The sequence below is a fragment of the Drosophila gunungcola genome, unplaced genomic scaffold, assembly GCF_025200985.1.
Source record: "Drosophila gunungcola strain Sukarami unplaced genomic scaffold, Dgunungcola_SK_2 000029F, whole genome shotgun sequence".
Classification (NCBI taxonomy): Eukaryota; Metazoa; Arthropoda; class Insecta; order Diptera; family Drosophilidae; genus Drosophila; species Drosophila gunungcola.
Window position 1 is genome coordinate 9,442 of NW_026453207.1, and position 1,153,433 is coordinate 1,162,874.

The 1,153,433-nt window shown below is 39.3% G+C and overlaps 2 protein-coding genes, 4 long non-coding RNA genes and 1 pseudogene across 18 annotated transcripts; 4 read left to right on the top strand and 3 right to left on the bottom strand.

The window, feature by feature from the left end:
- Positions 1–71,669: 71,669 nt before the first annotated feature.
- Positions 71,670–87,387, bottom strand: LOC128263944 (uncharacterized; annotated as a pseudogene).
- A 98,582-nt stretch (positions 87,388–185,969) lies between these two features.
- On the bottom strand, positions 185,970–187,096 carry LOC128263948 (uncharacterized). The gene is made up of 5 exons (XR_008268602.1): positions 187,031–187,096; positions 186,696–186,717; positions 186,522–186,593; positions 186,207–186,315; positions 185,970–186,106 (listed from the first exon to the last, which is right to left on the bottom strand). It is a non-coding gene; the product is annotated as an uncharacterized LOC128263948 (long non-coding RNA).
- A 1,233-nt stretch (positions 187,097–188,329) lies between these two features.
- LOC128263947 (acetylcholine receptor subunit alpha-like) lies at positions 188,330–797,380 on the bottom strand. Of its 8 annotated transcripts, none has more exons than XM_052999226.1 (13): positions 797,248–797,380; positions 732,332–732,647; positions 677,899–677,943; positions 643,208–643,317; positions 625,830–626,010; positions 442,354–442,469; positions 417,870–418,038; positions 417,668–417,804; positions 417,467–417,610; positions 334,780–334,899; positions 273,363–273,609; positions 223,988–224,321; positions 188,346–188,875 (listed from the first exon to the last, which is right to left on the bottom strand). In XM_052999226.1, exons 2-12 carry the CDS (start codon positions 732,569–732,571, stop codon positions 224,124–224,126), a joined length of 1,707 nt encoding a protein of 568 aa, XP_052855186.1. In that variant the 5' UTR covers positions 732,572–732,647; positions 797,248–797,380; the 3' UTR covers positions 188,346–188,875; positions 223,988–224,123. The 8 variants fall into 8 exon arrangements, with proteins under 8 accessions (XP_052855180.1, XP_052855184.1, XP_052855188.1 ...); XM_052999227.1 differs by lacking the exon at positions 797,248–797,380 and adding an exon at positions 796,942–796,960; XM_052999225.1 differs by lacking the exon at positions 797,248–797,380 and adding an exon at positions 796,222–796,869.
- Positions 791,867–792,472, top strand: LOC128263949 (uncharacterized). Its single transcript, XR_008268603.1, has 3 exons — positions 791,867–792,159; positions 792,225–792,280; positions 792,385–792,472. It is a non-coding gene; the product is annotated as an uncharacterized LOC128263949 (long non-coding RNA).
- LOC128263950 (uncharacterized) lies at positions 796,881–798,678 on the top strand. Of its 2 annotated transcripts, none has more exons than XR_008268605.1 (3): positions 796,881–796,996; positions 797,831–797,903; positions 797,964–798,678. It is a non-coding gene; the product is annotated as an uncharacterized LOC128263950 (long non-coding RNA). The 2 variants fall into 2 exon arrangements; XR_008268604.1 differs by having other exon boundaries at positions 797,831–797,895.
- A 42,609-nt stretch (positions 798,679–841,287) lies between these two features.
- On the top strand, positions 841,288–1,037,686 carry LOC128263946 (uncharacterized). 3 transcript variants are annotated; one of them, XM_052999217.1, is made up of 8 exons: positions 841,289–841,437; positions 841,506–841,707; positions 854,054–854,588; positions 854,645–854,824; positions 871,205–871,303; positions 882,624–882,768; positions 882,833–882,998; positions 883,055–883,960. In XM_052999217.1, exons 2-8 carry the CDS (start codon positions 841,515–841,517, stop codon positions 883,942–883,944), a joined length of 2,208 nt encoding a protein of 735 aa, XP_052855177.1. In that variant the 5' UTR covers positions 841,289–841,437; positions 841,506–841,514; the 3' UTR covers positions 883,945–883,960. The 3 variants fall into 3 exon arrangements, with proteins under 3 accessions (XP_052855179.1, XP_052855177.1, XP_052855178.1); XM_052999219.1 differs by lacking the exons at positions 882,624–882,768; positions 882,833–882,998; positions 883,055–883,960 and adding an exon at positions 1,037,552–1,037,686 and having other exon boundaries at positions 841,288–841,437; XM_052999218.1 differs by lacking the exons at positions 841,289–841,437; positions 854,054–854,588; positions 854,645–854,824 and having other exon boundaries at positions 841,566–841,707.
- A 95,336-nt stretch (positions 1,037,687–1,133,022) lies between these two features.
- LOC128263943 (uncharacterized) lies at positions 1,133,023–1,135,664 on the top strand. 3 transcript variants are annotated; one of them, XR_008268600.1, is made up of 4 exons: positions 1,133,023–1,133,120; positions 1,133,708–1,133,812; positions 1,135,156–1,135,341; positions 1,135,432–1,135,664. It is a non-coding gene; the product is annotated as an uncharacterized LOC128263943 (long non-coding RNA). The 3 variants fall into 3 exon arrangements; XR_008268599.1 differs by having other exon boundaries at positions 1,135,181–1,135,341; XR_008268601.1 differs by lacking the exon at positions 1,133,023–1,133,120 and having other exon boundaries at positions 1,133,692–1,133,812; positions 1,135,181–1,135,341.
- Positions 1,135,665–1,153,433: the final 17,769 nt, after the last annotated feature.

The window sequence follows — 1,153,433 nt, forward strand, 5'->3', positions numbered from 1 at the left end:
CACCGAGGCAATTATATTGCCAAAAAAATGAAAGCTTTTCTGATTAGAGAAATAAATATATAGATAAAGCAATATGGGAAAATTTTTCATTAGCTGTCCCGGACTTTCATAAACCAGGCCGAGGTGATGAAATAATTGAAGCATATTTTTATACACATATCTTACAGAAAGGTATGACAAAAATTGATGGCCTGTTGGGTCAAAATACAGATTTTGGGTGGATAATTTCTGGTTGTACTAAGTTTAAGGGTACTCACTCATTAGGATTCCATTTAGGGACGATGCATCATTAATGAATTCAAAGCCACAAGCAATGGCGGAATGAGAATCTTTGAGATGCCTATAAGTCATTCATAAGAGAATATATTGATCTTGGACATATGGTTGAGTCGAAGAAGGAGGGAAATTATTACCTACCTCACCAAGCCGTAGTTGGGGACTCAAGTCTAACTACAAAATTAAGAGAAGTGTTTGACGCATCGTCCGGACATAGAAAAGATGTACCAACAGATATTTATTGATGACAAAGATCAAGAACATCAATATATATTATGGAGAGATTCTCCTGAGAATAAAATAAAGTCCTATAAATTAAAGTTGTAGATTATACAGGTCAAAACATTGGGACGTCAATGGGAACCCCAAAAATATAATATTAAATTTTACGTTAACTTACGGTTTTTAAAAAAGAAAATAATCGAACAGTTCTTTCCACACTATCAAAAATGTATGACCCGTTAGGAAAGTTAGCCCCATTACAGAGAATCTTGCAAAAATTTTAGATTTCTGAAAATAGCTGGGATCAGGATTATCAAATGATGATGTAAAATCTATGAAATACCATCTAAAGCGGTTTCGACATTGTTATGCCAAATGATATAGAGGACAATGAAGTTCTAACACCTGTACACTTTCTGATAGGACGACCACCGTTGGATGTGATTGAACCTATAGATGTGAATGAAAAAATTGTAAATTAAGATAGGTGGAAATTAATTCAAAAAATTAAAAGACATTTTTGGATTAAATGGAAAGAGTACTACTTACACTACAACGGAGGTATAAATATATTTAAAAAAAAGACAAGTAGTTCTAATGAAGGATGAATGAATCCATCGAAATGGCCGTTAGGAAAGATAAACGAAGTACATAAAGGTTAGGATGAGAAAGTTCGGGTAGAAATGGTATTCTGGAATATTGCTCGTGTGTTTGGTCTCCTCAAAATACAAATTATCAGGACCTTATGGAGTCGGTACAGAAACAGTTCCTTTTGTTTGCTTTGCTTGGTTAAAACCAGGATACACATCGTCAGCTACCATCGTACATTGATAGACTGCGTCTACTGAACATGCCCTCCTTCAAGGATCGTCGGACCTGCCATAGTGTCATGCTCCTTCACAAATTAATAACTAGACTTGTACATTCAAGCTACCTACTGGGTTAAATACGGTTCTTCATCCCTTTAAGTTCTTCTCGTCACTTTCGGACTATTGCCCTCGATATTTTTAATACGAATTTCGAGGTACATGATCCATTTTGCGTTTCATGTTCGCAATATAACGAACTGTATTTTTTGATATTTTCTGAATGCTCTGTTAATTTAATTGTAACAAACAACCTAACTCACCTGTCCTTGCCCCCTCCCACTTGATGTGAGTCCGGTACTATGTTTATGTTGGCAGATATTTGCTAACCTTAATGTAATAAATAAAAAAAAATAAAATTTCAAGAAACGCATATAGAATTAAAGGGATTAAATGTGCATCACATACTTCTTAATCTATATGTATGTTAATCGTTGTAATTATATATGCAGTACGTAAAAGTAGCATAAGCAGGCAATTGTAAGCCATAACCATAACCATAGGCCGTTCACAAAATGCTTAAGTATTAAAGCATAATTGTTAAATAAACGCAGTGTTTGAATATTATTAAATTTTGTATTTTATTTGTAAATTTTAAATATTACACTCCTAATCTAGCTGGCCCTTAACAGAATGTTCAAACATGAACACGTAATAATATGAGCTGAACATAGCAGCGATCATAGAATGTCTTTGACTATAAGTGATATCAGGGTGTTTCTGATCTTCTGTTACGTCGGTGTATTAGTGCCCAGTCCAAAAGACTTGGGCAGAGGGAGTTGCGTCCTGGGTAGGCTCACTGGGTGCCGGCTCAGCTCGCCGGACGGGGTGGGTTCTTTGGAAACCACTCCCTCCCCTACATAACACGAATAATTTTATCGTGCCTTTGGAAAAAGATAGAGCTCGTTCAGTTCGTTTTGTCATTTGTCGTCGCTGCGCACAAGCTTCTTAAGTAGCTATCTCAAGCGCTTGACCGAATTTCGATCGGCAGCGTGTGGCTGTTTTACCCTGCCCCTTCATACGTTCCGTATGCCGATGGATCGCTGCAGGCCACTGCAATGCGATCCCCTAATGTCAATGTCGTCAGTCGAAAGTTACGTCATTGTTCTTGACCCGAGTTTTTCCATTTGCGCCAGCCCCCCCCCTGTTATAGACGTTTACCAAGACATTATTGACTTGTGCTTCACATTATAATTTATTAAAATGATTTTCATTTAAAAAGCTGCACATTTAATAGGCAAGTGAAAGTTTAAATTTTAGGTGCCAAATTAATCAAATTGAGAAATATTCTAAGCGGTGTATTAATATTTGTATTAAGAATGAAAATAAATTTAAGAATAATATTTGGAGTTAATTATAAAAATAATAATATGGATAGTACATGACTCCAAATTAAATTATGAGGATTATATATATATATATATATATATATATATCCGTTTAAAATTGTTTAAAATTGCATATAGATCTAGGTATATACGCATATATATATATATATATATATATATATATATATATATATATATATATATATATATATATATATATATTTTATAAAAGTTCGCTTTTTATTTCCATCGACGAGAGCTCTCATTGTGGTAGTCTGGGTTTGGAAAAATAATTATAAACATATGCATAAATATATATATATTAGTGCAAATTCACTTCAACTTAATAAATAAATTGTTGAATTAATTTATATAAAAAAAACTTATGTTAATTGACATTTCTTAGAATTGAGCAATGTTGGTCATTTTTCACAAACAAAAAAAAAAAGGTATTCGCTTTATTGCGATACGAATTGCGAGGAGGAAAAGGGGGAAAACGGCACTCGCGATGATTGACGGTTCCAATTACATATAAAAACTTTGGTCTTTTGCTTGTATTTAATTGTTCATTTATTATTGATGAGTGTTGTTGATTGTTCAGACGAGTTTTATAGTGCCGAAATTGAAATAATTAGTAATAAAGTAATTGTTTTTTGTGCATGGGTTGATATGTCAGTGCTGGCTCCTTTCTGGCCAATTGGCGATTTTCTCCAGTTCGTGTTTATGGTCCCGACGAATCTGCACAGATCGCTTCTACATCCGGAGGAGACTCAGAATCAACATAAGGATCAAGAGTCCAGTAATGAGGCACAAAACATTGTAGACTTTACAATTTCAACGTTGTTTGCCACGTTGGCCGTATTGTCGGATGCCTTTGAGGTTGTAGATCCCGTGGTATATAATAAATAAGTTTCTATCGGGTTCCAAATTAGATCACTTGGATAGGCCCTCCGCGTTAACTGTTTTCGCCGGTAGTGGACCTAACGCGGTTCCGCGGTCGTTTCTGTTTCTTTTTCGACTCCCGATTCTCAATTATCTTGGACTGTCTTCTCGATCCTAAGGTGGGGGCTCTTTTATACCGGTGGTATTGCTTCCGGGTCACTTAACACTTAGGTACAGCATTTACCCGTTTTCTGGCTTAATGGCCCACTTCTAGATTCTGCTAAGTTTCGTATTAATTGCTGCTCACACCCATTGCCTGCTGTATGTGCTTGTGAATTGCTTACTCTGACCAATTCGTTGCTGGTTACTGTATTGGCCAATATCGGTGTTTCGCCACCTGCACTCCACAGTGTCTTCTGTATCTGGTTATTTTATTTGTTATTTTTTTAGTTTTTGTTTTTATTTCTTACCCCGCCTTAGCCCGCTCCCGTAACACTTCTTTATCGCACTTAAGAATCTTTTCCCAAGTTATGGATAAACAAGGCACTCCGTAGGGTATTAGAAATAAGATAATAGTCCCGATTATAAGATTTTATGAGCTCTGTGCATGTCACTTTGTCAATCGATCCAGAATCGAAATTATAACCCATGAACCGAAGACGTGCCATTTTTCGGGCGTTCTTTTTAATCGGTTTAAGTATTAGGGTGCTTTTTAATTTATAAAAGGCCTGTATAGCTTCATCATTGAGCCTAATGGTTTTCTGGGATTGGGCACTTTTTGAAATTCTGCTGTCATCCCCTCTCAGTACTGGACAAGTTAGCGAAAGCTTCTACATTTTTGGTATTTGTTTCTATTCCTTCCCAAGAACTGTACTTTATTTTTAAACAACTTATACTTGTCTAGTTGGCATTTAATATTGGCGTAATTTAAAGTTTCAAATATTTTGTCTAAATTTTTGGTATGGGATTCGGCGTCTTGGCTGTCGTCAATGTAAATATAGCAAATTTTCCCTATATGTTCTCTGATAAGTCATCTAAGCTCATTAAAATATCGATTGTGCAAAAGGGCACAGTTTAAAGATTGTAAATTTAAACTTTTCGTTTTTTACAGAAAATGCTGTTTTTCCCCATATTTTTTCTGCAGCGGAATTTGATGGAACCCATTCTTAAGATCTAACACGGAAAACATTTCTTTATTTCTAGAATTAAGTTAATACCTGGAATAGGGTATCTGGCAGCTATTGTCACACTGTTTAATTTCCTGTAGCCGATTTCCATTCTGTGTTTTTTTATGTTGGATCCATCTAGTTTTTTGGTACAATTCACACCGATGAATTGTAAGGGGATCGTGACGGTCCAATTACATTGTTTTCTAAAAGCTCTTCTTTTTTTGTCGTACTATTTCGTCTTTAAGTGCCATTCGATATTGATAAAATGTAGAACAAACTGAAGTATCAGTGTTGGTGCGAATCTCAGCCTTTACAGTTGTTGGTTCGGCAAAAAAGTTAGGACATTTTATTAGTAGTTGGTTTAGTTCAGTTTTCTGTGTATTTGTGAGATGATCTGTTCTTGGGATAATTACATTACGGCTTCGAATTTTTGTTCTTTTATATATTAACGACACAATTTTACTTTGGTGTTGATTTTTGCTCCCAATTTTTTTTCCGAAAATTTCATGAAATGATTTAAGCGTGTGAAACAAAAAAAATTATATTTTTACATTCGGGTCATTGCATAGATTAGCAGTCTTATGTTGTGTTATTTTTATATTACCTCCAACTGAAATAGCGTTAAATGGGTTTTCGTTTTTTCTTAGGTTCGCTATAAATTAAGGAAAAATTATATTTTTATTTCAGTCTGTATATACTAATATTTAAGGTTCTCCACTCCTCAATTTACATTCGAAATAAGGTAATGTGGAGTTCGTTATTCTAAAAATTAAGGTGAGCATAATCAAATTGAACTTCTTGGTTATTATGATTTCTGAGTATTCTGCTAGAGTGTCTACATAGTCTAAATGCTGTCCATCTTGTGCCCTTACAGTTGGTTCGTATTCTGTCATGGATGGGCAGAGTCTTCCTTTACTTCCGATGGTGGTTCTGTACCAGGCTGAACATTAAAATTCCTAGACTTTTTTGCAGCTTTGCTTAGGAGCATCGCGGGTTTTTTCCAGGTTTCGAGTTTAGTTGGCACCCAAAATAATACAATTTCCCAGACAGAAGAAAAGAGTAAGCATCGACTCCACAACAAACAAAAAAGCAATTCCCTCAATAATACAATTTCACAAACCCAAGAAGAGATCATTTATTACACAACAAACAGCAAAGCAATGCCCTAAATTAAGATCAAACGAACTTAGCCACGTGCGCTGAGTTTGCACCTTTTGGTCAGCGATCGTGGGAATGCAGAACAGCCAATTTCCAAAGTTGATCGAACTCAACTAAGTGCATACAATAAAAAAAATAATTAAAATGCACATTCAAATTACAATTAAAATTGGCCAACGGCGACGGCGACCAAGAGCAGCAACCAATAATATCAAAGAACGTCAGCAGAAACAGCCACAGCGGCAGAGACGGCGGCCACGATGGCGCGACGCGTAGCTATAAAAAACAATTGTTTAACTTAAATAAATTAGTTCTGAATCCAACTCAGATCGCTGCAGCGTGGGATAAAACGGAATCCGCCGAACCTGTCAGCACAAGAGCACGCCGAGATATGTTACTACTGTAAGAATAGTTTTAAACAATCTATTAAAAACAAAAGCATACAAATTATTTTATTGAAAAATATACACAGATCAAATAAGTTTTACCCAAATATAAAGTGTAGAAGATACATTTTAGTAATTAAAAAAAAACCAAAATATAGGGAAAATAAAATACCCACACAATAATTACAAAAATTCATCCCATAATTAAAAATCATACACCCTAATTCTTAGAGAACAACTTTCGAATTCTGAATAACTAAAATTTAAAATGAAATTAAACTTTTCGCTGCTCATATATCCGTTCCCAAAATGACCGAATAAAATTTGGCAGACAGACTCGCGAATCTTGCCGGACCTTCATCAGCCAGTACCACACAAATAAACCCGCGAATAATGACTGAGTGGGACATTAAGGAAAAAATAACAACAGTCTTAGAGACAAATCTCAGTAGCCTAGTAAAGGAAATATACAGATCAAACAATTAAAAGAGAATTAACACACAACCTTAGTGAACTAGATAAATTACCAGACATTGTTCGGACACCTAGATACTTTTCAAGTTACAAAAGAGGATATTCGTCATGGAGGAAAAGTGTCGGGAGGGTGTTAAAAATCTATGAAAACAGAATTGGTTCACCAAAATATTATAGATTGGACAGCTATTTCTTAACCAAGGTAACAATACTATAGACGAATATTATCAGGCAGTTAATCAACAACTATCACTAATTCTGAACCAAATTGGCAGTTTAGATGCCTCACAAGAAACTATACAATCTCTGACAGCCATGTACAGGGAAAAAGCCTTAGACACATTTGTCAGAGGCCTTAATGGTAACCTGGCACCACATGACTTAGGACACGCTCTACATTTATGAAGTCTGCTAGAGAACCAAAATGCTGGAATAATCAGACACAAAAAACTCCGTATTTAGGGTGGGCACCCATGCTACCACCCAAACCCCAACAACAATATCGGATGGTAGCCGTCAAAAAAAACTTCCATCCGCATCTCTACCATAATCCAAACCAATCTGGAAAAACACCAATTATTCAAACTAATCAATTCAAATCTTATAGTCAACCTTATCCGGAGCAGTAGCACCCTATTGCACACCAAAACCTCCGCTACGACCACAACCGAAACCGGTAACTATGGACGTCGATCAGTCAGTTCGATCGCGACATATAAATTATATGAACAAACAAGCAAATAATGATTATGCAGGGAAAAGTCCTCTCAGCACCGCTAATGTCCCAAATAGTAACAAGATTCCAAGACAGTTCCATATTCAACCAGAGACAGAAAGCACCGTGCAGCAAAATTCAGATGAAACTACATCAAGCTCAGAACAAGAGTATAATCAAGAGTATAAACGAACATCAGGATGAATATGGCAAAGCGATACCGAACAACAAGATTTGATTTATTTTTATACCCTTGCAGAGGGTATTATAATTTCAGTCAGAAGTTTGCAACGCAGTGAAGGAGACATCTCCGACCCTATAAAGTATATATATATATATAATCGGAAAAAAAATACAAAAAAAATTATAACTTTGCTGTTTTTTATTTTTCCATTATAACTTTGCTGTTTTTTAATTTATCTATTAGTTCTTGAACATATAGTAATGGTTAAATATTTCAGAATTACGTTTTAAATTTCATCAAAATCGGACGTCTATATCATTTAGCTCCCATAGGAACAATCGGAAAAAAAAAATACAAAAAAAATTATAATTTTGCTGTTTTTTAATTTTTTTTTAGTTCTTTGACATAAAGTAAAGGTTAAATATTTCAGAGTTACGGTTTAAATTTCATCAAAATCGGACGACTATATCATATAGCTCCCATAGAAATAATATAAATATATAAAATAACTATCTAATAATTGAGCTACAAATCATCATAGCTTCAATGTTTTTAAACATATACGAAAGTAAATCTTAATTTTAATGTTTTCAAAAATATTTAATTCTTGCAATAGCTGCAAGGGTATTTGAACTTCGGCTTGCCGAAGTTTGCTTCCTTTCTTGTTCTATATCAAAATCATAATCAATCTTTTAACTCATATAATTAATTTGTTTGGTTTGCACGGTCCTATCGACATCCATTGGTTCAAGTCGTGGCTGAGGCTTTGCTGCTGAAGGGCGAGGTGGTTGATATGGTACCGTGGATCCGAAAAATTCTGATTAAAGGTATTAAATTGTTGTTGACGTGATTGGACAACCATTTTTGACTTGGCTGCTGGATATTTCCGGTTGGACATGCGCACTGTGGAAAGCTTGGCATTGTTGGCTGTAGCTGTGGTGCGGATCGAAGGGGTGCAATTCCAAATGCAATTGCAGTCCTTTATTGATGGCGTGACTGGCCTGATTTTCTAATTTTAAACATAGGTGTAATGCTAAAGGTAAGTCCGTTGGTTCTTTGATACCGAGAAGACGAAATAAATCTCGACGGAGTCCGCATACAAAGGTATCTAGAGCTTTGTGTCTATATAATTTTGTTGTTAGCAGTTCTGCTTCTCTACCTAAATTCATACAACCGACCTTGTTCAATATTAGCGAAAGGTGTTGATAAAAGGATTGATGGAATTCTTTGAGTATTTCGTAATCGAGTGTTCTGAAATCTCGTTTATCACCATAATGCAAAGTAAGACATTTGGATATGGCTCTTCAATCTAATGAAACATCATAAGATTTTAGAGTAGTGTCTGCATTGTATTTGTATTTGTATTATATTATAAAATTTCATCCTAACGCTACAAGTTTGGAACTTATAAGATAATGCGCTATTATATTTTTACTTTAATTTACGTAACAGTATTTTTAAGGTGTGTGAATAATTTAATCTTGAATTGCGTGGCACTGCTAACATTTTTAAGATGGTTGGGATGCTGATTCCATGATCGAATAACATTAATTAAAAATTGTCTTTCGGATGTCAGTGATCTAGGTCTTATGCAAGTAAGATTGTTTGCTCTTCTAGAGGATGTAAACTGAAGTTTTTCGAAAAGATACGAAGGTTATTTTGGAAAATAATATTTTGCAGAAAAATTAAGATTCGAATCTTAATTTAGAGAGACATCGAATATTTTCTGTGAAAATTCGGATACGTGATTTCCATGTGGTAGGTTGAATATATACCTGGCTGTGCAATTAAATAGAACTTTAATTTTGTTTTTATTGGTAGTGTCACAGTTTGAAAAAAATTCTACTCCATAAAATAGCGCTGGAACAATGCAGGCAACTTTTAGTTACCGATAAATTCCTTATTACTCCATATGTTTTCTCTACAGACTTTGTAATATGCTCATTCCAGGTAAGAGTTCTGTTGAATGTGAAACCTTAGTTTACAGCTGTTGTTTGCGCACTCAGCGCTTGTATTTAAATCACTAGTTGTAGGGCGAGAGCGGGAGCCAATAAAGCTTTCGTCTGTTCGCTCTTGCGAATTCGCCCCGTCTCTCGCCACCGTAGCATAAGTTAGGTTCTAAGAGAAATTATTGAAAAATAATTGTTAGTGATCCATCGAACGTCATCGTAGCCACTCCTTTTCGTCGTGCTTTCGAAATAGTTACTTCACAAGTTTCGCAATTAAAATCGTCTCGAACTACTGCGTTCACAAGTTTTCGCGTTGTTAATACAAATAGTATTAAATTTTCATGGTGATCCCGACGTGATCAGCAGTAGAGTTCGCGAGTTTTAATATTTTTTTTCGGTGAAAAACTATAAACAATACCAACAAAAACCAATTTATTCGTGTCGGTTCGGCCAAAAATTTAAATTCACCAATACTTCGTCGCTGGAAATTTCGGCCGTTCCTTGTGTTGCCCAAGACGTTTCTGCAAATTTAATTGCTTAATTTGCTGCTGCCGCCAAATGGACGTAAAAAAGGAAGTTGCAATTATCAAGTCGGCCAACCAGGTATTGAGTGCTAAAAGTTAAAAGTTAATCTGTGGCGTTTTGTCAATTGTGTTTTGGCCCATCTTTCAACTTTTTCATTCGTGCAAAAATCGGTAGATAGTAAGCATTCTAACCAAGAAATAAAAATTTGCATGTACTAACAACCAAAAAATCTGCAATAAACATAATATAATTCGAATTATATGTGAATCGCTTTGGCCCATTAACAAGCAAATAAAATACTCGTCGTCAACGCAATTAGTGCGAACTTAATTCCCCCAATTTTTGTCGTAGTGAGCACCGATTTAGGGTATAAATAAAACAGCTGGAAAAAAGTGAAAATTGTGAAAAGTGTAGTTCTCAAGAATTAGCGGCGAAAACTTTCGCCGCATTTTGTTTGAACATTTTTCCGCGCTTTTCAGAATTTTCCCGCGCTTTTCCAATTCCCCAGCGCTTTTTTTTTTTGCGCGCCTTTCGGCATCAGGCTTATATATTCGTTGCCCTTAGTTATCGGTCAGTGTATCATTCTCCGTTAGCATTTGCCTAGGAAGAGCCGCTAGCCGCGTACACATACACACGCACACCGACACCGCTGCCGCTTTTTCGAGTTATCTTTATCTGCCTAAACGTTTCTGAACGCTTGAGCTTGAGCGTTAGCTCCCCTACAGTGCGTGCGTGCGGCACATTACTGTCGCAGGGTTTATATAAAAAATATAAAAACCCTATTTAGATATTTTTCGCTGTAATTCGATCGGTATATTACTCTTTGGTTTTTTTTATTAGATTATTTAACAATAAATAATTTAATAAAATAAATAATTAACACCTCTTCGATACCAACAAAATAAATACAAATAAACGTAATGGCAACTAAGGATATCGAAGAGCTTAAACCCCAACGAAAGTTTGCATGAAAAGTATTAACCGAACTTATCGCCATTTAAAAGAAGCTAAATTATCAGTAAATCCGGTCGAGCTTGGGTGTCGATTAGAGATTCTAAATACGCACATTGAAAATGCTTCACTTTTGCAAAATCAAATATAAGTGAAAGATACGAAAGATGTATATAGATGGAAGAGAGGGCCGTAATGACAAAGTCATTGCTGATTTTGATTTTAAATAAGTGCAAACAAAATAATATCGAGAAATCCGCTCCGCCAGCAAATCGCCCGTCTACCGAGTGTTGTTTTTAGCGGAAAACACTCCGAATTTAAAAATTTTATAAGCCTTTTCGAAACTTTCGTTGACAAAGATGACACTTTACACGATATTGAAAAATTCAATCATTTAATTTCGTGTTTAGCTGGAGACGCTTTAGGAACAGTTAGGGCCTTTTAGGTCACTGCGGAAAATTATCCCAAAGCCCTTGCTAGCCCGAAGCGGGTGTACGATAATGATTGTCTTATTTTTTTTTAAAACATAACGACACTTTTTAGTTTGCAAAAAATATCCCAGCCTTCAGCTTCAGCCTTGAGCACCCTCATCGACACGGTCACAGCCTTGTATGACTCCTTGCTGTTTATTGGGGATGATAGACGCATTACTAATGCTATTTTAATACATCTGGTAATGAGCGAATGTGAGGCGGCCCTCAACAGGCGATCCCAACACATGGTAGCGGAAGAGGCTTCCAAGCCCAAAACTGTTCAGCAGAACCAATCTAACCCTAAGAAGAATGGAAATGGGAGTTTTTCGTTATTCGCTGCTAGGAACGACTCTGTTCAATGCGTGTATTGCAACTCAGCTGAACATCAGATTGGAAACTGCGCTTCCTTCGCAGCCCTAACAGTTTAGCAAAGATTCGATTTCGCTAAAAGAGCACCCTTATGCATTAACTGCTTAAGAAAGGGTCACACAGTCAAAAATGCAGGTCGAACAGATGTAGAGTGTGCAATTCCTCACATCACACTTTGCTACATATATTTTCCCCAAACACAAATCTTCTTCTTCAAGCCCCAAAAAATAGATATGCTTATCGGCGCTGATACGTTCTTTGAACTTTTATCTATTGGCCAGATAAAGCATGGGCCTGAATTCCCCATCTTACCAAAGACTGTTTTCGGCTGGATAGTGTCAGGGAGATGTGCCGCTGAAAATAATGAAAACGCTGAAAAAATGGTACATCTCAGCTGCCAGGAGGAAGCGTTGGAGTCAATTGACACAACCCTGAAGAAATTTTGGTCTGTCCTTACTCCTGAGCAACAACTTTGTCAGCAACACTTTGAGAAAAAAACTTAAAGATTGTCGTCCGGTAGATTTTCGGTTCGGTTTGCTGTTTAAATCTGACACAAATACTCTTGGTTCGTCATACGAAGTTGCGAAACGTAGATTTTTGTCGCTAGAAAGGAAATTGTCAAAGGACGCTTCCCTGAAGAAGATGTATCTTGAATTCATAAAGGAATATGCCCCACATGCCCTCCACCAATGACAAAATTCCGAATACTCCGCACTATCTCATTCCGCACGAATGCGTTCTACGGCCACAAAGTACTTCAACTAAGTTGAGAGTAGTATTCGATGCATCGAGCCGTACTTCCCCGCAGGTAGCGTTGAATGACATCTTGATGGTAGGCCCAACTATCCAAGAGGAGCTGTACTCGACTCTGCTTCGGTTTAGATTGCATAAGTTTTCCCTTGCGGCCGACATTAAAAAGATGTGTCGCCAAGTGATGGTGGACGAAGCTGACCGAAACTTCCAGCTCATAGTATGGAGACGAGATCCTTCTGAGTCCCTGAAAATCTTTAAGTTAAACACCGTTACATATGGAACTTCGCCAGCACCCTTTTTGGCGATTCATGTTTAATGCGTCTAGGAGAGATGGCGCAAGCAACTCATCCAAAAGCCGCAAAGGTTATTCAGAATGATTTTTGTGTTGACGATTTGTTGACTGGCGTCGGATGCGTAGAGGACCTGCAAAGCCTTCGAGACGAAGGCCTTCGCAGGTCTTGCAAGAGGCAGGCTTTGAATTGGCAAAGTGGTTTTCAAACTGCCCAGAGTTATCCGCATCGCAGCTGCCTAAAATTAAGGTATCGCGATTCGTCAACACAGATCCACAAGTCCCGATTCAAATACATGGTTTCGCCGACGATTCCATGCGAACGTATGGAGCGTGCATCTACGTTCGGACCCAAACTGCTAAAGGTTTGAATGTGTCCTTATTGACCGCCAAACCGAAAGTAGCTCCCCTCAAGACGAAAACTTTGCCTCGCCTTGAGCTGTGTGCAGCTCACCTTTTAGCAGATCTCTATAATCGAGTCAGGCTATTGCTAAATTGTCCTATTGATTATGTTTTTCTGTAGACAGACTACGAGATCACTATACACTGGATCAAAATCCATCCCTCGTCGTTGTCGGATAATTTTCCGAACTGGGTCGCAGAAATTCAGGAGTGGTCGGAGAAAGCAATTTGGAGACACGTTCCTACGCAAGTCAACCCAGCAGACATAGTGTCCTGAAGATGTGACGTAGATGAGCTTACGTCCATTTGGTTCGGTGGGCCTTCGTTCTTGCTAGACTCAGAAAATAATTGGCCTGTAAATAAACATTTCGAACTGCCGGCTGATGTAATGTCGATGGAGCTACGCAAATCGGCAATAGTTCTCGCAGTCAGCTCAGAGCCAAATTATTTGCTACAGAAATTAGAGTCCTTTTCGTAGCACCTGAAGCTTCTGAGAGTGTTCGTGTGGGTTTTTCGTTTTATTCAAAGGTGCAGAAAGGTGTCGAAGCCCTTTAAAAAAAGTATTTCGCCAAGAGAACTGGATTTTCGCTTTTGAGAAAATTGTCGAAGTTATCCAATTTCACGAATTCAGGGGCGACATAAGTAAAATTCGGATAAATAAACCGGTAGCAACGAATATTTAAAAGTTAAACCCTTTTCTTCAGGAAAATAAATTAGATTGGTGTTCCTCGACATTGCTACGAGTTGAGGGTCGGTTATTGAATGCTCCTATCCCGTACGAAGTCAAATTCCCGTTGTTGCTGTCTAAAAGCTTACAGTTCGTCAGATCCTATGTGGCCCACGAGCTCTCGTAAGTCGTCTGTGCGAGAAAATCTGGCTATTTAATGCTCAAAAGTTCCGACGAAAAGTTCGGTCGTGCATGCACTGCTTTCGCTGTAAGCCGAAACTCCTGACGCAAATTATGGAGAACTTGTCAGCAGATAGACTTCGAGCTCTCCGCCCGTTCAATATTTGTGGCGTTGATTTTGTGGTCCCTTCAGCGCAACGTATCGTATCCGTGGTAAGCCACCGTACAAGTCGTACGTGGCCTTGTTCGTCTGTTTTGCGTCCAAAGCGGTCCACTTAGAATTAGTGTCTGACCTAACCACTGATGCGTTCTTGTTGGCATTTCGAAGGTTCGTGAGTCGTTGCGGGATTCCGGAGAATCGTCGGCGCAGATCGCCACATGAGAGAGTTCCGAGCCCGTCTGGAGGAGCAGGGGGCGGTATCGAAACATTCGCGTCAAAAAAAGGATGCGAGCTTGCGTTCATACCGCCCAGAGCACCGCACTTCGGCGGACTATGGGAGGCAGGTGTGAAGTCTGCAAAGCACCTGTTCCTTCGGACGGTAGGCCAAGACCTCTTGACCGCGGAGGAGCTCGGAACTCTGCTCACCAGCGTGGAGGCCGTGCTCAACTCCAGGCCCCTCGGAGCTCTAAGCAGCGACCAGAACGACGGCGAAGCCTTGACCCCCGGGTATCTGCTCATTGGAGGCACTCTTTTGGCCCTACCATCAGCGGCGCTCCAGGACCAGCCTGACCTGCTTGCGACGATGGCGAGATATCTCGTCTCTCAGGCACAGGTTTTGGCAGCGATGGTCCCGGGCGTACACCAGCCTTCCACCCCAGCAATGGAGGATAGGCCGAGTAGTAGCGGTGCACGCCGGCGCCGATAACAAGGTTCGCGTGGCGGACGTCAGGACGCAGGACGGGGAGTATCGTTGAACTGTCCACCGACCTGTTGCCCGTTCTGGGCTGAAGGACGTCGTCCCTTCAGAGGGGGCGGTGTTTGCGCACTTGGCGCTTTTACTTGAAATCACTAGTTGTAGGGCGAGAGCGGGAGTCAATTAAGCTTTCGTCCGTTCGCTCTTGCGAATTCGCCCCGTCTCTCGCCACCATAGCATAAGTTAGGTTCTAAGAGAAATTATTGAAATATTAAAGTTAGTGATCAATCGAACGTCATTGTAGCCACTCCTTTTCGTCGTCGTGCTTTCGAAATAGTTACTTCACAAGTTTCGCAAAATAAATCGTCTCGAACTACTGCAGTCACAAGTTTTCGCGTTGTTAATAAAAAACAGTTTTAAATTTTCAGCTGTATCAATGTACTCAAGTGGCGTGTTATTCATACTCAGTGGCGGCAAATTGTTAAAAATTATTTTTCTTTTACTTATGATAAGACATTTTGATTTTTGTGGATTGTGTGTAAAATTGCAAATTATTTGGAAGTTCCTTTAATGTATAAGATAAGATTTATAACCCTGTCGAATTTTTTTTCCATGAACTAAATTTTATTTTATTACCTTAAAATTGCCTTATACTTTTTACTATGTTTGGTACTTTGTCTTAGTTTTCGAGATTGGCCCTATGTTCTGGAGAAATTTCTTGGTTAGCAGCGAGTGTGAAATTAAATCCTGGTCTTTGGGCTTGTTGTTAAAAAATTGAAAGTAGTTCAGCGAGGATTTGTCTGATAGTAACTTGTAACTCGTTTTCTGCCATATTGTTCCTATTTTGTTGATGAAGTTCCTGACTCTGAATTTGTCTTTGCTGTTGCTGATATATTTGCTGTTGTAATAAATGAGCTTGTTTTGCTACCTCTGAGCTTTGTGAGATTAAATTTTGTTAATTAAAATTAAATATTCCTCATGGGATGTGAGGGTTAAACATAATAATTTTAGTATTTTGTTTGACATGATGTTTCGATTCCGCATTCCTTTTTCCCCAAACGAAATCGATTTTAGCTTGATCGACGATATGGTAACTCTGTTCTACCTGATTACAACCCTGCTTCGGTCAGCTTTCGGCAGTTTCCCTTCTGGCACGTTCTCTTTTTCTTGAACTTTTAACCGACCTGTCGTGTACCGCTGTGAATCATTTATATAAGAAACGCAGTCGGCCTCTAGAGAAACCATATTTCCATAATGGTCAGCGACAGCGACTTACGTCAGGTTACAGTTGGAAAGCCGCGGCTAAATAAGTGATCATAGCGTTTACTTGTGTATGTGTGTTCATAGGCATACCCGTGGCAGCTAGGTTGCGAAACAACAGTTACGAGAAAAACGTCAGACAGATCAGGAACATTCTATTCTGTTGATGAGCGAGCCAGCCTAGAGGCATAGGCCCAATAAACGCAGCGGCATAACGCCGCCTGGACAGCGCCAAAACTTTGCATACTGCAGCCTTGGCTAACAGTGAGAACGAGAACACGAATTGTACCAAGCCAGGAGACCCCAAGCTGCCTTGCGAAAGAATTTAATCCCACTCTCCTCCGAACCGTGCTTGGATATCGTACTTGGCCAATCTTGTTATATATTTTTATATATTTATTGTTTTATATTGTTTTTTTTTACAATTCGTCTAGCTAAGTCATGTCATTGGAAGTACGGCGTACTCATCTTAACCACAAATATTTCTCATTGCCTCATTCTATGATCACAATTTAGCTACAACTTTCATCATCAGTCAACAGGCCTGCGGGCTGCGAAAATAAATCATAATTAAGCATAGCCGTAGGTTTTAAGTCACCGAGACACTTATGAAGTAACAGGCCTTTTTTGTTTTTAGAAGTAACGTAAGGAATTTAATGATACTTCAGGTAATCGGCCCTAGTTTAACTTAGATTAAGACAAGAAAAAAAGAGTAAAAAAAAACGGAACCGTTTCTTCCACAAGACTTTCACCATTCACATGACGCGTTAGGATGTCACAATTAGACTCTAAAATGAAATCCTTGTGAATATATATACAAAGCTATGAATTCAGAATTTAAAATGAACCGAAATGTTTCTTTTGCGCACCGGAAGCTAGGACCAATTAAAAATACGGGTAATGGCCTCCATCCACGTGGGCTGTTACATGCTGGGTGGGTATTGTAGTATGCTCACATATCGGGTACACACGTACCGCTTATATCACTGCAACATTGTGGCATTTGCTTATGTCCAAATATTCCCAGCACTTCAAGTGCGGAGTTATTCGACCCACACAACAATGTTATGCACATCCTAAATGCTGAGCCGGCATGTCTGCATGCGCGGCCGACCATTCGGTTACCATGTGAGCATAACACTCTCTCTCTCATGCGTGGCCGCTGCTTGCGCCGCCTATATACACTTACGTATACATTAACATATATATTTAGATACATAAGCGTTGGCCGCGGCGCTACTCCTGCAGCTATATGAATTGAAAGCCAAGCCAACTTTATTCTCAAGTCAAGTGACATTCAATTAATAAAGCCCGTTATTAACAGACGGAGTTACAAAGACTAAAAATATTAAAAACTATTTATTACTTGGCGACCATGACATGTGCGCGAGTGAAGTGCAAAATATGTACGAAATAAATATCTAAAAAAAGAAAAAAGTTATTAAGAAAAAAAAAGAAAAGTTATTAAGAAAAAAATTTTTTACATGGCAGTTTTCAGTTTATGGTAGTGGCAGTGGCCTAAGTCTATGAGCACCACTGTAAAAGAAAAAAAAAAAAGTTTACAAATCAAAATATATTAATCAAAATTAATCAGCCTGTGAGGTGACCAGCACCGGAGCCACCTGAGCGCAAAAGGCCCGGACAAAATAATAATACAAAACCAACACAAAAAAAAAGAAGGAAGAAAAATAAAGAATAGTTGACCAGGACATGTGTGGAAGGAATGGCAAATCCTTCTACACCAACGATGGAAACTGAAGTGTGGCAGGCAGACCGCCGGCTACACCAACAAAGGAGGCATATGAGTGCGTAAGGCAGTCCGCCCTCTGCACCGTCATGGGAGGTCCCTGCTCCTGTTGAGCAAAGAGTCGCACCAAGCCTAGAAGAGGCTTTGCAGTTGTGTCCCAACGATGGACCACGCCCCCTCACAATAGCTGAGTACCGGGCACAACAAGAACACGACAAATTCAACCAAAAGATTTTTGCAGACGAGCAAAGTAACGCAACAAGGGCTGCATTTATGCCAATGCCTAAGTTGCTTAAATTATAAATTTCTAAGCCCCAGCCGATGCGCGAAAGCGCTGCTCGAAAAACACTAACCACTGTTAGGCTATATACTAACAAATAAATCAGTTATATGAAACTAACACAAACCATTTTATTTTTTCAATTTTCAATTTTATCGAAAAGGGGAAAAAAACAGCAAAAAAAAAAAGGAAATATATATAAACACACAACCAGACACACACATATTAAACAACAACATATATGGGAAATACAAGAAAAACATGAAAAGCGCTAAAAACTTATGAAGCATATTGATGAAAAAGGGCGACAAACCCCAGGCCAAATAAAATGCAAGCAAGATTTTTATGATCACTAAAAGAATGAGAGCGAGAAAGAACATACATAAATTTATTACAATTTGCAAAAATATATATATATATATATTTAATAAGAACTCGTAAGCGAACGCCGCCGTGATTTTATTTGCGTTCTGACTTTGTTAAATAATGTTTTTTATTAAAGCAAAAGCGGAAGTAAAAATCGCCACTCGGGGCAGTGAAAATTCATATTTTTTTATTAAACAAAATACAAAAACAAGCGAAAATCTTTGAAAAAATTGCAAAACAAAAATATTACACAATATTACATTTTCGACCATACATTTATGGCAAACATTTCATTATCAAAACAGATCACAGACCGTTAACATACTTCTTCTCAATGAGTAACCCAAGTTCCAAACTGACACGTATGAGGCTAGAATTAGAAGAATACAACTTCACAGTTAAATATTTAAAGGGAAAATACAATGCGTTATCAAGAATAACCGTTATCAAGAATAACCGGAAATAGCGATTTATATACCAATGGTGTCCTTGACTTAGGTCAGTTTCCAAAGGCTTGAGAAGCAAGCCGGTATAAATCAAATCAGCCAACTCAAAGTGGCACCGTGGGAAAATATCTTGGAATACGTTTCAATAGATAATTTTAAGAAAATGAGCAATAAAACATTAAAATCATTGAGAATAGCGCTACTCAACCCGATGACCCTAATAAATTCTGAAAAAGAAAAAGAAGCAATTATGTCTACATACCTGATGAACCAATTCAAGGAGGTCATACTGGCATTTCTTAAGCCTTGGCCAAGGTCTAAAGACATTACTTTTGGAAAGGAATGACTCGATATATTACAGAGTACATACGAAAATGCCTAAAATGCCAAAAAGCGAAGATAACCACGCATACGAAGACCTCATTAACCATTAAAGGGCAATCGTGGACACGATCGGTCCACTGCCTAAGTCTGAACAAGGAAATGAATTCGCAGTTACATTAATCTGCGATTTAACAAAATACCTTGCAGCAATATCAATTCCAAATAAAAATGCAAAAACAATAGCAAAAGCTATATTTGAAGATTTTATTCTGAAGTACGGTCCAATGAAGACGTTCATTACGGACATGGGTTCAGAATATAAAAATTCAATAATTGAAGATTTATGTAAAAATTTAAATATCAAAAACATAAATTCTACTGCACACCATCACCAGACTGTCGGAACAGTGGAGCGAAGCCACAGAACACTTAACGAGCTCATACGCTCATACATCTCAGTTGATAAAACAGATTGGGATGTATGGCTACAATACTTCGTATACTGTTTTAACACAACCCCCTCTATGGCACATGATTATTGTCCATACGAACTAGTTTTTGGGAAAACTCCAAACTTACCAAAACATTTCAATAGCATAGATAGAATATAACCATTATATAATATTGAAGATTATGCTAAGGAATCTAAATTTAGATTAGAACAGGCATATAAAAGAGCCAGAATAATGCTAGAAACTAATAAGCAAAAACAAAAAGATAGATACGACAAAAATAGCTTAGACTTTGAATTAAAAATAGGAGACCAGGTTTTATTAAAAATTAAACTGGCCATAAGCTAGACTTTAAATATACAGGACCATATATGGTAAAGAAGATAGAACCCAATTATAATATAACAATTTTAAATGCCAAAAACAAAACCCAGACAGTTCATAAGGATAGACTAATAATTTTTATAGAATAGATTTTGTAGGATAGCCATTCATAAGAAAAAAAAAAAAAAATAAAGTTACATAAAATTTTTCTCTTCAAAAAAAAAAATTTTAACTACTTTATTATTATAATAAATAATAAGAAATAGTCGCATAAATTTTCCAAGTTTCGACTTCACTAACTTTTCCAATATTTAATAATAATAATAACAAAAAAAAAAAATGTTTTTCTAATATATATATTTAACACAGTAATTAACAAAATAACTCCATAGATGACGTTATTTTTCAAAAGGAGGGAGATGTAGTATGCTCATTAATCGGGTACACACTGTACCGCTTATATTACTGCAACATTGTGGCATTTGCTTATGTCCAAATATTCCCAGCACTTCAAGTGCGGAGTTATTCGACCCACACAACAATGTTATGCACATCCTAAATGCTGAGCCGGCATGTCTGCATGCGCGGCCGACCATTCGGTTACCCTGTGAGCATAACACTCTCTCTCTCATGCGCGGCCGCTGCTTGCGCCGCCTATATACACTTACGTATACATTAACATATATATTTAGATACATAAGCGTTGGCCACGGCGCTGCTCGTGCAGCTATATGAATTGTAAGCCAAGCCAACTTTATTCTCAAGTCAAGTGGCATTCAATTAATAAAGCCCGTTCTTAACAGACGGAGTTACAAAGACTAAAAATATTAACAACTATTTATTACAGTATAGACAGGAGAACAATAACACCTAGTTCTTCAAATATTTCAACGATTTCCTACCTCGTGTGCAATGACCTGTTATCCCAAGCTCTGTCTATCTTTTTATCGGTTGTCGCTATGAATCGTAAATCCCAGCGAAGATCCCCAGCCCTGAGCTAAGTCAAAAAAGTTAATGACAGAGCAGTTCGGATCTCGTGGTATATCCTGTCGTGTCCGTTACAGTCCAATTGGCGCCCAACGTGGGGCCCTATAGATCGAATTTGTATATTACTTATAATTTCGATTCTAGAAAACGTGTACTAAAAGATATTTCTGGCCCCGGGCTTCACCTCTTTTTCCTGATTTTCCCCTATACTGTTTCATTTCATTCCTCATCCAATACCGAAAGCGGGGAGAAATTGTTGAGAGTGATAAACAAGTCGTATTCAAGGTAGATTAAAATTTATCGACGACTTACTTATCTCCACACTAGCCCGGCGTTTGACAGTAACTAAGGACTGGTAAAACTGCATTAGCCTGGTTTCACACCAAGTTTCGACGGTTTAGGTATATCCACATTTCCATATTGCCCAAATTAAATCGAGGTTGGCTTATGCTGCATTACTTCGACCGAGTCCCCTTTTAGAAAAGCAATACTTCTTTTGTTCTTAGAACCCTTTAGAGAAATCTCCAATTATTCCTGGAAGCTATTGGAATAATGAATTAAATTGGTACCCGTGCTGAAAGTTAAGACACAAGCCAGAAGAAAAAAAATTCTCATCAAAATTTCCTTGCTAGTATTGATGAATTAGAAATATTTTATTAAATAACTTGCCTCTTAACTTGACTTCAATCTAACCCGACGTGCCCCCTTTGTAGACAACCCTGTGTTTCATCTGATATATCAGAAAACTCTGTACTGGAAACCGAGTACCATTGGCTATGAGTAGCCAATGAGCTTTCAACCACACCGAAGCACTCTCTAAAAACCGGTCGTTTATGAGAGCTGATGCTTGCGAAAATCCGACAGCGGCAGCCCAAGTACAGCAGGCTACCGCCAGGCAAGGACAAGCCTCTATTTTGTTCAAACCCTCGTTACAATTACCTCATCTCCACGTCGCTTGAAAAAAGTTTCACTTCATCCGTATCTGCACAGATCACGACGACATTGAGGAACCTAAACTTAATAGCTCCACGATCATTAATCTCACCTGAAGAAAAACCATTCGAGTGGGATAATGAAGTTCCGATTATCCGAGAGCCAGAACGATGTGTGCTTCCCCGATTACTTACTAGAAATGGGTGAGTTCCCTTTGGAAATTTAGAACGTCCAGATAGAATTTCAAACGTAATGGCTAACTTGCACATAAAATTTAGTGGAGCAGCTGCTGATATCCATATCGAGGATTTTGTTTACCAAGTTAACTGTCGGACGGAACGTTGCCTCAATGGAAATTTGGAACCTTTATATGAGTTCGCACATTTGCTGTTTTCAAGGACAGAATTGAGTTTTTACTAGCGATTTCAAAGAAGCGCTGAACAGCGCAATTGGTTGATCTTTTGCCATCGTCTGCGCGAACGCTATCAAGAACAACGCTCAGATGAAAGTATTAGGGATCTCATAATATGTGGAAAAGAAAAGTTGATCGAAACTTTTGACGAGTTTCTTATGCATTGCCGACGCCCTGTGAGTACGATTCCCCGACGGCGAGTAAATATCAATAATAACTAGTAACTTAAAGCCAGATCTTAGGTATGAACTACTACATATACCGACAGTAAGCTTAGCATTCTTACGCACAAGCAAGAATAATTGTAGAATTTCTTCGCCAATAAAACACAGACTCGAGCTGGAAATGGGAACCGATTAGTTCAGGAAATTCTACATAAAGAATTTCTAAATCCTACTAGAAGATGTAGGGATCAACGCTGTTAAGATTTCCGAAAATCTAAGATGTTGGAACTGCGATCTACTGGGCCACAGATACCACGATTGCGTGGTGGTAGACGTATTCAAACCCATCTGTGCAATCTGTAGGTCGACTTCGAAAAACTTCCGTCGGGACGTACACTTCAATTCCAAGATGTATGTCCGCATTAAATTCTGTACCTAACTGCATATCTGAAAACTTTTCTAACGAGCGTACATACAGTGAAGCTTCGCCATCCGACTTGTAAACATGTAAACCTTGTGATGTGCGAATGGAAGAATTCTTAGAACGCCGTAGTGAAATAATAAAAAGCTAATACGAAAGGCCTCGTACGCAATCAACCCATCGCATAAAGTCGTTTTGGTCCCAAAAACGGAAGTTAAAGATTTATCTGCCATTATTCAAATAAATGACAAAATCCGGCCCTTTACGTACGTCTCGATCTTCGGTTAAAGTAATTTATTATTGCTAGACAGCGGGGCTAATAAAAGCGTTATTGGGGAAAATATAGCTGGCCAGGTGCTAGAAAAAAAAAGGCTGGAACGTGATTAGATCTAAAAGAAGTGTAAGGACAGCTGACGGTCAAAAATAATCAGTTGCTGGGACAATCAACGTTCCAATTCAGTATAACCACATTTCTGAAACATTTGAGATTTTAATTGCACTTTCGATAACGCAAGATCTCATTTCCGGAATAGACTTTTGGCACACGTTTAACCTATCCGTAAGCACTAGTCGATACTGGAGACAACAAGTCTATCAAACAAAGACACCACCCTATCTCCCCTGCTCGAAAAAAGCGCCTATGCGTAGAAATTGCTCAAATGTTAGCCGAGCCTAGAAGCCTTCCTAAGCAGATTACCTCCGGTACGCTGTATCTCAAAAGTAGACCTTAAAGACGCCTTCTGGCATGTAAAGTTAGACAATCAGTCACGACCCAAGACAGCCTTTACTATCCCAAATTGCACACTGTATCAGTTTACGAGAATGTCTTTGGCTTATGTAATTCATCACAGACTATGTGCCGCCTCATTGAAATGGTGATCCCGAACGACATGAAAGAGCACATCATCGTGTACCTTGACGTCTTATTGGTCATGTCATCGACTTTTGAGGATCACTTAGTTCACTTGTCGGAAGAAGTGAATCGCCTAAGAAAAGCGGGAATCACAATTAATATCAACAAAAGCCAGTTTTGTTTGCGGAAGGTAGAGTTTCTTGGTCATACAGTCGGAGAAGGCTCTTAACAAGAAAACCCTGAAAAAATTCAAGCAATATCTGTGCCCAAGACCAAGCGCCACCTTCGCCGCTTCCTCGGCATGACGGGATGGTACCAGCAATGTTTTAGTACTGTCTTCGCGCTTACCGAGCTTCTGAAAGGGAAGTCATTTGAGTAGATCGACTGCGCGCCAAGTTCATTTCATGCGACTAAAGAAAAGCTATTTTACTATCCACCCCAATTATGAGCGCCCTTTTATTGTAAAGTGCGACTCATCCACAGTAGGAGTAGGTGCGTTGTTGGCTCAAAAAAATGAACTCGGAAAAGAACCCCCAATTGCTTATATGCTAAAAAGCTCAACAAAGCAGTAACTGAGCTTGAATGCCTAGCGGAAGTGCATAAAAAGTTTAGGATGTTTAAGAAGGCCACTCTGTAAAATAGTGACGGATCATGCAATCCTTAAATGGCTTATGCAACAGACCGATCTATCCGGAGATCTATCCGGCGATGCAATCAAAATTTCGTCGCCGTTACCTTATTCAGGTCGTTTGAGGACGGCGTCGATATAGACACTCTAGAGCTCGACCCTCGCCCATATATCGATCATAAAGCCGACGCATTTTATAACAAAGAGTACGAAGAGATCAAAGTAAAGTTTCCGTAGTCAAACCTACCTGACTATCGTATCACTGACGGATTCCTGTATCATCAAGTTGGTTTTTCCCTCGCCGCTGAGAGAATCTGTCATAAAGTCAGCCCACGATCAACCGAACTCGGAGCACGGTGGTGTAGCTGAATTTTTAGAACGAATAAGGTAAAACTTCTTGTGACCGCGTATGGTTGTAGATATTTGCGAATATACTTGTATACTAAAGTGCGATCTGTGTTAGTCCCCCAAGCTCCCATGTCGGGTTCTCAAACCCCCGGTGGGTAAGCAAACCACTAGCGACAGACCATTCCAAAAGCAACGTGGGTCTGTTTGTAATACTCGATCATTTGTTACTTCGTTTTGTCATTTGGTTTCTTTGGAAACCACTTCCTCCCCTACATAACAAGAATAAATGTATCGTGCTTTAGGAAAAAGATAGAACTCGTCGAGTTCGTTTAGTCAATTGTCTTCGCTGCCCACAAACTTCTCAAGTAGCTAGCTAATGCGCTTGACCGAATTTCGATAGCCAGCGTGTGGCAATTGTTCACAGGACAAAAAAAAATGTATTCGCTTTATTGCGATACGAATTGCGGGGAAGAGAAGAGTGAAAACGGCACTCGCGATGTTTGACGGTGGCGCTTTTAGCAGTGGTTTGTCCTGGTGTTTCCAATTACATATAAAAGCTTTGTTCTTTTACTTGCATTCAATTGTTCATTTATTATTGTTGAGTGTTGTTGATTGTTCAACGAGTCTTATATTGACGAAATTGAAATAACTAATTATGAAGGATAAATAAGTTGTGCAAGGTTTGATATTTTAGTGCTGGCTCCTTTCTGGCCAATTGGAAGTGACAGCTACGATTCTCTCCAGTTCGTGTCCGTGGTCCCGACGAATCTGCACAGATCGCTTGTACATCCGCAGGAAATTCTTAAGCAATATAGGATCAAGAGTCCAGTAATGAGGCACTAAACATTGTAGACTTTAGTGATGTCCTCCTTGTGATCTGCAATGATCTGCCTTCAAGGTTGTGGATCCCATGATATATAAATAGTGAGTTTCTATCGGGTTCCAAATTTGATCACGCGGATAGGTATCCACGGTTACTGCTTTCGCCGGTAGTGGACTTATCGCGGTTCTGCGGTCGTTTCTGGACTCCCGATTCTCAATTGTCTTGGACTGTGACTGCTCGATCATAAGGTGGGGGGACCTTTTTACCGATGGTATTGCTGCCGGGTCATCCAAGTGTTCCCCCTTAGGTACAGCAATTCCCCGTTTTCTGCCTTAGTGGCCCACTTATGGATGTTGCTAAGTTTCGTCCCAAAGCTTCATGATATCCACTTCGTAGTGTACACGACTCAGTAGCTGCCCTGAGCATTTGTAGCACGGATCGGTTTACCCGTTTTGCTGCATTCGCTTGTGTCGAATAAAAGCCCGTTCGAACGTGTCGGATTCCATTTTGGGTGTTTAATAATACTATAATTTAATAATAAGGTCCCATGAAATCAATATAAAGTTATTGCCTTGGTCGTTCGGTTACTTGTTGTTTTCCCATAAGCGGTCTGTTGGATTAGTTCGTTGTTTTGCTGACTCTGCAAATTTCACATTACGGGCCAGTAATGTAACTACCTTAGTCCAGCCAAAGTTTTGTGTATACCGCCGTGACCTGTGCCTGATGAGTTAGGTCTTGTCGAAGTTCCTCAGAAGCCCACAGCTTTCAAGCACTGCCCTCGTTAATTATTTCGCTTGTTCGGAACCCTAAGCTCTTATACACATATCCTTCGGACGTCTGGGTATCAGGAGTCTTTACTGCGTGTTTTTCAACAGCTTGAACTAATTATTTGTATTCTTTTGACTGAAAAGCTGCTAATTGTAAGTTGATGTTTACCTCTGCCGCATCACTAAGTTCTGATGTTACCTCATCCATGTGTACCCTTGAATGCCAAATTTTGTGACTCTTTTCTGTGTTTGATTTCAAAATCAAAGGCTTGTAGTTTCAAACTCCACCATGCTAGCCTGCCAGATAAATCTTTGTGGCCCATGAGCCACTTTAAACTAGCATGATCTGTTATTACCCTAAATGGCATACCTTCAACATATGGATGAAACTTGCTGATGCCCAATATTGCCGAGTAACATTCAAATTCAGTGATGCTGTAGTCCCTTTGGGCTTTGTCCAGCTCCGAGGAAATGTATGCGATAGGATGCTTGCAACACCCCTCCGACTCCGGTCGTCGATGCATCGCACTGAATCGTGAAAGGTTTTGAAAAATCCGGTCTAAATGCCTTCTTCATCGAGCTCGTATTTTCTGACTTGATCCCTTTTGAGACTTTCATGAAACGGTGCTGCAGTTTGTGCGTAGTTTTGTTTAAAACGCCGGTACCACCCTGTCATTTTTAACAGTTTCCACATCTGCTAAGCGGTTGGCTGTGGGAATTCTTGAATAGCCTTCATTTTTGATAGATCGGTTTTTGTGCAACCCCGACCTACTACATATCCCAGGTAGCAGAACTTACTTTCTCATTAATTTTTAATTTTGCTCACGTCAAGCAATCACTGACCTGCCGCAACATTTCTAAACGTTCTTCATAAGTTTTTGGAGAACAGACCAGTAAATCATCAAGATACACTAAGACCAACTCTAATCCGTAATCATAATCCTGCTGGAATAACTTTGTCCATCACTCTGCACACTCGCTGGGCAGCAATACATAGGCCGAACGGCATGATGGTAAATTGGTATAAAGGTTGTCCTCGCACTCTGAAAGCTGTTTTTTCTTTACTTTTAGCCTCCAGAGGTATTTGCCAAAATGCATCTTTCAAGTCTAAAATGGATATATAGAACGTTTCTTGTAGACGACTTAGTAGGCCCTATATGTGTGATAACGGGTTACGTCCTTTACAGTCCTAACATTAAGTTTGCGTGCGTCCAAGCAAATGCGGTTTTTGGGGACCTTTTGCACTAAGGTCACAGGGGAGATCTAACTACTATTACTTTTCTCTATTACCCCTAATTTTATCTTTCGGTCGAGTTCGGCAAATACCAGTTTCTGTTTTGCTGGTGAGATGGGATAATGCCTCAGCTTAATGTGTAAATTTTCCTGTGTAACTCCTATGACATGTTCTTCTCACTCTGTTTTCCCTAAGCCCATATCTGTACAGGATGGAAAGGTGTTGTCTACCTTTTTAAGGGTATTTTCCTGTTGCTCGGTGAGTTTGTGTGGGGTGTATGCAGTTTCGTGGCGTGCGGGATTCTCCTCTTCTGGAGCTACGGTATCTAACTCCGCCATCTCTAATAGGCGTTTCCCCGGTAAAGGCAACTTAAATTCCTCCTAGAATTCTATTCCAAAATAAAAGTGTTGCTGTAGAGCGGACACTATTAAAAACTCCAATTCTCTTGATTCGCCTTCCCATTCCACTGGCAGAGTGATCATGCCTGTAACTTGAGTTTTTGAGTCTGGTTAACTTCTGCACCTTTTGCTGCCTCCGTTGTAAAAACAGCTCCGCTCCTTTCCCAATGCAGTTGGCACTTGCCATGTATCCAATAAGGCTATAATCTCTTCGCCGTCTACTTTCGTCCTGCCAGTTGGCTGATGATAGGCGCAACTAATTTCCTTTTAAGTTCCCGTGCAGTTTCCAGGATCTGGTGTAGCTGTCGAAGTTTCTTGTTCTTCCGGTTACCCCTTTCGTCTTCTTCCTCTTTTTCCGTATTAAAGATACGGGCGCGAGCCTCCTCATACTCTGCCTTACGCTGATACCATGTCTTATGAGACGATATCTGTGCGGGGCTCGCGGTCGCCTCTTTTATTGTCTCGGGGTGTAGTTTTTCTGACCGGTCGTCTCCGACTCTCCGATCAGACCTTTCCGTAAAAAAAGAAGAGTGCGTAAAGTGATAAGAGTCGTTTTTACCACAATAGTGACTCTGCGTTGCATGGAACCGGGCTTGGCACCCTGTTCCGTCTACACTTTTACGGTGGCGATAAAAGTCCGCCGGTTTATTGCACGTGTAGCAAAGGTATGTGTGAAACGGGGACGTGCATCCTTCTCCGGGTTCTGTTCCCATTGACTCCTGTCGTCGTTCCATTAACTCTTTTATGGTGACATAGTCGTTTTCAGATGTCGAAAAGACTTTGGTCATTTCTCGGGTTAAAAAGTGGCTTCCAAAATAATGGTCGTCTGCTTTGTCTTCGAGCATTTGCCAATTCCACTTGCTGGCGGATCCAGTGAGTAGACAGTGAAATTCTCGGAATACCTGTTCATCGGTATACCCATACAGTGCTTTCATGCGATCTACTCGGAAGAGAAAACTTTCTATTGATATCCCTCGGCTGGTCCCATCAAATTCCAGATTCCACTTGTCCAATCTAACGTTACGGTTCTCTACTGGTCGGTGCTCAGGGCCTGATATTTCCCATCCATTGTCGCTGTTTCGTCTGCCAGAGTCATTCTGATTATGCTGTTCCAGAGAACTAAGTCCTGGCGGCGTTGCTGACCCCGGAACTCCTGTTTCGGTGTTAAGTTGACTCTCAAAGCGGCTTGAAGGTGCCGGCCGAGTAGTGCTGTTTTGTGCAGGCGAGTCTCCGGTTGTTTGTGAATAACCTGCTTGTGATTCACATATTTCTCATATTTTATCAACGTTACCTTCTTCCTCTTCCCTGCCATTTACTGACCTATCCTCGTATTTCAAGGATTTGGCCCGTGCCGAAATAATTAAATATCAATCAACCTTGATAGTGGCACCCGTCTGCCACACTTTTCTTGTTAACTCTGAAAAATACACAATTAAAAATATTTGAGGTAAATCTTCAAATTACCAATTTGAATGACGACGATAAAGACACTTGAGCCAAGACGCTACTCAAAAAGACTGGATAACTACATGTGTGTATTCGTTCACTTTTTATGCTGCTTGATTCTTTTTGCATACAACAGCAGTTTTATCTGACAATTATATTATGAACAATATACAGAAATTTTTAAACGGGGTTTGCTGGCACTGGAAGTTATTTATTGGTCAAGAAACCGTTCGAAATTAAGCCCCCAACAAATTATAAAAACGGTCCCTAAATAAGTCAATTCTATGATAGGATTCAACTGGTCTCCACCGGAGACACCAGTTGCATTCATGTCCTTCTGACCTCTTCTCAGGACTACAGCCTCCACCAGAGTGTTGATTCCCCGTAGAAGGAACTGTCCGAAACCCCCTCCCTCCCAGTCGTCGGAAACAGGTAGGCTTCCTCACAGACAGACGAATAGAGCTTTATTCCAGACAGACTAAAGAAATTGCCTCCCTGTCTCCTCTCTCTCTGGACTCGAACCTCTCCAGCGACCTGGTTCATGCCTAGTACAAACGGATAGCGTTGGCCAGAGAGATAGATTCAGTCCTCCCGCCCTTGTATCGGTGGAATCCGTGCGGACTCGAACCTCTCGAGCGACCTGGTTCTTGCCTGGTTCAAACGGATAGCGTCGGCTTATACGGATGTGGTCTGTTCGCCCCCTCCCGCTCTTGGTCAATCGGTTTCCTCTGGACTCGAACTTCTCGAGCGACCTGGTCCTTGCCTGATTCAAACGGATAGCGTCGGCCAGAGAAAACAAAAAAAAAAAAAATAAAGTTTGTGTCCTACAAAAGATAAGTCGGTCTTGCACGTGATTTAATAATATTATATAAGGACAATAAAATTTTCAAAAAAAACGCATTCGATTTTTCTATTAATAAAAACAAAGACAAATGATTTTACAAGATATTTAAAAGAGTCATAAAGTCGCACGGCTATTCTGAGACAAAGTTCCGATTGAGCGCCGCCTCAATTCTGACTGTCGCTGAAGTTAAGGACTTTATATGTACAAAAAAAAATTAAATATGCCTGCCAAGAGGAATTTTAAGTGTCGACACAAGTTATTTTTGATCTTTGTTCAGCAAAATTGAAAATTATGTCTGGCATGTAATTTTTCAGATATGCCCTACATCCGGTATTCCGATTTTGAAATCGTAATCTTTAATACGTAAAACAAACAAAATATTTTCTTCAGATGTTAAAAGTCCTAGTTCTAAGGATGCGAAGAATCCTTCATTGGGCGCCAATTCTGTTACGTCGGTGTACTAGTGCCCAGTCCAAAGGACTTGGGCCGAGGGAGTTGCGTCCTGGGTAGGCACACTGGGTGCCGGCTCAGCTCGCCGGACGGGGTGGGTTCTTTGGAAACCACTCCCTCCCCTACATAACAAGAATAATTTTATCGTGCCTTAGGAAAAAGATAGAGCTCGTTCAGTTCGTTTTGTCATTTGTCGTCGCTGCCCACAAGCTTCTTAAGTAGCTATCTCAAGCGCTTGACCGAATTTCGATCGGCAGCTGTGTGGCTGTTTTACCCTGCCCCTTCATACGTTCCGTATGCCGATGGATCGCTGCCGGCCACTGCAATGCGATCCCCTTTTGTCTATGTCGTCAGTCAAAAGTTAAGTCATTGTTCTTGACGCGAGTTTTTGTGTTTGAGCCAGCTCCCCCTGTTATAGACGTTTACCAAGCCATTATTGACTTCTGCTTCACATTATAATTTATTCAAATGATTTTTATTTAAAAAGGTGCCCATTTATTAGACAAATGAAAGTGTAAATTTAGGTGCCAAATTAATCAAATTGTGAAATATTCTACGCGGTGTATATAATTTTTGTATTAAAAATAAAAATAAATGTAAGAATAATATTTGGATTTAATTATAAAAATATTAATATGGTATGAGGATTATATATATATATACAAATGTTTTAAAATTGCACATAGATCTAGGTATATACGCATATGTATATGTCGGAACATCGAGTTCCTCAATGAATTCTGCGGCGTTGCGGACCGTGCGCTTTCTCGGCTGTGACATTAACCGTTACCGCACCTCGATCGAGACTGTATGTTCTATCCATCAGAACTCCCTTTTATACAGCCCAAATTGGTCAACATCCTCTTGTTCACATACTTTGCCAAATACCATATGGCCGTCTCTTTTACTCGCACCATGACACACCGAGACTGCACATAACGGACCTCCGTTAGGCTCAACGCAACACTACCATACAGAAACTCATATAAAGAAAGGATTGCGAAGGAAGGAATAAAAAGCAACGAGTGGCATTCATAACAAATTCTAAGTAAAAATATAATTCCAAGTAAGTCAACATTTCATGTTAATTCTTATTTTAATAGCATAATACCACGAAAACAAAACTAAAGATCCGACACGGCCATCCTGATATTCACACGTCCTCGTGTGTTACAAATTTTAAAGAAAATGCTAAGAGTAATTAGAAAACACCGCTCAATCTGAAACGATTATAGAAATAAGAAAACGTATTAAAACGTCGCTACTCGTTACTTTTTCCAATACTTACTAGTTAATTAGATTATTCGTTTGCGAAGAGCTTTTACTAGAAATCGATCCCCAAAGATCAATAACATCTACAACAAACACACCACCAAGATTTCCACCACTAATTGCCAGGTGAATACATGACCATGTACCTTCGGAAACCTAGTGGCTAGAGTTGATCTAAGTGTATGATTGTATAGAATTTCGCATTAAAGTCCATCAATGCCACAATGCACAGATCGCTTCTACATCCGAAGGAGATTCAGAATCAACATAAGGATCAAGAGTCCAGTTCTGAGGCACAAATCATTGTAGACTTTAGTGATGTCCTCCTACCACGTTTGCCGTTTGTCGGATGCCTTTGAGGTTGTAGATCCCATGATATATAAATAGTGTGTTCCGATCGGGTTCTAAATTTGATCACTACACTAAACTGAAGGTAGAATATAAAGTGATTGGACGTCCATATATATGTCTCCCAATATCGAGCATCAATTGAATATTGATTACCTGTATAACAAATGTGTATTAATAAGAAAAAACTATCCATTCAAAGAAAAATCACTGTTTTACCCTCAGCATTAAAAGAAGCAGCGATCCGTGACGCATCCTACAATAAGTGGACGCGACATAAAACCGATTTTTTTAATACAATACGCGCGGACGCTTGATAACGTTCTAAATTTCAAAATCTATCAATTAAAAAAACGTGGCGTTAACTTAACGATCTGTACTGGAAGCTTGTGCAATTCGATGTACCCGATTTAGTTTTATGTGTGGTAGCCAATGTGATGTCCTTGAATGTTGATTTAAAGTGAAGTCAAACGCTGAAGGCCTGGATGGCATCACCACAAAATGAATTTAATTGTTTTTACCTTTACTTCTTACCCATATTACACACATTATGATACAGCAGCACGCATGGAAAATTGTACGCGAAAATTGTCCCTATGCCGAAAAGTCAAAACCAAGTTTAAACCAATATCCCTAATTGCTTTTTGTCAAAATTGTCTGAAAATACACTGGCGGCACAGATACAACCCTTATGAACAACAATTTCGTTCCAGCGAGCTGGTTTCAGAAAAAAGAGGAGTTGTACTAGTGCCATTACTAATGTAGTTGAGGACATAATATCAAGGCTATATAAAAATTGGGTTTCGTTTTTGGCTCTACTCGATTATAACAAAGCCTTCGACACTGTCAACCATAAAAAACCTTTTAAATTTTTCGGACTCTTCTGTCATGCTCTTAAGGTCGTGCACTTATCGCTTTGTTTCGGGGACTAGACGTGTTCCCAAAGGATCTGTGATAAAGCCTAGCCCCACAGAGCACCATCCACCACCTCTTTCAAAGATCTCCCGGTTATTCCTAGACGGTGGAATTTACGTTCCTAACCGCAAGTTTCTACCCGATATTTATCAATTCTAAAGTCTTGGCGCGATTAAATTTAAATTGACATGGCGGCCATCTATGTTTCTGTGAACCAGAGGCGTTGTCGAAAGAAAAGGGTCTTCGAATGTTAAAGCTCGCCCAGGCAGCATTTTTAACACAGTGTAGATATAAGCTATTACTAAAAAGTTCAGATAACCATTTAGCCACTAATCCATAGCAATAAAATAAAATAAAAGCAGGAAAAAGTGATTCGAAAAGGGTTTCATAGAGATAAAGACACCCCTCAAAAAATAGTAAGCCTTTATGTCAAGTAAATGACAGTGTGATACCCTGATTTTCAAAATGAATAACTGGGCCATTGAAAACGGACTATGTCTAAACCTCAACAAAAGCAAGTGTATAGTTATTTACAAAAAACCCTTCGACACTCGCAATTTAATAATTGGCAGAAGCCCAATCAGATATGAAGAATCTGCCGGTATCTCTTTAATAACACGTTAACATGAAGCAAACATATTTCCAAAGCTGGGAACAAATGGGCTTCCGAGACATATTTCAACTTCTCAGTCGTTCTTGCCGTTCTTGTAATAAAGTAATTGTTTTATGTGCACGGGTTGATATGTTAGTGCTGGCTCCTTTCTGGCCAATTGGCGGTGACAGCTACGATTTTCTCCAGTTCGTGTTTATGGTCCCGACGAGTCTGCACAGATCGCTTCTACATCCGGAGGAGATTCAGAATCAACATAAGGATCAAGAGTCCAGTAATGAGGCACAAAACATTGTAGACTTTAGTGATGTCCTCCTTGTGATTTACAATTTCAACGTTGTTTGCCACGTTCGCCGTATTGTCGGATGCCTTTGAGGTTGTAGATCCCATGGTATATAATAAGTATGTTTCTATCGGGTTCCAAATTAGATCACTTGGATAGGCCCTCCGCGTTAACTGTTTTCGCCAGTAGTGGACCTAACGCGGTTCCGCGGTAATTTCTGTTTCTTTTTCGACTCCCGATTCTCAATTATCTTGGACTGTCTTCTCGATCCTAAGGTGGGGGCTCTTTTATACCGGTGGTATTGCTTCCGGGTCATCTATGTGTTCCCACTTAGGTACAGCATTTACCCGTTTTCTGGCTTAATAGCCCACTTCTAGATTCTGCTAAGTTTCGTATTAATTGCTGCTCACACCCATTGCCTGCTGTATGTGCTTGTGAATTACTTACTCTGACCAATTCGTTGCTGGTTACTGTATTGTCCAATGTCGGTGTTTCGCCACCTGCACTCCACAGTGTCTTCTGTATCTGGTTATTTTATTTGTTATTTTTTTAGTTTTTGTTTTTATTTCTTACCCTTATTAAAGAATCTTTTCCCAAGTTATGGATAAACAAGGCACTCCGTAGGGTATTAGAAATAAGATAATAGTCCCGGTTATAAGATTTTATGAGCTCTGTGCATGTCACTTTGTCAATCGATCCAGAATCGAAATTATAACCCATGAACAGAAGACGTGCCATTTATCGGGCGTTCTTTTTAATCGGTTTAAGTATTAGGGTGCTTTTTAATTTATAAAAGGCCTGTTTAGCTTCATCATTGAGCCTAATGGTTTTCTGGGATTGGGCACTTTTTGAAATTCTGCTGTCATCCCCTCTCAGTACTGGACAAGTTAGCGAAAGCTTCTACATTTTTGGTATTTGTTTCTATTCCTTCCCAAGAAGTGTACTTTATTTTTAAACAACTTATACTTGTCTAGTTGGCATTTAATATTGGCGTAATTTAAAGTTTCAAATATTTTGTCTAAATTTTTGGTATGGGATTCGGCCGTCTTGGCTGTCGTCAATGTAAATATAGCAAATTTTCCCTATATGTTCTCTGATAAGTCATCTAAGCTCATTAAAATATCGATTGTGCAAAAGGGCACAGTTTAAAGATTGTAAATTTAAACTTTTCGTTTTTTTACAGAAAATGCTGTTTTTCCCCATATTTTTTCTGCAGCGGAATTTGATGGAACCCATTCTTAAGATCTAACACGGAAAACATTTCATTATTTCTAGAATTAAGTTAATACCTGGAATAGGGTATCTGGCAGCTATTGTCACACTGTTTAATTTCCTGTAGCCGATTTCCATTCTGTGTTTTTTTATGTTGGATCCATCTAGTTTTTTTGGTTCAATTCACACCGGTGAATTGTTAGGGGATCGTGACGGTCCAATTACATTGTTTTCTAAAAGCTCTTCTTTTTTTGTCGTACTATTTCGTCTTTAAGTGCCATTCGATATTGATAAAATGTAGAACAAACTGAAATATCAGTGTTGTTGGTTCGGCAAAAAAGTTAGGACATTTTATTAGTAGTTGGTTTAGTTCAGTTTTTTTGTGTATTTGTGAGATGATCTGTTCTTGGGATAATTACATTACGGCTTCGAATTTTTGTTCTTTTATATATTAACGACACAATTTTACTTTGGTGTTGATTTTTGCTCCTAATTTTTTTTTCCGAGAATTGCATCAAATGATTTAAGCGTGTGAAACAAAAAAATTATATTTTTACATTCGGGTCATTGCATGGATTAGCAGTCTTATGTTGTGTTATTTTTATATTACCTCCAACTGAAATAGCGTTAAATGGGTTTTCGTTTTTTCTTAGGTTCGCTATAATTAAGGAAAAATTATATTTTTATTTCAGTCTGTATATACTAATATTTAAGGTTCTCCACTCCTCAATTTACATTCAAAATAAGGTAATGTGGAGTTCGTTATTCTAAAAATTAAGGTGAGCATAATCATATTGAACTTCTTGGTTATTATGATTTCTGAGTATTCTGCTAGAGTGTCTACATAGTCTAAATGCTGTTCATCTTGTGCCCTTACAGTTGGTTCGTATTCTGTCATGGATGGGCAGCGTCTTCCTTTACTTCCGATGGTGGTTCTGTACCAGGCTGAACATTAAAATTCCTAGACTTTTTTGCAGCTTTGCTTAGGAGCATCGCGAGTTTTTTCCAGGTTTCGAGTTTAGTTGGCACCCAAAATAATACAATTTCCCAGACAGAAGAAAAGAGTAAGCATCGACTCCACAACAAACAAAAAAGCAATGCCCTCAATAGTACAATTTCACAAACCGAAGAAGAGATCATTTATTACACAACAAACAGCAAACCAATAATATCAAAGAACGTCAGCAGAAACAGCCACAGCGGCAGAGACGGCGGCCACGATGGCGCGACGCGTAGCTATAAAAAACAATTGTTTAACTTAAATAAATTAGTTCTGAATCCAACTCAGATCGCTGCAGCGTGGGATAAAACGGAATCCGCCGAACCTGTCAGCACGAGAGCACGCCGAGATATGTTACTACTGTAAGAATAGTTTTAAACAATCTATTAAAAACAAAAGCATACAAATTATTATATTGAAAAATATACACAGATCAAATAAGTTTTACCCAAATATAAAGTGTAGAAGATACATTTTAGTAATTAAAAAAAACCAAAATATAGGGAAAATAAAATACCCACACAATAATTACAAAAATTCATCCCATAATTAAAAATCATTCACCCTAATTCTTAGAGAACAACTTTCGAATTCTGAATAACTAAAATTTAAAATGTAATTAAACTTTTCGCTGCTCATATATCCGTTCCCAAAATGACCGAATAAAATTTGGCAGACAGACTCGCGAATCTTGCCGGACCTTCATCAGCCAGTACCACACAAATAAACCCGCGAATCATGACTGAGTGGGACATTGAGGGAAAAATAACAACAGTCTTAGAGACAAATCTCAGTAGCCTAGTAAAGGAAATATACAGATCAAACAATTAAAAGAGAATTAACACACAACCTTAGTGAACTAGATAAATTACCAGACATTGTTCGGACACCTAGATACTTTTCAAGTTACAAAAGAGAATATTCGTCATGGAGGAAAAGTGTCGGGAGAATGTTAAAAATCTTTGAAAACAGAATTGATTCACCAAAATATTATAGATTGGACAGCTATTTCTTAACCAAGGTAACAATACTATAGACGAATTGTAGCGTGTAACGTTCGACTAAAGTACAAAGTACTTTAAAAGTTTTTAAGGATCTGTATTGGCTGAGCACGCTAAATATTCCGGCTCTAGCTCGTCGGCTTGGGGGGTGGAGGTCTTGCTCGTACAGATCTTGACACTGTCTACGTATTACTATTAATAAAATCAGAATTGAGCGTGCATGCGACAATATCAAAAGCTAGATACTTAACCGGAAGAAAAGATGCATAAATTGAGAAAAGAAGAGTTTGAGAAATTAATGAAAGGGGACAGTGTAAAATAAAGAGAGAGAAATTTGTTGTTTGCGACGCCTTAGATGTAATTTGGCTCGCATATTGCCCACCCTACCTATGACCACCTGCCGCTAGAGCATAACTCTGGTTATCCCTTGTATACCCTAAGACCGCAGAGACATCAGCTGAGTTCAGTTATTTAGTTTTCTTTAAGCTTTCATTTTAATGTTTAATTCAATTGCAAGTAACATATTTAATCTTTCTTAGATAATTTACGGAAGAGAGAAACCATTTCAGCGAGAAAAGATAAAATATAATACGCGTTAAACCTCATGGGTAAATACTGGGCTTCACAGGTGTATAAAATTATTAATGTAAAGTACATATGTATAGTAAAATAGTAAAAATAAGTATAGGGTATATTAAACAAAATTATCTTAAAAATAAATAAATAGTTATATGTTCAAGGAAATTCAATAATTTGTTCTTTCATGATTATTAATACTCATTCTTAATTCATCATTCATCAGTTGTTCGCTAGTTAATTACTTTTAATTTTATTTAAAATTAATTTTTTTTTTTTAAGGAAAAAATATTCTCAGTGTAAATTTATTTTTTTTGGTTTAATTCATTTTTTTTCCATAGTTAATTTTAGAAGTAATGGCTTTCTTAAATTTTCGGCATTGATATATATATATATATATATATTTTTTTTTTTTGTTTATGAGAATTTAATTGGCACTAATATTTTAATTTTTAAATAATTTGAAATAAAGGTAAAACAACTCACACAGCTGGTTCCTCGGCGGACGATCGATCTTCCGACGTAGGTAGGCTGGAAAAGAAATCAAGGCATTTCTGCTTTGACATGGTTATTATTTTATATAATTATTTTATATAATAAAATAATATAATATAATATATATTATATTATATGTGCACTCAAAAACATTTACTAATTAATTTTTTTCCAAATCAAAACGAATTTAAGAAAACTTTTGCAGGGAGATAGGAACCGTAAATTAACCGCGCACTAGATGAATCATAACTTAATTTAAATCTTATAATTATTTAATTAAATTAAATTTTTTTCATAACATAATTATTCAATATTCAATCGCATTCTTTTAATACATTTTTTCTTGATTTACGTTCACACATGGTTAGGAATTTCTCCCAGTGTGGCCTGGTTGGCTGATATGCACGTGATCGCAAGCTGGATTTTTTTTAGGTTACAAATGAGGTTAAGATCGAGCCCAAGCGTAGTTTTTACATTTTTTTTTTCTAAATTTGAATTTGGGTTAGGGCCGATCTAATTGGACATTTTTTTTTCTAGCCTATACTCTTATTTGGCCGAGGTAACTCCTCGTTGAATTAAACGAGAGATCACTGTTTCAACTGCTGCAACTGCTAATCACTGAATAAAATTTTGGGGTGCTCCCGAAGGCACTGCGGTTTGGCAAAGGCGGGTGCTCCTCAGGGCGACTGCTGGTCGCCGTCAATGGGGTGCGGGGGTGCTCCTCCGGGCGGATCCGAATCGCTGGGCAGCGCGGGTGCTCCACAGGGCAGATTCAATTGCTGACTGATGTGGGTGCTCCTTGGAACGTCGGCGAAAGTTAACTGGGCCCCTTGCACATGCGCTTGTGCTGTGGCGGCGGTGGCGGCCGTATCGGGAAACGTAAAATTTCAGCCTTTTAAAAGAAGTCGAAAATTCAGCACTTGAAAAATACTTTGCGAACACCCCATACAACTCACTTCTTTGCTTGAATTATTTGCGGGAAAAATCACGAGAACTTCGAAATACCGCGTGTATATTTTTTTTTCACCACTTTGCCGAATGGGAACAAATAAAATTTACCACGTCTGACTGCCACGGCGGTTTAATTAAGAAGGAAGTTTAAAAAATCATGCGGCGTCGGTTTCGGCTTTTTCCAGAAATTTCTGCCAGCTGAAAAATCCGCCATTTCGTCTTAGGACAAGCTTCTCAGCAACAGCTGATTGCAGAACTATCTGGCATCACCCGCAAAAATACTAATTAGTATTTTTTTTGCTAAACACTAAAATAATCGCCAGTTTTCAAGCCAAAACAAACAAACGTTCTTCAGGCGCCGCTACAGAATTTTATCAGGCAGTTTATCAACAACTATTACTAATTCTGAACCAAATTGGCAGTTTAGATGCCTCACAAGAAACTATACAATCTCTGACAGCCATGTACAGGGAAAAAGCCTTAGACACATTTGTCAGAGGCCTTAATGGTAACCTGGCACCACATGACTTAGGACACGCTCTACATTTATGAAGTCTGCTAGAGAACCAAAATGCTGGAATAATCAGACACAAAAAACTCCGTATTTAGGGTGGGCACCCATGCTACCACCCAAACCCCAACAACAATATCGGATGGTAGCCGTCAAAAAAAACTTCCATCCGCATCTCTACCATAATCCAAACCAATCTGGAAAAACACCAATTATTCAAACTAATCAATTCAAATCTTATAGTCAACCTTATCCGGAGCAGTAGCACCCTATTGCACACCAAAACCTCCGCTACGACCACAACCGAAACCGGTAACTATGGACGTCGATCAGTCAGTTCGATCGCGACATATAAATTATATGAACAAACAAGCAAATAATGATTATGCAGGGAAAAGTCCTCTCAGCACCGCTAATGTCCCAAATAGTAACAAGATGCCAAGACAGTTCCATATTCAACCAGAGACAGAAAGCACCGTGCAGCAAAATTCAGATGAAACTACATCAAGCTCAGAACAAGAGTATAATCAAGAGTATAAACGAACATCAGGATGAATATGGCAAAGCGATACCGAACAACAAGATTTGATTTATTTTTATACCCTTGCAGAGGGTATTATAATTTCAGTCAGAAGTTTGCAACGCAGTGAAGGAGACATCTCCGACCCTATAAAGTATATATATATATATAATCGGAAAAAAAATACAAAAAAAATTATAACTTTGCTGTTTTTTTATTTTTCCATTATAACTTTGCTGTTTTTTAATTTATCTATTAGTTCTTGAACATATAGTAATGGTTAAATATTTCAGAATTACGTTTTAAATTTCATCAAAATCGGACGTCTATATCATTTAGCTCCCATAGGAACAATCGGAAAAAAAAAATACAAAAAAAATTATAACTTTGCTGTTTTTAAATTTTTCTATTAGTTCTTCGAAATAGAGTAATGGTTAAATATTTCAGAATTACGCTTTAAATTTCATCAAAATCGGACGACTATATCTTATAGCTCCCATAGAAATAATATAAATATATAAAATAACTATCTAATAATTGAGCTACAAATCATCATAGCTTCAATGTTTTTAAACATATACGAAAGTAAATCTTAATTTTAATGTTTTCAAAAATATTTAATTCTTGCAATAGCTGCAAGGGTATTTGAACTTCGGCTTGCCGAAGTTTGCTTCCTTTCTTGTTCTATATCAAAATCATAATCAATCTTTTAACTCATATAATTAATTTGTTTGGTTTGCACGGTCCTATCGACATCCATTGGTTCAAGTCGTGGCTGAGGCTTTGCTGCTGAAGGGCGAGGTGGTTGATATGGTACCGTGGATCCGAAAAATTCTGATTAAAGGTATTAAATTGTTGTTGACGTGATTGGACAACCATTTTTGACTTGGCTGCTGGATATTTCCGGTTGGACATGCGCACTGTGGAAAGCTTGGCATTGTTGGCTGTAGCTGTGGTGCGGATCGAAGGGGTGCAATTCCAAATGCAATTGCAGTCCTTTATTGATGGCGTGACTGGCCTGATTTTCTAATTTTAAACATAGGTGTAATGCTAAAGGTAAGTCCGTTGGTTCTTTGATACCGAGAAGACGAAATAAATCTCGACGGAGTCCGCATACAAAGGTATCTAGAGCTTTGTGTCTATATAATTTTGTTGTTAGCAGTTCTGCTTCTCTACCTAAATTCATACAACCGACCTTGTTCAATATTAGCGAAAGGTGTTGATAAAAGGATTGATGGAATTCTTTGAGTATTTCGTAATCGAGTGTTCTGAAATCTCGTTTATCACCATAATGCAAAGTAAGACATTTGGATATGGCTCTTCAATCTAATGAAACATCATAAGATTTTAGAGTAGTGTCTGCATTGTATTTGTATTTGTATTATATTATAAAATTTCATCCTAACGCTACAAGTTTGGAACTTATAAGATAATGCGCTATTATATTTTTACTTTAATTTACGTAACAGTATTTTAAGGTGTGTGAATAATTTAATCTTGAATTGCGTGGCACTGCTAACATTTTTAAGATGGTTGGGGAGCTGATTCCATGATCGAATAACATTAATTAAAAATTGTCTTTCGGATGTCAGTGATCTAGGTCTTATGCAAGTAAGATTGTTTGCTCTTCTAGAGGATGTAAACTGAAGTTTTTCGAAAAGATACGAAGGTTATTTTGGAAAATAATATTTTGCAGAAAAATTAAGATTCGCATCTTAATTTAGAGAGACATCGAATATTTCTGTGAAAATTCGGAAACGTGATTTCCATGTGGTAGGTTGAATATATACCTGGCTGTGCAATTAAATAGAACTTTAATTTTGTTTTTATTGGTAGTGTCACAGTTTGAAAAAAATTCTACTCCATAAAATAGCGCTGGAACAATGCAGGCAACTTTTAGTTACGGATAATGTCCTTATTACTCCATATGTTTTCTCTACAGACTTTGTAATATGCTCATTCCAGGTAAGAGTTCTGTTGAATGTGAAACCTTAGTTTACAGCTGTTGTTTGCGCACTTTGCGCTTGTATTTGAAGTCACTTGTTGTAGGGCAAGAGCGGGAGGCAATGAAGCTTTTGTCCGTTCGCTCTTGCGAATTTGCCCCCTCTCTCGCCACCGTAGCAACAGTTAGGTTCTAAGAGAAATTATTGAAATATTAAAGTTAGTAATCAATCGAACGTCATTGTAACCACTCTTTTTCGTTGTCGTGCTTTCGAAATAGTTCCTTCACAAGTTTCGCAAAATAAATCGTCTCGAACTACTGCAGTCACAAGTTTTCGCGTTGTTAATACAAAACAGAGTTGTTTTAATTTTTTTCGGTGAAAAACTATAAACATTATCAATTACCATTAACAATTCCCAAAACCAATTTATTCGTGTCGGTTCGGCCAAAAATTTAAATTCACCAATACTTCGTCGCTGGAAATTTCGGCCGTTCCTTGTGTTGGCCAAGACGTTTCTGCAAATTTAATTGCTTAATTTGCTGCTGCCGCCAAATGGACGTAAAAAAGGAAGTTGCAATTATCAAGTCGGCCATCCAGGTATAGAGTGCTAAAAGTTGAAAGTTAATCTGTGGCGTTTTGTCAATTGTGTTTTGGCCCATCTTTCAACTTCTTGCATTCGTGCAAAAATCGGTAGATAGTAAGCATTCTAACCAAGAAATAAAAATTTACATGTACTAACAACCGAAATTCTGCAATAAACATAATATATTTCGAATTATATGTGAATCGCTTTGGCCCATTAACAAGCAAATAAAATACTCGTCGTCAACGCAATTAGTGCGAACTTAATTCCCCCAATTTTTGTCGTAGTGAGCACCGATTTAGGGTATAAATAAAACAGCTGGAAAAAAGTGAAAATTGTGAAAAGTGTAGTTCTCAAGAATTAGCGGCAAAAACTTTCGCCGCATTTTGTTTGAACATTTTCCCGCGCTTTTCCAATTCCCCAGCGCTTTTTTTTTTGCGCGCCTTTCGGCATCAGGCTTATATATTCGTTGCCCTTAGTTATCGGTCAGTGTATCATTCTCCGTTAGCATTTGCCTAGGAAGAGCCGCTAGCCGCGTACACATACACACGCACACCGACACCGCTGCCGCTTTTTCGAGTTATCTTTATCTGCCTAAACGTTTCTGTACGCTTGAGCTTGAGCGTTAGCTCCCCTACAGTGCGTGCGTGCGGCACATAACTGTCGCAGGGTTTATGTAAAAAATATAAAAACCCTATTTAGATATTTTTCGGTGTAATTCGATCGGTATATTACTCTTTGGTTTTTTTTATTAGATTATTTAACAATAAATAATTTAATAAAATAAATAAGTAACACCTCTTCGATACCAACAAAATAAATACAAATAAACGTAATGGCAACTAAGGATATCGAAGAGCTTAAACCCCAACGACAGTTTGCATGAAAAGTATTAACCGAACTTATCGCCATTTAAAAGAAGCTAAATTATCAGTAAATCCGGTCGAGCTTGGGTGTCGATTAGAGATTCTAAATACGCACATTGAAAATGCTTCACTTTTGCAAAATCAAATATAAGTGAAAGATACGAAAGATGTATATAGATGGAAGAGAGGGCCGTAATGACAAAGTCATTGTTGATTTTGATTTTAAATAAGTGCAAACAAAATAATATCGAGAAATCCGATCCGCCAGCAAATCGCCCGCTTCAATGCCGTCTACCGAGCGTTGCTCTCCCAACTTTTAGCGGAAAACACTCCGAATTTTAAAATTTTATAAGCCTTTTCGAAACTTTTGTTGACAAAGATGACACTTTACACGATATTGAAAAATTCAATCATTTAATTTCGTGTTTAGCTGGAGACGCTTTAGGAACAGCTAGGGTCTTTCAGGTCTCTGCGGAAAATTATCCCAAAGCCCTTGCTAGCCTGAAGCGGGTGTACGATAATGATTGTCTTATTTTTTTTGACAACATATCGACACTTTTTAATTTGCAAAAAATTTTCAAGTCTTCAGCTACAGCCTTGAGCACCCTCATCGACACGGTCACAGCCTGGTATGACTCCTTGCTGTCTATTGGGGATGATAGACGCATTACTAATGCTATTTTAATACATCTGGTAATGAGCAAGGTCGATGCAGGAACTAAAAGAAAATGGGAAGAACAGTTAGATTATACTGCGTTTGGAGCGAATGTGAGGCGGCCCTCAACAGGCTATACCAACACATGGTAGCGGAAGAGGCTTCCAAGCCCAAAACTGTTCAGCAGAACCAATCTAACCCTAAGAAGAATGGAAATGGGAGTTTTTCGTTTGTCGCTGCCAGGAACGACTCTGTTCAATGCATGTATTGCAACTCAGCTGAACATCAGATTGGAAACTGCGCTTCCTTCGCAGCCCTGACAGTTCAGCAAAGATTCGATTTCGCTAAAAGAGCACCCTTATGCATTAACTGCTTAAGAAAGGGTCACACGGTCCAAAAATGCAAGTCGAACAGATGTAGAGTGTGCAATTCCTCACATCACACTTTGCTACATATATTTTCCCCAAACACAAATCTTCTTCTTCAAGCCCCAAAAAATAGATATGCTTATCGGCGCTGATACGTTTTTTGAACTTTTATCTATTGGCCAGATAAAGCATGGGCCTGAATTCCCCATCTTACCAAAGACTGTTTTCGGCTGGATAGTGTCAGGGAGATGTGCCTCTGAAAATAATGAAAACGCTGAAAAAATGGTACATCTCAGCTGCCAGGAGGAAGCATTGGAGTCAATTGACACAACCCTGAAGAAATTTTGGTCTGTCCTTACTCCTGAGCAACAACTTTGTCAGCAACACTTTGAGAAAAATTCTTAAAGATTGTTGTCCGGTAGATTTTCGGTTCGTTTGCCGTTTAAATCTGACACAAATACTCTTGGTTCGTCATACGAAGTTGCGAAACGTAGATTTTTGTCGCTAGAAAGGAAATTGTCAAAGGACGCTTCCCTGAAGAAGATGTATCTTGAATTCATAAAGGAATATGCCCCACATGCCCTCCACCAATGACAAAATTCCGAATACTCCGCACTATCTCATTCCGCACGAATGCGTTCTACGGCCACAAAGTACTTCAACTAAGTTGAGAGTAGTATTCGATGCATCGAGCCGTACTTCCCCGCAGGTAGCGTTGAATGACATCTTGATGGTAGGCCCAACTATCCAAGAGGAGCTGTACTCGACTCTGCTTCGGTTTAGATTGCATAAGTTTTCCCTTGCGGCCGACATTAAAAAGATGTGTCGCCAAGTGATGGTGGACGAAGCTGACCGAAACTTCCAGCTCATAGTATGGAGACGAGATCCTTCTGAGTCCCTGAAAATCTTTAAGTTAAACACCGTTACATATGGAACTTCGCCAGCACCCTTTTTGGCGATTCATGTTTAATGCGTCTAGGAGGGATGGCGCAAGCAACTCATCCAAAAGCCGCCAAGGTTATTCAGAATGACTTTTGTTGATTGGCGTCGGATGCGTAGAGGACCTGCAAAGCCTTCGAGACGAAGTTTCACAGGTCTTGCAAGAGGCAGGCTTTGAATTGGCAAAGTGGTTTTCAAACTGCCCAGAGTTATCCGCATCGCAGCTGCCTAAAATTAAGGTATCGCGATTCGTCAACACAGATCCACATACATGGTTTCGCCGACGCTTCCATGCGAGCGTATGGAGCGTGCATCTACGTTCGGACTCAGACTGCTAAAGGTTTGAATGTGTCCTTATTGACCGCCAAATCGAAAGTAGCTCCCCTCAAGACGAAAACTTTGCCTCGCCTTGAGCTGTGTGCAGCTCACCTTTTAGCAGATCTCTATAATCGTTCCCACGAAAGTCAACCCAGCAGACATAGTGTCCCGAGGATGTGACGTAGAGGAGCTTACAACGTCCATTTGGTTCGGTGGGCCTTCGTTCTTGCTAGACTCAGAAAATAATTGGCCTGTAAATAAAGATTTTTAACTGCCGGCTGATGTAATGTCGATGGAGCTACGCAAATCGGCAATAGCTCTCGTAGGCAGCCCAGAACCAAATTATTTGCTTCAGAAAATAGAGTCCTTTTCGTCGCACCTGAAGCTTCTGAGAGTGTTCGTGTGGGTTTTTCGTTTTATTCAAAGGTGCAGAAAGGTGTCGAAGCCCTTTAAAAAAATTATTTCGCCAAGAGAACTTGATTTCGCTTTTGAGAAAATTGTCGAAGCCATCCAATTTCACGAATTCAGGGACGACATAAGTAAAATTCGGAAAAATAAACCGGTAGCAACGAATATTTAAAAGTTAAACCCTTTTCTTTAGGAAAATAAATTAGATTGGTGTTCCTCGACATTGCTACGAGTTGGGGGTCGGTTATTGAATGCTCCTATCCCGTACAAAGTCAAATTCCCGTTGTTGCTGTCTAAAAGCTTACAGTTCGTCAGATCCTATGTTACGAACTGTCACGCTGCTGTAAGCCGCAACTCCTGACGCAAATTATGGGGAACTTGTTAGCAGATAGACTTCGAGCTCTCCGCCCGTTCAATATTTGTGGCGTTGATTTTTGTGGTCCCTTCAGCACAACGTATCGTATCCGTGGTAAGCCACCGTACAAGTCGTACGTGGCCTTGTTCGTCTGTTTTGCGTCCAAAGCGGTCCACTTAGAATTAGTGTCTGGTGGCATTTCAAAAGGTTCGTGAGTCGTCGCGGGATTCCGGAGAAGGTGTGGTGCGACAACGCCACCAACTTCGTCGGCGCAGATCGCCACATGAGAGAGTTCCGAGTCCGTCTGGAGGAGCAGGGGGGCGGTATCGAAACATTCGCGTCAAAAAAAAGATGCGAGCTTGCGTTCATACCGCCCAGAGCACCGCACTTCGGCGGACTATGGGAGGCAGATGTGAAGTCTGCAAAGCAACTGTTCCTTCGGACGGTAGGCCAAGACCTCTTGAGCTCGGAACTCTGCTCACCAGCGTGGAGGCCGTGCTTAACTCCAGGCCCCTCGGAGCTCTAAGCAGCGACCAGAACGACGGCGAAGCCTTGACCCCCGGGCATCTGCTCATTGGAGGCACTCTTTTGGCCCCACCATCAGCGGCGCTCCCGGACCAGCCTGACCTGCTTGCGACGATGGCGAGATATCTCGTCTCTCAGGCACAGGTTTTGGCAGCGATGGTCCCGGGAGTACACCAGCCTTCCACCCCAGCAATGGAGGATAGGCCGAGTAGTAGCGGTGCACGCCAGCGCCGATAACAAGGTTCGCGTGGCGGACTTCAGGTCGCAGGACGGGGAGTATCGTTGAGCTGTCCACCGACCTGTTGCCCGTTCTGGGCTGAAAGACGTCGTACCTTCAGAGGGGGCGGTGTTTGCGCACTTGGCGCTTTTACTTGAAATCACTAGTTGTAGGGCGAGAGCGGGAGCCAATTAAGCTTTCGTCCGTTCGCTCTTGCGAATTCGCCCCGTCTCTCGCCACCATAGCATAAGTTAGGTTCTAAGAGAAATTATTGAAATATTAAAGTTAGTGATCAATCGAACGTCATCGTAGCCACTCCTTTTCGTCGTCGTGCTTTCGAAATAGTTACTTCACAAGTTTCGCAAAATAAATCGTCTCGAACTACTGCAGTCACAAGTTTTCGCGTTGTTAATAAAAAACAGTTTTAAATTTTCAGCTGTATCAACGTACTCAAGTGGCGTGTTATTCATACTCAGTGGCGGCAAATTGTTAAAAATTATTTTTCTTTTACTTATGATAAGACATTTTGATTTTTATGGATTGTGTGTAAAATTGCAAATTATTTGGAAGTTCCTTTAATGTATAGGATAAGATTTATAACCCTGTCGACTTTTTTGTCCATGAACTAAATTTTATTTTGTTACCTTTAAATTCCCTTATACTTTTTACTATGTTTGGTACTTTGTCTTAGTTTTCGAGATTGGCCCTATGTTCTGGAGAAATTTCTTGGTTAGCAGCGAGTGTGAAATTAAATCCTGGTCTTTGGGCTTGTTGTTAAAAAATTGAAAGTAGTTCAGCGAGGATTTGTCTGATAGTAACTTGTTACCCGTTTTCTGCCATATTGTTCCTATTTTGTTGATGGAGTTCCTGACTCTGAATTTGTCTTTGCTGTTGCTGATATATTTGCTGTTGTAATAAATGAGCTTGTTTTGCTACCTCTGAGCTTTGTGAGATTAAATTTTGTTAATTAAAATTAAATATTCCTCATGGGATGTGAGGGTTAAACATAATAATTTTAGTATTTTGTTTGACATGATGTTTCGATTCCGCATTCCTTTTTCCCCAAACGAAATCGCTTTTACCTTGATCGACGATATGGTAACTCTGTTCTACCTGATTACAACCCTGCTTCGGTCAGCTTTCGGCAGTTTCCCTTCTCTTTTTCTTGAACTTTTAACCGACCTGTCGTGTATCGCTGTAAATCATTTATATAAGAAACGCAGTCGGCCTCTAGAGAAACCATATTTCCATAATGGTCATAAAGCCGCGGCTAAATAAGTGATCATAGCGTTTACATGTGTATGGTTGTTCATAGGTATACCCGTGGCAGCTAGGTTGCGAAACAACAGTTATGAGAAAAACGTCAGACAGATCAGGAACATTAAAAAAAGTCAACTTCGGTCGCGGGTAGACGTGTTTTCTTAACGCTCCGGAAAAACAATAAGCCACTAAGTCGAAAACGTTCGAAAAAATTTATAAACGCGAGGTTTTGCGATTCGCGATGCTAATTCGCATATCGTAAACTAAAGTTTTAGTTTATTGATAGTGCGTAATATTAATATTTTATATTTAAAAATTATGTAAACAGCTCACGCCACTACCAGGCGGTTGTTATAATAAGGAGTAAAATAAGAGGCCCTGCCGATGCAGTGCTGTCCTCATTTGGCACTGTATTGAATTTCGATGGGATTTTTACGCACTATCAATAAACAAATGAGTTAGAACGTGGATCAGCGCACTCAACGCCAAAAACAACAAGACGAAGCCCGTGAAAAAATTCAGAGAGAGCAGGACAAACGTCGTCTCTCTTTGGCCCGAAACAATGCCTTTTTCTCGTTCACGAGTAATACTCTAGAACCGAAAGTGCAAGAAAGTGCAAGTTTACTGACCGCCGAAAACCAGAGAGCTAGTTCTTGCTCTCCCGCCCTGCTTTTCACCGCACATGCAATGCAAAACTCCAACCGAGCTTCTGCCTCCTAGTGCAACAACAACAGCAACTACTACGTCAACTACAACGGTCTCTGTCGCCAACAATGCAATAACGACTTTACTCTTTTCTTCTGCAGCGGGTAAAGCAACAACACAACCAAGTGCAAAAATCGGGTCAAACGGCAAAAACAAAGCTACGTTAGAAAAAATTACAATTTCGCAAGTGGGTTCGGCCATGCAGACAGGCATGGATCGCTATATTAATATTTCCAAGCGCAAGCTAACACCCCAAAAAAATCTGACGGCAATATGCCCAAAATAAACCGTACCAACAAAGGCCCTGAAAATCTCGGGCCATTAAATGAAAATAGATTTTCCATTCTGGCGGAGCCTGAAACAGAGTACGAAGAATTAGCCCCAAAGAAATTTAAGCCCCCACCTATCTTTATTCGGGATAAGATCTCCAACGTCCTAGTCAATAAAATAGTTGAGCTTGTCGGGAAGAATAACTTTCATGTTATTCCGCTTATGAAAGGGAATATAAGCGAAACCAAACTTCAAACCAAAACCGAAGATGATTTCCGAGCAGTGTCGAAGTACCTAAACAATGCCAAAAAGAATTACTACACGTACCAGCTGAAAAGTTGCAAGGCTTACAAGTTGTCCTCAAGGGAATAGAACCCGATGTGACCCCCTCTGAAATTATAGAGGCTTTAAAAGAAAACGGTTTTTGCGCCAAAAATGTTATAAAAATTATGAACAAAAACAAGAACCCGCAACCACTTTTCAAAGTCGAGCTGGAGCCAGACAGCAGAACTTTGAAAAAAAACGCAGTGCACCCGATCTATAAGTTGCAGTACCTTCTGCACCGTAGGATCACAGTAGAAGAGCCGCACAAACGGAACGGGCCAGTGCAATGTACAAACTGCCAGGAATACGGACACACCAGGGCTTACTGCACCCTCAAGTCAGTTTGTGTTGCTTGTGGAAACTGCCACGGCTCCGAACCCTGCCCTGCCAATGAGGGAGACTCTCTCAATAAAAAGTGTGTAAACTGCCAAAGAAACCACACAGCAAACTACAGAGGCTGTCCAGTCTACAAGGAGACGAAAAGTCGGATGCAAAGAGCGACAACGGCACGCCAGAACATTTACATGAAATCACAAACGACACCCGAAGTTTTCTTCGCAAAAGCAGCCAGGTCATCATTTGGCCCTTCAATTACCACCAACAGCATTTCCTACGCCAGTGCTCTAAGATCAGGCACAGCTCACATAGAGCCGAAAACTGATAGCATACAGCAGGCCATGGGACAGCCACAAAGTAACATGGAAACTATGATGATAACTTTGCAACAAAATATGATGGAATTTATGTCCTTCATGAAAACCACCATGCAAACTCTAATGCAAAACCAAAATATCTTGTTACAAATGCTTGCAGCTCACCAGTCCAAATAAATTATGCCTAGCCCCCGAATAACTCTGTGGAACGCCAACGGTGTTTCACGGCATATACCTGAAATAACTAAATTTCTGAACGAAAATCACATCGACGTTATGTTGCTGGCAGAAACGCATCTCACCAGCAAATATAACTTTCAAATACGAGGATACACGTTCTACGGCACCGATCATCCAGATGGTAAAGCACATGGCGGAGCCGGCATCTTAATAAGAGACCGTATCAAACACCACTTTCACCAACGGTTTGCAAAAAATTATCTGCAAGCTACATCGATAAAATTACCGCTGTCTACTGCCCACCCCGCTTTACAGTCTCAGAAGACCAATTCATGGACTTCTACAATTCACTTGGAGAGCGATTCATAGCAGCAGGTGATTACAACGCCAAGCACACACACTGGGGATCTAAGTGCGCCGGCCGAAACAGTAATTCCCGTAAGAGACTCTTCAGGCAGCTGGGCCAGAAGCGACAAAGACAGAGCCTGTACATTTGCTTTACACCTTCGAAATGTTTTTCAGCCAAACCCTGCAAATAATTCATTCACACTACCGTCGCCGTCAATTCGAGGTGGAACTGAGACGGCGCCAATTCTGTTCCAAACAAACGAAGTTGCAAAAGTCATCAGCGTGCAATTAAAAACAAAAAAGGCCCCAGGCGGTGATCTAATAACTCCTAAGATGCTAATTGAACTCCCAAACTGTGCAGTTGAGGTAATTTGTAAACTATTTAACGGGATTACACGACTTGGCTACTTCCCAAAAAAATGGAAAAAGTCGGTAATCATAATGATCCCAAAGCCAGAAAAAGATCACACAATACCAGCCTCATATAGACCGATAAGTTTACTCTCGTGTCTGTCAAAACTGCTCGAAAAATGTCTTTTGACACGCATAATCCCATATCTGAAAGAGCACAACACTATTCCGGCGCATCAATTTGGCTTTCGAGAAAGCCATGGAACAATAGAGCAAGCTAACAGATTAACAACAGAAATACGAACTGCATTCGAGTCTCGGGAATACTGCAGTGCGGTATTCCTTGACTGGCTTGATGGCCTTATGCATAAAATCAGAACGTTACTACCGGAAAACACTCACAGGATACTTGAATCGTACCTTTACAACAGAGCCTTCGCCGTGAGATGCAACACTACAATATCCGACGATTACACGATAGAGGCTGGAGTTCCTCAAGGTAGCGCCCTTGGTCCAACTCTATTTCTCCTTTACACCGCAGATATTCCCACGAACAAGCGGCTAACTACTTCTACATTCGCAGACGATACCGCGATCTTAAGTCGGTCCAAATGCCCAATTCAGGCAACAGCACAACTAGCTGATCATCTCGTGGTAATGGAGAGGTGGTTATCAGACTGGCGTATAAAAATAAATGCGCAAAAGTGTAAACACATAACGTTTACTCTTAACAGACAAACGTGTCCCCCGCTAACTGTGAATAACACGCCACTTCCACAAGCTGACGATGTAACGTACCTTGGCGTCCACCTTGACAGAAGACTTACATGGCGGAGACATATCGAAGCTAAGAAAATTCATCTAAAACCAAAATCCAATTCTGCTCTACAATTCAACGCTTAAGCCAGTCTGGACATACGGCTCCCAATTGTGGGGAAACGCGAGCAGCAGAAGCATCGACATTATCCAGCGAGCACAATCAAAAATCCCGAGAACTATCACTGGGGCACCTTGGTATGTTCGGAACGACAACATCCCCAGAGATCTTGGCATTCTACCCGTAAAAGATGAAATTTCAAAACAAAAGGCGTCCTACCACACCAAGCTAACTTCTCATCCAAACCAGCTCGCCAGGGGCCTAGCCAGGGTTTCCAACCGGACCCGATTGCAACGAAATGACCTTCCAGCTCAGCAATAGTTATTAGAGCCCTTACATCCCGCGTCAGTCAACTTGACTGTCAGATATAGCTTTTTAATTTAAGATTTTATATACTTATTGTTAGCCTCAATTCAGAGAAGATTCAATAAATAAAATGCATATGTAGAAAAAAAAAAAAAAGGAACATTCTATTCCGTTGATGAGCGAGCCAGCCTAGAGGCATAGGCCCAATAAACGCAGCGGCATAACGCCGCCTGGACAGCGCCAAATCTTTGCATACTGCAGCCTTGGCTAACAGTGAGAACGAGAACACGAATTGCACCAAGCCAGGAGACCCCAAGCTGCCTTGCGAAAGAATTTAATCCCACTCTCCTGCGAACCGTGCTTGGATACCGTACTTGGCCAATCTTGTTATATATTTTTATATATTTTATTGTTTTATATTGTTTTTTTTTACAATTCGTCTAGCTAAGTCATGTCATTGGAAGTACGGCGTACTCATCTTAACCACAAATATTTCTCATTGCCTCATTCTATGATCACAATTTAGCTACAACTTTCATCATCAGTCAACAGGCCTGCGGGCTGCGAAAATAAATCATAATTAAGCATAGCCGTAGGTTTTAAGTCACCGAGACACTTATGAAGTAACAGGCCTTTTTTGTTTTTAGAAGTAACGTAAGGAATTTAATGATACTTCAGGTAATCGGCCCTAGTTTAACTTAGATTAAGACAAGAAAAAAAGAGTAAAAAAAAACGGAACCGTTTCTTCCACAAGACTTTTACCATTCACATGTCGCGTTAGGATGTCACAATTAGACTCTAAAATGAAATCCTTGTGAATATATATACAAAGCTATGAATTCAGAATTTAAAATGAACCGAAATGTTTCTTTTGCGCACCGGAAGCTAGGACCAATTAAAAATAAGGGTAATGGCCTCCATCCACGTGGGCTGTTACATGCTGGGTGGGTATTGTAGTATGTTCACATATCGGGTACACACTGTACCGCTTATATCACTGCAACATTGTTGCATTTGCTTATGTCCAAATATTCCCAGCACTTCAAGTGCGGAGTTATTCGACCCACACAACAATGTTATGCACTTTGTCTGGCATGTCTGCATGCGCGGCCGACCATTCGGTTACCCTGTGAGCATAACACTCTCTCTCTCATGCGCGGCCGCTGCTTGCGCCGCCTATATACACTTACGTATACATTAACATATATATTTAGATACATAAGCGTTGGCCGCGGCGCTACTCGTGCAGCTATATGAATTGTAAGCCAAGCCTACTTTAATTTCAAGTCAAGTCCCATTCAATTAATAAAGCCCGTTCTTAACAGACGGAGTTACAAAGACTAAAAATATTAAAAACTATTTATTACATGGCGACCGTGTCATGTGCGCGAGTGAAGTAAAAAACATGTACAAAATATATATCTAAAAAAAAAAAAAAGTTATTAAGAAAAAAAATGAAAAGTTATTAAGAAAACAATTTTTACATGGCAGTTTTCAGTTTATGGTAGTGGCAGTGGCCTAAGTCTATGAGCACCACTGTAAAAAAAAAAGTTTACAAATCAAAATATATTAATCAAAATTAATCAGCCTGTGAGGTGACCAGCAACGGCGCCATCTGAGCGCAAAAGGCCCGGACAAAATAATAATACAAAACCAACACAAAAAAAAAAGAAGGAAGAAAAAGAAAGAATAGTTGACCAGGACATGTGTGGAAGGAATAGCAAATCCTTCTACACCAACGATGGAAACTGAAGTGTGGTAGGCAGACCGCCGACTACACCAACGAAGGAGGCATATGAGTGCGTCGTGGCAAGTCCCTGCTCCTGTTGAGCAAAGAGTCGCACCAAGCCTAGAAGAGGCTTTGCAGTTGTGTCCGAACGATGGACCACGCCCCCTCACAATAGCTGAGCACCAGGCACAACAAGAAAACAACAAATTTAACCAAAAAGCTTTGCAGACGAGCAAAGTAACGCAACAAGGGCTGCATTTATGCCAATGCCTAAGTTGCCTTTCAATATAAAGCGCTGCTCGAAAAACACTAACCACTGATAGGCTATATACGTACAACATATAACTGATATTGGTTTACATAGAGCAAAATATTGTAAATCAGTTATATGAAAACTAACACAAACAATTTTATTTTTTCAATTTTCAATTTTATCGAAAGAGGGAAAAAAACAGCAAAAAAAAAAAGAAAATATATATAAACACACATCCAGACACACACATATTAAACAACAACATATATGGGAAATACAAGAAAAACATGAAAAGCGCTAAAAACTTATGAAGCATATTGATGAAAAAGGGCGACAAACCCCAGGCCAAATAAAATGCAAGCAAGATTTTTATGATCACTAAAAGAATGAGAACGAGAAAGAAACATACATAAATTTATTACAATTTGCAAAAATATATATATATATTTAATAAGAACTCGTAAGCGAACGCCGCCGCGATTTTATTTGCGTTCTGACTTTGTTAAATAATGTTTATACCCTTGCAGAGGGTATTATAATTTCAGTCTGAAGTTTGCAACGCAGTGAAGGAGACGTTTCCGACCCTATAAAGTATATATATTCTTGATCAGCATCACTAGTAGAGTCGATCTAGCCATGTCCGTCTGTCCGTCCGTCTGTCCGTCTGTCCGTCCGTTTATATGCAAACTAGTCTCTCAGTTTTTAAGCTATCTGCATGAAACTTTCCCAAAAGTTGTCTTTCTATTGCAGGTAAAATATAAGTCGGAGCGAGCCGGATCGGACGACTATAGCATATAGCTCCCATAGGAACAATCGGAAAAATAAATGAAAAAAAATTATAACTTTGCTGTTTTTTAATTTTTTGTTTAGTTCTTCGACATTTAGTAATGGTTAAATATTTCAGAATTACGGTTTAAATTTCATCAAAATCGGACGACTATAGCATATAGCTCCCATAGGAACAATCATAAAAATAAATGAAAAAAAAATTATAGCTTTTCTGTTTTTGAATTTTTTTTTTAGTTCTTCGAGATATAGCAATGGATAAATATTTCAGAATTACGGTTTAAATTTCATCAAAATCGGACGACTATAGCATATAGCTCCCATAGGAACAATCATAAAAGTAAATAAAAAAAAATTATAACTTGTGTTTTTAAATTTTTCTATAAGTTCTTCGACATATAGTAATGGATAAATATTAAAGAATTACGATTAAAATTTCATCAAAATAGGACGACTATATCATATAGCTCCAATAGAAATAATAAAATTATATAAAATAACTACCTAATAATGAGCTGCAAATCATCATTGCTTCAATGTTTTTAGACATATACGCAAGTAAATCATAATTTTAATGTTTTCAAAAATATTTAATTCTTGCAATAGCTGCAAGGGTATATAAACTTCGGCTTGCCGAAGTTTGCTTCCTTTCTTGTTTTTATTAAAGCAAAAGCGGAAGAAAAATCGCCGCTCGGGGCAGTGAAAATTCATATTTTTTTATTAAACAAAATACAAAACCAAGCGAAAATCTTTGAAAAAATTGCAAAACACAAATATTACACAATATTACATTTTCGACCATACATTTATGGCAAACATTTCATTATCAAAACAGATCACAGACCGAACCGTTGTTCTCAATGAGTAACCCAAGTTCCAAACTGATACGTATGAGGCTAGAATTAGAAGGATACAACTTCACAGTTGAATATTTAAAGGGAAAAGACAATGCGTTATTAAGAATAACCATCAAAGAACTACAAAATATAACCGGAAATATAAATAAAGTCACTACAAAATACCAAAGTAGACAGAAATCCTGCGCAGGAGAAAAAGAAATAGACTTGCCTAGGCAATCTATAGAAAAAGCTTCAAAGCCCAACGTATACGGAGTCATAAACAATGACGAAGTACGTAAAGTAGTGACCTTGCACGTAAAAAATATGCTATGTTTATTTAAACATGGAAAAAAAGTTACTGCAAGATATGATGTTAGCGAATTATATACCAATGGAGTCCTTGACTTAGGTCAGTTTTTCCAAAGGCTTGAGAAGCAAGCCGGTAACATCAAATCAGCCAACTCAAAGTGGCACCGTTGGGAAAATATCTTTGAATACGTTTCAATAGATACTTTCAAGGAAATGGGCAATAAAACATTAAAATCATTGAGAGTAGCGCTACTCAACCCGGTGACCCTAATAAATTCTGGAAAAGAAAAAGAAGCAATTATGTCTACATACCATGATGAACCAATTCAAGGAGGTCATACTGGCATTTCTAAAACCTTGGCCAAGGTCAAAAGACATTACTTTTGGAAAGGAATGACTCGATATATTACAGAGTACATACGAAAATGCTTAAAATGCCAAAAAGCGAAGATAACCACGCATTCGAAGACCCCATTAACTACAACGGAAACACCACAATCAGTTTTTGACAGGGTAATCGTGGACACGAGCGGTCCACTACCTAAGTCTGAACAAGGGAATGAATACGCAGTTACTTTAATTTGCGATTTAACAAAATACCTTGTAGCAATACCGATTCCAAATAAAAGTGCAAAAACAATAGCAAAAGGTATATTTGAAGATTTTATTCTGAAGTACGGTCCAATGAAGACGTTCATTACGGATATGGGTTCAGAATATAAAAATTCAATAATTGAAGATTTATGTAAAAATTTAAATATCAAAAACATAAATTCTACTGCACACCATCACCAGACTGTCGGAACAGTGGAGCGAAGCCACAGAACACTTAACGAGCTCATACGCTCATACATCTCAGTTGATAAAACAGATTGGGATGTATGGCTACACTACTTCGTATACTGTTTTAACACAACCCCCTCTATGGCACATGATTATTGTCCATACGAACTAGTTTTTGGGAAAACTCCAAACTTACCAAAACATTTTAAATGGCATAGATAGAATAGAACCATTATATAATATAGAAGATTATGCTAAGGAATCTAAATTAAGATAAGAACAGGCATATAAAAGAGCCAGAATAATGCTAGAAACTAATAAGCAAAAACAAAAAGATAGATACGACAAAAATAGCTTAGAATTTGAATTAAAAATAGGAGACCAGGTTTTATTAAAAATTAAACTGGCCATAAGCTAGACTTTAAATATACAGGACCATATATGGTAAAGAAGATAGAACCCAATTATAATATAATAATTTTAAATGCCAAAAACAAAACCCAGACAGTTCATAAGGATAGACTAAAAATTTTTATAGAATAGATTTTGTAGGATAGCCATTCATAAGAAAAAAAAAAAAAAAAATAAAGTTACATAAAATTTTTCTCTTCAAAAAAAAAAATTTTAACTACTTTATTATTATAATAAATAATAAGAAATAGTCGCATAAATTTTCCAAGTTTCGACTTCACTAACTTTTCCAATATTTAATAATAATAATAACAAAAAAAAAAAATGTTTTTCTAATATATATATTTAACACAGTAATTAACAAAATAACTCCATAGATGACGTTATTTTTCAAAAGGAGGGAGATGTAGTATGCTCATTTATCGGGTACACACTGTACCGCTTATATCACTGCAACATTGTGGCATTTGCTTATGTCCAAATATTCCCAGCACTTCAAGTGCGGAGTTATTCGACCCACACAACAATGTTATGCACATCCTAAATGCTGAGCCGGCATGTCTGCATGCGCGGCCGACCATTCGGTTACCCTGTGAGCATAACACTCTCTCTCTCATGCGCGGCCGCTGCTTGCGCCGCCTATATACACTTACGTATACATTAACATATATATTTAGATACATAAGCGTTGGCCGCGGCGCTGCTCGTGCAGCTATATGAATTGTAAGCCAAGCCAACTTTATTCTCAAGTCAAGTGGCATTCAATTAATAAAGCCCGTTCTTAACAGACGGAGTTACAAAGACTAAAATATTAACAACTATTTATTACAGTATAGACAGGAGAACAATAACACCTAGTTCTTCAAATATTTCAACGATTTCCTACCTTGTGTGCAATGACCTGTTATCCCTAGCTCTGTCTATCTTTTTATCGGTTGCCGCTATGAATCGTAAATCCCAGCGAAGATCCCCAGCCCTGAGCTAAGTCAAAAAGTTAATGACAGAGCAGTTCGGATCTCGTGGTATATCCTGTCGTGTCCGTTACAGTCCAACTGGCGCCCAACGTGGGGCCCTATAGATCGAATTTATATATTACTTATAATTTCGATTCTAGAAAACGTGTACTAAAAGATATTTCTGGCCCCGAGCTTCACCTCTTTTTCCCGATTTTCCCCTAACTGTTTCATTTCATTCCTCATCCAATACCGAAAGCGGGGAGAAATTGTTGATAGTGATAAACAAGTCGTATTCAAGGTAGATTAAAATTTATCGACGACTTACTTATCTCCACACTAGCCCGGCGTTTGACAGTAACTAAGGACTGGTAAAACTGCATTAGCCTGGTTTCACACCAAGTTTCGACGGTTTAGGTATATCCACATTTCCATATTGCCCAAATTAAATCGAGATTGGCTTATGCTGCATCACTTCGACCGAGTCCCCTTTTAGAAAAGCAATACTTCTTTTGTTCTTAGAACCCTTTAGAGAAATCTCCGATTATTCCTGGAAGCTATTGGAATAATGAATTAAATTGGTACCCGTGCTGAAAGTTAAGACACAAGCCAGAAGAAAAAAAATGTTCTCATCAAAATTTCCTTGCTAGTATTGATGAATTAGAAATATTTTCTTAAATAACTTGCCTCTTAACTTGACTTCAATCTAATCCGACGTGCCCCCTTTGTAGACAACCCTGTGTTTCATCTGATATATCAGAAAACTTTGTACCGGAAACCGAGTACCATTGGCTATGAGTAGCCAATGAGCTTTCAACCACACCGAAGCACTCTCTAAAAACCGGTCGTTTATGAGAGCTGATGCTTGCGAAAATCCGACAGCGGCAGCCCAAGTAAAGCAGGCTACCGCCAGGCAAGGACAAGCCTCTATTTTGTTCAAACCCTCGTTACAATCATTTCAGACCTCGTGCACCGCGGGCGTCAACTGGTAACCCACCTCGAGACTTCGCCAATTGGTCGGCGTAGCGTATTTACAACCTCATCTCCACGTCGCTAGGGATCTCATAATACGTGGAAAAGAAAAGTTGATCGAAACTTTTGACGAGTTTACTATGCATTGCCGACGCCCTGCGAGTACGATTATCCGACGGCGAGTAAATATCAATAATAACTAGTAACTTAAAGCCAGATCTTAGGTATGAACTACTACATATACCGATAGTAAGCTTAGCATTCTTACGCACAAGCAAGAATAATTGTATAATTTCTTCGCCAATAAAACACAGACTCGAGCTGGAAATGGGAACCGATTTGTTCAGGAAATTCTACATGAAGAATTTCTAAATCCTTAACGCTGTTAAGATTTCCGAAAATCTAAGATGTTGGAACTGCGATCTACTGGGCCACAGATACCACGATTGCTTGGTGGTAGACGTATTCAAACCCATCTGTGCAATCTGTAGGTCGACTTCGAAAAACTTCCGTCGGGACGTACACTTCAATTCCAAGATGTATGTCCGCATTAAATTCTGTACCTAACTGCATATCTGAAAACTTGAAGCTTCGCCATCCCACTTGTAAACATGTAAACCTTGTCATGTGCGAATGGAAGAATACTTAGAACGCCGTAGTGAAAAAATCAAAACCTAATACGAAAGGCCTCGTACGCAATCAACCCATCGCATAAAGTCGTTTTGGTCCCAAAAACGGAAGTTAAAGATTTATCTGCCATTATTCAAATAAATGACAAAATCCGGCCCTTTACGTACGTCTCGATCTTCGGTTAAAGTAATTTATTATTGCTAGACAGCGGGGCTAATAAAAGCGTTATTGGGGAAAATATAGCTGGCCAGGTGCTAGAAAAAAAAAGGCTGGAACGTGATTAGATCTAAAAGAAGTGTAAGGACAGCTGACGGTCAAAAATAATCAGTTGCTGGGACAATCAACGTTCCAATTCAGTATAACCACATTTCTGAAACATTTGAGATTTTAATTGCACTTTCGATAACGCAAGATCTCATTTCCGGAATAGACTTTTGGCACACGTTTAACCTATCCGTAAGCACTAGTCGATACTGGAGACAACAAGTCTATCAAACAAAGACACCACCCTATCTCCCCTGCTCGAAAAAAGCGCCTATGCGTAGAAATTGCTCAAATGTTAGCCGAGCCTAGAAGGCTTCCTAAGCAGATTACCTCCGGTACGCTGTATCTCAAAAGTAGACCTTAAAGACGCCTTCTGGCATGTAAAGCTAGACAATCAGTCACGACCCAAGAGAGCCTTTACCATCCCAAATTGCACACTGTATCAGTTTACGAGAATGTCTTTGGCTTATGTAATTCATCACAGACTATGTGCCGCCTCATGGAAATGGTGATCCCGTACGACATGAAAGAGCACATCATCGTGTACCTTGACGTCTTATTGGTCATGTCATCGACTTTTGAGGATCACTTAGTTCACTTGTCGGAAGAAGTGAATCGCCTAAGAAAAGCGGGAATTACAATTAATATCAACAAAAGCCAGTTTTGTTTGCGGAAGGTAGAGTTTCTTGGTCATACAGTCGGAGAAGGCTCTTAACAAGAAAACCCTGAAAAAATTCAAGCAATATCTGTGCCCAAGACCAAGCGCAACCTTCGCCGCTTCCTCGGCATGACGGGATGGTACCAGCAATGTTTTAGTACTGTCTTCGCGCTTACCGAGCTTCTGAAAGGGAAGTCATTTGAGTAGATCGACTGCGCGCCAAGTTCATTTCATGCGACTAAAGAAAAGCTATTTTACTATCCACCCCAATTATGAGCGCCCTTTTATTGTAAAGTGCGACTCATCCACAGTAGGAGTAGGTGCGTTGTTGGCTCAAAAAATGAACTCGGAAAAGAACCCCCAATTGCTTATATGCTAAAAAGCTCAACAAAGCAGTAACTGAGCTTGAATGCCTAGCGGAAGTGCATAAGAAGTTTAGGATGTTTAAGAAGGCCACTCTGTAAAATAGTGACGGATCATGCAATCAAAATTTCGTCGCCGTTACCTTATTCAGGTCGTTTGAGGACGGCGTCGATATAGACACTCTAGAGCTCGACCCTCGCCCATATTTCGATCATAAAGCCGACGCATTTTATAACAAAGAGTACGAAGAGATCAAAGTAAAGTTTCCGTAGTCAAACCTACCTGACTATCGTATCACTGACGGATTCCTGTATCATCAAGTTGGTTTTTCCCTCGCCGCTGAGAGAATCTGTCATAAAGTCAGCCCACGATCAACCGAACTCGGAGCACGGTGGTGTAGCTGAATTTTTAGAACGAATAAGGTAAAACTTCTTGTGACCGCGTATGGTTGTAGATATTGCGAATATACTTGTATACTAAAGTGCGATCTGTGTTAGTCCCCCAAGCTCCCATGTCGGGTTCTCAAACCCCCGGTGGGTAAGCAAACCACTAGCGACAGACCATTCCAAAAGCTTGTTGTTGATTTTATAGCACCGTTCCCCAGATCGCGAACCAGCAACGTGGGTCTGTTTGTAATACTCGATCATTTGTTACTTCGTTTTGTCATTTGGTTTCTTTGGAAACCACTTCCTCCCCTACATAACAAGAATAAATGTATCGTGCTTTAGGAAAAAGATAGAACTCGTCCAGTTCGTTTAGTCAATTGTCTTCGCTGCCCACAAACTTCTCAAGTAGCTAGCTAATGCGCTTGACCGAATTTCGATAGCCAGCGTGTGGCAATTGTTCACAGGACAAAAAAAAGTATTCGCTTTATTGCGATACGAATTGCGGGGAAGAGAAGAGTGAAAACGGCACTCGCGATGTTTGACGGTGGCGCTTTTAGCAGTGGTTTGTCCTGGTGTTTCCAATTACATATAAAAGCTTTGTTCTTTTACTTGCATTCAATTGTTCATTTATTATTGTTGAGTGTTGTTGATTGTTCAACGAGTCTTATATTGACGAAATTGAAATAACTAATTATGAAGGATAAATAAGTTGTGCAAGGTTTCTGGCCAATTGGAAGTGACAGCTACGATTCTCTCCAGTTCGTGTCCGTGGTCCCGACGAATCTGCACAGATCGCTTGTACATCCGCAGGAAATTCTTAAGCAATATAGGATCAAGAGTCCAGTAATGAGGCACTAAACATTGTAGACTTTAGTGATGTCCTCCTTGTGATCTGCAATGATCTGCCTTCAAGGTTGTGGATCCCATGATATATAAATAGTGAGTTTCTATCGGGTTCCAAATTTGATCACGCGGATAGGTATCCACGGTTACTGCTTTCGCCGGTAGTGGACTTATCGCGGTTCTGCGGTCGTTTCTGGACTCCCGATTCTCAATTGTCTTGGACTGTGACTGCTCGATCATAAGGTGGGGGGACCTTTTTACCGATGGTATTGCTGCCGGGTCATCCAAGTGTTCCCCCTTAGGTACAGCAACTCCCCGTTTTCTGCCTTAGTGGCCCACTTATGGATGTTGCTAAGTTTCGTCCCAAAGCTTCATGATATCCACTTCGTAGTGTACACGACTCAGTAGCTGCCCTGAGCATTTGTAGCACGGATCGGTTTACCCGTTTTGCTGCATTCGCTTGTGTCGAATAAAAGCCCGTTCGAACGTGTCGGATTCCATTTTGGGTGTTTAATAATACTATAATTTAATAATAAGGTCCCATGAAATCAATATAAAGTTATTGCCTTGGTCGTTCGGTTACTTGTTGTTTTCCCATAAGCGGTCTGTTGGATTAGTTCGTTGTTTTGCTGACTCTGAAATTTCACATTACGGGCCAGTAATGTAACTACTTTAGTCCAGCCAAAGTTTTGTGTATACCGCCGTGACCTGTGCCTGATGAGTTAGGTCTTGTCGAAGTTCCTCAGAAGCCCACAGCTTTCAAGCACTGCCCTCGTTAATTATTTCGCTTGTTCGGAACCCTAACCTCTTATACACATATCCTTCGGACGTCTGGGTATCAGGAGTCTTTACTGCGTGTTTTTCAACAGCTTGAACTAATTATTTGTATTCTTTTGACTGAAAAGCTGCTAATTGTAAGTTGATGTTTACCTCTGCCGCATCACTAAGTTCTGATGTTACCTCATCCATGTGTACCCTTGAATGCCAAATTTTGTGACTCTTTTCTGTGTTCGATTTCAAAATCAAAGGCTTGTAGTTTCAAACTCCACCATGCTAGCCTGCCAGATAAATCTTTGTGGCCCATGAGCCACTTTAAACTAGCATGATCTGTTATTACCCTAAATGGCATACCTTCAACATATGGATGAAACTTTCTGATGCCCAATATTGCCGAGTAACATTCAAATTCAGTGATGCTGTAGTCCCTTTGGGCTTTGTCCAGCTCCGAGGACATGTATGCGATAGGATGCTTGCAACACCCCTCCGACTCCGGTCGTCGATGCATCGCACTGAATCGTGAAAGGTTTTGTAAAATCCGGTCTAAATGCCTTCTTCATCGAGCTCGTATTTTCTGACTTCATCCCTTTTGAGACTTTCATGAAACGGTGCTGCAGTTTGTGCGTAGTTTTGTATAAACGCCGGTACCACCCTGTCATTTTTAACAATTTGCACATCTGCTAAGCGGTTGGCTGTGGGAATTCTTGAATAGCCTTCATTTTTGATAGATCGGTTTTTGTGCAACCCCGACCTACTACATATCCCAGGTAGCAGAACTTACTTTCTCCCACATTTAAATTTAATTTTGCTCACGTCAAGCAATTACTGACCTGCCGCAACATTTCTAAACGTTCTTCATAAGTTTTTGGAGAACAGACCAGTAAATCATAAAGATACACTAAGACCAACTCTCGTAATCCTGCTGGAATAACTTTGTTTATCACTCTGCACACTCGCTGGGCAGCAATACATAGGCCGAACGGCATGATGGTAAATTGGTATAAAGGTTGTCCTCGCACTGTTAAAGCTGTTTTTTCTTTACTTTTAGCCTCCAGAGGTATTTGCCAAAATGTAGACGACTTAGTAGGCCCTATATGTGTGATAACGGGTTACGTCCTTTACAGTCCTAACATTAAGTTTGCGTGCGTCCAAGCAAATGCGGTTTTTGGGGACCTCTTGCACTAAGGTCACAGGAGAAATCTAACTACTATTACTTTTCTCTATTACCCCTAATTTTATCTTTCGGTCGAGTTCGGCAAATACCAGTTTCGGTTTTGCTGGTGAGATAGGATAATTCCTCAGCTTGATGGGTAAATTTTCCTGTGTAACTCCTATGACATGTTCTCCTAACTCCGTTTTCCCTAAGCCCATATCTGTACAGGATGGAAAGGTGTTGTCTACCTTTTTAAGGGTATTTTCCTGTTGCTCGGTGAGTTTGTGTGGGGTGTATGCAGTTTCGTGGCGTGCGGGATTCTCCTCTTCTGGAGCTACGGTATCTAACTCCGCCATCTCTAACAGGCGTTTCCCCAGTAAAGGCAACTTAAATTCCTCCTAGAATTCTATTCCAAAATAAAAGTGTTGCTGTAGAGCGGGCACTATTAAAAACTCCAATTCTCTTGATTCGCCTTCCCATTCCACTGGCAGAGTGATCATGCCTGTAACTTGAGTTTTTGAGTCTGGTTAACTTCTGCACCTTTTGCTGCCTCCGTTGTAAAAACAGCTCCGCTCCTTTCCCAATGCAGTGGCACTTGCCATGTATCCAATAAGGCTATAATCTCTTCGCCGTCTACTTTCGTCTTACCAGTTGGCTGATGATAGGCGCAACTAATTTCCTTTTAAGTTCCCGTGCAGTTTTCAGGATCTGGTGTAGTGTCGAAGTTTCTTGTTCTTCCGGTTACCCCTTTCGTCTTCTTCCCCTTGTTCCGTATTAAAGATACGGGCGCGAGCCTCCTCATACTCTGCCTTACGCTGTTACCATGTCTTATGAGACGATATATGTGCGGGGCTCGCGGTCGCCTCTTTTATTGTCTCGGGGTGTAGTTTTTCTGACCGGTCGTCTTCGACTCTCCGATCAGACCTTTCCGTAAAAAAAGAAGAGTGCGTAGAGTGGTAAGAGTCGTCTTTACCACAATAGTGACTCTGCGTTGCATGAAACCGGGCTTGGCACCCTGTTCCGTCTACACTTTTACGGTGGCGATAAAAGTCCGCCGGTTTATTGCACGTGTAGCAAAGGTATGTGTGAAACGGGGACGTGCATCCTTCTCCGGGTTCTGTTCCCTTTAACTCCTGTCGTCGTTCCATTAACTCTTTTATGGTGACATAGTCGTTTTCAGATGTCGAAAAGACTTTGGTCATTTCTCGGGTTTAAAAGTGGCTTCCAAAATAATGGTCGTCTGCTTTGCCTTCGAGCATTTGCCAATTCCACTTGCTGGCGGATCCAGTGAGTAGACAGTGAAATTCTCGGAATACCTGTTCATCGGTATACCCATACAGTGCTTTCATGCGATCTACTCGGAAGAGAAAACTTTCTATTGATATCCCTCGGCTGGTCCCATCAAATTTAAGATTCCACTTGTCCAATCTAACGTTACGGTTCTCTATTGGTCGGTGCTCAGGGCCTGATATTTCCCATCCATTGTCGCTGTTTCGTCTGCCAGAGTCATTCTGATTATGCTGTTCCAGAGAACTAAGTCCTGGCGGCGATGCTGACCCCGGAATTCCTGTTTCGGTGTTAAGTTGACTCTCAAAGCGGCTTGAAGGTGCCGGCCGAGTAGTGCTGTTTTGTGCGGGCGTGTCTCCGGTTGTTTGTGAATAACCTGCTTGTGATTCACATATTTCTCCTATTTTGTCAACATTACCTTCTTCCTCTTCCCTGCCATTTACTGACCTATCCTCTTATTTCAAGGATTTGGCCCGTGCCGAAATAATTAAATATCAATCAACCTTGATAGTTGCACACGTCTGCCACACTTTTCTTGTTAACTCTGAAAAATATACAATTAAAAATATTTGAGGTAAATCTTCAAATTACCAATTTGAATGACGACGATAAAGACACTTGAGCCAAGACGCTACTCAAAAAGACTGGATAACTACATGTGTGTATTCGTTCACTTTTTATGCTGCTTGATTCTTTTTGCATACAACAGCAGTTTTATCTGACAATTATATTATGAACAATATACAGAAATTTTTAAACGGGGTTTGCTGGCACTGGAAGATATTTATGGGTCAACCGTTCGAAATTAAGCCCCCAACAAATTATAAAAACGGTCCCTAAATAAGTCAATTCTATGATAGGATTCAACTGGTCTCCACCGGAGACACCAGTTGCATTCATGTCCTTCTGACCTCTTCTCAGGACTACAGCCTCCACCAGAGTGTTGATTCCCCGTAGAAGGAACTGTCCGAAACTCCCTCCCTCCCAGTCGTCGGAAACAGGTAGGCTTCCTCACAGACAGACGAATAGAGCTTTATTCCAGACAGACTAAAGAAATTGCCTCCCTGTCTCCTCTATCTCTGGACTCGAACCTCTCCAGCGACCTGGTTCATGCCTAGTACAAACGGATAGCGTTGGCCAGAGAGATAGATTCAGTTCTCCCGCCCTTGTATCGGTGGAATCCGTGCGGACTCGAACCTCTCGAGCGACCTGGTTCTTGCCTGGTTCAAACGGATAGCGTCGGCTTATACGGATGTGGTCTGTTCGCCCCCTCCCGCTCTTGGTCAATCGGTTTCCTCTGGACTCGAACTTCTCGAGCGACCTGGTCCTTGCCTGATTCAAACGGATAGCGTCGGCCAGAGAAAACAAAAAAAAAAAAAAAAAGTTTGTGTCCTACAAAAGATAAGTCGGTCTTGCACGTGATTTAATAATATTATATAAGGACAATAAAATTTTCAAAAAAAACGCATTCGATTTTTCTATTAATAAAAACAAAGACAAATGATTTTACAAGATATTTAAAAGAGTCATAAAGTCGCACGGCTATTCTGAGACAAAGTTCCGATTGAGCGCCGCCTCAATTCTGACTGTCGCTGAAGTTAAGGACTTTATATGTACAAAAAAAAATTAAATATGCCTGCCAAGAGGAATTTTAAGTGTCGACACAAGTTATTTTTGATCTTTGTTCAGCAAAATTGAAAATTATGTCTGGCATGTAATTTTTCAGATATGCCCTACATCCGGTATTCCGATTTTGAAATCGTAATCTTTAATACGTAAAACAAACAAAATATTTTCTTCAGATGTTAAAAGTCCTAGTTCTAAGGATGCGAAGAATCCTTCATTGGGCGCCAATTCTGTTACGTCGGTGTACTAGTGCCCAGTCCAAAGGACTTGGGCCGAGGGTGTTGCGTCCTGGGTAGGCACACTGGGTGCCGGCTCAGCTCGCCGGACGGGGTGGGTTCTTTGGAAACCACTCCCTCCCCTACATAACAAGAATAATTTTATCGTGCCTTAGGAAAAAGATAGAGCTCGTTCAGTTCGTTTTGTCATTTATCGTCGCTGCCCACAAGCTTCTTAAGTAGCTATCTCAAGCGCTTGACCGAATTTCGATCGGCAGCGTGTGGCTGTTTTACCCTGCCCCTTCATACGTTCCGTATGCCGATGGATCGCTGCCGGCCACTGCAATGCGATCCCCTTTTGTCTATGTCGTCAGTCAAAAGTTAAGTCATTGTTCTTGACGCGAGTTTTTGCGTTTGAGGCAGCTCCCCCTGTTATAGACGTTTACCAAGCCATTATTGACTTCTGCTTCACATTATAATTTATTAAAATGATTTTTATTTAAAAAGGTGCCCATTTATTAGACAAATGAAAGTGTAAATTTAGGTGCCAAATTAATCAAACTGTGAAATATTCTACGCGGTGTATATAATTTTTGTATTAAGAATGAAAATAAATTTAAGAATAATATTTGGATTTAATTATAAAAATATTAATATGGTATGAGGATTATATATATATATAAATGTTTTAAAATTGCACATAGATCTAGGTATATACGCATATGTATATGTCGGAACATCGAGTTCCTCAATGAATTCTGCGGCGTTGCGGACCGTGCGCTTTCTCGGCTGTGACATTAACCGTAACCGCACCTCGATCGAGACTGTATGTTCTATCCATCAGAACTCCCTTTTATACAGCCCAAATTGGTCAACATCCTCTTGTTCACATACTTTGCCAAATACCATATGGCCGTCTCTTTTACTCGCACCATGTCACACCGAGACTGCACATAACGGACCTCCGTTAGGCTCAACGCAACACTACCATACAGAAACTCATATAAAGAAAGGAATGCGAAGAGAGGAATAAAAAGCAACGAGTGGCATTCATAAGAAATTCTAAGTAAAAATATAATTCCAAGTAAGTCAGCATTTCATGTTAATTCTTATTTTAATAGCATAATACCACGAAAACAAAACTAAAGATCCGACACGGCCATCACACGTCCTCGTATGTTACAAATTTTAAAGAAAATACTAAGAGTAATTAGCAGACACCGCTCAATCTAAAAAGATTATAGAAATAAGAAAACGTATTAAAACGTCGCTCGTCGTTACTTTTTCCAATAGTTACTAGTTAATTAGATTATTCGTTTGCGAAGAGCTTTTACTAGAAATCGATCCCCAAAGATCAATAACATCTACAACAAACACACCACCAAGATTTCCACCACTAATTAGGCGCCTCACCATTGCCAGGTGAATACATGACCATGTACCTTCGGAAACCTAGTGGCTAGAGTTGATCTAAGTGTATGATTGTATAGAATTTCGCATTGAAGTCCATCAATGCCACAATGCACAGATCGCTTCTACATCCGGAGGAGATTCAGAATCAACATAAGGATCAAGAGTCCAGTTCTGAGGCACAAATCATTGTAGACTTTAGTGATGTCGTTCTACCACGTTTGCCGTATTGTCGGATGCCTTTGAGGTTGTAGATCTCATGATATATAAATAGTGTGTTCCGATCGGGTTCTAAATTTGATCACTACACTGAACTGAAAGTAGAATATAATGTGATTGGACGTTCATATATATGTCTCCCAATATCGAGCATCAATTGAATATTGAATAACAACAATATTGATTACCTGTATAACAAATGTGTATTAATAAGAAAAAACTATCCATCCAAAGAAAAATCACTGTTTTACCCTCAGCATTAAAAGAAGCAGCGATCCGTGTCGCATCCTACAATAAGTGGACGCGACATAAAACCTATTTTTTTAATAGAATACGCGCAGACGCTTGATAACGTTCTAAATTTCAAAATCTATCAATTAAAAAAACGTGGCGTTAACTTAACGATCTGTACTGGAAGCTTGTGCAATTTGATGTACCCGATTTAGTTTTATGTGTGGTAGCCAATGTGATGTCCTTGAATGTTGATTTAAAGTGAAGTCAAACGCTGAAGGCCTGGATGGCATCACCACAAAATTAATTTAATTGTTTTTACCTTTACTTCTTACCCATATTACACACATTATGAATACAGCAGCACGCATGGAAGTACGCTAAAAAAGACCCTATGCCGAAAAGTCAAAAGCAAGTTTAAACCCATATCCCTAATTGCTTTTTGTCAAAATTGTTTGAAAATACACTGGCGGCACAGATACAACCCTTATGGACAACAATTTCGTTCCAGCGAGCTGGTTTCAGAAAAAAGAGGAGTTGTACTAGTGCCATTACTAATGTAGTTGAGGACATTCGATCAAGGCTATATAAAAATTGGGTTTCGTTTTTGGCTCTACTCGATCATAACAAAGCCTTCGACACTGGCAAAAGAAAAGGGTCTTCGAATGTTAAAGCTCGCCCAGGCAGCAATTTTAACACAGAGTTGATATAAGCTATTACTAAAAAGTTCAGATAACCATTTGGCCACTAATCCATAGCAATAAAATAAAATAAAAGCAGGAAAAAGTGATTCGAAAAGGGTTTCATAGAGATAAAGACACCCCTCAAAAAATAGTAAGCCTTTATGTCAAGTAAATGACAGTGTGATACCCTGATTTTCAAAATGAATAACTGGGCCATTGAAAACGGACTATGTCTAAACCTCAACAAAAGCAAGTGTATAGTTATTTACAAAAAACCCTTCGACACTACGCAACTCTTGAATTTAATAATTGGCAGAAGCCCAATCAGATATGAAGAATCTGCCGGTATCTCTTTAATAACACGTTAACATGGAGCAAACATATTTCCAAAGCTGGGAACAAATGGGCTTCCGAGACATCTTTCAACTTGCAAAGTCAGCTTCTAGTGGCCAAAACAATTCTAGTTCCCACCTTATTTTACGGTGTTGAGATTTTTGGGCATTGCGACATTCAAGCTACGCAAAAATGAACTGTTGCTTGTAATTCAATCGTCCGTTACGTGTTTAATCTCCGTCGTACTGACCACACTTCCCACCTAGTCAACAATATTACTGACCAAAGCTTTAGACCTTGACCTTAAGACCATAATTTATTTTTAAACAAGAAATGAAGCTAACTTCGGCAAGCCGAAGATTAAATTCCCTTAGGTTAGGTTAGGTTTGAGCAGCTTTCAAAATATTGACACGTTTAGACCTAGAAGGTCCATTATGATACCGTGTGGATCTGTGTCCCCTTTCCTATATTATTGTCTGCTGCTCTTTCCGCAGCTGACCTAGCATTGCTCCCATCTCCCATGAATGGATTCCCTAAGTGGTACACTCTAAATCTGCATAGGGTCGGGCAGGAACAGAACAGGTGTTCCACCGTTTCCTCCTCCTCCTCGACCCTGCAGAAATCGTTTTGGGGCGCGAGTTATCGTCTGTGGCCGGATCTGGCTGGTGTAGACTGTGCTGGTGGAGTTTAGGAGGCTTCGGGAAGATCCTGGTGGTCTAAGCCACAGTTGTAATCAGGATTGACGATGCCACGAGTATGTATATATGTATGTATGTATATTATGATTGTTGTTAGAATGATGAGTTTTTATTAGGCAGTTAATTTCGTTCGGGTTGATAGGCTCGTGTAAAAGAATGAGACATCTGTAAATCTTATACAAACCGGAGTCTGCGAAATATTTGGTGTAAGCTTTTTGAATTATATCGAAAATTTCGTCGAGTGAGTGAACTGCCAAGGTCTTGTTTGGTGTTAAAATTGGTTTTAAAATATCTGTGATTCCTTCTAAGGTATAAGATGGTTCCGTTATACGTGTCCGTGTTTTATTTTTAGATGGATTGCTCGTTACAAATGAGGGGGTCTGGCTGATTTCGAATATAACTTGTGTGTTGAATGTGTTAAGTGCCTTTGGGCTAATGGGATACTAGGTGAAACGGTACGGTCGCCGTCGTTGGCAAGTATGTTTGGCTCAATTCTACTCAAGCATCGGCAATGACGTTTTGTGAGCCTTTTTTGTAGACAATATCGTAATCGTACTCAGAGAGGGTAAGATTCCAACGAAGGAGCTTCGGGTTTTGGCCCTTAACCATACTACTCGCGAAACAAATTGGTCTGTCAGGGCCCTGGGAGAGAACGGCACCAATGGCGAAGTTACTTGCGTCCGTGGTGAGAGAAAATGGTTTTTGGAAGTTTGGGTGTTGCAAGATCGGGTTGTTTGTTAGAAGAGTTTTGCAAATTTCAAACGCCTCTATAAATTCTGCATCTATAATGACGGATTTACCACCATTAAGCTGGCGAAAAATGGGTTTCGTTATTCTAGCAAAGTCTTTTATAAACTTCCTATAATAATGCAATAATCCTAAAAAGGATTTTATTTGGGCAAGGGAAATTTTTCACCGCTGCTATTTTGTCTGGGTTTGGTTTGATACCATCCTGTGTTATTACGTGTCCCAAAAAATCGATTTCTTTTCTCAAGAAATTCGACTTGGTAATTTGAATTTTTAGATTTGCTTGGCGTAATATCTGAAATACAGAGTTTACGAGAGGCAGAGAATATAATGATGTCGTCAAGATAGACTAAGCAGATGTCTCCTATTAATTCGCCTAGTACATTATCCATTACCCTTTGGAAGGTAGCTGGGGCGTTTTTCAGTCCGAAGGGCATTCGTAATGTCCGTTTTCCACCAAGAAGGCTGTTTTGGCCATGTCTCTGGGGTCCATCTGGATTTGATGAAACCCGCTGGCCAAATCTAAAGTGGAAAAATATTTGGCCCTACCGATGTTGTCAAGAATGTCGTTAATATTGGGGATCGGGTACCTGTCGGAGATGGTTTTTTCGTTCAGTTTCCTGAAATCTATTACCAATCTGCACTTCTTTTGTTCGGGGGAGTCAGATTTTTTTTGGAACTTTCTACACGGGGGCGCCCCAAGGGGAGTGGCTGTTTTTTATAATATTTTGTTCAAGCATTTTGGATATTTGTTTTCGGACCTCCTCCTTATGTATATATGGATATCTGTACGTTTTGACATGTATTGGTATGTTGTCGGTGGTCGGGATAGGGTGCTTGACTGTGTTGGAAAATGTGAGAGGTGTCGCGTCGTCATAGAAAAGATCTTGAAATTTTTTGCAAATTTTAACCAACCCTTGTTTTTTCTCGTCCGTTAGATGGTCCATTAAAATTTGTTCGCTAAGATTGCCCCTTATTTGTTGGTAGCTTGGATTGAGTGTTACCCCGTTTATTTGGTCGTAATATTCTTTGTTATATGGTTGTACCTTCAATGGTTGGTCGAGGCATAGGATCTGTCCAGTCCCGGAATTGTTAGTTATTTCAAAGAAGGTATGAGGCTGTGTAAAGACCCCGGAAACAGAAAGATTGCTGTCTATCTCTAGTGAATTACAGAGAAAGTCACCTTCCATTAGATTTACTGGTAGTTTGAAAATGGTTTTACTTTGGGGCTGGATAAAAAGTTCATCTGTTCCTCTATTAACTTCTGTAATAATGTTGATTGTGGTGAATGGGGTTTCTATTTTAAGTTCCTCAATATTAATCTTTACTTTTCGGTCTGTTAGGAAATCCATTCCAAGAAGACCATCAAAGTATGGGTGGAATTTGAAAAGTAGTAACTGAATTTCTCCATGTTCTTTAAATTCTATTGGTATGGGTAGTACAGCCCTTAAGGTCAGCGAATAACTTTCCAGGACTGTTGTGATTCGGACATAATTTTCTAATTTTTGTATGGCATCTTGCGGAATAAGGTTTGGGTCTACAAAAGAATAAGTGGAAACAGTGTCGATGAGGAATTTTAGTGGTTTTGGGAAATAGGATAGAGTGACAACTATATAGGGAAGAGATAGACCATGCGTTTTCTTGTTCATCTTGTCGGTCAAGGCTTCTTGTTGAAAATTTGAGCTGTCGTCAATGTTGTTAAAATTGGGAGCAGGCCTTCGTGAGGTACTGCTACGATTTTGATCAGTATTATTTCCTCCCACTCTATTGTCGTTATTCTGCCTGTTGTTATTGAAACGATACTGGCTTTGGTTGGGGCCTTGGCGGAACGGGTTTCCCGAGGAATAGGAATTTCCACGATAATCTTGCCCGTAATTATTGGAAGAGTAGTTATTTCCACCAACAGAGTTGTTCTGGTAGGAACCCCTCTGATAGGGTCTATTGCGATATGAGTTGAATCTTTAATTTTGTAGTTTGTTTTGTTTTTGATAAATGAAGTTCTGCTCAGCTTGGCACCACTCGTAAGCCGCCTCGATCGTTGTCGGATTCCGGGCTCGGATGACCGTTCTGAGTGGGTCCCGTAGCCCGACGAGGAAGGCGTTAAGGCAAATTCCTTCATAAAGAGCTCTTTTTGATGCTGCACTTACACCGTGGTCAGGGTCTGCGGGGAGTGACAAAAGTTCGCTACGGAGTCTTATGATTTCGAAAAATAATCTACCCAGGGACTAACTAGCGGGAAGGTTCTGAATTTCGGCGATGAGTATTGGTTCTGTCTTTTTGCAGGCATACAGACGCTTCAGATTTTCCCTGATACTGTCCCATTCTAGCTTGGTGTCTAAGATATTCAGAGTCTCGTCCGCTTTTCCAATAATTTTGTTTCTCAAGTTTCTTAGTAGTAATTGTCCGTACGGGGTTTGGTCCGTTCCCCTTATTAACATAATAATTTCCTCAACGCTTACAACAAATTTCTGGAGGGTACCTGGGGTCCCTTCGAAAGTAGGCAATTGCTTGACGAAGGCTAATATATCGGTTGGGTTAAATGGTGGTATTTAGGGTTGTGGTTGACGAAGTGTTTAGAATGGTGCTAGCATTTCCTATATTGTTAGTGGCTCTATCAGTGGGGCTAGTGGTCCTAGAACCCGATGCGTTTCCCGAATCCATGATTATAATTTCTTCTTCCCTAATATTTGGTAGGCTAGTAATACTCCTGAGACCTAGTCTAGTTCTAGTTTTCTCTACTATTGTTTTTCTGACATTAGGTGGGGAAAATACGTATTTGCGTAATTAAAGATTTAGGAGATAAATATGTGAATTTTGGAATTATATGTTTTGGTAGATATTATGTGCTTTATAAGAGGAGGTGTAAAATTATAAATTGTGTGAAAAAATCGTATTATCTATATTTTCTCGTGTAGTTATCTTAATAAGAATGTGTCTTTCGCAAATTGTTATTTGATTTTACTCTTAAATTATAGTTGAAATGGCAACAATGTAAATAGTTTAGAGGTTTTTTTTTTTTTTTTTTTTTTTTAACGATTTCATCGACGAGTTTGTATTCTTTTCTGCAGCATTGTAGCTGTTTATTTATTTATTTTTTTGTTTTTTTTTTATGTGTGGGGCTCAATTGTATCCGGTTTCATGGCAAGAACAAGGGAATAGGGGAGGAAGAAAGAGCGAGTCGTCGTTGGTTCCCGGTCTTACGCTCTCATTTATATAAATATACAAAAGAACAAAAGGCCTGGAACACAGACGACGCGAGTGGTGCCCCCTCCCTTCCTCTATTTAGAGTGCTTAGCCATGAATAATATTTTTGTATGGTTGTATATTGCAAATGTGCGTATGTGGAGGTTCGAAGACAATTTAAAGTGTGTAACAATTGTCGATGTGATTCAGACAGAGATGGTCGAAATTAATGTGGGTGCGAAAATCAAATTTTCAGTGTACGTTTTATTTGGAGTATTTTAGGTTGTACATATCTATAAAAATGCGCGATGCATTTTGTGCCGATCAGCGATTGATGGTCACAATTGATATATAATAAAAATTTGTAGTGTTTAAATTTATTTTATTTATATTTTTTTTAAACATGTCGTTTTTATATATCTATAATAATGCGCGATGCATTTTGTGCCGATCAGCGATTGATGGTCACAATTGATATAGATATAAGTTAAAAGATTGATTATGATTTTTATATAAAAAATCTAACTTTTCTTTATTGAGTTGGATTAAGAACTAACTTACTTAGATTAAACAATTGTTTTTATAGCTACGCGTCGCTCCATCGCTGCCGCCGTCTCTGCCGCTGTTGATGTTTCTGCTGACGTTCTTTCATATTATTGGTTGCTGCTCTTGGTCGCCGTCGCCGTTGGCCAAACTTAATTGTAATTGGCCAGTGCATTTTAATTATAGTTTTTGTTGTATGCACTAAGTTGAGTTCGATCAACTTTGGAAATTGGCTATTCTGCATTCCCACGATCGCTGACCAAAAGGTGCAAGCTAAGTTCGTTAGAACTTTATTGAGAGCATTGCTTTGCTGTTAGTTGTGCAATTAATGCTCTCTTCTACGGTTTGGGAAATTCTATTATTGAGGGCATTGCTTTGCTGTTTGTTGTGCAATCAATGCTTACTCATTTCCTCTGTCTGAGAAATTGTATTATTTTGGGTGTTAACTCTTCCCTCCTTAAACGCGACTGTCCTCGGTCGCAACGTAGTAGAGTACAGGTCCGGAGTGCGTGGGCTTTTCTTGCGTTTCTGGCACGGAAACTGGTGTCCTTTCCGTTGACCTACGTCTTCGTAGGAGTTCCGTGATTGATCCTATTATAAGAAGTAGTAGGATGATGGCGGATCCGTAGCTAACGGAAGATTCTATGGTTGCCTTGCTTCTTAATTTTTCCAGCGCTTTTGTGTTGTTAATGTTGAGTTCCTTGACCATTTGTAGTGAGAGAACTTCCTCTAATTTAGTCTTTTCGCCCAATAGTTGGAATAACGGAGGTTCTGGTTCGACTACGTTGATTTCCTTTGACTTGAAGATGGTTTCACCAATTGTTACCGTCGAATTACGATATTGTATTATGAAAGAGCCTTGCAGTTGTAGAAGTTTTTCATCTAGTGAGACTGGTCCATTGAAGTTGTTTAGCAGGATGGTGCCTGGTAGTATTTCTTCGAAATCCGGTATATGTTGATTGTTGATCATCTTACATTCTGGTTCTCGAAGGTTTAATAGAGCGTTTACGCAAGTATCATTGCTTAAATCTAACAAATTTTCGGAATTACAACTTGTCTTATCATTATAGGATTCACAAGGTTTAATTATTGCCAATAATTGTCTCTTACATTCTAAAAAATTTTCATATTTTATATCATTGATTATTTGGGCTTTTTTTATTGCTTTAATTTTTAAAGTTCTACAATTATCTGATTCAATGGTTGGTAAGCTAATAATGTAAATAAGGTCGTTGCCATTTGTGGCTAACTTGATTCGAGCAAATTCCAATAATTCTTCTATGTTAAAAAATAAGTTATTTTCTTTTTTAAAAATTTCTTCCACTATTTTGGTTTCTGTAAGTACAAATGAATTTATTGTATTAGATTTGGCCCATGTAATTGCGTATATTATGTTAATTATTTCTTCTTTTATTAATTGAATTTTATACTTTAAAATATTTGCTTTCTGATTTATGATTTCTTCCGAGCTCTGGGTAATTTTCAACATTGCATTAGAAGCGTTAGTAAGTTGGTTTATTTTTTGATTAATTAATCTGTTAATTACTACTTGTCTATTGTTGTTTTCTAGCTGCTCATTTATCTTGTCTTCTAAGATCTGATAGTCGTGAATTGTTCTGTGAATTGGAATAGTCGAGGACTGTAGTTATTCCCAAGCATGTTGGTAAAAATAATCTGAAAAATTATGTTCTTATATTATTTTTATGTATGATTTTTCCGGTTTGTGTTTTAATGGTGGTCGTTCTATTTTCCGCTACTTTCTCGGTTTTGTATCTCGGTGTAAGTTTAGTTCCTAATCTTTTATCTATTTTTACATGTACAGTTTCGCCTGGCTTAAAAAGTTTTGGTAATATTTTTCCTTGATTATGGTATTCGAGGTCGGCTGTTTGTTTATTTTTAATTTTCTTTTTTATTTCTTCTCGTTTCTTTTCTATGTCTTCTGTTGAACTAGAGATTGTGCTTCTGAAAAATATGTCTATGGGTCTTTCTTTTGTTACAGAATGTATCGATTTATTATATTCTTGAACTGCTTTAAAGATTAAATCTTCAAATGATATGCTCCCGTTGTCTTTTTTGAGACACCGCATGATTTCAGATAGGGTTGAATGAAACCTTTCTATTTGTCCGTTATTTGTCGATGCGTACGGTGCGGTGGTGTGTAATGATATTTTGAGTTCATCTTCTAACATAAACTTTATTGCTGCTGAGCCAAATGATCGTTCGTTGTCCATTATTATCCATTTCGGCATACCGAAAGCAATTAACATTTCGCTCAACGGATTTTTAATATCTTCAGATGCTCTTGACTCTAAAATTTTTACTTGAACATATTTTGAAAACTTGTCAATTCCCGTTAAGACTCTATGTTTTTCGGTAATATAAATATCTATGTGAACTATTTCTCCTGGGTAATTAGGAATAGGGGTCGGTTGGATTTCTCCTTTTGGGGGGTGTCTATCGTATTTTGATTCTTTACAAGTTTGACAGGCTTGAACTATTGCTTGGATTTTCTTGGTAAGTTGTGGAAAGAAATAATTCTTCAAAATTTGTAATTTGTTCTCTTTTGCATCTCTATGGGCTCGTTTATGTTCGAGGATAATTATTTCGTTTTGTTGGGACTCCGAAGTTACGTCGTCTATTTCGTTTTGAGTAAACCTTACCTTGTATGATTTAAAATAGGTAGGGTAAATGTTTTGAATTTTTCCCATTACCTCTTCGGATGTAATGATTCCGTTTATAAGCTTCGGATCAAGTTTACTAGTTAAGATTGCAATAAGTTTTTCTTCCGTGTAAGATTTTTGTTTAATTATGTGTCTGTGGTATGTTGGGAATGGCATTTCGAAGCTATAGGATTCTGTATCGGCAGTCAGTAATAATAATTGGTTTTTAAATACGTTAATTGGAGCTTCTACTGAAAATATGAGGTTGTGTGACGAGCTTTCGTCGCTATTGGCTGATGCTGAGGAGCTGATTGAGTTAATTTCTGCGGGGGCCCGGACAACGCGTCCGCTACCACATTAGCTACTCCGGGCTTGTACCTGATCTCGTGGTTATACTCGCCAATGAGGTCTCTCCAGCGTTTAAGCTTAGCGTTATGGTTATTTACGCTATTCGAAAAACTCAAGGGTTGGTGATCCGTGTATATTACCACTTTTGAATACCCGTAAAGATAATGTCTTAAACTTTGGAGCGCCCAAACGATCGCGAGCATCTCTCTTTCGTTAGTTGCGTAGTTCTCTTCAGTCTTTGACAGGGTGCGTGAAATGAACGTTATTGGCCTATGATTTTGTTCCAATACTGCGCCTATTGCGTAACTTGAAGCGTCAGTAGTCAATTGAAATTCTTTTCCGAAATCTGGATAGGCAAGGGTAACCTCCCTGGAGACGAGAGTATTTTTAAGTTTCTCGAATGCTGTAATCGCATCTTTGCTCAAGTTGATAGCAGTTCTGCTTGACTTGGTCTTAGATATCCGGCCTTCTTCGCCTCTTAGAAGAATGGTTAGGGGTTTTGCTATTTTGGCGTAATCTTTTATGAACCGCCTATAATAACCTGTCATGCCCAAAAAGGAACGGAGATCTTTTAATGTTTTTGGGACTGGAAATTTTGTAATCGCTTTTATTTTATCTATGTTGGTTTTTACTCCATTTTCTGATATTGTGTACCCCAAGAAGTCTACTTCGTTTTTAAAAAAATGGCATTTCTCTATTTGAACCCTCATATTTGCGTTTTGTAGCGTTGAAAATACTCTTTCCAAGTTTTTGCCGTGCTCCACTTCGTTTTTGCTAAAGACTATAATATCATCAACGTATACATAGCAAATTTTCCCTATGTATTCTCTCAATATGTCGTCTAACGCTCTTTGAAAAATGGAAGGGGAATTTTTCAAACCGAATGGGAGTCTCGTAAATTCATATTTTCCGCCATTTACCGCGAATGCTGTTTTTTCTATGTCTGTATCTTTTAGTGGTATTTGATGAAAACCGCTCTTGAGATCTAATACCGAAAAATATTTGTTGTCCCCGAGCTGCGCAATAATTTCTCCAATTTCGGGTATGGGATACCGATCTGAGATAGTAACTTCATTAAGTTTCCTATAATCAATTACTAATCTGTACTTTTTTTCTTCGGACTGGCCGGACTTTTTCGGAACTACCCAGACTGGTGCATTATATGGTGATCTTGAAGGTCTTATAATACCATCTCTTAGCATCTCAGTTATTTGTTTTTCTACCTCTTGTTTGAGTGATATTGGGTATGGGTAATGTTTTCCGTAAACTGGAGAATCTGATGAAGTTCTGATCTCACCTACTACTTTAGTTGTGTATGCTAACTTTGAATCGGGATCTGCGAAGAGGATTTTGTGGCTTTGTACGAGGAGTTTTATTATTGATTTTTGTGACTCGGTCATATGGCTGACTTGCGGTCCAATTGTATTTACTGCTTGTGTCGCTAGTTGATGAATTTTAATTTTGCGTTTATTTCCGAGAATTAATATATCATTTTTTACATCTATTATTGCTCCTAGTCTTTTCATTGTGTCATTGCCCAAGATACCATGAAAGGTTTTCAGGGTGTCTAGTAAAAAGAATTTCATGGGTGTATCCGAAATATTAGCGAGCTTAAGTATTGCGTGTTGTGTTATTTTATTGTTACCACCGACTGAACTAACTGAAAAAGTGTTCTCATTTGGCTTTGGATTTGGTACTAATTGATTTTGAATATAATTTTGATTAGAGCCCGTGTCGATTAAGAATTTTAGAATTTTTCCGTTCCCCGTGGTTACTTTAAAGTAAGGTAGTGAGGAACGATTTATTCTAAAAAATAAAGTTCTGACATATCTATGTATTCTTGTTGTTCGTTATCGCTTTGCCATACATATTCCTCCTGAAGTTCGTTAACGTTATTTTCTTCTGCCAACTGATAATACTCTTGTTCTGAACTTGATGAAGCTTCATCTGAATTTTGCTGCGCGTTACTTCCTGTCTCTGGTTGAATATGGAACTGTCTTGGCATCTTATTATTATTTGGGGCATTAGCGGTGCTGAGAGGTCTTTTCCCTGCATAATCATTATTTGCTGGTTTGTTCATATAATTTATATGACGTGATCGAACTGACTGATCTACGTCCGTAGGTACCGGTTTCGGTTGTGGTCGTGGCGGAGGTTTTGGTATGTTATAGGACGCTACTACACCGGATTGGTTTGTATAAGGTTGACTATAAGATTTGAATTGGTTAGTTTGAGTAATTAGGGGTTTTCCGGATTGGTTTGGGTTATGGTAGAGATGCGGATGGAAATTTTGTTTGACGGCTACCATCCGATATGGTTGTTGAGGTTTAGGTGGTAGCATGGGTGCCCTCCCTAAATACGGAGTTTTTGGTGTCTGGTTATTCCTAGCATTTTGATTCTCTAGCAGACTGCATAAATGTAGAGCGTGTCCTAAGTCATGTGGTTCTTTAATGGCCAGCAATTGTGCCAGGTTTCCATTAAGTCCTCTGACAAAAGTGTCTAAGGCTTTTTCCCTATACATGGCTGTCAGAGATTGTATAGTTTCTTGTGAGGCATCTAAGCTGCCAATTTGGTTCAGAATTAGTGATAATTGTTGATAGACTGCCTGATAATATTCATCTATAGTATTGTTACCTTGGTTAAGAGCATATAGTTGATATTCTAAGGTCTTTAAGTCGCGCTTGTCGGCGAAATGCGCTGTTAGGCATTTTGAAATAGCTGTCCAATCTAAGGGTGTATTATATGATTCTAATACTGCGTCCGCTTGACCAGTAATTTTGTTACGGATTGCTAAAAGAATTCCGTAATATTTTGGTGAACCAATTCTGTTTTCATAGATTTTTAACACCCTCTCGACACTTTTCCTCCATGATGAATATTCACTTTTGTTTCCTGAAAAGTCCGAACAATGTCTGGTAATTTATCTAACTCACTAAGATTGTGCGTTAATTCTCTTTTAATTGTTTGGTCTGTATATTTGGAAAAATCTTTATTTGGATTAAGTATTTCCTTTACTAGTTTACTGAGATTTGTCTCTAAGATTGTTTTTATTTTTTCCTCAATGTCCCTCTCGGTCATGATTCGTGTGTTTATTTGTGTGGAACTGGCTGATGAGGGTCCGGTAAGATTCGCGAGTCTGTCTGCCAAATCTTGTTCGGTCATTTTGGGTATGGATATATGAGCAGCGAAAAGTTTAATTTAATTTTTTAATTTTAGTTATTCAGAATTCGGAAGTTGTCTTCTAAGAATTAGGGTGTGCGATTTTTTATTACCTTTGTAATTATTGTGTGGGAATTTTTATTTTCCCTATATTTTGGATTTTTTTTCTTTTTAACTCACTAAAATATGTCTTCTACACTTTATATTTGGGTAAAACTTTTTCTTCTTTGAATATTTTTCGATTAAATATTTTTTATGTTTTTGTTAATAAATTGCTTAAAACTATTCTTACAGTAGTAACATATCTCGGCGTGCTCTCGTGATGACAGGCTCGGCAGATTCCGTTTTATCCCACTCTGCAACGATATCTCCTGAGTGTGAGCTTACTAAGGGGCCTTCTCTGTACCTTAATTCACGTTCCCTTCGAACGGATACTATAGGGATCACGGCGATAAAATTTGGCCTGATTATTCCACCGGGTACAAGTCCTGTTTTTTTTTTTTTCAGGAGTGACAATTTGCGGCGTTTTTTAAACGGCACTTTTGCACTTCCGAATCTCGGTATTTTTGGTTTTTTACTTCTCACTGATTAGGCGGAGGTTTGAAACGAAACGTCAGAATTTTTTACTTTCTGAACTTCGCGAGACGCGGAACTTGTTATCCTTTCGCGGTTTTAATCAGGTCCCTGCTCGGGCGCCAGTTAAAAGATTGATTATGATTTTTATATAAAAAAATCTAACTTTTCTTTATTGAGTTGGATTAAGAACTAACTTACTTAGATTAAACAATTGTTTTTATAGCTACGCGTCGCTCCATCGCTGCCGCCGTCTCTGCCGCTGTTGATGTTTCTGCTGACGTTCTTTCCTATTATTGGTTGCTGCTCTTGGTCGCCGTCGCCGTTGGCCAAACTTAATTGTGATTGGCCAGTGCATTTTAATTATAGTTTTTGTTGTATGCACTAAGTTGAGTTCGATCAACTTTGGAAATTGGCTATTCTGCATTCCCACGATCGCTGACCAAAAGGTGCAAGCTAAGTTCGTTAGAACTTTATTGAGAGCATTGCTTTGCTGTTAGTTGTGCAATTAATGCTCTCTTCTACGGTTTGGGAAATTCTATTATTGAGGGCATTGCTTTGCTGTTTGTTGTGCAATCAATGTTTACTCATTTCCTCTGTCTGAGAAATTGTATTATTTTGGGTGTTAACTTATATAATAAAAATTTGTAGTGTATAAATTTTTTTATTAATATTTTTTTTTTTTAACATGTCGTTTTTTATATCTATAATAATGCGCGATGCATTTTGTGCCGATCAGCGATTGATGGTCACAATTGACATAGATATATAATGAAAATTTGTAGTGTATAAATTTTTTTATTTTTATTTTTTTTTTTTTAAACATGTCGTTTTATATATCTATAATAATGCGAGATGCATTTTGTGCCGATCAGCGATTGATGGTCACAATTAATATAGATATATAATAAAAATTTGTAGTGTATAAATTTTTTTTATTTATATTTTTTTAAACATGTCGTTTTTATATATCTATAATAATGCGCGATGCATTTTGTTCCGATCAGCGATTGATGGTCACAATTGATATAGATATATAATAAAAATTTGTAGTGTATAAATTTTTTTTATTTATATTTTTTTTAAACATGTCGTTTTTATATATCTATAATAATGCGCGATGCATTTTGTGCCGATCAGCGATTGATGGTCACAATTAATATAGATATATAATAAAAATTTGTAGTGTATAAATTTTTTTATTCATATTTTTTTTTTTAAACATGTCGTTTTTATATATCTATAATAATGCGCGATGCATTTTGTGCCGATCAGCGATTGATGGTCACAATTCGTATAGATACATAATTTGATTTAGATAACCACATTTAGATAGATTGAGATAACCACATTTATGTACAGTGCATACTGTGCTGGCCAACAATTGATAAACACCAAATGGGTATTTGTTATAAATAATTTTTTTGTTAACCGTCACTAACTTGTTGACTCTGATCGTTGATGGGATTTATTTATTTATTTATTTATTTTTTTTTTTTTTTAAGTTTTTTGTTTAAATATATATATTTTCTTTATTATCCACATTTCTTTGTGGGCACACAAAAATGCTTGCACTTTCATTTCCACTGGTTTATTTTATTTTACTTTGCCCCTTGGCTTACCCGAACTATTACATAGTAACTTCTATGATGATTTCGGTGAATTTCATCTTTGGTTCATTTTAAAAACCGGCTGCGCCAATAATTGTCTGTGGCCGGATCTGGCTGGTGTAGACTGTGCTGGTGGAGTTTAGAAGGCTTCGGGAAGATCCTGGTGGAGTTTTGAGAAGGCTTCTGAATGAAAGACTTATGCTTTCAAGTGTCACTCTAAGACTGACTTTTATTTTGGTTTCAAGTACAATCGAGAGCTTCGTTTGCGGGTGGGGTACATATGTTGAGTTTGCGAAATCTCCTAGGTCAGCGGTTTCGGCCGGATGCCCGAGACCCAGTTGTTTACACGATCCGGCATCCAGAAACCGCTGCGTTGGCGATCCTATGTCCGGGTTGAACGGCATCGCCGTTAGTGGGACAATGCCCGAGGGGGTATGGGTGGAGGTGATGTCATCGGGAAGACATCAGCGGTAACTCGCGCCCAGTCTGCTTGTATGTGTGCCGACCAACCAATGGCCTATAAGCACTCGTATTAGCATTCCGCACTCGGTACGGTTTAGCTTTAGAAGTTCAGAAGTTTTCTTCGCATTAATAATTAGCCATGTCTGGCGAGAGATGCGACAATCCATTACATGTGTCCATGCTAGGCTCGCAAGTTCTTTATATTTGTTTTTAATGTTCAGCTTGCAGGTGGCCATCGGCATACCAATGTTCTCCTTGTCCGGTAGGAGAGGAACGGCCAGCCTGGCCAGCTCATCTGCAATACAATTGCCTGCAATATTTCGGTGACCCGGGACCCATATTTGGTATATTTTAAACTGCAAAGCCATCTCATGTAGAGATTTGCGGCAGTTTGATATGGTTTGAGAGTTTGTATTGGTCGAGATAATCGACCTGATAGCCGCTTGACTATCACTGTAGATGTTTACACATTTCATTTGACAGTTTGCATCGTTTAGGAGCAACAAAGCTTAATTTATAGCATATACTTCCGCTTGGAAGATACTGCAGTGATCCGGAAGTCGGAAGGATTTCCTGATGTTAAGAACATTCGGAGTACATTCCTCCTCCGACTTGATTATTTAATTTAGAGCCGTCAGTGTAAAAGTTGACTGCCTCTTTTAGGCCCGGTTGACCTTGCTCCCAGTCTTCTCTGGTTGGGAGTAATGCTGCCAAAGGGGTGTGGCAGTATTCAATTGGTTCGAATAGATCCGTTTTAGGTGGGATCGTTGTGTCTTGCTGGAGTATCCTGGCATGACCATATGTTTGGGGTTTCCATTACCCTAAGTCCCTCATTCGAACCGCAGCTATCTTGGCCCGCTCTATGCCGGCTAAGTCCAGGCTGGGAAGGTTCAGAATAGCATTTAGCGCCTGGTTGGGGGTGGTGCGATAGACTCCGCTTTTGCATAAGCATGCCATATGTTGAACCTTGTTGAGGTTTGCTGTGATTGTCTGTTTCATTAGCGAAGGCCACTGTTCACGAACCTTGTTTGTGTTGAGGTTCCAAGGGTGGAGGTTACCATTCTGCTCATCAGCAATTTACGACTTGAAACTCAACACCCAGGTCAGTGAGGGGTTCGGTTATGGCTGCAGGGAGAACATTGTTGAAAGCGCCCTCTATGTCCAGGAATGCAACTAGTGCGTATTCCTTGTGGTTGAGTGACTTTTCGATTTGGCTGATTCGGTGGACTTGCTTTTTGAGTAAGCATGTTGTGCTGCTGATAATTGTTTTGAGTCCATGACTGACCTGATGTGCAGTCCAATCAGTCGTTCAAAACTCTTAAGTAGAAAGGATGTCAGACTTATAGGCCTGAAATCTTTCGTCGTGCGAGGCTTTGCCCGCTTTGGGTATAAAGACTACCTTTGTTTCCCTCCATGTTGATGGCAATGTTCCTATCTTACGTAAGGTGCGGAAAATTTTCTTTAGCCAGTTAATGGCAAGTTGACCAGCATTTTGGATGTGCGCAGGAGAGAGATGATCAGGTCCTGCTGATTTGAAGGGTTTGAAAGGGAAGGGAAGGGGGGGCGTTACCCCTGTTGCATAGGAATAGATTAGAGCCAAGGATCAAACTAAAAAGAATCTCACCCCTGTTATTGCTTGATGGGCTTTCCCACTGAGTGTGGTGAGCATTTGCGTCGCAGCCAATTACCAGGCCGATGTTGAGCCACTCGCTCTCTTCGACCAGTTGTCGGACTAGCTCGTCTGGGGGGTCCTCCTTTTCGAAGGCCATGTACGTTGAAGTCACCCTTATGGTAGCCACTGGAAAGTCCAGGCTTGCTACGGTGTTGTCTCCGTTGCTGTAATTATGAAGCAGAAATATGCTAAGGTGCCTTTTGGCTAAAATGCAGGTTCGAATTTTACCTCCTCTAGGGTCAAGTAGCAACCTGAATTCCTTGGTGCCTAGTCCAGAGACCTTGCCTCCAACTACCCAAGCTCTGTACCAGCACTAGGTCTGCCGCACCGTCAGCCAGGCGAGGCAGCAGAGCAGCAGACGCTGCCTTAATGTGGTGGAGGTTCACCTGCAGCAGTCTTAATGACATCTGCAACGTTTCCCTTCACTACCGTGACGTCGGCTTCCTCATCGTCACTGAATTCGTCGTCTCCAACAGTCGGCTTTATCTCCTGCATCACTCTGCTCAACGAAGCGTCGGTGGAATAGCCGTCCTCCGGCTCTTCGTCCCCGCGACTTAAAAGATAACGACATGACAATTTGCTGACATAAGCGATGAAATGTTGTGATAGTGCTTACATATGTAAAATTTGATCAGCTTATCTGGGTTTCTTTAATTCTGAATTGTCGCTAATCAAATCAAAATGAATTAAAAATTATAGATATTTGCGAGTTTACGGAGACCTATAATTCTTAGGTGGACATTCATAATGTTATCGAGGCATGTCCTTACTTGGATGACTAGGAAGGGAAGCTGATGACGTTGTTTGACGGGTTTGCTAAGAAGACCAACACAATCTTTTCCGGCCAGAGATCCAGCAGTAATAAATTGTGGACCTTCGACAGGGATTTGCTGCGCTTGTTCTTGTTTTCAGTAATTATTGCGCAAAATTGGTTTTAAATGTAAAAGAAATAAAAAATTGCGCCATCCTTTCATACAGAAACCAGCTGTTGTATCAATTAATATTGGTATTTTTTTAACGCTTGGGGCGAATGGATTGTAGTCGCATTTAATCTTCACATTTAATTTAAATGCAGCATTTAGTTTTATGGGATTTCCTGTGTAAATAAATGCGCATTACGTTTAATGCTCATCCCGTTAGACAATCAGATTGGGACAATCTCCCATACCAAGTGGAGAATACCATCAATGTCTATCCGGACGGGTTCAAGCTGAACAACCAAACGTTAGTCTTTTTATAGAATCCAAATATACATGTATAAAAACCAAATTTTCACTCTTGGAAGTTTTTACTGGAATTGAGTTTAATTTAATTTAATTTAATTTTCTTTCAGTCTCGGGACAAGTTGGATGTCATCTATATTTGCTGGAGATTACCAATACCTGCTGAAATATTTGTCGGACTATGTTAAGAAATGCTCCTGAAATTAAATAAAAGTAATCTACTAAATTTATGAAAACCACGTAATTATATTATATTTTTATGTAAAAATTGTAATTTCTCCAAATTAAAGTGCATAATTATCTATGTTTTGATTAGGAGCAGTGGGTCCTATGTTTTTATTGTTTAATTTTTTCTATGTTTTTATGTATATATTTTTAAACTATCAAATTTTTGCAATATAAAACTAGTTCTCACATCCGTCCGAATTAGTACTGTTTTATGGATTTACGATAAGTGCGATCATATATTTGTTAAAATTGAACGAACATTAACAGAAAACACAGAAAACACAGTACATAGTGCATATAAATAATAGTTAATGAGTTCAAGATCTGTCGTCCCAATATTTAGCGAGAAATAGCTTCTTTCGATAAAAAAAATGAAGCTACATTAAGAGTTAACAGCAAATTCGGGATGCACCATAATTGCAGATTGTTTAAGACCGTTCGCAGGAGTACGTGGGAATCAGGAATTGTTAATGACAAATAGAGTATTACGTCGTCGTCGTACATCATGGCGTGGGAAGAGAGAATAACTTGAGGCAAGTTATTTATTAAAATCCCAGACAAAAGGGTTCCCAGATTACTCCCTTGCTGAACACCAGAAGTCACATGGACAAGGTTTGAGATTGAATTTTTAAATGCTACTCTCTGGATCCGGATCGATAAATATGTTGAAATACACTCAGTTCGAAAATCCCAAAAACATACTTTTTTAAAAAGCTATATATGGTGCACGGAATCGAAAGCTTTACTGAAACCTGTGAAAATTACATCAGTTTGAGTGTTTTTTTTTTTAAAGCATTCGTGATGTAAGGAGTCTTAAAACTCCCCACAAATCCCAATGCAGTTGAGCTGCATAGCAACAGCGAAGGAATGAAAATGTCGGAGAAGGTCAAACTATAAGCAACGGACCCTGGACCCGGGCATAGCGGAGACACCGTGAATCAACGGTACCACACTTAACATTGGACCCTCACACGGCAAGGGCAACAAGTTCGAACGGTAAATTGGCGGACTTCGGACCTGCACAAAGAGGACGCACCGTGAACTAATGGTGCGGCAGTGGACCTTGGACCCGATCACGCTAGCTGGAGAAGAGGAATAACGTGACCATCACAGGCTATAAAAGGGCGGCGCAAGCGCAGCTCAGCCCGAAGTAACAGTGCGAGAATCAGAGCAAGTGCGTGTACGCGAGAACAGTAGCAAGTTAATCAAGTGCCGAGTACCAGGATCAAGATCGCAAAGTCGAGACGCCCAACGACTGTGAGTCTACAACACAACCTTTGCGTAATCTTTTGGTCAAAGGCAATCACTTAATATAAATTTGGTGGCACGATCTCACAACCTCTCTGAGCTAGCCGAAAGTTTACGTAGCGAGCGAGATACTTAAGAAATCGGGTCGTTACATCTGGCGCCCATGATTGTTTGTCCTAACTATGAAAACAACAGATCCAAGATAGGAAAGTCCTGGATTTATAATCTCAGGAAGGAGGATTTCGCCGAGGTGAGAAAGGTTTTTAGAATAGAACTCGAGAGCTCAGTAGAGGCGATAAAGAAGACCCTGGCAGACGCTATTGACCGTAAGGCAGAAGAGCCGGACATGGCGGAGTTGGTGTCAGGTCTGGAGACTACATTTCGGAAGTTGCCGGTCCCAAAATTCAAAAAACCCACCGCTAGTGCCGAAGGATTGATATCATGCCTGGATATTAAAAGCATGGCAAGCGACGGCAGGCAGCGAGAAGATAGCCGAGAGAGGAGAGAAAGCGTACGACCACATCCGCCGGACTACGCCAAGGTTGTCAAGCAAGTCCGAGAGTGGAACTTTCGGTATGACGGCAACAGTAAGAGTTCCTGGAGTTCCTGGAGTAGGTGGAGTGGTCAGCTGTGACCTATGGTCTGGATAAAAGCCCACGAGCAATGCCGGACCAGGTCATGGTGAGGAAGAAAGGGGAGGCTGTTCGTGGATTTCAGGCAGATTAACACAAAGTCCGTGAAGGATGCATACCCAATGCCGATGATCAACTATATAGTGGACAAACTGCGGGAAGCTAAATACATAAGCAGCCTCGACTTTAATGACGGGTACCGGCAGATACCTTTGGAGACAGTCAGCAGGCAGTAAACCGCATTTACAGTGCCAGGGAAAGGCCTGTTCCAATGGAAAGTTATGCCTTTCGCTTTGATCTCGGCATCAGCAACATTCCAGCGGGCGTTGGACAAGGTTATAGGACATGAAATGATGTCGCTCGCCTTTGCGTATCGGGATGATATCATCGTCATCGAATGGACGCTAGAAGAGCACATGCGTAACCTAAAAGAAGTATTTAGAAGACTGAGACTTTAATACTTTGGTCATCGCTTTACAGACCAGGGCATCGGGACGGATCCAGAGAAGGTATCGGCGATAGTGTTGCTAAAACCACAGGCAACTGTCAAGTAGCTGCGGGAGTTTGGTCGCCGACCCAATTTTGGCGTGCCCGGATTTTACAAAGCGGTTGATCTCCTATTCCAGCCGGACCTTGTACGGGTCGGAGAAAAATGAACGTTTAGCAATTGTGTGGGCCATAAGAAAATTTAAGCCTCACCTGGACAAATTCCACTTTAAAGTGAAAACAGATCACATAGCCCTTGAGTGGTTGAATAGCATCGATGGACACTGGAGCTCCAACAAAACGACTTCGAAGTCGCGTACAGGAAAGGCCAGCTGAATATTGTGGCGGACGCACTGTCACGGCAGTCCTTGCCTGAAACCTGCCGAAGTATTAAGACGAAGCCACCAGCTCAATGAAGTTGGGTCGACAAAAATCGAATTTTTAAAATTTGAAAAGCGGAATCGTTTGCCCACTTTTGCCCACCAATTAGTTTTTTTTTGCTCACTTCCAGTTTTGAAAATATAAAAAGTTCAAAAATTTTCGAAAACCTAAGAGTTGACTTTTAAAATTTTATTTTTTATCGCAGGAGAATCGGTTGCTCACGTTTGCCCACCTTTTAGAATTTTAAAACAAGTAAAAACTTTAGCAAAACTTAACAGTTCTATATTTTTTAAAGTTTTTACTTTTTAAAATTCTAAAAGGTGGGCAAACGTGGCCAAACAATTCTCTTGCGATTTAAAAAAAATTTGAAAAGTTAACATATAAGATTTCGAAAATTTTTGAAAATTTTCGAACTTTCCATATTTTTAAAACTGGTGGTGGGCAAAAGTGGGCAAAAATAGGCAAATGATTCTACTTTTTAAATTTCAAAAATTCGATTTTAGTCGACCCAACTTCTTTGAGCTTAAATTTTTGCATAACTGACAATTGGACTTGATGGTTTTATCTAAACGTCGAATAGATGGTATCCAAAATTTTTGTCTTATGGAACAGATCATGTTATCTACATTTTGGTGCTTACACTGTTCATGATAATGCTCGGTCGTTTCATCGTGGGCACAGCGCAACTAGCATTGTCAATACGACCTACCAGACGAAGAACATGGTCAGCAGCCAACTCAGGCGTTAGTTTGAAGAGTGGACTGGAATTGGATATCGTTTGACCGTTTTTTAATCGAATTACGTCCTGGTGGAAACAAGCGAATTAAACCGTTTTACATAATAGTTTATCAGAGCTGCAAATTTCCTCAGTCGCTAGTAGTTTAGTCCTTTTGTAGTCTTCATTTTTAAATAGCTCGATGGCACGGCGAGCCCAACAAATAACTCCTAAAAGTTAGCCATTCGAGTAACGGGTCCTGAGTAGTAACAAATATACATTTTGGACGTGTTTCATTGTTCTGGGTGTGATCTTGTATATCTTCAGGTTGTATTGGCCACTCTGAGCTGTCTAAATACAAAAAAGACGGTCCTTCAATCCAGACTTTTGGTTCCGCTTTAGAGGACATACGTGTGGCAGCATCTGCGGGATTTCTGGTTCCGGAAACCCATTTCCACTGATCGACCCTTGTGCTAACCAAAATTTCAGATATTCTATGATCTAAAAATTGCTTATAGCGTCGACTATCCGAACGTATCAAGCTTATCACGATTTTGGAATGCGACCGCCAATAAACCTTTTAGGGCCGACATCACGATTGTTTATAATGGTAGTTTTTTAGTAGTACTCCTAGGACTTCAGCTTGAAGATCAAGCCGTGGAATTGATAACATTTTAATTGGACTACAATTTGCCTTTCCTATCACAAATACAATTGAAACTATTTCCTATTTCCTGGTATTTAATTCTCCAGTACGAAACGGCTGCAAGTAAATCATAATTTAAATGTTTTCAAAAGTATTTAATTAATGCAATAGCTTCAAGGGTATATGAACTTCGGCTTGCCGAAGTTTGCTTTCTTTCTTGTTAAACCTAAGGATGAAACAGAACTGGTCTGACTTGTAATCCCAATGAAGTCCAAGTATTTTTTCCGTATTCGGCTCAAATATACTTCGTATTGTTGGTGATATTTCAATATCCGGAGAGTTGTTTATCCTTTTTAACTGAACCTTTGAATTCAACACAAATCCGCGAAGCTCGAAATTTCCATTTTCATGAATTTTAATAACTCTATTAATTACGTTGTGTGCTTCATCGACTGTGTCATTATCATCCTTAAAGGATTTGGCGTTGATATTTTCGACGTATTGCGCTGAACACGGTGAACTGGCAGAACCGAAAATCATGACTTTCATAACAAAAACATCTGGTTCAATTGAGGTATCACAGTTTCTCCACAAAAATCTCTGAGTGTTCTGATCCTCCTTCCTGATGAATACACGACGAGACATTTCTTTTATGTCGGCACAAACTCCTATTTTACGTTGACGAAACTTAAACAACGAACAGGTGGCAAAGGCATCGGCTGATATGCATCTGGTCTTTTTGTAAGACATGAGTTTAAAGACACTCCATGTTTTTGGGCTGCGGCGTCAAATACTAGTCTTAGTTTGTTTTTGTTTAAAGACTGCAAAGTGTTGCAGATACCAAGTTTGGCCTGAATCCGTTTCGATTTCCACTTTACCTAATTGGCGCGCATATCATTTTTGTTCATATTTTATTATTTTTTCTTTATACCATTTTGGAAGCGATTTATCATTGATCATTTCATGTTCAATACTTTTTAGTCGGCACAATGCCATGTCATAACTATCTGGCATGTCAGTGTCAGATTTCCATAAAAGTAAAGTTTCATAGCCATCTTTTATTTTTTTTGTTGCCTTTATTATATTTTGAGATCTTAGATCAATATCCGATTTGAGCGGTGGTTTTAATTTAACTCCAAACTGGTCAATGTTTATAAAGCTATGTATTATAATTTGTATTTCAGTTTCTGTATTTATACTTTTTTCAACATGGCATACTACTCCGTTCTGTCCGTTTTCGTTTGACCCAAACTATATCCATCCTAGTTTAGGCCATAAGCCTTACTATATTAATATGTGGCATTCATATAAGCATTTTAGGCATAGCGTTATTACAATTTTCAATCGGCAGATCATTTCATCTTGAAAAATATTTGCTGAATTGCGGCAAACAATATCCATCCTAGCTTAGTTTTATGTGCTGAAAAGTTTTCACTTAAATTTATTATTTCCATAGGCCTTACTAGATTAATATGTGGCATTCCTATAAGCATTTTAGGCATACCTTTATTCTAATTTTCAATCATTTATGCTTGGAAAATATTTGCGGAATTGCGGCAGGTTAAAGTCTTGGTATGGCAGCATTAGTTTTTTAACTGTTCTTACATTTTTTATTTGGTAAGCGCCGTATTGAATACCATGGGAAATCCCTGCAACTCCAAGTTTATTTGTTGAGACATTTCTGTAGTCGATTTATTGCCTATCCATTTTAATGTCATATCATGTCATGTCATGTCATGTCATTTTCGATCCTTTTACACCCTTTTTATCCTATTCGATAAGAGATTTAGTCGAACCCTCGTCGATTAACGCAATTATTTTGCTTTGTGAGTTTGGACCTGTTACAGTTATGGGAACAAATTTAAACAAGGTTGTTTCTGGCGGTTCTTCTTTCATAATTGTGGTTGTAACTATATTGTCTTACATTTCTGGTGGTCTATTTTCAATGATTGCGGAGTGTTTCTTAGAATCGTGAAGAAGTCGATTATGGTACCTCTGACATGAATCTGTTTTACATTTTCGGCGAAATGAGCAATTTAGTATGGAATGTCCTTGGCAAATACATCCGAAGCACAGTCGTTGTTTCTTCACGATATCCCATCTTTCAGGCCAGGTCTTCTCGTTAAAGACACCACATTGATATAGTTTGTGTCCACTATTGCAAATAAAACATTTATGGTGTCGTTTGTTGTTTATGTTGATTTCTATTTTCCTGTAGACCGTCGGATGCCGTCGATGCTTTTGTGTTGCCTAATTCTATAGATATATAGCTGGCAATGTTTTGAAGCCATTCCGAAATTGTTTTACTGACGAGTAAACAATACATTTTTCCATGATGTATTTAGCCCACTCTTCTTTTTTGTTTATCGGTTACTTAGCGACTAACTCGTCTATTAACGTGGAGTTGTGAGGATGTGGTTCGCGTTACAATTTTAGAGAAATGCTGTTAAATTGGCAGTCATGACGCTGAAATCAATAATATCAGATATTTTGTTGTATTTAATTGGCGGAAAGGCTCTGACTTTGTCAAGCTGACTACGAATAAGCACTTCAAGGCGTCCGTAATGGTTACATAATGTTTGCATTATTGTTTCGACGTTATTTGGATAAGAGTGGTGCAACTACATTTTTAGCTGGTCCCGAAAATGACTTTTGAAGGCGAGAATAGTTCCATTGCTCGGCGGTTTCATCATACGAAGGCAGATCCTGAAGCTTGCGTGGGTAAGGCTGATAATAATGTGGCGATGTTGCGAACGACTGTGCCTGCGATGTAGTTGGGGGTACTAAAAAGTTTGGGACCAAATGGGCAGACCCCAAATGCGATGTAACTGTGGAATACGCGGCTGATTGCATGGAAGGTGGTATATTCGGTCGAGTGGACTGTGAACACTTAACTGGCAAATGCTGCTGGCTTGGCAAAAACATCTCTGGAAAGGTATATGTAGGAGTGAAGTTTGGCATTAACTTACCTATACATGACATTGGTTGTGTAACCTGAATTTGTTCCTGCTCCCCGTGCTTGAGCTGGGTAGTTGAGCGGCTTAATGATGAATGAAGTTCGCTGTTTTGATTTTGCGATTCTTTGAACTTTAACTCCAATTGTCGCGACTTGACTTGAAGTTCTTCCTCCATGTTTAGGTTGATAATGGTCTTCACCCGTTGACGACATCTGGTTCTCAAATCATAGACCGGCTGGTGGTTTTCCTTTGCTGCCAAAACTGTACTCGTTCTAAGAACGGCGTCGTCTGTATCTCCTAGCATATATGGCGTTAGCTTATATATGTATACATGAATGCTTCTCTATGTATGTATTCTGTGCGGCAGGCTTGAACTTCTTTTAATTTGGCAATGTGTAACTTATTGTGCGGCAGGCTTGCACTATGATTGATAATAAAAAAAGTTGATTTCTGCTGAATTCCGTGGTCGATTGGCCTTTTGACTGCGAAGACTCTCCGTTTGAATGGGTTTTATTATTTGCTTCAAGTAGCTTAAATTAAAATACCAATTCTTTTTTCTTAAGAGAAACTAAGTACCAATTGCGTCGACCAAAAGTGCATAAGTGACCATACACTGGTCTTCTTGAGCTTCTTATCCAATAGTATCGATATCAAAGTAATATCGAGCGAAACTTAAAAGATTACATATATCGTTCAAACTTAATTATAATAAAAAACATATTTAATAGCACAGGCCCTTTCGATTGAAATGTACTTTGGAGTTTTAACCCGTACTCCCTTGCAGACGCACAGTTTTCAATTAATGCCAACTCAGACGTACTGATCGACAGTAAAATGTCCGCTAGTGCTTTCTCGTCTTTTATGCACCATATAGTCGTTTCCTTTTCATCTTTAGGGAAGACTTTCACACCATTTACGTATTGCCACAAGATACCAACACAGAAGCAACTTTTCTTTGGCTTGCCGAACGACGGTACTGCAAATAACATGGTGGGCGCCAACGTGACGTCATCAGAGCCATCAACGTCAGCGGCAGTTACAATCCGTTCATTGGATCAAGTAATTAAAGCTTTTGATGACTATAGCATACCATTTAAGAGCATCACAATGGAATCCTTCAAGTTCAACAATGTCATGCAGAGCGACGGACAGCCATTCTTGGAATTTAAGACGAAGCTACGTAAGCAACTGCTGGACGCAAAGAATAAGCTGTTGGAGGATATCATCAATGAATGTAAGGCGTTTGAAGCAACAACTAAAAAAAACGAGCTACTAAAAGGCAGAAAACAAAATCAAGTCTGTGGAAAACAACTCGTTCAACGCATTGACTCGCCGATGCTACAACTGTGGGGCGCTTTTCAACTATAACCATCCATCGGAGTGGCTAAAAGGATATTGTGCCATGTCTCCGGAAAAGCTGGACACTTTGCAAAATATTGCAAACAAAAGAAGCGCATGGACAACAACAACAAGCAAGTGGAAAATCGAGCGACCAACAGCACCGCTAAGTCATTAGTGGATCACAAGCTAGCCAAGGGAGCTACAATAAACTGGTCGGGATCAGGTACATACAAATCTATCAAAGATAATAAATAAGTAAATCGTAAAGATTTAAATTTTTGAATAAGTGGGTGTGGACTAAACCGAGTTAAATGGACAAAGACCTTAGATATTAATGGAAAAATAAATTACCTTTAAAGTGGATACAGGCGCAGATGTCAATTGTATTTCAATAAACATAGTGAAAGATCTCAAACTTGAAGTTAAACAAGAGAATCTTATAATTTTTGATTACAACAATGTTAAAGTTAATAATTACGGAATAGCAACAGCCAGATGCACTGATTTAAACTCAAAAACATGTAAGAATATTGCATTTTTAGTGGTAGCAAATAAATGCGAACCTATATTAGGTCTTGAATCTTCAGTTGAATTAAAGCTAATCAAACATTTGAATATTGACTCATTGTGTAACTTGCCTGCTACTAAAGAAACGTTTGTGGAAAGATTTAAGCAATTGTTTGAGGGACTAGGAAAGCTGCCGAACAAGCAAACGATCGTTTTGAAAGAAGATGCAAAACCTGTTTTGCACTACAAAAAGAGGTTTCCCCAAAGTCTGACCGCAGCACTAGAGCAAGAACTAAAAAATATGGTAGAAAACAAAATTATTTCGCCAGTAACACATCCCACTAGCTGGGTAAATAATTTACAAATCGTAGAGAAACTTAATGGAAAGATTAGACTTTGTTTTGAGGCCCAAACCACTTAATAACGCGATCAAACGAGAACACTATCTGATTCCTACCATAGATGACTTTATGGTACAACTTTCTCGGAAGAAAGTTTATACCATTCTTGATTTGTCCCAAGGGTTCTGGCAAATGGAGCTAGAAGAAGCAAGTTCTGAATTGACGACCTTTATAACACCTTTTGGGCGATACAATTTTTCGTGTTCCCTTTGGAATCAATAGTGCCCCTGAGATGTTTCAACAAAATATGATACAAATTTTTGGAGACATTCCCAATGGAATCGTATACTTTGATGAAATTGGAATGTTGGGAGACACTTTTGAAGAGCACAATAAAATATTGTTGAAGATATTAGATCGCGCAAAGTCCAATGGAGTACGTTTTAACGCTGACAAGTTTCTGTATGGAAAACATCTCCTATTCCAGCCGGACCTTGTACGGGTCGGAGAAAAATGAATGTTTAGCAATTGTGTGGGCCATAAGAAAATTAAAGCCTCACCTGGACGAATTCCACTTTAAAGTGATAACAGATCACATAGCCCTTGAGTGGTTGAATATCATCGATGGACACTGGAGCTCCAACAAAACGACTTCGAAGTCGCGTACAGGAAAGGCCAGCTGAATGTTGTGGCGGACGCACTGTCACGGCAGTCCTTGCCTGAAACCTGCCGAAGGATTAAGACGAAGCCACCAGCTCAATGAAGTTGGGTCGACAAAAATCGAATTTTTAAAATTTGAAAAGCGGAATCGTTTGCCCACTTTTGCCCACCAATTAGTTTTTTTTGCTCACTTCCAGTTTTGAAAATATAAAAAGTTCAAAAATTTTCGAAAACCTAAGAGTTGACTTTTAAAATTTTATTTTTTATCGCAGGAGAATCGGTTGCTCACGTTTGCCCACCTTTTAGAATTTTAAAACAAGTAAAAACTTTAGCAAAACTTAAAAGTTCTATATTTTTTAAAGTTTTTACTTTTTAAAATTCTAAAAGGTGGGCAAACGTGGACAAACGGTTCTCTTGCGATTTAAAAAAAATTTGAAAAGTTAACATATAGGATTTCGAAAATTTTTGAAAATTTTCGAACTTTCCATATTTTTAAAACTGGTGGTGGGCAAAAGTGGGCAAAAAATAGGCAAATGATTCTACTTTTTAAATTTCAAAAATTCGATTTTAGTCGGCCCAACTTCTTTGAGCTTAAATTTTTGCATAACTGACAATTGGACTTGATGTTTTTTTTTTGTCTTTTGTCTTATGAAACAGATCATGTTATCTACATTTTGGTGCTTACACTGTTCATGATAATGCTCGGTCGTTTCATCGTGGGCACAGCGCTGCTAGCATTGTCAATACGACCTGCCAGACGAAGAACATGGTCAGCAGCCAACTCAGGCGTTAGTTTGAAGAGTGGACTGGAATTGGATATCGTTTGACCGTTTTTAATCGAATTACGTCCTGGTGGAAACAAGCGAATTAAACCGTTTTACATAATAGTTTATCAGAGCTGCAAATTTCCTCAGTCGCCAGTAGTTTAGTCCTTTTGTAGTCTTAATTTTTAAATAGCTCGATGGCACGGCGAGCCCAACAAACAACTCCTAAAAGTTAGTCCATTCGAGTAACGGGTCCTGAGTAGTAACAAATATACATTTTGGACGTGTTTCATTGTTCTGGGTCGTGATCTTGTATATCTTCAGGTTGTATTGGCCACTCTGAGCTGTCTAAATACAAAAAAGACGGTCCTTCAATCCAGACTTTTGGTTCCGCTTTAGAGGACATACGTGTGGCAGCATCTGCGGGATTTCTGGTTCCGGAAACCCATTTCCACTGATCGACCCTTGTGCTAACCAAAATTTCAGATATTCTATGATCTAAAAATTGCTTATAGCGTCGACTATCCGAACGTATCAAGCTTATCACGATTTTGGAATGCGACCGCCAATAAACCTTTTAGGGCCGACATCACGATTGTTTATAATGGTAGTTTTTTAGAAGTACTCCTAGGACTTCAGCTTGAAGATCAAGCCGTGGAATTGATAACATTTTAATTGGACTACAATTTGCCTTTCCTATCACAAATACAATTGAAACTATTTCCTATTTCCTGGTATTTAATTCTCCAGTACGAAACGGCTGCAAGTAAATCATAATTTAAATGTTTTCAAAAGTATTTAATTAATGCAATAGCTTCAAGGGTATATGAACTTTGGCTTGCCGAAGTTTGCTTTCTTTCTTGTTAAACCTAAGGATGAAACAGAACTGGTCTGACTTGTAATCCCAATGAAGTCCAAGTATTTTTTCCGTATTCGGCTCAAATATACTTCGTATTGTTGGTGATATTTCAATATCCGGAGAGTTGTTTATCCTTTTTAACTGAACCTTTGAATTCAACACAAATCCGCGAAGCTCGAAATTTCCATTTTCATGAATTTTAATAACTCTATTAATTACGTTGTGTGCTTCATCGACTGTGTCATTATCATCCTTAAAGGATTTGGCGTTGATATTTTCGACGTATTGCGCTGAACACGGTGAACTGGCAGAACCGAAAATCATGACTTTCATAACAAAAACATCTGGTTCAATTGAGGTATCACAGTTTCTCCACAAAAATCTCTGAGTGTTCTGATCCTCCTTCCTGATGAATACATGACGAGACATTTCTTTTATGTCGGCACAAACTCCTATTTTACGTTGACGAAACTTAAACAACGAACAGATGGCAAAGGCATCGGCTGATATGCATCTGGTCTTTTTGTAAGACATGAGTTTAAAGACACTCCATGTTTTTGGGCTGCGGCGTCAAATACTAGTCTTAGTTTGTTTTTGTTTAAAGACTGCAAAGTGTTGCAGATACCAAGTTCGGCCTGAATCCGTTTCGATTTCCACTTTACCTAATTGGCGCGCATATCATTTTTGTTCATATTTTATTATTTTTTCTTTATACCATTTTGGAAGCGATTTATCATTGATCATTTCATGTTCAATACTTTTTAGTCGGCACAATGCCATGTCATAACTATCTGGCATGTCAGTGTCAGATTTCCATAAAAGTAAAGTTTCATAGCCATCTTTTATTTTTTTTGTTGCCTTTATTATATTTTGAGATCTTAGATCAATATCCGATTTGAGCGGTGGTTTTAATTTAACTCCAAACTGGTCAATGTTTATAAAGCTATGTATTATAATTTGTATTTCAGTTTCTGTATTTATACTTTTTTCAACATGGCATACTACTCCGTTCTGTCCGTTTTCGTTTGACCCAAACTATATCCATCCTAGTTTAGGCCATAAGCCTTACTATATTAATATGTGGCATTCATATAAGCATTTTAGGCATAGCGTTATTACAATTTTCAATCGGCAGATCATTTCATCTTGAAAAATATTTGCTGAATTGCGGCAAACAATATCCATCCTAGCTTAGTTTTATGTGCTGAAAAGTTTTCACTTAAATTTATTATTTCCATAGGCCTTACTAGATTAATATGTGGCATTCCTATAAGCATTTTAGGCATACCTTTATTCTAATTTTCAATCATTTAAGCTTGGAAAATATTTGCGGAATTGCGGCAGGTTAAAGTCTTGGTATGGCAGCATTAGTTTTTTAACTGTTCTTACATTTTTTATTTGGTAAGCGCCGTATTGGGATACCATGGGAAATCCCTGCAACTCCAAGTTTATTTGTTGAGACATTTCTGTAGACGATTTATTGCCTATCCATTTTAATGTCATATCATGTCATGTCATGTCATGTCATTTTTGATCCTTTTACACCCTTTTTATCCTCTTCGATAAGAGATTTAGTCGAACCCTCGTCGATTAACGCAATTATTTTGCTTTGTGAGTTTGGACCTGTTACAGTTATGGGAACAAATTTAAACAAGGTTGTTTCTGGCGGTTCTTCTTTCATAATTGTGGTTGTAACTATATTGTCTTACATTTCTGGTGGTCTATTTTCAATGTTTGCGGAGTGTTTCTTAGAATCGTGAAGAAGTCGATTATGGTACCTCTGACATGAATCTGTTTTACATTTTCGGCGAAATGAGCAATTTAGTATGGAATGTCCTTGGCAAATACATCCGAAGCACAGTCGTTGTTTCTTCACGATATCCCATCTTTCAGGCAAGGTCTTCTCGTTAAAGACACCACATTGATATAGTTTGTGTCCACTATTGCAAATAAAACATTTATGGTGTCGTTTGTTGTTTATGTTGATTTCTATTTTCCTGTAGACCGTCGGATGCCGTCGATGCTTTTGTGTTGCCTAATTCTATAGATATATAGCTGGCAATGTTTTGAAGCCATTCCGAAATTGTTTTACTGACGAGTAAACAATACTTTTTTCCATGATGTATTAAGCCCACTCTTCTTTTTTGTTTATCGGTTACTTAGCGACTAACTCGTCTATTAACGTGGAGTTGTGAGGATGTGGTTCGCGTTACAATTTTAGAGAAATGCTGTTAAATTGGCAGTCATGACGCTGAAATCAATAATATCAGATATTTTGTTGTATTTAATTGGCGGAAAGGCTCTGACTTTGTCAAGCTGACTACGAATAAGCACTTCAAGGCGTCCGTAATGGTTACATAATGTTTGCATTATTGTTTCGACGTTATTTGGATAAGAGTGATGCAACTACATTTTTAGCTGGTCCCGAAAATGACTTTTGAAGGCGAGAATAGTTCCATTGCTCGGCGGTTTCATCAAACGAAGGCAGATCCTGAAGAAATGGGCAGACCCCAAATGCGATGTAACTGTGGAATACGCGGCTGATTGCATGGAAGGTGGTATATTCGGTCGAGTGGCCTGTGAACACTTAACTGGCAAATGCTGCTGGCTTGGCAAAAACATCTCTGGAAAGGTATATGTAGGAGTGAAGTTTGGCATTAACTTACCTATACATGACATTGGTTGTGTAACCTGAATTTGTTCCTGCTCCCCGTGCTTGAGCTGGGTAGTTGAGCGGCTTAATGATGAATGAAGTTCGCTGTTTTGATTTTGCGATTCTTTGAACTTTAACTCCAATTGTCGCAACTTGACTTGAAGTTCTTCCTCCATGTTTAGGTTGATAATGGTCTTCACCCGTTGACGACATCTGGTTCTCAAATCATAGACCGGCTGGTGGTTTTCCTTTGCTGCCAAAACTGTACTCGTCTAACGGTCGTCTATCTCCTAGCATATATGGCGTTAGCTTATATATGTATACATGAATGCTTCTCTATGTATGTATTCTGTGCGGCAGCCTTGAACTTCTTTTAATTTGGCAATGTGTAACTTATTGTGCGGCAGGCTTGCACTATGATTGATAATAAAAAAAGTTGATTTCTGCTGAATTCCGTGGTCGATTGGCCTTTTGACTGCGAAGACTCTCCGTTTGAATGGGTTTTATTATTTGCTTCAAGTAGCTTAAATTAAAATACCAATTCTTTTTTCTTAAGAGAAACTAAGTACCAATTGCGTCGACCAAAAGTGCATAAGTGACCATACACTGGTCTTCTTGAGCTTCTTATCCAATAGTATCGATATCAAAGTAATATCGAGCGAAACTTAAAAGATTACATATATCGTTCAAACTTAATTATAATAAAAAACATATTTAATAGCACAGGCCCTTTCGATTGAAATGTACTTTGGAGTTTTAACCCGTACTCCCTTGCAGACGCACAGTTTTCAATTAATGCCAACTCAGACGTACTGATCGACAGTAAAATGTCCGCTAGTGCTTTCTCGTCTTTTATGCACCATATAGTCGTTTCCTTTTCATCTTTAGGGAAGACTTTCACACCATTTACGTATTGCCACAAGATACCAACACAGAAGCAACTTTTCTTTGGCTTGCCGAACGACGGTACTGCAAATAACATGGTGGGCGCCAACGTGACGTCATCAGAGCCATCAACGTCAGCGGCAGTTACAATCCGTTCATTGGATCAAGTAATTAAAGCTTTTGATGACTATAGCATACCATTTAAGAGCATCACAATGGAATCCTTCAAGTTCAACAATGTCATGCAGAGCGACGGACAGCCATTCTTGGAATTTGAGACGAAGCTACGTAAGCAACTGCTGGACGCAAAGAATAAGCTGTTGGAGGATATCATCAATGAATGTAAGGCGTTTGAAGCAACAACTAAAAAAAACGAGCTACTAAAGGCAGAAAACAAAATCAAGTCTGTGGAAAACAACTCGTTCAACGCATTGACTCGCCGATGCTACAACTGTGGGGCGCTTTTCAACTATAACCATCCATCGGAGTGGCTAAAGGATATTGTGCCATGTCTCCGGAAAAGCTGGACACTTTGCAAAATATTGCAAACAAAAGAAGCGCATGGACAACAACAACAAGCAAGTGGAAAATCGAGCGACCAACAGCACCGCTAAGTCATTAGTGGATCACAAGCTAGCCAAGGGAGCTACAATAAACTGGTCGGGATCAGGTACATACAAATCTATCAAAGATAATAAATAAGTAAATCGTAAAGATTTAAATTTTAGAATAAGTGGGTGTGGACTAAACCGAGTTAAATGGACAAAGACCTTAGATATTAATGGAAAAATAAATTACCTTTAAAGTGGATACAGGCGCAGATATCAATTGTATTCCAATAAACATAGAGAAAGATCTCAAACTTGAAGTTAAACAAGAGAATCTTATAATTTTTGATTACAACAATGTTAAAGTTAATAATTACGGAATAGCAACAGCCAGATGCACTAATTTAAACTCAAAAACATGTAAGAATATTGCATTTTTAGTGGTAGCAAATAAATGCGAACCTATATTAGGTCTTGAATCTTCAGTTGAATTAAAGCTAATCAAACATTTGAATATTGACTCATTGTGTAACTTGCCTGCTACTAAAGAAACGTTTGTGGAAAGATTTAAGCAATTGTTTGAGGGACAAGGAAAGCTGCCGAACAAGCAAACGATCGTTTTGAAAGAAGATGCAAAACCTGTTTTGCACTACAAAAAGAGGTTTCCCCAAAGTCTGACCGCAGCACTAGAGCAAGAACTAAAAAATATGGTAGAAAACAAAATTATTTCGCCAGTAACACATCCCACTAGCTGGGTAAATAATTTACAAATCGTAGAGAAACTTAATGGAAAGATTAGACTTTGTTTTGAGGCCCAAACCACTTAATAACGCGATCAAACGAGAACACTATCTGATTCCTACCATAGATGACTTTATGGTACAACTTTCTCGGAAGAAAGTTTATACCATTCTTGATTTGTCCCAAGGGTTCTGGCAAATGGAGCTAGAAGGAGCAAGTTCTGAATTGACGACCTTTATAACACCTTTTGGGCGATACAATTTTTCGTGTTCCCTTTGGAATCAATAGTGCCCCTGAGATGTTTCAACGAAATATGATACAAATTATTGGAGACATTCCCAATGGAATCGTATACTTTGATGAAATTGGAATATTGGGAGGCACTTTTGAAGAGCACAATAAAACATTGTTGAAGATATTAGATTGCGCAAAGTCCAATGGAGTACGTTTTAACCCTGACAAGGTTCTGTATAGAAAACATCAAGTTGAGTTTATGGGTCTTATTCTTTCGGGAGGTCAAATCAAGCCGCAACAAAAACATCTAGATGCAATTCGCTGCATAGAAACCCCTGATGACAAAAAAGGAGTTTAAATATTTAGCTAAATTTATTCCGGTTTTGTCTTCAAGAACAGCAAAGCTTAGAAAACTTACTAGAATAGATACCTCCTTTGTGTGAAAAAAGAACATCAAAACGAGCTTGATGATATCAAGTGAACCAGTTTTAGCAGTATACGACAGTTCAAAGCCAGTTGTAATTCAAACCGATTCCTCCGAAGTTGGACTTCAATGCGTTATTTTACAGAATGGGCATCCAATTAATTTTGCATTACGCACGTTTAAGAAAAGTGAGCAACAATGGGCTCAAATTGAAAATGAACTGTTCGTTTTTGACTGTGAAAGCTTTCACTACAATGAGTATGGACGAGAATTTATGGTTGTAAGTGACCATAAACCATTAGAAGTCCTGCTACAAAGAGATATTGACTGAGTTACAATGCTATTGCAACGAATGTTATTATATCTTTTAAAATAGTCAAAAATGTCTGTAAAATATACACCAGGGGATATGTTGGTAGCTGACTGCTTGTCAGGCGCTCAATTACCAGAAGGAAGTGAAATCTCAGAACTTGCAAATGTAATTCATATAGTAACTCGTGCGGCATGTCTCGGCATTAGTCGTACAGTCGAATCTCGGCATTAGTCGAAAAGGAATGGCCATCATTTCACAAGCTAGATACATTTTGCCAAGAATGTAGCAGATTCAAGGCAGAATTCCACTATGGAGAGGGACATCTCTTTCGTACATGCAGATTGATAATACCTACAAAACTGCAGTCACAAATACTCAAGCTAATTCTTGATCCTCACTTAGGTATTAAAAAAACACTTGCTCGTGCGCATAGATGGTATATGCTTGTGAAATATGCGAGAAATTCCGCAGAAATAACCAAAAAGAACCGTTAATAGAAGACGAAATGCCTGAATACCCTTTTCACAAGGACGGAATAGACATATTTGATTTCGGGGAAAAAATTGTATTTCTATTTTTGACGCATATTCTAACTTTCTGCCCGTGAAACAGCTAAAAGGGAAGTCTTTAGAGTATGTAATAGAAGAACTTAAAAAGTGTTCGATAGTTATGGTTATCAGTCAAAACTAAAGTGTCATAATAACCCCTTCAACTGATTTATGTTTAATAACTTTGCAAAAGAGTCTAATATTTAATCTGCAGTTTTTCAGCCCAAGATACCCTCAAAGCAATGGGTTAGCGAAAAAAGGAGTGGCAATTGCAAAGAATATTTTAAAACTCTGCTAGAAATTATCAGCATAGCCAGTAGCAGGTTTAAGTTGTGCCCAATATGAGTTCTTCTTTGGTAGAATGTGTAAAACTAAAATACCGAATAAAAAATCTGAACAATTGATGAGCAATCTATAACCAAGAAAATTCTAGACAAGAAATACACACAAAAATACTATTACAACATGCACTCAAAAAGTTTGTGTCCATTTAACAGAGGTGATTGAGTAGAATTTGAAAAAACCGCCAATGAGTGGGAACATGGAGTGATAGAAAATAGAGTAAATGAACGTTCATACATAATAAAAGATGATTATAATAACTTCTTTAGTAGACACAGAAAACTAATGAGTAAGATTCAAGGATTATTAAGTAACAATAAAGACTGTGATTATGAAAATTTTCCTGTAAATGATAATAATAATGGAATATATATGTCTAGACCATCATTGTATGAAAGCGAGAGTAATGTAAGCTTAACAAAAAATGTTAATGATAATCCTAGTGTTAATCAAACTGAAATTGAAAATGTAAATCCACCTAAAAATATAGATATAAGTGAATTTGAAAATAGCAATATAAATGAAACTGAATTTGAAAATAGCATTGTAAACTTATCATAATATGTCTGAAGAGTATGAAACTATAAACATATTTAAGAAAGCCAAAAACGTCTCGATCAGGTAGAGTAATTAAATCTCCAAATAAATACGGATGGGATAAAAATTAAAATTTAAATAAAAATAAAAAAGATGCGTGTAATAAGTTAACATTATATATAATTAAAATACCATTTTATTTGTATTATTTTTATTATATAATTATGAATATGCTGCCACACTTGAAAAAGCAGACGCGCCACGATAAACTAAATAATTAAATCTTTTAGTTATAAGTCAATCAGGCTTATTACAAGCTATCATAGTTGTCCAATTCTGATGAAATCGCTTTCCATTTTTTACAGCTTATAAACTAGAATTTGAACTCAACTTTGATCGATAGCGCTTGAGCACGTAACCTGCTGGGATTTGACCAACCAAACAGATGCAAACGTAGTTGCCAGATGTTCTTAATGATAGAGTTGCCAGATTCTTAATTTTAACAGAACTGATGTAAACATCAAGATTTAACAGCATTAATGAATCACTTTTTATAGAATGCCTTTAGATTCAAGGAGTCCAATCAGCTTTATTAAAAGATCTGTTGTTCCGGCCACGTAATTTGTCTTAAGCTAAAGTAAATTAACTTTTCGTAGGATTCATATGTTCATTACAATTTATATTAAAAGAATAAAACTTGAAATGCTAGTTGTTCAAGATGATTCCATGTGTGGAAAGGATATATAGGGTAGAGATTTTTTAAATACGAGTGATGCTTGCATTGTCTGGGAAGAAGATGAGTTAAGCCTAATAAACGAAACCATTATTATAAGTAAAAATATAAATAATTCAAATGATATGGACAAGTTCAAAAGTATTAACAAATCTATTAAAGCTAGAGATTTGGGACCTGGCATGCAGTTTCTAGTAGTTCCTAGTATTTCAAACTGGTGCCACGCCCAGTCTAACGTCCACAAATCGTGAAAGTATGTACTGGCACTCTGAGACATGCTAGAAAGTAGATATTGGTTTCTGTGTGTGTGTTTCGGTCATTTCTATCTGTAGACACAAAATCGAGGTATTATTTTAGATGTTATGAAGTCCTCTGCCACCGATTGGCGGCGCCTCTGCTGCCCCTCTACCGGTGTTCTGCGGGTAATCGCTGCAGTAGAGAGACAGAACAAATAAATAGGAGGAGTACTTAGTTTGAGGTATCGGGTATCTAATAGTCGGGAAACTCGACTATACTGTTCTCCCTTGTTTTTTTTTTAATGTTTTGATTGATTTCATGGGAGCTATGTGATATAGTGGAAAATGCGGCTGATTGCATGGAAGGTGGTATATTCGGTCGAGTGGCCTGTAAACACTTAACTGGCAAATGCTGCTGGCTTGGCAAAAACATCTCTGGAAAGGTATATGTAGGAGTGAAGTTTGGCATTAACTTACCTATACATGACATTGGTTGTGTAACCTGAATTTGTTCCTGCTCCCCGTGCTTGAGCTGGGTAGTTGAGCGGCTTAATGATGAATGAAGTTCGCTGTTTTGATTTTGCGATTCTTTGAACTTTAACTCCAATTGTCGCAACTTGACTTGAAGTTCTTCCTCCATGTTTAGGTTGATAATGGTCTTCACCCGTTGACGACATCTGGTTCTCAAATCATAGACCGGCTGGTGGTTTTCCTTTGCTGCCAAAACTGTACTCGTTCTAAGAACGGCGTCGTCTGTATCTCCTAGCATATATGGCGTTAGCTTATATATGTATACATGAATGCTTCTCTATGTATGTATTCTGTGCGGCAGGCTTGAACTTCTTTTAATTTGGCAATGTGTAACTTATGTGTAACTTATTGTGTAACTTATTATTATTGATAATAAAAAAAAGTTGATTTCTGCTGAATTCCGTGGTCGATTGGCCTTTTGACTGCGAAGACTCTCCGTTTGAATGGGTTTTATTATTTGCTTCAAGTAGCTTAAATTAAAATACCAATTCTTTTTTCTTAAGAGAAACTAAGTACCAATCGCGTCGACCAAAAGTGCATAAGTGACCATACACTGGTCTTCTTGAGCTTCTTATCCAATAGTATCGATATCAAAGTAATATCGAGCGAAACTTAAAAGATTACATATATCGTTCAAACTTAATTATAATAAAAAACATATTTAATAGCACAGGCCCTTTCGATTGAAATGTACTTTGGAGTTTTAACCCGTACTCCCTTGCAGACCCACAGTTTTCAATTAATGCCAACTCAGACGTACTGATCGACAGTAAAATGTCCGCTAGTGCTTTCTCGTCTTAGCACCATATAGTCGTTTCCTTTTCATCTTTAGGGAAGACTTTCACACCATTTACGTATTGCCACAAGATACAAACACAGAAGCAACTTTTCTTTGGCTTGCCGAACGACGGTACTGCAAATAACATGGTGGGCACCAACGTGACGTCATCAGAGCCATCAACGTCAGCGGCAGTTACAATCTGTTCATTGGATCAAGTAATTAAAGCTTTTGATGACTATAGCATACCATTTAAGAACATCACAATGGAATCCTTCAAGTTCAACAATGTCATGCAGAGCGACGGACAGCCATTCTTGGAATTTGAGACGAAGCTACGTAAGCAACTGCTGGACGCAAAGAATAAGCTGTTGGAGGATATCATCAATGAATGTAAGGCGTTTGAAGCAACAACTAAAAAAAACGAGCTACTAAAGGCAGAAAACAAAATCAAGTCTGTGGAAAACAACTCGTTCAACGCATTGACTCGCCGATGCTACAACTGTGGGGCGCTTTTCAACTATAACCATCCATCGGAGTGGCTAAAGGGATATTGTGCCATGTCTCCGGAAAAGCTGGACACTTTGCAAAATATTGCAAACAAAAGAAGCGCATGGACAACAACAACAAGCAAGTGGAAAATCGAGCGACCAACAGCAACGCTAAGTCATTAGTGGATCACAAGCTAGCCAAGGGAGCTACAATAAACTGGTCGGGATCAGGTACATACAAATCTATCAAAGATAATAAATAAGTAAATCGTAAAGATTTAAATTTTAGAATAAGTGGGTGTGGACTAAACCGAGTTAAATGGACAAAGACCTTAGATATTAATGGAAAAATAAATTACCTTTAAAGTGGATACAGGCGCAGATATCAATTGTATTCCAATAAACATAGAGAAAGATCTCAAACTTGAAGTTAAACAAGAGAATCTTATAATTTTTGATTACAACAATGTTAAAGTTAATAATTACGGAATAGCAACAGCCAGATGCACTAATTTAAACTCAAAAACATGTAAGAATATTGCATTTTTAGTGGTAGCAAATAAATGCGATACCTATTAGGTCTTGAATCTTCAGTTGAATTAAAGCTAATCAAACATTTGAATATTGACTCATTGTGTAACTTGCCTGCTACTAAAGAAACGTTTGTGGAAAGATTTAAGCAATTGTTTGAGGGACAAGGAAAGCTGCCGAACAAGCAAACGATCGTTTTGAAAGAAGATGCAAAACCTGTTTTGCACTACAAAAAGAGGTTTCCCCAAAGTCTGACCGCAGCACTAGAGCAAGAACTTAAAAAATATGGTAGAAAACAAAATTATTTCGCCAGTAACACATCCCACTAGCTGGGTAAATAATTTACAAATCGTAGAGAAACTTAATGGAAAGATTAGACTTTGTTTTGAGGCCCAAACCACTTAATAACGCGATCAAACGAGAACACTATCTGATTCCTACCATAGATGACTTTATGGTACAACTTTCTCGGAAGAAAGTTTATACCATTCTTGATTTGTCCCAAGGGTTCTGGCAAATGGAGCTAGAAGGAGCAAGTTCTGAATTGACGACCTTTATAACACCTTTTGGGCGATACAATTTTTCGTGTTCCCTTTGGAATCAATAGTGCCCCTGAGATGTTTCAACGAAATATGATACAAATTATTGGAGACATTCCCAATGGAATCGTATACTTTGATGAAATTGGAATATTGGGAGGCACTTTTGAAGAGCACAATAAAACATTGTTGAAGATATTAGATCGCGCAAAGTCCAATGGAGTACGTTTTAACCCTGACAAGGTTCTGTATAGAAAACATCAAGTTGAGTTTATGGGTCTTATTCTTTCGGGAGGTCAAATCAAGCCGCAACAAAAACATCTAGATGCAATTCGCTGCATAGAAACCCCTGATGACAAAAAAGGAGTTTAAATATTTAGCTAAATTTATTCCGGTTTTGTCTTCAAGAACAGCAAAGCTTAGAAAACTTACTAGAATAGATACCTCCTTTGTGTGAAAAAAGAACATCAAAACGAGCTTGATGATATCAAGTGAACCAGTTTTAGCAGTATACGACAGTTCAAAGCCAGTTGTAATTCAAACCGATTCCTCCGAAGTTGGACTTCAATGCGTTATTTTACAGAATGGGCATCCAATTAATTTTGCATTACGCACGTTTAAGAAAAGTGAGCAACAATGGGCTCAAATTGAAAATGAACTGTTCGTTTTTGACTGTGAAAGCTTTCACTACAATGAGTATGGACGAGAATTTATGGTTGTAAGTGACCATAAACCATTAGAAGTCCTGCTACAAAGAGATATTGACTGAGTTACAATGCTATTGCAACGAATGTTATTATATCTTTTAAAATAGTCAAAAATGTCTGTAAAATATACACCAGGGGATATGTTGGTAGCTGACTGCTTGTCAGGCGCTCAATTACCAGAAGGAAGTGAAATCTCAGAACTTGCAAATGTAATTCATATAGTAACTCGTGCGGCATGTCTCGGCATTAGTCGTACAGTCGAATCTCGGCATTAGTCGAAAAGGAATGGCCATCATTTCACAAGCTAGATACATTTTGCCAAGAATGTAGCAGATTCAAGGCAGAATTCCACTATGGAGAGGGACATCTCTTTCGTACATGCAGATTGATAATACCTACAAAACTGCAGTCACAAATACTCAAGCTAATTCTTGATCCTCACTTAGGTATTAAAAAAACACTTGCTCGTGCGCATAGATGGTATATGCTTGTGAAATATGCGAGAAATTCCGCAGAAATAACCAAAAAGAACCGTTAATAGAAGACGAAATGCCTGAATACCCTTTTCACAAGGACGGAATAGACATATTTGATTTCGGGGAAAAAATTGTATTTCTATTTTTGACGCATATTCTAACTTTCTGCCCGTGAAACAGCTAAAAGGGAAGTCTTTAGAGTATGTAATAGAAGAACTTAAAAAGTGTTCGATAGTTATGGTTATCAGTCAAAACTAAAGTGTCATAATAACCCCTTCAACTGATTTATGTTTAATAACTTTGCAAAAGAGTCTAATATAATTCTGCAGTTTTTCAGCCCAAGATACCCTCCAAGCAATGGGTTAGCGAAAAAAGGAGTGGCAATTGCAAAGAATATTTTAAAACTCTGCTAGAAATTATCAGCATAGCCAGTAGCAGGTTTAAGTTGTGCCCAATATGAGTTCTTCTTTGGTAGAATGTGTAAAACTAAAATACCGATTAAAAAATCTGAACAATTGATGAGCAATCTATAACCAAGAAAATTCTAGACAAGAAATACACACAAAAATACTATTACAACATGCACTCAAAAAGTTTGTGTCCATTTAACAGAGGTGATTGAGTAGAATTTGAAAAAACCGCCAATGAGTGGGAACATGGAGTGATAGAAAATAGAGTAAATGAACGTTCATACATAATAAAAGATGATTATAATAACTTCTTTAGTAGACACAGAAAACTAATGAGTAAGATTCAAGGATTATTAAGTAACAATAAAGACTGTGATTATGAAAATTTATCTGTAAATGATAATAATAATGGAATATATATGTCTAGACCATCATTGTATGAAAGCGAGAGTAATGTAAGCTTAACAAAAAATGTTAATGATAATCCTAGTGTTAATCAAACTGAAATTGAAAATGTAAATCCACCTAAAAATATAGATATAAGTGAATTTGAAAATAGCAATATAAATGAAACTGAATTTGAAAATAGCATTGTAAACTTATCATAATATGTCTGAAGAGTATGAAACTATAAACATATTTAAGAAAGCCAAAAACGTCTCAATCAGGTAGAGTAATTAAATCTCCAAATAAATACGGATGGGATAAAAATTAAAATTTAAATAAAAATAAAAAAGATGCGTGTAATAAGTTAACATTATATATAATTAAAATACCATTTTATTTGTATTATTTTATTATATAATTATAAATATGCTGCCACACTTGAAAAAGCAGACGCGCCACGATAAACTAAATAATTAAATCTTTTAGTTATAAGTCAATCAGGCTTATTACAAGCTATCATAGTTGTCCAATTCTGATGAAATCGCTTGCCATTTTTAACAGCTTATAAACTAGAATTTGAACTCAACTTTGATCGATAGCGCTTGAGCACGTAACCTGCTGGGATTGGACCAACCAAACAGATGCAAACGTAGTTGCCAGATGTTTTAATGATAGAGTTGCCAGATGTTTTAATGATAGAGTTGCCAGATTCTTAATTTTAACAGAACTGATGTGAACGTCAAGATTTAACAGCATTAATGAATCACTTTTTATAGAATGCCTTTAGATTCAAGGAGTCCAATCAGCTTTATTAAAAGATCTGTTGTTCCGGCCACGTAATTTGTCTTAAGCTAAAGTAAATTAACTTTTCGTAGGATTCATATGTTCATTACAATTTATATTAAAAGAATAAAACTTGAAATGCTAGTTGTTCAAGATGATTCCATGTGTGGAAAGGATATATAGGGTAGAGATTTTTTAAATACGAGTGATGCTTGCATTGTCTGGGAAGAAGATGAGTTAAGCCTAATAAACGAAACCATTATTATAAGTAAAAATATAAATAATTCAAATGATATGGACAAGTTCAAAAGTATTAACGAATCTATTAAAGCTAGAGATTTGGGACTTGGCATGCAGTTTCTAGTAGTTCCTAGTATTTCAAACTGGTGCCACGCCCAGTCTAACGTCCACAAATCGTGAAAGTATGTACTGGCACTCTGAGACATGCTAGAAAGTAGATATTGGTTTCTGTGTGTGTGTTTCGGTCATTTCTATCTGTAGACACAAAATCGAGGTATTATTTTAGATGTTATGAAGTCCTCTGCCACCGATTGGCGGCGCCTCTGCTGCCCCTCTACCGGTGTTCTGCGGGTAATCGCTGCAGTAGAGAGACAGAAAAAATAAATAGGAGGAGTACTTAGTTTGAGGTATCGGGTATCTAATAGTCGGGAAACTCGACTATACTGTTCTCCCTTGTTTTTTTTTTAATGTTTTGATTGATTTCATGGGAGCTATGTGATATAGTCGTCAAATCCGGCTCGTTCCGACTTATGTACTGCCTGCAATAGAAAGACAACTTTTGGTAAAGTTTCATGCAGATAGCTTTAAAGCTGAGAGACTAGTTTGCGTAGAATCGGACGGACAAACGGACGGACAGACGGATATAGCTAGATCCACTCTCCTATATACTTTATAGGGTCGGAAAAGTATTTTTCACTGCGTTGCAAACTTCTGACCGAAATTATAATACCCTCTGCAGGGTATACAATTTTTTTTTTTTTTTAATAATCAGTTTTTTCTTTACCACTTACCACTAACACAAGGCCCTTGAAAGATTATCTTAAAATTTAGCGTCCGATCGCGTGCAGGCTCCAAAACGAACTGACTGATTGAATATTAAATCTATTCCTTTGAACATCGGCCAGAAGCTTTTTTTTGGGCTTCAAGTACCTCCTTTTTGTATTTAAATTAAAAGCTTAAGGTTAAACTGTCCTTTCCTATTGTGAAATTCCATTATGCTGACCAATGCAATTTGTTCGGGAGTTGGAACGCAATAAGGGCAATAAGTTGGGAACTGATGTTTACTTTGAATTTCATTTGTTTATTTTGACTAAGAGCAGACCTCCAAACCAAAGACAAGTCAAAGCCAAAGGCAAAGGCAAAGATTGCTCTGATGGAATTTTGAAAATTGTTTATAAATTCCATAAGTGGACTGGTTTCATGGGTTGGATAACTCTCCCCCTTCTAAAATGGATCGCTCCGATTCATTATGAATTTCGTTTAAACGATCTCTTAGTTAAAAAAGAAAACAATGGTCTTGGTGTGTAACCTTATCTTTTAAAATTTTCTTTTTATTTTTTTTATATTTTTCATAACATTTAATTGTCAAATAAAACTGCTGTTGTATGCAAAGAAAATCAAGCAGCATAAAAAGTGAACGAACCCACATATATATATGTCCAGTCTTTTTGAGTCGCGTCTTGGCTCAATTGTCTTTATCGTCGTCATTCACATTGGTACTTTGAAGATTTGTCTCAATTATTTTTAATATTTATATATTTCTGGTTTAACACGAAAAGTGTGTCAGGCATGTGCCACCATTAAGGTTGATTGGTATTTAATTAATTCGGCACGGCCCAAAACCTTGAAATAGGAAGATACATAGGTCAGTAAATGAAAGGAAAGAAGAAGAAGGTAACGTTAACAATACCGCCGACCAGGACTGAAAGGGCTTCAACATTACCCGCAAGACAGGTCTGGAGAGCAAAGCAAGCCGTGACAGATAGGTACAGGGACCCGGTCGCGGCATTCGGAGCCATAAAAAAGGCTGGAGCGAATGATGTCTGCGCTGATCATGCAAGGCAACGAGTTAAGGGCTACGGTCGCAACCCAGATCACAAAATTATATACCCAAATAATTTATCTACAAACAAGACTAGCAGAAATAAGTGAATTACAATCAATGAGAGTCAACTTAATACCGAAACAGGAGTTCCGGGGTCAGCACCGACGCCGGTACTTCATTCTCTGGACCAGCATAGTCTGAATGACTATGGGAACGAGTGGACAAGTGGAATCTTAAATTTGATGGGACCAGCAGATGGAAGTCAACAGACAGTTTTCTCTTCCGAGTAGATCGCATGAAAGCACTGTATGGGTGTACCGATGAACAGGTATTTCGAGAATTTCACTGTCTTCTCACTGGATCCGCCAGCAAGTGGAATTGGCAAATGCTCGAAGACAAAGCCGACGACCATTATTTTGGAAGCCACTTTTTAACCCGAGAAATGACCAAAGCCTTTTCGGCATATCACCATAAAAGAATTAATGGAACGACGCCAAGGATATAACGAGAGTTTGGAGGATTACATTTCTGCAATGCACAATTTGCAGTTTAAACTAAGAAACAAGAACCCAGAATCCAAGATATTGAAGAAAATCTAAATTCTAAATGAGAGCCTTTTTTGTTGGCGTCGAGCATATATACACTAGCCGAGCTGAAGAGAGAAGGAATACGTGTCGAAAAATGGTTGAAGGACAAGAGGTCGCGCCCACGGCACGTTAACGCGATCATAAATGATCTACCAGCGGCCAGCGAAGGGTGTTGGAATGGTGAGGCCGGCAAGGGGAAATCTATTCCGCCAAAACGTGGACAAAAAAACCTTCCCGGAGTAAATGGCAGCAGAACGCGGAAGAGAATGCACGTCCAAGCCCGGTTTCATGAAACACAGTGCTACTATTGTGGTAAAAACGACGGAAGGTATGATAGGAGAGTCGGGGACGACCTGTGAGAAAAACGTCACCCCGAGACAATAAAAGAGGCGACCGCGAGCCCCGCACAGATAACGTTTCATAAGACATGGAATCAGCGTAAGACAAAGTACGAGGAGGCTCGCGCCCGTGTCTTTAATACGGAGCAAGAGAAAGAAGACGAAAGGGGTAACCGTTAGACCAAAAAACATTAGACCATGAAAAATGACAACCGCCTTTTTGCCAAGACGAAAGTAGACGGCGAAGAGAAAATAGCCTTATTGGATACTGGGGCAAGTGCCAACTGCAGAATATGGTGCAGAAGTTAATAAGACAGAACGTACAAACCGCCAGTGTGGGAAAAACTCAAGTTACAGGCATGATCACTCTGTCAGTGTGGGGAAGCCGAAACAAGAGAATTGGAATTTTTAGAATAGAATTTTGGAAAAGAGTTCTGGGAGTAATTTAAGTTGATTTTACCGAGGAAACGACTATTAGAGTTTGCGGAATTGGATATGGTAGCGCCAGAAGAGGAGAATCCCGCACGCCACGAAACTGCATACACCCCACACAAGCTTACCAAACGGAAGACACCCTAAAAAAAAGTAGACAACTTGAAAGATGCATTTTGGCATCTCTTACCTCTTGAAGCTAAAAGTAGAGAAAAAAACACATTCACAGTGCCAGGACGACCTTTATACCAATTTACCTATGTAATGCTGCCAAGCGAATGTGCACACTGATGGACAATGTTATTCCAGCAATACGAGAATTTGTCTTCGTATATCTTGATGATTAACTAGTCTATTCTCTAAATTTTGAAGAACATTTTGAATTGTTGCGGCAGGTCAGTGGAAATGCTACAGCCAAACTAAATACCTGGGATATGTAGTAGTTGGGGGTTGCATAAAAACCGATCCATCAAAAATAAAGGCGATTCAAGAATTTCCACGGCCAGTATCCGCTAAGCAGATGCGGAGATTTTTGGGAATGACAGGATGGTACCGGCGTTTTATACAAAATTACGCACAAACTGCAGCACCGCTTCATGAAAGTCTCAAAAAAGATCAAATCAGAAAATAAGAGCCCGATGAAGAGGGCATTAAAGCCTTTGAGGCACTGAAGACCAGCCTGATATCAGCACCTGTATTAACAACACCGGATTTTTCAAAACCTTTCACGGTTTAGTGCGATGCATCGACGACTGGAGTCGGGTGTTGTTCCAGACAGATGAAGAGGGTGGCGAGCATCCTATCGCATCCAAAGGATCTACAGCATCACTGAACTTAAATGTTACTTTGCCATATTGGGCATCAGAAAGTTCCCCACATAAGTTTAAGGTATGCCATTCAAGGTCATAACAAGGTCATGCTAGTTTAAAGGTGCTAATGGAGCAGAAAGACCTTATTCCCGGACCAAATCCGGAAACACCGTCATCTTTGTGTGCTTGGACCATTTCACCAAAATCGTCTGGCTAGAGGCAATGCGAAAAGCAACCGCAACAGCCGTGGTAAACTTTCTCGAAAGAAACACATTTTATCAATTTGGAGTGCCAGAATGCATTCACTCTGATAACGGTAAGCACTATGTGTCGTCAAAATTTGCCGAATTAATCACCCAATATGGAATCCGACACGTTAGAACGGGCTTTTATTCGACACAAGCGAATACAGCAAAACGGGTAAACCGATCCGTGCTAAAAATGCTCAGGGCAGCTACTGAAAAACACCAGTCGAATCGCGTGTACAATACAAGACTGGAACCATGTTATGAAATTTTGGGACCAACATGGTCACACACGCAAGTGAGGATCCGATCATGAGATGTCTCGGCGGCCTATCAGCAACAGATCAAGCTCTATGCTTGGCGGATAAGATGAAACTAGTACGCAGTGTGGTTAAACAAGGATTAGCTCGGACACACGAAAAAGCAGAAAGGAAGTATAATACCCGCAGTAAGGAAACAGAATTTGCAGTAGATCAGGTTGTATACCGAAAAAATACAAGCAGAGTATCCGAATTGAAGGGTATAATGCTATGCTAGGTCCCAATCGGGTACGACGTTTCATACTTGGACGCAAAGGAGGGTTGCTGTACGAATTAGGAAATTTAGTTGCTACAAGCGCCACCGTCAAACATCGCGGGTGCGTTCATCGGCAACTCGTATCGCAATAAAGCGAATACTTTTTTTTCTGTTTGTGAAAAATTACCAACATGGACCAATGCCAAGAATGTCATATAACATAGTTTTCTATATAAATTAATTGAACAATTTATCAATAGTATTAAGTGATTTTGCACTGATATATATAAAAGGAGTAAGTGCATTTCGTTCGACTTACTGCCAAGCGCCGTATTATAATATATAATTGTAAGTTCGCAACTCCGATTAAATAAAAAAAATATAATTTTATATTTATTCAACTGATTGTTACGGACTTTACTTGTTTGTGGAGAACACCGACCTATTAGATTGAGGTCTCAAACTGAACTTAACTTGCTGATCTGATTCTGTTGACGATCAAGCCTCGTTCTCGAGCTTTTGTAAATTTGAGTGAGTTTTGAGATTGTTCTGAGAAAACTTTCGGTTTCTTTTGAGTGAAACTTTAATTACTCTTGGATTCAAGTGTCTTGACTCTTGGATACAAGTGCGCTCTTAGATTTTACGACTTTGGAATGTCTTTAGATTGTCTTTGAAAGTGTGAAAGTAACAATTTGGGGGGAGTTGTTTAGTCTACAGTTTTGGGTGATAAGCTGGTTTAACATTTGGGGATTTTCCGTTGGCCTTCGATTGTGGGCTCTTGTTACAATGGTTTATAATTCTAGGGTAGTGTAGGGTATATTGTGGATACATAAAGTAATGGGTATATTCAGAGTGTTATGGGACTGTGTATGTGTTGCTTAAATATATGCAGAGTCTTATAGGAATATGGACATGTCAATATAAATATATATATACTGACATATATATATATTTGTCGGGCTATTGTTAGGATTTTCCATATTTAACTGCGCAGATTGTATACGGCGATTACAATTGAGACTACCTCAGCTTCTTAGCATACCGAAAATGCTCTCCAGAAAATACTGCAACGAACATACTTGTATCTCTGTCTCTCGCAGTGGCTCAAGCATACACGCACAACAATCGTAGTGCGCATCTCTCTCTCAAGCCTCTAGCCTCACGCAACATCTCTCTCTCTCATGTTCGCATCGAACTATCCTGATCTGGCCAAATAACGAAACAAAGTGTACTAACAAACAACCGTTAGACGTGACCATCTGGCGAATAACGGAACAAAGCGTACTAACGTGATTATAGCTTGTGTTTTCTTTAACTCATCAATTTCCAATACCATTTATTTATACTATATATTATCTTACGCTTAACATTTTTCACTTATTTCATAATCTTTCATTATTTTACATTCTACACAACATTATAAACAAATTTCAATTCTTATTCTCATTGCATAATCAAATTCATTTTAATGCTTTATTCCTTCCATTTGCTTCTCAGCAATTCAAAATTCGACTCTAGTTATCGTCACTATGATTTCCTTTTGATTAAGAGCATAATCCCGTCAAGAGCGCCACACGCCATGTTCCAAAATTCGTCTTTCACTTGTGCTTGCCCAATGACGCAGACAGCTTAAATCTCAAAACCACTCATACATTTCAATTAAATATTGTCATATATCAGCCATGCATAAACTTTGCACCCGCCAGGTTATTTCCATTCGAATGCTCAAACACATCCGCCATTCACAAACATTTTCCGATCGAAGTCTATTGCAACTTCATTGCAACCATTCCATACTCTATATGGACAGTTTGTTTTCACATAACATATCCTTTCACACGGATATACTATAGCCATTTCAACAAGTCTCAGGCGGGCACTCCAATTCATTCGGAACATAACCATCTGGCATCTTTCTTAAATCTTCATGACAATATTTATAAGTTCTCTTATTATGCAATGACTTCAAGATATGTCTATCTCCTTCATCACAAAAATAGTCCTTTAAACTATACATCCAATTTAGCTTTGATGCCGTTCTTCATTTTTCAGTAAAATAAAATCTCCAATTTTATGTCGTTCAACTGGTGCAGAGTAAGCGCATGCAAGCAGTGGCCTACCAGTTACCAGTTACGCTGCGAATTTGCTCGTAGTAACGGTAGTGCGGCGAGAGAGAATGGTGCACTGAGCACCAGACAAGGACAAGGAGAGTCCGAGAGGGACAGCAATACAAGAGAGCGGCGAAGGGCCGTGGGCAGAAGGAAGTAACGGGACGGCACCGGACTTTGGACCCTGATAATGGTACCGTGCGCAGAGGGCGAAAGGTCGAACGGTAAAATCATGGACTTTGGACCAGGAGGCAAGGAGACGCCGATAACTAGCGGTAAATGGAGGCCTATATAATCCGGCCGAGCGCAGGAAGCTGGATCAGTCGATTTCTACCAAGTTAACAAGTAACAGTCATCAAGTGAACCATTTACCAGTGAAAGTGAACCATTAACCAGTGAAACAACGTGAAGAAGCAAGTAAAGCCGTGCGGAGTCATCAAGGAAACAAGATCGCTACGTCGAGACGTTCGGGACTTAGAGCTATAGTCCCCGAATTGAGACACAGGTAGGTGAGGTCCTTGCGGCATCACACGGCTAAGTCCAGGCGCTTTGTCACAACTTCTGTCGCGATTTGAGCTTGGCATCCCACCCGGCGTGTCCGGCAGAGTTGAACAAATAGAGTCCTTCGACGAAGAACCGTGGGCTCAGAAGGAAAGTTGTCTAGAACTAGCTGCCTGCCTACAAGGACTGCATTGGCGAACTCCGGGGTATGCCTGATCGTCCTGCAGGAACTGTACAAGGTCCTGGTGCGACTAGCTCGGAGGGACGCGCGTTTGTTCAGCTGGTGTCTCGAAAGGCGTATGCGTTGAGAGCACAGCGGTCCACGGCTAGAGTCCCAGAACGGCAGCTTACCGAGTCGCCAATAAGGAGCAGAGCCGGTCGAGATACCTGGAGGCAGAACAAGGACAGCGAGGACCCCAGGACGACAAACAACGAGCGTCGTACGAGCAGCGTATACTTCGAATTCTTAAGCCTGCGGCAGAGAGGGTAGGGTAGAAGCGTTCGTCTAGAACCTGGCGTTTGACCCAGGGACTGCGTTGACGGCTTCCGGCGTATGCCTGAACCGTCAGGTAGAAACTGAGCCGACGTCCGGCCGGGACAGAGCAAGGGACAGGAGGCTGCGGTTGCGAAAGGCGTACGCCTTGAGAGCACAGTGTCTGTTCACCCTAGTCTGGGATCGGTGACGCATCCCTAATCCCTATAAACCCGCCGAGCCAAAGGCAGCAGAAGACACCACAAGCGAAACCGGCGAGGGAGACCCCACTTCGCAGCCAACACGATCCAGCGGGACGTTCAGCACCACCCAGGCCGAGGGTTAAGTCAGCGAATAAAAGATCACTGTGTACTCCCAATCTTTCTGTGCGTTTTCACTGAGCAACAGGGCGGTCACGTATATATAAATTTGGTGGGACGAACACTTACATCTTCTGAGCTAGCCGCACGATATTCGTAGCGAGCAGACAGTGAAAATACAGCATTAAACAGAAACGGGGAAAAATTGGATTTATCTCCTCCAGAAAGAGGATTTCCCAAAGGTGGCAGCCAAGCTTGGCATCATCCTGGAGGGCAGGTCGAACGACATGCGAAAAGCCCTTTCAGAGTATGTTACGAAGACACAAAAAGACCCAGGAATGGCGGAAATTTGGGCTGAGCTGGAGGAATTGTGCGACAAACCAGGCTCAAGCGGCAAGTTGCAAGTCCCGACGCCGAACAGCTCATAGCTAGCCTGGGCGTGGAGAGCATGAAGGAGGCAGGAAGATCCAGGGGCCCAAGCCAAGAAAGAAGAACAGAACCGCAAAGGCCTAGCGCACCAGACTATGCAAAAGTCGCAAAGCAAGTCAGGGAATGGTCGTTCAAGTTTGACGGCACGGAGAAACCACTGGAGTTTCTGGAACAAGTGGAATGGTCAGCAAACACATACGGTTTGAACCTGAACCTCATTCCCCGAGCCATGCCTGAATTGCTGCAAGGCAAGGCCCTAAAGTGGTTTATATCAAACAATAAACACTGGAGGACATGGGGAGAGTTCAGCGACAGTTTTCAAACGTATTTCCTGCCAAGGGGTTTCTTCTCAGAACACGTTATGGAGGCCACCTGCTATCAATCAGAGGCAGCCCAGCGCAGCACCAAGAAACCACAAGTCACAGACACATATCGTGAACCCACACGAAGCATGTAGGCGGTCTGGCGGTCACGGGCACTGGGCCAGAGGTTGCCAAAACCAGCGGCTATTGTTCTGCTAGAATTGCGTGCTGCCAGAGATCGGGAAATGGCCCGCGATCCCAGCCGCAGAAAGGCGAGCAAGGATCGCAAGGTGTTGTCTCTCCAAACTAACTGGCGAATTAATCGAAGAAGAGCAGCAGTTATCCGCAGCGGTAAAGATTGGCGGAACCTCCCACAAAGCCACAATCGACACCGGTGCAACAGCGAGCTTTATAAGCGAAGAGCTGGCGGATATACTGGCTGCCTATGGAAAGATTACAAAGACGAGAAGGCAAGTTAGGTTGGCAGATGGCAGGTGCAGCGGGATAAACACGCAGCTCGAGGTGGAAATCGAATTCGGCAATAAGCGATTGTCCATGAGCCTGCTGATCCTACCAGGAGTGGTAGACTCGCTGGTGCTAGGATGGAATTTCCTCACAGGAGTCGGCGCCGAAATAAGGTGTGCCGGACATACAGTGGTGATCCCAGAAAGAAGAAGGCACAACGGGTGGTTAGAGGAAAAATTGTCCGTGGCAGTGGTGCAAACCAACTCTGAGGAATGCAACAATGAAAAATTCCTAGAGCAGGAACTCGCGGAATTTCGAACAATGAGTGGAACATCCAACATAGCCGAGCACCGAATCACCATGAAGGACGACAAACCAATCAAACAGAGATACTACCCGAAAAATCCAAAGGTCCAAGGGGACCTGCTAGAGAAGGGATGCATAGAACACTCGAGAAGTCCGTACAGCTCACCGATTGTTATGGTGAAAAAGAAAACAGGTCAATGGAGGCTTTGTGTCGATTTTAGACAGATCAATGCCAAATCGATCAAAGATGCTTATCCAATGCCAAGGATAAATTACATCTTGGACCAGTTGAGGGAGGAAAGGTACATAAGCAGCCTAGATTTGAAAGATGGCTATTGGCAAATCCCCCTAGAGGAAAATAGCAGGCCATTCACGGCGTTCACTGTGTCAGGAAGGGGCTTTTCCAGTGGAAAGTAATGCCATTTGGCTTACACTCCGCCTCAGCGACTTTCCAGAGAGCACTGGACCAGGTTATTGGACCGGAAATGTCACCACACGCGTTTGCATACCAAGACGACATCATCGTGATCGGACGCACACTGGAAGAACACAGAAGGAACCTGAGAGAAGTTTTCCGACGCCTTAAACAGGCAAACCTCAGGATAAATCCCGAAAAATGTCACTTCTTCAAAAGCGAACTGCTTGACCTGGAACACCGGGTTACGAACCAAGGAATCGGCACTGATCCCAAAAAAGTAGCAGCCATAGCCGAGCTGGAACCACCCACAACCATCCGGGAACTGCGCCAATATTTGGGCGTAGCATCTTGGTACAGGCGATTCGTGCCCGACTTTGCGCGAATAGTGAAGCCAATAAATGACCTATTGCGGAAGGGCACGAAATGGACATGGACTGCAGAGCACCAGCAAGCATTCGAGGAGGTGAAGGCAAGGCTATTGGCCGATCCTGTGCTGGCGTGCCCAGATTTCGATAAACCATTCGTACTGCAGACGGACGCAAGCGATTATGGTATAGGGGCAGTCCTGACGCAGGAAACTGAAAGCGGCGAAAAAGTCATTTCATATTCAAGCCGGACCCTGAATGGCGCGGAAAAGAATTATTCAACCAGCGAAAAGGAATGCCTGGCAATCGTGTGGGCAATCCGGAAGCTCAAACCATACTTGGAAGGATACCACTTCAAAGTGGTGACTGACCATATGGCGCTTAAATGGTTGAACAGCATCGAAAGTCCCTTAGGAAGAATAGCGAGGTGGGCCCTGGAGCTGCAGCAGTATGATTTTGAAATATCGTACAGGAAGGCAGCCTCTGCCAGAAGCCTTGAGGCTAGCCAAGGAAACTCCGGAGGACACGCAGGGAACATGCAGCTGGATCAAGGATATGTGTGAGAAGATTAACACACAGCCACAGAAGTTTCCGGACTACCTCATAGAGGGAGGCGCGTCATACAGGCATATCCCGCTCAGAGCAGGCAGCGAAGACGTGGCAGCATGGAAGCTCTGTGTCCAGAGACAGAGTTGGTGCCACTGCGAGCGATGAATGAGATCTTCGAAATTGTGCGCCGGAACATGGAGAAAGCTGCTCAGGACCAAGCCAGGCATTACAGCCTACGAAGGAGGCAATGGAATCCAACAATAGGGCATACAGTCTGGGCGAAGGACAACACGAGCATGCAACGACAAAAAGTGCGGACTATAGCGTCGGGCATAGGCCAGAGTCTTATAGACCGCAGGATAACACGAGCATGCAACGACAAAAAGTACGGACTATATCGTCGGGCATAAGCCAGAGTCTATATAGATCGCAGGATAACACGAGCATTCAAAAAGTACAAAAAAGTACGGACTAAATCGTCGGGCACAAGTACCAGAGTCTGTATAGAACGCAGGAAACAAGGAGGTACAGTGACCCAGACAACGAGGCAAACAGATTCTGCGTCGGGCATGAAGCCAGAGTCATCCGTTAATACGCCGCGAAGAATAAGGTGATGCACAGGACAAAAAACCGAAAAGACCGCAGGCCAACAACAATCCGTAGCGTCGGCAGACTCTGTACGAATCGAGGAACACCACGACCAGATCTTTGTTTCCCGAGGAAAGAGGGGAGACGGTAGAGCTCGAGAGCTTTACCGTAGCATGCCAAGCCGGAAAAACACGAAAATAACGCGCACACACATAAACACCCACAGTTAAATTAATTAGCATGCCAAGCCGGAAAAACACGAAAATGACGCGCACACACATAAACGGACACAATTAAAAAAAAAAAAAGGAAAATACACACACACAAAATGCAATACGGATGATCCGCCAATCTGAAATGAGAGATATACTTGCCAACTAAACGCAGAACGACGCAAGAAAGTGGTGAACCTAGCAGGGTCATTGACGGAAGGAAAGAGACAATAAGTAAACAAGAAATAGATAGGAAATTGCGCTTACCATATCATTGTGCGAAGTCACTATAAACAAGGGATGGGGGCACTTCGATTCATGGCGGCCGATTGGCACTAGATGATAGTGTCGATCGGTGGGCACAAAATACTGGAAATATCGGCACAAGGAGTCACACTGTGGAACATCGATACATCGGGTGGCAACGCCACGTTGGGTCACGGAACCGATAACAATTGGAGAGCGATAGGTTGGGCGTAGAGTGACCATATAGCGGAGAGTCACACGGGAGAATATCGATAATAACGATAACGACTGGAGACCGATCGGCACGACGTAGAATGACTATCCGACGGAGAAGACAAATCACGGAGATCGAGAAAATCATCGGGGAAAACGTCTGGGGCGGGAATTCGAAAGTCTTCGGGGGAAACGTCTGGGCGGGAATTTAAAGTCTACGGGGGAAACGTCTGGGGCGGGAGATTCAAAATCTAGAAGAGGGATCGGCGTTGTGGAACTCAAGAAGGAGCTGTGAGCGTCGTGCGAACTGTCTGGAGGAGCGAGTCGACTAGAAGACTACAAGCAAACGCGGACAAGTGCGAGGAGAAGACACGTCGTGGGAAGGATGTCAGAATGTGGAGTATACCAAGGCAGAGAGAACAGCGAGTCTCTTTTTCATTCCCGAAGTAAGGGGAGAATATGAGGAGTTGAATAACTCCCCACTATTTAGAAAGCAAGCAGAGTAAGCGCATGCAAGCAGTGGCCTACCAGTTACCAGTTACGCGGCGAATTCGCCCGTAGTAACGATAGTGCAGCGAGAGAGAGTGGTGCACTGAGCACCAGACAAGGACAAGGAGAGTCCGAGAGGGACAGCAATAGAAGAGAGCGGCGAAGGGCCGTGGGCAGAAGGAAGTAACGGGATGGCACCGGACTTTGGACCCTGATATTGGTGCCGTGCGCAGAGGGCGAAAGGTCGAACGGTAAAATAATGGACTTTGGACCAGGAGGCAAGGAGACGCCGATAACTAGCGGTAAATGGAGGCCTATATAATCCGGCCGAGCGCAGGAAGTTGGATCAGTCGATTTCTACCAAGTTAACAAGTAACAGTCATCAAGTGAACCATTAACCAGTGAAAGTGAACCATTAACCAGTGAAACAACGTGAAGGAGCAAGTAAAGCCGTGCGGAGTCATCAAGGAAACAAGATCGCTACGTCGAGACGTTCGGGACTTAGAGCTATAGTCCCCGAATTGAGACACAGGTAGGTGAGGTCCTTGCGGCATCACACGGCTAAGTCCAGGCGCTTTGTCACAACTTCTGTCGCGATTTGAGCTTGGCATCCCACCCGGCGTGTCCGGCAGAGTTGAACAAATAGAGTCCTTCGACGAAGAACCGTGGGCTCAGAAGGAAAGTTGTCTAGAACTAGCTGCCTGCCTACAAGGACTGCATTGGCGAACTCCGGGGTATGCCTGATCGTCCTGCAGGAACTGTACAAGGTCCTGGTGCGACTAGCTCGGAGGGACGCGCGTTTGTTCAGCTGGTGTCTCGAAAGGCGTATGCGTTGAGAGCACAGCGGTCCACGGCTAGAGTCCCAGAACGGCAGCTTACCGAGTCGCCAATAAGGAGCAGAGCCGGTCGAGATACCTGGAGGCAGAACAAGGACAGCGAGGACCCCAGGACGACAAACAACGAGCGTCGTACGAGCAGCGTATACTTCGAATTCTTAAGCCTGCGGCAGAGAGGGTAGGGTAGAAGCGTTCTTCTAGAACCTGGCGTTTGACCCAGAAAGAGGATTTCCCAAAGGTGGCAGCCAAGCTTGGCATCATCCTGGAGGGCAGGTCGGACGACATGCGAAAAGCCCTTTCAGAGTATGTTACGAAGACACAAAACTACCCAGGAATGGCGGAAATTTTGGCTGAGCTGGAGGAATTGTACGACAAACCAGGCTCGAGCGGCAAGTTGCAAGTCCCACTGCGAGAGACAGAGATACAAGTATGTTCGTTGCAGCATTTTCTGGAGAGCATTTTCGGTATGCTAAGAAGCTGAGGTAGTCTCAAATTGGCAGTGGAGTGATCAAGTGTATTAGCGTTTACAATCTGCGCAATTAAATATGGAAAATCCTAACAATAACCCGATATCAGAAGTTGAATCAGTGCCAGCTCCTGCATTTTCTGAAGATCAGTGGCGTACTATTATGGAAATGCAGAATCTCAATTTCGTCGAAATGTGTAAGGCTATGCAAGCGCCTGTGCGTCCACAAATTCAAGTGGTTTTGCCAAAATTTAACCCAGATGTAACTGAAGCTGATGCGACTCAATGGTGTGCAACGGCAAGTATTATTATGGACGAACAGCAGATTAATGGCAGCACACTTATCATGATGTTGAGTAGTTGCATGCAGGGCAGTGCTTCAGTATGGCTTGCACAGATCTGCTATCCCGGCATTAATTGGGAGCAGTTTAAAGAACTATTTATACAGCGTTTCGAGATTAAGGAAACGCCGGCAGCTATGCTCCTAAATCTGCTGAACAGCCGTCCAGCCCACAACGAGTGCCCTGTAGTGTACGCAAGCCGTATGGTGACGTCATTGACCACAAAATGGCGTAAAGAGAACGCCGAGGAATTAGCTGTATCCACGGTACGCAGATGGCCAATTTTGATAACCGTTTGCAGCGTATGGTGTTTTCGTTAAGTGTACAAACTAGAAGTCAACTCCAGATGGAACTGAAAGCATTTGCACTTGAAAAAAAAGCGGAGTGCTGGAAATACTGATGGTAAAAGCGGCGACTACAAGCGAGCCAAAATCGTGTGTTACTTATGCAAGAAACCAGGACATAAAATGGCGGAGTGCAAACTAAAGCGGTCTGGATCGGAGAAAAAACAGCATCGCGATTTGTAGAATGTGACCCTTTACCGGTGTGGACAGCTTGGGCATCTTGCGAATCGGTTCACGAACAATGCAGCTAAATCTGGAGCAGTTACTTAGAAGAAATGTAATCAATGTTTTGTGGCTGAGCCAAAAGGAGTTTTGACACACCAGGGTGAGATCTTTCCGATTTGTTTTGACTCTGGAGCAGAATGCTCGCTTATTCGAAGTAGTGCTGCCGATAAATTTTATGGCAAACTAATTAATAATATTGTCATGATTCGAGGTATTGGCGAAGCTAGCATTTCCAGTACGCTACAAAAACTATCTTAATGCATTATTAATGGAAATATTGTAGAAATACTGTTTCACGTCATAGCAGATAAGCATCTCACAAATGATATTGTAATTGGTAGGGAAATCCTTAGTCAAGGATACGAAATCATCTTGACACCTGATAAATTTGAATTTGTTAAGTCTAAGTCTGTAAACGTCTGTAAAGTATCTGAGCCATCTGCCTTGTTACTTAATGTTGATACTGAAATGATTGGTAATGACAAGGAAAACTTAATTAAATTACTTAAAGACTATTCAGCTTCATTTATTGATGGGATCCCTTGCACAAAATGACTATTAGATTGAATAATAAAAACCAAAACTGGTTTGAGTCCAAATGAAAAATATATAGTACGTGAAAGGATAATAGAATTGTTAAACTGTAACATTATTCGACCTACTTGTTCTCCCTATGCTAGCCCTATACTCTTGGTTAAAAATAAGAACTGATCCGATCGACTTTGCGTTGACTATCGTGAACTGAGCAGCATTCTGACAGATATCCCATATCAACGACCAGATCGCTAGACTTGCGGGTGCAAAATATTTTAATTGTCTGGATATGGCTAATGGATACCATCAGACCCATTCATCCCGATTCTGTTAAATATACCTCAAACGCGGGCTGATGGGCACTATGAGTATCTGACAATGCCATTTGGCCCCGTCTGTTTTCCAGCGAGCCATTATAAACGCATTCGGAAATCTTGCATATTCTTATGTAATAGTCTATACGGATGATTGGTATGTAAAAGATTGAGGATTGTGTTGGATTTATTGACTGCAGCGGGATTCCCTTTTAAGATAGCAAAATGTTGATTTTTAATAACTACTGTACAATTCTTGGGGTATGAGTTACAAGCTGGAGAGCTAAGGCCTAATCCGCGAAAAATTCTTGCATTAAATTCCCTGCCACCACCGCAAACAGTTCGTAGCGTAAGACAGTTTATAGGATTGGCGTCTTATTTTCGAAAATTCGTGCCTCGGTTCTCACAAATTATGAAACCGATATATTCCTTAACTTCGAGTAAAAGTGTGTTTAATTGGAATAACGAGTTGGAAGATATTAGAAAAAATATTATTGCTATCTTTATAAATGGGCCTGTACTTATTATATTTGATCCACAAAATCTAATAGAGTTACACACAGATGCAAGCTCTTACGGTTATGGTGCAATGTTAATGCATCGAATCAATGGTGGTCCTCATGTAAAAGAGTATTTTAGTAAAACTACTTCCCCTGCAGAGTCTAGATAACATTCATACGAATTAGAAACCTTGGCAGTGGTAGAATCAGTTCCGTCAATATTTAGTTGGTCGTACGTTTGTAGTGTATACTGATTGTAATTCTCTTAAATCATTGCGGTCAAAGATTGATCTGACATAAAGAGTGCATCGTTGGTGGGCGTATTTGCAGTCGTTTTATTTCAAAATTGAATATAGAGAGTAAAGCGCATGGCGCATGTGGATTTTTTATGGAGAAATCACATTCAGGAAGCCACCAAAGTTGAAAAGTCTTGAGTCCTTGAAAAGCGTGTAAACTTGGCAGAAATCTTAAGTGACTGGCTCTCTGCTGAACTGCGTCAGGATTCTGAAATTACTGATATCATTACCAAACTTAACTCTAAAGAGTTGACAGATGATGTTGCACAGACTTATAAGTTGAGAAAAGGTGTCTTGTTTCGTAAAGTTCAGAGAAATGGAAGAACCCGTTGTTTGCCAGTAGTGCCCCATGCATTTCGATGGTCAGTAATAAATCAAGTGCACGAGTCCATTAGGCATTTGGGATGGAAAAAGACTCTTGACAAAACTTACCAATATTATTGGTTTGCTAAGATGAATAAATATGTAAGGAAGTTTGTCAATAGCTGCTGTTAAAGATTCATCTGGGAAGATACAAGCCGAGTTACATCCAATTCCAAAAGCGCATTCACATGGCACACGGTGCATATCGACATTACTGGAAAATTAAGTGGGAAGAATGATCTTAAGGAATACGTGATAGTACAAATTGATGCCTTAACAAAATTTGTTTATTTGTTTCATACTTTAAGATTAGATTCTGTCAGTTGTATTCAGGCAATGAAATAATCTATTTCTTTGTTCGGAATACCGCAACGTATAATAGCTGATCAGGGAAGATGTTTTACTAGTGGGAAATTTTCAGAATTTTGTACATCATATAGCTACAGGAGGAAGCCGGTCAAGTTGAACGTGTGATGAGTACCCTTAAGAATCTACTGTCAGCGGTTGAATCAGGTCACCAATCTTGGCAAGATGCGATAGGTGAGGTACAACTTGTCTTGAATTGCACAGTAGTAGTACAAGAGGCTCGTCCTTTGGGTTGATTCCACCGTATGATACAGAGATGGAGGTAGATAAAGTTAATGCTAGAGATAGGGCAATTAAAAATATGAACAATCAAGCCAGTTACGACAAAATAAGATTCGATAAAAATAAAGCAGCTGATGAGTTAAAGAAAACACAAGCTATAATCACGTTAGTTCGCCTTGTTCCGTTATTCGCCAGATGGTCAGTCTAACGGTTGTTTGTTAGTACACTTTGTTCGTTATCGCCAGATCAGGATAGTTCGATGCGAACATGACAGAGAGATGTTGCGTGAGGTTAGAGGCTGAGAGAGAGATGCGCACTACGTTGTTGTGCGTGTATGCTTGAGCCACTGCGAGAGACAGAGACACAAGTATGTTCGTTGCAGCATTTCTGGAGAGCATTTTCGGTATGCTAAAAGCTGAGGTAGTCTCAATTGTAATCGCCGTATACAACTGCGCAGTTAAATATGGAAAATCTAACAATAGCCCGACAAATATTATATATGTCAGTATATATATATTATATTGACATGTCCATATTCCTATAAGACTCTGCATATATTTAAGCAACACATACACAGTCCCATAACACTGAATGTACCCATTACTTTATGTATCCACAATAACCTACACTACCCTAGAATTATAAACCATTGTAACAAGAGCCCACAATCGAAGGCCAACGGAAAATCCCCAAATGTTAAACCAGCCTATCACCCAAAACTGTAGACTAAACAACTCCCCCCAAATTGTTACTTTCACACTTTCAAAGACAATCTAAAGACATTCCAAAGTCGTAAAATCTAAGAGCGCACTTGTATCCAAGAGTCAAGACACTTGAATCCAAGAGTAATTAAAGTTTCACTCAAAAGAAACCGAAAGTTTTCTCAGAACAATCTCAAAACTCACTCAATCCACAAAAGCTCGAGAACGAGGCTTGATCGTCAACAGAATCAGATCAGCAAGTTAAGTTCAGTTTGAGACCTCAATCTAATAGGTCGGTGTTCTCCACAAATAAGTAAAGTCCGTAACAATCAGTTGAATAAAAATAAAATTATATTTTTTTTATTTAATCGGAGTTGCGAACTTATAATTGGCGCAGTCGGTAGGATCTTAAAATAAAAGTCCTTTTTAATACTGATCAACAAAGGATACACTAAACAACTAGTAATCCTGATCAGCGAATTAAATAAAGTGCACTTAATAAAAGATAAGCAAAAGAATCTACGTGACGTTAAACCTACGAGTGGTCATAAGACATCCAAAAACTTAATTCGGTCAGAAACAAAAACATTCTGAAAATAAAAGTAAGTCTACATGAAGTGAAACCTACGAGTGGTCATAAGACATCTAAAAATCCAATTTGGTTAGAAACAAAACATTCTAAGAAACCGAAATACAAATCCAGGACAAAATGACAGTTCAACAGTTATCAGAAATCCATCCAGAACTAAAGTACTTCGATGGAACACCAGGAAAACTCTCAGGGTTCATCAATGAAGTTGAATATTTACTACAACTTTATCCAACCCAAGAACCACGACAGGCACACGTTATTTTCGGAGCAATCATAAGAGTGGTTGTTGATACAACCGTCACACAATCTGGAGCTAATAACTCGGTAACAATGAAGGCAGCTTTAGCCGTCGCGTTCAAAGATCACAGGCCGTATGAAACAATCATCAAGAAGCTGGCTGAACTAAAATTCAGAGGAAGTCTTAGTCAGCTTATAATAGAATTAGAAAAACAATACAGGAATGTTTTCGAAATTAGAATTAAAATCTAATCCATCAGACAAAATAAATTATTCAAGAATTTCATATAGAACAGTTAATTTTACCATTGATCGAAAACTTCCCGATCGCATGTATATGTCACTAGCAAGAAAACACATAACCAATATTCCTAAATTAAAACAAGCAGCTATGGAGTTAGGATTCTATGTTGCAAACCCAGAAGAAGAATACGCACAAAATATAAATAACCATAAAATATCCGGGTAACAATCAAATATATTATGATAATCAAAAAAATTTAAGTTCGTACTATAATTCTAATTCTAATCCTAAAGCAACAATTTCTCAAAATAGCCAAAACCAATATTAACAACGTCCCATTCCCCACACTTGCACGATAATTACCAAACATTTAGGAACGGGTTAAATCAAGCTAGACTACAAAACCCAAATAATCATCAAAATGCGAACGATCAGGCTAATGCAAATAGGTTTAGTGGTGCCCCACTAAAGACAAAGGGAAAGTCAAAGTGGCCAAAATAGGATGGACGTAAATTTTTATCAAACTGGCTCGGAGACCGTTCCAAAGAAGACCGAGAAAGAAAAATTTTTTGTTTGGTTGTAGAATTTAGGAATTTAAACGAAATCACTATCAATGATAAATTTCCAATTCCTAGAATGGACAAATTAGGAAAATGCCAGTATTTCACAACCATAGATTGAGCTAAAGGATTTTATCAAATCCAAATGGACAGCAGATCAATTGCAAAAACTGCATTTTCTACGAACCATGGCCATAACGAGTACACTCGATTGCCATTCGGCCTTAAGAATGCCCTCGCAACTTTTCAAAGATGCGTGAACAACCTTTTAGAAGTTTTAATTGAAAAAGATTGTTTAGTTTATTAAGACGATATAATTAAACAATTTTTCCACTTCATTGGAGGAACACATCTTATCTCTAAAGAAAGTTTTTGGAAAACTTAGGGACTGTAACGAATCACGAATAATTCCGAGTTCAGGCGAGATGGTGATATATGGAACTGAGCGCACGCGAGCGTTGGTCCGGCTGCTGCTTGTCAGCAATGAGGGGGTGGTGGTCTTGCTTCAGATTCCATAGATGCCTTTTATGATCCTAATATTTATTTTCGCGTGAAAGACAAGCTTTCTAGAACCGGAAGTAGAGAACTCATACAAAATTAGTGGAGAGGGACATTGGTTTCTCTTAGTCTAAATATAGTCTCAGTTCACCTCCGATGACTAAGGAGGTCTTCTGCCCGCCCTACCTATGGCCCTCATACCCTTTTATTTTCTTAATTGCTGATGACCCCTTATTAGGCCTAGATACCCTACTCTACAGAGGCTTCATGCTAGCTGCGGCAAAATATTGGTATTTACAACATTATAAACATATTTATTACAACTAAGATACTCTTAAAAATAATGGTGAATAATAAATAAATATTGGAATCGACATGAACGTATATAACGGTAAATATAATTAATAATTAAAAATATATTAATGCGACTAATACAATTAATGGTAAATCATAATACAATGAAATTTATCTCGGGCAAATTAGTTGCTTAAGGTATAGTACTCGAACGACGTAGTGCGTGAGGATGGGAATACTTTAAAACGGCGATTGGGTTGCGTTCGCGCAAACATATAAATGCATTAAAATTTCTTTTGGTTATTTTGCTTTTGTTTAAATTTTCAAAGGTCCTAGCGACCGGTAGCGTATTATTTATTTTCTTTTCTTTTTGTAAACGAATTGCAAAGAGTTTTTCTTCGAATAAATAACTATACGCAATGTAGGAACCTTCATATAGGGGCAATATTGGGATTTGTTGAATTAATAATGCTCTCTTGAGCTCATTGTTCACCAATTTTCTTTAAACATCCATCGATGAAAGCGCTTTCGGCGCTTTGGGAGGAACTAGAAATTTTATTTATTTAAACATTACCCGACGCCGCTAAAGGCAATTAATATGCCTTTTCCTTAGCACGACGAAACTTTCAATGCCACCGACGACTTCTGCGAAACGCTCGCTCTCCCGCCGGACACTGACTTGACCGCTGATTTCTTTTGTGTTTCTGCCGGCCGTCCGTCCGTGGTCTCCTCCTACTCTGGTGGCTTCACAGCACTGCAAAAAAAAACTGGTGCCTGCTTCTGATTTCACGGGTTGCGTCATTGGACTTGGGGCGTCACCTTTTGGCCAACACCTACGCAACAAGATGAGCCCCCTTAGGAAATCTAAAAGACCTCATTCGCCTATCACTCACCCCTGAACTTGGCCGGAATCCCGCTGGGATCTTCCTTCCGGGCTCCTTTGCCGTGATACCTGTGCGGTTGTTGGTAGCCGCCTCTGCTTATTGAGCACTTTTACTTATTAATTGATTTCAAACACCACTTTTGACTCAACCGACCACTTTGGAAGCCCAATTAGGAATGGCGGCTAGTGACGCCGCAATAAAGGCGGCAACCTATCTCTCCGGCTCACTGGAGAAATTCTTTCACTCTGGAAAGTCTGACATTTCCCCGATTTATTTAACCCTGCCAGGCCACCAATTCTTCCCACCGTGATCTAGATGGCGCCACCGATTTCTTTTTAACTTTGTATCTAGATGGCGTTGGACCATCTGCAGCTGCACCAAGCGCGACAAATACCTCCCGCTAAAGATCTGTCTTGGGGGTCACACATCCAAGACAGATAAACCAAAGCAATGGGCAGCTCTACTACTGCTTCATATCCTTTGCATGATACCGCCCAACATACTTCCCTTGCAGCTCCTTTAGATCGTAATATGATTGGCCAACTCTCTTTTTAACTCTGGCCTTTAAGTACGCTGGAGCTAACTTGGCATTGTATCCCGCCACGAAATTACTTTGTTTAAAATTACGTCTATACACTTCTTGCCCTTCCGCGTAAGACACATCCCTGGAACGCAGATTATACTGGCGCGAGTTCTTTTCATTTAGCTTCTTTATTACCTCGCAGGCCTTACTACGAATTATATCCAACGAATCAGAATTCGGGTAAACATCGCTGACCTATCTTCCAACATTTGCAAATTCCTCATTAGTTTAAAAGTCGAACCTGAAGACATATAATGCTGTCCGAAAACCATATAGTAAGGCGAAGTGCTAATAATTGAATGGACAGCCGACCGCAATGCACAACAAATGCTGCTAAGCTGCTCATCCCAATCTTTCTGATCCGGGCGAACATAAGAACGGATTGCCGCTATAACGGACCGATTCACCATTTCAGACGCATTGGCTTGCGGCGAATAAACAACGGTAAAAGTATGGCCTACCTTATTTTCCAGCAGAAACTTTTGAAATGCCTCGGATTTAAACTGGGGACCGTTGTCAGATACAATAGTTTCTGGCACTTCGAAAGTATGAAAAAAATCCTGCTGCATATCACCACATCCGCTGTGAGTTTCTTGACAGCTTTCAAAAACACAAACTTCGTGTAGTGATCCAGGACTATAAAAATCCCTATATGCCCACTCCTAGAGCGGGGATATGGTCCGAGAAAGTCTACAAACAATCTCGGAAAGAATCGCTGGGATTCCGGTGAAATATTCATCAGCGGTCGTTGTATACCATTTGGCGCTTTTGTCATCTTGCCAGCATCGCAAGCCTGAATATACCTCTTTACATCGTTTACCAATCCTGGCCAGAAATAATACCGTCGCACCCTTTCTAATGTTTTATGAATACCTCCATGGAAAGCCAGTGGATCATCATGAGCCTTTTTCAGCACCTTTGGTACCAATTTGGGCGGAATCCAAAGTTTCCAATTGAACACATCGTGTAAGGGTTCGCCTGTGGCATGCACTGTTCTGCGATATACCAAATTATCAGATACTGTAAGATCTGGAAAGTTTCTCAGCATTGGCTTTTCCAATAACTCCAAGTATTCTACACTTTTAAATTCAGGTGAATCTAATCCCACTAGTAAACCCTGACTTGCATCTAAAACAGCTAACTCCGACTCATTTACTCTGGACAACGCATCTGGAACTACATTCAACTTTCCACTACGATGCTCGATTTTAAAATCGAAACTCTGGAGCTTTAATGCCCATCGAGCTAGCCGGGAATGCAAGTCCGTCTGTGACATTAGCCACTTTAAAGAGGCATGATCTGTTATGACCGTAAATGCGTGACCTTCTACGTAAGCTCGGAATCGTTTTATACATATGATGGCAGCCAGACACTCTTGTTCGCTTACCGTGTAGCTTTTCTGAGCGGAGTTTAATTTTTAAAACAAATGCTTTCGGATATTCATCCCTTCATCGGATTTTTGCACCAAAACTCCTCCCTCACCTGTCTTGCTCGCATCGCAGTGTATAAAAAATGGTATACTAAAATCTGGACTGTGCAAAACTGGGGCCGAACACAACATTTCCTTCAGCTGCTCGAAAGCTCTTTCTCCCTCCTCTGACATAACAAACTTTTTTCTCGGCTTTAAAAGATCAGTGAGAGCGGCTGTGACGGAGGAAAAATTTTTAATGATTTTCCTATACCACCCAGCCATTCCAAGAAAACGACGCAGAGCCTTGAGCGACTGCGGCAAAGGAAAATCTTTCATGGCCGATATTTTTTCTGGGTCAGTACGTATAACGCCCTCACCAACAATATGGCCCAAGTATTTAACGCTTCGCATGCAGAACTTGTTTTTTTCGACATTTAGGGTCAAACCAGCTGTTTTGACAAAGCCTGCTACTAAACTCAGTACTCTCATATGGGCCTCAAAACTCTCAGATATGATAAGCAGATCGTCCAAGTACACGAAAACTTCGTTTCTTAGACTGGCTGGAATTACCTTGTCCATTAATCTAGTCATTGTCTGAGAAGCATTCGTGAGACCAAGGGCATGACCTTATATTGATAAAGGGGCTTCCCCGGAATAGTGAAAGCAGTTTTATCTCGCGATGCCTTATCAAGCGGGATCTGCCAATATGCATTTTTAAGGTCGAGACTGGATATAAACATCGCTTTGGGAAGCCGTCCCTAAATGCCATATATTTGCGGTAGCAGATATGCATCCTTCTTGGTAACTGCGTTGACTTTTCGGCTGGCTTCTGTACCAAAACCACCGGCGATGACCAGGCACTATCTGACTCCTCTATCACCCCCAAACTCAACATCCGATCTACCTCTTCATATAGAAGTTTTTCAACTGCTGGGGAAACGGGAAAATGCTTTTGTTTCACCGGCTTTGCGTCTCCTATATCAATCGTGTGAGAAATAAGGCTGGTTTGGCCTAAACCAGAAATAGTGAATGATGGAAACAGCGCCACTACAGACTTGAGTATTTCCTGTTGGCTAGTTGTAAGAGTATGCGACTTCGGAGCTATTTCCGCTATATTCATACTGGCCGGCAAAAGATCGAAAGCCTGCCAAAAATCTATTCCTAAGTAAAGATCCTGACTGAGGTTTGGAATTATATGCATTTCTAAATCCTTAGTGATTTTCTTATACTGCACCGGAATTTTTAAACGGCCTAATATTTCTTGTCTCTTTCCATCCGATGTACTTGCCACCGTTGCCACTCTTTTAAAAGGAATTCGACTCAAAACCACTTGCTCAGCCAATTTTCCTCCTAACGCACTCATGGCCGCTCCTGTATCAAGAAGCCCTAATACCACTCGATCTAACACCCGTACCTCAGCATATGGCGTTAATGGTTTTAGCCGCACTCCAAAACGCTCTTATTCTTTTTGAATTTCTTGATCTTTTTTTCGGACAGACAGGATTCGGACTTGGCAAACGCTGATTTGATTTAACTAATTGGGGCCAAAATGTAAGCGGACTATGATTTTTTTCGGACAAATTTGGTGGGTCTGTTGAACTTAGCTTTTCTACTGGTTCATCTCTGGATTCGTCGGTTTTTGGCGCTGAAAACAAACGGCTGACGGGGCTGTGTGTTCATCTTGGCGTTTTTTTGACATTTTACGCAGGAAGGTTTATATGTATTTGGACGACCACAACCAAAACAAAAGATTTTGCGTTTTCCCTCGCAGTCGTGATACCTATGGCCCTCTTGGCGGCAGTTCCAGCAAATTAGACCCATGGCACCTATTTCACCATCGACGTCTGAAAATTCGGTCGCATTATTCGATTGGGCTTCCTCTACCAGTTCTGCCACATTTTTGCGGAACGGAACCGTCTTTTGGTAGCTATAATTTCGCTTTACGTCCTCTAAAAACCTTTCTCTACGCCGACAAATTTCACGCAAGCTATCTACTGAGCTGACTCTGACATTTAACAGCTCATGACGAATTTCTGGTCTTAAATTCCTGCTCAAGGTATCTACAATATCGCGTTCTGGCATTGGATACTCTAAATTGTCCATAAGCTGAACGACAGCGTCGTGAAATGTATCGAAATCTTCTTTATCTTTTTGCTTCCTATCTCGGATCGCTTCTCTAATATCCACTTCGCTTCGCGTGTCCCGCAATTGCTAAAGCGCAACAGAGTCCATCCCAGTTGACCACTCTGACCGATTTATGAAACCTCCAATAAAAATCTCTGGCCTTTCCCTCAAATAAGATACTAGCATTGCCACACAAAGCCTCATAGTTCGAATCTAGTGTCTGCTCTGTGAGTGCCTGTACTCTGTATATAAAATTGTCTACTGCCACTAAACCTTAGCTTCCAACTGTTAACAATTTGGCAAACTTTATCTGGCCTGTGGGCAAGCTCGTTGACTTCGGTCCTCGGTGTTGCTAGGCCTGAACCGTGTACTATGCTTGTTGGGCCTCCAACCTGAAAGTTTACCGACTCTGATAACCGCCTTGCATTTATTGCGGGAGGGTCGTTAGATTGTGGCGGCATATGAGCCGCTAAGTTAGTTTGAATCAGCTGGGCCATCTTTTCCGATAGCTGTGAAAGCAGATCATTTTGCATGGCTTTTACTTGTTGTGCCACAATGTTCCCTATAGTTTACTGAGGTATAGCTAAGTGCTCCGCTTCTTCTAAGCTTGATGACCCTGCACCTGCATGCGTGTTTTGCCGTTTACGCTGTCTGGTATCATGAGGAGTCTCTTTGCAGATTGGACAAGCATTTCTGGTCTTGGCATACGACTCGAAACAGACTTTGTGGAATTTATGACCACATTTAATTTGCAGCGTCGGTGCCGAAGCCAAGGTCTTTTCGCATAAATCGCATTTGGGTGCAGACCCAGCGGCTTTCTCATCGTCCGACATTATTATTCTTTCTAAAAAAAAAACTGAGTACCCAAAATTTTAAATTACTCCTAGTTAGATACCCGTGACTGTCATTGCTCTTCTGCTTTCCGCACTTACAAACTTAGAGATCAATGACCTCCTCAGCTCGATCAGATGTTCGCTCGTCGCGCTTCCCTTTTATCAGCAGCCGACTACAGTAGGCGAACCGCGAAAAAAACAATGAATAGAACAAAATGTTTTGCCAGAATAATTGGTTCTGAAATCCCACCAGTTATTTAGCTGAAATAATTGTAAAACCTAAAAACGTAATAACTTAATTAACAAGAAAATTTGAATTAACAAACAAAAAATATATCATAAAATATTTTGCCAACAAGCATAGCTTATTCCCCTGCGAATAAGTACTGGCCTTGAAACGATCCAAATTTGACAATGTAAAAGAAACCAAAGAAAACAAAGACAGCAAACAAACAGCGCTGCTGCGCGGTTGGTCCGCCGTGGTCAGTTACCGCTCTTAAGAGATAAGCGACTACTGATGTCCAAGCGGCTGCTACCGCGCTCTTTTTTGTTAAGAATAAAGTATTACACTTTTGCCGTCATCTGTGGCTTGCAACTCCCTTGTGAAAGGTTGTTACAATAAATCCTTTGCAGATGCTTGATAAAAGATTATGATTTAGCTCATAAAGACTTAACCCTTTACTACAGCAAATCATGTGTGGTCAGACAAATCATTACTAAAATGATTGTTAGCCTGCTTCTCATAAGCGTACTGATATGCCGTACTTTGGGGGCTACCCTGGAAAATAGGAAAGCTAATGCTCCTCTGCTGCTTCCGTTTAACGTGGCCGACTGACCTACTACTGATAATTCGGTTAGTCGTTCCTCCAAATCGCCAGATCGGAAGTGCAGCGAAACTGAGAGAATTTTTTTACTATCAAACACTCTGGTTTAGCACACTGCCGAATTGCTGACACCCTAGATAGAGAAAAGAATGATGTATGAGTTTGTGAGTACATTTTAAATGTGGCCGAAACGATGGTCGCCAAAGAATAAATAATCATTATTAACTGAATTATTTATAGGACGCAAACTTAAAACTACAATTGGATAAATGCGAGTTCATGAAAAGAGAAACAGAATTCCTAGGTCATGTTGTAACTACTAACGGTATCAAGCCCAATCCAAATAAAACCAACGCTATTACAAATTTCCCACAACCAAAGACTCCAAAAGAAATAAAATAATTTTTGGGATTATGTGGGTTCTACCATAGTTAAACCCATGGCCATTAAATCGAAAAATGGAGCAACGATAGACACGAAAAACACTTATTACATCAGATCCGATTTTAATCTACCCTGATTTTAGTGAACCTTTTTCCCTAGCTACTAACGCTTTTAATATTGCCATCGGTACAGATTTGTCTCAAAATCATGAACCCGTTTGTTATGCCAGTAGAACTTTGAACGAAAATGAAATAAACTATGCCACTATAGAGAAAGAACTTCTAGCCATAGTTTGGGCAACAAAGAATTTCAGATCATACCTATTTGGAAGATCTTTTAAAATACTGAGTGACTATAAACCCGTTGTCTGGCTTAAGAACATAAAAAAAACCAAACATGAAACTACAAAGATGGAAAATCAAATTAAACGAATTTGATTATAAGACTAAGTATGGTTAAGAATAGTCAGACGAAGCAAACGCGGGCTTTTAAACGTGGAAGGTTCAGTTTATAAATATTTGTTTTGCACATTAGATCAAAAGAGGAACTCGAAACAAAAATTAATAATCTATCAGATAATTGCATTCAAAATCATGATTTAAATATGATTATTTATGTTGTTAATAACGGACTTGATATAATAAATAAATGTGAAGAATCTAAAAATAAGGAAGAACAACCTGCATTTCTGATTTTTAACCTCCAGCAATTCACTGAATACATAGAGGACAAAGAATTAGGTATGCAGTTAACTAGGTTAGGTATATTTAACCCAAAGTTATTAAAACATGATTATTTAAAACAAGTTAATTCTGAAAAGTTGTTAAAAATTAAAATATCAACTTGGCTTAAAACAGACAGGAACGAAATCTTGATAATTTCCCAAATTCCTAATGAAATAACGTATACTCCTGATTATGAAATAATTCCATATCCAGATGAATTTGATAACATCTTAACAGAAAACAAATTCAATAAGTATTACATTTATGAAGATAAAGTATTCAGTAAAAACACAGGTCAAATTATTTTTGACAAATGCATAATTGGATTCCTAAAACAAGAACCTACAAAATGCAAATATATAAAAACCCATAGAAATTTCAAAATAAATTACATCGAACCAAATATTTTGTTAGCATGGAATATACAAAAATCAGTTATAAATAAAAATTGTATAAGCACAGAAGCTTCGATCGTTGGTAATAATATTGTTAAAATAAAAAATTTTACTATACAGTTAGATGAGTTTATAATATCTAACAATAAAGCAGATTATTCACAATCAATTTATGTTAACAACAATATCACAAAACTCGAACCATTGTCATATATCCAAACAAAAGTAATAGTCGAATCACATCTAAAATATTACATTACATTTCAGATAATATTTTTAACCACATTTGTAATCACTACAATAAGTTTAACATTCTATTCATTTTACAAATTTAAAAACATTCCTAAGAAACTTATTGTAAAATATTCTAAACGTGAAGAACAACAAATTGCAACAAATAAGAATGTAAATAATACCGAGGAGGACAGGCCAAATTCCATCATCCTATAAAACTCTGCATATATTTAAGAAACACATACACAGTCCCAAAACACTCTGAATATACCCATTACTTTATGTATCCACAATATACCCTATACTACCCAAGAATTATACAGTGTGAAGGCCAACGGAAAATCCCCAGATGTTCGTCCCAGCTTATGACCCAAAACTGAAGACTAAACAACTCCCCCCAATAGTCACGTTCACACGTTCAAAGACAATCAAAGTTCGGCTCGCAAACTCATAAACCTCTATTTCAATCCAAAGACATTCCAAAGTCGTAAAATCTTGTATCCAAGAGTCAAGACACTGGAATCCAAGAGTAATTAAAGTTTCACTCAAAAGAAACCGAAAGTTTTCTCAGAACAATCTCACAACTCACTCAAATCCAAAAAAGCTCGAGAACGAGGCTTGAACGTCAACAGAATCAGAACAGCAAGTTAAGTTCAGTTTGAGACCTCAATCTACTAGGTCGGTGTTCTTCACAAATAAGTAAAGTCTTGTAACAATCTGTTAAATAAAAATAAAATTATATTTTTTTATTTAATCGGAGTTGCGAACTTGTAATTATATATTATAATAGGGCGCTTGACAGTAAGTCGAACGAAACGCACTTACTCCTTTTTCTTTCCATCGACGCGGCCTGCATCAACAACACAATAAATATTGGATTGCGGTTTGTAACGTACACACTTAGGTGTACGATACAATTTTTGAGTAGTAGTATGTAAGGTTATAGGTGTAAGCGACTGATCGTGAATATTAAATATTAAGTTAGTAGTATGTAAGTTATAGGTGTAAGTGACACATAATGAATAATACATTTTAAGTTGATACTGAATATTAAGCCGTAGTTAAGCTAAGTTCCGAACCCGAGTGGCAACGCCAGTCGATTTTTAGTGGGTAACGGAAAATACTAGAAATTAAGGAAGATACAAGAAATCCCGAAAACGAGAAAAAGGGAGCGTGGGGAAGGTGGTCACACACCGATCGGGCAGGCGGTCTCTCGTGCCGGAACAGTAAAACGGAGCGGACGTGTCTCCCGTAACGTGCTTGCCGGATAATCCGAGTGACGCCTCGACCGCGCGAAGGCACGCGGTCAGTGAAGAAGTGGGCTGATTAGTGTTTGAGGTTAGTGTACACAAAATTCCTATCCGTTAAGCAAAGACGGTGTAGCGGACTCGTAGGAAGATAGTGGATAAATAAAAATAACCTAGAAAAATAATAAAGAGAAGTAAATGATTTAATTCCATGATCGTGATTCTTTTTATTCATAGTATCCTAGCTTCCTTCCTCGTAGTGCATGTGTCCTGTACGTGGACATCCGTCCCGTCTGGTCTAGTATCCTAACCTCCCTCCCCGTAGTATTTGAGACCTGTACGCGGACACCCGGCCCGTCTGGTCTAGTATCTTGGTTCCCCAGATCGTAGCGTTTGAGACCCGACGTGGACACCCGGCCCGTTCGGTCTAGTAGCTTAGATTCCCCTCCTCGTAGTGCATGTGGCCCGTACGTGGACACCCGGCCCGTTCGGTCTAGTACCCTAGCTTTCCTCCTCGTAGCGCATGCGACCGGCACGTGGACACCTGGCCCGTCTGGTCTAGTACCCTAGCTTCCCTCCTCGTAGCGCATGCGACCGGCACGCGGACACCCGGCCCGTCTGGTCTAGTACCCTAGCTTTCGCTCCTCGTAGCGCATGCGACCGGCACGCGGACGCCCGGCCCGTCTGGTCTAGTACCCTAGCTTTCCCCCTCGTAGCGCATGCGACCGGCACGTGGACACCCGGCCCGTCTGGTCCAGTACAATAGCTTTTCTCTTCGTAGTACATGTGACCTGCGCGCGGACATCATTCCCGACTGGTCAATCGTACCGCCATCTTTTCTCCTCCAATCCCCCCTCGTGTCTGACAAATCCTATCCGGCTTGGCCTCGCCCGAAGGTACAGCCCGGTGGATTTTTGGCATCCGATACGTCGAGAACGACTTGCGCGCGACGCAACCCCCCGGTCCTACTCTCGCGAAATAGTATCCTGGCTTGGCCTCGTCCGAAGGTCCAGCCCGGTGAATTTTTGGCCTACGACACGCGGAAAGCGACTTACGTGTCCCAATCGCGGAAGTGATCAGCGGGACTACCCGGCGTCCCCATACTCGCGAAACCGTTCGTCTGGCTTGGCCTCGCCCCAAGGTCCAGCCCGTGGAATTTTTAACCCAGGAGCAAGGTACGGCGCGACCAACCCCGACACCAACTCTCTCTCTCCCGGCGTCTATGAGAACCTTCGGCGTGACTCCCCAAACGACTCACTCACTCGTTGAATGAAACTCTCTAGTCCTAGTCCTGGGTCTGACTGAGATCTGTACCCCGGCCAGAGAGCATCCTTACAAGTGGCGCCCGAGCAGGGACACCGAGACTAGCTAGAGAATCACCCAAGTGGCTTAAAGACCCACTGAAGAAAAGGAAGGGTAGAGTCACCCGAACCGATCTCCGGAAGGATCTAGAAGACTTGAGAAGGAAGTTCACACCAAACTGAATCGAAGAGGATAACCAACGATGAGTAACCCTAAGGAATCTGACGGTGAGTACGAAGAAGCCGATTTTGTTAAGAATCCAGGTATAGGAGTCCGCTGGATATACGCTCGCTGAAAAGACGAACTCAGCTCTCTCGCCCTGGAGTTTGGTTTTAAAAGCCGACGGAACCGTCGAGGAGACCAGGAAGGCATTCGCCAACCTCGTCAACACAGGGTCGTTCCCACAAAGTGTGTGGGACCGACTGGCTCAGTTGCAGGAGCAATATAGTAGCCGGGCCCCAAGTCCGAACCCTCCAGGCAGGAACGGTGAGACGGGACGGTTCGCAGAATCCCTCACCATTACCATGACGACCGGAGCCACATCGATCGGGACTCCAGCCCGCCATCGAGGGATCCACCCAGGATCGACGCACGGTACCTGGATGCCACAGGTAGACGCCCGCTTACTCGCCGATCTACAAGGACAAGACACACGGAGCAGCACGGCTCCAACTCAACATCTGCTCCCCGAGAAGATGCACAAATGGAATTTACGGTTCGATGGGAGTTCGGATCCGTTGACTCTCATCGCCGCGCTCGAGAAAAAGATGACGACTTACAGGATAAATCCAGAGGAGGTACCCCGCGTTATGTCAGAGATCTTGGAGGGCCCGGCGGCACGGTGGTTTCGCACGAGCCACCTACAGTCGGCCTCATGGGGAACTTTCAGAAGGGAATTCCTCGACTTCTTCCTACCACCTCGATATTTCGAGCGGTTGGAAGATGAGATATGGACCCACGTGCAGCGGAGAGGAGACTCTTTCAAGACCTACTTGATCGAGCTCAGAACCAAGATGCAGCAAGCCGGTCATCGAGAAGAGGAAGAATTGTACCGGGCATATGAAAACATGGCTCCAGAATACCGACTGTATATTAAACGCAGTGAATTCGCGACTTTGACACAGTTGACCCATATGGCCACAGAATATGAGAGTGTCAAACAACTCGAGACGACTCGACGCGAGCCAAAAGCAACCATGGACAGGAGGCAAGAAGAACCTCAACTTCGCCGATCGCCGAACCCATTCCGGAATCCGGTGAATTCAACGCAGACAGGACACGTGACCCACCAGATGATCGGTCAAGGAACCCCTCAAGTGGACATACGGCGGGCTTGTAATCGCTGTGGAGAGAACGGACATCTCCAAAGGAACTGCCTCAACCCACGTCGGGATTTCTGTTGGGACTGTGGGCGACCAGGTGTTTTAAACTATAGAATGTTGCCGTCGAAATGTGTCGGGAAACGGAGAACGCCTCCGCCGGAACCCGGGTGCGGCGGAGACGAACGGAGCAGCAACCCGACCCCAGTAAAACCCCCGTTGAGATTACACGGCGGGCTCATCACGGCAGCGATAGAAGTCGGAGGACAACGTGTGGACGCCACCATTGATACAGGGGCATCGAGGAGTTTCGTCAGTGAAAGTTTTACTCGACTGGCCGCGAGTGCCGACGAGTTACAGGATGTTGTCACTAGAATAGCGTTGGCCGATCGGTCATGTCTGGATGTGACAAAGCTCTGGCGAACCTCGGTTACGTTGGCCGGCACTACGGTGCTCTTACCCATGTTAGTAATGCCCACCATGTTAGATCGTATAATACTTGGAATGGACTTCCTCAAAGTAGCGGGAACTCAGGTGCGATGTGGTCGAGCTACCCTCGACTTGCAAAATGAAGCCTAAGCGGCTGGAGACCATTTTTTGCAGCCAGTACTTGAAAAGGCGCGGGGCAACCAGGAGAAAACGGTACACCCTGTTGCGGTTGGTGCCCATCTGGGAACTGCCAGGCCAGAAGAAGCAGAGATACCCAGTCCTATTCCTACGCGAACTATAACCCCGAACATCAATGCCCATTAGGACGGAGACGGCAGAAAACGACGAACAGCAACGGAGCACATTATTGAGTCCGGCGCAACAAAGCTTCATCGATCGGGAACTAACCTTATTCGAGGAACTGCACGGGGTGTCTCACGTCGCCGAGCATACCATCGTCATGCGCGACGACAAGCCCGTAAAACAAAGATATTATCCCCGGAACCCCGCGATGCAACACGTCATCGATGCCCAAGTAGACGAACTGCTCCGTGACGGGGCCATCGAACCCTCCAGAAGCCCACACAGCGCTCCCATCGTATTGGTCAAGAAGAAAACTGGCGATTGGCGCATGTGTATAGATTACCGTCAGTTAAACGCACACTCAGTGCCCGACGCCTACCCAGTCCCGAGAATCAATCACATTCTGGAGAAATTACGCCACGCCCGATATATCTCCACGTTGGACTTGAAGCACGGCTATTGGCAAATTCCCATGGCTAGGGATAGTCGCCAATATACAGCGTTCACGGTCCCTGGGAGAGGATTGTATCAATGGAAGGTCATGCCCTTCGGGTTGCATTCTGCCAGCGCAACGTTTCAACCCGCTCTGGATAGTGTAATCGGCGTGGAAATGGAACCGGTCGCCTTCGCTTACCTAGACGATTTTGTTATCATAAGTGCGACAGAAGAACAGCACTTTACTCATCTCTCGGAAGTTTTCCGCAGATTGCGGGCCGCGAATTTAAGGATAAACCCAAAGAAGTGTTGCTTCTTCAAGCAGAAACTCGTTTACCTCGGCCACGTCATCAGCAGTGACGGAATTCAGACTGATCCCGAGAAGGTGTCTGCGATCAACGGGTTGAAGGCCCCCTCTAACTTAAAGGAACTCCGTCAATGGATCGGGATGGCCTCGTGGTATCGGCGATTCGTCCCTAATTTCGCGACTATTGTGCAACCGATGACCGCGCTACTAAAGAAAGGACGGAAGTGGACCTGGGGACCAGAACAGCAAGCCGCCTTGGAAGAAATTAAAAGATGCCTGACTACTGCTCCCGTATTAGGCTGTCCGGATTTCGACCAGAAGTTCATTTTGCAAACAGACGCGAGTGACGTCGGCTTGGGCGTAGTTTTATCACAGGGCTCCGAAAGTCAAGAGAAGGTCATCGCATACGCTAGCCGCCGATTAACCCCCGCGGAACAAAATTACACTACCACGGAGAAAGAGTGCCTGGCCATAATCTGGGCAATCAGGAAGATGCGGTGCTACCTGGAAGGGTACCGATTCGAGGTCGTTACTGACCAACTAGCTCTCAAGTGGCTAAATTCTATTGAGAGCCCTTCTGGCCGAATAGCGCGTTGGGCGTTAGAATTGCAGCAATTCCAATTCGACGTACGCTATCGACGAGGTAAATTGAACGTCGTGGCTGACGCACTTTCTCGACAGCCTTGTGAGGTACTGCAAGGTGCTGTCGAACTCGAGGACCACTGCGACTGGATCAAAAAGATGAAAGACCAAAAGGAGGAACCCGAGAAATTCGCTGACTACATGATCGAAAACGACCAGCTCTACAGGAACATGGGCTACCGAGCTGACGATGAGGACTACTTCCCGTGGAAGCTCTGTGTGCCAACTCCCCGTAGAAGCCGCGTCTTACGTGAATGTCACGATTCCCCGACCGCAGGACACTTGGGAGTCCGAAAAACGATCACGCGTCTGACCCAGAGGTATTTCTGGCCCGGTATGTATCGCGACGCGAAACGCCATGTTCGCCATTGCGAATCCTGCCAAAAGTTTAAGACTGAACAAACCAAAGCGGCAGGTAAGATGCTAACCCGGGTCGTCAGCGAACCTTTCGACATTCTCTGCGCGGACTTTGTAGGCCCGCTACCCCGGTCAAAACAAGGAAATACTATGCTTCTGGTGTTTCACGACGTATTTTCGAAATGGATAGAACTGATACCACTCCGGAAAGCCACCGCAGCTCAAGTTCAGAAGGCGTTTCGGGAACGCATACTTGCACGAGTGGGCATTCCCCGGAAGTTCGTATGCGACAATGGAACCCAATTCACAAGCCGGGTCCTAAAAGACTATTTCACCAAGCTCGGCATAGAAGTCCAGTACACGGCTCCATATTGTCCACAAGAGAATCCCACAGAAAGGACCAACCGCACTGTGAAGACGCTGATATCCCAGTTGTCGGAAGGCGACCAGAGTTCGTGGGATAATATGCTGCCAGAAATATCCCTCGCGATCAATAGCAGTGTATCGGATTCGACGGGGTATAGCCCCGCGTTCCTAACTCAAGGACGGGAACCACGCTTGCCTGCGATGCTGTATGATGAACTCACCCCCGGATCGGCGGTCGTGCATACAGGTCCTGAAGACAAGGCGTCTCACCTCAAAGGAATCTTCGACATCGTACGAGCGAATCTTCAGCGAGCGTCTCAAGACCAGGCGAGACATTATAACCTACGAAGGCGAGAATGGAGACCCACGCTCGGCGGTCAAGTTTGGCTGCGACAGCATCCCTTATCGAAAGCAGCCGAGGGATTCGCCGCCAAACTTGCTCCCAAGTATGACGGCCCTTATACCGTTACGAAATTCACATCTCCGAACTTGGTACGCCTGCAACGTCCCGGAGATCGACGGCGACGGATCGCCAACATATCCCAGCTCAAACCGTACTACGCAGAAGTCCCTCCGGATAGGATCGACGATAGTATTGCCGGATCGAACGACCCGATACAGTAAGCGGCATACAGCCGCAGAATAGTATAACAACTAGTCTAATAACCATTGTATAACCACTGTATAACCACTGTATAACCACTGCATAACCATTGTATAACCAGTCGAGTAACCATTGTATGACCATTATAATAGATTAAGACCGAGTCCTTTGTTAGCTACACCGTCAGGTAGGGAGCTCGAAGAGGTGGTGCAATATCAATAAGTTAAGTTTACCGTTTCAGATGGATGAAGTAATTGTGTTGTCGGACGACTCCAACGACACGGAGGTCTTCCACATGGAGACGGGTCACCATGACAGAGGCGACGAAGCGATGGAAGGGGAGTTCCTCACGTCGGACGGCGAAACAGACGGTAGCTCGGTGGAGACAGACGACTGTTCCCAGGCTCCGGAAGGATCCCGGTTCGCAGGACTCCGCGGAGGCTTGTGGAGCCCCCGACCCGACGGGTCGCGACAATATCATCATCCGACGTCGCCCCAGTCCGCTCCCTACCGCCTGGAAGACGACGAAGACGACGCCAGTGACCAGGATTCGGAGATGTTCAGTAGGCCCCCACGTTCCAGGGAAAGCTCACCAGGTGGGTCCAGCGGTTACCCCAACGGACGACGACCAGGGGAGCCGTACTATACGGAGTCCCGACGGCCCACCTCGGGGGAGGAGTACCCGTGGACCCGACGCGACCCTCGGTCAGGCCATCCGGGTTACCCAAGGCCCAGTCTTCCGCGATTCCCGGACGTGGAACATTCGTACCATCATACGTCCGAAGACCAGGTCTGCCGGTATGCGGGACACGTCTCGTTCATGCGCATCGACGTCCGCTCGGTGGTAGTCAAAGTCCCGGGGTTACCAGCAGAGGGACCCTACGTCGACGAGCCGCCATCCCCGCCTCTGCCCCCGGCGTTGGAAAACAGCAGAGTGATAGATCCCGACGTTGATGTCGAGAAGGCAGTCGGCGAGAGGATAGGACAACCGAGGACCCCGCCCCGACGTACTGTAGTGCCCCCCGTGTCGGTTTCTCTAGGGGTTCAGACATCCCCAGCCGTGGAGCGGGTCAAGGAGACGAAAATGTCTAGTCGGAGCACCCAGACCTCTCCGGCTAACCAAGTTCGGGTACAGGAGGTAGAACCCGTACAGGAAACGGGACTCCCCGAACCCAGGTGCGACCCCAGGGTCATAACGTCAGACTCCCCGGATCCCGTATACCTGGCGGGATTCGAACTGATCTCCGACAGCGGGGACGACGAAGGGGAAAGGCCATTATTTCGCCGTTGCTTCCAGACATCGCCGCAGCAGGATCTGCGGGACGCGGACACCTCGGCCAGATCTCGGCCAGATTATCCCCATCGAGGTGACGCTGGACAGCGGTGGGACTTGCTGGACCAGGTCCTAATGGATATTTCGGAGATCGATTCGACCGAATCCGCCGCCAGGAATACCCCACCAAGTGCTACGACGACGGACGACGTAGAAGCCGTATCGAATTCCGCACTGGAATTGACGGAATCCACAGGAGGGGAGGACGACCTCTGCCCATTGCCGGAGGGCTGGATTGGTGGTAGCGGTTTGCGTTACCTACCTAGGCGTATCGTCCAGGAGATCGAGAGGAAAATAGCGACCCGGGCCGGCCGCGCCACGGGAAGAAAGGGGGGGTGTAACGTACACACTTAGGCTTACGATACAATTTTTGAGTAGTAGTATGTAAGGTTATAGGTGTAAGCGACTGATCGTGAATATTAAATATTAAGTTAGTAGTATGTAAGTTATAGGTGTAAGTGACACATAATGAATAATAAATTTTAAGTTGATACTGAATATTAAGCCGTAGTTAAGCTAAGTTCCGAACCCGAGTGGCAACGCCAGTCGATTTTTAGTGGGTAACGGAAAATACTAGAAATTAAGGAAGATACAAGAAATCCCGAAAACGAGAAAAAGGGAGCGTGGGGAAGGTGGTCACACACCGATCGGGCAGGCGGTCTCTCGTGCCGGAACAGTAAAACGGAGCGGACGTGTCTCCCGTAACGTGCTTGCCGGATAATCCGAGTGACGCCTCGACCGCGCGAAGGCACGCGGTCAGTGAAGAAGTATGCTGATTAGTGTTTTGAGGTTAGTGTACACAAAATTCCTATCCGTTAAGCAAAGAAGGTGTAGCGGACTCGTAGGAAGATAGTGGATAAATAAAAATAACCTAGAAAAATAATAAAGAGAAGTAAATGATTTAATTCCATGATTGTGATTCTTTTTATTCATAGTATCCTAGCTTCCTTCCTCGTAGTGCATGTGTCCTGTACGTGGACATCCGTCCCGTCTGGTCTAGTATCCTAACCTCCCTCCCCGTAGTATTTGAGACCTGTACGCGGACACCCGGCCCGTCTGGTCTAGTATCTTGGTTCCCCACATCGTAGCGTTTGAGACCCGACGTGGACACCTGGCCCGTCTGGTCTAGTACCCTAGCTTCGCTCCTCGTAGCGCATGCGACCGGCACGCGGACACCCGGCCCGTCTGGTCTAGTACCCTAGCTTTCCTCCTCGTAGCGCATGCGACCGGCACGCGGACGCCCGGCCCGTCTGGCCTAGTACCCTAGCTTTCCTCTTCGTAGTACATGTGACCTGCGCGCGGACATCATTCCCGACTGGTCAATCGTACCGCCATCTTTTCTCCTCCAATCCCCCCTCGTGTCTGACAAATCCTATCCGGCTTGGCCTCGCCCGAAGGTCCAGCCCGGTGGATTTTTGGCATCCGATACGTCGAGAACGACTTGCGCGCGACGCAACCCCCCGGTCCTACTCTCGCGAAATAGTATCCTGGCTTGGCCTCGTCCGAAGGTCCAGCCCGGTGAATTTTTGGCCTACGACACGCGGAAAGCGACTTACGTGTCCCAATCGCGGAAGTGATCAGCGGGACTACCCGGCGTCCCCATACTCGCGAAACCGTTCGTCTGGCTTGGCCTCGCCCCAAGGTCCAGCCCGTGGAATTTTTAACCCAGGAGCAAGGTACGGCGCGACCAACCCCGACACCAACTCTCTCTCTCCCGGCGTCTATGAGAACCTTCGGCGTGACTCCCCAAACGACTCATTCACTCGTTGAATGAAACTCTCTAGTCCGTTTTTTCGGTGATTTACAAATTTTTTGTAAAGGACTCCTGGGTCGGACTGAGATCTGTACCCCGGCCAGAGAGCATCCTTACAGGTTTTTGCAAGGGACATAACCTCAAACCACAAGACACGCATGCCACCAAATTCCTCTCTACATACAGTTTTACATTCATTGGGAAAACCGCAAGTATACGCACATAGTGCTTTCTTTGGCAAATACCTATACATAAAATTACATGTACTGGGTTATCGTAAAGAACAGCTAATATATTCTACGCAGTTCTTATAGTTAGCCACACATACACACCTACATAACTAGCAGTACAGTTTTTGCGCTGGTTTGGCTACATCTTTAAAATCAGCTGAGGAAATCATGAACGATGAAAGGCAGAGTTTCGACAAACTCTCAACATGGGAAGAGATCTTCCCTCGGCGCTGCCAGTTCCTTGAAAGCCAAGCAACATGACAACTGGTCCAGCCCAAGGCGCTCCATCCTGGAAAGCGCTCTTTATCCAAAACCTTCATCAGTACAAAACTCCGAATCCACACTACGTCGGCAGCTGCATGTCCTTTGATTTTGTTTGAAATTGTCAAACGATCGAATGCATGCCTTAATTGTCTGCGAAAGACACCCAGGGCTTAGGATTGCCCATCGATCACGATGCAAGGTGTCGCTCGACGCATTACACCTTATTACATTCATTCGAAGTCCCTACAGATACTTCACTACCTTTCGATCAGCCAACTTCATCCGTTTCGAGTAATTCGCATACAACATCGTTCCTAACCAGTACGGTCAAGAAAGGGATACTTCCACTTGTTCACGTATACGACAAATCGGGTCAAGTCCACGTCATACGTGCGCTTTTGGCCTCATGCTCGGAAGTTAGCTTCAGCAAAGCGGCTCATCTTTGATAAGCAACGGGTCACCCAAGAAGTATGCTGTATTTCTAGATCCAGTCAAGGTATTAAATTCAACGCCTTTGCCACATTTTGGGCACATGTCCCCCATAGAATCCGCTTTTCTACATTCCACATCACTGCATCATTAAACCCGAGAGCCTTACAACGAATCTCAGGGTCGTACTCGATGCGTCGGCTAAAACGAGCTCTGGGAAATCATTAAATTTTAATGATTGGCCCAACAACTCAGCAAGATCTAATATTAACCTTCTTATCATTCCGTCATCATAGGTACGCACTCACAGGCGAAGATGTATCGCCAGTTCCTTATCAACGAAAAGGACCAATGCTACCAACGGATACTTTGGAAATCAGAATCTTCAAAGGAATTACAAACGTCCGAGCTATTAACCGAAACCTATAGCTTGTCAGCAGCTCCTTTTTTTTTGGCAATAAAGCCCTCTTATACACATCGCTGACTTACTCGGGAACAAGCATCCGCTTGGAGCCGCTACTTTGCGAGAGGATTTATACGTGGATGATTTGATAACAGGAGCAGACCAAATCGCCAAGTTTCAACAGATCAACGAGGTTACTAAAACTTCTGAAAACGAGGTGTTCATTCAACAAAAACTCTTGGAATGGCTTAGCAGCCAAACACCAAACATTTAGATATCCTTGCAATCACCAAGAGCCATTCACTAAACAAACAATTCTTGCTGAGGTCCAGTGATCGTGCGATGCATAATTCTTATCCAAGATGTTTCACTAAAGAGACTGGAGTGGGATGCACCAGACGACGGTCAATTGAAATAAAGGTGGATGAATCTATTAGAAAATTTGAAGGACTTACCAATAATTCAAATTCCAAGATTTGTCAACACAGCCGAATCGCACCGCAGTGAAATACACGGTTTTGATGATGCGACCAAAAGAGCATACGGATTTTGTATTTATGTTTTTGCTCTCTGACAAGGTCGAAGTAAATTTGCTCATCGCGAAATCACAGCACACTAGTCAGGCGACTTGGAGGCACGTCCCAACTGCAAAGAATCCTGCGGACATCGTGTCGGGCGGCTGCCATGAATTGCACAGCACCATTTGGCTAAAAGGGCCACCGTTTTTACGTCAACCAGAGACTGAGTGGCCAAAAGTATCTGAGCCACTTCCTCCACCGTGTGAGACACATAGTTTCGTATCTGTTTCGCTGCGTGAACCGCAAAAAAACCTGACCCAATGATCAGATCGAAAGCAACAGAAAGCCTTCGCATATCCGCAGCCTAATTGTTAGGCACGTTGTAGAGAACTATATCTGTGATCCAGCAAGAGAATTACAAACACGACATAGCAGCACTGGCAAACAACAAGTCCGACCCTCCAAATCTCCAGGGATTGGCCCCGTTTCTACATAAATTTTCGATAGTTTAAATGTGCGATGAGAGTGATTGGTCGTTTAGAAAACGCCGATGTTCAACTCACAGTATCAGGTTCTATTACCCCAAAACCATAGATTTACATAGCTGTATGTAGAACACCTCCATCACAGAAACCTTCATCCTGGCCCAAAAATCGTTTTGTCTTTTCTACGAAAACGGATTTGGTAATTAATCCCAGACAATTGATAAGAAAAGTAGTCAAAAACTGCAATCGATGCTTTCATTTCAAACCTCGTCTTATGACGCAAATGGTGGGGAGTCTACCAGCAGACCGCTTGCGTGCTGAAAGACCTTTTTTGGTCACAAGAGTCTACTTCTGTGGACCCTTTCTAACGTCATACAAACTGCGTGGCAAGCAGCCGTATAAGACATACGCAGCCATTTTTGTATGTTTATGTGTCCGAATTATCGACAAACGCTTTCCTGCTTTGCATCCGCAGATTCATCGCGCGACGTGGTGTACCTCCGCGAATGGTTTGCGAAAACGGCACAAACTTTGTCGACACTGCTAAGAAACTTGACGAACTGAAAACAAAAGTGCTTAGTTCAGACATTATTGACATCGTTAAGAATTATAGTACAATTAATACACTTTTAAGTTTTCTAAATCAAGGCAACCGCAAACGGTGTTTTCTTAAAATTGTGTCCTCGTTGAAAACTAAATTTTTTAAATTTTCAGTAAGTTAAATATCATACTATCGTCCATGTTGATGTGACATGTTTTTTCTATTTGTTATCTGAGAATGTCATCCATTCTCTTTGGAAAATTTTGGGTGCGTTTGTTAATCCTAAAAGCATTCGTAAAATGTAAAATTTACCATTGCTAATGGAAAAAGATGTTGTCTCAATATCTGAGTCTTTCATTAAAATTTGATGAAATCCTGATTCCAAGTCAATTGTTGAAAAAAGTGTTGCCTTTCCTAAGTTTGCCAATACTACAGATGGTACTTGCATCGGGTATCTGTCCGGTATTGTGTTTTTGTATAACTTTTTGTAGTCTTAAACAAGTCTATGTTGTTGGCCTTTATAAATAAATGTACAGAAAACTTACATTGTTCACTAATAAAACAATAATGACATGTGGTAGAAACAAGCCAATAACTTCTGAAATTAATGATAGACATAGACTGAGTGCACTAAGAGTATTCATAACTGGTCTTAACGGCCCAATATCCATCCAAGTAATAATATGAAAGCAAATTTTGCTGATAACTTTATTGGAATGAGTTATAGAAATTTTAATTCAAATTATAATTCATAATATTAACAGACAAAGTTCAATTAATTCCTACCCAAAAAATAATTGTAATCGAAACCAAGCGCAAAATAAATAAACCGTTCGAACCACATCCTGCATTAAAGCTGGTGCCCGCTGGTTCAATTAATCAGTCTGCTCAAAAAGTAATGAGAATAAAAAACTTAGAAGAGGATAACTTTTTAAATCAGAATCCGAAGTAGGATTACCCTACTTGATAAGAACAGATACAAAAATCAAACAAGAATTAAAGTTTTAGTTGTTCAAAAATAGGGGAGTTTATCTAAATTAAAAAGTTTGGGATCAAAAATTCCTGAACACGCCGTCGTAGACCTTTTTTGGGTACCATCAGTACTGGTGAATTGTAAGGACTTCTGTTTGGCCTTATAATATTTTCGTTAATCATTCTATTGATTTTACTACGAAATCTGAAACTGATAAGGCATAGGGTTATTACTTACTATAAATTGCCCTGTCAATATTGGTACTTATTTCACCTTGAATATCAGTTCTAAAAAGAGTTTGTAAGTTTATTTAAGAATGTTCTCCTTTAATTAAGTCAATTATTTTTTTCCCCAAATCTTCAGCTTGATTTGAATTAAACATTTTTATTTTATTTTATTATAATTTTATTTTAATTTTATTTCTCTTGGAACATATCAATACCTGATTATTTACTTTTTTGTCGACGATTTGGTTCTCAGACATTTAAACTTTTTGTTGACCGAAAATTCTTCGCCGGCGTGTTCAGGATTTTTTTGACGGGAAAATCTACGATTTCAGGATTTTTTGGTCCCAAACTTTTTAATGTTCAGTTGACGGATAATTCTACGACGGCGTGTTCAGGAATTTTTGATCCCAAACTTTTTAATTTAGATAAACTCCCCTATTTTTGAACAACTAAAACTTTAATTCTTGTTTGATTTTTGTATCTGTTCTTATCAAGTAGGGTAATCCTACTTCGGATTCTGATTTAAAAAGTTATCCTCTTCTAAGTTTTTTATTCTCATTACTTTTTGAGCAGACTGATTAATTGAACCAGCGGGCACCAGCTTTAATGCAGGATGTGGTTCGAACGGTTTATTTATTTTGCGCTTGGTTTCGATTACAATTATTTTTTGGGTAGGAATTAATTGAACTTTGTCTGTTAATATTATGAATTATAATTTGAATTAAAATTTCTATAACTCATTCCAATAAAGTTATCAGCAAAATTTGCTTTCATATTATTACTTGGATGGATATTGGGCCGTTAAGACCAGTTATGAATACTCTTAGTGCACTCAGTCTATGTCTATCATTAATTTCAGAAGTTATTGGCTTGTTTCTACCACATGTCATTATTGTTTTATTAGTGAACAATGTAAGTTTTCTGTACATTTATTTATAATATTCCATAACAGTTTGCCTGTCCTGTGCTAGAATAATGGTAATAATCTTCTTTCACTTAAACGAAATCTAGCCGGACCAATATATCATCAAAATTAAAGATTGTTCCATGAATGGTTAAATCATTATTTGGTTTTCCCCGTTTTTAATTGATAAGGCTGCGAAAATCGATTGCTTTTTCGAATGTTTTGGCTAATAGCATATTTTTCTAGTTCTCCCTTAAATTCTGGAACTGATTTAATGATTTCATTAAATTCCTCACTGTAGCAGCTAACTGGCTACTTTCCGTCATCCATGAGTGATTGATAATGCTCTGAGTCTCGTGTTGTGTTCTGATGAGTATTTTCTCAATACATGTGTTTTTATTATTCTTCAAGTTGTAAAAATTGTATGGTAAGCGTGATCGACGAAAGCAAAGTGAGCTGCGCTTCCGCGCTTACATTAAATTTGGCTTAAGTTTACAGAATGTAATGCGCAGTGTTGGTAAAATGTTAAATGCAACCGTGTGTGGTTCCTACATAATTTCAGTTACGTTAAATTCAAATTCAAAACTTTCAATTATAACAATAGATCTCCTCCGACATTCTCCCCCCGTTAAAAACCCATTCTTTAAGATTAAGCTGCGGGGAGGAGAGCGAGTTTATGAATCGGACTCCTCATAGTACCCTTTGAAGTTTTCAAATCGGCGACGCGCACTGCTCCGTCTCGTCCAGTAATAACATTGGTCACTCTTGCAAGGAGCCATTGCTGTGGAGGCATTTTATCCTCTTGAACAATGACAAGCTGGCCAACCTCCAAGTTTGGCTGTCTGATTCGCAACTTGGTTCGTTGCTAAAGGCTGCGTATGTAGTCCCTATGCCAAAGGTGCCAGAATTGTTGCTTGAGGTAGGCAACCCTTTGCCAACGATCGAGATAGCGCATTCCTTTTGGATCCATGGCGTTGAAAAGTCTTTCGTCAGGTACGGCTAGTAAGCTTGAACCAATTATCAGATGAGCTGGAATGACTGCCTCGTCGTCATTCGGGTCATCAGATGCGGGAGCTATTGGCCTTGAGTTGAGAATAGCCTCCACTTCTATGAACACGGTCTGAAGCTCTTCTAGAGTTAAGTTAGCATTTAAAACCATTTTTAATACCAAAGTCTTCGTTGATTTGACTGCGGCTTCCCAAATTCCACCGAAATGGGGTGACCTGGGGGGTATAAAACAGAATTCAAAGCCTTTAAAACTACTGTATGAATGAAGAAAGTTTAATGATGCGTCGTTAAGCATTTGATCCTTGAATTCCTTTAACCTGGATAAGGCTCCGACAAAGTTGGTGCCGTTGTCGCAATACAATTTTAGAGGGATGACACTCAACAAGAATGCAACCGAAGACAACTCAGTCACGAGTTCTACGTGAATGGCCTTTGATGTTAAGCAAACAAAGATTGCGGCATAGGTTTTGTAGGGCGGCTTACCCCTAATCCTATAGCTTGTGAAAAATGGGCCGCAGAAGTCTACGCCCGAAATCAAAAATGGTCGATTTTGCCTTAACCTATCGGCTGGTCAATCTCCCATGATTTGCTTCATCAACTGGGGCTTATAATGAAAGCAATGGATACAGTTTCTAACAAGATTTCGAATTACTGCTCGGGCGTTAATTATCCACAATCTATGACGCAAGATTGCTAGCAGTGCCTTAGGACCAGCATGATGATTTGAGCGATGAAGATATTCAATGTATAAAAACACAAACCTATGATGCTTTGGTAAAATGGCTGGAAACTTGGGGTCAAATGGTAAGTCTTCCTCCTACCCTTATTATAAGGATTCCAGATGTAGTCTCCTGTTTGCAAACTTGGCTGCAGAGGCTTTCCTTTTCTTTACGCAAGAATTTCAGACGAATACACGTTCCTTTGAATGTGAGATAAGTTTTTCCAAAGTGTTTGTTCCATTTCGCGCGCAGGAATGTGTGTGACGCCATTTCCTTTTAAGTGTTTAGCTGCTGGAACGTTGTTGACAGCTCGGTAGACATAAGCGAGAATCCGAACTATTTTTATGTATGATGAACTGTTGTCGATAATGGAGTCTAAAATGGACTCTTCGGCACTGGCGCATTGCAGTACAACCCGATTTCGCACTTCTATCGGTTCTGGAAGAGCTCCACTAAGAACAGGCCATTTTTATTTTGGTTCTCTCGAGAACGCTGGTCCAGTATACCACACATTGGTCCAAAGATCCTCGGCTCGACATCCTCGTGATATGATATCTGCCTGGTTTTTTGCGGAAGGGACGTGTTTCCAGATAATGTCATCGTTGTTCTCTTGTAGCTCAGAAATTCGGTTAGCTACGAAACACGGAATGCATTGTCATCCAACGAAGGACAATAGTTGAATCCGTCCAGAAGTATACACTTGAGAGATAAGGTTTTATCAATCCTGCAATTTTTCGCCACGTTCTGCTCAATAGTAACGAAGCGCGGATTGGTGCGACCTTAGACTTGGCCATCAGAAGATTGATCCCAATTTTCGTTTCGTTCTGGACACGAATGTATAAACAGCAACCGTACGCCCGCTCGGACGCGTCCGCAAAACCGTGGATTTCACACGTTTCGGATTTTGCAGTGAGAACATAACGCGGTACAGTAAGATTTTCTAACACACGAAGATCATCGGTGATTTCGGTCCACATGGCGAGTTGTTTTTCGTTGATGCATGTATCCCATGGTAGCCTTTTCAGTGTGAGATCTTGAATAAATATTTTAGCACGTATTATAATAGGACTTATAAGCCCTAATATGTCGAAAATTCGAGCAATCGCTGATAGCACCGACCTCCTAGTAACTGGAGCATCGAGTAGAGCCTTAGGATGGAACACAAACACATCGGCGTTTGGCTTCCATGCTACTCCAAGGGTCTTTGTAAATTGCTGATCATTGAGTTCTATGAATATTTCATCTTGAGATCTTTCGACTATGTCCTTTGAATTGCTGCTAAACTTTGCGAGTTGTAATCCAGCCCTACCTAATATTTTGGTGAGCTGTTCCTTTATTTTCATTAATTCGGCTAAGGTATCTACGCCAGTTAATACATCGTCCACATACAAATCGCTATGCAGCACCGACGCACCGAGTGGGCAGTCCTTTCCATTGATTTCTGCGCTGTAACGTAAAGCTCGTATGGCTAGGAACGGAGCAGCTGACATACCGTACGTTACGGTATTTAACTTGTAAGTTTTTATTTCGTTATTTGAATCTCCTCGCCAGAGAATTAATTGAAAATTTCTATCTTCTTCGTGAACAGAAAACTGCCTAAACATTTTAACAATGTCTGCTGTTAGTGCAAATTTTTATAAAACGAAACTTTAAAAGTGTTATGATGAGGTCTGCTTGTATTGTGGGACCTACCAAAAGAATATCGTTGAGCGACTTTCCAGAGGTGGTTTTGGCAGATGCGTCAAAAACCACGCGCAGTTTTGTTGACAGCCTCTCCGGCCGTAAGACGCAGTGATGCGGTATGTAAAAGTGTGGCTTAGCACAATCCACGCTTTCAGTTTGTGACATAGTGCGAGGTATTCTTCCATAAAATTTACATATGACTGTTTTAGTTGGGGATTTTTGTTGAGTCTCCTTTTCAACAACATGAATCTTTTAAGAGCCTGATCGAATGAATTTCCTAGTTTATCAGGGATTTCCTTGAATGGAAGTCTGACTTGTATTCGACCCTCCTCTTGAATTGAGACTGTTTATAGAAAGTATTCCTCGCATTGTTTCTCTTGTTCAGTGAGAATGCCTTTGCCTATTTTACACTCTTCGATTTCCCAAAATTGGTTTACGAGTTTGTAGAGTGAGGCCTTTTCTTAAATGACATTACATAATTGATTTTGTGTAGGTTTTCCTACCGCTATGTTGCCACCTACAATCCACCCAAACGCTGTGTTTAGTAAACTTGGTAAGTTTTCTCCTAGACTAATCTTTCCTTCTCGAATCGCTTCAAAGAAACCTTCCGTATTGATAAGAAGATCGATTTTTGACGAAACATGAAATTGAGGGTCTGCTAAGATTAAGCTTTCTGGTAATTTCCATTTTGGAACATAAACTGATTCTTCAGGCTGTTTTGCACAAATAGTTTTAATTGTTGAGAACGTTGAAGACCATTCAAACGGACAGGTACGCGATTTTATAGTTGCGACCACGGTATAATGAATCCTTTGTCTGACTTCCACTAACTTCTTGTTGTACATGAAACCTGTCTAGTTGAAGACGCTTTGATGTTTCCTCGGTTATAAAATTAAGTTCGGAACAGGAGTCTAACAAAGCGCGAACTGGATGGAATTGCCCGAATTTGTCCATGATTATGTCGGAATAACATTATTGTGGGGCCACAATAACATTATTGGATCGTGTCTTGCTAAATTTTGAAGAATCGCTTGATTCGCGACTTGCCTTTCGATATGATTTATGCTTGATGCTGATATACGCTCTGGTTGGAATTGGTGAAGTAGTGTATAATGTAAATTTCGACAGATTTTGCATCTAGCTTTAGATCGGCAGTCCTTAATCTGATGAGAATTTCGAAGACAATTGAAGCAAACGCCTGCTTTCTTGGCCAACTCTTGTCGTTGTTGAATTGCTAAGTCTGCAAATGCTTTGCAGCTACTGATGAAATGTGCGCTTGAATTACAAAAAACACAATCAACGTTTGTGGTCACGAATGATTTTTGAGATATATGTGTTTTAGGCTTGAGTTTTTGATCCCTTTGCTCGGACTTCCTAACGTCACCATTTTGACTTTCGAGAACCTGGCATCTACGATTTAAAGCCTTGCAGCATTCATCCCAAGACGGTAATTGCTCGAATGTTTGTTGTTCGTTGTATTTAGCCTTTGTTTGGCTGTCAACCTTTGATAAAATCACATGAATCATTACGTTATTCATAAAGTCCTCTACACTCCCCAATGATAGTAGAGAGCCGCGAATGGCTGAAGCTTTGTCAACGAGATGCTGTAATTGTGAAGGATCGGGCTTCGCTAGACTTGGAAGCGCGAATAAACTAGATATGCAGTCCAGAAATATGAGCACGTCGTTGTCATACCTTGACTTCAACCGCTCTAAGCCTTTGGATAGTTATCTTCCGAAATGTGAAATGCCTGAACTACTTCCATCGCTGGACCAGATAAGCAGCCTAGTAAATAATTAAACTTATCCATTTGCGCGAGAGAAGAGTCATTGTGAACTAAATTATTGAATGAAGTGATGAACTGAGAGTATTTGCCATCAAAGCTGGGAAGCTTCTGCTTTGGCAACCTGGTATTGTGAGATCCAGCCAACGTTGTTTCAAAGACGCTTTGATCTGCATGGCCTTGACGTTGTCTTGACTGGATAAGTGATATGATGCTAACTCTAGCTGCTATGAAACGTTCATATATTTCTGCCCGATTGTTATCAGTAGACCTTAGAGATTCAATTTGAGTTTGAATCTGACACAACTGTCGATAGTGCGATTCTAGAACTTGCAGCCTACACTCGAGAACTGGAATTTCTTCATTAGCTCCATTAGCTATGACTTTGCCATGTATGTTTTCTATATGGCATTCGATGATGCTTCTTTGCGATCTAAGATGTGTTAGTTTTGCCTCGCCGGCAGCTAAACTAGGATCCTCTTCTTTCCCCATGCCTAATATTGCCGTAACCGACGCAGAACGTGTGTGTTATAACGATAAGCTCGGTAACGCCGAGTATATAGGAATTGCTTTAATATGAATGAGAATTTATACTTGCGTATGCGTGAGATGGTGTGTGTGATGTTGAATTCCACGGTGTAGCCTTTGTCATTGGGGTGAAATGATGATATTTACTCCACAAGCTACAGGTTCAATGATAAATTTATAGATGATTTGCGATGACTGCGTTCCTCAGCTGGCGCAGCCGTTGATGCTCTCCTGTTGTCCGAATGTTCTCGGCCACGTTGGATTTGAGGTTAGGATGAGCCCTCTATATGTTTCCGTGATGATGTCGATGAATGTACCACCTTTGATATGGTGCGAGTACTCCACTCGAGCTAGAAGATTGTTTAGCTTCTCCGCTTGTGGCCAATTGGTTTGACCAAAGTTCCCACGCTGGGTTTCAGGTTAGGGTGAGCCCAGTGTATGTGTCCGTGTTGATGTCGATGAATGTACCACCGTTGTGTTGGTGCGAGTACTCCACTCGAGCTGAAAGCTTCTTTGGCTTATGCACATACAACTGCCACCATAACCTGCACGTGATTAATAATCAGAGACTCATGCAAACAAATTACGCTCGAATGACAAAAATGAACGAATACTTCTGCTTATTCCTAGTCCTGTCACGGTCGCCATTAATGTAGCAGCTAACTGGCTACTTTCCGTCGTCCATGAGCGACTGATAATGCTCTGAGTCTCGTGTTGTGTTCTGATGCGTATTTTCTCAATACATGTGTTTTTATTATTCTTCAAGTTGTAAAAATTGTATGGTAAGCGTGATCGACGAAAGCAAAGTGAGCTGCGCTTCCGCGCTTACATTAAATTTGGCTTAAGTTTACAGAATGTAATGCGCAGTGTTGGTAAAATGTTAAATGCAACCGTGTGTGGTTCCTACATAATTTCAGTTACGTTAAATTCAAATTCAAAACTTTCAATTATAACAATAGATCTCCTCCGACATTCTCCCCCCGTTAAAAACCCATTCTTTAAGATTAAGCTGCGGGGAGGAGAGCGAGTTTATGAATCGGACTCCTCATAGTACCCTTTGAAGTTTTCAAATCGGCGACGCGCACTGCTCCGTCTCGTCCAGTAATAACATTGGTCACTCTTGCAAGGAGCCATTGCTGTGGAGGCATTTTATCCTCTTGAACAATGACAAGCTGGCCAACCTCCAAGTTTGGCTGTCTGATTCGCAACTTGGTTCGTTGCTAAAGGCTGCGTATGTAGTCCCTATGCCAAAGGTGCCAGAATTGTTGCTTGAGGTAGGCAACCCTTTGCCAACGATCGAGATAGCGCATTCCTTTTGGATCCATGGCGTTGAAAAGTCTTTCGTCAGGTACGGCTAGTAAGCTTGAACCAATTATCAGATGAGCTGGAATGACTGCCTCGTCGTCATTCGGGTCATCAGATGCGGGAGCTATTGGCCTTGAGTTGAGAATAGCCTCCACTTCTATGAACACGGTCTGAAGCTCTTCTAGAGTTAAGTTAGCATTTAAAACCATTTTTAATACCAAAGTCTTCGTTGATTTGACTGCGGCTTCCCAAATTCCACCGAAATGGGGTGACCTGGGGGGTATAAAACAGAATTCAAAGCCTTTAAAACTACTGTATGAATGAAGAAAGTTTAATGATGCGTCGTTAAGCATTTGATCCTTGAATTCCTTTAACCTGGATAAGGCTCCGACAAAGTTGGTGCCGTTGTCGCAATACAATTTTAGAGGGATGACACTCAACAAGAATGCAACCGAAGACAACTCAGTCACGAGTTCTACGTGAATGGCCTTTGATGTTAAGCAAACAAAGATTGCGGCATAGGTTTTGTAGGGCGGCTTACCCCTAATCCTATAGCTTGTGAAAAATGGGCCGCAGAAGTCTACGCCCGAAATCAAAAATGGTCGATTTTGCCTTAACCTATCGGCTGGTCAATCTCCCATGATTTGCTTCATCAACTGGGGCTTATAATGAAAGCAATGGATACAGTTTCTAACAAGATTTCGAATTACTGCTCGGGCGTTAATTATCCACAATCTATGACGCAAGATTGCTAGCAGTGCCTTAGGACCAGCATGATGATTTGAGCGATGAAGATATTCAATGTATAAAAACACAAACCTATGATGCTTTGGTAAAATGGCTGGAAACTTGGGGTCAAATGGTAAGTCTTCCTCCTACCCTTATTATAAGGATTCCAGATGTAGTCTCCTGTTTGCAAACTTGGCTGCAGAGGCTTTCCTTTTCTTTACGCAAGAATTTCAGACGAATACACGTTCCTTTGAATGTGAGATAAGTTTTTCCAAAGTGTTTGTTCCATTTCGCGCGCAGGAATGTGTGTGACGCCATTTCCTTTTAAGTGTTTAGCTGCTGGAACGTTGTTGACAGCTCGGTAGACATAAGCGAGAATCCGAACTATTTTTATGTATGATGAACTGTTGTCGATAATGGAGTCTAAAATGGACTCTTCGGCACTGGCGCATTGCAGTACAACCCGATTTCGCACTTCTATCGGTTCTGGAAGAGCTCCACTAAGAACAGGCCATTTTTATTTTGGTTCTCTCGAGAACGCTGGTCCAGTATACCACACATTGGTCCAAAGATCCTCGGCTCGACATCCTCGTGATATGATATCTGCCTGGTTTTTTGCGGAAGGGACGTGTTTCCAGATAATGTCATCGTTGTTCTCTTGTAGCTCAGAAATTCGGTTAGCTACGAAACACGGAATGCATAGTCATCCAACGAAGGACAATGGTTGAATCCGTCCAGAAGTATACACTTGAGAGATAAGGTTTTATCAATCCTGCAATTTTTCGCCACGTTCTGCTCAATAGTAACGAAGCGCGGATTGGTGCGACCTTAGACTTGGCCATCAGAAGATTGATCCCAATTTTCGTTTCGTTCTGGACACGAATGTATAAACAGCAACCGTACGCCCGCTCGGACGCGTCCGCAAAACCGTGGATTTTACACGTTTCGGATTTTGCAGTGAGAACATAACGCGGTACAGTAAGATTTTCTAACACACGAAGATCATCGGTGATTTCGGTCCACATGGCGAGTTGTTTTTCGTTGATGCATGTATCCCATGGTAGCCTTTTCAGTGTGAGATCTTGAATAAATATTTTAGCACGTATTATAATAGGACTTATAAGCCCTAATATGTCGAAAATTCGAGCAATCGCTGATAGCACCGACCTCCTAGTAACTGGAGCATCGAGTAGAGCCTTAGGATGGAACACAAACACATCGGCGTTTGGCTTCCATGCTACTCCAAGGGTCTTTGTAAATTGCTGATCATTGAGTTCTATGAATATTTCATCTTGAGATCTTTCGACTATGTCCTTTGAATTGCTGCTAAACTTTGCGAGTTGTAATCCAGCCCTACCTAATATTTTGGTGAGCTGTTCCTTTATTTTCATTAATTCGGCTAAGGTATCTACGCCAGTTAATACATCGTCCACATACAAATCGCTATGCAGCACCGACGCACCGAGTGGGCAGTTCTTTCCATTGATTTCTGCGCTGTAACGTAAAGCTCGTATGGCTAGGAACGGAGCAGCTGACATACCGTACGTTACGGTATTTAACTTGTAAGTTTTTATTTCGTTAATTGAATCTCCTCGCCAGAGAATTAATTGAAAATTTCTATCTTCTTCGTGAACAGAAAACTGCCTAAACATTTTAACAATGTCTGCTGTTAGTGCAAATTTTTTAAAACGAAACTTTAAAAGTGTTATGATGAGGTCTGCTTGTATTGTGGGACCTACCAAAAGAATATCGTTGAGCGACTTTCCAGAGGTGGTTTTGGCAGATGCGTCAAAAACCACGCGCAGTTTTGTTGACAGCCTCTCCGGCCGTAAGACGCAGTGATGCGGTATATAAAAGTGTGGCTTAGCACAATCCACGCTTTCAGTTTGTGACATAGTGCGAGGTATTCTTCCATAAAATTTACATATGACTGTTTTAGTTGGGGATTTTTGTTGAGTCTCCTTTTCAACAACATGAATCTTTTAAGAGCCTGATCGAATGAATTTCCTAGTTTATCAGGGATTTCCTTGAATGGAAGTCTGACTTGTATTCGACCCTCCTCTTGAATTGAGACTGTTTATAGAAAGTATTCCTCGCATTGTTTCTCTTGTTCAGTGAGAATGCCTTTGCCTATTTTACACTCTTCGATTTCCCAAAATTGGTTTACGAGTTTGTAGAGTGAGGCCTTTTCTTAAATGACATTACATAATTGATTTTGTGTAGGTTTTCCTACCGCTATGTTGCCACCTACAATCCACCCAAACGCTGTGTTTAGTAAACTTGGTAAGTTTTCTCCTAGACTAATCTTTCCTTCTCGAATCGCTTCAAAGAAACCTTCCGTATTGATAAGAAGATCGATTTTTGACGAAACATGAAATTGAGGGTCTGCTAAGATTAAGCTTTCTGGTAATTTCCATTTTGGAACATAAACTGATTCTTCAGGCTGTTTTGCACAAATAGTTTTAATTGTTGAGAACGTTGAAGACCATTCAAACGGACAGGTACGCGATTTTATAGTTGCGACCACGGTATAATGAATCCTTTGTCTGACTTCCACTAACTTCTTGTTGTACATGAAACCTGTCTAGTTGAAGACGCTTTGATGTTTCCTCGGTTATAAAATTAAGTTCGGAACAGGAGTCTAACAAAGCGCGAACTGGATGGAATTGCCCGAATTTGTCCATGATTATGTCGGAATAACATTATTGTGGGGCCACAATAACATTATTGGATCGTGTCTTGCTAAATTTTGAAGAATCGCTTGATTCGCGACTTGCCTTTCGATATGATTTATGCTTGATGCTGATATACGCTCTGGTTGGAATTGGTGAAGTAGTGTATAATGTAAATTTCGACAGATTTTGCATCTAGCTTTAGATCGGCAGTCCTTAATCTGATGAGAATTTCGAAGACAATTGAAGCAAACGCCTGCTTTCTTGGCCAACTCTTGTCGTTGTTGAATTGCTAAGTCTGCATATGCTTTGCTATGCTTTGCAGCTACTGATGAAATGTGCGCTTGAATTACAAAAAACACAATCAACGTTTGTGGTCACGAATGATTTTTGAGATATATGTGTTTTAGGCTTGAGTTTTTGATCCCTTGGCTCGGACTTCCTAACGTCACCATTTTGACTTTCGAGAACCTGGCATCTACGATTTAAAGCCTTGCAGCATTCATCCCAAGACGGTAATTGCTCGAATGTTTGTTGTTCGTTGTATTTAGCCTTTGTTTGGCTGTCAACCTTGATAAATCACATGAATCATTACGTTATTCATAAAGTCCTCTACACTCCCCAATGATAGTAGAGAGCCGCGAATGGCTGAAGCTTTGTCAACGAGATGCTGTAATTGTGAAGGATCGGGCTTCGCTAGACTTGGAAGCGCGAATAAACTAGATATGCAGTCCAGAAATATGAGCACGTCGTTGTCATACCTTGACTTCAACCGCTCTAAGCCTTTGGATAGTTATCTTCCGAAATGTGAAATGCCTGAACTACTTCCATCGCTGGACCAGATAAGCAGCCTAGTAAATAATTAAACTTATCCATTTGCGCGAGAGAAGAGTCATTGTGAACTAAATTATTGAATGAAGTGATGAACTGAGAGTATTTGCCATCAAAGCTGGGAAGCTTCTGCTTTGGCAACCTGGTATTGTGAGATCCAGCCAACGTTGTTTCAAAGACGCTTTGATCTGCATGGCCTTGACGTTGTCTTGACTGGATAAGTGATATGATGCTAACTCTAGCTGCTATGAAACGTTCATATATTTCTGCCCGATTGTTATCAGTAGACCTTAGAGATTCAATTTGAGTTTGAATCTGACACAACTGTCGATAGTGCGATTCTAGAACTTGCAGCCTACACTCGAGAACTGGAATTTCTTCATTAGCTCCATTAGCTATGACTTTGCCATGTATGTTTTCTATATGGCATTCGATGATGCTTCTTTGCGATCTAAGATGTGTTAGTTTTGCCTCGCCGGCAGCTAAACTAGGATCCTCTTCTTTCCCCATGCCTAATATTGCCGTAACCGACGCAGAACGTGTGTGTTATAACGATAAGCTCGGTAACGCCGAGTATATAGGAATTGCTTTAATATGAATGAGAATTTATACTTGCGTATGCGTGAGATGGTGTGTGTGATGTTGAATTCCACGTGTAGCCTTTGTCATTGGGGTGAAATGATGATATTTACTCCACAAGCTACAGGTTCAATGATAAATTTATAGATGATTTGCGATGACTGCGTTCCTCAGCTGGCGCAGCCGTTGATGCTCTCCTGTTGTCCGAATGTTCTCGGCCACGTTGGATTTGAGGTTAGGATGAGCCCTCTATATGTTTCCGTGATGATGTCGATGAATGTACCACCTTTGATATGGTGCGAGTACTCCACTCGAGCTAGAAGATTGTTTAGCTTCTCAGCTTGTGGCCAATTGGTTTGACCAAAGTTCCCACGCTGGGTTTCAGGTTAGGGTGAGCCCAGTGTATGTGTCCGTGTTGATGTCGATGAATGTACCACCGTTGTGTTGGTGCGAGTACTCCACTCGAGCTGAAAGCTTCTTTGGCTTATGCACATACAACTGCCACCATAACCTGCACGTGATTAATAATCAGAGACTCATGCAAACAAATTACGCTCGAATGACAAAAATGAACGAATACTTCTGCTTATTCCTAGTCCTGTCACGGTCGCCATTAATGTAGCAGCTAACTGGCTACTTTCCGTCGTCCATGAGCGACTGATAATGCTCTGAGTCTCGGGTTGTGTTCTGATGCGTATTTTCTCAATACATGTGTTTTTATTATTCTTCAAGTTGTAAAAATTGTCTTCTTAGCGCTTCCGCGCTTACATTAAATTTGGCTTAAGTTTACAGAATGTTATGCGTGGCGCAGTGTTGGTAAAATTTTAAATGCAACCGTGTGTGGTTTCTACATAATTTCAGTTACGTTAAATTCAAATTCAAAACTTATAATTATAACAATAGATCTCCTCCGACACTCACACTTTATAGAATTCTATTCTATTTTATTTAAATTGGCTTGATGTTCTGTTTTTATATTTAAATTTTTAATTGATACTGTGGGAGTCTGTGGATATCCTGCGTGAGATTCCTATCGGTAGAATCCGCCCATAAATAATACACTATATCCAAACGTAAGTTCATAAGAAGTAATATTTGTAATTTGAGTAGTATTCAGTTTTTACATCTTTTCGCGGCGACCAACTTGTTGCTTTGCTAGAAAAACCCCAATTTACAACACGCCCCCTCAAAGTAAAAATATGTAAATTAAATAGTACATGTGATGCCTAAAGATGAAATACAATTCATATGCTTCAGTCTGCTTAGTCCTTTAGTCATCAAGTCCGCAGCCATCTCCTCGGTTTGCATGTATTCCACATATATGTCGCCACTTTTATGCATATCCTGTATGAAGTGGTGCCGAACGTCTATGTGTTTTGTGCGTGGATGAAAGCCGAATCCTTTGATCAATTTTTGTGCGCTCTGATTGTCGTTGTTGATTTTTACAAGATCGCAAGTCTTGCTTGTGTGTTGGAATTGATGTCCAAAATTTTTTGTACCGCTAAGTTACCGGAGTATATGTTTGACCGCTTTACTGCAGAAATAACTGAAATAAAAATTTTAGCGCCAGTTAAAGCTTGATAAGGTTACCTTTTCATGTCATCCTCGTTTTCCTCGTTCTGGACTTCTTAGTGAACGTTTTGCCTCTATAGGCAGGCTTGCAGTTTGCCAATCCGAATTTTTGTTAAAATAATATTGATGTTCTTTTGTTGTGACATTGAAACCTTATGTTGTTCCAAAATGGGCTTAAATCTAATGCCCAAACAGTGTTTGACTGGCTCAATTTCTTTCATCTCGAATGCGTGGCCGATGTGGTCTCTTGCTTGAGTAAGCCAAGTTTGATGATTTGAAGCCTTTAATAGATCATCTAGATAGATTACGGTACCAGCGCAAACCTGACTGCCGTAGTCCATGTAGCGTCTTCTTCGGCCCTGCTCAATTTATTTTTCATTTTCTCAAGATCGCTATTGGCTGCCTGCTGCTGACTTCCGAAGGTTGCACCTCTATGTATTCATCGAGTAAAATCCATAAAGTCTTCTGGAATGTTCATTTAAACCTTTTCGTTTAGCTCTCCGTTAAGGTAAGATGTGACGACATCCATCTGGTGAATTTGCATGTCGAATTCTGCTGCTAGGGCTGCCAGTAGCCTTATCGACGTCGATCGTACCACGGGAGAAAAGAGTTCATGAAAGTCCTCTCATAGGCGTTGTGCGCATCCTTTAGCTATAAGACGAAATCTATTCTTTCCAGAAGCCGAACCATCGTCCTTGGTTCGAAATACCAGCTTGTTTCTGATTACCTTTTTATCGTTTCAGGATTGTGGGATCCCTGATCAGGAATGTAGCCTTAAAAGGAGTCCATAAACAAATTTTTGGACAGGAGCATGATGAAGGACATTTTTCTTTAAAGAAGACGAAAGCGAATATGGCAAAAGAGTACTACATACCAAATCTCGAAAAGAAGATACAACGCCAGATAAGGTACTGTTCCTATTTAATCAGCTTCATCAAATGACGTCGTAGCCGGGCTGGAGGATAAAGGCGCAATTTTTATAAACCCCGTTCAAATCCTTTCCGACAGGGGCACTCACATCTGACAAGTTTAAACAGTACTGCGAAAGTGAAAATACTACTACTGGACTTCCTAGAGCAAACGGGCAAATGGAACGCCATGCTGCTACAATTGTATCCGTCGTGTCCGAGATATCCCTAGAAGACCCCAGAAAATGTTACAAGTTTATAAGCAAGGTCAGCAATCGATCAACTCGACGTACTGCAGAAGTACACATATAACATCATTTGAGCTAGTTGTAAATGTCAAGAGCATAAGGAAATGATTAAGCAGAAGTTTATCCAAATGTTCCAGGATCAGCGAAACGAGACGCAAAACTGACAAGCAACAGATAATAGTAATGCAGAAAGAAAATGAGCACACGTATACCCTGAGGGTATTCAGCCAACGGTCACATCAGGGGAACAACATAAGACTCGTTTCCTGCCGGAACTGGGTGCACCGCTGGTGGTCCGACTATTCTCTTCACGCGTGGGCGGCTGGAAGCAGGTCCACATTGTGGATGCTGACAAATAGTAGTTGGGCGGACCTGGGTAGGTCCTTAAAGTGCCTCCCGCCAAGTCAGGTGTGTTATGCGAACCGTCCCCATTGACTTTAAGGTTTTAAGGTCGTAAGTAGCCTTAAGTGGCTTTAGGGCAAAGTCACGGTCGACCTATGTGAAGCCCCAACAACTCTCAGTCCTGCCGCGCTTGCCTTGTCGAAAGCGGGCAATTATGAAATGAAAAATTAACAAAAAAGCCAAGCTTCCAAGCTCGCGGGAGAGGTAAAACACAAAAAAATTGCTGATAGCGTCGAGGAAGAACCTCGGACACCCGACCAGGGCGCTACGGTTCCAAAGAGATCGGACGGGGTTGCTAGGACCCGCACTCCACACAACAACCACAACAAAGGCGGAACTCAGCCAGTACCAGCAAGGCTATAAAAAATACCAGCAAGGAGAAGGCCGTAACCCATCAACAGCAGAAGGCGAAGGTCAGTCAAGCGCACTTTATCTAGGGAATGATAGCTAAGAATGAGGCGGGGGGCAAGACCGACCAGAAAGACGTGGAGGACAAGTCACGGTGCCTTGGGAAGATCGCGGCGAACGAGGAGTACTTGAAGACGCGACCAGAGGCCTCTCAAACAGAGAACACAAAGAGGGACTGCTCCCACGAAGTCAGTGAGAGCGCCCCAAAGCGAGCGAAAGAGGCCCAAGGAAGAGTGAGGCCTACTTCTTTCGTAAAGAAGGCTCAGTTTTCACGAGTTAAAAAAACAAGCATAGCATTCTACTCGCGTAGGAAAATGTTTGGAAAACACTGGGGTATACACCCATTATTAATAATATGGCTCTACACAGCAGTTGTAAGACCAAATCTGAGATATAAGGCCCTAGTATGGAGACCAGATCTGACTAGGTCTTACAGCGTTACAAAGCTGACAAGGATACAAAGATCAGCCTGCGCAGGAGCTACAGGGGCGTTATGTTCAATACTGGACATTATGCCGATAGAACTGTTCATAAGGGACACGGCAGCACAAAGTGTTGTCAGACTGAAGGCGAGTAATAGCTGGAAGGACAACCACACATGACACTGCCGAATCTTAGAGGACAATATTTCTCTGGCAAAATGGACTATACGACAACGGCGTTAAGATTTGGAAAAGAGTTCACAACAACATTCCCAAAAAGAGAAGATCAAAAGAGAGAAAGGTTCTCCGTACAAGATGTGGTGTCACTCTACACAGACGGCTCCAAAATGGACTGCGGTGCAGGAACTGGAATTTTCGCTGAAAGCTGGGGGACAGAATAGAATTGCACCACCCGGAATCAGCGACAGTTTTTCTGGCACTGTCTGGTACTCTCTTTATTGTAAGCAGATAAGCGTTCGATACAGCAGTGCCTTAGGAATACTAAAGTAAACCTGAACTGTTTAATTTAAAAACCCAAAATCTGTTACTCTAACGAATTTTCACTTTTTTCAATTTAAATAAAACTAACTAAACTTAATATTATAATTAAACTTAAACAAATTTCATGCTTACGTTAACCCTAAAATGTAGTTAAACAATAGCAACATCTCTCGTTGACTCAAGCTACTTGCAATCCATCCACAATCCATAGTGTTGTATTTTATTATCTGCCACACTATTTCATTTTTAATCACTTCGCACGAACATAAGCATTTATATGCCCACGTAACATAATCGACATTGCTATAAGTGCATTCTAACCCTACTGCCAGGTTTCCCTTACGTACGAAAAATATCTGCCGACCGATTTGGAGCAGAAAAGGCTGGATCGGCGACCGCTGTGGTGGACGCGGTGTGGATTTTTGGCTAAAACAGCCGGAGTGCGTCACTATTGGGTGGATAGTTTGCGCATGGCCTCCCTTTGGATTTGGTATAAGCAGCTGGTTCCTGGAAAGACATTGGTTCCTGGTAAAACATGGATTCTAGGAATTCCTGCTCTACTCGTAGCGCGACGGCATTGCCAGATCTCTTATAGAGTGGCGTAGTCGTCGAGTGAGGCCCGGTCGCCCAAGAGAGAGAGAGAGAGAGAACCGGAGAGCAAGAAGTTGCAAGAAGATGAGCTCTGGTATTTAAAGGGTAGTCAGTTTGAATTTGGCTCTTGGCGCGATCGGGACTTACTGCGCAATCGAAATGGCAGATCATGAAAATACTCCTTCTCCGTTATCAAAAGTGGGATCGGCCTTGCCACAGGACAATGAAAGTGTTATAGCTGCATTAGAAGCTCAAAATCGTGCCTTGTTGGAACTTGTGAAATCAATGAACACACCGCGAGTGCCATCAACGAAAGTTAAGCCGAATTCCATATCATTGCCGAAATTCGACCCTGATAGTGCGAGCGCGGATGCAAGTGCGTGGTGTAATACAGTTGCATTAATATTTGCTGAAAACAATCTATAAGGCAGTGCTCTTGTCATGGCACTCAGCAAAGCTATGCAAGGAAGTGCTTCCCAGTGGTTGGCGCAAATATGTTTCAGCGGCATGACCTGTCCGCAATTCCAGGAATTGTTTGTGCAACGGTTCGTTGGTATCGAGACCCCGGCAGCGACGTTGATGAACATCTTTAATGGGCGTCCAAATCCAGGAGAGAATATACCCGAATACGGAAGTCGCTTGGTGACGTCGCTCATGTCCAAATTCAAATCAATTGAATTGGAAGAGCTCATCGTATTTATCGTTTTGACGCATCTTTCAAACTTGGATGCTCGCCTTTTAAAGTCAATGTTAAAACCCGCAACGATCTGCAGCAACAATTAAAGGCGTATGCGTATTTAACACGCAACGAATCCTTTGGAAACGAAGTCGAAAGGAAGAAAATTAAGCTGCCATCTCTAGTGCAGTGTCATCAATGTGGGCGTCTTGGCCATAAGATGGCGGATTGTCAAAAAAAGCGAACGGACGAGAGATACCGGACCACCTCAACTCCAGGACAACAACAACGCTCAGTTAACAACAGGACCTGCTTCAAATGTGGGGAGTTTGGGCACTATGCTTCCGAATGCTCACGCAATCGACATAATCTCAAGGAAGTCGAGATTAACAAAAGAGTGAACTTAGTGGCCATAGAACCAAAGGGAATTTGAAACAATTTGGTGAGTCTATTCCATTTTGTTTTGATTCAGGCGCTGAATGTTCTCTTGTAAAGGAAAGTGTAGCAGCGAAGTTACAAGGAAAGCGTTCAGTTCAGTGGTTTTAAGGGGCATCGGAAACGAACCGGTGTGTAGCACAGAACAGATAATTCGTAATGTTAATATAAACGAACATTTTCTTGAAATATTGTTTCACGTTATTATGGATACTTTTCTAAATTTTGATATTCTTATTGGAAGAGATATTTTAAGTCAAGGCTTCGGAGTCGTAATTGAAGCAAATAAATTCGTTATTTATAAGCCTAAAATGGTACAAACGCTGTTGTATGAATCAAATCTGGAAAACCGTTTTAATTTTAATAAAGATTTAAGTGAGTTAAATAAAGAAAAATAAAGTGAAATATTAGGAAAATATTCGAAATCGTTTATAGTGGGCATTCCACACACACGAGTAACAACAGGGCTACTCAGCATACGGCCTATTGACCCACATAAGACTGTTCAGCGTCGCCCATATAGACTCAGTGAAGAAGAAAAGGCTAATGTTAGGGAAATGATTAACGAATTATTGTCCGCAAAAGTTATACGCCCTAGTAGTTCCCCTTTTGCTAGTCCGATGATGCTGGTCAAGAAGAAGAACGGTTCAGATCATTTATGAGTAGACTACAGGGAACTAAAAACAAATACGGTGGCAGATAAATACCTGTTACCACTTATAGCTGACCAAATTGCTCGTAATACCCAAAGCTTACAGATGGGCTGTAACAAACCACTTACACGAAGCTGTAATGAACTTGGGTCGGGAGAAGACATTATATAAAGTTAATGCGCACTATTGGTTTGCCCACATGTCAAAATATGTTAGGCGTTTCGTAGAAAATTGCATTACATGCAAAACATCAAAAGTCTCTAAAGGTAAAGTGCAGGCAGGACTCCATGCGATTCCGAAAATAGATATACCTTGGCTTACTCTGCACCACGATTCTGTGTGAATGCGTGGTGGGAGCATATGTGTATACGGCTGCACCATGATCCTATAGGGATGCTTGGCTGGAGCGTATGTGTAGATCCTACGAGGAGGGTATGTGTAGATCCTATGAGGATGCTTGGCGAGAACAATTGTGTGAGACTGCACCACGATTCTGTGTGAATGCGTGGCGGGAGCATATGTGTATACGGCTGCACCATGATCCTATGGGGATGCTTGGCGAAACGTATGTGTAGATCCTACGAGGAGCGTATGTGTAGATCCTACGAGGATGCTTGGCGAGAACAATTGTGTGAGACTGCACCACGATTCTGTGTGAATGCGTGGCGGGAGCATATGTGTATACGGCTGCACCATGATCCTAAGGGGATGCTTGGCGGAAGCGTATGTGTAGATCCTACGAGGATGCTTGGCGAGAACAATTGTGTGAGACTGCACCACGATTCTGTGTGAATTCTTGGCGGGAGAAGAATTGTGTGAGACTGCACCATGATCCTGCGTGGATACGTGGCGGGAGTCAGGAGGACTAGTTGGTGTCCAATTGGAAATAAAGAGAAATTGTAAAAATGAATGTTGTTGAGATATAACAAGAAACGCTGTTATTGGTTGTATGTTTATGGAATAATTGAATGATTTAGATTGGAAGCGGATGTCAATAAATAATTGAAAGGAATAGTGCTTTGTTGTAAAGCTTATTGGGTCATGATCACGCATACACGAGGACGTGTGCAGGTCAGGAAGGCCGTGTCGCAGTTCTCAGAAGTATTTGAATTCGATGAACGCTAAAGTTATTTGGCGCTAAGATTTGGTATTAGCAGATGTTTCCTGGAAAGACATTGGTTCCAGGTAAAACATGGATTCTAGGAATTCCTGCTCTACTCGTAGCGCGACGGCATTGCCAGATCTCTTATAGAGTGGCGTAGTCGTCGAGTGAGGCCCGGTCGGCCAAGAGAGAGAGAGAGAACCGCAGAGCAAGAAGTTGCAAGAAGATGAGCTCTGGTATTTGAAGGGTAGTCAGTTTGAATTTGGCTCTTGGCGCGATCGGGACTTACTGCGCAATCGAAATGGCAGATCATGAAAATACTCCTTCTCCGTTATATATATATATCGCCAGGTGTTAGTCCAGAACTCCGCTGATTCCAATACATTCTTTCGAGGGACGACTCATCCAACCCGCTTCATACTTAAGAGTTGAAGACCGTAACGTATGGAACCGCCGCGGCGCCTCATTTTGCCATCCGCAGCATGGTCCACCTGGCAGACCAACTCGCATTATAAAATCATCAATCTACGTGGGCGATCTCACCTGTGGCGCAGACTCTATTGCTGAACTCCGGAAAATTCAAGAAGACGTCACAGAAATTCTAGAAACTGGGAAAATGGAACGGGCAAAATGGCACTCAAACCATCGTGAGCTTGGATCGGACCCAGCAATAAGCTAACTGAACCTGGACATAGAATCATCAAGTAGCACTTTGGGACTCAACTGGGATCATCATCGAGACGCTCTAGCTTCTGCGTTCACACCAAAGCACGTCGCTGGTCCTATTACTAAACGTTCGATTTCATCAACGGCGTCATTGTTATTTGACCCACTTGGATTACTGGTACTGGTCGATAATCTTAACAGATAAAATATTAGTTCATGAACTTTGGCTACTAAAATTACAATGGGACGAATTAATTCCACAAGCGCTTCATCAGGTATGTAATTCATTTCTATCTTCGTTATCGCCTCCGTAGTCCATGACAGTTCCCCGATTCTGATTTCAATCCAAACATCGAGAATTTCTATTCCACGGTTTTTGCGACGCGTCAATTTGCGCGTATGGATGTTGTCTTTATGCAAGGAGCAGACAGGTGGCAGCCAAGTCAAAGGTAGCCCCGACAAAAAAATTGTCGCTTCCAAAATTTGAGCTTTGCGCAGCACATCTGCTCGATACGCTTGTCGCAATGATGAAGACCATCTTCAAGGGCTTACGTACAATATTCCTATGGTGTGACTTCCAAGTTGTGCTACACGTGATCAAACAGCATTCAGCCACTCTTTCAACCGGATCGCAGAAATTCAAGATTTCACCACGGACTGTACATGGATATTCGTTCCAACTCGCCACAATCCGGCTGACCTAGCGTCGAGAGGATGTTCATTAGAGAGCCCCTTCATATCTACTAGAACCGAAAAACAAATGGTCACCGAACACTTGGAAAATATAGTTTTAGCTTGGAAAAAAAAATCGGCATTCATAGTTTCTCAAGAGCGAGTCCCCAACTACTTTTTGGAATAAATTCGCCAATTTTATTCGACACGGCATCGCCATCAGCACAATACGCAGCCAACTTAAGCATTTATCTCCGTTCTTGCAGCCCATTAGCGGATTTTCACAACTTAAAGTTTGCAGCGGTTGGAGTTGTCACAGATGTCCGAAGAGGAACGACATCCAATCCTACTACCAAAAGATGAAATGTTTGTTCTGAACTACGTTCGAAGTGTTCACATACAACATTATCACGCTGGACCCAAGGCGTTAGTAGCTATTACTCGTCTACAACTCTGGATCGTAAAAGTTACATACATTGCGTGCGCTGTCGTCCAAAATTGCTTCAGCAGGTCAAGGGAAACTTGCCTATCAAATCATTACCCCTTCGCTATCGTTCTCTCGATGTGGAATTGATTTTTGTGGCCCGATTAAGACTTATCTGCGCATTCGAGGAAAGGGCCCATACAAAACATTCCTCGCCATATTCGTTTGTTTTGGCACAAAAGCAGTACACATTGAAGTGGTGGAAGATCTTTCTCCGAATGCATTCATCGCAGCACTGAAGCGGATAATAGCAAGACGCGGCTTACCCTCAGATATATTCTGCGACAAAGCGACGAATTTTACTGGAGCATCAAACAAACTACTTGACTTAAAGGTTTTTTTTTCTATGATAAAAATCAATCGCTGATAACGTCCTACAGTACTAATGAGTTTATAAACTTTTGTTTCATCCCCCCTAGGGCACCGCACTTCGGAAGCTTATGCGAAGCTTCCGATGAAAAGCGTCAAGGAATTACTTTACCGAACTCTTTACGATGCACGGCTAACGCTACAGTCACGGCTGAGATTGAAGCGATTCTATGCTCGCGACCGTTAACACCAATCACTTCGGACCCGAGAGATCTCGCGGCAATAGCCCCTGGGCACTTTCTCACAGGAGATGCCTTAAGAGCCTTGCCAGAAAGGCCCATCTTGAATAAGAACTGGGAGACTCTGGATCGTTGGCAACATATAAGTTTTATCACTCAGCAAATCTGGAAAAGATGGTCCCACGAATACATGCGGGAACTACAATCATGATCAACTTGGACAAAGGACTTGCCCAATATTTCAGTCGACGTCATAGTTCACGAAGACCATGTGCCACCTCATCGCTGGACCATGGGACGCATAGTTCTGGTCATTCCAGACAAGGACAAGTCTCGCGCCGCGGACACTGGCCTTGTTACCCTTTTCTTGAAAGCGTCCTTGGCCGTTTGAATGGGGCATGGATGTTGAGTCACATTCGTTTCTTGATCTAACTACATGAACTACTACGAGAGAAAGCGCCGCGTTCCTGTTATGTTTGGAATGCATTAAAATGAGTTCACTTTTAGAAGCGAAGAGCACCGGTCGTATCTATTGGTTTGCTGCACACCCCCACCCAAACTGAATGTCTCATGTGGAGAAAGAAAACGCTCTTGAACCCGGCAACAACGTAAGGCAACTGTGAAACAAATAAAAACAATTTCGGCATTCGCGTTTGTGACTACGACTAAAATGGAAAAATGTTGAACTTCACTGGATCATAACGTCACTTTTAGAAAATTTATCATTGGAAATATAATCGAATTGTTATAGCCTCGCTGATTCCACTCCTGGATCACGCACTTCTTCGTTTATTGGGAATTCGCTCTGAATTTTGGATCTGGAAGGAACTGGTTCATTGGACTATCGTTAAGTCGTCGATGGAAATATTGTTTTATAAAGCTGGGTCACAATATCGTTTGGGACCAATATCAGAGTTGCCAGGTCAACTCATCGTTAAATTATTGCTGAAAAACTGGTTTTATTGGCACGAGCTCATTTGGGAACTTTATCGGAGCGTTGTCATTGGCACGCAAACTTTAATTTACACAATCTCTCGCGCAGCAATTCTCGGTTCGTTGATCGTTGATCATTGGCATGCAGGCACCTAATGGCACAGGCGACCAATCGCGACCGTCAACTGAAAATTCGACGAACGGTAAAACATCCAAGGCTTAACCGTTATTCGATGGTAAATATTTGGAATACAAAAATTTCATTACATATTTAATCGGATTATCAATAGCCAAGGCTCATTATCAATAATCGAGAAGTTCAATCAACAAATTATTTTCTTGTCTCAGTGGTCCTGCATTGGAAACCATTCAGGCTTTTTAAATTACTTTTGTTGTAGAAACACCGAGCAGCAAAGATTTACGCAGCCTTATCGACCGGGGTTCGGCATTGTTTAATTCGCTGCAATCGCTAGGTACCGAATACCAGATTGCTCAGGCAATGTTAATTTGGATCATTATGGAAAAGGTGGATGGGAGAACGCCATTGCCAATATATGGAGTTGATGACAACGCCCGAAATCGAATGCAACATCGCACCCAAGGTCGCGATTAAGAATCGTCATCAACCGTCATCACGTCTGGGTCACAGCTTCAATTGTTCCACAACTTCTTGCCAATTTGTGACAGTACTGAGCACAGGAGCTTCAAGTGTGCGCAATTTCGCGGCATGATGTGTATCCAAAGACATGAAACTGCAAAATGACTATCTTTGGGTTTGAATTGTCTTGATGTTGGCCAAGGCGCACCAGACCATGCTGCAATCCCCTTCAGCACCTCTCATCAACCAACCCTATCCAGGACACGGCGCAGTCACTCATGCTCACATAAATCAAGTTACAGCTCAAATCTTCCTGGCCACTGCCAACGTACTGGTAAAAGACAGCTGTGGAAACTACACTATTGGTCGCGCACTTCTCGACTCGTGCTCACAAGTAAATTTTATGTCAGAAAACTTTGCTCAAAAACTTCGTTTACCTAGGGAAAATCGCTACATGGACATTCGCAGAACATAAGAATCTCATACACGGGTCAAGCATCTTGTTCAAACAACAGTGAAGTCTCCCCTTGGAGGCGAAGAAACGGCCATCGATTGTTGCGTCACACCTCACAACGCATACCATCTGGATGTTGATGTTTCACACTGGAAAATCCCAAAGAATATTCCGTAAGCAGACGAAACTTTCTGTCAATCGAACGACGCCTCAACCGAGATACAAATCTCAAATCTCAATATACCAATTTTATAGATGAATATATCGCATTAAACCACATGGAAAAATTCGACAAACCAAACCTGGATCAACCTCACTTCTATATTCCGCATCACTGCGTGCTTATGCCCGCTAGCACCTCCACAAAGTTGATAGTGGTGTTTGATGCCTCAAGTTAAACCACTTCATTAAAATCCTTGATTGATCTTCTAATAGTAGAGCCAAAAATTCAACGTGATCTGTACTCACTTCCCTTGAATTTCAGATTTCATCAGTTCGCGTTAAGAGCAGACGTGGTTAAGATGTATCGCCAGGTGTAAGTTAACCCAGCACACCGCAGATTTCAATACATCCTTTGGAGTTGAAGACCGCAACGTATGGAACCGCCGCAGCGCTTTATCTTGCAATCCGCAGCATGATCCACCTGGCTGACCAATTCGCAGGTGCGTATCCTACTGGGGCCGGCATTATAAAATCATCATTCTACGTGGACGATCTCATTTGTGGCGCAGACTCTATTGCTGAACTGCCGCAAATTCAAGAAGACGTCACAAAAATTTTAAGAAAACACGGTAAGTGTAACTGGCAAAATGGCACTTAAACCATCGTGAGTTTGGATCGGACCCAGCAATAAGTGAACTGAACCTGGACATAAAATCATCAAGTAGCACTTTTGGAGTCAACTGGGATCATCGTCGAGACGTTCTAGCTTTTGCATTCAGACCAAAGCTCGTCGCTTGACCTATTTCTAAACGTTCGATTTTATCAACGGCTTCATCGTTATTTGACCCACTTGGAGTAGTGGTACCGATAATCGTATCAGCTAAAATATTACTTCAGGAACTTTGGCTACTAAAATTACAATGGGACGAGCTAATTCTAAAAGCGCTTTATCAGGTATGGAATTTATTTATATTTTCTTTGTCGTCTCTGGAGTCTTGAAAGTCACCTGATTCTGTCTTCAACCCAATCATGGCGAATTTCCTTCCCACGGATTTTGAGAAGCGTCAATAAACCCGTATGTTGTCCTTATGCAAGAAGTAGAGATGAGAATGGCAAGACGGCTATACATTTGGTGACAGCCAAGTCAAGGGTAGGCCCGACAAAAATTGTCGCCACTCTTTCAACCTTCGTCGGAAATCGGATGACAGAAATTCAAAATTTCACCTTGGACTGTACATGGATATTCAATCCAACTCGCTGCAATCCGGAAGACCTAGCGTCGAGAGGATGCTTATGGGAGGAGCTGAGTTTTTAGTTACTCAAGGCCCAGTCTCCAACTACTTTTTGGAAGCAATTCTCCGGATTAATTTTTACAAACGATGCTTGGCAGTTGTAGCGTGGATGAGAAGATTTGGAAAAGCTCGTAGAAAAAAAAATTTTATTCGACACGGCATCGCCATCAGCTCAAATAATCCGCGGCCGACTATATGTGTTACGCACGTTGTTTTATTAAAGATATCTATTACAGCATTATCGATTTTAAGTGTTTATATGTGCTACGCACGCAGTGTTGGGACAGGTTCCATTATATCTTAAACAGGTTAAACAGTTTCAAAAAGATGTACTTAGGTAAGGTAAAATGTATGCAATATCTGCCGTGCAAGCTAAAAAAAAAATGCAATTTATTGTATGGTTGTATAAAAATTTTATTTAAGATAAATCACGTTGGTTTTTTTCTGAGATACTGAGATTTATTAATCATATGTTTGGTTGATTGGTTTCTTTAACTGAGATATTGATATTTGTTAATTATTAATGTTTCACAAAGCAAACCAAAACATGAAACTTGATAAGTGGTAGTGATTGGCGAAAAAGTCATCAGCATATAAAGATTAAGTAAAACTTTTAAAAAACGTGTCAAAAATTATTTTTTTGTAATCTCGTTACTTTTGTATGACTTCTTTTTTTTATAGGAAAAAACCAAAGTATGTTTTTGAGTTGTGTGCTGCGTGTAACCACTAACCATACAACATATAGACTGGTCATTTCATACAACGATTTTGGACACAAAAAAATGGCAAGCGGGAGGCCCCCCGTGCTCACAGCAGCAGGCCCCTGCACTTCGCGGGCGTTCGGGTTTTTTGCTCTCTCATTCTTATTCTCATTTTTATGCTCGCGCACTCATTGCACGAGTTCAGTCGTTCAGTCGCAGAGAGGAACTTTTTGAAGAAGGCTGCCCTGCGCTTGAATTCGTCTTTGTATGTATGCGTGATCATGCGTTCTTATACACGGGAGCATGTGTGCGTTTATTTCATTTCGGCGCATCAAGAATATTTTGTCTATGGCCACTTTTCAAACTTGGTACCCTAAGAATATGGGCGTATTTACTATTGGGTTATGATAAAAATATGAATATTATATGTTATAATATATTTTTTTAATATATCAACATACATTTTATTTTCGTTTACAAATTCAAATCATTGGTAGCAGTAAATGTTTTACATATAAGTATGTATTCGAATTAGTAGAAATCAGTCCACTGAGATGAGAACAGGGTATATCGCAGTCGTGTCACTTAAAACACCTACTGCTCTTCAGTGGTTGAGAAAACTTCAAACTAAATCAGGTTGTGTCGATGGTTTGCGAGCGGTTGGTGCCTGCAAACCCTACCGACGATTGCTTTTAAGGGGAGCGGGCTTTTAGGACACTTGTTTTAAATGTTGTGTTTAGTGATCTTTGGTTGATTTATTTTTTAATGATTCGCAGTGTAATTTTAATTGTCTTTAACAATTGTTATTGTTAAAAAGTTGAAACTACCTTCCAATTGAGCGCATTAAGACTCGTTCTTAGATCGGTTCTAAAAGAAGGCTTGCTTTTTGTCCCGTCTGAAACAAAAAGGAAAGGGAGCTTTCAGGGATCTGTAATGCATTTTTCGCATGCCAAGGAAGCGTAAAAGAACGCATCCTGGAAGCGTGTTTTTTCCGACGCTCGGGTTTCCCTTCCATTTGTACTTTACGAAGGAAGCATTCTACAGCGCACTGTTAGAATGAACTTAGAAACGTTCCTCGGGAACCTTCCTGGATAACTTCCAAAGCAAGCATTGTGTAACACATCTACAGAATTAATATTGATTCCTTCCACAAGAACACATTAAGAATGATTCCAAAACATGCCTTCTTATAGTCTTACCCAAGAATGCAAATATTATCGTTCCCAAAAAAGCTATTGGGAACCGTTTCTTTTTTCAATTTCAATTTTTATTTTTTTAATTTTTTTTTTAATATAAACATGCTTTAAAACTTATTGTATTACTACTGGCCGTTTTCATCCTCTCTCATCTTTTTGGCCATACTTTTAGCCTTATAAGTTTTATTTTTGGCCCTAGTGGAGGCCAGTCGAAGGTATTTAATATGGTCTGTGAAGCGGTAACCGTCTCTTCTTTGTGACTCTGAAAATATAATAATGAGAAAATATAATATAAAATATAATAATGAGAAGGAAATATGTAATTTTATTAATATACTATTGTAAGTTTGTAAAACACTTACCGAATAATGTTTCATTTAAATGAATGTAGGACGCAAAACCTTCCCTGTCCCTAGTACCGTCATAATTAAGCTCCATTATCAAACTTGGACTTAATATCCTACTGAAGATCTAGATTTTCCGAATTCAAAAATTTTTAAAAGTACATCAAGTTGATCTCTAGTAACATTATTATTATGGTACCATTTTAATAATTTTTTAAGGAGATTCATAGGTATCATATGTGTTTATTTTGTAAAATATCTTTTTCCAATTAAATTATTAAATTTTTAATTATGTAATGTCTAATTATTTAAATTTATGTTTAATTTTCTTACATTTTCGTTCACTTAATTTGTGTTCTTAGGTCCACCCTAAAAACACTACTTGTATGTAGATGTAAGTCCACCCTAGGTAGAAGTAAAAGGAAGAGAGAAAAAAGAGAGCACACAAATAAACGAAACGAGTTCACAAAACAAAAAATTTAAATTTATGAATTATATATAAATTACCTTTTGTTTTGAAATAGTTTTTCTGGAATTAAACGAAAATAATATTTAAAACGCATTAATTAAATTAAAACTCAAGTCTTATTGCAGTGTACGCTCAAAAAATAATTCTTTGTATTTGTTTGATTAACAGCCACACACAGTTTTAGGAACAATATGTTCACATTTGTTTTGACCGTACACTGTTTTTAAGACTGTTAATAAGTGTTTATAAATTTAATATTTTTTTGGCACAGGTACACATCACTTATTTTTTTAATTAATCCATTGTTTGGTTCAGGTTAATTTATAAACAGTATTGGAACTCCTATTTAGTTTGTTTATATCAACATACTTACTTGAAAATTAAAACCGCAAAGAATATATTAATTTCACAAATCACACAGGCACCAGCTATTTCAAATGAAAATCAAAATGCAAGTGGCGAGAAATGCAAAAGAAACGAAAAAGACCGCGCGCATTCTTGCATTTTCCCTTTTTTTCTTGTCGTTTGCTTTTTAGAGTACCGTTTTGTTCGGTTACTCCTTGTGAATACAGTGGCGGAGGAAACTATAGCGCCGGCAATGTAAAATAATAATTTAAAACAAAATCACGCTTTGAAAAAAAATCATGTAATCGTGTATATATTATTACCTAAAATTAAAATACATAAAAAACTGATTCAAATTAATAATTTTCTAATATTCTAAATATTAATATTTTTTACAGAATTAATTTTAGGAAAAGTTTAACAAGTCATATACCCCAAACATAACAAAGCGTTCAGATATTGTTTTTAAAGATAAAAAGTGAATATATTTACGCCGCTGCTGTTCATTAAGAAAAATAGATTAATTGGTTTCTCATTTTTTTGTCCATTCCGAAACAAGACTTCTTTTTGCGTTCTTTCGTAAGCGAGGTTTTCGGTGAAAAACACGATCTCAAAAATATCGGACGATCGGCATCGTGCGGGTTTCAGTTTTTTTTTTAACATTGCAAAAGAAGGCTTTTTTATGCATTGTAGTGGAAGGGACGATTTCACAAAAACTCTTTAGAATGCATAAAAAATGCTTCTTTATAGCTTCTTACATTCTTTTTCGCTTGCAAAGCATGCATGAAAGAAGCTTTTTTTATTGGAATGCGTTCTCTAACTTCCGACTGGGGCCTTCCGCTTGCCGTTTTTTTGTGCGAAATGACCAGTCTATATGTTGAATGGTTAGTGGTGTATTTTAATTCATTTTCACACATGTAAAGTGTATGACGTAGTAGGGTTCAAAAAGAAAGGTCCTCTAACAAACTGGGCAATGTGACAGTGTATGCGTCTTGTATGAGTTTCCCAATTATCGTTCGTCCAACTATCCAATTGTCAGTTGGATGTAGTTAATTAAGTCATCTTCTGTCCATGGGTCGGGCTAGGGTCAAGACCAGTCATATGTATGTGGAAGAAGTAAGACTTCAAATATCTCATATCTCATATTTTTGAGAAACCAAAAAACACAAAATTTCTCACTCGACAGCGCAAGTATAATTTTTGTTATCTCGTAAAACGTTATAGTTACTTACCCAGCTACAAGTTTTACCGTATATAACAATTAAAACCTTATAAAATAATAATAAAATATTTGCTATTTATAAATCAACTTTATTTTTCAACAAATTCATACATTACATATATTTAAATATTTATATTCCTATTTGCTAAAATGTTAACTTTCTATTTCACATTTTTTCACGCTAATGTTTAGTAATAAAGTAAAATATTTTAAAACCTAGTGAGAACTTATGTCTTTTAATTTTTATTATTATGATTTTAAAGATTTTATTGATTAGGAAAAACATGTCAATTAATAGTTTAAGGAAAAACACTGATAACACAAAACATTAAAATGTAATATTTTACAGTCAAAAACAATGTTGTATTGATTTGTATTGTATAGTTGTATTGATTTTTCGATTCGACTTTAGAAAAAATATCATAACAGAATGGGGCACATACAAAATTTAACCAAGCTCTTTATTTTGTTATTAGAGCTTAATTTTATTGACTAAAACGTATACATTTAAATTACAATTGAACTTAGCACTACCGTACAATCAGTGGAAATCGTATGTAAACTTGTTATATGGTAGCCTATTTAACAATAGGTCGCCGAAGCTTTTCAAATGTAGAGATTTTATGCTCTCGCTAATTGTGGCAGAAGTATCTAAAACGGTAGAAATTATTTTGTTAACTTTCAGTATCATAGTATCATAAACATTTAAATCTTCAGAACACATTTATAAGATAAAAATTTTAAACTAAACACAGCTGCTCTGTTATTTTAAGTACAACATTTTGCACTTTTGCTTCTTAACGTTGAAAAAACCGTTTAGGAAACCATCAAACTAACTAAAACACGATTCATGTTATACAAGCTCCTACCTTACATTATTAAAGCCATTTTATTTTGTTTTTTTTGTGCTGTAAGCTTTTACAATGAAATTTGATTAGCAAGCCCAGTGGTTGCACCACATTTTTTTAAAAATAAATCGGGTTATTTTCTAAAACATTGCTTCAAGATTTCGTACCGTTCCTTGCGGAGTTAAAATGTACAAGGGCAAAACCATAAAAACGTCAACCAAACCCGTTACGATAAAATCCAATTTTTGTTTTTCTTGCAATATTAAAGTCAGGGTGGCCCGCGAAAAAATTTCGTTTTAAAATGGCTATAAACAAAAACTTGATATATTTTTTTTATTGAATAGCCCAAACATTGCAGTTTAGCTGCGGAAAATCAATTCATTCGAACTCGCATCTTCTCGAGCAAATCATGTTTAGATCTTTTTTTTCCAGTTGCAATCAACAAATAATTCTAAAAGGTGCAATATTATACATGCAACATTTGGCCCAAGCCAAGCCTTCCGTACGGAGAACAAAAATATATGAGAAATTATGCACTCGCAAAAAATGACGCCTGAGATTGAGAACTATTACAAATTGGTGAGCTGAAATCTTTAAACAGTTTTTTGTATACCTTCACGATCAAACAAAGCGATTAGAGCATACCAGAATTAATTATCGATCATGTTTAAAAACGTATAATTCGTTGCAGAGCTAATTTTTTTCGGTAAATAAGAGTTTATTTACACTTGTTGATCAAACCTAGATTTTCCGGTGCAGATGAAGTCCCCTGATTCAGAAAATGACACTCTTAATTTTTTTCTATGGCACCATTATTTTTTAAAAGCGTAAATTACGCATTTAACCTTTTTAATGACAATTTTATTTTTTACCTCTAGTTCTGCAAGACCGATCACGGCAGCAAAAAATTATAATAATTATAATGCTATAATCGAGTTTCCTGACCCCGACCGATATCCGTTACTCAGCTAACCAATTTAAAAAAAACCATCGGGTTATAGCTGGCACCATCTGCCGAGCTGCATTGACAACACTACAAGCTAAGAGCGAGCAGGACCCCAGCTGCAGAGCACACACGAACAGTATAAAACCACACACACATTGAGAAGTTTCTGTGGAAATTATTTACACAATTCCGCTGCTCTCCGCTGCTTGCGGATGCTCTTCGCTGCCACCGCTGCCCTTCATGTTCGAACTCCGTTTTTTAAATATGCAGTGAAGTCATAGCAAAACAAGGTGCAAAAATTTTCTAAAGTAATAGGTCGATTTTCAAAAAATTTTTTTGTCATCCGAAAGATATTAGCGAAATTCATACACAAAAACCCAAAACCTACATGTCTCAGAGTGACAATAAATACTTTTACTATTTGTGGACGTTAAAGTAGGCGTGACTCCGTTCTCTTGCTTTTATAGTTTCCGAGATCTCGACCTTCATACAGACGGACAAGTCTAGATCGACTCGACTATTGATCCTGATCAAGAATATATATACTTTATATGGTCGGAAACGCTTTCTTCTACCTTTAACATACTTCTTACACTACGAGTAACTGGTATAAATAGGTTTAAATTATATATATATTTTTTTTAATATTTAATTTTTGTTTATTGGATCTTCTTTAGTTGCTGAAGCGGCTAACAAAAAGTATTAAATTTTTAACTCAGCAATGTTCCTCCAAGGGATGAAGGTTGGCTGTAATTTGGTATGGCAGCTGAGCCGACTTAGGTGGGATGTCGGTCTCTGTCGATGTTGGCGTTGCGAATACACCAGGAGGTGAGTGATTGGGCTGAACATTTAAGATAGCTCTCGTTAAATAATTTTATCATTAATTTAAATCCGTAAGATTGGCTTTAAGCAGGAGTTATAAAGGAATATTTCGTATTCAAGTTGAAAAGAAGAGCTGGAGTTTAAAATTCAATGGAAACTGCAGCGGCAGATAATTGCAGTGTCATCACCGCTTGGAGGCTTGTAGGAATGTCCGATGTTAAAAAAATGTACAAAATAGGTCCAAGTACGCTTCCTTGAGGTACTCGTCAGTGGTAATTTTTTGGCACATCTTGCGGTGAAGAGTCTGTTTGTAAGACGCGGCTCGAGCAAATTATGAGTGTTTTGTGGCAGATGGATGTTAATTTAATAAACCAAACCGACAATGCAATTAGAAATACGGCGCTGCGATATTCTCTGTGCTGAAAAGCCGCTCGTATTTCAGAAGTTATGCGGTGTTTTTTTCATTGGTGATGAAAGTAATACATTATGTATAGAGTCGAAATTGTAGTATATATATAACTGCACAAATATGTAACTCGACTATTATCTTGGGCGGAATTAAGTGATGACCAGAAGCTTTTTTTGGGTTCAGCTGATATTTCATTTGGAAGGAAGGATCTACGTTTGGAACACTCCGAAAAGTGAACAGGTTCGTATGCGGATGAGGCTTAAAGACATTTTGTAAGTGTGGCGCACACTATAGCCTTTTTCTTGTCGATGCACGCCCATAAAATTATCTGGGTGTGCTCGACAGATAAAAATTTTGTTGCAGGTGGCAGAAAGCTATTGTTTTTTTCTTCCAATAAAGTTTCTGACAGTTTACAATAAGCTGCCTTTAGTTTATCTTTAGTAGCTGGAGTCCGGTGGGATTTTCCACTAGGAGCGATAATGAGATATGAATATTTGGGCGTGTGCTTCCTCGTGGCCATGACCTTCGGCATAGAGTGTTTGGCAGCGTGTTTGAAAATATTTCTGTGAGTGGTTTTTGTGAGTTCTCAATATGTATATACTCTATTTTCTTTACTTCAGACGTTTTTCGAGAAAATAAAAACAAACCAAATTCGCCGATATACAGGTCGGTGGATTGGGGTCTTCTAAAAAGAAGGTGCGTCCTGGCTGACATGATATTAAACCTTGCAGAGATCGGAAAATAATCAAACAAATTCATCATTATTAAAAACCGTTAAAAAAATGGCGTCTTTCAACAAAAAATGTATTTCGAATATTTTAAAAGTACTTAAATCAAAATTTCTTCAAGTCCGAAACGGGCGTGATAGAGAGTTGTATAAATAAGCCATATACCAACTTTCAAAGAAATCGGTTTAGAAGAACTTGTCATGTCATATCATGTCAACCCCTTCACAAAAAGTAGTTTCGAGATTAGGAAACAAATTTAATGGCTGGGAGGCCACGTAACAAATATTCGAGAATAGTTCGAATTTTGAAAAATCTTTTTAGAATCATATTTTTAAATGGGTAAATATGTACATACATAGCTAAGACTTTCAAGAATGCTGCACAAAACAATATAGTGCAATCGAATATCCTCTGTGTAAGATTGACAAAAAAAAAGAAGTTTAAGAAAAATTATTTTAAAATCAAAAAAGTTTTAATTGTTAAGGAGGTTTGTTTGATATTATTGATTTGCTTAATAAGCTTGCACAACAAATAAATATTGCTCAAAAAATTTTTAGTAACAAAATAATGAATTTTTTATTGAGTTAATAATACTAAAAGAACAATAATTTAATTGTTATTTTTATTAAATCATCTATGATGATTATGACCCCTGTTTATAAAATAGCAAGTTTTTATCAAAAATATTCTAAAAAATGCGATATGGACATAAAAATATGCTAGATTATATGCATATGCTATGCGAGAACGGGAAGATGTCGGAAGCGCGGTCGAAGACGGTGCACGCGCAGCTGGTCGAATCCATCTTTGCGCGGATGGGGGAAGATCCCAGCGTCCTCATGCCCACATTCGATGTTACAGGGTGGCTGAACGGGGTTAAAATCATCAAGTGCAACGACGATCCCACCTTGAAGTGGCTGACGCGAACGGTCTGCCAGACGGAAGCTTTTGTGGGAGGGGGTGACGCTGAAGGTAGTCGACAGGGAGCTAATCTTGTCTAAAACAAAGGCGAAAGTGCTCTTCCCATTCGCGATCCAAGGAGTCCGGGCGCTGCTTTAAAGGCAGAACCCGGAATTCCCAACGGCAGATTGAAAAGTACTGCACATGGCGAGCCAACGACCCAACGAGGATGGCCAGAGGAGGTAGAGGACCTTCTATATCCCAGGTACGGGAAGATGGCATGGGGCATGGGTAGCGTCTACCTGCGCCTCAACAAGCGCCACCCCGGGGACAAGGACGCCCACACACTGCCGTCAGGTGAGGTGGAGAAGGACCTGGGCCTTGATAGTGAAATAAAGGGTGCCCAGGACCTGAGGCTGGTAGACTCGGATGAGGAGGAGGACGGTGACCTGGCATTCATAGTCAACCCGTCGTGTGGAGGTGAGTGAGGTACCCATGGCGCTGAGGGTACTGCAGCTCAATCTACATAAAGTTAGATCGCCTTGATGGAGCTCTTCATTGCCTTGGTGCAGGGATCCGTCGACATAGCTCTGGTCGAATAGCCATGCATCGCCACAGGAAATTCTGGACTAAAGTGCTGTCGTGATGCTAGAGGGCGATTAGAAGCGCTTTCTGGTAGCTTCCTGCTATATGGCGAACGACAGACCAGCACCACCCAAAGAACTTAAAAGCTTGGTAGAGGCCAGCCCGAAAGACCAGCAACTTCTCGTGGGCACCGATGCCAACGCACACCATAACTTTTGGGGAAGCCCTGACATCAACGAAAGAGGTGAGTCACTTTTACAATTTATACTATCAACTATCCTAGAGATAGCAAACGTGGGGGAGGAGCACACCTATGTGAGACCTATTTCGTCAAACGTACTAGACCTAACACTCGTAGCGTGTCAAAATACTCTGGTATCTGCATGGAGAGCCCTCGAGAGACCATCCTTCTCAGACCATAAGTATATTCTGTTGCACTTTGACTTTAAAGACTCTCCAAGACTAGCCATACAAACTGGGGTCAGTTCAAGAGGTAAGTAAAATTAAGACTCGCGACGCACTCGAGCACAATAATACAGCGGAACACATAGAAATGTCTCTAGAGACTCCATTCAAGGATTTTGCTAGATGCGTATCACGCGTCCGGTCTAATCTATTGAATGAGGAAAAGGACCAAACCACCATAAGGAAACCGGGACCAATCACTACAAAGAAACAACCTCAGAGAACTCTTCGAAATCGCCGAACAGGCAGAAGACGAGACCTTCAACAAGGAGTACGAAGTACGAAGGGAACTAAGAAACTCGTGGAGCAACTTCTGCTCCAGCATCGATAAAGTCCCAGAAACGGCTAGCCTGCGAAAGCTGCTATCGAAGCAACCTACCATACAGAGTCAGATCAAAAGTGACGACAGACAGTGGACTAACGGCTATATAGAAGCCCTTTCAGCACTAATGCAAGCTCGCTTCCCAGGATACATAGAAGTTCCGGATGCAAATGCACATTAAGACCTAGCAACCTGCGAAATTATAATTCCCCTAGAAAAATCCAACGAATACCTGGATTAGACAGAATATTTCCAGCCATGCTACAGATTACCAAGGAATAGATCACCCCATGGCTCTAAACAATCTACTCAGCATGCCTGAGCACGGGATATATCCCTATCCAATGGAGGACCTAAAATAATGTATTTCTTTCAAAAGCAAAAAAGTGCAGCCACCTCATGTCAACCAACCAGCACGCGTACACCACAGAGTAATCGGTGGAGACGACAACAAGGAATATGCCCGAGGAGTGTTTTCAGAAATATCCGGCGCATTCAACAGCGTAAGCACAGACACGATTATGGACCGCCTAGAAGCGACCACCACGCAACCCGCCATCAAACTCTGGATAAGAAACCTTTAAAGTTGCAGACGGGTGTAATCAGAGTGGGGCACCGCCTACATGGTGAAGGGCACACTACAAGGAAGTGTCTCTCATTCCTATTATGAAATATGGTGGTTGATGACCTAATACAGAGTTTCGAGAGAAGAGCATCGAAAATAACAGCCTATGCAGACGACATAGGCATCATTTTTACGGGAGTTTGTCCGTAATGAAAAAAACTCTAAGGAAGGTCAAATTTAGATGAACGGGTGAAAAGACCACCGCAGCCCTATACGCATCCAAGAAGATGCTTAGCCGCACGAGGGGCCTGTCACCTGCTCTAATGCACTGAATTTACATCTGGGTATTGCGTCCTACTTTGCTGTATGGAGTACTTGTGTGGTGGAAGGCTACAGAAAAGAGGACATACAAAAAGCTTATGGAGAAAACTCAGCGGCAAGCAATGCTCTGCATCACGGGGGCGCTGAGGTCAACCCCCACAAACACACTCGAAACAATACTCAGAATCGACCTGAGGACGTGGGGACCTGAGGACCAACACATAAAAATATACACCGACGGCTCCAAGATGGAAGGAGGAGTAGGAATGGGCTTATACTGCTATAAGCTACCGCCCCAATGCAGCATATTCCAGGCAGAAGTTTTTGCCATTAGGAAAGCAGCGGAGGTGGCACATAACATAGAACGTCCACTTGACGTGGTCAACTTATTTGTAGACAGCCAAGCAGCGATAAGATTCATGCAGTCGTCCATGATCTGTTCCAAAAATGTACTGGCGAGCATTAAAGCACTAGATACCCTCAGCACTAATAAGGTAGTGCGGATCTACTGGGTTCCCAGTCACCAAGGCATTGATGGCAACGAGACGTACAAGCAATGGACTGAAAAGTGCTGGCAAATGGCAGAGCAGAGGACGTGCCCATCTCCTTAAGAACGCTCTAGAGGCGCTAAGCAAAAGCAGGTGGAAAAGAACCAAAACCTGAAAAATCTCAAAAATCAAGTGCAAGGAGCGCAACGAGAAACTTTGTCACTACGTACTGCACCTACCTCGAAATTCTCACGAGTCACTGTCTTACCGCGACGCACCTAGTCGAACTAGGCATCACCAACAATGACAGTTACTGGAAATGCGATGACGCTGGGACGTCAAAGTCCTTGGAACATATTATATGTAACTGCCCAGCTCTGTTCAGGGCAAGGAGAAGATACCTGGGCTCCCCGGTACTGACATCGCTAGAAGAAGCCACCCCCTACCATTCGCTAGGTTCTGTATGAAACTTTCCCAAAATCTGTCTTCCTGTTGCAGGAAGTAAAATAGTCGGAAAAAGCCGGATCAGACGACTATAGCATATAGCTTCCAAAGGAACAATCGGAAAAACAAATGAGCAAATATTATAACTTTGCTGTTTTTTAATTTCTATTAAGTTCTTCAAGATCAAATATTTTTAGAACTACGGTTTAAATTTCATGAAAATCGGACTACTATAAAATATAGCTCCCATAGAAACAATCGGAATATTAAAAAAAAAATTAACTTCTCTGCTTTTGTAATTTTTTAAAACATTCTTTTGAAAATAGTAATTATTTAATAGATCGAATTTACGATTTGAATGTAATTAAAATCGGAAAAAAATATCATACAGCTGTTATACATTCGGCCTTTTCTCCTTGTCGTAAAGAGCGCTGAGTAGCCGATGTTCTCAACCCTGCATGAGAAAACATAGGGAGTATCCTGTTGATTCCGACGTACTCGAGTTCACCACTAGCATACTTTCCGCCAATTTCTCGTCCCGATTTCTCTGGTTCTATCCTGGTTTTTACTGTTCGGTTTGCTCTTTATGTCGGATTTTCCTGCTTTGTATATGGCGCTGTGAATTGATGCTTAATGCTCATGTCGCTGAGGAATTTCTTGAATTCTCGGCTGACAAACTTTACTCCATTATCCGTCATAACCACCTTTGGGGCTGGGATTCTTTGAAAACCTATCTATAAGCACACAAAGAACCCGTGCTTCGATACTGTTGCCCATGGTTCTCTGGGTATCTGCGTCAGCATTTTCCCAGCTGCCAGCATCTGGTTAGGTTTGTATTTAAGGCATGCCTCGCATTTTCGCGGGCCGCCAGCCTTGCATTTGTTTTCCGACTTTCCACATGTCCAGCAGCTGGTAAGTCATGATTCTTCTTTAATTCGGTTTCCCTCAGTTCACGTGGGACACAGAGCTTCCATGCTGCCCCATCATCGCTTCCTGGTCTGTGCGGGATATGCTTACATAAAGCGCCTCCCTCTGTGGGTGTCCTCCGGAGTTTCCTTGGCTAGCCTAAAGGCTTCTGGCAGAGGCTGTCTTGACAGTGCATCAGCCACCACGTTCAGCTGTACGCTATCTCAAAATCGTAATGCTGCAGTTCCAGGGTCCGTCTAGCGATCCTTTCTGAAGGGCTTTTGATGCTGTTTAACCATTTTAGCGCCATGTGGTCAGTTACTACTTTGAAATGGTATTGCCTGCTACTCTCTTCAAGGGGAATCTGCCAGTATCAGTATTGGCTTTTCGAGTGCTCTATGCATCCCTTTTGTAGCAGCTCGTCGACTTTTGCATTGACATCCCATTGCATTTTCGGGTTCTTTTGGTATTACATTTGCTTGATCGTCTTTCTTGGTAATTCAGTGCTCGGCTTTGTTGGATGTTCACTGCATAGTTCGAAATCATCCAAGAATTTCTTAATGCCGTTTTTCTCAGTTGTGTGTTGGACCACCGCCACTGACAACTGTTCCTCGAGCCATCTATTGTGCCTTTGCCTTTCGGGGACTATCACCTTATGTCCGGCACACTTTATTTTTTTTTTCCGGCTCAGTCCAAATTTTTGCCATCTTTTGGTCTTCATGCGTGCTCGGAGAGGGCTTTCCGTATTTCGTCTAACTCAGCTACCTGTGTCTCGATTCGGAGACTTCTAACTGTAAGTCGCGAACATATCGACGTAGCAATCTTGCTGTTAACTCCGCACGGCTCCATTTGATTCTTCACGTTGTTTCACTTGTTACTGGTTCTCTGATAACTAATACTTGTTGACATTTAAAACAAGAAAAAAAGAATATAAATCGGAACAGTAAAATGAAACTGAGTTGGGAGTATTAAGCGACGTAAGTGTATTTATTAGAACACTTGATAATATGATCTGCTTAAGCTTAACTTATCTAGTGCTCTCCAGAGCAGAGCGGAGACTTAAGGGAGAGTTGGTGCGGGTCAGCGTAGGGACAGCGGATGGAGACACTGGCATATAATACAAACGCCTACTTTGCGTGTACATTCTGCCCCCTTGCGAGGACCACCGTAGCAAGAACTTAAGACATTAGGACCTCAAGAACTCGATGACTTAATAGAACTGTGAGAAGACAATTGTCTGTGAAAACTTCCGTATCGATAGGAGGGAGCCCTGTTCGATTTGTACTCTGAGCTGAGCGTCAAACTTTTCGAACACAGAACATTTTTGATCGTATTTCAAAGTGATCGTATTTCAAATGTATCTGCGGCATCTTCGCCCGCAGTTACAATACACTCGGAGCATGTATCATATGCTTCCTCCACCTTATCCCATAGTAGATAAGGTTTGGGAAGCAGCACTGAATTTTTGACGCTGGCTTCGAAACAGCTCAAACAAAAAATAAACTAATTTAAAGCGGCGTTTGCCATTGCGGATATAAATTTATTTATGATTCGACTCGAAAAGTAATAGTTGCATTTTTTTCTCAATAGGTGAAAATATTTATCTTTGAAGTTTAAGAGCCAAAACGAACTTGTACTGACATTCGTTTACACTAGAATTTATGGATCAATTTGGAATTTAGGATCCAAACAAAGTTCGTAAGGATATACGGCCGCACTGGAATTTGTGGATGAATTTTTTCGGAAGCATAATTTAACATTTTTGGAAAAACATTTCACCGAAATATTGTGCTACAGACCATCAATGTAGTTAATTAATTAATGAAAAAACTGCACAGTACACATATATGGTCAAACTGACGCATGTTGTAGAGAATTTATATATATATAAATATAGCTGGGAGTTCGTTATTGAGTTCGGAATATTTTGCTGTGGCTAGGGTATAATTTTGTATTTGATGTATATTTTGTGGAATAGTTTAATTCAACTGCAACTGTTCGAAAATATGGGCACAAGAAAAATGACAAAATATATGTATATTAGATTCCCTAATGTCGGATTTTATCGGATTTGGTTTTGACAAAGCCATACAGAAAGTCAAACGAAAATCTGGCTGTATGATCTGCAGTAATATATTGCATATCACTTACCTGAAGCCACCAAAGGTGCTGGTAGAAAACGAACCAGCTCCGCGAATGGAGTCGCAAATCCGACTCAAAGGACAAAATGCTTGGGTGTTGGGGCTTCTTTAGGCTGAATCAGTAGGATGAAACCGATTCCCACGAAGGAATGCGAAAATATATAAGCTCGAAAATTTGGGGGGTATTACGCAACATGCTTGTATTTATTAGATTTCTTGAGTATAGGAACTGCTTCTGCTTAACTTATCTAGCGCTCTCCAGAGCGGAGCGGAGACTTGAGGGGAAAGTTGGAGCGGGATAGCGTAGGGACAGCGGATGGCGACCTTTGGAGGAACTGTCTCTATACACTGGCAAAAAATACACGCGCACACTTGGCGTAAGCCCTTTAAAAATATCAAAAGATTTTAAAAGTAGACTTCGCCAGCTAATTGTGTTGCTCTTCTTAAATCTTCGTTTTAACACTTTAAAACAAATTTATTCAAATTTAAAAAATACCAAGCTTTTACTTTAACCAACTCATTGAACAGCGTTTATTTTAACAGCATTATTTTAGAATTACCTATAGCATATTATATTTCGTTATTAATAACTAAAGTAACAGAAGAGGAGAAATTCAAGCTTAATTGTCGTCAGTTAACAGTCATCCCTACACGATGTGCGCTGTTATCAGTAACAGCGATAGTCCATCCGACCACATACCGACCTCTATCAGAATGAGAATACGACAGTCGTCTCAAAGCGTTCTTTTACGATTAGACAAAGTAAGCAAACGCGTGTTAAATATTGCTAAATCCGATCAGGTTCGAGGTGCAATATCGACATTTTAAGTCCTGGATGAAAGCATCCCACTCGTTCGTAAGCCGGAACAGCTGACGTTGACCACCTTCTGACCTGCAGAACAGTAGAAATAATTTCTGCAAATCGCAGTGGTAATATTGTGCTTATTTAGATCTTGAAGTTGCGATCGTACCCATTTGAAAAACATCCCTTTTTCTTTTAAACATATTTTTTTCTTTTCAAACATAGAAAGAACTTACTGACGTATTATTATATAATTTTAATATTTCCTTATATTAACTTACCAGAGTAAAATAAGTAACTTTAATGGGCACCTGAATTAAAACGGTTTCAGTGCAAATGGGAAAAACAGCTTTAAAATGTCTTTATACGTGTAAAAGACCAAGCCAAAGTGCAACAGCACCTAAGTTATCTATTACAGTTTTATCATGTTATCTCTTCGGATTGACTGTATCCATTTTTTTAGCCTTCCTAACTCTGTCTACCAATTTTATTCTGTGGCTGAGATGCTGATTTGGGAATAACCGACTTCCCTAGCCCCTTCCGAATTTGTAGGCACAGTATACCCTCAGTCGGTATCCACCTCAAAGAAAAAATGGCGAGCAGCATGGGACCCGCAAAGCAACTACAAGAACAAACAAAAAAAAACAGCAAGAAAAGTCGGGTCTTGTGGGACCCGGAGTTACCTTCAGCAGAACTACTGCCATGAATCGACCAGATCGACTATCAAGCTTAAAATCTCACTGAATTTCGAATTTTCGGCCTCACCCAAGAACATTTTTGTCAAAGATTTTATATATCGTGCAAACGTCTCGACCAGCTTTAACCTTCTATTAGCGATGCCGTAGGGCTTCTAAGGAAATTAATTGCTTTTTTTTCGAAAACCAAAGTACAGTTTTCAGCTATTCGAAATGAGCATGAAACGAAATGCTGGAATTTGGTTCTTCAGATAATCAATTTATTCATGGGGAGCTTCTGATACTTCTTATTCAAACACATTCCCATAAGCCGGAAAACTCCCTCCCGGACAACCTTGTCACTCCGCGAATGGATGCCCGAACGCCTAATCGGCTGTAGAAATATCTAACACACAAACATTAAAGCCACCCCGGCCAGTTCAAGTAAATTACCTGACATTTAATTTAGCCAACACTTTAAGCCCGATCATGTTCGGCTAAAATAATAAAACGAACTAGAAAGAGAACATTTAATAGTGAAAGGTTTATTAATAGGTCGCCCAGCAATACGTCTTCGTGAACTATGGAAAGCGTAGGCATCATAGTGATATCAGCGATACGTTGGGAGAATAGCGATAACAGTCTGTTTACGTATGTAATTGTTTTTGATCGACAGTATTTAGCTTTACTAGATAGTGAGGCAAAAATGGGAGGATCCCTAGATAAAAGTTTGCCACTGGGAATTACAAACACATTAAAGCCCGTGGAAACGTAGTAACTACAGACGGAACAAAGCAGTCCACTCTTGGACCGACTATAGTCCAAGTCAATTACAGCAATTAGTCGTAAGGTTTCAGCGAAAATGGTTCGACCTTAGAAGTAGACAACCCAAGCTAGACTTGTATATCGCGGTAAAATCTAGATCGATCTAATCAAACCCAATACGTTTTGTCTTGATTGTTGAAAAGTAAACGATAGCAGATTTCTGTCCAATCCCAAAAATAGGTGGAATGATAAGTCGTCTTCAAATGGTTTACTGCATTTCAAAAATCGATTTCAAAGATGCTTTTTGGTAGTCATCACAAATCAACGAGTATGGAGGTTACGATAACAAATTCCTATTCAATTCCAAATTAAAATGGACTGATGAGCCGTCTTCCCCAGGTTTCCTGAATTTCAAAATTCGATTTTAAAGTTGCCTTTTGGTAGATCAATTTAGATGAGCATTCAAAATTAACCCAACCCCAAAAATCCAACAGCAACTAAAACTATTTCTTGGTAGTGTACCTTTTGTCCTCGTTTTATCAATTATTTTCTTTGAGAAACCGCCATTTCGTCAAAATGCTTTATTTTGCTTACTCCTTCGATTAATTACTAGATTGGAAAATACTTTAACGATATCTGTTTGATTTTTTAATGTCAAAGTATCCAGTCCAGATATAGTGATCACCGCAAAAAACCGGTGGCAGAGAAAAAGACGAGCACCCCGAGCGAAGCCAGGAACAACGGAATCAACTCAGGCACCCCGAAGGAGTCGAGCTACATCAACACAACCCGGAGCACTATAAGGGAAGGAGAGCGAAAGCTGCATTCTGTGCATTCTGGCTGGTGAATCGGGTGGTCACGTTTTATAATTCTTTGGTGGGACGCACACATACATTTGTTTATTTCAAAAAATAAACACTGGAGAACATGGTGGGAGTTCAGCGAGAGTTTTCAAAACCTCAAAAGACTCTCTCGCGGTTATTAAGGATAACTGCACACCGGACCTGAGGATCTCTTTTTGAGAACGTATAAGGTAGATGATATGGTACAGCAGAGTACACCTCCTACACCTATGTATGTGCCCAGCGCACAGCCAAAATGGAGGCCGGCGTGTTCTCCATACTTAACCTGAGGATAACCTAACTGTGCGGATTGGAGGACCGTGAATTAATCGTCAGGAGTATTTCTTGGGCATTTGGAGGAACCTGTAAGAAGCAACAAGTTTTTCTGCTTACCTGTGTGTTTGGAAATGCGTTTTGCTAAAATAAATACTTAGATGTGAGGGCCGGCACATTCGTAAGATTGCTGGGCACATTTTGCTATACCCTTAAAATTTTTCCTTTCTTCTTTTGCTGTCCAATTCGTTATTGATAAGACCAAAGCAACCCAAAAACAACTACATTATTTTTTTTGTTTAGGATAGCTAAGTCAAATAAAATTTGTTTCTGTCTTTTCGTCAACTCTACACTAAATTCTTTACGTGTATTCGCGACTTTTTTTTAATGGGTTGGTAAGTACACTGCCATAAGGTAGTTTTGTGAACCCCTGCTTTAAACTAAGTATTCACCCTACAAAACAATCGCACATTAGGTGGCGCACTGCATAGCCAATACTGGAAGCTAAGAGCGTGCAGCACCGTTACCCCCCGCTTACAGTTATTTTGTTCTCTCTCCCTACTGCTGGGATAGAGGGGCACAAAAGCGCGGCAGAGCGTCGGCAGAGGACTTCAAAACCACATATCTTCTAAGATCTTAGCTCGATTTTGAAAATTTGTGTCTACCGATAGATATGACAGAAACCATATCTCAGAATGCCCGTACATACTTTCACGATTTGTGGGCGTTAGAGTAGGCGTGGCTCCGCTGTGGCTCTAGCTTTTATAGTTTCCGAATCGGCTATTGATCCCGATCAAGAATATATATATATATATGTCGAGAGAATTAATAATAATGGTAAACCAATGTAACTGAGAGAAACCTGTCATTTCAAATAAAGAGTTGAGAGAAAGATTGTGTCCTTCTGAGACCGTTTAAGGGTTTCAAGAGCGTGGCTAGGTGGGAATTCACCTTAACCGGGTGTGGCACAATTGTTTTTGCAATAAGGAGGGTGAAATAAAAAGTAGTAGAGAATAAATTAAAAATGACAAGTGACTACAGAATGACAAAAACACGATAGAGTTGAGCAGAGTAGTTGAGTGTTCAGAACTTATTCTTTCGAGAACCTTCGAACGGGCAACACGTGTAATTGCGATTCACTGCGCATCTTAATAAGAAAAACCCAAGTGAAAATAAAGAAATAAAGTGAAGGACAAATCAACTCCCGAAGCGACCCCTATCTCCGACATCAGAAGTGGGATCCCCATCGCCACAAGAACATTCTGACGATGTGTTGCAGGCGATTTTAGAGACACAAAATTGAAACTTCCTAGAGTTGTTGAAAACTGTGAATACAACATCGACTGCAGCCTCACAAAATATTTCGGTGACATTGCCTATGTTAAATACTGATGTGCCTGGGGCCTATGCCGCAGCGTGGTGTAAAACCGTGGATATGATCCGAGCGTCCACTGGAAGGCTTTTAACAAAGATAAAGATGACAGTGATACACTGTGCATTAATTTTCGCGAATTAAATGCGAATACGGTGTCTGATAAGTATCCATTGCCATCAGATAGATAGATTATGTGGTAGTAAATACTTTAGCAGTTTGGACATGGCCAGCGGATTTTATCAGATACCGATTCTCACTGATTCCATCGAGAAAATAGCTTTCGTGACTCTAGAAGGCCAATATGAGTTCCTTTCTAACAGTTGAAACCATTGTATCAGTGTACTTCTAAGGTAAATGGGTTTGTTTAGAAGGAGAATCACGAACAAATACGTAAAAGAATTATTGATGTGTTGACAAGTGACCCGGTGCTGACCATATTTAACCCTGAGCTCTCGATCGAATTGCATACAGACGCCAGGGCGGATGGTTTCGGTGCAATGCTCCTTCACAGGATTGACGGCAAATTTAGGGTGATCGAGTATTTCAGCAAGTGTACATCGGCTGCAGAATCAAAATATCATTCATATAAACTCTAGTTATACTTTAGCCAAGTATAATCCTGTCAAACATTTTCGACGTTATCTGAATGCTAAAAAGTTCGTCGTCCATACTGACTGAAATTCCTTAAAAGCGAGTCGCACCAAGGCTGAACTGACACCACCCGTTCACCGATGGTAGAATAGAGAAAGGGAACTCAAATGGAACACGTAGACTGCCTATCACGAAATCCTATTCAAGAAGCCTCGAAAACGATAAACAAAGTAGTAGAGGTTTGCGTTGACTTGGCAGTGATAACGGATAATTGGCTAATCGCTGAACAGCAGAAGGACCTAGGTATAGTTAATATCATGACACAAACAAATGGAGGTGAGATGCAAGTTGACAGAGCTAAAACTTGTGAAATTAGAGCCAGTATCGCAAAATTCAGAGAAGTGGCAAGACTCGTTGCTTCCCAGTGATTCCGAGAGCCTTTAGGTCATGTGCACGAGGCTATAATGCATCTTGGATGGCATAAGACACTTCACAAGGACTATGAACAATATTGGTTTGAAAATATTTTATAACCTGTAAGCTCTCCAAACCCTTAAAAGGCAAGCTACAAATGGAACTTCACCCCATTCCCAAGGTAGAAATTCCCTTGCATACCGTACAAATAGATATGAGTGGAAAGCTGAGCGGCAAAAATTACATGAAGGAATATGTACTAGTACAAATAGACGCATTTACCAAGTATGTTTTCCTATATAACATCCTAAATTTGGATTCTGAAAATTGTATCAACGGAGTAAAGACAGGTATATCACTATTTGGGGTTCCTAGCCGTATCGTAGGTAGGAGCTTTGCTAGTGGTCGATTCCATGACTTCTGCTCATCAAATAAAATTCAGCTACATTTAATTGCAACAGGGGCAAACGGCCAACCGGAGCGCGTGATGAGCACGTTGAAAGGAATGTTGACAGCAGTTGAGACAAGCGATATCTCTTGGCAGGATGCATTGATGGACATCCAATTAGCTATGAATTGTACTAGTAATCGGGTGACTAATTTCAGCCCCTTAGAATCACTAATAGGAAAACAGGCAAGACCTTTGGGCATGTTACCCATAATATCTGATCCTAAGATAGTTTGAAAGGAAGCTAAGGCAGAAGCTAAAATGAATATGGATAAAAATGCAAAATATGACAAGGCCTGCCGGGGCAACCATATCAATAAAGTGGTCTTTCACAAATAAACCGCGAATTTTGGTTTATTATTATTATGTGAAAATACCTACCCGTTTTTTTCGTAGCGATTTTAAAACGGAACTTTTTTGTAGGCCATTCTGTAGTTGCGGCTTAGTGTCTGCTATCACCATAAAATTTGTACCGTCCAGATAGTAGTGGAAACATTTTACGCCGAGCAGTTTCGTATTTTGCTTGATATATTTAACTTTATGTTTATCAAGGTCTTTCGATGCGAAAACATTGGGCCCCTTTTGGCCATCGTGCTGAAGATGCGACAGGTCTATCCCGATGCCAAAAGATATTGCATCTTTAGCCGCAATCAGCTTTAAATTTTCATCGAGCTAAAATTGCTTGTTGCTGACCAAAAATATATGCTAATTTTTTTTTTTTGCAAATTAACTGAAATGAGCTGTTTAATGAGAATAATTTGAGCTAACAACGCACAATAGGAAATATTTCCACTTTGCGAATATTAGTTAATTACTTAAGAATAAAATTAGATATTTTGCTCTAATTCTGTATGCATTGTGGACTTGTGGACTTTTTATAAGTGTCTGATTCCATTTTCTAAAGAAATCAAAAATTGCGCCAACCTTTCGTACAAAAGCCAGCTGTAGTAGTGGTGGCACTAACGAAATATCATTAAATATCGCTCATTTCCGGAATATTTTCTAAAAACATTTGGTGCGAAGGATTTTCTTTAACATTAGGCCTTTGGGATTCCCTGTGTAAATAAATGCGCATGTGCAAGCAAGTTTTGTGTGTAATCAATCTATTAGATTTTTCTCAAAAAATAATTCAAGGTGGAAAACTATTTCATAAAGCTGTCAGTCAGTTAAAATACAAGTTCTTGTATGAAAAACATTTTTGTTTTCTAAAATATGCGAGCCAAACTACCTAGTTGTGCGTTAAATGACGCTTTTAAAGTATTGGTCACGTTAAAATATATTAGCAATTGGGACACCTGGTCAACCCTTAGACTATATATTTTTTTTATATTATTATGAAATTGAGTAACTATATAAATATTTATTGCCTATAATAGCCTAGTTATACTCACGCACGTCTTCTATCGAAAGTACGAAATGAAGCAGAGAAGGCTGTTACACTTGAGAGACGTGCTTCATTGCGTCTGAACAGCATTTTACTGATATGATTTGTCAATGAAAATACTCCTTTTTTACTCTTTACGTATGTTTAATATTTTCAAGCAATACTATTTTATTTCTTTTCCTAAAAAAGTCAAAGATCACCATTTCTTAGTAAGAGTTGCCTCTGTGCTTGCGCCATACGTCAAACACTTGAACGTACATTAATGGACCCTAATTGACGACAAGTTGATATTTCTTTCCAAGAAATTTATTTTAATACCATTTTCTAATTTTACAAAATAATATTAGAACACGCACAGACACAAACAATTAGTACAACCAACACAAAGTACAAACCACTAAAATTAATATCCATTAAAAATATTTTATAATACGGGTATGACATTACATTGTTCGCCTCATTCATTGACGAATTCGTTGAAGCTCAGAGTCAGAGACAACTATATGGTTACTGCTGGAAATTTTTTGGTCATAAAAACATGGTCACACTGCTTATTTAACGTTAAATTCAAACTTTATGGTTTTGTTTATTATATTGTGTTTATCCCGCGAATTTTAACTTTTAAAGGTTATTAAGTGTTACCTTTTTATAGTAAAAAATATTTCGTATACATTTAAGCCTTGCTTTTTCATTTCGTTTTGTCGCCAACTCCCATAAATGAGCAAAATTGTATTTTCAAATACAATTCATAGAAATCTGACAGTGCCCTTGCATTTTTAATGGAAAATGGGTTTACAACGAAATGGAAAAATGCACGGATGTGATATATACCCGGCATATCCGGCCGTAATTAATTCTAATTTAAGACTCAGGCCAAAAGGAATAGAATATTTTAAAAATAAGGCACTTGTATCATTGCAAAATCTTTTGGATCATACATCATCCCGCATTCTTGAATTGCAACACGAGGTCTTAGAAACACTTCCCAACGTGGTACATTGCAAGTTATTGGTCAGCTATGGATATGATGGTTTGTCCGGCCAGAGTTTATACAAACAGAGTTTCTAGATCCACGATAGTCCTTCAATTGACAGTTCATTGTTTGTTACTACAATTGTCCCATTGAAATTAACAAATGAAACGCTCCAAATTATTTGGCTCAACAAGACTCCGCAATCTGTTAGATTTTGCCGCCCATTGAAGTTTGAATTCATTTAGAATACTTCCTCTCTTATATTAAAAGAAAAGAAAATTTGGATGCCCAGATTGGCAACATGCAAATATATTTGTATAAATTTAAAGAAAAAAATATATATGTCGAGTGTATTGGTCACATGGCAGTAATATATGGTAAAGTGTTAAACATATTAACAGGCACCAACTCTTGTCAGTCTTGCCCAATCTGTGGAGCAAAGCCAAAACAATTGCTCAACATTAAAGACATAAACTCGAAGGCACACGCTTGGATCCGCTTTTTCGAGTTTGTTTTAAAAATCTCATTTAGAATTGATTTTAAGAAGTGGCATGTCAAGGACAGCGATAAGCCTAAACTAAAAGAACGAAAAAGATGAAAGAAATGGGCGTAAATGTGGACAAGCCTCTTTCAAATGGCAGTGGAAACTTCGATGACGGCAGCACTGCAAAAAGAGCATTTTCCAATGCAGCTTTACTTTCATCAATTTTTGGTTTTGATTATGATATTAACATAACATAAAATGTATCTTTACTTTCAGAATAAAGCACTAATAATGGAGATGAATACTAAAATGTGATCTTAGATAATTGTTTTTTTTTTCATTCAATATAAAGAATTATAAAATAAAAATGTTTAATGGAGCTTTCTTGCATATCGTCCAGATCGGTTATATGACAGCTATATGAAATAGTGCCCCAAATCATTTGACACTTGGTAGGCCATCTTGGGAGCTTATAAATTTATACAAACCAAAATTCAATTCAATAGGTTTAAAATTAGAGTTTATGCCAAAACAGAAAAATCCATTGTGCCCCGGTGGTATTTCATCGATCGGTAATTTTATACCAAAGTCAGGTTCGTCATAGGTTGTCTTGCTCGCACTATCGTAATATCGTCCAGTTAAATAAAAAATGAGAAACGAATGAAGCCAACAATGTAGTGTCATAAGCCCATAAAGAGTGCTTCATAAATATTTGCTGCAAAACATCTATAGTAACAGCTGGCTTAAGAGCAGTGAGGTTTGATAGTGGTCTGTTAAATAACATTTTGTGGTACAGAGCTTTACAGTTTAAAAATTTCTTAAGATGTAAGCAAAAAACAAAAAAGCAATTTAAGGGGCTATACCAGTGTAACCCAAAAAAAAAGAGAGAATTTTGGGAAAGTACTTAATAAAATGTTTTGCAATTTTTCGCACATAACTGGGTAAGCTTTCAACTTTATTTCAATATTTATTTTGTTTTACAAAAATATTAAGATATTTATTGAGAAAAAAGTACTCCAATTGCTGATTCGGTTCCGGTCGAATGAGTGGCTGAATTTGAAAAATTCAAAAAGATTATGAAAAATATTTCCACTACTATGACCTTTAAGCTTTACAACATATAAAATATAAATAAAATGGGTGAAAAAATTACATTTTAAATTCTGCCAAATGGACAATTTTCGACCAAGTCAAAAGTTCGTAGGTCTTTGTAGGTTGGACCCATTCAAAACGATTGAGTCTTAATTTCAAACCGAATGATTAACTTGTAGTCGAATTATAATGTCAACAGTTTTTGAGATAAACGTTAAAGTTTCAGTTGAAGGCTGCCATTAAAAAACTTTCTTAGATACTGTCTTGGTTAGTGAGAATTGGAAATGACTAAATTTCCCAATCCTTCCAAAATATAAAAGTCCAAGAGTCGCTGCCATTTTTTGTAAACTTGAGCGCTTTATACCTATACGCGCTTTTTTTATACGCGAACTTTTCCAAGTCCGATCGAGTAGCACTGCAGCGCACAGCTCAAGTCTGGGTATTTGATTGATAGGTGCGACCTTAGACTTGGCCACAAGCAAATTTACTTCCACGTCATCCTGAGCTTCCGTTCGCATATAGATGCAACATCCAAACGCTCGCTTAGATGCATTCGAAAATCCATGAACCTCCGAAGTCTTCGAGTGAGTAGTATTGTCCATACTACTATCGTGGTATATTCAATAAAGCTAGACTTTTCAGGCCGTCAAGTATTTCTTTCCAGCGCTCTTACAGTTCCCCATCAATGGGAGTATCCCAGTTGAAACCTTGTAATTTGAGATCCTGTAATAAAATCTTACAACGTATAATGGCCGGACTCATGAGACCTAAAAGATCAAATAAACGAGCGACTACGGAGAGCATGAAATCTTCTGATGATTGGCAGTTGAATTGAAATAGGAAGACATCCGGATTTGGAATAGTTGCTGCTAAACTAAGTTGCTGCTAATGTCATCCTTCTTAAGACGTAGTTCTTCGATTTCGTCTGCTCCCGTTAGTTGGTCATCTACATATAGGTCATTGCGAAATGTTTCCGCATCCTAAAGGAATTCACTTTCATACAGATCAGCGATATGGTGCAGCCCACTTATGGCCAGGAATGGTGCTGCTGACGTTCCATACGTTATTGTATTTAATTCATATATCTGAATTATTTTGTCTGTGTCAGTTCTCTATAAAATCCTCATCGAAAGAGCCAACTGTGTTGATTAAAATCTGAATTTTATTTAACCCAAAAACTGGGGATCTGCTAGTAAGATGTCCGATGGGATGTTCCAGCGGGAACCATTAAGGAGTTACGTGGTTGAGCTGTGCAAATTCTTTTGACTACCGAAAATGATGATGACCATTCGAAGTCGGTAGTTCGAGATTTCAAAGCGGTGGTGACTACAGAGTTGACTGGCTGTCTTGTACCAGAAATTCCGCTAACTTCTTGGAACACTCTCGCTGTCTCTCGAGTCAAACGCCAGGTTCTAGACGAACGCTTCCTCCCTACCTTCTCTGCCGCAGACTTTAGAATTCGACGTATCTGATGCTCGCACGGCGCTCGTTGTTCGTCGCCCAGGGGATCCTTGTTGTCCTTGCTCTGCCTCCCGATATATGGACTGGCTCCGCTCCTTGTTGGCGTAGGCCTCAGGATTCGGTAAGCTGCCATTCTGGGACTCTAGTGGTGAACTTTTGTGCTCTCAACGCCTACGCCTTTCGAGACACTAGCTGAACAAACGCTCGTCTTTCCGGGCTAGTCGGACCAGGACCTTTTACAATTCCTGCAGGACGATCAGGCATACCCCGGAGTTCGCCAATGCAGTCCTTGTAGGCAGGCAGCTAGTTCTACACAGCTTTCCTTCTGAGCTATTTGACTCTATTTGTTCAACTCTGTCGGACGCGCCGGATGGGATGCTAAGCTCAAATCGCGACAGAAGTTGTGACAAAGCGCCTGGACTTAGCCGTGTGAGACTTTAGCTCTAAGTCCCGAACGTCTCGTCGTAGCAATCTTGTTTCCTTGATGACTCCGCACGGCTCTACTTGGTTCTTCACGTTGTTTCACTGATTACTGGTTCACTTGATGACTGACAATTGTTGACTGGTAGAAAACGACTCATCCAGCTTCCTGCGCTCGGCCTGCTTATATGGGTCCCTGTTTATCTGCGTCTTCTTGCCTCCTGGTCCAAAGTTCACGGTTTTACCGTTCCTTCTTTTCGCCCTCTGCGCAGGGCACCAATATCAGGGTCCGCAGTCCGGTGCCGTCCCGTTACTTCCTTCTGCACAAGCTGCTCCTTCGCTGCTCTCTTTTATTGCCGTCTCTCTCTGACCCTCCCTGTCCTTGTCTGGTGCTCAGGGCATCACTCTCTCTTGCCGCACTACCGTTACTACGGTACCACTGCTTGCATGCGTTGACTCTTGCATGCGTTTACTCTTGCTTTCTAACTCGTGGGGAGTTACATTCACATTCTCCCCTTACTTCGGGAACGAAAAAGAGACTCGTTGTTCTCTCTGCATTGGTACACTCCACATTCTGACATCCTTCCCTCGACGTGTCTACTCCTTGTATTTGTCCTAGTTCACTTGTAGCCTCCTAGTCGACTCGTTCTTCCAGATGGTTCCCACGACGCTCACAGCTCCTTCTTGAGGATGGTTCCAGATGGTTCCACAGCGCCGATCCTCTTTCCAGATTTTGAATCTCCCGCCCCAGACGTTTCCCCATAGACTTTTGAATTCGCGCCCCAGACGTTTCTCCATAGACCTTTGAATTCCCGCCCCAGACGTTTCCCCCGTTGACTTTCTTGATTTCCGTGCTTTGTCCTCTCCGTTGGGTGGTCATTCTACGCCGTGTCGACCGGTCTCCAGCTGCTATCGGTGTTATCGATATTCTCCAGTGTGACACTCCGTTGTATGGTCACTCTCCGCCAAGCCGGTCTTCAGCTGCTATCGATTCCGTAACCTAGCGTGGCGTTGCCACTTGATGTTATCGATGATCCCCAGTGTGACCCTCCATGTGCCGATATTTCCAGTATTTTCTGCCCACCGATCGACACTATCGTCCAGTGCAAATGTGTTTTATGTGTTTTTTTTTATTTTTGTATTTATTGGGTGAACACCCCAATACCTACGGGTCCGATCCCTACCCGGAACGTGCGGCTACCCTGCTGCACTAGGACGCACAGCTTCCTCCCTCGCCAGCGAGCTGCGACGACCGCTGGGGCTTCCATGATGCCCTCCGGCCACTCCACCTGCATGACCTCCTTCCAGCGTCTCGCGTCCGGCGTAGAGACCTGGCGCATAAATGCCAGCCATGCCTCCGCGACCGGCGCGGAATGCTGCCTCCGCGGGATCGGCCTCGGGTGTGCGACGGGTTCTAGCCACACCCACGGCCTCTTTTCCAGCATGTCCTCGGCGGGAGGGCTCACCTCCTCCTCTGCGGTCACTATCTCTGGAGAGAGATAGGCTGGCGGGCAGCCCTGAGCGCAGCCTCCTGCTGCCTCCGCTCGTACTGGAGGCGGTTCGCCGCGATTGCCGCCTCGACTCTCGCTGGGTTCGGGGGGCTGGGTGGCAGGCTTGTCCTCCGACCGTCCTTGCCCTGGTCCGGATCCTGCCATGTTCTTGGCGGCCATCCTATTGCGGTCCCCAGCTCCGGTAATGCGAGTGGTCATGTTGACTTTCCTTTTTAAATTGGCTCCTCCGACAGTGACTCGGTTCTTGGTTTGCCGTTTCCTTTCTTTGGTCATCGGAAGTTTCAGTTTGTGTGCCGTATAGACTCGAACGGCGCTACGGTACCCAACCTGGCCTGAAGCTGTCGTCTGGCCGTTCTCTGTCATGTGCATCATCTTATTCCACGCGGCGCATCAACTGATGACTCTGACTCTATGCCCGACGCAGAATCAGTTTGCCTCGTGGTCTGGGTCACTGTACCTCCCGACTCTATAGTCCGCTCTTTTTGTTGTTGCATGCTCGTGTTGTCCTGCGTTCTATAAACACTCTGGTACCTGCCGGACGCTTTGTGTGGGTTCACAAAGTGTGTCTGTGACCTGTGGGCTCTTGGTGCAGCGCTGGGTGGACTCTGATCGGTAGTAGGTGGCCTCCATAACGTGCTCTGGTGGTTATAGTTGTTTGGAGTCCATTGACTTGATCCGTCGATGGGCGCTTGGTATCCGCCTTCTTCTTCGCTCCGTCTACACGTAACTTGTTGTGGTGCTGTTGATTTGCTTCGCGAGAATTTGTTTTCTTGCATGAATGCTTATTGCTCTTTCTCGAGTTCTTCAAACTCATCAGCCAGGATTCTGATCGTCTATCTTGTACGTTCTCAGGGAAATTCTCAGATCAGGCGTGCAGTTTTCCTTTATCAGCTCGAGTGTTTCCTTTGGAGAATAGCCGAGTGGTCACATCATAAAAACCTCTCTGAAACCCTGTTTCCTTTGCTTGGCCAGATCTGCGAGCTTTGAAATAAACCACTTTAGGGCGGTGCCTTGCAGCAATTCTGGCATGGTTCAGGTTCAAAGCGTATGTGTTTGCTGACCACTTCTTCCAGAAAATCAAGAGGTATCTCCGTGCCGTCAAACTTGAAAGACCATTCCCTAACTTGCTTTGAGACTTTTGCATAGTCTAGTGCGCTGGACCTTTGCTGTTCTGGTCTTCTTTCTTGACTTGTGCCCCTGGATCTTCCTGTCTTCTTCATGCTTTCCACGCTCAGGCTAGCTATAAGTTGTTCGGCGTCTGGGACTTGCAATTTGCCGATTGAGCCTGGTTTGTCGTAGATTTCCCCCAGCTCAGCCCAAATTTCCGCCATTCCTGGGTAATTTTGTATTTTTGTGACATATTTTGAAAGGGGTTTCCGCATGTCCTCCGACCTGCCCCCCAGGATGATCCCAAGCTTGGCTGCCACTTTTGAGAAATCCTCTTTCTTGAGGAGATAGATCCATCCTTTCCCCATTTCTGTTTGATGCTGAGTTTCACTGTCAGGACAATCACGTTTTGTGCGCCATGTAACGAACTGCTTTTCTTGGTTTATCTACTTGCTACGAATGTCGTCTAGCCGCACGAAAATGTAAGTGTTCGTCCCACCAAATTTATAAAAACGTGACCGTCCTATTGATCAGTGAAAACGCACAGAAAAATTGGGAGTATACAAGGATCTTTTATTCGCCGACTTGACCCTCGGCCTGGGTTTTGTATTGACAATGCGTTTGTGATTGCTGCGAAGTGATGTCTCCCTCGCCGGCTTTGCTCGCGATGCCTTCTGTTGCCTTTGGCTAGGCCTGGCTACAGAGCTTAGGGATGCGTCACCGTTCCCAGACTAGGGTGAACAGGCACTGTGCTCTCAAGGCGTACACCCTTCGCAGCCGCAGCCTCCTGTCCCTTGCTCTGTCCCGGCCGGTTGCACCGGACTTCGGCTCAGTTTCTACCTGACGGTTTAAGCATACGCCGGAAGCCGCAAACACAGTCCCTGGGTCAAACGCCAGGTTCTAGACAAACGCTTCCACCCTACCCTCTCTGCCGCAGACTCAAGAATTCGACGTATCTGATGCTCGCACAGCGCTCGTTGTTCTTTGTCCTTGCTCTGCAGTCGCGTCCTTCAATCATGAAACGATTAAACTTGACGACCTGGAAAATTGCTAACAGCTCCCGGTCGTCATAATGTAGCGCTTTTGTGTGTTCGTCTTGCGCTTAGATTAAAAGCTCAGCAACTGCATAATTGCTGGCGTCGACATGGAGGGCAAAGGGCGCGTTGGCTATCGGGTGCGCCAACCTTTATGCGCTGGCAAATTCGGATTTACAGTGCGCAAATGCAATTACCGGCGATTGATCGTTTTTCTTGTTGCCAGCGATGAGCACTTGGAGAATGCCTTGAATAACGGCTGCTTGCGACAGGAAACGGTGGTAATAGTTCAGCATGACAAAAAACCGGCGCAATTCGCATATCTGTGTCGGCTTCGGGAACTCATTAATCGCGTTCACTCGATCGACCGTTGGGGATACGCCGGATGCCGTGTTAGAGTGTCTCAGAAATGTAAAGTCAGTCTTTTCAAATACACTCATGGTCACTTAATTGCGTAGATTGGCTTGCCGCAGGCAATTGAAAATGGTGTTGACTCTGCTGAGCTTTACTTGTCAAAGACACACATATTTCGTCGATATACACTGCCACAAAGTCGAGAAACGTTTGAGATGCATAGCGGAGTCAAAATTTAATAACATTAAACTCAAAAAGCTCAAACGGTGTGATGATGGCGGTCTTCTCTCGATCCTCCGGCGCGACCGGTATCTGATGACAGGCGCTCGTGATCGTGACTTGCCGGCGAACACCTGGTTGATGTCGTGGAACAGTGATCGCATTTAACCGGCGATAGTTGGCCAATATGAACATCCAGTTGAAACGACATGCGGAGACTTGCGAATTGCGACTCCAGCAGGGTGAAGAAAATGTCCGAGTGCGCTTTCAAGTGCGCAGGAGCCTTCAACAAATCTCGGCTTAGATGTCTGCTCATGCCTCCCTGTTTGGGCTAAGTTCGACGGGTTGCTAGAGAGCAATCGGCACAAAACTTTGAGGTTGGAATGAACCTTGAGGTTGTGGTGCAACATGCGGGCACCTGCTGCTGTTGCAGCTGTTGCAGTCAGCTGCGGCATTTCAAGAGGCGCCTGTAGCGGCGGCCTAAAACATCAGAGACATATTATAGTGGACTATTTTACGATAGTCCATCAACAATTTATGCATCAACATATATAAACAATTTTATATACTTAAAGTAGTCACAGGTCAAAATTATATACAAAATAAAAACCAAAAATATGAAATGAGAGAGCCAAAGGAATTTTAAGCAAATCAAGGTTTTGTTATTAATATCAGCGCACTACATAATTAGTAAAATTAGAAAAATAGAAATTTAATCTAATACAAGTAAAAGGCATTGAGAATGGAAATGAAATTGAAATAAAATAAAGCCAATTTAGACACACAAGGACAATAAGAAAGTAAGATTAAGCTTAAAACATTTCGAAAGAACAACAGATGTAAGAAAAATCCTTGACTGAACTCTTTTTGAGAATATCGGCAAGGCAATGGAAATCGGGACAACTCGAGGAAAGTGTACTTTTACCGCCTGCCAGAGGAGGGAGAACCAGTGTCTAGCTAAGTTATAGTGTGTGGGCTATAGTGTTAATTTTAGTTTTTAATTAATTAATTATTATACTTGTAAATTATGAAAGTCATAATTATTGAACAGAATTCATTAAATCGTGGATTAAATATTAGTATTATATAATTTTGTTTCTTTAAAAAGATTTTATTTACAGTCTTTTCTTAAAAAAATCTTAAATACGAATTTTTTCATGAATTTCAGGGGTTGTTAGAAAAGCTTGTTTTATTTTCTTTCGCGTGAGTCAATATTTTATTAACTGTCCAAGTCTTTTTCTATTTGAGTTAAACACTTCCAAACCGACATGTATCTGTAACCTCAACGATTTTTTTTTATTTAATATGCGCGTCTTCGAAAAAGGTTTGTGGGTACCAGTGGAACATGAAGTCAATAGTTTTCTTATATGGTATTCGTGTTTTTTTAAGCACCGGAAATCCCTACAATTTGAAGGGTCATAGCTTCTACAAAAAAAAAATCGGAGTCTTTCCAGCTTTACATTTTTTTTAACCTTTCGAGAATTATCTTAGTCCCAAGACAAACAAACGAAAAGGTTGGCCAATTGACCCCAGCGTTAAAGAATACAACAGGCGATGGACTACTCCGTAGACAAACGGGGTTGAACTGAAACTCTACGGTTCACCAGGCGGCTCTGCGGTTAAAGGGGCCACTTATATAGTCAGCGGAAAGGTATCCGGCGCAAACAGAGGACCGGTTACAAAGAAGGAAAATCGGCAAATTCCCTAGATACGCTGATAGTCAACGAAAATACATTCAATCGGAAGTACTGGTATACCGTGCGAAGAAATAAGAGTCTGGCAGGAACCAATGAAGTAATGTCCACTGCGAAGGTAATATCGTGGAAGACCACAGCAACAAAGGCCAGGGAAATCAAACGAACGAATAAAGTCCACGTCAGCGAACTTAGAGGTAGCACAGTCTGACTGTATCAACAGGTAAAGCAAAGAGCAAGCAGTACCACCGCACAGCAGCTACAGAGCACTAGCACACACACATTGACATGTTTTGCTGTGCAAATTACTTACACAAATTAAGTGAGACCGTGTCATGGTATGTGTGCTCTCCGCTGCCCTTCATGCGCTCATAATATAGCATATTTGCCATTAAGTGGATTTAATAAGCATATGTTGCCCAAATAGAGATATCTGCCATTTCGCACAATGAGTACGTCATTTGTGGGCGTTTAAGTGGGTGTGGCAAAGTATTGAAATAAACTGTAAGTCAAATACCCAAACATCTAGCCTTTAAAATTTCTCAGATCTCGACGTTTATAACGGGTCAAGGTTTAGCAAGGCTTTGTTATATATTGTGAAAGGCATTAAAAAAAGTTTGGATGAAAGGAATGTAACATTATTAAAGCTCGTCGGCTTCGTTAAAGCATTTGACATACTAAATCTCAAAGTTCTATACTCAAAGCAAAAAGACCCGTAATCCTTTTTAACATGTGCAATTAGGTTGATTGACTCTTATCTTAAGCTGTCTGCCATATCTCAGAATAAGCACAGGGTAGACAAAGGTCTAGCAAAATATGCGTACCCGTTGATAATCTTTCTGAAATACGAAGTAAAGCTGAATACTTTTTTTGTCACGTGGTATGGGAAATTCTTTTACCACTTGAATCTTTTCAGGTCCTGGAGTGATGGTTCCACTGTGATATAGCCTAAGAACTGTATTACTGTGCAATATTTGGTACTTACTTCAATTGATGCGTAAGTTGTTTCTAGATGCAACCCCTAAGACAGTCTTTAACTTCCTCAACGTCCTGGCTAGGTATAATCACATTGTCCATGTAAACAATAACGACATTGGTGGCGATGAGCTCCCTTAAAACTACCATGTTGAATCTGATGAAATTCGAAGATGAATTCGAAATACCGAACGGTAGATAAAGGAATTCAATTTATCCAGATTGAGTCACAAATTATTTGTATTTTCGAGAGCCTGGTTCAATCGGAACGTGAAAAAATCCGTTTATGAGATCCAGAGTGGTGAATATCTTGGACCCCTGCAGCTTGTTAATCACAGTCTGCATATTAGCCATCGGGATATTGTCCCGAATAATCTTTACGTTAAGCTTTCGGTAGTCACAGCACAATCGCTTCTTAACGTTTTTCTTAAACTACTGGAAGTGCGTATTCAAAGGTGCTGGGTTGGATAGTTTTATCAGCAAGCCACTCCTTAGCTTGCTCGTCTACTTTTTTTTGGTCACAGAAAGGTTAACGACGCGGATGCTGATATACAGGTAGTTCGTCCTTTAATAAGATTTTCATTTGAACCGGCACGTTCGCATTGCACTTAGGTACATACTATTCAAATAAACCTTGAACCTCTAGTTTCTGTGATGGATTTTAGTGATATGAATCTACTTTATCCTATACTGTCAACTGCGCTCAGCACATGCTCTTAAGCTCCTATAATAAATCGTTCTCGTAACTGGTCTGCTTTTCTTCTTGACTGTTTGATTCGTTTCGAAGTTAGAACTCAGTTCCTTCTTGGCTAACTTTCATATCCACTATATTAAGAATAGTTCTACTCAGAATATCATCAACACCCATGTCTCCATCCGGAACTGCGAAACTCTGCCATCATGTGCATGTTGTCAATCTCCACTGGTATTTTGATGCTTCCAATTGGTTTTTGCCAAATCCCGTCAAACCTTTTTCCTCACCGAAAAGGGTTTCGCTGCCAAGTCTAAGGAAAACGGATCGCCACATTGAGATCCTTTATTGTTTTGGTTTGGTACAAAATTATTTTGTTCGCCATTCCATCTGGAACTCCCTTTACAAAATATTCTACCAAACTTTCTTCATCTAACCTTATTGGCTTGGCTATCTTCATTAAGGCATACAAATATTTCTGAAGTGTTTAACCTTTCCTTTGCACACATTGACCTAGCCTCCGAGAAGCATCGGCAGATGATATTTTGACAGAAAATTTCCCACGCAACGCTGCCATTCGCGAATGTTAATCTGACTGTGAATAAACGATTTTGCAGCCCCACTCAGCAACTGCTTGGAGTAAATGAATAGTTAAAGCTGACTCCATTGTACAGTCAACGCACATTCTTTCAACTCCTGTATCCACTGATTGATATCTGGGCTAGGTGTTCCTTCAAAATTCGACACACTGCTTCTACGTCTTTAGTGTAAACAAAGCACGGCTTACAGGCATTGGCTGTACGGGTCAATCGAGAACGGTAGCTACAGACTCTTCTACATCGGAATCGGTGTTATCCTCTTCGTCCCTAATACCGAAGTCAGCAAAGAGTCTATACTTTTAAATCACGCTTTCTACCGACTGTTGATATGTTTAACTTAGACAGCTTTGAGCGCAGATCTGCAACTCGCATTAACATTATTTCTTCTAACTACATTATGATTTCGAATTTTGTACAATGCTTTAATGTTTCAGCTTAACAATAAATTGTAATGTAAATGGGTATGTGAGTGCTAAGATAATTTTACATATATCGTGTTCTGAGTTTTAAAATTATTTTCAGAAAATTCAAGGAAAGTTTTCAATTGTATACGTACAGTCTGCTCTTAACTGCTTGCCAGCGTGATCAAATATGATGAACATTGCCTTTCAATTTGCACCTCTTTAGAAACACTGCTTCTTGAACTGTTTCTCGTCGATTTCTCCAATTAGATGTTTTTCTCCACACACTGCCAATTTGTTTGCGCAGTTGCTTTAAATTTCCATTTCACCACATTTCGCAATATTTCGAAATGCTTGAAATTTACTGTTTACTAAATCGATAGTGAATGAAATGTCTTCTGCGTGGCAATCGTTTGACTAAATATATGATAATATCCTTCAAGGGTATAAAAAAAGTTAAAACTGGATTAAATATTATCAGTGTTAACTAATAAAAATTGTGGAACCATGACAGGTCATCATAATATTTTTGTGTATTTTGGTTTGTTAGTTGCTTTAAAATTCCCAAAGCGCTTACCAGAGAAGGGGTTTCCCGTTTTGATACTCCACTCACACCCATTAAAATTTGGGTGCCGGTGCCACTCACCATGGGCAAGCAAAGTAAAAGATCGCACACACAAAAAGCTTTGTGCACATCGCAAGTGAACTGCAGGTCTGTGTGTTGCTTTTTTTTCGGGTGTCACGGACATAACATAAGGCAAATGTATTATTTGGAACATTTTATGCGACATTTTAAGAGATGGCGTAACTGTGGTTGAAGGATGGATTTTTTACATATAATAACACATAATATGTCTTGCCATAAATTCAAATCCCAGGTCTGTCGGCCCTTTTCTGTTTTTTTTTTTCCAAATTGGTGCAGCCTACGGGGACAACATAGACGTGGACGACTTACTACCTGAAGAAAAAAGGGCGCTCATCTCAACTGAAATTAAACAAGCTGTGGATATTGGAGCTGATACTGCCACCGTCGATATGTGGAATGACAAATATGTTTACCGTTATTTTTGGGGTGTCACTCTCCAATACGAGAAAGACTATAAACTTATTTCAAGGCTAAAATTGATGGATTATCAAAAATCGACAGGAGAAAATATATTGACAACAAATAAGAGCTTGATTTCTCAATTCGATGTTGAAAACATCGATAATGTGAAATTTGTCACAGTTATACGGGTATGACATTACATTGTTCGCCTCATTCATTGACGAATTCATTGAAGCTCAGAGGCAAGGACAACTATATGTATACTGCTTGAGATTTTTTTGGCTATAAAAACATTATCACACTGTTTTTTTAACGTTAAATTCAAACTTTATGGTTTTGTTTTGTTATATTGTGTTTATCCCGCTAATTTTAACTTTTAAAGGTTATCATTTGTTACCTATTAATAGATAAAAATATTTCTTACACACTTAAGTCTCGTTTTTTCATTTCGTTTTGTCGCCAACTCCAATAAATGACCAAAATTATAATTTATACAATTTTGCTCATTGATGTATCGGCCCCGGTGGTATTTCATGGAATGGTATTTTTATACCAAAATCAGGTTCATATTTTTTACTTTCGGGTATCGGTTCTGACAATTCTACTCATTCATTACTCATTGGAATCGTCATAGGTAGTCTTGCTCGCACTTACGTAAAATCGTTAAAACAAAACATGGGCAATGAATGAGGCCAAATATGTAGGGTCATAACCCCATTAGACGAGCAGAACATTTTTTCAAAGGTTTTAGAGAACTCCAATTATAATATGATAAAGGCCATCTGGAATTAAATTAACGAAATTTTAAGCGAGACTCAAATGGCCGAAAGACTTACTATTGCGAGTTTGGTGAAAGTAAAAGCTTTTTAGATTTATTTGGTGATTTTCTGCGAACATTTAAGGAATCACAGACATTCAGCATGTCATCTTTGTGTTTCGTGTTGCCTTCAATTACGAAAATATTAGAACTATGCGAACCAAATGAATTCGATATTTCCTCAATTGCATTGCTAAAGGAAACAGGAAGACAACTACCAATGATATTTGGCAAGAAAATTTAAGTATTTGGTATAAGGTGGCTTTTTTTTTGTTTCCTCCAGCAGCACACTTGCAGGAAAATGATTTGATAGAATTTAAAATCTTTTGCTTATCAAAAATGCAAGATGCTTATTTTCCAGTCAAGGCACATCCAATTCTAAAAGCTCATCGTTAAATACATCAAGTAGCCAAGCATATGTGCCAAAAACGACATTCTTTTTTTCAAAGTTAGTTGTTTCTTCTAACTGATATTTACCCGCAAGCCCGGGTACAACAATTTTATCAAAGGTATGCACAAGTAAACTCAGTAACATCATGGTGTCGGCACAGTTTTAAGATCCCAGTTTTGTGTCTTTTTTTACCCACTCTATCTTTGCCCGAGTTTTCGGTCTGCGTCATTACGTGTACACACTCCAAAAATGAGCTGCGTTCGAAATAAGTTTGTGCGTCGGGACACCCAAGGCAAACTCCGAAGTAAGTACCCACACCCGGTATTTACACGGTCCACTTGCACCCTAGACATGAAAGGAGTGAGCAAAAAAACCTTCATCTGGCATAGCACAGGGGGCAGATGGTTTTTTAAGGCATTTAAAGTTATAGATAGGGTTACCTTGTGAGATTATAAGAAGTAAATCCGCTATTGTCGAGTGCAGCGACTGTTAGATACCCGTTACTTAGCCTACCAATATCAAAGCAAATTTCGAAATGCGTTTTTTCTTCATTCTAAAACCACAAATGTGGAAAAGTGTACAGTCTAAAAAAATGTTTTCTGTTAATGATGTAGAACCATAATTGTATTACTCAGTAAAAAATAATTTGGTTAAAAAGTTAAAAATAGAGAAGTTTTTTTTAATTTAATATGAAGACAACTTTCGGGAAAGTTTAATGCAGATAGCTTTAAAACTGAGAAACTAGTTTTCGTAGAAAAGGACGGACAGACGGACGGACGAACAGACGGACATGGCTAGATCGGCTCGTTTAGTGATGCTGTTCAAGAATATATTCACTTTATAGGGTCGGAGATGTCTCCTTTAGTGTGTTGCCTGCAAGGGTATAAAAACAAGAAAGAACGCTGTAGTCGAGTTTTCCTACTATTAAATAGCAGTTACTCAGCCAACAAATTTTAAATTGAATATTCCCCCACAAAAAGATCTAGGTGGCGCACCACCGCATGCTAAAAATACTTTCTTTCTGTCTCTCTACATAAGCGATTACTGTGACCCTACCTAATCTAGTTGTTTCGCCGGCAGAGCGGCGGAAAATGACTTAATAAGAATATATATGCTTTTTAGTCAGCAAATTATTTTATATCTGTCATAGGAACATAAAATAAAAATTTATATTGAATTATTTTAAAATAAGAGCTTTATTAATCTTAAGCATATACTTATAAGTTACAATAAACATTCGTATTTTAATATTTTAGAAATACGGGCTTAGTTTGGTTAAAATCGGACGACGTTATTTTTTTATGTTCCGCAAGAAAGTGTGAAAATTTAATAGGAAATCAGATATAGCATGGTTGTTTATTTAAAAACACGGAGGTATAGTCATATTATATAGATGCATTTATAATTTTAAAATTTAATACAACTAAAATAATACGATAAGACTATCAGACAACATGTGTACTTTCTTTGGCTAGCCTAAGTAAGCTTCTATTTTTTTTAATATTTAGGTGTGGCGCATTTCCTAGATATTACCGCAGCACTTTAAGAACAAGTTGTCTCACCCTTTTCTAATTTTGTATATAAGTGTTAAATTATATTATAAATTATATATTTTATACTAAAAAAAATTACCGAAATGATTGGGAAAACTAAAAAAAACTTTACCATTTCATACACTATGATTTTAGAAAAAAATTACCCGAAAAAAATGTATTATGCTTAATAGCTCGACACTGACAAAAAATAAATCTTTTTTATAGCGACAAACCGATTTTAAAAGCATTTTTTTTTAAACTAAAAACAGCTGAGACAACATAAGGCGAGCCCTATTATTACAAAAAATGAATACGGCATATTAGAGGAATGTTTATTTAATATTATTTTGTTACCCTTGTGTCCCAAAAATTAAAGTCATAGATAATAATTGTCGGTAAAGTATGTAAGTATGTAAGAAGTTGTATATTAGTCTAATAGAAATTTTTCAAACTTAAAATTCAAATTTTTTAAATAATTCGAACTGTTTTATTAGTTTACCTTTAATTAAATTTTTAGATTCAAGTTTAATTTTACTTGAAAAAAACACTAATTTAAGTATTATGATTTTTTTATGATGATAATACCAATTTAAACCATCACAACTTTATCCTTTATTCCATCCAATATAATGATGTTATTGCGGAGGTCTGCAGCGTCCAGCCGATGTTCCAGAAAAGTCCAAATCCTTTTGTTCAATAATTGGAATGCGGTCATCATACAATGTAGGGGCTTGTAAAATGATTCCAGCGGTACCAACTACAACAGCCAACGTAAATATCCAAAGAAAAAGTCTATCTAACACCATAGCAACGTATTTCCAATCCTCTTTGACCTTTTAAAAACGAAAAAAAAAAAAATTTAAAAACTTTATATAAAAAGGTATATTGTTATCGTTGAAAGGTATGTATCAGGTAGAGGGAAGCGTTTCTGATTCCATAATCAGGATCAATGGCATGAATATCGAGATCTCGAAAACTATAAAACACTGCGTTTTAAGATTTATTAAGCAGGGTGGCCCAGGAAAGATTTGCGCTTTAAATCGCTATAAAAAACAACGAGTAAAGAGTATATTTTTCAAATTTTATTTTGTTGGATAGCTTTAACATTGCGGTTTATGTATGAAAGCCCACTTCGTTTATATGGCTGCCTCGGCTGGCTTTACAGTAGCCCATTCGGTCGGACCAATTCTTAAAAATTTTAAAAATCGTGTTTTCTGATAAGGCCCATTTCCACCTCGGAGGTTATGTTAATAAGCAAAACTGTCGAATTTTGGGTTGAGAAAATACACACGTCGTCTTGGAGAAGCCAATACATCCACAACGAGTGACTGTGTGGTGCGGTATGTGGTCGGGTGGCAACATTGGGCCGTTTTTCTTTGAAAACGAGGAAGCAGCCGCGGCATGTTGGAAGACTTTTTCTTTCCCCGAATGGAATAGGAAGACATAGACGACAAATGGTTCCAGCAGGACGGAGCTACGTGCCACACAGCCAACGTCATAATCTATCTTTTGCGCGTTATGTTCGAAAATCGCATAATCTGCCGAAACGGCGATGTGAACTGGGCGCCTCGCAGCTGCGATTTGACCCCGTTGGACTATTTTTGGTGGGGTGCCGTCAAGGATAAGTGTTACGCCAACCACCCAGAGACGATTTACGACCTAAAGCACAAGATTAAAGTCGCCATCAGGGCCATTGAGGGCCATACCATCGAAAATGTGTTTAAAAATTGGATCGACCGAATGGGCTACATATGAAGGAACTGGTGTTTCATACATAAACCGCAATTTTCAAGCTATCCAATAAAAAAATGTTGAAAAATATATGCTCGTTGTTTTTGTTTTCGGGGGCCACCCTGTACATATGCAGCGCAAAACTCTGTCACTATGAGACATTGTAATGGACAGTTATTGATCGTAAATGTTTATTCGGAACCATTGTTTAAGAAGTTATTGGGAAAGTGGTGGAGTGATTAAAAACTATTATCGTGGGCGGCGGATGTTGTTCGCTCTTAGCTGGTAGTGTTGACCCAGGGCATAAGTGTTTTGGCGTTATTCTGGTAAGTAACGGCAGATACCTGAAGTTTTCTTTATATAATTATAAAGGGGTGGTCTAAATGAAAAGATTCTTGTACAAGTACTTTTAACCACCAAATAAAACCAAAAACCTCTTATTATCCTTTTTGTGAGAAAAATTAAAAATTCTCAAAACATTGTGAGCCTAAGCACTTTAATAAATATTTTAGAATATCTAAAGAACCAAGTCTCCGTCTTCAATGACAAACAAATGCAACAGTCCTGAGCTATGCCCCCACCTGCGTCTCCAAAACGAAACAAGTGCGAGAGCGCTGAACTGTGGCCACTACCCATCCACCAACTTTCTGATTTCGCTGTAGCCCGCTGGCGTCTCCGCTGCCAATCGTTACCGTCTTTGCTGTCACTTGATACCGTCTCCGCCGCCACCGTAAATTTTATTTTTTTTAAACGACACAAATTTTACTGGCCCTTGAACAGGGATCAGACTAGTGAAAAAAAACTGCAAAATCGACATTGCGGCCCTTCTGGCTAAAAGCTACGTAGGTTCGACTCGAAATCATAAATCATAATCATAACTAAAAAAAAAAACCAACAAAAATGGAGCAGGTTTCAGGAACCTCAGTAATTTCAAAGGATCTAAGCATGATGAATTTGGGATCGCCCGTTCTCAATGTAAGACTCAAAACAAACTAAAAATCTAACCCTGAATAACTGCTTTTGTAACTCCAGTTGTAAAAAATACCCACAAGGAATTTACCTAATCTTGTCTGACAAATTAATAACCCTGTACATGATTTTTATATTTTGTCCGATCAATAAACTTTTCCAGAAAATCGCGGAAACAAAAATGAGCTAAACTTTAGAAGTTTAAATTCTATATGCAAAAAAGTAACGGAAAATGGTGATACGGCCTTAGAGTCTTATAACATTATACTCAACTGGAATGCAATATCAAAATGTTTGACATTGCACTATGCCGATAAACGGGTCCTCAGTACTTAAGAATATTAAACGACCATAAACATCCAAAGGAGTCAGCAATTAGTAGAAGAACTTTACAAATCTGTCTACAAATACCTTACATTACTACTAAATCAAACAAAAAACCTCTTTACGAAGTAAAAAAGTCAACATAAAAAAATATCTGATATCAAATGTTGTGTCGAAAAATAAATAGGCATCCGCTAAAAAAATACACTTTTAAATTGTTTTCATTCGGACCGCTACATCCAGGTATTTTGCCTATACAGTCATTTTTTATTTCAACGTGATGAATGCGATTTAAAAAGTGTATTTATTTAGTCGAATGCTAATTTCGTCACGACTTTTTTTTAAAATAGGCAAAGTACACCAATATTATTACCAAGATTTTTACAAGCGGGAGGCCCCCCGTGCTCACAGCAGCAGGCTCCTGCACTTCGTGTGCGTTCGGGTTTTTTGCTCTCTCATTCTTATTCTCATTTTTATGCTCGCGCACTCATTGCACGAGTTCAGTCGTATAGTCGCAGAGAGGCGCTTTTTGAAGAAGGCTGCCCTGCGCACTATGGGGCCAACGAGCACATGTTTTGGCCAAAACCCATTTTTTAAAAGTCGTTCAATATATTATTTTTTAATCGCGATGGATAGGAATAACCCTAATCTTAAATGTTGCAAGCACAAAATTTTAACAGAGCGCATTACTGTTAAGCTATTAGCTGTCAAAGTCAGCTGTTTGTGCAACTTGAAGCGAGCGCTGTTAAGTCGTAAATTTTTCTTTCAACTTTAAAAAAGAAGCAAAAAAAAAAAATTCAAGTGCAATTTTTTGGCATGCAGTCCAACAATAGTGGTTTGTAATATGTGTTTGTAAACGTGAATTGTAGTTATCGATTGTGGTTCCCTCTAATCTTTTGTAAGTTATAACACCAAAAAAAATAAAATCTGGTATTGATTTGTTATTTTTAAATACAGCTACAAAGTGATTAAAGCAATTTCAAACTCTAAAACTTGTTACATGTGTTTGTATTTGTAGTGCACTTTTGCGCACTTATTCTGAAATTAATCTTTTTAGATTCTAACCTCAAATTTGCAAACTCCGAGTTTTTTAACATATGGAAAGCAAAGGCGACAAAGAGTGCAAAGGAGATAACCATTTTCGAATTTATGAAACCGTCAATACGTGGACCTCGTTCAAAGCAAGTTAAGGCAATTTTGGTTAAAAAAAGTCAAAGCCTTTGCTACAATATAACTGGTGATGAATTAACACCTTTAATTCCCGAGTTTGAGTGGAATGTATTATTTTTATTTTAACCAGACGGTAAAAAATCTCAAGAGTGTGGCGCAGCACAAATGGTATATGACACCAAAAAATAGCAAAACTTAAGTTGAATACAAATATATGAATTCAGAATAACGGCTGCAAAGCGTTCATCAACATCCCGGGCCGTCCTGAAACACGGTTTAAGAATTAGGCAATACTGCTAACTTGGTGATAGGTCTAGTCATTTCTCCGGTGGATGTCTTAAGTTTCACGGCGCGTACAAATCCATCTGGTCCAGGATGAGTTTCTAACACACGGGCTAGTTGCCAAGCTGCTGGTGGAAGATTTGAGTCCTTCACAAGCACGACGTTGTCCACTGAAATTTTGCGTTTCTTGCTGTTCCACTTGTGCCGTTGCTGCAGCGATGTTAAGTATTCCTGGTGCCAGCGTTTCCAAAATCCTTGATACATGGATTGCAAATGTTGCCAATAGTCCATGCGATTGATTGGCAAATGAGATAGATCACCCTCTGGAACAGTTGTATATGGGCGTTTAATAAGAAAGTGGGCTGGCGACAAGTATGAGAGGTCAGTGTCAGGTGTATAGCACAACGGTCTTGAGTTCACAACCGCGCTTATCTGGGCGATTAGAGTTTGCATTTGCTCAAAAGTCAAGATCGTCTTTCCCACGACGCGTCGAAGGTGCAACTTCACAGAACGTACCGCTGACTCCCATTTTCCGCCCCAGTGTGGCGAGTGTGGAGGTATGAAATTCCATTTTATGCCATCGGTGGCCAAAGTCTGCGCTTCTGTATTACGATGCCCCAGTGAATATAAAAGTTGCTGCATTTCATCTAAAGCCCGCTTGGCACCAACAAAATTCGTCCCGTTGTCGCTAAAGATTTGAGAACATTTCCCACGCAGAGACATGAAACGACGATGACATGCTATAAAGGTGTCTGTGCTGAGATCGGTGGCCAGTTCCAAGTGAATGGCTGATGTTACGAGGCAGACAAACAGACATATGTAGCCCTTAGTTTTCCGTGGATTTCGACCTCTTCTTTCCTTGAGAATAAATGGTCCAGCGTAATCGCAGCCTGAGTGCTGGAAGGGAAGTGCTTCTTTAATGCGAATCCCCGGTAGATCGGCCATGAATTGTTGTGCTGTTTGATTTCGTTGGCGAAAATATTTGATGCAATTGTGCACCAGATTCCTTATGAGGTTGCGTGCGCCAAAGACCCAATATTTTTGGCGGATAATGACAAAAAGTGCTGAAACTCCAGGGTGCAGATTTGATCATCCTTGTAATGCTGTGCGATTTGGGAAGCAAAATTGGGTGCTTGACATCAGCTGGTAATTGTGAATTATCCAGTCGTCCACCGACTCAAAGAAGGCCATCCTTGCTAATGATCGGTGAAAGCTTGATGAGCTGGGAGCGGCTCTGAAGTGGCTTGTTTTCCATCAGTAGATTGTAGTCGTTCTTGAAGCATTTCTGAGCCTCTTGAAGGCAAAGAATGCGAGCAGCCTGCATCTCCTCAAAGGTGAGCCCCTTGCAATTTGTCAGCGTGCCTGACTTAATAGCCTTGATCCTCTGGATGAAGCGTAGGGAGTAAGCTACAATGCGAACCATTTTTGTCCAGGATGAGACCCGCTGAGCCAGTGCTTCGATCGGTGACAATAAGATGACCTCATGAGTAGTCAGTGCGGTGGTCTTCACCTCTTCTTTACCATGGTTTTCTGAAATAGAAGAACAGAGCTCAACTCAACCTCGAGTTTTTTTGATCTTGCAGCCATGGAGGACCCATCCACCACAGGTCAAAATGAATGTGTTCTGCAGCCAGCATGCCTCGCGTGGCGCAATCAGCTGGATTTTCCTTAGTATTTACATGATGCCAGGCATTCGATGATGGATGTGAAAGCCATGCCAAAACGATGGTTGAGTCGCACCACGCATGTATGACGATGTCCTTGTGTTGTAAAGCATTTTTGATTGAAGAAATGAGTCGACTAAGTAGCAGAGCTCCACACAGCTCGAGGCGCGGTAGTGATTGCTGCTTCAGCGGAGCAACTCTGGTTTTCCCTGCTATGAGTGAAACAGAAACAGTTCGAGCGTACTAATCTGCTGTAGAAAACTGCCGAAAACGCCTTGATAGAAGCATCCGAAAATCCGTGCAGTTCGATGTGATTTTCCTTGTTGTCAATAAATCTTGGCATACGTAGCTCTTGTAGTGCATTCAAGTCGTTACGGCATTTGTTCCACCATTCAGCGATTTTTGGAGGAAGTTCCGTATCCCAGCCGAGATCAAGAAGCAACAATTCTTGAATCAAAATTTTGAATTATACCACCACTGGCGATAGGACACCCAGCGGGTCAAAGATGCGTGCCACGTCACACAGCATTTGTCGCTTAGTGTTCTTCAAATTTGATGAAAGGCAAACTTTGAATGAGAGCGTATCTTGTTTTGGATCCCAATGGATGCCAAGAACCTTCGCTGTTAAATGGAATTCTTTTCCTTCCGAAGTGAGCGTTGCTTCAGAAATGCGTGGCGAGTTTGAGACCCATTTTCCAAGCTTCATGCCTGCACATTTCATAAGTTTGATTAACTCATTTTGATTGCGAACGAGCTTTTCCTCTGTGTATGCTCCAGTGAGTACGTCGTCCAGATAAAACTCCTCCTTTACGACTTTCGCAGCAGTGGGAAATTCGTGTTGATGGTCATGAGCTAACTGATCCAAAACTCTTACTGACAAAAATGGTGCAATAGACGTGCCGTATGTTACCGTGGACATTTCATAGTGTTTGATAGGCGAACATTCATCATCTCGCCATACAATTCGCTGGTAGCTACAATGCTTGGCAGCCACCAAGATTTGTCTGTACATTTTGACGATATCTGCGGCGAAGACGAACTTAAATATTCTAAATCGGATCACACACTTCCTGTCGGGTGCTTTTGGACAGATAGATTTCCTAATATAGATGCTAGATCTCGCGCGCTTGCGAGATCGGACAATGTCTTTGTCAATTGATTACGGCATCATATTAGTTCGTCCTAATCACTCTCTTTCATATGAAGGAAACAGCTCTACTACGTGCGCTATCCGTTCTTGTTCTTTACAAGGAAGTCTGTGTAACTTTGGTACTTCTTCTTCCTTTTGAATCGGACAAAACCAAGTTCTTCTATACTTCCATCAATAATTCTATCAATCTGGAATAATTAAGAAATCAATTGGGTATTCCCAAAACTTCTAAAGGCTGAAAATTTAGTAGAAATATACTGAAACTCGGTCAGATGTTCGTCAGCTGTTCCATAAAAATTCAACCTACTGAAATTTCAAAATGTTTTTGGGATTGTAAAATAAATGAAACAACATTAATTGAAATTGTGTTATTTATTTCAAAAAATTGTTCCAAGATTCTTGTTCTATTATGACCTATGGTATACGCAGAGACCGCATCTGCTTACCTAAGCGGTGGAGTCCTCTTTTGACTCCCGCATAGGAACCCTTGGTGTAGTGAGTGAATAATATTTGGTAGCTCAAGTGGTCTGCACTTACAGATTACAAGTGCTAAGAACTGCACCCTTGTCGATGCAGTTCTGTTACTCAAGTTACAGATCATAAATTATGGCTCTTGCTCGATTAACATGACATGCACAGAGCTCATAAAATCTTATACTTTATGATTATTTGTGTTCATCTGAACACAAGCTGAGTCAATTGAACTAAAACTTAGAATTTTTGGTCTTGAATTTTTTTTGATTACAAATATTCTTAGATTGACTGCAATGTACTTGATTTGTTTTCTCTGTGATTGCATCCGACAGCTGGAAGATGTGCCGTGAAAGATATTCAACAAACCAACTCTGATCGAGTCGAATTATCCTGTAGCTTGAAATGTTATTAAATTTGTATGATAATAAGTGCGTATTGTTTCAGCATTATAGCAGCTATTGGTGCAGAACGGCGAGTCAGTGTCACTAAAGGGATTTTTGTCGGTCACGCACAAAATCTCTGGAGAATGTCGGTGTGGACCTCTCCCAGCAAAGTCATATCTTGTTCTACATCATGACTAACTGCCTGCGCAGCGGTTCAATTGGAAAAAATCATTCGAAGAGCTTTCTAAATATATTGATGGGCAATACAGGGCAATGATTACTGCAGCCTCTAGAGAGAAAACAATACCGGCTCAAAAGGAAAGAATGGGATTATCTAGTTTGAGCGAGAAACGAAAAGACGTAAAATCTTCTTGTGTCGCCCGATCGGAGGAGAAATGAGCAATTTGTGGGAAAGACGGTCATTTTATAAAGGACTGCAAGTTATAAGAAAACATGTAAGTGGCCGCAAGAAGAGACGCTGTTTTGAAGCAGCGTTTGTGCTTCAATTGGTTGAGAAGTAATCATCAGTCCCGACAGTGCAGGGTTAATAACAATTGTTCGATATGCACAGATCGGCATCATACGCTCATACATGTGGATCGAGTTCGCCAAGAAAACGGGACCACAGGTACATGTTTGCGGAATTACGAAGTGTAATTGCCAACGGCTTTAGTTATAATTCAGTTTGCAAAAGGGTTCCCGCAGCAATTTCGTAAATTTTTGGACCAAGGATCGCAAGCGCCATTGTTTGGGGAAACGTGGTTCAAAAGGTGGGACTGGCTCGGCAAAAGGCACACATAAAGGTTAATGGATTGGCAAATGCTCGTATAACGGAAGCTACTTTCTCCGTGTTATTCAGTTTTGAGTCTAGGTATGAGCCACACTCAAGGTATAAGCTTACTGCGTACGTTTTGCCTAAGATGAGCAACCGTATGCCGGTTGTCAGTGGACAAATTATCTCATTTTAATCATCTTTCTTTAGCTGATCCAACCTATTTTATGCCCTAAGGTGTGGACATATTGCTGGGAAGCGACATATAGGATGAGTTGATGCTTAATGAGATACACCGTGGACCAGCTGGCTCCCCTATCGCCCAAAACACACGGACTAGGATTCATCATCTACGGGAAAGTCAAGGAATCTGTCCCAAACTTCTCGGTAAATACGGTTATGGTACTAAAGACTGAAGCAGCTACGGAATTAGAAAAATTTCTTCGTCGATTTTGGGAGCCTGAGCAGTACGATGAGGAATCGCAAATCTGGACGAGTGAGGAACAGTGGTGTTCCTCAAGTGCGGGTGCCGTTTCTATCCGATTTGGATCCTATACGCGTAATTGGTTCATTGATCAAGCGTTTACGAAACAATCCCCACCTGAAGGAAGTTTATTCAAATACCATCCGCGAGTATTTAGATCTATATCAAATGGAAAAGGTTATGTCACAGTCTTCAGAGATTGAACAGTCCGGCGAGTCGGGGGGAGCAAAACATTGTTATTTGCCTCATCACCCAGTTATCAAGGAGTCATCAGCGACTACAAAGGTGCGCGTTGTTCTCGATGGGTCGATGAAAACGAGCAATGAAAGGTCTTTGAATGAAATCTTAGCAATAGGACCAAAATTGCACCAAAAGCTTCCACCAGTACTTCTTAACTGAAGGACATTAAAGGTCGCGGACGTAGAAAAATGTATAGATGCATCAATATACATAACAGAGATGCCCAATTTTAAAGGATTTTGTGGAAACCGGAAGATAGCGACCAGATTGAGGAGTATGCTTGCATTTTTGGCCCAAGCTGTGCTCCGTTTCCGGCTATAAGGGTTATGCGGCAGTTACCCAAAGATGAGGCACACAATTACCCTTTAAGCTTCAAATGTATGACGATGGCGTTTTATCTGGAGCAGACTGTGTATCCGAGGCAAAGAAACTGCAAACTTAATTGATAGGTTTCATAATACCTTTGGGTCCTTTGAGTTACGCAAATGGGCCAGCAATTGCGCACAGCTTTTGGAGAAAATACCTTTGGAACACCAAGAGACTAAAACTCCATTAAACTTTTAGGGCGTGATACGGTTAGAGCATTAGGATTATCTTGGAAGATATATTGAAGACATATTAAAGATGAGTTTCGATTCCAGATTAATTTTGATCTTCCCACAGGTATACCACCGAAAAGGAGAATCCTTTCCACAATTGCAATGATATTTGACCCATCGGGATGGCTGAGCCCAGACACAGTGATTGGAAGGTGAATGGATCAAACTCTGTGCAAAACAAAACTTAATTGGGACGATCCCGTACCGATCTATTTTTAAAGGGAGCGGCAAAAATTCATTTAAATTCCGCCAAATTTATCTGGAATAAATATACCTCGCTACATCACCAGGAGACTGTCGGGGAGCACACCGCAGATACATACATTTTGCGACGCATCAGGAACGGCTTACGGCGCGGCAGCGTACTTAAAAATGCGCTTAGGCCAGGATGAGTTTCGTGCGGAGTTGGTTTTAGCAAAATTCAAGGTCGCATCAATTTAACCGCAACTCACGATTCCTAGAGCAGAATTGTGTGCGGTATTTATTTCTGCAATAATGTTAAAATATCTTAAGGATCACCTGTCGGCTGAAGTTGAATTTTCTGAAACAGTTTTCTGGTCGTATTCCTTGATCGTTTTGAACTAGATTTAAGGGGGAGCTGCGAAATGGAAAGTATTCGTTGCCAACCGTATAAGCATTATTTCTAGATTTCTAGATTCCTAGAGCAGAATTGTGTGCGGTATTTATTTCTGCAAAAATGTTTAAATATCTTAAGGATCACCTGTCGGCTGAAGTTTAATTTTCTGAAACAGTTTTCTGGTCGTATTCCTTGATTTTTTTGAACTAGATTTAAGGGGGAGCTGCGAGATGGAAAGTATTCGTTGCCAACCGTATAAGCATTTTTTTGGAAATATGCAACGGAAATCAATGGCGTCATGTTTTATCTGAGGATAATCCTGCCGTCCTGTTAAGTCGGGTAACCAGTGTTAATAAATTATCATCTTGCCAACTATGGTGGCAAGTGAGTGTCCTTCTGTATTTATAGATCTCGGAAACGAGGCACAAGTCAGCAGCGAATCGAAGGATGTGCATTGTAACGTTATTTCCGTGGTGGAAGATCCCAATTTATCTGTGTTGGATAAGTATTCATAGTATACGCGGCTTATTCGTAGATAATTGCCAGATAGCAAAGCCTGCACGACTGGTAGATGCTCTCACCGTAAGCGAAATTGCTGGAGGTCTTTTGATTGCTGTCCGTATGTGCCAAAAGAAATGTTTTGCAGTCGAATGGAAACTTCTATCCGAAGGAGAGATATTATCTAAACAAAGTTCACTGCTACCACTCAATCCGTAATTTGACGAATCGGAAAAGGTCATTCGGCTACGGGGGCGCCTGATGGATGCAATATTGCCAATTCCAGAAAAACACCCATACATTCTTCCGTTTCAGCATACATTCACAAGTTTGATCATCCGTTTCAGCCATGTCAGTACTTTACATGGAGGTGCTGCGATAACTTTAAACCACATTCGGAAATATTTTTGGATTCTCAACGGTCGAAACGCAGTACGAAGGGAAATATAAAATGTGTTGTTTGCTACCGATTCCGCCCCAGTCACGCAGGCCAACGAATGAGTGATTTACCAGCGGCAAGAATCCGTCCACAAAAGGCTTTTCCTTCAGTTGGGATAGATTACGCTGGACCGTTAAAAATATCACCATCGAAGAGAAGGGGACGTAAACCGGTTAAGGGCTATATCGCTGTTTTCTTATGTCTTGTGACCAAGGCAATTCACCTGGAACTAGTTGGGGATTTGACATCCGATGCATTTATTGGAGCATTGCAGCGATTCCTCGGCCGAATCGAAAGCTGCAATCAGACATTTTGGTGTATAAAATGTACATTAAAAAACGATTCTGGCCAAGCTAACGGTTGAGGGGATAACGTGGCATTTTAACCCAGCTGTCGCAAATTGAAAGCTGCAATCAAACATTTTGGTGTATAAAATGTACATAAAAAAAACGATTCTGGCCAAGCTAACAGTTGAGGGGATAACATGGCATTTTAACCCACCCTCGGCTCCACACTTTTGGGGATTATGGGAGGCGGGCGTTAAATCAATGAAACACCATTTGAAAACGACGGTCGGTAATCGTACGCTCACGTTCGAAAAGTTAGCCAGAGTGCTAGCCCAAATAGAAGCTTGCTTGAATTCGCTAAACGAGTACTAATCGAGCGTACAACGAAGACCAAAATGGTTGGAAATTAAATTGAACTTGCAAACCGGAGATATGGTACTCATTGAAGATGAACGGTTGCCGTCCAATCTTTGGGCTATGGGACGGATTACCGAAACTCATAGCGGTCAAGATGGTTTAGTTCGAGAAGTTAAACTCAAGACCCAGGGTGGTCTTGTCAAACGACCAGTAGCAAAGTTATCTCCGCTATTTATACAAGAAAATTGGCTGCACCATGACCTTAACCCTCCCTTTCTTTTTAAGCGCTTAAGTCTCCCACATCGCAGGAATCAAGACGGTGGACCAGAACTTAATGATAGTAAAATACATTATTCGGGAAGAGAATGTTTTTGCTGCTCATTGTAGATGTCATCATCGAAATTGGAAGTATTCCAGTTATAGATATTCTTCATTGCCCTTTATTCTCTCTTTAATTTGTATTCGCGAGCTTTTGTACGATTGCCCTGCAGCTGCAGTTATTTTTCGGCAATCAAATGTAACCGATGGAAAATTACTTGTCAAGCGATCGTCATAAGAAGTAGACGCACCTCCTGTGCACTATTTTTCTGTGAGTTCTAACCTGAAATCAATAAATTCATGTAACCTAATCTTGGATCCGCCTCATCCTAGTTATTTGGGAAGTTGGAATACAGGACGCCACGCCGAGCAACTTCCAACCCCGCCACAGGTTGACAATCACTCTGTGCGCCGCATCATAACTGAAGATTTGGGCTCCGTTGAGACGCAAACAGTAGCCAACACACCTTGTTTTTCATGAAAAACTCGACAGAGACCAATTATTAGCAACGACTCCGTGTAAACATAAGTTCCACCGCGTGAGTTTGACCAATTGGTTTGGAGACAGAAATGATCACAGCCGAGCTTGCAGCTAACGCAGCTTAATGACAGCCACCTTCAGGCATAAACGACTCAAGTGTATGACGCCTTTACTAGAAGGCGCAGGTTCAAGAAGAGGCTCTGGAAGAGGAAGAGGCAGATGTAGACTCATGAACCTAAGGTCAGGTGCAGTTACCAGATCCAAAACTCGTTAGAAACTCCTAGTCATTGCCGAGTTTGACCAGCACCATAGATAAAGTCAAAATTCTTAACACATTCAAATCGATGATGGGAACCCAAATCTTGACCTTAATCTTTTAGGCATGAGTACTTGTAAAAACGAAGCTAGCGCGAGATTTCACCTAGCACATACAGACTTTATTAATAAGCCCGACCAAATTCCTGACCTAAGGAATACTAGGAATACTACTAACTTCCATTTCACCGAAAAAAGTTGGTTATGTGATCCAAAATTGAAGAGTGAAGTGTTAGATCGTTAACAGCCCAAACATTAGGATTTTTATCTCGTTTGCCAGCATTTGCACATACTGCTATGTAAAAATTGAGTGATTGGTTTTGGTAGTTTCATCGTAAGAGTGAAGAACACACGTGGAAAACGATTTGCATAGCATTTAGAAACAAATATGAAGATTGTGACAACGACGTGAAATTATGAATTCGAATTGCGAATACCTTACCTAAACTGGACTTAGTTAAACTCTTGATCTACAATTCAAAAAGTTCTATTCGACACGAACTACTTAACCTTACTATCGTTTCGATAAAAATGTTATTAATGGAATTTTATATTGAACCTAGAAACAGTTCTCATAAAACGCCTTTCGTATATAAAAAAATATTTTTGAGATTTCTTTAGACCACGAATCTGCAGAGGATCACGAACTAATAGTGTCAGCCATTATGAGTAACAAGATATTCTGTTGGAATTGTGATAAATTGGGACATAGATGCGACGACTGTATAGGGCCCAAAGGTGTCAGCTAAATGAAGGCATATCCTTACCCAACCAAGACAAAAGTAGCAATCAATTCTTAGCCTCTCGCCAAGAAGTCTGGACTAACGACGGACTCTGGAACCTCAGGACATTTACCTTTTAAAATAAAAAGGTCTATCTATATGAAAGCTAGAAGTCGGCTATTAAATAATCTTAGTACTATTATATCGGCACCTAAAGAAAGTTTTGGCAGGAAATTGTTAGGACTCAACAGACTTTCATTTCTTCCATATATGGAACAGAAGACAATCGACTTTACACCCCGTTGTTTATAGAAGATAGTTGTTACAATGCTTTATTAGATTCAGGAGCTACTTTTAGCTGTGTAGGCAACAAGAAAGCTCGTAACTCGTCACTCAATTCCAATTACGAAAATGATCGGGAAAAGTAAAAACAGCTAGTGGAACATAATGCTCAGTAAGATATATTTTTACGTACTTAATAACGTATCACAATCTTGCGGAATTTGAATTTGTATGGAACAGCTGACGAACATCTGACCGAGTTTCAGTATTTTTCTACTAAATTTTCAGCATTTAGAAGTTTTGGGAATACCCAAATTGATTTCTTAATTATTCCAGATTGATAGAATTATTGATGGAAGTATAGAAGAACTTGGTTTTTTTCCGATTCAAAAGGAAGAAGAAGTACCAAAGTTACACAGACTTCCTTGTAAAGAACAAGAACGGATAGCGCACGTAGTAGAGCTGTTTCCTTCATATGAAAGAGAGTGATTAGGACGAACTAATATGATGTCGCAATCAATTGACAAAGACATTGTCCGATCTCGCAAGCGCGCGAGAAAATTATGTTTCCCGAGGGAGATCTAGCATCTATATTAGGAAATCTATCCTCATAACATGTATTGGAATGTTGAAAAATTATTTATTTCTAGTGAAGTAAGCTATCGATGACCGTAATCGGTAAAGCAGAACTAGTGGTAAAAAAATAAATTTTTAATAAGACTAAAGAAGGTAAAGCTGGTAAAATAGTTCAAATTATTTCAATTCGAGTCTTCCTCATAAAGTCACACATCTTAAGTTCCTTTTCCCTGCAGGACGCACATAACCACTTGAGCCCAGTCCGCAGGTCAATAAAATAACGAACTCTGCATAGACTGGTTTCGCAGTGTAATTTTAATTGTCTTTAAACAAGTAATAAATAATAAAATATTTTACATATTTTTGTAAAGGTAAATGGAACAAATATAAAAATCCGCATTTTTTGTTTAAATGTTATTTTAATGATAATGATTTTAAATTTTAATTGTACCAATATCTTGGATTAAAACGAATTGTTTAAAGACAATAACAATTGTTAAAGACAATTAAATTCAAACTGCGAATCATTAAAAAATAAATCAACCAAAGATCACTTAAAATAACATTTAAAACAAGTGTCCTAAAAGCCCGCTCCCCTTAAAAGCAATCGTCGGTATGCAGGCACCAACTGCTTGCAAAACATCGACACAAGGTGATCTAGTTTGAAGTTTTCTCAACCACTGAAGAGCAGTCGGTGTTTTAAGTGACACGACTGCGATATACTCGGTTCTCATCTCAGTGGACTGATTTTTACATACATATATGTAAAACATTTTACTGCTACCACTGATTTGAATTTGTAAACAAAAATAAAATGTATGCAGAAATATTATAAAATATATAATAACATATAACTCTCATATTTTATCATAACCCAATAGTAAATACGCCCATATTCTTAGGGTACCAAGAGACAAAAGACAAAATATTCTTGATGCGCCGAAATGAAATAAACGCACACATGCTCCCGTGTATGAGAATGCATGATCACGCATACATACAGAGACGAATTCACAGGGCAGCCTTCTTCAAAAAGCGCCTCTCTGCGACTATACGACTGAACTCGTGCAATGAGTGCGCGAGCATAAAAATGAGAATAAGAATGAGAGAGCAAAATACCCGAACGCCCACGAAGTGCAGGGGCCTGCTCCTGTGAGCACGGGGGGCCTCCCGCTTTCCGTTTTTTGTGTCCAAAATCAATAAACATTCTTAGTTGCTTAACTGATTTAAAATTAAAGATTTAAATCTCAAGAAGACGATTTGATTGATCGGAAAAAAAATGTTCTTTTTTTTCTCATACCGCTTGGTTAATAGTTCCCAAGCGGCCTCATAGTTTTCTGAATATCTCAGCAATAAGTGTAAAACCACATTTCTGATTTCTCCCCTTAAGATAGATCTTTTAAATGAATGTGTTCATTAAAAAAACATAAAACAGGTCCCAATCTTTGGAATCGCCAAATGTGGGTACCTGAACTTTAGAAGCGTTGGCAAATCATCCAGCTTATGATTAGTAACTAATACCTTTCTTGACACAATTTTCACTAGTTTTTTCTTCATGTTTTTAGTCACTGTCGAACCGTCAAACACTATTTGATTTAACTCTTCGTCATAATTCCTATCAGTGACATATGTCTGGTCGGCTTGTTTAAACCCAACTACTTTTTCCCAAAAAATGCAATTTTTTCAATAATAATTTTAAACGTTTTAACATAACCCTCTTTTATATTTGTAAATGTCTGTCTCTTTTAAATATCAATCTGTTGATAAACTATAATGCAGCTGAAGTGAGCGGACGTGTTTCGCGCGAGCTCCGGAAAAAGTTGAAAAAAGTGAATGTTTTAAAAGACAAATAAAAAATATACAAACAAAAAAAAAAATACGAAATAAGCGAAAAGACGCTAAAACAGAACCAAATAATTATTTAACTCAAAAAAAAATTAACGATATGATTAAAACAAGTGCATAATTATTATATAATAGTGCTACGCTAAAAAAAAAGCTCAATGAGCGACGAAACCTATAAAGAGCGTCTAAGCTCAGCGATCCGAAGAGACGGGTACTTCTCGTATATATCAACTCGCGACAGCGAAGTCCAAAAAACGTGTAACAAGGATATCTCGGCCCTACTCACGGTCGATAGCCAAAGAGCAAAGAGCAAGACCCCCTCTCTACTTACTCCTATACCTTCTTACACGGCGTGGAGCTCTCAGTGTAAAGCCACCACCATCAGACTCGCCCACTGGAGCAACAACTACAGCAACGGCAGCAAACAACAGACACAGAAACGGATCTTATCGCCAAACCGACTGCAAAGTCGTTGACCGCAGCGCCAAATGCAACGGCAACAAAAACTCTGACAACTAAACAAAACCAAAACATTATTCAGCAATCGGGCCTGGCCATACAATCCGGCATGGATCGCTACATCCAAATTAAGCGTAAGCTTAACCCGCAAAACACAGGGGTCGGTAACAAACCAAGCATAAACCGTGTCCAAAGAAACAACGAATTACCCGCAGATCTAACGACAACAGATTTGCCTAGCTAAAATTCAACCATGCAACAAAGTATGATGGAATGTCCTTCATGAAAACGACCATGCAATCACTGATTCAAGACCAGAACATGGTGATACAGTGGCTTGCGGCTAAGCAGTCCAAATAATTGATGGCAAATCTGCGGACTTCGACTGCTCTACCGATGCTCTTGAAGATATACTCGTGTCAGCAGGCACTATTTCAACACCACAAGGGAAGAACGTGCAAACCAACCATTTCAAAGCTAATCTACAAATTGAACAGCTTGTACTAGAAAAGAGGCGACTGCGACGTGTCTGGCAAGCTCACATCCTCAAAACAACGTCTTGAGAAGGCCACACGCACACTAAGCCGAGCCCTTAAGAAAGACGCTGAAAACGCACAGCTACGGTACACCGAAAAGCTTTCGCCAACCAAAACAAAATATCCTCTGTGGAGGGCTCACTTAAACCTGAGCTCTTCAATCGAAACAGTCACTCCGATAAGAAATTCACAGCGACTAAGATAGAGCCGAAACTTTTGCTTCACATCACATATACAGTCCACTACTTAAATTTTCAATGCTCACAAAATATATCATTTATGTATTTAATATTCCTTACACCTTATGTTGCCGGCCATTGGCAGAATGTTCAAAAGAACATAAATAATCTTTAAGTATACGATTTTATGAGCTCTGGTATTTCATGTTAATCGATTGAGAGCCATAATTTATGATCTGTTACTTGAGTAACAGAACTGCATCGACAAGGGTGCAGTTCTTAGCACTTGTAATCTGTAAGTGCAGACCACTTGAGCTACCAAATAGTATTCACTCACTACACCAAGGGTTCCTATGCGGGAGTCAAAAGAGAACTCCACCGCTAAGGCAAGCAGATGCGGTCTCTGCGTATACCATAGATAAGAATAGAACAATAATCGTGGACAATTTTTTTTAAAAAATAACACAATTTTAATTAATGTTGTTTCATTTATTTTACAATCCCAAAATCATTTTAGTCTTTAGGCAGCTCTGAAGTTTTCCCCCAAGAGTGGTAAGAGACTGAGACCTAAGGCCTGCACCTAAAGTATTGCAAAGTAAAAACGCTTGATGCTTAAGGTCGCTAAAAATAATTTACTATGATTTTCCCACACCAGTGGTTAGAAACAGAGTATACATTTAAAAAAGCAAAAGGATAAAAAATAATATTTCCTCTTTATTAAAAACAAATAATAAACAAACAAGAAAGGAAGCTTAAGGTCGCTAAAAATAATTTACTATTGTTTTCCCACACCAGTGGTAAGAAACAGAATATACATTAAAAAAAGCAAAGGGATAAAAAATAATATTTCCCCTTTATTAAAAACAAATAAAAAAACAAACAAGAAAGAAGCAAACTTCGGCAAGCCGAAGTTCATATACCCTTGCAGCTATTGCAAAAACTAAATATTCTTGAAAACATTAAAATTATGATTTACTTGCGTATATGTTTAAAAACTTTGAAGCTATGATGATTTGCAGCTTAATTAATCGATTGTTCCTATGACAGCTACATAATATCCTTTTCCGATTTGAATAAAATTAAAAGCGTTATTCTAAACTATCAATTTATCAAGTTTCATTTTTAAACAAAATGTTTTTATATTATTGTTTCTATGGAAGCTATATGATATAGACGTCCGATTTTGAAATTTAAATCGTTATTCGGAATTATTTAACCATTACTATATGTCGAAGAATTAAAAAAAAAATTATAAAACAGCAAAGTTATAATTTTTTTGTATTTATTTTTTCGATTGTTCCTATGGGAGCTATATGATATAGTCGTCCGATTTTAATGAAATTTAAACCGTAATTCTGAAGTATTTAACCATTACTATATTCGAAGAACTTTAAAATAAAATTAAGATACAGCAAAGTTATAATTTTATTCCTTTATTTTTCCGATGTTTCCTATGGGAGCTATATGCTATAGTTGTCCGATCCGGCTCGTTCCGACTTATATACTACCTGCAATAGAAAGACAACTTTTAAACTGAGAGACAAGTTTGCGTAGAAACGGACGGACAGACGGACATGGCTAGATCGACTGTCCTAGTGATACTGATTAAGAATATATATACTTTATAGGGTCGGAAATGTCTCCTTCACTGCGTTGCAAATTTCTGACTGGAATTATAATACACTCTGCAAAGGTATAATTATGTTACTTACTATAAATCGTTATCAATACCTGGTCACAGAAGGCCAAATAGATTATAAGAATCTGATAGAATTCCCCAATTGGGCATATTTTAAATGTTGCATTCATTAGAAAATTATGGTTGATCTCCGGAATATTTTTTCTGATATTGTTCATAAATTCATAAGAGCCTTTGCAAAATGCTGAACTTTCGTGTTTAGTGTAGCTTAAATTTTCAAAACAGTTGTATTCATATAAGCCATTATCACTTCATTCACATTTTTTTGAGGTTTTGGGCATATTTTCATTCCTAATTTTTAAAAGATTACGTCGATGTTGGTTGAAGTTCAATTCAGAATCTTACTGGATTTGAAGGTAATTATTAAGTTGTTATTAAGTTATTAAATTTCGTATTTAAATTATTTCGTTAAACTAACTTAGGGACGGCATTATCAAAGTTTTCTTTAACTTCCGAAATTTGTGAAGAAGTCTGTGATTTTTTTGCTTTGGCACAGTTGTGGTTTACTTTAGAAAAGATCTTTTGATCTTTGATTTCCGATTGTTATGGTCGACAAATGACTCGAAGAAGAAGCATTCATCGTCCTTTACATAGACACGTGCCTTGCAAGTATAGGCAATATAATTATTAACCAAAACCTTATTCCCAACATAAAGTTGGTGCTCTGTGATTGAATGCAGCACTTTTTTGTCTCGCCACTTTCCCGGAATCATTTCGAATTCGCAAAACCTCAGAGGCGGTTTCAGTCCTCTGCATTTTGACGATCAATATTCACAGCAAGCACTTACTGCTTAGTTATCGAGACAAGATCGTCTTTATTCAGCTTAAATCGACTTTGTCCTTATTTTCGCAGAAACAGTTATTTTGGCAGTGTTACAATATTTTGAAGTGTTGAGTAATTTGCACATAAATTTAATAGGCATATCTTACACACTGGCTCGAGGCTTCTGTCGTTAACGTTTTAACGACTAAGAGCCTATTTACACAGACGGCTTTATGGCGGTTTAAAAAAAATAGTTGTTATTTTTCTTACATTTTTTGGCAGAATAACATTTTGAAAATATTCTTTAAAATTTGCAGACCGATATGTAAAATAGATATTAAGTTATAGCTAAAATAAAAGTGTCCGCCGTAGGGTTAATGGCCGCGCGGTCTTTCATTGTATGTACGACCCACTCAAGAAACCGGTTTTCAAAAATATGCTTTCGAGTTTTAGATGCATCGTTGAAAGCCTGCGACCGGTCGCTCGTTATTACGCTGTCATTCAAAATCTATTTCGATACGACCTTGCCTTGATGTGAAATCAAATGCTGTTGTGAAAATACTTTTCCTTTAAACAACACTGATAAACTGGAGATAAAAAATAAAATTGGCATAAAAACAGGTGAAAAACGTTATTTATAAAATAAATGATGGCATACAAATTATGTTGAGTTTAATTTTCTGAATCAGGGAGTCCAACTGTACCAGAAAATCAAGGTTTGATCTGTGGACAATTTTGTCCATTCACATTTGTAAACCAGTGTAATATCTCATAATACTTATACTTTTGACAACGTATTCACCTTAGCAACAATGACAAATCAGTTGGTCATTTGAAATCGTACTAAGCGATCAGAAACCAGAAAAGACGCTGGATATCGCGAGCATCTGTTCTTGGCCTTCTTTTGATTTCAATGTATGTAAATGATGTACAAAATACTGTGTGTCCATGTTTAGTTCATTATATGCTGAAATAAATAAAGTCGAATTGCTTAAAATTATAAATAAAAAAAACAATTGAACAACTAAAAAAAACGGAAGATCGAAAACTCATCTATCGCATTTGTAGTTAGAACAAATAATACGCTAAGTTGAAATTAGTACATTCGAATTAGTACATGCAATGTGCAAGACACCTGTTTCTCATTCAAAAGACTTCATTCCACAGAGTCTAATACTACTTACTGACAAAACCTATTAACTCCTACATTATTATATGGACCTAAAGGCAAAGTGTAATGAAAGTTAACTAAGTTAACCGGGCAACGGCAATGACCGATCGTACGAAAACTTGCTCCGGCCAAATTTCTGACACAGCGTCTGGCCGGAAGCCCGTGCATAGCCAGCAAGTACTACCCATTGAAGTGGCCGCTAAAAAACGAGAAGATATCTCGGCATAAAGGGGCACTGACGAAGCGGGCAACTGGAAAATGCGGCTGGTATTGGACTTTTGCAACTTGAACGAGAGGACAATACCTGATCCCATGCCAAATATCTCTATAATACTAGGGAATTTAGGCAAAGACAAGTACTTGACAACGCTCGATTTGAAGTCTTTTGCTTTAGCAATAGTATTGAGTACCATTCCAGGTGTACAAGTAAGATCAGTCATAAACGATAATGAAATACTTGGAAGAAATCTTTTAATGATGGTTTCAAAGAAATAATTCTTATTCCATTCAATAATGGAACGGAATGAGTATAGTAGTTAAATAACTTAACAAGTGGTTTTGACAAATCTTATAAGTCATTATCAAGAAACCGGCCAGTTCAGCTAATTACTGTAAATAAACATGCTGAAATATGAGTAAACCGCTTCAACACAGCGCGTATACTAATACATGACAAGAGAGACCGGCTAGACAAAGCCCACTGGTCTCAAGTATCTAGGTTCTTGATCAAATTGCGATAAAAAAATTGTGAGCACGGCCGCCTTAAAACAATATTGGAAGCAGGCAATTTTGCAATTATGAACGAAGCAGTCACAAAGTACATACAATTCAGTACTGAAATGACGGGCAAATCCAATTCAATATTGTACACCCAAAGAGGAAACAACTATCGCGGCAATAACTTCAGAAACAATTATCGCTGTAGGGGTAACAATAAAGGTAACTATCACAATAACGGAATACTAGGAATCGATTTTATTAAAAGATACAACTGTCAACTAGACTTAAAGCCGTCTGAAGACTGGCTTATAATTATACCAAATAACCTCAAATATACGATTTATGTTCCAATAACATACAGTTCTGGCAACAACTCCACAATTCTGCAAGCAAGATCCCAAGTCGTCCGAAAAATTAAAAAAATTCAGAAGAAGACAGTGTATTAATTCCGAATCAAGAAATCCAGCATGGTATTTATATTGCAAATACCATAGCAACAGTCCAAAATGCAGACTATTAAACTCAACAAATACAGATCAAGTCGTTTACATTAACAATATTCAACATGAACCACTTTCAAACTTCGATGTAGTACAAACAGACTTAAAAAACCGAGAAAAGATTGCATTAACTTAGCTTTCAAAAAACTTACCGCCACAATTCAATAAACAACTAACAAAATTGTGCACCCAGTATAGCGATGTATTCGGACTAGAAACCGAATCGATCACTACTATAGTGTTCTTTGTTCTGCTTTAATTTAATTATCTTTTATTCAGCTTTTCTTTCGATCGCACCGGCCACGCTTTTTCAAATGAATACCTCTTCTTCGTTCGTGCGTTTTTTTAGGGTTGCAAAACACATCGATACTTTTACAAACCAGGGATAGCACACACAAACTATATCCAGGGTTACACACACATTAAAATGTAACTTAACTATATAACTTAAAACTACTTTGGCCATGTTTAGTAGTTGCTTACTTAGATCTTTTTCTACTTTGGCCATGTTTATAATAAGAGTAGTTGCTTACTTAGTTCTTATTACTACAATTCGGCCGTCCTGACTATGAGGATCTCACGATACTCGTTGACTTACTTCTAGATACAATGCTACTTTGGCCATATTTATTTATTTTACAATTGCCGTTTACTTCTATGTTTTTACTATTATTTTTGTTTTCATTAACAATACTTTTATTTGTATTGCTAATTTCATCAGCAGGATCTATTTCCTTATATTTTATATTTGGACTATCATTAACATCAACTTTGTGTTTTCTATTAAGCCAGGGTTTCATATTATGCACCGCTCATATACCCGAATATGGCACTTGTGACTGCTGAAAGTTCTTTACGTCTTCAATAAAGTACCTATCATTATCTAACACCTTGGACACAACATAAGGCCCTTTGAAATTGGGAATTAACTTACTGGACACGCCTTGCTGCGAGTTAAAATTTCGAACAACAACATAATCTCCTTCAGAAAATAGTTGCAGTTTTTGTCGTTTTGCATCAACATAGTTTTTGTTATCCTTGCGCTTTTTTCTGGCATATATCAGCTTGTAGTCGTATTTCGTTAAGGTCTTTGTGCAAAATTTCTTGACTTTCATCGATAAAATTTTCTTTTAAACTATCAATATAAAAACCCCTCTGCCTAACCCCAAACAACATTACACTTGGGTATTGATTCAAACTTCGGTTTTATGTGTTATTCATTGTAAACTCTACTTTGTCTAAAACTTTGTTCCATGGTTGATTATTCTCTACGTCTGTTAACTTTGCTATCATTGGACCTTAATCTCTATTGAGACTTTCTACTTGCCCGTTAGCTTGTGGCGAAGCTGTTGCTATTTTAACATGCCTTACATTGTTTTGTTCAACAAACTCCTCAAATTCCTTTGACGTAAAACAGCTGCCTCGATCAGATATTATGTTTTTAGGTATACTGTACGATCTGAAATATTTTTGTAACGCTTCTAATGCTTCCTTGGAACTAGTTGTTTTGGTTGGATATAATTTGGTGAATTTTGTACATGCGTCAATTATTACTAGTATGTACTTCTTATTCGTTTCCTTGCTATTTATCGGACCATAGTGATCAATATGAATGACTTCAAACGGACTTGTACCTTGTTTTATTAGAAAATGCTATACACTTTAGGCAGTTCTAAAGTTTCCAACTCGAAGCTGTGGGACCTTGACTCCACATCGGTTGTACGTTTCGAAAAATAAATGACAGGGTGAAATTTGTTATCCCTTTTCTTTTGTAATAATATGGCGCCATAACCTAATGAGCTTGCATCACAGTGCAACTCTGTCTCATCTCTTGGATCATATATTGCTAAAATTGGAGCTTCAATTAACTTTTCCTTAGGAATAGTGAACGCATCTAGTTCTTCTTTATTAAAAGCAAACTTATGTCTTTTCTGGTTAAATCGTAAAGTGGCTTTGCAATAATAGAAAAATCTTTAATAAATCTTCTGAAATAAGAGCATAATCCTATAAAGCGTGAGACCTCGCTGACTTTCGAGGGCATTGGAAATGACCTTATTGCTTCTAAACCCGTTTCGTTCGCTTTTATCCCATTCCTATTGAATTCCTTGTATATCCTAAGTAATCAATGGATGATTGCAAGAATTCACATTTATCAAGTCTAAGCTTTAATTTGTTTTAAACTACACGTTTCAGAACTTCTTTTAAAATTTCGAAATGCTCATACAAACTCTCCGTCGCTATCATAATGTCATCAAGATAGATCACAACTTTTCCCGGTCGTACCATATCCACAAATATCTTGTTAATAAATCTTTGGAATGTTGGTGGTGCATTCGTCAAGCCAAACGGCATACTTAGAAATTCAAACTGCCCTAGTGGCGTGGTAAAAGACGTATACTTAACAGAATTATCATCCATTAATACATGATGAAATCCGCTTTTCAAATCAAGTTTCGAAAAGAATTTTTTATTCGCTAACCTTTCCAACAAGTCGTCAATTAACGGAATCGGGTAATTATCTTTCAGAGTAACCTTATTAAGGCGACGATAACCGACACACATTCTAAGTTCTCCTGTATTTTTCTTTACAAGAACAATTGGCGACATATATTCAGATTCACTTGGCCGTATATACCCACTGGCTAAATTCATCGTCTAATATTTTTTGAACTTCGGACTTTTCTGCGTAAGACAATCTTCGAGGGGGACACCGAAATGGTTTATCACTTTCAATTGTGATCTTCATAGTAAACTTTATTTTAGGTTCCATCGGACGATCAGCGTCTTCATAAAAAGTTTTAAACAAACATTTAAACTTATTTCTAGTTTCTTGACTCACCTCCTTTCCGATCGTATAAGTCGCTTTGCCATCGCAAAAACCATTTATATTAAGTATGTCTCTATCGAATGAATCCACATTGTAACTTTCTTCATTCGCAACGATATTGTCTACTCTGGTGTCAGCTTCGTCATCTATAGCTTCATTGGCATCAACATTAATATTCGTTATAATTTCTAAACATTTCGCTACCTCGGGCTTGTTCGATTTCTCTACTCTTTTCTCTACATCTACCTGTTTCTCTACATTGAAATCTACTTTGTAATTGTTTCCAAGATTGCTCTTTACTTTTGTCTCTACATTTACCTGTTTCTCTACATTGAAATCTACTTTGTTTGATAAATCACTTTCGCACTTTTCCACTAAATGTATACCCACTGGCTTAACAGATAAAAAATCGCGTCCTACTACCATTGAGTCCCTTACAGATTCATCAGTTACAACCAGTAATATGGTATTTTTAAATTGAACTCTAAAATGTCTTACATATTCGTTCCCAGTTTCTTTCTTCTTGTACAACACTCGCTATCCAAGTGTCAAACTTCTCCACAGGCATAGCAAGCTCCATCAGCTCGTACTGGCTTGCGGCATTCCTTAGCTAGATGGCCAAGACTGTGGTAGTTAAAGCATTTGATGACCCTCTGTTCCGGGGTCTCAGCGTCTGATGAAGACTTTCCTTGCATTTTGAAGTACCGGAGCTCTGGGTTTCTCTACATCTTGAAGAAATTTACAGCCAGATATAATGCTAGCGATTTGTATAATAATGGAATCATTGACTTTGGTCAATTCTTTCAAAGGCTAGAAAAGCAGGCCGGTATTAACAAAATCAGCCAACTCAAAGTGGCACCGTGGGAAAATATCTTTGAACATGTTTCAATTGATAATTTAAAATATGGGCAATATAATATTGAAATCATTGAGAGAAGCGCTACTCAACCCGGTGACCCTAATAACGAATAATAAAGATAAAGAAGCTATATTGTCTATATTCCATGATGAGGAGGTCAAGGAGGTCATACAGGCATTGGCCAAGGTCCAGAGACACTATTACTGGAAAAATATGTCTAAAGTACATAAAGAAATGTCCTAAATGCCAAAAGTCTAAAACGACTAAACATACCAAGACCCCATTAACTATAACCGAAACTCCACAAAAAGCTTTTGATAGGGTAATTGTGGATACAATTGGTCCACTAATAACGGAAACGAATCCGCAGCTGCGACTTAACTTAATATCTAGTAGCTATTATAATACCAAATAAGAGTGCAAACACAGTAGCCAATGAAGAAGTTCATTACGGCCATGGGAACGGAATAAAAAAATTCAATTATTGAAGATCTATGTTAAAATCTAAATATTAAAAACATAACTTTAACTGCACATAATCATCAGACTGTGGGAACTGTGGAGCGAAGACACAGGAAATTTAATGAGTTCATCAGATCATACATCTCAGTTGACAAAACAGATTGGGATGTGTGGCTACGATACTTCTTTTATTGTTTTAATACGACCTCCTCTATGGCACATGACTATTGTCCATATGAGTTAGTTTTTGGTAAAACTTCAAATTCGCCTAAACATTTTAATAGTAGAGATAACATAAAACCCCTTTATAATTTAGAAGACTATGCTAAGGAATCAAAATTCAGATTAGAACAAGCATTCAAGAGAGATATATAAATGTTAGAATCACATAAGCAAAAGCAAAAAATTAATTACGACAAAAATACTTTGATTTTGAGTTAAAAATAGGAGATTATTGAAAAATGAAACAGGACATAAACCAGATTTTAAATATACAGGGCCTTATAAGGTTCAACAGATAGGAGATAGAGATAACATAACAACATCAAATAAAAAAAAATAAAAATATATATTACATAAAAAAAGATTAAAAATGTTTATTTCATAATCAATTTAGTTCTTTTATAAAAATATCACGTCTGGCCATACATAATATAAGAACAATAACTATAAAATTGAAAAAAAAAAAATTTATTAAAATTACAAAAAAAAAAAAAAAAAAATTTTAATAATATTATTTCTTAAATATTATAAAATCGTTATTTTCCAAAAGGAAGGAGATGTAGCATGCACATATATAGAGCACCCACTGTACCAAGAGTAAAACTTTATTGCAGTGTTTATATAATTCAAAGTCCCGGTCATAAACCCAAGTGGCCGAAATACGAACCGATCGCTATGCCTTGGCCCGCACACAGAAAGTGCAAGTGTCAGCATAACTGTACCACGAGCGGACTGCATGTATGTGCATATACCTCCGCGTTCCAGCCTAAGTGAGCATAGCTATATATTTAAGAACATATAACCGTCTCTCCGCTGCAGCGCAGCTACGAGACTCAGAGCTCTTTAGCTTCTAAGTAAATTTGTAAAAGAGAAAAAACTCCTGAGAACTGGAAGCGGCAACTACAGCCGCTCCAGTTAAATATACCGAAAATCAATTAAACTTAAAAGTGTTCTTTTTCTTAAATTAAATGGGATTACAAAAATTAATCAATTCATGGCGACCGTGAAATTACTACTTGGAAAAACTTAAATAAAATAATACACTAGATCATGCTGTGTGGATAGCTGATTGCAACGGAGATATTCACACAGTCAAAAACTGCTCCGTGTCACCTAGAGCCACATTTTGCCAACTGGCGCTGAGAAGATCATGCGCCCAGAAGGTATTGCGCACTGCGATATCCAACACAGTGATTTGCGTCACCTACGTGGATGATGGAATCATTATCATAAACGATCGCCCGGCTTGTGTGAGTGTGAACAATGGCACTTACGTCCACTTACGAGGAACTCACCTCGTCACCTTCATTGAGAGTGCCACGGTTAACGAGACCCGGTACGTCAATCACGACACGGCCCAGAAGATGGCACCAGGAGTAACTAGCTCGCCCTCCCTAGGCCAGCAGGTAAAGAGGGGCAGTCATCCTTCCAACATAAACTTCCTAATTCATCTTTGGGAAGTCTTCGGCCAGCAGCCAGCAGTGGACCTTTCGTCCACCCCCATCGAGTGATCTTGAACTGCGAGGGACCACCCGAGAAGACAAGAGAAGCTGCCTGTTGCCGACGGGAATTCGCTGTTAATCTGACAATAACAATATTGTTCGCTACGTCTATAAGCTGAGAGGATTTGACCATGCCTTCTGAATTCTCCAACACAATATACACATCTTTAAATGAACTTAACTAAAAAACCTCAGGCTTAAATACTTTTGCACAAAATAATGACTACCAATATATCTTTTTGAATATTTGTTTTCTGCATCAAGAGGAAGAAATTCCCTACTTCGCACAGTTAAAAAATTTCTACAGGCGATTATTGGAAGCGGCGTCCTGTCCGTTATGGGGTGTCTTCTGCCTTTTAACGCGTTTATCTCAAAAGAAGATTTTTTGAAAATGCGTACAATTTCGATTAAAAACGGTTTAACTAAAAGACTTTATAGTTCGACCTCTTGGCAAGCAACTATTTTTATTGAGGGAAATTCCTGTAAAATCTCAAAATTTGTTGTATTAACTATTATTTATAAGGCCTTAAAGTAAATAAAAAGGCAAAATATCAATGACAAAGTTTCGGAACACGTCAAATGTTGAGCTTTTGCCCTTTCTTCAATAAATGTCGTTTACTTTTGAGTTTTATTAATTAATGTTTCAAAAAGATCATGAGACAGCAGGATGTTCGCAGTCTTGGCATTCCACGCATACCTAGCCTCAGACAAAACATATAAACATATTACAAGCGCATCGTGCTTAACAAATAAACCTTTGACATACTATACCATGACATACCAACAGAAACAACTATTTATAAGCACCAAAAATATTAAAAAGTTAATTTATCAAACTAAAAAAGTCTATAAAATAAAATGCAGTGCATATCCATTGAGGAACATTAAGGTGATATAAATTATCCTTAATCTTAGACAATGTACTATACATTTATAGATCTAAAATTATATTTAAAGGGTTTCAAAGACCAAAAAACGGATATTTTAATGATTTTTTTGCGGCGACATCTACAATATTTTTTTAAACTTAGTTGCATATTAAAATACAACTTTTAAAGAATGTAAGAAAAAAATTGCAAAGAAAAATAATAAAAAACAAGCCGGTGACCGTGAATCTTCGGAGGAATAGAAAAAAAAACAGAGAAGTATGTGTTGAAGTGTACATTGTTGAAGTTTACAAGTTATATCGTTCTATTTGCACATACCTAAGCGATATTATTTTCTTATTTCTCCTTGTTTCTTGTTCACCTGGCTTTGTGATGATTTGTCTTACTCAACAAAATTCGTTTGTCGTGTGCGCACGAAAATTCGGCGTTCTTGCTTGTGTTTTGGTATCCACTCAATTTCAACATTAACATTGGTTATCGACCCAGTCTCGCGAAACTAAGATGAGTGCGTATCAAACAGAAAAGTTAAGTGATTAGAATTACGATGTGTGGAGTATTCAGATGCAAAGTTTTCTGCCAAATGGACGTTAAGGCATTGGCATGCATAATTCCTAATGTGAATGTGTCGCAGTTGAGTTAAGTGAAAAATGCAACCTCAACGCTAGCAGCATGGGCCAAGTGGCAGGCAGACATACGTCACTGAAGAACCACTTCGAAAAGTGTTGTCAATAATTAAACAAGTTCGTGGAAATAATTGACAATTTGACCGAAGTGAACGTTGACATACCCGATGAGTTAAAAGGTCAAACTTTGGGCAGTGGCCGAAAGAATAAACGATAAAAATGAGAAGGACAGCAAGCAAAACCCATATTATGCTGGATCGGGAATCGAAAAACAAAATGCACATGCACAAAGAAAACGGTAAATTTAACGGAAAGCGTTTCGTGTGTGGCAAACGCGATCACAAAGCAACGCACTGTGAAGAAAAAGGAAGAAACGGTAAAGGCAAATTTCAAAACGAAGTGAGAAGAAATGAACGATTATAATTTTCGGTTTTTGCTGCTGTGAACAATTGTTTACATAACTAAACATAACTAAACAAACTTGGTGCCTGGGCAGTGGGGCACCTTCTTAAATGTGCTGTGTGAAAAGTGTGTTCGTTTCATTTGTAGAAGAAAAAGAAAAAGTTATGTTAGATGCAGAATAAATAACTAAATCGCCTGGCAAAGGAAACATTAAAATAAAAACAAGCGATTGTGAAATAACGTTACATAACGTGTTGCATGTGCCGGAATTGCAATTGAATTTCTGTTCCGTTAGCAGAGCAATTCAGTATGGGCATTCCGTGTATTTTAAAAGCAATCGCGCGACAGTAACGGCAAAAGATGGAGTTCTTATATTAAGGGCGCAACTGCAAAACAATTTATTTTTGTTTAGTGACTTAAACATGAACCGACTGTTTTCTATGCAAGAAAAGGCAGTTGTTGTGACAATTCAGAGTTGTCTGGGGTTTTTTCCACCAATTAGAACGATAAAAGGTGCACTTCATGGATTGTTTAATACTATGTACAAAAAATTTTAATTCAATTTTTTCACTTGACAATGCTCAATGCTGACAATGGGGTTATTTAAAGTTTATACAAGTATATGTAAAAATTAAAACGCGACCAGCAGCTGCAATAGTTTCTTCTGCTCGTTACCCAGAAAAGAATGAACACAAACCGTTGATCTGTCTCTTTCATCACTCTCTTTACATAAAATTCAGTCTCTTATAACAGAGTGGTGGATTTATAAAATAATGAGAATTGCATTTGCAGAAAGTTCTCTTAGCCACATCGAACGTCCGAACATGCTGCCCCAAATACTGAGTCCAGTATTAAAGCCAAAGTTCTGTGCTTTGCTGTAAAGAAATAAGTTTCATTACGATATGCAGATGTGGACAAAGTATGTACGTAATTAACCTTTATTCAGTAGCCTCTGAATACATCTGCCAAAATTTGGACTGTGTGGGGGATTGAAATGCCATTGAATATACTGAGCGGTTAATTTTGGAATAATAGTTGCGATGAAACTATTCATGCCAAAGGTTTAGGGATTTATCTGCAATCGATGTAGATGTGTTTGCAGTATCCACGTCTGCCAATAAAAAGTTGCAGAGCCCACTAAAAATCTTGAGGAGACAATCCGGTAACCGCTTCCAAGTGGACTGCCTTTGTCGCCAAGCATATGAAAACTGCAATATACGCTTTGTATTTGTATTTCAATCGCAAAAGTTTCATGTTGAACTAGTCCTGCTGAAACTCTTGGACGGTAACTGGACCACTCTGTCGAAAGTCCACATGAGTTTGACAATTGTGAATAAAGCGTCGTACTAATATAAATGGTTAGTAATGTGTTTGGATTTCTCTCAACACAGCTGCGTTTTTGTAGAGAACGCGATTTTTGCAGAGTAAGGGATTGCCATCAGACCAGAAGAGAACGATTGTTGCGTCGCTCCAGAAAAAGATTAAAATGGTATGAGATGGTTGATCTAATTGGTTGCATAGCCACTCTCCCAGATGAGCGGCAAGCACAGCTCCACATAGTTCCACTCTAGGAATTGTTAACGGCTTTGTGGGTGTGACTCAACTCTTTGCCGCTATAAGGTGCGTATATACCGAGTTATTTGTATTTTGGACCCGAATATAGGCGCACGCAGCATATGCCCAGGAGGATCCATCACAAAAGATATGTCACTGCAAGGATGTGATGCTGCTGGGTAGCAGCATCGGGGTTATCAATTCAATTTTATGTATATTGGTGCAGTATTCTTTCCACTTGTTCCGAATTACCAGCGGTACCGTTGCATCCCAAGCTAGTCCTGTTAGAGTGTCATCAGCCTGTTGGATACAAATGCTCCAGACTTCTTTGAGAACAGCCTTGGAGACAGTTATGATTGGAGCCACCAAAACCTAATGGATCTTACAGACGTGCAACTGTAGAAAGAATGGATCGATTAGTGAAAATTTCATCGTTTGTAAATTTTATTTTAAAACCATAAAAGTCTTTCTTGGGGTGCCAATATAGCCCTAAAGTTTTACTGGACTCTTGGTTTTCGATTTCCAAATTTGTGGAATTGAACATGTGCTCAGTAGGAATAGATTTCAAAAGACTGGGATGATTTGATGCCCATTTCCGAAGGTCCACACCAGCTGATTGTAGTGCACCGATGACTTCATCTCGAACTTGAAGGGCTCCATTAATTGTAAATCATCCACATAGAGTTTTTTTTTCGTCAAACATGTTCCGCTAACGGAAATTGATCTTGTTCATCCTGAGCGATCTGATGCATGATACGAATGGCTGTGTACGGGGCTGATGCTGTTCCAAACGTCAAAATTGTTAAGCAATAATCCTTTATAGCATTGTTTTTTTGTTGCCAAACAATCCGTTGAAAGTGTGTATCCTCCGGGTGTACATCTATGCATCGATACAGTTTCTGTATGTCGGCCGCAAAGACGTATTAAAAAAATCGCCCGTTGAGAATGACCCCATTAAGGTCTTTTTGTAAGGCAGGGTCAATACAGAGAATGTCGTTGAGCGATTTCCCATTTGATGTCTTGCATGAAGCGTCGTACACAACTCGAAGTTTTGTTGTGCTGCTGTCATCCTTCAGATCTGCATGATGTAGTAAGGTACATGCAGTGTAACTGATTGATCCTCCTTTGTCTGCCAGGCGATGCTGTTCTTCTGAGTTGGTGGCTTCAGTTATTTGGCGCAGCTCGAAAATCTGCATCCTTGACCTTTGAGTATTGTTCTTAGAGTACTGGTTTCTTTTTGAACTTTCGCTGCAGAAAATGAAATCGATTTAGAGCTGTTTGTTTTGATTTCCCAATGGTTTGGGTAGGATCAAATTAGGTTTTGAATGTTAGGCGAACCATGTACTTTCCATTGGCGTTTATGAGTGCGTTTAAAATGTTCTTCGCACCATTATTTGTTGTCCAGATTGGAATGATAACATTGTATGGATATCGTGTGCGTCTGTGTTGGCGTGATTCTGCCGAAAATGATCCAGCCAAGTTGCGTGCTTTGGGCAATTGGTTGATCGGATCCTGATTCCACTCAACATAAACTGTGGAGCGGTGTCCACGCCGAGAAGCACATCTATGCGATTGCTGTGCATAAAATTTGGATCTGCCAGTTCCAATACAGTTAAATGAGGACACGTTGGTAGCCATAAATTTGTCCTTGGTAAGGGAGAAGTCAAAGTACGCAAAACGAAAGCATTTTCCACACACATCTTGAATCCCGAATTAGCTTAAAGTGAATATTGTGCGATATGTGCACCTGTTGGTACACTACCCCTGTATTTCTGCTGAACTGGATATCGGTGAATCCCTAGTGCTTGGACTACATTTTCCGTAATAAGGGTTCCTTCTGGCCCATGATCGAGAAAGGCTCGGACCACGGACTGACCTGTGGCACTATTATTAAGGCGAACAAGAGCAGATGCGAGTGAGATGTTGAACGTGAGGATGACGCGCTGATGAGCTGTGTGGTGTTGCTAGATGCTGTCAGACTTGGTGCATTGAGACTAGTCATGTTTCCTGAAGGCTGCGAGACATCACTAGCCTTTACCTGAGTTGAGAAATGTAATAGAGTATGATGGCGTTGTCCACATTGTAAACAGTTTTTGCTGCTAGTTACATTTTGAAAGAGAATGGGTAGGGCTAACCAATTAAGACATACCTTAGTGCGGTCAACAATAAGCTTACGAGCGAAAGAATCCTTTGCTAAAAAGTCAGAACAACGACGTAAGATGTGCTGGTCATTGCAATGAGCGCAGCGAACAGAGTTGGTAGTAGCCCCTGAAGTATGGCAGCTACTGATCCTGCTATGTGAGTTGCCTGAATGTTTGACGACGTTTCGTTGGAAGCCGGTGACTCCTTGTGTTTGCCGTGGTAATTGTTAAATATTGTGACCTTCAATTATATCGATGCTGAAAAGTCGGGTGTTGAGGAATGATTCCAACGTGAAAAAGGTTGGGATTTCCTTTGTATTTCCAAGACTGTGTTTCCAGGCTTGGATGGTTTGCGATGGCAGTTTAGTGGTGAGATGATGCACAATCCAATGATCGCAATAGGCAATTGCAATTTTGAGCCGTTTGATCTCGTTGGTGCAAACGTTGGCAACGTTTAAAATATGCTTGAGCTCGGCTGAACTTTCGTTGAAAAATGATGGCAAATCATAGAGTATTCTGTGATGCATGAACAATAATCGGGGATTATTATAGCGAGTCACAATGAGATCCCATGCGATAAGATATTTCGCTTCAGTCAAAGCCATTTCTTGATCTCGGTCCGCTGGGAGTGCTTGCTTGAGAAAGTGAAATTTTTGTATGCTGGAAAGCGCAACATTATCGTAAATAAGATGTTGGAAGACATTAGCTTGCCAGAATAACTAGGTACTGGTGATTTTAGAAGTTGAACTGCAGAGCCAGGCGCTTGTAGAATGGTTGTGTTGTGCATCCTTCAATTGGAAGCACTAGGAGTAGCGTCGCTGAGTACTGTTGGAAACAGGGTATCGAAGGCGTCTCGCAATAAATTGTTAAGTAAGACTCGTCAAACCTTGATTCTAGCTGGGATGTAAAATTTTTATGCTAGGGATAACAACTGTTCAATAAAATAGTTTGATGATTAGTGTAAAATTCCTTTTATAATTTTTCAAGTTTATTTTTACGAGTTTGAAATTACATTTTAGTTCTTCTTTATTGGCTATCTTTTTTAAAGGTTTGATAAAGTGGTTTTACACGCTCAAAAATATCATCTTGAATATATAAAGGTTTTCTATGCTGGCAAAGCTGGGTGCCTGCCCCTGCTCTGCCTCCGCTGGCATGTTTCTGCTTTGATTGTTTGACTCTTATACACTGAGAAATACTTTGTCGACACACAAAGACACCACAACGACACTTACATCTTTCAAATTGTGACGTAGAAAATTTGAGCGAAAAGGTTTGGAAATCCCAGTGCAGTATGAAAAATATGAAGGAATGCGAAGTGATAGAATTCGGCAGTGAAACAGCTTCTCTTCTCTCTCGTCTTCGGTCCAGCCTCTTTTAGTTGTCCCACGCTGATTTCGTCAAAGCGATTAAACCTTAGTGCTGTCTCTCTCGTTAGAAGTAGGAGGGTAAAGCGTGCGGGATGATAATGTAACGGCGCTCTATGCAGATACCGTTCATGTACTGCCGTTTGAATTACCATATGGCAGATTTCACAAAGTACGGATCAAAACTGATTTATATTAGAAAAAGAATTATGTAGATAATTATTCCAGAAGGCGTGATTGGATGGTTCCCCTCATGGGCCACCAAATAATTTTGTGACAATTCAGAATTGTCAATTAAAAATAAAACGATAAAAGGTGCACTTCATGGATTGTTTTTATACTATGTATAATAAATTCTAATTCAATTTTTTCACTTTATAATGCTCAACGCTGACAATGGTATGAATTAAAGTTTTTATATGTAAAAAATAGAACGCGACCAGCTACTGCGATAAATTCTTCTGCTCGTTACCAAGAAAAGAATGAACACGAGTCGTTGATCTGTCTCTTTCGTCACTCTCTCTACATAAAATTCGGTCAATTATAACGGAGTGGTGGATTTATAAAATAATGAGAATTGCATTTGCAGAAAGTTCTCTAAACTACATCGAACGTTCGAACAGCAGTCGTGTGGCATAATCACTATGGTCACATGAATTTTCGACGCCTGGAACTGGTAGTTAATCAATGTGTAAAGGCATTGACATAAATAATATTCCGGTTGAAATAAATTGCAACACCTGCAATAAATCCAAGATTTGTGTTTTGCCATTTCCTAAAATAAGCGCTCTGCGAGCAAATAAAATGTTTGTTTGGGAACCAGACACCCTATCCGTTTGCTTTATTATCTTATTCTATAAGCGCAGTTCGATGCGTTATCTAGCGTGAGCGTGTGGTCGATTCCAGGTTTTGATAGGAAGCAGCCCAGTCTTGTCGTCGCGTTGAACAGCCGGCATATGGTACCAATAAGAAGAGTGGGAGTTCAATTTTTGGAGTTATTAGATCACAGCCTGGAGATTTTCTCGGTTGTAGCTGCTCTTTTATAATTTTAATGACTTCGCATGGTCGAAATACAATTGATTCGGCCATAGGAAAGTCGTCTTCTGTCTGCGATCTTATATTACTCACGTTTGTTGCTGGATTTTAATTGTTGCTTTGCAGATGGCGACCGAAGTAATTGCCATTACTTACTTGCCATAACTATGTTATGAGTTATGTTTGGCCTTCGTGGTGTTGCGGTTCGAGCCGCTGAAGTCAAAACTGAGTCTGGCATGCTGATGGTTTTGTTGATGTCATCTTCGCCGGTTAACTGTGGTGTAAGTTCAATGTGCGAACTTACGTATTTTTTTAATTTGAGCCAGTTTGTGCTGTTAGAGGTTTACATGACGGGGTTGTCAATTCTAATTGGGTGTTGGTTTAAGCTAAAGAGTACAGGCGAGTGGACTGATGACAGATTCGAGAGAGAACTGGCGCTAATCAAATTTCGTGGGATGTTTTTTGTAACTGCGAAGTCAATCAAATTTGGAAGTTTTCTGGGGTCAGTAGGCCAGTGTGTAGGTTGCTAGGTTTTATAATTGCGTAATACAGTTGGCTACCTTTCGGCATCACGAGACGAGATCCCCAGTGAGTATGCTTGGCGTTATAGTCTCCTGGTGCTATATAGTATTTGCCTAGTGAGTTGAAGTAGTCGATAAATTGGGCTTCCGATATCGTGAATCGAGGAGGACAGTATACCTTTGCTAGAGCTAGATTGTAATAACCCAACTGTATATGGATAGATGTAGTTTTTCAGGTAGTTAGTAGAAAACGTGTTGTGGAAGTGGTGCTTGATGCGGTTTTTAATCAGGATTCCAGTGCCTCCATGGGCCTTTATATCAGGATGATTAGTATTCTAAAACAAATACCCTCAGATTTGGAAACTGTTGGTAAGGTGGGTTTCTGAAAGTAACATTACGTTGATTTGTGCCGTAAAACTCCATTGGCATTCCACAGTGCAATGCGCAGGGGAGCCAATTATTATTTGTGTTTTGGAGAATCTGAATCAAAATATTTTGATTTGTCAAAATAGTTTGCACTGTCGTTCGCATTAATGAAATGAATTCATCCAAACTTTGTTGCAATCTGAGTATCATCGTTTCCATTCTATTTTCTGTGTCCTCTGCAGGTTGGTAAGAGACTGTAGGTGTTAATTGGACAATGTAAGCACGGCTCGCATTATCCGATTTTAATACGCTTTCAAAGCTTAAGTTTTTAGTTATTGTGGAACTGCTGACGAAGGAAAACTTCAGGTGTGGATTTGGAGGGTATTAATGGTGTGTGGTGAGATCGTGCTGTTGACACTCTTTGGTTGATCCTACTTTTTAACTGTATATTGTATACTGGACAGCCTCTGTAGTTTGCAGTGTGGTATCCTCCGCAGTTAATACACTTTTTGCTATTTGGGTCGTTTTTTAATTCACACTTAGCAGAGTTCTGCAGCCCTCCGCAAGCGACGCATACAGATCGGAGTGTGTAGTAAGATTTGGAGTGTATTCCTGGCAATTAGCGCACTGGACTGGGCCATTGCTCTTCAACCGTGATTCTGCGATGCAATAGAAACTGGAGCGTTTTTCTTGAGGGCCTTAGAGTCCGATACAAGTTCCACTTTATATCTGAAACTGTATTTTAAAGTTAAAACCTATATATTTTAGTGAATGTTCGACTTCAGCAAAGCTTACTTCTGGTTCGATTCCTTTTATGACAACTGGTTGACCTTTACTACCTTTTTATCTTGTAAGTATAGTAGTTCTTCTTCTTGGTGTATAGGAGCTCCGTCAATTTTCTAAAGCTTTCTTCGCTTTTGACTTTGACCTTTGTTTTGTTCGGACGTATAATCCAAAATTTCAAATCTATTTGCTGTCTAAGAGTTTTGCACAGTTCCTTTTAAGCCCGATTGATGTTGGCGATGTTACCTGTTTTCGTGTTCTGTGGACTAAGTTTTCTTTTAATGTTTATGTAGCGAGCCATGCTGTCTGTATGGTTGTGTATAACATCAAAAATAAGTTTCACGAAAGTTTTGATTTTCATGACAATGGTTGATTGCAAAACTTTCTTGTAATGGAAATGCAGCGTCAGGGTGAGTTTGGTTTGCAATCTCTGTGTGTCAGATGCAGTATATTAATGTCTACTTGAAAAGTACAAAATGATGTAGGGAGTCTTAAAACTCCCCACAAATCCCAATGCAGGAGAGCTGCATAGCAACAGCGAAAGAGACGAAAATGCCGGAGGAGTCAAGGGCAACGAGATCAATCTGTGACCGACGGTCCTTGGACCGGGCAAAGCGAAGACATCGTGAATTAACGGTACCACGCTGGACATTGGACCCTCACACAGGAAGGGTTACGAGGTCGAACGGTGAATTAACGGACTTCGGACCCGCACGAAGAGAACGCACCGTGAACTAACGGTGCGGCAGTGGACCGGATCACGCGAGCTGGAGGAGAGGAATAACGGGACCATTACAGGCTATAAAACGGCGGCGCAAGCCCAGCTCAACCCGAAGTAATAGTGCGAGAATCAAAGCGAGTACGTCTACGCGAGACCAGTACCAAGTTAACTAAGTGCCGAGTCCCAGATCAAGATCTCAAAGTCGAGACGCCGAACGACTGTGAGCCTACAAGGCCGAGACTATAACGGTGAGATCCAACGGCTACTAGGTCGTGATTAAATCGAGCTCAGGGAGTCCTTGCGTGAAGTCTACGATAAAGGTGGCTGGGCGAAGAGGTCGAACCTAGTTCTACCTGCTAGGCGATACACGTTGCCGACACAATCCACACCAAGCTTGGGGAGCCTGCGATAAAGTTGGCTGGGCGAAAAGACAAAACCTAGTTCTACCTGCTAGGCGAAACACCTTGCCCGCCCCGACAGTGAGGTTCGCATAACATCCAGAGTCTCGGAGGAGCCGTCACGAGTCAGACACCAGCTAGCAGTCGTCGACGAAGAGCGAAGACACCTACGAGGAGCGACGCCGCAGAGGAAAACGACGAGAAGCAGCAGAAGCGGAAGAGCCGCGAGGCTATGTCTAAGAACACGAATTACAACCTTTACAATACCAAGCCAACCCTTGCGTTATCTTTGGTCAAAGGCAATCATCCAATATAAATTTGGTGGAACGATCCCACAACTTTTGTGAGCTAGCCGCCCGTTTACGTAGCGACCGAGATATTCAAGCAAATCAGGTCGTTACAATGAACCTGTGCCGAAGTAGACAAAACTGATTACCAGTCACTTATTGAATCTATAATGTACTTGGCTATCTTAACGCGTCCTGACATCATGCACTCCATAAGCAACTAAGCACAGCGAAACTCCAATCCATGTCGAGCATGAGTCCGGCGCAAAACACATTTTGCGATGTCTGTCAAAGACGATTGTCTTAAAGCTAAATTATCGCAAGACTGGTCAACGATTACATACGTTTGTCGATGCAGACTGTGCAAACGTACAAACGTATATAAAATCGTTCTCGGGCACTGTTTTTTCCTGGGTGGATCCGCTTTCTTCTGCTCACCAGCACTGAGGCTGAATACATTGCTTTGTCCACTGCATCTAGAAAAGCAATCTGTCTGCGTTGGCTACTAGAAGAAGTAGCATTTCATCCGTACGCAGAGCCCATCGAGATAAATGGCGGCAACTTAAGCGCACAGCAGATTGCATCAAATCCTGTGAATCACAAAAGGACTAAGCATGTTGACAAATTCGAGAGGTTATTGCTAGAGGAGAAGTTTTTATAAAATATGTTCACACCAACGAAAATGTAGCTGACATATTCACTTAAAACGTACAGAAAGAAAAGCATAATAATTTTTTTAAGTAACTTGGTTTAAATGAAAAACTGTGAGGAACAATCTAACTTGAGATGAAGTGTTGAAGCTTACACGTTATATATTTCTATTTGCACATAGCTGAGCGATAGTATTTTCTTATTGCTCCTTTCTTCTTGTTCCTCTGGCTTTATGATGCTCTGTATGTCTTACTCAACAAAAATCGTTTATTGTGTGCGCAAATAAATTCGGCGTTCTTACTTGTGTTTAAATAAAAAAAATATAATAATTCCACATACCAATTGGTAAAAAAAATTTTTTTTTTTAATATTTTTTTTTTAAATAAAAGTCTATTTAAAAAGTAATTTTTTTAGTGCATAATTCTATACTGAACGAAAAAAAATATAAGTATTACTTTGTGGATAAATTTTGTATACAGCGACAACATTTTATTCCGTCGGAAAAAGCCTTTAGGAAGGGAAGCTGGTCCAGACCGCAAAGACATGGGCACATTTCATGAATTTCTTTTGACTCAACAAAGGAATCAATCAAAAATTTGTGAAATAATTATAAGGTTGATTTTAAAATGGCCGTTGTCCGGAATTTTTCCGAAGGCTCCCTTTTTTCTAAAGGGTCCATGGCCGAAGTCCTAAACTTCTTCATTTTTGTCCTGGATCAAAAAAAAAAAAAAAGAATTTTTAGTTTTTAGCAACAGCAAATCCCAGAAAAATAAATTAACTAAAAAAGTCAAGAACATTTTTTCTAATTTACAAACTATCCGTTAGCCTTTTTCTGCTCTCTATTTTCGTTCACAAAAATCGAACGAAATCGTAAACTTATACCTTGCCGTTCATTACAATTCCATCGCCTGCTGTCGTTCTCACTTTTCACGTTTGTCGTGTGCGCACATAAATTCGGCGTTGCTTGGGTTAAATAAAAAAAAAATAATTCCACATAAGATGTTTGCAAGAATCTCAAGTTCAAGTCTCAAGTGGTTAACTTGCTCATAAAATGTATTGGATGCAGCTGACCGTCGTCTAAGGATTTCTGCAAAAGGATTGCTCCAAATCCGTCAATGGAAGCATCGAGTTTCTGATTGTAGATGCTCAGAACTGGATTTGCGGTCAATATCTTCTTCAGATTGTTTACGGGCATTTCTTCTTTCAGACCCATAAAAATTTGGTATTGTTCTTAGTCAGGTCTGTAAGGGGTTTAGAAATAATGGCATCATGAAATTACAAAAATAGCCTGTAAGTCCAAAAAACTTTCCAGCTGCTTCAAAGTTTGCGGAGATTTAATTTTGGTCACAGCCTCAATCTTCTCTGGTGTTGGATAAATCTTTTGGTTATTAATGATATGGCCAAGGAATTGTACTCACGTTTTTAGAAAATGACATTTTTTAAGATTCAGCTCAAGACCATACTCTGCACAGGTGTCGATGACCTCTTTCAGATTGAGTACTGCGTTCTCTTCAAAGCCGGTATGATGACGTCATCGGTGTATGGCAAAGCAATGCCTTTGCGAGCTAGTTAGCTGCCGAAAAATAGCGTTAACGTGACGCTGCAAAACGCCAGGCGAATTCGAAAGGCCAAATGGTACCTTTAGGAACTAATATTGTCCACTTTGAGTGACAAAGGACGTAAATTTTTGGTTTGACTCTGAGACAGGTACCTGGAAATATCCGTTCTTTAAGTCGATAGTGTAGAAAATCTTTGCAACTTGTAGCCGGTCTAGTTGATCATCAATAAGAGGTAGGGGAAAATGGTCTTTCGAAAATCAGCACAGAGTCGTGGTGAGCCGTCCCGTTTTTTTTACCATTACTACAGGGCTTGTGAACTCGGAGTCAGACTCTTCAATGATTTCATTTTGTAGCCATTCTTCTACTTGCTCTTCTACTAGGCGCGCCTCTGCAAACGGCAATTCTTGGTCTGGCAAAAATTAGCGTTTCGTCCTTTAGAATTATGCGCATCTCGATTTTAGTTGTTTTTGTGTGAAGCGGCTTGTAGTTGGTAAATATTTTACGAACATCGTCTTTCGCGAACGCTCGTTAATATTAAGTTCATTATTGTTTTCAGCAATATCAATTAATGAGAGATACACTACAGTTTTTCAGCTTCGCACGTCGAATTTCGTCAAGACTGAACTGGCTACCGTTTTCGAAGAGAGCTACGCACTTTTTGTTAGCAATAGTATCTTCCTTGCTTGTAAAACTGCTCTTTGACTTCACTCTATGCGTGTTCACTTTACGGCTCGCAGCTTTTGCATTTTGATCCCAATTGCGAGAAATATGTCCGTTCTGGTTACACTTAAAGCATTTTTTACCACGTTCTTTGTTTTTGCAGTTGTTCGAAAAGTGTCATTTTTCACGACAATTATAACAGGTAACCTCTTTTTTAAAGTTCTTGTTCACTGTTGCAACTTTCATGCTGTGAAACATTTCCACACTACGCTTTGGTTTCTCACGGACGTTTTGTTTTTTGTGACGTAACTTTTTAACTTCTCTTTGAACTCACTCAAATTTCTGGCACCGTACAGAAGTGTTTTGTCAACGTCTATGCCATCGATTACGTACTGTATTAAAACTGAGTCAATAGTTTCACCACGAATGGCCAATTCCTTCATTCGGTACAGGTAATCTAAACTACACTCTTCTTTATCGCGTTTACTTTTGCTTAGCTGTTCGTGTATTTGTTTGCTGCTTACTACAGTTTTAGACTCATTTAAGAGTGAAGTTTAAAAAGCATTCCAAGAGCTTAGACCTCTCTGACTCATTACAAGGAGTTTTGCAGTTCCTTTCAACGATTTTTTCGCGAATATTAACTTTTGCACCTCATTCGATCTTAGTTAAACCACAATTCAATAGATATTGAGTTAGAACCGTCGAAAAAAACGAATTTGTCTTCCAAATCGCGGAAGCTTAAGTCGAAACGCGGTGTTGTCACTTCTTTGTAAAAACGTTTTCGGTTCTTGGTTCGAACTATTCGCTGAAATTCGCGATTTTGGATTCCGTTTTCTCTCTCAGCCATGTCGATTCTTGTACTTCTTCCGCTTTCAAACACATCGACATCTTTGTCTTCGTCGTCTGATGATTCGATTTGGCTGTGTGCGAAAAGCCCATTCTGCAACAGATTGCGATATATATGATGTCCTACGTCAGCAACGTTGTTGGTTATGTTTAAAACATTGCAGATCGATGCTAAATCCCGTTCGCTTAGATGTGGCTGCATATAGCTTACTTTCGCCTGATAATTTTCCGAACTCTCATCAAAATCGAATCCGGAAAAGTCTCGAAGTCTTTGGCGGTTGTTTTGATCTCCCGCTCTTTCAACTAAGTATGTGTGCAAAGCAACAATGTCCTTTTTTTTGCTGCTGCGAAAATTTTTACTTATGAAATCATTTAAACGGCTCATGTTTGTGCAAGAAAGTAGATATTACAACGACGAAATAAAGTTTTAGAAGTTTACACAGATGTAACACACATGGTTTTTTTTAGCTTTCAGCTTTTCACTATTCACTTATCCCGGTTGAGCCCTTAAATGTGGAATTTTGGTTTATTATTGTTTATTGTTTGGGTTGATTAAGTATTAAATTAGAAATACACTTTAGCAAAATTTAACTTGAATTAGATCTCTCGTCTTGTCGTCCTTGGGTCTTGTCTTAGAACCACTCTTGTAACAGGCTCGAACTCAACTCTCCGTCTAATCGTCATCTGCATAAAGCCAACTCTCGCTTTTTGCTCTTCCTGGTCGTTTGTTTTTAATCTTCATTCGTCTTTCGTAATTACTTTTAGATCTCCCATCTTTCGTAGTTCTCGTTCAGCTTAATGGTTGTTGTCTAGGATAAACGCATAGCATGGGTGCTCCTTGAAATAGACACACCCCACATATGTATATATATATATATTTTCTGCAGCCTCCTTGCAGTACTGGACATTTTCCAAATTTATGTAGTGACCGTTAAAGAGCCGCATAATTTCCTTACGTGGAGTAGATAAATGATCCTTACTTGGCCACAACGATCTTGAGTGGAAACTCCAGTTTCACACTGTCAGTAAACAAAATCAAAAATAAGTCCACACTTATTCGTTTTTAAATTTTTTTAAAATGTTTTAATCAAGATCGCGAAACCGTGCTGCGACGTGGTGACTTGAGCTTGTTTATTTTCTTTATTATTTTCATTTACTATTCTTTTATAATGACAACAATTTTCTGTTTTTATGTGTGCCTCATTATGACAGTGATGACATTTTATATTATGTTTTGCTTTTCCCTTAAATATATATTTTTTTTGTTTATTCACTTTATTTTAAATGTGTTTTTTTTTTTTTTTTAGTTAGTTTTATAATAAATAATCTTTTACGACTTTTCTACTTGTGTCTAAGCTGTCAACTTTAATTTTTATTTCGTGTTGAAATGACTTAAAACTGTCATGTCACTCACTAATTGGACTGAGAGCAATCGTTTTCAGACAGCCAACTGCAACCCCAAAACTCTGCGCTCGTAGATGGCGTCCAAATTCCATAGAATTTGACGCGCCGATATGTCCTTTCCTACCCCGGGCCGGACTAAGGTATAAGTTGGACCGTGCCGAGAGTCAGCCTGGCTAAAAAACTAGCTCAGTCTCAAACGGTGGGTTCAGAGAGATGGCGACCCCCTGTTCTAACTATCGCCTTACCCGGGCATCGCAGATCTCTGCCCGGGTGGACCTTCCCTTTCTCCGCAACTCGTGGGATTCAAATAATGGACACTAACAAAAAACAATAAACACCACAATGGAGCCGGGCACTCCTAAGAAACCCGTCACGCTGGAGAAGGTGGGTACTGCAACAGCGACAGGATCTGCGAGCGTTGGCCCCGCCTGTGCTGGCACCAGCTCGGTGGCTATACCGAAATGGCCCCATCCCAAATTGGGGGTGAAAGGTGGAAGACAGTCGGCCGCCAGCACCTCTGCAAAGTCGCTAACCCCTCAGATCCATGGATGAACAAGGTGGAGTGCTACCAAATTATGGACCTAGTGCAGAGAACGCACAGCCGAAGAGGCAGCGATCTCTAGAATTGTCTGGATCTGCGGCTGACCTATACAAGACTGGGGACGTTCCCAGTAGGCCCCAAGCGATGATCTGGCTGCCGTCCTCCATAATGACGCGCGAAGACATGCTCTTCATGTTGTAGAGGTGCAACCCAAACCACCCCACCCACGACTGGAAGGTCGTAAAGGTGGAGCAGCGCGATCAGAGTGAAGGTCTACCAGGGAGACTCGAGCGCGAAGCAGGACCCGGTCGGCAACCCAGCCGAGCAGGTTTTTCCGGAAGAGCTTGAGGCTTTTGGGGACGAAGAGCCAGAGGATGGCTATTCCACTGACGCATCGTTAAGCAGAGTCTTGCAGGCGATGAAGCCGGCTGTAGGAGACGACGACCTCTGTGACGATGAGGCAGCCGACGTCACGGTGGTGGAGGGAAACCTTGCAGATGTCATTAAGACTACTGCAAGTCAACCTCCACCACAGTAAGGAAGCGTCTGCTGCTCCGCCTGGATGACGATGGGGCAAACCTAGTGCTGGTACAGGAACCTTGGGTCGTTGGAGGCAAGGTCTCTGGACTAGGCACCAAGGAATTCAAGTTGCTACTTGACCCTAAAGGAGGTAAAATTCGAACCTGCATTTTAGCCAAAAGGCACCTTAGCATATTTCTGCTTCATAATTACAGCAACGGAGACAACACCGTTGCAAGCCTGGAACTTCCAGCGGCTAACATAAGGGTAACTTCAACGTACATGGCCTTCGAAAAGGAGGTCACCCCAGACGACCTAGTCCGACAACTGGTTGAAGAGAGCGAGGAGCTCAACATCGGCCAATCGGCTGCGACGCAAATGCTGACCACAATCAGTGGGGAAGCCCATCAAGCAATAACCGGTTCCTATGCAACAGGAGTAACACCCCTACCTTCATCACAAAAAATAGCCAAACGGTTATTGACTTTACCTTGGTGTCAGGCAGTCTGCAAGCAAAAGTCAGAAATTGGGAAGTCTTAAGCGAGCACTCCTTTTCAGACCACAGATTCAGAGAAACTACTTTAACATTACACCCTCCTACTCCAGCTTAATTCGTCAACCTTAGACGAATAAACTGGCGCGCTTATAGAGAAGCCTTACTAGGTATTCTTCCAATACAACCCCCAAATGACAATAGTGATCTACCCAGTCTAGATAACTTAGTAGAGACTTTCACAGAAGCCTGCAATATGACCTTCGAATCAGCCTTTCCTAAATGCAAACCGAGGGGATCCAAAAAGCCTCCTTGGTGGACCCAGAAACTTTTAGAGCTCAGATCCAGCTGCAGAACCTTTTTTAACAGGGCTAAAGCGGCGAGCGAAAATCTAAAATGGCAACAATATAAGAAGGCCATAAGAAAAGGAAAACGATCAGCTTGGCAGACCTTCTGCTCAAAAATAGAGGAAACAACCGATGCAGCTCGGCCTAGGAAGATCCTCTCCAAAACAATCCGCTCCTTGGGATACTTAAAAAAACCAGATGGCTCATGGTCAGACTCTAGTGAGGAGTCCCTATGCCTACATCTAGACACCCACTTTCCGGGTAGTCACCCGGTAGAACGACTTCCAGAAAATCAGGCTGGTTCAAGCATCGACCTGTTAACGTTTCTTTCTAAACACAACATAGGATAAGCCATAAACTGGCAAAGCCTCGCACTCGACGTCGAAAGATTTCAGTCCTATAAGTCTAAAATCCTTTTTACTTAAGAGTTTTGAACGACTGATTGGACTGCACATCAGGTCAGTCATGGACTCAAAACAATTATTAGCAGCACAACATGCATACTCAAAGGGCAAGTCCACCGAATCAGCTATACACGCGGTAGTCAGCCAAATCGAAAAGTCACTCAACCACAAGGAATACGCACTAGTTGCATTCCTGGACACAGAGGGCGCTTTCAACAATGTTCTCCATGCAGCCATAACCGAATCCCTCACCGACCTGGGTGTTGAGGTTCAAGTCGTGGAGCTAATCCATAAATTGCTGATGAGCAGAATGGTAACCTCCACCCTAGGAACCTCAACACAAACAAGGTTCGTGAACAGGGGAACCCATCAGGGTGGTGTACTCTCCCCCCTAATTTGGAACATCGCAGTAAATAAACAAGGTTCGTGAACAGGGGAACCCCTCCACTATGGAACAAGCAGTAAGTAAGCTGCTGTGTAACATGAAATGGGGTGGATGTAAGGTTGTGGCATATGCGGATGATGTAGCCATTATTTTTTCAGGGAAATTCCCTCAGACACTATGCGATTTAATGACCGCCAATCTTAAAATACTCTCTGACTGGACATCAGAAAGAGGTCTAGGGGTAAACCACGCGAAAACGGAGCTGGTGCTGTTCACAAACAGATACAAGGCTCAACTAAACCAACCAACATTGAATAACTGTTCTCTCTCTTTCAGTGATAACGCTAGATACTTGGAGTTAGTACTAGATAAGCATCTGACATGGAGACTGAACAGCCAATAGAAAAGAAAGGCAACAATTGCCCTCTTTTCCTGCAAAAAAGCCACCGGAACGATATGGGGCATGTCCCCGAAAATCGTCCGCCGGATACACACAGCGATAGTCAAGCCTACGGAGTGTCAATATGGTGGTCTGCTCTAATGAAGCAGACCACCAAAGCAAACCCTAACAAGGTTCAACGAATGGCAGCCTTATGCGTAAGCGGAGCCCTTCGCACCACCCCCAATGAGGCGCTAAATGCTATTCTGAACCTTCCCAGCCTGGACTTAGCCGGCATGGTGCTGGCCAAGATAGCTGCGGTTCGAATGAGGGACTTAGGGCAATAGAAACCCCAATCATATGGTCATGCCAGGATACTCCAGCAAGACACAACAATCCCACCTAAAACGGATCTTTGAGAACCAATTTAATACAGCCACACCCCCTTTGAAGCATTGCTCTTAACCAGAGAATACTGGGAGCAAGGTCTACCGGGCCTAATAGAGGCTGCAATTTCTACACTGACGGCACCAAATTAAATAACCAAGTGCGAGGAGGAATTTACTCCGACCAACTTAACATCAGAAAATCCATCAGACTTCCGGATCACTGCAGTGTCTTCCAAGCGGAAGTATATGCTATAAATGAGACTTTGTTGCTCCTAAACGATGCAAACTGTCAAAAGAAATGTGTAAACATCTACAGTGATAGACAAGCGGCTATCAGGTCGATTATCTCGACTAATACAAACTCTCAAACCATATCAAACTGCCGCAAATCTGAGATGAGATGGCTTTGCAGTTTAAAATATACCTAATGTGGGTCCCGGGTCACCGAAACATTGCAGGCAATTGTATTGCAGATGAGCTGGCCAGGCTGGCCGTTCTTCTTCTACCGGACAAGGAGAACATTGGTATGCCGATGGCCACCTGCGAAGCTGAACATTAAAAACAAATATAAAGAACTTGCGAGCCTAACATGGAGACATGTAATGCATTGTCGCATCTCTCGCCAGACATGGCCAATTATTGATGCGAAGAGAACTTCTGAACTTCTTGGGCTAAACAGTGCCGAGTGCGGAATGCTAATACGAGTACTTAGAGGCCATTGGTTGGTCGGCACACAATGAACCTTTTAGGTCTAAGTGTGTCAATAGTTTGACAGCTGCTCTAACCTTACCTAACCTAACCTATGTAGTTTCCTGTGAAATTTAAAAACGAGTCCCTTAAATATTCAATCATAGGGGTCTTTGTACACCTCTCTGCTTCTCTCCAAATTTCATCCGGCGCACAAGATTATCTTTAACCTTTAAGTTATGTTAATTTTGACAACAGAATAGGGATATTAAATTAATATAAAAGTAAGATACCGGATACACAGCTGATCGATTTCAAAATATGCCCCGGGGGCATTGCCCCGACTGTAATATTTTTGCTGATAACTTATAAAATAATAGCTCGATTTAAAAAATGTTTAGGTATACCAATAGGTTTGATCGAATATGACATACACAGCCTAATAACTTATCTCTTAGAATAGAATGACAGTCTTCGGAAATGCCTCCTTCGTTCGTTACATAGTTCTCATCGAATGCAAAATACCTTTTTACTAACGGGTATAAATAGCGATTTACATGTAAGATACCATAAGGTTTATATTGACCAAGAGACATTTGACATTTGAGTGCACATGTATAATGTGATGTTTTAATATTAAAAATTTTAAAATACCAGAGCTGATAGACTGAGTAAAGAACTTAAACTTACTTTTGTCGAATCTTCTTGCATTTTAGTATGCTCCGCTATAAACCGCACACAAAAGCAGCTTTTGTGAATCTTGGGGAGACATTTGGAATGAGAAAATGCTGGATTGTTTAGAAGGGGACTCTTTATCCTTAAAGATCCGGTATCTATATCCGGGACGGCTGCTATTTCGTCTGAGCTACAATGAGTGAGTGGCAGCACAGGGCCATGCACTTGACAGCTTCCTCCAAAGGGACCATTGGCAGTCAGGCTATAATTCAAAAAACAATCTTTATTAAAATTTGTATTACCCAATATACTTACATTTCATGAATCATGGTTATTATTACTCTAATACTTAGATTTAGCTTTTGTAATGTACCCATATAGGTTCCCACGGATCAAAATAATAAAATGATGTTTCATATATTTAATCGAAGTACTGGATACTAACCTTGGACATAACCCACTGTAAAATGTTTGCCTAAATTAGGACAAAACGTAACTCCTAAGGCGAATGTCAAAGCTAGTATTATTATTAATAGCGAGTGTTCCAGGTTCTACATTTTAAGCAGCTCAGTCTTTCTGTTTTGAGTGCACATCGTGAGAGGTTGGCTTGCAGCATCTTAAATCTTAATCAGCCTATGCGAAGCCCAAGTTTTCTAAACACGTGGAGTTATAAATCAAACAGAAGTTTACCCATCTGTGACTTAAAATCTCTCGCGCGGTCTAACTACTCAATTCAGAAAAAACACTAAGCATATTGACCGTTCAGTTCTGGAAAATTCCAACCAAATTTATCAACAAGCAAACCTTTGAAGTAAGTCGCACTTACAGGAACCCAACCAATATTTTATAGTGACCCACCCTCACCATTTACTTAGGGTTCATAGCTGATTACCCAATCCCCGTTGGTCGAAGAGGCTTCGAACAAGGCCAATCTACCCGGCGTGGTATACGACTACAAATGGTTTCGAGCATTAAATGCGCGACCAGACTCCCGGCCAGACTACTGTTAACCGTGGTGTTTAGATTCGGTGTTTCGGTTCGGAATAAGTAACGTAGCTTACTTAAACGTTAAAGATAATGGAACAAAAAAAATTTTAAAAAAATAAATAAATATAAAAAAAAACCATTTAAAATAAGCAGCAATTAAAGTCGTCCCTGTAATGGTCGCCTTGGTTTACAAAACGTGGTTTTCCCTCCCATACTTAAAATTCTGGAGAGAAAAAGATTTTATCTGTAATTTTAAATAAAGTGTTAACAACTTTGGTAGCAGTCACTGTGAATGACAACTATTGATTAATCGGTTGGCATCCCTTTATCGCTCTGAGTGGCGAGATAAGGTTGCGAACGCCAGCTTACTGTCGCTCTAATAGGAGTCAAGCCCAGCGGAATAAAACAAAAAAAAGAGTGACAAGAAATCCTTTCAAAATCCGTAGGCATCCGTTCTACCTCTATGGTAATTATTCCGCGAGTTTAAAAATAAAAAAAACCAATTGAGTTCTAACCTACTCTTTCGAACACGACAGGCCATTCGTACCAATCAGCCGATTAATTCAAATGCGAGCTGAATTATTGTAATTATAAATATTCCTTGGCGTAAGTTATTCTTTATACATAACCTGCACCTCAGTCGGCTAAATTTGAACTCTTTAGCTAGCGCATCGCAACATCGTTATGACACCCATGGAGCTCTACATTTGCCAAAAGCTCCACTAAAACCAAAAACTCATTTAGACCAGCACATGCACTAAGGCTTGGCAGCAACGTGATAATAACCTGATCACGAGATCACCACCAGTGACCTCCCCTAGCCCAGCCTTGTGGTTTGACCATCAATTGGGACACATTAAGTGCATGCAGAACTCCCACCGAACGGAAAAAGGCGTAGGCAGCAATAACTAGCATCGTTATATAAGAGTCGTGGGAGCATCTTAGGACCAAATAAATTCACCGAGGAGATATACAGCAAAACAACCTAAAGAAAATGCAACAAAGAAACTTAAAATAAATTTCAACATAAATAGTTAAAAAAAAGTTTAAGAACTTGAAAAAAAATTAGTAAACTCTTAATTATCGCTAAAAGAAAAGCGTAAATTCCATAACAACAAACCAGTAGATGGTGCGCATTCGAAGGAGAACATGCCGCATATTCAGGGTCTGGGTTAAAAGTGTTGAATAACATTTGGAAATCAACATCTCTGGAGCAACATGAAGGACTTCATCAAGCAACAGGAGTTCATGAGTGTTTTTTTTAAAACCAGATAAAGCCATTTTACGCTAACGGAAACCAACTAAAATTAAAAAACAAAAAAATCAAAATAAAAATAAATAAAAAATACGTCATCAAATGAATTAAATCAATGACCGTTTTCGAAACAATGCATAAAGATAATGTGAAAAAAGAAACGCAATCTACAATTAAAAGCTAATTAATGTAACTGGTCTAGCTGCCTATATAGCATTTGAATTTGGTTTTCGTTTTGTGATAATACGGTTTTCGGTATACAGACCTTTCTGCTCGTATTTACATGGGATTATCTGAAAACAGACTTTGATTTGCACAATATTCTTTTTCGATTGTCGCGATGAATAAATGAGTAAATTGAGTGTCATTGTTTTGATGAAAACATGTTAAAGTAAAGGAAACTATAAAACAAAATAATGATTAATATTGAATATAATAACAATGCTATGTTTTTAGATTAAACTTATCATGAATATAAATGTTCCTACGATGAAGATTGGTTTTAAAAATCATGTTAAAATTAAGAGAGTAAATGAAGATACTGGTTTTAAAAATCATGTTAAAATTAAGAGAGTAAATGAAGATACTGCTTATTAGTCGACCTTTAATGAATAAAATACAATAAGTTTTGATATGAGTTGCTAAGAGTATTACAGACATGGGGGCGTAAATTAAAACAACAAAGGGTCGTTAACATATGGGTTTCTTTTTAGTTAAAAAGAAACATGGTTGGGTGGGTTAAGAAAACTAGTGGCCATTAACATCATCGCCACCCCCTTGCATTTTTTTTTTTGAAGATCTCACCTATTAAGTAAATTATTTTGACTTGGCCTTCCTAGATTCGCCTGTAAGAAGGGCTTATTGTTTTTGAGGGCCTCTTTAATATTAAGTGCGTAGTGTTGTGTTTAGGCTTCATCAAGAACCTACCCCACCCGGAATGAGCTGCCGTTTAATGGGTCCCGCCGCCGCTGATTGCACCTAAGCTACCAAATAGTTGTCTTGCAACATCACCATGCAACACGCTACAGCCCCCCAGGTAAATGAAGCCAACAAAACAAAAAGTGTATCTAAAAACTGAACCTTGAGTAACACCAAATGTATACCTTCGATATCACTAAAAAATGTAAAGAAGATCGGACATAAATAGTATAGAAACATAATAAAAAGAAAATCGTTTAATCTCAGTAACAAAATAATGCTACCAGCAAACTATATACAGAGTGTTAGTACCTTGAAAATTAGAATGATTGAAAAAATTGCATAGCATGTATGAATGATGTAACAAACATCATGAAGTGCTTGTGTTGTAAATTGTTTCCGAGGAAGGTCTGGCACCGTGAGCCCATGACGCCGGATGTAATTGCTCAGCCTTTGGATATACCCATTGCAAAACACTTCAAAATTTTCGACTATGTCTAGTTATGGAGACTTTATAAGGAGCATCTTTAGACGAGTTTCAAGTGTTGTCTTGTCAGCGATAATTGCGACAGGCCAGTCGGCTACGGAACCACATAGAAAGGCCGGTCCATCAGCCCATAAAGGAGCATCTATTAGTTCGGTGGAAAGATCGCTTCGAGAAAGAATATCAGCAGGACTTAAAGTTGGATTAAAGAATTCGCTCTCTTCAAGCCAAGAGGATTATATCCTCATACAAATCTCTTACGCATTTTGCAGATGTCAACAGTGATTGCTTCCGGGTGTGATCGAAGAGTCAATAAAAACATCATTGTGGAGCTATCTTCCTTTATGACACAATAATAAATTAAAAAATACCGACTCAAACCGATATCAGCGGCAGGAACTAAAGCCATGTGCCCCGGATAAAGGTATTTCTCTCAAGAGACAAGAAGCTATGACGCGCTTGCTGGTTGTACATTCCAAATGGATTTCACAAAATTTGCCTCACAATCTAACTCTTCCTTGGAAGCATGCATGATTGGCTCATTGCACCTTTCGATTTCCCAAAATAGCCCAAGAAGGTCATCCAGCCGAAACAAATCATTCTCCTTACTAGCACAGGATAATGGACGAGTTGTTACAAGACCAAAATATAATCTTGCTCCAATTAAGAGATCCACAAGTTGTGGAGAATGGAACTAGGCGTCAGCGAGTTGTATAAGGTTGGCTACCGCTCGGTACCGAGTACTTGGAGGTTCAAAACTGCATTGTTATTTAAGCTGAGTACCCATCCGTCACAAAACTAGAACGTTAGAGACAAAATCGTGAAGCGCGAGGCAAGGAACGAAGACTCAGAAACGATTTTTTATTAAACTAAACGTCGATTATCAAATTTGCCGTCCGAAAACTCTCTGCATAACCTCCAGAGAATTTTGGTTTCAGTTCGGGCAGGAGAGTTGGAATGTGCCGGCTTATCACTCCTGGGCGCAAAAATAAGCTGGAGAAATGAGGCATCATCTGCGACACCCCTTTTAAAATCTCCCATCGAATTGATGATTCGAGAGTCACAACAATGTCTTTAAATTTGTCACTTAAATCACTGTCAAGCTCATCACAATCCAATACCCTCTTAAGGGGGTATTCTGCTCCAAAAAATTAAGGCAATCGATTTTTTTTTTTTTAATTTTTAATTTTAGACTTTTAAAAAAATGATCCTTTGTGATGTGGCGTCCGAGCCATTATAAATGTTTCCTAAGCATTGAGCGCGTCTTTCTCGAAACGACTTTTTTTGAGGTGGTGACATGATACTTCAATCTTAATATCTTGTTTATGCTACACTCAATCGAGTCTGCATCGGACTTGATAAAATGGTGATGATAAGTAATTTTAAATAATTTGAAAACGTCGAAAAAAATTGATTAAACATTTTCGTTATTTTTTATTTTTTTTTTTTTAAGTGGTCAACACGATAACGGAATTCGTTTGATTTTTTTCCGATCTCTACAAGTGCTTATTATGTCAACCAAAACGCAGCAATTTTATTTTAAAACCCCACTTTTGGACTTTTATTAATTTTTTTTATTCTTAAAATGTCAATAAAAACCGTATAAAAAATTGTATACTCAAAATGTTTTTTTTTCTTTATCTCACTTGAAACAAGAAAGGAAGCAAACTTCGGCAAGCCGAAGTTCATATACCCTTGCAGCTATTGCAAGAATTAAATAAACCCTTATCTGTGAAAAAATTTATCGCTTAAAACAAATATTAATATGTAAAAATATATTTTACAATTACTCAAAAGCAAAAAAAAAACTTTTCTATATGGAATTGTGTTCCAAAAATATTGAGCTTAGTGAGTTTGAAGCTCATTATGCCAAGTGTTCATAGCCTCGGAGTGCCTTCGAGGTTTTACTGTCGAATACGAAAAGAATGAGTTATGACTAATGTTCCACCCTTGCAAAAAAAATATGAAGGGAAAAAATATGGAGGGAACCGGAAAAAACACCAATCAGCAACTAGAAAACCGCTCTAAAATAGGGAGAAACATGAGTCCAGTAAACCCAAAAAGGTCGTATTGAACAAAGAAAATTACTTAATTATTAGAAGTAAAAAATAATGTAAATATTATTTTGCTCACAGCAGAGACTACGTTTCCTGTTAAATCATATCGAATTGATTGTGCAGTCAAATATATGATAGACTTAAATGAATTTTATCAAAAATTCCAAAAAAATATAGTTGAAATTATAAAGCATTGTATGATAGATTATCGACCCATAAAATGCAATTTGGGCGTATATTGTACATATGAAAAACAAAGAGATGACGGAGAGACAGTTAGCAAAATAAGCATTTTAGAACTGCATAGAAATCATTATGCATTCATACATACCCATTGTAAATGAGCTGAATTCTGGGATGGAATGTTTACTAACATTGAACAGTGAATTCCAAGAAAAAGACTCTGGCTGGGATATTCAAAATTTTGACCATTTTGAAACCAACATAATAAAACTCGAAAATATTCCTGCTAGCGGTTACATACAGGCTCCTAAAAAATAAAAGCCCGAAATGCGCTTATAAACGTGCAGAATACTGACGTATTTTGTGTTATGTGGTGCATACTAGCATCCAAAGCAAATAAAGCCCATGAGAATGCAAGTTTCGCAACACCGCAACAAAGGAAATATTCTACAGAAAAAATGACAAAACCATAAAACTATAACATTAACATCAAAGATGAAACTATTATATATGACGGAATTTTTTTTTCGGGAATTATATTTCCAAATTTGGTGTCCGACATTTTGAGAAAAATAATTTGGACTTCGGCATAAACATTTATGAAATAGATAAAGCTGGCGATAAAATTGTAGGACCAACTGTTCAAACAAAAGAAAGAGGACCAAACCACATAAATAAATTGGGTATCGATAATAAAGACCCAAATATGATGCATTACGCCTATATTACAAAGGTGTTTACATTATGTTCGTCACAATTTTCCAAAGCCAAATCGGGAGGTACTTTCGTGAAAGTTGTCTTAAGTGTTATCACATTAAAAAAACGTCGTTTAAAGGATACCACAGGAAGTTATCTCCTCCGGTGGTGATATATGCCGATATTCAGGCTGTTCTGAAAAGTTACAGAATATTCCTGAATTCACCATCTTCTTCTTCGACAACAAAAGTGCAGAAGCATACTGCCTGTGCAGTATTATTTTTATCATTTGTGCACAACAACAAATACAATCCATGTCAAAAAAAAAATAAAACTATTAAATTTTTAAAAATGATTTATTTATTTAATAATATATATTGATATATATCATGCAAAAATTTTGTACAGCTCTTAAACAAAAAGCTTTGAGTCTGTACAACATATATTGTTCAACCCCCAAGAGCCCTAGTGTCAGCCGAGTGCCAGTCGATGTTCGCGACCAAGAAGGTAATTGCTCCGCCTGTGAGATAGAAATAAATTCGAGCGATCTGGATAAATGCTTCAAGCAATTTACTGGAAAATACGTAGTAAGCCTAAGTACAAGTAAAGTGATCCATTCTTCCCAGTAGTTTTCCACAATTTATCCAAATATGATCTAAATTTGTTCATTACAATACTAGAGGGGAAATGAAGTCCAATACATACCTTGTAATAAAGTACTTTATATAGCACTAAGACAGACAATAAATATCAACGGTTCAAGTAGATATTAAATTAGATACATAGATTCAGTTAGATTTTAAACTCAAGCTTGGAAAAACTAGCGAGCTATATGGAATACAAAGATTTTAAAATTCTTAGTAAAAAAATTGAGGGAGAAAAGTTTAAGCAAATGAGGAGGAAAAATATGTTTCCGTACGACTTTATTTATAGCTTAGAGAAATTTAATGAGACCCAGCTTCCTAGCATTGATAGGTTTTATAGTTCTCTCAGTGAAGAAAAATGTACTATAGATAATTATAATTTTTGCACTTAAAGGTTGGGAATCCTTCAACTGTCAGACCATAAAAGATTATTTAAAACTTTATTTAGAAAGTGATGTTTTAATTTTGACAGATGTCTTTAAAAATTTTAGAAAAATTTGGCAACAAATTTATGAATTGTACCCAGTAAATTATCTTACCGCACCATCAATATCATGGGAGTGCAATTAGACTAATTAGCGATGGCGATATGTACAATTTTTTATAAAGAGCAGTACGAGGTGGGTTAACTCTATGAACACAACGCATTTCCATAGACAATAATAAATATTTAAAAAGCTTTGATCCAGCAAAACCAATAAATTTTCTAAGTTATATCGATGGAAATAACTTATATACAATAGATAAGCTATGAGTAAGTCCTTACCCCCTTCAGGGTTCAAATTTTTAGACAAAGAAGAAGTTGAATCATAGTATAGGATATATGCTAGAAGTTTATCATCCTCCTTTTCTGTGCAGAAAATAAAGTTCCGTCAGGGTACCCCCTGCAAGGAAAGTTGATTGCTAACCTAACTGACTTAAGTGAATACATAATTCATTTAAATTATTATTATCTTCTAAAGAACATTTTTACAAAACTATAAGGGACAATCGCGACCGCTTCGGTACCTCAACTAAAAGAAAAAAAAATTGTATGTAGCACAGCGAGATATTCGTAGTAGGTCTTAACTATAAGGATGATAAGAGATATATTAGCCCAAGGTCATTATAAAATATCTCATATATATTAAGCAGTGTTCAAACTAATAATTAACAATAAAAAAATATGTTCCCATACTTGTGCAATACAAGAATAAAATGTAAAAAAAAAAAATTAAATGCAAATAAAAATGTAATTAAATTAATATCAAATATATATTTTGTGTTTCATTACTTAAGCAGATCATTTACAGATATCCATGATTTGTGGCTGGAATCAATACCGCTCCACTTTGCGAGCACTTTTTTCTTTTTTCTTATAAGTATTTTCTCCACCAGGTAATTACTTTAGTCCTTTACTTTTGAAGTTCCACTTCATAAAACGACCCTTCAATATGAACTTTCAGATAATCTTCTTTATGGTAAGTTACTGGGTCTGTTGTCTTAACTTTTATAACTTTAAAAACTTTGGTAGACCAATTGGGTTCATATTCTTCATAAACACTCCCTTTATACTACTTTGTGAACTAATTTTAAAAATAACTCGTCATTTTTAGGGCATACATCCACAGGTTTCATTATTATAGTTTGATGGTTTGATGATGATTTACTATTTACAAAAACAGTTATCATTGCATCTGCTACATCCGGTGCAAACTTTGTCTAAACTGGTTCGGCAAACGCATACTTTGAAAACGTATCAATAACGGTCAGTAAATATATAAAACCTCCATTCTCTTTAATAAGCAGTACCATTTCGACTCATAGCCCGATTCCATTGCCACATTAGTAGACTTTTTAAACGTGCCTGATTCCATTGGCGCATTAGCATTAAGCTAATACTACTCCGACACGTGAGTGGCAGGAAGAGCTGATCTGGGTTTGTTTACTTTTGTATTTTGGCAAATCCAAAAGAAATTAATTAAAACAAGAAAGAAAGCAAACTTCGGCAAGCCGAAGTTTCTATACCCTTGCAGCTATTGCAAGAATTAAACATTTTTGAAAACATTAAAATTATGATTTACTTGCGTATATGTTTAAAAACATTGAAGCTATGATGATTTGCAGCTCAATTATTAGAGTTATTTTACATATGTTTGATATTTCTATGGGAGCTATTTGATATAGTCGTCCGGTTTTGATGAAATTTAAACTGCAATTCTTAAATATTTAACCAATACTATATGTCGAACAACTAAAAAAAAAAATTAAAAAACAGCAGAGTTATAATTTTTTTGTATTTTTTTTTCGATTTTTCCTATGGGAGCTATATGATATAGTCGTCCGATTTTGATGAAATTTAAGCCGTAATTCTGAAATATTTAACTATTACTATATCTCCAAGAACTAAAAAAAAAATTAAAAAAGAGTAAAGATTTAATTTTTTTCTATTTATTTTTCCGTTTGTTCCTATGGGAGCTATTTGAAATAGTCGTCCGATTTTGATAAAATTTAAACCGTAATTCTGAAATAGTTAACCATTACTATATCTCGAAGAACTAAACAAAAAATTACAAAACACCAATATTATAATTTTTTTATTATTTATTTTTCCGATTGTTCCTATGGGACCTATATGATATAGTCGTCCGATCCGGCTCGATCCGACTTATATACTACTGCAATAGAAAGAAAATTTTTGGGAAAGTTTCATGCAGATAGCTTTAAAACTGAGAGACTAGTTTGCGTAGAAACGGACGGACAGACGGACGGACAAACGGACAGACGGACATGGCAAGATCGACTCTCCTAGTGATGCTGATCCAGAATATATACTTTATAGGGTCGGAGATGTCTCCTTCACTGCGTTGCAAACTTCTGAATGAAATTATAATACCCTCTGCAAGGCTATAACTATTGAATATGAGTTTACTCAACAGTTTAATACTCAGCAGGACTTCCATAATGCGACCGAGGCATTTGCCAACATGGACGACAAGAAAGAGAGGCTGATGGTGTTGTTTGACGGATTTGCAATGGAGACCTCCACAGTACCTAAAAGGGGCAAGGATCCCCGTATATGTGGGAGTTATTTTCTGCCGGAGATCCAGCAGAAGTGCATTGTGGTACTACATCGGTATTTTCCGGTATTTTTTCTAAAAACGTTCGGGGCGAATGATTTTTTATCGCATTTCTTTTAAATGCGGCATTTAACCTTATGTGATTTCCTGTGTAAATAAATGTGCACTAGGCATTTAGCATTTTTTTCATGCTCCAAATTTTCGGCGGCTAAAGATTTTCCGAGCGTGCTTATGAATTTCATTAACGACTTGTAGTTTACTTATCTTAAGGCGGTGGTTTGCTTGAATTATTATTGTTATGAAACTTTCCCAAAACTTGTCTTTCTATTGCAGGTGTATATAAGTCGGAACGGGCCGGATCTGAAGACTATAGCATATATCTCCCATAGGAACAATCGGAAAAATATATTTAAGAAATTTAAAACTTTGCGGTTTTTTATACCCTTGGAGGGTATTATAATTTCAGTCAGAAGTTTGCAACGCAGTGAAGGAGACATTTCCGACCCTATAAAGTGTATATATTCTTGATCAGCAGCACTACCAGAGTCGATCCAGCCATGTCCGTCTGTCCGTCCGTTTCTACGCAAACTAGTCTCTCAGTTTTTAAGCTATCTGCATGAAACTTTTTTAAAAGTTGTCTTTCTATTGCAGGTAGTATATAAGTCGGAACGAGCCGGATCGGACGACTATATCATATAGCTCCCATAGGAACAACCGGAAAAATAAATTTAAAAAAAATTATAACTTAGCTGTTTTTTATTTTTTTTCTTAGTTCTTCAACACATAGTACAAGTTAATTATTTCAGAATTACGGTTTAAATTTCATCAAAATCGGACGACTATATCATATAGCTCCCATAGGAACAATCGGAAAAAAAATGAAAAAAATTATAACTAAGCTGTTTTTTAATTTTTTTCTTAGTTCTTTGACATATAGCATTGGAGTTATTCCAGAATTACGGTTTAGATTTCAGCAAATCACATAGCTCACATAGATATAATAAAAATATATAAAATAACTATCTAATAATTGAACTGCAAATCATCATACCTTCAATGTTTTTCAACATATACGCAAGTAAATCATAATTTTAATGTTTTCAAAAGTATCTAGTTTTCTTGTTTTTAATTTTTTTTAGTTCTTCTACATATCGTAATGGTTAAATATTTCAGAATTGAGGTTTAAATTTCATCAAAATCGGACGACTATATTATATAGCTCCCATGAAAATAATAAAAATATATAAATTTTTTTTTTTTTAAATGTAACTTTTCTTTTTTTTGGCTTATTAATAATTTGACAGTTCAGAATTATGCTTTTAATTTTATTAAAATCGGAAACCGCTATCATATAGCTCCCATAGGAACTATTGAATAAATAAGCTGCAAATCATCAGAGCATCAATGTTTTTAAACATATACGCAAGTTAATCATAATTTTAATGTTTTAAAGAATATTTAGTTTTTACAATAGCAGCGAGGGTATATGAACTTTGGGTTGCCAAAGTTTGCTTCCTTTCTTGTTTTTTATTAGAACACAATGATTGCTTAGTTAAAAGTGATTGCTTATACACCTGTTCATCTTTTTTTATTTCAGCAAGCATTTTTATAAATTTCAAAACATTGCCGAGCTAAATCTATTTGTACATGGGGTTTATAGGAACCATCTTAATCAGATAGTTGAATATCTAATCTTTCCAAAGATGCACACTTAGGAATTATATGATTATAAAGATATTTAACTTGCTGTCGTAACATGGAATTCCAACATAATAAGGTTGTAAAAAATATACCCATACCTAATAAAAAACTTTCCATTGGGTTAGAGTACTTTATTAAAACTAAAATTGGTTCTAGTCTTTCATGTATATAAAGACGAAAGCCCTTGCAAACTCACTCTCATTAAAAAAACTCATTCCATGAACACTGCAGGTCGAAATTCAAGCATTATAGTAGATTTTGAATATTTACTCAGAAACAATAAACAAGTTTTTGTTAAAGAACTAGCTTTCATTCCGTCTGGAACGGAATTGGATAATGAGACACTAAGGAAACCACACATAAATCAGCGAAATATTTCACCAATTTCACCACTTAACAAGTATCAAAAAGTTATTGCTCATGGTGAAACGAAGAAAAGCTTGATAGCCAAATATTTATCAACTAACATAAGTCAGTTAGTTTAACTGTTAGTTAGTTAGTTTTTTTAGCTGAATTACCAAATTTTTTACTAATTGTAGAATACATAAGAAAACAAGAAGAAGGGCAAACTTCGGCAAGCCGAAGTTCATATACCCTTGCAGCTATTGCATTAATTAAATACTTTTGAAAACATTTAAATTATGATTTACTTGAGTATGTGCTAAAAAAAAACATTGAAACTATGATTATTTGCAGCTCAATTATTAGATAGTTATTTTATATATTTTATTATTTTATGGGAGCTATATGCTATAGACGTCCGATTTTGATAAAATTTATACCATAATTCTGAAATAATTAAACATTGCTATATGTCGAAGAACTAAACAAAAAATTAAAAAACAGAAAAGTTATAATTTTTTCATTTATTTTTCCGATTGTTCCTATGGGAGCTATATGCTATAGTCGTCCGATTTTGATGAAATTAAAACCGTAATTCTGAAATATTAAACCATTACTATATCTCGAAGAACTAAACAAAAATTAAAAAACAGCAAAGTTATAATTTTTTTTCATTATTTTTCCGATTGTTCCTATGGGAGCTATATGCTATAGTCGTCCGATTTTGATGAAATTTAAACCGTAAATCGGAAATATTTTACCATTACTATATGTCGAAGAACTAAACAAAAAATTAAAAAACAGCAAAGTTATAATTTTTTTTCATTTATTTTTCCGATTGTTCCTATGGGAGCTATATGCTATAGTCGTCCGATCCGGCTCGTTCCGTCTTATATACTACCTGCAATAGAAAGACAACTTTTGGGAAAGTTTCATGCAGATAGCTTTAAAACTGAGAGACTAGTTTGCTTATAAACGGACGGACAGACGGACAGACGGACGGACAGACGGACATGGCTAGATCGACTCTCCTAGTGATGCTGATCAAGAATATATATACTTTATAGGGTCGGAAACGTCTCCTTCACTGCGTTGCAAACTTCTGACTGAAATTATAATACCCTCTGCAAGGGTATAAAAATCCACTTCGATGTTCATTAAATAATTTGTTTAACCTTTTTATATTCTTAGAAAACTCTAATTATGAAATATATAGTAATGGTGACACATCCGTTTAAGATTTAGTAGAAAATAATTAGTGGACCCAACCTGATCGTTAACTATGGATTCCCTTAAAAAAATTTTTGACCCCCGCAAAAAGGGATACATGCAGCTTATATATTGTAGTTATTGCGCATCTGATACTCATTTCGAGAAGAACTGCGCCAAGAAACGTGATCAAGGAGAGCATAAAAAAGTTAAGTGTAATTAAAACAAGAAAGAAAGCAAACTTCGCAAGCCGAAGAAGTTCATATACCCTTGCAGCTATTCTAGAATTAAACGTTTTTGAAAACATTAAAATTATGATTTACTTGCGTATATGTCTAAAATCATTGAAGCTATGATTTGCAGCTCAATTATTAGATAGTTATTTTATATATTTTTATTATTTCTATGGGAGCTGTATGATATAGTCGTCCGATTTTGCTGTAATTTAAACCGTAATTCTAAAATATTTAACCATTACTATATGCCGAAGAACTAAAAAAAAAATAAAACACAGCAAAGTTATAATTATTTTGTATTTTTTTTCCGATTGTTCCTATGGGAGCTATATGATATAGTCGTCCGATTTTGATGAAATTTAAACCGTAATTCTGAATTATTTAACCATTACTGTATGTCGAAGAACTAAAAAAAAATTTAAAAAACAGCAAAGTTATAATTCTTATACCCTTGCAGAGGGTATTATAATTTCAGTCAGAAGTTTGCAACGCAGTGAAGGAGACATCTCCGACCCTATAAAGTATATATATTCTTGATCAGCATCACTAGGCGAGTCGATCTAGCCATGTCCGTCTGTCCGTCCGTCTGTCCGTCCGTTTCTACGCAAACTAGTCTCTCAGTTTTAAAACTATCTGCATGAAACTTTCCCAAAAGTTGTCTTTCTATTGCAGGTAGTATATAAGTCGGAACAAGCCGGATTGGACGACTATAGCATATAGCTCCCATAGGAACAATCAAAAAAATAAATAAAAAAAAATTATAACTTTGCTGTTTTTTAATTTTTTTTTAGTTCTTCGACATAAAGTAATGGTTAAATATTTCAGAATTACGTTTTAAATTATATTAAAATCGGACGACTATATCATATAGCTCCCATAGGAATAATCGAAAAAAAAATACAAAAATATATAACTTTGCTGTTTTTTAATTTTTCTATTAGTTCTTGGACATATAGTAATGGTTAAATATTTCAGAATTAAGTTTTAAATTTCATCAAAATCGGACGGCTATATCATATAGCTCCCATAGGAACAATCGGAAAAAAAATACAACAAAAATTATAACTTTGCTGTTTTTTAATTTTTCTATTAGTTCTTGGACATATAGTAATGGTTAAATATTTCAGAATTACGGCTTAAATTTCATCAAAATCGGACGTCTATATCATTTAGCTCCCATAGGAAAAATCGGAAAAAAAATACAAAAAAAATTATATCTTTGCTGTTTTTAAATTTTTTTATTAGTTCTTCGATATAGAGTAATGGTTAATTATTTCAGAATTACGGTTTAAATTTCATCAAAATCGGACGACTATATCATATAGCTCCCATAGAAATAATATAAATATATAAAATAACTATCTAATAATTGAGCTGCAAATCATCATAGCTTCAATGTATTTAAACATATACGCAAGTAAATCTTAATTTTAATGTTTTCAAAAATATTTAATTCTTGCAATAGCTGCAAGGGTATATGAACTTCGGCTTGCCGAAGTTTGCTTCCTTTCTTGTTTTATATTTATTTTTTCGATTGTTCCTATGGGAGCTATATGCCATAGTCGTCCGATCCGGCTCGTTCCGACTTATATACTACCTGCAATAGAAAGACAGCTTTTGGGAAAGTTTCATTCAGATAGCTGTAAAACTGAAAGACTAGTTTGCGTAGAAACGGACGGACAGACGGACATGGCTAGATCGACTCGCCTAGTGATACTGATCAAGAATATATGTACTTTATAGGGTCGGAAATATCTCCTTCACTGCGTTGCAAACTTCTGACTGAAGTAATAATACCCTTTGAAAGGGTATAAAAATATAATATCCTATCATAAACAAAAATTAAGTAAAACGCTGTTATATTAATCTTGAATAAAATAATTTTTAAAAAATATATATATACCTAAAAGTAAAAAAAATGTTTACACAATTTATACATCCATTCACAATGTTAATTTGCGGGCCCTCTGGATCAGGAAAAACAACATTTTTAGAAAACCTGATTTCCAAGAAGAATGATCTTTTCAATATTTCAATTGATAGAATTATTTGGTGTTATGGGGAGGAAAGCGCTAAACCAAATTTTAGTTATATTGAATACTTTAAAGGAGTTCCTGAAACAATCGAAAACGAAATTAATGAGCCTATTCTGTTTATTCTAGACGACTTGATGATGGGTGCCTTTAACAAAAATCTATGTGAACTGCTTACGAAAGGATCACACCACCGGAATTAATCAGTTGTTGTGGTTACTCAAAATATATTTCATAAATTGTCGCATACCCGTGATATTTTACTAAATACAAAATATTTAATAGCTTTTAAAAATCACCGAGATAAGCTTCAATTTCAATGTTAGGCAAGACAAATTTACCCAGAAAACCCAACAGAGTTATTTAGAATTTATAAAGAAGTAACAGAGCAACCCCACGGATATGTGCTTAAAAAGGCTAGCAATAAAGTACGAAAGGCAATAATAAACAATAGCGACAGTGAACTGGTAAAAAGAATAGTGGCATCTAAATTGCCTAAAAAAGCGCACATTAAACTCTAAGAGAAAAGTTCTTATTCAAAAAGGTGGATTTTTACCTACTCTACTAGGTTCGTTGCTCTCAGGAGTTTTTGAAAAAATTTTAAAAAATTATTAAAAACAAAAATAGTTTAAAAAAAGTAATTTTAATTAACCCCCATACCGTTCAAAAATTAATAAACAACTCTCGAGGAAATGAATTGAAAAGTACAAAATTTTTACCAACTTTAGATAATAACAAAATAAGTGATTTTGATAAATGGCTTAAAATTAGACAAGAACTTAGTTTCTATCAAAATAAAAAACGTAATAAATCATGGAATATTCAAAATGAACAAAAATCGCCATTTATGTCAACCAAAACAACTGAACCGCAAACTACAGATTGGATTGATATAAAACCTACGACTTCTGAATTAAAACCAAAGTCTGATGCGACACTTAAATTAATTAATAATTCTGTTAACGTTCAACAACAGTTTAATTCTGATGTTCACTTCCAAAAAAGTTTGAGTTCATGGACTTACCTACCGAGAGTGATAGAGAAGATTTTAAATCAACTAAAACACGAAATTTATTGAACGTCAAACGAAAAAAGGAGACTTAAAAGGGGATATCAAAAAACTAGCAGTACTAAAAATAAAGCTTTGTGATCAACAACGCAAATTGAGAGTAAAGCTAAAAAAAATTAAAGTGGTTTAATTGCCATTTCAAGATTTAAAATATATAACAGGACGAGAAAAGTTGTCTAGATCGGTTCGAACTAAGACGGTGCAAATAGGGAAAAACATAATTTATTGGATATCATATCAATAACAGAAATTTAAATATAAAGATATGTTATTCAAATGAGTTGTTTGTCACATTGCTTAGTAATGATTCCATGAATGTATTTCCTGATAATGTTAAATGTTCATTTACAAATATTGTAAATATCCCACAAGACATGAATGAAATACTGGGAGTTAGGCATTACGCACATATATTTGAATAATTAAATTTACAAAACAACTACTAAGAAATGAAATATAGCTGAAGAAACTGAATTTGTTAGCTTAGTAAATGCTGTACCAATTAGGTATTCAAATGTTCCTGCTGAATCTAAGATACCTAAAAGTGGATTGATATTTATTTATACTGACATAATCAGACCAAGGTCTGTAGGTTGTAAAAGACCTCGATGTCTTCGTGTAATGCATTATAACAGAAAAGAAAGAAATATTCAATTTAAGAATATTTTATATTATTCTGTAGGTATATGGTCTCCAAACGAAATCTCAAAACTAATTACTACGTAAATGGATATAAGGTTCCTTTTGAAACTTCAGCTGTTTCCGATTTTTGTAACTCTACACTTTAGAAGAAAATGAAGGTTAAGCATATAAATAATACATATGCAGAGGGTATTATATTTCAGTCAGAAGTTTGCAACGCAGTGAAGAAGACATTTTCGACCATATAATGTATATAAATTCTTGTGAAGCTAGGAGAGTCGATTTAGCCATGTCCGTCTGTCCGTACGTTTCTACGTCACCTTGTCTCTCAGTTTTAATTTTCCCAAATACTTCGAGATATAGTAATGGTTGAATTTTTCAGAACTACATTTTAAGTTTCAACAAAATCGGACGACTATAACATAAAGCTCCCATAAATAATAATTGAAAAAAAAAATTAGGAACTATCGGATAACTGAGCTGCAAATCATCATAGCTTTAATGTTTATACGCATAGTAAATCATAGTTTTAATGTTTTCAAGAATATTTAATTTCTGCAATATATGCCTGGGTATATGAACTTCGGCTGGCCCATGTTTGCTTCCTTTCTTGTTTTTACATTAAAATGAGGAAGTTCCTTTGTGAGTTGTGTCCAGAAACAAAATCGTTTTCTACACGCATATGCCTCCAAAAATATCTTAAAATTACATAAATTATTTTACATTAACTATCAAAAACCAAGATCGTCATATTATTGCTGTTATTTCTGTCCAAAAGTACAAACATTCTGGTTGCGATTTGATTATAACACTCATCTCCTGTTGAAGCATGATGCAGTCTTAAAAAGTATTCGCAGACACAAGAAAATTATCAAATAAAGAAAAAAACAATTTTAATAACTGCATTTTTGTAAAAGGTTTTTTATTTATTATATTTTTTTCAAGATGGAGAAATTACAAACGTAGATCAAATAAAACTTTTAGAAGGTTGTGATCTTCTTCGTCATTTATCATTTTTAAATATTCGTTCAGGGGGTTGGACTCGATGATCTGATCAAAAATGTGATCATCATGAGGAAACGAATCGCCTTGGGGGTTTGAGAAAGCTTCATCCAATTGAAATCTTTGACCACATTAAAATCAACGGGTTCATCGTCCCGTATAAGTTGGTTTAAAACATCTTGAGTGGTCCTCAGCAATGGAAAATCGCTCAACTCAAGGGAGCCATAGTCAGCTCCATTAGGCTCCGTTTGGGCTGACATTGTAGCAGATGCAAACACACCTCGTAGAAACATATAAACCGAATCCTGGGAGTCAGAAGCATCCAGAGGCTCCTGAACTGTGTTTTTAATAATTATTACATCTGAGTCTTGGGTAGGGGTACTTCCATATCGTCCTCGGAGTCGATGAATTGTACAGTTAAATCCATTGGTATGCAGTACTGAGACATTTGAAGAACTGATCCTGAACAATTTGAGTGATGTCATTTTAGATGCTGACGCAGTTAGTGCATTGATTGAAAAAATAGGAGATGGGCATTGCGAGCTTCAAGACTGGGCTACGGCAGCGCTGCTTGAGCATATAAGTCGTGGCGACAGAAAGCGGACTTCTTCGGGCGCGGTCAACGACATTGCGTGGCTTTTTGTCTCCGGTGATTCTACGAAAAATAAGCGTTATTTCAATTCAAATTCGAATCACAAGAACAACACTATGCCAAACGATTCACCATAAAAATGCTACATATCATAAAAACACCTACATACGAAAGAACTACAAAACGGACACTGACAATTGCGCTCATTTATATAGACATTTACCAGGGAAAGAAAAATTAGTTAACAACTCCACGTCACCGGACGCAGACGTGTAAATTAAATGTATGTCAAATGTAAATTGTTTTCTGTTTTTAAAAAATTTTAAAATCGTTGTTATTATTTTATAGTTGTCCTGAAGACGGTTGCCGAAGACCATCCGAAATATATTGACAAATAACCAAAATTAAAAAATTGTGCTATTTTTTCAACATCCTTACCTCGAGCCGGCTAACAATTAATATACTTTGGAAACGTCGCCAAAACCAACTAGATAAAATAACGGAAGGCACGCCGATAGCATAACACTCCAAAATGGGATATGCGAAAATTAAACGTAACTACTACAAAGCAAGACCAACGATTAACAATTTTCATCTGACGTCAACTAAATTAACTTAGTTAAATACAAACATTAAATTTCTTTTAAAATGTAGGAGGACAAAAATAGTACCCAAATTCATAAAAGACAGCACTAGCAGCAACAAATTATTTACAGACGATAAAGACATACATGTTGACATAAACAAATTACTGGACAAATGTGTAATGTGTGTACATTACTACCATATGAAAATATTAAGCTTGCTAATCAAACATAAACATCATGTACAAAAAAGACTGATCAAAAAGAGAGAGAATAAGAGAGCGATGTTACAAAAACAACTAGACCCGAACGACTTCACATCATTTATGGAGAGCGGGCAGAACAGTGCCAAAAAACTAACAAAAACAACCAATATGAGACAAATAAGGAAACTAGAGAGACTGCAGATGGAACGGAGCAAAATTGTAACAGACAAGGGTCTGAAGGGTCGTCCGATTTTGATGAAATTTAAACCGTAATTCTGAAATATTTAACCATTACTCTATTTCGAAGAACTAGTAGAAAAATTTATAAACAGCAAAGTTATAATTTTTGTTGTATTTTTTTTTTGCGATTGTTCCTATGGGAGCTATATGATATAGACGTCCGATTTTGATGAAACTTAAAACGTAATTCTGAAATATTTAACCATTACTATATGTCTAAGAACTAATAGAAAAATTAAAAAACAGCAAAGCTATAATTTTTGTTGTATTTTTTTTCCGATTGTTCCTATGGGAGCTATATGATATAGCCGTACGATTTTGATGAAATTTAAAACGTAATTCTGAAATATTTAACCATTACTATATGTCCAAGAACTAATAGAAAAATTAAAAAACAGCAAAGTTATAATTTTTTTTGTATTTTTTTCCGATTATTCTTATGGGAGCTATATGATATAGTCGTCCGATTTTAATATAATTTAAAACGTTATTCTGAAATATTTAACCATTACTATATGTCGAAGAACTAAAAAAAAAATTAAAAAACAGCAAAGTTATAATTTTTTTTTATTTATTTTTTCGATTGTTCCTATGGGAGCTATATGCTATAGTCGTCCGATCCGGCTCGTTCCGACTTATATACTACCTGCAATAGACAACTTTTGGGAAAGTTTCATGCAGATAGCTTTAGAACTGAGAGACTAGTTTGCGTAGAAACGGACGGACAGACGGACGGACAGACGGACGGACAGACGGACATGGCTAGATCGATTCGCCTAGTGATGCTGATCAAGAATATATATACTTTATAGGGTCGGAGATGTCTCCTTCACTGCGTTGCAAACTTCTGACTGAAATTATAATACCCTCTGCAAGGGTTAATTACATACGTCCCGGCAGTATCCTGACGTGTAGCGAAATCGGAATTCTACGACTTAGTATAAGACATAAGTATCGCACATACACCGGACCACACATTAAAATCTATATACAACAGAACAAAATCAAAGATAAATGAAATTGACAAAAAAGACGTGATATATAAAATTCCGTGTAACGGCAACAACAACATGATATATATAGGAATAACAAAATCGAAACTAAAAACTAGACTAGCACAGCATAAATCGAACTTCAAAACTAGACACCATACGAACGCGCAAAATCCAGCCCTCATGTCCCACTGTGCCAAAAATAATCACTCTCCGAACTTCGAAGAGGCGAGTATCTTATCACAAGAACAACACTATGCCAAACGATTCACCATAAAAATGATACATATCATAAAAACACCTACAGACATACGGATGAACTACAAAACGGACACTGACAATTGCGCTCATTTATATAGACATTTACCAGGGAAAGAAAAATTAGTTAACAACTCCACGTCACCGGACGCAGACGTGTAAATTAAATGTATGTCAAATGTAAATTGTTTTCTGTTTTTTAAGAATATTAAAATCGTTGTTATTATTTTATAGTTGTCCTGAAGACGGTTTCCGAAGAGCATGCGAAATATATTGACAAATTACCAAAATAAAAAATTGTGTTATTTTTTCAAAATCCTGACCTCGAGCCGGCTAACAATTAATATAGTTCTCTCTTTAGCACAACTTCTTGTTAAAGACTATGCATCTTACGTAGGTGCTGAACTTTTGGCTGAGATAAGGAATCCAATAGTATTGTTGAACAGCATGGAAAGTTTTTTTAACAGCAAAGTGACTTGCATTGTGGGCGCCAGCAAAACCATTTTTTTCTTTTTTTTTAGCTCGAACTTTTACGGCCCACTACACGCCCAACCGACCGAGGGGCGCAGCAGTGTGTCGTACGGCACGATTCGCGAGATGATAAACGCAAGATCGGAAAATAGGAATAAAAGTTGAATCTAAATTTGACTTAGTGAAGTGAGTACTAAACGTTTTAAGAGAGCCAGCGAGTCTGAATTAGATATTATAGGGTAAAGTCTATTTCAGTCAGAACATAATACTCTGAAAGGCTCATGCAAGTCATAATTAGATCTACAATGAATTAGTATTTGGGGAATACAATTCTACTTGGCACAGTGAAGTAAAGACGACCCACCAAATCGGGGCTATTAATCTCACCAGATATAAGGTTATTTTTAAAGACAGTATTATGCATCGTTCTACGGTTGGCTGTTAATTAATTAATAGTAGACTACTAAAATAAGAAGAAAATATAAGTTTTCGCACAGTGGCTCAAAAGCACGTTGCAAAATTTATAACTTTTGAGCTATTAAAGTTATCTACTTGATTTTTTTTTATAAAAATAAGCAAAGCCCCAAAATTTTTTAGATTTAAAATTTGTTGAATTACGCGTACCAAAAGAGGCGTAAACAATTCGCAAAATAAACATTAAATTTTTTACTAAAAAAATACAATTTTTATAAGAATCAATGAAACTAAAAACTCGAAATGATAAAATATATTTTTTAATAATCATTCTAAAAATAAAAATAATATTATGAACAAAAAACAATTTTTTTTAAATCTTCTTCACGGTTTGAACTCATATATATTGCTCCCATAATTTTGATCTGCACTTTAATGCACTAGACACCACGCAAGCTCCAGGTGGATAAATTTTTTTTTAACATATGCGCCTATGTATTGTTTTATAATTAGAATTTGTAAGGGTTTTGTGAAAATCAGTGTAATTTCCAACTAGCTTGTATTTATTAGTCATGGAGTTGAGTTCAGGTAAGTAAAGCTTATACATGTCACTACAAAAAGAAGAAGAACATAAACTCGAGTTGCCCTATTGCAATTTCTTTGAAATATTTTTAAAAAGCTGCGATGACAAGTCGTTTGTGTTAGCTGTGTCAAATCTTATACATGTTTCAAGTATGTATATTTATTAACGAAGATTCGTTAAAAGGTCTCTGTTCATGTCGAATCAGGCTTCGTGCAACATCGCTAGCTTGGCATCACTGTTGCCCAACCGGGTAAAACCTCTCTCCATATAGGTATAGCCTTAGACCTCACGCCATATTTTTTGTAGAGCATTAAGAGAAATAAAGTGCACGTAGCAGCAAGTGGATTCAACCCCGAAACCGAATTTTTATTAAACACTTGGAAGGACTCAGCACGGCAAGGACCAGCCCCAACATTTGGTCCTTCGAGCCGGATTCCACCAGCTTATCGTTTTCCACCAGCTAAGTAATTCCAAGGTTTTCCATTTCTCTATATAGATTTTTTCACACACCCACACTCCGCACTCCAATTGGACTCCATTTTGTGTGAAAAAAATATATATATACATACCTAGTCGTTTTTTTGCCGGTACTAATTTTCGAGCATAAATTTGTAAAATATACATCATCTTCATTCGCACCTTCACACACATACAAGCTTTACATTTTCCCGTCGGCTCTCACAATTATAAAAATCATCCAACGTTTTATTATTATTTTTTATGTGAATATTTATGTTGTGCAGAAAGAAACAGGGGGCTTATGCACATACATACCAAACATCACATCCACATACACACATACGTAATTCCAAAATCATCCAATTTTATTATTATTTTTCAGGCAATTATATAAGTGGAAACCGCACTTGTCGGACGGGCGAGTTAGAGGGCGGCACAACAAACGATCGCGGCATTCCGAAAACAGAACCCTATAACTATAAAGGGTTATTTGTTGTTATTTAGTAGCTTTGTACTATATCATTTATGACAACATTCATTTCTACATACGTACATATTGTATTAGTGTGAGTGAAATTACGCTGGGTTGCATATCGCTTTTTAAAATAAGTCAGCCAATTAAGGTGACCGCGTTTGCAAGCAACCCGAAGCTCGATAAACCTTTTCCACCTTAAAAATAACGACGAATTTAATTATTAGAGGTGTGCCACCCAGAAATAAACAGCGTTCCGATTTCACGCGTTCCGCATCCATTTAAGCTGTTTGTTGTTTGGTGTTAATAAAAATTACAACAGATTTAAGTATTTCGTAGTGTTCATCCCAAAAATAAATTGAACCATCAAACACCGGTCCGATTTCACGAGTTCCCATTTTTGCTGTTTTGTTTTTTGAATTTGTTAAACAGCAACAAATTTAGGTATATATATCGGTTCATCCAAAAACTAATTAAAACACCAAACCGCGTTCCGGCTCCACGTGTTCCGCATCCAGGTCTTCTGGTATTATATGATTCAACCTACCCAACTATACACATATTTTGTTCCAAACATATTCTCCACGCACATATCCATTTTACATCGGCAGCACAACTTCCTAGTTGATGCCTTATTTCCACTTAGTCTTCGGCACGCATTATACAGCGCCAGCATTCACGACCATCGGCTCGTCCCATCCGTGTATTTTTTTTACTCCTACGCGAGGTTATTATGCCAATCGGTGAAGGTGAGGAATCAAAGGTTCAGTTGATCGTCCCAACAGCTGGCACCTCACACCGAGTCAGAGCCCACAGCGATTCGTCACTGCCCACCCACAAGGCAGAATCCAGAAAAAAACGAAACTCTGCCAAAAACAAGATCAACTGCAAAAATGGCTCAGGCTGACGCTGACATAGCTTTGACAAAATTCGTGACTTTAACCGACAGAGTAAGTCAATTCGAAGCCAGGGTCAACACCCCAGCTGACCAACTTCCGTCCGTTCAGACAAATAAGGTCCGATTTGAGCAGATACGGGCTCTCTGGGACAAGGTGGAGAGAGAGTTCGAGACGTGCTCTGCGGTCCTCTCTGTATTAAAGTGAATTGACACGATTACAGTCATGCAATCTTAGTATGATTACTGTTACTCGGTCTTCAAACGATGCGCTGCAACATTAAGCGAAACGATTGAAAGCGCTTGCGTTCAACAGCTTAGTCAGCCTTCCACACCGGCGCCTCGTCTTAGTGGGTGCCGCGTTCCCCCAATAGACTGCGAAATTTTTAGTGGCGACTATGTTCAATGGCCGACTTTCCGACACCTTTTTTTCGCCATCAATGTCCAGAATCCTGGGCTTTCGGGCGTCGAAAAGCTGTTCCATCTCAACTCGAAAACGAGTGGTGAAGCAAAGTCCATCGTTGCGCTATCTCCTTTAACCAACGAAGGGTTTGAATCAGCATGGAGGAACCTGCAGAATCGTTTTGAAAACAAGCGACTGCTCGTCAACAGCCAGCTTAAGATTCTGTTCAATCTTCCCTCTGTTTCCCAAGAATGTGGGAAATCCTTGACAGCCTTGGAAATCGCCAAGGTAGACACCACCAAATGGGATTGTCTGCTCATCTTTCTGTGCTCCTCGAGGCTGCGAAATTGACGCTGTCTCTGTGGGAGCAGTCTCTCCTTCAACCATCCGAGATTCCAGGGTGGAATGGTTTCAAGGTTTTTTTTACAAGGTCGTCATCGAACCCTTGAGGCAATTGAAGAATTCAAACCTACGGTGGCGGCTCAATCCAGAGGCCCACGACCTGACAGCGGGCCGCGGATTATCCACAACTTTAAAAATAGGGTCACAGTAAATCCACAATCGTGAAGACTTTGTTCAAGGGAAAACCATCCTATCCGTATGTGTCCCCAGTTCCAAAATATGCCCGTCGCGGATCGGAAACAGTATATAAAACAGCAAAAACTCTGTTTGAACTGTTTTGCAAGAACCCACATGTTGAGAGACTGCACAAGTACTCACAACTGATACACTTGCAAAGGACGCCATAACACTCTCCTGCATCGTGGCGGCCCCCCACAACTCCAGTCAGCACCCGTACCTGGCCTCCAACCACCATTACAGTCAGCATCTATACCTGACCACCAGCAAAGTATACAGTCCACTCAATCGAAAGTCCAAACGTATCTCGCCGTGAACACGCAAGGGGTCCTCCTGAGCACGGCGCTCATAGAGATCTGTCACTCGGGCATAAGGTACTCTGCACGCGCTTAGTTGACTCAGGATCAGAAGCAACTTTTTTATCGGAACGGTTACTCAACCTATTTAAGCTCCCCTATGAATCCATCCAAGCTCAAGTTGCGGCAGTAAACCAAACTGTTGCTGCTCAGCCTCGCAAGCGCTGTCAGTTCAACATAGGCTCCCAACATAGGCCACATATACAAATCGAAGCCTCCGCATCTGTGCTACCACATTTAGCTGGAAATCTCCCATCCTATACGATACCCGAAGGTTCTTTAAGGGACCTGCCCAACCTCCAACTAGCAGATCAGAATTTCTACCAGAGTTCGCAGATTGACGTGCTACTTCCATCGATTATTCTAGGCGGCTTCCAGTCAAATGTTTGCGGAACACTCCTTGGCCAAGAGACCATATTCGGGTGGATTCTTTGCGGCCCAATCGCCAAGAATCCCACTAACAGAACAGCTTCCTTCTCGACACGATTGTCTGTCACTAAGGCTAAACTAGACAGCATCCTCATCAAATTATGGGAGGTGGAGGATGTTCCAGTGAAGCTGGTTGAGGAATCCAGCTCGGCTCGGTGTGTGAGAACAACTTCCTTAGAAACGAGGCACGGCTAAACAAAAACGCCACCTTAAAAGAGCAGTACGACTCAGTCATCCAGGAGTATTTCGATTTAGGTCATATGCATCTGGTCTCTCCAAACGACAACTTTTATTTGCCACACCACGCGGTTTTCAAACCAGACAGCACCACGACAAAGGTTCGCGTCGTGTTAAACGCCTCCAATCCATCGTCAAACGAGTACAGTCTTAATGATATCCTTCATACAGGTCCGGTACTGCAATCTGATTTGACCACCCAGATCCTCAAATGGCGCTTCTTTAAGTACGTCTTCAACGCAGACATCACCAAGATGTACCGGAAAATTCTCGTTCGTTCCGATCACACGGGCTTCCAAAGAATCCTGTTCCGCGATAAAGAAGGGAAGCTCTGCGACTATGAGCTTAACACGGTGACCTTTGGCGTTAATTGTGCGCCCTTTCTGGCCATTCGCGTGCTTCAACAGCTAGCTCAGGATGTACATACTTGACCAATATCCTTTAGCCAGTGACATAATTTCCAGATTTCCACCGCGAAAGTGGACCTCAAACGAGAAGGGACTCTTGCAAGGGATCCCAAAAGACCACTTGATCAGTTCTGACTTCCTTAAGTTGGAAGAGGCCAGTATGGCAAAAACCCGAGGGAAATTTCTCTTCAAACAGAATACACCAAACGAGAGGTTTTATCCCAGATAGCTAAACTATTTGATCGAGCATGATGGTTATCGCCTTTCATCATCCGGGCCAAGATTTTCATGCAAGAAATTTGGCTGCGCAAATTAAGTTAGGACCAGCTTCTCCCAACTGATCTCGTCACAAGGTGGCATTATTTTCTAAAAGGGTATCCAGCCCTGAAAGGGATTCGCATTCCAAGATGGGTGCGATTTCATCCAGCAGCGAAACTGCAGTACCAAGGGTTTTGCGATGCATCGCAGAGCGCCTATGGTGCTGCCATTTTTGTCCGTGTCGAAACGACTGACGGCTGCTTCATAACCCTGCTTTCATCCAAGACCCGAGCTGCTCCAGTAAAGTCAATTTCCATACCGCGCTTGGAACTTTGTGGCGCAGTGCTGCTCTCTGAACTAGCTGCAGCAGTTCTCTCCGAGAAGCCTCCTACTCACTACGACACATTATATTGGACGGACTCTACGACAGTGCTTGCATGGTTAAGCAAACCAGTATGCACCTGGACTACATTCGATGCCAACAGAGTTGCGAGAGTTGATCAACTTACCAATAGAGAACAGTGGTTTTATGTGAAATCGGAAGATAACCCAGCTGATCTGGCAAGCAGAGGCGTGTAAGCCCAAGAACTTAAGGACAGCGACCTTTGGTGGCGCGGGCCTGAGTGGTTGGTTCACAACCAGGAGCAATGGCCACTCAATTCGTCGGTCCAGCTAGAAACCGAGCTCGAACAACGCCCAATAAAGGTTAACATCGCTATAGCGCCTCCGGCAACTGACATTTTAAAGAGGTTTTCAGCATTTGAAAGGGCGCTACGTGTTCTCGCTTACGTGTTCCGGTTTGCAAGAAGGTGTCGCAAGTAACATGTCGACGTGAAGGCAGAACTCTCTGCAACAGAGATGTCTGACGTCCAAGAGCGGCTAATTGTGCTCACTCAGCAAAGTGAATTTGCAACAGAAAGCAAGGCCTTGAGCAACAAGCGACAAATTCCAGTCTCAAGCAGCATCTCCAATTTGAACCCCTTTCTCGACAGTCACGGTGTCTTAAGAGCAAGCGGACGTTTACGAGCGCCTGAGATGCTAAGTTAGGATGAGAAATCATCATTCCAGCAAGGTGTATTTTTGCAAAACTTCTTGTCCTTTTCACCCATCGCATATCCTTACATGGGGATAATCAGTTGGTGATCCGACTGATTCGTTCCAAGTATTGGATTCCTAAGCTGAGAAATCTTGTCGAGTGTGCACCATCCACAAAAGGAAGCTGCAGACTAAGCTGATGGGAGATTTGCCCTCTGCGAGATCCACATTTTCCAGGCCTTTCACTCACACAGGCATTGATTTTGCGGGACCATTTGACATTAAAAGCTATGTCGGTCGAGGTTGCAAGGTAACAAAGGGGTATGTTTGCGTTTTTGTATGCTTTAGTACCCGAGCTATCCGTTTAGAAGCTACGTCAGACTTAACCACTGAGAAGTTTCTGGCAGCCTTCTCACGCTTCTCCGCCCGACGTGGCTGTCCACACCACATACATTCTGACAACGGCAAAACGTTCATTGGAGCCTCAACGTCCTTATCCAAGTATTTCATTGAAGCCACGAGGGCATTAATACTTTCCAACTATAGTCTCCAAAATGTGACCTGGCACTTCAACCCGCCCGGCACATCTCATATGGGGGGGGGGGGCTATGGGAGGCAGGTGTCAAAAGCTTCAAGACACACTACTAAAAGCAGACGGCTGTCGGGAAATACACATTCGAGGAACTAATTACCCTCCTAGCAAAAATTGAGGCCTTTTTAAACTCGAGGCCTATTTCTCCAATTTCCGAAGACCCCACTGACCTTGTAGCTCTCAGCCCCGGGCACTTCTTAGTGGGCTGCTCCTCTCCGTGACCGAGCCCGAGTTAAAGAAACCCCCATTTCCATTAGCAACCGGTGGCAGCGGCTAAAGGCCCTACATCAGCAGTTTTGCTTTCGATGGAAGGAAGAGTATTTGAAGGACCTCCACAAAAGAACTAAATGGCAATCCCCAATGCGAGACGTTCAGACGGGGGATATGGTGGTGATCAAGGAAGAAAACCTACCACCAAACGAGTGGCGTCTTGGGCGGATCAAACGTGTGCATCCAGGCGCAAGTGGCTTGACCCGAGTGGCAGATGTCAACACCACACGGGGCGTCATCCGACGACCAATCGCGAAGATGATCCGTCTCCCGATGGAGGCCACAGAATCCAAGTGACTCTTCTTTATGTCGTCCTCTGGTGTCTGTCATCATGCATGTCACAGTCATCTGCATCATCCATAACGCATAACCTTTGTTTTTATCTATTCCCATACACAGAGTGTTTACGATGGCGCCAACCAGCAACCAACACGCTTACAGGTGCCAACGGTTTCTCCGTCTTCCGACCCTTAACGACTCCGCGCTTTCCCTATTAATCGGTAATGCGCCAACTGCCTTGCTCACGAGCATTCGGGTCAAACCTGCCGAAGTAAGGCCAAGTGCCGCGTCTGCGGTGGAAGGCATCACACCCTCTTGCACATCCAACAGTCCCAGACGCCGCGAGCAGCACGCCAACAGCAGCAGCAGAGGATGTCGCCGACGATGTCGTCACGCTCAGCGCCCAGTGACCCTGCTACAGGCCCATCGTGTGCTTCTATCCTGCAGCGCACGAGTGTGAGCATCCTTCCAACGGCTTCGGTTTTGGTCGGTTCCAATGTAAAATGGTTTGACGCTGCCCCGTGAGTCGCTTCCACGTATCTTTGGCAAAGGCTCTCAACCTTTCCGTCACCCGCGTGGGCGGTGAACGGGTTTGCACCACCGAAATCTGGTCGAAGTCGTCAAGCATGGGCTGACAACTGCTGATGCTGGTTGATGACCAGATGCATACCCGAACGCCGGCGAAGCCCCGTTGATCCAAAGGTCCGAGATGGCTTCAGAAACATCACGTTGGCGGATAACAGGTGGTTCAATCCCTCATTGGTGTCGGTTGTTTTGGGAGCTGACATCTACGCGGAATTGATGCTGCCGGGCATCCGCCCGAGTCAGAATGGATTGCCCATGGCTGAGGACTCTACCTAAGGGTGGACCTCTCGGGCACTTGCTCCCTCTTCTGACGGTCCATTCTTCCCATTTCGAGGGGGGGGGGGAGAATGTTCATGTCGAATTAGGCTTGGTGCAACATCGCTAGAGGAACCAGCAGAATCGTTTTGAAAACAAGCGACTGCTCGTCAACAGCCAGCTTAAGATTCTGTTCAATCTTCCCTCTGTTTCCCAAGAATGTGGGAAATCCTTAAAGCACCTGGAGAGCACAGTCCAAGGGTGTTTGACAGCCTTGGAAATCGCCAAGGTAGACACCACCAAATGGGATTGTCTGCTCATCTTTCTGTGCTCCTCGAGGCTGCGAAATTGACGCTGTCTCTGTGTCTCAGTCTCTCCTTCAACCATCCGAGATTCCAGGGTGGAATGATTTCAAGGTTTTTTACAAGGTCGTCATCGAACCCTTGAGGCAATTGAAGAATTCAAACCTACGGTGGCGGCTCAATCCAGAGGCCCACGACCTGACAGCGGGCCGCGGATTATCCACAACTTTAAAAATAGGGTCACAGTAAATCCACAATCGTGAAGACTTTGTTCAAGGGAAAACCATCCTATCCGCCCAGTTCCAAGATATGCCCGTCGCGGATCGGAAACAGTATATAAAACAGCAAAAACTCTGTTTGAACTGTTTTGCAAGAACCCACATGTTGAGAGACTGCACAAGTACTCACAACTGATACACTTGCAAAGGACGCCATAACACTCTCCTGCATCGTGGCGGCCCCCACAACTCCAGTCAGCACCCGTACCTGACCTCCAACCACCATTACAGTCAGCATCTATACCTGACCACCAGCAAAGTATACAGTCCACTCAATCGAAAGTCCAAACGTATCTCGCCGTGAACACGCAAGGGGTCCTCCTGAGCACGGCGCTCATAGAGATCTGTCACTCGGGCATAAGGTACTCTGCACGCGCTTAGTTGTCTCAGGATCAGAAGCAACTTTTTTATCGGAACGGTTATTCAACCTAATTAAGCTCCTCTATGAATCCATTCAAGCTCAAGTTGCGGCAGTAAACCAAACTGTTGCTGCTCAGCCTCGCAAGCGCTGTCAGTTCAACATAGGCTCCCAACATAGGCCACATATACAAATCGAAGCCTCCGCATATGTGTTACCACATTTATCTGGAAATCTCCCATCCTATACGATACCCAAAGGTTCTTTAAGGGACCTTCCCAACCTCCAACTAGCAGATCCGAATTTCTACCAGAGTTCGCAGATTGACGTGCTCATAGGCGCTGATCTACTTCCATCAATTATTCTAGGCGGCTTCCAGTCAAATGTTTGCGGAACACTCCTTGGCCAAGAGACCATATTCGGGTGGATTCTTTGCGGCCCAATCGCCAAGAATCCCACAAACAGAACAGCTTCCTTCTCGACACGATTGTCTGTTACTAAGGCTAAACTAGACAGCATCCTCATCAAATTATGGGAGGTGGAGGATGTTCCAGTGAAGCTGGTTGAGGAATCCAGCTCGGTGTGTGAGAACAACTTCCAGCAGACCACTAAAAGGGATGAGAAAGGGAGGTATGTGGTTTCCTTGCCCTTTAAGGAGCCTAGCAATATAAACCTGGGACATTCAAGGCCTATCGCATTGGCGCAATTCCTTAGAAACGAGGCACGGCTAAACAAAAACGCCACCTTAAAAGAGCAGTACGACTCAGTCATGCAGGAGTATTTAGATTTAGGTCATATGCATCTGGTCTCTCCAAACGACAACTTTTATTTGCCACACCACGCGGTTTTCAAACCAGACAGCACCACGACAAAGGTTCGCGTCGTGTTAAACGCCTCCAATCCATCGTCAAACGGGTACAGTCTTAATGATATCCTTCATACAGGTCCGGTACTGCAATCTGATTTGACTACCCAGATCCTCAAATGGCGCTTCTTTAAGTACGTCTTCAACGCAGACATCACCAAGATGTACCGGCAAATTCTCGTTCGTTCCGATCACACGGGCTTCCAAAGAATCCTGTTCCGCGATAAAGAAGGGAAGCTCTGCGACTATGAGCTTAACACGGTGACCTTTGGCGTTAATTGTGCGCCCTTTCTGGCCATTCGCGTGCTTCAACAGCTAGCTCAGGATGTACCTGACCAATATCCTTTAGCCAGTGACATCATTTCCAGATTCATGTATGTCGACGAGCAGCAGTCCGCTGCTCTAGCCATCAAAGAACTGCGGTTGGCCCTCGAGAGTGCAGGGTTTCCACTGCGAAAGTGGACCTCAAACGAGAAGGGACTCTTGCAAGGGATCCCAAAAGATCACATGATTAGTTCTGACTTCCTTGAGTTGGAAGAGGCCAGTATGGCAAAAACCCGTTGGCAAGCGACGTCTGATAGTTTCTTTTTCCTACCGAGGGAAATTTCTCTTCAAACAGAATACACCAAACGAGAGGTTTTATCCCAGATAGCTAAACTATTTGATCCAGCAGGATGGTTATAGCCTTTTATCATCCGGGCCAAGATTTTCATGCAAGAAATTTGGCTGCAACTGACATTAAGAGAGGTTTTCAGCGTTTGAAAGGGCGCTACGTGTTCTCGCTTACGTCTTCCGGTTCCATGTCGACGTGAAGGCAGAACTCTCTGCAACAGAGTTGTCTGACGTCCAAGAGCGGCTAATTGTGCTCACTCAGCAAAGTGAATTTGCAACAGAAAGCAAGGCCTTGAGCAACAAGCGACGAATTCCAGTCTCAAGCAGCATCTCCAATTTGAACGCCTTTCTCGACAGTCACGGTGTCTTAAGAGCAAGCGGACGTTTACGAGCGTCTGAGATGCTAAGTTAGGATGAGAAATCATCATTCCAGCAAGGTGTATTTTTGCAAAACTTCTTGTCCTTTTTACCCATCGCATATCCTTACATGGGGGTAATCAGTTGGTGATCCGACTGATTCGTTCCAAGTATTGGATTCCTAAACTGAGGAATCTTGTAAAGGAAACCATTCACTCTTGTCGAGTTGCACCATCCACAAAAGGAAGCTGCAGACTCAGCTGATGGGAGATTTGCCCTCTGCGAGATCCACATTTTCCAGGCCTTTCACTCACACGGGCATTGATTTCGCGGGACCATTTGACATTAAAAGCTATGTCGGTCGAGGTTGCAAGGTAACAAAGGGGTATGTTTGCGTTTTTGTATGCTTTAGTACCAGAGCTATCCATCTAGAAGCTACGTCAGACTTAACCACTGAGAAGTTTCTGGCAGCCTTCTCGCGCTTCTCCGCCCGACGTGGCTGTCCACACCACATACACTCTGACAACGGCAAAACGTTCGTTGGAGCCTCAACGTCCTTATCCAAGGATTTCATCGAATCGTGGCTTCATTGATACTTTCCAAGTATAGTCTCCAAAATGTTACCTGGCACTTCAACCCGCCCGCCGCATCTCATATGGGGGGGCTATGGGAGGCAGGTGTCAAAAGCTTCAAGACACACTTCTACAAGCAGACGGCTGTCGGGAAATACACATTCGAGGAACTAACTACCCTCCTAGCAAAAATTGAGGCCTGTTTAAACTCGAGGCCTATTTCTCTAATGTCCGAAGACCCCACTGGCCTTGTAGCTCTCAGCCCCGGGCACTTCTTAGTGGGTCGGCCGCTCCTCTCCGTGACCGAGCCCGAGATTAAGGAAACCCCCATTTCTATTATTAACCGGTGGCAGCGGCTAAAGGCCCTACATCAGCAGTTTTGCTTTCGATGGAAGGAAGAGTATTTGAAGGACCTCCACAAAAGAACTAAATGGCAATCCCCAATGCAAGACGTTCAGACGGGGGATATGGTGGTGATCAAGGAAGAAATCTACCACCAAACGAGTGGCGTCTTGGGCGGATCAAACGTGTGCATCCAGGCGCAGGTGGCTTGACCCGAGTGGCAGATGTCAACACCACACGGGGCGCCATCCGACGACCAATCGCGAAGATGATCGGCCTCCCGATGGAGGCCACAGCGCTCAGCGCTTAGTGACCCTGCTACAGACACATCGTGCCTGTTCTTATGGGAGCTATATGCTATAGTCGTCCGATTTTGATGAAATTTAAACGTAATTCTGAAATATTTAACCATTACTATATCTCGAAGCACTAAAAAAAAAATTTAAAAAACACCAAAGTTATAATTTTTTTAAATTTATTTTTATGATTGTTCCTATGGGAGCTATATGCTATAGTCGTCCGATTTTTATGAAATTTAAATCGTAATTCTGAAATAATTAACAATTACTATGTGTCGAAGAACTAAAAAAAAAATTAAAAAACAGTACAGTTATAATTTTTTTCTATTTATTTTAAAAATAACACGTCATTTTTAGGGCATACATCCACAGGTTTCATTATTATAGTTCGATGGTTCGATGATGATTTACTATTTATAAAAACAGTTATCATTGCATCTGCTACATCCGGTGCAGACTTTGTCTAAACTGGTTCGGCGAACGCATACTTTGAAAACGTATCAATAACGGTCAGTAAATATATAAAACCTCCATTCTCTTTAATAAGCAGTACCATTTCGACTCATAGCCCGATTCCATTGCCACATTAGTAGACTTTTTAAACGTGCCTGATTCCATTGGCGCATTAGCATTAAGCTAATACTACTCCGACACGTGAGTGGCAGGAAGAGCTGATCTGGGTTTGTTTACTTTTGTATGTGTTCATTAAAAGTTTTGTGCCGTAGATGTTATGTTATTTATTCTTAAAGAAGTTTTTATTTTTCTTGTCACATCCGATTTATGTCATTTTGGACATTTTCGTATGTACTAAGTAATATCGCGAGTCATACCTTTCCAATAATAATGTCTTTTTACCTTAGCTAAGGTTTTTTAATGCTTGTGTGACCTTCCTGTATTGGATCATCATGGAATGAAGACAATAAAGCTTCCTTTTCTTTTTCGTTTTCTATTTGGGGCACAGGGTTGAGTAGCGCTACTCTCAATGAACTTAATGTTTTATTGCCCATATTTTTTAAATTATCGGTTGCAAAGATATTTTCCCTCGGTGCCAGTTTGAGTTGGCTGATTTTATGTATACCGGCATTCCATTGGTATATAAATCGCTAACATCATATCTTGCAGTAATTTTCTTACCATGTTTAAAGAAACATAGCATTTTTTACATGCAAGGTCACCACTTTGCGTACTTTGTCATTGCTGATGACTTCATATACGTTGGGCCTTGTAGTATCCCAGAGGTAGGTGTTTACTAGACATTGTTAGTTTTCTAGCGTATAGACGGATCGGTGTTCGTGCACTTCTTGCATGGCTCGGTGCAAAGCTCGTCGGATATGGCGTGGGTCTTCCACCTCATCTATATATCACACCCGTTCTACTACGAAAAGTTTTAAGTGCACTATCTGTACTTTAATGATTGGTCAAAATATTTTAGATATCGGACGACACAGACGGACTCTAAAGAATATATAATAAGAGAAGAATACCAGCAATGTGGGTGGCTTAGGTGTAGTTTGCCCCATTCTCTACGCTCGCAACCTTTATTGTAGATTAAATCATATTCGAGGAGGTTGACAACAGCATCGCTGTACTAGCAGCGGACCGTATTTATACAAATTATTTGCTCATATTAAACGGTAACAAAATCCAAGATAATTTACATAAATTCTTCATATTCATTCTTTGTTCTATGTTTCTTTTTAGTTTCTGAATTTATATTCTAATAATTCAATTTAAACTTCTTAAATATATTTTGTTCAGACATATTCTAATAATTCATGATTTTACTTGATAAATTTATTGAAGCTATTGGTTATGCCCTTTCTTAACACATCTCGGTTAAATCAAGTTATTTTCATATATATATATGTCAGCCGCTTAGCGGCAAGAACCAATACTTAATAGCTACTGTTGTCGTTAATAAAAACTTACTCACATATTTTCCGCTGCCGATTCGTTGGGCCCATCGAAGATGCAGGTGCTGTTTAGGACTTCTCAAAGAGCGTGGTTATTTTAATTTAAACGGGATTATTAGTTGTGGCATCTGGCATTCACTTAATGTATATGCTAAATAAAAAGAAACAGCTAATAAGAACAATGTCTGATTCTCAACAAAAAAAAAGGTTCGAACTAAATCAAAACAATAGGACTTCTCCTATGGGCGAACGGTATCGCCGACGTCTGCCAGTGTAGGCACTGTTTTTGCAAGTATGTGGGCTTGCATCGGTTGTACTCCGTAGCGGACTACATGCTGCTAGAAGTGGCAATAGCTCTCCACAGGTTTGCTGCGCCGATCTCCTTTGGGCCTGTTTATTTCCGCCCAGAAATAGTATAATCCGCAGGTACTCCCGAAAGCTGTTGTGCGAGTCTTCTGATGTTCTAGGTTAGGGCTCCACGTGTCGGTATGCGTTTCTCCAAGTTCCGGCCAGGTATCACTTGTGCTCCGCTCGTAGTTCCGTATGCGGCGTTTACGAAGATGCGGTTGCAAGCTCCCAAACCTGCAGCAGCTACATACATAGACATTGTGAGGTAACACTCGCACATTTCAATTAACACAAATAATTACTCTTGCAGTTTGAACGACTCTATTGTTTTAACAATAGGCTCTTTTCTTCTTGTAAGAGCGCGTGGGCTAGGTCTTCTCTGGCTTTTGGGGTACAGTTTATGCACGTGTCGATATTGCAAGTTGAAATTAATACTGCTGACCAAATACTTGTGGTTGCTTATGGTCCCCAAAATCAAGTGAGCGAGCATCTCTTCGCTTTGTTTCAGGCAACGCGAATTGGAAACTTATAGATCCACAATAAACGGGACTTTTCCCAAACTCGCTCATTTTTTCTTCTTTGCCTTTCGCACGCCGATAGAGAGCGAGAGAGAGAGAGAGATCTAAGTAGGTGTTTTTTTTTTTTTTTTTATTAAGAAAAGCTTAAATATATACAGAAGAAATACAAAAGACAGAAGAAGAAGAAGTAGAAAAGTTCCGTTCCCGCGGGACCGCCGCAAAGCTATACTTCGCGGGACGGATGGCGGTCAGGTTGCCGCTCGTCCTTATTGTTAGTTGCGTCGACTCTGTTCTCGACGCCGTAGGTCCTTCAGGATGATTAGCTACCGCATCCCAATTCCTCTGGTTTTCCAGCATGCAATTGATACCGTTTTCCACTGTCAGGAAACGCTCGGTTCTTAATTCAGCTTCGGCTCGGTTCCTCGCGTATAGGGGGCAGATGAAGAATGCGTGCTGCGCGTCTTCGATGCTTGCGGTGCCGCAGTGGTCGCAGCAGGGGTTCGGCTCGTGCTTGAACCTGTACAAGTATTCTTTATAGCATCCGTGCCCGGAGATCATCTGTGTGAGGTAGAAATCTACCTGCCCGTGTCTTCTCTGCAGCCAAGGGATTAGACTGGGGATTAACCTGTGCGTCCACCGTCCTGTGCTCGCACTGTTCCACCTCCTTTGCCAAGCCTCTATCGTGCTGCTGCGCTGGGTCCTACTTCCTGTACTTCCTTCGTACTTCGTTCTGCCGCCAGGAGGTCTATCGGTATTGAGCCGGCTATCACTAGCGCGGCTTCCTCTGATACCGTGCAGAAGCTGCTTGTGATGCGCAGTGCGCAGCGTCTGTAGACAGCTTTGCACTGGCGACTATATGTTGCGGTCTTTATAGCCTCGGCCCATATGGGCGCGGCGTACAGGATGGTCGAGGTCACCACTGTGCCTATGATCCTTCTGCTGTGCTGCTTTGGTCCTCGGGTGTTGGCCATCATCCTTGAGATGGATGCAGTCGATCTGGACGCTTTGGCTGCTGCATAAGCTAGGTGGGTCTTGAACGATAATCTGTGATCGATCATTACCCCAAGGTACTTGATTGAGTCGCTTGATGCTATTAAGGTTGATCCGACTCGAGTTGTTGCCTTCTCAACAATCTTCTTGCTGCTTATGAGCACTGCCTCCGTTTTGTGCTCGGCAAGCGATAGCCCGTTGTCTGCGAGCCAGCTCATAAGGGTGTCTATGGAGAGGCTGCACCTTACCGTGGCCTCTTCGAGGGTTTTAGCTACTGTTACCAGCGATAAGTCGTCCGCAAAGCCCACTACGGTGCTTCCTTCGGGTAGTGCCTGCCTTAGGATCCCGTCGTACATGGCGTTCCACATGATCGGGCCCAGCACTGAGCCTTGAGGTACTCCTCCTGTCACCTTGTACTCATGCTCTCCGACGTCTGAAGAGTATGTGAGCACTCTGTCCTTGAAGTAGTCCGCTACGAGGTCGGTAAGGTAGTCAGAAATTCCCATTAGACGAAGCGCTCGCCGGACAAGGTTCCAGTTGGCAGAGTTAAATGCATTCTTGACATCCAGAGTGCATACGAGGCAGTACTCTTTTGAGCCGCCTATCCACCTTTCTCCTTCAATTGCCTTAGCAGCCAGTTGGGTGACCGCTCGGATTGCGTCAATGGTGCTTTTTTCCTTCCGGAAACCAAACTGGTGGTCCGAGAAAGCTCCGAGATCGTCGAGTTCCTTTTCGAGGCGGGTCCATATTATGCGCTCAAATATCTTACCCATCGTATCTAGCATACAAAGGGGCCTGTATGACGATGCGTCATCGTTCATCTTTCCCGGTTTTGGGATGAGCACTAATCTCTGCCGCTTCCATCCTGTGGGGAAGGTTCGTTGGATGAGACACTTGTTGTACATTTCCGCGAATATACCCGGGTAATTGGGAATGCCATCCGGACCAGGGGCTTTTCCAGCCTTGGTTTTCCTTAATGCTGCCAGTACATCGGCTTCGCTGGTCAGTACGGTATCGCCTAATCCGGTGGCTTGCCAGGTAAGCGGCGGCTGTGTGGGGAACAAAGTAGCCACTATGTTGCCAAGCTGCAAGTGGTCAGTAGGGGTCGGCTGCCTGTTGAGCTTGCCCATGACCATCCTGTATGCTGACCCGAATGGTTCTGCATCCGCGGCTTCGCACAGCTCCTGGAAGCATCTGGCCTTGCTGGCTTTGATCGCATTTTTCAGCACCTTTCTCTTGGCCCTAAAGGTTGCTTCGCTCAGCTCTTGGTTTCCGCTTCCTCTGCTTCTCTGGCACCTGCGTCGGGCCGCCAGGCAGTCTCTCCTCGCTCCGTCTTTCTCCTCGTTCCACCACGGAGCTGGTCTACGCCCATTACCACCTTTCGTGGCTTTTCCCATGGAGGCATCACACGCCGCCTTAACTCTATCGGCTAAGTTCTTTGCGCAGGTGTTAGCGTCTCCTGTAACGCAGACGCCTTCCATGTGTGCTAGGAGGGCCAATGTGTTAAGGGTATGGGCTTTGTAGGACGTTAGGCGACTGCTAGGGGAGGCCAATCTGGGTCCTGTCTGGGTGATGATCAGCGCGTGGTCGCTGTAAGTATAGATGTCTGACACCCTCCATGCGTAGTTACGTGCCAGTTCTGGGCTGGCAAAGGTCAAATCGATAATCGATTCCCGGCCTGACTTGCTAAAGGTTGGCCTGTTCCCTTCGTTGAGTAGGCAAACATTTAACGAAGCCAACGCCTCAAGAAGGATGGTTCCCCGCTGTGTCGTACTAGCGCTGCCCCATGTTGTGGACCATGCGTTGAAATCACCTGCGATTAGGGATTGGTGACCTGCCGCGTGCGTCGTCAGCGATCTCCTGCATTATTGCTCTGAACTCGCTAATGCGTACGCTCGGGGCAATGTAGCAGCTGTAGATTGTTAGGCCTCCGAACATCGCTCTGGTGTATCCCGCTCTGGATGCCCTTTGCGATAGGTGTCCAGAAGGCTGCCCGCAGCTCCAAATCGCGGCTCTACCGTCCGCACTATGTTGCCATACGCCTTCGTGTTTGGCCTTATGGGGCTCGCTGATTATTGCCACATCAGCCTGTTGTTCGTTTGCCGCCTGGGTTAGCAGGTCCTGCGCCGCTCTGCAGTGGTTTAGGTTAATCTGTAGAACCTTAACCATGCTGTATACAGTTCAGAGCTTTCCGGTACTCAGGACACAACCTACTGAGGGTCGAGTGTTCGGCCTCTCCTCCAGTTATTCCTCGTCTCGTGCAAATTATACATTTCGGTTTGCCCTGAGTACAAGTTCTGTACTTGTGGCCATCCTTGCCACATCTGAAGCAGGATTCCTGCGTGTTTTTGGCTGTTGCCTCCGACGCTGGGCATCTAGCAGTCATATGGCCTATACCCATGCATTTGTAGCATCGCCTGGGCTCCATTTTCTGCCTTATGCGGCCGATTACCCATCCTACTCTGATTTTCCCCTTGTCGAGGATCCGCTGTGCATGCTCTTGTCTGAGGTGAACCGTCGCCGTTTGGGTTCCGCCATAGGCCTTTCGCATCCTAGGTGCAGCACCCGCCGGGATATCGCATTCCTCCTCAGCGTAGACTGCCTGTAGTACCTCCTCGCAGGTGGTCATCTCGTCCAGGTCGCGAATTTCCACCTGTACCGAGTCATCCAGTATAGCCACTTCGGTATAGGCGGACTTCATGGCTGTATGCAGTTGCTGCGTGGCTGGGTCTGAGGGTTTCTGCATCTTGAGTAGCAGGCTCCCATTGGCTGTCCTGCGTATGCCTTGCACCCCATCCTTAAGCCCCTGGAGGGTAGGCTCGGTTTTAACCAACTTGAGCATGTCTGCGTACGATCCCTCGCTGCATTTGATCAGAATAGCGTCAGGGCGCTGGCTCTTCCGATTCACGGCGAGTCTCGCGTGGTCTTCGCTTTTTCTGATATTCTCACCAGTCACGCGGGGCTTCTTGGTTTTGCGCCTAACCTGCTGCCAGCCGGGGTTTCTCGTCTGGTTCCCTGCGCCAGTATGCACCCTCTCTGTGCTAGCGGCTTCTTGTCCTGGGCCAACCATCGATGGCGTTGTCTGCTGGGCTGCGCAGGCGGTCGGAGCCCTGGCGTGAGTTTCGTCCAGCGTCGCACTAATCTCGCTTTGCAGCTTTTTCATAGACTGCAGTGAGTCGATCGTGGCCTGGGTGACATGACGGACAACCTTCTTGTTGTTACTCTTCGTGTCAGTAAATTTCGCGATCATTTCGTCGAGCATCTTACCCAGCTCATCGGTGAGGGCAGTGGCGCTTTTCTGGACCCGCTGCTTCTTCTGGGCTCCATCGATCGCCTCTTCGGGGCTGGTTGCTTCCCAACTTCTCTTCGGCGTGGTTTGATCGTCCACATTACTGCTGAAGTTGAAGATTGGTCCAGCTACTTTAGGGGGCACTGACGATTGGTGAGCCTCTATCCCCGCGGCACCTTCTGTTTCATCATCTGGAACTTCCTTAGCAGCTCTTCCTCCGCCCTGGCAACTGCAAGGGCCTGGGCCTCGTCATGTCCGGACCCTTTCACCTTTTCCATCGCCTGCACCAGTTGGAGGTCCCTCGGTGAACCGGGATTTCCCCCGGCTGATGCCTGATGGGAGCTATACCGCTCCGACTCGGTCCCCAGGGCCCCGTTAGAGCTGGCGCCGCTATCGCAGTGGGGTTGGGAATTGGCCGGTACCTTGGCTATTTGCTCATCCACCCCTGGAGGCAGTGGCGAAGGTGGTAAAATTGGGTTTATTTTGTATTTAATTTTTATTTTAAATATCCCGGGTAACCGATATCGGATAGCTCCCTAGCAGCCGCTGTAAAGCTAAATCGGGAAAGCTTAATGTTAAGCTCACTGTTAAGCTCGGCGCTGTCCAACACTGCAATCAGCTGATCGCTGTTGTTGGTTGTGCCGGGAAAAACGCGCGTGTGCGGCTTGTGGAAACTGAGAGAAAACGCCAATATTAAGGCGCTCTGGAGTGGAGAGTTGCTGTGTGGGTGCGGAAGAGAGAGGATCCCCCTTCTGTCCACCAAGCTTGGCAGTCGATTGCAAGCGTAGCAGTGTGGTTAGTTGGCTGGATAGAACCTTCCTGTTGCGTCTGTGGTACGTACCTGCAACCTGAGGTGTCCCGCACTAAACAATTCACACTTTTAGCTATTTTTTGATCTTTACGACGGTGGAAATTCGAATCTGATTGGATAGCGCGGAAAAACCCGTCCTCTGCGTGTCACCAACAATGCAATGAATCATCTAAGTAGGTGTGTGTGTGTGTGTGTGTGCAATGCGACTCAGCAGGCATAACCGATTGGAAGTTTGGAATTCTTCTCTACATTCCTGCCCGGGCCTATCCGATTTGACATGCGGGATACGTTTTGTTTATTGCTATTACCCCGAACCCTACGGCCTTGAAGCTGTTTCTATAGATTGCCTTGGCAATTCTATTTTATCTTTTTCTGCGCAGGGATTTTGTCTAATTTTATATCTTGTAGTGACTTTTATTATTCATCCGATTATTTTTTGTAGTTGTTTGATGGTTTTTCTTGATAACGCATTTGCTACAAGTACGTTAACGGTCTGTGATCTGTGAAGTGAAGTGTCTACCATAAACATATGGTATGAAATAAATTATTGCCCAATAAATTCCTGCTAGTTCTTGTTCTGTTGAGCTTTTTGTACGGCTTATAACCGATCTGACCTGTACACCTGGAATGGTGGTCTGCTTACTGATTGATGCTTATCGGAGTCATTGAGACTAATTGTTGAATTCTTTGTTTAAAATAAGCATCCCTATCGAATACTTCCCTATTTGCTCTTAGCGTGGTCATTATACCCTTGCAGAGGGTATTATAATTTCAGTCAGAAGTTTGCAACGCAGTGAAGGAGACATCTCCGACCCTATAAAGTATATATATTCTTGATCAGCATCACTAGGCGAGTCGATCTAGTCATGTCCGTCTGTCCGTCTGTCCGTCCGTCTGTCCGTCTGTCCGTCTGTCCGTCCGTTTCTACGCAAACTAGTCTCTCAGTTTTAAAGTTATCTGCATGAAACTTTCCCAAAAGTTGTCTTTCTAATGCAGGTAGTATAAAAGTCGGAACGAGCCGGATCGGACGACTATAGCATATAGCTCCCATAGGAACAATCGGGAAAATAAATAAAAAAAAATTATAACTTTTCTGTTTTTTAATTTATTTTGTAGTTCTTCGAGATATAGTAATGTTTAAATATTTCAGAATTACGGTTTAAATTTCATCAAAATCGGACGACTATAGCATATAGCTCCCATAGGAACAATCATAAAAATAAATGAAAAAAAATTATAACTTTTCTGTTTTTTAATTTTGTTTTTAGTTCTTCGAGATATAGTAATGGTTAAATATTTCAGAATTACGTTTTAAATTTCATCAAAATCAGACGACTATAGCATATAGCTCCCATAGGAACAATCATAAAAATAAATTTAAAAAAATTATAACTTTGGTGTTTTGATATTTTTCTATAAGTTCTTCGACAAATAGTAATGGTTAAATATTTCAGAATTACGGTTTAAATTTCATCAAAATCGGACGACTATATCATATAGCTCCCATAGAAATAATAAAATTATATAAAATAACTATTTAATAATTGAGCTGCAAATCATCATTGCTTCAATGTTTTTAGACATATAGGCAAGTAAATCATAATTTTAATGTTTTCAAAAATATTTAATTCTTGCAATAGCTGCAAGGGTATATAAACTTCGGCTTGCCGATGTTTGCTTCCTTTCTTGTTTTTAGTTGAATTATTTTTTTCCTATGAACTTTATTTATATAGTTTGAGTCATTTTCTTAATGTTATGATAGACGATAAATCATTGTTGTTTGTGCTGCGCAAATTTAAATTTTTTCCAGGTCATTTGCCTGCCCTATAAATCATTTCCTTAAGCATTTATTATGCAACTTATGTAGTTTGTAAATACAATTTGCACACATTATAACAACTATGATTATCAGCAATTAGTTTTAAGTCTATGATTTGACTCTACTTCATTTATAACTTTAGCAGTGGAATCCACCGACTTAACGTCTACTAAACCCTTATTGGGAAAATTTATCGTTTAATTTATTTATTTAATCAATCTCAACATTTTCGGGAGTTTTGTTTATTTTATTATTATTCATAAATTTTAAAAGAAATTCTGCCTATCATTTCATTAAAAAAAATTTAATTGAAATTATTTTTTAATTTGAGAACATTGTTTTATGAACAACAAAATTTTGTTTTCAAAGAACAAACATTTTTTTTAATGGAATCCTTATTTTTTTCAGCTGCTGCTGGTAGAAGTCAAGCCTGGCCTGTAGCTCAGGAATTGCCTTCCACGGTGTTTTAGATTTCGTTGAATATAATTAATGTGTGCAATTTCTTTGTTCAACTTTTTAATAACTCCACCGCGAACCATTTTTCCTTCGTTATAAAACATTTTGTTGTATTGTGAGATTGTTCTTCAATATATCTGTGGGCGCTTGGCAATAGCCGCACTGCGACAAAGTTGCCGCTTTATTTATATTGTGTTGGCATAACAACAAGGTGTTGAAGCCTTGCTTATGCTTAGGCAGGGTAAGTCTTGCTGCCCAAGATGTACCGAATGTCATTCATATTCATATATATGTACACATGCTACATCTTTCTTGTAATACAAGGATGAAATTTGTGAGGTTAACTTAAGGAATTCATTTTTCTCGATGCTAATATGTAACGTGCAAAGTGTGCAAGGTGTGACGCTTTGTAATTCTGTGGTTGAGAGCGAGGTTGCACAAGTAAGTTTAAAATCCTAAACATTTGTCTATTGTTGCCCGTAAAATGAAATGCGTATCCCTCCACTATGTATTTACACAACCGAACTTAATCATTATCTTAAACATTTCTAATCGTTTTGCAAACTTTTTTCAGTCAACCTACTCTTTACAATCAACTTTCAACTTTACAATAATCAACTTTCTTTCCTTGTCCCCCCATTAATGATATTTTTTAAAAAGATCTTCCAAAAGTACTGTCATTTGAATCTACTTTTATGCATGCGGTCATTCTCTGACCAAATGTCATACAACCTGACATAGATTAAATACAATTATGGTGCTCCAACAATTTGTTGCGTCTTGAGCACGCTAACATACACTATTACCATCTTGAAAACTCTACTTTAGAACGTATTACGCTAGTAACTGATCTAGGTGTCCTATTTGACAGCCAGTTTTGTTTCAAAATCCATATTTCTGTCACCATTGGTCAAGCTAGGAGTGTTTTGGTTTTCATAAAACGTTTTCCCAATGAGTTTGACGACCGTAATCAACAAAAACTTTGCACATTTAAATGGTTCGCCCTATTTTGGAATACTTGTTTATGGAGCCCTCAATATATTAATCAACACACATTAATCGAATCAGGTCCAAAGGCATTTTTTATCATTTGCACCTCGACAGCTGAATTGAGAGCCGGTGAGGCGTTTGCCACCTTATTCTTCAAGGTTAAAATTAATTGATTTAAAGTCTTTAAATTTTGCAGCGGAGTAATTTTTTTTGCATACGCCTCCTCCTTAGCTAAATTGACATCGCTCTTACCTAAAGATTTACTCGTACTTTTCGCACTATTGACTTGCCAATTATGAGAGATTTCGGGTGCTTTGTTCAAATTACAATGGAGTATATCCTGTAATTTCTTTGAAAAATTGTATTGATCAGTTATCACCAAACACTTATGCTTTTCTCGAGTCATGTAATATTTAGTCATTCAGTGTCTTTTTATCTGTTTAGAGTTAACATTAATTTATAAAACGAATTTAAAATAATGACAATTTAACTATATAACTAAGATTTTTTATATCTGAACATTTGTGGTCTTAAGGTATAAATAAATTTGGGACGAAATATTAGGAACAGGTTTTTCAAAACATATAAATGGATAAACAAAGTTTTAGTTCACAAAACTCGAAAAGGTTCGTGAAGTGCATAACTAGACCTGCAAATTGGCAGACGAGGGGGCGAAATGCACGAGTATATCTAGAGGGTACTGCAAAATCTATCTTGCCAAGAAGAAAAGGAGAGAACACCATACCGTTAAGTAGTTTGTGCATAACAATAAAGTGTGTACGTCAATTAGGCTTAACCTTGATAAGTAGGGCGGTAATTGCCTATGCGGGTCCCAGCTATGATGTCGCAGTGAAAATATTAAAAATTGTTTTTGAACTGATTCTATTAAATTCTGTTCGTGATTATATGGAGGGCTTCAAACGCATGAGCAATATTTAAGAACTAAGCGAACTAAGCTAACATACAGTGCTTTAATTTTATAAGGATCATCAAACTCTTTATCCCATCTTTTAATAAATGCTAGGACTCCATGCGCTTTATTAACAATGAGTGAAATATGGCTATTAAAACATCATTTATGATCAAATAGTACACCAAGATCATTTACTTTAGTTAGTTGCTCCAAAGACGAGTTTTCAAGAAAATACGAAATAGGATGGACAGAAGTTTGACCTGGACTTGCATTTGAATGATTAAATAATAACAGGTTGTTGAGACCCACGGTTTAAATTGGTTTTGATCTGACTGAAGGCAGAGATGCGAGCTTAAATCAGAAAATGACAAGCAAATTTTAACATCGTCAGCGTACATAAAAGTTGTGCAATAGGAGAGAACCTCGGGGAGGTCAATAATAAACAAGACTAATAATAATAGTAATAGGTGACTGCCTTGCGGGACTCCAGAAGTAACTTTCACCGTATGGGACAATTCGTTTTTAAATAAAACTCTTTGGGATCTGTTCGAAAGATACGACGAAATCCTGTCGCATAAGTAAGGAGGAAAACCAAGAATAAAGAGAAATAATGTGTGATTTATTGAGTCAAACGCCTTACTGAAGTCATTGAATATAACAAGAGTTTGGCGATTTTGAAGAAAATTCTAGAAGATTAGTAGAAGCGGACCGATTTTTTACAAAGTCATGCTGTGATTGAGAAGTTAAACAGCTATCAAGGAGCTTGGAGATAGCTAATAGCTTGACAATGCCACGAAAATTTTTAAAAATTCGACCTAGATCCATTTTTAATGAAGAGCGATTAAAAAAGATTCCTTCCAGCAAATTGGAAAGTAAGATAATTGCAATAAAAGATCGAAAATAAATGTGATTAGGATAGAGAGAGCTTCTGCGCAGCGGTTAAGTATGCAGCTTGGGATTTTATCGGGTCCTGCAGTGAAAGATATGTCAATTGTCAACAGAACTTGCAGAACATCACAAATTTGAAAAGCGGGTATTTTAATATAAATAATAGCATGAGATAAGTGATAAGAATATGGTGTAGATGAACTGTAGGAAATTACAGAGTATGTAGATTAAAAAAAGTTTATATCAGAGGATTCATTTTTATTATGTAAATAAAAAGTAGATGGAAAGTATAAAGAACCAAGAAGAAAGAGGTTTTTTATTTTTAAGGTAAGACAAATGCCTGGAAAACCAGGCAGGCTTTGATGAGTTTCCAGCAGAAACCTCAGGAACAAAGGAATCTATAGCCGATTCGTTAAAGTAGAGATCTGCCTCGTCCAGACTGGTAATGTCTGTAAAAGTGACCAGTCTATTCGACTCAGGTAATGGTTTAAGCCAAAAAAGTCGGTTTTCCAAAAACACTTGGCTCGCAGCTTGAGTCGGACTTAAAACATCGATATCGACGCTTATGCATAGAATAGGATGATACCTTCTTCAGGTGTAGAAACTGGAGTGGTTCTTACCAAATTTGTTAATGAAACATCACTGCCAAACATTAGGTCGAGAATTCGGTCTCTATAATTAGTAATGTGGTTGACCTGACCCAGAATGCCATTTACAAAAATCTCTACTTAGCTTACCCAACAGGCTGCAAACATTTTGGTTAAGAATTGTAAATGAGCGATTTAATTTCTTGAGATGGCAGAACTAAAACGTCTTTGCGAATATACTCATGCATAATTGTGTGTTCCGGCCAAATTGTAGGATCTAATGCTTCTAAAAATAGATTGTAGAGTAGAATTTTAGATGAAGAGATATCTTGTTTTTGTTTAAAGTTTAATTTAAAAACGCTAATAGAATCAAATTAGGCACAAAGTTTATGGGACAAGTAATTTTTAACATCATCTGAAGTCTCTTCAGAATTGAGTTACAAAAACCGACCTTCGAGGCGCAATGCTTCTCAAGGGCAAATCTGAGAATCTGGATATCGGGGCTACACTAGTTATTGCCTGAGGGATGCAAACTAAGTGGCCCTCATTGTTGGAGGGTAAAACGAAGCTCCCTGTATGCTGTGGAACAAGAACATCAACAGCATTGGCTGGAGCATGGTCAGTGGTCCAAGTGGTGCAGAAGAGTTACTAGGACTAGGCAGCAATCCAGGTGGTCCAGACCCGACGGCAACTGCTTTATGGGCGGTGGAGATGGAGCTAGTTCATGACCCACCAGGGGGCAAATAGTGCGAAAAGGGTACGTAAAGGGTTTGATGATTATTATTTGCCATCTTCCATTTCGGCGATTCCCTTAGCAATTTAAAGCCGAGGAATTGAGATTCCAAGTTTTTAAGAGTATCGTATAGGTTTAGAAAAAGTTTGCGGAATTACGCAAGCCCGTTTTGTGTTCGCCTCATAAATGTTTTCATTTCGCCGACAATATCACGACAAGCGATACATGTCTGGAATAGGCAACATTTTTTGGCAATGAGGTTAACTATGCGGCCGTTTTGACCAGAAGCTGGTTCTTTATATGAGCACAAAGCCAGCATGACAAATATGAGTCTCCAACTATGATGCCACCAAACTCGCATTTCGAAGCCGAACAGATTATACTCATTCTGGAGATATCAATGTCACTGTGCGGCCGACTGTTTAATCCAAACGCTGACGTAGATGCAAACGTAGTTGAAGAGAAGCTTGTTGAAGAGCAGAGCAATCACTTGTAAAAGAGCAGGCTTAGTTGGGGAGAGGCGATCAATTTGAAAATCCAGAGAACGAGAACGATGAGCTTCGATGAAGGCACAAAGCGAAGCACAAGGAGAGGACCGTAAAAATGCAGGCTTGCAGTTTGCAAAGAGAGTAACGTTACTCTTACTCTGCCGCAACGGCTAAACGCGAAGCGCTAACAGCGAAAAGGGAGCAACAAAAATGCAGTTGCAATAACAAAAAACACAAAGAGCCTGTGGTGATTTTGTTAATATGGTAATTGTTTGTGGCAATTTTAATGCTTTGAGGCGCGGTATTTATTGTATAAATAGTTGATAGCGTGGAATATCGAAAAAAAAAGTGGTAGTAAGCCAGATAAGGTAAATCAGGTGTTTGATAATGATGCGAAATTATAGAATTTTCGGGAGTAGACACTGATTCATGCATAATTTAATTTAGACTTGTTCTAGTATATGTATAGCCTTGTAGATGTAAGTTAACAGTTCATTGTTAACTATAAATCAATTAAAATATATAAGAGCGGTGTAGTAAGCACCTTAAGGTGAACCATAATTAAACTACACAAATAAAGGAAATTATATAATATACCTAAAGTTAAATTTTTCTTTGATTAAAAGTACAAGGCAAATAATTATTTAAACATTAGAGTTGTATCACAAAATTGTGAACGTTTATAAAATTTCATCGAAATGAAAATGTACCTTACCTCTTATAGAAATTAAGACAAAACCTTATAATTGTACATGTCATGTTGGGATATATATATTTAAATTACAAATGAGTTGTTTTGACCTTAAGATTAACAAATATATTTCTCCTAGAACCAATTAAAATACGGCAGTGGTCAGAAATTATGAATGGATTTTGCAGGTTGGGTGGGTATGCCCAGATGGACAAGTAGAACTTGTTCTTTTGACACTTTTTTGTCTTTCAGATATTGCTCTTGCAATGGATTTCCTTCCTTTGGCTCAGTCTAGCTTTCTTTAGTTTTGTTACGTTATACTTGCCATTTAACAGTGTTCGAGGAGATTTGGAGAGCGAAAAATTTTGAGTCAACACTCGTTAGGTAAATGCAACGGCACTGCGTCGTAAAAATTTTCTTAAAAATCGGTTTTTGTTTACTTCGACTAGAGGCAGTTTTTCGAAAAGATCCAGCTTTGAAAAATTTTAAGCTAATCTTTTTCTCGTGAATTATGCAAATAAGCTTGACAATAATAGCAGGATCGACAATAGAATGTAAACAATTTTTTTTCCTTTAATGCGACCAATACCCAAGATAATAGTGTGTTCAAAATATGCTTGAGGTTACTGGCGATGTTGAAATTTTCATCAATTTAAAGCTCAGAACAAGACAAATCCATTACAAGAGGGAGTTCTCGTTCAACAAGCTTCATTTGTGAATGATATAGTTCGGCCCGTGTCGAGCAATACAATGACTTTTTTTGAAACAGTTTTATCCAGATGACTCTAAATTTAAGAGAGTATTCAATCGGATAGGCGAATCCCCTGTTGATACTGATCAAAACTTTTTAAACCTTGGTGTTGGGTACCAGACAACCTATATTTTTATCTTATATTATAAGCGCGGTTCAATGCGTGATTTATCAATGTTATATATACACACACACACGAGCGCATGAAGTGCAGCTTAGTTCATATGTGTATATGTAAGAGCTTTGACCAACTGCATTGTCTTAGTCAGTACTTTTCCATTCATCTCAAAACGGTAAAACATTAGCGTACTAATTTAGACTATTATTCAATGACTTTGCCTATTCTTGTATTTCTTTGTAAGCCTACAATCAGTCACATTTTTGCTCCCAACGTCAGTAAAGTTTTTGCATTCGGGGCATTTCAATTAAATTAGTATTTGTCAACGATGATCTATAGATTTGTACGTCGTATAGAACCGTCTCCTAACTTCGATCGCCATTCGGAGTGTGATTCAACAGCGCGGGTTTTGCAATAGCCAAATTACACTCGCGCATAACCATGCCCCTGAATTCGCGGAAGATATTCAGTCAATCTCGACACTTGGGAAAACCCCGAGCACGACCTTGATGTATACGAAGAGAACCATTACTCAACTTATGCAATCCTGAGTGACTATCTTGAGAAATTAAAGACGGAGGCCGTTGATAACATTGTACTGCTACACGATCAAACCCTGAACGATTCTCATAGAAGCCACGTAGAGTTTCAATTCGAGCGAATCTGGAAACATTTTTCTGATATGTTTTTGGGATCGATCGGATCAAATTCGATTCTTACTGGCTGCCAGGAATTTCATTATCTAAAATCCTATCTATCTGGCGATGCGCTCGCGTTAATCAAACATGTTCCCGTTACTAGTGAAAATTACAGTAAAGCCTGGTAGAACTTTGAAAAAAGATACTACAAACAATCATAATTATCATAATAATACCAATTCTGAACAGTTATATAACGCTACCAAGTGCCACACCCAGTAACATTAGTACCGTGCGGAAATTGGCTGACGTAGACGAAGTAATTTGTGGGTTGCCAGCCATTCAATATTAGCAACGAGATCCCTGGTTAATTTTTTTATTATTATCCAAACTGGATGCCGAAACTCGTCTATCATGGCTGACCATCAACAAATTCCTGGAATTTCTGAAGTCACATTGCGAGGAGCCTGCCAACTAGTTCGCGCGCCACAAGCTCGACGATCAGCTGCCACACACGACGCTGACGCTCCTCCGGGACGAGACAAAGACAATTGCACATCGTGCCAGCAGAATCATCCAATTCCGCGCATTGGACATCGCAAATCGCCTAGAATTCTGGAGGACCAAAAAGCTTTGCTTTAATTACCTTAGCGCCTCACATATGGTCGGCAATTGTACCTCAAACATCACAAATTGGTCCACGGCTCGCCTCAGCAAAGTCAAAATAAAATCAACGTTAAATCAACAAGCGTTAACGAACTTCCCACAACCTCCGGAGCTGCGCCTTCATCATCATACCCTGGAGAATATTCTGGTTGCCGATTTGCAAACCCAACCATCCTCGCAGACGTAATCGACGGCTGGGAAACACCACAACATGCAGGGTGCTTCTAGACACGGGATCCACCATTACTTTGGCATCGGAATCATTTGTCCAGCGGATAGCTGGACCTTGGCCTCGCAGCTAACAACGCGGGTCTTACTCGTGGACGAGCACATTTTAAGCTGCGCTCTCGACATTTGGATCAGAACATCGAATTGGCTTCCTTCATATTGACATCATTGACGTCATCGCTCCCAGCGCAAGCGATTGGTACCAGATCTCTAGCGTGGAAACAAATCTCGGCTCTTCCACTAGCGGATCCCAAATTCTGCACCCCAGGAGATATAGATGTCATCGTTGGATCAGATAAACTTTGGTCTCTATACCCCGGAGAATAAAAAAAGTTTGGTAAGGTCTACCCTATAGCACTTGCTACAATGTTTGGTTGAATAATTGCTTAATCTTACAATGCATGCAACGTGGTCACATGGAAAAGCTGTCATTAGCTCAAACCCTACCACCTGCGTGTACCTGCCGCATCACGCCGTCATCAAGATAAAATCATTAAAAGTTAGTTCTAGAATTTCGCGTAGCGACAATTTTCAACGCTTTGTTTGGAGAAGAAATTACTGCGAGCCTATTAGTAATTTTTGGGTTTTGACCGTCACTGGAATAGCGCCGTCTCCATTTCTGGCTGTCCGAGTTTTAAAGCAGTTAGCCGACGATCACCGCCATGAGTACCCAGCAGCGTTTTCCCACGACGCCTATGTTGACGATATACCAAATGGATGCGATTTAGTTGACGGCTTATTGGTTCTCAAGTCGGAATTAATTGAGCTTTTGGGCAAAATGAAATTCAAAAATGGAGTTCTAATTGTTGGCGCCTTATACAGTCATTGCCTGAAACGGATCAGTCTTATGACCCTGTAAAACTTAGCAACGATTCAATCGTGAAATCGCACGTCAAGATGCTTGGAATTCAGTGGAATCCATGTCGCGATGTGATGTTCATCAAGACAACTGATTTTAAGTTCAGCCCAGATCCGACAAAGCGAGAATTGTTATCGCATCTTTCCTTGCAGCGCCCACCACAGTTATACTCAAACTCATAGTTATACTGAAACTCATTTTAAGAAAGGTGAACGGATTTTACGCACTGGGACGACCCGATTCCTGAATTTCTAAACTCACGTTGGAGCGCATTAGTTGAGGATTTTCCTATGCTAACACACTGTCAAGTATCTGTATACATTGCTGCACAATTTTGACAAATCCAATTCGCCGACGTGTCCATACACGCTTATGGGGCGGTCGTCTACAGTCGTTTTGCAATTGCGAACAGGAGTGTCACTCTTACACTCTTCTTCATACGCGACTGCTTACCGTTATAAAGGCTTCATTAACAATTCCTATTTACAGCACAAGTAAATAGTGTCCACTAGCTGTCTGCACCACCACGTCTGCAACAGAACGGCTGAGATCCTGAACGAGTACCCACTTAACTGCTGGAGCTGCGCGTCTCGAGGTCTTTACCCATCCAAGCTTATCGAGCATGAACTTTGGTGGAAGGGCCCATCTTTGCTGGCCAAGCCATAATACGAATGGCCGCCGTCGACTTTTTTTTTTTTTTTTTTTTTACATATGCATTTTATTTATTGAATCTTCTCTGAATTGAGACTAACAATAAGTATATAAAATCTAAAATTAAAAAGCTATATCTGACAGTCAAGTTGACTGACGCGGGATGTAAGGGCTCTAATAACTATTGCTGAGCTGGAAGGTCATTTCGTTGCAATCGGGTCCGGTTGGAAACCCTGGCTAGGCCCCTGGCGAGCTGGTTTGGATGAGATGTTAGCTTGGTGTGGTAGGACGCCTTTTGTTTTGAAATTTCATCTTTTACGAGTAGAATGCCAAGATCTCTGTGGATGTTGTCGTTCCGAACATACCAAGGTGCCCCAGTGATAGTTGTCAGGATTTTTGATTGGGCTCGCTGGATAATGTCGATGTTACTGCTGCTCGCGTTTCCCCACAATTGGGAGCCGTAAGTCCAGACTGGCTTAAGCGTTGAATTGTAGAGCAGAACCTTGAAGTCCAGGCAGAGGGGGGAGCGAGCGTTTATGAGCCAATGGAGGTTATTGGATTTTAGTTTTAGATGAATTTTCTTAGCTTCGATATGTCTCCGCCATGTAAGTCTTCTATCAAGGTGGACGCCAAGGTACATCGTCAGCTTGTGGAAGTGGCGTGTTATTCAGAGTTAGCGGGGGACACGTTTGTCTGTTAAGAGTAAACGTTATGTGTTTACACTTTTGCGCATTTATTTTTATACGCCAGTCTGATAACCACCTCTCCACTACCACGAGATGATCAGCTAGTTGTGCTGTTGCCTGAATTGGGCATTTGGACCGACTTAAGATCGCGGTGTCGTCTGCGAATGTAGAAGTAGTTAGCCGCTCGTTCGTGGGAATATCTGCGGTGTAAAGGAGAAATAGAGTTGGACCAAGGGCGCTACCTTGAGGAACTCCAGCTTCTATCGTGTAATCGTCGGATATTGTAGTGTTGCATCTCACGGCGAAGGCTCTGTTGTAAAGGTACGATTCAAGTATCCTGTGAGTGTTTTCCGGTAGTAACGCTCTGATTTTATGCATAAGGCCATCGAGCCAGACTCGGTCGAAAGCCTGCGCAACGTCAAGGAATACCGCACTGCAGTATTCCCGAGACTCGAATGCAGTTCGTATTTCTGTTGTTAATCTGTTAACTTGCTCTATTGTTCCATGGCTTTCTCGAAAGCCAAATTGATGCGCCGGAATAATGTTGTGCTCTTTCAGATATGGGATTATGCGTGTCAAAAGGCATTTTTCGAGCAGTTTTGACACACACGAGAGTAAACTTATCGGTCTATATGAGGCTGGTATTGTGTGATCTTTTCCTGGCTTTGGGATCATTATGATTACCGACTTTTTCCATTTTTTTGGGAAGTAGCCAAGTCGTGTAATACCGTTAAATAGTTTACAAATTACCTCAACTGCACAGTTTGGGAGTTCAATTAGCATCTTAGGAGTTATTAGATCACCGCCTGGGGCCTTTTTTGTTTTTAATTGCTCGCTGATGACTTTTGCAACTTCGTTTGTTTGGAACAGAACTGGCGCCGTCTCAGTTCCACCTCGAATTGACGGCGACGGTAGTGTGAATGAATTATTTGCAGGGTTTGGCTGAAAAACATTTCGAAGGTGTAAAGCGAATGTACAGGCTCTGTCTTTGTCGCTTCTGGCCCAGCTGCCTGCAGAGTCTCTTACGGGAATTACTGTTTCGGCCGGCGCACTTAGATTTTGGTGGGCCCTCCACAGGGGATGCTTGGTGCTGGTGGGTGAAAGTTTCTCAATGTACTGGCGTTGTGCTTTTTCTTCTTCGTGCCTTAGAGCCCTGGTAAGTCTGCGACCAGCTTCCTTAAGACTATGTTTTGAGGATGGCGATCTGCTGGTTTGCCAAGCACGCCTCAAACGTCTTTTCTCCAAAACAAGCTGTTCGATTTCAAGGTTAGTTTTGTGTTGGTGTGTGTGCCCTCCCTTGCGGTGTAGAGACTTTGGCTGCTGCGATGAGTACAGACTCCAGTGCATTGGCATAGCAGTCGATGTCCTCCTTGAAGTTGAGCTGTGGAGTTAGTTCGATGTGGGAACTTACGTACTTTTTGAACTTCAGCCAGTTGGTTCGATGCGACGTCAGCCTGCAAGGGTGCTCGATTAATTCCGGGCTTTGAAGAAGAGTTATTAGCACTGGTGAGTGGTCCGATGATAGATCCAAAAGCGATTTTGCAGATATTAGATTGCGAGAAATATTTTTTGTCACAGCAAAATCAATTAAATCAGGTAGTTTTCTAGGATCTGTTGGCCAGTATGTAGGACTGCCTGGTAAAACGTAGTCCAGTTTGTTGCATGTTTTGATGAGTGCATTATATAGTTGCCTTCATTTGGGGGTAACAAGGCGGGATCCCCAGTGTGTGTGCTTGGCGTTGTAATCACCTGCTGCTATGAATCGCTCTCCAAGTGAATTGTAGAAGTCCATGAATTGGTCTTCTGAGACTGTAAAGCGGGGTGGGCAGTAGACAGCGGCAAGGTTGATGGTGCCCAACTGTAATTTTATCGATGTAGCTTGCAGATAATTTTTTGCAAACCGTTGGTGAAAGTGGTGTTTGATACGGTCTCTTATTAAGATGCCGGCTCCGCCATGTGCTTTACTATCTGGATGATCGGTGCCGTAGAACGTGTATCCTCGTATTTGAAAGTTATATTTGCTGGTGAGATGCGTTTCTGCCAGCAACATAACGTCGATGTGATTTTCGTTCAGAAATTGAGTTATTTCAGGTATATGCCGTGAAACACCGTTGGCGTTCCACAGAGTTATTCGGAGGCTAGGCATAATTTATTTGGACTGCTGAGCTGCAAGCATTTGTAACAAGATATTTTGGTTTTGCATTAGAGTTTGCATGGTGGTTTTCATGAAGGACATAAATTCCATCATATTTTGTTGCAAAGTTATCATCATAGTTTCCATATTACTTTGTGGCTGTCCCATGGCCTGCTGTATGTTATCAGTTTTCGGCTCTATATGAGCTGTGCCTGATCTTAGAGCACTGGCGTAGGAAATGCTGTTGGTAATAATTGAAGGGCCAAATGATGACCTGGCTGCTTTTGCGAAGAAAACTTCGGGTGTCGTTTGTGATTTCATGTAAATGTTCTGGCGTGCCGTTGTCGCCCTTTGCATCCGACTTTTCATCTCCTTGTAGACTGGGCAGCCTCTGTTGTTTGCTGTGTGGTTTCCTTGGCAGTTTACACACTTTTTAGTGAGAGAGTCTCCCTTGTTGGCAGGGCAGGGTTCGGAGCCGTGGCAGTTTCCACAAGCTACACAAACTGACCTGAGGGTGCAGTAAGCCCTGGTGTGTCCGTATTCCTGGCAGTTTGTACATTGCACTGGCCCGTTACGTTTGTGCGGCTCTTCTACTGTGATCCTACGGTGCAGAAGGTACTGCAACTTGTAGATCGGGTGCACTGCGTTTTTTTTCAAAGTTCTGCTGTCTGGCTCCAGCTCGACCTTGAAAAGTGGTTGCGGCTTCTTGTTTTTGTTCATAATGTTTATAAAATTTTTGGCGCAAAAACCGTTTTCTTTTAAAGCCTCTATAATTTCAGAGGGGGTCACATCGGGTTCTATTCCCTTAAGGACAACTTGTAAGCCCTTGCAACTTTTCAGCTGGTACGTGTAGTAATTCTTTTTGACATTGTTTAGGTGCTTCGACACTGCTCGGAAATCATCTTCGGTTATCCTTCCCGGCAATCTCAACTATTTTATTGACTAGGACGTTGGAGATCTTCTCCCGAATAAAGATAGGTGGGGGCTTAAGTTTCTTTGGGGCTAATTCTTCGTACTCTGTTTCAGGCTCCGCCAGAATGGAAAATCTATTTTCATTTAATGGCCCGAGATTTTCAGGGCCTTTGTTGGTACGGTTTATTTTGGGCATATTGCCGTCAGATTTTTTTGGGGGGGTTAGCTTGCGCTTGGAAATATTAATATAGCGATCCATGCCTGTCTGCATGGCCGAACCCGCTTGCGGAATTGTAATTTTTTCTACCGTAGCTTTGTTTTTGCCGTTTGACCCGATTTTTGCACTTGGTTGTGTTGTTGCTTTACCGCTGCAGAAAAAGAGAGTGGAGTCGTTATTGCATTGTTGGCGACAGAGACCGTTGTAGTTGACGTAGTAGTTGCTGTTGTTGTTGCACTAGGTGGCAGAAGCTCGGTTGGAGTTTTGCATTGCTCACTCCATGGTGTTTGTGCGGTGAAAAGCAGGGCGGGAGAGCAAGAACTAGCTCTCTGGTTTTCGGCGGTCAGTAAACTTGCACTTTCTTGCACTTTCGGTTCTAGAGTATTACTCGTGAACGAGAAATAAGCATTGTTTCGGGCCAAAGAGAGACGACGTTTGTCTTGCCCTCTCTGAATTTTTTCACGAGCTTCGTCTTGTTGTTTTTGGCGTTGAGTGCGCTGATCCACGTTCTTACTCATTTATTGATAGAGCGTAATATTAATTAATGAATTAACTAAAACTTTAGTTTACGATATGCGAATTAGCATCGCGAATCGCAAAACCTCGCGTTTATAATTTTTTCCGAACGTTTTCGACTTAGTGGCTTATTGTTTTTCCGGAGCGTTAAGAAAACACGTCTACACGCGACCGAAGTTGACTTGACTAGCGCACGCGTTTCCACACATTCGGGCATCAACACCGAGGAACGTGCACTTTCGTGATGAAAGTATGTACAAATTACTCATCAACAAGATTTTATCATGGACGCGTCTTATAAGAGTAACTAGCTATTGTTATCGCTTCATCGTACACCTTTGTCTCCAGCAAAGGCCTGCTTCTCAGTACGTTAGTACAAGAGAGTTGCTGGCAGCATATTGTCAAGTGGCCTTTAGGCCACTAAGCAATGCTTTTTACGCGCGGACCCCATGGGGTTGTTCAAAACAATATCGCGAGAGGTGAAAGAAGACGGACAAGAAAAGGAACGGACGGACAAGTTCAAAACGAAACATACGAAACAAAATACTACATACTAATTTCGTGCTTAGTAAAACAAGATTGGTAAAGAGTCGGTGGTAGAAATGATGTGATAGAATTTGTATTAGTCATTACATAGTACTCTAGAAGGCTCATGCATATCACAGTTTGATCGACAATGGCTTAAGATAGAAGGAATATTGTTCCTAGTAGTTCTATTAAACACAGAAAAATGTAGGCGACCCAGTAACTCGCGACTCTCCACTTCTCCGTGAATAAGTTTACGAATAAAAGTAATACCAAGCATCTTTCTACGATTAGCTTAAGTTGGTAAACTAATTAGAAGAAGTCTACTCGGGAAAGATGGTAAAATAAGGTTTACATCCCAATAAAGGCCTCGTAGATAGATTCTATCCAGTCAATATGTACAATATATTGGGGACTCCAAACTAGTGATCAATACTACAAATTGGACGAACAAATGAAACGAACAAAGTTTTTGTGACATAAGGATCATCAAATTCCTTAGACCACCTTTTAAAAAATAAATAAAGCACTCCCCTGGCCTTAACCACCATATATGGTCAGAAAATTTAAGTTTTGGGTCCAAAAGGACACCAAGGTCATCAATATGTCTAAATCTAGTCAACTCACAACCACCTAACGTATACGTGGCATAATGTGGGTTGACCCGATAAAATGTCATTACTCTGCATTTAGTGCTATTTAAATACAATAGATTTACAGAACACCATGTGTGAAAAGCATCAAGATCCGTCTGTAAATCTGAACAGAGGGAAATATCGCTATTTTGCAGACATAACTAACTAAATAGAAGCGGGCCCAGGTGGCTCCTGATGTAACTTGGATTATTTCAGAGGCGGAGCTTTTACCACTTAGATAACACAAAATCCATTTTAGGAGATCTTTTGAAAACCCTAATAGGTCTAACTTCCGTACAAGAAGAGAGGGATTTGAAGAACCAAACGCTCTACTAAAGTCAGTGTTAACAACGTCAGTCTGAAGGATATTTCTGAAGCCATTTATAACGAAAGACGTTAGTTCCAAGAGGTTTGTTGTCGTATTCCTACGACTTATAAGCCCGTTTTGGCACGGGGATATAATCGACCTACAGTTATGTTGCAAGTGGGGTGTAATATGTTTTTGAAAAACTTGGGGACAGCGGACAACTTGGAAATACCTATATAATTGCTTGTATTTGATTTATTTCCCTTTTCATGAAAGGGAATAACAAATGAGTCCTTTTAAATAGTTGGGAATTCAGAGGTTTCTGGGGTTAGGGTAATCAATTTATGCAGTAGTCTACACAGGATCTCTGCGCAGTATCTAAGTACACAGCCTGGAATACCGTCAGGACCCGGTGAGTAAACTGACTTTACCCTTTGCAGATCAACGCGAACGGAGTTTTCACTTGAATTCGGACAAAAAAATTAAGTTAGACATTGTCATGGCATATGAATAAGATTGATGTTTGGAAAAACTGCGCAAAGAGATCGGCAATTGCCTGATCAGTGATTGCCGTGGAACTTTCAAACGATAGCGACTCTGGGTAAGAGGCGGATTTACGCTTAGTGTTAACAAACTTATAAAACTGTTTTGGATCTTACAACGAGTTAAATAGCCAATATTACACTGGACGTTAAGCACGGTAAAATTTGACCGAACACTAAAATATATGGAAAAGGCGGCTTGCGAACCACACGCTTTATATTTATTAAAAAGTCTGGACTTAACATTTTTTAGACGTGACAACTCATTATTAAACCATGGAGGTTTATTGAAGCTAGACGGATAGCGTAACGGAGCACACTTTTGGAAGAAGGAGTTCAATGCATTAAAAAAAATAATAATGGCCTCAGCCATGTTAGTGCATGAATAAAGTTCGGACCAGTCAAAGTTGGATATACAAGTATTCAAGCGACCAAAGTTTGTGTTACGAAAACAGTCTTTCCAAATATTTCCTATAACTCTGTCCCTGCATTAATAGTCAGCTCTAATGCTGGGTGATAGGGATCTTCAGGTTGCGTAAGTGGCAATGCTCTTTGACACAAAACACAATTCCAGTAAACGTCATAAAGAATTATGAACATGGTTTCCTTGAGATAGCGCAATGTCAAGTAAGCCGTCAGTAAAGTCATGCTGCGCTAAGGGAAGTAAAATATATTTTTTTTTCATCCGGGGACCAAGTCACGTTAGGTATGTTAAAATCACCTAAAACTATTAACTAATCTCTTTCGGGCAGTTTACTACAAATGTAATGTGTAACGGAAAGGTGAGTCGCATAAATTGGAAACTCAGATGATGGCGGTATATATGAGCAGGTAATATAAATAAATCTACTGGGGAATGATAATTTTATACCCAGAAATTCGATGTCATTCATTTCATTTAAAGTTTGTAATTCGAACGTGAGGCTTGAGTCAATGAAAGGCCTTTCAAAAGGAGTATACACAGCACAAATATAAACGCCAGCTCCATGCAAAATCGCGGCATATTTGATTTAGTCCATTTCTGAATGATGAGAAAATATTGCGAGTTGGTTAACGAATTGATAATTCGTCTGGTAACTGGAGAACGAGAACTTTAATGTCGACACAGTTCCACTATTGGCGTATCATATATTAACATTATAAAACGATAGTAAATTTTTTTTTTTAATAAGTATCATAGTACAGCCGTCGTATATGCCGATTCAAGTCCTTAATAGTATGAAATGGCTGTTATAAAAAGCAACAATTCTATATACTTTCCTCTGCGATGAATCTTCCTTCTGCTGACTGGAATTATATCCTGAAGGCACAAGTCGATCAATATTTGTTGCAGAGTAATAAGGATAAAAGCAGGCGTGGGTGTCCTTTAAAAGTAATTTACTGGAAAAAACATAAAAAAAAATTAATGTAGATTGGCTATGTGTACTTTTATAAATACGCTTAAAGTATTTTAGCAAATTGACCATTTATTTAAGTTTAAGAAAATAACTAGCCTAGGAACTACTAGAATCTGCATGCCAAGTCCGAAATCTCTATCTCTTATAGTTTCCGAGATCAGACAGACAGACGGACATGGCTAGATTGACTCGGCTATTGATCCTGATCAATAATATATATGCTCTGTATTGTCAGGCACGCTTTCTTTTACCTGTTACATACTTTTCAACGAATACAATAGACCCTTTTACTCTACGAGTAACGGGTATAATGACGTCTATGTTGCCAATCTACTAGAACGTCTTTTTTTTTTAGAATCTTATTGGGCTAACACATATCTCAACAAGAATACTTCGGCTTGCCGAAGTTTTTATACCCATGCACCTATTGCAAAAATTAAATATGCGTAGATGTTTGAAAATATTGAAGCAATGATTATTTTCATCTCAATTTTTCTAGTGTTCCTATGGCAGCTATATGATATCGTGTCCCGATTTGAAACAAATTAAAAGCGTAAGTCTGAATGACCAAATTATTACTATATCCAAAAGAATTTTTAAAATAATTCATAAATAAAGAAGTTAAACTTTTATTTATATTTTTTTTAGTGCTCCGATAATTGTCATAGGTGCAATAAGATGAAGTCGTTTAATTTTAATGAAAACAAACCGTAATTCTGAAGTATCTACAGTTACTATATCTCGCAGAACTAAAAAAATAAATAAAAAATAGTAGATAGCTGTAAAACTGATAGAGGCTTAGAGGTTTTAAATGCGAAGAAACGAATATTTTTACCATTTTTTTTGCGGCGACATCTAACATTTTTTTATTTAATTTAATAACATATTATTATAGAACATATTATTATATTATTGTAAAGAACGTAAGATAACATTTTCAAATAAAAATTAGGAAAAACAAGCCGGTGACCTTGAGTTTTGGAGACGACTTGAAAATAGTTGGTTTGCGGTGAACTTCATAGCTTATGACATTAGTATCAGAACCAAAATATGTATATGCATTTTAAAGGTGTTGAATTTTTTCGAGGTAATCACGAGGAGTATTTTTTTGTTTTTCTATTTTTTTGAGCACTATAATCAACGCGATTTAAGCTAAAAAAATAGTGTGTGACTTGTTTTTAAAAAAAATAAAAAAGGTAATGTTCGAATTAAAAAAAAAAATCGGTTCAGTAGATTTTGAGTTCTGGTGTTCACGAACTTCAAGCAAGAACAATCTGGTAGCACGGCCAGTCGTTTGAAACGCTTATCTTCGATAGTTTTACTCGGGTTGACTCGAAATTTGTTCAGAATACATACAATTTATACTTCGGATCTTCCAAACCCAGCTGCACGCGTTACACGTCCTGGCCACCTGTGCAGGTGACACTGCATTTCTTGCAGTTGGTAGTACCCCATCGTCTGGCTCCCGGCGTGTCTAGACGTTCTTAGATAAATTCGAGAGTTGGGCTTCTCGGTGGAACATTGCCCTGAACGTCGAAAAAACGCAGCACGCCAAATTTTCTCTCCGCCCTGGCCGTTTGCGAAGCCTCTACCTTGATGGAAATAGGCATAAGCAAGAAGACTCCCGACGTTGTATAGGGGAATAACTTGGTGTTGCACAGCCTGTGATTCATGTTTTAAAAGGGTACAAAGGTGCATATGAAAGGCGCTCAGGAGGATACTGGGTGTAAAATGGCACTATTATGTCGAAAATCGTTTGTTGTTTCAGAACACGGGAGTGCCGACGGTTACGGAGACAATTTGTAGCATTTCAAAGCGATACAGAGATCGCTTGTTGGATCACACGAACCGTCTGGCTAGACGTCTTGCTACACCATTGGGTCGACGACGACTCCGCAGACGGCACCCAGCGGACCTGTGGATTATTGGCCGTGGTAGACACGGGCGCCTCTTATAACAACACAAGAATACTGACAAGCTTTTAACTGCCCTGCACTTAATACCCGAATATTTGGGATCCTGAACACTCATAAGCATACACGAAAACAAGGACCACTTTGTATGGCGTGTAAAATAAAATAATTGCCAAACAAAAAACAACATATTGTTGACTCAGAAAAAAAATAAAAAAAAATGAAAAAAAAAGTTTAAAAACCCAACCCTCCCTTAATTCAAACCCGGTAAAAAGATAATAAACAGGTTTAAGGAGCTCCTTCTTTCAATACAAAAACATTGAGATGCATAACCAAAAGAAGAGGAGCACTCGAAAGGGAAGATTAGTAGAAACATAAGTCATTTCACCTTAAGCAGAGCTTAAGATAAACATGATTGTTTTTAAGTTAATCAAATTTAGATTAGGAAATAATGCCTTCAAACCTGAAAACTGTTATTTTAAGTTAGTCGTTGGTGAACAGCAAAAACATAGACTGCTTTGTCAACAATCAAAATACATAAAACACTATTTCCAGAAATAGTTAAAAATTTTGTTCTATCTATTGAACGAATTTTTATATTTAACAGTAAAAAGTACTGATAGTTTTAAACTAATTTTCCTTAAATATGTTGCCTGTCTAAACTGAATTAAACGGATTAGGGCAAGTGTGTATCTTACCTTTTTATTTGCCTTTTTGTTGCTCAGGCAAATCAAATAATAAAAAATAAAAAAGTTAAAAAAAGATATCCCGATCCCGACAAAGGATTCGAACTCGTGGTCAATCGTCTTAGCCGCTAGGCTACCAATAAGCAGCCAATTTAAAGGCTGCTTTTTATTTTTTGGGCTACTCGTTCTTGATCTCAAAGGCGATTTGCCTTTAAACACCTAATGACTGGCATCGTTAACTTCGTCTCTTACCGTACTTTTCCTTTTCCTTTCGTTAGTCAAAGGCTGCTTTTTCTATTATATATTTCTCCGTGGAACTCAAGAGCAATTTCGCCTTTAAAAACTAAATAAATTCTTTCTTAAATAAATAATTATGCAATATTCAACTGGAAATGTTAGCAGCGTGAATCGCGTGTCTTGGGGGCAGCTAAAACCGCTCCGTTCAACTAGCAACTTATATCGCTAACCGCCGAATCCCTGACTAAAACACAACAGTATTTCGTTAGGAACTGATCTTTATTTGGCGCTCATCGCGTCTCTTATACCCTTTTCCACTTATGTACTAGTTACAGTGTTCTTATGTATAACCAATTCTAGGGGTTAATTCTAGGAGTTTATATGTATACTCTTTTTCGGGGCAAGTGTATGTCATAAATGTCATAAATGTGGGAAGGGGAACATACTTCTTAGGTCACAAGTGTAATCTGAAATGATGTTGCACCAGCAACCTAATTATCCATGTTCAAACGTGAACAGCAAATTTTTTCTGGAATCAAGAAATTTTTTTTTGTTGATTCAAATGCTGGCCGAATCAAAGGCGAGGTTTCTTAGTTTTAGGAATTTAATTCTTTGACTGTAAGTGCGATTGACCTTAGATTTTCTGAGCTCAAGAAAAATCTTTCGCGGGAGATTCGAGATGGCGAGACACGTATTACCGGCAACCTAGACGAGAAGCTTAAGTTTATGTCAGCTGAATTCAATAAACTTTGTCAGCGAGTTACCCAACTGGAGAACGAGGTGTGAGAGTTGGACATGTTGAAGAAGCGGGCTTAAGAGCTGGAGTCCAAATTGGATGATGACCACCACAATCAGCGTGTACAGGATTTGAAACCAAAATTGGTGGCCTCCTGCAACGCACAGGCCGAGTCCGAAGTAGCCTGTAATTTACGTCCCATTCAATTGGTGATCCAATTGTTATTATACCATTGTATCACGTGAACAAGACCAGACATATGCGTGCGATCAGGGCTTACCGGTGGAAAAATAAAACCCAACTAAACTCAAAGCTCATTGGCCTAGAATCGCTCGCGTTTACATGCATTAACTAACAGCTGACGAAATACGAGATATTCAAACGTGCAATGCATCTCAAAAGGCAAAAGCTCTTATGAGCTGTGTTCTCACAGTGTGGTAAGATATATGTAAAGGAGAAAGAGGATGCGGAACCGATATGTGTGTAGATCTTGGAACAACTAGCTCAAGGAGATGATCACCGACGTTGAAATACATAATACGATAATACATTTCGATCTTACAATATATCTGTTTATCTATTCAAAAAATTGTATTTGAATGTTAGAAAAATTAATACCAAGGATTAGAATCGGTCGCTTTAATAGTTTTTATGTGTGTACTCAACGTTTGCAGTTAATTATAAAATACGTGCACAGTACGTGCCATTAATTTCAATATGGAATATTATATAGATTTAAATCGGTCAAATAATATGCGCTATTGCAAATACTTGCAAAGCAGAAAAATTCTCTAAAAATTTTCCATATTCGTAAAATTTAAGAATTTAAATATCTAGTTGTCAAATCGGGCGTATAATATGTATATCTGAAACCTGGTTTGTCCCGGATTTGTGTGATGTGCTTGTAGAAACTGATGGTTATTTGTTTAGCTCTGATTGTGATAGTCATGGGGGAGGGGTTGGAGTATATGTAAGCAGAAGACTTAAATCCAAGTTAGTTTGTAAACATGCAATCGGTAATGCAGTAGAACTTATATTTGTAAAAATCCAATATATTTGTAATGCTACTAAGCTGCTGATGGCGTGCTTATATCGACCCAATTGTCGCGCAAATTATGGTAATCCCGAAATTTCTCTAACGTATGAAGAAGTTATTGTAATTTAAAACTGACCTTACTCGAGAGTCCTCCCTTACAGAAAACATGAATACGCTTGGAATGAGCGTGGTTATTTATCTTTACCCCACACATTTTACCAAAACTCGATGTCCTCTATTAGATTATGTCCTCACGATGACCATACAATAGTTATTGGGGATTGTAAACAAATAAACTAAGACCTTTGAAGTATAACATTTGATCAATGCAATTGGGACAACATATAAGTCCTTTCAGCAGCTGATGAACAAGTAAACCAACTCCAAGACATTATTCGCTTTTTATATAACGCTTGCGTACCAGTCTGTTCAGAAGAACCCAAACAATCATAGAGTATAAGATTTCAAGAGCTCTGGGAATGTCATGTTGATCGATCTAGAGCCATATTTTACAATCTGTTACACTAAAAAAAGACAAGGTTACAGCTCTAAGCACTTGTAATCTGTAAGTGCAGTCCACTTGAGCTACCAAATATAACCTATTAAGATGTGCCTCACACACTGCACCAAGGGCTCCCGTGCGGGAGCCAAAAGATAGCTCTCCCGCTCAGACATGCAGATGCGGTCTATGCGGAGGCCAAAGATAAGACTAGAATAAGAATCTTTGAAACAATATTTGAAACTATAAAACAGTTTAAATTCAGATCTCAAAGTAGAAGATTGATTCATTTAGTTGGCATCCCTAACATTTTGGGCCTTTGACGACTCTGCCGTTTTCCCCCACCAGTGCTAAGAGACTCAAAGCTGAGGCCAGAGCATTAAGTATTGCAAAGTAAAAACGCTTGCTTAAGGTCGAGTGGTAAAAAACTGAGTATACATTAAAATAAAAACAACTAGATAAAAAAGAATCTTTTCTGTTTCTAAAAATAGCATTAAAAACAAAAAATAATACGAAATTTGTTTGTGAAACTGTGGTCGAGAAATCGATAAGTTTAAAATAAAATAAATTTTTCCATCGAGCAATTATATTTTTCGTGGTGTTTGTGGGGCCAGTCATAAAATTAAATTAAAATCAATAACAGTTCGGATTTGGTCAGCATCACTGTCAACAACAATGTAAACAAAACTAATCTTTTTCAAACTTGCTTTTGTATGTATTTATGCATGTGCTGATAAACAGAGATAGGATTTAGGTCTCATCTGCACACGCTCAGTATGTTCTTCACTTGCTATCAAATTGCATAGACGTCTGTGCAAAATAAACGCTCCTTAATTCGAACAAATTCTAATGTTTTTCTTTTTTGTTTTAACAGCGATCTGACACCGCATAGTTTTCGTTAAATAATTGCTAAAAAGGTGGCATAAATTAATGCCTGCCTCAGAACATTGGTGACCCCGACGTATTCGTGAACTTGTGTAAAAAGTTAAGCAATTATCTAATATCATTTTATTAATTCTTAGCGCCTTTCGACACGCGTTGGTGTTACACCACACACACACTTATACATACACACACAAGTTTTTTGGGAACCGCAATACCCGGTATTCGCAAATGCATTTGTACAGTTAGAATTGGCTGCTATGCAGATCAAAGCTTTTACCAAACAGCTTTAATTATACTTATACTCTACATATAATTTTAATAAAGTCTAAAATGCCAGAAATAATACGATATCATCTGAGCTCGCGCAAAGGCTAAAGACAACGAAGATTTTTATCGGGCATAGGAAAAATCCGTGGCACGCCAGCTTGCAGCAGTTAGGCCAACTTTGTCGATAGCGAGTTGCAGGTTCGGCTAGTTTTAGTCGAGCGAATGCAAACTGACTTCGATGGCGCTCAACTTAACCTCGAAAAGGCTCGTGATTTAGGAGCTGGAATCCTATGCGCGTATCAACTTTATGGCAGCCTATTGTTAAGCCAAGGTAAAAATTTGCAGCCATCTCAATAGTGATAGGCTCAAAACACTGGCAAATTCAACTTGGCTACTAAGGCATCTACGCAGTAGATTTCTGAAGGCATTCTAAGTCATACATTCGCTTCAAAGCTGGGGAGATGGAAAAAAGGGTTTCCCGCCAAGGAGTTGCCAAAATGGGTTAAATTTTCAACTTTCTTGGGTCTTAGATGCCGCACTTTGAATGTGCTATGGTAAGCCAAACACATGGCAAGCTGGTGAAAAACCAGCAAATTTAATCGTAGTACCCTTATTGCTTCATCATCAACATTACCAACCTTTATCTTATGCGAATCCAAGGAACATTCCATCTCAAAGCTCGCCACTGCCATAGACTACGTCAAAAGTCGTTATGCCGTACTCGTGCTATGTCGGGCACTACTCGATTGGGCCTCTCAAATTAACTTCGTAAGATCAACTTCAAAATCCATCGCTCAGCAATTTTTATATCCGAAATTGGTGAATCCTCACTAACATCGGAAACGTCTGTCTATATTTTCGCACAATCCAGCAACGCAAAGCGCAACGCTCTCAGCTGCTGTTACCGACTCAATCTCCGATTATGACCCACATTTCGACCTTAATGCATAAAAATGGAAAATATCTTAATAGTCGCATTGGCTTGCTAATTGGTGCAAGTATATTCTTTAATCTGATTTTTATGGGACAAATTCAGTTAGGAAACAACCAACCCACTCTGCAGAAAACAGAGCTTAGCTGGATCGTCTCAGGGTGTTTACCAATAGGAACGTTTACGCGCTAATCCCTAGTTTTCATCATACAGGACCGCAGCTCTCATTCAAAGTCCGTGTCCATTTCTGATATACTTAAGAGATTTTGAGAAGTCAATAGTTGCGGCGATTCCACAATAACCATGTCATAGAAAGAAGCTATCTGCGTGCAGCTATTTCCGCTGGATTATAGTCGGCTTGAATCTGGCCAATATTCGCTGCTGCTACCTGCTAAAGCAAGTTTCGATGATCTGGGTTATTCTTACGATCGTGCACTTCGTCGCTTGAGGCTCTGGAAGCCAAATTAGACAGAAATTTAGTTTTGAAGTCTCAATACAGCGCCTTCGTAAAGGAGTACCTCGATCTTGGCCACATGTCTCTAGCATCTAATACCGCTTCAGTTCATCAGTATTATTTGTCTCACCACTGCGTACAAAAATTGGAAGGCACAACTACTAGGCTGCGAGTTGTTTAATGTTTAATGTTGTTTAATGGCTCAGCGAAGTCCACTTCAGGGGATTCTTTGAATGATTTGTTGTACACAGTTTCCTCTGTTCAACCAAATCTTCACTACCTTGCTTCGATTTCGGTTTTTCAAGGTTGCCCTGTACGGGGACATCGTTAAAATGTACCGTTGCGTTCCAGTTACGCATCCCCACCAGTTTTTTCGATGCATTTTGTGGCGACACAGTAGCCTGCCGCCTTTTTGGCAATTCGTGATAATGAAGAAACAGAATTTCCAATAGCAGCCAAGATCATACGCACAATCTTTTACGTCGATGATTTCATTTCTGGTGGAGACACTATTGAGGAGGTTGTTGAAATTTGTCAACAAGTCAAGAAATTACTGGACAGGAGACATTACCCAATTCGCAAATGGTGTTCCAACGAGCATGCAGCTCTGAAAGGAGTCAGATCGAGAAAAGACTTCCAAGTTTCACCACGGAACTGATGTCACAAAAGCCTTACGTTTGGCTTGGCATACCCTGTCGGATAACTTGCTATTCAGCTTCTCAAGTGGATGGACTGATAAGACCGCGACCAAGCGCAGAATTCTGTCGGCGATCGTAAGGATCGAAGATCCTCTTAGATTGATAGCCCCAATCATCAAAAAGCTAAAGATTTTTATGCAGACCCTATAAAAGGATAAGCTTGGCTGGGATGAGTCCATGCTACAATCCTTGCACTCCTCTTGGTTGGAACTCGTGTCACAGATCGCAACCGGTTTCCACGGTTTGTTTTACAGCAAAGCTAATCCTGCGAGATACATGCATTTTGTGATGCAAGCATACTCCTTGTCAAGGAGTAGTCTCGTCGAATCTACTTTGCTCGAAGTCAAGAGTTGCGTCCTTAATTAAACACAATGACGATTCCCAAGCTAGAGTTATCCGCAGCCTTATTACGTGGGGCAGCTGATAAGAGACCAGCGGCAAACGGGACAACCAGCATGAGCAGCAGTGTTAATGACCCAGGACCAGCGGGGACACGACTTGTGGGAAGCGTCCGGTTGGCACTGTGCCCAAAATACGCGGAGGAGAAGAAGCCAAGAGCAGAGGCCAGTGGGATAAAGACCAGCGAACTCCTCGAAGCAAGGGACTTCGCCAACCGTCTTGTGGTGACCATGTACACGTGTTTACATATCTTTTCCCCGATCTCGACGCGGTGTCAGGTTAGGGTTTGCGATGCAACTTTGTAATTAAAGAAAACACTAGCGTTGATTGTTAATAGTTAACTGGAAGCCTGTCTTTATATACATTTTGGAGATCGGTAATATTTCGACCAAATGAAGAAGAGACCAAGCCAGTGAGCATGCGAACGCTCGCCAACAATTTATGACGGCTCGTCCAAAACTAGTCGCACGGTATCAGTTTCGGCTAGCCTTTCGACGATTGTCGGAAGGAATTCGCCTGCCACGGGGAGTGGCACAAATCTAAGTACGATTTAATCCTGGTAGGCGGCGAGCCAGTGCTCAAAGTTGTACCAAAATCTCACAAAGTAGGTACCTTCTAACATGTACCTAGATAAGCATGAAAGCTACAAGGGTACCTAAAAGTAAAACTGCACCTTCAAATTGCTAATCATTTCCCAAATCGAAAACTACCATCTATCGTCGCTATTCGTCAAAGCCATGTCCCAGAAACTTTATAAATTTTCTGTAAGGTGAACCTGGCTAAACTGAGTCGACTCCAGCTTTAAGACTTCCTTACACAACAAATATTAAAAGCTACCCAGCGCTCGGTATCGTCAGTTCTGAAGCCCACAAACACACACTATTTAGCCCGCAATCAAAAAGGAAAACAAACGCAGGCAAACAAAAGATAACGACTAAAATCACTGGGCCAAACAATGGGCTGACTAAAAGTAGATTTTTAATTTTAAGTAACCTAAACGAGAACAGTGATACCGCTCAAACACCTAAGCACAAGCGACAAAGGCCTACACTTATTTATGTACGTCACTGCTTCGCAATAAACGAAGGCTTCGGCGAGAGTGGCAAGCCCATAGAACACCTCCGTCGAAGGAGCGCTTAAAAACGCAAAGCCCTAGAAGTCGAGATAAATCGAGCTCAAGTGTCCTATATGGAGCAACTCACTCCTAAATCAGGCATATATGTTAACACTGTTAAGGAGTAATCATAAGTCGATACAGATCTTGAGTGATTATTGGATCACCCTAGTGTTTAGTTGCAAAATCAGCATAAGCGTCTTTAGGGGCCGTGCCTAGTTCTTGGCGGTGCACGGTATGGTGAGTTATGTTGATTTTGCTTGGGTCAGCACTTTGCTGCACGAGCGGTCGGCTTGCCGACCGCGCATAGCTTACGTAAAGTCATATAAGTTTTTAGTTTTAATTTTGACATTCAATAAAGAGCATTGGCTTGAATATAAAACTCGGCAGTGGCCGTCAACATTTACTCTATTAATTGAAATTGGTTATCGAGCCTTAAGGGCCGTTAGCAACGGAGTCAGTTACTCCCAACGTAGTCTTCATAAGAAGAGAGAAGAGAGCCAGTGGCAACCGCCCGGCTCATCCATAAGAGCAGCCAACCACGGTGGCAATTACGTCACCACCCCTTCTCCCGGACCAGCCACAGTGGCAATTGGATCGCAACTCCTCACCCTCACGGACAGCGGCGAGGGACAGCGCGTGGCTGCACAACTAAAACATAATTGACACCCAACTTTAAATACCGAAACCGCGACACAAAAATATGTAAGTGATCAAAATTAATACAGTCGAACTTCAAATACACATACAGGGAAAAATAAATAAAAATCCCTACAAATTACTTACCCAAAATTAAAAAATATACAGTTTGAATAAAGCAATTGCAAAGGTGACTTAAAAATAAAGTGAATTAATATCGGCCGTCCCTAAATAAAATTTTCTATCGGACGCCAAGCACCCAGTTATTAATATAAAATTATAATATACAAAATTAATTATGTCGAATTAAAACATTTGGCCTCCCAATAACGTGTGTTTAGTGTCAACAAATTAGTCGCCTTATGAGTTTTCCAGGCCCATATAGGGAAACTAAACGCGAACTTGACAGTGACAGTGAAGAAGAATTAATCCGAGATACCCGTAGATATCAACCAGCACGGGCACATCAAGAAAGTAACTCGGAAACCATGAACGCGACACAAATAGAGGCGTTAATTCAGGCCGCATTAACTAGCCAAGAACAGAGGCTAAGATCCGAATTCGCGGGTCAGATCAACGCCGTTAACCAACAACTTCAGAGTTTTCGTATAGAAGCGCCAGAGGTAGAATCTTACCAGAGGGTAAACGTAATACCGGGAGCACCACAGTGCGATATACCATTACATATAGTGAAGTCGATTCCAGATTTTACTGGCATACAAGATGAGTACGTGGCATGGAGGCAATTCGCCACCGATGCCTACGAATTATTCGAGGCTTATGAGGGCAGTTCCGCGCATTACCAAGCCGTTACTATTATTAGAAACAAAATTAAGGGACCAGCGCGCGCGCTGCTAGTTTCCTATAATACAGTGCTTAATTTTAAAGCCATACTAGCTAGATTAGACTGCTCCTACGCAGATAAAACATCTTTGCGCCAATTACGGCAGGGACTTGAGTCGGTCCGTCAGATCGACCAAACACTTATGCAGAACTACGATGAGGTCGAACAAAAATTGACCCTCGTTACAAACAAAATTGTCATGACACATGACGACGAAAGGGCTTCATTACTCAATACAGAAGCTAGGGCTGACGCCGTACAGGTATTCATTTCCGGTCTAACAAAATCACTAAGGGCTGTTGTATTTTCAGCACAGCCAAAAGACCTGCCAGCAGCACTGGCATTAGCTAGAGAGGCAGAGGCCAGTATCGAACGAAGTATGTTCGCGGCCACATATGCCAAAGTAGCTGAGCAAAGAAATCAAAATACTGATTTTCACAAGGGCCAGCACCGAGCGCCCGAGAAACAAGGAAAAATCTTGGTACCGACCGCGGACCAGAAAAAAATCCACATTTTTTTAAAAAGCCAAACAAGTATCAGAACAACTGGGTAGATCAGGGTAAGCAAAATCAATCCCCGGAACCTATGGACATTGATCCATCATCTTCTAAAGTCCGACATCCTACGGGTTTTAAACAGGGAAACAACACTCAATACCAAAATTTGCAGAACCCAAAAAGACCAAACTCTTCGGAGAGAATGACTGGCCAAAGGCGCCAGCGGGTTAACAACGTTGAGCAAACTGCAAACGCGGAAGGAACTCAAGATTATGAAAACGCGGCCACAGCCGCACTAAATGCAATTGACGATGACAGTGACTCATTGAACGATAACGACCTCGTCAATTTTTTAGAGGAATTGGCGGGGAAAACTATAAGAATCCTAATAGACACTGGCGCGGCAAAGAGCTATGTAAAGCCTTTAAAGGAGCTGAAGAACATAATGCCTGTCGACTCCCCTTTCACTGTGAGTTCCATTCATGCCTCCAGTAATATTAAAGAAAAATGCTTTATGCGCATATTCGGCCTAAAGGCTCAATTTTTTTACTCGATACTATCAACACTTTTGATGCCATAATAGGTTTCGACTTGCTAACGCAGGCGGGAGCGGCATTATATTTACATAACAGTGTAATCAGGTATGGAAACATATCTGAGAAACTCAAATACCACGAATGCGATAACGTGAACTTCACAAATATCGATGACTTAGTAGTCCAAATTCAGTGAAAGCAGCATTTAAAAAAATGATCCTTAAGAGGAAACAAGTGTTTTCGCACTCTAACGAGGCGCTTTTTTTTAACACCTCGATCATCGCCACAATTCGTACAGAAACTAGCGAACCCGTATATTCCAAACTATATCCCTACCCCAGTGGGAGCAGCAGATTTCGTTAACACAGAAATCAAACAGCTGTTAAAGGATGGCATTATCCGGCCTTCTAGGTCGCCATTTAACAGCCCAACATGGGTTGTAGACAAAAAGGGACTTGATGCAGATGGCAACAAGAAAAAACGGCTGGTGATCGATTTCAGGAAACTGAATGAACGAACCATCGCCGACCGTTACCCTATGCCAAGTATTCCTATGATTCTAGCGAGCCTAGGAAAGGCAAAATTTTTTACTACCCTAGACTTAAAATCGGGGTACCACCAGATTTATCTGGCTGAAAAAGACCGTGAAAAAACTGCTTTCTCCATAAACGGAGGAAAGTATGAATTTTGCCGTTTACCCTTTGGACTGAAAAATGCGGGAAGCATCTTTCAAAGGGCGATCGATGACGTACTACGTGAACAGATCGGAAAAATTTGTTACGTCTATGTAGACGATGTGATAATTTTCTCCGAAAACGCTGCCGACCACGTTATACACATTGACACAGTCCTTAAATGCCTGTGCGAAGCCAACATGAGAGTGGCACCGGAAAAAACCAAATTCTTCAAAGAAAGTGTGGAATTTTTAGGTTTCATTGTTACATCAAACGGAGCCAAAACGGACCCGGAAAAGGTAAAAATCATTCAGGAATACACCGAACCAAAAAATTTGTTCAGAATCAGGTCTTTTCTAGGGTTGGCCAGCTACTACAGAAGTTTTGTCAAGGACTTTGCTACCATAGCCAGACCACTTACCTCCATACTTAAGGGAGAGAATGGCACGGTTAATAAACACATGTCAAAAAAGGTGGCTATCGATTTCGATGAGTCCCAACGCAGAGCGTTCGAGCGCCTGCGAGACATTTTGTCATCAGAAGATGTGATATTAAAATATCCAGATTTCAAACTTCCTTTCGATTTGACCACCGATGCCTCAGCAAGCGGTATCGGTGCGGTACTGTCCCAAAAAGGCAGGCCAATCACAATGATATCTCGTACGTTGAAAGACTGTGAGCTCAAATACGCAACCAACGAAAGATAATTATTGGCAATTGTTTGGGCTATAGGAAAACTACAAAACTACCTATACGGCGCAAAAGAGATCAGTATTTTTACGGACCATCAACCTCATACTTTTGCTGTATCCGAGCGAAATACAAATGCCAAAATTAAACGATGGAAGGCATTCATCGAAGAACATAACTCCAAGGTATTCTACAAACCCGGAAAAAAAAAATTTTGTGGCCGACGCTTTGTCGCGACAAAACATAAACGCTATACAAAACGATCCCCAATCTGACGTAGCCACTATTCATAGTGAACTTTCCTTAACCTACACGGTCGAATCCACCGATAAACCCCTGAACTGCTACAGGAATCAAATAATCCTGGAGGAAGCAGAGCAGCCTTTACGTCGACACTTCATAGTTTTCGGGACCAAAAACCGACACATAATCCAATTCAATAACAGGGACTCGCTGTTCGGATTGGTCAATGAGGTAGTAAACGTAGACGTTGTTAACGCCATTTACTGCGACCTATCCGCACTAGCATGCATCCAACAGAAAGGTGACCGAATTCCCAGCAACCAAATTTTGGCATTGCAAAAAATTCGTGAATGACATCACGGATGCAAATGAACAAAAAGAAATAATTATCTGCGAACACAACCGCGCTCACAGGGCAGCCCAGGAAAATGTTAAACAAGTCATTCAGGATTACTACTTTCCAAATATGTCCAAACTCGCCAAAGAAGTGGTTGTAAACTGCAAAACATGCACCAAGGGAAGGTACAACAGACACCCCAAGAAGCAAGAGCTGGGTATCACACCAACCCCCTCATATGCTGGCGAAATGCTGCATAGACATATACTCTACGGATAAGAGATTTTTTTTAACCTGCGTAGATAAATTTTCAAAGTTTGCTGTAGTACAGCCATTACTTTCTAGGGCCATAGTCGATGTGCGCAGCCCCATATTACAACTTATAAATTTTTTCCCAAACATTAAAACAATATATTGTGACAATGAGGCATCTTTCAACTCGGAGACTATAACCTCATTATTAAAAAATCAATATAACATTGACATTGTTAATGCACCCCCTCTACTGAGCAGCTCAAACGGACAAGTGGAGCGATTCCACAGTACCCTAACTGAGATATCTAGGTGCATGAAAATCGACCAAAAGGTTGACGATACCGTTGAGCTTATTATGAGAGCCACAGTAGAATATAACAAGACAATACATTCAGTGACAAGACTACCACCTAAGCAGGCCTTGCACTCAGCTAATGCCGAACAGAAATTGGCAATAATAATATTGAAAAGGCACAACAGGCCAATCTAGATGGGTGCAACCCTACTAGGCAAAACAGAAGTTTTGAGGTAGGAGAAAAAGTATACCTCAAAAATAACAAGAGGTTAGGAAATAAACTTACTGCACTGTACACAGAAGAGCGAGAAGACATGGGAACGTCTGTCCTCATTAGAGGGAGGGTGGTCCACAAGGACAACCTTAGATAAAATACCCCTCAACTCTTTTTACCTTTTTTTACCTTATTTTCATATACACTACACCTTAGCGTACTTACTCCAGTTTATACACAGTAGATTTAACCTTTCGCTTGCTTACAGGATCGCGGGAATTTTATTGATAACGTTAACTGTAGTTAACGCTAGAGTAACGGGTTATTCGCATGCGTAGTATATCCCAATTACGGACGGAATTGCATTGGTATGGGAACAGAGAAACTTGCTTCGACACTCAAGTAATTTGTCCGAATTTTCAATTATAGTATAGATATAGATGACGGAGTAATAATAATCAACGAATGCCCAGCTAAAGTCAGCACTGATGACGGCCCTGAAATAGCCACCAACGGCTCACACCTCATTACGTTCGAGCGATTGGCTTTCATCAATGGCACCAAATACTCAAACCAACGTGAAGCCATAAGAAAAACTCTGGGCATGGTGGCATCCCCGTTACTCAATATCATCGGCCACGATCCCACACTAAGCATGCCACTTCTCCAAAGAATTAACAACCCAAACTTGGAGGTTATCCAAGGGCTTAAGGAGGAAGTAAAATCGGCTGGAACTATCGACAACTGGTTCGCGGTCGGCTTGGGAGCCAGTCTTCTCATCAGCTGCTCCTTCCTACTCATCATGATGCTGAGGAGGAGACGAGACGCACGGGAGAACCAACAAGTCGTTGACAAATTCCAGATGACCGAGGACGGTCATTATATGACGTAAAGTTATATAAGTTTTTAGTTTTAATTTTGACATTCAATAAAGAGCATTGGCTTGAATATAAAAGTGGCAGTGGCCGTCAACATTTACTCTATTAATTGAAATTGGTTATCGAGCCTTAAGGGCCGTTAGCAACGGAGTCAGTTACTCCCAACGTAGTCTTCATAAGAAGAGAGAAGAGAGCCAGTGGCAACCGCCCGGCTCATCCATAAGAGCAGCCAACCACGGTGGCAATTACGTCACCACCCCTTCTCCCGGACCAGCCACAGTGGCAATTGGATCGCAACTCCTCACCCTCACGGACAGCGGCGAGGGACAGCGCGTGGCTGCACAACTAAAACATAATTTATATATATATGAATCAACTTTACATACATAGAAAAGAGATTGGGCACGCAGACAAGAGAGGGAAAAAACATCTGCCGTCCATCTATAAACTTCTTCAAACCACTTCCAGCAACAAATAGCTTTGTGCTTACAATAATATACAATCCTGAAACTACTCTCCCTTTCATATTCCAATCAGAAGAAGAAACAAGAGTCATAAAGTCTCAAGAGACTGAATATCATATAATTGAAGCTGAAATACACCAAGGTAGAGTGTTTGGACTGACACTGTAGATCATTTACAGAGCAGATCTACCGACAACGACATTTGTTGATGATACTGCCATTCTAAGTCGATCTAAGTGCCCTGGAACAGCAACTCAAAGCTCATCAGTACATCTCGTGCTTTTGGAAATACGGCTAGCCGATTGGTGCAGTCATATACACCAGCAAATGTGCAATCATGTCACTTTTACCCTAAACAGACAATCGAATTTTAATTGAAGTTTCTAGTTGTCGGTCGAGAGCGGGAGCCAATAAAGCTTGCGTTCGTCCCGTCATTCGCCCCGTCTCAAGCCACCTTAGCATAAGATAGGTTCTAAGAGAAATTGTTGGAATATTAAACCAGTGATTGAACTCCTTCGAAGCCACTCCTTATCGTCGTTGATCTTTCGCAATTTTCGCTTAAAAAATTCTCTCAACTCTCTGCAAACACAAGTTTCGCGTTTGTTGTTCATACAAAACCGTATCGAATTTTCATGGTGACCCCGACGTGAGTGCAGAAGAGTTCGCGATTTTTTTACCATATTTATTTTGGTGAAAAATTAACATTTACCACACACTAAAACATTCGCGTCGGCTCATCAATAAGTGCTTATTATTCAACGTTGGAATTTTTCTGCTGGCATTTTGTTTCTGCTGCTGTTTATGTATTTGTCGCTGTTTGTGGACCCAAGCCCTTACGTCGTCGCCCCTGGAATTTTCTGGGATTTGCTGAGATTTTCCATGGATTCTGAGAGGGATGTTGGAAAGAGGACGTGTGGTTGAGCTTGCGAGGCATTGGTGGGACTAATGCCCAAGCTTAAAAAAAAATACACACGATTGTGAAGTCGAGAGTAATATTTGTAAAATATTTGTGGTTATCATCCGGATCAAACGGTGAACACCAGCGGGTGGAATGTTCCTAAAAATATTCAGTTGGCAGATCCATTGTTCTTCAAGACCCAAAAAATAGATATGCTTATCGGCGCTGATACATTCTTTGAACTTTTATCTATTGGCCAGATAAAGAAGGGGCCTGAATTCCCCATCTTACAAAAGACAGTTCTCGGCTGGAATAGTGTCAGGCAGATGTGTCTCTGAAATTAAAGTAAAGGCTGAAAAAATGGTACATCTCAGCTGCCAGGAGGAAGCGTTGGAGTCAATCGACACAACCCTGCCTAAATTTAGGTCTGTGTAGGACTTGTCGCCCAAGGCTATAGTCCAAACTCCTAAACAAAAACGCTCTCAACAACACTTTGAGAAAAATACTCAAAGATTGCCGTCCGGTAGATTTTCGGTTCGTTTGCCGTTCAAATCTGACCCGAATACTCTTGGTTCATCATACGAAGCTGCAAAACGTAGATTTTTGTTACTTGAAAGGAAATGGTCAAAGGACCTTTCGCTGCAGAACATGATTCTTGAATTCATGGAGGAATATGTTTCCATGGGCCACATGTCCTCCACCAATGACAAAATTCCGAATACTCCGCACTATTTCATTCCGCACCAATGCGTTCTACGGCTACAACTTACTTCAACTAAGTCGAGAGTTATTTTCGATGCATCGTGTCGTACTTTCAAGCAAGTAGCGTTGAATGACATCTTGATGGTAGGCCCAACTTTCCAAGAGGAGCTTTACTCGACTCTGCTTCGGTTTAGAATGTAAGTTATATGACACATTACTTAGGGGCCCTTGCCCAATTTATAAACAACTTTGAGCCAAGAGTTTTTTTCCATTCTTTAAACAAAGCCTCCAAACGATTCCCACCCAGATCAATTTCACACTCTCCGCTTCAAACGGATTCTGTGAACATCCAAGCCGATATTGTAAACACCAGAGCCCCAAACAGGGAGATCCAAGGCCGCTAAACGTAAACATCGATTTCCGGCAGAATTTCATTTCTGCAAAATTTCAATTTCAAATTTAATTGACAAATTTCATCATCCTATTTTCCGACTCTCTTGGATGACTCTCTTAATCAGATTTTTGAGATAAATCTCTTAAGCCGAGGTTTGATTATTGATTATAGACCAAAGTCGGGCAGTCTGTTTTTAAATCCGAATTGACCGGTTGTCAAATAGAATATCGTGAGCAGCGGTATTGATAACAATTGTGTAAACTAGTGAATAAGAAATTAAAAATAAAAATTTTTTTTTTTTTAAATTCACTAAGTGATTATTTAATTGGCGCTCAACGTGGGGCCGTGCTATTTTAAAAAAATTCCTGAAATAAGTATTAAGGGAATTCGCGCCGCTCAAACCTAACCGATAACATTATAAAAAGTGTTTACATCGTGAAAATAGCTAAAGGAGGAAAACAATAAATTCAATAATCCCCCTTTGTTTGCAACAATCCTTTAATTAATGACCGTAACAAAAAAACACACTGCTCAAAAAAACTATTACTCTCAAAAACAATTATTGAACAAAAATAAAAAAATCAAACGGATAAATAAAAAATTAATTAAAAATCAAATACAAATTCAACAAATAAATGGAAGAGCCGAGAAATAAATTGAAGGAAGAGCTGAGGGCCATTCCTCGCTATACGAAGACCCCAAACAGGATCATCAGGCAAAAAGAAGACATCTCATATCCAAGGAAACTAAGAAGAACAATTAGTGAGCTATTTAATAATAGCTTTATATATATAAGAAGTTACTTCAAAAAATTTTAATAAAAACAAACAAGGTGGAAAAGTTAATCAACGACTCTAAAAAAATTCTAACCATGGGCTTCTAGCAGCCAGACGGTTAATGTAAGCAATTTAATAGCACAAATAGTTAATAATGAATTGAGTCCTTTGATTAAAGACACAATTAAATCACAACATAAAGAAGGTTGAGGAATTCAAGGTGGAAGATATTGATCCAAACGTAAGGTGCGATACTTCTTATGAAATCACTAAATCGGTTCGAGAATTTAAAGGAGAAGAAGATAGTTATGTTAGCTGGAAGAATCGACAGAAATAGCAATGGGGAAGTGAAAAATACTTTTCGGCACTATCTATTCTTCGAAATATAATTACGGGCATTGCCAATGATGCTTTAACTCATAACGGAACTGTATTGAATTTTGACGCCATAATGGCATGACTAGATTTTGTTTTTAGTGACAAGCGACCTATCTCAGATATAATATTTTCAATGATCCACCCGATCTACCGAACGCAATGATAACAGTGCAAGAACTTATAGCAACAATTTGAGGGCCCAATTCGCGAACAATTTTTTATCAACACAACGCAAGACTAATGAGTCAAACTTATATGGGAAACAAAACTCAAATAATAAACCAAAACAATATAACAATAATAATAATAATCAAATAAATACCAATAACTTAAGGTTTAATCAAGCAAATAATCAAAACAAAAATAATTATAACAATTTCAATCAAAATATAAACAAAACCTGGAATCAGAGAAGATTTAATAATAACCAACAAAATCAGTGGAACTCTTTTAGACCACAAAAAAGTAAGCCAGAGCCAATGGATGTTGATAAATCAATTCAGAGGCCAAATAGACCCCAGAACAGTAATAATCAAGGATATAATAATTATCAAAATAACAACTACAATCAAAATAAATAGAATCAAACTAAAATAATTGAATTGAAACACAAAACACACAACAGGAACAACCTCAAAATAAAAGAGTACAAAAAGGAACTGTTAACCAACCTGCCAACAAGACTATGAGGTTGAACATTGAAACATTGAAGAGGACCATTTTTAGGGCAAACTCAGGAGTAGGCCTACCCTATATAATAAGACATAATAATAAAATAAATAAAAAATTAAAGATATTAATTGATATAGGGGCAACTTCTTGTTATATTAGAACAAGAATTTATAAAAACAAAAATGAACTACCAATATATAAAATAGTATCCACAGTGAATGGATATTTAATAATTAAGTTTTATCATATGATAACTATTTTCGATACGTGGTATACTTTTTACGAAATAGATGGGCTAGACTCAGATTTGCTTGTTGGCTACAACCTATTAAAAAAAAATCGGAGCTGTAATTGATACAGCAAAAAGGGGGAATAAAGTAAAGGGTTTTTCAATAGGAGCGCTTCAACTTTTTTTTGAATAAAACACAAACGGTTTGACTTTTCAACTAACTTTTTTTTACTATCGAATTTGAACATATACATTTAATTATGAAACTCGATTTCTTTCGCATGACGACCGCGTGCACGTTTTACGAAGTCCAATCGTTGAACCCAATTTTCAACCACTTTTTTGCATAAATCGGTCTAAATTCCAGCAATTTCGCGTTTAATATTGGCTATGAGCTCTTGCAACGTCGCCGGCTTATTGGCATAGATCAATGACTTCACGTAACCCCAAAGAAAATAGTCTAGAGGTGTCAAATCGCACGAGCGCGGCGGCCACTCGACCGGTCCATTTCGCGAAATAACACGCTCTTTGACAGAACAAAAACACCATTCTTCCGTTAAAAGAATTCATAATAAAAAAATACTTTGATCAAAAGCCCCAAATCAGATCCGAATCTAAAGAGGGAAATCAAAGTATGTTTGGGAAACATAAATCCTGAACACGCCGTCGTTGAATTATCCGACAAAAATAAAAGTTTGGGATATAAAAATCCTGAACGCGCCGTCGTCGAAATATCCGACAAAAATAAAAGTTTGGGATACAAAAATCCTGTACGCGCCGTCGTAGAAGTATCCGACAACCAAAAAATTATCAATATACAGAATTCATCCTCATATCAAAGAAAAGATTTGGAGGACAAAATATTAAATATTATTAATAAACAACTTTCAAAAATAAATATGCAGATTCTTTTTAGGACTGACATACGCGGTGAAATAAATACCGAAAATGATAGTGCTATTTATAGTAAGCAATACCCTTACGCTCTATCAGCTTCAGATTTTGTAAATTCTGAAATCGCCAGAATGCTTAAAGAAGAAATTATAAGGCCAAGCAGAAGCCCTTTAATTCCCCGGTATTAGTCGTACCAAAAAAGGGTTTTAACGAAGATGGAACTCCAAAACTTAGACTAGTAATAGATTATAAGAAACTTATCGAAAACACCATACCGGATAGATATGCAATGCAGGATCATTCCGTAATTTTGTCAAACCTCGGGAAGGCTAAATACTTTTCCACAATTGATTTGGAATCAGGATTCCACCAAATTCTCATGAATGAAACAGACATTCAAAAGACTTCATTCTCAATAAATAATGGAAAATATGAATTCCTGAGAATGCCATTTGGATTAAAAAACGCCCTTAGAATATTCAAAAGAGCGATGGATGATATTTTGAGAGAACAAGTTGGAAAAACGTGTCATGTCTATATGGATGACATTATTATTTTCTCCATTGTTTGAACAGCATTATACAGATTTAATTGTTATAATTAAAATTTTGCTGAACGCAAATATGAAAATTTCGATTGAAAAATCAAAGTTCTTCAAATTGGAAACAAACTTTGTCGGTTACGTTGTTTCTCACAATGTGATCAAAACCGATCGTAAAATATCCAATCCCTAAAAAAATATTCAAGAGCTTAGAAGCTTACTCGGCCTTACAGGATACTACAGAAAATTTGTTCAAAATTACGCCGAAATTGCTAAGCCATTAACGAAATATTTAGAAGGCCAAAATGGCAAAGTATCAAAAAAGGCATCCCGTAAAACTTCTATACAGTTGGATGAGTATGAACTTTCAACGAGCTCAAAAATAATTTAATCGCACAAGTAGAGTTAGTTCAACCCGATTATAATAAAAAATGTACTTTAACAACCAATGCGTCAGATTTGGCTTTTTCATTCTCAGGAAGGAAAACCAATTACTTTTATATCCAAAACTCTCACAAAAACTGAACAATTGTATGCTATTAATAAGAATGAACTTTTAGCTATAGTTTGGGCATTTAAAAATTTACGAAATTATTTATATGGAGTTAACAACTTTGAAAATTACACAGATCATCAACCGCTTTCATTTTCAGTTTCTCAAAAGAACCCTAATATCGAAATGAAAAGATGGTATTCTTTCATTGAAAGTTATTCTCCAAAAATTAATTATAAGCCAAGAGCAACAAATGTTGTTGCAGATGCATTATCTAGGATACAAATTAACAGAAAGTCGGTCTCAGATCAAAACACTCAGCATTCAGCAGAGAGTAGTTTTGAGAATGTTATCAAAAAAACCTGAAAACCCTTAAGCCAGTTTAAGCAACAATTGCTAATAGCAACGGGGAGGTATACAATACATGAGTCGATTAATGTGTTCGGAAATACTAGACATATAATAGAGTATGACAATCCGGAAAATTTAATAACAATCTTAAAGGAATACATTCCACCTAATATAACAATCGGAAATCATTGTAGCTTAGAAGACCTTTATATAAATCAAAAAACACTTAGGATAATTTTATAAATAAGACGTAGAAAGCGCTGAAGACAGATAGCTTATAATAACACACAGAGCACACAGAGGGCTTGATGAAAATTATAAACAAATTAACTGGCTATATTATTGGCCTGACTTGTATCAAAAACTAAAGGAGTTTGTTAAGAATTGCATAATCTGCAATCAGAACAAATATAACAGACATCCAGTGCAAATTCCTATAGGTCAAGCCAAAACCTTGATGATAGATAACAAACCAAGTTTTTCTTCATCCCAATTTAAATCTTTTGCACAAAGAAACGGAATATCTTTATTTTATGCAGATCCTCGACATAGTACTTCCAACGGACAAATTGAAAGGGAACACTCTTCTTTAACAGAAATTGCACGTTGAACTTAACTTAGTTGATTATTCCGAAATAGTAATTAGAGCAGCACAAAAATACAATTTATCAATTCACTCTATTACCAATGTGGAATTTAGTGCTTATTTGAATCTGTCTATTGCTTGACTCGACTAACTTCATTTCGAAAAATCTGATTTTCTCTAAGTCACCGGCACCCGGTGTCCCTGCTACGACCTTTAGCATTGATCCTAAGAAATCTAAATTCCTAGCTACTCTGTGATGAACGCCCAACGACTCTACCAAGTCCTGGAGGTGAGCGGTATCCATGCTTAGAAGCTTGTTCATGTGGGATAGCGGAAACATGTCGATCATGTTGTTTGTCTCCTCTATTACACGTCCATAATCTGAGAGGTTCGCTGTCTGTGTAACGTAAGGGTGTACCTGGCCTGTGAATTATCAGTAATGTGAGCCGACGCCAAGGACAGGAATATGCAAAGTATGGGTCTGAACCTGTGAAATTAAACTTTAGCTATTTCTATGCTTATAGAGGGTTTTTCCACCACCGATAAAATAAAATTAAAACAAACTATGCCAGCGGCTATGAACCTTACAGTTAGAAAGAATATGCGCCAAGTGGCTTGAAGGTGTAATAAAGAAATAAATAAAAAACACAGAAGACATCGTTGGTTGTATCATTTAAGATTGTCCTTGTGGACCACCCTCCCCTTAATGAGGACCGTGGTCCCCAGGTCCGCTTCTACGGGTCTCTCCTCACACAAGGGTGTAAGTTTATTTCCTTGCCTTCTGTTGGATTTTACCAATACCTTTTCCCCAACCTCGAAGATCCTGTTCTGCCGGGATGCGTTTTCCCGGCTTCTTAACGCGTCCTGGGCGCTTTTTATTTTTTTTCGTCTGTACAACATCAGCTGGTCCTTTGTTAATGACCGAGTGAATTGATGTGTTGTACTTGTCAGTGGCTAGTAAAATCAACTCTATGGTATCGGTTATACCTTTGTCAATCTTAATGCTTCTAGCGAGTTCTAAGGAAAGAGCGATGCCTATCATATTTGTCCCTCGCGCAGGTCTTGCAGTTTTGGACAACTTCGTTGGCTAATTTAGTCATTTTAGGAAAATAATATTCGGAGAGCACCTGCTGACATTCTCCTGTGCCGATCTGTGTGCTCTATTGTGCTCGGCAGTAACGATTTCCCGTTTCTCCGCGATTTCAAAAATGTCGGCTTTTGGTGGTGGCTGGGAAATCCTTCGGCTTCGCCGAGAAAAGGACGTCTATGAGGCTGCGAAATGAATACTCGAAGGGCATCACCCCGGAATTTTTCGCACAGGACTTCGGCCGCCTAAGCGTCGTGCGTCAAGTTGTCCTTGTTTGTGAGGATGGTCAGTTTTTTGAGAGATTTCCCTGCCTGAGGGTGCCCATCTCCTGCTCTATGACATGCATTGGGCGTTTATCGCTATATGTAAATGATCGTATCGAAATAGAGTACTGTTCCGAATGACGACAGTACCGCGTCGGCGGGTCCTTAAACCTTGCTTCTGATGATAATTACTGCTTGGTAGTGGCGAGAGCTGCCATCGTATCGTCTAAAAATGTTATAGGCCGCTACGGTCGCCTGCCACCAGAAGACGTAAGTCTTCTTTGCTCCCGCAAATTCGGGCAAGCACTTTACGGCGTCTATCTCTTTGGCTTTATATGTTTTTATCTTAGGGGTCTGGGCTTGAGCTGACGTGGTGCTGACTGCCGCTACTCGCCAAGCCAATTCCTCAATTTGCTGTCTAAGCGCTTGATCCCTCAGCTGGCTTTGGGCGGTCTGTTCTGCAAGGGCATTATCAACCATGGCCTGAACGCGCCGTCGTCGAAATACCCGACAAAAATAAAAGTTTGGGATACAAAAATCTTGAACGCGCCGTCGAAGAAGTATCCGACAACCAAAAAATTAACAATATACAGAATTCATTCTCATATCAAAGAAAAAATTTGGAGAACAAAATATTATTAATAAAGAACATTTAAAAATAAATATGCAGATTCCTTTTAGGACGGGCATACGCGGTGACACAAAAACCGAAAATGATTGGGCTAGATAGTAAGCAATACCCTTATGCTTTATCAGCTTTAGATTTTGTGAATTCTGAAATCGCCAGAAATCTTAAAGAAGAAATTATAAGGCCAAGCAGAAGCCCTTATATTTCCCGGTTTTAGTCGTACCAAAAAAGGGTTTTAACGAAGATGGAACTCCAAAACTCAGACTAGTAATAGATTTTAAGAAACTTAACGAAAACACCATACCGGATAGATATTCAATGCAGGATCCTTCCGTAATTTTGTCAAACCTCGGGAAGGCTAAATACTTTTCTACAATTGATTTGGAATCAGGACTCCACCAAATTCTCATGAATGAAACAGACATTCAAAAAACTTCATTCTCAATAAATAATGGAAAATACGAATTCCTCAGAATGACATTTGGGTTAACAAACGTTCCTAAAATATTCCAAATAGCGATGGATGATATTTTGAGAAAACAAGTTGGAAAAACGTGTCATGTCTATATGGATGACATTATTATTTTCTCAAAAACTATTTAACAGCATTATAAAGATTTAATTGTTATAATTAAAATTTTGCTGAACGCAAATATTAAAATTTCCATAGAAAAATCAAAGTTATTCAAATTGGAAACAAACTTTCTCGGTTACGTTGTTTCTCGCAATGTGATCAAAACCGATCCCGAAAAAATTTCGACAACCGTAAAATATCCAATCACTAAAAATATTCGAGAGCTTAGAAGCTTCCTAGGCCTTACAGGATACTACAGAAAATTTGTTCAAAATTACGCCAAAATTGCTAAACCGTTAACGAAATATTTAGAAGGCCAAAATGGCAAAGTATCAAAAAAGGCATCCCGTAAAATGGATGAGCCAGCTGTAAAAGCTTTCAACGAGCTCAAAAATAATTTAATCGGACAAGTAGAGTTAGTTCAACCCGATTATAATAAAAAATGTACTTTAACAACCGATGCGTCAGATTTTGCTATTAGTGCGATCCTTTCTCAGGAAGGAAAACCAATTACTTTTATATGAAAAACTCTCACAAAAACTGAACAATTATATGCTACTAATAAGAAGGATCTTTTAGCTATAGTTTGGGCTTTTAAAAATTTACGAAATTATTTATATGGAGTTAACAACATTGAAATTTACACAGATCATCAACCTCTTTCATTTTCAATTTCTCGAAAGAACCCAAGTATCGAAATGAAAAGATGGTATTCTTTCATTGAAAGTTATTCTCCAAAAATTATTTATAAGCCAGGAGCAACAAATGTTGTTGCAGATTCATAATCTAGGATAAAAATGAAAACACTCAGCATTCAGCAGAGAGTAGTTTTGAGAATGTTTTACAAGAAACCCGAAAACCCTTAAACCAGTTTAAGCAACAATTGCTAATAGCAACGGGAAGGTATACAATACATGAGTCGATTAATGTGTTCGGAAATACTAGACATATAATAGAGTATGACACACCGGAAAATTTAACAACTATCTTAAAGGAATACATTCCACCTAATATAACAATCGGAATTCATTGTAGCTAAGAACACCTTTGTATAATTCAAAGGACAATTTTATAAATACATTAGCTTAGAGCAGACCGCCAGCACCTAGTCAAATGCTCATAGGTGTGCGCTGCAAACGCAGGGCTGTTATGCAGCTTTTTTCTTCGTTTTTCTTATCTCGCTACATTTGTCGCGTTTTCTATTCATCTGAGCTACAGCGAAAACATGTACACAAATTTAAAGTCAAGCTTTCGGCAAGTCAAAAATCAAGAAATAATTTCAATTGAACCTATCGTGCGTTTAATTTATATTTCTAAACTAAAGGGTGGCATTTTGGTTGTTTTCCCCATAAACATTTTGGTGACCCCGACGTTATATTCGTTTAATCGGAGTCTGCATTTCGGTTTTGAACATTGTTTAATATCGTTTAAGCAATGACTTATTTTCGCTGTCGTTTGCTGCATCTCAGTCACAAACACACGAACACTTTATGTGCGCGCTGCCGGCCGGCCGTTTGTTTTTTTTTTTGAGCATTTTCGCGCTTTGAAAGAAGCAAAACTGTGTTGTGCTCCAAACATTAAACATAAAAGGAAACGCAATTAATTGTTGTTAAACGCGTATATTGCATACATATATGCGTAAATAGCCGTGTATGTGTATGGTCACATACATTACATTGCCAAGTCAATGCGCTGTTGCTAGGCAAAAATTTCGGTAAAAAGAACAAAAACAAAATCAAAACTTCCGTTACGTTGTTGGCGACGCTTGGTGCATTAACATTTGAGCGGCAATAGGCATAGGGTGTTTCCTGCCCTCTGAAACCGGTCAGAAAATTAAAAAAAAAAAAAATGCTTTACCCAGGAGACGCGATTCAGCCTCAAAATGATGCTCCCAGTGACATCGAGTTTTACCGAGCCAAAGTTCGTTTCGTTTTGCGGCAGTTAAACGCAATGAAAGATTACTTAACTGTTGGAGCTACTGAGCAGTTTGATGAATCTGACGTGCTCGCGTGGCTGGAATGGGTGAACTCTATGGACTTAGAATTCAATTCTGCGTAGACTTCGCTGGAAAAACTGGACTTTTCGGAGATTAGTAAAGATACGCGGTTTGAATTTTCCGCAATGTTAATGGATTTAAAGGCAAATCTTTCTTTCAGATTTAGGAAGCCTCGATTGCCAAATCTAGAGATTGCTCGTTTTCAAGGATCGTACTCAGAATGGCCGGACTTTATTGCAACTTTTACCACGGTCATTGGAAATGATGACGAGCTAAGTGATATTGAAAAATTACAATATTTGAGGTCCTCTTTAGGCGGCGTGGCTTTGGGAACCATACGATCGCTCTAGCCCTCAAATGAAAATTATAAAAAGGCTTTAAATTTACTTATGTATCGATTTGATAATAAAGTTTTACACTTTCAGGCACACGTTCAGGCAATATTTGGTTTAAAAGGTGTCGAGAAGGGATCAGCTAAGGGTCTTCGGGAGCTCAGCGATTGGATGAATTCGCATCTTCGAGCAATTCGTACCCTGGCCACTACACAACAAGTTCTGGATGGAATTCTCATTCAAATCGTGACACACAAGCTGGATCAAAGGGAAGATGATTTGTCAATCTCTGAGCTATCTACCTGGGATGCTATGGAATCGTTTTTGGAGAAGAGGGGCCGGATGATGGAAAACTTGGACCAAGCTGTGGTAATTCAAACACCACACCATCAGGTGGGAAAAAGCATGCATAGATATAACCCAAGTGTACTGATTACGTCTGCTACTAACACAAACCAATTTGCATATTTTGCGATGCTAGAGATTATTATTTGCCAAAATGCTCCCGATTTTTAAGCTTGAGTCCCAATCTTCGATATAGGGAAGCAAAGAAAATGCACTTTTGCCTCAACTGTTTACGCAAAGGCCATAGCTTGCAGCAATGTAAGTCAACTCATTGTAAACATTGTCGCATGAAGCACCATTCATTACTGTGGGTGTGAGATTGCATTATTCCCCGAATCCCTCACATAAAACCCCAGCATTCGTATGATATGACGCCCTAGACAACGAGAGACGCAGCTAAAACTAAGAAGCCGAGTAGATGATCAAAAGACGGAGCCTGACGACCAAATTAATAATAATAATTAATAATGTGGGTTAGTCCACGAGTTCAAAAAGATATTTTTTACATTATTATTGACAGAGTAACCAAAATTAATATTGTGTTATTTTTTCAACACTTTTTCAGCCTACTAACAATCAATATTTCAACATTATCGTTTAATTGAGAAAATGGGAACATGCGGATGCTGAAAAAATGTATCGTCAGATAAAAATTAATGTTAATGGTCCACAGTATCAGTATATTTTATGGGGAAATTCTTCAGATGAATAAATAAAATATTATAAATTGACAACAGTCACATATGGTACTGCATCTGCACCATATTTAGCTACCAGAGTTCTGGTAGATATTGCTGATAATTTAAAAACTAATATCTAAGTGAAATATTTAGGAATGAAGAAGATGCCAAAAATTTAATTCGACTTATTTTACAAGAACTGCAAAATGTAGAATTAAATTCAAGGAAATGGATTTCCAAAAATTCCAAAGTAACGCAAATAGTTCCATGTAGTTCAAGTATGTCCAATGGATGTCCTGCTGAGCATTAAAGAGTTGAGTAAACTCACACTCTTATTTCTTTTTTTTTAATTAACTTCTTTTGGATTTGCCAAAATTTATAAGTAAACAAACCCAGATCATCTGTTTGTGCCACTCACATGTCGGAGTAGTAATGCTCAGCAGGACATCCATAATAATCGAGGCATTTGCCAGCTTGGGCGACAAGAAAGGGGAGCTGATGGTGTCATTTGACGGGTTTGCTAAAAAGACCCCTACAGTTTTAAAGAAAGTGCCAGGATCGCGGTTTATGTGAGAGTTTTTTTTGCCAGAGATCCAGCTGTAATGCATTGTTACTCTGCGACCAGGATTTGCTGCGTGTGCCTTTTTTTTAGTCATGCAAAAAAGATTTTAGGTTCGAAATAAATTTTAAATTGCATATAGAAAACAGCTGTTGTAGTGATGGCACGAACAAAATATCGTTAAATATCTGTATTTTACGGTATTTTTTCTCTAAAAACGTTCGGGCCAAATGATTTTTTGTCGCATTAATTAAATATACTAATTGTGCGAAATGTGTTGTGTTGGTACCTTTTCCAATGCCTTTGTCAAAGCTAGTCCTCAACAGAAAAGCCACCGGCACAGCTGATTACAGCTGCGTCGATTATCTGCGTTAAATTAGTATACCATTATTGCCATTAGCTTAACAGCGTTCCAAAATGTAAGCAGCCCCAAGGTAGCAAAGCTTAGACAAGTCAAATGCCTTCGGCAATATCGGCCATTTGCCAGTCAGCTGATTTAGCTTCAAGGGCAAACCCCCCAGTGAAGAAGGAAAATTCGATTATATTAAACGAAAATCCGAAAATGTTATCAAATTCACTTCCTAGTGAAAACTTAAACAGTTCTTAGCATGTATAGAAAGTCAATAAAATTGTTTGACAAATCAGCGCTCATATTGAGACCGTGTTTGTGCGTTTTTAAGATTTTGTGATTTGGAGTGGGACTGAGGAAGCATTTTCGGTCATATTAAATTTACAATTTATGGATTCCAAAGCAGCGAAGTTTTGGCTTGTAAGTTTTTGCAAGCGAGTCTAGGAGAAGTCGGAATAACCCGATGAAAGACCAAAACGGTGTATTAAGTCCTTCTCAAGCCCGACGGAGTGCCCGTCCATATATTTTCTCTTACAAACCATTAACATCGCTATCATTCGGTTGCAACCTATAAACTGCTTAAAGACTTCAATATTCGTAATGCTCAAGCCATGTAGGACCCGTCCCATGCCAACTACTGAAGTAATTTTTTGAAGAAAGCTCTTCGGCAAACACACACAGGCAACTATTATGGCGTTGATGCCAACTTCATCGACCAAAATGAAGATAAAAATGGCAATTAAATGCATACTCACTCGCTCACACTTGTACACACGTGCAGAGAGAAAAGGACTCGGCGTATGCGTAATTTATCATATTTTTACAAAAATTTTTTTTGCATTTTCAGTAATGCGAGCACTTTTTGTTGAACTTAAAATTCGATTTATAACAATTTGCGTCAAATAAACTTTCCTCATAAATTGTAGGCGTTTCGATCGGCATGGCCGTTTGGTGAGCATGATGTAAACGTTGGTGATGCGGGATGAGAGCAATAAACGAAAGTTGCACAGTGGCTCGTTTTTCAAAAACTCGTTGCAAAAGTTAACAACTTCGACACCTTCAAGCTATTTAAAAACCAAAATTTTCTAATTTACAAAAAATTCACTATAGAAATGCTACATATCATAAAAACACCTACAGACATACGGATGAACTACAAAACGGACACTGACAATTGCGCTCATTTATATACACTTACTAACTAAAGAAAAAATTAGTTAACAACTCCACGTCACCGGACGCAGACGTGTAAATTAAATGTATGTCAAATGTGCATTGTTTTCTGTTTGTTAAAAATATTAAAATCGTTGTAATTATTTTATAGTTGTCCTGAAGACGGTTGCCGAAGAGCAACCGAAATATATTGACAAAATTACCAAAATTGAAATAATTTTGTGTTTTTTTCAACATCCTGACCTCGAGCCGGCTAACAATTAATACAAAAAATATTTAACATGTAATAAACGCTGTTCAAACATTTTTCCGAATTTGAAGAAAGGTAGAAAAACGTGCTGAAAAGGCAAAATAAAAATAATGTTTCTCAAAAAGTAGATACGCTAGAAGCAAAATTTTTGTTGTCTGTTTTAAGATTTAATTTAATATCTTATTGAAAAAGAAACAACAAATTTTATTTTTCGACACTTTTTATATACCCTTGCAGAGGGTATTATAATTTTAGTCGGAAGTTTGCAACGCAGTGAAGGAGACATTTCCCACCCTATAAAGTATATATATTCTTGATCAGCATCACTAGGAGTGTCGATTTAGCCACGTCCGTCTGTCCGTCCGTTTCTACACAAACAAGTCGCTCAGTTTTAAAGCTATCTGCATGATACGTTCCCACGAGTTGTCTTTTTATTGCAGGTTCCCATAGGAACAATCGTTCTTCGACATACAGTAATGGTTAAATACTTTCGAATTACAGTTTACATTTCATCAAAATACTTTTTGATTATTTGATTATTTCAGAATTACGCTTTCAAATTTATTAAAATCGGAAAACGATATCATATAGCTGGCATAGAAACTATTGAATAATTGAGCTGCAAATCATCTTAGCTTCAATGTTTTTAAACATATAAGCAAGTAAATCATAAATTTAATGTTTTCAAGAGTATTTATTTCTTGCAATAGCTGCCGGGGTATATGAACTTCGGCTTGCCGAAGTTTGCTTCTTTTCTGTTTGTCTGTATACCCTTGCAGAGGGTATTATAATTTCAGTCAGAAGTTTGCAACGCAGTGAAGGAGACATCAGCATCACTAGGCGAGTCGATCTAGCCATGTCCGTCTGTCCGTCTGTCCGTCCGTTTCTACGCAAACTAGTCTCTCAGTTTTAAAGCTATCTGCATGAAACTTTCCCAAAAGCTGTCTTTCTATTGCAGGTAGTATATAAGTCGGAACGAGCCGGATTGGATGACTATAGCCTATAGCTCCCATAGGAAAAATCGGAAAAATAAAATTAAAATTTTTAAATTCTTTTTTAGATTCTTCGACACATAGTAATGATTAATTATTTCAAAATAACGAAAATTTCATAAAAATCGGACGACTATAGCATATAGCTCGCATAGAAACAACCGGAAAAATAAATTTAAAAAATTATACCTTTGTTGTTTTTCAATTTTTTTTAGTTCTTCGACTTATTGGACGACTATCTATATGATATTTAGCTACCATGAAAACAATAAACTTATATAACATTTTTTTTAAGTGTAACTTTTTTATTTTGTAATTTTTTAAAAGTTCTTTTTGACTTTTTCAGTTTTATTAAAATCGGAAAACGATATCTTAAAAACGATGACATAGAAACTATCGAAAAATTGAGCTGCAAATCATCTTAGCTTCAAGAATATTTAGTTTTTGCAATAGTTGCTAGGGTATGTGAACTTCGGCTTGTCGGTGCTTGCTTCCTTTCTTGTTTTCATTTGTTTTTTGTAATACTGATCTCAATTTTAATCAAATTTAAATCGTAATTCTAAAACAATACACCATTACTATATATCAAAGAACTAACAAAAAAAATTAAAAAACAGCAAAGTTAAAATTTTTTCTATTGTTCCTATGGGATACGATGTAGTCGGATCCTTCCGACTTATATACTACCTGCAGTAGAAATACAACTTTTGGGAATGTTTTATGCAGATAGCCTTCAAACTGAGAGACTAGACGGACAGACGGGCATGGCTTGCTCGGCTCTCCTTGTGATGCTGAACAAGAATATATATACTTTATAGGGTCGCAGCTGTCTCCGTCATTGCGTTGCAAACTTACTGAAATTATATACCGTCTGCAGGAGTATAAAAATAAAAAAGAAGAAAACAAATGAAAAGCGTTTGAAAAAATTGGTGCCATACAAAAAATGTTGAGTGTCATTTTCTGAGTCAGAGAGTCCAACTGTACCGGAAAATCAAGTTTTGATCTCTGGAGGATTTTGCGGATTTAAATTTGTAAGCCAGTGTAATTTATGCATGCCAGGCGATTGCAAAGGACTGCGAAGTATAAAAGTCAGTCGGTTGTTCTTTGTTATCTTGTTTTTATTGTTCTCTTTACTTGACAATGCCATTTGACCATAGGTGATTTATTTCCTTAATGAACACTGAAAAAAACGAGCCTTGGCTCAATACCTTATGGTGATTTATTTCCTTAGTGACAATTTTTTATTACGAACACTGGAAAAAACGAGCCTTGGATCAGTACCTTATGGTATGGCTGGAACGGCCAATTAAATTCCTACCTATGTGTCAAGAGATAATTTTATCAATATCAACTGATATTTCAGACCAATTCATGCAAACGACTTAAACATGTAATAAACAATTGGCACAAGTAGACAGGCAAACAAGGTGGGCTAAAATACCTGCAAGACACATCGGGCAGCTTGCGATTCATACTTCGACCGTCTTAAGGCTATAGTCAAGGCAAAAGGTGGTCATATCGAGCAAAAGTGAATTGTTTATGAAATTTGTATTATTTTTACACATTTTGTACTTTGAATTAAATAAAATTAATTTTCCAAACTTAATTATAACCTTTTTAATTGGTTACACCTTAAGTGCCGGACCCTGTAGTCAGTGCGGTAGGGTTGAAAAAATGAAAAACGTTTTAGCCAATTAAAATTTTTTTTTTGAAGCCAAGGCAAGAACAACATGGAATCAGCTAAGCAGCAAAGCAGCGAATCTTGTGCGGCAGCACGCCAGGGACCCGGATCCTAAACGCGAAGAGATTAAGAAAAAAGTCCGTTAGTTCATTTTCTCCCCCTCTCTCAACTTAATTGGATGCATGTTTACTTTTGCGAGTTGCAACCAAAAATCATAAGCCGGGCGACTCCGGAAAACTGAGGCCACAACAAGGGCACAAGACTCACAAGTAAAAGCCATCAAGGTGAAAACTTATAAATCATTTTTGGGCTAAAAAGAGCACAGCAGTTTGTGGTCTCCAATTGCCATTTTTACTCCCATGTCCCTACATTAAAACAATGTCGGGTCCAAATTATTTCCGCAAAAAAAAGCTTTTTGTCCCCACTTTTGGAAGTGAGGCAGAAAAAAGAACGGGGAATTCTAAAACTCTACGCCGGAAATTAATTTAAAACACAAGCACGGCATGGGCTAGTAAGAGCAAATATGTCAATTGTAAGTAAGGTCCGTCCCGTAGACTTCAGAAATCAGCAATAGCTACTGTTTTTTTCATGGCGGGAGAGCAGTCTGCTTTCCCCTGTTAAGCTTCTTCCAATTTAAAACTACAAAAGCAGCAGTACAGCACATGTTGCCACTTTTTTGCTCAACGTTTTCGTTCCCCTTCCGTTTTTGTCGCTGAAACGTCCCCGCGGGCAGCTTTGCTTGATTATGACAGTCGGGCTTACATGTCAGTAACAATAACAGCAACAAGAACTGCCACAACAGCATATCTGCCAGAACAAGCTGAGACCCTTGTTACTGTGGGTTGGTCAATGTTATAATTTGCCATATGTCTTATTGCCTTCTACAAGGACAGAAGTACACACAGCATTTACATTTATAAATCCTGGTAAGATTCCCGCGCTCGCATGTTTGCCCAATGGCGGCCAAGATATTTTGATTTCTCCTAGTTGCTGCAGCTAACAATCTTTCATTTTCCGCCTTAAGTGTTTCCATTCAGTCCCAAACCCTTTCACACGAGAGTGCGCCTTCTTGGCATGTTCTTGTAATTACTTGGCCAGCTTCCATGGTTAGCTGGGGGTTGTCCCTTTTTGCTCTGAGGCCTGTTTCCAATGTTTGAGTGATAAGTTGTTGTTGCCGTTGTCTGTTGGCTGCTCGGGACATGACAGCTTTTCCCAGAGTGGAGGGCCCTTCACTTGCATCAAGCAACGTTCCCTTGTGTTCACGTTGCTTACTAACTTGACTACACCATACCCGTACCAGTTTGGCCTTCGGGTCGTCAGCAGCAACGCGGTGGCGAGAGCTTTCTGTCTTTATTTTTGGTGTCCCAAAGATGAGCGTTCCAAGAAGATGAGCGTTCCAAGAAGTCGAGCGTTCCAGGAAGACGAGCAGATGGAAAAGAAGACGACGATCACTACAACGAGATGTGACGACGAGGAGACGAACAGAGCAACATATCGAGAGGACGAGCGACAGTTGCTGACGAGATCGAGTTGAGTAAAGACGTGCTCAAGCGAACGACGTGTGACGACGAAACGACGGTTAAATCAAACACAAAGATTTCTTACTATGTTAATTAATATTAATAATCAAACTTTTAACTTATAACCTACTTAATAAATAAAAACCCCACATTTGGGAGCTCGCCGGGAAGTATCCGAGGAAAGCTGAAGGTGAAAGTGAAAAGTGACTAAAGACGACTGTGAAAATAACATTTTTTTTCTAGACTATGGCTTGCCTTAACGATCTGATTTCCAATACGCTGAAAAGTGCATCGAAAGAAAGCATTAGTGCACTTCACAAATTCATATTCGAAGGAGAAGGGGACAGAAACAATCGCAAACGTTTACGTGAATTTGCTGGCTTTCAGTATGACGAAAATGACGCAGTTTATAAATCCAAATGTGTATACATACACGCGAAATTAAAAGACAAAGATTTGATATCAATATGCGCAGTTTTGGGAATTAACTACGACGTAGAAAATTTGCAGCTGCACATTTTTCGCAATCTTCAGTTTGGCAAACTTCTCTTTTTCAACGAAGTGGACGATTCAGAGAGCGAGGAAACCGACTAAGAGAAGGAAATTGACGAAGACAGCCAAAATGATGATGAAATTAGAAGTGTAATTTCAACAGGAGTAGAAATACCTTCTTCCTGCGAAAGGAAGAGAAAGTCGAATTCGCAACGTGTCAAGGAAGTTGATATGCCGCGTTTTGCTCTAAGTTTTCGAGACATAGAAGAGTCAATTACACATTTTGATGGGAGTGATAAAATTCCAGTTGAGGTATGGATAAGCGACTTTGAAGATCAAGCCTTACTTGTGGGTTGGAATGCGCTACAAATGCTTATCTTCGCCAAAAAGTCACTTAAAGGTGTCGCTAAGATGTTTATATTAAGCGAAAAGAAATTAAATTCGTGGAATGCATTAAAGGAGTCTTTGCTAAATGAGTTCAAGTCGAGAGTAAGCAGCAAACAAATACATACGCAACTCGGAGAGAGCAAACGACGTGCAAACGAAAATGTGCAAGAATACTTTTATCGCATGAAAGATATTGCATCCCGAGGAAATGTTGAGGAAGAAGCTAATATCCAATATGTGATCGACGGTATCAAATCAATTCTGTACGGTGCTAAAAACATGAACGAATTCAAGTACAAATTGGAGGACTACCAAACAATAAGTGCAAAATCTGGAAGGAAGTGTGAAAGACAAAAACACTTTTGCAGCAAAAAGTGGTTCAAAAGCTGGCAGAAAAGAAGTCGTTTGCTACAACTGTGGTGAAAAGGGACATATTTCTGGTGGCTGCAGCAACAAAGAAAAAGGAAGAAAATGTTTCAAGTGCAACAAATTTGGACACATTTCTAAGAATTGTCCACAATGTGTAAAGGCAGTCGAAGCAAGCAAGCCCAACGCGCGAGTTTTAAGTGAGCATAGTGACATGACGAGCAAAGCAGTTTCAATCCAAAATCAGAATTGCGTGGCGCTGTTTGATACGGGCAGCAAGTTCAACATTTTGCGCGAAGACTTATACAAGCAGTTAGCTTTGCCAAGGCTGAAAGAGTGCAGTGTATATTAATTGGATTTGGAAAAGATCGTATGGACACTCGTTTGATAATAGGGGAAGAACTGTGCTTGCAAGCAGAAGTTTCGTTCAGTCCAAATGGTTTGCGTGTGCGAAAGTTGTAACAATCTTGACGAAGATGAATTGGAATCCAATTTAATGCAAATCGAAGCAGTGCTTGACAACGAAGAACTCGATATTAATCAATCAGCCAGTGAGTATGCAAAGAAAGAGGTGCGTGAACTAATAACGAAGTGCATTCCTAAACCATCGAAGTCAACAAACATTAAAATGAAAATCATTTTAAACGACGAAACCCCAATTTTTTCGCGTCCGCGTAGATTTGCATTCGCTGAAACGAAAGTAATTGACGATCAGATCGAGCAGTGGCTCTCAAACGGCGTAATCGAAGAGTCCGACTCTGAATTTACAAGCCCGGTAGTGCTGGCTAAGAAAAACGACGGTTCCCAACGACTTTGTGTGGATTTCATTTTCCGTTGCCCCTGATTGACGTCCAGCTTGATCGCTTACAAGCCTATTCCAGCAAGAAGTACACCTCATTCGTGACCCAAAGCGGGCAGTACCAGTTCCTTAAGGTGCCTTTTGGTTTGTCACACTCACCTGGAGTGTTTCAGAGACACATTAATGCGATTTTCCGAACGCTGACTCGCAGAGGAATCGCTCTCTCTTACGTTGACGATATCATTATACCAGCAAAGGACGAAAAGGAGGCTGTATCGAATCTCAAAGAAGTTATAGGAACTTGCAGCAACTATGGGCTAGAACTCAACCTAAAGAAATGCCATTTCCTGCAGACCCGTATTCAGTTTTTAGGTCACATCATCGAGAATAAAACGATTTCCCTGACGCCTCAGAAGATCGATGCCGTTTCGAAATTCAAGGCTCCACAGAATCTCAAGCAGCTAGAGAGTTTTCTGTGTCTTACCGGATACTTTAGAAAGTTTATCTACAACTATGCTTTTATTTCGAAACCCTTGACTGATCTGACTAAAAATAAAGCAAATTTCGTAATTGGTCCAGAAGAAGAGAACGCGATTGAATCCTTAAAAAAGTACTTGACTTCCACCGCTGTTTTGGCAATTTACAACCCCAAGTATGACACCGAGGTACATACTGATGCATCAATCGATGGATTTGGCGCCGTGCTTTTGCAAAAATCACCAGATGACGGCCAATTTCACCCTGTCTACTTCATGAGTAGGAAAACAACGGATGCTCAGCGAAAATATTCAAGCTACGAATTAGAGGTATTAGCGATTATCGAGGCCATAACAAAGTTCAGAGTGTATCTCCCAAGGACATGCAGAAGCAGATCATTGGTAGAGCAAATGACCGAGGACACTTTGCTATTAAAAAAACGAAGGCGCTGATTTCCAACGAGTATTTCATCGAAAACATTGACGAAAAAATTCAGAAGTACATCGACTGCTGCATTCCGTGCATTTTGACCAACCGCAAGCGTGGCAAACAGGAAGGCTGGTTACATCCATTGCACAAAGAGGATTTTCCGCTGCATACCTATCACATTGATTTCTTAGGTCCACTAGACTCCACAAGCAAAAATTACAAGCACATTCTCGCCGTAATCGACTCCTTTACGAAATTCTGTTGGCTTTACCCTACCAAGTCAACCACTGCCAGCGAAGTCATAGCCAAACTACGAGGCCAAAGTTATATATTTGGTAACCCAGCTTGCATTATATCGGACCGAGGCTCAGCTTTTACCGCGCAAGACTATCTTCAGTATTGCCAAGACGAAGGCATAAAGATGGTGAAATCAACGACAGGCCTACCACGTGTTCACGGACAAGTGGAAAGACTGAATGCCATCATTATTTCAGTTCTATCCAAACTGAGTGTGGATGATCCCACAAAGTGGTACAGACACGTCGATCGACTTCAACAAGCCATCAACTCCACTTTTTCGAGAAGCATCGACGCCACTCCTTTTGAGGTTTTAATCGGAGTCAAAATGAGAAACAAAGATGACCAGAAGCTTCAAGAAATTATCAACAACGAGTCCATAGCCTTGGTTCAGAAAACGCGCAACGAACTTCGACTCAAGGCAAAAAGTCAAATTTTGAAAATCCAAACCGAAAACCAGAAGACCTACAACTTACGACGTAAACCGGCAAAGACTTATAAGATTGGTGAACTAGTAGCCATAAAAGGAACGCAGTTTGGCGGCAGTCTCAAACTAAAACCGAAGTATTTGGGTCCTTACGAGATAACCAAAGTGAAGCACAATAATGCCTATGATGTGCAAAAAGTCGGCAACTCAGATGGACCAAAAATTTCTTCAACCTGTGCAGAGTACCTTAAGCCGTGGCCCACCCTCGAAGACAAAGACGAAACATTTGAGGCGAATGTTTAATCAGAATGGCCGAATGAGGGAGTGAGATTGCATTATTCCCCGAATCCCTCCCATAAAACCCCAGCATTTGTATGACATGACGCCCTAGACAACGAGAGAAGCAGATAAAACTAAGAAGACGAGTAGATGATCAAAAGACGAATTCCAAGAAGACGAGCGTTCCAAGAAGACGAGCGTTCCAAGAAGTCGAGCGTTCCAGGAAGACGAGCAGATGGAAAAGAAGACGACGATCACTACAACGAGATGTGACGACGAGGAGACGAACAGAGCAACATATAGAGAGGACGAGTGACAGTTGCTGACGAGATCGAGTTGAGTAAAGACGTGCTCAAGCGAACGACGTGTGACGACGAAACGACGGTTATCAAACAATAAGATTTCTTACTATGTTAATTAATATTAATAATCAAACTTTTAAATTATAACCTACTTAATAAATAAAAACCCCACATTACTGCACATTATCCCAGAGTCATCCATACCATCGATCTCAGTTTCATCTCCATCATCCGACCCATCTATAAGCTCTCAGCCATTACCATCGACTTCATCATCACTAGTGACATGCTCATCTCATCTCTTATCACAACCTAATCACCATTTAACGCACTCTCCAACACAAACCTTAAATACAATGCCAATGAATTACGTGCTGCTTCCAACTGCTATAATCTACGTAAAAAATAGAGTTGGTGCATTTATGCCTTGCCGAGCAATATTAGATTCAGCTTCTCAGTTAAACTTTATTACTACGCGACTAGCTAGCCAACTTAATTTGAAACTTAGACAATCGCACACACTAATTTCTGGGATCGGGGAATCTTCCATGAACTCTGATAAGGCAGTCGATATTCTGGCGCAATAACGGGATGCAAGCTATCGTGCGTCATTCGCAGCTGTTGTAACCCATAGTATCACTGATTACCAGCCAAATTTCAATATAAATACTATTTCGCTAGCTGACCCTCATTTTAACCAGTCACAACGAATTGATATTTTAATTGGCGCTGGTCTGTTCTTCGAATAATAATCGCTAAAGGAAAATTAATTTGGATAGCACTTTGCCCACGCTTCAATAAACCAAGCTTGGTTGGATAGTATCTGGAGGGATGTCAAGTATGCTAAATCGCAAATCTGTCTTGGCTGCCATTGTCAAGGATCCTGCTGATCATTCAGATGATGACACACTTGCTGCCATAGTAAAGCGGTTTTGGGAGATTGAAGACATTAGTTCAGAAAAACCATCGATGCTGGCCGAGGACTTACGATACGGGCAGCATTTCAAAGAAAATTGCATTAGGCTGGAGAATGGTCAATATTCGGTTCGCCTTTTATCCACTTTAGGATTCGAATCTTCAGGTGACTCCTACTGTCTGGCCCGTCGTCGTTTTAAAAGTTTGGAATCAAAACTAAATAAAAACCCCAATCTGAAAGCGCAGTATTCGGCATTTTTACAGGAATACCTCAACTTAGGCCATATGTCTCTCGCATTAAGGGATCCAGCGGTGCCACAATTTTTCTTGCCTCACCATTCTGTTCAGAAACTTGCAAGCACACGTCTTTGATGGTTCTGCAAAAACTACATCTGGGATAGCTCTAAACGACTTGATTCTAGCAGGACCAACAATTCAGCCAAAAATCTTTAATTTTTTGCTTCGGTTTAGATTTTTTAAAGTAGCTCTTTGTGGAGACATCTGCAAGATGTACCGCTGCGTTCGTGTTTCGTACCCTGATGACTTTTTGCAATGTATCACTTGGCGAGAGAACTCCACAGATAAATTGAGTGTTTATAAACTAAACACAGTAACTTATGGAACCAAGTCGGCTGCCTTCTTGGCTATAAGAGCCATGCATCAGCTCTCTTATGATGAAGAGGAATCATTTCCAGTTGGAGCTAAAATCGTTCGTAGAGATTTTTATGTCGACGATCTAATATCTGGTGGCCATTAAGTTGAAGAGGTGAAAGAAATTCGTCATCAGGTAAAGGAGCTACTGGCGCGCGGCCACTTTCCGATCCGAAAATGGTGTTCGAATGAAGCAAGCGCTCTCGAAGGAGAGTCGGATCGCGATAAAGAGCAATTGATTAAATTCCACGACGGATCAGCTATCGCCAAAGCTTTGGGGTTGGTCTGGGATCCACCTTCGGATAATCTTCTCTTTAACTTTGCACAAATTGGTTTAATAGCACCCATTGTTACAAAATCCAAAATTTGTTTGCAAAAGCTATGGAGCACTAACATGGATTGGGACGACACACTGCCAGAGCCCCTTCTTTCGTCATGGGGGGAGTTGACCTCTCAGTTGTCGATCGTCCAGAACCTAAAATTTCCACGATTCGTAATGCAATCGCAGTCTTCCGTCGAGATGCACGGATTCTGTGATGCTAGCACAGGAGCTTACGGCGCGTGCTTATATTTGCGGTCGGAGGCCAATGGCAATGCTTTAGCACATCTACTCTGCGCCAAGTCTAGAGTAGCTCCCTTAAAAGCTTTAACAATACCAAGATTAGAACTTTCAGCAGCGTGTTTATTGGCTGAGCTTATCGTAAACGTTAAGGAAACCATAGGTTTTCATTGCAGCTTTCACTGCTGGTCGGACTCGTCTATTGTGTTGGCTTGGATTCGGCAGCCTCCGAAGGAGTTCAACGTATTTGTGTCTAATAGAATCGCGAAAATCCAGGAAATGACGAAAGGAATGGCTTGGCATCATGTTCCAACAGACTTGAATCCGGCAGATGTGGTATCGCGCGGATGTACCCCAAAGAATTGCTGAAGCACTCCCTTTGGGCAAATGGACCTCCATTTCTACTGAAAGGAGCGTCGAACTGGCCCTCCCTATTAGATGCAGTAAAGAACCTTCCGGAACGGCGTTCCACGGCGCTAATTGGAACCGTTGGCACTGACATATCTATCAACTGCAAGTTTCTCAACTCATTCGACAAGTTGCAGCGTGTTTTCGCGTACATTTATCGATTCATTTCAAATTGCAGAGCCAAATCATTACCTTCAACCATCTATCTTACCGTTGACGAGCTCAGCTTCGGAATCGTTCTGCTTCTAAGGAGCATTCAACAGGTTCACATAGCGGTGGAGTATGAGGTTCTTAGCCAAGGCAAGCCTTGTCCTCCGAAGAGCAAGTTGATTTCTCTTAGGCCAATACTTAGCTCTGAGGCTTTACTTCGTGTTGGTGGAAGGCTTCAAAATGCGAGCTTGGACTACGAGGCTAAGCATCCGATATTGTTACCCAAGGATCATCCGGTCACCAGAGCGATTATCGTCTATTATCATGAGAAATACTTCCACGCAGGGCCACAGGCGTTGCTCGCTGCTTTACGGCGAAGGTATTGGCCACTTGGAGGCCGAAAGTTCGTGGCTAGCGTCATCAACAAATGCGTCAGATGCTTTCGGATGAAGCCTGTGGCTTGGGTACACGTGATGGGTAGCCTGCCAGCAGATCGAGTTCAGCCTAACCCAGCATTTCACACCACAGGAGTGGACTATTGTGGACCGCTCTATCACAAGACAGAGGCCCGGAAAAAAGCACCCCAGAAGTGCAACATCGCCGTCTTTGTCTGCTTTTCGACGAAGGCTGCGCACTTGGAAGTCGTCCAGGATCTCACAACGGATTCCTTCATGGCAGCTTTGAGAAAATTCATTAGCCTCAGAGGCAGTCCACGTACTATTTGGAGTGATAATGCAACAAACTTTGTTGGCGCTAAACGAGAGCTAGCGGAACTGAAAGAGTTATTTTTGAGCGAACCGTCCACGGCTTCGATAACTTCTTCCTGCTTAGCGAATGGGATTGATTGGAAGTTAAGCAGTTGGCAAAGAATAACACAAATGCAGCAGCTTTTCTGGAAAAGATGGAGCAGAGAGTATTTGTCCCTGTTGCAAGAACGAAGCAAATGGCGGATCAAAACATCCAACATCCAAATCGGTCGTGTTGTATTGCTTCAGGAGGACAACCTTCCACCGATGAAATGGCAGCTTGGGTGCATCCATGAAGTCATACCCGGAAAGGACGGCGTCGTCAGAGTAGCTGTGGTCCGGACAGCTACAGGTCTTACCCAAAGGGCCGTTACCAACCTAGCCGCTCTGCCCATCGAATCCCATTTGGTTGGAAACGTGGCTCTTCCAACGGGGTGCAGACCGCCAGCACCTAGTCAAATGCTCATAGGTGTGCGCTGCAAACGCAGGGCTGTAATGCAGCTTTGTTCTTCGTTTTTCTTATCTCGCTACATTTCTCGCGTTATCTATTCAGCTGAGCTACAGCGAAAACATGTACACAAATTTGAAGTCAAGCTTTCGGCAAGTCAGTTATACAAAATCGCTGCAACTCCGAGCACAGCTAATAAAATCAAGAAATAATTTCAATTGAACCTATCGTGGGTTTAATTTATATTTCTAAACTAAAGGGTGGCATTTTGGTTGTTTTCCCCATAAACAACATTTTTATTTACTAGAATATATGTCCAAGACGTAGAAAACGCTGAAGACAGATCGCTTATAATAACAGAAACGCATTGTCGAGAGGGCTTGATGAAAATTATAAACAAATTAACCGGCTATATTATTGGCCTAACTTATATCTTAAACTAAAGGAGTTTGTTAAGAATTGCACAATATACAATCCGAACAAATATAACAGACATCCAGTGCAAATTCCTATCGGTCAAGCACCTATTCCGGATAGAGAAGGTGAAAGTTTGCATATTGACATTTATTACGCCCAAAATCTTATATTCATCACTTGTATAGATTCATATTCAAAATTTTTAGTCGTAAAAGAAATCCCAAATAGATTCTGCAACAATTCCCATTAGCCAAAACCTTGATGATAGATAACGAACCAAGTTTTTCTTTATCCCAATTTAAATCTTTTATTTATTTATTTATACATTTATTCGCCAATAGATATATCCTTATTTGGCTATCAGCTAACTTAACTTAAAACTAAGTATTAATTAAAAAATATTCCCTAAGTAATTGCCTAAGCACATCCTTCTTGGATCCCCAAACCAATCGAATACTTAGTGGCAAAGAGTTAAAAAGTCTTAAAGATCTTAAGATTGGCTCATTACGCGCATAGTTAGTCCTCGCAGCACTTTCAAAAAATGGGATGATGGTACGGAGACTCCTGGCAGGGATATTGAATTTAATTGGACTATCTATATTACAATTATAACATCATTAATAAAGAGCAAGCTCGCTATCGAACGGCGATCTTCTAGACTGCAGGTATGCAGAAGGCAACATTGGCTAAAGTAAGTTGGCAAAGATTCCGAAAAGTTTAACGGCTGAAGTGCTGATTAGGGTCAATATAAGTACGTATCAGGAAGGATAATTTTTTAACTACAATTCTCTCGAATAGCTTGGCAATATTGCTTATTTTAGCAATCGGCCTGTAATTAGAAACCTCAGGCTTGCTTCCGCCTTTATGAACCGGTAAAATTTTGGCAATTTTCCATCTAGAAATAAATTTACCCTGAAGTAGCGAAGACGAGAAGATCATCTTAAGGGGTTGAAGAAGACTGTGATAAAATTTGTTAAGAAAAAATGAAGAAACTCCATCAATGTCAGGCTTAATGGAGTCGTCAAATTGTGAAATAGCTTCAGAAATGTCATCATCATTAATTTCAAGGGAACCAATATTACACATTTCTGGAATGTTGTTTAGAATTTGCTGGTCATTCCAGTCACAAGCAGGCTCAAAATTGGCCGAAAAAAAGGAAGCAAATAAGTTTGCAATAGTTGTCCCAGAATTAGCTGTAGTATTGTACAGTTGACGGTATTGAAGAGTAAGATTTCTTTGAATTAATAAAACTCCAGAACACATTTGGATTTGACTTTAAGCTTTTTTCAATGTCGGAAATGTATTGATTATAAAGAAATTTATTAAGAAACTCAAATTCCCGCTTATGCTGTCTATATCTATCACGATCCAATGGATTACCCCATCTAATGAACCGTTTATAGAACTTATTTCTTAGATTTTTATATTTCTGGAGACCTTTTGTATACCAAGGAAGCCTATAGGAACCCCGTACCTTGATTGAACACGTGCTGTCAAGAATATTTTTTAAAGCGACAAGAAAGTTATTGTAATTGGTCTCAATGCAAGCATTTGATAGCAAGGAAACCCACTTACGGCAACCAAGCTGGCATGATCAAAATTATACATAGGAATAAAGTTAACAACTGGTAAGAAATTATAAAATTCAATATTAAAGCATAAGGGCTTATGATGAACATCACAACTAGAAATACTAAATTCAGCAAGGTTTACCGAGGAATGAACAATATAATTGATGAATATTAAATCTAGTAGCCTATGCAAATCATTAAAGATGTAAATTATCTGGGTGAGGCCCATACTATAACAATCATCGATAACAATAATTTCATGTGGCTGGTGTACATTGCCAGGCACCATAGCAAGGGATTGCGGATCGCATGACCATACAACTGATCCCAAATTAAAATCTCCTGTCACAACAAGACCAACAGAGTCATCTATGCTGGCATGTAGGCAGGCATGCGCCTGATAAAGCGTAAATCCAGGGGGTATATAAGAAGCAACTATTACAGTCTGCCCAGACAATCCAGATACCTCAACAGCCAACTGGTCCAGAAGAGAGTCTCGTTTGAAAGTACAGCTGCGCAGCAGGAGAAGGTACGATGGACAGCCACGATGACGCCTCCACCTCTCTCGCACTTCATTCTGCTGAAGTCTCTTTCCTTGCGATAGACATGGAATAAATTAGTATCAAAGAACTCATTGGAGTTAAAGTTGAGGTTGATCCAGGTTTCAACCAATATTATTATGTCGTAACCACTGTTGGAAGTGCTCATGAAGACAGACTGAGTTTTAGTTCTCATTCCAGATTTGTTTTGAAAATAAATTTTAAGGCAATTAGTTCCAATTCTTTTGACTGATGAATTCTCAGAAACTGTTGCCATAGTTTCATAACGGAAGTCATGAAATGGTATCGAATAATCCACATGCGGCCTTTTCCTCGCAAGTCCAAAAAAGCCATTCAGAGCCGTACGCAATATTCCAGTCCGGATACGTATTGGTAGTGGAAGATTATCATTACGAAGGTTATAGTTGCAATCCATTCGTCCAATCGTAGAAGACCAACTTGCAGATACTTCCAGAGTGCCGTTGGGAGCGCAATGCAGAAAGCGCCTCATCAAAGAGAGGCAACAGAAGAGAAACTTGTGGAGAGAGCAAGCGTCCGTAAAAATGTAAGATTTTAAAATCCCCCGTTGGCAACCATGAGGAAGTGAGCGGAACTCCAAAAACACCTGTAAACCATCCAAACGTCTGCCGAAGCGCCGATGCAGCGGGAGGTGAAGGGAGCGCAACGCGGAAGAGAGCGCTATATAGCAGCGGACTCTTTTCAAGTAAGGAGCTGCATAAGGAAAAGGGCAATGTCATCCGATTTTGTTGTTGTAGCAAATATGGGTGCGAAGAGAGTAATAATTCAACGCAATCGCTCAGCCATCCACGAGTAAAGCGAAGCAGCGAGACAGCAGGAAATGGATAGAGCGCCAATATGAGAAGCGCGCTACTATCATATGCATTAGGTACATCAGAAAAAACAGCCGTCAAGAGCGACTGAGCGTATGAAGCTGCATGATGATGAGAGAGCGAAACTCCGAAGAGAGCGCCGTATTGTTGTTGATGCGAAAACAGCTGCGGCTGCGCGCCTTGATTCGAAACGATGTAGAGGACGAGCGGCCTAAGCACCAGCTTAAGCATTTGTTGTTGGTGAAGAGGTTGAGAACTGCAGTTTTAAATGATGCACTAAAGTGAACCAATAATGACGTCAGAGCCAGTGACGTCGATTACTGGGGGTTTTTTGATTGAAGCTTGGCAGGGGTAGATGTACGCAATGATTCACCACCCAATGTGTCCACCACGGTCGACTCCAAGTGCTCTCTCTCCCTGTGGATGAATCGGCTCACCTTAACTGATTGTGGCCAGAAATCATCGCTGATGACAGTCTGATAATACTCCTCCGGGACTCCAAGCTTAAGATCTACATCTTTTTTGTTAGTGAATAGCATGAAACAACTTTTACTTTTAACTTGTCCGAAACAAACTTGCACAGCGCCTCTGGCTTTGTGTTTACAGCGAATTTGCCAATATGCAAAAATCTTTTGCTGGGCAATACTGCAAGTTGATCACAAGAGAGCGCCGAACCAATAATATGCTTCTTGTTGTTACGATTCTTTTTATTTTTCTTGGAGACAACCGTAAAGCACTCATTGGGAGGGTTATGGTCTGAAACAACGGGATTGGTATGATGGGAAGTAGATGAAGCCGGAGGTTTATTGGCAACTTTTTCCTTCTTCCGCTTGTTGGTGTTAACATTAGCCGGGGCATCCACAGATTCAGGAAAAGCGATTTGAAACTTTGTATTTAAGTGCAAGTATAGGCTTTTAAGTTCACGATGTTCTTCAATGATTTCGTCTGTTTTTGAGTGCGAATCATTGCTCACTACACAGCTATCACATTGCCATAACAGATTTGGCATAATAGTTAGCAATTTTATTGCCTCTTCAGGTAAATTAACACAAGAAGTGTGGAAAGTGCGATGACAAAGCGATGAACATCGAACCGCCTCAAAACCACGAAGTTGCGCATGCGTAACGGCAACATTGCACTCAGAGCACGTAAATGGGGTCATAACGAAATGAAAAACGCGTCTGCTCGCAACGAAAGCTGATCAGATACTGATCTTTTGCACAAAGAAACGGAATATATTTATTTTATGCAGATCCTCGACATAGTGCTTCCAACGGACAAATTGAAAGGGCACACTCTACTTTAACAGAAATTGCACGGTGCATTAAAGATGAACTTAACTTAGTTGATTATTCCGAAATAGTAATTAGAACAGCACTAAAATACAACTTATCAATTCACTCTATTACCAATAAACGACCGTATGATATATTATTTAATAAAATCAAACACGATAAAATTCCCCAATTTTTAAACCAAGCACAGAATAAAATGTTACATTTTCATAATAAAGACAGAAAAGAAAAGGACTATCACGTAGGACAAGTAATTTACAAAAAGATACACGGGGAAAGAAATAATCTTAATTCTAGATATAAAAAACAGGTAGTTAAGGAAAATCATCCTAATAAAGTTATTATTAATAACAGAAACCGTACGATTCATAGAGATAATATTAAATTTTAAAAAAATTAACCTATCTTAAATCCAGATAATGAATAATACAACCAAATCCGAAATTATGGATTACACAAACCATAATTTCTTTCTTTACAAGGATACCAAAGAAGTCCTCATTTATTTATTTATTTAATTTAAGTTATTATAAAGATATTATTACTCTTGAAACTGAATTTTTAAACAGTCATAACGTTCAGAATTCACAATGGGAAATACTTCACGATTTAAAAATTATTAAAATACTTATTTCTCAAATAATACCGACTATATCAAAAAGAGGCATTAATGAATTAGGCACAACTTGAAAATGGATAGCAGGAACACCAGATCATGATGATTAAATAACAGTTCAAAATAAATATCAATTCAGTATTAATCCCAAAATATTTAAAAAAATAAAAACTCTATCTGATAACTTTAAAACCGCCTTTATAGGTAAAGAAATTCCACTCAGAAAACACCGCCTCGTTTGCTGACTTACGATCTTATGAATTTAATGGACACAATTACATTATCAAAAATAGATGTTTCAACACAAAAATCGTCAACAATGATGACATACAAGAAATTTATAAACATGAACAAAAACCTGCTTTTATTTCTGATCTATTTATATATCTGAATTTAAAATCGTTTTGCACCAAGATCTTATTATTATATATATTAAATACCCTATAATAATCGACCGTTGTGAAGTTTACAGCTCAAGATCCATTTCTCACAGTGATGGAAAATTGTTAATCAACAATCATGTCGCAAAATGTAAAAATAAGTTTTATGTAATGTCTAATTTTAAGACGGAATTATTTAGCAACTATTGCACATTAAGCCCAGAAGATTCTTGTTTTACCAGATTACTAAATGGAGAAAAATCTTTATGTAATACAATAAGAGAAAAAAATAAAAATGTAGATGTAATCCAGGAAGGAGCCATTTTTATAAACGGAGAAAATACAGTTAATGACACTCATTTAGATGGGTCTTATTTAATAACCTTTAATGGCACCACTAAAATAATAATAAATACTACACTAATGACGACAATAAGATATTGGAATACATCACTGCACGAAAAAATACTGACTTTAAATCCTTTTATTCAAAATAAACAAACTCAAATACCAATTACATTAATATTGATCATAATCGCATTTTTATATTTAATTACCATGCTTCTATTTAAATACAGAAAATTCTTAATATTCGAACCACGGCAAATTCACGTTGAAACACAACCAGAAACTAATATCCCCGACAATGAAAATACGGTAGAGGAAAATAACATTGTCGAATTGGCTTATCAGCTACATTCATTATACCCATCAGTTCCAATGAATCGGGACGATCCAATTTAGAATGGGGGAGTTATATGACACATTATTTAGGTGCCCTTGCCCAATTTATAATCAACTTTGAGCCAAGAGCTTTTTCCATTCTTTAAACAAAGCCTCCAATCGATTGCCACCCAGATCAGTTTCACACTCTCCGCTTTAAACGGATTCTGTAAACATCCAAGCCGATATTGTAAACACAAGAGAATAAGAAATTAAAAATAAAAAAATAATTTTTTTTAAAAATTCACCCTTGCGGCTGACGTCATGCGGTGTTTAATGCGGCAATTATTTTTACGTTCACGATTTGTTGACTGGCGCCGGATGCTTTGAGGATCTGCTAGGCTTTTGAGACGAAGATTCTCAGGTTGTGCAAAAGGCAGGTTTCAAATTGGCAAAGTGGTTTTCAAACTGCCCTGAGTTATCAGCATCTTTTAGCGCTGTAATGCCACTTACGGCAGACTTAGGCGTAACTAAGACCCTTGGCGTGGATTGGTAACCGGATAAGGATTACTTTCGATTTCGGCTGGATAAGTCGGGGACTGTTCGACTTTTCGACCCACTTGGCGTCTTGTGTCCTTTGGTCAGTAACTGACTTTTGTTGCAGTAACTGTGGCTTCGATCAGGTCCGGACTCAAATTAGACCACTAAGAATTAGAGTCTGACATAACCACTGATGCGTTCTTGTTGGCCTTTCAAAGGTTCGTGGTATTCGCGTGGTAGTCGTCGCGGTATTCCGGAGAAGGTGTTGTGCGACATCGCTACCAACTTAGTCGCCGCAGATCGATACATGAGGTAGTTCCGAGCCCGTCTGGAGGAGCAGGGAGCGCTCGTCGTCGTCGCCGAAGACAACCTTTTGCCCCAGCAGTGGAGGATAGTTGTAGGGCGAGAGCGGGAGCCAATAAAGCTTTCGTTCCTTGGGAACTCGCCCCACCACTCGCCACCTTAACATAAAGTAGGTTTTAAGAGAAAATGTTAGAATAAAAAAGCAGTGATCTATTAAACTCCTTCGAGGCCACTGCTTATCGTTGTTGATCTTTCGCAATTTTCGCTGAATAAATTGAACTGAAGAATAATACCTTGAATTCCACCTAAAAAAACACCACTAAACTGGAGTACAAAGTACTTTTGTACAATTCAGTCCTTAAACAAATTTGGACATATAGCCTCAAACTAATAACTTAGAAATATTTCAAAAAGCTCCATCAAAGATATTGAGAACTATAAATGGGGACCCGGGGAACATGCGGAATGATAATACTCACAAAGATGAAAAATGATCCGTTAAAGACGAAATCGATAAGGTGAAAACTAAGAAAAATGTCAAGCATCAGGCCCATCCTAATAAGCTTGCGCGGTCCTCAAGAGACCTCCCCACCCACCAACAATAGCTGGCCGTATTTTAAAAAATGTAATTTTAAATAACAAAAAAATATTAGATTAAAATTTGCCAACTTGTCTTTAGTCTTTAAGAGAGAAAAGGCACATAATAAAAGAATTATTTTGAAAATTTCGATAGATATGACCGAAGCACCGACACAGAGTGCAAGGCCTAAGGTTGCGTAAGTATTGCCAGAATCTGCATTTTAAATCCCAAATTTCTAGCTTTTATAGTTCCGGACTTCCGATATTACAATGCGAGTAACGAGTAAACAAATGTCGTCAAACATTTTTCGTATTCTTAGCTATAACGCGGAACCCTTAGCAAATGGAACATAATTTTGTATAGGGCTTTTAATAAGAAAAACCCAAATATAATAGAACAATTGGTTCGTGGACATTTCAAAAAATTCGATTTTGTGTTTTAGTATATTCTTTATGAGGTAATAAATCGTACTTTTCCCTTAAAGTGTTCCCAAAAAGTGAAGGATGAATTGGGCAATGTGATTATGATGGATTTATTTTAATTTGTGTTTGTTCTTCAGAAAAACACAAATAAACATAAAGTGTAAGATTTTATGAGCTGTGTGAATGTCAGGTTAATTGGTCCAGAGCACTAATCTCTGATCTGCTACTCAAACCCGACAAGGGTGCAGTTCTTAGCAGTTTAAGTGGCTAATTGAGCTGCCAAATATTATCGCTTAAGATGTGTCTCGCACACTGCACCAAGTACTCTTGTGCTGGAGTCAAAAGATAACTATACTAAGATAAAACTAAAGGCAATATCCGATGAATAATTGTTGTTTATTTGATTTGATAAGACTTGTAGAGTAGTATCAGTATCTAGTGCACATTATTTAATGTTGTGGGCAATGAGCTAAGGGGACTTATAAGGAATGGGATGAACTCCGACCCCGTACGGCGAACTGAGCGCAGGGCGCAGCAAGGTGCACGAACCCCAATTTCCGAAAAGGGTTAAAATAAATAGAAGCCCAAATTGTGGTAATTACGTCTTGGTTTGGGTTGGGCACACCTCACGCATAACGCTCTATTTCTTTATCCTTACACAAAATTATTTTCCGAACGATTACACACTGTTTCTTATATGGAGTTAAGCGAATAATTCGATCCCTGGAATTTCAAAGCAAATCTACTTATTGGTCTAATCTACTAGGAGGAGATTATTCGTTTTCTTTTTCATTGTCACAGAAAGAGTGCAAGTTTTATTCATTAAACCTTAATTTTTGTTTAGGATTTTAGGTCAGGTTGGCACTTTTGTTGATAGCAGTGGATAGGTCAATCACAATAAAAGAACGTTTTATCATAGTACCATTTAATTAGTGACCTCGGAGCAGCCTTGATTATTTGGAATTTCATTGTCATAGAGATATTTTAAAACACTGACCAGTACTTATCATTGTTCACACAAACTGTACAATACCCAGAACACGTAGATGCCAGTGAAATCAAGAAATAGTTAACAATAACGTTGTAGCCAAAACTTTTTGTGATCATGAATATCATGAGAATTGCTTAAAAGAGAGTTTAAAGACCTCACCAAACTTTCACACATGTAAATTGGCGTGCACTTATCAAACAGTTACAAACTTAGCTGAAGAACTCTTAGCAGCTCATATACACCATCGATACCCTTTAGGAGTAGGGGATACCGAATCCTTTTAGGGGGCTATACCTCCAGAAACTCGCAAGCTCGAGGACAAGGAAGACCCAGGAGAGGATACGAACTAGATCCGTGTGGCGTAACCAAATAATTTATTATTGAATACAGCGCAAAATTTTAATTATGTCAGTCAACCATCCAAACTCAAAAAAAAGTTTTATTTGACCAATTTACTGCTTATATAGCAAAATCGCTGCCGACACAATTAGCTTCACTTCAAGTTAATGCAGGGTCATCTCAAAGTAATAAAGCGCTGGAATCAGTAATGGGGCAAACATTGCTCCAGAAAAAAGTGGGAAACATAATCTTAAACTGGCGTGTCAGATTTGATAGCACAAGAGATCATTTATCGGCTAGTGAATTTATATATCACGTTAAATCCTTAAAAGCTCAATCAGTTCTCCAATGAACTATCGACGAAATAAATGCGCGGTAATCCACGATGAAATTAAAGAAATGGAAGGCGCTAAGCCAACTTAGTTCGAAGCAAGATGGTTTGTTGGAATTGCGATAACTGCCTAGCACCACGTAGAATATATTGCTTTGGCTTAGGAGCTAAGAATATCCTTAAGCCGCACTGTAAGAAATGTAATCCTCAGGAAAACCGAAAGTGGAATGCGCAGGCTTCCACCGAGTAAGCGCGTTCAAAATTTTTTGAAGGTTAGAGATAGAATTTTTGGAAATATCCAAGCTTTAGAGTTAAAGAACAAGCCCAAACGATCCACATTTAGATTAAAAACTTCTGAAAACAAGAAAGAAAGCAATCTTCGGCAAGCCGAAGTTCATATACCCTTGCAGCTATTGCAAGAATTAAATACTTTTGAAAACATTAAAATTATGATTTTCTTGCGTATATGTTGAAAAACAATGAAGCTATGATAATTTGCAGCTCAATTATTAGATAGTTATTTTATATAATTTTATTATTTCTATGGGAGCTATGTGATATAGTCGTCCGATTTTGATGAAATTTAAAACGTAATGCTGAAATAATTACCCAATACTATATGTCGAAGAACTAAGAAAAAAATTAAAGAAACAGCTAAGTTATAATTTTTTTTCATTCTTTTTCCGATTGTTCCAATAGGAGCTATATGACATAGTCGTCCGATTTTGATGAAATTTAATTCTGAAATAATTAACCATTACTATATGTCGAAGAACTAAAAAAAAAAAAATAAAAACCAGCAAAGTTATAATTTTTTTAAATTTATTTTTCCGATTGTTCCTATGGGAGCTATATGCTATAGTCGTCCGATCCGGCTCGTTCCGACTTAAATACTACCTGCAATAGAAAGAAAGTTTCATGCAGATAGCTTTAAAACTGAGAGACTAGTTTGCGTTGAAACGGACGGACAGACGACGGACCATTGCATAACTTTGGGGGACTTAAGTTTCTTAGCAACATTATTGGTGTACCAATTTTAAGCGAAGAACGTGCAAAGTCAATCCTGTTGGATTCTGCATGTTAAGAAATTCAGTAGGATAATGCACAGTATCTTCTACCTCAGTTACAGTGTCAACTGATTTGTATGTAACTTCCTCACCATTAAATGATTTTGAAAGATGATTATTTATTGAAGCAGCTCTGTCATTCCTTGACGCTAATATTACTTCTTCTGAAAGCCAGTCCAATGAGTTGTGAACGATATTTGAAATATCTGGAAAAATGCTTGATGTAAGTTCTTCCAAAGTGTTAACAACTGTACCTAAGCTTGATGAAATTATTATTTTTCCATCAACATTTGAATAATCTCCATCTCCTATTTTAAGTAAAGTTTGGACAAAAACACCGGCCGTTCTATCACCTAGTAAGTGCACACGCATATTTTTCGAAAGAGCCAAATTTGAATTTTAGACCACAAAGTGGACGATTTTATGCAAGATTTTATTTCATCGGCCCTTGTACCACTGGGTACAACTGGGAGCATTTGTCGAAAATCTCCAGCCGTTAGAACAGTTATACCTCGTATTAATAAGTCACCTTGTCTAACTTTTGACATTAGCAAATTTAAAAGAAACGTTTTCCCTGTGCCAGCATCCAAGAAATACATTGGACCGTTTTCGGATCTAACGCTTTCGAAAATCGTTTTAAAACAGTCTTTTTGGTCTGGAGTAAGAGAATTTTCATCATGGCTTACTTGAACTTCATTAATTTCGTAATTCATTTCTCTTACGTAATCCCTGTTTTCCAAAACCTCTTGATCTCTGTTTAAATCGGGTAAACCATAACTTGATAAACAATTTCCACAATGTTAGATCTTCAAGGCAAATTAAACATTTATTGAAAACTTTCTATCAGCCCGGGATCTATATCGCCATCTATTCTCCTTTGTATTTTGTACAATATATCTTCTGAAAGTCTTTCCTTGTACTTATTCCAAAGACTTATGGCATCAGATAACTGGCAATGAGTGAACATTATTGCAAAAATTTCGCGCAATTTATTTGGAGGCTGGCATAATGATGCTTCTGCCAAAGTAAAATTCCAGTGCTTATCGTCTTCAAGTAAGCCTAAGCTTGCAAGCCAATTGGAATGTATCATACAAAAAACCATTACCAGTTTTTAAAAATGAGAATGACGTTGAACCCTCACCTTCATGAAGTAAAAGTCTTAAGTAAAAGCACTCACTGTTATTAGGACGTATTGTATACACACGACTCCAAAAATCCTTTTTAACACCAGAAAAATTTGGCACATCTGACCCCATTTTCCTTCTTTGGAACTTGTTCTTAGCCTATATGAAATAGGAAGGCACCCCAACATAAATAAGTGTTTTGGCAAAAGAGTCAGTTTTTCAGAGATCGAAAATCTCTGTTAGTGTTGTCTGGGCGGATTAGCTAACTGATTTGCTAAGTGATTTGGATTATTAAAGTCAAAATATATCCGTTGTTCCTTTTCCAAATGAACATTTAATAGGAAAAATAGGATAGATGCTAGAGTTCTCCATACCGCCTCAGAACTATTTATATACCGACCACTTTGATACATATGAATTTCATCTTTAGGACTCTCCACTGAAACTGTTACTTAGCCACTGCCCTTGATAACATATTTACATACACATTTTATGGAAATTACTGAGATGCAATGCTCTACATTTATATGAGCTCCAAAAGTCCTTAAAAGTACACAATTGTATGGCACAATCCAACGATTGTCAATATTTTTACCGTTGATTTCAACAGTAAGCCCTCCATCGCTTGGCGCTCTCCGCCGATATTAGGGATAACCATCTATTCCTATAATAGTTTCATTAAGATACTGTCTAGGGATTTTTTTTTACATTTTCCTTCATTCATACATGGCTAGTTAATAAACATTGTACCGCACGGTGCATGAATCATGTTAGCCTTAACGATCTCATATAGCAAGGGATCCTGTTGTAAATCAGGAATTTCAGCACTAATGTAAGACTCGATTTGATCGGCCATAATTTTAGCCTTCAACCCAATAAGTATGTGGACATGGGGCAGACCAAGTTTTTGCCATTCAATAGAATACATTAAACACTGTTCTTTACCAAACAATCGGCTTTTAACCAACAGCGCCATTAATGTTTTAACTTTTAAAACATCCTGAGGTTTTTAGCCTGAAAACAACTCATTCGTTATTTCTTCCCATTCAGGGTTAAAGGTAAATGTTTTAAAGTGGTCAGGTCGGCCATAATGTCGAACAAATGTCATAGAATCCTGGGTCTTTTCATGCATATATCGAGGAGAGGTAGAGAAGTAGAAGGTAAAATCACCATCTGACCAAGTTGAGTCACATCTGCATTTCCCTTACCTATATCGTCTTAAAGATGTATGTAACTTTCTGCTTTCAATTTTTTTGATTTACTCGAATATAATTAAGCCGTTCAGTTCCCATTTTTGCACTCATATCAACTAAAAATTGATTAATCAGAGCTCTAAAATAATGCAAGTGATTGACTTCAGTCTCCCTGAGCATTATTCGATAACTGTAAAATCTTAATGCAGGTAAAGTCTTCTTTAGATCATTTTTTGTTAATGAATCACGTTGGGGAACATTTATGGCATATCCATCATCTCCGAGGCAAAAAATTAATGGATATTGTAGACAGTCATAAGATCGGTGAAGTTCACTAATTCTCTTAAGTTTGCTAATATGACTCTCAATAACAATGTCCCGGCTTTGAAATTGTTGATCAACCAAAGCCACTTCATTTGTTTGAGGTGCATTATCTATGAGCATTTGCTGGCTTTTTATCAGCATTAACGACCATTTTGAATGCTTTGCAATTAAAATCTTTAATGTATGGATTGCATTTATGCAACACAGACTGTAGAGATTAAATGCTTAGAATAGATGCCAGCTGCAGAAGCGTCAATCTGTTTCACGATAAAGACAAGACAAAGCGAAGCAGAGCCTCGATAGCGGTCACTCAAATCCTTGCTAACATGGGCTTGGCTGAGGTCGTCCGTTTTTAAAAGGAAGGAGATTAGTTAACAATACAACGGTTAACTGCAAGAGAAGTTGGGCAGTGCACGAAGGTGAAGAGGACGAAAACTTACGACGGTCGTGATCTGTACGAGCTAGGGTAAGATTAAGTTTTCTCACTTTGTAAGCTGACCTCCAAACAATAAAAGCATTTCCTCTAAGTCGAGCGATATTTGTTCTTCATTCACTGCGAGTATCAGAGCCGAGGCTAGGACCCAGCAATCAGTTAGTTCGTCTTCTCGAAGGAGATCAGCCGCGCTATTGACACCGATCGTGGCCACCACCTGTTCTCGTTCCGCACTCTACAGCAACCGAGACGATCACAAGGTGTACTGGTCGTTGTGGGCACCAACTTGCCGCAACACCCATCTTATAACCAACTTCTCCGTGAGCAGCGACTAGCCACTGCCCCTGCAAGAGCTGTGCAGGCGATGACAGTGGACCGGTAAACGATTTGGGAGTTCTTCTTGACCCAAAATTGAAATGCGACTGTCCCACAAAGGCAGGGGTACGCCTGCTCTTCATTATATGTCAGTGGACCGGTAAACGATTTGGCCTAAAATTGAAATGCGACTGTCACAAAAAGTCTTAACACAATGTTGGGCACAAGGCAGCGATATGGACGACTATATTTATAAAAACATACAAATTAAGCTATACTTAATAAGGCTATGAGTGCTCTTGGTTTTATTAAGCGATTGTCCAATGAACTTGACGATCCCTATAAAATTAAATTATTTATATTGGGCTCCCGTTTGAAGTCCTCAATATTAAGTACACATTGATCGTTTTGAGTCAATACAAAAAAAATTCTTCTTTTGACCTTTGAGGTTTGAACTGGGAAACGTAAGATTGCCCTCTTACTATTACTATTGGTTAATTTACCTACTTTGCTGTCCAAGGTGATATTGACTCCATAAAATGTGCCTTTTAGACCCATCCGCAACTACCATCCTGCATGGCCTGCATGGACCCTTTTGTGTTCTCTGTAATAACTATAATATTCTATATAATCAAGTTTGCTTTTCAACCTCTATCCCTGTCTTAAAAACTACAGTTTTAACATATTTGCACCGTACTTAGTTTTATTTTTTTTATAAATGTCTCTGTATTATTTTATTTGTATTTTCCCCGCGAGCTCGATAACTGCCCACTATGCTAATAGGGGTCGTGCTTGGTTTCGTTGGGCCACTGTTTGTAATGTTTATAGTTCTTCAACGTTCAACAATATTTATACAAAAAGTTGATAAATCTCTAAGGCTGTGTACGTAAAAATTATGTTAGGGCTGCGTGATTAGCATTTGTCAGTACCTTTTTAATGACATATATTACTTGTCTGCAGCTTTACTAGCTTAGAATAGTTATAGCCGCGCAAAGCTTCCCTATTTAAATAACTCGAAATGACCTACCCAACAAAACTATTCCAGAATTCTAAAACAACACCTTACAATTTTTTTAAGCTGACAATCACCGAAAAATTTTAATTTTTAAATATACCAAAAAATAGTTTGAAAAAATTTTGGACGGAGCATCGGATCCAAGCAAATTGGGTGTCATTCGATGCGTGTTTTCAACAAAATTTTAACTGTTCTAAAAAAGAGTTGGTAATATGCCTCTTTCATCGCCCAGTTTATTCTCCTAAAATTTTGGTATGCAATCCTTATTTCTTAGCAATACCTTTCGATTGGTGTATTACTCGTTACAGCAGATTATCAATTCTGCGGCTATATATATATTTAATTTGACTGGAATTTGAATTCAACTTGCGCTGCATAAGAGCTAATAGAATCCGCATTTAAAATCCCTAAGCCCTAGCTTTTATAGTTTCCGAGATCTCGACGTCCATACAGACGGACAGTCGGGCAGACGGACAGACAGGCGGACATGGCTATATCCACTCGACTATTGATCCTGATCAAGAATATAGAAACTTTATATGGTCGGAAACGCTTCCATCTATCTGGTTTACACTTTAAAACTAATACTCTACTCTACGAATAACGGATACCAACATCATGTAGGGCACAAGGCAGCGATATAGACGACTATATTTATAAAAACAAACAAACTAAGCTAAAAATCATTTTTCCCGGTTGTTCTTATTGCAACTAGAAAATAGTCTTACAATCGAAACGATTTTTCAAATTAATAAGTGAACACTGCACTGCAGTATCTGTCGATTTTTATTAAGTCTGCTGCACTCAAGGAGTACGGTAAAAAAAACGACTTAATAAAAATTTTACATTTTCGTAAGATATTGTAAATCTAACAAGTACACAAAAATGACATTACGATTATTATAAAAATAACTATGTAATCTTCAGATTACCAATGTGACTGACGAAGACTAAGATGTACGAGCAAGGGCTCGAGCTCAAAAATAACATACAGCCGCGGTCAAACATCTACAACCGATATGTTTAACTTGCTAATTAACTATACCACCAGCTTTCATATTGTTGATATTTAAGCAGATGAAATCCCACAGAAGAACTCTGTACTTTGAACATTTGTTTTGTAAGGAAGTTATAAGGCTGGGGTCGACTCAGTCTAGAAGGGTAACTTTACAAAAAATTAAAAAAGTTGCTAGGACATGGCTTGGGTGAATAGCGAGTTGACGACAGGTGTAAGCTGACAGTCGCTCGGTTAAAATATTGGCTGTGAGCACCTGTGGGCGAGCCGTCAAAAATCGTTGGCGGGCGCTCGCATGCCCACTGGTGGGACTCTTGGTCTTGGGTTCGTCACAGTCTAGGCAGGGACACTTTACAGACGTCGTCGGTCGCTTCTGGCTGAGTTCTATCCAGGCTCGGTTAGCCTTTGCCAGGTGATCGCAACTGCCGTCGTCGGAAGGTGTATTGAAGGCCGTGTGCTCCTTGGCGCTATTTCCGCTGAGGGAGCAACTGTTGTCTGGCCCACCCGACAACGGGGCTGTTCAGGCCAGAGTCACCTGAAGATTCTGATCACCTTTACGGCCTTGTCCAGGTGAGGTGAAGGGCTCCGTGGTGAGACGAGACCTGGGGCAGTCGCTTCACGCAGTGGGATGTCTGGCTGGGACTAGGGGGTGAGAGCTTAAAGTCTCTCAGCTAAGATGGGGCTCTCAGATGGTCGCTAGAATTTTACGATCCGAAGCTACAGAGTGGTGAGCAGGATGAACAATCCATCACCAGCATGGACATTGGGGACGACCAAGGGGATGGGCACCCTATGTCATCCCAAGAGCTGGCCCAGGAGCTCCTCCTGGACGAATGCTGCGAAGAAGCCGAGGTTACCGTGATAGACGGTGGTGGAGAGACTTGCTCTCTCTCTTCACCAGACCTCACGGAGCATCAAACCTCGGAGTGATGGCTGCAACAAGCAGCACTCGGCTAGCCCAGGTAAACATCCATCGGGCCAAAGCAGCATCTGCTGTCTTGGCGAGGATGTTCACCTCCCAACACCTCGGGCTAGCCCTTGTACAGGAGCCATGGTGGCACCATGGCATAAAAGGCCTGTACACGAAGGACACTAAGGTAATATGCGATCCAGGAGGATCACCTCCCAGATCATGCATCGTTATAAGGAAAGATATCAAATATAGTATCTTTTCAGAGTTCATGAGCAGAGACTGCGTCGCCGTAACCATCAACGGCACAGAAGCTGCACCGAAGCTAGAAGTGGCCTCCGCCTACTTTGCCGGGGAGGAGGCCTGTCCACCGCCAGGAATACCCGGGCTAGTGGACCACTGCCGGACGAACAAGATCCCCCTCATCATAGGATGTGATGCCAACGCACATCACGTGATCTGGGGTAGCACGGATGTCAACAACAGAGGTGAGCAATTACTAGAATTTATTTTAAACAATAACCTAGAGATCTGTAATGTCGGCGCCAGGCCGACATTTGTTACTAGGGTACGAGAAGAGGTGCTAGACATAACTCTAGTAACCAATTCTTTTAAACCCCACATTAAGAACTGGCATGTGTCACCAGAAGAATCAATGTCCGACCACAGGACAATTTTGTTTGAATTAGCCTTCAAAACAAAAAAATGTAACCCTAAAAGAAACCCCAGAAAAACAAACTGGGACAAATTCAGGTCAACTCTAGAGCTCAATCTTTCCAACGAACCGTCAGGATACCCTAGACATCCCTTGGAATTAGACAGAGCGGTAGACAACCTGGGCCACAAGATAGTAAATGCCTTTGAAGACAGTTGTCCTCTAGGCAGACAGAGGCGGGAAACAGACGCACCATGGTGGAATGCTAGTCTTGAACGAAAGCAATGGCTAAAAGTGCAGCGGATAGTAATTTAGCCCTGAGGAAAGGGAATAACACCTTCACCTCCACGGATCGGGAGAAATTAGAATTGCTATTTGACACGCATTTCACGGGGAATACTCCCACTATGGGAAACGCAAGGCGTGATCAACATAGAACCCCTAGGACAGTAGCCAGTGACTGGGCAGCAGCCAAATCTATAGTTACGCCCGAGAAACTCAAATGGGCTATTGGAACCTTCCAACCATTTAAATCACCGGGATTAGACATGATCTCACCCGCTTTCTTACAGCAGGGGCAGGAACTACTCCTAACCCGCCTAAGAAGACTAATGGTGAGCAGCCTAGCCCTCGGGTATATCCCAAGTGCATGGTGCAGCGCTAGGGTGGTCTTCATCCCCAAGATCGGGAAGAAAGACATCACCAGCCCAAAGTCCTTCAGACCTATCAGCTTAACTTCGTTTTGTCTTAAAACGCTGGAAAAACTGGTAGACTACAACATCAGAAGAACAGCTCTCAGAGACTGTCCGCTGCAAAACACACAGCATGCATATAGAGCAGTCAACAGACACTGCACTTTATCAACTATGTCGCACCCTAGAAGGGGCAATGGACAGCAAAGAAATAGCTATCTGTGCCTTTCTAGACATAGAGGGAGCCTTCGACAACACATCACATGATGCAGTTCGAGCTGCCCTGTCCAGAAGGAACATAGACACTACTACGAGCAAATGGATTGGCAACCTACTTGAATCCAGGCAAGCAACATGTACACTGGGTTCGGAAAGAGTGACAATTGCTTCCAGCAAAGGCTGCCCGCAAGGAGGAGTACTGTCCCCTCTGCTATGGAGTCTGCTAGTAGATGACCTTCTCAGCAAACTTGCTGGAAAAGGAATCCAATATCAGGGATACGCCGATGACATCGTGATAATCGCCAGAGGCAAATTTGAAGCGACACTCTGCGACATCGTCCAACTAGGACTAAGGACAACGCTGGACTGGTGCAGGGAGGTTGGACTCAACTTAAATCCTGCTAAGACAGTCATCGTTCCTTTCACAAGGAAGTACAAACTACAGAGAATGAGACAAATCTCACTGCTAGGAACACTTATAGAAACTAGCCGAGAGGTTAAATATCTAGGAATCACTTAAGATAGTAAACTGACTTTCGCTTCCCATGTCCAAAAGACATTGGAAAAGTGTTACAGAGCACTCTATACCTGTCGGAAAATTGCTGGGAAATCCTGGGGAACCAGGCCTCAGATAATACGATGGCTATACTTAATGATCGTGAGACCAATCCTCACTTACGGAGCACTTGCATGGGGCAAACGAGCTAAGCTCATCAGCATGCAAAACCAGCTACAAAGACTTGCCTGCGTATGCATGACAGGGGCAATGCGGACCTGTCCTACAACTGCCTTAGAAGTTTTGATGGAGCTAACACCACTCCACTATGTGATTGATATCCAACGCAAAGCTACACTCCTGAGAATAAGCACTGAGGGCACAGGTAGTGGTTGCATTCTAAATAACAGGGATGCGACTAATCTGTTAGGTGAGGTGCCCCTAATACTCCACCCTAGGGATGAAATGACAGCCGAACTAGTATTTGAGCAGAAGTTCACAGCACACCTAGGCAATAAGAAAGATTGGACCACACTGTCTGAAGTGCACCCGATGGCTAAACACACCATTGCATGGTACACAGATGGATCCCTGACACAACAAGGCACGGGCCTTGGAGTGGTAGGGCCTCGCATAAAATACCACGAATCCCTTGGCCAATACACCAGCATATTCCAGGCTGAGGTATGTGCCATTGGACGTTGTGCGGAGCTCAACATACAGCGTGGATATAAGGAAAAGGACATATCGATCCTTTCGGACAGCCGAGCAGCAATTACTGCTTTACATAGCAACAAAATCACCTCGAAGCTAGTCCTAGAGGTGAAGAGTAAGCTAAATATACTGGGCAGCCGAAACAGGCTGGCCCTCAGATGGATTACGGGACATAAGGGTATATCCGGAAATGAACTTGCCGATAAAATGGCAAAACTAGGAGCCGAACAGCCCCTGGTAGGCCCAGAGCCCTACTGTGGCATAGGGAGGCACACTATAAAAGAATACCTTAGGAAAGTGGAAGGCGCCATGAGACAAGAACACTGGAGAAATACCCCAGGCCTAAGGCAAGCCAAAACACAAATAAATAACAACTGGGGAAAAATTCACTAAGGATCGTTACCGGGTTACTAACCGGGCACTGTAGACTGAAAAGTCACCTAGGTAAGATGGGAATAACCAGCAGTAGAACTTGCAGATTCTGCGACATAGAGGACGAAACCTCTAGACACATCATTGCAGACTGTCCGGCGTTAGCAAGTATAAGATGTAAAATCTTAGGAACCAGAACTCTTACACCTGAGCTCCTAGGAAGAATCAACCCACTAAAACTCCTCGACTTTATTCGAGGAAGCGGGTTGATATCTGAGCTGTAGGCTCTGAATGGGGGTACAATAGATCTTACAGGTCGCGGTACACTGGACACCCCGATATTAATAATATACAACTTCCCAAGTCCGCCCTTATTTGGAAATTTGCGCGCCCGTTTGGAGTCCCCAATATCAATATCACATCGATTGTGTTGAGTCGGTACAAAAAACTTGTGGTTCGAACTGGGATCAAATTGTAAGTTTGCCTTCTTTTTCTAGTATATTAATATTGCTTTATTTACTTACTCTTCGAACGTGGAATTCATTTTATGTACAATCTATTTTAATCTACTTTTAATGAGCCCTTTGGACCAAATCGTAAATAATATCATTTTAACTTGCCAAGATATACCTCAAATTTTGGACTGAATGAGTCCTTTCTTGTTGTTTGTAATAATTCTTATAATCTATATAATAAAATTTGTATTTCAACCTACGTATATCACTGTTTTAAGAACTCTAATTTTAACACCGTACTTAGTCTTATTTTGTTTTATAATTGTCTCTATATTATATTATTTGTGTTTTTCACGCGAACTCCATATTTGCCCACAACGCTCGACGGCTTAGGGATGCGTACCGTTCCCAGACTTGGGTGAATACTGCTTCCTTCCTGACGATTCGGGCGTTCACTAATAGGCGCCTGACTAGAGGAACGCTTCTACCCTAGCCTCTCCGTATCAGACTCGCTCTGCTCAGGGTACTTGCAGGACTTTCTCGGACTCTGGCAGTAAACTTCTGGGCTCTCAACACATACGCCTTTCACGACAACAGCCGATTGAACGCGATTTGTAGCAAGGCAGATAGTTCTTGACATTTTACCTTCCGAGCTCGCGGTTCCTTTGTCATAGGACTCTATATCCCTATATCCCGGGCTATATAGGGATATAGAGTAAAATCGAGGCAGGAACCGTGAAACCGCTTTCACATTTTCCCCCTACTTCTAAACCATATCGGCAACATCCTTCCCTCGACGTTCCCCCTTCTCGTGCTTATTCCCCCCAAAATGTTTCCCCCATAGACTTTTGAATTCTCGCCAGCTTGTTCCCATTTTAACTTGTAGTTTTTGAGTCCTCTGGATCCTACAGGTGGATTCTTCGACGCTTACAATGCCCCGTTGAATTTGCCGCCCGGGATGTTTCTCCATAGACTTTTTGAATTCCCGGGAAGAAAGACATCACCAGCCCAAAGTCCTTCAGACCTATCAGCTTAACTTCGTTTTGTCTTAAAACGCTGGAAAAACTGGTAGACTACAACATCAGAAGAACAGCTCTCAGAGACTGTCCGCTGCAAAACACACAGCATGCATATAGAGCAGTCAACAGACACTGCACTTTATCAACTATGTCGCACCCTAGAAGGGGCAATGGACAGCAAAGAAATAGCTATCTGTGCCTTTCTAGACATAGAGGGAGCCTTCGACAACACATCACATGATGCAGTTCGAGCTGCCCTGTCCAGAAGGAACATAGACACTACTACGAGCAAATGGATTGGCAACCTACTTGAATCCAGGCAAGCAACATGTACACTGGGTTCGGAAAGAGTGACAATTGCTTCCAGCAAAGGCTGCCCGCAAGGAGGAGTACTGTCCCCTCTGCTATGGAGTCTGCTAGTAGATGACCTTCTCAGCAAACTTGCTGGAAAAGGAATCCAATATCAGGGATACGCCGATGACATCGTGATAATCGCCAGAGGCAAATTTGAAGCGACACTCTGCGACATCGTCCAACTAGGACTAAGGACAACGCTGGACTGGTGCAGGGAGGTTGGACTCAACTTAAATCCTGCTAAGACAGTCATCGTTCCTTTCACAAGGAAGTACAAACTACAGAGAATGAGACAAATCTCACTGCTAGGAACTCCTATAGAAACTAGCCGAGAGGTTAAATATCTAGGAATCACTTAAGATAGTAATCTGACTTTCGCTTCCCATGTCCAAAAGACATTGGAAAAGTGTTACAGAGCACTCTATACCTGTCGGAAAATTGCTGGGAAATCCTGGGGAACCAGGCCTCAGATAATACGATGGCTATACTTAATGATCGTGAGACCAATCCTCACTTACGGAGCACTTGCATGGGGCAAACGAGCTAAGCTCATCAGCATGCAAAACCAGCTACAAAGACTTGCCTGCGTATGCATGACAGGGGCAATGAGGACCTGTCCTACAACTGGCTTAGAAGTTTTGATGGAGCTAACACCACTCCACTATGTGATTGATATCCAACGCAAAGCTACACTCCTGAGAATAAGCACTGAGGGCACAGGTAGTGGTTGCATTCTAAATAACAGGGATGCGACTAATCTGTTAGGTGAGGTGCCCCTAATACTCCACCCTAGGGATGAAATGACAGCCGAACTAGTCTTTGAGCAGAAGTTCACAGCACACCTAGGCAATAAGAAAGATTGGACCACACTGTCTGAAGTGCACCCGATGGCTAAACACACCATTGCATGGTACACAGATGGATCCCTGACACAACAAGGCACGGGCCTTGGAGTGGTAGGGCCTCGCATAAAATACCACGAATCCCTTGGCCAATACACCAGCATATTCCAGGCTGAGGTATGTGCCATTGGACGTTGTGCGGAGCTCAACATACAGCGTGGATATAAGGAAAAGGACATATCGATCCTTTCGGACAGCCGAGCAGCAATTACTGCTTTACATAGCAACAAAATCACCTCGAAGCTAGTCCTAGAGGTGAAGAGTAAGCTAAATATACTGGGCAGCCGAAACAGGCTGGCCCTCAGATGGATTCCGGGACATAAGGGTATATCCGGAAATGAACTTGCCGATAAAATGGCAAAACTAGGAGCCGAACAGCCCCTGGTAGGCCCAGAGCCCTACTGTGGCATAGGGAGGCACACTATAAAGAATACCTTAGGAAAGTGGAAGGCGCCATGAGACAAGAACACTGGAGAAATACCCCAGGCCTAAGGCAAGCCAAAACACAAATAAATAACTATAACAAGAAGAGGTTCAAGGAACTTATTCAACTGGGGAAAAATTCACTAAGGATCGTTACCGGGTTACTAACCGGGCACTGTAGACTGAAAAGTCACCTAGGTAAGATGGGAATAACCAGCAGTAGAACTTGCAGATTCTGCGACATTGAGGATGAAACCTCTAGACACATCATTGCAGACTGTCCGGCGTTAGCAAGTATAAGATGTAAAATCTTAGGAACCAGAACTCGTACACCTGAGCTCCTAGGAAGAATCAACCCACTAAAACTCCTCGACTTTATTCGAGGAAGCGGGTTGATATCTGAGCAGTAGGCTCTGAATGGGAGTACAATAGATCTTACAGGTCGCGGTACACTGGACACCCCGATATTAATAATATACAACTTCCCAAGTCCGCCCTTATTTGGAAATTTGCGCGCCCGTTTGGAGTCCCCAATATCAATATCACATCGATTGTGTTGAGTCGGTACAAAAAACTTGTGGTTCGAACTGGGATCAAATTGTAAGTTTGCCTTCTTTTTCTAGTATATTAATATTGCTTTATTTACTTACTCTTCGAACGTGGAATTCATTTTATGTACAATCTATTTTAATCTACTTTTAATGAGCCCTTTGGACCAAATCGTAAATAATATCATTTTAACTTGCCAAGATATACCTCAAATTTTGGACTGAATGAGTCCTTTCTTGTTGTTTGTAATAATTCTTATAATCTATATAATAAAATTTGTATTTCAACCTACGTATATCACTGTTTTAAGAACTCTAATTTTAACACCGTACTTAGTCTTATTTTGTTTTATAATTGGCTCTATATTATATTATTTGTGTTTTTCACGCGAACTCCATATTTGCCCACAACGCTCGACGGCTTAGGGATGCGTACCGTTCCCAGACTTGGGTGAATACACACTGTGGTCTCAAGGTATTCCTTTCGCAGCCGCAGCCTGCTAACCCTTTCTCTGTCCCGGCCGGGTGCGCCGAACGTCTGCTTCCTTCCTGACGATTCGGGCGTTCACTAATAGGCGCCTGACTAGAGGAACGCTTCTACCCTAGCCTCTCCGTATCAGACTCGCTCTGCTCAGGGTACTTGCAGGACTTTCTCGGACTCTGGCAGTAAACTTCTGGGCTCTCAACACATACGCCTTTCACGACAACAGCCGATTGAACGCGATTTGTAGCAAGGCAGATAGTTCTTGACATTTTACCTTCCGAGCTCGCGGTTCCTTTGTCATAGGACTCTATATCCCTATATCCCGGGCTATATAGGGATATAGAGTAAAATCGAGGCAGGAACCGTGAAACCGCTTTCACATTTTCCCCCTACTTCTAAACCATATCGGCGACATCCTTCCCTCGACGTTCCCCCTTCTCGTGCTTATTCCCCCCAAAATGTTTCCCCCATAGACTTTTGAATTCTCGCCAGCTTGTTCCCATTTTAACTTGTAGTTTTTGAGTCCTCTGGATCCTACAGGTGGATTCTTCGACGCTTACAATGCCCCGTTGAATTTGCCGCCCGGGATGTTTCTCCAAAGACTTTTTGAATTCCCGCGCAAGATGTATCCTCCAAGACTTCTCGCTTTCTCAAGCCTTTCTTCTTTCCAATGCCTGATCACACTATCTGTATCGATCGGTGTCCATCTTCGATACCGATTAGTTTAGCCTAGCGTGGCGTTGCGGCGTTTAAGCGGTAAGACTGTGGTCTGGGCCCGTCGCTGATACCGTTTGGCTCATTGCCTGAGTCTCCTTGCAACTTTCCTTTCTGTGCTCACCATATTCGTCGCGCGGAATCGATGGATGACTCTGGATTGCGCCAGACGCTATCATGGTACCTTGCTTCTTTGTTTTCTTTTGGCGGTCTTTACAAATAGAGGGTGACACAATGTCCATAACTATATAAGGGCCTTCGTTTCTGCACGCTAGCTTTGGCGCCCTCCACTACCTTCGAAAAATTGTGCTTCTTTGCCCCGACAATGTCACCTTCTGCTGGGTTCCATTGCATCCTTCGCAAGTTAAGTGCTTGGCTTGGTCCTGAACAGCTTTCTCTATGTTCCGGCGCACGATTTCTTGTTTGCCGTTTCATTAGGTGTTCCCGTATGCTTTCCAGTGCTGATGGTTTTCAATGGACAGACGAAGCTCTTGGCCTTGCGTGAGGAAGTTGTCTAGGATGTACTTAAGCATACTGCTAGGATGATTTTTGGTTACCTTTCGTCCCAATTCCTATGATCTTGCCCTGCAGACTGCGCTATAATCGGATTTTAGTCGGAATTTCCTGTTGTTATTTAGTTTCCATCTCGCTCAGGAATTTTTTGAATGCCCGGCTTGCAAACTGCACTCCGTTGTCCGTTATTACCACTTTTGGGGCTCCATACCTAGCAAAAATCCTTTCCCGGAATTCTTATGTTACCAGTTACCAGTTATGAGCTTTTGAAGGAAGATCACGCTGTAGCAAATCCGACGGTCCTTTAGGGTTAGCAGGTTACAAAAACTAATTTGGATTTGAAGCCATTGTATTGGACTTTTTGTGTTCGGCCTGTAAGGTAGAAACGAATCCACATCAGAAGAGCTGGAGAGTATCCAAGGAGGAAGTAGATCATGGTTCACTGAATCGAAGGCTTTGCTGTAGTCAGTAAAAATTACATCAGTTTGTTTCGAAGATAAAAACCCTTGACTAATGAAAATTGAGAATTCTAGGAGGTTTGTTGTATTAGACCGACATTTTGTGAAACCATGTTGATTCGGCGATGTTAGTGAGCGACACTGATGCTGAAGCTGACCGCATATGAATTTTTCAAACAGCTATTCTTAGCACTAAGTTTGGCTATGCCACGATTCTTACTAATATTGGACCTGCTGTCCATTTTGTAGAGTGGAATAATGAAGTATCCCTTCCAAAAGAAAAAGAAAGATTTATCATTGATAGGCTTCGCATCCATCTATCAAGGGAATGAAAATAGTGTCTGTGTGGAGTAGGGTATAAGAATAAGTGAAATCAGAATTGAGTTGAGTTGAATGGGGTGAACAGGTAAACTGGTAATAATCTCCGAAAAGGTTACTGATTTCCTGATCATTTGACGCAGTATATTTGTTTAAATGAAGGGAACATGTTCGATTTACGCTTTGAATTAACGAATGAGTAAAATAAATTTGGATTGCTGTGGAATTTAACTTTGCAGCATAAAAGATGGCGATTATCGGATTCACAATTATTAAGGATGTAATGGAACTTTGTGTTAGAGGTTTTATGAGTTATGAAAGGAACAAATTCATCTAATGACGAATACAGGAAATAGTCAAAAGTTAATACGGACTCCTTAAGTGGAAGATTGTGAAGACCGGACCAGTCAATTTAGGATGAGAAAGTCGACATTCAAGAGCATTACAAGGCGTTATTGCTAAGTCGATGTTTCCGGAATGTGTTGGGAACCTAAAAAATACAGTTAATAGAAATTTGCAGAGTTGTATGATGAGGGTCCTCTGAAACGGACAGCCGAGGGACGCGAATTGCAATGGCACTGCAAAAGTCTGACTCGGCAAAGGGATAAGTCCATACGATGAACTCATATTGATCACTAGAAACTAGTGCAGCGAAATCAGCATATGCCCAATATAATTAGGTGGTCAGAATCATCTGCGAGTAAGGATGTATTACTGATAGCGGCGAGGTGCTTAAAATAGATTAAAGCATCCGAACCTGGGGGAATATAAGAGCAGGCTGCTAAGAGATTGCAGTGGGAAAGACATATTAAAGCGGCAACGAATTTATTATCGTCGCCTTCCGAAGATAATCGTGATTTGACTGCAATGAGGACCTCGTGGTCATGTCTATACAGAAAGTAATTATTGGATAAGATATTCTCATTATCAGATACGGTAAGATTCAGCCAAGCCTCAGTAAAAGCTGTAATGCTGCAGTTAAACTACAAACAAAAAATAACGAAATAGTGGACAAACTATTAAAAATGGAACTCTCAAGGATCGAAAAAAATAAATTGACAACCACCACAGCATTACCACCACGAATATATGGACTACGCAAAATTCATAAAGAAAGAACCCCTCTACGACCAATCTGCTCCTCCATCGGATCACCATCCTATGCACTATGCAAATACATAATTGACATATTAAAAAACATAACAATAGACTCAAAATATAACTAAAAAAATTCAGTGGAAGATTGTGAAGACCGGACCAGTCAATTTAGGATGAGAAAGTCGACATTCAAGAGCATTACAAGGCGTTATTGCTAAGTCGATGTTTCCGGAATGTGTTGGGAACCTTAAAAATACAGTTAATAGAAATTTGCAGAGTTGTATGATGAGGGTCCTCTGAAACGGACAGCCGAGGGACGCGAATTGCAATGGCATTGCAAAAGTCTGACTCGGCAAAGGGATAAGTCCATACGATGAACTCATATTGATCACTAGGAACTAGTGCAGAGAAATCAGCACATGCCCAATATAATTAGGTGGTCAGAATCATCTGCGAGTAAGGATGTATTACTGATAGCGGCGAGGTGCTTAAAATAGATTAAAGCATCCGAATCTGGGGGAATATAAGAGCAGGCTGCTAAGAGATTGCAGTGGGAAAGACATATTAAAGCGGCAACGAATTTATTATCGTCGCCTTCCGAAGATAATCGTGATTTGACTGCAATGAGGACCTCGTGGTCATGTCTATACAGAAAGTAATTATTGGATAAGATATTCTCATTATCAGATACGGTAAGATTCAGCCAAGCCTCAGTAAAAGCTGTAATGCTGCAGTTAAACTACAAACAAAAAATAACGAAATAGTGGACAAACTATTAAAAATGGAACTCTCAAGGATCGAAAAAATAAATTGACAACCACCACAGCATTACCACCACGAATATAGGGACTACGCAAAATTCATAAAGAAAGAACCCCTCTACGACCAATCTGCTCCTCCATCGGATCACCATCCTATGCACTATGCAAATACACAATTGACATATTAAAAAACATAACAATAGACTCAAAATATAACTAAAAAAATTCAGTGGAAGATTGTGAAGACCGGACCAGTCAATTTAGGATGAGAAAGTCGACATTCAAGAGCATTACAAGGCGTTATTGCTAAGTCGATGTTTCCGGAATGTGTTGGGAACCTAAAAAATACTGTTAATAGAAATTTGCAGAGTTGTATGATGAGGGTCCTCTGAAACGGACAGCCGAGGGACGCGAATTGCAATGGCATTGCAAAAGTCTGACTCGGCAAAGGGATAAGTCCATACGATGAACTCATATTGATCACTAGGAACTAGTGCAGCGAAATCAGCACATGCCCAATATAATTAGGTGGTCAGAATCATCTGCGAGTAAGGATGTATTACTGATAACGGCGAGGTGCTTAAAATAGATTAAAGCATCCGAACCTGGGGGAATATAAGAGCAGGCTGCTAAGAGATTGCAGTGGGAAAGACATATTAAAGCGGCAACGAATTTATTATCGTCGCCTTCCGAAGATAATCGTGATTTGACTGCAATGAGGACCTCGTGGTCATGTCTATACAGAAAGTAATTATTGGATAAGATATTCTCATTATCAGATACGGTAAGATTCAGCCAAGCCTCAGTAAAAGCTGTAATGCTGCAGTTAAACTACAAACAAAAAATAACGAAATAGTGGACAAACTATTAAAAATGGAACTCTCAAGGATCGAAAAAAATAAATTGACAACCACCACAGCATTACCACCACGAATATAGGGACTACGCAAAATTCATAAAGAAAGAACCCCTCTACGACCAATCTGCTCCTCCATCGGATCACCATCCTATGCACTATGCAAATACACAATTGACATATTAAAAAACATAACAATAGACTCAAAATATAACTAAAAAAATTCAGTGGAAGATTGTGAAGACCGGACCAGTCAATTTAGGATGAGAAAGTCGACATTCAAGAGCATTACAAGGCGTTATTGCTAAGTCGATGTTTCCGGAATGTGTTGGGAACCTAAAAAATACAGTTAATAGAAATTTGCAGAGTTGTATGATGAGGGTCCTCTGAAACGGACAGCCGAGGGACGCGAATTGCAATGGCATTGCAAAAGTCTGACTCGGCAAAGGGATAAGTCCATACGATGAACTCATATTGATCACTAGGAACTAGTGCAGCGAAATCAGCACATGCCCAATATAATTAGGTGGTCAGAATCATCTGCGAGTAAGGATGTATTACTGATAACGGCGAGGTGCTTAAAATAGATTAAAGCATCCGAACCTGGGGGAATATAAGAGCAGGCTGCTAAGAGATTGCAGTGGGAAAGACATATTAAAGCGGCAACGAATTTATTATCGTCGCCTTCCGAAGATAATCGTGATTTGACTGCAATGAGGACCTCGTGGTCATGTCTATACAGAAAGTAATTATTGGATAAGATATTCTCATTATCAGATACGGTAAGATTCAGCCAATCCTCAGTAAAAGCTGTAATGCTGCAGTTAAACTACAAACAAAAAATAACGAAATAGTGGACAAACTATTAAAAATGGAACTCTCAAGGATCGAAAAAAATAAATTGACAACTACCACAGCATTACCACCACGAATATATGGACTACGCAAAATTCATAAAGAAAGAACCCCTCTACGACCAATCTGCTCCTCCATCGGATCACCATCCTATGCACTATGCAAATACATAATTGACATATTAAAAAACATAACAATAGACTCAATATATAACTAAAAAATTCAGAAGAATTCAAAGACAAAATCAGGAACACATATATTGGCGACGATGAAAGATGAATTTCATTTGACGTAATTTCATTATTTCCGAGTATACCGACAGATCCAGCCCTGGATATAATTAAAAAAAAAATAATACAAAAACAGACAAAGAAAACAGATATTTCAAATTTGAAAACAATTTTTACACACAATTAAAAGGAATGCCTATGGGATCGCCAGCCTCGCCGGTCATTGCAGATGACAACACGTTAGAAAAACTAAGACGACCTCCAAGATTACTGACAAAATATGTAGATGACCTGTTCGCAAATATTCAAGAGGATGACATTAAAACTACACTGACCATGCTCAACTCTTTCGCCAATAATATAAAATTTACAATGGAACTAGAAGAAAACGTTCATTTAGACGTGGAAACCGACTTAAATTAAAATGGTAAAATGAAGTTGACAAAAAAGACGTAATATATAAAATACCGTGCAACGGCAACAACAACGAAATAGGAACAACAAAATCGAAACTAAAAACTAGACTAGCACAGCATAAATCGGACTTCAAAGCTACGAACGCACATAAAACAGCACTCATGTCCCACTGTGCCAAGAATAATCACTCTCCGAACTTCGAAGAGGCGGGTATTATAATTTCAGTCAGAAGTTGGCAACGCAGTGAAGGAGACGTTTCCGGCCCTATAAAGTTTATATATTCTTGATCAGCATCACTAGGAGAGTCGATCTAGCCATGTCCGTCTGTCCGTCCGTCTGTCCGTCCGTCTGTCCGTCTGTCCGTCCGTTTCTACGCAAACTAGTCTCTCAGTTTTAAAGCTATCTGTATGAAACTTTTCCAAAAGTTGTCTTTCTATTGCAGGTAGTATATAACTAGTGATGCTGATCAAGAATATATATACGTTATAGGGTCGGAAATGTCTCCTTCACAGCGTTGCAAACTTCTGACTGAAATTATAATACCCTCTGCAAGGGTATAAAATATTATAACTTTGCTCTTTTTGAATTTTTTTATTTAATTCTTCAACATAATGTAATGGTTGAATATTTCAGAATTACGTTTTAAATTTTATCAAATTCGGACGACTATAGCACATAGCTCCCATAAGAACAATCGGAAAAATAAATCAAAAGAATTATAACTTTGATGTTTTTTTATTTTTTTTTTAGATCGGACGACTATAACATAAAGCTAACATGGAAACAATGAAAATATAAAAAAAAAATTAAAAAAACTTAACTTTTTTAATTTGTAATTTTTCTTAGAAATTCTTTTTGATTATTTAATTATTTGACAATTCAGAATTACGCTTTTAATTTTATTAAAATCGGAAAACAATATCACTCAAATAATTGAGCTGCAAATCATCATAGCTTCAATGCTTTTAAACATAACCCATAATTTTAATGACTTCAAGAATATTTAATAGCTGCAAGGGTATATGAATTTCGGCTTGCCGAAGTTTGCTTCCTTTCTTGTTTTTATATAAATTTATTTGAAGTATGTACAAGTATCTGAAAAGGACACTCTACTAGCACCCTTTATTTGATTTTACTTTTATCAATGCCGTGGCTAGAAATGCTTGTTCCTTAGTAACGCAAGTGTTTACCTTTTCCCTTTTTCAGTCGAAAAATGGAGTATGGTGTGATGTGGTTTCTTGCAAGTTGAGCATAAATATTCCGAGTTACAATTCTTGCAAAAAGAATGCTTAAAGCATCTATTGCATAAGCGCTCTTTTCGGTAAACTCCCCTGGTTCTTTCGGACTTATTCCTCTAAATTTATAACAATTTGTTACAAAGTGTGCAACACTTTTACAAAGCAAACAACTTTTCTTAACAGTGCTTTTTACCACTTTTTTAAAAGCTTTCTTTTCATCATTTAGTGTTGTGGTAGGCGTTTAACAATTCTTATTTTCTCACACGTCTCAATGCTACTACTCGCTCACACTCCAAGTTTTAGAATGACTTATCGGAGAGATCCTCTTACAGTTCATGTTACTTAAAATCGGTTTAACATAACTTTTAACATAAGTATCGTATATTGGTGTTTTATAATTATTTGTATTGTGTAAGTATCGGTATAATAATATATGTGTGTTAGTGTGTGTAGAGCCTACTACAGTGTTGAGCTAAGAGCGCTAACACGTTGCTCTAAAAATTCCATTACATCGCTTTGTAATTGATTTTGCATCTTTTTTTATATGCTTTTCAAATAAGTGCGGTTTTCAAATATTTTAATTTTAGAGATGTTCTCAGATAATCTCTATTATCAATTATTTCTTTAAATAATTCAGAAAATAAGTCCACCTCTTTTCCTTCTCCAGTAAAGGTGGGAACTTGTGTTTTCGGCAATATGGGAAGGTCATCAACTCTATCCCTTACCAATAACCCATTATTAATTCCTATGTTCACGTCTAAAGAATTCATCCTTTCGTCTAGGATTGTTAAAATGTTTTTGAAGTCAAATTCTACTTCTTCGACGGTTTCGTCGAAAAGATATGTTATTTTCATATTTTTTGTAGAACTCCTTTATTTTAGCGTTTGCTCTATTTCAAAATTTTTTTATTATTTTATTACCTCTAAGTGAGCAGTCTTCACAGCTAGCCTTATTGAGCTCGTGAATACATTCCTTTAAATATTTTTTTAAATTTATCCACGTTTTTGTCGAACACATCTGCCAATTTGTTTGGGTCACTTTCTGCTTCCTTTTCAATTTTGGTATCAGAACCAACTCTCAAACTTTCAAATTTACTTTTATGGGTTTCAATAAAGCTACAAATCTCTTCAAACAACTTTTTGTTAAAATAGTCATGATCGACTACTCCCCATTTTAGTAATGTTACATGCTTTTGTAATTGTTTCGTTTGTTAATTGACCTGCTTCAATTATTAAAAAGGTGGAACACAAAAAGAAAGTAGCAAGTAGGGCAAAAGAGTTGCCGAGGAAGGACCCCAGTGTAAGTTCTTCTCTGAGGGTCCCAATGTGGTCGAGATTACTCAGACTCAGCTCGTGAAGAAATAAGAGACTCAGCCGGTTCTAGTGGGCCGTGATGTTGACTATGGCCATGGCTGACACAGCAGGTTTTCATTGAACTTCCAAATTGATTTACGAACCAAGTTGCGTTGAGGGCTACCTTGTCACAATAGGTTACCAGGTAGGTTCCAGATATTTTTTGCTCTCGCCCTTGGTTTTCGGCTATGGTCACGTTGGCATCGTTCACGATGAGGGTGCCATGATCCACAATGGTAACTGGATCCAGGTGACCTGGGAGCGTGGAGCAGTGTGCAATAGCCCCAGAAACTATTTGCTGGGCGACGGTGCCATTTTGTAGCTCCCTGCAGAAGGTGGCGCCGACCTTCGTTTTGCAGAGACCGATGTTAAGGTTTCGCGCTGGGCATTTGGCGACAGGTTCCCATCTTCAAAGTCCGGATTTTTTTCTGGTGCTGAACTGGATAGACTGTTAACTTCTTACATATAAATTTAGGGCTAGGGAATTTAATGAGAAAATGTTGAATTTCAGAATCTTGAAAAACACTAATACTAGATACCTCTAATAATTCTATCAAACTAACGCCTTGAATTCCCCAAAATCGGAAATAGCCATAATTGCTGGACTTACGATGTTTAATTTTGCTAGGTTTAAGCCCATTAAAATGTTTTCTAGATCCGTGATTACAATTCTATATTTTGCTAGAGTAATTTCGAAAAGGTGGGTTTCTTTATCTGTTTCGAATTTATGGATTTGATTCATTGAATCTGTGAGTTCATTTAGACGTTTCTGAAATTTGATATCTAATTCTGTTTGTCCTTCATCTGTTCTCATTAATTGTTCTTGATTGAATTTTATTTGCTCCCAATCGTTAAAGTCGGGTGTGCCGGCAATAACTTTTAGTGCTGTCCCGATTAAGATAATACTCCTAGCGGCTCTTTGGTGGATTTTTAAGGTAATCACCAACTTGCGAATATTTAAAAGATCTGTCATTATGACTGGTGTCCTGTGATCGTCTGTAATTGTCTTCGTCATTGTTTCCGTCTGGCGTAGTCTTCATAAGTCGTCACGTTCGTTGAGTGCTGTAGGTATCCGTAGGACTCCCAGATGACAATTTCGTTGTCTTCTATCGGAATGTAGTCTGCGTTCGTGTAGTCATTAAGTTTTACTGTCGCGTCCGTCTTGATAGCCGAAAGTACAAAAACTAAGACGAATTTTCCTAACCTAGAAAAATATAAAAATAATAGAAAAAGGGGTTCAGTAATCTCGCGAAGATGGTTAGCGTAGATTGTCCTTGTGGACCACCCTCCCCTCAATTTGGACCGTTGTCCCCAGTTCTGCTTTAATGATTTTTTCCGAACATAAGAAAACTTTTTCACCAGCTTAATAGCCCTTTTGGGTCCTATCTTTGTTTACCTGGTCAAGGGATTTTTCTTGAGCCTGTTGGATTCTCTTACTAATTCTGCTTTCGAAATCCGCTGGTTTTGAGTAAACAATCTCTAAGGGTTTTTTGTTGGATATCGAGTGATTTAATTGTTTCGGAGTTGAACAATAAATTCGTTATCACAATAAATTGTTTAGATTTTTTGGAAGAAATTAATTATGTGTAGTAAAAGGGATTTTACGTCCACTATGGCCCTCAATGCGATAGTCTGCACCGGGTCGAATTTTGAAAATTTATCGATGCATGTTAGAAAGAGGATTCCATCTGTTAAAAAAATGTCGATGTGAAGAATTGCCCCCACATTGCGTTTGTATTTTGCCATTGAACAGGTCTTGCAATTCAAGGTTGTTTCTGTTGCTACCCGAAGCATTTTAGGGAAAAAATAGTCCCTCAAGATTAGCTTTACGTTTTCTTGTGCTGCTTGGTGAGCCCAGTTTTGTTCTGCTATGACAATTTCCTTTTGCTCGGTTTGAAAGACGTGCTGGGGAACAATTCAACTAGTCGGTGTTGAATAAATGCCAAGATCGGTAGGAAACAATATATTTCGTTTACCACCTCAGCATTGACTAAATCTTGTAAAGTGTTAAGCAGATTATTTCGGTTAGAAATTTTATTACATGTCGCACATTGCTTTTAAAAAAGATGAATGTGTCAACAGAGGAGCTGTTTCCTTCCTCAATTACTATTTGATTCCAGTAAAACAGTTTACTGGGTTGTCTGTCGTGTCTATGGTGTATGCCAGTGACTGTTCGCTGTGTATGGTTGCTACCTTCTGATTCTATTTCGTCTTCTAAGACGTTTATGTTCTGGCAAGACAGCGCGTCTGCCACAAGGTTTTCATTGCCAGGTTTATAAACTAATTTTTCGCCGTGATTGTCCAGCGTTTTAGTTTCACGTTAGGGTTTTTGTCCGAGGCGGCAAAGGTAAGTGGCTGATGGTCGGAAAAGATCTGCAAGCCTTTTACTTCGTACAAATAATTCCGGAGGTTTTTCAGTGCCCAAACTATAGGGAGGAGCTCTCGCTCGTTGGTTGCATAATTTTTTTCGTTGTCCCGCAGGGCACGTGATATCATAGTGATGGGGCCATCTTGCGATAGTACCGCTCCCAATCTAGAGCCTGATTGTCGGTCGTCAAATCAACTGGTTTTTTGAAGTCCGGGTAGGAAAGCAGAACGTCTTCTGATGCCAAGATCTCTCTCAGCCTGTCAAACGTTTCTCTCTGTTCCTTGGTCATATCTATGTCAACTTTTCTCGACTGATATTTGTGAAGGGATATTCGTTAAGGGTCTTGCGATAGCCGCGAAGCTTTTTATAATAGCTTGCTAGTCCCAGGAAAGATCTGAGTTCGTATAGCGTTCTAGGCGGGGGGGATTTTTTTTATTGCTTTGACCTTCTCAGGTGAAGTTCGTAGCCCTGTTTGAGACACTATGAATCCCAAGTATTCGACCCTTTTTTTTAGAACTTTGAACTTTTTGTTAAGGCCCAATCCACATCCCTAATATGGTCTCCTTTGTTTTGGAAAATATTATAACATCATCGACCCACACATAGCATATCTTCGAAATTCCTTCACGAAAGACATGATCGATGGCCCTCTGGAAAATGCTCAGGGCATTCTTAAGTCCAAATGGCAATCTACAGAATTCGTATTTGCCGTTGTTTATTGAAAAGGCTGTCTTTTCTCTGTCTTTTTCTGCCAGCTCTATCTGATGAAAGCCTGACTTGAAATCGAGTGTCGTAAAAAATTTTGAACTCGCCCATACTCGACAGTATTGTCGAGATGGTAGGGATAGGGTATCTATCGTCTACGGTTTTTTGGTTTAGTTTCCTAAAGTCGATAACCAATCGCTTCTTTTTAACCCAATTATGGTCAGTTCCTTTCTATCCACAACCCAGGTAGGGTTATTATTTGGAAACTTGGATGGCCTTATTACGCCGTCCGCAAGAAGTTGTTTAGCCTCTGCATTGACGAATTCGGTTACACCCATAAGTTGCGGGTATGACTTAGAGTATACTGGTTCCCCGTCCGTTTTAATCGTTGCCAATGTGTTTATGTTGAACGGTAACGCCTCGTTCGGATCGGCGAAGGCTTTATGATTTTTTACAGTCATTTTATCGAAGGTGGCTTTAATTGCCAGAGGAACGTCCTCGTCATCGATTTTTATGAAGTTAACGTTTTCCGCTTTAGCAAAATGGATCTTTTCAGTTCCTTTGCACAATTTAGCATAGGAAAATTTGAAATTTATTTGATTTTAAGTGTCGACGAAATTTATTTTTGAAATATTTGCATTAGCGAACACTTAGGACAAAAAGCCTACTCACACGTTCTTCTGTTTATTTCGTCTTCGCGTTCTATGTTTTGCCTACGGATTTTTCCGCCACTGGTACTGGCCGCTGCCGCTGTCGCTGCCGCTGCTGTTGTCTTCTTAGGGAGGAATTTTTTGCAATTCCCGTTGCAGATTTTGGGTTTCTTCCACTTGTTAAGAGGCATTTTTTCGATTTTGGGTTTCTACCACTTTGTTAAAAGAGTTTTCCTGCACTTTGTTAAAAGTTTTAGGAAAATGTATGGTTTGATTTTTGTATTTTTCTAGTGCCAGTTCTTGACCGCATTTTTAATTATTTTTTCACTTGCACATTATTGCTCTGAATCGCGTGAGTCGTTGATTTTAATTTTATTTCACTTGCACTTGGATCGCGTGAGTGTCGTTTAGTTGGGCGACAATTATAAAACTCGTATTTTATTTTTGTATTTATTTCCATACGCCCTTAAGGGCATAGGTATTTTATACAGAGTTAAAACTAAAGAACCTATCCAACTGCAGCTTGAGGCCTTTGCCTGGCTGCAGCGTTGTCGCCAAGGTGCCGGGTCAGCGTTTTGTCCCGGCCCGTGGCGATCACTCGCTCCGCGAGTGCTCTGGTCTGACTCCGGGCACTTTCACCCGGAACGCGCGGTCAGCGGTTTCCTCGTTGCGCGTGCAGGCCACCGGATATGGTCTACAACTCGGCAGTTTCTTCTCTTGGGAACTGCCTGTGTTAACTTATATGCTAAAACCCCTCACAGGAGGTCAAGTTCTTATCAGATTGGTATTTTTAGATTTAGGTAAACAATGTGATCTCAAATGTCATGTTCATATGTGAACACATACCCAATGCCGATGATCAATTATAACCTGGACCAACTGCGGGAAGCTAAATGCATTAGCAGCCTCGACTTAAATAACGGGTACTGGCAGATACCGTTGGAGGCAGCCAGGCAGTATGCCGCGTTTACAAGCATGGAAAGGCCTGTTCCAATGGAAAGTTATGCTTTTCGGCTTGCACTCGGCATCACCAACATTTCAGCGGGCGTTGGATCAGGACCCGAAATGATGGCGCACTCCTCTGCGTATCAGGATGATATCATCGTCGTCGAACGGACGCTAGAAGAGAACATGCGTAACCTAAAGGAAGCATTTAGAAGACTGAGAGCGGCGATCCTGAAAGTAAACGCTGATAAGTGTTTTGGAACAAGCCGAATGTAGCTGGATAAGGGACATGAGGAGCAAGATAGCCCAGAACGCTCAAAAATATCCTGGCTACTTTAAGTTTTTTTACTCCGCTATAACTTTGGTCTATTGATCTAAGAAATATGTGTTTTATAATATATTTTATTATGTTTCAATAGCATCTGAATGGTGTCTCTATCTTTAAAACTGAATAAATGTACGGGGGTATCAAGAAAATATCTAATCATACTCGTTCATTTCAAATTGTTTTAATATAGATGATAATATACATAAATAAATTATTATTATTACTATGAAATTATCATTAAGAAATAGGTTTTTTTTTTTAAATTATAATGCAATTCTTACCTTGTTTCAAAGTTGTACGTAGGTCTCTTAATGAATAAAAATGAAGGCAAAAAGTCTATAAATACGCGTTTAACCCAGGGTGCCATCCTATGAGTTTGAGGGGATCGGAAATGGACATTCAAAACAACAACCGTCACGCATATGCTTTAAAATAATGTAAAATGTCACATATGAACATAAAGGTAAATGATTCAAAATTACCTTATAGATACAAGTATCATAGCAAATATTAGATATTTCCCAAGTAAAGGTACAACTAATGACGTGGGAGGAATGATTTCAACCACCAAAAGAAAAAACACGTGTAAACTAATCAGGATGGAAATAGATAGTGTAACCTGAAATTGAAAAAATATGTTTAATATTATTCTAGTATCGATAAAATGTATAATATTTGGTATACCTTTTCTCCACTATCCGATGGTAGGTAAAAGGTCAATACAGTTAAAAATGAAATACCCATACATGGTATTATTATATTAACTGTATAAAACAGCGTTTTCCTCCTCATTGTAATGTTAAATGTTATGTCCAAATAAGGTTCATCGCAACATGTATAAAACTTTTCATTCCTGTAAAATATATCCAATGTAAAATTCAACCAGAAGTAAAGCTAAAGTCGAGTGCTCCGACTTCCAGAGGCAGATCTTTAAGTAGCTAATAGGCGCATCAGACAGGAATAACTATCATCATAAAAAAACAATAAAGGAAGGCAACTTCGGCTATTGCAAAAATTAAATATTTTATCTTTATTCTGTTTGACTTGTATATGTAAATGCTTAAAAGCTGTGAAGCTATGAATTTTTCGATCCTCTCCTTCAATGTATTACAATTTTTTGACTGAACAATTTCAAGCACACTCATAAAATTGTTGGCCCGAAATCGCCATAAAACTAAGAAAACCGTCCTAAAAGGGACCCAATGGCGATTGTATGGACCCTTATTTGTATGGCCCATTTTTCCTAAATCAATGGCGATGTTTTCTAAACGTTAGGGCGATTTTCTTAAATTTAAGGCGATATTTATAAAAATGTTCATAAATTTAGAGCAATTATCTTGAAAAAAAGTTTTTTCTTAAATTTAGGGACAATTTTTTTTTCAATAAAAAAATACATGCTTTGAGTGGGCAAAGGCGGTCTTACTTGACGACAACAACAATTGGGGTAGACCAATGGAGAAGGCATGACCAGTCAGCAAAAGAGCAAAAACATACCAGCCGTGGCACCTGGTTCCTTACACTGGATTCTCTTAATGTCCTAGGCAAAGACTCCGGCTCCCCACCAGACGCCTTGTATAAGGCTTCAATAGTTGTTGACGTCTATTGTGACGTTCAGACCAAGGGCCAGAACGTGGGTCTCATCAGAACCCTCCGACCCCGAGGAGAATCTGAAAATCCTAACGAGGTTCAAGCTGAAAGTAACTCAGACGGAAAAGAGCTAGAAGAATACGATGAACGCCGTCTATCTGCTTAATTCCAAATGCAGCAGAACTCAATTAATTATGAGTTCAATAAAAACCTACCTAGCACGCACAAGTTAGTGACCGACAATTTGGCGGCCTGAGTTTCGTATGACGACGACGAAATGAAACCAGAGGAGGAGGTAAGCGACGCAGGCAATGTGTCAACCTACAGACCCCTTGTGGAATCCTTTAAATACATATACACCCAAGCCGACAAGCTACTAGACTTTGACGAGGAGACGGAGGCCAACCAGGTGACCCTCTAGTGCGCCTTGAGACCAGCGTAATAGACGTAATCCTTACTCAAGAACAATGGACTGTTGGTAACAAAATCTGTGGAATAAAAACCCTCAAAGATAATACTTTTAAAAATAGTGGTAAGGCCAAACTCAGAACCTTTTTTTTTATTAATCTTCTTCAACAGATAAGAGACGGTGATCTTACTACGGTCAGAAGCATTTCATATTTCTACCCCAAAAGTCTGCCCCAAAAGAAAAGTAAAACCTTTAGCCCCCATGGCGGTGGAAGGATTTCAACAGGGATTTCAACAGGGCTAATCATAGCAACACTGTTAACAGCAGTAAAGAATACCAAACAAACGACGAGAGTGGGTCCGCTTCTGTAATAACACTAAATTTAAATCATTATCAACCACAATCATCACCACCATAGCACAGTGCGTTTGGCACTTCTTTTCTAACCCCAGGAGGCAGTCCCCTTTAACAGAAAAGACGACCAAACGAGCACTTAATTTCAGAGATATAAAATGCAGACCGTATTAAATGGGCCATATACTTTTGCAAACCCTTTAAATACCCATGAGCATAGTTAATTAGTTAATTGTTCTTAATTTTGGTAATATCTGAAGTTTAGCAAAAAGCTACTTTGAATATAATTAAAGTTCAGCAAAAAACAATTTTAAACCTCTAATAGTTTATAAATATTTTAATGTTTTTCAATCTTTTATATCATAACAATTAGGGTTTAATATTTTTATAAATGTATATTCATCTTAATCGTTGAAAAATTTTAGTTTTTTTTTTTGTATTGACGTTTTTGTTGTTTTAATTTTCATTATTTACAAAATAGTTTAAACCTATCCTAATGTACTAGGCGCGGTGAAAAGTAACCTCTTTAATATGAAAATATTTAAAAAAATGTTTTTTTTTCAATGATCTCCTCGTGCAATCTTAATTTTTTCTTCCATCTTTTCCACTTTGGGAATATATATTATTATTTTGATTGCTGTTGATGGTTTTTCATTTTCGAGGTAGCCCACGAAGGGTATTACATGACAGTCCCAGAAAACCAACGACATAACCTTTCAAACCCATTGAACCTCTTGTCGGCTTTCGTCCAAGATGCCATTTGTTGTAAATGAAGAATAATCAGTTAATTTTATAAAATTACCTTGCATTCCCTTGCAAAATTAAACGAGTTTAATTTTATAATGCCCAAATAATACAAATGAGCAAAAAACCCGAATGCACACGAAGTGCAGGGGCCTGCTGCTGTGAGCACGGGGGGCCTCCCGCTTTCCGTTTTTTTGTGTCAAAAATCGTTGTATGAAATGACCAGTCTATATGTTGTATGGTTAGTGCATCAACGAAATAAGCAAAAAGATATATATAGGAACAACAAAATCGAAATTAAAAACTAGACTAGCACAGAATAAATCGGGCTTCAAAGTTAGACACCATACGAACGCGCAAAAAACAGCACTCATGTCCCACTGTGCCAAGAATAATCACTCTCCAAACTTCGAAGAGGCGAGTATCTTAACACAAGAACAACACTATGCCAAACGATTCACCGTAGAAATACTATATATTAGAAAAACACCTACAGACATACGGATGAACTGCAAAACGGAAACTGACAATTGCGCTCATTTATATAGACATTTACTAGGGAAAGAAAAAAGAAAAAGAGTTAACAACTCCACGTCACAGGACGCAGACGTGTAAATTAAATGTATTTTAAATGTAAATTGTTTTTTTTTGTTAAGAATATTAAAATCGTTGTTATAATTTTTGAGTTGCCGACTAGAATCCGAAATATATCGACAAATAACCAAAATTAAAATTGTGTTATTTTTTCAACATCCTGACTTCGGGCCGGCTAAAAATTAATAAAAAATAAAAAAAAAAATTTAACTAATAAAGGAACTTTATATTCTTGATCATTCTTTATATTCTTGATCAGCATCAGTTGGAGAGTCGATCTAGCCATGTCCGCCTGTCGGTCTGTCAGTCCGTCTGTTTCTAAGGAAACTCTGTTTTAAATCTATCTGCATTTAACTTTCTCAAAAGTTGTCTTTATATTGCAGGTAGTACATAAGTCGGAAAAATCCGGATCGGACGGTCATAGCATTCAAAAAAAATGTTGTTTGTTTTTTAAACTTTGCTTCAAATCATCATAATTTCAATGTTAAATTATAATTTAATGTTTTCAAGAGTATTTAATTTTTGCAATAGCCGCAAGGGTATATGAACATCTGCTTGCCAAAGTAAGCTTCCTTTCTTGTTTTTTAAAAGTTCTTCGATTTTTTGTCGTGGTTTATTATTTTTGAATAACGGTTTAAATTTGATCAAAATCGGACAACTATACAAATAGCTCCCATGGAAACAAACGGAATATTACAAAAATATAATAAACAAAATTGTAACTTTTTTAATTTTCAATTTCTTTTTAGTGGGAATGGTTATATAATCCACAATTACGCTTTTGATTTTATTAAAATCGGAAAACGATCAAATATAGCTGCCACAGGAACGATCGAATAGTTAAAGTGAAAATTATCAAAGTCTCAATGGTTTTAAATGGGTACTCATTTAGAAGCTTAATTTTTTGAAATAGCTTTCTTGTTTATAGAAGAAGTTCATTTTTTGTGGTGAAAGTACGACTCTTTGGGATTACTACCCTTTAGTAAATAAAATAAAATTTGTTTGGAATATGGTACAAATTGTATGGTAATGCAAATTTTTGGCGGTCCTACTATTGAAAATTAGTGATGACACTATTTTTTTTTAGTGTAACTTACTATTTTAGAGAAATATTACCACTCCTGAGAAATAAACCATTTTTTCGATGTTTTTATTTGGCTTTTTTTTGTTTGTAGCACCTTATGATTCTTATTGGTGCTATTAAGAATTGATTTGTTGTCTTTTTCTTCTAACGACGCTATCGCTTCCGAAATGTTCACATGGATTCAAATTTCCCAGACCTGTTCCAGTTTTCACTTCCGAAAAATTCAGACTGAAGCTTTCCGACAGGCATTTGGCTGACGGATTCATTTCCGCAAGCACATAAATTAATTTTGTTAAAATACTTGGCGATAAGTTGAGAAGCAAATGCTATTTTTACCTTTTTATTTGATGATTATAAAACATAATTGCTAAATAAATTTGGCTAAAATAACATTTTTAACTTTTTCGGTTAGATTTTCAAATCCGCCGTCCTTGTCTAGTTTCGGTACGAATTTAAGAATACAACGGTACGAAAAATAATCAATTATTTTCTTGGGACTTACTTTTAGCAAGCCCTTTTGGGTTCTTTGTAATATGGTAATAAAGGTATTAAATCTAAGTAAAAAAAATTTAAAAGTGTTTTTGTTCTTATTAACGCTTAAGTAAATGTACTGTTTGTGCAAAACGTGTTTTGTTGGGACCTTTTTCATCGCATTCGGCAAAGCTGGTTCTCAACACTAATTCTAAAAAAATTTACAAAACTGTCACCAAATCACCTGATTACGTACAAAATTTAATATTTGCCTATTGAAAATTAGTTTTATCAGGAGGGAGTTTAAAAATATCAAACGAGACGTTATATTATGAAGTTTATTGGGGACAACGTGGACATTGCCCTTGGTTTTGTCAAAGGTGACAGAGTGGCTGCTGGGCCACCGGCAAAAGCTGTCTCCGAATGGAAAAATATACATAGCCTGCCGCCTTTTCATTTTAAGGGCTTGGGAGTTCGCAATTAAAAAACAAATTTCTTTAACCAGATGCCTCTTCTCGACAAAGAAGCACCCTTTTCCGGTTTTAAATACTGTTTAAGAAGAAAAAAATTGACAACACACAGAAAACTGTAGATTCCAAGATAAATTAAAATTGATTCCATTTAGACGTTTGGAGAAAAAATCAGAGACCTAAGCTTTGACTTTATATTCCAAAGACAGTGATAATGGTTCAAGACGGTGACTTTTTTTATAATATGGTGGTGTATTAAGAGTGTTTGTCAGCAAACAAAAATTAGGTAAGAGCTACGCCAAATATCGGATTTTCGAGTTCTCAGCTAAACCGCGGAACTTTTAGCTGATGCAATAGTAGTTTGTATGAGACGTTTACTCAGGAGCACCCAATTATTAAGGAAAAGTACTAAGGGTTCGTGGAATAATTTTTTTTTGCTGTGTACCTGTGTAGTTCTGTGTAGTCATCTTGAGGACTCGGTTCCTTCTCTGGTTGGTTTCAAAATTCCTCCTTATCAATTTCAGGCATTTTAAGTATCAGGCAACAAACATTGATAATACTTAAGACAAAAATCCACATTTTTTGCCCCTTTACAATGTTCCAAACTGCTGCTTTACACTTTCATTTTGTTTCTTTCATAGCCTGCGTCTGCTAGTACAATCGAATTAGTCGTTCTTGAGAAGCTGATCTCGTTCTGATGTTGTTCCAAATCAAAAAATTGTGTCAAGCTCCAGGTTGTGTGTTTCCAAATTTTAGTTGCATACCTAACGCATAGCTAGGTATCGTAATTGAATAATTAAAAAAAATACTTGTAAGTATGCTGAAATAGCCTTTTCGATTAAAGTATAACGAAGGGCCTGTTACTCGCGTTATTATTTTAGCATGCGTGCCAAGCAATGACATTTGGAAAAGTTTTCAGAAAGTATTCCCTAGATTGAGCTATCTGAACCGAAGTTTGTTTGCAGGAATTGTCCTCGAAGCATAGACTTTCCAAAGTGCAGTACTTTGGAAAGTTGGCTCTTTCCTCCAGTTGGTAGGACCTGCTTGCTAGGAATCGAAGAACTGCCGCAACCTGGGTGAAAAGCGGAATAAGAGAATGATCTAGACACGGTCCAATGTTTTTAATAATAAAAACGAACAGTTCAAGAAATACAAGCTTAAACATTTAATTCTCTAATATTTTGACGGACCTACTGGCGATTAGTGTAAAATATTGAAATTGCTCTTAACTGTCGGTTGTTTCGGTTAAGCTTAACAATTCATTGATAGCCAAAAGTTGCAAAAACATTTTTTTAAAAGCGAAACAAACAAATCCTAAAAAAGCATTGGGAAAAAAGCTGATTTGTGCAAGAGCTTTTACACACATTTTAAAATGCTTATTTGTGGCCACCAATACTAGGTTCTTCGTTATTATGCACTAAATTAGTGCACCATTATTGTAATTAGCTAAGGGACAACATCGGGCCAAAATTTAATCAGCCATAAGGCAGCAAAACTCAGACTAATCAAACGCCTTTGCCAGATGCAGAAGGGAACAAGGGAAAATTCAGTGGCAAGTATCCAATTGGAAAAAGGAAATTCGATTATTTAGAGGTGAGTGAAAACTGAAAAAAGTCTACATTTTTTACTGTTTATGGTCCTATTTTTGACCTGTTTCATATTCAAGTAAAATCTTAATCTTAACATGCTGCTGCAAACCTCATTACTATCATTTCATACAGGTTTGGATCCTGCTGGTCATGTCCGTTCCTCCACAGGCGCATCTGTCCTGGGCCTGTATCAAACATGATGAAACATCGCCTTAATATCTGCGCAGACCCCAACTTCTCCTGTGTCCTGTGGGACTTCCAAAAGCGAAAGGGTTATATTGCTGATCTTGGCTTCTTTCATAATACCTGTGTAGGTCCACGCGAATTCCAGGTCGCGCCTCATTTTCCTTTCAATGTTGACGACCCTTTGAAGTGCCATGTCATAGCTGTTTGGTCGTCTCATCTCGTTATCCTTCCATAGCAGTCCTGTTTGGTATTGCTTAGTCGTCTCGTTGAGGAGCCCGAGCATCGCCACTTGCTCCGAAGTTTTCTATTTCGTAATAGTCGCTGACTATCTTTCCCAAAGTACGATCCTATGGGACGGATGAGAGGTACGATTTCTGAGTTGGTTATCTTTTACCTGTCCAAACTCCACCCACCATTAGACGGTATACCACCAAACCATTGAATATTGAGCTGCCGATTCTCACCTTTCAGGTCTAGGCTTCGAATGAGCTCTTCATCTATCATGGTTACGGATGACCCCTCGTCGAACAGCGCGTTGGTGTCCACCTGCTTGCTTTCCCCGTACATAGTTAAGACCAAAAGGTTCCGTTGTGGTATTTCTCTTTCATCACTGCGCAACTGCCTCGCATCCTCCTCGTGCCAAGCATCTTGCCTCGCTAGTGGAGTGTGGCTGAGGTACTCGTTCATCGCCCATACGTCGACCACTGATTGTATGTATTGATCTCTTCGTGGCCCGCCGTATGCCGTGTGTGTTCATCGTCCTCTTGCATCCAAAGACGATATTGCATATGTTGTGCTTCTGGATCGACTGCACATCTCGCACGCTTTCCAACTGGCTACGTATCAGCTGCTCCGGACGTCCTTATCGGAAGCGAAGCTATTCCATTACAGCCTGAACATTGCTCTGGTGTATGAGCAGCGACTTAACGGAAGCTCGCGTTTCACCCTTTAAGGCCTTCACTAGGCTTTGGTTGTTCTTCAACTCTGTACAACGATACGCCACTGTAGACTCAGTGAATGCGCATTGAAATATTGGACATTCCTCAGGCTGACCTTCAAACTCAGGAAGGTCAGGAAGTCGCCACGTACATCCATTTGCTAAGCTCGGCGAAGCCATTCTATACGACCTAGCCGACTGAGTGGGCACCATGAAGTTGTGTTGAGGCTCCTGGAGTGATTGCAGGTAACTAAGTGCTGGCTGCACTATGTAATAAAAATAAAGTATTTTGTTGTTGTCTTTCAAGCGTATTTATTAGTAACGTACTTCTGAAAAGGCAAGAAAAATATTTTAATAATCCTTACGTATTTTGATATTGTTTCTCCAGGCCAAATTTATAGAAAAACTACTGTTAAAATTGTTAATAAATATTTTTTATTTTCCTCTTTAGTTTGTTGTTGCAATACCTTCTATTGTTATTTGTGTTTGTTTCCATGTTAATAGTAACATAAGAACAGAAATAGTAATAATTACATTTTAATTTTTCTCTTATATGCTGTTGCTCCAATAACTTTTAATTTTTTGGTCGACGTCACCGAGTGTGAGTGTAAGCTTCACAAAATGTAATCGCCCTAGCTTGTTAGCTCGTGGGTCAGAGGGACAAGCATCTTAGTCCAGAAATCTGTCGTTTTTTTGTATTAAATGTAACTGAATGAATAATTCTTAAAATAATTCTTAAAATTCTGATTTTCTGCGCTTTGCTCTAAGTGACTGGTCATGAAACAGTCTTTAATATAGACTGCTGGCCGCCTCACATAATTGATCTTTGGTTTGAATCTCGCCCACGAACACATTCAAAATGTAAGAAATTTTACAGATTTGAGTTTACAGAATTTACTCATTAATAGCTATTTACTAAATATGATTTAAAAAACAATCACTTATTATTTTTTTGTGTGCATCGCGAGAAAGAAGTGCGAATAAAAGAAATGACGCCGACCGTACAATGGTCAATCCAGGAGTTGCCTGAAACCCGCACCGAAACAAGAAATAACCAGTAAGCATGGTATTAACCAGACGGAGTTTTATTCATACGCATAAAGTTATAAGGTCAACTTTTAAAATCTTAACTTTCTATTAACCATATTTTGCCGTTGATAATTCGTAGATTATTCGATGTTCTGCTAACTTGATATCAAGTTGCACCAAAACTATGTACGCTAGGTTTTTTTTAACCGTTAGTTCTGCCCACTTCTTATCAATCTAGCAGTATACCCCACTAAACTTGATATTTTCGAAAATTTGCCGCTCGTATTTTAAGATTTATTTTTTTAAGACCCTGTGTTTTGCATACTTGATATTAAGTTAGCAGTACACAAGCACTTATCTTTAACTTTTTCAAAATTTTCTTTTGCAAGAATTTGCGGTTAATTATCCGTGAATTTCCGTTTTAAAATCCTGTTTTTAAAACAGACCATGTGTTCTGCCAACTTGATATCAAATAAACAGTACAAAATTACGTATCCCTAACTTTTGCAAAATTGTCACGTACATATGCACATATACATGGGCTCATTAAAGTCCTTCAACATCCCTGGAAACCTGTTGAACATAGTCTACACTGTGAACACTGTGTATGATGGTGTCCTGAAGCTTCCGCTGACGAACTACACCAGCATAGTCGGTTTCGCCGACGACGTGGCGTTGGTAGTGGCGTCCAAGAAGGTTCTTACAACAGAAGGGGGCGCAAACAGGTCGATCCAAACGGAGGAGGCGTGGCTCTCAAAGGCGGGTCTGGAACTGGAGACTCATAAAACAGAAGCGGTCCTAGTCTCGAGCAGGAAAGTGGTGGAGTCAGCGCAGATCCAATGTCGGAGTGATGCTGGACACACGTCTGTCGTATCGCGAGTATATAAACAAGAAGGCGAAGGAGACCACAGTATCGCTCTGGAGGATCCTGCTGAACACTAGAGGGCCGAGGCAGGATAGAAGGAGGCTCCTCGCAAGTGTGGTTAAATCACAATTTTTCTACGCTGTACCGGTGTGTGCAAAGGCTACATGCGAGGGGTCAACTCGAGTTATCGCCTGTTCGCTGTCAGGATAGCTCGTAAGAATTGTTAATAATAAAGATTTATAAAAAAAATTCTGCAGTTGTACACTGTACGTGTCAACCTCTGCCGCCGCTGCTTACCAACATAAAGATGTTCGAACAGGTCAATCAGTGTGTGTTGACGCCGACAGAGCTCTGCTCACGTCGGCGACCAATACGGACAATTCCCGCGAAATCTTCAGTTTAGAAAAACATTGTCTGCAGTGCCTGGGAGTATGTTTTAATATTGGGGGTTTTTTAGTTGATTAACTAAATAGCTAGTTTACTTATGTCCATATAAATAAAAACTGCGTTCTACCACTCTAGACAAGGTTTAGAATTCAGCGCCTTGGGCGTCGACGTTAGCTCAGCTCTATCGGCGACGACGTGTATTATGTACGTGTTTGCGTTTTAAAAAAACGAGTATATATATTTCAAAAATTTTTTTTATTGAAACACCACTTCGTTCGGCTGGCTTTTCAGGAGCCCATTCGGTCGACCCAATTTTCGATGGTATGGCCCTCAATGGCCCTGATGGCCTTCAATCCCGTCCTTTAGGTCGTCAATCGTCTCTGGGTGGTTGGCGTAACACTTATCCTTGACTGCACCCCACAAAAAGTAGTCCAACGGTGCTCGAACCATATGTCGTCTATGTCTTTCTCTTCCATTCGGGGAAAGAAAAAGTCTTCCAACATGTTGCGATAGCGGACACCATTAACGGTTACGGCGGCTCCTTCCTCGTTCTAAAAGAAAAACTGCCCAATGATGCCACCCGACCATATATTGCACCAAACAGTCAATCGTTGTGGATGCATTGGCTTCTCGAAGACGACGTGTGAATTTTTTGAACCCCAAATGCGACAGTTTTGCTTATAAACATAACCATAAATGGTCATTTTCGACCAAGCGCTCCTGAGCCCATTCCGCGACCCGAAAACGCATTGGATGGTCATGCGTCCTAAGCTCTGAACCAACTGAATCTTATTTGGCCTTAGACGTAGGTCTTTGGTTAAAGTCCGTTGCAGGAAAGTGCGCGAAATGTCCAACTCTTGAGCACGGTGCCGAGTTGACGTCGACGGATTGTCATTGACACTTTCGGTCACCGCTGAGATATTTTCGACCGACCGAACTGGACGAGCACGTAAACGTGTTGTTTTATCCATCAAAGATCCAGTCTCACGCTCACGCTTCACAAAACTATCCAAAAACTGCCTGGGAAGCCCTTTATTTTTTCCGTATTTTTACCGCAATTTTCTTGGAGTTTCGGTTGAAGACTTTCCACTTTGGAAGAAAGTTTTCAATTGTTCCCAAATTTCTTCGAGCGTAAACTTAACCATTTCATAAGCCGCAAACATTCTACTAAATATCTGACAAATTGACAATTACATTCATAATGTCAAAGTCAAAATTATCGATAGTTCAAAAAGCAAACGCAAGATAGGCTACCCAGTATGTATGTATGTGTTAAATTATATTAATACCCTTGCAGAGGGTATTATAATTTCAGTCAGAAGTTTGCAACGCAGTGAAGGAGACATCTCCGACCCTATAAAGTATATATATTCTGGATCAGCGCCACTAGGAGAGTCTAGTCGATCTAGCCATGTCCGTCTGTCCGTCCGTCTGTCTATCCGTTTTTACGCAAACTAGTCTCTCAGTTTTAAAGCTATCTGCATGAAACTTTCCCAAAAGTTGTCTTTCTATTGCAGGTAGTATAGTCGGATCGAGCCGGATCGGACGACTATAGCATATAGGTCCCATAGGAACAATCGGAAAAATAAATAAAAAAAAATTATAAGATTTTTAATTTTTTTTTTAGTTCTTCGAGATATAGTAATGGTTAACTATTTCAGAATTACGGTTTAATTTTATCAAAATCGGACGACTATTGCATATAGCTCCCATAAGAACAATCGGAAAAATATATAGAAAAAAATTATAACTTTACTGTTTTTAAATTTTTTTTTAGTTCTTGGAAATATAATAATAGTTACATATTTCAGAATTTAAATTTCATCAAAATCGGACGACTTATCATATAGCTCCCATAGAAAACAAAATATATAAAATAACTCTAATAATTGAGCTGCAAATCATCATAGCTTCAATGTTTTTAAACATATACGCAAGTAAATCATAATTTTAATGTTTTTAAAAATTGTTTAATTCTTGCAATAGCTGCAAGGGTATATGAACTTCTGCACTTTTGATGCCTATATGTTTCACTGCTCTTAAACATATAGGCATCAAAATCGGAATTTATTGTTTATAAAGAACATTTAATTTTTGCAATTCCTGCAAGCGTATACAAATTAACTTAAAAGTTGGAGTGCCAATAAAAGCAATAAACGAAAATAATTATACCTAATTAAGTCGCACGCAGAATCTCCAGAATAGCTGAAGAATATGCAAGGGCCCGACCAAATGCAACTTGACATTGCCTTCGAGATTAGTTCCTAATGTCAAATAAGGTTTTCAAATGCCAGTTAAAGCATCAAAATGGATAATAGCATAAAATATAAGCCCGAACCAATTTGGCAAAAGTTATGACGCAGAATTTCTAGTTTCTTCAATTACTTCAAGCAGCAACTTTCAAAAATTGGTTCATTGGTTGCACAGTGTAATTGTACAATTTATAATTTTCCCTGTAATTACATTTCCAATGTGTGTGGTTTTTGGTCTCTTCTAAGCCCTTGTTTACACTGGGGTTGAATTTCAACCAAAAGTTAAGGTTTTTAAAGTGGTTTGAAACGTTATAAATGTTACTATAACAACTAACAATAACAGCTGGCAATCGAAGGCGGGAGAGTAAGAGTTTTCATTTTCTTACCTACAACGAGCTTTTGTATTGATTTTAACGAAATAATATTATAAAGAGTATCATAACCATCTTTGTGTCAGGCCTTGCGAGCGCTCAAGCCTATTAAGAGGTCTGGTCTAAAAATTTAAATAAAATTGAATTTTTTTGCATGTTTTGAATGTTTTTAAACGCGTTTTTCTCGAAAATACGTTTTGAGGTGGTTGACAGGATATTTCAAGTTCTACTGAACCGATACCTTTGGATTTTGGTATATATCTTTTTTATACAACTCTCTATTGTGTCTGCCTCGGACTTGATTATAATTTTGACTACAAGTATGTAACGAATCACAAATAATTTAGATTTCAGGCGAGATGGTGATACATGGAACTGAGCGCACGCGAGCGTTGGTCCGGCTGGTGCTTGTCGGCAATTAGGGGGTGGTGGTCTTTCTGCAGATTCCATAGATGCCTTTAATGATCCTAATATTAATGTTCGCGTGAAAGACAAGCCTACTAAATCTGGAAGTAGAGAACTCATACTAAAATAGGGGAGAGGGACATCGGTTTCCTTAAGCCCAAATAAAGTCTCAGTTCACCTCCGATGACTGAGGATGTCTTCTGCCCGCCCTATGGCCATAATACCCTTTTATTTTCTTAATTGTTGATGACCCCTTTTTAGGCCTAGATACCCTACCCTACAGAGGCTTCATGCTAGTTGCGGCAAAGATATAGGTGCTTAAAACATTATAAAAATATTTATTAAAACTAAGACGAAATAATACTCTTAAAAATACACGTTAAAATCGGAGGTGAATAAATAAATAAATATTTGAAATATTTGACATGCAATGACATATATAACAGTAAATATAAATACAAATTAAAAATATATCAATATAACTAACAGCAAATCATGACACAATAAAATTCAACTTGGACAAATTAATTGCTTAAGGCAGAGTATTTGAAGGACGTAGTGCGTGAGGATAGGAAGACTTTAAAACGGCGATTGGGTTGCGTTCGCACAAACATAAAAATGCATTAGAATTCTTTTGGTTCTTCAGCTTTTGTTTACATTTTTCAAAGGTCCCTAGCAAACGGTAGCGTATGATTTATTTTTGTTCTTTTTTTTTGTAACAGAATTACTAAGAGATTTGCTTCAAAGGAATAAATATACGCAAAATTGGGATCTATATTGGGTTAATAATGCTCTCTTGAGCTCATCACTCACCAATTTCCTTTAAGCATCCATCGATGAAAGCGCTTTCGGCGACGGTAGTCTGATATTTGGGAGGAACTTATTTATTTAAACATTTTCCGATACCGCTAAAGGAACGCTCGTCCTTATTTTTTTCATTTTTTACATTTTTTTTTTGTTACTATAAGCCTAATTCATTATTAAAAGCTACCAATGAAAAAACTCCAAAATCGCCACACATTCCTTATCTTCACTCACTCACTAGATCACTCACTCCATTTGTACACCGAAGATTAATAGAATAAAAAAAACTTTGACTAATTTAATTTCACTGATTTTTCCACATGATGTAGCTTTTGCTGCTTAATTTCTAGTCGGAGCTGAGGATTAAACTATGGGCAGATATTATGCCCCTTCCCTTGGTACAACGAAACCTTCAACGCCACCGTCGACTTTGGCGAAACGCTTGATCTCACGCCGGACACTGCCTTGATCGCCGGTTGCTTTTACGCTTCTGCTGGCCGCCCGTCCGTGGTCTTCTCCTTCTCCTTTTGGAGCGGCGATTTTTGGTGGCTTTTGCGCTGTGGTGGCTTCACAGCACTGCGAAAAAATTTGGTGTCTGCCTTCGCCGATTTTACGGGTTGCGCTTGCATTCGCCGATTAATATTGTTGCTTCTTAGGACTTGGGGCGGCACCTTTTGGCCAACACCTATGCAATAAAATGAACCCTCTTAGAAAATCTAGCAGACCTCATTCGCTTCTCACTCACCCCTGGACCTGGCCGTAATCCCAATGGGATCTTCCTTTTGGGCTCCTTTTCCGTGATACCTGTTGCTGCTGTTAGGCAACCTATCTCTCCACTTAATTGGAGAAATTCTCTCACTCAGGGAAAGTCTGACAAAGATCTGTCTTGGGGGTCACACTTCCAAGACAGATAAACCAAAGCAGAGGGCCAACATACTTCCCTTGCAGGTACTCTAGATCGTAATGATTGGCCAACTCTCCTTTTAACTCTTATTACTTTGTTTAAAGTTACGACTAAACACTTCTTGCCCTTCCGCGTAAGACACATCCCTGGAACGCAGATTGTACTGGCGCGAGTTCTTTCCATTTAGCTTCCTCATTACATCGCAGGCCTTGCTTCGAATTATATCCAGCGAATATCGGGTAAACACCGCTGACCTATCTTCCAAAATTTGCAAATTCTTCATTAGTTTAAAAGTCGAGGCTGAAGATATATAATGCTGTCCGAAAACCATATAGTAAGGCGAAGTGCCAATTCTTGAATGGACAGCCGACCGCAATGAACAACAAATGCTGCTAAGCTGCTCATCCTAATCTTTATGATCAGGCGAACATAAGAACGGATTGCCGCTATTACGGACCGATTCACCCTTTCAGACACATTGGTCTGCGGCGAATGAACTGCGGTAAGAGTATGACCCACCTTATTTTCCCGCAGAAACTTTTGAAATGACTCAGACTTAAACTGGGAACCGTTGTCAGACACAATAGTTTCTGGCACCCCGAAAGTGTGAAAAAGACCCTTCTGCATATATTTGATCACCACATCCGCTTGAGTTTCTTCACTGCTTTCAAAAACACAAACTTCGTGAAATGATCCAGGACTATAAAAATCCTTATATGCCCACTCCTAAAACGGGGATATGGTCCGAGAAAGTCTACAAACAGCCTCTGAAAGAATCGCTGGGATTCCGGAGAAGTACCCATTAGCGGTCGCTGTATACAATTTGGCGCTTTTGCCATTTTGCAAGTATCGCAAGTCTGAATATATCTCTTTACATCGTTTACTAATCCTGGCCAGAAATAATACCGTCGCACTCATTCTAATGTTTTATGAATACCTACATGGGAAGCCAGTTTGGGCGGAATCCAAAGTTTCCAATTAAACACATTTTGATCAGTAAGAGCGGCTGTGACAGAGGAAAAATTTTTGATGAATTTTCTGTACCACCCAGCCATGCCAAGAAAACGTCGCAGAGCCTTGAGCGACTGCGGCAGAGGAAAAACTTTCATGGCCAATATTTTCTCTGGGTCTGCTTTTTTCGACATTTAGGGTCAAACCAGCTGTTTTGACAAAGCTTGCTACAAAACTCAGAACTCTCAGATACAATAAGCAGGTCGTCCAAGTACACGAAAACCTCATTCCTTAGACTGGCTGGAATAACCTTGTCCATTATTCTGGTCATTGTCTGAGAAGCGTTCGTGAGACCAAAAGGCATGACCTTATATTGATAAAGGGGCTTCCCCGGAATAGTGAAAGCAGTTTTATCTCGCGATGCCTTATCAAGGGGGATCTGCCAGTATGCATCTTTAAGGTCGAGACTGGATATAAACATCGCTTTGGGAAGCCGGCCCAAAATGCCATCTATTTGCGGTAGCGGATATGCATCCTTTTAGGTAAGTGCGTTGACTTTACGGCTGTCTAAGCAGAGACCAATTTTTCATGGCTTCTGTACCAAAGCCACCGGCGATGACCAGTCACTATCTGCCTCCTCTATCACCCCCAAACTCAGCATCCGATCCACCTCTTCGTATAGCAGTTTTTCAATCGCTGGGGAAACGGGAAAATGCCTTTGTTTCACCGGCTTCGCGTCTCCAATATCAATCGTGTGAGAAACAAGGCTGGTTTTGCCTAAACCAGAAATAGCGAATGATGAAAACAGCGCCACTACAGACTTGAGTAATTCCTATTGGCTAGTTGTAAGAGTATGCGACTCCGGAGCTTTTTCCGCTATATTCATACTGGCCGGCAAAAGATCGAAAGCCTTCCAAAAATATATTCCTAAGTAAAGATCCTGACTAAGGCTTGGAATTATATGCATTTCTAAATCCTTAGTGATTTTCTTATACTGCACCGGAAACGCCCTATTATTTCTTTTCTCTTTCCATCCGCTGTACTTGCCACCGTTGCCACTCTCTTAAAAGGAATTCGACTCAAGACCACTTGCTCAGCCAACTTTCCTCCTAAAGCACTCATGGCCGCTCCTGTATCAAGAAGCCCTAATACCACTCGATCTAGCACCCGTACCTCAGCATAAGGTCGTTTATCGCATTTCTTGTAACGAATATCATTAATGGATTTAGCCACACTCCAAAACGCTTTTATTCTGTTTGAATTTCTTGATCTATTTTTCGGACAGACAGGTTTCGGACTTGGCAAATGCTGATTTGATTTAAATAATTGGGGCCAAAATGTAAGCGGACTATAATTTTTTTCGGACAAATTTGGTAGGTTTGTTGAACATAGCTTTTCTACTGGTTCGTCTCTGGATTCGTCGGCTTCGACGTCTGAAAATTCGGTAGCATCATCCGATTGGGAACCGTCTTTTGGTAGGTATACTTTCGCTTTACGTCCCCTAAAAACCTTCTCTACGCCGACAAATTTTGCGCAAGCTTTCTACTGTGCTGACTCTGACATTTAAAGCTTATGACGAATTTCAAGGTATCTCAAGGTATCTACAATATCGCGTTCTGGCATTGGATACTCTAAATTGTCCACAAGCTGAACGACACCGTCGTTAAATGTATCGAAATCTTCTTTATCCTTTTGCTTCCTATCTCTGATCGCTTCTCTAATATCCACATCGCTGCGCGTGTCCCGGAATTGCTTCCGTAAAGCGCAGCAGAGTCCATCCCACTTGACCACTCTGACCGATTTATGAAACCTGCAATAGAAATCCCTGGCCATTCCCTCAAACAAGATACTTGCGTTGCCACACAAATAGTTCGAAACTAGTATCTGCTCTGTGAGTGTCAGTACTCTGTATATAAAATTGCCTATACTCTTTGTTGCCACTAAACCTTAGCTTCCAACTTCCAACAACTACAGCATACAGCGTACGGAACAGCGACATCCCACGGGCCATCGCTCGCTTGCTATCGGGCCGCGCCGAAGGCTGGTACCGAGCCAACCAGATGCACGCCGTGCCCTAGGAAATTTTCAAGCGAGAGTTCTTGGAGTTTTTCCTCCCTCTACGGTATTATCAGCGCCTGGAGGATGCGTTCAGGGCCCGCCACCAGCAAGGCGGCGAGCCTTTCAAGTTCTATTTGGTAGAACTACGCCTGATGATGCAACGGGCGAACTACTCGTTCGACCAGGAGTTTGAAAGTATCTACGAGAACCTGCTGCCGGAGTATCAACGCCATGAATTCTCCTCGCTGGAAGGGTGGACGCAACTAGCCACCGCTTTCGAAATTGCTCGAGACCGAGACCCAGTAAGACAAGCAGCACTAGTTCCACCCGCCAGTGGTAGATTTACTACGAGGAGCAGCCGTCCGCACGGCCCTCGCCGACGAGAGCCCATACGACCAGCGACGACGCCTTTCGGCACACCGAATCCAGCTATATCCAACCGGATGATCTCCCAGGAGGCGGAAACACCCGTCGACGTGGCCCGAGCCTGTAGTCGCTGCGGGGAGGATGGACACTTCGTCCGGGAATGCCAGAACCCACCAGTCCTATACTGCTGGGACTGCGGGCAACGTGGTGCCCCCACCATTGACTGCTGCCGCCAGTCGGGTATCAGCTGGGGTCCTCACACACACAGGGAGCAGGCGGCGACCCACCCAGCGCTTCCCCATAATTAGATCCACCGCACCGCTAACGGGAGGCCGGATCGTCGCCACGGTTTCCATCGAGGGGCAACTCTTCTCGGCACGGGGACCTCCAGAAGCGTTGTCAGCGAAGCGGTCGCCAACCGACTCGTTTCGGGTCGAAACATCAAAGAAGTTCGCACCCAAATATCCCTGTCGGACGGATCCCCGAAGGAAGTCAACAAGGCCGTGCACGCACAAGTGCGCCTAGACCAACAACATGTCCGCATGACCCTCCTGGTCCTGCCAACGATATTGGACGAGGTGATCCTCGGGATTGACTTCCTCTGCGGCATCCGGGCAACCCTTATCTGCGGTCAAGTATGCCTCCAGCTAGCCCCGCCTGCCACACGAAGAGCCGAACCAGGCCCAGCCACCCGAGCGGCGACCACAGCGGCGATCGCCCACCCTTCGGACCCACCGGCTCCTACCCAGCGGACAACAAGGACCAACGAGGGGGTCACAACGGGTTCCATATCCGTCCCTAGGCATCACATCACGTCGACCGCGGGGCAGAACCCAGCCCCAGTTCCATCGGAGCACGCGCCGATGTCACCATCTAGGAAGGCAAGTACAGCCTCCAGCCACTACCGGATGCCGCCGTGGCCAAGAAAAGGAACCCTTTTCGGAAGTATCTCGCGGGTCAGGAACGCCTAGCCAGCACAACGACAGGAACGTCCCCCGACCACCCGGATATGTCACAATCTTCCCCGGGAAGCCCGCAGTACCAGCTACCCGCCCAACCGATACAGAGGACGCTCAGAGGCGCAATCCGTTCCGGAAGCCTTGCCCTCACGGACACCTGGCCACAGTCGCGGAATCCCCGCCGGGATCGGGGAAGAACCTTTCGACGTAGTAACCCTCCGGTCCCTTCAAGAGGAGCTTAGGCACTTCGACCATCTGCAAGGAACAACGGATACAGCCGAGCACACCATCACCCTTCGGGAAGATAAACCGATGAATAAGCGGTATTATCCCAAGAACCCGGCCATGCAGCGTATCATCAACGAGCAGGTGGACGAACTGCTGCAGGACGGACGAATTGAACCCTCTCGAAGTCCGCACAGCGCACCGCTGGTGCTGGTCCGAAACAAGACAGGGGACATGCGGATGTGCGTTGACTATCGTCAACTCAACGCACACTCCATACCCGACGCGTACCCGAGTCCACGCATCAACCATATCCTGGAACGTCTACGGAACGCCCGGTTCATCTCCACGTTGGACCCCAAAAACGGATATTGGCAGATTCCCATGGCGGAAGCCAGTCGAGAATGCACCGCATTCACTGTCCCCGGACGTGGACTCTTCCACTGGAAAGCCATGCCGTTTGGACTTCACTCCACCCCAGCGACTTTCTAACGAGCCCTGGACCGCGTCATCCGCCCTGATATGGAGCCCCACGCCTTCGCTTATTTAGACGACATCGTCGTCATCGGGGAAACGTGGGAAGCCTCCGGCGCCTTCGAGAAGCGAATCTACGCTTAAATCGGGGTAAGTGCAAGTTCTGATCAGCGAGGAAGGCATCAGGACAGACCCCGACAAAATAGCGGCAATCCAGGGGCTACATTCCCCGACTAACTTCAAGGAACTTCGCCGCCATCTCGGAATCGCATCTTGGTACAGACGTTTTGTTAAGACTTTGCCTCCCTAGTACAACCAATGTCGGGTCTTCTAAGGAAGGGAGTAAAGTGGACCTGGGAAGAACCCCAACAGCAGGCATTCGGTTCACTTAAAGCGCGAATTTGGCCCAAATTTTGAGTAAAAGTTCCAACTTCAGACGGACTCGGCGCGGTTCTCACCCAGAACATTGAGGGCGACGAACGAGTAATCGCCTACGTGAGCCGTCGACTCGAGCGGGCGGAGGAGAACTACTCGGCCACTGAAAAGGAGTGCCTCGCCATTGTATGGGCCACCCGAAAGTTTCGTTGCTACCTGGTGGGTTATAAGTTCGACGTGATCACAGATCACCTGGCTCTCAAATGTTTGAATTCCATTAACAATCCCACGGCGTCAGGCGTCAGGGAATGCAAGCTGTGCGTACCTCGAGAACAGCGTCAACGCGTACTAGGAGAATGCCACGACCATCCCTCCGCCGGGCACCTGGGCATCCGGAAGATGCTCAGGAGGATCGCCCAGCGTTACTTGTGGCCTGGATTTCTTCGGGACGTGGTACGGTATGTCACTAAACGTCTGACATACCAACAGTACAAGGTTAGTCAGCGTAAACCAGCCGGCAAAATGCTCACTCGCCAACCTACGGAGCCGTTCGCGCTCGTCGGAGCCGACTTTGTTGGACCCCTTCCCCGGACCCGGCGGGGAAACACCATGCTCCTAGTTTTCATCGATATATTCTCCAAATGGGTAGAGCTCATCCCCTTGAAGAAGGCCACTACCACCCAACTGGAGTTCGGATTCCGAGAAAGGATCCTATCTCGCTTTGGAGCCCCCAGGAGGTTGATTTGCGACAATGGCACGCAATTAACCAGCCGAAGCTTCCGGGCGTTCTGCCGGAACAACGGTATTCAACTGGATTATACCGCTCCTTACTCCCCCCAGCAAAATCCGACGGAGCGCGTCAACCGTACTATTAAGACAATGATAGCACAATATGTGAATCAGGATCATCGGACATGGGACCAACTAATGCCCGAGATCTCCCTCGCCATAAACACCAGCACAGGGTTTAGTCCGGCTTACCTAGTACAAGGTCGGGAGCCTAGGTTGCCAGGTGCCCTCTTCGATGCGGTCGCATCCGACTTAAATGCCTCGCCATTGGACCCAACGGAACGAGCCAAAAGGCTTCAGGAAGCGTTCCGCACCGCCCTGGAAACCAACCAGATAACTTCTCAGGAATAAAGTCGATACTACAACCTGAGGCGACGCGGGTGGCGACCCCAAATAGGTTCACAGGTGCTAGTCCGTCTTCACCATCTGTCCAAGTCCAGCGAGGGCTTTAACGCAAAACTTGCACCGAAGTACGCGGGTCCGTTTAAGGTGGTGAAATTTCTATCATCGAATGTCGTGCGGCTACAGCAGGTAGACGGCCGGAAGAGGCGTACAGCTGACATAGGCGATCTGAAGGAATATCATCCGCGCGAAGAACAACACGACGACTCTTCAGAAGGCCCCAGAAGGAGTGATTCTCAACCCACACTTGATGACGTGCCCGATACAACCCTACCAGGGTAAACGTAAATGGCGAGCCCGGCAACAAGTTTCCTTTAAGCGGGAAAATTTGTATCGAATAGGATAGTTAAAGATAGTTTGATCTTCGCACTCAGGCTAGGCAAGCTAGGTAACATAGTACTAGGCTAACTATTTGGGCACCTTTCAGAGACAACCACATTCAACAGATGGACACCCCGGATCGCCGTCTACCCCCCGCTCTCGTCACATCCATCCAGGCTCCGGATCGCCGGCGCGTGCGATATCTTCGCCCCATAGACGGCGTTAAATTTCGCGTCAACGTGACCACTCGGGGAGAAGTCATCGTGGCCCTCCGCCCACTCCGCTTAAAACCTAAGTTATAGTTTCATTTATAAGCGCGCGAGGTTGCCAGTGTTGATCAGCAAGATCGGTCAGCTGGCCAGTCGGGTCGAATGCCGACAGTATCGATAAGTTATCGCAATCACCCGTGAACGAGCGAGCGTGCTGTTAAGCGCAAAGTGTGCTGTTAAGGGCAAGCTTAGTGCTGTTAATGGCGCGAGCGTGCTGCAAAGCGCAAATAGCTTGTCGATGTAGAACAGCGATCGGCTGAGATCGCTCTCTTTCTTTTGCGGCAGCCGAGCTGAACGGACCAACATCGAAAACAGCGGAAGGAACCAGCGGGCGGCGACATCAGACCAAGCTCCGAAGTAAGATAAGAAGCATAGATCAGAGACAGACAGTAATGAGTGCGAAGGATAGGGAGAATAAAAGAATGAATAAAAGGAAGATAAATTTGTGAAATTAAAACCCCAAGTGCTGGTAATAAAATTTAGTGAACTTCGCGTAGTGCTTTTTCGGGTTGGCCAGGTTGCCGTATTGCGTTTCCGAGGTTTGTTTTCTCTACGCAACGCGGACACCAAAGCTACCCACGTGCTACTCCAGGTTGGGCCAGTTCTCGTGTTGCGTTTCCGAGGTTTGTTTTTTCTACGCAATACGAACGCTTACCAGACCGGAGAAAAGTGCGGGGAACTACCGCCGGCCTTTTCTACTCACGTGCAGGTTAGGGACAGGCTAACAAAATTTAGTGAATTTCGCGGAGGGGCTTTTCGGGTCAGTGAGGCTTTGAGTTGCGTTTCCGAGGTTTGTTTACTCTACGCAACGCCAAAGCTGCCCGCGTGCCCATTCACGTCGGACAAGCTCCTGTATTTCACTTCCGAGGTTTACTCTCCGAACGCTTGCCGGACGGGAAAATTTCCGTCGATTTCCCCAACATTCATAAAGGGGAAATACTGTGATTTATATTGGGTTAATAATGCTCTCTTGAGCTCATCACTCACCAATTTCCTTTAAGCATCCATCGATGAAAGCGCTTTCGGCGACGGTAGTCTGCTATTTGGGAGGAACTTATTTATTTAAACATTTCCCGACACCGTTAAAGGAACGCTCGAACTTTTTTTTCTTCTTTGACATTTTTTTTGTTATTCTAAGCCTAATTCATTATTTAAAGCTACCAATAAAAAAACTGCAAAATCGCCACACATTCCTTATCTTCACTCACTCACTAGATCATTCACTTCATTTGTATACCGAAGATTAATAGAACAAAAAAAAACTTTTTAATTTCACTGATTTTTCCACATGCTGCAGCTTTTGCTGCTTAATTTCTAGTCGGAGCTGAAGATTAAATTATGGGCAGATATTATGCCCCGCAGATATTATGCCCCGTACAACGGAACCTTCAACGCCGTCGACTTTGGCGAAACGCTTGATCTCACGCTTTGATCGCCGGTTTCTTTTACGCTTCTACTGTCTGCCCGTCCGTGATCTTCTCCTTTTGGAGCGGCGATTTTTGGTAGCTTTTGCGCTGTGGTGGCTTCACAGCAATGCAAAAAAAATCTGGTGCCTGCCTTCGCCGATTTTACGGGTTGCGCTTGCCTTCGCCGATTAATATTGTTGCTTCTTGGGACTTGGGGCGGCACCTTTTGGCCAACACCTATGCAATAAAATGAACTCTCTTAGAAAATCTAGCAGACCTCATTCGCTTCTCACTCACCCCTGGACCTGGCTGTAATCCCACTGGGATCTTCCTTTTGGGCTCCTTTTCCGTGATACCTGTTGCTGCTGTTAGTGGTTGCCTCGCCTGATTAAGAACTTTTACTTCTGACTTTATCTTAAACACCACTTCTTGACTCAAATAATCACTTTAGATGCCAAACTAGGAATGGCGGCTAATGACGCCGCAATAAAGCCGGCAACTTATCTTTCCACTTAATTGGAGAAATTCTTTCACTCTGGGAAAGTCTGACAATTCGCCCTGTTACCCCGATTCATCTAACCCTGCCAGGCCACCGATTCTCCTCAGCGAGATCTAGATGGCGCCACCGATTCTCACGTTGCATCTAAATGGCGTTGGACCATCTGCAGCTGCACCAAGCGCTACAAGTATTTTTAAAATATTCGAAGAGGTCAAAGAAATTGGTTAAAAAAAAATGTTTGTTTTCAAGTTGACGTAACACTCCACAGGCCTGAATCTCGCCGAATATTGGGTTTTTTAAATATTTTTTTGTATAATTTAAAAATGTTAATAAAAACATAAAAAAATTGTATATTAAAAATGTTTTTCATTTCTTTCTTATCTTACAAAAAAAAAATGCTCAAAATTAAGGCTTCTAGACTAGAAGGGGGTAGAAGCCTTTAAGGTTCTAAAACAATACAATTTATCATTTTCGCAGTTGTCTCTGATACTAAGATACGGACATTTTTGTTACTTTACTTGTTATTTTCTTAAGTTTTCTTTGTTTTATAAACAAATTAGGCCAAAGAACCGCATTTTTATAGACTTGGTAAAGGTTACCGCCACTTCAGAGCTATCAAGTAATTTATTTACCTTACTGCTGGCACTTCGAGAATATCCCATTCAACAGACATGTAAAATTCCGACAGGTCCACACCAACGTCGACCACGTTGCTGCCCTGCTGTTCATCCATGTGCCTCAAGTCAACCTTAGAGAAGAATAAAAATAGTATGCATCATTTTGAATCAGGTACGTAATGTTTAAAATTTGTATTCAAAATGCAAATGCGTGTTAAACAAGTTAAAACAAAATCTAAAAATTAGAAAATTATTTACTATATAACTGATTTCAGGCCTCGCATATACGAGAATTCAAATAACATACAATTACTACTTTACAGATTTAAGCCAAATTCCACTAATTTCTATTTAAAAATTAAAAATTATAAGTGTTTTAGTACAAAATGTGAAATAAAGATAAAATAATACGTAAACAAATTGTATAAGGGTCTCATCAATTTTTTACGGAATGAGAAAGTTACAAAAACATTTAACTGTACTTTCAAAAAACCAATATTAGTTATATTTTAAATGAAAAAACAATTTTTTTGCTCCACGCCGGTCAAAAATCTTAAATGCCTTTTTGTAAAGTCTATTTTAACAGGCACATCGAAACTATAAAAGTGATTTTCGAACTTGGCATAAACTTTCTTCATTGAAAAAACATCTAGCTCATTGTTCTTTAATTTAAAAAACTTTTTTAGCAAACAAAAGAAACAGCACTTCGGACTTTAAATGGTTAACAAATTTAAATCAAAAAATCCCCCCGAGATCAAACCTTGTTTTGCCATTCAAAAAAATTTTTTACGGTACCATTTTTTGTAAGTGTAAATAATGTTTACTCCTGTTTTCATGCAAATTTTATTTTTATCTCCAGTTCTGCTTAACCAATCATCGATAGCTAATGTAACCAGAAATAGTTCGTTCTTCAACTTTATCTACAAGGTATAGCTCGACAAAGTTTGAATAAATTGCAAAAACTGAAGTTCCAACAACATAAATTAATTCTTGAAAAATACGCCGACAAGGCCAGACTGTGTCACGAACAAGGACATACACTCCGCCCTGAACTATTCGCTAGGGTTTTGGTAGTTGTCCTGAGTAAAGGCACGTGCCCAGCGAGATGGAAAGTTCAACGGCTGGTCCTTCTACCGAAGCCTGGAAAGCCTCTAGATGACCGATCGTCATATGGGCCAATATGCCTTTTAGATGGCTCCGGCAAGGTCCTGGAGTACATCATCAGCTCAAGACAGTAGAAGGTCATAGCGGCGGCGGGCGGTATACCAGAGTCCCAGTTCGGCTTCAGATGCTTCAGGTGCAGGTAGCAGAATCGACTTGGCACGCACCGGATGGACGGACTGTGCCAAGACGTATTGCATGATAGCGACGCTGGACATGAGGAATGCCTTTAACTCAGCGAGATGGTGCTGCTACTCCAGTGACAGGCTCCTGCAATTTGAAATTTTTGGTGGGCTGGAATCGGCCAGAATCACCCGCAAAGGTCCGTTCTAGCACCCCATGTACGACGAAGTCTTTCGGATGGCGCTGCCAGGCAGGACCGAAGTAATTGGTTTCGCTTATGACATCGCAGTAGTCGTGGTGTAAATTAGCACCGCCTGGACGAGGAGGTTTGCAACTAAAGCATCGAGGTCATTCAGACATGGATGGACAGAAAAGGGCTTGAGTTAGCCCCACAGCTTGCAGGCAAACAACGCTGAACCTGAATCTTAAAACTATTAGTGCACTGATCGGTTGGAAATTAAGGCTCAATTATCTTAAATGGGTCCTTTCTACAATGACCTACGAATTTTTGGATTAAGTAAATATTGGACACAATATGCTGAATTTAAAAGGTTATTTTTGAACCTCAAAAAACAACTGTTTGGCTCGAGCCGACGTCCTATTGTTTATGTTTTCGATTTTAGACACTCTTTCGACCGGAATTATGTCAGCAGCAGGATTACATATTTTTGTGGACCCTCGGCGCACAGTCCCTAGTCCCGTTTTTTCCCAATATTTTGGCGAAACAAAATATTAAAATGAAGTTGGAAGCTTATCTTATCATGTGCAAAAAATTTTAAAACCTTCCAAAAAGTACTTTCTTTAAATAAAAATTAATTAATAAAAATTAGCTTTAATAATATGTATTTTAATCACTGTAGTTTTAAAATTTTATACAATACGTAAATGAAAATATTAATAATTCAAAAATAAAATAATTAATAAATCATTTTTTAAGTATGACATATAATTCAGTAATTAAATGTTTGTTTATTATTTAATTTTGTACCTCATTTATCAATTGGCAGAATATTTAAAACTGATTACGAATACAGGTATATTTAGGACTATGAGCTAACTAGAAAACTGTATTAGATAGCACCAGATGTGCACCGGCTATCACAAGTGCGCATATCTTTAAAAACACCAGCCACTTGGGCCTAACACATTTACATATATAAGATGACCTTCTGCGAGCGCTCACATATTGTCTTTGAAGATAAGTGCTAAGACTGATTTCCCACTTAAATGTTAAACAAATCACTCCGTTGGTCTAGCGATAATCGTTGGATAATGCAGACGTCTTTTTATTTGGAGGTCTTCGCTAATTTTTAGCTACACTGCCAGTAAAAGACTTTTTATGAAAAGCTTTTTAAGCTTTGGAAGTATTATAGTCAGAGAACCAAGATCGTAAACATATATATTTATATATATGTCAATAAAAGATTACTCCGACCACGATAGCTGCGACTCCACTGCCGGAAGCAGTTCCGTATATTTACGGTAGCTGCGAGTTTCCATAACACTAATTTTGTGTGTCGCCTAATAGAGATAGTCTGTTTTTCATACACAATGTGCTTATCGCAATTGTAGCGTGGGCCTTTTTCGGATGTATTAATATGAACACTATGCTTCCCAGTCGATAACACCACCAGCAGTTTTTTAATGAGCAGAAAGCCCTTTTCAGGCTTTATCGGACCAATGAGCAAGCATTGCAAACAAAGGTCATAAAGCTCATTGCAGAAAGAGCAAAGAAGAGCAACAACTCCGCTATTAGGCACTTCGAAAAGGAATAGATAGAGATAGTACTGGATTGGAATGGATGGAAAAGAAGTAACAACCAAATAATTAAATCAGGCACAATGGTAAAGTGCTCCTCGATTTTGAACACATAGTCATACAGCTTTAAGATTTTACAAACAACAAATGATTTACCTTTGTCGCGGGAGAACATGTTATCCATGTCGATATCTCGATCGTTCAGATCAACAGCTCACTGAACAACAGAAAACGAAAGCAACTCTGGATTATTACCTTTGGGTAAAATGCTTCTGATCGCCTAAAATTCTAACTGGCTGAGACATTGGGCGTGACATTTGGCGACCGTGACGGGACGGGAAACCTGCATAAATTCGCGTCCAAAGAAAAAAAGAGATAAGCTCCCATTCATCCAATTATTTGTTTCTCGCGTATTGCTGGAAACTGTGTGGCATCTTCTGAGATCGACGAATTTGGTAAAAGAACTTGAAATTTAACAAGCAAACATTAATGTGCCAGACGCATCCCAAGCTTCATCTCTAACCTAACTTAGACACGTGCAGGTGATCTACCCCTTACCTTCCTGTTATCAGCTTTTCACACACTTTGGCGAAACCACAAGTATAGATACACGTTTAAACGTTTGTTACCCTTGCTTCATATACACACATACACATATTTTATCATTTCTTTTGCTTGCGCGTGTTTGCACATTTCCAAGTACACCGGTGTACAGGTTGCTACGGATATTGACTAATATTAATTCATCGAATTTGGCATAAAACTACAATTAAAGGAAGGCTGTTATTCTTGTTTCTCAAAGGGGGGTCAGTTTATAAAGGTCGTGTCGAATAGGAAATTTTGAAAATACATGGTAACGCCATTATATTAAAAATTCACAATCAACAATGTATCCGCAATTCGAGGATAATTTCTTTACATTGGGAGTGCTAGGAAAATCATGAATCCTCTAATAATCCACATTCTTCTATCAAAGGTCTACTTCGAAGAAAATCAGGACTACGAGAAATAGGCAATGTGTGGTGATTTTTGCAATATTCTCAATCGCAGGCTTCGACTTTTGGGAAGCTAGCGAACTGGGGGTGCGAGTCCTCTAAGCGCGCAGAAGACCAAACAATCACTAGCTTCAAAAATTTTTTAAGCAGTGCAGACGCTTGAATACACTACCACTCATGCGGCCATTAAGAGGAAACTGCAAAGCGATTGCAGCTAAATATATAAATATAAATATAAAATATATAAATGCCTGGCATCGTAACGTTTCTGGGCAGCAGCTCGTTTATCGTTAGTTGTAGTGGCTGCATCTGCTTTGAGCTGTTTCAATTTTGCATCTTCTGATCCTGCGTTCGTGATGGTAGGGGAGCTTTTTGACATATAACTTTACATGGTATTGATGCTTCACTGCACACGGGGTTAGCAGGCCCGAGTTTTGGCCTGAAGTCTGTTTTTTTTTTGAGAAAATATTTAATAAAATATGGGGCCCTTATTAATATACTTTCAGCAAATTTATGGCAACATTTCACTGAATGGATTTTTTTTTGCATATTTTTAAAGATCAAATTTCACTCGAAATTGAGTAAAAAATAAAAAAATCTAGTGAAAAGAGATGAAGAATTAGCTGATCGAATTTCTTGGGAAGTCATCGCTGATTGCAACTGCATTTCTGATTTCTGATCTGAGCCTAGGAGAAGTTTTCGCTGTTCAGCCGCTGTACCCAGAGTTAGCTTATGAGACTGTAGTGACGTGCAGACGAAACTAGCGCTAGTCCTATCTGAGTCCGGGCATCACTCCCTAGGGAGTGTTCGTGTGATAATGTTATCAAAAAAGTTGTACTATAAAGATTTATAGTCAACTGTGTCCTCGAGTTTTCCACTTTGATTTAAGTATACAAAAATACAAGGTCGCTAGAACCAACAACAATTTAATTGAAATTGATTAAAATGTCAAGTAAAACATTTAATTTAGCTGGGATTCTTACTTATTTAAGAATTTAATTATGTTTTATGCAGTCTACTGAAGCCCAATAGTATGCTGCATCTTCACATACTCATAAAATACATACTCAAAACATATAATATTGCGTCATATAGCATTTTAAATATTTAAAAAATAAATAATTGTTTTTTAAAGTTTTGATGCTGCAGATGCAAAGAAGAAACAAAAAATAAATATACATTTTTGTTGGAACGATTATTTTAGTAATATCGGGCAGCTAGAGCGCCAAAAGATAGCATTTTTAAAAGCTGATGAGTCTTAAACCAGTTTATATTTTTTAATGGCTTGCATTTTTTTTTGATTTGTTGTATCTTATACCTAAATTATGTGTTAAAATGAATTGAATCCGTTTAGTATTTTTTTCTAGAAATAAGATATGCAAAAATTAGAAATATTTTCCGATTTTGGATTTGATTAACTATATCTATTAAGAATTCCTTAAAATTTTATTGTTAGTTGGTTGAAAAGATCAATCTTTTAAGAAGGTAATCTTCTTTATTTCAGCTTTCTAGCTGTAATTGGAGTCCCAATTCAAACAAATTTGGCGGTTCAAAGTCGGGGGTCACCAAATGTACAAATTCAAATAAATTCAGAATGCTGACATTTTTTTTTTTGTTGCGTGCCGCAACTACAAAACCAGTGGCAATAGTCACCGCAATAAGTAAAATTCCAATTGGGCTGCCGATAAGTGAAAATGTCAAGAGTTCTTTTCGTACTGATTTTATTGAGTACAACTTGGGGTTTAGAGACATGTTAATGGGTCAAAAGGGGTTTACTTTGGTCTAATCTTGACTACAATAAGTTACATGGCTTAGCCTATCAAAACAATATAAAATGGACACAGATGTCTTAGATACAGCCTTATCTATTTAACCTTTATCTATTTAACCCATAAATGGTGATACAGCTGCGCTATTGTCTTCTTGACGAAAATCGTACAGATGCCCATTAAAAATAACAAAACTGCGTAGACTTGAAAACAAAAAATGTTTTGAACTAACTTTGTCGACCTTTTCAAATATTTTAAAAATTCTTACAATCAAAATTTTCTAGGCAGACACGATAAAGAGTAGTAAATCGGTTCGGTAAAATATCATGAAACCCACCTCATAAAAAGTAGTTTATAATGACTCGGGCGCCACATCACAAAATCGGCTGTATCTCCAGAAATAATTCAAATTTTGAAAAATCTTTAAAGGATCATATTTTCAAAAATCTAAACATTCAAAATATGCAAAACAATTTTTTTTTTAATTTCTTAAGCAGAATACCAACCTATCTACTATAAATGTGATTTTAAATAGGTTTGTGGGGGCAATGCGCAGTGGTTCCGCCAATGGGCCATAAATCAATAAACACGATCATCAAATTAGTTAATTCCATGTACACAATTTGACTTTGCTGGAAATCTAACAGTGCTTTCCGACAATAGAATTAAAATCATGAAAACACATTAATTTCCGAATCACAGCTGTTCTTTGCTGAATTATTGCAAACCAAAAGCGCATTTCAAATTGGTTGGGCTATTGATCAAGTTCATAACTTACAGTTGTTTTAATGGATTTTGAAGCTACAGGTATTTACTTTATCTAGTGTAATAAATAAGATAAATGTGTTAAGTTTAGCTGCGGAAAGTTGCGGACTTATTTGCTATCGACAATATACTAACATGACTTCAAATTTTTTCAGGTTAAATTTGCCCAGGAAAGCCTCTGTGTCGTCTGTATGTTGTCTTCGTAATTATTTACAGTTTTCAGTTATCATATTTATTTTTATACCCTTGCAGAGGATATTATAATTTCAGTCAGAAGTTTGCAACGCAGTGAAGGAGACGTTTCCGACCCTATAAGTATATATATTCTCGATCAGTATCACTAGGAGAGTCGATCTAGCCATGTCCGTCTGTCCGTCCGTTTCTACGCAAACTAGTCTCTCAGTTCTAAAACTATATGCATGAAACTTTCCCAAAAGTTGTCTTTCTATTGCGGTAGTATATAAGTCGGAACGAGCCGGATCGGACAACTATAGCATATAGCTCCCATAGGAACAATCGGAAAAATGAAGGAAAAAAAATTATACCTTCGCTGTTTCTTAATTTTTTTTCAAATTCTTTGACATATAGTAATGGTTAAATAATTCAGAATTACGGTTTAAATTTCATTAAAATCGGAGGACTAATTCATATAGCTACAATAGGAACAATCGGAAAAATAAACACAAAAAAATTATAACTTTGATGTTTTAAAAATTTTTTTTTAGTTCTTCGACATATAGTAATGGTTAAATATTTCAGAATAACGGTTTAAATTTCGTAAAAATCGGACGACTATATCATATAGCTCCCATAGAAACAAATAATATATAAAAACATTTTTTTTTAAATAACACTTTTCTATTTTGAAATTTTTTTTAAATTCTTTTAGACTTTGTAATAATTTGATAGTTTAGAATAACGCTTTTAATTTTATTCAAATCGGAAAAGGATATTATGTAGGTGCCATAGAAATTATCGATTATTTAAGCTGCAAATTATCATAGCTTCAAAGTTTTTAATCATATACGCATGAAAATCATAATTTTAATGTTTTCAAGAATATTTAGTTTTTGAAATAGCTGAAAGGGTATATGAACTTCGGTTTGCCGAAGTTTGCTTCCTTTCTTGTTACTTTTTTGGTTTTATCAAAGGCATTTCAGAACACAAAAAAAAAATTTAATTTGAGAAATTAACATTTTTTTTTTTATATATATATTTTTTTTTTGTTTTGGTTGTTGTTATGAGCTATATAATATAGTCGTCCGATCCTTAGAAAGTCCCAACCATCTAACTTGAAAACACCAAAGCTATGGCAATTCCGAAAGTTCAGTTTCGTGGTAGCAATAGGTTATAATCGGCCGATCCTTATGCATTTTGTAGATCGGGTCAATTGACAAAAAATACAATCCATAAAACGACCCATTCCTCTTACTTAAAAACCACAAAATTTATGGCATTTTCGATCGTTCATTCATATGGAAGGTATAGGATATTGTCGTCCGATTTCTCCAATTTTTTTAGTGTATAGTTATACTATTTTTCTAGATGTTTGCGTTTCATAACGATATCACATCTATAAGTAGTAATGTCCGCGGCTCCATACAAGCGGATCCACTGTGCAATGGGTGCTCCGATTCTTTTAAGACCTGTAAATTTGTTAATTTGTTAACCTTTTTTAACCAAATTTGATTTAATTGTGTAAATTAATTGCCAAGACCTTTTATGTAAATAATTTGAAGATATGTTATTTTGTAGATTCACAAGAGAGATTCACAAGACACAAGATTACAGATTACAAGATAAGTAGTTGTAAGAATCTTATGTTAACGTATTTCATTTAGACAATTCTAACATTTTAGTTCTTCGAGAGAAGAGACTCAGAGTTTTTTAACCAGCACCTTAGAGTCTGATTTGTAACTAATAAAAGTAAAATAAAATAACAAAGAGACCGAGAACATTTTACAAGCTAAAATCTTGTCAACAAAAAATAAGTCAAACGGGCATGAATTCAGTATTGTTGTCGTTACGCGACGTTGGCGTTACTAAGGCCCGAAGCATTAATTGCAGCCGTGAACAACTCCAAGCAGCAGAAAAGTTAATATTTTTTTTTTATTACAAATACTTGTAAATATACCTTTTAAATACCATATATAAAATCATACAAAAAAAGTTTTCCGAATCTTGATAATTGATTCGGAAAACTCGTTGAAGCACAGGCAGATCTGACAAAAGAAATTAAGGCAGGTCGTACAAAAAAGCGGCCCTTCGAAAAAAGGTCTCTGCCGTTGACAGCAGAACTTTTTGCAGGATTATTAGAAGAAGAAATAAACAAGAAAGAAAGCAAACTTCGGCAAGCCGAAGTTCATATACCCTTGCAGCTATTTCAAAAACTAAATATTCTTGAAAACATTAAAATTATGATTTTCTTGCGTATATGTTTCAAAACTTTGAAGCTTTGATAATTTGCAGCTTATATAATCGATAATTTCTATGGCAGCTATTTAATATCGTGTTCCGATTTTAATAAAATTAAAAACGTTATTCTAAACTATCAAATTATTACAAAGTCTAAAAGAATTAAAAACAAAATTACAAAATAGAAAAGTTTCATTTAAAAAAAATGTTTTTATATATTATTGTTTCTATGGGAGCTTTATGATATAGTCGTCCGATTTTGATGAAACTTAAACCGTAATTCTGAAATATTTAACCATTACTATATGTCGAAGACCTAAAAAAAAAAATATAAAACAGCAAAGATTTAATTAAAAAAAAAATTAAGAAACAGCAAAGGTATAATTTTTTTTCCTTCATTTTTCCGATTTTTCCTATGGAAGCTATATGCTATAGTCGTCCGATCCGGCTCGTTCCGACTTATATACTACCTGCAATAGAAAGACAACTTTTGGGAAAGTTTCATGCAGATAGCTTTAAAACTGAGAGACTAGTTTGCGTAGAAACGGACGGACAGACGGACAGACAGACAGACGGACAGACGGACAGACGGACATGGCTAGATCGACTCTCCTAGTGATGCTGATCAAGAATATATATACTTTATAGGGTCGGAGATGTCTCCTTCACTGCGTTGCAAACTTCTGACTGAAATTATAATACCCTCTGCAAGGGTATAAAAATGCTTATATTGTTTAAAATTTGTAAAGGTTTTTTGTTTTAATTGCTGTAACTTATAAAAATTGTTTGTTCAAGACTTTGTAAATTATGTCTCGAAGACCTGAGCTAAATTTCATTAAGATTGGTAGAGTAGGTCGCGAGAAATCTTGACATCCGACACAGAAACAGCTTTTAAAGTTTTATGTGACAATAAAAGATATTTTAAAGCTGTATCTCCAAAACTATCACTCGGACCAACTTGAAAATTTAAAACAGTATTCTAGAGATATTATAGAATTTTATTAAACAATAAAAACCAAAATAAAATGATAAAAAAATGTTATTTCTAAGGCCAAGTATTAAAGAAAACAGAAGTTGACCCGAAAATGTTGGCAGAGGTGATTCACAAATATGTCACCCAATTCAAAGATTATTGAGAGGAAACCAATCAGGAGCTCAGTAAGGTTAGACATATATATATAATTAAATGTTTGTAACTCCGATTAAATAAAAAAATATAAATTTATTTTATTCAACTGATGGTTTACAGAGTTTAAACTTATTAGTAAAGAACACCGACCTATTACTTTGAGGTCTCAAACTGAACTTAACTTGCTGATCTGATTCTGTTGATGAGCAAGCCTCGGTCTCGAGCTTTTCGGGATTTGAGTGAGTTGTGAAATTATTCTGAGGAACTTTCAGTTTCTTTTGAGTGAAACTTTAATTACTCTTGGATTCAAGTGTCTTGACTCTTGGATACAAGTGCGCTCTTAGATTTTACGACTTTGAAATGTCTTTGGATTGAAATAGGAGTTTATGTGTCTGCGAGCCGAACTTTGATTATCTTTGAACGTGTGAACGTGACAATTGGGGTGAGTTGTTTAGTCTACAGTTTTGGGCCTTCGATTTTGGGATCTTGTTACAAGGGTGAATAATTCTAGGGTAGTATAGGGTATATCGTAGATACGTAAAGTAATGGGTATATTCAGGGTGTTATGGGACTGTGTATGTGTTGCTTAAATATGTGTAGAGTCTCATAGGAATATGGGCATGTCACTATATATATGTATATATAAATATAGTTTTTAGGGAGTAGAACAAACGCCAAAATAAAGGAGATATGAGAATAACATATCTTTTGACGAAACTGTCGAAGAATTAGAATTTAACGTTAAAAACATTTTAAACACATTAGACGAAAGGATGTAAGCACAGAAAATAATAATGGAGCATTGGTAAAGGAAGGTCATCTTCCTGTATTACCAAAAGTACATGTTCCCACCTTACTGGAGAAGAAAAAGCACAACTCTTAACTTTAATTATTTAAAAACCTTCGAGAGCCAAAGGCGAAGGAAAGAGTATGGTTGCTCACTGGCGAAATTATAATGCCGCTTGGAAACTATTATCCAAGCGGTATGACAACAAGTGAAAAATATTCTCTGCTCAGCTGAATCGTTTGATCGAACTACTTAAATTAAGCATTTAGTTTTATCAACACTTGCAAAAATGTTTGACTCATAGGCTGGTTGTCTTAAGTGTCAATAATAGGGAAATTATTTATGCAAAAGCTATGTTTGACAGAGCAAAATGGGATCAGAACTTGTCAGATTCAGACACCATTAAAAGGAAATGCTTTTTGTTAATCTGCCAAGTGGGCCACCTAAAAGGCCGAAGGTCCGATTTTTTGGGTTTGGGGTTCACATCAACAACAAAAAAATAAATAAATTATTTTTATTTATTATTTAAAATTTTAGCGCGGCAAGGCATAAAAAAAGCAGAACCTCTGATGTTTTTTAGTTTTGTTATCCAGATAACATTGTTGACAGTGTCAAATGCCTTTCTGTGGTCCAGCAAGGTCCAGTTGCTACCTAGTATTTGACGGATATCGTTGACAGTATCTGTTATCCCAATCATCTTTCTGAACCCTGATTGTTTATGACAAGGTGAGGTTAGGTTAGGTTAGGTTAGAGCAGCTGTCAAATTATTGACACACTTAGACCTAGAAGGTCAATTGTGACACCGCGTGGATCTGTGTCCCCTTTCCTAAATTATTGTGTACTGCCATTACTGCAGCTGACCTATGAATTATTATTTTATTTCTGACAAAGTAATGAAATAATTTCTAAACGGTTGAACGGTTCTTGACGGTTGAATTTGCATAGCTATGAGATTCTCGAAAATGTTAGCTAGGAAATGAAGGATGGATATACGTCTGTATTCGTTTTTGGATTGTGGGAGCGGAAGAATTTTAGCTTTTTTCCAAAATTTTGGGATTGAGGATGTCATAAAAATTGTATTGAATATGTATGTTATGTGTACAAGTAGGTTCGGTAAGAGAATTTTTATTGAGCTCGAGCTTAAGCCATCTATTCCTTCAGCATTAGATTTATCTCTTAAAATAAACTTCAATACATCACATTGGCTAACACACACAAAACTAAAACTGTTATCACTGTTATGTCCCGCAAACGAACTTTGTTCTTCATATCTTAACTGAACCAAGGATTTCGTCTATGTTTCGATATCCTTTTTTGACAGAAACACATTAACTGGTGTAGTGTGCATACATACAGAGTACACACTGTACCATCGGCAACAATGTCAGCCAAATCTGTAGGACTAGCACTTTTCAAATGCAAACGTAGTTTGACCACAAACGCCATCAGCGAGTGATAAGTTGCGCCAGCTTGTTTCCACAGTTTGGCAACAGTAACAATTTGATCCATATATGCACATAGCTTTCTTCTCTCTCTCTCTCTCTCTGAGCAACTAAACTAAATATTTTTGAAAACATTCAAATTATGATATATGTTTAAAAACATTGAATCTATGATGATTTGCAGCTTATTTGTTCGATAGTTCCTATGGCAGCTATATAATATCGTTTTCCGGTTTTAATAAAATTAAAAGCGTAATTCTGAACTGTCAAATTACTAATAATAAGTCAAAAAGAATTAAAAAAAAAATATATATAAAATTTACATTTAAAAAACATATATATATTTTTATTGTTCCCCTGGGAGCTATATGATATAGTCGTCCGATTTTAATGAAATTTAAGCCGTAATTCTGAAATATTTAACTATTACTATATGTCGAAGAAATAAAAAAATTTTAAAAACAGCAAAGTTATAATTTCTTTTTATTTTTTTTTTCCGATTGTTTCTATGGGAGGCTATATGCTATAGTCGTCCGATCCGGCTGGTTCCGACTTATGTACTACCTGCAATAGATAGCAGATAGCTTTAAAACTGAGAGACTAGTTTGTGTAGAAACAGACGGACAGACGGACGTGGCTAGATCGTCTCTCCTAGTGATGCTGATCAAGAAAATATATACTTTATAAGGTCGCAGATGTCTCCTTCACTGCGTTGCAAACTTCTGACTGAAATTATAATACCCTCTGCAAGGGTATAAAAAATTAGACAACATTTCTATTGGAAATTCCGGCCTGACCGACAGCGCCCACTGCGCAGCATAGGACTAAGCTAAAACTAAGAATATATAGGCATCTCACTCTAGAGAAGACCGCAACTTTATTAAGTTTAAAAATTAATGATTATTTGAAAAAACTCGAACAGTGCGTTGTGAACTATTAAAAATACACGGAACCTTTATTGCCATCTTATTTATTATATTCCTTAAATCATTATGGTTTGTTTTGGCTGGCTTAAGGTCTGGGTATTATATTGCCTATTTTAATTTGTTGAAAAAACACTTTCTTCTCATTTCTCCAATATATTTCATTCCCTTAATGGATACACAACCACCGTTTTTTCCACTGCGGAGTTATAAATTAATTTCTAAATTTATTTTGGTCAAGTAAATGTCTGTATGCATGCCACCTATTCTGTGTTTGTTTAGGGTTTTCGGGACTGAAAAGAACGCCCAAATAATGACACTTCTTCATTTGCTGAGTTAAAATTTAAAACTGTTTTTATTTCATAAAGTTTCTTTGCAAGTAACATTGGTGTGATTAGTACTCTATTCTTATCTATGGCCTACGCAGAGACCGCATCTGTTTACCCTGAGTGGGAGAACTATATTTTGACTCTCGCACAAGTCCTTTGTACAGTGTGGGAAACGTTTTAAGTGGTAATATTTGGAGGCTCAAGTGACCTGCACTTAAATATTACAAGTGCTAACAACACATCAGGTAAGGTTTAGGTAACAGATCGTAAGTTATGGCTCTGGAACGATTGACATGTACAGAGCTCAAATTATCTTTAAATCGGTATTATTATTTTTTTTTTTACCTATAATATCCCACGGATTGGCTTGCTTTTCCCTAATTTGGGAAAACATTCTTAAGTGCGATAAGAGAGATCATTACAACCCTGATATAACTTATAGTCAAAGACATTCTATGACCGCTCGCAGGAAGTCATTTAACATGTTATGTGTGAATAAATTTTCTTTGACTCAAGTGGCTGCTATGTTGAGCTCAAATATTTAAATTTATACGTGCGCATGTTTGAACAGGAACCAACTTTTTCCCTCTGGAATAAAATAAAATTTTTTTTAGTAAAAGATTTGAAGTCGCCACGTCGTGGTTTTTCTGATCTTCAAAAAAGTCTTCCATCTCATCATCACTCTCATCGTCAGTAGAGACATTCCAATCAAAACTAATGATCCTCTCAAGGTCTTCTTTTAGCAAGCCCTTTACTTTTGATTCCATATCTACATATGTACAAATTTCTTACAACTTTTATGTACTCAATTGCCTAATGTTGCATACAAGCAACATTTTATTTTTGCAAATTACTCTCCTGGTTATTATATAAAATTTATCAAATTAAACTTTTACACAATAAATATAAATCATTTATGTACACTTTTTGATTTGTACTTTTTTATTTTGTACAATTATTTTCAGTGTAAAATCCCAAATTGAATGCGTCCGCAAATTACACAACAATCTTCTTAATAAAGCACGTGTAAGCTATTCTATGCAACTTTGCTAAATGCTCTTCAAATGCACTTTTTTTTATATATTATAGCCTGATTCCATTGCCGCATTAGTGGACTTTTTAAATGTGCCTGATTCCATTGGCGCATTAGCATTTAGCTAATGCTACTCCGACATGTGAGTAGCACGAGCAGCTGATCTTGGTTTGTTTACTTTTGCATTATGGCAAATCCAAAAGAAATTAATTAAAATTGATGAAAATGAGTGAGTTTACTAAACTCTGTAATGCTCAGCAGGACATCCATAATGCGACCAAGGCATTTGCCAACTTGGACGACAAGGAATAGAAGCTGATTTTCGTTGTTATGTCGGGTTTGCAATGGAGACCACCACAGTTACTAAACAGGGCAAGGATCCCCGTATATGTTTCAGTTAATTTATGCCAAGGATCCAGCAATAATGCATTGTGGTATTGCGAGCCGAATTTGCAGCGTGCGCTCTAGGTTTCAGTCATTTCTATACAAAATAGATTTTATATTCAAAAGAAATCAAAAATTGCGCCAACTATGCATATAGAAAAAAGCTGTTGTAGTGGTGGCACGAACAAAATATCGTTAAACATCGGTATTTTACGGTATTTTTTCTAAAAACATTCGTGGCGAATGGTTTTTAATCGCATTTAATAATCGCATTTATTTTAAATGCGGCATTTAGCCTTATGGGATTCCCTGTGTAAATAAATGCGCATTAGGCTAAATGCGTTTTAATGCGCCAATGGAATCAGGCTATAACTTGTTAAACTTATATTAGTGCACCGTTATGACTAATAGCCTGATTCCATTGCCGCATTAGTGGACTTTTTAAATGTGCCTGATTCCATTGGCGCATTAGCATTTAGCTAATGCTACTCCGACATGTGATTGGCATGAACAGCTGATCTGGGTTTGTTTACTTTTGAATTTTGGCAAATCCAAAAGAAATTAATTAAAATTGATGAAAATGAGTGAGTTTACTAAACTCTGTAATGCTCAGCAGGACATCCATAATGCGACCAAGGCATTTGCCAGCTTGGACTACAAGGAATAGAAGCTGATTTCGTTGTTATGTCGGGTTTGCAATGGAGACCACCACAGTTACTAAACAGGGCAAGGATCCCCGTATATGTTTGAGTTAATTTATGCCAAGGATCCAGCAATAATGCATTGTGGTATTGCGAGCCGAATTTGCAACGTGCGCTCTAGGTTTCAGTCATTTCTATACAAAATAGATTTTATATTCAAAAGAAATCAAAAATTGCGCCAACTATGCATATAGAAAACAGCTGTTGTAGTGGTAGCACGAACAAAATATCGTCTGTTTTAAAATTTAGTCTAGTGTGCGTGGTAGTATTGTCTATGTGAAGCATTTCGAGAGTAAACCGCTTGTTGTAATTGTTTTCTTGTTGTAATATGCTTACCCACGCAAAGTCGGGCAGCAAGAGCCGTTTTTTGTATTGAACTATTCGTTTTATGTCTGATTTTTGTCCTGGTAGTCTCGTCTTTAGTTTTGACATGTGGTGCCAACATATACATACTTTGTTAAACTTTCCGTCACCATCCCCAGCACATGGGATCTCATAAATTACATTTTCTTTGTCAATATCGGTATTTTAGTTTAAGTGTTGCTGAAAAATTGTTAATTTTTCGATTTTGGTCTGTGGGCTATTGTAATTAAACAAAGCATTATGAGCCGAGTCTAAGCATGTTTAGGTACACGCTTTTAAATCGGGCTACGATTCACAGAAGTATTGGGCTTACGTTTCTTAATCGCCTCTTAATATCCTCCCTTTTACGCTTTATTATTCAAGTTAATATTGAATTTATAAATTTTTAACCAGCTCTTACTGTAGTTCCAATATATAAATGTAATCATGCCAGATTTGTTGCCGTAAATGATTGCCTCACATCTATGGATTGTTTCCTTATAATCGAATGCTTGCATTGAGACTAATTATAGTTATCATGACTTTCTTGTGGCGCTAAAGAATTCTCTTGACAGATTTGTTTTAACCAAGCTACGGGGTCCCTACAGGTTTCCATGGTACTAAGGATTTAAGGAATACGCTTAATTAAATGATTTATTTTAATTTCTCCTTGTCAAGAGTTGTTTTTGTTTAATATAATATAGTCATCCGATCCGGCTGTTTCGACTTATGTAGTAGAAAGAGACCTTGAGAAAGATTTATGCAGTGCTAAAACTTATTTATTTAAAAACTCAAATTACCGCTTGTGTTGCCAGTATTTATCTTTTTCTACTGGATTACCCCACCTAATATACCTTTTATAAAACTTATTCATTAATTTTTTATATTTTTTGAGGTTTTTAGTGTACCATGAAAGCCTAAAGGGACCCCGTACCCTAATTGATGAAGTGTCTTCACTTCTTTCATTAAAATTGCTATTCTACTCTTTTTCAACCTCTTAAATTTTTTTTTTCTTCATCACCATCTCCGGGTATGTTTATGTCTAGATGAATAAATTGCTGAAATTCTACCGGTACATAAAAGCGGAAGCAAATCCGAGGTTTCCAATAACAGGTCTATTGCTAAAAAATGCAATGCAAAGCTGTTCGAGAGAATTATAGTTAAAAAAATTATTCCTGCTTCCCTAATCACCATGGGTTTATGCTATTTTCTACAAACATTGCATACAAGCTTTTGAGTTCCACTCGCAGGTGGGCACAGGTAGATTTTGCTTAGGCCTTTGACAAGGTTTGTCTCTCTGCTTTACTTGCAAAATTTTCCAGGCCTAGTATGCACTATACATTTTTTAAGTGGATATCATACCTGGTAAATCGAACCAATCATGTGAAAGTCAGTGGGTTTGCTTCTAACTCCTTTAAAGCACCTTCCGGACTTCCCAAGGTAGTTCTCTTGTCCCATTTTTTTCTTATTTTCAATAATTGTTACTGCATTCAATCTACAAAATATCTTCTTTATGCGGATAACCTTAAAATATACATGTAGGTTAATTCTAAACGACAGTTAATTGCTACAGTCTGAGTTGAACAAAATCAGTTTATGGTGTAGTCAGAAAAATTGCTTCTTAATCTAAATAAATGTTATGTTGTTCGCTATAGCAAGCGCATCTTTACAATTCTTTCATACATTATTGACAATCATCTCTACGCTGAGTGAGACCATGGATCTGGTGGTCCTTTTTGGTAGTAAATTTCTGTTTATTAACCACTTAAATTGTATTCTTCCAAAGGCGTATGCAATGTTCGAAATTGGCAAGCGAAATACCGTGCTAATAACAGTCCATACTCGAGACTTTCTGTGTACTCAGCATTTGTGCGTTCCATCTTTTATTTGGAATCCTACAGGCACTATTAATATTAAATGATATTTTAAATGGTTGACATAACAGGCCATCCCTGTTAAATTCAATCAATTTTAATGTCGCAGCCAGAAGTCTCCGTGCAATGGTCTCGTTTAATGAGAGTGCTGTTAGGACCAATTATGCGCGGAATGAGCCACACTTAAGGGCTTTACGGTTGTTTAACTCAATGCCAGCGAGCATTCCCTTTTTTTTGGAATACGAGAAGGCAACCGCTTAGGGAGTATTTTATATTCAATTCTTAGTTTTAAATTATGTTTATAACTTGTAGCCAGATAAAGATTTAACCCATTGGTGGAATGAACAAACAAATAAATTGTACTTTTTAGATAAAATTTGCTCATTGATGTATCGACCCCGGTGGTATTTCATCGAATGGTATTTTTATACCCTTGCAGAGGGTATTATAATTTCAGTCAGAAGTTTGCAACGCAGTGAAGGAGACATTTCCGACCCTTTAAAGTATATATATTTTTGATCAGCATCACTAGGAGAGTCAATCTAGCCATGTCCTTCTGTCCGTCTGTCCGTCGGTCAGCCCGTCTGTCCGTCCGTTTCTACGCAAAAGAGTCTTTCAGTTTTAAATCTATCTGTATGAAACTTTCTAAAAAGTTGTCTTTCTGTTGCAGGTAGTATTTAAGCCGCATCGGACGACTATAGCATATAGCTCCCATAGGAACAACCGGAAAAAAAATATAACTTTCCTGTTTTTTAATTTTTTTTTAGTTCTTCCATATATTGTAATGGTTAAATATTTCTGGGTTACGGTTTAAATTTTATCACAATCGGACGACTATTACATAAAACTCCGATGGGAACACAAACAAAAAAAATAAAAAAATAAATGTACAAAAAATTTAACTTTTTATTTTGTAACTTTTTTTAGAATTTCTTTTTGACTAATAAATAATTTGACAGTTCAGAATTACGCTTTTGATTTAATTTAAATCGGAAAACGATATCATATATCTGCCATAGGAACTATCGAATAATTGAGCTGCAAATCATCATAGCTTCAATGTTTTTAAACGTATACGCAAGTAAATAATAATTTTTATGTTTTTAAGAATATTTAGTTTTTGCAATAGCGGCAAGCGGATATAAACTTCGACTTGCCGAAGTTTGCTTCCTTTCTTGTCATAACAAAACCCGGTTTAAATTTTTTACTATCGGGTATCGGTTCTTCATTCATCGCTCATAGGAATCGTAATAGGTTATCTTGCTCGCACTTACGTAAAATCGTATAGTTAAAACAAAAAATGAGCAATGAATTAGGCCAACAATGTAGTGTCCTAACCCCATAAGAAACAAGGCTGATTTCATTGTGCACATTTTTGCCGATTACTAAACTATTACAATAAAATGAAAGGAATTTCTCTTGGTAAAATATATAATAGTTGTCAAAAAATCTGATATCAGAAGTTTTTCGAGTTAAAGGTGCGAGATGCTTTTGTTTGATATCAAAAGTATTTGTTTTGAAACTACAGTCTTAATAATTCAATGCTTTAAAACCTATTTCAACACCACAAGGGAAAAAATTTCTAACCAACCATCTACAAATTGAACCGCTTGTACTGGAAAAAAAAGAGTCTGCGACGTGCTTGGCAAGCCAACAGATCACAATCCTCAAAACAACGTCTTGAGAAAGCCACTCGCACTCTAAACCGAGCCCTATAGAAGGACGCTGAAAATGCACAACTACGGTACATCGAAATACTTTTGCCAACCACTACGAAAAACAGTCACTCGGATACGAAATTCATCAGGTAGCTGAGCCTGCATTGGCGAAGCTAGAGCCGAAACTTTTGCTCCGAAGAGTTTTCCAGTTGAACCCTGCAACAGGTCTTTTTCGCCTACCACAAATCGAATCTGAAAATAATTCCTTACCATCTCAGTTTCAGCCAAATAAGATCGCGAAAATCATCGGGAAACTGAAACCGGAAAAGGCTCCGGGGTGTGACCTAATAATCCCAAAAATGATAATTGAACTTCCAAACTCTGGTTTTGATGTTATTTGTAAACTCTTAAAGGGATAATACGTCTCGGCTATTATCTTAGAAAATGGAAAAAAATCTACTATCATAATGATACCGAAAGCCGGAAAAGACCACAAAATTCCGTCGTCCTACAGACCAATTAGTTTATTATGGTGTCTGTTGTAAAACTGCCTTATAACACGCATAATTCCATATCTGGACGGAGTAAGGTGCAACACAACAACATCAACCAACCCTGCAATAATTTTAAGGGCCCCATCACTCGGTGTTATACGACTGTTAGTTTATTACCATTAGATTTGATACACTGATTAATAGTATTCGAAAGGAAATTTAATTAATAAATAGCAAAGCATAAAAGAAACTAAATTTTATGCCCTTGCAGAGGGTATTATAATTTCAGTCAGAAGTTTGCAACGCAGTGAAGGAGGCATCTCCGACCCTATAAAGTATATATATTCTTGATCAGCATTACTAGGCTAGTCGTTCTAGCCATGTCCGTCTGTCCGTCCGTTTCTACGCAAACTAGTCTCTCAGTTTTAAAGCTATCTGCATGACACTTTCCCAAAAGTTGTCTTTCTATTGCAGGAAGTATATAAGTCGGAACGAACCGGATCGGACAACTATAGCATATAGCTCCCATAGGAACAATCGAAAAAATAAATAAAAAAAAATTATAACTTTGCTGTTTTTTATTTTTTTTTAAGTTCTTCCTCATATAGAAATGGTTAAATACTTCAGAATTACAGTTTTAATTTCATTAAAATCGGACGACTATATCATATAGCTCCCATAGAAATAATAAAAATATATAAAATAACTATCTAATAATTGAGCTGCAAATCATCACTGCTTTAATGCTTTTAAACATATACGCAAGTAAATCATAATTTTTATGTTTTCAAAAATATTTAATTCTGGCAATAGCTGCAAGAGTATATAAACTTCGACTTGCCGAAGTTTTCTTCCTTTCTTGTTTATTATCAACTTGGCTTTGCATAGATTTCTGATCATTCAAGTAAGCATAAAACTCTAATTAAAAAGAGCTGAGCTACTCCCATTTTTAAGGATAAATGTCTTATACATCAAAAGTTTCGTAATCTCAAAAGCTCAAAAAGAAATCTATACATGCGTTTTCCAAAAAAAAACGCTAAAGTGTGAACACAAAAACATATTTTTGGCTATAGTTCCGTAATTATTTTGAAGAAAATATATTAATGTAACGTAAATAGCCCTTAAAAATACCTTTTTAACGATATATAGTTCATAACCGAATCTTTAGTCTAGCCTTTGATCAGTTTTCCCGCTAAGTTAGCGGGTTTTCCAAAAAGTAGTAGACCAAAAGCTTTTTAGCTTGAGCTGCTTAATATAGTAAAATTCAGGACATCGCTTTGTTGCGTAAATACAAACCAACAAAAGGACAAAAGTTTTCAATTCAAAATTGCCGTTTAATACTTGAATATCTTTTGAACGGATTTTTGGATTGAAATGATTGAGGTGTTGTTGGGCGCGTATTTAAGGTCAGAATACAACCATATTTCCATCGAAGTCTTTCCAATTACTTTTTAACGACCCGACTGACATGTGGTCGAAAGAACGGCGTTCGAGACGTCGCTTTAGTTTGTATGCCACCCAATTTATTAGCTTTACGGATCATTCCCAATGTTCTTAAACGTTAGGTAATGGTTGGTTGAGTGACTCCAAGTGATGAGTTGTGATTGAGCAATGTCTCCAATCCCTCGTCATCAAATTTTGGTGGCGCTCCGGGTCGTTTTTCATTGTATAATCAAAATATTTGAACCGTGCAAACCACTTCTGACACGATCGTTCAGCTAAAGCATGCTCACCATAAACTTCAGCTTACATACGCCTTTTGCTTCATATTATAGTAATGAAGTAAAACTTCCCTCAAAAAGACATTATTTGGAACAAAAGTTGACATTTTTGGAGAAACAATGTTGTTAAATTTTCAGGGAAATCGCAGATTCTGAAAATTAATGCCTAGTAATGACACTTCAAAAAGCCAGATCAAATACCGGCCCACTAAAAAAGTTGCGACGTCAGTTATCGAAACCGCAAGAACTTATTTTTACATTGTTTACATTTTATACCCTTGCAGAGGGTATTATAATTTCAGTCAGAAGTTTGCAACGCAGTGAAGGAGACGTTTCCGACCCTATAAAGTATATATATTCTTAATCAGCATCACTAGTAGAGTCGATCTAGCCATGTCCGTCTGTGCGTCCGTCTGTCCGTCCGTCTGTCCGTCCGTCTGTCCGTCCGTCTGTACGTCCGTCTGTCCGTCCGTTTATATGCAAACTAGTCTCTCAGTTTTTAAGCTATCTGCATGAAACTTTCCCAAAAGTTGTCTTTCTATTGCAGGTAGTAAGTCGGAACGAGCCGGATCGGACGACTATAGCATATAGCTCCCATAGGAACAATCGGAAAAATAAATAAAAAAAAAATTATAACTTTGCTGTTTTTTAATTTTTTTTTTAGTTCTTCGACATTTAGTAATGGTATAATATTTCAGAATTATGGTTTAAATTTTATCAAAACCGGACGACTATAGCATATAGCTCCCATAGGAACAATCGGAAAAATAAATGAAAAAAATTATAACTTTTCTGTTTTTTAATTTTTTTTTAGTTCTTCGACATATAGCAATGTTTAATTATTTCAGAATTATGGTATAAATTTTATCAAAATCGGACGTCTATAGCATATAGCTCCCATAGAAATAATAAAAATATATAAAATAACTATCTAATAATTGAGCTGCAAATCATCATAGTTTCAATGTTTTTTTTAGCACATACTCAAGTAAATCATAATTTAAATGTTTTCAAAAGTATTTAATTAATGCAATAGCTGCAAGGGTATATGAACTTCGGCTTGCCGAAGTTTGCTTTCCTTCTTGTTTTAATATAACTCAGCAGTTTTTCAATTGATTTGAATATATTTAGAAGTACACAGAGGAAATTAATGAAGTATATTGCACTCAATATGAGAATACTCGTACTCAAAAAAAATCCAAGAGAAAAAATTCTGACTTGAGTCCATTTTACTCAGTTAGAGTACAAATTTTCAAGAATGAAAAAACTCAAAATGAGAATCTACCAATATAAATCGGCCAAAAATGTAACTAAAATTATCTTTCAACTCTATTGTCTTTGTTGTCCACTTGTAGAATTAAATGTTATATTATTAATTTACGTGTTAAATTAATCTTTTTACTTACGAAATATTTTTATGAAAAGCACACATGCCTCGACTGAAAATTGAACACGGGACCTTTCGCGCTTTACATGTAAGCCTTAACCACTTGTCCATGCACGCTCTAACTTGTCACTAAGCAGAAGCCTCACAACTATTTCCTTTGAAAAGGCGAGTTCGTATTTTAAATAAATATTTGCGCTATTTTTTAGGAATGATAAGGAGTTACACATATAAGCATTAATAAAAAAAAATAAAAACAACAAAAAAAAAGGTTCACACAACTCGAAGTGAACTCGGGACCTCAAAACCTTGGGTGTTGGCCTCCTGGTATGGACATCTCAGACCGCTAGACCACGGATTTTAAGTACGTTTAGCCTCATTATTAGAACATTTTCAACATTCTCAAATTCAGAATATATCCTCAGTTAAAGTATTTTTCTTAAAATGAATACAAATATTCTTAATGTGAGTTCTTGGGCAAAATCTGTACTCAAAATGAGTATATCCTCAAGTTGAGAATTCAAATTCTCAATTTCTGAACGTCAGAATTTTCTCTGTGTATATATATTGTATATATATTGTATATTGTAATGATCTGTTGTTTAAAAATTACGGTTCCTATTTTATATGAAAATATAGCTGAAAATATATATTGTTGAAAATTGATGCGCTATAAACAGTACAAACAAGTGGGCTAACGGATTGTGGGCAATTATTGAGTTCGCGAGGAAATAAACATAATATAGAGACATTTATAACATTTATATATCTTAAAATTTTAGTTTTTAAGACAGGGATAGAGGTTGAAATACAAATTTGAATATATTATAATAATTGTTGTTTGTTTTAGCGACCTTGTATTTTTGTATACATAAATCAAAGTGAAAAACTCGAGGTCATAGTTGATTATAAATCTTTATAACACAACTTGTTTTGACAACTTTCATCACTCGAGCACTCGCTAGGGAGTGATCCCCGGACTCAGATAGGACTAGCGCCAGTTTCGTCTGCACGTCACCGCAGTCTCATCAGCTATTTCTGGGGACAGCGGCCGAACGTCGAATACCTCGCTTTGAACTTTTTGGCGTTGCCATACACAATTTGGACCTTGTGAAAGTCAAATGCATTGCCTATTTGAAAGCGATCTGCTTTCCTATATATAGGCTCGAATGTAAAATCGGAAAATGTACGCAATTTATATGCATTTGCAACATACGACAAGTGTTGGGCGTGTAATTCCCCTTTTTGATATTATTGTTGGTTTTTGCGACCTTGTATACAAATACAAATAGAAAACAAAAGCGATAAAAACCAAAGTTATCCAACAGTCGAACGCATTTACTTAACCGACTGCGACTTCCGACGACTTCTGAAAGTCAATGCCTGCCGCAGCAACCTTACGTTTTGATCCCAGTTTAAACCACGAAGGGCGAAAAGAATAAATTTTTGTAATGCGATCGATGTGTACTTGATAGTGGGGACTTTAAACGGGTGCGCAATATTCTAAATTAGGACACACCAGGGAAGTAAATAATTATTTAATCGCTTAAAAAACCCAAGAACACTTATAGCTTTGTAGGCAGTAGACTTTATGTGACGGTAGAATTTTACTTTTTTGTCAAGAAGAACTCCTAAATCGTTGACCGAATATATACGGTCCGGTGATTATGTCAATATTATGAGGAGAATAGCTTATAAATGAAGGTACCCCTATTAAAGTCATTGCGTTACATTTAAGGCAAATAGGTCAGATTGACACCATCTCTGAAAGCAATCAATATCAGACTGTAAACCAAAACCCGATTGCAAATTATTATAAGACAAACAAAATTTAACAACATTGGCATACATTAGTACTCGAGAATCTGTTATGACAGAAGGAAGATCATTGATGAATAAAGTAAATGGCAATAGGCCTGTTGTCGCCATAAATTAAGTTTAATTTCACCATGTAGTGTAAACAGAATATTTACTTGTAAAACTTCTTTAGTTTTAAGTTATATCGCATGAAGTATCGATATCATATCGATACAAATTTGTTAAATATTTGCGATATTACTATTGGAAAGAAAACTGAAGAAAAAAGACAATGTTTTTAAGCGTGCTCAGAAAGGCAATTGTTTGCGCACTCAGCGCTTGTATTTAAATCACTAGTTGTAGGGCGAGAGCGGGAGCCAATAAAGCTTTCGTCTGTTCGCTCTTGCGAATTCGCCCCGTCTCTCGCCACCGTAGCATAAGTTAGGTTCTAAGAGAAATTATTGAAATATAATTGTTAGTGATCCATCGAACATCATCGTAGCCACTCCTTTTCGTCGCGCTTTCGACATAGTTTCACAATTTTTCGCAAATTAAAATCGTCTCGAACTACTGCGTTCACAAAGTTTTCGCGTTGTTAATACAAAATAGTATTAAATTTTTCATGGTGACCCCGACGTGATCAGCAGTAGAGTTCGCGAGTTTTAATTTTTTTGTCGGTGAAAACTATAAACAATACCAACAACAACCAATTTATTCGTGTCGGTTCGGCCAACAAATTAAATTCAATAATTTCGTCGCTGGAAATTTTCTGCCGTTCTTGAAGTTGCGCCTGACGTTTCGGCAATTTTAATTGCTCAATTTGCTGCTGCCGCCAATGGAAGACAAAAAGGAAGTTGCAATTATCAAGTCGGCCATCCAGGTATAGAGTGCCAAAAGTTGAAAGTTAATCTGTGGCGTTTTGTCAATTGTGTTTTGGCCCATCTTTCAACTTTTTGCATTCGTGTAAAAATCGGTAGATAGTGAGCATTCTAACCAAGAAATAAAAATTTGCATGTACTAACAACCAAAATTCTACAATAAACATAATCTATTTCGAATTATACATATGTGAATCGCTTTGGCCAAAGAACAAGCAATAAAATACTCGTCGTCGACCCAATTAGTGCGAACTTAATTCCCCCAACTTTCGTCGTAGTGAGCACCAATTTAGGGTATAAATAAAAATAGCTGGAAAAAAAAAAAAGTGCAAATTGTAAAAATTGAAGCTCTCAGAAAATTAGCGGCAATAACTTTCGCTGCAGTTTGTACGAACATTTCCCGCGCTTTTCAGAATTTTCCCGCGCTTTTCCAATTTTCCGCGCTTTTCATAATTTTGCGCGCATTTTGGCATCAGGCTTATATATTCGTTGCCCTTAGTTATCGGTCAGTGTATCATTCTCCGTTAGCATCTGCATAGGAAGAACCGCTAGCCGCGTACACATACACACGCACACCGACACCGCTGCCGCTATTTCGAGTTATCTTTTGTCGTTTTCGTTCTCGATCGCTGCAGCAGTGCAATTTTCGGTCTGCCTAAACGTTTGTTCGCTTTGTCGGTACGCTTGAGCTTGAGCGGTAACTCCCCTACAGTGCGTGCGTGCGGCATATACTGTCGCAGGGTTTATATAAAAAAAAATATAAAAACCCTATTTAGATTTTTCGCTGTAATTCTCTCGGCACTTAGCTCCCTTACACCGTGTGCGATCGTTGATTTTATTTTATTATTTAACAAAAAAAAAAAAATAATTTAATAAAAATAAATATTTAAAACCTCTTCGATACCAACTAAATAAATACAAATAAACGCAATGGCAACTAAGGATATCGAAGAGCTTAAACATCAACGAGATGTTTGCATGAAAAGTATTAACCGAACTTATCGCCACTTAAAAGAAGCTAAATTATCTATAAATCCGGTCGAGCTTGAGTGTCGATTAGAGATTCTAAATACGCACATTGAAAACGCTTCACTTTTGCAAAACCAAATAGAAGTGAAAGATACAAAAGATGTATACCGCGAAGAGTTGGAAGAGAGGGCCGTAATGACAAAGTCATTGCTGATTTCAATTTTAAATAAGTCCAAACAAAATAATATCGAGAAATCCGCTCCGCCAGCAAATCGCCCGCCTCAATGCCGTCTGCCGAGCGTTGCACTCCCAACTTTTAGCGGAAAACACTCCGAATTTAAAAATTTTATAAGCCTTTTCGAAACTTTCGTTGACAAAGATGACACTTTACACGATATTGAAAAATTCAATCATTTAATTTCGTGTTTAGCTGGAGACGCTTTAGGAACAGTTAGGGCCTTCCAAGTCACTGCGGAAAATTATCCCAAAGCCCTTGCTAGCCTGAAGCGGGTGTACGATAATGATTGTCTTATTTTTTTTGACAACATATCGACACTTTTTAATCTGCAAAAAATTTCCCAGCCTTCAGCTACAGCCTTGAGAACCCTCATCGACACGGTCACAGCCTTGTATGACTCCTTGCTGTCTATTGGGGATGATAGACGCATTACTAATGCCATTTTAATACATCTGGTAATGAGCAAGGTCGATGCAGGAACTAAAAGAAAATGGGAAGAACAGTTAGATTATACTTCGCTTCCACTTTGGAGCGAATGTGAGGCGGCCCTCAACAGGCGATACCAACACATGGTAGCAGAAGAGGCTTCCAAGCCCAAAACTGTTCAGCAGGCCCAATCTAACCCTAAGAAGAATGGAAATAGGAGTTTTTCGTTTGTCGCTGCCAGGAACGACTCTGTTCAATGCATGTATTGCAACTCAGCTGAACATCAGATTGGAAACTGCGCTTCCTTCGCAGCCCTGACAGTTCAGCAAAGATTCGATTTCGCTAAAAGAGCACCCTTATGCATTAACTGTTTAAGAAAGGGTCACACGGTCAAAAAATGCAAATCGAACAGATGTAGAGTGTGCAATTCCTCACATCACACTTTGCTACATATATATGCCCCAAACACAAATCTCGCGTTGCCACCTCCTTCTCAGCCCACGCTCATGCAGGAGTCTCCATCCACTTCGCATGTTTTGCATGCGAATGCATCGGATCGAGTCATTCTTGCAACTGCTGTTGTGAGCGTCCAAACAAAAAGCGGCGAGTTTGTATTAGCTCGAGCGTTGCTCGACTCTGGTTCACAATTAAACTTTGTAACCGACGAGCTCGCTCAGAGGCTCAAAATTACAAGAGAGGACGTGTGCATGAGCTTGCGAGGCATTGGTGGAACTAATGCCCAAGCCACAAAAAAAATACACACGATTGTGAAGTCGCGAATAGGGAACAGCCAATTGTCGTCCGATTTTTGGATTATGAAAAATATTTCTGGTTATCATCCGGATCAAGCGGTGAACACCAGCGGGTGGAGGGTGCCTGAAAATATTCAGTTGGCAGATCCATTCTTCTTCAAGCCCCAAAAAATAGATATGCTTATCGGCGCTGAAACATTCTTTGAACTTTTATCTATTGGCCAGATAAAGCAGGGGCCTGAATTCCCCATCCTACAAAAGACAGTTCTCGGCTGGATAGTGTCAGGCAGATGTGCCTCTGAAAATAATAAAAACGCTGAAAAAATGGTACATCTCAGCTGCCAGGAGGAAGCGTTGGAGTCAATTGACACAACCCTGCAGAAATTTTGGTCTGTGGAGGACTTGCCGCCCAAGGCTAAAGTCCATACTCCTGAGCAACAACTCTGTCAACAACACTTTGAGAAAAATACTCAAAGATTGTCGTCCGGTAGATTTTCGGTTCGTTTGCCGTTTAAATCTGACCCAAATACTCTTGGTTCGTCATACGAAGTTGCGAAACGTAGATTTTTGTCGCTAGAAAGGAAATTGTCAAAGGACCCTTCGCTGAAGAAGATGTATATTGAATTCATGGAGGAATATGTTTCACTGGGCCACATGTCTTCCACCAATGACAAAATTCCGAATACTCCGCACTATTTCATTCCGCACCAATGCGTTTTACGGCCACAAAGTACTTCAACTAAGTTGAGAGTAGTTTTCGATGCATCGAGCCGTACTTCTACGCAGGTAGCGTTGAATGACATCTTGATGGTAGGCCCAACTATTCAAGAGGAGCTGTACTCGACTCTGCTTCGGTTTAGATTGCATAAGTTTGCCCTTGCGGCCGACGTCAAAAAGATGTATCGCCAAGTGATGGTGGACGAAGCTGATCGTAACTTCCAGCTCATAGTATGGAGACGAGATCCTTCTGAGTCCCTGAAAATCTTTAAGTTGAACACCGTTACATATGGAACTTCGCCAGCACCCTTTTTGGCGATTCGGTGTTTAATGCGGCTAGGAGAGATGGCGCAAGCAACTCATCCAAAAGCCGCAAAGGTTATTCAGAATGATTTTTATGTTGACGATTTGTTGACTGGCGCCGGATGCGTTGAGGACCTGCAAAGCCTTCGAGACGAAGTTTCTCAGGTCTTGCAAGAGGCAGGCTTTGAATTGGCAAAGTGGTTTTCAAACTGCCCAGAGTTATCCGCATCTGATAGCGCTGTAATGCCACTTATGGCAGACTCAGACGTAACCAAGACCCTTGGCGTGGTTTGGTTACCGGTTAAAGATTACTTTCAATTTCGGTTGGATGACTCTTTCCTGGATCTTCGCGCGACAAAACGAAATATTTTGTCGGTGACTGCTCGACTTTTCGACCCACTTGGCCTCTTGTGTCCTTTGGTCACAAAGGCAAAGATGTTGTTGCAGGAACTGTGGCTTCGAAAATTAGATTGGGACGAGTCGCTACCGATGCAGTTGCTCACGTCGTGGGAGACGTTTAAAGCGACGCTTCTGCAGCTGCCTAAAATTAAGGTATCGCGATTCGTCAACACAGATCCACAAGTCCCGATTCAAATACATGGTTTCGCTGACGCTTCCATGCGAGTGTATGGAGCGTGCATCTACATTCGGACTCAAACTGCTGAAGGTTTGAAAGTGTCTTTATTGACCGCCAAATCGAAAGTAGCTCCCCTCAAGACGAAAACTTTGCCTCGCCTTGAGCTGTGTGCAGCTCACCTTTTAGCAGATCTCTATAATCGTGTCAGGCCATTGCTAAATTCTCCCATTGAGAATGTTTTCCTGTGGACAGACTCCGAGATCACTTTACACTGGATTAAAACCCATCCCTCGTCGTTGTCAGTTTTTGTTTCGAACCGGGTTGCAGAAATTCAGGAGTGGTCGGAGAAAGCAATTTGGAGACACGTTCCCACGAAAGTCAACCCAGCAGATATAGTGTCCCGAGGATGTGACGTAGAGGAGCTTACAACGTCCATTTGGTTCGGTGGGCCTTCGTTCTTGCTAGACTCAGAAAATAATTGGCCTGTAAATAAACATTTCGAACTGCCGGCTGATGTAATGTCGATGGAGCTACGCAAATCGGCAATAGCTCTCGTAGTCAGCCCAGAGCCAAATTATGTGCTTCAGAAAATAGAGTCTTTTTCGTCGCACCTGAAGCTTCTGAGAGTTTTCGTGTGGGTTTTTCGTTTTATTCAAAGGTGCAGAAAGGTGTCGAAGCCCTTTGAAAAAAGTATTTCGCCAAGAGAACTGGATTTCGCTTTTGATAAAATTGTCGAAGTTGTCCAATTTCACGAGTTCAGGGACGACATAAGTAAAATTCGGAAGAATAAACCGGTAGCAACGAATATTCAAAAGTTAAACCCTTTTCTTCAGGAAAATAAATTGGATTGGTGCTCCTCGACATTGCTACGAGTTGGGGGTCGGTTATTGAATGCTCCTATCCCGTACGAAGCCAAATTCCCGTTGTTGCTGTCTAAAAGCTCACAGTTCGTCAGATCCTATGTGTCATACCTGCACGTTACGAACTGTCACGCTGGCCCACGAGCTCTCGTAAGTCGTCTGCGCGAGAAAATCTGGCTAGTTAATGCTCAAGAAGTCTGCCGACGAACAGTTCGGTCGTGCATGCGCTGCTTTCGCTGTAAGCCGCAACTTTTGACGCAAATTATGGGAAACTTGCCAGCAGATAGACTTCGAGCTCTCCGCCCGTTCAATATTTGTGGCGTTGATTTTGTGGTCCCTTCAGCACAACGTATCGTATCCGTGGTAAGCCACCGTACAAGTCGTACGTGGCCTTGTTCGTCTGTTTTGCGTCCAAAGCGGTCCACTTAGAATTAGTGTCTGACCTAACCACTGATGCGTTCTTGTTGGCATTTCAAAGGTTCGTGAGTCGTCGCGGGATTCCGGAGAAGGTGTGGTGCGACAACGCCACCAATTTCGTCGGCGCAGATCGCCACATGAGAGAGTTCCGAGCCCGTCTGGAGGAGCAGGGGGGCGGTATCGAAACATTCGCATCAAAAAAAGGATGCGAGTTTGTGTTCATACCGCCCAGAGCACCGCACTTCGGCGGACTATGGGAGGCAGGTGTGAAGTCTGCAAAGCACCTGTTCCTTCGGACGGTAGGCCAAGACCTCTTGACCGCGGAGGAGCTCGGAACTCTGCTCACCAGCGTGGAGGCCGTGCTCAACTCCAGGCCCCTCGGCGCTCTAAGCAGCGACCCGAACGACGGCGAGGCCCTGACCCCCGGGCATCTGCTCATCGGCGGCCCTCTTCTGGCCCCACCATCAGCGGCGCTCCCGGACCAGATCAGCCTGACCTGCTTGCGACGATGGCGAGGTGACTCGTCTCTCAGGCACAGGTTCTGGCAGCGATGGTCACGGGAGTACATCTCCAGCCTCCAGCAGCGGTCCAAGTGGCACCAGGGGGAGCCCAACCTCGTCGTGGGAGCGCTCGTCGTCGTCGCAGAAGACAATCTTCCGCCCCAGCAGTGGAGGATCGGACGAGTGGTAGCGGTGCACGCCGGCGCCGATAGCAAGGTTCGCGTGGCGGACGTCAGGACGCAGGACGGCGAATATCGGCGAGCTGTCCACCGACTGGCCCTGTTGCCCGTTCTGGGCTGAAGGACGTCGTCCCTTCAGAGGGGGCGGTGTTTGCGCACTCAGCGCTTGTATTTAAATCACTAGTTGTAGGGCGAGAGCGGGAGCCAATAAAGCTTTCGTCTGTTCGCTCTTGCGAATTCGCCCCGTCTCTCGCCACCGTAGCATAAGTTAGGTTCTAAGAGAAATTATTGAAATATAATTGTTAGTGATCCATCGAACATCATCGTAGCCACTCCTTTTCGTCGCGCTTTCGACATAGTTTCACAATTTTTCGCAAATTAAAATCGTCTCGAACTACTGCGTTCACAAAGTTTTCGCGTTGTTAATACAAAATAGTATTAAATTTTTCAGCAATTATAATTCAGAATGATTCGGAGTCAGTATTTAAGTTAAATAAACATAAATTTGATGAGTCTAGCTTCCAGCTATCTGGCTGTGGTTATATTTTGTGGTTGGGCTGCTCTAAAACCTCGATTAATATGAACTAAGAGCCCTGCAGAATTTGCAAGAAAAAAGCTGTTGAAAGTGAAGGCCAAGACTGGGTTCAGTGTGACAGATGTGACAGTTGGTACCATTTTCACTGCGCAGGTGTTGATTGCGTCATTGAAGACAAAGATTGGGAGTGTGATTTATGCCTTGCAGGTGGTAGTTCCGAGAAATTTCACGCAGGAATGCAGCGCTCACCGATAAAGCTTCCAAGCCAACAACTCGATGCCGATATGTCTTCCTGCAGCCAAAACAAGGTGATGCAGCATTCAGAAATATGGAAAACGACAACGAAGAACGGAATGACAGCGGTAATGACTCAAATATCAACCAAAACCATCTAATGCTCGACATGTTGGAGGAAAAGAGACCTTCCGAAAAGACATTCATTGAGGAGAAGTATAACACACAGTCCGTTGCAGGGCGCAGCAGAATAACCTTTAAGTTCTCAGATCGCTGCAAGACAAGCTATACCCAAGGATCTCCCAACACTCTGCGGTGAACCCGAGGGGTGGCCAATGTTTATCAGTACGTTTGAGCACAGCACCTCAGCGCCTCCTTATCCAATGCTGAAAATATGCTTGGCCTGCAAAAATGCCTGAAGGGAAGGTCACGTGAGATGGTATAGGATAAGTTACTGTTACCTGACCTAGTACCGGAAGTGATGAGCACTTTAAAAATGTTTTTCGGCAGACCTGAGCATATTCTGTAAAGGGTGATCTCAGGATCAAGGAAGTTACCACCACCTAAGGAAAAATTGGAAGCCGTTATAGAGTTCGCGCTGGCGGTACGCAACAACCCGATGTTGGTTAAAGAGTTGGTAGATAAAAAAAAAGAAAGAGAAACACAGAGAGAAATAGGCGCACTTTTGTGAAGCTCCGAACACCGAACACCAAACACCGAAACACCGAAAAACTGCTTACTGCAGCAGGATAAAGAAGAGTAAAACACATAAAACTTATTTTTGCCCGGAATAAATCGGTTTTAAGCTATAAAAATCGCTTCCTAAAAAAACCACAATTTTAAGTGCAACAACAAATCCTTAAAGAGCATAACACAAGAGCACAATGACAAAACAATGACTCAACATTTCAAATCACTCAACCGAAAAACTGTCGTCACCAACACAAATATGTTTTTAACAGCAAAGCGACTCAGGAAGGAAACTCACTCCAATCTGAAGGGAGCCCGTGACTCCGTTCAATAACCGGCAGTCTGGAGGAAAAATTTAAGTTAATAGCAGCTGACTGCAACAAACTTTTTCCTCGAGTCACTCAATTGGAGAGCGAGGTGAGAGAGATGGGGATGTTGAGGCAGCGGGTCCAGGAGCTGGAGGCGAAACTATCCAAAAACTGCATTGATCAGCGCGTTCAAGAGTTGGAGGCAAAGTGGGTAGCCTCCTGCAACGCACAGACGGAGTTTGAAGTCGCCTGTGACTTGCGTTGGCATGGGGTCCCACAAGTCCAGGGGGAAAAATTGAAAGCACTTTTTCACGCACTGTGCTTCTCTCTCAAACTGACCCCGCCGTCTAAAGTACGAATGCGACCGCGAAAATCGACCCTTACAGTAGTGGATCCACTATAATTATTAAAATGGAACACGTGCACGATAAAGCTACACTACTGCGTGCGTTCGGGACATACTGAAGAGAAAATAAACCTCAACAGAGCTCAAAGCTCATCGGCCTAGACTCACCCGCGTTTATATATATAAACGAACAGCTGACCAAACCAAAATACGAAATCTTTAAGCGGGCGATGCATCTATTCGTAAAGGAGAAAGAAAGAGGGGAACTGATTTGCGTGCAACGCTTGGGCGAACAAGCTCAAATGGAGATTTGCACCCCCGATGAAATAGCTGCTCTGGAAGCTGCTAGTTCTGGGACTTTAACTGATAACTCATTTTTGAGACATTATCAGTAATTTTATTATATTTATTTAGGCTTAGAATCAGTCGCTTTAATTTTAATTTGTTTCTTAGTATAAAGTGTCTTTGTTTCATAAATATTTGTAGACTGCGAGCGCAGCTAATATTTCAGTTAAATAATTTAAATTTGGTGACAGCAATAACATAAACTTAAATCCAAATCGATCAAATAGCCATGCGATGTTAAGGATTCTCGGAAAGAAGAGAGATGGTCTTAGTGTGTGTCATATAAATGCTCAAAGCCTCACACGAAAAATTGAAGAATTTAGATAGATTATCAATTCGAGGGTAGATGTTATATGTGTTTCTGAAACTTGGTTTGTTCCCAATTTATGTGATGTTTTAGTTGAATGTGATGGCTATAATTTGCATCGCTCTGATCGTGATAGTCATGGGAGGTGGGGTTGCAATATAAGTGAGTAAAAAGTTTAGTTCCACTTTTGTATGTAAACACTCAACCAGTAGTGCAATTGAATACTTATTTTTAAAAATTAGATGCCAAAGATATGCTGATAAGCTACTAATTGGGTGTATATACCGACCTAACTGCCGGATTGACCATGAAAAATTTTTAAATATCCTTCCTGACGTGTCATTAAATTACCAGGCGATTTTAATAGCGATATTTTAAGGGAATCCCACCTTGCAAAAGACATGAAATCGCTGGTGATGAAGTTGGTTAACCCGCAACTCGCTTTTAGATTTATTTTTTGAATCTGATACAGACAAAGTAGCTACATATGACCAACTTATTGTCCCAACGCTCTATGGGGCAAACGACTACTTTTTGTTACATTAATTAATAACTTAAAAACGAAGCAATTTTCTCGGGTTTTGTTTTTTAGATTAAGTTTATGATACGAAAAGCAAGGTTTTATAAAAAAATGGGCGGGGTTACGCCCTTTTTTTAAGTTTTTTTTTTTTTTTCTAAATACTAATCAAAAAAATTTTTTTTTCTATTCAGAAGATTATGTTGAAAAAATACTCGTTTGGAAAAAAATGGGCGTGGTCTTACCCTTTTATTTGGATATCACATTTTTTTTTCTTTTGAAGTTATTTTCAAAGTAATCGCATTAATTGTATTGAAACAAGTTTTAAAGACCCTGTAATAATGAGATCTATAATTTCGTTTTAATTAATATTTTTATGTTGCACACCTATTGTTCATTGTCCTCGTTTTCCAGCTGAACATCCCATGAACTTCCGAAAATATTGTCTTCCATCTCATCTTCCTCCAGATCGCCTATGTTATTAAGTTCGCGAGATAGTAACTTTACATAAAACCTCATTTGGAAGGCTCTGCTTCTTTTGAATACGTCTGTCTAGGTTTACACTGGATTTTATTGGATCAGATGTATCCATCGCTCTTTGGAATACGTCCGAAAAGTTTGCCACACGACTGCATTTCCTTGCATGGTGCAGGCGATCGGACTTATAGAATTTGTTTCTTGATTCGGCAACCTCTTCTCAAAAGTAACCCACCGGAAGTACCGTGTTCTCAATAATATCACCAGAATGCACAAGGATTTTATGGACTGTCGCAGTCATAGGCAGCCAAGGATACTCATCGATTATAAGTTCAGCAGTTTTAAAGCAGAATATTTAAAATTTGGTGACGTCTATTGGAAGCTGGCTTGAGAGACATATTAAAATAGTTCTCAGATTTGTGATAAGCCTAAGGTCTATTCCAGTAATTTCTGAAAATTTGATTGGTTCACCAAAAGCCCGACGAGCGGTATTGCCATCGTTTGTACTTTTGAACCCGCCAACTTTTGGTTGATCGCCTTTTAAAGACAACTGCGTCCAAAACAAATTTTGAACTAATGTCTTCCTGGTGCCGACTTCAATTTTATCTTCTGGCTTGTATCCTGCGTGCAAAACAAATTCGAATAATCGAATCCAACAGTGCAGTGGACTTAATCCGTAATTTAGGTTTTTTTGAACTGGAAGAAACTTTTCGCCTTTAAAGTTTTTATTGTTTAAGAAGTCTTTTGGAGTTGCTCCAAAAATCTGACAAGCCTGGGATGAGTTGGTTCCCGTCAATGCATTCAAAACTTTCCCATCAATTACAGTCAAATACAAGCGGAACTAAACGTAAATAACTTTTCCGTGACTCAAAATAACTTTACACATTTGGAGGTTGTTTATCTGGTTTTTCAAGTAAATATTTTCAGCTAGAATTGCGTCCTTAGTTTCCTTCATAAATGCTAATTTTAAAGGTCGGCAAAAACGTATAGACTGTGGTGTTCTATTATTCCACAAAATGTTGCTTGATGCATCAATTAGTCTCAGTGGAGTAACGGTTGTTGCGAAAATAGAGGAGTCACTATTATGGGGTTGCTCTGATGAGTATCCTTGAGAGAGTATGAGAGCTGCCATCAAACCCGTAACTTAAAATAAGATCAGCTGCCAAAAAATCCGTGCCTTGATCTTTCAAAACACTCAAAATTACCTCTTCTTGCAAGCAGGCAATTCTACCTGCTGTGTGGTCGAGAAGGTTTTGCAAAGATACCTCTGCCTTTGCCTCCGAAATTTGCAAATCAGTGGGTCGACAAATTTTTCGGGACATAAAGCTAACATTTTCAATTTATGCGCAAGGTCGGGCTGAGCGCGCTTTCGAGCAGCTGCACTTGCAGCTTGAATTAGTAACCTAACATTGCATGCCTGCATGGATGCTAGATCTGTCGCATCTTTTCTTTGCGTTTTATATTTTATTGATAGAAAGGACGTTTTAGGCCGTCCAACCACTCTTAATGTTTTATTAATTTTAACATTTGAATGTGAGCTTAACCAAGAAGAATACCTTTGGCTGAAAAGATTTTAGTTTCTTTAGCACTTTGCCCACTTCTGTGTTACATTGTAACAAAGGCTTTGACTTGTTTTAAACGAAATTGCCTTATCTTGCTTGGAACAAGGTCCACGTATTAACGTTTTCAAAAATTCGAAGATGGCAATCTCCTTTTCACTTTTTGTCGCCTCTGCTTTCCATGTGTTAAACAACCCCGAGTTTGCAAATTTGAGGTTAGAACCTAAAAAGTTTAATTTCAGAAAAAGTGCGCAAAAGTGCACTTTTATACTAACAGAATATAAAAGTAATTGAATAATCTACAACATGTAACAAGTTTTAGACTTTGAAAGTGCTTGAATCACTTTGTAGCTCTATTTAAAAATAACAAATCACTACAAGCTTTTATTTTTTTTTTGGGTTATAACTTACACAAGATTACAGGGACACCACAATCGATAAATACAATTCACGTTTACAAATACATATTACAAACCACTATTGTTGGACTGCATGCCAAAAAATTTCACTTTAATTGGTGTTTTTGCTTCTTTTTTAGTGATAAATTTTGAAGAAAAATTTACTACTTAACAGCGCTCGCTTCAAGTTGCACAAACAGCTGACTTTGACAGCTGATAGCTTAACAGAAATGCGCTCTGTTAAAATTTTGTGTTTGCAACATTTAAGATTAGGGTTATTCCTCTCCATCGCGATTAAAAAAAAATATATTTAACGACTTTTAAAAAATGGGTTTTGGGGAAAAAATTTGGTCGTTGGCCCCATAGTGCATCGTTTACAATACATGACCTCATATTCTTGACTTACGAACTTGACCCAGAATACCTTGATCATCCAATAGTTTTTAGGGACTTGAGAAATATCAACTATGACCTTTCGGACCCCACCTTTAATTTGTCCAATTGGAATAACATATATTCCCTTTTCGAAGTAGACGAACAAGTTAACAACATTTGTTATTTATATAACTGTCTCGTGCCTGTCCATAGCAAAGTTATTCGTTTTTCTGAAAAACCATGGTTTCAAAGAAACATCAAAGTCGCAATATTACAGCGTGACGGGGCGTACAATAAGTGGAGAAGGTACAGGACACCTCAAGCTTACGCAGTGTTCAAGTCATTGAGAAAAAAAGTGACCAAACTTACTGATACCGCCAAGACAAATTTCAATTCCCATAAATTCAACAACCCATCTTCCACTGCTCAGACATGGAAAATAATTAAAAACCTGGGAAAATGCACAGTTAAACCAAGACTTGAAGAAGCCATAAATGTAAATGAACTTAATAATAATTAATTCTTAAACTGCACAGTAGCTGAAGTCACTGAAAATAAATATCTGAACCCACGATTTGTACCTGAAACTGTCTGAAACCAGTGTGATGTCCTTCAAGGTAAACTAAGAATTAAGAGTGACGCCTCTGAGTCTGACAACATAAACCCTAAATTTATAAAAATTCTGCTTCCGAAAATCCTGTCATGCATAACCACACCTTTAATACTGTACTGACAAAAATAATTCCGATTCCTGAATCAAACAATGAGTACAGACCCATCTCCATTTTACCATACCTATCAAAGGTCTTTGAGAATCTCATGGCTGATCAAATTAATAAATTTATGACCGACAATGCAATGTTTACTAATAATCAGTCTGGTTTTAGGAAAAACATATGCTGTACCTCAGCTATTTTAAAAATAGGCAGGGAACAAAAGGACGAAAACAATGTTACGCTCTTAATTTAACTGGACTATAGTAAGGCCTTCAATACAGTAAACCATAATGTCGTTTGTGCAAAACTACGTAATATGTTTATGTTTTCTAAAACTTCTGTCAAACTTGTGTCTTCGTACCTACAAAATCGTCGTCAGTCTGTTGTACAGTCTAGCGTTTCGTCTTCATATAAAAATGTTAATCGTGGTGTACCCCAAGGGTCTGTGCTTGGTCCCTTATTGTTTACCTTATATGTAAATGACCTTCCTAATGCGTTATCTGAATGTAATGTACACTTGTATGCTGATGACGTCCTTTATACAGAATAAATGAATAAATAGATGTTTGTAACAGAGAACTTGAACGTGTAAATGAGTGGGCCGGCAACAATTGACTTGGGATCAACCCATCAAAATCAAAATGTCTTGTCATAAGTAAAAGAAAGATAATTTTTAACAATTTGCAGCCACTGAGTATGAATAACACGCCACTTGAGTACGTTGATGCAGCTGTAAACTTAGGTTTTACATTCAACAGAACACATACCTGGAATGATCATATTACAAAGTCTGTAGGGAAAACATATGGCATAATAAGAACATTATCCGTAACTAAAAATTGCGTTTACTAATAGCTAAAACCTGCATTGTTCCAGAGCTATTTTCTGGAGTAGAAGTTTTTTCAAAGAAGAACAAAATTAAAAATCTATTTAATTGCATAGCCAGGCATATATTTAACCTACCACATAGAAATCACGTATCCGAATTTTCAAAGAAAATTTTTTTTGTCTCCTTAAATGAATGGATAAAGATGCGAATCTTAATTTTTCAACAAACAATAATTTTCCAATTTTCTTTTCGAAAAACTGCAGTTACATCCTCTAGAAGAGCAAAACAATCTATTTTTCATTCAATTTTTAATTAATGCTTTTCGATCATGGAATTTCAGTCAGAAGTTTGCAACGCAGTGAAGGAAACATTTCCGGCCATATAAAGTAATATATTCTTGATCAGCATCACTAGCAGAGTCGATCTATCCATGTCCGACTGTCCCGTCCGTTTCTACGCAAACTAGTCTCTCAGTTTTAAAGCTATCTGCATGAAACTTTGCCAAAAGTTGTCTTTCTATTGCAGGTAGTATATAAGTCCGAACGAGCCAGATCGGACGACTATTGCATATAGCTCCCATAAGAACAACCGGAAAAATAAATAAAAAAAATTATAACTTAACTGTTTTTTAATTTTTTTTTAGTTCTTGGAGATAATAGTAATAATATATTATATAGCTCCCATAGGAACAATAGGAACAAAAATACAACAAAATTATAACTTTTTTTTTAATTTTTTTTAAGTCTTCGACATATAGTATTGGTTTAATATTTTAGAATTACAGTTTAAATTTCATCAAAATCGGACGACTATATCATATAGCTCCCATTGAAATAACAAAAATATGTAAAATAACTCTAATAATTGAGCTGCAAATCATCATAGCTTCAATGTTTTTAAACATATTCGCAAGTAAATCATAATTTTAATGTTTTGAAAAATGTTTAATTCTTGCAATAGCTGCAAGGGTATATGAACTTCGGCTTGCCGAAGTCTTTTTTCTTTCTTGTTTTTTACTGATTCAGACTTGACCTTATTTTTAGGAACTCGACAACTTGCAGAGAAAATTAATTTCCGAAACAATTATTGGATAAGAAGCGAACTAAGGTCATTCTGTAAAATAAAATTTCTATTATTAAAATATTCATATTTTAGGTTTATAACAAAAGATTTAAAGAACTTTTAACGTGTCTGAAGACTCAGAAAGCCTATGTTGCTTGCAGGCAAACACTGTCTCAAAAGGCACCCAGAATTGGAAAAAAAAGTTCAGATAATATTGTAACTGTAAATACACAAATAGAAGTAAAAGGATTTAAAAACCTTGTTGTCAGACCAGACAATTCTTTGTAGCCAAATATTGAACGTCTCGCAAACGCACTCTCACTTTACTCTCTATTTCTGCCACACTCACACATTCCTGCAAAGAAACACACTCGTCGTATGCAGTCTTTATCTCGCTCTTTTTGATTCCAAATGTTGCCAGTCACAAAATACAACATTTCTTTTGCACTCGAAATATATTTATAGTTCAACATATATTTTGGAAGGATTTTGAAAAAATACTGGAAGAGAACACAAATGGTGTTTGGTGAACAAAGCATTTGAAGAAACCCACAAATTAAATGATATTGGTCGCAAAATTTTGTTAGTGGCTGTGGGGAAAGCTAACACGAAAGGATTGTCTTCGATTTTTGAACAAATTCAGTACAAATTTAATGACGTTGAAGTAAACTTTCAAATACACTAATTTAAATTGTTTTATGTTAACAACTTTTTTCATTGTAAATATTTAGAAAATATGTTTTAAAACAAAGGGATCCAAAGCTGGTGGACGCTTGTATAACAAGCGCCTTAAAAAATCAGTTCAGTCCGAAAACATCAAAACGCAGTTCAGAGTCTAGTGAGCTTCTCTTTGGCAAATAATGAATGTTCTATATTAGAATATAGACCATTTAAAACATAAAATATTATAAGTTTATATTCAACGCCCACGATTGGCTAAAAAAGTTCTTAGCGCCCTGGAACGAAGTTCAAGAAAAGGTAAAAATTTGATTCGGCTTCGCAGAGATGATTAATGCAAGCGAAAGTGAGAGCATTTTCCGTAATCAATCAGTTGCAGCTAATCAAAACAGCGCTGTTCAACAAAGGTGAGACTCTGCAACCCGATATTATTGCTGTTAGGTCTAGTTTGACGGGCTCAACTTTTTACGTGTACTTCGAAGACATTAAGTACAAGATGCCAACATTTCTATATGCTCACGTTTTAAACTTGAAATACCCAGTTGATAGTGTACAGTTCTGGATATCAAAAATATTTATATTTTATAGATTTAAAACAAAACCATTCTTATTCCAAAGTATTGAGTCTCATCTCAGATCTGCAGTAATTTAATTACCTTTTTAAAACGAAGTTATGGAATAGCTTAGGCAACTTTTAGTTTATTAAGGATTTTTTTTTAGTCCTTTTTTAAATAAACAGATACATGATGGCTTTGTGTACTAAATGCAACATATCATTCAACGAGCTAAACTTGTTTATAAATCATTTAAAAATTCATCATAGTTTTAGTATGTGCTTACTTTTGTCCCAATTTTTTTCAATATTATCAAGGCCTTAGGTATTTTAAAAAACATTTTTAAATACATTACCTTCAAATAAAGTCACTTCAACAAATCAAAAAGAAATTAGTAATATTTTCTCCACTGATGAAGATTTTGTTTCCAACCATTATGCAATCGAAAACAATCTGGATAGTTTTAAGGATATCGCCTTAAATTTTATATGCAAGTTGCACAGCAAGCCAAATTTTTCAAGAGCTGATGTAAAATTTATTGTAGAGCAACTAACGGAAACATTTTGTAACCCAATTGCTAACTGCATGCAGGCAATTATTTCTAAACAACCAAACAATGATATTAAACACGAGGTGGAAAACTAAAAACTAAAGAATATTATTTAGAAGCTATGAAAGACGAAGAAATATATAGAAGAAATTCAAATTGCTTTGCATTGCGGAAAAATCTATATTTAATGATATAAAATCTTTTTACGTTAAAAACAACTGTGTTTGAGATATGATGCACGATATTTTGAGGGGATTTGTGTGTATGATATTTGTCAGGTTTTGCCTTATTTTATAAAAGTTTAAAAGTTCTTAACGATTGAAATCTTTAATTACAGAAAAAAATTGTATGACTATAATGATACGGAATGAAGTCATATATTTCCATATTTATTAAAAAGTCATTTAAAAAAACAGGCTTAACATGTCAGCCCGTGAATATTGGACCATCTCCCATTTTTTACCTATTATAATTGGAGATCATATACCTGAAGGCAAAAGCACCTTCTGAGTTTTTTAATAGACATTAGGGATATAGTCCTAAGAACAGAATTTAATGAAACCCTTTTGTATGAACTAGAAAGTAAAATAGAGCAGCACCACAAACTTTATATAAGACCTTTTAGTAAAACACTAAGACCTAAATTTCAATTCTTAGTTCACTATCCAAGGTTTATCAAACAAGTAGGTCCTCTGAAGCATCTCTGGTGCTTTAAATTTGAGTCAAAGCACACGGAAAACTTGATACATAAATTCTATCAATTCTAGAAGAAATGTGCCTCTCTCTATGTCAACAAAATGTTTACTTAAATTTTCAACAAGATTGCTACATAAAAAACGGTTTAAGAAATTATATTGTTTTTGGAGACGTACAAAATTATGAAATATAAAAAAAGTGTTATAAAAATATATTATAACAAATTTAAATTAAAAAAAAAAACCATGGTAACCAATGGTTTAAGTTCATCTAACAAATAACTTATCTAGGAACAACATGTAAAGTAGGGTTTTTTACTTTTAAAAGCATATACTTTTTTATAATAGAAGATATAGTTATATTTTACGGTAACAAAATCATGTTTGCTGGCTTAAAATATGAAATTGATGCTTTCGAAAATCATTATAGATATTTATTGTGCCTTCTGAAGAAGACATATATTTATACCCTTGCAGAGGGTATTATAATTTCAGTCAGAAGTTTGCAACGCAGTGAAGGAGACGTTTCCGACCCTATAAAGTATATATATTCTTGATCAGCATCACTAGGAGAGTCGATCTAGCCATGTCCGTCTGTCCGTCTGTCCGTCTGTCCGTCCGTTTATATGCAAACTAGTCTCTCAGTTTTAAAGCTATCTGCATGAAACTTTCCCAAAAGTTGTCTTTCTATTGCAGGTAGTATATAAGTCGGAACGAGCCGGATCGGACGACTATAGCATATAGCTCCCATAGGAACAATCGGAAAAATAAATGAAAAAAAATTATAACTTTGCTGTTTTTTAATTTTTTGTTTAGTTCTTCGACATATAGTAATGGTAAAATAGTTCCGATTTACGGTTTAAATTTCATCAAAATCGGACGACTATAGCATATAGCTCCCATAGGAACAATCGGAAAAATAAATGAAAAAAATTATAACTTTGCTGTTTTTTAATTTTTGTTTAGTTCTTCGAGATATAGTAATGGTTTAATATTTCAGAATTACGGTTTCAATTTCATCAAAATCGGACGACTATAGCATATAGCTCCCATAGGAACAATCGGAAAAATAAATGAAAAAAATTATAACTTTTCTGTTTTTTAATTTTTTGTTTAGTTCTTCGACATATAGCAATGTTTAATTATTTCAGAATTATGGTATAAATTTTATCAAAATCGGACGTCTATAGCATATAGCTCCCATAGAAATAATAAAAATATATAAAATAACTATCTAATAATTGAGCTGCAAATAATCATAGTTTCAATGTTTTTTTTTAGCACATACTCAAGTAAATCATAATTTAAATGTTTTCAAAAGTATTTAATTAATGCAATAGCTGCAAGGGTATATGAACTTCGGCTTGCCGAAGTTTGCTTTCCTTCTTGTTTTTAACTATGTTTATACCCTTAACTATGTTTATACCCTTGCAGAGGGTATTATAATTTCAGTCAGAAGTTTGCAACGCAGTGAAGGAGACATCTCCGACCATATAAAGTTTATATATTCTAGATCAGCATCACTAGGAGAGTCGATCTAGCCATGACCGTCTGTCCGTCCGTTTCTACGCAAACTAGTCTCTCAGTTTTAAAGCTATCTGCATGACATTTTCCCAAAAGTTGTCTTTCTATTGCAGGAAGTATATAAGCCGGAACGAGCCGGATCGGACAATTATAGCATATAGCTCCCATAGGAACAATCGAAAGAATAAATAAAAAAAAATTATAACTTTGCTGTTTTTTATTTTTTTTTAAGTTCTTCCACATATAGTAATGGTTAAATATTTCAGAATTACAGTTTAAATTTCATTAAAATCGGACGACTATATCATATAGCTCCCATAGAAATAATAAAATATATAAAAAAAACTATCTAATAATTGAGCTGCAAATCATTACTGCTTCAATGCTTTTAAACATATACGCAAGTAAATCATAATTTTTATGTTTTCAAAAATATTTAATTCTGGCAATATCTGCAAGGGTATATGAACTTCGACTTGCCGAAGTTTTCTTCCTTTCTTGTATATATTATATTGGATAATTAATAAAAAAATGTTTTATAATCTCAAACAGTGTTATTATATTGGTCAAAGTACATATTATATATCAGATCAAAGCTACAGATCAGTAGATTAAAAGTGCGTTTTCCGTTTTTTATATTTTATGTGGTTAAAAAGTTATTTCATTTTGATTAATATTTCTGATTTTTATTATAATAATCATAAAGTATCTGTTATTTTAAAAAAAAAATTATGATTTAATTGCGTATATGTTGAAAAACATTGAAGCTATGATGATTTGCAGCTCAAATATTAGATAGTTATTTTATATATTTTCATTATTTCTATGGGAGCTATCTGATATAGTCGTCCGATTTTGATGAAATTAAACCGTAATTCTAAAATAATAACCCAATACTATATGTCGAAGAACTAAGAAAAAAATTTAAAAACAGCTTAGTTATAATTTTTGTTCATTTTTTTCCGATTGTTCCTATGGGAGCTACATGATATAGTCGTCCGATTTTGATGAAATTTAAACCGTAATTCTGAAATATTAACCAATACTATATGTGGAAGAACTAAAAAAAAAATTAAAAAAACAGAAAAGTTATAATTTTTTTGTATTTGTTTTGCGATTGTTCCCATGGGAGCTTTATGTTAAAGTCGTCCGATATTAAACCATTACTATATCTCGAAGAACTAAACAAAAAATTAAAAAACAGCAAAGCTATAATTTTTTTTTATTTTTTTTTCCGATTGTTCCTATGGGAGCTATATGCTATAGTCGTCCGATTTTGATGAAATTTAAACCGTAATTCTGAAATACTTTACCATTACTTTATGTTGAAGAACTAAAAAAAAATTGAAAAACAGAAAAATTATATTTTTTTTCATTTATTTTCCGATTGTTCCTATGCGAGCTATATGCTATAGTCGTCCAACCATGTTCGTTCCGACTTATGTACTACCTGCAATAGAAAGACAACTTTTGGGAAAGTTTCATGCAGAAAGCTTTAAAACTGAGAGACTAGTTTGCGTAGAAACGGGCGGACAGATGGACGGATACACGGATCGACTGTCCTAGTGATGCTGATCAAGAATGCATATACTTTATAGGGTCGGAAATTTCTCCTTCACTGCGTTGCAAACTCTGACTTATAATATCTTCTGCAAGGGTATAAAAATAATATTCTTTCTAAAATAAAAATCGAGAGATCGAGCTGTTATTCACTTAAATAAATCAAAATATAAGCTTTATTTAAAAATTTTTTTTTAAGCAATAATGAAAGCTTGTGCTGTTTTTGGGTAGCTTACGAAAAAATTTATGTATTTTCTCGTTTACCGGAAAAGATAATATTAGTAGTTCAACATGATTTGGCCTTGATTAAAAAAATTAAACTTTATTAACTCAAAGATGAATCAGAAACTATTTTCGTTCAACAAAGGACAATTTGTTTTGGCCCAACAAGCTACATAATTCCAACAACAAACTATAAACTTTGTAAACTAGATTATTATTTCATAGCCTTAATGACATCGCGTTCTTTTTGTATTGATAACGATTATTGTCGATATAATCGAACAAAGCAAGAAAATAAAAAACGCTCTTTTGGATTCTAAGCGTAACGACGACCAGAACTAATTTTTTAGCGCTCGTAAGAGTTATCTTTGGACCCAGGTTTTGCGATATGGGTACAAGAAAGGTTCCCAAGAATTTGAGCTTGAGAACACTCGGAGGAGCTTAGGAGCATCGCTTGAGAGAAATCGAAACTATGTAATAAAAACCGGTCTCTCTGTCTGCGGCTGAAAGCCCGACTAAGTTTAATTGATGCGAATACTTCTTAGATCTGCAATTAGAAAACCAAATTGAACACAAAACAACGATGCTTGCGAGTTCGGAGTTCGAGAACCGGTGGAAGATAACAAGGCAAAGTTAAGGCAAGAATATTAAGTTACCTTACGCCAGTTCGGTAATCGAGTATATTGTTACAAAATACCTAGTTATCCCTACTGAACTCACGCGGAGTGTCACCGCAAACAATGCTGCCCGAGGCACGATAGCCAGAATTTTCCGGGAACTTCATAGAAAGGACCTTTACATTGTTAATTGAATCAGACAGTTGATATGGATGACTTAACAAAATTCCTTCACCTATAATCTCGTCTAAACTCTATTGATTACTTAGAGCTTTCGTTCCTATGGCATCTTTAAGATAACCATTAAGCCATGTAGCGCTTGGTGCAGCTGCAGATGGTCCAACGCCATCTAGATACAAAGTAAAAAAATCGGTGGCGCCATCTAGATCTCGGTACGGGGAATTGGTGGCCTGGCAGGGTTGGATCAATCGGGGTAACAGGGCGAATTGTCAGACTTTCCCTGAGTGAGAGAATTTCTCCAATTAGGTGGAGAGATAGGTTGCCGCCTTTATTGCGGCGTCACTAGTCGCCATTCCTAATTGGGCATCCAAAGTGGTCAGTTGAGGCAGGCACCAGTTTTTTTTGCAGTGCTGTAAAGCCACCACAGCGCAAAAGCCACCAGAGATCGCCGCTCCAAAAAGGATAAGGAGGAGACCACGGCGGAAACATAAAAGAATTCAGCGGTCAAGTCAGTGTCCGGCGGGAGAGCAAGCGTTTCGCAGAAGTCGTCGGTGGCGTGGAAAGTTTCGTCATGCTAAGAAAAAGGCATATTAATTGCCCATAGTTTGTTCTTCAGCCCGACTAAAAAAAAAATTAAGTAGCGAAAAGCTGCAGCAATGTGCAGAAATTATTAAAATTAATTTAGTCTAAGTTTTTTTTATTCTAATAATTTTCGGTATACAAATGGAGTGAGTGATTAAGTGAGTGAGAAAAATGTGGAGGGTGTGGCTATCTTGGTGTTGTTTTTATTGGCAGCTTAAAAAAAAAAAAAAGAAGAAAAATGAATTAGGCTTGTGTTCGATGGATGTTTAAAGAAAATTGGTTAGTGATGAGCTCAAGAGAGCATTATTAATTCAATAAATCCCAATATTGCCCCTATATGAATGTTCCTACATTGCGTATAGCTATTCATTCGAAGCCAAACTCTTAGCAATTCGGTTACAAAAAGAAAAGAAAATAAATCATACGCTACCGTTCGCTAGGGCCTTTGGAAAAAATGTAAGCAAAAGAAAAATAACCAAAAGAATTTTAATGCATTTATATGTTTGCGCGAACGCAACCCAGTCGCCGTTTTAAAGTCTTCCTATCCTCACGCACTACGTCATTCGAATACTCTGCCTTAAGCAATTAATTTGCCCGAGATAAATTTCATTGTGTCATGATTTACCATCAATTTCATTAATCACATTTTGATAACATTAATATATTTTTAATTATTATTTATATTTACCGTTATATACATTCATGCATGTCGATTCCAATATTTATTTTTGTATTCACCCATAATTTTAATGTCTAATCTTAAGAGTATTATTTCGTCTTAGTTGTAATAAATATGTTATAAGGTTTTAAACACCAATATTTTTTGCCGCAGCTAGCATGAGGCCTCTGTAGAGTAGGGTATCTAGGCCTAATAAGGGGTCATCAATAATTAAGAAAATAAAAGGGTATGATGGCCATAGGTAGAGCGGGCAGAAAACCTCCTCAGTCATCGGAGGTGAACTGAGACTTTATTTAGGCTATAAGAAACTAATGTCCCTCTCCACTATTCTTGTATGAGTTCTCCGGTTTTAAAAAGCTTGTCTTTCACGCGAAAATAAGTATTAGGATCATAAAAGGCATCTATGGAATCTGAAGCAAGACCACCACCCCCTCATTGCCGACAAGCAGCAGCCGGACCAACGCTCGCGTGCGCTCAGTTCCATATATCACCATCTCGCCTGAACTCGAAATTATTCGTGATTCGTTACAATTGTAAATAATTCAGTTAATAATGATTACTAATTCTTTGGCGCCCATCGTTTCGGCCACATTTAAAATGTGCTCACAAACATCATTTCTCTTCTCTATCTAGGGTGTTAGCAGTTCGGCAGTGTGCTTGTTTGATAGTAACACAGCTGCTGGCGTTCACTTTCAAAACAAAAATTCTCTCAGTTTCGCTGCACTTCCGATCTGGCGATTTGGAAGAACGACTAACCGAATTATCAGTCGGCCACGTTAAACGGAAGCAGCAGAGGAGCAATAACTTTGCTATACACTATTTTCCAGGGAAGCCCCCAAAGTACGGCATATCAGTACGCTTAAAAGAAGCAGGCTAACAATCATTTTAGTAATGATTTGTCTGAACACGCATGATTTGCTGTAGTAAAGGGTTAAGTCTTTATGAGCTAAATCATAGTCTTTTATCAAGTATCTGCATAGGATTTGTTGTAACAACCTTTCACAAGGGAGTTGCAAGCCACAGATGACGGCAAAAGTGTAATACTTTATTCTTGGCAAAAAAAAAAAAGAGCGCGGTAGCAGCCGCTTGGACATCAGTAGTCGCTTATCTCTTAAGAGCGGTAACTAACCACGGCGGACCAACCGCGCAGCAGCGCTGTTTGTTGTTGTTTAGCGCGATTTTTTTTGCTGTCTATGTTTTCTTTGGTTTCTTTTACATTGTCAAATTTGGATCGTTTCAAGGCCAGTACTTATTCGCAGGGGAATAAGCTATGCTTGTTGGCAAAATATTTTATGATATATTTTTTGTTTGTTAATTCAAATTTTTTTGTTAATTAAGTTATTACGTTTTTAGGTTTTACAATTATTTCAGCTAAATAACTGGTGGGATTTCAGAACCAATTATTCTGGCAAAACATTTTGTTCTATTCATTGTTTTTTTTCGCCGTTCCCCTACTGTAGTCGGCTGCTGATAAAAGGGAAGCGGGACGAGCGAACATCTGATCGAGCTGAGGAGGTCATTGATCTCTAAGTTTGAAAGTGCGGAAAGCAGTAGAACAATAACAGTCACGGGTATCAACTAGGAGTAATTTAAAATTTTGGGTACTCAGTGTTTTAAATTTAGAAAGAATAATAATGTCGGACGATGAGAAAGCCGCTGGGTCTGCACCCAAATGCGATTTATGCGAAAAGACCTTGGCTTCGGCACCGACGCTGCAAATTAAATGTGGTCATAAATTCCACAAAGTCTGTTTCGAGTCGTATGCCAAGACCAGAAATGCTTGTCCAATCTGCAAAGAGACTCCTCATGATACCAGACAGCGTAAACGGCAAAACACGCCTGCAGGTGCAGGGTCATCAAGCTTAGAAGAAGCGGAAGCACTTAGCTATACCTCAGTAAGCTATAGGGAACATTGTGGCACAACAAGTAAAAGCCATGCAAAATGATCTGCTTTCACAGCTATCGGAAAAGATGGCCCAGCTGATTCAAACTAACTTAGAGGCTAATATGCCGCCACAATCTAACGTCCCTCCCGCAATAAATACAAGGCGGTTATCAGAGTCGGTAAACTTTCAGGTTGGAGGCCCAACAAGCATAGTACACGGTTCAGGCCTAGCAACACCGAGGACCGAAGTCAACGAGCTTGCCCACAGGCCAGATAAAGTTTGCCAAATTGTTAACAGTTAGAAGCTAAGGTTTAGTGGCAGCAAAGATGGCTTGAGTGTAGACAATTTAATATACAGAGTACAGGCACTCACAGAGCAGACACTAGATTCGAACTATGAGGCTTTGTGTGGCAATGCTAGTATCTTATTTGAGGGAAAGGCCAGAGATTTTTATTGGAGGTTTCATAAATCGGTCAGAGTGGTCAACTGGGAGAGTCAACAGAGTCCAGTTGCGCTTTACGGAAGCAATTGCGGGACACGCGCAGCGATGTGGATATTAGAGAAGCGATCCGAGATAGGAAGCAAAAAGATAAAGAAGATTTCGATACATTTCACGACGCTGTCGTTCAGCTTATGGACAATTTAGAGTTTCCAATGCCAGAACGCGATATTGTAGATACCTTGAGCAGGAATTTAAGACCAGAAATTCGTCATGAGCTGTTAAATGTCAGAGTCAGCTCAGTAGATAGCATGCGTGAAATTTGTCGGCGTAGAGAAAGGTTTTTAGAGGACGTAAAGCGAAATTAAAGCTACCAAAAGACGGTTTCGTTCCGCAAAAATGGTAGAGGAAGCCCAATCGGATGATGCGACCGAATTTTCAGACGTCGAAGTCGATGGTGAAATAGGTGCCATGGCTCTAATTTGCTGGAACTGCCGCCAAGAGGACCATAGGTATCACGACTGCGAGGGAAACGCAAAATACATATAAATCTTCCTGCGAAAAATGTCAAAAAAACGCCAAGATGAACACACAGCCTCGTCAGCCGTCGTGTGTTCAGCGCCAAAACCCGACGAATCCAGCGACGAACCAGTAGAAAAGCTAAGTTCAACAGACCTACCAAATTTGTCCGAAAAAAATCATAGTCCGCTTACATTAGTTAAATCAAATCCAAGTCAAGTCCGAATCCTGTCTGTCCGAAGAAAAGATCAAGAAATTCAAACAGAATAAGAGCTTTTTGGAGTGCGGCTAAAACTATTAATGCCATTCGTTACAATAAATGCGATAAACGACCTTATGCTGAGGTACGGGTGCTAGATCGAGTGGTATTAGGGCTTCTTGATACAGGAGCGGCCATGAGTGCTTTAGGAGGAAAGTTGGCTGAGCAAGTGGTCTTGAGTCGAATTCCTTTTAAAAGAGTGGCAAGTACTGCGGATGGAAAGAAACAAGAAATAAAAGGCCGTTTAAAAATTCCGGTCCAGTAAAAGAAAATCACTAAGGATTTAGAACTGCATATAATTCTCAGCCTCAGTCAGGATCTTTACTTAGGAATAGATTTTTGGCAGGCTTTCGATCTTTTGCCAGCCAGTTTGAATATAGCGGAAAAAACTCCGGAGTCGCATAATCTGACAACTAGCCAACAGGAGATACTCGAGTCCGTAGTAGCGCTGTTTCCATCATTCGCTATTTCTGGCTTAGGCAAAACCAGCCTTATTTCTCACACGATTGATATAGGAGACGCAAAGCCGGTGAAACAAAGGCATTTTCCCGTTTCCCCAGCAGTTGAAAAACTTCTATATGAAGAGGTAGATCGGATGTTGAGTTTGGGGGTGATAGAGGAGTCAGATAGTGCCTGGTCATCGCCGGTGGTTTTGGTACAGAAGCCAGGAAAAGTTTGTCTCTGCTTAGACAGCCGAAAAGTCAACGCAGTTACCAAGAAGGATGCATATCCGCTGCCGCAAATAGATGGCATTTTGGGAAGACTTCCCAAGGCGATGTTCATATCCAGTCTCGACCTTAAAGATGCATATTGGCAGATCCCCTTTGATAAGGCATCGCGAGATAAGACTGCTTTCACTATTCCGGGGAAGCCCCTTTATCAATATAAGGTTATGCCTTTTGGTCTCACGAACGCTTCTCAGACAATGACCAGATTAATGGACAAGGTAATTCCAGCCAGTCTAAGGAACAAGGTTTTCGTGTACTTGGACGATCTGCTTATCATATCTGAGAATTTTGAGGCCCATATGAGAGTGTTGAGTTTAGTAGCAGGCTTTGTCAAAACAGCTGGTTTGACACTGAAAAAAGCCAGTTCTGCATGCGAAGCGTAAAATACTTGGGCCATATTGTTGGTGAGGGCGTTATACGTACTGACCCAGAGAAAATATCGGCCATGAAAGATTTTCCTCTGCCGCAGTCGCTCAAGGCTCTGCGTCGTTTTCTTGGAATGGCTGGGTGGTACAGGAAATTCATTAAAAATTTTTCCTCCGTCACAGCCGCTCTCACTGATCTTTTAAAGGCGAGGAAAAAGTTTGTTATGTCAGACGAGGGGAAAGAGCTTTCAAGCAGCTGAAGGAAATGTTGTGTTCGGCCCCAGTTTTGCATAGCCCAGATTTTAGTAGACCATTTTTTATACACTGCGATGCGAGTAAGACAGGTGTGGGAGGAGTTTTGGTGCAAAAATCCGATGAAGGGGATGAATATCCGATAGCATTGGTTTCAAAAAAATTAAATTCCGCCCAGAAAAGCAGCACGGTAATGAACAAGAGTGTCTGGCTGCCATCATATGTATAAAACGATTCCGAGCTTACGTAGAAGGTCACGCATTTACGGTTATAACAGATCATGCCTCCTGAAAGTGGCTAATGTCACAGACGGACTTGCATTCCCGGCTAGCTCGATGGGCATTAAAGCTCCAGAAAATCGATTTTAAAATCGAGCATAGTAGTGGAAAATTGAATGTAGTTCCAGATGCGTTGTCTAGAGTAAATGAGTCGGAGTTAGCTAGTGGTTTACTAGTGGAATTAGATTCACCTAAATTTAAAAGTGTAGAATACTTGAAGTTATTGGAAAAGGTCAAAGCCAATGCTGAGAAACTTTCAGATCTTACAGTATCTGATAATTTGGTATATCGCAGAACAGAGCATGCCACAGGCGAACCCTTACACGATGTGTTTAATTGGAAACTTTGGATTCCGCCCAAATTAGTACCAGAGGTGCTGAAAAAGGCTCATGATGATCCACTGGCTTCCCATGGAGGTATTCATAAATCATTAGAAAGGGTGCGACGGTATTATTTCTGGCCAGGATTGGTGAACGATGTAAAGAGATATATTCAGGCTTGCGATACTTGCAAAATGACAAAAGCGCCAAATTGTATACAACGACCGCTAATGGGTACGTCTCCGGAATCCCAGAGATTCTTCCAGAGGTTGTTTGTAGATTTTCTCGGACCATACCCCCGTTCAAGGAGTGGGCATATAGGGATTTTTATAGTCCTGGATCACTACACGAAGTTTGTGTTTTTGAAAGCTGTGAAGAACTCACAGCGGATGTGGTGATCAAATATATGCAGCAGGATCTTTTCATACTTTCGGAGTGCCAGAAACTATTGTATCTGACAATGGTAGCCAGTTTAAATCCGAGGCTTTTCAAAAGTTTCTGCGGGAAAATAAGGTAGGCCATATTCTTACCGCTGTTTATTCGCCGCAAGCCAATGCGTCTGAAAGGGTGAATCGGTCTGTTATAGCGGCAATCCGTTCTTATGTTCGCCCGGATCAGAAAGATTGGGATGAGTAGCTTAGCAGCATTTGTTGTGCATTGCGGTCGGCTGTCCATTCAAGTATTGGCACTTCACCTTACTATATGGTTTTCGGACAGCATTATATATCTTCCGGTTCGACTTTTAAGCTATTGAGGAATTTGCAAATGTTGGAAGATAGGTCAGCGATGTTTACCCGAGAGGATTCGTTGGATATAATTCTTTGTAAGGCCTGCGACGTAATGAAGAGGCTAAATGAAAAGAACTCGCGCCAGTATAATCTGCGTTCCAGGGATATATCTTACGCGGAAGGGCAAGAGGTGTATAGCCGTAATTTTAAACAAAGTAATTTTGTGGCGGGATACAATGCCAAGTTAGCTCCAACGTACTTAAAGGCCAGAGTTAAAAAGAGAGTTGGCCAATCATATTACGATCTAGAGGACCTGCAAGGGAAGTATGTTGGCCGGTATCATGCAAAGGATATGAAGCAGTAGTAGAGCTGCCCTTTACTTTGTTTTATCTGTCTTGGATGTGTACCCCCAAGACAGATCTTTAGCGGGGGGTATTTGTAGCGCTTGGTGCAGCTGCAGATGGTCCAACGCCATCTATATACGAAGTAAAAAAATCGGTGTCGCCATCTAGATCTCGATAGGGAGAATTGGTGGCCTGGCAGGGTTAGATCATTAGGGGTAACAGGGCGAAATGTCAGACTTTCTCTGAGTGACAGAATATCTCCAATTAGGTGGAGAGATAGGTTGCCGCCTTTATTGCGGCGTCACTAGTCGCCATTCCTAATTGGGCATCCAAAGTGGTCAGTTGAGGCAGGCACCAGTTTTTTTTGCAGTGCTGTGAAGCCACCACAGCGCAAAAGCCACCAGAGATCGCCGCTCCAAAAAGGAGAAGGAGGAGACCACGGCGGAAACATAAAAGAAATCAGCGGTCAAGTCAGTGTCCGGCGGGAGAGCAAGCGTTTCGCAGAAGTCGTCAGTGGCGTGGAAAGTTTCGTCGTGCTAAGAAAAAGGCATATTAATTGCCCATAGTTTGTTCTTCAGCCCGACTAAAAATAAAATTAAGTAGCGAAAAGCTGCAGCAATGTGCAGAAATTATTAAAATTAATTTAGTCTAAGTTTTTTTTTATTCTTATAATTTTCGGTATACAAATGGAGTGAGTGATTTAGTGAGTGAGAAAAATATGGAGGGTGTGGCTATCTTGGTGTTGTTTTTATTGGCAGCTTAAAACAAAAAACAAAAAAAGAAGAAAAATGAATTAGGCTTGTGTTCGATGGATGTTTAAAGAAAATTGGTTAGTGATGAGCTCAAGAGAGCATTATTAATTCAATAAATCCCAATATTGCCCCTATATGAATGTTCCTACATTGCGTATAGCTATTCATTCGAAGCCAAACTCTTAGCAATTCGGTTACAAAAAGAAAGAAAATAAATCATACGCTACCGTTCGCTAGGGCCTTTGGAAAAAATGTAAGCAAAAGAAAAATAACCAAAAGAATTTTAATGCATTTATATTTTTGCGCGAACGCAACCCAGTCGCCGTTTTAAAGTCTTCCTATCCTCACGCACTACGTCATTCGAATACTCTGCCTTAAGCAATTAATTTGCCCGAGATAAATTTCATTGTGTCATGATTTACCATCAATTTCATTATCACATTTTGATAACATTAATATATTTTTAATTATTATTTATATTTACCGTTATATACATTCATGCATGTCGATTCCAATATTTATTTTTGTATTCACCCATAATTTTAATGTCTAATCTTAAGAGTATTATTTCGTCTTAGTTGTAATAAATATGTTATAAGGTTTTAAACACCAATATTTTTTGCCGCAGCTAGCATGAGACCTCTGTAGAGTAGGGTATCTAGGCCTAATAAGGGGTCATCAATAATTAAGAAAATAAAAGGGTATGATGGCCATAGGTAGAGCGGGCAGAAAACCTCCTCAGTCATCGGAGGTGAACTGAGACTTTATTTAGGCTATAAGAAACTAATGTCCCTCTCCACTATTCTTGTATGAGTTCTCCGGTTTTAAAAAGCTTGTCTTTCACGCGAAAATAAGTATTAGGATCATAAAAGGCATCTATGGAATCTGAAGCAAGACCACCACCCCCTCATTGCCGACAAGCAGCAGCCGGACCAACGCTCGCGTGCGCTCAGTTCCATATATCACCATCTCGCCTGAACTCGAAATTATTCGTGATTCGTTACAATTGTAAATAATTCAGTTAATAATGATTACTAATTCTTTGGCGCCCATCGTTTCGGCCACATTTAAAATGTGCTCACAAACATCATTTCTTTTCTCTATCTAGGGTGTTAGCAGTTCGGCAGTGTGCTTGTTTGATAGTAACACAGCTGCTGGCGTTCACTTTCAAAACAAAAATTCTCTCAGTTTCGCTGCACTTCCGATCTGGCGATTTGGAAGAACGACTAACCGAATTATCAGTCGGCCACGTTAAACGGAAGCAGCAGAGGAGCAATAACTTTGCTATACACTATTTTCCAGGGAAGCCCCCAAAGTACGGCATATCAGTACGCTTAAAAGAAGCAGGCTAACAATCATTTTAGTAATGATTTGTCTGAACACGCATGATTTGCTGTAGTAAAGGGTTAAGTCTTTATGAGCTAAATCATAGTCTTTTATCAAGTATCTGCATAGGATTTGTTGTAACAACCTTTCACAAGGGAGTTGCAAGCCACAGATGACGGCAAAAGTGTAATACTTTATTCTTGGCAAAAAAAAAAAGAGCGCGGTAGCAGCCGCTTGGACATCAGTAGTCGCTTATCTCTTAAGAGCGGTAATTGACCACGGCGGACCAACCGCGCAGCAGCGCTGTTTGTTGTTGTTTAGCGCGATTTTTTTTGCTGTCTATGTTTCTTTGGTTTCTTTTACATTGTCAAATTTGGATCGTTTCAAGGCCAGTACTTATTCGCAGGGGAATAAGCTATGCTTGTTGGCAAAATATTTTATGATATATTTTTTGTTTGTTAATTCAAATTTTTTTGTTAATTAAGTTATTACGTTTTTAGGTTTTACAATTATTTCAGCTAAATAACTGGTGGGATTTCAGAACCAATTATTCTGGCAAAACATTTTGTTCTATTCATTGTTTTTTTCGCCGTTCCCCTACTGTAGTCGGCTGCTGATAAAAGGGAAGCGGGACGAGCGAACATCTGATCGAGCTGAGGAGGTCATTGATCTCTAAGTTTGAAAGTGCGGAAAGCAGTAGAACAATAACAGTCACGGGTATCAACTAGGAGTAATTTAAAATTTTGGGTACTCAGTGTTTTTAAATTTAGAAAGAATAATAATGTCGGACGATGAGAAAGCCGCTGGGTCTGCACCCAAATGCGATTTATGCGAAAAGACCTTGGCTTCGGCACCGACGCTGCAAATTAAATGTGGTCATAAATTCCACAAAGTCTGTTTCGAGTCGTATGCCAAGACCAGAAATGCTTGTCCAATCTGCAAAGAGACTCCTCATGATACCAGACAGCGTAAACGGCAAAACACGCCTGCAGGTGCAGGGTCATCAAGCTTAGAAGAAGCGGAGCACTTACTATACCTCAGTAAGCTATAGGGAACATTGTGGCACAACAAGTAAAAGCCATGCAAAATGATCTGCTTTCACAGCTATCGGAAAAGATGGCCCAGCTGATTCAAACTAACTTAGAGGCTCATATGCCGCCACAATCTAACGTCCCTCCCGCAATAAATACAAGGCGGTTATCAGAGTCGGTAAACTTTCAGGTTGGAGGCCCAACAAGCATAGTACACGGTTCAGGCCTAGCAACACCGAGGACCGAAGTCAACGAGCTTGCCCACAGGCCAGATAAAGTTTGCCAAATTGTTAACAGTTAGAAGCTAAGGTTTAGTGGCAGCAAAGATGGCTTGAGTGTAGACAATTTAATATACAGAGTACAGGCACTCACAGAGCAGACACTAGATTCGAACTATGAGGCTTTGTGTGGCAATGCTAGTATCTTATTTGAGGGAAAGGCCAGAGATTTTTATTGGAGGTTTCATAAATCGGTCAGAGTGGTCAACTGGGAGAGTCAACAGAGTCCAGTTGCGCTTTACGGAAGCAATTGCGGGACACGCGCAGCGATGTGGATATTAGAGAAGCGATCCGAGATAGGAAGCAAAAAGATAAAGAAGATTTCGATACATTTCACGACGCTGTCGTTCAGCTTATGGACAATTTAGAGTTTCCAATGCCAGAACGCGATATTGTAGATACCTTGAGCAGGAATTTAAGACCAGAAATTCGTCATGAGCTGTTAAATGTCAGAGTCAGCTCAGTAGATAGCTTGCGTGAAATTTGTCGGCGTAGAGAAAGGTTTTTAGAGGACGTAAAGCGAAATTAAAGCTACCAAAAGACGGTTTCGTTCCGCAAAAATGGTAGAGGAAGCCCAATCGGATGATGCGACCGAATTTTCAGACGTCGAAGTCGATGGTGAAATAGGTGCCATGGCTCTAATTTGCTGGAACTGCCGCCAAGAGGACCATAGGTATCACGACTGCGAGGGAAACGCAAAATACATATAAATCTTCCTGCGAAAAATGTCAAAAAAACGCCAAGATGAACACACAGCCTCGTCAGCCGTCGTGTGTTCAGCGCCAAAACCCGACGAATCCAGCGACGAACCAGTAGAAAAGCTAAGTTCAACAGACCTACCAAATTTGTCCGAAAAAAATCATAGTCCGCTTACATTAGTTAAATCAAATCCAAGTCAAGTCCGAATCCTGTCTGTCCGAAGAAAAGATCAAGAAATTCAAACAGAATAAGAGCTTTTTGGAGTGCGGCTAAAACTATTAATGCCATTCGTTACAATAAATGCGATAAACGACCTTATGCTGAGGTACGGGTGCTAGATCGAGTGGTATTAGGGCTTCTTGATACAGGAGCGGCCATGAGTGCTTTAGGAGGAAAGTTGGCTAAGCAAGTGGTCTTGAGTCGAATTCTTTTTAAAAGAGTGGCAACGGTGGCAAGTACTGCGGATGGAAAGAAACAAGAAATAAAAGGCCGTTTAAAAATTCCGGTCCAGTAAAAGAAAATCACCAAGGATTTAGAAATGCATATAATTCCAACCTCAGTCAGGATCTTTACTTAGGAATAGATTTTTGGCAGGCTTTCGATCTTTTGCCAGCCAGTTTGAATATAGCGGAAAAAACTCCGGAGTCGCATAATCTGACAACTAGCCAACAGGAGATACTCGAGTCCGTAGTAGCGCTGTTTCCATCATTCGCTATTTCTGGCTTAGGCAAAACCAGCCTTATTTCTCACACGATTGATATAGGAGACGCAAAGCCGGTGAAACAAAGGCATTTTCCCGTTTCCCCAGCAGTTGAAAAACTTCTATATGAAGAGGTAGATCGGATGTTGAGTTTGGGGGTGATAGAGGAGTCAGATAGTGCCTGGTCATCGCCGGTGGTTTTGGTACAGAAGCCAGGAAAAGTTCGTCTCTGCTTAGACAGCCGAAAAGTCAACGCAGTTACCAAGAAGGATGCATATCCGCTGCCGCAAATAGATGGCATTTTGGGAAGACTTCCCAAGGCGATGTTCATATCCAGTCTCGACCTTAAAGATGCATATTGGCAGATCCCCTTGATAAGGCATCGCGAGATAAGACTGCTTTCACTATTCCGGGGAAGCCCCTTTATCAATATAAGGTTATGCCTTTTGGTCTCACGAACGCTTCTCAGACAATGACCAGATTAATGGACAAGGTAATTCCAGCCAGTCTAAGGAACAAGGTTTTCGTGTACTTGGACGATCTGCTTATCATATCTGAGAATTTTGAGGCCCATATGAGAGTGTTGAGTTTAGTAGCAGGCTTTGTCAAAACAGCTGGTTTGACACTGAAAAAAGCCAGTTCTGCATGCGAAGCGTAAAATACTTGGGCCATATTGTTGGTGAGGGCGTTATACGTACTGACCCAGAGAAAATATCGGCCATGAAAGATTTTCCTCTGCCGCAGTCGCTCAAGGCTCTGCGTCGTTTTCTTGGAATGGCTGGGTGGTACAGGAAATTCATTAAAAATTTTTCCTCCGTCACAGCCGCTCTCACTGATCTTTTAAAGGCGAGGAAAAAGTTTGTTATGTCAGACGAGGGGAAAGAGCTTTCAAGCAGCTGAAGGAAATGTTGTGTTCGGCCCCAGTTTTGCATAGCCCAGATTTTAGTAGACCATTTTTTATACACTGCGATGCGATTAAGACAGGTGTGGGAGGAGTTTTGGTGCAAAAATCCGATGAAGGGGATGAATATCCGATAGCATTTGTTTCAAAAAAATTAAATTCCGCCCAGAAAAGCAGCACGGTAATGAACAAGAGTGTCTGGCTGCCATCATATGTATAAAACGATTCCGAGCTTACGTAGAAGGTCACGCATTTACGGTTATAACAGATCATGCCTCCTGAAAGTGGCTAATGTCACAGACGGACTTGCATTCCCGGCTAGCTCGATGGGCATTAAAGCTCCAGAAATTCGATTTTAAAATCGAGCATAGTAGTGGAAAATTGAATGTAGTTCCAGATGCGTTGTCTAGAGTAAATGAGTCGGAGTTAGCTAGTGGTTTACTAGTGGAATTAGATTCACCTAAATTTAAAAGTGTAGAATACTTGAAGTTATTGGAAAAGGTCAAAGCCAATGCTGAGAAACTTTCAGATCTTACAGTATCTGATAATTTGGTATATCGCAGAACAGAGCATGCCACAGGCGAACCCTTACACGATGTGTTTAATTGGAAACTTTGGATTCCGCCCAAATTAGTACCAGAGGTGCTGAAAAAGGCTCATGATGATCCACTGGCTTCCCATGGAGGTATTCATAAATCATTAGAAAGGGTGCGACGGTATTATTTCTGGCCAGGATTGGTGAACGATGTAAAGAGATATATTCAGGCTAGCGATACTTGCAAAATGACAAAAGCGCCAAATTGTATACAACGACCGCTAATGGGTACGTCTCCGGAATCCCAGAGATTCTTCCAGAGGTTGTTTGTAGATTTTCTCGGACCATACCCCCGTTCAAGGAGTGGGCATATAGGGATTTTTATAGTCCTGGATCACTACACGAAGTTTGTGTTTTTGAAAGCTGTGAAGAAACTCACAGCGGATGTGGTGATCAAATATATGCAGCAGGATCTTTTTCATACTTTCGGAGTGCCAGAAACTATTGTATCTGACAATGGTAGCCAGTTTAAATCCGAGGCTTTTCAAAAGTTTCTGCGGGAAAATAAGGTAGGCCATATTCTTACCGCTGTTTATTCGCCGCAAGCCAATGCGTCTGAAAGGGTGAATCGGTCTGTTATAGCGGCAATCCGTTCTTATGTTCGCCCGGATCAGAAAGATTGGGATGAGCAGCTTAGCAGCATTTGTTGTGCATTGCGGTCGGCTGTCCATTCAAGTATTGGCACTTCACCTTACTATATGGTTTTCGGCACAGCATTATATATCTTCCGGTTCGACTTTTAAGCTATTGAGGAATTTGCAAATGTTGGAAGATAGGTCAGCGATGTTTACCCGAGAGGATTCGTTGGATATAATTCTTTGTAAGGCCTGCGACGTAATGAAGAGGCTAAATGAAAAGAACTCGCGCCAGTATAATCTGCGTTCCAGGGATATCTTACGCGGAAGGGCAAGAGGTGTATAGCCGTAATTTTAAACAAAGTAATTTTGTGGCGGGATACAATGCCAAGTTAGCTCCAACGTACTTAAAGGCCAGAGTTAAAAAGAGAGTTGGCCAATCATATTACGATCTAGAGGACCTGCAAGGGAAGTATGTTGGCCGGTATCATGCAAAGGATATGAAGCAGTAGTAGAGCTGCCCTTTACTTTGTTTTATCTGTCTTGGATGTGTACCCCCAAGACAGATCTTTAGCGGGGGGTATTTGTAGCGCTTGGTGCAGCTGCAGATGGTCCAACGCCATCTATATACGAAGTAAAAAAAATCGGTGTCGCCATCTAGATCTCGATAGGGAGAATTGGTGGCCTGGCAGGGTTAGATCATTCGGGGTAACAGGGCGAAATGTCAGACTTTCTCTGAGTGACAGAATTTCTCCAATTAGGTGGAGAGATAGGTTGCCGCCTTTATTGCGGCGTCACTAGCCGCCATTCCTAATTGGGCATCCAAAGTGATCGGTTGATTAAAAAGTGGTGTTTGAAATCAGTTAACAAGTGAAAGTGCTCGATAAGCAGAGGCGGCTACCAACAGCTGCACAGGTATCACGGCAAAGGAGCCCAGAAGGAAGATCCCAGCGAGATTCCGCCTAAGTTCAGGGGTGAGTGAGAAGCGAATAAGGTCTTTTAGATTTTCTAAGGGGGCTCATCTTGCTGCATAGGTGTTGGCCAAAATGTGCCGCCCCAAGTCCAAAGACGCAACCCGTGAAATCGAAAGCAGGCACCAGTTTTTTTTGCAGTGCTGTGAAGCCACCACAGCGCAAAAGCCACCAGAGATCGCCGCTCCAAAAAGGAGAAGGAGGAGACCACGGCGGACGGCTGGCAGAAACATAAAGTAAATCAGCTGTCAAGTCAGTGTCCGGCGGGAGAGCAAGCGTTTCGCAGAAGTCGTCAGTGGCGTGGAAAGTTTCGTCGTGCTAAGAAAAAGGCATATTAATTGCCCATTGTTTGTTCTTCAGCCCGACTAAAAAAAAATTAAATAGCGAAAAGCTGCAGCAATGTGCAGAAATTATTAAAATTAATTTAGTCTAAGTTTTTTTTTATTCTATAATTTTCGGTATACAAATGGAGTGAGTGATTTAGTGAGTGAGAAAAATATGGAGGGTGTGGCTATCTTGGTGTTGTTTTTATTGGCAGCTTAAAAAAAAAAAAAAGAAGAAAAACAATTAGGCTTGTGTTCGATGGATGTTTAAAGAAAATTGGTTAGTGATGAGCTCAAGAGAGCATTATTAATTACGGCTTATCACGGCCAGCTTCATAGGAAAATCGATAGACCAGCAATTCCTATATATTTTGTATGTTCTTAATTTGTTATTGTACAATGACTAAACATTTAAAATCGAGTGTATATCGATGCACCACACTAAGCTACAACAAATTAAAACACGAACGCAAACAACTTTCCGCTGATTTTTTTTGTATCGTTCCTATGGCATCTTTATGATAACCATTAAGCCATGTAGCGCTTGGTGCAGCTGCAGATGGTCCAACGCCATCTAGATACAAAGTAAAAAAAATCGGTGGCGCCATCTAGATCTCGGTACGGGGAATTGGTGGCCTGGCAGGGTTGGATCAATCGGGGTAACAGGGCGAATTGTCAGACTTTCCCTGAGTGAGAGAATTTCTCCAATTAGGTGGAGAGATAGGTTGCCGCCTTTATTGCGGCGTCACTAGTCGCCATTCCTAATTGGGCATCCAAAGTGGTCAGTTGAGGCAGGCACCAGTTTTTTTTGCAGTGCTGTGAAGCCACCACAGCGCAAAAGCCACCAGAGATCGCCGCTCCAAAAAGGAGAAGGAGGAGACCACGGCGGAAACATAAAAGAAATCAGCGGTCAAGTCAGTGTCCGGCGGGAGAGCAAGCGTTTCGCAAAAGTCGTCGGTGGCGTGGAAAGTTTCGTCGTGCTAAGAAAAAGGCATATTAATTGCCCATTGTTTGTTCTTCAGCCCGACTAAAAAAAAATTAAATAGCGAAAAGCTGCAGCAATGTGCAGAAATTTTTAAAATTAATTTAGCCTAAGTTTTTTTTTATTTTATTAATTTTCGGTATACAAATGGAGTGAGTGATTCAGTGAGTGAGAAAAATATGGAGGTTGTGGCTATCTTGGTGTTGTTTTTATTGGTAAATTAAAAAAAAACAAAAAAAAAAATAAATAAAATGAATTAGGCTTGTGTTAACAAAAAAAAAAAAAAAAAGAAAAAATAAGGTACGCGCGTTCGTTTAGCGGTATCGGGTAATGTTTGAATAAATAAAGTTTCTAGTTCCTACCAGACAGCAGACTACCGTCGCCGAAAGCGCTTTCATCGATGGATGTTTAAAGAAAATTGGTGAGTGATGAGCTCAAGAGAGCATTATTAATTCAATAAATCCCAATATTGCCCCTAAATGAATGTTCCTACATTGCGTATAGTTATTCATTCGAAGCAAAACTCTTAGCAATTCGGTTACAAAAAAAAAAGAAAATAAATCATACGCTACCGTTCGCTAGGGCCTTTGGAAAAAAATGTAAACAAAAGAAAAATAACCTCTGCCTTAAGCAATTAATTTGCCCGAGATAAATTTCATTGTGTCATGATTTACCATCAATTTCATTAATCACATATTGATAACATTAATATATTTTTAATTATTATTTATATTTACCGTTATATACATTCATGCATGTCGATTCCAATATTTATTTATTTATTCACCCATAATTTTTATGTCTAATCTTAAGAGTATTATTTCGTCTTAGTTGTAATAAATATGTTATAATGTTTTAAACACCAATATTTTTTGCCGCAGCTAGCATGAAGCCTCTGTAGAGAAGGGTATCAAGGCCTAATAAGGTAGGGCGGGCAGAAGACCTCCTCAGCCATCGGAGGTGAACTGAGACTTTATTTAGGCTATAAGAAACCAATGTGCCTCTCCACTATTCTTGTGTGAGTTCTCTACTTCCGGTTTTAGTAAGCTTGTCTTTCACGCGAAAATAAGTATAAGGATCATAAAAGGCATCTATGGAATCTGAAGCAAGACCCCCACCCCCTCACTCCATATATCACCATCTCGCCTGAACTCGGAATTATTCGCGATTCGTTACAGCCATGGCTGTCAGACGTCGGACACACAGAAGGACCAACAGGGGATTCGTCTCGTAACGGGCGGAAGGAAGCAGGTCCATAGTCGAGCTTCGACTGTGGATGCTGACGGATGGTAGTCAGGCGGACCTCGGTAGATCTTTTAAATGCCTCCCCTCAATTCAGGTGTGTTACGCAACCCGTGCCCACTGACTTCAAGGTTTGCAGCTGAGAGGTTAATCCAGCTGTGTAATATCTTTAATAACAGTTGTAACAACAAAACACAAAGCTTCGGACCTCGCGGGGAAGTGAAACCCTAAAAAATATATGAAATCGTTGAGGAAGAGCCGCGGACACCCAGCCAGGGCGCTAAGGCTCCGATGAGAGGGAATTGCTAAGACCAGCACCCCACAAAACAGCCATAACAATAGCGGAAGCCAGCCAAATATAGCCAAGGAGAAAGCGGTATCTCTTTAACAATGAAAGGCGAATGTTAAAAAAGCCAAGAATGAGGCGGAGGGCAAGACGGTCCAGAGAGACGCGAAAGACAAGACTCGGAGATTGCGTCGTTGAAGACGCGACCCCCAAAACAGAGCACAAGAAGAAAGACCGCTCAGGGTCTCAGTATTAGGCTTGTCCACGGAGATTACGAGGAGACCACGAGTCCGCATCTGGTTGTCTATGGAGGCATCTTACCAGGCATGATGACTGGGCGATTCTGGAGGTAGAGATGGAAATGAAGCCAGCCTTTCCATTTCCTGATTAACTAACGCTGCCTGCCGCACCTGGAAAAAGCGGATTGCACCATCCGGTACGGCTTAAGGAAGGCCAAGCTAAAGGTTTTTCCGGCTAAGCCGGACGAGGCTGCTGGACGACATAGTCATCGACGACAAAACCCGGACACGACACCCAACAATTTAGCAAGCCTGGCAGCTCTTCTCAGTGAGAGGGACAAAGACATTGGCATCATAAAAGAACCATGGTCTCGAGACGATCAAGTCTCTGGTCGAACATGGCAAGGATACGCACTCTTTTATATAAACTCGACAAATAGGACAATATCAAGTATAGTTATAAGGAATAACTATAACGCATTTCTATGTCCAAAACTCGCACTCCAGATCTAGCAGTCGCAAGACTCTTAGTGTCGGATGGGACAGCGATTGCTGTAGCATCAGTTTACATGGCCCATGATGATCAGGCTCCATCTGAGCCTGTTATCAGGCTGATGCAATGGGCTAAAGAAACCGACGCAAATGCGGGGCACACATTGTGGGGAAGCTCGGAAACCGACAAAAGGGGTGAGTAGCTTTTTGATAACATTATATGCCGTAACATCACCATTTGTAGCAAAGGTGACTCACCCACTTTTGTATTCCCAAGCACTACCCATTTTCAGGGATGGGAAGAGGTGTTAGTCCTAACACTACCGGCGGAATTTAGCAAATTTAAGGTCAATCGTAGGTGTATCTTCCTGTGAAAAAGGGATTCTTATTAGTCAATTAGTCAAGATTGTCCATTCGATAGTCAGAAACAAAAGGACAAAGGTACAGTCCTCTATGACAGGTAGAGGACCTCACCAACATTTTGAACAATGCATACAGGGAGACGTGCGACGTTTCATACTCTAGGAAAGAACTCACCATGGTGGGCTAAAGAATTATGTACTTTCAGGAAGAAAGCACGAAAAAGGTATAACAGCAACTATGCCACCAAGAAATGGCGGCCATATAAAGAAGGAATCGAACTGGAGCTATCTAAATATCTATGAGTGATAATATACCCGAAGCTCTCATGAATACAGAACACCACGAAACGGGCTAAAAAAGCAAGCATAGCATTCTACACGTGTAGCAAAATGTTTGGAAAAGACTGGGGTACACACCAAGAATAATACTATGGCCTTAGTATGGTGGCCAGCTCTGACGATTTATTGCTGGTAGGATAACCACACAGAACACCGCCGAATCCTAGTGGACTTAATCTCTCTGGATAATGGTAAAATGGACTACATGACAACAAAGTTAAGATTTGGAAAAGGGTTCACGAAGACATTGCCAACAGGAGAAAGAGGGACCAGACGAAATGACTCTAGACCGAGGGCTCAAAGATGGACAGTGAAGTAGGGGCTGTAATTTTCGCCGGAAGTTGGGGGATACAATCGAATTTCCACCTAACAGAATCAGCGACAGTTTTTCAGGCTGAGGTACTCACTTTATTGGAAGCAGCCAAGCTTGCGAAACAGCAGCGCTTTGGAATACCAAAGAAGGGATGCACTCGGACAACCAAGAGGCTATCAAATCTCTCGCAGCGGTAAGTACTAACTCGGCGATAAAAGCCGACTGCAAGTCGGTCCTTAAGACCGAAGTACATTTTAAAAACTGACCGCGAGGTTTTTTTATACCCGTAACTAGTAGAGTAAAAAGGTATATTGTATCCCTTAAAAAGTATGTAACAGGTAGAAGAAAGCGTTTCCGACCATATGAAGTATATAATTTAAAAGATTGATTACAATTACACATCGCTGCCGCCGTCTCTGCCGCTGTTGATGTTTCTGCTGACGTTCTTTGATATTATTGGTTGCTGCTCTTGGTCGCCGTTGGCCAAACTTAATTTTAATCGTCCGGTGCATTTTAACTGTTGTTTGTATTGTATGCACTTAGTTTAGTTCGATCAACTTTGAAAATTGGCTGTTCTGTATTCCCACGATCGCTGACCAAAAGCTGCAAGCTCAGCGCACGTGGCAAAGTTCGTGAGAACTTTATTGAGGGCATTGCATTGTTGTTTGTTGTATAATTAATTCCCACTTTTTTCTTCGGTCTGGGAATTTGTATTGTTTTGGGTGTTAACTCTTCCCTCCTTAAACGCGACTGTCCTCGGTCGCAACGTAGTAGAGTACAGGTCCGTAATGCGGGGGCTTTTCTTGCGTTTCTGGCCCGGAAGCTGATGCACTTTGCGTAGATCTACGTCTTCGTTGGAATTCTGTGGTCGATCCTATTATAAGTAGTAGTCGGATGATGGCGGATCCATACCTAACGGGAGATTATATGTTTGCATTACATCTTATTTTTTCCAGCTCTTTTTTGTTAATGTTGAGTTCTTTGACCATATGTGGTGAGAGAACTTCCTCTAACTTCGTCTTTTAATTGTCCTGCCTCAACCACGTTAATTTCCCTTGACTTGAAGGTAGCTTTGCCAATTGTTACTGTTGAATTACGGTATTGTTTTATGATAGAGCCTTGCAGTTGTAGAAGTTTTTTATCTAGCGAGACTGGTCCATTCAGTCGTTTAGCAGAATGGTGCCTGGCAGTATTTCTTCGAAATCAGGTATGTGTGTCATCTAACATTCTGGTTCTCGAAAGTTCAAAGTGCGTTTACGCAATTATTATTGCTTAAATCTGACAAATTTTCTGAATTACAAATTGTCCTAGCATTATAGAATTCACAAGGTTTAATTATGGACTTATAATTGTCTCCTACATTGTAAAAATGTTCATATTTTATATCATTGATTATTTGGTATTTTTTATTGCTTTAATTTTTAAAGTTTTGCAATTGTCTGTTTTAATGGTTGGGAGGCTAATAATGTAAATAAGGTTAAAAAATATGTTTTCTTTTTTAAAAATTTCTTAAACTATTTTGGTTTCTGTGTTCGTAAGTACAAATGAATTTATTGTGTTAGATTTGTCCCCTGTAATTGCGTATATTATGTTGGTTATTTCTTCTTTTATTAATTGAATTTTATATATTAAAATATTTGCTTTCGGACTTACGATTTTTTCTGAGCTCTGGGCAATTTTCAATAAAGCATAACTAGCATTAGTAAGTTAGTTAATTTTTTGATTTATTAATCTGTTAATTACTACATGTCTATTGTTGTTTTCTAGCTGCTCTTATCTTCTAAGATATGATAGTCGTGGTGATCTGGTAATCCCGCCACCCATTTCCATGCAGTACCTATTGCTTCTATTGCCCTTTTTATACCCTTGCAGAGTGAACGCAGTGAACGAGACATTTCCGACCCTAAAAAGTATATATTCTTGATCAGCATCACTAGGCGGTCCATCTAGCCATGTCCGTCCGTCTGTCCGTCCGTTTCTACGCAAACTAGTCTCTCAGTTTAAAAGCTATCTGCATGAAACTTTCCCAAAAGTTGTCTTTCTATTGCAGGTAGTATATAAGTCGGAACGAGCCGGATTGGACGACTAGAGCATATAGCTCCCATAGGAACAATCGGAAAAATAAATACAAAAAAATTATAACTTTGCTGTTTTATAATTTTTTTTTTTGTTTTTCGACATATAGTAATAGTTAAATATTTCAGAATTACGGTTTAAATTTCATCAAAATCAGAGGACTATATCATATAGCTCCCATAAGAAAAGTCGGAAAAAAAAAAACAAAATTATAACTTTTCTTAGTTTTTTGACATATAGTAATGGCTATATATTTAAGAATTACGGTTTAAATTTCATAAAAATCGGACGACTATATCATAAAGATCCAATAGAAACATTAGAAATATATAAATATTTTTTTTTTAAATGTAACTTTTCTATTTTGTAATTTTTTTTTGAAATTTTTTTAGACTTATAATTTGACAGTTTAGAATTACGCTTTTAATTTTATTAAAATCGGAAAACGATATCATATAGCTGCCATAGGAACTATCGAATAATTAAGCTGCAAATCATAGCTTCAATGTTTTTACACATATACGCAAGTAAATCATAATTTTAATGTTTTCAAGAATATTTAGTTTTTGGAATAGCTGCAAGAGTATATGAACATCAGCTTGCCGAAATTTGCTTCCTTTGTTGTTGATAGCAAATTCCTGTTTATTAACCACTTAAATCTTATTCTGCCAAAGGCATCGTTAAGGCACTGTTCTGATTTGCCAAGCGAAACATCAAATTGTTTTCAGACCCATACTCGAAGAGGAGATTCCCAGCATGGAAGAAGCAAATACAATGTCGCAGAGCAAGGAAGCAGCAAACAATCCTAGTGAGTCTGTTCCAATTAGACTCAAGAATCCTGGGATAGAGACAACTTGGATATATTCCCGTCGTAGGGAGGAATTATTAGCCTTTGCAGCCGACGACAAGGCCTCCGTGTCAAATGCAATTATTAATAGGAATATTCACTCTTTGCTCCTCCCCGGAAACCTACTTCCCGGTAATCTTCCCCCTGGTAGTCCCGGCATTACCATACACGCACCACAGACTCAAGGAATCCCGGAGACAGAAGTCCCTCGTAGTTTTACATGCACCCCGGAAAGAATTCGCAATCCGACCCTCTAACCTTTATCGAGCAGGTAGAGAGTCGCGCAATTTCCTACGGCATCGAATTGCAGACACTTGCTCGAGCAATGGCTGAGCTTTTGACCGTCCGGGCGGACAAATGGTTTCAGACCAGCTGACTTGAAGGGGCGGACAGGATGACCTACTGCAAGGAATTTTTAGAATTCTTTTTACCTCCACGGTACCTCCAACGGTTAGACGACAGGGTAAGGGGGCGATACCAGCAGGACGGAGAGACCTTTGAGGTCTTCGTGCTGGATCTTCGTGCACTCATGAGGCAAGTGGGTTACACCAAACAACGAGAGCTCAACCGACTCTACGAGAACGCTGCACCGGAGTACCAAATGTAGATACGTCGCCACGAACTCAAAACTATCGGAGAACTGACCCAGCTTGCCACAGAATTTGAAAACGTTAAACAACGTAGCCTAAGCCGGGAGAATCCCCGCAGAACTCCAATCGCAACCACTCGCGCCGCACCTTAAACATCCCGCGATCACTCTTGGAATACTCAGGCCCCTCCCAATTGGTCGGGAAACGCAAACGTAGAGCTAAGACCCCGACAATCGGCAGTGCCCATATCGAATCGGATTATCACACCATCAGAAAAAATTGACGTACGGAATGCCTGCAGCATCTGCGGGGAACAAGAACAATTTAGCCGCGAGTGTAGGAGAAAATACTTCTGCTGGGATTGTGATCGACAAGGAATTCGCCGGGAAACGGACCGAGTTCTCGCGTCGTGCGGAATACGACGGGGGCCAGCGAGGCAGGGAACACCCTGTAATCGCACCCATCAGAGTAGAAGACGGAAAGATAGTGGCTACGGTAAGAATTGGAGGGCAGATCAGCCTGGCCACGATTGACACCGGGGCGTCCCGCAGTTTCGTTAGTCAAGAGTATGAAGATGCAGTCGGCGACCACATAAATTTAAAGAAATTCGAATCCAGATAAGTCTTACCGATAATTCGATGATAGAAGTATCAAAGTTATTCATAGCCCGGATCATGCTAGTACAGGACCTCCTCGAGGTGCTGCTACTAGTCATGCCATCCATGCTGGAGCCTTTGATTTAAGAATTAGACATCCTTTTTAGGAGCGGCACGACACTGCGCTGCGGAGCGGCGATGCTGCGACTGTCTTCAAGATCAACCCGGTTGAGCTGCGAAGCAAGGGCTGCAATAAGGAAAGACCGGTAACAATACCCCTCGAGAGCAACTACACCGGACAGATCACAAACCAGAGACACGCTGGCCCTGATTCCACGCTATCACCAGAACCAGGACACGACGATGAACCAGGAATGCCTGTCACACACAAGGAACATGCAGAACAAGCACCCACGCGCGGATCAGACTTTCTTAACTTCCAGCCTAAGAAATTCGAGGGAATGACAGGCGTGGGGACCATAGCACAACATAGAATCACCATGCGAGATGACAGGCCGTGTAAACAAAGATACTTCCCAAGAACCCTGCCATGCAGGAGATCATTAATCAACAGGTAGACGCCCTACTTGAGCAAGGGTGCATAGAACCTTCTCGCAGCCCGCACAGCGCTCCTTTGGTGCTGGTGCATGTGCGTTGACTACCGGCAGCTTAATGCTCGATCGATGCCCGACGCATACCCCTTGCCTAGAATTAACCATATTCTAATGAGACTCAGAAGCGCGAAGTATATCTCAACGTTGGGACTTTATTAGTGGCGAGTCATGCCCTTCGGCTTGCACTCCAACCCCGCTACATTTCAGCGTGCCTTGGACAGCGTGATTGGCCCGGATTTGGAGCCGCATGCCTTCGCCTATTTACATATTTATTCCCAACTTTGCATCACCACTGACTAACCTTCTAAGAAAGATCCAGAAGTGGAAGTGGAGAAGAGCAGAACACCGCATTCGACCTCCTCAGAGTGAAGACGCCCAGACCCGAGTGAAGACGAGGCGGCTATTGACCTGACGACTCCACCGTGCGCCACTGTTAGCGCTACCCTACCCACTGGGCATTCACCCACCGGCCTGGCGAGTCAGTCAGAGCGCGTACTCTCCGCCCTGGACCTGAGACACTCACCGAAGGACCCCCAGCCAGCCTACAGCTCCACGTTCCACGATGAAGTACCGGCTATCCATGACACCCTTTCCTCAAAAGGCACCCACGCTGCTTTCAACCAGCTAACCGCTACCATCAGGATGCTGCGGCCGGAAAGCACCTATGCCGTCAGTCATCTGGATCACGCGGTATCGTCCGACACGGCTAGTGGGAAGTGCATGGTCTGGTCGTCCCAATCCAGCGACTCCGACGAAGACAACGTCGACGCAGCCGCAGGAGGAAACGCAGCCAGCAATCCGAAGAGCAGTAAACAGTGACCGTGACCGAACTTATTCGGACGCCTTGATGGCCGAACTCCCACCAGAGGTGGAGAGCATGTTGCTGGACTGCATGCCGGATGGAGATGGACCAACTGCACCGGCGTCGCAGAAATCGTTCAAGCCCGAGCGCTACAGGCCAGGTCCAGACAGCGGTACCGACTCCAACGCCTCGAGGGAAGCTACAGGGTCACCTCTCGCACAAACGGCACCTTTAGGATCCTTTTCGACCCCCCGAAGTAGGAAGGGCGTGTGAAGTACCGTTCCACGAAGCACACAAGTTTCATTTAGTTCTTTAGTTCCGTAACTACGTTATAAGATATTAAGATTATGTTATTAATATAAGAGAAACATCCATGGAGTATTTTTGTTATTATACAAGTTCTAAGGGCGCCTGTGAAACCAATATACTTAAATATGATTTAAATATAAGCTTAAGAGTTGCCATTTACTTCGCGCCATGACAAACGTCACCAGATCGCAAGACCTTGCCAGATTACGACGCTGTCAAGCCGCCACTTTGACAGACCACTTTCGATAGTCAAAGTGGGTACTCGATACTTGAAGGGGTGGCAACCTAGAAAGAATCGGTGACGGGGAACGATCGATATCGTTCGCTCTCTTGGTTCCCGGTCAGCGACAGGGAGCAGACGTGTGCTCCGGAATTAAAAAGTAAAAATCGCGTGGCTCGGACAGACGCGGGGTACAGCCTGCATGGTTAACCATTTATGATCTATGAGCAGGAAAACAAACCAGGTCAAGTGAGAATAAAGTGAATCCTTATGTTTTAACCTCCTAAATTACGTAGTTACCTAGAAAAAAACCTTAACCCTTCCTTGCCAGTATTTAGTATCCCTCAAGCGTGGCTACGACCATTCCTGGGTAACCATAGAACGTTGGCGTGCCCTTGTTGGACATATCCCCGATCATTACCCGTAGTAATTGATCCCCGATCTTTGCAAGTATTAAGTATCCCTCAGGCGTGGCTACGACCATTCCTGGGTAATCCAGAGAACGTTGGCGTGCACCTGTTGGCGTGGCTACGGCAATACCTGGTCCACCCAGAGAAGCTGGCGTGCCCCCGCGGGATCATATTCCTACTCTTCGCCCTCCCCCGCAAGCACAGTGTTCGAGTAGCCCTGTTTCGCACAGGCACGTGGGAGCACCCCCTCTCACTCCCTCTCCTCGCGGGCTTACGGCGCGGTGTGGCCAAAACCGGAATACAATTGATCCAAAACCCGCGCTCGCGTATTCCTTTCGCAAACAAGTCCCTCTGTAAATTACAAATTTCTTGTAAGGATCTCTAGCACGACTAAGGCTCATCCCGGCCAGAGAAACATCGTTACAACTTGAAGCATCAGTTCTTTTTCGAAATCTGGATAGGCAAGGGTTGCCTCCCTGAGGACGAAAGTATTTTTAAGTTTCTCGGTTGCTGTAATCGCGTATTTGCTCAAGTAATAAGCTGATCTACTTGACTTGGTCTTAGAGATACGGCCTTCTTCACCTTTTAGAAGAATGGTTAGGGGTTTTGCTATTTCCGCATAATCTTTTATAAACCGCCTATAATAACCACTTTTTTATTTTTTTTTTAATTTTTATTTGTTTATTGTATATTCTCTAGAAGAGACTTACAATAAATATTCAAATCTTAACATATACTGTATTATAATTGTTAATTGGTTAATGGCCCTAAGTTGGGCGGTCGTTGCGCTGTAACCGAGAGTGGTTACTAAGCTGCCTGGCTAGTTTGTTTGGATGTATTGATAGTCTAGCTTGCGTTTCCCCAGAGTTCAGACCCGTTCATCCAGGTTGGCTTTAAACAAGAGTTGTAAATAACTACTTTGAGTACCAGTGGCAGGGGTGAGCGGAAATTGATGAGCCAGAGGAAACTGTTGGCCTTGAGTTTTAGGGAAATCTTCGCTTCAATGTGCATTATCCAGGTAAGCCGCCTGTCTAAGAGGATGCCCAGGTATGTGACTTCGTCGACTTGGGGGATTTGTTTGTTGTTTAGGGCCAATGGTGGGCAGGTTGCCCGATTGAGTGTAAACGTAATATGTTTGCATTTTTGTTCGTTGACTTGTATGCGCCAATCTGCTAGCCATTTTTCTACGGCCCCCAGGTGGTTATTCAAATACGCTGTTGCTGTTTTGGGACATTTTGAACGACTGGTTATAGCTGTGTCATCAGCAAAGGTGGATAGAGTTGTCTGACTGCTTGTGGGAATGTCAGCCGTGTATAGGACATACAAGATCGGTCCGAGCACACTTCCTTGGGGTACTCCAGATTCGATTTTGTGGTTGGCGGAGAAGAAATGTTTGCATCTGACAGTAAATACTCTGTCTTTAAGGTAAGATTCAAGTAATTTGTTGGTGTTTTGTGGTAGGACAGTCTTGATTTTATGAACCAGACCGTCAAACCAAACGCGGTCGAAGGCTAGAGATACGTCTAGGAATAAGGCACTGCAGTATTTCCTGCATTCACTTGCTGTCCGTATTTCAGCCGTTATGCGATTTACCTGTTATGTAATTCCGTGTTTTTCCCTGAAGCCGAACTGATGTAGGGGGATCGCTCTGTCAATTTGGAGGTGTGTTCTGAGGTGGCACAAAGCAGTTTTTCAAATAACTTTGATAGGCACGGAAGGTTGGGATTTGTCTTTGCCTGGTTTTGGTATCATTGTAATAAAAGACTTTTTCCATTATGTGGGAAAATAGCCACATTTAAGAATTGAGTTGAATATGGTGGTTATGCTTTTGACTGCGCATAGAGGCAATTCAATTATTATTTTAGGTGAAATTAAATCAGCTTTTTTTGGATTCATCTGTTCTTCAATGACTTTTATAATTGTGCTTGATTTAAGAATTATTGTGGAGGAAGGCTCCGCTGGTGAGATGTTTGGTAAAGTGAATTGGTTTGTCGGCGGATGAGATTGGCAGACATTTTTTAAGTAAGAGGCGAATATGTTGGCCTTTTCCTCGCCACTAAGGGCCCACCCACCTGTTGGTGATCGAATTGGAAAAACGTGTTCTATTGGTGGTTGAATGTTTGGATGCGCTCTCTAGAATGGAAATTTGTTGCTGGTGGGCGAAAGTTGCGCTATATAGGCACGTTGAGTCTGATTCTTTTCAGTTAGTAAAGCTTTGAACAACTTCCGACCAGCTTCTTTAAACCTTTGTTTAGTGGCTGGGGAGCGGTGTGCCTGCCAGTCTCGACGAAGTCGCCGCTTTTCTTGAAGGAGCGACTGGATCTGTTTAGTTGTACGTGTAGCTTTTGGGGGGGGATGAGGCTGAAAGTTCGGGTGTAGAGTGTTTGGCAGCAGAGGACATTACATCCGTTATATGTTTAAGTGAGTCTATAATATCAGCTTCACAAGAGATTTTAGGTTCGATTTCAAAGTGTGAGCTTATATTATTATTTTTTGTACTTAAGCCAGTTTGTTGTATTGGATGTCAGAAATTGTGGTCGTTCTACAAACTGTGGATGTTCAGATAGACAGAGTATAACAGGCGAGTGGTCAGATGACAGTTCCGCCAGGATTTCAACATGTATCAGCCTGGACGGCACTCTCCTAGTTTCAGCAAAATCGAAATGCGCTGTTTGATAAGGATTCCGGTCCCTCCGTGAGCTTTGCCGTCTGGGTGGTTGCTCGCATAGAAGATGTAGCCATTGAGATAGAAATGTTTTTTATTGGTTGGGTGCGTTTCTGAGAGGAGCATGGTATCGATGACCTGGGTGTTTAAGAACTGTAGAAGATCAAGTCTGTGGTGCGAAGCACCGTCAGCGTTCCAAAAGCATATTTTTAAGGGATCCATTTAAGTTGACCTTTCTTTGATTAGAAGTTCCATAAGGTTGTTCTGGTTTCGCACTAGTTCCTGGAGGGTACCTTGTATTGAAAGCATGATGTTCGTGAGTGTAGCTAAAGTAGCTTCGATGCTGTTTTGTATTTGTGGAGTGTAAGTCTGGGTTTGATGGTTATAAGGTTGAGTTGGTCTTTGAGCGTTTTGCTCTGGAAGCGGAGTATATTTCGGTTTTGGTTTGTTCATATAATTAATATGACGCATCGAACTGACTGCTCAACGTCCATAGGTTTTGGTTGTGGTCGTGGCGAAGGTTTTGGTGTGCTATAGGGTGCTACTGCATCGGCTTGATTTGTAAAAGGTTGACAATAAGATTTGAAATGATAAGCTTGAGTAACTGGGACTTTTCCAGTCGCAGGTACTAAATGTATTTGGTTTGAATTATGGAAGAGATGCGGATGGAAGTTTTGTTTGACGGCTACCATCCGATATGGTTGTTGGGGTTTGGGTGGTAGCATGGGTGCCCTCCCTAAATACGGAGTTTTTGGTGACTGATAATTCCTAGTTTTTGCAGACTTCATAAATGTAGAGCGTGTTTTAAGTCATGTGAATCCTTGCTAAAAGGATTTCCTAATATTTTGGTGAACCAATTCTGTTTTCTTAGATTTTTAAGACCCTCTCGACACTTTTCTTCCATGACGAATATTCACTTTCGTTTCCTGAAAAGTCTCTAAGTGTCCGAAAAATGTCTGGTAATTTATAACTTCTGTTTATTGAGTTGGATTAAGAACTAATTTACTTAAGTTAAACAAATATTGTGCTCCATCGCTGCCACCGTCTCTGCCGCTGTTGCAGTTTCTGCTGACGTTCTTTGATATTATTGGTTGCTGCTTTTGGTCGCCGTCACCATTGGCTAAACATATGATAATTGTAATTGGCCGGTGCATATTAATTATTGTTTTTATTGTATGCACTATGTTGAGTTCGATCAACTTTGGATATTGGCTGTTCTGCATTCCCACGATCGCTGACCAAAAGGTGCAAGCTCAGCGCACGAGTTACCGTACCGGTACCATCGACTATGCCACCGCCTAAACCTCCCCGTGTTACCCTCTTCCAAGTGGACAGTGACCGACAGCTAGCCGTTCGTTGTCCCACATAAGATGCACATAAGAAATGCAACATCAGAACATTCAGCACCGTGAAAAAAAAAAAAAAAATAGTAAACAGACAAGGAAATCCCAAAGACCACTGCATCGCGCAAGGGTATTTGGTGAATCTCAAAGTTAAATATAATAAATTATAACACCTACAAGAAGAAATTTTGCCATATCAGAAACCACTGCATCGCGCAAGGGTGACGATTATGCAATAATAATAGAATATATATATATGTTACAAAAATACAAGGGAACCTGATACCACTGCATCGCGCAAGGGTATAGAAGGGTGAAAAGAAAATTAAAAAAAAAATAAAAGAAACACATACACAACACTTCCAACATAGTACAAAAAAATTTTAGTAATAAAACAATTGAACAAATGATAATAACAAAATTTTACAGATAAAAGACACCGACACACACCTCACTTCTAAGGAAAAGGAATTATTAAAGACATATCAGGAAAAAGCTAAGAAAATACATAATACAATATATACATATATGTCAAGATACACATATACTATATAATAAGCATAAGCAAAGAAAAAAAAAAAATAATAGTTGAAAGAGTAAACAAAAGAGAATTGTAAATGTCAAAAATTAGCAAAGTCAAGGAGTCACTTAGACCTCTGACTAGAAGTAAAGTTATAAAAAAGGCTACCAGTTTGCCAACGATAGTTGAACAGTTAAATTTTGAGCCCTCAACTTCTAGAGCAGTGCAGAACAGGGAAGCTAATACAATGACGCATCAGGACAATTTAGGAATGCAACAGGCAACATTTGAGATGTTAGGTACTGTGAAAATTTCCGACGTGATCCGGTCGATGCACTTTTTTATGGGGGAAAAAGAAAGGATAAACGAGTCTTCACGGATCTTTTAATGATTAGAGGGATGGATCAAACACCTATGGGACTAATGATCCTTAGGCAAATAAGGAATAAAATCCAAGGAAAGGCCGATGACATTTTGGTAAAATCAAATTGTGGATTAAATTGGGATGTAATTAAAAGAATTTTGATAGCCCATTTTGCAGACAAGAGGTCAGAACCTGATTTACTGAGGGAATTAAACCAGTTGGAAAATAAAAAACTAACAGTAGAATTAGAGGTATCTGATATACATAAGGCATTGTGTAATGTTATAGACAGGACAGATACGAACCCCATCGCAATTCAGGCGAAGAAAAAGTTATATGAGGAAACGTGTCTGGCGGCGTTCGTAACAGGTCTTAAAGGCAATTTAGGTAGTGCCGTGAGGGGAAGAGTTCCGAAGACGCTCTTGGAAGCATACGAGATAGCGGTTAAGGAAAGAGACATTTATTACCGGTCTAAAGAGGTACCCAGGAGCAATAATTTTAGTATGGCAGGGGGTTATAACAGGCAGAACTTTGGGTATAATAGAAACAGAGGATACAATAACAACTTTAACAGAGATAATGAAGGAATTAGGAATAGAGGATATGACAATCGGTCGACCTCTAACTCTTCAATAACATTGAGGACGAGGGAAATTTTTGCCAGAATGCCTCAAAAAACAGACAGGGTATATAAGGAAGAATACCCATCAGGCGACATTACCATACGTGGTAGTTAAAGAAAATAACGAAAAAGAACTAAAATAATTAATAGATTCGGGAGCTACAAATTCGTATTTAAATCCCGCAATGGTTAGTAAAGATCAACAGCAAAAATTGAAAGAAAACCTTGTAGTTAAAACTCCAATAGGGAGTCATAAAATAAACAGTTATATAAAAGATGTCGAGCTGCAGGAAATTGCAAAAGGGGAATCGTTTGATTTCTTTTCATTCCATTTTCATTCCTGGTTTGATGGATTATTGGGAATGGACATATTAATTAAGTTAGGTGCAAGTTTAGATTTAGAAAATCTCGTATTAAGAACCAAGACAGGGACAGTTAAAGTCCATTTGAAGCCCAATAGGACCACTGACATACATATCCTGGAGGAGGAGACTAAAACAATTGTCACCTTACCAGTTTCAGTAAACAATGGTTCATTTTTGATACAAACGACACTAGTGGAAGAAGGGTTAGAAATAACCGGTGGAATTTATTATGCAAAGAAGGGACAGGCCGACCTAGAAGTTGTCAATTTCACAGGAAAAGAAAAGAAATTATACCTAGAAAAGCCGTTGGCTGTCACTGCATATGATTCCAAAGATTATGTAGAAATCGAAATGCTAAGACCATTTAAACAGGAGTATGTATGCAGGGAAATGAACACAACGGAATTAGCTGGGGGTGATGCAAGCCATGCAAAATTGGATATGTCCCATCTAAATACAGAAGAGGCGGCAAGCCTTAAAAAACTGTGTTCGGAATTTCCAAGTATTTTTCACACAAAGGGAAATCAACTGACACTCACTCAATTCCAACAACGGACGATATTCCTATCTATAAAAAGCCATATAGATATGGATTTAAACAACGAGAAGAAATGAAGAATCAGATACAGGAATTGTTAGAACAGGAAGTTATTAGGCACAGTCACTCACCTTGGAGTGCACCAGTTTGGCTAGTACCAAAGAAGATGGACCTGTCAGGAAAACAAAAGTGGAGATTGGTGGTAGATTTTAGGAAGTTGAATGAGAAGACAGTGAAGGATAGGTATCCGATGCCAGTAATTGGCGAAGTACTCGATAAACTGGGAAAAGCCATGTATTTCTCGGTATTAGATTTGGCTAGCGGATACCATCAGATTGAGATGGAAAAACAGGACATTCCAAAAACAGCATTTACAACGGATAACGGGCATTTTGAATATGTAAGGATGCCATTTGGACTGACAAATGCTCCAGCGACGTTTCAAAGAGTGATGAATAACCTGATGGGAGAGTTGGTGGGCAAGATTTGTCTAGTCTACATGGATGACATAATTGTGTATTCCCCGTCCCTACAAAGTCACATGCAAGATTTGAGGACAGTTTTTAAAAGGATAAGTGGAGCAAATTTTAAACTTCAAACAGACAAATCAGAATTTTTAAAGAAGGAGATAGAGTATTTAGGGCATGTAGTGACACAAGAAGGAGTCAGACCAAACCCAAAGAAGATTGAAGCCATAAAGCTTTTTCCTTTGCCCAAAACACCAAAGGAAATAAAGTCATTTCTTGGACTTATTGGCTATTACAGGAAATTCATAAAAGATTTTGCAAAAATAACGAAACCATTAACTAAGAGACTAAAAGGAAAACAACAGATAATCATAGATGAGGAGTATACAAAAACTTTTGAACATTGCAAGACGTTGTTATGCAATGATCCATTGTTGAGATATCCAGATTTTACAAAACCTTTCATTTTGTCCACAGATGCTAGCAATTTTGCTGTTGGTGCAGTGTTATCACAAGGAGCAATGGGAGGTGATCGACCAATCGCATTTGCAAGCAGAACGTTAAATGAGGCTGAAGTAAATTATTCCACAGTAGAAAAGGAAATGCTTGCCATAGTTTGGGGCATAAAACACTTCAGACCGTACTTGTTTGGTCACAAATTCACAATAGTCACAGATCATCGCCCACTAACTTGGCTCATGGGATTTAAAGAACCAAATTCCAAGTTGGTGAGGTGGAAGCTGCAACTGTTGGAATATGACTACGAGGTGACCTACAAAAAGGGGTCACAAAACGTCGTGGCAGACGCCTTGAGCAGAATTGAACTACAAGTTCACAACAGTGAACTAGAGTCAACTCAGGCTACTTGTGCGGCCCATACAAGTGAACTGGAATTAAGTTGCATTCATGTGGCAGAAAAGCCACTGAATGACTTTAATATCCAGTTAATATTTGAGGTTGGGTCGACACCAAGCAGAACAGTGGTGACACCTTTTAAGAACAAGACAAGAAGGACGATAACAGAAAAGGAGTTCACAAAAGAGGAAATTGCAAAAATTCTTAGGGAGGTGCTTAAACCATACAGGTTGTGTGCGATATACACGTCAGATGAAGTTATTAAAAAGGTAGAAGAAGCGTTTCAGAGTTATTTTTGCAGGAGCACACTGTATAAAGCAGTAAGATGTCTTACCTTCATGCGGGAAATAACAGATATTAGTGAACAAAGAGAAGAAATAGAAAGGTATCACACCTCAGGTAATCATAGGGGAATAGATGAAACGTTTTGGAAGATGAGACGGGACATTTATTTTCCATTTATGAAAAACCGAGTAACACAGGTCATTAATGCGTGTGAAACTTGCCAGACATTGAAATATGATCGGCAACCGCAAAAGGTGGTATTTCAAAATACGGAAACCCCGTGCAAGCCACTTGATATCGTTCATACGGACTTATATACAATCAACAAAAACTATGTAATAACAATAATAGACAAGTTTTCAAGGTTTGCCGTGGGATACACTATACCGGCAAGGGACAGTTTAAATATTGTTAAATCAATAAAGAAGTTCATAGGTCAGTACGGCGTTCCTAAAAAGATCATATGTGACCAAGGCGCAGAGTATGCCTCGGCACTATTCAAGGATTTCTGTAGGCAGTACGGAATTGAATTGCATGTGACGTCATTTCTACAATCGTCCAGCAATTCACCGGTTGAAAGGCTTCATTCAACACTGACAGAAATTTATAGGATAATTATGAAAACAAGGAAGGACTTAAAACTAGAAAATGAGCATGAGGAAGTTTTAGATGAAGTTTTCCTAACTTATAATAACTCAATACACTCCAGTACGAAATTGAAGCCGTTCGAATTGTTCTCGGGGAGAACACACGTTTTTGAACGGGAAATTAATTTCGATACAGAGCACGAGTACTTAAGGAAGTTAAATGCATATCAGGAGGAAATTTATAAGGAAGTTAAGAACAGGTTGGAAAGACAAAAACAGGAAAGGACGCGAAAACTCAATGAAGGAAGAGAAGAACCCATGGAGTTAGAAAAAGAGGATGTAGTTTATAGGAAGGAGAATAGAAGAAATAAGTTAACACCTAGGTTTACGGAACACACAGTAGATGAGGATAATGGGGTTACATTCGTTACAAAAAAGAAACAGAAGATACATAAATCAAAATTAAAAAAAGAATTAAACAAAATAAAAACTAATCAATCACGGTTACAGGTGCATATTAGTCCATGGACAGACAATGGAGGTGCAAGCACTAAAACGAGAAGAGGCGATCGTAAAAATGGAACTGGGAAAGGCAAGAGTAATGGTCGGAGCGAAGATGTTTGACCATATAATAAACTTTAAGGACTATGAAGGTAATATTGCACAGATTGAGAACGCGTTGTTAGACATAGAGAAGGTTAGATTCTCAGGTGAGGCAGTCCAGGTGGTTAAGGAAAAATTGTATCAGGTGAAGGAGAAGCTAGAAGTACTTAAACCAAGAAATAGGGTCAAAAGAGGAATTTTTAATGGATTAGGGAGCATGATAAAAATAGTTTCGGGAAATATGGACGCATATGATGAGAAGAAAATAGGAAATAGAATAAAGAATTGAGAAATGAAACAAGGGTTCTTACAAAAGAAGCGGACGAGCAAAGAACCTTTTATCAGGAAACCTTGAGAACGCGTTGTTAGACATAGAAAAGGTTAGATTCTCAGGTGAGGCAGTCCAGGTGGTTAAGGAAAAATTGTATCAGGTGAAGGAGAAGCTAGAAGTACTTAAACCAAGAAATAGGGTCAAAAGAGGAATTTTTAATGGATTAGGGAGCATGATAAAAATAGTTTCGGGAAATATGGACGCATATGATGAGGAGAAAATAGGAAATAGAATAAAAGAATTGAGAAATGAAACAAGGGTTCTTACAAAAGAAGCGGACGAGCAAAGAACCTTTTATCAGGAAACCTTGAGTAGGTTTACGAAAATTACTAAGCATATAAATAAGGAGCAGGAAGATATAAATTTGTTTATAAAGAATTATAAGAATAACGTATTTAGGGAACTAACACAGCATTTGAATAGGATTAGTTACAGTATTGATTTGTTAGCAGTACACTTAAACAATATTGCGGAAAGCATATTGTTAGCGAAACTTCGCATTGTGCCTAAATTCATTTTAGCAGAGACAGAATTAGAGAGGATTATACAGTTTGTAGAGAGTCAAGGGCTCAAAATTGTTTCAAATGAACAAGTTTACGAACTAATAAATATACAGACACAAATAAATGAGACAGACATAATATTTAGGGTAAGAGCTCCAATTTTTGAGCCAAATGTTTATCAGCTATATCATGTTATACCAATTCCAATTAATGGAACTCATTTATTAATAATACCAAATTATGTAGCAATTAATAAGTATAAAATAAGTTTCTTTAACAACCAATGTTCAAAAGTTCATGAAACTTTTATTTGTGAGAGCGAAGAGTTGGGTGTTGAGACAAAAGGAAAGGAGTGCTTGAGGAAGATTTTAACGAACAAACCACCAATATGCGATTCAGTAAATCTAGAGGGAAGAGAAATGGTTTTGGCACCTGAGGATGGACACATATTCATTTTCAATGCTTGAACTTACCTGTAAACAACACGTGTGGAGAGGATATTACAATATCAGGGGCGTTAGCAATCAAATATGCAAGCTGTTCGATCGAAATAAATGGCATAAAGTATGATGGCCAAGTTATGGAACATAAAGAGGACCATATAGTACTTACCACTACAATAAGTAAGCAGATACTTATAAATAACACTAAACAGGAGTTAAACCTAGAAGTTTTACATCTTGAAGATATGAGAAACCTCAAAAAAGTAGTGTACATGGGAAAAGTACAGGAAACACATTTTTCCGTAATATATGGTATGCTGGTGCTTCTAGCGATAACGGTACTGGCAATATGGAGAATTAGAAAAACAAAAACGATCTTCACCCCCAATGCTTTTCTGCACAATGTCGCTCTGGATATACCACAGATGTGGCCATCGCTCCATTCTAGGGGGGGAGGAGTTACCGTACCGGTACCATCGACTATGCCACCGCCTAAACCTCCCCGTGTTACCCTCTTCCAAGTGGACAGTGACCGACAGCTAGCCGTTCGTTGTCCCACATAAGATGCACATAAGAAATGCAAAATCAGCACAAGGCAGGATGTTGCTAAACGACACCCACTCAGCAGAGCTCCAGAAAATACCTTGTTAGCATTTACTCACCCACACATACATAATTGTAAACACATTAAATTCTTTGGCGGAGGTTTGATTTAAGTCTCAAGCCACAATAAAAAATCATTCCGTTTGGAACAACCAAAGCGAACACATCAACTGTCTACTATATAAACCTTAACTGAATATTGGATGAATAAGAATCACCGTTAACTATTTCATACTATAACTCACGTGGCTTAGTTCGTTTGAACTTTATTGAGGGCATTGCACTGCTGTTTGCTGTGCTATCTATGCTTACTCTTTTCTGTCTAGGAATTAATATTATTTTGGGTGTCTTGATTAGAGTCAATAGCGGAATCGATCTAGCCATATCCATCTGTCTGCCCGTCTGTATGAACGTCGAGATCTCGGAAACTATAGAGAGACTTGAGACTTGGCATGCCGATTCTAGTAGTTCATACGCAGCGTAAGTTTATTTTAAAACGGAGCCACACCCACTCTAACACCCACAAATCGTGAAAGTATGTTCTTGCTCTCTAAGACATTTTAGACCGTAGGTGCTGAACTCGGTGTGTCTGTTTCGCACATATCTATCGGTAGGCTTAAAAACAAAATCGAAAAATTTGAAATCGAGATAATATTTTCAAGTTGTAGGGTAATAAAGTCCTATGCCTCCTGCCTGCCGCGCCTCTACCGTCTCTCTGCCAGTAATCACTGCAGTAGAGATGCAGAACAAAAGAACTGTTAGCGGAAGGTGGGGGTGCTGCACGCACTTTGCTTCTTGTGTAGGCTCTGCAGTTTGATAGATAGCTGAAGTTTTTTGGCTGGGTAAAGAGTATCTAATCGTCGGGAAACTCGACTATAGCGTTCTTTCTTGTTTTCTATTAAGCTTAATAATTCCTAAACATAGTTTGTTGAAATAATATAAGTACTAAAATTTATTTTTGTAAAAATCCTGGTTTAAATTGGGGTACTTTGACTAAATTTACAACAAAAACTTCTGATATCAAACAAACATACTCTTGACAAATCGTGACGATCACCCCTTAAACAAACAACATTTTTGATATAATATTTTTTGACGTTCCCATTCGGACCGCTTCAAAAAGGTACTCATATTTTTGCCTATGCAGGCATTTTCTATCGCAGCGTGCCAAATGGGAACATTTAAAAGAGTGTTTATTTAGTCGAATGTTTAATTATTTTTTGAAATCAGAAATTGTCAAAGTTAAAGGTGCGACAATTTGAACCTAGTTAACAAATTTTTCTTCACAAAATTTGATATCAAAAATTTAGTTTGTAGACGTTGCGTTCGTTGGGGGAGTTTCTGTTTGATATATATTAAGATGCCATCAGACTGTCGCCGCGATCGGACGTGTTGTCGGACCGTGCTTAGTTTGTGCAAGCTGTCAAAAAGTGATAATTGGAAAAGTGCAAATCGAAAATAATCAAATTCCGCAAAGACCCTCGGGCACAAATAGGTAGATTGGTTTCTAACCAACAACGCGAAAAGACGCTTCTTGCGATGTAATCGCAAACACACATATTAATTAATTAATTAATTAATTAATATACGCAGACTATAATTAAAGTGAAGACAATGAGTCAAAACGATATCCGCAGCGCGAGCAAGACGAGAGACGGCTCTCATCGATCAGAAATAATGCATATTTCTCGTTTACTGCAACCGAAAATTATGCAAACCCAGACAAAAAAAGTGCCGAGTGTACTCCAATGCATGTATGCACTGACCTACGCTTATCAACAATAAGTAGCGCAGCAGTGTCTTTAACCACTGCAACGGTAACAACAACAACAACAACACAACAACAGCAGCAACGGTATCGACCAACCGTTTATTATCATCATCAGCAACTTCGCCATCGATAAACAAACCCGTAGCCAACACAAAAACGGCGTTCGCTGCGCTGCCCGAAAAATACACAATAAGCAACGAAAATAAAAGGCCGGCTGTGCAGACTGGTATGGATCGCTACATCCAAATCAAAAGAAAGCTGACCCCCCTAAATTCTAAGCGAAAAATAACCCGTGCCAATTATAATTCAGCTGAGACTGAAACGCCCATTAATACAAACAGATTTAAAATTTTGGAAGACGCTACTGACGAAGAGGTTAACGAAGCTACCGAAGCTGAGAAGAAGAAACCGAAGCCCCCCCCAATATACATCCGGGAGAAAAGCTGCAATGCACTTGTTAACAAAATAATTGAGCTTATTGGAAAAGATAACTTCCATATAATTCCCCTTGTGAAGGGCAGCATACACGAAACAAAAGTTCAAACGAAGAACGAAGACAATTACCGAGTGCTGTCTAAATATCTTAATGACAAGAAAAAGAACTTCTACACGTACCAACTTAAAAGCAGCAAGGGTCTGCAAGTTGTACTTAAAGGAATTGAATCCGATGTAACACCTGAAGAAGTAAAAAATGCACTACAAGACAAAGGTTTTAACACCTAAGACAGTCTTCAATATCTTAAACAGGGATAGGAAACCGCAACCACTCTTCAAGATAGAGCTCGAACCGGAAACTAAGCCCCTTAATAGAAACGAAGTGCACCCCATATACAAACTTCAGTTCCTTCTCCACCGTAGAATCACAGTAGAGCAACCACATAAGCGCAATGGGCCGGTACAATGTACGAACTGCCAAGAATATGGCCATACAAAGTCATACTGCACACTATGCCCAGTGTGTGTAGTTTGTGGAGACCTTCATGACTCAGCACTCTGCCCAGCGAGCAAAAACGACTCCAATGTAAAAAAGTGCGGCAACTGTGGCGGCAATCATACAGCCAACTACAGAGGTTGCCCAATATACAAGGAGCTAAAAAGTCGCATCCATCAACGAGGAACCACTGCCCGCTCCCACAACGCACAGCTCACAGCATCAAAATCAAACCCTGAAGTCTTCTTTTCAACTGCACCCAGCTCCTCACTAGGACCCGTAACCCCCAACAAAAATGTGACATTTGCAAGCGCTCTAAAATTAGGACTGGCTCCTCCTGTATCTAAAACTTCATTTCCACAAGCAGCATGTCTAGAACACAACATGACTCAACAACGTCAACCAACGGAGCAGACACAAAGCAACTTTGAAGCAATGATAGTTAGCCTGCAACAAAGCCTAATGGAGTCTATGTCGTTTATGCGCACAACTATGCAAGATTTAATGCGAAACCAAAATCTTCTGATTCAAATGCTGGTCTCACAACAATCAAAATAATGACGTCCCTACGAATTTCTACGTGGAACGCTAACGGCGTCTCACAGCACAAACTTGAGTTAACTCAATTTCTACTCGACAACCACATCGATGTAATGCTACTTTCAGAAACACACCTTACAAACAGATACAATTTTCAAATAAGAGGCTACTTATTCTATGGAACAAATCATCCGGACGGTAAAGCACATGGTGGGACTGGCATTCTAATCAGAAGTCGTATTAGCCACCACTATTATAACAAAACTGCTAAAAACTATCTACAGGCCACATCTATAAGCATACAACTGAATACCGGCAACCAACTAACTCTAGCCGCCGTATACTGCCCCCCTCGTTTCAATATAACCGAATATGAGTTTTTGCAGTTCTTCAACACATTAGGTGACCATTTTATAGCAGCAGGAGACTACAATGCCAAACACACACACTGGGGATCTCGCCTCGTGACTCCAAAAGGGAAGCAGACCCAAAGAAACTACCCGATCTTATTGACTTCGCGATAACCAAAAATATTCCCAAAAATCTTATAAGCGCCGAATGCCTTTTGGATCTTTCATCTGATCACTCGTCGTTCTTATTTCATCTTCTCCAACAACCAGGAACATTAGAACACCAGTTTAACCTGACCTCACAAAAAACCAACTGGCTCAAGTTTAGAAAATATATTAGCTCACATATTGAGCTATGTCCTCGCCTCAACGACGAAGCTGACATAGACAGCTTTGTAACTACACTGGAGTCCGTACTCGTCACTGCGGCTCAAGTTTCCACACCCCAAATCTCAAATATTCAATGCAAGCAAAAGAAGACAAATCTACAAATCGAACAGCTTGTCCTAGAAAAGCGGCGCTTACGTCGGGAGTGGCAATTCTATAGATCGCCATCTGCTAGGCAGAACTTGAAATACGCCTCACGGCAACTAACTAAAGCTCTAAAACAAGAAGAATCATATGCCCAGCGCCGTTATATAGAGCAACTGTCATCAACTTGCTCAAAACACTCACTATGGAGAGCCCACCCATCTCTTAGCTCACCGAAAGAAAACGTGATGCCATTTAGAAACCCCTCAGGCGGCTGGGCGCGCAGCGATAAAGATAGAGCCAGCACATTCGCCGACCACCTTAAAAATGTCTTTCAACCAAATCCTGCCACGAATGCATTCACTCTGCCGACTTTTGCATATGACACCCAGCTTCACCATGAGCCAATCGAGTTTCGCCCATTGGAAATCGTTAGCATCATCAAAAACCATATGAACCCGAAAAAATCTCCAGGCTGCGACCTCATTACCCCTAAAATGATCACGGAGCTTCCATATTGTGCCGTTCGCACCATTACACATCTCTTCAATGCCATCGCTAAACATGGCCGCTTTCCAAAAAGATGGAAAAAGTCAATTATTATAATGATTTCGAAGCCTAGGAAAAGACCCCACAATCCCCACATCGTACAGACCTATAAGCCTACTATCATGCTTATCTAAACTCTTTGAAAAATGCATATTGACTCGGATAAACACATATCTACGAATCCAGAATGGAATTCCATCACACCAATTCGGATTTCGAGAAAAACACGGAACGATTGAGCAGGTCAACCGAATAACATCAGAAATTCGAAACGCGTTCGAAAAACGTGAGTACTGCACCGCCATATTTCTGGACGTCTCTCAAGCGTTTGATAGAGTTTGGCTAGAAGGCCTAATGTATAAGATCAAGACAATGCTTCCCAGCAACACTCACAAACGTTTAGAGTCTTATCTACACGACAGAAAATTTGCTGTGAGATGTAACTCTGCCATATCTGACGATTTTTCTATTTTGGCTGGAGTCCCCCAAGGTAGCGAGCTCGGGCCAACATTATATGTCCTCTACACAGCAGACATCCCGACAAGCAGTCGACTGACAACATCTACTTTTGCTGATGATACAGCTATACTCAGCCGTTCAAAATGTCCAATACAAGCAACTGCGCAACTAGCTCTTCACTTGGCCGACGTTGAAAAATGGCTATCTGATTGGAGAATTAAAGTAAATGAACAAAAATGCAAGCACGTTACTTTCACCCTGAAAGGCAAAACTGCCCACCCCTCACATTAAATAACACCCTTCTTCCGCAATCAAACGAAGTAACGTATCTAGGAGTACATCTCGACAGAAGACTCACATGGCGCCGGCATATTGAAGCCAAAAGAACACACTTAAAGTTGAAAGCCAGTAGCCTACACTGGCTCATCAACGCTCGATCTTCCCTTAGCTTAGACTACAAAGTCCTGCTGTACAACTCAGTACTAAAGCCTATATGGACGTACGGCTCCCAGTTATGGGGGAATGCTAGCAATAGCAACATCGACATAATCCAGAGGGCTCAATCAAAAATCCTGAGAACGATCACCGGGGCACCGTGGTACGTTCGCAACGAAAACATACATCGTGACTTGAACATCCCACCAGTCAAAGCAGTTATCGCAGAACAAAAGGATAAGTACCTCACCAAGCTATCTTTGCACCCGAACCACCTTGCAAGAGGTCTAACAAGGTTGTGCAACCAATCCCGTCTTCGTCGCAATGACTTACCTACCCAGCGACCAACTTGAGGGACGCGCAACCAAAATTACAGTCCACTGTTAGTTAATGTTTAACTTTTAAGATTCGAAAACTTATTGTTAGTCTCAAAGCTAAGAGAAGATTCAATAAATAAAGCAAAGTTAATAAAAAAAAAAAAAAAAATAAAAAAAATATATTAAGATGCAAAGCAGAGAAGTAAAAATTTTTTCATTTATTTTCCCGATTTTTTTTATGTGATCTATATGAAATTGTAGTTCGATCCGGCCCAGTTCAACTTTTAAAGGTATGACCTGCAAAGAGAGGCGATCTTTGGAAAAATTTCATCGTGATCGCTTCAAGATCAGCATGACTTGGAGAGTCGATCTAGCCATGTCCGTCTGTCCGTTTGTCCGTCCGTTTCTTCCCAATAAACATTTCGGTGACTCCGACGGGATATTCGTTTAAGCGGAGTCTGCATGTCGGTTTTTAACATTGCTTAATAAAGTTATTATCGCTCTCGTTTGCTGCATCTCGGTCACAAGCACACGAATGCTCTAAGTACACGCTGCCAGGCCAGCTGTTTGTTTGTTTTTTGAGCATTTCGCGCTGTGTGTTGTGCTGCAAATATTAAACTAATTAAATTAATTAATTGTTGTTAAACGCGTATATTTCATACATATATGTGTAAATCGCCGGACAAAGCCGTGGTAATTCAAACACCAAACCATCAGGTGGGTAAAAGCATGCATAGATATACTTACTTACCTATAGATATAGATATACTTACTTCTGCTACTAACTCAAAACATCCAATTTGCCTATTTTGCGATGCTAGAGATCATTATTTGCCAAAATGCTCCCAATTTTAAAGCTTGAGTCCTAATCTTCGATATAGAGAAGCAAAGTAAATGCACCTTTGCCTCAACAGCTTACGCAATGGGCATAGCTTGCAGCAATGTAAGTCAACTCATTGTAGACATTGACGCATGAAGCACCCCTCATTACTGCACGTAATATCAGAGGCATCCATACCATCGACCTCAGTTTCATCTCTATCCATTACCATCGACTTCATCAGCACCAGTGCCAACTAAATTTGAAACTTAGACAATCGCACACACTAATTTCTGGGATAGGGGAATCTTCCATGAACTCTGATAAGGCAGTCGATATTCTGGCGCAATCACGGGAAGCAAGATATCATGCGTCATTCGCAGCTGTTGTGATCCATAGTTTCCCTGATTACTAGCCAAATTTCAATATAAATACTACAGGATGAAAGATGCCACAAAACATTTCGCTTGCTGACCCTTCTTTTAACCAATCACAACGAATTGATCTTTTAATTGGCGCTGGTCTGTTCTTCGAAATAACCGCTTAAGGGAAAATTCATTTGGCTGTCATTATCAAGATTCCTACTGATCATTCAGATGATGACACACTTGCTGCCGTAGTAAAGCGGTTTTGGCATTTTAAAGAAAATTACATTAGGCTGGAGAATGGTCAATTCTCGGTTCGCCTTTTATACACTTCAGAGTTCGAATCTTTAGGTGATTCATACTGTCTGGCCCGTCGTCGTTTCAAAACTAAATAAAAACCCCAATCTGAAGGCGTAGTATTCGGAATATCTACAGGAGTTCCTCAATTTAGGCCACAGGTCTCTCGCATTAAGGCATCCAGCAGTACCACAATTTTTCTTTCCTCACAATTCCGTACAGAACCTTGAAAGCACTACCACTTAACTTCGTGTCGTCTTTGATGGTTTTGCTAAAACTACATTTGGGATAGCTCTAAACGACTTGATTCTAGCAGGACCAACAATTCAGCAAAAATTCTTCAATATTTTGCTTCGACTTAGATTTTTTAAAGTAGCTCTTTGTGGAGACATCTGCACGATGTACCGCTGCGTTCGTGTTTCGTACCCTGATGACTTTTTGCAATGTATCATATGGCGAGAGAACTCCACAGATAAAATGACTGCTGAAATAAATTCGTCATCAGGTAAAGGAGCTACTGGCGCGCGGCCACTTTCCGATCCGAAAACGGTGTTCGAATGAAGCAAGCGCTCTCGAAGGTGAACTGATTAAATTCCACGACGGATCAGCTATCGCCAAAGCTTTGGGGTTTGTCTGGGATCCATCTTCGGATAAACTTCCCTTTATCTTTTCACAAATTTTATCAAGTCAACGAGCAACAAAACGGATTGTATTGTCAACAATGGCGAATGATCCGCTTGGTTTTATAGCAAGCATTGTAACAATATCCAAAATTTGTTTACAACCGCTTTGGAACACTAACATGGATTGGGATGACACACTGCCAGATCCCCTTTTTTCGTCATGGGGGGAGTTGACCTCTCAGTTGTCGATCGTCCAGAACCTATAATTTCCACGATGCGTAGTGCAATCCCAAGCTTACGGAAGCACAGATTCTGTGACGCGTGCTTATAATTGCGTTCGGAGGCCAATGGAAACGCCGAAGCCCATCTACTCTGCGCCAAGTCTAGAGTAGCTCCCTTAAAAGCTTTAACAATACCAAGATTAGAACTTTCAGCAGCGTGTTTATTGGCTGAGCTTATCGCAAACGTTAAGGAAACCATAGGTTTTGATTGCAGCTTTCACTGCTGGTCGGACTCGTCTATTGTGTTGGCTTGGATTCGGCAGCCTCCGAGGGAGTTCAACGGCTTGGCATCATGTTCCAACAGACTTGAATCCGGCAGATGTGGTATCGCGCGGATGTACCCCCAAAGAATTGCTGAAGCACTCCCTTTGGGCAAATGGACCTCCATTTCTACTGAAAGGAGCGTCGAACTGGCCCTCCCTATTAGATGCAGTAAAGAACCTTCCGGAACGGCGTTTCACGGCGCTAATTGGAACCGGTGGCACTGACATATCTATCAACTGCAAGTTCTCAACTCATTCGACAAGTTGCACCGTGTTTTCGCGTACATTTATCGATTCATTTCAAATTGCAGAGACAAATCATTACCTTCAACCATCTATCTTACCGTTAACGAGCTCAGCTTCGGAACCGTTCTGCTTCTAAGGAGCATTCAACAGGTTTACATAGCGGTGGAGCGTGAGGTTCTTAGCCAAGGCAAGCCTTGTCCTCCGAAAAGCAAGTGGATTTCTCTGAGGCCAATACTTAGCTCTGAGGGTTTACTTCGTGTTGGTGGAAGGCTTAAAAATGCGAGCTTGGACTACGAGGCTAAGCATCCGATAATGTTACCCAAGGATCATCCGGCCACCAGAGCGATTATCGTCTATTATCATGAGAAATACTTCCACGCAAAGCCACAGGCGTTGCTCGCTGCTTTACGGCAAAGGTATTGACCATTTGGAGGCCGAAAGTTCGTGGCTAGCGTCATCAACAAATGCGTCAGATGCTTTCGGATGAAGCCTTTGGCTTGGGAACACGGGATGGGTAGCCTGCCAGCAGATCGAATTCAGCCTAACCCAGCATTTCACACCACAAGAGTGGTATATTGTGGACCATTCTATCACAAGTCAGAGACACGGAACGAAGCAACCCACAAGTGCTTCATCGCCGTCTTTGTCTGCTTTTCGACGAAGGCTGCGCACTTGGAAGTCGTCCAGGATCTTTGAGAAGATTCATTAGCCTTACAGGCAGTCCACGTACTATTTGTAGTGAGAATGCGACAAACTTTGTTGGCGCTAAACGAGAGCTTGCGGAACTGAAGGAGCTATTTTTGAGCGAACCGCACACGGCTTCGATAACTTCCTCCTGTTTAGCGAATGGGATTGACTGGAAGTTCATACCCCCGCGTGCCCCACATTTCGGTGGTCTATGGGAGGCGTCTGTAAAATCGGCCAAATTTCACTTCTACCGAGTTGTCGGTACAGCCATCTTAGCCCTTGATCTATTGAGATCTCTTGCATATGAAATTTCTGCCATTCTTAACTTCCGTCCACTTTGTCCAATTTCAGAAAACGCTGAAAATTTTGAGGTGCTAACGCCAGCGCACTTCCTCAAAGGTTCCAGCTACACAAGGTTTCCTGAGCCTGACGTTACGCATCTTCGCGAAGGCCGGTTAAGCAGTTGGCAAAGAGTAACACAGATGCAGCAGCACTTCTGGAAAAGATGGAGCAGAGAGAATTTATCCCTGTTGCAAGAACAAAGCAAATGGAGGATCAAAACATCCAACATTCAAATCCATGAAGTCATACGTGGAAAGGACGGCGTCGTCAGAGTAGCTGTGGCCGTCACTAAACTTTGCGCTTTGCCCATCGAATCCCATTTGGTTGGAACCGTGCCTCTTCCAACGGGGGAATATGTTTAGAGCAGTGAGCCAGCACCTAGTCAAATGCTATAGGTGTGCGCTGCACACGCAGGGCTTTTATACAGCTTTGCATGATTTTTGTTCTTCCCCTTTCTTATCTCGCTACATTTGTCGCGTTATCTATTCAGCGAAAGCATGTACAAAATTTGCAGTCAAGCTTTCGACAAGCCAGTAATACAGAATCGCTGCAACTCCGAGCACAGCTAATAAAATCGAGAAATAATTTTAATTGAATCTATCGTGCGTTTAATTTCTATTTCTAAACTAAAGGGTGGCATTTTGGTTGTCTTCCCCATAAATAATATATATATATATTTCTGATTCCCATATGTTTATGGTTTTCACTGTTCCACTGTACAATATTACAGACGTGTAATGTTAAAATATGATAAAAAAAACTTCTAAACTAAGAAAAAATACGGAGGATGATTTAAAAACTCAAATTAATGAATTAAGTCTGTCCGAGGTATATTTCAAGGCATATTTCATCAAGCACGAGGTTGTTTCACAAACACAAAAATCTCCCAAATTTAAACGAATCTATCCCGAATGCTTATAATTACGAATATGGTATTTCTCCAACACATGCCAAAATTGGATTCATGGAATTCGTTTTAAAGCTTGCTTCCCCTTTGCCTGAAAATTAATTCATGGAAACGGATGCCAAAATGAGAATTCAGGAAAATTTTCGAAAGGAATTGGGGTTGTTGATTGACCACCCAAACAAGATTTTGGAAATACCAACGTTGGCAACACATCCAGGACGTTTTCCGAACATGTTGAAATAACTTCTCGCATTACTGGAATAGATAATGAAATCAGGCTATACCTAATGTTCTCAATTGCAGAGAAAAAATGTTTCCACATTTTTTCGGTCAGTATGCAACCCAAACAGCAGTTCTTTTGAAGGAGCGATATCCAAGCAAACTGTTTACACAACCACGGCATAAGGTTCTTGATCATGGACAAGACATGATCGAGTATCAATCCCTCCTAATAGGCGAATTATCGGAAGCTCAGGAAGCCAAAAATAAGGAATAAAAGAGATAAAGATACGTGAATACCTGCATATTTTCTCGAAAGAAAGAAAACGAAGATTTGCTTAGCCTGCATCCATTCCGGATCTAAAATTGGAGTATTCGCCATAAATGTTTGCCTTCTTCGACAATATTGGAAATTGTTTCGATAAAAAATAACATGCATTTGTATTTTGTATATTTTTATTAATTTAAATAAAGCCAAAAAATATAAAAAATTTTATAATGGAGTTCAAAGTAACAAAGTTATTACAAACAAAGTTTCGTAATGGCCGTCTTCGTTAAATCAGTTAGGCAGTATGGGTCAGTATGAAAAATGATCAATATCTCAAAATGCGTACAATTGTAGCATTGTTTTTTTTTTTGTTTTTTTTGTTGTATATCCACTTATTTTTAGTATAGTCCATTGCTCGGCGAAATATAGATATAAATATAGATATCTTTAGTGATCTATATCTCGCGTTGTATAAGTCCGATTTAATTTTAGTAATTTAATTTAGGTGGCGTTAGAAAGATGAGCTTTCGTACTATAAAAGCTTTTTAGAAAAGTTTTGTGAGAGCTCGATAATATGGAGACCGCCAAAAAAAAATTCGCTATATATTACAGTTTTTCTTGGACAAAGGCGAATACGCAAGCCAGGCAGCTGAAAATGTAAATGGAGTATACGGCCCTAATACTGTAACTGCCAACCCTGTACAATTCTGGTTTCGTCGATTTCGTTTTGGGAATTTTGATGTTAAAGATGAGACACGCTGTGGAAGATCAATCGTCAAAAATGCCGACAAAACAATGGAAATCGCTGAGTCTGACCGTCATTTTAGCAGTAAATCAATTGCCCAGGAGCTAAATATTTCTCAAAAAACAGTTTGGAACCATTTAACAAAGCCCGGATACACAAAAATGCTTGATGTATGGGTCCCACTTGAGCTATTACAAAAAAAAAACCTTTTGGACCGAATTTCGACATGCGAATGGCTGTTGATTCGCAACAAATCCGATGGTTCACTTACGACAACATAAGGTGAAAACGGTCGTGGTCAAAGAAGGATGAGCCGGCCCTAAGCGGTGGCTAAGCCAGGATTGACGGCCAGAAAGGTTTTGCTGTGTGTTTGGTGGGATTGGCAAGGAATTATCTACTATGAGCTACACTATGGCCAAACCCTTAATTCGGTTTTGTACTGTCAACAATTGGACCGTCTGAAGAAAGTAATTGCCCAGAAGGGCCGCGCTTTGGCCAATAGGAAAGGAATTGTTTTCTACAGGACAACGCTAGATCACACACATCATTAGCGACTCGCCAGAAGCTTATAGCACGGACATCGCTCCAAGAGACTGCCACCTTTTCCTATCAATGTTGAACGATTTGGATAGTGTAAAATTAGGTACAAGGAAGGATTGTGAAAACCTTGTTTTTTTGCAAATAAGGACGAAAGATTTTATGAGAGGAGTATCATGAAATTACCATCAAAATGGCAATCGATTGTAGAAAAAATGGTCCTTATTTGAAATAAATCGGTTAATTCTTACCATAAAAAAAGCTTTGAATTTCATGAACAAATAATGGATTTTTTTTAACTTGACCTTATATAATTGTGTGAAAGAAAATCTGCAAACATCATTGAAACAAAACAGGTTCAGTCAGATAATGTATAATTAGGCCTGCTCTAATGTCTCTATATGTTTTTAGACTTTGTATTCTTGGTTGCATATGACCGGACCTAACAGGGAACCAAAAGAAACTTTTTGTTTCTCATTTCATAATATGGATCTTCTATTCTGCTTAACTTATCCTTTAATTTTATCGTCTTAATTTGAGTATGTTATATTTGAGTGTATTTTAATAAATTAGAAATCTTTGCAAAGCATTTACAGTGGCTAACTTTTCTATATCAAAACTAGTAAAAGTCGCTTCTACAGTTGTTGTTGTTTTTGAAAAATAAAAGTTTGGGTGAAACCTTTTATTGCTTTTCCTTTGCATTAGAATTGCTTCAAGTCCTATCGAACTTGCGTCACAGTGTAGTTTTGTTACATCTTTGTCAGAAGTGGGATTGGAATGCAGGAACAGGAGCGACACAAGCCAAATTCTAGAATTCGGAATTTTAAATTCGCCGGCTGTATAATCAAGATTCATTAATGCAATTTTACGGGATATGGTGAAAAATGGTACAGTCGTAACGTACATGGGTGACCTTTTTATTCTCTCGAAGGATGTTACTGTCCGAAATCAAAAGCTGGAACTTGTCTTAAACCGAGCGTCAGAGTATAACTTACCAATCAATTGGAGCAAATGTCAGTTTCTTAAGAGGAAGGTTGACTTTTTAGGTTAATATAACCTCGAGAGAGGAACTAAAAAACTATCCGAAGGTAAGACACAAAGAGTAAAAAACTTCTCGATTCCATAAAACAGGAAAAGTCTTTAGCGATTCCTTGAACTAGCCTCCTATTTCCGGCGGTTTATTGCAGATTACGCTTTGAAGGCTCAACCACTTTCTGACTTGCTTCGTAAGGATATCCCTTTTTGATTCGTCTATGAACAACAATTAAAGGTAGCATTGATATCTGCACCGGTGTTACGCTAATACAATCAAAAACTCACGGAAATACACACAAACACTTCTATGTACGGTTATGGAGGAGTTCTGCTGCAAAAAGATCCTGATGATCAACAATAGCAGCCTTTTCAGTACTAAAGCCGGAATACGAAGCCAGCTGAAGAGAAATATCACTCTTTCGAGCTTGAGGTGTTGGCTATAGTCGTAGGTCTAAAAAATGGCGTGTTTTTTTTACTTGCGGTAAAGTTTAAAATCATTACTGATTGCAATTCTTTTGCTTTAACGATGAAAAAGCGCGGTGAAAACGCTTTGAGAGTTTCACGTTTGACAATGTTTTTCCATGACTATGACTTTATCATCGAACATGGGAGTGGCAGCATGATGAGATATGTAGATGCCTTAAATCGAGTTTCATGCCTTATGCTGGAAGGCACACTGCACCGTAAGCTGCAGGAAACACAGTCTCAAGAAGCATGGGTTCGAGCAGTGTTGGCAGCTCTGGAAAACAACACATATGGTGATTTCTATGTCAAACACATCATATTGTACAATAATCCCATCAAGGAATTCATCGTGGTGCCGGTTCTGAAAGAAAGTCTAATTATCAGAATGGACCATAAGCAAGAACATATCTCGGTAAGAACGAATTAAGAGGCAGTTGAGAGTACGTGATACATACCCAATTTATCGAAAAAACTAGTAGGAGTGGTAAGTATTTTTGTTGAAAGCATTATTTCTAAAAGTAAGGCAGATAAAAAGGAATGTTTATTGACACCCATAAACAGAGATCGTAAGCTTTTGGAAAAAATTCATATTGACCATGTTGAACCAATAAAGCAGACCAGCAAGAACTACAATTACATTCTCGTGGTAGTCGATGTGTTTTCCAAATTCGTCTCGCTCCTTCCAACGAAGAAGACAACGTCTGAAGGAATAATAGCCTTTCTCTTCAAGCGGCAGTGCTCGGAAAAAAAAGACGGGCAGCTTTTGTTGCAAACATATTTAACCAATATTGTGACGAAAACGGAATACAGCATCTAATAATAACAATAGGATTTCCCTGAGGAAACGAAAAAGTGGAACGAATTCACAAGATCGTTAATGTTGGCCAAGCTTTGTTAAGAAAAGCCTTGTAGCTGGTACAAACATATACAAGCTGTGCAGCAAGTATTAGACAGCACTCCACCAATAAGCACAAGATTTTCACCGTTTAAGCTGTTGACAAGCGTTGAGACTTAACAAAATAACCGCGCTGAACACGTTTTTAAAAAATGCCGCTACTGTGCGTACACAAGCACAGGAGAACATGGCTAAGAATCAGCAGGAGAATCGTTAGACCTTCATTGAAGGACTTAAGAAGGAATTGGACTAAAAAGAAAGTGTGCTAGTAGCTAAAAAGCGCACTTAATATGGCAACGGCTTGAAATTGTAGGCAAAGTGGTTCGGTCCCTTCAAAATATTCAGGGCTCTAGCTCATGGAAGATATGACGTTAAAAATGTTGGTGAACGAAGGACCTGGGAAAACTTCCACTGTAGCTGAATACATGAAAAAATGAAACCCGTATATCAATTAGCAGAAGAACCGTCATTCGAGCCGAATGACAAATCAGGATGGCCGATTGTGGGAAATGGAAATAGGACAACAGCAATAAATCGAACGAATCATCGGCGATCCTACATATATATTCTTCAAAACCTGTTTACGCCCGATGTAACAGACAATCTCAAGATGAATGAGTACAGCATCTTGTGCAACGAGTTCATCAATGAGTTAATCGTGGTGCCGACTCTAGAGGACGAAATTATTGGAATGCCCACAAGCAAGAACTTTTCTGAGTAAAATAAACTCTAAAAGCAGTTGATGAGACATACCTCACTTACCGAAAAAAGTAGTAGGAGTACTAAACAGTTTCGTTGAATGAAATATTTCCGAGAGCAAGTCAGGTAAAAAAGAAGGTGTCTTGGCACCTATAAACAAATATGTGAAGCCAATAAAGCAGACCAGCAAGAACTACAATTACATTCTCGTTGTATTCGATGCGTTCTCAGAATTCATTTGAAGAACACAACGGCTGTACTCGTCAAGCGGCCGTGTTTGGAAACCCCAGGAGCGAATCCCTATTTCAATTCTCCAATTTCTACCATTGTATAGTTTCCGAGATCACTACTTTCCTACAGACGGACAGACAGTCGGACGGACTGAAGGACTTGGCTAGATCGACTTTTCAACGATTATACTATACCATTCCCTTTTACTCTACCAATAACGGGTATAATAACTCAGGACTACGCAAAAGTCCATTAGTAAGCATGCATTAGAAAAACTTGATTAAACACTTAAAGATCTAGAAATTAAAAAAAAACGGAATATTACAGATGTTTAAGTCATCAGAAACCATGCGCACGAATAAACAATTATTTGCAAGCAAAAGTAACAAGAACGCGATTCGCAGAACTGGACAGCTTGGTCCGGCCTGCAATAAGATTATTAGTTTCTTTCAGATGCACTTAAGTTTAACTCTGATTAAAGGTTACGATGATTCCCTTGTATGGATAATTTTGTAAAGCGTTGAAAAATTTATTTGATCCATTACAGATTTAAGATTAAAACTTTAAATTTTTTTTTGCGTATTCAGAAATATGTTTAAATTCTACACTAATTTTCTAAAACGTTTTTCCTACTGCTATGCTTATGTGGTCGTTTCAGATTAAGGTATTATTAAATGTGAACCCCAGACTAATTGTCTTGTCCACATAAGGTAGTGACAACTATTCTATTACAACTGGTTGTACAATTTCTGTTTTGATTTTTTTCTTGTTAGCTGCCTTACATTTAGACTTCTTTGGGTTAGAGGTTAAGGACCAATAAGGACCACTAACATATAATTGTACATCGTCGGCTTACATGTGAACTTTGAAATTGGACACTTCAGTCGGAAGATCATTTACATACAACAAAACAAGATTGGCCCCAAAACAGATCCTTACGATACACCGCGCTTAGTCTTTAAATATGAAAACGAAGTAGATGCTGAAACAAACACATTGATGACGATTGCTTAGATAGGACGATTAAAAATTAATGTTGTCAATTTACTGCAATTTCGTGGTTAACTGTATCGTTTGTATTCGTTTCGGATATGCTCAGAGAACTTTTTTATGGCTGTTGTGTAGCTTATCAAAGGACGAAACCCAGATTGACAATTGAACATTAAATTGTTTTGTGGGATCAATATATTTGAATCGGATGCCGATATTGGCACAAGAGCTGTTGAGAGTTAGGCAAGAATCAAATCCGGAAGGTAGTCAGGGATATGCCCTCGGCAGGTCCAGACGGAAACCCAGATACCGCAGTGAAGCTAGCCATGATCGAGTTATTTTCTATAACAGCCTATTTCTGCAACACATACCTAAAAGGTGGCTCTAAGTTAAAGTCATATTCATCCCAAAAGAAGGGAAACCGTAACATACATCTCTTAAAGGTTTCTGACTAATATGTCTATCCTCATTCCTATTAAAAAGCCTGGAAAGGCTAAAAGACACTCACGTCAGAACTACAGTAAACCTTTTATCAAACGCACAACTGGCCTACTGGTTTCCAAGATAGAAAATGGGTTCCACCATAAGTAATACACCTTGGCGGCTTTTATAGACATAGAAGGGGTTTTCAACAACGTCACCCCAGAAACAATCATCCGAGCACTGACTACTCTTGAACCACCCCTGGTGAGAATCATACACTCAATCCTCACCAGCAACTATGGGATTACAAGATAAGAAGATTAGTCAGCTGAGGAACTCCTCAATAATGAGTTCGCTCCCCTCTACTTTGGGTCTTAGTAGTCAACCAACTACTACAACTCTAGAGAGAGGGGGCATTAAAGTTTTTGCATATGCGGATGACGTAGTAATTCTTATTTAAGGTAAATACCCAGAAAACCTCTGCAACCTCATGGATACAGCCTTGTCAACACTCTCAAGGTGGGCACAGAGATGGGGACTAAACCAAAGTAAAACAGATCTGGTAATATTCACCAGGAATTACAAAGTACATGAACTCACCCCTCCCAAGCAACATCATAATCCCCTAGCTTCTAGCGAAAAAGCCAAATACATCGGCTAAATACTGGACAGGAAACTTCTATGGAAAGAAAACATAGTTAACGCGGCAATATCTCTGTTCGCTTGCAAGAAAGCAATTGGAAGCTAATAGTGAGACCAATCCTTCTTCACGGGATAAGAAGAGCAACCTGGTCAAACTTTACAAGCGGCGTTAGTGGCGCGCTCCGCACGACCCCCACTGACGCCCAAGATACCACTCTAAGCCTTGAACCCCTTTACCTGCTTCCTAAAGGCTAGGCTGCGGCAACCACAACCCAACAAGGGCATTCGTATAGTGTAACCTTAAGGATATATCCATCCTAATCGGTACACTCACATAACTCTGCCTCATATGCAATCAATCTCGAATTTAAATCGACGAAAGATATTAAACCTCTTTTTTTCGGTACAGATGGACTCCCTGCTTCAGAAAATGACACTCAATGTTTTTTGTATAACAATATTTTTCTTAAAGTGTAGAAACTTTTTTTCACTTGCTTTTATGCCCATTGTTTTTTTTATCTTCAAAAAAAAAAGTTTCAAAAAATGCTAAAACCAAAGTTCCGAAACCATAAATTAATTCTTTAACAAGAAAGATCTTTTTGATGCTCGCTACTCAGCTAACAAATTTCAAACTAAATATTCCGCCCAAAAAACAATCGGAGTTTAGATGGCGCCATCTGTCGATCTGCATAGCCAACACTAGAAGCTAAGAACGTGCAGCACCCCCACAACAATCATTTCGTTCTGTCTCTCTACATCATCATCGATTACCGGCAGAGCAGTGGCCGAACAGCGGCCGAGCAGCGATAGAGGGGCGGTAAGAACTTTATAACCCAAAAATTCTAAATAATAGCCCGATTTTGAAAATTGTTGTGTCTACCGATAGATATGACCAAAAAACACACCCAGATAAGGTCTTACATGACTCAGAGTGATCTTACAGACGAGTTTAGAATTTCCCGATTTGTGGGCGTTAGAGTGGACGTGGCTCCGTTTTAAACTTTCGCTGCTTGAGAAATACTAGTATTTGGATTTCAAATCTTAAATCTCCACCTTTTTTAGTTTTCCAGATTGCGACGTTCACACGGACGGAGAGAAAAACTTTTGATCCTGATCAAGAATGTATATACTTTTACCTATTACATACTTTTCAGCGAGTAACGAGTATAAAAATAAATAATTAAATCACTTTATCTTTATTTTGGCTTTTGCTTCAAACTCCGAAAATAGATTTTGTCCTTAGGGCAGGTGTACGGGTGTTTTTTCGTAATTTCTGTTTACGTCACGCATTGCGCAAAACAGCAATGGATGCTGCACTTAACAGCACAATAAATCAAATATCTAATGATATCTAAGACCACTCTCATTAGGACCGGATACATCGTTAGGCTTTTACTACTCTTCGACAACTAATTCCAAGAGCTGGTCGCAATTTTATCCGATCCCTACTGCAGACATTTCGTGTTTCACTCTCTACGATCACTTTATACCAAAGTCCCCTGAGCAGGGACCTTGCCAAATTTAACAAAGACGAGTAATTGTGAAGTGATGTGAGAGTAAACAAGTGGTCTCAATAACCAAATACCAGCATTTCTATTGCACCACTTTTTGGACTCAGCAATGACAACAAGCGAATAACGGACATAAGGAACTACGAACATCTGCCCGCTACTGTACATAACGGAACGGAAAACGGTGAGTGTTTGCTTATGGGTTTTTTTTTTTTTGATTTCAAGTGCGCTGTAAAACCACAATTTAGAATCACGGGAAAAGAAGATAAAGGCAATGCAGCTACATCAAGCAAGGGACGACGTCCTTCAGCTCAGAACGGGCAACAGGGCCAGTCGGTGGAAGCTCGCCCATACTCCCCCTCCTGCGTCGTCACGCGAACCTTGCTATCGGCGCCGGCGTGCACCGCTACCACTCGTCCAATCCTCCACTGCTGGGGCGGAAGGTTGTCTTCTGCGACGACGACGAGCGCTCCCACGACGAGGTTGGGCTACCCCTGGTGCCACTTGGACCGCTGCTGGAGGCTGGAGATGTACTCCCGGAACCATCGCTGCCAAAACCTGTGCCTGATCTGGTCCAAGAGCGCCGCTGATGGGGCCTGAAAAAAGGCGCGATGAGCAGATGACCGGGGGTCGCCGTCGTGCGGGTCGCTGCTTAGAGCTCCGAGGGAGATGATGAGGAGAGTTCCGAGCTCCTCCGCGGTCAAGAGTTCTTGGCCTACCGTCCGAAGGAACAGGTGCTTTGCACCCTTCACACAGTCCGCCGAAGTGCGGTGCTCGAGGCGGTATAAACGCAAGCTCGCATTTGTTTTTAATACGAATATTTCGATACCGCCCACGTCCTCCTCCAGACGGGCCCGGAACTCCCTCATGTGTCGATCTGCGCCGATGAAGTTGGTGGCGTTGTCGCACCATACCTTCTCCGGAATCCCGCGACGACACACGAATCTTTGAAATGCCAACAAGAACGCATCATTGGTAAGGTCAGACAATAATTCTAAGTGGATCGCTTATGACGCAGGACAGACGAACAAGGCCACGAACGACTTATACGTTGGCTTACCACGGATACGATACGTTGTGCTGAAGGGACCACAAAATGAACGCCACAGATATTGAACGGGCGGAGAGCTCGAAGTCTATCTGCTGGCAAGTTCCCCATAAGCGCATGCACGACTTCTTCAGCATTAACTAGCCATATTTTCCCGCGCAGATGACTTATGAAAGCTCGTGGGCCAGAGTGACAATTCGTAACGTGCAGGTATGACACATACCATCTGACGAACTATGAGCTTTTAGACAGCAAGAACGGGATTTTGGCTTCGTAAGAGCATTCTATAACCGATCCTCAACTCGTAGCATGGTCGAAGAACACCAATCTAATTTATTCTAATTAATGAAGAGGTTTAGCTTTTGAGTATTCGTTGCTACTGGTTATATATTATTCCAATTTTACTTATGTCGTCACTGAATTCGTGAAGTTGGATAACTTCAACAATTTTGTCAAAAGCGAAATTCACTTTTCTTGGTGAAATCCTTTCTTTAAACGTCTTCGACCTTTGAAACGCTACCTGCTTAAAAGTACGGCCCGATGCATCGAAAACTACTCTCAACCTAGTTAACGTACTTTGTGGCCTTAGAACGCATTGGTGCGGAATGAAATAGTGCAGAGTATTCGGTGGCCCATTAAAACATGTTCCTCCATGAATTCAAGACACATCTTCCTCAGCGAAGGGTCCTTTGACAATTTCCTTTCTAGCGACAAATATCTACTTTTCGCAACTTCGTATGATGAGCCAAGAGTTTTTGGGTCAGATTTAAACTTCAAATGAACGAAAATCTACCGGACTACAATCTCTGAGTATTTTTCTCAAAGTGTTGTTGACAGAGTTGTTGCTCAAGAGTATGGACCTTAGCCTTAGGCGGCAATTTCTCCACAGACCAAAATTTCTGCAGGGTTGTGTCAGATGACTCCAACGCTTTCTCCTGGCAGCTGAAATGTACCATTTTTTCAGCCTTTACTTTGTTTTAGAGGCACATCTCCCTGACACCATCCAGCCAAGAACTGTCTTTTGTAAGATGGAAAGTTCAGGCCCCAGCTTTATCTGGCCAATAAATAAAAGTTCAAAGAACGAATGTGCGCCGATAAGCACATCTATTTTTTGGGGCTTGAAGATGAATGGATCTGCCAACTGAATATTTTTTAGGCACCTTCCACCCGCTGGTGTTCATTGTTTGATCCGGGTGATAACCAGAAATAGACAACTGACCGTTTCCTACTCGCGACTTCACAATCGTGTGCATTTTTTTTGTAGCTTGGGCATTAGTCCCACCAATGCCTCGCAAGCTCATGCAACCATCCTGTCTTGTAAATTGGAGCCTCTGAGCAAGCTCATCGGTCACAAAGTTTATTTGTGAACCGTAGTCGTCGAGCAACGCTCGATCTAATACAAACACCTCAATTTTGGTTTGAACGCTCACAACAGCAGTTGCAAGAATGACTCGATCCGATGCAGTCGCATGCAAAACATGCGAAGTGGATGGAGTCTCCTACATGAGCGTGGGCTGAGAAGGGGATGGCAACGCGAGAATTGTGTTTGGGGAATATATGTGTAGCAACGTGTGATTTGAGGAATTAAACACTCTGCATCTGTTCGATTTGCATTTTTTGACAGGGTGACCCTTTCTTAAGCAGTTAATGATAAGGGTGCTCTTTTAGCGAAATCGAATCTTTGCTGAACTGTTAGGGCTGCGAAGGAAGCGAAGTTTCGAACCTGATGCTCAGCTGAGTTGCAATACACGCATTGCTCCTGGCAGCGACAAACGGAAAATTCATATTTCCATTCATCTTAGGGTTAGATTGAGTCTGGTGAACAGTGTTGGGCTTGGACGCCTCTTCCGCTTCCATATTTTGGTATCGCCTGTTGAGGGCCGCCTCACATTCGCTCCAAAGTGGAAACGAAGTATAATCTAACTGTTCTTCCCATTTTCTTTAAGTTCCTGCATCGACCTTGCTCATTACCAGATGTATTAAAATAGCATTAGTAATGCGTCTATCATCCCCAATAGACAGCAAGGAGTCATACAAGGCTGTGACCGTGTCGAAGAGGGTTCTCAAGGCTGTAGCTGAAGGCTGGGAAATTTTTTGTAAAATAAAAAGTGTCGATATGTTGTCAAAAAAATTAGACAATCATTATCGTTCACCCGCTTCAGGCTAGCAACTGCTTTCGGATAATTTTCCGCAGTGACTTAAAAGGTCCTATATGTTCCTAAAGCGTCTCAAGCTAATCACGAAATTAAATGATTGAATTTTTCAATATCGTGTAAACTGTCGTCTTTGTCAGCAATGACTTTGTCAATACGGCCTTCATACGGCATACTTTTTTGAATCTTTTAGTTCTATTTGGTTTTGAAAAAGTGAAGCATTTTCAACCGAATTCTCAGATAATTTAACATCTTTTAAATAGCGATACATTCGGTTAATAATTTTCTTGCAAACATCTCGTTCGTGCTTAAGTTCTTCGATATTCTTGGTTGCCATTGCGTTTTTTTGTATTTATTTTTGTTGGTGAAGTTGTTAAATATATATTTTTATTAATATTATTTATTTGCTAAATAATCTCAAAAAAAACCAACGAGTAATATAACTAAGTGCCGAGAGAAGTACAGCAAAATATAAACCCTTCGACAGCAATATGCCGCACGCACGCACTGTAGGGCAGCTAACGCTAAAGCTCAAGCGTACCGAAAAAACGAACAAACGTTTGAGCATACCGAAAATTACACTGCTACAGCGATCGTGAACGAAAAACAAAGATAACTCGGAAAAGCGGCTAGCGGTTCTACTTCTAGGCAAATTCTAACGGTGAATGATACTCTGACCGATAACTGAGGGTAACGAATATATAAGTCTGATGCCGAAAGACGCGGCAAGGTTATGAAAAGCCCGGAAAAATTGTGAAAAGCGCGGGAAAATTGTGAAAAGCGCCGGAAAATGTTCAGACAAACTGCGGCGGAGGTTTTTTGCCGCTAATTTTTGAGAATTACACTTTTAACAATTTGCACCTTTTTCCTGCTTTTTTATTATTTTATTTGCGTGTTAGTGTTCCAAAGCAATTCAATTCATATTTTTTAATTTCTTGGTTAGAATGCTCACTATCTACTATTTTTACACTAAAGCAAAAAATAGTAGTTTTGGCGAGAGCTTTAATCGACCATGGTTCCGAAGCAACGCTTATTACCCAGAGCATGTTCAAGCTCTGGGTCTCACACGTCTATCTGTGAAAATAACAGGCATCGTCGGCTCTTCCCAAAACATATGTCATCACAGTACAGAATTTAAACAAAGTTCTTGCTCGGAATCACACTTTCCATCCATCCGGTATCCACACCATTTATTCTTCGTACGCTTAGAGGCCTTCTTCCTAAACGAGACATCGTTTCGACATTTGTAAGGTTTGCCGATCCCAATTTTGCTCGCGGTGGACGCATTGATGTGCTAGTGGGTGTTGACCTCATTCCACAACTGATGCTTCCTGGCATTCGAAGAGAGGCACCAGAAGAACCAATCGCACAGAACACTCTTCTGGGTTGGATGGTCTTTGGACCAGCAATGACATCGAAGCCACACCCAATCACGGTTCGATGTAATGCAACGACGCTGGACCATCTGGTCAAAAAGCCCTTCGAACGTCAGCTCACACCAGAAGAGCGGTGGTGTGAAGAGCACTTGGAGCAAACCCATGTTCGACAGCAAAACGGACAAGTTCTAGGCCGCTCGAAACACATAGCTTTGAGTCGTTTTCATGCCTTGGAACGAAAATTCCAGCATCACACGGATTTCCGTCAGCAATATGGACGCGCAATCGACGAGTATTTTGAACTACATCGCGATGCTCCCACTCACATTTAGGTTCGAACGGACAATTATCCGTCTCTTGCAGTACAATTCCACACCATGTAGTCCTAAGGAAAGACAGTCTCACAACGAGACTACAGGAGTTCGAGCGGAAGGTCATTGAATGACATTTTATGCAAAGGCCAGGCACTGCAGAACGATTTGGGAGGAGCTAATTCTCACGTTCGTGGCTAATATCCAAAAGATGTACAGATGCATCGACATTCATCCAGACGATTCTCAATACCAGAAAATTTGGTGGCGAAACAAGAAAGGCAAGTTAAAGGAATTCTGTCTCACGACAGTTATATTCGAAACAGCATACACTGCCATTCGGGTGATCCACCAGATTGCTCAGGATAAACGCATCAGCTATCCCCTAGCAAAAAGGGTGTTACAGCGGCAGATTTATGTGGACGACGTTCAAAAGTGGACACGAAACCATGGACGGAACGCGTACGAAACGATGAAATAGGAGCCCTCAGATGGATCTTAAAAAAGGGGCTGCGAACCACCCAGCTCCCAAAGCAGACCTATGCAACAACTCGATTTTCAAAAGAAACAACCAAGAGAGCATTAAAACATAGAACGACGTCTACGGATTTAAATTTTTTTTTTTTGTTTACATATGCTTTTTATTCATTGAATCTTCTCTGAATTGAGACTAACAATAAGTATAAAAAATCTTAAATTAAAAACTTTATCTGACAGTCAAAATGTCTGACGCGAGATGTAAGGGCTCTAAAATCTATTGCTGATCTGGAAGGTCATTTCCTTGTAATCGAGTCCGATTGGAAACCCTGTCTAGACCCCTTGCGAGCTGGTTTGGATGAGAAGTTAGTAATATTTCATCTTTTACGGGTAGAATGCCAAGATCTCTGTGGATGTTGTCGTTCCGAACATACCAAGGTGCCCCAGTGATATTTCTCAGGATTTTTGATTGTGCTCGCTGGAGAATGTCGATGTTACTGCTGCTCGCGTTTCCCCACAGTTGGGAGCCGTAAGTCCAGACTGGCTTAAGCGTTGAGTTGTAAAGCAGGACCTTGAAGTCCAGGCAGATGGGGGAGCGAGCGTTTATGAGCCAATGGAGGCTATTGGATTTTAGTTTTAGATGAATTTTCTTAGCTTCGATATGTCTCCGTCATGTAAGTCTCCTGTCTAGGTGGACGCCAAGGTACGTTACATCGTCAGCTTGTGGAAGTGGAGTGTTATTCAGAGTTTATCTGTTAAGAGTAAACGTTATGAGTTTACACTTTTGCGCATTTATTTTTATACGCCAGTCTGATAACCACCTCTCCACTACCACGAGCAGTTTTGACAGACACGAGAGTAAACTTATCGGTCCGTATGAAGCTGGTATTGTGTGATCTTTTCCTGGCTTTGTGATCATTATGATTATCGGCTTTTTCCATTTTTTTGGGAAGTAGCCAAGTCATGTAATCCCGTTAAAGAGTTTAGAAATTACCTCAACACAGTTTGGGAGTTTAATTAGCTTCTTAGGAGTTATTAGATCACCGCCTGGGGCCTTTTTTTGTTTTTAATTCCTCGCTGATGACTTTTGCAACTTCGTTTGGTTGAAACAGAATTGGCGCCGTCTCAGTTCCAATTTGAATTGACGGCGACGGTAGTGCGAAGGTGTAAAGCAAATGTACAAGCTCTATCTTTGTCGCTTCTGGCCCAGCTGCCTGAAGAGTCTCTTATGTTTCGGCCGGCGCACTTAGATTTGGGTGGGCCCTCCACAGGGGATGCTTGGTGCTGGTGGGTGAAAGTTTCTCAATGAACTGGCGTTGTGCTTTTTCTTCTTCGAGCCTTAGAGCCCTGGTAAGTCTGCGACCAGCTTCCTTAAGGCTATGTTTTGAGAATGCTGATCTGATGGTTTGCCAAGCACGCCTCAAACGTCCTTTCTCCAAAACAAGCTGTGCGATTTCAAGGCTGGTTTTGTGTTGGTGTGTGTGCCCATCCCTCCTTTGCGGTGTAGAGACTTTGGCTGCTGCCACAAGTACGGACTCCAGTGCATCGGCTTAGCAGTCGATATCCGCCTTGATGTTGAGCTCTGAAGTTAGTTCAATGTGGGAGCATACGTACTTTTTGAACTTCAGCTAGTTGATTCCATGCAACGTTAGTAGTTTTCTAGGTTCTGTAGGCCAGAATGTAGGACTGCCTGGTGAAACGTAGTCCACTTTGTAGCATGTTTTGATGAGTGCATTATATAGTTGCCTCCCTTTGGGGGTCACAAGGCGGGATCCCCAGTGTGTGTGCTTGGCGTTGTAATCACCTGCTGCTATGAATCGTTCTCCAAGTAAATTGTAGAAGTCCATGAATTGCGTTTTGGAGACTGTAAAGCGGGGTGGGCAGTAGACAGCGGCAATGGCAAGGTTGCAGATGCCCAATTGTAATTTTATCGATGTAGCTTGCAGATAATTTTTTGCAAACCGTTGTTGAAAGTAGTGTTTGATGCGGTCTCTTATTAGGATGCCGGTTCCGCCATGTGCTTTACCATCTCGATTATCGGTGCCGTAGAACGTGTGTCCCCGTAATTGAAAGTAATATTTGCTGGTGTGAAGCGTTTCTGCCAGCAACATAACGTCGATGTGGTTTTCGTTCAGGAATTGAGTTATTTTAGGTATATGCCGTGAAACACCGTTGGCGTTCCACAGAGTTATTCGAAGGCTAGGCATAATTTATTTGGACTGCTGATCTGCAAGCATTTGTAACAAGATATTTTGGTTTTGCAATAGAGTTTGCATGGTGGTTTTCATGAAGGACATAAATACCATCATATTTTGTTGCAAAGTTATCATCATAGTTTCCATGTTACTTTTTGGCTGTCCCATGGCCTGCTGTATGTTATAAATTTTCAGCTCTATATGAGCTGTGCCTGATCTTAGCACACTGGCGTAGGAAATGCCGTTGGTGGTAATTGAAGGCCCAAATGATGACCTGGCTGCTTTTGCGAAGAAAACTTCCGGTGTCGTTTGTGATTTCATGTAAATGTTCTGGCGTGCCGTTGTCGCTCGTCGCATCCGACTTCTCATTTCCTTGTAGACTGGACAGCCTCTGTAGTTTGCTCTGTGGTTTCCTTGGAATTTTACACACTTTTTAGTGAGAGAGTCTTCCTTGTTGGCAGGACAGGGTTCCGAGCCGTGGCAGTTTCCACAAGCTACACAAACTGACCTGAGGGAGCAGTAAGCCCTGGTGTGTCCATATTCCTGGCAATTTGTGCATTGCACTGGCCCGTTCCGTTTTTGCGGCTCTTCTACTGTGATCCTACGGTGCTAAAGGTACTGCAACTCGTAGATCGGGTGCACTGCGTATTTTTTCAAAGTTCTGCTGACTGGCTCCAGATCGACCTTGAAAAGTGGTTGCGGCTTCTTGTTTTTGTTTATAATATTTATAAAATTTTTTGCGCCTCTATAATTTCGGAGGGGTCACACCGGGTTCTATTTCTTAAGCACAACTTGTAAGCCTTGCAACTTTTCAGCTGGTACGTGTAGTAAGTTTAAGTAAGTTTGAAGTTTGGTTTCGCTTATATTCCCTATCATAAGCGAAAAACCATGAAAGTTATCTTTTCCGACAAGCTCAAATTTAAAATTAAATTTACAATCAATCTCACGTTTTTTTAAAAATCTCTGTTATCCACAGTGGCACGCCTCTTAAACCAATTAGGGTTTTTGGCCCCAGTGATCATCATATCAATGATCTTTTTAAAGGAAGTATGGAATTTTCACATGCAACAGAGCGATGGAAGCACTCGGGCGCTCGATTGAGACGATAATCTGCCAGAGTTTCTCGCCGAGCATTGGCAACGATACATCGAGGAACTTCGTGCATCAAATCCATGTGCCACTTTGGTTTGGTTCCGACTTAAGGAAGGTGGTCTCATTACAATTGCATTTGTTTTGCAAAGGATTATCTTTCGCATATGCAGCATGTGCATACCTAAGAACTCTGGACAGCTCCGGAACAGCTCACACAAACCTAGTCGCAGTACGCAGTAGGGTTACACCAGTCAAACCTCTCTCACACCATACCTAGAGTGGAACTGTCAGGAGCAGTTTTGTCCATACAACTGGCCTTTTCAGAAGAACACAAATAATCATAAAGTATTAGGTTTTTTTGAGCTTTGGGTATGTCATGTTAATCGATCTAGAGCCATAATTTACGATCTGTTACTCAAAACAAGACATGGGTGCCGTTCTTAGCACTTGTAATCTATAAGTGCAGGCCACTTGAAATGCCTTGTATTATGCACCTCCTGTGCGGTGGACAAAAGATAAGTCTCCCGCTCAGACAAACAGATTTGGTCTCTGCGTAGGCCATAGAATAAGAATCTTGGAAACAATATTCAAATAAGGTTTATAAGGTTTATCATTTAGTTGGCATAGCCTAACATTTTGGTCCTTCGACAAATCTGCAGTTTCCCCCCACCAGTGGTAAGAGACTCAGGGCCAGGACTTTAAGTATTGAAAAGTAAAAAAACTTGCTAAAGGTTGCTAAAAATAATTCATTCTTCTTTACCTTTCTTTTTTCTTTTCTTCTCAGTGGTAAGAAACTGAGGATAAATTTAAAAAAATGCAAAAGGATAAAAAAGAATCTATTCTGTTTTTTAAAACAACCTGTAAACAAAAATCAATTTTGCCATCGTGCATGGAAAAAGTGCTTTCATAAAACTAGCGTTTTCGAGACTAAAACATCGGAGAAGTTATTGAAAGTAAAATAAAAAAAAAACGAAAAATAAACCCAACTACAAAACCAATGAAAGAGTAAAAAAAATACATAAATGGAAATTTAAAAAAAAAATTCAACTCTTTTAAACTGAATAAAAAGTGCCCAAATAATAAATCTATAAAAAAAACTCTGAGCTGAAAATCAACAAAAATCATCGCCATCGGAAAATCATCAGGACGTATCCAAAGCGGCACCTTCGGCACCTACAACAGGACAGCAACACGAGCTGCAATAAACAACAACAACATCAACAAAGTACAACAGGAAGAAACTACTGCAGCAACAACAAAAACATCAGCTAAAATCAAGCAGACTTAGTGGAACCGATTCTAAACAAGTTCCAAAAGTAGTCAGCTAACTAGATAGAGCTAACGATCAGTTCGACAAATATTAAAAAAAAACCTTTGAAAACATTAAATTGGGTAATATTTCTACGTTTGAAATTAGGATTGAGAAAATAGAGTTTTATTGGGAAAAAGAATTTGGGCTTAAATAAAACGACCAGTCTGATGTCACTGATAGGAATTATGAAGAAGAGTTGAACACTAGAGTTTGACATTTTGACAGTGACAAAAAATATGAAGAAAAACTCGAGGAAATTGTGCCAAGTATGGTGGGCGTTAAAAATCACAAAATGGATGATTTGCCAACGCTCCCTTAAATTCAGGTACCCACATTCTTTGAAGATTTCAAAAATTTGGGATCTGTTTTACGAGTTATTTAATGAACTCATTCATTTAAGAGAGGATCTATGTCCTACCTTAAAATTTAATTACCTTAAGATCTCACTTAAGGGAGAAGCCAGTAATGTGGTTTTTCACTTATTGCTGGGATCCGGGAAAAATTATGAGGCCTCTTGGGAACTGTTGACCAAGCGGCATGAAAATAAAAGGACAATTTTTTCTGATCACTTTTATCGCCTTCTTGAGCTTCAAGTTTAAAATGTTGATGTTAGGCAACTGAGAATGTTTATTGATACAATAAATGAGTCAATTCACATGATAAAATTAATTGCCCGATGAAATATAAAGAAATCCAAGCTTTATCTGACGTCTTTGAATTCATAAAGCAACGATTCAGATCAGGATGAAAAGCCAGTTAAAAAATGTTTAGTAACAATATGAAATATGTAAAAAGTAAGGGACTTTTTTTTCTCAGAGTCAAAAATTCAAATCCTGCTTGCTACAGCGCGCGTTCAAGTTAAATCCCCAAACGCACAAACATGAGCTAACCGATTTATGAATGACAATTAAATCGAATGTGACTTGCAGAAACCCACCTTACCAATAAATTAAAGATAAAGATAATTTCCAAATCCGAGGGTATATGTTTTACAATACAAATCATCCTGATGGAAAGGCCCATGGAGACACTGGAATCCTGATTAAGCACCACTTCTACAACACGTTTTCAAGCCACATCTATCCATATACAGTTGGGTTGCCACAATTTAGCTCTAGCAGCGGTTTGCTGTCCTCCTCGATTCAAGATATCCGAAGCCCAATTTATGCAGTTACTTTGATCGCCATTTGCAAAGCAACATTTAAAAGAAGCTTCACGTCGACTCACCAAGGCACTACTACAAGAAGAAGACAGATCCCAACAGCGCTATATAGAGCAACTATCTCCTTACAGTTCAAAATTCCCACTATGGAAAGCCCACTCAACACTGAGCCCTCCAACAGTAACGGTAACGCCAATGAGAATCCCTGCTGGTTGCTGGGCCATAAGCGACACAGACAGAGTCGACACATTTGCTGCCCGCTTTTAAAATGTGTTCCAGCTAAATTCAGCAACAAACTTACATAATATAAGCTCGCAAACAGAAGACGGTTTTCCTATTGCAAGGTCATAAAAATTATAAAAGATAAGCTACAACCGAGAAAATCTCCAGGCTGCGATCTAATAACTCCAAAAATGCTTTCTGAACTCCCACTATGCGCTGTTGGTACCATATGTCATCTGTTCACCGCGATGACAAGACTGGGCTGCTTCCCAAAAAAGAGGAAAAATCAATCATCATATTGATACCAAAACCTGGAAAAGACCACACGTTCACCTCCTCATACAGACCATTAAGTTTATTTTCGTGTCTTTGAAACTCCTTATAACCCGTATCATACCATACTTCAGAAGACATAATAGTATCCCAACACATCAATTTGGCTTTCGGCATGGAACTATCGAACAGATGAGCCGCATAACAGAAGAAATTCGAAGTACATTTGAGAATAGGGAAAACTGCACTGCGGTATTTTTGGACGTCTCTCAAGCATTCGACAGACACTTGGCTTGACGGCCTAATGCATAAAATCAAAATAATGCGCCCACAGGATATTCGTTGTGAGATGCAATATTTCCATGTCAGCTGAACATAACATCTGAGTTGAAGTTCCTCAAAGCGTTTTCGGCCAACTTTATACCTACTCTACACTTCTGATATCCCAACGAGCAGACAACTGACTATTTCTACACTTCGCCGACGACACTGCGATCCTCAGCCGATCTTAATGTCCACAACAAGCGCAACTAGCGACCCATCTAGATGCAGTAGAGAAATGGCTTTTAAGCTGGCGTATAAAAGTAAATGAACAAAAATGTAAACACATAACGTTTACCTTAAATAGACGAAATTGCGCCAACCTTACACTAAACAACACCGTGCTTCCTCAGTCAGATGAAGTAACGTATCTTGGCTTACACCCCGACAGACGGCGTACCTGGCGCACGCGTATTGAAGCTAAACATACTCTCCTAAGGCTGAAGGCAAACAGTCTACATTGGCTTATAAACTCCCGCCCCCTTTCTTAGTCTGGATTACAAGCTTGATTCAGATGGGCGATACATTGCGTCAATTCCATTTAAAAATGATGTCACCATAGAAGATTAAAAAAAAAAGCGATTGCTCGTTTCATGATTCTGTAGAACAATTTAAAAAGAAATGAAAAACTAAGGCTAGACTATTTTAAATTCATGAAAGAATTTATGGATTTAGTACATATGGTCGAAGTGCAGAACGAAGGTAAGTATTTCACACCGCACCAGACTGTAATTAGAGATTTGAGCCTGACGACCAAATTAAGATTCGTTTTTGACGCTTCAAAAAATGGAGGCAATGGGAATAAGCAGTAACTGCGGATGTTGCATAAGAAGAGCTGATACCAGAGAACAACTTTTAAAAAGGATGATGCAATATTCTTTTGAAGTTACGATACATATCAATAATGATCAAAATATTATGGAGAAATTCTCCAGAAGAAAAAATGAAAAACTATAAATTGACAGCAGTCACCTATTGTACTGCATTTGGACCATATTTAGCCACCAGAGTTCTTGTAAGGTATGCTGATAAATGTAAAAACAAAAATCTTAGTGAAATAATTGGGAATGATTTTTATATGGATGACCTAATGACTGGGAAGGATTCTGTATAAGATGCGAACAATTTAATTAAACTTATTTCACAAGAACTACAAAAAGTAGGATTTAATTTAAAGAAATTGATTTCCAACAATTATAAAGTAACACAAACTGTTGAGGACACAGGAGATAACAAAGTGCTTGCTATTGAGGAAAATGAAAGCCTTAAGATTCTGGGGCTTCAATAGGAACCAATTTAAATTTAAAGTAAATTGCGGGGAGTTCAAAAATTTCCCGCGCATTCCACATCGAAGCTCTTTGTTGCTGTTTTTCCACTGTCAATTGTTTTCTGATAGTGTTAAGTAGTGATAGTTTTAAGTAACGCCGAGCAGAGCCCAGCTGATCGCGGCCAGTGCTGTCATTGAACCAGTGCTGCCATCTGGAAGCACCTGCAGTGCTGTCGATTTGTCTCGCAGCTCCGAGCTTCTGTCAGCGCTTCTGTTGATTTAAATAAACCCCTTCCGCCAAGGCGAATTATTTTGAAAATACGTCGGTAGGCAACTAGAGGAAAAGGCAAGGGTCGCACTGCCACCCAACCCCACTGCTTAGTGGCCTCTGGCAATAAAGGCGCACTGGGGACCAATTAGGGGCGGTGAAACCCCCATCGGGCGCCGGAAGGATATTTCTCGGCCACCAGGGGATCTATAACGTTCGTATTACCAATTAAGGAGTCGAAGGCAAGGTTAGCGGGAAGAAGCGCAACAACGAAGCCTTCCTATGGACGCCACGGCGGAAATCGGCTGCCTCCACGCGTTCTGCAAGCGACCCAAGGTTGATCGAATGTCCCCACCATCAGCACCGCCGGTTCTGGCGGGGGACACGTTCCCATTAGAAAAATTTGAACTTTAGACGGAATTAAATCTTTTGATGAAATTGAATCTGACCCCGAAGAAACAAAGCCAAAGAGTCAAAAAGGTGTAAATCGACAATATCGAAACTCGCTTTTATAATGGCTATGTTATTATTTATGTTATGTCAATTTTGTAACGGATCAGCTAAAGTTGATCAGCCAAAGTATGCGATAGAGAAAATAAAGAAGACTTCGGCTATATATCTAGACCCAATGGGTGACGTAGAGATTGTAGCCTCCTATTGGAATTTAATAATATTTTATAATATGGACGCGTATTTCGAAATGCTTCAAAATAGTAAAGATTTAATACCAAAAATTAGAGTAATTTGCGAAAGGCATCTTAGTTTTGAGGATCAGAGTCTTTTAGTTCTCAATAACACAGATCTCAGGCTTACAAGAAAAGAACAAAGATTAAGAAATAAACAAGCTCCGTGTGGATTTATGGGATAGCTTTATTACATTTTATTTGGGATAATGGACAGGATAAAAATGGAGAACAGTAGGAAACAAACCTCCTTAGTCGACTCTACGACTAACATTTTTAAGAGAACGACTGATGAATTTAATTCAAACTTTAAAGGAATGAATAGAAGAATTAAGAATATGACGGCTGTATTTCAAGAACTAGGTTCTGACTTCTTGCCCTGCCACCTTTATCGCAGGCTTCCTAAGCTTGGTCTGGATTATGTCGGCAAGGTGTATCGCCTAGCAGGTAGAACTAGGTTAGACCCCTTCGCCCAACCACCTTTATCGCAGACTCCACGCAAGGACTCCTTGAGCTCGATTTTACCACATTTCACCCTTTTTTTGGAAATGTTATGAAAGTGGTGATTTCCAGGCTCCTGTTTGTCGTTCATTCAAATTCCCCGCCAAACTCGTTCTCCTCGTGATCCCCAGACAGTTCCCCAAAAAACTTGAACTTTCCCAAAACTGTATCTCGTTCCCCAAACAGTTAACCGCGCGGCATCACCATTCCGATTCCCGTCGTCTTGCCGTTATCGTTTTCGTTGTCTTCAGTTGCCAGGGATGCCTCGGTGTGACCATTTCTTGAGATATTCAGTATTTTCTTGTACCCATCGATCGCAACTATCGATCGACCGGCTATCGTCCAGGCGCCCCCGTCCCAAATTTTCTCAATGGCCTCGTTGTTTTGCGGAAATGGTAAGTGAATTTGGCATTTTGCTCGCACCTCGCCCTGCGCCTGCGGCAGCCTCGTTTTTCTGCCGGCCCGCGATCCGCCCCGCCCCGCGATCGGCTGCTGCGGATGGTTATTTTTTGTTTTTGTGTTGTGCCCCAAAATTAAACGCTGGTATTTTCGTGTTCTGCCCTCTTTATTGGGCCCTGAAAACCCGCACCCGGCCCCCTACTACCTTAATACGGTAGCGCGCTCCGCCGGCCAACATGAGCTTGGCCCAGCGGTCCCTCCGGTTCCTCCCTCGCTGCCGGCGCGCTTCCTCGGCCACCGGAGCCGGCCATTCCGTCTCCGGAATCTCCGCCCACGGTTCCACGCCTTCCGGCGTGGCTCGCGTATCCGGACACGAGGACTGCCACGCGAGCTCCTGGGCCTCGCGCTCCTCCTCGCGCGTTTCCATGCGACCGGCCGCCTACATGACGCTGCGACGTGTACCGGTAACGGGACTCGCTTTCCGTGAACTCGCCTCCTACGCAATCTGTGCAAGTGTATCGTTTAGATGTAACGGTGCCCTCCGTGTACACGCCTCCTACGCAATCCGTGCAATGTGCGTTTAGCCGGTAACGGTGCCTACGGCTTTTTAACCCTCCCTGTCTCGATCTTGCGCTTCTGAGTGTGTGTGTCTGTGTGTGTGCTTGACCGTTAAGTTCGATACCGTGTATCGCCCAACCCCTTTCTTCGGTTAGGGTACAGTGCTCCTCCGGTACGACGGATTTTTTGCTTTGCGGTGTTAACTGGCTTATGTGTGTGTTTTTTTTTTTTCTTTGCCCGTGTTTTTGTGCCGCAGGTTGCAAATAACCGGAGAGTCGAAATGAATTATTATAAACGGCCAGTTTCGCTACGAATACTTCTGCTGCCTTGGATGGATGGTGCTCCTTGGCCCATCCCGTGTCTCCTATCTGCGGTCTCCAAGGCGCCTCCGGAGATTGTAGTGGCGCGCCTGATCCTGCGCCGCCTTCTCCATGTTCCGTCTGACCAGATCGAAGATTTCGTTTAGTTTATTCCGCGTCGTCCGGCGAACTGGGCAACTATTGGCCCTATCCGTAGGAGTTTCTTGTGGCGTGTACGGGGCTGTGAACTGGTGCCGCACACACAACTTTGCCAAGAAGCGCTTGAACGCCCTGCTTGTGAATTGGACCCCGTTATCAGTGATCAAGACCTTCGGCACGCCGTACCTTGAGATGATCCTTTCCCGGATTGCCTTTTCTAGCGTCTCGGCGGTAGCCCTACGCATCGGCACTATTTCCGTCCACTTCGAGAAGCGATCTACGAGCACTAGTAGCATTGAGTTCCCGTGCTTCGACCGAGGAAGCGGCCCAACGAAATCGGCGTATACTGTGGCCTAGGGCTCCTCTGGGATCTGTGTGAGCAGACTTGGCTTGCACCTGAGGCAGCTCTCACATTTCCGCACATACTTCCTGAAGTCGCGGTGCATGCCCGGCCAATGATACCTCGCTGCCACCCTCGCGATTGTCTTCGCCGTCGGCAATACCTCGGCATATCGTGATTCTCAGCAATGACTCGCTGCCTTGATCCGCATAGCTTCCATGTGATCACATCCTCGCTGCCCGCTCTGTAAGGAATGTGCCGGTACAGCCGGTCGGCCTCCACTAAGTAGTCCGGATATTTTTGGGGGTTCTGAACTATCTTGCCCCTCATGTTCCTTATCCAGCTACATTCGGCCTGTTTCGCTGGTTGAACTGGTGGCGTCGTCATCATCCTTCGGCAGGTTGCAGGCAAGGGCTGCCGCGACAGTGCGTCCGCCACAATATTCAGCTGGCCTTTCCTGTATGCGATTTCGAAGTCGTATTGTTAGAGCTCCAGTGTCCATCGTGCGATTTTTCCGGTTGGGCTCTCGATGCTATTCAACCACTTCAGGGCCATGTGATATGTTATCACTTTGAAGTAATATCCCTCCAGGTATGGCTTTATTTTCCTTATGGCCCATACGATTGCTAAACTTTCTTTTTCAGTGGCCGAGAAATTCTTTTCCGACCCGTTTAAGGTCCGGCTGGAATAGGAGATAACCCGCTCGCCCTGGTCGGAATTTTGAGTGAAAATGGCGCCCAGCCCATAATCGCTGGCATCGTTCTGCAGCACAAACGATTTTGTGAAATCCAACCTCGCCTTGACAGCTTCAAAGGCCTGATGGTGGTCGTCGGTCCATTCCCATTTGACAGCCTTTCGGAGAAGGGCGTTCAGCGGATGCACTAGCGTGACAAAAGCTGGCACAAAACGCCTGTACCACGACGCCACTCCCAAATACTGCCGCAGCTCCTTGACAGTTGCCGGTGGTTTTAACAAAGCTATCGCCGATACCTTCTCCGGATCCGTCCTGATGCACTGGTCTGTACTGCGTTGCCCTAAGTATAGAAGTTCCTTCCTGAAGAATTTACACTTATCAGCGTTTACTTTCAGGTTTGCCGCTCGCAGTTTTTTAAATACTTCCTTTAGGTTACACATGTGCTCTTCTAGCGTCCGTCCGATGACGATGATATCATCCTGATACGCGAAGGCGTCCTTTCGGGTCCTATTACCTGGTCCAACGCCCGTTGGAATGTTGCTGATGCCGAATGTAAACCAAAAGGCATAACTTTCCATTGGAACAGGCCTTTCCCTGGCACTGTAAATGCGGTGTACTGCCTGCTTTCTGCCTCCAACGGTATCTGCCAGTTCTGATCCTTTAAGTCGAGGCTGCTAATGTACTTAGCTTCTCGAAATTGGTGCAGGATATAGTTGATCATCGGCATTGGATATGCGTCCTTCACGGATTTTGCATTAATCTGCCTGTACGGACTCCTTGACGGCTCGATGCAGCCCTTTTTCAAGTAGCTCGTCTACTTGGCGTTGATCTCGCCCTGCATTTTTGGACTTTTCGGATAGTATCGCTGTTTGACCGGCTGATCGGCCCTTATGGTGATGTTGTGTACTGCCACGTTTGACGTGCCTTGCAGATTTTCCAGGCTCTTCAACTCGCTCTTTAAAAACTGGTCCGCATCCTTTTCCGAAAATACCTTCGGGGCTTTCACGACTGCTACTGACAGTTATTCCTCCAGCTAGATTCGGTGTCTGTCCCACGCCGGAATCAAAACGCTGTGACCTGCGCATTTCACCTGGGCTCCGATTTTGGTGAGGAAGTTCCATCCTAGCACAAGTGCGTCGATCAATCCTGGTAGGATCAGCAGGATCTTGTGCCAAGTCCGATTTGAATTTCTAGCTGCGATTTTATGTCTCCGCATCTACCGCCCGCCATCCGTACTTGCCTCTTTATGGGTCCAACCTTTCCTGTCGCCTGTAGCCTGTCCGCCTGCATCCTGTCCGCCAGCGCTTTGCTGATGAAGCTCGCTGTGGCGCCGGTGTCCACCGTGGCTTTAATATTTGCGTCACCTAAGAGCACTGTGGCGGACAGTTGCATTTCTCCCGCCTTCAGGTCGCCCATTACTTTCGAGAGGCAGCACCTTACGATCCCTGGCCGCCCCTCGGAGGCTGGGATCGTTGCGCGTTTCCCGAACAGCACCATTCGGACACAAATTTTCCCGCATCGCCAGCAGAACGTGAGTCGCCGATTCCGGCACTCCTTCGTCCAATGGTCTGCGCCCCCGCATCTGCGGCTTGCGTTGGCTGGATTTTGAATAAATCCACTGCGATCGGCTGCTAGTCCGTATCCCTGAGGCGTATGCCTCTGTGGCGCGTCCGTGTGGCGCGTCCTGGCACCGCCTACACACCGCACACTGCTCTGCCCTTGGTTTTGGCACTGGGTGGTTCTGTATTCTTTGGGAGTTGTTCTTCAGCTAGATCTGTTGTTGCTCTTCCAGCTCCTCGAACTTATCCGCCAGCTCCATCAGGGTATCCAGGTGCCGACACTCATACGGCCGAATAAACATTCGGAGGGCCGGTGTGCTGTTCTCCTTGACCCAGTTTAGGACTTCCTTGGCAGACATACCGAAGGGCCGCATCAACGTCTGGATGTCCACCATGTAGTCATTAAATTTGTCCCCGTATGTCTGCCTCCGCTGCCTGACCTGTTCCGCTAACTTCTCCATACACCTTCGAGGGAGGAAATAGCCTTGGAAGTCCTGCTCTCTGAGATTATAAATCCAAGAATTTCCCATATTGGATATTTTTTTTTCTTGATCAGGGCAATTACTCATGGGCGCCAGATGTAAAGACCTGATTTCATAAATATCTCGCGGCTAGCTCAGAGAGATTGTGAGATCGTTCCACCAAATTTATATTGGGTGATTGCCTTTGACCAAAGAATAACGCAAGTGTTGTGTTGGGATCGTAAATGTTTTAATTTTTCTTTTTATATTTCCCATTACTGTTGCTCCACGTCGTTGTCCTCTGCGGAGTCGCTCCTCGTCGCTGTCTTCTGCGGCATCGCTTCTCGTCGTCGATTGCTTGCTGGTCTCGCGTACACGCACTCGCTTTGATACTCGCACTATCGCACCGCCCTTCCTCTTCTTCCTCTTCTCCAGCTCGCGTGATCGGGTCAAGGTCCACTGTCACACGGTGCGTCCTCTTTGTGCGGGTCCGAAGTCCGCCATATTACCGTTCGACCTTGTTGCCCTTACCGTGTAAGGTACCAATGTCCAGCGTGGTACCGTTAATTCACGGTGACTCCGCTTTGCCCGGGTCAAAGGTCCGTTGCTTACAGTTTGACCTTGTTGCCCTTGGCTCCTCCGGCATTCTCGCATCCTTCGCTGTTGCTATGCAGCTCTCCTACATCGGGATTTGTGGACAGTTTTAAGACTCCTCACACCGGCTAAAACAAGGTCAGTACCATCTGTAAATATTGCACAATGACTGTGCCGGTTGCCTAGAGCTTCGATCAGCTACAATGTTGCGAGCAATGCCCTTCGGCGGTACCGGCGGCTATCTAAAACATACTGCTATGATTATAAGAAGTTTTTTTTTAGTCTTTGGTTCAATTCTGGAAATAAACCGCAATGGTCCTACGCTGCGCATTATAAACAGTACAATTAATTTCGAAATCTTTTAGTTGGCGCCCAACGTGCTGATAAGATCCTTGATGCACTAACAGCCAAAACACCAGAAACTCACCAACGTACTCGTAAGACTTTCGAGGCGTAAAACCAGCAACAGCAACCGAATTTAACTTGCTAAATTAAAACAAAAATATGTTAGTAAATATTCATTGATCAATTTTTCACGACTATTTCTATGCAAACGTTTCAAGCGAAACCGGATAAATTTAATAAATAGTGATTTCTTAAGAATTATTTATTGAGGAAGCTAATATAGACGAGTTCATAAAAAAACTCTCAGATTTTTGTTTAATAAATACAAAGGAAACAAAAGTCTTTGGTCTTTGTGTTAATAAGACAATTGAGTAATAGTGCCTTAGAAGATTTACATTGTAATTTAAAAAATTATATAAGCACAGACTATTAAGATAATACAAACAAAAGAGGTAAAAAAATCTATCACACCTTCAACGCAAAAAATTTATGATATCAAATTTGTGACGAAAAATAAATGTTCTCACTCGGACCGCTTTATCCAGGTATATTGCCTTTACTGTGCCGAATGGGTACATTTATTAAGTATAATTATTTTTTAAATACCAAAAGTTAAGGAATCTCAAAAGCTAAAAACGTAAAAAGTTAAATAAAAATCGGGTGTCAATTTTTAATTTATACCAATTATGTTAAGGCATTGTGATCAGCATTTGACCATTCCTTTTCAATGACATATAACACTTAACTTTAGCTTTACCCTTTATCCCGCTAAATAAGCTAGTTTCTCAAAAAGTCGAAGAACAAAATTTTATTTGTAAAAACCTGCCCAACACAAAAACAAATATTTCAGAATTCTAAAACAAATCCGTAAAAATTTTTAAACTTGCAAACAGACACGGAAATATTTGCATTCGGAGATATACCAAAAAACTTTTGAACGGAGCTGCGGATTCAAGCAAATTGTATGTCATTCGGCTTGTATATTCAAAAAAATTTAGACTGTGCTAAAGTCTTGGTATTCAATACCTATTCATTTAGCGATACCTTTCGATTGCTTTATTACTCCTTACTATCAAACCGTCACCGCCGATTTTCAATTCTGCGGCTAGAGACATATGAAATAGGTTATGTTGACAATTCATCACGTTTTAGATCACCAAAGCGGTTCGTCCCATAGACAAATTCAAAACAATCAGTGGCAAATGCAAGACCAAAACATTCAATACTATGTTTACAACAGTCAGGGGCAGGCGAATAAAAGGACAAACTTTATGTAGCATGCTAAGTTGATAGTATGCATGGAGCTGAATAAAAGTTAATTAAGAGAGCAGTGAGGCACCCATTTGTTCCAGCTTATAAGTTCGGTAGTAGGGGTGGGAAAAAATTAACTGATATTAATTGAGATGCGAACTTCTTACACATTTTTATAGAACTATATCGCGTGCTGTTATAAGGAAAAGTGAAAATGAAGTTAAAAGGAATGGCAAAATTACATGCTTAGAAAGCTAAGAAGATAAGGAATGGCACTAAAATTTAAGGAAAGTAGACGAAGTGAACAGTGGACAGTTTTAACTTTAACAAGAATGAAAGCAAACTTTGGAAAGCCGAAGTTCATATACCCTTGCAGCTGTTGCAAGAATTAAATACTTTTGAAAACATTAAAATTATGATTTACTTGCGAATATGTTGAAAAACATTGAAGCTATGATGATTTGCAGCTCAATTATTAGATATATATTTTTATTATTTCTATGGGAGCTATGTGATATAGTCGTCCGATTTTGATGAAATTTAAACCGTAATTCTGAAATAATTAAGCATTACTATATGTCGAAGAACTAGAAAAAAAAATGAAAAACAGCAAAGTTATAATTTTTTTTTATTTATTTTTCCGATTGTTCCTATGGGAGCTATATGCTATAGTCGTCCCCGAAGGCTCGTTCCGACTTATATACTACCTGCAATAGAAAGACAACTTTTGGGAAAGTTTCATGCAGATAGCTTTAAAACTGAGAGACAAGTTTGCGTAGAAACGGACGGACAGACGGACGGACAGACGGAAAGACGGACATGGCTAGATCGACTCCGCTAGTGATGCTGATCAAGAATATTTATACTTTATAGGGTTGGAAATGTCTCCTTCACTGCGTTGCAAACTTCTGACTGAAATTATAATACCCTCTGCAAGGGTACAAAAATGGCGGTTAATTTGTTATTAAAAAATATTAAAAAAAAACTCTTCATGATTAGCTGACAATATATGTGGAGAAGTAATAATCAAATTTTCAAAAAGATCGCTTCAGTAGATTTTGAGTTTTGATGTTCACGAACTTAAAAAAAGGCGTTTAAAACGCTATGTCTCCGGTAGTTTTACTCGGACTGACATGAAATTTGTACAGAACATTCTCAACATGTAGTTGATTCATTAAAAAATAAAGAAAATACGGGCATATAAATAGAAAACACACTGCTGTAGGGAAGGAAGTGGTTAAATAAAATATAAATGAGCATGCAAAATGTATAAATGTTTTATAAGAAACACAGCTATTAGTAAGATTTATATTCTGCAGCATCCAAGGCATCGACATAAACAATAATTTTTTATTTTATTGATTATTAGATTTTTATAAAAAAAAAACTAACCAAACAATATGCAAATTCATTCCTAATGGCAGGTGGATGCTTTTAGTCTCGTATATCTCTTTCGATCAGGTAGGCGATGTATGCCATCATTATTTTGATTGCTTCTTCATAAGTAAGGAGGAGATGTTTTTTTTAATCATAGACAAACACCTTTTAACACGATCATAAATCAAAACCAAGTCGAGATATTCTCTGCCCTTTTATTTACAAAAACAATTCAAAGAAGATTTCGCTCGGGATTTACTATTACATTTATGATGTTTTATTTGGGATGAAAATGCGCTAGCAAAACAAACGAATAAAGGCGTTTAATTGTAGTTTGTTTTACTAAAGGCTAAAAACTTAAAATTTTGCTGGTCCATCAACGATAAATCTTTCGGCAGGTGAAGCTGAATGAAATTTGAATTTGGGGAAATTGGGTTTGGTTTCATTTTATATGCTATTACTTTCTCCACATTTATTCCTTTTTCCTCAAACACACCGACTTGAATGGGCAAATATCTTTTACTATGTTATTGTACCCTTGTTTTACGGGAATATTTATGGTTTATTTTTAATTTAATTTTATTTGTTTTAGTATCCCGACGATATAAGTCTTTTCAGATTCATCGGTCACTTTATGATTGTTACATTTAAACTTAAATACTTTGGGATTCGTACAATAAAACTTAAATACTAGAAGTACAATTACATTACATTACGTTACAATAACAATTTAACATTTTAACATTTACCGATTAATACATTTAATAAGTTATGGTGACATGAGTTACATAAAGAAATGAAGTCAATTTGAAACAAAATGAGATTAACATTAAAAATTATAAATTAAGAATAAAGTAAGAATAAGAATAAGCTTGTGCCTTTGAAATAGTTTATAAGTTCGTTTTTAAAGTGCGTTTCATTACGTATAGTTTTAATATTGTTTGGGAGGTTTTTCCAAAAGCGATCAGCCTGTATGAAAAAGTGTTTTTCCGTCATCGCCAATTTTAATCTTTTGCAGACAATGTTGTTTGTTCTAGCAGACGAAGCCAGTTGCACATGTTCAATTTAGTACTGCGGCTCTTTTTTAGTCAGGAGTTTATGCAGAAATAAGAGGGTTTTTAACTTAATCCATGACTCAAGGCTTAGTTCAAAAATTTTGTTTGAGTAACATGTTATGTGCTCCCTGCGGTTTAAATTAAAAACATATCGCGCAATCGAGTTGAAGGCAACTTTTAGTTTTCTCATGCTTATGGCGTCACAGGAACCAAATACTTCAATACCGTAAAACAACGTTGGAATTATGCAGGTTTTCGCTACAAGAATCCTGATATTCCCTGGTATAAGGTTTCTGGATAAGGAAAGCCGCCTGAGCATGCCATATGCTTTTCCTGTGGCTTTGTTCACATGGTCATCCCACGTTAAGGTGGAATTAAATTCTATTCCCAGATTTGTGGCTCGTTTAACAAATTCTATTTCAACATTTTTACCTTAAACTTTAAAAGACAGCTAAAGTCAATTGATTTTTTATGAGTTAGAATGCACTTTGATTTAGATGGATGGAGTCTTAACCCGTTCACATCAGCCCAATCATTTATTTGTTTTATTTCATTGTTGCTAATTGTAATGCACTCACTAATTTGACTTAGGGGACGGCTAATATATAACTGGACATCATCTGCATATAGGTGCACATCACAAACAGAAATACATATAACGAGAAAAGCAGTGGACCTAAAACTGAGCCTTGTGGGACTCCTTGTGTGAGAGGCAGAAATGAAGATTTTTGTGACCCGGAGACGACGGCCTGCACCCTGTTTGTGAGATATGTTTGGATGAGGTTTGAAGAGAAATTGTACAGTGTGCGAATCTTTGTGCAGAGTATTTCGTGTTTTATTGAGTCAAACGCTTTGCTAAAGTCAAGAAGTGTTAGGAGGGTCATCGATTTTTTGTCATCGATGTCATCGATTTTTTGGCGAATGTCTTCGGATATCTTTAAAATGGCAGTTGTACAACTTCTGTGCTTTTTAAACCCTGATTGCTTACAACTTAGAAGATTATTGTTCTCAAGGTGAGTTTGCATCTGCAGGGCAACTAATTGCTCAAAAGACTTTGCAAGGAAAGGCAAGATAGAAATTGGTCTAAATTCATTTTTTGATTTCGGGACGGGCAAAAATTTACCAATTTTCCAGCAATCAGGAAACATTGACGTGGTAAAAACTGTAATATAACAAATTAGTTTTGGGAGCAACATTTTTATAAATTTGGGACTAACATTATCTATTTGATTTTACTTTAAGTATACATTCAAGGACTTCACATTAACGTACACACATAAAGCTAAAAATAATATCACAAGATGTTGTTGAGTTCAGGTACAAATTATGTGTAGAAATGACGGAAGGAACCCTTGAAAATGTCATATTAAGGGCGTCTACATCAAGGTCCGATTTAGCCATAGCATTTTGTTTTCCTATGCAGGTTTTTGTGTTTTTGTTCTTAATGGAACACAGTGTTCGTACGCCACAGATATGTCTAATACGGACTCTAAGAGATCAGTATATTCGGTCACTCGATGGGGTCTATAAATACAACAGATTAACATTTTTGACTTGAAACTAGAATCTACGACTTCTACAAACAAATATTCAACTCTACCTTCGATCGGGTTTGATTTAATAAGCATCGAAGTGTATTTGTTGCTTACAAAAATCGCCACACCACCTGCGTGTTTTAATCTGTCGGACCGATGCAACACGTAGCCATCACATTCAAAAGGGACGTCACTGTAGCCACTTACAAACCATGTTTCTGAAACACACACTTTATCAACATTTGATCCTAAAAAAAGTTCCCTAAATTCATCCATTTTTCTGACCAAGCTTTGAGCATTTATGTGGACAGTCTTCAGACCAACTTTCTGTTTACACAGAATTTTCAGCAGACTGCTCGCTGTTGCATTATTTGTATTGACCTGCATTAATAGTGGGGTATAAGGTAAATTGGGAAACGCACATATGAATTGAGAAGGCACAAGCTAGATTTGAACAAAAAAGATTACCACTAGAAAACCTAAATTACTCTTAAAAACTATAAAATTAAAGAGATCAGCTGCATAAGAGATGCTATTTACGAAAGCTATTTTGGGCAGCACGAGGGGTAACTTCGGCAACCAGTGCGCTGGATACGGAGCGGGCAAGAGCAGTCTCAGCAGCCGTGATCGCTGAGAGCTCATCAAGTTGCTGGATAATGTAAATGCCCTCTCTCCCACTGCACTTCATGTGCACAATCGGAGCCGGAACAAGGTTTGTCGCGAAGCAGAGCTTGTTAAACAGCGGCCTTAGTTTCTCTCCTTCCACAAAAGGAACGCCATGCATACGCACTGCGCACGCCTCGCTTTCGGCACGCTGTGCGTCAAGTTTACCTTGCACCGTGTCAATTTGGGATTTTAGAAAGCGCAGCTCCTCAACCTCCTGCTCCAGCTGCAACATTCGATCGGCCATCTGCAGCACCTCAAGCATCCTCTCCTCGACCTCACGGATGGTAGACTTGATCAGCTGGGATTGTTCATCAAAACGGCTATTCATTGCCGCGATAAGCATTGGTGAGGCAGTGTCATAGGCAGCGTCAGAGGGGCGCCCGCGCTTACAGCCCGAGCTTTCTTTCAAGCGTTTTCCCTCTGGCAAAACCATATTTTGTTTTGTTTTTTTTCTTCGTTGAGTTGGTGTTGTGTTGGTGACGAGAGTTTTTCGATTGAGTGTTTGATGTGTTGAGTGTTTTGTCTCTGTGCTCTTGTATTATGTTATGAACTGTTTCTTAAATGATTTGTTGTTGCACTTAAAATTGTGGATTTATTATGAAGCGGTTTTTGTAGCTTAGTACCGATTTATTCCGGGCAAAATGAATTTGTATGTGTTGTACTCTTATTTATGCTGCTGTAGTAAGCAGTTTTTAGTTTTTTTAAAGCCGTGTTTAAGGTATTTTCGGTGTTAAAGCGGAGCTTCACAAAAGTGCGTCTATTCTATTCGATAACGATCGGTGCCCATGTTTATAGTTAATTTTTCTTTTCACTGATTTTACTTTTTAATTTTACACATTTCACACTTTATTGCAGATATTTGTTTTTTTTTTATTTGCCTCGTTGCCGATTTGCACATGAGGTAATAAGATCAAAAACAAAAAAAAACATTAAGAGTCGATTGCTGCATCTTAAGATAATATGCCTATATTCAATTTTCACGATTTAAAGCGCTTTAGGATGGGTTTCCTTTGAGATGGTTATAAAAAACTATTGATGAATGAAACTAGCGTTTATTACAAGGCAATGAATGTTTTAATATCCATCATGGTGCCAATCTAGCATGGAAGAAAAAAAATAAATTTGGACGTGCCTATATCGGTAAAAATTGTATTACCTTTTTGGATCTGACACCAAAATTAATCGATCATTTGATGCCTATATTCTTTTTCAATACACAGCCTTATTAATTCATATTTTGTTAGGAAGACGGATACAATGAACAGTTTAAAGTTGAATACACCTCGCAATGGCCTTCACCAGAACACTCCTGTATCGCTTGATGGTTAAATTGGAAAAGAGGGAGGGCGGAATATGGTGGTTAAATCTAGCCTAGATCCGCAGGCTTTAATCAAGTTTTCTGACGTTTTAAACCTTTCCAATATGGAGTGTGACTCTACCCCTTCCCGATACAACACTTTTAACTACAACACTTCTGAAATATACTATGTCCAAATGCTTTCTATAATAGATCTTGGGATATTTTCTTTAACGATCGGGCTTAGATTGTATTAATATATGCAAAATAAACATATTCCCTAACACGTGAGCTACTGCTAAGTGTGAAGAAATGCAGTTTTCACTACCACTCTCAAGGTTGCTTCTTCGGCACAGTGTATAAACATGAGCTGTTCGGCCACAGGCGCCACATCAATTAGCAGTGCAAGGTATACCACCCTTAACTCAGAGAATCAACAAATTAGCTCCTGAAATTTCCCTAAAACCAAACAGAAAAATAAGTAGAAGACTTGGTCGACGACCTTGCGTAATACGATTAAGACAAATTTTAAGACATAATTCCGTGTTCCCTTTCATAAAAAGAAAACTAAATTAAACCATTAAAAAGAGTTTAAAAATATTAATTCTGTACCATTTCATTTAAAGTCAACCCCTGGATATAACACTACAAATAGAAAGAGCATGGTGCATCTCTTTAGTAGAGAAATGCAATTTTTCTTGTTACCAAACCTTACAGCCTTTGACAGAATAATCGGACATTCTTTCTTCATCTAAAAAACAAAATTCTAAAAACTAACAGCAGATTTAAAGACATCAAATTTTTTAAATGTTTTAACATGAATTTTACAGAGGTTATATTCACCTCGGTTGCGCCACAAAAGCCCAGTTTGGGTTGTAAATGAGAATGGGACTGGTGAGCAGGGCATTCGTTTTTGCGATTTATTAGAGACTGATGAGATGATTCACGCAAGCAGAACAAGAATTTGAAGAAGCAAATTACGCACTGCTACATTGGCGTAGAGTACAAAGAGGAATAAGATACACAGTGGTGCATATGCAAATATTTTCAAAACCCCTTCTTACCGCGGTATATTTAATTCAACAAAAACTTAGAACTTAATACAATTCATGTCATTTTAAGGTTTGTTTTTATTATTTCGAATATGCTTCTTTTTATACCCATGCAGAAGGTATTATTTTTCAGAAATTTGCACCGCAGTGAAGGAGACATCTCCTACCCTACAAGTAATACATAAGTCGGAACGAGTCGGATCGGACAACTATAGCATATAGCTCCCATAGAAACAAACGGAAAAACAAATGAAAACAAATTATAACTTTGCTGTTTTCAATTATACCCTTGCAGAGGGTATTAAAATTTCAGTCAGAAGTTTGAAACGCAGTGAAGGAGACATCTCCGACCCTATAAAGTATATATATTCTTGATCGACTAGGCGAGTCGATCTAGCCATGTCCGTCTGTCCATCCGTCCGTTTCTACGCAAACTAGTCTCACAGTTTTAAAGCTATATGCATGAAACTTTCCCAAAAGTTGTCTTTCTATTGCAGGTAGTATATAAGTCGGAACGAGCCGTCGCGGACGACTATAGCATATAGCTCCCATAGGAACAATCGAAAAAATAAATTTAAAAAAATTATAACTTTGCTGTTTTTAATTTTTTTTTAGTTCTTCGACATAGTAATGGTTAAATATTTAGAATTACGGTTTAAATTTCATTTAAATCCGACGACTATATCATATAGCTCCCATAGGAACAATCGGAAAAAATACAAAAAGAATTATAACTTTGCTGTTTTTAAATTGTTCTATTAGTTGTTCGACCTATAGTAATGGTTAACTATATCAGAATTACGATTTAAATTTTATCAAAATCGGAGGACTATATCATATAGCTCCCATAGGAACAATCAGAAAAAAAATACAAAAAAAATTAAAGCTTTGCTGTTTTTAAATTTTTTATTAGTTCTTCGACATATAGAAATAGTTAAATATTTTAGAATTATGGTTTAAATTTCATCATAATCGGACGACTATATCATTTAGATCCCATAAAAATAATAAATATATATAAAATAACTTTTTAATAATTGAGCTGCAAATCATCATTGCTTCAATGCTTTTAGACATATACGCAAGTAAGTCATAATTTTAATGTTTTTCAAAAATATTTAATTCTTGCAATAGCTGCAAGGGTATATGAACTTCGACTTGCCGAAGTTTTCTTCCTTTCTTGTTTTTTTTTCAGTTCTTCGAAATGTAGTAATGGTTAAATATTTCAAAATTACGGTTTAAATTTCATGAAAATCGGACGACTAAGTATATAGCTTCAAGGGTATATAAACCGTGCTACTCAGTGCTATGATGCTCTGTTTTTTCGACTCAAACGAAAACGCTGCTCCAGCCATAAGGAACGTCCAACAGGCATACCAATTCGAGCATAGTGCTCCTTCTTTTTAGGTAACGAAGGACACGTTTAGCAGCCACCTTATAGTCCCTATGGGGGTCACTGCACCTCTGAGCCAATTTCTAGTTACAGCAGTGATCCAATATGTGATTGATACTGCTTCTGGTTGGCCCGTGGGCAGTCTTCCAAGGTGCGCTGGCTCGGATAACCTCCAAAGGTGTTGCATTCGGATTACAGTCCACCATGCCATATTCTCGGAGCAGCCTTTGATGCACTGCTTATGGCCAATTACCACGCTTCCCGTCTCTCCTTTCCGCTCGATCTCCATGCCTTAAAAATTGTTCAGCTCCTCACCACCTTCTTCACCGATTTGGATACGCTGTGTCCACGAATTCTTCAGGCTGCCGCATGTAGACTACATCTTGTAGGGCGCTGTTGAGATACGCATAAACATATTATTTTCGAACGCCAGTGCCAATCACCAATCGGATGGAAGAATATCGAGCCACTGTGGAAAATGTTTCTTTGTAGTTCATGCCGTACTTCTGTCCACAGCCTTTTGCTACTAAGTGAGCCTTGAAGCGTTCCACGTCGCCATACTGGTCACCTTTAAGCGCAAACATCCATTTGACTTCATGTCTTGATGGACTGTAGTTGAGAATACTACCTTCCATTCTTCAGCATGTTTAAAGCTCGAAGCCTCAGTGACAGCACTCGGTACTTAGATGCTGGCAACACCAATAGCGTTTAGCGTATCGTATTCCTTACGTGGTCGTCCTGCCCTATACGTACGAAATAACTTAGGCCTACCTGGGCCTCGCTGAACTTTGTCGACGCTCTTAACCAACTCGTATTCACCATCACCGTCTTCTGACTGTTCGTCCCTTGCTTGATCTTCGTCATTCCCATCTTGGTCACCATTTTTCTCCTCACTCAAAACGCTTGCGTTCTCTGCCAACTCTACGGTAGATACATCCTCGCTTTTTGTGCACAAGGAACACAACGACCCTGGCTTTCTCGATAGTTTGCGTATCAGGATTGAAGAGCCTATGCGCTTTGGCAGTTTCTGAATAACCAACCAGAATATGCTCTATACCTTTCTGAAAAAATTATATTTTTCTTATCTTTTCTAGCACAATAGCTTTCACTATCGTCCGATTGGCACGCTCAACAACGCCGTTCTGCTGTGTAGTACGGGGAACGGTGAGCTGCCTCTTAGTCCCATGGCTTACCAAGAAGTTTTCGAATGCGCCGTTGATGTGCTTTCTACTATTATCGCTTCGTATAGCTTTAATCTGCTGTCTAGTTTGCTTCTCAGCTTACAAAAAATTTGGACCTTTTTTAAGGTAGTTTTCGATGACGACACTGAATTTACCCAAATGCACTGCGATACTGCCTGACTCTGACATCTTCATATACAGCAACTGTTTAAATAACTGTGTTCTACGCGGCGGTCCTGAAGGCAGGTGAACACTAGACAGCTTTTTCCAAGCTTCCCTTGATGATTTGCAGTGCAATTAATCTGCGACGGCTTAATACACAAGAAAATACTTAAACGTAACTTAAACTTACTTTGGAGCAGAGCCAAAAGAGGAATAAGATATACAGTGGTGCACATGCAAATATTTTCAACAATACAAAACGTTTGCGAATAGACTTTAGAAAACTAAATTTAAAAATATATAACAATGAATTATTTCGCACTTGCGTGAAAAAATTTTCCCAATTTTCGATTGGCCCACCCAATACTTCTTCTCACTATACCGATATCGGCTTGAATAACTGACTGCACTAGCTCTAACTACATATAAATTATGAAATCTAAAAGGACTTCCAATACTTACAAAACTTTTAGAAATAAAAGTGAAAGAAACGAAAGAAATGAGAAACCATTTCTCCCAGGCACATATGAATCTGCTTATGGACTCAGGTGTAGGACACTTGAGGACTGTCATAGCAACAGTAAAAATTCCCCGTAGGCATCGCATTTAAAGTTTTAGCCGACACTCCAGAATCCGCCGATTTCGAAAACATTAAATTCACACAGAGAAGCTCAATATAATCAGAAAACTGGCTGGACAGTTTTGTCTGGTGCACTGCAGAATCGCTGCGAATGGAAATTTTAGCCTGCAGCCTCTCTCTCTCTCTCTCCCTCGCTCTTGAATTACGATTCAATAATTATTAAGCTGCCATGAAAGCTGGTCACGATTTTCACATATACCTCAAATTGATTACTAATGTACAAATTTAACCTTTGTTTTTCATTAAATAAACAATTGGAAAAGATCGTAAGCCATCAATTATCTTGATTCTTATTTACTCTGAATAAGAGAAGTTCCCCTGAGCAGTCTTATGCCCATTTATGAAACTATTTAGGGAGTTTTACAACATTTTTTTTGGCCGTAATGCTTGTAATGGACTCTTCAACACGTGTGCACAGAATGAGGACCACAAAGAAGACGACAACTGCCAAACTAACGGCCTCCTTCCAGCTGCATGTCGAACTTGAAGCAAAGAAGATCACAAAAATTAAAGCTTAGAAGTGAGTGTTTGTTGAGTGTATTTGTTATTGGCAATCTTAGCGAGTACATCTACAACCTCAAACATCGTGGTCGACAAGACGAAAAAAAAAACACCTGCAATGGCAAATGAATCAGCAATCGATGTCTTAGCTGTAGTATAACAAGATATCTTGCGACGGTACGAAATCTTCAGCGGGACTTTAAGAGCGATAGCGCAGAGCGTAAAACATACCCCTATTTTCAGTTACTTTGGCGGTAATTAGAAACTCCGAAAAAAAATTAATAACAATCATTCACAACTTGTCCTGCAAAATTGCCTCAGAGTGCATTCTTACGTTTCTTATAATGTTGCACTTCAACGATATAGCAATCCACGACTACAGCTTATGTATCAAATGAACTCCCTGTATCATCTGTCGCAATTATCGAAGGAGAATGCTACAGATCTAAAGCATATGCACAACGTTACAAAGATACGCGTTGACCCAACTCAATATCTCGATCTGTAACGTAGATTATTGGATACCTATAGACAACATAGTCTGTTACACTTTCTTCAATACACTGCGAACACAACTTTGTCACCGGTGAATCCCCGTTTCCCCCGTTTCGGGCCACATCTCTCACTCCAGTGTTTAACCACTTCTGCAGCGCCAGTCGCGTCGGTAGTGACACTGACAAAGACAGAATTCTATGCAGAAATTGACACGGCATTAATTCTCAATTCCCTCACAACTCATCTAGACAAGCAGACGGAAACCTTGCAAAAATTTCATCATTTGCAAGATCCGGAACTTGCAGATCCCAGCTTTTTACAATCACATCGAATTGACCTAATGCTAGGTGTAGATGTGATACCGTAATTCATCCTTCCTGAAAAACGCGAAGGATCAAAGGATCAACCCATCGCTCATATTGGCCAAAACACAGAAGCGGCTGCGCACTCTTTGACGATATCTTGGCCCAACCCTACAAAACGATTTGGCAGGCGTCATTCTAAACTGGCGCACAAATTAGTTTGCTGCTGACATTCAACGGATGTACAGATGTATCAATATGCATCCTGAAGATACTCAGCTTTAACGTATTTTATGGCGCGACGATTAAGACCAGATTTCTGAGTACTATCTAAACACGGTTAAATTTGTGACGGCATCAGTCCCTTCACAGCCATCAGATTAATGCTACAACTAGCAGAAGATGAACGCGAAAGATAACCGCTTGCCAAAAATGTCCTCAAGAATGAGATATACGTCGACGATGTAAAAAGTGGTTATTCAACAATTGACGGAGCACTACAAATTTGTAACCAGTGGTTTGCTGCTCCTCACTCAGTCGGAGTGGAGCTGAGAAAATGGTATGCAAATAACACATCACTTTGCTAGGTATCCCGACCCTCTCATTTATCCAATAGGACACTTTTGGAGTTCAACCATCAGAAGCCCATCCAGACGTTAGGGCTATATTGGCACCCTCATCGCGATTCCAACGGCTTTAAAATAAAAATTGAAATTAAGCACACATTTACTAAACGTTGGCCAGTCTCTACAACCCCTTAGGTTTCATCGCTCCGATTATCACCACCGCCAAGGCCATCTTGAAGGACTTGTGGAAAGCCACATCAGTGGGACGTGACCATAACAGTATCCCTTTTTGACCGTTGGAGTCAATTCATCACAACTTTACCCGACTCAATGTCAAATACCACGATGGTACAATCTGTACAAATTCATGCTTTCTGCAATGGTTTTTCCACAGCCTATGCGGCCTATACGAGCAGAACATTGTGATGGCAACTTCGACACTCATTTGATTGAGCGACACCTACGAAGCCGATGACCATAACTCGCGTGGAGCTTTCAGGCGCGGTACTCTGGCTAATTGGATTTCATCGCAACTGCTCATCAACTACTCTCCAACTGACAAATTCTTTTTGTCTGATACCCGTCACGTTGGCAGACAGTCGTCTCCAATCGAGATAGTCAGATTCTCGACGACAGCGCAACATTACAATGGAGACATGTACCCCAGCTACCAATCCAGAGGATTGTGCCACTCGAGGACTTACCACTCAAGATATAGCAATGGGCCGCCATGTCTCAAACAGGAAAGCGAAAAATGGCCAACAAAATTATTCACAATCAACGTCATTAATATGACCACTGTCGAAGTAAGGTCAATAATGCGGAAGCACACCACGGAAGTTCAGGAAACTTCAAACTTCGAGCAATCTGGGAATAGGTCAAGACAAATTTCCTGAAAAATCCAGTCAACCCCAGGAATGCTTGGACTGCTCTGACATTCTTTGGCACCGAAAATTTGCTGACTGCTGCCGTCTTCTCTTGCCCAGGCCATAGGTTTCCGTTTTCAATATTGTGGCCCAAACAGTAAATTCTTTCCTGCAAGAAGTGACATTTTCGCCACTTGATCTTTAAGCCAAACGCTCCAGCTGTTTTAAAAACGAGTGCCATCTTTTCCAAACAATGTTCTGCAGTTTCGGCGTGAATTATTATATCATCCATATATAAATCAAGAACATCCTTGTCCATCAGCTCTTGAAATACGTGGTTTACTTAGCGAATAAAAACAGCCGGCGAGTTCCGAAATCCAAAAGGGGTTTTATTGAATTCGTAGAGTCCTGATTTTGTGATAAATGCTGTGTATTTCTTGCTGTCCTCCTCTATAGCAACGTGGAAGAAGCCATTCTCCAAGTCCATCACTGTAAAATATCTCCCTTTTTGCAGCTTTTCCAGCACGTCGTCGATTACCAGAACGGGAAAGCAGTCCCTCGGCACCATCGAATTCAGTTTACGAATATCAACGCATAAACGCGTGCCATCCTTTTTGGTTACCAGCACCAGGCGACTAGAAAAGTTTGATGTAGATGGGCGTATAATTCAGCATCTAACCATTCGTCGATCTGTTTCTCGACATCCTTTTCTTCGGCAATGGCGAATCGACTCGGGGACTGACGAAATGGGATGATCTTGCCGTCTGGAACGATTCGCAGCTTAACTGGAACCTCTGCTACCAAATCCACTGCCTTGTAGTTTTTTATCAGCATAGACATTTCCTTTGCGTACTGGGAAGGAACATCGATTTCGTCATTTGTATTAATTATATTGTAAATAGTCATCTGATTTGGTTCCTCTCAAGCTTTCTCCCCTTGCAGAGAAGAAAACTTGTTGAACTTAGAGACGAAATCATAACCGCGACATCATCAGAAAAACGTCAAACTGGGCATGTGATCTTCTTTCCCAGACCTCGCAGCTTCGATTCACTTTTCTCCTAGATAACGGTAGGAATTTTGTTGAAGATGAACTTTCTCAATACGAATACGTCGGCTCCGGTATCTACCAGGCATTCCACTTCGACGACGTTAAGGGTGACCTTCTTCATACGATTCGCACTGCGCACAACTTGGATACCAGCAGCTAATCCAGGGCAATTTTTAGACATATGACCCTCTTTGTTGCATCTAAAACATTTCGTGGCGGCCTTGCAATCCTTGCGAAAATGATCGGCAGATCCACAGTTAAAGCAATGACTCTTTTTGTCGTTAAATTCGTGCTGCTTCTTCTGGTTTGGGGTCCAACTACTGTCGTTCGACGGAAACGGCTTTATTCCCTTTTCGGCTACGCGCTCAAAAACTTCATACTGTTCCTGCAGCTCTCTAAAAGATTTGCAATTATAGAGAGTGTATTTGAAGTCGCTCCTCAGATTTAGGCCATCCACAATGTAGCGTATTACAGAACGTGCATCTATGCTGCCAAGTGCTGCAATCTTCCTCATCTGCAAAAGATACTCGTGAGAAGATTCCTGCTTGCGTTTTTTTCGAGTACGGAGCTGCTTATGAAGATCCGCGCTGCACACGTATTGACGACTAAACCTCGTCTCCAGCAAGAGGCGCATCTCGGTGTATTGGTGTACGTGAGTAGAATCCAAAAACAATTTTGCTGTATTCGTCATCTTGGCACGAGCCTGTACATACATTTGCTTTATGTTCAGACCGTAAGCCTCAGCATTCAGCTCAAAATTGTCAAACCAATGCTTGCCCGGTATGGATTCACCGTCAAACTCAGGAATGATTTTTTCAAAGCTTTCCGCAGTAATTGAGCTACTGGTATTGTTCTGCTCGTCTATTCCCATTTTTAAGGCGAGGAGCTGGACAAGATCCTTCAGGGTCCTTGTATTCTCGGCGATCGAACAGCTTTCAGAAGCCATAGCTCCGAAATTCTGACCACCACTTGCTTCTTCAAGTTTCTGCTTCTCGTTGTTCGGAGCAGTCAACTGACCTTGTGTAGTACGGCTGTCTCCCTTTTACAACTGGTATCTTAAAAGGCTCCTGCTTTTTTGCCCTCTTACTCATCGGCGTTCGTAGCTCGCGTTTTATTTTATCTGAGAGACAGCGGGACGGCGTAGTCACTTGCACTTTCTAGACTAGGACGAGTTCCCAAATGTGAGTTGAGAAGGTTAATCTCAACTTGCTTTTTTATTAATATGATATAAAGTTAGTAATGAAAGATACAAAATATTTGACTGTGGGCTTTTTCGGCTTTTTCCTACGGCGTCACTTTTTCTCTCTCCGCTTCTGCTTCTGCGTTTTTCTTCTTCTTCCAACTGCCCATTCTTCGATCATCCAAAATAATCCATAACGCGTTTTATACATTTCTGCTGCTGCTTTACTGCTCTACTGCTTTCTGCTTTTCGGCTGATGTACTGCTTATCCTGCTGCTTCTCTGCTTATGTTAACTTCACAATCTTACATACATGTGGACTTTACAATGGGACACTACGGTCGGAAGATTATTTATATACATTGAAAACAAGATTGGTCCCAGAACAGATCCCTGCGGTACACCCCGCGTAGGAGGATATTCGAATTACAAGGCCTAAATAGCTGCCTTTATATGCCTCCCAACCAAGGCGATTGATATGTACAGCGATTGCGGCACCAACTTTATTGGATCAGACAGAGCTATTCAAATTTGGTAACGAGAATTTCGTAAGCATCTCAACGTAATCGCCAAACCTGCATTGGCACGCAAGCAGATTTAACCTTTAACCTTTGTTTTTCATTAATTTAACAATTGGAGAAGTTCATAAACCATCAACCGTCTTTATTCTTATTTACTATGAATAAGGAAAAGTCCCCTGAGCTCATCCTCTTATGCTCATCTATAAAACTATATAAAGAGGATAATATAAATGGAATAAATAAACGAACTATCCAGTATTTCCTAACTTGAAGCCCTAAAGTTATCGGTTTCACTTAAAAAATTCGAATAATCAACCCCGCGAACCTTACTAATAATTTTTTGTACACTTTTAAATAAAATACCTTTAGATTAACGTAGCATGTAAAATATAATCTTGATCCCTGTCCAAAACAATGGCGAAAACAACAATATAACTGACTGATCGGAAAATGCAGAGCTGCCCTTACAGCAAAAATCTTAATAAAATTTCCCCTTCTTAACCTGCGCACAACAACTTCACCCGGGATCCATCGCCAACTGCACCACTCGCCACAGCCATATCATGATGAAATAGCTACGTTCAATGAACAACTGCGAACAGGAACGTTTTCTCTTACATTTAGCCGTATGCTAGTACTTAAAGAACTTAATTAAAATAACGGGCAATCGAGAAGCTAAACATGCAAAACCTGCGATGCACTGGAAAAATGGAAGACTTGTTAAACGGCCTATAGCATTGGTTGACAAATTTAAATCGATGAAATCCTGCCTAGATAAAACCAAAAAATGACACGATTTTTTTATGGTAAAATTTTTTTTCAAAGTGTAAATAACGTTCTTCACCTGTTTTCATGCAAATTTTATTTTTAATCTCCAATTCTGCTAACACGATTTTGGTAATCGATAGCTTATTTCATTAGAACTTCAACTTTCAACTTTCCCAAACGTGTTGTAAGTATAGGTCTTCGAATATAGACGCTAGAGCTCGACAAAGTTTGAACAAATGGCAAAAACTGAAGTTTCCACAACATAAATAAGTTCTTCAAATACACACCTGAAAACCAAAAATGATCTTATCACTTTATCTTGAAGATTAACGAATCTAACAAGCTATTAACTTTAACATTCCGCCGGTAAACCGATTTAATTTATTTATTTTTTATTTTATTGATTTATTTGCATCCTACCACTACGAAAAATTAAACTGTAAGTTTAATGTGCTAGTCATGATATGATACGGAATTACAATATTCTTATTCTTAATACCAATTATTTTTAATAATGATTTTATGGATTGCGGGAGTTGATTCCAGAGACGAGCAGAATTTACAAAAAGGGATTTGCTGAACTGGACATTTTGGTCCGGTTTACAATAAGATTATTAGTTCTTTGAGATGCACTAAAACTCAGAAAACAGGTACGACGGTTTTATAGTGTCGATAATTTTGTGGAGCATTGACAGAGTTCTGCGCCTTATAACAGATTTACATTCCAAAGTATACATTTTATTTGCGTATTCAGAATCATGATCACGGGGTCTCAGCTTAAATACATATCGTCCGATGTTATTAAATTCTACATTCGTTTTTCTAAAGCTAGTAGCATCACAACTAACAAAAACTTCTATGACATGCCGTAGAGATGGAGTCAGATAGGTCTTTGCGATTAATAATCTTAGTTAGACTTTGTGTGGTTTAAGGCTAGACCATTAGCACTTGCCCACTGACTAATGCTTTGAAGGTCAGAGTTACAAGCACCGACACAGTCATAAATACGACAAACAGAACTACTAACGTATAATTGCACATCGTCAGCATACATGTGGACTTTACAATGGGACACTACGGACGGAATTTCATTTATATACGTACAAGTTAGAGACTGATTCACGTACTGGGACATTAACGAAGATATTATTGAGACTGTCAACATCAATGTATGGTTTTTATAACAGATAAAAAAACTAATATCTTACTTCCACTAGCGCATCATGACTTTTTTGACGGCTTGCTTGACATTGCGCTATCTCAAATAAACCATTCTTTGGGTCGCTTACTGGATTTACCAATTTAAAAATGTATTTTGAAGGTTTTTGAGCAAAAAGTTTAAGTTATTAAAGGTGTGGCAATTGAAAGGTGTAATTGTGATTGAAAGGTGTGGTTGCTATAAGAAAATCCGACCAAGTCCAGAGTAAAAGAGCTAGGTCTTTGTTCGCTTAGATAGCTTCTAATCTTTATTTTTGTTCAGGGTTTACAAGTTTGGAAGGATTGTTTGGAAATCATTCGGGTGGAAGGACTTGGTGTCCGCCGGGAGTCGGAGGGAAGTGCGGCAGGACCAGGTGCCTGCCGGGAGCCACTTGCCTGGTCTGCCGGTTGCGCCTCGATGGAATGCGCTTGGAGCGAAGGGATGCCGCCTGTGGAAGAAACAAGCAGGGCATTTGTCGATTGAGTGTTTTGGGGATCGTTTGAATCCCGCAGTGAACAGTTGAGAACCCCAGAAAGACTCCAAAGGCAAACCGATTTCTGCCGGCTATGGTCGTCCTATATAGAGCTATGCGAACGACAAATATAGAAATAAAAATCGGCAAAATGAGTGGAGATACGGATGGGAATTTTAATTTTAAGAAGTCCAAGATAAAGCAGTATGAAAGACCTGGCAGACCATAGCATAGATTGTTATGCAATGTTCGCATCATCGAAATTTCAAGCTGCCATGGCTTGACAAGCAATCCTAAACGGCTACAGAAGATTAGAAAGAACGGAAACTACGAGACTAAACTTGCCTATCGAAAGGCCAATGCAGCGTATAATTCATTATGCAGAGTAAAACAAGCGGACTGCAAGTATCTGGAGATGGAAATTCGCAAAATAATTCGCAAGCGGTCTATAAGCATCTAGAGATTGGGATTCGCAAAACAAGAGACAGCAAAGGGGTTTGGCAAATATCCAACAAATTCAATCATCCCATTGACAGAGTTGGGTAATAAAGGCAACCGCATTTTACTTTAGTCAATTAAAGTAACGCAGAACGTAGATCCGTTATTTAAAAATAAATGAGCTAGACAAATCGATTCAAGTTAGCGAAGTTCAAGATGCTAACCGGAGTTCCGGCCAAGTTTTTTTTTTTAATTTTAACTGATATTCCTGTTATGACGATTATCACATTTATTAAGATCATTTGGAACCAGAGAAATTCAAGCGGACATTATCTTCCCGATGTTTTAGAAAAAAGAACTAAGCGCTGCTGCTAACTACAGAGGTATATCCTTCCTCAATAGTATCCAAAAAGTCAATACTGTTAGAGAGAATCTCAGAATCTGAGCAAATACTTAGCGGGTGCTAGATAAGGTTACTCGATAGTAGATAGCATTTTCAAACTCATATCTACAGCAAAAGAATATAATTGATTTCAAAGCAGTTTTCGACACGATCGACGGAGGGCACTAGGGAGTGATACCAAAAAAAATTAAGTTATACAAAATCTCTATTCCGAGAACCGCACAACCGTATGGGATGAAAAAAGTCCCTTTTAAAAGCTTGTGACAAGCATGGGAGTCAAGCAAGGACACTTAGCTCGTTATTATCATGCTTTCTTTATTTTTTGTCGATAAAATCACAGAATCCGTTTAAATAACTTATATACGCAGAGGCTAGCCGACAGTTCCGAAACGATGCAAAAAATAATAAACTACATCTTTATCTTTTGCACCAACTGTAATTTCCAAATCGACCACGAGAAGTCAATACAATGAGCATCAAGGATCCCTGCGGTCGCTTGACAAATAATATAAGTTTGACTCTAATTGAGGTGGCGAAGGAGTACAAATATCTTGGAACTGTTTTATCACCAAGCATGAGCTTTAAGAAACACTTGCAACAAAAGCTCAAGGACACCAAAGTTGCACTAAATAGCTTGGAGCTCATTTTAAGCAAAGCAAGAAGTCAAGAGCAGTATTAAGTATAATTCCGTCGAAGTCTGAGAAATCGACGACATTTTTTACAAAAAGGCTATTTAGGCTCCAATCGAATTCGATAAATTACGCAATTAGACTGGAAACAGAACCAGCCCCCCTTTTCCTGAGCACCCTGAACCAACATTTCAATTACTTCAGAAAAGTGAACCCTGTGCAGCATCAGCAAGACGCAGTGCCTTCAAGAATGGTGCAGTCTAGCAAGAAGCGTTAGCATGCCGTTTTCCTGGGATGATCAGTCCAGCCAACAGAACATATAAGAGGGGTCGTGTACAGAGAGTCGTGTACACAACACAACGCTGGATCACAATTTAGGTACAAAAAAATATTTTAGCGAGGCAGTAAGACTGAGCTACTGGTCACATAGACGCGGGCAAATAGAATTCGAAATGCGCTTACAATTTTTCAAATAGGAATTTCAAACAAAGAATTTACTTGCCATGGATTTTGTGTTTTTAATGAAAAAAAACGGGTATTTACCTTACATACATTAATTAAAACCATAGCGTGGATTTGCGTGGATTGGAAACAAAGCGCTTTTGTTAATTTTCGGCTAAAATGGAAACATTAAAAAATTTTACAATATAAGCAGTTCGAACATACCTCGACGTAGGTTTTCCATATTTTGGTTATCTTGTTTGCTTTTTTAAACACTTGCAAAGTCAACAGAAAAGTATGAGCATTTTCATCTACGTTTTTTGATCACAGAAAATTTTAGGTGATGGGGTTTTTTTTTTTTCAGTTGTTGTAATACATTTGTTGTAATCAAATAGGAAAATACTAGGAGAGTTAAAAAGAAACCTCCTTGGAAATTTAAAACCTTTTTTTATTTTTTTATTTAATACACTTGTTTCAGCGATTTTGCATCTTTTTTATCACGCTGGAAAAGTTATGATCTCCTCGCGCGAGTTGGTTTTTTTTATTTATGAGCCATATTTTGAGGTTCGGGAAGAGATAATAACCCGAGGAACCAAATTGGGTGAATACGGGGGATGGGAGACCTAAATCATTGACTAGCCATGCTTTTGATGCTCTTGTATGTTGGCGCTTTGGCTTGCAAAACCCAAATTTTTTCTCTAGTTTCTTAAATTGGATCCAGGCTTCAAGAACAGTTACAAGTCTACACCAAAAGTCCGCCGGATTCCGCATCCTTACAAAAGCTGTCAAAATTAGATGTAAGGACTACCGCTCTAAGCATTTACTATAATGAGCGATAGCATTGCACTTAGCGGCCAAGAAGGTTACTTTTCACCCAACCTAGAAGTATTAGTTGATATACTAACTTAACATTTTCAAGATTTTTAAAAAAATGTAAGCGCTACTTATAATCGAAAAACATTTAAAAAACTGACAGCGTTTTTTTGTACTATAAGTGTAAAAGGGTATATTGCACTCCTTGAAAAGAATGTAACGGGTAGAAGGAAGCGTTTCCGACCGATAAAAGTATATATATTCTTGATCAGAATCAATAGCGGAGTCGATCTAACCATGTCCGCCTGTATGAACGTCGAAATCTCGGAAACAATAAACCTCAGCGATTTCTACTTCAATTTCATGAACATGGTAGGACATATAGCTAGGATCATTTTGAAATGAATTTAAACAAGAAAGGAAGCAAACTTCGGCAAGCCGAAGTTCATATACCCTTGCAGCTATTGCAAGAATTAAATATTTTTGAAAACATTAAAATTAAGATTTACTTGCGTATATGTTTAAAAACATTGAAGCTTTGATGATGATTTGCAGCTCAGTTATTAGATAGTTATTTTATATATTTATATTATTTCTATGGGAGCTATATGATATAGTCGTCCGATTTTGATGAAATTTATACGGTAATTCTGAAATATTTAACCATTACTATATGTCGAAGAACTAATAAAAAAAAATTTAAATACAGCAAAGTTATAATTTTTTTTGTATTTATTTCCGATTGTTCCTATGGGAGCTATATGATATAGTCGTCCGCTTTTGATGAAATTTAAACTGTAATTCTGAAATATTTAACCATTACTATATGTCGAAAAACTAATAGAAAAATTGAAAAACGGCAAAGTTATAGTTTTTTTTGTATTTTTTTTCCGATTGTTCCTATGGGAGCTATGAGATATAGTCGTCCGATTTTGATGAAATTTAAAACGTAATTCTGAAATATTTAACCATTACTATATGTCGAAGAAATAAAAAAAAAATTAAAAAAAAGCAAAGTTATAATATTTTTTTATTTTTTTTTTCGATTGTTCCTATGGGAGCTATATGCTATCGTCGTCCGGCTCGTTCCGACTTATATACTACCTGCAATAGAAAGACAACTTTTGGGAAAGTTTCATGCAGATAGCTTTAAAACTGAGAGACTAGTTTGCATAGAAACGGACGGACAGACGGACGGACAGACGGACAGACGGACATGGCTAGATCGACTCTACTAGTGATGCTGATCAAGAATACATATACTTTATAGGGTCGGAAACGTCACCTTCACTGCGTTGCAAACTTCTGACTGAAATTATAATACCCTCTGCAAGGGTATAAAAATGGGTAATAACCCATTTTTAAATTTATTTTAATGTAGTTACCTCAAAATTGCGGTTCATTCTTATTTATATGGCTGCCCCGGGAGGCCATTTAATCGACCAACATTTTCAGCACATTTTCCTCAACGGCAACTTAAGTCTTGTCGTCAATTGTCTCTAAATGGTTGGCAAAGCATTTATCCTTCTTTACTTTTCAATAACACCTTATAAGGAATTGTTCTTGAGTATAGAGGTTTAAAAAAAGATTTTAAAAAAGTTGCTAGGATTGAAGGTTGCATCTAAAAATACATAGAAAACAGGAGCCTTTTCCCGTGCCAAATATTTATTTTATTTTTAAAAGCTTGCCTACCAAATAAAATGTCTTGGTCAGCACGGTGATACGTCCCAAATATGATGTAAAACTTATTGCAAGTGTAAGTAATGGCATCTAAGTAATTTAGTGGTGAATGTCGCAATGAAATTGAGTGTGAACACTCACAAAATTATACTTAGTCTCTACTAACATATTAAATGCTAAAAACTAAAAACTAGACTAACACAGCATAAATCGGACTTCAAAGCTAGACACCATACGAACGCGCAAAAAACAGCACTCATTTCCCACTGTGCCAAGAATAATCACTCTTCGAACTTCGAAGAGGCGAGTATCTTAACACAAGAACAACACCATGCCAAACGATTCACCATAGAAATGCTACATATCATAAAAATACCTTCAGACATACGGATGAATTACAAAACGGACACTGACAATTGCGCTCATTTATATAGACATTTACTAGGGAAAGAAAAAGAAAAATTAAAATTAAATTATGGAGTTGTTACCATGTCACTGGACGCAGACGTGTAAAATAAATGTATGTCAAATGTAAATTGTTTTCTGTTTTTTAAGAATATTAAAATCGTTGTTATTATTTTATAGTTGTCCTGAAGACGGTTGCCGAAGAGCATCCGAAATATATTGACAAATAACCAAAATTAAAAAAAAAATTGTGTTATTTTTTCAACATCTTGACCTCGAGCCGGCTAACAATTAATATACTTTGGAAAGGTCGCCAAAACCAACTAGATTATGCACAATCTTGTCAAAGGTGATATTGACTCCATAGAGTGAATAAGCCGCTTAACTTTTTACAAGCCGCGGATAATGACTACTACTCCAAGGTTTTATTAAAGAGTCCCTTATGAAACTGAATCTATATAGTGAGTCGATCCTCATTCGAAATTACACTGCACTAATAGTAAAAAAAAATAAGCAAACGAATTAAGGGGAAGAAATAGCAATACGATATTTTTAGTTGGCCAAAGGGGTGGTCTTAGATGTAGATTGCCACACCCATGTTCATTACCCTCCCAACCTCCACAGACCCCAAACGTTACTATGTATTTATCATTTCATTAGGCTCCCAGGCCATCAGAAATTCGAAAAATTTAAAATTTCATTACCAAAAAACACTTTTTTACTAATACACACAATTTTTCATAACCTAATTCGATTTTATTTTTAAATTGTGTTTTAGATTCCTTAACATATATTCCTAACATACAAAAATTTCAAAACAAGTCTAGCTTACCTTTTTTCTTATCCTCATTGATGATGCTAGATTTGGTTGATAAGGGGCTTAGGAGAGAAATATAATTCGAAAATTTAATTTTCCTAACCGCTACTGCGCTAATGGACCTTATATGGAAGGCTAATGGGGCATTTTATTCTCGTGGGTCGGAGTTTTTGGGGTGTTTTTTTTGCGTCTGTTCTATTGTGATGCGCACAACAGGGCTTTTTTCTCGCCGTGTATTCGCAGACCAGAGACAGTAAGGCGAAAGCTAAAAATGTGCAAAGTGTAATTGCAATTTAGAGAAGCTGTTATTTTTCGAAAATATTTACCTTGCAGGCACGCAAAGCCTATTGAGGGTTTTCATTTGTAATTTCTTTGCATGCATTGTTTCGGATGCAATAATAACTTAAAGAATAAGGTTGGAAGCACAAGTGGCTTTAACTCTGTCTTTTATATTTGTTCTTCCCAGAATCGGGGGAGCTTTTTGACTGATCAGCGAGACAAGGTTTCAGAGAAGAGAGTTTGGAGGCCGATTCAATGGACCCGACGAACCCTTCTCCGAGTTCGTTTTCGGTATTCACCATCTGGTGAATGGTATCTGTCACTTGAAAGGGCTGCCAGAATGTACTCGATACTACCTATTGCTATTACTCTAGGACGCGCAATTATTGGATTTTTACAGATAATATAACGAGTCTACGAGGCACGATTCGCTAGAATTAGCTTCGCAGATCCTAGACATTATATGTACCTATTTCTTTGCCTTGTAAATTCTCTAACAGATAATATGCTGTACCCACTTTCTTTTTTTTCTCGACTTACCTTGAAAATTGAGAACCTAATTTCTTATTGAAATTCTTGGAGAAATTGCTCAAGTACGAGTTTCGCTTAAAAACCTCTTGGCCTTCCTTATACGAGACCGGCCGTGAGCGCAGACAGTTTAACTTATCCAAAGGATTTAAAAGTGGGGATTCCTCTAAGAGGGATAACTTTTTTTAGCAATATATAATCATTTCCATGATTTTCCATGATTCACCATACAAACAATGCTTTGTAAGGCGAAAATTCAATGGCTTTATGCGTCGAAGAAAGCTACTTGTAAATTTTTAATCCCATTCTCCGCAGCATTACTCTGAGGAGAATATAATGCTTACTATCACCAATGCCAATACCATGCTTAATTAACAGAATGCGACCTAAGCCTTGCTTTTCAAAACTTGGAAACCATTCTGAACAGCCTCAAGTTGCTGTCTTCCCTGAATAGATAATGGGAAATTATCTTCCTCTGAGTCTAGTTCTATGTCCTCAGTCAAGATAGAGCTGATGATTCCTGACGCTAATTCAAAAGCACGCCAGAAATCTAAACCTAGTATTAATCTCTGAGCTATTGAAGGAATAATGTATAGTTCAATAAATTTTTCCTTATCCTGATATTTAAGTTATACACTCAGTATTACCCGAACCTGGTGCAACTTGGCATCTGCTGTTCGGATCTGCGACAAAATTTCTTAAAACTTGAATACTTAGAAAAATGCATAAGCGCTAAAAAAGCTCAGAGACATCTTCTATTTGCTCCAGTGTCAAGCAAGCCAAGTTCTGAGAATTCCAAAACGGTTACGCCAGCATAACTACGACGGTCTCTATTGTTTTGAAAAACAACAGAAGCATTTTTCTCTTTGTCTCTTTTCGAAAAACGAAAGTATGCTCGGCGATTTTTCATTTCTATTCCTGCGAAAATTCTATCTTGTACTAAATTGTAGTTTCTTAATCTCTCGTGATAGGGCTTAAAAGGTAATTTTACTTCAGTTTTTGGTTCTTGATCTAATTTACTTTTACTTTTTTTTTTTTGTAACTTTTCTTCTACTTTTGGGACACTTTTCCTAGATTGGATGTCTCCCCTGCCAGCTTTCCACCTTTCGCTTAAAGTTTTGGCACAACAGAGGAGCTGTGCGTATAATAGCGGAAACTTCATTATCTTCCCCGGTTTCATTAGGTTCTTCGTTATCCAATGGCGTATACTCGATATTGAGCAGGCTTTGTTTGTAGCGGTCGTGCACGACCTACTTCTTTAAGAAATTGTTCCCGCTTGAGAACTAAATGGCGTAACAAAAGTCTCTCTTTGATGCCTATAACCAAATTTCCTTGTATCATCTCTACTATCTCGTCCTCGGCAAAACTTGCTGATAGTTTATCCATGAGCTTACAAACACTTTCATAAAACGTATCGAATGACTCTCCCTGCTTTCGTTAACGTGATATTGTTCTCGGAAAGCAGCACCAAATTCACTCCAAGTAAAAGTTTGAACCCTTTTATGGTATCTCCAGAACCAAAGGCTTTACCTATTAAGAGGTGAAGAATATTCCGACTGATAATTTTTACGTCTCCATTGAAATGTTCTATTGTTAAAATTTCCACTATATTCAGGAATTCTTCAACTTATAACCCCTCGATTTTTCCATAGAATCTAACACCCCATTTTTGTAAAATATCTGCAACTTTATGTGCCTCCAATAAATGCGTACTCCTAGCTGAGCTATAACTTGGTTGAGAAATCGGACAGGCATTTTCGGTTATTTGTGCGGGTTGAGCTGCAAGGCTTACAGATCCTGACATGGATGATAAAACTCGAGTTACAGTGTCGCGAACGATTGATTCTATAACTCCTACAGGTACAGAAGCTACCGCAGGGTGATTATTTTGTCTTCGTTGCCTGGGGGGGGGACCTCTTCTAGCTGGCGCGTTTTTGATTTGATTTGCGTGCGACCTTGCTCCTTGATTCTTAGGAGTACGTGGGCGAGTACAAGGACGAGCTCCTGTTGCAACAACTCTCTTATGTTTATTTGTAGCCCAAGTCTTAGCGTTGGGTGAATGTTTACCAACGACTATGTTCCACTCCTTTAATTGAACTGCAACTATAAACCTGTACGCGCGTTTCCAAACAACTCTTATGGAGAACGTGATTACATGAAGTGATAACACTCGGTTGTGTGTTTAAAATAATTTCACTGCAAATTATGCAGATATTCTCTGCAGAGTCCATAGGCTGCTAAGCCTTGTTCACCTGTAAACTATGCTCTTGTGGCATTTTATTCAAGTAAAATTTGTTTCTGATGGCTTTTCCTTGGTGACATAAATAAAGTTAAATAATTTCTGGCTTGTCTACAAATATCGGTACTTTATAATTCGGGCTATTGTAACTAAAAATGATTGTATTATATGACATCCATTTTCCAATTATATTAATCGGAATTTCAAGGATAAAATAAACACACTTGGATTTGAAACACTTGGATAAAAAATGAAAAAAAATTATAACTTTTCTGTTTTTTAATTTTTTATTTAAGAATTAAGAAGACGTTTCCGACCCTATAAAGTATATATATTTTTGATCAGCATCACTAGGAGAGTCGATCTAGCCATGTCCGTCTGTCCATCCATCTGTCAGTGTCTACGCAAACTAGTCTCTCCATTTTAAAGCTATCTGCTTGAAACTTTCCCAAAAGTTGTCTTCCTATTGCAGGTAGTATATAAGTTGGAACGAGCCGGATCGGACGACTATAGCATATAGCTCCCATAGAAACAATCGAAAAAATAAATGAAAAAAATTATTACATTGATGTTTTTTTTTTAGTTCTTTGACGTATAGTAATGGTTAAATATTTCAGAATTACGGTTTAAATTTCATTAAAATTGGACGACTATAACATAAAGCTCCCATGAGAACAATAATAAACATTTAAAAAAATATTTAAAAAAAATGTTACTTTTTTATTTTGTAATTTTTTTTAGAAATTCTGATAGACTTTTTAATATTTTGACAGTTTATAATTATGCTTTTAATTTTATTAAAACGATATCATATAGCTGACATAGGAACTCAAATAATTGAACTGCAAATCATCATAGCTTCAATGCTTTTAAACATACACATATTAATGTCTTATGAACTTCGGCTTGCCGAAGTTTGCTTTCTTTCTTTTTTGTTATTAATTTTATTCGAATCGAAAATATGCTGAAAAAAAACCTTGGTCAAAAGTTTTCAATTATTAAAAAACTCTCTTTAAAAAGATGTATACAAAAATTTTACTCAACTTTTATAAACTGCTTTCGTAAAATTTGAAAACTTCTATCGAAGATTACACATTACTGCGCTTAAGTCCTAAAAGCATTCGCTAATGATGGATAGATATCCAGTAGAAAACATATGGAATTGTTTATTTTGATTTACAACTTGCATTAAGCAGGGGTTAGCACTTGTTAATTTAACGAATTAAATAATAAACAGCTTTCCCACTTGTAGCGTAGAAAACAAATGTTGAAGGGGGACAATTACAGGGTATTCTGGTTTTCTCTATTCAATTTCTCATGAAACTAAATCTATATAATGAGTCGATCCTCATTCGAAACTATACAGCATCCATAGTCAAAAAAATAAGCAAACGAATAATGGGGAAGAAATAGCAATACTATATTTTTAGTTGGCCAAAGGGGTGGTCGTAGATGTTGATTACCATAGTCTGCTATTTAAATAAATGCCTTTACAGAAACCAAACGTAACTATGTATTTATCGTTTAATTATGCTCCCAGGCCATCAGAAACAAAAAATTAAAATTCCATTATCACAAAACACTTCTTTAATAATACACCAAATTAACCATAATTCAATTCCCTTTTATTATACCCTTGCATAGGGCATTATAGTTTCAGTCAGAAGTTTGCAACGCAGTGAAGGAGACGTTCCCGACCCTATAATGTATATATATTCTTGATCTGCTGATCACTAGGAGAGTCGATTTAGCCATGTCCGTCTGTCCGTCCGTCTGTCCGTCCGTTTCTACGCAGACCAGTCTCAAAGTTTTAAGGCTATCTGCATGAAACTTTCCCAAAAGTTGTCTTTCTATTGCAGGTAGTATATAAGTCGGAACGAGCCGGATCTCCATAGAAACAATCGCAAAATAAAATAAAAAAAAAATTATAACTTTGCCGTTTTTTAATTTTATTTTAGTTCTTCAACATATAGTAATGGTTGAATATTTCAGAATGACGGCTTAAATTTCATAAAAATCGGACGACAATAACATAAAGCTCCCATGAAATCAATAAAAATATTTAAAAAAATATTTTAAAAAAATTTAACTTTTTATTTTGTAATTTATTTTAGAATTTCTTTTAAATTAATAATTAATTCGACAGTTCAGAATTACGCTTTTAAGTTTTTAAATCGGCAAATTGTATCATATTGCTGTCATAGGAACTATCAAATAATTGAGCTGCTAATCATCATAGCTTCAATGTTTTTAAACATATACGCAAGTCGATCGTAATTTTAATGCTTTCAAGAATATTTAATTTTTTCAAAAGCTGTGAACTTCGGCTTGCCGAATTTAGCTTTCCTTCCTGTTTTAAATTGATTTTAGATTCCATAACATATATTGCTTACATAAAACAATTTCAAATCCAATCTTGTTTAACTTTATTTCTTTTGGGGTACTCAGTTAATTTCATCGTACTATGGTTTTGTTTCCGAATTTAATAGTAGATTTGTGTCTCATTACTTACTCTATTTAATATGTGTGTCTGTGCAGGTGCATTTTATTGGGAAGTTACTGCTTTATTTTAATTCTGCTACCTGTTTTTTTCTTTACTTTAATTTAATTGCATGTCTTACAAAAAAGCCAACTTTGTTTTATTAACTTTAATGTAGACGTTTTAAAGCTTTATTTACAGCATTAACTTAACTATTGCAATATTTGCACTCCAAAAATAAAACATAAAAAAGGAAATTGCAAAAAAAAATATTTAAAAGATCGGTGCAAATCCCTGATAAGCTTACATTAAGGTGTACATCTTCTTAACACAGCGCAAAACGAAGTTAAGATTGGGTACGCACTGGACGACTTTTATTTTTTATCTTTTGTTGTTGTTCGTTTACGACTCACCCATTGCTCCTCGACGAAGGCCTTATTGATGATGCTGGATTTGGTTGATTAGGGGCTTAGGAGAGAAATATAATTCGCTAATTTAATTTACATGTTTTAAATTATTTAACTATTATTTTACTCTTTTAACTTTTCATAAATTTTGGGTCGTTCTGTAACTGCAATTAATCGATTTTGTTCTTAGTTTGTTTTGTTTGTATTCTTTCCCAAAGGCTGCTTGTTTGTTTTGTTTTAAGATTCTTTTTTTTCCCTGCTCGCACGCTCACATCGCTATTCTAATACGATTTAGTCCAAAAGTCTTGATCAAGACTATTTATTCGTGTTTTGGGTTAGCCAATTTTTTTAACCAGGCGTAGCCTTTTTTGTTGTATTAATTTAATTAATGTTTCTTTGTTCTATTTGAACTTTAAAAAAATATAGAAAACAACACTTTCTTTTAACTGTGTTTAGGTTTTAACTTCATGATCTTTTTAGACAGAATTTGTTCACTAATTTTTTACGAGATTTTACTGCCGTTAATTTCAGCGGAATTTTCGCATCAATTTTCCTTGCCGTTATTGTGGCCCTTCTTCTGACGTGAGAATTTCCAACGCCCTTTTACAGCGTGGAAATCGTATAGACCTTATATGGAGGGGTAATGGGGCTTTTATTCTCGTGATTCGGAGTTTTTGGGGTGTTTCTTTTGCGTCGTTATAAGGACTTGTTCTTGGGTATAGAGTTCGACAATGTTTAAAAATTTGCATCCTAAAAATACATATTTACCCGTGCCTAATATTTATTTTATTCTTAAAAGCTTGCTTAGCAAATAAAATGTCTTGGTGAGCATAGGTGATACGATTATTATTGCAAGTATAAGGAATGGCATCTAAGTTATTTAGTGGTGAAAGGCGCATCGAAATTGTGTGTGCACTCACAAAAATACCTTTATGCAAGTTATGGTCTCATGGTATCATAAATTAGAATCTAAAACTATTTCTACTATTTGTAGAAGCTAAGAGCGGGCAGCACGCCCACCCCCCCATTAACAGTTTTGTAATTCTCTCTCTCCCCCTTTCTCTCTCTCCCATCTGCTAGCAGCGGAACAGCGGTATATCAGTGGCTAAGCAGCGGCAGCAAGACGGCAGAGAACTTCCCCCCATAACTCCTTAAACAATAGCTCGATTTTGGACATTTTTCGAGTCTACCGATAGACATGACCGAAACAAACCTTTAAACATGTCTTAGAGTGACAGTACAAACTTTCACGATTTGTGGACGTAGAGTGGGCGTAACTCCGTTTTGAAATAAACTTGCACTGCTTAGGAACTATCAGAATCTGCATGTTAAGTCCCAAATTTCTCTTTTATAGTTTCCGGATGTACAGACGGACAGACGACCAGACGGACAGACAGACGGACACCGCTAGATCCACTCGGCTATTAAACCTGACCAAGTGAATATATAATTTATATGGTCGGAAACGCTTCCTTCTTACAGTTACATACTTTTCAACGAATACAAAATACCCTTTTACTCAACGAGTAACGGGTACATTTTTAAATTCGGTTCACTACAAGCGGCTGGTCACTTAAAATTCGGGGACCATGTTATGCGTGGGGCCTCCAAAAGAGCCAAAAGAGACATATACCTACTGCGACGAATCCTGAACATGGTACATCAGCGAACCTCCATGTTAACATCACAAACTTATTCAATAGGACAATAGTGTTCGTTGTTGAAGAATTCTCAAAATGTCAAGATCAAAATAATTCACTGCCATAACAGATGTAAAAGAAAATTGAGTGAACGCTTTGGAAATGTATGTATGTTTTGTTATTATGAAAAATTTACATTCTTTGCTTTCATATGTATTTACGGTACAAGTGTTATTTATAAAATGAAAACATCATGCATTATCCCGAAAAAATAAATTTTAAACATTTTGAACTATTATTTACCAATTCAAATATATTGTTTTTTTGGACACTGCTATATTAACTGTTTAGATAGTAGCATGCACATTCTCTTTAACGATGAAATATGTACAATTGATAAGCAGCAACGAAAATGTTTAAGTTTAACTGAACTTACGATTACTCAAGTGAAAGCCATACAAAGTAGAACAAAATACCTAAGTATGTTAACATATTTTGTCATTCCTTATAATTTTTAATAGATAAATATTTAATGCGACTAAATAATTTAGTTTCTAAAATTGGCTGGTAAATTAAAAAACAAAAAATGTAAACGTTTAAAGTAAATTAAAGTTGAGTAGCACCTTAAAACCATCATAGGTCCAACTTCCTAATTTTAAGATGCAGGTCTGTACGTCATATGGAAAATATTCAACATCGATTGAACAAGAAGATTTATAGACGGCAGGTGGTTGCCAAATCACCAATCCATTATTATAGACTATTGCTTTTGTCATAAGTGTCACTTCATAATGACCATCAGCACTGAAAAATATATATTTTAACATTTCTCCTGTTACCATATTTGACAAGCCAAGCAGACTCTTCTGCATAATAATCCATAAGCTACTATTTTTATTTAATTAACACAATTTTGTATACCTATTTTAAAACTTATTTAATATGTAACTTATCTTACTCGCAAAAGTATTTAACTATTTAAAATTAATAGATTATCAATTAAATCTCTCATACTTATAGATGTATATGTATGCGTTCTTACATTGCACGACATTTAAAAAAGTTCACTTCACTTCACATACTAAGGGGCCATTAGCTGGGTACAAAACCAAAACAAGTATATAGTATATAGTGTATAGTGTATAGTGTATAGTGTATAGTATATAGTATATAGTATATAGTATATAGTGTATAGTGTATAGTATATAGTATATAGTATATAGTATATAGTATATAGTATATAGTATATAGTATATAGTATATAGTATATAGTATATAGTATATAGTATATAGTATATAGTATATAGTATATAGTATATAGTATATAGTATATAGTATATAGTATATAGTATATAGTATATAGTATATAGTATATAGTATATAGTATATAGTATATAGTATATAGTATATATATATAGTATATAGTATATAGTATATAGTATATAGTATATAGTATATAGTATAAGTATATAGTATATAGTATATAGTATATAGTATATAGATATAGTATATAGTATATAGTATATAGTATATAGTTATAGTAATAGTATATAGTATAGTATATAGTATATAGTATATAGTATATAGTATATAGTATATAGTATATAGTATATATAGTATATAGTATATAGTATATAGTATATAGTATATAGTATATAGTATATAGTATATAGTATATAGTATATAGTATATAGTATATAGTATATAGTATATAGTATATAGTATATAGTATATAGTATATAGTATATAGTATATAGTATATAGTATATAGTATATAGTATATAGTATATAGTATATAGTATATAGTAATATAGTATATAGTATATAGTATATAGTATAGTATATAGTATATAGTATATAGTATATAGTATATAGTATATAGTATATAGTATATAGTATATAGTATAGTAGTATATAGTATATAGTATATAGTATATAGTATATAGTATATAGTATATAGTATATAGTATATAGTATATAGTATATAGTATATAGTATATAGTATATAGTATATAGTATATAGTATATAGTATATAGTATAGTATATAGTATATAGTATATAGTATATAGTATATAGTATATAGTATATAGTATATAGTATATAGTATATAGTATATAGTATATAGTATATAGTATATAGTATATAGTATATAGTATATAGTATATAGTATATAGTATATAGTATATAGTATATAGTATATAGTATATAGTATATAGTATAGTATATAGTATATAGTATATAGTATATAGTATATAGTATATAGTATATAGTATATAGTATATAGTATAGTATATAGTATAGTATATAGTATATAGTATATAGTATATAGTATATAGTATATAGTATATAGTATATAGTATATAGTATATAGTATATAGTATATAGTATATAGTATATAGTATATAGTATATAGTATATAGTATATAGTATATAGTATATAGTATATAGTATATAGTATATAGTATATAGTATATAGTATATAGTATTTAAGAATCTTTTGGAGTGTTGAAACAACTCAACGAGGTAAGTGAACAGTTTAGTAGTAAAAAACTGCTAAGAAAGTCATCTTACCGTAAAAAAAAAACGAGCTCATTAGAACGGGCGCATCTTTAAATTCAGTTTCAAAAAAGGAACCTGCCACAATTTCAATTTTAAATACTTGTAAAGAGCACCTAGCTCATCAGCCACTTTCACTAGAGAAGTAAAGTAGCCCGGTGGATCAAAAGCATTACAGCAAGCTTTACAACAAGCTGTTCCTAATGGTACTGCCTGCTCTAAAATACTTCCTTCATCAGAAAGTCGGAGTAGATGTGTTCATAGTGTTCAAGGTGTTAGTGCTGATAAAAAGAAAATTTCTGTTGTTCCCCATAGGAAACAATTATTTGTTTCTCGATTTACCCCCGAAACCACATCGGATGATGCTATGAAGTTTATTCAAGAAAAATACCCATCTCCAAACATTACAGTTGAACAATTTAAATTTCCATACACTCGCCAGATACCCTCTTTTAAAATATCTGATCCTCTAGAAGCTTTTAACGTTTTATATAAAACATTTTTTTTGCCTGATGACGATGTCATTGTTTCTAAAAGACAAAGAAATAATAATCGGCATCCGATCTTAGAGTCTAGCCTATCAAAATGTAAGGGGACTTAATATGAAGATATCTAGGCTGTTCACTGACTCCTTTGCCTTAAATGAAAATATTTAAGTCTTCAAAGAATCTTGGCTGACACCGGAGATTTCCAACTCCGAAGATTTCCCAAACAACATTATCATTTACACTCATAGAACTGATCGCGTTTGTCGTAGGGGATGTGGGGTACCTACTGCTGTTAACTCCAGTTTTAATTCGAAGATAATTCAGGCTGATTACCCCCATAAAATGGAATTTTTTAGTGTAAAAGTTTTTTTACATGCCTTATCTATTTTTGTAACCTGTTCTCATATCCTCCCTGGGTCTGTCATTTTAAGTTATGAACATCATTTGGCTGCTATGAAATCCGTTCTATCTCTACTTTCCGACAGAGATCATGTGATTGTTTGGGGAGATTTTATTCTCCCAGATATATCTTGGTCATCTCCTACTGACTCAATTGTTTGCACGCTTTTGTCAGATCATGATTTTGTTGATGGACTTTTAGACCAATCATTACAACAAATTAGCCTTATCCGTATCTCTTTAAATAGGCATTTAGATCTTGTATTTGTTTTGGATCCGTCTGAGGTCGTTATATCTAGAATTGATCCTCTAGTTGTCCCAGAGGACCGATACCATCCCACAATGGAATTGACAATTTCCCTGCCCTGCCCTGATACCTATTCCCATTTAGTTTGTGGAACTATAACGAAATTTTTCCGTAAATGCGACTTTAACAAGCTAAACTATTTGATTTCCGAATACAACTGGACAAACTTATACAATTGCATGGATATGGAAAGCTTTAAACACGTTTTTATTGAATGCGTTCCTGACAGTCTTCCTCCAAGACATAAAAGACTTAAAAACGAAAAATTACAAAAGTACAAAAGGACGTGCAAGCCATCCGATTTTTCGAAATATGTAGTCCCCCGATTGGATTTTAATGTTCTTAACAGTCAATGCTATTCACTGTATTTGAACCGGTGTAAAACCGAATTTTAAAATAATCCGAAGAAATTTTATAACTTTGTAAATGTCAAGCGAAAAAACGCCGCCTTGCCTTCACTATAACGATTAAACTCAACTGAGGCTTCTACTGAATCTGAAATTGCTGATTTATTTGCCAAGCTCTTCCAAACTACCTTTAGTGGGGATTTTTGTCTAAATTCAGTTTAGCCTTACAATTTAAACATTAAGTATTAACAGAAAGTTCTCTTCTAAAGGATTTAGAGACTACAACACCGAAATGCTCTCCAAGGCCTTCCTGGGCGCCTAAATAAGTTTTGTGCCTCAACCATCTGTAAACCGATTCTTAAACTGTTTCAATTGTCTTGAGGTAGACAGGTTTTTTAGGTAGGTTTTTCCCACTATCTTTATTATTCCACCCCATATAAAGGGAGTATACGACTTTAATTTCAAAATTATAGAGCTATTTCTAAATTGTGTGCAATACCTAAAGCATTTAAGCTCATTATTACTTCTCATTTGCAACATTTGTGTTCCTCACTAATATCACCTTATTAACCTGGTTTTGTCAACTACCTCGAATTTGTTTGAATTGACATTTATTATAGTTACAGGATTTAATAATAAAATGCAGACTGATGTTATATATAGAAATTTTAGTAAGGCTTTTGGTTCTGTAAACCATTCTCTAGATCAGCTCGGGTTTTCGAGTAATCTTTTAACTTAGATTTCAAGTTATTTGATTGAAGAACTCGGAGGGTTATTTTAAAAAACGCAATTTTCAATAGGAATAACGTAACATCTGGAGTGCCTCAGGGTAGTCATTTAGGCCCACTGCTATTTAATTTATTCATAAACCTTCCTTCTGTCATAACACATTCCCAAGTATTAAAAAATGCTGATAATGTTTAACTTTGTTTGTCCTACAGTCGGTTTACAGTCTGATATTGTTTGTTGTCAGAGATGGTGTCAAACTAAATCTGAATTGCCTTAAATGTAACGTAATGACTTTTTCTAGGGGTACGCCTTATTATAAGATATTCTCTTGATAATATGCCACTGGGCCGAATATATTCGTTCAATGATTTAGGACTCTTCTTGACCCAAAATAAAAATTCGACTGTCACATAAAGTCCACTGTTAACAAGGCTATGAGAGTTCTTGGATTTATTAAGCGATGGTCAAAAGAATTATACGATCCTTATCTAACTAGATTATTATTTACATCCCTTGTCCGTGCTAATTTAGAATATTGCGTTTGGAGTCCCCAATATCAAGTACACAATGATCGTACTGAGTCGGTACAAAAAATTTCTTATTTTCGGCCTTCGTGGTTTGAACTGGAATCAAAACGTAAGGTTGCCTTCATACTCTAGTATATAACTAATGCTTAATTTACCTACTCTTGTAAATCGTAGAATCACGCTTGGAACTATTATTATGCACAATCTTGTGAAAGGTGATATGGACTCCATAAGCCGCTTAACTTTTTCTGAGCCGCGGATAATGACTACTACTACAAGGTTTTATTATAGAATCCCTTATGAAACTGAAACTATATAATGAGTCGATTCTCATTCGAAACCAAACTGCACTAATAGTCAAAAAAAAAATAAGCAAATGAATTAAGGGGAAGAAATAGCAATACTATATTTTTAGTTGGCCAAAGGGGTGGTCTTAGATGTTGGTTACCATAGTCTGCTATTTAAATAAATGTTTCCGCAGACCCCAAACGTAACTATGTATTTATCATTTAATTATGCTCCCAGGCCATTAAAAATTAGAAAAATTTAAAATTTCATTATCAAAAAACACTTGTTACTAATACACAAAATTATTCAATTCGTTTTTATTTTTAAATTGTTTTTAGATTCCTTAATATATATTCCTGACATAAAAAATTTCATAACGAGTCTTGCTTAACTTTTTTCTGTTGGGGTACTCATTTTATTTCACCGCAATCCAAAATTACATAGAAGATTTGTATCTCATTACTTATTTAATATGTGTGGCTGTGCCACACAAAAAAACCAACTTTGTTTAATTGGAGCTAAATAAAAATCTCTATTTTGGCTTTTAATTACTTTAGTGTAGACGTTTTAAAGATTTTATTTACAGCATTTACTTAACTAGTGCGATATTTGCACTCAAAAAAAGATGTAAAAGAAATTTTTAAAAAAAAATATTTAAAAGATCGGTGCAAGCCACTGATAAGCTTACATTTACGTGTACATCTTCTTTACACTGCGCAAAACAAAGTTAAGACGACTTTTGTTTGCATCCTTGTTGTTGTTCGTTTACGACTCACCCATTGCTCCTCGACGAAGGCCTTATTGATGATGCTGGATTTGGTTGATTAGGGGTTTAGGAGAGAAATATAATTCGAAAATTTAATTTACATGTTTTAAATTATTTAGCTAATATTTTACTCTTTTAACTTTTCATAAATTTTTGGTCGTTCTGATATTGCAATTAATCGATTTTGTTCTTAGTTTGTTTTGTTTTTAACTTTGTTGACATTTATTCATTGAGTTGGATTTCTTTCTCATAGAAGCAAATCCAATTTTTTTTCCAGTGTGCCATTTCTGCGCTTTTTGTTGGTTTTGTTTTAAAATTCTATTTTTCCCATACTCGCACGAACACACCACTTTGCTAATACGATTTAGTATAATAGTCTTGATCAAGACTATTTTTTCGTGTTTTGCGTTAGCCAATATTTATACCCTTGCAGAGGGTATTATAATTTCAGTCAGAAGTTTGCAACGCAGTGACGGAGACTAGCAGAGTCGATCTAGCCATGCCCGTCTGTCCGTCCGTCTGATCGTCTGTCCGTCCTTTTCTACGCAAACTAGTCTCTCAGTTTTAAAGCTATCTGCATGAAACTTTCGCAAAAGTTGTCTTTCTATGGCAGGTACGGACGGACTATCGGACGACTTAAGCATATAGCTCCCATAGGAACAATCGGAAAAATAAATGAAAAAAAATTATAACTTTGCTGTTTTTGAATTTTTTTTAGTTCTTCGACATACAGTAATGGTTAAATATTTCAGAATTACGTTTTAAATTTCATCAAAATCGGACGACTATAGCATATAGCTCCCATAGGAACAATCGGAAAAATAAATGAAAAAAAATTATAACTTTGCTGTTTTTTAATTTTTTGTTTAGTTCTTCGAGATATAGTAATGGTTTAATATTTCAGAATTACGGTTTAAATTTCATCAAAATCATCGACTATAGCATATAGCTCCCATAGCAACAATCGGAAAAATAAATGAAAAAATATTATAACTTTTCTGTTTTTTAATTTTTTGTTTAGTTCTTCGACATATAGCAATGTTTAATTATTTCAGAATTATGGTATAAATTTGATCAAAATCGGACGTCTAGAGCATATAGCTCCCATAGAAATAATAAAAATATATAAAATAACTATCTAATAATTGAGCTGCAAATCATCATAGTTTCAATGTTTTTTTTTAGCACATACTCAAGTAAATCATAATTTAAATGTTTTCAAAAGTATTTAATTAATGCAATAGCTGCAAGGGTATATGAACTTCGGCTTGCCGAAGTTTGCTTTCCTTCTTGTTTAAGATAAAATTTAACAAAGTAAAATTAATTAAGTTAAAACAAGAAAAGAAGAAAACTTCGGCAACGTCTCCTTCACTGCATTGCAAACTTCTGACTGAATTTATAATACCCTCTGGTTTGGTCCAATTTTTTCGATAAAAATTGAAAATAAAAATTCAATTTAAATACCGTTTGAACCGAAGGAGCCAGAGTCTATATAGGACTATACATATGATCTACACATTAACACCTTTCAAATGATCTAATGAACTTTACATATTGTGAGTAAATAATAAATTATGATAACACTTGTCTTTCCTATACCGAATTTGATAGCTGTAAGTACAGTGAATCATATATAAATGCAACATTTTGGCGGAATTCAATAACAAGTTGGCCGGGGAAGCGATGAACAACTGGAATTATACCATGCAAGACAAGCGCTTCAGTGAACTTTGAAAACTGCGGGCCAAGACCCGAAACTACAAATAATATATATGAAATTTATTGGAGAAGATTTTCAGCGGCTTAACGAAAATCTGAAAGAATTGAAAATAAATGAACAAATCACCCAAGGATTTTAAAGGGGAATGAGAGGATATAAATGAAAAAATGAAATAAAGAAATTTGGATGCAGCAGAATAAATTAGAAGAAAGTCGAGTTTATGTAGGGGAGATAAAGATTCCTGCTTTTTTTGAGACAAGTCCGCATGGTCAGGATGAAACTAATGCGACTGAAGAAAGTTGTAAAGGGTGATGTTGCGAAATTAATTTAGTTTAACGAACTTTTTTTGAACTTAAAAGGTTTTATGAAATTCAATGGGTATGCCGCGAAGACCGTATATTTAAAAATTATTTTTATGTCATATCTAACAAGAAAGGAAGAAAACTTCGCAAGCCAAAGTTCAATTACCCTTGAAGTTTTTGCAAAAATTAAATATTCTTGAAAAAATTAAAATTATGATTTACTTGCGTCTGATTAAAAACATTGATGCTATGATGACTTGCAGTTCCATTATTTGATAGTTTCTATGGCAGCTACACATATGATATCGTTTTCCGAGTTTAATAAAATTATTAAGTCAAAAGGAATTAAAAAAATTAAAAATAGCAAAGCTAAAATATTTTTTTTTTACCGATTGTTCCTATGGGAACTAAATGATATAGTCGTCCGATTTTGATGAAATTTAAACCGTAATTCTAAAATATTTTACCATTATTATATGTTGAAGAACTAAAAAAAATTAAACAAGAAAGGAAGCAAACTTCGGCAAGCCGAAGTTCATACACCATGCACCACCATGCAGCTATTGCAAAAATTAAATATTCTTGAAAACATTAAAATTATGATTGACTTGCGAGTATGTTTACATTAAAGCTATTTGAAGCTTATTTGATAGTTCCTATGGCAGCTATATGATATCGTTTTCCGATTTTAATAAAATTAAAAGCGTAATTCTGAACTGCCAAATTATTAAAAAGTCAAAAAGAATTAAAAAAAAAAATTACAAAATAAAAAATTATAATTTTTAAAAAAAAAAAGCTCCCATGGGAGCTTTATGTTAAAGTCGTCCGATTATGATGAAATTTAAACAGTAATTCTGAAATATTTAACCATTACTGTATGTAGAAGAACTAAACAAAAATTCAAAAACAGCAAAGTTATAATTTTTTTCATTTATTTTTCCGATTGTTCGTATGGGAGTGCTTAAGTCGTCCGATAGTCCGTCCGTACCTGCCATAGAAATATAACGTTAGGGAAAGTTTCATGCAGATAGCTTTAAAACTGAGAGACTAGTCTGCGTAGAAACGGACGGACAGACGATCAGACGGACGAACGAGCATGGCTAGATCGACTCTCCTAGTGTTGCTGATCAAGAATATATTATGCTGATATGTGAAGAAAATTATAAAATAGCTTTGGACATGTTAAAAAATAGGTATGAGAACAAATATAAATATGTGTTGAAATTTTGCAGAGACATTAATTAGCCACAAAAGCAGTAAGGCAGCCCAAACACATAATTCGAGAAACTCCGAAAGTATTGGGTGACCGTAAACTCCAGGGCAAAAATTGCTTTAAATTTAGTCAACTTGTTGTTACGGAGAAAAAGAATTTGGTTCGTCGATGAAGGCTTTGTTTCACGTGATTAGGCAGCAAATATACACTTTACAAGGACTGTCAAGTCAAACAAGGGTGTTCGCAGTGTAGTAGACCCCATGACGTGTTGTTACATGGGAAAGAAACCAAAGAAACTCTAATATCAAAAGCGGCAAAAACAACTTTGTTGGCCACATCTCAGATTGAGGTCCAAGATGCAAGTTGAGCATGGATATCCCCCCGAGCATTAGTGGACCAAGGATCTTAAATTACTGTCGTTTCTGAAGAGGCAGTTCAAATGTTAAGACTATCCAAAAAGAAAAAGCGTCTATCCAGCTAAGAATTCGTCCTGGATTTCCCAGCAATGATCGATTTGAGACTGAAGCAGTAATTAAACCCACAACCACCGCACTCATTTGGGTATGACATGCGCAAATTTCCCTTGGCCGAAATTATTGTTCAAGGATTGAAACCGGAATAAACCATTATTGGTAAACTTACTAATATAGGACGGATTTTATCTGGAATTGTGAAAATACTAGGTAGTGAGCGCATTCACTCGGCAGTCAATTCGGAGAAATTTTGGAAGTTGGAAGAAGTTCCAGAAAAAACAACACTGATAGAAAATGAGAAATGAATGGAATTATACGAAATAACGAGGAAGATTGATGCCGACGGGCGTTTTGTGGTCAAAATGCTCTCAGTGGAGAATCCCGAAAAAAAAAATGACGCGATTAACAAATTTGGAAAAGAAGTTTTGAAAAGATACAAAATTAAGGCAACAATATTCATAACTCATGGATAATTATATACCACAAGGACACAGCACAGTTCGATGATGCAGGAAAATATTATATTCCCCATCAACCTGTTATGAGAGAGGATAGTTTTGCTACTAAGCTTCGGGTGGGGTTTGACGCATTGTCCAAATGGAAAAAGTCTAAACGATATTCAATTGACTGGAACATACATTTAGAAGACTATACTAAAAATAATTATAAAATTGAGAAATTGGGTGTTTATTTAACTGAACTCAAACGACTTAGTTCAGATATGTTTTATGTAAGTTGGGTTTTAGGCTTACCCATTTTTATTCCCATTCAAATGAAGTCAAAGGCTGCCGAATAATTTCCATTTCAAGACTATCTTGAATTTTATTTTTGAAAAGCTTTAAAGAGAGCCGAAACTGACCCGAATATTCTTGTGGTCAATATGGTCAAAAATGGTATTTTTTGTTTAGCCAAGATAAACATAACACATATATATATATATATATATATACTTCGGCTTGCCGAAGTATATATAAAGAAAAGAAGAAAACTTCGGCAACGTCTCCTTCACTGCATTGCAAACTTCTGACTGAATTTATAATACCCTCTGGTTTGGTCCAATTTTTTCGATAAAAATTGAAAATAAAAATTCAATTTAAATACCGTTTGAACCGAAGGAGCCAGAGTCTATATAGGACTATACATATGATCTACACATTAACACCTTTCAAATGATCTAATGAACTTTACATATTGTGAGTAAATAATAAATTATGATAACACTTGTCTTTCCTATACCGAATTTGATAGCTGTAAGTACAGTGAATCATATATAAATGCAACATTTTGGCGGAATTCAATAACAAGTTGGCCGGGGAAGCGATGAACAACTGGAATTATACCATGCAAGACAAGCGCATCAGTGAACTTTGAAAACTGCGGGCCAAGACCCGAAACTACAAATAATATATATGAAATTTATTGGAGAAGATTTTCAGCGGCTTAACGAAAATCTGAAAGAATTGAAAATAAATGAACAAATCACCCAAGGATTTTAAAGGGGAATGAGAGGATATAAATGAAAAAATGAAATAAAGAAATTTGGATGCAGCAGAATAAATTAGAAGAAAGTCGAGTTTATGTAGGGGAGATAAAGATTCCTGCTTTTTTGAGACAAGTCCGCATGGTCAGGATGAAACTAATGCGACTGAAGAAAGTTGTAAAGGGTGATGTTGCGAAATTAATTTAGTTTAACGAACTTTTTTTGAACTTAAAAGGTTTTATGAAATTCAATGGGTATGCCGCGAAGACCGTATATTTAAAAATTATTTTTATGTCATATCTAACAAGAAAGGAAGAAAACTTCGCAAGCCAAAGTTCAATTACCCTTGAAGTTTTTGCAAAAATTAAATATTCTTGAAAAAATTAAAATTATGATTTACTTGCGTCTGATTAAAAACATTGATGCTATGATGACTTGCAGTTCCATTATTTGATAGTTTCTATGGCAGCTACACATATGATATCGTTTTCCGAGTTTAATAAAATTATTAAGTCAAAAGGAATTAAAAAAATTAAAAATAGCAAAGCTAAAATATTTTTTTTTTACCGATTGTTCCTATGGGAACTAAATGATATAGTCGTCCGATTTTGATGAAATTTAAACCGTAATTCTAAAATATTTTACCATTATTATATGTTGAAGAACTAAAAAAAATTAAACAAGAAAGGAAGCAAACTTCGGCAAGCCGAAGTTCATACACCATGCACCACCATGCAGCTATTGCAAAAATTAAATATTCTTGAAAACATTAAAATTATGATTGACTTGCGAGTATGTTTACATTAAAGCTATTTGAAGCTTATTTGATAGTTCCTATGGCAGCTATATGATATCGTTTTCCGATTTTAATAAAATTAAAAGCGTAATTCTGAACTGCCAAATTATTAAAAAGTCAAAAAGAATTAAAAAAAAAAATTACAAAATAAAAAATTATAATTTTTAAAAAAAAAAGCTCCCATGGGAGCTTTATGTTAAAGTCGTCCGATTATGATGAAATTTAAACAGTAATTCTGAAATATTTAACCATTACTGTATGTAGAAGAACTAAACAAAAATTCAAAAACAGCAAAGTTATAATTTTTTTCATTTATTTTTCCGATTGTTCGTATGGGAGTGCTTAAGTCGTCCGATAGTCCGTCCGTACCTGCCATAGAAATATAACGTTAGGGAAAGTTTCATGCAGATAGCTTTAAAACTGAGAGACTAGTCTGCGTAGAAACGGACGGACAGACGATCAGACGGACGAACGAGCATGGCTAGATCGACTCTCCTAGTGTTGCTGATCAAGAATATATTATGCTGATATGTGAAGAAAATTATAAAATAGCTTTGGACATGTTAAAAAATAGGTATGAGAACAAATATAAATATGTGTTGAAATTTTGCAGAGACATTAATTAGCCACAAAAGCAGTAAGGCAGCCCAAACACATAATTCGAGAAACTCCGAAAGTATTGGGTGACCGTAAACTCCAGGGCAAAAATTGCTTTAAATTTAGTCAACTTGTTGTTACGGAGAAAAAGAATTTGGTTCGTCGATGAAGGCTTTGTTTCACGTGATTAGGCAGCAAATATACACTTTACAAGGACTGTCAAGTCAAACAAGGGTGTTCGCAGTGTAGTAGACCCCATGACGTGTTGTTACATGGGAAAGAAACCAAAGAAACTCTAATATCAAAAGCGGCAAAAACAACTTTGTTGGCCACATCTCAGATTGAGGTCCAAGATGCAAGTTGAGCATGGATATCCCCCCGAGCATTAGTGGACCAAGGATCTTAAATTACTGTCGTTTCTGAAGAGGCAGTTCAAATGTTAAGACTATCCAAAAAGAAAAAGCGTCTATCCAGCTAAGAATTCGTCCTGGATTTCCCAGCAATGATCGATTTGAGACTGAAGCAGTAATTAAACCCACAACCACCGCACTCATTTGGGTATGACATGCGCAAATTTCCCTTGGCCGAAATTATTGTTCAAGGATTGAAACCGGAATAAACCATTATTGGTAAACTTACTAATATAGGACGGATTTTATCTGGAATTGTGAAAATACTAGGTAGTGAGCGCATTCACTCGGCAGTCAATTCGGAGAAATTTTGGAAGTTGGAAGAAGTTCCAGAAAAAACAACACTGATAGAAAATGAGAAATGAATGGAATTATACGAAATAACGAGGAAGATTGATGCCGACGGGCGTTTTGTGGTCAAAATGCTCTCAGTGGAGAATCCCGAAAAAAAAAATGACGCGATTAACAAATTTGGAAAAGAAGTTTTGAAAAGATACAAAATTAAGGCAACAATATTCATAACTCATGGATAATTATATACCACAAGGACACAGCACAGTTCGATGATGCAGGAAAATATTATATTCCCCATCAACCTGTTATGAGAGAGGATAGTTTTGCTACTAAGCTTCGGGTGGGGTTTGACGCATTGTCCAAATGGAAAAAGTCTAAACGATATTCAATTGACTGGAACATACATTTAGAAGACTATACTAAAAATAATTATAAAATTGAGAAATTGGGTGTTTATTTAACTGAACTCAAACGACTTAGTTCAGATATGTTTTATGTAAGTTGGGTTTTAGGCTTACCCATTTTTATTCCCATTCAAATGAAGTCAAAGGCTGCCGAATAATTTCCATTTCAAGACTATCTTGAATTTTATTTTTGAAAAGCTTTAAAGAGAGCCGAAACTGACCCGAATATTCTTGTGGTCAATATGGTCAAAAATGGTATTTTTTGTTAAGCCAAGATAAACATAACACATATATATATATATATATACTTCGGCTTGCCGAAGTTTGCTTTCCTTCTTATTTGTATGCAATAGCGTTTAACAATGAATTATGTTTTTGTTTTGAAAAACTGTGAAAAAACATTGTTTCTTTCACCATTCGATCGCTTTCTACCAAAGCAGAGAAAAAGCTCGGTCTATGGAGCTTTACCAATATACCCCTGCTGGCAGAGGTAACTTACATTTTTCAGCTGGCTTTAAATAATAATGGAAATCTGTCTTGATTTAGGTTCCACCATCTTAGGACATTAAAATCGTCGGTTAGCTTGATAAGACAGCCAAGATACTCTTGCACCTCCCTCTAAACTGCATCTTCTGTGGTGACTTGAAATGATTCTTCAACCCAATCAGATAATATTGCGTTGATATTGGCTGGCCTTTTTTTTATTTTGAATGTGTGGAATTAAACCAGGTCCAAATTTGGCTCCCAATTCAATGAAAAAATCGCACAGATTATGGCAGATAGGGTCTGCCATAATTTGAAATGGCCTGCAATTTCCAACTGGCAATTCTGTGGCTATTTTAATGATGCCTTGTTGTTAAATTATCAGGATAGACTATTTTTGCGAAACGTTCGTTTCCGACGCTGTGCAACATTTGCGCCGAATCTAAAAGTGGCTTCTTCCTCGGTTTCCTCTCATGGTGTACTGACCTGATATTTATTTATTCTTGATGACCTTAAATTCCTTATAAAAGTCCTTTAAAGGATTGGCGGATTCCTATATTTACCTATTTTAGCAGCGGTCTTATAAATAACAAGATCGATTTTTTTTGTTTTTACTTTGGACTAACTTTAAGCGATGCTACGTTCGAAGTGAAATAACAAGTTTCAGGTTGAAGCAAACGTTAAACTTAATTTTGACCTAAGCCGACTGGGATACTTAAAACCCAACCCAATTTACCTTACCTATTTTGTTGTTAAGGCTTACTTGACTAAACTATTTTTTTGTTCTTTGACCTACTTGACCTGTTTTTTTTTTGACACTGAGGGTTTGGTAAAATTTTACCCATATATCCAAGCCCAAACTACTTGAATAAAGTTGGTTTCAAGTAAGTAAGTTGTGTTTTTTTCAATGACAGGTGCCAAAGACATAGAAAACTGTGTTAAAATTCAGAATAAAATATCAACAGAGCTGGGAATATATGGTTTACATTTACGGAAATGGGCGGCAAACCAGCGTGAAATACTAGCATTATAACCAAAAACTTCAATGGCGAAAGTGCTTGAAGTAAACAACGAATAGACAGTAAAAACACTGCGATTGATTTGGAAGCCCCAATGTGAAGAGTTCGGGTTTAAAATCAATATAACAGAAGAAAAAATTATAACAAAAAAAAGAGTTTTATCGACCTCAGCAAGAATTTGTGATCCAATGGGTTTGTTGGCACCATCAACAATCATAGCAAAATTATTTATCCAAAAGCTGTGGATATCTGAAGTTGGATGGGATGGGATGGGATGAAGTGCTGGATGAAAAAGTTGCTGGTGAATAGATCAATTTTAATGCAAAATTAAAACAACAAGTGTCGGAGGCAGGCTACACTTGTCGGATCAAAATTTTAATCAACAAGGAAGGTAGCAAACTTCGGCAAGCCGAACATAAAAATTTGATTTATTTGGGTATATGTTTAAAAACATTGAAGCTATGATGATTTTCAGCTCAATTATTCAATAGTTCCTATTTCAGCTTTATGATAACGTTTTCTGAGATTAATAAAATTATTAAATTAATTAAAAAGAATTGTTTGATTGTTCCCATGGAAGCTATATGTTATAGTCGGCAGATTTTAAGCTAATTAAAACCATAAGTCTTAAATATTGAACCATTACTATATTTCGAAAAAAATAAACAACAAATTAAAAAGCAGCAAAGTTATAATTTTTTTTTCATTTATTTTTCCGTTTGTTCCTATGGGTGCTATATGCTGTAGTCTTCCGATCCGGCTCGTTCCGACTTCTGTTCACATTCGGCTCGAATGATGGTTCTTCTGATGATTGAGATTAAGTATTCCATTTTTTCATGTATTCAGCAACAGTGGAAGTTTTCCCGGGCCCTTCATGGTCAAAAACTTTTTCAGCGTCATATCTTCCATGAGCTAGAGTCCTGATTATTCTGTATGGGCCAAAGCACTTGGGCTTCAATTTCAAGCCGGTGCCACATTGTGTGCGCTTTATAGCTACTAGATTATTTACTTTGTAGTTCAATTCTGCTTGTGTACGCACGGTCTCTCTTTCTTGATCCAATATCATCGATAGCGGCAATTCTAAAAACGTGTTCAACTCGGATATTTTGTTAAGACTCATCTCAACGCCTGACAACAGCTTAAACGGTGAAAATCTTGTGCGTCTTGGTGGAGTGCTGTTTAATACTCGCTGCACAGCTTCAAGATGTTTGTACCAGCTACAAGGCTTTTCTTAACAAAGCTTGGTCAACATTAACGATCTTGTGAATTGGTTTTACTTGTCCGTTTCCTCGGGGAAATTCTGTTGTTATCATTAAATGCTGTATTCCGTTTTCGTTTTTGCTTAAATATGTTTGCAACAAAAGCTGCCCCACTTTTTTTGCGAACACTGCCGCTTGACGAGAAAGGCGATCTATTACTCCTTCAGACGTTGTGTTCTTCGTTGGAAGAAGCGAGCCGAATTTTGAAAACCCATCGACTACCACGATAATGTAATTGTAGTTCTTGCTGGTCTGCTCTATTGGTCCAACTATGGTCTATATAATAGGTTCCAAAGGCTTACTATATATATTTATGGCTGTCATAAAACACAACCTTTTACCACTCCTACTACTTTTCTCGATAAGTTGGGTATGTAAAACGTCCACTCAAATTCCTCTTAAGTCCTTCCTACCGAGAAATGTCCTTGCTTATGGGCCATTCTAATAATTTTATCCTCCATTAGAACCGGCACTACGATCAATTCATTGACGGGATCCTTGTACAATATGCCGTGTTAGACATAGAAATCAACATATGTGCTGTTTTCCAGCGCTGCCATCACTGCTCGAACCCATGCTTCTTGAGACTGTGTTTCCTGCAGCTTATGGTGCAGTGTGTGTTCCAGCATAAGACATGAAACTCGACTTAAGGCATCTACATGCCTCATCTTGCTGCCACTCTTATGTTCGATGACATAGTCATAGTCTTGGGGAAACAATGCCCAACGTAAATCTCTCAAAAGGATTTCGCCGAGCTTTTTCATCGGCTAAGCAAAAGCATTGCACAAGTAAATATACACGACATTTTTTTAGAGCTTCGATAATAGCCGACACGTCAAGGTCGTAAAAGTGATATTTCTCTTCAGCTGGGTTCGTCTTCTGGCTGTAGTACTGACGTACGCCATTGTGCTGTTGAGCAAGTGCACAGAGTAGTAAAACATGTCCTGGATGCTCTGAAGGATCGTAAATGCTGGTCATATGTCTTTCTTGATGTTCGACAGGCCCTTGACAGGGTTTGGCACTAAGGTCTCTTTTACAAACTAATGCCGCTTTTGGCTGAGGGATTATGGAAGCTAATCGTGTCATTCTTGGATAATGGGAGTTTGCTGTCGATATTTTGCTGGGCCACAGCCTGTGATTCATCTCTTAAAAGGGTACAAACGAGCATATCAAATGCGCTCAGGAGGATACTGGGCGTGAAATGGCACCATTGTGTGAAAAGTCGAGTTTGGTTTTAGGACACGGGAGTGCCGACGGTTACGGAGATAATTCGTAGTTTTTCAAATCTCTACAGAGATCGCTTGCTAGATCACACGAACCGTCTAGCCGTCTTGCTACACCATTGAATCGACGACGTCTCCGCAGACGGGACCCAGCGGACCTGTGGGTTATTGGCGGTGATAGACTCGGGCATCATCTATAACATCATAAGAATACTGACAAGCTTTTACCTGCCCTGCTCTTAATACCCGAATATTTGGAATCTTTGAACACTCCTAAGCATACACGAAAACAAGGACCATGCTTGTGTAGCGTGTTAAATAAATAATGGCCAAAACAAAATTTACAATTATTTTATAAACCACGGAGTGAATCGAGGTACATCATTAACAACATACCTCTAAAAGGTTTACTTCAAGCATTCACTCCTTGTTGGATGAACAGCATACGCTGATCGATCCCATCTAAAGTATTATAAGGAATTTTAAAAAGATTCCGGGAGCAGGAAGATTAAGCCTGCCTATTATATGGAACGCTTGACAAATCTGGAAGGTCTGTAGTTTAGTTGGGCCTCTAGGGATGATAAGATCTAAAGAACCCTCAACGGAGAAACAAATTCACCACAGATATTTAACAAATAATAATAATATCAAAATATGTTCTCCACAAATTTATCAGCACTACCAATAGAAACGGAATCCATTACATCTACGGATGAGGATTTGGAAATTGAATCCATGTTCCATGAGCAAAGGGTGCACATTAAATTAAAAAGATCCCTATCCAAATTCATAAAAAACTCAAAAACCCTAAGGAATTTGGATGATATCCGATATTTAATTTCAAATGTAGACGTAGGCGTAGACAGAAAGCAGGAAGCTGAAGCCAGTACTCCTACAACCGCAGCATTACCTCTTCCAAAGGAATCAATTCCTAAATTTGATGGAAATTACTTACAATGGCAACAGTTTCATGACTTATTTAAGAAAGTGATTCATGAATCATCATTACCCACTATACAAAAAATGTGGTATTTAAAAACGAACCTTACGGGAGAGGACAATAAAAAAAACGGTTCACTAACAAACGAAACTTTTCTTCAAGACTAGAGGCGATGGTAATGCTGATCAGCCAACAAATCCAATATCAATATAAAATTGGGAAATTCCAAATAGTATAACATTCTTATTGGAGCTAAGCACTAGTTTAATATAACGCAATCGGAAATTTTATGTTTTAAAAAGGGACTGCCAAGATTACAAAATACAGGACTCAAGATATATTGTACAACTACCTTTTTTTGAGCATACATCAGCGCTGGGGGAGAGTCGTGAAATTGCCGCACGACGGTTCTTATCAATAGAGAAACGTTTGCAAAAATATCAAGCAATTACACAAGGATACATTGAGTTCATAAAGGAATATGAGTTACTTGGACATATAAAAGATTATGCCAATACAATTACTCTTTCCTGACTGGAATTAAAAGCAGCAGTGCTAGGTGCACAATTAACATCCAACAAGCTACTGGGCAAATTCGAAAATAGTGCTATCATGGATAAATAGCACTACTACTAAAAAGGATAAATTTGTGGCTACTAAGATTACGACGCTTTGCGAACATCTCGAACTTCTCTGCAAAAGGAATTGCGCCATGTACCATCAGAGCAGAATGCCGCGGATGTAGTTTCAAGACAAATATGTGGTTCAAAATTTGCTAGACACAGCCTTTGGTTTTTTGGCCCATTATTTCTATCCATCTTCAAAGTGGCCAGCGCCATTTATTGCTACAAAATCAGAGCGCATCTCCAAAGCGGCATTTATTATCATTTAAAGATGATGTGTTACTTTACCGCATAAATCATGGGAATTCCTTTCCCAAACTACTAAGGATAGTTGCATATGGTTTGTGGGTGAAAGAAAGGCCACGAGTCAAGGGTGCAGAAATACAGTTAGAACATGACGTCACAGCCTATCTTACTTATGAGGAGTTAGAAATTGATATGGTCAAGATTGAAGCAATATTGAAGTCTCGACCTTTAGTTCCAACGTCGACTGATCCAAGCGACTTGACAGCGATCATGCTCTGCAACCACAGACGTTGGGGTAACGATGGCAAGCAATGGTCAACTGACTACCTTCAACAACAACAAGAAAGGAAGCAAACTTCGGCAAGCCGAAGTTTATATACCATTGCAGCTATTGCAAAAACTAAATATTCTTAAAACAAGAAAGGAAGCAAACTTCGGCAAGCCGAGGTTCATATACCCTTGCAGCTATTAAATATTCTTTATTTTTCCGATTGTTCCTATGGGAGTTATATGTTACAGTCGTCCGATTTTGATGAAATTTAAAACGTAATTCTGAAAAAATCAACCAATACTATATGTCGAAGAACTAAGAAAAAAACTAAAGAACAGCTAAGTTATAATTTTTTTTTCATTTTTTTTCCGATTGTTCCTATGGGAACTATATGATATAGTCGTCCGATTTTGATGAAATTTAAGCCGTAAATATGAAATAGTTAACCATTACTATATGTCGAAGAACTAAAAAAAATGAAAAACAGCAAAGCTATAATTTTTTTTTTTATTTATTTTTCCGATTGTTCCTATGGGAGCTATATGCTATAGTCGATCCGGCTCGTTCCGACTTATATACTACCTGCAATAGAAAGACAACTTTTGGAAAAGTTTCATACAGATAGCTTTAAAACTGAGAGACTAGTTTACGTAGAAAAGGACGGACAGACGGACGGACAGACGGACATTGCTAGATCGACTCTGCTAGTGATGCTGATCAAAAATGTATATACTTTATAGGGTCGGAAATTTCTCCTTGTAGTTGGTCTGCATTACCGGAAATACAACAAAGACGATCCTTTGGGTCAATCGAACCAGATTAACACGTAAATTTACAGGTACAACAACAGGTTAATAAAGCATATGCTGATATGTGAAGAAAATTATAAAATAGCTTTGGACATGTTAAAAAATAGGTATGAGAACAAACGTCAATTGTTTATGAAAATTTTTTGTCAAATTCTTGATTTGCCTATGATGAACAGCGAATCAGAAAGAAGTGTTCTAAACATGCTGGGCACAGTACAAAAATGCTCTCATGCCATCATGGGCATCGCATAAGATGACACCGATGCATTCATTGCTGGAATCTTACTGAGGAAATTTGATCCTCAAGGACAAAAACCATATAAACCATCGAAAACAAGAAAAGAGGTGCAGACGCTTAAATATGTGTTGAAATTTTTACAGAGACATCTATTAGTCACAAAAGCATAAGGCAGCCCAAACACATAATTCGAGAAACTCCGAAAGTATTGGCTGACCGTAAACTCCAGGGCAAAAATTGCTTTAAATTTAGTCAACTTGTTGTTACGGAGAAAAAGAATTTGTATCATCGGCTTTGTTTCACGTGATTGGGCAACAAATATACACTTTACAAGGACTGTCAAGTCTAACAAACAGTGTGGTAGACCCCATGACGAATTGTTACATGGGAAAGAAACCAAAGCAACTCTAATATCAAAAGCGGCAAAAACAACTTTGTTGGCCACATCTCAGATTGAGGTCCAAGATGCAAGTTGAGCATGGATATCCCCCCGAGCATTAGTGGACCAAGGATCTTAAATTACTGTCGTTTCTGAAGAGGCAGTTCAAATGTTAAGACTATCCAAAAAGAAAAAGCGTCTATCCAGCTAAGAATTCGTCCTGGATTTCCCAGCAATGATCGATTTGAGACTGAAGCAGTAATTAAACCCACAACCACCGCACTCATTTGGGTATGACATGCGCAAATTTCCCTTGGCCGAAATTATTGTTCAAGGATTGAAACCGGAATAAACCATTATTGGTAAACTTACTAATATAGGACGGATTTTATCTGGAATTGTGAAAATACTAGGTAGTGAGCGCATTCACTCGGCAGTCAATTCGGAGAAATTTTGGAAGTTGGAAGAAGTTCCAGAAAAAACAACACTGATAGAAAATGAGAAATGAATGGAATTATACGAAATAACGAGGAAGATTGATGCCGACGGGCGTTTTGTGGTCAAAATGCTCTCAGTGGAGAATCCCGAAAAAAAAAATGGCGCGATTAACAAATTTGGAAAAGAAGTTTTGAAAAGATACAAAATTAAGGCAACAATATTCATAACTCATGGATAATTATATACCACAAGGACACAGCACAGTTCGATGATGCAGGAAAATATTATATTCCCCATCAACCTGTTATGAGAGAGGATAGTTTTGCTACTAAGCTTCGGGTGGGGTTTGACGCATTGTCCAAATGGAAAAAGTCTAAACGATATTCAATTGACTGGAACATACATTTAGAAGACTATACAAAAAATAATTATAAAATTGAGAAATTGGGTGTTTATTTAACTGAACTCAAACGACTTAGTTCAGATATGTTTTATGTAAGTTGGGTTTTAGGCTTACCCATTTTTATTCCCATTCAAATGAAGTCAAAGGCTGCCGAATAATTTCCATTTCAAGACTATCTTGAATTTTATTTTTGAAAAGCTTTAAAGAGAGCCGAAACTGACCCGAATATTCTTGTGGTCAATATGGTCAAAAATGGTATTTTTTGTTTAGCCAAGATAAACATAACACATATATATATATATATATATACTTCGGCTTGCCGAAGTTTGCTTTCCTTCTTATTTGTATGCAATAGCGTTTAACAATGAATTATGTTTTTGTTTTGAAAAACTGTGTAAAAACATTGTTTCTTTCACCATTCGATCGCTTTCTACCAAAGCAGAGAAAAAGCTCGGTCTATGGAGCTTTACCAATATACCCCTGCTGGCAGAGGTACCTTACATTTTTCAGCTGGCTTTAAATAATAATGGAAATCTGTCTTGATTTAGGTTCCACCATCTTAGGACATTAAAATCGTCGGTTAGCTTGATAAGACAGCCAAGATACTCTTGCACCTCCCTCTAAACTGCATCTTCTGTGGTGACTTGAAATGATTCTTCAACCCAATCAGATAATATTGCGTTGATATTGGCTGGCCTTTTTGCAACATTTGCGCCGAATCTAAAAGTGGCTTCTTCCTCGGTTTCCTCTCATGGTGTACTGACCTGATATTTATTTATTCTTGATGACCTTAAATTCCTTATAAAGTCCTTTAAAGGATTGGCGGATTCCTATATTTACCTATTTTAGCAGCGGTCTTATAAATAACAAGATCGATTTTTTTTGTTTTTACTTTGGACTAACTTTAAGCGATGCTACGTTCGAAGTGAAATAACAAGTTTCAGGTTGAAGCAAACGTTAAACTTAATTTTGACCTAAGCCGACTGGGATACTTAAAACCCAACCCAATTTACCTTACCTATTTTGTTGTTAAGGCTTACTTGACTAAACTATTTTTTTGTTCTTTGACCTACTTGACCTGTTTTTTTTTTTGACACTGAGGGTTTGGTAAAATTTTACCCATATATCCAAGCCCAAACTACTTGAATAAAGTTGGTTTCAAGTAAGTAAGTTGTGTTTTTTTCAATGACAGGTGCCAAAGACATAGAAAACTGTGTTAAAATTCAGAATAAAATATCAACAGAGCTGGGAATATATGGTTTACATTTACGGAAATGGGCGGCAAACCAGCGTGAAATACTAGCATTATAACCAAAAACTTCAATGGCGAAAGTGCTTGAAGTAAACAACGAATAGACAGTAAAAACACTGCGATTGATTTGGAAGCCCCAATGTGAAGAGTTCGGGTTTAAAATCAATATAACAGAAGAAAAAATTATAACAAAAAAAAGAGTTCTATCGACCTCAGCAAGAATTTGTGATCCAATGGGTTTGTTGGCACCATCAACAATCATAGCAAAATTATTTATCCAAAAGCTGTGGATATCTGAAGTTGGATGGGATGGGATGGGATGAAGTGCTGGATGAAAAAGTTGCTGGTGAATAGATCAATTTTAATGCAAAATTAAAAGTAATAGAGAACATTAGGATTCCACGATGGACTGGAGGATCGAAAAATGAACTTTTAGAAATACATGGGTTTGCCGACGCATCTGAGCTATGCATCAGTAGTATATGGGAGGTCAACAAGTGTCGGAGGCAGGCTACACTTGTCGGAGCAAAATTTTAATCAACAAGGAAGGTAGCAAGCTTCGGCAAACCGAACTTTAAAAAATACAAAAAAAAAATTATAGCTTTGCTGTTTTTAATATTTTTTTTAGTTCTTCGACATATAGTTTTGGTTAAATATTTTAGAATTTCGGTTTAAATAACAACGAAATCGGACGACTATATCATACAGCTCCCATAGAAATAATAAAAAAATATATAAAATAACTATCTAATAATTGAGCTGCAAATCATCATAGCTTCAATGTTTTTAAACATATACGCAAGTAAATCATAATTTTAATGTTTTCAAAAGTATTTAATTCTTGCAATAGCTGCAAGGGTATACGAACTTCGGCTTGCGAAGTTTGCTTCCTTTCTTGTTATTTATTTTTCCGATTGTTTCTATGGGAGCTATATGACATAGTCGTCCGATTTTGATGAAATTTAAACCGTAATTCTGAAATAATTAACCATTACTATACGTCTAAGAACTAAAAATAAAATTTAAAAACAGCAAAGTTATAATTATTTTTTATATTTATTTTTCCGATTGATCCTATGGGAGCTATTTGCTATAGTCGTCCAATCCGCTTCGTTCCGACTTATATCCTACCTGCAATAGAAAAACCACTTTTGGAAAAGTTTCATGCAAATAGCTTTAAAACTGAGAGACTAGTTTTCGTAGAAATGGACGGACAGACGGACGGACAGATGGACAGACAAACATGGCTTGATCGACTCGCCTAGTGATGCTGATCAATAATATATATACTTTATAGGGTCCGAAACGTCTCCTTCACTGCGTTGCAAACTTCTGACTGAAATTATAATACCCTCTGCAAGGGTATAAAAATGGAGACGATTGTCAGCGAACACTTAGGAAGGAACGTGGGTTCTAATAAAAGAAGACAACACACCTGTACTACTGTAGCCAACGGAACAATCAGTCAATCAACGTAACAAAATTTGTTTCAAGGCCAGGTATATTTTTTTTTTTAATTCAAAAAGCTCAGTTTACCACAACGGATTGGTCTTTTGTTGTTTATTACATTTTATTTGATATGAAAACACTTTCAATGGGAATTGCTAAAATTGATCGTTTATGTATACAATTTCCACAACAAGATGCAAGAAGCATCTACACAAAAAGCCTTCACTTTGTTTGGAATGCAAGCCAAAAATCAATGGATATTTGCAACAAACGTATCTCTAAAGATTTCTGCTGTTTGCTTAGATTAAACATCTAACATAGAACCAGAAGGATCCGGATATTTAACTGCTAGCCGTGAATGCACAATTCGAAACATATTGATAACAATAACGACCGACATTCTACAGAAACTACACTGCAAACACCTTATGCTCGATTTGAAGATGGCGATTGAACTGACAATTTGCCGACAAATTCTAATACGACGCTTGTAATCGATACTGAGAAACTACATTTGAATGAGCTTCTTTAATGAAAATTGGATCTTTGTTCACAAGAAAGTTTTTAGCTACCCCACAACCTATCTAACAATGCGCATAATCAAATTGCCATTTATTTGGATTGATTTTTCTAATGATTATTAGCTTTATTCCTCTGGTCAAAAGATGGCATAAATCTACGCATCCTCTACCACTTCAACAAGGACCTAGTACACCTGCGAGTGCGGCCACGTACATAAACCTGTGTCCACATGTGTCAATTCACACCATCTATTATATTATATTATTTAATAGGCTAAACCATGTAACTGATCATTGTAATCTAGAGTAGATCTAAGTAAATACCGTTTGACCCAAGAAAATGTATATAAACCCTATACCTTGGGGTTTTATACATTTTCTTCATTTCAATAAAATTAATAAGAATATAACTCTTAACGAGTTCACTTCTCCGCAGGGGCGACTATTGCCACTGGTTTTGTATTTGCGAAACGCAACAAAAAAATATTTCAGCATTCTGAATTTATTTAAATTCGTACAGTATAAGTAGATTATATTATAACAAAACAAAAACTTCAAAACAAAATAAAATGTCGTGGCGATCGCACTTTCTACGTACATTATTTTTATACCAAATTTTGTTACGAAAATGGTAAAGCATTTTACTATCATAAATACATATACTTTTTAAGATTTAGCTTTTTGTCTGCACTGGAATTTTGTATTGCAGCGTGTCGGTTAAGAAAAATCCTAACAATAAAAATTAATGACAATTGGCAAAAAAAAACAATTTCCCAAAATATAAAATGTTTGACAATTTAAAAAAAATATAAAAAAAAAATTACAGTTGAACCGAACCCGAAACCCGGAATAAAGCGTAACTACTGTTAATAGTTCGGTTCGTCTTAACAAAATTTGAACCACTCCTATTCGGAGTAATCCAACTAATAATAAGAGTAATATTCAAAATCATAAAAAAGTACGCGGCTTGCATAATAATTGCCCTTAAAAAGCAAAAACCCAGATACATAAAAATGTATCCGGATATGAATTGTGCAATATGTTTTTGCTTATTTTGTTCTATACTTTAAGTGTAATTAAAAATATTTGTATTTAAACAATACAAAAAGTGTATGTTAGAAAAGTAATTGCATAAAACCTATATATTAAAGTAAAGTCGGTTTATCGAGCATAAGTCCCTTTGTTACTCCATGACTCTCACATGTACTACATAACGAAAGTAGTCAACAAAAAAAGACTGTATTATACAAATGATTAAAAATAAACTTTTTAAAAGAAGTATACAAAAATTAGCTCAGTTTTTTTGAGACCTACCTTAAACCCATCATAAGTCCAACTGCCAAATTTTAGAACACAGGTTTGTTCATCAAATGGGAAATATTCTACATCTATCTCACAGGATGATTTGTATATAGCTGGTGGCTTCCATTCAACTAATCCTTCAGAGTAAATTGTGGCTTTTGTAGCAAGAGTCACTTCGAAGTTACCATCAGCACTACATGATATTTTTCAATATCGGTACAAATTATCATTACTTTTAATACTTGAAACAATTTATTATTTAAAAAATTGGATAGTACTTAAATATTTGGTTTATAGTAATACGTACAAATAATCAATGCATTTTCTTTGTTAATATAAGGACCTTATAGCTAGTGAAAAATAATTTAAGTCATGTATTGCTTACGATTAGTAAAGTTTTAAGTTAATAGACAGCTTTTACATTTTACATAAAGTCATCCGATTTTGATAAAGCTCAAAGTATTGATCAAAAAATGTAATAAAATCATATATAAGACATAAAGAGCGAATACAAAGATGGTTTTAAATATCAAGTTGGCAAACGTTTCAGAAATAGACAGACTGATAGATCTCGTCTAAAGGGGATAGCTTTCCATGCTATTCACTAATATTAATAGAGTCTCCATTTCCGAGTTACCAGTTTTTATTCAAAACTATAATATCCTTTGCAATATAGTTTTCAAATACCTACCAAATGAAAAAAATTTAATTTTCTAATCAAATACAACATTTTGTTAAGAAGGTGCTAAAAATATTTTTGACGTGCATTCTCTGTTTCGATAAAAAATTAATTCCGTGCAGTGGTTTTGGTTTTGTGTAATGTTATGGCGACGGAAGCAAGAAGGAGTCTGCATCGTAGTTGTGCTAACCAGCTTAGAAGTTAATCTACAACCTACTTTAAGATGACCCACAAAACTAATGTCTCTGTTCAGAACTCAGATGTTCGTCTTGCCTTGCTGGTGAACTTAACTAGAATTCTCGGTAAGGCCTCGTTGTTTCCATAATATGTTTTAGGAAGTAAGATTTTAGGAAGGGACGGATAAGATGTGCGGCATAAGTCGTTGCAAAGGACTGAAATTAGGCCAGCGTATGTAGCATTTTTGGTATGGCTCAGATCGATGGGGGGAAGAGAGCAGAGCGCTTATAAGTTTCTTAGTTTTTACCAAAAAAAAGGTATAAATCGATCTGTTCTTCTATCTCGCGACAGTCGTTAACCGTCTTGGAAACTTTATAGCGGTTTGACTTTCAAAGTATACTCCACAAACCACACCATCTCCATTTGGGCATTTTTGATTTTAAAAGTACGCCATCGAAAAATACGAAAAGTATTCTCCGCTTCAAGAATAATTCAGTCGCGTTTTGAAGCATAATCGGTTTCACTAAAAAGAAAATGTCGTTCTTTATTCCAAGTACTTATCGTTCTCGGATTCAAAAGGAATTTGGTTTTCATTTCTAGATAAAATCCTTTCAATTTCGAGAATACAGCGATCTTATTTCCAAGAATGCTTTCTTTTTGAATTTAATTATAAGTCGGTTCCATAAGCCATTTCTTATTGAAAAATATAAATTTGTTTAGTCGTGTAAATTGTTTTTTAAATACTGGACATGGTTTCAGCCGTTAACCATATGCCTAAATATTATAACTATTTCTAAAACTATTTTTAATTAAAATTATAGCAGAATTCCAAGAACCAATTAACTGATACTACGTACTAAAAAACTCGTAATAATTTTACACCTGGAGAATAAGTCATGGCTAAGAAAGGAGGAACTAGTCCTTTCCATAAGGGTACAGGAATGTAAGGAAGATTGAGTGACTAAAAAGGAGTCATAAAAGGCTACTCTGTTCTTCTGTCCAGAATATCAGTATTTTTGTATTTCGTATTCACTATATATTGTCTTTTTTTTTTTTGAAAACTAGTGATTTTGGCCTAAGCAAAACAAATAGGATGCACCGTAATTTGTAAATGTTCAACACCCTTGAGTGATTTTTCTGATAGAAAGTGAAAAGGGAATAAGTCCGGTTTTTGGAGGGAGAACATAATTTGGGGTGCTTGGGGGAAATCTATGGATGCGGTTGATTTATTATCTCTAAGTGCTGTCGACGCAGTGCTGACGGATGTGCAAAATTCGAATTTCGGTTGCTGAATTCTGCAAAAGTTTTGAAACACTTCTTTTAGAAAATGATCTAGCTATTTTAAAACCAACATTTTATAATTTCCAAAAAATGTTTAACATGTATAATCGCTGTTCAAAGTTGGAACAATTTTTCCGAATTTGAAGAAAGGTAGAAAAACGTGCTGAATGAGCAAATTTAAACTTATGTTTATCAAATACATGGTAAGCTAGATTAGAAAAGAAAAATTTCAAATTTCGCCGAGCAAAAAAGTGGAAATATACAACAAACAAAAAATTGTTTCTACTGACCTATACTGTATAACTGACCTTACGAGTTCGGCCATTACGAAACTGTAAAGCGATTTTGCGTATTAACTTTTATACCCTTGCAGAGGGTATTATAATTTCAGTCAGAAGTTGGCAGCGCAGTGAAGGAGACATCTCCGACCATATAAAGTATATATAATCTTTATCAGCATCACTAGGAGAGTCGATCTAGCCATGTCTGTCTGTCCGTCCGTTTCTACGCAAGCTTGTCACTCATTCTTAAAGCTATGAAACTTTTCCAAAAGTTGTCTTTCTATTGCAGGCAGTACATAAGGCGAAACGGGGATCGGACCACAATAGCATATAGCTCCATAGGAACAATCGGAAAAATAAATGAAATAAAATTATAACTTTGCTGTTTTTTATTGGTTTTTTTTTTTATTTTATACAGTTATGGTTAAGTATTTCAAAACGATTTGATAGTTCAGAATTAAGCCTTTAACTATAATTAAATCGGATAACGATTATCATATAGATGCCATAGGAACGATTGAATAATTAGGCTGCAAATCATCTTATCTTCAAAGTTTTTAAACATAGCCTCGAGCCGGCTACCAATTAATATGTTTTTAAGAATAAATAATTTTTGCAATAGCTGCAAGGGTTTATGAAGTTCGGCTTTTGCCGACTTTGCTTACTTTCTTGTTTACTTTGAACTCCAACTAGTAAGCCATTAACAAACATCTAAATTCTCATACAAAATACAGAAAAAAAAAAAAAATGTTCGAGAATTCTTAACAAGGTAACCATTTCTAGCGAAGACTAAAATTTTAGATTTGGAATGGATTTTACATGCCTTTGTGCTAAAATTTTGGATAAGAGAAAGCTAGTAGCAGGCTAACCAAATCTTCGATTTGTTTCTTTCGAGAAAATTTGCATGTGTTCGCGTATCTATAAGGTCAATTAAAAAGTAAACCATAATTTGAACAATATATGACTTTAGTGATCTGTATCTCGCGTTGTGTAAGTCCGATTTAATTTTAGTATGTGGCGTTAGAAAGTTGAGCTTTCGTTTTTTGATCGTTTTTTGTGATCGATAACACAAAAGCTTTGAGAGCTCGATAAATATGGAGACCGGCAAAGAAAAAATTCTATATATTTTATAATTTTTCTTTGACAAAGGCGAAAGCAAAATAAATAAAAAAAACCCTTTAGAACGAATTTCGATCTGCGAATCGCTTATGCTGGTTATGAAACCAACGACAACGTGAGGCGAAAACGGTCGTAGTCGAAAAAGGATTATCCGGCCCAGGCGGTAGCTAAGCCAGGATTGACGGCCAAAAAGGTTTTGCTGTGTGTTTGATGGGATTGGCAAGTAATTATCTACTATGAGCTGCTCCACTATGGCCAAACACTTAATTCGGTTTTTGTACTGTCAACAATTGGACCGTCTGAAGGAAGCAATTGCCCAGAAGCGCCGCGCTTTGGCCAATAGGAAAGGAATTGTTTAACATCAGGACAACGCTAGACCACACACATCAACTCCTCCTGGATGTGTTGTCGTTGGTATTGCCAAAACTTTGGAAATTCCATTCGAAAATCTTCCTGAATTCTCCTTTTGGCATCCGTATCCATCAATTGATTTTCTGGCAAAGGGGAAGCAAGCTTTAAGAAGAATTCCATGAATCGAATTCGGGCATATAATGGATAAATACTATATTCGTAGTAATGAGCATTCTGAATAGAACCGTTAGAATATGTTAGAATATGTGTACGCTGACAAGTTGGTCAAGTTTTACTTTGATTTTGTGTCCGTGATCTCATTTAAAACTTTTCCATCGATCATAGTCAAAAAAAAAGTCGGGCTTTATGAAAATGTCTTATAATGGCATTCACTTCAGACCGACTTTATTCATTAATTTGAGATTTTATATCATTCACCGTATTTGTATTAGTTTAGAAGTTTCCTTGGCATACTTGAACATCACAAGTATGCAATATTGAGTAGATGATGAGCGGGGGTGTTTCAAAAGTTCTGCAGAGTTCGACTCTAATCTTAATGCTTGTAAGAGCTTTGACCGGGTGATCCATCCCATCCCCACTTTGCGAATAAAGTTAAGCTATGAGGCAATAAATCCAGTTCTTCTGTTATTTTGGATTCAAGAATTCGCCGCGCGGTATGATCCATTAAATCAATGTTTTGCTTTAGCTTCTATATCCGTTTCTTGAAAATTAGGCATGGTTTCTTTTTTATCTTTTGTAATTTTTAAAAAAACTTGGGAGAATATATACGTTTTTTTGTTTTTAGGATTTTTTCCAATATTTTATATTTATCTTTTGACTATCCCAAGTACAGAAACAGAGCCAAGTCCTCTTCGACAGTATATTCAATAATTGCACTTGCCGGTGGAGTCGGAATTGTAACGGTTGACACTTTATTTCCCTGAATCCTTTTACTGTCTTTATTGTATGCTGGAACTCGAGTTAATTTAGTCTAGGCTCACCCTAAAAACTCTTGGAGACACAAGGAGAGAGAATTGGAGACAAGAGCACGATTCTCTTTGCGGATGCACATTTTTTCTAGAATATTAGCTGTATTCTTTGAAATCCCCTTTGTGTCTCGAACTTCAAAAAGCTCATGTCTTTTTTAGTCTTAGAAATCACTCTCAACAAGCCAATGGAGTGAAAACATCTCTTTAGTAGGGCTCAACAAAATCAGGAATTAAAGTGAATTTTAATGTTTTGATCAGATCTCTGGTTGGTTTTCATATTTGGTTGGACGAGTCAAAGCATTTGCCCCGAGCACAAAGCCTTCTGCCGCTACGGATGGCAATTCACCGTCGCTGCATCACAAGTCTTTGACGCAGTCCTTGGCTCCATTTTGGTACGCAGCCTCCTGTGGTGCCTCCTGTGAGGAACTTTGTGATCGTATTGGATGGCGAGTTTCGTTGAAGTCAAGTTTGGTGGTTTAACCTAAATACGGAGTGCATTTTTATAATATTCGTGTTTATTAAAGGCTAAGCAAAATAGTGGAGCTGCTTATAGCAGAGCAGGTGCCGTTGTTGGAGGCAGTAAAATCAATGCCAAAAAAATTTGAATTAAGATGTTACTCCACGCTCTGCAGAGCACATGAGACTAGATTGGACTCCCTTCAAACTATTCAACAATCAACAATGATAAAATCAAGGAAGATTATGTTGGAAAAAATATAACGAAACTGTTTAAGGAAGTCTATAAAGATTTGTTGGCTGCCGTCAAGACCAAACTGCAAGGTCAAATTTTAAATTCGACAATGATGGGAGGTAAGGAGAGTTTAAATATCACAGCTCCAGTTGACGATGTCAAGCTGCGAAAAATATGCAAGCAAATTATCAGTTAAGGTTGGATTTGGAACGATCAATATCATCTACGCAAAATTATTTGAGGAATTTTGTGGCTGTCTCAGTTAATTCCCATTCACTATAGAACAGAATGTACTATATCACTCGGGTACGTTTGGTTCAGGTGCACATCGTGGTACAAAAACAAAACCCGTGGTGCAGAGTCCTGTTTGGTGTGCGGTAAAGAAGATCATCCCATCCGAGAGTGCAAGGAGTTTCTGGACATGAGTGTACCGGATCCCAATTTAACAATATTTATGGAGTGCTGTTCCCAACAGCAGTAGGTTGTGTGGACTCTGCCGTTTCGCGTTATACAACAACTGGCCCTAGATGAAGCGCGAACGCAAATGTATGTAGATTATATTTTGTCAGTTGCAAATGTAGAAATGTTTCATCGGGGTACTTTTGAACTACGTAAGTGGGCAAGTAAAATACCCATCAAGCACCGTGAAACAAAAGGAATGGAGCCCGTCAGAGGATGAGTTCCGATTTCAAGTGAATTTCGAAATTCAGGCCAGTAGACCTTCAAAACGAATAATGCTATCGACCATTGCGCGACTGTTTGATCCAATAGGGTGGCTAAGGTCTTTACCTTCAGTGTCTTTGGAGGGACCGACTATGTTGAGATGATAACTTATCTCCAGCAGTTTAACAAAAATGGAAAAGATTTATAAGGAATTTGCCAAAAATCTCGGTAATTCGAATTCGACGTTATATCAACAATGGATCATCGGTTAACTACATATATTTTGTGATGCTTTAGAAAGCGATTAAGCGGTGGCATATTTGCGGACTCAAACAGGAGAATTGATTTATTCGAAAACTTTGGTTTCGCCCATTAAGCCTCAACTTACAATACCCAGAGCGGAGCGATGTGATGCTGTAGAACCCATACAAAATTGTAAGTATTTGAAACACAATCTTAATTTTAAATTAATTAATTAAATTAATTAAAAAGCGGCTCAATTTTCACTGGGACGACGACAGAAATTACGAACAAGAAACAAATTGGATTTCAACTGAGGAGCTATGTACATACTGCTCTCGTATGCATTATAAGGATGGTTCAGCTGGAATGCTTCCCTGCAGACAGGAAGGCTCTTTCCACAGGCAAAGAATGTAACAGAAACAGCGTGCTTTTAAACTTGAATCCTTATTTTGTTGTTCACCCTGAAAACTCTTGGAGACACAACGAGAGAAAATTGGAAACTAGAGCATGGTACTCTTTGCGGATGCACATTTTTTCTAGAATATTAGCTGTACGTTTTTGAATTCCCTTTTGTGTCTCGAACTCCAAAAAGCTCATGTATATACATACAGACCGCATGCATTTTTTAGTCTTAGAAATCACTCTCAGCAAGCCAACGGAGTGAAAAAAATATCTTATGTAAAGCTCAACAAAATCAGGAATTAAAGCAAATTAAAACGAGTAACAAATCATTTTTTTGATTTTTTTGTGAATTTGGATAATTGGGAAATTGCTGGTCGTCGTAATGCATATTTAGACGTAGCTGGTTGCTCGATTTCTTTGAAGCCACGATTCGTATTTTTTTGTAAATTTTTCTCTATTCCGTTTTTGGTCAGTCCACTTCGCTTTAAAGGATCTATAAAGACGAATGTTCTTTAATTATTATACTTATATCATGTATAAGAATTGACACAGCTAACACAACCGACTTGTCATCACAGCTTCAAAATACTTCAAACAAATCACAATAAGGCAACTCCATTTTATGTTATCTCTCAATTTTGACTGCAATTTTCACTACACTTGACTTACCTGAAGTCAACTCCATGACAAGTTAATTAAAATCTGACAAAGTGTAATTGTAATTTAAAATACAATATAAAAAATGTATCCACCTGCAGCTTCCATGTGGTCCAGTGCATTAAAGAGCAGATCAAGAGAGCAAAATATATGGGTTCAACACTGGCATGTAAGCTTGTGAGACATTTTGATACGGATATATCTCGTAAGCAGAGAGATTAAAAACATTTAATTTATGATGATTTTCATCTCAATTATTCGATCGTGTAGTCAACTATAAGATATCGTTTTTCGATTTGAATTAAATGATATGCGTAAGTCTGAACTATTAAAATATTACTACGTCCAAAAGATTACTACGTCGAGGTTAAATTAAAATGACGATCGCACCATATACTTTAAAAACTTCTGATATTTATTTACCAACATAAGCATTTTTTTTTTGATCAACTAGTTTTTTAATCGGCACTAAGCTGCACAATAAAAGTCAGCCGATTGCAAAACTAATTAAATAATAATTAAGTCTTTTATTTTAGTAAAATAAATAATAATCGTTACAAAATTTTGATGCAAGACATTTTTGATCGTCAGGTTAATTTAACCTTATCAAGCGGTGTTTTAGTTTGATATCGGAATTTTTTGTTTGAAGCTAGAGTCTTGTTATTGCAAAGCTCCAAACCCTAGTTAGAATGAAAGGAGCCTCAAAACCACGACCCGGAATCTGTTCTTGGCTGAAAAACTTGGCTATGAAAAAAGACATAGCGCACAGTTTTGACAATGCATGCAAATTAAACAGCACTGCCTCATTTAAAGCAAGCAGTTGTACAAGTGAATTGGATCATTGCAGCAGTTTTTTGATCAACGAAGCAGTTTACTGTTGACGATAGTTAGATATTTCTCATTGCTGAGTTCGCAGAAATACTTAGCCCAAAAAAAATTGTATAGCTAAGAAAAAAATGTTTGTTGTTAAGTGCTTTTCGTATAACTCTTTAAATTTTCAATTTGATGACTATTTTGAAAATTGTACAATAAAAATAAATTTAGTTTACAATTTATTTTAATTAATATATATCTGTCAGAATGTTATAGGAATGTTAATTGTTTTTAATGAAATTTACCGGCTTTTTTTAATCGCTTCAATAGAGAGCGTCGAAGCTCCGCGATCCGAAGAGACGAGTACTTCTCGTATATATAAAAAAAAAGTCTACTAAAGGTAAGTCGGCCCTGCTGACGGTCGATAGCCAAAGAGCACGGTCTTGCTCCCCCTCTCTACTTACTCTTACACTTCAGTCTATGGCGTGGAGTTCTCAGTGTAAAACCCCCCCACCATCAGACTCAATTAATGGCGCACCAACATATGCATCGGTAAAACGTCTGGAATTGCACTAAAAGAAATAGCAACAACTACAGCAACGGCAGCAAAATTAACAACAGAGACAGAAACGGCACCAAATACAACGTCAACAAAAACTCTGACAGCTTAACAAAACCGAAACAATATTCAACCATCGGGCCTGGCCATATAATCCGGAATGGATCGCTACAGAACACCGGGGTTGGTAACAAACCAAAAACAAACCGTGTCCAAAGAGACAACGAATTACCCGGAAAATCTAACGACAACAGATTTGCCCTCCTAGCTAAAACTCCACCAGAGCTGAGTCAAGCGACCCAACCGAAACTTAAGCCCCCACCAATTTACATTAGGGAGAAAAGCTCGAACGCCCGGTCAACAACATTTTTGTACTGGTCGGGGACGAAAATTTTCATGTTGTTCCGCTCACTAAAGGGAATATTCACGAAACCAAGCTCCAGTCCAAATCTGAAGTACATTTCCGAGTTCTGTCCAAATACCTTGAGGGAGCTAAGAAAAACTACTACACGTACCAACTAAAAAGCAGCAAGGGCTTGCAGGTTGTATTAAAAGGAATTATGCCCGATGTAACCCCGAAGTTATCGATGCCTTCAAAGAAAACGGGTTTTTCTGCAAAGAATGTTTGTAAAATAATTAGCTAGAACAAAAGCCGAAACCACTCGTCAAGGTAAAACTCGAGCCAGACAGCAGAGTCTTGAAGAAATATTAAGTGCATCCTATCTGTTACCTGCAATACCTATTGCACCGAAGAATTACGGTGGAAGAGCCACATAAAAGGAACGGCCCAGTGCAACGCACAAACTTGCAGTAGTATGGACACACCAGTACATACTGCACACTCCGATTAGTCTGTGTAGTTTGTGGAGAGTTTGACAATTCCGCAAACTGCCCTGCCAACAGGGAAGACCCTCAAAAGAATACCCTCAAAAGAAGAAATGTGGAAACTGCGGAGAAAATCACACGGCTAACTACAGGGGCTGTGTCTACAAGGAGTTGAAAAACCGCATGCGAGGAGTGAATATTACGTGTTATCAAAATCCTCAAAACCTGTACACTTACTCAAAAACGACGCCGGAGGTTTTTTTCCGGCTGCAAGATCCTCATTTGGTCAGCTTAATACCCAGAAGGGCTTCTCATACGCCGATGCGCTTTGATCAGGAACGGAAAACCCACTCCAGTCTAATCTAGGAAACCTTCAGCGGGTCCCAGTACAATCACAAAGCACACAGAAATCAAAAATGGTTACCATGCAACAAAGTATGATGGAATTTATGTCCTTCATGAAAACGACCATGCAAACACTGGTTCAAAACCAGAACATAGTTTTACAGTTGCTTGCAGCTAAGCAGTCTAAATAATTGATGGCAAACCTACGAATAACCATGTGGAACCCCAATGGCGTTTCCCTGCACAAACTTGAAATAACACAGTTCCTGAATGTAAATCATATCGACATTATGCTGTTAGTAGAGACGCACCTCACAAGCAAATACAACTTCCCACTAGGAGGCCACACCTTCTACCGCACAGATCAATCAGATGGTAAAGCCCACGGCGGAACCGGCATTCTAACTAGAGAACGCATAAAACACCATTTTCACCAAAGGTTTGCAACACACTCCTTGCAGGCCACGTCTAACAAAGTGCAGCCAGGTAACGGAAACCTTTCTATAGCCGCCGTATACTGCCCGCCTCGCTTTACAATCTCTGAATGACAATTCAAGGACTTTTACAACTTACTTGGAGATCGCTTCATAGCTGCAGAGGACTTTAATGCTAAACATACGCACTGGGGATCACGACTCGTGACTCCCAAAAGATTCAAATTGTATAATGCAATCATCAAACTGAGCAACAAATTGGATTGTGTTTCCCCTGGTAGCCCCACTTACTGGTCAGCAGACCCCAGAAAAGTCCCTGACTTAAAAGATTTCGCGGTGACAAAAAACATTTCACGTAATATAATAAGCGCCAAAGCGCTTTCGGACCTTTCATCTGACCATTCGCCAGTGCAAGCCAACCATTTGAAAACAAATCTACAAATTGAACAGGTTGTACTGGAAGAGAGGCGACTGCGACGTGCTTGGCTTGTGCCTCACGCACACTAAACCGAGCCCTGAAGAAAGACGCTGAAAACGCACAACTGCGGTACATCAAAAAAATTTCGCCAGCCAATACAAAATATCCTCTGTGGAGAGCCCACCTGAAACAATCACCAAACGAAACAGTCACTCCGATTAGAAATTCATCAGGTAGCTGGGCTCGCAGCGACGAAGAGTCGAAACTTTTGCTTCACATCACCGAAAAGTCTTCCAGCCGAACTCAGCCACTGGTCCATTTGTGTTACCACAACACAACACTGTTTTATCGGGGAACTGAAACCGAAAAATGCCCCGGTCGGTAACCTTATAACCCCAAAAATGATAATTGAAGTTCTAAACTCGGCTATGGAGGTTATTGGTAAACTCTTTAATGGGATAATATGTCTCGGCTTCTATTCTAGAAAATGGAAAAAATCTAATATCATAATGATACCGAAGCCCGTAAAAGACTACACAATTCCGTCGACCTACAAACCAATTAGTTTATTATCGTGTCTGTCTAAACTGTTGGAAAATGCCTCTTAACACGCATAATACCAGATCTGAAAGCACACAATGTCATCCCGGAACATCAATTTGGCTTCCGTCAAAGCCATGGAACAGTCGAACAAGTTAACAGAATAACATAAGAAATTCGCACAGCCTTCGAGCAACGGAAATACTGCAGCGCAATATTCTTCAATGTATGCAATGTATTCGATCGAGTCTGGCTCGATAACCACATGTATAAAATCAAAACAAACTTGCTTACATACACTACTTGAGTCGTATCTCTACAACAGAGTCTTCACAGTAAGGTGCAACACAACAACATCTGACGACTACATTATCGAAGCTGGAGTCCAGCAAGGAAGCGCACTTGGACCTACTCTGTTCGTCCTATATACAGCGGATATTCTTACCTACGAGCAGCTAACAACATCTACGTTCTCTGACGACACTGCAATCCTAAGTCGCTCTAGGTGACCAAACTGAGCAACAACACAACTAGCCAATCACCTCATCTTAGTAGAGAGCTGGCTAAAATTTAAACACATTACTCTCAACAGGAAAACATGCCCTGAACAGTACGCAGATTCCCCAAGTCAACGAAGTAACGTATTTCGGCGTTCACCTAGACAGACGACTAACCTGGAGAAGACACATCGAATGCAAGAAATTAAATTTAAACTAAAAGCCAGCAGCTTTCACTGGATCTTAAACGCTCGATCGCCCCTGCGTCTGGACTACGTGTGGCTTCCAGCTACGGGGGAACGCGAGCAGCAGTAATATGGACATCACAAGCAAAAATCCTGAGAACTATCACTGGGGCACCATGGTATTTTCGTAACCAAAACAGCCACGGGGACCTCGGCATTCTTGCAGTAAAAGATGAAATAGACAAACAAAAAGTGACCTACAATGAAAAACTCTCTGTCCACCCAAATCATCTCGCAAGAAGCTTGACTCTGGTTTTCAGCAGAACCCGACTACAACGCAACGACCTCCCAACCCAGCAATAATTTTCAGGGCCCGATAACTCAGTCAAACGACTGTTAGTTAGGTTATTACCATGAGATTTGATAGATTTATTGTTATTATTCGAAAGGAAAAGATTCAATAAATAAATAGCAAAGCAACTAAAAAAAAGAAAGTTTTAATTTGTTTGTTCGACGATGTTATTGATTTGTACAGCAGACCTTAAATCAAATTTTTATTAAAGTACATTAATACCATGAACAGGAGGAGTCCTCATAATACTTGGACATTGAAAAAACCTAACAAAACAGTTTTAACCCCTGATCATAACAAAAATATTTTTGTCTAAAATACCCTTGCTTTTCTCTCCATTTTATTTAAAAAGCTTTATTAAGAATTTTTCATCATCAAATTTCCTTGGTATAGATATCTGAAATGGGTTGAATTATTAAACGCTGAATAACTCCCAAAAGCGAAATTTAAGATAAAACTGTGTTATATTTCAAAATTTTCGTAATCTCAAAAGCTTTAAGAACTCGAAAATAAAAAGAAATCTATACTAGCGTTTTCAAAAAAATTGCTAAGATGTGAACACAAAAACCTAATTTGGGCTATAGTTCCGAAATTACTTTTCTTGAAAAAATTAAAACAAGAACACGTAAAAGCTCTTAAAAATACCTTTTTAACGATGTATAGGAGGTGTCTTTTAGTCGTTTGGAAGTTGTAGACGTGTAAAATCCAGCTTTTTTTTAGCCTAGTGGGTTTTCCAATAAAAGTGGTAGACCAACAGTTTTTCAGATCGAGCTGCTTAATACAGAAAAATTAGTTTCACAAGTCTAAGACATCGATTTGATACGCACAAATAAACCTACAGAATACATTTTGAACGGAGTATCGGTCGTCCACAGTAATAATCGTCCGATTTTAATTTAAATTAAACCGTTATTCTGAAATAATTAACTATTACTTTCCTTTGGGTACTATATGTTAAAGTCGCCTGATACGGCTCGATCGGACTTATATAATATCTGCAATAGAAAGACAACTTTTGGAAAAGGTAATACAGATAGCTTTGAAAACAAGAGTCAAACAAACGGACATGGCTAGATCGACTCTCCTAGTAATGCTTTTCAAGACTGTAACTACTTTATGTGGTCCCTTCGCAGCGTTGCAAACTCCTGACTGAAATTTTAATCCCCACTGCAAGGGTATAAAAAGTAAGTTGTAGTCTAATCAATTACACAACTCTGCTTGACATAGTTTGTTTTTAATTAGCATAAAAAAAGGTTATGCCATTGAAATAAATTGGCTTGTGTTGATCAAAGATGGCCTCTACTGAATGTGTGTTGCCTTCAAGCAGCAGCTCATATTGTATGATTCCCTGCCAATCGCACCAAAAAACACACAGCAAAACCTACCTGGCCGTCAATGTGGGCTTGGCCACCGTCTGGGCCGCTTCACCGCGCTCCGACCACGACCGTAAGCGCTTTTCGTTATCGTAAGTGACCCACTTTTTGAAAGTCAGCAGTGATTTGCATGCGTCGATTCGGTAAAAGATGTTTTTCGGCGTCAATTGGAGTGGCACTTTTATATCAAGCTTCAATGCGAATCTTCATCGTCTCTCGACCAATTTTGTCGTAATTTTCGACGAAAGGCCTTTCGGAGCGTTGCGCATCTACGACCACCTGTACACAACAATGAAAACATTGAAACCATCGTTGTGTCGTCGAAATGGAAACTGTATCTGGTCCATAAACTGCACAAAATTTATTTATTTATTTATTGAGATGCAATTGTGCCTTTATCGTAGTATTTTATTTTGCTCCATGTTTGCGACGCTTTAGCTTTGTCACTCCTTTTCAACAAGCTATAGCATGACCCGATGTGAGGAATACAACTATATACTTATATTTTATGAGTTGCCAATAGACGTTTTTAAGGAATAATAAAGGAAAAAGCATTTGTTCGGCTTAGTAGGTCGCTGACTCCGTTTTGCCACCGCCCCAACCTAATCTTATCAGAATTATTTACAGCAAAACGTGAAAATTAATTAACACATTGAGTTGGGGCAGAAAAATCTTAGTTATAATTGTTGTAAGAAACACGAAAAGCGGTTGTGTATAATAATGAAACACAAAATTTATTAAGTCAAATAACAAAACATAGCTATGTCGAGGGCACGACCATAAAATACCCGGTACTCAGTAAAATCATCATTAAGCTTTTAAATCTAAGCCATAAAAATAATCACAGCTTAAAAAATTTTTTTTATTTAAATGCATTTAAATCTTGTTATTTGAAGGACTGCCCAAAATGCTTTTTATTCGAAACGAAAATCATCCTGGTAAGGAAGTTAGAATATTATCAAATCTGAACTGAACAAGTTATCAAAATAGTTGAAGTGCAGGAAAAGTTGTTATACACTTTCAGAGGGTATTATAATTTCAGTTAGAATATTGCAATGATGTGAAGAAGACATCTCCGACCATATAAATATATATATATTTTTGATCAGCATCACTAGGAGAGTCGATCTAGCCATGTCCGTCTGTCCGACCCTCTGTCCGTCCGTATGTCTGTCCGTCCGTTTTCACCTAAGAGAGACCTCAGTTTTAAAACATAGAACTTTTCAAAAAGTTGTCTTCCTATTGCAGGTAGTAGATAAGTCGGAACAAGACGGATCGGACGACTATAGCATAAAGTTTCCGTAGGAACAATCAAAAAAAAATTTTTTTTAATGGACATTGCTATTTTTTATTTATTTTTTTTTTGTTCTTCGAGATATGGTTAAGCTTTAAAATTTTGGAGTTATGGTTTTAATTTTATTAAAACGGATGACTTTATATATATAATATAATATATATATATATAGATCCCAACACAAATTAAATTAAAAACAAGAAAGGAAGCAAACTTCGGCGTGCCGAAGTTCATATACCCTTGCAGCTATTTCAAAAACTAAATACTCTTGAAAACGTTAAAATTATGATTTACTTGCGTGTATGTTTAAAAACATTGAAGCTATGATGATTTTCAGCTTAATTATTCGATAGTTCCTATGACAGCTATACGATTGTTCCTATGGGAGCTAAATGCTATAGTCGTCCGATTTTGATGAAATTTAAACCGTAATTCTGAAATATTTAACCAATACTATATCTCGAAGCACTAAAAAAAATATTAAAAAACACCAAAGTTATAATTTTTTTAAATTTATTTTTATGATTGTTCCTATGGGAGCTATATGAGATAGTCGTCCGATTTTGATGAAATTTAAACCGTAATTCTGAAATAATTAACTAATACTATGTGTCGAAGAACTAAAAAAAAATTAAAAAAAAAGAAAAGTAATAATTTTTTTAAATTTATTTTTCCGATTGTTCCTATGGGAGCTATATGCTATAGTCGTCCGATCCGGCTCGTTCCGACGTATATACTACCTGCAATAAAAAGACAACTTTTGGGAAAGTTTCATGCAGATAGCTTTAAAACTGAGAGACTAGTTTGCGTAGAAACGGACGGACAGACGGACATGGCTAGATCGACTCGCCTAGTGATGCTGATCAAGAATATATATACTTTAGAAGGTCGGAGATGTCTCCTTCACTGCGTTGCAAAATTCTGATGGAAATTATAATACCCTCTGCAAGGGTATAAAAAAGGACACAGCTTTTTCAACCAAGTAACAAATTCGACTCATGGATAAAATTTGTGACCAATAAAAATATGCAAATATATTGGCTTAGCACCCTTCTAATTTAAAACTATTTTGACTACTCTTTATAATGATTCCACCAATTTATATATTGATTTTGGTACAGCATTTCCTTATCAGAGTGTTTTGGGTAATTTTGGTTAAAATGTTGTATTTTAAAACGTTATTTCGTAATCATGACTTCAAAGCGTACATCGCTTGCGGATGCGGATGCTGTTCTAGCGGCCCTAGATAAGCCAAGTGTGCATTAAATCAGATTTGATTTATTACCTTGGCTAAAAAGGAAACTTTAAATTTAAACTATTTATTTTATTATATATTTATTATTATATATTTTTATTGGCCATACACTTAAATATGAGTTAAATGTAGTACTTGGTTGTAAAAAGCTGATGTCCTTTTTATGATTTTTCGATAATAATAAAAATAAATACTAAATATTTTTGAGTAAATAAAAATAACAATTATTTTCAAACATCAAAGTATAATTATCCTGCCCTTAAGTTATTTTGATAACCGGTTCAGTTTAGAGAGAATAGCCTGTTTAAGTTTTGAATGGTGTTTGTTTGAAACAAGCTATGAACCACTGTTATTCGAGCGTTCACTCGCCACAAGAATATAATTAGCTTAAACAAAACGTAATCAATATCGTTGTAGATGTCTTGCATTGTTAATTTGGAAACTATTTCAAAACTGAGAACCTTTTAAGTAGAGGCAACGGTAGTTTAATTATAAAGGGCTTAAATTCAAGCTCAATAAAAGCTGATTTAATTTATATAATTTTAAAATAAGAAATAAATAAATGTTTTTATTTACTGTTATTTTTAATTCTTGTGAATATAAGCATTTGAATTAAAAAAAAAAAAATGGACGTTTAAAAAACAGATAGCGTAATTGGCAATAATGCATTGTATTGTACGAGTATTGGGTAAAATATAAAAAAAAGTATTAACTTGTCAAAAATAAAAAAAAACACTTTAATTATACAATAAATATAGTTTAAATCGGGAATAAAAGCAGACATAAACTAGTATTAATATTAACTTAACTAAACTGCCTTACAGAGCTTAACCACCTTAAAGGGTAATAAAATATATCGGGTATATAATAAGACATAAACAAATTTTAATAATAACTTATCTTAGCTACAATACAGAGCAGGACAAGATAATGCTTAAAATTTGTAATAAAACTTTGATATACTCACTTATTATAAAGAACAATATCCGGTCTCCATATATGATCGGAAGGAACGTGCAACATGTGAACTCCACCGTATTCTTTCGGTTCCCATCGAAGTTTGTAATCGTACCAGGACTGTAAATAATTAAATTAGCTTAATATACTTAGTTGTTGGTATTATTTTCAGTTTTCTATAGTTGTAGTTTGACGAAATTCTGGCGGACATGTACGAGCAAGGTTAATTGATTTGATTGACTTTTATTATTATATTTTCTCAGTATTCAACTCTAAGCTTAAGAATTTTTTTGGTTAATATAAAATTTACTGTGATTTACATAAATTAAGTCTCTTATTTTATGGCCAAAATTTGTGGCGCAAGAACCGAGATGTAACTATGGCGACTCTTCCCCATCATTTGCAACTATATATTTTTTTTTTCATTTCTCTTAAAGTGTATATATGTACAAGGATAGTTGAGTATGGGAGATCAAAGAAGGCGTAAAAAAGTGACTCTGCCGCGGACCCTACGCAAAGTGTGCAGTGATCATCTGAGCGGTGAAGAAGTACACATTCCCAAGCCTTCGACTAAGCCAAGCGGCTAGGCAGGGGATAATCCATCTCTTCTCCCACAGTTCAACTGTCCTGATCCGCTAGATCCCTGGATATTTTGGCCAATCCCGACCCTAAGGTATTCGCTGGGCTGTGCGCCGTGTTGGAATCGTACATTTCAACTAGTTTTTTGTTGTTTTCCTCCTGCGTAGGAGCACCGCCATCGGGTAAATTGAGCCTTAAGATCCCGTCATACATGACGTCCCAAAGGATGGGCCCTAGAAGTGAGTCTTGGGGTACTCCTCCGGTCCCCTGGTGTTCGTGAATTCCAATATCAGAGCTGTATATCAGTACGCAATCCTTGAAATAGTCGGCTGTCAGCTGGATGTATTAGCCAGAGATCTCATGCTCTGGAGTGCACCCAGGACAATGCTCGTGTTATCAGTGTTAAGCCCGTTTTGTGGAGCGCAGCATCATAAGTGCTTCGCTTTTTTCGGAATCCATACTGGTGGTCAGATGGTGCTCTTCATTTTTTGAACTCCTACTGAAGAAGGTTGCAGATAATGCGCTCAAATATTTTTCCGTATGCATTGAATATCTATAGGGGTCTGTATGAGGATGGATCGTTGTTTTGCCTGCCAGGTTTCGGTATAAGTACCAATAAACATGAAATATTACATATAACATTTCTATATTTTCAACCCATTTTGACTAGTGCAATAAAAAAAGCTTAACCTTGTCGTACTAGGATAGTAAATAAGTAAATAAAACTAAATATGCTCTAGCAGAGACACTTCTTTTTCGTCTGCACGAATAGGCTTAGGTAAGCAGCAACAAAAGCTTGCGGCTGAGAATTCCATCAGCTCTCCTCCGTGAGAAGGATATGGTATTGACATTGGCCTAATAAAAGAACCATGGACTCGAGACTAACAAGTCTTAGACAATGAGGTAGGACGAGAGCATGTTTAATTATGAAGAACAACTTTAACACATTTCCTAGTACTTCGAATCTGGCAGTATCAAGTATCGTAGCGGCGGATGGAACAGCGATGAGCATTTCAACAAGTTGATGATGTGGTGTGTGCTCGGGTGCAACGCTAATGCAAGACACACAATGTGGGGAAACTAGGAAACCAACAAAAAGGGTTAGTCTATTTTTGATAACATTGTATGCCGTAATTGTTCATTCAAAAGCCAGAAACAGGGGGATAAGGGTACAGTCCTCCACGGGAGCTCTTAACAATGAAGTCACGGATTCCACAAACATTCTGAATAATGCTTACAGCCATGCGTTCACTTTACTCTTTAGGAAACAATAACCAATGTGGGACCAAATAACAATGTATTCTCAGAAAGAGAGCATGGAAAAAAACATGACTGTGGGACTATGTACAGAAGCTATAAGAGCATAAAAAGAGCGATATATGCAGCCAAGAGAGACTCTTGAAGCAACTAAACCGAAGCGCTCGAAGGAATAAATGAAGCGTTTAGACTACGTACTTTCCAGAAAACCTTAAAGAGATACCAGCACCTACGGCAGGCCAAGGAGCTGAGCAACATAACATAACATAACATAACTATTGAAAGAATTCAGTGGCCAATAGACTCGATTGACAAATATCAGAGCCCTGGGCCAGACGGCATAGTTCCGGCAATTCTTCAGACAACAAAAGCCAACATTGGTAAATGGCTACACGCTATCTTGGAAGCATGCGTCTAACTGCCTTATATACCTCCTCCACGGAGGGCAACCAAAGTAGTGTTTATACCAAAGGTAGGAAGAAGAGTTGACATCCTAGCAAAGGCTCAAAGGCAAACCTTCTTTATAATGAAAGCACTGGAGAAAATAATCAATATTCATGTCCGAGAAAAAATAGAAAAACTGCAAACTATCAAGCCATACACACTGGTTACTTTCTTACATCAACCATGTGAACGCCAAATCCATCATGAGCTTCCTAAACTCGACAGGTATTAAAGGAGGCATCAGTGCTTAGCTCAGCGCGGTGCTCACGAGCAGATAACAGCCGATCTGTGATCCTATCGCCACAGCTCTGGCTGTTCAACATGAACAACCTATTGAGAGAACTTAATAGCGGAGGAGTTAAGTTGGTAGCATATGCAGATGATGCAGTATTGCTAGCATCAGGACCGTTCCCAGATGTTATCAACGAAACAATGACGATGGGAGTAATGCTCTTCACGCGAAGATCGCCATACACCTGTCCAAAAATAGATGGAGACAAGCTTGAAATATCTATGAGTTATAATAGACCCGAAGCTCTCGTGGAAACAAAAAATAACAGAACGAGTCAAGAAAGGGAGCATTTGCATCACAAAACTGACCGGAACACAGAGATCATACTGGCGTAGGTGTTAGGTTCATGCCACCGGCTGCCCTGAACACTATCTTAGACATATTGCCGATAGAAATATCACTGTGGACGGCCGTCTGTGTAGTGATGATTACCACCGAAAAGAGTGCACAATAGTAACAAAAAGCCAAAATATTAAAAAACTACTTGACAATCAAAAGTTATTGCTTTTATAAAAGTTTGGGCAAAATAAGACATATTAAAAGTCAAATGGTGATGAAATTAAATTTTGCTTTCCTATATTGAGGTAGTTGGAGCCAATGGAACAAAAGAATGTTTTTGCGCTAACATCTTTTTTAGAAAACGCCAGTAATGATTTCTTTTCGTTCTCCAGTCCTTATAGCATTTAAGATTTGATAAAAATTCGCGTTTGGGATTTTATTTCTGATTTTTATAATTAGCATTTTAAGCCTATTTGAAAAAGCAGAAATCTATTCAAAGCCAATTTGATTGTAAAAAATTATTATTTAAGTTTTTGTATGTAAAATGGAGATATAAAAAAGGGTTTTATAGACCAAAATAATATTTTTGTGGTCAGGCTTCAGAATGGTTTTCTTCGGCGTTCCAATTTACATGTCATATGGGAACGACTCCTGCTCATGCTGCTGTTTTCCTTCATTATAGTTCTCCTGTAAAAATTAAATTGGAAAGGAAAAAAGTTAACATAGGCCTTTAACAAAATAACGGTCAATTGATTTTTACAAAAGTGAAATCAACTTACATAAGGAACCAACACGGTTATAAAAACCAAATTTTGTGGGGGGAGAGTTAGTTCACAGGGAAAAATGATTAAAATAGTTAACCTATTTAAAATGAAACAAATGATTTAAAAAATAGTTTTCAAATTTAATAATTTTAGGTTATAACTAAAATTAAAAAAAAAAATATCTAAACTATGTAATTTGTATTATCCTATCACAATTATTTTGAACTATTTCGGCATTTTAATTCAGCTATTATTGTCAAGAATGAACAGCTTTGTAAATTAATACACCCTTTCATTGATTAACTTCCTTTACAGCATGCTTTGATACTGTTTGCTGATTAAAGGACAATAATTTTATTTTTGACACCCGTATCGGTCGTTTTAAATGAAAAATTGCTGTAAAATGTTCATGACCTGTGGTTGTTTTATGGTTTTTCGATAGCCAAGTCATACAGGTACGACTCATGATCGTGGTTTTGAAATACTTTTTTTCGGTAACTAGTTTTTCGGACTTTGCAGTAATAAGAATGTAGTTTCAAACAAAAACTTCTGATATCGAAGAAACACACCTCTTGATAAAGTATAGGTTTTTAATAAAACAAATAGTAATAATAGTTAAACAGTTACCGAGCATTAAACTATTTTAGGGCGCTGCGCTTTGGAGCCTACCAGTAAAACTTATAGAAGGATTTAAGAAAGCTGAAAGTAGCAGAAATCCTGAGATTTCAAAATGGTGCAGGCTGGTAGTAAAGAAACTTTTTCAGGAGGAACCTCATATTAAATATTGTAAAAATTAGTTATTAAATTGAATTAAAATCTTTTAAATAATATATTATAGGACTTATTAAACCCATTTGCATCAAAACAGATCTGGAACATTTTGTCTTCACCAGATTATTAATGCAGGCAATTTTTTTGTGTTTTTTTTCCGTCCATTTTTTTATCTGCTATATACACTGCTCTGCCAACATTAAAAGATAACATTTCGTATTCTTTTCGCAAGTGTCTAACAAACGTTTACCTAGTGTAAATTCACCTCTGCACACTTTCAGCTTTTTTTACAAGCTTTATTTACCGAGTCGGAAAGGTTGTTTTGCAAAACTTTTGTCCTCTCTTAATATAACATTTTGGATCTCAAATTCAGCATAAATATGTTGTTACTTACTTTTCATTAATATTTTATGGTTAACTATGGAATAGCTACGTTTACGTTTTATGTGCGCAAGTGTTGGTAAACGTGTGAATCGGTAATGAGCGGTACCGCTAGGGGGCGCTTGTCCCCTAGAGAGGGCGCTACCTACTACACACTGACGGAAGCTTCTTGCAATGGGCTTCGTTGAACTAAAGGACACAGCTCATATGGGAAACGTTTCAGCCGATATCGGCCCTTGGAAGAACATCAGGTAAGATACAGCGCAAAGAGTGGATGGAGATTAAAGACAACGTGCTCGTGTTGGCGACTTATCCAGAAAATGGCACCGCAACAGCGGTGCAAATCGAAAGAAAAAGGCATGCGAGTGATTTAGCTCAACCTGAATCACTGCGCGGCAGCACATGACCGGCTCTCGCAAACGGTGCGGGAGAACGGAGTTGACATCGCGGTGCTCAGCAAACCGTACAGGACTGGATCAGACCCAGCATGGGCGATCGGCACATCGAAAAAAACCGCTATGTGACAGAAACTCTCCAGAATTTGTCACAGGGTATCTATAGCTGCGGAGAATCTCAGGAGCATAGTTCAAAATCTGTTTCACCTCTTTGAAAAGCTTGGAAAATGTAACATTGGATGAAATTCGTACGACCACCTCGAAATTTAAAGCCGACAAGGCCCCCGGTGTAGCGCGGGTAGCATAAGAGAAACCCAGCCTTCTGGCGCCATCTACGAGGAAGTGGCGGTTCTTGGCAAATGTGGCGGGTTAACAGGACTAAGTTTCAAACAATGATCTGGAGAGAGCGTTTCCATTCTTTCGCTGTTAAGGGGCTTGCCGCCATAATTGGTCGGCACCAGCGGTCTTTTCCCGTTGAACCTTCCACCGAAGAAGTCGATTCCGCAAGCAAAAGTTTTTTTTTATGGTGCTCGAAATTTTTTACTCGGAAGGGAAATGAAAGATACACCCAGCCAACAATTCCAGTTTTTAATAAAGTCAAAGAAATTAGCCCCGCAGAATTGCTAAATTTTTTTACAACGCCCGAACGAATCAAGATCTAGTAAGAAAACTCAAGCACGATCACAGAAACACACCTACGCCTGGAGTGCATCGAGGGAGGGACGAGAGAGGAAGCGCGACCGCCTCGCAAAGCGAGCGGAGGAGTTCGGCAAGAGGAGAAGTGTTAAACAAATAATATTTATTGATATAATTCGACCCTGACCCGACCCAAGGCAAAGAACTAAAGAAGGTGCATTGGCGAAAGGTAAATGTGGCCGTTGTGGCGGGGAAAAAAAAAGAGATCTCGAAAGTGCGAAGAAATAGGAATTTGGCGGTGTGAAAATTGGAAAAAACAAGGGAAGAAATTATTGAACGCCTTCGAGTTCCTTTTTTGAAAGCTAAAGTGGAATAAAAAAAAAACCCCAACCCTAGAATTATGTTTTTATCCGTGAAATGTGTATTCTTTTACAGCATTTCAGCGACCCACGAGAATGCGCTTTCTTCGTTGGATCCGCCCAGTCACTCATGGTAAGCTGAAATTTAAAAGTTATTATTTCATTTTTCAAAAAAAAAAATGAAAAACAGGATGGATGGGTACAGGTTACATTGCGAGGAAAATTATTAGTAGAAAAAAAGAATATAAATTTTGAGTGGCAAAAATATGACTTTCAATTAACCTTAAAAAAGAAAATAAAAAGAAGTGAGAGGGAACAGAGCCAAAACTATTGAAAACAGATATGAAATACCACGTTATTATTAAGAATTAAATGTTATCTTATATTTTATAAGTTAATCACTTGTCCTATTTTTTATATATTGGTCTATGGTCTTTCTTAGTTAATAAATACATTTTATAATGTTTTAAGTCTTAGTGTTTGTCCTCGGCGGACAATACCTTGAATAACCAAAGCCGCGCAAAGGGGCTGTTCCGGGAGTAAAGGGAAGGGAGAACGGCCAATAGAAGGGTGGGCGAAGCAAGCCTGATTAACAGCAGAGGTGGAGATGCGGTAGCATATCGAGTGAAGTTCCTGGCCTCTCTTGGCCAACTGCAATAGACCAAAGTGTAGGAGTGTGCTCTTAGTAGTTTTTGCTTGTCGCAGCACGCAAATTGAATTTAATAATAATTAATTTTCTGAGCAAGAACAACACCCGCAATTGCTGACGAACCAGAGCCGAGATAGACATTGCGTGCGCTCAGTAATAAAGCCCAACATCAGGACGCAAAAAAAAATGTATCAATGCCCGTTACCCCGGGCCAGACTGTGTTCCGAAAAGGGCGCCAGGATTTCTGGCAGCTGCCTTTGTAAAGGCATTTTCCCAGCGAGATGACGCGTTCAGAAGCTGGTCCTACTACCAAAGACTGGGAAGCCTCTATATGACCTCTCGACAATAGGCCAATATGACTTTTAGATGGCGCCGGCAAGATCCTCAAGTACATCGTCAGCTCAAGATTGAAGAGGGCCATGCTGCGGCAGGCGGTATATCTGATACCCAGTTCGGCTTTAGAAAGGCCAGATCGACAGTCGACGCCATCTCGGAGGTGATGCAAATAGCAGAATCGGTTATGACATTCCTGCTTTACCTCCATGCTACCTTTACATACTCCCTTATAGATTAACACAAAAAAAACTCGTCACCCCTCGCTACATCGACCTTTTTTTATGCTGACAAGCGGCAGAGCACCTACGAACAGTTTAAACCCGTTTTCGGCACACACAAGTTGCCAAGTTTCCACATGCGAGCTATATATTTTTATATATCATCCGTTTTTCCAATATGAATTGACGTCATAACAAAACATATTTGCCAATAAATTCTAAAATAATAGATCGATTTTCAATTTAATGTGTCTACCGATAGATTTGTCCGAAACACAGACACACAAAGCCTAACTAAGAACGTTACGTTTGAAACAAAATTAGTTTGTTTGTTTTGAAATAAACTTGCGCAGCTTAAGAATTACTAGAATCTTCATGTCAAATCACTGGCATTTATGTTTTCTGAGACCACAACGTTCATACGGAAGGACAGACAGACGGGCTTGGCTATTGATCCTAACCAAGTATATATGTACACTCGCTCTCAAAACTTTGGGTACACTTCAAAAATAAGCGAAAAATAATTTTAGAAGGCATATCTTCGAATGCAGGATTTTTACTAAACTAAATTTTTTTGGCACTTCATAGACCTACCTTTTTTCTAACTTCTGGAAAAATATTATGTCTTTAAACTAAAAAAGAAACAAAATAAAACGAAAATGGACCAACCAAAGTCTGCGTACAAATAACTTTTTGTGCAATTACCGTCAGCTTAGTCGGCCACTTTATTACGTATTAATTTTATTGCAAGATTTTAATGCAACTAAAGTTAGTATATACTCAAACATGGCGTCATCAAGAAAGGAGTTAAGGATAGATCTTGGATTTTGCAAACTAACACTAACTAACAGGTCTTTTCTCCGACAAAAGCAAGTTCTGCATTTTTGGCATCAAAGGAAAGAAGATGGCGTGGAGGAAGTCGGTTACAGTCCTTGAAAAACACGGCGGGGGGTTTGGGGGTCCAAGACAGCAAATGGCTTTGGCAACTTAGCTTTCCTTGAGTCCATAATGGGTCAGCAAGGATTGTAGTAGAAAGCACCAGATGTGCAGAAAATAAATCCATCTAGTGTATAGATGATTTGGAGTCCGTGCACTTCTAGCGATGCTCGGTACTAAACTCGTCGGAATGGGGGGTGGTTCTTTTCTCTTCTCCTCTATTTTATATACTCTCACACAACAAATAAAGTTTTAAGAGCACTAAGCGGAATTCTAACAGGTTCCAAGAAATTAAGTATTAGATAGTGCGGAAAGAAATAGTGCGGAGTATTCGGAAATTTGTCATTGGTGTAGGACATGTGGCCCATTGAAACGTATTCCTCCATGAATTCAAGATACATGTTCTTCAGCGAAAAGTCCTTTGACAATTTCCTTTCTAGTGACAAAAATCTACGTTTCGCAACTTCCTATGATGAACCAAGAGTATTTCGGTCAGATTTGTAACGCAAACGACCCGAAAATCTACCGGACAACAATCTTTGAGTATTTTTCTAAAAGTGTTGTTGACGGAGTTGTTGCTCAGGAGTATGGACTTTAGCCTTGGGCGTCAAGTCCTCCACAGACCAAAATTTCTGCAGGGTTGTGTCATTTGACTCCAACGCTTCCTCCTTGCAGCTGAGATGTACTATTTTTTCAGCCTCTACTTTATTTTCAGAGGCACATCTCCCAGACACTATCCACCCGAGAGCTGTCTTTTGTAAGATGGGGAGTTCAGGCCCTTGCTTTATCTGGTCAATAGATAAAAGTTCAACGAACGTATCAGCGCCGATAAGCATATTTATTTTATGGAGCTTGAAGAAGAATGGATCTGCCAACTAAATATTTTCAGGCACCCGCCACCCATTGGTGTTCACCGCTTGATCTGGATCGGACGACAACTGCCTGTTTCCTACTCGTGACTCGTTTTTTGAAGCTCGTGCATTAGTTCCACCAATGCCTCGCAAGCTCGTGCACACGTCCTCTCTTGTAATTTTGAGCCTCTGAGCGAGCTCATCGGTCACAAAATTTATTTGTGAACCAGAGTCGAGCAACGCTCGAGCTAATACAAACTCGCCACTTTTGGTTTGAACGCTCACAACAAGAATGACTCGATCCGATGCAGTCGCATGCAAAACATACGAAGTGGAAGGAGTCTCCTACATGAGCGTGGACTGAGAAGGGGATGGCAACGCGAGATTTGTATTTGGGGAATATATGTGTAGCAACGTGTGATGTGAGGAATTGCACACTCTGCATCTGTTCGATTTGCATTTTTTGACCGTGTGACCCTTTCATAAGCAGTTAATGCATAAGGGCGCTCTTTTAGCGAAATCGAATCTTTGCTGAACTGCTAGGGCTGCGAAGGAAGCGAAGTTTTCAATCTGATGTTCAGCTGAGTTGCAATACACGCATTGAACATTAAACGAAAAACTCCTATTTCCATTCTTCTTAGGGTTAGATTGGGTCTGCTGAACAGTTTTAGGCTTGGACGCCTCTTCCGCTTCCATATGTTGGTATCGCCTGTTGAGGGCCGCCTCAAATTCGCTGCAAAATGGAAGCGAAGTATAATCTAACTGCTCTTCCCATTTTCTTTAAGTTCCTGCATCGACCTCGCTCATTGCCAGTTGTATGAAAATAACATTAGTAATGCGTCTATCATCCCCAATAGACAGCAAGGAGTCATACAAGGCTGTGACCATGTCGAAGAGGGTTCTCAAGGCTGTAGCTGAAGGCTGGGACATTTTTTGTAAAATAAAAAAAGTCGATATGTTGTCAAAAAAAAAAAAAAACAATCGTTATCGTACACCCGCTTCAGGCTAGCAAATGCTTTGGGATAATTTTCCGCAGTGACCAGCTTAACACGAAATTAAATGATTGAATTTTTCAATATCGTGTAAAGTGTCGTCTTTGTCAACGAAAGTTTCAAAAAGGCTAATAAAATTATTAAATTCGGAGTGTTTTCCGCTAAATATTGGAAGAGCGCCGCTCGGCAGGCGGCATTGAGGCGGGCGATTTGTTGGCGGAGCGGATTTTTCGATATTATTTTGTTTGCATTAAAAAATCGAAATCAGCAATGGCCTTGTCAATACGGCATTCTCTTCCAACTCTTCGCGGTATACATCTTTTGAAAACTTCACTTCTATTTGGTTTTGAAAAAGTGAACCATTTTCAATGTGCTTATTTAGAATCTCTAATCAACACTCAAGCTCAACCGGATTCACAGATAATTTAGCTGAATTTAAGTGGCGATACGTTCGGTTAATACTTTTCATGCAAACATCTCGTTGGTGTTTAAGCTCTTCGATATCCTTGGTTGCCATTACGTTTATTTGTATTTACTTTGTTGGTATCGAAGAGGTGTTAAATATGTATTTTTATTAATATGATTTATTGGTTGAATAAAAAAAAAAGCAACGAGTAATATACCCATCGCACGCTGTGTAGGGGAGCTAAGTGCCGAGAGAAGTACAGCAAAAAATATTTAAATAGGGTTTTTATATTTTTAATATAAGCCCTGCGACAGTAATATGCCGCACGCTCGCACTGCTAAAAAAAATCGAACAAACGTTTAAGCAGACCGAAAATTGCACTGCAGCAGCGATCGCCGCGGCTAGCGGCTCTTTCTAGGCAAATGCTAACGGAGAATGATACACTGACCGACAACTAAGGGCAACGAATATATAAGCCTGATGCCGAAAGGCGCGCAAAAATTATGAAAAGCGGGGAAAAATGTTCAGACAAACTGCGGTGAAAGTTTTTGCCGCTAATTTTTGAGAACTACAATTTTCATAATTACCACTTTTTTCCAGCTGTTTTATTTATACCCTTAATTGGTGCTCACTACGACGAAAACTTGGGGAATTAAGTTTGCACTAATTGGGTCGACGACGAGTATTTTATTTGCGTGTTCATGGGCCAAAGTGATTCACATATAATTCGAAATATTTTATGTTTATTGCAGAATTTTGGTTGTTAGTACATGCAAATTTTTATTTCTTGGTTAGAATGCTCACTATCTACCGATTTTAACACGAATGCAAAAAGTTAATAGATGGGCCAAAACACAATTAACAAAACGCCACAGATTAACTTTCAACTTTTAGCACTCTATACCTGGTTGGCCGACTCGACAATTGCAACTTCCTTTTTAAATCCATGTTCCAAAGGCAGCAGCAAATTAAACAATTAAAGTTGCAGAGGCGGAAGAAACGTCTTGGGCAACAAATAAAGAAACGGCAGAAAATTTCCAGCGACGAAATTTACTTCGGAAGATTACTTGTTCATTTTTTAGCCGAACCGACACGAATAATTTGCTTTTTCATGTTTGTTGGTAAATGTTATAGTTTTTCACCGAAAAAAAAATTGGTCGGGGTCGGGGTGACCATGAAAATTTAATACTAGATTGTATTAACGAACGCAAAATGTGTCACAGCAGTAGGATTCGAGATAATTTATTTGCGGAAGAAAGCTTTATTGGCTCTCGCTCTCGCCCTACAACAACAACTAGTCAATTTAAATAAACGCGCCAAGTGCGCAAACAGTATGTGTTCTAAGCCCCATATTCTTAACAAAAAATAGTTAGAACTTCAAGGCAATCGTCAAAACGATGTCCAAGCTGATCACAATTCCAATTACTTATCGCTGCTATACCAGCCGATTCGCTGACGCAAAGATATTGTTCTATCTGAGAGACAAACGAGCGTTGCTGAAGATTACTCTTTACTGGTTGAGCTATTACTTGATTGCAAATCTGCTCGTGAGTCCTGATTTCTTCTCCAAGACTAGCTAGTGTATTTATGCGTAACTGCATAAATTCATATTGAAGCGATGGCTATGCCGTATAAGAAGTTTAACTAATGATTCTTCTGAGATGGGATTACTCAAGCGAGCAACAAGTATTTCCACTTGGATTTGGTATTCCTCAAATGGTTCTTAATCTGCTTGACGCCTGCTATTTACAAATTTTCAAATGTCCATATCAGTATCTCTCTCTTTAAACTTTTTACGGTGAAAATCTACCCAATTGAATTGATGATACGTTCGGTGAAATCTCGAGTACCATTGACTAGCCTTGCCTTACTCGATAAGGAAATTCCTCAGCCTCTAAGCCGTCCTTAGATCCATCAAACTTGATGTGCCATCTTTGAATAATATTCGGCACCTTATCTGGCTGTATCGAAGAAAGGGATCTATCGACCCGCTGAGTATTAACACTAATATCCTGATACAGGGTTCCAGCAGAATAAGATTCCTTGATTTTCGGTCATCCTCCTATTTGGAGTTTCGGCTGGTTTCTGTTTGACCTAAGTGTTATTCCTACACGTGGTGCTGTACCTCTCTGATGTTCTGAATTCCTACCTCTTCTACCGCCTGCTCTGCCATTAACTTCTCCTGTCTTTTTATCAACAGCTGAAAATTCTGCTAAAAAAAGATCGGGATTTCTGTGGCGTACAGACAGTTACAACAAAATTCTTAATAATTTGCAACTAAAAAATCGATTTACTTTGGTCCGTGTTTGTTTTGCAACTGCTTGCTTGTTACATAAATTAACTCCTAATTATTTCTTGATCAATTGAAAAATAAAATCCATTTAATCAAAATACTTGTGTATTCTACTCAGGTCAGAAATAGAAGTCTCTACAATGCTCTGCGTTTCCTAGAGGTATGCAATTGCTGAAAACGAGGTATAAAGTAACGGTTGGCTCTGGTCAACTATTCCGTAAGAACTCGACATACAATCGCGATTCCTAGAAACCGAGATCTCTTTACCCACCCACAAAAATTTCTGACCGATTTCTGCTGATTGCGCTGGTTCCTAAATTTGTGTGGTCGTCCGACGTCCACCACGCCACTGTGTTCGCGTCTCCAAACATAATATTTCTGGTAAACCTCAAACTACTGAGAAATGAAAATAAGTTGAATTCACATAAAAATAACTAAAAAAAAATTGTAAAGCAATATCGAGAAGCCAAAACTCCTCCTGGCGTCCTGCACTTTGAAATCCAGAGACTTCTCGGTGGTTTCGGTACCTACGTTTTCGACTAACTTTTTTACTAACATTAAGTTTTCGTACTTTGGAGGCTAGGCAGAGGCGGTTATCCATTTTTGGAGTTTATTGATGTTTCACATAATTAATTTATATAACAGCAGCATTGTAGTCCCAAACAACGGACTTATGAGGTCGAAATTACTCAAAAATTTTCAAATCCCAATTCAAATTCATTAATACAAAACAAAATATCTATAATCACGTTTTCGGAGAGTTTCATTCTATAAGCTTTAACATATTTACGATTAGTTATTAACGGGACAAAATAAACTTTTATGATCTAAAATACAAGAAATATTACAAGAATCTAAGCTATGTTTACAAAAGCAAAAAAAAACTGGACTGTTTCGTCACATTTCCAAATTCTACTTTATGGCAATCCTTAGTCCGGACACTGCTCGAAGTGAAGATCTTTCTTAGACCTGCTTTTCGTCAGATGTAGAGCGACAGTTTATCCATGCCGCTCGTGGCACGTGCTGGTGAGGTAATGAAGCTGCAGTCAGATGACTGGCCTTCCAAAAGATTGGGTGATCCTAAATCATTGTGGCCACACGTGGCGTGCTGTCAGTAGCGGTGTCAGCGCAGTGCCTAGAAATTGCGCGCTTGGCTCGCTTTCTAGTTTGTAGTCAGCGCAGTGTACAGTTTTGTAGACGGTATTATTCGGCCACACATATGTGCCGACATGATTTTGATGATCACTACGCCGCACGTGGCGTGCCGTGTTTAGGAGTCGTATCCGTTCGACGGGCTAGTTGTAGGAGTCTCAGGTAATATCGATTTGCTGGATCAGTCTTCTTTTAACGTCTTTGTTGAAGAAGGGATATATATGACTAAGCCGCACGTGGCGTGCGGTGTTCCGGTTCCGTGAACGATTGATGTGAACAAAAGAGTTTTACGTTGCCTCACTATGCAGGTCGTCTATTTGCCCACCGACCAGTAATAGCTCCTGGCCGGCTTTTACCAACACGCCTTTGACATTCTTGGCCTGCTGCTTATCTGCCTATTTTATTCACATTTACCGTCTTCACTTTTTAAACAAAGGGTAGGCACTGGAACTTAATGTTGGCTGAATCTTAGGTATCAAAGGTTACACCTGGCGTGCATTCATTTATTCACTTTAAAACTGCAATCGCAGCGTAGATGTGTTTATTCTTTTACGATTTGAGGTGAAATGAACGAAGATTCTGGCACGCTCTGCTATCTGCACTAAACGAAAAAACGGGTTCTTTTCAGGTTTTTAGTCTCGCTCTTGTCTTTACGCGCTTTCGATTCCGCGCGAGAGAGAACGCATTATGTGACTCCGTCTGAAAGAGTGAACGATAGAACTAGCGGACGGTCACTTTCAATAAACGCGCAAGAAATTTCGGCTGGGGACCCCAACAAAATTGTGAATTCAATGCCAAGACATTTGGCACAAGTCCTTAAAAGAAACGGTTATCAAACAAGCTACTAATGTTGAAATACAACTTATTGTTCAAAAAGTCTTGTTGTACGCAATCTTTTGTGTGTCCATTTTTGTTTTTTTTTCTTATTTTATTTTTTATTTTATTTAATTTATAATATCCTAACGCTACAAGTAAACAATAATATTTGTTGCATTAGTCACAATAGATTTTAAACAGGTTTAAAATTATAAATAAAAAATTTTAAAGAAATACTTAAATACTAAAAAAATAAAAACAAGAAAGGAAGCAAACTTCGCCAAGCCGAAGTTCAAAACAAATATTTATTTTCTTTTTAAAAACATCTCAATTTTGCTTTATGCGCGTAAATGTTTAAAAACATTGAAGCTTTGATAACATTCAGCTCAATTATTCGATTGCTCCAATGGCTGCAATATGATAACTTTGTCTGATTTAAAAAAAAAATTAAAAGCGAAATTCTATATAAATTAACAATTACTGTGTCCAAAAGAACATTTTGAAAAATATTTTAAAAAAATATACAAATTGTTTGCAGGCGGACATAGCTATATCGACTCTCCTAGTGATGCTGATCCAGAATTTATATACTATATAAGGTCGAAAATGTATCCTTCACTGCGATGCAAACTTCTGACAGTCTTCATTCAGCTCTCATTGCGATCGGTCTTGCTTTTATTTCGCAGTGTCTCATTGCGCCGAATGCAGTTCCGAAGTTACCGCAACTCAGCTGCGTAGCTTTGACGCCATCCGTTCCACTTGGGATTGTCGCCGCTTATTCCACACTGCTTGTGGTGATTTACAACATTAAGCAATCAAGTTGCTACTGTCTTGCCTTATCGTTTTGGCAATGTAATAATTGCGTGGTTGGTCATGATGCACACTCTAAAATTGATGAAATCAATAAAAGAGTTACTGAGCTGGAAAAGCTTTACCTCAACTAGAAAACCAAGTTTGAGAGTGCTGTTGCACCTATTGGTGATGAAAATGTCAACACCAATCCACGGAAAAATTGACTTAGATTCCAGCCGCTCCATTTCAAAGCGAGACAATTGCTAATCGCCAAGCGCTGGAGGCTGAGTTACCAGCTGCGGTCTGTAGTGCGGCTCATAAAAAGAAGAATATTTGGAAAAACAACAATAAGAAGCGTATTCTTGAAAATGATCCCAGTTGTGAGGAATTTGAAGCTCTGCCCAGCAATTCTGCTTGCATTCGCCTGATTTTGGGCTTTCTCACAATATCTGTATGGGAACGGCACCCTCTCTCAGGGTCCCGCTCGGTGATGCTCTCCCATATTTCACCGCTCTCCTGATGCAGCATCGGCACCATTGGCTTGAAATTTCGTTTTCACCGTTGTACATTCTACAATATGTTTTCTGGACACATTCCCCTGATTTTGGGCTTTCCCAAAATATTGGTTTGGGAACGCAACACTCTCTCAATGTCCCGCTTGGGGATGCGCTCCCTTTGCTGCTTGTGGGGAGCCATCTTATCACCAAATGGATCGGATTCAACTGCGTGCAGTGTTCTCTTAGAAGCAGCGCTCTCTTCTGACTCAACAGCAACATTGATTCTCTTTCATTGTGAGAACTCTTCATTTTCTTCAGATTCTTTGAGCATTGATCGACAGCCTGTACGTATTCAACATTGCTTAAAGTTCTTACCAATAATATCGAAGACCTGATGACGACACCAGCAAAGCGTTTTGTCACCTCTGCCCAGGCTGCCTGGCCGAACATTGAGAGCACGCTCTTCGATGACCAATCTTTCGTAAACGATGCATCATTTAGTACCAATATTCAAAATATTGCTGGTATGCTAAATCGCCATTCTTTTTTCCGGGAAACCACTCAGTGTGTATATGATGTCATTACATTAGTTAAAACCTGGCTCAACTTGGATTCCTTTACAATGAATTTTTTCATCCCAATATATACCAAGTATTTCGATAGGACTGGGTTGCTGTTATAAGGGAATGTTCTAGAGGTGGCCACGCCAACTGCGCTCGCTGTTGGTGAATTGCTGGGACTGCTTATGTTGTTTGGGGTCTTGATATCGATCAGATTTTTTTTAAACGCTGCGATTTAATCCAAGAGTTCCAGCATTTGAGAAGGTAAATTCTGTCCTGGTACAAGAACTCCAGCTGTTCAACCGGTTATTATTGCTTAATATTTATTACTATTAAATATATATATGTATATATCTATACTTATTAATAATTCAGTGAAAATTGAATATAAACAGTATTGACTTAAGACTTACACCTATAAAATATCTTATTTGAAAGAATTTTCGGTTTTTCTCCCTTTTTTTGTTATTATAATTTATATAATTATGCTTCAAATAATATTTGTTAATTTCCTTTACATTGTTTTCAGATAGAGTTGTGCTCCTAATTGTTTTGAGGTCGTTCCAAGTCAGCTAGCAACGACGTAGAACTGGATCTCCGAGCAGAGAGATAGACTGCAAGGGCATTTATAGTTCTTAGTACATTGAGAAATTGCAGGAATAATTTTGCTGCTTAGATATATTGGTTCGTGGCTGGTCACATTTTTTTAGAAGTAATTTATAGTTTTATATTTAATCCATGAGTTTAAGGCAAGAATTGTATTAGTAAGGAGTGATACATGGTCAAATCTATTTAAATAAAACACATAATGAAGAAGAGAGATAAATGTCAATGTGAGCAAAATACATCTCGGGAGTTGCAGTAAACAAATATTTTACATTTAGGCTAGTATAGTGAATGCCTTTGACGATTAGCAGCTTTACATTTAAGGGCAGCAATAATTTACCATCGGAAAGTTAACGAAGCACACGATATGTTCACCTGGTTGCTTTTCCTATGTGCTTGCTTTAAGGCATTGTGTTACTGAAGGTACTACCCGAATTCACTCCGTGTTCTACATGTTAAATGAGTCTATTGTTAGAAAAGTAGAAGTAACAATGGATCTTTTTCCGATGACCATATATTTCAATTTTTTTACGGTTTATCCCCAATCCATTTTCTTTTGCCCGTTGTGCAATACAGATTCACTGACCCACACATTTTTTGTTTTAACTGTTCTACTAACAAAGATTTGTACGTCGTCAACGTACAAATTCACTTCACGGTCGGACAAGACACTGGGAAAATCGATCAACAAAAGGCCTAGCACAGATCCATGTCTACATTGACGGTGTAAGCAATTTTTTGTGTAGCTTTGCCTTTTCCTAAACTTCTTAATTCTTTCCATCTCATGGAGGGACAGTTGTTAAATTTGTTTTAATTATGATCTCTTTTAGCTGACCGAATTTGTTTAAAAATTGTTTGGGTCATTAATGTGGGACTGTGTTGTGATTACTTTTTAGAGATTAACACAATCCCACCTGATGTGTTTTATTATATTAATAGTATATTTATACCCTTGCAGAGGGTATTATAATTTCAGTCAGAAGTTTGCAACGCAGGGAAGGAGACATCTCCGACCCTATAAAGTATATATATTCTTGATCAGCATCACTAGGCGAGTCGATCTAGCCATGTCCGTCTTTCCGTCCGTTTCTACGCAAATCTAGTCTCTCAGTTTTAAAGCTATCTGCATGACATTTTCCCAAAAGTTGTCTTTCTATTGCAGGTAGTATATAAGTCGGAACGAGCCAGATTGGACGACTATAGCATATAGCTCCCATAGGAACAATCAAAAAAAAAATTTTTTTAAATTATTACTTTGCTGTTTTTTATTTTTCTTTTAGTTCTTCGACATATAGTAATGGTTAAATATTTTAGAATTACGGTTTAATTTTCATCAAAATCGGACGACTATCTCATATAGCTCCCATAGAAATAATAAAAATATATAAAATAACTATCTAATAATTGAGCTGCAAATCATCATAGCTTCAATGTTTTTAAACATATACTCAAGTAAATCATAATTTTAATGTTTTTAAAAATATTTAGTTCTTGCAATAGCTGCAAGGGTATATGAAGTTCGGCGTCGTTTCTCCTACATCTTTTCCTTGCTCGTCGCGAAATCGTACTCCCCTTTTCTCTCGTCGTTTTTGGTAGGCTTGTCACGTCGTTCGTCCTTATCTTCTGGAAGGGAACCAGCTAATCCGCGTTGCCAGAGCATTCCCACGAATTGGCCATCGTACATAGCATTCGCCCCGAATGCGTCGTATTCGTCGTCGTCATAGGGCATCCTTGGGTTCATATACTCAGCGCAAGTGCTCGTCTGCCTTGGGCCTTCGCTTAATACAGAGTCTTTCGCTACGTCATAGGTATAATTTGATTTCACCCTTGCTATCAGGTTTAGGCCTGAGCTTAAGCTTCGGCTTAAGCTTTAATCCTGGACCAAGCTGGGTTCTCTTGATGGCAACTAAGTCGCCAACTTTGAACTTGAAAGCTGGTTGTCGTCGCAGGTTTTATCTGTTTTTGTTTTCTGCTTGCATTTGCTTTATGTTGCTTCGCTTCCTTTCGAAGCTCATCTCGATCGTGGTTAAAGAGTTGAATCATTTTTTCTTCTAACATCTGTTGAATCTGGATCTCGGATCTTAAACGCATCTTGGTACCCGTTAACAATTTAAAAGGTGTAGCTCTCGTGCCTCTGCCAAACGTTGAGTTGATTATTTGCTTTACATTGCTGACAAATGTTTACCAATTGCGTGGATCCTCAAAAGCTTCGGTAGGACAGCAATTATGGTAGAAATTAACCTCTCGACTTGACCGTTTGCACGCGGTAGACCCGTTGTTATGAGATGATTTTTAATACCTTCGCTTTTGCAATATTGTTGAAATTCCTCCAACGTAAACGCAGATCCTTTGTCAGAAATGATGTGCCTAGGATTGCCAAAGATTTTGCTTTGCTCTTGAAGGCTTGATAATGCATCTTTTGTATACGTCGTTTTTTTGTTGGTTAGAGCCAACAAAATTTTGTGAAACTGTCGATTACTGCAAATATGTGCTTGTACTGTTTGTGCGTAGACTCTAAAGGACCTAGATAATCGATGTGGTACGTTTGTAGCGGTCTTCCGTCTTTGCTGAGTGGATGAAGTTCGCCTTCTTCTTTGCATTGCTTTCTGTTGCTCACAATACAAGTTATACGGCAGATTATACATTTCTGAACCCACTAATCCAATTTCGGAATATAAAACTCCTTGCCAATGAATTTTTTAATCTTTTTTACCGGAAAATGTCCGTGGTCTTAGGCTTGCTTAATAATTTATCGTTGCATACCCACAAGCGCAACTATGAGTTCGCAGTCGTCGACTAATTTGTGCAAAACTCCGGATTTCAAGAATAAACTATTATGTGTCGTTTTCTCTGCCAGAATGTCTATGATTGCTTTGAACTGGTCGTCCTGAGCTTGGATGTACTTGATTCTGCTTTGCATGCTATTCTCAGTTATCATCATTATGCGAGTCTGTAATGAGTTTAAATCGCATATCCAGTAAGTAGAACGGCTAAGATTTCAAGCTCGTTTGTTCGTGAACTTCCTTTGTGCATCGGACGATTTCTGGCGCATGTAATAGACAGGATGCTATTGGCTATCGTCTGGACTCTTTTATAACAAAACTGTGCTGAAACCGTCTATTGAGGCGTCCGTATGCAGTTCAGCCTCGTGTCGCTGATGAAAAATTTTTAGCACTGGCTTTTGCGTGATGAGAACTTTGAATTTGTTAAATGCCGCTAACTGTTGGACTCCAAAATGAATTTTCGCATCTTGTTTGGTCATGTCAGACAAGGGTTTGGCTATTTGCGAGAGATTTGCGATAAACTTACGAAAATAGCCCACTAAGCCAAGAAAACTCTGTATGGTTCTCAGGTTGGTTGAAACTGGAAATGATGTCACAGCATGCGTTTTTAATGAAGACCGGCTTATTTTTTAATTTTCGACTAATGTTTCCCAAATACTCGATTTAAGTTTTCAGAAAATGACATTTTTTAAAGTTAATAGCAAGTTCATACTCTGCGCATCTGTTCAGAACTTCGTTGATGTTGTCTAAGGCTTCTTGCTCGGTTTCTGCCGGTATTATTATGCCGTCAACGTACGGTATGGCTACTCCTTTGCATGTCAGGTCCCTGAAAATAGCATTCACGTGTCGTTGAAATACACTCGGCGAGTTAGAGAGCCCGAACGGAACTAGTAGGAATTGAAATTGTTCGTTGAGTGTCACAAAAGACGTGAACTTACGACTCTCTTCTTCAATTCCGACGTGAAAGAATCCGTTTTTTTTAAATCAATCGAGCTTAAGATACGCTCGTTCTGCAACCTGTCAAGTTGATCTTCTATTAGAGGGAGTGGAAAATGATCCCTAATTATGACTTAATTGATTTGCCTGTAATCGATGCATAGGCGATGAGATTCGTCACGCTTCTTAACTGGAACAACTGGCCTACTTTATTCTGATTCTGATGTTTCGATTATGCCGTCCTTTAGTCATTAATCGGTGTGATTTTCAATAATGCATTGCTCTGAATATGTCAAGTTACCGCAATCACCCGTGAACATGCGAGCGTGCTGTTAAGCAAAGCGTGCTGTTAAATGCAAGCTTAGCGCGGATGGCGCGAACGTGCCGTTAAGCGCGAGCGTGCTGTTAAAGGCAGGCTAAGTGCTGATAACGCGAACGTGCTGTAAAGCGCAAAAACAAGCGTGTCGACGTGGCACAGCGATCCGCTGAGATCGATCTTTCTTTCTTTTGCGGCAGCCGAACAGAACGGACCACCAGGAAAATTTAGCGGAAGGAACCAGCAGACGGCGACATCAGATCAAGCTCAGGAGTAAGATAATCAACAGAGGATCAGAGGCAGACAGTACTGAGTGCGAAGGCTAGGGAGACTACAAGGATAAATAAAAGGAAGATAAACTTGTGAAACTAAAAACCCCAAGTGCTGGTAGTAAAATTAGTGAACTTCGCGGAGTGCTTTTTTGGGTTGGCAAGGTTGCCGCATTGCGTTTTCGAGGTCTGTTTTCTCTATGCAACGCGGACACTAAAGCTACACACGTGCTATCGTGTTGCGTCTCCGAGGTCTGTTTTCTCTACGCAACACGAACGCTTACCAGACCGGATAAAAGCGCGGGAAACTATCGCCGGATTTTTCCTACTCACGTCCAGGTTAGGGACGGGCTAGTAAAATTTAGTGAATTTCACGGAGGGGCCTTTCGGGCCAGTGAGGCTTCTGAGTTGCGTCTCCGAGGTTTGTTTTCTCTACGCAACGTGGACGCCAAAGCTGCCCGCGTGCCCATCCACGTCGGACAACCTCCCGTATTTCGTTTCCGAGGTGTACTCGGCGCAATCCGAGCCCTTGCCGGACGGGAAAATTTCCGTCGATTTCCCAGTGCCCTCCCCTTCGTTCCGAGCAGGTCCCAGTCGAAATCCCCGCAAGTTAAATCTACGCCGGTCCCGTTTTTTTCGTATTGCGTCTCCGAGGTTTTTGTTTTCTCTACGCAACACGGAGGACGAGGCCGGCCACGTGATCCCGATAACAAAATCCCGGCGGCAACTCCCAGTCCCGTTTTTCGTCTCCTGTGTTTCTACAAATTTAACTGTAGAGGACTCTGGCCGAACTGAAGCCTACGAAAAAAAGTCCTTACAGTTTGGCGCCCGAGCAGGGACGACTCAGGGACGACCTAGGTATCCTGTAGGAGTTGGGTTTTTTTTATATCAACCGCATGGCTTAAAGACCCATGTCCAGCCATGAGATTTTGTTTTGAATAGGAGCACCCAAGATTTAAAAGCCTAGATAAAGGGTAAATAGGAAATCTGTACTGCCACTTACGCCAGCGCCAATCTACTCCGCAACTGCGCCGCCCACCACGAGCATCCCAGCGACCAACTGCGCCATACCCCGAGCGCTTACCCAGCCCGCTCACACCAGGAGCACCCCGGAGGCCAGCTCCGCTGCCGACTTGCGCCCCCAGCCGCGTTATCTACAGCACTCACCGCGACGAGGACACAATCGCCACGCTCACCGTGGACACCGGATCACCCGCCGCCAGTCGGGAGACCCAGCCACTCCCACCTCATCATCCGCGCGACGTCCACTCAGAGGCCCTACAGCAGCGGACACCCAGCCGCACCGTGAGTGACCAACCGGTCCACCTTACCGATTCCCGGCGCAGGGGGCACCCTTCTCTTCGTGCTGTCCCCAGAACATCGTCACACGAGCCTAGGACGCGGATTCCAAGGCTCCAACCCCGCGACTCGATCGCCACCCCAGCATATATCAGCAACCGCAGTTCGCCGAAAAGCATCGAGGATGGGGCGTCCTTTTCGATGGACAAACCGACCCCCAGCACTTCATGGAACGAGTCGAGGAAGGCGATACAGCGTACGGAACAGCGACATCCCACGGGCCATCGCTGGCTTGCTCTCAGGCCGCGCCGAAGGCTGGTACCGAGCCTACCAATTGCACGCCGTGCCCTGGGAAACTTTCAAGCGGGAGTTCTTGGAGATTTTCCTCCCTCCACGGTATTATCAGCGCCTTGAGGATGCGATCTGGGCCCGCCAACAGCAAGGCGGCGAGCCTTTCAAGTTCTATGTGGTAGAACTACGCCTGATGATGCAACGGGCGAACTTCTCGTTCGACCAGGAGCTCGAAAGGATCTACGAGAACCTGCTGCCGGAGTATCAACTCTTCATAAGGCGCCATGAATTCTCCTCACTGGAAGGGTTAACGCAACTAGCCACCGCGTTCGAAATCGCTCGGGACCGAGACCCAGTAAGACAAACAGCCCTAGTTCCATCCGCCAGTGGTAGCTACACTACGAGGAGCAGCCCTCCACCCGGCCCTCCCCGACGAGATTCCATACGACCAGCGACGACGCCTTTCGGCACACCGAGTCCAGCGATATCAAACCGGATGATCTCCCGTCGACGTCGCCCGAGCCTGTAGTCGCTACGAGGAGGTGGGACACTTCGTCCGGGAATGCCAGAACCCACCAGTTCTATACTGCTGGGACTGCGGGAAACGTGGTGTCGGCACCATTGACAGCTGCCGCCAGTCGGGAAACAGCCGGGGTCCTCGCACACACAGGGAACAGGCGGCGACCCACCCAGAGCTCCCCCACCATTAGATCCACCTCTCCGTTTGACGGGAGGCCGGATCGTCGCCACGGTTTCCATCGAGGGACAACTCTTATCGGCAACAATCAACACGGCAGCCTCCAGAAGCTTTGTCAGCGAAGCGGTCGCCAAACCGACTCGATTCGGGTCGAAACATCAAAGAGGGTCGCACCCAAATATCCCTTGCGGACGGATCCCCGAAGGAAGTCACCAACAACATGTCCGCATGACCCTCCTGGTCCTGCCAACGATATTGGACGAGGTGATCCTCGGGATTGACTTCCTCTGCAGCATCCGGGCCACCCTAATCTGCGGTCAAGTGTGCCTCCAGCTAGCCCCGCCTGCCACACGAAGAGCCGACCCAGGCCCAGCCATCCGAGCGGCGCCCACAGCGGCGATAGCCCACCTCTCGGACCCACCGGCTCCTACCCAGCGGACAACAAGGACCAACGAGGGGGCCACAACGGGTCCCATACCCGCCCCAAGGCATCACATCACGTCGACCGCGGGCAAGAACCCAACCCCAGTTCTATCGGAGCACTCGCCACCACCGATCCTCCCCGGTACTACCACGGAAATAACAACGGCCGATGTCACCATCAAGGAAAACAAGTACAACCTCCAGCCGCTACCGGATGCCGCCGTGGTCAAAAAAAGGAACCCTTTTCGGAAGTATCTCGCGAGTCAGGAACGCTTAGCCAGCACAACGATAGGAACGTCCCCCGACGACCCGGATACGCCTCAATCTTCCACGGGAAGCCCGCAGGGAATCGGGAAGTATCAACTACCCGCCCAACCGGACACAGAGAACGCTCAGAGGCGCAATCCGTTCCGGAAGCATTGCCCTCACGGACACCTGGCCACAGTCGCGGAATCCCCGCCGGAATCGCTAGTGTCTGAAGAACCTGTCGACGCGGAAACCCTCCGGTTCCTTCAAGATCGGTCATCTGGCCAGTCGGGTCGAAAGTCGATCGTATCGATAAGTTATCGCAATCACCCGTGAACATGCGAGCGTGCTGTTAAGCAAAGCGTGCTGTTAAAGGCAAGCTTAGCGCGGATGGCGCGAGCGTACTGTTAAGCGCGATAAGTTACCGCAATCACCCGTGAACATGCGAACGTGCTGTTGAGCGCGAGCGTGTTGTTAAAGGCAAGCTTAGTGCTGATAACGCGAACGTGCTGTAAAGCACAAAATCAAGCGTGTCGACGTGGCACAGCGATCCGCTAAGATCGATCTTTCTTTCTTTTGCGGCAGCCGAACAGGACGGACCACCAGGAAAACTTAGCGGCAGGAACCAGCGGACGTCGACATCAGATCAAGCTCAGGAGTAAGATAATCAACAGAGATCAGAGGCAGACAGTACTGAGTGCGAAGGCTAGGGAGAATACAAGGATAAATAAAAGGAAGATAAACTTGTGAAAATAAAAACCCCAAGTGCGGAGTGCTTTTTCAGGTTGGCTAGGTGCTACTCCTGTTCGGGCAAGATCACGTGTTGCGTCTCCGAGGTCTGTTTTCTCTACGCAATACGAACGCTTACCAGACCGGGGAAAAGCGCGGGAAACTACCGCCGTCCTTTTCTACTCAGGTCCAGGTTAGGGACAGCTAATAAAATTAAGTGAACTTCGGGGAGTGCTTTTTCGGGTTAGCCAGGTTGCCGCATTGCGTTTCCGAGGTCTGTTTTCTCTACGCAACGCGGACACCAAAGCTACACACGTGCTACTCCATGTCGGACAAGTTATCGTGTTGCGTCTCCGAGGCCTGTTTTCTCTACGCAATACGAACGCTTACCAGACCGGATAAAAGCGCGGGAAACTATCGCCGGATTTTTCCTACTCACGTCCAGGTTAGGGACGGGCTAGTAAAATTTAGTGAATTTCACGGAGGGGCCTTTCGGGCCAGTGAGGCTTCTGAGTTGCGTCTCCGAGGTTTGTTTTCCTCTACGCAACGTGGACGCCAAAGCTGCCCGCGTGCCCATCCACGTCGGACAACCTCCCGTATTTCGTTTCCGAGGTGTACTCGGCGCAATCCGAGCCCTTGCCGGACGGGAAAATTTCCGTCGATTTCTCAGTGCCCTCCCCTTCGTTCCGAGCAGGTCCCAGTCGAAATCCCCGCAAGTTAAATCTACGCCGGTCCCGTTTTTTTCGTATTGCGTCTCCGAGGTTTTTGTTTTCTCTACGCAACACGGACGACGAGGCCGGCCACTTGATCCCGATAACAAAATCCCGGCGGCAACTCCCAGTCCCGTTTTTCGTCTCCTGTGTATTTGTAGAAACTTTAGAGGAGTCTGGCCGGACTGAAGCCTACCCCAGCCTATGAAAAAAAGTCCTTACACATACAGCCAATCATTGTATTCTTTTTACTCTTGCAAGATATGTACAATAGTAAAAATTCTATTAGGTTATCATTTGAATGTTTAAATTTTATCTTAAATTTTAGTTTGTTATTAACGTAGATCGCGACACCACCAGCATAACTAGCACGATTGACATCATAACCATGACACATAATTGCCTGAATAAAAATTCACCTAAACTCATCAAGTTTTTTTAATAAGCTTTGTGCATTGATATAAGCAACTTTAAAACAATTTTTTAAATTTCTAATTTCATTTATCTGGCTACCAGTAGTGGAACCACCTGTTTCTCCCGAAATTTTTTTATGGAAGGCATATTAGGGGTACTAGCTTAATTTTTAAATAACAGTCAAAGAACAGAAAAAAGTAGTTATTATAAAACATAAATAAAGATATCTAAACTAGAGATTCTAAGAGAGTAAGAACTTGAAATACAATCGCGATTCTTAGAAACCTAGTTCTCTTTACCTGTACATGTTAATTCCGCTTTCTGCTGATTGCGCTGGTTCCTAAATTTATGTGGTAGTCCCAATTCGTAAGCTCTCGGACTGTGGTTGCGTTTTCGAATATCAATTTTCTGGTAAGCCTCAAACAACTGAGAAATAAAAGTAAGCTTAAGCTAAATCTACACAAAAATAACTAAAAAAAAATAGTAAAGCAATATCGTAAAGCTTCCGGTGAGTTTCATTCTATAAGTTTTAACTTATTTACGATTAGTTATTAACGGGATAAAATTAACTTTTATGATCAAGAACCTAAAATACAAGAAGTATTACAAGAATCTAAGCTATGTTTACAAAAGCAAACAAACTGGCCTGTTTCGTCACATTTCCACTGCTCGAAGTTTGTGGTTTTCGTCAGATGTAGAGCGACAGTTTATCCATGCCGCGCGTGGCACGTGCTGGTGAGGTAATGGAGCTGCAGTCAGATGACTGGCCTTCCAAAAGATTGGGTGATCCTAAATCATTGTGGCCGCATGTGGCTCGCTGTGAGTAGCGGTGTCAGCGCAGTGCCTAGAAATTCCGCGCTTGGCTCGCTTTCTAGTTTGTAGTCAGCGCAGTGTACAGTTTTGTACGCACGTGGCGTGCGGTGTTCCGGTGCCGTGAACGATTAATGTGCACAAAAGAGTTTTACGTTGCCTCACAATGCAGATCCTCTATTTGTCCGCCGACCAGTAATAGTCCCTGGACGGCTTTTACCAACACGCCTTTGACATTCTTGGCCTGCTGCTTATCTGCCTATTTTATTCACTTTTACCTTCTGCAGTTTTTAAGCAAAGGGTAGACACTGGAACTTAATGTTGGCTGACTCTTAGGTATTAAAGGCGTGCATTCATTCATTCACTTTAAAACTACAATCGTAGATGGGCGTATTCTTTTACGATTTGAAGCGAAATGAACGAATATTCTGACTCGCTCTGCTATCTGCACTAAACGAAAAAACGGGTTCTTTTCAGGTTTTTATTCTCGCTTTTGTCCTTACGCGCTTTCGATTCCGCGCGAGAGAGAACGCATTATGTGACTCCGTCTGAAAGAGTGAACGATAGAACTAGCGGACGGTCACTTTCAATAAACGCGCAAGAAATTTCGGCTGGGGACCCCAACAAAATTGTGAATTCAATGCCAAGACATTTGGCACAAGTCCTTAAAAGAAACGGTTATCAAACAAGCTACTAATGTTGAAATACAACTTATTGTTCAAAAATTCTTGTTGTACGCAAACTTTTGTGTGTCCATTTTTGTTTTATTTTCTTATTTTATTTTTTATTTTATTTAATTTTTAATATCCTTACGCTACAAGTAAACAATATTTTTTGCATTAGTCACAATAGATTTTAAACAGGTTTAAAATTATAAATAAAAAATTTTAAAGAAATACTTAAATGCTAAAAAAAAAAAAACAAGAATGGAAGCAAACTTCGGCAAGCCGAAGTTCATATTCTTTTACAGCAAAAACAAATATTTATTTTCTTTTTAAAAACATCTCAATTTTGCTTTATGCGCGTAAATGTTTTAAAACATTGAAGCTTTGATAACATTCAGCTCAATTATTCGATTGCTCCAATGGCTGCAATATGATAACTTTGTCTGATTTAAAAAAAAAAATTAAAAACGAAATTCTATATAAATTAACAATTACTGTGTCCAAAGGAATATTTTGAAAAATATTTAAAAAATATATAAAAATTGTTTGCAGGCGGACATAGCTATATCGACACTCCTAGTGATGCTGATCCAGAATTTATATACTATATAAGGTCGAAAATGTATCCTTCACTGCGATGCAAACTTCTGACAGTCTTCATTCAGCTCTCATTGCGATCGGTCTTGCTTTTATTTCGCTGTGTCTCATTGCGCCGAATGCAGTTCCGAAGTTACCGCAACTCAGCTGCGTAGCTTTGACGCCATCCGTTCCTCTTGGGAATTGTCGCCGCTTATTCCACACTGCTTGTGGTGATTTACAACATTAAGCTATCAAGTTGCTACTGTCTTGCCTTATCGTATTTGGCAATGTAATAATTGCGTGGTTGGTCATGATGCACACTCTAAAATTGATGAAATCAATAAAAGAGTTACTGAGCTGGAAAAGCTTTACCTCAACTAGAAAACCAAGTTTGAGAGTTCTGTTGCACCTGTTGGTGATGAAAATGTCAACACCAATCCACGGAAAAATTGACTTAGATTCCAGCCGCTCCATTTCAAAGCGAGACAATTGCTAATCGCCAAGCGCTGGAGGCTGAGTTACCAGCTGCGGTCTGTAGTGCGGCTCATAAAAAGAAGAATATTTGGAAAAAAAAACAATAAGAAGCGTATTCTTGAAAATGATCCCAAATGTGAGGAACTCGAAGCTCTGACCAGCAATACCTACTTATTTGTATTTGTGTTTTATTATAAAATTTCATCCTAACGCTACAAGTTTGGAACTTATAAGTTAATGCGCTAGTCACTAAGAGTGGCAAATATTTAGTTGTTACATTATAATTAATACTAATTTTCATAAAAACTAACCTAAGTTGCCTTCTATTTTTACTTTAATTTACGTAATAGTATTTTTAAGGAGTGTGAATAATTTTATCTTGAATTGCGTGGCACTGCTAATATTTTTAAGATGGTTGGGGAGCTGATTCAATGATCGAATAGCATTAATTAAAAATTTTCTTTCGAAAGTCAGTGATCTAGGTCTTATGCAAGTAAGATTGTTTGCTCTTCTAGATAATGTAAACTGAAGTTTTTCGAAAAGATACGAAGGTTCTTTTTGGAAAATAATTTTTTGCAGAAAAATTACGATTCGCATCTATATCCATTCATTTAGCGAGATATCGAATATTTTCTGCGAAAATTCGGATACGTGATTTCTATGTGTTAGGCTGAATATATACCTGGCTATTCAATTAAATATAACTTTAATTTTGTTCTTACTGGTAGTGTCACAGTTTGAAAAAACTTCTACTCCATAAAATAGCGCTGGAACAATGCAGGTTTTAGCTATTAGTATACGTATATGGGTGGGCAGGCAATTTTTAGTTACGGATAATGTCCTTATTATGCCATATGTTTTCCCTACAGACTTTGCAATATGATCATTCCAGGTAAGAGTGGAGTGTTACTCATACTCAGTGGGTGCAAATTGTTAAAAATGATCTTTCTTTTACTTCTGACAAGACATTTTGATTTTGATGGGTTGATCCCAAGTCTATTGTTTCCGGCCCACTCATTTACACGTTCAAAGTCTCTGTTACAAACATCTATACATTCATTTATTCTGTTAAAAGGACGACTCACATACATTTGGACATCATCAGCATACAAGTGTACATTACATTCAGATAACGCATTAGGAAGGTCATTTACATATAAGGTAAACAATAAGGGGCCAAGCACAGACCCTTGGCATACAGCACGACTAACATTTTCATATGAAGACGAAACGCTAGACAGTACAACAGATTGACGACGATTTTGTAGGTACGAAGACACAAGTTTGACAGAAGTTTTAGAAAACAAAAACATATAACGTATTTTTGCACAAAGGACATTATGGTTTACTGTATCGAAGGCCTTCCTATAGTCCAGTAAAACTAAGAGTGTAACATTGTTTTCGTCTATTTGTTCCCTTATGTCGTCTGCAACTTTTAAAATAGCTGAGGTACAGCTTCTGTTTTTCCTATTACCAGACTGATTATTAGTAAGCATTGCATTGTCGGACATAAATTTATTAATTTGATCAGCCATGAGATTCTCAAACACCTTTGATAGGTATGGTAAAATGGAGATGGGTCTGTGCTCATTATTTGATTTAGGAATCGGAATTATTTTTGCCGCTTTCCAACAGTCCGGATAAGTAGATTTTGTCAGTACAGTATTAAAGGGATAGGTTATGTATGGCAGGATTTTTGGCAGCAGAATTTTTATAAATTTAGGGTTTATGTTGTCAGACCCAGTGGCGTCACTCTTAATTCTTAGAATACTTTGAAGGACATCACTCTGGTTTCAGACAGTTTCAGGTACAAATCGTGGGTTCAGATATTTATTTTCAGTGATTTCAGGTACTGTGCAGCTTAAGAACTTTTTATTAAGTTCATTTACATTTATGTCTTGTTCAAGTCTTGGTTTAACTTAGCATATTCCCAGGTTTTTAATTATTTTCCATGTCTGAGCAGTGAAAGATGCGTTGTTGAATTTATGGGAAGAGAAATTTGTCTTGGCGGTGTCAGTAAGTTTGGTCACTTTTTTTCTCAATGACTTGAACACTGCGTAAGCTTGAGGTGTCCTGTACCTTCTCCACTTATTGTAAGCCCCGTCACGCTGTAATATTGCGTCTTTGATGTTTCTTTGAAACCATAGTTTTTCAGAAAAACGAATAACTTTGCTACGAACAGGCACGAGACAGTTATATAAATAACAAATATTGCTTTGTAAAAGGTTAACTTGTTCGTCTACTTCGGAAAGGGAATATATGTCATTCCAATTGCACAAACTAAATGTGGAATCCAAAAGGTCATAGTTGATATTTCTAAAGTCCCTAAACACTATTGGATGGTCAAGGTATTCTGGGTCAAGTGCGTAAGTCAAGAATATGAGATCATGTTTTGAAAACGATGGGACAATAAGTTGGTCATATGTAGCTACTTTGTCTGTATCAGACACAAAAAACAAATCTAAAAGCGAATTGCGGGTTTTGGTAAAATTCGTAGGGGACACAAAGTTAACCAACTTCATCCCCAGCGATTTCATGTCCTCTGCATGGTGGGATTCCCTTAAAATATCGCTATTAAAATCGCCTGTTATAATGACGTCTGAATAATTTAATGACACGTCAGGAAGGATGTTTAAAAATTGTTCATAGTCAATCCGGCAGTTAGGTCGGTATATACACCCAATTAGTAGCTTATCAGCATATCTTTGGCATCTAATTTCTATAAATAAGTATTCAATTGCACTACTGGTTGAGTGTTTACATACAAACGTGGAACATAACTTTTGACTCACATATATTGCAACCCCACCCCCATGTCAATCACGATCAGAGCGATGCAAATTATAGCCATCACATTCAACTAAAACATCACATAAATTAGGAACAAACCAAGTTTCAGAAACACATATAACATCTACGCTCGAATTGATAAAGAGGTATCTAAATTCTTTAATTTTTCGTGTGAGGCTTTGAGCATTTATATGACACACATTAACCACAGCTCTCTTATTTCTGAGAACCCTTAACATCGCATGGCTATTTGATCGATTTGGATTTATGTTTATGTTATTGTTGTTGCTGTCACCCATTTTAAATTATTTAATTGTAATATTAGATGCGGTCGCAGTCTATAAATATTTATGACATAAAGACACACCGTAAGCACAAAGCCAGAGGCGTTGTGTACATTTTTGTCAGACAATCTGCAAAATAATGTTAAAGCTTTTTCTTGTCATGAACTAGTCAAAAAAGACGTGAATATTTCAACGCTTAAATTTATTAACTTCAAGTTCGGGGTACAAGACGTGCACCTTCCGACTGCATGCATTCACCTGATTTTAAGCTTTCTCACAATATCTGTATGGAAACGGCACCCTCTCTCAGGGTTCCGCTCGGTGATGCTCTCCCATGTTTTTCCGCTCTCCTGATGCAGCAACGGTACCATTGGCTTGAAATTTCGTTTTCACCGTTGTACATTCTACAATATGTTTTCTGGACACATTCCCCTGAATTTGGGCTTTCCCAAAATATTGGTTTGGGAACGGAACACTCTCTCAATGTCCCGCTTGGGGATGCGCTCCCTTTGCTGCTTGTGGGGAGCCATCTTATCACCAAATGGATCGGATTCAACTGCGTGCAGTGTTCTCTTAGAAGCAGCGCTCTCTTCTGACTCAACAGCAACATTGATTCTCTTTCATTGTGAGAACTCTTCATTTTCTTCAGATTCTTTGAGCATTGATCGACAGCCTGTACGTATTCAACATTGCTTAAAGTTCTTACCAATAATATCGAAGACCTGATGACGACACCAGCAAAGCGTTTTGTCACCTCTGCCCAGGCTGCCTGGCCGAACATTGAGAGCACGCTCTTCGATGACCATCATTACATTAGTTAAAACCTCAACTTGGATTTCTTTGACAATACATTTTTTGATCCCAATCTAGACCAAGTATTTCGCAAGGACTGGGTTGCTGTTATAAGGGAATGTTCTAGAGGTGGCCACGCCAACTGCGCTCGCTGTTGGTGAATTGCTGGGTCTGCTTGTGTTGTTGCTGCGATATTTTCCAAGAGTTCCAGCATTTGAAAAGGTAAATTCTGTCCTGGTACAAGAACTCCAGCTGTTCAATCAGTTATTATTATTTAACATTTATTACTATACCTATTAAAAACGCAATGAATTATTTGAAAGCATTTTTAGGTTTTCTCCCTATTTATACCTTTGCAGAGGGTATTATAATTTCAGTCAGAAGTTTGCAACGCAGTGAAGGAGTAAGCCAAGGATTAGTCCCTGGCTTTTTGGCATTAGATTTCAATGGCACAAACATCTCAAAAATGTACTTTATGTAACCATTCAAAACATTCAAATAGCACCCAAGTCAAAAACATTTAATTTAAGTTCCAGAGTTTCTATAGTCCCTTTATTTTAAAGAATGAGTTGTTGAGTCTAAATTAAGTTCATTTGTAAGAAAGATGAGGTCATGTTTTGAGAAAGCTGTTTTCTTGTTTGGGTCATTTATGAGCAGTAGGTCAAGCAGGGTATCGAAGGTGTTGCTGAGATGTATAAAATTATTTCGCAGAAAAAAGTCCTATAGACTCAAAATCATTCAGTAGATTATTTTCCTTTAAGAGGTTGCTATTGAAGTTACCTGCCAGGATAATGTCAAAATAGAAAGCTGATGATTTCGAACCGGAATCAAGGTCGAATTCGTATTGAATTTTACTGTTCGGTCGATACATACAGCCAATCAATGTATTCTTATTACTTTTGCAAGATATTTACTCTAGTAAAAATTCTATTAACCTATCATTTTATTGTTTAGACTTAATCATACATATCAGTTTATTATTAACGTAGATCGCGACACCACCAGCATGACAAGCACGATAAACATCATAACCATCATAACCATCACACATAATTGACGAGACACACATGGGACATTAGACTTAATAAAAATTGACCTAAACTCATCAAATTTTCTTAATAAGCTTTGTACATTTCTATGCGCAAATTTTAAACCATTTTTTAAGTTTCTAATTTCTTTTATCAGGCTTATGGAACTACCTGTTTCACCCGAAATTTTAATATTGAAGGCTTATTAGGAGTACAAGCTTAATTTTTAAATAACAGTCAAAGAAAAGAAAAGAAAAAGTAGTTAACAAACACAATAATTAAGATATCTTAACTAGAGATTCTAAGGGAATGAATTCAAAGTAATCAAGAGCGATGTTGTCCTCTTCAGATGAGGAGTTTTCTCGACCCACCGAAACGTAAGTAATAGCAGCATTTGGTGGTGAGAGGATCGGGGTGCATCAAAGTATGCTCTTCTACCCGCTCGACGCAGTAAACGCACTCTTTACTAGATCAATAAACATGCACAAGACCGCAACATGTAAAAACATCTGATTTTGTAATTGTAATTGCTTCCAATATGGTATTCAAGAATTCATAACTTGTATTAAATGTTTTTCATATCCATAAAACAATTATTTTTATTAAACTAAATTAAATTAAAACTTTTTTCTGCGTGCCAGCTCTTAAATAGTGCTTGTCATTCTGGATTTACTCGGTCGGATCTCAGAACAAAAAAAATGTATGTACTATATTATAAAAACATAACATAAGATTTTAAGCCAAAAGCATTGTCTGAGATTTTTTAACCAGAGGAGCAACACATGTATTTAGTTTCGAAACCAGTCTGGAAAGTTTTAGTCCGTTAGGTTTTTTCGAAAACGGAAGCTGGAGCAGGGCCGATACACATTTATGATACCCTTTTTTTTTTAATATACGTTACTTACCTGCTCAACCCAAAGATTTGTGGTCATTATTTGATTTTTTAGGTTCTATAAAGAAAAATATGAAATATTATTATTATTATTATTATTATGATTAACAACAATATCATGTTCATTGTTAAATTTTCGATGTCAGATACAGTGGTGTCAATCAAATCTTGCTAGAAATTTCATTTTATTCTATGTGCAAAGGGTATTTTAATTTAAGTTGAAAGTTTACAAAATTTTTTCTTTTCTTAGCAAGTAGAACACAAGTCGGAACGGGCCGGATCGAACGACTATATCATACAGTTCCCATAAAAACAGTCGGATACAAAACAAAATCAAGTATATTCTATAGAAAAATGTTAAATAATATATTCATTACTTTAGGTGTTTCAACCAGACAATAAATAATCAGACATTTTAATTTCACTTTTAGACTTCACTTTTAATTTCAGGTATGCGCACTCAATGTCAGAAATCGACCAACTTCAGGGGAGAGAATCAGCGTTGGACAAATGATCATGGAACTTGGAATCGAACTATTAATCGATACCAGTTCCGATTTAACATTACGCAATTCTGTTTATTACATAAACATTTAACAGTGTAACTTTTGTTATTTTCAACACGCCTCCTTAAAGTTACATTGTTTTCTAAAAGAAGCGTGCGCATTTACTATTCTTATTTTCTTTTCATGTTCTTTTCATTCTTCCGGGGATAATTATTTGATCCAGCATTTACTGCAATGGAATGGGGAATCCCAGTAAAACCCATCCAGATCATTACACATTAGATTCATAATCATCTTAGATGCTATACAAAAATATGTTTTCCAAATTATTTTAGTTCAATTTCATTAACAATTCAATTAATTTTTTTTTTGTAAGATATTAATATTTGGTGTCTTCAATTAGACAGACAGTCCCAGTCGGCCTCTAATGGTGATGAATTGAGCTGTCAGCTTTAAATCAGTTGTACCTTTTAGATACCTTAAGACATTGCCATAACCCTTTATTATTGATATGTGTATATCGACTTAAAATGTTTATTGATGTACTCAAATCAGGACGTGCACACAACATGATGATCAACAAACAGCCTATTAAATTTCTACATGGTGCATCACAAGACTGTTCAGATTGCAAAGCCTCGTTGTTTAGTTTGCTTGGAAGAGGTGTGCTAACAGGATTACAGTTTATCATATTAAATTTTTTGAAACATTGTTAATATATACTGATTGACTAAGATGTAACTCCCAATCTATTCTGACAACTTTTATACCTATAAAATGTCAAATGTCAGGTTTGACGTCTATATTATGGACCAATAAGTCATATTGATTTGAAAGTGCTAATAAAAACCTAAAACTTGAAATTCGTGCAACTGGTGCAAGCGTCTCATTGTAATCTGTCATGTATTCTTGAGTAACCCTTTCGCCACAAGCCTGGCTTTATATTAAATAAATTGCCACACTCTTCATGTTTTATATTAAATACCCATTTACAATCTACTATATTTTTGTCTTTAGGCTTTTGTACAATATACCAAGTATTATTTTCAAAATGAGAGTCAAGTTCATTTTGTAAGGCTTTTTCCCTTACATTTCTGTCATCACGAAATTTAATTATTTCAAAAGAATTAGGAATATCATTTTGACAGATTTGAGTATTCATAAGACATTTTTCCAAAAATCTATATGATAATTTCGGTTTACCCTTCATTCTTTCAATACGTCTAATTTCATTTACTTTATCACCAGCTTCAATAACTGGATCGGCACTTCCTTGATTTGTGGAATTTTTAATAACTTGTACCTCCTCTGAAATATCAGATTCGTGTTTTTCCTCTCATAGAAAAACTGACTCTTCTTTTTCTGTATCTTCAGAAACAGTATTTTTAATCTTTTTTATGTACAGTTCTTGACTCAAGCATATTTACTTCATCCACTACAACGACCCTTCCTGTCATAAACTTCCTCTGCACTGCTTTCCACGATTTATAACCATTTGGATCGAATCCAACAAGTATTGTTTTGATTGATTTCGCATCAAACTTACGTTTTCGAACTTTATTAAGTGCATACACTGTTGAACCAAATATTTTTAAATATTTCATATTATGACACATTTCATACGGTGTTTTCTTTACATTTTGCAACGCTCTACTTGGGGATCTGTTAATTAAATACGTTGCTGTTAAAACAGCTTCACCCCAAAAAGTTTTATTCAGTTTAGAACTGTTGATCATTGAGCAGCTTTCACCGTGATTGTTATAATTATCCGTTCTGACACACCATTCAATTGTGGAGTGTGAGGAACCGTTAAGTGATAGCTTATGCCTTTTTGACGCAAAATTCACTCAAAAAAATATGTTACACATTAATGTGTGTATTGATCAACAAAGACAACGTAATAATTCTTGTTATCAATTGTTGCTGGTATTATGGACCACACACATCGGAATGGAGTACAAAGAGTGCCCCCTGGATATTCTCTTTAGTTTTAAATTCTGCAAATTTGAAAGTAGATTGTTTGCCATTTATCCAAACTTCACATAAATCTTGATTTAAAATTTTAGCATCTTTAAACAATCCATTTCGTTTAATTTCTAAAAATTGTCCTCCACTAATATGGCTAACCTCTCATTTCACAATCGCTAATTTACACAACTTGATATGTAAATTTTACTTTTTAATTGAAAATATATTACTGGTGCATTATACTCACACAATCCTTCGAATACTAAGTTACCATTCTTCGTAACCCTTATGCCATTTGGGTTAAATTCGATTGTCATGCCTGCATCCTGCATCTTTTTTTTTGACAGACAGAAGTTGTGCGGAATGTCCTCGCAAAATAGAACATTTTGCAGCATTATTTTCCGCCCAGAGCTGCTGAGATTTACCACTCCTTTTAGCTCTTATATGTTCCGCACTTTGCAATTTCAATTGTTATATTTATATCTAACTTCTCATATTCCGAAAACAAAGTGATGCCATTTACTATGTGGTCTGATGCCCCTGAATCTATTATAAATTCTACTTTACTTGAAAATGTATCATTAGCTTGCCTCATCATGGATGCGAAACCTCGTTCTTACTGAGCTGTTGTTGCTATCTGGCTCTGTTTTTATTTTCCTTTTTCATATCCTATTTGCCTCTTTAACAGAAAACAATCCTTTTTCAAATGACCACGTTTTACACAGTGAAAACATTTTGACCTTTGTTTAAAATAGGTCTTAAATTGTTCCTTTCCCTTTTTGTGTACAAATTTATTTTTATTGATATTTATTTTTAGTAGCCTGTAAAACTTTAGCATACTTAAGCTTGCACTTTTCAATTTATTTTCCTGATCAAGCAGTCGTGTGTTTACAAAGCTAAGGTTAAATTATCTTCCGACAGAGTCTCTATTGCTGTTATAACACCATCATAACTTGATGTAAGAGTTAGTAGTAAATGGGAAACTTGATCCATTTCTTCTAGCTTGGCCCCTGAAGGTATAAGTTGAGTTACAATATTCTTAAAGAAACGAAAGTGATTTAGCAAAGATGTAGTTGCTTTCGCAATGAAAGAAAGAATAGAATCCAGCTTTTCAAATATTTTTTTGGCACTATCTTCCTTGTTCACAAACGCAAGAAACGAATCACTCAAGTATTCTGTTATAATGCTTTTAGCACTTCTGTAGCATCTAACTGGCTACTTTCCGTCATCCATGAGCAATGCTCTGAGTCTCGTGTTGTTTTCTGATGTGTATTTTCGCAATACATGTGTTTTAATTTATCTTCAAATTTTGCTGCTGTGTTGTAAGCGTAATATACAAAAGCAAAGTAAGCTGCGTTTCCTCGCTAAAATTAAATATGACTTAAGTTTACTGAATGTTATGCGTGGCGCAGTGTTGGTAAAATATTAAATGCAACTGTGTGTGGTTGCTACATAATTCAGTTACGTTAAATTCAAATTCAAAACTTATAATTATAAAAATAGATTTCCTCCAACATTCTCCTCCCGTTAAAGAACCATTCTTTAAGATTAGGCTGCGGGGAGGAGAGCGAGTTTATGAATCGGACGCCTCATAGTACCCTTTGAAGTTTTCAAATCGGCGACGCGCACGTCTCCGTCTCGTCCAGTGATAACATTGGTCACTCTTGCAAGGAGCCATTGAACAATGACAACTTGGTTCGTCGCTGAAGGCTGCGTATGTAGTCCCTATGTCAAAGGCGCCAGAATTGTTGCTTGAGGTAAGCAACCCTTTGCCAACGATCGAGGTAGCGCATTCCTTTTGGTTCCATGGCGTTGAAGAGTCTTTCGTCAGGTGCTGCTAGTAAGCTTCAACCAATTATCAGATGAGCTCGAGTGACTGGCTCATCGTCATTCGGGTCATCAGATGCGGGAGCTATTGGCCTTGAGTTGAGAATAGCCTCCACTTCTGAAGCTCTTCTAGAGTTAAGTTAGCATTTGAAACCGTTTTTAATACCAAAGTCTTCGTTGATTTGACTGCGGCTTTCCAAATTTCACCGAAATGGAATGCTTGTGAAAAATGGGCCGCAGAAGTCTACGCCCGAAATCAAAAATGGTTGATTTTGCCTTAACCTATCGGCTGGTAAATCTCCCATGACTTACTTTATCAACTGGGGCTTATAATTAAAGCAATGGATACAGTTTCTAACAAGTTTTTAAATTACAGCTCTGACGTTAATTATCCACAATCTATGACGCAAGATTGCTAGCAGTGCCTTAGGACCAGCATGATGATTTGAGCGATAAAGATATTCAATTAAAAAATACACAAACCTATGATGCTTTGGTAAAATGGCTGGATACTTGGAGTCAAATGGTAAGTCTTCCTCCTACCCTCATTATAAGGATTCCAGATGTAGTCTCCTGTAAAAAAGGTGTAAGCATTTGCAAACTTGGCTGCAGAGGCTTTCCTTTTCTTTACGCAAGAATTTCAGACGGATACACGTTCCTTTGAATGTGAGATAAGTTTTCCAAAGTGTTTGTTCCATTTCGCGCGCAGGAATGTGTGTGACGCCCTTTCCTTTTAAGTGCTTAGCTGCTGGAACGTTGTTGATAGCTCTGTAGACATAAGCGAGAATCCGAACTATTTTTATGTATGATGAACTGTTGTGTAATTGTGAAGAGTGCATTGTCATCCAACGAAGGACAATAGTTGAGTCCGTCCAGAAGTATACAGTTGAGAGATAAGGTTTTAGCAATCCTGCAATTTTTCGCCACGTTCTGCTCAATAGCAACGCAGCGCATAGCTCCAACTTGGGCAATGACTGTGGGCGGATTGGTGCAACCTTAGACTTGGCCATCAGAAGATTGATCCCAATTTTCGTTTCGTTCTGGACACGAATGTATAAACAGCAACCGTACGCCCGCTCGGACTCGTCCGCAAAGGCGTGGATTTCAAACGAAGATTATCGGTGATTTCGGTCCACATGGCGAGTTGTTTTTCGTTGATGTATGTATCCCATGGTAGGTTTCTCAGTGTGAGATCTTGAAGAAATATTTTAGCACGTATTATAATAGGACTTATAAGCCCTAATATGTCGAAAATTCGAGCACTCGCTGATGGCACCGACCTCCTAGTAACTGGAGCATCGGATACAACCTTAGGATGGAACACAAACACATCGGCGATTGGCTTCCATGCTACTCCAAGGGTCTTTATGAATTCCTGATCATTGAGTTCTATGAATATTTCATCTTGGGATCTTTCGACTATGTCCTTTGAATTGCTGCTAAGCTTTGCGAGTTGTAATCTAGCCCTACCCAATATTTTGGTAAGCTGTTCCTTTGTTTCCATTAATTCGGTTAAGGTAACTGCGCCAGTTAATACATCGTCCACATACAAATCGCTATGCAGCACCGACGCACCGAGTGGGCAGTCCTTTCCATTGATTTCTGCGCTGTAACGTAAAGCTCGTATGGCTAGGAACGGAGCAGCTGACATGCCTTACGTTACGGTATTTAACTTGTAAGTTTTTATTTCGTTAGTTGAATCTCCTCGCCAGAGAATTAATTGAAAATTTCTATCTTACTCGTGAACAGAAAACTGCCTATACATTTTAGCAATGTCTCCTGTTAGAGCGTATTTATTAAGACGAAACTTTAAAAGTGTTATGTTATGAGGTCTGCTTGTGTTGTGGGACCTACCAAAAGAATATCGTTGAGCGACTTTCCAGAGGTGGTTTTGGCAGATGCGTCAAAAACCACGCGCAGGTTTGTTGAAAGGCTCTCCGGCCGTAAGACGCAAAGATGCGGAATGTAAAAGTGAGGCTTAGCACGATCCACGCTTTCAGTTTGTGACATATGTCATAGTGCGAGATATTCTTCCATAAAATTTACATATGACTGTTTTAGTTGGGGATTTTTGTTGAGTCTCCTTTCCAACAACATGAATCTTTTAAGAGCCTGATCGTATGAATTTCCTAGTTTATCAGGGGTGTCCTTGAATGGAAGTCTGACTTGTATTCGACCCTCCTCTTGATTTAAGAATGTTTGAAGAAAGTATTCGCGCATTGTTTTTCTTGTTCAGTGAGAATGCCTTTGCCCATTTTACACTCTTTGATTTCCCCAAATTGGTTAACGTGTAGAGTGAGGCTGTGTAGGTTTTCCTACCGCTATGTTGCCACCTACAACCAACCAAACGCTGTGTTTACTAAACTTGGTAAGTTTTCTCCTAGACTAATCTTTCCTTTTCGAATCGCTTCAAAGAAACCTTCCGTATTGATAAGAAGATCGATTTTGACGAAACATGAAATTGAGGGTCTGCTAGGATCAAGCCTTCTGGTAATTTCCAGTTTGGAACATAAACTGATTCTTCAGGCTGTTTCGCACAAATAGTTTTGATTGTTGAGAACGTTGAAAACCATTCAAATGGACAGGTATGCGATTTTATAGTTGCGAACACGGTATAATGCATCTTTTGTCTGACTTCAGCAATTCCACTAACTTCTTGTTGTACATGAGACCTGTCTAGTTGAAGACGCTTTGATGTTTCCTCTGTTATGAAATTAACTTCGGAACAGGAGTCTAATTTGTCACAATTTGTGACATTATTGTGTGGCCTTGGATCGTGTCTTGTTAAATTTTAAAGATTCGCGTGATTCGTGACTTGCCCCTCGATATGATTTATGTTTGATGCTGATATACGCTCTGGTTGGAGTTGGTGAAGTAGTGTATGATGTGAACTGCGACAGATTTTGGATCTAGACTTAGATCGTCAGTCCTTGATCTGATAAGAATTTCGAAGACAATTAAAGCAAACGCCTGCTTGGCCAACTCTTGTCGTTGTTGAATTACTGAGTCTGCAAATACTTTTCAGCTACTGATGAAGTGTGCGCTTGAATTACAATAAAAACAATCAACGTTTGTTGTAACGAATGAAATTTGAGATAGATGTGTTTTAGACTTGAGTTTTTGATCCCTTTGATCGCACTTCTTAACGTCACCATTTTGACATTCGAGAACCTGGCATCTACGAATTAAAGCGTTGCAACATTCACCCCAAGACGGTAATTGCTCGAATGTTTGTTGTTCGTTGTATTTGTGTTGGGTATTACAAATTAGTTATTATTTATTTATTCCGGGTAAAGTTTACAAAAGTTTATTTAATTAAAACTAAACAAATTAAGTTTCACGACTTTCGCACTCTGTGGAGACCATGATCTTCCTTCGACAAATCTTCGCAACCGACTGACTTATTGCGCAATTTCTTGGTATGGGCCTTTAGGGAAGAGAGTGACGGCGATAGATCAACCTGATAAAAAAGGGTTGGAATGCGGCTTGCGAATCTGGCTGATGACATCAATTGCATTTATTGTGAAATTCAAAACAGTGTGTCCCCATACCAACTACGAATAGAGGGCAACTAAATCTACTAAGTATCCCTATCCCACAATCGGCCATCCTGCATCTTCATTCGCCCCTGAATGAACACCATTTTTTCATATATTCTGCGGCTGTTGTAATATGTTTTGGGCCCTCCTGGTTGCCTTCTTTCTGTACCTCATAACGTCCGTGATTAAGTTTTTGTGTAATTTTGTACGGGCCAAAAAATTTAGGGCGAAGTTTCATACCAGTGCCGTACTGTGTCCTCTTAATTGCTACTAATTCCCCTATAGCATAATCAGTTTCAACCTTTCTTTTCTCATTAAAGTTCTTTCTGTTTTCTTGCTGCACTTTTTCTATGTTTTCCTGAGCTTTTTCACGTATCTCTTCTCGCACGTCATTTAACTCTTCTATACCTAAGTCTTCAAATAGTTTTCTCAAATCATCGTCTTTTTTCCGCATATCGAGTCCAGTCAAAATTAAAAGGACTATACTTGGTAGTTCGAGGTGGACTGCTGTTTATTATCTGTTGAACTCTGTCTACATCTTGCTCAACATGGGTATGACAATTTTGTGGATTCTTTCCACTTGACCGTTACCTCTAGGCATGCCGGTGGTGATGTGAAGTAGTTGAACTCTTTCGCGGCTGCAGTACTCTTTAAACAGTCCAGAAGTGAATGCAGTACCCTTGTCAGTAACAATTCGGCGAGGGTTGCCGAAGACTGCTGCATGCTTTTCAAGCTTTTCCAAAACTTCTTCTGATCCAGTCGATTTTGTTGGATAAAGCCAAACAAATTTGGAAAAGCCATCAACGACCGCCAAAATATGATTATATTTCTTCTTTGTATCAGTTATAGGCCCAACGTGGTCGATATGATACGTTCCAAGAGGCTCTCTAGCCTTGTCAATGGGATTGAACAACCCCTCTTTTTTTTTCCTCGCTTGGATTCAATGATCAGACATTCGACGCATCCTTTGACTACTCTTTCTACTTTTGGCTGGATATAATAACTCTTTTTTAAAATATCACGAGTCTTTTCCTTATGTGAAATGCTTATGATTTCCTCTTCCATTGAGTCAGGAACAACCAGTAATTCGTTTACTGTGTCTTTGTAAAGAATATTATTCTTTAAAAAGAAGTCTTCATATACGTCATTGCTGCTCAATACGGATTTAACAGCTCTAATCCAGTTGTCGTTGTTTTCTGCCTTTAACAATCGTGACTTTGTGGAGTCTGTGATTAAAAAACATGACATTCGGCTCAATGCATCCACGTGCCTCATTTTGGTTCCAGCTCTGTGCTCCACTTTGAACTCCAATTCTTGCAATGACATGGCCCATCTTGCAACTCGCGGTGGCAGGTCGTCTTCACTGTAAATCGCTTTCCGAGCAGGTAGACTCTCCACTTTTTCAGCGCGTTTACAATCGCTAAAACCTCAAGCTCGTAGGAACTGTACTTTTCCTCAGAAGCATTCGTCTTTCGACTCATGAATTCTATTGGGTGAAACTGTTGATCCTCTGAGTCCCTATGCATTAAAACGCCGCCAAAGCTATTCTTTCTTGCATCTGTATGCACTTCAGTTTCTGATAGCGGATCGAACAGTTTGAGTACTGGTGCTGATACTAGCAGTTGCTTCAGAGAGTTGAAGGAAACTACGCCTTCCTCAGTCAACGTTAAATTCCTTTCGTTTTTTCTACTATTTTTCTCTCGCAGCAAGTCGCTCAATGATTTTGATGCTAAGGCATAATCTTTTATAAATCGGCGCTTGGAAGATGTCAGACCCAAGTAACGCTGCAAAGCTTGTCTGCTTTGAGGAATTGGAAAATTGACGACCGCTTTTATTTTCTCGTTAGTTGGTGCTATGGATCCGTTCTTAATAGTGTAACCTAGAAAATTGATCTTACTCTTCAAAATTTGCGCTTTTTCCCATTTGATGCGTAATCCAGCTTTTGAAGCTACTTTCAAAACTTTTTCCAACGCCAGCAGACCCTCGTTTTCGTCCTTACTTGGCACGATTATGTCGTCCATGTATACTACTATAGATTGACTTTGTATGAGATCCCTCAATGTAGCTGTTAGGTATCGGCAGAATACAGCAGGAGAGTTTGAGATACCAAACGGTACATGCGTGAATTCGTACTGCCCGTTTTGCGTCACGAACACTGTAAACTTCCTGGATTGTTCGTCAATCGGTACATGAAAGAATCCGTTCATCATGTCCAGAGTAGTAGATATTTTTGATCCTTGCAACCTGTCGAGAACGTCGTCAATTAAACTCATCGGAAAATTGTCTTTCTTGATTTTTTGATTTAGTCGTCGGTAATCACAGCAAAATCTTCTGGATCCGTCCTTTTTTGCAACTAGTACAACTGGTGATGCATACTCTGAGGAGCTGGACACAATAATTCCTTCTGCCAGCCATTCCTGCACTTGCTTCTCAATAAAGCACTTGTTCTCATACGATGTGCGTCTTGGGCGCTGATAAACTGGATTGTCGTCTTCCAAAACAATTTTCATGCTCACAGGTGAATCAATTGATTTTACCGGCTTATACCCTGTAACAAGCTGCTCTACCTTTAGTTTTTGACTCTTATCCAGGTGAGACAAGTCAACTTTGTCTTAAACAGAAGTTTCCTCGACGATCTCAGTGACACACATACCTTTAAATGTAGATGCGAACTCTCTCTCTTTCGATATAAATTTGACTCCATTTGAGGTGACTCCATTTGAGGTCGACGGATAGCAGAACATCGTTTCCTACAATCGCAGCATACTCCAGTTCACGCTGTATGGCCACATGAAAAGTCACCAAAAAGCATACATCGTCTGATTCGAGGTCGACGTCAAAAGATCCTGTTGTTACCAACTTGCTCTTGCCAATACCTCTCAGGCGTTTAATTACAGGTTTAAGCTTCAGACTCTCATCAAGCACAAATCGCATCCTGAGTCAATCATGGCTACAAATGTCACGTCCTTTACTTTCAGCATTTTGTAAATTAAGCCCTTCGCAGCTTTAACTTCTAGCACATTAGCCGGCTCATACTTAACGCAAGCTTTTGATTTATTCTCTTGACATTGTTTCGAGATGTGTCCTTTCTCGTTTTTGCCGCTTCCTTGTTAACATTTTCTTTTATATTTCCCTTACCCTTCATCTTCTCGTAAATATATATTTCGTCCTTCAGTTCCCTAATGGATTTTGCGCGATACAGCCCTGCCTTGTTTACTTTGCTATCTGGTATACCATCTACGAAGTATGAAACCAAACTTTCCTCATCGAGACTGTAAAGACGCATGTTCTTTTGGCTGCTTCTGCTTCTGCCTCTGCCGCAATATCTTATGAATCTCCGCCGAACATAATTTTTTCCCAAATTCTTCCTTCAATGCTTCTTTTAGCTCGTTCCAACCCCTAACAACGCTTATGCTTCTGATGTAAAGCTTGGCTGCTCCAAGCAAAAGCTGTTTGGCATAAAAAAACTTCTGCAAACTATCCCAGCCTACCGTAATAGCCACATCATCGAATTCGGACAGCCAGTGATTGACGTCCTCTTGTTCGGAGCCCGAAAAAGAAGACACACTGTCCTGAATATCGCGTAAAGTAAATCTTGAGCTACTTGGTGGAATCGCTTCTTGGTAATTGGATGAACCACTGACGCTTACAGCATCCTCATCTGCATCGCCGCCTACATCCACCCCAAAATGATCAAGCAAGCGATCCTGCAAAGCACCCTTTCTCCCATTTGTTTCCAATCCCAACTCGGAACACTTTGCTCTAAGCAGGGGAACAGTCATTTCTAAGATCGTTTTAGCATCCATGGTAATGCGTCTAAGCCGTTTACAAATGGATTTCCAAAATTCAATTTAACACAGAAAATATTTAATTTACGTTAAACAAATTCGATCAAAAGATTTTCCAATAAGAATTTTATATTGAATCTTCCTGTCGCTCACCGCACCCAATTGGATTTGACTATCCAATACGTTCTCTTCTTGTCCTCTTGCCAGCTCCTCCAGTCCAGTTCGTTCTCTTCTACTGCAACTCGTTCTCTTCAACGATGTCGTCAAAGCTCTGCTCTTTTGTCTTCGTTACGCACCCAATTGGATTTGACTATCCAATACGTTCTCTTTTTAATGCGAATCCTTCGCCGTCGTTGCTAGGATTACTTTGCTTGATCCTCGTACAGGTAATCGCTTAGTTCGTCGTCACCTGCGATCGCCTCATCAAAAAAAATTTTACAAGCTCAGCAAATCGTCTTCGAAGTTTTGCATCGATTTCATCATCTTTTGGTTGCTGCGTATTTTTCTTTTGCACTCTGTGAATCCGTGTATTCACACTGTTCGCACACACTCAAGCACTTAATTGCGTTTTAAGAAAAGAATTTGCCACATTGAATTTTATATCGTCAAAATGTCTGCAACAACTTAGATTTTCTTCGGGTTTTCGCTTTTTAATTTACTTTCACATCAGTCTGCCGTGTCTTGATCTTTATGTGTTAACGCACAGTAGTTTTAATTGTTCTTGAGTTTTATATCCCGGACGAGCCCCCAATAATTTGTAGGGTATTACAAATTAGTTATTATTTATTTATTCCGGGTAAAGTTTACAAGAGTTTAAATAATTAAAAATGAACAAATTAAGTTTCACGACTTTCGCACTCTATGGAGACCATGATCTTCCTTCGACAAATCTTCGCAACCGCCTGACTTATTGCGCAATTTCTTGGTATGGGCCTTTAGGGAAGAGAGTGACGGCGATAGATCAACCTGATAAAAAAGGGATGGAATGCGGCTTGCGAATCTGGCTGATGACATCAATTGCATTTATTGTGAAATTCAAAACAGTGTGTCCCCATACCAACTACGAATAGAGGGCAACTAAATCTACTAAGTATCCCTATCCCACATTTGTTTGGCTGTCCACATTTGATAAAATCACATGAATCATAACGTTATTCATAATGTCCTCTGCCCTCCCCAATAATAATAGAGAACCGCGAATGGCTGAAGCTTTGTCGACGAGATGCTGTAATTTTGAAGGATCGGGCTCCGATAGAGTTGGAAGCGCGAATAAACTAGAGATGCAGTCCAGAAATATGAGTATGAGTTGTCGTACCTTGACTTCAACCGCTCTAAAACCTTTGGATAGTTATCTTCCGAAATCTGAAATGCCTGAACTACTTCCAGCGCTGGACCAGATAAGCAGCCTGGTAAATAATTAAACTTATGCATTTGCGCGAGGGAAGAGTCATTGTGAACTAAATTATTGAAAGAAGTGTTGAACCGCTTAAACTGAGAGTATTTGCCATCAAAGCTGGGAAGCTTCTGCTTTGGCAACCTGGTATGGTGAGATCCAGCCAACGTTGTTTCGAAGACGCTTTGATCTGCAGGGCATTGACGTTGTCTTGACTGGATAAATGATGTGATGCTAACTCTAGCTGCTATGAAAGGTTCATCTATTTCTGCCCGATTGTTATCAGTACACCTTAGAGATTCAATTTGAGTTTAAATCTGACACAACTATCGATAGTGCGATTATAGAATTTGCAGCCTACACTCGAGAACTGGAATTTCTTCATTAGCTCCATCAGCTATGACTTTGCTATGTATGTTTTCTATATGGCGTTCGATGGTGTTTCTTTGTGATCTGAGATGTGTTAGTTTTGCCCCGGTTCTTAAATTCTTCTTCTTTTCCCATGCCTAATATTGCCGTAACCGACGCAGAATGTGTGTGTTATAACGATAAGCTCGGTAACGCCGAGTATATAGGAATTGCTTTAATATGAATGAGAATTTATACTTGCGTATGCGTGAGATGGTGTGTGTGATGTTGAATTCCACGTGTAGCCTTTATGATTGGAGTGAAATGCTGATATCTACTCCACAAGCTACAGGGTTAATGATAAGTTTATAGATGATTTGAGATGATTGCGTTCCTCAGCTGGGGCAGCCGTTGATGCTCTCCTGTTTTCCGAATGTTCTCGGCCACGTTGGATTTGAGGTAAGGCTGAGCCCTCTATATGTTTCCGTGATGATGTCGATGAATGTAACACCTTTGATATGGTGCGAGTACTCCACACGAGCTAGAAGACTGTTTAGCTTGTGGCCAACTGGTTTTACCAAAGCTCCCACGCTGGGTTTCAGGTTAGGGTGAGCCCAGTGTATGTATCCGTCTTGATGTCGATGAATGTACCACCTTCGTGTTGGTGCGAGTAGTCCACTCAAGCTGAAAGCTTATTTAGCTTATTCACATACAACTGCCACCATAAGCCGCACGTAATTAATAATCAGAGACTCATGCAAACAAATGACGCTCGAATGAGGAAAATGAACGAATACTTCTGCTTATTCCTAGTCCTGTCACGGTAGCCATTAATGTAGCAGCTAACTTGCTACTTTCCGTCATCCATGAGCGATTGATTATGCTCTGCGTCTCGTGTTGTGTTCTGATGTGGAATTTCGCAATACATGTGTTGTTAGCGTAATATACAAAAGCAAAGTGAGCTGCGCTTCCGCGCTAAAATTAAATATGACTTAAGTTTACAGAATGTTATGCAGTAAATTATTAAATGCAACCGTGTGTGGTTGCTACATAATTCAGTTACGTTAAATTCAAATTCAAAACTTATAATTATAAAAATAGATCTCCTCCAACAACTTCTTTCTGCCTTTCTCATTTCATCTGTCACTTCTTTTATATCTTTATCAATCACCATTAACAAATCACTCTCTTCCAATAAGCTCCTTACTCTGAACTTCCAAATTGAATATTTATCAAATGGAACAATATTTTTTTTATTTTATCTAAAGCACTAAAGCACCAACCACACAAGTAAAGCACCACGTATTCCTTAATATGTATTGTGAATTGTGAAGCTGAGCTTATTACAAAGAACATTAGGTTCTTACATAAAATAGGTAGAAAAGAAAAACAGAAATCGAACTTACAGAAAAACATTAGCGTCCCGGAAAATAGTGGTTTCTTTTAAAATGGCACCAATAGGTGATTAAATTTAGCACGAATTCGGCGATTCAAGAAACGAAAGCATGAAGCTGATTGGTCCACGTGATAGAGATGTCTTCGAACCCAGCGGAACTTCATGCGGTCTGATTCATGAAGAAGACGTATCTCGTGAAGGATGGGGCAGTAACCTATAACATGTTCCATGTTTTCCTGTTTTCCCTCAAGTTGCCAGTGTCTCCGGCTGTAACATTCGAAAAGTGGCTTAATTGGTTCTAATTTACTGGACCGATGGACTGCGAATACTTTAGAGATAGCGGGGCAGTATATCAAAACAACCAAGTTTGGGGCTAATCGTGAAGACTGCACTTGACTGCAAGTTTTTTAAAATCCAATTGGTTACCGTAGCATGGCAACGTTTATACACAGAAGTTTGGATTTTTGGCGAGAAAAATTCTTCGAAGGGTCGCGACTTCTTAAGAGCCATGTGGAGCGGGAAATTATTTCTAAAGAGTCGATTTTCAGTGTTCTCCACCAAAAATTGTTTCGATGGACCGCAAGTTTTTGAATGTCATGTAGTTGCGGTACCGAAGATATATTGACTACACCACATGTTCTTAGGAACTCGCAAGGCCATTTTCTGCGATTGTAAGGGTTAAATCTTACACAAGACCATTATCATAATACTTTTGGCAAGGCTTTTAAATTTCCAAGGAAATTGGTGAATGCTTTTTTAATAATTCATTTAACAATTAGGATTTACTCACTTACTTGACTTAAAAACTCTATTGACTTCCACTCATTTTCACTCTGTACTCTATCACTCACTTTTTATACCCTTGCAGAGGGTATTATAATTTCAGTCAAAACTTTGCAACGCAGTGAAGGAGACATCTCCGACCCTATAAAGTATATATATTTTTGATCAGCATCACTAGGAGAGTCGATCTAGCCCTGTCCGTCTGTCCGTACGTTTCTACGCAAACTAGTCTCTCTGTTTTAAAGCTATCTGTATGAAACTTTCCCAAAAGTTGTCTTTCTATTGCAGATAGTATATAAGTCGGATCGAGCCGGATCGGACGACTTTAGCATTTAGGTTCCATAGGAACAATCGGAAAAATATATAAAAAAAAATTATAGCTTTGCTGTTTTTTAAGTTTTTTTTAGTTCTTCGAGATATAGTAATGGTTAAATATTTCAGAATAACGGTTTAAATTTCATCAAAATCGGACGACTATAGCATATAGCTCCCATAGGAACAATAATAAAAATAAATTTAAAAAAAATATAACTTTAATGTTTTTTTTTTAATTTTTTTTTTAGTTCTTTAAAATATAGTAATGGTTAAATATTTCAGAATTACGGTTTAAATTTTATCAAAATCGGACGACTATAGCATATAGCTCCCATAGGAGCAATCGTATAGCTGCCATAGGAACTATCGAATACTTAAGCTGCAAATCATTATAGCTTCAATGTTTTTAAACATACATACAAGTAAATCATAATTGTAACGTTTCCAAGAGTATTAAGTTTTTGAAACAGCTGCAAGGGTATATGAACTTCGGCTTGCCGAAGTTTGCTTTCTTTCTTGTTTTACACAAGAAAGGCAAAAAAACAAAACTCAAAAACTTTTAAATGAATTGACTTGAACTCTATCATCCTATTTTAAAAATATACTTGTTTGCTCATTCAATTGCACTCATACTTTTGAAAGTAGCTTCAAAAGCTGGATTACGCATCAAATGGGAAAAAGCGCAAATTTTGAAGAACAAGATCAATTTTCTAGGTTACACTATTGAGAACGGAACCAAAACACCAACTAACGAGAAAATAAAAGCGGTCGTCAATTTTCCAATTCCTCAAAGCAGACAAGCTTTGCAGCGTTACTTGGGTCTGACATCTTACATGCGCCGATTAATAAAAGATTATGCCTTAGCAGCAAAACCATTGAGCGACTTGATGCGAGAGAAAAATAGTAGAAAAAACGAAAGGAATTTAACGTTGACTGAGGAAGGCGTAGTTTCCTTCAACTCTCTGAAGCAACTGCTAGTATCAGCACCAGTACTCAAACTGTTCGATCCGCTATCAGAAACTGAAGTGCATACAGATGCAAGAAAGAATAGCTTTGGCGGCGTTTTAATGCATAGGGACTCAGAGGATCAACAGTTTCACCCAATAGAATTCATGAGTCGAAAGACGAATGCTTCTGAGGAAAAGTACAGTTCCTACGAGCTTGAGGTTTTAGCGATTATAAACGCGCTGAAAAAGTGGAGAGTCTACCTGCTCGAAAAGCGATTTACAGTGATCACCGACTGCAACGCTTTTGCAATGACGATTAAAAAAGACGACCTGCCACCGCGAGTTGCAAGATAGGGCCATGTCATTCCAAGAATGGGAGTTCAAAGTGGAGCACAGAGCTGGAACCAAAATGAGGCACGTGGATGCATTGAGCCGAATGTCATGTTTTTTAATCACAGACTCCACAAAAGTCATGATTGTTAAAGGCAGAAAACAACGACAACTGGATTAGAGCTGTTAAATCCGTATTGAGCAGCAATGACGTATATGAAGACTTCTTTTTAAAGAATAATATTCTTTACAAAGACACAGAAAACGAATTACTGGTTGTTCCTGACTCAATGGAAGAGGAAATCATAAGCATTTCACATAAGGACGGACACTTCGGTATCAAAAAGACTCGTGATATTTTAAAAAAGAGTTATTATATCCCTGAAATCCAGCCAAAAGTCGAAAGAGTAGTCAAAGGATGCGTCGAATGTCTGATCATTGAATCTAAGCGAGGAAAAAAAAAAAAGGTTGCTCAATCCCATTGACAAGGCTAGAGAGCCTCTTGGAACGTATCATATCGACCACGTTGGACCTATAACTGATACAAAGAAGAAATATAATCATATTTTGGCGGTCGTTGATGGCTTTTCCAAATTTGTTTGGCTTTATCCAACAAAATCGACGGGATCAGAAGAAGTTTTGGAAAAGCTTGAACGTTATGAGGTACAGAAAGAAGGCAACCAGGAGGGGCCAAAACATACTACAACAGCCTCAGAATATATGAAAAAATGGGGTTCATTCAGGGGCGAATGAAGATGCAGGATGGCCGATTGTGGGATAGGGATACTTAGTAGATTTAGTTGCCCTCTATTCGTAATTGATATGGGGACACACTGTTTTGAATTTCACAATAAATGCAATTGATGTCATCAGCCAGATTCGCAAGCAGCATTCCATCCCTTTTAATCAGGCTGATCTATCGCCATCACTCTCTTCCCTGAAAGGCCCATACCAAGAAATTGCGCCATAAATCAGTCGGTTGCGAAGATTTGTCGAAGGAAGGTCATGGTCTCCATAGAGTGCGAAAGTCGTGAAACTTAATTTAAATAAATAAACTCTTGTAAACTTTACCCGAAATAAATAAATAATAACTAATTTGTAATACCCTACAAATTATTGGGGGCTCGTCCGGGAATATAAAACTCAAGAACAATTAAAACTACTGTGCGTTAACACATAAAGATTAAGACACGGCAGAGTGATATGAAAGTAAATTAAAAAAATCTAAGTTGTTGCAGAAATTTTGGCGATATAAAATTCAAGGTGGAAAATTCTTTTCATAAAACGCAATTAAAAGCTTGAGTGTGTTCAAACAGTGTAAATACACGGATTCACGGAGTGCAAAAGAGACGACGAAATTTGCAAAAACTTGAATGTATGCGTGTGCGGAAGTAAACACTTAAAATACGCAGCAACCAAAAGATGATGAATTCGATGCAAAACATCGAAGACGATTTGCTGAGCTTGTAAAATCTTTTGATGCGGCGATCGCATCCTGTAGGAGGGTGAAGCAAAGTAATCCTAGCAACGACGGCGAAGGATTCGCATTACGATGAGGAGCAAGAAAAGGACGACGTGCAGTAACAGGATCTGACAAATTTTGGCAGTCAGAGGCAACAATAGCTTCTGTGGCGAAATATAAAAGCAGTAAGAGGTTGCTGTGACGACATCGTTGAAGAGAACGAGTTGCAGTAGAAGAGAGCGAAGAAGAGGACAAGAGAACGTATTAAATAGTCAAATCCAATTGGGTGCGGTGAGCGACAGGAAGATTCAATATAAAATTCTTATTTGAAAATCTTTTGATTGAATTTGTTTAACGTAAATAACATATTTTCTGTGTCAAATTGAATTTTGGTAAACCATAAACGGCTTAGACGCATTACCATGGATGCTAGAACGATCCTAGACATGACTGTCCCCCTGCTTATAGCAAAGTGTCCAGAGTTGGGATTGGAAACAAATGGGAGAAAGAGTGCTTTGCAGGATCGCTTGCTTGATCATTTTGGGGTGGATGTAGGCGGCGATGCAGATGAGGATGCTGTAAGCGTCAGTGGTTCATCCAATTACCAAGAAGCGATTCCACCAAGCAGCTCAAGATTTACTTTACGCGATATTCAAGACATCTTCGTTTTAGGGCTCCGAACAAGAGGACGTCAATCACTGGCTGTCCGAATTCGATGATGTGGCTATTACGGTAGGCTGGGATAATTTGCAGAAGGTAATTTATGCCAAACAGCTTCTGATTGGAGTAGCCAAGCTTCACATCAGAAGGGGTAAGGGGTGGGAACGAGCTAAGGGAAGCATTGAAAGAAGAATTTGGAAAAAAATTATGTTCGGCGGGATTCATAAGATATTGCGGCAGAGGCAGAAGCAGAAGCAGCCAAAAGAAACATGCATTGAATATCTTTACAGTCTTATGGAGATAAGCAAGCCGATTAAGCTCGATGAGGAAAGTTTGGTTTTATACTTCGTAGATGGGATACCAGATAGCAAAGTAAACAAGGCAGGGCTGTATCGCGCAAAATCCATTAGGGAACTGAAGGACGAAATATATATTTACGAGAAGATGAAGGGTAAGGGAAATATAAAAGAATATGTTAACAAGGAAGCGGCAGGTAAGCGGCAGACTCATGGTAATTTTCAAAGAAAATGTTTAAAATGCACCAGCGAGCGCCACATTGCGAACGACTGCAAGGGTGAAGTAGTTTCTTACAACTGCAACAAGAAAGGACACATCTCGAAACAATGTCAAGAGAAGAAATCAAAAGATTGCGTTAAGCATGAGACGGCTAATGTGCTAGAAGTTAAAGCTGCGAAGGGCTTAATTTACAAAATGCTGAAAGTAAAGGACGTGACATTTGTAGCCATGATTGACCTCAAATCAGACGATGTATGCTTTTTGGTGACTTTTCATGTGGCCATACAGCGTGAACTGGAGTATGCTGCGAATCGTAGGAAACGATGTTCTTCACCTCAAATGGAGTCAAATGTATATCGAAAGAGAGAGAGTTCGCATCTACATTTAAAGGTGTATTACTGAGATCGTCGAGGAAACTTCTGTTTTAGACAAAGTTGACTTGTCTCACCTGGATAAGAGTCAAAAACTAAAGGTAGAGCAGCTTGTTACAGGGTATAAGCCGGAAAAATAAATTGATTCACCTGTGAGCATGAAAATTGTTTTGGACGACGACAATCCAGTTTATCAGCACCCAAGACGCACATCGTACGAGAACAAGTGCTTTATTGAGAAGCAAGTGCACGAATGTCTGGCAGAAAGAATTATTGTGCCCAGCTCCTCAGAGTATGCATCACTAGTTGTACTAGTTGCAAAAAAGGACGGATCCAGAAGATTTTGCTGTGATTACCGACGACTAAATCAAAAAATCAAGAAAGACAATTTTCCGATGAGTTTAATTGACGACGTTCTCGACAGGTTGCAAGGATCAAAAATATTTACTACTCTCGACATGATGAACGGATTCTTTCATGTAAAGATTGACGAACAATCCAGGAAGTTTACAGCGTTCGTGACGCATAACGGGCAGTACGAATTCACGCATGTACCGTTTGGTATCTCAAACTCTCCTGCTGTATTCTGCCGATACCTAACAGCTACATTGAGGGATCTCATACAAAGTCAATCTATAGTAGTATACATGGACGACATAATCGTGCCAAGTAAGGACGAAAACGAGGGTCTGCTGGCGTTGGAAAGAGTTTTGAAAGTAGCTTCAAAAGCTGGATTACGCATCAAATGGGAAAAAGCGCAAATTTTGAAGAGTAAGATCAATTTTCTAGGTTACACTATTGAGAACGGAACCAAAACACCAACTAACGAGAAAATAAAAGCGGTCGTCAATTTTCCAATTCCTCAAAGCAGACAAGTTTTGCAGCGTTACTTGGGTCTGACATCTTACATGCGCCGATTAATAAAAGATTATGCCTTAGCAGCAAAACCATTGAGCGACTTGCTGCGAGAGAAAAATAGTAGAAAAAACGAAAGGAATTTAACGTTGACTGAGGAAGGCGTAGTTTCCTTCAACTCTCTGAAGCAACTGCTAGTATCAGCACCAGTACTCAAACTGTTCGATCCGCTAGCAGAAACTGAAGTGCATACAGATGCAAGGAAAGAATAGCTTTGGCGGCGTTTTAATGCATAGGGACTCAGAGGATCAACAGTTTCACCCAATAGAATTCATGAGTCGAAAGACGAATGCTTCTGAGGAAAAGTACAGTTCCTACGAGCTTGAGGTTTTAGCGATTATAAACGCGCTGAAAAAGTGGAGAGTCTTCCTGCTCGGAAAGCGATTTACAGTGATCACCGACTGCAACGCTTTTGCAATGACGATTAAAAAAGACGACCTGCCACCGCGAGTTGCAAGATGGGTCATGTCATTGCAAGAATTGGAGTTCAAAGTGGAGCACAGAGCTGGAACCAAAATGAGGCACGTGGATGCATTGAGCCGAATGTCATGTTTTTTAATCACAGACTCCACAAAGTCACGATTGTTAAAGGCAGAAAACAACGACAACTGGATTAGAGCTGTTAAATCCGTATTGAGCAGCAATGACGTATATGAAGACTTTTTTTTAAAGAATAATATTCTTTACAAAGACACAGTAAACGAATAACTGGTTGTTCCTGACTCAATAGAAGAGGAAATCATAAGCATTTCACATAAGGAAAAGACTCGTGATATTTTAAAAAAGAGTTATTATATCCAGCCAAAAGTAGAAAGAGTAGTCAAAGGATGCGTCGAATGTTTGATCATTGAATCTAAGCGAGGAAAAAAAAGAGGGGTTGCTCAATCCCATTGACAAGGCTAGAGAGCCTCTTGGAACGTATCATATCGACCACGTTGGACCTATAACTGATACAAAGAAGAAATATAATCATATTTTGGCGGTCGTTGATGGCTTTTCCAAATTTGTTTGGCTTTATCCAACAAAATCGACTGGATCAGAAGAAGTTTTGGAAAAGCTTGAAAAGCATGCAGCAGTCTTCGGCAACCCTCGCCGAATTGTTACTGACAAGGGTACTGCATTCACTTCTGGACTGTTTAAAGAGTACTGCAGCCGCGAAAGAGTTAACTACTTCACATCACCACCGGCATGCCTAGAGGTAACGGTCAAGTGGAAAGAATCCACAAAATTGTCATACCCATGTTGAGCAAGATGTAGACAGAGTTCAACAGATAATAAACAGCAGTCCACCTCAAACTACCAAGTATAGTCCTTTTAAAATTTTGACTGGACTCGATATGCGAAAAAAAGACGATGATTTGAGAAAACTATTTGAAGACTTAGGTAAAGAAGAGTTAAATGACGAGCGAGAAGAGATAAGTGAAAAAGCTCAGGAAAACATAGAGAAAGTGCAGCAAGAGAACAAAGAGAACTTTAATGAGAAAAGAAAGGTTGAAACTGATTATGCTATGGGGAAATTAGTGGCAATTAAGCAATTAAGAGGACACAGTACGGCACTGGTATGAAACTTCGCCCTAAATTTTTTGGCCCGTACAAAATTACTCAAACACCTAATCATGAACGTTATGAGGTACAGAAAGAAGGCAATCCAGGAGGGGCCAATACAAACTACAACAGCCGCAGAATATATGTAAAAATGGGGTTCATTCAGGGGCGAATGAAGATGCAGGATGGCCGATTGTGGGATAGGGATACTTAGTAGATTTAGTTGCCCTCTATTCGTAGTTGATATGGGGACACACAGTTTTGAATTTCACAATAAATGCAACAACCCTTTTTATTAGGTTTATCTATCGCCATCACTCTCTTCCCTGAAAGGCCCATACCAAGAAATTGCGCCATAAATCAGTCGGTTGCGAAGATTTGTCGAAGGAAGGTCAAGGTCTCCATAGAGTGCGAAAGTCGTGAAACTTAATTTAAATAAATAAACTCTTGTAAACTTTACCCAAAATAAATAAATAATAACTAATTTGTAATACCCTTCATAGATTATTATAATTAATACAAAGAACACGAAAGGGTTCATGCAGGGCAAAAATTGAGGCACACCTTGGCAAGTTAAGAGGATGGTCGTTGCGGACTGGTCTAAAAAGCATATTAAAAGTTAAGCGGCTATGATTTGTCTACGATTTACAAGAGTAGGTAAATTAAGTAAATTAATAGTAATTTACTAGAGAAAGAAGGAAGCCTTAAGTTTTGATCCCAGTTCCAACCACGAAGGGCGAAAAGAAGACAATTTTTTTGTACGGACTCAATACGATCAATGTGTACTTGATATTGGGGACTCCAAACGGGACCGCAATATTCTAAATTAGGACGGGCAAGGGAAGTTAATAATAATTTAGTTGTATAAGCATCATCAAGTTCTTTTGGCCATCGCCTAATTAGTCCAAGAAGACTCATAGCCTTGTTAACAGAAGTCGACAGTCCTGAGCTCAGAATCAAATGAGTCGGTATTTGCTGGAAGTATTTCATTATAAATTAGGTCTGCATGGTTTGCCTGGTTTTTGTTTTATAGGTCTTCCTGGACCTCGTATTATATGTGTTTTCATTTCAGGATCTACAGGGTGCTGATTTCAATATTATCTGAAATTTAATATATAATATTTTGGTTAACATGGTCAAGTTCTATTTCGATATTGATTTGTTTTTCAACAAATTCTTCGAAACTACTTTACTTTCCAGTGGCATATTATAAAAAGAATAGCTTATAAATGAAGGCGTTCACTACGTTACATTGAAGGCAATTCAGATTTGAGATGTTAGATTGACACCATCTCTTTTCGCTGGTTTAAGTCACACGTGTGACTGTCTAAAGCAATGCCATATGCAACAGCTTGAGAGAGCGAGAGAATTCGCAAATGCCTTAGGGAGTGCTAATTTAAGAACTTAACAGTCGAAGATTCAATACTAATTATGAATGAGACCCGCAAAAATTATATCGATGGCTCTGCTTGTATGATGCATGCTCTTATGTGCAAGTTGGAAGTAGAACACAAGGATTCGTCGTAAAACCCGCAAAACATTTGTTTCTCTGAGCTTTGAGAAACGCCCTACTCAACAAAGGCGTTCTTCGCACGCTCATCAGAAGTTTAAGCAGTACTAAATACGATTTCGATCATTGGTAAAAGCTCAAACACCAACGATGGTGAGACATTAACTGCTGAGCATCTTCTCGTTGGAACTAGTATCCTTGCATTCAGGGTCTGCGCAGATAGGCGTGGAGCCGAACCTTGCATATTTACAGCGCTGGCACCTGGCTTCGGCGATTCAGAAACGCTTAAGCATTCGAAATTTTTGTTCCATTTTGCTCCTGTTTCAGGTATACACACGGATCAGCTTCTAGAGGTTTATTTCTTTCAGTTGGGTGACGAGCTTCTTGTGCCAATGTCGACAACTTTGTTTAGTAGTTCTAATTCTCCTTTGCAGAGAGTATGAATTAGAATTCGGGTGGAATGCTTATAACTATAAAGTTCTTGACCAAGTAAGAACTGCTCCAGCCTAGACACGTATTGAACTTATTCGAGCTACCAAAGAAAATATCTCTTTGAAATCAATTCCCTCTCGTTGAGCAAGCCCTTTAGCAGCTAATCTTTAAGTATTTAGCTCGGAGGACTCATTTTGTTTCGACAACATTCAACAACGTCTTGTACTCATTTATTAACGCCTCCTTCCATTCGGTGCCGTCTTTGAGAACTTAGCATGCAGTTAATTCGTTTGAATTTGAATTTTACTCTTCATCAGTCCTGAGCTCAGAATCAAATGAGTCGGTATTTGCTGGAAGTATTTCATTATAAATTAGGTCTGCATGGTTTGCCTGGTTTTTGTTTTATAGGTCTTCCTGGACCTCGTATTATATGTGTTTTCATTTCAGGATCTACAGGGGGCTGATTTCAATATTATCTGAAATTTAATATATAATATTTTGGTTAACATGGTCAAGTTCTATTTCGATATTGATTTGTTTTTCAACAAATTCTTCGAAACTACTTTACTTTCCGAATATATTAGCAAACACTATTTCGGTTTTTACGTTCGTCAGAACCGGTACTGTTGGAAAGTATATCTCACTATGTACTCGTGCTTAACTCCTTCAGCTGCAAGATAAATTTAAGCTCATCATTCTACTTAGTCTTTAAACTCTTATAACTTTTGCAACACTTTCGATTTGCTCACACCTCCATGACTGTTTACACGCATGGGGGCGCATACTTCGCTATATAAAAGCTTTATTTGCCACTAACAAATTAACATTTTCAATGATGTTTTTTAAGTTGTTTTTATTGAGGTGACCTAAAAGCTCGTACTAACCTTGAATGCTGTTTTGTTTTCTAACGACAATCTGGCTGCTTTCGTAAGCCATTAAAACGATGGTCATATATTTTTGAAGACGATAAAAGATTTGCTCCTTAATCTGGCACATGGAGTGTGTTCATAAGACTTGCGGTTAAATCATTACTTGGGCTAAATGACACAGAACCTTATCATTTGATCTCCGTAAGCTCATTATTTGCCAGTCTTCTGCGATACCCATATCTTCACACTTTTTTTCTGCGTGCAAATGTAAGATATTTCTTCAGAGTTAAGAGATTGCGTTCATGGTTTCGTCCTCGCTCTTTTTGGGCTTTGACCTACAATTTGATGCTCGGTGACCTATTTTTCCACAGCAATAGCATTCGAAATAAAACTGCAGACTTACATTTCATTGTTTTGATTTCGTGGCACTATATTTAATTTCAGATCACATCAAAGATGTGCACGATGACCAGCGTTGTATATATTTTGGTTTTCGAATTAGTATGACACCACTAAATTTAATTTGTTTATTTTTCGTCAAAATTGATAATAAAAAATATCATTAATTCACTGCATCTTGAGTGTAAGTTTATTCCACCGCTCATGCAAAATATAATAATGTAGTTTTTTCATGACATACAAGGAATAAGACTTAATAGCCAAAGCGTATACAAAATATCAAAATTCACACTTAACTTAGATACCTTACCTAAAATATTATTTTTACAAAATTTAATTTAAAAAAATGTTTTTCTTTTACATTTTTGGATCTTTTTACCTGCGCTCCTGAAAGCGCAGGATACTCAGTGCGCACAGACGGCCTCCGCACACACTGGTGCTGCATAGAGCAGTTGAGACGTGACCGCGCTTGTAAGCAGCTTCGTTCTCACCTAGAGGTTTTCTCCGGTAGAGGCAAGATTTAGTAAAGCGTTGTACATTTGCTCCCCAGGTGGACTCCGGCTTTGAACACGTACGACCTGAGATCCAATGGAGTGTCCACAGTATTAGTACCCTAAAATAGTCGAGCAAAATGTTCAGCAGGTGGTCTTGGGATGTTAAAAAGGTCCAGTGCCCCTAGAGTCCGATTCCAGTCGGCCGAGTTTAAGGCCTTGCGTATGTATAGTTCAAAACGGAGTCACGCCCACTTTAACGCTATAATGCTAGACCGCAGGTGTTGGTTTCTATGTTTGTGTTTCGTTCATTTCTATCGGTAGACTCAAACTTTTCAAAATCGAGCTATTATTTAAGTATTTATAAGGTTATGAAGTCCTCTACCGTCCCTCAGTCGCTGCTCAGCCGCTGTTTGGCCGCAGTTCTGCCGGTAATCGCTGCAGTAGAGAGACAGAACGAAAGAACTGCTGCACGCATTTGCTTCTAGTATTGGTTATGCAGTTCGACAGATGGCGAGACCTAAACTTTGATTGTTTTGAAGGGGAAATACTTAGTTTCAAGTTTGTTGGCTGAGTAACGGGTATCTTATAGTCGGGAAGCTCCACTATAACGTTCTCACTTGTTTTTTTTTTGTATATATTTATTAACTTAAAGCGTTATTAACAAATCAAAAACAATAATATAACCCGGGAGGGGAGAGGGGATGGAGGAGCCCTGACGCGTCTCGCCCTGAAGGCCTCCATGGACGCCGGCCTCTGAAAACCTTTGAAAAAACCATCAGAGCGCCTGCCTTAGCGCTGCGTCCATCTAATATGAGTGTCCCATAGCCTTGTCGATGCGGCGATCCAGCTCAGTGCAGTTTTAATGCAGGAACCGCGCCGCTAAAGCCCGCGATCGGGAGCACCTCGGGCAAAAGCCGTGAATGTGTATGGTCGCATATATTCGATTGCCAAGTCAATCCGCTGTTGCTAGGCATAAAATATGGGTTACAAGAACAACAAAAAAGTCAAGTCAAAAGTCTCCTTCATTGCGTTGCAAACTTCTGACTGAAATTATAATACCCTCTGAAAGGGTATAATAACTGAATAACTGAATTTTGTGAATGGCTTAATTTTGATCTTTTGCTCAAAGCCTTTATAAGTTAGACTTATTTCTGGAGATTCAAAAACGATCAACAGTTGTTTGAGAGTTGGCGAAAAAGGAAAGCCAGCGCCGAAAAAATAGGACATTAAAAATAATATTGCAGAAGGTTAGGAAAGAATAAGAATTATTATATCAATGCAAAACACTTTGATTTTCAAAGAGGAGGGCAGGGTTTTCTTGAGCTCTCCGAAATTTTAGCTCTTTTAATATTAGATAGGTAATTTTTAATATTCGGTCCATTTGTTTCGCAATTAATAAGATTCTATTTAAGCTTGTGTATTTCTTTCCTGTAGTTTTTTTTTGTGATTCTGCAGTGCTTTGTCCGTCCATGCCAAATTATGGTTCTCGGTGCTGGGCTGACAAATTAGTCTGTTTCTACTAAAATTGTGGTTTCACTGAACAAACAAATGACCTTTCCAATGGACCCAATCTGCAAATTTGTCAGCGGGATAAAATGGCTCAAGCGCCATACTAAAGGCGCCTTAAGCTAGCTGATAAGCTGTATCGGCTTAGTTATATAGCAATCGGTCACCTGATGATCTACTCTCTAGACTAGAGCCCTAGGCGAAATAAAGTCCCTCGTGGTAAGCAGCCTAAGTTCAACCTAGCCCCCAAAGATAAAGTCTGGTTTGCCCGCAGTGATTTAGAGCCAGTTAAGACACCATACCCATACCCCCAAGAGAATGTTGGGTCCGGACTAAAGTTAAAAGTTAAAAAGTGTATGGGGGAATCCTCTTGGGCGGGAATTTCAAAACCTAAAAGGAGGTTCGGCGCTTTGAAACACAAGAAGTAAAGCTAAGAAAACTAAAGGCTACAAAGACTACAAGGTTTAAAGCAGGCGAGAATTTAAAGTCTACGGCGGAAACATCTTGGGGTGGAAACATATAACAATATGAGGAAACATCGAGGGTAAAATGAGAATCATCTAGAATACTACAATGATACATGGTTAGCAGCCAGGGAGGCTGCTGGTTCCTCGTTACCGAGGAAAGGATGAATGTGAGAAGCATAATAAGTTGAATACCTGTTGCCAGATACGCGATGAGTGAGTGTGGTACCGTGTGCAGAGAAAGGAACAGAAAGAGTGGGCGGCACCGGTCTTCGGATCCTGCTGTAGTGCCGTGAGCAAAGGGCGGAAGGTCAAAACAGTGGAGTTTGGACCAAGAGGCGAGGAGCCGGCTAGAACTACAATAAACGGGGGACTATATAAGCAGCCCAGGGCTGAAAGCTACAATAGTCAACGAGCGAACGAACCACGCATATCGAATCAACGTTAAAGTCAAACAGAGCCGTGCAGATTCTTTAGTTTCCAAATAAAAGAACTTGAAGTCCAAAAAAAGTCTTCGACAAGGAAGCATAGACACGAACGGAAAAAATGTCCAGAACTAGCTGCGTTGCTGCAAGGATTGCCTACTAAGCGGCCACTAACCTGGCGGCCAGTGCGTCCTTTGAACCCCCGAGAAACGACGAACTGGATCCGAAGGAGGAGGTGAACAACGAAGACTACCTGTCGACCGGCACAGAGCATGTGGAGTGCCTCGAGTGCACACTCAAGACGGCACCCACTATAATTTGTCGGACATAACAGAGAAGACGAAGGCCAACCGACTCCGACAACTCCACATAGTGTAGGTCATACAAACTTGCTTGCATCACTTAAGGCTGCCCTTCTAAAGCGTCTAAATACAGGCGCAACAGACGTAGTCCTCAATCGAGAATCTTGAGTAATAAAATCTGTGATTTTTTAAAGATAAAAATGACTCATTTACAAACTCTGTGTGTTGTACCAGATTTGCGCGGAATCGCTCGTGAATGCCAAGTTGTAGGTAATTGGAACGGTTGTACAACAAACTATGTAGATGAGATGACGAGAGATCAGAACATAGTACTTACGCCATATGATGCCATTCGCGCATCTGCTCTTTTAAAGCTTAAGCCAACTCTTGAAGGCGTGCAGAAACCTATGGACTACTACAAAAACTGTTGCAGCCTTGAAAGAAAACATGCAGAAACAAGATCCTATCAATGAAATCCACACTTACAATAAGAAACCAGCAAGCAGTGAAAGTGGAAGTAATGACATATCAAGCAATAGCACTCTCAAATCATGTTCTGTTTGTGGACAGAATCTGTAGAAAGGGACAAATAGCTGCCGCTTGTATGTCAAAACCAGACAAAGGTAAATGGCAAAACAACAAAGAGTGAAAAAACGAAGCAAACGAAATCAAGGTTAATCACAGGTCAAGTCCATAGTGAGCATAACACGAAACTTATAGACCTCCAAATACAAGTTTGTCTTGTGCATACATTTCAAATGGAATAATAATGGAATGAACAAACCAAAATTGCACAAAAGTGCACTAACACCAATACCATTACTAGAGGAGTTGCACACTATCGCAATGTGTGGTGAGAAATAGTAACATAAAAACTTCTACCTAACTAGTCGGCATGGATTTATTCAACATTTTTGGTTTCGGCTTACTATTTTAGTTATTAATACTACTACATTCGCGCTGCTGAATAAACCAAAACTGCACATACACCAATACCATAACAAGGGGAATTGCACACTGTCGCAAAGTATGGTGAGAAAGAGGAACAAGCTGTGTTAATCGTGCTAGGGTCAAACATTGACGAGGTGCACAATGACAAAATAAGTGTCCTCTGCATCAAATACAAAGACGACCGTCAGCAACGACAAAATTTGTTAAAAGCCGTTAAATTTAATTCGCACAGATGGACAAATTTAAAGCAAAAGCAGGAATTCGGTAACCGCTCAAATTCAGCGATTGGGCATCCCCAATTCTGCTCGCACCCAACAGAGGTTGCGCACTTCGTACATCTGGATATTTTAAACAAACCCTGTCAACACTCTCCGGGCGTGCACGGGGGTGCGGACTAGGGGTCAACCCAAGTAAAACAGATCTATTCACCAGGAAGTATTAGGTACCGGAACTCACCCCACCCAAACTATACCATACTCGCCTTGCCTTTAGCGAAAAGCCAAGTACCTAGGCCTAATACTGGACAGGACACTACTCTCTGGAACAGAAAACATAGAATTCGACTTTCCAAAAGTCAGCCGTATTTTATATCGCTCCGCCGTGTGATTATAAATATATTGAAAACAACCTAATTTTAATTTACGAAAAGTCTCCTAGGGTAAGCGTTTGTACACAGTGAAGAGAAGATTTTTTAAAATGTTTAATATGACATTCCAAATAAAACATTTAAGAAAAGTATTTTGACAGGGTTGAGAAACTGCAGCGGGCAGTATGCTTTGAAAGTAGATTTCTCAACCCTGTCATGTTAAATTACTACAATTTAATTTATCATGACAGGGTTGAGAAACTGCAGCTGCCAGTATGCTTTTTAAGATTCTCAAGTTATACTCAATAAAATCAGTACGAAAAGAGCTCTTGACGTATTCACTTCTCCGCCTCCCAATTGGTATTGTACTTATTGCGATAGTCATTGCGACTGGTTTTGTACTTGCGGCACGCAACAAAAAATATTTCAGCATTCTGAATTCATTTGAATTCGTACATTTAGTGACTCCCGACTTTGAACCGCAAAATTTTTGTTGAATTGGGAATCCAATTTAAACTCTCATTCCCGATCATTGTTCGATCACAGCAGCTTAAATCACGGTAGTGATTATCTGGTCAACTAGGCGACGTAGCAACAAATTATTAATAGAAAGTCTTTAGCGGACTCTATTTTGTAGCTGCTATCAACTTGGCAACAGACAGTTATATAACAGATTTTAAAGGTCGAAAAGGGCAAGCAGAGAAAGAAGTGAATTGGGAACTGCAAAGCAAAAACAAAACCTCCTAATGTCTTCTTCTTCGACGGCCAACAAGCGACACCGCAACAACGCTGGGACTGCCAGTGAGCGCAGCTCTGAGGTCCCTTCGCCCCAGCTAATGGCCTTACCCACCGTACGCCTTTAGGAACACACCATAAAATTGCCACCCTGGTGCGGGAGGCGGAGACGCGCATCCTCAGCAGCCTGAGGACGGAATCGAGGGTGAGAAAAAACGGACGGGAGAGAGGGTACTCAGCCTAGAGGGCAAAATAGCTGATCTACGCGCGCAACGGATACAACTTACTGAACGGGTAAACAATTGCACCGGGAGATTGCGGACATGCGTGCAATGAAGGCGAGTGTGGGTAGCGTAGAGGTAAAACTTGTCGCACAAAGCATGACAAATAATTGGGCTGACCTCCGTATGCATTGGGTGCCGTTTATGGAAGGAGAAAACCTAAGAGCTCTGTTCAACCAGCTCTGCTTTTCATAGCATCTCACTCCTCCCCCCGCGAATCTGAAATATATGTACTTCGGGCACGCAAAACCCAACGATCAAAAATGGATAACGAGCGCAAGAATTTTTTGTATCGGAGAGAGACCAAGAACCAACTAAATTTAAAATTTGTCGGCATTGATTTAGAAGCTCTTATCTATGTTAATGAGCAGCAGATTCGAGATAATTATCTCTTATTCAAAGAGGCAATTAAACCAAAAAAGCGGAAAGTTCTAGTTGCTGTCGCAGTGTTGTTCACGTGCGCTGCAATGGGAGTGAGAGTATACTGCGCATTGAGAGTATGGAGGAGCTAATTGCGCCCTAGTTGCGATAATTTCACTAGTGCTACTCACTCTTTTCTTACCAATTATAACAATGATGCGGATGTTACTTAAGGCGGTTCTGCGGCAGTAGAGAGCTTTTGCTCTTAAATATAGCACTTGGCTCTCTTTAATAGATATAAGTTTAAATTGATCATGTATTTTAGTTATTTTTTGTATTTGTTGTTTTTTAAATCTTTTACGTTTACTGAGTTTGCGTACCTAAAATGTAATCATTTTATCAATGCTGGATTATATGGGAGGTTCCACTGCTCTTCGCATTGTAAAAATCTTAACAAACTATAAAAAAGGCATGAAAGTAGTTCATATAAATGCAAAGAGCCTATTGAAGAAAATCAATGAGTTCTGGTATATGTTTAAACAGTCTAATGTTGATGTTGTATGTGTTTCTGAAACATGGTTTATGTCTGATATGAATAACTTGCTGGCAGCTTTTGATGGTTATGTCTTACACCGTTCAGATCGCGTTTGTCATGCTGTGGTGTAGCCATATATGGTAGTAGTAAACTTAAATGTAAAGGCAAATGTAAACAACCGGAAGACAGTGAAGTGTCTGATATACCAACGCGATTCCAAACGTGGAAGCGCTATAAAACTGAATCGCGTAGGATACAGTTCAAATTAGACAGAGCCAAAGTTTCCAAAGCAATTAAAAATGCTAAGCGCCATCACCTTAAAAATAAATTTAAAAACTCTGCATCCACTAGACAAACTTTTAGGGTAATGAATAACCTTGGAATAGGGAAATGTATAAAAACGATTGACCACTACGTTGATGTTGAGGTACTTTGACCTGAAATACCTGAGGCTAGATGCAATAATTACCTGACATATCAACCCTACTGTGATAATAACTTAAGCTTTGTGTGTGTCAATAAATGTGATGTCTTAGAGTGTATCCTTAAAACAAAATCGAGTGCCAAGGGTATAGACAATATTAGCCCTAAATTTCTTAAAATTCTGTTGCCACTTCTTCTTCCACATATAACAAAATTTTTTAACACATCCATTACAACGTCAGTTTTTCCTTCAATTTGAAAGAAAGCTAAAGTTATCCCAATTATTAAACCCAATAAAGATTACAGGCCCATTTTCATTCTACCCTTCCTAGCCAAAGTTCTCGAAAATCTTATGTCCTTGCAAATTCTGACTATTCTATCCGATTAATCAAATAAATGTCTGTGTTAGTAAGAGTAATAATGTTCTGTGTCTGGTTGACAATTGGGGGAAAGACAACGGCTTAAGCATAAATTCATCCAAGTCAAAATGCATAGTAATTAGCAAGAAATCAATGGATAGAGAGTCTGGTAATTAATAACATGCCTATAATATATGAGGAGTATGCAACAAATCTAGGTATCACTTTTAGCAATACCTTGAGCTGGAATAAACACATATCCAAAGCAACTGGACGTACATAAAGCTTGTTGTGTTAGCTTTCGGCTTCAAAAAACTATCTGCCAGAGAATTTTAGGATGCTAGTATCTAAATTAATCCTAGTTCCCACACTTTTTTATGAGAGATTTAAGATTTGTGTTCACTGTGATACTAGAGATTTACACAAGTTAAAAGTAGCGTCAAATTCTCTAGTCAGATATGTGTTTAACTTGAAACGACTTGACCATGTTTTGGATATGATGATTCCTGATATTTAATTGCTGAAGATGTCATCATAACATTTTAAATGTAGACCTAGGCGTAGACAGATAGCATGAAGCTGAATCCAGTACTCCTACGACCGCAGCATTTCCTCTGCCAAAGGTATCAATTCCTAAATTTAATGGAAATTACTTACAATGGCAATAGTTTCATGACTTATTTAGGAAAATGATTCATGAATCTTCATTACCCACTATACAAAATATGTGGTATTAAAAACGAAACTCAAAATTTGTTTCAAGGCCAGGTTTATTTTTTTAAAAAAATTAAAAATCCTCAGTTTACCACAACGGATTGGTCTTTTATTGTTTATAACATTTTAAAGAAACAATGATATGAAAACATTTTCAATTGGAATTCCTAAAATTGGTCATATATGTAAACAAATTCCACAACAAGAAGCATGTATAAGTATGTACCATCACTTCAATTAAAATTGATACCTCCGACACAGAAAGTAGCAAGAGTTTATTTAATAAACTCTCATGGTATATAACACTATTAACTATTAACAACTGAAATAATGAATGTATTAACAGATATTCGCCAATGCCGATTATTCCAATGCTGATATCACCACGGCTACTACAGGATGAATTGGCATATATACATAGTCACTTAAAACCTGGACAGATGCTCCAAGTTTCGCCAGATAACATTCTTATGGCACACTAGCTGATGAAGGGTGAAGGAGCTATTTTAAAGAATCACGTCATTTTTAAAGAAAATTTTCCCTTAATATCACAAGTTCTGGAAATTTACACATTGATTCAAATTCCGTTTTTGAGTAAAGATGGAATCCGTTCGATTGAAATAAAATCACCTGACCTGCAATCAACAGTCATCATGATGAATTTGTAGAAATGAATCAGAATCTGTCAAGAGAGAGAAAAAAAGAAATTATTTCAAAATAAAACGGATGTATCGAGCAAAACAGTTTATGCTTTCTGCTGTTTGCTTAGATGGAACACCTAACATAGAACAAGGATCCGGATATTTAATTGCAATTCCTGGATGCATAATTCAAAATACATTGATTTCTATAACGACACGAGATTTTACGGAAACTACACTTCTGGCATCTTATGCTCAGTATCGTCAGTTCTTTTTGGCAAACTCCCATTACCCCACCAAAAACGCGAAAAATGCTTACGGAGCGTTACTACAAACTTGAACCGGTCGTTATGCACAACTTAAAGGAATATTAAGCTCACTATCAAAGAGGAAAATTAACGCACCCTAATTAGACAAAACGACTGAAATCACTGTGCCAAACGATGCGCTGACTAAAAAAGGATTTTTGTTTTTAAGTTACCCAACCTACACCGATCAATCACCTAACAAACCAAATTGGCGTTATTAAATACGTCTATGAAAAGGGGTAACATAAATGAGATAAAAATACAAGTAAATGACGAACAAGATACTGCACCGTAGGATCACCGTTGAGGAACCCCACAAACGCAATGCACCCGTTCTATTTACAGGAGCATAGACATACGAAAACCTTTTGCACTCTGCGAAGTCTGCGTTGCCTGTGGGGATGCACATTCAGGTAGCAACCGTAAATACCATCAACCACGACCCTGTTAAGTTACACTTCATCAAACCACTTTAGGAATAATGCAGCAACAGACATCGAAGGCCGTGCGCATCAGACTCACCTAACGAACAAAAACAGTTTTCACTCTAATGGCTATACATTTGTTAGGGATGCCAACATAATGAAACAACTTTCTACATTGAGTTCTGAATTAAATACTATTTTTCCAAATACTTTTTTCAAAATTCTTATTCTAGTCTTATCTATGGCCTAAGCAGAGACTGAATCTGTTTGCCTGAGCGGGAGAGTTATCTTTTGCAATTTTTCGTAAGGTTTAAAAGAGTTGGTTGTTAATTTTTGTTTAATTTTAATAACTTCTTCGATGCTTTAGCCTCTGAAAATACTAGTTTGTATTAACGAACGCGAAACTTGTGTGACTGCAGAAGGATTCGAGATAATTTATTTGCGATAACTTGTGTAAAACTTGTACGAAATGGCGACAAAAGGGAGTGGTTTCGATAAAGTTCATATGATCACTAAATTTAATATTCCAATAATTTCTTTTAAAACCTAACTTATGCTAAGGTGGCGAGAGACGGGGCGAATTCGCTCCATTTGAAGGGACGACGTTCTTCAGCGCAGAACGCGCAACAGGGCCAGTCGGTGGACTGCTCGCCGATACTCCCCTCCTGCGTACTGACGTCCTATCCTCCTTTGCTGGGGCGGAAGGTTGTTTTCTGCGACGACGACTAGCGCTTCCACGACGATGTTGGGCTGGTGCCACTTGGACCGCTGCAGGATGCTGGATATGTACTCCCGGGACCATCGCTGCGAAAACCTGTGCCTGAGAGACGAGACACCTCGCCAACGTCGCAAGCAGGTCAGGCTGATCTGGTCCGGGAGCGTCGCTGATGGTGGGGCCAGAGGAGGGCCGCCGATGAGTAGATGACCGGGGGTCAGGGCTTCGCCGTCGTTTGGGATGCTGCTAAGAGCTCCAAGGGGCTTGGAGTTAAGCACGGCTTCCACGTTGGTGAGGAGACTTCCGAGCTCCTCCGCGGTCAAGAGGTCTTGGCCTACCGTCCGAAGGAACAGGTGCTTTGCAGACTTCACACCTGCCTCCCATAGTCCGCCGAAATGCGGTGCTCTGGGCGGTATGAACGCAAACTCGCATCCTTTTTTTGTATGCGAATGTTTTGATACCGCCCCACTGATCCACCGATGAAGTTGGTGGCGTTGTCGCACCACACCTTCTCCGGAATCCCGCGACGACTCACGAACCTTTGAAATGCCAACAAGAACGCATCAGTGGTTAGGTCAGACACTAATTTTAAGTGGACCGCTTTGGACGCAAAACAGACGAACAAGGCCACGTACGACTTGTACGGTGGCTTACCACGGATACGATACGTTGTGCTGAAGGGACCTCAAAGATCGACGCCACAAATAATGAACGGGCGGAGAGCTCGAAGTCTATCTGCTGGCAAGTTTCCCATAATTTGAGTCAAGAGTTGCGGCTTACAGCGAAAGCAGCGCATGCACGACCGAACTGTTCGTGCAGGTATGACACATAGGATCTGACGAACTGTGAGCTTTTAGACAGCAACAACGGGAATTTGGCTTCGTACGGGATAGGAGCATTCAATAACCGACCCCCAACTCGTAGCAATGTCGAGGAACACCAATCGAATTTATTTTCCTGAAGAAAAGGGTTTAATCTTTTTAATATTCGTTTCTACCGGTTTATTTTTCCGAATTTTACTTATGTCGTCCCAGAATTCGTGAACTTGGATAGCTTCGACAATTTTCTTATAAGCAAAATCCAGTTCTCTTGACAAAATACTTTTTTCAAAGGGCTTCGACACCTTTCTGCACTTTTGAATAAAACGAAAAACCCACTCTCAGAAGCTTCGGTGCGACGAAAAGGACTCTATTTCCTGAAGCACATAATTTAGCTCTGGGCTGACTACGAGAGGTGTTGCCAATTTGCGTAGCTTCTTCAACATTACATCAGCCGGCAAATCGAAATGTTTATTTACAGGCCAATTATTTTCTGAGTCTAACAAGAAAGAATACACCGGGATACTATGTCTGCTGGGTTGACTTTCGTGGGAACGTGTCTCCAAATTGCTTTCTCCCATCACTCCTGAATTTCTGCAACCCGGTTCGAAACAAAAACCGACAACCGAGATCTGCTAAAAGGTGAGCTGCACATAGCTCAAGGCGAGGCAAAGATTTCGTCTTGAGGGGAGCTACTTTCGATTTGGCGGTCAATAAAGACACTTTCAAACCTTCAGCAGTTTGCATCCGAACGTAAATGCACGCTCCATACGCTCGCATGGAAGCGACAGCGAAAAAAATGTATTTGAATCGAGACTTGTGGATCTGTGTTGACGAATCGCGATAACTTAATTTTCGGCAGCTGCAGAAGCGTCGCTTTAAACTTCTCCCACGATGTAAGCAACTGCATCGGTAGCGACTTGTCCCAATCTTATTTTCGAAGCCACAGTTCCTGCAACAACATCTTTGCCTTAGACCAAAGGACACAATAGGCCAAGTGGGTCGAAAAGTCGAGCAGTCACCGACAAAATATTTCGCTTTGTCGCGCGAAGATCCAGGAAAGCGTCATCCAACCGAAATTGAAAGAAATCTTTAACCGGTAACCAAACGCCAAGGGTCTGAGTCTGAGTTTGCCATAAGTGGCATTACAGCGCTATCAGATGCGGATAACTCAGGGCAGTTTGAAAACCACTTTGCCAATTCAAAACCTGCCTCTTGCAGGTCCTGCCTCTTTGCAGGTCCTCAACGCATCCGGCGCTAGTCAACAAATCTTCAACATAAAAATCATTCTGAATAACCTTTCCGGCTTTTGGATGAGTTGCTTTCGCCATCTCTCCTAACCGCATTAAACACCGAATCGCCATAAAGGGTGCTGGCGAAGTTCCATATTTAACGGTGTTTAACTTAAAGATTTTTAGGGACTCGGAAGGATCTCGTCTCCATACTATGAGCTGGAAGTTTCGGTCAACTTCGTCCACCATCACATGGCGATACATCTTTTTGACGTCGGCCGCAAGGGCAAACTTATGCATTCTAAACCGAAGCAGAGTCGAGTACAGCTCCTCTTGGATAGTTGGGCCTACCATCAAGATGTCATTCAACGCTACCTGCGTGGAAGTACGGCTCGATGCATCGAAAACTACTCTCTACTTTGTTGAAGTACTTTGTGGCCGTAGAACGCATTGGTGCGGTGTGAAAAGTGCTTAGTACTCGGACTTTACTCATTGGTGGAGGACATGTGGCCCATTGATACATATTCCTCCATGAATTTAAGATACAACTTCTTCAGCGAAGGGTCCTTTGACAATTTCCTTTCTAGCGACAAAAATCTACGTTTCGCAATCTCGTATGAAGAACCAAGATATAGATAAAAGTTCAAAGAACGTACCAGCGCCGATAAGCATATCTATTTTTTGGGGCTTGAAGAAGAATGGATCTGCCAACTAAATATTTTCAGGCACCCTCTATTCACTGGTTTTCACCGCTTGATCTGGATCAGACGACAACTGGCTGTTTCCTACTCGCGACTCGTGTCGTCTGGGCTGAGAAGGGGGTGGCAACGCGAGGTTTTTGTTTTGGGAATATTTGTGTAGCAAAGTGTGATGTGAGGAATTGCACACTCTACATCTGTTCGATTTGCATTTTTTGACCGTGTGACCCTTTCTTAAGCAGTTAATGCATAATATAATGCTGAACTGTTAGGGGTGCGAAGGAAGCGTAGTTCTGTTCTTCCCATTTTCTTTTAGTTCCTGCATCGACCTTGCTCGGTACCAAATGTATTAAAACAGCATTAGTAATGCGTCTATCATCCCCAATAGACAGCAAGGAATCTTACAAGGCTGTGACCATGTCGATGAGGGTTCTCAAGGCTGTAGCTAAAGGCCGGGAAATGTTTTGTAAATTAAACAGTGTCGATATGTTGTCGAAAAAAATAAGACAATCATTATCATACAGGTTTCAGGCTAGCAAGGGCTTTGGGATAATTTTCCGCAGTGACTTGAAAGGTCCAAACTGTTCCTAGAGCGTCTCCAGATTAACAAGAATTTAAATGATTAAATTTTTCAATATCGTGTAAAGTGTCGTCTTGGTCAACGAAAGTTTCAAAAAGGCTTATAAAAAATTAAAATTCGGAGTGTTTTCCGCTAAAAGTTGGGAGGGCAACGCTCGGTAGGCGGCATTGAGGCAGGCGATTTGCTGGCGGAGCGGATTTCTCGATATTATTTTGTTTGCAATTATTTAAAATCGAAATCAGCTTTGTCATTTCGGCCCTCTCTTCCAGCTCTTCTCGGTATACATCTTTTGTATCTTTCACTTCTATTTGGTTTTGCAAAAGTGAAGCATTTTCAATGTGCGTATTTAGAATATCTAATCGACACTTAAGCTCAACCGGATTTACAGATAATTTAGCTTCTTTTAAATGGCGATAAGTTCGGTTAACACTTTTCATGCAAACATATTGTTGGTGTTTAAGCTCTTAGATATCCTTGGTTGCCATTGCGTTTATTTGTATTTATTTTGTTGGTATCGAAGATACCAATTATTTTATTTGTTAAATAATCTAAAAAAAAAAATTAACGAGTAATATACCGATCGCACACAGTGAAGGGGAGCTAAGTGCCCAGAGAAGAACAGCGAAAAATATCTAAATAGGGTTTTTATATTTTTTATATAAACCCTGCGACAGTTATATGCCGCACCCACGCACTTTGAGGGAGCTAACGCTCAAGCTCAAGCGTACCACGAAAACGAACAAAAGTTTAAGCAAATCGAAAATTGCACTGCAGCAGCGATCGAGAACAAAAACGACCAAACATAACTCGAAATAGCGGCAGCGGTGTCGGTTTGCGTAAGTATGTGTACGCGGCTAGCGGCTCTTCCTAGGCAAATGCTAACGGAGAATGATACACTGACCGATAATTAAGGGCAACGAAAATATAAGCCTGATGCCGAAAAGCGCGCAAAAAATTATGAAAAGCGGGGAAAAAATTGTAAAGGCGCGGGAAATTTCTGAAAAGCGCGGGAAAGTGTTCAGACAAACTGCGGCGAAAATTTTTGCCACTAATTTTTGAGAACTACACTTTTCACAATTTGCACTTTTTTCCAGCTACGACGAAAATTTGGGGAATTAAGTTTGTACTAATTGGGTCGACGAGTATTTTATTTGCGTATTATTGGCCAAAGCGATTCACATATAATTTCAAATACATTATGTTTATTGCAGAATTTTGGTTGTTAGTACATGCAAATTTTTACACTATCTACCGATTTTTACACGAATGCAAAAAGTTGATAGATGGTCCAAAACACAATTAAGAAAACGCCACAGATTAACTTTCAACTTTTAGCACTCTATACCTGGTTGGCAGTAGTCAACAATTGCAACTTCCTTTTTAAATTAAACAATTAAAGGTGGAAGAAACGTCTTGGGCAACAACCAAAGAAACGGGAGAAAATTTCCAGCGACGAAATTTACTTCGGAAGATCACTTGTTTATTTTTAAGCCGAACCGACACGAATAATTTGCTTTTACATGTTTGTTGGTAATTGTTATAGTTTTTCACCGAAAAAAAAATTGGTCGGGGTCGGGGTGACCATGAAAATTTAATACTAGTTTGTATTAACCAACGCGAAACTTGTGTCACAGCAGTAGGATTCGAGATTATTTATTTGCGATAACTTGTAAAACTTGTACGAAAATGCGACGACGAAATGGAGTAGTTTCTATGAAGTTCAAATTATCACTAAATTTAATATTCCAATAATTTCTTTTAGAACCTAACTTATGCTAAGGTGGCGAGAGACGGGGCGAATTCGCAAGAGCGAACGGACGAAAGCTTTATTAGTTTCCGCTCTCGCGCTACAACTAGTGACTTCAATTTAAATAAAAGCGCCAAGTGCGCAAACAGCCTCGAATACACCACAAAAAATAGTATTGCTCGATTGCGAAATTTAATTTTATTTTAAGCTTGTCGATTTCTCGACCAGATGCACAAAAAATATATATATTTCTTTTTTGCTTTAAATGATCTTTAAAAAAAACAGAAAAGATCTTTTATTTTGCTTTTAATTAATACTCTTTTTCTTACCACTGGTGGGGTAAACAAGAGTCAATTATTTATCGAACTTATCGAAGCGTTTTCACTTTGCAATACTATATGTGCTGGCCCTAGTCTCATCGAGCATTGTCCTTCGTAGCACGCTCTGTCTACGTTTGTTACCAGCATGCTCAGGGAGAGTGGTGGTGGGTTTGGGTTAAGAGAGAACAAGATGTGTCACAAAACTAACATAAGAAGACAAAGAAACGATATAGCAATATAGCCGGCTCAGTTGCTAAAATCGGACAAACGGTACACCTATCGAAGATTGAGAACCAGATGAAAATGGCCTCGTTCTATCGCCATCCTTCCCCGGGAAATCTAATCAGCTTCTTACTGTTTACAACCACTGCGCTACATTCCTAAAGACGCTAGCAAAAAAAATAATACCATTTAGTTCATCATTGCAGAGGTTATTATAATTTCAGTCAGAAGTTTGCAACGCAGTGAAGAAGACATTTCCGACCCTATAAAAAATATATATTCTTGATCAGCATCACGATCTAGCCATGTCCGTCCGTCTATCCGCCTGTCCGTCCGTTTATACGCAAACTAGTCTTTCAGTTTTAAAGCTATCTGTATGAAACATTCCCAAAAGTTGTGTTTCTATTGCAGGTAGTATAAAAGTCGGAACGAGCCGGATCGGAATAGCTCCCATAGGAACAATCGAAAAAATAAATAAAAAAAAATTATAACTTTTAATTTTTTTTTTTGTTCTTTTAAATATAGTAATGGTTAAATATTATAGAAAATCGGACGAATATATCATATAGCTCCCATGGAAGCCATTAAATTATATAACTTTTTTTTTATGTAACTTTTCTATTTTGTAATTTTTGTTCCAATTCTTTTTGACTTATTAATAATTTGACAGTTTAGAATTGCGCTTTAAATTTTATTAAAATTGGAAAACGATATAATATAGCTGTCATAGGAACTATCGAATAATTAAGCTGCAAATCATATCTTCTTTGTTTTTAAACATATACGCAAGTAAATCATAATTTAATTGTTTTCAAGAATATTTAGTTTTTGCAATAGCTGCAAGGGTATCTGAACTTCGGCTTTCCGAAGTTTGCTTCCTTTTCTTGTTTTAAACATCATTTACTTCAGCAAGAACAAAATGGGGCTGTATGAATATCGAAGACTGTAAGGCATCGTTTAATGAGTTTGGTGACTGCTCCTGATTCCTGCACGTAGATTGATCACGCTGACAGAGCGTTCTGACGTATACGTTGCAAGCCCTGGCTGGGATGGTGACGCAACTTTCGATGTATGTGACTCCAGCCCTGGCTGCACGCCACGCGGGATGATAAGCGGAGAAATTGCAATCCCCTAAGCTTGGTTATTTTTTCCATGATGCGCAGGTGGAAAATACTAGTAGGAAACAGAAACACTCTGTGTTACGCGTGGAATACCCAATCCTGTGGCTGGTAACGCCGACGATGGCAGGCTACAAGCTAAGCTGTGTCTCTGCTGGCAATTTACATGTCACGAGTTCCAGGAATGTGTTTGAGGTTATGATACAATTCTAAGTTTAACAATTCAGCAACTCTTCTTGAAAATGGTATATAGTTGGGATCAACACTGATTTAAAATAATTTTTGAGAGCAAATCAACAAGCTCGCAGCAAGCTTCTAGAAAAAGAGACCAGACAAAAGCCAGCTCAAAAGTGGACGTCGCTTGCGAAAAATCCACAATAGTATTCTGCATTTTCTGTTATTTTTGGGATATTTTTAGAGGATAAGATCTTGACTAAAAAAGGGTTGTAATGCCAATGTTGCCAGATTATTTATTTATCTTTCAGCTAACTAAAAAAGTTTAAATATATTCTGGTGGGCGTTGCAACCAACCCCTTAAACAAAATTAACTAACTCCCACAACTGTTAATTTGTGTTCTTCTCAAACAACATTTTATATGACAAACCATTCTAATGGGGGTACTGTTGTTCTGATCAAGAATCGCATCAGGCATTACCAAACGCTATCGATTGATACAGCCTTTATAGAAGCAACATCAATGTGGCCCTGGAGTTCCGTTAGTGCGAATTACTTCCAGGACGACGTGGTTTTATTATATTAATGCTTTATTTATTATTTTTATATTTGACTTAATTAACAAACTGAGTGTTAAGTGTTATTTTAAGCTTTAATGAGTTTACAAAGTGGGGTGTTTCTCTGTGGACTGCTTAGGTTGAGATTTCGGCATCGAGTGACTTTATTAGAGTTTTTCGTTCCTGATCTGTTACCCTCACGCATACATTAGCGAACTCCGTCTGTGTTGTCAGAACCGACGTCTACTCCCTGTGTTTCTCTCTTCTTGCTCTTCTGGTTTGTTTCTGATTCCTACATTCGGCCCTCCTGACGTGGTATTCGTCCCGAACTCCTTCATAAACTCAGATAATGTGGATGTTTTCAAAGGTCCTTCGCTATCTCCCACTTTCTCCACATCATACCTGCTATGCTTGTGAACTTTGACAACTTTATAGGGACCAAGATATTTTCCTTTCAACTTTAAACCCACCCTATACTGAGTACGCTTAATCGCAACTAAGTCATTGACTGTGTATTGCTGTTCCTCTTTCCTTTTTGAATCGAAAGCTTTTCTGTTCTCTTCCTTTAAAACTTGATTGTTGTCCCTGGCTTGTTTGCGTATCTGTTCACGCTCTTCGTCCAACTCTTCTATCAAAGACTACTGCACCTGTTCCTTGAGTTCTGCAATGTCAACTACACGCATGTCCACACCTGTTAGCAACTTGAACGGCGCTACCGTTGTGCTTCTAGGCTCGATATTGTTTATTAGCTGCTGCACTCTACCCACGTGTTTGTACCAATTTTCCTGGATTTTCTAGGCTTATCTTTGACAACATTGGCACCACGATCTTATGCATTCTCTCAACCTGCCCGTTACCTCGAGGTACACCTGTAGCGATCAAAAAATGCTGTATCTTCCCTCTGTCGCAGTATTCCTTGAATAAATGCGATGTGAAAGCTGCACGATCTGACATGATCTTGAAGGGATTTCCGAATAGTACGGACTGCCTGTTTTAGCACCTTTTCGACTCCAGTACTACGCGTTGGATACAACCAAACGTATTTCGAAAATGCATCGACAACTACTAAGATATGATTATATCTTTTCTTGGTGATCTAGGTGACTAAATGTTTGTCCCCCTTATCGATAGGATTTAGAGATCCTTCCTGTTTTCCGGATTTTGCACTATTTTCCAAGATGCTCTCCACACAGCTGCCAACATTTTTAGCTACTTTATCCCTCAACTTTGGAATGAAATAGTATTTCTCCACTACCTCCTGTGTTTTCTTTGCCGAAAAATGACCTTGCTTATGAGCAATCTGTATAATCTTAGTCTCCATTTGAGATGGAACTACAATCAACTCTCTGTCTGGGGTTTTAAACAATATTTGATTGGCGATGTAATAATCCTCATGCCCCTTTGTTTCAACTAGATTCCTAATTACATTTTTCCACTCGTCTTCCCCTTGAGCTTCCTTCAAATTGTGCATTACATTGTCAGTCAACACAAAACAAGCTACTCGACTCAGTGCATCTACATGCCTCATCTTTGCCCACCTAGCCACTCGCAACGGAACTTCTTTCTTTTTCATCGTCATGGCGAACGCGTTATAATCCGTGATGATTTTGAACTTCGTTCCCAAAACATAAATTCGCCATTTTGTTAACGCTCCTATGACTGCTAGGACCTTCAACTCGTATGAGTGATATTTTTCTTCACAAGGCTTGGTTTTTCTACTCATGTGCATGACAGGGTGTAACTGTCCATCCTTTGGATCCTTTTGTAGAAGATCTGCCCCAAAACCAAACTTCGACGCATCCGTGTGTGTTTCCGTAGCCAATCTAGGATTGTACAGTTTCAAAACTGGTTTGCTAGTCAACGCTGCCTTTAATTGCTCGAATGCTACCTGCTGTAACTCCTTGAAATCAAACATTACATCCTTTCTCAGCAAATCTGATAATACATCCACAAACTTCCTAAAATATGATGTCAAACCAAGAAATCGCTGTATGGCTTAGACGGCAATGGAAAGTTTGCTACGGTCTGTGGTTTCTCATCGCTGGGTGTGATCGATCCATTTTCGATAATAAATCCTAGAAAATCTACTGCTCTGCAAAATTTGACGCTTAGTCCAATTGATTTTCTACCCGTTCTGTTCAGCGACCTCAAGAACTCTTTGCAGCTTTTGTATTCCCTCTACGACATCACTGCTTGGGATGATAATGTCATCCATGTAAACCCCTGCGTCACCTCTTTTTTTGAGCTCCCTGAGAACTGCCATTATAAAACGCGTAAAAACTGCTGGCATGTTCGAAATGCCAAACGGCACATACAAGAACTCGTACTGTCCGTTCTGTGTAACAACTAAGGTATTCTTTTGGGAGTCTACTTCTACCGAAACATGAAAACAACCGTTGGTCAAATCCAGTGTCGTAAAAATTTTCGCTCCCTGTAACTTCTCAATCACGTTGTCCATCTGTATCATAAAAAAAATTGTCCCTCACTATTTTCTCATTCAATTTGCGATAGTCGCAACACAATTGCTTCTGGCCGTTCTTTTGTACCACGAGTACGATCGGAGAAGCGTACTCTGAAGTACTGAGCTTGATAATCCATTGTTCAAGCCACTCCTGAACCTGCTCATCAACTACCTTTTGTTCACTAAAAGCAATACGTCGAGGATGCTGAAAAACTGGCAAATCATCGCCTAACAAAATCTTCATCTCGACCGGACAGTGAACATTCCTAATTGGTTTGTATTCTTCTATCATACGTTTCGCAACACCTCTCTGAGAATGTAGCAAATGTGAAACGTCTACCTATAGCTTGCTTCCTGCCTGCTCCATGGTCATGATACACAAACTCTGGAATTCATTCAGCAGCTCCGAGCTTGAACTTCCGTTTTTCTCTTTCTCGCGAACTTCAAACTATTCTCCTTTACCGACTCGAGAGTCTGATCTTCGAACCAACTCGGTTCCGTCCTTTGTCACTTTCATATCGACACCATCTAGAAGAGTTATACCTAAAATGGCATCAAATGCCATGTCTTCGTCCGATAAAATGTGGAATTCTACGTTGAGATTGATGCCATCAATCTGCACTCGTATTGTCAGGCTTCCAAAACTCAATATTTGGCTTTTCCCAATTCCTGTCAAACATTTTTCACTTCCTGTTAGGTTTTCTACTCCAAACCTTATAAAAACGTTGCGTGACAATAAACTCAAGTCCGCTCCCGTATCTACCAATCCTTTGAAGGTTACTTTTCCAAACGGAACATGCTTCAACTCCAATCCCGAAGACGTAAACGTGTTTGTTGGCTTCACCCTGCCTTCCACCTGCACTAGATTAGTTGCTTTTTCCTGTTTAGCTTCTAGCTCGACCTTGCACTGGACTGCTCTATGTCCTGGCTGGTTGCAGATAAAGCATTTGTTGTCTCTCTTTGGACAATCCTTCTTGATGTGAGACTCATCACCACAGTTAAAATATTTCCTAACTTTCTCATCTGCTTTCACTGTCTCCTTTTCGCCTTTATAAAAGTGAGAGTCATACTTGACGTGCTTCACCGATTCTCGCATTTTCTGATACGCCTCGATTTGAACTTTCAGCTCCTTTAGCTTCTTGGCTTGATAAAGTAAAGCCTTGTTTCCCTTCGAGTCTGGAATACCGTCGACCAAGTATTCGATCAAGCTTTCATCGTCTAAATCAATTGGCCTCTGCCGATGAAACTTTAACCCCAAATTCTTCTAGCAATGCAGCTTTCAGTAAGCTCCAATCGCCAATATTACGCTGACTACGAACGTAAAGCTTAGCCGCTCCGCTGAGTAATTGTTTTGCATATATAAACAGCTCCAACTGACTCCATTCAACCGTAAGTGCACACTCCTCAAGTTCCTCGATCCACTGATTAATGTCAAGTGAACCAGTTCCCGAAAACTGTGACACACTCCCCTCTATATCCTTTAAAGTAAGCCACGATCTACCTGTGTTCGCATTTCCAATTTGACTGTTATGTTCGCTTACCATTTCCTGCACCTGCCTGGTAATTGTCTGAATTCACTGATGCAAAAGATCCATCCTCATCATCATCCACTTCAATCGCATCTTCATCGTTTTCATCAGATTGCAAACCATAGTGAGCAAGTAGTTTGTTTTGCATTTCGCATTTTCTGCCGGTTGTACTAAGACCTAGCTCTGACAACTTAGCGCGCAATTCTGCCACGAGCAGTGCGAAAATCACTTGCTTGTTCATTTTCACTTGCTTGTTCAAATATAATTATAAAAGGATATAAAATATAGTGCTTATACAATACAAAAATGTTTATCAAATCCGCCTACACGGCAAAATTAAGTTTTTTATATATACTGGAATTTCAAACTGTGAACTTTACTTTACTTTACTCTACGTTAATGTGAAATGAATGTCAAACCTTAACACTATGTTCCTTGGCTGTTGACATTTGCATTGTTGTTGCATTTCGCATTTTCTGCCGGTTGTACTAAGACCTAGCTCTGACAACTTTAGCGCGCAATTCTGCCACGAGCAGTGCCAAAATCTCTTGCCTGTTCATTTTTACTCAAATATAATTATAAAAAGGATATAAAATATAGTGCTTATACAATACAAAAATGTTTATCAAATCCGCCTACACGTCAAAATTAAGTTTTTTATATATACTGGAATTTCAAACTGTGAACTTACTTTACTGTACTTACTACGTGAATGTGAAATGAATGTCAAACCTTAACACTATGTTCCTTGGCTGTTGACACAACAGTCCTACTGCAGGCACGCAGCCTGTTAAATTTCAAATTATTTCCTACTATCCAATCAGACCAACAAGAGGTTTCCAACACGAAATTGGTCAGTGCTGCTCTGAACTTCTCTTTTTTGCAAAAAAAATTTGTCTCGCCTCTCGATGTTTTCATTGTCACTCACCAATATTTCTTCAACCGTTTACTTTCGCAAGCCCAGAAATGTCTTCTCGCCGTGTCACCAATACAGCTTTGGATTCGTCTCGCTGCCTCACCGTAAATGTCTTTTCGCCGTGTCACCAATACTGATCCAAATATTCTCGTCGTCACCAATACTGCTTCAAAAATATTCTCGGCGTTACCAATACTGCAGAATGTTCTTCCCGTCACCACTTCTCCTGCAGTTCTTCCCGTCACTTCCAAACACTTTTCCAGATTAACCCGGCCTCTGACTGCCGATGCCTTTTCGTGCACAATGTCGCTTCCTTCTTTCGCTTTGACCAGCCTCCTGAAGCCCGTTTCTTCGCTTACTCCTGACGCACAACTTCTGCGATCCGCTTGCTACCGTATCTGCTCCACGCCTTCCACTTTGTCCAGATTACCACCGCCAACGATCCTGCCTTTTGCTTGTTGACTTTCACCACAAAGTCTTTACGCTGCCTCCAGAATGGTACTTGCTGTTCAATCGCCTTCTATGTCGGTTTCTTGCCTACTTCCTTCGTTGCGCCAAAAACGAATTTCACAACTTCTCGAATGTTGCGAAAACTTACTGTCTCGTTTCCACTCACGCTTCCCTGCTTTGCAAATTTGTTGTCTTTCTTTTTTGCGCAGCACACTTGCTCTAGTTCATAACTGTCTGCAACGACAACTAACAGAGTTTTTTCCACTTTTTTAACACACGATTAAGTTTAGTGACTTATGTTTTTAAACACTCAACTAAGTTTAGTGACTTAGGTTTGTATTAGTTCCAAATATTCCGACTGAGCCTCCAAATTTGTGGCCCCCGGGAGTTCCGTTAGTGCGAAATACTTCCAGGACGACGTGGTTTTATTATATTAATGCTTTATTTATTATTTTTATATTTGACTTAATTAACAAACTGAGTGTTGTGTGTTATTTTAAACTTTAATGAGTTTACAAAGTGGAGTGTGTCTCTGTGGACTGCTTAGCTTGAGATTTCGGCATCGATTGACTTAATTAGAGTTTCTCGTTCCTGGCCTGTTACCCTCACGCATACATTAGCGATCTCTGTCTGTGTTGTCAGAACCGACGTCCACTCCTTGTGTTTCTCTCTTCTTGCTCTTCTGGTTTGTTTCTGATTCCTACATCAATAGATATCGACACCAAAAGCGGTTATGTAAACCTAGCCGCTGTATACTGTCCACCGCGCTTCTCCATTTCCGAAATAAAATTAGTAAAATTCTTTGACCTATTAGGTGACTGCTTTATAGCAGTTGGTGACTATAATACCAATCTCGACTTATCAACCCCAAACGAAGAAAATTTTACAACGCTATAATAACACCACGAAATAAGCTTGACTTTATCTCTCCGGGCAAGCCTGCATACTGACCCACAGATCCTAATCAGAAGCCTGACTTGATTGATTTTGCTATAACAAAAAGAGTGCCGAAGACACACATTCGAGCGGACTGCTTAGCCTTCGAGCAGAGAGAATTCGAGCTCAAGTATCCTATATGAAGAAACTTTCTCCAAATAGACATATGACCACCAATAAAAAGTGAATAACCTTTAAATGTACATACAGAAGATTGGGCTCGCGGCTCGAAGAGTCGACAAGTAATTTTGCCTTTCATCAGGAAGAAAAACACGGAGCAATTGAACAAGTGTACCGGATAACCTCTGAGATACGAAATGCATTTGAACGACGAGAGTATTGCTCGGCGGTTTTTTTTTGGAAGTCGCCCGGGCTTTTGACCCGGTTGGTTGTATGGACTAATTCATAAAATGAAAATAATACTTCCACAGAACACCCATAAAGTATTGACGTCATACCTGCGAAAAATAAGTTTTGCAGTGCAAAGATTTTCTCTCCGATTATTATTTAATTCAAGCTGGAGTACTCCAAGGTAGCTTGGACCGGCACTAAATATCATTTACACAGCAGATCTACCGACAACATCAACATTTTCTGATGATACTATGTCGATCTAAGGGCCCTGGAACAGCAACGAAAAACTCATCAGCATATCTTGTGCTGTTGGATAGACGGCTTACTTGGCAGAACCATATTAAAAATAAAAGAAATCTACTGAAATTTAAAACTGGAGTATAAAGTTAAGTTAAGGATCCGTTGAAGACGAAAATGATCAGGTAAAAGCTTGCGCAGTCCTTAATTAGGAACCCCAGCCAGACACGAGTCCGTCGAAGAAACCTACGCACCAACCAAGAACAGTAGGGCTGTTTTTCGAATAATTAATTGAAATTAACTAAATAATTATATTTGATTAAGATTTGCCTAATTGTCGTAAGTCTCTAAGAAATAAGATTCAATAAATAAAAAACCGTATCAATAAAAAAATAAAATAATAAAAAAATAGGAGACCGCACAAGCAAAGCAGCCAAGGCTTTGTTTGCTTGCAACAAAGGAATCGCTGAACTCTGTATTAGTGGCGATCTTCTCACCACCCATACTGCTACCCTAGCAACCACTAGTCCCTGCTTTTTAAAGGGTACGCTTTGGCAACCGCAATGAGACTGTTCGAAGCGTACCTGGCTAACGGGACACTCTACCTCCCTAAAGACTCTTACCAACTTACCCAGCACACTCCCCTACTTAACTTCGTCCCCTAGACCTGCTTGCTGACATGTACACTACGACCACTGCATTGAGACTGCGCGAAGCGGCTGGCTGGCTATCGGGATTAACGGGCCACTCGAGAAATAGCCTCTAGAAAAGCCGGGAATTTTCGAAGACCAGCACTGTGGTTTTCACCGCAATCGAGGCTCTGAAATACTACTTAAAAAGTAGCAGGGCAAACAGTATGGAGGCCCAAATCAGTGAATTTGTTGTGCCCAAATTCTTGACAATTATAACATTTGGCGACGTCATCAAGTCCCACAGAAGGGACAATTGTGACCGACTGGTAGGCCTGCGTCTTAATGTCATATACTTTCACATTCTTGGGCGAGGATTCAAGATCGATTAAAGGTAACCTAGGCCTGTAACCATTTTCCTTGTCGTGAGGGTTGTATAAATTAGGTCAAGTAAAAAGTAATCCATTTTTTGAACAATATATGACTTTAGTAATCTGTATCTCGCGTTGTATAAGTCTGATTTAATTTTAGTAGGATGCGTTAGAAAGTTGATCTTTCGTACTATAAAAGCTTCTTAGAAAAAATTTGTGACCGATAACACAAACGCTTTGAGAGCTCGATAAATTTCGAGATGGGCAATAAAAAAATTTGCTATATTTTAAAATTTTTTTTGACAAATGGCGAAATCAAAATAAATAAAAAAAAACCTTTTGGACCGAATTTCGATCTGCGAATTGCTTTGAATCGCATCAAAACCGAAACGTTTTTTAAGCGGATGGTGACTGGTGATGAAAAGTGGGTCACTTACGACAACGTGAGGCGAAAAAAAAACTTTTCAGCAATCAGTCCAAACGTAGAGTCAGTGGAGACATTGTTTCCATTGTCTACAGTGACGGAATGCTCACTGCTCTTTCTAATGCGCTTAACAGATTTAATTCCAAACATTTTGACTAACGAACTCTGAAGTAGTTACACTATGGTGGCCAGATGTGCTTTTGCAACGTATACTATTATTGGCATTTAAAAATATAGAAGGAGGAGCAACATCTTCATTATCCTTCACAGTATCCGTCGAAGCTTAACAAGGATTGGTTTCAAGACCCCGCTCCGAGTCAAATCTCAGTGACCTAGACTTTTACAAAATTGTTTGAAAAATGAAACCATGAAAGCTACGAACTCGCTGATATTAAAGACGAGACCGTTTGGTACCTATTTTTTAATTGAAATAGGCATGACGGCAGCACCGGGTATTCAGAAACAAAAGTTGAAAGAATATGAACGATACCCTTATAGAGGGTAATATAATTTCAGTCAGATGTTTGCAACGCAGTGATGGAAAAATTTCCAACCCTATAAAGTATATATATTTTTGAACAGCATCGATCTAGTGCATAAATCGAAACGAGTATTATCGGACGACTATATTATAAAGGTTCCATATTAACAATCTGGAAAAAATGAAAAAAAATATTATAACTGTGCTGTTTTTTAATTTTATTTTTGGCTCAATAAAATTAAGACCAAGAAAAATAAAGCTAAGGTTCATAAATCACGCTTTGAGTATGGATTAACTCCAATACACTCCTATATTCATTTTTTTGAAAATTTTTTGCGTGTCTCTTAGAAACTTGACCTGTCCTGACAGACTTAATACTGCAGAAGGAAAAAAAGTAATTTGGACAAGAAAATCCAAAATGTAGAATGTAGATGGGACTTAAGGTGGACAAACCTAAAGTGGAGGTAGAGGCACATTAAATGATGGCAATACGGCCAATGCAATTTTCAGCAATCTGAAATTGGCAGCTGAAATAGCAGGTATTGATGAAGACATTAAAGTCTTGTGTTCAACATTGCTCCTGTGATTGGCATCATTAAACCAGTTTATAACCGTGATCTACAATGTCATTCTAAGTGCTGCAATCCTTTCATTCTCACGGAGAAGCGGTAGTCTCTCTGTGTTGGCTGCTGGCAGCGTATTAACGGAGCCCAAATCTTCAGTAAATTAAGTCTTCAGTAAATAAAAAGCGTTGTTTCTTGGAGTGGCTTTACGTATCCCAGTGTTTCAAATGAAGGGTGAAACGGTTCCAAAGTAAATATAACTAAATTTCCGAACCATAAGTTTAACATAAAAAAAACGTTATTTTTTTTGTAAACTGCTTACAATAATTTTTTATTTAAAAGAAAACTGACTGTCCTAAGACAAGTCTCAAATTGAACTCGCTTCTTTACTTAAACTTCTTTGACGATCATACCTCGGTTTTGCGCTTTAGAGCTTTCTATGAGTGGAGTTGGCTTTATTTGAGTGAGTTTTCTAATTGCCCTTTGGATTGTTGATTAATAATGCACCAGCTACTCAATCCGATTGTTTAGTCTAGAATCTTGGGGATTCGTTCGCATGGTAATTCTCCATTGAGGGTCTGAAAGTGTGGGAACGAACTGATAACGTAATTTGATTCGTTCTAGATGTTTAATCTAAGGCTTGGGTACATTTGTAATTAGATATTGGCTTATTCGTTCTGGATGTTTAGTCTAAGACTTGGTCATATTTGCAATTAGATATTGGCCGATTGGGGTACTTAGGGTGAATATGTGCGTGGGCATGTGGACATAAGCACAAGAGTTATGTGGGATTATAGATATGTTACTATATATTTAATATTTAAGGTTATTTACTCAAAGATAAGGCACAGATCGCCAATTTGTGTGGGGTGCCGTCAAGGTCAAGTTCTATGCCAACTATTTAGACACGATTGACGTCCTAAAGCACGAGATTGAAGTAGCCATTGAGGCCATTGAGAACCATACTACCGAAAGTTTACTGAAAAATTGGGTGTATCGGATGACCTACTACATGGTCTCCGGAGGCAGCTATATGAATAGAGTGGTCTTCCACAAATAAATAAAATGTTGAACTATTAAATGACAAACAAAATTTTTTAAAAAATATTTACCGGTTATTTATTGTCATTTTAAAAAAGCAAGCGCTAGATGGGTTACCTGTACTTAAGAATTATGGTCATAAACTTGCTAAGAATATTCATATGAATAAAGTGGTCTTCGACAAGTAAATAAAAATGTTGAACTATTAAATGACAAACAAAATGTTTGAAAAATATTTACCGGTTATTTTATTGTCATTTCAAAAAAGCAAGCGCTATATGGGCTACCCTGTACTTAAGAATTATGGTCATAAATTTGCTAAAATCGGAAAACTATTTATATAATTCAGTATTTTTAAACATATTCGCTTAGACATAGAAAGTGGTTTTAAAAAATGTGTAACTTTTGCAATAGATGCAAGAGTAATATTACGTCTAAGAGTTCTAAAAATTCTAAATTCTAATAGGGTGGAACCCGTTTAGGTCACAATTCCTAAATCATAATTTGTAATAACAATAATTAATAAGCCCTAGCTTAAACTTACCACATCTATAAGCTGCGAAAGCTTTAATTTTATGCAAACTTTAAGAACATCAGTGGTATTAACAACAGGCCGAACTAATTTGTTATAGTTGCTCAAGAGGTCATCATATAACCGTTTTGCATCGGGGTTTCCAGCTACTGCTCCATGTACCATAAGAGCAGAAAGTATCCAAGCTCTGAGTGTTTCGCCCGAAGATGGCTTCCTTATAAATAATCTCAATACTTCGATTATGAACTTCATAGTAACTTTAATGTACGCCTTCAATGAGAAAATGTCTGTAGAATGATAGAAAAGTGTGATATTTATTTGAAGAATCCTGCAAACAAAAAAAGACAGAAATAGTAGCAGTATTATACACCTTAGTTTAAAATAACAATTGATAAAAAACATAATGGAAATTTCAGTAAGAAACCTAAGTCCCAAACTGCTTTCGTTTTGCAGAGGTTGGCAGCGCCGAGTCGACAGTTCTGAAAATACCGGAAATCTCCGTAATGCCAACGGCGTCGTAATTTTGCTGAACAAGTCAGTCATGTAAGCGGAACGCGGACTCTCGAAAATTTTAAACATGTGGTTTATAATGTGAGTGTGATAAGGTCGATAAAGCGGACCCGAAAGCTTATGAACTGCATATAAAACCTTGTTTCACGAATATCCAACTGACCACAGTGTTCCAAACAAAGGATGAAGCGGTTGCAAAATGTGACAATATATATTTGAATATTTAAAATTATTTACTCAAAGATAAAGCACAGAGGGTGCGTCTACTTCTGGTGCCTGTGGCTCGCAGACTTATTTTTTTTTAAATCGGCTTACACTTCATTACCGACGATGCTGCAGTTAAATAGTATATAAGCAAAAAGTGGTTGTTTTTCTCGTGAATACGTATTGAGAGAGAATAAGGGACATACATGAATGTCTATAGCTGTGCAGGCCAAACATTATCCCCAAGCATGATATATTTGAATATCCCTTAATGATGGTCCATAGCCTTAGGTCCAAAGATCTTAAAGACTAAAACGCTGGAAAAAGAAAGTGCAACTTAAACTTGTTGTGAAGGGATAATATCATGATTCAGCAAGTTTTCTTGGATAGGTAGAGGACACAACTTTACCACCTTGTGGCTTAAGTTTTACAACTCGAACTAAAACCATCTGACCAATAGTTAAAAGATTGGACGCCCACCGTTCATCTTCTCCGTTGTAAAAGCGATAAGTAATCCGAAAATCAGCGAATACAGAATTGCCGAACTAAATGTTGGCAGTGTCTCATCTTTTGGTGACGCTTAGTTTTCCAATTGTTCTTTTGGCAGAGCGAGTAAAGAATCCAAACTTACGAAGTGACCGGGAGCTAATATCATCAGATCTTCCTGCTCATTGCTTAGAGGACATAATGGGCTTAAATTCTATTAAGCTTATTTTTAAGCTACCACTGTGGCTTACTCCTCGTATGTGAGCGTACGATTACCACTGTCCCTTTTAAGTGGTGTTTCAATTTACTTAACACCCGCTTCGCATAATCCCCCAAAGATGCCATCATCTGTCAGCCTACAAGAATCGTTTTTTCTTTGTACATCTTATACGCCAACTTGTCTGATTGCAGCTTCCGTTTTGCGCCAACGAAATTCGTGCCGCAGTCGCTATATATTGTATATAGTTCGTGCTTATTTTTTCCGAAAGCTTAAGCTTTATTTTGAAAAATTGATTATATAATTACGCTTCAAAGTTTTGTTCATCGCTAGCCACTACTTTTCGCCGTCTTTCTGAAAAATGTCGGATTCCGCGTCGAAATAAATCTGGGCTTTTTCTAATATCCATAAGTCCATCCTTCCTTTGACTTCATGAATAGTTGGAGATGTTCTGGTCTACCAGGCCACAAGCCATCGATCAGAACAGATGGTAATCGGAATGAGTAATGTCTTGGCTATATGGCAGGTTGGGTAGGACTTCCCATATAAGTGTTTCCAAGTACCTATTAACGACCCGCTTCCGTTCCTACCTCTTTGATTATTTCCAGTATTTTTAAACGATAGAAAATGGCTGGTTGAGTGAATCCAAGCGGGGTGCCAAAAAAAATGGACTACACGCACTTAACCGAATTCGAAAGGAAATAGAGGAATTCATTATGTAGCTTTAGCTTTTTGATGGCATAGAGAAAACCAAAATTGAAAATGGTATCATAGGTATAAATAGAAAAGGGAATTTCTTCTTTAAAGTTCGTATTATCACTATGGACGACAATACATGTAGTGAAGATGAGCACCAAGAGCGTGTGCTTAAGAGACTACTGTATATAGCCACAGAACTGAAAATCTGCTGATTGTCCGATCGTAACGAGTAATACAGAATTCGAAAGTTATTGCTAAATGAAAATGGGTTGCATACCAACATTTTAGGAAAATTAGTTGGATCAGCAGAAAGTGCGGTAAAGTGACATACTAAAAAATTTCGTAGGTAGATTTCTTGAGCGCGGGCTGTCAAAATATTTGATTTTTTTAGCAAAGTTTAAATTTTGTTGAAAATTCTTGTCGAATGACACCAAATCTGCGTGGATCCGACGCTCCGTTCAAAATGTATTAAACAATACTTTTTTTGGATATACCCAAAAGAAAATTTTTTCTGAAAATTATTCCTGAATTCTACAACAAGTCCTTAACATTTTTTCAAACTGACAAACAGTAATGCTATTTACTAGGCAAAATATTGTTGCTCTAAATAAAATAGTTACAAAATTGTTACATATTTTTCTTTTTTTTTTTAACTTTTTGCAAATAAATAAAAATTGTTAGAGCCGATTTATGTTTAACTTTTGTAGCCCTTGAGACTCCTCAACTGTTAATATACAAAAAATTTTTGTGCATGAATCTTTTGGAAAGTTATTAAGCAACAAAAACTGAATTTTTTTAAAGCTTAGATCAGTTAACGCTACAAGTATTCACTCCTAAAAGTATGTACCATCAATTTAATGAGAAAAATTTTATAAAAAAATTGGTTTCAGGCTAATGGAAGAAAATGTTCACTAAATATTTGTAAAGTATGTATTATTTTTTAAAAAATTAATTTAAAACTACTAGATACTCTGCAAAAAAGTGAGCAAGATGTAAGCAAATACCTTAAAAAAAACGAAGTTCTGACAAGTTGAATGTTCTTTTGGGAGCCAGACATCTTTCTAGTTAAAAATGGTATTATAATTTCAGGCAAAAGGACACATTACCGAACCTATCAGCATCACTAGGAAAGTCGATCTAGCCATGTGCGTCTGTTTGTCCACTTGTTTTTACGCAAATCAGCCTATCAGTTTTAAGGCTAATAGTAGTAGTTCAAACGAGACGGATCGGACGACTACATCATACAGCTCCAATGAGATAAATCGGGAATATGAAAAAATTATTACTTCGCTGTTTATTGTTTCAGAACATCGTTCATATTTTATAAAAATCGGACGATATCTTATAGCTGCTTGTAAGACATAGAAGCAAAAAAATCGGAATTTTGTTGTTTTTAAATATACTTCATTGTTGGAATAGCTGTAAGTTTATATAAACTTCGGCTTGCAGAAGTTTGCTTCCCTTCTTTTTGGTTAAGCTGTAAAGTCTTGCCAAACGTTGTTTGTTAAAATACAATACAATCATGGTATTAATATTGGGGTATTCTGACAATGTTTCAAACAAATACCTCTGATATCAAACAAAAACACGAGATAAAAAAGTCCTGACGATTGCACCTTCAACGTACAAAATATCTAATGTCAGCAACGGCCAAGAGCTGGGCATAAGTCAGCAAACCAATTAAAACCATTTGAAGAAGCTTGGGCTCACAAAGAAGCTCGATGTACATACTGCCTGTTGTGGGGACTGCATGTAAATACTGAGAAGTCGAAAGTTCTAATTTTTAAAAAGCACTGGCGAGGGCGAGTACCCACTGAAGCTTTAAATTTTGAAGTCCTATAAATATTTGGGAGTCTGGATTAATCACAACCGGCGATTTAGCCACCATTTACAGGAGAAACTTAGAGACGCAAAACTGGCCATAAATTGCACATGGAAATCGCTGTTGGGTAAAAAATACTGTTCCCATGAGTAGCAAGTACAAGGTCAATCCTTTGTTACGGTGCGCAGGTCTGGGGTATCTTCCTTATGAAGAAGTCGAAAGCCTGTTAAGATTCTTCCTAAACAAGATTTTTCGCCTGCCAAGATTTACCCCTAATGGGATGCTATACCTCGAAACTGGCCTGTCGCCGCTGCATATTTTTACAGCTTATATGCAGTTCAGGTATGTTCAAAGGTTGTAAGTATGCCCGAACATAGACTGCCATATATCCTAGCCAATTATGTGCTGCAGGAATGAAAGCAATGGGTCGTAGAATGGAATACGCTGTCGGAGACCCATGGTGATAGACTTCAGTTGGGTGACCCTTCACAGTGGCCGCAATGGTCGGAAAGAATATTCTTAAAAATGGTCGAAACCTACAGGACTCAGTTCAAATCGGAATAAAGGAGCAGTGCGACTCGTCTGACTCATAGATATCTTGAATATGATATGGGCGCTTGTAATTACTTTACCGACGCTTTCTCTGTGGAGAATATCCGCACAATTTTCATGGCCAGAGAAGAAATTCTCCCATTATGCTTTATACCAAACGTGACAACCAGCGACACTGTGTGCCCGATCTGCAACAAAAAAGAGCAGGAAAACATTGTGCACATTATAGGATTCTGTCCCATTTTGCGGGAAATCCGGTTGCTGAATTTTGGGAACGCGCATAAGCAACCGCAGGATGTGTACACCGCACTGGATGGGCACTGTTGTTCGGCTCTTTTCAACTACATCAGCCAGGCACTCAAAAATCGTAGCAACATTTTGATTGAAGAACTTTAAATATTTATAGTAACGGCGCTAAACTAGGTTTAAACTGTATGGTGGAACGGTCTGATATCTGGGGAAGACCCAGAAAGTCAGGTGTATTACACTCAGTCAGTTTTGACTAGGGAAAGCGGTGATCGACGGACGGTTAAGATAACCAAGTCGATATTTATCTACTCCTTTATTTGTTTGTAAAAATATATGTAAATCACTTTAATTGTAAATTTCTAATTCCGTTTCCTCAATGTATTTTTTATAAATAAAGAACACACACTACTACTATTATTTACAACAAAACAGTATATACCTACGTATATCGATTTTCGCTGAATTTTTTGAACGTTCCCATATATATTTTATGGGATCGGAAATGTATCCACCGCTGCGCTGCAAACTTTTGACTGATAGTTCAATACCCTCTGCAAGGGTAAAATAGTTTAACATATTGAATAGGTATCGAAAGACGGAGGCGGAAGTGGCGCTTGCTTCTAGCTTGTATAGTTGATCTAGCAGTTCAGTAGACGGTTTCTTGGGGGCCTATTTATTTTGAAATTGGTTAGCTGATTAATAGTCGAAGCACTTGACCATAGCACGTGTTGTTAATGTTGGTTTCCATTCTTCTTTGCAGAAACCGAAAGAGACCAAATCTTTACTTATTTAAATTTTGTTATGTACAGCAAAAAAGTTAAGAACGGCGAATCTAGCAGGAAGATAAGGAATGTGCAGTAGCTGAAGGATTGTTGACGCTGATCTGAAAGTGGCTCAAACTTCGGAAGTGCCTTATTTTAATCTGCGGTTGACACAAAAGATACCGTGGTGGACTGACATTTATTTATAACAATTAACCACGAAGATTAAAATTCGATTTTTAGAATTACTTTTTTTTGGTGAATATTTTATATCGTTTTTTTACTGTGGACCAGAATATAATACAACTTTCAAGTTAGAAACCAGTTCGAGGCCGTAATAAAAAACGGCAGCACTGGTATTTGTGGATACATTACGGAAACGGTATTTTCTTTATCTGAATAATTGCCAAAAGAAAAATTTTTGTGTGGCCTAAAAATTTTTTTATTTTAGTTGGAACTGAGCAGTGGTGGAGAAACTGGAGAAATTTTATGCGTACTTATGTTAGTCGTAAATAACTGTGTGGATTAATATAAGTAAATAGGTATGTTTATGGAACGAAGTTGCGGAGATTAGAAAAATTTAAATATGGCGGTTCTGTCGGAGTAGGAACATAAAGCTAAACAACAATGTATGAATGGCACTAATATAATAATGGAACTTATACCTCCTTATTTAAGCCACCAACGATTATACTTTATGTTCTAAATATTGATTGGGTCATGCAAATAAAATATTTTATTGACACAATAAATGAAGCGAATATACATCTTCTACTTTCGCAGTTTCAAAAATCGATTTCTTTAAAAATTCATTATATTATTCCATATGTTTCTGGGAATGCACTGCAAAAAGGATTTTGTCAAAATAATATTTTTCCGCATGTTCCTACTAGCCGTAAGGAACCTATTCCAATCAAGTTATACTCCGTAATTTACATTTAAACGCGTTTTTCTGAAAGTGATGATTTTTTAGGTGCCGAGTAAGACTTTTTATAGAAGACCTTGTCCGATTTGTTGATATTTTTTTGTTCGGTTTTTATAGCCCCTAGTAGGTCAAAAAATTACGTAAATAATTAAATTTTTTACTTATTGTTGCATAATTTTTGCTGAATGAAAAATAAAATAAAAACTTGCTCCGGAAAACATAGTCTATGTAAAAAAAAATTACAAGTTAAAATATGTTTAGTATGTTTATATCTTCAAATAATAATAAAAAAAATTTCAAATCTATGCAGTACAACTTTTGTAAAAAGTTTCCTAACTAATTACTTAATTTCTCGCCTTGTGAGTAGAAAACCCCCTTCAAGCTGAAGGCCAATCTGTCCGACAAAACTCAAACTCCCTAATTATATGAGAGTCATACTAAAAAAAAAAAAACAAAAGACATTCAGAAGTTATCGGATGCTATGGATTTTTTAAAGCAGAGCCTGTGTTCGACTTGCTCGATTCAAGATGAAAGCCTGCTGAAAATGTAATACTAGTTTGTATTAAAACTCACGAGCCTTTGAAATGCCAACAAGAACGCATCAGTGGTTAGGTCAGACACTAATTCTAAGTGGACCGCTTTGGACGCAAAACAGACGAACAAAGCCACGTACGACTTGTACGGTGGCTTACCACGGATACGATACGTTGTGCTGAAGGGACCACGAAAATCAACGCCACAAATATTGAACGGGCGGAGAACTCGAAGTCTATCTGCTGGCAAGATCCCCATAATTTTCGTCAAGAGTTGCGGCTTGCAGCGAAAGCAGCGCATGCACATTCTCAATGGGACAATTTAGCAATGGACTCACACGATTATAGAGATCTGCTAAAAGGTAAGTTACTTTCGATTTGGCGGTCAATAAAGACACTTTCAAACCATCAGCAGTTTAAGAACCTTCAGTGCAGTTTTGTTGAATAATCTAAAAAAAAAAAAATGAAACTAAATAGGGTTTTTATATTTTGTATATAAACCCAGCGACAGTGATATGCCGCACGCACGCACTGTAGCTAACGTTAAAGTTCAAAACGAACAAACGTTTAAGCAGACCGAAAATTGCACTGCTGCAGCGATCGAGAACGAAAACGACCAGAGATACATAACTGGATATAGCGGTAGCGGTGTCGCTGTGTGTGTCTGTGACCGCGGGTAGCGGCTCTAATCCTATGCAAATGCTAACGGAGAATGATACACTGACCGATAACCAAGAGCAACGAATATATAAGTTTGATAGCTAAAGGCGCGCGTTCTTATTCCTGTATTTATATTAATCATTTATCATGTTTATCATTCTCTAGTATTAATCACTTTTTATTATTATTATTATTATTATTATTATTATTATTATTATTATTATTATTATTATTATTATTATTATTATTATTATTATTATTATTATTATTATTATTATTATTATTATTATTATTATTATTATTATTATTATTATTATTATTATTATTATTATTACACTTCTCCCTCATGCATGGTCCACCCTAAATTGGGTCCACCTTATTGGCCCTAGAGCTGAGCCAGCACATTGTGCCATTCCTAGCCGTGGCTCCTTTTCATTGGCTGACAGCGATCGTATGACTTCTGCAAAATGTGCAAGGTCAGCGGTCTGCCACGGGCATCCGGCTATGCATGAGCTTTTGTTCAATCTTAAGATTAGTTTTAATTTGGATTTGAAATAAAGAGCACTAGCTCGGTCATAAAACTCCGGCCTTAGCCGTTAAATTGATTCTGATTATTGAATTTGGTTATCGTGCCTAAAGGGCCGTGACAACGGAGATAAGTATCTCCCACCATACCTTCGGAAGAAGTAAGGAGTCGAAGCGACCACCCGACTCCCCAGTAGTTGCCAGCTTTGGTGGTCACCAATACTCAACCAGCGGCAGTATCTTACTGCCAGCCCCCCACGGGTATAATACCTAGCGGCTCTACCCCTGCCACGGAGGAGCCTCCAGCCGGCACGGACATTTAAATAATTTATATGCAATACGTAAATGTAAATAGGCAATTTTAAGCCATCACTTTTGGAGGCCGCTTAAAAATGGCTTAAGTATTTAAGCGTAAGTGTAAGTAAATGTTTGTATTTATTAACTTTTGTACTATATATGTCAATTTTTAAAATTTTAGATTGTGAAAACGTATAAATATAAGTACATATGTGAGATAAACATAGCAGCCACTAAAGACAACACACAATTATTTATATACAGATCACATGTAACAGAATGTCTTTGACGATAAGTGCTATCAAGGTATTTGTGATCTCCCTTATTTTTTAAGAATGTGTTCCCAAGTTAAGAATGAACAAGCCACCCCGTAGGTTATAAGAAATAGGATAATGATCCCAACTATAAGATTATACTCTGTGCATGTCATTTTGTCAATCGATCTACAGTTATAATTTATAAAAACAGAGAGAAATTAGATAATAGTCCCAACTATAAGCTTATATGAGCAATAATTTATGATCTGTTACTCAAACCATGCTTCCTTGCGAATAAACATCTGTTCTTTGTTTTGATTTTTCAAAATAAATCCTCCCTCTTATGTTTACCGGCTATTTGTGTTCTTGTTTTCGGTCGTTAGTGGTGATAGTTTCCCACGATAGTATGTCGATAAGACACATTTCAAGTTAATATCAAGTAAACATCGAGTAAACGTCGGTGAAAATCAAAATTTTTTAAAATTATTCGCTTTGACGCACTTTTTCTCCATCTTTATCTGGCTAATAGACACTAATAGATACCCTTTAAGATACAAAAAACAGTAAAACAACGGTTCACTCTATAGACCTGAAATTCAATCTATTTGTTTCACTTAAAAATTAACAAACAAATAAATTATATTCACTACTAGTTGAAACAGGTGCAGACATATGTTTCTTTAATAATTAAAAAAGCAATGTTTAAAAAGTCAGCAAAAGAAACCAAATAAAAAGGTTAATTCTTTGTAAACTTCGTTGCCAGCGTTCACTGCATAAGTGCGGTATTCTGATACAGGAGTGGAAACCCTATTGGCATTTATGCCAAATCACAATGGAACCTCACCAAACGCCTCTAAGTAGTTTTAGCAATCGAAATATTTGGTTTAATATGAAATGTTTTCTCCGCGTGAAAGTACGACAACGACAGACAGTTTATTTTCGCTTAACTTTCTGTTTGATCGTGAATAACGTAGAAAATTCGGGAATAAAAAAATTTCCGAAATTTCCAAGAAATCCGTTTCGAAATACCAATGGTCTGCGTGGGGTGCCTACCACACTAAACTGCCATTAATACAATTTTTTAGCACAAATAATTATTTATAATTGAATTATTTGCTAATTTAAAAGTTGTTCAATACGTGTTGTGTTGGTTTGACTGAATAAAATTGCAGACGCGTTAGCAAGTCTGACCTTATAAAATTATCTCCATACTTTAAATACTTCATAAATTATCTTAGAAAAAAAAATTTTGTATACAATTGGAAATCAAAATTAATTATATAAATTAACTTAATTTTTACATGATAATTGAAATTGACAACAAGACTTGTATCTGAATGTTAAAATAAACAAAATTAAATAAATTATTAAAATGGGGTTCTGAAAAAAACCCTAATCCGATAAAGACCAAATAGAAAAGTCCCAGCACTAACTGCTATTAAATCAAAATCTAGTTAAAAGTACACTGCTGTTATCACGAGAATCATTGCATTCTTGCGAAGCAATTCAAGCACAACTGTTTCCTGTCATTTAAAAGAATCGTGAACAGTTTGATGATCCTTTCGATCCGGGTACATGCTCATTTTCACCCTTTAAAGTGACTAAAACCGAATCTGTTCCGACTTTGCAAAATTTACTTACAATTGGATTTTTTAGAACGCTGCTGATGAAGAGCGCATCACCCAGGTAAATAACCTCAAGAAAAGATGAAATTGATGAAACCGGTGTTAGTACCAATAAGTTATTACTACTGCTCCCTTTTGGCGATCATGAAATTCCTTAACTGCCGCATCTAATATGATCATTCAAAATCCTCCTTAAAAAGAAAGAGAGTCTACCTACTTATGGAATAAGAGTAGCTTTTCTATTTTGTCTGATGATGATTATAGTACAATGACTTCTACTGGGATTAATGATTCAATCATCTTGCCTGGGCCTGGCCGCGGTTTGCCTGATGCCTCTTGTCAAGCTGAAACCATGAAATGTGTTTCCTGTACTCCGCCGATTTGGGCAACTAAATGCTTTACTAATATCTGCATCCACTGTGTACTGTGGTTGATAGTAGTGTATACCATGTGGTCAAAAAGTCGTTTAAGGACAATAGAATCCCTGTCAGCATCTTTAAAATAGAAACGGGTGGGCCTTTCGAGGGTTTATCAAGGAATTTATCAACTGAGATAGTCGAAATTACTGCGAGACTGAAAGCCTTTAGGAAAAATCCTCGGAGTGAATACAACACCCTGGTGAGCATGACAAATCGAGCTGGAATATATTTTATGTTATTTGGAACCAGCTAGAAACAACAATATTTTATGTGATACCCAAATAATTGATTACCATGTGCTTATGTTAGCTTAAGCATTTTAAAATTTTTGCTTACCTTTGCCAATGTGAGAAGAGCTGTGGCTTTAACCATAGACCAATGGCTCTGTAGACCGCAGTCCCATGTAAAAGCTTACCCTTAAACCTGCATTGCCCCGGCTCAAAACGTTTGGCTTACTTCCTGAAGTATCCTCAATTCAGCTCTAGCCAACCTTTGATTGACGCCAAAATGTACTGCGCCCACAAAGCCAGACAAATCTTGGAACTGTCTACAAAATCTCGTTAATTGAACAACCTGTTTATGACAGGCGACTAATAAATTATGTTAGTAGAAAGGGGCTGCTTCAACACAAGCGTCTTAATTCTATTCTAAGACACGATTTGTAACATTCCAAATCAATACATAGATTTCTTACTTCCACATACGTACAGTCTGGCTAGACATGTCTCCGCAGACGATAGCTGGCGGACCTTTGAGATCTAGACCGCGATAAACACAGGCGACTCCTATGGATTGACTACCTAAGAACTCATGACTACCAACTTTGAACTGCCTCAGAAAGGGTGCACCAAAAGCCGAATTTTTTCTTTGTTAGATTCCTTAATAACGTGCCTTTCATAAAGCCATGTTGTATGGAGGACATTATAGAGCGCCAGTGGTAGCATAGCGCTAATAAGCTTATAAGCTGAAAAACTTGGGAATCGCACTAAGCTTTGCAAGCCCGCGATAGTTTTGAATGTCAGATTTGATACCCTATTATGCAGAGGAATGATAAAAAATTCCTTTCATACTTCAGGTAAAAATAACTATTAAAGGAGATCTGAAATAGTTTGCACAGTGGCTTACACAACGCACTAGTACAGCTAGGCTAAAGATCGTGACCAGAAGAGAATTTCTTGATTGCTAGAAGATTTTGAAAAAAAAAATCCACGCTGATAAAGAGCATAAAAATGAAGTTAGAGAGAGGAAGAGAGTAAGTATAAGACGATGTATTTTAATGCCTGTACATATCTGATAGCAACATCCTGACACGGCCAGTTGCTACTTAGAAACCTTTCCCAAACATCAGCTACCTACTACAAGCAGAGAAGCTTCGGCCAAAGGAAGTTCTAATAATATATAATATATATGATAATATATAAATCTTCCTCTGATTATTTTTTTTTCTTAAAAGAAATACAAAAGAGTAAAAGGGTGTATTAAGAGGGTCCTAATTGCACTGCCAATCAAAACTTAATGTACATAAAACACCGTATCATCTTTCTATCTACCCTACGGCCACAATGGGCCTCTACCAAGAAACTCATCCTAGAAGGGGACGCTAATCCACACTACGCCTAATAGGGAAGTGCAAGGACAAACGAAACGGGTGTGTTTGATAACCTCCTGAAGTCAAATCTTCATATCTGACCCGACCTTTATCACCAGGAAAAGAAGGGAAGTTCTGGACATTGCCCTAATAGGCGGGGATGACCATCCCTTATCCGACCAGCGATACATAAATGCTTTATGCCCAAGCACTGAAGAAATAACCAATCTATGGAAAACTAACTGGGGACGCTACACAACAGGCAACTAGCCTGGAGTCCCTACCTGCATTTATTCCAAACACCCGGGAAAAACTAGAGAAGATTGTCAACACCCTCACTGATAACTGCGGGGAACCCTTGAAAAAAGCCTACCCAGGAAGGCCTTTAGACAGAATTTCTACAAGTCTAAACATAACAACACTAAAACTAACTGGAGCGAGTATTACAAACAATTAGTTTATCCAAAAATTAAATCAGAATGGGCAAACGGAAAGAGTGGGCCCGCTTTTGCAGTAGCATAGAGCACCAGAGAGGCAGTTCGACTTACGAAGATTATATCTAAATTTCCTACCACAGTAGGATACCTTAAAAAACAGTCAGACAAGTGAACAGAAACCAGCCCTAAGCATAATTATGCCGTGGTTGAAGATTATTTTCTATAACTGTTTACTTTTGCAACACATACCCAAGAGGTGAATTCAAGTAAAAATCATCTTCACCCCAAAGGTTGGGAAACCGTCACATGCATCTGCAAAAGTCTCTGCTCGTTTCTACCAAAAACGTTGAAAAGACTTATAGGAGGAAAAGGAAACGAAAACGAATGTTTGGCAATTGTGTCAGCAATAAGAAAGGGCCACCTAGAGAGCTATCACTTCAAAGGAGTGAAAATAAACTGCAAGTGGACAAGAGATATGCGGGAAAGGGTTACCCGAAATCCGCGAAAATTCTCGGACTACATCATGGAATGATCACAAGGCAGCCGTAAAACGATCGCGAGGGTAGCGGCGAGGTACCATTGGCAGGGTATGCTGAGAAACGTCCGGAAGTACGTTCAAAATTGCGAGTGCTGCCTGAAGTATAAGCCGAGCCAGCTACAAGCAGCAGGTAGAATGCTTACACAGATATCAGCCACGGCATGCGCGGATTTCATCGGCCCGTTGACTAAGCCAAAACACAGTAACGCAACGTTGTTGGTGTTAATCGACCGATTTTTTAAGAGGACCGGGATTGTACCGATGAGAACGAAACGACAGAGACACTGCAAAAAGCGATTCGAAAGAGAATAATTTCAAGATACGAGTACCGAAAGTTATTATTACCGACAACGAAGTGCAATTCACAATTAAAACCTTAAAAAAGTTTCTGAAGGGGCTGGTTGTCCGACATCAGTTCACGGCCCCACATACGCCACAAGTAAACCCCACAGAGAGGGCGAAGAGCAACGTAAAAACAATACTCGCCCAGCTTACAAGAGAAGATCAGAGAGCGTGGGACAAAATATGGCCAGAACTGCAAATCGCGGTGAACACAATTGTAGCAGAATCCACGGGATATTCCCCAGCATTTACCACGCAAGGGAGAGTCCTGCGGCTACCACAGGCACTATACGATGAGCAAACGGTGGCAACAAGATGAGAAACACAGTCACCGTCAGAAAACGCAGAGATGCTGAAGGAAATCTTTGAGCTAGTTCGAAGAAATATGGAAATGGCAGCACAGAACCAAGCGCGGTACTACAACCTCCGAAGAAGGCCTTGGAAACCAGAAGTCGGAAACACAGTATGGGCCAAGGGACATAATTTGTCGAAGGCCGTAGAAGGGTTCGCAGCAAAACTCGCGCCGAGGTACGACGGGCCATTCAAAGAGCTAAGTTTCATATCGCCGGTAATATGTAAGCTCAGACACGACAAGACACACTAGGAGAAAACGGCACACATAAGCGAGCTAAAGTCCCAACAGACGAATGAAACCAACGAGGGTGTACAGGAACGGCCACCGGAATAGAAAGTAATAAAAAAAAACTTCGCTGGTGTCCCCATCGCCATCGCAATGGTGGCCGCCCTTAAGTACCGCATACGGGCGTTGGGACATCGCGCGTGGGTCCGTATTGACGCATAAAGCTGGTCACAAAGGTCACAATAAAAAAAAAGAGACAGCACAGATTCAAGTCCGGCAGCCATTGTGTGGTGAGGGCGCGTGGTCACTAATACCGGCCCAGTGCACAGACCGGCCGGTGCACGTGGAGCCAGATGCCACGGGATAAAGGAGGAGGGGTGGGGTCGGCAGGAAACTAAAAAAAATTGAGCAGATGGTCAGATAAATAAGTCGATCTCTAACAAGTAAACAAGTAGAGTTTTTCTTTCGCTCCCCGAAAATTTATTAATAGTCGAATTTAATTCGCATATCATAAAACCAATTTTATTTAAAAACACAGTTTATGCAGTTAAAAATATAAATTTTATTGAAACTAAACTGAAAAGCTTAAAATAAAGAGCTTAAAGTGAAAAAATAAAAACTTTGAGCGCAATCACAAACACACAAATAGAATAATACCGAAACCGCTTGACAAAAATCACTCAAATACTCTACAGTGAAAGCCCTCAAGCGTCAAGAAGTAGGTGGAGAGGAGAATCACGAATCACAAAACAATTTTCCGCTCTAGTTAAGACATCTTTATTATTATTTAATATTCATTACCCTTTTCTGTTCGTTGAAAACATTTTTAAAAATCTAAAAATTGAGCTTGCGCTCCTAATAAGCCTTAAATAGCAAAATGTCGGGTGAAACTGATGGTTCCATAACTGGTAGCTTGCTAAAAGTAATTAGCAATTTCAAAAATAGTTTAAAAGTTGTTTATATTGATGCACAAAGCTTATTAAGAAGAAGCCGAAGTTCGTATACCCTTGCAGCTATTGCAAAAATTAAATATTCTTGAAAACATTAAAATTATGATTTACTTCCGTGTATGTTTAAAAGCATTTAATTATTCGATAGTTCCTATGGCAGCTATACGATTGTTCCTATGGGAGCTAAATGCTATAGTCGTCCGATTTTTATGAAATTTAAACCGTAATTCTGAAATAATTAACTATTATTATGTGTCGAAGAACTAAAAAAAAAAATTAAAAAATAGAAAAGTTATAATTTTTTTAAATTTATTTTTCCGATTGTTCCTATGGGAGCTATATGCTATAGTCGTCCGCGACGGTTCGTTCCGACTTATATACTACCTGCAATAAAAAGACAACTTCTGAGAGACAAGTTTGCGTAGAATCGGACGGACGGACGGATCGACCCTATAATGTATATACATATATTCTTGATCAGCATCACTAGCAGAGTCGATCTAGTCCGTCTGTCCGTCCGTTTCTACGCAAATAAGTCTCTCAGTTTTAAAGCTATCTGCATGAAACTTTCCCAAAAGCAGGATCGTCAATTTTGTGTGATGGCTATGATGTTTATCGTGCTGACCGTGCTAGTCATGCTGGTGGTATCGCGATCCATGTTATTAACAAACTTAAATGTAAAATAAAATCGAAGCATTCAAATGATAGTCCAATAGAATTCTTACTAGTGAAAATATCTGGAATATATATATCAAATCACTGATTGGCTGTATCTATCGACCGAACAGTACAATACCATACGAATTCTTCTTTGATTCCATTGCGGATTTATCAGATTTTTATGTTGACATTATCCTAGCAGGTGACTTCAATAGCAACCCATTAAAGGAAAATAACTACTTGATGATTTTGAGTCTATAGGACTTTTTTCTGTACACGTAACGATACCCACTCATTTTAGCAATACCTGTGATACTTTTCTTGACCTATTCCTCATAAATGACTCAAACAAGATTTTACTTTATGGCCAGGTTTCAGTACCAGATTTCTCAAAACAAGACCTTATATATTCTTTACTTAATTTAGACTATACTCATTAAATTTAAATATAGGGACTATACAAATATTGACTATCGAGCTCTGAAACTAGAATTAAATGTATGTGACTGATCTGCTATTTATCGTAAAAACAATTAATGTTTCAAATAATAACATAAAGTACCTATTTGAAAAATTTGTGCCATTAAAAACTAAAGTCACAAGGCCAAGGAATAACCCTTGGTTTAATCATGTAATTAAATACCTTTTTTAGCAGCGCGACACCGCTTACTTTAAATGGAAGCGATACCGTACTGACGATTTTCATTAACAACTAAAGATGACCAGAGAAGCGGTAACCAAGAAGATACGCTCAGCCGAAAGGGATCATTATTAAAACAAATTTAACAACTGTCCATTAAACATAAATGGAAAGAATTGATTAGCTTAGGAATAGGTAAAACTTAACAAAAAACTGATCAAACTGTCAATGTTGAAGAACTTATAAAGTTTTCATCCATCGATGTACCTGAAGCTTCTTGTAAAATGTACCTTGTAACGACCTGACTGGCCCACGTTGGGCGCCAGATGTAACGACCTGATTTCTTGACTATCCAAATTTATATTGGGTGATGGCCTTTGACCAAAGGTTTTATTTGTCCCTTTTATATATAGCCTTTCGGCTCTTCCGCTACTGCTGCTCCTCGTCTATGTCCTCCTCGTCGTCGACTGCTTGCTGGTATCTGACTCGGACGGATCCTTCGAGACTCTGGATGTTATGCGAACCTCACTGTAGGGCCGGCAAGGTGTTTCGCTTAGCAGGTAGAACTAGGTTCTGCATCTTCGCCCAGCCACCTTCATCGCAGGCTCCCCAAGCTTGGTGTGGCCTAGCAGGTAGAACTAGGTTCGATCACTTGTCCCAGCGAAGTCTGGATTGGCCTAGCAGGTAGAACTAGGTTCGACCTCTTCGCTCAGCCACCTTTATCGCAGACTCCACGCAAGGACTCCCTGAGCTCGATTTAACCACGACCTAGCACCCGTTGGATCTCAGCGTTGTAATCTCAGCCTTGTAGACTCACAGTCGTTCGGCGTCTCGACTTTGCGATTTTGATCCTGGTACTCGGCACTTGATTAACTTGCTTTGATTCTCGCACTATTACTTCGGGCTGAGCTGCGCTTGCGCTGCCCTTTTTTTTATAGCCTGTGATGGTATCATTAATCCTTTTCTCCAGCCCGCGCCCTTGACTCCCCCGGCATTCTCGCCTCCTTCGCTGTTGATATGCAGCTCTCCTACATCGGGATTTGTGGGGAGTTTTAAGACTTCTCACAACCTGAATTCCAAAACACACTGTGATAATAGCTGTAGCTTCATGTGCATAAGTCAATGTGATGTCCTTGCTTGTATTCCCATACCAAAGGCCAACAATGACTATAGACAAATTTCCATCCTACCTTTTCTTTCCAAAGTTGTTGAAAACCTTATGTCTGTACAGATTCAATGTTTCCTAGTAAGCAATTCCTTACTGCACAATAAAAAGGGTTTCGTAAAAGAAGAAGTTGTTGTACGGCCATAACTGACATTGTAGAGGATATTCGCCAGCAAATCTACCAAAAATACGTTACTCTCCTGACTCTTTTTGATCATAGCAAGGCCTTCGATTTTGTGACTTACAACATTCTTAGTACTAAATTAAGAAATCTTTTCAATTTTTCAAGCACTGCAGTCAGGCTGATTAGTTCTTATATGTCCAACAGACTTCAAGCCGTATCCGCGGGATATAATATTTCGAATTTTAAGCATGTGAATTCTACAGGGATCCGTACTAGGCCTTCTGTTGTTCGCAATCTATGTAAACGATTTACCAAGTTTCCTGACCGAATGGGGAGGGCATTTATACGCTGATGACGTACAAATGTATGTTAATAAACTACAGCTAAAGAAATAAGTGTGTGTGTCAGTAGAAGCAATAGAATGTTATCTGTAATTGAGAAATGGACAAAAGAAAATGGCTTGGGATAAACCCAAAAAAATCTAAATGTAATGTCATCGGCAAAAGACACGTTGTTACTTCAACTCTACAGAATTTATTTATAAATAATACACCCATTGAATACGTAGAAACCGCAGTAAATTTGGGAATTACATTCAGTAACACATTGTCTTGGAGCAAGCACATAGGAACAGCAACCGGGCGAACATATGGCGTGCTACGCAAACTTTCCGATATAAAATTATTCCTGCCAGTAGGAAGTTTCGTTTCTACACTATTCTACGCTGTTGAAATATTTGATCATTGCGACTCGCGAGATATGAGCAAAATAACATTAGCATTTAATTAACTTGTTCATTATGTGTTTAATTTAAATAGATTTGATCATGTATCACACCTGGCTAATAAAATTTTTGACCTAAATTTAAACTCATGGATTAAATATAAATCAATAAATTTTTTTCTATAAAATTGTGATCAGCCACGAACCAATGTATCTAAGCAGCAAGCTCATTCCTACTATATCTCAACGAACTAATGACTATATATGCCCTCGCAGTCGATCTCTCTGCTCGGAGAGGCAGTTCTACGTCAATGCAATCCGTTTATGGAACAGTCTACCACACGTACTTAAAACTATTAGGAGCGCAACTCTATTTAAAAATAAAGTAAAATAAATTTACAAAAAAAAATATTATTAGAAAAATTAACATATACATTAAAATATTATAAAATTCTTTAAATATGATAGTTTATAGGTCAATAATGTTAATATTTAGTTTTCCATAGTATAATTACCAGTGCCTTAACAATAAGCATATGCTTGAAGCGTTGAAATAAAATATTAATTCAAATTATTCACTCGGGTTTTGTCTGAGGAAAAACTGGTGTTAAGCGGGGGAGCAGTTCTAACGTGTTGATTTCGTTATCTTTAAAGAGGCACTACGATTGGAAAGATACAAATCTATGCTGCAGTGTTTTCGCGTCATGGGATTGTGCACGTGAAGTGTAGTGGGAGGGATGACGTTTACATCATCCAGCAGCTTGATGAACTTTCAGCGTTTGTGGCTGCTGAGTTTCCTCTCTCAATCTCTGGATCTGGCGTCCCGCTCGGCGAAGGTACCCCTCATACTGCAGATAATAGTTTTCGCAGTAATTTACTTATTTTATTTATGGGCTTTCCTCTTTTAAGATTTTATCTGTGCTTTTTGTGTGTCTAATTAATGTGCCCATAATTGTATTGTTTTTGGTAGTTATACACATTAATATCAGTTATGTCCAATTTGGCTAGTTCTGCGAGGGTTCGAGTTTTAAGCACACAAAAGAATTGTTTTGCAATTTGTCACATAAATTTACAGAGTTTGTGTAACAAAATGGATGAGTTTAGGTATTTCTTTATTAATTTAAATGTTGACATTATATGCGTCTCGGAAACATGGTTCGTTTCGACCTCAAGTATCAAATTATACGAATGTTCCGTATATAATCTTTATAGCTCAGATCGTGTTGGGCATGCAGGAGGAGTGACAATATATGTCAATTCAAAAATTAAATGCAATGTAGTTAGCAAGCTATCATATGATGATCCTACTGAGTATATTTTTCTTGAATTAATTATTGTTAGAAATAGTAATTGAAGGATATAAATCAATTTGAGTAGTAATATGATCCCGCAGGGCACGCCAACTTCTCTGGGTGGACCAGGTATTGCCCTAGCCACGTCTGCAGTGGTAATAACTACGGGCAAGGAAACGGGATATAAATCCAACTGGGGCACGCCAATGTTCTCTGGATTAACCAGGAATGGTCGTAGCCACGCCTGAGGGATATCAACTACTGGCAAGGATCGGGGATCAATAACTACGGGCAAAGATCGGGGATATGTCCAAAAGGGGCATGCCAACGTTCTCTGAATTAACCAGGAATTGTCGTAGCCACGCCTGAGGGATATTAACTACTGGTTCAGGTAGGATTAAGGTTATTTTCTAGATAAATACGCAATTAAGAAATGCACTGGGCTTTAGCAGATTAAAATATAAGAATTCATTTTGTTTTCACTTGAACTGACTAGTTTCCCTGCTGCTACACCGAGTTATTAAATGCTTAAGCCACACAGGCTGTATTCCGCGTTTGTGTCCGAGCCACGTGATTTTACTTTATCAAATTTCGGAGCACACGTCTGCTCCCTGTCGGTGACCGGGAACCAAGAAGGCGAACGATTGCGATCGCTGCCCGTCATCGGTTCTATCTAGGTTGCTACCCTTTAAGTATCGAGTACCCACTACGGCTATCAATAGGGGTCTGTCAACGTGGCGGTTTGACAGCGTCGCGATCTGGCAAGGTCTTGCGATCTGCCGACGTTGGTCAAGGCGCGGAGTAAATGGCAACGCTTAAGCTTAGATTTAAATCTTATTAACGTATTGTAACGACCCTGTTTTGGGAGACAGAAATTTATTTCCTCTTTTGATCGGTTTACCTCCCTTCCCCCAAAGAATAATACAAATCGAACGCTACAGAGTATGGTTATATTTTAAGTTTGATTAAGACTACGTTTTCTAACTATAATTATATCGTGCTTGTTGATATCGACGCTGCGGAAGGGCCAAGTATATCGCAGCTCGTTGAGTATCGCACTGCTTTGTGTGCGGGATCGGCGCTACGGAAGGGCCGTATGTTGCACTGTTTGTTGCTGGCACTGCGCAATGGTTCGAGGGACTGCTTGGCGTTGCCGATGTGTAATGGCTGAGTGTACTGCTTGTTGTCGACGCTGCGCGGTAGCTGGGTGCACTGCTTGGTTACGGCGCTTCGGAAGGGCCGATTCTGCACTGCTTGGTGTCGTCGTGTCTCGTCGTTCGAGTACGTCGGGTTCGTAGTGTTCTGGGTCGTTTTAGAGGAACGAACTACTTGGATTTTCTAGTGGGATGTGGGGCATCGTTAGTTTCGAGCTGCCGGGCATCGTTATTTTCGATCTGCCGTTTTATTCCGTATCGTTTCCGGGTCGGAAGCCGGAAACGTGACTTCTGGTAGGAATTCACTGAGATGGGCCGGAGTTACCAAACCCGTGCCGGGCTCAGCGATCACGACCGGGCCTGGGTGCGTATTCCAAAACCACGCCGGGCGTAGAGCCGAATTCAAACCGAACTCTTACGGATCCACGAACACTACCAAGACTAACTACCAGAACACTTACCCGGGTATTCCTCCTGTTGTTGTTTCCTCGAGAGTCGTCGGAACGCAAGTGACTGGTCTGGGGCTGTGTCTCCGCTTATATAGGCGCTGCTTAGTGTGACCAGATCGGACGATGTGATAATCCCGCTTTGGGTAATCGGGTTTATTGGGCGATGATTATCGGCAATCGATAACTTCGTCGAATAAATGTGAGCGGGTGCGGTTGGCTTTGGGCGCGCGTTTGAATAATAAAAGGCCAATATTTGGAATGTTCTTTTTAAGTTTTAATGAGAAAGATGAATTTTTATATATTTGTGACGGTGGGTCGTCTTATTGTCGCTATAACTGTTGAAACGAAACCCGCCACTTCAAATGGGCCCTCGTATTTCGGTGCTAACTTAGCTGCAAACCCAATAGCTGCCTTTGACAATTGATGTTGTCGTTCCCACACGAGATCTCCTACTTTGGGTCTCCAGTCTCTTTTCCGTAGGTTGTATGATCTGGCTTGGTCTTGTGCTGCTTTTCCCATGTTCCGATGTGCTAGTTTGCTCGTTTCTATCATGCGTTGCAACCTTGCCTCTATCGTTTCCCTTACCATTCCGGATCCAGGTGTGGTTTCGTTATAGAGGCTCCCAAGTAGTCGTATTTCCCGTCCGTATAGTAGGTCCGCCGGGCTGTATCCTGTTGATTCTGACCTGCTGCGATTGATGGCCATTGCTATTTCGGGTAGCCAGTGGTCCCACCGTGTGTGTTCGGTTCCGGAAAATAGAGCTATCATAGTTTCTATTGTCCTGTTTGCCCTCTCGGCTGGGTTCTCTTGCGGGGTGTATGGCGCTGTTAACCGGTGGACGATTCCCCATTTCTGTAACTGTGACTTAAACTTATTACTCATAAACTGTACCCCGTTGTCCGAGATGAGTTTTTTCGGTGTACCATATCGTGTGGGGATCTGTTCCCGTAAAACTTTTAATACAATTTTTGTTGTTGCATTTCTGACGACTGCTAGTTCCACCCACTTTGAGAACTTGTCGAACATCACTAGAAGCATGTTATTGCCGTGACTAGACCTCGGTAGTGGACCAACGAAGTCTATGCAGAGTGTTTTCCAGGGTGCTTCTGCTATTTCTGTTAGCATTTTCCCTGCTGCCTGCTGCTGTGAGGTCTTGTACCGTTGGCATGTCTCACAGCGACGTACGTACTGTTGTATGTTCTCTTTGGTTCTTTGCCACGGATAGCTTCCACGGTTGTGAATCCTCGTCTGCGGCCCATGACGGTAAATGTCTGTATAGTTTTCCTTCTATCAATGTGTAATCTGGCCATGTTTCTGGTTATTTTTCTATTGCAAGGAGTTTCTGTTTTATCCACTCGTCCTCCTCTACTTCGGCTCCGTGTATTTCTTCCTCGAGTATTCGGGATAATGCGTCTGCCACGACGTTAAGCTTGCCTTTGCGATAGCGTACCTCGAATGAGTATGGCTGCATTACCAATGCCCATCGGCAATCCGTCCTGAAGGGCTCTCGATCGAGTTAAGCCATTTAAGTGCTTGGTGGTCCGTGATAACGACGAAACGGTACCTTTCAAGGTACATCCCCATTTTCTGGATGCCCCAGTGTATTGCCAGGCACTGCTTTTCGGTAGCCGAGTAGTTTTGTTCTGTTTTTGTGAGCTTCCGACTGGCATATGAAATAACGTGTTCTCCGTTTTCGTACTCTTGGGTCAGTACTGCTCCTAGTCCGTAATTACTGGCGTCCGTCTGAAGTATAAAGGTTTTTCCGAAGTCCGGACAAGCCAGGACCGGTGCTTCGGTTAGGGCTTTCTTTAGGTTTTTGGTCGCCTTTTCTGTCTCCTCGGTCTATTTGAACTTTGTCCCCTTCTTGACCAGGTTGTACAGCAGTTGCGCTATTTCAGTGAATTTCGGGATGAATCTTCTGTACCAGGAGGCCACCCCTAGGAAGCTGTGTACTTGCTTCGTTGTCTGTGGGCTTGGCATGTTGAGGATCGAGGCTATCTTTCTTAAAAAAGTGGCATTTATCTAGTCTATGCAAAGCCTCCATTCCTTGTTTTTCTTCTCCACGATTACCACTGGCGAACTGTAGGCGGAGTGCGAGGGTTCTATGAAATTCTGTGCTATGAGTTCGTCGACTTGTTTGTTTATTATTGACTGCATTGCTGGGTTTCGAGGGTAGTACTTCTGTTTAATTGGGCGGTTGTGCTTCATGAAGATTTTACTCTTCTTCTTTTTAATTTTCGCTGTGATGTCTCCGCATTCTAGTGTCGCGTTGCATTGTTCTAAGAAGTCTATTCCCAAGAGTAGGTCTCCGATCACCTCGTCGAGGACTAATAGTGTTGTTGTGTTTGTTTGTGTCCCGAGTTGTGTTGGTACTTCTAGTGCCTCTGTGACCGTTCTGTTTGTTGCGTCTGCAAGTCGTATGGCTTCAATTACTTGTTTTCTTTGTCCATGTCTGGCTATTCTGCTGGCTAGTTCTTGGCCGATAAAACTCCGTGTGGCTCCTGTGTCAATTGAACCGCGAATTCTTGTGCTGCCTATGATGACTTGTGCTAGTACACGTCGACCGTTGAACTTTATTGATGTTGCGGGTGTGGTGTGTGCCCTGGGTGCCCGCTCTGATCCCATGGTCATCCGTTTCCCGTCGTTTCATTCCTGCGGCAGCAATGAATTGTTCGTATTCTATCCTGTCCGCATACCTAGCAAAACAGTCTTGGTTGGTTATTGCATCCACGTGGTATGTGTCCCACTGCTTTGCACCGCGAGCATCTATTGTTCATGTCCAAAGATTTTGTGATGCCTCTGTTAAGTATTGGTTGTGTTTCTTGAGGTCTCCACTGGTTCCTTGGTGGTCTCCAGTAACTTCCTGGTGGTTGGTGTCCCAAGCGAGTTTCCGGTTCTTGTTGCGTTGTCTGCTGTGCCCATGTGGTTGTAGTGCCTCGAATTCCTCGGCTAGTCGGAGGTATTCCGCTAGGGTTTGGCATTCTCCACGTTAAGCATATCGCTTGAACTCCACTCGACTGTTTCGGTACACCCACTTCAGTTTTTTTTTCTTCTGTGAGCGTAGTGAATCGCATGATTTTCCTGAGTTCTAGCGCATATTCCTTCGCTGGCTCGTTCTCGCCCTGGTGTCTATGTGTGATGCTTTCCATAGCTTTCTCCTCATGATCCGCTGGCCTGTAATACTCTAGGAATTCTTTCCGAAGGTGCTTCATGACGGCATCGGGTTTGGGTGGGTATGCCACCAATCCAAGGCACAGCCTCTGAGAAGTATTACCATTGCTCCTGCTGCATGATCTAGATCTATGCCGTATGCCTCTGCTAATTCCTCTGTTCTACTAATGAACTCTTCCGGGTTTCCAGTTCGTGGCAACTTTATTTCCTTCTGTCCTTGTGGGCTTAGGTCCAGGTCTTCCTTCGACAAACTCCGTCGGGTTCGGCACTTGCAGGTATTTATGCTCTTCCTCGATGTGTTCCTCTGTGTCGGTTGTATCACTAATGCCTTTCGGTTGGTTTATTTTTCCGTTAGGTGCTGGTGATGGGCTTCTTGCGTGTTTCTGAGCCAGTTCTAAAAGGCGGAAGGGCCGAGTATTTCGCAGCTCGTTGAGTATCGCACTGCTTTGTGTGCGGGATCGGCGCTACGGAAGGGCCGTATGTTGCACTGCTTATTGCTGGCACTGCGCAATGGTTCGAGGAACTGCTTGGCGTTGCCGATGTGTTATGGCTGAGTGTACTGCTTGTTGTCGACGTTGTGCGATGGCTGGGTACACTGCTTGGTGTTGGCGCTCCGGGATGGCCGATTATACACTGCTTGGTGTCGACGATGCGCTGTGCCTGGGTGCACTGCTTGGTGTCGGTGCTTCGGAAGGGACGATTGTACACTGCTTGGCGTCGTCGTTCGAGTAGGTCGGGTTCGTAGTGTTCTGGGTCGTTTTAGAGGAACGAACTACTTGGATTTTCTAGTGGGATGTGGGGCATCGTTAGTTTCGAGCTGCCGGGCATCGTTAGTTTCGACCTGCCGTTTTATTCCGTAACGTTTCCGGGTCGGAAGCCGGAAAAGTGACTTCTGGTAGGAACTCACTGAGATGGGCCGGAGTTACGAAAACCGTGCCGGGCTCAGCGATCACGACCGGGCCTGGGTGCGTATTCCAAAACCACACCGGGCGTCGTTGATCCTCACCAGGTCGTAGAGTTGAGTTCAAACCGAACTCTTACGGATCTACCACCACTTCCTCGAGAGTCGTCGGAACGCAAGTGACTGGTCTGGGGCTGTGTCTCCGCTTATATAGGCTCTGCTTAGTGTGACCAGATCGGACGATGATGATAATCCCGCTTTGGGTAACCGGGTTTATTGGGCGATGATTATCGGCAATCGATAACTTCGTCGAGTAATTGTGACCGGGTGCGGTTGGCTTTGGGCGCGCGTTTGAATAATAAAAGGCCAGTATTTGGAATGTTCTTTTTAAGTTTTAATGAGAAAGATGGATTTTTATATATTTGTGACGGTGGGTCGTCACAGTATATTTATTTCACAGGTACCCTTAGAACTAGTATAACACAAATACTCTATGGGTGTTTCTCTTATATTAATAACGAAGGATAATATATAATATAAATGTAGACAATAAAGAAAAGAAAGAACGATGAGTCACACCCCCTTCCTACTTCGGGGGGTTGAAAAGGATCCGAATGGTGCCGTTTGTTCGACTGGTGACCCTGTAGATTCACTCGGGGCGTTGAAATCGGTACCGCTGTCTGGACCTGGCCTGCAGCGCTCGGGCTTCAATGAATTCCGCGACGCTGGTGGGGGTTCTCTTATCAGGCGTGTCGTAGGTCCACCTCTCCGGGAGGTCTAGACGGATATCGTCTAGATTTGATCCGTGCTCTGCACCAGTGGAGCAGCTGGTCCGTCTCCATCTAGCATCCATACTCGGAAATCAAGGCGTCTAATGCTTCGTCGGAGATCCCCAGCTCCAGTATCTAGCTTAGGATATGAATATATATATGATGTATAAGGAAATTAATCTTAAAGTCGGCTAGCAACTTTCCTAACGGTGATTCAAGTCTTCAAAGCTAACAATGGTTGTATACATAGTTTGGTGGTTTATTCCTTTAGTCACCCTCGTTGATACGTGACGTCGCTGGGTCGTCTCCTTCGGCTGGTACATTAAGGCATGGGTTTCTTGCGTCTTCGGGCTCATCGACTTCGGATTTGCTGTTTCCTGTAGAGGATGGAGAATGGAAAGCTTTTAAATCTGCGATATTGGCTAATCGCCCCTCTCGTTTGCCGGGGAAGCGTAACCGAACGATATTGCAAGAAGTGAAGGCCACGACTTTATAAGGTCCATCAAACTTTGGCGCTAATTTAGCCGCGAATCCCTCGGAAGCCTTTGAAAGGTGGTGTTGTCGCACAAAAACAAAAGATCCTAGGGCTGGACGCCACTCCCTGGGGCGGAGATTGTACTGACGACCCTGATCTTTGCTGGCTCTCTTTATGTTCCCCTGGACGATGCTGTAGATTTCTCGTAAGTGGTCGGCTTTCTGTGTGGCCGTCTGTGGCACGGTTCCCGTTTCTGGGGTGATTTGATCGTACCAAGCTTTGGATAGCCGCGGCTCACTGCTTTGTAGCAGGAATGCCGTGCTATATCCCGACGAGTCGGTGACACGGCGAGATCATCGTCTTGATCGTGAGGTTCGCTCTTTCGGTGGGGCTTTCGCGAAGGCAGTAGGGTGCTCTATACTGGAGTTCTACGCCTATACCTGATAGAAAAGATCGAAACGCTTTGCTGAAAGGCTCAAAACTGGGAGGCACCTGCTCCAGCCAATGCTGTTGATGTTCCTGTTCCAGTGCCTACTTCACCAATTCTTTCTGAGTCCTCCGGTGTTGCATCAGGGAGCTCCGTTCTCCTTTCGCAGTCTGTTGGGTAAGCTAAGTAGAGTTTTCACTAATAGCCACTGTTTAGATGTCGATGTTATTGCTTTGACTGAAATCTGGCTCATTCATACTGTCCAAGAACAAGAAATATTTATGAATAAATTTGTCATTTATATATTAGATCACTTACTCGAGGCGGAGGCTTTCTAATTGCCGTTTTAAATTCCTTTCCATCTGAGCTAGTCTCTCAGTCAAAATTTTATTTAACAAGTCAAACTATTTCTTACTTGCTCAATCATCATCTCTCAGCCATTTCTGCAGTTTCCAACGCACTCAGTGATGGAGACCAACTACTAGTTTTGCGTGATTTCATTAACCCACCTTTCATGGCTTGTCAGTGCTGGCTCCAACATTTTATTTACTGAAAATCAATAATCGATGGTTTAACTGAACTATCTCTGGGCAGTTCAACCAATTTACTAATTATTAGCAAGATAGCTTTTGCAGTACCCTCTAGATTTACTCGTGCATTTTGCCCGCTTCGTCTGCCAATCAAATTATGCAATTCACGAAGCTTTTCGAGTTTTGCGTACTAGCTATAACTTTATTTATCCATTAAATCTGTTCCTAACATTTCGAACTAGTGCAGCTGAGTGAATGTTTTTAAAGACAAATGAAAAAAATATACAAAAAAATATATACAAAATAAGCGAAAAGACGCTAAAACAGAACTAAATAGTTATTCAACTAAAAAAAAATCTATGATTTGATTAAAACAAGGGCATAATTATTTTATAATAGTGCCACGCTAAAAAATGCAGCGGTAAAACGTCATACAGCAACGAAAGCAAAATTAACAACAGAGACAGAAACGTCTTTTATCGCGAAACCGACTGCGAAGTCGTTGACCGCAGCGCCAAATACAACGGCAACAAAAACTCTGACAACTAAACAAAACTAAAACAATATTTAACAATCGCGCCTGGCCATACAATCCGGCATGGATCGCTACATCCAAATAATTCGTAAGCTTAGCCCGCAGAACACCATGGTTGGTAACAAACCAAATATAAACCGTGTCCAAAGAGACAACGAATTACCCGGAAGATCAATTGACAACAGATATGCCATCCTAGTTGAAATTCAACCAGAACTGCGTCAAGAGACCCAACCGAAACCTAAGCCCCCACCAAATTACACTAGGGAGAAAATCTCGAACGCCCTGTTGCGCTGGCCGGGGACGGACATTTTTATGATGTTCTATGTTGTTGTTTTCATGCTTACTAAAGGAAACCAATTTCGATATTACGAAACATTTCCGATTTGTGCCCAAATACCTTGAGAAAGCAAAGAAAAACTACTACACGTACCAACTAAAAAGCAGCAAGGGCTTGCAAGTTGTATTAAAAGCAAACGAGCCTAATGTAACCCTTAATGAAGGTATCGATGCCCTTAAAGAAAACGGTTTTTTTTGCAAGAAACGTTAGTTACATCATTAACAAGAACAATTAACAATACTTATTGCACCGAAGAATTACGGTGGAAGACTTATGGACACACCAGGACAGACTGCACACTCCGATCAATCTGTGTAGTTTGTGCAGACTTTCACAATTCCGCAAACTGCTCTGCCAACAAGGAAGACCCACAAAAGAAGAAATGTGGAAGCTGCAGAGGAAGTCACACGGTTGACTACAGAGACTGTGTGGTCTACATGGAGTTGAAAAACCGCATGCGACGAGTGACAACCACGCCCCATTAAAATTCTCAAAACTTATAATCTTACTCAAAAACGACGCCGGAAGTTTTTTTGGCACGGCTGCAAGAAGGGCTTCTCATACGCCGATGCCCTTCGATCAGGAACGAAAAACCCACTCCAGTCTAATCTAGGAAACCTTCAGCAGGTCCCAGGACAGTCATAAAGCACTCTGGAATCAATGATGGTTACCATGCAACAAAGTATGATGGAATTTATGTCCTTCATAAAAACGACCATGCAAATACTGCTTCAAAACCAGGTGTTACAGTTGCTTACAGCTAAGCAGTCCAAATAATTGATGGCAAACCTACGAATAACCATGTGGAACGCCAATGTCGTTTCCCTGCTCAAACTTGAAATAACACGGTTCCTGAATGTAAATCATATCGACATTATGGCTTCCAAATAAGAGGTTACACCTTCTACCGCACAGATCATCCAGATGGTAAAGCCCACGGCGGAACCGGCAATCTAACTAGAGAACGCATCAGGCACTTTAAAGACTAGAAACCACAGACCACTCCTATAGGCTGATGCGCACAGAACCAACTGGCTCAAAAATATTAAATATATGTAAGCTATCAAATTGAACTAACCCCGCAGCTCAACATCGAAGCAGACATCGAATGTTCTACCGATGCTCTTTGCTCAGTCAATTCGGTTGCGATTTATTTTTGTAAAACAATGTAACAATAAGTACGTAAGATCTCTTGAAGTCCAACTTGCGCTCCTGTATTAGAAAGAGCTTTCGCTCAATCGCACTCACGAGAACCACTATGGTAACTTTAAAACTCATTTAATGGCTCTAGAAGAGCTTTAATAAATTTGAGTGGAGCACTCTCAATTTGAAAACGACACCTTCCACAAGTTTTGTATAAATAGATACATTTCCGTATCGGCATTCGTGATTTGCACGAACACTCTTGAAGATATATTTGTGGCAGGAGCTGTTATTTCAACACCAAAAAGGAAGGTGCAAACCAACCATTTCAAAACAAATCTGCAAAAAGAACAGCTTGTACTCCTCAAAGCAACGTCTTAAGGAAGCCTCACGCACACTAAACCGAGCCCTGAAGAAAGTCGCTGAAAACGTACAACTACGGTACATCGAAAAACTTTCGCCAACCAATACAAAATATCCTCTTTGGAGGGCACACCCAAACCTGAGCTCTCCAATCAAAGCATGTGTCGGCATAAATGTAACTCGAGCAGATCTCATGTATGTGCATATACCTCCGCGTTCCAGCCTAAGTGAGCATAGCTGCCGCTGTTGGCAGCGCAGATACGAGACTTAGACCTCTTAAGCTTCTAAGTCAATTTGTTAAAGAAACCCCTTTGAGCTCAGAGCGGCAACATAAATGAAAAAAACCATTATAAATGAAACACACCTAAAACACCAATCGGACATATATTATTTGGAGGATTTAACATATATTACAACACTTTGACGCAAGTGTTGTTGGTCTGCATTACCGGAAATTCAACGAAGACGATCCTTTGGGTCAATCGATCTGGCTTAACACGTAGACCTGCAATGACCAGCGCCGCTCCCTCGGAGATCGTCCGGAAAGCACAGGATGTCTTGATGGAACATAGCCTGTGCGTGCGTACCAAGCACTCATGTACAAGAGCGTCATGGCGGCTTTAGCTCACATCGGGGCGGCGCAGAGCACTTGCGATGCAACAACGCTCACCATGAGTTTCCTACGATCCTACGATCAAGCCCCGCATGTTCAGTAGAATCCAGAGCTATCTGGCGGTCGCTAGCGCCTTGCTATTGGCGTATGCTAGGTGCTCTCTGAATGACAGCCTGGAGTCAATCATCACGCCTAGGTATTTCACAGCTCTCTGGGATACTATACTGATACCACCGAACATCAGCTTCGCTGTTTCGGCTGCCTGCGAGGACAGCCTCCGTCTTGTGGCCAGCGAGCTAAGGACCAGCAAGTGCCAGCCATGACTCCATCTTCCTCACAGCTGTGTTGGCCAAGTCCTTTACTTGGGCTTTCCTCTTAGCCACGATCGTGATGGCGACATCGTCTGCGAGTCCAGTCACTTGGATTTTGGCAGGCATGGGAAGCCCAGCACTCCGTCGTACATCGTTTTCCAGAACAGGTGACCCAGAACCGATCCTTGTGGCACCCCAGCCGTAACTGTGTACTCTTTGGGGCCGTCGCTCGTTTCGTACAGCAGCACCCTTTCGCCAAGGTAGCTGTCGACGTTTTTTTTTAAATACTCCGGGATCTATTGCCGCCTCAGGGCCTGCATGATCCTCGTCCAGTTCGCCGTGTTGAAGGCGTTCCTAATCGTGAGCATGACCAGTAGGCCGTATTTCTTCGTTCCGCCTTTTCATTGCTTTCCGCTTATAGTTTCCGCTGCTATCCCAGTGACCTTTTGGGTGTCTTGCGATCTCTTAGCTTTGCTTGCCGGTGGTGAGTGGCACCGACACCCATATTTCGATGGGTGTGAGTAAAGTGTTAAAAAGGGACACCTTGCAGTTCACAGGAAAGGAAAACCAAGGGCTAGAGGAATACAAGGATAAGAGAAAAGGAACGAGTCCTGTTTTCGCTCCCTAAAATGTAAGGGGAGAATGTGTGGAGTTGAAAAACTCCCTATAAATAAAACAAGCAGTATATGCGTTTACACAAGCTGAGGCCAAATACGCGGTGAGTACTTTCTTAGTAACGGGAGAGGGACAGCAGGCCGAGCGCATAAAATTGGTACAAAAACAGTCCTTCGACAAAGATCCACAATTCTAGCGAATTCTAAAAATAAATAATAATAAAATATATTGGGCAAGAAACAGTCCACAATAGAAAATCCGTCCGCCAATGCAGTAAATAATTTTGGCTGCGACCAATATTTCCTATTATTCATTATTCTGATTAATCATCTATTGTTACAAATCTGAAGTACCTTCATACAAAAAACCAATTTAAAAAAATATATGCGACGATATTAAATTATGAAATAAAGTATTGAAGCACTGAAAGGAACGACCAAATAATACGACGTTTTCATATGCTGAGTTATAATTTCCAACTGTTGTCGTCAAGTCTCTGTAAGCAAGTAATATGGGTGAGATTTTTAATCTAGTATTAAATATTTCCTAGGCAAAAACCGCATCTGTTTGCTCCAAGCGGGAGAGCTATACTTTGACAACCGCTCAAGTCCTTTGTGCAGTGTGGGAAACCTTTTAAGTGATAAAAATTTCATGCTCAAGTGGACTACATTTTGCAGATTACTAATGCTGACAACTGTTCCCTGGCGAGGTTTGAGTAAAAGATCGTAATTATGGCTCTTGATTGCTTAGCATAAAATGTACAGAGCTCAAAACATCTGATAATTTCTGATTTTATTTGTTCTTCTGAAAACTAGTAATATTTATAAAAATAACGTGTTAAATGTTTAAAAGAACATCACGATGATTCAACAGAATCAACTACCCGAGGTAGGCGTGTTTCCGATCGCTCCGCCGAGTGAACTGGAAAACTAAGTTGTTTAAAAATAAAAATACACCAATAAATAGCGAAAAGACGCTGGCAGCAATGCCAAGCAACAAGGGCTTTCTTCCCTAAGAAACCTAATAACAAATACGAAGATTTAAATAAATTAAACTAAATAACAATGCCTGCGGGTACGTTATTGAAAAGTGCCAACAGCAAGCCAGTGAATCAAAGTCGTGTACAACAACAACAACAGCAAGACGCGCGTCGACTGTTTTCGCTTCAACCGTCTTCGAAAAATAATGCATACTTAGCAATTGTCTCAAAAAAACAAGTGCAATGTCGCCGCCCACTACTGAGAGAGCACGGTCTCTTTCGCCAGCACTATTTACCAACTCAAGCTGCGCTGCTCCAACGCAGTCATAGACTTCGCAATGCCCTTCCCCCTTCCACCTATAAACGCACCGACTACATCAGCTTGTGCGCTCACTAATACGGTGCCCTCAATAACAACTTTCGTATCGACTACAATAACAACAACCTCAACATCGACCAACGTGTGGCCGATTTTGGCATCGCGAGCAATACTAGCTTCTGCTGCAGAGCTCTCTCAATCTACGCTTGTACAGACTGGGACTAAGAAAACTTAGTCCGCAAAAAGCTAGAGAAAAAAATTTGCATAAACTTACGAAAACTTACACACCACTACGGCAACTTCTGCAAACAAATTTTCCATACTTGACGAGCTCGAAAAAGATGACGGTCAACCACCCCAAGTCAATAAAATTGTAAAGCCACCACCTATCTACATTAGAAATCAAATTGTTCAGATCTAATAAATAAACTGAAGCAAAAAATTGGGCAAAACAACTTTTATATTACTATTTTAAAAAGAGGTAATTTATCTGAAACCAAGCTCCAGATCACCAATGAAGCCAACTAACGCTCTGTAACAAACTTCCTGGACGGTGAGCGTGTTAATTATTACACCTACCAACTCAAAGTAGCAAAGGACTTCCAGTTGTAATAAAGGGTATCGAGTCAACCGTCCCGGTAGCAGATATCGCTGAAGGAAAATGGTTTTGACGTTAAAAACGTAATGAACATAACAAACAGGGCAAAAATTCCTCAGCCAATCTTCAAGATTGAACTCAAATCAGACGCGACTACTCTGAAGAAAAACGCAGTGCACCCCATATACAAACTGCAATACCTACTTTATCGAAGAATATCCGTAGAGGAGCCGCACAAACGAAACGGCCCGATACAGTGTACAAACTCCCAGCAGTTTGGGCACACAAAAAGTAATTGCACCTTGCGACCAGTCTGTGTTGCCTGTGGCGACCTGCACTGTATAGAAGCTTGCAGGGGTAACAAAGAAGACCCACAACTGAGAAAATGTAGCAACTGTGGTGGAAACCACACTGCTAACTACAGGGGATGCCCCGTCTATAAAGAGATCAAGAGTCGGCTCAACCAGAGGCGCCAACAACCAACCTCCGCCCAACAGGTTGCTCAGCGAAATCTTTACATTTCTTCGCAAACCACTCCTGGAGTTACGTTTGCGGCTGCTCTTCGATACCCTGGATTGTCGCCTACAAGAACCGCTCAGCCCGAAGCATTACAGCCCCACCCGCCTATACCAAAACCGAAATATACTCCGCTTCCAGATCAAAACGCTCAAAGACCAACTCAACCTTATAACCAACAAAACCGAAGCACAGACTTGAACATCTTCAGTTCTTAAACACCCAGGACATCGATATCATGCTCCTCTCAGAAACGCACCTAACCAATAAAATCCATTTCTATTTCACTGGCTACATCTTCTATGCGAGCAACCACCCAGACGGCAAAGCTCACGGAGGGAGCGGAATCCTTATCAAACAGCGCATTAGGCATCACTATCTGGAGGCGTTTGCTTACAACCACATACAGGCCACATCCCCACGAATCAACATAACCAGCGGTCCAGTCACCCTATCGGCTGTGTATTGTCCCCTACGATTTAATATTTCAGAGAGTGAATTTTTAGGCTTTTACAACTCATTGGGTAACTGTTTTATAGCTGCAGGTGACTATAAAGCGAAACACCACTACTGGGGCTCTCGTCATATTAACCCCAAAGGACGCCAATTATACAACGCTATTTCAAACACGGTAATAAGCTAGATTTTGTTTCACCAGGTACTCCTACATACTGGCCAGCAGATCCGAACAAAAAACCAGACATTATCGATTTTGCTTTAACTAGGAGAGTGCCGTCCAGGCTGATACATGATGAAACCCTGGTGGAACTGTCATCTGACCACTCGCCTGTTTTACTCTGTCTATCTTAACATCCACAGTTTGTAGAACGATCACAATTTCTGACATCCAATACAACAAACTGGCTAAAGTATAAAAAATATATAAGCTCACACTTTGAAATAGAACATAAAATCTCCTGTGAAGCTGATATTGAAGACTCACTCAAACATATAACGGATGTAATGTCCTCTGCTGCCAAGCACTCTACACCCGAACTTTCAGCCTCATCCCCCCCAAAAACTAAACGTACAACTACACAGATCCAGTCGCTCCTTCAAGAAAAGCGGCGACTTCGCCGAGACTGGCAGGCACACCGCTCTCTAGCCACTAAACAATGGTTTAAAGAAGCTTGTCGGAAGTTTTCTAAAGCTTTACTAACTGAAAAGAATCAGACTCAACGTGCCTATATAGCGCAACTTTCGCTCACCAGCAACAAATTTCCACTCTGGAGAGCGCACCCAAATATTCAACCACCAATAGAACCCGATTTTCCAATTCGATCACCAACAGGTGGGTGGGCCCGTAGTGACGAGGAAAAGGCCAACATATTCGCCTCTTACTTAAAAAATGTCTTCCAACCTCATCCGCCGACAAACCAATTCACTTTACCAAACATCTCACCAGCGGAGCCTTCCTCCTCAATAATTCTTGAAACAAGCACAATCATAAAAACCATTGCAGAACAGATGAATCCAAAAAAAGCCCCTGATCAAAAGCATAACCACCATATTCAACTCAATTCTCAAATGGGGCTATTTTCCCACACAATGGAAAAAGTCTGTTAATACAATGATACCAAAACCAGGCAAAGACAAATCACAACCTTCGTCCTACAGGCCCATTAGCCTCCTTACCGTGCCTATCAAAGCTATTTGAAAAACTGCGTTTTTGCCACCTCAGAACACACCACCAAAATGACAGAGCGATCCCCCTACATCAGTTCGGCTTCAGGGAAAAGCACGGAACTACCGAACAGGTAAATCGCATAACAGCTGAAATACGCACAGCGTTTGAATGCAGGGAATACTGCAGTGCTTTATTCCTAGACGAATCTCAAGCATTCGACCGCGTTTGGATTGACGGTCTGGTTCATAAAATCAAGACTGTCCTACCACAAAACCCGTACAAATTACTTGAATCTTACCTTACAGAGTATTTACTGTCAGATGCAAACATTTCTTATCCGCCAACCACAAAATCGAAGCTGGAGTATTCCAAGGAAGTGTGCTCGAACCAATCTTGTATGCCCTATACACGGCTGACATTCCCACAAGCAGTCAGACAACTCTATCCAACTTTGCTGATGACACAGCTATAACCCGTCGTTCAAAATGTTAAAAAAAACAGCAACAGCGTATTTAAAAAACAACCTGGGGGCCGAAGAAAAATGGCTAGCAGATTGGCGCATACAAGTCAACGAACAAAAATTCAAACACATTACGTTTACACTCAATCGGGCAACCTGCCCACCACTGGCCCTAAACAACAAACAATTCCCCCAAGTCGACGAAGTCACATACCTGGGCATCCACTTAGACAGGCGGCTTACCTGGAGAAAGCACATTGAAGCGAAGAAGATTTCCCTAAAACTCAAGGCCAACAGTTTCCACTGGCTCATCAATTCCCTGCCACTGGAACTCAAAGTAGTTATTTAAACTCTTGTTTAAAGCAAACTTGGATGTACGGGTCTGAACTCTGGGGAAACGCAAGCAGTAGCAACATAGAAATCACTAACGAATACAGTCTAAGATACTGCGAACAATAACTGGGACCCCCTGGTATATTCGCAACGCATATATCCACAGGGACCTGGATATAAAACCCGTTAAAGAAGAAATTGATAGTAAAGTCTCGAAGTACGAAGCTAGACTATCAATACGTCCAAACCAACTAGCCAGGCAGCCCAGGCGGCTCAGTAACCACTCTCGGTTATAGCTCAACGACCGCCCACTCCTGCCCAACTTAGGGTCATTAACCAATTAACAATTATAATACAGTATAGGTTAAGATTTGAATACTTATTGTAAGTATCTTCTAGAGAAGATTCAATAAACAAATAAAACGTAAAAAAAAATCTTTTTAATGATGACCAATCAATTGTACAATTAACTAGATTTGACAAAAATATTTATACTACGGACTATAAAAATTTTAAAAGCAAAAAGTTGCACGTTTTCATTTTGTCAACAAGCCCAGATGATTGACAGTAAGACCTAAGCACACCGTATCCGGTAAACTCTTAAAACTTCGGTCGCACTGGGAAGAATATAGTATTTGCGGAGGTGAAGCAGATCGTCGATCCGAGTACTAGGTACTAGCACGAATTAGTTTGCAGCAAGAGCCACTAGTTTGTGCTGTCCATAGTGTATAAACGTCCAAGAGTGAGAAAAAAGCTTGTCAATATTGCTAATATCATCAACATATGGGTTGTTTTAGTCACCAATATCAAGGACGTTTGGCAGGTCTAAAACTGATTGCGGGACCAGAGTCAACTCAATTGGCAGCAGGCTCAAAATTTCGTGTGCCGTGAACTGCTGTTTTATACTCATTTCCATAAGTTTTTTTTTAAATGACCGGCAAGCGACCAGGGACTCCGTTGTCAGTTATTACTGTATTCGAAACCTTGAATCTTTAGATTATGCTTTCCCTGAACGCATTTCTAGGTACTAGCACGCTGGGCACCAATTTTGTCCATTTCTAAAACCGATAAATCAGTACAAAATGCCTTTGGCTTTCCATGTTTTGATTTTGCCAATGGTCTGGCGAAATCTGCATATACCGTTGCCCATGGTTTCTTCGGTATCCAAGTAAGCATTTCGCCGGCCACCTGCAGTTGACCTCAGGAAAACTTCGGGTGTTCCTTTACATCCCAGGCCAGTAGGACCGGGCTGCAAACCGTGCTATGGATCTCCTACTCCCCACGTGTCTCCCCTTAGTCTTTATGTAACGCCCTGTGTGGGATGTGCCCATAAAGGGACTTGTCCTCCAACACGTAATGTGGGTAATTCTTATGGCCACTTTTTTTCGGCATTTATTCTCAAGTTTGCTTCCTCGAGCCTTTTTCAAGATTTCCACGTGTTCCTATATACGCAAACGCGTATAGTGACATTTTCGGGCAAATAAACTCTTTGGCTCTTTGGGCATTAATTTCCATTAAAACAAGCAGTTGCAAGTTACCATGAACGCCGTAAACTGCCTGCTAGCTTCTTCAAAAAGAATTTAACAATATCGGTATAACTGGTCCGATCTGCTTGCAGGTATCAGCATTTTATTTGACTTGAATTTAGTTTTTTTTAATCACTGAGAACACTAACCGCCATCAGGATGGGTTCCTCACTGGTCGCCCATGTTTTAAGTTTTTTAAAACATTTGGGGCTCCTTCTTGTGTGGATGCTTTTTATACCAATTTTAATAAGGCATTTGACAAGGTTTGTCATTTCTCCTTACGGGCGAAACTAACTATGTTTGGCCTAATTTTTCAATTGGATCACATCGTACAGTGTACACCGGAGCGATGATGTTGAGGTCAATCCATCTGTTTTTAATCCTTATCTAGCATATTCTGGACCTTCTCAAGGTATTTGCTTTTTAAAGTATCTGCTGTATTTTAATATTTATATGTCGATAAACTCCATAAATGATAGCTGCTTCTCGAACAGAATCGGCCACTGGTGCTATGTTCAAATATATATACTGACACAGGGACCAGTCCTAAGCAAATTCAACCAACAACACCCAATTGATTTATGTACGGACGCAAGTTCATTTGGATACAGAGCTATGTTGCTGCATAAAATTACAGTACATGTACTTTTCCTGGAAAAAGTAAATATTTTTCACGCGAACTAGGGATACCTGCAGTAGACAATGCAATTAAACATTTCAACCATTACCCCTTAAGTTGACAATAGTACATGTTGATTTTCGTTTGAGGAATCCACAGCTGAAGAAAATATGTGCTGTAACGACCCTGTTTCGGGCGGCGGTATAGGGTTCGAGACAGAAATTTATTTCCTGTTTAGATCAATTTAACTCCCTTTCCCCAAAGAACAACACCAATCGAACGCTACAGAGTAGCGTAGGGATACGGTTTTAATTACAATTGTCTCGGCGCTGTGGGAGGCTCTAGTGTGGTACTGTTTGCAGGGTTGACGTCGGCGCTGCTTAAGGGCCGAGTGCAGGACTGCTTGCTAAGTGATACCGACGCTGCGGAAGGGCCTAGTGTTGCACTGCTTGGTCTGTGGGATTAGCGCTACGGAAGGGTCGAGAGTTCCACTGCTTGGTTCGTGGCGCTGGCGCTGCGGAAGGATCCACCATCACTACTAAGACTATCTACCCGGTTATTTTCCTTATCGATGTTTCCTCGAGAATCGTCGGAACGCAAGTTACCGGTCTGAGGCCGGGCCTCTGCTAATATAGGCGCCGGTTAGTGTGACCAGATTGGTCGATGACGATAATTCCGCTTTGGATAATCGGGTCGTTGGGCGCTGATTATCAGCGATCGATAACTCCGTCGAATAAGTGTGACCGGGTGTTGTTGGCTTTGGGCGCGCGTTTGAATAAAGTCGATGTTTGGATGGTAGTTGTAATTAGTTTTAAGACTGTGACTGTGGGCCGTCACAGTGCGTAAAAAATATTCGAAATCGAAACTTTTTATTTATTTCAATTTTCTTAACTAATATCTGACTAGTTTTACATCTAATTAATTCAATGACTTGAATATAAGCCCTGCTATACTAAAGATTCAGATGCCAACTGAATGGTATGGAGCTATAATAAATGCCGTACACTATGTGTGAAAAGGTCCTGAAAGGATTTACAGGAACAGGAAAATTCAAATGCCCTATTAATAAAGGGTTGCCAATGCAGTCCTTAAAAGATCTACCTTGCAGAACAATACTTCTTTCGCATACAAATAGACTGGCCTTGGACACAATTTGATACTTGGAAGACCCGGATGTGGGAGACCCATACAAGATGCATAGGGTGCATCATTGTCCAGTTTTGTAGAAGACTTTTCGTTTTGATCACTACTGCCTGGAACGCTTTACATCGCACAACCCAAAAAAAACCTTTGGTTTTATATAAAAAAAAGCCTGTATTCATTGGGTCAAACTGAAAGCAATTCTCAAAATAATATGTTCAGTCATTTTAAAACACAGTAAATTTGTTCATGATGGAAAGACGTTAAACAAGCCTATGATAAAAAGCCCATGCAAAAATGCGTTCGCTATCATTTCAAAATTTAACAGCAGGCACTGATCAGGCAATTGCCGATCCTTTGCGCAGTTTTTCCAAACGACGTGTTCAGCTCCGTCCATTTCAGTCTTATTCTAACTTAATCTGTTGAATTAACTAAAGCTCTCTTCTCTTTCACAGTTAAGACGGTGTGACCAGTCTGTTCCAGACCGTCGTTGCTTATAGAGATTTAAGCAAAGCGATTGATTCCGTAAATCAATATATTTTTTTACGGAAGTTAGACCTATTAAGGTCCACAATGGAGCCACCTTGGCCCACTTCCTTTTTCAGTATATTTTAACGATCTCCCGCTAGTCCTTATGTACACAGACGTTAAGTTTTGCGTGCAACATAGCGAAATTTCCCTCAATTTTGACCTACAAACGGATCTTGGTGTTTATCAAACATGGTGTGTAAACCTATTGGATGAAAAAGTTATGGCAATTCATCTGGTCAGTCCACAGGCTCGTATAAGCTAGGTGGTTGTCAGTTGATAATAATTAAATATATTGATGACCTTGACGTCCTTCTGGACCCAAGACTTAAGTTTTCTGAACATATTACTTCCATGGTAAATAAAGCTAGGGGAGAGATGGGAATTATAAAAAGGTGGTCTAAGGAGTTCGATGATCCCTATGTCACAAATACTTTGTTTATATCATACCTTCGTTTAATCCTGGAGTATTGCTCACCAGTTTGAGTCCCCCAAGATGGTGTATATACAGACCGGATGAAATCTATGAAAAATATCTTTTTACTGATTGCCACCAAATCTTCTCCTAATTTTACCAACTTTACCCTACCGTAAAAAGATGCTTGGCATTACTATTACTCATAAATAGTAAATAGTAGACTCGGGAGAGTCTAATAATAATAATAATATTATTATTACTAGGAACTATATTTCTCTTATTTTTAACCATTGTCAATCAAACTGTAATATGCATGAACCTTAAAGAGTACAATGTAATGACTAAAACAAACTTCATCATATTGTTTATACTACCGACTGTTTACCAATTTTGAAACCATTTATCTAAATTTACTTTAGCATAGTATGACAGAGAGCCAAAGAGAGCAGTCGAAAAGAGCAGATGTCACGAAACGCTCCGGCAAGCCTTTCAACAAAGCCGTGTTAACAAAACAACCATAAGTCCTTTCGAGTGATACTGTGTTTGTGAAATCAGTCGACTCGCGAATAACTTGCAACTCTTGCAATTTACTCGTTACCTACGATATAGAATCAATTTAAAATAACCTGGAAACGCTTGGGTTGTTGTCTGTGCAACTGAATTGAAAAGAAAGGTCCGAGAATCAGATGTACCCACCCCTTCATCATCAACTCCCATGGTCCTAATTAACCAGCGCTTCGATGAGCAGGCTTGTCAGATGAAGGAATCCGAGGGACGAATCAAATCTATTATTCAAGAAGAATTAGCAGCAGCTAATGCATTAATAGCTGAACTAAAACAGTTCTGGACCTTGAATCTGAGATGCTGGTTGTAAAAGAGCTGATCTCCAAGTTCGAAAACTTATCCAGCGAGGTGGTAAACAGTCTTCAGATCCAAGCCAATAACGATGTTGCAGGCGATCTACGAATAAATGTTATTCCATTTGTAGATAATGAGAATCTTCAGACCCTTTTGATCACGCTTTGTTTTTCACTCGGAATTACACCGGCGCTAAGGACAAAATGTATATTTAAAGTTCGAAGTAAAATTCAAAATGCTTTTGTGGACCCTGTTATCCTTGTAAAGATAGAAAATTTTCACGACAAGTTACACTTCTGCGGGGGTTCGGTGCATATCGTCGTGCTTATAAGCAACCCCTAAATCTCCAGCTTTTGGGCTTCGAAGTTGCTACGCCAAACTACTCCATTTTCCAAGAAGCGATGTGTCTTAAACAACTTTAGCGGTTAGCAGCAGTCTTTTCCCGTAGGAGTCTGGTGCACATTGAACATCAAGCCGGAGGGGTAGCCACACCCGTAGAAAGTCTTCAAAAACGTTTTGATATTGCTCCACAACAGAGTTCTATCTCCAACCAGTCTGATGCCGCTACTCAAGACTCAGAACCTGAAAACTCCTTTCGCGTCATGTAATCGAATATCAGCTATGCTAATGGTCTTTAATTTTTTTTAATTAGATTAATTAATTTCTAGAAATTCTTGGTGTGGCGCGTAGGTTACGCTTTATTTTATCTAGTTTGAATATGCTATACCAGTTTTAAGATGGGACCTAACTTAGAATTATCAGAGACTAGCAGCCATGCAATGACTAACATCCTTAGTAATCGCCTTAAAGGGCTTAACGTATGTCACATCACAAAGTTTGACTAAAAGAGTGATGAATTTATAAATATATTTGTGCAATCTAATGTGTCATTTGTGTTCCAGAAACATGGTTTGTCCCAGGTATGTCAGATCTTATTGTTGGATGTTGTGGATATATTTTTTTTAGATCTGATCTCCGGTATTGTCAAAACATGACCTCATATTTCTAACCTACAATCTTGACATTCAGTATAATGACCATTCCATAGTTTATAGGAACTTTAAAAACATAGATATTTGTATTTGTATTTTTTTATAAAATTTCATCCTAACGCTACAAGTTTGGAACTTATAAGTTAGTGCGCTAGTCACTAAGAGTTGCAAATATTTAATTATTAGATTATACTTAAAACTAATTTTCATAAAAACTAACCTAAGTCGCATTTACGTAATAGAATTTTAAGGTGTGTGAATAATTTTATCTTGAATTGCGTGGCACTGCTAATATTTTGAAGAAGGTTGGGGAGCTGATTACATGATCAAGTAGCATTAATTAAAAATTGTCTTTTGGATGTCAGTGATCTCTCTCTTTGCTCTTTTAAAGATGTAAACTGAAGTTTTTCGAAAAGATACGAAGGTTGTTTTTGGAAAATAATTTTTTGCAGAAAAATTAAGATTCGCATCTAGGTCATTTATTTAGTGAGATATCGAACATATTCTGCGAAAATTCGGATACGTGATTTCTATGTGGTAGGTTGAATATATACCTAGCTATGCAATTAAATAGAACTTTAATTTTGTTTTTACTGATAGTGTCACAGTTTGAAAAAACTTCTACTCCATAAAATAGCGCTGGAACAATACAGGTTTTAGCTATTAGTATTCGTATATGGGTGGGCAGGCAATTTTTAGTTACGGATAATGTCCTTATTATGCCATATGTTTTCCCTACAGACTTTGTAATATGATCATTCCAGGTAAGAGTTCTGTTGAATGTGAAACCTAAGTTTACAGCTGTATCAACGTACTCAAGTGGCGTTTTATTTATACTCAGTGACTGCAAATTGTTAAAAACTACCTTTCTTTTACTTATGACCAATCTGTCAACTGAGATTTATTCGTATGACTGGAGCTCAATCTACTCCATGTCCACGGTCGACTCTTAGCTTGTCAAATTCCAATCCAATCCAATTAGAAGCTGCATAATAAAAGCCAGGCCACACTCTTAACACTTCTGGATACTGTTAACCATGCAATTCTCTGCAGTAAATTGACGAACTTATTTAATTTTTCAGATACTTCTATTAAACTTATATCGTCCTACCTAAGTAAACGTCATGAATGTGTAGTGTCAGCGTCTATTTCGTCTTCGTTCACGGACTACGCGGGGTGTACCGCAGGGATCTGTTCTGGGACCAATCTTGTTTTCAATGTATATAAATGATCTTCAGACTGTAGTGTTCCATTGTTAAGTCCAAATGTATGCTGACGGATTGCAATTATGCGTTAATAGTCGTATTAATGTCTGTGTCGGTTCTTGTAACTCTGACCTTCATATAGTCAGTGGGAAAGGGCTAATGGTCTAGCCTTAAACCGCAAAAAGTCTAAATGCATGATGATTTATAAGAAGAATATTAAAACAGAGAATTTACAACCTGTTCGAATTGAACACACGGCACTTACCTATGTCGACAAAGCTACTAACCTGGGCTTCACATTCTGCAATAACCTGACCTGGAACGACCACATAAACAGAGCAATAGGGAAAACGTACGGACTTTTAAGACAACTTAATGTAAGCCAGCAGTATCTTCCTCCTGAAATGTGACTATTAGTCGCAAAGACCTATCTGACTCCATCTCTACTGCATGGCATAGAAGTTTTTGGTAGTTGTGATGCTACTAGCTTTAGAAAAATAAATGTTGCATTTAATAACATCCCACGATATGTATTTATGCTGAGACCCCGTGACCATGTTTCTGAATACGAAAATAAAATGTATAATTTGGATTATAAATCTGTAATAAAGAACTCTGTCAATGCTCCACAAAATTATACACACTAGGGAACGTTGTAACTGTTTTCTGTTTTCTTCAAAGAACTAATAATCTAATTGTAAACTGGACCAAGTTGTCCAGTTCAGCAAATGACTTTTTTTGTAAATGCTGCTTGTCTCTGAAATTAACTCCCGCACCCCATAAAATCAATAAAAAGCGCCAAACATACAAATTTAGCCTAACACACTTTACCTCAAACTCTATCTAACTTAACTAAATTTTAACGCAAATTTAAATCTATGTTAATTTTATATAAAAATAAAATTGGAATTTATAATAAGAATTTTGTAACTCCGAATCATAACACGACATGAATAGCACATTAAACTAAGAGTTTAATTACTCGTTGTGCTAGGATGGAAATAAAAAAATAAATAAAAAAAAATAAATAGGGCAAATATATGGTGTACATTTTTCGTCAGTGTATTTTCTCACCCCAATATTCAGATCGACGAAGAATATACCAGAAAATTGCATAGCGTTGCCAGCCCTCTAGAATGAACTCTGGGTGAAAGAACTCTGGCGCAAAGAATAAAGAATGAGCTGGCAGAACAAAGTACTTCTCTGATCAAAAAATGGGAATAACGGAAAAAATTCAGAAAAATGACTTGCAGTAATAAAGTTTTGGCGACAAAATTTTCCCGATCCTTTTTGAAGGCACTGTATTGCCTTGCCCCTGTGCAATACGGTTGTAGAAGCGTCCTGCCCTTGAGCAGGTCAAAATGCTCAACTTTTATGAGCTTGGGTGTGACTGAGTAAAAAAAAGAGAGAACGCTATAGTCAAGTTTCCCGACTATAAGATACCTGTTACTCAGCCAACAAACATCAAACCAAGTATTCCCCCTACAAAACAATCGAAGTTTTAGTGGCGCCATCTATCGAACTGCATAGCCAACACTAGACGCTAAGAGCGTCTAACAGTTCTGTCGATCTCTCTCGACAGACCGATTTTAGACCGATTTTAAACATTTTTGTGTCTCCAACACCTACGGTCTAACATGTGTCAGAGCTCTGTGACGGAAGTGCTTAGTGTTTTGCGATTTGTGGGTGTTAGAGTGGGCTGGCTGCGTTTTGAAATAACTAAAATCAGAGTGCCAAGTCCCAAGTCTCTAGCTTTTGTAGTTTCCTAGATCCCGACGTTCATACAGACGGACAGACAGACGGACATGGCTAGATCGAATTGGCTTTCGATCCTATTATATGGTCGGAAACTCTTCGTTCTACCTGTTAAATACTTTCAACGATTACAATATACCCTTTTACTCAACGAGTAACGAGTATAATAAACTCAGTGGAACAGAGTCGTCAACCAAGATCTGTGTTGAACTATTTTCGGTGCTGTTTACAAAATGTCACGTCAGTGAAGAGCGTGCAAGCTCGTTTCAGTTACAGTAAAGTGTATCTGTTTTACATATACAATTCAGGCTATCGATTGAGGATGCTTTAACAATATAAATTCAATGTTGGAAGGAATCTGGTCCTTGCAGCAGTTTACTTAAATAGGACTGCGAATGAGTCCCTCATAGTCTTTATAGCCCTGACTCTTCCGTCCGCTCTAGCACAAGTGCTTAAGATTCGTCCAAGAAGCCACTGCTGAGGTGGAGTGTTGTCCAGGAGTGGTGTTGGCTTGCGGCGTCAACCATTTGCAATGAAGTTGTGTGATACACACAAGCTCGACAGATAGGGCGAGGGCTAATAGAATCATTAAGAACAACTATATCGCATGTATGTGTTCCAACCTTAGTAATCCGGATCTAGCAGTCACAAGATTGGTAGTGGTGGCCTGTAACAGGCTGATAGAATGGGCCGAAGAAACCAAGTCGCAAACGCGAGGCACACACTGTGGGGTAGCACGGAAAACAACGAAAGGGGTGTTTCGTTTTGACAACACTATATGCCGTAACATCACCATCTGAAGTTAAGGTCTTTTTTAAAGTAGCGATTCCGACTAGGCAATCGGAGACGAAACGTAAGCCACTTAGAGCAAACTGGGATAACATCGGTAAGATGGTTCATTCGAAAGTCAGAAACAGGACAACAAGGGTACAGTCCTCTACGACATCTCTAGACAAAAAGGAAGAGGACCTTACCAACATTTTGAACAATGCATACAGGGAGACGTGCAACGTTTCATACTCTAGAAAACAACACCCACCATAGTAGACCAAAAAACTATGTACTCTCAAAAATAAAAAACAAACAAATTTCAACAACAGCTATGCTACCAAGGGATGGGAACCTTATAAGGAAACACTAAAAGTATACAAAAAAAAGCGATATCTGCAGCCAAGACGAAAACTCCTGGACAAATTGCTGCGAATTGCTCAAAGGTATTAAAGACTAAAGACTAGACTAAGGTTTCTAGCAAAGGGGCACACTAGCTTAACTCTACTAAACCAGATGGCACAGTAACTTTGGCAGTCGAAGAATCCCTGGAGACACTGGTGGATACGAATTTTCCAGAAAACTTGCGCCATAGTTTGAACAGTACTCGATTCTTAGATATAGAAGATGAGTTCAACAAAGTGTCGCTGAATCCATTCTAAGGAAGGAAGCATCAGAGCATGAATCTGTGTGATGCTCACGAGCAGAAGGATAAGAGCCGAAACGGAATACTACAGGCCCATAATAGTTGAAATCGAACTGCAGTTATCGGAGAAACCTAAATATCTTTGAGTGATAATATACCGGAAGCAATAGTGAAAACAGAGCATTACGTAACGCGTTTAAAAGGCAAGCATAGCATTCACTCGTGTAGGAAATTTTTCGGAAAAGACTGAGGTATACACCCATGGATAATACTATGGCTCTACACAGCAGTTGTAAGACCAATTCTGACTTGCCACAAAACTGACAAGGATACAGAGATAAGCCTGCCCAGCCTTCCGATAGAACTTTTTATAAGGAGAACGGCAGCATAGAGTGAGGTCAGACTGAAGGCGAGTAATTGCTGAAAGGATAACCACACAGAACACTGCCGAATCCGAGTAGACTTTATTTCTCTGGAAAAGGGTAAAATGGACTACCTGACAGCGATAGCGCCCGAGCAGGGACGTATAAGGACGACTAGGTATCCACCTAGAGTTGGGTTTTTTTCCCGTTTCCAACAACATGGCCTAGCCCCATGTCCGCAGAAGTGAGATTTTTAGGGACAAAGACAGTTCAGTGATGAATAGGGACTGCTACCGCTGTTCCGCCGGCACCATCAGCGCCACTGCGGAATCCCCAGGAGCGCCATCAGCAGCGAACACCGAGCCATCAGCAGCGCCCACCGCGCCTTCAGCAGCGTCCACCGCGCCACCGCGTTCAGCGGCGAATCTAAAACCGGAGCCATGAGAGTCAGGTGGATCGCCTCCCGCAGGAAGGTCAGGTGAATGAATTGCGACAACGGCTGGCGTCCTTCATCGGGGGAGGAAACACGACCCGGTTCTCAGGGAACGCTTTGTTGCTTTAGGAGCAACATATCCGGAGCTACCCACATCCAAGTCGGTGACAATTTGGGCAACCTCGCCGATTCCAGCGGACGGGGACATAAGACTTAATGTGCCACCTCTGGAGCCTCGTTCATTAAGCCCAGGACGCTATTGCTTTCTGACCTTGCAGAAGGCTGGTACCAAGCCTACTACATACAAGCTGTAACCTGGGAATCCTTCCGGCGAGAGTTCCTGGAGTTTTACCAAGATCGAGGATGCGATCAAGACCAGATACCAGCACGCCGGCGAACCCTTCAAAATATACGTACAACTGTACAACTGCGCCTGATGATGCAACGGGCAAAGTAGGATCTATGAGAACCTAGCGCCGGAATACCAGCTCTTAATTCGGAGGCACGAGTTCACTTTCCTGGAGAAACTGTCCCAGCTGGCAATAGCGTTCGAAATTGCACGGGATAGGGACCCCGTTCGACACGCAGCACTGACACCAGCCGCCTGCGGAAGCTTTAACGCGGAGACCAGCTCTCAACTCTGACCGCGAACTTGGAACTTAGGAACGTCTGCCTCCGATCCCTTCGGAAGTCGGAATCCAACTGTATCCAACCGGATTATCACCCAGAAAGCAGAGCGACCCATCGACGTTGCCCGGGCACGCGGCCACTGTGGCGAAGTATTGCCTTTCGCTCTGGGTTGCGAAAACTCAGCAGCGCTTTTCTGGTGGACTGCGGACGTCGAGGGACCTGAACTATTGACTTGTCGCCAACAAAGAAACGGCCGAGGTCACCACTTACGACAGAGGCAAACGGCACACGACGCTTCCGACTCACAGCTCCTCTCATTCTGGCAGATGGAGGGATCGCAGCCAGAGTTACCATCGAGGGTCAACTCTTCGTAGTGACAGCGGGGCTTCCAGAAGCTTCGTCAGCGAAGCCGTTGTCAACCGACTGGACTCCGGGAAGAATTTGAGGGATTTACCCACTCGGAACTCCCTAGTGGATGGATACCTAAAATAAGTCACCGAAAGCTTTAAGCCGTGATCCTTGGAATCGACTTCCTCTGTGGCATTCGTGCAACTTTGATATGTGGACAAATATGACTACAGCTGGCCCCGATTGCGGACCCAAATACCCGTGTGGCCCCCATCGCAGCCACCGCCTACTCTTCGGGTGTAACAACCTCCTATCGGCAGCAAACGTGCAAGAACGGGGAGGCCCAGATGGTTTGGGCGCCAAGGTCCAAGGCGACGCGTACCGCCAACGGGACACCCAATCGCAACCAGACAAGAGGTCGGCACCCGCGCTGTCGATTCCTCATTGCCCTGGGAAAATTTAGGCAACACCGAGTACACTTCCGAAAGTCACGGAGCAGCTACAACTAGTATGGAAAACATGTACAATCTGCAACGTCAGGAACTTGTTCTAAAGACACCCTTCCCCCGAAGACAGACTGGCCATTACCACGGTGGAAGCCGCCCCGGTTACTCCGCCACCACTCCGGCAACTACCATAGTCAGATGCTGCTATATCACGCAACTCATTCCGGAGCCATTGCGCCCACGGGACACATCCAAATTACGGGGAACCGACGACCCACTCGACGAGGAATCCACTCTGTTCCTGCAGAAAGAACTTCAGCTGTTGAACTCACTAAGCGGACCAACTCCAATCGCCGTGTACACCATCATCCTCCAGGATAATAAGCCGCTGAATCAGTGGTGTAACCCGAAGAACCCGGCTATGAGGAGAATAATTGGTGACCAGGAGAATGAACTATGCGGAAGGCAGGAGCGAATCATTTTGGAGTCCACACAGCCTTACTGGTGCTGGTTCGAAAGAAAACTGGCGAAAAGAGGACGTTTTCCAACTAAAGGCAGCTCAACGCTCACTCCATAGTACCCACTTCCGCGTATCAACCATAGTGGCAGATTCCTATGGCCTTAGGACCCCATTCGGCCCCGGCCTCATTTCAGCGGGCCCTAGACAGTGTCATTGGGCCGGACATGGATGACATTATCGTCGTAGGAGTGACGTGGGAAGAGCATGCACATAACCTGAAAGAAGTCTGCGAGAAACGAATTTATGCTTGAACCAAGATAAGTTCAAGTTTTTCCAACGTAAAATAGTTTACTTCGGTCATTAAATCAGTGAGGACGGCATCATGACGGACCCTGATAAGATAGCTGCCATTAAGGAGCTACACTATCCGACCAAGGTCAGGGAACTACGTCCTGGTATCGGCGTTTTGTCCAGAATTTTGCTTCCATAGTGCAGCCCATGTCACAAGATGAGGAAAGGAGTAGGCTGATTAGAATAGAATATTCCTCTGACTCTGGTTGACAATTTTAGACGATAGGCTAAGACTAACCTTTAAGTACCCATCTAGCAGACATACACACAATGGCCTGGTACCAAACCTACGAGATCAAGGAACCCCCCGGAGGGGAGAGCAGTCAAGGGTCGGTTTTGACTGGGACGCCGACACCCCCAAACAAGCCCTGCTGGGAAAACGTCTCCGCCCAACTCGGACTCATCTCTACAGTGACCTGTTCACAGGCAGCAAGCATGACCGTAAGTTGGGAGCCCCCGAAGAATTTGCGCCAGAATCGGGAGGCGAGGATGACGCTCAGCACATCAGCGATTGAAGTCGGAGGATACAGGGGCATCGAAAAGTTTTGCCAGCCAAAGTTTTACACGCATGGCTGCCAGCGCAGGCGAATTTCGGGATGTTGTCACTAGAATAGCGTTGGCCGATAGGTCATGTCTGGACGTGATGAAGCTCTGGCGAACACCGGTCACGTGGTCGGGTATTACGGTACTCTTACCTTGGCAATGCCCACTATGCTGGATTGAGTAATTCTTGGGACGGACTTCCTTAAAGCAGCGGGGACGCATGTGCGATGTGGGCGAGCCACACTCGACTTGCAATCCGCGCATCGAGCGATAGGAGACTTTAACCACCGAGGGACGATCAGGAAGAAACGGTACACTCCGCTGAGGATAAAATCCAATTGGGGACTGCACGGCAAGGAGAAGCAGAGATATTCAGCCCTATTTCTACGCGGGCTACATCCCTGCTACAACCGACACCGCTTCGGTTGGGTTGTCCGGATTTCGACCAAAAGTCTGTTTTGCAAACTGCCGCGAGCGAGGTCGGCTTGGGCGCGGTTTTATCTGTGAATGGATCAGAAACATGAAGCACAAGATAAACGACGCCCCCGAAAAGTTCGCGGACTATACGCTGCAAAACGGCCAGCTCTATAGGAACATGGGTTTCCACTTCTCGTGGGAACTTTGTGTGCCCATTTACCATTAAGCCTGCGTCTTACACGAGTGTCATGACTCCCCGACCTCTGGGCACTTGGGGGTCCAAAAGACGATTACCCGCCTTTCGCAAAAATATTTTTGGCCCGGCATGTATCGCGATGCAAAACACCACGTCCGGCACTGTGTCTTGTCAGAAGTTTAAGACTGTTCTTACCTGTGCGGACTTTGTAGGCCCGCTACCACGATCGTACCTTCAACGTGCTTCTCTAGAACAGGCGAGGCACCATAACCTTCAAACATGCACTCTTCTGGTTTGGAATCGCGAAACAGGACCGACGTGTCTTCCGGCGGGCGGTAAATTCGAAGCATCCAAGTCACGTCTGGTCTGTTACCCTAGTTTCCTTCTCTAGTAGTCTTTGCGGCCCACGCGTGACCCGTCCCGACTGTGCCGTTACCCTAGTTTCCCATCTCTATCAAAGCGATCATGGATCTCGTTCGCTCGCTGCTTGCCTCCTACGCGAAACAAGATACTCAGACGACTGCAAAGTGTCCCTTCCGGCTTGGCCTCGCCCGAAGGTCCAGCCCGGTTAATTTTTCGCCTTCGACGGAAATATGTGACTCAGGCGCCCACAAAGTATCCCTCCCGGCTTGGTCTAGCCCGAAGGTTCAGCCCTTCGGATTTTTAATTTTGAGCGAACTCAGTACTAAAAACATCGTTAACTCCCTTTCGACATAAATGGAAACATTCGGCGTGAACCCTTAGAACTATTTGTTCACCCGTTAAACGGAACTCTCTAGGCCATTGTTTTGGTGATTTACAAATTTTTTGTAAAGGACTGCTGGATCCGACCAGAGAGCATCCCTACAAGTGGCGCCCGAGCAAGGACACCGAGCCTAGCTAGAGATTTACCGAAGTGGCCTGAATACCAGATAAGGCAATTTGCGGAGTCCCTCCCCTATCCCTGTTATCCCCGACGCTGCATACATCCATGAACGACAACCGGCGCCTGGATGCCGCCGGCAGACGCCCACTTGTCCGTTGGTCTACAAGGACAGACGCACGGAGTGACACGACTCCCACCCAACATTGGTTCCCCGAGAAGATGCATAAGTGGAATTTACGGTTCGATGGTAGTTCAGATCCGCTGCGCTCAAGGAGAAGATGATGACGTATAGGATAAATCCGGAAGAGATCCCCCGGGACTGCTTTTTGCAGGCTGCCTCATGGGAAACTTTTTGCAGAGAATTCCTGGATTTTTTCCTACCCTCTCGATACTTCCAACGATTTGAAGATGAGATCCAAACACACATGCAAAGAAAAGGAAAACCTTTCAAAACTTACCTGATCGAGCTCCGGACAAAGATGCAGCAAGCCGATTACCTGGAAGAAAAAAAATTATACCGAGCATACGAAAACATGGCTCCGAAGTATCGGCTGTACATTAAACGCAGTGAATTCACGACGCTGAAGAAGCTGACCTACATGGCTGGGGAGTATAAGAGTGTGAAACAACTTGAATCGACTCGATGAGGAACCACATCGGAAACGGACAGGATCCAGGAGGGATCTCAACTTCGACGATCGCCGAAGCCATCCGGAGGAAGGAATTTCAAGAGTGGACGTACAGCGGGCCTGCGGTTGTTGCAGTGAAAACGGGCATTTACGACGAGATTGCCGCAACTCACGTCTTGACTTTTGTTGGAATTGTGGTGAGCAAGTAAGAGTGTTAACCTCGTTAGCCTCGTAAAACGGAGGACGTCTCCGCTGGAATCCAGGTGTGGCGGAGTCGACCGGAGCAGCAACACGACCTCAACAAACCGCCCGTTAAGGGTACACGGTGGGCTCATCACAGCAGCGATAGAAGTCGGAGGAAGATGGGTGGACGCCGCCATCGATACAGAAGCATCGAGGAGTTTTGCCAATGAAAGCTCATACTAACCTGAAGGAGCTCCGTCAATGGCTCGGGATGACAATAAGCACCGCAGGTTCGTCCATAACTTCGTAACTTTCTTACATCCAGTGACCGCGCTACTGATGAAAGTGCGGAGGAAGATGGGTGGACACCGCCATCGATACAGAAGCATCGGTTTTATCTCAGGAAGATCCGGTGTTACTTTGATGGATAACGGGTCGAAGTCACCTAGAAGGCGTGTACGCCACAGTTTGGTTATTTCTAAATTTATAGTTTAACAGACAGACAATGGAGTATAATGAATATTAAGTTGAAAATATCATATATGTCGCAGTTCTCAGAAGTATTTGAATTCGATGAAAGCTATCTGGTGCTCAGATTTGGTTGTCGCTTAGTATATGCAGCTGGTTCCTGGTAAGACATTAGTTTCTGGTAAAACATGGATTCCAGGAGATCATTTTCGATGAGAGAGTGAGATCTCTCCTGCTCTACTCGTAGCGCGACGGCATTGCCAGATCTCTTATAGAGTGGCGTAGTCGTCGAGTGGGGCCCGGTCGCCCAAGAGAGAGAGAGAGAGCACCGGAGAGCAAGAATTTGCAAGATGATGAGCTCTGGTATTTGAAGCGGTGGTTAGTATGAATTTGGCTCTTGGCGCGATCGGCAGATCATGAAAATACTCCTTTTCCGTTATCAGAAGTGGGATCGGCCTTGCCACAGGAAAATGAACGTGTTATAGCTGCAGGCCTTGTTGGAACTTGTGAAATCAATGAACACACCGCGAGTGCCATTAACGGAAGTAAAACCGAATTTCATATCATTGCCGAAACTTGACCCTGATAGTGCAGGCGCGGTTGCAAGTGCGTGGTACAATACAGTTGCATTAATATTTGCTGAAAACATTCTACAAGGCAATGCTCTTGTCATGGCACTCAGCAAAGCTATGCAAGGAAGTGCTTCTCAGTGGTTGGCGCCAATTTGATTCAGCGGCATGACCTAGCCGCAATTCCAGGAATTGTTTGTGCAACGATTTGTTGGTATCGAGACCCCGGCAGCGACGTTCATGAACATCTTTAATGGTCGTCCAAATCTAGGAGAGAATTTACCCGAATACTGGTGACGTCGCTCATGTCCAAATTCAAATCAATTGAATTAGAAGAGCTCATCGTATCCATCGTTTTGACGCATCTTTCAAACTTGGCTGCTCGCCTTTTAAAGTCAATTTTTAAGGGCGCTGTTAACGATCTGCAGCAACAATTAAAGGCGTATGCGTATTTAAAACGCAACAAATCCTTTGGAAACGAAGTCGAAAGGAAGAAAATGAAGCTGCCATCTCTAGTGAACTGTCATCACTGTGGGCGTATTGGCCATAAGATGGCGGATTGTCAAAAAAGGCGAACGGACGAGACACACCGGACCACCTCAACTACAGGACAACAAAAACGCGCGGTCAACAACAGGACCTGCTTCAAATGTGGGGAGTTTGGGCACTATGCTTCGTAATGCCCACGGAATCGCCATAATCTTAAGGAAGTCGAGGTTAACAAAAGATTCAACTTCGTGGCCATAGCACCAAAGGGAAATTTTGAAACAATTTGGTGAGTCAATTCCATTTTGTTTTGATTCAGGCGCTGAATGTTCTCTTGTAAAGGAAAGTGTAGCAGCGAAGTTAAGTTAAGTTAAGTTTTAAGGGGCATCGAAAACGAACCGGTTTGTAGCACAGTACAGATAATTTGTAATGTTAATATAAACGAACATTTTTTTGAAATATTGTTTCACGTTATTAAGGATACTTTTATATCAAAATTCATAAAAAAATTCATTCTTATTGGAAGAGATATTAAAAGTCAAGGCTTCGAAATTGTAATTTAAGCAAATAAAATTGTTATTTATAAGCATAAAATGGTACAAGCGCTGTCGTATGAATCAAATCTGGAAAACCGTTTTCATTTTAATAAAGATTTAAGTGAGTTTGATAAATAAAAGTTAAGTGAAGTATTAGGAAAATATTCCAAACATTTATAGTGGGCAAGCGTTAGGCCCCCCGTGCTCACAGCAGCAGGCTCCTGCACTTCGTGTGCGTTTTTTTTTACTTGTTTAAAGACAATTAAAATAACACTGCGAATCATTAAAAAATAAATCAACCAAAGATCGCTAAACACAACATTTAAATCAAGTGTCCTAAAAGCCCGCTCCCCTTAAAAGCAATCGTCAGTAGGGTATGCAGGCACCAACCACTCGCAAACCATCGACACAAGCTGATTTAGTTTGAAGTTTTCTCAACCACTGAAGAGCAGTCGGTGTTTTAAGTGACACGACTGCGATATACCCTATTCTCATCTCAGTGGAATGATTTCTATTAATTCGAATACATACATATATGTAAAACATTTAACTGCTACCACTGATATGAATTTGCAAACGAAAATAAAATGTATGCTGAATTATTAAACAAATATATTATAACATATAATATTCATATTTTTATCATAACCCAATAGTAAATACGCCCATATTCTTAGGGTACCAAAATTGAAAAGTGGCAAAAGACATAATATTCTTGATGCGCCGAAATGAAATAAACGCACACATGCTCCCGTGTATGAGAATGCATGATCACGCATACATACAAAGACGAATTCAAGCGCAGGGCAGCCTTCTTCAAAAAGCGCCTCTCTGCGACTGAACTCGTGCAATGAGTGCGCGAGCATAAAAATGAGAATAAGAATGAGAGAGCAAAAAAACCGAACGCACACGAAGTGCAGGGGCCTGCTGCTGTGAGCACGGGGGGCCTCCCGCTTCCGGTTTTTTGTGTCCAAAATCGTTGTATGAAATGACCAATCTATATGTTGTATGGTTAGTGATACGGCCCATTGATCCACATAAGACTGTTCAGCGTCGCCCATATATACTTAGTGAAGAAGAAAAGGCTAATGTTAGGGAAATGATTAACAAATTATTGTCCGCAAAAGGTATACGCCCTAGTAGTTCCCCTTTTGCTAGTCCGATGATGCTGGTCAAGAAGACGAACGGTTCAGATCGTTGATGCGTAGACTACAGGGAACTATACACAAATACGGTGGCAGATTAATACCCGTTACCACTTATATCTGACCAAATTGCCCGTATGAGGGAAGCTAGTTTCTTTTCGTGCTTTGACATGGCTAGTGGCTTTTATCAAATTCCAGTTCCGCCGGACTCGGTCGAACTTACCGCATTTGTAACGCCCGAGGGACAGAATGAATTTCTCGCCATGCCATTTGGGTTAAAAAAACGCTCCATCTGTGTTTCAACGTGCAATAATTAATGCTTTGGGACCATTAGCCCATACCTATGTTATTGTTTACATTGACGACGTTTTGATCGTTGCAGAAACGAAAGATCAGGCAATGGAAAGATTAGATTAAGTCCTTAAAATTTTAATGGAAGTCGGTTTCTCATTTAACATACACAAACATAAATTACCTATGGTTGGCCATTTTGATGCACCAAATAGATAAAAAGCCGTATGTAATCGAGTATTATAGTAAATGCACAACTCCAGTCGAGTCCAAATTACATTCATACGAGTTAGCAACTCTTGCAGTGGTGATTTGTGATTTTTACGGTCTGCGATGCATTGAGGGCGAGTCGTCCCAAGACAACATTTACGCCGAGGGTACACCGGTGGTGGGGTGAGAATGGCTCATGCTGATTTTCTGTCTCTAAATCCTCTACCCTTCGAAAAAGATTCCCAACTAGAAAAGGTAGTCGAGAAGCTCAAAAATACGTACGTATCATACGTAACGACGAATTAGAGGAAGATTTACTAAAAACTTATGTGTTGAGAAAAGGTACGCTCCATCGAAAAATCCAACGCAACGGAAGAACACATTGTCTGCCCGTAATACCCACAGCTTACAGATGGGCTGTAATAAACCACGTACACGAAGCTGTGATGTACTTGGGTTGGGATAAGACATTAGATAAAGTTTATGCGCACTATTATCTTGCCTACATGTCAAAATATGTTAGGCGTTTCGTAGAAAATTACATTACATGCAAAGAATCCAAAGGCTCTAAAGGTAAAGTGCAGGCAGAACTCCATCCGATTCCGAAAATAGCTATACCTTGGCATACTCTGCATATCGATATTACAGGGAAAGTGAGTGGCAGGAATGACCAAAAAGAGTATGTCATTGTTATTATAGATGCTTATACTAAGTTCGTATATTGTATCACACTTTGAGCTTAGATACGGAAAACTGTGTGAGAGCAATGAAATCTGTTTTCGCGTTGTTTGGTTTGCCAATGCTTGTGATTGCCGATCAGGGTAGATCTTTTGCCAGTTCCGGATTCCGCGAGTTTTGCTCTTCCCAGAAAATTAACATTCATTTGATTGCCACCGGCGCCAGCCGAGCTAACGGGCAAGTCGAACGCGTAATGAGTACGCTTAAAAGTATGCTTACAACGGTCGAAACAAGGCAGCGCTCCTGGCAAGATGCGCTATTAGAAGTCCAGTAGCTATTAATAGTACAAATAACCGCGTCACCACAGTAAGTCCTTTGGAATTAATGATCGGCAGGGAAGGAAGGCCATTCGGTTTGTTAGATAGGGACAAAATTATAGCGCAAGCCAAAGAAAACATTGATAGGAACGCCCATTACGATAAAAATAGATTTGATAAAAACAAAGCAAAGATTTTAAAGCACCAGGTTGGTGACTATGTTTTGATTAAAAATGAATAGAGAAATCAAACAAGGCTAGATCCAAAATTTAAGGGGCCATTTGAAATTATTGAAGTTTTGGAGGGAGATAGATATAAATTAAAGTCGTTTACTAGTAAACGGCAGTATAAATATGCACACGAACATTTACGGTCCTTACCGGATACACAAATACTTGCAGAAATATATGAAGAATTTGATCGTGCGATTGATGAAAATAATTAGCGCCGAAGAGGCAAGATTTTTAGAAAGATAAGATATATGTGTATACGGCTGAACCATGATCCTGGAGGATCGTCAGGAGGACGAGTTGGTGTCCAATTGGAAATAAAGAGAAATTGTGAAAATGGATGTTATTGTTATTGGTTGTATGTTTATGAAATAATTGAATGATTTAGATTTGAAGCTGATGTCAATAAATAATTGAAAGGAATAGTGCTTTGTTGTAAAGCTTATTGGGTCATGATCACGCATAAACGAGGAAGTGTGCAGGTCAGGAAGGCCGTGTCGCAGTTCTCAGAAGTATTTGAATTCGATGAACGCTAAAGTTATTTGGCGCTCAGATTTGGTTGTCGCTTAGTATACGCAGCTGGTTCCTGGTAAGACATTGGTTCCTGGTAAAACATGGATTCTAGGAATTCCTTTTCGATTAGAGAGTGAGATCTCTACTGCTCTACTCGTAGCGCGATGGCATTGCCAGACCTCTTATAGAGTGGCGTAGTCGTCGAGTGAAGCCCGGTCGCCCAAGAAAGAGAGAGAGAGAACCGGACATCAAGAAGTTGCAAGGAGATGAGCTCTGGTTTTTAAAGCGGTAGTTAGTTCGATTTTGGCTCTTGGCGCGATCGGGGCTTACTGCGCAATCGAAATGGCAGATCATGAAAATACTCCTTCTCCGTTATATATAATATTAAGTTATAGTAAAGTTCAGAACCCGAGTGGCAACGCCAGCAGATATTTAGCCTATACGCAGATTATACTAGACAGCGAAATAAAAGGATAAAGGAAATTAAATTCATCGTCTGTGGTTTTTATTTGTAGTTAGCCAGTGCTACATACTCTCCTGTAAAAATACATAAAATTATTGATGGTGCATACTTTCAGGAGGAAATTATTGCCGGAGCAGCCTTATCTGCTCTAAACTGAGAAAAATTGCATTTTTTTTGCTTTATAACTTTCCAAAACATTATTTTCAAAAAAAATTTTGAATTTATACGTAAAAAGTTAAACAAATATCGGTTCTGCTGTTTTTTTTTTTATAATTTGCTAAAAAGTAAAAAAAAAAATATTAGAATTAAAAGAAATAGCCGTACAAAGTTTTGCAATTTTTAGCGATTTTCCGCTAAACAAGCTAAGTTCTTAAAATGTTCATTTTGAGATATACCAAGAAAAAAATTTTTTTTAATGTTTTGAACGGGGCATCGGATCTGGGCAAATTGGGTGTCTTTCGACGAGTATTTTCAAAAAAATTTAAACTGCTAGAAAAGTGGAATATTTTACCAACCCGGACTCAAGAATTCCACTTAAAGAACATTTTTTTTCATTTTCACCAATACCTAATCTTTAAGCGATACCAATTACTAGTTACGATCGGACCATCACAGCATATTTTCAATTCAGCGGCTATATATATTTGTCCTATGCACACTCTCTTGGTGCGCATCGTCACTACATGTACTGCCGTCCATAGTGATTAAAGAGGAATTTATTAAAAAATTTAAGTTTTAGCTTATGCTGCCAATATAAATAATATATGATGATCTTAACTACAAGTCCTGTTTCCGCACTGAGTAACGCTGCAGACCCAAAAATACCAATATTATTCGACGCATAAATACGCGTCCATAATAATATGCAAAATGGAAGCGCAATTCAAATAATGAAGCAAAGGCAGGAAGAGCATTGACAGGTTTAAAAAGAGCACCACGGTTAAGATCTTCGATCCATCAGCTGCAGTAATGCATTGCGTCCCATAATGTAGAGCGAACTACTAATAAAATGTGGAGGTTTTCACTCCATAACACTTACTTCATTCCTTCAGAGGCCTGGAAAGAAGCACGCCAAATCCAAATAAACAGTTCACATTCACAGGCCTTTGCAATTTTCACGCCATATTTAGCCGGCCGGAGTCATCCCATCTCCTCTACAAAAACATCTTACTCTAGCGTTTCGTACATTTGTGAAGAATTAAACATGGTAAGTCTTATCAAAAAATAATACCAGATTTATATTTCCCATTAAATAACCAATCTCTATTAAAGCCCTTTAAGTCAAACTCGACCGCCGTTATTGGCGGAAAGGACGTGCTAGAAAAATGGTAAGTAATCAAATTCCGTTACTGGCTAAACAACAAATTCTGGCAAGACGATTGAGACGATTAACTGAACTTAAGACGGATAACTGAACTTAAAACTGTTTCAGATTGCAGCGACCAGTCATGCAGGACGTAAGGCATGGAAAAATACTGAATACTCGCGGCGAAGTGAGTGCGGGGACACCACAGATATGAACAGATATGAAAGGGTCCCAGCGCAGTAGCCGGCACTGGCACTGGCAATTCCGGTAGCGAAATGACATCAGTAGCCCCAAGGACGGCCCAGCTGTTACTTGGCCCGGGGAGGGTTCTACATTGCCGAAATGGTCGTGGTTGCCGATGGTCGTGGCTGCCGCTGATCGTGGCCGCCGCTGATCGTGGCTGCCACTTGTCGTGGAACCTGCTGGTCGGCGCAGATGACTTGCTCCGCGTGAACGTGTGTCGGGATTAGCCTAGCTTCTTTGGCACTGACAATCTCTAATGTTATATCGGGGTGACTGTATAACGCAAAAAAAATATCCAGGGGCCCTTTTAAAAGGGACCCCGGTGGCCCTAAGGAAACAAAATCCACTTTATATTTAGTTGCTATTAAAGATACTCACTTAAATAATGTAAAAAAAAAACACATGGCAAAGAATAAAATGACGGATAACGTGTTGCTAGGAACCGAAGGGTGTCTTCAAACCAAGCTTGACCCGAAAGTTTATGGATCCGTATGTCAATGTTGAAGTGTTACCTTGTATTATGAAATTCGAAAATCATGGTTTTTCATTACTTAAGCATTTAATTAAAAATTTTTAATGTTTTGAGATTTTAAAAATGCGTTTTAATAGCTGCCTCTGAATGATCAAAAAACTCGGAAACCGACATTGTTTTTAAACACATATGCATACCGAAAGGGTATTTTCGAAAGTCAAAGACATTGATATATTCTGCTACTGGCTTTTTAAAATGATTCATTTAATTTATAAATAATTATGTTTTAATAAGAACTATTTTGTTAAAAATATAGATATTTAGATAGACACAAAATTCAAGAAAATGCTTTCAAAACTTTTAGCTAAAATCAGTAAAGTTACGAATGTTATCGATCGTTTGATGGAGCAAAATTTCCAAACTCGTTTTTCTGTACACCTCTGTTCTGCTAACTTTATATCAAGTTAAAAGAACATTAGTTTACTTCTAATTAAATTGAGAAAAAAATTATATTCTTTTGCGAATAAATTTCGGATAAATGGTTGGTTAAAATGGTTGATAAAAAAAAGAGTTTAAATGTCCTATTGCTATCTTTATTCAAATCCTTTCCTTGGATCCCAATAAAAATAGGCTTTAATAAACATTTTCCGACAACTGTTCCAATTTCATTCTTATACCTATTATACTTTCCGAGGCAAAAATTCCAGAACAAGTAAGCTGAAATAGGCTTTTTCCGACAACTGTGCTAATTTCATTCTCGTACCTATTATTCTTTCCGAGGAAGAAATTTCAGAACAACTAAGCCAGCAAGGAAGAAACTCAACCTAACTATTAAGATTTTAAATGTTAATTCAGTTCTTATTTAATTTTAAAACTTTAAGTTGGTTAGTTTTCTACCTGGTCATAAAAATAATTTTTTTTGTTTACTTTTTAAACACTTTTATTGATTTTTGTTATTTTTAATAAATAGTTTTCAAAAAAGCTTTTAAAACGATTTTCGAGTCGGCGAATATTATTCTTTCACGATTTACGGATAATTATAATAATAAGATGAGTAACGAGGATCAAAAAATTTGTCTTTATGCAGCGTCTTTTTTGTAAAGCCGACAACAAAACAAACTTCACACTGATATGGGCTCTATCATAGAGTAAGAATTATATAGAGGCACCATTTGCTCTGCCCGGACCTCTGCCCAAGCTCTGCTGAGAGCCATGTTCGAAGCTAACCTTGATTTCCCACCCCACTTTTCAGTTTTTGGATCGAACTTGCAATTCGGTCCCATGGTGAATTTGCAACTGCACTGCTCGCACCAGCCCTTGGCAATGGGAGCGAGCAGTTCAGATGCAGAAACTCACCGCGGGACCGAATTACAAGTTCGAATCGAACCGTGAGAGACTGAAAATTTCCCCTGTTTTAGTCTAGGTGGCATCACTGGAAAAGTCACTCGAGAGAGCGGCAGAGCAAATGGTGCCTCTATACATTTCTTACTCTATGTCTCTGCGACTGATCGACTGAACTCGTGCAATGAGTGCGCGAGCATAAAAAGTAGAATAAGAATGAGAGAGCAAAAAACCCGAACGCACACCATAGAGTAAGAAATGTATAGAGGCACCATTTGCTCTGCCGCTCTCTCGAGTGACTTTTCCAGTGATGCCACCTAGACTAAAACAGGGGAAATTTTCAGTCTCTCACGGTTCGATTCGAACTTGTAATTCGGTCCCGCGGTGAGTTTCTGCATCTGAACTGCTCGCTCCCATTGCCAAGGGCTGGTGCGAGCAGTGCAGTTGCAAATTCACCATGGGACCGAATTGCAAGTTCGATCCAAAAACTGAAAAGTGGGGTGGGAAATCAAGGTTAGCTTCGAACATGGCTCTCAGCAGAGCTTGGGCAGAGGTCCGGGCAGAGCAAATGGTGCCTCTATATAATTCTTACTCTATGCGCACACGAAGTGCATGGACCTGCTGCTGTGAGCACGGTGGACCTTCCGCGGTCCGTTTTTTTGTGTCCAAATGCGTTGTATGAAATGACCAGTCTATATGTTGTATGGTTAGTGCTTATATCTACTCTGTATTCATATTGCAGCCTGGGGAAGCGTTAGCCTCCCAAGCCCCTCTTTTTTTCGACTACGCCACTGGTTCCCAAAAACAAAGATGGCCGCCATGTCAATTTAAATGCTTTCGCGCCAATAATTGGAGTTGCACCGAAAAAACATCGTCTAAATATCGGCTAAAAACATGCGGTTAGGAACGTTAATTCCACCGTTAAGAATTTACCGGGAAATTTTTGGCATGGCAAAACCTTACGGAGCATCTTTGAAAGAGCTGGTAAACGGCGGATAGTGCTCTGTGGGACTAGGCTAGATAGATAGATATCGGTTAAAAACGTGCGGTCAGGAACGTTAATTCCACCGTCAAGGAATAACAGCGATATTTTTGGCACGGCAAAACCTTTCGTATCATCTTTCAAAGTAGATGGTGGATGGGGCGCTGTGGGGGCTAGGCCATTAACATGCACCGCACACTGGGCCAGCACACAGTGGTTCGGCTTGCATGGAGCCTCGGCCATTAATAATTCTAGTTGTTATATCGTTATAAAATTTTCAGAAAGTTTCAAAAAAAAAAACTATGAAAGCATCATAAAAAAATTTTCCACACACCACGACTATATCCTATGGCTCCCATAGCAACGAACGGTTTCAATTTTAATGTCTTTGTTATTTTCGGTATAAAACTTTTTAATTTTATAAATATTAATAAGCTTTCAATAATTTTTTATTCTTTCCCGAATAATTTCCGGATAATTAACTGTAAATTATGGATAAAAATAGGGTTTAAATTTTAAAAGTTGTACTGCTAACTTAATGCGCATCTATAACTTGGATCACAAAAAAAAATATTGGTAAAGCTCCAAAAAAATTTTTCCGACAACTGAAAATTTTAATCTTTATACCTAGTTTACTTTCCGACGAAAAAAATGCAGAACATTAGTTTTGTAAATTTTCCATCCGTTTTTGTTTAAATTTAACAGTTTATATTAAGTCAAAATTTTATATACGTTGGATATGGATTTTTTTCGTTAGATTTTTCCTGGGTTTGTTTAATAACAACTATTTTGCCATATTAACTAATTTTTAATTTATCATAGCCTTTAAAACATTAATAAGTGTCTAAAAACTTTCCGTTAGATCCTACATGAACAATTCAAATAAAAATATACTCAAAATTTTATAAACACAATCTGTACAGACCTTTCAGCATCCAATGGTATCGGTAATAATATTTTTAGTAAACAATGTGGATGCGTATACAATGGTTTTATATCTGGTTATAGATTTTCACAAAATAATAACTGGTCGATTACGCCTTGAAAAAGGTGTTGCTAAAACGCCTTTTAAATGTTTGCCAACTCTATTTAATGTAGGCCACACATTTTCACATGTTAACGACACAATGCACAATAAAACAATATCCCGACATTTTTTATTTTCAAATTTATAATGTATATACAAATTTGATGATACACTTCGATTACAAATCTGTGTTACATCATTAAAGGTAAAATATTGTTACCGAAGCCGCGATGTGCTTATCAAACCAATGAATTGCCTTTTGAAACTGGGCGAAGAAATATCTTGGAATCCTCCCCATTCTGTTCCATCCCTGCACATGGAAAGAAGAGACTGGAATATACATTTCCTCCCCCAAATATTTTGTACATACTGTAGTATTTTGTGAATAGTTCAAGTCATTTTAAAATATCATGAAGTGTTAATGTAGTTCAATTTAAACATGTGATTAAAATTTTTGTAAATCTAATATGTACATATATACATATGATGTAAACAAACAGAAAATGATGTTTTTTCTGAATTTGCCCGCTTAGATATGGCTATATATTCACTTGCAGCCTAAACAAAAAAATGATCAATATATTAAACTATTAAATTGAAATGCTTTAAGTTAATTACTTTTGTAGTAATGTTTGGTCACCTATATCTATAGAATGATTTTTATATGGTTGAGGTAAAACTAAGCGCATGCGCACTAAAAAAAAAATATAAACTTTAAAAAAATCATAATTTAATTTCAATCTAAATTAGTATACCCATGCAAAGACATTTCAGACCCAATAAAGTATCATATATGTACATTCTTGATTAATATTAGAGATGGGCACGGGCTGTGTATTTTTTCGTGTCACATCTTGCCACGAGGGCGACCGGGTGCTTGTGTTAAAAAATATGTTTTGTTCATGAGCGTGAGTGTTCGTTCACCTCAGAATTTGCAGGAAAAAACACGACACCAGAAATTATTATCGTTAGAATCTTACGAGAAGAGAAACCTTTTCGAAGCAAACAACAAAACTTTCGAGTTTCCGCTCATTTTTTCGATCGTTTCTATTATTGTCCGAATTGATATCCCGTATGGTGTTATCACATAAATTGAAAAACAGTTGTAATTTTAATAGTATATTTTTCGCTATATATGTAAATTATATAGTCGCCCGATTCGGCTCGTTCCGACTTATATACTCCCTGCAAAAAAAAAGTTTCATGCAGATAGTTTTAAAACTGGGGAACTAGTTTTCGTAGAAACGGGCGGACAGAAAAACGGATATATGATCTCCTGATCAAGAATATACATATATACATTGACTTTTTTACTCGTTGCTAACTTTCAACTAAAATTGTATTACCCTCTGCATGTTTTAAAAAAAAAATGTTTTCTTAAAGTGAAAGGGTAAATTGGATACTGCTTGAGATTTTTTTTTGCTAATAAGTTCACGGTCACACTGCCTTTTTATCGTTAAATTCAAACTTTACGGTTTTGCTTATTACATTATTTAAAGGTTTTCAGATTCAACAGGTCAACCATCTTTGCTTATGTTTTCATGAGCCGTTCAGATCAGCTGAAATCGGAAGGTATGAAGGTGAATGTGCTCTGTTGAAATCGGAGTTTCACCCCTTTAAAAATCTTAACGGTTTTTCAGGGATGGACTGCGTTGGCTGCACCGCAAGAACATTGGCCAACTATCGCATAAACTAGTCCGTCAAAGTCCGGCACGACCTTATGGGCCATTCATACAACGGAGAATGGAAGGTGGATGGTTCTCTGTGGAAATAGGCTATAAAACAATAAAATCTTCCAATCCACTGACTCGATTTTAACAAAACATATAAAAAATGATCATGATGAGAAGTACAATTAAGGGATGTAGTTGTTAAATTTAAAGACTTCCTTTTTAAGCTTGTCCCTTTTTTATATTTAGCATCAAAGCGTTGCCAGTTGTCATAATTGGAGGTGTTGGAGGTCGTAACATGCTCTTATCCATATATAGACACTATTAAGTTATTTGGGAGGAATTCTTTATAACCTGCTCGAGGCATATTTGTAATTTATTTGATTTTTGAGACATCCATCGGTTTGATTGACCTCAACATCTTAGAAAGACGTAGTAATTAATTAAAATTAGCGTTAAAATTACTTTATTCATAAAAACAATTTATTTCTGAGACATCTATTGGATTGATGGACTTGTAATTAATGTATAAATAGTTCAAAAATTTGCCCCTTTGAGAATGCGTGCATGTTGGCAAACCTACTATGAAAGACGTATTAATAAAAATAGAAGTTATCGTCGAAAATTGTGCGTTAATTTGTCGGATGTTGAAGTTCTCAGCAGGCGTGGCCAGTGTTTCCACGTGGAAAAAACGGCACGTAATAATAAATCTGTAAGTTCCTTTTATAAATCTCCCTTTCTAATGAGAATGCGTGCATGTTGGCACAACCTTTATAAAATAAACCAAAAGTTAGCGTCGAAAATTATCAAGGGTGGAATATCACATTGTTATTCGTGTCTTGGTACCCAGCGGTTTTGATTTGAGCATTTTTTTTTTAAACTTTTTAACACTGCTACGCAATATTATCAAAAACTAAACGAAACTTTCTTTAGAGTATAACCAATCTGCATATGTACCGTACATATTGGCACAACCTCAACAAGGGGAGCCCTTTGTAATTTAATTTTGCCCACCTATTTTGTATGAAAAAAGTCAGAGGTTGACACTCTGTTAGGCGATTATCTCTGTCAGTTTTATTGATGAAACTTTCTGAAAAGGAGCTTGAATTAACTCTTAGTAGTGGCGTGCATATTGGCACAACCTCTGTGTAGTTGGGAGCAGTTGGCAAAATTGTGGAGATTTTTCATATGCATATTTTAAATACTTGCAGACTTCTAATATTCTTAAATAACATATATATCGTTAGATATTTCATTTATTTATATTTTTGCACCTACAATTTTATAATTACGTGCTTAATTAATGAGAAAAATAAAAAAACTCCCTTGTGCTCCAATTTCCATCGTGCCCAATCGCCGCTAGCTCACCGACGCTATTTTGACGCACATCTCTTTAAATACAATTTTGCTTATTGATGAATCGGTCCCGGTGGTATTTTGTCGAATGGTTTTTTTTTCCCCAATTTCGTTTAGAACTTTTATTATCGGGTATTGGGTGCTATCCACTTTTTCCATTCATTGCTCATTGAAATCGTTATACGTTTGTCTTGCTCGCACTTACGTAAAATCGTATTGTTAAAAAAAGAGCAATGATTGAGGCCAACAATGTAGTGTCATAAGCCGATTATGATAGCTCATAATCATCTCTACCAATGGTAAAAAAATACATGATTTTCACACATAAAAAAACAAAGGACTGCGAATTGTTATGGAGTTTTTGCACATCTTTTTTTTTACTTAGAAAATGTTCAGAAGGTTTTTTTTTTAAGGAATACAGATTTGGGTCGCGACATATTGCTATTAAACAAAAAATTAAAAAAAAATTTTCCTGCAGAGATATATTTTGTTTTGTTAAAATTCATCCTGTAAATTCTGGCGACATTATTTCAACAGTTAGCCAGTTATTTTAAGTTAACAGACAGATTATATTTGATCTTTCCTACGGCAGTTAGTACTTGCATAGAGTAAGAAATGTATAGAGGCACCATTTGCTCTGCCGCTCTCTCGAGTGACTTTTCCAGTGATGCCACCTAGACTAAAACAGGGGAAATTTTCAGTCTCTCACGGTTCGATTCGAACTTGTAATTCGGTCCCGCGGTGAGTTTCTGCATCTGAACTGCTCGCTCCCATTGCCAATACTCTATGTCTCTGCGACCATAGAGTAAGAACTATATAGAGGCACCATTTGCTCTGCCCGGACCTCTGCCCAAGCTCTGCTGAGAGCCATGTTCGAAGCTAACCTTGATTTCCCACCCCACTTTTCAGTTTTTGGATCGAACTTGCAATTCGGTCCCATGGTGAATTTGCAACTGCACTGCTCGCACCAGCCCTTGGCAATGGGAGCGAGCAGTTCAGATGCAGAAACTCACCGTGGGACCGAATTACAAGTTCGAATCGAACCGTGAGAGACTGAAAATTTACCCTGTTTTAGTCTAGGTGGCATCACTGGAAAAGTCACTCGAGAGAGCGGCAGAGCAAATGGTGCCTCTATACATTTCTTACTCTATGATCATGCATTCTTATACACGAGAGCATGTGTGCGTTTAGTTCATTTCGGCGCATCAAGTATATAATGTCTTTTGCCACTTTCATAGAGTAAGAATTATATAGAGGCACCATTTGCTCTGCCCGGACCTCTGCCCAAGCTCTGCTGAGAGCCATGTTCGAAGCTAACCTTGATTTCCCACCCCACTTTTCAGTTTTTGGATCGAACTTGCAATTCGGTCCCATGGTGAATTTGCAACTGCACTGCTCGCACCAGCCCTTGGCAATGGGAGCGAGCAGTTCAGATGCAGAAACTCACCGCGGGACCGAATTACAAGTTCGAATCGAACCGTGAGAGACTGAAAATTTCCCCTGTTTTAGTCTAGGTGGCATCACTGGAAAAGTCACTCGAGAGAGCGGAAGAGCAAATGGTGCCTCTATACATTTCTTACTCTATGCCACTTTTCAAACTTGGTACCCTAAGAATATGGGCGTATTTACTATTGGGTTATGATAAAAATATGAATATTATATGTTATAATATATTTGTTTAATAATTCAGCATACATTTTATTTTCGTTTGCAAATTCAAATCAGTGGTAGCAGTTAAATGTTTTACAAATATGTATGTATTCGAATTAATAGAAATCAGTCCACTGAGATGGGAACAGGGTATATCACAGTCGTGTCACTTAAAACACCGACTGATCCACAGTGGTTGAGAAAACTTCAAAGTAAATCAGCTTTTGTTGATGTTTTGCGAGCGGATGGTGCCTGCATACCGACGATTGAGAGCCCGGGGGGGCTCCCGCTTTCAATTTTTTTGTGTCCAAATTCGTTGTATGAAATGACCAGTCCATAGAGTAAGAAATGTATAGAGGCACCATTTGCTCTGCCGCTCTCTCGAGTGACTTTTCCAGTGATGCCACCTAGACTAAAACAGGGGAAATTTTCAGTCTCTCACGGTTCGATTCGAACCTTTAATTCGGTCCCGCGGTGCCAAGGGCTGGTGCGAGCAGTGCAGTTGCAAATTCACCATGGGACCGAATTGCAAGTTCGATCCAAAAACTGAAAAGTGGGGTGGGAAATCAAGGTTAGCTTCGAACATGGCTCTCAGCAGAGCTTGGGCAGAGGTCCGGGCAGAGCAAATGGTGCCTCTATATATTTCTTACTCTATGTTTATGTTGTATAGTTAGTGGTAATATCTTTAAGATTGGTCAACCGATTTTAGTATTTTAGTTGCGAATTAAAAGTTTAATGGTTCTTCTACGTGGTCTTTTTTGATTTGCTTCCCCAACTTAAGCAGAAGCGATTATGTAAGCATTTTAATTTTCAAGATCACAGTAAAATTAAAAAATCTCAATTTTTGAACAGCGTTTAAAAATCAAATAAAATTATTTTCTTCCTTGTTTTTTTGTTTTTTAAATGACGTTGTGTTCCTATCATTTGAGACTTTGAACATGTTTCTCTAAGCTGTTCCAGATTTTTATACCCTTGCAGAGGGTATTATAATTTCAGTCAGAAGTAATCATATAAAATTAATTTATTTATACCCTTGCAGAGGGTATTATAATTTCACTCAGAAGTTTGCAACGCAGTGAAGGAGACGTTTCCGACCCTATAAAGTATATATATTCTTGATCAGCATCACTAGGAGAGTCGATCTGTCTGTCCGTCTGTCCATCCGTTTCTACGCAAACTAGTCTCTCAGTTTTAAAGCTATCTGCATGAAACTTTCCCAAATGTTGTATTTCTATTGTAGGTAGTATATAAGTCGGAACGAGCCGGATCGGTCGACTATAGCATATAGCTCCCATAGGAACAATCGGAAAAACAAATTTAAAAAAAAAACAACCATAAAAATAAATAAAAAAAATTATAACTTTGGTGTTTTTTAAATTTATTTTTTAGTGCTTCGAGATATAGTAATGGTTAAATATTTCAGAATTACGTTTTAAATTTCATCAAAATCAGACGACTATAGCATATAGCTCCCATAGGAACAACCATAAAAATAAATAAAAAAAAGTTATATATTAGTTTTTTTTTTTTTTTTTTTTTTTTTTTTTTTAGTGCTTCCAGATTTAGTATTGGTTAAATATTTCAGAATTACGGTTTAAAAATCATCAAAATCGGACGACTATAGCATATAGCTCCCATAGGAACAATCGTATAGCTGCCATAGGAACTATCGAATAATTAAGCTGAAAATCATCATAGCGTCAATGTTTTTAAACATACACGCAAGTAAATCATAATAATAACGTTTTCAAGAGTATTAAGTTTTTGAAATAGCTGCAAGGGTATATGAGCTTCGGCCCGCCGAAGTTTGCTTCCTTTCTTGTTAAACATATTTTTCATACTTCTTTCCCAATCACATTCACATGCTGTGCCCAAACGTGTCACTATATTATGTAAAATATAATATAGAATTTGCTTTTTTTTTACACATGGGCGTAGTCGTTGAGCCTTTAAGAGGATTCAAACCCTTGTAATATATTAAGTTAGCCTTAAGTGGGAAAATTCCTCCCTAATATCATTACGGTTAAAACAAAAATAAGAGAAAACCCGTTTTGAATTTAAAGACTTAACACTTAGCACCTTTTTAGTATCGTCAAATTATATATAAATATTTAATTAGGAAATAGAATCAGTCGTTCAAATAATTATTTGAAACAAAATTCTTCAGGTTTTCAGATTTGAGCGTATTTGTTCCTCTTGTGCTGGGTCATTCGTATACATTGTTATTTAGTTTGTGTGAAACTAGAAATCAAAAATTGGAGGATTTACCCCAATAAAATTTGTTATTTTCAATGGAATTTTAAGCTTTTTGACTTTTACAACGAGGTAACAATAAAATACGCAAAAATAAAATCAAATGACAGAAATTTTTTATTCGTTTGAAAAATTTATTTTTAATGATCGCCTTGACCATTTTGAATCTCGACAGGATCTATGAAGAGTCTTAGAGACAAGTCTCAGTAGCCTAGTAAAGGAAATACTTAATCCAAATAAAGATTTTTCCAAATATACAGATCGAACAAATTAAAGAGAATTAACGCACAATCTTAGTGAGTTAGATAAATTACCAGACATTATTCGGACACTTTTCAGGAAACAAAAGTTAATATTCCTAATGGAGAAAAACTATCGAGAGGATGTTAAAAATCTATGAAAACAGAATTGGTTCACCAAAATATTATGGAATTCTTTTAGAAATCCGTAACAAAATTACTGGTCAAGCGGACGCAGTACTAGATTCATATAACACCCCCATAGATTGTACAGCTATTTCAAAATGCCTAACAGCGCATTTCGCCGACGAGCGCGACTTAAAGACCTCAGAATATCAACGCTATGCTCTTAACCAAGGTAACAATACTATAGACGAATATTATCAGGCAGTTTATCAACAACTATCACTAATTCTGAACCAAATTGGCAGCTTAGTTGCCTCACAAGAAACTATAAAATCTCTGACAGCCATGTACAGTGAAAAAGCCTTACACACTTTTGTCAGAGGCCTTAATGGAAACCTGGCTCAATTTCTGGCCATTAAAGAACCACATGACTTAGGAATGGCTCTACATTTATGCAGTCTACTAGAGAACCAAACTGCTAGGAATAACCAGACACCAAAAACTCCGTATCTAGAGAGGGCGCCCAAGCTACCCAAACCCCAACAACCATATCGGATGGTAGCCGACAAACAAAATTTCCATCCGCATCTCTATCATAATCCAAACTAATCTGGAAAACCCCCAATTACTCAAACTAATCAACTCAAATCTAATAGTCAACCTTATACAAACCAAGCCGGTGCAAGCAAACTATAGCACACCAAAACCTCCGCCACGACCACAACCGAAACCGGTACCTATGGACGTCGATCAGTCAGTTCGATTGCGTCATATAAATTTATGAACAAACCAGCAAATAACGATTATGCAGGAAAAAGACCTCTCAGCACCGCTTATGTCCCAGATAATAACAATATGGCAAGACAGTTCCATATTCAACCAGAGACAGAAAGTACCGCGCAGCAAAATTTAGATGAAGCTACATCAAGTTCAGAACAAGAGTATTATCAGTTAGCAGAAGAAAATAACGTAAATGAACTTCAGGAAGAATATGTAAGGCAAAGCGATACCGAACGACAAGAATACATAGATATGTCAGAACTTTATTTTTTAGCATCGTTCCTCACTACCTTACTTTAAAGTAACCACGGGGAACGGAAAAATTCTAAAATTCTTAATCGACACGGGCTCTAATCAAAATTATATTCAAAATCAATAAGTACCAAATCCAAAGCCAAATGAGAACACTTTTTCAGTTAGTTCAGTCGGTGGTAACACTTAAATAACACAACACGCAATACTTAAGCTCGCTAATATTCGGATACGCCCTTGAAATTTTTTTTACTAGACACACTGAAAACCTTCCATGGTGTTTTGGGAAATGATGATTAGATGTAAGAAATGACATATTAATTTTCGGAAATAAACGCAAAATTAAAATTCATCAATAAGCAACACAAGCACTAAATACAATTGGACCACAAAGTCAGCCATATGACCAAGTCACAGAAATCAATAATAAAACTTCTCGTACAAAATCAGCTTCCCCAGTTTACAAAAAAACATTACCTGTACCCAATATCACTCAAACAGGAAGTAGAAAAACAAATAACAGAGATGCTAAGAGATGGTATTATAAGACCTTCAAGATCACCATATAATGTACCAGTCTGTGTAGTTCCGAAAAAGTCCGGTCAGTCCGAAGAAAACAAGTACAGATTAGTAATTGATTATAGGAAACTTAATGAAGTTACTATCTCAGATCGGTTTCCCATTCCCAAAATTGGAGAAATTATTGCACAGCTTGGGGATAACAAGTATTTTTCGGTATAATATCTTAAGAGTGGCTTTCACTCATTCCCATTCCCATTTTTCAAAGAACATTAGATGACATATTGAGAGAATACATAGAGAAAATTTGCTATGTGTACGTTGATGATATTATAGTCTTTGGCAAAAATGAAGTGGAGCACGGCAAACATTTAGAAAGAGTATTTTCATGGGTATAAAACGCAAATATGAGGGTCCAAATAGAGAAATGACAAATTTTCAAAAACGAAGTAGTCTTCTTGGGGTACACAAAAGCCTTCATTAAAAACACAGACTGTAAAATAATTTGCAATTCCAATTGTCTGGGATCCAGCATTAATATGTGTGGGTGCAAACGTCCATTTCAAAGGATTTAGAGACTTGTTCTTATTTTGAGTTTCGCAACCCAAACAACGTTCTATTAAAGAATCCTCCGACAAGCTTTCATAAATAGGCTTCAAAACATGCAAAACCTTATCAGTGATCCTCGTAGGAAAAGTCATCCAGTGTTCCTTCAGCCGTTGCCTTCTGCCACTTGCACCTCCAGGTGGGCTGCGCAGGATTCTCGTCTTTTCAACTTTTATGGAAATAAGATGCTTATATTTCGCGTTTCATATCTTTAACAGAATCAGGTTGACGACGGATAGCTAATCCGTGACTTGACTTCACGACAGTATCAACTAAAGAAAAGTGTCCCGCTCAGGCAAACAGATGAGGTCTTTGCGTAGACCATAGATAAGACTAGAATAAGAATCTTGGAAAAAATATTTGAAACAATAAAACTGTAGAAGGTTGCTTCATTTATTTGGCATTCCTAACAGAGGCTGAAATCAATTCTTTCTTTCTGTCACAGCTTTAGTAAATACCAGGTCATAAATAGTGGATGGGGCCAAATGTAAATTATCCAGACAACTATAGTACGTACCAATAGCTAATCCCTGACCAATATCCATAATACTGCAAAATATATTTTTATGCTCGCGCACTCATTGCACGAGTTCAGACGTTCAGTCGCAAGGAGGCGCAATGTTTTACAAATATGTATGTATTCGAATTAATAGAAATCAGTCCACTGAGATGGGAACAGGGTATATCACAGTCGTGTCACTTAAAACACCGACTGATCCACAGTGGTTGAGAAAACTTCAAAGTAAATCAGCTATTGTTGATGTTTTGCGAGCGGATGGTGCCTGCATACCGACGATTGAGAGCCCGGGGGGCTCCCGCTTTCAATTTTTTTGTGTCCAAATTCGTTGTATGAAATGACCAGTCTTTATGTTGTATAGTTAGTGGTAATATCTTTAAGATTGGTCAACCGATTTTAGTATTTTAGTTGCGAATTAAAAGTCTTATGGTTCTTCTACGTGGTCTTTTTTGATTTGCTTCCCCAACTTAAGCAGAAGGGATTATGTAAGCATTTTAATTTTCAAGATCACAGTAAAATTAAAAAATCTCAATTTTTGAACAGCGTTTAAAAATCAAATAAAATTATTTTCTTCCTTGTTTTTTTGTTTTTTAAATGACGTTGTGTTCCTATCATTTGAGACTTTGAACATGTTTCTCTAAGCTGTTCCAGATTTTTATACCCTTGCAGAGGGTATTATAATTTCAGTCAGAAGTAATCATATAAATTAATTTATTTATACCCTTGCAGAGGGTATTATAATTTCACTCAGAAGTTTGCAACGCAGTGAAGGAGACGTTTCTGACCCTATAAAGTATATATATTCTTGATCAGCATCACTAGGAGAGTCGATCTGTCCGTCCGTCTGTCCGTCCGTTTCTACGCAAACTAGTCTCTCAGTTTTAAAGCTATCTGCATGAAACTTTCCCAAATGTTGTATTTCTATTGTAGGTAGTATATAAGTCGGAACGAGCCGGATCGGTCGACTATAGCATATAGCTCCCATAGGAACAATCGGAAAAATAAACTTAAAAAATTATAACTTTTCTATTTTATAATTTTTTTTTTAGTTCTTCGACACATTTCATCGAAATCGGACGACTATAGCATATAGCTCCCATAGGAACAACCATAAAAATAAATAAAAAAAATTATAACTTGGGTGTTTTTAAATTTATTTCACATTCACATGCTGTGCCCAAACGTGTCACTATATTATGTAAAATATAATATAGAATTTGCTTTTTTTTTACACATGGGCGTAGTCGTTGAGCCTTTAAGAGGATTCAAACCCTTGTAATATATTAAGTTAGCCTTAAGTGGGAAAATTCCTCCCTAATATCATTACGGTTAAAACAAAAATAAGAGAAAACCCGTTTTGAATTTAAAGACTTAACACTTAGCACCTTTTTAGTATCGTCAAATTATATATAAATATTTAATTAGGAAATAGAATCAGTCGTTCAAATAATTATTTGAAACAAAATTCTTCAGGTTTTCAGATTTGAGCGTATTTGTTCCTCTTGTGCTGGGTCATTCGTTGAACATTGAAACATTGAAGAGGACCATTTTTAGGGCAAACTCAGGAGTAGGCCTACCCTATATAATAAGACATAATAATAAAATAAATAAAAAATTAAAGATATTAATTGATATAGGGGCAACTTCTTGTTATATTAGAATAAGAATTTATAAAAACAAAAATGAACTACCAATATATAAAAGAGTACCCACAGTGAATAAATATTCAATAATTAAGTTTTATCATAAGATAACTATCTTTCGATACGCGGTATACTTTTTACGAAATAGATGGGCTAGACTCAGTATTACTTGTTGGCTACAACCTATAAAAAACAATCGGAGCTGTAATTGATACAGCAAAAGGGGTAATAAATTATAATGGAATGGAGAAAAAAATAAATTACGATAACGGTAGTATTTTAAGCCAACATTCTTTGACAGAAGAAAACACAATTCTTTCGTTAAAAGAATTCATAATAAAACAAGAAAGGAAGCAAACTTCGGCGTGCCGAAGTTCATATACCCTTGCAGCTATTTCAAAAACTACTATACTCTTGAAAACGTTAAAATTATGATTTACTTGCGTGTATGTTTAAAAACATTGAAGCTATGAAGATTTTCAGCTTAATTATTCGATAGTTCCTATGCCAGCTATACGATTGTTCCTGTGGGAGCTATATGCTAAAGTCGTCCGATTTTGATGTAATTTAAACCTTAATTCTAAAATATTTAACCATTACTATATCTCGAAGCACTAAAAAAAAAATTAAAAAACACCAAAGTTATAATTTTTTTTATATATTTTTATGATTGTTTCTATGGGAGCTATATGCTATAGTCGTCCGATTTTGATGAAATTTAAATCGTAATTCTGAAATGATTAACCATTACTATGTGTCAAAAAACTAAAAAAAAATTAAAAAATAGAAAAGTTATCATTTTAAAAAATTTTTTTTCCGATTGTTTCTATTGGAGCTATATGCTATATTCGTCCGATCCGGCTCGTTCCGACTTATATACTACCTGCAATAGAAAGACAATTTTGGGAAAGTTTCATGCAGATAGCTTTAAAACTGAGAGACTAGTTTGCGTAGAAACGGACGGACAGACGGACAGACGGACGGACAGACGGACATGGCTAGATCGACTCTCCTAGTGATGCTGATCAATAATATATATACTTTATAGGGTCGGAGATATCTCCTTCACTGCGTTGCAAACTTCTGACTGAAATTATAATACCCAAGGGTATAAAAATACTTTTATAAAAATCCTCAAATCAGATCCGAATCTGAAGAGGGAAATCAAAGTGAATTTAGTTTGGAAAACATAAATCCTGAACACGCCGTCGTCGAAATATCCGACAAAAATAAAAGTTTGAGATACAAAAATCCTGAACGCGCCGTCGTAGAAGTATCCGACAACCAAAAAATTAACAATACACAGACAAAATATTAAATATTATTAAAAAAAAACATTCAAAAATAAATATGCAGGTTCCTTTTAGGACTGACATACACTGTGAAATAAATACCGAAAATGATAGGGCTATTTATAGTAAGCAATACCCTTATGCTTTATCAGCTTCAGATTTTGTAAATTCTGAAATCGCCAGAATGCTTAAAGAAGAAATTAAGGCCAGGGAGAAACCCTTATAATTTCCCGGTATTAGTCGTACCAAAAAAGGGTTTTAACGAAGATGGAACTCCAAAACTTAAACTAGTTATAGATTATAAGAAACTTAACGAAAACACCATACCGGATAGATATCCAATGCAGGATCCTTCCGTAATTTTGTCAAGCCTCGGGAAGGCTAAATACTTTTCCACAATTGGTTTGGAATCAGGATTCCACCAAATTCTCATGAATGAAACAGACATTCAAAAAACTTCATTCTCAATAAATAATGGAAAATACGAATTCCTGAGAATGCCATTTGGGTTAACAAACGGTTAGAACATTCCAATGAGCGATGGATGATATTTTGAGAGAACAAGTTGGAAAAACGTGTCATGTCTATATGGATGACATTATTATTTTCTCAAAAACAATTGAACAGCATTATAAAGATTTATAACAATTATAATTAAATTTTTCTGAACGCAAATATTAAAATTTCAATAGAAAAATCAAAGTTTTCAAATTGGAAACAAACTTTCTCGGTTACGTTGTTTCTCACAAGTGATCAAAACCGATCCCGAAAAAATTTCCACAATCGTAAAATAGCCAATCCCTTAAAATATTCGAGAGCTCAGAAGCTTCCTAGGCCTTACAGGATACTACAGAAAATTTGTTCAAAATTACGCCAAAATTGCTAAACCGTTAACGAAATATTTAGAAGGCCAAAATGGCAAAATATCAAAAAAGGCATCCCGAAAAACTTCTATAGAGCTTTCAACGAGCTCAAAAATAATTAAATCGCACAAGTAGAGTTAGTTCAACCCGATTATAATAAAAAAAGTACTTTAACAACCGATGCGTCAGCTTTGGCTATTGGGGCGGTTCTTTCTCAGGAAGGAAAACCAATTACTTTTATATCAAAAACTCTCACAAAAACTGAACAAATATGCTACTTAAAAGAAGGAACTTTTAGCTATAGTTTGGGCTTTTAAAAATTTACGAAATTATTTATATGGAGTTAACAACATTGAAATTTACACAGATCATCAACCTCTTTCATCGAAATAAAAAGATAATATTCTTTCATTGAAAGTTATTGTCCAAAAAAATTTTTATAAGCCAGGAGCAACAAATGTTGTTGCAGATGCAATATCTAGGAAACAAATTAATAACTTAACAGAAAGTATCGAGTCGGTCTCAGATCAAAACACTCAGCATTCAGCAGAGAGTAGTTTTGAGAATGTTATTCAAGAAACCCGAAAACCCTTAAACCAGTTTAAGCAACAATTAATGTGTTCGGAAATACTAGACACAAAATAGAGTATGACACTCCGGAAAATTTAATATCTATCTTAAAAGAATACATTCCACCTAATATAACAATCGGAGTTCATTGTAGCTTAGAAGACTTTTATATAATTCAAAAACCACTTAAGGATAATTTTATAAATAATTTTTATTACTAGAATATTTGTCCAAGACGTAGAAAACGCTGAAGACAGATCGCTTATAATAACAGAAACGCATTGTCGAGCACACAGAGGGCTTGATGAAAATTATAAACAAATTAATCGGCTATATTATTGGCCTAACTTATATCAAAAACTAACGGAGTTTGTTAAGAATTGCACAATCTGCAATCAGAACAAATATAACAGACATCCAGTGCAAATTCCTATTTCGGATAGAGAAGGTGAAAGTTTGCATATTGACATTTATTACGCCCAAAATCTTATATTTATCACTTGTATAGATTCATATTCAAAATTTTTAGTCGTAAAAGAAATCTTAAATAAATTAAATATAGAAAACAAAGTTTCAGAGATTCTGCAACAATTCCCATTAGCCAAAACCTTGATGATAGATAACGAACCAAGTTTTTCTTCATCCCAATTTAAATCTTTTGCACAAGGAAACGGAATATATTTATTTTATGCAGATCTTCGACATAGTACTTCCAACGGACAAATTGAAAGGCCACACTCTACTTTAACAGAAATTGCACGTTGCATTAAAGATGAACTTAACTTAGTTGATTATTTCGAAATAGTAATTAGAACAGCACAAAAATACAACTTATCAATTCACTCTATTACCAATCAACGACCGTATGATATATTATTTAATAAAATCAAACACGATAAAACTCCCCAATTGTTAAAGCAAGCACAGGATAAAATGTTACATTTTCATAGTAAAGTCAGAAAAGAAAAGGATTATCACGTAGGACAAGTAATTTACGAAAAGAAACACGGGGAAGGAAATAAGCTTAATTCTAGATATAAAAAACAGGTAGTTAAGGAAAATCATCCGAATAAAGTTATTATTAATAATTTTAAACAAATTGACGTATCTTAAATTCCAGATAATGAATTCAATAATGTGCTTATTATTGCTGGTATCTACAACAAAATCCGAAATTATGAATTCTTTACAAGAATACCAAAGAAGTCCTCATTTATGAATCATACGCGGATTTATTTCATATAACTAATTTAAGTTTTTATAAATTTATTATTACTCTTGAAACAGAATTTTAAAAACTCATAACGTTCAAAATTCACAATGGGAAATACTCCACGATTTAAAAATTATTAAAATACTTATTTCTCAAATAATACCCACTAGATCAAAAAGAGGCATTAATGAATTAGGCACAATTTGGAAATGGATAGCAGGAACACCAGATCATGATGATTTCATAACAGTTCAAAATAAAATTGATGATTTGATAAAAAACAATAACAATCAAGTCATTATTAATCCCAAAATATTTAAAGAAATAAAAACTCTATCTGATAACTTTAAAACCGCCTTTAAAGATCAAGAAATTCCACTTAGAAAACACCGCCTCGTTTGCTGACTTACGATCTTATGAATTTAATTGACACAATTACATTAGCAAAAATAGATGTTTTCAACACAAAAATTCTAAACAATGATGGCATACAAGAAATTTATAAACATGAGCAAAAACCTGTTATTATTACTGATCTATTGGATATATCTGAATTTAAAATCGCTTTGCACCAAGATCTTATTATTATATATATTAAATACCCTATAATTATCGACCGTTTTGAAGTTTACAACTCAAGATCCATTTCTCACAGTGATGGAAAATTGTTAATCAATAATCATGTCGCAAAATGTGAAAATAAGTTTTATGTAATGTCTAATATTAAGACGGAATTATTAAGCAACTATTGCACACTAAACCCAGAAGATTCTTGTTTTACCAGATTACTAAATGGAGGAAAATCTTAATGTAATAAAATAAGAGAAAAAATAAAAATGTAGATGTAATCCAAGAAGGAGCCATTTTTATAAACGGAGAAAATACAGTTAATGACACTCATTTAGATGGGTCAAATTTAATGGCACCTTTAATGGCACCACTAAAATTAATACTAAATAGTACACTAATATAGACAATAAGATATTGAAATACATCACTGCACGAAAACATACTGACTTCTTAATTTCCGAATATATTATATCAAATGATTCGGAACTCTCATTCAATAATATTAACATATTAAATCCTTTTATTCAAATTAAACAAATTCAAATACCAATTACATTAATGTTGATCTTAATCGCATTTTATATTTAATTACCATCCTTCTAATTAAATACAGAAAATTCTTAATTTTCAAACCACGGCAAATTCACATTGAAACACAACCAAAAATTAATATCCCCGACAATGAAAATACGGTAGAGGAAAATATCATTGTCGAATTGACTTATCAGCTACATTCATTATACCCATCAATCCGATCCAATTTAGAATGGGGGGTGTTATATGACACATTATTTAGGGGTCCTTGCCCAATTTATAAACAACTTTGAGCCAAGAGCTTTTTTCCATTCTTTAAACAAAGCCTCCAATCGATTCCCACCCAGATCAATTTACACAATTTTCGCTTTAAACGGATTCTGTAAACATCCAAGCCGATATTGTAAACACCAGAGCCACAAAAAGGGAGCCCCAAATCCGCTAACGTAAACATCGATTTCCGGCAGAATTTCAATTCTGCAAAATTTCAATTTCAAATTTAATTGACAAATTTCATCATCCTATTTTCCGACTATCTTGGATGACTCTCTTAATCAGATTTTGAGATAAATCTCTTAAGCCGAGATTTGATTATTGATTATTGAACCAAAGACAGGCAGTCCGTTTTTGAATCCGAATTGAACGGTCGTCAAACAAAATATCGTAAGCAGTGTAAATTAAGTTCGGTGTTAATGACAATTGTCTAAATTAGTAAATAAGAAATTAAATATAAAAAAAAAATTTATTTTTAAATTCACTAAGTGATTATTTAATTTGTTTGTATTCGAATTAATAGAAATCCGTCTACTGAGATGGGAACAGGGTATATTGCAGTCGTGTCACTTAAAACACGGACTGCTCTGCAGTGGTTGAAAAAACTTCAAACTAAATCAGCTTGCGTCGATGTTTTGCGAGCGGATGATGCCTGCATACCGACGATTGAGAGCCCGGGGGGCCTTCCGCTTTTTTGTGTGTCCAAATTCGTTGTATGAAATGACCAGTCTTTATGTTGTATGGTTAGTGGTAATATCTTTAAGATTGGTCAACCGATTTTAGTATTTTAGTTGCGAATTAAAAGTCTTATGGTTCTTCTACGTGGTCTTTTTGATTTGCTTCCCCAACTTAAGCAGAAGCGATTATGTAAGCATTTTAATTTTCAAGATCACAGTAAAATTAAAAAATCTCAATTTTTGAACAGCGTTTAAAAATCAAATAAAATTATTTTCTTCCTTGTTTTTTGTTTTCTAAATAAAATGACGTTGTGTTCCTATCATTTGAGACTTTGAACATGTTTCTCTTAAGCTGTTCCAGATTTTTAAACATATTTTTATTATACTTCTTTCCCAATCACTATTCACATGCTGTGCCCAAAGGTGTCACTATATTATGTAAAATATTTCTATAAGGTCCAAGTAGAATTTGCTCTTTTTTACACATGGGCGTAGTCCTTGAGCCTTTAAGAGGATTCAAACCCTTGTAATATATTAAGTTAGCCTTAAGTGGGAAAATACCTCCCTAATATCATTACGGTTAAACAAAATAAGAGAAAACCCGTTTTGAATTTAAAGAAAACTATTTGCTATTTAACACTTAGCACCTATTTAGTATCGTCGAATTATATATAAATATTTAATTAGAAAAAAAATGTTTAATTCTTCAATGAAATTTCAAGCTTTTTGAATTTTACAACGAGGTAACAATAAAATACGCAAAAATAAAATCAAATAACAGAAATTTTTTATTCGTTTGAAAAATTTATTTTAATGATCACCATGACCATTTTGAATCTCGACAGGATCTATGAAGAGTCTTAGAGACAAGTCTCAGTAGCCTAGTAAAGGAAATACTTAATCCAAATAAAGATTTTTCCAAATATACAGATCGAACAAATTAAAGAGAATTAACGCACAATCTTAGTGAGTTAGATAAATTACCAGACATTATTCGGACACTTTTCAGGAAACAAAAGTTAATATTCCTAATGGAGAAAAAGTATCGAGAGGATGTTAAAAATCTATGAAAACAGAATTGGTTCACCAAAATATTATGGAATTCTTTTAGAAATCCGTAACAAAATTACTGGTCAAGCGGACACAGTACTAGAATCATATAATACCCCCATAGATTGTACAGCTATTTCAAAATGCCTAACAGCGCATTTCGCCGATGAGCGCGACTTAAAGACCTCAGAATATCAACGCTATGCTCTTAACCAAGGTAACAATACTATAGACGAATATTATCAGGCAGTTTATCAACAACTATCACTAATTCTGAACCAAATTGGCAGCTTAGTTGCCTCACAAGAAACTATAAAATCTCTGACAGCCATGTACAGTGAAAAAGCCTTACACACTTTTGTCAGAGGCCTTAATGGAAACCTGGCTCAATTTCTGGCCATTAAAGAACCACATGACTTAGGAATGGCTCTACATTTATGCAGTCTACTAGAGAACCAAACTGCTAGGAATAACCAGACACCAAAAACTCCGTATCTAGAGAGGGCGCCCAAGCTACCCAAACCCCAACAACCATATCGGATGGTAGCCGACAAACAAAATTTCCATCCGCATCTCTATCATAATCCAAACTAATCTGGAAAACCCCCAATTACTCAAACTAATCAACTCAAATCTTATAGTCAACCTTATACAAACCAAGCCGGTGCAGTAGCGACCTATAGCACACCAAAACCTCCGTCACAACCGAAACCGGTACCTATGGACGTCGATCAGGCAGTTCGATCGCGTCATATAAATTATATGAACAAACCAGCTAATAACAATTATGCAGGGAAAAGACCTCTCAGCACCGCTAATAATGTCCCAGATAATAACAAATGGCAAGACAATTCAATATTCAACCAGAGTCAGAAATTACCGCGCAGCAAAATTTAGATGAAGCTACATCAAGTTCAGAACAAGAGTATTATCAGTTGGCAGAAGAAAATAACGTAAATGATCTTCAGGAAGAATATGTAAGGCAAAGCGATACCGAACAACATGAATACATAGATATGTCAGAACTTTATTTTTTAGAATAAATCGTTCCCCACTACCACGGGGAACGGAAAAATTCTAAAATTCCTAATCGACACGGGCTCTAATTCAAAATCAATTAGTACGAAATCCAAAGCCAAATGAGAACACTTTTTCAGTTAGTTCAGTCGGTAATCGCCGGTTTGGCTTGCGATGTTTTCTGCTGCCCTTGGCTCGGCGGGGTTACAGGGATTAGGGATGCGTCACCGTTCCCAGACTAGGGTGAACAGGCACTGTGCCTTGCTCTGTCCCGGCCGGTCGCACCGGACGTCGGCTCAGTTTCTACCTGACGGTTCAGGCGTACGCCGGAAGCCGCCAACGCAGTCCCTGGGTCAAACGCCAGGTTCTAGACGAACGCTTTCACCCTACCCTCTCTGCCGCAGGCCTAAGAATTCAAAGTATACGCTGCTCGCCCGACGCTCGTTGTTCGTCGTCCTGGGGTCCTCGTTGTCCTTGTTCTGCCTCCAGGTATCTCGACCGGCTCTGCTCCTTGTTGGCGACTCGTTAAGCTGCCGTTCTGGGACTCTAGCGGTGGACCGCTGTGCTCTCAACGCATACGCCTTTCGAGACACCAGCTGAACAACCGTGCGTCCGTCCGGGCTAGTCGCACCAGGACCTTGTACAGTTCCTGCAGGACGATCAGGCATACGCCGGAGTTCGCCAATGCAGTCCTTGTAGGCAGGCAGCTAGACAACTTTCCTTCTGAGTCCACGGTTCTTTGTCGAAGGACTCTATTTGTTCACCTCTGCCGGACACGCCGGGTGGGATGCCAAGCTCAAATCGCGACAGAAGTTGTGACAAAGCGCCTGGACTTGGCCGTGTGATGCCGTAAGGACCTCAGCTACCTGTGTCTCAATTCGGAGACTTTAGCTCTAAGTCCCGAACGTCTCGACGTAGCAATCTTGTTTCCTTGATGAATCCGCACGACTTTACTTGCTTCTTCACGTTGTTTCACTGGTTCCTGGTTCACTTGATGACTGTTACTTGTTGACTTGGTAGAAATCGACTGATCCTGCTTCCTGCGCTCGGCCGGTTTATATAGGCCTCCGTTTACCGCTAGTTATCGGCGTCTTCTTGCCTCCTGGTCCAAAGACCATGATTTTACCGTTCGACCTTTCGCCCTCTGCGCACGGCACCAATATCAGGGTCCAAAGTTCGGTGCCGTCCCGTTACATCCTTCTGCCCACGGCCCTTCGCCGCTCTCTTCTATTGCTGTCCCTCTCGGACTCTCCTTGTCCTTGTCTGGTGCTCAGTGCAACCCTCTCTCTCGCCGCACTACCGTTACTACGGGCGAATTCACTGCGTAACTGGCAACTGGTAGGCCACTGCTTGCATGCGCTTACTCTGCTTGCTTTCTAACTTGTGGGGAGTTGTTCAACTCCTCACAAAGTGGCTTTCACCAAATACCATTGAACCACAGATATAAGAAAAACAGCATTCGCGGTTTGAAAAATTCCCATTTCATTTTTCAAAGATCATTAAATGACATATTGAGAGAATACATAGGGAAAATTTGGTATGTTTACGTTGATGATATTATAGTCTTTGGCAAAAACACAGTGGAGCACGGCAAAAATTTGGAAAGAGTATTTTCAACGGCACAAAACGCAAATATGAGGGTCCAAATAGAGAAATGACAAATTTTCAAAAACGTAGTAGACTTCTTGGGGTACACAATGTGAGAAAAACATTAAAAGATCTCCGTTCCTATTTGGGCATGACAGGCTATTATAGGCGGTTCATAAAAGATTATGCAAAAATAGTTAAACCTCTAACAATTCTTCTAAAAGGCGAAGAAGGCCGTATATCTAAGACAAAGTCAAGCAGAACTGCTATCAACTTGAGCAAAGACGCGATTACAGCATTCGAGAAAATTAAAAATACTCTCGTCTCCATGGAGGTTACCCTTGCCTATTGAGATTTCGAAAAAAAGTTCCAATTGACTACTAACGCTTCAAGTTACGGAATTGACGCAGTATTGGATCTAAATCACAGGTCAATAACGTTAATTTCGCGCACCCCGTCAAAAACTGAAGAGAAATACGCAACTTACGAAAGAGAGATGCTTGCTATCGTTTGGGCGCTCCAAAGTTTATTATCTTTACGGTTATTCAAAACTGGTAATACTTGTATACACGGATCGGCAACCCTTGAATTTTTTGAATAGCGTAAATAACCATAACGCTAAGCTTAAACGCTGGAGAGACCTCATTGGCGAGTATAACCACGAGATCAGGTACAAGCCCGGAGTAGCTAATGTGGTTGCGGACTCGTTGTCCCGGGCCCCTGCAGAAATTAATTCAATCAGCTCCTCAGGATCAGCCCATAGCGACGAAAGCTTGTCACACAACCTCATATCTTCGGTAGAAGCTCCAATTAACGTATTTAAAGACCAATTATTTCTACTGACTGCCGATACAGATTCCTAAAGTTTCGAAATACCATTCCCAACATACCACAGAAACATAAATAAACAAAAATCTTCTACAGAAGAAACACTTATTGCAATTTAAACTAGTAGACTTGACTTTAAACTTATAAACGGAATCATTACATCCGAAGAGGTAATGGGAAAAATTCAAAACATTTACCCTACCTATTTTAAATCATACAAGGTAAGGTTTACTCAAAACGAAATAAACGATTAAACTTTAGAGTCCCAACAAAACGAAATAATTACCCTCGAACATAAACGAGCCCATAGAGATGCAAAAAAGAACAAATTACAATTTTTGAAGAATTTTCTTTTTTCCACAAGTTACAAAGAAAATCCAACCAATAGTTCAAGCTTGTCAAACTTGAAAAGAATCAAAATACGATAGACATCCCCCGAAAGGAGAAATCCAACCGACCCCTATTCCTTATTACCCCAGGAGAAATAGTTCACATAGATATTTATTTTACCGGAAAATGACAAGTTTTCAAAATATGTTCAAGTAAAAATTTTAGAGTCAAGAGCATCTGAAGATATTAAATGTCCGCTGAGGAATATATTAATTGCTTTCGGTATGCCGAAATGGATAATAAGGGACAACGAACGATCATTTGGCTCAGCAGCAATAAAGTTTACGTTAGAAGATGAACTCAAAATATAAGAACACATCACTGCTCCGTACGCATCGACAAGTAACGGAAAAATAGAAAGGTTTCATTTAACCCTATCCGATATCATGCGGTGTCTCAAAAAAGACAACGGGAACATATCATTTGAGGATTTAATTTTTAAAGCAGTTTTGGAATATAATAAATCGATCCATTTTGTAACAAAAGAAAGACCCATAGACATATTTTTTTCAGAAGCACAATCTCCAGTTCAGCAGAAGACATAGAAAAACAAGAAAGGAAGCAAACTTCGGTAAGCCGAAGTTTATATACCCTTGCAGTTATTGCAAAAAGTAAATATTCTGGAAAATATTAAACATTAATTACATTAATATACGCAATTACATGGGTCAAATCTAACACAATAAATTCATTTGTACTTATGAACACAAAAACCAAAATAGTGGATGCAATTTTTAAAAAAGAAAATAACTTATTTTTTAACAGACAAAAATTATTGGAATTTGCTCAAATCAAGATAGCCACAAATGGCAACGACCTTATTTATATTATTAGCCTTCCAACAATTAAATCAGATAATTGTAGAACTTAAAAAATTAAAGCAATAAAAAAAGCCTAAATAATCAATTATATAAAATATGAAAATTTTTTTAGAATGTAAGAGACAATTATTTGCAATAATTAAACCTTGTGAATCCTATAATGATAAGACAATTAAATTCAGAAAATTGGTTAGATTGAAGCAATGATACTTGCGTTAACGCTCTCTTAAACTTTTGAGAACCAGAATGTAAGATGATCAACAATCAACACACACCGGATTATTAAGAAATACTACCAGGCACCACTCTGCTAAACAACGTCAATGGACCAGTCTCGCTTGATGAAAAACTTCTACAACTTCAAGGCTCTTTCATAATACAATACCGTAATTCGACTGTAACTATTGGCGAAACCACTTTCAAGTCAAGCGAATCAACGTAGTAGAACCAGAACCTCCGTTATTCCAACTATTGGGAGAAAAGACTAAGTTAGAGGAAGTTCCCTCACTTCAAATGGTCAAGGAACTCAACATTAACAACACAAAAGCGCTGGAAAAATTAAGAAGCAAGGCAACCATAGAATCTTCCGGATCCGCCAGCATCCTACTAATTCTTATAATAAGATCGATCACGGAATTCCTACGAAGGCGTAGGTCAACGGAAAGTGCACCAGCTTTCGTGCCAGAAACGCAAGATAAACCCACGCATTCCGGAACTGTACTCTTCTACGTTGCGACCGATGACAGTCGCGTTTAAGGAGGGAAGAGTTAAAACCCAAAATAATACAAATTCCCAGACAAGGAAAAAAGTAAGCATTGATTGCATAACAAACAGCCATGTAATGCCGTCAATAAAGTTCAAACGAACTTAGCCACGTCCGCCGAGCTTGCACCTTTTGGTCAGCGATCGTGGGAATGCAGAACACACAATTTCCAAAGTTGATCCAACAATCAAAACAATAATTAAAATGCACCGGCCAATTACAATTAAGTTTGGCCAACGGCGACCAAGAGCAGCAACCAATGATATCAAAAAACGTCATCAGAAACAGCGACAGAGACGGTGGCAGCGATGGAGCGACGCGTAGCTATAATCAATAATTGTTTAACTTAAGTAAATTAGTTCTTAATCCAACTCAATAAAGAGAAGTTAGATTTGTTTTTTTTATTTCAAATTGTTAATCAATCTATTAACTCACGTATTCCAGAAGTCGTACTCTACCAGACATTTGTATTTTTGGCTTGGGGGTATTTTTTTTTTCATTTTGTAAACTAGTGTTATGAGCATTATTTATAGTAAATGCTGAAATGTCCCCTTTATCGAGAATGATTGGATGTTTTACTTCGAATTTGGCATTAGAATTTTGCAATCTTCCGCCTTCCCTTTTATCCTTATCCATTTATGGATGCAGGCTTGATTTGTATATGTTTATTGTCAATTAAACTGTATAATTCTTCACTAAATTGATATTCCTGCTCTTTTTTCATTATTATTTGTTCCGCGTATTTTATCTCTTTAGCCGTTAAACAACACGCTTAATCTATATTTTTGGTTTTTTAATTTGTGGATGCATGAATATTTTTCCAATAAATTATGGATAATATCAGAATAATACCTCATGCAGTTCAATAATCGAATTCAATTTGCTTTGAATCCATCTCAATATTCTGATTTTCCCCAATAATAAAAGTTGTTCTTTATTATCCGACTATTCCTGGCTATCATCATTTGATAATTTCTGATCCCAGCTATTTTCCAAAATCCAAAGATTTTGCTCAAATATCTTTCCTGTAATGGTAACTGGTGATAACCAACCTAACGGGTCATAAATTGTTGACAGTGTGAAAAGAACTGTTCGTTAATTTTCTTTTTTAGAAATCCCTAAGCTAACGTTAAATCTAAAATTATCATTTATTTTAATAGTTATTATCTTGTTATCACCTATATCCTCTACAACATTTAATATATCTGGTTTGTTAGAAATCCATTTCCCTAAATTCAGGCTAACTTTATTAAACTCGCTGGAAATCCGCTCTATTATATAAATGGCATTTTTCGCTGAATAGGCTCCTGCCATGAGATCATCCATGTAGAAGTCACTTCTAATTATGTTACCAATTTCTTTATTTTTACACCTATCTGCTACTAGAACTCTAGTATCCAAATATGGAGCAGATGCATTACCATAGGTTACTGTTTTTTATTTATTGGACTTTATTTTATCTTCAGGTGAATCTCTCCATAATATGTATACTGATATTCTTGATTTTTGTCATCATTAAATGTCTGTCGGTAAATTTTTTCCCATTTACGCCAATTAAAAATGATTTCAAAAATTTCGTTTTGAACTCTAGGTCCAACCCACATTATGTCATTAAGACTTTTGTTGTTAGTAGTTTTGGCCGAAGCGTTAAACACTACTCTTAATTTTGAGTTAGAATTGAGTTTCTAACTGCATAGGTAGGTAATATTTTTTTTCTCCTTCTACGACTCAACCATATGTCCATAAATGATTTATAGGCATCTAAAAGTTTCTCATTCCGTTGGAATTTTTTCTCCATGTTAATAAGCCGTACCATTGCTTGTGGCTTTGAATCACCTGAGGATGAATCGTCCTTAAATGAAATCCTAACAATATACCTTCCACTTTAATCAATTGTGGTAGTTTTAATAAAATTGTTTTCACAAATTTAGTTTCAATATCATTTTTATCATCATTTTCCAATTCCCAGAATCGTTACAACTAGAAATAACCCACCCGAAATATGTATTTTGACCTAACAGGCCATTAATTTTTGCCATACCTTTCTTTAAGATATGTGTTTATTAAAGTACGGGTCAGCTAATAAAAAATTTTGCCATTGCCATTTTCTTCTAATTGCCTCGGCTTTACCAATTTTAGAGATAGGGGATTTCATTACAATTTTTTTTTTATATTTAGATACACATGTACCTTCAGAAGATATTCCACTAATCTGAGTCTTAGATTTTTTTTTTGAAAGCTTTAGTATTTGTGCTGCCTCTTTGGGATCCACTGTCAATCAGCGCTCTTAAGCTTTCAAAATCGTCATTGACAGATTTAACCTTAATTCTTGCTTTTGCAAGTAATGCTTGAAATGCCGTCACACAAGTGTTGACTTTTTATTTTTTTTGAGTATTTAAATGCAGCATTGTGTGATGTGCTTTATTACAAAGCGAACACAAATATTCGCTTGTACAGTTAAGATGGTTAAGTCATATTGTGCATAATTGTACCTTTTTTGCGATACCCAATCGCTCTGTGGGTTTCATCCCTTTAAATTTGTGACATTGGGTTACGGAATGTCCCATCATTTTGCAGATTGGGCCCCGTTCACTCCATTTTGGAAAATTAGTAGGCATAGAAAAGTTATAATTATTATGAGTACCGGAAGTATTTTTAATAGGTTTTTCTTCCTGTACATAGCAAGTCGAACACAGCCGCTGCTCCAAAAGGCTATAACATCCGATAATTTCTGGGTGTCTTTCGTTTTTTAATTTGACACTCATAAAGTGGAAGAGGGTGGGTATTACATTTTTTGAGCACCATATGAACAAATATCACATCAACTGCGTCGGACAGATTGGCCTTCAGTTTTAAGATTTTTATCGCTTCATTAACGGTGTCAATACAATTTTTTTTAATTTCCTGACAGAATCAATGTTTAAAATTAAAAGTTCCATCAGGCAATACAGCTGTTCCGAAAAAAATTTTACTATTGTGTTCGTGCCGCTTGGTTAGAATTTTCTGTGGATCCCAACAATAAGTGAGTGACAACTTTTCGCGCTTCGCCTTTTAAAGCTGACATTAAATAATTGAATTTTGGGGAGGTACTTATTATCTCGACATACAGTTCTTGAAAGAGGTCCCACTCTTTGGCGTCACTGTCAAATGTGGGCACCTCAATGTTTTTGTTAGGATTTGCAAATTTTCTATTTTAGCCACCACCTCCAAATTACTAACAACATTCTTCTTAATTTGCTCATTTATTTCAGTCATAATATTCTGAATGTCAAATTCCAATTCGCTACGGGTTAAATCAAAATCTACACTACAATCTCCGATTTTTATTTTTAACTCCGAAATATTTTTGAAAGAAAAAATGAATTTTATTTTTCTAATTCGCAGAGTTTTTTTTTTTTTGCTTTGAATTTCTAGGAACGTTTCATCTAAGAATTCCCTAAGCTGCTTAATTTTTTTACCCTTGCAGAGGGTATTATAATTTCAGTCAGAAGTTTGCAACGCAGTGAATGAGACATTTCCGGCCCTATAAAGTATATATATTCTTGATCAGCAGGAGAGTCGATCAGCCATGTCCGTCTGTCCGTCCCTTTCTACGCAAACTAGTCTCTCAGTTGTAAAGCTATCTGCATGAAACTTTCCCAAAAGTTGTCTTTCTATTGCAAGTAGTATATAAGTCGGAACGATCCGGATCGGACGACTATAGCATAATAAATATTAAAATATTTTTTCAAAAATTTTGATTGTTTCCGCTCAACGATTTGCCAAAAACAACGCAAGCTTCTTACACATAAAGTTAATCCCTTTTTGAATTTCTTCCATATACAGCACATCCAACACATTTTAATTTCTTAGGGCAAGTGCACAGCTCTCATTAACCTAAATGTTAAAAACATACTTTCCAGAAACCTCGCATTAATTATGGGTACTTTGAAAAGGAATTAGCTTATAAAATAAAATAAAATGATCTAAAAACTTAGAACTTTAATTTTAATTTTAGAAATTCGCTGTGTTGCATTGCACTGAGGACAAATTGCAAGTATATTAACACGCGCTTTTTTCGTTCAATTTTCACAAAGTTTGATCGTAAAACCAGGTCTCGTCCGAATAGCTCATAATTAATTTATTTTTTGGCCTATGGCAGCGACCAGTGTGTATCGGTGGGATAAATACAAATTGATACTAATCGGTAGCCTACTATATAACCTTTAATATTTCCGTTTGCTTCGAGAGTGTGTATTTTGTGCCTTGTTCGTCGACGGCTTACTGATGATTTTGGTGGCTTACTGCATTACGCTCCCGCTATCTTGCTATCCCCCTCTCTGGATATCCCGCTCTCTCTCTCAAAAATTCAAAGTGTATAGTTTTTGCGCTCTTGGGGTTCCTTTAACTGCTCGCTTACAAGTTACAGTTCTTTCTTTCCCTGGTAGAGTGGACGTGCGATTTAAAATAAATATGAATTAAAATTTTCCGTGTTTCTGTAAGAAATGCAGTCTGATGGTCAGGGGTGACCAGTCAATAAGGTGCCCAATCTGAAATTCCGTTGTGACGCTTGTGTCGAGGCTGCGAACTAGTTGAAATCGTTTATGCGCCAAACTAAAGACAGCCAAAAGGGAACACCCCGCAGCCATCAGCAAGCGAGCAGCAGAATGCTTCCGCTGATCAGCAGCCGATCGCAGTAGCCCCCCAACGCTGTAAAGATCGGCAGTTAAAAAAAGCTTCGGAGCCCGAACAATCCGTAGCGGAGGCAGGGCAGCCAGGGATTTCCCAAATTTCTGAAGTGTCCGCTGTAGTTTGACAATCAATGAACCCACAAAACCCAAGTAACTTAACTTTACCGCCACAAGGGGATGTTGTTTCCAGAATACCGACTAAAGTTGGTTTTGCAGAAACTATAGTTTTGATATATCGAAACTCCTTTCCATTCATTTGGTTCAATTCAAGAAACAAATATTATTCTCGGCTTTTCCCTGCTCAGACATATTCTGATGTGTTGTCTTATGTACAAGACAAAACTAAAGCCGTACATGTAAATGTATAGATGAAAAATGAAACTTTTTTTGTGCTAGTATCACTGTCCCAAACGAGATTTTTAAGGCCATATGCTGTGCCGTCTTTTGGTCTATGCCAGCAGGGATCTATCATACGCAGGTCTACTTCCTTTTACATTATTTATAAACGATCTCACTTTAGTCTTGACAAAGTCGCGGGTCCGTATGTACGCAGATGACGTTAAGTTATGTTTGCAATACCGCGATATTTTCCAGAGTTCAGAATTACAAACGAATCTTAATGCCTTTTTATTAAGGTGTTGTGAAAATCTGATTCTATCGGGCCAATCCACAGTGTGCCACATATACTTTGGGTGGTTCTCCATAAATGCGGAAGTGAGTCCGAGGTGTCCAGTTAAAGGCCTATGCTTTAAATAAGCACCTTTGCAAAACTTTTCGAGAGAATTATAGTTAAAAAATTATCCTCCTTTAGGTATCTATTTTATCCTAATCAGCATGGGTTTATGCCTGGTCGCTCTGCGATCTCGAACATATATTATCTCCAAACATTGCATACAAGTTTTTCAGATACATTCGCAGGTGGACACAGATTTTACAGATTTTGACAAGGCCTTTGGCAAGGTTTGTATCTCAGCTTTACGTGCTACAATTTTTACATTTCTGAATTGGATCTTCTCGTATTAGGTAAATCAGTGGGTTTGCTTTTAACTCATATGAAGCAACTTCCAAACTTCCTCAAGTTAGTTTCCTTGACCCATTGCTTTTTATTGTTTTCAATAATAAATATCTTCTTTAGAATATACATGTCGGTGAATTCCATAAACGATTATTTGCTTTAGTCTGAATTGAACCAAATCAGTTTATGGTGAATACAATTTGCCTCTTAACCTAAATAAATTTATATTCGCTGAAGCAAACATACTTTTATCACTCTTTCAGCATAATCATTCATTTACCATAATCATTCAAACTCTACGCTGAGTGAAACAACCGATCTTGGAGTCATTTTTGATAGCAAATTTCTGTTTATTAACCACTTAAATCTTATTCTGCCAAAGGCATCGTTAAGGCAATGTTCGGATTTGTCAAGCGAAACATCTTACTCTTGCAGACAAATTACTTATCCAATCCAATTACTCATTAAGAGAATATTAAAGATTGAGCTATTGGTAGTAAAATTTTGTAAAAGATCGGTTCGCCACAACTCGAGATATAAAATAAAACTTGATAAGACAGCAGACAAGAACTTTAAAAAACCTTTAAAAAAATGTCCCTAAGGAAAAAATTGTATTGGTATACACGAGCTAGCACTCAAAATAATACAAATTCCCAGACAGAAGAAAGGAACAAGCATTGATTGCACAACAAACAGCAAAGCAATGCCTTCTATAAAGTTCAAACGAATTTAACCACGTGCGCTGAGCTTGCTCCTTTTGGTCAGCGATCGCGGGTATGCAGAACAGCAAATTTCCAAAGTTGATCGAACTCAACTAAGAGACTACAATAAAAACAATAATTTAAATACACCGGCCAATTACAATTAAGTTTGGTCAACGGCGATGGCGACCAAGACCAGCAACCAATAATATGAAAGAACGTCAGCAGAAACAGCAACGGCGGCAGAGACGGCAGCAGCGATGGAGCGACGCGTAGCTATAAAAAATAATTGTTTAACTTAAGTAAGCCAGTTCTTAATCCAACTCAACAAAGAGAAGTTGGGTTTGTTTTTTTTATAACAAAATCCTAATCAAGTTTTTAACTTGAATAAACAATGAAAAGTTAATACTATTTTGTATTATCAAACGCGAAACTTGTGACTGCAGTAGGATTCGAAATAATTTATTTGCGATAACTTGTGGAAAACTTGTGCGAGAATGCGACGACGAAAGGGAGTGGTTACGATGAAGTTCAAATGACCACTACATTTAATATTCCAATAATTTCTCTTAGAACCTAACATAGGCTAAGGTGGCGAGAGACGGGGCGAATTCGAACGGACGAAAGCTTTATTGGCTTCCGCTCTCGCCCTACAACTAGTGACTTCAAATAAAAGCGCCAAGTGCGCTTTGAAGGGACGACGTCCTTCAGCCCAGAACGGGCAACAAGGCCAGTCGGTGGACTGCTCGCCGATACTCCCCCTCCTGCGTCCTGAGGGGGTAACCTTGTTATCGGCGCCGGCGTGCACCGCTACCACTCGGCCTATCCTCCACTGCCGGAATCCCCCCGGTGCCACTTGGACCGCTGCTGGAGGCTGGAGATGTACTCCCGGGACCATCGCTGCCAAAACCTGTGCCTGAGAATCGAGACACCTCAATCTGGTCCGGGAGCGCCGCTGATGGTGGGGCCAGAAGAGGGCCGCCGATGAGCAGATGACCGGGGGTCAGGGCTTCGTCGTCGTTCGGGTCGCTGGTTAGAGCTCCGAGGGGCCTGGAGTTGAGCACGGCCTCCACGCTGGTGAGGAGAGTTCCGAGCTCCTCCGCGGTCATGAGGTCTTAGCCTACCGTCCAAAGGAACAGGTGCTTTGCAGACTTCACACCTGCCTCCCATAGTCCGCCGAAGTCCGGTGCTCTGGGCGGTACGAACGCAAACTCGCATCCTTTTTTTGATGCGAATGTTTTGATACCGCCCCCCTGCTCCTCCAGACAGGCTCGGGACTCTCTCATGTGCCGATCTCCGCCGACGAAGTTGGTGGCGATTTCGCACCACACCTTCTCCGGAATCCCGCGACGACTCACGAACCTTTGAAATGCCAACAAGAATGCATCAGTGGTTAGGTCAGACACTAATTCTAAGTAGACCGCTTTGGACGCAAAACAGACGAACAAGGCCACGTACGACTTGTACGGTGGCTTACCACGGATACGATACGTTGTGCTGAAGGGACCACAAAAATCAAAGCCACAAATATTGAACGGCCGGAGAGCTCGAAGTCTATCTGCTGGCAAGTTCCCCATAATTTGCGTCAAATTACGAACTGTGAGCTTTCAGACAGCAACAACGGGAATTTGGCTTCGTACGGGATAGGAGTATTCAATAACCGACCCCCAACTCATAGCAATGTCGAGGAACATCAACCTAATTTATTTTCCTGAAGAAAAGGGTTTAACTTTTGAATATTCGTTGCTACCGGTTTATTTATTCCGAATTTTATTTATGTCGTCCCTGAATTCGTGAAATTGAATAACTTCGACAATTTTCTCAAAAGCGAAATCCAGTTCTCTTGGCGAAATACTTTTTTCAAAGAGCTTTGACAGCTTTCTGCACCTTTGAATAAAACGGAAAACCCACACGAACACTCTCAGATGCTTCGGGTGCGCGAAAAGAACTCTATTTTCTTAAGCAAATAATTTGGCTCTGTGCTGACTACGAGAGCTATTGTCGAAAATTGCTTTGCTTCAAATTGCTTTCTCCGACCAATCCTGAATTTCTGGAACCCGGTTCGAAACAAAAACCGACAACGACGAGGGATGGGTTTTGATCCAGTGTAAAGTGATCTCGGAGTCTTTCCACAGGAATACATTCTCCATGGGACAATTTAGCAATGGCTTGACACGATATAGAGCTGCACACAGCTCAAGGCGAGGCAAATTTTCGATTTGGCGGTCAATAAAGACACTTTCAAACCATCAGCAGTTTGAGTACGAACGTAGATGCACGCTCCATACGCTCACCAGGAAGCGTCAGCGAAACCATGTATCTGAATCGGGACTTGTGAATCTGTGTTGACGAATCGCGATACATTAATTTTCGGCAGCTGCAGAAGCGTCGCTTTAAACGTCTCCTGCATCGGTAGCGACTCGTCCCAATCTAATTTTCGAAGCCACAGTTCCTGCAACAACATCTTTGCCTTTGTGACCAAAGGACACAATAGGCCAAGAGGGTCGAAAAGTCGAGCAGTCACCGACAAAAAATTTCGCTTTGTCGCGCGAAGATCCAGGAAAGCGTTATCCAACCGAAATTGAAAGAAATCTTTAACCGGTAACCAAACGCCAAGGGTCTTAGTTACGTCTGAGTCTGCCATAAGTGGGATTACAGCGCTTTCTGATGCGGATAACTCAGGGCAGTTTGAAAACCACTTTGCCAATTCAAAACCTGCCTCTTGCAAGACCTGAGAAACTTCGTCTCGAAGACTTTGCAGGTCCTCAACGCATCCGGCGCCAGTCAACAAATCGTCAACATAAAACTGAATAACCTTTGCGGCTTTTGGATGAGTTGCTTGCGCCACCTCTCCTAACCGCATTAAACACCGAATCGCCAAAAAGGGTGCTGGCGAAGTTCCATATGTAACGGTGTTTAACTTAAAGATTTTTAGGGACTCAGAAGGATCTCGTCTCCATACTATGAGCTGGAAGTTTCGGTCAACTTCGCCCACCATCACTTGGCGATACATCTTTTTGACGTCGGCCGTAAGGGCAAACTTATGCATTCTAAACCGAAGCAAAGTCGAGTACAGCTCCTCTTGAATAGTTGGGCCTACCATCAAGATGTCATTCAACGTTACCTGCGTGGAAGTACGGCTCGATGCATCGAAAACTACTCTCTACTTTGTTGAAGTACTTTGTGGCCGTAGAACGCATTGGTGCGGAGTGAATTCGGAATTCTGTCATTGGTGGAGGACATGTGGCCCATTAAAACATATTCCTCCATGAATTCAAGATACATCTTCTTCAGCGAAGGGTCTTCCGACAATTTCCTTTCTAGCGACAAAAATCTACGTTTCTCAACTTCTTATCATGAACCAAGAGTATTCGGGTCAGATTAAAACGGCAAACGAACCGAAAATCTACCGGAGGACAATCTTTGAGTATTTTTCTCAAAGTGTTGTTGACAGAGTTGTTGCTCAGGAGTATGAACTTTAGCCTTGGGCGGCAAGTCCTCCACAGACCAAAATTTCTGTAGGGCTGGTCAATTGACTACAACGCTTGTAGCTTGGGCATTAGTCCCACCAATGCCTCGAAAGCTCATGTACACGTCCTCTCTTGTAATTTTGAGCCTCTGAGCGAGCTCATCGGTCACAAAATTAATTTGTGAACCAGAGTCGAGCAACGCTCGAGCTAATACAAACTCGCCACTTTTGGTTTGGACGCTCACAACAGCAGTTGCAAGGATGACTCGATCCGATGCAGTCGCATTCAAAATATGCGAAGTGGATATAGTATCCTGCATGAGCGTGGGCTGAGAAGGGGGTGGCAACGCGAGATTTGTGTTTGGCGAATTTATGTGTAGCTACGTGTGATGTGAGGAATTGCACACTCTATATCTGTTTGATTTGCATTTTTTGACCGTGTGACCCTTTCTTAAGCAGTTAATGCATAAGGGTGCTCTTTTAGCGAAATCGATTCTTTGCTGAACTGTTATGGCTGCGAAGGAAGCGCAGTTTCCAATCTGATGTTCAGCTGAGTTGCAAATCAGAACAGAGTCGTTTCTGGCAGCGACAAACGAAAAACTCCAATTTCCATTCTTCTTAGGGTTAGATTGGGTCTGCTGAGCAGTTTTGGGCTTGGAAGCCTCTTCCGCTACCATGTGTTGGTATCGCCTGTTGAGGGCCGCCTCACATTCGCTCCAAAGTGGAAGCGAAGTATAATCTAACTGTTCTTCCCATTTCCTTTTAGTTCCTGCATCGACTTTGCTCATTACCAGATGTATTAAAATAGCATTAGTAATGCGTCTATCATCCCCAATAGACAGCAAGGAGTCATACAAGGCTGTGACCGTGTGGATGAGGGTTCTCAAGACTGTAGCTGAAGGCTGGGAAATTTTTTGCAAATTAAAAAGTGTCGATATGTTATCAAAAAAAATAAAAAAATCATTATCGTACACCAGCTTTAGGCTAGCAATGGCTTTGGAATAATTTTCCGCAGTGACTTGAAAGGCCCTAACTGTTCCTACAGTGTCTCCAGCTAAACACGAAATTAAATGATTGAATTTTTCAATATCGTGTAAAGTGTCGTCTTGGTCATCGAAAGTTTCAACAAGGCTTATAAAATTTTTAAATTCGGAGTGTTATCCGCTAAACGTTGGAAGAGCGACGCTCGGCCGGGGGCATTGAGGCGGGCGATTTGCCGGCGGACCGGTTTTTTCGATATTATTTTCTTTGCATTTATTTAAAATCGAAATCTGCAATGGCTTTGTCAATACGGCCTTCTTTTCCAACTCTTCGCGGTATACATCTTTTGTATCTTTTACTTCTATTTGGTTTTGAAAAAGTGAAGCATTTTAAATGTGCGTATTAAGAATCTCTGATCGACACTCAAGCTCAATCGCATTCACTGATAATTTATGATCTTTTAAATAGCGATACGTTCGCTTAATACTTTTTATGCAAACATCTCGTTGGTGTTTAAGCTCTTCGATATCCTTTGATGCCATTGCGTTTATTTGTATTTATTTTTGTTGGTATTTGAAGAGGTGCTAAATTTTTATTTTTTATTAAATTATTTATTTGTTAAATAATCTAATAAAAAAAAACCAACAGGTAATACCGATCGCACGCAGTGTAGGGGAGCTAAGTGCCGAAAGAGTACAGGGAAAAGTAACTAAATAGGGTTTTTAAATTTTTTTATATAAACCCTGCGACAGTGATATGCCGCACGAACGCACTGTAGGGGAGCTAACGCTCAAGCTCAAGCGTACCAAAAAAAACGAACAAACGTTTAAGCAGACCGAAAATTGCACTGCTGCAGCGATCGAGAACGAAAACGGCCAAAGAAATAAAAAAGCTTACTGCCGCTACTGCTCTTAAAAAATGCCTATGATTTGCATAGGTTTTCCAGTCAAATTTCTGATCAACATTTGGCCCGCTGCTGTTCTAATCTTTGTGCATTATTGGTACTCACATTTTTTTGTCTAAAATCAGTCAAAAATCATTGGTAGCCAAAACTAACAAATTCTACTTATTTTAAAGGCAGTGATGGAATTTGACCAAAAAAAGTGTTGAACAACTCGTGTGGAAATCAGCTGAGGTGCCCGAAATAATTCAAAAATATTTGGTTTTGGCAGATAACGAGTTGAGAACTGTTGGACATTAAACGCAATAACCGAAATTGAGGATGCAATGCTACATTTTTTATTTGCCAATTATCAAAATTACTTTAATAACTGAAAGTTTTGCAGATTTTTGCAGTCTTACCGAAATGACAAAGACCTATTTCTTTTTCTAATTGAGAAAATTGGACCCGACTTCGGGCGTCCCTGGATTGCCCATTTTACCCAGCTTGTGGCTTTCCTTCGTTTCCTGGCAACCCGGTCGTACATGTTGTATTTTAAATTTTGTGCGTGAATCTGCGGCTTGGCACCAGTGTTGCAAACTTTTCACAAGTAGTGCTCGGGACCAAAGTTGCCAAAGGCGATGAAAAGGGTCCCAACACAACACGCTTTGCACAATAAGTACATTAAATTAAAGGGTAATAAGAACAAAAACACTTTTAAACTCAACTTAGATAATTTATACTTCTAACCATATAAAGATAAACAGAATAAAGGGTTGCCATAAATAAGTCCTAAGAAAATAATTTTTTTTCGTACCATGAGAACCCTTGCTTTGTTTCCATCAAATTCGTTCGGATACTAGAACAAGGGCCGCGGGTTTGCAAAACTACAGAAGGTTAGAATCGTAGCGTTTCTGAGGTGCCATCACAAAATAGTTTTTAAATTTTTTACTATTAATCAAATCTATTAAGCAACATTGTTCTTTAAGAATCAAATAATAAGGTAAAAATTTCATTTGCAGTTGAGGTATCGCAAAGTATTTTAAAAGAACTAATTTCTGTTCTTGCGGATCTGAATCCGTCAGCCAAATGCTTGGCGAAAAGTTTCCGTGAGTTTTTTGCGGAAGTAAACAGATAATTAACAGAGGGAACTTAGATTCCGTGCAAATCTTTCGGAAGTGAAAATGGGAATAGGTCTGGGAAATTCGAATTCGTGTGAATCTTTCGGAAGTGAAAACTGGAAAAGGGCTGATAATTAATATTATAATAATTATTATTACCATTTCTAAAGAAGCATGTCCGGAAATATGGTGAAAATACAAATTTTTAATTGAACTAATTTCTTCTAAATATTTGATATATTTGCATGCTGGGAGATACCGTTAATGGACACCATACTACTTTCGGAATTTCATTAATATCTCCTTTATTTGATGATGATAATACTTCCCGACTTTCTGATTTTATATTATGAAGGGCAATTATTATCCTATCATCAGGCCTCGATGTGTAGTCAGGCGCAATGTTTAAAATTCCTTGTTCAGGCAGATCAAGTAGCTCAATTCGTGAGATAGTATATAAAAGGGCACTTTAAAATCCAACTACTTTTGTTTTCAAGCTTGACCCAATAAGATTGCGAATCTAAAATACTTTTGTATACACAATTCGAAACTCTTTTTGGTTTAAGTGGCTGCAACTCACATGAGTTGTTATTCGTAGAATTCCATGGTCAACTTCCTTTGCAAATTCTTTTATTTAATTGCCATGTCCTTTTATATCGATCTCAAAATAATAAATGTAATATTCCGAAGATGTGTGAACCATTAACATTTGATCTTTATTATTAACTGGCAAAGGAATAAGTCTTAATTTAAATGGATGCCTACTAAAAAATGGAATTCAAGCACTTACTATTATTTATTTTTACACACCATCTATCGGTCAGAAAAGTATATACTTCCTTAAATTCTATACCTAATCTTTTCCGTGGTAGAATTAAAGTTTCCGAAAGACTGACTTGAATTTTTGAAATTTCTGTTTTAAGTTGACTAGGCTTAAGAATGTTTTTATTAAATGGCCCATGATTTATGTCAATCAAAAGGCTTATAATTCCTGCCTGCACCTTTTCGCCTTCTTCAATCAAGGAGCTAAGTTGTTTTGTAATCAAAAATAAATTTTTTATAAATATAATAATTCTCCTTTAATACTTCTGTCATATTTTGAATTCTTTCTGCTTCTTCTTACTCCTAAAGTTAACATTAAAGGCTTTGGTGGTCCTTTTTAATATACTTTCAGTAGAATCTACAACTGATGTCTGCTTATGGACTAATTGTATTGATTATCCAATAAATTTTTCATGTTTTCTTATATTTGCTTTCTATTATCTTCGTCCATTGTACCACATAGAATAAGATACAATGAACCCATAAATTCAAAAGGAGCACGCTTTCCTCTTGATCGTGGCTGCATTATATACAGCTTATTACAGTTCGCATTTTCGTTTGTAATAATTTAAAACAAGCATCAATATTATTAATATATTAATAAATTCAATGACGCGTTTACTAAATCTACATCCCCTTTTTGGATATTAAACTTTTTTCTGGTGATGCTGCACTTAATACTTGCTAAAATAACGAAAGCAAAACCATTACCATTATGGCGCCTAGTTTTAAGAATCTTGGTGAAACTCTTTTTGTTACAACTTTTTTTGTCATTGAATTATCAGCTTCTTGCACATCAATCAACGGACAAATTTTTCTTATTGGTCTTGTAAAAGAGGATTCTTGAGTTTTTACTTTTACAACTCTCACTTTATCTCCCTATCTTTGTGGACTTCCTATATTTTTTCCATCGGCCATCTGGCTGTGTGACAATTTTCTTTTTTTCAAAATTTAAAGTTCCTTTTTTCCATTTATACCTCTGCTGCAAGGTATACTTCACCCAAAAAGTTTTATTAGTTTCCATCTGCCTAGGCTACATATTTTCTCATCGTCTTCCATTAACTCCGTAACATCTAAGGGTGGCCTGCCTATTAAAAAATTACCAGATTTCAGGACTATATTATCATCAAAATCTTCCGGGCTAGTCGCACCAGGACCTATACAGCTCTCGCAGGACGATCAGGCGTACGCCGGACTTCGCCTATACGATTCTCGTAGCAAGGCGTCTAGTTCTAGACAACTTCCCTTCAGAGCCCACGGTTTCTTGTCGAAAGACTCTTTTTGTGTAACTCTGCTTGACACGCCGGGCAATACTCCGAGCCCAAAAAGGGGCAGTAGTTGTGACAAGGCGCCGTGACTTAGCCGTGTGATGCCTTTAGGACCTCAGCTACCTGTGTCTCAATTCGGAGACTTCTCTAACTGTAAGTCCCGAACGTCTCGACGTAGCAACCATACTCCTTGTTGACTCCGCACGGCTCCACTTGGTTGTTTATGTTGTTTCACTGATTACTGGTTCACTTGAAAACTGGTACTTGTTGACGACTGATCCAGCTTCCAGCCGAGCTATGTATATAAGCCTTCGTTTACCGCTAGTTATCGGCTTATCCTTGCCTCCAGGTCCAAAGTCCACGGTTTTACCGTTCGACCTTTCGCCATCTGCGCACGGCACCACAGTAGGGTCCGAAGTCCGGTGCTGTCCCGTTACTTCCTTTTGAAACCGGCACTTCGACGCTCTCTCTGCTGTTGCCGTCTCTCTCGGACTCTTTCTGTCCCTCCCTGTGCACACGGCACCACACTCTTTACCGCACTGCCGTTACTATAGGCGAATTCGCCGCGTATCTGCCTCCCGAAAGGTCTCTGCTTGTGTGGCTGCCTGTAATGCTTGCTTTTATTTGTGGGGAGTTATTCAACTCCTCACAAGTTCCATTGGATATGATTTCTAACAAGGTTAATTCCACCATGTAATGTCTATTTATGAGCGTTTTTAATCAATAATAATGCAGACATGTGGCATTGATCTTATATGATTATGTTCTTGAAACAAAATCGCATTTTTGAATTCTGTACCACCCACTCTTAGAATTCCATTTTTATCTAAAAATGGATTCAGCTTTAACATTTTACTTTTGACTCTATTTCTTTACCGCTTCGTTAACAAGAAATTTCTACCATAAACTGATTTTTCTGTTGTTTTTTTTTGATAATTATTAGCTAGCTGTTTTTTATTCATTTACTGGTAAAAAATGTTGATATCACACCTTTTTTACTTATATTCCAATGAACTTTAGAACAAAAGCTACAATAGTTTCTAGTTTTTGAATATTTATTTGGTATACTATTTTCTGTGTTTGCGACAATAGTACTTACTATTTTGTCGTCATCTATCTGTAGCTTAAGGCAATTTTTTTTTAAATTAATATAATAATTTTTATAATAATTTTTTTTAATAAAAAGTCCAAGTTTGGCTTATTTCCTTAAAAAAAAATGTCCAATTAGATGGTTATTATAATTTATTTAAAACAAATTCTACGTGGTAACTCGGTGCCACCCTTTTTTGCGAGTAATATCTTATTTTAAATAGTCTTACTCGATTTTAATAGAAATAGTTAAACTTTTTTTTTTTTATTTTTCTACTATTTGGTTTTTAGTTAGTCAGCTTTCTCCTATCATTCTTATCATATATTTTACGGCGCCTTATGCCCTCTTTCCACACAGTCCATCAGTTGGAAACGGTTTGAATTTTCAACAAATGTGAAAAAAAAAATCTTTGTTTATGTTTTTATGAGCCACAGCTGTTCAGATCAGCTGAAATCGGATGGTGGATGGTGGATGTGCTTTGGGAAATCAGAGTCTCCCCTTTTTCAAAAATCTCAACGGTTTTTCAGGGATGGACTGCTTGGAACAGGGCTGCACCGCAAAAACATCGGCCAACTATCTCTTAAATTGGTCCGTCAAAGTCCGCCAAATATTAAGGGCGGACTAATTGGGAAGTTTTTGGAACGGCAAAGCCTTAAGGACCATCCCGCCAACGGATGGTGGAAGTGGAAGTACCCTATTATCTGCGTTTGTCCTCTCTCCAAACTTTTAAGATCGCTGAATGGGTGAACTCATAAGCACCAGCAGCAAGAATTGTTTTTTGAAAAGGGGCAAGAATCTAACAATCTATTAGTGATTCTTTAGTAATTTGTTAAACACATTTGATTAATACCTTGAAGACGTTTGGAGGCTGTTAACAGCAGAGTCTAACGGAACATGAGCGCTTATGTTAAAATAACTATGAATTACACATTTGTAACACATTGGTCATATAAAGGCAAACATAAATAAATATAGAAAAACTATTAATGAACTATTAATTAACATACCCTGGAAATTATTTATTATATATCTAGTATCATACATATAGTTTTAAATGTTTGGTTCACCTGATATTGCAGTCGCAAGTTGTTCAATTTTTCCAGCACTTTTTGTCTTAGTTAAAATAACGGCTGACTTTAAAAGCGCACAAAACATCAAGGACATACCAAAGAAAAAATGTACAAAAATTTAATATTATCTTACTATTAAGGAACCAAAAAGAAATTGCATTAAATTGTATAACCAAAAAAAATTATTTATGCCAACAATTTTGACTTTGCGACCATAGTGCATTCCACCAAATTAAGCAGTCTGCAATTTCTGAGGGTTATCCTCCTTACATGACTCCATTCTGTATTTATTAATTTCTTAACGTCGTCAGTTCTACCTATAATAAATTTATTTTAACAGTTCCCATTTTTAATACACGCTAAGGTTATGGTAGAATTACTCCAAGCCAAGCTTTCCGTTATGTTAGGAACAGATTCTTTGTTCTAATCATTAATTTACTAAGTAGGGGCTGCGCAATGCTCTAAATTGGGAATTGTTTTTCTTCTTATCTAAGGATTTACTTTACTTTAACTAGCTATTAAGGTTACAGATCGTCCTACTTTTGCAAAAACGACTGCTGCATACGTTTTTTTCGGATGCATCGGCAAAACTGTGAAGCTGCATTGGTAAATTTATGTGTGTCCTAATCCACCTTAGAATTCTTATGCTTTCCAAAATTTTAAAATTTTCAGCGTAAAGTTTACACTCGTTAATGTCATTAATAGATATCTCTTGATCCCAATCTCTATACCTTCTTTCCACACAGTCCATCAGTTAGAAACGGTTTGAATTTTCAACAAATGTGAAACTCCGAGTTCCACAGAGCACATCCATCTTCCGATTTCAACTGATCTGAACAGCTGTGGCTCGTCAAAACGTAAACAAAGTCAACAGGTCAAACATCTTTGTTTATGTTTTTATGAGCCACAGCTGTTCAGATCAGCTGAAATCGGATGGTGGATGTGCTTTGGGAAATCAGAGTCTCAATTTTTTCAAAAATCTCAACGGTTTTTCAGGAATGGGTTGCTTGGAACAGGGCTGCACCCAAAAACATCGGCTAATTATCTCTTAAATTGGTCCCTCAAAGTCCGTTAGGTTTTGGAACGGCAAAACCTTATGGACCATACCTTCAACGGATAATGGAAGGTGGATGGATCTCTGTGGAAAGGGGTTATAAGATGCCCTTTGCTTTTGTTGGCGATGAGGCCTATCCACTTTTAGGTACTTTTTATAGACCATACTCGAGAATAGAAATTAAAGCTGAAAGAGATGCGATGAATATACCTTTGGCGTCTCCTCTGGCAGGCTGACTTCGTGGACCTTATTTTGAAAGGTATTTGCGTTTTGTATAACAAAACCATTGGCCTTAAAGACAAATCCAACGTCGATTTTGAGAGAACACATATCCAGAATAACAACGAAAATACAAAACAGCCCGAACAATTTAATCGGGTCATGTAGTTCAAGATGCCTTTTGCAACTTTATATGTACACACAGGTACAACTAAAGTTAATTAACAATGTTATCGGAAATATTAATGTTAATGTTAGACACATGTATCTAATAATAAATATTTATATACGTACTTGGTGTTTTCAAGGCAGTTTCGACTATTTGCCAATTTCTTTCAGTGCTCAAAACAAAGTGAAATTCTACCAAAAATGAGTGCAAAATGGAAAATTCATTGGACTATTATTTTGGCTACTTAATTTTTTGCTCCCGCAAAAAATACTGTAATTATTAATTTTAGCTGACAGTTATTTAGTAATGTGATTAAAATATACTAATGATTCTGGGTGATACGGCATAAGATAGCAGACAGCAGAAGTTGACGGTGGAATATTGTATTACATTTTGGGACGGCATGTTTATACGCACCGACATTGACGTTAGACGGTAAGCGGTAGACGGAGCCTAGTGTAATTGTCTATAACACCAAGAAAATTTGAGAACGAAAAAACGAAGAGCAATCTGCTCTATTTCAGTGTTTTTACTCCTCACCTTATCGAGAAGAAACGTTTTTGAAATTGAGGAGAAATTGTTCTTATTGTTCTCGATTTCGCTCGATCTTGAACTCGAGAACAAAAGATCTTGGACTCGAAATGAAATTAGTCTAAAAAACTGAAAGAATATTTATTTATATTGGGAGAGAAGTTCTCTCTTAAATTGTTCGGAAAGTTACCGAGGTATTCTTTGGGCCTCGCCGTTTCCCTTTAACATTTTTGACCACGGCGCGAAGTGAAGTTTTGTCTTTGATTGATTCAGCGTTAAGAAGTGGAACCATGGAGCTCACAGAAGATGACCGATTGTTCAACCTAATGGTCGAATTTAAGTTGTTGGAGGTCCAGCGTAAGTTGCACAGTAAGTAAATAATATTTTATTAGATGAAAATTAAATATATAATTATTATTATTTACAAATATGTAGAAATAATACTTTATATAATAATTTTAATTTAATTTATGCAAGTGTGATTGTATTAATTTCTTGTTTCAAATGTTATAATTTACTATTGAACACATGGTTAAGTACAACGAATGATTAAACACGTGTTGTGAAATAGGAATTTACCGCAAGTGACGCTGCTGCAGTCCATGTATGTACATATGTGTTTTTTTTTGTTTCCTTTGATTTTTATTTTCTTACGACTTGTAAATGCTCGCTTTTTGGTTCAGAGAACGAATAGGTTCTTGAGCACAGCTCGGCCATATCGTAGCGCCGACACCACGTAGCAAGCAGCAACACAGCTCGGTCCATCCGCAGCGCTGAAGCAGTCGATACATCAGACATAGAGAAAGGCTTCTCCGAGACGCTATTAAGAACCTTAGAAAATATAAGCAAACTCAATAGCTCTTTTTCTCTCGCTGTGTCATAATTGGGGAAACGGAGTTAAACGTTCTATAGACGAAAAAAATTCTGTCTCAAAGAACCCTGGACACGGCTAGCTATACGGCCCTCGAAACAGGGTCTAGAGGCACCCGAGCAAATAAAAGACAAATAGACAGTAACCTTGAATAGAATAGAATAGAACACCAAAGATCGTTTACTCCCTTCCTCAACACAACACAAGATAAACACCATGGCGGACCACTTAAATCGAGGCTGTGTAAGCAACACCAATAAAACCAAACTGGAAGTTTCAAGCCAGAAACAGTGGGCGAGTACATGCGGAGGCAGATATCGGAGTTCACAAAGAACGGCAACCACAGCGAGGGACACACGCGGTTGGATGACACAGCTGTTATTGCAGGGCGGTTGGTGGTGTGGTCTGTGGAAATCGGAGTTTTACACATTTGAAACATTTTTACAGTTGCTAGGGATGGACTACTGATTTAAGAAGGGGTTGCACCAAAAAATCGTCGGCTAACAATCACATAAATTAATCCGTCAAAGTCTGTTCATCGCTTCACTATTAGGGGCAATTGTCAGTACTTACAACAACAAATATTATAAAAGAAATATTTTGGAGACGAAGACGGAAGGATATTAATATTAATTTATTATTAATTTTCTAAAAAAAATTCCCTAGCTTTTCCCTACCAACAGATAATTGAGAAATTTAAGTACGTTTGTATTATTATATGGTATTGCCTGATTAAGAGCTCGACTCACTGTTAAGCGATATTCTGACCCTTTTATTTAAAAATTTTTTTTCTTGATGAAACTTCCTAAAAGCCTGACTCGTTATTTTCATTACAAGCCTGCATAGCCGTATTTTTTTTAATTAATATCTGGATTAGTTATGAGAACATTGAAGAAACTATTATTTTTGCGTTCGTTTTCCACGGTTTCATAATCGCCGCTAAGTTACCGATGCTAGCTTGACGCACATAAATTTGAGTTTGTGCAAAAAAAAAAAAATCAAACAGCAGGCTGGAGCCACTCTAAACAAATCAAATTTCTACCTTCAACCACATGTTGAGTTGTGTTAATTTGGATTGAGTATTGCAAGTTTATTTAACAATAATATATTTAAAAAAAGCCGCTGTGAGTAAACCAATATCATGCTTGGTCAAATATTTAAACTATATATGATGTCCTTCATTATATATTAGGAACAAAACATGGATCAACTTATAACATCTATGCTTAAAGAACGTAAAAGTCGTGTTCTTGGATTGCGTTTACTTATATGTTACCTTAAGAAAAGCTACATTAAGCTAGGAGGAAACGAACATATTTGGGTGTCATTAATATTTCAATCATGTAATTTGTCAGAGTTACGTATGTATGGTGATCTTATATTCTCAGCAATGGGTAAGTTTAATTTTTGTAGCCTATCCTTTAAGTATAAGTAAGTATAAAATTTGTTGCCACCACAGTCGTATCTAAAGAGCATATGGAAGTAATTTGTGGGGAGAGGCAGTTTTTACAAATCCCATGTCACTGTCTGTCCCACTAGCATTGGGCCAGTGCCTTTGGCTCGGCTTCATCGACAATCCACTGAATATAATTTTTAGTTTAATTCATTAATACAATAGGCTATGAGACGGCTAAAAATTTAAAATTCTTCAAATTGGCTTTAGTTCGTAGGTATGCTGTTGATAAAGAAGGTATAATTCCTTTTGGGACACTGAAAGAGTTTGCTATCGATCTACCAAATATGAAAGATGTTAAAGGAGTAGTCCTGTAGTCATGGAGAAAGTGGTGGATAGAAAGGTACACGAAATGTTTTATTTTCGCATCTGCGTTAATATAGTTGTACAAACATACTTAAGTAAGTTTAATTTTTGTAGCCTATCCTTTAAGTAATAAGTATAAAATTTGTTGCCACCACAGTCGTATCTAAAGAGCATATGGAAGTAATTTGTGGGGAGAGGCAGTTTTTACAAATCCCATGTCACTGTCTGTCCCACTAGCATTGGGCCAGTGCCTTTGGCTCGGCTTCATCGACAATCCACTGAATATAATTTTTAGTTTAATTCATTAATACAATAGGCTATGAGACGGCTAAAAATTTAAAATTCTTCAAATTGGCTTTAGTTCGTAGGTATGCTGTTGATAAAGAAGGTATAATTCCTTTTGGGACACTGAAAGAGTTTGCTATCGATCTACCAAATATGAAAGATGTTAAAGGAGTAGTCCTGTAGTCATGGAGAAAGTGGTGGATAGAAAGGTACACGAAATGTTTTATTTTCGCATCTGCGTTAATATAGTTGTACAAACATACTTAAGGCGGTATTCTGGTCATCAATCAATCAATCAATTTTATTTGCACTTAAACAAAGTCAAAAGGTCAACCATCTTGTTTATGTTTTGATGAGCTACAGCTGTTAAGATCAACTAAAATTAGCTAAATGTTCTCTGGAAACCGGAGTTTCACTTACTTCCAAAATCCCAACGGTTATTCAAAGTCCGTCAAATTTTAACGGCGGACTAACTAAAAAGTTTTTGGAAATGCAAAACCTTATGGACCATCCCTTTCGGATGGTGGAAAGTGGATAGGTCTCTGTGGAAATACGCTAGAAAGAGCCGATTTTGTGACGTCCGAGCCAATAGAGTCGTTTCCTAATCTTTAAACGCGTTTTTGAAAAGGTCGAACAAATTAGGTACAAATTTATTGTGTTCAAGTCGACGCCATTTTGTCTTTTTTTTAAGTGTTCAATTTGATATCGGCATCTTTATCAATAAACAATTTGTTTGATTTTTTTTTTTCAAATCCCTACAAGGGTTGCTTATGTTTTTTACCCTTGCAGAGGGTATTATAATTTCAGTCAGAACGCAACGCAGTGAAGGAGTCATTTCCGACCCTATAAAATATACATATATATTCTTGATCAGCATCACTAGGAGAGTCGATCTAGCCATGTCCGTCTGTCCGTCCGTTTCTACGCAAACTAGTCTCTCAGTTTTAAAGCTATCTGCATGAAACTTTACCAAAAGTTGTCTTTCTATTGCAGATAGTATATATGTAAGTCGGAACGAGCCGGATCGGACGACTATAGCATATAACTCCCATAGGAGCAATCGGAAAAATAAATAAAAAAAATTATAACTGTTGTTTTTTAATTTTTGTTTTAGTTCTTCGACACATAGTAATGGGTATTATTTCAGAATTACGGTTCAAATTTCATAAAAATCGGACGCCTATATCATATAGATCCCATAGGAACGTCCGGAAAAAAAATATTAAAAAAATATAATTTTGCTGTTTTTAATTTTTTTTGTTTTAGTTCTTCGACATATATAAATGGTTAAATATTTCTAAATTACGGTTTAAATTTCATTAAAATCAGACGACTATATCATATAGCTTCAATGGAAGCAATAAAACTATATAAAAATATATTTTTGAAATGTAACTATTCTATTTTGTAATGTTTTTTTTAATTCTTTTTGACTTATTAATTTGACAGTTCAGAATTACGATTTTAATTGTATTAAAATCGTAAATCATAATTTTAATGTTTTCAAGAATATTTAGCTTTTGCAATAGCTGCAAGGGTATATGAACTTCAACTTGCCGAAGTTTGCTTCCTTTCTTGGTTTTATCTATTTTTGACATTGTAATAATTAGTTAGTTCAGAATACGCTTTAAACTTTATTGAAATCGTAAAAATTTACCGTATAGCTGCCTAAGAAACGATAATAATTGATCTGAATATCATCATAGCTTTAATGTTTTTAAACATATACGCAAATATTTCTAATAAATATTATATAAAACTTATTCCTTGAGTCTTATTTTTTGGATTGAAAATTAAACTCGAACTCGATTTTGTTGAATATTTAACCGATTGTCGAAAAAGGGGAATAGAAATAGGTTAAGTGGACTAATGACAAAATTTTTAGATTTTTTATACCCTTGCAGAGGGTATTATAATTTCAGTTAGAAGTTTGCAACGCAGTGAAGGAGACGTTTCCGACCCTATAAAGTATATATATTCTTGATCAGCATCACTAGTAGAGTCGATCTAGCCGTGTCCGTCTGTCCGTCCGTCTATCCGTCCGTTTTTATGCAAACTAGTCTCTCAGTTTTAAAGCTATCTGCATGAAACTTTCCCAAAAGTTGTCTTTCTATTGCAGGTTGTATATAAGTCGGAACGAACCGGATCGGACGACTATAGCATATAGCTCCCATAGGAACAATCGGAAAAATAAATGAAAAAAAATTATAACTTTGCTGTTTTTTAATTTTTTGTTTAGTTCTTCGACATATAGTAATGGTAAAATATTTTCGATTTACGGTTTAAATTTCATCAAAAACGGACGACTATAGCATATAGCTCTCATAGGAACAATCGGAAAAATAAAAGAAAAAATATTATAACTTTGCTGTTTTTTAATTTTTTGTTTAGTTCTTCGAGATATAGTAATGGTTTAATATTTCAGAATTACGGTTTAAATTTCATCAAAATCGGACGACTATAGCATATAGCTCCCGTAGGAACAATCGGAAAAATAAATGAAAAAAAATTAAAACTTTGCTGTTTTTTAATTTTTTGTTTAGTTCTTGGAGATATAGTAATGGTTTAACATTTCAGAATTACGGTTTAAATTTCATCAAAATCGGACGACTATAGCATATAGCTCCCATAGGAACAATCGGAAAAATAAATGAAAAAAAATTATAACTTTTCTGTTTTTTAATTTTTTGTTTAGTTCTTCGCCATATAGCAATGTTTAATTATTTCAGAATTATGGTATAAATTTTATCAAAATCGGACGTCTATAGCATATAGCTTCCATAGAAATAATAAAAATATATAAAATAACTATCTAATAATTGAGCTGCAAATCATCATAGTTTCAATGTTTTTCAGCACATACTCAAGTAAATCATAATTTAAATGTTTTCAAAAGTATTTAATTAATGCAATAGCTGCAAGGGTATATGAACTTCGGCTTGCCGAAGTTTTCTTTCCTTCTTGTTTTAAATTGGTACAAAAATAAAAAAAAGCATACAAATTATTACAAAAATAAGTTTTTACAAAGAGTCAGTGGAATGATTTTATAACATAACTGTAGGGACCAATTTGAGAGCAATTTTTTTTATTTTTGTACAAATTGGAAAAAATCAGGGATTAAAACCAAATCAAATATCGGTTACACTCACAGTTTCAACCAATATGTCTATTTCGATTTCGGTTTTAGCAAATATCTTTTGATTCGGCTACAGTTACGGTACAAAATATCGGTAACCAGTATTGTACTGGAGTAAATAAAACAACATTTTTTATTTCAAACATAAGTTATAATATGTTTATAAAAACAGACATATGTAGTAGCTAACCGCACATAATTTTATAAGCACTGCTTATCACAAATTAATATGTATGTATGTATTAATATAATATTTTATTTTAAAATTTTTTTTTTTTTTTTTGGTTAGTGTCGGTTCCAAGAGAAGTGTGTAAAATTTTTAGAAACTTGAAAATTATTTTCATGTTCATTATTTTCTTATTTTTGGAAAACTACATTATTATTACCGGCACTTGCACTTCTTTTTAAATATCTTGGGTCCAAATTTTTTTTCACATGTATTGGTGCTGTATGTATGGTTATTGTGTGTTGAACTTTAAAACAATACTTATCTACATATGCAATGAAGATCAAAATCAACAAGAAATAAGGTCAAATAAAGTAAAATAAGTTCTAAACTTATACATATACATACAAAAATACATAGTACAGACATGCATAATAAACGGATTTTCAAACATATGTTTCTCTTGCGTGATATACCAGAATTCTTAAAAGTCATACGACTTTTATTAAAACAAAAAGGAAGCAAGAAGTTCATATACCCTTGCAGCTATTAAATATTCTTTACTTTTCCGATTGTTCCTATGGGAAAAAAATTTAAGAACAGCAAAGTTATAATTTTTTTTCATTTATTTTTCCGATTGTTCCTATGGGAGCTATATGCTATAGTCGTCCGATCCGGCTCGATCCGACTTATATAGAACCTGGAATAGAAAGACAACTTTTGGGAAAGTTTCATGCAGATAGCTTTAAAACTGACTAGTTTGCGTAGAAACGGACGGACAGACGGACATGGCTAGATCGACTCGCCTAGTGATGCTGATCAAGAATATATATATTTTATAGAAAGACAACTTTTGGGAAAGTTTCATGCAGATAGCTTTAAAACTGAGAGACTAGTTTGCATAAAAACGGACGGATAGACGGACGGACAGACGGACATGGCTAGATCGACTCGCCTAGTGATGCTGATCAAGAATATATATATTTTATAGGGTCGGAAATGTCTCCTTCACTGCGTTGCAAACTTCTGACTGTATTTATACCCTCTGCAAGGGTATTTGTTTCAGTTAGACAAAAACAAGTTATTGCGGTTTGGGTTTTGGGTTTGGTTACGGCTTTTATTCGGATTATTCCGGTTAAAACTAACGGTTAGAAAACCGGTTACCCAGAAAAAAATTCTTAGTCCACCAACAGACTAGATTTAACGTAATTCCATTCCGGTTTTTCGACAATCGGTTATACAAATTAATTATAAGTCCTGTTTAAGGATTTATTTTATGACGCACTGTACTGTACGAATGCGAAGACTTTGTAATTGCGAGGTTTGACCGTCACGGTTTATTTCCAAAATTCAACTAACTGCTAAGTACATTAATTCTTATAACGAAAGCTAGCCCTATGCCCTAGAAAAGCTGACCCGGCTGCCCATGCATGGTGTTGGGTAGCCACCGATGCTTCGGAGTGCATTGCCCGCTGATTGCGCTGACCGAAGCTTGGGATTTTGGCAACGTCGTTGTGCAACATCCGTAGGTGTCGCTGGCCTTGCATTATTTTATTCGGTTATGCATGATCAGCTTGGGAACATCCGTGTTGCTGTGAAACCGTGTTAACTCCTCCCTTACTTAGATGAATGACGTCCTCGGACTTCTTGAAGCTGTCAATGATAACTTGAAGGTCACGCTGACGTTGATCTCGCTGGCATCTCTGATAGAGCTTGTAATTAGTAAAGCAAATGACCAAGAAGGCGATCTCGGCCACTCCACATATTATAGGCAGTGTTTCCAGTCCCTTTTTTATTTCGCCAATGAAACGTAGGTTTTTCATATTTAATTTTTGTAAGTATGGTAAGCTCAGTATTTCTTGATGGCCCGTAATGTTAAGGACTGTTGATGCAGCTGGGGCTGGTGATTTCTTAACGTAGATCTACAAGTTCTGGTATACGGTGTTATTTATTTTAACCTCGTCGTCAAATGTAATGAGGAACGTTCCGGTTACCAGTTGACCATTGATCGTAGCTGTTCCGTCATTGAGAATGATTATGCCATCATCGATGATTGTTAGGTGTTCAAGGTGGCTGGTGCGAGTCGAGCAGTGTGCGTTGCCTCCTGAGTGAAGTTGCTGTGCGCAGTTTGTGTAGGGCATTTCACTGCATAATGTTGTTGTAAGGGTGGTGCTGCAGTTTCCAATCGGCATAATTTTGTTACCGCAGTCAGCTATAGTATTGTTTTCAGCAAAATTAAGAATAGTGCCGTTGTTTTCAACGGGGTGCAAGATTATCTTCTTACAAGCTACATACGGCTTAGGATATTTTAATATAAAGTGTAAAAAATTATTATTTAATAAAACTTTAATTTGAGCAACTTCCATTAGATCAGTAACAGTAGCATTTGTAGAATGTTCATTGATTAAGTAAGTAGTATCGGCTACGATTTTTAACGCGGTGCCTAATAATTTTATTGCTTCTGGCGTGTCTATGGTGAACATTAACTGTATCTATGAGAGTTCTAATGTGTCTTAGATCCGAGTCTAATATATGCCTCATATGTGACCGAGGGAAATGTTCTTCCATTTCTTCCGTGTCCTTTACTGTCCCCGAATACATTGTTAAATTGGTCGAATGTTTTAGGTACTGGAAGTCTTTCCAAATGGTCAAAAAAGATTAGAAGAAAAATAAACTTTATTATAATTAGGTCAAGTTGTCCTTATGGACCAACCTCCCTTTTATTAAGACTGTGGTCCCCAAGTCTGCTTCTATGGTTTCCTCGGTGTACAATTTGGAAAGTTTGTTTCCAAACCTCTTATTTGATTTACGAGAACTTTGTCTCCTACTTGAAAATTTCCTGTCTTGTCTAGTTTTATTTAATCTTTGTAGTATGGATGTTCAATGCATTTGAGACTTTATCTCTAATTTATGCGTTAAGCTTTATGGTTGATGAATGAACTATGTCGATGGGTCGTTTATTTGTTACAGAGTGAATTGTTCTATTGTATTCTATAGTCGCGAGGAGTATTAATTCAACCGTGTCCTCAATACCTCTTTCGATTTTTAGACACCGTGCTATTTCTGTTAGTGTACTGTGGAATCTTTCCACTTGTCCATTCGATGTACTGTGAAGCGGCGGTGCATTAACGATTTGCACGTTAAACCGGTTGCTTAAAAGAGACCTAATTGTTTCGGATTTTATAGAGGGCTCATTATCGCAATATATTGTTTTCGGTCGCCGGAAGAAATTGATAAGTTGTAAAATCGCGGTTTGCACGTCTGCAATGGTTATGGAAGCGATTGTTTGGACAATTGAAAATTTTGAAAATTTGTCTACGCGAGCTAAAAAGTATTTTTTGTCTTTTGAAAATATGTCAATGTGTAGGATTTCACCTGTGTACGAGGGAATGGGTGTTTCTCTGAGAATCTGTTTCTGAGGGTGTCTATCGTATTTGGCCTTCTGGCATATTTTACAATTTGCGACCACCTCATTTGCCATATGAGTCATTTTGGGAAAAAAATAGTCTTGCAAAATCTGTTTCACGTTTTCTTGAGCGGCCTTATGAGCCCTGTTATGTTCTGACACCGTAATTTCTTTTTGCTCGTTTTTGTCTAGGATGTCACTCACCATACGGTTCGTGTAACGGAATGTGGTTGTCGGCAAAGTTTCTATTAACTTATGTTGGATAAATGCCAGTACTGGTAGTTCGCATAAAATTGTATTGACTACGTCTTTTTTGACCACATCGCATACTCTCTGTATAAGTGTTTCTCTATTCAAGATATAAGAGATGTCGAGTTTTTCAACCAAACATAATGAACGTTCTAACTGAAGCAGTTCTGCTTTCTTCTATGATTATCTGGTTCCGAAAGCAGTTGACCGGTTTGTCTGTTTTTTCAATAGTGTAGGTGAGTGATAGCTCGCTATGTATCGTGGCAATATCTGACTGGGCATCCTCCTCTAGCGCGTGGATGTGCTGTCGGGACAGTGCGTCAGCGACGTAGTTCTCTTTTCCTGGCTTATAAAAAATTTAGGCGTTGTGCTCGTCAATGAAAGCTTTCCAGCGCTTAATTTTTGCGTTTGGATTGTAATTTGAATAAAATAATAGCATTACGTTTTCAGACGCGAGAACACTTAAGTTTTTCAAATGCCTGACGTTGATTTTCGTCGAAGCTAACAGGTATTTTCTTTGATTGTCCTGCACTAACCTTGCCATTCTCTCCTTTTGGGATGTCACTTATAGGTTTTGCAATAGATGCAAAGTCTTTGATAAAACACCTATAGTAACTAGCTATTGTGGTCGGTTGTTCGTATATACGGATTGCGTCTACTTTGTTAGGGCAAGTTATTATGCCTCCGCGTGAAACCACGAAACCTAAATACTCTACATTTTCTTTAAAAAAATTAGATTTCTCGCGCGAAACTCTCATGTTGGCCTCATATAATTTTTCTAAGACCCATGCTATGTGTTTTACATGCTCGTGCATATTTTCTGAAAAATTAATTACGTCGTCAACGTAGACATAGCATGATTTCCCTATTTGTTCCCTGAGCAAATAGTCGATGGCTCTCTGAAAATTGCTGGGTGCATTCTTCAATCCAAAGGGTAGTCTACAGAACTCATATTTCCCATTTCCTACTGAAAAAGCCGTTTTTTGCTCTGTCGTTTCCGGCGAGTAGTATCTGGTGAAAACGAGACTTTAAATCTAATGTGGTAAAGTATTTTGCCTTTTCTAAATTTGCCAAGATAAAAACTACGTTCGGGATAGGGTATTTGTCACCTATTGTCTTCAAATTAAGCTTTCTGAAGTCTATTACTAGGCGTTTTTTTGTGTTTCCCTGTTCATCGGTATGGAGACCGAGATGGTCGGATTATGCCGTCTCGTAATAAAGCTTGTGTTTCTGTATTTACAAAGTCGGACACGCCCATTGGGTATTGGTACAATAATGTTAGTATTGTAGTATTGTACAGCAGCTCTTCGTTTGGCTCTGCAAATACATCCGTACGGTTTCCTAACATTTCCTGAAATTTTTTCAATATTTCCTGTGGTGCCACTATATCCTTATCTTTTGTAAAATTAACATCTGCACACTTCAAAAATTTAATTTCCTCCGAACTGCTATTAGTTATTAACTTTTTTTCTCTTAGATCAAGTACGACGTCAGTTTTTTTTTAGTAGGTCCAGTCCATCAAACGTTGTTAGGTTTGGTAGCAAGAAAAATGTTATATTTGTATTAAAAAGGTGCATTATACATTTTTTGTTTATTGTGTTGTGACCATGGATTGATTTTATAGAGAACGGTTTATTTAGGAAAATAACGTTTTTTAATTCTTTCGTAGGTTTGATGTAATTCTTGGAAGCCCCTGTGTCAATTAAAAGTTTAATTTTTCTCCCTGCGATTTCCCTTTCTATGAATGGGAGCAGGGAGATATGCCTAAAAAATTTATTTCATCGTCGATGTTCTCACATTCCTCTTCGGCTACTGCCGGGTATTCATCATTTGGTAGGTCGTTTTCTACAGCCAGATGGTTTATCCTCTGGTGTTTGGTCCTGTATATCTAGCGCTTCTACTATTGGGCCTTTTAATTGTCTGTCCCTGATTATTGTTACCTTTGGGTTTAATATTTTGGTAAGTGTTTTGAATTTGCCTTGAAAACGGTCCACTTTGTTGGTTTTGGGTTGGTTGTCTAAAACGGCATAATGAGGGATCAACTTCCATTGGTTGTGTCGGATCATGTCTGGGTGGTTCTCTTGGTGGTATTCTATTAAAGTGGGGATTTTTACCATTTGGGTTAAACTTAGCGTCTGTCGTTGCACTTCTTTGTTCTGCCCTTTTGGTGTTTTTCCTCCGTGCTACGTGCAAACCTACTTGCGAACATGTATCGCTCATGATTAGCGTCTACTTCTTGGGCTAAAAAAGAACGTCGCTAAGCGATTTCCTTGTGCCCTAAATAAATACTCGTAGCGCATCTGATCAGTATTTTTCGTTCAGTGAGGCAGCCACAGTGTTGTCGTAGGTCATAATTGTTTTGTTTATTAGCAGAGTCAGTTTTTTCTCTACTTCGTCATAGTCCTATTCTATTAAACATATCGGTCGTTTGTCAACGTTTGTAAAGTCAAACCTGTTAATAATAGCTTTAAAATTTAAAGGCGTGTCGAACGACGAAAGAGCCAAATCGGCTGAGCCTTTTATTTTGTTTCGGAGAATGCATAAAGCTTGGAAGTGTTTGGAACTACCATCAAATTTTTCGAATACTTAATAGGCGGTATGCGTCACTTTCCTCCAAAAGACGTATGTCTCATTCTTTCCCTCAAAGTCCGGCAGGACGTTTCGCAGCACGCGATACCTATTATGAATTCGGCATCCTTATACGTTTCTACTTCTGGTGTGCCGATATTTACACCACCTAATCGCTTCTGAACATCTTGTAATTTTTTTTCAAAGCTCATTTCTTGCGCGGCGAGTGCGCTCGCAACTGCGCCTTCTGTAATGGATTTTAATTGTTCACTGGTCAATGCCATGCTTCAACTATTTTGTTGTGAACTTTCCGCGGTGTTCAGTTTTTCAAATCTGTCTAACAAAGAAGAAAGAATTTTGTTCCTTTCGTATTTAATTTTTTCTAAAAAAGGTTTCCGAACTTGTTTTACTTTTGACTAAGACTCTTGGAAAATCCCTTTTTTAATATTTTTAAAATATTTTGCAATTTGAAAATAGTGGGAATATCAATGAACACTCTACTTACATGGTTTTTATTTAATTATACAACTAAATGTTGTTGCCGCTTTCGGTGTCTTCCTTCTTTTAATTCAGTTTCGCTCTTGTAGTCGTTCCGGGTTGTTTTGCTGTTTTTTAATTTTTTGTTTAGTTCTTCGACATATAGTAATGGTAAAATATTTCCGATTTACGGTTTAAATTTCATCAAAATCGGACGACTATAGCATATAGCTCCCATAGGAACAATCGGAAAAATAAATGAAAAAAAATTATAACTTTGCTGTTTTTTAATTTTTTGTTTAGTTCTTCGAGATATAGTAATGGTTTAATATTTCAGAATTACGGTTTCAATTTCATCAAAATCGGACGACTATAGCATATAGCTCCCATAGGAACAATCGGAAAAATAAATGAAAAAAATTATAACTTTTCTGTTTTTTAATTTTTTGTTTAGTTCTTCGACATATAGCAATGTTTAATTATTTCAGAATTATGGTATAAATTTTATCAAAATCGGACGTCTATAGCATATAGCTCCCATAGAAATAATAAAAATATATAAAATAACTATCTAATAATTGAGCTGCAAATAATCATAGTTTCAATGTTTTTTTTTAGCACATACTCAAGTAAATCATTTTTTGGTTGATTTGTTGTCGTTTTTAACGCGCTTTTAAATATTTGTTTTATGTTTCTATTTTAACGTCGAATCGAGGGTCTTACGATCCCGTTTTTTTTTTATTTAACACGGGTCGAGGGTCTTACGACGCGTTGGGTTCCAATTAATTTTAATTCCTGTTTAAGGTTTTTTTTAAGACGCACTGTACTGTACGAATGCGAAGACTTTGTAATTGCGAGGTTTGACCGTCACGGTTTATTTCCAAAATTCAACTAACTGCTAAGTACATTAATTCTTTTAACGAAAGCTAGCCCTATGCCCTAGAAAAGCTGACCCGGCTGCCCATGCATGGTGTTGGGTAGCCACCGATGCTTCGGAGTGCATTGCCCGCTGATTGCGCTGACCGAAGCTTGGGATTTTGGCAACGTCGTTGTGCAACATCCGTAGGTGTCGCTGGCCTTGCATTATTTTATTCGGTTATGCATGATCAGCTTTGGAACTATCCGTGTTGCTGTGAAACCGTGTTATCTTACATATATTCAAAACAAATCGAATTCGAGTTTTATTTTCAATCGAAAAATACTCAAGGGATAAGTTTTATTTATTTATCAAAATATAAAACTTTCAAGTCAAGCGTTATTTGTCAAGCTGTAAATAAAACTCATAAAATAATTATTATTTGTAGAACTGAAAAAAAATAAAAAAATAACTGTTATTTTTTTAGATTTTTATAAAAAATATAATCGTTAAAAATAAATTTTTTTAGTAAAACTTAAAATTTGTACAGTTTCTTGTAAAAACCAAGTGGCCCGCAAGTTTGAAACCGCTAAATTTTGTAACGAGTTAGTGAAAATAAAAGAGAAAGTTTTTGCTATATTTCAGAATAAATCTAAAAACAATGAATCGGTTAGACAAACATTCCTTCCAAAAATCATGGACATGGGCACCTGGGACTATCAATAAACTATTTTAAATTCTCTATTACTACTGGTTTTAACTGAGGGTTTACTCATAGTAATAATCCCAGCTTATTAAAAACATAAATTAACTCAATATATTTTATTGTATTTTTCAGCACTTTTAATAGACAGAATCCAGAAAGATCCTAATTTATCAAAAGCTTTTGCGGCCTTTCATTTATTTAAAGTTTTTGAATGTTTATCTCTAAAAGAAATATTCAAAAACGAACGGTGCACTATTGCTCTTTTACATACAATTAAACGCTGTCTAAAATACTACCCAAAATCAACAAAACCTGGTACTTCATCTATTGAAGAGTTGTTAATAACACTAATAGACAGCAATAATGTTGATGTTGTTCATCAAACTGGCCAGTGTTGGCTTTTGTTACAGAATATACATGGTAACTCCAGAAATGAAAAAAATAATAATAAAATTGTATGGAAAGATTTCCAATTATCTTTACTCAACAACCTTCAATATATCATAAGCACAACAATACTTGCTTCTGAGGAAACTATTATCAGCCCTTATAAAGCAAAAAGCTTTTCGCTTTTTACTTTTAAAAACGTTAAGGATCCTTTTGAAAGGGCATCACAAACTTTTCAACGAATTTTTAATCTTATTGAATATTTTAAAATTGCATTAAGGTATGAAAAAAAACTGTATTTTATTTTCTGTCACTAAATCATAAATTTTTTTTTAGCAAACCATTTCCAATTAGAAAGTATATTTGCACTGAGCAAATATTGGGTTTTATACAGAATGGACTGAACATACGTGTTAACCAAATAAATCTTTTAAGAATTGATCGTGCATGTTTCGGACCTTTTTTAGAGGAAATGCACATTAAACTTATGGAACTTTTGGAAATTCTCATTAACGTGTAAGTTATTGCTACATATAATATTATTAAATATACGTCTATTTGTAGGCGTTACTTGATTTTATCCAAAACCATTAAATCCTGTAGTAGGCGGTGAATAAGTAAATTAAACAAAAAGGTTAAAAAAGGTAACATAAGTTATGGGGTAGCTAGAATAATGCTTAATTTTACGTTTTTCTATAACCAATCTTAATTGCCAGAGCGTATGCAAAATACCATAATTCATTCTTCAAATAGCTTTTTCGTATCTTTTGCCTTACCAGATACTTAAAAACTGTACCATTTACCTTACCTAAGTACTTATTTTCGCAAGTACCTTGCACCTTGTGTAGATCAAATACTTATTTTCGCGAATACCTTGTAGCTTACCTCAAAAAAATAATAAACTTTCCCAACTGAATTTTTATACCATTGCAGAGGCTATTATAATGTTGGTCAGAGGTTTCTAACGCAGAGAACGAGACGCTTCCGAGCCTATAAAGTATATATTTATCAGGTTCAATAGGGGAGTCGATATAGCCATGTCCGTTTGTCCGTATGTCTGTCTGTTTCAATACCGTTTGCGAGCTCAGTTTAAAAGCAAGCGATCTGAAACTTTCATAGTCGTCCTTAAACATGTGTAAGCAGATTAAGTTAAAAAAGCCCCGATTGGACGACTATATCCTATAGCTTTCATAGAAACAGTTAAGAACTGAAGATATTTCGCGCAGTGTAGAAGCTTTTGACATGTATCGTTCCAAATCGTATTTTTTTATGAATACCTTGATCATGGTAAAAGCGCGTGCCGATCGGACGTCTATATCCTATAGCTCCAATAGGAACAATAGGGTGAAATCGGTTCAAATTTGATGTTCTTCAGAATATATTGCGCAGTATTCGGAATTGTGGACTAAGAAATTGGAACGAGCAATTAGATACCTCGAATGGTAAACTTGTAGCTCGGTTCTCTTAATTTCTTAAAAAGTCTGGACATAGAGTTTTTCAGGAAAGAGAGTCCACGAGAGAACCACGAGGCTTATGAGACTCGTTTGCAGAGGGAAATGAGGGAACGAACGTATCGAAAGCTAAATAGAGTTTACCATAAAACTGTTCTACAATGTGTAAGGGATCATCGTTTGAATCCACAAAAGACCAATCGAGTTCCGATAAATACCTATTAATTTCTGCGAATTTAGCTCTTCGAATACAGCGATTTCGATATCGATTTCGGGACAAGACAGCTGATGCTTCTAAAGAAACCTCAAGTGTAGGATGGTAAGCGTCTTCAGGATTGGAGAGGGCTAATTCGAGCTACGTAAGCATTGGCGAACTCCGAGACAAAAATAAAGTCTAAAATTTTTTTCTGGAGCAGTTCAAGACTGAGTTAAGTTGTCCTAATGAAAGATCAATAAGACCGTGAACAAACTCATAGGCCGTGGTGGGAACGAGAGCAGTTGATGGCATCCATCCTCCCTGCCCATGAAAATAAGATGATCGTTATAGCCGAGGGTTGAAATTCTGAAGGTAGAGGCTAAGACCAGATCAAGGGGGAATATACGAGCATGATATAACAACTAAATAATCGTCAAGCTTAATCAAAACTGCAACAAACTCTAATATGCTGATTGGACTTGACGGCAATAAGAACACCACCGCCAAGACGCATTAAGCGGTCACATATACAGTGGCGAGCACATGTGGATAGATTTTATTTTATTATTATTTAAAAACAAGAAAGGAAGCAAACTTCGGCAAGCCGAAGGTCATATACCCTTGCAGCTATTTCAAAAACTAAATACTCTTGAAAACGTTAAAATATGATTTACTTGCGTGTATGTTTAAAAACATTAAAGCTATGATGATTTGCAGCTTAATTATTTGATAGTTCCTAGGGCAGCATACGATTGTTCCTGTGGGAGCTATATGCTATAGTCGTCCGATTTTGATGAAATTTAAACCGTAATTCTGAAATATTTAACCATTACTATACCTCGAAGAACTAAAAAAAAAATTTAAAAACACCAAAGCTATAATTTTTATACCCTTGCAGAGGGTATTATACTTTCAGTCAGAAGTTTGCAACGCAGTGCAGGAGATATCTCCGACCCTATAAAGTATATATATTCTTGATCAGTATCATTAGGCGAGTCAATCTAGCCATGTCCGTCTGTCCGTCTGTCCGTCTGTCCGCCTGTCAGTCTGTCAGTCTGTCCGTCTGTAAAAAATATATATATTTTTTAATTTTTTTTTTTAGTTCTTCGACATATAGTAATGGTTAAATAGTTCAGAATTACGTTTTAAATTTCATCAAAATCGGACGACTATATCATTTAGCTCCCATAGGAACAATCGGAAAAAATACCAAAAAAATTATAGCTTTGCTGTTTTTTATTTTTTTTTTTTTAGTTCTTCGACATATAGTAATGGTTAAATAATTTAGAGTTACGGTTTAAATTTCATCAAAATCGGACGACTATATAGCTTTGCTGTTTTTTAATTTTTTTTTTTAGTTCTTCGACATATAGTAATGGTTAAATATTTTAGAATTACGGTGTAAATTACAACAAAATCGGACGACTTTATCATACAGCTCCCATAGAAATAGTAAAAATATATAAAATAACTATCTAATAATTGAGCTGCAAATCATAGCTTCAATGTTTTTAGACATAAACGCAAGTAAATCATAATTTTAATGTTTTCAAAAACGTTTAATTCTTACAATAGCTGCAAGGGTATATGAACATCGGCTTGCGAAGTTTGCTCTCTTTCTTGTTTTTATTTATTTTTATGATTGATCCTATGGGAGCTATATGCTATAGACGTCCGATTTTGATGAAATTTAAACCGTAATTCTGAAATATTTATTAATATTTATTATTTATTTAAATATATATATTTCTAAAAAATATATATATATATATAAGAAAAAATTATAACTTTGCTGTTTTTTAATTTTGTTTCTTAGTTCTTCGACATATAGTAATGGTTAAATAGTTCAGAATTACGGTTTAAATTTCATCACAATCGTAATTCTGAAATATTTAACCATTACTATATCTCGAAAAACTAAAAAAAAAATTTTAAAAACACCAAAGCTTATAATTTTTTTTTTATTTATTTTTCCGATTGTTCCTATGGGAGCTATATGCTATAGTCGTCCGATCCGGCTCGATCCGACTTATATACAACCTGCAATAGAAAGACAACTTTTGGGAAAGTTTAATGCAGATAGCTTTAAAAATGAGAGACTAGTTTGCGTAGAAACGGACGGACAGACGGACGGACAGACGGGCTTTATTAATTGACTTACGAATAAAGCTGGCTTGGCTTACAATTCATATAGCTGCACGAGCAGCGCCGCGGCCATCGCTTATGTATGTACCTAAATATATATGTTAATGTATACGTAAGTGTATATATTGCAGGTAGTATATAAGTCGGATCGAGCCGGATCGGACGACTATAGCATATAGCTCCCATTGAAACAATCGGAAAAATAAATAAAAAAATTATAACTTTTCTGTTTTTTTAATTTTTTTTTAGTTCTTCGAGATATAGTAATGGTTAAATATTTCAGAATTACGGTTTAAATTTCATCAAAATCGGACAACTATAGCATATAGCTCCCATAGGAACAATCATAAATATAAATAAAAAAAAAATTATAATTCTGGTGTTTTTAAATTTTTCCATAAGTTCTTCGACATATAGTAATGGTTAAATATTTCAGAACTACGGTTTAAATTTCATCAATATCAGACGACTATATTATATAGCTCCCATAGAAATAATAAAATTATATAAAATAACTATCTAATAATTGAGCTGAAAATCATCATTGCTTCAATGTTTTTAGACATATACCCAAGTAAATCATAATTTTAATGTTTTTAAAAATATTTAATTCTTGCAATAGCTGCAAGCGTATATAAACTTCGGTTTGCCGAAGTATTCTTCCTTTCTTGTTCATTACAATTTTAATATTTGGTCCAAAACCCTTAGCTTTTATAACCAATTTAATGCGTTTGGGCATACTCTCGACTAAGTTCTGCAACATTTCTTTTGGAATACTATTTCATTCCGCTTGTATCCTGGCCCAAAGTACATTAAATCTTTTGGTGCACTATCATACCTTGCCAGCCGTTTTCTTAGATTAAGATCCGGACTCTGAGCTGGCCACTGCATAAGCTTAAAACTTTAATTACTTAGCCAGTTCTTCACGATTTTAGCCGTGTGCTTGGGGTCTCCATCTTGTTGAAATGTTATTTCTTCAGTGGGGTAGGCACAGTTTTCAAATAAAATTTGGAAGGCTGGTCTCCAAAATACTAAGATAGTTCAGTAAGTCAGTGGACAGCACGTAGAGCTCTTCACAGAATTGGTCTGAGAAGCAGCGGTAAAGCAGAAGAAACCAGCTCTGTCCGACAAAAATGTGGAGGCTTTTCTGAAATTCTGTAAAGATCACAAGCCCTGGACGGTAGAGGACTGGAAACGGGTAACATGGTCAGACGAGACCAAAATAAACAGTTTTCAGTCCGTTGGTAACAATGTTACTTTTCTCAGTAGTTTATTATTTCTGATGTTATGCGCAAACTATTCGTAAAAGGAGCGCCCTGTTATTGGCTAACGGTTGAATATTATCTTTGTCTGGTTTGTGGTTAATTCTATACCCTTGGCGAGGATACTATAATTTTAGTCAGAAGTTTGCAACGCAGTGAAGGAGACATTTCCGATACTTTAAAGTATAAATATTCATGATCAGCATCATCGATCTGTCTGCCTGTCCGACCGTCTGTTTCAACGCAAACTAGTCTCAGGTAATTGTAGGTGGAATATAAAACGCGGTTCGTTCCGTTTCAGACGACTAGAGCATACAGCTCCCATAGGATCAATCGGGAAAAACAATGAAAAAAATTATAACTTTGCTGTTTTGTTTCTATTATTTTTGTGTAGTTTTTCGATATTTCAATAGCTCGACTCGATCTAGCCATTTCCTCTGTCTGTCCGTCTGTATGAGATATCGGAAACTATAAAAGCAGAGACTTGGGACTTGGCATACAGATTCCAGTAGATCTTACTCAGCGCAAGCTTATCAAAACGGAGCCATGCCCCCTCCAAAGCCCACAAAACGTGAAAGTATATACTGTCACCCTGAGACATGTTAGACCATAGGTGTTGGACTCTGTGTTTCGGTCATATCTATCGGTTGGGTTAAAGGGTTTGACCCCACTCTGCCGCGCCTCGGCCGCTGCTCTCCCGGTAATCGCTGCAGTAGAGAGACAAAACGAAAGAACTGTTAGCGGGAGGTGAGGGTGCTGACCACGCTTGTAGTGTTGGCTAGGCAGTTCGACAGATGGCGCCACCTAAGCATGGGTTCTTTTGTTTGAACTTAGCATGAAGTTTGTTGGCCGAGAAACGGCCGTGGCCATAAATACTTCTAGAGGGGCTATCGCTTTGAAACTTGTACCAAAAATCTAGAAAAATGTTATAAATATATATAACAAGAATTGGCCAGATCATATCCTTATATCCTATAGCTTTCAAAGGAACAATCAGGAAAAAAATAAAAAAAAAATATATAAAAATAATATAAGCTAAATATTCCCGAGTTTCGGTTTTAATATTATTGAAATCGGACAACTATATCAAATAGCATTCATTGATACGACACAAAACCAAAAAGTGCTTTGCTTCTCCAAGAATTGCTGAAAGAAAAATGAGGTAAGGTTGCGTTTTGCGATGGCTCAAGTGCATCTGCAGGTTTCTGCAGTAGAAGTAAACATTTTTATAATCTTAAAAAAATAATAAATAACGGGGTGTCATATGGGGGCAACCGGCGGAAATTTTCGTGTATAACCTGGGAGATTTCAGTAAAAATCTGGATACTATAGATTATAGCTGCCATAGCTATGGTGTCGTTTTTGCCAACCAATCAGAATAATTTATTAAAATGGATAATCGGGTACGCTTGCACTTTTGTCAAAACTTTGCAAGCTCCTTGCAAACTTGATTGAGATATTTATCGAACTCTTCCTGATCAAGCTGATATCCCAGATGATAAGCATGTTTAATAATGAAATCTTTTAGATTAGCCGACTTTTCTTTATTCCCGTTAGTCCGTCTCTCTATCTGTTTCAATACCGTTTGCGAGCTCAGTTTAAAAGCAAGCGATCTGAAACTTTCACAGTCGTCCTTAAACATGTGTAAGCAGGTTAAGTTAAAAAAGCCCCGATTGGACGTCTACATCCTATAGCTCCCATAGAAACAATCGGATATAACTTGCAAGAATTGAAGATAGTTCGCGTATTGTAAAAGCTGTTGACATGCATAGTTCCAAATCGTATTTTTTATGAATACCTTGTTCAATATAAAAGCGGGTGCTGATCAGACGACTATATCCTATAGCTCCAATAGGAACAATATGGTGAAATCGGTTCAAATTTATTGACATGAATCATCCAAATCGAATTTTTATGCATACCTTAATCAGGGTTAGAGTGTGTGCCGATCGGACGTCTATATCCTGAAGCTCCCATAGGAACAATATGGTGAAATCGGTCCAATCTTTTCAAGTCTTATTTATTAACGCGTACCTTGACCAGGGTAAAAGCGCATGCCATTCGGACGTCTATTCTTATAGCTTCCATAGGAATATTTGTTAAATATTTGTTTTTTTTTTTATTATTACATTAAAGTTAGCAAATATCTACCAACATAAACATAGTACCCGACTCACATCAAGTGGGAGGGGGCAAGGACAGGTGAGTTAGGAGGTTTGTTACAATTAAATTAACAGAGCATTCAGAACATATCAAAAACTACATTTCAATGTATTGCGAACATAAAATGCCAAATGGATCATGTATCTCGAAATTCGTCGGAAGGTCGGAAGTGACGAGTAGACCTTACAGGGAAGGAGAATCGTATTTCACCCGGTAGGTAGCTTGAATGTACAAGTCCAGTTATTAATTTGTGAAGGAACATGACACCATGGCAGGTCCGACGATCCTTGGTGGAGGGTAGGTTCAGTAAACGCAGTGTGTATCCCAGTTTAAACCAGGTAAATCAAAAAAGGAACTGTTTCTGTACCGATTCTACAAGGTCCTGATAGTTGGTATATTGAGGAGAACAAACACACGAGCAGTACGAACGAACCAAGAAAATGTATAAGTGTTTCGTGGTATAGGGGTCCTCAAATTCCTTAAACCAACGTTTAACAAAGGCAAAAACCCCTTTTGCTATACTAACTATAATGCCAATGTGATCAGAGAAGTTTAAGTTGTCGTTGAGTAGCACTCTAAGGTCTGTTACGAAATTTATGCGTTCAAGATCATTCGACTTAATAGAATATGAAGTGAGGAGAAGCCTCTACCGATAAAGGGACATAAAGTTACATTTCGAGTTGTTTAAAAACAGCAAATTCTGGATGAACAAAGAATGCAGATTGTTCAAATCGGCTTGCAAAAGTTCATGGGGATTGGGGTTCGATAACGGTCGATACGTCGTCAGCATACATCATAACATGAGAAGAGAGAACTACTTGAGACAGACATTTATGAAAATTCCAAACATTACGGGTCCTAGGGTGCTCCCTTGCGGAACACCCGAGGTCACGTGAACAAAGTTTGAAAATGTGCTTTTAAAAGCTACTCTCTGAGTCCGGTTTGACAGGTATGTTGAAATGCACTTTGTCAACGGGATTGGGAATCCTAAGAGTATTAGTTTTTTCAATGGTTCACGAAATCGAAAGCCTTACTAAAGTCCGTAAAAATAACAACAGTTTGATAGTTGTTTTTAAAAGCGCTTCTGATAGACATTGATCGTCCGCTGGGCTGGCTTCTTCTCATTTACCTGGTAGAGCAGGTCATCCAGAATTCTCCCGATCTCGTCTATGTTTCGGAGGTTCGATTTGCTTATTTTTGCTCCTTCTGCTGTGTTGCTGTGCTTACCAGGGCTGCTTTCTTCTCTGGCCCTTTTTGGCGTGTCAGTTTCCGCGACGAACTGGCCGTTGGCGTTCGCTCAGAACACTGCTTTGTGGTGTAGCATGCTGGGGAGGTGGGGTCCTCCTGATCTAAAACGCTTTGGAAAAAAACTGTCAACTTGTGGCTTGTTGCTTTATATGCATTGTCAGCCAAGTGAACCAATGGCGGTGCATTGTGAATTTTGACTGGGGTCTCCAGAATCCATGCCCCGTCGGATTGCCGGATTTCTCTGCGCGAGTAGATTTCCACTTTTGTGGTTGCCACCTTGAGTAGTTTCGTTATTATTCGATATTCCTCTTGTTTGCATTTTTAAACCACATGCCTGGCTTGCATTTTATACCTATTGCCAGGTTTGGTTGCTGCCCGGCGTCGGGTCACACGCATTGTGGATTTTTGAGCAAGTGAATGGTGTGCACGGATTGGGTCCATCGGTGGCCATGGGTTTCCCCATTTCCGGTGGGAGTTATACCGCCCCTGCTCGGTTGCCATAGTCCCCATTTTGTGATGGGCCATCTTGGCGGTGGTTTTGGCTGATAGTCCGTTCGATGACCCTTAACACCTATTTTGATCCCCAGTGCTCACCATGACGTGGTTTTCGTTCGGAGTTCCAGGTCGTTCTGCCAAGGAGTTGCAGCGGCATGCTATGATCTCTACGGGGGTCATGAAGTGAAACCCGTGGTGACGCAGCGCCGTCCGTGCGTTTCCAATACTGGCTATCAGCTGTTTGGGCGAACAGCTGGCGTGACTGTCACATTGTTGTAGGTGCAACCAGGTTGCACGCAAAGAGACACAAAGAGAAAGTTCGCGGCAAAAGTTCTCTCACCCATGGCCCCAAGCCAAGCTCGGAGTAGGATCGAAGCCAGCGGGCATCCATGGATACCCGGAGTTGCCTATATTACTATTGGGTTCTATCTTCTTTACCATGTATGGTCCTGTATATTTAAAGTCTAGCTTATGACCAGCTTCATTTATTAATAAAACCTGGTCTCCTATTTTTAATTCAAAGTCTAAGCTATTTTTGTCGTATCTATCTTTTTGTTTTTGCTTATTAGTTTCTAGCATTATTCTGGCTCTTTTATATGCCTGTTCTAATCTAAATTTAGTTTCCTTAGCATAATCTTCTATATTATATAATAGTTCTATTCGATCTATGCTATTGAAATGTTTTGGTAAGTTTGGAGTTTTCCCAAAAACTAGTTCGTATGGACAATAATCATGTGCCATAGAGGGGGTTGTGTTAAAGCAGTATACGAAGTATTGTAGCCATACATCCCAATCTGTTTTATCAACTGAGATTTACGAGCGTATGAACTCGTTAAGTGTTCTGTGGCTTCGTTCCACTGTTCCGACAGTCTGGTGATGGTGTGCAGTAGCATTTATGTTTTTGATATTTTAATTTTTACATAAATCTTCAATTATTAAACTTTTATATTCTGTTCCCATATCCGTAATGAACGTCTTCAGAATAAAATCTTCAAATATAGCTTTTGCTATTGTTTTTGCACTTTTATTTGGAATTGGTATTGCTACAAGGTGTTTTGTTAAATTGCAGATTAAAGTAACTGCGTATTCCTTGTTCAGACTTAGGCAGTGGACCGATCGTGTCCACGATTACCCTGTCGAAAGCTGTTTATGGTGTTTCTGTAATGGTTAATGGGTTCTTCGTATTTGTGGTTATCTTCGCTTTTTGGCATTTTAGGCATTTTCGTATGTACTCTGTAATATATCGAGTCATTCCTTTCCAAAAGTAATGTCTTTTGACCTTGGCCAAGGTTTTAGAAATGACAGTATGACCTCCTTGAATTGGTTCATCATGGTATGTAGACATAATTGCTTCTTTTTTTTCAGAATTTATTAGGGTCACCGGGTTGAGTAGCGCTTCTCTCAATGATTTTAATGTTTTATTGTCCATTTTCTTGAAATAATCTATTGAAACGTATTCAAAGATATTTTCCCACGTTGTCACTTTGAGTTGGCTGATTTGATGTATACCGGCTTGCTTCTCAAGCCTTTGGAAAAACTGACATAAGTCAAGGACTCCATTGGTATATAAATCGCTAACATCATATCTTGCAGTATTTTTTTCCATTTTTAAATAGACATAGCATATTTTTTACGTGCAAGGTCACTACTTAACGTACTTCGTCATTGTTTATGTCTCCGTATACGTTGGGCTTTGAAGCTTTTTCTATAGATTGCCTAGGCAAGTCTATTTCTTTTTCTCCTGCGCAGGATTTCTGTCTACTTTGGTATCTTATAGTGACTTTATTTATACTTCCGGTTATATTTTGTAGTTCTTTGATGGTTATATTTGATAACGCATCAGCTACGTAATTGTCTTTTCCCTTTAAATATTCAACTGTGAAGTTGTATTCTTGTAATTCTAGCCTCATACGTGTCAGTTTGGAACTTGGGTTAGTCATAGAGAACAAGTATGCTATCGGTCTGTGATCTGTTTTGATAATGAAATGTTTGCCATAAATGTATGGTCGAAAATGAAATATTGCCTAGTGTATTGCAGCTAGTTCCTGCTCGGTAGTACACTTATTACTTTCTCCCATGGTAAAGGCTCTTGATGCATATGCAATGGGCAGTTGGAGTCCGTTATGGTTTTGAGTTAAAACTGCTCCACATGCTTGCTTACATGCATCAGTAATTATACAAAATTCTTTACTAAAATCGGAATATTGTAGCAAAGTAGGTTCCATAAGTTTTGTTTTTAAATATTCGAATGCGTTTTGGCATTCAGCCGTCCATTCAAAAGGAACATTCTTTTTACATAATCGTGTTATGTGCCGTGAATAATCGGCGAAATTTTTTATGAATCGTCTGTAGTAATTGCAGAATGCTACAAAACGTCTTGCGCTGTCTGAATCGTGTGGGGCTGGATAATTCAGTATGACGTCATATTTCTTGTCGTCTGGAAGTATTCCTTTTTCTGTGCACTGATGACCTAGAAAAGTCACCTCATGCATAAAGAATGAACATTTTTGTGGATGTAACTTTAGGTTGTATTTCCTACATTTCTCAAAAACGTCTGTTAAGTTTTTAAGCATATGTTTTTCGGAGCAACCTATAACTATTAAGTCATCCATATAAAGGAATGCTTGTGAAGGTTCAAGTCCAGAGAATGCAATAGTCATCATTCTCTGAAATGAATTTGGCGCTATTTTTAAGCCAAAAGGTATTCGCGTGAAGCGATACGAGCCATTGCTCGTTGAAAAGGAAGTTATATCTCTTGAGCTTTTTTCAAGTTCTATTTGGTGAAATCCTTACATTAAATCAAGACATGAAATGTATTTTGCTCGACCTAGTTGATCTAAAATATCATCAATTCTAGGGAATGGAAATTTATCGGACATTAATTTTTTATTAATCTAACGATAGTCAATTACTAATCGCCACTTTTTTTCTTCGGAACCTGGAGCTGACTTGCTTTTGAATTTCGTTCACCTGACTATGTGGGCTTCTATAGTTTTTATGTAAACGGGTTCATCATCTTTCAATCTCAGTTTTTGTTTGTGGAAATTATTTGTGATAATTGGTTCGGATTCTAATCCGAATACGTCATTATATTTTTTACATAAATTTGAGAGTTGTGATTTGAATTGTGGGCGAAAATTTTTTGACAATTGGGATAATACAGACTTTTCTCTAGTTTCTTTGTTTCCTTCGACTACATTATAGTTCAACAGTGATTCATATGCTAAATTATTCGCACTGACCACTTTATCTTCGTCTGTTGTATTCAGTAGTCTTATGAAGGCATTTTGTGTTGTAGCTATGGTATATAAATTCCGTGCTCAATTTCTTGAGATGGAATTAATACACTGTCTTCTTTAGAATTTAATTTTATTTTTCTAATGACTTGTGATCTTGCTGGCAAAATAATTGAGTTATTGCCAGAACTGTATTCTATTGGAACATAAATTGGAAATTTTAAATTGTTTGGTCTTCTTATAAGCCAATCTTCAGATGGCTGAAAGTCTAATTGGCAGTTGTATTTTTTATGAAATCAATACCTAAATTGCCATCACAAGGGACAGCTAAGTGTAAATCTGAAAATCGTGTTGAATTATGTACTTGGTAGTCTGTATTTCAATTGATGTTAAGCCTTTGGATTTAGTAATTTCTTGGCTTATTCCCCTTATATCTATTATGTTATTATCTTGTACGTTTTGAAATATATCGGAATTTTCTTTTACTATAGAGATTTCGGCACCTGTGTCTACCAAAAAGACAAGTTCTTTTCCAGTAGCCACATGGGTGAAAGAGACGAATATATTCTGGCTGAGATTAATAGTACGAACCGTTACTTTCTTTACTATTGAGTATTTAAAGGGGTTGGGAGTTTCCCGAAGTGTCATTGGCTACTCTTACATTGTTTGTATTGTTGTTATTGTAGCCTCCGCTCGAGTTGCCACGGCCCCTTGAGTTTCCTCTGTAGTTGCCGCGACCATTGTTTGGTATTGTTGTAGTAACTATAATTGTTACCGCGATCACGAAAATTACCTCTATAACTTCCGCGTCCGCGTTTTCCGCCGAACTGTGTATAGTTGTTGTAGTAGAGGACCGAGTTTGGTTGTCCAGTTGCTTCTGTGCAACTGTTTACGAATTTTGAAATGACGTCGTTCATTGTGTTGAAGTAGCCAGCTTGCATGATAAGTTTTACCTTATCAATCGTGCAGTTTTTAGTTATTGCTTTTACTGCGTGCTGTGTGGAATAACTTCTTGCTAGTTCTAGTGTTAAACCGTCTGCTATGTACTCACTTTCTAAAGCCTTCGTCATCTGTTCAATTTCTGATGTGTATTGATTAGCAGTTTTATTTCGTTGCTGTAGGTTCATTAGCTTTGCTGACAATACCTCTACAGTTTCGCCTTTGACGTTACTTTTTAATTTGGAAATTACTTCACCAACCGTTGTTTCGTTTCCAATTAGATTTCTTGCTACACCCTTTAGTTTTGTCTTTATTATAAAGACAGCTAGGTTTTCGTGTTCGCCTTTTATTGACTCTATTATATGCAATGCATCAATGAAACTGGTTAAGTTTTCTGCTTTACCATCGAAAACTGGTATAAGCTTTGATGCAGTGTTAATGAAGTCAATATTTGTTTGCGCCATTTCGAAGTTGTTGTTCTTAGTAATGTTTGCGCTTGAGTCTGAGTCTGAATCTGTTTTATTATCTGCGTTTGATAATAAAACGGCTGGGATAGTAAGATTATTTAAATCTTCTTCCTTTATTTTCGCGTTAAAGTCTTCTGGCTCTGTCTGATCGACGCCAGTTGGCTCTTCCAATTTTGATTCTTCATCGGTTTCATCTGTTATTGCGGTATTAAGAATGGTATTTACAGAGATATCTAAATTGAATTTTTCTTTTATCGATATTAGAAATTCTCTGAGCCTTTTCAAAAATTTTGATACTCTTAAGCAATGGTCGTCATTTAATTTTTCTCGTTGCCCATGTATTAATATACGCGCCTCGTTAAAACTGTTTACTACTATTTCTGCATGTTTTTTTATTGTGCTCCCTTGAATTGGTCTGTTTTGATTAAGATTGTATGACTTATCGAATTCTGTTTTTATTTTATTCAATTTCGCATACAAATTGTTCCATTCCATGGCAATATTATCTATGTAATTTTACCATAAGGATCGTGGTTTTACCGAGTATAGAATGGTAATCCACGATCTCTTTTACTAAGACGTATGGCAAAGTATTTAGGACTTAACCTTTTATTTTTTTATTGTAAGCAAACAAAAGGCTGAATTCCAAATTGTACTTTTCCATATAGTTATATTCAAATTCAGTGATTGTAATGAAGTTTTTATGGCATTAGAGAATGTTTAATGCACGCATTCTTAATTCTGGGTCATTAATAATTATTTCCTCAAGACAGCTATCCAATTCTATATTGTTAAATGCCATAATTTTAATAAAGAAAAATATTTTTAAATTGAACACTCTAACCTTTTAATTTTTTTTTTTTATATCTTATCTAGATCGTGTGCTCTACTCAAATACTTCTTCTTTAAATTTTTATTGTGCAACTTGTATATTTTGGTAACAAAACTTGCGCTCATGATTACAATGATTATTATTAAGAGTATATGCACCCAATACAGGTCAATATTGTTTGGTTCTACTTTGTTTATAAAGTTAGCAGTTTAGTCCACTGACTTAACGTCCACAGTTCCCATTTTGGGTAAATATACCTTCAATATATATGTATTATTATAATTACTATGATTTTCTGCAGAGAATTTATTTATTTTATTGTTATTCATTTCATTTAAAGAAATTTTGAATAGATATACGTAAATATTTCTGTCTTGCATATATTTCTGCCTAGCTTATAGGGCCTGAGAAGCACTCAGCAAAATAACGTCATCAAACAAAAAATTAGGAATTTGGTTATTCAAAACTGATTGATTAAATAATATACAATACAATATACAATACAATATACAATACAATACAATACTATATAAACCAATATCAGTTATATGTTGTTAGTATATAGCCTAACAGTGGTTAGTTTTTTTCGAGCAGCGCTTTCGCGCATCGGCTCGGGTTTAGAAGTTTATAATTAAAGGCAACTTAGGCATTGGCATAAATGCAGCCCTTGTTGCGTTACTTTGCTCGTAATGCAAAGCTCTTTTTCGATGATTTTGAAATTTCCCTCGTGGGCTTCTTTTTCCTGTTACTTTTAAGTAGTCCTTGATTAGTCGTCGTTGCTGAAGAAGCTTTATCTTTTTTCCGCTTCTTTTCCTCTTTTGGTTTAATTTGTTGCGTTCTTGTCGTGCCCGGTACTCAACTATTGTGAGGGGGCGTGGTTCATCGTTGGGACACAACTGCAAAGCCTCTTCTAGGCTTGGTGCGTCTTTTTGCTCAACAGGAGCAGGGACTTCCCACGACGGTGCAGAGGGCGGACTGCCTTCCGCACTCATATGCCTCCTTCGTTGGTGTAGCCGGCGGTCTGACTACCACACTTCAGTTTCCATCGTTGGTGTAGAAGATTTGCCATTCCTTCCACACATGTCCTAGTCAACTATTCTTTCTTTTTCTTCCTTCTTTTTTTTTTGTGTTGGTTTTGTATTATTATTTTGTCCGGGCCTTTTGGGCTCAGGTGGCGCCGGTGCTGGTCATTTCACAGGCTGATTAATGCTGATTTTTTTTTTTTTGATTTGATTTGTAACATTTTTTTTTTACAGTGGTGCTTATAGACTTATGCCACTGCCACTACCATAAACTGTTAACTGCCATGTAATAAATTCTTTTCTTAATGGCTTTTCTTTTTTTTTTCATATTTACTTCGTACATGTTTGTTTTCATAATAACTTTTTTTTTTTTAGATATTTATTTCGTACTGGTTTGTTTTCTTAATAACTTTTTTTTAGATATTTATTTCGTACATGTTTGTTCACTTCACTCGCGCACATGGCACGGTCGCCATGTAATAAATAGTTTTTAATATCTTTAGTTTTTGTAAATCCGTCTGTTAAGAACGGGCTTTATTAATTGAATGTCACTTGACTTAAGAATAAAGCTGGCTTGGCTTACAATTCATATAGCTGCACGAGCAGCGCCGCGGCTACCGCTTATGTACCTAAATATATATGTTAATGTATACGTTAGTGTATATATTGCAGGTAGTATATAAGTCGGATCGAGCCGGATCGGGCGACTATAGCATATTGCTCCCATGGAAACAATCGGAAAAATAAATAAAAAAAATTATATCTTTGGTGTTTTTCAATTTTTTTTTCTAATTCTTCAAGATACAGTAATGGTTGAATATTTCAGAATTACGGTTTAAATTTCATCAAAATCAGACGACTATTGCATATAGCTCCCATAGGAACAATCGTATAGCTGCCATAGGAACTATCGAATAATTAAGTCATCATAAGTAAATCATAATTTTAACGTTTTTAAGAGTATTTAGTTTTTGAAATAGCTGCAAGGGTATATGAACTTCGGCTTGCCGAAGTTTGCTTCCTTTCTTGCTTTGTCATTCATTTCCCCGGATTTTTCTATTATTGCTACATTACCTAAAAAAGAAAAAAAAATTGGTAAAGTTTTATATAGATAGCTTTAAAACTGAGAGACTAGCTTGCACAGAAACGGAAAAACGCACGCAGAGACTGAATGGCTAGATCGAATTTCTAGTGTTGCTGATCTTCTTCACTGCGTTGCAAAATTTTGTCTGAAATTAAATACCCTCTGCAAAGGTATAAGAATTATACAAAAATTAAGATTTTAAAAACAAAACAATTTTATACCAAAGTTGACAACCAGGGTAAATGTTCATACATTTTTATATTTTTTAGCATTCAAACAGTAGCAATAAGTCAAGTTGTTACAAAAGTATCTTTCATTTATTTATACCATTTATATTTTTTCATGTTTTCTTAAAGATGTCGTACACACCTTAGGATGGACTTTCGGATCATCTTGAATATTTTAATGGATGCTCTCGAAAGGACAAAATCAGTAGCAAATCCAAACCAAGTTAAGTAAGTAAAATGCTGATCCTTACATATATCAAAGAAAAACTCCTCTTGACGAGCTAAGAATAATGTAAATATCGGGACTTCAACTCATAATATTTTGTGTAGTTTTGGGTGCTTTGGTGCTTTTCGTCTCTCGCCATACGGCTTTCTAAACAATGAATTCCTCGCATGGCCATCTGACGCGAAGGCGGAAGTTTTACGTTCTCGTACTTGCACAGAAATTCCGTCTGCTACCTCTTTAGCTCTCCATTATACTTCGTTGATTCATTCAGGTTACTAGTTGGCTTTTTCATCTTCCTTGGTCCTAAGAGTGTTATTAGAAATACTCACGCAAACGGCGTCCAATGAAAAATTATTTTTGATAAGGACATCCAATTGCTGATCGTTTTAACATTCGCAGAAGTGCATTACCCTCGATCTTGCAGGGTCGCCGGCATCAACTTTACGGCCATAAACAGACTATCCGAGCGCCACAATATCAGTGCCTCATATTTTGGTTACTGGGTGCTGTCTACTGTCCTCCTGGGCACCATCATTCTTGGTTAGCTTATGAATATCTTATCCTGTTTGGCTCTGTCGGTAATCGCTTTCTTATAGGAGGGGCATTCCAATGCCCATCACAGTTTCTGGGAATGCAGGCGTTCGTGCACTCGGGGAAACACTCTTAAGTCAGTTGTTTCTAACTCATGTATGCAGATTCTGGCCACTGGCGGGCCTACGCATTTTCCATGGATTAATAACAACCTTCCGCCGGCTATTGATTTTGCGGTGTGAAGAGACATCCCGTGTAGCCACCTTGCTATCTCGAAATGTCCCGGTCTAATTCTGACCATATTTCGCTTTAGATATATCTCTGCGTTGCTGCCATACGGTCGTTACCAAAACCGGGCTTTTACCTCGTGGTTCGGATATGAAAAGTTTCGATGACCGACTTTCTGCCCTGAAATCCGGGGCATCTGTCTTTTACTACCGTGGACGAAGTTGATTCCTTTGCTGAGTTCTTAGTTGACCAGATCCACCAAGCTGCTCCTCCTGCTAGAAGTGTTCCTATTCCTCCACCATCTTGGTCTACTTTGAAGCCAGAAATTTCTGCCTTGGCCAGAAAAGGTCATGCACTTCGCCGCGTCTGGATGAGGACGAGGCATACCATCGACATGGCAAGGTGGAAGGCTGCTGTGTCAGAACTTAAAAAAAGTCCTCCGTTTGGCCAAGTCTGAATTCTTTATGGACAAGCTCAGTGCCATTGACCTTAACCAGAACGTCGGGTTTGCGCTGTGGAAATGCACCCGCAACCTAAAAAGACAACCGCTTCAGAGACTCTCACTTAAACGTAAAGATGGCACTTGGGCCCACAGCGATTTCGAGATTGCTGAAGTATTTGCAGATGATTTGGAAAATCGCTTTACACTTACTTTGCAACAAGCCAAAAAGTCCAAACCACTATCTCTAGATTAGGACACTTTTTCCAAGATGTTTGAGCGGAGCATGCTTGCTAGGCTCTTAGCTATAGCTGCGGTTGATGAACCACTTTCAGACCACCAGTTTGGTTTTCGTAGTCGCCATTGTGCTGTGCAAGCAAGTGCACAGAGTAGTAAATCATGTACTGGGTGCTTTGGAAGATCGCAAATACTGCTCAGCTGTCTTTCTTGATGTTCGACAGGCCTTTGACAAGGTTTGGCACGAAGATCTCCCTTACAAACTAATGCCACTTTTGCCACAGGGATTATGGAAGCTAATCGTGTCATTCTTGGATAAAAGGGAGTTTACTGTCGACATCCGTGGACATCGTTCTGGACTACGCCTTGGGCCGGTCCTGTATACAGTTTATCCGTCGAATCTTCCAAACCCAGTTGCACGCGGTACACTCCTGGCCATCTGTGCAGATGACACTGCATCTATTGCAGATGTAGTCCCCATTGTCTTCCTCTCGGCGTGTCCAGACATTCTTTGAATGTTGGGCTTTTCGGTGGAACATTGCACTGAACGTCGACAAAACGCAGCACGCCACATTTGCTTCCCGCCCTGGCCATTCTCGTAGTCTCTACCTTAACTTAGTGGGGCACAGACTGCGATTCATCTCTTAAAAGGGTACAAACGTGCATATCAAAGGCGCTTAGGAGGTTACTGGGTGTAAAATGGCACCATTATGTCGAAAATCATGTGTTGTTTTAGGACACGGGAGTGCCGACGGCTACGGAGACAATTTGTAGTTTTTTGAATCGATACAGAGATCGCTTGCTAGATCACACGAACCGTCTGGCTAGACGGCTTGCTACACCATTGGGTCGACGACGTCTCCGGAGACGGCACCCAGCGGACCTGTGGATAGATACGGGCGCCTCTTATAACCACACAAGAATACTGACAAGCTTTTACCTGCCCTAAACTTAATACCCGAATATTTGGGATCTTTGAACAAGAAACAATAATTGCAAAAAAAAAAAATATAACTCCGTCTATCGGTCACTCTTAAGGCACGAAATTCTCTGCAATCCTCCAACTTATGGGTGCGAGTGCACTTTCTACATAAAAGTGTAGAACTGGTGTCGTTATGAAACATATGACGGACCCTTGGATTCCTTGCTCGTTGTCTGTCGTCGTTGCTTGAATTTATTGGAATCACTGTGCTCGCGCAGGTTGCTACTCTGATTTTTTTTTTTTTTTCAATTATTTATTTTGCACTCCACACAAGGATGGTCTTTGTTTTCGTGTATGCTTAGGAGTTTTCAATGATACCAAACATTCGGGTATTAAGTTCAAAAACTGCGATATCTACTCTCTGAAGTCCTGCGCTCTGCCTCGCCCAATCCAGCTTAATGTCGAACGGCAACTTTTCCCAATGATCTCGTAAAAGCATCGGGTCATTCAGATAGGCGGAAAGTCCTATCGAGTCTACGGTCGCCCTGTAATTTTGGACCGACAACACTAGTCGTACCAGACTTTCCATGCTGTTTGGTTTAACCGCCGGTTCCATACGAAGCTTTGATTGCAGGGTTTTATTTATAGCTTCTAGTCGGCCATATAACATGTGTAATGACTCGATGGCTTGCTTTACTGTGGCAGGCATCATTAGTTTTCCTCGTAGAGCTTCCAAAACTGCACCTCTAAAGCATTTCTGCAATTTCGTAAGATTTTCTTGGTCGCTGAATCCACACCTTTCTGTAGACTGCTCGAAGTTCACAATGAACATTTTCCATTCTTCTGGATTTCCAGAAAAGCAAGGCAAGTCCTTACTGATGACTTGTCTTGTTGCTTTTCACGATGCGTTTAGGCATCCTTTCTTTGGTGCAAGCACGACGTTTTTTGAATTCATATGCGTGCCAAAATCCCAAGTGCTCGTATAAATAGGATCATTTTGAGAATAAATTCTATATATTTTTGAAATCGTAACTAAAACGAGCACCCTTATTGCAGCCAATCCGAATACCTCTCAGTGAGTATTGATTTCCCCATTCCATTCTGTTTCCTTGTGTTGTTACCTGCTGACCTGCGGATGCTACGATTGGCAGTTGCGGTTTATGTAACCGCCGTCATCACGCCATTATAAGTATCACGAACGCGAGCCAAATCCAATCGTCCTCCTTGTGCTGCAGAACTCGTTACAGATATTAAGCCTGGAATGTTTTCACTGTCCAATACTCGCTGACTGCCTTCTGGCCACGCGGATCTAAGATGTGAGGTTATACAGGAAACGTGAAGCCGTGCAAATTCGAACCTTTTTGTTTCATAATAATCTCTGTGGCACGCGCCTATCCCTCTCCGGATAAAGCTGGTTAATGGTTCTATTTGCTGCGCAGAAGCTTTCCAAAAAGTTTTTTAAAATATTGCCTAGCCGGACAACGCCTCCGTGGTCGCGGGGGCTTGTACGACTTTTAAGTATGTTTTAAGTCCCAATCCAAAGTCAGTTTCTCTTGTTTAACTGCATGTGATGTTAATTGGTTTATACACTGATCGGCATATATAGTTGTATTTTGTCATGGCGATGCCTCAGTTTCGTTTTGAATTTTTATTCATTATAAATAGGAAAGTATTTATGGATTGTACATAATTCATTTAGTTACATTGTATTAAATTATAAATATAAAAATTTTTCATTTTTAACATCGACTTAGATTTTTTTTTTAATTAAAACTAAAAACTAAGTACATTCATAGGTGGCATAAGTATTTTGACAAAAAATTTTTTACATCTTAATTCACTATTTTGTTTTATAAATCTATTTTAAACTAGAAATTAATAAATAATAACCCCCCTTGGCGTCTATAAATTTTTGGAGGCGATTCGTAACGGAATCGACCAAGGCTTGAAGGTGATTCAAAGGAATCTCTTTACAATGCATTGTGACCCAGTGATGGTTTCTGGTTTGTCCTGGTCAGATCAGTGCTTCTATTTCGCTTTATAAGCGATTACACATTTTCAATAATGTTTAAGTCAGGACTTTGTGGTGGCCAATCGATGGCCTTAATTCTTTTTAAATCGTACAAAAACTTTCTTGTGGGATGCGTGGAATTCAAAACTACTCTCATCCGTTCACAGGACATTACGCCAAAATAAAGCGGTCTTGGTGATGTACCTTTTCGCGAACTCGCAACGCTTGCGTATTGTTCTCAATTATGGAAGTGGATGCTGACTCATCCTCTCCAAGGATACAGCCTTTGGTGTTTTTAGAGAGTCCTTCTTAAAAGCACGGACGATAAGACGGTCGGCATCAGCTCCTGTCTTTCGATTTCGGCCTTTACGGCGAACATTGATCACATAGTTACATTTTTTATATTTATTGATTTGATAATAAATGGTCTGACGAGACAAATTATATTCCTTAGCGATGTTTATTACGTAAGAAACTAAGTTATATTTGATCACAATTTCTTATTTTATTTTGGTGCTCAGCTCAGATCTTTTAACCATTTTAAATATTAAAAAATCGACTTTATGTAATATTAACGACAACTTGTAATAATATTCTTGAACTTGCAACTAAATCACACAATGACAAAATATATAAGCCGCTGCAAAAATCGTTGCTTGCTGGCATTCTTATCATTAGAACGAAAGAACAAAAGACAATTGACGAAATATTTTGCATATTTACAGTTATTAATTTGCACTTCTCTTTTATCATTACTTTCGGTTCTAATAATGCACCGGTACTTAGTTCAAGAGTTTAATTGTCAAATGGATACTACGACAAAATATATATGCCGACCAGTGTATGTTGACAGTAGATATTATAGTAGCGTAGAAATAGATTGTTAATGGAACCAACTGAATAGAACAATAAAGAAAAACTTAACTTGTACGGCTCTCCGGTCTAATTTGCGGCTTCCAGGCGCTTTTTCTCTCTTCCACCATTCGCTATTGACAGCCAGCCATCAACCGTTCTGTTATACTGCCAGTTAGGTTCATGCCGTAACACAACTTTTAAATGGTTTAAACTGACCCGCCCTATAAGAATAAGGTAAATTCAATTAAAAAAATAGTTTAGCTAGTTTAAAAACAACGACAAATAGTACTTTAAAAGTAATAGTAACCAAAAACATTGCTGTTCCTGTTGTAACTTCTTCTATGCACACTTTTTATACCCTTGCAAAGGATATTATAATTTCAGTCAGAAGTTTGCAGAAGACATTGAGGAGAAGTGAAGAAGACGTTTCCGACCCTATGAAGTATATTTATTTATGATCAGCATCACCATGTCCGTCAGTCTTTTAAGCTGTCTGCATAAAACTTTCCCTAAAATTATCATTTACATGTAGCATATAAGTTGGAACGAGCCGGATCGGTCGACTGTATCATATGGCTCCTATGGGAACAACTGGAAAAAAATGAAACAAATAATAATTTTGCTAACTACTTAATCATTTAGCTCCCATGGTAACAATCGAAATATTAAAAAAAAATAAATGAAAACAGGAAAGGAAGTAAACTTCGGCAAGCCGAAGTTTATATACCCTTGCAGCTGTTGCTAAATTTAAAAGATTCTTTAAGCATATGAATTCAAAAACGTATACCCTTGCAGAGGGTATTATAATTTTTGTCACAAGTTTGCACGCAGTGAAGGAGACACCTTCGACCCTATAAAGTTAAGGTTAAAAATTTCAGAACCACGGCTCAAATTTCATCAAAATTTAACGACTATATCAAATTGCTCCCATAGGAATAATCAAAATATAAAAAAATATATTTAAAATTTTTTAAACTTTTTTTTTATTTATTTTTTTTTTTTATTTATTTATTATAGTTTCAGTCAGAAGTTTGCAACGCAGTGAAGGAGACATTTCCGACCATATAAAGTATATATATTCTTGATTAGCATCACTAGGAGAGTCGATCTAGCCATGTACGTCTGTCCGACCGTTTCTACGCAAACTAGTCCCAGTTTTAAAGCTATCTCCATGAAACTTTCCCAAAAGTTGTCTTTTTATTGCAGGCAGTATATAAGTCGGATCGAGCCGGATTGGACGACTATAGCATATAGCTCCCATAGGAACAATCGGAAAAATAAATAATAAAAAAATTATAACTTTGGTGTTTTTAAATTTTTTTATTTTAGTTTTTCGAGATATAGTAATGGTTAAATATTTCAGAATTACTGTTTAAATTTCATCAAAATCGGACTACTATAGCATATAGGTCCCATAGGAACAATCGTATAGCTGCCATAGGAACTATCGAATAATTAAGCTGCAAATCAACATAGCTTCAATGTTTTTAAACATACACACAAGTATATCATAATTTTAACGTTTTCAAGAGTATTTAGTTTTTGAAATATGAACTTCGGCTTGCCAAAGTTGCTTCCTTTCTTGTTTTTATTTTTTTTTTCTTTAATTATTTTGGACATAGTAATAATTTGATAGTTCAGAATTACGCTTTTAACTTTAATTAAATCGGAAAAAATAAATCATAAAGCATAGGAACAATAATATTTAGTCTGAAAATGATCATAGCTTTAATGTATTTAAACATTTACGTAAATAAATCAAAATTTAAATGTTTTCAAGAGCATTTCATTTTTGTAATAGCTGCAAGGGTATATGAACTTTGGCTTGCCAAAGCTTGCTTCCTTTCTTGTTTCAATTGATAAGAATATACTTTGATACATAGTAATGGTTTATTATTCCAAATTGGACAAGCATGTTGTATACCTGGTATACGAACGATCAAATAATTAAGCGGAAAATCATAAAAACTTAACATAAAGGCATACAAATCGAAATATTGTAGCTTAAAATAATATTAAATTTTTGGAAAAGCTGTAGGGGTATATGAACTTCCGCTTGCCGATGCTTGTTTCCTTTCTTGTCTTAGTTTTATAAGTGAGCTCAAGATTTGATTAAAATAAAAAAGAAAAAGGATCGTCAAGCAGAAAGACGGAGCTACAGTCAGTGCTAGAAAGCTTAAATATTCTCAGCAAACAAATAAATAAAAGGAACTTTAATATCGTGTTCTTGATATTAAAAACCCGTCGAGCCAATAAATTCTCACTACCTCTGAAAACTTTAAAAAACTAAATGGATTTAAGTATTTAAAGCTTTGTGTAATAAAATGGTTATAAGCAGAGACCAACAAGAAAGCAAGTAAACTTCGGCAAGCCGAAGTTCATATACCCTTGCAGCTATTTCAAAAACTAAATACTCTTGAAAACGTTAAAATTATGATTTACTTGCGTGCATGTTTAAAAACATTGAAGCTATGATGATTTTCAGCTTAATTATTCTATAGTTCCTATGCCAGCCAGATTGTTCCTATGGGAGCTAAATGCTATAGTCGTCCGATTTAAATGAAATTCAAACCGTAATTCTGAAATATTTAACCAATTCTATATCTCGAAGCACTAAAAAAAAATTAAAAAAAACCAAAGTTATAATTTTTTTTTACTTATTTTTATGATTGTTCCTATGGGAGCTATATGCTATAGTCGTCCGATTTTGATGAAATTTAAAACATAATTCTGAAATATTTAACCATTACTATATCTCGAAGCACTAAAAAAAAAATTAAAAAACAACAAAGTTATAATTTTTTTTTTATTTTTTTTTATGATTGTTCCTATGGGAGCTATATGCTATAGTCGTCCGATTTTGATGAAATTTAAATCGTAATTCTGAAATAATTAACCATTACTATGTGTTGAAGAACTAAAAAAAAAATTAAAAAACAGAAAAGATATAATTTTTTTAAATTTATTTTTCCGATTGTTCCTATGGGAGCTATATGCTATAGTCGTCCGATCCGGCTCGTTCCGACTTACTACCTGCAATAGAAAGACAACTTTTGGGAAAGTTTCATGCAGATAGCTTTAAAACTGAGAGACTAGTTTGCGTAGAAACGGACGGACAGACGGACGGACAGACGGACATGGCTAGATCGACTCTCCTAGTGATGCTGATCAAGAATATATATACTTTATAGGGTCGGAGATGTCTCCTTCACTGCGTTGCAAACTTCTGACTGAAATTATAATACCCTCTGCAAGGGTATAAAAATAATCATTAGTTATTATTTTTTTTAATAAAAACCCATGGTCACGGCAAGCTCCGAGAAGTAATTCAACTATACCAGTGTAATACTAAAGCCTCAAAGATTTTTTATTTAAAACTTGAAGAATAATAGTTAATTTTTTGAGGTTTATATAAATCTCAAAAAATTACGATTATTTGTTGAGTTTTATTTTTAGCTCTTCAAATAATGATTATTCTGGGAGTTTTACTTTCATGTTGACGAATAACGCTTGACTTGTAACGTTTATTTATCTATCTAAATATTGTAGGAGGCACAATTACGTGTTGTTGATTCAGTAGTCGCAGCAAAAGTGAGTTTATTCATTTCCAAGTTAATTATGCTTAGGCTATTCAACAAGAGTGGAACTTAAACCTATCGTATTCGCACAAGAGTAAAAGAAACAGATATAATAATTGTGGAACTGAACGTAGAGTATGTATGTATAATAGGATCCTTAGTACTTAAGCGTATGTATATGTGTGTATGACTGCTTGCTACAATATAAAAATCGAATTTTTTTTTAAATATAACCGATTGTCGAAAAAGGGGAACGGCAATAGATTAAGTGGACTACGGAAAACATTTTGTTTTTTTTTTAGGTTTGTACAATTATCAAAAACTGCTTAAACAAACACTGTTTAAAACTCTCCATATTTGTGTAATTACACAAAATATGTTTTTCCAAAGAGTCAGTGGAAAGATTACATCTCATATTAGTGGGTACCAATTTGAGAGCCGAAAGAAAATCTCCACGCTGACTTAAAGCCACCAAAGCTGCTGGTGGAAAACGCAGCCACTCCGCGAATGGAATCGAAAATCCGGTTCGATTGGACCAACTGCTAGGGTAGGGGTGGCTTCTATTGGTTGGAATACTAAATGTTAACCGAATTCCACGTAGGAAAGACGTGCCATTGTTTATTTAATCACTGGATGCGGTAGAGCAAATCGGGGAATCTGTACTTGCAGGGCACGCTATAGGATCTGGCTCTCACTCGTCGGCTGTGGGGGTTGGAGACCTTGCGCCTACAGATTCGCAGACGAACATTTTATTATTATTTTTGTTAAAACTAGAATTGAGCGTGCTAGAGACAAGAGAGAAATAAATAACTGAAACCGGAAGAGAAAGATAATTTAATGTACAATCTAGCTAATCAGTGGGCAAGTGCTAATGATCTAGCCTTAAACCGCAAAAAGTGTAAATGCATGATGATTTATAAGAAGAAAATTAAAACAGAGAATTTACAACTTGTTCGAATTAAACACACGACACTTCCCTATGTCGACATCGCAACAGAAACGACCACATAAAAAGAGCAGTAGGGATAACGGACGTTAAGACAACTTAATGTTAGCCAGCAGTTCTTTTTCCTGAAATAAGACTATTAGTCGCAAAAATCTATCTGACTCCATCTCTACTGCATGGCATAAAAGTTTTTGGTAGCTATATAATATCGTTTTCCGATTTTAATAAAATGAAAAGCGTAATTCTGAACTGTCAAATTATTAATAGCTCAAAAAGAATTTTAAAAAAATTACAAAAATAGAAAAGTTACATTTTTTTAAATAAAATTTTTTGTTATATTTTTATTGCTCCCATGGTAGCTTTATGTTTTAGTCGTCCAATTTTGAAATTTAAACCGTAATTTTAAAATATTTAACCTACTATGTCGAAGAACTAAAGAAAAAAATTTTAAAAAAAGCAAACTTATAATATTTTTTTATTTATTTTTCCGATTGTGCCTATGGGAGCTATATGCTATAATCCGGCTCGTTCCGAATTCTGTGCTACGTGCAATAGAAAGACAACTTTTGGGAAAGTTTCATGCAGATAGCTTTAAAACTGAGGGACTAGTTTGCGTAGAAACGGACGTACAGACGGACATGGCTAGATCGACTTTCCTAGTGATGTTGATCAAGAATTTATATACTTTATAGGGTCGGAAATGTCTCCTTCACTGCGTTGCAAACTAATTCCCTCTGCAAGGGTATAAGTATTATATGTCCAAATCATAACACCACGAGAGTAGCACATAAAACTAAGAGTTTAATTACTCGTGCTGGGATGCAAAATAAATAATTCCATAAAAATAAAAACAATCAATTTATAGATTTCTGCTGAGCTGCAAACCACGTGGTTATGAGCTGCATCACAAAATAATTTTTAAAAAGTCAATTATGTTACTATTTACCAAATCTGTTATGCAACAATGTTCTTAAAACATCAACGAATAAGGTAAAAATATCATATGCCCTTTAAGTTATCGCAAAGAATTTTAAAAGAATTAATTTATGTTCTTGTGGTTCGTCCGCCCAATGTTTGGTGTAAATTTTCCGTGAGTTTTTTGTGGAAGTTAACAGAGAATTAACAGAGGGAACTTAGATTCCGTGCAAATCTTTCGGAAGTGAAAATTGGAACAGGTCTGGGAAATTTGAATCCGTGTGAATCTTTCGGAAGTGAAAACTGGAACATGGCTGATAATCTCTTTTAGAACCAAGCTTTATTGTGCTGTTCCCAGACTAAGATTTTGTTGGGAAGGGGTGATTGGGAACTAGAAAGGGATCGGTCTCACCACTTATGATCTCTTAAAGGAGTGTGAGGCAGCGAGAAGTAAGCGTACGGCCACATCCGCAGTCGTTTTGGTTTTAATTGAAATGTATGGGTAAAGTTTTAAGATTGTCGATTTAAAATTTAAATGTTGGAATTTTTATTTATTTATATTAATTGTACAAAAGAATTTCAGCCACTACCTGTTTAATATTATATGAAAATAATATTTAAATGTTTACAAAAAGTAACTAAAATTCTAATATTTTTTAGCCGTTTGCGACCAATTGTGTATAAAGTAATATCATTATGGTGCTCTACTCTACAAGAAGGAAGTCACTGTGAAATTATTGCGGAGACCCTTGTTAAGGAAATATTTGATGACTTAGTTCCGCGTCAGCCAACTTCATTAACATGTGTAAATATATTTTTTGTTAAATATTTTACATTTAATTTAAAATGTTTTCCAAAAACAAATTTAGCAAGGCAACTCAAATTTAAAACAAAATTGTTCAGCTATAAACATATTTTCGATGTTGGAGATGTCGTTCGATGATGAAGATAATTATAAGCTTTGTCAGCAAGCCCATTTTTGCCTGCAAAAACTGTTATCATCGTCTGGTCCCTTGCTAAAACCATCTCTTTTAAAGGAAAGTATAGTTATACATAATAGAAATTCAAAAACATTATATGCTTTATATTACAGGACGTCCACAATACCTTATTGGAAATTTTTATTCAAATAAATTTAGAACCGCTGAAAAAGCCATATTCACGTAACATCTGGAATATTCGTTTGGAAGTTTACAAATCTTTCGTATCTTTATTAAAATCACGTAATTTTGGTTGCCCTGTGCCTTCCGAAATAATAATCACACTTTTAGACCAATCGCTTTTATACGAAAATAGTACTACACTTCGGTCACAATACAACTTGAAAGTGCTGGAATTAATGCTTCATCCTCAGAAAGCGGATATTCAGCTTACAAAATTTTTTGAAAATTTAAAGATCACAACTTCTCCCCATACAAAAATGTCTGATTCTGAAAATTCAAAATGTAAATCACTCAAAGAAAAAGATCAATTAAACATTCAGTTGGTTAAAAAGAGTTATCAAAAAAGAAAAGAACAAGTTTTTGAACAAACTGGCAATGAATCCAATAATATTATGAAGGACAATTTCAGTGAAACACAATGCTCAAAAAAAATAAAAATCGACCTACAGGATCAATTTAATACTAAGATCGATAATAACTCATTAAATATACAAAAATCCTTTGAAAAAAAGATTACAAATCGTTTCGAAATAATTGAAGAGAATAATTATATCGAACTACCTCCGCTAGACGACTCAGTACAAAATATCAAGGAGATATCAAAAGAATCTTTGCACATTTTGGGAAACAACAGCTTAGAGAGTTTTGAAAAAAGTGCTCCAGGAATGTTCAAGGACAATGATATTTATGCTGACTTACCATCTTCCTATTGCTGTGTTAAAAAATTTGAAAATCAATTGCCTGTGGATTTAGTAAAATTAGATGATGATAAAATGATAGCGGACTTGGAAGCAAAATTCGTTGATGAACTTAAATAAAACATAGTTATTGGTTTATAGTTTTTGTTTTTATAATAACAATAAATATTTTTTTAAAATAATGTGTAAAAATTATTTAAACTTTATACTAGTTTGTATTAAAAAAAACGCGAACAGGTGATCTGGTTATTGTCTACTTGCGAAAAGGGAGAAAGCTATTGTCGAAAAAAGAAATTTACATCGAAATGCAACTGATTCTTGTTCCCTATAATCTATTGTGCTACTCCCATACTCCCACATATAGATTTTGTTCGGAAAGGGTGACTGGGAACAAGAAAGGGAGCTAATGATCTCTCAAAGAAGTGTGAGGCAGCGAGATGTAAGCCGGGAGAGGATGGAAAGCGTTCGGCCACATCCGCAGGACTATGTTTAGGTTTTCAAGCAAGTCCGAGAGTGGAACTTTCGGTATGGCGGCAACGATAAGCCGTTGGAGTTCCTGGAACAGGTAGAGTGTGCCGCCGTGACCTATGGTATCGATATAAACCAGAAGAGCCCCAAAGTGGTTCATATCCAAGAACCGACAGTTGGACAACTGGGTACACTTCATATACAGCTTCCAAGGAAGCAAACCTACCGGGAATAGTTCAAAGACTACATGGTGAACATGCAGAATCTGATACGGCCCCTGGGTATGTCTGCCAGGGAAGCGTGGACAAGATCAAGAAGAACAGCACACACGCCCTTTGAGTGTTTATTCGACCGTATGAGTGTCGGCCCCTGGACACCATGGTTCGAGATGGAGAACAATCCCAGAGTGCGGTGTGCAGGCGGTGTCAGGAGGACACGGACGCGCCACAGGCATACGCCGCAAGGGCATGGAACATCCTGCTGGCGCTTCGGCAAAATACGTGTCAGGACTGTGCAGTGGTTTTTGGGAACCGTGCAACGATATCTGTCTCTGATCTCAGTTGCCGCAGCGCAGCCCATTGCAAGCGGGTCCTGGAGTTCAAGGTTCAGAATTGTATCGAGGGAGTAAGTGGGGGTTGTGCGAAGAGCGCCACTGATGCAGAGTTCAGCGATTCTTTGATTTGTGTGTACCTTGACAAGGTTGCTCTTCTTGGCTAGGGAGTTCCACCAAACGATGATCCGGTATAGAAGAAGTGCTATTGCTATGTCTAGCCGTCCTATTGCTTTCTTGCAGACGAACACAGCTATGGCTGCTTAACAAGTGCGATCGACTTTGTTTTCAAAGAAGTTTCCTGTCCAGGTATTTGACTTTTTCGCTGAAGTATAGGCTAGTACGGTGTAGTCTGGGTGAGGTGAATTCAGGTACCTTATACTTTCTGGTGAATAGTACCAGTTCTGTTTTACTTGGGTTGACCCCTAGTTCACACCCCCATGAAGAGTGTTGACAGGGCTGTTTCCATGAGGTTGCAGAGTGTTTCAGGGTATTCACTTTAAATTAGAAAACGTCGTCCGCATATGCGACTATCTTAAAGCTCCCTCTTTCTAGAAGTTATAGTAGTTGGTTGACTACTATGATCCAGAGTAGAGAGTCTTGACGAGTTTTGTAGCAAGAGCCGATCCCATAGTAGAGGTCACCACTCTGCTGGAAAGCATTGATGATTCTCACCCGCGTTGGTTCAACTTCAAGACTAGTCAGTGCTCTGATGATTGCTTCTAGGGTGATGTTGTTGAAAGCCCCTTCTATGGGGCCAAGGTGTTTTTCTTATGTTGGAATCCTTTTTCAATTTTGGAGACCAGTGTATGGAGTGCGGATTCAGTCGATTAGACTTTTCGGTAGGCATGTTGAGAAAACTTGAAGGGCTTGAACGTGCTTATAGCCCATTTGATGCGCTCTGCGCTTGATAGTTCTAGGATAACTTGGTCGTCGAGAGGGTCCGAGTTACTTAAGGTTTTTGCTTCTCGGGGGTTAAGGTTGTTGCTTCTTGGGGGTTAGAAGGAAAGTGAGTGTCTAGAAGCAGCTTTGGAGTTTCTGGCTTGTAGGTTTTTTGAGATATCTTATGGAAGTAGGAGATTTACATATAATCTTCCTAAGCCGACCTGCCTCGGTGGTAGACTGCAGAAACGGGCCTTTCTTTCCGTGTGGCCGTTCTGATTTTTTTTTTTATATAAGCTGAGTTTGCTGATGTCAGTGCTAACAAATTTAGCCTTGTTGAATTGGGGTCTACATTACTGTTTCAGTTGCGTAAGGGTGGTGGACCGCCACGGAGGTTTCTGGGTAGATTTGACCTTCCTACCGGGGCAGGATTTTTTCAAGGCTTCACGGCAGGTGTCTGTAAGGACGTCGACTTTCTTCTCTAGTTCTTCCCGGGTGTTGGCAGCGAAAGAAGGGAGGTTCTCGAGGTTGGTGGCTAGGGTTTTTGTGCAGTAACGCCAGTTAGTTTTTCTAAGATTAGTTATATTTGTAGGGTTTGGACATACTACGTCTATTGTAAAATCTATGTAACGGTGGTCAGAGAAGGACTGGTCATCCCCAACCCTCCAGTTCCCGATTTGGTCAATCAGGGCTTCGGAGGATTGATTGATTGTCAGAGGTAATCAAAATATAACCCACCCCTTTCGTTTGTGTTTGTTCTTCCTCATTGTGTGTTCCCACCCCTAGGACAAGTTCCTTTTTTGAGGTGGCTACCTTCCTTTGAGGTGGCTACCTTCCTTACCACTGTTGTAAAATAAGCTATTTTTTAAGTCCACAGTTTCTTGGCCATCTCGTTAAAAAAACTGCGGCACCCAGTAATAATAACAGAGGTAGAGATAAAGAAGTCAAGGGCTTTTAGTGCAGCTTGACTGCCTGAGAAAAGGTATATATCTTTGTTGTGGTGTAGTGCTGGATTCAGAAGGGTTATAGCGCCTTGTGTTCCTAAGACCTCTGCTTGGAATATACTGCAGTGGTCTGGCAGTCGAAAGGAGTTTTTGATGTCCAGCTTAGGGGAGGAGACTTCGCCACCTGCTTGCTTATTAAATTTTGAAACGTCCGTATAGATGTTGATAGCAATCTCCACCCGATGTGGGAGGTTTGCCCAATCTGTACGTGATGGGATGATGGGGCAGCGCAGCCCTTTAAAAATAGGCCCAGGGGTTCAAGGATCAGAATTGCATCTAGGGCGACAGTGGGGCTAGTGGGGCGGAGCGAGCCACTGATGCAAAGTTCAGCGCTTCTTTGAATTTTGTGTACCTCTTCTTGTCTAGGGAGGTCTTCCAAACGATGATCCCGTACAGTAGGATTGGTCTTACTATTGCTGTGAATAGCCAGTGTACAATAGAAGGGGAGAACACACACTTACGTCCTATTGCTTTCTTGCAAACGAACAGAGCTATGGCAGCTTTACGAGTGCGGACAACTATGTTTTCTGTCCTGAGAAGTTTTCTGTCCAGTATTAGGTCGAGGTATTTGACTTTTTCGCTAAAGGCTAGGCGAGTATGGTGTAGTTTGGATGGGGTGAGTTCAGGTACTTTATACTTTCTGGTGAATAGAACCAGTTCTGACCCCTAGTCCACACCCCTCTGCCCACCTAAGAGTGTTGACAGGGCTGTTTCCATGAGGTTGCAGAGTGTTTTTGGGTATTTGCCTTGAATTAGAATTTCTACGTCGTCCGTTATGCGACCATCTTAAAGCCCCCTCTTTCTAGAAGTTGTAGTAGTTGGTTGACTATGACCCAGAGTAGAGGGGAGAGGACTCCTTCTTGAAGAGTTCATCTGCTGACGAGTCTTGTAGCGAAAGCCGATCCCATAGAAGAGATCACCACTCTGCTGGTGAGCTTTGAGTTTAAGATTCTCACCAGGGTTGGTACCCCTTCAAGACTAGTCAGTGCTCTGATGATTACTTCTGGGGTGACGTTGTCGAAAGCGACCTTTATGTCTATATAGGCCGCAAAGGTGTATTCTTTATCTTAATCTTAATCTTAGCTTAGTTCTTTTTCAATCTTGGAGACCAGTGTATGGAGTGCGGTTTCAGTCGATTTGCCCTTTCGGTATGCATGTTGTGCGTTTAAGAAAGGGTTCGGGTTAACTGTGGCTCTGAAGGTAGGAATGGGTAAAGATTTATTGGTCTGAAGTCTTTAGCGGATGTGTGTGACGGTTTCCCAGCTTTTGGGATGAAGATGACTTTCACTTCGAGTCACCTTTAAGGTATATTTTGTAGAATTTGGCAGTTTTAGAAGTAAACTGTTACACAATGCATAATAATATAAAGGGATTTTCCGTTTGGCTCTCCTAATTTATTTTTTTTTGGTTTATGGGTGTATTCAAGGCTTTGCCGCAGGTGTCTGTGAGGAAGTCGACTGCCTTCTTTAGTTCTTCCCGGTTGTTGGGAGTGAGTGGAGGGAATGTCTCTAGGTTAGTGGCTGAGGTCTTTGTGTAGTAACTCCAGTTTTCCTAAGATTGGTTATATTCATAAGGTTTGGACATACTATGTTTATGGTGAATTCTAAGTAACGGTGGTCGGAGAAGAAGTCGTCACCCCAACCCTCTAGTCCCCGATTTGGTCAATAAGGGTCTCGTAGGATAAGGTGATATCCAGAACTTCCTTTGTAGTCATAGTGATGAAGGTCGGGTCATTACCTTTATTGCTAATAAATAATTTTGATTGAAAGAGGTAATCAAAAAGTAACTCACCCTTTTCGTTTATGTTTGTACTTCCCCATTGTTTGTGGTGTGCATTTGCGTCCATTCCCAGGACGAGTTCCCTTGTTGAGGAAGCATGGAATATGGTGTTTTCTATGGGACCACTGTGGCTATGGCTCATCTGGAACGTCCGACAGTATGCTCTGGGTGTCGGCTCGAGTGTGCAGACATTTGAAGTTCTATGCACTGTTTGTTGAGTAGGAGCACGTCGCTCATTGTATTCTTGTCGCTCTTTTCAGTTTACCATTTTCCATCCATCAGTGCGTAACTTCGGCTTGAAGCGGGGTCGGAGGGTTCAGCCGGGATCCACGCCCTGGCCTTTGGGCGGGTCGAAATGTCAGCTGCATCGCTAACATCCAGATTGGCTTCGGGGAAGACGTCGCCAACCATGGCGATCGCAGCCTTATACAGGGCTGCCGATCGTTCGTCTTCGCAGGCGATATGACACATTGTTTTTTTTTTCTGAGATATATTAATCATATGTCATGTTGGATTCTGTTTCTGAGAGCCTGAGATACTTGATACTTGTTTTTTAACATAACAAGTGTTTCAAACATTTCGTTTCCAAGCCGGTTTCTTTTCGGGGTAAGAATTTGACCCCCATAGCTAAATATGCGTTCAACTGGAGCCAAACTCGGCAGTACAGAATTTTTTTTTTTTTTTTTTTTAATTAACTTTGCTTTATTTATTGAATCTTCTCTTAGCTTTGAGACTAACAATAAGTTTTCGAATCTTAAGAGTTAAACATTAACTAACAGTGGACTGTAATTTTGGTTGCGCGTCCCTCAAGTTGGTCGCTGGGTAGGTAAGTCATTGCGACGAAGACGGGATTGGTTGCACAACCTTGTTAGACCTCTTGCAAGGTGGTTGGGGTGCAAAGACAGCTTGGTGAGGTACTTATCCTTTTGTTCTGCGATAACTGCTTTGACTGGTGGGATGTTCAAGTCACGATGTATGTTTTCGTTGCGAACGTACCACGGTGCCCCGGTGATCGTTCTCAGGATTTTTGATTGAGCCCTCTGGATTATGTCGATGTTGCTATTGCTAGCATTCCCCCATAACTGGGAGCCGTACGTCCATATAGGCTTTAGTACTGAGTTTTACAGCAGGACTTTGTAGTCTAAGCTAAGGGAAGATCGAGCGTTGATGAGCCAGTGTAGGCTACTGGCTTTCAACTTTAAGTGTGTTCTTTTGGCTTCAATATGCCGGCGCCATGTGAGTCTTCTGTCGAGATGTACTCCTAGATACGTTACTTCGTTTGATTGAGGAAGCAGGGTGTTATTTAATGTGAGGGGTGGGCAGTTTTGCCTATTCAGGGTGAAAGTAACGTGCTTGCATTTTTGTTCATTTACTTTAATTCTCCAATCAGATAGCCATTTTTCAACGTCGGCCAAGTGAAGAGCTAGTTGCGCAGTTGCTTGTATTGGACATTTTGAACGGCTGAGTATAGCTGTATCATCAGCAAAAGTAGATGTTGTCAGTCGACTGCTTGTCGGGATGTCTGCTGTGTAGAGGACATATAATGTTGGCCCGAGCACGCTACCTTGGGGGACTCCAGCCAAAATAGAAAAATCGTCAGATATGGCAGTGTTACATCTCACAGCAAATTTTCTGTCGTGTAGATAAGACTCTAAAAGTTTGTGAGTGTTGCTGGGAAGCATTGTCTTGATCTTGTACATTAGGCCTTCTAGCCAAACTCTGTCAAACGCTTGAGAGACGTCCAGAAATATGGCGGTGCAGTACTCACGTTTTTCGAACGCGTTTCGAATTTCTGATGTTATTCGGTTGACCTGCTCAATCGTTCCGTGTTTTTCTCGAAATCCGAATTGGTGTGATGGAATTCCATTCTGGATTCGTAGATATGTGTTTATCCGAGTCAATATGCATTTTTCAAAGAGTTTAGATAAGCATGATAGTAGGCTTATAGGTCTGTACGATGTGGGGATTGTGGGGTCTTTTCCTGGCTTCGAAATCATTATAATAATTGACTTTTTCCATCTTTTTGGAAAGTGGCCATGTTTAGCGATGGCATTGAAGAGATGTGTAATGGTGCGAACGGCACAATATGGAAGCTCCGTGATCATTTTAGGGGTAATGAGGTCGCAGCCTGGAGATTTTCTCGGGTTCATATGGTTTTTGATGATGCTAACGATTTCCAATGGGCGAAACTCGATTGGCTCATGGTGAAGCTGGGTGTCATATGCAAAAGTCGGCAGAGTGAATGCATTGGTGGCAGGATTTGGTTGAAAGACATTTTTAAGGTGATCGGCGAATGTCCTGGCTCTATTGTTATCGCTGCGCGCCCAGCCGCCTGAGGGGTTTCTAATAGGCATCACGGTTTCTTTCGGTGAGCTAAGAGATGGGTGGGCTCTCCATAGTGAGTGTTTTGAGCAAGTTGATAACAGTTGCTCTATATAACGGCGCTGGGCATATGATTCTTCTTGTTTTAGAGCTTTAGTTAGTTGCCGTGAGGCGTATTTCAAGTTCTGCCTAGCAGATTGCGATCTATAGAATTGCCACTCCCGACGTAAGCGCCGCTTCTCTAGGACAAGCTGTTCGATTTGTAGATTTGTCTTCTTTTGCTTGCATTGAATATTTGAGATTTGGGGTGTGGAAACTTGAGCCGCAGTGACGAGTACGGACTCCAGTGTAGTTACAAAGCTGTCTATGTCAGCTTCGTCGTTGAGGCGAGGACATAGCTCAATATGTGAGCTAATATATTTTCTAAACTTGAGCCAGTTGGTTTTTTGTGAGGTCAGGTTAAACTGGTGTTCTAATGTTCCTGGTTGTTGGAGAAGATGAAATAAGACCGGCGAGTGATCAGATGAAAGATCCGAAAGGCATTCGGCGCTTATAAGATTTTTGGGAATATTTTTGGTTATCGCGAAGTCAATAAGATCGGGTAGTTTCTTTGGGTCTGTCGGCCAGTATGTTGGTCTACCAGAAGAGACATAGTCAAGCTTGTTGTTGGATTTTATGATTGCATTGTAAATCTGCTTCCCTTTTGGAGTCACGAGGCGAGATCCCCAGTGTGTGTGTTTGGCATTGTAGTCTCCTGCTGCTATAAAATGGTCACCTAATGTGTTGAAGAACTGCAAAAACTCATATTCGGTTATATTGAAACGAGGGGGGCAGTATACGGCGGCTAGAGTTAGTTGGTTGCCGGTAATCAGTTGTATGCTTATAGATGTGGCCTGTAGATAGTTTTTAGCAGTTTTGTTATAATAGTGGTGCTTAATACGACTTCTGATTAGAATGCCAGTCCCACCATGTGCTTTACCGTCCGGATGATTTGTTCCATAGAATGAGTAGCCTCTTATTTGAAAATTGTATCTGTTTGTAAGGTGTGTTTCTGAAAGTAGCATTACATCGATGTGATTGTCGAGTAGAAATTGAGTTAACTCCAGTTTGTGCTGTGAGACGCCGTTAGCGTTCCACGTAGAAATTCGTAGGGACGTCATTATTTTGATTGTTGTGAGACCAGCATTTGAATCAGAAGATTTTGGTTTCGCATTAAATCTTGCATAGTTGTGCGCATAAACGACATAAACTCCATTAGGCTTTGTTGCAGGCTAGCTATCATTGCTTCAAAGTTGCTTTGTGTCTGCTCCGTTGGTTGACGTTGTTAAGTCATGTTGTGTTCTAGACATGCTGCTTGTGGAAATGAAGTTTTAGATACAGGAGGAGCCAGTCCTAATTTTAGAGCGCTTGCAAATGTCACATTTTTGTTGGGGGTTACGGGTCCTAATGAGGAGCTGGGTGCAGTTGAAAAGAAGACTTCAGGGTTTGATTTTGATGCTGTGAGCTGTGCGTTGTGGGAGCGGGCAGTGGTTCCTCGTTGATGGATGCGACTTTTTAGCTCCTTGTATATTGGGCAACCTCTGTAGTTGGCTGTATGATTGCCGCCACAGTTGCCGCACTTTTTTACATTGGAGTCGTTTTTGCTCGCTGGGCAGAGTGCTGAGTCATGAAGGTCTCCACAAACTACACACACTGGGCGTAGTGTGCAGTATGACTTTGTATGGCCATATTCTTGGCAGTTCGTACATTGTACCGGCCCATTGCGCTTATGTGGTTGCTCTACTGTGATTCTACGGTGGAGAAGGAACTTAAGTTTGTATATGGGGTGCACTTCGTTCCTATTAAGGGGCTTAGTTTCCGGTTCGAGCTCTATCTTGAAGAGTGGTTGCGGTTTCCTATCCCTGTTCAAGATATTGAAGACTGTCTTAGTGTTAAAGCCTTTGTCTTGTAGTGCATTTTTTACTTCTTCAGGTGTTACATCGGATTCAATTCCTTTAAGTACAACTTGCAGACCCTTGCTGCTTTTAAGTTGGTACGTGTAGAAGTTCTTTTTCTTGTCATTAAGATATTTAGACAACACTCGGTAATTGTCTTCGTTCTTCGTTTGAACTTTTGTTTCGTGTATGCTGCCCTTCACAAGGGGAATTATATGGAAGTTATCTTTTCCAATAAGCTCAATTATTTTGTTAACAAGTTCATTGCAGCTTTTCTCCCGGATGTATATTGGGGGGGGCTTCGGTTTCTTCTTCTCAGCTTCGGTAGCTTCGTCAACCTCTTCGTCAGTAGCGTCTTCCAAAATTTTAAATCTGTTTGTATTAATGGGCGTTTCAGTCTCAGCTGATTTATAATTGGCACGGGTTATTTTTCGCTTAGAATTTAGGGGGCTCAGCTTTCTTTTGATTTGGATGTAGCGATCCATACCAGTCTGCACAGCCGGCCTTTTTTTTTCGTTGCTTATTGTGTATTTTTCGGGCAGCGCAGCGAACGCCGTTTTTGTGTTGGCTACGGGTTTGTTTATCGATGGCGAAGTTGCTGATGATGATAATAAACGGTTGGTCGATACCGTTGCTGCTGTTGTTGTTGTTGTTGTTGTTACCGTTGCAGTGGTTAAAGACACTGCTGTGCTACTTATTGTTGATAAGCGTAGGTCAGTGCATACATGCATTGGAGTACACTCGGCACTTTTTGGCTTTAGAGACATCGATGGTAGCGCGGGAGAACAAGAGCGCGCTCTCTCGCTCGTTACGTTCAAGAGGTCAGTCGAACTGGGGGTGATTGACCGCGTATTGTCTGGGTTTGCATAATTTTCGGTTGCAGTAAACGAGAAATATGCATTATTTCTGATCGATGAGAGCCGTCTCTCGTCTTGCTCGCGCTGACGTTGCATGCGGATATCGTTTTGACTCATTGTCTTCACTTTAATTATAGTCTGCGTATATTAATTAATTAATTAATATGTGTGTTTGCGATTACATCGCAACAAGCGTCTTTTCGCGTTGTAGTAGGTTGGTTAGAAACCAATCTACCTATTTGTGCCCGAGGGTCTTTGCGGAATTTGATTATTTTCGATTTGCACTTTTCCAATTATCACTTTTTGAAAGCTTGCACAAACTAAGCACGGTCCGACAACACGTCCGATCGCGGCGACAGTCTGTGTACAGAATTAATCTTTAAAAATCATGTAGGATTCTTTTGTATTTTTGTAATGAGGTTTTTTTTACAATTTACAATTTTCAAAATCTTTTTCCTCCCTTGTCTTAAGAACTGAAGTGAAGTGTAACACTCTTCGGAATCATTGGTCAAAACACTATCCCTTACAAATTGTTCTTCTCCTTCGTTACTTTCTTCAACTAGCCACTCCTTAAATGTTATTAAATTTTTTTTCCCGAAAACGGGATTCCATTTTAATTTAAATTTTGGAATTGTCATGGTCGACAAAACCTCTTGTAAACGCCAACTGTAAGGGCATCTAATAGCGCTTTGCAAAATTCTAAATTAGCTAATTGTTTTAATTCGTGTGTAATCCCAATTAACGTAGATACAAATATCCCCAGTAACAACGATTCTCACCCTGCAAAAGATCGATTGTTTTTGCAAAGATATCGGTAAAAGAATTCATTTCCTTCATAAATTCTATTTACAAGAGATTTTCATTTTTACCATTGAAAAATGAAGATTTGATTTTGGAATATGGTATTTTTCCATTTTACTCTCTTTGGAAGTCCTCTTGAGTCGAAAAAGAGAGAATCATTCAAGACGGGGGCAAAAATCCAATAAGATAGAAAGAGAAGGACCCGCTTTCCTGCTTACACGTCTTTCGCATTGCTTGTTTTTGGGGTATTTGACTTTAAGGTGACTGCCTGAGAAAAGGTATATATCTTTGTTGTGGTGTAGTGCTGGATTCAGAAGGGTTATAGCGCCTTATGTTGCTAAGACCTCTGCTTGGAATATACTGCAGTGGTCTGGCAGTCGAAAGGAGTTTTTGATGTCCAGCTTAGGGGAGGAGACTTCGCCACCTGCTTGCTTATTAAATTTTGAAACGTCCGTATAAATGTTGATAGCAATCTCCACCCGATGTGGGAGGTTTGCCCAATCTGTACGTGATGGGATGAAAACTTTGTATAGTTTCGTGAAGTCTTAAAAGGGGGCAGCGCAGCCCTTTGAAAATAGGCCCAGGGGTTCAAGGATCAGAATTGCATCTAGGGCGACAGTGGGGCGGAGCGAGCCACTGATGCAAAGTTCAGCGCTTCTTTGAATTTTGTGTACCTCTTCTTGTCTAGGGAGGTCTTCCAAACGATGATCCCGTACAGTAGGATTGGTCTTACTATTGCTGTGAATAGCCAGTGTACAATAGAAGGGGAGAACACACACTTACGTCCTATTGCTTTCTTGCAAACGAACAGAGCTATGGCAGCTTTACGAGTGCGGACAACTATGTTTTCTGTCCTGAGAAGTTTTCTGTCCAGTATTAGGTCGAGGTATTTGACTTTTTCGCTAAAGGCTAGGCGAGTATGGTGTAGTTTGGATGGGGTGAGTTCAGGTACTTTATACTTTCTGGTGAATAGAACCAGTTCTGACCCCTAGTCCACACCCCTCTGCCCACCTAAGAGTGTTGACACGGCTGTTTCCATGAGGTTGCAGAGTGTTTTTGGGTATTTGCCTTGAATTAGAATTTCTACGTCGTCCGTTATGCGACCATCTTGAAGCCCCCTCTTTCTAGAAGTTGTAGTAGTTGGTTGACTATGACCCAGAGTAGAGGGGAGAGGACTCCTTCTTGAAGAGTTCATCTGCTGACGAGTCTTGTAGCGAAAGCCGATCCCATAGAAGAGATCACCACTCTGCTGGTGAGCATTGAGTTTAAGATTCTCACCAGGGTTGGTACCCCTTCAAGACTAGTCAGTGCTCTGATGATTGCTTCTGGGGTGACGTTGTCGAAAGCGACCTTTAGGCCGCAAAGGTGTATTCTTTATCTTAATCTTAATCTTAGCTTAATTCTTTTTCAATCTTGGAGACCAGTGTATGGAGTGCGGTTTCAGTCGATTTGCCCTTTCGGTATGCATGTTGTGCGTTTAAGAAAGGGTTCGGGTTAACTGTGTCTCTGAAGGTAGGAATGGGTAAAGATTTATTGGTCTGAAGTCTTTAGCGGATGTGTGTGACGGTTTCCCAGCTTTTGGGATGAAGATGACTTTCACTTCGAGTCACCTTTAAGGTATATTTTGTAGAATTTGGCAGTTTTAGAAGTTAACTGTTACCCAATGCATAATAATATAAAGGGTTTTTCCGTTTGGCTCTCCTAATTTATTTTTTTTTGGTTTATGGGTGTATTCAAGGCTTTGCCGCAGGTGTCTGTGAGGAAGTCGACTGCCTTCTTTAGTTCTTCCCGGTTGTTCTCTAGGTTAGTGGCTGAGGTCTTTGTGTAGTAACTCCAGTTTTCCTAAGATTGGTTATATTCATAAGGTTTGGACATACTATGTTTATGGTGAATTCTAAGTAACGGTGGTCGGAGAAGAAGTCGTCACCCCAACCCTCTAGTCCCCGATTTGGTCAATAAGGGTCTCGTAGGATAAGGTGATATCCAGAACTTCCTTTGTAGTCATAGTGATGAAGTTCGGGTCATTACCTTTATTGCTGATAAATAATTTTGATTGAAAGAGGTAATCAAAAAGTAACTCACCCTTTTCGTTTATGTTTGTACTTCCCCATTGTTTGTGGTGTGCATTTGCGTCCATTCCCAGGACGAGTTCCCTTGTTGAGGAAGCATGGAATATGGTGTTTTTTCCATCCATCAGTGCGTAACTTCGGCTTGAAGCGGGTAAAAATTTTCCTCGGGGTCGGAGGGTTCAGCCGGGATCCACGCCCTGGCCTTTGGGCGGGTCGAAATGTCAGCTGCATCGCTAACATCCAGATTGGCTTCGGGGTAGACGTCGCCAACCATGGCGATCGCAGCCTTATACAGGGCTGCCGATCGTTCGTCTTCGCAGGCGATAAGACACATTGTTTTTTTTTCTGAGATATATTAATCATATGTCATGTTGGATTCTGTTTCTGAGAGCCTGAGATACTTGATACTTGTTTTTTAACATAACAAGTGTTTCAAATATTTCGTTTCCAAGCCGGTTTCTTTTCGGGGTAAGCTAAATATGCGTTCAACTGGAGCCAAACTCGGCAGTACAGAAATAATCTTTAAAAATCATGTAGGATTCTTTTGTATTTTTGTAATGAGGTTTTTTTACAATTTACAATTTTCAAAATCTTTTTCCTCCCTTGTCTTAAGAACTGAAGTGAAGTGTAACACTCTCGGAATCATTAGCCAAAACACTATCCCTTACAAATTGTTCTTCTCCTTCGTTACTTTCTTCAACTAGCCACTCCTTAAATGTTATTAAATTTTTTTTCCCGAAAACGGGATTCCATTTTAATTTAAATTTTGGAATTGTCATGGTCGACAAAACCTCTTGTAAACGCCAACTGTAAGGGCATCTAATAGCGCTTTGCAAAATTCTAAATTAGCTAATTGTTTTAATTCGTGTGTAATCCCAATTAACGTAGATACAAATATCCCCAGTAACAACGATTCTCACCCTGCAAAAGATCGATTGTTTTTGCAAAGATATCGGTAAAAGAATTCATTTCCTTCATAAATTCTATTTACAAGAGATTTTCATTTTTACCATTGAAAAATGAAGATTTGATTTTGGAATATGGTATTTTTCCATTTTACTCTCTTTGGAAGTCCTCTTGAGTCGAAAAAGAGAGAATCATTCAAGACGGGGGCAAAAATCCAATAAGATAGAAAGAGAAGGACCCGCTTTCCTGCTTACACGTCTTTCGCATTGCTTGTTTTTGGGGTATTTGACTTTAAGGTGACTGCCTGAGAAAAGGTATATATCTTTGTTGTGGTGTAGTGCTGGATTCAGAAGGGTTATAGCGCCTTATGTTGCTAAGACCTCTGCTTGGAATATACTGCAGTGGTCTGGCAGTCGAAAGGAGTTTTTGATGTCCAGCTTAGGGGAGGAGACTTCGCCACCTGCTTGCTTATTAAATTTTGAAACGTCCGTATAAATGTTGATAGCAATCTCCACCCGATGTGGGAGGTTTGCCCAATCTGTACGTGATGGGATGAAAACTTTGTATAGTTTCGTGAAGTCTAAAAAGGGGGCAGCGCAGCCCTTTGAAAATAGGCCCAGGGGTTCAAGGATCAGAATTGCATCTAGGGCGACAGTGGGGCTAGTGGGGCGGAGCGAGCCACTGATGCAAAGCTCAGCGCTTCTTTGAATTTTGTGTACCTCTTCTTGTCTAGGGAGGTCTTCCAAACGATGATCCCGTACAGTAGGATTGGTCTTACTATTGCTGTGAATAGCCAGTGTACAATAGAAGGGGAGAACACACACTTACGTCCTATTGCTTTCTTGCAAACGAACAGAGCTATGGCAGCTTTACGAGTGCGGACAACTATGTTTTCTGTCCTGAGAAGTTTTCTGTCCAGTATTAGGTCGAGGTATTTGACTTTTTCGCTAAAGGCTAGGCGAGTATGGTGTAGTTTGGATGGGGTGAGTTCAGGTACTTTATACTTTCTGGTGAATAGAACCAGTTCTGACCCCTAGTCCACACCCCTCTGCCCACCTAAGAGTGTTGACACGGCTGTTTCCATGAGGTTGCAGAGTGTTTTTGGGTATTTGCCTTGAATTAGAATTTCTACGTCGTCCGTTATGCGACCATCTTGAAGCCCCCTCTTTCTAGAAGTTGTAGTAGTTGGTTGACTATGACCCAGAGTAGAGGGGAGAGGACTCCTTCTTGAAGAGTTCATCTGCTGACGAGTCTTGTAGCGAAAGCCGATCCCATAGAAGAGATCACCACTCTGCTGGTGAGCATTGAGTTTAAGATTCTCACCAGGGTTGGTACCCCTTCAAGACTAGTCAGTGCTCTGATGATTGCTTCTGGGGTGACGTTGTCGAAAGCGACCTTTATGTCTATATAGGCCGCAAAGGTGTATTCTTTATCTTAATCTTAATCTTAGCTTAATTCTTTTTCAATCTTGGAGACCAGTGTATGGAGTGCGGTTTCAGTCGATTTGCCCTTTCGGTATGCATGTTGTGCGTTTAAGAAAGGGTTCGGGTTAACTGTGTCTCTGAAGGTAGGAATGGGTAAAGATTTATTGGTCTGAAGTCTTTAGCGGATGTGTGTGACGGTTTCCCAGCTTTTGGGATGAAGATGACTTTCACTTCGAGTCACCTTTAAGGTATATTTTGTAGAATTTGGCAGTTTTAGAAGTTAACTGTTACCCAATGCATAATAATATAAAGGGTTTTTCCGTTTGGCTCTCCTAATTTATTTTTTTTTGGTTTATGGGTGTATTCAAGGCTTTGCCGCAGGTGTCTGTGAGGAAGTCGACTGCCTTCTTTAGTTCTTCCCGGTTGTTCTCTAGGTTAGTGGCTGAGGTCTTTGTGTAGTAACTCCAGTTTTCCTAAGATTGGTTATATTCATAAGGTTTGGACATACTATGTTTATGGTGAATTCTAAGTAACGGTGGTCGGAGAAGAAGTCGTCACCCCAACCCTCTAGTCCCCGATTTGGTCAATAAGGGTCTCGTAGGATAAGGTGATATCCAGAACTTCCTTTGTAGTCATAGTGATGAAGTTCGGGTCATTACCTTTATTGCTGATAAATAATTTTGATTGAAAGAGGTAATCAAAAAGTAACTCACCCTTTTCGTTTATGTTTGTACTTCCCCATTGTTTGTGGTGTGCATTTGCGTCCATTCCCAGGACGAGTTCCCTTGTTGAGGAAGCATGGAATATGGTGTTTTTTCCATCCATCAGTGCGTAACTTCGGCTTGAAGCGGGTAAAAATTTTCCTCGGGGTCGGAGGGTTCAGCCGGGATCCACGCCCTGGCCTTTGGGCGGGTCGAAATGTCAGCTGCATCGCTAACATCCAGATTGGCTTCGGGGTAGACGTCGCCAACCATGGCGATCGCAGCCTTATACAGGGCTGCCGATCGTTCGTCTTCGCAGGCGATAAGACACATTGTTTTTTTTTCTGAGATATATTAATCATATGTCATGTTGGATTCTGTTTCTGAGAGCCTGAGATACTTGATACTTGTTTTTTAACATAACAAGTGTTTCAAATATTTCGTTTCCAAGCCGGTTTCTTTTCGGGGTAAGCTAAATATGCGTTCAACTGGAGCCAAACTCGGCAGTACAGAAATAATCTTTAAAAATCATGTAGGATTCTTTTGTATTTTTGTAATGAGGTTTTTTTACAATTTACAATTTTCAAAATCTTTTTCCTCCCTTGTCTTAAGAACTGAAGTGAAGTGTAACACTCTCGGAATCATTAGCCAAAACACTATCCCTTACAAATTGTTCTTCTCCTTCGTTACTTTCTTCAACTAGCCACTCCTTAAATGTTATTAAATTTTTTTTCCCGAAAACTGGATTCCATTTTAATTTAAATTTTGGAATTGTCATGGTCGACAAAACCTCTTGTAAACGCCAACTGTAAGGGCATCTAATAGCGCTTTGCAAAATTCTAAATTAGCTAACTGTTTTAATTCGTGTGTAATTCCAATTAACGTAGATACAAATATCCCCAGTAACAACGATTCTCACCCTGCAAAAGATCGATTGTTTTTGCAAAGATATCGGTAAAAGAATTAATTTCCTTCATAAATTCTATTTACAAGAGATTTTCATTTTTACCATTGAAAAATGAAGATTTGATTTTGGAATATGGTATTTTTCCATTTTGCTCTCTTTGGAAGTTCTCTTGAGTCGAAAAAGAGAGAATCATTCAAGACGGGGGCAAAAATCCAATAAGATAAAAAGAGAAGGACCCGCTTTCCTGCTTACACGTCTTTCGCATTGCTTGTTTTTGGGGTATTTGACTTTAAGGTGAGAAGAAATCGGTAGTGCATTTTGCAAGTGGAGTGCAAGAAAATGTGAGTAGTGTTTTTTAAACTGTATAAATTAGTGAAATGGATGATAAGCTATGATTGTAACTAACAAGTGAAACAAGTTATTGTTTTAGTGTTTAAAATCTCATAATTCTTTTAAGTTGTGTGTGTGAGTGTCTATGCTGGCCAGCAAAAATGTAACTGTATGTGTGTGTCTATCCCAGACACACAGGTTTCCGAAATGTTTGGAACGCAGCGGGGCTATTGGCATAGATACTCACATATTCGGTCACTTATGCATTATTTTGGCCGGCTGGCATAGACACTCACACACTATAAATATTTAAGGTTTCAAGTTTAAAATCGACTAATTCCATTTACTTTAGTATCAGGAACCGCAATATGATTCAGAAGGAAGTAACGGGACGGCACCGGACTTCGGACCCAGATATTGGTGCCGTGCGCAGAGGGCGAAAGGTCGAACGGTAAAACCGTGGCACCGAGAGCCCACAGGTCACAGACGCATGTCCTGAACCCACACGAAGCCTGCAGACGGTGTGGGAATCAAGGACATTGGGAACGAGGATGCCGAAACCAGCGGCTACTTTTCTGCTGGATTTGCGGCAAGGTGGGGTTCGAAGCGTAGAGTGCTGCCAGAAATCGGGAATTGGCTAGCCATCCAAACATACAGGCATATTAATCAAAGAAGAGCAGCAGTTATCCGCAGCGGTAACGATTGGCGGAACCTCACACAAAGCAACAATCGACACCGGAGCAACAGCGAGCTTTATAAGCGAGAAGCTGGCGGATATACTGGCTGCTGAAGGAAAGATTACAAGGACGAAAAGGCATGTTGGGTTGGCAGTACAGTAGGATTGGTCTTACTATTGCTGTGAATAGCCAGTGTACAATAGAAGGGGAGAACACACACTTGCGTCCTATTGCTTTCTTGCAAACGAATAGAGCTATGGCAGCTTTACGAGTGTTTTCTGTCCTGAGAAGTTTTCTGTCCAGTATTAGGTCGAGGTATTTGACTTTTTCGCTAAAGGCTAGGCGAGTATGGTGTAGTTTGGATGGGGTGAGTTCAGGTACTTTATACTTTCTGGTGAATAGAACCAGTTCTGACCCCTAGTCCACACCCCTCTGCCCACCTAAGAGTGTTGACAGGGCTGTTTCCATGAGGTTGCAGAGTGTTTTTGGGTATTTGCCTTGAATTAGAATTTCTACGTCGTCCGTTATGCGACCATCTTAAAGCCCCCTCTTTCTAGAAGTTGTAGTAGTTGGTTGACTATGACCCAGAGTAGAGGGGAGAGGACTCCTTCTTGAAGAGTTCATCTGCTGACGAGTCTTGTAGCGAAAGCCGATCCCATAGAAGAGATCACCACTCTGCTGGTGAGCATTGAGTTTAAGATTCTCACCAGGGTTGGTACCCCTTCAAGACTAGTCAGTGGTCTGATGATTGCTTCTGGGGTGACGTTGTCGAAAGCGACCTTTATGTCTATATAGGCCGCAAAGGTGTATTCTTTATTTTAATCTTAATCTTATCTTAATTCTTTTTCAATCTTGGAGACCAGTGTATGGAGTGCGGTTTCAGTCGATTTGCCCTTTCGGTATGCATGTTGTGCGTTTAAGAAAGGGTTCGGGTTAACTGTGGCTCTGAAGGTAGGAATGGGTAAAGATTTATTGGTCTGAAGTCTTTAGCGGATGTGTGTGACGGTTTCCCAGCTTTTGGGATGAAGATGACTTTAACTTCGAGTCACCTTTAAGGTATATTTTGTAGAATTTGGCAGTTTTAGAAGTTAACTGTTACCCAATGCATAATAATATAAAGGGATTTTCCGTTTGGCTCTCCTAATTTATTTTTTTTTGGTTTATGGGTGTATTCAAGGCTTTGCCGCAGGTGTCTGTGAGGAAGTCGACTGCCTTCTTTAGTTCTTCCCGGTTGTTGGGAGTGAGTGGAGGGAATGTCTCTAGGTTAGTGGCTGAGGTCTTTGTGTAGTAACTCCAATTTTCCTAAGATTGGTTATATTCATAAGGTTTGGACATACTATGTTTATGGTGAATTCTAAGTAACGGTGGTCGGAGAAGAAGTCGTCACCCCAACCCTCTAGTCCCCGATTTGGTCAATAAGGGTCTCGTAGGATAAGGTGATATCCAGAACTTCCTTTGTAGTCATAGTGATGAAGGTCGGGTCATTACCTTTATTGCTAATAAATAATTTTGATTGAAAGAGGTAATCAAAAAGTAACTCACCCTTTTCGTTTATGTTTGTACTTCCCCATTGTTTGTGGTGTGCATTTGCGTCCATTCCCAGGACGAGTTCCCTTGTTGAGGAAGCATGGAATATGGTGTTTTCTATGGGACCACTGTGGCTATGGCTCATCTGGAACGTCCGACAGTATGCTCTGGGTGTCGGCTCGAGTGTGCAGACATTTGAAGTTCTATGCACTGTTTGTTGAGTAGGAGCACGTCGCTCATTGTATTCTTGTCGCTCTTTTCAGTTTACCATTTTCCATCCATCAGTGCGTAACTTCGGCTTGAAGCGGGTAAAAATTTTCCTCGGGGTCGGAGGGTTCAGCCGGGATCCACGCCCTGGCCTTTGGGCGGGTCGAAATGTCAGCTGCATCGCTAACATCCAGATTGGCTTCGGGGAAGACGTCGCCAACCATGGCGATCGCAGCCTTATACAGGGCTGCCGATCGTTCGTCTTCGCAGGCGATAAGACACATTGTTTTTTTTTTCTGAGATATATTAATCATATGTCATGTTGGATTCTGTTTCTGAGAGCCTGAGATACTTGATACTTGTTTTTTAACATAACAAGTGTTTCAAACATTTCGTTTCCAAGCCGGTTTCTTTTCGGGGTAAGAATTTGACCCCCATAGCTAAATATGCGTTCAACTGGAGCCAAATTCGGCAGTACAGAATTTTTTTTTTTTTTTTTTTTATTAACTTTGTGTTATTTATTGAATCTTCTCTTAGCTTTGAGACTAACAATAAGTTTTCGAATCTTAAGAGTTAAACATTAACTAACAGTGGACTGTAATTTTGGTTGCGCGTCCCTCAAGTTGGTCGCTGGGTAGGTAAGTCATTGCGACGAAGACGGGATTGGTTGCACAACCTTGTTAGACCTCTTGCAAGGTGGTTGGGGTGCAAAGACAGCTTGGTGAGGTACTTATCCTTTTGTTCTGCGATAACTGCTTTGACTGGTGGGATGTTCAAGTCACGATGTATGTTTTCGTTGCGAACGTACCACGGTGCCCCGGTGATCGTTCTCAGGATTTTTGATTGAGCCCTCTGGATTATGTCGATGTTGCTATTGCTAGCATTCCCCCATAACTGGGAGCCGTACGTCCATATAGGCTTTAGTACTGAGTTTTACAGCAGGACTTTGTAGTCTAAGCTAAGGGAAGATCGAGCGTTGATGAGCCAGTGTAGGCTACTGGCTTTCAACTTTAAGTGTGTTCTTTTGGCTTCAATATGCCGGCGCCGTGTGAGTCTTCTGTCGAGATGTACTCCTAGATACGTTACTTCGTTTGATTGAGGAAGCAGGGTGTTATTTAATGTGAGGGGTGGGCAGTTTTGCCTATTCAGGGTGAAAGTAACGTGCTTGCATTTTTGTTCATTTACTTTAATTCTCCAATCAGATAGCCATTTTTCAACGTCGGCCAAGTGAAGAGCTAGTTGCGCAGTTGCTTGTATTGGACATTTTGAACGGCTGAGTATAGCTGTATCATCAGCAAAAGTAGATGTTGTCAGTCGACTGCTTGTCGGGATGTCTGCTGTGTAGAGGACATATAATGTTGGCCCGAGCACGCTACCTTGGGGGACTCCAGCCAAAATAGAAAAATCGTCAGATATGGCAGTGTTACATCTCACAGCAAATTTTCTGTCGTGTAGATAAGACTCTAAAAGTTTGTGAGTGTTGCTGGGAAGCATTGTCTTGATCTTGTACATTAGGCCTTCTAGCCAAACTCTGTCAAACGCTTGAGAGACGTCCAGAAATATGGCGGTGCAGTACTCACGTTTTTCGAACGCGTTTCGAATTTCTGATGTTATTCGGTTGACCTGCTCAATCGTTCCGTGTTTTTCTCGAAATCCGAATTGGTGTGATGGAATTCCATTCTGGATTCGTAGATATGTGTTTATCCGAGTCAATATGCATTTTTCAAAGAGTTTAGATAAGCATGATAGTAGGCTTATAGGTCTGTACGATGTGGGGATTGTGGGGTCTTTTCCTGGCTTCGAAATCATTATAATAATTGACTTTTTCCATCTTTTTGGAAAGTGGCCATGTTTAGCGATGGCATTGAAGAGATGTGTAATGGTGCGAACGGCACAATATGGAAGCTCCGTGATCATTTTAGGGGTAATGAGGTCGCAGCCTGGAGATTTTCTCGGGTTCATATGGTTTTTGATGATGCTAACGATTTCCAATGGGCGAAACTCGATTGGCTCATGGTGAAGCTGGGTGTCATATGCAAAAGTCGGCAGAGTGAATGCATTGGTGGCAGGATTTGGTTGAAAGACATTTTTAAGGTGGTCGGCGAATGTGCTGGCTCTATCTTTATCGCTGCGCGCCCAGCCGCCTGAGGGGTTTCTAATAGGCATCACGGTTTCTTTCGGTGAGCTAAGAGATGGGTGGGCTCTCCATAGTGAGTGTTTTGAGCAAGTTGATAACAGTTGCTCTATATAACGGCGCTGGGCATATGATTCTTCTTGTTTTAGAGCTTTAGTTAGTTGCCGTGAGGCGTATTTCAAGTTCTGCCTAGCAGATGGCGATCTATAGAATTGCCACTCCCGACGTAAGCGCCGCTTTTCTAGGACAAGCTGTTCGATTTGTAGATTTGTCTTCTTTTGCTTGCATTGAATATTTGAGATTTGGGGTGTGGAAACTTGAGCCGCAGTGACGAGTACGGACTCCAGTGTAGTTACAAAGCTGTCTATGTCAGCTTCGTCGTTGAGGCGAGGACATAGCTCAATATGTGAGCTAATATATTTTCTAAACTTGAGCCAGTTGGTTTTTTGTGAGGTCAGGTTAAACTGGTGTTCTAATGTTCCTGGTTGTTGGAGAAGATGAAATAAGACCGGCGAGTGATCAGATGAAAGATCCGAAAGGCATTCGGCGCTTATAAGATTTTTGGGAATATTTTTGGTTATCGCGAAGTCAAAAAGATCGGGTAGTTTCTTTGGGTCTGTCGGCCAGTATGTTGGTCTACCAGAAGAGACATAGTCAAGCTTGTTGTTGGATTTAATGATTGCATTGTAAATCTGCTTCCCTTTTGGAGTCACGAGGCGAGATCCCCAGTGTGTGTGTTTGGCATTGTAGTCTCCTGCTGCTATAAAATGGTCACCTAATGTGTTGAAGAACTGCAAAAACTCATATTCGGTTATATTGAAACGAGGGGGGCAGTATACGGCGGCTAGAGTTAGTTGGTTGCCGGTAATCAGTTGTATGCTTATAGATGTGGCCTGTAGATAGTTTTTAGCAGTTTTGTTATAATAGTGGTGCTTAATACGACTTCTGATTAGAATGCCAGTCCCACCATGTGCTTTACCGTCCGGATGATTTGTTCCATAGAATGAGTAGCCTCTTATTTGAAAATTGTATCTGTTTGTAAGGTGTGTTTCTGAAAGTAGCATTACATCGATGTGATTGTCGAGTAGAAATTGAGTTAACTCCAGTTTGTGCTGTGAGACGCCGTTAGCGTTCCACGTAGAAATTCGTAGGGACGTCATTATTTTGATTGTTGTGAGACCAGCATTTGAATCAGAAGATTTTGGTTTCGCATTAAATCTTGCATAGTTGTGCGCATAAACGACATAAACTCCATTAGGCTTTGTTGCAGGCTAGCTATCATTGCTTCAAAGTTGCTTTGTGTCTGCTCCGTTGGTTGACGTTGTTGAGTCATGTTGTGTTCTAGACATGCTGCTTGTGGAAATGAAGTTTTAGATACAGGAGGAGCCAGTCCTAATTTTAGAGCGCTTGCAAATGTCACATTTTTGTTGGGGGTTACGGGTCCTAATGAGGAGCTGGGTGCAGTTGAAAAGAAGACTTCAGGGTTTGATTTTGATGCTGTGAGCTGTGCGTTGTGGGAGCGGGCAGTGGTTCCTCGTTGATGGATGCGACTTTTTAGCTCCTTGTATATTGGGCAACCTCTGTAGTTGGCTGTATGATTGCCGACACAGTTGCCGCACTTTTTTACATTGGAGTCGTTTTTGCTCGCTGGGCAGAGTGCTGAGTCATGAAGGTCTCCACAAACTACACACACTGGGCGTAGTGTGCAGTATGACTTTGTATGGCCATATTCTTGGCAGTTCGTACATTGTACCGGCCCATTGCGCTTATGTGGTTGCTCTACTGTGATTCTACGGTGGAGAAGGAACTGAAGTTTGTATATGGGGTGCACTTCGTTCCTATTAAGGGGCTTAGTTTCCGGTTCGAGCTCTATCTTGAAGAGTGGTTGCGGTTTCCTATCCCTGTTCAAGATATTGAAGACTGTCTTAGTGTTAAAGCCTTTGTCTTGTAGTGCATTTTTTACTTCTTCAGGTGTTACATCGGATTCAATTCCTTTAAGTACAACTTGCAGACCCTTGCTGCTTTTAAGTTGGTACGTGTAGAAGTTCTTTTTCTTGTCATTAAGATATTTAGACAACACTCGGTAATTGTCTTCGTTCTTCGTTTGAACTTTTGTTTCGTGTATGCTGCCCTTCACAAGGGGAATTATATGGAAGTTATCTTTTCCAATAAGCTCAATTATTTTGTTAACAAGTTCATTGCAGCTTTTCTCCCGGATGTATATTGGGGGGGGCTTCGGTTTCTTCTTCTCAGCTTCGGTAGCTTCGTCAACCTCTTCGTCAGTAGCGTCTTCCAAAATTTTAAATCTGTTTGTATTAATGGGCGTTTCAGTCTCAGCTGATTTATAATTGGCACGGGTTATTTTTCGCTTAGAATTTAGGGGGCTCAGCTTTCTTTTGATTTGGATGTAGCGATCCATACCAGTCTGCACAGCCGGCCTTTTTTTTTCGTTGCTTATTGTGTATTTTTCGGGCAGCGCAGCGAACGCCGTTTTTGTGTTGGCTACGGGTTTGTTTATCGATGGCGAAGTTGCTGATGATGATAATAAACGGTTGGTCGATACCGTTGCTGCTGTTGTTGTTGTTGTTGTTGTTACCGTTGCAGTGGTTAAAGACACTGCTGTGCTACTTATTGTTGATAAGCGTAGGTCAGTGCATACATGCATTGGAGTACACTCGGCACTTTTTGGCTTTAGAGACATCGATGGTAGCGCGGGAGAACAAGAGCGCGCTCTCTCGCTCGTTACGTTCAAGAGGTCAGTCGAACTGGGGGTGATTGACCGCGTATTGTCTGGGTTTGCATAATTTTCGGTTGCAGTAAACGAGAAATATGCATTATTTCTGATCGATGAGAGCCGTCTCTCGTCTTGCTCGCGCTGACGTTGCATGCGGATATCGTTTTGACTCATTGTCTTCACTTTAATTATAGTCTGCGTATATTAATTAATTAATTAATTAATATGTGTGTTTGCGATTACATCGCAACAAGCGTCTTTTCGCGTTGTAGTAGGTTGGTTAGAAACCAATCTACCTATTTGTGCCCGAGGGTCTTTGCGGAATTTGATTATTTTCGATTTGCACTTTTCCAATTATCACTTTTTGAAAGCTTGCAGAAACTAAGCACGGTCCGACAACACGTCCGATCGCGGCGACAGTCTGTGTACAGAATTAATCTTTAAAAATCATGTAGGATTCTTTTGTATTTTTGTAATGAGGTTTTTTTTACAATTTACAATTTTCAAAATCTTTTTCCTCCCTTGTCTTAAGAACTGAAGTGAAGTGTAACACTCTTCGGAATCATTGGTCAAAACACTATCCCTTACAAATTGTTCTTCTCCTTCGTTACTTTCTTCAACTAGCCACTCCTTAAATGTTATTAAATTTTTTTTCCCGAAAACTGGATTCCATTTTAATTTAAATTTTGGAATTGTCATGGTCGACAAAACCTCTTGTAAACGCCAACTGTAAGGGCATCTATTAGCGCTTTGCAAAATTCTAAATTAGCTAATTGTTTTAATTCGTGTGTAATCCCAATTAACGTAGATACAAATATCCCCAGTAACAACGATTCTCACCCTGCAAAAGATCGATTGTTTTTGCAAAGATATCGGTAAAAGAATTCATTTCCTTCATAAATTCTATTTACAAGAAATTTTCATTTTTACCATTGAAAAATGAAGATTTGATTTTGGAATATGGTATTTTTCCATTTTACTCTCTTTGAAAGTCCTCTTGAGTCCAATCCAATAAGATAGAAAGAGAAGGACCCGCTTTCCTTCTTACACGTCTTTCGCATTGCTTGTTTTTGGGGTATTTGACTTTAAGGTGACTGCCTGAGAAAAGGTATATATCTTTGTTGTGGTGTAGTGCTGGATTCAGAAGGGTTATAGCGCCTTATGTTGCTAAGACCTCTGCTTGGAATATACTGCAGTGGTCTGGCAGTCGAAAGGAGTTTTTGATGTCCAGCTTAGGGGAGGAGACTTCGCCACCTGCTTGCTTATTAAATTTTGAAACGTCCGTATAAATGTTGATAGCAATCTCCACCCGATGTGGGAGGTTTGCCCAATCTGTACGTGATGGGATGAAAACTTTGTATAGTTTCGTGAAGTCTAAAAAGGGGGCAGCGCAGCCCTTTGAAAATAGGCCCAGGGGTTCAAGGATCAGAATTGCATCTAGGGCGACAGTGGGGCTAGTGGGGCGGAGCGAGCCACTGATGCAAAGTTCAGCGCTTCTTTGAATTTTGTGTACCTCTTCTTGTCTAGGGAGGTCTTCCAAACGATGATCCCGTACAGTAGGATTGGTCTTACTATTGCTGTGAATAGCCAGTGTACAATAGAAGGGGAGAACACACACTTACGTCCTATTGCTTTCTTGCAAACGAACAGAGCTATGGCAGCTTTACGAGTGCGGACAACTATGTTTTCTGTCCTGAGAAGTTTTCTGTCCAGTATTAGGTCGAGGTATTTGACTTTTTCGCTAAAGGCTAGGCGAGTATGGTGTAGTTTGGATGGGGTGAGTTCAGGTACTTTATACTTTCTGGTGAATAGAACCAGTTCTGACCCCTAGTCCACACCCCTCTGCCCACCTAAGAGTGTTGACAGGGCTGTTTCCATGAGGTTGCAGAGTGTTTTTGGGTATTTGCCTTGAATTAGAATTTCTACGTCGTCCGTTATGCGACCATCTTGAAGCCCCCTCTTTCTAGAAGTTGTAGTAGTTGGTTGACTATGACCCAGAGTAGAGGGGAGAGGACTCCTTCTTGAAGAGTTCATCTGCTGACGAGTCTTGTAGCGAAAGCCGATCCCATAGAAGAGATCACCACTCTGCTGGTGAGCATTGAGTTTAAGATTCTCACCAGGGTTGGTACCCCTTCAAGACTAGTCAGTGCTCTGATGATTGCTTCTGGGGTGACGTTGTCGAAAGCGACCTTTATGTCTATATAGGCCGCAAAGGTGTATTCTTTATCTTAATCTTAATCTTAGCTTAATTCTTTTTCAATCTTGGAGACCAGTGTATGGAGTGCGGTTTCAGTCGATTTGCCCTTTCGGTATGCATGTTGTGCGTTTAAGAAAGGGTTCGGGTTAACTGTGGCTCTGAAGGTAGGAATGGGTAAAGATTTATTGGTCTGAAGTCTTTAGCGGATGTGTGTGACGGTTTCCCAGCTTTTGGGATGAAGATGACTTTAACTTCGAGTCACCTTTAAGGTATATTTTGTAGAATTTGGCAGTTTTAGAAGTTAACTGTTACCCAATGCATAATAATATAAAGGGTTTTTCCGTTTGGCTCTCCTAATTTATTTTTTTTTGGTTTATGGGTGTATTCAAGGCTTTGCCGCAGGTGTCTGTGAAGAAGTCGACTGCCTTCTTTAGTTCTTCCCGGTTGTTGGGAGTGAGTGGAGGGAATGTCTCTAGGTTAGTGGCTGAGGTCTTTGTGTAGTAACTCCAGTTTTCCTAAGATTGGTTATATTCATAAGGTTTGGACATACTATGTTTATGGTGAATTCTAAGTAACGGTGGTCGGAGAAGAAGTCGTCACCCCAACCCTCTAGTCCCCGATTTGGTCAATAAGGGTCTCGTAGGATAAGGTGATATCCAGAACTTCCTTTGTAGTCATAGTGATGAAGTTCGGGTCATTACCTTTATTGCTGATAAATAATTTTGATTGAAAGAGGTAATCAAAAAGTAACTCACCCTTTTCGTTTATGTTTGTACTTCCCCATTGTTTGTGGTGTGCATTTGCGTCCATTCCCAGGACGAGTTCCCTTGTTGAGGAAGCATGGAATATGGTGTTTTTTCCATCCATCAGTGCGTAACTTCGGCTTGAAGCGGGTAAAAATTTTCCTCGGGGTCGGAGGGTTCAGCCGGGATCCACGCCCTGGCCTTTGGGCGGGTCGAAATGTCAGCTGCATCGCTAACATCCAGATTGGCTTCGGGGTAGACGTCGCCAACCATGGCGATCGCAGCCTTATACAGGGCTGCCGATCGTTCGTCTTCGCAGGCGATAAGACACATTGTTTTTTTTTCTGAGATATATTAATCATATGTCATGTTGGATTCTGTTTCTGAGAGCCTGAGATACTTGATACTTGTTTTTTAACATAACAAGTGTTTCAAACATTTCGTTTCCAAGCCGGTTTCTTTTCGGGGTAAGCTAAATATGCGTTCAACTGGAGCCAAACTCGGCAGTACAGAAATAATCTTTAAAAATCATGTAGGATTCTTTTGTATTTTTGTAATGAGGTTTTTTACAATTTACAATTTTCAAAATCTTTTTCCTCCCTTGTCTTAAGAACTGAAGTGAAGTGTAACACTCTCGGAATCATTAGCCAAAACACTATCCCTTACAAATTGTTCTTCTCCTTCGTTACTTTCTTCAACTAGCCACTCCTTAAATGTTATTAAATTTTTTTTCCCGAAAACTGGATTCCATTTTAATTTAAATTTTGGAATTGTCATGGTCGACAAAACCTCTTGTAAACGCCAACTGTAAGGGCATCTAATAGCGCTTTGCAAAATTCTAAATTAGCTAACTGTTTTAATTCGTGTGTAATTCCAATTAACGTAGATACAAATATCCCCAGTAACAACGATTCTCACCCTGCAAAAGATCTATTGTTTTTGCAAAGATATCGGTAAAAGAATTAATTTCCTTCATAAATTCTATTTACAAGAGATTTTCATTTTTACCATTGAAAAATGAAGATTTGATTTTGGAATATGGTATTTTTCCATTTTACTCTCTTTGGAAGTTCTCTTGAGTCGAAAAAGAGAGAATCATTCAAGACGGGGGCAAAAATCCAATAAGATAAAAAGAGAAGGACCCGCTTTCCTGCTTACACGTCTTTCGCATTGCTTGTTTTTGGGGTATTTGACTTTAAGGTGAGAAGAAATCGGTAGTGCATTTTGCAAGTGGAGTGCAAGAAAATGTGAGTAGTGTTTTTTAAACTGTATAAATTAGTGAAATGGATGATAAGCTATGATTGTAACTAACAAGTGAAACAAGTTATTTTTTTAGTGTTTAAAATCTCATAATTCTTTTAAGTTGTGTGTGTGAGTGTCTATGCTGGCCAGCAAAAATGTAACTGTATGTGTGTGTCTATCCCAGACACACAGGTTTCCGAAATGTTTGGAACGCAGCGGGGCTATTGGCATAGATACTCACATATTCGGTCACTTATGCATTATTTTGGCCGGCTGGCATAGACACTCACACACTATAAATATTTAAGGTTTCAAGTTTAAAATCGACTAATTCCATTTTATTTTAGTATCAGGAACCGCAATATGATTCAGAAGGAAGTAACGGGACGGCACCGGACTTCGGACCCAGATATTGGTGCCGTGCGCAGAGGGCGAAAGGTCGAACGGTAAAACCGTGGCACCGAGAGCCCACAGGTCACAGACGCATGTCCTGAACCCACACGAAGCCTGCAGACGGTGTGGGAATCAAGGACATTGGGAACGAGGATGCCGAAACCAGCGGCTACTTTTCTGCTGGATTTGCGGCAAGGTGGGGTTCGAAGCGTAGAGTGCTGCCAGAGATCGGGAATTGGCTAGCCATCCAAACATACAGGCAAATTAATCAAAGAAGAGCAGCAGTTATCCGCAGCGGTAACGATTGGCGGAACCTCACACAAAGCCACAATCGACACCGGAGCAACAGCGAGCTTTATAAGCGAGAAGCTGGCGGATATACTGGCTGCTGAAGGAAAGATTACAAGGACGAAAAGGCATGTTGGGTTGGCAGTACAGTAGGATTGGTCTTACTATTGCTGTGAATAGCCAGTGTACAATAGAAGGGGAGAACACACACTTGCGTCCTATTGCTTTCTTGCAAACGAATAGAGCTATGGCAGCTTTACGAGTGTTTTCTGTCCTGAGAAGTTTTCTGTCCAGTATTAGGTCGAGGTATTTGACTTTTTCGCTAAAGGCTAGGCGAGTATGGTGTAGTTTGGATGGGGTGAGTTCAGGTACTTTATACTTTCTGGTGAATAGAACCAGTTCTGACCCCTAGTCCACACCCCTCTGCCCACCTAAGAGTGTTGACAGGGCTGTTTCCATGAGGTTGCAGAGTGTTTTTGGGTATTTGCCTTGAATTAGAATTTCTACGTCGTCCGTTATGCGAACTTAAAGCCCCCTCTTTCTAGAAGTTGTAGTAGTTGGTTGACTATGACCCAGAGTAGAGGGGAGAGGACTCCTTCTTGAAGAGTTCATCTGCTGACGAGTCTTGTAGCGAAAGCCGATCCCATAGAAGAGATCACCACTCTGCTGGTGAGCATTGAGTTTAAGATTCTCACCAGGGTTGGTACCCCTTCAAGACTAGTCAGTGCTCTGATGATTACTTCTGGGGTGACGTTGTCAAAAGCGACCTTTATGTCTATATAGGCCGCAAAGGTGTATTCTTTATCTTAATCTTAATCTTAGCTTAATTCTTTTTCAATCTTGGAGACCAGTGTATGGAGTGCGGTTTCAGTCGATTTGCCCTTTCGGTATGCATGTTGTGCGTTTAAGAAAGGGTTCGGGTTAACTGTGGCTCTGAAGGTAGGAATGGGTAAAGATTTATTGGTCTGAAGTCTTTAGCGGATGTGTGTGACGGTTTCCCAGCTTTTGGGATGAAGATGACTTTCACTTCGAGTCACCTTTAAGGTATATTTTGTAGAATTTGGCAGTTTTAGAAGTAAACTGTTACACAATGCATAATAATATAAAGGGTTTTTCCGTTTGGCTCTCCTAATTTATTTTTTTTTGGTTTATGGGTGTATTCAAGGCTTTGCCGCAGGTGTCTGTGAGGAAGTCGACTGCCTTCTTTAGTTCTTCCCGGTTGTTGGGAGTGAGTGGAGGGAATGTCTCTAGGTTAGTGGCTGAGGTCTTTGTGTAGTAACTCCAGTTTTCCTAAGATTGGTTATATTCATAAGGTTTGGACATACTATGTTTATGGTGAATTCTAAGTAACGGTGGTCGGAGAAGAAGTCGTCACCCCAACCCTCTAGTCCCCGATTTGGTCAATAAGGGTCTCGTAGGATAAGGTGATATCCAGAACTTCCTTTGTAGTCATAGTGATGAAGTTCGGGTCATTACCTTTATTGCTGATAAATAATTTTGATTGAAAGAGGTAATCAAAAAGTAACTCACCCTTTTCGTTTATGTTTGTACTTCCCCATTGTTTGTGGTGTGCATTTGCGTCCATTCCCAGGACGAGTTCCCTTGTTGAGGAAGCATGGAATATGGTGTTTTTTCCATCCATCAGTGCGTAACTTCGGCTTGAAGCGGGTAAAAATTTTCCTCGGGGTCGGAGGGTTCAGCCGGGATCCACGCCCTGGCCTTTGGGCGGGTCGAAATGTCAGCTGCATCGCTAACATCCAGATTGGCTTCGGGGTAGACGTCGCCAACCATGGCGATCGCAGCCTTATACAGGGCTGCCGATCGTTCGTCTTCGCAGGCGATAAGACACATTGTTTTTTTTTCTGAGATATATTAATCATATGTCATGTTGGATTCTGTTTCTGAGAGCCTGAGATACTTGATACTTGTTTTTTAACATAACAAGTGTTTCAAACATTTCGTTTCCAAGCCGGTTTCTTTTCGGGGTAAGCTAAATATGCGTTCAACTGGAGCCAAACTCGGCAGTACAGAAATAATCTTTAAAAATCATGTAGGATTCTTTTGTATTTTTGTAATGAGGTTTTTTTACAATTTACAATTTTCAAAATCATTTTCCTCCCTTGTCTTAAGAACTGAAGTGAAGTGTAACACTCTCGGAATCATTAGCCAAAACACTATCCCTTACAAATTGTTCTTCTCCTTCGTTACTTTCTTCAACCAGCCACTCCTTAAATGTTATTAAATTTTTTTTCCCGAAAACTGGATTCCATTTTAATTTAAATTTTGGAATTGTCATGGTCGACAAAACCTCTTGTAAACGCCAACTGTAAGGGCATCTAATAGCGCTTTGCAAAATTCTAAATTAGCTAACTGTTTTAATTCGTGTGTAATTCCAATTAACGTAGATACAAATATCCCCAGTAACAACGATTCTCACCCTGCAAAAGATCGATTGTTTTTGCAAAGATATCGGTAAAAGAATTAATTTCCTTCATAAATTCTATTTACAAGAGATTTTCATTTTTACCATTGAAAAATGAAGATTTGATTTTGGAATATGGTATTTTTCCATTTTACTCTCTTTGGAAGTTCTCTTGAGTCGAAAAAGAGAGAATCATTCAAGACGGGGGCAAAAATCCAATAAGATAAAAAGAGAAGGACCCGCTTTCCTGCTTACACGTCTTTCGCATTGCTTGTTTTTGGGGTATTTGACTTTAAGGTGAGAAGAAATCGGTAGTGCATTTTGCAAGTGGAGTGCAAGAAAATGTGAGTAGTGTTTTTTAAACTGTATAAATTAGTGAAATGGATGATAAGCTATGATTGTAACTAACAAGTGAAACAAGTTATTGTTTTAGTGTTTAAAATCTCATAATTCTTTTAAGTTGTGTGTGTGAGTGTCTATGCTGGCCAGCAAAAATGTAACTGTATGTGTGTGTGTCTATCCCAGACACACAGGTTTCCGAAATGTTTGGAACGCAGTGGGGCTTTTGGCATAGATACACACATATTCGGTCACTTATGCATTATTTTGGCCGGCTGGCATAGACACTCACACACTATAAATATTTAAGGTTTCAAGTTTAAAATCGACTAAATCCATCTTATTTTAGTATCAGGAACCGCAATATGTTTCAAAGGGAAGTAACGGGACGGCACCGGACTTCGGACCCAGATATTGGTGCCGTGCGCAGAGGGCGAAAGGTCGAACGGTAAAAGCGTGGAACCGAGAGCCCACAGGTTACAGACGCACGTCCTAAACCCACAAGAAGCCTGCAGACGGTGTGGGGATCAAGGACATTGGGAACGAGGATGCCGAAACCAGCGGCTACTTTTCTGCTGGATTTGCGGCAAGGTGGGGTTCGAAGCGTAGAGTGCTGCCAGAGATCGGGAATTGGCTAGCCATCCAAACATACAGGCAAATTAATCAAAGAAGAGCAGCAGTTATCCGCAGCGGTAACGATTGGCGGAACCTCACACAAAGCCACAATCGACACCGGAGCAACAGCGAGCTTTATAAGCGAGAAGCTGGCGGATATACTGGCTGCTGAAGGAAAGATTACAAGGACGAAAAGGCATGTTGGGTTGGCAGTACAGTAGGATTGGTCTTACTATTGCTGTGAATAGCCAGTGTACAATAGAAGGGGAGAACACACACTTGCGTCCTATTGCTTTCTTGCAAACGAATAGAGCTATGGCAGCTTTACGAGTGTTTTCTGTCCTGAGAAGTTTTCTGTCCAGTATTAGGTCGAGGTATTTGACTTTTTCGCTAAAGGCTAGGCGAGTATGGTGTAGTTTGGATGGGGTGAGTTCAGGTACTTTATACTTTCTGGTGAATAGAACCAGTTTTGACCCCTAGTCCACACCCCTCTGCCCACCTAAGAGTGTTGACAGGGCTGTTTCCATGAGGTTGCAGAGTGTTTTTGGGTATTTGCCTTGAATTAGAATTTCTACGTCGTCCGTTATGCGACCATCTTGAAGCCCCCTCTTTCTAGAAGTTGTAGTAGTTGGTTGACTATGACCCAGAGTAGAGGGGAGAGGACTCCTTGAAGAGTTCATCTGCTGACGAGTCTTGTAGCGAAAGCCGATCCCATAGAAGAGATCACCACTCTGCTGGTGAGCATTGAGTTTAAGATGCTCACCAGGGTTGGTACCCCTTCAAGACTAGTCAGTGGTCTGATGATTGCTTCTGGGGTGACGTTGTCGAAAGCGACCTTTATGTCTATATAGGCCGCAAAGGTGTATTCTTTATTTTAATCTTAATCTTATCTTAATTCTTTTTCAATCTTGGAGACCAGTGTATGGAGTGCGGTTTCAGTCGATTTGCCCTTTCGGTATGCATGTTGTGCGTTTAAGAAAGGGTTCGGGTTAACTGTGGCTCTGAAGGTAGGAATGGGTAAAGATTTATTGGTCTGAAGTCTTTAGCGGATGTGTGTGACGGTTTCCCAGCTTTTGGGATGAAGATGACTTTAACTTCGAGTCACCTTTAAGGTATATTTTGTAGAATTTGGCAGTTTTAGAAGTTAACTGTTACCCAATGCATAATAATATAAAGGGTTTTTCCCTTTTGGCTCTCCTAATTTATTTTTTTTGGTTTATGGGTGTATTCAAGGCTTTGCCGCAGGTGTCTGTGAGGAAGTCGACTGCCTTCTTTAGTTCTTCCCGGTTGTTGGGAGTGAGTGGAGGGAATGTCTCTAGGTTAGTGGCTGAGGTCTTTGTGTAGTAACTCCAGTTTTCCTAAGATTGGTTATATTCATAAGGTTTGAACATACTATGTTTATGGTGAATTCTAAGTAACGGTGGTCGGAGAAGAAGTCGTCACCCCAACCCTCTAGTCCCCGATTTGGTCAATAAGGGTCTCGTAAGATAAGGTGATATCCAGAACTTCCTTTGTAGTCATAGTGATGAAGGTCGGGTCATTACTTTTATTGCTGATAAATAATTTTGATTGAAAGAGGTAATCAAAAAGTAACTCACCCTTTTCGTTTATGTTTGTACTTCCCCATTGTTTGTGGTGTGCATTTGCGTCCATTCCCAGGACGAGTTCCTTTGTTGAGGAAGCATGGAATATGGTGTTTTCTATGGGACCACTGTGGCTATGGCTCATCTGGAACGTCCGACAGTATGATCTGGGTGTCGGCTCGAGTGTGCAGACATTTGAAGTTCTATGCACTGTTTGTTGAGTAGGAGCACGTCGCTCATTGTATTCTTGTCGCTCTTTTCAGTTTACCATTTTCCATCCATCAGTGCGTAACTTCGGCTTGAAGCGGGTAAAAATTTTCCTCGGCTTCGGAGGGTTCAGCCGGGATCCACGCCCTGGCCTTTGGGCGGGTCGAAATGTCAGCTGCATCGCTAACATCCAGATTGGCTTCGGGGTAGACGTCGCCAACCATGGCGATCGCAGCCTTATACAGGGCTGCCGATCGTTCGTCTTCGCAGGCGATAAGACACATTGTTTTTTTTTTTTGAGATATATTAATCATATGTCATGTTGGATTCTGTTTCTGAGAGCCTGAGATACTTGATACTTGTTTTTTAACATAACAAGTGTTTCAAACATTTCGTTTCCAAGCCGGTTTCTTTTCGGGGTAAGAATTTGACCCCCATAGCTAAATATGCGTTCAACTGGAGCCAAACTCGGCAGTACATAATTAATCTTTAAAAATCATGTAGGATTCTTTTGTATTTTTGTAATGAGGTTTTTTTTACAATTTACAATTTTCAAAATCTTTTTCCTCCCTTGTCTTAAGAACTGAAGTGAAGTGTAACACTCTTCGGAATCATTGGTCAAAACACTATCCCTTACAAATTGTTCTTCTCCTTCGTTACTTTCTTCAACTAGCCACTCCTTAAATGTTATTAAATTTTTTTTCCCGAAAACTGGATTCCATTTTAATTTAAATTTTGGAATTGTCATGGTCGACAAAACCTCTTGTAAACGCCAACTGTAAGGGCATCTAATAGCGCTTTGCAAAATTCTAAATTAGCTAATTGTTTTAATTCGTGTGTAATCCCAATTAACGTAGATACAAATATCCAGGGTAACAACGATTCTCACCCTGCAAAAGATCGATTGTTTTTGCAAAGATATCGGTAAAAGAATTAATTTCCTTCATAAATTCTATTTACAAGAGATTTTCATTTTTACCATTGAAAAATGAAGATTTGATTTTGGAATATGGTATTTTTCCATTTTACTCTCTTTGGAAGTTCTCTTGAGTCGAAAAAGAGAGAATCATTCAAGACGGGGGCAAAAATCCAATAAGATAAAAGAGAAGGACCCGCTTTCCTGCTTACACGTCTTTCGCATTGCTTGTTTTTGGGGTATTTGACTTTAAGGTGGGAAGACATCGGTAGTGCATTTTGCAAGTGGAGTGCAAGAAAATGTGAGTAGTGTTTTTTAAACTGTATAAATTAGTGAAATGGATGATAAGCTATGATTGTAACTAACAAGTGAAACAAGTTATTGTTTTAGTGTTTAAAATCTCATAATTCTTTTAAGTTCTGTGTGTGAGTGTCTATGCTGGCCAGCAAAAATGTAACTGTATGTGTGTGTCTATCCCAGACACACAGGTTTCCGAAATGTTTGGAACGCAGCGGGGCTATTGGCATAGATACACACATATTCGGTCACTTATGCATTATTTTGGCCGGCTGGCATAGACACTCACACACTATAAATATTTAAGGTTTCAAGTTTAAAATCGACTAATTCCATTTTATTTTAGTATCAGGAACCGCAATATGATTCAGAAGGAAGTAACGGGACGGCACCGGACTTCGGACCCAGATATTGGTGCCGTGCGCAGAGGGCGAAAGGTCGAACTTTAAAACCGTGGCACCGAGAGCCCACAGGTCACAGACGCATGTCCTGAACCCACACGAAGCCTGCAGACGGTGTGGGAATCAAGGACATTGGGAACGAGGATGCCGAAACCAGCGGCTACTTTTTTGCTGGATTTGCGGCAAGGTCGGGTTAGAAGCGTAGAGTGCTGCCAGAGATCGGGAATTGGCTAGCCATCCCAGGCGCAGAGAGGCGAGCAGGGGTCGCAAGGTGTTGTCTCTCCAAACAAACAGGCAAATTAATCAAAGAAGAGCAGCAGTTATCCGCAGCGGTAACGATTGGCGGAACCTCACACAAAGCCACAATCGACACCGGAGCAACAGCGAGCTTTATAAGCGAGAAGCTGGCGGATATACTGGCTGCTGAAGGAAAGATTACAAGGACGAAAAGGCATGTTGGGTTGGCAGATGGCAGGTGCAGCGGGATAAGCACACAGCTCGAGGTAGAGATCGAGTTCGGCAATAAGCGATTGTCCATGAGCCTGCTGATCATACCAGGAATGGTAGACTCGCTGGTGCTAGGATGGAATTTCCTCATAGGAGTTGGCGCTGATATAAAGTGTGCTGGACCTACAGTGGTGATCCCATTAAGGAGAAGGCACAACGGATGGCTCGAGGATAAATTGTCTGTGGCAAATCACTTCTGAGAAATGCGATGTTGAAAAATTCCTAGAGCAGAAGCTCGCAGAATTTCGAACAGCGAGTGGAACATCCAACATAGCCGAGCACCGAATCACCATGAAAGACGACAAGCCAATACTACCCGAAAAATCCAAAGGTCCAAGGGGAAATCAATGCGAAAGTCGACGAGTTGCTCCTCAATTGTCATGGTGAAAAAGAAGACAGATCAGTGGAGGCTTTGTGTCGACTTTATCAAAAATGCTTAAATGGCTGAACAGCTTTGAAAGTCCCTTAGGAAGGATAGCAAGGTGGGCCCTGGAGTTGCAGCAGTATGATTTTGAATTATCGTACAGGAAGGGGCAGCTTAACGTTGTCGCTGATGCACTGTCGAGACAGCCTCTGTCAGAAGCTTTATGGCTAGCCAAGAAAATTTCGGAGGACACACAGGGATCATGCAGCTGGGTCAAAGATATGTGTGAGAAAATCAACACACAGCCACAGAAGTTACCGGACTACCTTATGGAGGGAGGCGCGTTATATAGGCATATCCCGCACAGAGCAGGCAGCGAAGACGTGGCAGCATGGAAGCTCTGTGTCCCACGGGGGCTGAGGGAAACCGTCCTGAAGGAGAATCACGACTCACCACGTGGGAAGCCGGAAAACGATTGCAAGGCTGGCGGCTTGATATTACTGGCCAGGAATGCATAGGGACGCCCGAGCACCCGTACGAAAATGCGACACATGCCTTAAATACAAACCTAACCAGATGCAGGCAGCTGGGAAGATGCTGACGCTGATACGCGAAGAGCCATGGGCAACAGTATGCGCAGACTTTGTCGGTCCATTGCCAAGATCGAAGCATGGTAACCAGATGCTGTTAGTGCCTTTAGATAGATTTTCAAAGTGGACAGAATCGGTGCCACTGCGAACAGCAACGGCAGAAGCACTTTAAAGGGCGTGCCGAGAAAGAATCATCGCTAGGTTCGGAGCCCCAAAGGTGGTAATAACGGACAATGGGGTACAGTTTGCCACCCGAGCATTCAAGAAATTCCTCAGCGAAATGGGCATTAAGCAACAATTCACAGCGCCATAAACACCACAGGAAAATCCGACAGAAACAGCAAACCGAGCCGTTAAAACCATAATAGCTCAGTTTGCAGGACAGAACCATGGAATTTGGACCAAGAGTCAAGGAGACGCCGATAACTAGCGGTAAAAGAGGCCTGTATAAGCAGGCCGAGCGCAGGAAGCTGGATCAGTCGTTTTCTACCCGTCAACTAGTAACAGTCATCAAGTGAATTAGTAACCTGTGAAACAACGTGAAGAACCAAGTAGAGCCTGTATAAGCAGGCCTAGCGCAGGAAGCTGGTTCAGTCGTTTTCTACCAGTCAACAAGTAAAAGTCATCAAGTGAATTAGTAACCTGTGAAACAATGTGATGAACCAAGTAGAGCCGTGCTTATTATTACTTATTTCCTGCCAAAGGGAATTCTTCTTAAAGCTCGCAGATCAGGTCAAGCAAAGGAAACAGGGTTTCAGAGAGTCATTCAAGGACTATGTCAAGGTTGACATGCAGACCATGATGAGACCACTCGGCTACTCCCCAAAGGAAACACTCGAGCTGATAAAGGAAAACTGCACGCCTGATCTGAGGATTTCCCTGAGAACGTATAAGATAGACGATCTATAGTCTCAAATGGTGCTGGCTGATGAGTGTGAGAGATAGAGATAGAGCGAGAAGCGTTTATACAAGAAAACAAATTCTCGCGAAACAAATCAACAGAACCACAACAAGTGACGTGTAGAAGATGCGAAGAAGACGGAGGACACCAAGCGCCCATCGACGGACAACGCCAATGGACTCCGTACAACTATAATCACTAGAACACGTTATGCAGGCCACCTACTACTAATCAGAGACCACCCAACGCAGCACCGAGAGGATCAAGGACATTGGGAACGAGGATGCCGAAACCAGCGGCTACTTTTTTGCTGGATTTGCGGCAAGGCTGGGTTAGAAGCGTAGAGTGCTGCCAGAGATCGGGAAATGGCTAGCGATCCCAGCCGCAGAGAGGCGAGCAGGGGTCGCAAGGTGTTGTCTCTTCAAACAAACTGGCAAATTAATCGAAGAAGAGCAGCAGTTATCCGCAGCGGTAACGATTGGCGGAACCTCACTCAAAGCCACAATCGACACCGGAGCAACAGCGAGCTTTATAAGCGAGGAGCTGGCTGGTATATATGGCTGCTGAAGGAAAGATTACAAGGACGAGAAGGCAAGTTGGGTTGGCAGATGGCAGGTGCAGCAGGAGAGGTATAGATCGAGTTCGGCAATAAGTGATTGCCCATGAGCCTGCTGGTCCTGCCAGGAGTGGTAGACTCGCTAGTGCTAGGATGGAATTTCCTCACAGGAGTCGGCGCCGATATAAAGTGTGCTGGACATACAGTGGTGATCCCAGAAAGGAGCAGCAGTTATCCGCAGCGGTAACGATTGGCGGAACCCCACACATAGCCACAATCGACACCGGAGCAACAGCGAGCTTTATAAGCGAGGTGCTGGCGGATATACTGGCTGCTGAAGAAAAGATTACAAGGACGAGAAGGCAAGTTGGGTTGGCAGATGGCAGGTGCAGCGGGATAAACACACAGCTCGAGGTAGAGATCGAGTTCGGCAATAAGCGACTCGCTAGTGCTAGGATGGAATTTCCTCACAGGAGGCGGCGCCGATATGTAGTGTGCTGGACATACAGTCGTGATCCCAGAAAGGAGAAGGCACAACGGATGGCTCGAGGAAAAATTTTCTGTGGCAAATCTCCTCTGAGAAATGCGATGTTAAAAAATTCCTAGAGCAGGAGCTCGCAGAGCAGCAATACTCTAGGGAGTATGTGGGGGTTGTGCGAAGCGCGCCACTGATGCAGAGTTCAGCGATTCTTTGATTTTTGTGTACCTTAACAAGGTTGCTCTTCTTGTCTAGGGAGTTCCACCAAACGATGTTCCGGTATAGAAGGATTGCTATTGCTAACGTCCTATTGCATTCTTGCAGGCGAACACAGCTATGCTTTACGAGTGCGATCGACTTTGTTTTCTGTCCAGAGAAGTTTCCTGTCCAGGTATTTGGCTTTTTCGGTGAAGGCTAGTACGGTGTAGTCTGGGTGAGGTGAATTCAGGTACCTTATACTTTCTGGTGAATAGTACCAGTTCTGTTTTACTTGGGTTGACCCCTAGTCCACACCCCCTTGCAGAGTGTTGACAGGGCTGTTTCCATGAGGTTGCAGAGTGTTTTAGGGTATTTACTTTGAATTAGAATACGTCGTCCGCATATGCGACTATCTTAAAGCTCCCTCTTTCTAGAAGTTATAGTAGTTGGTTGACTACTATGGTCCAGAGTAGAGAGCCTTGACGAGTCTTGTAGTAAGAGCCGAGCCCATACTAGAGGTCACCACTGGAAGAGGTCACTGCTGGAAAGCATTGATGATTCTCACCCGGGTTGGTTCAACTTCAAGACTAGTCAGTGCTCGGATGATTGCTTCTAGGGTGATGTTGTTGAAAGCCCCTTCTATGGGGCCAAGGTGTATTTCTTATGTTGGAATCCTTTTTCAATCTTGGAGACCAGTGTATGGAGTGCGGATTCAGTCGATTGGCCCTTTCGGTAGGCATGTTGAGAAAACTTGAAGGGCTTGAACGTGCTTATAGCCCATTTGATGCGCTCTGCGCTTGATAGTTCTAGGCTAACTTGGTCGTCGAGAGGGTCCGAGTTACTTAAGGTTTTTGCTTCTTGGGGGTTAGAAGGAAAGTGAGTGTCTAGAAGCAGCTTTGGAATTTCTGGCTTGTAGGTTTTTTGAGATATCCTATGGATATGCAGAAACGGGCCTATTCTTTCCGTCTGGCAGCTCTGATTTTTTGTATATAAGCTGAGTTTTAAGAAGTACTCTTCCCAGCTGATGTCAGTTTTAACAAATTTAGTCCTGTTGAATTGTTGTCTACAGTCGTAAGGGTGGTGGATCGCCACGGAGGTTTCTGGGTAGATTTGACCTTCCTACTGGGGCAGGCTTTTTTCAAGGCTTCACCGCAGGTGTCTGTAAGGACGTCGACTTTCTTCTCTAGTTCTTTCCGGGTGTTGGGCGCGAAAGAAGGGAGGTTCTCGAGGTTGGTGGCTAGGGTTTTTGTGCAGTAACGCCAGTTAGTTTTTCTAAGATTAGTTATATTTGTAGGGTTTGGACATACTATGTCTATTGTAAAATCTATGTAACGGTGGTCAGAGAAGGAGTGGTCATCCCCAACACTCCAGTTCCCGATTTGGTCAATCAAGGCTTCGGAGGATAGTTTGATTGTCTGAGGTAATCAAAATTTAACCCACCCCTTTCGTTTGTGTTTGTTCTTCTTCATTGTGTGTGGTTTGCGTTTGCGTCCCCCCACCTCCTAGGACGAGTTCCTTTGTTGAGGTGGCTAGGTAAAAAGATGCGATGGTGTGTCTTATGTGTGTCTAGTCAGTCCGTTGTGAGGTCACTGTCGGTAAGCTGTGGAAGTAGATAGGCATTAAGGTGTGACTTAAGAAGGATGCAGGTTCTGGGTATTTCCTTACCACTGTTGTAGAATAAGCTATATCTGGGGGTTTTAAGTCCACAGTTGGTTGGCCATCTCGTTAAAAGATCTGCGGCACACAGAGATAATTACAGAGGTGGAGTTAAAGAAATTAAGAGCTTTTAGTGCTGCTTGACTGCCTGAGAAAAGGTATATATCTTTGTTGTGGTGTAGTGTTGAATTCATAGCGTCTTGTGTTGCTAAGACCTCGGCTTGGAAAATACTGCAATGGTCTGGCAGTCGAAAAGAGTTTCTGATGTCCAGCTTAGGGGAGTAGACTCCGCCACTTGCTTGCTTATTAAATTTTGAAACGTCCGTATAGATGTTGATAGCATTCTCCACCCGATGTGGGAGGTTTGCCCAATCTGTGCGTGATGGGATGAAAACTCTGTATAGTTTCGTGAAGTCTAAAAAGGGGGTAGCGCAGCCCTTTGAAAATAGGCCCAGAGGTTCAAGGCTCAGAATTGTATCTATGGCGACAGTGAGGGTTGTACGGAGCGCGCCACTGGTGCACAGCTCAGCGCTTCTTTGAATTTTGTGTACCTCGACTAGGTTGCTCTTCCTGTCTAGGGAGTTCCACCAAACGATGATCCCGTACAGTAGGATTGGTCTTACTATTGCTGTGAATAGCCAGTGTACAATAGAAGGGGAGAACCCACACTTACGTCCTATTGCTTTCTTGTAAGCGAACACAGCTATGGCCGCTTTACGAGTGCGGTCAACTATGTTCTCTGTCCTGAGAAGTTTTCTGTCCAGTATTAGGCCGAGGTATAGTGTAGTTTGGGTGGGGTGAGTTCAGGTACTTTATACCTTCTGGTGAATAGAACCAGTTCTGTGTTGCTTGGATTGACCCCTAGTCCACACACCTTTGCCCACCTAAAAGTGTTGACAGGGCTGTTTCCATGAGGTTGCAGAGTGTTTCTGGGTATTTGCCTTGAATTAGAATTTCTACGTCGTCCGTTATGCGACCATCTTGAAGCCCCCTCTTTCTAGAAGTTGTAGTAGTTGGTTGACTATGACCCAGAGAAGAGGGGAGAGGACTCCTTCTTGAAGAGTTCATCTGCTGACGAGTCTTGTAGCGAAAGCCGATCCCATAGAAGAGATCACCACTCTGCTGGTGAGCATTGAGTGTAAGATTCTCACCAGGGTTGGTACCCCTTCAAGACAAGTCAGTGCTCTGATGATTGCTTCTGGGGTGACGTTGTCGAAAGCCCCCTTTATGTCTATATAGGCCGCAAAGGTGTATTCCTTATCGTAATCTTAATCTTAGCTTAATTCTTTTTCAATCTTGGAGACCAGTGTATGGAGTGCATTTCAGTCGATTTGCCCTTTCGGTATGCATGTTGTGCGTTTAAGAAAGGGTTCGGGTTAACTGATATGGGTGTCTATCAGCCTTCCTAGGGTTTTAAGTAGGAATGAGTAAAGATTTATTGGTCTGAAGTCTGTAGCGGATGTGTGTGACGGTTTCCCAGCTTTTGGAATGAAGATGACTTTAACTTCGAGTCACCTTTAAGGTAAATTTTGTAGAAGCTGGCAGTTTTAGAAGTTAACTGTCACCGAATGCTTAATAATATGAAGGGTTTTTCCGTTTGGCTATTCTAATTTTTTTTTTTTTGGTTTATGGGTGTATTCAAGGCTTTGCCGCAGGGGTCTGTGAGGAAGTCGACTGCCTTCTTTAGTTCTTCCCGGTTGTTGGGAGTTAGTGGAGGGAATGTCTCTAGGTTAGTGGCTGAGGTCTTTTTGTAGTAACTCCGGTTAGTTTTCCTAAGATTGGTTATATTCATAGGGTTTGGACATACTATGTCTATGGTGAATTCTAAGTAACGGTTGTCGGAGAAGAAGTCGTCACCCCAACCCTCTAGTCCTCGATTTGGTCAATAATTGTCTCGGAGGATATGGTGATATCCAGAACTTCCCTTGTAGTCATAGTGATGAAGGTCGGGTCATTACCTTTATTGCTGATAAATAATTTTGATTGAAAGAGGTAATCAAAAAGTAACTCACCCTTTTCGTTTATGTTTGTACTTCCCCATTGTTTGTGGTGTGCATTTGCGTCCATTCCCAGGACGAGTTCCCTTGTTGAGGAAGCATGGAATATGGTGTTTTGTATGGGACCACTGTGGCTATGGGCTATCTCATCTGGAACGTCCGACAGTATGCTCTGGGTGTCGGCTCGAGTGTGCGTCGGCACATTTGAAGTTCTATGCACTGTTTGTTGAGTAGGAGCACGTCGCTCATTGTATTCTTCTCGCTCTTTTCAGTTTTTACCACTTTCCATCCATCAGTGCGTAACTTCGGCTTGAAGCGGGTAAAAAATTTCCTCGAGGTCTGAGGGTACAGCCGGGATCCACGCCCTGGCCTTTGGGCGGGTCGAAATGTCAGCTGCATCGCTAACATCCAGATTGGCTTCGGGGTAGACGTCGCCAACCATGGCGATCGCAGCCTTATACAGGGCTGCCGATCGTTCGTCTTCGCAGGCGATAAGACACATTGTTTTTTTTTTTCTGAGATATATTAATCATATGTCATATTGGATTCTGTTTCTGAGAGCCTGAGATACTTGAAACTTGTTTTTTAACATAACAAGTGTTTCAAACATTTCGTTTCCAAGCCGGTTTCTTTTCGGGGTAAGAATTTGACACCCACAGCTAAATATGCGTTCAACTGGAGCCAAACTCGGTAGTACAGAATTAATCTTTAAAAATCATGTAGGATTCTTTTGTATTTTTGTAATGAGGTTTTTTACAATTTACAATTTTCAAAATCTTTTTCCTCCCTTGTCTTAAGAACTGAAGTGTAGTGTAAAACTCTTCGGAATCATTGGTCAAAACACTATCCCTTACAAATTGTTCTTCTCCTTTTTTACTTTCTTCAACTAGCCACTCCTTAAATGTTACTAAATTTCTTTTCCCCAAAACTGGATTCCATTTTAATTTAAATTTTGGAATTGTCGACAAAACCTCTTGTAAACGCCAACTGTAAGGGCATCTGATAGCGCTTTGGAAAATTCTAAATTAGCTAACTGTTTCAATTCGTGTGTAATCCCAATTAACGTAGATACAAATATCCCCAGTAACAACGATTCTCACCCTGCAAAAGATCGATTGTTTTTGCAAAGATATCGGTAAAAGAATTCATTTCCTTCAAAAATTCTATTTACAAGAGATTTTCATTTTTACCATTGAAAAATGAAGATTTGATTTTGGAATATGGTATTTTTTCCATTTTAATCTCTTTGGAAGTTTTGGAAGAATCATGCCAGACGGGGGCAAAAATCCAATAAGATAGAAAGAGAAGGACCCGCTTTCCTGCTTACACGTCTTTCGCATTGCTTGTTTTTGGGGTATTTGACTTTAAGGTGAGACGACATCGGTAGTGTGTTTTACAAGTGGAGTGCAAGAAAATGTGAGTAGTGTTTTTTAAACTGTATAAATTAGTGAAATGGATGATAAGTTATGATTGTAACTAACAAGTGAAACAAGTTATTGTTTTAGTATTTAAAATCTCATAATTCTTTTAAGTTGTGTGTGTGAGTGTCTATGCTGGCCAGCAAAAATGTAACTGTATGTGTGTGTGTCTATCCCAGACACACAGGTTTCCGAAATGTTTGGAACGCAGTGGGGCTTTTGGCATAGATACACACATATTCGGTCACTTATGCATTATTTTGGCCGGCTGGCATAGACACTCACACACTATAAATATTTAAGGTTTCAAGTTTAAAATCGACTAAATCCATTTTATTTTAGTATCAGGAACCGCAATATGTTTCAAAGGGAAGTAACGGGACGGCACCGGACTTCGGACCCAGATATTGGTGCCGTGCGCAGAGGGCGAAAGGTCGAACGGTAAAAGCGTGGAACCGAGAGCCCACAGGTTACAGACGCACGTCCTAAACCCACAAGAAGCCTGCAGACGGTGTGGGGATCAAGGACATTGGGAACGAGGATGCCGAAACCAGCGGCTACTTTTCTGACGGATTTGCGGCAAGGTTAGAAGCGTAGAGTGATGCCAGAGATCGGGAAATGGCTAGCCATCCCAGCCGCAGAGAGCCGAGCAGGGGTCGCAAGGTGTTGTCTCTCCAAACAAATAGGCAAATTAATCAAAGAAGAGCAGCAGTTATCCGCAGCGGTAACGATTGGCGGGACCTCACACAAAGCCACAATCGACACCGGAGCAACAGCGAGCTTTATAAGCGAAAAGCTGGCTGATATATTGGCTGCTGAAGGAAAGATTACAAGGAAGGCATGTTGGGTTGGCATATGGCAGGTGCAGCGGGATAAACACACAGCTCGAGGTAGAGATCGAGTTCGGCAATAAGCGATTGTCCATGAGCCTGCTGATCCTACCAGGAATGGAAGACTCGCTGGTGCTAGGATGGAATTTCCTCATAGGAGTTGGCGCCGAGTGTGCTGGACATACAGTGGTGATCCCATTAAGGAGAAGGCACAACGGATGGCTCGAGGAAAAATTGTCTGTGGCAAATCACCTCTGAGAAATGCGATGTTGAAAAATTCCTAGAGCAGAAGCTCGCAGAATTTCGAACAGCGAGTGGAACATCCAACACAGCCGAGCACCGAATCACCATGAAAAACCACAAGCAAATACTACCCGAAAAATCTAAAGGTACAAGGCGAAATCAATGCGAAAGTCGACGAGTTGATAAGGAAGGGATGCATAGAACACTCGAGAAGTCCGTATGATTTTGAATTATCGTACAGGAAGGGGCAGCTTAACGTTGTCGCTGGTGCACTGTCGAGACAGCCTCTGTCAGAAGCCTTAAGGCTAGCCAAGGAAACTCCGGAGGACACACAGGGATCATGCAGCTGGGTCAAAGATATGTGTGAGAAAATCAACACACAGCCACAGAAGTTTCCGGACTACCTCATGGAGGGAGGTGCGTTATGTAGGCATATCCCGCACAAAGCAGGCAGCGAAGACGTGGCAGCATGGAAGCTCTGTGTCTCACGGGGGATGAGGGAAACCGTCGTGAAGGAGAATCACGACTTACCAAGTGGGAAGCCGGAAAACGATTGCAAGGCTGGCGGCTCGATATTACTGGCCAGGAATGCATAGGGACGGCCGAGCACACGTACGAAAATGCGAGACATGCCTTAAATACAAACCTAACCAGTTGCAAGCAGCTAGGAAGATGCTGACGCAGATACGCGAAGAGCCATGGGCAACAGTATGCGCAGACTTTGTCGGTCCATTGCCAAGATCGAAGCATGGTAACCAGATGCTGTTACAGAATCGGTGCCACAGCGAACAGCAACGGCAGAAACCCTTTAAAGGGCGTTCCGAGAAAGAATCATCGCTAGGTTCGGAGCCCCAAAGGTGTCAATAACGGACAATGGAGTACAGTTTGCCACCCGAGCATTCAAGAAATTCCTCAGCGAAATGGGCACTAAGCAACAATTCACAGCGCCATATACACCATAGGAAAATCCGACAGAAACAGCAAACCGAGCCGTTAAAACCATAATAGCTCAGTTTGCAGGACAGAACCATGGAATTTGGACCAAGAGGCAAGGAGACGCCGATAACTAGCGGTAAACAGAGGCCTGTATAAGCAGGCCGAGCGCAGGAAGCTGGATCAGTCGTTTTCTACCCGTCAACTAGTAACAGTCATCAAGTGAATTAGTAACCTGTGAAACAACGTGAAGAACCAAGTAGAGCCTGTATAAGCAGGCCTAGCGCAGGAAGCTGGTTCAGTCGTTTTCTACCAGTCAACAAGTAATAGTCATCAAGTGAATTAGTAACCTGTGAAACAATGTGAAGAACCAAGTAGAGCCGTGCTTATTATTACTTATTTCCTGCCAAAGGGAATTCTTCTTAAAGCTCGCAGATCAGGTCAAGCAAAGGAAACAGGGTTTCAGAGAGTCATTCAAGGATAATATGGTTGACATGCAGACCACAATGAGACCACTCGGCTACTCCCCAAAGGAAACACTCGAGCTGATAAAGGAAAACTGCACGCCTGATCTGAGGATTTCCTTGAGAACGTATAAGATAGACGATCTAGAGTCTCTAATGGTGCTGGCTGATGAGTATGAGGAACTCGAGAAAGAGCGAGAAGCGTTTATACAAGAAAACAAATTCTCGCGAAACAAATCAACAGAACCACAACAAGTGACGTGTAGAAGATGCGAAGAAGACGGAGGACACCAAGCGCCCATCGACGGACAACGCCAATGGACTCCGTACAACTATAATCACTAGAACACGTCATGGAGGCTACCTACTACTAATCAGAGACCACGCAGCACCGAGAGCCCACAGGTCACAGACGCACGTCCTAAACCCACACGAAGCCTGCAGACGGTGTGGGGTTCAAGGACATTGGGAACGAGGATGCCGAAACCAGCGGCTACTTTTCTGCTGGATTTGCGGCAAGGTGGGGTAAGAAGCGTAGAGTGCTGCCAGAGATCGGGAAATGGCTAGCGATCCCAGCCGCAGAGAGGCGAGCAGGGGTCGCAAGGTGTTGTCTCCCCAAACAAACTGGCAAATTAATCGAAGAAGAGCAGCAGTTATCCGCAGCGGTAACGATTGGCGGAACCTCACACAAAGCCACAATCGACACGGGAGCAACAGCGAGCTTTATAAGCGAGGAGCTGGCTGGTATATATGGCTGCTGAAGGAAAGATTACAAGGACGAGAAGGCAAGTTGGGTTGGCAGATGGCAGGTGCAGCGGGATAAACACACAGCTCGAGGTAGAGATCGAGTTCGGCAATAAGCGACTCGCTAGTGCTAGGATGGAATTTCCTCACAGGAGGCGGCGCCGATATGTAGTGTGCTGGACATACAGTCGTGATCCCAGAAAGGAGAAGGCACAACGGATGGCTCGAGGAAAAATTTTCTGTGGCAAATCTCCTCTGAGAAATGCGATGTTAAAAAATTCCTAGAGCAGGAGCTCGCAGAGCAGCAATACTCTAGGGAGTATGTGGGGGTTGTGCGAAGCGCGCCACTGATGCAGAGTTCAGCGATTCTTTGATTTTTGTGTACCTTGACAAAGTTTCTCTTCTTGTCTAGGGAGTTCCACCAAACGATGATCCAGTATAGAAGGATCGAGAGGGTCCGATTTACTTAAGGTTTTTGCTTCTTGGGGGTAAGAAGGAAAGTGAGTGTCTAGAAGCAGCTTTGAAGTTTCTGGCATGTAGGTTTTTTGAGATATCCTATGGCAGTAGGGGATTTACATATAATCTTCCTAAACCGACCTGCCTCGGTGACAGACTGCAGAAACGGGCCTATCCTTTCCGTCTGGCCGTTCTGATTTTTTTTTTTATATAAGTTTTAAGAAGTACTCTTCCCAGCTGATGTCAGTGCTTACAAATTTAGCCCTGTTGAATTGGGGTCTACATTCCTGTATAAGTTGCGTAAGGGTGGTGGATCGCCACGGAGGTTTCTGGTTAGATTTGACCTTCCTACTGGGGCAGGATTTTATCAAGGCTTCACCGCAGGTGTCTTTAAGGACGTAAACTTTCTTCTCTAGTTCTTCCCGGGTGTTGGAACCGAAAGAAGGGGGGTTCTTGAGGTTGGTGGCTAGGGTTTTTGTGCAGTAACGCCAATTAGTTTTTCTAAGATAAGTTATATTAATAGGGTTCGGACATACTACGTCTATTTTAAAATCTATGTAACGGTGGTCAGCGAAGGAGTTGTCATCCCCAACCCTCCAGTTCCCGATTTGGTCAATCAGGGCTTCGGATGTCTATATAGGCCGCAAAGGTGTATTCCTTATCTTAATCTAAATCTTAGCTTAATTCTTTTTCAATCTTGAAGACCAGTGTATGGAGTGCGGTTTCAGTCGATTTGCCTATTCGGTATGCATGTTGTGCGTTTAAGAAAGGGTTCGGGTTAACTGTGGCTCTGATATGGGTGTCTATCAGCCCTCCTAGGGTTTTAAGTAGGAATGAGTAAAGAATTATTGGTCTGAAGTCTTTAGCGGTTGTGTGTGACGGTTTCCCAGCATTTGGGATGAAGATGACTTTAACTTCGAGTCACCTTTAAGGTTTATTTTGTAGAAGTTGGCAGTTTAAGAAGTTAACTTTCACCCAATGCATAATAATATGAAGGGTTTTTCCGTTTGGCTATCCTAATTTTTTTTTTGGTTTATGGGTGTATTCAAGGCTTTGCCGCAGGTGTCTGTGAGGAAGTCGACTGCCTTCTTTAGTTCTTCCCGGTTGTTGGGAGTGAGTGGAGGGAATGTCTCTAGGTTAGTGGCTGAGGTCTTTGCGTAGTAACTCCAGTTATTTTTCCTAAGATTGGTTATATTCATAAGGTTTGGACATACTATGTTTATGGTGAATTCTAAGTAACGGTGGTCGGAGAAGAAGTCGTCACCCCAACCCTCTAGTCCCCGATTTGGTCAATAAGGGCCTCGGAGGATAAGGTGATATCCAGAACTTCCCTTGTAGTCATAGTGATGAAGGTAATTTAATTAATTTTGATTGAAAGAGGTAATCAAAAAGTAACTCACCCTTTTCGTTTGTGTTTGTACTTCCCCATTGTTTGTGGTGTGCATTTGCGTCCATTCCTAGGACCTCTTGTTGAGGAAGTATGGAATATGGTGTTTTGTATGGGACCACTGTGGCTATAGGCTATCTTATCTGGAACCTCCGACAGTATGCTCTGGGTGTCGGCTCGAGTGTGCAGACATTTGAAGTTCTATGCACTGTTTGTTGAGTAGGGGCACGTCGCTCATTGTATTCATCTCGCTCTTTTCAGTTTTTACCACTTTCCATCCATCAGTGCGTAACTTCGGCTTGAAGCGGGTAAAAATCTATCTCGAGGTCGGAGGGTTAAGCCGGGATCCACGCCCTGGCCTTTGGGCGGGTCGAAATGTCAGCTGCATCGCTAACATCCAGATTGGCTTCAAGGTAGACGTCGCCAACCATGGCGATCGCAGCCTTATACAGGGCTGCCGATCGTTCGTCTTCGCAGGCGATAAGAAACATTGGTTTTTTTTTCTGAGATATATTAATCATATGTCATATTGGATTCTGTTTGTGAGATACTGAGATTTATTAGTTAATGTACTTGTTTTTAACATAACAAGTGTTTCGAACTTTTCGTTTCCAAGCCGGTTTCTTTTCGGGGTAAGAATTTACCCCCACAGCTAAATTTTCAAAATCTTTTTCCTCACCTGACTTAAGAACTGAAGTGAAGTGTAAAACTCTTCGGAATCATTGGTCAAAACACTATCCCTTACAAATTGTTTTTCTCCTTCTTTACTTTCTTCAACTAGCCACTCCATAAATGTTAATAAATTTCTTTTCTCCAAAATTGGATTCCATTTTAATTAAAATTTTGGAATTGTCATGGTCGATAAAACAAAAGGTTTGGCCTAATCGGAGGTCAAATAAATGGAAACCGCTTGTAAATTCTAAATTAGCTAACTGTTCCAATTTGTGTGTAATCCCAATTAACGTAGGTACAAATATCCCCAGTAACAACGATTCTCATCCTGCAAAAGATCGATTGCTTTTGCAAAGATATCGGTAAAAGAATTCATTTCCTTAATAAATTCTATTTACAAGAGATTTTCATTTTTTCCATTGAAAAATGTAGATTTGATTTTAGAAAATGGTATTTTTTCAATTTTACTCTCTTTGAAAGTTCTCTTAAGTCGAAAAAGAGAGAATCATGCAAGACGGGGGCAAAAATCCAATACGATATAAAGAGAAGGACCCGCTTACCTGCCTACACGTCTTTCGCATTGCTTGTATTTCGGGTATTTGACTTTAAGGTGAGAAGAAATCGGTAGTGCGTTTTACAAGCGGAGTGCAAGAAAATGTGAGTAGTGTTTTTTAAACTGTATAAATTAGTGAAATAGTAGTGGATTGTTATTAACAAGTTAAACAAGTTATTGTTTTAGTATTTAAATTTCATAATTCTTTTAAGTTGTGTGTGTGAGTGTCTATGCTGGCCAGCAAAAATGTAACTGTATGTGTGTGTGTCTATCCCAGACACACAGGTTTCCGAAATGTTTGGAACGCAGTGGGGCTTTTGGCATAGACACACACACATATTCGGTCACTTATGGATTTTTTTGGCCGGCTGGCATAGACACTCACACACTTTAAATATATAAGGTTTCAAGTTTAAAATCGACTAATTCCATTTTATTTTAGTATCAGGAACCGCAATATGTTTCAGAAGAACTTCGGAACCTGATATTGGTGCCGTGCGCAGAGGACGAAAGGTCGAACGGTAAAACCGTGGAATCGAGAGCCCACAGGTCACAGACGCACGTCCTGAACCCACACGAAGCCTGCAGACGGTGTGCGGATCAAGGACATTGGAAACGAGGATGCTGAAACCAGCGGATACTTTTCTGCTGGATTTGCGGCAAGGTGGGGTTAGCGGGAGCTCGCAGAGCAGCAATACTCTAGGGAGTAAGCGGGGGTTGTGCGAAGCGCGCCACTGATGCAGAGTACAGCGATTCTTTGAACTGTGTGTACCTTGACAAGGTTGCTCTTCTTGTCTAGGGAGCTACGATGATCCGGTATAGAAGGATTGCTGTTGCTATGTTAAGCCAGTGTGTAATGGAAGGACAGAACCCATTAACGTCCTATTGCTTTCTTGCAGGCGAACACAGCTATGCTTTACGAGTGCGATCGACTTTGTTTTCTGTCAAGAGTAGTTTCCTGTCCAGGTATTTGGCTTTTTCGCTGAAGGCCAGTACGGTGTAGTCTGGGTAAAATGAATTCAGGTACCCTATACTTTGTGGTGAATAGTACCAGTTCTGTTTTACACCCCCTTGCAGAGTGTTGACAGGGCTGTTTCCATGAGGTTGCAGAGTGTTTTAGGGTATTTACTTTGAATTAGAATACGTCGTCCGCATATGCGACTATCTTAAAGCTCCCTCTTTCTAGAAGTTATAGTAGTTGGTTGACTACTATGATCCAGAGTAGAGAGTCTTGACGAGTTTTGTAGCAAGAGCCGATCCCATAGTAGAGGTCACCACTCTGCTGGAAAGCATTGATGATTCTCACCCGGGTTGGTTCAACTTCAAGACTAGTCAGTGCTCGGATGATTGCTTCTAGGGTGATGTTGTTGAAAGCCCCTTCTATGGGGCCAAGGTGTATTTCTTATGTTGGAATCCTTTTTCAATCTTGGAGACCATTATATGGACTGCGGATTAAGTCGATTAGCCCTTTCGGTAGGCATGTTGAGAAAACTTGAAGGGCTTGAACGTGCTTATAGCCCATTTGATGCGCTCTGCGTTTGATAGTTCTAGGATAACTTGGTCGTCGAGAGGGTCCGAGTTACTTAAGGATTTTGCTTCTTGGGGGTTAAAGTTGTTGCTTCTTGGGGGTTAGAAGGAAAGTGAGAGTCTAGCAGCAGCTTTGGAGTTTCTGGCGTGTAGGTTTTTTGAGATATCCTATGGCAGTAGGGGATTTACATATAATATTCCTTAGCTGACCTGCCTCGGTGGCAGACTGCAGAAACGGGCCTAGTCTTTCCGTCTGGCCGTTCTGATTTTTGTTTTATATAAGCTGAGTTTTAAGAAGTACTCTTCCCAGCTGATGTCAGTGCTAACAAATTTAGCCTTGTTGAATTGGGGTCTACATTACTGTTTCAGTTGCGTAAGGGTAGTGGACCGTCACGGAGGTTTCTGGGTAGATTTGACCTTAATTCTGGGGCAGGATTTTTTCAAGGCTTCACAGCAGGTGTCTGTAAGGACGTCGACATTCTTCTCTAGTTCTTCCCGGGTGTTGGGAGCGAAAGAAGGGAGGTTCTCGAGGTTGACGGCTAGAGTTTTTGTGCAGTAACGCCAGTTAGTTTTTATAGTTATATTTATAGGGTTCGGACATACTACGTCTATTGTAAAATCTATGTAACGGTCAATCAGGGCTTCGGAGGATTGGTTGATGTCCTGAAGTTTGATTGTCAGAGGTAATCAAAATGCAACCCACCCCTTTCATTGTATGTGGTGTGCGTTTTCGTCCCCCCACCTCCTAGGACGAGTTCCTTTGTTGAGGTGGCTAGGTAAAAAGATGCGATGGTATGTCTTATGTGTGTCTAGTCAGTCTGTTGTGAAGTCACCGTCGGTAAGCTGTGAAAGAAGATAGGCATTAAGGTGTGACTTAAGAAGGATGCAGGTCCTGGGTATTTCCTTACCACTGTTGTAGAATAAGCTATATCTGGGGGTTTTAAGTCCACAGTTGGTTGGCCATCTCGCGTAAAAGATCTGCGGCACCCAGAGATAATTACAGAGGTGGAGTTAAAGAAGTCAAGGGCTTTTAGTGCTGCTTGACTGCCTGAGAAAAGGTTTATATCTTTGTTGTGGTGTAGTGTTGGATTCAGAAGGGTTATAGCGTCTTGTGTTGCTAAGACCTCTGCTTGGAATATATTGCAGTGGTCTGGCAGTCGAAAGGAGTTTTTGATGTCCAGCTTAGGGGAGTAGACTCCGCCACCTGCTTGCTTATTGAATTTTGAAACGTCCGTATAGATGTTGATAGCATTCTCCACCCGATGTGGGAGGTTTGCCCAATCTGTACGTGATGGGATGAAAACTTTGTATAGTTTCGTGAAGTCTAAAAAGGGGTTCAAGGCTCAGAATTGCATCTAGGGCGACAGTGGTGGTTGTACGGAGAGCGCCACTGATGCAAAGTTCAGAGCTTCTTTGAATTTTGTGTACCTCGACAAGGTTGCTCTCCTTGTCTGGGGAGTTCCACCAAACGAAGATCCCGTACAGTAGGATTGGTCTTACTATTGCTGTAAATAGCCAGTGTACAATAGAAGGGGAGAACCCACACTTACGTCCTATTGCTTTCTTGCAAGCGAACGAGTGCTGTCAACTATGTTCTCTGTCCTGAGAAGTTTTCTGTCCAGTATTAGGCCGAGGTATTTGGCTTTTTCGCTAAAGGCTAGGCGTGTATGGTGTAGTTTGGGTGGGGTGAGTTCAGGTACTTTATACCTTCTGGTGAATAGAACCAGTTCTGTGTTGCTTGGATTGACCCCTAGTCCACACACCTTTGCCCACCTAAAAGTGTTGACAGGGCTGTTTCCATGAGGTTGCAGAGTGTTTCTGGGTATTTGCCTTAAATCAGAATTACTACGTCGTCCGTTATGCGACCAACTTGAAGCCCCCTCTTTCTAGAAGTTGTAGTAGTTGGTTGACTACTATGACCCAAAGTAGAGGGGAGAGGACTTCTTCTTGAAGAGTTCATCTGCTAACTAGCCTTGTAGCGAGAGCCGATCCCATAGAAGAGATCACCACTCTGCTGGTGAGCATTGAGTGAAAGATTCTCACCAGGGTTGGTACCACTTCAAGACTAGTCAGTGCTCTGATGATTGCTTCTGGGGTGACGTTGTCTATATAGGCCGCAAAGGTGTATTTCTTATCTTAATCCTAATCTTAGCTTCTGGGGTGACGTTTTCGAAAAGCGACCTTTATGTCTATATAGGCCGCAAAGGTGTATTTCTTATCTTAATCCTAATCTTAGCTTTATTCTTTTTTAATCTTGGAGACCAGTGTATGGAGTGCGGTTTCAGTCGATTTGCCTATTCGGTATGCATGCTGTGCGTTTAAGAAAGGGTTCGGGTTAACTGTGGCTCTGATATGGGTTTCTATCAGCCTTCCTATAGTTTTAAGTAGGAATGAGTAAAGATTTATTGGTCTGAAGTCTTTAGCGGATGTGTGTGACGGTTTCCCAGCTTTTGGGATGAAGATGACTTTAACTTCGAGTCACCTTTTAGGTATATTTTGTAGAAGTTGGCAGCTTAAGAAGTTAACTGTTACCCAATGCATAATAATATGGTTTGTCCGTTTGGCTATTCTAATTTCTTTTTTAGTTTAATGGGTGTATTCAAGGCTTCGCCGCAGGTGTCTGTGAGGAAGTCGACTATCTTCTTTAGTTCTTTCCGGGTGTTGGGAGTGAGAGGAGGGAATGTCTCTGGTTAGTGGCTGAGGTCTTTGCGTAGTAACTCCAGTAAGTTTTCCTAAGATTAGTTATATTCATAAGGTTTGGACATACTATGTTTATGGTGAAGATTTGGTCAATAAGGGTCTCGGAGGATATGGTGATATCCAGAACTTCCCTTGTAGTCATAGTGATGAAGGTCGGGTCATTACCTTTATTGCTGATTAATAATTTTGATTGAAAGAGGTAATCAAAAAGTAACTCACCCTTTTCGTTTGTGTTTGTACTTCCCCATTGTTTGTGGTGTGCATTTGCGTCCATTCCTAGGACGAGTCCTCTTGTTGAGGAAGCATGGAATATGGTGTTTTGTATGGGACCGCTGTGGCTATGGACTATCTCCTCTGGAATGTCCGACAGTATGCTTTGGGTGCCGGCTCGAGTCTGCAGAAATTTAAAGTTCTATGCACTGTGTGTTTAGTAGTTTTTTCTTTTCAGTTTTTACCACTTTCCATCCATCAGTGCGTAACTTCGGCTTGAAGCGGGTAAAAATCTTCTTCGGGGTCGGAGGGTTCAGCCGGGATCCACGCCCTGGTCTTTGGGCGGGTCGAAATGTCAGCTGCATCGCTAACATCCAGATTGGCTTCGGGGTAGACGTCGCCAACCATGGCGATCGTCAGCCTTATACAGGGCTGCCGATCGTTCGTCTTCGCAGGCGATAAGACACATTTTTTTTCTGAGATATATTAATCATATGTCATATTGGATTCTGTTTCTGAGATACTGAGATTTATTAGTTAATGTACTTGTTTTTTTTAACATAACAAGTGCTTCAATTATTTCGTTAAGAATTTGAGCGTTCGGGTAAGAATTTGACCCCCTCAGCTAAATATGCGTTTGTAGTATGCTCATATATAGGGTACACATTGTACCGCTTATATCACTGTAACATTGTAGCATTTGTTTATGTCCGAATATTCCCAGCACTTCAAGTGCAAAGCAATTCGACCCACACAACAATGTTACGCACATCCTAAATGCTGAGTCGGCATGTCTGCATGCGCGGCCGACCATTCGGTTACCATGTGAGCATAACACTCTCTCTCTCATGCGCGGCCGCTGCTTGCGCCGCCTAAATACACTTACGTATACATTAACATATATATTGAGATACATAAGCGTTGGCCGCGGCGCTGCTCGTGCAGCTATATGAATTGTAAGCCAAGCCAACATTAGTCTTAAGTGAGCATTCTAAAAAGGAGTCCCGATCTAAACGGACGAAATAATAAAGCCCAATATATATTATAACATTACAGTGCACTCTTTTCTTGTGTTTATAAAATAAAGTCTAACATACATACAACCAACGTTACATGGCGACCGTGACATGTGCGCGAGTAGGAAGTGAGACTGTTTAATTTTTGTCTCTGCGCGCTGTGTAATTTTCGTTATTTTGGCCCCAAAATGCGTAAATCGGCGAGTTTGGCTAATTAGGACCAGTGCTTAACAAGTGTGGCCGTCCAATGTGGACGATGCAAGCCGATCCCTAATCCTCGGCTGTCCGATATTCTCCAGAGCCGCCCTCGAAAATCGTCAATCGAAATCTCCAGCCAAAATGACTTAAAAAAAAAAAAAACAAACGGAAAATAGCCTGTGCGATGACCAGCACCGGCGCCGCCTGAGTCCAAAAGGCCCGGACTACAGAAAAAAAAAACAAACAACAAAATCAACACAAAAAAAAGGAAAGGAAAAAATTGACCAGGACATGTGTGGAAGGAATGGCTAATCCTTCTGCACCAACGATGGAAACTGAAGTGTGGTAGGCAGACCGCCGGCTACACCAACGAAGGAAGCATATGAGTGCGGAAGGCAGTCCGCCCTCTGCACCGTCGTGGGAGACACCTGCTCCTGCTGAGCAAAGGGACGCACCAACATTACAAGAGGCCCTCGAATTGTGTCCCAACGATGGACCTCGCCCCCTCGCAATAGCTGAGTACAGGGCACGACAGGAGTCCAGCAAACCCATCCACAAAAGAAAAAGGAGTGGAAAAAGGGTAAAACTCCTGCAACAGAGACGATTATTGAAGGACTACAGGAAAATAGCAACAACCCCACAGGAGAAGGAAACACATGAACAAAATATCAAAGAACTGGACAGAATACTTTGTAAACGAGCAAACAAGGGCTGCATTTATGCCAATGCCTAAGTTGTCTTTAATTATAAACTCCTAAACCCGAGCCGATGCGCGAAAGCGCTGCTCGAAAAACACTAACCACTGTTAGGCTATATACTAACAACATATAACTGATATTGGTTTATATAGAGCAAAATATTGTAAATCAGTTATATGAATATTAACACAAATTTTTTTTCTTCCAATTTTCAATATTAATAAAATGAAATTTATGCGATTATGCCACAAGAATTTAATCAATCAGATTTGAATAACTAAATTCCTACATTTTTGTTTTATGACACTTTTTTTTTCTCTGCGTGCTCCTCAGACTTTAAAAGCTAGACAGAAATATTTACGTATATTCACATAAAATCTTGTCATATGAATGAATAACAATAGAATAGATAAATTCTCTCATATTAATTATAATAATACCGATATATTAGAAGTGAATCTACCCAAAATGGGAATCGTAGACGTTAAGTCAGTGGACTGCACTGCTAACGTTATTAATAAAGTAGAATCAAACAATATTGACCTATATTGGGTACATTTACTCTTAATAATAATCATTGTCATCTTGAGTGCAAGTTTTATTACCAAAATATACAAATTGCACAATAAATGTTTAAAGAAGAAATATTTAAGTAGAGCACACGATCTAGATAAGATATAAAAAAAAAGAGAAGAAAATGTTCCTTTTCAAAAGATTAGAGTGTTCAATTTAATACCCTTATATATATATAAAAAAAAAAAAAAATTTTTTTTAAATTATTTTTGCTTAAATTATGGCATTTAACACGATAGAATTGGATAGCTGTCTTGAGGAAATAACTACTAAAGATCCAGAATTTAGAATGCGTGCATTAAATATTCTCCATTGCCATAAAAACTTCATTACAATCACTGAATTCGAATATATTTAAAGGGAAAAGACAATTACGTAGCTGATGCGTTATCAAGGATAACCATCAAAGAACTACAAAATATAACCGGAAATATCAAATCAAAGTAGACAGAAATCCTGCGCAGGAGAAAAAGAAATAGACTTGCCTAGGCAATCTATGGAAAAAGCTTCAAAGCCCAACGTATACGGAGTCATAAACAATGACGAAGTACGTAAAGTAGTAACCTTGCATGTAAAAAATATGCTATGTTTATTTAAACATGGGAAAAAAGTTACTGCAAGATATGATGTTAGCGATTTATATACCAATGGAGTCCTTGACTTAGGTCAGTTTTTCCAAAGGCTTGAGAAGCAAGCAGGTATACATCAAATCAGCAAACTCAAAGTGGCACCGTGGGAAAATATCTTTGAATACGTTTCAATAGATAATTTCAAGGAAATGGGCAATAAAACATTAAAATCATTGAGAGTAGCGCTACTCAACCCGGTGACCCTAATAAATTCTGAAAAAGAAAAAGAAGCAATTATGTCTACATACCATGATGAACCAATTCAAGGAGGTCATACTGGCATTTCTAAAACCTTGGCCGAGGTCAAAAGACATTACTTTTGGAAAGGAATGACTCGATATATTACAGAGTACGTACGAAAATGTCTAAAATGTCTAAAAGCGAAAAGATTCACGCATACGAAGACCCCATTAACAATTACGGAAACACCACAAACAGCTTTTGACAGAGTAATCGTGGACACGATCGGTCCACTACCTAAGTCTGAACAAGGGAATGAATACGCAGTTACTTTAATCTGCGATTTAACAAAATACCTTGTAGCAATACCAATTCAAATAAAAGTGCAAAAACAATAGCAAAAGCTATATTCGAAGATTTTATTCTGAAGTACGGTCCAATGAAGACGTTCTTTACGGACATGGGAACGGAATATAAAAATTCAATAATTGAAGATTTATGTAAAAATTTAAATATCAAAAACATAAATTCTACTGCACACCATCACCAGACTGTCGGAACAGTGGAGCGAAGCCACAGAACACTTAACGAGTTCATACGCTCATACATCTCAGTTGATAAAACAGATTGGGATGTATGGCTGCAATACTTCGTATACTGCTTTAACACAACACCCTCTATGGCACATTATTATTGTCCATATGAACTAGTTTTTGGGAAAACTCCAAACTTATCAAAACATTTCAATAGCATAGATAGAATATAGCCATTATATAATATAGAAGATTATGCTAAGGAATCTAAATTTAGATTAGAACAGGCATATAAAAGAGCGAGAATAATGCTAGAAACTAATAAACAAAACAAAAAGATAGATACGACAAAAATAGTTTAGACTTTGAATTAAAAATAGGAGACCAGGTTTTATTAAAAAATGAAACTGGCCATAAGCTAGACTTTAAATATTCAGGACCATATATAGTAAAGAAGATAGAATCCAATATAATATAACTATTTTAAATGCAAAAAATAAAACACAGACAGTTCATAAAGATAGATTAAAAATTTTTATAGAATAGATTTTGTAGGATGGCCATTCATAAGAAAAAAAAAAGAAATAAAATAACATAAAAATTTTCTCTTCAAAAAAAAAAAAAAACAAAAAAAACCAAAAAAAATTTTTATTACTTTACTATAATAAAATATAGGAATACAAATACACAATACATTTTATAATAAATAATAAGAAATAGTCGCATAAATTTTCAAAGTTTCAACTTCACTAAGTTTTCCAATATTTACTATATTAAACAAAAAAAATAATAATAATAACAAAAAAAAAAGGTTTTACTAATTTACTAATTTTTATAAACATATATATAATTAAATGTTTGCAACTCCGATTAAATAAAAAAATATAATTTTATTTTATTCAACTGATGGTTTACAGAGTTTAAACTTATTAGTGAAGAACACCGACCTATTACTTTGAGGTCTTAAACTGAACTTAACTTGCTGATCTGATTCTGTTGATGATCAAGCCTCGGTCTCGAGCTTTTCGGGATTTGAGTGAGTTGTGAAATTGTTCTGAGGAACTTTCAGTTTCTTTTGAGTGAAACTTTAATTACTCTTGGATTCAAGTGTCTTGACTCTTGGTTACAAGTGCGCTATTAGATTTTACGACTTTGAAATGTCTTTGGATTGAAATAGGAGTTTATGTGTCTGCGAGCCGAACTTTGATTATCTTTGAACGTGTGAACGTGACAATTGGGGTGAGTTGTTTAGTCTACAGTTTTGGGTGATAACATATTTGGGGATTTTCAGTTGGCCTTCGATTTTGGGATCTTGTTACAAGGGTGAATAATTCTAGGGTAGTATAGGGTATATCGTAGATACGTAAAGTAATGGGTATATTCAGGGTGTTATGGGACTGTGTATGTGTTGCTTAAATATGTGCAGAGTCTCATAGGAATATGGGCATGTCACTCCCCCAACCTTTGAATTTGGCCTGTCCTCAGGGCGATAACGTAGGGTATAACATAATATTTTCCTCAGTAGTTTTTACATTCTTATTTGCTATGATTGGTTGTTCTTCACGTTTAGAATATTTTACAATAAGTTTCTTAGGAATATTTTTAAATTTGTAAATTAAATATAATGTCAAACTTATTATAGTGATTACAAATGTGGTTAAACATATTATCTGAAATGTATTGTAATATTTTATATGTGATTCGACTATTTCTTTAGTTTGGATATATGACAATGGTTCGATTTTTGTGATATTGTTGTTAACATAAATTGATTGTGTATAATCTGCTATATTGTTGGATATTATGAACTCATCTAACTGTATAGTACAATTTTTTATTTTAACAATATTATTACCAACGATCGAAACTTCTGTGCTTATACAATTTTGATTTATAGTTGATTTTTGTATATTCCATGTTAACAAAATATTTGGTTCAATCTAATTTATTTGGAAATTTTTATGGGTCTTTACATATTTGCATTTTGCTGGTTCTTGTTTTAGAATTCCAATTATGCATTTGTCGAAAATAATTTGACCTGTGTTTTCATTGAATACTTTATCTTCGTATATGTAATATTTATCAAATGTGTTTTCTGTTAGGATATTGTCAAATTCATCTGGATATGGAATTATTTCATATACAGGAGTTTTCGTTATTTCATTAGGAATTTGGGAAATTATCAGGATTTCGTTCGTGTCTGTTTTGAGCCAAGTTGATGTTTTTACTTTTAACAACTTTTCTGAATTAACCTGTTTTAAATAATCGTGTTTTAATAATTTTGGGTTAAATATACCTAACCTAGTTAGTTGCATTCCTAATTCTATGTCTTCTATGTATTCTGTGAATTGCTGGAGATTAAAAATCAGAACTGCAGCTTGTTCTTGTTTATTTTTAGATTCTTCAAATTTGTTTATTAGGTCAAGTCCGTTATTAACAACGTCAATAATCATATTCAAATCATGATTTTGGATGGAATTATCTGCTAGATTATTAATTTTCATTTCGAGTTCTTCCTTATCTTCTTCATCTAGTGTGCCAAACAAATATTTATAAACTGAACCTACCACGTTTAAAAGCCCGCGTTTACTTCTTCTGACTATTCTTAACCCATTCATTTCTCTTTTTAATTTTTCAACTAAATATTGGATTTGGACAATGTGTTGGAATTCTTTGGCTTCGTCCAGTAGGTTGTCGAATGCTATTTCGGTCTTTGTTAAATTTATACTTAAATGGTGGTATTCAAAATTCGTTGGGATTTCCATTGATCCAGTTTTAAATATCAGATATCCGTTTTTTGCGTTTATTGGACTTATTTCGATACTTTGTGCCTTGGTTGTACTTATAAGCGAGATTAATATCAGGGATAATATAGGGATGACTTGGTTATGTTTCATCTTCCTCGGCTTGTCTGGAATTATCATATTTACTCTTGTTAATCTTCTTTTGTTTTTTGAATTTTGACTTATAATGTGTGATTTTCCTGCCTCTATTTGTTTCTTCAAAGTGTTTGTTGTCAACCTGTCTTATTAAACCTGTTTTCTTGAAAGGATTGGTAATCTTAGTTTTAACTAATAGTGCTTGTCTATATTTCGTATTAACTTCAAAATCGTGTCTATTTTCATTTAGCCTGTCTATTTTATTGATTTTATTTTGTTGAGTGTTTATATCTGGAGTTCCTGCGTATAGGAAAATATCTGCGGGAGTTCTATTAGTCGTGTTGTGTTTAGTTTTATGATTATACACGTATAAGATTACTTTGAATTTTGTTCACCGGTCCTCTATATTGTTTTCGTTACTAATAATTCTCAATTTTTCATTTACTGTCTTATGAAATCTTTCTACATCAGATACACCATTTTTGCTAGTTGTTACTGATATATCTACTCCTTCAGATTTTAACCAGTTTTGCAAGGCTATACACATAAATGCTGAATCTTTGTCTGCTTTGATTTCTTGTGGTTTTCCCATGTCGTTAAATACCTTCATTATGGCTCTTTTTGCTTCTAGCCAATCTCTACTTTTCACTTCAATTAAAGTAGCGAATTTCGAATAAATGTCGATACAAGATAAAAATTGTTGGTTACCGACCATATAGAAATCAATGACATATCGTTCTCTTGCGTTAAGTATTTCTGGAGTTATTTCAAATGATAGTTTTGTATTTCTGTGTTCTGTTTTTGCAATGCTGCAGATTTCAAATTCATTAATTATATTTTGTATTAACTTTTGGCTATCTGGATAGTAATGTTCTTCTTTAAACCAGTTGAAAGTTTTTTCGATTCCTGGGTGTAGAAGTTCTTTATGCATTTTTAATATCATATTTTTGAATTCGGCATAAGTCAAAATATCTTTTAATATAAGCGTGCATTTTACCAGTTTCGTCAAATTGTTGGGACTTATTATTTGTACGTATGCCCTTTGGAATGTTAAGAAATCATCATCATTATGGAAATAAATTGCGCTTTTCTTAGTGCATACATATTCTTTAATGATGTTTTTAGCAAAGTCATCTGTCATTTCTTTGTAAGTTATTTTGATTTTTAATTTGTGAAAATAATGCTTTACCTCAGTTTCATCGTTATCTCCTTTCTCTAATTCTATTTGTCTAGAGAAATAATTGAATGGTCGTTCGGTGATGGATATATAATTAAGATTATTTCAGAAGCGCTATGTATGGTTGCATCTACACTATTGGCAACTTCGCCAAGCATTAGTTCTTCTATTTTGGTACGCGATAATACATAATTTTCTTTTCCGGGAAGATACTTAATCTTATAATCAAATTCGTTTAATTTAATTTTCCATCTTTGAAGTTTCATATTTGGTTCTTTAATATTATTAAGCCAGACAAGGGGTTTATGATCACTAAGTATTTCAAAAGATCTCCCAAATAGGTATGATCTGAAATATTTTGTCGCCCAAACTATAGCTAGAAGTTCTTTCTCTATAGTGGCATAGTTTATTTCATGCTCATTCAATGTCCTACTAGCATAACAAACGGGTTTATGATTTTGAGACAGGACTGCACCGATGGCAATATTACTATCGTCAGTAGTTAAGGAAAAAGTTTTACTAAAATCAGGGTAGATTTAAATCGGATCTGATGTAATAAGTACTTTTAACCTTTCAAATGCTGCTATGTAATCTTTGTTTTCTGTGTCTATTGTTGCTCTTTTTTTCAATTTAATGGTCATGGGTTTAACTATGCTAGCGAAGTTTGGAATGAACTTACGATAGAATCCACATAATCCTAAAAATGATTTTATTTGTTTTGGAGTCTTTGGTAGTGGGAAATTTGTGATAGCATTGGTTTTATTTGGATTGGGTTTGATACCATTAGTGGTTACAACATGACCTAGGAATTCTGTTTCTCTTTTCATAAATTCACATTTATCCAATTGTAATTTTAAGTTTGCATCCCTAAGTTTTCCAAAAACTTTCTTTAGAGATAAGATGTGTTCTTCCAATGAAGTGGAAAAAATTATTATATCGTCTAAATAAACTAAACAATCTTTGTAGATTAAATCTTCCAAAAGGTTGTTCATACATCTTTGAAAAGTTGCGGGGGCATTCTTAAGGCCGAATGGCATTCGAGTGTACTCGTAATGACCATGTTTCGTAGAAAATGCGGTTTTTGCGATTGATTTGCTGTCCATTTGGATTTGATGAAATCCTTTAGCTAAATCTATGGTTGTGAAATACTGGCATTTTCCTAATTTGTCAAGGATCTCGTCCATTCTAGGAATTGGAAATTTATCATTGATAGTGATTTCGTTTAAATTCCTATAATCTACAACCAACCTAAATTTTTTCTTGCCAGACGCGTCTGTCTTTTTTGGAACGACCCAAATAGGTGAACAGTAAGGAGATTTCGACTTACGAATTATTCCCTGCTCTATCATTTCTTTGATTTGCCTATTTACTTCCTCATCAACGCTCTGGGGGTATTTATATGGCTTACGATAAACTGGATCTTCATGCTGAGTTTGGATTGTATGTTTAATAGTACTTGTGAAAGTCAAATTTTCACCTTCTCTGTACTGAATGTCACCATATTCAAATAGAACTTTCTTTAAACTTTCAATCTCCTCGCTATTCAGATGTTCGAGCCTAAATTCGTTGTTTTCGCGTAAATCATTATGGATCGCGAAGTTTACCGATTGATCTTCTGTAGAAGGTAGATTAAGGCACTCCTGTGCGGTCTTATCTTCTTCCATGTCCTCATCGTTGTATCGGAAATTATATGTTTTTGGGCCTAGTTTAATTGTTTTGTTTTCATAATCAATTTTTGCTTTAGCAGCTTCTAGGTAATTTCGACCTAACAGGATATCATAATTATCAGAGAATTTATGTAAATAAAATTTTTGTTCTGATGGACATGTTACGCTTGGTTTTACTATGATACTTTTATGTATTTTTACCGGACCTCTAATAGTATACACTTTTAAATTTTCTTTTGTCTCTTTTATTTTAGCAAAATTTTTATTCATTATGTTGATTGATGATCCTGTGTCTATCATTCCCTTATAAAATTTATTCTGAAAGGCAATTTTTACATATGGATTGTGTCTTCGGTCTCCGAGGCAGTTTGATGAAAATTTACATCCATCCTATTTTGGCCACTTTGACTTTCCCTCTGTCTTTTTACTGGGGCACCACTAAATCTATTTGTATTAGCCTGATCATTTGAATTTTGATGGTTATTCGGATTTTGTAATCTGGCTTGATTCAAACTGTTTCTAAATGTTTGGTAATTGCCTTGCAAATGTGGGGGAATGGGACGTTGTTGATATTGATTTTGGTTATTCTGGGAAGTTGTTGCATTAGAATTAGAATTTGAATTTGAATTGTAGTACGAACTTAAATTTCTTTGATTATCGTAATATCTTTGATTATTACTCTGATATTTTCCTTTATTCCTATGATTTTTATTGTTGTTTCTATTTTGTGTATATTCTTCTTCTGGATTTGCATCATAAAATCCTAACTCCATAGATGCTTGTTTTAATTTTGGAATACTGGTTATATCTTTTCTTGCTAGTGACATATACATGCGATCGGGAAGTTTTCGATCAATGGTAATATGAACTGTTCTATCCAACAATCTTGTATAATTGATTTTATCTGATGGATCAGATTCTAATTCTAATTTATCGAACACATTCCTATACTGTTTTTCTAATTCGCTTATAAACTTACTAAGACTCCCTTTGAATTGTGTTTCCGTCAGCTTCTTGATGATTGTTTCGTAAGGCCTATGATCTTTGAAGGCGGTGATTAAAGCTGTCTTCGTTGTTAGCCAGTTATTGGCTCCAGATTGTGCGACGGTTTCTGCTGCTGTGTCGACTATTACTCTTCTTATTGCTCCGAAAATGACATGTGCCTGTCTTGGTTCTTGGGTTGGGTACAGTTGTAACAAATATTCGACTTCGTTGATGAATCCTGAGAGTTTTTCTGGTGTTCCATCGAAGTACTGTAGCTCCTTGATCTGACCCAATAACTGGTTCAGATGGATCTCTGATAATTGTTGGACTGCCATCTTTTCTTGAGTTTGTGTTTTGGGCTTCTTAAAATGTTTATATCTGACCGAATTGGATTTTTGGATGTTTTATGACTACTCGTAGGTTTTATGTCACGTAATTTTATTTTCAGAATGTTTTTATTTCTGACCGAATTGGATTTTTGGATGTCTTATGACCACTCGTAGGTTTTACGTCACGTAGATTCTTTTGCGGATCTTTTTTTTAAGTGCACTTTATTCAATTCGCTGATCAAGATAACTAGTTGTGTAGTATATCTTTTTGTTGATCAGTACTGTATTTAAAAGGACTTTATTTTTAGATCCTACCGACTGCGCCAATTAAATGTTTGCAACTCCGATTAAATAAAAAAATATAATTTTATTTTATTCAACTGATGGTTTACAGAGTTTAAACTTATTAGTGAAGAACACCGACCTATTACTTTGAGGTCTCAAACTGAACTTAACTTGCTGATCTGATTCTGTTGATGATCAAGCCTCGGTCTCGAGCTTTTCGGGATTTGAGTGAGTTGTGAAATTGTTCTGAGGAACTTTCAGTTTCTTTTGAGTGAAACTTTAATTACACTTGGATTCAAGTGTCTTGACTCTTGGATACAAGTGCGCTCTTAGATTTTACGACTTTGAAATGTCTTTGGATTGAAATAGGAGTTTATGTGTCTGCGAGCCGAACTTTGATTATCTTTGAACGTGTGAACGTGACAATTGGGGTGAGCTGTTTAGTCTACAGTTTTGGGTGATAACATATTTGGGGATTTTCCGTTGGCCTTCGATTTTGGGATCTTGTTACAAGGGTGAATAATTCTAGGGTAGTATAGGGTATATCGTAGATACGTAAAGTAATGGGTATATTTAGGGTGTTATGGGACTGTGTATGTGTTGCTTAAATATGTGCAGAGTCTCATAGGAATATGGGCATGTCACTATATATATATATACTTAACACAATAATTAACAAAATAACTCCATAAATTACATTATTTTTCAAAAGGAGGAAGATGTAGTATGCTCATATATAGGGTACACATTGTACCGCTTATATCACTGTAACATTGTAGCATTTGTTTATGTCCGTATATTCCCAGCACTTCAAGTGCAAAGCAATTCGACCCACACAACAATGTTATGCACATCCTAAATGCTGAGTCGGCATGTCTGCATGCGCGGCCGACCATTCGGTTACCATGTGAGCATAACACTCTCTCTCTCATGCGCGGCCGCTGCTTGCGCCGCCTAAATACACTTACGTATACATTAACATATATATTGAGATACATAAGCGTTGGCCGCGGCGCTGCTCGTGCAGCTATATGAATTGTAAGCCAAGCCAACATTAGTCTTAAGTGAGCATTCAAAAAAGGAGTCCCGATCTAAACGGACGAAATAATAAAGCCCCATATATATTATAACATTACAGTGCACTCTTTTCTTGTGTTTATAAAATAAAGTCTAACATACATACAACCAACGTTACACGTTCAACTGGAGCCAAACTAGGCAGTACATAATTAATCTTTAAAAATCATGTAGGATTCTTTTGTTTTTTTGTAATGAGGTTTTCTACAATTAACAATTTTGAAAATCTTTTTCCTCCCTTGACTTAAGAACTGAAGTGAAGTGTAAAACTCTTCGGAATCATTGGTCAAAACACTATCCCTTACAAATTGTTCTTCTCCTTCTTTACTTTCTTCAACTAGCCACTCCATAAATGTTATTAAATTTCTTTACTCCAAAATTGGATTCCATTTTAATTTAAATTTTGGAATTGTCATGGTCGATAAAACAAAAGGTTTGGCCTAATCGGAGGTCAAATAAATGGAAACCGCTTGTATATTCTAAATTAGCTAATCGCAATTAACATAGGTACAAATATCCCCAGTAACAACGATTCTCATCCTGCAAAAGATCGATTGCTTTTGCAAAGATATCGGTAAAAGAATTCATTTCCTTAATAAATTCTATTTACAAGTGATTTTTATTTTTACCATTGGATAATGTAGATTTGATTTTGGAAAATGGTATTTTTTCAATTTTACTCTCTTTGAAAGTTTTCTTAAGTCAAAACAGAAAGAATCATGCAAGACGGGGGCAAAAATCCAATAAGATAGAATGAGAAGGACCCGCTTACCTGCTTACACGTCTTTGGCATTGCTTGTTTTTCGGGTATTTGACTTTAAGGTGAGAAGACATCGGTAGTGCGTTTTACAAGTGGAGTGCAAGAAAATGTGAGTAGTGTTTTTTAAACTGTATAAATTAGTGAAATAGTAGTGGATGATAAGTTATGATTGAAACTAACAATTTATTGTTTTAGAATTTAAAATTTCATAATTCTTTTAAGTTGTGTGTGTGAGTGTCTATGCTGGCCAGCAAAAATGAAACTGTATGAGTGTGTGTCTATCCCAGACACACAGATTTCCGGAATGTTTGGAACGCAGTGGGGCTTTTGGCATAGACACACACACATTTTCGGTCACTTATGCATTATTTTGGCCGGCTGGCATAGACACTCACACACTATAAATATTTAAGGTTTCAAGTTTAAAATCGACTAATTCCATTTTACTTTAGTATCAGGAACCGCAATATGTTTCAGAAGGAAGTAACGGGACGACACCGGACTTCAGACCCTGATATTGGTGCCGTGCGCAGAGGGCGAAAGGTCGAACGGTAAAACCGTGGAATCGAGAGCCCACAGGTCACAGACGCACGTCCTGAACCCACACGAAGCCTGCAGACGGTGTGCGGATCAGGGACATTGGAAACGAGGATGCTGAAACCAGCGGATACTTTTCTGCTGGATTTGCGGCAAGGTGGGGTTAGAAGCGAAGAGTGCTGCCAGAGATCGGGAAATGGCTAGCGATCCCAGCCGCAGAGAGGCAAGCAGGGCTCGCAAGGTGTTGTCTGTCCAAACAAACTGGCAAATTAATCGAAGAAGAGCAGCAGTTATCCGCAGCGGTAACGATTGGCGGAATCTCACACAAAGCCACAATCGATACCGGAGCAACAGCGAGCTTTATAAGCGAGGAGCTTAAGGCTGCTAAAGGAAAGATTACAAGGACGAGAAGGCAAGTTGGGTTGGCAGATGGCAGGTGCAGCGGGATAAACACACAGCTCGAGGTAGAGATCGAGTTCGGAAATAAGCGATTGCCCATGAGCCCGCTGATCCGACCAGGATTGGTATACTCGCTGGTGCTAGGATGGAATTTCCTCACATGAGTCGGCGCCGATATAAAGTGTGCTGGACATACAGTGGTGATCCCAGAAAGGAGCAGCAGTTATCCGCAGCGGTAACGATTGGCGGAACCTCACACAAAGCCTCAATCGACACCGGAGGAACAGCGAGCTTTATAAGCGAGGTGCAGGCTGATATACTGGCTGCTGAAAGAAAGATTACAAGGACTAGAATAAACACAAAGCTCGAGGTAGAGATCGAGTTCGTCAATAAGCGATTGCGCATGAGCCTGCTGGTCCTGCCAGGAGTGGTGGACTCGCTAGTGCTAGGATGGAATTTCCTCATTGGAGTCGGCGCCGATATAAAGTGTGCTGGACATACAGATGGCTCGAGGAAAAATTTTCTGTGACAAATCACCTCTGGGAAATGCGATGTTGAAAAATTCCTTGAGCGGGAGCTCGCAGAGCAGCAATACTCTAGGGAGTTAGCGGGGGTTGCGCGAAGCGCGCCACTGATGCAGAGTACAGCGATTCTTTGAATTGTGTGTACCTTGACAAGGTTGCTCTTCTTGTCTAGGGAGCTACGATGATCCGGTATAGAAGGATTGCTGTTGCTATGTTTAGCCAGTGTGTAATGGAAGGACAGAACCCATTAACGTCCTATTGCTTTCTTGCAGGCGAACACAGCTATGCTTTACGAGTGCGATCGACTTTGTTTTCTGTCAAGAGAAGTTTCCTGTCCAGGTATTTGGCTTTTTCGCTGAAGGCCAGTACGGTGTAGTCTGGGTGAAATGAATTCAGGTACCCTATACTTTGTGGTGAATAGTACCAGTTCTGTTTTACACCCCCTTGCAGAGTGTTGACAGGGCTGTTTCCATGAGGTTGCAAAGTGTTTTAGGGTATTTACTTTGAATTAGCATACGCCGTCCGCATATGCGACTATCTTAAAGCTTCCTCTTTCTAGAAGTTATAGTAGTTGGTTGACTACTATGATCCAGAGTAGAGAGTCTTGACGAGTTTTGTAGCAAGAGCCGATCCCATAGTAGAGGTCACTGGAAAGCATTGATGATTCTCACCCGGGTTGGTTCAACTTCAAGACTAGTCAGTGCTCGGATGATTGCTTCTAGGGTGATGTTGTTGAAAGCCCCTTCTATGGGGCCAAGGTGTATTTTATTATGTTGGAATCCTTTTTCAATCTTGGAGACCATTATATGGAGTGCGGATTCAGTCGACTAGCCCTTTCGGTAGGCATTATGAGAAAACTTGAAGGGCTTGAACGTGCTTATAGCCCATTTGATGCGCTCTGCGTTTGATAGTTCTAGGATAACTTGGTCGTCGAGAGGGTCCGAGTTACTTTAGGATTTTGCTTCTTGGAGGTTAAAGTTGTTGCTTCTTGGGGGTTAGAAGGAAAGTGAGTGTCTAGCAGCAGCTTTGGAGTTTCTGGCGTGTAGGTTTTTTGAGATATCCTATGGCAGTAGGGGACCTGCCTCGGTGGCAGACTGCAGAAACGGGCCTATTCTTTCCGTCTGGCCGTTCTGATTTGTGTTTTATATAAGCTGAGTTTTAAGAAGTACTCTTCCCAGCTGATGTCAGTGCTAACAAATTTAGCCTTGTTGAATTGGGGTCTACATTACTGTTTCAGTTGCGTAAGGGTAGTGGACCGACATGGAGGTTTCTGGTTTTTGACCTTAATTCTGGGGCAGGATTTTTTCAAGGCTTCACAGCAGGTGTCTGTAAGGACGTCGACATTCTTCTCTTGTTCTTCCCGGGTGTTGGGAGCGAAAGAAGGGAGGTTCTCGAGGTTGACGGCTAGAGTTTTTGTGCAGTAACGCCAGTTTTATAGTTATATTTATAGGGTTCGGACATACTACGTCTATTGTAAAATCTATGTAACGGTCAATCAGGGCTTCGGAGGATTGGTTGATGTCCTGAAGTTTGATTGTCAGAGGTAATCAAAATGCAACCCACCCCTTTCATTGTATGTGGTGTGCGTTTTCGTCCCCCCACCTCCTAGGACGAGTTCCTTTGTTGAGGTAGCTAGGTAAAAAGATGCGATGGTATGTCTTATGTGTGTCTAGTCAGTCTGTTGTGAAGTCACCGTCGGTAAGCTGTGAAAGAAGATAGGCATTAAGGTGTGACTTAAGAAGGATGCAGGTTCTGGGTATTTCCTTACCACTGTTGTAGAATATGCTATATCTGGGGGTTTTAAGTCCACAGTTGGTTGGCCATCTCGTTAAAAGATCTGCGGCACCCAGAGATAATTACAGAGGTGGAGTTAAAGAAGTCAAGGGCTTTTAGTGCTGCTTGACTGCCTGAGAAAAGGTTTATATCTTTGTTGTGGTGTAGTGTTGGATTCAGAAGGGTTATAGCGCCTTGTGTTCCTAAGACCTCTGCTTGGAATATACTGCAGTGGTCTGGCAGTCGAAAGGAGTTTTTGATGTCCAGCTTAGGGGAGTAGACTCCGCCACCTGCTTGCTTATTGAATTTTGAAACGTCCGTATAGATGTTGATAGCATTCTCCACCCGATGTGGGAGGTTTGCCCAATCTGTACGTGATGGGATGAAAACTTTGTATAGTTTCGTGAAGTCTAAAAAGAGGTTCAAGGCTCAGAATTGCATCTAGGGCGACAGTGGGGGTTGTACGGAGAGCGCCACTGATGCAAAGTTCAGAGCTTCTTTGAATTTTGTGTACCTCGACAAGGTTGCTCTTCTTGTCTGGGGAGTTCCACCAAACGATGATCCCGTACAGTAGGATTGGTTTTACTATTGCTGTGAATAGCCAGTGTACAATAGAAGGGGAGAACCCACACTTACGCCCTATTGCTTTTTTGCAAGCGAACAGACCTATGGCCGCTTTACGAGTGCTGTCAACTATGTTCTCTGTCCTGAGAAGTTTTCTGTCCAGTATTAGGCCGAGGTATAGTGTAGTTTGGGTGGGGTGAGTTCAGGTACTTTATACCTTCTGGTGAATAGAACCAGTTCTGTGTTGCTTGGATTGACCCCTAGTCCACACACCTTTGCCCACCTAAAAGTGTTGACAGGGCTGTTTCCATGAGGTTGCAGAGTGTTTCTGGGTATTTGCCTTGAATCAGAATTACTACGTCGTCCGTTATGCGACCAACTTGAAGCCCCCTCTTTCTAGAAGTTGTAGTAGTTGGTTGACTACTATGACCCAAAGTAGAGGGGAGAGGACTTCTTCTTGAAGAGTTCATCTGCTAACTAGCCTTGTAGCGAGAGCCGATCCCATAGAAGAGATCACCACTCTGCTGGTGAGCATTGAGTGAAAGATTCTCACCAGGGTTGGTACCACTTCAAGACTAGTCAGTGCTCTGATGATTGCTTCTGGGGTGACGTTGTCGCAAGCGACCTTTATGTCTATATAGGCCGCAAAGGTGTATATCTTATCTTAATCCTAATCTTAGCTTAATTCTTTTTTAATCTTGGAGACCAGTGTATGGAGTGCGGTTTTAGTCGATTTGCCTATTCGGTATGCATGCTGTGCGTTTAAGAAAGGGTTCGGGTTAACTGTAGCTCTGATATGGGTTTCTATCAGCCTTCCTATAGTTTTAAGTAGGAATGAGTAAAGATTTATTGGTCTGAAGTCTTTAGCGGATGTGTGTGACGGTTTCCCAGCTTTTGGGATGAAGATGACTTTAACTTCGAGTCACCTTTTAGGTATATTTTGTAGAAGTTGGCAGCTTAAGAAGTTAACTGTTACCCAATGCATAATAATATGGTTTGTCCGTTTGGCTATTCTAATTTCTTTTTTAGTTTATGGGTGTATTCAAGGCTTCGCCGCAGGTGTCTGTGAGGAAGTCGACTATCTTCTTTAGTTCTTTCCGGGTGTTGGGAGTGAGAGGAGGGAATGTCTCTGGTTAGTGGCTGAGGTCTTTGCGTAGTAACTCCAGTAAGTTTTCCTAAGATTAGTTATATTCATAAGGTTTGGACATACTATGTTTATGGTGAATTCTAAGTAACGGTTGTCGGAGAAGAAGTGGTCACCCCAACCCTCTAGTCCTCGATTTGGTCAATAAGGGTCTCGGAGGATATGGTGATATCCAGAACTTCCCTTGTAGTCATAGTGATGAAGGTCGGGTCATTACCTTTATTGCTGATTAATAATTTTGATTGAAAGAGGTAATCAAAAAGTAACTCACCCTTTTCGTTTGTGTTTGTACTTCCCCATTGTTTGTGGTGTGCATTTGCGTCCATTCCTAGGACGAGTCCTCTTGTTGAGGAAGCATGGAATATGGTGTTTTGTATGGGACCGCTGTGGCTATGGACTATCTCCTCTGGAATGTCCGACAGTATGCTTTGGGTGCCGGCTCGAGTCTGCAGAAATTTAAAGTTCTATGCACTGTGTGTTTAGTAGTTTTTTCTTTTCAGTTTTTACCACTTTCCATCCATCAGTGCGTAACTTCGGCTTGAAGCGGGTAAAAATCTTCTTCGGGGTCGGAGGGCTCAGCCGGGATCCACGCCCTGGTCTTTGGGCGGGTCGAAATGTCAGCTGCATCGCTAACATCCAGATTGGCTTCGGGGTAGACGTCGCCAACCATGGCGACGTTCGCCCTTATACAGGGCTGCCGATCGTTCGTCTTCGCAGGCGATAAGACACATTGGTTTTTTTTTTCTGAGATATATTAATCATATGTCATATTGGATTCTGTTTCTGAGATACTGAGGTTTATTAATTAATGTACTTGTTTTTTTAACATAACAAGTGTTTCAATTATTTCGTTAAGAATTTGAGCGTTCGGGTAAGAATTTGACCCTCTCAGCTAAATATGCGTTCAACTGGAGCCAAACTAGGCAGTACATAATAATCTTTAAAAATCATGTAGGATTCTTTTGTTTTTTTGTAATGAGGTTTTCTACAATTAACAATTTTCAAAATCTTTTTCCTCCCTTGACTTAAGAACTGAAGTGAAGTGTAAAACTCTTCGGAATCATTGGTCAAAACACTATCCCTTACAAATTGTTCTTCTCCTTCTTTACTTTTTTCAACTAGCCACTCCATAAATGTTATTAAATGTCTTTTCTTCAAAATTGGATTCCATTTTAATTTAAATTTTGGAATTGTCATGGTCGATAAAACAAAAGGTTTGGCCTAATCGGAGGTCAAATAAATGGAAACCGCTTGTATATTCTAAATTAGCTAATCGCAATTAACGTAGGTACAAATATCCCCAGTAACAACGATTCTCATCCTGCAAAAGATCGATTGCTTTTGCAAAGATATCGGTAAAAGAATTCATTTCCTTAATAAATTCTATTTACAAGTGATTTTATTTTATTTTTATTTTTATTTTTACCATTGAATAATGTAGATTTTATTTTGGAAAATGGTATTTTTTCAATTTTACTCTCTTTGAAAGTTTTCTTAAGTCAAAACAGAAAGAATCATGCAAGACGGGGGCAAAAATCCAATAAGATAGAATGAGAAGGACCCGCTTTTTAAACTGTATAAATTAGTGAAATAGTAGTGGATGATAAGTTATGATTAAAACTAACAATTTATTGTTTTAGTATTTAAAATTTCATAATTCTTTTAAGTTGTGTGTGTGAGTGTCTATGCTGGCCAGCAAAAATGAAACTGTATGAGTGTGTGTCTATCCCAGACACACAGATTTCCGGAATGTTTGGAACGCAGTGGGGCTTTTGGCATAGACACACACACATATTCGGTCACTTATGCATTATTTTGGCCGGCTGGCATAGACACTCACACACTATAAATATTTAAGGTTTCAAGTTTAAAATCGACTAATTCCATTTTACTTTAGTATCAGGAACCGCAATATGTTTCAGAAGGAAGTAACGGGACGACACCGGACTTCAGACCCTGATATTGGTGCCATGCGCAGAGGGCGAAAGGTCGAACGGTAAAACCGTGGAACCGAGAGCCCACAGGTCACAGACGCATGTCCTGAACCCACACAAAGCCTGCAGACGGTGTGGGGATCAAGGACATTGAGAACGAGGATGCCGAAACCAGCGGCTACTTTTCTGCTGGATTTGCGGTAAGGTGGGGTTAGAAGCTTTATAAGCAAGGAGCTGGCGGGTGCTAAAGGAAAGATTACAAGGACGAGAAGGCAAGGTGGGTTGGCAGATGGCAGGTGCAGCGGGATAAACACACAGCTCGAGGTAGAGATCGAGTCCGGCAATAAGCGATTGCCCATGAGCCTGCTGATCCAACCAGGAGTGGTAGACTCGCTGGTGCTAGGATGGAATTTCCTCACAGGAGTCGGCGCCGATATAAAGTGTGCTGGACATACAGTGGTGATCTCAGAAAGGAGAAGGCACAACGGATGGCTCGAGGAAAAATTGTCTGTGGCATATCACCTCTGAGAAATGCGATGTTGAAAAATTCCTAGAGCAGGAGGTAGCAGAATTTCGAAGAATGAGTGGAACATCCAACATAGCCGAGCACCGAATCACCATGAAAGACGACAAGCCAATACTACCCGAAAAATCCAAAGGTCTCAGGGGAAATCAATGCGAAAGTCGACGAGTTGCTAAGGAAGGGATGCATAGAACACTAGAGAAGTTCGTACAGCTCCCCGATTGTCATGGTGAAAAAGAAGACAGGTTAGTGGAGGCTTTGTGTCGACTTTAGACAGATAAATGCCAAGTCAATCAAAGATGCTTATCCGATGCTAAGAATAAATTACATCTTGAACCAGTTGAGGGAGGCGAGATACATAAGCAGTCTAGATTTGAAAGATGACTACTGGCAAATCCCCCTATAAGAAAATAGCAGGTTATTCACGGTGTTCACAGTGCCAGGAAAGGGACTTTTCCAGTGGAAAGTAATGCCAGAGAGCACTGGATCAGGTTATAGGACCGGAGATGTCACCACACACGTTTGCGTACCAAGACGACATCATCGTGATCGGACGCACACTGGAGGAAGACAGAAGGAACCTGAGAGAAGTTTTCCGACGCCTAAAGCAGGCAAACCTCAGGATAAATGACGATAAGGGAAACCAATAAATAATTTATTGCGGAAAGGCACGAAATGGACATGGACTACAGATCACCAGCAGGCATTCGAGGAGGTAAAGGCAAGGCTAGTGGCCGATCCTGTGCTGGCATGCCCAGATTTGGATAAACCATTCGTACTGCAGACAGACGGAAGCCATTATGGAATAGGGGCAGTCCTGCCGCAGGAAACAGAAAGCGGCGAGAAGGTCATTTCGTATTCAAGCCGGACCCTGAATGGCGCGGAAAAGAACTATTCAACCAGCGAAAAAGAATGCCTGGCAATCGTGTGGGCGGTCCGAAAGCTCAAACCTTCCTTGGAAGGATACCACTTCAAAGTGGTGACTGACCATATGGCGCTTAAATGGTTGAACAGCATCGAAAGTCCCTCAGGAAGGATAGCGAGGTGGGCCCTGGAGCTGCAGCAGTATGATTTTGAAATATCGTACAAGAATGGGCAGCCTCTGCCAGAAGCCTTAATGCTAGCCAAGGAAACTCCGGGAGAAAATCAACACACAGCCACAGAAGTTTCCGGACTACCTTATGGAGGGAGGCGCGTTATATAGGCATATCCCGCACAGAGCAGGCAGCGAAGACGTGGCAGCATGGAAGCTCTGTGTCCCACGGGGGCTGAGGGAAACCGTCCTGAAGGAGAATCACGACTCACCACGTGAGAAGCCGGAAAACGATTGCGAGGCTGGCGACTCGATATTAATGGCCAGGGATGCATAGGGACGCCCGAGCACACGTACGAAAATGCGAGACATGCCTTAAATACAAACCTAACCAGATGCAGGCGGCTGGGAAGATGCTGACGCAGATACCCTAAGAGCCATGGACAACAGTATGCGCAGACTTTGTCGGACCATTGCCAAGATCGAAGCTTTGTAACCAGATGCTGCAGTGCTGATAGATAGATTTTCAAAGTGGACAGAATCGGTGCCACTGCGAACAGCAACGGCAGAAACACTTCAAAGGGCGTTCCGAGAAAGAATCGGTGGTAATAACGGACAATGAAGTACAGATTGCCAGCCGAGCATTCAAGAAATTCCTCAGCGAAATGGGCATTAAGCAACAATTCACAACGCCATATACACCGCAGGAAAATCCGACAGAAAGAGCAAACCTAGCTTTTAAAACCATGATAGCTCAGTTTGCAGGACAGAACCAGAGGAATTGGGACGAGAAGTGGCCTGAGATTATGCTTACGGTAAACTCAAGTACGTCGGAATCAACAGGGTTCTCCCCGTGTTTCCTCATGTAGGCTCGAGAGCCTTGGCTGCCCAGCGCCATGTACGACAGGGAAAACCATCGGTACAGGAAAGCAGACGGAAAAGCCTGAAGATAAGGCCAATAAGATGAAGGAAATCTTCGAAATTGTGTGCCGGAACATGGAGAAAGCTGCTCAGGACCAAGCCAGGCATTACAATTTACGAAGGAGGCAGTGGAATCCAACAATAGGGGACACGGTCTGGGCGAAGGAGCACCATCTGTCGAAGGCAGCCGAGAGGTTTCGCGGCAAAGCTACCGCCGAGATATGACGGACCGTATACGGTGATAGACTTCGTCTCACCAGTCACTGCCGATCGTTCGTCTTCGCAGGCGATAAGACACATTGGTTTTTTTTTTTCTGAGATATATTAATCATATGTCATATTGGATTCTGTTTCTGAGATACTGAGATTTATTAATTAATGTACTTGTTTTTTTAACATAACAAGTGTTTCAATTATTTCGTTAAGAATTTGAGCGTTCGGGTAAGAATTTGACCCTCTCAGCTAAATATGCGTTCAACTGGAGCCAAACTAGGCAGTACATAATAATCTTTAAAAATCATGTAGGATTCTTTTGTTTTTTTGTAATGAGGTTTTCTACAATTAACAATTTTCAAAATCTTTTTCCTCCCTTGACTTAAGAACTGAAGTGAAGTGTAAAACTCTTCGGAATCATTGGTCAAAACACTATCCCTTACAAATTGTTCTTCTCCTTCTTTACTTTTTTCAACTAGCCACTCCATAAATGTTATTAAATGTCTTTTCTTCAAAATTGGATTCCATTTTAATTTAAATTTTGGAATTGTCATGGTCGATAAAACAAAAGGTTTGGCCTAATCGGAGGTCAAATAAATGGAAACCGCTTGTATATTCTAAATTAGCTAATCGCAATTAACGTAGGTACAAATATCCCCAGTAACAACGATTCTCATCCTGCAAAAGATCGATTGCTTTTGCAAAGATATCGGTAAAAGAATTCATTTCCTTAATAAATTCTATTTACCAGTGATTTTATTTTATTTTTATTTTTATTTTTACCATTGAATAATGTAGATTTTATTTTGGAAAATGGTATTTTTTCAATTACTCTCTTTGAAAGTTTCTTAAGTCAAAACAGAAAGAATCATGCAAGACGGGGGCAAAAATCCAATAAGATAGAATGAGAAGGACCCGCTTTTTAAACTGTATAAATTAGTGAAATAGTAGTGGATGATAAGTTATGATTGAAACTAACAATTTATTGTTTTAGTATTTAAAATTTCATAATTCTTTTAAGTTGTGTGTGTGTGAGTGTCTATGCTGGCCAGCAAAAATGAAACTGTATGAGTGTGTGTCTATCCCAGACACACAGATTTCCGGAATGTTTGGAACGCAGTGGGGCTTTTGGCATAGACACACACACATATTCGGTCACTTATGCATTATTTTGGCCGGCTGGCATAGACACTCACACACTATAAATATTTAAGGTTTCAAGTTTAAAATCGACTAATTCCATTTTACTTTAGTATCAGGAACCGCAATATGTTTCAGAAGGAAGTAACGGGACGACACCGGACTTCAGACCCTGATATTGGTGCCATGCGCAGAGGGCGAAAGGTCGAACGGTAAAACCGTGGAACCGAGAGCCCACAGGTCACAGACGCATGTCCTGAACCCACACAAAGCCTGCAGACGGTGTGGGGATCAAGGACATTGAGAACGAGGATGCCGAAACCAGCGGCTACTTTTCTGCTGGATTTGCGGTAAGGTGGGGTTAGAAGCTTTATAAGCGAGGAGCTGGCGGGTGCTAAAGGAAAGATTACAAGGACGAGAAGGCAAGGTGGGTTGGCAGATGGCAGGTGCAGCGGGATAAACACACAGCTCGAGGTAGAGATCGAGTCCGGCAATAAGCGATTGCCCATGAGCCTGCTGATCCAACCAGGAGTGGTAGACTCGCTGGTGCTAGGATGGAATTTCCTCACAGGAGTCGGCGCCGATATAAAGTGTGCTGGACATACAGTGGTGATCTCAGAAAGGAGAAGGCACAACGGATGGCTCGAGGAAAAATTGTCTGTGGCATATCACCTCTGAGAAATGCGATGTTGAAAAATTCCTAGAGCAGGAGGTAGCAGAATTTCGAAGAATGAGTGGAGCATCCACATAGCCGAGCACCGAATCACCATGAAAGACGACAAGCCAATACTACCCGAAAAATCCAAAGGTCTCAGGGGAAATCAATGCGAAAGTCGACGAGTTGCTAAGGAAGGGATGCATAGAACACTAGAGAAGTTCGTACAGCTCCCCGATTGTCATGGTGAAAAAGAAGACAGGTTAGTGGAGGCTTTGTGTCGACTTTAGACAGATAAATGCCAAGTCAATCAAAGATGCTTATCCGATGCTAAGAATAAATTACATCTTGAACCAGTTGAGGGAGGCGAGATACATAAGCAGTCTAGATTTGAAAGATGACTACTGGCAAATCCCCCTATAAGAAAATAGCAGGTTATTCACGGTGTTCACAGTGCCAGGAAAGGGACTTTTCCAGTGGAAAGTAATGCCAGAGAGCACTGGATCAGGTTATAGGACCGGAGATGTCACCACACACGTTTGCGTACCAAGACGACATCATCGTGATCGGACGCACACTGGAGGAAGACAGAAGGAACCTGAGAGAAGTTTTCCGACGCCTAAAGCAGGCAAACCTCAGGATAAATGACGATAAGGGAAACCAATAAATAATTTATTGCGGAAAGGCACGAAATGGACATGGACTACAGATCACCAGCAGGCATTCGAGGAGGTAAAGGCAAGGCTAGTGGCCGATCCTGTGCTGGCATGCCCAGATTTGGATAAACCATTCGTACTGCAGACAGACGGAAGCCATTATGGAATAGGGGCAGTCCTGCAGCAGGAAACAGAAAGCGGCGAGAAGGTCATTTCGTATTCAAGCCGGACCCTGAATGGCGCGGAAAAGAACTATTCAACCAGCGAAAAAGAATGCCTGGCAATCGTGTGGGCGGTCCGAAAGCTCAAACCTTCCTTGGAAGGATACCACTTCAAAGTGGTGACTGACCATATGGCGCTTAAATGGTTGAACAGCATCGAAAGTCCCTCAGGAAGGATAGCGAGGTGGGCCCTGGAGCTGCAGCAGTATGATTTTGAAATATCGTACAAGAATGGGCAGCCTCTGCCAGAAGCCTTAATGCTAGCCAAGGAAACTCCGGGAGAAAATCAACACACAGCCACAGAAGTTTCCGGACTACCTTATGGAGGGAGGCGCGTTATATAGGCATATCCCGCACAGAGCAGGCAGCGAAGACGTGGCAGCATGGAAGCTCTGTGTCCCACGGGGGCTGAGGGAAACCGTCCTGAAGGAGAATCACGACTCACCACGTGAGAAGCCGGAAAACGATTGCGAGGCTGGCGACTCGATATTAATGGCCAGGGATGCATAGGGACGCCCGAGCACACGTACGAAAATGCGAGACATGCCTTAAATACAAACCTAACCAGATGCAGGCGGCTGGGAAGATGCTGACGCAGATACCCTAAGAGCCATGGACAACAGTATGCGCAGACTTTGTCGGACCATTGCCAAGATCGAAGCTTTGTAACCAGATGCTGCAGTGCTGATAGATAGATTTTCAAAGTGGACAGAATCGGTGCCACTGCGAACAGCAACGGCAGAAACACTTCAAAGGGCGTTCCGAGAAAGAATCGGTGGTAATAACGGACAATGAAGTACAGATTGCCAGCCGAGCATTCAAGAAATTCCTCAGCGAAATGGGCATTAAGCAACAATTCACAACGCCATATACACCGCAGGAAAATCCGACAGAAAGAGCAAACCTAGCTTTTAAAACCATGATAGCTCAGTTTGCAGGACAGAACCAGAGGAATTGGGACGAGAAGTGGCCTGAGATTATGCTTACGGTAAACTCAAGTACGTCGGAATCAACAGGGTTCTCCCCGTGTTTCCTCATGTAGGCTCGAGAGCCTTGGCTGCCCAGCGCCATGTACGACAGGGAAAACCATCGGTACAGGAAAGCAGACGGAAAAGCCTGAAGATAAGGCCAATAAGATGAAGGAAATCTTCGAAATTGTGTGCCGGAACATGGAGAAAGCTGCTCAGGACCAAGCCAGGCATTACAATTTACGAAGGAGGCAGTGGAATCCAACAATAGGGGACACGGTCTGGGCGAAGGAGCACCATCTGTCGAAGGCAGCCGAGAGGTTTCGCGGCAAAGCTACCGCCGAGATATGACGGACCGTATACGGTGATAGACTTCGTCTCACCAGTCATTTGTAGAAACACAAGGAAACACAAAAGGAGCGAACCGTCCATGTCAGTGAGCTTAAACAGCAAACACAAGAACTCGGTACAGACAAGCAAGGACAACACGGGCAGACAACGAGCAGGATAACACGAGCATGCAACGACAAAAAGAGCGGACTATAGCGTCGGGCAGGTACGAGAGTCTTTATAGAACGCAGGACAATACGAGCATGCAACAACAAAAAAAGCGGGCTATAAAGTCGGGCATATACCAGATTATTTATAGTAAGCAGGACACAAGGATGCACAGTGCCCCAGACAACGAGGCAAACGGTTTCTGCGTCGGGCATGAAGCCAGAGTCATCCCTTGATACGCCGCGTAGAATAAGGTGATCCACAGGACAAGAAACCGAAAAGACCGCAGGCCAACAACAATCTTTGTTTTCCCGAGGAAAGAGGAAAGACGGTACAGCTCGAGAGCTTTACCGTAGCATGCCAAGCCGGGAAAACACGAAAATGACGCGCACACAAATAAGCGGTCACAAATAAAAAAAAAAAGCACACACGCATAAAATGCACTACAGCTGAGCCGGCAATCTGAAATGAGAATTTTACATGAAAACTGGGTTCGCAGGGAAACAAACCACTTGCCAACTAAATACAGAACGCCGCAAGAGAGAGAACCTAGCAGGGTCATTGACCCCGGCCCCAAGGTCAGGAAAGGTCAACTCTGCAATCCTTGGCCAAGCTTTGAAGGAAAGAGACAATAAGTAAACAACAAATCGATATGAAATTGCTCTTACCATATCATTGTGCGAAGTCACCATAATCAAGGGATGGGGCGCTTCGATTTATAATGGCCGATTGGCACTGTACGATATTGTCGATGGGCAGAAAAAATGGAAATATTGGCATACGGAGAATCACACTGGGGAACATCGATTACATCGGGTGGCAACGCCACGCTAGGTCACAAGACCGATCGGCTTGGCGGACAGTGACCATACAACGGAGAGTCACACTGGTGAATATCGATAACACCGATAGCAGCTGGAGACCGATCAGCACGGCGTAGAGTGACCATCCAACGAAGAGGACAAAGCACGGGAATTCAAAAGTCTATGGGGAAACGTCTGGGGCCAGAATTCAAAAGTCTATGGGGAAATGTCTGGGGCGGGAGATTTAAAATCTGGAAGGAGGATCGGCGCTGTTGATCTCAAGAAGAAGCTGTGAAGTTCGTGGGAATCATCTCGAAGAACGAGTCTACTAGAAGGCTACAAGTAAACGACGACAAGTACGAGGAGAAGACACGTCGCGGGAAGGATGTCAGAATGTGGAGTATACCAAGGCAGACAGAACAGCAAGTCTCTTTTTCGTTCTCGAAGTAAGGGGTGAATGTAAGGAGTTAAATAATTCCCCACAAGTTAGAAAGCAAGCAGAGTATGCGCATGCAAACAGTGGCCTACCAGTTTCCAGTTACGCGGCGAATTCGCCCACAGTAACGGTAGTGCGGCGAGAGAGTGTGGTGCCCTGATCACCAGACAAGGATAGGAAGAGTCGAACGGTAAAACCGTGGACTTTGGACCAGGAGGCAAGGAGACGCCGATAACTAGCGGGAAACAGAAGCCAGAAGCTGGATCAGTCGTTTTCTACCAGTCAACAAGTATCAGTCATCAAGTGAACCAGTAATCAGTGAAACAACGTGAAGAACCAAGTAGAGCCGTGCGGAGTCATCAAGGAATCAATATCGAGCTAAAGTCTTCGAATTGAGACACAGGTAGCTGAGGTCCTTACTCCTGTCACGATTTGAGCTTGGCATCCCACCCGGCGTTTCCGACAGAGTTGAACAAATAGAGTCCTTCGACAAGGAACTGTGGGCTCAGAAGGAAAGTTGTCTAGAATTGGCTGCCTGCCTACAAGGACTGCATTGGCGAACTCCGGCGTATGCCTGATCGACCTGCAGATAATGTACAAGGTTTTGGTGCGACTAGCCCGGAGCTAGTGTCTCGAAAAGCGTATGCGTTGAGAGCACAGCAGTTCGCCGCTAGAGTCCCAGAACGGCAGCTTACCGAATCGTGAGCGCTGCGCCAACACGGAGCGGACCCAGTCGATATATAGCAAGGACAACACGGACCCCCAGGACGACGAACAACGAGCGCCGTGCGAGCATCAGATACGTCGAATTCTAAAGTCTGCGGCAGAGAGGGTAGGGTGGAAGCGCTCGTCTGGAACCTGGCGTTTGACCCAGGGACTGCGATGGCGGCTTTCGGCGTACGCTTGAACCGTCAGGTAGAAACTGAGCCGACGTCCGGTGCGAACGGCCGGGACAGAGCAAGGGACAGGAGGCTGCGTCTGCGAAAGGCTTACGCCTTGATCGTGAGCAAAGCCGGCGAGGGAGACATCACTTCTCAGCAATCACAACCCAGCGAGTCGTTCAACTTGGGAAGGAGCCGACGGCGGGAATATTTCCACATTGTCAATGCAAAACCCCGGCCGAGGGTCAAGTTGGCGAATAAAAGTGCCTTGTATATTCCCAATCTTTCTGTGCGTCTACACTGGAGGGACGAACACTTACATCTTCTGAGCTAGCCGCACGACATTCGTAGCGAGCAGATAAGCCAGTTACAAGTTATAATATTACGAAGTTGTCGTTTTACACAAAAAATAAGAAAATGTAATAAGGCAACGCATTAAAATTCGATGTAAAGTACACACACACACAGAAACTTACTTTCCTTCGAACACTTATAAAAAGCATCTTTGCGCTAATATTTAGGTGGGTGGACAGGTTGCTTGTGTTGCCGCTTCTCTTAATTTCCTTCCCGCACAGTGTGCATTTTGCAGAGTATGGCTTATAGTCGGTGTAATAATTATTAGTTGAACTCATTTTAATATTACGTGCACTCAAGCTTCACTTGCCAGCGTAAGAGTGACCGGCTTTAAAATATCAAAAAAATCATCTAAAAACAAGAAACGAAGCAAACTTCGGCAAGCCGAAGTTCATATACCCTTGCAGCTATTTCAAAAATTAAATATTCTTGAAAACATTAAAATTATGATTTACTTGTGTATACAATATGTTTAAAAGCATTGAAGCCATGACGATTTGCTGTCAAATTTTAATAGGTCAATTTTTAAGTATTTTTATTGTTTCTGTGGGAGCTATATAATATAGTTGTCCGATTTTTATGAAATTCAACCCGTTTTTCTGAAATATTTAACCATTACTATATGTCGAAAAACTAAAAAAATAATAAACAGCAAAGTTATAGTTTTGTTTAATTTTCTTTTCGATTGTTCCTATGGGAGCTAGATGCATAGTCGTCCGATCAGGCACGTTCCGACTTATGTACTACCTGCAAAGACTTAAAACTGAGAGACTAGTTTGCGTAGAAACGGACAGACAAACTGTCATGCCATGGCAGGCGGTCATGGCTAGATCGACTCTCCTAGTGATGCTGATCAAGAATATATAAGTGACGTATTACCAAATACTCTAGACATCAAGCCTAACACCCAGCCTGTATATCCTGAGATACCCATTACTTTATTTGTCAAACATAACAATAACACCTAGCCAGTATATCCCAATATAACATTTCCCATTAGACATAAACATTTCCCACGTCTGTTATCAACAGTCCCCTTACTATTATCATTTCACACAGCTTTACCGACGACAGCATACATAAACATATTATAAACTTTTAAACAAAGGGTCCAGCCTGAGAACCCATTCATCAGCATAAAAGCTTTGACCAATCCAAATTTGATAAACAACCCATTCATCAGGCCACCATTCCAACCAATTGAAATCTGCGCTGCTAGCGTCGCTGTCACCGATAAAAGCAATAGTTATAGGAATAATGCAATTGTAAAATCAGTTCAAAATTGTGAATCTAACTATAAAAACTTTACCAATAAAACTCCACTGAATATTAAAATAAAAATTTTTTTTTTAACATATTTCAAAGTGAAAAATCTAATTTGTAACTTTATAGGGTAGAAATGATGTCCTTTTTGCGTTGCAAACTTCTGACTGAAAATTTAGTACCATCTGCAAAGGCATAAAAACTAATATTCGCTATTTCGGCTCAAAAAATATTATGATAATATTTTTCGTTTAGTAACCTCGCAGACCCATAGTGGCCTCTACTCGTCTCCTAACCTAGAAGACCCCTCGTGGCCTCTGAACCATCTCCAACCTAGGCTAAGGTCCACTCACTGAAGCATGATTTCTTCCCAATTCTCAAAAATTCTCAATTGTTGTAGAAAAACAACTTTTAGTTTAATGCAGATAGCGGCTGGCTCAGAGAGGTTGTGGATTTGTTCCACAAAATTTATATTGGGATTGCCTATGACCAAAAGCTAACGCAAGGGCTGTGTTGGGTTCGTTACGGTTTATTTGTATCTTAAATATAGCCTCCTATATGCTCCTCGTCTTCATCCTCTGCGTCGTTGCTCCTCGACGCTGTTATTGCGGCGTTGCTCCTGACGAACCTCACCTCACTCAAGGTGTAGCGCCCAGCAGGTAGAACTATGTTCTGCCTCTTTGCCCAGTAACCTTTTTCGCAGACTCCACGCAAGAACTTCTTGACCTCGATTTAACCAGCACCCGTTGGATCTCAGCGTTGTAGCCTCAGCCTTGTAGACTAATCGTCGTACGGCGTCTAGACTTTGCCATCTAGATTCTGGCATTCGGCACTTAATTAACTTGCTAACTTGCGGGAGACCGCACTATGAGTCCTCTTTGTGCGGGTCCGAAGTCCGCCTTTTAACCGTTCAACCTTATTGCCCTTGCCGTATGAGGGTCCAATGTCCAGCTCGGTACCGTTACTTCACGGTGTCTCCGCTTTGCTCGGGTCCAAGGCCCGTTGTTTACAGTTTGACCTGCCCTTGACTTCTCTGACATTCTAGCCTCCTCCGTGTTTGCTGTGCAGCTCTCCTGCACCGACATTTGTGGGAAGTTTAAAGACACCTCACAGTTGTTAAAATAGTAAGCAAATTAATTAATTCTGAACTATTTAACCATTACTATATCTCGAAGAACTAAAAACAAAATTAAAAAACAGAAAAGTTATAATTTTTTTTTATTTTTTGTCCGATTGTTTCTATAAGAGCTATATGCTATAGTCGTCCGATCCGGCTCGATCCGACTTGTATACTATTTGCAATAGGAAGACAACTTTTGGGAAAGTTTCATGCAGATAGCTTTAAAACTGAGAGACTAGTTTGCGTAGAAACGGACGGACAGACGGACGGACAGACGGACATGGCTAGATCGACTCTCCTAGTTATGCTGATGCAGAATATATATACTTTATAGGGTCGGAGATGTCTCTTTCACTGCGTTGCAAACTTCTGACTGTAATTATAATACCGTCTGCAAGGCTATAACAAAACAAAGGCACCGAATTAACCGAGGCAATGAATAACAACAAATGAAAATGAAACAAACATATCTAAACCTCTAGAATTTGCATCAAGAAAATCAAAACAAAATAGTTGAGCTGGTCGGGAACGATAACTTTCCCTTGCCAAAGGAAGTATAAGCGAAACTAAACTTCAAACTAAAACAAAACAAGATTTCCAAGTCGTTTTTAAATATCCAAGTGGTTCCTCCGAAATCACAGAGGATTTTTAGGACATTGGTTTCCTTGCATCTAGCTGAAGCCAGACAGCAGAACTTTAAAGAAAAATAAGACGATCTTCAAGTTGCAATACCTTCTGCGCCATTGAATCACCGTAGAAGAGCTGCACAAACGGAAGGGGCCAGTGCAATGCACAAAAAGCCAGGAATATGACCACACCAGGTCTTACTGTACCCTAAGGACAGTCTATGTAGCTTGTGGAGTCTGTTACGACTCCAAACCTTGTCCTGCAGATAAAAAAGCTCTCTAATGAAAACGGAGGGGAAACTGTGGAGGAAACCACACTGCAAACTATAGAGGCTGTCCTGTCCACAAGTAGCTAAAAAGTCGTATTCATCGTGCAATAACAGCACGCTCCAGGCAACTTCAAACACTACCAACGGCATCTCACATGTCAGTGCTCTAAGAACAGGAACAACTCCCGCCAACATACACCAGGCCTTAGAAAAGCCCCAGAGCAATATCGAAACTATGATGTTCACTTTGCAACAAAGTATGATGGACTTTATGTCATTCATCAGAACGTCGTATTCATCGCGCAACAACGGCACGCTCCCACTTTTACACTTCGGCAGAGTAGCCATATCCTCGTTTGGCCCTTCAATCAGTACCAACGGCATCTCCAATGCCAGTGCTCTAAGAACAGGAACAACTCCCGAAAACATTCACCAGGCCTTCGGACAGCCACAGAGAAATAACATAGCTGTGATGATCACTTTGTAACAAAATATGATGGGCTTTATGTCATTTATGAAAACAACAATATGAAACCTTATGAAAAATAATATATTTATATATATATCAGATGCTTGCATCTCAGCAGTCCAATTAAACCATGCCTTCGAATATCACGGTTTAATTTCAACAGCGTTGCTAGCAGAAACACACCTTACAAGCAAATGTAACTTTCAAACACGAGGTAACACCTAAATGAGAGACCGCATCAAACACCACTTTCACCAAAGGTTTGCGCAAAATTATTTGCATGCTACATCGATAAAGATTCAATTGGGCCCACCTCGCTTTACAGTCTCTAAAAGCCAATTCATTGATTTCTATAATTCTACAACTAACTTGGAGTTCGCTTTATAGCAGCAGAGACTATGATGCCAAGCATACGTACTGGGGATCTCTACTTGTGACACCCATATATATACAGGGTTGCCCATATTCGACGGACCCATCTGACGACGCCATAACTTTTGACAGTGATGCCAGATCGCTTAATGACATACCGCGTTTGAAGCGTCAGTCCAAGCAGATTTTTACCATGGAATTCGTCGAAAGCGTATGAGGCAGTTTTGGTTTCAACAAGACGGCGCTCCACCGCACACAAGTCGCATAACAATCGATTTTCTGAAGAAATTGTTTCCGGGCCGTTTGATGTCGAAAAGTGGTGATTTGGACTGGCCACCGCGTTCGCCCGATTTGACGCCGCCTGACTTCTTCTTGTGGGGATATTTGAAGTCAAAGGTTTACGTTAACAAGCCAAGGACCCTAGAAGAGCTCAAGGACAACATTCGTGAAGAAATAGCCGCTATTCCGGCCGAAATGTTGGCGAAAACGATGGAAAATGCTGCAAAAAGGGCACAATACGCCATCAACGCCAGAGGCGGCCATTTGAAAGATATCATATTTAAAAATTGATGTAAACAAATCAACTTGGAACAAATTAAATGATTAAGATTGCCAACCGCCAAATTTTTATTTTTTTCTTTGATTTTTAAAAAAAAACATGGGTCCGTCGAATATGGGCAACCCTGTATATATATAAAGCAATCATCAAAACATGCAAAAAAGTGGACTACGTTTCAAGAGCCAAGAGATACCAAAAAACTTTCAGATTTGACTGATTTTTCTGTGACTTAAAATACCTCTCGCAATCTGAAAAGTGTGAAATCGCTTCCTGACCTTTCATCGGACCGCTCACATGTCCTATTGACTCTTATTTAAGAACCAATTGGTTTAAATACAAAAAGTATGTAAGGGTCCATATTGAACTAACCCAGCAGCTCAACATCAAGGAGGACATCGATTGATGCGCCGACGCACTGGAATCTGTACTGGTCTCAGCAGCAATATCTCTAACCCACAAGTGAAAGATGTGCAGACCAACCGACACAAAACTAATCTATAAATTCAACAGCAATGTCTTACGAAGGCAAATTGCAGACTCACCAGGGCTCTTAAGCGCGTGCACCTTAAAACCTTATTCAAATCGCACAAGAACCTGCAGCAGCGTTGACAGAACTTCAAAGCACCATTCAAGGTTGTTTAAAATCCTTCGAAGTTTCCGGCAATAAACTTGAGAATTAGGGCCCTAACCTGGTTTACATGTGATCCACAAAACTTCCAAAGCACAGGTTTTATTTATGGAAGCAATCCGTACACAAGCAAACCAAAATTACTTATTCATTTTTGACTGAGCGCTATTAAACATCCGATTTACCAATTCTATTCACATTCACCACAAAGAGACGAATTCAAAACGAGGGTAGTTCCATAAACATCAGAACTTAAACTTAACTGATGTGTGTTCATCTGGTTATTGACTGCAGAACCCTACACAAAACAAGAAATAGCGGATGCTATTTTTACTGAAAAATAAATGTAAAATAAAGACTCTTAATAAGCCAAAATTTGTTTTGCCATTAACTAAACTTGTACAAGATAACATTGTGAAATCAACTGTATATGAATAAATTAGCCCCTAGTTGCCAGTTCCAAGGAAATAGACTATCTTCAAATTAATACAAACTAATAAATTAGTTAATAAATTATCGCGTCCATGAATAGACGATATTCTTGATAAATTAGGCCAAATTTGATAGTTCACTTAATTTAACGATTTAACGAAATCGAAACTATTTTCTAATGATGATGACAATTGCATTTACAATTGCATAAAACCTTGAAATTTATGTGAGATGCGGTAAAGGAGTAATGATTCCTTATCTAACCCTTTCTGTACTTGATAGTATTAAGAAGTTACGATAAGTTAAGATACACATTTGCAAAAGAGTGCAAGCGAGCTGACACTAGACACTCGTTGCCAGAATCTCGTAGAGAACAATTAAGAAAAGCACCCGTATATTTCGTTAAGTTTAAGCAAATCCGTCGAATGTTCATTAAAGGTAATTATAAATAATTATATTAAAGTCAGCGTTCATTATTAAAAGAGGACCCTGCAATTTTTGGGGGCTCATCCGAGAATTTGCCTAGCATACGAAAATGCCGTAGACATCAATTGGAAAAATTACTTGGATTGCGGTAAATGCAGAGAGCTGGTTGAATTTCGCAATTTGGTCTGGAGAAGATTTGCAAATCGTCATAAGCAATTGGCTGGAAAGTGACTAAGAAGGCAGGAATGGACAGCAAGGGTACAAAGGTACAGCGCACATACGACACACACATACAAGCTGGGGTGGCAAGTGAAGTGTGATGAAGAGTAGATGCACCGCGTAAGTGCAAAAACCCGCGAAATCCCGCGCTGTAGCAGGATAGGACGGACATCAAGAGACCTCACGCATGAGGGATGCACCCTAGATGACTCACGCGGTGAAGGCGACTCCGGGTATCCATGGACGCCCGCTGGCTACTCCGGGCTTGGCTTGGAGCCATGGAGAGAGAACTTTCTCTTTGTGTCTCTTTGTCCGAACAAATTTCTTTTTGTTTGCAACTTGGTTGCATCTACAACAACGTGACAGTCAAGCAAGCTGATCGCCCAAACAGCTGGTAGCCAGTATTGGAAACGCACGGACGGCACTGATCCGGCAACGCTGCGTCACCATCTGAGGGGGGCGCTGTCTCGCTTGCTGACAAAAGGTACTCGCTACGGGTTTGACTTCATGACCCCTGTAGAGATCATAGCATGCATTTCCGTGCTGTCGCTGCAACTTCTTGGCAGGAGGACCTGGAACTCCGACGAAAACCACGTCATGGTGAGCACTGGGGAAAATAGGTGTAAAAGGTCACGGAACGGACTATCAGCCAACCCCAACGCCAAGGCGGCACACCAAAAATGGGGCAATTGGAACCGATCAGGAGCGGTATAAATACCACCGGAATAGCAGTGGGGGAAACCATGGACCCAAACCGAGCACACCATTCACTTGCTCAAAAATCTACAATGCGTCTGACCGAAAATGGGCGGCTAAGTGGGCTGCGTATGCACCATAGTGGCCGGCAGCAACCAAACCTGGCAATAGGTATACAAATTGCGAAAAACCCACGTACCGTGTGACCCACAGTGGGCGGCTGCGTGGTCTGCGTCTGCACGATAGTGGCCGGCAGGAAAGTAACCTGGCAGCAGGCATAAAATGCAAACCTGGCATTTGGTTTGAAAATGCAAACAAGGGGAATGTCGAATAATAACGAAACTACTTTAGGTGGAAACCACAATTGTGGAAATCCACTGGCGCGGAGATATTCGGTCAAGGATTCTGGAGGCCCCAGTCAACACAATGCACCGCCAGTGGATCACTGACGATGCATATAAAGCAACAAGCCACGAGCTGACAGTTTTTTCCAAAGCGTCGAAGATCAGGAGGACCCCCAGCCTGCTTCTCTACAAGGCAGTGTTTCCAGCGAACCTAGCGCCAACGGCCTGTTCGACGCCGAAACTGACACCCCAAAGAGGGCCCGTGAAGAAAGCAGCCCTGTTGATCACAACAACACAGCAGAAGGAGCAAAAAGAAGCAAAGGGAACTTCCGAAAAATTGACGAGATCGGGAAAATTCTGGATGACCTGCTCAACCAGGTAAATGAGAAAAGGCCAGCCCAACGGACGATCATCTCGCCTATTAAGGAGACGATGGCCCGCATATTGAAGCTACAGCAGCTTGTCTGCAGGCAGATAAGCGAATGCTCAAGCAGCAAAACGAACTGTCGCTGCCAGCTAGACCGGAGAGAGTCACCGAGACCCAATAGATCGCAACCATCGGACCCCAAAAGGGACTGGACGGAGGCTAAGAGTCGATGGAGGAAACAAAAGGAGCGAAGGAAAAAACGGGCTCTATGAGACGCAATCTTGGTAAAGTGTTCAGAAAAGGCGACCTACTCAGAAGTGCTGAAGACTATCAAGGCCGCACCCGCCCTCCTGCGAATGAAGGATAGGGTACATGGCATCAAGAAAACAGCAAAGGGGGGCTTTTGCTAAGTATGCCAAATCCCTCCAATCCTGCAATTCATGATGTCCAAGAATCGCTCTCAGGTCAAGCGGAGGTCAGGGCGATGCAAGACACCATTCCGATCGAGATAACAGACATCGACGAGTCGAAAACAGGCGATGAAGTCCTGGAGGCTTTATACTTCTCCCTGGATGAGGAAGAGCACCTTCTAAAAGTCTGGAAATAACGTCCTCAGAAAAGGACCCATTGGAAAAAAAATTTTATATTTCGTATTTTTTCTTAAATATACGTTCGTTTATTATTATTATTAATAGCTTATCAATGGTGACCTCGTCATCATATTGTGCCCAAACATTATTTTGTGCAAATAACTTTTAGGAAAGTAAATTATTGCTTCGTACATTTGCAGAACATGTTTAGCATTTAACTGTAAGAAAACAATACCATTGCTTACAGTTTTATTACCAAAGGCTGTCTATTTTGCATTGCGGTACCAGATCAGCTGTTTGCGCATAGGCAATTGCATGACCTGCTTATTTCCCTTTTGCACTCATCTTCCCGTTGTGCCGAATTTCTGGGGCTTAATTCTCATTGCTGTTGATTTTATGCTGGTCAGTGCAAATTATGAAAATGTAACTGCTGCTACAAAATGGGTGCATTTTTTTTAAGGCGCAAGACTATTGCAACTTATAAAAGAGTAGAGCGGTGAGCTGATTTGCTATAAAGTCTGGGCTTTATGTTAATTGGAAGCTGATCGATTGAGAAACCTTTAAGGGGTATTCTGGTGTCGAAGCCTGAATTTTAGGTGTTTTTATACCCTTGCAGAGGGTTTTATAATTTCAGTCAGAAGTTTGCAACGCAGGGAAGGACCCTATAAAGTATATATTCTTGATCAGCATCACTAGGAGAGTCGATCTAGCCATGTCCGTCTGTCCGTCCGTTTCTGCGCAAGTCCCTCAGTTTTAAAGCTATCTGCATGAAACTTTCCCAAAAGTTGTCTTTCTATTGCAGGTAGTATATAAGTCGGAACGAGCCGGATCGGCCATTTCTTAGAGTTACGGTTTAAATTTCAAAATCGGACGACTATAGCATATATCTCCCATAGGAACAATCGAAAAAATAAATAAAAAAACTATAACTTTGCTGTTTTTTAATTTTTATACCTTTGCAGAGAATATTATATTTTCAGTCAGAAGTTTGCAACGCAGTGAAAGAGACATCTCAAACCCTATAAAGTATATATATACTTGATCAGCATCACTAGGAGAGTCATGTCCGTCTGCCTGTCTGTCCGTCCGTCTGTCCGTCCGTTTCTACGCAAACTAGTCTCTCAGTTTTAAAGCTACCTGCATGAAACTTTCCCAAAAGTTGTTTTTATATTGCAGGTAGTATATAAGTCGGAACGAGCCGGATCGGACGACTATAGCATATAGCTCCCATAGGAATAATCGGAAAACATGAAAGAAAATTATAACTTTGCTGTTTTTGGTTTTTTTTTTATAGAAATGGCATTTCTATAGTAATAGCATTTGACATATAGTAATGGCTAAATATTTCAGAATTATGGTTTAAATTTCAATAAAATCCGTCCGTCTGTCCGTCCGTTTCTACGCAAACTAGTCTCTCAGTTTTAAAGCTATCTGCATGAAACTTTCCCAAAAGTTGTCTTTCTATTGCAGGTAGTATATAAGTCGGAACAAGGCGGATCGGACGACTATAGCATATCGCTCCCATAGGAACAATCGAAAAAATAAATAAAAAAAATTATAACTTTGCTGTTTTTTAATTTTTTTTAGTTCTTTGACATATAGTATTGGTTAAATATTTCAGAACTACGGTTTAAATTTCATCAAAATCAGACGACTATATCATAAAGCTCTCATAGGAACAATCGCAAAAAAATAAAAAAAATTTATAACTTTGCTGTTTTTCAATTAGTTCTTCGACATATAGTAATGGTTAGATATTTCAGAATAACGGTTTAAATTTCATTAAAATCAGACGATTATATCATATAGCTCCCATAGGAACAATCGGAAACAAAATACAAAAAAAATTATAACTTTGCTGTTTTTCAATTTTTTTTTAGTTCTTCGACATATAGTAATAATTAAATATTTCAGAATGACGTTTTAATTTTCATCAAAATCGGACGACTATATCATATAGCTCCCATAGGAACAATCGAAAAAAAAAATAAGAAAAAATGATAACTTTTCTGTTTTTTAATTTTATTTTAGTTCTTCGACATATAGTAATAGTTAAATATTTCAGAGTTACAGTTTAAATTTCATCATCATATATCATGTATCATATGGCTCCCATAGAAATAATAAAAATATATAAAATAACTATCTAATAATTGAGCTGCAAATCATCATAGCTTCAATGTTTTTAGACATATACGCAAAAAAATCATAATTTTAATGTTTTAAAAAATATTTAATTCTTGCAATAGCTGCAAGGGTATAGAACTTCGGCTTGCCGAAGTTTGCTTCCTTTCTTGTTGTAGGTTTTGGAGCTTGCAGACTTAAGACGAAAGTTTTAGACATATAAACCAAAAATATCTCTTGGCGAGGTATGAATAATAATCGCACATTTAACTCTAAAAATATCTGAAATCAAATTTTGTGACGATTATTATTTATTTAACCAAAATCTTTCCAAAAACTAAAACTTATTTTTATTGCAGAACAGCGAACTTAGTTTTTCATTAAATTTGACTTTAAATGTAACTCTATAATATAGTAATTATTTATTATAAATATTAAATATTGTATTTTACTATCTCGGGATCAGAAACAATGAACCTTTTTCGATTATCCGTTTACGTTTTCGATCGTTCCTGTGGCAGCTTATTGTTCAAACTTAATAAATTATATTCATATAAATTAAAAAACAACGACTTTAATGCACTCAAAATAAAGATTAAAATTAAAAATATATCCAAAAAAAATTTTTTAGTTTCCAGAACATTTTCTTCAAGTCAAGGTTTTTTATATTTTTGGCAAATGTTACCATAAACCAAATCACTCGGCAAGCCGAAGTTCATATACCCTTGCAGCTTTTGCAAAAATTAAATATTCTTGAAAACATTAAAATTATGATTTACGTGCTTATATGTTTAAAAATATTGAAGCTATGATGATTTTCAGCTTAATTATTCGATAGTTCCTATGGCAGCTGTGTGATACCGTATTCTGGTTTTAATAAAATTAAAAGCGTAATTCTGAACTTAACTTAATATGTCAGAATTTAAAAAAAAATTGCACAAAAGAAAAGTTAAATTTTTTAAAAGTTTATTTATTTTATTTGTGGGAGCTATATGATATAGTCGTCCGATTTTGATGAAATTTAAACCGTTATTGTAAAATATTACTATATGTTGAAGAACTAAAAAAAAAACTTAAAAAACAGCAAACCTATACAGCCCTTCTCCAGTTTTCACTTCCGAAAGATTCACACAGGTTCCAATTTCCCAGACCTGTTTCAATTTTCACATCCGAATGATTTGCACGGAATTTAGTTCCCTGTGTAAATTCTCTGTTAGCTTCCGCAAAAAACGCACGGAAACTTTTCGGCAACCATTTGGCTGACGGATTCAGATCCGAACGCACAGAAATTAATTATTTTAAAATACTTTGCGATAACTTAAATGCAAATGAAATTTTTACCTTATTCTTTGATGTTTTAAGAACGTTGTTGCATAACAGATTTGGTGAATAGTAACATATTTGACTTTTTAAAAATTATTTCGTGATGGCACCTCAGAATTGCTTCGATTCTTCGATTTTCAGAATTACGGTTTAAATTTCATAAAAATCAGACGACTATATCATATAGCTCCAATAGGAACAATCGGAAACAAAATACAAAAAATAATTATAACTTTGCTGTTTTTAAATTTTTGTTTAGTTCTTCGACATATGGTAATAATTAAATATTTCAGAATGACGTTTTAATTTTCATCAAAATCGGACGACTATATCATATAGCTCCTATAGGAACAATCGAAAAAATAAATAAGAAAAAATTATAACTTTTCTGTTTTTTAATTTTATTTTAGTTCTTTGACATATAGTAATAATTAAATATTTCAGAGTTACAGTTTAAATTTCATCAAAATCGGACGACTGTATCATATAGCTCCCATAGAAATAATAAAAATATATAAAATAACTATCTAATAATTGAGCTGCAAATCATCATAGCTTCAATGTTTTTAGACATATACGCAAAAAAATCATAATTTTAATGTTTTAAAAAATATTTAATTCTTGCAATAGCTGCAAGGGTATATGAACTTGGGCTTGCCGAAGTTTGCTTCCTTTCTTGTTGTAACTCGGTTTTGGAGCTTGCAGACTTAAGACGAAAGTTTTAGACAAAAACTTCTCATATAAACCAAAAATATCTCTTGGCGAGGTTTGAATAATAATCGCACATTTAACCCTAAAAATATCTGAAATCAAATTTTGTGACGATTATTATTTATTTAACCAAAATCTTTCCAAAAACTAAAACTTATTTTTATTGCAGAACAGCGAACTTAGTTTTTCATTAAATTTGACTTTAAATATATCTCTATAATATAGTAATTATTTATTATAAATATTTAATACTGTATTTTACTATCTCGGGATAACGGACCAGAATTGGACAATGATATAATATAGCTGCGATTGATCTAAAAATAAATCTAAAAGTCGGCATAGCTTTATTGTTTTTAAACAAATATGCGCATAGAAAACAAAATAAATGTTGTAAGGAAAATTTCATTTTTGTAATGTCTTCAAGGGTATATATACATCGAATTTCCAAAGTTTTATTTCTTTCTTGTTGCATTTTATTTTGTATTTTTTTTTAGTTTTTCAAACAATGAGACTTAATTGTTTAAGCTCACTTGTTATTTAAAAATATAGTTATGAGACGAGCTTAATATCTTATTGCTCATTTATTATATGTCATAAGTTAGTAAGAGGAATTAACACATTTTAAATTGGAATATACACCTTCCATAACAACATGGTCTTTGGTTTGCTCGCGGTTTAATTGACTTCTTACCAATGCTAACAAAAAGTTTATTTGTACTACATATGAGTTTAAATGTATGTAGATATATGTAAAAAAAAGTAAACAACCAGATTTATTGGCTGTTGACTGCTCAATGCTGATGGTGGTTCTCATTAGTACATTTCAGGCAACTGAAATAACGAAGTGTGAATTCTGGGCGGAGCCCTAATCGTGTTAAGGCATACGTATTTTTAAAGGCAAACATTTTAAGTTGAAGTCGGTCTAAAAAACAAGATGAATCGGCCGCTCGGAGACGGAAAATTGTGCTTAAGTTTTATTCAAGTTGATTCTAATAATGTTTGCACTGATGTAAACAAATTAGTTAACAACAGTTTTAAAGTTTCAATTGATAAAAATGACAAAAATACTAAAATTCAAAACACTGGTCGATTGGGACTTTTTAGTATTGACAACATATTGAGTAATTCAGATTCTAATTCAAAATTAAATTGTCGAACTATGGAAAAAACTACTACTTATATACAGCCGGCAAGTAAGATCATTTTTTTTACTGAAAAATCTTAAAAAATTGCCAAAGATATATAAGTTAAAAAAAAACAAGAAACAAGAAAGAAAACAATCAAGTTTTGTTTTTCTCTAAAACATTGTCAAATGAATTTAAGTACAAAATAGATAAGAAACAATAAAACAGACAAACTCCGGCCGAGGCTATTTCAAAATTTAAGTATTCCATAAGTCAAATACATTTCGATTTTAACGCGTGAATATATGAAAACAGTGAAGCTTTTTCGATTATCCGTTTACGTTTTCGATCGTTCCTGTGGCAGCTTTATGATATCATTGTTCAAACTTAATAAATTACATTCATATAAATTAAAAAACAACGACTTTAATGCACTCAAAATAAAGTTTAAAATTAAAAATATATCCAAGAAAAAATTTTTTAGTTTCCAGAACATTTTCTTCAAGTCAAGGTTTTTTATATTTTTGGCAAATGTTACCATAAACCAAATCACTCGGCAAGCCGAAGTTCATATACCCTTGCAGCTATTGCAAAAATTAAATATTCTTGAAAACAATAAAATTATGATTTACGTGCTTATATGTTTAAAAATATTGAAGCTATGATGATTTTCAGCTCAATTATTCGATATTTCCTATGGCAGCTGTGTGATACCGTATTCTGGTTTTAATAAAATTAAAAGCGTAATTCTGAACTTAACTTAATATTTAAAAATTAAAAAAAAAATTGCACAAAAGAAAAGTTAAATTTTTTAAAAGTTTATTTATTTTATTTGTGGGAGCTATATGATATAGTCGTCCGATTTTGATGAAATTTAAACCGTTATTGTAAAATATTACTATATGTCGAAGAACTAAAAAAAAAACTTAAAAAACAGCAAACCTATACAGCCCTTCTCCAGTTTTCACTTCCGAAAGATTCACACATGTTCCAATTTCCCAGACCTGTTTCAATTTTCACATCCGAATGATTTGCACGGAATTTAGTTCCCTGTGTAAATTCTCTGTTAGCTTCCGCAAAAAACGCACGGAAACTTTTCGGCAACCATTTGGCTGACGGATTCAGATCCGAACGAACAGAAATTAATTATTTTAAAATACTTTGCGATAACTTAAATGCAAATGAAATTTTTACCTTATTCTTTGATGTTTTAAGAACGTTGTTGCATAACAGATTTGGTGAATAGTAACATATTTGACTTTTTAAAAATTATTTCGTGATGGCACCTCAGAATTGCTTCGATTCTAATCTAGTTCTAGTTTCCGAAAGAAATTGATAGAAACAAAACAAAGGTTGCATTGGTACGAAAAAAAATAATTATTTTCTTGGGACTTATTTTAAGCAAGCGCTTTTCGGTTTGTTTTTATATGGTTAGAAGTGTAAATTATCTAAGTTTAGTTTAAAAGTGTTTTTGTTCTTATTACCCTTAATTTAATGTACTTATTGTGCAAAGCGGGTTGTGTTGGGACCTTTTTCATCGTCTTTGGCAACTTTGGTTCCGAACACTACTTGTGAAAAGTTTGGTGCAGATTCACGCACGAAATTTTAAATACAATATGTACGATCCGGTTGCCAGGAAACGAAGGACTGCCGCATGCTGGGTAACATGGGCAATCCAGGATTCCCCAAGTCGGGTCCAATTTTCTCAATAAGAAAAAAATAGTTATATGTCAATCCGGTTAGATTGAAAAAATCTGCAAAGCTTTCAGTTATTAAAGTAATTTCGAAATGGCAATCTGGCAAATAAAAAATAACATTTTATCTTAAATTTCGGTTATTGCGTTAACTCGTTATTTGCCAAAAGTTGCAAAAATATTGTTAAAATCAAATCAACAATCTTTGAATCTTTCGGCAACACAGCTGATTTCCAAACAAGTTATTCAACACTTATTTGGTCAGTTTCTATTATTGCCTTTAAAATAAGTAGAATTTGTTATTTTTGGCTACCAATGATTTGTTAAATGTGAGCAGCAATAATGCACAAAGATTAGGAGCAGCAGCGAGCCAAATGTTGATCAGAGATTTGCCTATTTGTTAATAGCAGTAGCGGCAGCCAGCTGTTTTATTTCCCCCCAAGTAGAAATTTCCCTAGGAATATTGCGATCGTTCTGACTTATGTATATACTACTAGCAACAGAAAAAGAACTTTTGGGAAAGTTTCATGCAGATAGCTTTAAAACCCTTTGCAAGGGTATTACAAGAAAATTTTTTCTATACAACAGGAATGCTTATAAAAACATCCTTTAATATAGGAAGTACTTCTCTGCCCTAGCAAAAAAATATAATTGTTTTCTATAATATAAAAATGTTTTTTTAAATATAGAAATGTCTTCTAATATATTTAAGTATGGAAATGTTTTCTGTAACATAGAAATCAATTTCTAAAAATTTCGTACCCTGACCCTAACATATTACTAACCCTAAATTATAGAAATTTCCTAATAATTTGAAATATTCTGATTCTTGTTATTACTTCTAAGCTACGGAAGTTCAAATCGCACTGCCTACACTAACATTTTTTTAAAATTTCTTTTAATGTATAATTTACAATATACATTTTTTTTTGTCTAAGATGAACATCTGACATTTTTAACCAATTCCCGTGCATTTGAAATCAAATTTTTGTAACTTTTCTTTTGAAAATCTTGACCGCCATAACCATATTACGTCTATAATTACGCAGTATAATTACAGCTTTTCCATGTCAAATTGCTCACACACAGGCTTAATTTTCCCGCTTTTTATATTGTTGTTATTCTTATCCTAGCGCTACAAGACAAGTCTTATACGTCAATGCACTTGTCACTCCACTCAGCGACTTTCACAGCGAAGAAATTGGTATTTACTATTATTATCCTATATAAGTGAGAACAATTGTATTATATTTGCTTATAAAATCGATTAGGACAGTTCCACAGCTTCTGTTCCTAAGCCTAGATTGTCTTGAATTTAGAAGATTGTTATTGTTTAGAAATTTGGAAATTTAATTTGACATTAGCCGCTCAAAGACTTTTGACAAATATGTTAAATGGAAATTGGGTTGTAATCACCATTTGATTTGGCTATTGGAATTATTTTAGCCATGTTCCATGGACTTGGAATTGCTGATTTTGTAAAGCTAGTTTTAAATATATTAGTTATTATGTCAAGAAGTCGTGGGAGAAATTTTTATAAAAATGTTGGAATTAATCCGTCTTGGACAAAGGTCTGAGTAACCAATATTTTTGTTTGGTCTATAAATGCATCCGAATTAAAGTTTTGGTCGCTGACAGTTGCTTGGCTAGCTCTATAAAAATAAATTAAAGTTCATGTATCATGATTTTTAACTAGTTTGTTAAATATGTATACATCACATAGATCTGACATAAGCTAAGATGTGACACTCATATAATTTCAGAAATATACATCAAATTTATCAATTTTGTATAACCTTGCCGAGGGTATTATAATTTCAGGCAGAAGTTTGCAACGCAGTGAAGGAGATATTTCCGACCCTATGAATTATGTATATTCTTGGTCAGCATCATTAGGAGAGTCGATCTGGCCATGTCCGTCTAGTCTCTCAGTTTTAAAGATATCTGCATGAAACTTTCCCAAAAGTTGTCTTTGAACGAGCCGGATCGGACAACTATAGCATATAGCTTCCATGGGAACAATCGAAAAAACAAATGAAAATATTATAACAAACTGCACCTTACCTTAAATCACAAAATAAAAGTCACTGACTGGTTTGTATTCAAAAGACATTGATAAATGACTTTTATTTTAAAAGTCTTTGATAACATTTATTCTTAGACGGGTAGAATAAAAGTTTTTTGAGAAATAAAATAAAAGTTTTTTAACAAAATGTATAAAAAGACTTTAAAAAAAAAAAATTGTCAGTGTAAATGACGTGTGTTTAAAGATTACTTTTGAAGCACTTTATCACAAATGAAGTGAGCTCCAAATAGCTAGTGGTGGTTGATCTCCGTTTCATAAATCCGTGTTCACACGGAGAAAGACTTGATTTACAAAGGTGCTGTCAATGTGGAGTCATAATATATTCAAAGATGTTTGGAATAGCCGACAACTTAAATATCCGTCTATAATTCTTGGCATTCATTTTACTACCTTTCTTTTGAAGAGGAAGTACAAATGGCTCTTTCCAAACCTGTAGTGTAGTATGTTCACATATTGAATACAGTGTGCACTTCTCGGTGTTATGCATTAATATAACGACAAACACATTGTAGCACTTGGCCACAATACTAACATATAAACGACCCAAGCAGTTTCCAAACTACTCGGTAATATAACCACTCTTGAGTGCACTGGGACTGGGCAGAGTCAGCATAATTGCCATTCGCAACCGCTCTGTCTCCAAGTGAACATAGACATCTCTCTCCCACGGCCACCTTCCGTCAGCCTTACTATATATATATATATATACCCATTTTATACATAAGCGTCGTCCGCCACTCTGCCGGCGTCTCTGCCGACATATCCGAGCGATCGTTAGCTACAGCCCCAATGTAATAGACTTAAAGATAGTTCAATAGAAGAATCTTGATTGGAGAGATAAAGTTCCCCTCAATCTACTAAAACTGCAGATTGATTACTTATCATTTGGGATGGACAGATACCACTTTTACAGTGGAAGCTCTAAAAGGCGCGTGAACGATCTCGTTCGCAACCTCGACACAGGCATCATAACAAAATTGGGCTCCCTAGAAAGTTCATGACTGGTTCGGCCTGTAAAACCGGCGCACTTAGTGTGGACCAAATTTTCACAAAGCCAGCAAGCCATATTTGACTGGTCAGCCTGACCATCAAACTGCATTTTTTGCAGAAGAACGGACAATTTTTATTCATGTTATATATTAAATAGAACGACCACAGTAGCAGGGAATGGGAACTGAAACTTGTAAGCGAGCAATTAAAGGAACCGTAAGAGCGAATACACTACACGCTTAGAACTTTCGAGAGAGATAGAGAGAGCAGAAGTTGAAGAGAGCTGGAGATCAAGAGAGCGGGAGTAAAATGCACTAAGCCCATGCAAGCCCAACACCAAAAACAAAACTACAGCGTGGACGGACACAACGCAAAGGAAACACCGCAAAATCACAAAAACAGAAAATAATCACAAACGCTTAAAAGTTTTGTTAGTTAATAATTAAACGGATAATTTTTACTTGCGAAGCGAACAGAACATTATAATTTGAATATACAAAAAAACAGATTAACATAAATTTTTTAAATCTCACCGTGGGTTTATTACGAAAACAAAAATCTCGAGCGCACAAAAAACTTTCTCGATCTTAAATGGCTGCTAATCTCCGCAACTGATTTCCAATATAAGTAGCCTCAATGAAATCGCCTCACTCGCAAAAGACGAAGCTATGTTCTGTGCCTTAGTACTGGTGGTAGCCTGTTAATGATTTTCTATAGGTTTTGTCGGCTTCCCACGCCCACGAAGGTCAAGGTCTCCTTGCCGTTCTTGTTTTAGGCTTTTTTATGGACAAATACCTAATGCTTAATGTGGGGATCGTTATTCCGCTGCGGCAATTTAGATATAGAGTGCAAAATATCTGGCCAACATGATAGAGCCAGCCACATGAGATCACGTATGGCCGCCTAACATTCCTGCTCGTTAACCATTTTGCTTACCTCTTTGTCGCATCCAGCGGTGTTGAAGCTTGAATACACCCAAAGTAAGTTGCCAAGTTCGCCTTCTCGCAGAACTTCCATGTCAAGAAACATATGTTACGTCGGTATATATTGCCCAGTCCAAAGGACTTGGGCCGAGGGAGTTGCGCCGGACGGGGTGGGTTTTTTTTGAAACCACTCCCTCCCCTACTTACCGAGAATAAATTTATCTCGCCTTAGGAAAAAGATAGAACTCGTTCAGTTCGTTTTGTAATTTGTAAGCTTCTTAAGTAGCTAGCTAGATTGCTTGACCGAATTTCGATCGGCAGGGTGTGTATGTTTACCCTGCCCCTTTATACGTTCCGTATGCGGATGGATCGCCAGCCACTGCAATGCGATCTCCCATGGTCAATGTCGTCAGTCGTAAGTTACGTCATTGTTCTTGGCGCCAGCTCGCCCTTTTATAAACGTTTACCAAGATATTATTGAGTTCTGCTTCACATTATAATTTGTTAAAAAGATTTTTCATTTAAAAAGGTGCCAAATTACCTAAACTTAGAAATATTCTAAGCTGTGAATATAATATTTGTATTAACGTGCCATAAAACTGTTACTACATGACTTTACATTTAATATATGTGATGTATAAATGTTTAAATTGCACATAGATCTAGGTATATACGCATGTATATATATATATATTGACAGTAAGTCGAACGCAACGCACTATACTCTTTTTATTTCCATCGACGAGAGCTCCCATTGTGGTATTCTGGGTTTGGAGAGTATACACATATGCATAATTATATAAATATCAGTGAAAATTCACCTAACACTATTGATAAATTGTTAAATTAATTTATATAAAAACATGAAATGAAGCAAACTTCGGCAAGTCGAAGTTCATATACCCTTGCAGCTATTGCAAAAATTTAATATTCTTAAAAAAATTAAAATTATGATTGACTTGCGTGTATGTCAAAATTGAAGCTATTTGAAGCTTATATGATAGTTCCTATGGCAGCTTTATGATATCGTTTTCCGATTTTAATAAAACTGTCAAATTATTAATTATTCATAAAGAATTTCTAAAAAAAATTACAAAATAAAAAAGTTAAATTTAAAAAAATTTTTTTTTAATATTTTTATTGTTTTTATGGGAGCTTAAGTTATAGTCGTCCGTTTTTGATGAAATTTAAACCGTAATTCTGAAATATTTAACCATTACTATATCTCGAAGGACTAATAAAAAAATTAAGAAACAGCAAAGTTATAATTTTTTTTATTTATTTTTCCGATTGTTCCTATGGGAGCTGTATGATATAGGCGACCGATTTTGATGAAATTTAAATTTAATTTAAATTTAACTTTAAAGTCGAAGAACCAAAAAAAATTAAAAAACGCCAAAGTTATAATTTTTTTTTATTTATTTTTCCGATTGTTCCTATGGGAGCTATATGCTATAGTCGTCCGATCCGGCTCGATCCGACTTATATACTACCTGCAATAGAAAGACAACTTTTGGGAAAGTTTCATGCAGATAGCTTTAAAACTGAGAGACTAGTTTGCGTAGAAACGAACGGATAGACGGACGGACAGACGGACGGGCAGACGGACATGGCTAGATCGACTCTCCTAGTGATGCTGATCAAGAATATATATACTTTATAGGGTCGGACATGTCTCCTTCACTGCGTTGCAAACTTCTGACTGAATTTATAATACCCTCTACAAGGGTATAAAAATTATGTTAGATGACATTTCTTGGAATTGGTCAATGTTGGTCACTTTATAGCTATACGAATTGCGGGGAAGAGAAGAGTGAAAACAGCACTAATGATGTTTGACGACGGCGCTTATAGCAGTGGCTTCTTCTGGTGATTCCAACTACATATACACGCTTCGGTGTTCTGCTTGCATTTAATTGTTCATTTATTATTGTTGGGTGTTGTTTGTTGTTCAAACGATATTGACGAAATTGAAATAAATAGTTATTAATTATTAGTAAGTTGTGCACCGGTTGATATTTTAGTGCTGCCTCCCTTCTGGCCAATTGGTAATGATAGCTACGATTTTTTCCAGTTCGGGTCCGTGGTCCCGAAGAATCTGCTTGTACATCCGGAGGAAATTCAAAAGCAATATAAGGATAAAGAGTCCAGCAATGAGGCACAAAACATTGTAGACTTTAGTGATGTCCTCCTTGTGATCTACAATTTCGACGTTATTTACCACGTTGGCCTTATTGTCGGATGCCTTCGAGGTTGTAGACCCCATAATATATAAATAGTGGGTTTCTATCAAGTTCCAAATTAGATCACTCGGATAGGTCTTCCGCGTTTACTGTGTTCGCCGGTAGTGGACCTAACGCGGTTCCGCGGTCGTTTCTGTTTCGACTCCCGATTCTCAATTATCTTGCCCGATCATAAGGTGGCGGGGGACCTTTTATACCGGTGGTATTGTTTCCGGATCATCTAAGTGTTCCTATTAAGGTACAGCATTTTCCCGTTTTCTGGCTTAATGGCCCACTTCTGGATTCTGCTAAGTTTCGTATTAATTGCTGCTCACACCCATTGCCTGCTGTATGTTCTTGTGAATTGATTACTCTGACCAATTCGTTGCTGGTTACTGTATTGGCAAATTTCGGTGTTTCGCCACCTGCACTTCACAGAGTTTTGTGTCTCTGGTTATTTTCACTTTTTTTTTTATTTCTTACCCCGCCTTAGCCCGCTTCCCTAACACTTATGCAACATTCCGTGGTCGTCATAATCAAACGTTGAGATTAATTTCTCTTTAAGATCGATCTTGTCTTGACAAGCTAAGATCAGTCCACATATACGAGAACAAGCGATAGATAGGCTCCAGACATGGCTCCTTTCAACATGAAGTGAAACCAATGCTACAAAGAACTCCATCCAACTTGTGATCAACTCATTGTCCGATTGTTATAATCCATAAATAGCCATTTTAAATAAAAGCACGTCGATTGTAAAAATCTATACCAGGAAATACGCATGGTAGATTTGTGTGTGTCTGTTAATTCGCTGATCAGGTAAGCAGTGCTGGCAAGAATAAATCGTTTGCTTTCCATTCAACATGCGAAAAAGTCTCATAATAACTAATTCCATACTGCTGTGAGCAACCCTTAGCTATTAGTTCCTTGTACCACTGCACTTGCGCGTTGGTATCCCTCTTCACAGTAAAAACCCATTTGTAGCCAATAGCGCGTTCGATAGTGGGAAGATCTACGATCTAACCAGTTGAATTGGTCATCAGAGCCTTGTAGCTCGAACTCCCACTTAAAATAAAAATACGTCCGACTCCGTTAAGTAAATGTGCGTTAGTTCTTGTTATTCGATACCTGACAAAATAAATGACAAAAATTTTAGAAGACTTCCAAAAACTAAGATTTAAGGGGGCTATGTTACGTTAAGTTTTTTTTTCCCCGATTCTTCATAGAAAATCCAATCCCTTTAGGAGTGTAATTTTAACTTGTGCGCAAGTGGTTCCGCTTTACTAACTGCTCCTATTTTAAAGTTCATAGAACCATTGACTGCGGTTCCTAGCACGGATATGACCGAATCCCATCCCCCCGTGGCCGAAAATCAAGCTGACTCCTCCAATACCTATAAAACTGGCTGGTAGCTGTCTTGTCCTGCTGTTCATTTTTTCTATTATCAAAAAACTATATTATAATGACCATTATGTATTTGACATCTCTGTCCGGCCTGGGATCTGGAACAGTTTTTCTGTTTCTCTGCTCTCGAGCCTCCGTCCAAGTATGTTATTGTGGATTCCACAGCGGCACGAGCCTCGCAAATCCTGGGCAATGCTTAGTCAGTTCTCCAACCCCATTTCAGTCCTGGATGGACAAGCGAATTAGCCTTGAACCTGAAAACTTTTAATTTGTGTAAATTATGACGCTAACTGTTACGGAATTGTAATTAAATCCGTCTGTCTTCTGTTTTTGCCGTCCGTAAGCTTCACGGGTAGCTGTCTCGACTGCTTGAACAAAGTACAACCGGTAGCGTGTAGCTGTTACGAAAATTTGAAATCTACTGGCAAGGCCACGAGGGAAGTATTTTTAAAAGTTATTTTTAAGTCATTTACCTAAAGAACAGTGTGTCAACTCAGGTTGAAGTCGCCATTACTTTTTGCTTTTCAACCAACATTGTGAGTGCTAAAATATAAAGCCATAAATGGAAAAATTCAATTGGATTTATTTGGAGTATGTTGTGAGGGTGTGGACAACTGGTCTGCATTACCGTACATTCAACAAATACGATCCTGTACCAAATAGATTAACAGGTACAACAACATTAATGGTTCTTCGAAAGTCTACTGAACGACACATTGGAAATATTTTCCTTTTTCATCACGAAGCCTGGCACGGCAACATTTACACAGGAGGTGTGCACTCTTTTGATCACGAATTTCACCACAAGTCAAAAACCTAGAACTTGAAGGCGACGCCTGTCGCGGCGACACACATACACAACTATGAGTGTATCTTCAAAGCTGTAACAATTTCGGACATCGAAATCGGCATAGGTCAAGGTCATAGGTCAAGCAAGGATGAAATTGACAAGATGGATGAAGACATCGACTGCAAAGACAAAGCCCGTGGATTTAAAGATAAAAAGGACTCGGACATAATCGTAGTGCCAGCATCCACACCATATTCACTTGCCAAAAATCGTTTAGCTCTTAGAGCATCGTCTGAAAGAGAACTCCATCAACAAACAACTTAGTAACAGGTTCTTCAAGCCGAGATGGAGTATTTAAGAGCCCGACAAGAAATCCAAAAACAACCAGCTTCTCTGGACTGCTAGTCCAACTCGAGAAAGATGACGATGACCAGCAAGGGGAATCCATAAAACTGAGCAACAAAGTTTCCCCTGGCCAGCAGACCCCAGAAAAGTCCCTGACTTAATAGATTTTGCGCTGACAAAAAACATTCAACGCAACATAATAAGCGCTTTCGACCTTTTCATCTGACCATTTGGCTGAAACCACAGACCACCCCCACAGGCTGATATCGCACAAAACCAACTGGTTAAAATATAAAAAGTATGTAAGTTCCCACGATGAACTAACCCCGCAGCTCAACATCGAAGCCGGCATCGACTGCTATTGAAGATATGCTCGTGGCAGTAGCCACTATTTCAACTCCACAATGGAAGGACGTGCAAGCCAACCTTTTCCAAACTAACCTATAAATTGAACAGCTTGTACTGGAAAAGGGGCGAATCCGTCGTGCTCGGCAAACCAACAGATCGCCATCCTCAAAACAACGTCTTAAGGATGCCACAACGCCCAACAACGGTACATCAAAAACCTTTCGCCAGCCAATACAGAATATCCTCTGCGTTGCCTAAATCTACCTACAAGCCACATCTATATATATTCAAGTAAATATTGGCAACCAACTTAACCTATCTGCCGTATACCACCCACAAGCTTTTAGAGTCTAACGTCTTCGATAGAAAATTTGCTGTTTGGTGCAACACTGCTATAACCGATGAATTCACTATTGGAGCTGGAGTTCAAGGTAGCGTACTTATATGTCCTCTACACAGTAGACATCCCGACAAGCACACGACTAACAACATCTACGCTTGCTGATGACACAGCTATTCTTAGCCGTTCAAATGCCTGATGCAAGCAACTGCGCAGCAAGTTCTTCATCTGGTCGATGTTGAAAAATGGTTATCAGATGGCGCCTGGTACATTGAAGCCCATAAAATCACAACTAAAGCTAAAAGCCAGCAGCCTTCATTGGCTTATTAACGCTCGGTCTCCTCTTAGCCTTGACTATAAAGTCTTTCTATATAAATCAGTACTAAAACCTTTATGGATGTACGGCTCCTAGTTATGTGGGAATGCCAGCAATAGTAATATTGACATGGTCCAACGAGCTCGGTCGAAGATCTTGAGAAAAATCACCGGGGCACCGTGATACGTTTGCAACAATAACATTCATCGTGACTTAAAAATTGTACCAGTCAAAGAAGGTATCGCAGAACAGAAGGAAAAGTACTTTACCAAGCTTTTTTTGCACCCTAACCGCCTGGCGAGAGGACTAACAAAATTGAGCAACCAATCATGTCTTCGTCGCAATAAGAAACATAAAGTCCCCTCATCCCGCACATTAGCATAGGCTGAACAAACAGAGTCTACTGCGCAATCGGAGTACACTACACGCATAGAAATTCCTTAGGCAGTTTAAAAGAAATTCAACTAATACGTTGATTGCATAGGTCTTCACGAGAGTGTGGAATGATATGTTGATCCGGAGATCGAAAACGAGATCTACGAAACCAAATTTCTAGGGGCAACGTGCTTTAAGGTGCTTTACAACAGAGTACATCTGCAGGCATAGGAAGTGGAAGCAACGTGCTTCATCCAAACAGCGACGTCATCCTAAACTTGATGCGTCGAGCGTCAAGCAAAGAATCACGGTGTATTAAACATGCAGCTCCGAATTCACATTCGATAAACGGTTTGACAACACAGAGCGAATTGCCTAAAATTCAAGTCAAACTGTTCTCTGGCAACTACACATTGAGGTCATCCTTACAAGATCAAAATTCATAACAAGCAGCATTTGTCCAACTCACAGAAGTTTCATCACTAGAAAACACTTCATGTAGATGAGGCTGCCAACTAATTGCGACACCCGGCTATTACTGATACGGCTTATAGCTCTGCCTGGGATCGCCCCAGGAAAAGGTGCAATCGTCCTCGGCACATTGTAAATTCTTTTTTGGAGCTACTTATGAGCTTGCCAACTACCACTGAAATTGATGCATTAGTCTTAAGGTCAGGGTGATTGATAGAACAAACGAAATTTTTCGCGGGCTGGATGCAGTTAATCAAAGAGATGCTGGACCATCTATCTTACTCGGCGCAGGTGGATTCAGCGCAGTATGGACTCGGATTCACCCACTCTTGTGGAGTTCTTTAAGTTTCTAGACCACACTGCTGGATAATCTATCTTACTCGGCGCAGGTGGATTCAGTGCAGTATGGACTCCGATTCACGCCCTCTTGAGGAGTTCTTTAAGTTTCTAGATTCCCGCTCCAAGGAACTAGAGCTGAGTAAACGGGAGCTTGCCACTGAAGGCAAGACAGCAATGCATGGCGAAAAGCCCAGAAATGTCACACAATCTATGGTTGCAGTTTAAGGCAGTAGCTGCACCAAATGAGCAGTTTGTGGGCATGCCTGGCGTACAAGGCAATCTTTCGTGAAGGAGAAATCAGTATGCTATAACTGCTTGAGACGTGGACATGGGGTCAGCAAGTGCAAGTCAACATAGAATTGTAAGCAACGCAAAGGTCATCATCACTCCCTTCTCCATATACAGGGGATTCAATAGGCTTTTGGGACAATTACCTAAATAGAAAGACATAACGAGCTTAACATGATTATGGACAGGGGGCGGACAAACCAGTGGCTGTAAGTGCGCTAGGCACTGCACAATTCACACAACAAAAAGGAGTCAAGCAAAGCATATTACCCACTGCCATGGTGTATGTTCAAAACGCAAAGGGAGACAAGGTAACATGCCGTATCTTATTGGACACGGGCTCCAAGCTTTAGGATTGACACGATCCTCATCTCACATCTTGGTTACGGGAATCACATCAGTGAAGGTAGACACCACAAGGGGATGCAGCAAACTCCATATCAGGTCACGTATTTCGGATCATAATTTGGTTATCTACGCTCACGTGATTCTTCCTAATCATTTCTTCGCTAGAAAGGCATCACCGTTCAAGGATCTGCAGCTGACAGATGAACACGTTGGGTCCGTGTTTACTGGAAGGAAGCTGTACAACAACAAGGGCGATTTTATCGCAATTTCTTCGGTTTTTGGTTGGGCTACAATTTTTAATTTTTTTTAAATTTTATTCAATTTTTTATCCCAGCGCTAGAAGCATATGCTTATAGTAAAGGCAATGGTCATTACACTATGAAAAAATTAAATATAAACATTATTGACTTAAAACTAACACTTATAAACTAACTTATTTGAACGAATTTTATAATATTTTAATATATAGGTTTATTTTCTAATATTTATTATTTGTAAATTTTTTTTTTAATATAAAGGTTTATTTTCTAATATTTATTATTTGTAAATTTTTTTTTTACTTTATTTTTAAATAGAGTTGCGCTCATAATTGTTTTAAGTTCGTGTGGTAGACTGTTCCATAAACGGATTGCATTGACGTAGAACAGCCTCTCCGAGCAGAGAGATCGACTGCGGGGGCATATATAGTCATTAGTTCGTTGAGATATAGCAGGAATGAGCTTGCTGCTTAGATACATTGGTTCGTGGCTGGTCACAATTTTATAGAAGTAATTTATTGATTTATATTTAATCTATGATTTTTAATTTAGGTCAAGAATTTTATTAGCCAGGTGTGATACATTGTCAAATCTATTTAAATTAAACACATAACGAACAATTAAGTTTAATGCTAATGCTATTTTGCTCATATCTCGCGAGTCGCAATGACCAAATATTTTAACACCGTTGAATAGTGTAGGGACGAGGATGTCTTTTGCGATTAGCAGCTTTATATCGGAAAGTTTACGTATTACTCCATATGTTCGCCCGGTTGCTGTTCCTATGTGCTTGCTCCAAGACAATATGTTACTGAATGTAATGGTAGCCCATCCAAGCAACGCTTGGTCATTGACGCCTCGTTTTAGAAATTTTTGGAAGACGTTCAAAGCAGCACCAAATTGGAAGGATGAACATGTCGAGAAGCACATTCTCACCACTCAAAATCGCGACGAAAACGGGGAGAATATCGTGGAACTTCCATTCTCCACCGCAAACTCTGATTTCGAGATTCTCTTCAAGGAACGCTCAAACGTTTTAAATCTGTGGAGCGACGCTTACAGCAGAATGAGCAGCTGCGTACACAGTACGAAAACTTTATGCGGGAACACATCAATCTCGGACACATGAGAGAAGTGCCGCCAGACAAAATTGCTACTGGAAACCAATTTTTGGGCCGAAAATTGCAAGTTGTTTTTGACAGATACTTTCGCGATGCCTTCGCTTTATAATGTACAAATTCGCATTCTCAGCGGACATTGTAAAAATGTCAAATATGGCATAGAAACTTCCAGAAAATTGCCTACCCAAAAGATCAAATCAAACATTTTCAACTATGCAGTGTTACTTACGGAATTTCATGTGCCCCATTTCTGGCCATTCGCGTGCTAGAACAACTGGCTATCGATTATCAACAACAATACCCAAACGCTGCGTAAAACCTGTTGGAGAATTTTTTCGTTGATGACGTTCTTACTGGTTCGAATAATGAGGCTGAGCTACTACGAAACCGCAACGAGTTGATTGAGCTGATGTCTTGTGCTAATCTTAAGCTTGGTAAATGGGTGTCCAATATTCCCTGCATACAAACGAATGACACCGAGGGCTCTACTCAGTCGTGGCCAGTTAAAGTTCTTGGGCTTTACTGGCATCTTCGAAAAAAAGGATGATGATTTTGTATTGGTTATGGAGTCCAATACACCACCGGTAGCACGGGTTATTGAAACCTAGCTTGAAGTATTACCTCGTTCAAAAACTGTGTTCCAGGGCGTGCCGGGATGTACTTGAACGCTTGCAGCTACGCTTTTATTAAATCACCTTATCATTTTTGGCGTATAACACCTCGCTATCCTCATATATTTTAAGAAGACGTTTTCTCTTATATTAGTTCACATGTATTCTTTTTATCGAAACGGCAACACCGCAACTATAGCGTCTTTATTGAAATTCAATACAGTACCAATTAGGCGTCGCAACTTGCAAGAATACAAACATACAGTCCCTCAACCCACTTGTCTTATTCCTGATTAACTATCATTTGTCCAAACCACTCTATAGAGTCAATTGCTTTATTAAACGAAGCGTCAACCGTTTGACTTCTAAATTAAAATCAGACGATCTTGGTTTGGATGGTCCTACTCCACCATTGAGAATGCAATGGACAAAGAACAAGATCTATGATCAAAATAATTCAAAAAAAATTTGTATCTGCATTCAGGGAAAAGGTTTCCCGTCAAAATCTTTTAAACTAAGAAAAGTTAAAACAGTTTCAGATTTAAATTTACCAGTTTAATTTGTTAATGTTAACGAGCTAGTCAATACATGGACATTTTTATAACCTTTAACCGACTGTTCGTACAACAACGCACACCCAAAACTCCAAATTGGATGGGACAATTGGTCACTTATCATTACACGAAAACTGGAATATGATTCGTTCGACGGTACAGTATTAAGTAAGGCATCCTTAGGTTGGGTCATTCAGGGTGTTAATAATTAAAGCTATAGTCGTACCTATCACATTTACAGTATCAGGGAATGTGAAAGCAATACTAACGACAAAGACCACTTAAATTAAATTAATTAGCGTTCGTGATCATAATGTAGTTCTTGTTGGGGATATAAGAAAAATGTTTTTACAGATTAAAATACGAGAACAAGATCGACATGCTCAAAGAATTCTATGGCGAAGAATTAAGCGAGATAGTAAGCAAGATGTTTTTGAAATCCAGGTTCTCTTTTTCGGTGCTAAGCGCAGCATAACTCAGCAAACCAGAAACCGAAATGCAGGACAATTTAAAGTTTAAAAAATCTAATTCAGACATTCTGAACCTCATCAAACGCCCTACAAAACGGGAAGTCCCTAAGATCACAATTTCAATATTTCAGCAACTAGGTTTTCTAACAAATTTGTTAATAGGTCATTATATTATTACTAGCAGTTTGGGATAGTGGAGTTGGTTGGGATGACCCGATTACGGATGACAAGTGCCTACTAGCAATAAGGTGAAATGGTCATTAGCAATGGCTTAATCCAAAGTCTCTCCCATGAAAACGATGTCAATTCCCAGATTGGAATTACTTAGAGCCAGACTAAGTAAGGTGGTTAAAGATTTCTTGAACATACAAATCAATAGTACGTTTATGTGGAGTGATTCCAAAATAGTCCTTTACTTTAAAGTAAGCGCTTTAAGATGTTTGTTGCGTAACGATTGAGAGAAATTCAAGAATTGTCAAATATAGAAGACTGGAGACATGTTCCTACAAGATTAAATGTAGCCGACCAGGCAAAAAAAGTTACGAAATAAGGTTGGCAAATTGGGATGTGAAAAATATATCTAAATATCAATATATTGATATATTTTGAATAAAAATATATTAAATTAAATGTTAGCCGGCTCGAGGTCAGGATTTTGAAAAATATTTTTAATGTTGGTTATTTGTCAATATATTTCGGATCCTCTTCGGCAACCGTCATCAGGACAACTATAAAATAATAACAACGATTTTCATATTCTTAACAAACAAAACAATTTACATTTGTCATACATTTAATTTAATAAAAATAAATATTTATATATATATATATTTATATTTTATTCCCATTATATACAAAATATCGCAGCTTTTTTTAGAAAAATTTCTTATATTTATTTATGGAATTCCTGTCTTGACATAGAAATTTAGCAGGTCAACTTCTGAAAAATGGTTGCCAGAGATGCTTACATGAATTGAAATATTTATTTGCCAAGACATTTGTGATTTACTAACGCCGTTTAAGGATGCGACGGAAAAAATAAACGGGTAAAGTTACGTTTCCGTGAGCATGGTAATTCCCCTAATATCACTCTTGTTAGATACAATTCTCAACTTAAAAGTAGAACCGGCGTAAGGAATTTTAACTAAATCAGATGTACTGAATTAATCTGAAAATCGTTTTAAGTCATAGCAAGACAACAAAACACTAGTCAAGGCATCTATGTTGGTTAAGAAACTGTACCGCTCGCCTCTCACAGCTTATGAAGCTTCCTTTAAAAATTTCTTAAAACAGCACTGAAGAAGAAGTACGTAAAACTGTCATCAATAACACCATTTTGAATAACTTTTAGTACCTCTTTTTACCTTAATCTGAAACGCAAAATATAGTAATATACCTTTATTTCTAACAAAAACAAGAAAGGAAGCAACTTCGACAAGCCGAAACTTATATACCCTTGCAGCTATTTCAAAAATTAAATATTCTTGAAAACATTAAAATTCTGATTTACTTGCGTATTTGTTTAAAAACATTGAAGCTATGATGATTTGCACCTCAGGTATTCGATAGTTCCTATGGCAGCTATATGGTATCGATTTTAATAAAATTAAAAGCGTAATTCTGAACTGTCAAATTAATAATAAGTCAAAAATAATTAAAACAAAAATTACAAAACAGAAAGTTACATTTTTGAAAAATTTATTTTTAAAATATTTTTATTGTTCTAATGGGAGTTTTATGTAATAGTCGTCCGATTTTGATGAAATTTAAAAAAATTTAACCATAACTATATGTCGAGGAACTAAAAAGAAATTTAAAACAGCAAAGCTATAATTTTTTTAATTTATTTTTCCGACCGTTCCTATGGGAGCTATATGCTATAATCGTCCGATCCGGCTCGTTCCAACTTATGTACAACCTGCAATAGGAAGAGAATTTTTTATAATACTCTCTGCAAGGGTATAAACAATGAAACTAAATTACACTATAATGTATTTAATACTGGAGTCACGGTTCCTTGCGAATGACCACTTAACAGATGTAAATATACGGACTACCGTAACATAAGATTCCCCGAGTCTCATATCCGATCAATTGCAATGCCACCATTACCATTTACTACGTGGGATAGCGATCATTTTTCATTGCCAAAACAATGCCAGGGCTGTCAAAATTGGCAATGGGATACGTCATTACGCCAGGTAGCTCGGTGCCATCACAGAGGCTGGCCTCGGCATGACAGACCTAAATGTCACACAGTCACAGAGTATTTTTAAAATCATTTAAAATTTAGTTTTGGTGTAAGAAACTGATATCCATATAAAGAACTAATTTAAAGTCTAATATTCGGTATGACAAAAAGTGATTTTCAGTTATGGGTGTAAGCGAGAGGCCAATATACGAATCTATTTTGAAAAAATAAGAAGTTTATTTAAATGTTGTTTTTTAATTTTAAATTAAATAAAAAAAATGTTAATTAAAACAAAACAAGCTTTTATTGGGATTAAGAATATTGAAAAAATATATAAAATTACTCGATATATCGATGTTTTTCGGGTGATAAATTTTTAAAAAACTATATGTCATCGATAAGATATATTTTACTTATTTTCAAAACTCGTTTGGCAAGCAACGACATTTGGCTTAAATGTTCATCCTTTTGTATCAAACATCTTCAGAATGGCCTTAAGGTAAATTCAACGAAGAATGCCAAAAAAATAGATCCAGAGTCGGAAAGAAAATATATGTACAAATTAAACTACCGCTTAGTTAATTTTTTAAAAAAATATATTTTGTATTGTTATTTCTTATACAATAGTTTATTAGTACCGAACTTAATTTTCACTGCTCGCGATATTCAAGTTGTCGATCGATCAATTCGGATTCAAAAACGGACTGACTGACTTTGGTCCAATAATCCATAATCAAACCTCGGCTTTAGAGATTTATCTCAAAAATCTGATTAAGAGAATAATTTAAGAGAGTCGGAAAATAGGACGATGAAATTTGTCAATTAAAATTGAAATTGAAATTTTGCAGAATTGAAATTCTGCCGGAAATCGATGTTTACGTTAGCGGACTTGGGGCTCCCTTTTTGGGGCTCTGCTGTTTATAATATCGGCTTGGATGTTTACAGAATCCGTTTGAAGCGGAGAGTGTGAAACTGATCTGGGTGGGAATCGATTGGAGGCTTTGTTTAAATAATGGAAAAAAGCTCTTGGCTCAAACCTGTTTATAAATTGGGCAAGGGCCCCTCATATAACTCCCCCCAATCTAAATTGGATCGTCCCGATTCAACGGAACTGATGGGTATAATGAATGTAGCTGATTAGTCAATTCGACAATGATATTTTCCTCTACAGTATTTTCATTGTCGGGGATATTAGTTTTTGGTTGTATTTCAATGTGAATTTGCCGTGGTTTGAATATTAACATTTTCTGTATTAAATTAAAAACATGGTAATTAAATATAAAAATGCGATTATGATCAATATTAATGTAATTGATATTTGAGTTTGTTTAATTAGAATAAAATGATTTAATTATTGGAAATACAATTTGCACGGTATCGCATACCGAACTATCGATAGTAAAGTCTAATGTAACTTCTCTAACGATCGTACTGTTCTTCCTTCTTCTGTCCACCGCTATCGCCAACGAATGTGTAAAGCTTAATCTGTATCAATTATCTCTGTAATAAAACTATTATACTCAAGCTAAATTACAACAGGTTATGGGCCCAGCACCCTTCCACTGCGCCAGAAAATAGTTAGCAGAAGATATTGAACAACGAGTGAGATTAAATGGCAAATTTTAATTTGTGGTGAAATTGCCAACGCGCACATACGCACACATACACATGTGCAAAAATTTGAGACTTCTGGGATTGAGACTGAAGGCGTCAAATTGGTGATAGAGAGAAGAAAAGTGTTCGTTGCTTGTGTAGCTTCGTGAACTAGTTGCTTGTGTAGCAAAAACCAAAAAGGAAGAGTATTCGTTGCTTGTGTAGCTTCGTGAACCAATTGCTTGTGTAGCAAAACTAAAAGGAAGAGTATTCGTTGCTTGTGTAGCTTCGTGAACCAGTTGCTTGTGTAGCTCCGTGAACCAGTTGCTTGTGTAGCTTCGTGAACCAGTTGCTTGTGTAGCTCCGTGAACCAGTTGCTTGTGTTGCTTCGTGAACCAGTTGCTTGTGTAGCAAAACTAAACGGAAATTATAAAGAAAAATGAGTATTGCTAGTATACGCATAGAGCCCTTGGGCAAGGATAATTTCGACACATGGAAAATACAAATGCAGGCCCTGTTAGTCAAGAACGACTCGTGGAAATATGTGAACGGGACTCTTTTAAAACCCGAAACAAATTTCACGCAGTGGATAAACGAAGATGCAAAGGCTAAGTCCGATCTCATTTTGGCCATGTCAACATCGGAACTAAGGCATACAAGAAACTGTGAAACTTCAAACGATGTATGGAAGAAGCTGCATAGCACTTACCAGTCAACGGGACCAGCCCGTAAAGCCGCACTGTTGAAATCACTGATCCTATTAAAAATGAATGCAGGCGGAGACATGAGAAGCCACATAGATATGTTTTCCGATTTAGTAGACAAAATAAACGAAGTTGATCTCATGAATATTGACGATCTGTTAACAATTTTGCTACTGTACAGTATCCCTGAGGAATATGAACAGTTTCGAATCGCGATTGAAACGCAGGAAAACTTAATCTCAACGGAGGCACTTAAAATAAAGTTATTAGACGAATACGAGGCGAGAAACAGAAATCAAAGCGAGTCGACGCCCGGAGCATTATTGGCACACAAGAAGTATAATAACAGCAATCCGCAAGAATCAGGCACTAATAAAAAGTTTAAGTTTAGATGTTACAACTGCGGAAAAGTCGGTCACCGTGCAGCTGAGTGCAGGTCGAAGCCAATAAAGAACCAGAATGATAGCATGTACGTCAACGCAGCTCATCATACAAGCAGTGATTGCAGTAGCTGGTGTCTAGACTCTGGAGCAACGTCACACATGTGCTCACAACAAAATATGTTCGTAAATCTTGAGCCTGCAGAAGGCCCGAAACTCAAACTGGCAAATGATGAGGCTACAAACGTAAAAGGATATGGATCCGTGCAGTTCTCGCCAAACAAAAAGTTCACCGCCAGCCTGAAGAACACGCTCTATGTGCCGGACTTAAGGACCAATCTCTTGTCGGTCTCGAAAATATGTGATCACGGCTTCAATATTATTTTCAAGAAGGAGAAAGCTGAAATAATTAGAGCTACAGGAGGAGAAATAGTGTTCACCGTTCCTCGCAAATTGGACTTATACCAGTTAGAAGAAAAACTCGAATGCAGCCAGATCACTGCAGGTAAGCAAAACAGCATCCAAGAATGGCATGAACGTTTCGGCCATCTTAATGAGCCGGACCTAAAAGAACTAATAAGAAAAGGTAACGTACAAGGAGCCAAAGTCGACCTCAAGGAGACTCTTCCAATTTGCGAAGTATGTATCAAGGGGAAGCAGTCCCAAAAGCCGTTCCCAGTATCAGATTCAAGAGCAGGAGACGTACTAGAACTAATCCACAGCGACGTATGCGGTCCCATGCGTACCAATAGCCACGGCGGCAGCCGCTACTTTTTGACATTCATTGATGATTTCTCAAAATGGTGCGAGCTCTACACGATCAAAAGAAAGTCTGAGGTGTTCCAGAAATTTAAGGAATTCCAAAACTATGTCGAACGCCGAACTGGAAAGAAGATAAAAACTATCAGGTCAGATAACGGTACAGAATACACTAATAATGAGTTCAAAAGTTATCTTGCAGCCCAGAGAATAAAGCACGAGTATTCCGTAGAATATACTCCTCAACAAAATGGTACAGCCGAACGTAAGAACAGGACCCTTGTTGAAATGGCTCGCTGCCTGATGTTGCAGGCCGCACTTCCTCCGAGCTACTGGGCTGAAGCAGTAAACACGGCAAATTACATAAGAAACAGATGTCCTTCAAGGAGCCTATGTGGAGAAACGCCTTTTAAGCTGTGGAACAATCGCGTCCCAATTGTAAGGCATATGCAAAAATTTGGTCAAATTGCATATTCACTGGACAAACGATCGAAAAGCAAGTTCAACCCAAAATCCAAAAAATGCGTATTCGTTGCGTATTCAAATGTTAATCAAAAGCCGAGACGTCGTTTTCACAAATCTGTTTGGGCACGAGTATAAGTTCGAAGAGTTCATTGAACCTCAGATCGATGTCAACATTGAGCCGGTAGCAGAAAATCAACCAGAAAATGACCAAGATGACAACGAAAGCATCCAACCAGAAGATCCTGAGTCAGAGGAAAATGAGCCAGACGATAGACAGCCAGTAAAACGTAGTCGTGGAAGGCCAAGGAAGCAGTTAACAGGTAAACCAGGAAGACCCAGATTAATTTACAATCAAATACTTGCAGACCAGATCGACACACCTAATCAGCAGTTTGAGTCCGACCAGGAAGATGTTTTCTACGAAGCTACCTCACTTGCAACGAACCCAAAGGAACTAACTGCAAGCGCAGCACTCAAAGGTACAAACGCCATCGAATGGAAGGAGGCATTTATAAACGAGTACAAGTCATTAAAAATGAACAATACCTGGGAAGTTGTTGATCGCCAGGAAAACCAAAGGGTTATCGAAACGAAATGGGTGCTTCGAACAAAATATTTACCTGACGGAAGGGTAAATTGCCGTAAAGCTCGCCTGGTTGCTAAAGGATTCACCCAACGCGAAGGCATTGACTACGATGAGACCTACTCCCCAGTGTCCAGAATGAGCTCGATTCGAATTGTAATAGCTCTAGCTGCAGAACTCGGACTGGATCTTCATCAATTTGACTTCAACAGCGCCTATTTGAATGGAGAAATTGAGGAAGAACTTTACATCAGCGTTCCACCTGAATTCCAAGAAATCTTGACTGCTAAAGAGAAAGAAATGTATGGACCTAAAAAGGTGTGCAAGCTAAAAAGGCTCTATATGGCCTAAAGCAAAGTGGACGTCAGTGGTACAAAAAGCTAGATAGTAAGCTCAAAGAACTGAACCTTAAGCCACTCGCCGCCGACAAATGCGTGTACCTGAAGAACGAACAAAACGGAATCCTGATCGTATCGCTTTACGTAGATGACCTCATAATTGCGACCAATAACACCCAAATGCTTTTAAAGTTGAAGCGCGAATTATCCAGCAAGTTCCAGATGAAAGATTTGGGTAAACTAGCGTATTGCTTGGGCATCGAGTTTAAACAAAACAAAGACAAAACAGAGTTTACCATGGATCAGCCAAAATATGTTGCAGATATTCTCAAACGGTTCAATATGGAGAATTGTAAGCCCGTAAATACACCGATCAACACGAATGAAAAATTGTCAACTGAAATGTGTCCAAAAACCGAAAACGAGAAAGAAGAAGTTTCCAGCGTGCCGTATCAGAGTTTAATAGGAGCCCTAATGTGGTTGGCAGTATCAGCACGTCCTGATATTGCATTTGCAGTGAGTGCCTTGAGTCAATACAATACAAACTTTGGAAAACAACATTGGATTGCTGCGAAACGGGTATTACGTTACCTAAAAGGTACTCAGGACTATTGCCTGGTTTACAAACGAAGTGGCAAAGACCTTGTAGGCTACGCCGATGCTGACTGGGCCGCCAACATTGATGATCGCAGATCTTTTTCAGGTTTTGCTTTTAAGTTTGCAGGTGCAGCAATATCCTGGGAATGCCGGAAGCAACGGACGGTTGCATTGTCGAGCACAGAAGCAGAGTATATGGCTCTGTCCGACTCCTCAAAGGAAGCTGTTCATCTCAGAAGCTTTCTACAAGAAATTTTGGGCCAACTGAGGACGACCATTATCTACAACGACAATCAAGGAGCTGGCCAACTTACACGCAACCCCGTGTTCCACAAACGCACCAAGCATGTTGACATCCGTCACCATTTCATCCGAGAGCTGGTTGAAGAAGGAACTATTTCAGTAAACTACATTCCAACGACCGAGATGCCAGCAGACATATTAACAAAGGGACTCAGCGCTTCAAAACACAATACCTGCAAGACAGCCTTGGGTATGCGTCTAGTCGATCAACGCCTTACCAATTGAGGGGAAGTATTGGAAATACAATTGGCACGGTATCGCATACCGAACTATCGATAGTAAAGTCTAATGTAACTTCTCTAACGATCGTACTGTTCTTCCTTCTTCTGTCCACCGCTATCGCCAACGAATGTGTAAAGCTTAATCTGTATCAATTATCTCTGTAATAAAACTATTATACTCAAGCTAAATTACAACATTAATACGTTAATATTATCGAATGAGAGTTCCGAATCATTTGATATAATATATTCGGAAATTAAGAAGTCAGTATATTTTCGTGCAGTTATGTATTCTAATATCTTATTGTCTACATTAGTGTAGTATTTATTATTAATTTTAATGGTGCCATTAAAGGTTATTAAATATGACCCATCTAAATGAGTGTCATTAACTGAATTTTCTCCGTTTATAAAAATGGCTTCTTCTTGGATTATTTATTATTATTTCTCTTATTTTATTACATAAAGATTTTTATCCATTTAGTAATCTGGTAAAACAAGAATCTTCTGGGTTTAATGTGCAATAGTTGCTAAACAATTCCGTCTTAATATTAGACATTACATAAAACTTATTTTCACATTTTGCGACATGATTATTGATTAACAATTTTCCATCACTGTGAAACTTCACAACGGTCGATAATTATAGGGTATTTAAAATATATAATAATAAGATCTTGGTGCAAAGCAAGTTTATATCCAATAGATCAGTAATAATAACAGGTTTTTGTTCATGTTGATAAATTTCCATGTGTCATCATTGTTTAGAATTTTTGTTTTGAAAACATCTATTTTTGCTAATGTAATTGTGTCCATTAAATTCATAATACCGTAAGTCAGCAAACGAAGGCGGTGTTTTCTGAGTGGAATTTCTTGACCTTTAATGGCGGTTTTAAAGATGTCAGATAAAGTTTTTATTTCTTTAAATATTTTGGAACTAATAACGAATTGATCGTTATTGTTTTTTATCAAATCATCAATTTTATTTTGAACTGTTATGAAATCATCATGATCTGGTGTTCCTGCTATCCATTTCCAAATTGTGCCTGATTCATTATTGCCTCTTTTTGATCTAGTGGGTATTATTTGAGAAATAAGTATTTTTAAAATTTTTAAATCGTGGTGTATTTCCCATTGTGAATTCTAAACGTTATGACTGTTTAAAAATTCTGTTTCAATAGTAATAATATCTTTATAAAAACTCAAACTAGTTATATGAAATAAACTATGATTCATAAATAAGGACTTATTTGGTATGGTTTGTATAATCCATAATTTCGGATTTGGCCGTAGATAATAGCAATAATAAGTACATTATTGAATTCATTATCTGGAATTTAAGATAAGTAATTTTTTTTAAATTTAAATTTAAATTTTTAAATTTAATCTTTATGAATCGTACGGTTTCTGTTATAAATAATAACTATATTAGGATGATTTTCCTTAACTACCTGTTTTTTATATCTAGAATTAAGCTTATTTCTTTGCCCGTGTTTCTTTTCGTAAATTATTTTTCCTACATGATAGTCCTTTCTTTTCTGACTTTACTATGAAAATGTAACATTTTATCCTGTGCTTGCTTTAACAATTGGGGAGTTTTATCGTGTTTGATTTTATTAAATAATATATCATACGGTCGTTGATTGGTAATAGAGTGAATTGGTAAGTTGTTTTTTTGTGCTGTTCTAATTACTATTTCGAAATAATCAACTAAGTTAAGTTCATCTCTAATGCAACGTGCAATTTCTGTTAAAGTAGAGTGTGGCCTTTCAATTTGTCCGTTGGAAGTACTATGTCGAGGATCTGCATAAAATAAAGATATCCCGTTTCTTTTGTGCAAAAGATTTAAATTGGGATGAAGAAAAACTTGGTTCGTTATCTATCATCAAGGTTTGGCTAATGGGAAATGTTGCAGAATCTCTGAAACTTTGTTTTCTATATTTATTTATTTGGGATTTCTTTTACGACTAAAAATTTTGAATATGAATCTATACAAGTGATAAATATAAGATTTTGGGAGTAATAAATGTCAATATGCAAACTTTCACCTTCTCTATCCGAAATAGGAATTTGCACTGGATGTCTGTTATATTTGTTCTGATTGCAGATTGTGCAATTCTTAACAAACTCCGTTAGTTTTTGATATAAGTTAGGCCAATAATATAGCCGGTTAATTTGTTTATAATTTTCATCAAGCCCTCTGTGTGCTCGACAATGCGTTTCTGTTATTATAAGCGATCTGTCTTCAGCGTTTTCTACGTCTTGGACAAATATTCTAGTAAATAAAAATTTATTTATAAAATTATCCTTAAGTGGTTTTTGAATTATATAAAAGTCTTCTAAGCTACAATAAACTCCGATTGTTATATTAGGTGGAATGTATTCTTTTAAGATAGCTATTAAATTTTCCGGAGTGTCATACTCTATTATGTGTCTAGTATTTCCGAACACATTAATTGTTGCTTAAACTGGTTTAAGGGTTTTCGGGTTTCTTGAATAACATTCTCAAAACTACTCTCTGCTGAATGCTGAGTGTTTTAATCTGAGACCGACTCGATACTTTCTGTTAAGTTATTAATTTGTTTCCTAGATAATGCATCTGCAACAACATTTGTTGATCCTGGCTTGAAAAGATTTTTTTGGAGAATAACTTTTAATGAAAGAATATTATCTTTTTATTTCGATGAAAGAGGTTGATGATCTGTGTAAATTTCAATGTTGTTAACTCCATATAAATAATTTCGTAAATTTTTAAAAGCCCAAACTATAGCTAAAGTTCCTTCTTATTAGTAGCATATAATTGTTCAGTTTTTGTGAGAGTTTTTGATATAAAAGTAATTTTGGCGTAATTTTGAACAAATTTTCTGTAGTATCCTGTAAGGCCTAGGAAGCTTGTAAGCTCTAGAATATTTTTAGGGATTGGATATTTACGATTGTGGAAATTTTTTTGTGATCGGTTTTGATCGCATTATGAGAAACAACGTAACCGAGAAAGTTTGTTTCCAATTTGAAGAACTTTGATTTTTCAATCGAAATTTTCATATTTGCGTTCAGCAAATTTTTAATTATAACAATTAAATCTTTATAATGCTGTTAATTGTTTTTGAGAGAATAATAATGTCATCCATATGACATTATGACACGTTTTTCCAACTTGTTCTGATTCCAAATCAATTGTGGAAAAGTATTTAGCCTTCCCGAGGTTTGACAAAATTATAGAAGGATCCTGCATTGAATATCTATCCGGTATGGTGTTTTCGTTAAGTTTCTTAAAATCTATTACTAGTCTGAGTTTTGGAGTTCCATCTTCGTTAAAACCCTTTTTTGGTACGACTAAAACCGGGAACTTATAAAGGCTTCTGCTTGGCCTTATAATTTCTTCTTTAATCATTCTGGCGATTTCCGAATTCACAAAATCTATAGCTGATAGAGCATAAGGGTATTGCTTACTATAAATAGCTCTATCATTTTCGGTATTTATTTCACCGCGTATGTCAGTCCTAAAAGGAATCTGCATATTTATGTTTTTTATTAATAATATTTAATATTTTGTCCTCCAAATCTTTTCTTTGATTTGAGGATGAATTCTGTATATTGTTAATTTTTTGGTTGTCGGATATTTTTTTTTGTAGGATATTTCGACGACGGCGCGTTCTGGATTTATGTTTTCCAAACTAAATTCACTTTGATTTCCCTCTTCAGATTCGGATCTGTTTTGAGGATTTTTATCAAAGTATTTTTATACCCTTGCAGAGGGTATTATAATTTCAGTCAGAAGTTTGCAACGCAGTGAAGGAGACATCTCCGACCCTATAAAGTATATATATTATTGATCAGCATCACTAGGAGAGTCGATCTAGCCATGTCCGTCTGTCCGTCTGTCCGACCGTCTGTCCGTCCGTTTCTACGCAAACTAGTCTCTCAGTTTTAAAGCTATCTGCATGAAACTTTCCCAAAAGTTGTCTTTCTATTGCAGGTAATAGTAATGGTTAATTATTTCAGAATTACGATTTAAATTTCATCAAAATCGGATGACTATAGCATATAGCTCCCATAGGAACAATCATAAAAATAAATAAAAAAAAATTATAAGTTTGGTTTTTTTTAATTTTTTTTTAGTGTTTCGAGATATAGTATTGGTTAAATATTTCAGAATTACGGTTTAAATTTCATCAAAATCGGACGACTATAACATTTAGCTCTCATAGGAACAATCGTATAGCTGGCATAGGAACTATCGAATAATTAAGCTGAAAATCATCATAGCTTCAATGTTTTTAAACATACACGGAAGTAAATCATAATTTTAACGTTTTCAAGAGTATAGTAGTATTTGAAATAGCTGCAAGGGTATATGAACTTCGGCACGCCGAAGTTTGCTTCCTTTCTTGTTTTATTATGAATTCTTTTAACGATAGAATTGTGTTTTCTTCTGTTAAAGAATGTTGGCTTAAATACTACCGTTATCGTCATTTATTTTTTTTCTCCTTTCCATTATAATTTATTACCCCTTTTGCTGTATCAATTACAGCTCCGATTGTTTTTTATAGGTTGTAGCCAACAAGTAATACTGAGTCTAGCCCATCTATTTCGTAAAAAGTATACCGCGTATCGAAAGATAGTTATCTTATGATAAAACTTAATTTTTGAATATTCATTCGCTGTGGGTACTCTTTATATATTGGTAGTTCATTTTTGTTTTTATAAATTCCTGTTCTAATATAACAAGAAGTTGCCCCTGTATCATTTAATATCTTTTATTTTTTATTTGTTTTATTCTCATTTCTTACTATATAGGGTAGGCCTACTCCTGAGTTTGCCATAAAAAATGGTTCTTCTCAATGTGGTTCAACCTCATAGTTTTGTTAGTAGGTTGGTTAACAGTTCCTGTTTGTACTTTTTTATTTTGAGGTTGTTCCTGTTGTGTGTTTGTGTATCAATTCTTTTAGTTTGATTCCATTTATCTTGATTGTAGTTGTTATTTTGACAATTTTTATATCCTTAATTATTACTGTTCTGGGGTCTATTTGGCCTCTGAATTGATTCATCAACATCCGTTGGCTCTGGCTAACTTTGTTGTGGTCTAAAAGAGTTCCACTGATTTTGTTGGTTATTATTAAATCTTCCCTGATTCCAGGTATTATTTCTATTTTGATTGAAATTGATTTAAATCTTAAGTTATTGGTATTTATTTGATTTTTATTATTATTGTTATATTGTCTTGGTTTATTATTTGAGTTTTGTTCCCCATATAAGTTTGACTCATTAGTCTTGCGTTGTGATGATATAAAATTGTTCCCGAATTGGGCCCTCAAATTGTTGCTATTAAGTCCTCGCACTATTACCATTGCGTTCGGTAAATCGGGTGGAATTATTGAAAATATTACATCTGAGATATGGCCGTTTAGGCCAGTTATGAACACTCGTAGTGCTGTCTTTCTATGTTTTTCATTAAGTTCAGATGTAATTGGCTTATGATAATGGTTTTGTAAATCAAAAGAGTCCATAATCGATAATTTCCCCGACTTAATATACTTAAGTCCTGTTCTAAAATATGTATAGGTCTCTTGTCACTAAAAACAAAATCTAGTCTTCAATACAGTTCCATTATGAGTTAAAGCATCATTGGCAATGCCTGTAATTTTATTTCGAAGAATAAATAGTGCCTCCCCTTTTGTATTCCCATTGCTATATCCGCCAATTCTTAAACTTGCGATTTCATTCCTCAAAGGACTCAATTTATTATTAACTATTTGTGCTATTAAATCGCTTACATTAACCGTCTGACTGCTAGAAGCCAATGCAGGTAAGGGTGGAGTCATGGTCAGAATTTTAAAGTCGTTGATTAACTCTTCAACCTTGGTTGTTTTTATTTAAATTTTTTGAAGTAACTTCTTATATATATAAAGCTATTATTAAACAGCTCACTTATTGTTCTTCTTAGTTTCCTTGGATATGGGATGTCTTCTTTTTGCCTGATGATCCTGTTTGGGGTCTTCGTATAGCGAGGAATGGCCCTCAGCTCTTCCTTCAATTTATTTCCTTTTATTTGTTGAATTTGTATTTGATTTTTAATTAATTTTCAATTTGATTTTTTTATTTTTGCTTAATATTTGTTTTTGAAAGTAATAGTTTTTTTGAGCAGTGTGTTTTTTTTATTACGGTCATTAATTAAAGGATTGTTGTAAACAAAGGGGGATTATTGCATTTATTGTTTTCCTCCTTTAGCTATTTTCACGATTTAAACACTTTTTATAATGTCATCGGTTAGGTTTTTTAGCGGCGCGAATTCCCTTTTTGTTTTCGAAAACTGTTTTGTTTTAAAACTTATTTCAGGATTTTTTTTTTTAATTAGCACCGCTCCACTTAGGACACCAATTAAAAAATCACTTAGTGAATTTAAAAACAAAATTATTTTTTTATTTTTAAATTCTTATTACCTAGTTTACACAATTGTCATTGATACCGAACTTAATTTATACTGCTCACGACATTCTGTTTGACGACCGGTCAATTCGGATTCAAAAACGGACTGCCTGACTTTGGTTCAATAATCAATAATCAAATCTCGGCTTAAGAGATTTATCTCAAAAATCTGATTAAGAGAGTCATTCAAGAGAGTCGGAAAATAGGATGATGAATTTGTCAATTAAATTTGAAATTGAAATTTTGCAGAATTGAAATTCTGCCGGAAATCGATGTTTACGTTAGCGGATTTGGGGCTCCCTTTTTGGCTTGGATGTTTACAGAATCCGTTTAAAGCGAAAATTGTTGTAAAACTGATCTGACTGGGAATCGATTGGAGGCTTTGTTTAAAGAATGGAAAAAAGCTCTTGGCTCAAAGCTGTTTAGAAATTGGGCAAGGGCCCTAAGTAATGTGTCATATAACTTACATATATGTAAACATTTTACTGCTACCACTGATTTGAATTTGTAAACAAAAATAAAATATATGCTGAAATATTATAAAATATATTATAATATATAATATTCATATTTTTATCATAACCCAATAGTAAATACGCCCATATTCTTAGGGTAGCAAGCTTGAACAAGAAGGAAAGCAAACTTCGGCAAGCCGAAGTTCATATACCCTTGCAGCTATTGCATTAATTAAATACTTTTGAAAACATTTAAATTATGATTTACTTGAGTATGTGCTAAAAAAAACATTGAAACTATGATGATTTGCAGCTCAATTATTAGATAGTTATTTTATATATTTTATTATTTCTATGGGAGCTATATGCTATAGACGTCCGATTTTGATAAAATGTATACCATAATTCTGAAATAATTAAACATTGCTATATGTCGAACTAAACAAAAAATTAAAAACAGAAAAGTTATAATTTTTTTCATTTATTTTTCCGATTGTTCCTATGGGAGCTATATGCTATAGTCGTCCGATTTTGATGAAATTAAAACCGTAATTCTGAAATATTAAACCATTACTATATCTCGAAGAACTACACAAAAAATTAAAAAACAGCAAAGTTATAATTTTTTTTTCATTTATTTTTCCGATTGTTCCTATGGGAGCTATATGCTATAGTCGTCCGATTTTGATGAAATTTAAACCGTAAATCGGAAATATTTTACCATTACTATATGTCGAAGAACTAAACAAAAAATTAAAAAACAGCAAAGTTATAATTTTTTCATTTATTTTTCCGATTGTTCCTATGGGAGCTATATGCTATAGTCGTCCGATCCGGCTCGTTCCGACTTATATACTACCTGCAATAGAAAGACAACTTTTGGGAAAGTTTCATGCAGATAGCTTTAAAACTGAGAGACTAGTTTGCATATAAACGGACGGACAGACGGACAGACGGACGGACAGACGGACATGGCTAGATCGACTCTACTAGTGATGCTGATCAAGAATATATATACTTTATAGGGTCGGAAACGTCTCTTTCACTGCGTTGCAAACTTCTGACTGAAATTATAATACCCTCTGCAAGGGTATAAAAATGGCAAAAGACAAAATATTCTTTATGCGCCGAAATGAAATAAACGCACACATGCTCCCGTGTATGAGAATGCATGGTCACGCATAGATACAAATACCAATTCAAACACAGGGCAACCTTCTTCAAAATGCTCCTCTTTGCGACTGAACGTCTGAACTCGTGCAATGAGTGCGCAAGCATAAAAATGAGAAGGAAATGAGGGGCCTGCTGCTGAGAGCCCGGGGGGCCTCCCGCTTTCAATTTTTTTGTATCCAAATTCGTTGTATGAAATGACCAGTCTATATGTTGTATGGTTAATGATATTACATAACTAAAGAAAAAAAAGTGATTTTCTTAAATTAAAAATAGCGCAAATACCAGATCTGATGGACTATAGCTTTAGTGGGAAACTATGCTTAAAAAAGTCTAATATATCACAATATGCGCTTGGGCTTGCAAAACCTTTTGTTGGCCTATGTAATCTGTGCTACTTGTAAGAATTTTCTCGGTCAGCTGCACGGGAACTGGGATTTAAAATTGGAGTAGAGTTCGGTTGCGAAGATATCCGTTGCATTTAGTCATGTCCGTTTGTAGATAAAGCATTTTAAGTAAATCGACTAATTGTAACTGCTATAAGACTGATCGGAATGGGAGAGAAGGCATCAATATATTTTGCAGTATTATGGATATTGGTCAGGGATTAGCTATTGGTACGTACTATAGTTGTCTGGATAATTTACATTTGGCCCCATCCACTATTTATGACCTGGTAATTACTAAAGCTGTGACAGAAAGAAAGAACTGATTTCAGCCTCTGTTAGGAATGCCAAATAAATGAAGCAACCTTCTACAGTTTTATTGTTTCAAATATTTTTTCCAAGATTCTTATTCTAGTCTTATCTATGGTCTACGCAAAGACCTCATCTGTTTGTCTGAGCGGGACACTTTTCTTTAGTTGATACTGTCGTGAAGTCAAGTCACTACTAAAGACTACTTCGTTTTTGAAAATTTGTCATTTCTCTATTTGGACCCTCATATTTGCGTTTTATACCGATGAAAATACTCTTTCTCAATTTTTGCCGTGCTCCACTTCGTTTTTGCCAAAGACTATAATATCATCAACGTACACATAGCAAGTTTTCCCTATGTATTCTCTCAATATGTCATCTAATGTTCTTTGAGAAATGAGAATGGGAATGAGTGAAAGCCACTCTTAAGATATTATACCGAAAAATACTTGTAATCCCAAGCTGTGCAATAATTTCTCCAATTTTGGGAATGGGAAACCGATCTGAGATAGTAACTTCATTAAGTTTCCTATAATCAATTACTAATCTGTACTTGTTTCTTCGGACTGACCGGACTTTTTTGGAACTACCAAAACTGGTACATTATATGGTGATCTTGAAGGTCTTATAATACCATCTCTTAGCATCACTGTTATTTTTTTTTTCTACTTCCTGTTTGAGTGATATTGAGTATAGGTAATGTTTTTTTGTAAACTGGGGGAAACTAAATTTGTACGAGAAGTTTATTATTGATTTCTGTGACTTGGTCATATGGCTGACTTTGCGGTCCAATTGTATTTAGTGCTTGTGTTGCTAATTGATGAATTTTAATTTTGCGTTTATTTCCGAAAATTAATATGTCATTTCTTACTCTAATCATCATTTCCCAAAACACCATGGAAGGTTTTCAGTGTGTCTAGTAAAAAAAATTTCAAGGGCGTAGCCGAAATATTAGCGAGCTTAAGAATTGCGTGTTGTGTATTTTAGTGTTACCACCGACTGAACTAACTGAAAAAGTGTTCTCATTTGGCTTTGTATTTGGTACTTATTGATTTGAATATAATTTTGATTAGAGCCCGTGTCGATTAAGAATTTTAGAATTTTTCCGTTCCCCGTGGTTACTTTAAAGTAAGGTAGTGAGGAACGATGCTAAAAAATAAAGTTCTGACATATCTATGTATTATTGTCGTTCGGTATCGCTTTGCCTTACATAATTCTTCCTGAAGTTCATTTACGTTATTTTCTTCTGCTAACTGATAATACTCTTGTTCTGAACTTGTTGTAGCTTCATCTAAATTTTGCTGCGCGGTAATTTCTGACTCTGGTTGAATATTGAATTGTCTTGCCATTTGTTATTATCTGGGACATTAGCGGTGCTAAAAGTTCTTTTCCCTGCATAATTGTTATTAGCTGGTTTGTTCATATAATTTATATGACGCGATCGAACTGCCTGATCGACGTCCATAGGTACCGGTTTCGGTTGTGGCGGAGGTTTTGGTGTGCTATAGGTCGCTTACTGCACCGGCTTGGTTTTTATAAGGTTGACTATAAGATTTGAGTTGATTAGTTTGAGTAATTGGGGGTTTTCCAGATTGGTTTGGTTTATTTTAAAGATGCGGATGGAAATTTTGTTTGTCGGCTACCATCCGATATGGTTGTTGGGGTTTGGGTAGCTTGGGCGCCCTCTCTAGATACGGAGTTTTTGGTGTCTGGTTATTCCTAGCCTTTTGGTTCTCTAGTAGACTGCATGAATGTAGAGTCATTCCTAAGTCATGTGGTTCTTTAATGGCCAGCAATTGTGCCAGGTTTCCATCAAGGCCTCTGACAAAAGTGAGTAAGGCTTTTTCCCTGTACATGGCTGTCAGAGATTTTATAGTTTCTTGTGAAGCAACTAAGCTGCCAATTTGGTTCAGAATATAGTATTGTTACCTTGGTTAAGAGCATATAGTTGATATTCTGAGGTCTTTAAGTCGCGCTCGTCGGCGAAATGCGCTGTAAGGCATTTTGAAATATCTGTCCAATCTATGGGGGTATTATATGATTCTAGTACTGCGTCCGTTTGACCAGTAATTTTGTTACGGATTTCTAAAAGAATTCTATAATATTTTGGTGAACCAATTCTGTTTTGATAGATTTTTAACACCCTCTCGATACTTTTCCTCCATTAGGATTATTAACTTTTGTTTCCTGAAAAGTGTCCGAATAATGTCTTGTAATTTATCTAACTCACTAAGATTGTGCGTTAATTCTCTTTAATTGTTCGATCTGTATATTTGGAAAAATCTTTATTGGATTAAGTATTTCCTTTACTAGGCTACTGAGACTTGTCTCTAAGACTCTTCATAGATCCTGTCGAGATTCAAAATGGTCAAGGTGATCATTAAAAATAAATTTTTCAAACGAATAAAAAATTTCTGTGATTTGATTTTATTTTTGCGTATTTTATTGTTACTCGTTGTAAAATTCAAAAAGCTTGAAATTTCATTGAAGAATTAAACATTTTTTTCTAATTAATAATTTATATATAATTCGACGATACTTAAATAGGTGCTAAGTGTTAAATAGCAAATAGTTTTCTTTAAATTCAAAACGGGTTTTCTCTTATTTTTGTTTAACCGTAATGATATTAGGGAGGTATTTTCCCACTTAAGGCTAACTTAATATATTACAAGGGTTTGAATCCTCTTAAAGGCTCAAGGACTACGCCCATGTGTAAAAAAGAGCAAATTCTACTTGGACCTTATAGAAATATTTTACATAATATAGTGACACCTTTGGGCACAGCATGTGAATAGTGATTGGGAAAGAAGTATAATAAAAAATATGTTTAAAAATCTGGAACAGCTTAGAGAAACATGTTCAAAGTCTCAAATGATAGGAACACAACGTCATTTTATTTAAAAAACAAAAAACAAGGAAGAAAATAATTTTATTTGATTTTTAAACGCTGTTCAGAAATTGAGTTTTTTTAATTTTACTGTGATCTTGAAAATTAAAATGCTTACATAATCGCTTCTGCTTAAGTTGGGGAAGCAAATCAAAAAAGACCACGTAGAAGAACCATAAGACTTTTAATTCGCAACTAAAATACTAAAATCGGTTGACCAATCTTAAAGATATTACCACTAACCATACAACATAAAGACTGGTCATTTCATAAAAAAATTGAAAGCGGGAGGCCCCCCGGGCTCTCAATCGTCGGTATGCAGGCATCATCCGCTCGCAAAACATCGACGCAAGCTGATTTAGTTTGAAGTTTTTTCAACCACTGCAGAGCAGTCCGTGTTTTAAGTGACAGGACTGCAATATACCCTGTTCCCATCTCAGTAGACGGATTTCTATTAATTCGAATACAAACAAATTAAATAATCACTTAGGGAATTTAAAAATAAATTTTTTTTTTATATTTAATTTCTTATTCACTAATTTACACAATTGTCATTAACACCGAACTTAATTTACACTGCTTACGATATTTTGTTTGACGACCGTTCAATTCGGATTCAAAAACGGACTGCCTGTCTTTGGTTCAATAATCAATAATCAAATCTCGGCTTAAGAGATTTATCTCAAAAATCTGATTAAAAGAGTCATCCAATAGAGTCGGAAAATAGGATGACGAAATTTGTCAATTAAATTTGAAATTGAAATTTTGCAGAATTGAAATTCTGCCGGAAATCGATGTTTACGTTAGCGGATTTGGGGCTCCCTTTTTGTGGCTCTGGTGTTTACAATATCGGCTTGGATGTTTACAGAATCCGTTTAAAGCGAAAATTGTGTAAATTGATCTGGGTGGGAATCGATTGGAGGCTTTGTTTTAAGAATGGAAAAAAGCTCTTGGCTCAAAGTTGTTTATAAATTGGGCAAGGACCCCTAAATAATGTGTCATATAACACCCCCCATTCTAAATTGGATCGTCCCGATTAATTGGAACTGATGGGTATAATGAATGTAGCTGATAAGTCAATTCAACAATGATATTTTCCTCTACCGTATTTTCATTGTCGGGGATATTAATTTTTGGTTGTGTTTCAATTTGAATTTGCCGTGGTTTGAAAATTAAGAATTTTCTGTATTTAATTAGAAGGATAGTAATTAAATATAAAAATGCGATTAAGATCAACATTAATGTAATTGGTATTTGAGTTTGTTTAATTTGAATAAAAGAATTTAATATGTTAATATTATTGAATGAGAGTTCCTAATCATTTGATATAATATATTCGGAAATTAAGAAGTCAGTATGTTTTCGTGCAGTGATGTATTTCAATATCTTATTGTCTATATTAGTGTACTATTTATTATTAATTTTAGTGGTGCCATTAAAGGTGCCATTAAATTTGACCCATCTAAATGAGTGTCATTAACTGTATTTTCTCCGTTTATAAAAATGGCTCCTTCTTGGATTACATCTACATTTTTATTATTTCTCTTATTTTTTTACATAAAGATTTTCCTCCATTTAGTAATCTGGTAAAACAAGAATCTTCTGGGTTTAATGTGCAATAGTTGCTTAATAATTCCGTCTTAATATTAGACATTACATAAAACTTATTTTCACATTTTGCGACATGATTATTGATTAACAATTTTCCATCACTGTGAGAAATGAATCTTGAGTTGTAAACTTCAAAACGGTCGATAATTATAGGGTATTTAATATATATAACAATAAGATCTTGGTGCAAAGCGATTTTAAATTCAGATATGTCCAATAGATCAGTAATAATAACAGGGTTTTGCTCATGTTTATAAATTTCTTGTATGCCATCATTATTTAGAATTTTTGTGTTGAAAACATCTATTTTTGCTAATGTAATTGTGTCCATTAAATTCATAAGATCGTAAGTCAGCAAACGAGGCGGTGTTTTCTAAGTGGAATTTCTTGATCTTTAAAGGCGGTTTTAAAGTTATTAGATAGAGTTTTTATTTCTTTAAATATTTTGGGATTAATAATGACTTGATTGTTATTGTTTTTTATCAAATCATCAATTTTATTTTGAACTGTTATGAAATCATCATGATCTGGTGTTCCTGCTATCCATTTCCAAATTGTGCCTAATTCATTAATGCCTCCTTTTGATCTAGTGGGTATTATTTGAGAAATAAATATTTTAATAATTTTTAAATCGTGGAGTATTTCCCATTGTGAATTTTGAACGTTATGAGTGTTTAAAAATTCTGTTTCAAGAGTAATAATAAATTTATAAAAACTTAAATTAGCTATATGAAATAAATCCGCGTATGATTCATAAATGAGGACTTCTTTGGTATTCTTGTAAAGAATTCATAATTTCGGATTTTGTTGTAGATACCAGCAATAATAAGCACATTATTGAATTCATTATCTGGAATTTAAGATACCTCAATTTGTTTAAAATTTAATATTATTAATAATAACTTAATTAGGATGATTTTCCTTAACTACCTGTTTTTTATATCTAGAATTAAGCTTATTTCCTTCCCCGTGTTTCTTTTCGTCAATTACTTGTCCTACGTGATAATCCTTTTCTTTTCTGACTTTACTATGAAAATGTAACATTTTATCCTATGCTTGCTTTAACAATTGGGGAGTTTTATCGTGTTTGATTTTATTAAATAATATATCATACGGTCGTTGATTGGTAATAGAGTGAATTGATAAGTTGTATTTTTGTGCTGTTCTAATTACTATTTCGAAATAATCAACTAAGTTAAGTTCATCTTTAATGCAACGTGCAATTTCTGTTAAAGTAGAGTGTGGCCTTTCAATTTGTCCGTTGGAAGTACTATGTCGAAGATCTGCTTAAAATAAATATATTCCGTTTCTTTGTGCAAAAGATTTAAATTAGGATGAAGAAAAACTTGGTTCGTTATCTATCATCAAGGTTTTGGCTAATGGGAATTGTTGCAGAATCTCTGAAACTTTGTTTTCTATATTTAATTTATTTAAGATTTCTTTTACGACTAAAAATTTTGAATATGAATCTATACAAGTGATAAATATAAGATTTTGGGCGTAATAAATGTCAATATTCAAACTTTCACCTTCTCTATCCGAAATAGGAATTTGCACTGGATACTGTTATATTTGTTCTGATTGCAGATTGTGCAATTCTTAACAAACTCCGTTAGTTTTTGATATAAGTTAGGCCAATAATATAGCCGGTTAATTTGTTTATAATTTTCAACAAGCCCTCTGTGTGCTCGACAATGCGTTTCTGTTATTATAAGCGATCTGTCTTCAGCATTTTCTACGTCTTGGACAAATATTGTAGTAAATAAAAATTTATTTATAAAATTATCCTTAAGTGGTTTTTGAATTATATAAAAGTCTTCTAAGCTACAATGAACTCCGATTGTTATATTAGGTGGAATGTATTCTTTTAAGATAGCTATTAAATTTTCCGGAGTGTCATACTCTATTATGTGTCTAGTATTTCCGAACACATTAATTGTTGCTTAAACTGCTTTAAGGGTTTTCGGGTTTCTTGAATAACATTCTCAAAACTACTCTCTGCTGAATGCTGAGTGTTTTGATCTGAGACCGACTCGATACTTTCTGTTAAGTTATTAATTTGTTTCCTAGATAATGCATCTGCAACAACATTTGTTGATCCTGGCTTATAAAGATTTTTTTGGAGAATAACTTTTAATGAAAGAATATTATCTTTTTATTTCGATGAAAGATGTTGATGATCTGTGTAAATTTCAATGTTGTTAACTCCATATAAATAATTTCGTAAATTTTTAAAAGCCCAAACTATAGATAAAAGTTCCTTCTTATTAGTAGCATATAATTGTTCAGTTTTTGTGAGAGTTTATGATATAAAAGTAATTGGTTTTCCTTCCTGAGAAAGAACCGCCCCAATAGCCAAAGCTGACGCATCGGTTGTTAAAGTAATTTTTTTATTATAATCGGGTTGAACTAACTCTACTTGTGCGATTTAATTATTTTTGAGCTCGTTGAAAGCTCTATAGAAGTTTTTCGGGATGCCTTTTTTGATACTTTGCCATTTTGGCCTTCTAAATATTTCGTTAACGGTTTAGCAATTTTGGCGTAATTTTGAACAAATTTTCTGTAGTATCCTGTAAGGCCTAGGAAGCTTCTAAGCTCTCGAATATTTTAAGGGATTGGCTATTTTACGATTATGGAAATTTTTTCGGGATCGGTTTTGATCACTTGTGAGAAACAACGTAACCGAGAAAGTTTGTTTCCAATTTGAAGAACTTTGATTTTTCTATTGAAATTTTAATATTTGCGTTCAAAAAAATTTTAATTATAATTGTTATAAATCTTTATAATGCTGTTCAATTGTTTTTGAGAAAATAATAATGTCATCCATATAGACATACAACGTTTTTCCAACTTGTTCTCTCAAAATATCATCCATCGCTCATTGGAATATTCTAACCGTTTGTTAACCCAAATGGCATTCTCAGGAATTCGTATTTTCCATTATTTATTGAGAATGAAGTTTTTTGAATGTCTGTTTCATTCATGAGAATTTGGTGGAATCCTGATTCCAAACCAATTGTGGAAAAGTATTTAGCCTTCCTGAGGCTTGACAAAATTACGGAAGGATCCTGCATTGGATATCTATCCGGTATGGTGTTTTCGTTAAGTTTCTTATAATCTATTACTAGTTTAAGTTTTGGAGTTCCATCTTCGATAAAACCCTTTTTTGGTACGACTAATACCCGGAAATTATAAGGGTTTCTCCCTGGCCTTAATTTATTCTTTAAGCATTCTGGCGATTTCAGAATTTACAAAATCTGAAGCTGATAAAGCATAAGGGTATTGCTTACTTTAAATAGCCCTATCATTTTCGGTATTTATTTCACAGCGTTTATTTATTTTATTTTTGAATGTTTTTTATTATTAATATTTAATATTTTGTCTGTGTATTGTTAATTTTTTGGTTGTCGGATACTTCTACGACGGCGCGTTCAGGATTTTTGTATCTCAAACTTTTATTTTTGTCGGATAATTCAACGACGGCGTGTTCAGGATTTATGTTTCCCAAACTTAATTCACTTTGATTTCCCTCTTCAGATTCGGATCTGATTTGGGGCTGTTGATCAAAGTATTTTTTTATTATGAATTCTTTTAACGGAAGAATGGTGTTTTTGTTCTGTCAAAGAGCGTGTTATTTCGCGAAATCGACCGGTCGAGTGGCCGCCGCGCTCGTGTGATTTGACACCTCTAGACTATTTTCTTTGGGGTTACGTGAAGTCATTGATCTATGCCAATAGGCCGGCGACGTTGCAAGAGCTCATAGCCAATATTAAACGCGAAATTGCTGGAATTTAGACCGATTTATGCAAAAAAGTGGTTGAAAATTGGGTTCAACGATTGGACTTCGTAAAACAGTGCACGCGGTGGTCATACGAAAGAAATCGAGTTTCATAATTAAATGTATATGTTCAAATTCGATAGTAAAAAAAAGTTAGTTGAAAAGTCAAACCGTTTGTGTTTTAATCAAAAAAAGTTGAAGCGCTCCTATTGAAAAACCCTTTACTTTATTACACCTTTTGCTGTATCAATTACAGCTCCGATTTTTTTCAATAGGCTGTAGCCAACAAGCAAATCTGAGTCTAGCCCATCTATTTCGTAAAAAGTATACCACGTATCGAAAATAGTTATCATATGATAAAACTTAATTATTAAATATCCATTCACTGTGGATACTATTTTATATATTGGTAGTTCATTTTTGTTTTTATAAATTCTTGTTCTAATATAACAAGAAGTTGCCCCTATATCAATTAATATCTTTAATTTTTTATTTATTTTATTATTATGTCTTATTATATAGGGTAGGCCTACTCCTGAGTTTGCCCTAAAAATGGTCCTCTTCAATGTTGTTCAACCTCATAGTCTTGTTAGCAGGTTGGTTAACAGTTCCTGGTTGTACTCTTTTATTTTGAGGTTGTGTGTTTTGTGTTTCAATTCAATTCTTTTAGTTTGATTCCATTTATTTTGATTGAACTTGATATTTTGATAATGATTATACCCTTGATTATTACTGTTATGGGGTCTATTTGGCATCTGAATTCATTCCAACATCCATTGGCGCTAACTTATTTTGTTGTAGTCTAAAAGAGTTCCACTGATTTTGTTGGTTTTTATTAAATTATCCTTGATTCCAGGTATTGTTTCTATTTTAATTAAAATTGTTTTAATTATTTCTGTATTGATTATTTGCTTGATTAAGTTATTAGTATTTCTTTGATAATTATTATTATTGTAATATTGTCTTGGTTTATTTTTTCAGTTTTGTTGCCCATATAAGTTTGACTCATTAGTCTTGCGTTTTGATGATATAAAATAGTTCGCGCACTGGGCCCTCATATTGTTGCTATCAAGTTCTTGTACTATTACCATTGCGTTCGGTAAATCGGGTGGATTCATTGGAACATCTGAGATATGGCCATTAAGGCCAGTTATGAACACTCGTAGTGCTGTCATTCTATGTTTTTCATTAAGTTCAGATGTAATTGGCTTATTCCTCCCATGTCTCATAATGGTTTTTTGTTAATTTTTTAATTACCAATTTATAAAATTCCATAATCGATAATTTGGCGTCAAAATTCAATACGGTTCCATTATGAGTTAAAGCATCATTAGCAATGTCTGTAATTTTATTTCACTTCCCCTTTTGAATTGTCCCATTGCTATTTCCGCCGATTCTCTCCAGCTAACATAACTATCTTCTTCGCCTTTAAATTCTCGAACCGACTTAATGATTTCATAAGAAGTATCGCACCTTACGATTGGATCAATATCTTCCACCTTGAATTCCTCAACCTTCTTTATGTTGTGATTTAATTGTGTCTTTAAACTTGCGATTTCATTCTTCAAAGGACTCAATTCATTATTAACTATTTGTGCTATTAAATCGCTTAGATTAACCGTCTGGCTGTTAGAAGCCACTGCAGGTAAGGGTGTAGTCATGGTTAGAATTTTTTCAAAGTCGTTGATTAACTCTTCCACCTTTTTGCTTTTATTTAAATTTTTTAAAGTAAATTCTTTTGTGTAAAAAACTATAAATAAAAAACTCACTAATTGTTGTTCTTAGTTTCCTTGGATATGGGATGTCCCCTTTTTGCCTGATGGTCCTGTTTGGGGTCTTCGTATAGCGAGGGATGGCCCTCAGCTCTTCCTTCAATTTATTTCTCTGCTCTTCCTTTTTGTGTTGAATTTGTATTTGATTTTTAATTAATATCTGTTTTTTTTTTTTTAATATTTGTAATAGTTTTTTGAGGAGTGTGTTTTTTTTGTTACGGTCACTAATTAAAGGATTGTTGTAAACAAAGTGGGATTATTGCATTTATTATTTTCCTCCTTCAGCTATTTTCACGATATAAACACTTTTTATTATGTCATCGGTTAGGTTTTTGAGCGGCGCGAATCACTGCTCGCGATATTCAAGTTGTCGACCGATCAATTCGGATAATAATATCCAACAATCCATAATCAAACCTCGGCTTAAGAGAATTATTTCAAAAATCTGATTAAGAGAATCATCCAAGAGAGTCGGAAAATAGGACGATAAAATTTGTCAATTAAATTTGAAATTGAAATTTTGCAGAATTTAAATTCTGCCGGAATTCGATGTTTACGTTAACAGACTTGGGGCTCCCTTTTTGGGGCTCTGATGTTTACAATATCGGCTTGGATGCTTATAGAATCCGTTTGAAGCGGAGAGTGTGAAACTGATCTGGGTGGGAATCGATTGGAGGCTTTTTTTTAAAGAATAGAAAAATCTGATTCGTTTAAAAATGAGATTGGATGTTGTTTAAAATCAAATATCCATATATAATTCGAGTTCTTTGAAATCGCTCTTAATTTTTTTTGTCAAACAAAGTACTCTTACGACTACGCGGACAATTAAATAAAATATCAGAAGAGTGTTTTGATTTTGATTCTAAGAATTAAATTATATTGACATAAAACACTTTTAGTAAGATATTATCATGAAAAGAATTGTCACCTTGGGACGAAAACTGTTTTAGCCAACTTACGTCAACAAATTTGGATAGTTAAATGTCAAAGTGTTATCAAGAAAGTTATTCGAGGCTGCCAATATTGTTAGAATAAGAGATCCAACCCAACAATACCAATTATAGGTCAATTTCCCACATGTAGAGTTCTGCCAATCGAAGAGAGTTCTGCCGATAGAGATTTTTGTTAATCAAAGTCACGTAAGACGTTATGGGGCCTATAACCTTGCATGGCATCTCGAGCTGTACGTTTAAAAATTGCTGAAGATCTGTCTTGTAATGCCTTTATGAATGTCTTTCGCCAATTCGTTAGTCGCAGAGGTTATCCTTTTTAGGTGTATTCAGATAATGGCACAAATATTAAAAAAGGCGAGTAAAGATATACAAAAAAGCTAATCTAGTTGGCCAAAGGATGAACTTATTCAGTTTATGACCACACAAAATTGTACGTGGATTCTTAATCCGCCGCTTTCACCCCACATGGGAGGAGCTTAAGAACGAGTGAGATAGTCCGTCAGAAAGTATTTGTTACTCTTACTTAAGGAAGAGCATACCACGGAATAAAAATGGAAGAGTAATTATGGCCAACACATTTTATCTACTGTCAAACACTTAAGACACTGTCAAAATAACGGTTTCGAATCAACCAAGATATACAAATACAATTGCGCAAAGATATTAATATACACCCATAACATGATGGACGAATTAGAATTGTAGACGCTAAGACTAAAACTTGTATTTACAAAAGATCTGTTATTAAAACTTTTTAAGCTTGATGTAATACAAAAACCAATTTAAAAACTATTATATTGTCAGCAAAAATACTCATGGGAGGAGAATGTTGCAAATTTAATTTAATTTAACGAACTTTATTTGAATTTAAACGAAAATTTGCGGCAAGGCCGCGAGGGAAGTGTTTTTAAAATATATTTTCTTAGTAATTTCCCTAAAGAAGAGTTTTAACCAAACCGTGAACATTGTGAGTGTTAAAAAATAAAACCATAAGTATAAAAATTACAATTGAATTTACTCGAAGTACTAAAGAAGGGTTTGGACAACTGGTAATACTCAATGACACAATTGTAGTTGGTCTGTATTACTGGACATACAAAATCCTCCTATTTGCTCCTGCAAATGCAAAGGTTGTTAACTTCCACTGCACTTTAAAAAAAATTCTTAATTATATTAGCAACACAAAGGTTTAATAATTTTAAAACAATAAAATTATGTTTTTATTACTATTTCTTATATATTTAATGCTCTCTTCTTCAACACGGGCTGCAAGTTTTTAAGAATACATATTTGTGAATCATTTATAATCACTAAGGTACAAAAGCATATTAACACTGTAGAAGGGAGCGACCGGTGCACTGCTGACGGCACCCGCTGGAGTTTCTTTTTTCGGCAGCTTGTTAATATCTATCCTGCATTTAAATGTATTAATTTGTCTGTCACTTTGACTTATTGTTTCAATTTTATTGATTTTTCATCGGGGCTTATAGGTTAGAGTTTTCTTCAATGAATTTATTTAGTACTTTTAAGTGTTTAAGCCTAGGGCACGTTCGAGGTCGTTATTTGTGGAAGAATATTTCTTTCGTAGATCCAGTCTATGCTTCAAATATGCGTTCATTAGCAACTAAGCAGGAGGATTGTGATCATGATTTGGACGTTGCACACTATTCAATTTCTTCGAATAAGCTGGTCTAATTTTGACTTTCTACAACTCGTTCGCATTCTTTGTTCGCATTTGAATTAAAGAATTCAAAATAATGAATGGTTGAATGGACACAAATGATCTAAAATGATCGGATCTAAAATTACATTTTATGGGAACTGGAAAAAACGGCTTTCAATTACGGAAATGGTGGGCGAACCATAAACAAGTACTTCCGAAAAATAAAATGGATGTGGACATATTTGGAAGCCGCAAAATGGTGATTTTCAGTTTTAAATCCAAATCAATCAAGGAAAAACAAGAAAGGAAACAAACTTCGGCAAGCCGAAGTTCATATACCCTTGCAGCTATTGCAAAAATTAAATATTCTTGAAAACATTAAAATTATGATTGACTTTCGTGTATGTTAACATTGAAGCTATTTGAAGCTTATTTGATAGTTCCTATGGCAGCTATATGATATCGTTTTCCGATTTTAATAAAACTAAAAGCGTAATTCTGAACTGTCAAATTATTAATTAATCATAAAGAATTTCTAAAAAAAAAAATACAAAATAAAACAGTTAAATTAAAAAAAAAAAATTTTTTTTAAATATTTAAATATCATAGGAGCTTTAAGCAGTCGACCGTTTTTCGATGAAATTTAAACCGTAATTCTGAAATATTTAACCAGATATAGTATCTCGAAGAACTAATAAAAAAATTAAGACACAGCAAAGTTATAATTTTTTTTTATTTATTTTTCCGATTGTTCCTATGGGAGCTATATGCTATAGTCGTCCGATCCTGCTCGATCCGACTTATATACTACCTGCAATAGAAAGACAACCTTTGGGAAAGTTTCACGCAGATAGCTTTAAAACTGAAAGACTAGTTTGCGCAGAAACGGTCGGACAGACGGACGGACAGACGGACATGGCTAGATCGACTCTCCTAGTGATGCTGATCAAAAATATATATCCTTATAGGGTCGGACATGTCTCCTTCACTGCGTTGCAAACTTCTGACTGAAATTATAATACCCTCTGCAAGGGTATACAAATACAAAAAGCAAAGCCCTATCCACACAAGCAAGAATTTTTGAAAATTTTAGTTGGGTTCAGACAATGGATGCAAAGGTTTCTGGCAAATGGATTAATTAAAGTACAAATTTAAGAGCAATAGAGATTAAAAAATTCCGAAATGTTCTTGAATGTTAAAAAACAAATGGCATATGCATTAGTAACATTAAAAATTCAACAAATGATAGTACGCTAACAGCAACTAAAACGAATGTTGTTCAATTTTAAGCCCGAAAAAATTGCCCAATAGTGGAATTATGTAAGGTTGTCGTAACATCGACAACAAAAATAATTTTTTAAGAGCCCAATGAAGACCATGTTTATAGGAATTCGTATCCTACAATATTTAATAATATTCTTCCGGTAAAGCTTGTACAAGAAAAGTAGTAAACTTCGGCAAGCCAAAGCTTTATTACCCTTACAGCTATCAGTGTTCGGGTATACCTATATAGATACTCGCTCCTACACCTAGAGAAAAAACAAGGCAATTCCAAATGTTTTCACTATAATATAAATGTTTTCAGTACGAATTAGCCCAGGGGGGTGTTTTTTTGTGGGTTATAAATTTTCATTTTTATTTTTAATTACGTCATGTTTTTAATTTTTTTTAAGTATGCTTGTATTTTGAATAACAATGTTACATTCAACCATTATAATGTTTAATTTTACTAAGCAGTAAAATTTTTTGGAACCTTATAGCTTACAATTTTTTCCCATACTTAGGTAAAGATTTTTATGCAGCACTTAAAAGCCAATTCCTAAATACTTAGGCAAGCTCTTGACTTCAAATTGACAAAACATAGAGAACTTCCCAGTCGGAAGTTAGAGAACGCATTCCAATAACAAAAGCTTCTTTCATGAATGCTTTGCAAGCGAAAAAGAATGTAAGAAGCTATAAAGAAGCATTGTTTATGCATTTTAAAGAGTTTTTGTGAAATCGTCCATTCTTCTATAATGCATAAAAAAGCCTTCTTTTGCAATGTTAACAAAAAGCTAAAACCCGAACGCTGCCGATCGTCCGATATTTTTAAGATCGTGTTTTTCACTGAAAACCTCGCTTACGAAAGAACGCAAAAAGAAGTCTTGTTTCAGAATGGACAAAAAAATGGGAAACCAATTTAATCTTTTTTTCTTAATGAACAGCAGCGGAGTAGATATATTCACTTTTTATCTTTAAAAACAATATCTAAACGCTTTGTTATGTTGGTGGTATATGACAATATGAAAATATTAATATTTAATTTTATTAATAATAATATTTAATATATTTTATATTGTATTAGAAAATTATGAATTTGAATCAGTTTTTTATATATTTTAATTTTAGGTAATAATAGATACACGATTACATGATTTCTTTTCAAAGCGTTATTTTGTTTTGAATTATTATTTTACATTGCCGGCGCTATAGTTTCCTCCGCCACTGTATCCACAAGGAGTAACCGAACAAAACGGTACTCTAAAAAGCAAACGACAAGAACAAAAGGGGAACTGCAAGAATGCGCGCGGTCTTTTTCGTTTCTTTTGCATTTCTCGCCACTTGCATTTTGATTTTCAATTGAAATAGCTGGTGCCTCTGTGATTTGTGAAATTAATATTTTCTTTGCGGTTTTAATTTTCAAGTAAGTATAGTGTTGTTATAAACAAACTAAATAGGTGTTCCAATACTGTTAATAAAATAACATGAACCAAACAATGGATTAATTAAAACAATAAGTGATGTGTACCTGTGCCAAAAAAATGTTAAATTTATAAACACTTATTAACAGTCTTTAAAACAGTGTACGGTCAGAACAAATGTAAACAAATTGTTCCTAAAACTGTGTGTGGCTGTTAATCAAACAAATAAAAAGAATTTTTTTTTTTGAGCGTACACTGCAATATGACTTGAGTTTTAATTTAATTAATGCGATTTAAATATTATTTTCGTTTAATTACCAGAAAAACTATTTCAAAACAAAAGGTAATTTATATATATCATAAATTTAAATTTTTTGTTTTGTGAACTCGTTTCGTTTATTTGTGTGCTCTCTTTTTTCTCTCTTCCTTTTACTTCTACCTAGGGTGGACTTACATCTACATACAAGTTGTGTTGTTTAGGGTGGACTTAAGAACACAAATTAAGTGAACAAAAATGTAAGAAAAATAAACATAAATTTAAATAATTAGACATTACATAAATAGAAAATTTAATAATTTAATTGAAAAAAATATTTAACAAAATAAATAAAACTAATATAATTTAAAATGAGGGGAATGTCGCGGTCAAATATTCACCGTTTAAGGAAAAAACAAAAGGTAGAGCTTCATCAATCGGCTGCTAGAGCACTTACTTTTCGTACAAAAAATAATTCTGGAAATGAATGCCCAAATTTATGTGAACCCGAATCGGATAAAAGTGCATCAAACTATTCGTTTGAATATGATACCTATGAGTCTTCGTGAAAAATTATTAGAATAGTTCCATAATAATAATAATACTGGAGATAAATTTGATGCACTTTTAAAATTTTTTGAATTCGGAAAATCTAGATCTTCAGTAGGATATTAAGTCCAAGTTTGATAATGGAGCTTAATCATGGCGGTACTAGGGACAGGGACGGTTTTGCGTCCTACATTCATTTAAATGAAACATTATTCGGTAAGTGTTTTACAAACTTACAATCATATTTTTAAAAAATTACATAATTCCTTCTCATTATTATATTTTATATTATATTTTCTCATTATTATATTTTTAGCGTCACAAAGGAGGGACGGCCACCGCTTCACCGACCACATAAAAGACCTTTGACTGGCCCCCACTAGGGCTAAGAACAAAACTTACAAGGCTAAAAGTATAGCAGAAAGGATGAGAGAAAAAAAAACGACCCGGAGTAATTATAGTAATTATAATTAATACCAATAAATTTTAAAACAATCATTTATAAAAAAAAAAAAAATAAATAAAAATTGAAAAAAGAAACGGTTCCCATTAGCTTTTTTGGGAACGATAATATATGCATTCTTGGGTAAGACTATTAGAAGGCATGTTTTGTTATCATACTTGATGTGTTACGCAATGCTTGCTTTGGAAGCTATCCAGGAAGGATCCCTAGGAACGTTTCTAAGTTCATTCTAACAGTACGCTGTAGAATGCTTCCTTCGTAAAGTACAAATGGAAGGGAAAGCCGAGCGTTTCCAAAGTTGAAACTACCTTCCAATGGAACGCATTAAGACTCGCTCTTAGATCGGTTCTAAAAGAAGGCTTGCTTTTTGTCCCGTCTCAAACAAAAATTAAAGGGGCTTTCAGGGATCTGGAATGCGTTTTTTGCATGCAAAGGAGGCGTAAAAGAACACATCCTGGAAGCGTGTTTTTTCCGACTGGGTTATATCGATACTTTACTTTCTGTTCCTTTTAGAGTCGCTTACTCCTTCATTTCGTGCGGTGTCTAGCATATTGATGTCTAACCCATGTTTGGGTTGGAAATTAGAATAGAACCCAACCCGTTTAAAATAAATTTGCAGCTTAGAATCTGTTTAAGTTAAGGTAGTTTAGGGTAATTTAAGCATAAAATTTAAAATTTGGTGAAAATCCGTTTTCAAAAGCAACTTTAATATTAAAAATGGGTCAAAAAGTGTACTGCAGAGCTATTAAAATAAAAATTATAAAGAAAAAAAAAGAAGGTTAAACATTATACCATATTTATCAGGGATTCATCCCTCCTTAGGAAAAATAATTATTTTTATACCCTTGCAGAGGGTATTATAATTTCAGTCAGAAGTTTGCAACGCAGTGAAGGAGACTATTAAGTATATATATTCTTGATCAGCATCACTAGTAGAGTCGATCTAGCCATGTCCGTCTGTCCGTCCGTCTGTCCGTCCGTTTATATGCAAACTAGTCTCTCAGTTTTAAGCTATCTGCATGAAACTTTCCCAAAAGTTGTTTTTCTATTGCAGGTAGTATATAAGTCGGAGCGAGCCGGATCGGACGACTATAGCATATAGCTTCCATAGGAACAATCGGAAAAATAAATGAAAAAAAATTATAACTTTGCTGTTTTTTAATTTTTTTTTTAGTTCTTCGACATTTGGTAATGGTTTAATATTTCAGAATTATGATTTTAATTTTATCAAAATCGGACGACTATAGCATATAGCTCCCATAGGAACAATCGGAAAAAAAAATGAAAAAAAATTATAACTTTTCTGTTTTTTAATTTTTTTTTTTAGTTCTTCGAGATATAGTAATGGTTAAATATTTCAGAATTACGGTTTAAATTTCATCAAAATCGGACGACTATAGCATATAGCTCCCATAGGAACAATCATAAAAATAAATGAAAAAAAATTATAGCTTTTCTGTTTTTTAATTTTTTTTTAGTTCTTCGAGATATAGTAATGGATAATTATTTCAGAATTACGGTTTAAATTTCATCAAAATCGGACGACTATAGCATATAGCTCCCATAGGAACAATCATAAAAGTTAATAAAAAAAATTATAACTTTGGTGTTTTTAAATTTTTCTATAAGTTCTTCGACATATAGTAATGGATAAATATTTCAGAATTACGGTTAAAATTTCATCAAAATAGGACGACTATATCATATAGCTCCAATAGAAATAATAAAATTATATAAAATAACTACCTAATAATGATGTTTTTAGACATATACGCAAGTAAATCATAATTCTAATGTTTTCAAAAATATTTAATTCTTGCAATAGCTGCAAGGGTATATAAACTTCGGCTTGCCGAAGTTTGCTTCCTTTCTTGTTGGGTATAATTTTACCATGGCGGCGAAGAGTAAAGACAGAATGCAACCGAAATCTATCAGGTCTGTTCCAGATTTCACTCGGAAGTGAATTCGTTATAATTGGCGGAATTCCCTTTAACATAATCAAAGTTCCCTTGCTTGCTAGCGAATTCCAAAGGGAAATTACTATTTGGGGGAAATAAAACAGCTGACTGCCGCTACTGCTGTTAAAAAATCAAATCTCTGATCAACATTTGGCCCGCGGATGTTCCTAATATTTGTGCATTATTAGTGCTCACATTTAATGTCTAAAATCAATCAAAAAATCATTGGTATCCAAAAATAGCAAATTCTACTTATTTTAAAGACAGTGGTGGAAACTGACCAAGAAAAGTGTTGAAAAACTCGTGTGGAAATCAGCTGCGTTGCCCGAGATAATTCATTTTAACAATGTTTTGCAATAAATGTCTCACAATGTGCCCACAATGCTAAAAACTCGTGCTTGGTTTCAGTTGGGCCACTTGTTTCTACTGTTAATAAAGCAATAATAACAATAGAAATTTTCGCAAATAAAACTCAATAATTGCACTGCAACTAGAAGCATGCATATTTCCCAAAAGTTGTCATTTTGTTGCGGGTAGAATATTTAAAACCAACCGTGTTGGTCGACTATATTATATTGCTCACATGGAAACAATCGGAATATTAAATACAATAAATGAAAAATAAAATGTTAACTTCTCTAATTTGTATACCCTTGCAGAGGGTATTATAATTTCAGTCAGAAGTTTGCAGCGCAGTAAAACAAATATTTCAAAAGTAAGACGTATATATATTCTTGATCAGCATCATTAGGAGAGTCGGTCTAGCCAAGTCCGTCCTACCGTCTGTCCATCCGTCCGTCCGTCCGTCCGTCCATAGGAACAATGAAAAAAAACGAAAAAAAATTTATAACTTTTCTGTTATTACTTTTTTTCTTATACCCTTGCATAGCGTATTATAATTTCAGTCAGAAGTTCTTGATCAGTCTATATATTCTTGATCAGCATCACTAGGCGAGACGATCTAGCCATGTCCTTCTGTTCGTCTGTCCGGCCGTCTGTCCGTCCGTTTCTACGCAAATTAGTCTCCCGGTTTTAAAGCTATCTGCATGAAACTTTCCCAAAAGTTGTCTTTCTATGTCAGGTCGTATATAAGTCGGAACGAGCCGGATCGGACGACTATAGCATATAGCTCCCATAGGAACAATCGAAAAAATAAATACAAACAAATTATACTTTGCTGTTTTTTAATTTTTTTTTTAAGTTCTTCGACATATAGTAATGGACATATAGTAATGGTTTTAGAATTACGGTTTAAATTTCATCAAAATCGGACAACTATATCATATAGCTCTAACAGAAGCAATCGGAAAAAAATACAAAAAAATATATATCTTTGCTGTTTTTTTAATCTTTTTTTTAGTTCTTCGACATATAGTAATGGTTAAATATTTTAGAATTACGGTTTAAATTTCATCAAAATCGGACGACTATATCATATATAAAAAACTATCTAATAATTGAGCTGCAAATCATCATAGTTTCAATGTTTTGAAGCACATACGCAAGTAAATCATAATTTTAATGTTTTAAAAATATTTAATTCTTGCAATAGCTGCAAGGGTATATAAACTTCGACTTGTCTAAGTTTGCTTTCTTTCTTGTTGTTTATTATTTAGAAAAACAGTTTAAATATGATCAAGATCGGAGGACTATATTATATAGCTCTCATAGGAACAATCGGAAAAAAAAAAATAAATGAAACTAAATAGTAATTTTTTCAATTCTAATTTTTGTAATTCTTTTGGACATATAATTAGTTGAACAATTCAGAGTTTCGCTTTTAATTTTATTCAAATCGGGAATCATTATTATATAGCTGCCATAGAAACCATCGAATAATTAGCTTCAATTGGTTTTAATGGGTACTCATATATTTCAAAATTAAGATGTTTTTTATTTTTGCAATAGCTGCAAGGGTATATAAACTTTAGCTTGCCGAAGTTTGCTTTCTTCTTGTCAATTTTTTTTTTACATATTTTGGACAGTGTAATGGTTTTATAATTCAGAATTACGATTTTTACTAAAATGATTTTAGGGTCGATAACTGAGATAAAAAACATTATACTTTCATATAAATCGACATTTAGATGTCTTAAATAATATTTTATTTTTGCAACAGCTTAAAGGGTATATAAACATCGACTTGCCGAAGTTTGCTTCCATTCTTGTTTGCTATAGTTTAAAATCGTCTGTAAATGTACAAAAAATACATTTAAGCACGACACATGGTGAAAATCGAGTAATGGTAGTAGGAAGAGTATTATACCCAAAAGAATGGACACTTTTTTTTGCCGATGGAAAAGTTTAAATAGTTAAAATAAAAAACCCAAAATAGGGCAATTTATAGACCGAAGTCAAGATATTGTATTCATCTAGTGAACGGTGATTTTAAATCGAACCTGGAAGGGAAAGCTACCGTGGAAATTTAGAGTAGATATGGGGTCCGCACACTTCAAACTGTTACGCAGAGAATCTTTGTCTTAGCGTATTCTGCCTTCCACTAGACAAAATTCCAAAGGGCTGGACTTTCGGGCGAGGACGCAGTCTTGTTTCTTGTAGCTTAGAAAAGTTAGTTAACTAATAAGAGGGGACGCGTACAGAGTGTACAGAGTTTGTCTCCGAACCAAAAATTCCATGGACTGAACTTTCAGGCGAGGCCGCAGTCGGAATCTTCATGGGTTAATATTGAACTTTGTTGATTTAGGATGGGTATATCCGTTCGTCTACCCTACTGGGACTTATTGGGGGGTCTGGCGACCATCTCGTTCAAGTCCGGGAGAAACAGGAAGCCGCAGTGTCAATGTGGCTGCGTTCTTCTCTCCCTCTCTTCTCTCCTCCAAGATCGTTTAGTATAATTTGGTTTTCTAGTGTTTGACGTAGCCACCCCGTGGTTCGGAACCCAACTTATGTGAATATAGTTTCGTTTAAATCTTAAAAATATCTTTAATAACGGACTCCGTGTCGCATAACATAAGCTCTTGATAAAAACCATTAAATAACATTAACTTTATCCAGGTGGAAAAGTATGACGGCCTAGCGATTAGATTGTGTCGTTACACCCCTCCCCCTCTTGCCAGCCGAGTGCTGATGAAGATTTAACCGTCGTTCACGCCACCTTCGCTTTCGGTCTCGAAATACGTTTAGGGTTCGGTTTAACGGTCTCGTCAGTCGTGGGTATCGAAGCCTGGGTGCTACGTGACGATGTAGGAGCCATCATATTTGGGGACCAACTTGGCAGCGAAGCCTTTGACTGCCTTCGAAAGAGGGTGTTGCCGTCGCCATACCTAAGTTTGTGCCTCCACTCCCAGCGTCGAAGATTGTAGTGTCTCGCTTGCTCTTAGGACGCCTGTTGCAGGTTAGTCCGGACAATTTCGAAGATTCCCCTTGATTGACACGCCTTGCCTTTGGGATCCTTATTTTCCACCGCCGATCCGGTGGTAACATTGTCATACAGCATGGCGGGTAGTCAGGTTCTCGTCCTTGGGTTAGGAAGGCTTCATCCTGTAGAGTCTGGTAATATCTTATCCCAGAATTATTGTCTGGTTATCAGCTTTTTAAGATAGTTTTCTGTATGTAATAGTTATTCAACCCATGAATAACCCATAACCCAATCGCTTTGGTCAAGCAAAACGAATCCCACTTTAATTAAACCTCTGTCGGGTCGACGTTCAAAGACTATAAACAAAGATACAAGCGCTGCCGTCAGAATGTAAGCAATAACATCCGAAACAAATCCGATTTGAGTTGATGAATTAGGGGGTAGTCTCTTTTGGATAATAAAATTATATTAGAGAGTTAAGTAAATAAAGGTTAAACATCAATAAATGAATATAAAAAAATATTTTTTCCATCAACAAGTAACAATTCAATTAATTAATAAACTACCTAATTAAGAATATTATGTTGTATATTTTTAGGCGAATCAAAAGAAGTCGAAGCGTTCCACTCGATTCAGCAAATTAAAATTAAGAAGCTATTATACGAAAATATGGCTTTAAAAAACGGAAGCTGCCCTCAATTACCATTGACAAATGATATGAATAATGGGTCCTCTTCTGAATGCCAATCAAAAAATGTTCTTCCAGCTCATATTACTAATCCGATAAAATTTCAAGGTATTATATTTAAATTAATTAATATATCTCTTATTAAAATCCAACTAAATATTTACCCTTTGCTTAAAGGAAATCAATTTAAATATCAGCTTACTGACAGAAAACCTCGCCAAGCCTATAATGCCTCTCAGTTGGATCGTCTCGAAAAAGAATTCATTATAGACAAATATCTTAGCGTTAGTAAACGTGTTGAGCTTTCGAGATCTCTACTTTTGACGGAAGTTCAAATAAAAACATGGTTTCAAAATCGCCGGACAAAATGGAAAAAACAGATGGCATCGCGGTTAAAAATAGCGCAAAGACAAGGATTATGGATTCCAACTCTACCAACAGCACCGATTTTTCCATATACAATATATGAAAACATTGAAGCACAATTAAGCATTACGAAACCTTAAATAAAGTAATTAACAGACAAAACGGTTTTCAAAAATTCAATTTTTGTTCAATTTCTTGGTTTAAGCGAACCAACAACAAATATCGCCAGGCACAGAAAACAAAACACTGCTACCTGTTTGAAAAAAATAGTTATTTAAGTCCGATTATACTAACATTTCATGCTGCTAACTTTGTGATTTGTGATAACATGTTAAATTTTTGTATATTAAAACTTTTTCAAACTTTTCGGCAACCCAAAGTTTGAATTCCGTTGACGTCAAGGGATGTTTCCGAAACTATATAACACCATAACATTAGTCAAAAACATGGAAAAAAAGCAAAATTTCGTAAGCCTTTCAACAATTAAAAATTATTAATTAATTTTATACCCGCAGGGGCATCCCCAGATGCTTGACGGGCTTGACACACCCGCGGACACTAAAAATGAAACTAGACTAACGATTGCGCACACATTTTTTTTATTTTATGACCTCGAGCATAACACCTTTAGAAGCGAGAGTGACATCTTTCAGAAACGGCTTTCGGGAATGTTATTGTTAGTTTCGCCAACGTCCAGTTGAACAGTAATAAGTAACAATTTGACATCCTCTGCGGACATACAGACCTTCCAAAGCAATATTGACGTTATTGAAGACGCTGCCAATCAAGTTTGTTAGCGGGAGTCTTTCATTCAAGAGCGGAAGATTGGGGCATGGCATCAAGAAGAAGAAGATTTCTAGACATGGCGGCGAGACTAGGGATGGTAACTGTAAGCACAGGCTCAACCGCTACATTTAGGCTAATAGGAAATGCGTGTAAAGCTTCACACATAACCCTAGTCAATGGAGTTTTGAATACCTTTAATGGAAGCGACCATGAGTACATATCGATCAAGCTGGTAGCAAGAGAACAACATCATCCCTAAAATCTTACTGGCCAAGACAACAGGGGATGGAACGACTGTCGTTTAAATAAAACAGCTCTAATCAATAATCAAAAAAACTCCGAAGGACGAGAATGTTGCTATCAGGAAGTATAAAATTTGTAAGTGAAAAACCCTCAGCAACGACGTTAACTTAATGAAGAAACTTAGGTCTAGGGTTCCACTGCCGGAACTACAGGAAGAAAAAATGGATGAGATAGTCAAAATACTATATCCTGCTCATCAGATCAGACCTGCGAGAACAACTAGTTCTGATTATGCAGCGGATGTGAACCTTTTTTCAGAAGATGAACTTGACAGGGCCACAAAAAGCTTAAAAAGTAGGAGAGTCCCGGGGGCTGATAACATAATAAAGCTGTTGAGATTTTGAAGGCAATCCTATAAGTATGTTAAACACGACAGGAAAGCTCCTGGAGAAGATGTTTAAGCCGCGACTAGCAATGGCATTCAACAGAGCTGGAGGACTCTCTCCAAGACAATTTGGCGTAAGACCAGGGAGGTCCACAATCATAGCTATTCAAGAGGTGGTTTATGAGGCACTACGAAGCCAATAAGATAATCACGTCTCGAGACCTATAATACCCTTAGCTATTTTGGATGTTAAGAACGCATTTAAAAGTGTGAAATGGGCGAATATGATTGAATCACTAGAAAGCCGATTCGAAATCTTAGGATATCTGTAAAAAATACTGCAGAGCTACCTCGGAAATCGAAAGCTACTGTACCAAACAAAAGAATATGAAAAATGTATGCAGATAACGTCAGTAGCCGCCCAAGGTTCTACACTGGGACCTGAAATAATGCGTATAGAAATGCCAGAAGACGCGGCACTAAAGGGATATGCAGACGATATAGTGTTGTTATTTCAGTCCGAAACCTTGAAAATTATGCTTTGTGTTAATGGATGAATGGAGTCTAAAGGCTTACAGGTTGCAACCGAGTTCCTGGTGGTACCAGCTCAACGGATTTCCCCTAGAAATGCATGAGAGTAGGAGAAAGTATCATTAGAACGCAATAGGTGATTACATATCTTGAAGTTTGGCTTAAGACAAAACTGACTTTGAAGGCACCTATACAGCGCCCAAGAAGCCGAGCGACAATCACTGCAAAATCACTAAGCAGACTCATGGCAAATAAAGGCGGACCAACCCAATCAAAACGGAATTGCTAATGGAGGTAAATAACGAAATCCTGTTGAATAGATGTAAGGTATGGGCAGATAAGCTGCAGACTGAAACCCTTACTCGAGATATAAAGGACAACAGCATTAAGGATTATAAGCGCATAAAGAACGGTATCTGCACCAGCAGCATTGGTCACCGCGGGAATTATACCGATTGATCTTTTAGCTAGAGAACGAAAAAAAGTTTACGAGCTACAGCAAAGAGAAGTTTCGAAAAGGCAAACAAAGAACATCTGCAGAGAAGAAACCCTGAATCTGTCACAGACTAGGTGGGGCATAAATGCTCGGGAAAATGACCAGCAAGGTTTATACCTGAGAAGAAGGGAGGAAAGTCCAAGGTTCGGATACGATCCAAGTCAGAAGAAGTGTTGGTCAAGCCCTCAGTATGCAAAAACAACTCTGAGGTACTGAGGGGATATATATATATGAATCAGGGGATATGTTTCTTGAGCATACAAGAGGAATGCATGCAAGGGGGCATGTCATCGACCAACTCCAGGTCCCGAAAAGTTCTTAATATGCCAGCAAGAGCTGTACTGAACATGACCATTTTAACTAAATTAAATTAATTTTATGCCCATTTTGAGCTTAACTTTTGTTATTTTAGAACGCCGCTTCCAAAATCAAAAACCCTTTTTTTCGGTTTGCTACCACAATGGTTACCAAACACATCTGTGCTTTTTTTTCCTTAAAAGAGGTTCCTAGTTAGAGTCTGTCACGCCCGAAATCGGGATTTTTTTTTAAATACAAATCGATGAGACTAACAATATTCTTAGCGACATTTGTTGTTTCAAGCGAAAATGTAAGTCATGGTTAAATTGACGTTTCATGCTTTTAAACCAAAACTATAACAAAACTTTCAAAAAAAGTTGGTAATTGTTGAAAACAAACATGATGAATTTTAATAAATCAAAATTTATTTTTGAATCATTTTGGAAAAAAAAAATTGCAATTTTATGTTTAGTAGGTATATGTCGCGTCTGAAATCTATATTCATTTAAAAAAAACTCCACCCAGATTCGCAGACCTTTGTGTTTTTATCATTTTTTGTAAGTTGCTGTTCAATTTTTGTCTCGTCTGAAATTCATGTATTTTTTTTTATTCCAAGAAGTTACAGGACATATTTAGCTAAGTTTTTTACCATTGCTAGAGATAATTAGGAGTTTTCTTAACAAAAATTTAAAAAAAATAAGAAGCCTACTGTTTCACACTTATTTTGAATGTTAAAGTGGCCAGGATGTCACGTCCAAGGTCCTATTGTCAACTTTTTTAGTAAGCTATCTTACATCAGATTCATATTCTTCCATTGCACTTACACACATATTCTTATAATGATAAATTTTGTCAACTCTGCACAACATATAGCACAAGTAAACTCAATCTGAAATAAGAACCCAACTAAAACACAAAATAATTGGCGTCGCAAAAAGGAAAATATCAGCCTAAAGAATAAGACTTTTCTTGTGTAAAGTCGTGTTGTATAGTGGTTGATCTAATAAAGATGCCGGCAGATCCAAAGAATCCATGCCCAACAGCAAGAATTAACATCAACAATTCTGAAACAACAAATGAACTGGATGCAAGCAATAATGGAAAAAATCGCTTCTCCAGGGACCAGCCGAATTGCGCGCGATTGCTCGTGAATGTCAATTTGTATGTAATGGAAATGGTTGTACAAAAAACTATGTAGATAGTACATTGCTTGCTGCTTACGCCATATGATGCCATTCGCGCATCTGCTCTTCAAAAGTACCAGCCAACTCTTGAAGATGTGCTCATAGTTGCAGAAATCATGAGACAACTGCATAATCCGTTGCAGCCTTGAAAGAAAATATGCAAAAACGAGATCGAATCAATGCGATTCTCACTTACACAAAGAAACCAGCAAGCAGTGAAAGTGGAAGTTCCGGTTGTGGACACAATCAGGCCAGTGAGAATTGCAAGTTTCACGATGCCGTATGTCACAAGTGTGGTAACAAAGGTAAATGGCAATACCACATTTTAGTTAAATTCCTCTCCATCAATAAATTCAAAGATTATTCAAAGCCACGTGCAAAAAGGTTACACTTCTCAAGCAAGTCTTACAGTCTTACACGCGAGGAATCCTCATTGCATTACTTTAGTCGAAGGTGATGGTACTCTTTCCATCATTCCATCCGGCATTTAACAGATTATATGAAATGTTAGGAGATAGCGACTTACAGTTTGAACCCATGAAGCATGAATAACAATAGTGAAATACAAGAAGGAGAGAGAAACATTTCAGAAGAGCAGATAAATTATGAGGTCACCAGATCAATGCGTTACAAAAGCAGGAAAGGCGGGCGAAATGGTGCAACCCGTTGTACATCAAAAGGATCAGCAAACACCTCCCAAGAGGTAAGACCTGCGATAGAAACCCCGAGACAACAGGTTATATGTATATAGCATGAGAACCCTAGAAGAGAAAGCCATCGAGAAGTGCAGAGCTGTGCTGTGAAAATGAAACATGCGATGCAAAGACAGCGAAACATCAGTATGGATGTTAAAGACGAAGCGTTTGAATTAAGCGAACTCCTTGATATCGTCGGGAAATCACAGGAAAATCTGGTTGACTGCCGAAGCAGTGAAAGTCAAGGAAGCTAACATGGAAACAGAAGCCAACAAAATGCTATAGGAAACTGAATAGGAATAAGTACGATGTTTTTCTTTATTTGTGACACCACTCTGTGCATCTCTTAGTACTTTCTGTAATTATAATGTGAGGAAACATGATAAGCTATAAGTCGACCCCACTCCTAAGCAGATTGCGCCACACTGGTATCACATTCAGCAATGCACTAGCCCGTAAAAGGATTCAGATGTATGAAATCAAATGGTTTTTATTAGCAAACATATTGAAGTCAGCTCGATAAATATTAAAAAAAGACAGAACAGTAACAGAAACAGAAAACAATCAAAAACAAAGAAAACAAATTGTTCACCTAGGCTGGAGTTTGATCCAGGTTCCTTTACAGCTACCCAAAATTTGATGTTTTAAGGCATTTATCCTATGGACTAACATAAATGTAGCCCATTTTTGTCACGTTATTTTTCAAATTCGGATTCATTCATTAAACGTTCCGAAAATTTAATACTAGTTAACGCGAAACTTGTGTGACTGCAGTAGTATTCGGATGATTTATTTGCGATAATAACTTGTGTGAAAGTTAGCGAAAATGCGACGACAAAAGGGAGTGGTTTCGATGAAGTTTAAATGATCACTAAATTTAATGTTCCAATAATTTCTCTTAGAGCCTAACTTATGCTAAGGTGGCGAGAATCGGGGCGAATTCGCAAGCTTTATTGGCTCACGCTCTCGCCCTACAACTAGTGACTTCAATTTAAATAAACGCCCCAAGTGCGCAAATACCGCCCCATCTGAAGGGACGACGTCCTTCAGCCCAGAACGGGCAACAGGGCCAGTCGGTGGACTGCTCGCCGATACTCCCCCTACTGCGACCTGACGTCTGCCACGCGAACCTAGCTACCACACGGCCTATTCTCCACTGCTGGGGCGGAACGACGATGTTGGGCTCCCCCTGGTGCAACTTGCCGCTGCAGGAGGCTGGAGATGTACTCCCGGGACCAACGCTGCCAAACCCTGTGCCTGAGAGACGAGACACCTCGCCATCGTCGCAAGCAGGTCAGGCTGATCTTTTCCGGGAGCGCCGCTGATGGTGGGACCAGAAGAGGGCCGCCGATGAGCATATGACCGGGGGTCAGGGTTTCGCCGTCGTTCAGGTCGCTGCTTAGAGCTCCGAGGGGCCTGGAGTTGAGCACGGCCTCAACGCTGGTGAGGAGAGTTCCTCCGCGGTCAAAAGGTCTTGGCCTACCTTCCGAAGGAACAGGTGCTTTGCAGACTTCACACCTGCCTCCCATAGTCAGCCGAAGTGCGGTGCTCTGGGCGGTATGAACGAAAGCTCGCATCCTTTTCTTGACGCGAATATTTCGATACCGCCCCCCTGCTCCTCCAGACGCGCTCGGAACTCCCTCATGTGCCGATCTGCGCTGACGAAGTTAGTGGCGTTGTCGCCGCACACCTTCTCCGGAATCCCGCGACGACTCACGAACCTTTGAAATGCCAACAAGAACGCATCAGTGGTAAGGTCAGACACTAATTCTAGGTGGACCGCTTTGGACGCAAAACAGACGAACAAGGCCACGTACGACTTGTACGGTGGCTTACTACAGATACGATAGTAGTACGCCACAAATATTGAACGGGCGGAGAGCTTGAAGTCTTTCGGCTTGCAGCGAAAGCAGCGCATGCACGACCGAACTGTTCTTCGGCAGATTTCATGAGCATTAACTAGCCATATTTTCTTGTGCAGACGACTTACGATCTGAACTGTGAGGTTTTAGACAGCAACAACGGAACGGCATTCAATAACCGACCCCCAACTCGTAGCAATGTCGAGGAACACCAATCTAATTTATTTTCCTGAAGAAAAGGGTGTAGCCTTTGAATATTCGTTGCTACCGGTTTATTTTTTCGAATTTTACTTATGTCGTCCCTTCAACAATTTTCTCAAAACCGAAATCCAGCTCTCTTGGCGAAATACTTTTTTCCAAGGGCTTCGACACCTTTCTGCACCGTTGAATAAAACGGAAAACCCACACGAACACTCTCAGAAGCTTCAGGTGCGACGAAAAGGACTCTATTTTCTGAAGCAAATAATTTGGCTCTGGGCTGACTAGGAGAGCTAATGCCGATTTGCGTAGATCCATCGACACTACATCAGCAGGTAGTTCGAAATGTCTATTTACAGACCAATTATTTTCGGAGTCTAGCAAGAACTAAGGCCCGCCGAACCAAATGGACGTTGTAAGCTCCTCTACGTCACATCCTCGGGACACTATGTCTGCTGGATTGACTTTCGTGGGAACGTGTCTCCAAATTGCTTTCTCCGACCATTTCTGAATTTCTGCAACCCGGTTCGAAACAAAAACCGACAACGACGAGGGATGGGTTTTGATCCAGTGCAAAGTGATCTCGGAGTCTGTCCACGGGAAAACATTCTCAATGGGACAATTTAGCAATGGCCTGACACGATTATAGAGATCTGCTAAAAGGTGAGCTGCACACAGTTCAAGGCGAGGCAAAGTTTTCGTCTTGAGGGGAGCTCTTTCGATTTGGCGGTCAATAAAGACACTTTCAAGCATTCAGCAGTTTGAATACGAACGTAGATGCACGCTTCATAAGCTCGCATGGAAGCGTCAGCGAAACCATGTATTTGAATCGCGACTTGTGGATCTGTGTTGCCGAGTCGCGATACCTTAATTTTCGGCAGCTGCAGAAGCGTCGCTTCAAACGTCTCCCACGATGTTAGCAACGGCATCGGTAGCGACTCGTCCCAATCTAATTTTCGAAGTTCCTGCAACAACATCTTTGCCTTTTTGATTAAAGGACACAAGATGCCAAGTGGGTCGAAAAGTCAAGCAGTCACCGATAAAATATTTCGCTTAGTGACGCGATGATCCAGGAAAGAGTCATCCAACCGAAATTGAAAGTAATCTTAACCGGTAACCAAACCACGCCAAGGGTCATAGTTATGTCTGAGTTTGCCATAAGTGGCATTACAACGCTATCAGATGTGGGTAACTCTGGGCAGTTTGAAAACCAACCTGTCTCTTGCAAGACCTCAGAAACTTCGTCACGAATACTTTGCCAGTCAACAAATCGGCAACATAAAAATTATTCTGAATAACCTTTGCGGCTTCTGGATGAGTTGCTTGTGCCGACTCTCCTGGCCGCATTAAACGCCAAAAAGGGTGCTGGCGAGGTTCCATATGTAAAGATTTTCAGGGATCGGAAGGATCTCGTCTCCATACTATGAGCTGGAAGTTTCGGTCAGCTTCGTCCACCATCACTTTGCGATATATTTTTCTGACGTCGGCCGCAATGACAAACTAAACCGAAGCAGAGTCGAGTACAGCTCCTCTGGGACAGTTGGACCTACCATCAAGATGACATTTAACGCTACGTGTGTGGAAGAACGGCACTATGCATCGAAAACTACTCTCAACTTAGTTTAAGTACTTTGTGGCCGTAGAACACATTGGTGCGGAATGAAATTGTGCGGAGTATTCGGAATTTTGTCATTGGTGGAGGACATGTGGCCCATTGAAATTCCATGAATTCAAGATACATCTTCTTCAGCGAAGGGTACTTAGACAATTTCCTTTCTAGCGACAAAAATCTACGTTTCGCAACTTCGTATGATGAACCAAGAGTATTCGGGTCAGATTTGACAAACGAACCGAAAATCTACCGGTATTTTCAGTATTTTTCTCAAAGTGTTGTTCCTCAGGAGTATGGACTTTAGCCTTGGGCGGCAAGTCCTCCACAAACCAAAATTTCTGCAGGGTTGTGTCAATTGACTACAACGCTTCCTCCTGGCAGCTGAGATGTACCATTTTTTCAGCCTTTACTTTATTTTCAGAGGCACATCTCCCTGACACAATCCAGCCGAGAACTGTCTTTTGTAAGATGGGGAGTTCAGGACCCCGCTTTATCCGGCCAATAGACAAACGTTCAAAGAACGCCGATAAGCATATCTATTTTTTGGGACTTGAAGAAGAATGGATCTGCCAACTGAATATTTTCAGGCACCCTCCACCCGCTGGTGTTCATCGTTTGATCCGGATGATAACCAGGAATAGACAACTGACTGTTTCCTACTCGCGAATGCCTCGCAAGCTCATGCACATGTCCTCTCTTGTAATTTTGAGCCTATGAGCGAGCTCATCGGTCTCAAACCAAAGGGGGTGGCAACGCGAGATTTGTGTTTGGCGAATATATGTGTAGCAACGTGTGATGTGAGGAATTGCACACTCCACATCTGTTCGATTTGCATTTTTTGACCATGTGACCCTTTCTTAAGCAGTTATCGAATCTTTGCTGAACTGTTAGGGCTGCGAAGGAAGCGCAGTTTCCAATCTGATGTTCAGCTGAGTTGCAATACACGCCTTGGACAGAGTCGTTCCTGGCAGCGACAAACAAAAAAACTCTTATTTCAATTCTTCTTAGGGTTTGATTGGGTCTGCTGAACAGTTTTGTGCTTGGACGCCTCTTCCGTTACCACATGTTGGTATCGCCTGTTGAGGGCCGCTTCACATTCGCTCCAGAGTGGAAGTATAATCTAACTGTTCTTTTCATTTTCTTTTAGTTCCTGCATCGACCTTGCTCATTACCAGATGTATTAAAATAGCATTAGTAATGCGTCTATCATTCCCAATAGACAGCAAAGAGTCATACAAGGCTGTGACCCTGTCGATGAGGGTTCTCAAGGCTGTAGCTCAAGGCTGGGCAATTTTTTGTAAATTAAACAGTGTCGATATGTAGTCAAAAAAAATAAGACAATCTTTATCGTTCACCCGCTTCAGGCTAGCAAGGGCTTTGGGATAATTTTCCGCAGTGACTTGAAAGACCCTAACTGTTCCTAAAGCATCTCCAGCTAAGCACGAAATTAAATGATTGAATTTTTCAATATCGTGTAAAGTGTCGCCTTTGTCAACGAAAGTTTCGAAAAGGCTTATAAAATTATTAAATTCGGAGTGTTTTCCGCTAAAAGTTGGAAGAGCGACGCTCAGCGGGCGGCATTGAGGCGGGCGATTTGCTGGCGGAGCGGATTTCTCGATATTATTTTGTTTGTATTTATTTAAAATTGAAATCAGCAATGACTTTGTCAATACGGCCTTCTCTTCCAACACTTCGCGGTATACAACTTTTGTATCTTTCACTTCTATTTGGCTTTGCAAAAGTGAAGCATTTTTTATGTGCGTATTGAGAATCTCTAATCGACACTCAAGCTCAACCGGATTCACAGATAACTTAGCTTCTTTTAAATGGCGATACGTTCGGTACATACTTTTCATGCAAACATCTCGTTGGTATTTAAGCTCTTCTATATCCTTTGTTGCCATTGCGTTTATTTGTATTTATTTTTGTTGGTATTGAAGAGGTGTTAAATATTTATTTTTTATTAATATTATTTATTTGTTGAATAATCTAATAAAATAAACCAACGGGTAATATACCGATCGCACGCAGTGTAGGGGAACTAAGTGCCGAGAGAGTATATAATCCCTGCAACATTGATATGCCGCACGTACGCACTGTAGAGGAGCTAACGCTCAAGCTCAAGCGTACCGAAAAAAATGAACAAACGATTAAGCAGAACGAAAATTGCTGCAGCGATCGAGAACGAAAACGACCAAAGATAACTCGAAATAGCGGCAGCGGTGTCGGTGTGCGTGTGTATGTATACGCGGCTAGCGGCTCTTCTTAGGCAAATGCTAACGGAGAATGATACACTAACCGATAACTAAGGGAAACGAATGTATAAGCAAACATCATGAAAAGAGAGGGAAAATTGTAAAAAGCGCGGGAAAATTCTGAAAAGCGCTGGAAAATGTTCAGACAAACTGCAGCGGTGGTTTTTTGCCGCAAATTTTTGAAAACTACGCTTCCCACAATTTGCACTTTTTTCCAGCTGTTTTATTTATACCCTAAATTGGTGCGCACTGCGACGAAAATTGGGGGAATTAAGTTTGCACTAATTGGGTCGACAACGATTATTTTATTTGCGTATTATTGGCCAAAGCGATTCACATATAATTTGAAATACATTATGTTTATTGCAGAATTTTGATTTTTATTTCTTGTTAAGAATGCTCACTATCTACCGATTTTTACACGAATGCAAAAAGTTGAAAGATGGGCCAAAAACACAATTAACAAAACGCCACAGATTAACTTTCAACTTTTAGCACTCTATACCTGGTTGGCCGACTCGACAATCGAAACTTCCTTTTTTTCCTTTAATTTAAGCGGCAGCAGCAAATTAAACAATTAAAGTTGCAGCGGCAGAAGAAACAACCAAAGGAACGGCAGAACAGTTCCAACGACGGAATTTATTTCAGAAGAATAAACTTGTTAATTTTTAAGCCAAACCGACACGAATAATTTTCTTGTGTGTGTTTGTTGGTAATTGTTCTAGCTTTTTACAGAAAATATTGGTAAACAAATCGCGAACTCTACTGCGATCACGTCGGGATCACCATGAAAATTTAATACTAGTTTGTATTAACGGAACGCGAAACTTGTGTGACTGCAGAAGTATTCCGATTAATTTTTTGCGATAATAACTTGTGTGAAAGTTAGCGAAAATGCGACGACGAAAGGGAGTTTTTCCGATGAAGTTTAAATGATCACTAAATTTAATGTTCCAATAATTTCTCTTAGAACCTAACTTATGCTAAGGTGGCGAGAGACGTATCGCATTTGCAAGAGCGAACGGAGGAAAGCTTTATTGGCTCCCGCTCTCGCCCTACACCTAGTGACTTCAATTTAATTAAACGCGCCAAGTGCGCAAACACGTTCTTTTTTAAGTCCGTTTGCGAATATTAAACGAGACTTTAGTCATCGCTCGTTAATACCCTTACAGGGAGTATTATAATTTCAGTTAGAAGTTTCCAATGTAGTGTAAGAACCATTTCCGGCCCTATAAATTATATATATTCGTGATGAACATCACTAGTTTCACAATTTTAAAGCTTTCTGCATGAAGCTTTCACAAAAGTTGTCTTCCTGTTGCAGGTAGTACATCCCATGAGAACTAAAGGGAGAACAAATGAAAAAAAAATAAATTGGTTCTGTTTTCCATTTCCCTTGCAGAGGGTATTATAATTTCAGTCAGAAGTTTGCAAAGCAGTAAAAGAGACATCTCCGACACTATAAAGTATATATATTCTTGATCAGCATCACAAGGAGAGTCTATCTAGCCATGTCCGTCCGTCTGTCCGTCCGTCTGTCCATCCGTCTGTCCGTCCGTCCGTTTCTATGCAAACTAGTCTCTCAGTTTTAAAGCAGGTAGTATATTGCAGGTAGTATATAAGTCGGAACGAGCCGAATCGGACCACTATACACTCATAGAAATTTCTTCTTAAAATCTAGTAAAATCGCCTTTAAAGAAAAAATATTTCTTGAAACGAGAAATAATATTTTTAAAAAAAAGAACAAATATTTCTCAAAATGAGAAATAACATTTCTTAAAATAAGAAATAATATTTCTTAAAATTAGAAATTATATTTCTCAAAAAGAGAAATAATATTTCTTAAAATAAAATATAATGTTTCTGAAAACGAAAAATACTTTTTCTCGAAACGAGAAATAATTATTCTTGGAACAAGAAATAAAACTCCATTGAAAATATAAGTTTTCTTAAATTTTTTATTTATTTGCAAAATAGTATTATAAGTATATACATACATCTTTTATGTGTTAACATAATTCTATTAAATCAAACATTTTTTTAAATTGAGTTTTCAAAAATAAAATTTGGGCTTAAGGTAACATTTGTTATTCAGCTTATGAATATGTATAGGTGGTGCATTAATATCACTTAAATTAATAATTGTGTACCCCAACTTATTTTTCAACTCATGGCACATAAAATATTCATCAAATATTGTCCTTAATTTAATGCTTAAAAAACTAAATTCATTTTCCACTTTTAATACTTCTGTTATTTCATAAAAAACTATTTGTGGTGTTAATAAAAATGTTTTCATATTTTTCTTATACAATACATTTCTAACTTTAATGTAGGAAAAACATTTACTAAGTTTGGAAAAAAATTATGTATTTCTTCATAAAAGGGGGAGTTTACTACTAAGCATTTAGTTTTGCTTACTGATATTGTTTTATAATAATGATTTAGAAAGTGGTGTTTTGGTTTAAGATTGTCGTTAAATAAATTTGGATATTCCTTATGGTGATAAATAACAAGCTCTTTTAAATTTTTTAAGTCTGTACTGTTATATTCTGACTGCGTTATTGCGTCAATAAGCTTTAACAAATTTTTAAGGAATTGCCATACACTATCATTAATATGAATGAGGTCTCCCACCATAAGAGGAAAAAATGATATAAAAGTAAGAATTTCTCGTGCGTTTATGTCTTAAAACATTGAAGCTATTTTTTAATTTTTTTTTTAGTTCTTCGACATATAGTAATGGTTAAATATTTCAGAATTACGGTTTAAATTTCATCAAAATCGGGCGACTATAGCATATAGCTCCCATAGGAACAATTGGAAAAATAAATAAAAAAAATAATAACTTTGGTGTTTTTAATTTTTTTTAGTTTTTCGAGATATAGTGATGGTTAAGTATTTCAGAATTACAGTTTAAATTTAGTTAAAATCGGATGACTGCAACATAAAGCTCCTAAAGAAACAATAAAAATATTTAAAATTGTTTTTTTTTTAATTTAACTTTTTTATTTTGTAATTTTGTTTTAGAAATTCTTTTTGATTAATTAATAATTTGACAGTTCAGAAATACGCTGTTAATTTTATTGAAATCGGAAAACGATATCATATAGCTGCCATAGGAACTATCAAATAATAAAGCTGCAAATCATAGATTCAATGCTTTTAAACATAAACGCAAGTAAATAATAATTTTAATGTTTTCAAGAATATTTAATTTTTGCAATAGCTGCAAGGGTATATGAGCTTCGGATTGCCGAAGTTTGCTTCCTTTCTTGTTTTGTTTGATTTTCGATACTAATATTTATTTATTATTCTAGAATTACGGTCAAATTTTTTTAAAATCGAACGACTATATCATATAGATCGCATGGAATTAAAATAATAAATGAAAACAATTAGAACTTCTTTCATTTTTAATTTTTTTATACCCTCGCAGAGGGTATTATAATTTCAGTCAGAAGTTTGCAACGCAAAGAAGGAGACATCTATATATATATATTTTTTTTTTGATCAGCATCACTGGGAGAGTCGATGTCCGTCCATCTGTCAGTCTGTCCGTCCGTTTTTACGCAAACTAGTCTCTCAGTTTTAAAGCTATCAGAATGAAACTTTCCCAAAGGTTGTCTTTCTATTGCAGGTAGTATATAAGCCGGAACGAGACGGATCGGACGACTATATAATATAAATATATGTCATATATATCATAAAAATAAATTTAAAAAAATTATAACTATGCTGTTATTTTATTTTTTTTTTTTAGTTCTTCGACACATAGTAATGGTTATATATTTCGGAATTACGGTTTAAATTTTATCAAAATCGGACGACTATATCATATAGATCCCATAGAAACTATCGGAAATATAAATTTAAAAAAATTATAACTTTGCTGTTTTTTAATTTTTTTTTTAGTTCTTCGACATATAGTAATGGTTAAATATTTCGGAATTACGGTTTAAATTTCATCAAAATCGGACGACTATATCATATAGCTCCCATAGGAACAATCGGAAAAATAAATAAAAAAAAATTATAACTTTGCTGTTTTTTAATTTTTATTTATTTATTTATTCATTTATTCGCCAATGGATATATACTTATCTGGCTATCAGCTAACTTAACTTAAAACTAAGTATTAATTAAAAAAATATTCCCTTCTTGGATCCCCAAACCAATCGAATACTTAGTGGCAAAGAGTTAAAAAGTCTTAAAGTTCTTAAGATTGGCTCATTACGCGCATTATTAGTCCTCGCAGCACTTTCAAAAAATGGGATGATGGTACGGAGACTCCTGGCAGGGATATTGAATTTAATTGAGTTTAATATTAATGGACTATCTATATTACAAATTATAACATCATTAATAAAGAGAATGCTCGCTATCGAACGGCGATCTTCTAGACTGCAGGTATGCAGAAGGCAACATTGGCTAGAGTAAGCTGGCAAAGGTTCCGAAAAGTTTAACGGCTGAAGTGCAAATTTTAGGTACTTTTTCTGCAGCCTCTCAAATCTATTGATATGGACAAAACTTGACGGGTTCCAAATAAAGGAAGCATATTCCACTCTTGAACGCACAAAAGCTGAGAACACTGTCAGTCGTGAGTAAGGGTCCTTAAAAAGTATGGTGTTTCTTTTGACAAATCCGAACATTGCATATGCCTTCGGCAGACCATGGTTCATATGGTTAATAAACAAAAATTTACTGTCGAAAAGGACCCCAAGATCCATAATCTCAGTAAGTGCAGAGAGTGAATGGTTATTGATAACATATGTAGAATGAATATTTAAGATACATTTAATATAGCGAACAACATAACATTTATTTAGGTTGAGAGGTAAATAGTTCTGAATACACCATAAACTGATTTTGTTCAAGAAGATACTTGGCAGATTGAATGCAGAAACAAATATCATTAATGAAAATAATGAAAAGCAAAGGACCAAGAGAACTGCCTTGAGGAAGACCAGAGGTTGCTTCAAAGAGGTTAGAAACAAACCCGCTGACCTCAACATGATAGTATCGGTTTGCCAAATAAGAAGAGATCCAATTTAGAAAAGAGCCGTGAATACCAAGCTTAAAAAGTTTTGCTTGCAAGGCAGAGTGAGAAACCTTATCAAAAGCCTTGGCGAAATCAGTATAAACTGTGTCCACTTGGGAATGTAACTCAAAGGCTTGTATGCAATGTTTAGCGAAAATAGCTAAATTCGAGGTAGTAGAACGATCAGGCATGAACCCGTGCTGATTAGGGTCAATATAAGTACGTATCAGGAAGGATAATTTTTTAACTACAATTCTCTCGAATAGCTTGGCAATATTGCTGTTTCCGCCTGTAATTAGAAACCTCAGACTTGCTTCCGCCTTTATGAACCGGTAAAATTTTGGCAATTTTCCATCTAGAAATAAATTTACCCTGAAGTAGCGAAGACGAGAAGATCATCTTAAGGGGTTGAAGAAGACTGTGATAAAATTTTTTAAGAAAAAATGAAGAAACTCCATCAATGTCAGGCTTAATGGAGTCGTCAAATTGTGAAATAGCTTCAGAAATGTCATCATCATTAATTTCAAGGGAACCAATATTACACATTTCTGGAATGTTATTTAGAATTTGCTGGTCATTCCAGTCACAAGCAGGCTCAAAATTGGCCGAAAAAAGGAAGCAAATAAGTTTGCAACAGTTGTCCCAGAATTAGCTGTAGTATTGTTATATGACACAGTTGACGGTATGGAAGAGTAAGATTTCTTTGAATTAATAAAATGCCAGAACACATTTGGATTTGACTTTAAGCTATTTCAATGTCGGAAATGTATTGATTATAAAGAAATTTATTAAGAAACTCAAATTCCCGCTTTTGCGATCCAATGGATTACCCCATCTAAAGAACCGTTTGTAGAACTTATTTCTTAGATTTTTTTATTTCTGGAGACCTTTTGTATACCAAGGAAGCCTATAGGAACCCCGTACCTTGATTGAACACGTGCTGTCAAGAATATTTTTTAAAGCGACAAGAAAGGTATTGTAATTGGTCTCAATGCAAGCATTTGATAGCAAGGAAACCCAATCCATAGACGTGAGGCAATCACTTACGGCAACCAAGCTGGCATGATCAAAATTATACATAGAAATAAAGTTAACAACTGGTAAGAAATTATAAAATTCAATATTAAAGCATAAGGGCTTATGATGAACATCACAACTAGAAATACTAAATTCAGCAAGGTTTACCGAGGAATGAACAATAGAATTGATGAATATTAAATCTAGTAGCCTATGCAAATCATTAAAGATGTAATTTATCTGGGTGAGGCCCATACTATAACAATCATCGATAACAATAATTTCATGTGGCTGGTGTACATTGCCAGGCACCATAGCATGGGATTGCGGATCGCATGATCATACAACAGATCCCAAATTAAAATCTCCTGTCACAACAAGACCAACAGAGTCATCTATGCTGGCATGTAGGCAGGCAATGTTATTCATATGCGCCTGATAAAGCGTAAAGTCACTTCCAGGGGGAATATAAGAAGCAACTATTACAGTCTTCCCAGACAATCCAGATACCTCAACAACCAACTGGTCCAGAAGAGAGTCCTCGTTTGAAAGTACAGCTGCGCAGCAGGAGAAGGTACGACGGACAGCCACGATGACGCCTCCACCTCTCTCGCACTTCATTCTGCTGAAGTCTCTATCCTTGCCATAGACATGGAATAAATTAGTATCGAAGAACTCATTGGAGTTGAAGTTGAGGTTGAGCCAGGTTTCAACCAATATTATTATGTCGTAACCACTGTTGGAAGTGCTCATGAAGACAGACTGAGTTTTAGTTCTCATTCCAGATTTGTTTTGAAAATAAATTTTAAGGCAATTAGTTCCAATTCTTTTGACTGATGAATTCTCAGAAACTGTTGCCATAGTTTCATAACGGAAGTCATGAAATGGTATCGAAAAATCCACATGCTGCCTTTTCCTCGCAAGTCCAAAAAAGCCATTCAGAGCCGTACGCAATATTCCAGTCCGGATACGTATTGGTAGTGGAAGATTATCATTACAAATGAGTGCCCTTGGGAGCGCATTGCAGAAAGCGCCTCATCAAAGAGAGGCAACAGAAGAGAAACTTGTGGAAAGAGCAAGCGTCCGTAAAAATGTAAGATTTTAAAATCCCCCGTTGGCAACCATGAGGAAGTGAGCGGAACTCCAAAAACACCAGTAAACCATCCAAACGTCAGCCGAAGCGCCGATGCAGCGGAAGGTGAAGGGAGCGCAACGCGGAAGAGAGCGCTATATAACAGCGGACTCTTTTCAAGTAAGGAGCTGCATAAGGAAAAGGGCAATGTCATCCGATTTTGTTGTTCTTGCAAATATGGGTGCGAAGAGAGTGATAATTCAACGCAATCGCTCAGCCATCCACGAGTAAAGCGAAGCAGCGAGGCAGCAGGAAATGGATAGAGCGCCAATATGAGGAGCGCGCTACTATCATATGCATTAGGTACATCAGAAAAAACAGTCAGTCAAGAGCGACTTAGCGTATGAAGCTGCATGATGATGAGAAAGCGAAACTCCGAAGAGAGCGCCGTATTGTTGTTGATGCAAAAACAGCTGCGGCTGCGCGCCTTGATTCGAAACGATGTAGAGGACGAGCGGCCTAAGCACCAGCTTATGCATTTGTTGTTGGTGATGAAGTTGAGAACTGCAGTTATAAATGATGCACGAAAGTGAACCAATAATGACGTCAGAGCCAGTGACGTCGATTACTGGGGGTTTTTTGATGGAAGCTTGGCAGGGGTAGATGTACGCAATGGTTCACCACCCAATGTGTCCACCACGGTCGACTCCAAGTGCTCTCTCCCTGTGGATGAATCGACTCACCTTGACTGATTGTGGCCAGAAATCACCGCTGAAGACAGTCTGATAATACTGCTCCGGGACTCCAAGCTTAAAGTTAATGAACTTCAGTGGGCTAAGATCTACATCTTTTTTTGTTAGTGAATAGCATGATATGGTGTCAGAATTTACTTTTAACTTGTCAGAAACAAACTTGCACAGCGCCTCTGGCTTTGTGTTTACAGCGAATTTGCCAATATGCAAAAATCTTTTGCTGGGCAATACTGCAAGTTGATCACAAGCGAGCGCCGAACCAATAATATGCTTCTTATTGTTACGATTTTTTTTATTTTTCTTGGAGACAACCGTAAAGCCCTCATTGGGAGGGTTATGGTCTGACACAACGGGATTGGTATGATGGGAAGTAGATGAAGCCGGAGGTTTATTGGCAACTTTTTCCTTCTTCCTCTTGTTGGTGGGAATCCACAGATTCAGGAAAAGCGATTTGAAACTTTGTATTTAAGTGCAAGTATAGGCTTTTAAGTTCACGAAGTTCTTCAATGATTTCGTCTGTTTTTGAGTGCGAATCATTGCTCACTACACAGCTATCACATTGCCATAACAGATTTGGCATAATAGTTAGCAGTTTTATTGCCTCTTCAGGCAAATTAACACAAGAAGTGTGGAAAGTGCGATGACAAAGCGATGAACATCGAACCGCCTCATAACCACGAAGTTGCGCATGCGTAACGGCAACATTGCACTCAGAGCACGTAAATGAATAACGCGTCTGCTCGCAACGAAAGCTGATCAGAGACTGAATTTTGTTTTTAGTTCTTCGACATAACTACGTTCTTAATTTCATTAAAATCGGACGACTATATCATATAGCTCCATGGAAATTTTTATTTTTAATGTAACTTTTTTAAAATCGGAAAACGATATCATATAGCTGCCACAGGAACTGTCTAATAATTAAGCTGCTAATCATCATAGCTTCAATGTTTTTAAACATATACGCAAATAAATCATAATTTTAATGTTTTCAAGAGTATTTAGTTTTTGCAATAGCTGCAAGGGTATATGAACTTCGGCTTGCCGAAGTTCGCTTCTTTTCTTGTTTGTAATTATTTTGGACATAGTATTAGATTAATAAATCAGAATTACGCTTTTAATTTTATTCAAATTCAAAAAGTTCGATAACATTGCTTCAATGTTTTTAGTTTTTTTAAAGAAAATTGAATTTTTGCAACTAGCCTAGTAAGAACAACTTAAGAAAATATAATCTCTATTCCCTAATTTGTCTAGATTAGAGAAATAATCATAAGAATTAATAAGTACTCGGCCGCTATACAGGCCCATCAATGTCCCTGCAAATCAACCCGGATGTTCAGCCAATCAAATTAGTACCACGTCGCATACCTTTTCCATTAAGCACATGGTAGAAAAGGAAATTGACAAACTATGCGAACAAGTCATTTTGGGACCAGTGGAATACAGTGATTGGGCAACCCCAATAGTCCCAGTCGTTAAAGTGATGATAACAAGTCGAGCTTTAACCAAGCCATTAAACTCCACTGCCACCGGATACCAGCAATCAGCACAATGTTGGCCTCAATTGAAGGTGGATCCTTATTCGCCAAGATCGTGATAGTAAGAAAAAATGCAGAACATAGAATCTCTATTCTCTAATTTCTCTAGATATGTCAGGATGTATAACAGAAGTCCTTTAACGACATCGAGGGAGACTTGGGTGCCCTACCATGATCACTATAAGGGTTAATAGAAATTATATAGATAAAATGTAGATATAAATTTATAAAGAATAATAATATTTATGAGTTAAATATTCATTCAAAATAAAGAGGAAAAATTATTATTTGTAATGTAGAAGGGGAACTAATATGCTTTCCAAAGGACACAATTTTCAATTAAATCACTTTAATTATTAATCATTTTATGCACTGTTACTTATGTTGATTTGTGACTTAAAAAAAATTAATTATTATGCGTAACTAATTAAATATCCTACAGTGAATGTACATATGTATACATCGAGGTAGATCAGCAAACTGACTGATAAGGGCCATGAGACAGAGAGACGGGCTTTTTACACCGGAAGAAATAAGCGGGGAGCGAAATTAAAGTTAGGAACCGGTATATTACGAGAATCATATTCCTAAATGCCTATTTAAATTTCGTGGGTTAGACACTTACATAATTTGCAATCCAGCGGTGAAAGGTCTTTCGCCGACCTGTGTGGGAAGCAATATTTTTTTATTTTTTTTCACGTGTACATATCTTTGGGACTGCAAGTATTTGTTAGGCGAAGCATATGCTATCTCGGCCGCTGTTTTGTATACTAAAAACAAATCACTTCGCATGGAACATCTTTCAGTTAAATAATCGGTGGACAATAAAAAAAATATAAGCAAAAGTTTTAAATGAAAAAGAAAAATATATTCAAATTATCAAAACTATAATAAAGAGAATTCATATATGAAATAAAAAAGAAAAAAAAACAAAAAAAAAATAAAATAAATAATAAAAATAAGTCAGGAAAAAAATAATAGTATTGCATATCTAGCAGGTCTATTCTTTTTTCGGTTACCGAAAAAAAATACTTTAATGCATTTGAAGAGGTTAAGGCGTGACATTTTGGGTTTTCGCTCACTGCATCCGCGATCTTTTAAAGACATTTTTGGCGACTTAACGCGAGATTTGTTTCCACTTTTTTTTCACTGTATGTGCAAATAAAAATCGCACAAGCGGTTTTTATGTAGCGGTTTTTTTTGCTGCTTTATAGGTATGATCGGGTGAGGCGGTTGGTTTGAGGGCTGGTAAATTGGCTGGCCACTAAGTAAAACAATAAAATAAAACTCGGTGACAGATCTACGTTTAAAAATGTGAAAATTAGCTTAAACATCAAAACAAATTATATATATACCCTTGCAGAGGGTATTATAATTTCAGTCAGAAGTTTGCAGCGCAATGAAGAAGACACTTGTTACATACGCTTAATAGACTTATATGATCTTAAATCTAGTACACGAATTTAAAAACATCAAACAAAAAGTTCGAGCTGATGTCCTCCCTAATGTGGAGTCATACGACATCTACACTACCCAATGACTCAAGCAACCAGTAGGTGCATCCAAACTTTATAGTTTTGTGTTTAACAATATGTCTAGGCTCAAACTCTTTCCCATAACTGAATTTAAATCATTCTCATTCTCAAGTATCCCGGGTTCATTGCTCTGCAATGTGATAACCGACACCATAGGGTTATTGTACGACAACGGAATGCTTGACTTTGTACCCAAGATTGAGGGCAGAAGAAGTTCAGTCCGTGAAATTGATCTGAGTGCAATTATGGGAGCAGTTTATGAATGAAACGGCATTTGATTAGGAATAATGGAATTCTCCTTTCCCCATTCCTAGCCCTAGACCTCTAAATAATGGTCTGCAAAGCAACAAGAAAAGCAAAGAGAACGGCGGAAGAGAAGTAACGTAAAATTCCAAGCTGAGCGCGATGTAACTTTGAAAATGAGGGATGCCTTGCAGATAAGAACAATAAATATGCAATAACCAAAAGTACATAAAGAGGCCGAGTGCAGTGACCAACGTTATTTAAAAAACAAAGTCTAAAGTATAAATATGTTTCAGTATTTATACCCTTGCAGTGAAGGAGACATTTCCGACCCTATAAAGTACATATATTCTTGATCAGCAGTACTAGGAGAGTCGATCTAGCCATGTCCGTCTGTCCGTCCGTTTCTACGCAAACTAGTCTCTCAGTTTTAAAGCTATCTGCATGAAACTTTTCCAAAAGTTGTCTTTCTATTGCAGGAAGTACATAAGTCGGAACGAGACGGATCGGACGACTATGGCATATAGCTCCCATAGGAACAATCGGAAAAATAATTAAAATACAAGAAAGGAAGCGAACTTCGGCAAGCCGATGTTCATATACCCTTGCAGCTATTGCAAAAACTAAATATTCTTGAAAACATTAAAATTATGATTTATTTGCGAATATGTTTAAAAACATTGAAGCTATGATGATTAGCAGCTTAATTATTAGACAGTTCCTGTGGCAGCTATATGATATCGTTTTCCGATTTTAAAAAAGTTACATTAAAAATAAATTTTTTTTTTATATATTTTTATTATTTCCATGGGTGCTATATGATATAGTCGTCCGATTTTAATGATATCTCGAAGAACTAAAAAAAATTAAAAAACAGCAAAGTTGTAATTTTTTTAAATTTATAATTCCGATAGTTCCTATGGGATCTATATGATATAGTCGTCCGATTTTGATGAAATTTAAACCGTAATTCCGAAATATTTAACCATTACTATATGTCGAAGAACTAAAAAAAAATTAAAAAACAGCAAAGTATTATTTTTTTTAATTTATTTTTCCGATTGTTCATATGGGAGCTATATGATATATGATGCAGATAGCTTTAAAACTGAGAGACTAGTTTGCGTAGAAACGGACGGACAGACGGACAGAAAACCCGTTTCAAAATTTAACAAGGGTCAACAAAATTGGGAAACGTATCTCCAGCAATTAACACAGCACTTCGCCGCGTACTCAGTGCAAGCCGCGGGCAAGAAAAAAGTGTATTTTCTATCGTGGGTAGGCACGCACGCCTTTGAACTTGTCAAAAATCTGATCGGTATCGAAAATTTGGATCAACAGACCTATGCGCAATTAACGGAGAAACTATCAGAGCACTTCAAGCAGAAACGGCATATTGTTGCTGCTCGGTATGAATTTTTTAAACACACAAGGAATGGGTCGCCGATCTACGTGGCATTGCTCGTGAGTGTTAATTTATTTGCCAATCAGACGGGTGTTCATTAAACTACGTTAATGAAATGATCCGCGATCAAATAATTGTCCAACTCTTTTCGACGCAATTCGTACAGCCGCTTTGCAGAAGCTACAGCCGTCACTCGAGGACGTTCTCTCTATTGCTGAAGCGTACGAAGCAACAACGAAAACCGTAGCAGTGATCAAGGAGAGCGTGAAGAGAGCGCTTGAGATAAACGCAGTATACACACACAAGCAACACCAACAGAAACGCAATTGTGTAGATGGAAAGGGAAGCAAGATAGTGTTAAAATCTGGCTCCGGCTGCGGTCACACACACACTCGCGAAAATTGCAAATTTCGCGAGGCCATCTGTCACAAATGTGCTAGAAAGGGACACATAGCTATCGTTTGCCTGTCCAAACAGGGCAAAGACAAGAAGGACACCGACAAAGTGGAAAGTCAAAACGAAAACACGGAATACGTGCAAACAATTTACTATGTTTCCAGTTTGGTAAAGTTTGAAGGAAACAAAAATGTGATTGATGTGGAGCTTTTCCATTATTTCCAAATGGATTCTGATGTAACGGTGTCAGTGCTTAAGGAAACAAAAATGTGATTGATGTAGAGCTCCGCAATACAAGCGTTTCTTTCCAAATGGATTCGGGTGCAACGGTGTCAGTTCTTAATTTGAAAATACACAAACAACTTAACAGCCCATACTTGAGAAGTTTGATCGAGTTTTACATGCATTTGGCCAACAACAAATTCCATTGTTGGGTGAACTGCACACTGTGGCAAAGTGTGGCAGAAAACTGGCAAATGTAGTGTAGTAGGCTTATACACACACTAACACACATACCGATACTTACACAATACAAATACGATACTTATGTTAAAAGTTATGTTAAACCTATGTTAAGTTACATGAGGATCTTTCTGAGAAGTCATTATAAAACTTGGAATGTGAGCGAGAGAAGAAAAGAATAAAGAATCAATTGATAAACGCCTACCACAAATTCAGAAGTGGTCAAATCTACGCCATGAACGAGGAAAATTTACGGTCGTCCAGCTGAAAAGATGGCTTTCAGCATTGGGTTTATGAACCCAAGTTATTAAAACCGAGTTGATGGCTCGTCTAGGGCAGATACCGCCTGAACAACGAGGCCAAGTACCAGAGGCAGAAGTTGACCAGAATGCTGGAGAAGATCAAGCTGGCGCCTCTGGAACAGAACGTGAAGAGGTCAACACGAACCCTGGAAGCGCATCGCAGGTACCACAGGAGGGCGTCTCCGACGATGTTACAGACCAAGACGACCTTCTGGAATTTATCACGCAGCTGCGAACAACACTTATTGCGCAGCAGAATGCGTTGAGCTCGCCATAAAACAACAGCAACAGCAGGCAGAAACACGCATCGCTATACAACAACAGGAACAGCAGGCTGAAACTTGCGGCACCATCCAACAACAAGAACAACAGGCAGAGACACACGTTGCGCGCGAACAGCCAATTGGAGATTCATCGGGTGGCAACGCCAGCAATCCAACTCCAATCGCTACAGAAAACGGATTAGGTGGCAACGCGGAAGGTGCGCGGAATAACACACAGGGAGTTCCATCGTCCAGGGCTGGATCAGCAGCTTCACTCTCGTTTGCCAAAGAAGAACTTAGGCCAAGTCTACAACATAGATAATGACTGCTTACGAATGCTACTCGTTACCAAACTAAAAGATAATTCTCAGCGTTGGCTGCACGCCAAACCATCCCTTATGCTAGATTCTTTCAAAAGACTGTGCGAACGACTGTGCATTTGGGAACACGGCGTCCAAATCAGAGCGTCGCCGCAAATTCGAGCAACGGAAATGGCAAAAGGACGAGAGATTCACAATTTATTTCGAGGATAAAACAATGATGTCCCAAGCCATCAACATGGACACTGAGGAACTGCTCGATCAACTCATCGAAGGAATCCCATCTGCGCGTTTGCGTGATCAAAGGTTCGCAAATCCGGAGCAGATGCTGCAAGCATTTGCCAGCTTACGTCTTCCACAACAACCCGGAACATGCGCACCGAAGAAGTCGGCGTTGGAAGCGACGCAGATCAACAACTTGCGCTGCTGGAACTGCAACTCGAACGGCCATTTCGCCAAGGACTGCCGCAAGCCAGCAAGGGCACCTGGGTCTTGATTCGCATGCGGAGAAATGGGACATTTTGTGGGAGAATGCCGCCAGAGGAAGAGCAACAACTACAACAATAGCAACAGCAACAACAATAGCAGCGACAACAATGTAAGAAAAGTAGTAATTTTTTTCGATCGCCATCTCAATTCACCCATTATGGCAGAATGTCTCATAGACTCAGGGAGCGCGATATCATTCATTAAGCAGTCCAGAAGTCCAGCTGCATTATTATTAAGTAACGTTAACCAAGTTTATCATGGGCTGAACCAGAGCCAACTTAACATTTTTGGAAAAACTTCATGTTTCGTTTTAAAAGAAAAATTAAAGATTAAATTTGATATGACTGTTGTAGCAAATGAATCTATGGGGCACGACGCAGTCCTGGGAAGGGACTTTATGAATCTTTATGGTTTCAACATGAATCTCGACACCCTTGAAACTTATGGTAATATTACTGACATATTAAAAGTAGATGCCCATGGCTCAAACTTACCACCTGGTACCGCAAAAGCCAACTGCGATTCCAACGAGAATTTTAGCGAGACTGTTAGTAAAAAAATCTTTAGAAAATGAAACGACTGGCAAACATTTTTTTAAAAATGAAAAACTGTTAGGAAAGGCAACTGTTAATGAAAAACTGCTAGGAAACGAAACTGTTGATGAGAAATTTTTAGAAAACGAAACCGAAAATGAAAAATTATTAGGAAATACAATTGTTAATGCAAAGTTTTTAGAAAAAGAATTTATAAATGAAAAATGGTTAAGAAATGCAAATATTAATGAAAATTTTTGGGAAATGAATCGAATAATGAAAAATGTACAGGAAATTAATATTTTAATAAACGATTTTTGAAAAATTCAACTATTAGAAGAGGCAACTATTGAGAGAAGTTTGCTAGAAAAGACAAGTAGTACCGGAAAAAGTTTACGAGAGACTGTTAACGATGTTCAACCGGAAAATGAGAATATTATTAAGTAAAAAAGTGATAAGCAAACTATTAGAAATGAGTTAACATACAGGCAAATGAAAACATGCGAATCGCATTTAAAAGACAGTCAATTTTACAGAGAGATGACTCGAGGTGAGAAAACAGAAAATTTTGAAGACAGTTTTAAAAGAGATATGTTAAATATCAACGTGGCTGATAATCAGTTTGTAGACTACAAATGTGGGTGCGATGTAAGCTATGAAACGAAATGTAAATTTGTTGAAATGTTTGAAGAATATTAGGTCAACGCTAAGAGACCAGATACTCCTTTGACAAGATGCGAAATGAAAATTAGTTTAGACAAATCCAAACCTTTCAGTCGTTCACCAAGGCGACTTTCTTTTACTGAAAAGGATCAGCTCCAAAAATTATTAGACGAATATTAAGACAAAGGGATAATAAGAAACAGTGATTCAGAATATGCTTCTCCCATTGTACTGGTAAAGAAAAAAACAGGAGACATTTTTTACGTATTCGTCAGTAAAATATACTTCTTTTGTCACTCCATTAGCACAATTTGAATTTTTAAGGATGCCAATGGTCATAAAAAATGCATCAGCAGTATTCCCACGCTTTGTAAATAAAATGTTTGCGGATTTGATACGGGAAAATAAAGTAATCATTTACATGGATGATATTATGATAGCCAGCAAAGACGTGGAAGAACATTTAAGGACTTTAAAAAAAGTTTTAGTAAGAATGGTTAACAATAAGTTAGAGCTTCGTATGGACAAATGCGATTTAATGCAATCCAACATAAAGTATCTAGGATTTTATATTACCAAAGAAAGAATCAGAGCAGACGGCAGAGGGATTGGTGCAATTAAAAACTTCCCAATTCCCGAAAAAGTGCATAACGTACAAAGCTTTTTAGGACTATGTTCCTATTTAAGAAGGTTTATTAAAGATTTCTCCACATTAGCTAAGCCACCTTATGACACTTTAAGGAAAGTCAAGGAATTTTCTTTCCATAAAAGACTAGACTGTTTCTTAAACCTAAAACTGATAGAATCACCTGTTTTAGCCATATATAATCATAAAGATGAGGTTGAATAACATTGCGATGCAAACGGATTTCGGTGCGGTTATAATGCAAAGGTAGGAAGATGGAAAACTTCATCTCGTATTTTACTTTTCAAAGCGAAGTACAGAGACTGAGGTAAAATACCACAGTAGATTTCGAATCTATCTTCATGGTAAACATTTTAAGATAATAACCGACTGCAATTCTTTAACTCTGACTTTAAACAGAGTCGAACTAAATCCTAGAATCGCCCGATGGGCACTTGAACTGCAGAATTATGATTATAAACTGATTCAGAGATCCGGAACAAAAATGCAACACGTAGATGCTCTGAGCAGATGTTATATTTCAATAGTAGAAACCACTAGTTTTGAGGACAATCTTATAATCTGTTAATCAAAAGATATCAATATAGAGAATATTAAGGAAGAATAAGAAAGAAATCAACTCAAACATTTCGTAATGAGAAACGGCGTTGTTTACAGAAAATCGAATGTCGATCGTTTACTATTTTTTGTCCCTGAGGACATGGAGCGTCACGTCTTGCATAAATTATGGTCGTCAACACGCCGTTGGGTCTCTTCCAGTACCAACGTTTACGAGCTAGCACACTTCAACGAGGATCTTCCGCTCGTTCTGGCCACTGATGCATATTCCTTCGGCATTGGTGTAGTTTTATCACACATTCATCCAGATGGCAAGGAAAAGCATGCATTTGCATCAAAGGCCTTAGATATGCACCAAGTTCGATACAGCAAAATTCAATCATTTTTGGGTTAAAGAAGTTCGGCAGGAAATTCATTCTTATAATTGATCACCAGTCGTTGGTCACAATCTTCAATCCAAGCAAGCATTTGTCGACGATGACTTCCAACAGACTTCAGCGCTGGGCTATATATTGATGGCCTACAATTTTGGAATAAAGTATCGCTCAACTACAGCTCATGTAAATGCAATTGTTTCGCATGAAACAATTAGCACGACAACGTGTTTGGTGGCCAGGTATCGACGAAGATATCGCACAATTGACCAAGAGTTGCAGCGTTTTCAAGATTGGCAATCCAGCTCCAGTTAAAGAATCTCAAAGCTGGCCAAAAGATACATCAGCCTGGGAAAGGATACACATAGACTTTGCAGGTCCCATATTTGATCCAATGTGGTTGATATGCGTCGATGCTTATTCTCAGTTTCCGTTTATAACACAAACGACATCGACCACAACTGCAAACCATATCAGCACTTACAGCTATATTTGCCATCAAAGGTTATCCCAAAACTTTAGTCAGCGATAACGGACCGCAACTTACAGCAGCTGAGTTTAAGGATTTCTGCACTTAGCATGGAATTGACCACCTTACTATAGCCCCATTCCATCCAGCATCAAATGGACTTGCTGAGCGTTTTGTACAAACTTTTAAACCGCAGTCACCAAAAACATCAAGGATGGGTACCCAGTCAAAACAGCGGTTACAAAATACCTCAGTTCATATGGTTTTACACATAAACCAGAAGGCAAATCACCTGCAGAACTTCTACATGGTCGTCCAGTGCGTACGATCCGATTCAGACGAAATCAACAGCAACTCCAATGCTAGTGACAGCCCGTTTTGGTGGATGCCTGACTCTCAAAATCCGCCAACAACAATGTCAAACCCTAGACATGAAGCAACCGTGTAATCCACCACAGCCATTTCCATCCGCCCCTGGTCCCAGTGAAGTAGCTTCAGCAGACCGGCAAGATAACCACCAAGCGCCACAGCCACGCCGATCGAGCATTCCAATCAGAAGCAGTACTCGACCACGCCAAGAAGTCAACCGCTATTAGCCCCCAGATTTTAGAAAGCGTAAAACTACTAACAATATGTAATTTTAGGGGAGAGATGTGATATGTATCGTAATTTATTTCCTAATATCAGCCCTTCTTATGAAAAAGTTAATGACGATTGTATGAAAATCAAAATTGCAATTGCCCAGAGATATTTTGCAATAATATCATGCAAAGGCGTAGAATTAGTTAAAGATAAAACAATTAAAATTTGTGCTGTTTCCGACAGTGAATATAACTTTGATCAAGTAGAAACCTTTTGGTATGGCGCAGAAAAATATCAGTTGCTAAAAAATACTCAAAGTCGTTAATTCTGGGAACTCCTCTTACTCGTGTAAATGATCATTCGTCTAAGTGACCCGACAAAGACAGTTCAAAGGCGTCCATATCAACTCAGTCCCAGCGAAAGGGATATATTAAAAGCAAAAATTGAAGACATAATTGAGCATAAAGTAATCAGACCTAGCTCAGATTGCGGGGAGCCAAGTATTTCACTTGGCGTGCGGATATCATCAAGTGCCGGTTCATGCTGACTCAAAGGAATACACTGCTTTTGTGACAACCGACGGTCAGTTTGAGTACTTGGCGATGCCGTTTAGTTTAAAAAATGCTATTCGGTATTTCAAAGAGCAGTGATGATATCATTTGAGTTTGATATAAAGTACCGAGAAGGAAAGCGCATGGCACATGTAGATTTCTTTTCAAGAAATCCAGTGCCTGAAAAGAGTAGTCAAATATTAAATAAGGTTGCTGAGAAGCGTTGGGAACTGATGAGCATCACCGAGAGCTGGATCCAGGAAGAACAGCAGGGTGATCAGAACATTTTAAATACAATTAAAAATCCGAGTGAAGGCGAACTTTCTGAAGATTTGGTTACAACTTATGAGATGAGGGCCAACGTGTTATACAAAAAGATTTAAAGAAAGAGCTTTGAGGTGGTCTGATATTAATCAAGTTCAGAGCTTTGAGGTGGTCTGATATTAATCAAGTTCATGAGTCTATTCTAAGCTTAGGCTCGGAAAAGACGCTCGACAAGGTGTATGAACATTATTGGTTCGCAGGAATGTCAAAGTACGTTCAAAAATTTGTAGAAAACTGTATAACCTGCAGAGTGACAAAATCGGCATCGGGAAAATTTCAAGCTTAATTACACTCAATCCCAAAAGTCAGTTTACCGTGGCAAACATTGCATATAGACATCACAGGGAAACAGGTGGCAAGAATGATCGTAAAGAGTACATTGTAGTTCAGATTGATGGCTTTACAATATATGTTTACCTGTATCATACTTTCAAATAAGATGCAAACAGTTGCATTGAAGCTTTAAAATCGTCCATTGTATTGTTCGACTTACCTAGTTGTCTAGTGGCTGATCGGAGCAGATGTTTTACAGAATCAAAATTTGTTCAGTTCTGCGCCTCACAGAAAGTGCAGCTTCACTTAATAGCAACCAGTGCTTGTCGCGCCAATGGACAGGTCGAAAAAGTAATGAGTAAATTAAAGCATTTATTGCGGTGATCGGTCATGGCAGGATGCTTTAGGTGAAGTATAGCTTTCACTGAACTGTATCGAGTTACAAAATCTAGTCCTTTAGAGCTATTAATTGGCAAGTGCTCACGATTTCTAGATTTTGTGAGGAGTTGAATAACTCCCCACAAGTTAAGAAGCAAGCAGAGTAAGCGCATGCAAGCAGTGGCCTACCAGTTACCAGTTGCGCGGCGAATAAGCCCGTAGTAACGGTAGTGCGGCGATAGAGAGTGGTGCACTGAGCACCAGACAAGAACAAGGAGAGTCCGAGAGGGACAGCAATACGATTCTACAAAGTCAACAAGTAACAGTCATAAAGTGAACAAGTAACCAGTGAAACAACGTGAAGGAGCAAGTAAAGCCGTGCGGAGTCATCAAGGAAACAAGATCGCTACGTCGAGACGTTCGAGACTTAGAGCTAAAGTCTCCGAATTGAGACACAGGCAGCTGAGGTCCTTACGGCATCACACGGCTAAGTCCAGGCGCTTTGTTACAACTTCTGTCGCGATTTGAGCTTGGCATCCCACCCTGCGTGTCCGACGAAGTGAACAAATAGAGTCTTTCGACGAAGAACCGTGGGCTCAGAAGGAAAGTTGTCTAGAACTAGCTGTCTGCCTACAAGGACTGCGTATGCCTACAACTCCGGCGTATGCCTGATCGTCCTGCAGGAGCTGTATGGTCATAATGGTCATAAAAAATGCATCAGCAGTATTCCCACGCTTTGTAAATAAAATATTTTCGGATTTGATACGGGAAAATAAAGTAATCATTTACATGGATGATATTATGAGACGTGGAAGAACATTTAAGGACTTTAAAAAAAGTTTTAGTAAGAATGGTTAACAATAAGTTAGAGCTTCGTATGGACAAATGCGATTTAATGCAATCCAACATAAAGTATCTAGGATTTTATATTACCAAAGAAGGAATCAGAGCAGACGGCAGAGGGATTGGTGCAATTAAAAACTTCCCAATTCCCGAAAAAGTACATAACGTACAAAGCTTTTTAGGACTATGTTCCTATTTAAGAAGGTTTATTAAAGATTTCTCCACATTAGCTAAGCCACCTTATGACACTTTAAGGAAAGTCAAGGAATTTTCTTTCCATAAAAGACTAGACTGTTTCTTAAACCTAAAACTGATAGAATCACCTGTTTTAGCCATATATAATCATAAAGATGAGGTTGAATTACATTGCGATGCAAACGGATTTCGGTGCGGTTATAATGCAAAGGAAGGGAGATGGAAAACTTCATCTCGTATTTTACTTTTCAAAGCGAAGTACAGAGACTGAGGCAAAATACCACAGTTTCGAGCTGGAAACCCTACCTATCATCTATGCCCTGCTTAGATTTCGAATCTATCTTCATGGTAAACATTTTAAGATAATAACCGACTGCAATTCTTTAACTCTGACTTTAAACAGAGTCGAACTAAATCCTAGAATCGCCCGATGGGCACTTGAACTGCAGAATTATGATTATAAACCGATTCATAGATCCGGAACAAAGATGCAACACGTAGATGCTCTGAGCAGATGTTATATTTCAATAGTAGAAACCACTAGTTTTGAGGACAATCTTATAATCTGTCAATCAAAAGATATCAATATAGAGAATATTAAGGAAGAATAAGAAAGAAATCAACTCAAACATTTCGTAATGAGAAACAGCGTTGTTTACAGAAAATCGAATGTCGATCGTTTACTATTTTTTGTCCCTGAGGACATGGAGCGTCACGTCTTGCATAAATTATGGTCGTCAACACGCCGTTGGGTCTCTTCCAGTACCAACGTTTACGAGCTAGCACACTTCAACGAGGATCTTCCGCTCGTTCTGGCCACTGATGCATATTCCTTCGGCATTGGTGTAGTTTTATCACACATTCATCCAGATGGCAAGGAAAAGCATGCATTTGCATCAAAGGCCTTAGATATGCACCAAGTTCTATACAGCAAAATTGAGAAGGAAGCCCTTTCAATCATTTTTGGGTTAAAGAAGTTCGGCAGGAAATTCATTCTTATAACTGATCACCAGTCGTTGGTCACAATCTTCAATCCAAGCAAGCATTTGTCGACGATGACTTCCAACAGACTTCAGCGCTGGGCTATAATATTGATGGCCTACAATTTTGGAATAAAGTATCGCTCAACTACAGCTCATGTAAATGCAATTGTTTCGCATGAATTAGCACGACAACATGTTTGGTGGCCAGGTATCGACGAAGATATCGCACAATTGACCAAGAGTTGCAGCGTTTTCAAGATTGGCAATCCAGCTCCAGTTAAAGAATCTCAAAGCTGGCCAAAAGATACATCAGCCTGGGAAAGGATACACATAGACTTTGCAGGTCCCATATTTGATCCAATGTGGTTGATATGCGTCGATGCTTATTCTCAGTTTCCGTTTATAACACAAATGACATCGACCACAACTGCAAACCATATCAGCACTTACAGCTATATTTGCCATCAAAGGTTATCCCAAAACTTTAGTCAGCGATAACGGACCGCAACTTACAGCAGCTGAGTTTAAGGATTTCTGCACTTAGCATGGAATTGACCACCTTACTATAGCCCCATTCCATCCAGCATCAAATGGACTTGCTGAGCGTTTTGTACAAACTTTTAAACCGCAGTCACCAAAAACATCAAGGATGGGTACCCAGTCAAAACAGCGGTTACAAAATACCTCAGTTCATATGGTTTTACACATAAACCAGAAGGCAAATCACCTGCAGAACTTCTACATGGTCGTCCAGTGCGTACGATCCGATTCAGACGAAATCAACAGCAACTCCAATGTAAGTGACAGCCCGTTTTGGTGGATGCCTGACTCTCAAAATCCGCCAACAACAATGTCAAACCCTAGACATGAAGCAACCGTGTAATCCACCACAGCCATTTCCATCCGCCCCTGGTCCCAGTGAAGTAGCTTCAGCAGACCGGCAAGATAACCACCAAGCGCCACAGCCACGCCGATCGAGCATTCCAATCAGAAGCAGTACTCGACCACGCCAAGAAGTCAACCGCTATCAGCCCCCAGATTTTAGAAAGCGTAAAACTACTAACAATATGTAATTTTAGGGGAGAGATGTGATATGTATCGTAATTTATTTCCTAATATCAGCCCTTCTTATGAAAAAGTTAATGACGATTGTATGAAAATCAAAATTGCAATTGCCCAGAGATATTCTGCAATAATATCATGCAAAGGCGTAGAATTAGTTAAAGATAAAACAATTAAAATTTGTGCTGTTTCCGACAGTGAATATAACTTTGATCAAGTAGAAACCTTTTGGTATGGCGCAGAAAAATATCAGTTGCTAAAAAATACTCAAAGTCGTTAATTCTGGGAACTCCTCTTACTCGTGTAAGCACTGGTGAAATGATCATTCGTCTAAGTGACCCGACAAAGACAGTTCAAAGGCGTCCATATCAACTCAGTCCCAGCGAAAGGGATATATTAAAAGCAAAAATTGAAGACATAATTGAGCATAAAGTAATCAGACCTAGCTCAGATTGCGGGGAGCCAAGTATTTCACTTGGCGTGCGGATATCATCAAGTGCCGGTTCATGCTGACTCAAAGGAATACACTGCTTTTGTGACAACCGACGGTCAGTTTGAGTACTTGGCGATGCCGTTTAGTTTAAAAAATGCTATTCGGTATTTCAAAGAGCAGTGATGATATCATTTGAGTTTGATATAAAGTACCGAGAAGGAAAGCGCATGGCACATGTAGATTTCTTTTCAAGAAATCCAGTGCCTGAAAAGAGTAGTCAAATATTAAATAAGGTTGCTGAGAAGCGTTGGGAACTGATGAGCATCACCGAGAGCTGGATCCAGGAAGAACAGCAGGGTGATCAGAACATTTTAAATACAATTAAAAAACCGAGTGAAGGCGAACTTTCTGAAGATTTGGTTACAACTTATGAGATGAGGGCCAACGTGTTATACAAAAAGATTTAAAGAAAGAGCTTTGAGGTGGTCTGATATTAATCAAGTTCAGAGCTTTGAGGTGGTCTGATATTAATCAAGTTCAGAGCTTTGAGGTGGTCTGATATTAATCAAGTTCATGAGTCTATTCTAAGCTTAGGCTCGGAAAAGACGCTCGACAAGGTGTATGAACATTATTGGTTCGCAGGAATGTCAAAGTACGTTCAAAAATTTGTAGAAAACTGTATAACCTGCAGAGTGACAAAATCGGCATCGGGAAAATTTCAAGCTTAATTACACTCAATCCCAAAAGTCAGTTTACCGTGGCAAACATTGCATATAGACATCACAGGGAAACAGGTGGCAAGAATGATCGTAAAGAGTACATTGTAGTTCAGATTGATGGCTTTACAATATATGTTTACCTGTATCATACTTTCAAATAAGATGCAAACAGTTGCATTGAAGCTTTAAAATCGTCCATTGTATTGTTCGACTTACCTAGTTGTCTAGTGGCTGATCGGAGCAGATGTTTTACAGAATCAAAATTTGTTCAGTTCTGCGCCTCACAGAAAGTGCAGCTTCACTTAATAGCAACCAGTGCTTGTCGCGCCAATGGACAGGTCGAAAAAGTAATGAGTAAATTAAAGCATTTATTGCGGTGATCGGTCATGGCAGGATGCTTTAGGTGAAGTATAGCTTTCACTGAACTGTATCGAGTTACAAAATCTAGTCCTTTAGAGCTATTAATTGGCAAGTGCTCACGATTTCTAGATTTTGTGAGGAGTTCAATAACTCCCCACAAGTTAAGAAGCAAGCAGAGTAAGCGCATGCAAGCAGTGGCCTACCAGTTACCAGTTGCGCGGCGAATAAGCCCGTAGTAACGGTAGTGCGGCGATAGAGAGTGGTGCACTGAGCACCAGACAAGAACAAGGAGAGTCCGAGAGGGACAGCAATACGATTCTACAAAGTCAACAAGTAACAGTCATCAAGTGAACAAGTAACCAGTGAAACAACGTGAAGGAGCAAGTAAAGCCGTGCGGAGTCATCAAGGAAACAAGATCGCTACGTCGAGACGTTCGAGACTTAGAGCTAAAGTCTCCGAATTGAGACACAGGCAGCTGAGGTCCTTACGGCATCACACGGCTAAGTCCAGGCGCTTTGTTACAACTTCTGTCGCGATTTGAGCTTGGCATCCCACCCTGCGTGTCCGACGAAGTGAACAAATAGAGTCTTTCGACGAAGAACCGTGGGCTCAGAAGGAAAGTTGTCTAGAACTAGCTGTCTGCCTACAAGGACTGCGTATGCCTACAACTCCGGCGTATGCCTGATCGTCCTGCAGGAGCTGTATGGTCATAATGGTCATAAAAAATGCATCAGCAGTATTCCCACGCTTTGTAAATAAAATATTTGCGGATTTGATACGGGAAAATAAAGTAATCATTTACATGGATGATATTATGAGACGTGGAAGAACATTTAAGGACTTTAAAAAAAGTTTTAGTAAGAATGGTTAACAATAAGTTAGAGCTTCGTATGGACAAATGCGATTTAATGCAATCCAACATAAAGTATCTAGGATTTTATATTACCAAAGAAGGAATCAGAGCAGACGGCAGAGGGATTGGTGCAATTAAAAACTTCCCAATTCCCGAAAAAGTACATAACGTACAAAGCTTTTTAGGACTATGTTCCTATTTAAGAAGGTTTATTAAAGATTTCTCCACATTAGCTAAGCCACCTTATGACACTTTAAGGAAAGTCAAGGAATTTTCTTTCCATAAAAGACTAGACTGTTTCTTAAACCTAAAACTGATAGAATCACCTGTTTTAGCCATATATAATCATAAAGATGAGGTTGAATAACATTGCGATGCAAACGGATTTCGGTGCGGTTATAATGCAAAGGAAGGGAGATGGAAAACTTCATTTCGTATTTTACTTTTCAAAGCGAAGTACAGAGACTGAGGCAAAATACCACAGTTTCGAGCTGGAAACCCTACCTATCATCTATGCCCTGCGTAGATTTCGAATCTATCTTCATGGTAAACATTTTAAGATAATAACCGACTGCAATTCTTTAACTCTGACTTTAAACAGAGTCGAACTAAATCCTAGAATCGCCCGATGGGCACTTGAACTGCAGAATTATGATTATAAACCGATTCATAGATCCGGAACAAAGATGCAACACGTAGATGCTCTGAGCAGATGTTATATTTCAATAGTAGAAACCACTAGTTTTGAGGACAATCTTATAATCTGTCAATCAAAAGATATCAATATAGAGAATATTAAGGAAGAATAAGAAAGAAATCAACTCAAACATTTCGTAATGAGAAACAGCGTTGTTTACAGAAAATCGAATGTCGATCGTTTACTATTTTTTGTCCCTGAGGACATGGAGCGTCACGTCTTGCATAAATTATGGTCGTCAACACGCCGTTGGGTCTCTTCCAGTACCAACGTTTACGAGCTAGCACACTTCAACGAGGATCTTCCGCTCGTTCTGGCCACTGATGCATATTCCTTCGGCATTGGTGTAGTTTTATCACACATTCATCCAGATGGCAAGGAAAAGCATGCATTTGCATCAAAGGCCTTAGATATGCACCAAGTTCTATACAGCAAAATTGAGAAGGCAGCCCTTTCAATCATTTTTGGGTTAAAGAAGTTCGGCAGGAAATTCATTCTTATAACTGATCACCAGTCGTTGGTCACAATCTTCAATCCAAGCAAGCATTTGTCGACGATGACTTCCAACAGACTTCAGCGCTGGGCTATAATATTGATGGCCTACAATTTTGGAATAAAGTATCGCTCAACTACAGCTCATGTAAATGCAATTGTTTCGCATGAAACAATTAGCACGACAACATGTTTGGTGGCCAGGTATCGACGAAGATATCGCACAATTGACCAAGAGTTGCAGCGTTTTCAAGATTGGCAATCCAGCTCCAGTTAAAGAATCTCAAAGCTGGCCAAAAGATACATCAGCCTGGGAAAGGATACACATAGACTTTGCAGGTCCCATATTTGATCCAATGTGGTTGATATGCGTCGATGCTTATTCTCAGATTCCGTTTATAACACAAATGACATCGACCACAACTGCAAACCATATCAGCACTTACAGCTATATTTGCCATCAAAGGTTATCCCAAAACTTTAGTCAGCGATAACGGACCGCAACTTACAGCAGCTGAGTTTAAGGATTTCTGCACTTAGCATGGAATTGACCACCTTACTATAGCCCTATTCCATCCAGCATCAAATGGACTTGCTGAGCGTTTTGTACAAACTTTTAAACCGCAGTCACCAAAAACATCAAGGATGGGTACCCAGTCAAAACAGCGGTTACAAAATACCTCAGTTCATATGGTTTTACACATAAACCAGAAGGCAAATCACCTGCAGAACTTCTACATGGTCGTCCAGTGCGTACGATCCGATTCAGACGAAATCAACAGCAACTCCAATGTAAGTGACAGCCCGTTTTGGTGGATGCCTGACTCTCAAAATCCGCCAACAACAATGTCAAACCCTAGACATGAAGCAACCGTGTAATCCACCACAGCCATTTCCATCCGCCCCTGGTCCCAGTGAAGTAGCTTCAGCAGACCGGCAAGATAACCACCAAGCGCCACAGCCACGCCGATCGAGCATTCCAATCAGAAGCAGTACTCGACCACGCCAAGAAGTCAACCGCTATCAGCCCCCAGATTTTAGAAAGCGTAAAACTACTAACAATATGTAATTTTAGGGGAGAGATGTGATATGTATCGTAATTTATTTCCTAATATCAGCCCTTCTTATGAAAAAGTTAATGACGATTGTATGAAAATCAAAATTGCAATTGCCCAGAGATATTCTGCAATAATATCATGCAAAGGCGTAGAATTAGTTAAAGATAAAACAATTAAAATTTGTGCTGTTTCCGACAGTGAATATAACTTTGATCAAGTAGAAACCTTTTGGTATGGCGCAGAAAAATATCAGTTGCTAAAAAATACCCAAAGTCGTTAATTCTGGGAACTCCTCTTACTCGTGTAAGCACTGGTGAAATGATCATTCGTCTAAGTGACCCGACAAAGACAGTTCAAAGGCGTCCATATCAACTCAGTCCCAGCGAAAGGGATATATTAAAAGCAAAAATTGAAGACATAATTGAGCATAAAGTAATCAGACCTAGCTCAGATTGCGGGGAGCCAAGTATTTCACTTGGCGTGCGGATATCATCAAGTGCCGGTTCATGCTGACTCAAAGGAATACACTGCTTTTGTGACAACCGACGGTCAGTTTGAGTACTTGGCGATGCCGTTTAGTTTAAAAAATGCTATTCGGTATTTCAAAGAGTAGTGATGATATCATTTGAGTTTGATATAAAGTACCGAGAAGGAAAGCGCATGGCACATGTAGATTTCTTTTCAAGAAATCCAGTGCCTGAAAAGAGTAGTCAAATATTAAATAAGGTTGCTGAGAAGCGTTGGGAACTGATGAGCATCACCGAGAGCTGGATCCAGGAAGAACAGCAGGGTGATCAGAACATTTTAAATACAATTAAAAAACCGAGTGAAGGCGAACTTTCTGAAGATTTGGTTACAACTTATGAGATGAGGGCCAACGTGTTATACAGAAAGATTTAAAGAAAGAGCTTTGAGGTGGTCTGATATTAATCAAGTTCAGAGCTTTGAGGTGGTCTGATATTAATCAAGTTCATGAGTCTATTCTAAGCTTAGGCTCGGAAAAGACGCTCGACAAGGTGTATGAACATTATTGGTTCGCAGGAATGTCAAAGTACGTTCAAAAATTTGTAGAAAACTGTATAACCTGCAGAGTGACAAAATCGGCATCGGGAAAATTTCAAGCTTAATTACACTCAATCCCAAAAGTCAGTTTACCGTGGCAAACATTGCATATAGACATCACAGGGAAACAGGTGGCAAGAATGATCGTAAAGAGTACATTGTAGTTCAGATTGATGGCTTTACAATATATGTTTACCTGTATCATACTTTCAAATAAGATGCAAACAGTTGCATTGAAGCTTTAAAATCGTCCATTGTATTGTTCGACTTACCTAGTTGTCTAGTGGCTGATCGGAGCAGATGTTTTACAGAATCAAAATTTGTTCAGTTCTGCGCCTCACAGAAAGTGCAGCTTCACTTAATAGCAACCAGTGCTTGTCGCGCCAATGGACAGGTCGAAAAAGTAATGAGTAAATTAAAGCATTTATTGCGGTGATCGGTCATGGCAGGATGCTTTAGGTGAAGTATAGCTTTCACTGAACTGATCGAGTTACAAAATCTAGTCCTTTAGAGCTATTAATTGGCAAGTGCTCACGATTTCTAGATTTTGTGAGGAGTTGAATAACTCCCCACAAGTTAAGAAGCAAGCAGAGTAAGCGCATGCAAGCAGTGGCCTACCAGTTACCAGTTGCGCGGCGAATAAGCCCGTAGTAACGGTAGTGCGGCGATAGAGAGTGGTGCACTGAGCACCAGACAAGAACAAGGAGAGTCCGAGAGGGACAGCAATACAAGAGAGCGGCGAAGGGCCGTGGGCAAAAGGAAGTAACGGGACGGCACCGGACTTTGGACCCTGATATTGGTGCCGTGCGCAGAGGGCGAAAGGTCGAACGTTAAAACCGTGGACCTTGGACCAGGAGGCAAGGAGACGCCGATAACTAGCGGTAAATGGAGGCCTATATAAACCGGCCGAGCGCAGGAATCTGGATGAGTCGATTCTACAAAGTCAACAAGTAACAGTCATCAAGTGAACAAGTAACCAGTGAAACAACGTGAAGGGGCAAGTGAAGCCGTGCGGAGTCATCAAGGAAACAAGATCGCTACGTCGAGACGTTCGAGACTTAGAGCTAAAGTCTCCGAATTGAGACACAGGCAGCTGAGGTCCTTACGGCATCACACGGCTAAGTCCAGGCGCTTTGTTACAACTTCTGTCGCGATTTGAGCTTGGCATCCCACCCTGCGTGTCCGACGAAGTGAACAAATAGAGTCTTTCGACGAAGAACCGTGGGCTCAGAAGGAAAGTTGTCTAGAACTAGCTGTCTGCCTACAAGGACTGCGTATGCCTACAACTCCGGCGTATGCCTGATCGTCCTGCAGGAGCTGTATGGTCATAATGGTCATAAAAAATGCATCAGCAGTATTCCCACGCTTTGTAAATAAAATATTTGCGGATTTGATACGGGAAAATAAAGTAATCATTTACATGGATGATATTATGAGACGTGGAAGAACATTTAAGGACTTTAAAAAAAGTTTTAGTAAGAATGGTTAACAATAAGTTAGAGCTTCGTATGGACAAATGCGATTTAATGCAATCCAACATAAAGTATCTAGGATTTTATATTACCAAAGAAGGAATCAGAGCAGACGGCAGAGGGATTGGTGCAATTAAAAACTTCCCAATTCCCGAAAAAGTACATAACGTACAAAGCTTTTTAGGACTATGTTCCTATTTAAGAAGGTTTATTAAAGATTTCTCCACATTAGCTAAGCCACCTTATGACACTTTAAGGAAAGTCAAGGAATTTTCTTTCCATAAAAGACTAGACTGTTTCTTAAACCTAAAACTGATAGAATCACCTGTTTTAGCCATATATAATCATAAAGATGAGGTTGAATAACATTGCGATGCAAACGGATTTCGGTGCGGTTATAATGCAAAGGAAGGGAGATGGAAAACTTCATCTCGTATTTTACTTTTCAAAGCGAAGTACAGAGACTGAGGCAAAACACCACAGTTTCGAGCTGGAAACCCTACCTATCATCTATGCCCTGCGTAGATTTCGAATCTATCTTCATGGTAAACATTTTAAGATAATAACCGACTGCAATTCTTTAACTCTGACTTAAAACAGAGTCGAACTAAATCCTAGAATCGCCCGATGGGCACTTGAACTGCAGAATTATGATTATAAACTGATTCATAGATCCGGAACAAAGATGCAACACGTAGATGCTCTGAGCAGATGTTATATTTCAATAGTAGAAACCACTAGTTTTGAGGACAATCTTATAATCTGTCAATCAAAAGATATCAATATAGAGAATATTAAGGAAGAATAAGAAAGAAATCAACTCAAACATTTCGTAATGAGAAACGGCGTTGTTTACAGAAAATCGAATGTCGATCGTTTACTATTTTTTGTCCCTGAGGACATGGAGCGTCCCGTCTTGCATAAATTATGGTCGTCAACACGCCGTTGGGTCTCTTCCAGTACCAACGTTTACGAGCTAGCCTTAGATATGCACCAAGTTCGATACAGCAAAATTGAGAAGGAAGCCCTTTCAATCATTTTTGGGTTAAAGAAGTTCGGCAGGAAATTCATTCTTATAACTGATCACCAGTCGTTGGTCACAATCTTCAATCCAAGCAAGCATTTGTCGACGATGACTTCCAACAGACTTCAGCGCTGGGCTATAATATTGATGGCCTACAATTTTGGAATAAAGTATCGCTCAACTACAGCTCATGTAAATGCAATTGTTTCGCATGAAACAATTAGCACGACAACATGTTTGGTGGCCAGGTATCGACGAAGTAATCGCACAATTGACCAAGAGTTGCAGCGTTTTCAAGATTGGCAATCCAGCTCCAGTTAAAGAATGGACAGCCCGTTTTGGTGGATGCCTGACTCTCAAAATCCGCCAACAACAATGTCAAACCCTAGACATGAAGCAACCGTGTAATCCACCACAGCCATTTCCATCCGCCCCTGGTCCCAGTGAAGTAGCTTCAGCAGACCGGCAAGATAACCACCAAGCGCCACAGCCACGCCGATCGAGCATTCCAAACAGAAGCAGTACTCGACCACGCCAAGAAGTCAACCGCTATCAGCCCCCAGATTTTAGAAAGCGTAAAACTACTAACAATATGTAATTTTAGGGGAGAGATGTGATATGTATCGTAATTTATTTCCTAATATCAGCCCTTCTTATGAAAAAGTTAATGACGATTGTATGAAAATCAAAATTGCAATTGCCCAGAGATATTCTGCAATAATATCATGCAAAGGCGTAGAATTAGTTAAAGATAAAACAATTAAAATTTGTGCTGTTTCCGACAGTGAATATAACTTTGATCAAGTAGAAACCTTTTGGTATGGCGCAGAAAAATATCAGTTGCTAAAAAATACTCAAAGTCGTTAATTCTGGGAACTCCTCTTACTCGTGTAAGCACTGGTGAAATGATCATTCGTCTAAGTGACCCGACAAAGACAGTTCAAAGGTGTCCATATCAACTCAGTCCCAGCGAAAGGGATATATTAAAAGCAAAAATTGAAGACATAATTGAGCATAAAGCTTTGAGGTGGTCTGATATTAATCAAGTTCATGAGTCTATTCTAAGCTTAGGCTCGGAAAAGACGCTCGATAAGGTGTATGAACATTATTGGTTCGCAGGAATGTCAAAGTACGTTCAAAAATTTGTAGAAAACTGTATAACCTGCAGAGTGACAAAATCGGCATCGGGAAAATTTCAAGCTTAATTACACTCAATCCCAAAAGTCAGTTTACCGTGGCAAACATTGCATATAGACATCACAGGGAAACAGGTGGCAAGAATGATCGTAAAGAGTACATTGTAGTTCAGATTGATGGCTTTACAATATATGTTTATCTGTATCATACTTTCAAATAAGATGCAAACAGTTGCATTGAGGCTTTAAAATCGTCCATTGTATCGTTCGACTTACCTAGTTGTCTAGTGGCTGATCGGAGCAGATGTTTTCCAGAATCAAAATTTGTTCAGTTCTGCGCCCCACAGAAAGTGCAGCTTCACTTAATAGCAACCAGTGCTAGTCGCGCCAATGGACAGGTCGAAAAAGTAATGAGTAAATTAAAGCATTTATTGCGGTGATCGGTCATGGCAGGATGCTTTAGGTGAAGTATAGCTTTCACTGAACTGTATCGAGTTACAAAATCTAGTCCTTTAGAGCTATTAATTGGCAAGTGCTCACGATTTCTAGATTTTGTGAGGAGTTGAATAACTCCCCACAAGTTAAGAAGCAAGCAGAGTAAGCGCATGCAAGCAGTGGCCTACCAGTTACCAGTTGCGCGGCGAATAAGCCCGTAGTAACGGTAGTGCGGCGATAGAGAGTGGTGCACTGAGCACCAGACAAGAACAAGGAGAGTCCGAGAGGGACAGCAATACAAGAGAGCGGCGAAGGGCCGTGGGCAAAAGGAAGTAACGGGACGGCACCGGACTTTGGACCCTGATATTGGTGCCGTGCGCAGAGGGCGAAAGGTCGAACGTTAAAACCGTGGACCTTGGACCAGGAGGCAAGGAGACGCCGATAACTAGCGGTAAATGGAGGCCTATATAAACCGGCCGAGCGCAGGAATCTGGATGAGTCGATTCTACAAAGTCAACAAGTAACAGTCATCAAGTGAACAAGTAACCAGTGAAACAACGTGAAGGAGCAAGTAAAGCCGTGCGGAGTCATCAAGGAAGCAAGATCGCTACGTCGAGACGTTCGAGACTTAGAGCTAAAGTCTCCGAATTGAGACACAGGCAGCTGAGGTCCTTACGGCATCACACGGCTAAGTCCAGGCGCTTTGTTACAACTTCTGTCGCGATTTGAGCTTGGCATCCCACCCTGCGTGTCCGAAGAAGTGAACAAATAGAGTCCTTCGACGAAGAACCGTGGGCTCAGAAGGAAAGTTGTCTAGAACTAGCTGCCTGCCTACAAGGACTGCGTATGCCTACAACTCCGGCGTATGCCTGATCGTCCTGCAGGAGCTGTACAAGGTCCTGGTGCGACTGGCCCGGAAGGACGCGCGTTTTTCAGCTGGTGTCTCGAAAGGCGTATGCGTTAAGAGCACAGCAGTCCACCGCTAGAGTCCCAGAACGGCAGCTTACCGAGTCGCCAACAAGAAGGGGAGCCTGCCTACAAGGACTGCATTGGCGAACTCCGGCGTATGCCTGATCGTCCTGCAGGAGCTGCACAAGGTCCTGGTGCGACTGGCCCGGAAGGACGCGCGTTTGTTCAGCGGGTGTCTCGAAAGGCGTATGCGTTGAGAGCACAGCGGTCCACCGCTAGAGTCCTAGAACGGCAGCTTACCGAGTCGCCAACAAGGAGCGGAGCTGGTCGAGATACCTGGAGGCAGAACAAGGACAACGAGGACCCCAGGACGACGAACAACGAGCGTCGAGCGAGCAGCCTATACTTCGAATTCTTAAGCCTGCGGCAGAGAGGGTAGGGTGGAAGCGTTCGTCTAGAACCTGGCGTTTGACCCAGGGACTGCGTTGGCGGCTTCCGGCGTACGCCTGAACCGTCAAGTAGAAACTGAGCCGACGTCCGGTGCGACCGGCCGGGACAGAGCAAGGGACAGGAGGCTGCGGCTGCGAAAGGCGTACGCCTTGAGAGCACAGTGCCTGTTCACCCTAGTCTGGGAAGGGTGACGCATCCCCAATCCCTGTAACCCCGCCGAGCCAAGGGCAGCAGAAGACATCGCAAGCGAAACCGGCGAGGGAGACATCATTTCCGACGTGGGAGACACCACTTCGCAGCCAGCACGATCCAGCGAGGCGTTCAACGTGGGAAGGAGGCGACGGCAGAAAGTAGTTCTACATAATCATCACACCGCCCCGGCCGAGGGTCAAGTCGGCGAATAAAAGATCTCAGCTTACTCCCAATCTTTCTGTGCGTTTTCACTGGTCAAAAGGGCGGTCACGTATATATAAATTTGGTGGGACGAACACTTACATATTCTGAGTTAGCCGCACGACATTCGTAGCGAGCAGAGAACAAAGAAAATCAGTTCGTTACAGTTTAGTACCTATTTGTGACGAGGAGAGTGAAGTTGACTTAAGTAAACAGAGAACGGAAGCTGAAAAGAATATTAAAAGCGAAGCACAATATGATAAAACAAGATTCAACAAAGGCAAAGCTAAAGTTGTTAAGTTTTCCGAAAGAGATTATGTCCTTCTCAAAAATAGTGAGCGACTACAAACTAAATTAGACCCAAAGATTCGGGGACCTTTCATAGTGACAGAAGTGCTAGACGGTGATCGATACCAGCTAAAATCTTTGACGAGTAAGAGACAATATAAATATCCCCACGAGAGCTTACGTATAATGCCGAAAAGGCAGGTACCGAGCGAGCTCGACATTGATGAAGATGAATAAAGTTCACTTGATGAAGCGGTCGAGGACCGTGGTGACCAATGTGGTATTGGTGCGAATGAAACGGACGAAACAGGAAATGTGTAATACGGATGAAAGAGACCTTTGAAAACCAGTGTGGCACTGGGAGAAGAATAAGACAGTCGAGAAGGACTGTGGTGGATCATGATTTTTTGTATCACATGATAATGCATAAGTGGTCAGAATAACCGAATAGGAGAAAGTTCTCTCTTGTGTATTACACGAGGACGTGTAAGTTGTCAGAATGGCCGTTTCAAAAACGTTTGGTTATTTAAATTGCGCACTCAACTTTAGAGGCGAAGAAGCTAGTGTGAAGTTACACAGCACTATGAGAAGGGGATGATAACATGTGCTGTCCTCAGTGTGGTAAAGGAGACATCCTTTAAAAGTTGCTTAACGCTTAAAGAGTGGGACGACAATATAAGTTGTCGTCAGTGTGGCCCAGTGGCTGGTAAAGAAAAAGGACCGTACGATGTTTTCCACTTCCCACATGTCAATCAGCTGGGGGGTCGTGATACTCCTTTAGGTAGGTTTCCACAGCTCACGTGGGATACAGTGCTTCCATGCTGCCACATCGTCGCTTCCTGTTTTTTGCGGGATATGCCTATATACAGCACTAGTATTTCGAAAGGCGTATGCGTTGAAAGCCCAGCAGTTCACCGCTAGGGTTTTAGAACGGAAGCTGAACAAATGCCAAGAGCCAAAGACCCTGCTGCGTCTGGTCGTGAAGAAGCAAACAAGGAGCAGAGCCAGGACATCGTACCAAGGATCAAATCGGGGACAACAAGCGTCAAGCGAAGGGCGAAAAACAAGCTATCGATTATTTTAACATCTTAAAACCACCCTACCCTCTCTGCCGCATTCTTTAGAATTTGACGTATCTGATGCTCGCACGGCGCTTGTTGTTCGTCGTCCTGGGTGTCCTCGTTGTCCTTGCTCTGCCTCCGGATGTCTCGACTGGCTCCGCTCCATGTTGGCGTAGCGCTCACGATTCGGTAAGCTGCCGTTCTGGGACTCTCAACGCATATGCCTTTCGAGACACTAGCTGAACAAACGCGCGTCATTCCGGGCTAGTCGCACCAGGACCTAGTACAGTTCCTGCAGGACGATCAGGCATTCGCCGGAGTTCGTCAATGCAGTCCTTGTAGGCAGGCAGCTAGTTCAAGACCACTTTCCTTCTGAGCCCACGGCTCTCCGTCTATTTGTTCAACTCTGTCGGACACGCCGGGTGGGATGCCAAGCTCAAATCGCGCCAGCAGTTGTGACCAAGCGTCTGGACTTAGCCGTGTGATGCGGTAAGGACCTCAGCTGCCTGTGTCTCAATTCGGAGACTTTAGCTCTATGTCCCGAACGTCTCGACGTAGCGATCTTGTTTCCTTGATGACTCCGAACGGCTTTACTTGCTCCTTCACGTTGTTTCACTGGTTACTTGTTCACTTGATGACTGTTACTTGTTGACTTGGTAGAAATCGACTGACCCAGCTTCCTGCGCTCGGCCGGTTTATATAGGCCTCCATTTACCGCTAGTTATCGGAGTCTCCTTGTCTCCTGGTCCAAAGTCCACGGTTTTAACGTTCGACCTTTCGCCGGCACCAATGTCAGGGTCCGAAGTCCGGTGCCGTCCCGTTACTTCCTTCTGCACACGGCCCTTCGCTGCTCTCTTTTATTGCTGCCCCTTTCGGACTCTCCCTGTCCTTGTCTGGTGCTCCTGGCACCACTCTCTCTTGCCGCACTACCGTTACTACGGGCCGCGTAACTTGTATTTCCGCCCCAGATGTTTTTCCCCGATGACTTTCTCGATCTTCGTGATTTGTCCTCTCCGTCGGATGGTCACTCTACGTCGTGCCGATCGGTCTCCAGTTGTTATCGGTGTTATCGATATTCTCCCGTGTGACTCTCCGTTGTATGGTCACTCTCCGCCAAACCCATCGGTCTTCCGCTGCTATCGGTTCCGTGACCGAACGTGGCGTTGCCACCCGATGTTATCGATGTTCCACAATGTGACTCCTTGTGCCGATATTTCCAGTATTTTGTGCCCACCGATCGACACTATCTTACAGTTCCAATCGGCCGCCATGAATCGAAGCGCCCCCATCCTATCGATCTGTTATATACTTATTGTCTATTTCCTTCAAAGCTTGGCCCAGGATTGCAGAGTTGACGTTTCCTGCCCTTGGGGCCGTGGTAAATTACCCTGCTAGGTTCATCACTTTCTTGCGTCGTTCTGCATTTAGTTGGCAAGTGGTTTGTTTCCCTGCGACCCCGGTTTTCATGTATATCTCTCATTTCGGATTGCCGGCTCAGCTGTAGTGCATTTTATGTGTGTGATTTTTTTTTTTTTTTTTTTTTGTGAGCGCTTATGTGTGTGTTCGTGTTTTTCCGGCTTGGCACGCAACGGTAAAGCTCTCGCGCTGTACCATCTCCCCTCTTTCCTCGGGAAACAAAGATCTGGTCGTGTTCTTCCGCGATTCGAACAGAGTCTGCCGACGCTACGGATTGTTTTTGGCCTGCGGTCTTTTCGGTTTCTTGTCCTGTGCATCACCTTATTCTTCGCGGCGTATTAACGGATGACTTTGGCTTCATGCCCGACGCAGAATCTGTTTGCCTCGATGTCTGGGTCACTGTGCATCCTTGTGTCCTGCGTACCATAAAGACTCTGGTACCTGCCCGACGCTATAGTCCGCTCTTCTTGTCGTTGCATGCTCGTGTTATCCTTGCTTGTCTGCACCGAGATCTTGTGTTTGTTTTTTAAGCTCACTGACGTGGACGGTTCGTTCCTTTTGTGTTTCCTTGTGGCGGATTCTACAAATGACTGGTGAGACGAAGTCTATCACGGTATACGGTCCGTCATATCTCGGCGGTAGCTTTGCCGCGAAACCCTCGGCTGCCTTCGACAAATGGTGCTCCTTCGCCCAGACCGTGTCCCCTATTGTGGGATTCCACTGCCTCCTTCGTAAATTGAAATGCCTGGCTTGGTCCTGAGCAGCTTTCTCCATGTTCCGGCGCACAATTTCGAAGATCTCCTTCATCTTATTGGCATTATCTTCAGGCGTTTCAGTCTGCTTTCCTGTGGCGATGGTTTCCCTGTCGTACAGGGCGCTGGGCAGCCGAGGCTCTCGAGCCTGCGTAAGGAAACACGGGGAGTTCCCTGTTGATTCCGACGTACTTGAGTTTTCCGCTAGCATAATCTCCGGCCACTTCTCGTCCCAATTCCTCTGGTTCTGTCCTGCGAACTGAGCTATCATGGAACATCCAACTTAGCTGAGCACTAAATCACCATGAAGGACGATTAGCCAAGCAACGATGTTACTTAAAGAACCCGAAAGTGCAAGGGGAAATCAATGCGACGGGTTGCTACAAATGGATAATGGATTTGAAAAATGGCTACTTGCAGATTCCCCTTAAAGAAGAAGCCAATTCACGGTATTCTCAGTGCCAGGAAAGGGACTTTTCCAGTGAAATGTTACGCCGTTCGACTTACACTCTGCATCGGCGACCTTCCAGAGAGCACTTAATCCGGTTATTGGACCAGAAATCTCTCGACGCATACAGGCAGCGCTAGCTCTGCCTGCTTTACCTTCAAAACCCGGAATCTATTTTTACTAACTCTAGCCTATAAATTCCCTGTGTGGGAGACAAATATGTTGACTTTGTATATCTTAGAACCTAAGCATTGCAATGTATTTTTAACTAACAACCCCATTCCACTTCTGTGCAATGGTGGCCCCCTTGACTCTAAAATCGTGTATATAAACCCGACCTCAACCCTAATAAAGTCAGTACTTAAGTAATCCTTGTGTATTCAATTACTCTGCATTCTACGAGTGAGCATCGCTGTGTCTTTGGCCCTCATATGCATGATTTTCTCCGAGTTAAACCAATTCAAATGTTGGTTTAGTTGGTTTAATAAAAACTCAATAAACCTACAAACATTTTGGTGACCCCGACCGTTGCATAAAATTCTAGTCAACTTGGCGACTAATTTCTGCACATATTTTTCAAGACAGATTCCCGATCAAATTGGCGATCGAATCATCTAGATTTAAAGTTGTGAAAATCTTGCTTAATAAACCTGTTATTAAGCAGAATTCATAACTAAGGGTAATTTGCCTCGAATAATTTTCCGAGCATATTCCCGAACAACTTGAAATTTTTTTTTCAAGGAGTAAATGATCAACTTGGCGATCTTTTACTACAATATTGGAAGTCAACTTGGCGACTCCAATAACACAAATATTTAAAAGTAGAAGAAGTCAACCCGGCGACTCTTCCAACTTACATCAAAAATTTAATCCGATTTACTGAAGTCAACTTGACGACTTTCAGGATAACCGTCGATTAATTTCCGAAATTGAAGTAGTTAACAAGGCGGCTCTTCAACTGGAATACAACAATTTCAAGTAGTCAATACGGCGACTCTTGCACATTTTGGGAAGCGATTGTATCCTAACAATTAACAAACAAATTAAATAAAAATTTTAAATAAAAAGATTTGAAATTATTGAATTTGCTCTTTTTCTAATCCTTAAAACCTTACTTGTCTTTGACCATAAAATCGGTTGCGAGTAGAAGCGTATCCAGCTTATATTAAGCAAATAAATTATCTTCCAACGGGTCAGGCATTATATAAGGCAAATTGGAGGTTGAAAATTTGATTGCCATTCAAAGTCAAATTGGCGAAGAAATCCAAATTTTGCTGAGAAACATCAAAAAGGATTCCAGCAAAAGAAAGGAAATGGCGTCTTATTTTGAAGACAGAAAACGCCAAAATGAGGAGTATTGGAAAAAATTCGACAAAGGAAATAATATTATCCTAAAAATGTTAAATAATACTCCAATGTCGCATGAATATTTTGAAAAGCAATACTACAATCAAATGAAAACGATTGTGTATCAAGCTATCGAATAATTCAATACTAAAATTCTTCAATGGATGGAAACTGAAACATCGTCAGAAGTTGTGGAACAAATACAAAAATTAATAAGACACCAAGCGGCGGTTCTGGAATCTATGTCAAGAACTATGAAGCATATAGCTCCAGAAAACAAATTTACCTATAAATCAGTAATTGATAATTTATGGAAACAAATTGAAAGTCTTCATTTTGAAATTCACAAATTGTGCATCGAACCTGAAGAATTAGGTTATAGTATGGAGCGATATATCTCCGCTGAAGAAGCAGTGTTACAATTTTGTCAGCCATCAACTGAAGCAGTTTCAGTAGCTACCAATTCATCGGTGGCTACAATCTCTTCAATACAGTTGCGAAAAGTTTCCATTCCAAAATTTGATGGAAGCTATCTAAAATGGCAACAATTTCATGACATTTTTAATAAAATGGTTCATGAATCTGCTATCCCAAAGATACAAAAAATGTGGTATCTTAAAGCTAATCTCTCTGGAGAAGCAGAAAGGTTAGTTAGGCATTTAGAATTAACAGAAGTTAATTTTGACACCGCCTGGACCATGCTTAAAGAACGTTTCAATAATAAGCGAGTCCTTTCTACTGCGATATTTGAAAAATTATTTGATCACCCTTATGTGACAAATGATATTCAATCAATAAAAAATTAGCATGACAACATCAATGAATCATTGCAAGCCTTAAAAAATATTGGAATCAGAACAGAAACCTGGGATCCAGTCCTTCTGTTTCATATGACAAGAAAACTAGATCGACTCACGCACACACTGTATGAGCAAACAATGTTAGATACCAGGGAAATTCAATCAATAAAAGAGTTCCTTGCGTTTTTGGAACAACGTTTTCTCGCACTTGAAGCTATTGGCGGCAAAATGCATAAGGAAAAACACAAAACAAGTGCTTCAGCGACAGCGAATTCATGTAAATATACATGCATAAAATGCCACAAAAAACACAACACATCGCTACATTTAGATAACGGAAATTCCAGTACCGAACCAAAAACAGCAGCGTCTGCTGCTACTAAAAACAGTTGTGAGAAAAAATACACACTGTTAGTGCAAGGAGTAAACAATCAAGAAAGAGATTTTCGCGCACTTCTCGATTCCGGATCACAAATAAATTTAATATCTGAAAGACTCGTTAAGCGGTTATCGTTGCAACTACATCCAACAACAACTTTACATTGAGGGAGTTCGTCCGCGAATAAGTAAAGGACGTGTTAGTGTACTAATTAAATCAAAACATAGTGATTTTGAAGCAAGAGTCGAAGCGTTTGTTCTTCCTCATATTGTGGCAGATCAGCCCACTGAACAAGTAAAAATAAGTGATTTAAAAATCTCAAACAATATTCCGCTTGCTGATCCTCATTTCGCAAGACCAGGAAAAATTGATTTACTGCTTTGCGCGGAACATCACTTCTCTATCATAAGGCCAGAGCAAATCAAGTCGTATCCAGGCCATCCGATTCTCCAGAACACCGAATTTGGTTGGATCATTGCTGGAAAAATCAACATGTGCTCAAAAATGCCACAGAATTGCATGGTAGTTTCTTCAGCCGAGGAAGCAAAATCGTCGTTGGAAAAATTCTGGAAATTGGACAACATGGAACCAATAAGGAAATACAGGAGACCAGAGGAAAGACATTGCGAGAAACATATTTTGGAAAATCTTCTACATGCACAAGACGGAAGGTTAATAGTCAGATTACCTTATTCTGAAGATCCCTCAGCCCTGGGGAAGTCTTGCGATATTGCGACAAGGCGTTTCCTTTCGTTGGAACAAAGAACCAGCCCAGATATTATAATTTTGTATAACGAATTTATGGCCGAATACGAAAAACTAGGTCATATGAAACAAGTATTGCCTAATCAAATACCAAAGGAACATTACTTTATTCCTCACCACTGTGTTCTTAAGCCGGAAAGTACTACTACAAAATTAAGAGTAGTTTTTGATGCTTCCTGTAAAACATCTACAGGAAAATCATTGAATGATGTGCTTTATCCAGTACCAGTTGTTCAAAGTGATCTTATTTCTATTCTATTGAGATTCAGAATTTACAAATATGTTTTTACGGCTGATATAGAAAAAATGTATCGGCAAGTTTGGATGAATCCAAAAGACCAATTCAATCAAATGATTGTTTGGCGCTACAATCCGTCTGATGAAATAAAATATTACCGGCTGAAAACTGTGATTTATGGCTCAACTTCAGCTCCATTTCGTGCCACAAAATGCTTGGAGCATTTGGCCCATTAACATTTGGAAAAATGGCCATTGGGATCAAATGCACTAAAGAACGATTTTTATGTTGATGACTGCCTAACCGGAGCAGACACAATTATAGATGCTAAAAGGATTCAAGAGAGTTGAACAAAATCTTGCTGCCTTGTGGATTTAAGCTTAGAAAATGGTGCTCTAATTCACACCAGCTACTAAAGGCTGTTTTACCTGAAGATATTGCTAGCAACATAAATCTTGGCACTGCACTGGAACATACTAGTGTTAAGACGTTGGGAATCATTTGGAGCCCTAAGGACGACAACTTGTGTGGCAAGGCTCAAGAACATAACACTCAAACAATTACAAAAAGAGTGGTAGCCTCTGAGTTGGGTCAAATTTTTGATCCACTTGGTCTTTCTGCTCCAGTCATAATCAGAGCAAAAATCTTTCTACAAAATCTTTCAGTCCTTAAACTAGATTGGGACACAGAGATTTCAGTTTCCCTAAAGGAAAGGTGGGAGGCCTTCAGACAGAACTTGCTCTGCTTAAACAAAATGACTATTCCACGACACACCTCATAAGCAAGAACTACACATTTTTGTGGATGCTTCTGAAAAAGCGTTTGGTGCTGTTGTTTATAAAAAAAGAGCCATATATAGGAACAGACAAACGACTGTGCGCCTATTATGCGCTAAATCAAAAGTAGCACCTCTTGAAAAGAAAACCCTACCGCGACTAGAGTTATGTGCAGCTGTGTTAGGCGCAGAGCTTGCTGAAACGATGAAAAGGGATCTAAATTTACAATCAGAATCCATAAAATGTCATTACTGGACAGATTCGACAATCGTGTTATGTTGGATAAATGCGAAGGCATCGAATTCGTAGCAAATAGGTTGTCGAAAATTCAAGATACAACCTGCCTGAATCAATGGAGACATGTGTCATCAAATCTCAACGCCGCAAATGTATTATCTAAAGGGATACCCGCATCTCAATTAAGCGGACATACATTGTGGTTATACGGACCACAGTTTCTGAAGAGAAATGGCCAGCTCTATTTAAATCTCCAAAGGATAACACTATTTCTTTGGAACGGAAAATTAAATTTGTTACATTGGCAACATGTACACTAGGAGAAGATATATATCGAATTAAACATGGAAACTCGTTTAATCGCTTACAACGTATAATTGCATACATGTTACGATTTTGTTATCGTAAAAATAGAAAACAAACCGAGCTATTGGAGTTTGACGAATTGGAACAAGCTAGGCGGATAATTATACGGTGTATACAACAGACTGACTTCACAAATGAATTTAATCACCTTCGACGTCATCCCGAACGACCATTACCCAACAGCAGCAAGGTCGCTTCTCTTCATCTTCATTTGGACGAAAACTCTATCATAAGAGTAGGAACAAGGGTGGAAAATGCCCCAATTTCTCGGGATGCAATGAATCCCTACTTACTACCATATAATGACGAGATCGTCAAAATGCTGATACATAAACTTCACGTAAAAAATATGCATTGGGGTCAAAATACTTTAAAGGGTATTGTACGACAACAGTATCACATTATCAAAATCACTCCTATGGTTAGAAACGTTATCATGAAATGCGTGCCTTGTACCAGGTTTCGTCCGAAGTTGCTTTCTCAGAAATTGGGAAAACTACCTGAGCATAGAGTTTCACAAAATCGACCGTTTTTAAATACCGGAGTCGATTATTGCGGACCCTTCTGGATACACCACAAGGTCCGTGGCAAGCGACCTGATAAGGCATACATAGCAGTATTTGTATGTTTCTCGACAAAGGCTGTCCATCTGGAACTTGTGGGAGATTTAACAACTGCTGCATTCCTTGGAGCACTACAACGATTTATAAGTCGTAGAGGAAAGTGTCACACCCTATACTGCGACAAATTTCGTTGGCGCCAGCAACCAATTAAAAGAATTAAAAGAAACAATCCACTCACAGCAGGCTAAGAACTCTATAGTCCAGCTGTGCAATACGAAGGGTGTCCATTTTAAATTTATTCCACCGAGATCCCCTCACTTTGGTGGATTATGGGAAACTGCAGTAAAATCAGCAAAAACACTATTATTAAAAAATGTGTCAACTGCCAACCTCACCTTTGAGCAGTTGAGCACTGTTATCACAAATGTTGAGGCAGTTTTAAATTCTCGGCCTCTTACTCCAAAATCAGATGATCCTAATGACCTTACAGTCCTAACACCAGGTACTGTACTGATTGGAGAAGCACTAGTTGCTCAGCCAGACCCAGAACCACTTCAAATAAAATCGCTACCTGAACAATGGGAGCTTGTGCAGCGACTTAAGCACACATTCTGGACACAGTGGTCCAGAGAATAATTAACAGGCCTACAACAACAATCAAAATGGAAACAGGCCCATAAAAATGTAAGAGAAGGCATAATGGTTATTGTCAAGGAAGACAATGTGCCTATGCCGCAATGGCCTATTGGACGAATAGTTAAAATTTATCCAGGTCAAGATGGATATGTGCGAGTTGCAGATGAAAAACTGCAACAGGAGTATTTAAATGAGCGATTCATAAGCTTGCTCCACTATTCCGTCAAGAAGATCCAGGAGAAAAACGAAAGGAAATAAATGGAGAAGATGCAGAAGAAGAAGAAGAAGATCAAGAACCAAAGAGGCGGAAGAGCCCATCCCTACCAATGCTATCGATGCCGTTATTAATCTTACTGCTGCTATTACCATTAGCTGCTGCAGGTCCGATTAATATAACCAGGTTTGATTTAAGGCCAGGAATTTATTACGAAAAAATTGGATCTACTCGACTAGCAACTGCAGACTGGACAATCATAGCTTATTATGATTTAAAACCGTACCTCGAAGATGTAAAGACATTTTACATGGGGACAATTAAGGTTGGGCAAATGTGTTCACATATACAACCAGTCCAAGCATGTGCTGCTGTATACCATCATTTTCAACACGTTTATGAAGAAATAAAAACTGAAAATGATTTACTCCACATGTCAAGAACGCGTCGTTCTCCCTTGGATATTGTTGGAAACATTGCCAACAGTTTATTTGGCGTATTAGACACAGAATATGCCAAGAAGATGTCATCAACTATTCAAAAGGTGAAATCGAATGAAGATTACATTTTAGAATTAGTTAAGAATCAAACTTCGATAATTGATTCTACAATAAACATTATGAAACGAGATGAAGCTGCTACCGATAAAAGGATAAAAATAATGACTCAGCAAATGGAGGATATAGCTAATGCTCGTCTAGATTCTCTTAAGGCCTTTCAATGGTATATTGCGTTGACGAATCAATTATCCATATTGGCAGCAAGTCTTCAGAGAGTTCAGACAGAAATTTCACATGTTCTGACAAATGTGCATCACAATGAAATAAGTCCACTTCTCGTTTCTCCCAAGCAACTTCGACAACATTTGGATAAACTCAAAATTCACATGCCTCAATGAAAAATGCTCCCTCTCTTCAACGACGATGTACTTCAACTTTATAAGTTGATGAAGGCAGAAGCAAAGGTGGTAAAGGATTATGTAATCTTTAAATTAACACTGCCGTTAGTATCAACACAGTTATTTGAAATATATAACTTGGTTCCAATACCGGTAATCATCAACAATAAAATGATTTCCCTTGATATTGAATATCCAATTATGGCTGTGAATCAACATCGAGATCAATTCATTACTATGTCGTCAAGTGAATTTGAACTTTGTAACATACTTAATGGCGAAGAGTATATTTGCTCAGATAAGCAATCCATGTTCTCCATTGACAATCATTGTGAGTTTCAATTGTTTAACAACAAATCCTCGTCATTGTGCCAAACAAAGGGTTCATTGAGATCATTCTCATGGCAAAGATTGAGAACAAAAAATCAATGGATATTTTCAATTAAATCACCGATGGAGTTATCAGCAGTATGTTATGATCAATTATCAACCATTACAATTGATAATATTGGACTTTTATCCTTGGATCCGAAGTGCACTTTAAGAAATCATGTTCTGAGTGTTATTGGCCATCAGGTAACCTCTACTGGAACATTGAAATTATCGTATGCTCGATTTTGTAGTCTAAATGAATCTTTAACACCGCTTGCTAAAGTTTCGAAAGCAAATAATTCATTAAAGCTAAGTTATAATGAATTAAATGAGCTCAGCAAGGAACTTATTCCAAGAATAACAACATCACCACATAAGTGCCTATATCGCCCTAATATTATCACTTGTTTTATGTATGGAACGTTTCCAAAAGAAGTCGCCTCAACCAGCCTCGTCATCGTCAAAGGACATCATCCTGCCAGCGAAGCCAATGTTAATCAACACCCCAAGAAGACATCACCAGACGCCCGTATCCGACGCCTTTGAGATCAATATTGGATGATGTTGAACACCTGTTCAACGGCCGGGAGTATTTTAGCAGACCACTTCAGTCGACGCATACAGGCAGCGCTAGCTCTGCCTGCTTTACCTTCATAGCCCGGAATCTATTTTTACTAACTCTAGCCTATAAATTCCCTGTGTGGGAGACAAATATGTTGACTTTGTATATCTTAGAACCTAAGCATTGCAATGTATTTTTAACTAACAACTCCATTCCACTTCTGTGCAATGGTGGCCCCCTTGACTCTGAAATCGTGTATATAAACCCGACCTCAACCCTAATAAAGTCAGTACTCAAGTAATCCTTGTGTATTCAATTACTCTTCATTCTACGAGTGAGCATCGCTGTGTCTTTGGCCCTCATATGCATGATTTTATCCCGAGTTAAACCAATTCAAGTGTTGGTTTAGCGTCCTACTGTCACTAGATTATGTTCTAATGGCAACCACATATATAAATAATAAAAACTCAATAACCCTACAAACAATCGTCTTTCGACGCGAAAAACAGGCGAACCTCAGAATAAATCTAGAAAAGGTAGCAGCCATAGCAAAATTGGAGGCACCTTTAAACATCCGGAATCTTCGTCAATATCTAGGCGTAGTTTCTTGGTACAGACGTTTCCTGCCAGACTTGTCCAAATGTGAAACTACTCAACTATTTAAGTAGGCATCGAGACAGCCAAAAACTCTAAGACGAGCAAAAGAAACTCCGGAGGATACAAGTAAACAAGTTACCCTCGCGCTGAGCTAGCAGGTGAGTTGCTGTGATATACTGTCGCTCGCTCCCAATGCGAGAGCAGCAGTATCACGTATGCTAAGTCGGCTGGCCGACTACACTTGGTAGCTTATGCTCATTTCTTTATCTCACTCTCTCTCTCTCTCTCTCTCTCTCTCTTAGTTTAAGTATACTTATTTTTGTAACCTAGTTTTAGTGGTACTTGGCACGTAAAGCAAGCAGAAGCTTGAAATAAACTTCTACACCAGCTATAGCTGATCTTCTTATTTATTGTTGCTAAGCCACAAGGCTAGTAACTGGTACCCAGATACCCAACCTAATCTTCATTTCCTTGCTCCACAACTGGAGCGGCTTCGACAGTGGATACCCCGGCGATTCCCTTGCAGGAGCTGGCAAGTTGGTCCATACCCTGACTAGAGTCGGACAGAAGCTGTGACGAAAAGGTCCCCTGGCAGCACCTTATATGTAGAAGCTTTACTGGCGCCCAACACTTATTACCCACACCTAGAGAAGAAATTGTAAGTGATTTGTTCTGAAACAAAACTTTTAATCGCTCAAATTTTCAATAAAGGTCACATAAAAGCACAAATCGTCGTACGCATGCGTGGATCACATTTTTTTTTTGTTTAAAGCAGCAGCGTGGAAACGTACAGTTAAGTGTCTTCGAGGCAGTTCGAAAAGCTCTTGCAATTCGCCGCTCTTTCCCCTTATCTTTAACTTGCTTCGTTCTCTTTTTTTATGTTAAAGAAACAGTGATTTTCATGAGCTGGGTTAATTCGTATAGAGAGGTTAGAAGCGAGTACGAAAGTGACGATAGTGTTGAATTGGAAGTTAATAAATATTGGGAAAAAAAAGCCAACATGAACGCTAACGAGGTGAAAGCGCTTTTGGCCAATGCCTTAGCCGATCAAGAGGCAATCTTTCAGGCGCGTTTAAATGAAATGCAAAGGCAATTGAATGAATTACGTGTGGAGGCGCCACACGTTGAAACGTACCAACGGATTTCAGTAGACCCAGCGGTGAGGTGCGACATCCCGCTTGACATTATCAAATCTATCCCAGACTTTAGTGGCGTGCAAGATGAGTATGTGGCGTGGAGGCAATCAGCCACAGACGCATACGAACTCTTCGCACCTTTTAGTGGTAGCTGTGCACATTATCAGGCAGTCACGATTATTAGGAATAAAATTAAGGGTCCGGCTAGAGCATTGTTGGTGTCACACAACACCGTGCTCAATTTCGATGCTATTATAGCCAGATTGGACTGCACGTATGCAGATAAGACTTCCTTGCGTCTTCTGCGGCAGGGATTAGACATGGTAAGGCAAGGCGATTCGAGCCTAATGCAGTACTATGATGAGGTTGAAAGGAAGTTGACTCTCGTAACCAATAAAATCGTTATGTTTCACGAGCCTCAGGCAGCAGCATTGCTCAACCAAGAGGTCAGAGTCGATGCGCTGCACGCGTTTATATCAGGATTAAAAAAGTCTTTAGAATCGGTAGTATTTCCAGCTCACCCAAAAGACTTGCCAACCGCTTTGGCATGGGCTAGAGAAGCAGAAGCCAGTATTGAGCGTAGCGTATTTTCGGCTTCGTACGCCAAAGCTATAGAGGAAAAGGCTCAAGGGATTGAAAAAAGTCGTTCACAGGCTAGGCATGGCAAAAACTTCTGGGACGAACGGGGTCATGGCCATGAAAGAAACCCTCATTTTGTCAAGAAACAGCAGCAAGGCAGCGATGAACCAGAAAAAAATGTTGTGGTTACCCAAGTTCAAAGCCCAGAGCCAATGGACATAGACTTGTCCTCCAAATTTAGGCAGCGCACTGATTTCGGGAAACCTCAGTATAATACTGTACAAACCTACAAGAGACGAAACTCCTCCGAGCGTATGACTGGTCAAAGGCGTTTGAGATTGAATAATATCAATCAACAAGCCCAAGAGCAGGACACCCAGAAGTACGGGGAGGTGGCTTCAGCGGCAGCTGCAGCTATTGTTGACGACCTTGAGTCGGATAGTGAACGTGACTCACTTAACTTTTTAGTGCACGCTCCCGGTTGCCTTTTGTCGAGAGGCAACTGGCTGGGAGGAAATTAAGAATACTGATTGACACTGGAGCGGCAAAAAACTATATTAAGCCTATAAGTGGCCTTAAAGGTATAGTTCAAGTCGACTCTCCATTTACCGTTAGTTCAATACACGGTTCTAACGCCATCCGGCAAAAGTGTCAGATGCATATTTTTGGAGTTAAAACTCCTTTTTTTTTATTAAATTCGTTAACAGCGTTTGATGGGATAATAGGCCTTCATCTGTTAACACAGGTGGGGGCAACGCTGGATTTGAAGCAAGATTTAATAGTATATGGGGATGTAGCAGAATAGTTACAGTATCAGAGCTGCGACAATGTCAATTTTACCCATGTCGATGACATAGTTGTGCCAGACACCGTGCGTAAGGAGTTCAGAAGCGTAATTCTTAACAGAATCAAAGTTTTTTCGAGCCCCAATGAGGCACTAACTTTTAACACATCGATAGTAGCTACGATTCGCACAGAAGACAGCCAGCCAATTTATTCAAAATTATACCCTTACCCTATGGGAGTAGGGCACTTCGTGAATAACGAAATTAAGCAATTGCTGAAAGATGGCATCATTAGGCCATCAAGATCCCCATATAACAGCCCTGTATGGGTTGTAGACAAAAAAGGAACTGATGCCAGTGGCAACAGGAATAAGCGGCTGGTAATTGATTTTCGCAAATTAAATGAGCGAACCATTGCTGATCGCTACCCAATGCCAAGTATCCCCATGATTCTTGCTAATCTGGGAAAGGCCAAGTTTTTCACCACCCTAGACTTAAGGTCAGGGTACCATCAAATTTACCTTGCGGAACAGGCACCGTGAGAAGACATCCTTTTCAGTTAACGGCGGGAAGTATGAGTATTGTCGTCTACCCTTCGGCTTAAAGAATGCGGGAAGCATCTTTCAGAGAGCAATAGATGACGTTTTAAGGGACCAGATAGGAAAAATCTGCTACGTCTATGTGGATGACGTTATCATTTTCTCTGAGGATGAGCTCGATCACGTTAAGCACATAGACACGGTATTAAAATGCCTGTGTGACGCTAACATGCGAGTATCACGCGAGAAGACAAAATTTTTTAAAGAAAGCGTCGAATATTTTGGCTTTATAGTAACTAGTACAGGCACTAAATCAGACCCCGAAAAGGTTAGGTGCATACAAGAGTTCCCCAAACCAAAAAATCTCTTTAGCCTTAGATCTTTTCTTGGCCTCGCTAGCTATTATAGAAGATTCGTCAAGGATTTCGCATCAATCGCAAGACCAGTGACAGACTTGCTTAAAGGCGAAAACGGTTCGGTTAGCAAACATGTCTCGAAAAACGTCAAAATTGAATTTAATGAAATACACCGTGACGCATTCGAGCGCTTGAGAAACATTTTAGCATTTGAGGATGTAGTTCTTATGTACCCCGATTTTAAACGGACTTTTGACCTTACCACTGACGCTTCTGCAAATGGCATTGGTGCTGTTTTATCCCAAGGAGGTAGGCCGATCACTATGATTTCCCGAACTCTTAAACAAAGCGAGTCACACTACGCTACTAATGAAAGAGAACTTTTGGCAATCGTGTGGGCGTTGGGGAAATAGCAGAAATTTTTGTACGGCACCAAGAATATAAACATTTTCACCAACCATCAACCGCTTACCTTTGCGGTCTCAGATAGAAACACGAACGCAAAAATTAAGCGATGGAAAGCTTTTATTGATGAGCATAATGCCAAAGTTTTCTATAAGCCAGGAAAGGAAAATTTCGTAGCTGATGCCTTGTCTCGGCAAAACCTGAATGCTTTACAAAATGAGGTTCAATCTGATGCCGCTACTGTACATAGCGAAGTGTCTCAGACCATCGCTACCATCGAGACTACAGATAAGCCGTTCAATTGCTTCAGAAACCAAATAATTCCGGAGGAAGCGAAGTTTTCTTTGAAGCGCACGTTTGTACTCTTTCGCGAAGAGACAACACATATTTAACTCACGGTGATGAAGCACTTCAAGATGCAAAAAAGGTGGTTCAGCCAAACCTCGTAAACGCGATTCGTTGCAATCTGCACATTTTGGCTTATTTACAGCATGAGCTCTTACAAACCTTTCCGGGAACAAAATTTTGGTACTGTAAGTCAATGGTGACCGATATAACTGACAGGACCGAACAAAAAGAGATAGTTATAGCCGAACACAGTCGCGCTCATAGAGCGGCACAAGAAAATGTTAAGCAAATTCTCGGCGATTACTATTTCCCAAAAATGGCTAAGCTGTAATGTCTGCAATAGAGCCAAATACGACAGACATCCTAAAAAACAGGAGCTAGGTGTAACCACAATACAATCTTATGCTGGTGAGATTCTCCACATCGATGTCTTTTCTACTGATAAAAAGCTATTTTTGACATGCATCGATAAGTTTTCTAAATTTGCTATTACTCAGCCAATAGTATCTCGGTCAATAACGGATATTAAGATCCCTATTGTTCAGCTTGTAAACGTCTTTCCCAAAACCAAAGTAATCTACTGTGACAATGAAGCAGCGTTTAACTCTGAAACTATTAGGTCGCTCTTAAAAAATCAGTTTGGTATCGACGTTGTCAACGCACCTCCACTGCATAGTTCGTCAAATGGGCAAGTGGAACGCCTCCACAGCACTTTACTAGAGATCGCAAGGTGCCTAAAGTTGGAAAAGAAGTTTGAAGATACAATTGAGAGTATTATGCAAGCGACTGTAGAATATAATAGGACTATTCATTCGGTTACTGGAATAAAGCCTATAGACGCAATTTACGCTTCGAGTGAAGAGTTTAAAGAAAACATCAAGAACAGGTTAATAAACGCTCAGCAAGCTCAACTAGAAAGAAATAACCCTTCCCGACAAAACAGGATATTCGAGGTAGGGGAAAAGGCGTTTCTAAAAAACAACAAGAGATTAGGCAACAAGCTAACACCTTTATTTTCTGAAGAGAAAGTTCAGGCAGACCTGGGAACGTCTGTTCTTATAAAGGGGAGGGTGGTCCACAAGGACAATTTAAGATAATCGCATATCTATTGAAAGTTAGGATAAATTAGTAAACTTGAACACAGAAACACTGAATGAATTATGAAAGAATTTAAGGGAAAAGGAGGAATGGCATACTCGGTGCAAATGACTCTTACGTGAAACGCTGTTGGCCAAGAATTGAATGCGGTTTCTAATGCTAACTCTCACAGAATAAAATGCTTATTTTTAGCCAAAGCGATTTAAAGTTATAATTTACAGAACATTTAACTCTGTCCGTTAAAGGGTGCAAATCTGCTGGTGGCACATAAGAGCGCCGTGCTGCAACAAATAGGCGACACTGTAGCTGAATGCGTCAACGGAACTCTGGCCGTAAGAGACTGGCGAACCACTAATTGCATACTTAGCTATATCGCAAAACGTTTCCACTCGTCGACTGTATGCTGGAGTTTGACCGAATCCTACATGTATCCCAATAATATCACATCGATTACAATGGTGAAGAGAGAGCGATCCTGATAGAAGAAAAACTGGCAAGACACAAAACCAATGAAGGGCCGAGAAGATGTGTGAGCGATCTGCCTTTCAATATCTTTAAACGATCGGCAATAGCTATCAGCACCGAGATATTTATGTCTTCGTGAAGTGTCTGCATAAGTTTGAGGATCTGTTGTCACTCCATTAACAATATCATTGCGCATGACTCGGCATTACGTCTACGCAGCAAGGATGCCCACGAATGAAATAAAAGGTCCTCCAAGGCGTCGAATATAAATACTGACGAAAGTTGACGAGTCATCTAAGAATCAGTTGTGGCTGTTGCAGTGGCTCCTGGTCTTCAAAGGCTCAAACCTCCTTTACCCATGAATAAGGAGGCAACGAACTGCAACGGAGATCCAGATGGCCGATAATGGTTGGCATTGCCCGGGACGGTCAAACTTAAGGGAGAAATAGTAAACAAGTTACCCTCGCGCTGAGCTAGCAGGTGAATTGCTGTGATATACTGTCGCTCGCTCCCAATGCGAGAGCAGCACTATCACGTATGCTAAGTCGGCTGGCCGACTACACTTGGTAGCTTATGCTCATTTCTTTATCTCTCTCTCTCTCTCTCTCTCTCTCTCTCTCTCTCTCTCTCTCTCTCTCTCTCTCTCTCTTTGCATAGTTTAAGTATACTTATTTTTGTAACCTAGTTTTAGTGGTACTTAGCACGTAAAGCAAGCAGAAGCTTGAAATAAACTTCTACACCAGCTATAGCTGATCTTCTTATTTATTGTTGCTAAGCCACAAGGCTAGAAACTGGTACCCAGATACCCAACCTAATCTTCATTTCCTTGCTCTACAAATGGAGCGGCTTCGACACTGGATACCTCGGCAATTCCCTGGATCAGAGATATATGTGGGAAAATCCAGACACAACCACAGAAGTTTCCGCTCAAGGCAGGAAGCGAAGATGTGGCAGCATGGAAGCTCTGTGTCCCACGTGAGCTGAGGGAAACCGTCCTAAAGCAAAATCACAACTCCCCAGCTGCTGGACATGTGGGAAGTCGGAAAACAATTGAGAGGCTGGCGGCCCGCTATTACTGGCCAGGAATGCATGGGGACGCCCGAGCAGACGTGCAGAAATGCGAGATATGCCTAAAATACAAGCCTAACCAAATGCTGGCAGATGAGAAAATGCTGACGCAGATACCCAAAGAACCATGCGCAACAGTATGCACAGACACCAGGACCATTGCCAAATCCGAAGCATGGTTACCAGATGCTGTTAGTGTTTATAGATTGATTTTCAAAGTGGACCGATTTTGTGCCACTACGTTCAGCAACGGCAGAAACGCTTCAAAAAGGTTGCTAGGTTCGGAGCCCCAAAAGTGGTAATAATTTAAAAAAAATTTAAAATTCCTCAGTGAGATGGGCATTTAACAACAATGTTCAGCGCCATATACACAGTAGAAAAATCCGACAGAAAGACTAAACCGAACCGAAAATACTATGAAAGCGCATTTTGCAGGACAGAAACAGAGGAATTGGGACGAGAAGCTGCCGGACGAGATGTTGTGGTGAACTAGAGTACGTCAGAATCAACACGGCACTCCCCGTGCTTCCTCACGTAGGGTCGAATGCCTTGGCTGCCCAGCGCACTTTACAACAGGGAGACCATCGGCACAGGAAAACAGGAAACGCCAGAAGATAAAGTGAACAAGTTCAAGGAAATCTTTGAAGTTGTGCTTCGGAACACTGAGAGAGGTTCTCAGGACCAAGCCAGCCATTATGACTTGCGAAGGCTGTAATTGAATCCAGCAGTAGATGACATTGTCTGGGCGAAGGAGCACATTTGTCAAAGGCAGGTGAAGGTAACAGTACGGACTAGCAACAAAAGCAAGAGGATACGATCATGCAAAATTAAAAGGAGCGAGACGTTATCATTCGTCACCTAGCGTTGAATGCGTTTGGCAAAACCGAAGTTACAGTCGTGCAGCTCAGTTGTTAGGATGCTGCCCGCTGCTCCTCTTCGTGCCGCCGCGAATTTCACACAGCTTGTGTTGACCTAGGGGCTGATGTGATCAAACTCTTAGTAAATTCTTATATACTATGGCAGTGTGATGGCTGTGTGGTGGCAAATGACTCGCATTCTAAAGTTGACGAACTTGATGCAAAGGTTAAAACTCTTGAGCACTTGTTTCAAGACTAAAGCTTAGTTGTTTGGATGCTGCCCGCTGCTCCTCTTCGTGCCGCCGCGAATTTCACACAGCTTGTGTTGACCTAGGGCCTGTTGTGATCAAACTCTTAGTAAATCCTTATTTGTATGGCAGTGTGATGGCAGTGTTGTGCAAATGACTCGCATTCTAAAGTTGACGAACTTGATGCAAAGGTTAAAACTCTTGAGCAATTGTTTCAAGACTAAAGTTTCAAATTTCTTGAGGCATGCGATGCTTCTTTAAATATAATTCTGATCAGTTACTAGTATTACCAAGCATTAAATACTTGCATATGGGTAGATTCAACACTGCATTATAGCCGAATGCCGTTCTTATAACCAACAAAACCAGACTTACACTCCACAAATACAAAACAGCATCGAAGCTACTTTAGCTACACTCACGAACATCATGCTTTCAATGCAAGGTACCCTCCAGGAACTAGTGCGAAACCAGAACAACCTTATGAAACTTCTAATCAACCAAAAGTCAACTTAAATGGATCCCTTAAGAATATGCTTTTGGAACGCTAACGGTGCTTCGCAGCACAGACTTGAACTTCTACAGTTCTTAAACACGCAGGACATCGATATCATGCTCCTCTCAGAAACGCACTTAACCAATAAAAACCATTTCTATCTCACTGGATTCATCTTCTATGCGAGCAACCAGACGGCAAAGCTCACGGAGAACCGGAATCCTTATCAAACAGCGCATTAGGCATCACCCTCTGGAGGCGTTTGCTTACAACCACATACAGGCCACATCCCTACGAATCAACATAACCAGCGGTCCAGTCACCCTATCGGCTGTGTATTGTCCCCCACGATTTAATTTTTCAGAGAACGAATTTTAAGGCTTTTACAACTCATTGGGTAACTGTTTTATAGCTGCCGGTGACTGCCGGCACCACTACTGGGGCTCTCGTCTTATTAACCCCAAAGGACGCCAATTATACAACGCTATTATCAAACCCGGTAATAAGCTAGAATTTGTTTCACCAGGTACTCCCACATACTGGCCAGCAGATCCGAACAAAAAACCAGACATTATCGATTTTGCTGTAACTAGGAGAGTGCCGTCCAGGCTGATACATGTTGAAACTGTCATCTGACCACTCGCCGGTTTTACTCTGTCTATCTGAACATCCACAGTTTGTAGAACGACCACAATTTCTGAATCCAATAAAACAAACTGGCTAAAGTATAAAAAATATATAAGCTCACACTTTAAAATCGAACCTATAATCTCCTGTGAAGCTGATATTTAAGACTCACTTATATAATGTCCTCTGCTGCCAAACACTCTACACCTGAACTTTCAGCCTCATCCCCCCCAAAAAACTACAGGTACAACTTCACAGATCCAGTCACTCCTTCAAGAAAAGCGGCGACTTCGCCTCAACGTGCCTTTATAGCGCAACTTTCGCCCACCAGCAAATTTCCACTCTGGGGAGCGCACCCAAACATTCAACCACCAATAAATCCCGATTTTCCAATTTGATCACCAACAGGCGGATGGGCCCGTAGTGACGAGGAAAAGGCCAACATATTCGCCTCTTACTTAAAAAATGTCTTCCAACCTCATCCGCCGACAAACCAATTCACTTTACCAAACATCTCACCAGCGGAGCCTTCCTCCTCAATAATTTTTGAAACAAGCACAATCATAAAAAAACATTGCAAAACAGATGAATCAAAAAAAAGCCGCTGGCCATGATTTAATTTCGCCTAAAATGATAATTGAATTGCCCCTATGCGCAGTCAAAAGCATAACCACCATATTCAACTCAATTCTTAAATGGGGCTATTTTCCCATTTTTATTTTTATTACAATGATACCAAAACCAGGCAAAGACAAATACCAACCTTCGTCCTACAGGCCCATTAGCCTCTTTCCGTGCCTATCAAAACTATTTGAAAAACTGCTTCTGTGCCACCTCAGAACACACCTCCAAAATGACAGAGCGATCCCCCTACATCAGTTCGGCTTCGAAATGCAGGGAATACTGCAGTGCCTTATTCCTAGACGTATCTCAAGCCTTCGACCGCGTTTGGATTGACGGTCTGGTTCACAAAATCAAGACTGTCCTACCACAAAACACCCAAAAATTACTTGAATCTTTCCTTAAAGACAGAGTATTTACTGTCAGATGCAAACACTTCTTCTCCGCCAACCACAAAATCGAAGCTGGAGTACCCCAAGGAAGTGTGCTCGGACCAATCTTGTATGTCCTATACACGGCTGACATTCCCACAAGCAGTCAGACAACTCTATCCACCTTTGCTGATGACACAGCTGTAACCAGTCTTTCAAAATCTCCAAAAACAGCAACAGCGTATTTAAAAAGACACCTGGGGGCCGTAGAAAAATGGCTATCAGATTGGCGCATAAAAGTCAACGAACAAAAATGCAAACACATTACGTTTACACTCAATCGGGCAACCTGCCCACCACTGGCCCTAAACAACAAACAAATCCCCCAAGTCGACGAAGTCACATACCTGGGCATCCACTTAGACAGGCGGCTTACCTGGAGAAAGCACATTGACGCGAAGAAGATTTCCCTAAAACTCAAGGCGAACAGTTTCCTCTGGCTCATCAATTCCCGCTCACGCCTGCCACTGGAACTCAAAGTAGTTATTTACAACTCTTGTTTAAAGCCAACTTGGATGTACGATCTGAACTCTGGGGAAACGCAAGCAGTAGCTTTCATCCAACGAATACAGTCGAAGATACTGCGAACAATAACTGGGGCCCCCTGGTATATTCGCAACGCAAATATCCACAGGGACCTGGATATAAAACCCGTTAAAGAAGAAATTGATAGTAAAGTCTCGAAGTACGAAGCTAGACTATCAATACATCCAAACCAACTAGCAAGGCAGCTCAGGCGGCTCAGTAACCACTCTCGGTTACAGCGCAACGACCGCCCACTCCTGCCCAACTTAGGGCCATTAACCAATTAACAATTATAATACAGTACAGGTTAAGATTTGAATACTTATTGTAAGTCTCTTCTAGAGAAGATTCAATAAACAAATAAAACGTAAAAAAAAAAAAAAATCTTAGTGTGAATATGATGTCTTTACATTAGTCGAAACCGGGCTCAATTTATCAATTTCTAGGACAATGAATTTTTCGGTCCGAATCCTTACTAAGTATTCCGCAAGGACCGGGAGCTTGTTAAAACTCAATGCTCTAGAGGTAACGGCGTTCTTATAGCTGTCCAGCGCAATCTACGTCGCGCTCCTATTCGTCTCGTTAATGAGAACTCTCTTTTCGATTAAATTCGCGTGGCACTCTCTGGGCCATCGGAGACGATTTTCCTGGTGGTATCATATATACCCCCAAGCAGTAGCTTTAAGCTATACAAGGCCCATATGGACATTATTACCTATATTTATTAGGATCTTGAAGATAATCAGTATATCTGCGTTCTGGGCGAGTTCGACCTTTCTTGGCTTGTGTGGGCTCATGATACAGCTGACTCGGCGATGGTTCCCAGTAATTTACAACTGCCTCATGAATTTATATTTATTGATGATCTTTTTAGCATGAGATTAGTCCAGATTAAATATGAAACAAACTTTTAGACCCAAAAACTTTTTTAACAAAAGTTAACCCAGATTTAAGCGTTAATTTAAGTTGTTGTAGTAACCCTCTATCGGAGTGCGATGCTCACCATCAAAAACTTTTAATTAAGTCGACCTGTAGTATTTTTTCACCATGTAACATACCTAATTAAATTCGGAATATTTCTAACGTTAACTGGGAGATTGAGATCCTCTCGCATGCTAGTGTGGATATTTGTTATGAACACTTTTTTTCTTCTGTATCTACTTTTATCAATAGGTTTGCTTAAAATAGAGCTCCTAGTTCTTATACCCTTCCCTGGTACACGCGCGGACTTAAGAAATACAAAAATCTTAGAAGTAAGTTTTATAAGCGTGATGCTGAAAGCGAAGATTGTGTAGACTTTGATCGGTACAAGCAAAATAAGAGCAAATTCGAATTCTTGAATAAATTTTTATACAATTACAATACATTGCAAATGTGGAAAGAAAACTGATTACTAACCCTAATTCATTTTGGCATTTTGTAAATTCTAAAAGAACAACATCGCACATTCCTTCCCATATGTGGCTTGGAAATGAACCAGCTTCCTTTGACTTGGGGCGTCTAATTTATTCGCAAAGTTTTTTCCTCCAACTTAAAGCCATTACCTTCCTGGAAGTGCTTAACATAGGGAATTTAGAACTCACTGATTCTGAATGTCATACAGCTGCTATGAGATTTAATGACTCGGAACAAATTGATTGCGACGGCCTTTCTCCTTTCATTTTAAAAAACTATAGACGTTGTGAGGAGTCTTAAAACTCCCCACAAATCCCGAGGCAGAAGAGCTGCATAGCAACAGCAAAGGAGACGAGAATGCCGGAGGAGTCAAGGGCAACGAGGTCAAACTGTGATCGACGGACCTTGGACCCGGGCAAAGCGGAGACACCGTGAATTAACGGTACCACGCTAAACATTGGACCCTCACACGGCAAGAACAACAAGGTCGAACGGAGAATTGGCGGACTTCGGACCTGAACATAGAGGACGCACCGTGAACTAACGGTGCGGCAGTGGACCTTGGACTCGATCACGCGAGCTGAAGGAGAGGAATAACGGGACCATTACAGGCTATAAAAAGCGGGGCAAGAGCAGCTCACCCCGAAATAATAGTGCGAGAATCCAAGCGAGTGCGTGTACGCGAGACCAGTAGCAAGTTGATCAAGTGCCGAGAGCTAGGATCAAGATCGCAAAGTCCAGACATCGAACGACTATTAGTCTACAAGGCTGAGACTACAACGCTGAGATCCAACGGGTGCTAGGTCGTGGTTAAATCGAGCTCAGAGAGTCCTTGGGTGGTGTCTGTGATAAAGATGGCTGGGCGAAGAGGTCGAACCTAGTTCTACCTGCTAGGCGATACACCTTGCCGACAGCGAGAAGGTAGCCGAGAGAGGAGAGAAAGCGTACGGCCACATCCGCAGGACTACGCCAAGTTTGCCAAGCAAGTCCGAGAGTGGAATTTTCGGTATGACGGCAACGACAGTGGAGTGGTCAGCCGTGATAGGTGGTCTGGATATAAACCAGATCCCACTAGCAATGCCGGAGCTGCTGCAGGGCAGAGCCCTTAAGTGGTTCATATCCAACAACCGGCAGTGGGACAACTGGGGAGACTTTATATACAGTTTCCAAGGCCTCGAGGCTACATGAAGAAGCTAGCGGTCAGGTCAGGCAGCGTAGGAAAAATTCGGTGACCATTGGACGAAGGAGTGCCGGAATCGGCGACTCACGTTCTGCTGGCGATGCGGTAAAATAGGTGTCCGAACGGTGGAGTGCTGTTCGGGAAACGCGCAACAATCCCAGCCTACGAGGGGCGGTCAGGGATCATAAGGTGCTGCCTCTCGAAAATCATGGGCGACCTGAAGGCGGAAGAAATGCAACTGTCCGCCACAGCGCTCAAAGGTGACACAAAGGCGCCACAGCGATCTTTATCAGCAAAGAGCTGGCGAACAGGCTGCAGGCGGCAGGAAAGGTTGAACTCACAAAGAGGCAATTACGGATGGCGGACGGTAGATGCAGAGACATAAAATCGCATCTAGAGATTCAAATCGGACTTGACACAAGAACAGTGTCAATGGAGCTGCTGATCCTACCAGGATTAAACGACTTACCAAAATCGGAGGCTGGCTGGAGGAAAAAATGTCGGTAGCAGTCGAGGAATCCCCGAAGGCATTTTCGGAGAAGGATGTGAACCAGTTGGAGAGCCTGGAAAATCTGCAAGGCGCGTCAAGCGTGACAATACACAGGAACACCATGAAGGACGATCAGCCGGTCAAACAGCGGTACTATCCGAAAAATCCAAAAATGCAGGGCGAGATCAACGCCAAAGTAGACGAGCTAGTTAAAAAGGACTGCATCGAGCCGTCAAGGAGCCCGTACAGCTCACCAATAGTCATGGTGAGGAAGAAGACTGGGAAATGGAGGCTGTGTGTGGATTTCAGGTAGATTAACGCAAAGTCCATGAAGGATGCATATTCAATGCCGATGACCAACTATATCTTGGACCAACTTCGTGAAGATAAATACATTAGCAGCCTCAACTTAAAGAACGGGTACTGGCAGATACCGTTGGAGGCAGCCAGCAGGCAGTACACCGCATTTACAGTGCATTCCAGCGGGCGTTGGACGAGGTAATAATACCCGAAATGATGCTGCACGCCTTCGCGTATCAGGCTGATATAATCGTCATCGGACGGACGCTAGAAGAGCACATGCGTAACCTAAAGGAAGTATTTACAAGACTGCGAGCGGCGAACCTGAAAGTAAATGCTGATAAGTGTAAATTCTTAAGGAAGGAACTTCAACACTTAGGGCATCGCATTACAGACCAATGCATCGGGATGAACAAATGTCAAGGACCTGCGGCACTATTTTGGAGTGGCGTCGTGTTACAGGCGGTTTGTCCCAGATTTTGCCACGCTAGTGCATCCGCTAAACGCCCTTCTCCGAAAGATTGTCAAATGGGAATGGGCCGACAACCACCAACAGACCTTTGAAGCTGTCAAGGCGAGATTGGCCGCCGACCCAAATTTGGCAAGCCCGGATTTCACAAAACCGTTTGTGCTGCAGACCGATGCCAGCGATTATGGGCTGGTTGCCATTCTCACTCAAAATTCCGACCAGGGCGAGCGGGTGATCTCCTATTCCAGCCGGACCTTGAACGGTTTGAGAAAAATTTATCGGCCGCTGCAAAGTAATTTTAAGCAAATATGTGGGCTATAAGGAAATTAAAGCCATACCTGGAGGGATACCACTTCAAAGTGATATAAGATCACATGGCCCTAAAGCGGATGAATAGCATCGAGGGCCCAGCCGGAAGCAATCGCGAAGGTGGCAGCGAGGTACCATTGGCCGGGCATGCACCGCGACATCAGGAAGTATGTGCGGAACTGTGACAGCTGCCCCAAGTACAAGCCCAGACAGCTTCAGGCGGCCGGAAAAATGCTCACACAGATCCCAGAGGAGCCCTGGACCACAGTATGCCCCGATTTTGTTGGGACGCTTTCTCGGTCGAAGTACGGGAACTCGATGCTACTAGTGCTCGTAGATCGGTTCTCAATGTGGACGGAATTAGTGCCGATGCGTAGGGCTACCACCGAGACGCTGGAAAAGGGAATCCGCGAAAGGATCATAACAAGGTACGTAGTGTTAAAGGTTTTGATCAGCGATAACGGGGTCCAATTCAAAAGCAGGGCGTTCAAGCGTTTCTTGGCAGAGTTGGGAGTGCGGCACCAGTTCACAGCCCCGTACACGTCAAAAGAAAATCCTACCGAGAGGGCCAATAAAACGGCGAAAACAATTGTCGCCCAGTTCGTTGGAGAATCGCCCAGAATTGCAGCTTGCCGTGAACACTAGTGTGGCAGAGTCCACAGGGTATTCCCCGGCCTTCGTCACGCAGGGTAGAGAGCCCAGGTTGCCGAGCACGTTATTTGATGAAGAAACCACCGGCACAGGAAGGGAAACTCAGACACCGTCGGAAAACGAGAAAAAACTAAACAATATCTTCGAGCTGGTAAACGGAACATGGAGAAGGCGGCGCAGGTTCAGGCGCGCCACTACAATCTCCGGAGGCGTCCTTGGAGACCGCAGATCGGAGATACGGTCTGGGCCAAGGAGCGCCATCTATCCAAGGCAGCAGAAGGATTTGCGGCCAAACTGGCCCCCAGATACGAAAGTCCGTTCAGAATAGTTAAGGTCGACTCCCAAGTAATTTGCAGCCTGCGGCGTGAAAACACGGCCAAAGAAATAAAATCACACATAAGGCAGTTAAAACAGCAAAGCAAGGAGGGGCAGTCACAACAGGTCCGTCGTATCGGAGGAGCACTGTTACCTAACCGAAGAAAGGGGGAGGACGATACGTGGGAGGCGGATACACGGAGAGCGAGTTCCGTTTGCGGTAAACGCCGCCGCGAGTAACGGAACCGAAAACCGAGGTAGACGACGTAGAAACCGTTACCGGCTAGCGCACGTAGGAGTGCGTATACACAAAGAGCTAGTCCCGTTACCGGTACATGCCGCCGCGAATAACGGAACCGAGGATGCGCAAAAACCGAGGTTTCGTCAGCGACGGTCTTTTCAAAAAGATCGTCGAGATGACCACATACTTCAGCAGCAACGAGCAGGTGGAGCGCGAGGTGAGGGAGGAGCGCGCCAAGGAACAGCCAGGAGCGAAGTGGAGTCGGGATTCCGGTTCCGTTCTCCAGCTACTGGCGTCCCCCCTGGTGTCGCGATCTCCGTCACCGGTCAGCGAGGCTAACGAGGAGACGCCGGGCGAGATCTCGGACGTGGAGTTGCCGTCCGAGGTGAAGGACATAGGCCCAAACTAGTCGGACGAGAGAGAGCCGGAGGACGCGGTCGAGGATGCGGCCGAAGAGGAGGACGAAACGGAGACCGGCCTAGGTCAGGTGCAACCGTCAGGCAAACCCAAGGAGTGGGCCCGCTGTACGGAGGCGCGGGCGGCCACGGTCCGGCAGTGGAAGGCTCGGCGGAAGGCGGCGAGGGCAGCAGCTGTCGAGTGGCAACAGAGGCTGAACAACGCAGCGGCAGAGGAGGCCGAACTGTGGGCGGAGCCACCGCAGCAGCAAGAGCAGCAACAGCCACAGCAGCAGCCGACGCGAAACAGCTTGCCGGTCCCGACAGTGAGGTTCGCATAACATCCAGAGTCTCGGAAGGGCCGTCCCGAGTCAACCATGACGACGAGGAGCCACGCCGCAGAAGACAGAGACGAGGAGCGACGCCGCAGAGGACAACGACGAGGAGCAGCAGTAGCGGAAGAGCCGCTAGGCCATATCTGAGGAGTCGAATAAAAACCTTTACGATCTCAAGACAACCCTTCCATCATCTTTGGTCAAAAGCAATCACCCAATATAAATTTGGTGGAACGATCCCACAACCTCTCTGAGCTAGCCGCCCGTTTACGTAGCGAGCGAGATATTTAGGAAGTCAGGTCGTTACAATTAATTTAATAAATCTCTCTCTAGTGTGGTGTTCATACAAGGATGGAAACTTGTTATAGGCCAATAGCAAAGCGCGGCAACGTTTCCAAAATGTTTGAAAGAATTGTGGCTAGGCATCTGGTGTTTCTTGCTGGAGACACCATTGGCAATAACCAGCATGGTTTTATGCCAGGACGGTCGACTACGACAAATTTAGTTATGTTTAATAGCTTTTGTAAAAGTGCTTTTTCAAATCATGACCAAGTTGATACTGTTTACAAAGATTTTTCCAAAGCGTTTGATAAAGTCTGTCACAAAGCTCTATTGGCTAAACTTATGAAGATAGGTTTCACTCTTGAATCCTAAACTGAATCAGATCCTATTTAAAGGACAGGGTGTAGGGTAGCAAAGTCTGGCCTTTCTTAAGGAAGTGCTCTAGGCCATTTATTTATTTAGCCACTGCATTCGGAATTCCGAATTTTTGTTATTTGCTGATGATCTGAAAATATTTAACTCAGTTTTGGAGAATCATCATTTTCAAAATTATTTAAACACATTATGTAATTTGTGCCTCATAATTTACTGCAGCTAAACTTTATAAAATGCTTTTTTGTTACGACAGCAGCGCAAAGCTGTGCAGTTTTTCGACCGATAACGAAGCTCAGTTTATTTTCATCATTTTTTAGGTCTAAACTTGAATATGCCTCGTTCGTCTGAAAACCGACTGGGGCTATACATATTCGCCGTGTGGAGCGTGTTCAGAAGCTTTTTTTACGTTTTACCCCTCATTCTGTTAACTTCCAAGATTCTGCTCATTCCTATTCTGCTAAATTTTGTCTTCTACATCTTTCTTTACATCTTGATCGCAGAAAAGTATCCGTGCTTATCTTTATCCTTGATCTGCTCGGGGGCAGAATAGACTGTCCGGCGTTGCTTAGTTCCATTAATATATCTGCCTCAGGTAGGTATTTAAGAGCAATGAAGCCATTTCACATACTGCTATGTTAGTCTAATTATGTTCAGTTCATTGTTAACTATAAAACTATAAATCAAAATATATGAGACTCTGCGGCTCTGTTCCACTTACTCTGTACAGGAAGAAAATCCTATCAAAAAGACTATCGCTAAAAAGGTGCAACTATACACAAGATACCTTGAACATTTTTTAATCAAAAGAGAGAAATATCCAACACTTGTTTAAATTCAGCTCTGGCGTTGCTTGCAATAGCAAGAATTAAAGTAAAATCTGCAAATGGCGATTTTCCGAATTCAAGAGCGCCGATTTTCAGTAGATCCCAAAGTACTATCATATCTAATCCCAAACACTATCATATCTGAACAATCAGCACAACTACTAAAACTTCCCCTTGCTCAAAAAAGCAATTGGTCTCCGTGGATAACATTACCACCATTAATGAAAGCTCTTCCTATTAGAGAAATATAAATCGAAATGGCAAAATTATTCATTAGCTGACCCGGACTTTAATAGGCCAGGCCAAGTTGATGATATTATTGGACCCGATTTATAAAATCATTATGGATTTTATAATTTAAGAACAATACAATAAAGTATAGTCCCAACCAGCAATTAAATAAATGAGAAGACAAGTTGATTAGTTTTCTAAGCGCACGCACTCGTAGTCAGGAAGGAAGTGAAGCTAACACGACGCACAAGCAAAGAACGAAAGTGTAAACAGGACGCATAAGTAGGTCCCGTTGCTTTTCGAGATCTCTCTTGTCAACCAAATATGTTGCTACTTTATTTACACATACAAACATAGGAATGTATGAAAGTGTCTCAGTGTGGCTTTTGTATATATATATGTATTATTTTGATTATATCTAAATAGATCCAGCATTTGCTGCAAATAGTTGGGAAAATATCTATACAAATTAAAGTTATCATAAATTCAAATCAAGAATAATAAACATATTGAAGTATTTCATTTACTTAGGCTATTTGAAAACAAATTGTATTGTTTTTAATTAAAAATACTCATTAAGAATCATTCGTTCTGCTTCAGGCAAAAAATCTAGCTGATGGCAATGGCCTTTTCAATATGTCGGCTTGTTGCAGATCTGTGGGAATAGTTTTTTTCAATTTGTTTGCAGTGCTTACACGGCCTTGGTTGTCTTTAAAATATCTATTGGACCATCATATTCTAGATCATTCAAGAAAGTTTAAAAGGTGCAACTCGTCTAAGGAAAAAATAATCGCGAGTGTAGAAATTCTAAAGCCAAGGGAAAATTTTGGTTTCCCGGACGTATGTGCAGTGGTCTGGGGTGAGTTTTTTTTAAAGAGTAAAGGGGAAAATCCAAGCAGTTCCTCAGTGAATTTTATTAAATCAGGCGAGCGAAGGGCGAGAATACCAAGGCCAAGAAGCGAGGGAAGGCTAAGAAAACCGGCAGTCGGCGCAGGCGCAACCAGCATATCAAGCGCACATCAAACCGAAGCGCACATCGAACCCAGCGCAACCGAGTTAAAGGTGGCAATTACGGGCACTGAGTGGTTTAAAAGTTGTGCTAAGCGGGCATGCGGCCCTAACTTTATCTCTTGCGGCCGCTCGCACACCCACACCTAAATTGCACAAAGCAGATTAGATTAAAAATTACCAATGAAATAAGTTCGATCGAGCGCAGCTTTAGTATCGCTTCCCCTCCAATTCGCGTATGACGTCGGCGCGCGACATGCTCTAAGCAGAGGCAGATAAACATTGAATTGGCAAATTTGGGCCAAATAAAGCCAAAATAATACTCGGAAAGTTTGGCCGCGGAAACGTCCCAAGAGGGAGAAGCTATGATCTAGCCCGGAAAAGTGAAATCCAGAAATTAAGTGATGATTTTTGTTTAGGTTAATTTAGTAGTCAATTAAGTTTTTTTGTTAGTTGTTAAATGTGGCAATGGCGGGGCGAATGTCAACCGAGAAAACCCCAATTGTGGGAAAAAGTGCAGTGTGGTGTGGCAACTAAATTGATTTTTTTTGTTCTTTTTATTGTGTGCTTAATTTCTTAACCCCTTTAGCTCATCACATCCCGAGGAAAGCGCTTTGGTGAGTGGAAAAATCCAATTTGAATTCTGTATCATGCAGAAAAATATATATATAATCGTGTCCAAAAAGTAGAATAAAAGAAAAAAATGGAAATTATAATATTTTAACGTCAAACATCGATAGAGAAGGAGCAGAAAGAAAAATACGTGAAATCCAAAGCGCTCAAATGTAGGAGAAGAAAAAAAGACTCAATTTTGATTCCAACTCAATCGCACGAGATAATTGTTCTGCAGCCGTACCTTTTTTTATTCGCTTTTAAATTAATTTCTATTTTACGCGGATTAAATTCCCCTTCCCATTGGCCCAAATTTTGATTTCATTAAGAAAAAGGATAAAATTATTATAAGTTAAATTTCGCATCTCTCATATTTAATATTTATATACTCTAATATATGTATCACTAAGTTATATGTCGTATTTATACATGTCCCTAAGTAAATCTTTTATCATGTCTGGCGTTAAGAATGTTTTTAGCTATTAATAAACGTTTATAATGTTTAAAAAAAAAATGAATTTGGCCGCAGCTGGCGACATGCAGATGTAGGGTAGCGCTTAAGAAAAGGGGTCGCTCAGGCTATTGAGCAGTTGGATGGAGCGACCGAAGGAAGGGTGGGCTCGACTGGACCTCCACAACATCTAGGGAGGCGAGAAGGGGAGTTCAGCAGCGTTAGGGTAATTTTCTTTTTTTTGCAGCAATAGTTATAAGTGTGTCTCTATCTTTTCCGGTTTATTGTCGTTGCACGCGATTATTAACGTAGCATTATTGATAGGCAAACGTGTGCGCAAGCAAGACCACCACAGCCTTAGCCGACGAGCCGCAAGCCGGACAACTATTCCGCGTGCGCTTGCGTTTCACTTCCAACATCTCGCCTGAAATAATAAGCAATGTGGATACCCGTTACATTTAAACTTATTAAATTCTGATAATAATGTTAATTAATTTGGCGCCCAAACGTGTTGGCCACATATGCATTTATATGTGACTCACACACACATGTAATTTAGCTGCATAAATTTTAATAATCAAGGAGTGGGCTATGACAAATTTGTTAGCTACTGGTGCTTATTAAAGAAATAGGTTTGATTTAACTCAGGTTTGCTCGGAAGTACAGGAAAACGGATAGCAAAGACAATCGTTAAAAATTGTCAAGCCGGCCACTACAGACAGCTGCTGAGTTAAAACAAGTCGACTTGTGTATACTCTACACAGTGCAGCCCGAGCTAGTGCAGATCAGTCGCATAGGACTAGCGAGTACAATTGCTTTTAGAAGCGAGGTACTTGACCACGGATGATTAGCATGGCAGAGGCGCACAACAAATCACTAGTTGGACATAGGCTTTTAGCATTTCGCATAGGATTTACTGGGGCAAAATCTTTTAGAAGATACTATCAGGCAACGAATAACAGGTAAAGGCATATGCCCAACATTAGAGTAGTGAGTGCAAGTGTTTGTTGGCTGGAGATCAGACGGTGAGAGTTTTCGCATAGCAGCTGACCACGGCAAACACGTGTCGTTGTTGTTGTCGCTAATAAGCGATAAGCAGCACACTCAATTTTTTTTTCAATTCTCTTTTGCGCTGCTTGAAACCTTTTGTTTGCAATTAAGCATTTAGCTATGCTTGCTGGCCAGTATTTTGATATTGATTTTTGATTTGGTTTGCGTTGATTGTGCCTATTACATTTTCATATTTTAAACAATTTTTGTTATAATAGAATTCAATTAATATATTTATTATATTTAATTATCATTATTTATATTTATTCAAATTCATAAATAAGCAAACATTTTAATTTTCAAGTTAGAAGTTTGAACGGACAGTTCGATCAAACCTGTTGATATCATACAATAACTTCGACAGCAAACTTTAGGATTGGAACTTGGATAAAAAGTATCTTTAGAAATATAAATTTGTAATTTTAAATTTTAATTTTAGGTGTTTGAGGTTGTCTTCCATTGTTTTAAGTTTTTGTTCACGTTTAATTAGTGTTTGGAGCGGTTCACAGCAAGCTATATTTGTATTGGTATTGGCTGCTGGTATTGGTTTTGGCAGATTTATATTGTTTTGGGAAAATAAAGGTGTATTGAGGAGTCATGGACACCGAGGCTTCTGGGTCATCCAAATGCGCGCTCTGCGACAAAACCTTGACGGCAGACCATGTAGGACGTGCAAAATGTGGACACGAGTTCCACAAGGAGTGCTTGGAAAACCAAGCTAAAGCCAAGGGAAATTGCCCACTTTGTAGGCCCAAGGGAGAAGGCGCAAAGCCCAAAGTCCCTGGAAGCGCGGCTGGGAGACCGGCCACTAGTACCGCCGATGCGGAGGCGATCGGCAATATTGTGTCCCAACATTTAAAAAGCCTGCAACATGACTTATTGTCGCAGCTGTCCGAGCAGATGGCCCGCATAATTCAGGCCAATATAGCAACAGAGTTGCAAGCGTTGCCTAGACCGGTAGGATCTCTTCCTAACTCCAGAGTTCCTTCAGAAATCGGAGAAATCGAGATAGAGGCCAGGCCACTTTCAGCTTTTTCAAATTCCGATTTGGCCATCCGTCCCGATAAAGTCGGACAAATAATCAGTAGCTGGAAATTGAGATTTAATGGGGGACAAGATGGTTTGAGTGTGGATAAATTCCTATATCGAGTTGAGGCATTAACACACCAAACGCTCAAGTCGAGGTTCGATCTAGTTTGCAGCAATGCTAGTGTTTTGTTTGATGGAAAGGCCCGCGAATTTTATTGGCGTTTCCATAAAACTTCAGATAGTACCAGATGGGATTTGCTCACCGAGGCCTTGCGTAAACAGTTTCGGGATACGCGAACAGACGTCGACTTAAGAGAAGCTATTAGAGATAGAAAGCAAAAGAGAGGGAGAATTTTGACTCCTTCTATGATGCGATCGTGCAGATTACTGACTGCTTGGAAGTACCCATGCCAGAAAAAGATTTAATAGAAACGCTTCGTTGGAACTTAAGACCGGAAATCAGACACAAACTCTTAAACGTTAGCATAGATTCTGTTCAAAGGCTACGAGATATCTGCCGACGTAGGGAAAGTTTCTTGGAAGACGTGAGGCGTAGCTATGGGTATCAGAAGGCAGTTCCATATCGCAAACAGGTATCTGAATTGATACCAGAGTGTCTTTCGGATGATGCTTCGGAGTTTTCGGATGTAGATTTGGGGGCAGAAGTAGACGCAATTGCCTTGATATGCTGGAATTGTAGGACAGAGGGGCATCGCTATCACGATTGTGAAGAGAAAAGGAAGATTTTCTGTTATGGCTGTGGCACCCCAAATACCTACAAACCATCGTGTATTAAATGCCAAAAAAACGGCAAGCAGAACACACGACCCCGACAACAGCCGTGTGTTCCTCGAAAGCCAGTCAATCAAGATGTCAGCCAATAGTTTCTTTAAGCCCACCAAATACATATGAAAAGTCCGATTTAAATAATTGTCATAAAGATTCACCAACTTTCTGGCCACAACTTTTAGAAAGAAATACGTTACCAGCTTTAAAAACTGTCTTGGCAAGATCAGACTCTCGAAACGCAAGAAGAATGAGAGATTTTTGGCGGGCGGCGAAAAACATAAACGCCATAAGATACAAGAACCCAGATAGGCGTCCGTACGCGGAAGTTCGCCTGTTAGATAGAGTAGTACTCTGTCTTTTAGATACAGGAGCACACAGGAGAGTAGCAACTACAGCAAAAACAGCTGATGGGCAAAAACAGGAAGTGGTAGGGCGTTTCAAAACAACAATTCAGCATGAAGAAAAAATAAGAGAAATAGAATTGTATATTATCCCTTCACTGAGCCAGGATTTGTATTTGGGAATTGACTTTTGGTCCGCATTTGACCTTTTGCCCTCCAATATGAGCATAGAGGAGTTGACTAGTGATGCTCACTTCTTGTCGAAGGCTCAGAAAGCAAATTTGCAAGCAAGTATAAATCAATTTCCGTCCTTTTCTATCTCGGGTTGGGGAAGAACTAGTCTTCTTTCTCATTCGATTGATGTGGGAGAAGCAAAACCCGTAAAACAAAGACATTTTCCGGTTTCGCCAGCGGTAGAAAAGTTGCTTTACGCAGAAGTCGATCGCATGCTCAAGCTTGGGGTTATTGAAGAATCAGAAAGTCCCTGGTCTTCGCCAGTTGTTTTAGTTCAGAAGCCAGGAAAAGTGTGTCTGTGTCTGGATAGCCGAAAGGTAAATGCTGTAACGAAGAAAGATGCGTATCCTTTGCCCCAGATTGATGGGATTCTTAGTCGTCTTCCCAAAGCCAATTTCATTTCCAGCCTGGATCTTAAAGATGCCTATTGGCAGATCCCTTTAGATCCTCAGTCGCGCGACAAAACGGCGTTTACAATTCCTGGTAAGCCATTATATCAATATAAAGTAATGCCTTTCGGGCTTTCGAATGCCTCGCAGACAATCACTAGGTTGATGGATAGAGTCATACCAGCTGAGCTGAGGAATGAAGTTTTTGTATATCTCGACGATTTGCTTATTGTATCCGATAGTTTTGATAGTCATCTAAAAGTGTTAAGTTCTGTGGCGAGTCGCATTCGCTCCGCTGGATTAACACTGAATGTAGAAAAGAGCAAATTTTGTAGGAGAAGTGTCAAATATTTGGGCCACATAGTGGGAGAAGGAGTAGTGAGAACTGATCCGGATAAAATATCAGCTATGACAAATTTTCCTTTGCCAAGATCATTAAAAGCCATGAGAAGGTTTCTCGGTATGGTCGGCTAGTACCGAAAATTTATCAGTAATTTCGCATCTGTAGCAGCACCTCTAACGGATCTCTTAAAGCCCAGACAAAAATTTGCAATGACGCCAGAAGGCGAGCGAGCATTTGAAAAATTAAAAGAGATGCTTTGCTCTGCGCCAGTGCTACGCAGCCCAGATTTTAGTCAGCCTTTTTATATACACTGTGATGCTAGTAATACCGGTGTAGGTGGCGTGTTAGTACAAAAATCTTCTAGTGGCGAGGAGTGTCCAATAGCTTTCGTTTCAAAGAAGTTAAATAGAGCCCAAAAGTCATACACGGTAAGCGAAAAAGAGTGTCTAGCTGCCATTATATGTGTAAAGCGATTTAGAGCCTATGTTGAGGGTCACGAATTTACCATAATAACTGACCACGCGTCGCTTAAATGGTTAATGTCGCAGACGGATCTGCATTCTAGGCTTGCTAGGTGGGCATTGAAACTGCAAAGTTTTAATTTTAAGATCGAGCATCGCAGCGGTAAGCTAAATGTAGTCCCGGATGCTTTATCTCGGGTTAATGAGGAGGAAATGGCTGCCATAGACGCCAGCCATGGTTTGCTCGTTGAATTAGGGTCTGCACAGTTTAAGGATCCCGAATACATTGAGTTAATCGAAAATATTAAAGCCGACTCTAGCAGGCTTCCTGATCTAAAAGAAGCCGATGGTTTTGTATATCGTAAAACGGAGCATACATCTGGGGAGCCGATGCATGACAGTTTCTGCTGGAAGTTATGGATCCCTAAGGGCTTGGTGGGCGAAGTTCTCAAAAATGCTCACGACGATCCCTTAGCTTCGCATGGAGGAGTTCACAAAACTTTGGAGAGGTTAAGAAGGTATTATTATTGGCCAAGACTAGTGAAGGATGTGAAGGAGTACATTCAAGCGTGTGATATCTGCAAGATGACTAAGCCGCCGAATTGTGCATTGAGACCGCCCATGGGAGTGGCTCCAGAGTCGGCAAGACCTTTTCGAAAACTTTATATAGATTTTTTAGGCCCGTATCCCCGATAGAGGAGTGGAAATATTGGGATATTTATCGTGCTGGACCATTACAGCAAATTCGTATTTCTGAAGGCTGTTAAGAAGCTCACAGCGGATGTAATAATTAAGTACATGCAGCAGGAGCTCTTTCACACATTCGGAGTTCCAGAGATCATAATATCCGATAATGGATCTCAATTCAAGTCAGAAGCTTTCCAGAAGTTCCTGAGGGAGTACAAAGTATCTCATACTTTTACCGCTTTTCATTCAGCGCAAGCTAATGCGTCAGAGCGGGTTAATCGTTCGGTGATCTCTGCCATACGGTCGTATGTGCGAAGTGACCAAAAGGATTGGGACGAACAATTGAGCAGTATTTATTGTGCACTTAGGTCAGCTGTTCACTCTAGTTTAGGTACGACCCCATTCTACATGGTTTTTGGGCAGCACTTCATCTCGTCCGGTGCTACATACAAGTTATTAAGAGCTCTAAGCTTGCTGGAGGATAGAACATTGGCATTTTCCAAAGAGGATTCTCTAGAACTTGTGCGCAGCAAAGCGTTAACGGTGATGCGAAACCAGTTCGAGAAGAATGAAAAGAGATATAATTTAAGGTCAAGAGAGGTATCTTTTAGCGAAGGTCAAGAAGTCTACCGAAGAAACTTTAAGCAAAGCAATTTCGCAGCTGAATACAATGCAAAGCTGGGCCCAGCTTTTGTAAAAGCAAGGAAGAAGGTGGGTCAAGTTTGTTACGATCTGGAGGATCTACAAGGACGATATGTGGGTAGGTTCCATGCGAAGGATATTAAGCAGTAGGCTCGCAAGCGCGGGATTTATCATCCTTGGAGTGTCAAACCCCAAGTCTGCTTTTAATGGGGGGGTAATTTCTGTAGCGCTTGCTCTAAAAAGGGAAGAAAAATATTCGTTCATGGCTCCATCTAGGAATGGAATTTTAGGTATTATTAGCGCCATCTAGAGCTCGGCCGTAGAAGGTTCTGGCAGGGGTGAATAGTCGGGCGGAGAGCAACAGTGGCATGTGTCAACTTTCCTTGTGATCCACCATAGATTGCGATGTAGGTTACCGCCAACTTTCCGGCGTGGGGATCGGTCTTTCCCATTTTGGCTGCAGAAGTCTAAAGTTTAAAAGGTGCAACTCGTCTAAGGAAAAAATAATCGCGAGTGTAGAAATTCTAAAGCCAAGGGAAAATTTTGGATTCCCGGACGTATGTGCAGTGGTCTGGGGTGAGTTTTTTTTAAAGAGTAAAGGGGAAAATCCAAGCAGTTCCTCAGTGTATTTTATTAAATCAGGCGAGCTAAGGGCGAGAATACCAAGGCCAAGAAGCGAGGGAAGGCTAAGAAAACCGGCAGTCGGCGCAGGCGCAACCAGCATATCGAGCGCACATCAAACCGGAGCGCACATCAAACCGAAGCGCACATCGAACCCAGCGCAACTGAGTTAAAGGTGGCAATTACGGGCATTGAGTGGTTTTAAAGTTGTGCTAAGCGGGCATACGGCCCTAACTTTATCTCTTGCGGCCGCTCGCACACCCACACCGAAATTGCACAAAGCAGATTGGATTAAAATTACCAATGAAATAAGTTCGATCGAGCGCAGCTTTAGTATCGCTTCCCCTCCAATTCGCGTATGACGTCGGCGCGCGACATGCTCTAAGCAGAGGCAGATAAACATTGAATTGGCAAATTTGGGCCAAATAAAGCCAAAATAATACTCGGAAAGTTTGGCCGCGGAAACGTCCCAAGAGGGAGAAGCTATGATCTAGCCCGGAAAAGTGAAATCCAGAAATTAAGTGATGATTTTTGTTTAGGTTAATTTAGTAGTCAATTAAGTTTTTTTGTTAGTTGTTAAATGTGGCAATGGCGGGGCGAATGTCAACCGAGAAAACCCCAAATTGTGGGAAAAAGTGCAGTGTGGTGTGGCAACTAAATTGATTTTTTTTGTTCTTTTTATTGTGTGCTTAATTTCTTAACCCCTTTAGCTCATCACATCCCGAGGAAAGCGCTTTCGTCGATGGATTGTGTTAAATATTGGTGAGTGGAAAAATCCAATTTGAATTCTGTATCATGCAGAAAAATATATATATAATCGTGTCCAAAAAGTAGAATAAAAGAAAAAAATGGAAATTATAATATTTTAACGTCAAACATCGATAGAGAAGGAGCAGAAAGAAAAATACGTGAAATCCAAAGCGCTCAAATGTAGGAGAAGAAAAAAAGACTCAATTTTGATTCCAACTCAATCGCACGAGATAATTGTTCTGCAGCCGTACCTTTTTTTATTCGCTTTTAAATTAATTTCTATTTTACGCGGATTAAATTCCCCTTCCCATTGGCCCAAATTTTGATTTCATTAAGAAAAAGGATAAAATTATTATAAGTTAAATTTCGCATCTCTCATATTTAATATTTATATACTCTAATATATGTATCACTAAGTTATATGTCGTATTTATACATGTCCCTAAGTAAATCTTTTATCATGTCTAGCGTTAAGAATGTTTTTAGCTATTAATAAACGTTTATAATGTTAAAAAAAAAAAATGAATTTGGCCGCAGCTGGCGACATGCAGATGTAGGGTAGCGCTTAAGAAAAGGGGTCGCTCAGGCTATTGAGCAGTTGGATGGAGCGACCGAAGGAAGGGTGGGCTCGACTGGACCTCCACAACATCTAGGGAGGCGAGAAGGGGAGTTTAGCAGCGTTAGGGTAATTTTCTTTTTTTTGCAGCAATAGTTATATGTGTGTCTCTATCTTTTCCGGTTTATTGTCGTTGCACGCGATTATTAACGTAGCATTATTGATAGGCAAACGTGTGCGCAAGCAAGACCACTACAGCCTTAGCCGACGAGCCGCAAGCCGGACAACTATTCCGCGTGCGCTTGCGTTTCACTTCCAACATCTCGCCTGAAATAATAAGCAGTGTGGCTACCCGTTACATTATTAGTAACTTAAGTCCATCTCGAAAAAGTAAACAAGTCGGGTTTTTCTTTCGCTCCCCGAAAATTAATTTATAGTCGAATTTAACTCACACATCGTAAAGCCAATTTTATTTAAAAGCACTGTTTATGCAGCTACACTGGTAAAAAAATGGAATAGTAAAAATAAATATGCGCATATTGAATTGTAAAATGCGTATTTCATATTTAAAGTAAATATAAATATATTGAAATTTAATACAAAACATGTTAAATTCCATAATTTAATATTAAAATATTTAAATCAATGTGGTAAATATTGAGTTTAAATTTTGGGCAATTTGTAATATTTTTTGTATTAATATCTATGTTTAAAGTATTATATTAAAATTGCTCGGTATTTAAATGTAATATTAATGAGTTATACATAACAACTTAAATTTAAATTTTATTTTTGTTACTTTATTTATTATTCCTATTTAATTTAAAATTGTAATCGAGGCCATTTAAGGCTCGCATTTTATATTTAAAAATAAATACAAAAATTATATTTTAATTTATTGTTTTTTGTTCCATTAATTAAACATTAAACTCTTAAATCTCAGACGTAATCATAATCAAAGATAATATTAAATTTAATGTTTATTAAGTTCGTAGCTAAATAAAAATAATGTTAAATAAATGGAACACAAGTCATAATTATATGTGTATAACAAATTCTAAAAGCGCATTTTTGGCGGCCTTTTTTCTCCTTTATTCGCTGTTTCCTTGAAACGGATTCACACACACATATGTACATATGTATGCCCAGATCACTTCTCTTCGTATTCAGCATTGCACGGCGCATGCCATCATTTCTAAGTCGCAGTTGAAGAGGTCGGATGTGTCGTGTAGTTGTGAAAATTAAAGTTTTATCGCTGATGCTAAAGCCGCGCGCGTCTCTCATCAGAAACACAAATCAAAGATAGTGAAATGCCAAAATAATTAATCTGGATCGCGATTCTTAAACGTTATTGGGTGACTAATTCTGCAATAAATTTGTTTTAGGCTATTCTTATGTGCATACATACCCAAGCGTTCGTTTACCGCTTAATTGCCGTTAGATTTAGAAACGGTAAACGGACTCTGCACATACATGCATGTATTTGTATGTAAGTGTGTGAGAATATTTAAAAACAAATATCTTCTTATTCACACATCTAACTGTGTATTTTACCGCGATCTAGTTTAACATGATAAACCCTCAAGATTAAGAACGCGCCAAGATTAATTTTTAACTCCGGAAGCATAACTATTTGGTAAATACCGATCTAAAAATAAAATGTTATGTACATATATACGCACGCTGTGTATACATGTTTGTATGCATGCAAGTGCAGCGTGAGTTTACCGTTTTAATTACCGCCAAAAAAATTAACAAAAAAAAGTGGTAAACGCATTTTGCACATGCATGCATATGTGACTGTATTGAGAATAAAATAAAAAACAAATACACTGATAAAAGAAAGGAATATTAATAATAAATATATATATATATATATTGTAGTGTTGAATATAAAAGTTGTGACGACCTACCGTCACATTAAAGCATAAAAGAACATTTGTAGCATATAACGATATATTAAGAAAGAGCTGGTGGAAAAATTAACGTGTTTGCGGAGTACGCGACATCCTCGGCTTTTCATATGTCTGGTCGGCATGGGGTGGGTTAACGAAGAAAAGAAAATCGCCACGTTATAAGGCTCGTATGCTAGTAGAAATAAATTAAAATTCGCGTACTATTCATTTTCGTACATTGGGGAAGCTAGAGAAGAAAAAATAAAAAGAAAAGGGCTGAAGAAATAAAAGAATACGAAAACAAAACAAAACGTGAGAGATACACTTGCCAAAACATCACTCCTTCTACTACGCCAAGAAGGCGAAGTGCCCACCCTACCATGATCCTAATGGTCCAACATCTCCTCTTCAGGATCCCTTGGAGTGACTACCAATTACGTTTTTAAACGACACTCGACTTCCATGATCCCCGGATAAGGAGAAACTTAGTTAAAATTCATGTCTTTTATTACAAGTTATAATTAAAAGCTTCCCCTCTCATATGGGATGAGATAGTTTTGTTGTTGTTTCATACAATCTTATTTTCTATTAAATTTGTTTATTTTTATGTTATTTCAACTTTAGAAAAATATAGGGTATTCATATATAATTTCATACTTGTGTTTTTTTTTAAATTATTAAACAATACTATCAAGAATTTTTAAATATAGGTAGATTTTATTTCTAACCAAAGCTCTCTATCATGTCGATTTCACTTATTTATTTATTTATTTTTTTCTTTATTCTGGTGTATAACCAAAAAAAATATTTTTTAAAAATTAGTGCTTCACAAAAATTCTTTTCATTTTACTTTTTCTTGTCGAAAAGTGCAAAGTTGCTGAAAGAGAACGGGATTAATATATACAAATAATAATTGCTATATATATATATAAATTTATATAAAAAGATTATGTAGGTTAATAGTATATGATCACTGTACAGATTTAAGGTTTTAAATTTATAAGTGACTGCACGTGTAAATCTTAAGGAAACTTTTGTATCTGCCCTCGTTTATTAAAACAGAGCTTTAGAACTTGCTAGCAACGGTCAGCAATGCAGCGTAAACGCTCAAATATGTATATTCAAAACAAAACATTTTATGCGGTTTTTGCGTGGAAATAATGAAACAAGGTAGGATAAAGGTAACTTACAGTCGATTACCTTCGGCGGCGAAAGATCTTTGGCAGCGGCGACTTCTTGTACATGTTTATTTAGTTATATGGTCGTCGTTGAAAGCGTGTTGCGTTATACGAATAGATTAAAAAATTAAATAAAAGCACTATTAAGCTTTCGTTGCTTTTTTTTTCTTTTGGATGATGGTTACTCACAGTTTTTTTTCGAACCAAGTAACCCAACCACGAGGTCTGTCTTCTTGTTGGCGAAAATTTATTTCAGACAACTTGTATCGTTGGCGTTGGAAATCGAAAAGAATAAGCTAAAGCCGTGAGTTTAGCAGGTTACCCCAAAACGGAAATATAGCTCTATCAAATTTGATATTGACCACAGACCACTGTCTTCTACACAGCTGATTGTATTTGTTGCGTTGCCAGTACGACAGAGTTCGGGTTCCCGCGTAAGAGGGCGCCACCTGATCATGATGGGCTGCACTTGGTACAAGCTAGCATTCTGATTATAAGACCTAGGCTATACTGCCTACTTTTCGGGATTTTTTTTCTTTTTATTTTATAAGAGAGCTCGAACAAGCCCGTCTACACATTCCAAATACTGGCCTTTTATTATTCAAACGCGCGCATAAAGCCAACAGCACCCGTTCACTCTTATTCGACGAAGTTATCGATTGCCGATAACCATCGCCCAATAAACCCGATTGCATAAAGCGGGATTATCATCATCGTCCGATCTGGTCACACTAAGCAGGGCTTATATAAGCGGAGACTCAGCCCCGGACAAGTCACTTGCGTTCCGACGATTCTCGAGGAAACTTCAACTAGGAGGAATACCCGGGTAAGTGTTCTGGGAGATAGTCTTGCTAGTGGTGGTGGTCCGTAAGAGTTCGGTTTGAATTCGGCTCTACGACCTGGTGAGGATCACCGGCGCCCGGTGTGGTTTTGGAATACACACCCAGGTACGGTCGTGATCGCTGAGTCCGGCACGGTTTGCGTAATTTCGGTCCATCTCAGTGAGTTCCTACCAGAAGTCAAGTTTCCGGCATCCGACCCGGAAACGATACGGAATAAACGGCAGGTCGAAACTAACGATGTCCGGCATTTGAAACTAACGATGCCCTACAATCCCACATCCAACTAGAAAATCCAAGAAGTTCGTTCCTGTAAAACGACCCAGAACACTACGAACCCGACGCACTCGAACGACGAGACACGACGACGTCAAGCAGTTCACAATCGGCCCTTCCGAAGCGTCGACACCAAGCAGTGCACCCAGCCACCGCGCAGCGTCGATACCAAGCAGTGCACTCAACGAGCTGCGATATACTCGGCCTTTCCGCAGCGTCGATATCAACAAGCAGTACCATATTCGGCCCTTCAGCAGCGCCGACGCCACTTATCAAGCAATATTACTCTCGATATAATTATAGTTAGAAAACGTAGTCTTTATCAATCGTACTATTAAAATAAAACCATACTCTGTAGCGTTCGATTTGTGTTACTCTTTGAGGAAAGGGAGGTAATCCGATCAAAAGACAAAATATATTTCTGTCTCGAACCCTGGCCACGGCGAGCTATACCGCCTCCCGAGCAAATTGAACACAAAAAGACAGTATCCTCAAATAGAAACACCAAAGATCGTTTACCCTCTTCCTCAACACAACACAAAATAATACAATGGCAGACAAGTTAACTCGAGGCTGGATAAGCAATGCCAATAAAGCCCAACTGGAAGCCTATCTATTCGCGGTCAAACCAGAAACACGGTGCCAAGACATGCGAAGACAAATGTCAGATTTTATAAAGAACGGCAACCACGGCGAGGAAACCATCAAACGGCTTTTAGAACTGGCTCAGAAACACGCAAGAAGCCCATCAGCAGCACCTAACGGAACAGGAAACCAACCGAAAGGCATTAGTGGGACAACCGACACAGTGGAACACATCGAGGAAAACCATAAATACCTGCAACTGCCAAACCCGAAGGAGTTTGTCGAAGGAAAACCAGGACCTGAGCCCACAAGGACAGAAGGAAATAAAGTGGCCACGATGGGAGTAATACGAAGTTGGGGAGAAGAATACGACGGAACTGAAAACCCGGAAGAGTTCATTAGTAGAACAGAAAAGGTAGTAGAGGCATACGGCATAGATCTAGATCATGCAGCAGAAGCAATAATAATACTCCTCAGAGGCTGTGCCTTGGATTGGTGGCACACCCACCCAAACCCGATGCCGTCATGAAAAGCATTACACATTGACACCAGGGCGAGAACGAGCCAGCGAAGGTAAATGCGCTAGAACTCAGGAAAATCATGCGATTCACTACGCTCACAGAAGAAAAAAAACTGGAGTGGGTGTACCGAAACAGTCGAGTGGAGGTCAAGCGATATGCTAAACGTGGAGAATGCCAAACCCTAGCGGAATACCTCCGAGAAGCCGAGGAATTCGAGGCACTACAACCACATGAGCACACAGCACAGTAGACAACGCAACAAACACCAGAAACTCACTTGGGACACCAACCACCAGGAAGTTACTTACGGTCGACGCCAACTAGCACAAGTCAACATAGGCAGCACAAGAATTCGCGGTGCAATTGACACAGGAGCCACACGGAGTTTTATTGGACAAGAACTAGCCAACAGAATAGCCAGACATGGAAAAAGAAAACAAGTAATTGAACAACAACAGACAACACTACTAGTCCTCGACGAGGTGATCGGAGACATACTCTTGGGAATAGATTTCTTAGAGCAATGCAATGCTACACTAGAATGCGGAGGCATCACAGCAAAAAATTAAAAAGAAAAAGAGGAACCAACGCAGAAGCAAGAAACACAAGAGACACGGCATCGAATCACTAGAAACAGGGGACTTAACAGACTCACAGATCCAAGAGACCCACAAAAGGGAGTTAGAGATGATAAGCCAAGTCAAAGGAGTAAGTCACATTGCAAGCCACAAAATCTTCATGAAGCACGACCGCCCAATCAAACAAAGGTACTACCCTCGAAACCCAGCAATGCAATTAATAATAAACAAACAAACGACGAACTCATAGCACAGAACCTCATAGAATCCTCGCACTCCGCCTACAGTTCGCCAGCGGTAATCGTGGATGAGCAAAACAAGGAATGGAGGCTTTGCATAGACTATAGGCAACTAAACGAGCACTCTGAGCGAGACGCATACCCAGTACCACGAATGGATCACATTCTCAACCAACTCCGCGAGGCAAAATACATAAGAACACTGGATCTGAAAAGTGGCTACTGGCAGATACCGATGAACGAAGACAGTAAACAGTACACTGCCTTTACGGTACCAGGACGCGGTCTGTTTCAGTGGAAAGTAATGCCACACACACACACACACACAGCACCGGCGACGTTCCAAAGAGCTCTAGACTCAGTCATTGGACCGGAGATGGAACCATTCGCGTTCGCATAGTGGTAATCGGACGCATGAAACAGGAACACCTGGAGAAGCTACAGGAGGTAATGAGGCGACTCCGCAAGGCAAATCTAAAGTTCAACACAGAGAAATGACACTTCTTTAAGGAAGAACTGAAATACCTAGGACACGTAATCAGCGCAAGAGGTATACACACCGATCCAGAAAAGATAGCCGCGATCCTCAACATGCCAAGCCCACAGACGACGAAGCAAGTACACAGCTTCCTAGGGGTGGCCTCCTGGTACAGAAGATTCGTCCCGAACTTCACTGAACTAGCGCAACCGCTGTACAACCTGGTCAAGAAGGGGACAAAGTTCAAATGGACCGAGGAGACAGAAGAGGCGACCAAAAACCTAAAATAAGCCCTAACCGAAGCACCGGTCCTGGCTTGTCCGGACTTTGGAAAAACCTTTATACTTCAGACGGACGTCAGTAATTACGGACTAGGAGCAGTACTGACCCAAGAGTACGAAAACGGAGAACACGATATTTCATATGCCAGCCGGAAGCTTAAAAAAACTGAACAAAACTACTCGGCTACCGAAAAAGAGTGCCTGGCAATACACTGGGGCATCCAGAAAATGAGGATGTACCTGGAAGGGTACCACTTCGTCGTTATCACTGACCACCAAGCACTTAAATGGCTAAACTCGATCGAGAGCCCTTCAGGACGGATTGCCAGATGGGCATTGGTAATGCAGTCATACTCATTCGAGGTACGCTATCGCAAAGGCAAGCTTAACGTCGGTGCAGACGCATTATCCCGAATGCTCGAGGAAGAAATACACGGAGACGAAATAGAGGAGGACGAGTGGATAAAACAGAAACTTCTTGCAATAGAAAAAGAACCAGAAACATAGCCAGATTACGCATTAATAGAAGGAAAACTATACAGACATCTACCGTCATGGGCCGCAGACGAGGATACACAACCGTGGAAGCTATGCGTGGCAAAGGACCAAAGGGAACGAGTGCTACGAGAAAACCATAGCAAAGCTACAGCAGGCCACCTAGAGGTAAGAAAAACGAAGCATCGGGTAATGGCATCGGATGCACAGAGACATAAAACAGTACGTACGTCGCTGTGAAACATGCCAACGGTACAAGACCTCACAACAGCAGGCAGCAGGGAAAATGCTAACAGAAATAGCAAAAGCACCCTGGGAAACACTCTGCATAGACTTCGTTGGTCCACTACCGAGGTCTAGTCACGGCAATAACATGCTTCTAGTTATGTTCGACAAGTTCTCCAAGTGGGTGGAGCAAGCAGTAGTCAGAAAAGCAACAACAGAAATTATATTAAAAGTTTTACAGTTACAGAAATGGGGAATCGCCCACCAGTTAACAGAGCCATACACCCCGTAAGAGAACCCAGCCGAGAGAGCAAATAGGACAATAAAGACTATGATAGCTCAATTTTCCGGAACCGAACACACACGGTGGGACGACTAACTACCCGAAATAGCAAGGGCCATCAATAGCAGCAGGTCAGAATCAACAGGATACAGTCCGTCGTACATACTATACGGACGGGAAATACGACTTCCTGGGAGCCTGTATAACGAAACCACACCTGGATCCGGAATGGTAAAGGAAACGATAGAGGCAAGGTTGCAACGCATGATAGAAACGAGCAAACTAGCACATCGGAACATGGGAAAAGCAGCACAAGACCAAGGAAAAGAGACTGGAGACCCAAAGTAGGAGATCTCGTATGGGAACGACAACACCCATTGTCAAAGGCAGCTATTGGGTTTGCAGCAAAGTTAGCACCGAAATACGAGGGCCCATTCACAGTGACGGGTTACGTTTCAACAGTTATAGCGACAATAAGACATACGACGACAGGAAAGACACACAGAGCATACATCAACGAACTGAAACCTGTAGTAGAAAACGAAGTGGCAAAGTCAGCGTGGGGGGGAGTGTGACGACCCACCGTCACAAATATGTAAAATTCAACTTTCACATTAAAGCTTAAAAAAACATTCCAAATACTGGCCTTTACTATTCAAACGCGCGCCCAAAGACAACAGCACCCGGTCACACTTATTCGACGAAGTTATCGATTGCCGATAATCATCGCCTATAAACCCGATTACCCAAAGCGGGATTATCATAATCGTCCGATCTGGTCACACTAAGCAGGGCTTATATAAGCGGAGACTCAGCCCCGGACAAGTCACTTGCGTTCCGACGATTCTCGAGGAAACATCAACTAGGAGGAATACCCGGGTAAGTGTTCTGGTAGATAGTCTTGGTAGTGGTGTGTCGTAAGAGTTCGGTTTGAATTCGGCTCTACGACCTGGTGAAAATCACCGACGCCCGGTGTGGTTTTGGAATACACACCCAGGCACGGTCGTGATCGCTTCACATTCGGCCACTTATCAAGCAGTATCACGCCCGATATAATTATAGTTAGAAAACGTAGTCTTAATCAATCGCACTATTAAAACATAACCATACTCTGTAGCGTTCGATTTGTGTTATTCTTTGGGGAAAGGAAGGTAAACCGATCAAAAGAGGAAATACGTTTCTGTCTCGAACCCTGGCCAAGGCGAGCTATACCGCCTCCCAAAACAGGGTCGTTACAAAGTATTTAAATTAAATATTAAATCATAATATTAAATACAATGCATTTTTAATTGCATGACTTAACATGTACCTATTTAAATTAATGTTTGTTTTTAAAAATATATATTTAAGTTTAATTTAATAATCACATATTTAAATTTAATTTTTTTATCAGTACCATTCATTAAGTTTTCTTTGATGATCATCTTTTTTTGCGCGATCTTGCTAAACATCTTTACTTCAATTAGGTTATCACACTCATCCTTGCCGGAAGAAATACAAATTTTGCACCCACCCACAACCACGCCGAGAACAAAATTTGATTACAGCAGCAAAGCTCATAAAAGTATTTGGTAAGTGCCGTTTTTATACCCTTGCAGAGGGTATTCTAATTTCAGTCGGAAGTTTGCTACGCATGGACGGAGACCGTCAGTCCGTCTGTCCCATTGTTCGTCTGTCCGTCCGTATGTCTGTCTGTCCGTCCGTTTCTACGCAAACTAGTCTCTCAGTTTTAAATCTATCTGAATGAAACTTTCCCAAAAGTTGTCTTTCTATTGCAGGTAGTATATAAGTCGGAACGAGCCGGATCGGCCGACTGTAGCATATAGCTCCCATAGGAGCTCCTATTGACGGACAGACGGACATGGCTAGATCGACTCTCCTAGTGATGCTGATCAAGAATATATATACTTTATAGGGTCGGAGATGTCTCCTTCACTGCGTTGCAAACTTCTGACTGAAATTATAATACCCTCTGCAAGGGTATAAAAATTATAACTTTGGTGTTTTTTAATTTTTTTTTTAGTTCTTCGAGATATAGTAATGGTTAAATATTTTAGAATTAAGGTTTAAATTACATCAAAATCGGACGACTTTAGCATATAGCTCCCACAGGAACAATCGTATAGCTGCCATAGGAACTATCGAATAATTAAGCTGCAAATCATCATAGCTTCAATGTTTTTAAAAATACACGCAAGTAAATCATAATTTTAACGTTTTCAAGAGTATTTAGTTTTTGATATAGCTGCAAGGGTATATGAACTTCGGCTTACCGAAGTTTGCTTCCTTTCTTGTTTTTTTTTTTAATGTATCTTTTCTATTTTGTAATTTATCATATAGCTCCCATATGAACAATCGGAAAAATAAATTTAAAAAAATTATAACTTTGCTGTGTTTAATTTATTTTGTAGTTCTTCGACATATAGTAATGGTTAAATGTTTTAGAACTAACGGTTTAAATTTCATCAAAATCGGACGACTATATCATATAGCTCCCATAAAAACAATGAAAATATATAAAATAACTATTTAATTATTGAGCTGCAAATCATCATAGCTTCAATGTTTTTAAACATATACGCAAGTAAATCAAAACTTTAGTGTTTTCAAGAATATTTAGTTTTTGCAATAGCTGCAAGGGTATATGAACTTCGGCTTGCCGAAGTGTGCTTTTATAATTTATAAACATTTATGGACCGCTAGTAGCATAATGTTTAAATTTTTGTATGTATAAAAGAATAAAAAAGTTTTCAAATTGCGAATACTTTATTTGATTTTTTTAAATATTACGAAATAATAATAGTTTAAGCAATTTTATTATTTTGTATTATTTTTAAAAATCAAATCAATAGTAATAACAATAAAATAGAATAAAACTACCCCTAGTGATACCGTTATCTTAGAAAACCCCAAGCTTACAAAAACAAATCTATTTTCAGATACGAATCTATTTTAATTTAATGTTCCCTGGAAAGGAAAGGCGCATTAGCTTCAAAATGAGAAGAGTTTAAGCAGAAAATACAGCAGTACTATGCGTATAATATCCACCACGTTAACAGCAAGAAGCCGTTTATAAATTTCAAGAATACAGAAACTATTGGTAAATTACATTATGAAATATTTTGTTTTATTTTTTAATTAATATTCTTATTTTTGTCTTTCTCCTATTTCTTTTTCATCAACTTTACAGTCCAATTCATGGTACTCTTCAAAAGCATCAAAAAGCAGGACTCCCAGGAAAGTTTAGTCATCCGAATGAACTCCATCGCCGACTATAGCCAAAGGATTGCTGAACTTGTCGGTAAAAACTATTTGAATTTAAAAACAGTTCAACCGTTTATGTTTGTAAAAAGCCACAAAGCAAATTCTTTAAAAACATGTATGAAGTGAGTGTTAAAAACTATGTTCTTTGATAAACTTTATAAGCCGTACTGTTATTAAATTGTGCTAAAATAAAATGATTTAGAAAAAAAAATTAACTGCTTTATTTTATTCTTATGTTAAAAAACACATTTAAATAATTTAAATGAATATGCCCTGCATTTGATTTAAATATAATAAATATTTATATTTAAGACGCTAAATAACATTTTATATAATTCATATATAAATTAAATATTAAAATATTTAAATTCAGTGCAATTCATATTTAAATTAAATTTAAATTAAATTTGAATATGAATTCCACTGTATTTAAATTTGGAATATTAAATATAAAGATGTTTTATATTACCATTAAATACGATTATAAATCAAATTAAATATTTTAATATTTAAAACAAAGATGCACCGTATTAAATTAAATTTATTTCATTTTAATTTAAATACGGTTTCTACCCAAATTAAATATTTTAATATTGAAAACAAACATATTTCATAATTATTTCAAATACGATTTCTAGTTAAATTAAATGTTTCTAGTTAAATTAAATGTTTTAATATTCAAAACAAATACGCATCGTGTTTAATTTAACTATGAATTATGTTTAAATTAAATATGGACCAAATTTAAATTAAATATTAAAAATTACTCTGTAAATATTTATATTAAATACGAAAATAAAATTAATATGGTGCATATTTAAAGTAAATATAAACGGCAATGGATGAAAATCAAAGCGAAAAATATTTAAATTGATTACAAAATATTTAAATTTACTAGGTTCTTTTTACCAGTGCACAAATATAAATCTGTTGAAACTGAACTGAAAAGCTTAAAATAAAGCGCTAAAAGCGCTGAGCTTATTAAATCCTTTATCACCGAGGAAAAATTAAGTTCGCTTTTCAACAAACTAAACAATGCTTTGCTACAAAACTTATTCCGGCGCCGAGGATTCGAGACATTTTTATGATTTATTTATTATCTCTTCCCTTTTAAGAGTTTATCTGTGTAAATAATGTGCCTATAATTTTGTTGTTTTTGGTAGTTATAAACTTTAATATCCGTTATGTCCAACTTGACTAGTTATGCGATGGTTCGAATTTTAAGCAAACAAAATAATGGTTTAACAATATGTCACATAAGTTTGTGTAACAAAATGGATGAGTTAAGGTATTTTTTTATTAATTTAAATGTTGACATTATATGCGTCTCGGAAACATGGTTCTTTCGACCTCAAATAGTATATTATATGAAAGTTCCGGGGTGGCATTATATTTAAATTCAAAAATTACATGCACTGTAGTAGGCAATCATCTGATTATATCTTATATTTTTCTTAAACTAATTTATGTTAGAACTAGTAATTCAAGGATATTAATCAGTTGTATGTATAGCCCAAAAAGCTGACTGAGTACACGACGTTATTATTATATTAATATTATTCTGGACGAATTAAATTTAAGTGACGATATGGAATCTCTAGGCGTACAAATTGTAAAATTTGTAGTGTCAACCCACTACACCAGTACGGTGAACACTTAGCTAGATGTTGTTTTTGTACACACAAAAAAATAATCTTAAAGTTCAATTTGATAACGACTGTTTACTTTGATATTTACAAGAGATTTTTATTTTATTGAAAAACGTAAATTTGAGGTTGAAAATGGTATTTTTTTCTTTTCTCCCTTTTTGAAAGTTCTCTCAAGTCGAAAAAGAATGAATCCTGCAAGTTGGCGACAAAAATCAAATAAGTTAGAGGGAGAAGGACAGTTACACGTGTTGTCCCGCTTTCATGGCTTTCGTATTGCTTGTTTTTCGGTGATTTGACATTTATGTGAGAAGACATCGGTAGTGTGTTTTACCAGTGGAGCGCAAGAGAAGGTGAGTAGGAATTTTTAAACTGTATAAATAAGTGATAAGTGGAAGATATGTTATGATTGTAACTAACAAGTTAAACAAGCTATTATTGTAGCATTTAAAATTTCATAATTCTTTTGTGTTGTGTGTGTGAGTGTTTATGCTGTCCGGCAAAAATGTGACTGTATGTGTACGTGTGTCTATCCCAGACATACATGATTTGGAAATATATGCATTATTTTTGCGGGCCAACATAGACACTCACTATAAATGTGTAAGGTTTCAATTTTAAAATCGACTTTTAGTTAATCATCAAGACGAAAAAACAGGACCTAATTCCATTTTACTTTATATTTTCTTTCCAGAAGTTAAACCAGAAGCTTTAATATCAGCAGAAACCGCATTTACATACATATGTACGATTCAAACACAACATTTTGCATAATTAATTTTCATGTGAAAAAATTTGTATATATAAATAAATGTATAGCATCATATATATTTTAAGTTATTTCAGAAACAAATGTACATACTTTTAGCAATTGTTAACAAAATTGTTAAAAAAAAAAACAGTTTCGCTTCTGCGATACACAATAATATCACATTTTTTTTAAAACCGACTATGCAATAATAAAGTTATGACATCAAAATATGAAAATTACAATATGATCGATTTAACATTTTAATATCAAAAAAATGTTAAATATATTGATACTGTTTTTGTGTAAAGTATTTTTGTTTTCTGTGTACATGATATTGAGAAAGTTCTACTGTATGAACAAATCGCTGTGCCGAATTTTTCAAAACATAACCCTATCTTCTTGACTTACTACGTTCAAATTGACCACACCGAGCAAACCTTTTAATACAGAGACTTTGAAAGTATTGACTATATAATTCTGGAATTTAATTTAATTCATGGTTCAACATCGATATCAAGAGAGCTATAGCTAAAAGAGACAAAGCGTAAGCACAGTGGAGACGGTATACAACTGTTTATGTATACGAACTGTTTTAGACTAAGAGAGCGCGTGTAAATAAGCTGATATATGACAAAAAAGATAATTTTTTAGCCGTAAGCTTACTGGTGCAATAACAACTAGACAAGTTTGAAAGGAGAAAAAAGCCTGGGAGTCGGCAATAAAAGATGTGATGTGTGCTAATGTACCTGAATGTAGTTTTAATTTATATCTGATCACCGAGAGTTCAGTAGGTAATGTTAGTTGTTTTGAATATAGGCCAGCAAAAAATAAGAGTAACGTTTGACCTTATCAGATTTTCTTCCTCGCTAGAGCTGGAAAATAATCGATGTTTCCCTACATCGATGTTTCGATGTTTTTCAGAAAAAAAACATAGATATCGATACATCGAATTATTTTAAGGTGTTTTTGAAAAAATGTATTTTAATAATAACATATTGACGTTTTTAGCCTTAAGCGAGCTTCGCTTTTCGCTGATAATAAGCCCGGCCTTACTGAACATCCTCTCGCTTTCAGTAGAGGTGGCCGGAACGCAGAAGTATTTAAAAACGCATGTTTTGAAAGCGTTGTCATTTGATATCTGTTAAAAGAAGAAATGGGATTTTAAGTTGGTTACCATCTAAATTTTTATCTTTTTTTACCTTCCAATAATCCAAAGGGTTTTGTGCAGGCTCCAAATTAGTACCATTTAGATATTGTCTCAAAGCTAATATGGAATCCACGCGACCGGTTTGGATTTTTTGAATATTGTTTGTTTGTAAAAAACTGAATAGTGTGTTAGACTCTGCTGTGGATTCTAATGTTGGCGGGCTTGATGTGGAAGCTTTTGATTGAGCATTGATGCGCGACAGTTCATCCTCTAATGATTTAACTCCTTGGGAGGAATTAAATGGATTCCAAAATCCTCCTTTTTAAAGCGAGGGTCTAAAATCGTGGTCATTCTTGTTACCGTACGATTTTCATAGGGGACCAATCTTGTATTGACCCCTTGAAGTATGTCATCACAGACATCTCGACCCACCTTAGTCTGGAGTTTGGTTTTTGTGGAGTTTAAATTGTGTGATGGGTAAAGAGGAAACATCGAACATCGAAGGTTTGGAACCCCGGTGTTTCCCGATTTTCGAAAAACATCGATGTATCGGTACATCGCCGATGTTTTTTCCAGCTATATTCCTCGCAACGAGCCAACAATATTGTTAGTATTCGTACAAGACTTGTAAGCTCAGACAGACAATTCTTCACTTATGCTGTTAAACTTCAGAACCATCTACCAAAGAAACTTAAAACCGTTAAGGGCACATTACAATTCGAAAACAAACTGAAAACATAACACATAAAAAATTACAGCACTTTCAAAATGAAGAAACTTTTAAATTTTTATTTTTAAAACAGTAAGATTTAAATCATGATATTATTAAGATATATTTATATAACTAATGTAATTAAGCCTGATTTTCTTGTGACTGGCGCATTAATGTTAAAGTTTTATACTCTTTTCTACCTCTTTGAAATTTTCTCTGAAGAGTTGTTTGGAACGGCAAAATCTAAACGTTGCTTCGCTCTTGACATGTTACTATCTCTGTCCCTCTGGTTTAGTGGTGCTAATATCGGCGTTAATCGGTGTTGCGTTTCTTGTCCCTTTCTCTCTCAAAGTTCTTGAGCTTAAGATTTTTGTCCGCTATATTTGCACAGTGATGCGAAAATGGTTTGTAGTGCCATCAAAAACCATCCAATAGCAACACAAAAAGCTGGGTTGCGGAAGTAATCTACTTTCGGCCCTCGAATCGCAGCTCTTTAGCCCTATGATATGGGAGCCCATTCCCCTAACCGCAAAAATGTTGCCGTCGGTGGGCAGCCTTCGGATAACGCCGTGGAACCCCCTCCCCGCGAGTCGCAGCCCGCACCACAGATGGTAATCTACAATGCCGCTACAATGGTACTTAAATAAGGGGCTTAAATAAATTCGGTACCCAAATGTGCGGGTCGCGATTTAGTGCCGCTTTGGACATCCGCTTTGTCTGAACAAAATAAAATAGTGGCCCCAACACCCCATGTTGACACTGGTAATGCAAAGAATAGTACTGCATTACCAAAAACTGTCACAAGTGTGGTACCAAAAACGGTTACATGTGTTTATACGGTGCAATTAAAATACATATAATTAAATATTCGTACTATAAGTTTTACATAAAAAAAAAACTTTATTTAATTTTATTTATCAACTTGTACAATTATTATTATTTGGAAGAACACGTCCTAATTGTTTTAGGTCTCAAACTGAACTCGCTTCTTAATTTAAACTTCTTTGACGATCATACCTCGGTTTTGAGCTTTAGAGCTTTCTAAGAGTGGACTTGGCGTTAATTGAGTGAGTTTTCTAATTGCCCTTTGGATTGTTGATTGATAATGCACCAGCCACTCAATCCGATTGTTTAGTCTAGAATCTTGGGATTTTGCTCGCATGGTAATTTTCCATTGGGATCCGAAAGTGTGGGAACGAACTGATAACGTAATTTGATTCGTTCTGGATGTTTAGTCTAAGGCTTGGGTACATTTGCAATTAGATATCGGCTGATTCGTTTTGGATGTTTAGTCTAAGGCTTGGGTACATTTGCAATTAGATATCGGCTGATTTGGGTACTAAGGGTGTATGTGTGTGTAGGTGTGTGGACATGTGCATAAGAGTTATATGGGATTATGGATATGTCACTATATTTATTTCACGACTTGATATTACGGCTTATATCCCCAACAAAGTCAAAGTGGATGATCCAAAAATCGAACAGTTAAAATTTTCTTATGCTAGGAATGTATCATCGTTTAAGAATGGTATTCTTTGTGCGCATTTTGAAACCCTGAACTCAGCGAATTTCTGGCCTGAAGGCATATTTGTGAATGAGAAAAAAAAAACAGTTCAAGGGAAATGGGCAATACCGTTTAAGAGCCATCCCCAGCGCCATCGTCTTCCTCTTCTATTAAAAAAAACTGGCCTATTCAATTCTTCTTTCCTATTAAAATACAAGAGGCTTACTTAGTAAGCTGACTAAATTGTACTCTGATAGTTTTTCATTTATTATTGTGTTCACAGAAACCTGGTTAAAACCGGCGATTCTCAGCTCCGAGGTGTTTCCAGGTACATAAGTACACACTTTATAGGCTTGAAGTCTTAATTGCTGTTGACTCGAACCTTATCGATCTGAGTTACTAACTTTTAATAAAATGAACGACATCGAATTAAAACATGACTATTGATGCAGGATCAGCGCTAAAGGAACATTTTGAGAAGACTGAATGCACTGCGTTTGTAAGACAAGCATTGGTCGCTTAAATACTTGTTTATCTCACTTTGACTGCTTTGAACTTTATTCATGCACTAACATGGCTGAGGACATTAATAGATTGAACTCCTCTTTAAACAGAGTGTTCCGTTACACTATCCGTCTAACTCCAATAAACCAGATACTTAAGTGCTCGGTCGAATTTTACCCCGCTAAACGCCCAGTAATATAATGGCTACTTAATTCGTTGTCGGATCCAGTTTGCATTAGATTCAAAATAGTTTTAATAATTTGTTAGCACTAAGCGTAAATCCGGCTCCTACCCAGCATCTCCATCGTTTGAAAATTCCAAGGCAATCACTGAATAGGCAATTGCCGATATTTTTTCGCAGTTTTTCCAAACGACATATTCACTTTCGTTTAGTACACATCAATCTGTCCAAGTATAAATTAATCTAATTTAAGTAAAACTCCATTCTCGTTGATCTGCAAATGGTTAAGGTCTACTCACCGGGTTCCCGGTTGTGTTCTTAGGTACTGCGCAGAGACCCAGTGCAGACCACTCCATAAATGGTTTACCCTATCCATAAGACCTCCGACTCCACCTTTAGTTTATCCTTCATAAAAAGGGAAATAAATCAAATACAAGCAAATACAAGCAAATATAAGGTTGTCCGAGTTGTCCGCTTATTCTAACTTTTTTCGGTTATATCCCCGTGCCAACACGGATTTATAAACGCAGGCCTACGACATCAAACCACTTAAAACTTACGTGTTTCGATATAAATGGCTTCAGAAATAACCTTCAGACTGACGTTGCTTACACTGATTTAATTAAAGCGTTTGATTCTGTAAATCACTTTCTCCTTGTACAGAAGTTATAGCCTGATTCCATTGGCGCATTAAAACGCATTTAGCCTAATGCGCATTTATTTACACAGGGAATCCCATAAGGCTAAATGCCGCATTTAAAATAAATGCGATTTTTAAATGCGATTAAAAACCATTCGCCCCGAACATTTTTAGAAAAAATACCGGAAAATACCGATATTGAACGATATTTTGTTCGTGCCACCACTACAACAGCTGTTTTCTATATGCAATTTTTGATGTCTTTTGAATATAAAATCTATTTTGTATAAAAATGACTGAAAACTAAAGCGCACACTGCAAATTCTGGTCGCAGTACCACAATGCATTACTGCTGGATCTCTGGCATAAAATAACTCCCACATCTCCGGGGATCCTAGCCCTTTTTGGAAACTGTGGTGGTCTCCATTTCAAACCCGTCATAACATCAGCTTCTCTTCCTTGTTGGCAAATGCCTCGGTCGCATTATAGATGTCCTGTTGAGCATTACAGAGTTTAGTAAACTCACTCATGTTCATTAATTTTGATTAATTTCTTGTTGGCAAATGCCTCGGTCGCATTATAGATGTCCTGCTGAGCATTACAGAGTTTAGTAAACTCACTCATGTTCATTAATTTTGATTAATTTCTTTTGGATTTGCCAAAATGCAAAAGTAAACAAACCCAGATCAGCTGCTCGTGCCACTCACATCTCGGAGTAGCATTAGCTAAATGTTAATGCGCCAATGGAATCAGGCACATTTAAAAAAAAGCAATGGAATTAGGCTATTAGACTTATTAGGGTTTTCAAATGATCTTCTAACATGGATTTTTAGTTATCTGAGTGGTAGGACACAACGAGTTCTCTTTAAAAGCTATCAGCCCAGTTCCTGATATCACTTCCGAAAGATTCAGACGGATTCGAATTTCCCAGACCTGTTCCAATTTTTACTTCCGAAAGATTCGCACGGAATCTATGTTCCCTCTGTTAATTCTTTGTTAACTTCCGCAAAAAACGCACGGAAATTTTTCGCCAAGCATTTGGCTGACGGATTCAGACTCGCAAGAACAGAAATTAATTCTTTTAAAATACTTTGCGATAAAATAAAGTGCAAATGATATTTTTACCTTATTCTTTGATGTTTTTAAAACATTGTTGCAAAATAGATTTGGTTAATATTTGACTTTTTAAAAATAATTTTGTGATGGCACCTCAGAATCTCTTCAAGTCTAACTATCTTGAGTTTTGCAAATCCGCCGCACCTGAACGAAATTGATAGAAACAAAGTAAAGGTTGTCATGGTACAAAAAAAGAAATTATTTTCTTGGGACTTGTTTTTAGCAAGCGCGTTTCGGTTTGTTTTTATATGGTTAGAAGTTTAAATTATCTTAGTTTAGTATAACGCTGTTTTGGTTCTTATTACCCTTTAATTTAATGTACTAATTGTGCAAAGCGAGACCTTTTTCATCATCTTTAGCAACACTGGTGCCAAGCAGCTAATTAACACGAGATGTTCAACACTTTTGTTGGTCAGTTTCCATCAGAAGAATCAACAGAATCGCTCCGCCGAGTGAACGGGAAAACTAAGTTATTTAAAAAATAAAATTACACCAATAAATAGCGAAAAGACGCTGACAGCAAGGGCTTTCTTCCCTAACAAATCTAATAACAAATACGAAGATTTAAATAAATTAAACTAAATAACAATGCCTGCGGGTACGTTATTGAAAAGTGCCAACAGCAAGCCAGTGAGTCAAAGTCGTATACAACAACAACAACAGCAAGACGCGCATCGACTGTCTTCGCTTCAACTGTCTTCGTCTTCAAAAAATAATGCATACTTAGCAATTGACTCATCGGAGACAGTAAATAACACAACAACAAGTGCAATGTCGCCGCCCGCTACTGAGAGAGCTCGGTCTCTTTCGCCAGCACCATTTACCAACTCAAGCTGCGCTGGTCCAACTTAGTCATGGAGTTCGCAATGCCCTTTCCCCCTTCCACCTATAGGCGCACCGACTACATCAGCTTGTGCGCTCACTAATACGATACTAATACTAATACGATGCCCTCAATAACAACTGTCGTATCGTCTACAACAACAACTTCAACAACTTCAACATCGACCAACGTGTGGCCGATTTTTGCATCGCGAGCAATACTAGCTTCTGCTGCAGAGCTCTCACAATCTACGCTTGTACAGACTGGGATCGATCGGTATGTACAAATAAAAAGAAAACTTAGTCCGAAAAAACCTAAAAAAGCAAATTTGCCTAAACTTACGAAAACTTCAAACAACACCACTAAGGCAACTTCTGGAAACAAATTCGCCATACTCGGCGAGCTCGAAAAAGATGACGGTCAACCACCCAAAAAATTGGGCAAAACAACATTTATGTTACTATTTTAAAAAGAGGTAATATATCTGAAACCAAGCTCCAGATCACCAATGAAGCCACCTACCGCTCTGTAACAAACTTCCTGGACGGTGAGCGTGTTAATTATTACACCTACCAACTCAAAAGTAGCAAAGGACTTCAAGTTGTAATAAAGGGTATCGAGTCAACCGTGTAGCAACTGTGGTGAAAACCACAGCCAACAACCATCCTCCGCCCAACAGGTTGCTCAGCCAAATCTTTACATTCCTTCGCAAGCCACTCCTGGAGTTTCAGTTTGCGGCTGCACTTCGATACCCTGGATTGCCGCCTACAAGAACTGCTCAGCCCGAAGCATTACAGCCCCACCCGCCTATACCAAAACCAAAATATACTCCGCTTCCAGAGCAAAACGCTCAAAGAGCAACTCAACCTTATAACCAACAAAACCAGACTTACACTCCACACATACAAAACAGCATCGAAGCTACTTTAGCTACACTCACGAACATCATGCTTCAATGCAAGGTACCCTCCAGGAACTAGTGCGAAACCAGAACAACCTTATGAAACTTCTAATCAAACAAAAGTCAACTTAAATGGATCCCTTAAGAATATGCTTTTGGAACGCTAACGGTGCTTCGCAGCATAGACTTGAACTTCTACAGTTCTTAAACAACCAGGACATCGATATCATGCTCCTCTCAGAAACGCACATAACCAATAAAAACCATTTCTATCTCACTGGCTACACCTTCTATGCGAGCAACAACCCAGACGGCAAAGCTCACGGAGAGACCGGAATCCTTATCAAACAGCGCATTAGGCATCACCCTCTGGAGGCGTTTGCTTACAACCACATACAGGCCACATCCCTACGAATCAACATAACCAGCGGTCCAGTCACCCTAATGGCTGTGTATTGTCCCACACGATTTAATATTTCAGAGAACGAATTTTTAGGCTTTTACAACTCATTCGGTACCTGTTTTATAGCTGCCGGTGACTATAATGCGAAACACCACTACTGGGGCTCTCGTCTTATTAACCCCAAAGGACGCCAATTATACAACGCTATTATCAAACCCGGTAATAAGCCAGACTTTGTTTCACCAGGTACTCCCACATACTGGCCAGCAGATCCGAACAAAAAACCAGACATTATCGATTTTGCTGTAACTAGGAGAGTGCCGTCCAGGCTGATACATCTTGAAACCCTGGCGGAACTGTCATCTGACCACTCGCCGGTTTTACTCTGTCTATCTGAACATCCACAGTTTGTAGAACGACCACAATTTCTGACATCCAATAAAACAAATTGGCTAAAGTATAAAAAGTATATAAGCTCACACTTTAAAATCGAACCTTAAATCTCCTGTGAAGCTGATATTGAAGACTCACTTAAACATATAACGGATGTAATGTCCTCTGCTACCAAACACTCTACACCCGAACTTTCAGCCTCATCCCCCCCAAAAACTACACGTACAACTACACAGATCCAGTCGCTCCTTCAAGAAAAGCGGCGACTTCGCCGAGACTGGCAGGCACACCGCTCCCCAGCCACTAAACAAAGGTTTAAAGAAGCTTGTCGGAAGTTGTCTAAAGCTTTACTAACTGAAAAGAATCAGTCTCAACGTGCCTATATAGCCCACCTTTGGCCCTCAGCAACAAATTTCCACCCAAACATTCAACCACCAATAGAACCCGATTTCCAATTAGATCACCAACAGGCAGATGGGCCCGTAGTGACGAGGAAAAGGCCAACATATTCGCCTCTTACTTAAAAAATGTCTTCCAACCTCATCCGCCGACAAACCAATTCACTTTACCAAACATCTCACCAGCGGAGCCTTGCTCCACAATAATTCTTGAATCAAGCACAATCATAAAAGCCATTGCAGAACAGATGAATCCAAAAAGAGTCCCTGGCCATGATTTGATTTCGCCTAAAATGATAATTGAATTGCCTCTATGCGCAGTCAAAAGCATAACCACAATATTCAACTCAATTCTTAAATGGGTCTATTTTCCCACACAATGGAAAAAGTCTGTTATTACAATGATACCAAAACCAGGCAAAGACAAATCCCAACCTTCGTCCTACAGGCCCATTAGCCTCCTTCCGTCCCTATCAACGCTATTTGAAAAACTGCTTTTGTGCCACCTCAGAACACACCTCCAAAATGACAGAGCGATCCCCCTACATCAGTTTGGCTTCAGGGAAAATCACGGAACTACCGAACAGGTCAATCGCATAACAGCTGAAATAAGCACAGCGTTTGAATGCAGGGAATACTGCAGTGCCTTATTCCTAGACGTATCTCAAGCCTTCGACCGCGTTTGGATTGACGGTCAAGACTGTCCTACCACAAAACACCCACAAATTACTTGAATCTTACCTTAAAGACAGAGTATTTGCTGTCAGATGCAAACATTTCTTCTCCGCCAACCACAAAATCGAAGCTGGAGTACCCCAAGGAAGTGTGCTCGGACTGATCTTGTATGTCCTTTACACGGCTGACATTCCCACAAGCAGTCAGACAACTCTATCCACCTTTGCTGATGACACAGCTATAACCAGTCGTTCAAAATGTCCAAAAACAGCAACAGCGTATTTAAAAAACCACCTGGGGGCCGTAGATAAATGGCTAGCAGATTGGCGCATACAAGTCAACGAACAAAAATGCAAACATATTACGTTTACACTCAATCGGGCAACCTGCCCACCACTGGCCCTAAACAACAAACAAATCCCCCAAGCCGACGAAGTCACATACCTGGGCATCCACTTAGACAGACTTACCTGGAGAAAGCACATTGAAGCGAAGAAGATTTCCCTAAAACTCAAGGCCAACAGTTTCCACTGGCTCATCAATTCCCGCTCACCCCTGCCACTGGAACTCAAAGTAGTTATTTACAACTCTTGTTTAAAGCCAACCGGAATGTACGGGTCTGAACTCTGGGAAAACGCAAGCAGTAGCAACATAGAAATCATCCAACAAATACAGTCGAAGATACTGCGAACAATAACTGGGGCCCCTGGTATATTCGCAACGCAAATATCCACAGATGAAATTGATAGTAAGGTCTCGAAGTACGAAGCTAGACTATCAATACATCCAAATCAACTAGCCAGGCAGCTCAGGCGGCTCAGTAACCACTCTCGGTTACAGCGCAACGACCGCCCACTCCTGCCCAACTTAGGGCCATTAACCAATACAGTATAATACAGTATAGGATAAGATTTGAATATTTATTGTAAGTCTCTTCTAGAGAAGATTCAAAAAACTTATAAAACGTAAAAAAAAAAGTTCCACACTGCCTTTAAAATAAGTAGAATTTGTTATTTTAGGTTTCCATTGATTTTTTTTACTGATTTTAACACTAATGTGTGCACCAATAATGAACAAATATTAGGAACAGCAGAAGGCTTTTGTTGAGAGCAGTAGCGGCAGTCAGCTGTTTTTTTCCCCCCAAATACTTGTTTCCCTAGGAAATTTGTTAGCAAGCAAGGGAACTTTGATTATGTTAAGGATAATCGGCCTGGATGTCTCTAAAATGACCCAAGTTACTTCAGGCGTCCCACAAGGAAGCCACCTTTGCCCACTTCTGGTTACCTTATTTATTTACGATCACCTTCTAGTTTTGACAAAGTCGCCGGTCGGATGACGTTAAGTTATGTCTGCAACATAGCGCTATTTCCCTCTGTTCAGACGTACAAACGGACATTAATGCTTTTCAAACATGGTGTTCTGTAAATCTATTGGACTTAAATAGCACTACATGCAAAGAAATTAATAATTGTTATATTTTTTTTTTCTATTATTTTCTATTTTTTTAATATGATACTTATTATTTGCCAAGGAACATCTTATCAGTGCCAGATTTCAAGCAGTTATATTTTGCAATTTTGGTGCGCTAGCAAGGGTTCAAGCTCTAAAACATTTAAAGAAATTTTTAATTTACTACAATCATACATCGAAAATAACGGCTATGCATTTGACCATGGTAAAAATATGTAAAAGCACAAAATCCATTTTAGAAAAATCATTTCAGTAATGGATCAGTGTTTGAATTAACAGTTTTTTTTTTTAAATTAACATTATATTACATTAAACTATTGTTATTGTCGTTTAAATTAATAATTCTTTTGTTATTTAATGATGTTTTATTAAATTCGAATATATAACATTTTTATTTTTTTGTATTGCATTATTAATTGCTTTTAAAAGTTAAGCGTTTAGTAAATTCATGTTGGAAATAACTAATGTTGCATAACCTTAGGAGTCAGCTTTAATTTGGTATTTTAAATTGGCGCGAAGATAAATATATACGTGCCAATTTTATAAATATAGCATCAATATGGAATTATTTAGCTGCAGAAAAAATTTCAAGCTGGTATCTCTATTGGAAGTATTATGGCCGCCTTCTGCATACAAGACCGTCGACTGTGGCATAGGTTCATTTCATCCATAGTTTGACTTACAAACAGGTATGTTAAATGGCTCCGTTGCTCTTAGACACCAACCAGGGAAAGATAAATTAATACTACCATTAACCATACAACATTTCATTCAACGAATTTGGACACAAAAACTTTTTATCGACAGGCCCCCGGTGCTCTCAGCAGCAGGCCCCGGCGCTTCGTGTGCATTCGGGTTTTTTGCTCTCTCATTCTTATTCTCATTTTTATGCTCGCGCACTCACTGCACCATTGTTGCCATTTTAGCTTATTTCAAGCTAGATTTAGCATATTTTAAAATGAAATAGCTTGAAAAATACTTGAAATGCTTAAAATCTGGCTTATTTCAAATTTTATTTAGCTAATTTCGGCTTAAAAAAATTTATAACAAAAAATTTCGTTGTTGGAACATTTCAAATATGAAAATATTGATGAAATAGTATCCCAATTTGGAAAAATCCACCTTATTAATTGGGAAAAAAAGGAAATAACTATATAGTTTTGGTCAGAAGTTTTGATGTATAAGGATGCTGGCCAAAACAAAGCTTTCGAGCAACTGGCGTTATTTGCTTTGCACATTCTTTCACTGCCATGGTCGAATGCTGCGGTTGAGAGGGTATTCAGCCAAATGAACATGGTCAAAACAAAGTTGCGCAACAAAATGAATTTAAGAATAAGGTTTGTTTTTGAAATTTTAAATTATTTAAAATATACTAAGTATTTTTTTTTTATGTTATAGATATGGACTGCGAAGTCATGGCAAATGTTGCCATGACTACATACTTCCAACGAAATACCTCGCTTTAGTCAGCTCATCCGCTAAATATATGGAATCGAATGATGAAGTCGATGAAATTATTTCTTTGCTCTAATAGCTATATAAATATAATATCAATAAAATTAAAAAATCAACTATTTTAATGTTTTCCATGGTTAGCTTATTTTTAGCTTAATTTTTTTAATTTTTAGCTCATTCTAGCTTATTTTTTTCTTCAATCTAGCTTATTTTATCTCTCAAATCTGGCAGCACTGCACTGCACGAGTTCAGCCATTCAGTCGCAAAGAGGCGCTTTTTGAAGAAGGTTGCCCTGCGCTTGAATTGGTCTTTGTATGTATGTAAGTTATCCAACCCGTGAAACCAGGCCACTTATGGCTTTTATAAACAATAATTTCAATCTCTGCATTTGCCTTTGTCTTTGCCTTTGACTTAGAGGTCCGATCTTGGTTCCACAGCTAAGTTAAACAAATCAAAATTAAAGTAAACATCAGCTTCCGTTCGAAGCTCAATCAATTACGCCTTTTGCGTTTCAAGTGTCCGACAAATTGCATCGGCCAGCATAATTGAATTTCACAATAAGATGCGACAGTTTCATCTTAAGCTTTTAATCTAAACATAAATTAAAGTTCAAAAGTTCTTAAAGAAAAGCTCCTGGCCGAGGTTCGTTGGATTTGATTTGGGATTGGAAAAGGCAGTCCTATTTTGATCGAGACCGCGATCGGTTAAGAAATATTAGAAAGTAACAAAACTGTATTGTGTTTAATAATTATATCAATAAAGGTTTAACATCATAAAATATTTGAAAATAAAAATTATATTTTTCTTAAAAATTTCCGGAAGAAAATTAATTGGCGCCCAACGTGGGGCCGCGTCATAAAAAGTTCCAAATAATTATTTAATGAAAAACAAGTTAAATATAAACGGAGCTCGCGCGGCCAATAACTCAACATTTTTAGTGGAAAAATTAAAAAATCCATCACCAGTCGACGACACCTAACATAGTGACAGTGATCGTTGTTCAAAAATTAAATGGAAATCAATTAATGTAATAATCCATTTAACCCGGAAATATATTAAAGGTGGACCGAAAGATTAATTATTAACACAAATAAAAACCAAACTAAACTAAAAATACAGTGGATAATAAAAAAAAAAAAAACAATAAAGACAGAAAAATCTAACAAAGAAAAACTAAGTGAATTAAAAAAATCATCGAATAAATTATAAAAAATAAAGGGCTGTAGGGCAATCCCTCGCCAAACTCAACACGATAACAAATAAATAAAATATATAAGAAGGAAGGAAGGGCTGAAGGGCATTCCCTCGCCAAAATCAACACAAAAACGATCAAGCAAACTAAGGAAGGAAGATCAACCCACAACCTCACAGAAGGAAAACCCCTTCGGGACAGTTTCGTGAGGAATTAATTTAAAATAATAAAAAATTAAAAATTTTAATTTAAGTTCAGGGAATTGAGAAAAATAAAATAGTTGATAAAAACAATAAGATAGATTCGTGAATTAAAAGAATATCATCGAGAAACAATCGGGAAGATTTAATAGATTGCTTTGGTGAATTAAAATTAAAAATGGCAACCGGAGGTTCAGCACCAAATTTCTCTGCAGGTAGTATAGCCACAGCTGGCGGCCTAACAGTGGAATTAATTAATAGATTAATAATGTTCAGTTGAATGAAGTGAGCAGGAAAATAGAAGGTTTAGAAAATAGATTAGCCACAGATGCAAACACTGTAGAGGATTATAAAATACAAACAATCGACCCAACTATAAAGTGCGATACAACGCTTGAAGTGGTAAAATCTTTACCAAAATTCACCGGGGAACCAACACAATATGTAGGTTGGAGGGAAGCTGCGGAAACTGCTATGAGTCTTTTTAAAATTCAAAGCGAACAATACTTTATTGCTTTAACAATTTTACGAAATAAAATTATGGGAGCTGCCCATGATGCTCTTACCAATCATGGCACCGTTTTAAATTTTCAAGCAATCTTATCTAGATTGGATTTTATATATAACGATAAACGACCAATACATATCCTAGAGTCAGAATTAAGTATTCTCAGGCAGGGACGAATGACAGTTACCGAATACTATAACGAAGTTAATAAAAAAATGACTTTACTAATAAACAAAACCATAATGACTCACGGAAAGGACAGTGTAATAACCAAAGAAACAAACAAAACAATAAGGGGCAACGCTCTACGAATATTTATATCCGGATTAAATGGATCTATTTCAGAAACTCTATTCTCATTAAATCCACCAGATTTACCCAATGCTTTGGCAAAGGTCCAGGAATTAGAATCAAACAATTTCCGTGCTCAATTTGCGAACAGGTTTAATGGGTTTAAAAATGAAAATAAATATCAGGGAAACAACTTACGATTTGATCAAGTACGACCAAATAATACTAAAACGGGCAATCATTGGGGTAATAACCAAAATTATAATTGGCCACAAAAGGGATATTTTTGGCAAAACAATAACCAAAACAACACTCAAAAGCAACAAGCTGTCGAGCCAATGGATGTTGATCCATCGATTCAACTCCAAAATAAACCCAATAACAATCGGCAGCCGAATAATAGTTGGCAGGCAATAATAATCGAGGAAGATATAATAACAATTATTATCAAAATAATTATCGTTCAAATTACTATCGCCCAAATCAAAATAAAGAGCAAACTCAAGCTCAAAAAAGGGAACTCGAGGGAACTGTAAATCAGCCAGCAAATAAAGTAATTAGAATAAATAATATTAATGAAGATCATTTTTTAGACGAGACCCCTACAGGGGAATGCCTTATTTAAATAGGACAGACAGAAAAAGCAAGAAGCAGTTAAAAATTTTAATAGATACAGGAGCCACTGCTTGTTACATAAAAAAGGGAATTTTTGAAATAAAAATGAGTTATCAACATATAAAAGGTAACTACAGTTCATGGGTATTCAATTATTAAGTATTACCATATGATAACTATATTTGAAACACGACATTTATTTTATGAAATAGAAGGATTAGAATCTGATCTTCTAATTGGGTTCAATTTACTAAGAAAATTGGAGCTATAATAAATATAGCAAAGGGAGTACTGGAATATAAAGGGAAAACTGAAAAGTTAAAATATTACGATAATGAGGAAAAAAATAAAACAAGTTTAATTGAAGAAAAAAATAATATTCTTCCGTTAAAAGAATTTATTA

What these genes read in the sequence shown, in the direction of transcription:
- LOC128263947 (XM_052999220.1), bottom strand. Translation starts at nt 732,571, where the DNA reads ATGAAGTTCATAATCGAAGTATTGAGATTATTTATAAGGAAGCCATCT. An exon ending in GATATTGTTCTTTATAATAA is followed by an intron (nt 599,670 to 643,207) that starts GTGAGTATATCA and finishes TATATTTTTCAG; the next exon opens with TGCTGATGGTCATTATGAAG. An exon ending in CTCGAAGTGCCAGCAGTAAG is followed by an intron (nt 418,039 to 442,353) that starts GTAAATAAATTA and finishes TATATTTTACAG; the next exon opens with GAATGAAAAGTTTTATACAT.
- LOC128263946 (XM_052999217.1), top strand. Translation starts at nt 841,515, where the DNA reads ATGGATCAACTTATAACATCTATGCTTAAAGAACGTAAAAGTCGTGTT. An exon ending in TCTTATATTCTCAGCAATGG is followed by an intron (nt 841,708 to 854,053) that starts GTAAGTTTAATT and finishes TGTATTTTTCAG; the next exon opens with CACTTTTAATAGACAGAATC. An exon ending in AGCCAACTTCATTAACATGT is followed by an intron (nt 882,769 to 882,832) that starts GTAAATATATTT and finishes AAACAAATTTAG; the next exon opens with CAAGGCAACTCAAATTTAAA.